The 966,298-nt window shown below is 42.0% G+C and overlaps 1 protein-coding gene across 4 annotated transcripts; it reads left to right on the forward strand.

Annotated features, from left to right (window-relative positions):
• The first annotated feature begins 132,713 nt into the window (after positions 1 to 132,713).
• GRID1 (glutamate ionotropic receptor delta type subunit 1) lies at positions 132,714 to 942,442 on the forward strand. Of its 4 annotated transcripts, XM_081956607.1 has the most exons (18): positions 132,714 to 132,812; positions 135,712 to 135,867; positions 510,670 to 510,954; positions 637,395 to 637,600; positions 790,874 to 790,927; positions 811,169 to 811,342; positions 836,685 to 836,846; positions 837,032 to 837,151; positions 875,141 to 875,242; positions 878,468 to 878,665; positions 884,317 to 884,641; positions 891,437 to 891,575; positions 906,686 to 906,881; positions 923,454 to 923,620; positions 928,417 to 928,657; positions 928,944 to 929,038; positions 932,229 to 932,264; positions 941,316 to 941,363. In XM_081956607.1, the coding sequence occupies exons 1-16, from the start codon at positions 132,734 to 132,736 to the stop codon at positions 929,034 to 929,036; spliced, it is 2,697 nt and encodes an 898-aa protein (XP_081812733.1). In that variant the 5' UTR covers positions 132,714 to 132,733; the 3' UTR covers positions 929,037 to 929,038; positions 932,229 to 932,264; positions 941,316 to 941,363. The 4 variants fall into 4 exon arrangements, with proteins under 4 accessions (XP_081812733.1, XP_081812731.1, XP_081812734.1 ...); XM_081956605.1 differs by lacking the exon at positions 928,944 to 929,038 and having other exon boundaries at positions 941,316 to 942,442; XM_081956608.1 differs by lacking the exon at positions 932,229 to 932,264 and having other exon boundaries at positions 941,316 to 941,388.
• Positions 942,443 to 966,298: the final 23,856 nt, after the last annotated feature.

Raw genomic sequence — 966,298 nt, forward strand, 5'->3', positions numbered from 1 at the left:
CACCCACCCAGTCACATGACCATCTAGCCACACCCCGACAGCCAATCATTAGGCAGATCCTATTAGTGGTCCGCAGGATTTAAAATTATGAATTTAGTGGTCCCTGAGATTTGAAAGGTTGGGGAACCCTGCTGGTTTATATACTCCCTTTTCCCAGTTCCTACCTTATTGGAAGCAGCACCAAGATTTACCCTTGAGCATCAGGTGAGAGCAGCATTTTTCAACTGGGCATCCTTTGGGTCTGTTGGGACTCAAGCCATTACAGGTAGTCCTCGATTTACAACCACAACTGAACCCAACATTTCTGTTGCTAAGCGAGATGGTTGTTAAGTGAATTTTGCCCCATTTCATAACCTTCCTTGCAGTTCTCAAAGTGAATCATTGCAGTTGTTAAGTTAGTAGCACAGTTGTTAAATGAATCTGGCTTCCCCATTGACCTTGCTTGTCAGATAGCTGCAAAAGGTGTTCACATAACACTGGGACACTGCAACGGTCAATTAATATACCCCCGTTGCCAAGTACCAAATTTTGATCAGGTGATCATGGGGAAGCTGCAACAGTTGTAACTGTAAAAAACTGTCATAAGTCACTTTTATTGGTGCCATTGTAACTTCGAATGGTCACTAAGTGAGCTGTTGTAAGTTGAAGACTACCTGTACAACTTAGAATAATAAATTAGAATTTATTAAATGTCTATGCCCCCCAGAGTCACCTTGCAGAATGTGATGGCGAGTATATAAATTTAATAAAATAAACAACTTTCCCACCTGCAGTTGTGGCTCACCAGCAGCCAGTGGAATGGCAGCAGACTTGGACAGTGAGGAGGTTGGGGAGGAACATGGGCCAGTCCTGGAGTCTGGGGAAGGCTCTGATGACGAGAGGCAGACGAACAGCTGGAGCCTGTTTCCAGTGTGTGTATGCACAGAGTTGCCAGACGAAGGGGACAGCTAAAGAAAAGGGATAGACTTGGGAGTAAGGCCACAGGTGGACGATGAATGGTCCCTCCCAGAGGAAATAAAAGAGGAGCAAAAGGGGAGTGGAGTTTGCAGGAGACCATTAGTTCGCTTCATTGGTTCGTGACTGTCCAAGATTCCTTGCCAAGTTTTGCAGATATCAGCCTGGCAGCTCTCCAAGCCAGATAAGGTCTGTGACCGTAAATCCTCCCTTGAAAGACTTTGTTGGATGTGAATGAGCAGAATTCACAGCAAATTAATAAAAGGGTTTTTTGTTGCTTCATGCTCTTGGGAAGCCTCAGTCAGAACACCACCTGTATGACCTGAGTGCTCAGTCTGAATGCATCTGGAGCATCTGGAGCTGGGCAACAATGGGAGGAAGGCACCAAGTTGGAAACCCTAAACAGTATCCTGGCCAAACCATGTTTAATGGCCCTCATCTTTTCATCCCCTTTGCTTGCTAATAAGCGTATTTGTACAGACAGTGGTAGAGAACCTCTGTTTCCCCTTTTCTTGCCTTGTCCTTTGCTGCAGCACAAAATCGGCCACAAAGCAAGCATCTCTGCATGAATGAAAGGTCATTCCAGGACTTGAGTCTGTATGAGTCACTCTGGAAGGTTTTTGGGCCCCCTTGGGCCCCTTTCAACTGCGATTAAAAATTAACAGTCTTGAGGGTATAATGTTTCAGGGCTGCTAAAGCTCTCTCATTCACAGAGGTTTTGACAGCAGATACTAGGCCTCTGAGATTAGCAAATGTACCAGTGCGCCAGTGGTGGGTTTTGGATCCCGGTGCAACCGGTACAATGCAATGGGGCCGGGCGTCCATCACATGAACGCGTGCAGCGCGTGCATGTGTACTTACCACACACGATGCTCTGCGATGCCTCCATGATGCTCCAGCTGCTTGGAGGAGCGTTGCGCCGGCACTGTATGCTCCATGCGTGGAAGCCCCAAAAACCTCAAATATCGGTAAGGAGCACAGGTGGGTGAGCCCTCTGGAGCACCATACCAGAATGGTACCTGATGCTTCCAGCAGGCACCGGTACACCCGTACTTGGGCGTACCGGTCAGAACCCACCACTGCAGTGCACCTTTGCTGAATATTGGGCAGTCTGGCTGGGGAAGTGGGGTGCATTTGGTACAGTGCAGTCTACAAATAACCGTGCCCTTTGAAATCATTCTGTCTATCGTGATACCCTTCTCTTCAAGGTAGCTTGGTCTCTTCCCTGTTTTGGGGTCCTGCTTAGTTCTGAATGAAGGGCTGCTGCTGATCCCACCTTCTGCAAATATGTCCAATGCAGAAAGGTACCAGATTTTTCAGACTATAAGATGCACTGTGGTATAAGATGCACCATGATTTTGAAGAGGTAAATTTTTAAAAAAGGTTTTGCATTCTGCAGGCCTCCCAAACCCTCTGCATGCCTAGTTTTTTGCAAAAAAAAAAGTGGGGGGGGGGCATGCAGAGCTTTGGGAGGCTCTTAGAGTGCTCCTGGGGGCTGGGGGGGGGGCGCAAATGAACAAAAAATGTGTTATTTTTTGCAAAAAAAAGGACATGCAGAGGCATTGGGAGGCTCGTAGAGTGCTCATGGAGGCGGGGGGGGGGGGGGAACAGCCCGGTTTCTGCTTTTTTTTGGCCTCCCCAGCGCTCAAGAGACCCTTGCAAGCCTCCCAAACCCTCTGCACATCCATTTTTGCAAAGGAGGCGGAGTTTTGGTAGGCCAAAAATGCTGCCTTTAGTGTATAAGACACACCCAATTTTACACCCTCTTTTTTGAGGGAGAAAGGTGCATCTTATACTCTGAAAAATATGGTATATATGGAAGTAGCAGCTTAAAACCGAGATTGAAGAGCTATAAGCATTGTTTTATTCAGATGGAAAAGTTGAGGACAGGGGCACATGAAGGGGTATATTTCTGTATCTTTGGCACAGTGGTGGTAAGCACAGCACAAAACATGGTGGGCTGTCTCTAGACAGCCACTAGACAACATTTCTAGGGCTCGCTGCCTTAGAAGGGTGAGGAAAATCCTCAGGGAAGACTCACACTCTGGTCAGCCCTTCTTTATTCTCCTACCATCTGTTCTGTTCTGCTCTGCTTTGCTCTATTCTATTCCTTATTCTGTACTGTTCTGCTCTATTCTATTCTATTCCTTATTCTATTCTGTTCTATTCTTTTTCTTATTCTGTTCTGTTCTGTTCTGCTCTATTCTACTCTATTCTTTTCCTTATTCTCTTCTGCTCTTCTCTCCTCTATTCTATTCTATTCTATTCTATTCTATTATATAGAGATATAAAAGCATAGGCAGCTGCACAAACAGGCTGAAGAGCAGTTTTTATCTGTGGGCTGTCAGACTCCTGAATGAAAAATAACCCTACACCTACACAGTATGATTGACTTGCAGGGCCAATGCAATGTACTATAAGTTCACATGGTGCAATAGGACTGGGTGTTTGTCAGTAGGATTCACTGAGCTAGGGATTTTTTGTCTTTCACTGTGAATTGTATTGGGTTGGGGATGGGGGTCTGCACGAAGGGAGGCTCAGCCAATCTCATGGTACATATGTTGTACTCTGACAATAAAGGTTTGAATTGGGCAAATTGACATAGGGACGGTGGACAGCTTTGTGACAGATGCTTAAGTTTGCTTTCTTCAATGTGTTGGTGGCTTCAGAGGGTATTTCCAATTCTAAGATTTGAAGTTCTAAGTTCTAATCTCTTATGTATGCATTCACAAGTGCATATATTACAGAAGCATGACAAAGCATGGGGACGAATATTCAGTTCAAAGGACTGGAAATATGTCTGGGGACTGCTTAGAAGTATATCGAGAAGGATGTGGCACGTTGCCACATTTAATATGTAAAGACACAAATTTGTCTGAAGGACAAATTTGTATCTTCAGTGTTCCATCAAAAGCAAGTCCTAAAAATGGCCACTTTGGATATACAGGAAGGATATCATTCCTTAACACCCTATTATACCCTTTTTAGTCTCTACTCCTTCTTTTAGATTCTTTAGAGTCTCTGTTTTTATGTATATACTTTTAGTTTTTAATTCATATATCTAGATTTTTGTTTCATCCTTAACGTACAGTATATTTTATGGTTTTTTTTAATGATTGTTTCCCACCTTTTCAATGCTGGTTGATAAGTGTAATAAAAAAAATGATGTAAAAGAGTGGCAAAGGATGGCAGAGATATTATTTGTGCAGTTCATTTTGTGTCATATTACAAATGCTATATTCTCTCTCTCTTTTTTCCATCCCAATGTCCCCATTTTTCCATCAGCTAAAAGATAAAACATTTTCTCTTTCTCCAAAAAAAGCATGTAAGAAGCTTCTAATCAAACTAATTTTAGCTAGTATATAGATAAATAGAAACAACATTTATTTTTATCTTTTTGATTTAATTTTTTAACCGCATGACAATGTAGAAGTTGTATAAACAGCAGTGTTAATTAAGTTAACAAAAATGTCAAGGTATCACTGAGAACTTGTGGGTTTGCATTGCTTCTTTGAAAATATAAAACCAAAAAGTAACAAAAAAGACAAGCCAATATTTTTAAACCTACATCTAATCTGTGGAATCATCTTCTCCAAGGGCTGATAGTTTTCAAGGACTTACTCTGTTCCAGGTCATTGGATCTGTTGTGGTTATTTTAAGATTTTTTCACCTAATTTATTTTCAATATATTAAAGCAATACAATTACTATCAACAAAAAATATTTCTTCGGAAAGTATTACGTGTTATTTTGTGTTACATGTGGGCTTTTGAGCTATATATGAATAATTTTAAATAAAAATATATTGCACATTGCTTACATCTCTTTGCTTTGTAGTCTCCCTGATAAAGGGTTTTTTGAAAGTGGTTTGGTTGTTATGCTTTCGGTGTTTCCTTTTCCTTTTCTCTTTCCCTTCCTTTCCTTTCCTTTCCTTCCGTTCCTTTCTCTTTCCATTTCCCTTCTTCTTTTCCTTTTTCAAAAATCAGCATTTGCCAAATAATGTTTGGCTTACTATTTGCAAGGAAAGCTCAGGTTGTGTTCCTCATGAGTGAAAGAAGTAAGCTTTTGTGTTACATGTTGGGTTTTGAGTTATACATGAATAATTTTAAATAAAAATATATTGCACATCGCTTACATCTCTTTGCTTTGTAGTCCCCCTGATAAATGATTTTTTGAAAGTGGTTTGGTTGGTATGTTTTTGGTTCTGCAGTTAGAATTGTATTTGCACAACAATGGAAAAGTGAAGAGATCCCTAGCAGAGGAAAATGTAATAAAAAAAAATTACAGCATGCAGAAATGGGTAGATTAAACTGAAAATTAAGGAAAAGGAAGAAACTGAATACATGGAACTTATTTTATCAATGGCTAGCCAATAAAAACAGAAGTTAGAAATATGGAAATATAAGAGAAGGATTAATTTTGTAAAGAAGGTTTATTAAAATGGATAAGCTATTATTATTGTTGTTGATGCTGCTGTTGTTATTTACTAAATTCATTAAACATGAAACTCAAGTCAACTGAACATTTAAAAATGTGTCACAAATACCATTGTCTGGTGCTAATGGTTGATATGGGTTGCTGCTAGGTTTCTGTCATTTGGCCAGGACAAAGCTCAACACCTCATCCAGATAGAGAAGGCAATTGAATCCTCCAGTTGGAAAAAAATTTCCAAGACAAGAAAGATGGCCAGTGACTGCACATGTAAAGAGTTGCTTATACGCTCATTGCTGAGTCTGGAAGGCTTACTGAGCAGAAGATCAAGTGTGGGCTCCTTCACTCTACTCACTGATGATGTCATTTAGTTGGGTCATGAAATGTCTGGAAGAAAACAGCCAAGCTCAGATACCCTACTATTTCTCTTCTATTGAAGATCAAATCTGAAATTGCTGCTGCCAGCTTGTTTTAACCTTCTTGGTAGGCTATTTTACTTTGAATGTTACTTTGAGTTGGACTATTGAGCTTTCCAAAAAAATCTTTTTTTATTGTCAACCTTATCTCTGGGTGCAGAGGTACCTGAGCACAGGATGGATCTCTCATTTTCATTGGTGACCTCATGATTTCTCCATAGAATGGCTGTTGGCTCACGCCAGATCACCTATGGCAAAATTCAGAAATGCTGCCTTTGCTATGGATTCCCTCGTTGCGACTTCTGGCAGAGATCCCCTTTTCATTTATCTTCCGACTGTAATGACAATTTAATAAGGCATGCCTCTTATTTGCATGACATAAAAAGAATAATACAATATACAATAAAACATGCAATAAACTACAACAATAAAACAGCACATGACAAAGAGTATAAACACACCCCTATTGGGCTCGGATGATTAAATTGAACTCTCTATAAAATCAGGCTCCATCATTAATGCTCAAGCTGTGCTCTCCACCCACATTGGCTTCCAAACTCTCTCCACAGTTTCCATTGTTTTTTAATTGTTTTGTAATTATTAAGATTACATTTTACCCTTTACATTGGGATACGTCCAGCTATGATAAAGAGGGAAAAACGGATGTGGTTTCTATTATGATTGTTCTGGATCCAGGCAGGTAGTCTACTCATTTCCCCGAGATTCTGGAGTAAAAATTATTTGTGTTGTAGAAGAAAGCCAGGATAAGTTTATGTAGGAAAATGCCAGTCTGTTTATGTTTATATCTGTTTCTATATCATATCTATCATCTATCATATCCATCATCTGTCATGCCTATCTATCATCTCCATCTATCTATCATGTATCATCTGTCTGTCTATCTAGCTACTATCTATTCATTCTTCTGTTACGTTTCAGAATGAAATGGAATGGAATAGAATAGAACTGAATTCTTTATTAGCCAAGTCATCTATCCATTCTTCCATTATGTTTCTGAATAGAGTAGAAATAGAATAGGGAGTGGAATAAGAATAGAGAGTGGAATAAGAACTGTATAATGTAGTGTAGTGTAGTGTGCAGTGCAGTGCAGAGCAGAATTCTTTATTGACCATGTGTGATTGGACACACAAGGAATTTGTCTTCGGTGCATAAGCTCTTATTGTACATAAAAGCTATAAGTGATAAATCACAATCATAGTCATCATAAAAATACATTCATCATAAATCATGATACAATACTTAGTGATAGAATCAACATAAATTGTAATAGGAAGCTAAATAAAACAATATCAATCGTAAAGATACAAGCAACAAAACTATAGTCATAAGTAGAAAATGAGATAGGTAATAGGAAAGATGAGAAGAATACTATTAATGTTTCCTTTTAGAATAGAGGAAACGAGGTGATGACTTTTCCATGAGAATGTGCTCAGAAATTCACGATCAGCTGAGAACCAGCAGTCCTTGGACCAGAGTTTGCCATAAACATTCAAAAACTGCTCTGCCTCAAGCCATCAAGACCCACTCGCAGGGCCTTCCAAAGAAGGAAAAAAAGTTACGGGCCTGAGCCATCATGGCCATATGAGGAATTTGCAGGTTTGAAGTGGCAGTAGGTGATCAGCTGTTTGATGCAGCACTGTTTTATTTTGCAATAAAGATTCTTATCTCGCTGAGCCATTTCTGCAAAACATCTGCCAAGCATTGGACAACTGTGAAGCCATAAGAAAGAAGTTCACCCTTGAATGCCGAGGGTTGGTTAGAGGGAATCTGACAGCCTGCAAGAAAAGGAACATACATTCACAGTAGATTAGAAGCGAATAGCAGTTGATTCCCAATGGCTGAGAAATTAAAAAGCAAACCTTACATATGGTAGAGATGCTGAAAGGTCTCTACAAGCTGATGAGGTAAGAGAATCAACTCACCTGGATAGGCCATGAAATGCAAAAATATCTCTGGACCTTTGAAAGCTCTGCCTGCTTGAGAGAAACCTTCTATGGATGTGAGGTGTATTTTTTGTACTTTTTGTACTTTGCATACATGGGATTTATAAACCATAGTGCCACTTCTTTTCCATCATATCACACTGTGAAATCTGCCATCACGGTCTTAATTGATGGATCTTGGAGTTCTAGTGGACAACCATTTAAATATGAACCAGCCGTGTGCAGCAGCTGCCAAAAAAGCCAACACAGTTCTAGGCTGCATAAACAGAGGGATAGAATCAAGATCACGTGAAGTGTTAATACCACTTTATAATGCCTTGGTAAGGCCACACTTGGAATACTGCATTCAGTTTTGGTCGCCACGATGTAGAAAAGATGTGGAGACTCTAGAAAGAGTGCAGAGAAGAGCAACAAAGATGATTAGGGGACTGGAGGCTAAAACATATTAAGAATGGTTGCAGGAACTGGGTATGTCTAGTTTAATGAAAAGAAGGACTAGGGGAGGCATGATAGCAGTGTTTCAATATCTCAGGGATTGCCAGAAAGAAGATGGAGTCAAGCTATTTTCCAAAGCACCTGAGGGTAGAACAAGAAGCAATGGGTGAAAACTAATCAAGGAGAGAAGCAACCTAGAACTAAGGAGAAATTTCCTGATAGTTAGAACAATTAATCAGTGGAACAACTTGCCTCCAGAAATTGTGAAAGCTTCAACCCTGGAAGTTTTTAAGAAGATGTTGGATAACTATTTGTCTGAAGTGGTGTAGGGTTTCCTGCCTAAGCAAGTGTTTGGACTAGAAGACCTCCAAGGTCCCTTCCAACTCTCTTGTTCTATTCTATTCTGTTCTGTTCTGTTCTGTAAAAAAAGTGGCAAGGAATCTCAGGGCCACAGATCACATTGGTCTACTCTACACCAACAACTTCTCTGGACCAACTTCCCTTTGGTAGACTTGGGCATTGCTCTCCAAAAATGCTCCGTTCAGGTAGCAAAGAATGCTATGCTTTAGTTAAACTTCATTTCACCCATTGCTATGCATTATTCAAATCAACATTATTTACAAAATGGACCACTTGAAAGGTTTTTTTTTTTTTGTAATTCTTCAGTCTTTTGAAAGACCAGGATATGACAAGCTTCATAACAATTGTACTAGCCTGTCGTGGGTGGACTAGTAAAATCTTTTGAAGGAGAAATTGGTGCAGCCTTTGAGGTTACCTTGATGTTCTGCATTGCTTGTTAAACTGGTTTCTGCCACGCCTTGATTTAATTATATCTTGGTTGTTCATAGCAGCAGTGTTGCTGAATCAGAACTTCCTATATTCCCTTTTAATTTGCTTTGGGGCAGAGATCTTTCCATCAAACAACTCCTTAACTCCTTCAAACAATTCCTTCAACAACTTCCATCAAACAATTCCTTCACTTTGACTTTGTGGGGACCTTTTTCTTCCTAAATGTCTTCTTAAATACCTGCCTGAAACAACAGAGAACAGATTTGGGAAGGGACACAATGATGGGGGAAAAAAGCGTTCACCAGAGAATTCAGTGGGCTAGCAAATGATCTGATAAATCTCTAATGTGTCATATTCAGTGGCTGGCTTGTCATTCTGAAGGACAAGGAAGATCTTTTGAAACATCTAAAGTTCTCCAGTTGGTCTCCAACCCAGTTTGCAGTCCTTTCAAATATGTATTCCTCCCAGTCTGAAAGAAATGATTTTGATATCATGGAGATAAATGATGTCATGGAGATAAAAAAAATCTTAAGACTCCCTAGAGATTTCTTGACTTTTTGGCAACCAGTTCTTTGCATCCTGTCAATGTTATCATAGAGACACGGTGGCTCAGTAACTAAGACGCTGAACTTGTCAATCAGAAAGGTTGGCAGTTCGGTGGTTCGAATCCCTAGCACCATGTAACAGAGTGAGCTCCCGTTACTTGTCCCAGCTTCTGCCAACCTAGCAGTTCGAAAGCACGTAAAAAATGCAAGTAGAAAAATAGGAACCATCTTTGGTGGGAAGGGAACAGCATTCCGTGCACCTTCAGCATTTAGTCATGCCAGCCACATGACCACGGAGACGTCTTTGGACAGTGCTGGCTCCTCGGCTTTGAAATGGAGATGAGCACCGCCCCCTAGAGTCGGAAGCGACTAGCTCATACGTATGTGTGAGGGGAACTTTTACCATTTAATGTTATCATTCTCCATACTCAAGAAGCTCAAATTTAAGGGATTTGTGTCCTGCTCACATATATGAAACTATATGGGAGAACAAGGGTTTCATTTAAATTTTCCCTATATATAAAGAAGAATCTAGATCAGTGGTGGGCTGCAAATATTTTTACTACTGGTTTGGGCATGCTCATATGCTCGCTTGCATGCGCACAACGCTTCTGCGCATGCGCAGAAGTGTCCAGGCGGGTGGGAGTGCCGAACTGGGAGAGTGCAGTACCTGGATGAAGCTGTCTACCTGGATCCATTTCAGTCGGGTTTCAGGCCCGGGTACAGCACGGAGATGGCATTGGTCGCGTTGGTCGATGATCTCTGGCGGGCCTGGGACAGGGGCTGTTCCTCTGTCCTGGTCCTATTAGACCTCTTGGCGGCTTTCGATACCATCGACCATGGTATCCTACTGCGACGACTCGGGGGGTTGGGAGTGGGGGCACCGTTTTACGGTGGTTCTCCTCCTACCTGTTGGATCGGTCGCAGTTTGTGTTGACTGGAGGGCAGAAATCGACCCCCAGGCGCGTCACTTGTGGGGTGCCCAGGGGTCGGTTCTCTCACCCCTCCTGTTCAACATATACATGAAACTGCTGGGCGAGGTCATCCGTGGTTTTGGGGTACGGTATCATCAATATGCTAATGATACCCAACTTTTCATCTCTACCCCAAACCACCCAAACGATGCCCTCGACGTGATGTCCCGATGCCTGGAGGCTGTGCAGATCTGGATGGGGAGGAACAGACTCAAGCTCAATCCCTCCAAGACTGAGTGGCTGTGGTTCCTGTCATCCCGATTTGTACATCTTGTTCCATCTTTGACGATAGGGGGAGAAATTTTAGCCCCCTCAGAGAAGGCTCGCAATCTGGGAGTCCTCCTGGATACGCGGCTTAGTTTAGAAGAACACCTGACGGCTGTGACCAGGGGGGCCTTTTACCAGGTTCTCCTGGTATGCCAGTTGCGCCCCTTCCTGGATCGGGATGCTCTGTGCACAGTCACTCATGCCCTCGTCCTTTCTCGCCTGGACTACTGCAATGCTCTCCACATGGGGCTGCCCTTGAAGAGCACCCGGAGGCTTCAGCTGGTCCAGAATGCGGCCGCGCGGGTTGTCATGGGGGTACCTAGGTACTCCCATGTCACACCCCTTTTAGACGGCCTGCACTGATTGCTGGTTGTTTTCCGGGTGCGATTCAAGGTATTAATTATGACCTTTAAAGCGCTCCATGGCTTAGGCCCAGGGTACCTGCAAGACCACCTACTGCCACCAGTAGCCTCCCACCGTCCAGTACGATCCCACAGAGTTGGCCTCCTCAGGGTGCCGTAGGCCAAGCAGTGTCGGCTGGTGACCCCCAGGGGGAGAGCCTTCTCTGTGGGAGCGCCTTCCCTCTGGAATGAGCTGCGCCCGGAGCTCCGCATAATCCCTGACCTCCGGTCCTTCCGACGCACCCTAAAAAGTTGGCTTTTCCAGCAAGCCGGCCTGGCCTGTTAATGTTAATTTTAATGTTAATTTATTTTAAATGTATTGTTTCTTTTAAAAAAAATCGGTTTGGTCTTTTTGGAAATGGGTTTAATCTTTTTTTTAACTTTTGTGATGTGTGTTTTTAATGTTGTATGCTGCCCTGAGTCCTTTTGGAGAAGGGCGGCATATAAATCCAAATAAACCTAAACCTAAACCTAAACTCACCACTGATCTAGATATACCGCTGAGAGGGAAGCCATTTAATACAAACGAATACCACTAAATGATTCGCCTTTCTTTACTTTCTGTTGCTTTATAGTTAAAAATAATTTTCTGTTCATGTTACAATTTCAATTTATTCAACCATGTCTCCACTCTCTTTGTGCACGTGTGTATATGAATACAGTCATGTTCTGTCATGGATTGTGAAGTCTTCTTCTAACATGGATCATTAGTGGAAAGTCCATTTTATTTATTTAGTTAGTTAGTTAGATTGTTAAACATGCACGAGATAACAGGTATGTATAAACATGGACATGAACGCAGGAAATGGGGATGAATAAATGGGGACAGTAGGACAGGGATGCTGGTGCGCTTATGCACGCCCCCCTTATAGACCTCTTAGGAAAAGGATGAGGTCCACACTAGACAGTTTAAGGTTAAAATTATGGGGGTTTGAAGATGTAACAAAAGAGTCAGGTAGAGTATCCCAGGCATTGACCACTCTGTTGCTGAAGTTGTATTTTGTGCCATCGAGTTTCGAGCGGTTTACCTTGAGTTTGTATTATTGCGGTTGAAGCTGAAGTAGTTATTGACATGTTGGATGTTGTAGCAGACAACATCAGGTCAGACCTTAGTCGACATAGTTCTAGGATGTCCAAGCCCAAAATTTCAAGCATAAGGGATTCTATTGTGAGCAGAGGAGTGGAGTGCTATTTTCCTGAAATACCTCTGGATCCGCTTGATTGTATTAATGTCCGATATGCAGTGTGGGTTCCAGATAGACAAGCTGTATTTGAGAATTGGTCTAGCAAAAGTTTTGTATGCCCTAGTTATCAATACAATGTCACCGGAGAAGAAGCTTCGCGAAATTAGGTTAACAACTCTTAATGCCTTTTTGGCAATGCTGTTAGCCCCCCTGCAGGGTAGAGCAGAGGAATTTGGGGAATATCTGCAGGACAAAATCACTCAAATCCAGAGTGAATGGGTCCCCCTCAGTGGTCTAGAGGGGACGTCGGAGGCGAGTCTTGAGGGACCACTCTGGGAGGAGTTTGACTCTGTTGCTGCCGATGATATGGACAGGTTGCGTGGGCGACTGCGAGCCACTACATGTTTACTGGACCCGTGTCCCTCCTGGCTTATACTGGGAGGTCACACGAGGCTGGCTCCTGGGACTAGTGAACGCTTCACTGAGTGAGGGGGCCTTGCCGGCCGCCTTGAAAGAGGTGGTGGTGAGGCCCTTACTCAAGAAGCCTTCTCTGGACCCAGCCGAGTTAGCTAATTACCGTCCTGTCTCCAACCTTCTCTTTTTAGCGAAGGTTGTAGAGAGTGTGGTGGCACAACAGTTCCCACGTCACCTGGAGGAAACTGACTATCTAGACCCGCGCCAGTCCGGTTTCCGGCCCGGTCACAGCACGGAGATGGCCTTGGTCGCGTTGGTGGATGATCTCTGGAGGGCCAGGGATGGGGGTTGTTCCTCCATCCTGGTCCTATTAGACCTCTCAGTGGCTTTTGATACCATCGACCATGGTATACTACTGCGCTGTCTGGAGGGGCTGGGGGTGAGGGGCACCGTTTTGCGGTGGTTCTCCTCCTACCTCTCCGACTGGACGCAATGCGTGTTGGCAGGGGAGCAGAGGTCGACCCTGAGGCCGCTCACCTGTGGGGTGCCGCAGGGGTCTGTCCTCTCGCCTCTCCTGTTCAACACGTATATGAAGCCACTGGGCGACATCATTCATGGTTTTGGGGTCGAGTACCATCTGTACGCTGATGATACTCAGTTGTACATCTCCACCCCGAACCACCCCAACGAGGCCGTCGAAGTGATGTCCCGGTGCTTGGAGGCCGTACGGGTCTGGATGGGAAGCAACAGAACCAAACTCAACCCCTCCAAGACGGAGTGGCTGTGGTTACCGGCGCCCCGGTTCAACCAGTGGGCTCCATCGCTGGCCATTGGGGGCGAGCAACTGGCCCCCGTGGAGCGGGCGCGCAATTTGAGCGTCCTCCTAGATGCCCGGCTGTCGATGGATGACCATGTGGCAGTCGTGGCGAGGGGGGCGTTCCACCAGGTTCGCCTGGTGCGCCAATTGCATCCCCTATTGGACCGGGACGCCCTTCGCACAGTCACTCATGCACTGGTGATGTCCCGTCTGGACTACTGCAATGCTCTCTACATGGGGCTCCCCTTGAGATGCACCCGAAGACTGCAGCTGGTCCAGAATGCGGCCGCGCGGGCAATCACGGGGAGTATTAGGTACTCCCATATAACAGCTCTCCTGCGCGAGCTGCACTGGCTACCTGTGGTTTTTCGGGTGCGTTTCAAGGTGTTGACTATCATCTTTAAAGCGCTCCATGGCATAGGGCCTAGTTACCTGCGGGATCGCATCCTACCCCATACATCCCTACGACCAATTCGCTCTCACAGAGAGGGACTCCTCTGGGTGCCGTCCACTAAGCAATGCCAGCGGATGGCGCCCAGGAGTAGGGCCTTCTCTGTGATGGGCCCAACCCTCTGGAATGACCTCCCCTCCGATATTAGAATCACCACTGACCTCCGCTTCTTCCGCAAGAAACTCAAGACCCACCTGTTCCAATTAGCTGGCCTGGCCCAATCATAGTTTTAATCTTCAACCCTCCTGGCCGGTATTTTAAATTCCTGGGGTAGATTTTTAAGTTGTTTTAATTTTTATTACTATTGTACAGATTTTTATTTAATTTGTTTTTACGGGGTTCTGATGTCTTTCTATGTATATGGTATTTTAACCTTTGTCTGTACACCGCCCCGAGTCCCTTCAGGGAGAGGGAGCGGTTTATAAATTTAATAAATAAATAATAAATAAATAAATAATAAATAAATAAATAAATAAATAAATAAATAAATAAATAAATAAATAAATAAATAAATAAATAAATAAATAAATAAATAAATAAATAAATAAATAAATAATAATACAGTGAGCTCTGGGGCTTAGCTCATTTGAGATGAGTACTCCAAGGTCCTTGACAGAGTGAGGGTCATCTATGAGGTCATATCTGCCCAGCTTGTATTTGGTGTTCTGATTTTTGTTGCCAATTTCTTGCCAATTGGCAAAAATGCAAATCCATTTGCAGAGAAAGAAAATCCTTCTTTGAAAGGAGTTAACTGAGTGGAAATAAGTCGATTACATTTTCAATCCTATTATTTGATCAGGATGGTGAAAAATATTACTCCTGTAAACTTGAATAATCATCTTTTTATGATTGAAGCAATGGTCTATTTTTAGATTAAATTCTTTGATGACAAAACAATGAAGACATTGTTTTCAAGCAAAAGTATTGAAGGTGTAAGCTTTACAGGCATGATTAACTGTGGATGAAGAAACTTCTAGATCAGGGATGTCAAACTCAAGGCCCAGGGGCCACATCCAACCCATGGGATGCTTAGATCTGGACCGCGGGGCCGCCCTGAAAACAGCGGACTGCCCCTCAGTTCTTCTGCCAGCAAAAAATGGAGCTCAGGGAGGCTGTATAAGGCCTGCCCGGGCTCCATTTTTGGCTGCAATGGCCTCCTGTAGTCCTTTGCCAGTGAAAATGGAGGCCTCGGGATCCTGCACCAGTGGTGGGTTTCAATTTATTTTACTACCAATTCACTCGTATGCACATGCATGGTTCTGTGACACCTCTGTTCATGCACAGAAGCTTCTGTGCATGCGCAGAAGCGCCCGGGTGGGTGGGCGGAGCCTCCTGCCGCCGCCACTACTGGTTTGCCTGATCTCGGGCAAACTGGCAGAAACTCACATTTGGGCTGCACGCTCTGTTTTTGCCAGCAGAGAGCTGCAGGAGGCCATTGCGGTCGAAAATGGAATCTTGACGAGTGACATCAAGCTGGCCACGCCCCCTGGCCATGCACACCCCCCCGGAGATCAGACACAACCCTGATGTGGACCTCAATGAAAATGAGTTTGACACCCCCATTCTAGAAAAATAGGTGGTAATAAAGATTTTGAGGGGAAAAAATCAGGACACCTTGCTTTAAATTTAAGGCATTTGCTTTGCATTTTTAAAAATTTGTTGGAGTTTTACTGGTATATTGACTTTGCCCATTATTAGATATCATGTTACGATAATGGTATACCAACACTTTGGTATATTTTAATGCAATTTCGGTATAATAGCAGTCTTCAAAGAAAGATACAGAGATAACCTCCTCGATTGAAAGAAATGTTAAGGTTAAATGTTGTTTTAAACTTGTATTGTACACTAGTCATCAGGTGTACTGTTGAGAGATGCAGGCATCACCTTGGTTCTTAATGTTTAAGCTTTTTATTCTAATTTTATTTTCATTTTTTAGCACTTTTTAATTTTTATTATATTGGAAGCTACCCAGAGTTGCTGTTTCAGTGAGAAGGGCTGCCTAGACATTTAATAAATACAAATAAAATGAATATCATTAAAATTAATGAAGTAAAATTAATTTTCCACGCACCTATTGGATGTTTCTTATTATTTTAAAATGGAGGCTAAAACGATATGTGAGAGGCTGAAATCTGGTGTTAGTAGAATGGTGATGCTGGAGGAAGCAACGTGGGAGGATAGGTGGTGTGTTTGTGTGGCTCTTGGGGAAAATAACACTTGTTTACAAGCCCAAACAATTGTGTTTCTTTGCTCTCTCATATTCAGCTTGTAGATTAGTAAATGAGTTGATGTTTCGGAGCTCTTTACAAGAATCAGTGAAACAGCCTGCCTCTGGAAGTTGTGGGTGCTCCATCACTGGCGGGTTTCAAGAAGAGATTGGACCGCCGTTTGTCTAGATCAGTGTTTCTCAAACTTGGCGACTTTAAGTCCTGTGGACTTCAACTCCCAGAATCCCCCAGCCAGCATAGCTCATCAAGTTTGAGAAACACTGGTCTAGATGGTGTAGAGCCTGATGGTGAATCTATGGCATGCATGCCACAGGTGGCATGTGGAGCCATTTCTTAGGGCACATGAGACATTGCCCTGTCAGCTCCAGTGCGCATGCATGTACTGGCCAGCTAATTTCAATCTTTATTTTTGGCCATTTTACCTGAAGCCTCCGGAGGGCGAAAAACCACCCAATGCACAAACCGGAAGTTCGGGAACGGGCTTCTGGTAGGCAAAAAACAGACCTCTAGTATGTACACTCTTGCTTTTGGCACCCGAGGCAAAAAATGTTCTCCATCAGCTGGTTGAGGAATTCTTGGAGTTGAAGTCCACAAGTCTTAAAGTTGCCAAAGTTGGAGACTCCTGGTATAGAGGGTCTTCTGTTTGAACAGGAGGTTGGAACAGAAGACCTCCAAGGTCCCTTCTATCCCTGTTATTCTATGATCTAAATTTTGGATCAAATGGTGCCCCAGTCTAGAGGAACATTTTGACAATGCTATTCTTTGCAACCATGGATTGCAGTGCCTACAAATCTTAATTTATCTCCTCTAATCTAGACTTAGTTTTAAGAGACATGGAATAGATTATGACACATCAGAGGCAAGAGGTCTTTGAACTGCAAGGTGTAAGGAGATGAGTAAAGCAGATCGTCAAAGCTACATGGCACCCAAGAATGTAAATTTCTGCAATGTCCAGCAGCAAATTTGGGAAATTATCTCAGTCCTGGGGGGTGGACCAAAGAAGAGGTTCTAGCATTCCCCTGAAATAGTGGCGCAGCTTCTGCCACACCTAAACATTTTTTTCTTGCTTCCCTCTGGCAAAATTAATTCTTGATGCTTTGAACTACTATGGGATTTAGAAAAGGTTCAGAGCAGGTTTTTGTCAAGTTGCGTCCTCTGGAGGACAAATGGGGAATAGCATCTCCTTTGGAACATCAGAAAAATAACAGTTGGACAGAAAATTAATGCAAGCCATAAGAAAACACCAACTATTTTGCACAAGAAATATGCAGTAAAGTTTACAAGCCAACAAAATGAATTATTCATTTGCCGAGAACATTTAGGGAGGGCTAATGAATATGCATGAAATAAAAAGTGGTTCGCTAAGACAATTTTGTAAATAAGTCTAAGGCTCTTTCTACAATTTGGTAAGCCAGGCAGATCATGCACAATTTAGCATGAATTCTTACTCTTGGTAAGAGGTAACAGAGAGCAATTCTGTTTTCTGTTTTGCATAGCAATTTCCTTTCATCTGAGGATGCATAATTTAAAAAAAAAAAAAGAAATCCAGAAATGTGTCTGGTGTCTTCTACCTGTCTGAAATTTCCTGGAAATAAAATGTGTAGCCTTCATAGTTAGAATATCAGCCATGTCTGAACCAACACTGCTTATTTAAGACATAGCTTTGATTCTGTTGTGAGCTAAAGGTTAGGTTTGTTGGGCTTCTGCAACTACTGACTTAATATTTACATATGATTTCCTGAGGCTGTGCTCCCCAGGAATGGTGAACTACACCATCTCCAAATAGTGGTTGGTCAAATGAGCAAGGTTGATGGGAATTGAAATCCCCAAACTTACAAAGAGCAGATTCTAGAAGCCCTTCACTCTATGCAGGTATGGTGTTTCCCCGAAAATAAGACAGGGTCTTATATTCTTTTGACCCCCCCAAAAAAATAAGCACTTGGCCTTATTTTTGGGGAGGTCTTATTATTTTTGAGGTACCGGAGGTGGTGAGCATGGTCACCTCATGGCTGCTGCTGTGTTGCAATATTTTTGGGGAGGTCTTATTTTCAGGGGAGGGCTTATTATAGTGCATGTACTCAAAAGCCCAATTGGGCTTATTATCCAGGGAGGTCTTATTTTGGGGAAACAGGGTAGGTTTCTTATAATTACCTGACTCACTGAAACTCTGCTGATGAATTTTGGCAAAACATTGGATTTCATCATCAAGTCTAATTTTTAAATAATGGATGGTTCTGATGGTGGGGACAGAAACAGTTGACCACTGAAAGATCTCCTATATTCACGGCCATCATTAGCATATCCCCGATCATAAAATAGCCTGAAAAGTATCACCCATACCTTTCATGGTAAGCATCCTGGTTATGTAGTCCTTTGTCTTGATACGGTTCTTTTTAAGCCAGGGAAAGTTGAACGTGTACAACAATCAATTCCATTCTATTCAAAAACTCCTTTGCAAATCATTTAAAAGTTTTCCTTATGTTGTATATGTGAAGGATAAATGTATAAAAATCCAGTGGTGGGTTCCGGACGCCGTTGCAGCCGGTACGCTGTGTACAGAGTTGGGCGTCCTAGTTGGGCATGCGTGCTGCACATGCATGTGCATGCCACTGCCCTGCAACACCCAGCTGCGGAGGTCGCGCAGGCACAGCATGCTGTGCGTGCATGCATAATTGTCCGGTCACATTATAAACAGCAATGGAATGCAGGTGGGTGGGTGAGCCAAACGAGCCACCGTAGCAGTACGGTGGCTGCTGCTCCTGGCTACTACTGGTACAACTGTACCGGGCCATTCCACCCAGAGCCCACCTTTTACGTTCTTGCGGTTCGCAAATAACAGAGGCTGTGGAAAGGTTTAACTATTTATTTAACAATAACTCTACAGTAGTAATGGCAGAACAGAACAGCAACTAACCTGCCTGATAGCTATTTATACTTTGAGCTGTCAGGCAGGGAACCAATGAGAATAGTGTAATTTACCCGCCAGCCGGCAGGCGCGCCTCAGCCAATCAGGGCCTCCCAGTCTCTCTTGGCGCCTGCCGGTCGTAACCCCGAGGACCCAACACTCCTTCCCCCTGGATCACGCACGTGTAGTCTCGTAAATAATCTGGGCGTCTGCATGTGTGCTGGGATCGCCTTTGTAAGGGTGTGTCCATTTTTGAAAGAAGAGGAGTGCTGGCCTCATCGTGCCGTCAAATAGGCAAGGAGGAATGAGCAGGAAGGCCGATTCCGAGGGTGAAGTCACCTCTTAAAGGTAAGGCAACCAACGAGATCGCAGCGGGTGATGCTCGGGTCGGTCTGGCGGTTTGTGGAATTTGTGCAACTACAGGCCGGCAGGTGCTGTCTTGCAGGCCAACTGGAGCTGGTGCGGGTGACAAGATAAAGGGCTTCTCTGCCATGTGGCATCGGAGTTAGTCTATATGGCAGCGCCACTGTCTCCCATCATGGAGTTAGACCCTGTAAGAACAGGGCCCCGTTATCTCTGTGATTAGCCCTGGTAGCCATTTGGGATCACCCACAAAATTACGAGCGAACACCCCCTCACCCACCAGAAAAGATCTGGGGGTCCCTGCAGAATGAAAATCGAACTGGGAGTAAGAGGGATGGAGGCGATCAAGCGTAGTGCAGAGTTGGCAGCCCATCAACAATTCTGCTGGGCTCTTGCCAGATGTTGGGCATGGAGTGGAATGCTGGGCTCGTAAATAGGTTTGAATTTTGGTGGACCACAGAAGAGGGCCCATGCGGCAGAGGGCTTCCTTGGCCGAACGCACAGCGCCATTTCCCTCAGGGTGAAAGGGGGCGACCTGAGCCTGGCGAACGCCCAGACCAGCCAAGTAGGTTTGAAATGTCTCAGAGGTAAACTGAGGCCCATTGTCTGACACAACAACATCCGGAAGGCCGTGTGTCATGAAAAGGGAGTCCAGAATTTGAATGGTGGCTCCGGAGGTGATGCTGCACATAGGAAAAAGTTCAACCCATTTAGAAAAGGCATCAATTACAATGAGGAAGGTTTGACCGGTGATGGGGCCCATGAAGTCAATGTGGAGGCGGCTCCATGGTGTCATGGGCATTTCCCAGTCTCTGTGTGGAGCAGCGGGAGGTGCCGGACACACACTTTGGCATTGAGGGCATTGCTGAACCCAGGCGGCGATGTCAGCATCCAGGGCCACCAGACATAGCTGCGGCTGAGGGATTTCATCTGCACTATGCCTGGATGACCCTCATGGAGGCGGGTCAATATAGGGTGGCGGAGGGCGGAGGGCACAATTACACAAGTGCCGCAAAGAAGGCAACCCTGTAGAATAGAAAGCTCATTGCGGCGGCGGAAATAAGGGAGGAATTGGGTTCATTCGAGGACTCAAGGGTCCAGCCTATGCGAACTGCTTCCAGTACCCTGGATATGATAGGATCTTTCAGGGAGAATTTAGAAATGTCAGTAGCGGACAAGGGAAGGTGCAGGTCGTTAATGAGAGAAACAGTCGTGGAGGGGGCAGGGTCAGATACTAAGAGGGGCAGCGGGCAACAGCTTAAGGTGTCCACATGCCCCATGTGTTTGCCAGGGTGGTAGGACAAGGTGTATGAGTAAGCAGTCAGGAATTCGGCCCAGCGGGACATATGGGAGGAGATGATAGGATGGGTGGGCTGATCCCCTGCTAAGATGCCAAGGAGGGGTTTATGATCTGTCAGGAGCAGGAATGGGCGACCATAGAGATAGTGATGGAAGCGTTTTACTCCCGCTACGGCAGCCAGTGCCTCCTTATCCAACTGGCTATAGTTGCACTCAGGCTTGAATAAGGTGCGGGAGTAAAAAGCTATAGGGGCTTCTGTTCCATCAGGGTAGGAATAACTTAAGGTGGCCCCCACTCAAAGGGAGAGGCGTCACAGGCCAGGACGAATGGCAGGCGTTCATTGTATTGGGTCAAAACGGGGGCTGAGATCAATAGCTGTTTGACAGCCGCGAGTGCATGCACCTCGCAGCTTGTCCAAGTCCATGGCGCGGAGCTGTCCAGCAATCTATGAAGTGGCTCAGCAACAGAGGCCTTGTGAGGGATAAAAGAGGAGTAGAAATTTAGGAGGCTTAAAAAAGCTTGCAGTTCCGTCTTATTGGTAGGTATGGGAGCTGAAGTTATGGCCTCGATTTTAGCGGGAGTGGGGTGAATGCCAAATTGATCGATTAGATACCCCAAGAATTCAACCGCCGGTACTCCAAGGTGACACTTAAGGTGCTTGAGATGGAGGCCGGAGGTGCGGAATCACACCAACATGGCTCGAAGGGTTTTGACGAGTCCTGACAGGTCAGCAGCAGCGATCAGGACATCGTCAAAACAAGGGGTAACGCCGGGGATTAAGCCCTGAAAAATGCCTGGGGCTACGCTAATGCCAAACTGCAGGCACCGGCATTTAAAAGCGCCGCAGTGTGTGATGATGGTCTGCGCAGCTGCGGTTTCATCATCGACGGGAAGTTGTTGGTATGCCTGTGTGAGGTCGAGCTTTGCGAAGATTTTGCCATTGCCCAAAGAGTGCAATATCTGTTGCAGGACAAGGACTGGGTACGGGTGGGCCTGCAACGCTTTATTTACGGTTGATTTATAGTCCGCGCAGATCCTAATGGATCTGTTGGACTTAAGGGGGACTACGATTGGATTTTCCCACCGGGAATGCTTACCACGACCTCCCATGATAGTAGAGGCAGAGTCGATGACCCATTCAGGAATGGTGTCCTCATCATCTCCAATGACAAAACAGTTCTGACGTCTGGTGGCAAGTGGGGTGGCAGCGTGGCGGGAGGAGGTGGAGAAGTCAGCAGGACGGTGGGCAGCGGAGCCTGGACAGCAGCAAGGTGGCCCTTTTTTCCGCATGTACAGCAGACAGCAGAACGGAATTGGCAGGTGGAACGGGAGTGCTGACCTTCGCAACTGAGGCAGTGTCTTTTGTCTTTGTGGGGAAGCAACTTGAGGCGGTCCATGGCGAGGTCCAGTTCAGATTGGAAGTCACTAGAATCTCATTGGGAGTGGACCGAAGCTTCAGGAAAAAGCGATGTATTTGGTGGAGCAAACCTGCGGAGGGTGGGAGTGGATTGAGCGGCCATTTTGGAGGTGCGAGCCTCATCCATGGCGATTTTTAAAGACAGTTCAGAATGAGTGAGGAGGCGCTGGTGGAGATGTAGGTCCTTGAGACCGTAGATAAATTGCTCGAGGAGGGCCTCGTCTAAGTCAAGGAATTCACAGTGTATGGTGAGAGCCCTGAGGGAAGCAATGTAATGACTGATCGATTCCCCCTCAGCTTGAATGCACTTGCGGAAGAATTGCTGCCGGGTGAAACGGGAGGGCGTAGGAGTGTAATGCAGTTTTAAGTTTAGTGAGGAACAAATCTCACTGGATCGTGTGGACAGGAGTGGGCACGGATAGCGCCTGAGCAGTGGCAAACATTCCGGGACCACAGTAATTTAAGATAACTCCTCATTTGCGGTCAAGGGAGAGTTCGGTGAGGTCGTGCGCTTGTAGGAAACACTCGAAGTGTTCAAGGAAAGCGTCCCAGGATTCTACCTCAGGGCAAAAAGTGGCAAATACCATCGCTGTGGCCATGGCCGGTACTTGCGTCGGGTCTGAGTACAACACCGTCGCCAGTTTTACGTTCTTGCAGTTCACGAATAACGGAGGCTGTGGAAAGATTTAACTATTTATTTAACAATAACTCTACAGTAGTAATGGCAGAACAGAACAGCAACTAATCTGCCTGAGGCGGGGAACCAATGAGAATAGTGTACCTCAACCAATCAGCGCCTCCCAGTCTCTCTCGGCGCCTGCCGGTCGTAACTCAGAGGACACAACACACCACTGTACAAGTCATTATCTAATTGATTTGGGTCTGTCTTAGCATGTTGTGAGAACTGAGTGGATTCTTAATGGCTTGCCAGTGGCCATCAGAGCTGGCAGCAGATTCGTACAGTGAGGAGGTTGGGGAGGAACATGAGCCAGTCCTGGAGTCTGGGAAAGACTCTGATGAGAGCTCTGTGTCAGAGGCAGAGAGGGGGACAGGGCCATACTCCAGTTATCAGCTGCCTTCAGAGTCAGACATCAATAAAGCAGTAGAACAGCTGGAGCTTGTTCCTAGTGTGCGCATGCGCAGAGTTACCAGATAAAGGGAACAGCTAAGGAACAAGGGTCAACTTGGGAGTAAAGGCACAAGGGGAGGATGAATGTCCTCTCCCATAGGGGATAAAAGAGGAGTGAAAGGGGAGTGGAGTTTGCAGGAGACTATTAATTCATTCCTGCATTCTTGCCAAGTATTGCGGCATCTGAAAGACATCAGACATCAAAGGCCTGGCCACTCTCCAAGCCTTGTAAAGGTGAGTAATTGTGAACTATTTTGAAAGACTGTGGGAGAGGGAGGACTTTGCTGGAGAGGAATTCACTTTTTATGTAGGTCTCTTTGTTTCCGTTTCAATTTAAAATAGGGTGCTTGCTCCTGATTGACCATGTCCTTCTTATTCAAATGTATTGTTTATTTTATTTGTAAGTCACCCTGTGTTGCCAAGTAGTCAGGAATCTGCAAAATGTGATTAAATAAATAAAACAGTAACCTAAGCATGTTATGGGAATTTTCTCCTCTAATCCCCAGCCAACCCACATTTTAGGAAATAAATTCATGAAGCATGGAATGTACATGTTTTGGGGCTAGTACGTTGAAGACTGCAAAGTTTATTTATAATCTCCCCCCTAGTCTCTATTGATGGATGCTTAGAAGATGCTGTGTTAATACAATACACTGATTCATGGTTTCTTCAACTGTAGGATAGTGAATTGACTCGAATCCCTGAGTTGATCTGATATACAGAGCTAGAATTTAGTCAACCACATTTTATGCCTACATCTAATGCAAACCTAGGCAGGCTTGGTGAAGAGAAAAACAGAAATCCTGACCAGCTAACATGTAAAGTTGCCCCTCTATAGAATTTCCCAAGGCATATTACAGAATAACTCACCCCAAATTTACTACAAAATCAGGGATATGCTTTAGATGATGGAACTGACCATGAAAAAGAACAGTTCCAGTCAGCTGGTGACCAAAGCTAAATGTTGCTCTATGGCTATGCCAAGGTTTATGGAAATGGACTTGTGTTGGCTGAAAATGGTTTTTTTTTTTTCCAAAAAATTTTATTGGTTTTTTTAACATTTATAGGGAAAAGGGTAAATGGAAGGGTATACAAATTTTGGCAGTTGCAAGTGTGGCAGGCGCCCCCTCCCTCCAAACTCATAAAATACATCTGAGTATAAAACATTAGTACATAATCATATAAAATCAGCATATTAATTCTAAAAATATTTTAAATCAGTTTATATATTGTAATATATAATCTACATATAATTTCATTACTACTTTCGGTCTGTTTATAACAATGTGGTTTTCTTTTATTCATTTTTGTGATCTGAGCTTTCTTGGTATTGCCCCTTCTCCCCCCGCTGGCAGAGCTCCGGCCCCTCCCGTGTCCTGCATAACCGTTGTAGAGTCTTCTGTTTTTTCTAGGTTTGCTTTGTTTTTTTCCATAAAGGCCTGAGCCTCTATGGGTGTATTGATTCTAATTCTTGTCTCCTCCCAGAATATCAGCATACCTTCAGGCATCAACCATCTAAACCACACCCCCTTCTGGTATAATTTATTCGCCAGTTGCGAATAATTTTTCCTTTTTTCCCTAATTTTTTTTGGGATCTGCTTCAAGGTTATGGAAATGGACTTGTGTTGGCTGAAAATGGTTTTGTTGGTTGAGTGGTTTTGCACTCAACTGTAAGAGTAGATCTTCTAGAATGGACACTGGTCACTACTGCAAATTCTGCCTGGCTCAGCCATTTGGAAGGAAGGAAGGAAGGAAGATAGGAAGGAAGATAGGAAGGAAGGAAAGAAGAAAGAAAGATAGGAAGGAAGGAAGGAAGGAAGGAAGGAAGGAAGGAAGGAAGGAAGGAAGGAATTTATAGCCAGTATTAGTGATTCTTTTCTCCACTGCCTCACATCCTGTCTCATGGATCAATCCATTCAGAATTTGAAGTTGTTGTGGGGATTTTTGCAATCCTTGATTATAATTAGAGAGGAAGTGGCAGCCTGTGAGCATGGTCGAAATTTGAATCTTGCTCCCAACAAGAGGGAAAATAGGAAAGAAGGCAGAGAGATGAAAGGTAAGGGGAAGGATGATAGCCAAACCTGACAAAAGCAACTGAGTCGGAAGATCATTTAGAAACAATTGATCGGAGTGGGATCTCCCTATGAAAAGAGAGAACCTAGAGACCCATCTTGCTTGGTGGGCATGGCCTAGTTGGCCTTCTGCACCACAACAGTGGTGGGGGGTGTTTTTGCCCTCCCCAGGCAATGGAGGCTTTCCTCAAGGCCCTGGGAGGGCGAAAACTGCCTCTCCTGGGCTCCGGAGGCCCTCTAGAGCAGCAATGGCGAACCTTTTTTTGGTTTGCGTGCCATAAGTGGGGGCAGTTCAGGGGGGTAGTGTGCGGGCATACCACACCCATAATGCAATGTGTGACCCCCCAGTGCGCATGGGCTCACTACAGGCACGACCCCCCCATTTTCTGCATGCTTTTTTTTGCCCTCCCCAGGCTCCAGAGGCTTCAGAGGAGCCTGGGGAGGGCGAAAACAGCCTCCCCTGCCCCCCCCCGGAAGCCCTCCTGAGGCTTCAGGGACCTTCAGGATGCTTCCCTGAAGCCTCCGGAGCAGTCAAAATGAACCTCCGAGCAAACCGGAAGTGACTTCCGGTTTGCTCGCAGGGTCGTTTTGAGCGCTCTGAAGGCTTGAGGGACCTTCAGGACGCTTCCCTGAAGCCTCTGTAGCAGTCAAAACGACCCTCCGAGCAAACCAGAAGTCCGTTCCTGAATTTCCGGTTTGCCCATAGGGCCGTTTTTTTGCGCTCCGGAGGCTTCAGGGAAGCTCATGAAGCCTCCGGAGGGCCTCGGGGGATGCGCACGTGGAGGCTCTTTTCGCCTTCCCCAGGCTCCTATAAAGGCTCTGGAGCCCGGGGAGGGCAAAAAATGGCTTTAAAAAAGGTGAACTCAGCTGGCGCCTCGCGTGCCCTGACAAATGGCTCTGTGTGCCACCTGTAGCATGTGTGCCATAGGTTCACCATCACTGCTCTAAAGGCTGGAAATGAGCTCATTTCCTGCCTTCTGGAACTTCCCAGGGTCCTGTTTTCCCCCTCCCTGAGCCTCCCTGTGGGCCCTGCACTTACCTCACATCCAAAACTGGCTGCATGGAGATTCCTGGGAGGAGCAGGGTGTGATGGGAGGGGTGGACAAAGGGGGTGGGGCCAGCCAGGGGTGGGATTTGGAGGTTCTTTGTACTGGCCATAATGCTAACTACAGCTTCCCCCAAACCAGTGGTGCGTTATGACCTGTACACCCTTGTACAGGCATACTGGTGCCTGCCAGGAGCATCGGTACTATTCTGGTACGGTGCTCTGGAGGACTCATCCGCCCACCCACCATCCTTACCTGCATTTGAGTTCTTCGGGGCTTCCGCGCATGCACACATAGTGTATGGTGCCTCTGCGATGCTCCGCCAAGTAGCTGGAGCATTGCGGAGACGTCGCAGAGTGTCACAGATGTTATGCATGCGTGCGCTGCACGCATTCATGTGGTGGACGCGGGCCCCGCTGCACTGTACCAGTTGCACTGGGATCCTGAACCCACCACTATCCCGAACCCAGGTGAACCTGTAGCAGCTCACGCCTGGTTACATGTAATCAAACATATTACATGTATGTCTATTTAAATGAGGTCTGCCATCAGAAGGGGCATAAATTTTAAGATGTTAATGAGGAAAAGGTTGTTGGGAGTTCACAAAGAGACAATCCAGATTCCAATTAGCACTAACAAACCTTTTTTTTAATTAGGCAATAGTCTCTTCTATGGTTTGTCTTTTTAGTTTAGGAATATTAGAAGCTATCGACCAATCCATAGAGCAATAGGATAAAAAGTTTTCCTACATTCCAGTCTGTAATGAGCCGTAACACTATTTTAAAAGAGAGGAAATGTCAAATTAAAATCCAAAGTAACTGTGTTGGTTAGCAAATTACAAAGCCTATGTCATGTGCCCCTCAAGGTACTATTCTCAACAGCAAAGCTCTTGATCAAACATGTCATTGCGATCCTGAATTAAGCATGAAAGTAATATCTCCTTCAAACTGAGCTAGGATTCTGGTGACTGTCATAGAAACATGGGTTGTTATTTCCCCCCTTAAACCATAAATGTTTGGCACTTACATCTTCTGAGATGTTTCTGAACTTCTTAGCAGCCCCACAGTCCTGGGATTTCCTGGTGATTTCCCAGCCAAATGTTGACTAGGATTCTATATTGTTTAATTTATAAATGAAGACAAAGTCAATCATGTGGAAGAATTAAAAGCACAATATGTCACAAAACCTTGTCGCCTAATAATCTGAAACCAAGGCATCAAAACTTCTACTTGTCTAGCTTTATTTTAACAACCTCTGAAGTGTTAAGAACACAATCTATTCTTCATGGCTCAATAAATTTAAGCCATAACAAATGTGAAGTCAAAATATCCCTGACGGTAAAATAGAACCATGATTTTTTTAAAAAGTATTTGTTATTGCATTTAAGTATTTATTATGTATTTATACAGTCCATTACCAGATCAATCACAGTAATGTGGAATTAAAACAACCCTGCTTCAGAAACGGCTTATTTGGCCCGCTTCCCACCCACTTTGTAGATACTTTCAACCATCTCTAGTTTCTATTTAGATCCTCTACCCACCAAGCTTTTATATTTAGACTAGATTTAAACCATTGTGCACGCTGCTATCTTTGCTAGAGCAGGTGGAATAAACCAAGGGAAATAATGCAATCCATCATGTGGCATCATTAGGAGAATAGGCTAATAAAATGTGTCATTCAGGGGCCAGACAGGTATATAGATAAATAGATATTGACCCAGAATCATCTTCAGCACCCCATCCTTTTGAAGAAGGAAAATTACTAGCTGTAATTTTTCCTTCCAGAAAGACAGATGATCCTTGGGAGAGCAGCCTGTGAAAATTGGAAGTAGTCTATTGTTATTTATTTCCTGGTCACTTTCAATTCAAACACCGTTCCATATTTCAGTTCCATCCTCTTCCTAACCCCAAAATTTGGCTTCCTCCTCTACCTCTGTTGCAGACTTTCATGACATGGCATCCAACCCATGTTTGGAGAATGTGTCAGTGAGAAGAGTTTAGAGTGGTGGGAGTATGACTTTTGTCACCCTGTCTCTCATTTCTGGTGGGTCACTCCCACTTCTGTTTCATATTTTGGGGTCTATCTTTTCAGAGAATCAAGAACCTCAGTGGCGCAGTGGTTAGCGTGCAGTACTGCAGGCTAGTTCTGCTTCCTGCCAGCTGCAGTTTGGCACTTTGAATCTCACCAGGCTCAAGGTTGACTCAGCCTTCCATCCTTCTGAGGTGGGTAAAATGAGGACCCAGATTGTTGGGGGCAAGAGGCTGACTCTGTAAACTGCTTAACAAAGGCTGCAAAGCACTGTGAAGAGGTATATACAGTGATGGTATTCAGCTGGTTTGGGCCAGTTTAGGTGAACCAGTTGTTAAATTGCTGGCTGGCCCCACCCTTTCTTGCCATGCCCCTTCCAGGACTCCCACCTCACCCAGTTTTGGCTCCCAGCCCAAAATGAGGCATGAGGGGGTGCAACAGCATGGCTTCCCTGCATCCTGTTTTTGCTCCCAGGTGAGTGCAGGAGGCCAAGTGCTGCCTGTCACACCCCCTGGCCACGCCCACCCAGCTGGTCATTAAGGCAGAGAACCAGTTATTAAATTATTTGAATCCCACCACTGGTAAGAGCCTTGGTGGTAGTGAGGTTAGAGGGCCGTCTGTAGTTTGGCAGTTCGAATTTCACCAGGCTGAAGGTTGACTCAGCCTTCCATCCTTCTGAGGTGGGTAAAATTAGGACCCAGACTGTTGGGGGCAATATGCTGACGCTGTAAACTGCTTAGAGAGGGCTGTAAAAAGCACTGTGAAGTTATATATAAGTCTAAATGCTATTTCTATTGCTATGTATGAAGAGGCGATATTAGTGTAGAATTTAAATGGAGGTGGGGGGAAGTGGAAGGGAAGGCTGGTTGATTAAATAGATAAAGGTTATAGGTGTTTCCAAGAAAAAGTGCCCCCAAGTCTTTTTGATAATATAATTTTTTTCAGTCCTATATGGCGATGCACAGACCAATCTGAAGGATATTTTGCAATAGAAATGAACTGGAAGGTAGCAAAAACCCCAAAATTACAAAATGGCATATCTATCCATCAATTAGTACAGTGCACAAAAGATGACATTCAGATGCATTCAGATTATTTTCCAAAATGGTTAGCTAATGGTTAGCTTGGGAAAGGATGCTTGGTCTGTTGCAATACCTGCATTACAATATTCTAATGTCTAACTGAAAGAGCACCAAAATACAGCTTTTTAAGTCTTCCCTGTGCCTCAGATATCATCACAACAAACCTCTGTTCCAGCTTCCATTTTTACACATTATGAATCACACCAGAAACACAATTTAAATCAAAACTACTAGGTAACATTTGCTCTGATGGACATTTCTGCTAGAAAGCAAACAAGCCCTGATAAATTAACCAATAAATTGTATTTCACAGTCTCTCATCAATTCTGTCTGCCTCTGGTAATAGAACTGGGATAGAGACTTTCAGGAGAGAGAGTTTTCCAGAACAAATGGATTGGTTGCATTTATATTTGTTTTCTGTTCTTTATGTCACCAATTTGACAGAAGGTGGCAACGATTTAGGTCTCTTTTTCTCTGTGCAATCAGCTGGATAATGAGGTAATTTGAAGCTCATCTTCATTATGTAACTCCTTCACCACCTTTTATTCCCCCTCCCCATTTCCCCCCCACCCCGGTATGAAGTGAAAGTGAGATCGATGAAGAAAACCCAATAGAGACAATTTTAGATTCATAATGATAGCTGATCGAAATAGCTAACATTCAGTTCAATGTGATGTCATTGTTTTAAGAAACAAGATTCATTTCATTAAATGTCCTGCGATTTATATGCTTCTTTTTTTCTCCCTTTTCAACGAAAGTGAACTGTTTTACAGCCCAGTTAGACCTGCCAACTTCATTTGAAGTGAGATAGGAATTATGCTTCCGATTTTGTTCTTCTCACTGTTTCCATATCCTGAAGTGATGGTCCTTATTTATCAGGACCAAAATTTACCTATTTTTCAACCTACATATTTCAGTTCCTCTTTTATGGTTCTCCAATGCAGATTAGAGGCATCTTGAGGGCAATTGTTAGATGGGTAAATGGAGATACTTCATGGGAGCTCCTGTTTCTTTTCCATCTTCTGCCATGAGAAGCAGACTTCTGGGTAACTGGAAAGTTGTTGGCTCCAACTTAGATATTCATAATTCCCATAGCTTCCTTTGTCTTCAGATAACTGTTCCCAGGAACAGAAGTTTTAGAACTGAACAAAGGAACAATGACCATCCTGTGTCAAATGCTTCCCATGGAGGCAAAAAAGGTAGAGTGCGGAAAGACTGCTGATTCCATACACTGTTGTGTGTGTGCAGAATCACAACTGTTCTTCCTGACGCAACTCCAGCAATAAAACACAACACTTCTTAAGCTGCTCAACTTTCCTTTGTGTCTGGAACAAAGAATCTCAAACAGTCTTTTCTAACCCAAACTGTTTCCAGTATCGTAGATTACAGCTCTGTGAATGGAAGAGTTGCTGAGTCCGATGACTCACAAGTTTAAGTGGTGTACAATGTAGCAGGCAAGGAAGCCCAGTCAAGGGGCCTCCCCAAAAATAAGACCTCCCCAGATAATAAACCCAATCGGGCTTTTGGGCACACAGGTTAAAATAAGCCCTCCCCTGAAAATAAGCCCTCTCCTAAAATATTTAAATGCATGTGCGGCCAGTCCCTGCCATTTCCTGGGAGGGAAGCGGGGGGACATGCCCCAGGCACCCCGTATGAACCTGCCATCCAGGCGGAGGCCGCTCCTGCAAATCCTAGCTACCACGCCCCTTAGTGGTGGCTGCAAAAAGAGCAGTAGGCCCGCAACGCTAGGACTGGCAAGAGTGTGCTAGAAATAGAGACAGAACTTCCGGCCCTCTCTGGATCAGCTGATCTGCAGGCCACGGGCCAAGGTTAAGGGGACTCCTGCACCTCAAAAATAATAAGACCTCCCCAAAAATAAGACCAAGCACTTATTTCGGGGATCTAAATAAGACTCGGTTTTATTTTCAGGGAAACATGGTAGATGATCTGGAATTGGTTTTCTTGAACAGAAAGAACCCACCATTCCTCAGTGGGCTTTGTTTAAACCTTCCTCTTACCGATGTAGATGATCAAGACGTGTAAGGAGAGGAATTCTAGCAGTCCTTAGGGATCAGAATCTCTGTAAGATTGGGAAGACGGCATCCATCCATCAGAATTTGAAGGACAGAGGAAGAACTGACAGTTTGAGTGTGGCTAGAGAAAAGAAGCCAGGGATTAAGAGTTCTTAATTGGAATGAATGTGTCATCTACATGGCTACAGGGAACTACACTGCTGCTTTGGAGACCATCCGATGCTGGCTCCATCCCCTTGTTGTTGCTATTTGCTGCTGCTCTGCTTTGCTTGCGTCACTGGGATAAAGCAAGTGCTACAAAGACGATGCCGCTGGTATTCTCTCTTCCAAAGGGAGAGAAACCTTGTGCTGCCTCGGGCTTCTCCTTTGCCTGAATAAGTGGGAAATAATTAACGGAATAGCGTTTGGGTGAGTGTTAGTCACAGGGAAAGATATTCCTGTGTTTGCATTGGAGGAATGTGGCAAAACATGTTTGTTCGGTGCCATCTCCAGACCCTTTCATGCTGTAAGAAACCTTCTTGCAGGGAATCCCTAGAGCTCTGGAGAACATGTCAATTTTCCTCATCTTTTCAGTAGAGAAGTGACACTGTCACTCTTGGCCAGGGCTGTTCCATGGAATTGTTTGCTTTCCCTGATCAGGAATCCTAATGTAACTGAGATAATTAGGATGTTAATTATCTTTGCTGTATGTGTGTGTGTAATGACTTTTTCCTTGCATGCTACCCATCCTTGCATGCATGCTACCTGTCGTTCTTACAGGCAGTGGCTAATGATTTGAACCCCACTGCAAACAAACGGGTGCCTTTGAAATGATTTGCACTACAGTCTTCACATCTTTTGGCCTTCGCCATGCTGGTTAGGATGAACAGGAATGAGTTCAGAACATCTTTGGGGCACCAAATAGATTGCCTGTCCTGGTGATCAACTCTGAAGGTGAGCCTAAGAACTCAGCAAGCCAAAAATGCTTTTTAAAAAAGAAGTTAGCTGATCAAAAGACCATGCAAGCAGTGCTTCAGATTCAAAGGCATATTTTGAAGCACGTGGGTGTGTGAGTTTGCCTGTTGTACCTGTCTACAACTCTTTATACCAATTGTGCCATTTCCAGGTTCGCGCTGCAGCTGGAGGCGGGATGCAATCCTAGGAAACGAACCATTTGTCTTCCTTCCAGTTTGAAGCACTACCCGAGCCCAGTTAATAACAGTGTGATAATATAACACAGAAATATGCCTTTAAATATTTTCAAATAAACTGGCATGGAGCCATAAAATAATTGGACTCATGCTGTCTGCCTAAGTAAGATCTATTTGGATCTGTTCCATGAAGACTGCAAACCCACATTGGCTAACATTTTGGAAGGACTAGAATTTCAAGTCATTTGTAATAAATCTGCAGTTCAAAGGTGACAGCCAGAAATCAAACAGCTCTTTGCACCTGTGCTGAAGACTTTGGCCACGCAAGGAAGCTCAACGGCTTCCAGCTTCTCTTCTAACTTGGCACATAACTTTGTTAGCAAGGCTAAGATTGTGATCTCTTCCTCCGACTTGCTTGAAACTCTGCCATTCGGCACACTGTCATCCCAGGAATGGCAAGTGAATGCCACAATGAAATATTCAATAATTGCTTAGGATTAAATGCAGCAGTGGTCCCAGTGGGATCAATTAGGAAGTGAGCAGCCATTCGAATCTTGCCAAACCAATAAGCAGTCAATCAGGCATAGAGATTGGAGCATCAACTGACCTCCAGGTCTGGGGCTGCTTCCCACTTCAACAGCAATTCGGTTGAAACAGCCAATTACTTCTTTTCTTTGACATCGATACTAGCTATTGTGTTTCCAGTTGTCCTTTAATGACCTCCCAATTGAGCCAGGCATTCTTTCATCTTGAGCAGCCGATCAGGAAGATGCAGCTTTCGCCCCTGGTTAATTTTTATCAGTTTAAATATAATTGCCTCCAGTCCATTGTTGCTCATTTGGGTGGGCGAGGTTTGAATTAGCAGATCAGAAGGCACAATTGCCAACACGACTCTTGTTGGTAATTAAAGCAGGGTGGAGGGAGAGGAATGAATGGTCTGTGGAGGGCCTGCAAAAGGCGTAACCAATTCTGCCACGAAATAATAGGTCCTTTTCAAAACAGGCGATTATCATAAGTAGCCGGAAATAAATTCCAGGCAAGGGTTGTTTGTGAAATCCTTTTGAATTCAAGCGATGTCAAAAAGGAATAAATATGAAGGAAGAGCAACAATTAAAATTTTGAAGCAAAACAATGTAAAAGGCATTATTTATTATGTGACAAGACGTGCGACATACAGATGTATTTGAAAAAGGTCCACATTCTCAGTGCTTTTATAGAAAAGTAAATATCAATAAAACCAAGGGAACATATTTATTTGTATTCCACCTTTATTATTTTTACAAATAACTCAAGGTGTGGCAACATCCAATAGACAAGGAGTCCCCAACCCCCAGGGATGTGGCCCACTATCAAGTCTTGAGGCTTTCAGAACTGAGCTACGGAAAGGGTGGGTGAGCATGTGTGCATGTGCACACACCTCCACTCATTCAAGCAGCGGGCGAGTGCATGCGCGCATGCTCCATTTTTGCAAGCAGCAGGGCCATGTGCCTGCCACTCACATGGAACCATTGCCTCTGTCTGCAAAGCCGAAAAGGTTGGGGAACACTTCTTATTTTCCCCACAACAACGACAACCCTGTAAGATAGAGGAACGAGCCCAAAGTCACCCAGCTGGTTTTCATGCCAAAGGTGGAACTATAACTCCCAGTCTCCTGGTGATTGGCTCAAAGTCACCCACTCAGGCTTTCATAGAATGGAATGGAATGGATTAGAATAGAATAAAATAGCATAGCATAGCATAACATAGCACAGAGAGTGAAAATAGAATAGAATATAAAATATGGAAGAGAAGGGAAGAGAGAAGAGAAGAGAAGAGAAGAGAACAGAACTAGATTCTTTATTGGCCAAGTGTGATTGGACACACAAGGAATTTGTCTTGGTGTATATGCTCTCAGTTTACATAAGGAGAATAAAATACATTCATCAAGAATAAAAAGATACAGCACTTAGGGATAGTCAAGGTTACTAATAAGCAATCTAATTGTACTAGGAAACAAATAAAAACAATATAAGCTGAAAGATACAAGCAACATGGTTATAGTCATAAGTGGGGAGAAATAGGTACTAGGAAGGAAGAGAAGAATAATAGTAATACAGTCTTAGTAGATTATCAACAGTGTTGTGGGAATTACAGAGTGATGACATTCGGAGAAAATCTGTCCTTGTGTCTAGTTGTTCCGGTGTGCAGTGCCCGATGGCGTCATTTTGAGGGTAGGAGTTGAAACCATTTATGTCCAGGATGTGAAAGGTCTGTAGATATTTTCACAGCCCTCTTTTTGACTCGTGCAGTATATAGGTCCTCAATGGAAGGCAGTTTGGTAGCAATTGTTTCATGGCTAAGATGAACCTTGAACTTATGGTCCTTCTAGCCTAGTGGCTTCACCACAAGACCAAACTGGTTCTATGCAAAGGAGCCCAGATTAGTCTGGATGTTGTAGGGGGGAAAAGTTATTTTCCAGATCACGGGGTGAGCCAAAGTAGTGGAAGGGTAAATATTAAAAGGAAGATCTAGAATTGAGTACCTGAACCTTAACAGCCCTCATTAAGTGTTTCCCAAAATGCACCAAGACTGAAGTCTACCTGGAAAGCCTTCTCTTCTGGCCTCTTGTCATCCTGGCATACCTGCTGGTCTGCCCTGACAGTTCACAACTTCTCCATGCTGAGAATTCCACGTCCGTTCACATGAATAATGGAAAGCTGGTAGCATTCTCAGTGGACGTCTCTTCGCATATGTATTACAAGAACCCTGCAAAGCTCAGCCTCATTTCCCCATGTTGTTTAAAATGTGTATGACGCCATTGGTCAGTGTCTGTAATAACAAATTAGATGACCTAATTGTGTGGCTGTATGTAAACCAGCTTCCTACATAGATTAAGGGTAGATTAAGTACCATCAGTAAGCTGATAGCATACACTTTTCCAGTCTCTATGAGACTATGAAAGACTGAATTGTTTTAAGATCTTGGCCACATGACATCAATAAACTGAAGCATCATCTTGATTAAATAGGATTCTACTGGGTAGATGTTTCACCAGTTGAATTAGGGTAGTGGGCAGCTACTTCTGTATGGAGTTGCCATCTAAGTAATTAAGGAGGAGGGAAGAGAAATTTCTGACGAAACAATTAATCATTGCAATGACTTGCATCCAGAAGTTGTGTGCTGGAGTTTTTAAGAAGAGATTTGTCTGGAATGGTATAAGACTGTGATGGCGAACCTGTGGCACACATACTGGAAGTGGCACGCAGAGCCATCTCTCCAGGCATGCCAGCCATCGCCTGTTGCTCTTCTGGGTTACAGCTGGTTTTTGCATGCGAATGCATGCCAGAAACCAGAAGACCAGGTGACTGGTGCAGTCTGGTCACCTGGTCTTCTGGTTTCTGGTGCGCATGCATTCACAAAAACCAGCTGGCCGGCACACACGTGCACACCAGAAACCGGAAGCTCAGCTCTTCTGGTTTCCTGTCCTTCTGTGCATGCGCGCCAGGGAGCTGCTCTTCCAGTTTCTGCTGCTCCCCCCCCCCCATGTGTGTACACACTCCTGTTTCGGCACTCTATGACAAAAAGGTTCGCCAACACTGGTGTAGGATCTCCTGCTTGACTGGCAGCTGGATTAGAAGACCTCCAAGGTCTCTTCTAACTGTGTTATTCTATATTCTATGCTGTATTTTTTTTTTCTGAAAGGACTTGCAGTTCACTGTTTCTTCATCTGGCTTTCTTACATGATCTTTATAACAGAGGTGGGTTCCTACTGGTTCGGACCGGTTCAGCTGAATAGGTAGGAACCTGGCTGTGCACATGCCCGACTGGTTCTATCGGCAGTGCCATAGGCACCACCATATTGTTTTTTTACTTTAATTTTTTTACTTTGCACATGTGTGCAAAGCACGCGCCTGCCCAAAGCACATCCCTGAGCGAACTGGCAGTAAAAGAATCCGGAACCTACCCCTGCTTTATAACATGGAACATCTATGTATGAGCCAATCAAGTTGAGCTGTACAGGCGCCAAGATGTGCTTTACTCCGTATTACACTTTCCCGTCTATATATTTATTTATTTTCCTTTTCAACAAAACCTGAAGACCTCTTGCAACTATGAAACTGTCACAAATGGCTACAAATCCTGATCTTGCTCAGTCCCACCCACCCAGTCAGAACAAAATGTGATCAAATGCTTTCTGTTTTCTACAGTTTCTAAGGGGACTCCCTTTCTTTTTGCAAAGCTATTTCTTAATCATATGTTACCGAGCTTTCTGCGTACTTTGGGGCTCCCTGTTTTTGTTATACAGTTCCCTGTTCACTTCGACCTCTAGAAGGTTTTGCTCAGATCTGGGGGAGGGGGGTTGAATCTTCTTCCCCACCTCTTTACTTTCTGACTCTGCTGCCAGCTCCACTGGCATGCCATAACAGGTCTATTCCTTGCTATTATAATGGAGACCATCTACCTTGCCCATCTTCTTCTCTTTCCTTCCACCACTCTCAGCATTAGAGCCTTCTCCAAAGAGAGTGATCTTCATACACCCAAGTACAAGGGATACTGGTAAAAGTTTGAGACAAAAAATTAAGGGAAGACCCCAGCATCCCCCTCAGGAAACTAAGAATGCTCAAGATTCACACTGTACTGTATCTTTTTTAAGAGGGCAGAAAGACATCACATCTTCTAAATGAAAATACAACTGATTGGAGCATTTGCTTTCCCTAAGACTCTCAAGATACATAAAATTTCAACAGCTACAGACCTTGAGCACCAGCTAAGATATTGTGGCTGGTGATGCCCATAATCTCTTGAAGTGCCAAGTTGACTAAGTCTGGAAAAACATTGACCTTTCAGCTCCCATGTCTGATGAGTTTTAAAGAGCCACGGTGGCACAGTGGTTAGAGTGCAGTACCACAGGTTACTTCTGCTGATCACCAGCTGCCAGCAGTTTAACAGTTCGAATCTCACCAGGCTGAAGGTTGACTCAGCCTTTAACATCCAAGCTTGTTAAAATGAGGACCCAAATTGTTGGGGGTAGTATGCTGACTCTGTAAACCGCTTAGAGAGGGCTGTGGAGCATTGTGAAGCAGTATGTACAATGGTAGCATTCAGCCGGTTTGGGCCAGTTTTGGTGAACCACCTCTTCCTACCCCGTCCCTTTCAGGAGTCCCCCTGCACCCAGTTTTGGCTCCCAGGTAAGTGCAGGAAGGTCTACTAGGCCCAAAACGGGGCATAGGGTGGTGCGGCATGGCTTCCCTGCAGCCCATTTTTACTCCCCGGGGGGGGGGGGCTGCAGGAGGCTAAGTGCTGCCTGTCACACCCCCTAGCCTCACCCACCATGACCACACCCATCCAGCTGATCATCAGGGCACAGAACCAGTTGTTAAATTATTTGAATCCCACCACTGGTAAGTCTAAATGCTATTGCTATTGCTATTGCTATTGCTATGGGTTAGATATCTACCTCCCTGTCCTCCACCATCTGCCTCCCACCACGGCAGAGGTGGGTTGCTATCAGTTTGCACCAGTTCAAGAGAACCGGTAGTGGAAATTGGGACTGGGTCCTCAAACCGGTAGGGACAGCAGGCTGGCCATGCCCCCGAACTGGTTCCCCAGTCTCCGCTGCCATTGCCGGTATGTTTTCTAGTCATTTTATAATGTTCTGCGCATGCGCAAGCAATACACGCATGAAACAAACTGGCAGTAATGCCGGCAGCAATCCACCCCTGTACCATGGCTAATATTTTCTATTTTGTGGAGCCTGAACAACTGTGGTTCATTACTGCTCTGTTGGAAAGGGTCTGGTCTCCCTGGATGTTTCCTTAGTGAATCAGTGCATATAAAAGCTTAATTATAGATAAGTTGTTTCAACAACAGAAATGTCAGAGAGATGATTTCCCATTTTTTCCTAGTTGCTGGGGTATTAGTTATGGTGATTAGAGTCGCACGAGCAAGACTTACTAGTCAGCAAATTTGGGTAGGACAAGCTGTACTTTGCTTCATCTTTTTAAATGTCCACATGTTCTCTGCTTAGGCATCAAGTACACAGTTTGAAAGAAATGCACTAGGATATTTCAAGGGCTGATGCTCAATCAGGCTGAGATAAATCTCTCCCTCCCTCCCACTCCTTCCCTCACCTATTTGTTATCCATCCATCCATCTTGTATCTATCATCTATCTATCCATGCCTAGTCTATAACAAAGATAGAAACATCTGAAGAATGGTTAAAATGACAATAAGTAACAGTCTTAAATCCACCAACTAGAAGAGCAACACAATTAGTGAAAAAAAACGAAAACAATGAAGTGAAAACCGGCACAGAGCTTGAGGTTAAGGAAAGGACTTCTCAATTCTTCTGTTTAACATTTCCCCTAAGAACAGCAAGGAGGAACCTAATTTAGACTCTGCCCGGAGGCTGTTCCAAGATATTGTCATTGCACCCCAAAGGCAGCATTTCCAGCTGCAGCTGCCCTCCCTTCTCAGAAGATTTAAAGCAGAAGAAGGCTCGCCCTACTGTCAGGGTTCCAAATAGCATCCAAAAGTAAATCAGAGTCCAAGGCAAAATATTGCTCAAAGTTCCAATTTATTAAGAGAGCCATGTTGGCACATCTGGGAAAACCCAAATCTGAAAGCTTCCCAGTTTTCTCCACCCAGTTGAAAGTTCAAGATCTTGCCCCCATACCCACAAGTCCATCACATGGTCCAATCTCCCACTGCCATGCTGGCAATTCCACCCATCCACTTCCGGTCAGGTGCAGAGGTGCAGAGACAAAGGATGACCTTGGCTTTCTAGAAAGAATTTTGTTATGGCTACATATCATTTAACTCCCTACAATCTCCCCTCACATTTTCCCACAATAGAAAATGCATAGTAGAATAATAGAAAGTGTGGCAGGTGAAAGATCCAAGAGAAATATGGCTGCAGGTCTGACACCTACAAGATTGAGTGGGTCAGTCCAATCTAGTCTATGTTGATATGAACCTGCAGGGGTTTTAGCTTTAGGTGAAAGGGGCATAACAGTTCTGGTCCCTACTGTATTTATCATCTACGACCATGATGGTGAACCTATGGCATGCGTGCCACAGGTGGCATGTGGAGCCATTTCTGAGGGCACCTGAAGCGTTGCCCTAATTTTTGGCCTTGATTTCTGACTATTTTTTGTCCTCAGGAGTGCGAAAAACTGCCCAATGCGCAAACCGGAAGTTTGGGAATGGACTTCCAGTTTGCATGTTGGGCTGCTTTTCACCCTCTGGAGGCTTCAGGGAAGCCTCTTGAAGGAGAAAATTGGTCCAATGGGCAACCTGGAAGTCAGTTCCCGAACTTTCGGTTTGCATGTTGGGCCATTTTTCATCCTCCCCAGGCTCCTAGAAAGTCCCTGGAGCCTGGGGAGGATCTACTAGGCCCACCGGACATCAGAAAATGTGCCATTTCCAGCCTCTGGAGCGCCTCTGGGGGGGCAGAGGCGGACGTTTTCACCCTCCCCAGGCTACAAGAAAGCTGTGCGCACATGCATGGGGGAAGCAGGTGGGGGGTGTCATGTGCACATGCACAGAGGGGCACTAAATTATGGGGTGGGCACACGAGTGTGTGCAATAGTGCAGGTGCACGTGCTTTTGGTACCCGAGGTGAAAAAAGTTCGCCATCACTTATCTAGGATCTGCAAAACACTGTCAAAAAAGTCAAGATACAAAGGGTATGAGTTATGTTTTAACTTGCATGGAAAAACAGGTTGATCTTCAAAGGCACCATGTCAAATATCACATCAACTTTTTTGACTATACATCAAGGAAACCCTGATTAACAGATTTAACAGACTAACAGATTTGGAAGGGACCTGTGGATCATCTAGTCCAACCCCATATCCAAGCAGGAGAGCCTACACTGTTTCTGACAGATGGCAGTCCAGTCTTTTCTTGAACGTCTCAAGTGATCAAGCTCCCATAACTTCCGAAGGCAACTTCTCTTCCATTGGTTGATTGTTCTCACTGTCAGAAAATTCCTCCTTATTTCTAGGTTGAATCTCTTCTTGTTCAGTTTCCATCCATTATTCCTTCCCATCTTTAATGAAGCTTTACATTAAAAATTTAGCTTTGTCTAGCATTATTGAAATGTAATTTCATTAAATACAATATGGGTTTAATTCAACATGTTTTCTTTGATACAATAGAGATACTTATCACCTAGAACTAAAAGTGTGTGAGTAAAAATAAAGGCACATTTATTTAACATATTAGAAAACTTTTGACTCTGCGGTCTTTCTTTTCAAACAAGGAATGATGGCTGGATTGACTTCAGTGCTGTGGTTCATTAAACCTTCCCTTCTGTCACCCTCTATATTTCTTCCAAAATTTTCATCTCGGTGGTGTTTTTCTTTGAAATAATATTCTGCCACAGCGTCATCAGCTGATAGGCCCATTTATCATGCTTTGCCTTGAGCAAAATCTATATGATTATCTTTGTTCTTATGTTTCCCACTAAAATGTTATAAACTTCTAGGCTTCTGGGATTTTGACAATGAAGAGCGAAAGAAGGAAGCTCCTAAACTACTTCTCCTCTTGAAGTCACACCCTTTTAAATTCAGTTGTATACTCTTATTTCTCTCTCCCCCTAGACTTAGTGTGATTGTTATAATCAAAGAGTAGGAGTTGGCAATCTGGGGATTGCTTTCCTTTGTTTTGTCTTTTGGGAGTGCACTTTCATCTCCTTGTTTGGGTTTGATCCTGTTTTTCATTCAAGAAGTTTGTCTCTCGGTGCCAATGGCTCCCTGAACTCTGACTCCCTGAACCATGGTTGGTAGATTTGGAGATGTGGAATAAAACATTAAGTTGTGATTCCATTCCCCTGTGCCCCGTTCTTGTAAAGCAGAGCCCTGACTGACAAGAGGCCTGGGGGGCATTAGGAGGAGCTGTTGCTCTTGAGGAACTGGTCCTCTTCAACACAGTTTGTGCAAAGTTTCCCTTGGCTTCTGGATCTGGAACAGGTCTGTGAAGTCAAGGGAAAGCCAGTAGATCATGGTATGGTGGAGATGCTACCATGGGAAGATTGGTGACAAATAAATTCACGGAATTTTGGCATGTCAGGGTTGGAAGCAGAGATCAGTGTTTTGCACACTTGGCAACGTTAAGGGATGTGGACTTCAGCTTCCAGAATTCTTTTTGAAGTCCACATCCCTGAATGTTGCCAAGGTTGAAAAACGCTGATTGAGTCGAACATTCTGCCTAGAGCACAAACTGACTCCTGCAGCTTTCTACTGGGAGAAGTGAAGCTTTCTATTAGGAATGAAAAATAGTTCAGGATGCTTGACTAATCACTTTCCCGTTCAGATTTCAAATTTGCCGGCGCTGTTTGCAAATACAAAGATATAAACATTTCTGTTTCAGAATAATAATTTATATCACCCATTGAGTCTTTAAGAAAATTTGATTAATTACACGGTGGCAAATTGGATTCATTGGCCAGAACACTTTATCTTTAGTTGAATTTCAAAATTGTTAACTGCATAATAGCAATAATGTAGTTCCTAGAAAGCGGGCAAGATTTTAGTATTTCCTTGTGCCTTAAAGAGTGCAGACATTTTTTTTTTGCTGGTTATGAAAGAGGGAATTTTAAATTCTTATGTAGCCTTGCCGTTTAATTATGGATGTTAAGGCAGTTGGTTAAGAATGTTTAATAAGTAATTGTATAACAAATCTTTGGCTCTGTACCACATCCATGGGTTTTGAATTTAGATGCAAATTGTTTGTACTCAAGAAAGTTGACATAGCCATTTGAAATTGCTTTTGAAATGTTAAGAGAGGTTCATTTCATCTGCACAGTGTGTATTTCTCATAATATTAGATCACTTTTAGGTTTTTTTCTGATTCGCTAAACTAAATTGTTCAGACCAGAATGCATTTTTCTTTTTTTTTCTTTTTCTTTTCTTTCCTCCATTTGTAATTTATAAAATCAAATTGGACTAAGTTAAAGCTGCCGATTGCTATAAAGTAATTTGAATCTGATATTAATTTGTTTGAAAACTTTCAAATCAAGGCAAGATGTTTCTTGGATCTTAAAATAACAGACTTGGAAGGGACCTTGGAGGTCTTCTAGTCCAACCCCTTACTTAGGCAGGAAACCCTACACCACTTCAGACAAATGGTTATCCAATATCTTCTTAAAAACTTCCAGTGTTGGAGCATTAAACTTCTGGAGGCAAGTTGGTCCACTGATTAATTATTCTCACTGTCAGGAAATTTCTTCTTAGTTCTAGGTTGCTTCTCTCCTTGATTAGTTTCCACCCATTGCTTCTTGTCCTATACTCAGGTGCTTTGGAGAATAGCTTGACACCCTCTTCTTTGTGGGATATTGGAACCCTGCTATTGGAACCCTGAGATATTGGAACCCTGCTATCATGTCTTCCCTAGTCCTTCTTTTCATTAAATTAGATATACCCAGTTCCTGCAACCGTTCTTCATATGTTTTAGCCTCCAGTCCTCTAATCCTCTTTGTTGCTCTTCTCTGCACTGTTTCTAGAGTCTCAACATCTTTTTTACATCGTGTCAACCAAAACTGAATGCATACAAGAGGACCAGTCAATAGACCTGTGCTCCTCAAACGCTCAAGTCTTATTTTCCTTCCATTATTTCTCCAGTCTCCCCAGGATCTCTTACAGAGTAATTGCTGGTCCCAGGTAACACACTCCAAAGTTTGACAGTCACTTGCTATCCTGATGGAATCCTGGAAGAGATTACACGTCTTCTAAGGGGTGGCATGTTTCTGAATCTGGCCATGGCCCTGTGGCTGTGGGCAGAATTGTCAGGGTTCCAAATAGCATCCCAAATTAAATCAGAGTCCAAGGCAATGTATTGCTCAAAATTCCAATTTAGTAAGAGAGCCATATTGGCACATCTGGGAAAACCCAAATCTGAAAGCTTCCCGGTTTTCCCCACCCAGTTGAAAGTTCAAGATCTTGCCCCCCCACACCCACAAGTCCATGTAACTCCGTACAATCCCTCCCTCCCATTTTCCCACAATAGAAAAAGGCATAGTACAATAATAGAAAGTGTGGCAGGCCAAAGATCCAAGACAAGTATGGCTGCAGGCCTGACATGGTGTTTATATTAGTTTTGGTTGTGTCTCTTCCTGTAAGAGAGAAATTTGGGGTTCATGATGCATATATTGATGATCTCAGGATTGGATTAGTGAAATGTTTTCTTTATAAGAAGATCCAGACCTGGTTTAGAATTCAGTAGCATAAGCGTTGAGTCGGTTTTCAGAGTCTAGGAAAAAGGATGGTGGTTCACAAGTACTGCAAGCTCAGAGCCTCTGAACATTCTTCCATTATCAAGAAAATGGGTAGCTACTGTACATCCCCAGTGCAAGAACTAACTGGTTATCAAGTGGATCACGAAATCTAGAAAAAAGTGGGATAGATAGCATCACTATCAGATGGATTTGTAAATGGCTGACTGTCAAGGTACTGAGGATGTAATAGCTGCCAGCTGATGAAAGGTTGTAAGCTGTAATCAGTAAGGTGATGCAATGTAAGGCAAAGCTGATGCAATGTAAGGCAAGACTCATGCAATGAGGCTGATTCATTGCAGCTATGGTATAACCCTACCCTGATGGGAAGTCCACACAAGTCTATATATAGGTGGCTATTAGAGGGTGTTTCTTTCTCTCATCATGTATCTTATTTTCTCTCCTTGTGTTTGTAGTTGGTAAAGGATTTATCTCTGCATGCATATGTTTGTATATTTGTATATATAAACCACTATTAATTATATAAAAGCTCTGTGTGCTGTTGCTCCTGGGTTTATCTCATAATACTAGTCATGCTGCCAAAACTCTGACACTGACAAACCATACTCAGCTCAATGGTACTACATCTACATGGAGGGAAATTAGAAGTGGGGTACCACAAGGTTCCACCTTAGGCCCAGTACTCTTCAAGATATTCATAAACAACTTAGGTGAGGGAATAGAAGGGGAATTTACAAAATTTGTGGATGATGCTAAACTGGCAGGAATAGCTAACACCCTGGAATAGGCATCCTCAAACTATGGCCCGCCAATGCAAAGTATCAGTCCGTGGAGTGGTGGGATGAAAAGCAGCTGCCAGCTTGTAAAGAAGTGCTTTAAAAGTCTTTAAAAACAGCCTTTCAGATGTTTTCCACAGCCATGTGATCCATTAAAAGTCACTAAAAGTCTTTAAAAGACTTTAAAAACAGCCTTTCAGATGTTTTCCACAGCCATGTGATCCATCAAAAGTCACTAAAAGTCTTTAGAAGACTTTAAAAACAGCCTTTCAGATGTTTTCCCCAGTCATGTGATCCATTAAAAGTCACTAAAAGTCTTTAAAAGACTTTAAAAACAGCCTTTCAGATGTTTTCCACAGCCATGTGATCCATTAAAAGTCACTAAAAGTCTTTAGAAGACTTTAAAAACAGCCTTTCAGATGTTTTCCACAGCCATGTGATCCATTAAAAGTCACTAAAAGTCTTTAAAAGACTTTAAAAACAGCCTTTCAGATGTTTTCCACAGCCATGTGATCCATTAAAAGTCACTAAAAGTCTTTAGAAGACTTTAAAAACAGCCTTTCAGATGTTTTCCACAGCCATGTGATCCATTAAAAGTCACTAAAAGTCTTTAAAAGACTTTAAAAACAGCCTTTCAGATGTTTTCCACAGCCATGTGATCCATTAAAAGTCACTAAAAGTCTTTAGAAGACTTTAAAAACAGCCTTTCAGATGTTTTCCACAGCCATGTGATCCATTAAAAGTCACTAAAAGTCTTTAAAAGACTTTAAAAACAGCCTTTCAGATGTTTTCCACAGCCATGTGATCCATTAAAAGTCACTAAAAGTCTTTAGAAGACTTTAAAAACAGCCTTTCAGATGTTTTCCACAGCCATGTGATCCATTAAAAGTCACTAAAAGTCTTTAAAAGACTTTAAAAACAGCATTTCAGATGTTTTCCACAGTCATGTGATCCATTAAAAGTCACTAAAAGACTTTAAAAGACTTTAAAAAAAAACAGCCTTTCAGATGTTTTCCACAGCCATGTGATCCATTAAAAGTCACTAAAAGTCTTTAAAAACAGCCTTTCAGATGTTTTCCACAGTCATGTGATCCATTAAAAGTCACTAAAAGTCTTTAGAAGACTTTAAAAACAGCCTTTCAGATGTTTTCCACAGCCATGTGATCCAGGGCCGTAGGTGAGTAGGGAGGGGCCTGCTTTTAAAGTAGCGCTTTAAAAGTGAGTGGGTGAATGGGTGGGGGACATGTCTCCAAATCTCCTAGCTTTTTCAAAATCAGGTGAAGTTGGCTAACACTAATTCAAATGCAACCCAATATAATGTCTAAAGGAGAAATCACCTACTGCTTTGATTCTTCCCATATATAAAGTACACCCACCAAATTGGTTGCTGAACAATTTTGGTGAATATTCATGTGTGTATATATACACATGTACAAGTGTGGCAAAAAGCAAATCAGTTTGTGAATTCTCCTCCAGGCTTCAAAGACCTGTAGCCCTGTAATCCCAAATAAGTAGGACCACACTTCCCATTGATAGCAGTATATTTATGTTGGTTAAAATTGTTCTTCATTCTAAATTATGTATTATTTCATGTTTTTTTGCAATACAAATGAAGATATGTTCAGTGTTCATAGAAATTTGTTCATGTTTTTTTCAAACTATAGTCTGGCCCCCAACAGTCTGAGGGACCATTCTCCCTCCTTAATTCACCATTGGAGGCTGGGTGTTTGTGTGTGTGTTAATTTTTGTCTTCTTCCGCCTGCTTCCAATGTCTCTCAATGCCCAATCTTGGGGTTTTTAGTTGCAGTCTTAATTGGTGCAGTTCTCAGTCTGGTTTACTGTGTGGTCATCAGAAATATATGATCAGGAATAACTCCTGTTTGTTTTATTCTTTTTTTAATGGCCTATTTTAAGGAGCCTGAAGTTGCTGTTGTAATGAAGTTAGGCAAGTGGCAAGAAAGTTTGTGCTGTTTTTCTCTTTGGTGGGCGGGGTCTTAAATAAATAGATTCCTTGGGTTGAGCAACTATAGCAAGGACAAAGACAAAATGGACTGCTAAATTGGCCATGCCGAATGAGTCACATGACCACCTAGCCATGCCCACCCAGCTGGTTTGGACCCCCAACAGTGTGAGGAAGCGTGAATTGGGCCCCTGTTGAAAAAGTTTGAGGACCCCTGCCCTAGAAGATAGGCTCAAGATCCAGATGGATCTTGACAGACTTGAACACTGGCCCCTATCTAACAAAATGAAATTCAGTGTAGAGAAAAGTAAAGTCCTATACTTAAATAAGAAAAACCAAAAGGACACATATAAACTAGGTGAAACCCAGGCTTAATAGTAGTGACTGTGAGAGAGATCTTGGAGTCTTAGTGGAAAACCAGCTAAATATGAGCCAGCAGTGTGCAGTAGCAGCCAAAAAAGCCAATGCAATCCCAAATTGCATTAACAGAGGGATACAATCAAGATCAAGGGAGGTACTAATGCCACTCTGTAAAGCCTTAGCCACACTTAGAATATTGCATCCAGTTTTGGTCATCACACTATAAAAAGGATGTTGAGACTCTAGAAAAAGTGCAGAGGAGAGCAACCAAAATGATTAGGGGACTGGAGGCTAAAACATTCGATGAACGGTTGCGGAAACTGGGTATGGCTAGTCTAGTGGAGAGAAGGTCCGGGGAGACATGATAGCAGTCTTCCAATATTTGAGGGGCTGCCACAGAGAGGAAGGGGTCAAGCTATTTTCCAAAGCACCAGAAGGCCGGATAAGGAATAATGGATGGAAACTGAACAAGGAGAGATTCGTGGTGAAAATAAGGAGAAATTTTCTGACAGCGAGATCAATCAACAAATGGAACAGACATTGCCTTCAGAAGTTGTGGGAGCTTCATCAATGGAAGCTTTCAAGAAGAGACTGGATTGCCATCTGTCAGAAATGGTATAGGGTCCCCTGCTGGGGGGGGGGGGGTTGGACTAGATGACCTACAAGACCCTTCTAACTCTGTTAATCTGTATCTGTATCTATGCCTCTGGTCTGCAGTAAACAAACAGCTGCCAAGATACCCATTATCCTTTTTTAGTTCAACAAAACTGGTTAAAGAAGACTCTGGGAACATCTTGGCTCTTCGGTTGTAAGCCGCTGCCAAGAGCTTGACAAGTAGCACGTTCATCCTTTGCAGAAACAACTATACTGGTTTCCAGTTGGTCTCAAAGTCCCAATCAAGATGTTCACTTTAGTGTTCAAACCTTATGAGCCTGAGGCCTAAGCTATGTGTTGGCAATGAGCCAAAATACTAACTTAAGCTTGAATTGCTTAGTTAATTAAATAGATTTGGGATGCACAGATTTGCCATGAATAATGGAGTCTTTTTCAGTCAACTGAAAGGAAAATTATTATTATTTTTTCATTTTTGGAATACAAATAAGTCACAATTATCCTGTTCCATAGAAGCGCACCAATCAAGCAAGGAATCCGTGATGCTGTTTGCCTCTTGTTGGTAGCAGTAACAAGTTTTTCAGCACCTCTAGGTAAAAGTAAATACTCCCCTCGCACATATGTGCTAGTCGTTCCTGACTCTAGGGGGCGATGCTCATCTCCGTTTCAAAGCTGAAGAGCCAGCACTGTCTGAAGATGTCTCTGTGGTCATGTGGCCAGCATGACTAAACACTGAAGGCGCATGGAATGCTGTTATCTTCCCACCAAAGTGGTCCCTATTTTTCTACTTGCATTTTTACATGCTTTCGAACTGCTAGGTTGGCTGGAACAGGTAACGGGAGCTCACTCTGTTACACAGCGCTAGGGATCTCTATTATAATCTCTATTCAGCACCTCTACTACATAGTAAATGTGTCTGCATATCAGCATGCATGCATATGAAGGATGGGCAAACCATAGAATGATTGGCTTCTTGATTGGTTCACCAATGACAGAGGTCTACATAGAAAAATGAAAATCTCTCATTTCAACCTGAGCCCTGTGGCATCAATAAGGCAATCAATTTAGATTTTGTGCCAGATTTTTCCAAGAGGTACAAATCTCCTGTCATTTTCTCCTTTATCAAACTTGGTAGTGTTTTCTTGGCCCAGAAAATTGATATACAGTATTTCAAGGTTAGCAGAGATAGAACCACAAGATAACAGGGGAAAAAACCTCAAGAAGCCATAGTAATTTAATAGCTTTATTAGGACCAATTAAAATATAACAAAGGAAATGAACAAGACATCATATCAAATGGGAAAAATCTGGCTGGAAATTAAGCAAGGTGTTGTTGTTGTTGTTTTTACAAAAACCTCAGTCTCGTCTCAATTTCTTCATGCATGAGCACAGTCTGATTGAATTAAATGACTAATTAGTCATGCATGGGGGAGATAGAGAAAATAGCCACAGATGGGAATGGCCATTGACACAATCACCTAAAAAAGAGAGCGCAGGTTTAATCACATTTACACTTGCTAATTTATTTTTACAGGAGCTTGTGTTGAAAAGGTGCTAAAATGTCACTAGAAATACTCCAGAGATTGAGGAAGGCCACAAGGCACACCACCTCATTTTGATAACTACTGCTGGAAAGTTCAAGGTTCTTCCTTCCTTTCTTAAAGATATTCTAAAACTATGGATAGGCTGGGCAGCCCTTCAGAGCATGATGGTCTTCAGTGAAATAAGACACCAGACCACCATAAGATCAGATATTCTATCTTCTTGGCAAGGATGACCTCACTGCATCAACCAATGCATTGTGGGGTTGATAGCTTGGTTCAAACAGATAATAGGATTGTCAGGGTAATGATGATTTAATAGCTGACCACCTGCTATAATGCTGTAATGATGATGCAATGGTAGTAATGAGTCAGCAGAGTTATTTGACTGTTACCACTTTAAGAGTCTGTATTATAAGAGAGGCCCTGTTGGGGGCATATCTCTCTCTCCGTGTGTGCTTCCATGCTGTAATTGTTTTTTTTATTAAAATTTTTAATAAGTTTTGCAATTATTACCCCCCTTACCCTTCCCTCTTCCCCCATCCCTACCCCTCTTCCCCCCCTCCCTCCCCCCGACCTCCCAGAGCAAAATACAGGGTATAAACATTTAACAACAGTGGCTTCGTCACTGGCAGGCGGACATGAAGGTGAAGTGGAAGCTTGCTTCTGCTCCCTTCAAGGGAAGCAAGCTCTTTGGGGAGGCCCTGGACTCCTTTTTAATTGAGTCCAAGGTTAAGCGCAAGGTCTTGGTGGCTGTTACAAAGAAGCGGGAAGGGAAAGGGCAACAGTTCTTTCGTAGGCAGCCCTTTCGTAATGCAGACGCCTCTTTTACATCAGGGGGGGGCTACTCTAGACCTTACACCCAGTCACAGGACCGCTCCCACGAGAGGTCCTCCTTCAGGGAGAAGAATAGGCAGCAGGGGAATCGCAGGTCATTCCGAGGGGGATATTCCAACCGCTCCTTTCGTTGGACTAAGTGACTGGCAATGGTCCCCTCCCATTGGGGGCCATCTTCAGTTGTATGTCAACCAATGGAAGGAGACAACGACAGACGCTTGGGTGATGAACACGGTCCATTATGGGCTAACCTTAGAGTTTCTTTCGATACCTCCATGATGTTTCCTCCATTGTCCCCTTCCCAAATCGCCCCTCAAACGCCAGATGATGCAGGCAGAGATCAGACATTTGCTAGACATAGCGGCTATAGAGCAGATACCCCCAGGACAGGAGGCAGAGGGTTTTACTCGATCCTCTTCCTGGTTCCCAAGGCATGGGGGGGGGGGAGGTGAGGGCAATATTGGACCTCAAGAAGCTCAACATCTATCTAGCGGACAAGCACTTCAAGATGCAATTGCTACAGACCATCTTGGTTTGCATCAGGCAGGGCGATCTCATGACATTAATCGACCTGAAGGAGGCGTACCTGCACGTCCCCATTTACCCAGTGCACTGCCAGTTCTTGAGGTTCCAGTATGCAGACCATCATTACCAGTACAAGGCCCTCCCCTTTGGCCTCTCACTGGCACCAAGGACATTCAGAAAGCTCCTGGTCGCGGTCTCAGCGTATCTCCGGTCTTGACCTGTTTGTCTCGTTTGTTACCTGGACGACATCCTCCTATTGTCATCATCTGTTCCACAGGCACATCGGAACCTCTGACTCACCATTCGCACCCTCGAGCAGCCCGGCTTCTCCGTGAATCTGGAGAAAAGTCACCTGACTCCGACCTCCAGAATTCAGCACCACGGTTGTGTCGAGCAACATGGCAGACAAACTAAAACCGGAGGATAAGCGGGTAAGCGGGCGGAGCTCACCCTCCAAAAAAATTCAATGCTTCGGCTTCGGGCCATCAAATCTGCCGCTGCAGCGTCTTATTTTAATTGCACTACGGTCATGTGGCTACGCCAACTGCAAGACCGTATCCCGCTGCAAGATGAGCGTCTTCACCAAGACCTCACCAAAATCATATCAGCTGTCCAGTTTTCTGCAGATGCCACGCTTGATTCTATAAAATTTGCATCTAGGGCTTTGTCCACCTCGATTATCTTGAGGCGTCTTTTGTGGCTTCGCAATTGGCAAATGGACAACAAGTCCAAATGGAACTTGGCAGCAGCCCCGTTCTCGTGTCTCAATCTCTTCGGAGCTTCACTTGATCCCCTCCTAGTGGAAAATAGGGATAAGAAGAAGGTCCTCCTCTCTAACACTAAAAAGTCGGACTCCTGTCCGTTTACGTACTGAAGGCCTTCTGCTTCTTCCTCTTCTTACTTCAGGCCGCCTGACCAGGTCTACCGCCAACAACGGTTTGCCCTGTACAGGTACGATAGGCAGAGTCAGAGGCCCTTTTACCAGGACAGGAATAGATATCAGGGACAGTTCAAATGGCCCTTTTGAGGGGGGTGGGGCGGCTGTCCCTTCCTCAGGGGGAAATGATTCCAATCCGAGTCAACCCATAGGCGGCTGCTTGGCATTCTTCGCGGATCAGTGGGACCAGATAACATCAGATGCCTGGGTCAGATCAATAGTCAGGGACGACCTCCAGCTCGAATTTCTCTCCCCTCCCCCGACGCTCTTCGGGACCTTCCCTCCATCCAGGGATCCAGAGCGGCAACGCCTAATGCTCCTGGCAATTCAACACCTGCTGGACATTCGGGTGATCAAGCTGGTTCCCCAAGAGGAACAGGGGTTAGGTATGTATTCCAACCTTTTCGTTGTCCCGAAGAGCTCTGGGGGATGGAGGGCTATTCTGGACCTAAAGTGCCTCAACTCTTACCTGGTCTACCGGAGATTCAAAATGTCCTCCCTCAAATCCATTCTCTGGGGATCCAGCGGGGGGGAACTTCATGGCCTGACAGAGGCATACCTGCACATCCCGATTCAGCCAGCCCATTGCAAATTTCTTTGATTCTCTCATGGGGGGAGACACTTTCAGTACAGGGCTCTCCCATTCGGCCTAGCCTCTGCCCCCCACATGTTCACGAAGGTCCTGGCGGCATTGGCGGCTCACCTGCGCTCTCTCCCAGTGAGACTCCATTGCTACCTCAACGACATGTTCGTCCTAGCCCAGTCAAGGAGCCAGGCCATTCAGGACCTCTCCATCACCATCCGAGTGTCAGCGTTCCAAATACCATGCATGAAATCAATCAGAGACCAAGGCAGAATCATCCTTAAAGTTCCAAATTAATCATACAGGCATGTTGGCACTTCTGTGGAATTTCAAATCTGATTCTCTTCCTGGAATTCCACCCAGTTGAAAGTTCATGATCCTATCCCCACACCCACAAATCCATCACATGTTCCAATCATCATCTTCCATGCTGGCATCTACAACCTTCTGCTTCCGGTCAGGTATCGAGGTGCGGAGACAAAAGGTGACCTTGAGCTTCTAGAAAAGAATGACAACAATACATTCCACAATCCTACTCCTTTCTATTCCCCCCTCCCAACTACTACACCAATGAAACAGCATAGGAAAATAATAGAAAGTGTGGCAGGCCAAAGATCCTAAAAGAAACAGAACTACAGGCCTGACAGCTAGCCTCTCCTCAGAAGAAAAATGTTTCCTGAAAAGAGAATAACATAAAAGTTAACATAATAAAAATTAACACCTCTCCCCCTCCCCCAGGGGGACCCTTTGGCTTATCGGGAAACTTCTCATGGAATTGTTTTACTAACTTCTCCACTTTTAGGTTCTCACTGTTCACCCAAGTAGCTTCAGAGAAAGGGTAACCCTTCCAACGCACTAAGTACTGTAAGCGACCCCTGTTCAGCCTGAAATCTACATTTTTTTCCACCTCAGACTGTGTTTCCCCTTCTTTTACTACAGGAGGAGATTGAGCTTGGGTGGATGCTCTTATGTTAGATCCAATTACTGGTTTCAACAAGCTACAATGAAATTCTGGGTCAATTTCCCCTAGACTTCTGGGTAGACCGAGTTGAACTGTAACTGAGTTAACTATCTTCACTATTGGGAATGGACCTAGAAATTTTGGACCAAATTCCTTGCTAGGCATTCTTAATCTTATGTATTTGGTAGATACAAAAACTTTGTCCCCCACATGGTAGGGGTTTTGGATCGAGTGATGTTTCTCAGCTTGCTTCTTGTAGGCTTCTGCCGCAACTGCTAGAGCCTTCTTCGTATTCTCCCATCCTTTCCTTAGCATGTCCATCCATTCATTCAAAGACATGGGGGAAGGAGGTTCTCTAGGCAACTCAGGCATGGCAACAACTTCCATGCCACTGGTAATCTGGAAACCCGCTAATCCTGTGCTGCTGTGGACCGCATCGTTGTATACCACTTCAGCGAAGGATAGCAAGTCTGACCAGTTGTCTTGTTGATAGTCCACAAAACACCGGATGTATTGTTCCACCACCGCATTGGCTCTCTATGCTGCGCAGTTCATGCTGGGATGAACCTCTGAGCTCAGTTCTTGTGTGGACCCAATGGATCTCAGGACCTCTCTCCAGAACTTGGATGTGAACTGGACTCCACGGTCTGAAATGATCCTCTTGGGTACTTCGTGCAGGCGATAAATGTGTTTTACAAACATTATCGCTAATTTCTTTGTGGATGGCAATCCTGAACAAGCAATGAAGTGTGCCTGCTTAGAAACCAAATCAATGACTGTTCAGATTACTCTGTTCCCACTGCTGTCTGGGAGTTCCACGATGAAGTCCATTGCAACCGCTTCCCATGGTCAGTTTGGGCTCTCTGCTGCAGGTGCTGCAGGTTCTGGACTCTTAGATTCAATCATCCACGGCTGGCCCTTTTCCTCCTCCGAGGCCTCCCCCTTGGTAGGACTCTTCGTCACCTTAAGTTGGGGATCCTCTTTCAGAGGTCTTTTGGGCTTCTCCCCCTCTGAGGCCTCCCCCTTGGTAGGACTTTTTGTCACCTTAAGTTGGGGATCTTCTTCCAGAGGTCGTTTGGCTTTTTCCCCCTCGGTAGGACTTTTTGTCACCTTAAGTTGGGGATCCTCCTTCGGAGATTGTTTGCCCTTTTCCTCCTCCGAGGCCTCCCCCTTGGTAGGACACTTCATCACCTTAAGTTGGGGATCCTCTTCCAGAGGTTGGTGGCCCAGATGACTCTTTTCTGGTGGCATCTGGGGCCTTCTTCTTACCGCTGTGGCGGTTGGTGCGCACGTTTGTGGCATTGGGGCTGGAGCGAAGCACTCTGACGCTCTGTGGCCAAGTTGACAGCAATGGTAGCATTTTATTGCCCCCCCCGAAGGAAGGAACCTAGTTTCATCTCTAAACTTAGGAACATCTTCATCACATTGGCCTGCTCTCCATCTTGCAGCTTCCCCCTTGGTAAACCCTTCTTCCCTTGTGGAGATTGCTTCTCTGTAGGAAGGTGGGGTAAGAACCTTTTGGGGCATTGCAGGTGCACATTTTCCTGCCATCCATCCTGCAGGCCTCCCTTTGGTAATACCTTCTTCCCTTTTGGAGATTGCTTCTCTGTAGGAAGGTGGGGTAAGAACCTTTTGGGGCATTGCAGGGGAGACTGGAACTGGTGGGGAGGTCAATCCCTCGGTTGGCCACTGCCCAGTTTTCTGCCATAGTGCCATCTGCTGAGGGAGGGCAGGTGCCCACTGGCATTCCTCCCATCCATGACCTGGGGTTAAGACCCATCCCGGGGTTGCCTGCTTCACAGGTTTCAGTTCAACCAATGACGGCTAGCTAGGGGGGGTTATGTGTCAAGGACCCTCCTGCTGGCTTGGAGGAGTTATGGGCCAAGTAGGTGCCCTCTGCTGGCTTGGAGCATTTTCCCATGTTGATGGTAAAGGAGGTGCCCAGTGGCATCTTATCCATCCATACTCTGGGAAGAAAACCAATCTGGTGGTGCTTCATTCACTGGTTGCAGCCCAATTTGTGGCTGGCAAGTGAAAGATGCTGGCCAAATCCCTTCTTGCTGTCTGGGTTGAAATTCCCATCTTGATAGGGAATCTGTCTCCCACTCAGTTGCAGGGTAATAAGTCATTTCATTTACCGTTGTCTGAAGGAGTCAAAATCACCACTCCAGGTTTTTTTCCAAGGCTTGCTTCCAAGCTGGGGGGAAGGAGGGGGAGCATGCACTCACATTTAGTTGTCCAAAATGGTCCGGGAAGCCCATCAGAGATGATTGCGTGGGGATGGCTTGGATCTCCATTCCTTTCATCTTCTAGTACTTTTCCTCCCCTTCACTGTTTCTCTACCAGCTGCAATAAATCTTGAAGCAGGAATTCCTTTTCCTTTGAAGTTAGCAGAGAAGTGTTGGCTCTCAGCTTCTTATCACCAAAAGCTTACTCATAATTGTTCGCTGATATTTTACACTGTCCCGGTCAGCATTGGGAATTCAGCACCCCCTCACCAGCCCCCCCTGTGAGGGGGGGTGCTAGTGATTTATTTTAAAGAGACAGTTGGAATAATGTCAGCGTTCCAAATACCATGCATGAAATCAATCAGAGACCAAGGCAGAATCATCCTTAAAGTTCCAATTTAATCATACAGGCATGTTGGCACTTCTGTGGAATTTCAAATCTGATTCTCTTCCTGGAATTCCACCCAGTTGAAAGTTCATGATTCTATCCCCACACCCACAAATCCATAACATGTTCCAATCATCATCTTCCACGGTGGCATCTACACCCCTCTGCTTCTGGTCAGGTGTCGAGGTGCAGAGACAAAAGATGACCTTGAGCTTCTAGAAAAGAATGACAACAATACATTCCACAATCCTACTCCTTTCTATTCCCCCCTCCCAACTACTATACCAATGAAACAGCATAGGAAAATAATAGAAAGTGTGGCAGGCCAAAGATCCTAAAAGAAACATAACTACAGGCCTGACACCGAGCACTACAATCCTTAGGGTTTTCCATCAACTTCACCAAGAGTCATCTGTCTCCCTCCACAAGAATCCTACATCTGGGCATGGTGATGGACTCAAGATCAGGGCTAGTTCGTCTATCTCCAGAGCGCCTGACAAGCCTTCGATCCCTAGCACGACACGTCCGCGCAAGTCGGTCAGCTTCCATCCTGACCTTGGCCCGCCTGATGGGCAAGATGGTGTCGTGCATCGGAATTGTTCCGTGGGCTCGGCTACACTCCCGGACGGTTCAGTGGGTGCTCATTCCATTCCAACAATGGCGCATGAGCAATTCATCGCGCTCAATCCATCTGTCTCCGGGTCTCCACTGGTCCCTGAGATGGTGGCTATCTCAGGCCTTGAACTGCAGAGTGGAATTTTGGGAACTGGAATGCACGACCATCACGACAGACAGTCTCTTCGGCTGGGGAACCGTGATGAACACCAGCATAGCACAGGGTCGATGGTCAAGGTCTGGCCTGCGCCACAATATCAGTTGGCTGGAACTGAAGGCCCTTCTCCACTTCCAAGACTCATTATCCAACTATCACTTATTGCTTTTGACGGACAATGTGGCTGTGAAGGCCCACATAAATTGTCAGGGGGGGATTCACTCTAGGAGCCTGTGGCTGGAAGCCCAGAATCTCAGGCTCTGGGCGGAGAAGAACCTGGCTTTATCGTGTCGGAACACATCTCGGGCATCTCCAACCTCCAGGCTGACTGGTTAAGTCAAGTGACGGTTGACCACGGAGAGTGGCAATTGATTCCGGAACTTTTCAACAAAGGGCTTTTCAACAAAATCTGTCTTCACTTTGGCACTCCACTGGTGGACTTGTTTGCCAGCCCATCCAATGCCCAACTACCCAGGTTCTTCTCCTGCTTCCCAGCTCACAATGCAGAAAACACAGGTGCTCTCCAAAGTCCGTGGTCTCTGGGCCTCCTTTATGCCTCCCCTCCCCTCCCCCTCCTTCAGGGGACCCTGAGGAAGCTTGTCTTAGAAGGGGCCCAGATCATCCTTGTGGCCCCATTCTGGTCGAGGCGACCCTGGTTCGCGGATCTGGTCCAGTTGTCCATCTCCCCTCCCTGGAGGATCCCTCAGGAGGAGATCGCTCTGTGCCAGGGGGTCTTGTTACATCCGGAGCCCCAGTGGCTCCAGCTGACCGTCTGGCACTTGAGCGGCACCTCCTAAGGGCCGAAAACTTGTCGGCTAAGGTCATTTCCACCATTGAGGCTGCTAGGCGTCCTTCAACCACTCACATTTATAATTCAACATGGTCAACGTTCGCCTCCTGGTGCGAGAGATTCCACATCTCCCCACCCAAAGCCTCGGTTGCCCAGGTTCTCGAGTTCCTACAACATGGGCTAGATAGGGCCATCTCCCATAATACCTTATGGAAACAGGCGGCTGCTCTCTCCTTGGTCCTGGCGGGTGAGGGTTGGTTGTCCTTAGCCCAGTCCCCCCTAGTTAAGAGGTTCCTCAAAGGGGCGGCAAACCTGTGTCCTCCCCCTGTTCATAGATACCCCATGTGGGATATTCCCTTGGTACTTAGGGCTGTCATGGGGCCCCCCTTTGAACCATTGAGAATGGTAGCGTAGGCAGGAGGGGCTACATCCCGCCCATTGTCTTGATCGGTAGGGGTCGGGGCGGTTAGGAATGTATCTGTGTGTGTTTTGGTTTTCCTTACATACTGCTCGCAGCTTTTCCATTTGACCTTGTGAAACTGGGAGCCAGGAGGAAAAGGAAGTTACTTAAGAAAAACTCCTCAGTCTCTGGACCAATCAGGCTGTGACTAAACCCAGCTGTAGCCCCTCTTGCCTACGCTACAGAAAAGAATCGTTCAGGTAAGGACCAATGTTCTTTTCCATCGTGACCCTATCCCAGTTGCTGGGGAAATTAGTCTCATGCATAGGGGTAGTTCCCTGGGATCGAATGCACGCACAAGAGCTCCAGTGGTTCTTACTCCCGGTTCAGCGGCACAACTCCAAGAGGATGGTCAACATTCCTCCAAGAGTCATTCGATCGCTCAGATGGTGGCAGTCGCCGGCTCTGCATCAAGGTCTCCTCTTCAAGGATCCAGAATGCCTGGTTGTAACAATGGATGCCAGCCTGTACGGCTGGAGCGCCCACTTTCAGACTCAAGTGACGCAGGCAGAGGGTTGCCAGCAGAACTTGCCCACAACATAAATTGGCTGGAGCTCAGGGCAGCCAGGCTGGCACTTTGACATTTCCGCCAGCAGATAGCCGGCGCACACGTCCTAATAATGACGGACAACATTGCCACCAAGGCATACATAAACCATCAGGGCAGAACTCGATCGAAGGCCCTGATGCTGGAGGCAGAGGCTATCAGGTGTTGGGCCGAATGCCACCTGGGGTCGCTGAGAGCGGATCACATCTCGGGGCAGGGAACACAATGGCAGACTGGCTGAGAAGAACGACGATCAGCAACTCGGAATGGTGACTCCATCCATCTCTTTTTCACCAACTATCTGAGAGATTCGGTCTTCCGACGATAGACCTGTTCACCAGTCCATTGAACACACAACTCCCTCAGTTCCTCTTGCGCTACCAGTGCCCCGGAGCGGAGGGGACGAATGCCCTGCGATGTCGCTGGCCTCCAGGTCACCCTTACACTTTCCCCCTTCTCAACCTCATTCCTCAGGTGAGCAAGAAGATCCTGCGAGAGGGGGCCGAGGTGCTGCTGGTCGCGCCCCATTGGCCAAGAAGATCCTGGTTCGCTCACCTCGTCGAGCTGTCTGTGACCAAGTGCTGGCACATTCCTCAGGAGCAGATCTCCCTCAGCCAGGGGGCCATTCAACACCCGGATCCTCAATGGCTCCAGTGGGCTGTCTGGCACTTGAGGGGGAATTCCTGAGGCATGACAGTTTCTCGGACAAGGTCATCCACACCATTCAGACGTCCAGACATCCCTCCATGGTGCGCATCTATGACGCTACTTGGGCTGCTTTTTCAGCCTGGTGTCTACCGTGTCAAATTGTCATCACGGCCGCAACTGTACCACAAATCCTTGAATTTTTTAAGGACAGATTGGACAAAGGTCTGGCCCCTAACAACCTTCAGAGGCAAACTGCCACCTTGGCAACCATCTTATCCAGAGATGACTCTATACCACTTAGTAGACACCCCATGGTTCGCAGCTTCCTGAAGGGAGCTGCCAACTTACGTCCCCTGATGGTCCACCGATACCCGACTTGGGACCTGGCAGTTGTTCTGCAGACATTGACTTCTGCTCCATTCGAAAAACTTCGTTCTGTCTCTTTACACCACTTATCATTTAAGACTGCATTTCTCATTGCGATCACTTCGGCTCGCAGAATCTCTGAATTGGCGGCCCAGTCGATCAGGGAGGACCTTTGTGTTGTGCATCTGGACAGGGTCATTCTTCGGCTTGACTCCTCTTTCATCCCTAAAGTCAACACCTTGTTTCACCGGTCACAGGAGGTGATTCTCCCTGATTTCTGCCTGCATCCGAGACATCCCAGTGAGCGGGTCTGGCACAAACTCGACGTACGATGGGCAATACATATATAAGAAGAGGACAGCCTCCTTTCGCAAGTCTGAATCTTTCTTTATTTCCTTCCAGCCTGCCTCAAAGGGCAGGAAGGTTTCTTCTTCGACTATTGGGTGTTGGCTGCATGCCTGCATTAAGCTGGCCTACAAACATCAGGCCCGGCCAGTTTCTGCTCGCATCACTGCTCATTCCACGAGGAGTGCCGTGACCTCGGCCGCATGGACAACCCAGGCACCCATCGAAGAGATATGCCGGGCAGTGACTTGGACCTCGCCATCCCTGTTTGTTCATAACTATAAACTGGACTCCTTTGCAGCAGCGGAGGCCTCTTTTGGAAGGAGGGTCCTGCAGAGAGTCTTAGCAGCTCCGCAACAACGGAATGTTTCTGTTTCCCATCCTGGGACTATATAGCTTGGGTATATCCCATGCTTGGACACTCCAAGCAGCGCCTAGGAGAATGACCGTTGGCTTACCTGAATGGTCATTCTCTAGGCGCTGCGGGAGTGCCCAACCCCGCCCTGGGGTAATCTGCCGGAGCCAAATCACCTCTCTTGAAGAAATAGTTCACCTTCTTCGACATCCTTCTGGTCTTCACCTCCTCGTTTTTCAAACTGACCTCCAAAGGGAGCAGGAGGCGTGGCTACACTAAAGATTTAAACTCAGTCCTTGGGCAGCAAGCTGAAGTTAACCCCTGCTTGGACACTCCCGCAGCGCCTAGAATGACCATTCAGGTAAGCCAACAGTCACTCTAGGCTGATTCCTCTCTTGATTCCACCCTCGGGCTCTGCCTGGTTTTTTCCTATATAATTTTTTTAAGAATTAAAAAAAAACACAACAGAAATTTTGAAAGAAAAAAAGTAAGGCAAGTTAAAAAACAATTTATGCTAATTTTGATGTTGTATTTATTGTTTTAATATTTTATAACCTTGTTTTTAATCAAGTTGAGCCCCTCAGAAATGTGATATTGAGATGGGTGACATATAAATTTAATACGTTTATTAAGGAAAGGTAAAAAAAGTTGAAAATATATAATTTTTATTTGATTAGCCGCAACCCTCTCCCGAAGGACTCGGGGTGGCGTACAATCAAAACGGATAAAAATACACATAAGACAAACATATATACAAAAAGAACAGAGACATATACATATGTGCATGGAGGAGAGTTGACTTATAAGTGAAAGACAATTAAAAACACAATTTAAAATCCCCTTAAATAAAATTACTAAATTAAAAAACCCATCAGGAGCGATACGAAGTTATGGTTGAGCCAGGCCAGCTATTTGGAAAAGGTGGGTCTTGAGCTTGACACGGAAGGAGCGGAGGTCAGTAGTGGTCCTAATATCCGGGGGGAGGTCATTCCACAGGGCTGGGCCCACCACAGAGAAGGCTCTGCTCCTAGGCGCCGCCCCATGGCACTGTCTGGTGGACGGCACCTGGAGAAGTCCCTCTCTGTCCGAGCGGATGGGTCGTAGGGATGTATGGGGCAGAATACGATCCCGCAGGTAACTAGGTCCTGAGCCATGGAGCTCTTTAAAGATCGTAATCAAGACCTTGAAACGCACTTGATAGACCACAGGAAGCCAGTGCAGCTCGCGCAGGAGACGTGTCACATGGGAGTACTTAGTACTCCCCATAATCACCCGCGCGGCCGCATTCTGGACCAACTGCAGTCTCCGAGTGCATTTCAAGGGAAGCCCCATGTAGAGAGCGTTACAGTAGTCCAGGCGAGACGTCACCAGCACATGGGTGACTGTGCGTAGGGCGTCCCGGTCCAATAGGGGGCGCAATTGGCGCACCAGGCGAACCTGGTGGAACGCCCCCCTGGCCACGGCTGTCACATGTTCATCCATGGACAGCCTGGCATCTAGGAGGACGCTCAAATTGCGTGCCCGCTCCACGGGGGCGAGTTGAATGCCCCCAATGGCCAGAGATGGAATTATCTGGTTGAACCGGGGAGCCGGAACCCACAGCCACTCCGTCTTGGAAGGGTTGAGCCTGAGTCGGTTGTCATCCATCCAGACCCGTACGGCTTCCACACACCGGGACATCACTTCGACGGCCTCGTTGGGGTGGTTCGGGGTGGAAATGTACAGCTGAGTATCATCAGCGTACAGATGATATCCCACCCCGAAACCACGGATGATCTCACCCAGCGGCTTCATGTATGTGTTGAACAGGAGTGGCGAGAGGACCGACCCCTGTGGCACCCCACAAGTAAGGGGGCATAGGGTCAACCTCTGCTCCCCTGCCAACACACGTTGCGTCCGGCCAGAGAGGTAGGAGCCGAGCCACCGCAAAACGGTGCCCCGGACCCCCAACCCCTCCAGTCGGTGCAACAGGATACCATGGTCGATGGTATCAAAAGCCGCCGAGAGGTCTAATAGGACCAGGATAGAGGAACAGCCCCTATCTCTGGCCCTCCAGAGATCATCTACCAACGCGACCAAGGCCGTCTCTGTGCTGTGCCCGGGGCGAAAGCCGGACCGGCGCGGGTCTAGATAATCATTCTCCTCCAGATGTCGTGGAAACTGAGAAGCCACCACACTCTCTACAACCTTCGCCAAAAAGGGAAGGTTGGAGACAGGACGATAATTGGCCAGCTCCGTAGGGTCCAGGGAAGGCTTCTTGAGCAAGGGTCTCACCACCGCCTCTTAAAAGGCGGCCGGGAGAGACCCCTCACCCAACGAAGCGTTCACTAGGCCCAGGAGCCAGTCGCGTGTAACCTCCCAGGATGCCAGTACAAGCCAGGAGGGACACGGGTCCAGTAAACATGGAAAAATAGAGAGAAAGTAGAAGAGAAAGAAAGAAATGGAAAGTTACAAAGAATCAGTTTTAGATCTTAGCTGTTAGAAGTACAAATACAGCTAAATTCTGAATTAGTCTAATTCTGCGCCTCATTTCTTTTGGTGAAATGACAACATAACAAAAACAGATCTCTAAGAGATTAAAGTTCTTTGCCTCTCTGAAGAACTTGTGATAAAACAGGGCCTTCCACTTGAGGATTGTGTAAGTTTTAAAATACAGTAAAAGATAGGGTGAGAAATATTGTGATCATCACAAATCATTTTGTTTTTCCATTGCTGTTTTAATGAAGCTATAGACCACACAACACTTTCCTCCTGTTGTGTTATATATTAGTTGCACTGAATTTCAAGGAGGATGTTGTTTGAGTTGTGATAAATTATGGGGGCTCTGTTGCTATGAATAATTGATGCTTAAGGATTTAACATGCCAAATACTCAGGAGCAATCTGTTTTAGCCTCTTTGTCATGCATTTATCTAAAAGTTGTTCCCTCAAGGCCTGGCAAGTAAAAGCTGTGGGTTTTTTCTCCATGTGGATGAAATGTTTTTGCCAGTGACAAAACTCATAATCAGCACAAAAGTGTATGAACGTTGATCTCAGATGTGGTATTCAGCAGGTTATGACCAGTTCTGAAGAACCAGCAGTGGAAACTTTGAGTAGTTCAGAGAACTGGCAAATACCACCTATGACTGACCCAGCCCCCAACTATTCTCTGCCTCCCGAGTTCCAGCTGATTGGGAAGAAATGCGGATTTTGCAGTCTCCTTCCCCTGGAGTGGGGAGGGCATGGGGATTTTGCAGTCTCCTTTCCCTGGAGTGGGGAGGGAATGGAGATTTTGCAGTATCCTTTCCCTGGAGTGGGGAGGGAATGGGGATTTTGCAGTATCCTTTCCCTGGAGTGGGAAGGGGGTGGAGATTTTACAATCTCCTTCCCCTGGAGTGGGGAGGGAATGGAGATCTTACAGTATCCTTCCCCTGCCACACCGACCAAGCCATGTCCACCAAGCCATACCCACAGAACCGGTAGTAATAATTTTTGAATCCCACCACTGGTTGATTCAGCAGGAAAGACTCTAGAATAATTTTAAACATGGTTTTGTACCTCAGGAAAAGAATGATGGAGGTGCAGTGTTAGGCTCTATCAACAAATGTGTGGAAATATTTTCAAGACATTTCATATTAATTTAACAAATATTTCCTAGATGAACTCTCACTCAACCTGATCCCCTAAAATCTTTACACTCTCCTAGCAACAAGAGCACTCAGGCCTCCAATGATAATGATGGAGCCAAGAAATCCCTTCAAGCTACATTTGTTTATCCTTGGAGAGCAAAGGTAGCTAGCAAGCAAGTCCTGGAGCGCATAACATCAGACATGTCTCTAGAAGGCAAAATGAGAAAACCGTGTCTCATTTACTTTGGCCATGTCATGCACAGGAATTCACTGGAGAAAGCAATTATGTTTGGAAGAGTTAGTGGTAAAAGGAAACCAGACCACCAAAGAACAGACTGAGTGGACACGATCAAAGCTGACACCAGCCAAAGTTTAGAGCTCAACTCAAAGAAGTGGTGCAAGATGGGAAAATGTGGAGAGACCAGGCCCATAGAATTGCTGAGAGTCAGACTCAACTTAATAACAGTAGCACTTAAACTTGTATACCGCTTCATAGTGCTTTTACAGCCCTCTCTAAGCAGTTTACAGAGTCAGCCTCTTGCCCCCACCAATCTGGGTCCTCATTTTACCCACCTCAGAAGGATGGACTGCTGAGTCAACCTTGAACCTGGTGAGATTTGAACTGCCAAACTGCAGCTAGCAGTCAGCTAAAATAGCCTGCAGCACTGTACTCTAACCACTGTGCCACCTCGGTTCAGTGACACCATCATTATCACATTTGTTTAATGGAGGGCAATCTGAACTGAGAAGCTGGCAGCAAGAAGTTATTGGACAGGATTTTTTGCTAAATTAGATTACATATAATATAAAATATAAAAATAAATGAACCCATTTCCAAATTGAAACCTCATTGTTTCTGTCTATGTCCCCATTCTAACTCCACACAGAGTAAGGTAAAGGTTCCCCTCCCACATATGTGCTTGTCATTCCCGAATCTAGGGGGCGGTGCTCATCTCCGTTTCAAAGCTGAAGAGCCAGCACTGTCCAAAGGCGTCTCCATTGTCATGTGGTCAGCATGACTAAATGCCGAAGGTGCACAGAACGCTGTTCCCTTCCCACCAAAGGTGGTTCCTATTTTTCTACTTGCATTTTTTATGTGCTTTTTATGTGCTAGGTTGGCAGAAGCTGGGACAAGTAACGGGAGCTCACTCTGTTACGCGGTGCTAGGGATTCGCACCACCAAACTTTCTGATCGACAAGCTCAGTGTCTTAGCTACTGATCCACTAAGCCTCACAGAGTAGTCATTGCAAAATGAAAGAACATTAGACGACATTTCCAAGACAAAATCTTTCTTGACTTTCATAGACTACCTTACTTTCCCAGTCTGTTTAAAAAGATCCTGGGATTGCAAAGGTGCTATTCATCAAAGGGAAACTGCATTTTTTTCTTTGTTTGTTACTCTTGCAGCGAGATGCTTTGAAGTTCATTCAGATGAAAGATATGATGAACACTCTCAAAATCAGCTTAACAAGGGCACCAATACCCTCACACTGCATATTGGACATTAATACAATCGAGTGAGTCCAGAGATATTTCACGAGAAGAGTCCTCCACTCCTCTGCTCGCGACAGAATACCTTGTGCCACCAGACTTGAAATGTTGGGCTTAGGCAACTTAGAACTATGCTGCCTTCAGTCTGGCCTAAGTGTAGTACATAAAATTATCTCCTACAATGTCCTACTTGTCGATGACTACTTCAGCTTCAACCACAACAATACACTAGCACACAATAGATACAAATATAAGGTAAACCGCTCCAAACCTGATTGCAGAAAATACGACTTCAACAACAGAGTGGTCAATGCCTGGAATGCACTACCTGATAATGTGGTTTCTTCCCCAAACCCCCCCAACTTTAACATTAGACTGCCTACTGTCGACCTCACCCCATTCCATTTCTTGGTATTTTAAGGCAACTTTGCAGCAGTTCAGAATTATTACAAATTTTCCTTGTTTCCGTTTGATAGAAAACGGCAAATGTGTTTACATTTAAACTAATATTTCGTCTCCTTTGACAGATGATGGAGGAAACTAACACCCAGATTGCTTGGCCCTCTAAACTGAAGATTGGTGTGAAATCCAAGAAAGGTAAGTGTTGCTTTTTTGTTTTGATTTGGACAAACCCTCATGAACGCAGGCGAATTTCCAGCTCCAAATTGATTTGATAGTAACTCTTGGAAACTAATGCCACTGCCCTAATGCTTCTTTTTATTTGTATCCATTTCATGTATCCAAAATCATGTTTATACATATATGTTAACATAATACATCCTTGACGAAATAAAAAAAATAAAGAAAATATACATAAAATATTAGAAGTTGCATCAGTTGAGTAGAGGGAAGGCCTCAAAACTGAAGTGGTAGTCATGCTTGTTGAATCATGTTCCCTAAGGTCTTATTGTGTTCATAAAGCTTCAGAATAAAGTTATTTTTCACAAACAGGGATTTGTGAAGCTGTTGGCTATGTTTCTTGGCTTCAGGCGGTTTAGAAAGAACAATCAGTGCAGGTATTTCTCAGAATCTGACCAACATAGTTAATTAAAAGTTGGTGGTACTCTAAAGATTACAGTCTAAGGTTGAAAATAACTCTCTTCTTCCCTTACCTTAGAAGAGGCAAGTGAGGATTGTTGGCTGAGATTTCTGAAACTTTTGACCACACAAAATGGGCTATGGGTCGAAGAAAGAGCTTCAGAGGCATCCACTCCCTTGGCCTGATTCTAAGTATTGAAAGTCTTTCTTTCTTTCAGCACTCATTTCTGTCTTAATTAGCAGACATATTGCATCACTGATCTTACAATTAATAGGACAATAGTCTCCAAGTTGCCTGTGACTTATTGACAACATCTCAAACACTATTAATATCAAGTTGGTGGAGGACAATGCCCGCATTTGTCATATTTTTAAATTATGAATGCCTGTTCCACTTAATATTGTTTATGGATGTTGACGGGAATTGATTGGTTGCACTCAACAATTTCTTTTCTTCTGCTGATTTGTACCATCCTCTTTCCTTGCAAGTTTGTTGTTTTGTGCTTTCACATCAGTGCTGTTTCCTTGGAGCTGTAGTGTTTGAGAACACTGAGATATTTTTTTCTACGGGAGTGAGGGGGTTGCTGTTGATTTTCCAAGGGACCTTTCTTCCCACTGGGATTAGAGATTGATAAGGCTGAGCAGTTGCTGAGGGCCAAATCCAGGGCTGAAATTCAGCAGGTTCTGACAGGGTTCTGGAGAACCGGTAGCAGAAATTTTGAGTAGTTCGGAGAACCGGCAAATACCACCTCTGGCTGGCCCCAGAGTGGAGTGGGAATGAAGATTTTGCAGTATCCTTCCCCCAGGAGTGGGGTAGGAATGGAGATTTTGCAGTATCCTTCCTCCAGGAGTGGGGAGGGAATGGGGATTTTGCAGTATCCTTCTCCTGCCACATCCATCATACCACGCCCACAGAACCAGTAATAAAAAATCTTGAATTTCATCACTCACCGAATACATTGGCTAACTTGCCAACTGAGAGATGTAGTTGATAGTGTTGAGTTAAGGGTCTCAGTGCCTCATGTGGTTATGATGCTAAGTTGGAAGTCCATTGAGAGGTCAAAAGCTTGGCAGTTCAAAACCCAAGAGTACGAGCCACATGATGGAATGAGCTCCTATCAATTTGCCCTAGCTCCTGCCAGCCTAGCAGTTCAAAAGGATGCAAATGCAAGTAGATAAATAGGTACCACTTTGGTTTGAAAATACTAAGGGCCCTGAGGCATCCCCTGGGAAATGGTGCTATCACCTGCTAATCCTTTCAACCCAGGTGCTTCCGATATGAATGTATTAGTAGTAGTATTGAGTTTAAAGGCCTGTAGTCTTCTAAGAGTTGGCGCTCAACTCTTCAAGGACCCTCCAAATCTAAAAACAGGGTGAGAATCCTTCCTTACCTACGTGAAAGTGTTGGAAGAAATGTCCTTCTGGGTTCAGTTCCAAGTGGGAAAAAAGACACTGGAAACAAGGAGGCTGCTTGGAAAGATAGTTTAACAGTGGACAGGATCACATGGCTTGAGGTCCTGAACAAAAAAGGGGGATCATATGCTTCCAGATGTTGGGTGAAGAAGAAAAAAGAGAGAAGAGAGCTTGCTGACAGTTCGTTTTTTTATACTCTCTATTCAGCCCCACCTCTCTGTTTCCTGTTCCTGTGTAAGAAATGTATTCTGATTGGTTGTCAGACACCAATGGGGCCATGCAGGGGCAACTCTCTAGGCTGTTTTTTGAGTCCAAGCTTGTTTGAGTTCCCAGATGCCATGTGGTGAGTTTCTGTAGAAGGCTAATCCTACATTTAGTATGTAGAGTAGACTAGCTCAGGGCCCCTAATGGCCCATTGACAAAGATGGGGGCTATTAAGAGTGAGTCTGTTTCCTGCCTAAAAACATGTTTCTCCATTTCTGATCCAGGGAAATATAATATTCTGCCTTTTCAATATTTCCTAGGATATTTCATTTTTCTATGAGAGGGGTAGGTGCCAACTTCCTACAAAAGACTTGGCACAGCTAAATGGGATGAGTGAATGCTTATTAATTATTGGTATCCTAGGGAAATCCTGTGAAGGCAGGAGGAACATGCAAAAAAGCAAGAAATATTTTCTCAACGAAGGCTATCATGACTCGCCCCACCTCCAAGGAAGAAAATCCCCCAAACCTCAGACTGATTCTCGACACACACACCCAATTGTTCTCATTGTGACTACTGTGCCAAGTGCCCATGGCCTCCAGCAGATCGAGGGAGGCAGCCCTTCCAACGACCCCACCCCTACTCCCCTCTTTTCTCTGTCTCATTTGTCTTTATGGCAACATAAAAAGCAGGTCATTAGCTGCTGAGCAGACCCTGTGCTCCACTAAAGGCTGATGCCAGGACCCCATGGCACCATGCCAGCAAAGGAGCCGGGAGGAGGAAAAGGAATACGTGGGGAAAGAGTCTAAATTCCATGGACCTCCAAAATTGCAAAGCAGAACTGCCCGCACAAACACAAGATGAGTCCTCCTCTCACCTCAAAGCAGCCTTATTTCTCTAACCTGTCACTCATCCTGTTGTAAATGATTCATTGGTAGCTGGACTGTGTCTTGAACCCTCCCCTCAATCATCTTAGCCTTCCAAGTGTACCTGATTCACCTCAGACCCTTCTCCCCCCCCCCCTTTCAGAAGTCATTCAGGAGCTTTGGCTAATTCCTAATTGATTTCTTAGGGAATCATCACAGCCGCAGATTGAAAATCAAACAGAAATTTTGGCGGTGCTGCCATTTTAAATGCACGGATTCACACAAGGCCCATTAAGCTCCGTTGTCCCCCCCCCCCCATCCCTTTAGCACTACCTTACAGAATCAATTAAGTGAATAGGATTGTATCCTAGGAAGTAAACACTGTTTGAAGCCACACAGTTGCCCAGGTGATTATGCACTTATCTTTTTTCTACTGGTATTTGGTTTAATGGTGCCCTTGAAGCACGATTGACTGACACAATCACATATTCGGTGGCATTTAACTTAGATTAAAAAAATCAGGCTGTGCCGTTAACTCTTTCAACAGAGTTGTCGGCGTCAATCTTTTCTTGTACTTTCAGAATAACAGAGTTGGAAGGTACCTTGGAAGTCTTTTAGTACAATCTCCTGCTGAAGCAGGAGACGCTACAGCATTTTGGACAAATTGTTGTCCAATATCTTCTTAAAAACCTCCAGTGACAGAGCATCCAAGTCTTCTGGAGGCAAACTGTTTCACTGATTAATTGTTCTGTCAGGAAATTTCTACTCAGTTCTAAGTTGCTTCTCTCCTTGATTAGTTTCCACCTATTGCTTCTTGTTCTGCCCTCAGGTGCTTTAGAGAATAGCTTGACTCCCTCTTCTTTGTGGCAACCCCTGAGATATTGGAACACTGCTATCAGGTCTCCCCTAGTCCTTCTTTTCATTAAACAAGACATACCCAGTTCCTGCAACCGTTCTTCATATGTTTTAGCCTCCAGTCCCCTAATCATCTTGGTTGCTCTTTTCTGCACTCTTTCTAGAGTCTCCACATCTTTTCTACATCATAGCGACCAAAACTGAATGCAGTATTCCAAGTGTGCCCTTACTAAGGCATTATAAAGTGGTGTGAACACTTCACGTGATCTTGATTCTATCCCTCTGTTGATGCAGCCTAGAACTGTGTTGGCTTTCCTGCCTTTCTGTGTGTGTGTCTGTAGGAGGAAGCATGTGATGGCACCTCACTGACATCATTGTGCAAATGATGTGAATTGTGTAGTTTGCCTCATCTGTGTGATGACACAAATCTACCAAATGCCTTTGAACAAGGTTGAACAGACGAGTCAAAATGCCAGAGGACAACCTCTTTAGGGAAAACAAAATTGGGAGAAGTTTGATTCATGACAAATTCAAAGACCTCAAAATCCTAAAACTGGCCAGGTAAGTTATAAAGATTTGCCCAATCATTCCTAATCCTCTTACTTTCAAATCACTAGGACTTGCCTAGATTTCAGTAGTTCAGTGATATTCATAGTTCCTCTTATAGAGCCTAGATTCTGAGTATATAGATTGTGCTCAATTATTCAGTGATTTATCTCTGATTGCTGAATGAACCACCTATTGTAGTTTGCAAATCATGGTTTATATAAAACCCAGAAGCTCCATCACTTGATGCTTGGCATGAAAAGCTAGAAAAAATTGTTGCCATGGAAAAATGAACTTATAAAAAGTAGGAGATGTTGGGATACACCAGAAAAGTTACTTTTGATTTAGTGTGGGGAAATATCCTTTTTGCTAGGCTTAATATGTCGAATTCCTCTTTTTGTTTATCTCAGTAGATACCAGATTTGCAACTCAAATCTTGACTTGGTTTTGGATCTTTTGAATACGTTGCTGGCTTTTAAACCAATCAAGAAATTGGATTTTGGAAATAAGGATTTGCCCATGACTTCTAAGTGAGGCCAAATTTATCAAAGTCTATTATATCAAGGTCCATAAAACCTTGATATACCTTGTATTGTCCTCACCAGGTTTTTAAAGACTGTTTTCCTTGGCTCCTTCTTCGTAATGGAAGGAACCAATCCTTTGAAAGCATGTATTTCAATCCTTCAGCTACTTCTCAATAAGCATCATGTCCACTAAGAATCTGTCCCTTTCTCAGGAGATAATCTTTCTCCCTTCTGCATTTCTTTTTATCTGACAGGTCTTTCTGATATATTCTGATGTATTTCTGATGTAGAGTTTACTGTAGGGGGATACCAAACACATTTCCAAATATTGCTGGGTTGTACATTTGTCATATAATCTAGGACCTAGACCAGGAGTGTCAAACTTGATTTCACTGAGGGACGCATTAGGGTTGTGTTTCGGCTTGGGGGAGGGACTGGGGGGGGCATAGCTATGGTGGGTGTGGCCATGAAGGGCGTGGCCAGCTCAACTTCACTTGTGTCGGGGGCACTTGTGATAGCCAAGGCAGGACTTCCTTCAGACTCTCCCTCACGCTCATTATTTATTTATTTATTTATTTATTTATTATTTATTTATTTATTTATTTATTTATTTATTTATTTATTTATTTATTTATTTATTTATTTATTTATTTATTTATTTATTTATTTATTTATTTATTTATTATTTCTCTTTCTTTCTTTTTTCCTTCCTTCCTTCTTCTTTTTCCTTCCCTCTTCAATCTTTCTTCTTCCTACCCCACTTTCTTTTTTTTCTCTTTCCAACTTCCCTTCTTTTTCTTTGTCTCTCCTCTTTCCCTTTCTCCTTTCCTGTCCCTTCTTGCATGCTCAAATGCAAAAGGGGAAACGTTTCTCCTTTTCTTTTTAGTTTGTTTTGCTAGTCCTCTGCCAGCAAAAATGGAGCCTGGAGGGGCAAATACTGCGGGCTGACCCATTGCTGTTTCCAGAGCTCTGTTTTTGCTGGCTGAGGGCTGCAGTAGGCCTTCATGGCTGAAAATGGAGCTCGGGACAGCCGTGCGTGGCCCCCTCAAGCTCCATTTTCATTGGCAGAGGCACAGTAGGGCAGTTCTTTCCTGTTTCCAGGGCGGCCCTGCGGGTCAGATCTAAGCACCCCGTGGGCCGAATCCTGCCCGCAAGCATTGAGTTTGACACCCCTGGCCTAGACCCTTCAAAATGCGAAATCCCGCTGCCCTTAAATACCCACACCATGCCCAGATTCCAGTGCCAATGTTTTGTTTTTACCGTCAATGCTCAAACTATTTTTCTTTCATTAAATTGAGTCTTCCACATCTATTTTCATCACAAAGAATTTATAGCCATCACAAACCTTATGCTTGAGTTCTAGTGTATGAAATTATGACAGTAATATAGCTTGTCTGCTATTTGACACGTGATGTTATAGCTATGTATTTCCTCCCCAGTAATGTTCCTTCCCTTGAGATCCTCGGCCACATCCTTACATGGGCCCTGCTTATTTAACACCAGCTTTCTCCAATCTGATGTTTCCCCCTTATTCTCTGTATTATTTAAATCTTTTGCAGAAAGAGCTCAGGCTGCCCTCTCAGACCTCTATTTGAAAAATGTTATTGTGAGAGTAATAGAGATGGAAGGAGTTGTTGGAAGGATAAATATGTGATCACATTTGTTAAATTGCTGCCTTTTCCAGATATTGCCCAAATGAAATCTATTGAGCAAGTCACACAATTGTGGGTTGAGGTTCCTGTATTTGGAAAGATTTTAAGGTCAGATCTATCTATCAACTAGTGAGCTTCCTCATGCAACCTTGTCCTAACATCTATATTGCCTAAAATAATCAGCTAACTCCAAATACCTCTTCTTCTTTCTGTGCAAGGTTTTAAAAATGTAAATTACTGCTCCTGAATCAGTTCCTAGGTTCCTGACCTGGAAAATTCTTCTGTTCTCTTATACTTGGGTGATTTGGGATCTATTGCAGAGGTGGCATTCAGCAGGTTCTGACCAGTACTGGAGAACCAGTAGCGGAAATTTTGAGTTGTTCATAGAACCAGTAAATGCCACCTCTGACTGGCCCCACCTCATCTATTCTCTGCCTCACGAGTCCCAGCTGATCAGGAATGGAGATTTTGCAGTATCCTTCCACTGGAGTGGGGAGGGAATGGAGATTTTACAGTATCCTTCCCCTGGAGTGGGAAGGGAATGGGGATTTTACAGTATCCTTTCCCTGGAGTGGGGAGAGAATGGAGATTTTACAGTATCCTTCCCCTGCCATGCCCACCAAGCCACACCCACAGAACCAGTAATAAAAAAAATTGAATCCCACTACTGATCTATTGGTGAGGGAATCAGACTTGTGATTGTGATATTTGTGGGGAAATTTGGAGGGCAGAAAATGAGAGGAAGACGATGCTAGGATATGTTGGGAGTGGGCTGTAAGAGGGAGAGGACAAAAAAGCAAGAGGGGTCTGGGAGACAAGATGAAGACCATTGCTGGTAGGATGAGGCTCACATCCCCACCTGAGAGGTAACATGGGGTTGGATCCATGTACCTGCTTCCTTGAGAGTTTCACCAATCTTGAAAGAGGTGTGATGCAGTAGTGGGATTCAACGTTTCTTACTACCAGTTCTGTGGGCATGACTTGGAGGGCGTGGCAGGGGAAGGTTACTGCAAAATCCCCATTCCCTTCTAATTAGCTGGGACTCAGCAGGCAGAGAATAGATGGGGATGGGGCCAGTCAGAGGCGGTATTTACCGGTTCTCCGAACTACTCAAAATTTCTGCTACGGGTTCTCCAGAGCTGGTCAGAACCTGCTGAATACCACCTCTGGTGTGATGTACAGTACCCCCTTCTCAAAAAAGTCATTGCTGGTCCCAACATTCCTGACTAACTTTCATTCAGTCTCCAACTTTCTCTTTTCAGGGAAGGTTTTTGGGAAGGTGGGTACCAGAAAGACCTACAGAAAAGGAATTAAAGGTCTTCCTTTTTAGCTGGGTTTGAGATTAGTGCATAGTAGTGAGACAGCATTGTGGTCATACTAATGGATGACTTCTGGTGGACCTTGGACAGGTTGTACTTCTTATGCTGGTTCCCTTTGATGTCAGTGGAGGAAGGAAGACATTTTGTGGAAATGCTGGAAAAGCTCAGAACAGCTACAAGACTGGCAGTGGGAGACACCAGGTTGTGGTGGTGACTATCCTTTCTTTGTGGTTGGTATGAGCAGAATGGGAGAGTTTGAGGACAAAGTCCCTATTTAATAAGGTCTCCAGAGCTCAACATTAAGAAAACTAAGATCATGGCAATCCAGCCCTCTCACTTCCTGGCAAATAGATGGGAAAGAAATGGAGGAAGTGACAGATTTTATTTTCCTGGGCTCCAAGATCACCACAGAAGGAGACTGCAGCCAAGAAATTAAAAGACACTTGCTCTTCAGGAGGAAAGCTATGGGAAATCTAGACAGCATACTAAAAAGTAGAAACAACATCCTGCCAAAAAAAATGTGTTGTAGTAACAGCTATGGTTTTCCCCACTACAATGTATGGCTGTGAAGGTTGGACCATAAGAAAGGCTGAGTGCCAAAGAATTGATGCTTTGAATGATGGTGCTGCAGAAGAGTCCCTTGGACTACAAGGCAATCCAATCGATCAGTCCTAGAGGAGATCAACCCTGAATGCTCTTTAGAAGGTCAGATCCTGAAGATGAAACTCAAATACTTTGGCCATCTAATGAGAAGGAAGGACTCCCTGGAGAAGAGCCTCATGCTGGGAAAGACTCAGGGCAAAAGAAGAAGGGGACGACAGAGAATGAGGTAGCTGGATGAAGTCACCGAAGCAGTAGGCATGAGCTTCAATGAACTCCAGAGGATGGTAGAGGACAGGAAGGCCTGGAGGAACAGTGTCCATGTCACAATGGGTGGGACATGACTTTGAAACTAACAACAACAACAAACAACCAGAGCTCAGAGCTCTCATCCCTTCTGTTTAACATTTACATGAGATCATTGGTTGGTTCAGGTGAGGAATCATCAGCATGTTTTACATCTCAACCCTGCTTGTTCCAATGATGATTCCGGCAAAGTTTTGTCCTGGTGTCTGGAGGCCATGAGGGTCTGGATGAGAAGGAATAGACTTAGCAAGTTTGAATGATTGTTGGTATTTGGAACCTCCAATTCCTGAAATATTGGGGTTGCATTTTCCATTTTGGTGCCCAATTTGGGTATTTTCCTGGACTCACAGTTCCTGCTTGAAGAGCAGTGGCCAAGAAGACCTTTGCCACGTCTATTTTTGAGCACTAGTTGCACCCATTCATGGACTGAGAGGTTTTTCAAACAGATATTCATGGCCTCATCACCTCATATGTGGACTTATATGAATTCTAGATTTTTTTTCTGATAGCAGACCCATGCAACCTTTTGCAAAATTGTTCAGTTTGCAAAAATAGATGTGGTTTGTCAAATACACATCTCTTTGGAGTTTTACCAGAGTTTCTGAATCTTGTATCCACTAAAGTGGATTAAGAGCAAAATGGTGTTTAAGAATATTTCTTTTACTTTATCAAAAAGGAGTTTCCATTATCTGCTTTTGTTGTCTTACAAATACACTGGTTTGCTATAGTATTATTGTCAATCGTTGTGTTCAAATGATTATCCTTGAATTGTAAATATGTGTAAATTACAATTATAGAGGGAACGTAGAAAGAAAGAAAGGTCTTTTTTAAAAAAAAGCAGAAATTGAAGAGCTGCCCCTAAATTCTGTTCACTTGCTTCTTCTGATATATCCAAGTTTCACTTCTATGAGACACAGTGGCTAAATGCATGCTGCAATGCACAACCATGTTAACTTATTTTGACAAACATTCATTCCTTGCACACAGATGCTACTTACTTTCTATTAGCATTTGTGCATCTTAAAATTTGTGCTTTTCAGTAGGGATGCGGTGGCTCAGTGGCTAAGATGCTGAACTTGTTGATCAGAAGGTCGGCAGTTCAGCGGTTCAAATTCCTAGCACCGTGTAACGGAGTGAGCTCCTGTTACTTGTCCCAGCTTCTGCCAACCTAGCAGTTCGAAAGCACGTAAAAAATGCAAGTAGAAAAATAGGAACCATCTTTGGTGGGAAGGGAACAGTGTTCCATGTGCCTTTGGCATTTAGTCAACACTGGCCACGGACAGTGCTGGCTCTTCGGCTTTGAAACGGAGATGAGCACTGCCCCTGGAGTCAGAAACGACTAGCACACATATGCGGGGGAATCTTTACCTTTACCTTATGTTAATAATCATCCTAGATTTTTTTTCTTTCTGTAAAAGAAAATTTTCTAAAAATATAACTTCAAGATGTAAATATAACTTCTATTTTCAAGAGGACATAAATGTCCATATTGCCAACAAGGCTGTGAAGCATTATACAACTAGATCATTCTACAGTTTGATTGATGATGACATTCTCTCTCTCTCTCTCTCTCTCTCTCTCTCTCTCTCTCTCTCTCTCTCTCTCTCTCTCTCTCTTCTCTTTCTCTCTCTGTGTGTCTGTGTGTCTTTTGAAGCATTAGCAAATATTTCTAACATAAGTACTGAAAAGTGGGTATTGTATTACTTTCAAAAGCAGTTGCAGAAGGATTAATTTTGCTGGTTGAGGAATCCTGGGAGTCACAATCCACACATCTTAAATTTGCCATGGTTGGGAAACACTAAGGTAGAAGGCCAGGATAAACCATGTCTAGGCACTTGCTGTAAATAGTTGACTTTCTTAATGAACATAAGAATACTTGAGTCAACCATTCTTGCGTTCACCATATCAATACCCCTCTTCAGCATCATTATTCGTTCCTCAAACTTCTCATCAATCTCTTTTTGAGAACTGTGTCCATTTCATGTCTTTCTCAGTCTTTCCCTTCTCCCCACACTCATCCTTAGCACATAGATTTGTTTTGCAATCTGATGCCCATTTATCCTCTCTGTGTGACCAAACCACCCCACTGTGTCCTTCCTTCATAGTGACCACTCACTTTAGTATTCAATCGGTCCACATCCATCCAGCATCTCTTTCTTCCTGACCGTGTCATATTCTTTATTTTTATCATGCCTCCTTCCTCCAGTAAATAAATTATTCCCACCGCATTCACTTTACATTTCTTCTGACATATCCAAGTTTCACTTCCATGAGACACTGTGGCTAAATGCATGCTGTGATGCACAACCATTTTAACTTATTTTGACAAACATCCATTCCTTGCACAGATATGCTACTTACTTTCTATTAGCATTTATGCATCATAAAACGTTTCCATTCATTTTCCTCTTTTTTACTAATTATTTTACCAAGCTACACAAATTCATCTAGATGCCCTAATTTTTCTTTATTTATATATTACTTGCAGTTACTTACTCCTTTTTTTCCCTGTCAAGCACAACTACTTTGGTTTTTGGTACATTAACTTTCAGTTGCATTTGTACCATCTAACATCCACTGCAAATCTGTCAGATTCTCAGCCAACAACATAACATTGTCTTTGTGGACTTATGGAGGAAGAAATGGTAGACTGAAGATGATCAGAGGAAAGAATGAAGAGTCGGCAAGCAGAATGACTCCTTAAAGCCATCTGGATAAGGAGAGGACCTGAGATCACCCACAAATCCTCCGGACAGTTGCTCCTCATGATGAGATTGCAAGATAGAGGTCTCTGGTGAGGTTAGAGCTCTGGGAGGTGAGGGAATAGCCATCTTGCTGAAACCATGGTTGGCACTTAGAAAGTACACTGGGTTTGCATGCCTTCTTTTACAATCACTTTCAGAAATGACTTGTTAACTGCTTTTCAGCTATCAGGAATCGGATTGGATTGACAGGTTTTATAGCACTGCTTGAGTGTTCTTCAGTTCTTAGTGAAAGAAGTTTTAACTACAAGTTTAAGAACATTTATATACACACAGAGAGACAGAAAAAGAGGAAGGGAGTGAGGCAGAGGCAGAGAGAAAGAGAAAGAGAGAGGGGGGGAGTAAATGGGTGACTAAAACTTTGATTCTAGAAGGTTACAGATGGACTAAAGGAGGGTCCAGATAAATCTGAAACAAGATTTTGAAATTAATTATAAGAATCCTTCCTGTGGGAAAATGCTTTGGTTTTGATTTAAAGAAAAATATAATAAAATAAGATTTTAGAAGATGAACAATAGATGGAACTAGAGTACTATTCAGGGAGAAGAACACATAAACTTGACTTATAGAATGAAGCCAAATGTTCTAACACTACAATGCAACTACTGAAATAAAGTTTTTGAAAAATGGACTCAGAAGTTAATATTAGCAATGTCAACAGAGACACCTAGCTCAGTGATGGAATTCAATTTTTTTACTACCAGTTCTGTGAGTGTGGCTTGGTGGGCATGGCATGGCTTGGTGGGCATGGCAAGGAAAGGATACTGTAAAATCCTCATTCCCTCCCAATCAGCTGGGACTCGGGAGGCAGAGAATAGATGGGGGCGGGGCCAGCCAGAGGTGGTATTTACTGGTTCTCCGAACTACTCAAAATTTCTGCTACAGGTTCTCCAGAACTGGTCAGAACCTGCTGAATACCACCTCTGACCTAATTATGTGGAGCGACTGTGTTTAGAAGATGTTACGGAATGTTACCTGACAAGATCAAGGATGAATTGAAAGTGAGATTATAAGTGACTAGCTACAAGAATGACATGGGGAAAGATGTTACACTGGACATATCAAAGAAACTAGCTGATGTTTTAATAATTAATAATTTAATAATCCATAATTAAAAGAGAGAAACACACAACAAACCCAGAGAGTGTCCTGGATAATTTCCCCCTATATTATATTTACAAAGAGGCTTGCTAAAATTTTGAAGAATGTCATGAGAAGCAACAAAGGAAAAAATAAGGAAAGAAATTTATTTTTAAGCATGCAGGACAAACTACCCTCTGGTTGTTTCTGCACTCACTACTGTTGTGGCCTTTCTCTTTATATAATGGCATTTTCTGCATTAGGGAGGGAGTGAGGCATTGTGGTCACTCTGGAAGCAAACAGCATCCTTTTAGAAATGCTCATTCAGTTAGACTATCCACACCTGTGGCCTGAATATTCTTTTTTAAAAATAAAAAACATCTGACCGCATGAATGGCATCCTTTTTCCAGCACCGATATTTATAGCATTTGTTTACAAGTCTCCTTTTCCACATATCAAATCGTTCCTAGATAGATCTCCCAAAAAAATATGTATCTCCTCCTAGCACTGCCTAAATTCAATTTCATCCCACGTCATTTCATTTGGTGTGAGGCAGCACTTCCTCTCTCTTTACGTCCATTCGTTTTGCTGAGAGATTTGCCTTTTCTTCTAATATTTTTAGAATACAGGATCACAAAATGATCTGTTCCAGATTAAAAAAAAAGAACGGTTAGGGGACTGGAGGTTGAAAGATACAAAGAATGGTTGCAGGATTTGGATATGGCTGGTCTAGAGGAAAGAAGGACTAAGAGAGACATGATCACAGTGTTCTAATATCTGAGGGGCTACCACAAAGAAGAGGGAGCCAAACTATTCTTCAAAGCACCTGAAGGCAGGACAAGAAGCAATGGATGGAAATGAATCAAGGTGAGAACCAGCCTAGAACTGAGAAGAAATAGTTTCAATTTCTACCCTTAAAACGATGCTATAGGGCACTGCACACCAGAACTAGATACAGGGACAGTTTTCCTGAATGCCATCACTCTGCTAAACAACTAATCCCCACAACACTGTCAAATTACCTATTAAGACTGTATTACTATTATTCTTCTCTTCCTTCCTAGTATCTGTCTCTTCTCACTTATGACTATAACCTTATTGCTTGAAACTTTACAATTTATATTGTTTTATTTGTTTCCTAGTATAATTTGATTGCTTATTAACAACCTATGACTATCACTAAGTGTTGTATCTTATGATTCTTGATGAATGTATTCTATTTTATTTTTCTTTATGTACACTGAGAGCATATGCAAAAAGACAAATTCCTTGTGTGTCCAATCACACTTGGCCAATAAAGAATTCTATTCTATTCTATTCTATTCTATTCTCTGATCTGCTCTGATCTGCTCTATTCTATTCTATTCTATTCTATTCTATTCCATTCCACTCTACTCCATTTTATTCCATTCTATTCCATTCCACTCCACTCCATTCCATTCCACTCCACTCTATCCTACTCCTTATTCTATTCTATTCTGTGCTGTGCTGTTCTGTTCTGTTCCGTTCCATTCCGTTCCGTTCCATTCCATTCCATTCCATTCTATTCTATTCCATTCTATTCCTTATTCTATTCTGTTCTGTTCTGTTCTGCTCTGCTCTGCTCTGCTCTGCTCTGCTCTGCTCCGCTCTATTCTATTGCATTCCATTCCACTCCACTCCAATCTACGCTACTCCTTATTCTATTCTATTCTATTCTATTCTATTCTATTCTATTCTATTCCATTCCATTCCATTCCATTCCATTCCATTCCATTCTAAATATCCTCACAGCAAAAACAATCAGTGGAACAACCTGCCTCCAGATGTTGTGGGTGTTCCAACACTGGAAGTTTTAAAGAAGAGATTAGATAACCATTTGTCTGAGATGGTACAGCGTTAGGGTCTCCTGCTTGAGCAAGGGGTCCCTTCCAACTCTGTTATTCTCTTCTGTTATTCTGTTGTTTCTTTCATTAATTCTGTCAGTCTCTCTCTCTCTCTCTCTCTCTCTCTCTCTCTCTCTCTCTCTCTCTCTCTCTCTCTCTCTCTCTCTCTCTCTCTCTCTCTCTCTAAGGCATCAAATTGATGGTGCTTTTAGATTCATTCCTTTTTTTAGGTGTCTATGTGAATAAATAAGACCTCAAAATTCCTGTTCCAAACAGGCATTTTACAGGCTGTGACTCACAGAATTTGAGTCTCTGAATGTCCCAGTATCTTTTTCTGCATTTTAAAAATCTCATTCTCATCCACCCATTCATGTAATCTAATCAGATGCTTTCCTCCCCACTGGATGTTATTCATTCAAAATGTTGCACATTTTCCACAAACCTGTCTCTGCTTTTTCTATTGTCACTTTTTATTGGAGTGTAACTTTCAGCTGTCAGCAAATTGTGATTTCCTATGTTTATGTACAACCCTAAGTTTTCTCACTCTATTTTATGCAAACTAGGATCTTTAATCTATAGATAATCTTATAAAGCAACACCCTGAAATCTAGGAGATACTTATATTATAAGGACACATTCGGTATAAAATTCTGGATAAATATTACATATTTAATACCAACTTTCACTGAAGTCTCACTTGACTCCCTGGCAATTAATTCTCTCTCCTCTTTTTGTTCAGCTTTTGGCTAAAGCAGAATTATTTATCAGGCTAGACATTAGTAAAAAAAAATTGAATTGGCCATTTTAGATAGCTCAAATGTTTTCAGTGTAAGTTGCTCCTTTGATGCTGTTTCTAATCTAATGTTTATAAAACTTCATAGCTCATGTTCTGCAGATGTTTATGGCAAAAAATGCTGATCTTTTCTCCCAGCTTGTAAAATACTCTTGCATCAAGCACAGTAATGTATATTTTCCAGAAATAGTATATAGGTGTAAAATGTTTTAAATGATATACTTTCCCCCATGAATAAATACAGTGAAACTCAAAAAAATTCTGGGAAGAGGAGGGAGGAGTCGATGTCACGACGACACGACCTGCGATCTTGAAGTCCCGAGATTGCAGTCAATACTTTTGCTGCTGGACGGTCCGTATGGATCTAAACTGTCCCGCAGAGATGGTAATCGGGAAGAATACGTCTTGCTGATCTCAGGGACCCCGCAAAGTCCCTGATTGATCCAAGAGAAGTTCTTCTAGCCAGTGACAAAAGCGCAGCCACTATCTGATGAAGTTGGGACAGCTCCAGAACAGAAGGAAACAGAAAGAGAAAGTGTGTACAGCTGGTGAGGAAACTTTACTGTTTTAAAAGAGACTGCCTGAAAAAACCTTAAAGCTAAATTAAATTTGAGAACAGAAGAAATAAGTGGCAAAATTTAGCTACATTGGATTGCATTGGACAGTGTGTTATCTTTCTTTTTAAATGCTATTTTATGGATGGAATTTGTGCAAAGCTTTTTAAAGTGAACGGATTAGTTTTTCTTCTACTACTTTTTTTTTATTTGTGTAACCTATGGATTAAAATTCTTTTTTTCATTTCTATAAGAGTTTTTTTCCCTTTTTTCTATTTTGTTTCATTTAAGAATTTTACTTTTTTTAAAACCTGGAATACAAAAATGATACAAAAGTAGTACAAAGAGAGCTGTAACATTAGAGGGAAAGGAAGCAACATTGCCACTTGGAGGCTGGAGGTTTGAGCCTTGGAAACATCATACTTTCACTTCTCTCTTTGATCATTCCGACTTTGCGCTTTATAACCTTGCAGCTTGTTTACAGAGAGTGATAAGAAGAGCATGAGGTGTTTGTGCTGGTGTTCTTTTGAACCTTATTGCCAACAGGAGAAAAGTGAAACAAGGTCTTATTGTGATAGATTATAAATGAATTTGTGCTTAATCTAATAAAAGAAAGCCAGAGTGGCAGTGTTTACCAGTCGGAAGAATAGCACAACATCAACATCAAAAAGAAACTTTAACATTGCAAGAGATAAAGTTTGAAATTCAAAAATTATTAGAAGTATCAGAGAGAATTGAGAAGAAACTGGAAAATCTAGAGCATATAACAGCAAAATATGATGGAGAATCTCAATTGGAAAAAGTGGAGGCTAGAGTCCTAAAAATTGAAGAGAAAAACGAGCACAAAGACAAGAAATTTGTTGACATCTACGGTGAATGAAGTATGGTTGGAAATGCAGAGAGTGGAATATGGAAAGGAAAGCTAGATGGCCAGGAACTCTACCACAGATGGCAAGGTACAGAAGAAGAAAAAAGAGAATAATTGATGGATTTAAGGAGAGAAATCTTATCAGAAGCACCATTGATGACCAAAGATATGCTGATTAAAGAAACAGATGGGGGGTATTGAGATTATATAAGAGATGCAACAAACAATGAGCTGCGAAGAGAAGTCCGCACAGATATTATTAAGGGAATAATCAGAACATTAATTCCACAAATGGCAAAAGACATAAGATTGCATTATTACTGGAAAGATACAGGTTGATATATGAAAGCTTATAATAAAAAATTAGCTAAACTTAGTTAAATTTAGAGCATTATGTAAAAAATGAAGTGATAATGGATACGGTTAAATAAATAATTGACAATGATAATAATGTATACATATGTAGTGGTTTGATAAAAATTAGTTGGATATGAATGGTAAATGGTGACTATGAAAGAAAGATTAGAAATTTTGTTATGACATAAAAACCAATAATAAAAAATTGAACGGAATCTAGTTAAACTTTGAGTATTAGGTACAGCACAGTGGAGTTGCCATGTTAATGGCTTCACAGTACTCCACAAGGGGGCTCCCTCTGGTAAGGAGCAAAATCCAACATTAGAAATTGTGTTTGGTCTCGACATTTTCCCCCTATAAATAAATACCTGGACAATGCTGGGTTACCAGCTAGTCTCTTCTAAATCCAATTCAAATCAAATAACTTTATTGTGGCAATTAACCAGTAGAAAGAGAAAAGAGGAGAACATAGTTTTTAAATAACCAGAACATTCAGTACTAAATAAGGACTGATACATAAATTTTCTTACCTTTTTATTGACTAAAAAACTCAAACAAAAACATTCTTAATAGGTGAGTTGCTTTTGTGGTTTGATAATTGTTTTCCCAGAATCTTTTTGAGCTTTATTATATTTACCTAATTTATGGGGGAAAGTGTATCATTTGAAACACGGCAAACATGAATAACACAGTGATATATCCTGGTTACGGATGTTTTTCTCTCAAGGGAGATTGGGCTCAGGATCATCCTTGACATGGCATGGAGGCCAGCAGAATCAAAGCAATTGGACAAAGCTTGCTCCATAAAATCCTCATCCAATTGATACTCCAACATTAAGTACTTTAAAGTGATGGTTTTTGTGAATGGAGCTGGCCAAGCAAAAACTATAAACGGTCAGCTTTTCATAGCAGAAGGCTTGCCCTAAACAAGAGATCAGTTCACCTAAAATGCTTCACCCATACAAGATGGGTGTCCTAAATTTCATCTCTCTTGAAGAGATTTGTCCTGGCAAGGCTCTTCACTTCTAATCCAGTGAGGTCGATCTACCCTCCTGCTCCTTTGAAGACTGACACAATGTCTAAAGCTTCTAGACATCCTTTGATATCGCTGAACGTTGGCACGGAAACATTTTCGAAACAGATATGGGGAAAGGAGTTATTCTTCTTTGCAGTTCCTGTAATGGACCCTTGGAAGAGGAGTTCTCTCAGTAACTTTTTTTTTCAGCTAGAGAGAGATGCTATCATGAACTTTTGGATGGTATCCCCAGAGTTGGTCCAAGACATCTGAGTCATTATTTTTTAATCGATTATCAAATGCAATGCTACTCCCAGCATTGCCAACCCTGCTGAGCACTTTTCTGGGCTCACTGCATGGTGTCAAGCATGATGCTGAAACTCCATGGGTGAAGTCTTGCTAATCTCAGTTTCATAATATTTGGGGGAGAACCCATTGTTATCTTGGTTTATAAGAGCTTCTCCAAGGCTCTTCCTGCCCACATAGCCCTTTCCATTCCTTTTCCTCTGTTTTTGGAAGCTCTATTTCTGCACAAGTAACAAGAGAATTGTTGCCTTGGATACTTAGTCATCCAGCATTTTTAAAAATAATAGATGGGATCAGTGCCAGCAAGTTGTTCCTCATATCTTTGCATCAACATAATATACCCAGGGGTGTATGGGGTGTATGGGGAGGGGTAAGACCTTTGGCAAGGGAACATGCCACATCATTTCAGGCTGCTCTTACTGAAGAGCTTTGCAGCACACACAACCATCCTCTTCATCCATAGAGCTTTTTACTTCATAACAAGATCTCCTGGATGTATCCCGATCTAAGCATTGGCAACTTATGGACTATGTCAGTGATGTCTAAACTTTTTATTGTTGGGTGCCAAAAATGCAAGTGCACATGCGTAATAGCACCCATAATGCAAAGCACGCAACCACATGCGCATGCGTGCACAACCCCCCACATGCTCCCCTCCCCACGCACCGCATTGCTCACCTCCAAGCTGAGCTTAGTATTTTCTGTGGGTGAGGGCAGGGGAGGCCATTTTCATCCTCCCCAGGCTCCAGGAAAGCCTCCAGAATCTGGGGAGGGTGAAAAACTGGCCGAACAGACCTACTGGGAGTTTGGAAAGTTTTTCTCCCTCCCCAGGCTTCGGAGGCTTTCCTGAAGCCTGGGAAGGGTGAAAACGGCCTCCCCCAGCCCTCCGGAAGCCTGAAAATCAGCTTCCTGGCACGCACATGCATGCTGGAGCTGACAGCTTGTCAGAGGTCAGCCACCATTAAACGGAAATCAGATCTGGCTCCGCGGCAGGAAATGCCGAAATGTTGCTCCTAATAAATGACTTTTGAACTTTGTCTCAAAGTTCATAAATTAATTAGGGTATCTTTTGGGGACCTCATACAGCTCACGTGTCAGTAAATATGGCTCCATGTTCCATCCATGGCACGCGTGCCATAGGTTCGCCATCACTGGACTATGTTATTGTTAGGAGGAAAGACAAGGAGAGTGTTATGTGGTGTTGCTGACCGTTAGACAGATCCCAGGCTCATGGTCTCCAAACTGAAGTTCCCCATCAGACCCTCGGAAGTGACCACAAGGAAGCAAAGGAAAGAATGAATGTGGCCAGGCTGAAGAACCTCATCCTGGCTTCAGCACTGGCTGAAGGCTTAAAAACTCCGCTTGCTGACCTACATATTGCTGGCAGTGCTGAGAACGCCTGGAAATGCTTCAGGGATGCTGTCCATTCAACTGCATGGAAGACGCCAGGGCCCTCTGCTTGCGAGCAGCCTGACTGGTTTGATGAGAATGATGAGGAGATACAGAGTTTACTTCTTGAAAAGCATCACCTTCACCGTGTCCATCAGAATGACTTATCATCAGCTGCCAAGGAAAACGCCTTTACCAGGGCTTGTAGGGGAGTCTAGAATAAACTGCATGAAACACAAGATGCCTGGCTGAACACCAAAGCAGATGAAATGCAGGGATATGCTGATAGACAGAATCTGAAATGGCTCTATGAAGCCTTTGACACACTCTATACCCTTTGGTCCCTCCCCACCTCCTGAGTATAGTTGCTACAATTCTCATTGCAGAGAAGATTCAGATTCTCCAGAGATGGAATGTACTATTTGAAACTGTCCTCAACAGTTTAATCACCTATTAACAATGTATGACTGTATTTCTTTTGAACTTTGTCTCGAGGTTCATAAATTAATTAGGGCATCTTTTGGGAACATCACAAAGCTCACGTGTCAGTAAATATGGCTCCATGTTCCACCCATGGCACGCGTGCCATAGAGGTGGTAGACAAGATTCCACAGGCCAACAACAACCACACCACCGTGAATGATCTAGTAGCTGAAGCCATGGAAGCTGTCGATCAGCTATCCTCCAGGGCAGACACCATATCTACAGACTTCTTCCAAGTTGGTGGTCTATATCCATGTTGGCGAACCTATGGCACGTGTGTCAGAGGTGGCACGGGGAGCCATATTTGGTGGCACGCCAACTTTCAGCTCCAGCATGCATGCTCACACTGGCCAGCTGGTTTTTCACATTTCCAGAGGGTCAGGGGAGGCCGTTTTCACCCAGGCTTCAGGAAAGCCTCTGGAGGCTGGGGAGGGTGAAAAACGGCCCCAATGGCCCAACCGGAAGTTCGGAAATGATTCGTTTCTGGCTTCCAGAGGGCCGGGGGAGGCTGTTTTCAGCCTCCCCAAGCTTCAGGAAAACCTCCAGAGCCTGGGGAGGGGTCACACGTGCATACACAGAGGTGTGTGTGTGTCATGCGTGCATGCACAGTTGGGCAGGGAGATTGAGTTGGCTCATGTGTGCAATTTTGACACGCCTTAAGGGAAAGGTTCGCCATCACTGGCCTAAATTAATAGAGAAAGTCACTGAGTTATCCCAGACTTTTAGGAAGCTAGGATTTATTTCTCAGGAACTTAAGGAGGCTTCCATCTTGTTTGTTTTCTTATCGAAGGGTGAGCCTCCTCTTGAGTGAGGCCCAAAGAGCTCATGCCTGTGTGAACTTTCTCCACATAGAAAAAATCTTAACCTTTAGGGAAGTGGGAAACAGCTCCCCCCCCCCACCCGACACTGGAACAATAGGTTCGGAGACCAGAGCTGCTGTAGAAATGTAGCGAGGGGAGGGAATAAATGGAGGGTTTGGAGGAAACAGGGAGAGAGGAGGTGAGAGGAAGGCGGGGAAGGGAATAGTATAGCAGAGGCTTCTGTGGGCCAAGCCTGAAGGAGAGAAGAGTTTGAGTGAAAGGAGGCAAGCAGAGGAAACTACGAAGGAGCAGAGGCTGTGGAAGGAGAGCCCAGCAGGCAGTTCAAGAGAAAGTGAAGATAGAAAAAGAGGAAGAAGCTCCAACCAGCCACCTGAATAGCACCCCATCCGTGACCTGCCTACTGAGAGGAGGCTGACCACCACCCAATCACGTGACCCTGGCAAGTAGAAGTGCATCAGAGAGGGACCAGGTTGGACTGGCAGCCATACGAAGAGGACCAGGAGAACCCAGACTCCAGCGGCCCTTGCGAGGGTTAGCGCTACAGAAAAATGGAGGAAATGGATAAATCAGGCACTTTATTTTTCTTTTTTCTTGTTAGATTATTTACATTGTGGTGGTTTTAATATCATTGCAAGCTCCCAGACTTGAGTTTTACAGGACAGGTGGCCATATAAAATTTTTTAAATAAATTAAATACACATTGGAAGGCTGGGCTATGTTTCTTCCTGGATAAGATTATGGGCACCTGGCTGAACAGCAAAGCTTTCTTTCCAGAAGACCTGCTCTGACCTAGGCTTTCCCTGCAGCACAAAACCGAGTCCTCATCCCAATAATCCCCTTTTTATTTAATTTACAGTGAATTCCCCTCCAGCAAAGTCTTTCCCCTCCCACAGTCTTTCAAGATGGTTCACAATTACCGACCTTTACCAGGCTTGGAGAGTAGCCAGGCCAATATCTTTCAGACGCTATAATACTTGGCAAGAATGCAGGAATGAACTAATTGTCTCCTGCAAACACCCTTCTTCTTTTATTTCCTCTTGGAAGGGCCATTCACCGACCACCTGTGTCCTTACTCCCAAGTTGACCCTTGTGCCTTAGCTATTCCCTTCTCCTGGCAACTCTGCGCACGCGCACACTGGGAACAGGCTCCAGCTGTTCTTCTGCCTCACTGATGTCTGACTCTGAAGGAAGCTGATAACTGTCAGATGGCTTTGGCCCCCATCTCTGCCTCTGACACAGAGCCCTCCCCAGACTCCAGGACTGGCCCATGTTCCTCCCCAACTTCCTCACTGTCTGAATCTGCTGCCAGCTCTGCTGGCCGCTGGTGGGCCACAACAAGACCTCCTTTTTCCATTCTACTTCCGGTTTCTGTGGACGACGGACATGTTGTCTGCCACTCGCCGTCCTGGTGACCTCCTCTGACTCACGGGGGGGGGCACAGGAAGCCTTGTAGGGGCGTCCTGCTGAGGGGGCGGCTTGCTGGAGCCCCCTGGAGTGGCTGCTGCTGCAGGGGGGCTGCCAGCTTTGCCCTAGGCATCGGGAGGCTTTTGGGGGTGCCATGTGCACCTTCGTCCTGAGGAGATCGGAAGAAAACGCTCCATGTGAAGGCAACAGCAGAAATGCGGTGAGCTGGGGATTCCCCCGGGGTCTTTTTCCTACCCCTTTGAACAACTGAGTGAACAAGGATTAGCAGCTCTCTTAAGACTCTTTGATCTTGGTAAAGTGTTGAGATTGGAGAGGGGTTTTTTTCCTCCCCCCCCTCTCAGAAAAGTGGCTTTGAATGATTTCTCTCTTTCGGAGGAGAGAGAGAAAACTGGGAAAAAACTCTTTGATATTCACTTCTTTCAAGCAATGGGCTAATGGTTTTCCTGAACAATTGCGAAAGAAAGAAAGTGAACTGACCTAATAAACTATGAATGGGAACTTTTTGAATGATTGTCCTCCGATATCCTGAGAGAGCTGAGCCAAAATGGTGTTTCTCCCCCCATTTTTGCTGCCGTTACAAATGAACTGTTGTCTTTGAAAAATCTCCTGGGTCGGAATTATAAAACCCTGGACAACCTTAGAGGAATCTCTTTATACAATCTTCCTTGGATTGGGGAAAATTGACTATAACTAGAGGGGAGCTGTATTGAAGACTGATATCCCACGCTGGATTTTGTGTGCCTTTAGACCCCGCCCGACAGTGCGCTCCTGTTGACGCCATCTTTTCTGTCCAGACTTATAAACTTTCTCTGAACTTCACAATGCCTGCGAAAAAGGCTCCTATTCCTAAGCCAGCATCGGCTCCATCTTCTTCTGTTTCAAGTCCTGTTCCACAACAATGTTAGCCAATTATATTAAAAGAGATAAGCAACAGCTAGGGTGGGATATGGATTTGATATACAGAATCAATTCAGCATATGCTAGAACACACAATGTTCCAAGGAAAGTTTGTGTTAATTTTTTTAGAAAGACTACAAGAGATGAGATTCTAGGAGTTCAAAGGGGGGAACCTTTAAGATATAAGGACAAAGAAATAACCATTCTGAAACATATACCAAAAAGAATAAGAGATAAGAGGAAGAAATTCTTCTTTTTAACTAAAAAAAATATATGAAAAAAATATCTGGTTTAGGTGGCTAATTCCAGAAGGCTTGTTGATTTTCTGGGAGGGGGATAGAGTGAGAATTAATACAGTAATGGAGGCAGAAGCCTTCATGGAAAAACATAAGAACCTCCTAGATGAAACAAGAGACACTACACAAGACAGGAGGGGGAAGGAGCCATGGCTCAGCCAACAGACAGGGGAGAAGAGAAAGCAATGAGACTTAGGTCACAGAAATGATTTAAAAACACATCGCAATTGTTAATATAATGAAATGGTTAGAAGTGATATAAAGTATGGTTGAAGATGTCAAAGAATTTGAAGTTAAACTGCTAATATGTATGTAATAATGATATTTTGATATATATAAAATAAGAGAGAGATGTAAGACTGGGGAGGTACCAGCTTCCGTATGATGTAGCTGTCAAAATTTTTCTCCACATTTATGTACCCTTTTCCCCAAAATATTTGAAAAAACCAATAAAACTTTTTAATATAAAAAAGACCTCCTTTTTCCAAGGAATTCTTTGAATTTGTTATGAATTCCAAGGAACAGGAGGATGTTGTATGCATGTGTGAGGAGAGGAAAAGTCTGCTTATTTTAAAAGTTCTTCCTGTGGGGACATTCCTTGCCAGTGCCAGATACTGCAGGCAGTCTGTTCTCACATTGCTCCAGAAATGGAGCAAACAAGATATATGTTTTGTTGGCATTTGCTAATTGAGAACAAAGGGAGACACACCTAGTGCAGACAGATATTGCCTTAAGGATTTGCTTATGAGTCTCTTGTAGTAAGCCTTGGAAATGTTTAGATGTTGCTGCAGAACTGACAATATCTGTGCTTTCCCCTTGTCTCTGAAACTTGAGTCATTTTCACATGCTCAGATCTCCACAAACATAAAACACAGAAGTTCCTTATCCTATCTATTCTTCACCTGAAAAAAAAAGGATAATTTTCAAGAGTTGCCCCAAACCATGAGATGAGTGGCAAAGAAATCTGATAAAAAGAACTGGAGCACCACTTAAACACCATCAGCATAGACAAAATCACCATGAGTCAATCACAAAAGGCAGCTTTGCTTAGAACACCTTCCACCCTGCAACAATATCCAGATCTGCCTATTCCAGGTCTTTGAAAGGACTTGATAGAGATGGATAAAAATGCCAAATCTAGTCTGAACATCTGGCTGATTGGGCTGGCAAACAATGCATCCTCCCCAGTGTGATGTAATGGAATTCCACTCATGTAGATTGCAGTTAGCAATCGAACTATTGCAGCCTGCACCAGTGGGCTGTTATTCAGGGGGACACCAGGAAGAGCTCTTTGAGGTAGTCTAAGCATGGGATGCAATGGCTCAGTGACTAAGACACTGAGCTTGTCAATCAGAAAAGTCAGCAGTTTGGCGGTTTGAATACCTAGCACCACGTAATGGAGTGAGCTCCCGTTACTTGTCCCAGCTTCTGCCAACCTAGCAGTTCAAAAGCACGTAAAAAATGCAAGTAGAAAAATAGGAACCACCTTTGGTGGGAAGATAACAGCATTCTATGCACCTTCAGCATTGAGTCATGACCTCCACATGATCATGGAGACGTCTTTTGACAGTGCTGGCTCTTTGGCTTTGAAACGGAGATGAGCACTGTCCCCTAGAGTCAGGATGATTAGCTCATATGTGTGAGGGGAACCTTTACCTTTAAGCATGGGTGTCTGTGATGCCAGCTCAGTGATAGCTACATCTGAGGCAGAGTGGTGCCAGTAACCCCTTTGGAAAATCAGACAGAGCGGCTGTTAACAACAGCTGCAAGTCTGTGTTTTATGAACACAACTCCATCCCTTTTTGAGTGACTCTAAAATGCATGATGCCTTTTCACTGTCTAAATGGAGAAAAAGGAGGGGAAAAAGCTTTGGAGATTACCTTTTGCTCCTATGTTCCAGGTCTGAACTGTAGGAAGGGAGTGAAGGAAGTTTGTGGAAGGATTTCCTCTTGCTAACCATAGGAGCAATCAATGATCTTTGCAAACAGGGGGTGGCACTGTTGTTCTTTTCCCAGCCCTCCATTTTAAGATGCCTGTTTACTAAAAAAAAATAGCTTCTTATTTTCCAGGAGGAAAAACAGGCAAACCGCTCTCGTTACAGGTTCTTTTGTTTTGATGCTGCATTGTGTGAAATAGATTATCCAAACACCTCGGTTACCAGTGAGACTGCAGTTTGATCCCTGTCGTAAATGAGGGTGTTAATGGGCTGCACGGAAGTGACTGGGATTTATGTTTCGGTTCTGTTAATTAATAACACTAATCCCTATGGAGGCTGCATGGGGAAAAGCGATTTAAAAACAGTGTTTGTTTGCATTAGTGGCCTTATGGCAGAGGAAAATAGTGGCGCAGATATTCTTGGTAGACGAGTGAATTATAATAATTATTTTTGATGAGAACCCATGCCCATCTGCTGGGTTCAAAGAAGGAGATATTTCCTCCGCTTCCCTACACAAAAATGCAGGGGGTGGGGAGAGGAATGGGGTGGCTTCATAGAAGATTATTTAAAAGCAGTAGCTTAGTTAAGGACATGGGGCAGGGAAAAAAGAGGGCAGGATTCTGGACCATGAATTTGTTGGCTTCATGAAGCTCCATTGTTTCTCCCAATGTTCTGACCTAGGCTTCCTAAGAAAGCATCACAATCTTAGTCCCCCAAAACCCTCTTTTATTTATACGGCTGTGAATTATGGTCATTCACAGCCCGTAATGATTCACAAACAGTCTGTAAAGAGTCTGACAGATGTCTTGCCGCAGTTTTTCAGGATAAGGTTCATAAGCACCCACCTTGATCTCCCTTGAAATGCTGCCAGAGACCTAGCACAGAGTCAAACAGAACTTCTCTGAGCTTGAACCAACTAGATGAACTAATTGCTTCCTGCAAAGGCTCACATCTGTTTGCTCCTCTTTTATGTCTTATGGGAGGGGCCAATCATCTCCAAGCCTTACTCCCTAGTTGCCCTTTTTGTCTTAACTGTTCTTGCCTTCTGGCAGTTCTGCACAAACACACACTGGGAACACGCTCACACTGTTCTTTGGCCTCACTGATGTCAGATGCCAGAGGTTCCGAAGGCAGCATGTAACTCCCAGATGGCCCTGGCCCCCTCTTGCCTCTGACAAAGAACCCTCGTCCGAGCCTTCCCCAGACTCCAGGACTGGCCCATGTTCCTCCCCAACCTCCTCACTGTCCAACTCTGCTGCCAGCTCTGCAGGCCGCTGGCGGACCACAATACCCAAGTACAACTTCTTAGATCTTGGCCATCAAACAGGACAGAAATGCCCAGTCTTCAGAAGGTGTTTAAGTGATTTTCATTTGACCCAGAAGCTCCATCTGACCCAAAGCTCAGAAGTCTCCACTGAGATTGTCTGCAGAGATTCTCCATCACACAGGTCATGGTTGTTCCAAAGGTGCTTTTTCCAAACAGCAACTGGACTTTCTTGGTGTTTTCTTGAAAATGTTTCACTTCAATGACTCTCAGAAAGTTAATGATCAGATGATTGCAAAGAATATAAATCCTTCTATTCCCTATTCTATTCCCTATAGAACTGAAGAAGCTTCTTGGATGAGAAGTGAAACGTTTTCAGAGAAAACACCAAGAAGATCCAGTTGTCTTTTGGGAAAAAAAACCTTGGGGTTATGAATCTCCTGTGAGATTCATAAAACATGCTAGATTAGGCAATGAAACATAGATAGTTTGTGGATCATGATCTCAATATATGGCATCTCAATATATTAGGGTAATCGGGGCCTTGGGTTAAATCCTAATGTGATGTACTGGTTTGGATGTAGAAAGTATGGAGAACAAAGCAGTTGTGCTTGTTAATCAGGCTTTAGGTTTAACATGTTATGTGACCCTAATGGTGCAGTGGCCTAGAGGTGGTGCTCTTGTCTCACAATAGGAGGCTGTGAGTTCTATCCTAGATAGAAGCAGATATTTATCTCTCCAGGCACACTGAGAATATATTTGCTGAAAATAACTCTGCGTTGGTGACAGGAAGGGCATCTGGCCAGTAAACTCTCTGCTTCATTTAGTTGCCCAGACTCCACCCTCCAAGGAATTATGGAGTCATTAAGAGGATGATGAGACAGCTTCCGGTTTCTGAAGGCGACGAACGCTGGGCGTCCACTGTTCACCTCTCCGGTGGGCTCCTTTTAGGAGCACAGGCGGTCTCGGAGGGATCACCTGCCGTAGGGCAGATTGCTGGAACCCCTGGAATCGACAGCAGCTGTGGGGGGGTTTCCAGCCTCGCCTCAGGAGCCGGGGAGTGAGGGGTGCATAGCGTAGCAGTCAGCTGCCTGCACCTTCGCTGAATGGATTCTGGAAGGAAACAGTTAATCAGAAGTAGCGGCTGAAGTGCTGGAGGTGAGAAGTTTGCTCCAATCTCTCTAACCCTCTTTAATTGATGAGCAGCAGCCTTTTGTAAGTTGTGGATTCAATCTATTTGAAGTTGGAAGATTGGAGGGGGGTTCTTTCACCCCCCTCGGGTAAAGCGGCATTTGGACTATCTCTCAATCTCGGAATGGAGAGAGAGAGCAAAAGTTGAATCAGTCACTTGCACTAACTATGTGAGAAATATTTATATCACAATTGCAAGAGGTGATTGCTGAGCTGTTTTAAAAACTTTATGGAAACTTTTGATGTTCTGCTCCCTGGTTCCCTGTGAAAGGGGGAGCCAAGATGGCCTGCTTCCATCTTCTTCGCACTTATAAATGAAATTTGCCTTTTGAAACTACCTTTGAAGAAATTCCTGGCTTTATATTATTCCTCCCCCCTGAAGGACTCCTGGAACTCCTCCTGTTATGTGGTCTTTCTGGATTTGGATTATTTGATTTTCTTTTTTTCTTTTGTCTTGGAACTGTGACTGAGGATTAACTTTCACTTTTGGAGTTGCCTGTCTTCTCAGACTCACCCAGCTGCACGCTCCACAGACGCCATTTCTGTTGCAAAAGATTTACAGTCATCTCTGAACCCAGACAAATGGGGCCCAGGAAACCACCTTCAGCAAGGCAGCCTTGGCACCTACCTCCTCTACATCCAGTCCAACGACTCAACAGACAAAAATTCCATCATTTTTGCAACAAGAAGGGACTGGAGAGAGTTCAAAAGATTTATCCGTTATCCAAATGTTCCAGGCTCTTATGAAGGGACAAAATGAGTTGAAAAAAGAGGTGGCAGATTTTAAAGAAGAGCTCAGATGTGTACAGCAGCAAATAACAGAAAATAAACAAAGAATCGGTGTGCTGGAGGAGGGTGCGGTTGGGCTGGGGGAGGAGGTTAAGGCAGTCCAGAAGGGGAATAGAGAATTGGAAAATTTTATGGTAAAGATAGAACTTGAAAGAATGTCCTTTTTTCTCAGATTCCAGAACCTACCGGAGACAGAAGATGAAGATCTTAAGGATATTATGAGTACAATTTTAGCAGAATATATTTAGAGAGATAAAGAACAGTTGTGGTGGGATATGGATCTGGTTTACAGGATCAACTCAGCATATGCCAGAACACATAATGTTCCAAGGGAAGTACATGTTAAATTTCTTAGGAAGACCACGAGGGATGAGGTGCTAGGGACCCAAAGGGGGGGACCACTAAAATATAAAGACAAAGAAATTAGCATTCTTAAGCAAATTCTGAAAAAAAAAGAGATAAGAGGAGGAAGTATTCCTCCTTATCAAAGAAATTATATAATAAAGGAGTTTGGTTTAGATGGTTATTGCCAGAAGGAACGTTGATCTTCTGGGAGGGAAACAGAATTAGAAAGAACACAGTTGTGGAGGCAGAGGCCTTCATTAAAAAACATAGTGCCCTCCTAGAAGACGAAAATATAAGAGGTAGTGAAAAAGGTGACAATACACAAGATATGAAGGAGGGAGGGGCTGCGGCTCCACCTGAAGACAGGGGGGAGGGAGTAATATCGAAAAGACTCAGGTCACAAAAATAAATGTATTTGAAATATCATTGTATTTGTTGATATATTAGAAAGTGGCAAAAGAGATGATTGAACACATGGTTGATACAATGTATAACAAGACAATGTTTTTGCTTATCTTTTTTTTTCTTTGTAAAAGTTGTGAGATTTGGAGAGATTTCTACCTCCAACACGATGGAGCTGCCAAAATTTTTGTATATCCACTTACCCTTTCCCATAAATGTTTAAAAATCAATAAAATTCTTTAAAAAAAAGAGGATGATGATGATGTTATGTGACCCTAAGAAACTGGGTTTAAGATCCAAATAACCACCATTCTACTTCCCAAAAAACTAGGTTTAAGCATGCTGGCTGGTAAATTCTGGGAATTGAAGTCCACCCATCCCAAAGTGTTCAAGTCTAAGAACCAATTTTTAACCCATTCAGACCTGGGGCAAGAACAGATTAAACTTATAGCTCACAGGTTAATTTTAGTCCCTTGTGAGGCTCTTGTATGAGAGAGACTGGGACAGGAATGCATTTTGTCATCCTTGCTTTGGAAAGGATGGCATATAATAAATAATCCTGAGTAATGAGGCAACATACACTTGTGCTGTTAACGTCGGCAATTTTCACACATGAGTTTGAAGTCTCATTATCTTCCTGGATGCATGATCCTGTAATGTAGATCCCTGCTATGTCTAGTTTCCCTTCAGTTCAGAAAGAACCATCTTTGCACAAAGCCACATAAATAAAAATACTTTTAGATCATTTTTGATGCCTCCAGTGTGAATTACATCAAGGGGATGTCACCAATCTGCATAACCCCTCTCTCTCTTTCTGGACCAGGAAGAAATACTGTTGAGCTGTAGTTTGAGGTTTAATGGCATTTGATCAACTCTTGTTCATTCTGGAAAAGGCATCCCATTGAAATAGGACCTTGCACACTGTTATTAGCTTTCCCAGAATTGCATCTTCTTGTTTTGATCTAGGCTTCCTTAAAAAGCATGAAGCAGAGTCTTCAGGCAAAACCTCTTTTATTTACATGACTGTGAATTCCTTTCATTCATAGTCAGCAAGGCTTGGCAAACAGTCTTTCAGAGGAATGCTTATCAACACGAAACTTATCTCACTCGGAGAGCTTCCAGATAACTAGTTTCCCAACGCAGGGCAAGGCAACACTTGACAAAGAGTCTCTTATAGTCACAAACAGAACTTTCCACTCTTTAACTGATCGGATGAACAAATTGTTTCCTGCAAAAGCCCACTCCCCTTTCACTCCTCTTTTGTTTCCTATGGAAGGGGCCAAACACCTCCAAGTTGGGGCTTTACTCCCAAGTCAAGTCAATCCTGCTTTCTTAGTTGTTCCTGTCTTCCGGCAGCTCTGCGCATGTGCAACTGGGAACAGGCTCCAGCTGTTCCTCTGCCTCATTGCTGTCTAGCTCCCTCTCTGCCTTGGACACAGAGCACTTGTCTGAGTTTTCCTCAGCCCCTAAGACTGGCCCATGTTCCTCCCCAACCTCCTCACAGTCCGACTCTGCTGCCAGCAATGCAGGCCGCTGGTGGGCCATAACACTTCTGAGTGTGGTGGATTGCAATTTCCATCATCCTTAGCCAGCATAGTTATCTTGGTTGGAGAAGTTAGCAATGGTAGTCCATCACTTTTGGAAGGTGCACAGTTTGGAGGCATAGCTAGTATAGAAATCATTTATACCAGGTTTTCTCAATCTCAACAACTTAAAGATGCATGGACTTCAATTCCCAAAATTCCCCAGACAGCATACAGTCTGGGGAATTCTGGGAGTTGAAGTCTACCCCTCTTCAAGTTGCTGAGATTAAGAAAAACTAGTTTACATCAACTGGACTATTTCAAGGTACTAATTTTAGACTTAAGGCCCCTATTTAACTTTCTGCATTGAATGGTTTGGAAGCATTGGTAGAAGGCCACAGTTGGGATAATATGGAAGAATATGCAAAGCTGTGTTACAGATGCTATTACAATGATTCACTAGAGTGTACAAACCATTTTGTTTTATTAAAGAGAAAAAAAGAGTTACAGCTTAATAGGAACTAAAATATCAAATTAAATTTTTATGTTATACAAATATTAGCAAACCATGTTCTGAATTACTATCCAACACCATATAAAACTGACATTAAAAGAAGGAAATTTGTGTCCTGGACAAAACAAATCAAGAAAAATTGGATACTAGGAGAATGCACCAGAATGCAAAGACTGTGCCTCAGCCTTTGTGAGATAATATAACTCCATATGCTAACCATAAATGATGTGAGGACAGAAACAGAAATCTTTCCAAATAATTCTTTCCAAATATTATGATGATCTTCTTCTTCTTCTTCTTCTTCTTCTTCTTCTTCTTCTTCTTCTTCTTCTTCTTCTTCTTCTTCTTCTTCTTCTTCTTCTTCTTCTTCTCCTTCTCCTTCTCCTTCTCCTTCTCCTTCTCCTTCTCCTCCTCCTCCTCCTCCTCCTCCTCCTCCTCCTCCTCCTCCTCCTCCTCCTCCTCCTCCTCCTCCTCCTCCTCCTCCTCCTCCTTCCAAGCCAACTTCTGCTCCTCATTTTTGGATTCTACCTTCAAATTTTAATGTCAAAGTAGATATTTACAGAATGTGGTCAAGTGTTCTTAGTTTAGCTTAATTTTGTAGTCTGATTATTATCACTACAAAATGAAAAACACTATTGATTATTTTTATGGACCAAAAGCTTAGAAGATAATTTTGTTGCATCCTACTCATCTTGCTGGTCTATCATTTCTCATCAAGTAATATTATCTATATTATATTAAAGAACTAATAAAGAAAATCCATACCAGTAAAATGTACCATCTTGTAAAACTTAAGTGATATCCATTAATAGGTTTGGCATTCACTTTCCACAGAGAAATGGCGTTTCATTTGTTTGACAATGATTTTTTTATTGTACATTAAATTAATGGAAGTTCTTCTAGCAAATCTACTCTACACATTAATTTTGAGCAAATTTAGTATTCTGTCTCAATCAATATAAACACACAAATCTGAAAGGTTTGATATTTACTCTGTGATATAATGTTAAAGAGAATTTTTATAAAATGATGTATATATCAGTACAAAAATTGTCTAGAATGTATAAAGGCACTTCAAATTTATGTTAGAAATGTGAACAAGAAGAAAGGAAATTTTATCATATTTGGCAGGCATGTAAAAAAATCTAGAAAAAAATCTAGAAAATTCAAATTCAATTGAATCATTTGAATTCAAATGCTAACACTGATTCGTACAATCTTAAAGATCAATATACAATGGAAACCAGATGCAGTTCTCTTGAGATTGATTGACAAATAGCTGGAAAAAGACATGGGACTTTGTTTTTCTACATGACAACTACAGTGAGACTATTTTATGCCCAAAAATGAAAAGATCCACACTACCACAATGGAGGAATGGTTGATGAAGAAGGATGGAATTTGCTGGGATGGCTAAATTGACTTCTGTGATCAGAGAAAAGGCAATATCTTTATTTGTTGCTGGCTGGAAAACTTTTGTTTGGAATTTTTTTTGCATAAAACAGGAAAAAATGAATTTATGATTATAATTTTGATGATTAAGCCAGATAGATTATAGAAAGAATACAGTTTTGTTTTTAGGACAGAGTAAGAGATAAATTTATAATTGCACTTATCTTTGCTTTAAAGTAGATCAAAAACGACTTTGTATCTTAATTTTCTATTTTTCTTTTGCTTCCCCTCTTTGTTGCAATGTTGGCTCTCTCTTTGATTTTTTTTCTTTTCTCTTTTGTCATATTTCTTTTTAATATTCTGTAATAAAAATGGTAGTTGCTTTAGGGAAAATAGGAGCATTAGATATGTTGCAACTTTGGGTTGCTTATAATAAAGGCAGGCTATAAATAAAATAAATAAATGTATAAAAAATGCAAGTCCATGATGAGGTTGGTCTGGTTTGAGAAACAGCTGAATGAACATTTTAGGAAGGAAAAACAGTGTGAGAAATTCAATAAGTAGACTTGGTCTCGTGTGCATTATGGTAAGGATTATAATGGTTTAACACTTAGAAAAAGTCTTGGATGAATCTATAATGTCTTGAGCATTGGAAATGTGTTGTGTTAATGCTAAATATTATTGCATTCTCTCTATACTGTGAAACCAATAACTCTAAAACTATTTTCTTGTTACACTGGAAATAATGTAGCCTCGATTCTGCTTTAAGTTTATTAATTTTGTTTGTTTACTTTCATATCCCTTGTCAAATTAGAGTGTATGAGCTAAAGCAGAATGCCTTGGAAACTCAGTTGGAAGTTGGAATATTTGCTTGGTTTTCAATTAAGTGAAATGTTGGGCATTATTAGACAATATTTCACAAATCTGTTTTTTTGTTTGCTTGTTTCATGTATCTTGGCTGCAGAAAATAATTGTTTAACAGCTTCTACACAACAGTCATATAAAAAAAGATGGAGATTTCTGAAGTTACTCAGGCTTGGCTTAGAATATATGGATTGCTTTTAAAATTATTGCAAATTTGAAACCTGAGTTGGGGCTAAAAGAGAAGTCAGAGTCCCATTTTTCCTCTCTTCTTGCTTTTTTTTAAACTGAAACATTTCTCATTCTTGTGTGCACCCATAATTGCATTACTAAAGCTCTATGTTAGGAAAAGGATTTGAGCTGACAATAAAAAGAAAGCTAATTTGGCACCAGTAATAGGTAACCTGGGAAAAGCAATTCCATTTGAGTACTACCAGAGAGAAAGGCCTTTTTTGCTATTTATAAATCCATAAACTCAGCTCCCCTATTATTTCATGGTTTATAGCTCAACCCCAGTTTTATTTAAAGATGTTAGTCCAAAGCATTTGTTATGTAGAGATAGGTCTCGACTTACAATGGTTCATTTAGTGACCGTTTGAAGTCACAACGTCACTGAAAAAAATTACTTATGACTGTTTTTCACACTTATGACTGCTGCAGCATCCCCATAGTCACATGACTAAAATTCAGACACTTAGCAACTGATCAAATTTATGACCATTACAGTGTGCTGAAATCATGTGTCCTTCTGACAAGCAAAATCAATGTTTTATTTATTTATTTATTTATTTATTTGCACTTCTAGACCGCCCCCTCTCCCAAAAGGGACTCGGGGCGGTGTACAGTCCACACAGCAAATACATCATCCACAGTAAAATTCATTAAATAGATAAACAGATGAATAAATAAATAAATAAAGGTTCACTTAACAACCGCATTACTAACTTAACAACTGCAATGATTCACTTAACAACTGTAGCAAGAAAGGTTGTAAAATGGGACAAAACACACCTCACAACTGTCTTGCTTAGCAACTGAAATTTTGGGCTCCGTTGTGGTTATACCTGTATTTACTGGTGACACATAAATATACAGGTAGTCCTCGACTTATGACCACAAAATTTCTGTTGCTAAGTGAGATATTTGTTAAGTGAGTTTTGCCACATTTTACAACTTTTTTTGCCACAGTTGTTAAGTGGATCATTGCACTTGTTAAATTAGTAACACGGTTGTTAAGTGAATATAGATTTCCCCATTGACTTTGCTTGTCAGAAGGTTGCAAACATGATTGCATGATCTGGGACACTGCAACGATCACAAATGTGAGTCAGTTGCCAAGCATCTGAATTTTGATTGCATGACCGTGGGGATGGCTGTAATGGTTGTAAGTGTGAAAAACGGGCATAAGTCACTTTTTTCAGTGATGTTGTAACTTGAATGGTCACTAAATAAACTGTTGTAAGTTGAGGACTGCAGTGTCCATCTGTAGTGACCATAGTTTCTTGGGGAAAAAAATAAAGGACAAATCTGAAAAAGGGGGAAATCTGAAAGAGATTCATACAGATTAAAAAAAAGAGAAACGTAATTGTTAAATGTTTATAACCTGGCTGTACGAAGAGAAATTCAAGAGCAAAACCAGGAAAATAAATAATTAAATAGCATAACTCTAAAAGACAGTTTTCTGAAATAAAGGACATATGGCACTTATATAGTACAGTCTATATGTATGCACAGATTTACTGCCAGGTGCTGTAAATCTTGAAAATGGCTTGTAAACCACAACTAGTTCAAACACCGAGGACTATTTCATCCAGTAGGACAGCACTGTGATATCTGACATATAAATTCCAGACTAACATCCTTGCTTAATTGGAAAGTGGTGACTTCTAGCTACTTGTAGGAGCCGTGATGGCACAGTGGTTTAAATGAAGAATTGCAGGCTGACTCTGCCCACTGCCAGGAGGTCGATGCTAACCGGCTCAGGGTTGATTCAGCCTTCTATTCTTCTGAGGTCAGTAAAATAAGGATTGTTTGGGGCAAATCTGCTGACTCTGTAAACCACTTAGGGAGGGCTGTAGAGCACGGTGAAACGGTATATAAGCCTAAGTGCTATTGGTATTGCCAACTTTTCCATAAGTACACTACCAATACAGTTTCTAGCTGTCTTTATGTCTAGCTGTTTCCTAAGCTTACTCCTCACAAAGCTTGAGACAGTCATCTACAAGGGGAAAAGGGAATGTGGCTAGGAATTTCCTCTTTTTTTGGAAAATAAAACCAACTTACAGATTGATTTTTTTTGAAAAAAAAAAGGTTTATTTGGGGATTAAACCTTAGGAAGAAGACTAGCCAGGAGATCAGTTTTATAGCTGAGCCAGTAAGTGCTAACCCCATAGCAGAATCTGACTTATTTTATCCAACGAAGTGATGCCTTCATTAATAATATCAGTGGACTACCAAGGAAGTCAGACACTTCAATGGCTAACCCCATCTCCATCCTAATTAAGAGCAGATAGAACAGAACAGAACAGAACATAATTCTTTATTGGCCAAGTGTGATTGGACACACAAGGAATTTGTCTTCAGTGCATAAGCTCTCAGTGTACATAAAAAATACATTCATCAAGAATCATAACATACAACACTTAGTAATAGTCAATAGGATACTAAATAAGCAATCAATCATACTAGGAAACTAAGTAAAACAATATAAATCATAAAGGTACAAACAAGAAGGTTATATCATAAGTAGAAAGGAGATAGATAATAGGAAAGATGAGAAGAATAATAGTAATATAGTCTTAGTAGATAGTTTGAACAAGTTGTAGGAATTATAGCGCCATTTTGAGAGTCGAAGTTGAAACAATTTATTTCCAGGATGTGAGGGGTCTGTAGATATTTTCACAGCCCTCTTTTTGACTTGTGCAGTATACAGGTCCTCAATGGAAGGCAGGTTGGTAGTAATGGTTTTTTCTGCAGTTCTAATTATCCTCTGAAGTCTGTATCTGTCTTGTTGGGTTGCAAACCAGACAGTTATAGAGGTGGAGATGATAGACTCAATCATTGCTCTGTAGATCACAAAATTGTATCTCGATCCAAACAACCGGTCTGATAAAACAACCTGTGCAAGGGTTTGTTGCAAAACGACGGATAAAAATCTAATCTATTCAGTTTTACAGGCAAGGAATGAACTAAGCAGGCTACTCAAAGAGCTAGGCTAGCATTTAGAGGGGCTTTATCACACCTCCAGTATCACAACGGAGAACAAGGATCAGTGCAAGAGTATGCCGTTCTGCTAATTGTGGCCAGCTCTTCAAACAAAAGACAGAATGCGACATTAACAAGTAAACTAACAGCTTGTGTTTTGACCAATCAATTTAAATTCTGCAGTAATTTCAAAGGTGCAGAAAATTGGAAACTGGCAATAGAAGGCACTTATTTTGAGAGTTAGCTGTCCATTATTAAGAAAGAGGCTAACATGAAAAAGCGTTTCAATCGTCTATCATCATAAGGATGTTTGAATTGGCAGCGTGGATCTTCCCTCATTGGAATTAGAGCCTCTTGCTTATTTCATTTAATTACCTTTTCCATTGCTCTCAAGAATGCATGGTATCATTTCTAAACTGCAACACAACCACTTTGTATTGGAGGAAGCATGAGGTCCAAGCTCTCTCCGTACTAGAACAGAAGGTTTCTAGTGCTACGCCGTGAAATGCACTTCTTCTGGATGCCCGGCTGTCCATGGACGACCATGTGACAGCCGTGGCCAGGGGGGCATTCCACCAGGTTCGCCTGGTGCGCCAATTGCGTCCCCTATTGGACCGGAGCGCCCTTCGCACAGTCACTCATGCGCTTGTGACGTCCCGGCTAGATTACTGCAACGCTCTCTACATGGTGCTCCCCTTGAGATGCACCCGAAGGCTGCACCTGGTTCAGAATGCGGCCGCGCGGGCAATCTTGGGAGTCTTTAGCTACTCCCACGTAACACCTCTCCTGCGCGGGCTACACTGGCTGCCTGTGGCTTTTCGGGTGCGTTTCAAGGTGTTGACCATCATCTTCAAGGCGCTCCATGGCACAGGACCTAGTTATTTGCGGGATCGTATCCTGCCCCATACATCCCTTCGGCCGATTCGCTCACACAGAGAGGGACTCCTCCGGGTGCCGTCCACTAGGCTGTGCCAGCGGGCGACGCCTAGGGGAAGGGCCTTCTCTGTGATGGGCCCGACCCTCTGGAATGACCTTCCCCCTGACATTAGAATGACTACGGACCTTCGCTCCTTCCGTCAGAAACTCAAAACACACCTGTTTCAGCTAGCCGGCCTGGCCTAATTCCAGCTTTCCCACCTCAGTTTTATTTTTAAATTTTTATGATTGGTTTTATGGTCTAAGTTTTTAATTTTTATAAATTCGTACAGGGGCTATTTAATCTAATTTTAGCTATGTATACTATTGTTTGTATGGCTTTTTAAAATTTATACCTGTACACCGCCCCGAGTCCCTTCGGGGAGAGGGGGCGGTCTAGAAATCTAATTAAAATGAAATAAAATAAAATAAAATATCTATCTCTGCATTTTGTCTAAAGAGACATTTCAAATTACATCTATAGACATATCGAAGGAGGCAAAACTCATTTGAGGAAATAGTGCAGACTTTTGGGGGGGGGGGGCAGAGGTGGTATTCAGCCAGTTCTGACCGGTTCAGAAGAACCGGTAGCAGAAATTTTGAGTAGTTTGGAGATCTGGCAAATAGGCTGGTCCCACCCCTGCTGCCTCCCAGCTTCCCAGCTGATCTTCTTTTGTTGCTCTGAACAGGAAAATGGAGCTGAAAAGTAGGTGAGTGGGGTGGTGAGGGAATGGGGATTTTGCAGTAACCTTCCCTTGCCATGCCCACAAATCCCCGCCCACAAAATCACACCCATAAAGCCATGCCCAGGGAACCGATAGTAAAAAAAAAAAATCGAATCCCACCATTGGGGGGAGGAGTTAGTTTCTTATGTGGGATCCACAGGAGCCTTGAAGACAGATGGCTAGTTGGACTTAACTGCCTCGTTGAGGATTGCATTATTCTACTCGGAGTCCATGGCAGGCAAGACACATTCTGTACAATGGCCTGGGAATGGCCATTAACAGGAGCAATCTTTAGCTCTCCTGTTAATGAAATGAAATATACTAAGGCTGTGGAAGACTTCATAACTGAAGGCAAAAGGTGCCTCAGAGGGCACACTTGTCTGTTAATCAAACACATCTTTTCCTGGGATCATTTATTCAAGGGTGATCTTGTGGAACCGACAATGCCTTCAGTGGTTGGATTCAAATAATTTAAGAACTGGTTCTCTGCCCTAAAGATTTCTTCCAACAACCAGTTCACCAAACTGCTCAGAAACTTAACAACCGGCTCTCCCAAACTGGTGTGATCTGTCTGAATCCCACCACTGCTTCTGTCCATGGAATCTCTTGCATGATTTAAGTGTAAATTAGGATATGGGATTATATGAGGAAATGGAATAGAAGCAAGTGAGAAAATGGGGTGTCCAGCTGGTTCTTACCATGTTTCAATTATTTCTTTTGAGTCCCAAAATAAGCACTTAGCCTTATTTTTGGGGAGGTCTTATTATTTTTGAGGTGCAGGAGGTGGTGAGCGTGGTCACCTCATGGCTGCTGCTGTGTTGCAATATTTTTGGAAAGGGCTTATTTTCAGGGGAGGGCTTATTTTAGTGCATGTGCTCAAAAGCCCGATTGGGCTTATTATCCGGGGAGGTCTTATTTTCAGGGAAACAGGGTATTCAACCTTGGTCAGCAGTGTAGACTTCCCAATTATTACTGAAGCTTTAGCTCCCCTTTCAGGGGAGAAGGACAAGAAAATAACAGGGTTAAAGTCTCCACTGAACACATATTAGTTCTATACTGAAAAGTAATGTTCTTACTGGAATTCTTGCATTAACATCACAATCTTTTTGCTAATGTCATATGTAGTGTGTTGGAATTCTTGCATCCCTGCTCTATCATCTGAATATATCTTGCTAAAGAAAACTCTGCAAAATTCATAGAAATCTGGATTCCTATCCCAATCAAAGAGCTGGATGCCAAGACCAAAATGTTCCTTCCAAGTATAATTGGGTGAATTGGTGTGGGACGTTTTTCCATTGTTGTCCATCACAATCTAAATGATTCCTGTTTATACCCACATACCAAAAGGGGAGGGCTTGGGTTGCAATGCCATGCCTTCCTGCAATCTTGCAGATTTTAACTCTCCTGCAAACTCTGATGGAGCTGTATTGTCAGCTATCAATTTCAGAACAGGGACTTAGGTACAAGCTCTCTGGCCTAACTTACTTTAGATGTACACTGAGGTGACTTCGCTAAGATAAATATGGCCTTTCCCTTATTTAACTTAATGGCTGCCTTTCAGATTAAAGGCATGGCATTTGAAAGCACAAATATCTCTTAACTTGCATCCTAGCTAATTAAAAATTGTTCACCGTCATTTCAACTGGATTCATATTGTTTAATTGGTGAAAGCTATAATTGCTTTAATTTGCTAGTCAAGCCGATCAAAGCTCATAGTCCTAAATGCATCTGATTTGTAAAGCTTACCACCCCCTTTCCATGTTGTGATTTGGCTGAAATCAGCGATATCTATGACAACCCACAATGAGATCACAGTGATGGCACAGGCAACACAATGTCCATTGCCAATGACATTCTTGAGTCATGGCATCCGCCACCACTATGTAGAGAAAGTTACAACACAGGTTCCATATCGTCTGAAATAATCCCAGGTACTGAAATTGTATCTGAAAGTAATCCTTTCCCTGCTGGAAGGAAGTAACATGATTACTTTTGAAAGGACATTTCTATAAGAAAAGAAACATGGGTTGTTCCTTTTAAAAAAACAGACTGGGTTGGATCTAATAATACAGGTGTCAGGCCTGCAGCCATCTTTTCTTTTGGGTCTTTGGCCTGCCACATTTTCTATTCTTCTGCTATGCATTTTCTATTGTGGGAAAATGGGAGGGGTGATTGTAAGGAGTTACATACTATGTAGCCATAACAAAATTCTTTCTAGAAAGCCAAGGTCATCCTTTGTCTTTGCACCTCTGCACCTGACCGGAACTGGATAGGTGGAACTGTCAGCATGGCAGTGGGAGATTGGACCATGTGATGGACTTGTGGGTATGGGGGCAAGATCTTGAACTTTCAACTACCACATCTTTCGGAGTATAAGACGCACCAGAGTATGACACACCAAGGTTTTGAAGAGGAATTTTTTTTTAAAAAAGTAGGTAGGTAGATAGAGGGATAGAGAAAGAGAGAGAAAGAGAGAGAAATACAGTAGGTAGATAGGTAGGGAGAGAGAGTAGTTAGGTAGGTAGGTAAGTAGGTAGATAACGAGATAGAGATAGAGAGAGATAAAGAGATAGAAAAATACAGTAGGTAGTTAGGGACAGAGAGAGGATATAGGTAGGTAGGTAGGTAGGTAGAGGGATAGAGAGAGAAATAGAAAGAGATAGAGAGAGAAATACAGTATATATGTAGGGAGAGAGAGAGTAGGTAGGTTGGTAGGTAGAGGGATAGAGAGACAGAGAAATAAAGAGAGAGAGAGAAATACAGTAGATAAGTAGGGAGAGAAAGAGTAGGTAGGTACGTAGGTAGATAGAGGGGGGAGAGAGAAATAGAGTCGATAGGTGGGGTGGGGAGAGAGAGTAGGTAGGTAAGTAGATGTCTCCAGGTGTATTTATCCATGTGCTGGGGAAGGAGATCACTGATAATCTGCAGCACCTAAGACTATATTTCTGCTGGCACAGCACTTGATCAATGTAATTCTCATCAATCAGTTAAAGAGCATTCCAAAAGGAAAAGGAAAAGTTTTTGCACTGCAAACCTCTGAAAAACGGCCCATTTTTTAAAAGCATGAATAGCCTTGGGGGAGCTTGCTCTGGGGGGGGGGGTGGCTGAGCAAAAAACGGCCCATTTTTCGTGAAAAGAGGCCTGTTTTTTGTCAAACAAATTGCATGCATAGCCGTATGGAGGCTTATAGAGTGCTGCTGGGGACTGGGGGGGGGGGGGAGCAAAAACAGTTTGTTTTTTGATCATTTCTGTCCTTCCCAGCCCCCAGGAGCTCTCTGAAAGCTTCCATAAAGGTATGCATGGCCATTTTGGCGAAGGGGGCAGGGGTTCAGGAGGCAAAAAATGCTGTATTCGATATATAAGACGCACCCAGATTTTCAGCCTCTTTTTTGAGGCAAAAAGGTGCGTCTTACACTCTGAAAAATACTGTAGGTGGGGAAAACTGGGAAGCCTTCAGATTCGGGTTTTCCCACATGTGCCAACATGGCTCTCTTAATAAATTGGAACTTTGAGCAATACTTTGCCTTGGACTCTGATTTATTTTTGGATGCTATTTGGAACCCTGACAACAGGAATAAAAGAAATTCTGAGGGCGGGGCACACTAGCAAAAAATTAAAGTAGATTCGGGGAAAAGCTTCTTGGGAATTTAGTGTGAGTGTGCATCTCAAAGTATGTGCAATCCTTAATGTTGTAGACATCCAGAGCTTATATGTCATGAAGTTAACATGCTAGTAATATGAACTATATAATTCATGGCATAAGTTGCATTATTACATTAATTGACATTGGCTCACCTTGATAGATGCCACTGCTGAATATTATTTATTCATTTGAACCCAAACCTTTTTCTCTGAAATTCACTTATGGAGTATACCAACATGCTTTCATGTTGTCTTAAAGAACCCCATGGAAATAGGACACAATAAAGTTGTTTGATGAACTTACTTAGGGTTGGAGCCCCATGAATTTCATCTGGCCACAAGCTCTTCAAAACCAGAAGGCCTAGTGTCAAATTCATGAAACCAGGAGTCCAGGCAGTAAAAAATGAATATGGATTTATTGCATGATAATACTCTCTACCATAAGAAAGGCTGAGCACCAAAGAATTGAGGCCTTTGAACTCTGGTGCTGGAGAAGACTCCTGCGAGTCCCTTGGACTGCAAGGCAATCAAACTGGTCAGTCCTAGAGGAGATCAACCCTGACTGCTCTTTAGAAGGCCAGATCCTGAAGAGGAAACTCAAATCCTTTGGCCACCTAATGAAAAGGAAGGACTCACTGGAGAAGAGCCTAATGCTGGGAATGTTTGAGGGCAAAAGAAGAAAGGGACGACAGAGGATGAGGTGGCTGGATGGAGTCACCAAGCAGTCGCCGTGAGCTTAAATGGACTCCAGAGGATGGTAGAGGACAGGAAGGCCTGGAGGAACGTTGTCCATGGGGTCACGATGGGTCGGACATGACTTCGCAATTAACAACAACAATACTGTGTGCAAGAATCGGAACTACTAACACTCAAGGCAAATTGGTGATAAATAAATGTCAATGGAATTCAATGTGGGCTGAACTTATATCTCTTGTGTGCACAAAGAGATTCAAAACTTATGGCACATTTGACCCCTCCCTCGGGCTCACCCTAAACATCTCCTACCCTTAGGTATTTTTCCTAAAATTTGAGAGGGAGCATGCGGGTAAATGCATCATAGATTTCTCACTTTAGAAAATGTACAAAATCTCACAGCTCTTTTTCTGCGCATTCTGAAATATTCTTAAGTGAGACAAAGAACAAGTTAAGTTAAGGTTTCTATTAGCAAGTCTTCATTGCATCCATTATTGAAGGCAACATGTGCACAGTGAGCTTGATGAAGAGCAAGCTTACCCAGAAGAAAACAAATAGCTCAAGAGGAATCCTTTTGGTATTCTCTACATACTCAACGTATACCTGAGCCCTGTTATTAATGCATGAAATGCAACAGAATCTTCCCTGGGGGAAAAGGGGGGATTTTTCATGATCTTTCCTATTTTCGAAAGACTGGAAGAGTCCATGATTTTAAAACTGGAATTACAGGACAGTTTGGTGGTGGTGAGAGGTCTGTTCTCCCCTCCATCTGCCCCATAGCTATCAAACCGAAGAAATGAGACCCACACAGATTTCAGAAATGCATCTTTAATGCTAGTGTTGAAAACTGTAGCAGTAAATTCCCAGCCAGACATACAGCAAGTTAATTAAGGAGAAGCCTGTTTGAAATGCTTCCTTCCCACAGTCTCTCTCAGGTCTACATTGAGAAGTTCTGGCTTCAACCCCTGGCATCTGCAGATAAATCTGGGAAGGATGATGGTCTATCTCAAACCCTGAAAAACCACCGTCAGGCAATAGATCAATGGAATACTTGAGGAGACAACTCTCTATGTTCAGAAAGAATAGATAATGAACAATTGAGTGCCCTTAAGCATATGCTCAAAGATGAAAGCTGACTCTAGTTCTTCTTCTCTTCCTTTTCAAAACCGGAGTTGGAGTGGGAAGCTCAGAAAAGCTGGCATATCAGGGGGAAAACTGAGGATACAGAAGAAGCTTCCAGCTTGGCACAAATGTGATTGTTGACCCAAAGAGAGAATAATTTGAAACCTAATTGGTCCACAAGACTAAAGATATATGCATGTTGACAGATGGAAAACTTTCGTATCCAATTTTAATGGGGGGGGGGGGGGGGAGAAGCCACAGCAGAAAACAAAAATTCCTGAAATTACTCAAATTAGAATCAACCAGGACAAAGAAGTGTCTATTCTGACCTCTTGTGAATTAATTGCATTCACCCACCGAAAAGTCCAGGCAATAGTCCTTCAAGGAGTTAACTGCAGCAACAGACCGTATCAGTTCAGTATGATAATTGCAATGCCATGAGCTTCCAGTTGAAAGGCTGAAAATTAAGCTCTGACAAGCAATCTTTGTGGCATGAAACATGAACAATATCTTCAGAAATACGAACTGTTGTGTCCTATGACAATCACGCCTCTTTCCTTCTATTTATTTCCCAGCCAGGAAGGGGCCATTCAGCATCCACGTGTGCTATGCTTCCTGAGTTGACTCCTTGTCCTCCATTGTTCTCCTCTCCTAACAGCTCTGTGCATATGCACACCTGGAACAAGCCCCAGCTGTTATTCCTCCTCACTCTTCTCAGCCTCCAAACGCAGCTGCCTCTCTGGTGGCTGGGAAATGCCGGACAGCCCTGGCTCTATCTCTGCGTCCGACGCAGAGCATCCATTAGAGCCTTCCCCAGGCCCCAAAACTGGCCCAAGTTCCACCCCAACCCCAACCAGCTGGCAGGCCACAACACTATCACAGAAACACTTAAACAGACACCTGTTTACAAGAAGTCAACCTGTATGGCTGGAGTCAATGTGTTCTCTTTGTTGACACCTAGAACCTGTTTTACAATGGTATGACATATCTTTCTTGATTTTTAAATGTTTGGCTCTGTAGATTTTCTTGTTTTGATCTCTGACTCTCTATAGTATACCTCTTCAGTATATGGGTGCTGCTATCAGTTTTTAAATCTAAAATTTCAGGGATATTCTCAGTTCATGTATCTAAGAATAAAGTCATGAAGAGCCAGGGCAACGTGACTATGTGGTATGCATGTAGGACTTTAACTTGAGATAGTCTTCGATAGATGAGAGTAAACCATTTATTTATTACATTTGTTCAAATCACACACAGGTGACTCTTGGTGGCTTTATTTATTGAGTTCCTTCTGGATGGAGAGCTTGCACATCACTACTGAAAGGGTGTGCAGGCTTTAAGGCTCTATCTGCCCCACACACTGCTTTAAGGACAAAATAGTAAAATGATGAGAATTGAGGTGGATTCTATTTTTTTTCAGAGCTACCTAAAGCTCTGAAGATTTCCAGTTTCTACAGCACTGTTTCTCAACCTTAGCAACTTTAGGATGTGTGGACTTCAACTCCCAGAGTCCCACAACTGGAGAATTCTGGGAATTGAAATCCACACATCTTAAAGTTACTGAGATGAAGAAACAGGGGTAAAGACACCGGAAACCTTCACAAATAATGCAGTATTTGTCTACAGCAAATACTGCATTTTGGATTGAGTATATTCCCTTCCCTAATACAGAAACAGCACCAAACTGCACCAAAATAATCCTCTATTGTCAAAAGCTGTGCTGTCTGATTCAGCCTTCTTCACCTACAGTTCTTCCCTATATACTGTACTTCAACTCAAAAATAAGCTCCATTGAATCTAGTAGGCATTATCTCAAAGGGAAAGGGCTGATACGAATGCAGAGTTTTTAATAATTCCATATTTTGTTTTTAATTCAGCCAAGCCATCTTGACAGGTATGAATCAAATGATTATTTATGGGTGGTGATCACAATAAGGACGTAATGATATAGCTGCTGCTTTAATATGAAGGATATTTTCTACTGCACCTTGCTTCCAAAATTGTAATGTTTTTCTCAATGCTTTGATGTACATCTTCAGAACCAGAGTTGGCTTGAAGGGACACAAATAATGTGATGTAACACAGCTAAGAGGTACGCTGTGGCTCAGTGGCTAAGATGCTGAGCTTGTCGATCAGAAAGGTTGGCAGTTCAGTCGTCCGACTCCCTAGTGCCGCATAACAGAGTGAGCTCCCGTTACTTGTCCCAGCTTCTGCCAACCTAGAAGTTCAAAAGCATGTAAAATGCAAGTAGAAAAATAGGAACCACCTTTGGTGGGAAGGTAACAGCGTTCCATGTGCCTTCAGTGTTTAGTCGTACCGGCCACATGACCATGGAGTTGTCTTCAGATAGCACTGGCTCTTTGGCTTTGAAACGGAGATGAGCACTGCCTCCTAGATTTAAGAATGACTAGCACATATCTGACTTGCTCAAGAAATAGATGGAACATCACCTTGAATTTCCAGAGAAGAATACCTTATCAGCATAGTAAATAAGAGAAAGATAGAAAATTGTTTTTAAATGTGGGAGTTGGGATTATTCATGAATTGAATTGTATTTGTTCAATTCTATGGTATATTCTGTCCTTTTTAATGCTTTCCCCCCTCCTATCTACAACATTTATGCAGTCTATAACAAATGTCATGCTGGAACCATTTTCTGTTGATTCAAGGATGAGTGGAGAGAACTCAGCAACTACAGAGAAAGGCCTGCAGTTTGCAGGTTTTTCATAAGCAATGTGTGTTTACTGCTGCAATAAATAACTTTTAAAATAATTGGACAGATTTTAAATTATGGGAGCTGTCTCTTTTTAAAATAGATTTTTGGTGGATTTACACTTATGGTTCAAACTTTAGGGAAGAATTTAGTGTAAGCAATTCATGTCTGAAGTGATCTGAAAGTTCAGTTAATGGTCTGTAATGGCTTGGGGCCAAACTACACATTACATGTTAGACACAATTACATCCCCGAAAATGCTGCTAATCAGCTTGAGATTGAACGAGCCTTCCTTCCTTCCTTACCTCCCTTTGTTTCCTCTTCCTTCCTTCTTTCCATCCTCCTTCCTTCCTCCTCCTTCCTTCTTCCTCCCTTCCTCCTCCCTTCCCTCCTCCCTCCCTTCTTCCTTACTTCCTCCTCCCTTCCTCCTCCCTTCTCCCTTCCTTCCCTCCTTCCTCCTCCCTCCCTTCCCTCCTCCCTCCATACTTCCTTCTGTCAGGGTTCCAAATAACATCCAAAATTAAATCAGAGTCCAAGATAAAGTATTGCTCAAAGTTCCAATTTATTAAGAGAACCATGTTGTCACATCTGGAAAAACCCAAATCTGAAAGCTTCGTGGTTTTCCCCACCCAGTTGAAAGTTCAAGATCTTTCCCCCACATCCACAAGTCCATCACATGGTCCAATCTCCCACTGCCATGCTGGCAGTTCTACCCATCCAGTTCCAGTCAGGTGAATAAGGTGCAGAGACAAAGGACAACCTTGGCTTTCTAGAAGGAATTTTGTTTTAGCTACATATCATCTAACTCCGTACAATCCCCCTCCTAATTCCCCACTAATGAAACAGCATAGTAGAATAGAACATTAGTGTGACAGGTCAAAGATCCCAAAAGGAACCGGCTGCAGGCCAGACTCCTACCTACTTTCCTTCTTTCCTTCCTTCCTTCTTCCCTTCTTTCCCTTCCTTCCTTCCTCCACAATGGCTCCCTGAACTCTGAGCAACCTTGGTATTTTAGTGAAGAGTCTGCCTAGCATTTTTTGAGATGGAAAGTAGGAGGTAGAGGAAATCTGTAGTAATAGGACATGATCGCAACTGATTTGTTTCTGGGAACTGAAATAGGCAAGGTAATGGCCTTGTGACATATTGCAAGCAAGTAAGGCTGATTTTTTCAGGGCAAAGGTTTGAAGTGGTTTGGTATCTTTGTGACCAGAGGTAGTAGCAAGGGAAGGTACATTGAGCTAAGAGCAAAGCCTACATGTTTATTTTCCCACCTTACTCAGTGAGAAATTGTTCTATTACAGCTCAAATATTTCTACTGGTAAAGTAAAGGTAAAGGTTTCCCTCATACACATGTTCTAGTCATTCCTGACTCTAGGGGGTGGTGCTCATCTCAGTTTCGAAGCCGAAGAGCCAGCACTGTCCGAAGATGTCTCCGTGGTCATGTGTCTGGCATGACTAAATGCCAAAGGCGCATGGAACAGTGTTGCCTTCCCATCAAAGGTGGTCCCTATTTTTCTACCTGCATTTTTACATGCTTTCGAATGGCTAGGTTGGAAGAAGTTGGGACAAGTAATGGGAGCTCACTCTGTTACACGGTGCTAGGGATTCGAAACATTGAACTGCCAACCTTTCTGATCGACAAGCTCAGGGTCTTAGCCACTGGGTCCCATTTCTACCTCTACCAACCCCTAATTATTTAGGGCTATGATTGTGGATCTTCTGTTTGTTGATCACCCCCTCTCAGAACCAGGTTTTCCTTCCTGGCCTTGGCTGATCTCAAAATGCTGAGCAGGATGGGACCCGATACGTATTTGGATGGGAGGCCACCAGGATCTCCAAAGGCTTAGACTGGACTGATGGAAAGGAAATGACATTATGTCTCTGGAGATTCTTTTTCAGTTCAGTTCTGAACCGAAGAAGCTTTGTGGATGAGAAACGAAACATGTTCAAGGAAAAAAACTACAACAAGAAAGTCCAGTTGACTTTTGGAAAAGCACCTTTGGGACAAAATGACCAGATCTCTGTAAAACTGCCCAGGAAAATGAGACTTAATGTCACCTGGAGCCAAGGCTGAGCTCAGCTTGAGAGATTCTTTTAATAGAGCAGCTGAGATTTCACTCCTTTCCTTTGCACGTCTAAGTAAATAAATGCCATTTGGCCCTCATTTAGACATGCAAAAATTCTCTGGCTGCTTCCTCGCCCCCTGCATTCACAACAATCCAAATTCATTGTGTTGCCTGCATTTCTTGCTAATAGCCTCTTTTAGAGCTAAGAATTTATCAATTGTTTATTTCCTTACAATAAAAAAGATAGCTTGGTTTCTTCTGTTGGAGGAAATGTCCATCTGGGTTCAGTTCCAAGTGGGGAAAAAAGATATTGGAAACATGGAACTCTTTGGAAAAATGGTGGACAGGGCCACATGGCTTGAAGTCCTGAGTAGAAAAAGGGCAGAGATGCTGAGAGTCCCTGGGTTTTATGCCCCATCTCTCTGTTCTTGTGTAAGAAATTTATTCTGATTGATTGTCAGACCTGCAGGCGGTGGGGGTGGGGGGAATCTTAGCTAACGTGGTAGGCTGTCCTGAGACCAAAGCTTGTTTGCCTTTCTGGCTGATGTAATCTTCCCAGGTGCCATGTGGTGAGTTTCTGTTTGCTAGATGGGTCTGCCAGAAGGGGGTAGATCTTTGCTGTGTAGAATAGACTGGCTCAGGCCTTATTGGTCCATTCACAAAAGTGGGATCAGTTGAGTTTCTGCCTCTCTGAGTTTCTACTTCTCTTTTTAGGGGAAATATTCTGCCTTTTTAGTGTATCCCCAAATATTTCACTTCTCTTGGAGGGGGTGGGTGGGTTTTAATTTCCAACACTTCTTACAACATCTCTTTGCTCCCTTCCACTCTTCCCTCAATCTGCTCTCATCCCATTTTAGATTTTTTGATAGTAGGTTTGAATCCTGCATTTTTTTTTCATTATTGTTATTTGGGATCTGATACAATTCCCCAATAACAGATTGGGCAGGTGACAGACAATCCTGAATGTTATGAGATTTTCTCCCAAGTAAATACCTTTAAATATGACAGCTCTAAAGAGTTTTAGAGTAAAAGGCATTGTTCTCTGTGACCCCATTGCTATTGGAATGGGATGATCACCAAGCCAAGCACCTCTGCTTTTCCTCATATGTGGAAAAGCAAGCCTAACCTCCTTATATCAGAGTGAACTCCAGTGAATTCAAAGGGACCTTTTTTGGATAGACACATTCTATCCAAAAAAGGATTCCTCTGCATTCTCTTGAGCTGGGAAGAGACATTGTGACAAAATGTGCAATGCATATTTAGGCATTGTGTGTGTGTGCGTGCTTGTTTGTGCATGCCTATGTTACTTTGTCTACAGATAACTACATACACTTTTAGAAGCATCAAATGCTACTTAAGATTATCTTATTTCTCGATCAGCAGGAATCTGCTAGTCCCTCAAGACATATATTTATTAGAGTGACTAAAATACTGAAAGATTAAGACTTGGAAGGAAAATGTTTCAGCTCCTGGTTTTTGCAGTTGATCGGATGTGATATATCTGTATCTGGGACTACCATTTCTTGGCTGTAAAAATGGGGATGGTCACTAGATGGCAGCAAAAGCTGCAGAAAAATCTTGCTAGTCACCTGGTTGATTGCAGCACAGGTGTGGTAGGGTTAATCTACCTATCCCACAGCATCTGTATTATACGGTGATGGTTTAAGGCTATCTAGGACTTAAGTCGGCCTCTGCAGTAGACATAGTGAGATAGATCAGGTAAATGATTGCAGGAGGCTAGAAAAATATTTCATTGAGGTCAGCTGAATCTTTGCAAGTTTGTTTTCTTCTCTTCTGCTACTCCTAGGAGTGGGTGGGGGAGAAGGAGGGGGGGAGAGCCAGCTTTTCTAATACTCATCTACCTCCCTGGGCATAACACATGCTTCTGCACCTGTGGCTTTCTGAATGGCTTCAGGATGGATTCTCCAAAGTCATCTCCTACAACTGTCCTGTTCTAGGCTGAGTAATCACACAATAGCAGCTGGCAATGATACTTCAAATGACTAAGGAGTAGATAGAATGCTTGGCTGAGCGGTGCACCCAAATACCAGGAGAAATTAGATGGGGGAATAGAAAGGGAACTTACCAAATTTGCAGATGATACTAAGCTGGCAGCAATAGCCAATACCCTAGAACTGGGATGGCGAACCTGGTACAGGTGCCACAGATGGCACACGGAGCCATTTGTCAGGGCACGTGAGGCGTTGCCCTGTCAGCTGGCCAGCGTGCATGCGCATGCTGGCCAGTTGAGTTCAGCCTTTTTTAAAGCCATTTTTTGCCCTCTCCAGGCTACAGAGGCTTTATAGGAGCCTGGGAAGGGCGAAAAGAGCCCCTCCTGGAGGCCCTCTGGAGGCTTCAGAAAGTTCCCTGAAGCCTCTGGAGCGCAAAAAAATGGCCCTATGGGCAAACTGGGAGTTCGGGAACAGACTTCCGGTTTGCTCATAGGGTTGGTTTAAACCCTCCAGAGGCTTCAGGGACCTTCAGGAGGCTTCTCTAAAGCCTCCAGAGGACTAAAAACAGTCCTACAAGCAAACCGGAAGTCTTGTAGGTCATTTTTAGCCCTCTGGAGGCTTCAGGGAAGCCTCCTGAAGGTCCCTAAAGCCTCCAGAGGGCCTTCAGGAATGGGCAGGGGAGGCTGCTTTTGCCCTCCCCAGGCTTCTATAAAGCCTCTGGAGCCTGGGGAGGGTGAAAAAAGCATGCAAAAAATGGAGGGGAGCGCTTCTTATGCGCACATATGTACTGTGGGGGTTGCGCATTGCATTATGGGTATAGCACACCCACATATGACCCTCCTGCGCTCCCCCCCTTATGGCATGCAAGCCAAAAAAGGTTTGCCATCCCTGCCCTAAAAGATAGACTCAAGATCCAGAAGGATCTTGACAGACTTGAACATTGGGCCCTATCTAACAAAATGAAATTCAATGTAGAGAAAAATAAAGTCTTTCACTTAGGTAATAGATAAGAAAAACCAAAAGGACTGGGTGAAAGCAGGCTTAATAGCAGTGACTGTGAGAGGGATCTTGGAGTCTTAGTGGATAACCAGCTAAATATGAGTCAGCCATGTGTGGTGGTGGCAGCCAAAAAAGCCAATGCAATCCTAAATTGCATTAAGAGTGGTATACAATCAAGATCAAGGGAGGTACTAATACCACTATATAAAGCCTTACTAAGACCTAGAATACTGCATCCAGTTTTGGTCACCACACTATAAAAAAGATGTTGAGACTCTAGAAAAAGTGCAGAGGAGAGCAACCAAGATGATTAGGGGACTGGAGGCTAAAACATATGATGAACGGTTGCAGGAAATGGGCATGATTAGTCTAGTGAAGAGAAGGACCAGGGAAGACATGATAGCATCTTCCAATATGTAAGGGGCTGCCACAGAGAGGAAGGGGTCAAGCTATTCTCCAAAGCACCTGGTGTAGGGTCTCCTGATTGAGTGGAGGGTTGGACTAGATTACCTATAAAGTCCCTTCCAATTCTGTTAATCTGTTAAAATACAGGGAAGGTTACCTGATAGATAGGGTACCATACAAAAAGTGCCAATATAGATTGACACTGGGAGACTAATGACCCAGTGGAAGAGGTCCAGATAGTCCAATCCACAGTCACAGTTGTAAGACACAAGAGAAAGAGATAGATAGGTAGTAGGGTACAGGACTGGTAAAATGAGGTGTCAGACACCCAAGAAGATCAGACAGAAACATGAAAGGATTATTATAAGACTGTATTAACAGAGTCTTGCAATTCTGAAAGCACAGATACCGCTCTGTCTCCTTTTACTGCCTGGTGAATAGGACAGATCTGTTTGTTAGGACCTAGGCTTTCTGAGACAGTAAAAAGCACATGCTTAGTCCCAAAAACCCTCTTTATTTCAAGGGCTGTGAATTATGTTCATTCACAGCCTGTAATGAGTCACAAATAGTTTGTAAAGAGTCCGACAGAAGTCTGCCACAGTCCTTTGGGATAAGGCTGATAAGCACCCACCTTTATCTCCCTTGAAACGCTGCCAAAGACCTAATTGCCAATTAGCTTTGCAAGGCTACACAGAGGACAGAGTCAAAACCGAGCTTCAGAATTTAAACTGACCAGAACGAACAAAGTTGCTTCCTGCAAAGGCTCATGTGTCTTTGCTCCTCCTTTATGTCTTATGGGAGGGGCCAATCATCTCCAAGCCTTATTCCCTAGTTGCCCCTTTTGTCTTAACTGTTCTTGCCTTTTGGCAGATCTGCGCATGCGCGCACTGGGAACAGGCTCCCCCTGTTCCTCTGCCTCACTGATGTCAGATTCCAGAGGCTCCGGAGGCAGCACATAACTCCCAGATTGTTCTGGCCCCCTCTCTGCCTCTGATGCAGAGCCCACATCAGAGCCTTCCCCAGACTCCAAGACTGGCCCATGTTCCTCCCTAACCTCCTCACTATCCGAATCTGCTGCCAGCTCCGCAGGCCGCCACCGGACCACAACACCATTCTTTGCCCCTTATTCAGTGGTGGACTGTCACCCCTTTTATCTTACAATTCCCTAGGGCGCATTTCTTACCCTCATCTGTCAAGGTCATGCCCAGGTATCATTACATGAAGGTGAGTTGGCAGTAAAATCTAAGAGTGGTCTGCATCAGTTCAGGGTTTGAATGTCAGGGAATTCCACAAGTTGTTTCGAATTGTCAAACCTGAAGTCTGAAAACAGAGCAAGAATGATGAACACAGATGAGATGCTGAGGAGTTGTCTCAGTGGAGACAAATATGGCAGCAAGGAATTATTTGGAGCAAACTGATGGAAGATTTGGGAGCATTACATCTTTTCTGGGAATTTTTCTGTTTGATTGATGTCCAAATCAATAGTCCAAATCACTTTGTAATTGACGTTCAGCATAGAATGCTTGCGTTTTTGAGAACTGAAACATTTTTATACCACATTTTTTAAAAATAAAAAAATTGATTTTGTTTCTCTTTTGTGACATTGGCCTACTTTCCAAATCTTGGAGCAGGAGACGAGAAGCTGAATCCTCTAGCCACACACACATTATACAGAATATAACACTATAGAAATATGTATAACCTTTTTTTCATCTCTGAAAAGGCAGCATGGTCTCATTTCTATCACAGAATAACAGATTTGGAAGGGACCTTGGAGGTCTTCTAAACTAAACCCATGCTTTACCAGAAAACCCTACATTCCAGACAAATGGTTGGCCAATCTCTTTTTAAAAGCCTCCACTGATAGAGCACCCACGATTTCTGGACGCCAGTTGTTCCAACTGATTAATAGTTCTCACTATCTGGAAATTTCTCTTTAGTTCTAGATTGCTTCTCTCCAGGGGTGAAATCCAGCACTAGTAGCAGAAATTTTGAGTAGTTCGGAGAACTGGCAAATGCCACCTCTGGCTGGCTCCAGAGTGGGGTGGGAATGAAGATTTTGCAGTATCCTTCCCCTGCCACACCAACCAAGCCACGCTCACCAAACCACACTATGCCCACCAAGCCACGCCCACAGAACCAGTACTAAAAAAAATGAATTTCGCCACTGCTTCTCTCCTTGATTAAGTTTCCATCTGTTACTTTTTCTGCCTTTGGGTGCTTTGGAGAATAGGTTGACCCCCCTCTTCATTGTGGCAGTCTTTTAGATATTGGAAGACTGATATCATGTCACTCTTAGTCCTTGTACTCATTACAATAGCCATATCCAATTCTTGCAATCTTTCCTTATAGATTTATCTTCCAATCCCCTAATCATCTTTGTTGCTCTTCTCTTACTCTTTCTAGAGTCTCAACATCTTTTTGACATCATTGCGACTGAAAATGGGTGTGGTACAGTATTCCAAGTGTGGTAATTACAACATGTAATTTGGGTGACTCCCTTCTGAGTTACCAGTTGAGAGACGAATTAGACACGTATCAGGTTAGGTGGAGAACACCAACTGAGTTGCACGTATTGATGATGATTGCAGGAACTACCAAGCTGCTGCTTCAAAACAGAAGGCAGGTCTAGGAGAAGATGACCCAAGGGAGTTGTGGGATGGGAGGGTTGAGAACTCATCTTCTTCACCAATAGCCTTCCAGATGTTGTTAAATTAAGGCACACATTATTCCACAGTTGGGGAGCAGTTGCCTAATAATAATGGAGCTCCACATAAACACAATTGGAATGGGGAGGGTTTTTTTTTTGAATGTATTGTTTATAATTGCATTGTCATTATTTTATTTGTATAAATAAACAATATTTGTATTGTTACCTGTTGTGGCCCAGCAGGATCTGGTTCATCTGCTGATGGACTCGGATAGCGAGGGATCATTTGAGTCTGCCCTGGATGATGTGGAGGACCCTGTGCAGGGTTCAGATTCAGAGCAGGGATCAGAGGGGCTGGTTGGCCACCAGAAGGCGCCTAAGGCATGGAGCAGTGGGGAGGATCAAAGGCAGTTTGTCCCTGATGCTAGATTAAGAAGGGCTGAGAAACGGAAGCAGCAACTATGTAGGCAGACTCACAGAAAATGATTCAGCATAGGTGAATCCCAAGAGAGCTTATAGGTGAGGTGTTGGGAGGGGACATTTGCAGGAAACAACCATTCGAATTAGCAGTGAAGAAAATCCATGTATTCTAGCTGTGTCTGCTCTTGGGACTATCTGGGTTGTTTTTCTTGAACGTGAGTTGTCTGCGCCCTCAGCCAAAGGATTTGTTATCTCGGCAAATTAAATAGTGGCAAACTGCCAAGTCTGTGTTCTGGTCTATTCACAGGCATGGAGAGGGAGGTCAGAACAGTTACCCATCCAGAATCATTTGCTTAAGTTGGCTGATCATATCAATTTTTCATAATCAATACAATACAATACAATACAATACAATACAATACAATACAATACAATACAATACAATAGTAGAGTTGGAAGGGACCTTGGAGGCCTTCTAGTCCAACCCCCTGCCTAGGCAGGAAACCCTATACCGTTTCAGACAGATGGCTATCCAACATCTTCTTAAAGACTTCCAGTGTTGGGGCATTCACAACTTCTGGAGGCAAGCTGCAATGAAACATCTGGGTTATCATTCTAGGAATACTTGATTATTTTATTCATTGTTTCAAAGGACTACACCCAGGGTTCTGAAGGAACTGGCAGATGGGATCTCAGAACCACTGAACTATATCTTTCAGAGATCCTGGTGCACTGGGGAACTACCAGAGGATTGGAAAAGAGCTGATGTGGTTCCCATCTTCAAAAAAGGGAAAAAAATAGATCCAGGAAACTATAGACCTATCAGCTTGACCTCAATACCAGGAAAGATTCTGGAAAAGATAATCAAGCAATGAATTAGTGAACACCTAGAAATAAAGTAATAGCCAAAAGCCAACATGGGTTTGTCAAAAACAGATCATGCCAGACTAATCTTATTGCATTCTTTGACAAAGTGACAAAATTAGTGGACCAGAGGAATGTCATCGATATAGTTTACTTGGACTTCAGTAAGCCATTTGATAAGGTAGACCATAACCTACTACTAGATAAAGTAGAAGAATGTGGGTTGGACAGCATCATCACCAGATGGATTCGTAACTGGCTGACCAACCACACTCAATGTGTAGTCCTCAATGGAACTGCATCTACATGGAAGGAGATATGCAGTGGAGTACCCCAAGGCTCTGTTTTAGGCCCAATACTCTTCAACATCTTCATCAATGATTTGGATGAGGGAATAAATGGGGAACTCATCAAATTTGCAGATGACGCCAAGCTGGCAGGAATAGCCAACACTCCAGAAGATAGGCTAAAGATACAGAAGGATCTTGACAAACTTGAACATTGGACATTGGACATTGAATAAAATGAAATTCAATGGTGAAAAGAGTAAGGTTCTACATTTAGGCAAGAAAAACAAAATACACAGGTACAGTATAGGTGGTATCTTCCTCAATAGTAGTAACTGTGAGAGGGATCTTGGAGTCCTAGTGGACAACCATTTAAATAGGAGCCAGCAGTGTGCAGCAGCTGCCAAAAAAGCCAACACAGTTCTAGGCTACATAAACATAGGGATAGAATCAAGATCACGTGAAGTGTTAATACCATTTTATAATGCCTTGGTAAGGCCACACTTGGAATACTGCATTCAGTTTTGGTCGCCACGATGTAGAAAAGATGTGGAGACTCTAGAAAGAGTGCAGAGAAGAGCAACCAAGATGATTAGGGGACTGGAGACTAAAACATATGAAGAACGGTTGCAGGAACTGGGTATGTCTAGTTTAATGAAAAGAAGGACTAGGGAAGACATGATAGCAGTATTCCAATATCTCAGGGGTTGCCACAAAGAAGAGGGAGTCAAACTATTCTCCAAGGCACCTGAGGGTAGAACAAGAAGCAATGGGTGGAAACTAATCAAGGAGAGAAGCAACTTAGAACTGAGGAGAAATTTCCTGACAGTTAGAACAATTAATCAGTGGAACAACTTGCCTCCAGAAGTTGTGAATGCCCCAACACTGGAAGTCTTTAAGAAGAAGTTGGATAGCCATTTGTCTGGAACGGCAAAGGGTTTCCTGCCTAGGCAGGGGGTTGGACTAGAAGACCTCCATGGTCCCTTTCAACTCTGCTATTGTATTATTGTAAGGGCTCCCCTGAACTTCATGAAAACCTTTGTTAGTGTGTGATGTTATCATCAGTTAAAAATAGGCTTCCCATTTCATGTTCTGAAGCCTAATACAAGGGTAATTTTTTGTGGCAATTATGCCTTTACTTCCTGCTGATTGCAAAAATAAAAAGGTATCTAAGTGTTGTAAACACAATAATTTTGATTTTAATTGCCAGAGACATAAAAGGATACTGTACGCTAAATGCTGAGTAGCTAATAAGTAAAAATGCTTGATGCATACTGTGATGGGAATAAGGATAAAAAGGAAAGGGATTCTGTCATATTTGACAACTCTTAGACACAATGCGGTGGCTCAGTGGCTAAGACGTTGAGCTTGTTGATCAGAAAGGTCAGCAGTTCAGTGGTTCAAATCCCTAGTGTCGTATAACGGAGTGAGCTCCCATTACCTGTCCCAGCTTCTGCCAACCTAGCAGTTCGAAAGCAAGTAAAAAAATGCAAGTAGAAAAATAGGGAGCACCTTTGCTGGGAAGATCACAGTGTTGTGTGTGACTTTGGTGTTTAGTCATACTGGGCACATGACCACTGAGACATGTTCGGACAGCGCTGGCTCTTTGGCTTTGAAACAGAGATGAGCACCGCCCCCTGGAGTCGTGAACGACTAGCACATATGTGCGAAGGGAACCTTTACCTTTACCTTCGACACAACACTTGAGGCACTGTATGGGAAGACAAAGCAGAATCCACATTATTCCGAGTAAGATCCCCAGTTGAGCAAGGCAAGATTCCTTTTCTGTGGAAGCAGCAGTGGTGAGTTGCTTCTGGTTCAGTGGTGGGTTCCTCCCGGATCGCACCGGATCGCGCGCGCTCCCTTTCAGCGCTCCACCTGGCTTGCGCGCTCCCTTTCAGCGCTCCACCTGGCTTGCGCGCTCCCTTTCAGCGCTCCACCTGGCTTGCGCGCTCCCTTTCAGCGCTCCACCTGGCTCTCGCGCTCCCTTCCGGCACTGAAACCGGAAGTACAGTTTTGCCCGGCCCTGGCGAAGCAACGACGCCTGTCTGCGCTCCACCAGCTCGGCTGGGAACGGAGATGTTTCCTCAGCGGAGCGGAGCGCCTGAAAAGTCTTTTCAGGCGCTCCGCTCCGCTGAGGAAACATCTCCGTTCCCAGCCGAGCTGGTGGAGCGCAGGCAGGCGTCGTTGCTTCGCCAGGGGCGGGGCAAGACTGTACTTCCGGTTTCAGCGCCGGAAGGGAGCGCGAGAGCCAGGTGGAGCGCTGAAAGGGAGCGCGCAAGCCAGGTGGAGCGCTGAAAGGGAGCGCGCGCGATCCGGTGCGATCCAGCAGGAACCCACCACTGTTCTGGTTCAACCCAGTTTGGCCAAACCAGTCATAGCGGTGGTGGGAAGCTCCACCCACCTGCCCAGATGCTTCTGGGCATGCCTGAACCGGTAGTGAAAAAATTGGCAACCTACCACTGGGTAGCCACCACACAAAGGACCATAAAATTGAGGAATGGGTCTTCAGCATGGAGGTGACTTTATGGAATCTTTTATTCCACTACACCTAAATTATAACTTAGATTTATACCAAGACCTGTTTTTTCAGTATAATATTTAGTTTATTCAAAGAGAGTTAAAATACAAAATGCCAAAATATTTAAAAGAAAAAAGACAAAATAAGAAACACAACAAACAAGACATTAAAAAGAAAAAAGTATCTTAAAAGGAAGAAAAACAGAAAAAAGACAAACACATATACACATAATAACATCCCTAGCTGAATGCTGATTAATGTAAAAGGACAGTGTAAATTTCCCACCTTTTGCAAAACAGACCAAAATAGTTTTAAACTACTAAATTTCTAAATTTGTTTACAAATTGTTAGCCTGTCATCTATGTGCTATATTAATAACTTAATGGTTAACAGGAAAAACAATAACAATAAACATATTGTATAAAAGTAATATGAATTATTAATAATCTATATATACCATGTTTCCCCAAAATAAGACAGGGTCTTATTATGTTTTGACCCCCAAAATAAGCGCTTGGCCTTATTTTCAGGGAGGTCTTATTATTTTTGACGTGCAGGAGGTGGTGAGTGTGGTCACCTCATGGCTGCTGCTGTGTTGCAATATTTTTTGGGGAGGGCTTATTTTTGGGGAGGGCTTATTTTAGCCCATGCACTCAAAAGCCCAATTGGGCTTATTATCTGGATAGGTCTTATTTTCAGGGAAACAGGGTATCTAATAGGCAAATACCACTCACTCATCAAGAAATCTCCAGAACCGTAAAGCCTACAAATTTGAAATTCAGCATGTATGTTCCTCTTGGCTTCTAGGTGCTCACTAAGGGATTTGTCGAAATGACTATCAGATCATCAGTATTTCTCATACAGTATTATATTAACACACATCGATGCTATAGGGTTAGACATTCTATTCCCCCTCCCCACCTGAAAGTGCCAGTTGCCTTATATTAACACACTCTGATGCTAGGGAGTTACACATTCTACGTTAATTTTCAAGCTTTAAGTATCAAGCCTGATCACATAGTTTTGTAGCGAAGCATGGGTATCCAGCTATAATAAAATAAAGACAAGATTAAAATTCCAAAACCCTCTGTTAACAAAATGTTATTGTAATCAACCCGTTGAAAATTTACCATGGCTTCAATCCCAAATCATCTCCAAAATTAACCCTAATTGGTCACAGATCAATCCACCTTTGTTTCTTAATATCATACGTATCTTATCAATTACTGATGAGACCTTCCCCAAAACAATCATTTAGGAAAGCAGATTCCAATTGATTGAAGCGAAAATAACTTTTACTAAAGATGTGGGATGCAGGAAGTTGAGGCAGAATCTGAAGTCCTCACTCACCAGTAGAGCCAAACCCATCGTTCCCCATCCATCCCCACAATTTCCAGTCCGTTGCCATCCAATCCAGGATCACTGTTGTTGTGGGAAATCCATGGGTGTTTAGCAGTGGTGGGATTCAAAAAATTTAACAACTGGTTCTCTGCCCTAATGACCAGCTTGGAAGGCATGGCTTGGTGGTCATGTGACCATGCGGGTGTGGCCAACTCAATGTCACTCATGTCGATGGGCACTTCACCTTAGCTGTGACAATGTAACAAGGGTTAACCAGAGAGGTGGTTTCTGTAAGCAGGGCAATAAAGATTAGGCTAGAAACAATACCAGAATGTTTTCTTCCTGCCTTCCTTGCAGGATTAGCTCTGTAAAATGGAAAATCACAAAAGGAGATTTCTTCCAACAACCAGTTCTCGGAACTGCTTAGAAAGTTAACAACTTCCAAATAGGTGCGAACTGGCTGAATCCCACTACTGGTGTTTAGGCTGCTGAAATTTCACACCCAGGGCAAACAGCCTTGTTCATTGAGCTTTCAGTAGCCACCAAGCAACCTCAGCCTTCAGAATGTTTGATGGTTTTTCATCCCAAGCATTTAAAAATTATTTTTAAGAGTTTGTGTTAACTCCAAAACAATATATGAACATCATAAATGTTGCAATTTTGGTGACTCCCTTCTGAATTACCATAATCAAGAGAAGAACTGACGCACATAGTAAATCAGCCCATGTTTCTATCAGTTCAGATATTTGTGGGCTCCATATAACGGTTCCTTTCCTGATCACACCAATGTTAGGATTTGAGCTATGCATGCGAGCTTCCTCTGATACAAAAATAGAAAGTTGGATTTGGATTTAGGCAAGTCCACAAAGAATGGCAGCAACTTCCATGAATGAAGCATGTCACGGAAGAAACTTCCCATCATCCCTGCATGATAACATATTTATGACTCTCTGAATCCTGGAAAAATGCTTTTAAAAAAATTCTCAGCTTAAAACTGGAATAAGAATTGCAGAAACCCAGTCACAGCAAGTGACCAACTTTATCTGCAGAGTAGATTGGAGATTATATAATGAACTGACTCCCATTTTTAATGTGTTCCGTGGTGGTTGTTACTCTTTCCATTTTGAAAATTATGTTTTGAATTTCACACAGCTTTTTGAACTCTGTGTGCTCTTGCTTCTTGAGCTGACAGCTGCATGGACCCAGATAGTCATAAATAAATGAAACATCTGGAGAATTCATCCCCAGGTTGCTCCAGGGCCCACCTGCTTTTGTGGTGAAGACTTCAACATACCATATAAAATCCCCAGGCTGGCAGAAGCTGCCCTTCCCTAAAGTTGTTTGGGTTGGAATGGGATCTCTTCATCCATGTGATAATTTCTTCCTTCCCAGGGAATCTTGATTCAGTTGGACAATAATTCATGCAATTCTTACCTTTTCATATTCTATGAAATGTCATGACGACACATAAATATTATAGATTCTATAATATAGAACTATAATGGCAACCAAGTTACATACTACATGCAAAGTAGAAGCCAAGATGTGGAGGCTGTTTTGAGCAGCTTCTGATTAAAATAAATAAATAAAATAATACAACGGAGCTGTCCCAGGTGCTGATATATCTGACTGATTTCCCTGTCTCCACAGGTTAAAACCCTTCGGTTCACTCTTGCTAAAAGCATCTAGGAATTTGAACAGCGTGAATTTGTCCGTCAATCTGCCTCACACAGAAGCAAAATCTGTTTGATACCAGTGCATCTTCTCATTTCAAGTTTATTCTGAAAATGGAAATCTGGTCAAGAGGATTGCACTAAGGAGGGTAAGACATCAAATTTTTCTATCATTTTTGCAAGTGAAATGACGACAAAGTAATAATGCTAAGCTCTCCAAGGTCAAAACTGCAAAAAGAAAGAAAGAAAAAAGAATGAAAGAAAGAAAGGTTGATGCACAATAATTCCTGCACTGTTGTGTGTTGGCAAGGTTGTGCTGGATATCCCTTCAGTTCAAATGGATTTCTCATATGCCAGATCTTAATGCTACCTAGAATCCAAAAAGGAGAAATTGCTGTAAACAAAGATTTTTTCCCCATGCAACAGAAACAATGCAATAGTGTCAAGGATATATCATTTTTAGGTGTAGGGAGCCATGGGGCCCATTCCAGGCTCCAAACATAGAGAATATCTGATGTGGGTCAAAAGACTGGAATAATGAGATGGATGGATTCTAACAGTTCTTCCTGTCTTTTCTCCAAAACAATAAAACATTGAAGTTGTCTCAGGTGCTGATCTACTGGATGGACTTCCATGCCTCCACAGGTTCAATCCCTTTGGCTCACTCTTTCAAAACCACTGCTGCAGGGTTACATTGGGGGTTCAAAAGGACATTCCATCATGAACCCTCCCTTGAGTCTTATCAAGGTCCTGGTAAAATTGTTTTTACCATAAAGTAGTTGGTGCTATCAATGGATTAACTTAAAATGTAATATGGTCACAGATTTACAGAGTTGGAGGTGCCTTGTGGGTCATCTAGTCTAGCCCCCCACCCAAGCAGTCCCTACACCATTTCTGACAGATGGCAGTCCAGTCTCTTCTTGAAAGCTTTCACTGATGAAGTTCCTACAACTTCTGAAGGCAACTTCTGTTCCATTTGCTGATTGTTCTCACTGTCAGAAAATTTCTGCTTATTTCCAGGTTGAATCTCTCCTTGGTCAGTTTCCAACCATTGTTCCTTGTCTGGCTTTTGGGTGCTTTGGAAAATAGCTTGACCCCCTCCTCTCTGTGGCAGCCCCTCAAATATTGGAAGGCTGCTATCATCTCCCCCCTGGTTCTTCTCTTCACTAGACTAGCCATGCCCGGTTTCTGTAACTGTTCTTCATATGTTTCAGCCTCCAGTCCCCTAATCATCCTGGTTGCTCTTCTCTGCACTCTTTCTAGATCTAGAAAACTGCATCTAGAAAACAGGATGCAGTATTCCAGGTGTGGTCAAGTTTATTGATTATGAAGGGGTTGTGATTTCTTCAACAGTGTTAGACTTTGGTTGGAAATAAGCTGTGTTTAAGCTGATTAGAAGTGATGGAGACAACCCATTACTTTAAATGGGTAATGTGGCCATGGATAAATGCTCTGAACTGTCACTGAACACTGAGAAATACTGGTTCTGCTACGAAAACAACAGGCTGAAGTAGTTTTCTAGGTTGCAAAATGGTGTGAAGCAGAGGTCCAGAAGTGGTGATTCAAAGCAATGAGATTAATTATGGACTACCAAGATTTTTTGACTCCTAGTGACCAAATCCATGTAATTTTCTTGCTCAGTAAACAGGACCACTTACCATTCTCCTGTGTAGTATGAATGGACGGCTTTGCCATTGTCAGTAAAGTGATAATTTCCTCTGGCAACTTCCTTTAAAGGTAGTCCTAAATTTACAACCACAATTCTGACCGGAATTCCGGCCCCACTAAGTGATGTGGTCATTAAGTGAGTCATGCCTGATTTCATGACAGTTTTTTTGGGCACTGTTGTTAAAGCAAACTGTGCAATGAAATGAAACCAACTTCTCCTGTTGACTTTGCTTGTTGGGAGCCCCTTGGGAAGATTGCAAAGGATTATCTCAGGACCCTGGCATGCTGAAGTCATTATAAATAAATGCCAGTTGCCAAAAGGTCTGAATTTGGATTGTGTGACCGCACAGAGGCGCCACAATGATTGTAAGTGCAGTTGTAAGTTCCTCAGCATCGTTATTATTTTGAATGGTTGTTAGAGGAGTAGCAATAGCAATAGCACTTAGACTTATACCTCTATCATTTGTGTCCAATATTCATGCCTGCTTGCATTAGCTTGGCAGTGTGATGTCCCTCACACCTTGCGTGACCCTGCTGGGAGTAGTAGATATCCTTGGGATGAAGCCCCTGCATTCTTCACTCATCCTTCCCAGCATCCCAATGTGGGAGCACAGCTTGTTGTGGGGGGGGATTTCACAGTGAACTGGGCAATTATTTTAATGGCAGCATCAGAGTACTCTTTCCAGTGTTGGATCTGAGAAGCCAGAGACTGTATATCCGTGTCCACAAAGAACATCCAGCGATAGGAACTGCAGTCAATGGAAATTGGCTTAAGAGGGTGACTGTCACTGTGAAACCCTGGGACAGAAGCGAGGACTGCCAGGTGGGGTTCACAACCCTTATTTGAAGGCAGAACTAAAAGAGAAGCAGGCAGGAGGTTTGAGGCAGCCAGATTCATCCATTTTAACAGTTGGGTGGGTAGAACTTTGCTCTTTGCCACTGAAATTTTATGTAGTTAGTCCAACTTTGGCAACTTTAAGGCCTTTCGACTTCGACTCCCAGAATTCCCCAGCCACAAGTCCGCAGGACTTAAAAGTTGCACTGTTGGACATCCTCTGAGCTACATCTTCTCTGCTGGCTTTTCTTGTTCTTCCGAGAGAGAGAGAGAGATGAAAGGGGAAATCTGTAGGCTGTTTCCCCAGCTAATTGTTCAGTGAGGCGTAAACGCCGTGGAGAGATCATAGTTCCCTCTATTAAGTGGCAGCAAACCTGCACGAGAGAAGCTTCAGCCGACGATCCGCCGGCTGTGTTTATTCCTCTTTTGACACCAGAATCTGCACACCAGACAATGGAAAGTAGGGAAGCTGGCGAGGCGCTTCTGGACTGCATCCAACGCAATTAGATTCTTCCCGGCAAAGAGTGATTTCATATCGCCCTTCGCGCCACGGATTAAACTCTACCGAAGATCGCGCTTGGTTTTTTTTTTTTTTTAATTTCCCGTGGATCAGCCACGGGCGCCGCCTTTCCTACGCAAGCAAGATAAGCATTTTCCCGGGCTTATCTTCCCACTCGCGGATCTGACCCCCGGGGTTGCCCGCCACCCATACTCCCTCCCACCCCACGCGCGCTTTCACCTCGGGAGCCTCTTAATCACGTTAGCGACTTTCCCTCGTCTCGCATTACGTCCCTTCTCGGCTCCTGAATGAACTCGCTCTCTCGGGCTCAGCGAAGCGGCGTTATTTAAAAGGCTTCTCACGTTCCGGGGGTGGGGTGGGCGCAATCACTGGAGCGTTTGTTTTAAGGGGATGAATCGGCCTTCTGAAGTCTCAGCCTGCCCAACGGAGGCAGGAGATCTTAAGGAAGACGCCGGCTTTCCCAAGCGGAGGCATCGCCAAATTTGCGCACATCGCTCCCTCCCCGGGAGTTGCGCGGCTGGGGATGGGGGGTGTCTGCTGCTCGTTTTACTTGGGAAAGAAAGTGGAGGTCGCCGAGGGGCGATTAGGAAGGGCAGGCGGGGAGGGGAGCGTAGTGGTGGGGACCCTGCCAGCAGAGTGGCTCGCTTTCGCGTTTCCTCTGGGCAACCTAAAAGTATCGAAAGTACAAGCCTGGGCGGGTGGACAGCCCCAGAGCCCCAAGACGATTTTCTGCCTCTCTTAAACCAATCCCTAAAGCGGCCAGGAAGCTAGAAACGCGGGCAGAAAAGGCATCACCCGGCAAGGCTCCAACTTTTGCTCCAGGATGGGGCGGCGTGGGGGGGGGGGTCGCTTCGGCCCGCAGCTCGCCTTCTGCCTGCCCCCCCCCCCCAGTGTAGGGCGCATTGCTACGAAGACAAGGGCTCAGCTCAAGCCAGGCTTCCCGGGCACGGCATCCTCAGGTGCCGCCGCCGCCGCTGCCTCGCCGCCGCTCGGAAGTCCAGGTTGACATCGCTGCCGCCGGGGAGAGGCGCCACGCGTTGCAGCTCTTGGTTGGGCTCCAACGCATTCTTCCTCATCTTCCCCTGGGGGGGGGAAGGGGCGGAGAGGGGTGTGAAGCGAGGGAGTAGGGGAAGGGGATTACCAGGGGGCTCCTGCGCTGGCATCCAGCCACCTGCCTGGCTTTCCAGCCGGGAGATAGGCTCTCCGTGCCCAGCCCAGCCCAGCCCCGCTGCCTTCTCCTCTCCTCTCCTGACTGCTCCTGCTGCTTCCTCCTCTCCAAGCCCCCTCCAGCGCCCCCTTCCCCGCCCCGATCTCTACGGGAGCTGTTCCTTCCTCTCCTCTCCGTCGCTTTTGCGCCCAGACTATATTGAGTAGTGAGGCTCTGCAATCACGTGGTCCGCGGGAGGGAGGGAAGGGGGCGCAGAGGAGGAGGAGGATGGGGGGGTGCCTCCGCAGTTTGCCCGGGCCCGGAGACGCGCGCGCGCGCACCGGCACATACGCTCGGGGGCGCGCTCTGACACACGCACACACTCACACTCGGAGACACACGGGTGCTCCAGAGCTGCTGCCGCCGCCGCTGCCGAAGAAGTCGTAGGGCTTTACCGCCGGTCACCGTCGTCTCCTGCCAAACCGGGATTTAACCACTGGCTCCTGTCTTCTCAAGACTGATTTGGCCCCCTCCCACTTTACGGAAGAGCAAATCTTACTCTCCTTGTTTACAGCCGCTTCTTGGCGGATTCCCTTTTTTTCCCCCTCCCCATTTTCTTCCTTCCCCACTTTTTTCCTCTGCTCCTACGCTGGGAGATTCCTTAGGGCCAGGGGAAAGGTTGACATTCCTTTTGAATTTTTTTTTCTTTTTGGGAAAACACCACAACCTTGCGTTCCTTCCTCGAGCTCTCCCCCTCCCTGTCTCCCTCCCTTCCATCTCTCTGGCTTTTCCCAGACCAAATCCGGGCTGATGTGCTTCGACAGAGGTTGGAAATGGAAGTACTGATGGTCTGGCTTTTCCCTTGGATCTTTCAGTGTCTTTCCGTGCGAGCCGACTCGATCATCCACATCGGTAAGAGAAAAAGGAGAAAAAAAAAGGAAAGGAAAGGAAAAAAGGAAGGAAAGAAAGAAAAGCCCAAGAGCCGTCGCTGGCGTGCGTGCGTGCGCGGAGAGGCAGGCTAGGGAAGGATCCATTAATAAGAAAGGTTGACGTGGATGGGGGGGGGGGGGGGCATTAATCGGATCTGGTTAGGGTGCAAAGCGGCGAAAATAGAATGGAGGGGGGACGTAAAAAAAGAGAGCGATTGCCCTCTCCAGCGGCAAATCACAGCTCCCTCAATGGACCTTGTGGCAAAGTTTGGGGAGGACTGAAAGGTGTGCCGGGCGCGCGGAAGAGTCCCCATCCCTCTGGAGACGATTCTCGCTCGCGTCTGCCGCCTGCAGTCGCGTCTCTTCCCTTCCCTTCCCGCAAAGCCCGCGGGCGCCCTAAGACCTGTTTGCGCGTGGTTACTTCCTCTGGCTTCTCCACTTTCCGGGGTAGAGGACGCAGCCACACCGCCTTCCTTCAACTTTGGAGCTGAACCTCCTCCCCACCGCCTGGGCTGAGGTGGGAGGGGGAGATTCGTGAGTTGGCTGGGGGAGCTCGACTCTGCCGTGGGGGGGATCCCCAACGCCATTTCCGGCGCCCAGGGACTGGCCGAGGGAGAGGGGGAGGCCGGTGGGCGCTCGGCTCAGTCAGAGGAGCGCCCGGGATGACGTTGGGCCAATCAGCCCAACCTACCTCCCAGGGTGGTTGTGCTGAGACTCCCGTGTCCCTCGGGAAAAATGCGTTTCATTATCCCGCATCCATCAGAAAATAAAGGGGATGCTGTGGCCGTATGAGGATTGCGGCGTCAAGCCCATCCTGGACCACGAAAGCGCGCTGGATGGTCGTTCCCTCTCAGCCTACCTACTTCGCAGGGTGATTGTGAAGAAGGCAGGCGCCCTGTCCTTAAATGAGGCGGAGAGAATTGCGAGGCGCCAAGACCAAGGGAGTCCAAAGCGAACTGTTGACATTTAAAATAAAGCCCCAAGATCGACGTGCTTCGCCCCAAGGAACGGACTGCCCGAGCACCGGACGTCCGCGGGGCACGCAGGAGACTCCTCTCCGCATCAGCAGAAAGTGGGAGGCGTGGGTGTTAGCCGTAGAAAAGCCAGCTCCAGACTCTCGGCGTGGCTCAAAACCTCCCCTTGATGGCTCCGCGCAAGGAAAAGCCCAGTCAGGCTCCCGCTTGCTTCAGAGGCACAGAAGCCTTGGACAGTTTGCGATTAGGGAGGATTCCCCACTTTCGACACTCCGAGGGTGACTGGCAGCGAAACCTCCAGGGCAATCGGCTCCCGGTGTAGGACCGGAGGCCAACCTTAAGGGCCGGGAGAATGGGGAGGGGGAAGGAGAAGCAAGGAAGAGCGTTTGTCTTCGGCTTTTGACTAGGGCTGCAACCCTCCGGCGGTCCAGTGCGGGGCAGCAGAGAGGCGCGGGGCCTTGTAAGGTTTTGCTGCCACCTAATGGTCGCCGCGAGGTGGAGTTTTGCACGGGTCCCGCTCAGAGGAAGGATGGGGTCCCGGGTAGGTTTCCTCCGCCACGCCTCTCTTGCTTTCTCCCGGAGGCCGAGAAAACTGGAAGGGAGAGCGAGGAGGGGGGAAGAATCTCACCCACCGTGTCAGGGTGAGGGTGGTAATTCCAGGAATAAAAACCGGAGAGTGGGAAAAAGGTAGTTCCTCAAAACCCGGGGATCTCAGAGGGCGAGACCCCGAAAGATCCCCGAGGAAGCATCGCGCCTCTCTCTCCCATCCCTCCCCGAAGAAAGGCTCAAGCAGGCACCCCAGGAACTGCGTTCAGACTGCAGCTGCGGTTGGCCGGGCGGGGATGCGGAGGGGCATCGCTCTGAATTTCAGGCGCGCGCCCTCCTCCTCCTCCTCCCTTCCTCTCCCCAAGCAGGAAACTTTGAGAAAAGCGCTCTTTGCACTCCCCCCCTCCCCGTTCACGCAAAGAGCCGCTGGTCTCCGCTCGAATCGCTTTCATTCACCGCCAGCTTCATTCCCCAGCTCCGCTTTCTCTCACCTGGGGCCCCTTTCTGGGAATTGTGGGAGATGGGATCCAAAGCATCAGGAGGACCCTGCGGGATATCATCTCTCCGCCCTTCCTCCCAACCAGGGGGACCATCTCTGCTGTGCCCCATCCTCAGGAGAGACCCGAGGCTAGATGCCAACCCAAGCTTCCACGAAAAAAACACAAAAAAAAAAAACAACCTCCGGGAAACCTGGCCCAAAGCTGTAAGACCCGGGATAATTGCTAGGTGGCAGCCACGCTGGGAGTTACTGCAGCTCTTTGCTGCCATCCTGTGGGCTGCTCGGGTTTTGCAGCCCCGATCTTGTCCCCGTGGTTCTGTTAACTATGGTTTAAGAAGTTGATCTACTATAGTCTGTCCTCACAAAAAGCTGCCCGAAGCCACCCAGTATTTTTAATCTGGTTGCTGAATCAACTTAAGGTGTGCATTGACAGACATCTATCCCAAAGGTTGAGTTGGCGAGAGAGGGGGAAATTAAACGCTGCCAACTAGGGTGATCTCAAGCTTGGTTGGAGATTGCTAGATAGGTATGTGACCAGCGACCCAAGCCCGGGGTTCACACAGCCCCTTAGTCTCTGCCAGGGCTGACAAGTTCCTACGAAGTCGTAACTGCAGAAAGTCAAATCTTAGCCTGATGGGAGGTCCCAAGACAGGACAACTGAGCGAGTGCCATTTCTAGGGGGGAAAGGGGCATAGGTGGGGACCGGCCGCTTAGGAAAAGTAGATGGAAGCTGGGTCTACTTCCGAGAAGGGAAGGAAATTCAAGGGAGAGGAGGGGAGGTGGATCCCGTGATCCCCATCACAAGTTGCTCACAGTGACCAGGACTTTACTCTTTCCCTCCACCACCACCCCGCCCCAAACAGGTGCGATCTTCGAAGGCAACGCGGCCAAGGACGACGAGATCTTTAAGCAGGCGGTGGCCGACCTCAGTCTGAACGATGACATCCTGCAGAGCGAGAAGATCACTTACACCATCAAGCTGATCGAAGCCAACAACCCTTTCCACGCCGTGCAGGAAGGTAAGCGCCGCTGCGCAAGAGCACCGTCCGCGCTCCGCCTCTGCCTCCGGGAGGGAGCCCTGGACGGGTTCCCCCCCCCTCTGTTCATCGCCCCGCCGCTGCCACTTAGCGCTTCGGTGGTCTCCTCGCAGCGGCCGTTCTTCCTGCGGCAACCCAGCCCGCGTCGCCCGCCTTGCGCGGCCGGTTGGAATGTCGGCCGGGGGTTTTGCGCCTGCAAAGTTCCTTTTCGGCCGAAGGTGGGCGCTGTTTGCCCAAGAAAGGAGAGCGGAGATGGCAGAGAAGCTGGGGTGGTGGTGGTGGTGGTGGGCGGCGCTGGGCTCTTGCGCGTCCCCTGCGTGGCCGAATGGCTGACCCACGGGGGTATGCCAGTGGCCTGGTGGGTTTGTCACCCTAGGGTAAGCGAGAGGAGCCTCGGCCTCGTAGCCTTGCGATGCCCCGCTGCGCCCCAGCTCTTGTCTTTCTCTGCTTGGCCCCACGGAGAGAGAGATCAGTAGTAAGAGAGTGGGAATGCTCCAGCGCCCCCCAGGTATTGTGGGGGAGATGGGGTCGTCGACCAAAAAAAAGGAAGCGAAGGAAGGAATGACGAGAGCCCTTGCTTTGGACATCTGGCCAGGGAAAACACGAAGCAAATTTGTTTGGACTCTTGAGAAGGTGGTTTGCACCTGCTCCTGGTGGGCTTGTTTTCAGGTCGTTCAGGGAGGGGCACTGTTGGCACTCCCATTTCCCTACGCGGGGCTTCCTTGCAATGAAAGTTGAGGGTGACCTGGCAGGTGGGAACTGCCTGGTTGGCATCTGGATAGAAGAGACGGGCTTGATCTGCAAGAGAGAAAGTGAACAACACAATGGTTCCCTCTAGTTGGTTGACTCCAGAAAGGTTTGTGATTGTTGTATTGGTTCCTGTTTTGGACATGGGTCCAACAAAGTGAGGAAGGGGGAGCTTTGTTGTGGTCGGGAGCATTTGACCCCCTTGTGCCCACCCTCATCTAATGTGTCTTCTGCAACATGGTGTCTCGTATTTTCAATGGCCAATGGATATATGATTTGGAAAGTGTGTTCTATGGGGCGGGAAGCCCCCTCTACAGCTCTGTGTCCTCCGATCACTGTCTTGCTTTGTGGATCTGTCAATCTATCTTTCTATTGGCAAGGCGAAGAGAGAAAGCCCAAGGGAGGGATACAAAGGAAGGCTGTTTCAGGGCTGACTCTTCTCCCCACCCCGGATGTGCTTCTGATGGAGAGTGGATGAACAGGGTGCTTTGTTCTGGGAACAGGCACCTAGAAGAGGGTGTTCTAGTGGTTGGATTAAAAAAAAGGCACAGAGGATGAAAGAAAGGGGCAGCAGCTTTAGAAAGAGAGGTGTAGGCATGTATTTGCAGGCAGCAGCTTTAGAAAGAGAGGTGTAGGCATGTATTTGCAGATGGGCGAGGAAGAAGCAGGCTGCAAACCCATTTTTCTTGGCCTTGATTTGGGAGGTTTTATGTGTATGAACGATCTAGACCAGAGGTCTTCAAACCTGGCAACTTTAAGCCTTGTGGGCTTCAACTCCCAGAAGAATTCTGAAAGTTGAAGTCCACAAGGCTTAAAGTTGCCAAGTTTGGGGACTCCTGATCTAGATATTTTTCTGCTTACATTACATAATAACTATCTCTCTATGGAGCGGCAGAAATTAATAAAGATAACCCACAGTAGATGTAATTGCCCTCTACCCGACCACAAATGGATATGAGATGGTAGGACAAGCAGCCCTGATCCATTGGCAACCTTAGGAGATGTAAGAAGAAGGAAATAAAAGTGTTAAGTGCCAATTTATTGTCATTGCAGTGCCTGTTATTACTTAATCAAAAGCGCTCCATAATTCCATGCCGATTTAAAATGGATTAAATACCCCACGCAAATGATTGGTTGCAAACTCTTCTCAGATTTACAGGAGCTGACAAGTAGCTGCATAGATACTGCCTAGATAAATGGTTTCAAATTAGATTTTTTACAATAGAAAACAATCCTAAATTAATTGGCTGGCTTTTACAAATGGAAGGCTTCTTCATTACAGCAAAGTTTGATGAATAAGTCAAGATTGATTATCACCTGCATTCTTCCAGCTGCAGTGAATTTCTGAAGAAATTACTGTAGAAAAAGAAGACTACTTATATGTCTTGGCAATGTTATTATTTTCTCCTAAGAATGATTCATCAAGGTATGATGCATAGGGAAAAATATATGAGGTGAGGTGGAGGTAGACTCCCATGTCAAAATTCATGTATGTTTGAATGGATTGTTCCTGGTTCAATCCAATTTAGCCAAGATTCATTCATTTTTTTTAATGAAGGTGTATTATTTCAAGATTGGTTCTCACATGCTTAGCTATCTTCATAGGAATACAAGTTCTGAGCTGCAAAAATTGAAGTGATCACTAGAGGGCAAGGGAGAGGTACCGCAGCCTAACCCTCTGGCACCTTCTAGTGGTTGACCAAATAGATTCAGTTGAAACAGGAAACCTCATTTAATAAAGGTGCATTATTTACATTCTTTTTAAATTAAATCTGAGAAAACAGTTGACCTTCAGAGGATTCTGAGTCATTGTTAGAGAGAGCACCCACTGTTTGATGGAGACTGCCAGAACATAGGAACCTCTGCTGTTGTTGTTCCTTCCCTTTGGATCCCAACAACTTTTAACTGAGCTGAACTACTGGATGGGTTAGGCTCACCTGATGCAGGTGAACCTTTAGCAATCCAGGTACCAAGCCAATAAGGGCTTTCTAGGTGAAGACCATTCATGAAGCATTCTTGGAAGCCTCTTGGTAGCCTCAGATAAAGCCTCCTGCATTTGACCACCATGATAATAACTTGGGTATCTTTTGTCCCCCACCTCCAAACATGCAGTCATTATGTGGAATGTGAGTACTATGGGTTTTTTTAAAGGATGAGAAGGGTGTTGCAAAATATTTTTGGGATTTTCTTTATTTTTCCATTTGGCATGATGGTTAAAAGCAGAGATCTTCAAACTTGGCAACTTTAAGACTTGTGGATTTCAACTCCCAGAATTCTCCAGCCATCAGAGCTTGCTGGAGAATTCTGGAAGTTGAAGTCCACAAGTCTTAAAGTTGCCAAGATCGGGGACCCCTGGTTAAAAGCCAGGGGAGGAAACAGAGCCTTCCGTTGCATTAAGGAAGGTGAGCATAGCAGGGTGGATTATTGACCAAATCTTGGATTGCAGAGAGGGCTCATTCAGCTAGGGAAGTCTCCCTAGCTTGTATCAGAATATTTGTTCCTATATTTAGTGTTTGGGTAGTTAAATGAACATTTCCCAAAGCATCTTCTCTCTTTTTTCTTTTTGCAGCCTTCCCATAGCCCCTCTTCCATTCTCTCCTCCTTGGGATTTAAAATAAGCAGAACATGCATCAAACGCATGGGAGCTTCAGTGTTCGCTTTGGCATATAATTATATACATTTAATTATGTTGTTTTCTTTCTCCATCAGAGGGAGAAGCTATTAGCTAGAGCAGGAGGCAGACTGTGCAAAGCCTACAGAAAAGAAAGATCCGAGACCACCTCCTTAATCTGTTCTGGGATACTTCATTAGGCTTTGCAAAAAATTTCCAAGGGCCCTCGTAAGTGTTGTTTTAAACTGTCCACTCATGGGTGATGGACCTCTAAATGTAGACTCTCTCCTTGAATGGAAGCTTTGCAGCTGGAGAACAGATGGCAGGTTGGGCAAATGCTACTTTTTAAAGAAGAGAAGAAATTTCTTGGGCATACATTTCTTGGTTCTGTTTTTAGGGGCAACTAGCTGATAACCCGGCGTTGCCCGGGTATTTATTTATAGGGAGGAAATATCCGGACCAAAGGTAATTTCTAATGTTGGATTTCCCTCCTTACCAGAGGGAGCCCCCTTGTGGTGTACTGTGAAGCCGTTACCTTGGCGACTCCGCTGCGCTGTACAGTAGAAGCCATTTTATGGCGGTACAGTAGAATACATATGAAGGCACAGCAGGCTGTGTCATAACAGAACCCACAACCTGAGGGGTGTTAGGGGTGTTTTACCCCCACAGTATTTGTTTCCAGAGAATAAGTCATCTGTATACCAAGTTTGGTTGAAATTGCTTGAGGCATTCCATAGTTATGCTGGAACATACACACACATTTTATAGAAGGATGTGTGATAGGACTACAAAAGGATCTTCCACAGACCCAAAGATGATCAAAGTTTGAACCCGGTGCTTAGTTGAGAGGACAAAGAGTTGCTTTCTTTTTCCATGGATGGGAGGCAACTGTCTCTGTCAGTTCCATTTCCCTTCTGGTTTCTTTCCTGCTGTTGAACGGAGGGTTGACAGCATGATCCACCACAAACCAGACCATAGTTCTGTCGTTCTTTCCATCCATTATATTAATGGTGTTGGAGTTCTCCTCCCCTAATGAATGAAGAACTGGCAAAAGAAATAGAAGCGGTAGTCATGAATCTACTAAGCTTGCAAAGGAGTCCTTGGCTTCAGCTCCTGTAATAAACCTTTGAGGGGTTCTTTAAGCTTCCCAGTCTTGGTGCCCTTCTAAGCAACATCAGACCACACCCCATGCCCATAATAATGGAAGCATTTGTGATCTGAAACTCAGTGGATATCTCTTCACGTGGTAGATGTCTGTGTGTGGGCTCTTCCCATAAGTTTTTGATGCTTAGGGAGTGCTATAGCTTCTACCTCTAGGTTGAGTGGGGACCTGTTTGGAAAACAGAGAAGGGAGATAATTTACAAGAAGTGGTGGGGTTGATCTATGCAGAGATCTATGGTATGATTTATGATCTATGGTAAGAGTCAGAAAGACCTCAGTAGATCCCTGCTGTTGCTTGGTATTGTTGATTCTGAAGTGCATTAAGGCTACTTGTGTTTGGTGGTTCCTGGTTTCTTTATTTATCTTTTATTTATTTGTAAAATTTAGATCTTGCCACCCGGTAAGTCTGGGTGTCTAATACTATGCCTTTGGAAGTTCTGGAAAGTGTTCCAGCAGTTCCACCCTGGGACTGCTGGTTCCAGGAGACCCAGCCAGCAATGCTAAAGGAAATGTGGAGGGTTGTCCTATATTCAGGATGGCTGTTCTGCAGATTTCTCTTCTGCAGGCCCTCAACTGTCATTCAGTTCAGCTGACATTGCTTGCATTTGGAACTCCAATTCTCATTCTCTCTCTCTCTCTCTCTGCAAAATGATCTTTCTCACCTCCCAGACGTCCAGAGCAAACACACAGAGAATTCATCATGTTCACTCCCTGCTTTATGCATTTGAAGAAATGGACTTGCCTACAAATGCCTCTGTCGGAAAGCCCTTTTGGTATCAAGGAAGTGTTTTAAATGTATCCACAGACAAAACCTGCGTGTGCATGCTTAAACCATACTGAGAAGAGAATGAATGAAGCTTTTGTTAATTAGTATGGATTTTCTCCTACTGAACTCTTGAAATTCTGGGATGCGTTCTGACATGCCAGCTCTTTGGAATCTCATCTTGCTGATTCACTTGTCATTAGCCTTCCTGCATGCTCTGAACTCAGAACTGTGATCATTTATGAATAGATCCTACACATATCCTACCTTTAGAGCCAGGGTTTGTTTTGATTGTAACCACAGAGTGGCTTACCTAAATCTTATGACTGGTTGGAACATGAGGCTAAATTAGGGGTCGGCAACTTTAAACATTCAAAGAGCCACAAAGGTCCTAACCAGGAGCCCTCTGTTTAATTCTGGACCCGACCGGATGTCCGGTTTCCCCACCATAGAGTCTCCTCCTAGGGTGGCATCCTTTTTCCTCTACCTGTCCTAACTGAAAGCCCTATCCATTGTGGAGCCGACCAGCAACAGGGAGCCACAGCAAAGGTATGAAAGAGCCACATGCAGCTCCAGAGCCACATATTGCCAACCCCTGGGCTAAATCAATCCTCCAAGTAAACTTTAGTTAGAAGCAGGACCTGCTTTAGTAGAAGCTTTTCCAGCTTCCTTTTATATTGGTTTTTCATTCTCTGCAGGGGAATGAAGAATTGGTTTATGGAGCCAAAGGCAGGGGAAGGATTAATTCCTTCCCCACATCAGCTTCATTTTGTAGATCAATATTAAAAACAAAGCAAAACAGGGAGAGCTTGGATGTTGATTAAAAATGCTTTGAATTGTTTGGGGCACATTTGCTGGAGGGCTACCTTAATCATGATTAGCTCATGCTTCACATGTATTAGAAAGTCAGTTATGACTCTTCTGCAGATTGTTGTTCATGAAGATTTCTTCCAGAAATATTTGTCCATCATTTTCATTTGGCAAGGCACAGATAGATTCCTGAGGAATGCCAACGAGTCTTTTGGCATAGCTGAAAAACAATCGAGTTATATTGTGGGTCAAGGACTAGTTGAGTATTTTTAAAAGCCCATCGCTCAGGTTATGAAAGACCCAAAATGCCTTCTTTTAATTTTCAGCTGGTTTTAGTGTATTGCTCTGCAAAATGAAATCTTCCGAGATGTGTTTTTAAGAGATGGTTTAATCATTCCAGCATCTTTCTAGCTCAGAAGCAAACTTCTTTGCCTTTACTCCCAAATACGTTTGCATTGGTAAGACACTTAATCATTCCTTTCCCCTGGAGATGTTGATGTTTAACTGTTGGTTTCATGCTTATTCATTGGGGCATATTATGCTGCATCCAGACTTTTCTCTCTGGAAGAAACATATGGATGCATATATCACTCATACTTTTAATCTGTTTTATTTGTCTAATATTTTCCAAGCACCTGCCAGGAACAGCGGAAAGCTTTCCCGTCTTTCTTGAGAACTGACGATGTCTCAGTTGTTTTGCTAACCAGGATGGTGCCATTAAAACTGATATTCAAGGGGGGAATGATTGTTTTTACCACCTGGTGACTTCTGAGCTCCAACTCAGACTTGTTAAAGGGCCACCACAGTGAAGACATCTGCAGTGCTTTCATTTTGTCCTTGGTCTTGCTTTGATGTGTCTGAATTAGTGACTCAATAGTCCTTTTTGGGAAAGCATGTTAAATTGTCTAGATGTCTGCTCAGAATTAAACTCCATTGAACTCCCAGAGTTGACTTCAAGGTAAATGACTACAGTGTTTGCCATCAAAGCTGCTTCTGGTGTTTCCATGATATACTGTTGAGCGGATTATGAGAGAATTATGAGGAGATTTTTAAATTGTTAGGGTTTTGCCTCAAACTCCTGTGCCAAAGACTGATTGTGTTGAACAAATTTTGTTACTTCATAGGCAGGCCACTAGTTGTCTTTTTGCAAGTAAATAGGTGAGAAGGATTAATCTGGGTTACTTGGCAAGTTTATTGGAAGGACACGGTAAGTGTATTTTCTCAACACCCACAAAATTGACAGTGCAATAGAATTTGCTCCATTGTTTTGGCTACTGTTAAGTTACAAAGACCTACAAATACCCCTTAAGGTGTTTTGGTAAACCTGCTTTCCTGGAGAAGACAAGGGAGGACATTAAAGTGAGGGTGAGAAAGGGCTCTGAGATGGTCTTCAGAGATATACTCTGTTTCCCTGAAAATAAGACCTCCCCAGATAATAAGCCCTCCCTGAAAATATTGCAACACAGCAGCAGCCATGAGGTGACCATGCTTGCCGCCTCCTGCACCTCAAAAATAACGAGACCTCCCCAAAATTAAGGTGAAGCATTTATTTTGGGGGGGGGGGTCAAAAGAAAATAAGACCCTGTCTTATTTTCAGGGAAACACGGTAGCTGGCTGCAAATTCAGATTCCTTCTCATTTAAAACTGTTAAAGACTGATCTCTTTTGGCTGTTCAATATTCAGGAATGCTTAAGAAGGATTCTATTATTATTCTAGTCCATAGGCTGCAAACATTCTGGACAGAGGCCCAGATTCTGCAGTTGATCCAACGAACTCATCTTGAATGCTGAATGAAAGTTACCAAGGATTAGTAGCAGACTCAGACCTATTTACATTGAAGATGGTTCTTAAGCAATGATTAAGACTCACCCCACCCACCCCAAAACCCCCACCCACATCTTGAGTAAGCCACCTTGGATAAATCAATGTCCAACTAGAAGACAAATTTGGAGTGGGACTTGAGGCTCGGGAGTGTTGCCCTCAGGAATGTGGGTTGCTCTGTTGCTACAGGAGAATAATTTGGTGTAAACCTAATGGAGTTTCACATAAAAGATGTGCCAAAGATTTTTTTTCTCCAATTGGTTGAGGGTAACTTGCGTCTTTCAAAGTGGAAGAAGCTTCAGATATTTGCTCAATCCTACACTGGATGTTCAGCTTGGATCCCCTCCATGCACAGAATGCAATCTCCAAATATTTAAAACATTTAACCTGTTCCGTGGTATTGCCCTATGTAATACCATTACTGATACTGGGTATTTTCACTAACATGCTAGACTTTGTTTTCTGATAATCTAAGGATGATTATCATCAATGTGGTACTGACTAAGTTTTTCTGTGCTTTCCTGAGGCCAATTGGAGTTTGTGATAAAAAATACAGCATCATCAGCTTAAAGTAGTATTGATAAACTTTTCCCACCTGCCTTAGATGATCCAGAAGTAAATATAAGAGTGAAAAAGTAAGAAGGCTAATAGAGATCTCTGTGGAACATCTTTCTGAATTGGGGCACAATTTATGAACTGTTCTGATGAACTCAAAGCTTCTATCTATGTAGAAACAGATTTTTATATATGATAATATATATTCCATAACATATCTTTGGAGATTGAATCAAAGAGAGATTTAAATGTTATAAATTCCATTTATTTTTTAAAAAAGAATTTTATTGGTTTTTAAACATTTATAGGGAAGGGTAGGTGGATATACAAAACTTTTTGGCAGCTACATCGTGCTGAAAGTAGAAATCTCTCCAAATCTCACAACTTTTACAGAAAGGAAAACAAAAGATAAAAGATAAGCAGAAACAGCATCTTGTTATACATTGTATCAACGATATGCTCAATGATCTCTTTTACCACTTTCTAATATGTCAACAATTACAATAATATTTCAAGTACATTTATTTTTGTGACCTGAGTCTTTTCAATATTGCTCCCTCCCCCCTGTCCTCTGGCGGAGCCACAGCCCCTCCCTCCCTCATATCTTGTGTATTATCACCTTTTTCACTACCTCTTATGGTTTTGTCCTCTAGGAGGGGACTGTGTTTTTTCATGAAGACCTCTGCCTCCACAACTGAATTGATTCTAATTCTGTTTCCCTCCCAGAAGATCAACATTCCTTCTGGCAATAACCATCTAAACCAAACTCCTTTATTATATAATTTCTTTGATAAGGAGGAATACTTCCTCCTCTTATCTCTTATTTTTTTGGAATTTGTTTAAGAATGGCAATTTTTTTATCTTTATATTTTAGTGGTCCCCCCCTTTGGGCTCCCAAAACCTCATCCCTCGTGGTCTTCCTAAGAAATTTAACATGGACTTCCCTTGGAACATTATGTGTTCTGGCATATTCTGAATTGATTCTATAAACCAGGTCCATATCCCACCACAACTGTTCTTTATCTCTCATAATGTATTCTGCTAAAATTGTGCACATAGTATCCTTAAGATCTTCATCATCTGTCTCGGGTAGGTTCTGGAATCTGAGAAAAAGGGACATTCTTTCAAGTTCCATCTTTACCATAAAGTTTTCCAGTTCTCTATTCCCCTTCTGAGTTGCCTTTACCTCCTCCCTCAACCCAACCACACCCTCCTCCAGTACACCAACCCTCTGTTTATTTTCTGTTGTTTGCTGCTGTACGTCTCTGAGTTGTTCTTTAAAATCTGTCAGCTCTTTTTTCAGTTCTTCTTGTTCTTTCATAATAGCCTGGAACATTTGGGTAACTGATAAGTCCTTTGAACTCTCTCCAGCCCCTTCTTGTTGTAAGAATGATGAAATTTTTGTCTGTTGGGTGGTTGGGCTGGATGTAGAGGAAGTGGGTGCCGAAGCTGCCTTACCCAGCGGTGGTTTTCTGGGCCCCATTTGTTTAGTTCAGAGATAAGTGTAAATCTTATACAAAAGAAATGGCATCTGTGGAATGCGCAGCTGGGTGATGCCGAGGAGGCAGACAAGCCCAGAAGTGAATGTTAATCCTTAGTCACAGTTCCAAGCCAGAAGAAGAAAATCAAATAATCCAAATCCAGAAAGACCACAAAACAGGGGGGGCTCCAGGAGACCTTTGGGAAGTAATAGTAATATAAAGCCAGAAATTCCTTCAAAGGTAGTTTCAAAAGGCTAGTTTCATTTATAAGAGAAGAAGAAGACGGAAGTGGGCCTTCTTGGCTCCCCCTTTCACAGGGAACTAGGGAGCAAAGCATCCAAAGTTTCCATAAGGCTTTTAAAACAGCTCAGGAATTGCTTCTTGCAATTGTAATGTAAATCTTTCTCATAGTTAGTACAAGTGGATAATTCAACGTTTTACTCTCTCACTCCATTCCGAGATAGTCCAAATGCCGCTTTAGCCGAGGGGGGTAAAAAAACCCCCCTCCAATCTTGCAACTTCAAATAGATTGAATCCACAACTTGCAAAAAGCTGTTGCTCATCAATTAAATGATGTTAAAAGAGATTAGAGCAAACTTCTCACCTCCAGCACTTCTACTGCAACTTCTGATTGATTATTTCCTTCTGGAATCCATTCGGCGAAGGCGCAGGCAGCCGACAGCTGCGCTATGTGCCCCCCTTCGCTCCCTGGCTCCTGGGGTGAGACTGGAGACCCCCTGACGGCTGCCACTGCTTCCGGGGGCTCCAGCAAGCCACCCTATGGCAGGTGGTCCCTCCAAGACCCCCTGTGCTCCTAAAAGGAGCCCACCGGAGAGACAAGCAGCAGACGGCAACGTCCGTCGCCTTCGAGGGCCGGAAGTGATCTCCCCATAAATTCCATTTATTGTACAGCTTTCAACCATATGTTGTAATATTCACATTTGGTCATAGATTTTCTCTAAAGCCTGCTTGTTCCTAATAAAGATACCTAGCATGTGATTCTCCTCTTATTTTGGGGGGGAGTGGGTGGGGGAGGCTTATGGGCTAATAATTAGCAGGGTATTTCCTATTCCCATGAAGTTATGGAGACAACATTTACAGATACCATTTGCTAGAAAAAAAACTGTTTTTAAAAAATGTGTGGAAACTGAAGCCACTGAAACCATCATTCAATATCTGTTGGTGTCAAATCAGCTGAAGGTTGAAGGATCATTCAGTAGGAAGGATGATTGAAATTCTTGGTAGCAGAAGTTCTTCAACTGTAAAAATTACCCAATGTTTATCTTGCAGATTAGAGCCCTGTGCATATTTGTTCCTAAGACAATTGTGATACAGGAATAAGTGCCAATGCATCCTTCTCAAATCTTGGGGAAGCTGCTGTATGTTGTAGGTTAAATGCCTTACATGGGCATTTTTCATATCAACAATTAGCTTTGATTGATCTTTCATTCAAGCCATGGGGTAGATAGGTATGGACAAGTTGACAAGACAATCATGGACATAATGAATCTTATTCTTCTCAGTGCTCAACCTTGCAGGAAAGCAGAGGGACCTCTGTCTCCAGGGCTGGAAAAGTCATATTCTGAGCTTCCCTTTTCTTATTGGAGAGGACATGGAGATTCGTTTGAAATATCTGAGCCAACCAGGTTAGACTCTTCACCAAGACCTCCAAGGGAGTGTTTGATTTAGATAATTACATGAAATTATCTGCTGTATTTTCTCCAAAGAATCTTCAGTCAATCCATTCTGTCCCGTTATTGTACTATTTAAGCTTATATAGGAATTCAATGCTCTAAGTGCTTACAGTCATGTAAAAGCTTACATATGGGAACTTTTTGTTCTCCTGATCTAACAGGAGTCCCTTGTCTCACCAAATTTGGGGCCATTGAGAAATATTTCCTGAGGCTCAGAGAATTTCCCCTCCCCTTCTCCCTCCATGTACAAATGTGTTTTATCTGATTATATATATATATACTTGAGTTCAGGCTGCAAAGAAGGTAATTCCACCCTTCTCCACAAATAATTTACCATGAAAATGTGAAGGTCATTTTTGATTTGCAAAAAATACATTGATGGAAGCAAGTGAGTTTTATTTTCCTGTCTAATACACTTTTTCTTTTGAAGGCTGTTGTCTTAAATTCAGAAAATCTTTCTTTCAGGAAAAACGATTTCTATACACAGACCTTGAGCTACTTTCTGAATTTTCTAAAAGTTTAGATTCCATATTATCCAAAATAACCCAAGTTATAAAATTGTGTATCTGAAGATGAACATTTTAGCTGCTAAGGGGAACAATTCCCTGATTTTTGGAGAAGGCATTTTTATAGAGAAATAACCTAAGGAAGACACCAGTATGGACCCTTTTCCTGGGTTTTTGGTGTTCTCTGAACTTGGTTGTTTTTGTGTAGACATTTAATTACCAGTTTTGGTAACATCTTCAGAGAGAAGGTTTACTTACCAGAGCACCTCCTTCCTCTCTCCTCTGGCAATGAAACATCTGTAGGAAACCAGCCAAGATTGGTGAAGATCACAAACTCCACAGTTCAACACTCTAAACTATGTGATCTCCTCTATTGGTCCCTTTTTGCAACCTGTGTTGGATCTAGTGATACAAGAACAAAATATGTTCTGTAATTAATGTAGGTTGGTCAACAAGCAGGAACCAATGAAAAGGTTCTTGTGAATATGCATCTTAAGATACTACTGGGATTTAGGCCACAGAATGGACCAAACCAGTAATCATGCTTATTCATCACAAACCACCATGATGTCTTGTGAGTGATAAGTTGTCCTACCTTTGTCCTTCACTGGATGTGTATGTTTGTTATGAGATTATAGAAAGGATCTGCATAGATCTCCCATATTTAGAGGGCAAGATTTATGTACTTTTGTCTCATGCTTTGGATTAAGACAGAGATTTCCCTTTGCCTGAAAACGGTATCTTTGGATTGGTTGCAGTGCTGATTTCCACATTGACTCTGATAGCACATGATAGATTTGTGAAGCAATGTAACATTTCAAAAGTACCAAATGCACTATCTCCATTTTAATTTCATCACAGTTCTGCAGCCCCATCTTATTACTCTTCATAAGAATCTGAGAAAATTGACTGACGAGAGAAAATTGACTAGAGCCCATTCCTAGCCATGTATTCTTATGAAAGTGACCATCATAATTATATAAACTAATCTGACACAATAAGCAGAGCTGCAAGTGCGTCTGGGTTTTATTTCTTTTTTTACAAATTCTAAGGTCTGACAATGAGACTATATACTTGAGCACTGCAATTACTATTTTTTTTTTTGAAGATCAGCATATTCAGTGCTTGGGTCCGCCCCCCCCCCCCTCTTTTAGGAGTAGTGATAGAACCTGCATCAGAGATGGAAAAGTCCATTGTCTGGCAAATTAAGAACTTAACACTGCTTCTGGCTTTGATTATAGGGAATGAATGGTGGAGTACAGATCCTTTCAGATTGCTCATGGTTGAGTCTAAATAACGAATAGAATAGAATAGAATAACAGAGTTGGAAGGGACCTTGGAGGTCTCCTAGTCCAACCCCCTGCCTACGCAGGGAACTCCATACCATTTCAGACAAATGGATATTCAACATCTTAAAAACTTCCAGTGTTGGAGCATTCACAATTTCTGGAGGCAAGTTGTTCCACTGATTAATTGTTCTAACTGTCAGAAATTTCAGTTCTAAGTTGCTTCTCTCCTTGAGTAGTTTCCACCCATTCTTGTTCTTCTTGTTCTACCCTGAGGTGTTTTGAAGAATAGCTTGACTCCCTCTTCTTTGTGGCAGCCTCTGAGATATTTCTGTTTATGCAGCCTAGAACTGTATTGGCTTTTTTGGCAGATGCTGCACATGGCTGGCTCATATGTAAATGGTTGTCCACTAGGACTCCAAGATCCCTCTTCACAGTTACTACTATTGAGCAAGGTACCACATATATGGTACCTGTGTGTTTTGTTTTTCTTGCCTAAATGTAGAACCTTACTTTTAACAAGACTTAGGCTGATAGACAGTCCACCCAATGTCTTTCATTGAATAAGAGCATTGAAGTATAGCCATTTGTCTGAAACGGTATAGGGTTTCCTGCCTAGGCAGGGGGTTGGACTAGAAGACCTCCAAGGTCCCTTCCAATTCTGCTATTGTATTGTATTGTATTGTAAGTAGTCCTTTTTTTCTTCTGCAATATATCCTTTTGATAGTAGAGCCTGGTTTTGAGACTCACAAAGAGAATAGCTGTGGAAATTTTTCCCTCTGTTTTTCTAGAACAGATGGCAGTTGCAGTCAAACTCTTCTGAAGGAAAGCAGCTTGAGTAGAAGACAGCATGTATTATACAGGCAAAAGTTGTCATGCTCCAGTTTTGGTGCTAAAAGGGCCATTGTCTTGAAAATCAATATTGCTGCTTTTTGGTTGGCTTAGCTCCATGATGGCAAACCTACGGCACACATGCCACAATGGCACACAGAGCCATTTTTGAGGGCACACGAGGCATTGCCCTGTCACGGCACAGTGGGGTATTAACTTATGGGGTGGGCACATGCGTGCGTGCATGCTTTTGGCACTTGAGCCCCAAAAAGGTTCACCATCATTGGCTTAGCTTGTTGTTTGCTCCATGTATGGATTCTCATCTGCCAAGGGTGGCTCCATTTTTCTGTGCTTGTCTCTCTTTCCCAACAGGAAGACACGGGAGAAGATTAATTAGCCAAGCCCGTTTTGAAAATTTACTGATTGTTTATTGGTAAGATTTATATGTTTCCCATTAAGATGTCAGTAACAATGACAACCATAAAACAGCTGTAATTTTGGAAAAATTTGACCAGAGGGACACTGCAATGGTCATAAGTGTGAGGACCAAAAAATCCAAGCTATTTCAGGGTTGTAGTTTTCAAGGTTTCTCTACCATTATTTTCCCCTAGCTCCTCTTTTATAGCAATAGCACTTAGACTTATATAACACTTCATAGTGTTTTTACAGCCCTCTCTAAGCAGTTTACAGAGTCAGCCTCTTGCCCCCAACAATCTGGGTCATCATTTTACCCAACTTGGAAGGACAGAAGGCTGAGTCCACCTTGCGCCTGGTGGGATTCGAACTGCCAAATTGCAGACAATAGGCAGTCAGCAGAAGAAGCATTCTAACCACTGCACCACCCAGGCTCTTTTTTATATAACTTTAGTGTAGAAGATATTCATTTATTCATTCTCTCTCCCCCCCCTCTCTGTGTGTGTGTGTGTGTGTGTGTGTGTGTGTGTGTGTTAGGTAGCTGATATTTGAATTGTGTTCTTTTTAGCAGAGTGCCTCAGCCTTGAAGGCATCAGTAGCAAATGACTTGCATGCCACTGCCAAAAAATAACCAACCCCAAAACAAAACAAAAAACCCTGGGGAACCATCATGTCTTTCCCAAAGGGAACTTGTAATATCTTGTGCTTAATCAGACTTCTTGAATCATGTTGACTGTTCTACTTGAAATGCTAGATTTAAGCTGGTGGGCTTTGAATAGCTGGCAAATCTCCCTCTGCTCAACCCTTAAATTTCCCAGGGAAGCCTTGTTTTTTTCCACCTCAGCGAACCCTTTTGTGTAGCCTGGTTCCCCTCTGCCCATAAACTCTCAGTTGCCACCACCTCTTCCTTTACGTCAAAATAAAATTAAATATGCACCAAGATATTGGAACGCTAATGGTCTTCGGCTAGGAATAAGAAGGACTCAGAAGTATTAATCTAAAAGTTGCAATTTGGGCTGCCTTGACATCTTCCAGGTTTTCCTTCACTCAAGTTTATCCAGAATCATTCTTTTAGCAATTTCTTTAAAAAAAAACATATCTCTCTTTTTTAATTTTCATCTAATGGAACTTGAAGGGAGAAAATTAAGGAAATGAAACATCTTGGGCACAGGTTCCAATGCTGTCCTTAAAGCATGTATTTGAACTTGGAGATTTTTTTAAAATCCTTAACTTTAGTTTTAGCCAGTGAGGTGGCACACTGAGGTTCACTCTGAAAAGTTAAGCTGGATCAGACTTAGAGGGGAGGCCACCAGGAAGACTGTAGGTTGGATGGGGAGATGCAAAATAGCTCCTGGAGAAGCCAATGGCCAAGGAAAACTATAGGAACAAGCCCATGTAATCAGTGGTGAAGTTCAATTTTTTTTTTTACTGCCGGTTCTGTGGGCATGGCTTGATGGGCATGGCAGGGAAAGGATACTGCAAAATCTCCATTCCTTCCCCACTCCTGGGGGGAGCATATTGCAAAATCTCCATTCCCACCCCACTCCTGGAGCCAGTCAGAGGTGGTATTTCTCCAAACTACTCAAAATTTCTGTTACTGGTTCTTCATATGTTTTAGCCTCCAATCCTCCAATCTTTGTGGCTCTTCTCTGCACATTTCCTAGAGTCTCCACATCTTTTTTACATCGTGGCGACCAAAACCGGATGCAGTATTCCAAGTGAGGCCTTACCAAGGCATTATAAAGTAATAATAACACTTCATGTGATCTTATTCCATCCCTCTGTTGAAAGGACTGCCTTAAATACTTTCTCATCTGTCCTGGCCTGCAAGATTAATTTCCTTCCATTAGGAACAGCAGGAAATGGAATTGTCCCTTTTGGCCTCATCCCTTCACTGTTAGGGTGTAGCAAGGAAATAGGCCTCTCTCTTTCCTGAATGGTCCATATTAAGCCTATCATGATTAGTCAAAAAGTTGTGTTATCTTGATCACAAACCATGTTGGTGTTGCAATAATAAAAGTAGTGCTACATATAGAAACAGGTAGAGATAAGCAGACAGCAAAATCAAGTGGTCCTTTAGGGTCGTTTTAAGCATTCCGAAGGCTTCTGAAGAGTGTATGGTTTCCTGCCTAAGCAGGGTGTTGGATTAGAAGACCTCCAAGGTCCCTTCCAACTCTGCTATTCTATTTGTATTTAAAAGAATACAGAATTTGTGCAATCTACATTGGTAGCTTCAAGAAAATAGCCACACAGTTGGATTTTTGGAACTAAGGAAGAAATACTATTATTCTTGTTCAATTAACATGGGTCAGACCTGCTTTCTGCTACCTATCTCTGGAAATGGTGATGATGGCTGATGGCTCCTTTTTCTTAAACTGAGGAAAGAGTTTAATCTTTATGGCATCTTTGACTCAACTGAAAATTTCAGAGTCTACGAATCTGGAAATAGTTGGAGAAATCTGCTCAGGACTAACACCTACGTTTCAAGTATGCAAACCTTTGGTTCACTTTATCAGGGGCTAAAAAGGTTATTAAAAATTATGTAAGATTAAATCCATCTCAGAAATCTGGCAAGATGACAGTTAATTATAATGTAAAATGTTGGCAGGTTGAGCATCTCTTTGGGAATTTAGTCTTGAGGTTTTTCTATTTAAAAAGCTCTGACAGCAGATTATAGAGGAGACTAAAATCTGATACCTGAAAATTTTAGCTGTAAAGCATTGGTTTAATTAGATAGACTGGGATCATGTAGCACCCCAGATACCAAAAGGAAAAAGAAATAAAAGAAAACTGATATGGTGTCTTAGTTCACTGTTTAAACTCATTCATAGAGATCAGAAATCAGCTTTTGGGTGATGTTCAGCATCCAACATGGACATTTCTGTGAATGACGTAAAATGCCCAATAGATGGATTTCTCCCCATCCAACTGGGCAGTGGTGGGGTTCAATTTTCTTTTACTACCGGTTCTGTTGCCATGGCTTGGTGAGTGTGGCATGGCTTGATGGGCGAGGCTTGGTGAGCGTGGCAGGGGAAGGATACTGTAAAATCTCCATTCCCTCCCCATTCCAGGGGAAGGATACTGTAAAATCCCCATTTCCTTCCCACTCCAGGGGAAGGAAACTGCAAAATCTCCATTCCCTCCCCACTTCAGGGGAAGGATACTGTAAAATCTCCATTCCCTCCCACCTTCAGGGGAAGGATACTGTAAAATCCCCATTCCCTCCCCACTTCAGGGGAAGGATATTGTAAAATCCCCATTCCCTCCCCAATCCAGGGGAAGGATACTGTAAAATTCCCATTCCTTTCCCTCTCCAGGGGAAGGATACTGTAAAATCCCCGTTCTCTCCCCACTCCAGGGGAAAGATACTGTAAAATCGCCATTCCCTCCCCACTCCAAGGGAAGATTACTGCAAAATCCCCATTTCCTCCCAATCAGCTGGGACTCGGGAGGCAGAGAATAGATGGGGGCAGGGCCAGTCAGAGGTGGTATTTATTTACTGGTTCTCCAAACTACTCAAAATTTTCACTACTGTCACTTCCGGTTCCGGCGGCTACGGCGATGGGCAAGTTCCTTGCCCACTCCCGCTCCCCGGTGGGCTTCCCCGCCTCTGGGGGGGCACAGGACGCCCCGGAGAGGCGTCTTGCCAAAGGAGCGGCTCGCGGAGGACCCTGGCATCGGCGGCGGCTGGTGGGGGCTTCTCCGCTTTGTTCCAGGCATCGAGGAGCAGTCTCGGAGGGCGCGCGTGCGTCTTGCTCCAGGCTGATCGGACGATGCAAAATTGAACGAAGCAGCGGCGGTGTGGTGAGGTGCTTCCACTCTTCATTCCCTTTCTTTTGATTTGATGGACTTTTCAGCAATTTTAAAGTTAAACTCTCGGATTTTCTTGGAGGTGCGGCTGGAGGGAGGGGGATTTCCCCCCCCCCTTGGACAAGCGGCTTGAGAAAATTTTGCTTTCGCCCCCAGGGGAAGGAGGAGGGGGGAGAGCCAACCAATGATGCCTCACCCCTGTAAAAGTGATTTTCACTGGATTTAGCCCCAGGACTTATTGATGACCTGAGAACTTTGTGAACTTTTAAAACTTTACTATGCCTCTGAGCCCAAAGCTGGCAGGGCAAGATGGCACACTTCCGTTGTCTTCATGAACTGTGAAACCTGACTCCACCTTTAAAATTCAGGCTTCCGGTCTTTGTCTCCGTGTCACCCAGAAGACTCTCTTGTGGATTGTTATTTTTTGAACTTCCTGGGGGGAAAATTCCTCTCTATTGCTAGACTGACTAAAGAAACTCCCATCTGCCTGGATCTTCTGCCTCCTGGACTCATCTGTCTGCTCTACTTCTCCAGCTGTCCATTTTCTATACTGACTGATCTCTCTACTTTATAAACTATGTCTCCAAAAAGACCACCCCCTGGAAAACCTGGCTTTGCTACTTCTGCACCGACATCTGCAACATCCAGTCCTGCCACACAGTCAAAGATTACAGAACTGATGCAACCTAAGAGTACAGAGATGGATTTGCAACAAATGCTTCAGCAACTTATACAGGGCCAGGAAGAAATTAAGAAACAATTAAAGGAAATGAAGGAAGAAATTAAAGAGAATCAAGTCCAAATTTATAAGAATTCACAGAGACTGGACCTGGTGGAGGGTGGGGTGGCGGAGGCGAGGGGGGCGGTAGAAGCATTGCAGAAGGGAAACAAAGAACTTGATATCCAACAAACATACATAAAGATAAACAACAGATGGAATGGGAGATAGACCTGGTTTATAGAGTGAATTCAGCATATGCCAGAACACACAATGTACCCAGGGAGGTCCATATTAAATTTCTTAGGAAAAGCACAAGAGACGAAATTCTGGGTGTACAAAGGGGGCAAGCATTGACATATCACGACAGGGAGATAACCATCCTGAAGCAGATCCCCCAAAAAATTAGGGAGAAAAGGAAAAATTATTCGCAATTGGCGAATAAATTATACCAGAAGGGAGTGTGGTTTAGATGGTTGATGCCTGAAGGTATGCTGATATTCTGGGAGGAGACAAGAATTAGAATCAATACACCCATAGAGGCACAAGCCTTTATGGAAAAAAACAAAGCGAACCTAGAAAAAACAGAAGACTCTACAACGGTCACACAGGACACGGGAGGGGCCGGAGCTCTGCCAGCGGGGGGAGAAGGGGCAATACCAAGAAAGCTCAGATCACAAAAATGAACAAGAAAAACACATTGTTATAAACAGACCGAAAGTAATAATGAAATTATATGTAGACTTTATATTATAATATATAAATTGATTGAAAATTTTTCTAGAATTAATATGCTGATTTTATATGATCATGTATTAATGTTTTATACTTAGATGTACTTAATGAGTTTGGAGGGAGGGGGCGTCTGCCACACTTGCAACTGCCAAAATTTGTACAGCATTCCACTTACCCTTTTCCCTATAAATGTTTAAAAAAACCAATAAAATTTTTTGAAAAAAAAAAATCACTACTGCTTCTCCAGAACTGGTGAGAACCTGCTGAATACCACCTCTGCAGCTGGGTAGTCCTTAGGGGCTTTTGGTGGTGATGGGAGGTCTTTTGGGAAGGGGAAAATAAACTAATCCTTAGTTTCCATCTATGTGTTTCCCTTAAATATGGCTTAGGACCTAGTTACTTGCGGGATCGTATTCTGCCCCATACATCCCTGCGACCAATTCGCTCGCACAGAGAGGGGCTCCTCCAGGTGCCGTCCGCTAGACAATGTCGTGGGGCGGCGCCTAGGAGTAGAGCCTTCTCTGTGGCGGGCCCAGCCCTGTGGAATGACCTCCCTCCGGATATTAGGAATACCTCTGACCTCCGCTCCTTCCGTATTAAGCTTAAGACCCACCTATTCCAAGCAGCTGGCTTGGCTCAACTTTGATCTAACCATATCGCTCCTGACGGGTTTTTAACTGGGTATTTTAATTATATTTAATTTCTAGGGGTTTTATATACTGTATTTTAATTGTTTTTATCAATCGACCTCCTCCTTGTGTATGTTTCAGTGTATGTCTTTGCTATATGTTTGTTTTGTTTACATATTTATTTCGTATGTTTCGTTGTACGCCGCCCCGAGTCCTTCGGGAGAGGGTGCGGCTAAGAAATAAATATATTATTATTATTATTATTATTATTTAAGTGACAGCAAAACCTAAAACAACTCATGGGTTTTTTCTCCCCAGTTATTTTCCTTTGAAGGAGTAGAATTTTCTGGGAAGCAAGCTTGAGGGGGAATGGCTAAACCTCCTTTCTTGTTTTTTGTTTGAACATCTCTACAAGTTCATCCCACACCTGGCAGTGTTGACTGAGCTTGGCAGAGCACCAAACGGTACTAAGTAGCTGGATTCAAGGGAAATATCTTGAGCATTTTTTCAGAGACTGTGTGGAGAAACCATTTTTAGCTTAAATCTTCAGATGGCGCAAAAGATCAGATCCACATGTGCATGTACAATTCAACTAATTTATTGCTTCTCAGGCATTTATGGCTTCTGTGCCTATGCACAGAAATATTTTCAACTAATATTTAGCAGCTGCTTGGAGTTAGATAAAGGTCAATGGAATTCAAGGGAGGTTGGATTTAGTTCACTTGTGGCGACATAAGGATTCTAGGCTGATTCCACTTTTGACTCCACCTCAGGTTCTGCCAGTTCTTCTGCTTCAAGGTAGACATGAGTGCAGATGTACGCTTGATGTGGTTCTGTCAACCCAGACCAGAGGTTATCCATCATACATCTTCCTGCATTGAGCTGTCCTAAATACATATTTTTCTTTATTAAATTTATTTGCAGCCCATCTAGTCACAAAATGACTCTGGGCAGCTTAGATTGTATCTTAATTATGGGTTTGCTTCTCTCATCTGGTATGAAAAGGATTTGCTGTATGCCATTCATTCAGTTTTACCGTTCAGAGCAAATAAATTCACCAACATGACTTACTGGATTAGTATAATTTCTGTAGCATTTTAATCATAATTACAATAACATCTGCTGGCAGCCGTGCACAGATGCCTGACAGAGCACAACATTTGAAAATGGATCCCTGCGTCTCTGCATCTCAGAAAATGGATCGTTTCCCTTATTCCCCATCTGCCCAGAAGCCGATGGAAGTGAACAGATAGGGAGGATAGATAAAATACAACAGTGATAAAGTCTTGAAGACTGGGGGTGGTGCAGTGGTTAGAGTGTAATACTTCAGGCTACTTCTGCTGCCTGCCGGCTGCCTGCAGTTTAGCAGTTCAAATCTCATCAGGCTCAAAGTTGACTCAGCCTTCCATTCTTCTGAGGTGGTTAAAATGAGGACCCAGATTATTGGGGGCAATATGCTGACCAGGGGTGGGTTGTTCTTACTGTTACTACTGGTTCACTGATTGCTCACTCACGCATTCTGTCCATGCGTGTGCCTGACTTGCGCTGTGCAAGCGTGCACAATCCACTGCCCCTGGCACAACCAGCTGTAAAGCACTGTGAAGTGGTATATAAGTCTAAGTGCTATTGCTATTGCTTAAGAAATGCTTATCTGTCTTCACTTTCCATATTATCTCCCATCTCCTTTGCTTTTATCATCATCGGTTCATCCTTCTTGGGCTCTTCTGTAATATCTTTTAATGTTGAGGTTTCCTTCCATTTCTCTTTATTAACCTTGCTTAAGATACTTGGACAGAAAGGCGGGGTTCTTATATTTTAAATAAACTCATTACTAGGCCTAGTGGTGGGTGTTAAGCTAAGGACTGATGGTTAGGACAGAGATGCCAACAGCCAATAACTCTTGCCCTAAAGACTGTGAAGCGCCAAGAAAAGAGTCCATGCAAAGATGGGAGCAAAATGAATTACTGTCAGCATAAGGGGGATTCATCCCAGTTTGCTGCAAGGTATATCATATTGAGTGTATGAAAAGCTGCTGTGTTCAAGCCCAGCTACTTACTTAAGCCATGTGAAGTTGGGAGTTTGTGATGTATGGCCAAGCCCTGAACAGAATTATGCCCTTTCTTCCTGCTCAGGAAAATGTGTGATTCTTTGTGATAAGACCATTTAGATTTCCATTTTAGATTGTAGAATGGCCATTGCCTGTTGGGGGACATCTCATAACAACTGTTCTCTTGCAAATAGAGGTAATAGCTTCCACCTTTTCTTGAGGTTCTTATGAAGAATGAATCATAATTCTAGAAGATGATTTTTGCCAATGTTGAATGTCAGATTTAGATCTAGACTTGAATATCTAAAGATAGACAGTGCGTCCTCAATGCAGATGATGGGAAATTGATTATGTCTGGGAAAGTCCCAATTGGGATTATCAAAGTGTGACATGGAAGCAAACAGGTAGGTGATCTACATAAATAACTTGTGTTTTTGGGTGGTGTGTGTGTGCATTTGTATGCAAGTCTTATATGTGCATTGGACTTGTGGTCCTTTGTATTGTTCTTCACAGTTATGTAACTTTTTTTCGTTAACTCTGTTGAACTATATCTTGACAGATGTTAAAAGTTATTCATGACAATTTTATTCTTTGGAGAGAAAGAGCAATTAGTTGTCTTGGTGTTTGGTTTAAGTTACTTGAAGAAACAGCAGAACTAAACCGTAAGGTACTGTTTTTCCATTTGGATAAAATATAAGGCTTTCTTAATGTTTGAAGATAACTACAAGTGAAATCAAGGCTTATCCCCCCCCACCCCACCCGTACTCTCACAGATAGATAACATTCTGGAATAAATATTGAAATGCAACCTCAGAGCGTTTGAGAACTAGGAAAGTAAGAATAATAATTAATTATTGTATTGTATAGAATTTTATTTTAGAAGGAACTTTATTTTCAAAATTTCCAAGTATCTTCATGTGTCTAAATTGGCAGGAATAGTTATTTATTTCAATTTATATGTTACCATCTCAACATATTGATTCTACTTTGTGAACAACAGTTAAAAACTATGATATCTCAACAGTATCACAATATGTCAAGAAATACTAATTGGCAGCTAAGATAAAAACAAAATAGAACATCACAACCATTCCACAGGCTCTGCCTTACCTCCCAACCCCCATTCTCAGACAGAACCAAGTCTTCAAAACCTTACAGAAGATCACCAGATTTGAGACTAATTTGATCTCCATGTGTATGATGTCCCCTCCAACCTCCAGTGGGATGATGCTCACTTCCTGGGAAACATTAGTCCACCAGGTGAGACATGGATCTAATATACAGGTGGTCAAGCTAGTAGCTCCAAGAACACAGTTCACTTACTCAAGACTAACAGGATCAAGCTCTTCCCAGATATCCAGCCTCAGTTACCTCTATGGAACTGCTTCAGGATTTTAGAGTCCAACTTGGATTGAACCTAAGCAACTTTATTCAACAGATGCTTAGTTGTACTCTTCAATGACCATGAAGTATTCCTTTGAGTGAGGTTACCCCAAATAAAGGTGGTAGGCAGTGAAGCCACCTGTTTCCTCTTCCTCATCTTCTCTGTAAACCTGGGGAGTTTTGGGCTCCATGGGAGGATAGAGATTGCCTGTGCATGATCTAATCCAAAGTCCTCACTTCCATCTCCTTTGAGGCAAGGGCCATGTCTTCATTTTGGCCATGCAGCACACCCTCAGGAGCAACTAGACTGATAGAATGTAAACATTTCCTTTTGCTTTGAGAAATGTGTTATCCTAAAAGTGTGATGCTGAAATTTAATACAGTTGGATATTTAGTGGCTGTTAGGACAGAAAATGAATTTTTCACGTTGTGAATTGCCGTTATTTAATTCAGTATTTTAGAATGGTGCTAATGTGTTGTAGCATTATTAAAATGATTTTTCTATGAGGCACTGTAGGATACAAACCACTTTTACTAATTAGGTACTAATTAGTACTATTTACTAATTGTTTTAACAATTAAGTAAACCAAGTGGTAATATTCTCAGATAGTCTCATATAGGATAAAAATCCACATCTAGTACTGATAACAATAAAAAAAAATGTTTAAGGAGTGATTGGATATATCCTTTGTTTACAAATCTGAAGGCATCTTCAAAGAAAAATGAGGAGGACTACGTCTCCTAAGAGTAATGGCTAGTTAGAAATCATGCTCTATCTACAGAATAAATTATGCCCGTTCAAAGAAGATTACTTGTTTATAGTACAGTATTAGTGACCTTTTATTTCTTCTGGATAAAAGTACAGAATAATAGCTGGAGATTTAATATTAATCTGTATTGTGGCTGATATAATATCTGCCCTTATCCTAGCATCAAATGTATTTTGAAAACAATTCTAAATCCCACCGCGGGATGACTGGTTCATAGAGTTGTATTATCTGGAATTCATCCTTTTAGGTTACTCATCAGTGGTATTCAGAAATCAAATGCAATTATCTGTATTCTGATTATCAACTGGAAGGAAATCAGTTTACTGGAATATTCTGAATTATTTAAAAGAATTTGAGAACCAGCAGGCATGCATCCTGAAATTTGTGTCTCTATTTAATTTCAACACAAGTGCTGTGTTACTCTGAAACCTAGCTAGCTAGCCAACACCTTGCCTGGATTGAAAGCTAAGCAGGATCAGGCCTGGTTAATACTTGAATGGGAGACAACTAAGATTAGACTGCGAAATAAAACAACAAATTCCCAGGGGGAAGCAACCTCCCATAATGCGAAGAAAATTGCATGGATGTGTTCCTAAAATCCTCAAGAGTTGAACTTGACTCAAAGAGATATTGCATCCCAGCTTTTAATGAGAAATCCAGTAGCTCCGTGATCAATTCGGAATGTATGGAATAAAATGAAGGGAGATTCCCAAGTCAGCCATCTGTTTTTAAAGGCGGGGATAATTAACAAATAATGAAGCATATAGAAATACATGTTTTCCTTTTCATGTGTAATTGAGGAACTCCTGATTTTTATTTCGGCCAGGTATATTATCTATCTAGAGATGATAGGGACATAGTGGCTCAGTGACTAAGACACTGAACTTGTCGATCAGAAAGATTGGCAGTTCGAATCCCTAATGCTGTGTGATGGGGCGAGCTCCCATCACTCATCCCAGCTTCTGCCAACCTAGCAGTTCAAAAGCATGTAAAAATGCAAGTAGAAAAATAGGAATCACCTTTGGTGAGAAGGTAATAGCGTTCCGTGTGCCTTCAGCATTTAGTTATGCCGGCCACATGACCATAGAGATGTCTTCGGACAGTGCTGGCTCTTCGGCTTTGAAACGGAGATGAGCGCTGCCCCCTAGAGTCGGGAATGACTAGCATATATGTGGGATGCCTTTGCCTTTCAGAGATGATGAGCTTTGGATCTTGTGAATCAGTTTTGTTTACTTCTCCAGTCTATGTATTCGTTTCGAGATGTGGCTTCTTTACAATGTTTGTAGCAGGATTTCTTTTTTTGCAGTTGAGAAAGTAAGGGGGATTGTGTTTGGCCTGTGTGACTCTTTGCCAGGAGACAAACAATACAGAGAAGTGCACAGAAAAAATAAAAATAAAACCTGTCTGAAGAGTGCGGTTAAACACGGGGAACAGATGAATGGAAAGAAGGAAGGAGAGCGAAGGTTGGAAGCATTAAGTTAATGGTTTTGCACAACTAGGAGGGAGCAGTGTAAGGCCCCCAGTTGCTTCATTTCTCAAACGTTCTGAAAATACAGTCATTGAGCCAGTCCTATTTATAATATTGGTATGTACCCATGACTTGCTAACCATCTGTCTATCCTGCCTTCAAAGGCCTTGCTGGCAGGGAAGGAAGGTGAGCGAAAGACAATGAATAGCTGGGGGAAAATCAGTTGGCAGACAGCCTTCCCCAGTTGAGAGAACTCACCAAGAGGGATAGCCATGCTCAGAGCAGACACATTTCTCATGGCTAGCAACCATATTAGGGAAGGGAATAGTGACAGATTTCCAGGAGTCAAACATAGAATCATAGGGCTTGAAAGGCTTGGAGGTCTTCTAGTCCAACCCCTGCTCAAGGTAGGAGTGAAAATTACAAAGTAATTTATTCTTCACATTTCAAAGTTTTAGAATAGAAGAATAGAATAGAATAGAATAGAATAGAATAACAGAGTTAAGGGACTTTGAAAGTCTTCTAGTCCAACCTCCTGCTTAGGCAGAAAACCCTACACCACTTCAGACAAATGGATATCCAACATCTTCTTAAAAACTTCCAGTGTTGGAGCATTCACAGCTTCTGGAGGGAAGCCATTCCACTGATTAATTGTTCTAACTGTCAGGAAATGTCTCCTTAGTTCTAAGTTGCTTCTCTGCTTGATTAGTTTCCACCAATTGCTTCTTGAAGAATAGCTTGACTCCCTTTTCTTTGTGGCAGCCCCTGAGATATAGGAACACTGCTATCAGGTCTCCCCTAGTCCTTATTTTCATTAAACTAGGCATACCCAGTTCCTACAACCGTTCTTCATATGTTTTAGTCTCCAGTCCCCTAATCATCTTTGTTGCTCTTCTTTGCACTCTTTCTAGAGTCTCCACATCTTTTTTACATCGTGGCGACCAAAACTGAATGCAGTATTCCAAGTGTGGCCTTACCAAGGCATTATAAAATGGTATTAACACTTCACGTGATTTTGATTCTCTCCCTCTGTTTATGCAGCCTAGAATCGTTTTGGCTTTTTTGGCAGATGCTGCACATGGCTGGCTCATATTTAAATGGTTGTCCACTAGGACTCAAAGTTGTTAATCCTAACCCTAATTTATGTTTTATGAAGATCTGTATCACTAAGCCTGGCAACAATCAACACTTCTATCTTCCACTTACACTCAGCCTTTCCTGAGCTTTGGGAGATAGGTTGCTGCCTCTTTAGATAAAACTGAGATATTGAAAGGATTTCTGCAGGATTGTGAATTAAAGCAACCCCTGTTCTCTATGGTTTTATGACTTCACTGGTGTTGGAGAGTTGAGGTTGTTGCTATATTTTTTCCTGACTCTATAATTGAAAACTTTTGAATAGAAGGGTGCCTTTTAGTGATGATGTTGTTCAGTTTTCCCATACCTTACCTGTTCTCCTGATTCCTGACCTTTTGGCCTTCTGGAACTCGTGTGAGTTTGATCTCCTTCTTTAGGAACCCTCTTCAGATGGGGGTTGACCCATTTCCTTTCTGATAAGATTTGGTAACAACCACTTCAGCTTATAGATACAGAAATTGTATCTTTGTATACAGGAGAGACTATTGACAAAATCAGCATATTGGTGAGAAGACTAACTAGTGTGCTTTAACAGATACCTTCTATTTGGTGGTGGTCCTACTATGATGACTGACAGTCTTAAAATAATTTATCACCTGAGGATCTGTTGGCTCATCCTGGGTTTAATTGGCATGCCTGAGCAAATGTTTTGGCCATAGCATCTGAGACCATCAAGATTACACACCTGTTTGATTGACGGAAGCCAACTCTGAAAAAGGAGAATGTTTTTGCAGGAATGTATAAGTGGATCTTGAGTTATAAATGTCCTTGGTTGTTTTGCCATGGGCATCTGGTGTGTGAAAGATCACTGTCATACATTTAGTAGTTATGTCAACATTGCAATGGTTTTTTTTTTCATAGGGAGGGGATGAAAATATTCCATATTGGGAACCTGAGCATGTAAAATCCTCTCCAATTGCTGGTTTTCAGATCCAATAGATAATATTACATGTGAGTTGAAGCAATAACCATTTACCTCTTCAGAGGTAATGGGTCTCAAAGGAATGAACTAAAAGTAAGGAATGGAAAAAAATTATATTCTAATGTCATCCTGTTTACAAAATGCAGCTGCCATATCCCCATTATGCAGAGATTGTGTGTGTGTGTCTGTGTGTGTATTTGTGATAAGCCAGTGAATAACACACTTTCCTGTGGCTGATGCTTTTGTTGGTGCACTAAATATTTTCTGGACCTTTTCTAGTTGTCGAGTTAAAAAATGTGGCTTCCTCTAATGACTAGGATCCTTTCTGATTTCCGTGTAGTTTTAAGATGTAAAGGTTTTGTTTTTGTGACGTTTTCCTGGATGTTTCTTAATGGACTGCTCCCTGTTTTGTCCCTACATCTCCTTTTTTTTTTCAAGAAGGAGGGAATGTTTGTGTTTGAAAACAAAACATTTTTGATGTTGGCCCCCAGATCTGGAGCAGCAGGTTCAAATGGCTTTCTAGAATTCTTCAGAACTTCCCCCATGAAATAGGAAATAAGGGAAGTTGTATACAAAGTTTGCTGTCGGTAAACCTTGAAAAAACAAATCACACAGCTGCTTTTCTGCATGTAGGCTAAATAGTTGGGGATGAGAGAATGTAAGTTCTCTTTTTGCTTCAAAAAGGGGTCAAAAGAAAGTGAGATGTAGTAGGCCTTTGGGGGAACATGTTCAGACCAGAGGTGGTAAACTGGTAGTAATGGCAACTGGAGGCTCCGCCCACCTGCCCGGACACTTCTGTGCATGCACACGTGCTCACAAGCAGACCGGTAGCAAAATAAATTGAAACCCACCACAGGTTCAGACCACTGCTGGAGAAAATGAAATAGAAGTGTGTTCCTGACACGTGCTTATTAAATAGTCTGGACATATTGGAAACTCTGAATGAATAACAGTGCCCAATAATGGTGTATGATGATCATGTCTTCAGTATTTTGCTACTGTTATGTTGCTAGCCTCCAATTTCCCCCCTTCTAATATCTAAATCCCCAGCAAAACAAAATAATATCTTGTACCTATGAAGGCTTTGAGTGACGTACTGTGTTTAATCTCTCTCTCTCTCTCTCCTCCCCCCCTCCCACCTCCCAAACCGGCTTTTCTAGGTAAATGTCAGACATTTAGACCCATACGTTTACTGTAGGGAATTATGAAAGAGTTCTTGGATAGATGCTCTCTATTTAACAGCACCCTGGAAATAGCATTGCCTTATAGGAATAGTATTTCCCGGATTTAAATCCTGGGGATCTTGTGCATTTTTGATAGTGGCTGGTTGTTTCTCTTGAAGGTTTTCACTCTTGGGTTCTTATTTATAAAATGGCTTTCTCTGGCATGAATGTCAGAGATTCCCATCTCATCAGCTTAAGGCCTTACAGCATCCATCTTAGTTTGTCGAGTAAGGGACCTCCATTTTTGTGCTTGTTGCCATTGCATTGATAACATTAAATGGCTTGCTTTGACCTCTGGAAGCTCTGCTTGTAGGGCATATTTGATAGGGCTTGCCTTTGAACTTAGAGTACTTAGGGGAAAAGACACAGCTGCTTTAAAAGACTGTGGACAGAAGCGATGGGTGGAATCCTGTGCTTGCTTGATGACTCCTACAGGTTTATCGTAGCCCTAATGTTTGACTGTACAAGTTCTTGACTGCCCATCTTTCTAAAGAGGTTAGAGTTACACACTTCCTTTTTTTAAAAAAAGTTTTTTTTTATTTTTTGTTCTGTATATACAATTATAGGTATACATTCACATAGTTATTATTCTTTTTTACCCTTGTCATTCTTATACATTTATTATTTCATTTAATAGGTTTTAATATACAGTTTGGGTTGCTTTATTTACCGTCCCTTCTGCCTGTTGTAACACCATCTTATTGTCCCTTTCTTTTCTCCCTCCCTCCCTTCTCTACTTCCTTCCTTCCTCTCTCCTTTCCTTCTTCCCTTTCCTCTCCCCTACTCTCTTCCTCTTCCCCTTCCTACACTCTCCTTCTCTCCTTCCCCCTTCCATCTTCCTCTCCTCACCTCTTTCCTTCCCTCCTCTTTTTCTCCTTTCCTCTCCTCCTCTGTCCTTTTCTTTTTCTATTGTTGTAGGTGTCTCTTTCAGCTCTTAATTTTTATTTTCTTGGGATGGTATTTCCGCAGAGCCAAAAATAGTTGAATATCATTTCTTGCTCCCTTTCCTTCTCAAATATATTTTGATTATTTTTGCCCCCCTTTGTATCTTACTTTTGAATATATACTTATATATTGTTGTTTTCTTCCCTATTCCCACCCCTTCCCCTCTTTTCTACTTAATGGTGTATCGTCTGGGTTCCATATCTTCCCCTTTCTTTTCTGTATGTTTTTCTCTAACCATTCATTAAAATCTTCACCATGTCTAGAAGTACACCGATTCCTCTTTACCCTTTATTTTCAAAGTCAATCTGTTCATCTCTGCACAATCTAGAATTTTTTTAATTATCTCCTCTTCTGTTGGTACCTCATTTAATTTCCAATTTTAAGCAAATACAATTCTCACTGCTGTAGTTACATGTACATGTTTGGAAGTGACACACTTCCAAAGGAACAATCACATCAAATGGTTCGTTTGTATAGTGAAGTTTCTAATCCTTCCATTTTAATGGTTTGATTTAAAAAATAAATTAAATATACTTATTTTGGAGAGGATTTGCTAAGAAGCAAGGAAATCCAAATTCTAATTTCAGTTTTAATGGTTTACAGTTTATAGTCGTAAGGCCAGCTCATTTCAATGTTTCACTAAGTAGGGAATTGAGGAGTCCTTGGTGCTCTCTGTGCTTGGTTGTTTTCTTGTAGACCTTTCATTGCCAAACTAGGTAACATCATCAATGCTAGTCCTATGATGTTACCTACTCTGGGTACTGGTGTCTACAAGCTCTGAGCGCACCAAGGACCCCTCAATTCAACCCTAAGCTACAAATATTCTCCTTTATTAGTAGGGAATTATTTTCCTATGGAGGTCAGCAGGCCAACCCTTTTCATCTCCAGATGGAAAAGGGAAAGTGTCAGCCTCTACTTTGCTTGCTTGCTAGCAGCTGCCATAAGGGAGGGTGGGGGCTTGTGATATTGATATTTGGGGGGGGGTTGTTAAGTGCTGGAGTTATCATGAAGGGACTATTGTTCTCACATCTTCTGCGCATGCTGATGGCTCGTGTTTGGGCTTGGTCAAGGTCAACCGTCTCTGCATACCAACTGAATGAGGCCAGTTGAAAATACACCCCACATGACACCTTTGGGAGTTGCAGATTGGACATTGGGTTGGGGTAATTGGGGGGAGGGTCTTAGTTAAACATTTGATACGTACACGTTCACGCCTTTTTGCTTCAGATCTTGCTTCACTTTCGCTGTTTTCATTTCATGTCCAGTAAAAGTACGTTTATCTCTAATCAAATGGAGTTGGGGGTTTTCTTTCTTGGATACTGAATGAGGCATGCTTGACACGAAGGATGGACTTTCATTTTCTAAATAGTCACAGTTGACAAGAATTCAGCTCCTCTTGTCTTCTAGTCCAAGTGACTAGAAACATGGAAAATGGGTATTTTCTTTTCTTTTTACATCCCTAGGAGCAGGTAAAGAAACAGAGGAACTAACCAGGGGATGTCCATGACATAAATGAGCATCAGATCACTTGGGCAGTCAGTGTGTGGGATGCTTCACCTTCATTTCCAGCTTGTTTCATGCAAGAACCACAAGCAGCTAAAGTGTCAGGGTGCCAACCGAAGCCCTAATAAAAGCAGGAGCTTCAAGCCAGTTTTCAAGAAAAGTCCAGTTGTTTTTTAGGAGCGCCATGTCGGCACGGACCTAGTGAAGCCAGCTCTGACCCCACTCAGTTTGCGCCTTGGCTTTGACCCTGTTCCCCCTCCCTCCAAGGTGTGTCATCAGTCACATTCTCCAACAAAGCAATTTTGCAGGTCGTAGAAGTCACTCCCTCCAGCTGTTACTGGTTTTTGTGGCCTTGACTTTGGCCAGCTAAGATGTGTGTGGTTTTGACTGAGGTGCAAATTCCCCCTGCCTATGGCAACTCGGGAGCAGGTTGGGAAAGCTTCGCGAGTGGACATGAAAGCTGCAGCATAAATAAGAGTTTAACACTTCCCTCCTTAAACAAAAGTTCCACTGCAGTGTTTCAGGATTTTCTGAAGTTTTGGAACACTTTTTCACAAGCATCCAATGAAGAATATCTTGCTGCAGTCCAAAGAAGGGTGCCAACTCCAGAGGCCCACAGGGGGATGCAAATAAGGCAGGTGTTTCCGTGGCTCGGCTCAGTGCCTCGCCAATAAGCCCATTTGGCTCCCCAGCCTTTGCTGTGCAAAGACCCACTTCTCCCCACCGCTAAAACTGAACATCCAGGTGCACGGCTGAATCCGGCAGACCATCCAAGCTGTGAACCTCTAAGGAGAACAAAATCATCAAACTGGGCTCTTGGCCAACAGCCTGGTTGGCAACGGATCTGATCTACATTTGTACAAAATTCGGAGTGGCGTGTTCTGTTCCACGAAAATAATTTGTTTCCATTTTAGTGCACAAAGTTGCCCATTTCCTCCTCCACTCTCCTCTGTTTTAAGGTTGCCAGGTCCTTAGTTGGGGAGGAAGAGCTGCTTATATCATAGTTTTTAGTTCAGTGGTTTATCCTTCTATTATCATGGTATTCAATTTATTTTCAATGAATCCAAATAAGTATTAGTCAAAGGGGATTGAAATGAATACTGAAAGGTAATGAGATTTCTTTACCAGTGGCTTTCTCTTGCTTTCTTTGTCATTTTGCCTTTGCTGAAGTTTTTAATGGTGTAAACATTTCATGAAGAATGAAATAAGCAGATGCAGTGATCAGCTGCAGTAGATACACATTTGTAATTTTTTAGAAAATAAAATACATCTATTTCAGGCAGCCTACATAATTTTTTTTCTCCTAAAATCTGTACTTGCACATACTGAAATGTATACTAATCATTAGATTATGTTTCGTTTACCTAGATGGGCAGATATCAGCAAGGTTTGTCATCAAGATAGGTTGCTTTTGTTCCTAATCTACTTTAGAGGATCTTTCAAGAACTAATTATACTAAGAATTGCTTGTCACAATTAAGAGAAACAAAATGGCATGGGGGGGGGGAATAAACCGATCCGATTTCTTAGTGAACTTATCAAAACAATTTGTTTTCCTTTTGGGAAGATGTGGTATTTCTTGCCTGTCATAGCAGTGCAGAAGATGGACTGGTGTTTAAATCCGCATTTATTTGCAAATGACATTTTGAATCTCTAGAGTTACATGCATAAGTAGGTCACATGTAAGGGAACACAGTTGCTTGTCTCTCTCTCTCTCTCTCACACACACACACACACACACACACACACACACTTTCCTTGTTTTACCTTCATGTTCCAAAAGTTGGAGGACCACCATGTAACTTAGATTTAACAAGTTTTTCATATGCTTGAAGTATTACAGATTCACTCTTCAAAACTACTTGGACAAGTTTTGAGCGGTTGGCTGGAGAATTCTGGAAGTCCATAAGTCTTAAAATTGCCAAGTTTGTAAAAGACTCTGACCCAGTGCTTTGAAGGGTCTCTTCTCTTCAAGGGGAGACAAGAATATTTTAGCACAATGATGGATGCCGGCTATATTGAACTTTGAGGCCACAAACCATGAAGAGTTGTTAGTAAATTGTAATTTCAGATCACAATCCATGTAAAAAGGGATATATAAAATATCAGAGTTTGTTACAGAAAAATCAAATCCAGAAAGCACGCACAGATAACTGATTCAGCTGGATTCATTAACTTCTTTATAATAACAGATGAATGAATGTACAATACCAATAGTAGATTCTTTGAACATGGTAGAACACAAGCAGGAGAGAACAGTTAGTTCCATTTCAGAGTTCAGAGCAGACAGAGTAGTTTCAGTTTTGATTCTCAGCACAGACTCAGATCTGTTTTAAGCTCCTATTGGCTGACTTAGTTGCCATGCCTATTCATTGGCTGACCTTGTTACCAGGTCTCTCCCAGACATGAATATTCTAACATAAAATTTGGTGGCGGGGAAAGGGCTGGGAACATGGTTATGGCTGCTATCTTGCCTCTTGCCCCTCCAAAAGAAAAAAGAAAACCAGACAATTTTTAATATAGTCATAAACAGCCTTTTTTTTAACCTGAGAAACAACACTGGTGACATGTTGATACCAATGAAATAGATGGACCTAAAACTTTCTTGTAGGGTAAAATTGGTCTTTACATCCTTCAGAACATTTAGGCAAACTGTATTCTTTAAAATTTTGAATACTCCCCTTACAGGTGTTAATTTCCTTATTTCTGAGGGTATAAAGCAGGGATCTCCAACCTTGGCAACTTTAAGACTTGTGGACTTCAACTCCTAGAATTTCCCAGCCAGCATGGACACCCCTGCTATAAAGGAATGAATAAGACTTTTAAACTAAGATGAAGACACTCTTTCCCTTAATATATACTTATAAATATACAGGGATGCGGTGGCTGAGTGGCTAAGATGCTGAACTTGTTGATCAGAAAGGTTGGTGGTTCGAATCCGTAGTGCAGCATAACGGAGTGAGGTCCCGTTACTTGTCCCAGCTTCTGCCAACCTAGCAGTTTGAAAACACGTAAAAAATGCAAGTAGAAAAATAGGGACCACCTTTGGTGGGAAGATAACAGCATTCCATGCGCCTTCGGCATTTAGTCATGCCAGCCACATGACTACAGAGACGTCTTCAGACAGCGGTGGCTCTTCGGTTTTGGAACAGAGATTAGCACCGCCCCCTAGAGTCAGGAACGACTAGCACATATGTGCTAGGGATACCCTTACCTTTACCTTACACAGTCACAAGAGTTATATACAGTATATTTTGATATAACTCTTTTGCTTTGCTTTGCTTTGCTTTGCTTCTTTTCTTTTCTTTTTGCTTTTCTTGCTTCCTGGTTGCTAGTCACAGAGTGTTTATCAGGATTGAGTAAGGAAAGGCAATAGCAAAAAGAGAAACGTAAGAAGGGAGAGCAACTCCTGTGTTGTCTACAGAGTGTGAAAGCCAAATCATTCTTTAAGCCAAGATTATGCCTGTCTTCCTCTCTTCCTCATTAATCATTGTCTGGCACCCTCCTTGCAACATGCATTTTCTCTTGTTGGTGTCTAGTCATCTGCAACATTCAGATGATATTTGCTAGATGGTAGCTTGCTGAATGCCACAGAACTCTGGCCAAGAAACAGACCCCCCCCCCCAAATAGTGGATTAGCTGTCTGGTAAACCTTAAGACATGAACTGTTTTACTGTGGTTTTAAATAAACACAGTCTTTGTACAAGACTGTGGATCATGGACAGTGATTTTAATATTTTGCATAGATAAATGTTTTGCAAGAGGTCACAGCGAGTGGCAGCCATTGGTCAATTCTGATTCAACTCAAGAAGTAAGCAGGACTGAAGCTTCTCAAGAAAAAAAATGGACAACCATTTTACTGGGATGGTATAAGATCTCTTTCCTTGGAAATGGGGTTGGACTAGAAGACGTCCAGGCCTGTGATTACAGTTGATCTCTCCCTGAATGGGAGAGCAGAAGAAAATTTCAGAAAGAGGAGGAGGAAGAGGAGGAGGAGAAGAGGGATATGGAGGCATCCATGCACTTTAGGAATTGTGTTTGATCCAAAGGCCAGCAAAGCCAAGTTGGTCCTTGAAGCTGCGATGAATGTCCAGCACAAAAGAGTGGTGTGTGTGTGCCCGCATCTATGTATTTTTTTTTGTTTACTTACTGCTGTTGATTCTCGAATTCTTTTCCTAGAAAACATAGCTTTGGGCACTTTTATTTATTTACTAGGTGATAACCCGTTGCTGCCCGGGTATTTATTTATCTCAACCCTCCTTCCATGAATCTCGCCACAATTTCTAATGTTGGATTTTCCCCCTTACCAAAGCAGGGAACTTCTTTGTGGAGTACTCCCTTATGGAGTACTGTGAAGCCATTACCATGGCAACTCCACAGTGCTGTACAGTAGAATTCATTTAAGGCAGTACAGTAGAAGCCATTTTAAGACACAACAGGCTGCATCTTACAGAACATACACCCCAAGGGGTGTTAGGGGTGTCTTACCCTCACACTATTTGTTTCCAGTCATCTGTGTATCAAGTTTGGTTGAAAGTGTTCGAGGCGTTCCAGAGTTATGCTGGAACACACACACACACACACACACACACACACACACACGACTCTGTGTGTGTGTATGTATGTATGTATGTATGTATGTATGTATGTATATATATATATATATTTGTGTGTGTGTGTGTATGTATGTATGTATGTATGTATGTACATTACATACATACATACAACCCCACTTTATATAGCCACCCATCACAACAACAAAAACAACATTCTTGAAATACTGGCAGCTGAAGACAAAGCCAACTCTAATCATAAAATACAAAAAAACCTAGAGATGGGTTCACCAAACCTTCAGACCTTCAAAGGCTTACTAGGAATACAGTAGGGGCAGGGTTGGGGGTCCCATGGATCTCCAAGTGTTAATATGTAGCTCTCAGAACATGGCCTTCCTGCTAGATCCAGTGGGGCAGACAGAAATAGAGAGAGACCATCTTGTAATGGTATCTCATTGGTAATGAGAATTTTTCACAATGTGGTTGTGGGTGGGTGGTGTAGCTGGCAGTGAACGAATCCTGAATTTCACAGAATGTCATGGTCTTGTGACTTCCTTGGCCTCTTTCTTTCCTTCCAGTTTCCCTAATACTTTCCAGAGCAAGTGTTGTTCAGTCAATGGATGGGATAATTGCCAGAATGAGATCTTGACTTCTCTGGGTCTTTAAGCTCATTTCCCTCTAGATCTCATTAGTGTTTTGAAAAGTCTGCTGCCCTCAGAAAACAAGCCCATTCTCTTCTAGCTTATTATCCTCTCTTATTCTGGAAGTCTTTCTACTTCCCTTTCCTCTCCTCATAATTCCCAAAAGGTCTGTCATTGTCAGGTGGAAATATTTTGCATTTACTTTTAAAAGCATAAAGCTCAGAAATTTGATAATGAAGGAAGAGTGAATCGATAGGAACATCACAAATATAATCTGGTTTTCTTTGTTCTTTGTAAAGAAATCCTGTGACAATTTTTTAAAAAATGTTGAAACAGAGGCTGAACGTCCATCTCTTGGTGGTGGTGGTGTTCAGCCACTAAATTGTGTCCTTCTCTTCACAATCCCATGGATCGCTGCATGCCAGCACCCCTGTCCTCCACTGTCTCCCAGATTCTTTGTCTCCCAAATTCATGTTCATTGTGTCAATGATACTATCTTCCTCTGCCATCCCCTTCTCCTTTTGCCTTCCATCATTCCCAACATTAGGATCTTCTCCAAAGAGTTCTCTTTCTTCTCATAAGGAGGCCAAAGTATCTGAGCTTCAGCTTCAGTATATCTCTTTCCATGGTCAGAATTGATTTCCTGATTTGATCTCCTTGCAATCCAAATCTCTGATTTAAAGAAGGATATAATTGAGAACGCGGTGACGATGCAGTGGCTCAGTGGCTAAGACACTGAGCTTATCGATCAGAAAGGTTGGCAGTTCAGCAGTTTGAATCCCTAGCACCATGTAACAGAGTGAACTCCTGTTACTTGTCCCAGCTTCTGCCAACCTAGTAGTTCGAAAGCACATAAAAATGCAAGTAGAAAAATAGGAACTTTGGTGGGAAGGTAACAGCATTCCGCACACCTTCGGCATTTAGTCATGCGCTGACCACATGACCACGGAGACGTTTTCGGACAGCGCTGGCTCTTCAGCTTTGAAATGGAGATGAGCATTGCCCCCTAGTCAGGAATGACTAACACGTATATGTGAGGGGTACCATTACCTTTACCTATAATTGAGAAGGGATGGGGAGGAAGAAAAAAACATCTAAGAACATTTGTCTTAAATTACAAAATTCATTGAAAAAAGATTTTCCATTTCCTTATGAGGAACCTTCAGTTCTTGAGCTCCAATCACCCTCAGAGATTGCAAGCACTGAGCAGGGCTTTAGTGTAAGTAAAATTGTGCCCTTAATGCTTGTATCAGAGTGCAATAGTGTGCAGAATGGAGAAATCCAGCTCTAGAATATGACATTTTTTTTTTCAGGATTGTATTGATTTTCCCTGAGAATGGCCCACTTTAGCTGGGGAATTCTGGGAGTTGACACCTGGACATCTTGAAGTTGCTACGGTGGAGAAATGCTGCTTTAAATCATTTCACCTGCAAATGGAAGGGAAGACTCAAGAAAAAAAGCACAGATGAAATAGAAGGGGAACTTATCAAATTTGCAGATGATACTAAGCTGGTAGGAATAGACAACACCCTAGAAGATAGGCTGAAGATCCAGAAGGATCTTGACAGACTTGAACACTGGGCCCTATCTAACAAAATGAAATGCAGTGTAGAGAAAAGTAAAGTCCTACACTTAGATTATATGTATACTTTTGGTTTTTCTTATCTGAGTGAAAACAGGCTTAATAGCAGTGACTGTGAGAGGGATCTTGGAGTGGAAAACCAGCCAGATATGAGTCAACAGTGTGCAGCGGCAGCCAAAAAAGCCAATACAATCCTAAATTGCATTAACAGAAGTATACAATCAACATTAAGGAAGGTACTAATACCATTCTATAAAGCCCTAGTAAGACCACACCTAGAATAGTCCATCCAGTTTTGGTCACCACCACACTATAAAAAAGATGTCGAGACTCTAGAAAATGTGCAGAGAAGAGCAACCAAGATGATTAGGGGATTGGAGATTAAAACATATGAAGAATGGTTGCAGGAACTGGGCATGGCTAGTCCAGTGAAGAGAAGGACCAGGGGAGACATGATAGCAGTCTTCCAATATTTGAGGGGCTGCCACAGAGAGGAAGGGGGTCAAGCTATTTTCCAAAGCACCTGAAGGCCAGATCAGGAATAATGGATAGAAACCAACCAAGGAAAGATTCAACCTAGAGGAACTTACTGACAGTGAAAACAATTAACCAATGGAACAGAAGTTGTCTTTGGAAGTTGTGGGGGATTCATCACTTGAGACTTTCAAGAAGAGATTGGACTGCCATTTCAGAAATGGTGTAGGGTCTTCTGCTTAGGTGGTGGGTTGAACTAGATGACCTAAATGTCCTTTCCAACTCTGTTAATCTGTTAAATTTGTTAAATCTTGAAGTTGCTAAGAGTGAGATATACTGCTTTAAATCATTTCACCTGCAAATGGAAGGGAGGACTCAAGAAAAAAAATATCCTGGTGCTCCCCAGTCTGATTTTAATTAAAATACCCTCCTGATTTCTCTCTCTTTGGTACTTCTGTGTTGAATTTCTAGGGCTAATTGTGTGAATTCGATTGTTCACTTGCATTGGCTCCCCTGGTAAAAAGAAGCTGGTCTTAATTTAATTTTATAATCCTGACGAGGAGACCATTGCCAACAGAAGTTGGTTTTTACCTAATTAAGTTGTTTTACCTAATTAACTTACCTGGTTGTGAGATAGGGAGCTGATTTGCAAGCCTCCAGCAATCTCAGCTTCTTCCCCCCGCTTTTTTTTTTTTTTTTACATCGGAGCCCTGGTTCCTTCCGTCTCCAGGGAGGCCTTTAAATCTACCTGCTAGAAGAGAGCCTTGGTTTTCTGTTGAAAGCAGAAGTAGGTTCTTACCGGTTCAGACCGAATCAGCCGAATCGGTAGTAACTTGGCGGCCTGGGATACTAGAACTGGCATCAACCCATGCCTGCCATGCCCCTGAACTGGTTCTCCGCCAGTGGCACCATCTTGATTTTTGGTTCTGTGCCTGCACAGAACAACTTTCACTGCAGAAATGTATTTTTTCCCCTTTTCTAAAGTTTTGTGCATGCACAGATTTTTAGATGCAAAAGTGCAGGCACAAAATTTTTTGCATGCCGTAATGCCGGCAGCAACCCACCCCTGGTTGAAAGGTAGTAATAAATGGAACATGGTACTGAGCAGGCACTGTGAAAAGTCTAAAAAGAGGTTCACATTTGCCGGCTGATAAATCCCCGATGCCTTTAAAGGTTTCGTGCTGCGCCCTCCGTTCCCCCTTGTCAGAAGATTTTGTATATCGACTGAACTCAGCAGCAGCTGCCCGAGGGGGAACCAAGGCCATCTGCCAGGGCTTCCTTATATTGATAGAGGCCTTTAGAAGAGGTGACATCTGGGAGGCGGGAAAGGAGGAGGAAATGGGAGAATGAAACACATCTGTGTTGTCATAGCAAGACAGGAATGGCAACTGCCTGGGGTACTTTAGCCTATTCTTGCCTTAGAATCACAGAATCTGGAAGGGACTTTGGTGGTCTTCTAGTCCAGTGGTCAACAACTGGTGGTCTGCGGACCACTGGTGGTCTGCGAGAAAATGTTGGTGGTCTGCAGAAAAATTGTTTGCATTTTTTATATTGCACTAAATCCGGGGTCCTCTGGGACGCATATGTGCAATGAATGCTTGTGTTGCTGCAGAGAGTCTTCCCCTTTGAGGCCTTTTTGTGCAGGACAGAGGGAGGCAGAAATTTGGGGTCTGCTTCAGCCCCCTGGTGTGGGACTTTGGGCGAAGGCTGGAGGGAAGTACCACTGGTGACGAAGAGCAGTGGGGACTGCATCATGGCCTGGAACTGGTTGACCCTCTCAGCCCGCTGAGCCTCCAGGCGCCGGTACCCAGCCTTGCGCTCCCACAGGCCTTCCCTCTGCTCGGAAAGCCTATGCTCATAGTTCTCAGTGAGGTGCTTCTGCTGAGCCCCCTCCTCCATCAGATCCAATTTGAACTGAGCTGTTTTGCCAACTCTTTCTCGTGGTGGCTGCTTAGCTCCAACAACTGCTTCCTATTGGGGCACTAAGGAGCCTTGGCGGGCAGGCGAGAAGTGGCTGGCGAGGTGTCCCTTGATGTGAGTGACATTGAGTTGGCCACGCCCACCCAGCCGGTCATTTGGCAGATCATATTAGTGGTCCGTGGGATTTAAAATTATGAATTTAATGGTCCCTGAGGTCCAAAAGGTTGGTGACCCCTGTTCTAGTCCAACCCCCTGCTCGAGGGAGGAGTCTTATACCATGCTACACAAAATGGTTTTCCAAACTTTTCTTGAAAACCTCCAGTGATGGATGCAACTCTGAGAGGCAAATTGTTCCACTGATTAATTGCTCTCTCTGTCAGGAAATTCCTCCTTATTTCCAGGTTGGATCTCCCTCTGATAAGCTTCCACCAGTTGCTTCTTATCCTTCCCTCAGGTGCGATAGCCCTACAAGTACTGTAGGATGGCTATCATGTCTCTCCTAAGCCTTTTCTTCATTAGGCTAAATCTTCCTAGTTCCTTTAGCCGTTTAATATACAATTTAGCCTCCAGATCCCTTAATTTCTTTGTTGTTGTTCTCTGCACTATTTCTAGAGCTTCAACATATTTTTTTGTTTTGGTATAATGGTGACCAGAACTGAACTCCGTATCCCAAATGTGCCTTACTAGTGCATATAGAACGGTACTATCCTACTTTAGCAGGGTTTCTACATCAAGATGGCCAGAGAATTGAAAGCTGTAATCTCTTCCATCTTCTTCCTTCTGTCTAGCAAAGATTGGAAGGCAATCTGCCACCGTTTTTGTCAGATCTTACCATTCATAGAGGAGGGTGGGCCAGATCTCTGGGGCCTTTTAATGCATCCAAGAGGTCCAATAGTTGAGTTCAAGCATCCACACATTGCAATTCTAGGAGGACAGAGTCAATGGTGGGTTATGGTTGGTACTCCCCAGTATGGGTGTACCAGTGCCTGCTGGGAGCAGCAGGTACCATTCCAGTATGGTGCTGCAGAGGGCCCACCCGCCTGCCCGCTCTCCTCACCCACTGAGCAGCTGGAGCATCGCAGGGTGGTGGTGCGCATGCATGTGCAGGGTGCGTGCACATGGTGGACACCTGGCCCCGTCGCAGCATACTGGTTGCAACGGGATCCGGAACCCACCACTAGACAGCGCCTACTCTTCAAATCTGTATGGTTGCTCTTAAACAGATTTGCTAAATGTTTAAAAATCTGGCCCCCAAATTGTTGGAAGTGTAAAAAAACACCAGGCAAACACCAGACATGTTATCATATGTGGTGGACGTGCAATGAGGCAAAAAAATATTGGAAAATGATTCAATCATGGTTAGAACAAATGGTGGGAGACCAAATATTGCTTAAACCAGAAATTTTTCTCCTAGGTATAATACCGGAGGGATTTAAGAAAGATACACTTTATCTAATTCTACATGTACTAACTGCGGCGCGCATAACCTATGCACAGTATTGGAAAAAAGAAAATGCACCATCAGAGCTAGATATCCCGGTGTGTGATGTCCCGGTGTGTGGAAGCCGTACGGATCTGGATGGATGACAACCGACTCAAGCTCAACCCTTCCAAGACGGAGTGGCTGTGGGTACCAGCCCCCCGGTTCAGCCAATTAATCCCATCATTGGCCATTGGGGGCATTCATCTTGCCCCCGTGGAGCGGGCGCGCAATTTGGGCGTCCTCCTGGATGCCCGGCTGTCCATGGATGACCATGTGACAGCCGTGGCAAGGGGGGCGTTCCACCAGGTTCGCCTGGTGCGCCAATTGCGCCCCCTACTGGACCGGGATGCCTTGCGCACAGTCACTCATGCGCTGGTGACGTCTCGCTTGGACTACTGTAACGCTCTCTACATGGGGCTTCCCTTGAAATGCACCCGGAGGCTTCAGTTGGTCCAGAATGCAGCCGCGCGGGTAATTATGGGGAGTACTAGGTACTCCCATGTGACACCGCTCCTGCGCGAGCTGCACTGGCTTCCTGTGGTCTATCGGGTGCGTTTCAAGGTTTTGATAACTATCTTTAAAGCGCTCCATGGCTTAGGACCTAGTTACTTGCGGGATCGTATTCTGCCCCATACATCCCTGCGACCAATTCGCTCGCACAGAGAGGGGCTCCTCCAGGTGCCGTCCGCTAGACAATGTCGTGGGGCGGCGCCTAGGAGTAGAGCCTTCTCTGTGGCGGGCCCAGCCCTGTGGAATGACCTCCCCCCGGATATTAGGAATACCTCTGACCTCCGCTCCTTCCGTATTAAGCTTAAGACCCACCTATTCCAAGCAGCTGGCCTGGCTCAACTTTGATCTAACCATATCGCTCCTGACGGGTTTTTAACCGGGTATTTTAATTATATTTAATTTTTAGGGGTTTTATATTTTGTATTTTAATTGTTTTTATCAATCGACCTCCTCCTTGTGTATGTCTCAGTGTATGTTTTTGCTTTATGTTTGTTTTGTGTACATATTTATTTCGTATGTTTTGTTGTACGCCGCCCCGAGTCCTTCGGGAGAGGGTGCGGCTAAGAAATAAATATATTATTATTATTATTATTATATAATCAGAAAAGTGTTGGCCTGTGCAGAAGCAGATAGGTTCACTCTTGAAATTAAAAATAAAGGGGAATCAGAATATTTTGAAGTCTGGAACAGATTTTATGATTGGTATAAGACAAGGTGACAAGACTGGAACAAACTGTATATATTGTGATTGGACAGAAGGATATAGACAATGTACTAAGTGGGATAATAGTTAATGGTTGAGACTAGCTGTATATAATGTGAATGTATGGCCACTTCGACTTTGCAGTACTGCATTGTTTTAAATGTAAAAATAATAAAAATATATTCAAAAAAAAAAATCCAGATCTGCTAAATCCCTTCCCTCCAGCACATTTCCACAGTCACCAACTGCCTGCAGATCAGTTGAAGAAGCATCAGCTAACCATGAGAAGGGGTTGAAATAGCATTATCCACTATTGCTGGAAAGTAACTGACTATTGCTTAACATGAGGGACACGGTGGCTCAGTGGCTAAGATGCTGAGCTTGTTGATCAGAAAGACTGGCAGTTCGGCGGTTCGAATCCCTAATGCTGCATAACGGAGTGAGCTCCTGTTACTTGTCCCAGCTTTTACCAGCCTAGCCGTTCGAAAGCATGTAAAAATGCATGTAGAAAAATAGGAACCACCTTTGGTGGGAAGGTAACAGGGTTCTGTGCACCTTTGGTGTTTAGTTATGCCAGCCACATGATCATAGAGACATCTTCGGACAGCGCTGGCTCTTCGGCTTTGAAACGGAGATGAACACGGCCCCCTAGAGTTGGGAATGGCTAGCTGTGTGTAACAGTTGTCTTGCATATTCATTAAGCTGGCTTTTGATAATCTTATTTTAATTTATCTTTTTGGCTGGTTTTCTGGACTGGCTGAGGTCACTCCTAATGGAAATCATTTGCATAACATCTTACTTCAGTGAAAGGCTCATTCAAATTCAGGATAGGCTCCCCGCACCATTGATATTCAGACAGCCAAGCCTTGGACTACATTCCGTGGCTTGAATAAATACACAGAGAGAATCTGATGGCATCATAATATTTAGACTTATATCATCCTTTACTTGCAGCACCTTCTTCTGATTTTCTGGAAGGCTGAAAGAGATGCAAAAAGGGACGATTCCTCTCAGCTTTGAAGGAACCTTTAAATAACATTTTGAAAATATTGGAAATAAATTGATTTCCTCCTCCCCACCACTCCAAAATGTTTGTTTCCTGTCATATTCCAGAATTTGTCACTGGGGGCATTGCAAGTCTTGGTGGCATTCTTCCTTTGCTCCATCCTAACCCTGTCCAGTAGGGAGGAAAGTCTGACCATTCACAGTGATCTCTTAGGTGTTACAACGGCATTTCTTCTAAATGTTATTGCTGCTTAAATGCAAATAATTTGAGGAATAATAGATATCACCTTTTATTTACACTGAGAGCATATGCACCAGACAAATTCCTTGTGTGTCCAATCACCCTTGGACAATAAAGAATTCTATTCTGTTCCATTCCGTTCCATTCTACTCTACTCTACTCTACTCTACTCTACTCTACTCTACTCTACTCTACTCTATCAAATTAACAGAATTGGAAGGGACTTTATAGGTCATCTAGTCCAACCCTCAAGATCAAGCAGGAGATCCTACATCATTTCTGACAAATGGCAGTCCAATCTCTTCTTGAAAGCCTCCAGTGATGAAGCTCCCACAACTTCCGAAGGCAACTTCTGTTCCATTGGTTGATTGTTCTCACTGTCAGTCCATGTTTCTAGGTTGAATCTTTCCTTGGTCAATTTCCATCCATTATTCCTTATCTGGCCTTCAGGTGCTTTGGAAAATAGCTTGACCCCCTCCTCTCTGTGGCAGCCCCTCAGATACTGGAAGGCTGCTATCATGTCTCTTTTGATCCTTCTCTTCACCAGAGTAGCCATGCCCAGTTTCTGCAACCGTTCTTCATATGCTTTAGCCTCCAGTCCCCTAATCATCCTGGTTGCTCTCCCCTGCACTTTTTCTATTTATTTATTTCCAATTTATTTCCAATGTTTTTGAAATGTTTTTTAAAGGTTCCTTCAAAGCTGAGAGGAATCGTCCCTTTTTGGATCTCTTTCAGCCTTCCAGAAAATCAGAAGGTGCTGCAAGTAAAGCATGAAATAAATCTAAATATCATGATGCCATCAGATTTTCCCTCTGTATTTATTCAAGCCATGGAATGCACAACTTGGCATTCTATTCTTTGTTTGTTTGTTTGTTTGTTTTGTTTTATTGGATTTATATGCCGCCCTTTTCCCAAAGGACTCAAGTACAGCATTAAAAAACACATATTACAAAAGTTAAAAGGAAATTAGAAACAATCCAAAAAACAAATCCAATTAATATAGCACTAACATTTAAAAAAATTAGATAAAATTAACAGGCCAGGCCGGCTTGCTGGAAAAGCCAACTTTTTAGGGCGCGTCGGAAGGACCGGAGGTCAGGGATTATGCGAAGCTCTGGTGGCAGCTCATTCCACAGAGAAGGCTCTCCCCGCTAGCTGACACTCTTTGGCCGACAGCACCCTGAGGAGGCCAACTCTGTGGGAGCGCACTGGACAGTGGGAGGCTACTGGTGGCAGTAGGTGGTCTCTCAGGTACCCTGGGCCTATTATTTCCCTTTATAGTCACCCAGTTGCAAATTCCAATGGGTGCTATGACTTTTAAAAATCATTAAAATTTTCATCTCACCCAAGTTACACCAACTTGTAATGGCTTTCTCTGCCCTATGGAAACTGTAAGATCAGGCTAGTCTTCACTCTTCTGGCCTTCCAGAAGAGCATGAAGACCTGGTCCCATGAACTGCCATGGATATCCTGGAGGGGTACCCATCCCTGGAATGGCTGGTAGCTTGAGAGAGCTCTCACTGAGCTCTCACTGACTTTTTAACTTTGTCTGCTTTTTTGTAAGAATGTTATGTTCGGTGAAAATCACCTTGGCTGATATTGGAAGCTAAGTGGGGTTAACCTGATTAAAAATCTGGCTGGGAGGCTGACAAGGCAGTAGGTTAAATGTGGAAACTGGAAAAAGAAAAGAGAAAGCAACAGCCAACTGTTAAAAACACTGTTGGCAAGAAACCACCATGGACCTTTTTTGCCCCATAGTTAATAGGAACTAAATTTGGATTCCATTGAGTTGGATGGATAGACATAAATCTGTATACTTGGTCATGGCAACTGGACTTTCCCTTTTCTTTCTTTCTTTCTTTCTTTCTTTCTTTCTTTCTTTCCTTCCTTCCTTCCTTCCTTCCTTCCTTCCTTCCTTCCTTCCTTCCTTCCTTCCTTCCTTTCTTAACATTTTTCTGCTAATCCAAGTAGCTTCTTCAGCTTCTCCTACTTGGATAAGCAGCAAAACATTTCAAACTACCCCCCCCCCCAAAAAAAAAACAAAGGAAAGGAAAAGTTCAGTTGCCTTCACTCAATTTCCAGACAACCCTAACTACATGACTGAGAATCTTCATTGAATGATCTTCTTTCAAGTCTGTGCAGAAAAAAAATCTGGAAATCAGGAACAAAAATGTGGTTGTTAGCAATTCCATGTCTCTCTAGGTTAACACTGGATATGGCTTTCTTGCTTAAAACTAAAACCAGTTTCCCATTGGTCCTTAATGAGGGGGTGGTGTACTTTGCCCCCCCCCCAGTCATTGTCTCTTGATGGTGTCTCTTCCACCACCCCACCCTATCTCAGCTTTGCTTATTTTCCTCATCTATTGGCTCCATCTTCCCTAAGTAAAGACTGAAACGTTTTTTCTGGATGGGGAAACAAGTCATCCAAAAAAGCAGAGTAAAACAGTCAGAGAAGATGCAGAGTCTTCCAGTGAGAATAGTGTCCAGAGGATAAATTGGGAAGCATATCATTGACCTCATATTACACTGATGAAAGACTCCAGTAGAGTGACCTTTCCTTAGTCCCTGCCTAGAAAATACTCTGTTCCATCTCTCCTCAGCCATAGTTAGCACTTAAAATAACCTTGCGGGCTAAGTGGATTGAATGTTTTAGTCCAACACATCCAGAGGCAGCCACATTGGTATGCTTACTGCAATCCTTCCTCACATTTGTGCAGCCACATTTATCTTAGCTGCAGCAAGAAGAAAGGATAGTCTTAATTTTAATGGTTTTATACTTATGCTTTTACATAAGCCACCAGAGTGACTCTGAGGTGGGCAGTATACATACATAGGTAAAGGTAAAGGTTCCCCTCGCACATATGTGCTAGTCGTTCCCAACTCTAGGGGGTGGTGCTCATCTCCGTTTCAAAGCCAAAGAGCTAGCTCTATCCAAAGACATCTCTGTGATCATGTGGCTGGCACGACTAAATGCCAAAGACGCATGGAACGTTGTTACCTTCCCGCCAAAGGTGGTCCCTATTTTTCTACTTGCATTTTTACATGCTTTCGAACTTCTAGGTTGGCAGAAGCTGGCACAAGTAATGGGAGCTCACTCCGTTATGCGCCGCTAGGGATTCGAACCGCCGAACTGCTGACCTTTCTGATTGACAAGCTCAGCATCTTAGCCACTGAGTGTCCCTTACATACATACATACATACATACATACATACATACATACATACATACATACATACAACAAATGAATATTCTTGCTTAGAAATCAAAGGCATTAAAACTCTCTGCTATCATTTGGCAATGCTGTTTCTACAGACAGCTGACAAGGGGATGCAGTTGACTATCTTCTGAATGGAAGGAAAAAAATGCTTTAAATTAAAAAAAAAAAAGCTCTGGGTGTCGGGGAGAAGGTAACCTAACTGATATTCTGATGTAAAGGAGAGTTATTTATCTCATTCTGTATCAATAAACAGAAACTGCAATTATTTTCAATAGAGAGATAGAACCCCAGAGTTTCACCATCTGACTTTAACCTACAACCTTCACATTTCACTGCTTTTGAACGGGTTTACCCATCACAGTAAGTGAGAATGGGTGTGTAAACTCAGTGAAGGACTTTGCATGGTCTGTAAAGGTTTGTGTGTGGCATTCTTTGGAAGAGAATCTTTCTATGTGATGCCTTCTATTTTGAAAGATAAATCTATAATCTCTTGGGAGTTTTGGGGAGCAAATACCGGAAAGGTAGTTGAAACTTTAGTTTCCTCTGATCTAGATATTCTGAAAAGAGGTGAAAGTATCTATTTTTCATTAGGTCTTTGGAGAATAATTCAATTGCGATGTTGATAGCTAATCAGACCCTGTTGTTTATGGTTTAATGCCTGCTGATAATTTATTCCATTTCTATGTTTTTGCAGTTCATGATGTTTTTTAGGATTTTAGAGTTATGATGCCTTGATTATGCATTTATGGTTGTTAGCTGCCCAGAATCTTATGAAATAGCGTATTAATAATGCAAAATAAATGCAACTTTCAAAGTGTGTGTGCCCCATCGTGGCTTGCTTGTGGAATGTGTGAATCAGGCTATTAAAGAGCCATGTTGGATACAATGCCTGGGAAAACACACTCCAATCTATTTGTGTCTTCTTGGATCCTATCAATTATGGAATGAAATGGGTCAGATTCATCAAGACTCAAAAAACTAACTAATCTTGACAAATTGTGCAACTAGATCTTGTCATGGCCACATTGGAGCCCAGTTTGGAGGAGGAGAAGTTGGAACTGGGATGGCACATCTTCCTTGGCATCAGAGGTGGGTTCTCACCGGTTCAGACCGGTTCGGCCGAGTAGGTAGTAACTTGGCCAGGCACGCGCCTGAACCAGTTCTATCAGTGGTGCCTAGGGCGCCATCTTGTTTTTCTCTTCTGCACATGTGCAAAAGCAATTTTTTTTACTTCTGCACATGTGCACATCAAGGGCACATGTGCCTGAAGCGCATCCCTGAGCAAACCAGCAGTAACAGAAGCCAGAGGCCACTCCTGCTTGGCATGTTTGGAGAGGCAAGGCTCCTCAGGCATTGGAAGAGGTGGTCGACCAGACGGAGAGCTGCCTGCTCTCATAGACACAGGGGAGGATTGGCTGCTGACAGGCCATGGTGCTGATAGGCAGCAGATCCCCTCTGATGATGAACAGCAGCCTCCCCCACTCGATCCAAAGGCATAGAGAGCAGAGTGTAGGCAAGCTCAGAGAAGGGCTGTGAGGCTACTCAGGAGCAGGTCGCCCCGCCCCTCCTCACAAGGAACACCTGGAGCAGATTGACTTTAAGGAGACGCCATGGGGAGTTAGTCTTTGCCAGGAACAATTGTTTGTTTTGGCTTGCATTCCTTTGGTCTCTAAAGGAGTGGTCTTAAGTTGAGGAGTATTTTTGTGGACGTTTACATGGAAAAAAGTGTATATGAGGTTTGTAATATAATGTTCAGTCCATATTTCTGATTAACTTCAGATGGAATTGTTTTTAAATTATAGAAATGACAAGGAAACTTCTAGAAGCATTCCTCATTTCTGTAACAGCTATCCATCCCTCCTCATACATACGTTCATATATACAAACACAAACACACAAACACAAATCCTGTATATTTTTCCGAAAGTTCCTTTTTAAAGGAGAGGATTTTAAATTTCTGTGAAATGAATAAATTTAGCATAAGAAAATGGTTTCCAGAGGCCCAATAATAGTAAATCAAAGTTTCTTCATGCTTCTAGAGAAAACTCTGAATCCTGAGCACAGGTTACCTATTGAAGTGACTATTACCTTGATTGGGTACCAATAAAATACAGGAACCCTGCAGTTTGCACAGTAGAATGACAGACTGCTTGCCATTTTACCCATTTTATCAGCTTGCCTGGTCCTGCTCAGGTCCTTGAAGCATTTCCTCTTAGGGATATAATAAAAAAATATATATCATGGTATATGATACATTTGTTGTAAATGTTTTCAATAGAGCAAAGAAGCATTTATTTTCAAGCAATTTTGCCATTGATTGGCTCTTCATTGTCCTTTGGCTGCAAAGCTGCAAATGTCCACTAGATGGCATCAATTCAATACTCTAAGCTGCTCCCTGGTGGCCAAGTAGAGTTGGGCCAGTTTTGGTAGCCTTAATATAACCAAGCTCTTTAGATGGCTCCATTTAAGACCTAACTGGTGTATTATATATTTGACATAACATAAATAAGAGAAGACAACCTTGGAGCTAAATTGAATTTGGTTGTTACCAAACACTCTTTTGTTTTGGATTATGGGAAGAAGAAGTAAATTCTGAGTTACAGTGAATGTCCAATTTCCTATGGAACATATGAAGTTTAAGTATACTTTCTTAGCCTCATTCAATGGCCTGGATTATCCATTCTATTACCTTATACTTAGAACTCAACTAGCGTAAGATTTAAGCCATGGTTAATCAAGCACTGATATGCTCAGCAAATCAGGGTTCAACAAATAGCAATACCACTTCACAGTGCCTTACAGCCCTCTCTAAGCAAATTGCAGAGTCAGCCTCTTGCCTCCAACAATCTGGGTCCTCATTTTACCCACCTCGGAAGGATGGAAGGCTGAGTCAACCTTGAGCCTGCTGAGATTCAAACTGCCAAACTGCTGGCAGCTGGTGATCAGCAGAAGTAGCCTGCAGTACTGGACTCTAACCACTGCACCACTACAGCTCTTAATGATGTCTTGGTACAACAGATGAACCCAATGTGATATCCGAGCCAAAATTGCACCGAAATACTTCTGCTTCCTTCCCATACAGTGGCTGCTTGAGTCAGTGGGAATTCATGCTAAAATATTTCATGCCTGTCCAGTGGTATCATCCATTTTAGGAACGCTAACTAATATTCCAGGAAGATGGACTGGGTTTCCAGGTGCTGTGATCACAATAAATTATGCGGAAGTTAATATTAAAGAATCAGTTATGAAAAATCATACCATTTTTCGGCAGTCAGGATTTTTTTTCCAAAACAGCAACAACAAAAACCACAGTCCAGATATCAAAAACTCTAGCAATTCCTAAACCACTTAGCGATTCTTGTACTCCCTTAGCAACAATAGATGACACTAGCTCTTGCATTGGTTATTGATATCCTCTATGTACGTGATTGCAAATATCAGATGGTTATAAGAAATGTCTTGGCAGTGAATAGTGGACCCAAGTCTTAATTGCAGAAATAATTTAATTACTTGTAAAACTAGGAAATGGAACATATTCATGGTCTGGAAGACAGATATCTCAGCAAAAAGAAGCAGCTGCAAGCTATTTATTTTGAGATCACTGCAAGAAAGGATGAAATAGGTCTGTTCATCATTACTTTGCCAATATGGTTTGCTTATGCTTCAAACAAATCGTATCGCATAGGGGTTTCTGATCTGTAATGATTGGACTACAGGTGGTTGAAAGAATAAAAGAGCCCCCACTAAACCCAAAATTTAGGTCTCATTGGAAAAATGCAGCTTTGATGTAGCAGTTTCCGAAAATATTGCGACACTCCAAACTAATAAGCATCGGAAAATTATTTTGCCAGTTCCTGCTAGTTCTTGCTTTTAAGTTGAACATTCACTTAAATGCCGAAAGGAGGTAATTGCCAGTTAGGGTGGCATGTAGAAATTCTATTAAAAAAACAGAAAAACAGGAATGCGCTTCAGAATTGGAAAGGAGTGGAAGTCTGTCTATGTCTGTCTGTCTGTCAGTCAATCAGCCGGCTGATCTGTCAATCTATAGGGGTGGTTTTTTATAGGAGTGTTGCTCTTGTCATAAGAGTTATAACTTAGCCTTGTTGCATTGGTCATAGAAAAGGGCAAGAATGCTAAAACACCATCCTTTTCCAAGACAATCTCTGATAATCCTGCTTAACTAGATTTCAGTCACTGCTGTGTCTTCTTGACCAAGGTTGTCTCATATAAACCAATTTGGGTTGTTGCGAGAAAGGGGTTTCAGGCTGATTTACTGTCTGATTTACTGATTTACTACTATCTTAGTGTCAGTTCCAAAAACCAAGACAGACACAGGGTGATTCTTCTTCCAAGTTGAGTTCTTTATTGTTTTATAACTATATAGACCAAATCTTGCCAGAATGCAGACTACTATAGTGGCTGCACCTGGAATATGTTCTGTGAACTATTAGGAAGGAGTTGTCTTCTTCCTCTTTCTCTCACACAAGATATCTGGACTGAGGTGACTCTTACTCCTCTACACCTCCTCTCTCCTGGGAATCCAACTCCTTGGCATATTCCATCACATCTAGGTCTAATTCCTTCTCTAACTTCAATGTTTTGGTACACTGTAGCTGGTTGGCCAAAGGTACATCAGTTGCAGTGGTGAGATTCATTTTTTTTTACTACCGGTTCTGTGGGCATGGCTTGGTGGGCATGGCTTGGTGGGCATGGCAGGGGAAGGATACCCCATTCCCTCCCCACCCCACTAAACTGCTTTCCAGCTTCGTTCTCCTGTGCAGGGCAACAAAAGAAAACCCAGCTGATCAGCAGGGAAGCTGTGAGGCAGCAATATACTGACCATGTCAATCAGCTGGGAGGCAGTGAATAGATCGATTGGGTGCCCTAGCTGTATGGGCTAGGCCTCCCAGTTACCTGGGAGCCAAACGAGGCATGTGGGGACTCCTGGAAGGGGTCGGTGGGCGGGGCCAGCCAGAGGTGGAATTTGCCTGTTCTCTGAAATACTCAAAATCTCTGCTATTGGTTCGCCAGAACTGGTCCAAACCGGCTGAATACCACCTCTGATCGGTTGCCTAGAACTGGCCTGGGAGATATGACCTATTATCTACTTTGCTTTCTGCTTTGTTATAACCTTTCTTTAGGAAACCATGAACAAAGTATGATGTACTGGGGAACTCAACAAAGCATAGTTAACTGATTAAGAAGTCATGAGGGCATGATTTTCGATGAATTGCAAAATCAAAGCAGGAATCAAAGAAGCTAACTCAGAGGTTATTCATTTCAACCCAGGCACATGAACCGCCTTAGCAACTGCAACAGTGACATTAAAAAAAAGACAACCCTTAAAATATAACATGAAAGATTCAGGATCCCTTAATTCTGCATCTTTCATTAAATTATTCCCCCTGGGGAAGGGCTCTTGAAAATTAATACCCAATGTGAAAGAAAAAGAATTACAGTCCGGGAAGGGAAAGGGTTAAATTCCTTCCCATACCCTGTTTTGCTTCTGTTAATTATGATCTTTCCACTCCTACAGTTTGTATTTTAAAAAAGCCATCAGCTTGTTGAATGCAAAGATCCTCTTCGCATGTAGTTTGGCATTCAGACAAATGTGTTAATCTTTCAAGGATAAGGGTGCTTAAGCATTCAGCAAGTGATGATGGGAATAAAACTAAAACGATAGTGCAAAAGTTTCAAGTTTTAAGATATGTATTTTCCCCCTGGTTGGAAGGAAGGCAGAAAATCTACAGAGGACCACAGGGAGCAGAGCTGGGAAATTGTACTGGCCAACAGAGAATTGAAGGTGGACCTTTGACTGTTTCTACCCCCAGCCAACTGTTCGCAAGTGACGGTGATGAGGAAGAAAAGTTTCCTTTGTCAGCGAAGACGGGGGGAAAAGAGGATATTTCTCCGCATAGGAGTTCTTTTTTGTCATTAGAAGGGAGGGCAATGCTATGGGGAGAATGGACATTATCTGTCATCTCAGCAGCAGAAATGCTGTACAATATATATTCTGGGTGTGCTGGGACTCCTCCAACATGAATGATGAAATCCAGGGATGGAAAGATGATTTAAAGGGTAATTATTGCTCTAGGCTTTGCTGTTTTTGCTTAAAGAAATGACAGTGTCTCAGACCCTGGAGGAAATTGCCACTAACAGGGCTCCCTAGAAGGAGTGTGGTAGAAAGATCTTTCAGAGAGATTAAAGTCTTCTGACCAATGCCTTCAAAAAGTTTGCACTTTAGGATTGATGGGATTCACTCATAGGAACTCAAGTATAAGAATAGCAAATATTGATTTCTTATCATTAAAAATATTTCAACCTATAAAGGGTAAAGGTAACAACTAGCATATGTGCTAGTCGTTCCTGACTCTAGAGGGTGGTGCTCTTTTCCATTTCAAAGCTGAAGAACCAGCGTTGTCTGAAGACATCTCCATGGTCATGTGGCCGGCATGACTAAACGCTGAAGGTGCACCGAATGCTGTTACCTTCCCACCAAAGGTGGTCCCTATTTTTCTACTTACATTTTTTACATGCTTTCGAACTGCTCGGTTGGCAGAAGTTGGAACAAGTAACAGGCTCTCATTCAGTTACACAGTGCTAGGGATTCGAACTGGCAAACTGCCAACCTTTCTGATCGACAAGCTCAGCATCTTAACCACTGAGCCATCACATCCTTATTTCAACCTATAACTTGTCCCATATAGAAACCTGGCTGCAGAGCAGAGATGGTCCAAAACAGTCAAGATGGCAGCTGATTATGTTTTCAAAGCTGCCATTTTGTCTTTTTCTCACCACCTGTCCTCTGCTGCCTCGCTTTATTTACTGATAGGTGGTCCTGTTGAGAAACTACAACTTCTTCAAACATCAAAGTAAGAAAGATCTTAGAGATGGAGGATTGGTTTCTTATTTCAATTTCTTATTCACAAACAAAATCTGGGATATAAAAGAGGAGAAATTACATCGGAAGCATCGTGCTTCTCACTAGTTACGACTCCTTGATCACTTTATTTAATTTTTTTTCCCCATGTAGGTGAAAATAAATGAATAAACTATTTCTCCATAGCCGCACATGGCAAATTAAACAACTTTGAAAGGATAGAATGGAATGGAATTCTTTATTGGCCAAGCGTGATTGGGCACACAAGAAATTTGTCTCTGGTGCATAAACTCTCAGTGTACATACAAGAAACAAATGATCATAATAATAAAATACAATCATCATAAATCATAAGATACAAAATCAATGATAGTCATAGGATACGAAATAAACAACACAAATCATAATAGGATACTAAATAAAGGCAATACATATAAATAATGAGATACAAACAACAACAACATAGTCATAAGAAGCTAAGGCAATAGGAAAGATGAGAAGGATAATAGTTAATAGCGCGCTACTAGGTGGTTTAACATCCTAGGGCATAGACAGTGTTGTATGAATTAGTTGTTTAGCAGAGAGATTGCATGGGGGGGGGGGATTTCTTTGTGTCAGTTTGTTTTGGTGTGCAGTGCCCTATAGCATCATCTTGAGGGAAGAATTTGAAACAGTTTATGTCCAGGATGTGAGGGGTCGTATTGTCAGGGTTCCAAATAACATCCAAAATTAAATCAGAGTCCAAGGCAAAGTATTTTCACAGCCCTCTTTCTGGCTTGTGCAGGATGCAGGTACTCAGTGGAAGGCAGGCTGGTTGCAATTATATTTTCTGGAGTCCTAACTGTCCGTTGAAGTCTGTGTCAATCTAGTTTGGTTGCTGTACCAAACCCGACAGTAACAGAGGTACAAATGAGCACTCAGTAATTCCTTTGTAGAACTGTATCAGCAGCTCTTTGGGCAGTCTGGGCTTTCGGAGTTGGTGCAGGAAGAACATTCTTTGTTGTGCTTTTTTGATGACCAATCATTGTTGCATCTTCTGCAAATTTCAGAACTTAACAGAGGAGGGATCCTTTGAGATGTAGTCGTTGGTATATAGAGAAAAGAATAATGGAGAGATCACATAGCCTTGGGGGGCACCTGTGCTAATTGTGCAGGTAGCTGATATGATTTTGCTTAGCTTCACCTGCTGCTTCCCACCTGTTAGAAAGCTTATGATCCACTTACAAGTGTTGCCAGTCACCTCTAGCAGAGTCAGTTTTGTCAGAAGAATATCTGGAATGATTGTATTAAATGCTGAGCTGAAGTCTACAAAAAAGGATCCTTGTGTAGGTCCTTCTACATTCCAGATATTATAAGTTGTAGTGCAGTGCCATAACATCATCATCTGCCGATCTATTTACTCTGTAGACAAATTGCAAGGGGTCTAACAGAGAATCTGTGATGGTTTTCAGGTGGGCCAGCATTAGCCTTTCAAAGGTTTTCATAACTACGGATGTCAGAGCAACCAGTCTGTAGTCATTCAAGTTTCTTAGCACTGGGATTATAGGAGAGCGTTTGAAGCACGAAGAAACATAACATATCTTTAGTGATTTATTAAAGATGTCAGTGAAGAATAGGGTAGATTCCTTCTGAAGAATCTTGTAGGACCTTCTCAGTCAAGCTCTTCTGCTCTACAAGATTTCCTCCCTTCACCATCTCACTTATAATTATATACAGTGTGGGATTCAGCCAGTTTGCACCACTTCGGGAAAACCGGTTGTTAACTTTCTGAGCAGTTTGGCAAACTGGTTGTTAGAAGAAATCATTATGGCAGAGAACCAGTTGTTAAATTACTTACTGTAAATCCCACCACTGATTTTATATGTATGTCTCCAGGGAGGTAGTGGTGCTCTTACTTTTCTAACTTTTCTACCTTTCATTAATAGGTCTGCGTCTGGATTCATGTCCTACTACTTCAACCTGATGCTCACCAGATATTTCACAGTACAACTGTTACTATTTCCAGCCATCATGACTCAGGGTGCAGTTATCTAGGTAGGCTGAGTTTAGCTGTTAGGCCTTCTCCATTGACTTCTTCAATGTCATGAAAATGGAACAAGTCTGTAAAAATAAGAGTATAAAATGGCTCTGGAATGCATGGAGCTGACAGGTCAATGCCTTTATGTTTTGGGTCAATGCTTCAAACTTTGACTCTTGACTGTTACGTTTACTTGTTTTTACATTTGGGATGATGCGTTTTGAGGTCAGCCTTGATCTCCTAATTAAAAACCATGCAAAGATTTAGAACCATGCAACATAACTAGCGGAGATCATCAGCAAGAGCTCATGAATTCACAAAGATCCATGAGGTTAATGCATGATAACTATTACCCTTTGCAGATGAATCATTTTTTTTCCTCATTAGGCCATGAGGTGCCAAACATGGAACGTAATAATGTAACATATCCGAATGAAACCTTCCATTACTGGTGAATCAGTTACCAAATGCAGCAATCTGCAAGTCAAATCTGTTTGCTCTGCCTACGTTTTGGTTCCAGGCAAATTTGCTAGGGAATGTAGACTTTTTTGTGTGTGTGCTATAGATAAGAAATCGTCTTGGGTGCTGCTGAAACACATCACTGGTCCAGCTAATGGACTACATTCTGTCTTAATTGACAGCAGTTTTCTGAGGTTTTGGGGCACAGGGGAGATCGCCTAGCCTAACCTATTAAGTGCTATCCTTCAACTGCTGGCTCAACTCGGGACTTGTGCATACCTGCCACAAACCAATGGATCTGTCAGTGGAGCTGAAGTTTGGCTCAGTAACTTTCCTTTTCCTTCTGAGGTGAAGCTTATGGGCATTGAAATGTTCTCATTTTTCCTATAGTTTCACCAAGGCCATATATGTCCCCTTTCCGAGTTGCAAATCTAGAGGAATTGCTGTAGAAGCCATCAAAATGAACCCATCCTCGTCTTAAATAAAGATTCATTAATCATGCACATCATATCAGACTTGAAAAATGTTGCTTATATTTATAATGAAAATGTGCAGAGAAATTTAGCAACATTCAAACAATGTAAAATTAGTTTCCTTATAACAAAGGTGATGATTCTCATCAGGGTGGAATACTAGAAAGAACCTGGATAGAGAAAGAAAAGCATACGGTGTTCTACCAAAAATAAGACAGGATTTTGACCCCCAAAATAAGTACTTGGCCTTATTTTTGGAGAGGTCTTATTATTTTTGAGATGCAGGAGGAGGCGAGCGTAGTCACCTCATGGCTGCTGGTGTATTGCAATATTTTTGGGGAGAGCTTATTTTCGGGGGAGGGATTATTTTAGTGCATGTGCTCAAAAGCCCGATTGGGCTTATTATCTGAGGAGGTCTTATTTTCAGGGAAACAGGGTAGATCCTGTTTCTTACATGCAAATTTGGGAAACTGGGAAATTATGCAAGTGTGACATGTGATAAGCAAAGACCTTTGTAAATTTTGTGGGCAAACCATGCCCATTTGCATCCGAAATCTGCATTCTGTGTAGATTTGATGTTATGTAGATTATTGATTTTCCAAGAGCGCTAATAATATTAGCAGAATTTGAAAATTAAGTATTGCTATAGAGACATAGGGCATTTTGTAACAAAAGCTATAGAAACCTGCTGGATCAAATATGGACCCAGACTCCTTTTCTATTTCCTTCAAACAATTCTCTTGTAAGTGATAATACGTTTTGGGGCAACAGTTTGTTAGGAATTGGGATTTTGAGACATTTGATTCAAGTAAATTTTACTTATTCCAGAAAGAAAATGATCTCCAGAGGTCTGTGAAGATCTTGGAGATGTGATGGGAGGTTCAACTTCACATTCAAAGTGGTTTTGATGCAATGTAAAGATGTAACAATTGTAGGAAAGGAAGCACTGAAGTTTGATTACACTAATACAAAGATTATGTTGTCCTTAATGCCCAAATTTCAGCAACACCCCTATAATCCTTTTATCAGTCTAGAAATACATGATTTACACCAATTGTTTTGTGCCAAAGCTTGTGCAGAGTTCTTGTTTGTAGCCTAGTTAAGCCCAGACAGTCTTTTTGTTCCCTTAGAGAGATTACAGTCTAAATTGCTAAGGACCGCCTTCCAGATGGCACATTGTGTTCCTAACATGGTCGTCCACCAGGAAGCTGCTGAGACCAGAATGGAGACCTGTGCACAGCTCCGTTTATTTTCTTTCTCCATAATGGTTAATGCTATTGTATTTCTTGATGGGTCTGGCCTCCTGATCCTGGGCTGGTAGTTCCAAATTGTCTTGAAGAAGAATACCTTACTGGAATTTTCAGCTTTTCACAAGTGCCATTTTGATAATGGTCTACAAGCAGGTAGTGTCAGGCCAAAGCAGCACACCATAGATAACAGAAGAGCAGGGATGGGATTGAAAAATGTTAGCAACTGGTTCTCTGCCCAGTTGCTGGGTGGGCATGACCATGGTGGGCGTGGCCCACTCAGCCTCCTGCACCATGGTGTGTGTGGGGGGGTATTTTTGCTCTCACCAGGCTCAGAGGGTTTTTTTGAGCCTCCGGGAGGGCGAAAACGGCCTCCCCCAGGCTCTGGAGGCCCTCTGAAGGCTGGGAAAGGGCCTGTTTACGAACTGCTGGGAGGCCTGTTTTTTGCCCTCTCAGAGCCTCTGCACAAGCCCTGCACTTACCTGGAATGATGGCCACATGGAGACCATGGGGAGGGGAGGGACAGGGTGGGTGGGGCCAGCCAGGCCTTGCAACAACCAGTTCAGTGAACTGGATGCAAAATTAACATCTGGTTTACCCAAACCGGTGCAAACCAGCTGAATCCCACTCCTGCAGAAGAGTTGTTAGATCTGATGGCCCTCACTAGAGCTGTGTTTGTTTAGATGAACAAAATATTTAAATAACTAAACTGAATTTTAAATCCTAATGTATTAAGACTACATCTCTGTTGGAGAGCAACCGTCCCAGTCAGGAGGAGGGATCAAGTGGAGAATTAGTCTGGAGTCATTGCATAAACACAAGAGGGCACAATCGAAGTTTCTCTGAATGCCTTTGAGCCTCATCTAGCTTTCCCAGGTGAAAGCTTCCAGTAGGTGGAGATTCCTGTGAAATAGGCTTAGAAGAATGAAGTAGCTAGCTTTAACTCTACATTTGTGGATGTGGTTGGTCATGCTTGAGAATATTGGTGGCAAAGGAGTGATTGAAAATATGGCTCATATTGTGAAACACTGTCCTTTTTATAAAGATTCACAGCTCTCTCTTTTATAAATCACTTTTCAGCTAAATTCTCAGGCCACTCAGATCTAGTCTATGTACAGCTGATATTAGCTGACCAACATGAAACTAGCCATGTTCTTTTTTACACTCTGTAAAATTCACCATGTTTTAACCACATTGACTATACACTTTTTAATTTTGCTTTTTGTGTTTTAACATATCATATGCTCTTAGTGGAACTTCGGCCAACCGCTGCAAAAGAGACTGTTTTTGAGACCTTGTTATCTTACAGACTCAGGAGTCTGGAAACCCAGATTGCAAAATATTTTGCAGCATTATTTGAGACAGGAAAGTTTCTGGTGACTAAAAAAGTTCTTTATTCATTATATGTTTCTTCTGAATTGCCAATTTTTCAGTTCTCCATGGAACCAACGTGGGAGTAAACTGCCTTAGGATTCCCCAGGGGGAAGAGAGAAACAGCTGAATGCCCTGTCTTTCAAATATCTTGACACACCTTTTATTTAATGCTTTATTTTTCTATTTGGTATATAATGTCATCTGGGTTTATTGGTGGATGCTGTTTCTTTTCTCTGCAGTCGTTCTGGCTGGTGCTTCATGGCTTATAAAATTTAGGATTATTTAGGCATTGCAATTGCTCGGGAGATTTGTGCCTGAATGGAAGAGGCATGAAATGTGCTTTTATGGAGCTTTGTAAGATCATTCTGCGTGTACCTCTGAAGTTTCTTTCTTGATGCATTAAAGGTCTGTTAAATAGCCCGTCGTTTTATTGCAGACTAAATTCACGTTGGTAAAAATAGTCATTGGGTTGAAAGTAAGCTTTCTCATTAAATCAAACATGAGTGCATAACCAATTCTTCCTCTTCTTGGCTCAAAATGTACATCACACTAGATCAAGGCAGTTGGCTCCTATATTTGTCAGCCTTACAAGGTAGACCAGATGGGCAACCCAACCAGATAATGTAACTTTATTTGTTAACATAACCTTGCAAGTCTGAAAGTACAATTCTCTCTTCCCTCCCCATTTCGTTTAAAGCCAAGGAAACTAGCAAGTGTCTCTTCTGAATGTCTTGCTCCATCTATATTCCTGATGTGGACTTATCTGCCTTTGTTGTGGCCTGCCAGCAGCCAGCAGAGCTGGCAGCAGATTCGGACAGTGAGGAGGTTGGGGAGGAACTTGGGCCAGTCCTGGAGTCTGGGGAAGGCTCTGATGAAGGCTCTGCATCGGAGGCAGAGAGGGGGCCAGAACCATATGCCAGTTATCAGCTGCCTTCAGAATCAGACATCACTGAGGCAGACAAACAGCTGGAGCCTATTCCCAGTGAGAGCATGTGCAGAGTTGCCAGATGAAGGGAACAGCTAAAGAACAGGGGTTGACTTGGGAGTAAGGCCACAGGTGGATGATGAATGGCCCCTCCCAGAAGAAATAAAAGAGGGAGCGAAAGGGGAGTGGAGTTTGCAGGAGACAATTAGTTTGCTTTATTGGTTCGTGTCTCTCCGAGACTCCTTGCCATGTTTTGCAGATATCAGCCTGGCAGCTCTCCAAGCCAGATAAGGTCTGTGACTGTAAATCCCTGGAAAGACGTTGCTGGATGTGAATGAGCAGAATTGACAGTAGATTAATAAAAGGAGTTTGCTTCATACTCTTGGGAAGCCTAGGTCAGAACAGCCTTTTATCCAATCCTTCCCTTGGTTACATCTCTTTGCTCTGTCTCCCAAGGTTGCCCTTGTATATCCTTGCAGGACAATGTATACTTTCTTAGAAGATTTTTCTTCAGCAAGACATAGTTTTCCTCTTTCTAGTGTATTGTTAATAATCCCATGGATCTACTTCAGAAGATCTCCCAACCAATGATCAGTCAAAGAACTAATAATTGAGACTAATACAATTAGATGAGTTTTAAGGAAAAGAATATATGGAAAGACAGAAGCAATAACTAAAATGTGTAAGACCACAGTTCACATAAAGAAGGGAAAAACTAAGTCTTTCTTAAGGCAGGTAACTTTTGGATAGCACCTCGTAGTTGCCTAATACGTAGGAGGTTGAGTTATATTTACTACAGCAAAAATGTCTAAATTCCTGAGATTTTTGCACTGAGCTCCTTCTCTAGCCCATCAGTCTTGATGTATAAAGGTGTAAGATCTCACACTTCTGCTTTATTATATATATCTCACTGATGTAACTCATGATATAACTCACATACTTCTTTTTCTCCATCTTCAAATATTTTCGCTTTATACCTATGCCTTCATTCCAATCCTATTGACCCACTTAAATGCTCTGCCATTAAAGATAGTGAATAATATTCCCTATCAAGACTCTTTATACCCAGATGCTGATATTGAAATAATTGCACATGTAGTTCTGAAATGCCCTATTTATTAACCTTAGAGGACGGATTTAATGAATTAATTAATTCCTAATCAGCAATTATCCAGATCAATTTTTACAAGCACCAGCAGAAAGAGCTGAATTCTATATTATAAAAATGATGATCTGAGAAGTCCAAATAGAGTCAGGACATGCTCAATCTCAGCTTCGATCTCTCAACCTCTATGTTTGATGTTCTGTAGCTTAACTTCATTTTTCTTTGGGTCTATTCTTTAATAAATGGCAAAATAAGACTCAAAGGACTGAGAAGTGGAAACCAAGTTAAAAAATGGGACGAAGGTAAGTTCTGAAAATATCCCAGCATTTTGTAGATGGAAATAGAGACAACTTGCTTTCATTCCAGTACTAATTTGGAGCACCCTTGCCTCCGGATCCAGCCCCTTGTCCATTATGTATGACTGAAAGTCACCCTGGTTGAATTTACTGGACACTGAAACAGGTTGCTTGCTCCTGATTAAGAAGCAATAAGTTTTCTTTCTTTCTGGATAAGATACACCTAATCAGTTCAATGATCTACACCATGTTATCAGCAGTTCCTGCTGTTCCTAATGGAAGGAAATTAATCTTACAGGCCAGGACAGATGAGAAAATATTTAAGGCAGTGCTTTCAACAGAGGGATAGAATCAAGATCACGTGAAATGTTAATACCACTTTATAAAGCCTTGGTAAGGCCACACTTGGAATACTACATCTAGTTTTGGTCACCACGATGTGGAAAAGATGTGGAGACTCTGGAAAGAGTGCAGAAAAGAGCAACCAAGATGATTAGGGGACTGGAGACTAAAACATATGAAGAACAGTTGCAGGAACTGGGTATGTCTAGTTTAATAGAAAGAAGGACTTAGGGGAGACATGATAGCAGTATTTCAATATCTCAGGGGTTGCCAGAAAGAAGAGGGAGTCAAGCTATTTTCCAAAGCACCTGAGGGTAGAACAAGAAGCAATGGGTGTAAACTAATCAAGGAGAGAAGCAACCCAGAACTAAGGAGAAATTTCCTGACAGTGAGAACAATTAATCAGTGGAACAACTTGCCTCCAGAAGCTGTGAAGGCTCCAACACTGGAAGTTTTAAAGAAGAGATTAGATATCCATTTGTCTGAAGTGGTTTAGGGTTTCCTGCCTAAGCAGGGGGTTGGACTAGAAGACCTCCAAGGTCCCTTCCAACTTTGTTATTTTCTTCAAATATGAGAACCTTGTGCCTGTATAAAATGAAGAAGATTTCAGCCCCTCAATGACACAGACAGCACGTTTTCCCCTCCAGAAAGAAGAGAGAGTTGAACTTGAAACTTTGAGAATCTTAGCGAGAATTGCCAAGGATATGCTCTGTCCACTTAGGAGGCTCATAAGTTAAGGATAAGAATGGTTCCTGTTTTCGTAGGAAATCTGGGCCGAGAATGTACGACGAGTCTTTTATGCTGTAATAATAACTTATCCTTTGCCCATATTTGATTTGATGCCTGCCAATGAGCAACCACAATGAGACACCACATTCCGCTCGCATTTCACAACCAGTTGCATTTTTATTCCCAGGAATCAAAACAGGAATGAACTGAAAACAAACAAAAACCCCAAATCCTTTGCATGGAGGAATCGGTTTAATGTTACAAACCTAATTCTTTGGAAAGCATATGGCTTCGTGTTTGGTATCATTTTGTTTCAAAGCAATCATGCCTGTGTCTGTTTCCCCAGCCAATCAACACAAAATGTCATTTATGATTATCAGTCCAGCCAGATGCAGATGCGGAAGCCTTGCTATTCAGAATGCTTGATACAATTCATTATCATTTAGTCAAAAATCTGACTTTCTGACCATCTGGTCTTGCAAAATGTGATTTCCCCACCAAGCTGGTTGCTTTGCAACAGGATGGAGTGAACAAGTCTGTCCTATTGAAATATAGAAGAGACCAGACTTTGTAGCCGGATAAAATTTGGCAAGGGGCAGAATATCCAAGAGGATGAAGAGAGAGTTCCAGCTATTATGATGTTCATTTGTTTTTTCCAAATTACTGTTTCCTACCCTGCTGTTTAGGACAGGCTCTGACAACAAATGTTGTAGAAGGAATCCAGCAATGAAATTAATTATTTGTGTCTGTCTGGTTTCCTCCAGAGGTGTTGACCATGTTGATAGGAAGTCTGGGTATCGCAAACCTAACTCGTCTGCAGGGAGGGGACGGATATACAATGTACTGTATTTTTCAAAATATAAGATGCTCAGAAGTATAAGACACACCTAGCTTTTGGGGAAGAAAACAAGAAAAAAAATCTGGCTTTGCCTCTGCCTCCCAGCAATTTGCCTCCTTGCAGCAAACAGCCTGTTTCAGTTTCAGCTTCAGCACAGCCTGATTAGCACAAGCAGCTGATTGTCGGTTGGATCGGTCTCCTGACCATCAGCTGTTTCAGGCTGCAGGGATTGCCATAGCCTATTGTCGCCTCGTACACCCCATTTTTGGCCTCTGCATCCCGTTTTCAGCATCCGCACACCCCGTTTTCAGCCTTCGCACCCCCATTTGCTCCCTGTTCTGGGTGGCGGGGATCAGAATGGGTGGAAAATGGTGTACGTGGAGGCTGAAAACGAGGCATGCAGACACCAAAAATGGAATGCGGAGGCCAAAAATGGGGCACACAGAGGTGGCAATAGGCAATGGCAATCCCTGCAGCCTGAAACAGCTGATGATCGGGAGGCCGATCCAACCGACAATCAGCTGCTTGTGCTAATTAGACTGTGTTGAAGCTGAAACTGAAACAGGCTGTTTGCTGCAAGGAGGCAAATTGCTGGGAGGCAGAGGCGTAAGGGGGGGGGGCTGGTGGGTGGGCGAGGCTACATTCGTTGTATAAGAGACTCCCAAATTTTTACCCTCTTTTTAGGGGGGAAAAAGTGTGTCTTATACTCCGAAAAATACGGTAACTAATGGTCAGTTTCTGCAGTCCTGCTGACACAAGAGCTGACACAGCTCTGAAGAGAAATCAAGAAGGTATTTAAATAAGTGAAGTCTTAAATGCTGCCTTTGTAAATGTCAGCCCTTCAAGGTAGGGAAAATCAGGAAACAGACAGTGGAAACACTGGACTTGTACCTTAATTGATATAGATTATCCTGAAATCCCTCCCTCTTATACTAAAGAGAACCAGGGTGGTTTGTATTTTCCTTCCTTTCTCGCGGGAAGAATTGATGATTGGCAGATGGTCTCTACTTACCTTCTCCAAGGTCATCTTTAGGGTTCTCTACAGAAAGTGGTAGAAATGTTGAGGGTTCTAAAGAGGCTTTCACATCAACAACAGACAGGAGTTATCTCTACTGGTTGCACAGATTAAAGTACCATTCAGAATTATCTGCGGTGAGATTCTGCTATCTCAAGATGGTTCCTGAATCCATTCTTTGATTAGGCAGGAAATCAAAACTCTTTCAGATGAGGAGAAGTTGATTTTCAGGCCCGACCAGATAAGAAGCTAAAAAACCGAGCTATTTCCACCCTGAGGGTAGTCTGTGCAGCTTGGAAAGCCATCATGCACAGCTGGTGGACATTGTGGATGTGATAAAGGATAACAGGCCAGACCCGTTGTCCATTACTGGACATTCAAGACATTTTTCTGTGGTGGTTATATGCTGGTGAGAATACTTTAGTTACTTCATATTCAAAAGCTTGAAGATGAATGGAACATTCTTTTGCAGAAAAATATATATTAAAAAAAAATTAGAGAACACCCAAAACAGGGTAGGCCTATGTTGTCCAAAACCAGATTGCTTGGCAGGAATACACTAGGTTCATAAATAAATAGATGAACTATCCCAGACAGGATATTTTGCAGATAGCTAGTGATATTTCTAACAGAAAAATAAGGATATAATACATTATATTGAGTAGCCAGTCTTCCTTATTACTTTCAGCGCTCGTAAAGTACTATTGTTATTTCCAATGTGAAACACACTTTCTACTCCATTTTCTTCCATCCTTAAGCAAGTTTTTTTAAATCTTTATTTTGCAATGGACAGCATTTCTTATTCATACATTAAAAGTTGTGATTGAAGGATTGCACAAGTTTTAGTTTTTGCCTATTTTATGAGTACCCTTACTAAATATTCCTTTCTTGTATTCATTCATTGTTGTTTTCACTGTTGTGGCATTTAAAAAAACCAGGAAGATCTGAAATAAAATGGCATTTGATTTCAGTGGATGGTTAGTTCCCAGGATAGTATTGTGTAACGTAACCCATCAACTCCAGTCTCTCCATTGAAAAACGATCTGTCACCTTACTGGTTCATCCTTGATATCTCAATCCCTTTTATTGGGGTGGAGTCAGGGCAACTGAATGGAGCTGAGAATTTACTGGCTGGATGCCCTTTCTGATACTACGCGGAGTTCACAGCAGATATTTTCTCTTTGTGCCCTGATAGAGAAACATTTGTCGCTGCTTAGGATTGAACTCTCAAGTGGGAGGCAAGCATTTTCACCATTTTCACTGCCCATCCTTTATATCTTATTAGCCTTCCTTCCCCAAACTGAAAATGATTCTTTTGAAGCAAAGTTCTCACAAAGTTCTCTTTAGCAAGATATATCCTTCATATCTTAATCTTGCTAAAGAGAACCTTGTGAGAACTTCGCTGCAAAAGAATCATTTTCAGATTGGGGAAGGAGGATTACCAAATACCATATTTCCCCGAAAATAAGACAGGGTCTTACTTTCTTTTGACGCCTGAAATAAGCACTTGGCGTTATTTTTGGGGAGGTCCTATTATTTTTATGGTGCAGAAGGGGACAAGAATGGTCACCTCATAGCTGCTGCTGTGTTGCAATTTTTTCAGGGAGGTCTTATTTTTAGGGGAGGACTTATTTTAGCACATGCACTCAAAAGCCCAATTGGGCTTATTATCCAGGGAGGTCTTATTTTCGGGGAAACAGGATAAGAAAAGATGGAAATCACTGGATATGTACTGTATGTATGAGAGGCAGGACATTGCAGTCACAACATCTCCCTGTGTCTGATAGTTTAAATAGCTATGAGAAATAAATGTTTGTGAATTTATAGTCAATGCCATTTTATTATAAATGCAGCACTTTAAATAGTGGACTTCAAATGTAGCTACGTAATGAAGAGAATGCTGTTCTGAGAGGGGACACACATTTTAAATTTAATTTAAACTAAATTATAAATGATTTTTTTTTTCAATACTCCTCTTTTTAAAAAGCCTGATGCTTTCTCTGTTTCTCAGAGAAAGATTGATTTAGGCAAATCACAAAATACGACAGGTACAAATAGAAAAGGGACCATTCTCCTCACTCTACCTCCAAATTACTTAATTATCATGTTAATTTTGCTGTCTAGTTTTGTCTCATGATTTGTTTTCAATTTAACATGGCAGAGTTCTAGAAATAATATGAAGGTAGTTTTTATGGGTAGGTTCACTTCTTTTCATTTATTCATCCAATCCATCCAGTTTATTCATTCAATTTATATTTAGATGTTTGCTCCCTCCTTTTAATTGTAGGCCAAGCATTGGTACAACAATAGTAACATTTTTGAGGGATAAAAATTATGAATCATAAATCACCAAAACGGAAGTGCATACTGTAATTGAATAACGACAATTATGACTAGAGGGGAGAAAGAAGAGAAAAAAACTAACAGTTATTTTATACATACAGAACGGTTTCCACCAAGTGGGGGAATAAAAATCAGAAGAGTATATTTATAAATAGTGGCATGGGGCATGTTTTGAATTTCAAGCTAGAAATAACTGTCCTGAATTCAGAATGCCTTGTCTGAAATCTACGCTGGTGCTTAAAAGTTTATGAACCTTTTTGTATCTTCAATATTTCTGCATCAATAGGACCGAAAACATGATCTGTTCTCCACACAAGCCCTAAAACTAGATAAAGAGAGCCCAATTAAACAAAAGCATTGTCAATATCATACTTCCTCATTTACATATTGAAGAAAAAGATAAATATTGGAGAACAGATAATGTTTTAGGACATATTGATATAGAAGTATTGAACATTCAGAGAAGCTCACAAACTCTTAGAATAGAATAGAATTCTTTATTGGCCAAGTGTGATTGGACACAAGGAATTTGTCTTTGGTACATATGCTCTCAGTGTACATAAAGAAAAATGAAATACATTTATCAAGAATCATAAGGTACAACACTTAATGATAGTCATAGGATACAAATAAGCAATCAGGAAACAATCAATATAAATATAAATCGTAAGGATACAAGCAACAAAGTTACCGTCCTGCAGTCATAAGTGGGAGGAGCTGGGTGATAGGAACGATGAGAAAATTCATAGTAATAGTAATGCAGCCTTAGTGAATGGTTTGACAGTGGTGAGGGAATTATTTGTTTAGCAGAGTGATGGCATTCAGGAAAAAAACTGTTCTTGTGTCTACTTGTCTTGGTGTGCAGTGCCCTATAGCATTGTTTTGAGGGTAGGACTTGAAACAATTTATATCCAGGATGCGAGGGGTCTGTAAATATTTTCAAGGCCCTCTTTTTGACTCATGCAGTCTACCAATCCTCAGTGGTAGGCAAGTTGGTAGTAATTGCTTTTTCTGCAGTTCTGAAGAAAGTCCTCTGAAGTCTATGTCTCTCTTGTTGGGTTGCAGAACGAAACCAGACGGTTATGGAGGTGCAGATGACAGACTGAATAATTCCTCTGTAGAACTGAATCAGCAGCTCCTTGGGCAGTTTGAGCTTCCTGAGTTGGTGCAGAAAGAACATTCTTCATTGTGCTTTTTTGATGATGTTTTTGATGTTAGGTGTCCATTTTAAGAACCACTGTAGATGTTTTAGATGCAGGTAGTATTTTATAATTGTAGATTGCTCATTTATTTTTATTACAATAGCAATGCCTTGCATCCTCAGAGTATGAAAAGAATGGTACCTAGTCATATAGACATGTGACTTTGTACATTCAGACCCACAATGTGGGATTTGTTGATGTGTGCGATGTGAGAGACATCTGGTAGCAGCCGTGATGATGCCATATATAGCATGATGGCATTTGGAAGTGAACATCAGGATGTTCGTAGGTCAGCCTTGCTTCTCTTGAAGATGCTCATGGATGGAGTTGGGGTAAAGCTAATCAATGTAGAATACCTGGAAATAACTGTTTAAGGCAGAGGAAGCATGTTTTTAAAATGTCCTGTCCAATTTCAACATGTTCATTCAGATAACCTGCAGCAGCTTCCTCCTCTAGATCTTGATGTACATATCAGAATGGAAGAACAGATTGGAAAGGGAACTTGGAGGTCTTCCAGCCCAACCCCCTTGGCTCAAGCAAGAGATCCTATACCAATTCAAACAAATGGCTGTCCAATCTCTTAAAATTTGCTTCTGGGTGCAATTCAGGGTGCCACCTTTAAAGCCCTTCATGACTTGGTGCAGGTTTTCTGAGGAATCCTCTCTTGCCAGTCACATCTATCTGACCCACTCGAGCAGAAAGGCAAAGAATGCTGTGTGTCCCATCCCTTAGGAAGATACAACTGGTGGAACCCAGAAAAAGGGCCTTCTCCATGGTGGCTCCCTTTCTCTGGAACATCATTCCTCCAGAGATTACACATTTCCCCAAAAATATGACCTACCTTGAAAGTAAGTCCTAGCTTGATTTTTACATGTGCTCCCAATGTAAGTCCTAATTAAGACCCCACCCACTCTAGGGTGCACAGGTAAAATTAAGCCAGGGTGGGGATGGAGGGGTGTATGGAGCTGCCATACTACTTGCCTTTGGACAATTGCATCCAGGCCTCACACACCCCAACACCTACCTTGCCGGCCCATTTCTTCTGCAGCCGGCAAGGCTGGTAAGGCTTTCTCAAAGGCCTCTGTAGCTGATAACAGAGCTCCGGATCGATCCAGAGCTCTGTTATGGGCTGCAGAGGCCTTCAGGAAAGCATTGCTGGCCTTGCCGGACAAAGAAGGTCCTGAAGGCCTTTGAAAATGTAAAGGAGGCTGGGAGTGATGCACGCAAGTGAGTTGAGTCAGTGGACGACAGCCCTCCCCGAAAATAAGACCTGGTGTCTTTTTTGGGTGGCAAAAAAAGACCCAGGCTTATTTTCAGGGAAACATGGGTAGATTGCCCCCTATGATGTTTTTATATTCGTGTAAGCTGCCTTGAGTTGCCTTGGGCGAGTGAGCGGCAATATAAATTTTCTGAAATAAATAAATAAAATAAATAAAAGCCTCCAGTGATGGAGCACTCCCAACTTCTGAAAGCAAGCTGTTCCACTGGTTTATTGTTCTAACTGTCAGAGGAAATTTCTCCTTAGTTCTAGGTCAGTTCTCTCCTGGATTAGTTTCCACCCATTGCTTCTTGTTCTATCTTCAGGTGCTGTGGATTCAGGGGTGGAATGCTACCGGTTCGAACTGGTCCACCTGAACCGGTAGTAAAAAAAAAAATGCTACCAGTTTGGGCGAACTGGTTTTTTTGATGATCAGGTTTGATGCATTATTTATATTAGCTAGAAAGCAGGATTTCCTGTTTTCTAAATCTATATTTAAATTGCATGGCACAGCGGATTCCCCTGTCCCTTGCTGTTCGCTTACCTTTGCAGGCATGCTCGGTAGCAGGTTCCTCCCACCTGACTGGATGTCATTTTGACACACTGCGCATGCGTGGAAGGTCCTGTGCATGCATGGAGGTGCTTCTGAACCGGTAGCAAAGGTACCGTATTTTTCAGAGTACAAGACACACCTTTTTCCCTCAAAAAAAGAGGGTGAAAATCTGGGTGCATCTTATATACTGAATACAGCATTTTTGGCCTCCCAAAACCCCACCCCTTTTGCAAAAATGGTCATGCATAGTCTTTAGGAGGCTTCCAGAGTGCTGCTGGGGGTGGGCTAAAATGAGCGAAAAACGGGCCGTTTTTCGCTCGTTTTTGCCCTCCCAGCCCCCAGGAGCACTCTATAAGCCTCCTAAAGGCTATGCATGCCATTTTCTTGACAAATAATTGGCCCATTTTCATGAAAAATGGGTTGTTTTGGGGAGGTCTGCAGAATGCAAAAACTTTTTTTTTAAATTTGCCTCTTCAAAATCTTGGTGCGTCTTATACTCCAAAAATTATGCTAAGTGGTTTTCACCCCTGTTTGGATTGCTATCTGGACATCTGCAATGAGCACCCTTCATACTCCTTAAGGCAACTCCTTTGGAAAGTTTGCCAGGGAGCCCCTTTCGGGAAAATCACAGACACTAGAAGCCATAAAAGCACATAATTACTGGTATTTGGTTGCAGAGTGTAAATCCAGGCCATCACCATTGTCAGTTGGAAGAACTGGGAGACATGCCTGTGGAGGAGTTCTTTCAAGACCGAGGAAACGAAGAGAGATGACACTTGTTGCTCAGATAATTTCATCACCATTAAAGAAAGTGTCCTAACAGCTCAGACTCTTGTCGCCATGAAAGGAAACTGGGCAAAGATTCATTTCTCCAGCTGAAGAAATGGCTTTTGTCAAGGGCTTTTCTTTTCTTCCCAGCCCAGAACAATCTAGCAGAACGCGTTCGTAGGTTTGTTTTCAATTGAACAATTGTGTCAGGGTTTGACAAATAGACCTGATGTAGCACAAAATGGGCAGTTAGAGAAAAAGAAAGAAAAAAACCCTTTATCGCTTGATTCTGCTGATCTCATAAATTGGTCCCTGGGGTGGGAGGAGCTATGAGTTGAAAAGTCCCAATAAAGATCTCATTTCTTTAAAATTTACTGAAGTGGCTTTGGATGAGGAGAGAGGCTTCAAGCCATGAGTCTCTCTGTCCCCGTGCAGGCTAAGGGCTCCTGGGCAAAATTCCAGGCTTAATAGAGAGTGGGATTCCTACCTGATATAATGCCAAACAGTAGAAACAGTGGACAGGCCACTCAGGTTAGATGACTGATGGATGGATGGATGGATGGATGGATGGATGGATGGATGGATGGATAGATAGATAGATAGATAGATATAGATAGATAGATATAGATAGATAAATGATAGATAGTAGATAGATGGATGGATGGATAGATAAATGATAGATAGATAGTTAGATGGATAGATGATAGAAAGTTGATAGATGATAGAAAGAAAGGATAGTAGATAGATAGATAGATTAATCTTGATATTTATTAAACATCAGTAAAACTAAAAAAATGTTAATTAGTAAAAGTTAATCTCTTCCTTGCCATCTTTGTCAATTCTTAGGTCAATTTTAGGGGATGCGGTGGCTCAATGGCTAAGACGCTCAGCTTGTCGATCAGAAAGGTTGGCAATTCGGCGATTCAAAACCCTAGTGCCGCCTAACAGAGTGAGCTCCCGTTACTTGTCTCAGCTTCTGCCAATCTATCAGTTCGAAAGCATGTAAAAATGCAAGTAGAAAAATAGGGACCACCTTTGGTGGGAAGGTAACTGCGTTCTGTGCATGTTCAGTGTTTAGTCATGCTGGCCACATGACCACGGAGACGTCTTTGGACAGCGCTGGCTCTTGGGCTTTGAAATGGAAATGAACACCACCCCCTAGAGTCGGGAACGACTTTCACATATGTGTGAGGGAAGCCTTTACCTTTAGGTCAATTTTAATATTAATATTTATTATTTTGATATTTTATTCTGTTGCTTTTATTGATTGTAAGTAGCCTAGAGTCATCTCTAGGTGAGATGGGCAGCATATAAAATTGATAAATAAATAAAATAAGATAAAGCTGGGCAAAAGGAATAAGAGAGGTACTTGAGTTACAGACCAGAGATTTAAAGAATGGAGAACTTAAGAACAATGATCCATATGTATGTATCTAAAATATACAGAGCTGTTGGAAACTATCCTGTAATTAGTATTAACAGTCACAAAGGACATGACTTCACCTCATTTCTGTACATAATAACAGCTGATGAAACCATATGATGGCTCAATCAGAACAGAGCTGGAAGGGACCTTGGAGGTCTTCTAGTCCAACCCTCTGCTCAAGCAGGAGACCATTTCAGATAGGTGGCTGTCCAGTCTTTTCTTAAAAACCTCCAGTGATGAAGCACCTACAACTTCTGAGGGCAAGCTGTTCCTCTGGCTAATTGTTAGGAAGTTTCCCCTTAATTTTAAATTGCTTCTCTCGTTAATTATTTTCCATTCATTGTATCCAACAGTTGTCCTCATCCATGAAGTCATCGAGGAGACAGTCTTAATCTGAAGAAGATTGTTGAGAAACTCCTAGTCAGGCAGGGAGAGGAGTCAAACAGGGTAGCCTTGAATGTTTATGGAGCTGCAAGAGGCATAAGCTTGATTATCACCACTCCAAGTTCCTGGGACTTTATCTGGTTGTTCCTAAGGGAAGACAAGCAGACTTGTAACAAGCACAATAGATAAGCACAATAGAGTAGTTGACTTGAACCATTCACAAGTGGATTTAGCTGCTTCCGCCTGATGGAGATTTTGCCTAAAAGTATGTCCAAAACCATAATTCAAAACTGAGATCAGATGCTTTTTAATATAATTAATGTTTTAAATAATAAACCTAAGTGCCTATTCGTGAAAACTTTGTGATGTTAAAAAAAAATCAATGCACTATGCAGAATGGTTTTTACAATCTTCTTTATTCCTGTCTAGAAGGGGGAGATCATCCGTGGTTTTGGGGTTGAATACCATCTGTACGCTGATGATACGCAGCTGTACATCTCAAACCCAAACCACCCCAACGAGGCTGTCGAAGTGATGTCCCGGTGTTTGGAAGCCGTCGGGGTCTGGATGGGGGACAACAGACTCAAACTCAACCCCTCCAAGACTGAGTGGCTGTGGCTACCGGCACCCCGGTTCAGCCAGCTAACTCCATCGCTGGCCATAGGGGGTGAACAACTCCCCCCTGTGGAGCGGGCACGCAATGTGGGTGTCCTCCTAGATGCCCGGCTGTCTATGGATGACCATGTGGCAGCCGTGGCAAGGGGGGCGTTCCACCAGGTTCGCCTGGTGCGTCAATTGCGCCCCCTACTGGACCGAGATGCCCTACGCACGGTCACTCATGCGCTGGTGACGTTTCGCCTGGACTACTGCAATGCCCTCTACATGGGGCTTCCCTTGGGACGCATCCGAGGACTACAGCTAGTCCAGAACGCAGCCGCGCGGGTGATTATGGGGAGCTCAAGATACTCCCACGTGACACTTCTCCTGCGCGAGCTGCACTGGCTACCTGTGGTTTTTCGGGTGCGTTTCAAGGTATTGATTACCATCTTTAAAGCGCTCCATGGCACAGGACCCAGTTACCTGCGGGATCATATCCTCCTGCACACATCCCTACGACCAATCCGCTCTCACAGGGAGGGACTACTACTGGTGCCGTCCACTAGGCAGTGCCAGCGGGCAACGCCTAGGGGTAGGACCTTCTCTGTGATGGGCCCAACCCTCTGGAATGACCTCCCCCCCGACATTAGAACTACCACTGACTTCCGTTCCTTCCGTCAAAAATTAAAGACTCACCTGTTTCGATTAGCTGGCCTGGCACATTCTTAGTTTTTACCTCCCGGTGGATATATTTTAATGGGTAATTTTGGGTAATATTTTAACTCCTGGGTTATTAGAGCTCTTAATGTACTATATTTATTATTCTATATACAGTCTTGCAACCTCCTCCACCTACGTATTTAATTATTTAACTGTTTTATGTATGTATTTTATAACGCATTTTAGTGACTGTACACCGCCCCGAGTCCCTTTCGGGAGAGGGGGCGGTCTATAAATACGAATAAATAAATAAATAAATAAATAGAAGTTCCTTCAAGGTAAGTAAGTAAGTAAATCTTTATTACGGTCAAAGACCAGCAATACACATTAGTTTTTACAATATGTTAAAAAGTACTGACATTAAGATATAATTAAAAAGTATTGACATTAAAAGTGGAAAATAACATACATGTTCTCAGATTGTTCGGGTCACTCCCTGGTTTACCTGGGTGCAACGCTGTTAAGTATAGGAGTAGATACAATGGTCCAAAGATTGTTAGAGATATGTCCAGATAATTGGTACAAGATGATAACTATACTTCTGTAGTCATTTTCTTTCTTATGGACATTGCAGCAGCACAGAACTTTGCCACTGCATACGTGTAACCAGGTTAGTATCCTGGAGGAGAAAGCCTAGATAAAAATTGTCTGCTCTCCCTGGCAATCTCTCTAATAAGGGGAGAATATGTGCAGACCTACAAGCTCTGTATAGCTCGCAGTGTAATAGAACATGTGAATTATCTTCCACTTCTCCTTTACCACATATACAAACCCGTTCTGCTATAGGTGTTCTCTTATACCTGCCCTGGAGGAGTGCTGAAGGAAGAATGTTAAATCTGGCTCTGAAGAAAGCTATTCTTTGTTTTGGGAAGATCAGGTCATTTAGATATTTTGCCGGTTCCCACACATCCTGTTTGATTCTGTCCCTACTGTGGAGAGACAATGTTTTCAAGGAAAAAGGAAATGTGAAAGATTGCAACAAGAGTAAGGAATGTAGGATTTCTCTTCTTCATTCCTTGTACAAAAACATAGCAGAATATTTGTATGCAGGGGGAAAAAATCATTTGTATTTATATACAATAGATTCTACATTTTGCTGTCAGTCATCACATTTTTCTCTTCTACAACTAGCTTGAAAAATCCCTAAGAATAGCCCACTCTGCTTACTATCCATTTTGAAATTCTTTGCTAAAAGTGCTATTTACCATCATCCTGTTCAGTCCTTCTCGCTATGCTAGTCCGGAGCTGCTGCTATCTCCATATTTGAGCACAAGTGGATATTCTGTTTTGTTTTGGTATCATAAAGTGTCAGGATTGATTTGAGGGCTCCAGATCACTCACCATGACAGAGTATAGTTGATGCTTTGATCACTTAAAATGAGTTCTGTCTATCAGTGCCTTCAAAAAATGTTATGCTTGGTGGTGAAGAGAGTGTCAGGTTTTATCCCCGATGAAACTAATATTAAATGAAATTAATGTCAACAGTTTCTTTCCCCTCTAGGCACCTCCTGTGAGATGGACAGAAGTTATGACTGGATAATGTAGTCTTGTTTATATCAGTGTCAGGATTCTGATGGATAGGGTGAACAAACTGAGACTACTTACTTAATTTATTTTTCATTTATAGCAGTCAGTCATGAGCTGGCTATATATATATATACGCCGTTGGCATGTCGAAGGCCAATAGGAGGAAATGACCAATATTTGTTGAGAACAATTTTGGGATGGATGTCATCAGCTCTGTCAGATAGTAAACAATGAGAATAATTGTAATAAAATAACTGATATGGCTTTGAAATGATGGATTTCAAAGACTGAATCTCTGGGATAAAATACATGGACATTTTGGTGATGTCTGGGAAAAAATAGGAAAATGTGTCTCTTCCTATTGTGTATGCGTGTATAGGTGTGTGTATGTGCAATGATGGTGCTGTAGATGGGTGGCATCTTCAGAGAGCCATAGGGATGCAAATAATAAGACTTGCATTGTGGCAGAAATATGGTCCATTTTGAACTTCCACTGCAACATTGCACATAAGCATAGAAGACATGGAACTTGGGTTATGGTATCTGGTTTTCCTCCCCAAAAACTAATGTGTCTTATATTCTAGAGCAGTGGTTCTCAACCTGTGGCTTGGGACCCCTTTGGGGATCAAACGACCCTTTCACAGGGATCGCCTAAGACCATCAGAAAACACATATTTTTGGAAAAATACAGAAAACATAAATAATTTTATGGTTGGGGGTCACCACAACATGAGGAACTGTATTAAAGGGTCGCAGCATTAGGAAGGTTCAGACCCACTGTTCTAGAGTGTTTTATACGGTAGGTCCAATATAGTTTTTTCTCTAATTCCCTCCTCTATGTTTTGGATGACAAAGTTGTCAGGCACGTTGGTTAGGCATCTGTTCAATCTCCCACTTACTGCAGAGTTTGTCTCCCAGTTGATATCAGGGTAGTTAAAGTCTCTCATTACTACTGTGTTATGTTTCGTACATACATGTGATAATTGATTAGCAAAGAGTTTATCCTTTTCTTCTGCTTGGTTGGGTGGCCTGTAGTATTCACTTATAGCAATGTCATCCTCCCTCCCCCCGTTTTATACTGACCTATAATTTTAGGAGGTTTTCATCCTTGGTTTTGATAATTTCTGTAGAGATGTTGTTATATTTTATATATAATGCAACTCCGCCTCCTCTTTTGTTAGATCTGTTTCTTTTGAATAGCTTGTATCCCTCCATCAGTACATTCCAATCATGAGCTTCATTCCACCAAATTTCAGTAATGGCAAATCATGTACTAATATTTCAAGTCCACCCTGTTTGTTCCCTAAACTTTGAGCATTAGTGTAGGGGCATTTGAGTTCTTTATTGTCTTAAGTACGTTTCTTAAATCTCCTACTTTATAACTGGGATTTCCACCCTTTCCCTCAATCTCTTCTACATTATGTTTTTCTTTTTTATTTCTTCTTTCTCTTTACTCCCTTCTACCTTATTTGACTGGTTGTCCAGTGATTTTTGCTTGGAGGTCATAAAAGCTTTCCCCTTCCCCCCTCAATTTTAGTTTAAAGCCCTTTGGATAATATGAGCCAATCATTTTCCAAATATATTCTTTCCAATTCTTGTGAGGTGCAATCCATCCCTTGGATTGGATTGGATTTATTGGATTTATATGCCGCCCTTCTCTCAAAGGACTCAGGGTGGCGTACAACATTAAAAAACACATATCACAAAAGTTAAAAGGGAATTAGATAAGTATCCAACCCCACCCCACCCAATTAATATAACAATAACATTTTAAAAATTAGATAAAATTAACAGGCCAGGCCGGCTTGCTGGAAAAGCCAACTTTTTAGTGTGCGTCAGAAGGACTGGAGGTCGGGGATTATGCGAAGCTCCAGGGGCAGCTCATTCCAGAGGGAAGGCGCTCCCACACAGAAGGCTCTCCCCCTGGGGGTTGCTAGCCGGCACTGTCTGGCTGACGGCACCCTGAAGATGCCAACTCTGTGGGATCGTACTGGACGGTGGAAGGCTACTGGTGGCAGAAGGTGGTCTCGCAGGTACCCTGGGCCTAAGCCATGGAGTGCTTTAAGGGTCATAATTAGTACCTTGAATCGCATCCTGAAAACAACCGGCAACCAGTGCAGGCTGCCTAAAAGAGGTGTAACATGGGAGCACCTAGGTACTCCCATGATAACCCATGCGGCCGCATTCTGGACCAGCTGAAGCCTCTGAATGCTCTTCAAGGACAGCCCCATGTAGAGAGCGTTGCAGTAGTCCAGGCAAGAAAGGACAAGGGCATGAGTGACTGTGCATAGAGCATCCTGATCCAGGAAGGGGCGCAACTGATGTACTAGGCGAACCTGGTAAAAGCCCCCCCCTGGTCACGGCCGTCAGGTGTTCTTCTAAACTAAGCCGCGTGTCCAGAAGGACTCCCAGATTGTGGGCCCTCTCTGAGGGGGCTAAAATTTCTCCCCCTATCATCAAAGATGGAACAAGATGCACAAATTGGGATGATGGAAACCACAGCCACTCACTCTTGGAGGGATTGAGCTTGAGCCTGTTCCTCCCCATCCAGATCCGCACAGCCTCCAGGCATCGGAACATCACATCGAGGGCATCGTTTGGGTGGTTTGGGGTGGAGATGAAAAGTTGGGTATCATTAGCATATTGATGATACCATACCCGCAAACCACAGATGATCTTGCCCAGCGGTTTCATATATATGTTGAACAGGAGGGGTGAGAGAACCGGCCCCTGGGGCGCCCCACAAGTGATGCGCCTTGGGGTCGATCCCTGCCCTCCAGTCCCTTGCCATCGACCTTCATCTAGGTAATTAAGACCATAGTCTAGGAAGCCGAATTTCTATTGAGGACACCGGTTTTCTTCTTTCACATTCAATGATTTTTTGTGGTGTAGAAATAAGTAGTTTTGGAAGTTCACTACTGGAGAGACATAACATTTGCAAGTATTACTTTGGGGCATTTTTGATTTTGGAAGGACTGAGTGATTCAAACCAGCTCTGAATTTTTCCCATTCCCAGCTCCTGGGATTTGCTACCATACTATTTGTCACTAAGCCCATAAACATGAGAACTCTGTAGAAAATTGGATTGGTTGTGGGAACAGAAAATTGGTTTTGGGTATCATGCTAGGCCATAGTTGACCTATAGAGAGAAGCACTGCAGGCTACTTCTACTGCTTCCCAGCTGCCTGCAATTTGGCAGTTTGAATCTCACCTGACTCAAGGTTGACTCAGCCTTCCATCCTTCTGAGGTGGGTAAAATGAGGACCCAGATTCTTGGGGGCAAGAGGCTGACTCTGTAAACCACTTAGAGGGAGCTGTAAAGCACTGTGAAATGATATATAAGTCTAAGGGCTATTGCTATTGCTACTCTAAGGAATGAGACAAAAATGATCAATGTAATTAAGATGACAATTGCTGCAAAGGAAATGAGATTTCTTTGATTAAGAAGTCATAATTAGTGACGATGACAGCAAACTATGAAGCAGGATAGGAATTACTTGCCTTGTAGCAAGTTGCAAATGCCCCTATTTTGGAGAAACAGTTAAGAAATTTGGGGGCACAGCTGTAAGAAAAGCCACACTTAGGAGAAATAAGGAGAAATTTCCTGACAGTGAGAACAATTAACCAGTAGAATGGCTTGCCTCCAGAAGGTGTGAGTACTCCAACAATGAAGCTTTTAAAGAAGAGACGGGTCAACCAGGTCTGGAATGGGTCTGGAATGGTAGCGGGTCTTCTGCCCAAGCAGGAGGGTGGACTAGAAGACCTCCAAGGTTCCTTCCAACTCTGTTATTCTGTAATTCTGTCTTTCTAGTCTACTGCAGGGCCTTTACAACCATTGATGTTATCTTAGTTGATTTGTGATGGTTACAAGTGGTGGTTCATGGTTTTACAATGTAGTTTATATAACCCCTTTGGTTTCCTCACTTCACCTTTCCTATTTTTTTTAAACCTTTCTTCTCATGGACCATCTTAGCAGAACTTACTTCATTTGTTTTATCTGTGCATGGTAATTGTCTTATTTTATCTGGATATGGGTCAAGCTTCGCATCTCAACTCTCTAAACTCTCAGCCCTTAAGACAGGATAAGGCTTAGATGCCAGAAATCTCTAGGGCTTGACATGGTTTGAAACCCTCTTCATTGCAGACCAGAAAGAAGTTGGTCTGCCATAAATAAACACTAGATGGTTTGTCCTTTACTGTGCACAGAAAGCAAAGCTTGTATAAAGGTCTTTGCTCCAGAGTTTAAGCTCCGGGCTTTTTCTTCTCAATTTTCTGAGTTAATGGATCCTTGGCAGTTCTCTGGATGGCCTTGGCTGGCCCAGATCAATAATGGTTCCATCTAGAACTGCTAATTGCTGCCTTGCTAGAAGGTTCTTAATGCTTGTTTGGGTTGTGAACATAGCCATTTGTTGCTCTGTCAATCTCCTCATTGCTGTCCCTTTCTTCCACCTGGCTGCCCTTCTCCTTGTTCACTCTCCCATGGTTTGACGACTGCAAAATAATCACAAAGATTGTCACAGGCAATCAGATTAAATAGTAGGGAGGTCAAATGAGATGGACAACGGGGAGAACAAATAGACCCAATGGCCAGAATGCTAAACAGCTTAGAAATGCCGAGTTTTCGTTCTCTGAAAACCATGACGCACCAGTTGAAAGTTTTCCATACTTGTGCAGCAGAATGCAAAGCAGAAGAATGACTCTGGGAGAAGAGAGAGAGAATGGTAGACTCCAAGGTTTAGCGTATGTAAAAACGGTCGGGCATGCTCCCCTCCCCTAGAAAATTCCCTTCCCATAAAATAGCATCATAATAATGCAAAATCCATGAATGAATGATGGGGAAACCCAACTGGTTGGTGAGAACAAAATAGAATACAGGTGTTGTGGAGGAAGAAAACCAGCCAAGCAGAGAGATATAAAAGGCTGAGACAATCTTTTCATTTCTTCAGTTAGTCATCAGCTTACACTCTTCAAATTTCTTTAGTAACTGGTCAGAGCTATCTAGAATAGAATAATGGAGTTGGAAGGGACCTTGGAAGTCTTCTAATCCCTACTTAGGCAGGAAACCCTACACCACTTTAGACAAATAGTTATCCAACATCTTCTTAAAAATTTCCAGTGTTGGAGCATTCACAACTTCTGGAGATAACTCCTTGCACTGGTTAATTGTTCTCACTGTCAGGAAATTTCTCCTTAGTTCTAAGTTGCTTCTCTCACTGATTAACTTCCACCCGTTGCTTCTTGTCCTGCCTTCAGGTGCTTTGGAGGATAGTTTGACTCTCTCTTCTTTGTGGCAACCCCTGAGATATTGGAACACTGCTATCATGACTCCCTTAATCCTTCTTTTCATTAAACTAGACATACCCAGTTCCTGCAACCGTTCTTCATATGTTTTAGATAGATAGATGAAAGAGATGATAGATAGATGAAAGAGAAAGAAATAAAGAAAGGTTAGGTGATGATATAGATGATAGATTGATAGATGGATGGATGAATGGATGGATAGATAGGTAGATGATAGATAGATCCTGATATTTATTAAACACCAGTGTTTTATCCTTAAGTCCCCTAATTTTCTTTGTTGTTCTTCTCTGCACTCTTTCTAGAGTCTCAACATCTTTTTTACATCGTGGCGACCAAACCTTATAAAGTAGTATTAACACTTCAGGTGATCTTGATTCTAAAAGAGAGAAGTAGAATAATTGCAAGTGTCTGGCACTGGGTGGGAATTTTGCCCCTCAAAAATGAAATAGGAAAACAAGGAGTGAGAAGAATGGGTTAGTACCTTCACTGAAGAGGAAGATTGATGGGTTGTACAAAATCTGATCAGACGCTCCGAGCAGGTTACATTATTTTGTGGTCCTGCCTGACTGCTGCGTGTCGGTGGTAGTTGCTGATGTTTAAGCTGACACTCGCTCCAAGTAAGCTGGCAGGTGCTAACAAAAATAAAACTATTTAATAAAAATCTAAGATTATTCATACTCATGATTGTACCACTTGTCAGACAAGCAGAGTGATTAGAAATATATGCAAATATGCAAGAGTTACAAGCCTCACAAGGTTTGAGCGTCGCGGTGACAGGACTGAGGATAAAAGTCATTTATTTGACTTGGCAGTTGATTCTTTTCCTTTACTTGGTTAGACTCTCAGCTGAAATGAAACTCCCTTTTCTTGCGATGTGCATTGCTCCCATGATTCTTCAGAAAAGCAAGCCCCAAAAGGAGAAAGCCGGGCTCATAGGAGACACGCAGACTTCACCACAGCTTGTTCTTTTGCTGAATGTGCCAATGGTTAGAACTTCAGCTGGTTTCAAAGAGGATTCCATTACAGGAGAGGGGAAGGTCAAACGAGAACATCATTCTTGACAAATGGAAAATATGGAGACCACTGATTCCTTGAGAAACCTAAAATATCCTGAGTGATGCTAGTCTTCCTCTCCCAAAAGTAGTTTTCTTAATCTTCTCAGTTACCAAGTCAGCCGCAAAATATCTCATCTTGAAGAAAAATTGATAATAATGGGAAGTGATTCTTACATCAAAACGGCTTTTGAACTTTGGGAACCAATATTCTCATTCAGTACCGGGATGAAACTTCCTCCTGTGTTTTTATATTGCTGTTTTTGCCCTTATGGCGCTAACACAAGTGTTAGCTGTTGCAATGATCTTCCAAACCACAGGTGGCTAATTCCAGATTTGAACAAACACAATTGCAGATGTTTTGTTGCTCTCAGGTTAGGTGCTTGTGCAACGTTATGTGCAGAGGTGGTGTGCAGCCAGTTCTGACCGGTTCTGGAGAACCGGTAATGGAAATTTTGAGTAGTTTGGAGAACCAGCAAATACCACCTCTGGCTGGCCTTGCCCCCCAATCTATTTGATGCCTCCCGAGTCCCAGCTGATTGGAGTCCCAGCTGATTGGCTGGGCCTTCTTTTGTTGCCCTGCACAGGAGAACGGAGCTGGAAAGCAGATTAGTTGGGTGTGGAGGAATTGGGGATTTTACAGTATCCTTTGCCCAGGAGTGGGGTGGAAATGGATATTTTACAGTACCCTTCTCCTGCCACGCCCACCAAGCCACACTCACAGAACCGATAGTAAAAATAAATTGAATCCACCACTGGAATGTGCAATGAAAAATGATCATTTATATACTAGTATGAACAGATGATCAAGGCATTACAAGCTTGGTGAAGAGGATAGGAAGGGACTGTGGCTAAAACAGCCCACTTGAAAAAACCAAACCCTGATTTCAGATGCCAAGACTGCCGTCTTCCTGATTGGCTTACATACTTATGTATGTAACAACCTATTACTTTAAACATCAAATATAAGATTAAACTATAAAACCAGTTGGAAAATTGCTTCAGAGATATTCTTTATTTAAATGAAGAATCAAGGGCAAAAAAGCAGTGGATGATTTCTGACTTCCTGCCAGCTTTTCCTGCAGCTCAGCAGGAGGGGCTACAGCTGGGTTTAGTCACAACCGGGCTACATCCTGCCCTAGTAAGTTCAGTTAGGCCGGCGAGGGGTGGCCGTGTGGTATATGTATATGTGTCTCCGGTTGTTTTGCCTTACATAAGATTACAGCTTCTCCATCGACCTCGAGGAAACTGGGAGCCAGTAGGGAAGGATGGTGTCTTTAAGAAAATTCCCTCAGTCTCTGGACCAATCAGGCTGTGGCTAAACCCAGCTGTAGCCCCTCCCGCCTTCACTGCAGAAAAGTAACGTTCAGGTAAGGACCAACGTTCTTTTCCCACCGAGTTTCCTTCTGTGAATCTGGCAGGAACCACCAGAAATTTCCCCTCCCTTCTGGGGTAACACCAAAGGTTTGGGGGCTTTTTGTCTGAAGACAATGTTGGGATCCTACTGGTTTAACAACCGGTTTGGTGATCACACACTTCGCCCAAACCAGTCCGGACTGGAAGAATTCCACCCCTGTCTGGAAGGCTTTGGCCTCATTTAATTTCCTTGATTTTAGAAGAGAACAAATGAATGAAAGACACGTTCTTGATTTTTTTAAACTGATATGTAAATTCTATAAGAAAATGAATATAAGTAATGTAAATTAGACATAAAAAGTCCCAGAAGTGATTCTAAAAATAATCTAGCACATGCATCTTTATAGGAAAGATTTAAATGTGGGAGGCAGGGCAAAGAAGAGAGAAATTAGGAGGTAGCTGGTTTGTAAAGCTGCACATAAGTCAATTTCAGAGGCAGGTCACTTTGTTAGCTTTGGCAGATTTTAATCTAATCTTTAATCTTTCTTTCTTCCACTACATGCAAAGAAACCAAACATTACTTTGCATGATGGGCGAGCAGTAACTAAGCAAGGAGAATTTTCTGTGGGGTAAATTTTAGTTTTGACTTGTTCAAAATAAAGTGGGTGTGCTGCATCTTGTTGCATCTTATGTCGGATGAAACAGCCAGAGCCATTTGTGTATAGCTAAAATGAAAAACTTTATTGTCTACCACCTAGATTATAAGAATCTCCCCAGACTGCTTGCTTTCAGCTGGAAATGACCAGATATGGCTTCATGGATCTTTGGGTCAAGTCAAGCTTATGCCTCTTGCAGCTGTACAATGTCTCCAAGCTGGGCCCTTGCTTGACTCCTCCTTCCAGGCAAGCTGGCAGTTTTCCAACACCACCTTGGCTTTTCAGCTTCACACGTGTCCTGTCTCCTGTCTCTTCTGCACATATTTCTGTGGTGGGGAAAAGGATATTCTCTTACTGATGGATCAAACCAAACCTGGAAGCATTTAAATGCCAGAGGCTGAGGCAGAAGACCTTCAAACATTTTCAGTCATGTGAAAACAGCTACATTTCACACCATGATTTTGCTATTCTCACCCATGATCTCAGTCAGTTTGATGATAGGAAGCCCCATTACTATGCAGAATAATTCCCATATTGAGATTTGTGTGTCAGTCACCTGTGAGTAACCTCATGCTAATGATCCTTCACTTGTTGCTCTGCAGATGAGTTGGACCTCCGTCTTAATTTCAGATTCCACTTGCTGTTTTTGAAACCCTATTTCTAGCATCCTGTGTATAAAGTAGGAAGAAGATATAATAGCGTTCGCCAGGCGAATCGAAGGAGGGTGCGTTTATTGCTTTTGTCAGTATTGATGGCTTCGGCTCACGGAGAGTTGGGTGAAGCTGTGCAGAACGTAATAAAGGGGATGTTATTGTCTTGTCCAGCAGACAAGCTACCTTTAATGTGCTATGCTAAGATTGTTTGAAGCTGCGTCTACCCCAGTGGCATCTGAAACAGGGCAGGAAGAGGTCCATAAATCATGGTTCAAAGTTGAATGTAATGAGTTGGAGAAACAGAGAGAAAATAGGGGAGTTTCTCGCCCACAGCAGTTACAGAAAAGGAGATTGAAGTGAATGGATTTGAGGTGGAGAAATGAGATTTGGGATGAGGCAAAATAAAACTTCAACTGATTAAAATTGCGGTGGGGCTGAATGAGAAAGAAGGCAGAAATGGACGATACTGTGTCAGGTATCTTGACTGGGATATGGCAAAAGAAACTCAACACATCAGTTCTTTCTGAATTTCACTGACTCCCAATTACCATAATTGACATCCCCAGTTTAAGGTGGTCTGAAGCCCTTTGAAATTATGGATTCTGAAGGAACTTCCTACATCTTCCTATCCTTCATTTGAGAGGTCACCAGGTCACCATTGTGCCAAGTAATGATGACTCTGAAGCAGATCTTTTCAACGATGGCTCCATTACTTGAAGTTACCCCTGGCAAAATTTAAATTATCTCTTTTGCACCAAAGACATTTTATTTATTCAGGTCTTACAACAAAAGCAATAGAGCTGCTGAGATGTTTGCACTTCTCTGTCTGTTTTATCTTTGCTACTGCTTTGTTATTTTACTCCTCATTCTAAATGATTTATATGATATTTTAATGTGCATTTTTAACTGTAGATTCTTGTTTTAATGTTAATCACACAGAGTTTTTTTTTAGCATAGGAAATAGTATACAAGTATTTTAAACAGAATAGGTAAAGGTTCCCCTTGCACATATGTGCTAGTCATTCCCAACTCTAGGGGGCGGTGCTCATCTCTGTTTCAAAGCCAAAGAACCAGCGCTGTCCGAGGATGTCTCCATAGTCATGTGGCCGGCATGATTAAATGCCGAAGGCACACAGAACGTTGTTACCTTCCCACCAAAAGTGGTTCCTATTTTCCAGAGCGAGGAACAGGAGGCTTCAGTAGATGATATTAACATGTCCAATTGGCTACGAGACTGGGATGAAGCTGAAGCCATGCCTTTGTGCTCCACCCTTGACTTCCAGTTCATCTCAGTCTGCCCAAAAAGCAAGACCTATTATTTTTCTCTCCTGAATTTCTACCATTACTGGACCCTCTTGGCAATTGCAACCTCCTTTGAAATTGCTCTCTTCTTCTGCCAGTAAGTTGCCTGGTTGGGGCTTTCTTTTCCTGGCCTCAGGGACAGTTCTTTGCCTTCCGAGGGCTGGGAAGGCTCAGGTGCCATCGCAGCAGCCGTTTGGAGCCGCGCCAGCCTCGTGGCTGCAACTTTTGTCCCTGGGTGATCAAGAGGCTTGCAGGCTCGGGATTTCCAGCCCCATGGTGTCTTGTCACTGAAAATTACTTGAGATTGTTCCGGCGGTTGGAATCAAGCCGTGGCAGTGCTGGGAAGAGCGCAAAGACATTGTGAGGCAGCGAGGCGAGCCACAGAGCGGCGAATCGGCGTCTGGGCACCTCAAGCCAGCAGAAGCCTCGGCAGCAGTTCCAGAAGCCCGCCAAGCTTGGTGCTGACGTTGGGGCTGCCTGGGAAGTAAAAAGATGGCGTTCTTTTTACTTTTCCCTTTTTCTTTGCCTTGCTGCAGATGAAGAGGGAGCATAGAGAGAAAGCATCGAGGAGGCTTCGCTTGGAGGGCCTTGAGTATTGCCACATGGCAAATGGAGGAGGCGCCAAGGTCCCCTTTCCCCCCCACCCTCCCCTAGGGAAGGCCCCTCTTCCAGGCAGTGCCCCTCAGTCTCGGCTAGGGCTCAAAAGGTGGCTGCTGCCTCTCCTCCCTCACATGCCACACAGAGGGATGAGCTTAGGAGGCACAGGGCCCTTTCTAAGACTTTTTCCAGGGCAGAAAAGTTAAGGGCCCAACAGGGCAGACTAAGTGCCTCTCCTCCTCGTTCCAGATCTTCCTTGGGGAGTGCTCCACAGCCAGTCCCCCCCCCCCCAGGTTCCCTAGGCTCTCTTGGGAGGTTTTTTGGGGAGGCTTCCCCTTCACCACCTCTTTCCCTGGAAGACCAGGACCTGGATTTGGAGGATTTCTGCATGCAGGTGGATCCCAGTGGAGATCAGGCCTTGCCCGGGCCTACCCTGGCTCCCCAAGCTGGGGCAGCTCAGGATCCAGTGAATCCCAGCTGGGATTCATTGGATGTGGATGACCTCTCCAGGGGGTTGCCGAATCTGATTGAGAGGGCCATTTCCTCTGGCACTGCTGCTGACCTACAGCAGCAGGCCGCCCGGTCCTTAGCATCTGACCAGGGCAAGGCTCCTAGGCCTAGCTCATCTCAGGCATGTCCTCCCTCTGATCCAGTAAGCCGTCCTGTGTCTCCCTCCCTAGTTAGCGAAGGATCAGTGGCTGGGGATAAGGCCCAGTGGGACCCTGATTTGTATGAGGATGAGGATGATTCTAAGCCAGATCCTCTAGCCTTCACTGGCCTTTTTCCGCCAAATTTATTCCGATCCCTCCTGCACAAGGCGCGTGCCACCGTTCAGGTTGAGGAGGGTGAAGGGTCTAAGGAAGGAGCTAAGAATGGAGCAAAAAAAGGGGTCCAAGGAGGGAGGTGCAGCAAAGAAGCCTATAGGCCCAGTCTTTTCTGAACCCAAGACAGTTAAGGAGGAAATTCCTGCCCCTCACCTATTTCTGGAGGTGGTATAGAAACAATGGGAGAAACCTACTGCCTTTCCTAACCCTAGGCACTTTTATAATATTGTGCCAGATTTCTCCCAGGCATTGCAGCTACCCACTGTGGACCCGCCTGTGGTCACTTTAGCATCACCTGCCTCCCTGGTGGCCAAGGATGTGGCTGACAATCTTTTTTTTATTGAAAAGTTTTAATACATTTTTACAAATATTTTCCCCTTCCCCTCCCCTCCTTCCACCCCAACGCTACCACCCCTCCAAACCTCCCTCCCCCCAACTTCCCAAAGCAAATACAAGGTATAAACCTTTAACAATCATACACTAACATAGGCTAACTAACTATAACATCTTTGCTCCCTCTTGTACTTTAACTCCCCTTTTATTAAACCAAATTTAGATAAACTATAACATTCCTTATTCATTCCTAGACTAATTAAAGTTCCTTCGTCCAATGTTTATTTTAAATATAGTCAGTCCATCTTCTCCATTTCGACTTGTATTTCTCTTCTGAACAGTCTTTCCAATATACTGAAATTTTCGCCATCTCTGCTAGATTTACTACCTTTAACGTCCAATCTTGAATGATAAGCAATTCTTCCTTCTTCCAGCAATCTTGTTGCCATTATTAAGTTCAAAATCAACCTAGTCTCTATAAGTATACAGTCTGTAATTATACCTAGCAAAAACAACTGAGGAGTGAACTTCAAAATGCTTTAGTTTCCTTACAAATCCACCATACATAATAATACATAGCATCAACACAATCACATTTCCATTTAAATTATAAGTTGAGATACACACAAGCTAACTTTTTAAGATCTAAAAACTATCTAAAAACATCTTATAAAGATTCTATCAAATTTTATTCTTGCATAAATTATCATTTCTTACCCAAATCTTTTTCCGTAGTCCCATCATTATTAAAAACTATTGTAAATTCTCACATTTACAGTCTCTATATTTTATGCCCTAATGTTCTTAATTATATTTATATAGTCTTCCAATTAAAATTGTAATATAAACTCCTAAATATGTAACCTTTTTTACTATCTCACATCCTATTCATTTTTCTGATTCTTCTTTTGGATTTATCCTGGATCGTGAAACGCTTGTAGTATTCCATTCCTTGTTTCCCTGATAACAAAGTAAATTACATTATCTCTTGATAGTTCTCTCTGTCTGATGATCCATGAACCCGATAATTTTTTTCAACCTGCCAGCCATATTCTGCTTTTAGTTCACCAGTTAACTGAGTGAAAGCGTCTACAAAAAATTCTTTCAAATTTACTTCGTTACATTCTTTCAAACCTCTTATTCTCAAAACAAATTCCATCTAGGCTAGGCGAATGTCAGAGTTGGGAGCACTTTCCTCCAGGGAGGATTTGTGCGTGTTCCACTGCAACAGGGTTGTGTTGAGGTTAGATCCGGTTTTTATGCCTAAGGTGAATTCCATTTTCCACCGTTCCCAGGAGGTTGTGCTTCCGGATTTGAACAGCAGTGGCACCGGTTGGATGTCCGACGGGCCCTGTGTATTTATTTGAAGTGGACGGCCTCTTTCTGGAGGTCGGAGGCGCTATTCTTATCCTTCCAAACTTCGTCGCTGGGTAAGAGGGTTACGTCTTCCAACATTAGCTGGTTGATCCGCTTGGCTTTTGCCCTGGCATACGAGTCCCAGAAGTAGCCTGTGCCGGCCGGTATCACGGCACATTCGATGAGGAGCACAGCCACCTTGATGGCTTGGGCTTCCCAGGCTCCGATAGGTGACATTTGCAGAGTGGGTACGTGGGCTTCACCATCGCCATTTATTTGGCATTACAGGTTGGACCCGTTCGCGTCGGCTGATACGGCATTCAGGCACAGGGTTCTACAGCAGGTCATTGCAGATCGTTAGTTTCCCGCCTATGGGACTTAGCTTTGGTAGGTCCCATTTCCTGGAGCCTCCGGAAAATGGCAGTTGGTCTTACCTGACATGAGGCTCCAGTTCCCACCCTAGGTAGTTAGTTTAGCTGGGGTTAGAGGGAGTTCTCCTTTGTGCCTGGTTTTCAGGTCTCGGGGGAGCTCACTTCGAGAAACTGGATGTCAAGGGTGGAGCACAGAGGCACAGCTTCAGCTTCATCCCAGTCTCATGGCCAATTGGGCATGTTAATACCATCTACTGGAGCCTCCTGTCCCAGCCCTGAAAATAGCAGTTCAGGTAAGATCAACTGACATTTTTCTATTTGTATTTTTACATGCTTTTGAACTGCTAGGTTGGCAGAAGCTGGGACAAGTAACGGGAGCTCACTCTGTTATGTGGCGCTAGGCACTAGTGATTAAACAGAATAGAATAGAATAGAATAGAATAAATAGAGAACACAGAAGGTCACTGGAAGATGATCATCAATGGGGGAGGTTGGTCAATTCTTAATCCCCTTGATGAGTTGAGCTGGTAGGAAAATATCAGGGTCTATTTTCTGACCAAAGATAGCCTGAATCAAATGGATTGTTGGAGTAACAAAGAGAGCTTCAATGTTGGTTTGTTCAGGCAAACCATAGTAGAAGTAAGCCATAATTCCTAGTTGAAGTGGAACATGAATTGTTGAAAATGAGAACTGATGCTCTGGTCCTTCTCCAGTGTGTAAATATGGGTTGTATGCTTTATGATTGTATAATCTTCCACTTTAAAGATGCCAAGGTAATGAACTTGGCTGATTTCAAGATGGGCTCTGCTTCTTCAGATCAGGCTTTTTGTTCTCTCTCTCTTTCAATTTTTGAAGGATAATGTATGTTCAAACAATATCCATGCTTTCCCTCTCTTATTAAAACAGGATGCAGCATAACATATGAAGGAGATGGTTTGAAAATATGAAATATAATTAAGTAATTGCAGCCTTTCTAATATTTCAGAAGATAGCATTTCTAGGCTTTAGCTTATGAAACTCTCTTAATAACCAGTAGAATCGCTCTGACAACTCATTAGGAAAGTTATCATTCACTTAAATAAATGGGATATCTTTTGATGGGAACATTGTTCTTCCTCACTTGTAAATTTGGACAATCATTGATGTGGCATTAAATAAATTGAGATGTTTTAAAAATTACAGGCAACTCTAGGGAAGCCCAGATTGAATTTGGATTACAGGGTGTAACACAGTACAACTAATTCTAAAAAGTGATTTATTTAATTTAACAAATTAATAATTTTCCATTTCCTTTTTGCAACCCATAAAGAAAAGTCTTTGCCCGCAAGAGATAAGATGATCCAAAGTTGCCTATATAGCGCACTATTTTTTTTTTTAAAAAAACACTATTTGCAGACTGTTAAATACATAATTTTTAAATTATGTATTTAAAGGAATCATGTATGGTTTCAAAGCGTATATTTAATGTCACATGTTAGGGCCTCAATAGATAATTAGCTTTCATCAAAATATTTCATTCCAGAGATGGTATTGCAATTTCAGGTGCTTCATCATAAAAAATTAAATCAGTATTTCATCTGTATTCTACTAGAGTAAGTCTCTAATTTAGAAATTGCATAAGCTTGGTAGTAGATATCACAATAAACAAGATCTGTGCATGAAAGTAATAAAACAAAACTTTCATTAAAAGAGCAGAATTTCTGCATTTTGTAATACTGTTGTGAAAGATGCCTAGATTAAGTAAATTTCTTTTTTATTTTGCATTTATTGCCTGGATGTTGAAAAGAGAGGCCGGCTCTGCACAAAACCGAAGCTTCACAACCTCTGCATATTATAAGAGTCTAAAATATTTTTATTATTTGTTTAATTTCTGATTTGTTCAACTTTTTGGGGAGACCACAGAAAACTTGCAAAACTGGTGTTTTTTCTTAGGCGAATAGCATTACATTACTATTGTTCTGTTGTTTTCTTCTTGTTTGAAGACACAGTTTCTTTCCTCAATTCTGTTTTGTTTTGAAGGGTGTGTGTGTGTGTGTGTGTGTGTGTGTGTGTGTGTTATGATTTAAGAAAAAGGAATGATAGAATATTCTATTCTGTAGCAAGAATTTTCTTGGCAAGTAACTCTTACCTATTTTTCTTTATCTACTTTGAACATCGTTCCATATTTAGCATTGTTTGATATCAAGTGGCTGTTTAAAAGCTTTAATGCAAGGGGATAATTGATTTTTTTAAAATTTTATTTGATTGTGATTTTTCTGCACACAAAAGCTAAAACAAATACAAGAAAAACTTGGTTTGCTGAATGTTTCATGGACACTGCGGTGGTTGCAATTGCACTTAATGTTAATTCACTCTAGTCCTGTTATCCATTTGTGACATGTTCTATCCATCACTGGTGGGTGTGGATGTGAAAATAGGTTTGTTAACCTATTGTGTATCTGAGCAAATGTTTTATAACTATACCTAACTCTTTTTGGCTTTCAGAGTGTGATGAGCAGAATTGAGAAAAATAGAGCTAGTTTTATGGGGTCTATTTAAGCACAGAGTGGTCCTTAATAATATTTAGATAAGAAATCTAGGAAGCCATAATGAAAATAAATTTGGCAACTGTGATGATTCAGGAAGAAGCCTATTTATAGAAATCATGCTCAAACTGTCTTCTATTTTTCCCCTTTCCTCTTTTCTTCTGTCTTCTTTGTTTTTGTAATAATCAATTTTTATTGGCTGGATTGGAACTAGCTGACTCAGGAACTTAGTCAAATCACTCTGTAATATGTGCTTGTGGGACTCCAATGATTTCTAAGGCCTCCTCTAAGTACCACTAGATAAATATCGCATTAGGGTTTTTTCAGGGGAGGGGGGACAATAACATTGGACTCTGTACCTGGGAGGCTTCATGACCGAATCTTTGTTTATGGAAAATTCAGAGTATTAGCATCATTATTATTTTATGATAAATTTAATCTGTGCTTCTCTTTGACATCATATTGAAGTTTATGTGGAAGGAACATGGTATTTTTTCCCTATAGGTAAGTGATTCCTCACCTGGGGCATGAAATATATCCTCTGTCAGGGTTCCAAATAGCATCCAAAAATAAATCAGAATCCAAGGCAAAGTATTGCTTAAAGTTCCAATTTATTAAGAGAACCATGTTGGCACATCTGGGAAAACCCAAATCTGAAAGTTTCCCGGTTTTCCCCACCCAGTTGAAAGTCCAAGATCTTTCCCCCATACCCACAAGTCCATTACATGGTCCAATCTCCTGCTGCCATGCTGGCAGTTCCACCCATCCAATTCCAGTCAGGTGCAGCAGTGCAGAGACAAAGGATTATTCTTTCTAGAAAGAATTGTGTTATGGCTACATAGTATGCAACTCCTTACAATCCCCCTCCCATTTTCCCACAATAGAAAATGCATAGCAGAATAATAGAAAGTGTGGCAGGCCAGAGACCCAAAAGAAAAGATGGCTGCAGGCATGACATCCTCCAGTTAGAAGTTCAACAGGTCAACATAGACAAAGTTGTGACCTTCAGCATATGAAAAATTAATATAGAACAATGCAGATTAGATTAGATTAGAAAAAATGTGGTTCAGGGTTGGTGGGCGCTCATATAGCATGTGTTGCAGCTTCTTAAAGCAGCTGCATCTTTTCTCATGCTTTTGTTCCAAGGAAAAGACACGGGTGCTTTAAGAAAGTGCAGAAAGACATAATGATCATATCACCTTTTTTCAGTTGATTCTGAAAAGCTGCTTTAAATCACATGCATGGACTAGATTTAATCAGTGCTGGATTCTTCATATTATGTACAATTACATTTGAACACTCAAATCACTTTCTTTCAAACATCTGAAATTGGTTTCAATATGTCATATGGATATCTGTAAGCCACTTAGAATTGCCTTGTAAGGGAGATGGATGGCATACAAATTTAATAAATAAAAATAGATGAAAGTTGTATTGCACTGACTAATCACTTCTGACCAGCAATCTTGGTTGTGCGGGGAATCTTTTAAGAAAAATACCCCTCATATTTTAATTGACATAGCTGAACTGAGTGGAACTGTATGTAGAAAAAATATTCTGATTTTTGTTGATTGTTCTCTAAACAGATGGCCAAATGTCTTTTTTCTTTCCATTTTATGAAAGGAAGTTTATGATTCACAAGTGTTTTATTTGATGTGCCTTGTAAACCCTCTAAAATTATGCTTACTAATGTTGGGAAATCATCTAACATGTTATAGAATGGCATCTTTCTGATAATTTAATATCATGCTCCTAATTAGAAGAGAAGGGTTACTTTGAAAAGCTGCCTTTGAAATTCCATTTTCCCACTGACATTGGATTTCTTCCCCATTTCATTATTGTTTAAAATCTGTGTTGAAGCAGCTCAGACCAGCTCTGAGAGTGTTCAGTCAGGAATGAACATGCTTAAATTCAGTAAAAGGCATTTTTTGACAATTTCTTTCCCAGTATCTTTTCCTTCAAAAATACAATGTCACTTAATCATTTGGATCTATTGCTGCTCCTCAAGAGGTTTGCCATGAGTTGATGCCTGGGAAATTACAACATCCAGCTCTTGTCAGACCAGTCAACCAGATAATCAGCTAAAATTTTAGTTATTCAGCAAGTTAAACCCAAATAAATAGGATTACTAGTTTGGGGAATTTTTTTGAAAATTATTTTTGATGGCTTCTTCCGCAACAGGGGATGAATGACACAGTGTTAAGGATGGTTGATCATTACTTTAGCTAAAGAAGATATCTGCCCCAGGTAAATGGAATTAGGTGACCTAATGGAGCAACAGTTAATCTAAATATATATAAATGTGTGTGTGTCTGTGTGTATGTTCCAGCAATTTCAACCAAACATGGTACACAGATGACTTACTTTCTGGAAACAAAAACTGTGGGGGATAAGACACCCCTAACACTCCTCAGGGTGTGTGTTTTGTTAAGATACAGCCTTAAAATGGATTCTACTGTACAGCTGTAAAATGGCTTCTACTGTACGGCTGTAAAATGGTGCAGTGGAGTTGCCATGGTAATGGCATCACAGTACTCCACAAGGGGACTCCCTCTGGTAAGGAGGAAAATCCAACATTAGAAATTACGTTTAGTCCGGACATTTTCCCTCTATAAATAAATACCTGGGCAACGGGTATTTATTGCAGAAAATAGGTTTTATTTTGTTGTAATGCCATACAAGAGGCAGATTCTTTATAGAGTTTTTGCCAGTATTCAGATAATTTAGTGGCCTTTGATATGGCATGAAATGAGTATGGATCGGCCTTGGCAAAACATTGTGGGTCAATAATACTGCCTTTGCATTGAATGAGGAGTGGTATGTTGCTTTAATTTATTTCTTACTTAAAATGTATGCTTCCCATCTCGACTGCAAGGTGACTCTCAGTGGCTCTTCCTTCAACAACCTTTGAAGGCAGCTGCAATAGGTGATCCCGAGACAATTCTCTAGTCTGCCCTACCTCCAAACTTTCATTGCAAGACAATCTAATGTTTCTTATTTGCTCTTCTAGTCAGCTAGGAAAAAGATGAGACAGTTGATTGCAATTGGGTTAAGATAATTCTTGGAACGATGTTTCTTAGTGTAGACAATGGTGCACAATCCAATTTTTGTACTATTTTGGTCCAGCATTCAAGAGAGGTCAGTGGGGAATGTTGACTGATTTTAGGACAGTTGCTCAGCCCTACAAAGGGTCCAATTTCATACCTTCTTTGCTTGCCATTACTGTGTTCTCCAAAGCAACTGGGTGACACTATCTAAATTCGAGCTTTATTGCTTTAGGTAATGCAAAGCAACAATTGCTCTTAGAAATCTGTCTCAAGGAACCAAGATTACATTAGTTTCCTAAGTGTCGATAATAATAAGAAGAGGAGAGCGATATTTTTCTAGATGTAAAATACTTTAATTACAAAGGATGCTTGGTAAGCATTTCATGGAGCTTCTATATGGATTGTGAGCAGTCATAGACCAACAATATAGTGAGTAGAAAAATTTCAAGGAAAAGTGTACTCAGTTCAGTGAACAAAGTTAACAAAAAAAATGTGGCTGTGAAAAAAGACAATCAACTTGACTTTGAGCAAGAAAATGTATGCGAGGCCATGATAAAGTCAGCCTTACCCTTGGTACCTTCCATGTCTGATCATTGGAAATGAGGATTAATTACTTGTGGGTAAAAAATAAATTTTACAGGTTGAAAAAAAGGTGACAACACATAGAATACATCATTGCTCAAAGGAATATCCAATTACAATTTCTACTATAGATATTTTTAGCCCTGAAGGTCAGCTAATGAGCCATTCCATCAGATCCATTCTTTCATTATAGCAATAACAATAGCACTTAGACTTATATGCTACTTCACTCTGCTTTGCAGCCCTAAGCATTTTACAGAATCAGTATATTGTCTCCAATAATCTGGACCATCAATTTACTGACCCGGGAAGGGTGGAGGGCTGAGTCAACCTTGAGTTATTCAGAATCAAACTCCTGGAGTGAGCAGTGATGTAAGGTCTTGCCTCTCACATCTTGCCAAGAAAACAGGACTCTTGAAACTGCAGTTGTTCCAAAAGGAGCTTTTATTGAAAGGTTTATGATAGCAAGAGATCTAGGCAAGAACTGAAGCTTCTCACTTAAAACCAGCTATTTAAAGCAATGCTAACCAAACCCCTCCCACAGTACATTATTACATGGAAAGAGAAACTTCATATAGAGATTAACACAGTAATGCAAGAAACAGCAACAGAAACTTCATACACAGATCACTCCATTCCTTTCACTTTCTTCCCACCAAAACGCCAGCGTCCCTGTAGAAATATCTGGGACCTGAAAAGTAAGTTCACTATGCCACTATGAGTCTTGTATGTACTTGTTGGAGAAAGGGAATGAGAAAGCAAGAATTGTTGGTTTAGAATCCATCAATCTCTAGGGGTTAATAACCTCTAAGACTAGAGGGTGACAGGATAGCTGTGTTCCAATATTTGAGGGGCTGCCATAAATAAGACGAGCTAAACCTGTTCTCCAAAGCACCTGAGGCCAGAAGAAGAAGCAATGGATGGAAACTAATCAAGGAGAGAAGCAGCCTAGAACCAAGGAGAAATGTATTGACAATGAGTACAATTAATCAGTGGAACAGTTTGCCTCCAGAAGTTGTGGGTGTTCTATCACTGGAAGTGATTTGTCTGCAATGGTATAGGGTCTCCCGCTTGAGCAAGGGTTTGGACTTGAAGACCTTCAAGGTCCCTTCCACCTCTGTTATTCTTTTATTATTCTTTCCTAGTTGCCTGTTTTCCACTTCCTTCCCTTCTTGCATTTTCTATCAAAAGCAGAGATTCCCATCTAAGCAGCTCCTCAAATCAGCCCATGTCAGGTTTTGTTCATATGATCCAAGACCCATTTAGAAACTTGTACCTCCTAGGACAGGGGTCCCCAAACTTGGCAACTTTAAGACTTATGGACTTCCACTCCCAGAATTCTCCAGCCAGCTGGCTGGAGAATTCTGGGAGTGGAAGTCCACAAGTCTTAAAGTTGCCAAGTTTGAAGACCTCTGCCCTAAAAAACTGGTGTATAGGTGAGAGTCTATTTTCTGTTCTTCCTCATTCTTCTTGTAATAATAAATAATAGTTTTTATGTCCAGTTCTTTCAACAAGGAGCAGAAAGAAAGTGCGTAAAATGAGATGCATCCGTCAAAATATGACAAACAGCACTTTTTAAATACCTTTGTTTTAGTGGTGGTAGAAACTCAATAATACATCATTCTGTCAACCAGCTGACATCACTGGGGATTGATTGCCTTGGTAACCAAATCCCAGCGATAAAGACAGAATCTTGGTTGTTGTTTTTTTTTTTTGATACTGCTAGAAGAAGAGTTTTGTTTTAAAATAAGCCCTAAATACCGGGGGGGAAAGAAAGTTTTCGGTGCCAAGCTGAGATTTGCATGAAAGGGCAGGCATTTGTTGAAGTGCCTATAGTAAGATAGAGAAATCTCTTAAATAGTCCATAATGAGCTAGGGATTGTGGAGGAGATACCGCCTGAAGCTCATATGCATGTATGAGTGTTTGTAATAAAAGCCAGCTACTTCTCCAAGCTTGTCAACTTTTATTTCCCACAGCAAATACACCATCTTTCCAGGGCCCAGAGCTAATAAACACACACCTGCTGGCTCCTTCAGACACAATTTGCTCAGGGAAACCTCTCTGTGTTGTGCAAAAGGGTTTATAGTTGTGATGGCTTCATCACAGGCAGACAAAATGCCGATTTTTGCAACAGGTTTATAAGGGTCTCTACCAGGGGTGGGTTCCAGCTGCTGCTACTGCCAATTCGAACAGGTATGTACTATGTGTGCATGCACAGTACCAAAAAAATGCTTCTTTGCATGCGCAGAAGCCAAAAACAAGATATCGCCTTTGAGAGAGCTGGTTTGGGGGTGTGGCAGGCCAACTTACTACCTATTCAGCCCGAACCGGTCCGAACTGGTAGGAACCCACCTCTGGTCTCTACCCATTTTTGAACCAGTCTTGGTGTTAGACCTGGAAGCCATCTTGTACATTTGGGCCTTCAAGGCCCGCCACATTTATTGCTGTGGGAAACTGGGAGGGAGGATTATATGGCGTGTGGGAGATATGTAGTCTAAATAACATTCCTTTCTCAAAAAGTCAAGGTCAACTGGCCTGGCAGCTGTGATGAGGTGACTGGGAGGCATCTCCAGTTTTGGATGGTACCTGATTGGGCTATATGATAGACATGTGGGTGCTGGGCAGGGGACTTGAACTTTCATTTGGGTGGGGGAAACCTGGAAGCTTTCAGATTTGGCTTTTCCCAGATGTGCCAATGTGACATCTCTAATAAAATTAAGGTGACCAACTGTCCTCCTTTAGGGAGGACAGTCCTTCTTTTGTAAGTTCCATCCTCCCTCGAAAAGTGTCCTCCTACATGTCCTCCTTTTTGATATTTGAAGGCTAATCTGTTGCGCGTTATGTGACGTATTTTATTAAACAGTTTTTAATGGTGTTTTTTTTACTTCATCGCAAATATATTGAACAGATATTGAATCTTGTGTTGAATTTTTATCTAAAGAAATGCTAGACATTAAAATAGACGACAATTGTCTCTTTGAAGAAATTAGAAGACTGAATGTATATTTAAATTCTGAAAAATTAATACAATGGGAAAATCAACATGTTGAAATTGATAAAAGATGGGTGGATATTTTCAGCCATTTCAAAAATGAACATATTCCATGTGAACATTTATTTATACTTGTTCAATTTACGTTGTGCTGCCCTGGAACTAATGCAGCAGTTGAAAGAGTTTTTTTTCAATTGGCAATGATTTTTCGACAAGTGAGAAATTGAGATTAAATGTTGACACTCTAGCTGCAGCACTTGCGGTAAAATTCAATATGAAGGATGTTTCTTGTTCAGATATTTCCAATATATTGTTAGAAGATAATATATTGACAAAAAAATTAATTCAATGGAAAAGTACTCATTTAAATAATAATTAACAGGCATGTAAGCATAATTACAATATAAAATGTTGCAAATGTTTTTATTATGCATATATCATATTTTAGTGTATTATTGTTGCAATGAATAAAATATTTCTTTTATTTACGATATATTTTTTCCAATTTATTTGTCCTCCTTTTCATTGTAAAAAAGTTGGTCAACTTAGCATTTTGGACAATAGAACGTGTTTTGTCCTCCTTTTCATTGTAAAAAAGTTGGTCACCTTAATAAAATGGAACTTTGAGGAAACTCAAGCCTTGGAGTCTTTTCTTTGGGGGTGTTACTTGGAACCCTGACATTAACCCGAATGTGACACTTGGCAGAGATTAATTAGCTATCCAACATTTTGCACTGGTTGAAATGGTCCATGTGTGTGGTATCCATGCTTTCTAAATATCATTTCTTCTTCTTGTGGCCCACAGGCAGCCAGCAGAGCTGACAGCAGAGTCAGAAAGTGAGGAGGTTGGGGAGGAACATGGCCCACTCCTGGGTGGCTGAGGAAAGCTCAGTTGAGGGTACTGTGTCAGAGGCAGAGAGGGAGTTAGACAGCAGTGAGGCAGAAGAACAGCTGGAGCCTGTTCCCAGTGTGCGCATGCGCAGAGTGCCAGAAGACAAGAAAAGCTGAGAAATCAGGATCAGCTTAGGAGTAAAGCCACACCTTGGAGGTGATTGTTGCCTCCCATAGGAAACAAAAGAGGAGTAAACATTTTCACTCATTTGGTCGTGTCAAGAGTGAAAAGTTCTGTTTGTGACTATAAGAGACTCTGTGCCAAGTTTTGCCTTGCCCTGTGTTTGGAACTAATTATCTGGCATCTCTCCAAGCGAGATAAGGTTTGTATTTGATAAAAAAAAACTATCTGAAAGACTGTTTGGAGCCTTGTAGACTGTGAATGGAAGGAATTCACAATTGTGTAAATAAAAGTGGTTTTGCCAGGACCAAGACTCTGCTTCTTGCTTGTTAAGGAAGCCTGGATCAGAACACTTCTCTTTTCTCCCAGATATCACTCCCCCGCCCACCCCATAGAATAGCAGTACATAGGCCTGGGCAGCCCAAATAAAGTGATGGTCACAACAAATGGTCAGGAATATTTTGTAGAAAAACATTGATCCAAGAGATAGGATTAGTTGCCAAAGAGTTTGTAGGTGGAGTTTGTTTCTGAGAGAAGAACTCCAGATTCAGCACCTGGCCTTGGATAGATCAGGGGTGTCAAACTCGATTTCATTGAGGGCCGCATCAGAGTTGTGTTTGATCTAAGGGGGGCATGGGCAGGGTGGGCATGGGCAACTTACTCCTGTCGGGGACGCCTGGGGCGGCCTGAGTGTTCTGCCAGCAAAAACAAGCCCCTGAGCTCCGTTTTTGGTTGCCATGGCCTCCTGCAACCCTCTGCCAATGAAAACAGAGCTTGGAAGAGCCACACACGGCTCTCCCAAGCTCTGTTTTCACTGGCAGAGGGATGCAGGAGGCCGTGGCAGCCGAATACGGAGTTCGGGAGCCCGTTTTCACTGGCAGAAACATCACAGGCCAGTTCTTCACTGTTTCCAGGATGGCCTTGTGGGCCAGATCTAAGTACCCCGCGGTCCGAATCCAGCCTCTACCCTTGAGTTGGACACCCATAGGATAGATGAACTCAAGCATCCCAGAATTATCGTCATATAATCTCAGCTTAACGTCTCTGGGATGAAGGTCTGGACTCTACCATCTTTTCTCTGTCATGGGCTCTACCCCCTTTTTCTAGTCTGCCTTCCTGTATCTTAAATATCATATACTGCAAAATGAGATAAAACAGGACTTGGCTATCATCTCTTTTAAGGACTTAGAGATGAGTGTCACCTCAGCTCAAATGACTTTTCCTGGTTCATTCAATCTCTCTTCATAGGACTTAATCCCCAGCCTCCTAATCATATCCGTTCCAATTTATCTGTATCTTTCTTGGTGTTCAAAAGAATAAATACGATAGGGTGGTCAACATAACAACAAGTGTTGGATTTTACTTCCTTTCCCCCTGCATTCTTTTGCTTGTCACAAACTCAGAACTGGAGGGTTGTGTGTGTTGTGTATTTGTTTATCTCTCTGCCACAATCCATCAGCTTGCCTAAACAAGGCAGACATGATTATCATAAATCAGATTTATTACCTCAACCTTTGAGGTCAGCAATATCAGGAAAAGAGCATTTGGAATGAGGTCCTTAACCTTTGAAGAGTGCATCAATCCAATTTCTGCAACCCGCTTAATTGAGCTATTTTGTATCAGTGGGGTAGAAGCTACTGGGGCTATTAACTAGGATCAAGTAAATAGCTCCTGCCAAATAAAATAATTAATTTTCATCCCCCTGCTCTGTTGATCCCACTGAGGATAGATTACTGCTTTGTTTTATTAAAGTATTGCATTGTTAGTCCAAGACACGGCATTTACCAAGATGGAAAGCAAGCATCATTCAGTGTCGGTTGTTCAAACGGCCGGAATTTCAGAGAGGATGGCAAGAAAAATGAACACCGCTCCCTTTGACATTTTCTGTAGGGCAGCCGTAGCGTATTAACTCACATGATCCTGGCTCAGCTTCTGTGCTGCACTTGTCTTTTCTCCAGGTGGAGAAAATATCACTCTAAAGAAAAAAAAGGAGAAGGAAGCAGAAATGCAGCCCCTATGCATTATTTTGTTTTGTTTCTTTTGCGGAAGTGCAGTTTTGGATGTGGCGTATTTGTTTGCGTAGACCTGCTGCCATGCAGTTAGATTTCAGGAGATTGTTGTTGTTAATCCTTTTCCAATGAGTGCTTCTATAGACATTAAAAAAAAATTCTCCTCTTTTCAAATGCATGGGTTTGCCTTTTTTTTCCTGATTAAAACCTTCATGCAGAAGCCCATAAGTGGAACAGTGTTTTTAGATTTAACACTGGATTTTGAAAAGCAGCTTCCCTGCCCCCCCACCTTTTTTGAGACCACACCGTTTTTTGCTTACTTTGCTCCGAGTGAGAATGATAATTCAGAATTATAACTAATCAGTTCCTGCTTTCCTTGGGCACTACTCTGGATATAAAGGGAACACTTAGGTTTTGTACAGTCCGTTGATAATGGTGCTTTTTCAGATCAGTTAGCCTGAATCTTTTCAGTAAACTAACTGAACCTTGACAAAGGGGTCCATTGTTCTGGGCACAGCATTCCTACATGCCCTTATATATGATATAAAACCAGCTACAGTCAGTGCTGTGCTGGCTTTATTTCGTGGAGATAAATCACAACATTCATAAATGAATTGCTTTTTATAAAATGAAATGGGACTGGGTTTTAAGGATAAACACTAAAGAAGACAGCCTCAGATCAATGTACTTACTTGCTTTTATTTAAATAGGATATTTTCTCCCTAAGATCTAGTGTAATTTCTTATAAATGTCAATGGTACAATATTCAGCTTTCGGTTTTTTGAACTAGCTCCATAGAAATGTTACTCACAGAAGTAGTAGCTATTGGATAACAGAATAGGTCTTACGGTACTGTGACTATAAATAGTCCTCAACTTACTATTATTCGTTTAATGATGGGAAAAGTGACTTATGGCCAGTCCTTGCACTTACAACTATCATAGCATCCCTGTGCTCATGTGATCCAAATTTGGGCCATCATGATGATGATTGCATTACAAGATCATCTGATTGCCATTTTCCACCTTCCCAGATGGCTTTCGATAAGCAAAGTCAATGGTGAATCCAAATTCACTTAATGACTGAATGATTCACTTAACAACTGAAATGGTTCATTAAACAATTGTGGGGAAAAGCATAAAATGGCATAAGTTTTGGTGTGATTCAGTTAACAAAGTTCATTGCTTAGCCATAGAAATTCTGGTCCGATTGTGGTCATACAAGCGAGGACTACTTGTAGTGAAAGAGTAGGAAAAAAGGAAGGGACGTAAAAACATTTGGTGTTCCCCAAGACACTGGTTTGAGAGCACTACTTTTGAACTGATAGGGAGTTGAACGTTACACAATTACTTTAAATTAAGGGGAACTGCAAAAAGTTATAGAAAATTGAGGAAATGGATATTTAAGCAGCCTATGCAGTGAAAATAATGAATTGCATTACTGAGGTTAATGAGAAAGGATTAAAAACAAGGTGCAGAAAGGGATACTTAAATTATCAGCAGGCCAGAATAAGGGTTGAATGAGAAAAGCTTACAACATGTGGAGCTTCTGAGCTTGAAAAAATGGAAAATAAGGAGGGCAGGAAAGAACATGCATAATTTTACATGTACATCAAAGGAACCATTTCATAACATCAGAATCTGGAGTCGTCCAATAAAGCTAGACGATTGGCAATCCAGAATTTATAAAAGGAACATTATCATCAGGTATATTGCTCTAGTATGGCAAAGGTATGGTTAGCCATCCCAAGGATTGTTTTCCAAAGAAGATCGGACAAATTTGTGGTGGAAGAGACTATCACTGACCTTAGTAGCTTATAGCACTGGTTGCCTTTGGAATCTGAAGCTAAGCAAGGTTGAGTTTAATTATTGCTTAGATGAAATACCTTCATAAAATCACACCTGGATTGGGGAATTTGAAATCAGGTTAGAAGAAAGTAACAACAAATCTCAATCTTTATATTTTGAGCTTGTCCAGAAGGGTTACTGTATGTGAGTTATGATAGGTGCATTACCTTCAATATCTAAAGTAGGAGTGTCCATCTTTGGCATCTTTAAGACCTGTGGACTTCAATTGAGAGTTGAGGTCCACACGTCTTAAGGTTGCCAAGGTTCAGGGGTGGGTTCCTGCCAGTTCTAACCTCTTCTATAGAAGTGGTTCCACAAATCTACAGTGCTGTTTAGAACCGGTTCCAGCTCCCTCCCCCCACCCGTCCGCACATCATCAAGATGAAGAGCGAGAGGACGAATTCTGAGAGTTGAAGTCCACAAGTCTTAAAGCTGTCAAGTTTGAACACCCTAGTTTTTTTTTCTAAAGGGTTATGGGTGCAAAGGTCTTGTAATTTGACAGCTGTTAAGACTTGCACACTTCAGTGCCAGAGTTCCTGAGCCAACATGACTGGAGGAGGAATTTTGGGAGTTGAAGTCCACAAGTCTTAAAGCTGTCAAGTTTGAACACCCCTGGGTTTTTTTCTAAAGGGTTAGGGGTGCAAGGGTCTTGTAACTTGACAGCTTTAAGACATGCATGCTTCAAATGCCAGAGTTTTTGAGCCAACATTTTGGTTGCTAAGCAAGAGCATTGTTAAGTGAGTTTCGCCGCATTTTACAAGTTGGCCATGCCCACCCAGTCACATGACTGCCAAGCCACTCCCACTCAGTCACATGGCTGGCAAGCCACTCCCACCTGGTCACATGGCCAACAAGCCACTCCCACAAAGCAGGCCACACCTACAGAAGAGGTTCTAAAAAAATTTGAAACCCACCACTGCTGAGGTTGGGCACCCCTTATCTAAGGCAATATAGTTCAGCATTTTATTGATGAAGAGGTCATGAGCAGAAGTAATATTCCTGGTCTAATTACATATTGTGCCTGTTTCTCAACTCATCCTTCTGGTCACCATGGAAATGGAACAATGGACTGAATACTGCTTTAATTTGACCCAGGATAGCTATTTTTATGATATAATGAATGAATAAGGTTTTAAGGAGAACTATGACCCTTATAAGGGATGCTGTAGCTCAATGGCTGAGCTTGTATATTAGAAAGGTTGGCAGTTTGGTGGTTTGAATCCCTAGCACTACATAACAGAGTGAACTTCCATTACTTGTCCCAGCTTCTGCCAACCTAGCAGTTCCAAATGTAAAAATCCAAGTAGAAAAATAGGAACCACCTTTGTTGGGAAGGTAACAGTGCTCTGTGCACCTTTGGCATTTAGTCATGATGGCCACATGACCACGGAGGCATCTTCAGACAGCGCTGGCTCTTCAGCTTTGAAACGGAGATGAGCACTGTCCCCTAGAGTCAGGAACAACTAGCACAAATGTACGAGGGGAACCTTTATGACCCTTATCTTTATTTCTTCTTCTTTCTTTCTTCTTCTAAAAAATCCCTTGAATGTCTTTGCTTATGCCATTCTTCCTTGGATTTGTACTCCCTTCCTTTCTGTAGACTGAAAAAGCTGACACCCCAATGTGAGTACAAGCAATTATTTTTTTCTGGGTAAGTTGGTTGAGGTTCAGAGAACAGAAACAAATACACTGTAATTCTGAAAAGTCGACCTCCTCTGAGTAATAAAGAGGAGATAATAAAACCCCCACATTTTGAGAAATCTTTATCATCATGAGAGCTAGATTAGTTTTTTCTTAACAATCTGAGGATAGTATTAGCTGGCAGGAACCAAAAAATCCTGTTGAGCCTTCCTTGAATGAAGTTATGAGGAGGAATGTAGCAAGAAAAAGTAAATAAATCTGGAATAGCTTTGGCAAATGCAGTGAAAAATGTAGGGGATGTGAACTAGGAAGATAGTAGTCCTTGAAAAACTAATTTTAGAATATGTTATCTAAACAAACAAACCGGACAAAAACATTATGTAATAGCAGGGACAACTAGAGATGCTAGAAAGAATGATAATGGTTTGATCAGAATGGGTTCTTCAAGTTCCATGGAGATACAAAAAATTGCATTGAAACCTGTACAACGAGAAGTTCTTCATGTTATTTGGCTCATAAAGATTGAAAGCATGAAAATGAATATTCAAAGATCTATTTTTCCTCTTGTCCTTTATGTAAAAAAATCCTTGAATATAAAAACAAGGAAAAGAACAAGACAGAGATGAGGAGAAAAAGGTGTGTGTGCGTACATGTGTGTGTGTGTGTGTGTGTAAGAGAAATAAAAACAATATTTAATAAAGTACAGGAGTCCAGACATTCAGTTCTTTGAAAAATAAATATAATGCTTGACAGATGAAACAGTATTGTTTGTGGTTTCCATTAATAGGTAGAAAGCCAATTCACATCTATATGTTTATGCAGGGTTTTAACTTGGATCTTTCCATTTGGAGTTAAAAAAAAGCTGTTTAGTTATATCAGTGCTTCTCAATTATTTTCTGTCATGCCCCCCCCCTAGGAAGAAGAAAACATTTCGCGCCCCCCGCGCGACTGTAAATAGTATCATTTGTCTATAAAATTGTTATAAGTACACCTCTGCATAACACTGTATCCTTATTAACGTATAAGAGAATAAAAAAAGAAAGAAATGTGGATCAATTTACAACAAAGAATAGCTTTATTAACTGTAGCAGAAAAGATTTAAAGGAGCACAGCTAGAACATATACATACATATATAGAGTATCACAGAAGTGAGTACACCCCTTAACATTTTGTAAATATTTAAGTATACTTAAATATTTACAAAATGTTAAGGGGTGTACTCACTTCTGTGATAACACTGAAGAAATGACACTTGTATGTGCATGTATACACACACAAACACACACATATATATCCTGCACGCAGTGATTTCTAGAAACAACACCTGCTCGTCTCAGTGGGAAAGACCCACACATCCCAGATGCGAAGACTGTCCAAGTGGTCCAAGTATATAATATAACTGTTATGTAGAGTTGGCTGGAGAATTCTGGGAGTTGAATCCATACATCTTAAATTGGCCAATTGTGAAAAACAGTGCTGTAGACCAAGTCCAGTTCTTCACCCTTGGATAAACTCCAAATGAATCTGAAAAAAAAAAAAAGCAAAACCCAGAGCTCTCCAATCTTTATGAATTACAAGCAACCTTTCCAGAAACAATCACATCTTGACCTAATAAGTTTCAGGTTTCACTTTCTTTAAAACTCTAGCCTCCTGATTGGTTAAAGCAGATGAATCCCAATCTTTATTCCTGAAGGATTTCCATTTTCTATCTTATATTTATCTTCAGCTTGACTCCTCTTTAACCCTCTTATTGATTCCTGGAAAGCACCACCACTAGTCCAGTGTTTTTCTTGGCAACTTTAAACAATGTGTTCAATTCAGCTGGTGTTGTACTTCCTCATGATGGCTGGTTTTTTTTTAAAAAAGCTAAAGCTTTCTCAGTTTTTACGGCAGACATTCCATTTCTGTTTAAAGAATTTGAACAACACACCTTTCTCATGTTTAGGACAGCAGAACAACTGAATCTAAGTTTTCTCCAGCCCAAGTTAACACCTTTTGTGGAATTTGATCAGCAAATTACCTGTGAGTATCAACCTTTCTTCGTTGTAGTTCTTAGTTCATTTAAAGAGGTGAGCTTCTTTCGGATGGCCTATTCTCATGTTGGAATCTGTGAAAAGGCTCTTAACTACAGCTTGTGAAGCTTTGTACAAATCTCTACGGATGAAAGGATAGTTTATACAAAAGATAAATGCAGTTGGGAAGAATTTGGCTCTGGGAATGATTGCTCTTTGGTGTAAAAAGCAATGTGCTAATCTTGATTAGTTCTTTCAGAGTGGCTTCTGCTGTGGTTATAATAATTGATTACTTGATCTTAGGAATAATAAACGGAAGGAGAGGTGGGAGGTGAGCTGGTGTGTGGTTTGCATGGCCATTTGTTCTTCATTTGATGAAAGATCCATTTGATTAAATGAAGGTGAAATAGTCTCATTCTGCTTCCTTGTTCATATTGATGACATCTTAGCTGTAATTGGTCCTTCTTTATACCAGCTCCTATTTCATATTGTGATGATATCCATGTCATCTATCAAAATCAGGCTGGTTTTTGCACAGATGAATCTTCCATCTCTGACATGATTCACATGGCTAGAACATGGAATGCATTTTGATTTTCCTTTTGAGACTTTTTAAAATTTTTGTCAAAGCTTCAATCCATTTCATATAAAAACTAAGCCTGGATGAGAACAAGGGCAGCCTCTCGTTCATAGTAGACCTACAAACTGAAGAAGAAGAAGACACATGATGAAATGAAAGCAACTCCAGTTTAGTTTGGTGAGAAGTGCTATCACAACTGTGACTTTTCTGTGACCAAGAAACTGCTTCTCTTGGTGACAGGCAGGAAAAGTCATCAAAAACAAAACAACACAGAATGTAGAACAATAGAGTTGGAAGGGACCTTGGAGGTCTTCTAGTCCAACCTCCTGCTCGAGGAGGAGATCCTATACCAGTGATGGCAAACCTTTTAGACACAGTGTCCAAACTGCACATGCGTGCTTGCCCAAACTGAAAGGTGCACACATGCAAATGTGCAGGCATGCGCAAGCACATTCATGAACTTGTGTGTGCGCAGACAGGCATGCATGTGTGCATGTACAGATATATGCACAGAATGTGCAGGCATGCACACATGTGCAACAAAGACCTGAAAACTACCTGGCCAGCGCGAGGCAGGGCATCCTGACACCGGCAGCGCAGCAAGAGGTAAGATCTTTTTCTTTCGTGAGCTTCTGTTTCGTCGTTTGCAGGGAAACAGAAGCTCCCAAAAGAAATGACATGGAGATCTGACCTGGGGCGATGGTGCGTGTGCCAGCAGAGAGGGCTCTATGTGCCACTTCTGGCACGCATGCCATAGGTTCACCATCATGGTCCTATACCATTTCAGATAAATGATCGTCTAGTCTCTTTTTGAAATCCTCCAGTAATGGAGCATCCACAACTTCTGAAGGCAAACTGTTTCATTGGTTGATTGCTCTTACCATTAGGAAATTTCTCCTTAGTTCTAGGTTGCTTCTCTCCTTGGTTAGTTTCCATCCATTATTTCTCATTTTGCTTTTTGTTGCTTTGGAAAATAGTTTGTAGGAGTTTCCCAGATATTGGAAAACTGCTATCATGTCTCCCCTAGTCCTTCTTTTCATTAGACTAGACATACTCAATTCCTGCAACCGTTCTTTGTACATTTTAGGTTCCAGTCCCATAATAATTCTTGTTGCTCTTCTCTGCATTCTTTCCAGAGTCTCAACATATTTTTATTATGATGACCAGAACTAAATGCATTATTTTAAGTGTGGTTTTACTAAGGCTTTGTAAAGTGGTACTAGAATTTCATGTGATCTTGATTCCATCCCAAGCTAGGTCCAGACAGAAAGAAAGCTGAGAGGAGTTTTAGAACAGTTTATTGTCTAGAGTCATCTTTGTGCTAATTGTAACGTGTAATCAGGAGATACGAGGAAACAACAAGGATCCTGGCCTTTTGAAATTTCTTTTAAAATTCTACCCCAGAATTTTAAAAGAACTAAGACATAACAGTCTGTTCCACAAACAGAGCATTTTTATGTAAAAAGATAATTCTCACTTGTTGTCTGAAATATAACCTTCTAGACTCCTGTCACCCAAACCACAACATCATGCATAATGGACAAAACGGCTCGTGTTTCAACAAAAGTAAAAAAATGTAAAACCAAAACTGTTTAACTTGAGGTACCCCTAAATAAGCCTAAATAAGGATGTTTTGATGAGAGATTTGGAATGTGAATTTTGATCTGAAGGAGGGGTGGGGAACCACAGAAACCAACATTTCTAAATCCCAGTCTTGCCAAAAAGGAAGGGGAAAGGGGTTGTCGCAAGCTTGCCAATTTTTATTTACTGATTGATCTATGAAGCATAGCAATCGGGATTTCATTCCCAGAAAGGCTGACCTAAAACTTTCTTCTCATAAATATGTATGACAGTAATCTATACATTGCACTCTGATCGTATAGGTGGTTTTTTTTTTAGTTCTCACATTTGGTTGCTTTTTCGTGATGTAGGCTGTAATGCTGATGTTTTCCTCAAGTACTAATGGTCACAAAGTAGCAGTTTTCTTGACATCAAGATAATAGAATAACAGAATAGCACAGTTGGAAGGGACTTTGGAGGTCTTCTAGTCCACCCCCCCCCCTGCTCAAGCAGGAGACCCTATACCAATCCAGGCAAGTGGCTGTCCAGTCTCTTCTTAAAAATCTCCAATGATGGAGCATCCACAACTTCTGAAGGCAAACCATACCAATGATTAATTGTTCAAACTATCAGGAAATTTCTCATTAGTTCTAGGTTGCTTCTCTCCATTGTTTCTTGTCTTGCCTTCTGGAGCTTTGGAAAATTGGTTGGTGTCTTTTCTTTGTCAAGGATGAAAGTGCTTTGAATATTCTTTGGGATCCCCCCCCCCCCCGTGCTTTTTACAACTTATACCTTGAGGATTCCTGATTCCAAGTCTGCTTAGCTTCCTGGCCCAGATTGGTCAGATGCTCAACTGTGCTAAATTGTCACTTTAGTCTTTCCTTTATTGTCAAATATCTGCTCTGATCAGTCTTTTCCAGTGAGACCCACAATATTAAAAAAAATCCCATCCTTTTGCCATTGCTTTTTAAATGTCAGTCTTCTGTTTTGATTATATTTACCTGGCATGCAGTCTGCAATGGCATCACTTCTGGGATGTAGGTTCAAAAGATGTGATGCTTTTTCTATTACATATCTTCTAGCTAAGCTTGATTTCCGTAAGATACATTTGTTTGTTCATGTAAATATTCTGGGTAGCTTACCTGTGAAATGTCATAGACAATGAAAAAAGCCAAAGGATGATGAACACCCAGAATAACAGTGTGCAATATTGCTGTCCCCTAATGCAAGGGACTCCAGCCTTGACAACCTGAAGACTTGTGAACTACCAGAATTCCCCAGTCAGCATGGGGAAAACTTGAAGTCCGTGAGTCTTCAGGTTGCCAAGGTTGGAGACCCCTTTCCTAATGAAGCAATCCCATGTCTTCCCCAGACCAACAAGGGCTCAGTAGATCATCCTATCCAGAGCCCTAGGTGTATAGCCAGGTTTTCAAGGATTTATGGACAGAGAACATTGGCCACCATGTTCCTCTGAGTATTATTTGACTTTTCAACCTAGCCTATAGTTTCCTGGAGTTTCCTGCTAGTTTCCCATCCTAATAGAAATCAGGCCAAATCGACCATGTTCAAAAGTACATTGTTCCTCTCAAGTTGAAAATGAAACTGTAGAAAAATGGTGAAATGTCAGTTTGGTTGGAATATCTCTTTGGATGTTGCAGTCTAGTTGGAAGTAATGTGCCAATCAGAATAGATTTTATTTCTGAGTAGCTTCATTTTGGCAACTGGTTCTGATTATCCTAGCTGTGTTATGTGCAGGCCTGGAGCTTCTGATTTCTAAGTTTCACCCCAAGACAATCAGATGCAGGAATAATATCTACAACAGGTTGACCTTGAATTACTGTTTCTTGTACTTGCGCTTGCTAAGGCATTGTCAAGAAATACAAACTGCACAGCCCACTATGAATATATTCCCAGTCATAATTTCTGACTAGCAGAATCGAATATTTACATGCTTCTCTTGGAACATGAAGATGAGCCCATAAGTGTCTGTATGATTGTGTGGAACTTTCAACACACTACACGTGCCATAATATTCTGAGATTATCTGAATGGTTCACATAGTCGAATTAATTTTCTTGAGCCTTATTCTTGCCTTGTGAGATCTTGATCTCTGCTCTATCAACAAAAGCCTTTAAGGTGGTCAGGACCATGGACAGCAGTCTCTAGTCAGTTTTTCCAAAGTCTTCTAGGATCATTTTTATAATAAGGACATGCTTTGCATTGTGACATTAGGGTTGCAGTGCTTTTGTGTTGACATCTTATGAGCTTTCTAGATGGGCATAATGTGAATTTTCTTATTAACTCCTTTTTATTGCCTGCTCATTAGAACACATAATCCTTAAAAACGGTGCATTGCTGCATAGCAAAGAAAAGGTCAAATCCATGCCCAATTTATAACCATTGCCTCAGAGGTCCAGAAAATCCTCACCTCTTGGAGGATGCGGGGTGGGGGGGAAGCCATGTGGTTTGAAACTCCTGAAGATGATCCTGAGAATCCCTGCTTATCTGTTTCTCAGAGAGGCCAGTACAAAAACATCTTCACACCTGCGGATTGGTGGGAATCCACATTGGGAGGGATTCCTAAGTCCCTTTATCATGGATTGTATAGCCTGAGTGTTGCAGAGCCTGCTTTGAATGCTGATTTGCTTTCACTCCTTTTCAATAAAAGATTCCTTTTGAAATACCAGGTTTTCAAGAGTCTACACTTTTTTGAAGGGGTGGGAGGGCGAGGCAGGTCCTTACAGAAAGTTTTTGTTTCCTTACTGAAGTTTAAAATACACATAATATTAACCAGAAAGATTGTGCTGGAGGATTAGTTACTCCATACTTTCTTTAGACTGGGAGAAGGTGCTGATGGTGGGCATCTCATTTTCTCCTTTGTATGCCTGCAAACTCATGCCTGCATAATGTCAATTTGTATTATGTAAACTGCAGCACTGTCACCAGAAGAATGGATTTTCCCCTTAAAAGGGTCAGTCAAGAAGAGCTTTGTGTTCACAGTCATTTGGAGAGGGAGCTTAAAGGACATTTCTTCCCCACCGCAAAAGATGTGTCGGTGAAACTCTCTGCTCGAGATATATAGCTATTTTATTACGATGCGTCATCAACTTTGTCATTTCTTACCAAAAAGGAGAGTTATGAAACCAACCTGATGTTTTCAGAATATCTGGGAAGAAAAATCTGGTGACTTTAATTTCCTTCTCTTTCAATATATTCCATGGCTGTGATTGATATTGCTTCAGGTAGCAGTGATATATTTTAGACACCATCTTCTCGCTGCTTATTGCATTGATATGATAGTATATTTCATCTCCTGCTTATAGCCAGGATAGGAAGCTTACTGAATCCCCCATCATATTCTTAGGAAAACTGGAGGGCATCATGTACTTTATGGTGATGTATAGAAACAGTGTTAAGGTTGGCAAAGCTTGACTTGGGCTTCACATAACTACTGTAAATACTTTATTCTTCTCAGTCTACATTCAGTGATGCTATTCAGAACTTGACTTTGATAGGAGGTAGGTGTGTGAAAGGGTGTATGGATACTGCATCAAAGTCTTGTGAAATCTAGCCAGAACCTTAAACTCAACAGCAAATTTGAGTGTTTTTTCTTTTTTAATTATATGACCATTCCCCTTTGCTTACAGTTCATTAATATAAAGTGATTTTTAGGCAGCTGTTAAGATATGCTCTTAAATGGCAGCTTCTTGGATAAGGCACTGGACCCTCAAAACAATAAAACACTGATGTCCAATAACAGTAAATTGACATTTTTGAATGCCATGGCATTATAATAACCATTTACCCAATATTGTAAATGAGATACTCTGAATTAATGGGAACAGATATAGCTTAAGTCACAGCAGAGACAGACAACCGAGGGACCAAAGTCAAAAACAGGCTTTCTTCTAGCCTACACTGTGTGCCCATCCATGTAATTACTCTCTCCCAGGGTTAGAATGCCTTGTTGCATATTCTCTTCCAGATCCTCCCCTGTTTATTTGGGAAATTATTCCTCTCCTGATCAGTCACTTGTGTTGTTTTGCCACAGTTGAATTAATGATTCATTTATTAATTGTGTTGTTTTGCCATTGTGAATTAATGGTTGACATCCTTGCTGCTCACATGCATTATTTATGCATCCATTTAGGCTGGTCTCGCGTGGTCTCTCTAGTCCTGTGTCTATTTCTTTGGAATTTTCTCAGAACTTGTTTCTTAATGAGACTTTGGGCTCTGCCTGTCTCTTTTGCCTGGCTGCCGATGACCATTTTGTCAGATGGACTGATACTGTTCCCCCCCCCAAAATAAGACCATGTCTTATTTTTTTCCCACCAAAAAAGGCACCAAGTCTTATTGTTGGGTAGGGATGTCATCCACTGACTCACCTCACTTGCCTGCATCACCCCCCAGCCTCCTTTTATTTATTTATTTATTTATTTATTTATTTGTTTATTTATTTATTTGTTTGTTTATTTATTTATTTATTTATTTATTTATTTATTTATTTATTTATTTATTATTTCTGTCTTTCTTTCTTTCTTTCTTTCTTTTTTAAAATAGTTTTATTAAACATTTTCAAGTTTAAAAAGAACAAGAAAAAATACAAAAACAAAATACAAAACAGATAAAAACACAAACAACATAACAATATAATATACTTTTACAGTTTTCTGTCTCGGCCTGTATATTCTGCTTTCGTGGTTTACAATTCAATTATTGCCTTCTCTTAGTTTTTAACAATTCTAATGATAATGTGATAAATATATTATAATATAGTAGTACATATAATCAAATTTTACCTATATACATTTTTCTGCATAGTATATTCAATAGTTTTCTCTAGCCTCTTGTACAGTCTATTCCAAATTTTATAATAATCTGACTCTTCTTTTTCTTTTAATTCCATAATCATCCTGTCCATTTCAGCACATTACACTCTCAGAGGCCTTCAGAAAATTCTTCTGCAGCTGGCAAGGCTTTCCTGAAGGCTTCTGCAGCCAATAACAGAGCTCCAGATTGGAGCTCTGTTATTGGCTGCAGAGGCCTTCAGAAATGCTTGCTGACTGCAGAAGAAATGGGCCAACAAAGTGGGTGTTGGGGTGTGCGAGGACTGGCTGCAACTGTCCAAAGGTAAGTAGTAGGACAGCTCCATCCTCCCAGCTTAATTTTTACCTGTGTACCCTGGAGTGGGCAGGATCTTAATTAGGTCTTATTTTGGGGGTAGGGCTTATATTGGGCACATGTGTAAAAATCAAGCTAGGACTTAGTTTCAGGCTAGGTCGCGTTTTCAGGGAAACACGGTACCACCTAAATCTAATCTTAGTCCAGTGTTTTATGTATGTGTCATTTATATATTTTTTTTGCCAATGTAGGACATTTTTAACACTGCTGTCATGATTTTATGCAACTGTGTTGTGATCTAGAATTAAATGGGCAAGTGTGATTTGGAGTACTACATAGAAATGTCAATGAACCATTCCTAGAAGAACTGTGGCTCCCCAGGAAATGACACATTTGATGGAAAGATATGCTGGTTGATGTCCCATCCACACCCACACACATGTCAAATCACCTTTCTCTTTCTAATCCTGATTCCTGCACAGTTTGATATTTTTAATAAGCACATGTAATAAGCAAATATGACATATTGCCGACTGCACTTCCTACCATACATATGTTTGAGTATATGTCCATTCTGTTGAATAATGCATGCAAAATTGGAAAATGTTGAATTCCATTTCATTTAAGGACTTTTAGGTGTTTTTGTTCCAATGTAAACTAAATTAATTTTTTTCCCTTTTTCACCTGCAGCATTGAATCCATCTATGACATTTTAGGCACCAAAGTATTTTGACTGTTAGGCTTTGAAGTGTTAAGGACTCTGGATAAAGCCCAAGCAGAGATATTGGGAAGCATTGTGATGAAAATGTGTTTGAGCTTCAGTGATTAAAAATAATGGTTGAAGACGGTACCATGACAGCAGAAAATGCTGGGGAGGCCCTTTAGGATATGAATACAGAAAATGTTCCACTAAAGTTATTCTTTGCCTGTGCAAACCAACCTCAGCATTAAATAGACTAGAATAGAATTTTTTATTGGCCAAGTGTGATTTGACACGCAAGGAATTTAATTCCAGTACATGAGCTCATACAAGCAACAAATGATAAATAATGATCATAATCATAAAATACAATCATCATAAATCATAAGATACAACACTCAGTGATAATCATAGGATACTAAATAAGCAACCAATAAAGATCATAACTGGATACTAAATAAAAGCAATCAATATAAATCATAAGATACAAACAACAAAGTTACAGGTATTAGAAGCTAAGGAAATAGGTAATAGGAAAGATGAGAAGGATAATAATAATACAGTCTTACTAGCCAAAATATTGATAATTTGATTAGTACGAAAATAGCTGATCTTCAGAGTGCTCAGGGTTCATTTGGACTGAACAATTGTTATCTTTGCCATAGAATGCTGAATAGTGATAAGTAAACAAGGAAATCAGCTCTGAATTCTGAATTGTAGATATGTTTCTGAGGATATCATCTGCATAGGACATAGGAATAAAAAAATAGAAGGAAATAATTTGCATGGATCCCAATGGCGTAGTTACTGTTTCCCTCCTCTTTGACAATTACATAAAACATTTTTTCATGTAACAACATACGCCAATCAGTTAATGTCTATGGCTTGACCACAAATTTCATTTTTAGATGTTTTTAACCTGTTGGTTTATTATTGTATTTCTATAACTGATTTTTAAAAATGGCTATAAGCCATCTGTGAGTGTCTTCAGGCCAAAGAGTGGCATAAAAGTAAATTAATCACAATAGGTCATTTTTTCACTTGATCACCAAATGCCTATTCTGGCATGAATAGCAAAATATAGACCTTTACAAAACATTGTCAAGAGGTACTTTATAAGCAATGTTTGCCTTGTGAAGAACCACTTTTAAACTATTTTCACAGAGATGCCTGGCTTTGTAATGGGTTTTGGGGCATTCAGAGCTAAAAATCAAACTATTGCTATAATAATTGTCAGTACTGATGTTGGGGGAGTGAATGGAGAATGCCTTTTCATTCCATTAATAACCTCTCCATTCATGAGTGATTAGATGGTTGTGTCTTCATGTTATGTCTCTGCTGTTGTAACCTGTTACTTTTTCTCAAAGGAGTGAAAATACAGAATTGTATGATTGCACCAAACAGAAGAGAATATTTGTAGTTCAGGGTTGAATTGTGGGGTCCTTGATACTCTCTGAGCTTGGCTGTTTTCAGCAATGATGATGTTACCTAGTTGGGTAATGAAACATCTTCAAGAAAACAACCAAGCTCAGACCCCACAATTATATAATTTGGATAAATTCTATCTTTTTTTTTTTTTTTTTTTTGCTGTGTTTTCCTAATCCTAATCTTGATAAGAAATTCTGGGACAGGATTTGTGTGAGACAAGACCATGGCATCTTATATATTCATGGTGACAAAGATACAAGACAAGATACGTCTGTCTGTCTGTCTGTCTGTCTGTCTCTCTCTCTCTCTCTCTCTCTCTCTCTCTCTCTCTCTCTCTCTCTCTCTCTCTCTCTCTCTCTCTGACATTGGATCTCTGGAACTTCAAATATATCCCCCACTTAGCTTTCATTAGCCTCTGCTAACAGAGGCTACTATTAAAGAGATATCTGCCTTTATACATTGTGTGTGTGTGTATGTGTGTATGTGTGTATGTGTGTGTTTGTGTGTGTGTCTGTGTGTGTACACTCTACAGTTCTGGGATTTCTTGGTCTCCTAATCAAGTTCCAACCTGGACTAAACCTGCATAGCTTTATTAGGCTGTGTGGGGGTGCTCAGCGAGGATTAAATAAATTCTACCAAAGGAAGTTTTTGCTCCAGACCTAAGGTTTCACAGCCCTTCCCCCTCCTTTTTTTGCCTTTAGGTCACTTCCTTGTGCCATTAGGAAAAAATTAGATCATCCAAAAGTCCTTCCAATTTTGCTTAATTGTGTTGTCATAGTGTGTTTTTAAGAGTTTCTAGAAAAAAGAAGGGGATTGAAGTAATGATGATGGGTGGATTAACAGTTCATTGCAGATCCAGCGGCCAGAGAGTCTCTAAACAAGAGAGAAACATGAGCCTCCTTGTGAGTCTTTGTTTTTCAGAGCGAAAAACAGTCCATCTCAACACATCTTTTTTTAAAAACATAGTTATTCTGAAATAATAGAGTGGTTGCAATACTTCTAAGAACAATTTATCAAAACATTTCAAAGGCAATTCATGAATTTCTTCAGAATGTTCAGAAAACTACTAAGTAACCTTTTGTAGAGTATTATAGTATTTTCAGCAGATAAAATTTAATTTATTCTTTCTGTAGTCAACAGGTGGTGTCATATTTATCAATATATATCATATTTATTGATATATCCTATATCAATCTGTGGGTCTGATTCCAGGTCCTCGTTGTACTTTGAATGATTAGGCTCTAAACCAGGTGGAATATTAGATTAACATTAGAGTGGGATCATTTCTTATCTCTGCAATAGGAATATAGGAAGCCAGGGATCTAATAGGGTCATCTCTCTGTTCACCAATGATTCTCCAGGATTTCAGAAAGAAATTTTTCCCAGCTTTTCCTGGAGATGTTGGTGGTGATTTCTTGTTTGTTGAATTTACGTTAAGCCATTGAGATAGAGCTGCTAGTTTGAAATATATAGGGAAAACTGACAGTGAGAAGCAAGGAGAAACTTGATGAAAACAACTTGGTGTGCCATGCAGCTAGATGTCTGTAGAGATTCTCAGTCATCCAGGTCACAGTTTTCCCAAAGGTGCTTTTTTAGGAATCAACTGGACTTTCTTGCTTTTTCTTTTGAATACGTTTCTCTTCTCATCCAACAATTTGGGATGAACACCCTTTGAATGGTGTGGGAATTGGAATGGATTTCCAGAGGAAAACAATGGCAGACTGCAGGAACCAGGAGCACCACTCAGGTGACCCTGAAGACACAGATAAACCTCCAAGTGCTTCAAGGACCCTCTAAAAGGATGCAAATGACCAGATGTCTGTAAGGAGTATAAATCCTTCCATTCCCCACTACCCTGTTAGAGCTGAAGAAGCTTCTTAGATGAGAAGAGAAATGTCTTCAAAAGAAAAAACAAGGAAGTCCAGTTGCCTCCTGAAAAAGCACCTTTGGGACACCATGCAGCTAGGTCTCCACTATTTAAGGTAGACCACACACTGTTGACTGATCATCAGTTTCAGTTGATATCTTGGTTGATTTTTGTTCAAGGACTGTGGAGAAACCTCAGGCTGTCTCTTCTCTAGAAGATGAAGTCTACCAGAATTGACCCATCAAGATGCTACTCATTTTTTTCAGAACTTTCCTGCTTTATTCGGGATAAACTAACCTTCGTGAAAAAGCCATGCTGTCAGGCCTGGAAGCTATCTTTTGCCTTTTGGATTTCATGCCTGCCACACTTTCTACTCTAGCAGAATGGAAGAGGGGATTATACACAGTTGGGTGATGTGTAGCCATAATAACATTCTTTCTCTGAAAGTCAAGATCACTTTCATCCCTGTGCCTGGACAGATGTGGATGGGAGGAATCTTCCTTCGTGGCAATGAAGGATTGGACCAAATGATATACTTGTGGGGGTTGAGGGCAGGGTCTTGAACTTTCAACTGGATGGGAAAACATGGAAGCCTTCAGATTCAGGTTTCCCCAGATGTGCCAACATGGCTCTTTTAATAAATTGGAATTTTGAGGAACATCTTGACTCAGATTCTTATTATTTTCTTATTTTATTTTGGATGCTATTTGGAGCTCTGACACATGCATCCTTCTAAGAAATATCTTAATGTTTAACATAGAACAAAAATATTTTAATAGGAATCTGAACAAAGGTTTCAGAGGAATCACACTTCTAGAGAGTAAATATCTAACCGGTACATTGATTTGCCTCAGACTTAGTTGGTATTCTAGAACAAGAATATTATTACAGGCATTTCATGTTCTTCTCAAGAGAACTGAAGTCAGGAAGAGCTGAGAGGCATATTCGAAACAATACAATGCTTATTAAAGCAGTAAAACAAATAAAGTAGTCAATTGAAATTCCAGATAATTAACAAATCAAGTCATTACAGTAAAAGTAATATGTTATCAAGCCTGGCACGGTTCAGGCTCTCTGCAGGGTGTGTTGGGAAAACAGAGAAGAAGCATAGCTCTTAGGTGCCTTTTTGTTTGTAGAAAATGAATACATAAAAAAAGATTTTTGTGATAACATGTTGGCTTCAACACGTGATATCCGTTGTGTTTCATAACTCAACAGCTTAAGTAAACCAGTCCACTATACTTTTTAGCTTTTTGTAATGAAAGTTAGCATGGGATACAGTGGCTCAGTGGCTAAGATACTGAATTTGTCGATCAGAAAGGTCGGCAGCTCAGTGGTTTGAATCCCACATAACAGAGTGAGCTCCCATTACTTATTCCAGCTTCTGCCAACCTAGCAGTTCAAAAGCACGTAAAAAATGCAAGTAGAAAAATAAGGACCGCCTTTGGTGGGAAGGGAACAGTGTTTCTTTCGCCTTTGGCGTTTAGTCATGCCGGCCACATGACGTCTTCGGATAGTGCTGGCTCTTCAGCTTTGAAACGGAGATGAGCACCACCCCCTAGAGTCAGGAACAACTAGCACATATGTGCAAGGGGAACATTTACCTTTAATGAAAGTTAAATGAAGAAAGTCATGTTAATGATCCTTGACGCAACTGAGCTATACCATGGCCTTAAACAGTACTCAATACTTTGAAATAATGGAAAATACTGGTAGCTTGGTTTTTTGATTTTGGCAGTAGTTACCAGACTAGGTAACATTATCAGCAGTATTTTCTTGTCCTATTCTTCTTAGCTTATAAATGTCTTGTGTGCCAGTTTGGCCAGTTGGTCATCTACTCAATACTGTTTGTGGCTATGGTGTGGCAGCTCCATTATTATGGTTTTAATGGACAGAGAATGAAATTTAACAAGGACCTTAAGGATCCTAATGGATCAGGTAGATAAATGTAGTGTTGGGAAGTTTGTCCCTTCAGACTTGCAAGACTCTATCACTGTAGCCTTAGAATAAAGTAGATTTAGCTCATCTAGTTGTGTTTCCTGTCTCGGGTATCTGAGAGGGCTGACAATCCTACCCACACCGTATCATACGAAACAGGAAAAAAGTCATTTATTTATTGCCGTCTTATTTTGTCTAGCAATTGACTAATATAGAGGAGATCAGTCATTTGTAGTTAGCAAATTATGACACACAAATTGAATGACAGCTAGTTATGATGATTTTTGATATTGTATATGAATTCATTAAAGTATGTAATGGAGTTGTTAAAGTACACAGAGAGACAAAAATGGTGTCTGCCATAGGATCTAGTCCATTTCCTGTTATTCGTGGGTGGTGGATTTCATTAGGTGATCTGTAGTTTCCCAGGGATCTGTGGATCTGAAGAAACAATATTCATTTGTTGTATTTTCAGAAACTTCCACTACAGATGTTTCCTTGTATTAGATTGGCTGTTTATTGCTAGTGTTTATTGATCTATGTTTGAATTTCTATAGCTGCCCATCTCTTTCAATTTAAAGAGGCGGAGATGTGTTTCCAATAATTTTCTTGGTTATGGAGGAAAAATGAATGTTAATTGGGAAGAACAGGTAGTTGATGACACTTTTAAATCACCTTACTTTCACTTCTTCCTTTCTAAGAGATGCGGTGGCACAGAGGTTAGAGTGCAGTATTACAGGCTACTTCTGCTGCCTGCCAACTGCCTGAAATTTGGCAGTTCGAATCTTACCAGGCTCAAGGTCGACTCAGCCTTCCATCCTTCAGAGGTGGTTAAAATGAGGATCCAGATTGTTGGGGGCAAGAGGCTAACTTCGTAAACTGTTTAGAAAGGGCTGTAAAGCACCGTAAAGTGGTATATAAGTGCTATTGCTGTTGCTAATGCCCTCCAGCCTTTCCCAATCAGCTTAAAATAGAGAAGAGTCAGTTCAGGATGAAAAAGATGTTCTTATTTCCTAATATATTTTTTCCACTCGTGGTTGAGTTGAGTTTCCATTCTGCATTCATATTTAAGGGCTAACCCTTGAAAATGCAATTTTCACCTCATGCAGGTCTGAACCAGGGAATAGCAGATTGAACAGAAGTTTACTCGATGAGATTTCTCTTTTTCTGATTGGAATACAGTACATACTTATTCTACTTACTCTAATGATATATAAATACTGCAAAATTGATAGCTTGTTTTGGAAGCAAAATGGCATATGCTTCAGATTCATGCCTATTTAATTTCTAACAATCATATGCTGCATTATATATTAAGTTATAAATCTGTTGAAGGAGGTATATGGTTATGCTGCTCATCCCAGACTCCTATTAACTATACGGGCTGCCATAAATTATTGTGATTTGGCCATGTTACTGTTGTACCAGCTGCATTAAATATTAAAAGGTCTTGACTCCTCGTTATATTGCAGACATTACATCTCTTAAACTTTAACATAGTTTTGGAACTCATCTACTTGACTCAGAAAAACAGAAACGTTTGAACTTCTCTTCACAGAGAGGGCAAATTTTAAATTTTGGAGGCAACATATTCAGTTTTGGAGAATTATCAGGAATTGCTGATGGCTTCCTACAACAGCGCTGTCTTTTCAGAAAGGCTAACTTTTTTTTAAAAAAAATATTTATTTATTTTAACATTTTTTGAGAAAGGGGATACAGAAAAGGCAAACCAGAAAAGGGAAAGAAAGAACTGGAAAAAAAGACAATTGTTTTTTTCCAAGCACCATAGAATTGAGTAAAATTAAGTAAAAATTAAAAATTAAGTAAAACTCAACGTGTCAGAGGTAATAATTTGCAATATTTCATTAGTTTTACATAACTGAATATCTTAAACCTTTTTTAAAATGATAGGGTCATTACTGAAACCCATCCAGTACAGTAATAGCCGTAGCAATAACCAGCACAATATCAACTATGAAGTAAGATGAAGAATTGCTATAATCTCTATCTGAACAGTGAAAGGGCTACCCTTATTTTACAGAGTATTGTGGATTAGAATTTTAATACTTTATGCTAAGGGGAACCCAAATTTCAGTTGTTCTACAGGCAAAATGAAGTACATATAATTTCCAATAATAAATATAAGGTATCCTTACAGTACTTAGACCATGTAGTATACTTTGTGGGGAGATAAAGTTAAAATACTTATTTAAAAAAACCATAGGTTGGAAGGGAAATTCAGCTTCTATCTATGGTGGCCTAGATATATTATTTCAAGTAGAAATTATGCTGAAGGTTGCTATTTTGCTTTGGAACACATCAGCATCCAGTGTGTTGGTTTTTAGCTAAAATAATCTTAGCATGGAGAGCAACACGTAAAGGATCTTTGCAATGTGCCAGTCTGTCTGTATTACTGATTAATAATACTGACAGACAGTATTATTAGTATTATTTATTTTTTTCTTAGGCCACCTGATGCTGTCAAGCTAATTTAGCAGGCAATTGCCTTGCTTTGTATTACAGGTGCAATAATTCCATATTAACTTAAATCTGACACATTGAACAGGCATTCGGCAGCCTGGATGCCCTCCAGATGAAACTGTGAAGTTCCAGAATTTATAGCAATGGTTGAATTGAATGGAAGTCCACCTATTTGGTGGTTCCCAGTTGGGAGTAGACGGCATCAGAAGATCTATCTTATCAGAACACCTTTAAGGCATTTCTTCTTTGTTTTTTTCTGTTTGATGCTAATCTTGTTTGGGTATAAAAATTCAGAAAAATGTGGATGGTTAAATGTTTGTTTGATCTTTGAAGCTGTGATCAGAAGGCAGTTTGTCCTAGACCTTCTCAGTGTTCTTGAAGTTCCATATTACAGTGATGAACCAAGAGTGGCACCTTCAGTTTATTTTGAAGTCTAGGATTTCCAGGGTGTGCAAAGAAATAGAATAGAACAACAGAGTTGAAAGGGACCTTGGAGGCCTTCTAGTCCAACCCCCTGCTTAGGCAGGAAACCCTACACCACTTCAGACAAATGGTTATCCAACATCTTCTTAAAGACTTCCAGTGTTGGGGCATTCACAACTTCTGGAGGCAAGCTGTTCCACTGATTAATTGTTCTAACTGTCAGGAAATTTCTCCTTAGTTCTAAGTTGCTTCTTTCCTTGATTAGTTTCCACCCATTGCTTCTTGTTCTACCCTCAGGTGTTTTGGGGAATAGTTTGACTCCCTCTTCTTTGTGGCAGCCCCTGAGATATTGGAAGACTGCTATCATGTCTCCCCTAGTCCTTCTTTTCATTAAACTAGACATACCCAGTTCCTGCAACCGTTCTTCATATGTTTTGGCCTTCAGTTCCCAATTGATGTTTTGGTCCCTATGCTAGGGTTTTCTTGCCTTTCTTCATAATTTTAAAAGAATTAAATGAAATCTCTTGCCTGATCTAAAACTATAGTTTTGAATCTGAAAGTTCTAATCTCACAGAAGCCATTTAAAACCAGAAATGTTCAAGGATCCCTTGGTAAACCTTGAAGATATTCTTGGATCAACCATTGGGAGAAAGTTGAATGGAACATTTGCTATGCCTGGGTATATTATTGAGAAAATGACTGAAACATCAAACTTGGAAACCAAGCAACTTTCTGTACTTTACAGTTAATATTGAAAAGTAGCCATGATTACTTTTAATAATGTCTCCAGATCATTGAGTTTTTGTTTGTTTGACGTTCGCTGTTTCAAATGCTATAATATTTGTGCTTTCTGGGGAGTTTGCTTTTCCACCAAGAACTTGGAGTGCCCCTTCAACTAACATTCAATGTTTGATTTTTTCAAATCCAGTTCAATGCTTTTAGTAAAAGCTTTTGAAGCTTAAAACCTATTTGGCGCACAGGGGTCCATAATGCCATTGCCGATAAACAGAAGCCATTACCCTCCCCTGTAAAGAGAAGGAAATTGTTGCTCTGTTCCGGGGCATTGCTTTAAAAATAACAATATTGTAGTGTAATACAACATAGAATGTTTGATCCAGATTGAATGATATATATCAAAACATCTCCCCTTTAAGATTTGTAGTGTTTTTTAGTGGGATTTATTGTGGATGATCTGCAGTTACTTTAAAAGCTAATCAGTAGGAGAATAATGTATAATCAAATAAGCATTATTCCCACTCTGCATTATAAACTTTGATTCCAGAGTCTTCCACTTTTTTGTTTTCCAAAAAGGACATTGCAACATTGGATTCATCTCATCTCACTTTTTAAAATGTGCACTTTATTTGTTCCACAGCATTTGCTGATTGGCAACTGGAAGGGGATTGTGCATTTTGTGATACGTATGTAAATTAAAACTGTGGTATGGAGTAGTTCTAAATATCTTGCCTATGTCAGTCTCTGCATGATAACCCAATTGTTTGGACTGGTGTGGATTAAGGGTGGTTTTCCCTGAGCATTGATTTAATAAAATCCTTGTGATCAAAGGTTATTATTTCAAAGCCTTTGGTGAGGCTTTCAGAGGTGCTTTAAGATTGTTAGTGAATTATACATTGTCACGCACAAAACTAATAAATAATAATAATAATACAGAGAAGAACTCTCTCTATTGGATTGCAATTACAAACAAATTTAACACCTCCTGCTTGTCCTATATTTTAGGATGCCCTTTAAAAAATATTGCTGTCAATTTTTTTTCTGAACTCAAGAGAACCTAAGAACACTGATTAACAGACTTCATCAAACCATTGGTGGGATCTGGGGTTTAACAAGTTTTTTTTTTTTTTTGTATGCTGAAGTTTCCAGTGTTAATCTTTGGCAGATCCAAGCATCAGAAAACACCAGCCTGGGTGTTTTGAGACTTCTGTTTCTGTGTGCAAAACATTTCATTTCTTGATGTGGTAGCATCTCCGCTCAGCTGAATGAGGTAGCCCGGGAAGTAAACAGTGTTAATGTGCACCTAACAAGAACTTTGCGTTGGTGGATGAGAACCGAAGTGTGAAGTGTTTTTTTTCAGTTTCAAAACCTGCATTGGTTAAATTTAGTCACTTACAGTGGTGTGTTCAGCATTCCGGGCACTGGATCATTTATAGACAATTCATTGATAAGCAACACTAAAAAAAAATATTTGAAGAATACTTGGTGCCCACAATAGCATGCTTCAAGTGTCTGGAGTACTTTCAGTATCTCAGTTATCCTTACAACCATCTCCTTAATATAAATCAGTAGCATTACTTCCTTGTCACTGATGGGGGTGTAAGAACCAGCAGCTCTGATCTGTATTTTGAGTTTTGTTTTCCCAAATAATTACGGATCTGCTGATTCATCCAACACTCTCACAAGGTGGTTGATTCCACTACTACACAATATGTATTTTTTATTTATTTTTGCTCTGCCTGCTGCCAAGAAAGCTTTCTCAAAAGAGTAATAATCCAATTGCCTCAACCTGCAGGTGTTCTTCTGTTTTTTCTTTTGGATTTCTCTTTTGGGAGTCTATTTCTTGGCATGGCCAACACCTGGCCTCCTCCACTCTCCTTCACCATTACGTTTTTTCCTGAGTCCTGTGCAAGGACATCCAGTCTTCTTGAAATCCCAAATTCTCAGATGCTCCAGTAGGCTCTTCAGCACAAAATTAGGTTGGTCAGAAAAGAGGAGGTAAAATTCTGGGCATCTGAACTGGAACCAAAGTGAATAAGTCCAATTTGAAGCTTTTAGAACCTGAAATAAAACTCTCTTCTCACTCCTCCTTTTCAAGCAAAGACCTCAATTTTCTGGCCAAATTGCCCTTCTACAGTTATTTATTGTGATTTCAGAATGCAAATGACTATCTTTCCATCAATCAATCAATCAATCAATCAATCAAAATAGAGCTGGAGGAGATCTTTTAGACCACCCCTTGCTCAAGAAGGAGACCTTATACCATTTCAAACAAATGACTATCCAGTCTCTTCTTAAAAACCTCCAGTGATGGAGCACCCACAAGTTCTGAAGGCAATTTGTTTCACTGGTTAATTGTCCTCACTGTTAGAAAGTTTCTCCTTAATGCCAGGTTGCATACATGATTGTATACATAACTTTACATAATAATTGGCATATATAATGTCTAGAAAAGATCACTTTTTAAAAAATAAATACATTTGCTGGTTACGATTGTCGCATAAAAATATAATTCTAAAATTCAAGGGTTTGATGTAGCTGTGACCCAAGGGTGGGTTCCGGCAGGTACTACTTCTGGTTTGCTAGTGGATGCGCTGCGCATGCTTTGTGCGCATGCACAGTGCAATAAAAAGTGTTCTGCGCATGCATAGAAGTGAAATACAAGATGGCGGCACCTATGACGCCGCCTGGAAAACTGGTTTGGGGTTGTGGCAGGCCTGGGTCACTGCCAGTTCCAGTGACCCAGGCCGCCAAACCACTACCTGTTCAGCTGAACCGGTAGGAACCGGTAGGAACCCACTAGTGGTAGGTTCTGGATTCCATTGCAACCAGTACGGTGCAACGGGGACGGGCAACCACCACATGCACATGTGCAGCACACACATACATACTTACTGCCCACGACGCTTCACAATGCTCCAGCTGCTTGGTGGAGCGTCCCGCAGGTGCCGTATGCTCTGTGCGCACCGATCGGCTCAAATACAGGTAAGGAGGGTGGGCGGGCAGTAGGCCCTCAGGAGCACTGTACCAGAACAGTACCTGGTGCTCCCAGCAGGCCCTGGTATGCCCATACTGGGGCGTACCGGTCATATCCCACCACTGGAACCCACCACTGCTGTGACCTGACAGTCTGAAAAAAATAACTCTTCCTTGTATCTGGTCCAATTCCTGGTGCCTTTGTGGAAATATTCATCTTCTTTTCTTAGCAAAAACAGAGGCACTTTTCCATTTATATTTCTGAGTATGTTCCCCACCCCCACCCCTACCCAACTTTCCAGCCTAGTTTATCTGTAAAATGTGTAAAGATCATTATTGCTTTTATATATGGGACAAAGCTAAGGACGGTGTTGTATACTAGTTCTTCTGAATAATTCCTTTCCACTTAATCTGCTTACTTTGTTAAACTTTGGTTAGAGAGATTTAAAAGGGGACCAGCTGAATGGGAAAGCTAATATGCTATGGAGACAGGTGGCCTGATACCAGGGACACTGGACCTATTTTTTTAATTCTTACATTGCTTCAAAGGTAAGTATTTACTTGCAAAAACATGAGGACTCTATTGCTTTGCAAGATGAATTTCTTTGCCATCCAGAGCTGATCAAATCTTTAAAAAGGAGAAGGAAGAAGATTTCCCCCCTTTTTTAAAAATGGGGGGGGGGAATAAGGGAGGAAGGAAGAGAACATTTTTTGCCTGTCCTTTTCCCTCCAGTCATATTTCTGTCTAAAAGCAATGTCTTCCAATCTGCATCTCCTGCAATTTGAGATTCTCTTGCTTATTTAATGAATATATTAATTCATTAAGGACTGCAGGGGGTTGTGAAATATGCATAATCAGCATTAAAGAAGGCTGGAATTTTTCCCCCGTTTTCCTACTGCTTGCGGTCTGTCAAGCATGGGAAAATTAGACGTCCAGGCAGTTCAAATGAATATAATAGTTTGTGGCAAGCTCATGCAAAAATCTACAAGAATCTGAACTACTAAGGGTCCACGCAAATTGGCAGTAGATAAGAGTCAATGGAATTCAAGGTGGGCTGGACTTAGATCTCTTATGGGTGTGAAGAGACTCAAGGCTGGTAACATGTTTGACCTCTTCCTTAGGTGCAATCTGATCTCCTACAGACCTCTCTAATCCACCAGGTTTGGTGCAGTGCTTTCTCGTGTCTTCTGTATAGAGGTTTCCTATGTAGGTAATGGAGCCTTTTTTTTGCATTACCAAAGAGAAAGGAGTGACTGTAAGCTGGAAGAAAAAGATTACAAACTAAAATTTATTAGATTTGTCTAATCTAATAATTTATTTATTATTGTGTCATCTGCCCAAACAACAGTCAATCCTTTTTTCTCCCTTTTGAATAGACAAATATCTATCTTTTCCAACACGTTCTTGTAAAACATTTTTTTTTGTCATGGAACATAACATTAAACACCAAAAGACAATGATAAATATGGGTGTGTGGCTTTTAAAGGTACACAATATATGTAAAAATTAAAAATCACCTATTACATTGCAGGTTTTTTTTTAACTCTCTTCCTGGAAAACAGTCTCATGTTTCCAATTCAAAATACCTTTTTTGGACTAAAAAGAAACTTCTAGTAGTTTACAATATAAGTCTTTTTGGAGAGATTGGCCATACATGCTTAAAATATCTAAATGAATGCTTTATGATGGGCATTCTCTTAAAAATAGAAGAAGAAGAAAAACTAAAAAACATTTTGAAAACTAACGCACATGATGTCCTATATCAAAACTTCTTTACAATGATTTCAAAACATCGAGTTGCCGAAGTAATTTTCTTATTATCTCCAGAAGATATAGGTAGAGACGTTTGACTTACAATTCATGTGGGTGAAAATGGCTGGACTGTTCATTTTAAACACATTTTTATGCTACACCAATCCAAGAACTGTTGATTTATTATGAGGAAAACCCAATTCAAATTCACGCTTAGAGCTTCCCTGCATATTTATCTCTTCATATATGTGTGTGAATTTGAAAATGTAAAGTTTTACAAAGTTGCTTTGGAAGGATTTGTACTCTGCAATCTTGTTTATAGCTTTTAGTTGCTGTTGATTATATCTTTGGTGACAAAGCTGTCAAAATTATTTTTTAAAAAAAGCTTTTAGAAAGAAAGGTGCCATTTTCTGGTTTATCATTCTGCTTGATCTTTAGGCGTATCTAAATAATATGGCAGTGAAGGGAATAAATTAATTACACAAAGTTGCATTGCATAAATTCATTAATTCTTCCCAGAGGGCTGATTTGTGCACTTGAATGTGTAGATTTAATGGGAAAAAAGAGAGCATTCTTTTTTTTTTCATTTGTTATTGTTAATTCATAGTTTTTCTTTCCAGAAGCATCACAGATGAAGGCCTGCATCTTTGAAATGATAAACAAAATAGAACAAGATTGTTAAGAGTGAGTGGTTCTGACTATTCAAGTCTAAGCAATGATATTTGATTTCATCCTTGCTGTGACTGGGACACAATTTGCCACACAAATAGAATGTGGTCATGTAAAACGGATGGCACTTTTCATTTATTCTGCCTTGGTTGATGTGCTGCCAAAAATTGCAATCCATTCTTGCTTCAGTATTTCCTAAGCTTGCTTTTCCCTTCATTCCTTTTCTTAATATTTATGGATAAACCCCAATCTTCCACACTGGAATTAGTAATTAAAATTGGAATTCTGGGAGGTGAAGTCCACAAGCCTTAAAGTTGCCAAATTCAGAGACCCGTGCCTTAAACAGAAACCAAAATGTTTTTGGTGTTGCCATCAGTTTCTCATTCTAGGTAAAATGGATAACATGCTAAATGAGTTGTTCCCCTCCTCTTGATGCATTTAGTTAAGGCTGTCAAACTTTTTAAAAAAGTTTTTATTTTATTTTAATATAAACAATTCATCTTTCATTAAACTGTGTTGTTTTGTGCAAACAATTAAAATTTACAATCATATTCATTGTTTAATCTATTCCTAGCTTAATTCCAATACGTTAAATGTCTAATACTATAACAATCATTCTCTTGATTTATTTAACTCTATTAATCATGTTAACTCTATTGGTACATTTTCTATATTTTACACAATTACTTTTACTTCTAATTCTTATCTTTATTCTCTAACCATCAATAAAATGATTCCCGCACTGTCAAACTTCTGTTTAACCATCATGTCTGCCTCGGTTTGCAGGAAATAGTATATTTTTAACTACAGCAGTTCACCAGGTGCAATGCAAAAAAAGCTTTTGAATTGGGTTTTTCCTTTGCAAAATTGGAACAAATGAGATATTACACCTGTAATTCCACTCTGTGCCACCACCATGATCCTGGAGCAATTTTCTTTGGGAAGCAGTCAGTTTTGCTGTGATCCTTCTACCTTGTTTTTTTGATACTGTAGCTTGATGGAGATCAGGAATACCTGTATAGAAATACATTTATTCAACTGCTGATTTGACCAGGGATAAAATGGATAAAATGTGCTTCTTGGTTATTTATATACTGGTGTGAAGACTGAACTGATGGTGGCTTATGCCTTCAGTATCTGTTCTTTTTGTCTGACACATTGAGTTATCCCCGAAGGAAATAAATCTCTTGTTAGAATTTTGATTCATTGGACTCAGGTTGCCAGTCCTGACATTCCAGGTTGACCATGAAGCTCATGGTTAATTGTGAAGCTTCTGACCATGAGGCTGTTGACCATGAAGCTCATGAACATGAAATTGTTGACCATGAAGCTCATGAACATGAGGCTGTATCGATCCTGCTTGGAGGTCTTTGTGATTGACTCATGAACCAACTGTATGCAGAGATTATGTTCTCACATCAGCCTCTCCCCAGAAATCCAGAAGTCTTATTTCAGCCTGCTAAAATGAGTTATTTTTTAAAGTTAATCTTTATTTTATTTAATTTTATTTATTTCATCAAGCATGTATTAGATTACAGATATAAGAATAAACATGATTATGAATACATGAAATGGATACAAATAAAAGAGAACATTAGGACAGGGACAGTAGGCACGTTGGTGCGCTTATGCACTAACACCCTTACAGACCTCTTAGGAATGGGGTGAGGTTGACAATCTAAGGTTAAAGTTGTGGGGGTATGGGGATGTAACAACGGACTCCAGTAGTGCATTCCAAGCATTGACCACTCTGTTGCTGAAGTCATATTTTCTGCAATCGAGTTTGGAGCGGTTTACCTTAAGTTTGTATGTATTGTACCTGTTGTATTGTGTGCTCTTGTATTGTTGTGGTTGAAGCTGAAGTAGTCATTGACAGATAGGACATTGTAGCAGATAATTTTCTGTACTATGCTTAGGTCAGACCGAAGGCAGCATAGTTCTAAGTTGTCTAAGCCCAAAATTTCAAGTCTGCTGGCATAATGTATTCTGTCACGAGCAGAGGAGTGGAGGACTCTTCTCGTGAAATATCTCTGGGCTCGCTCAATTGTATGAATGTCTGATATGCAGTGCAGGTTCCAGACAGAAGAGCTGTATTCGAGAATTGGTCTGGCAAAGGTTTTGTATGCTCTGGTTAGCAGTACAATATTACTGGAGAAGATTAGGTTAACAACTCTTAATGCCTTTTTGACAATGTTGTTACAATGCTGTTACTTCTGCTTGGGAGAGGCAAAATCATCTTTGTCGCTCAAACAGGAGGCCATCTTCATTCATTTGGCTCATTGGTTAGCTTTCCATCCCAAGAGGGTTTCCTTCCTTCATGTTATCTGCTCCAAAACTATCTTGTGTGGGGACAAAAGTCCAGCAGGGAATTTCCATGGCTGAGAATGAGCTGAAATCTTCATTACTGCAGTCTTATCTTAATCTTCTAACCACTGCACCACACCATCTCTTATGTGGAAATAGCAGGAATTTTTAGATTTCATTATCCTGCTAAATGCCAGATGGCTTCTGTTTAGATAGAAAGAGCAGATTTGAAAGGAGTCTTGAAAAGAATTTCATTAGCATGAAGGGACCCGACTAAGGGGATGTTTTCCTGTACACATTGAAGGCTTAATTTCAAATGTGTTTGAGTTCAAACATTTAAAGCCATCTTCTCTAATACTCTAGTCAGTTGGAATATTTAAAAATAGCAGCCTTTGAATGCTACGCATTGAATTCATATATGCTCATAAAAAGATCATTATACATTTTATTTTTCAGCAAGATTGCCTTCCTAAAACAACAAAAGCTTTGTAATTACCAATAATAATCTTGATCTGCTTAGTTTATTGAGATTCTGTGTATTCCTTTGTCCCAGGCCCTTCCTTCCATGTATGACCTTCATATTTTAGAGCCTGATTTGTAGCAGGACAAGCAAATTCTGTTTATAAAGGAAACAAGTTGTTAAAAGCCATTAAAATTACTGCTAGTGCCTTGGTGATGCCAGTATGGAAAGGATAGTGTGAATTAATCCCAGATTTGGAGACTCTATAATTGCTTCCTCCAATATCAACCTTCCTTAACATCTCAGACAGTGTTTTAAATATCAAACGAAGAAGCTTCCTTTTCATCTTTTAAAAAATTACTGGATCTCCAAACATCCACCTCGTTTGATACAATTCATTATAAAGGCCCATCAAGATTTTGATCAATTATCTGGGCAATAGATTTTCAGCTCAGAAATTTACAGATCTAATTCTATCTAGAAATGAGAAGCATTTACCAACAATGTGGTATAGTGCCCTATTAAATCACAGATTCTGTGGGGAGGGAGGGAGGGAGGAAGGAAGGAAGGAAGGAAGGAAGGAAGGAAGGAAGGAAGGAAGGAAGGAAAGAAGGCAGACAGGTAGTAAGTAAGTAAGTCTCAGGAGAATTCCCAGAGGGAAAGGAAGGGTGGAAGATCTCAGCCTTCACAGGGGCAAGGAAAAACAGAAGGAAGGAAGGAAGGAAGAAAGAAAGAAAGGAAGGAAGGAAGGAAATCTTAGGAGCATTCCCAGAGGGGAGGGGAGGGGAGGGAGGAAGATCTCAGCATTCACAGAGGCAAGGAAAAAAGGGAGGTAGGAAGGGAGGTAGGAAGGAAGGAGGAAAGTAAGTAAGTATGTAAGTTTGTGTGTTTGTGGGTGAATGTATGCCATTCAGTAAAGGATTTTTTTTCTGAGTGAAATTACATAAGTGAATCTGATTATCTTGTTTTTCACAAGTCACTTTACCAATAAGCTCTTGGTTTAGTCATTTTTATATTAGAATGCAAATTCTCTATTGTCCAGGGTGTGAGGTTCCATTACAAATGTCTATCCTGCAGGCCAGCAAAGATTGGGAAATAACTTAAATGGCTGATGGAACTAAGATGCGTCTGAGTAAATAGGCACAGTTTGACTTACAGGTGTTCTGAACCGATGCATAAATTGCACGGTTCCCTGCCTAGAACCTTCCAAAGTATTGGCATTTTAGTCTGGAAATTGGATGAGGGCAGTTAGGAAAGGAATAAAAAAGAACTAAAACTAAGGGAGGTTTCCATCTATTCAGTTTTCTCATGGAGTGGTATTCATTTGAAATTTTATAAAGGTTGTGTGGTAAAATGGGAAGGTTTTATTTATTTATTATATTTTGAACTGGAATATGTTTCCAAAACTACGTTTTTAAAAATATCCACACAGCAAAAGACCCAGTAATGTAAGAATAAATACTTTTGTAGAAATAAATGCACTTGTCTGCTTTTTAGGGGTGAAGTGGATCATTTTTCATATTGATAAATGGGCTGTAATGACCCTCAGCTATAGGTAACCATTGTTTCATTTCTAGTTTCAAGTATAATCATTTAAACACAGTTCCGAGTGATCAATATTTCCTTCAAGCATATTTGCTGCCACCCTCCTGTAGTAAGACAATAATTGGTGGGTGAATACGGTAGTCTTTACTTTGATTGAAAATGGCCTCTTCTGGAGATAAGGGAGGCCTTTTTGAGCCTTGTTTTATTTATAGGTTTCCTCAGATAAGAAAAGAGTAGGAGACAGGTGACCACTGGTCTACTCAGATGGACTCCTCAAAGGTGGTATTCAGCAGGTTCTGACCTGTTGTGAAGGGCCGGTAACGGAAATTTTGAGTAGTTTGCAGAACTGGTACATATCATTTCTGACTGGCCCCGCCCCCATCTATTCTCTGCCTCCCGAGTCCCAGCTTATCAGGAGGAAATGGGGATTTTACAGTATCCTTTCCCTGGAGTGGGGAGGGAATGGGGATTTTGCAATATCCTTCCCCTGGAGTGGGGTGGGAATGGATATTTTACACTATCCTTCCCCTGGAGTGGAGTGGAAATAGACATTTTACAGTATCCTTCCCCTGGAATGGGGTGGGAATGGAGATTTTACAGTATCCTTCCCCTGGAGTGGGGTGGGAATGGAGATTTTACAGTATCCTTCCCATGGAGTGGGGTGGGAATGGGGATTTTACAGTATCCTTCCCCTGGAATTGGGACGGAATGGAGATTTTACACTAACCTTCCCCTTGAGTGGCAAGGGAATTGGGATTTTGCAATATCCTTCCCTGCCACACCCACCAAGCCACGCCCACAGAACAGGTAGTAAAAAAATTGAATCCCACCATTGCTCCTCTTCTGTCCCCACTGAGCCGCTATCACCGGGTGTCTTATGGGAAGAGAGAAGGAAGAAGAAACGTAATTGGTTGGACCCCTCAGTTGTCTTTTCAAGTTGCTGGCCTGGCTCAACTTTGATCCAACTATATCGCTCCTGACGGGTTTTTTTATTTGGGGTATTTTAATTGCATTCAATTTATTTAGGGGTTTTTAAACATTGTGTTTTTACTTGTTTTTATCTATCAGTTCACCTCCTCCTTGTATATGTCATGTATATGTCTTGGTATATGTTTTGTTATATGTATGTCGATATATTTATTTCCTATGTTTTGTTGTACGCCGCCCCGAGTCCTTCGGGAGAGGGTGCGGCTAAGAAATAAATATATTATTATTATTATTATTATTATTATTATTATTATTATTATTATTATTATTATTATTATTATTATTATTATTATTATTCTGGGACTTTTAGGACTATCGACTGTCATGTGAGAAGTATTTCTGAAAGAAGAGAGTGGAAGAGAAGTAAAACCATACCAGAAGTCTGTTCAGCTGGTCTCTTTCCTCCATCTCATAGAATTCTCACTACCAGCTTCCCTGCAGAATGGACTAAAAATGATTCTTTTGTTTGCCTTTAAATGATAGTCACTACAGGTAGTCCTCAAGTTGCAACAGTTTGTTTAGTGACCATTCAAAGGTACAACAGCACTGAAAAAAGTGACTTATGACTGTTTTTCATACTTACAACCATTGCAGCATCCTCATGGTCGTGCAATTAAAATTCAGATGTTTAGCAGCTGGTTCATATTTATGATTGTTTCAGTTTCTGTGGGGTCACGTGATCCACTTTTGTCACCTTCTGACAAGCAAGGTGAATGGGGAAGCCAGGTTCACTTAACAGCTGTGTTACTCTGCAATGATTCACTTAACAACTGTGTCAAGAAGGGTCGTAAAATGGGGCAAAACTCACTTAACAAACATCTCACTTTGTGACAGAAATGTTCGGCTCAATTTTAGTTGTACGTTGTGTTGTATAATACAATACACGACCTGTATATTTGTTTTTGTTTTTTTAAACAAAGTTTTATTGATTTTTTGGTGTTTTACAAAAGGAAAAGGTATGGGGAAAGTTACAAATTGTGGCAGCCGCAAACTGCGGTAGGTATACCCCCCCCTCCAGACTCATGGTATACATTTGCATAGCATTCAAATATTACATAATAGCATATAGTCAGTGTGATAAATTCATTAATAATTTCAATCAATTTATGTCATGTGGATTTTCTTACTTATTTGTGTGATCTGAGTTTTCTTGATGTCACCCCATCTCCCCCCGTTGGCAGTGCTCCGGCCCCTCCCGTGTCTTGTGCATCTACTGGGATATCTTCTGGTTTTTCTAGGAGTAGTTTATTTTTTTCCATAAAGGCCTGTGCCTCTATGGGTGTATTAATTCTGACTCTTGTCTCCTCCCAGAATATTAATATACCTTCAGGCAGCAACCAACGAAACCACACCCCCTTCTGGTATAATTTATTCGCCAATTGCGAATAATATTTTCTTTTCTCCCTCACTTTCTTCGGGATCTGTTTCAGTATGGTTATCTCCTTATCTTTGTATGTCAGGGCTTGTCCCCTTTGTGTATTCAGAATTTCATCTCTTGTGCTTTTCCTAAGAAATTTAATATGTACCTCCCTGGAGACATTGTGTGTTCTAGCATATGCAGAGTTCACTCTATAAACCAGGTCTATTTCCCACCCCATCTGTTGTTTTTCTTTCTGGATATACTCAGCCAAGATATTTGTCATGATGTCCCTTATGTTTTCATCATCTGTCTCCATCACATTTTGAAACCTAAAATAAAAAGACATTCTCTCAAACTCTATTTTCATTTGTTGGGTGTCAAGCTCTTTGTTTCCCTTTTGCACGCCCTCCACCCCCCACCTCATCTCAGCCGCCCCCTGCTCCAAGAGATCCAGTCTCTGTGAGTTCTTATTAATTTTTTCCTGGTTCCCTCTAATTTCTTCTTTCATCTCCTTCAGTTGTTTCTTTATTTCCTCTTGTCCCTGTAGAAGTTGCTGGAACATTTGATGAAACTCCAAGTCTGTAGTTTTAGCTTGTTTAAGGGCTGTCAATGTTGATTGTGTGCTCGGACTTGAGGTTGCAGATGTCGGGGCAGAGGCAGCAAAGCCAGACTTTCCAGGAGGTGGTCTTTTAGATGTCATTGTTGGTAATAAAGGGTCCAGTCAGTATAGAGAGGAATCAATCAGAGTGGTAGAGCAGCCAAGAGAGTCCGGAGGGTAGAGAGACCAGGCACCAGGGAACTCTCCAATCACCCTGGCAGGGAACAGACGTTTTTCACTCCAGAAAGTTCAAAAACAAACAATCCACAAGAGAATTATCCAAATAACACGGAGACAAAGACCGGAAGCCTGAAGCTAAGAGGTGGAGTCAAGTTCAGCTTTCATGAAGACAACGGAAGTGTGCCATCTTGCCCTGCCAACTTCGGGCACTGAGACAACAAATAAAGTTTTCAAAATTCAAAGTTCCCAGGGCTTCCAGATCGCATTGTCTTAAAACCTGAAGGTTTAAATCTGAAGATCCATTTAGTTGAAGTGTGACCTCCTTGGTTTGGCTCTCTCCCTCCTCCTTCCCTTGGGGCTATGAGCACGTTTGTTTCTAGCCGCTTGTCCAAGGGGGGGGGAAATCCCCCTCCCCTCCAGCCACACCTCTCCAAATTAACAAAAGTTCCAATTAGCACGACTGACAATTTTTAGAGTTGGTGAAGGGTATGAAGAGAGTCTACACCTCACCGCACTGCCGCTGCAGCCTTCAGCATTCTTTTTTTCTTCTGGACAGCCTCACAGCGAAGACGCTACGCGCCTCCCCTTCGCGCTCCTCGGTGCCTGGAGCGAAGCGAGAGCCCCCCGACGGCCGCCGCCGATGCAGGGGTCCTCCCGCCGCACCGCTCCTCTGGCGGAACGCCTCTCCGGGGCGTCCTGTGCCCCCCAAGGGGTGGGGAGCCCACCATGGATGCGCGGGGCGAGCAGTCTCTGCCCGTCGCCGTCAGCCGCCGGAACCGGAAGTCTCCACAACCTGTATATTTGTTGAAAGGTGATATATGTAAATGAAGAGAGTTTCTTGTACCCCCATCAGAAGCATTGGCTTCCAAGAAGGAAGCATCCAAGATGCTGACCAACTTCTACCAACTGGAATGTTTATTCTACCATGTTTCCCTGAAAATAGGACAGGCTCTTATTTTCTTTATATCCATAAAATATGGCTTGGACCTTATTATCAGGGGAGGGCTTATTGTTTTGGGGTTGCCAGGTGGCTGCTCTCTTGCGAGCAGGCTCCCAAAGAGCCGGGCACAGCCTCAGGGGCGAACGGCTGTGTTGCGCTGTCACAGCAGCACAACACAACAGCCATGAAATGACCATGCTCACGAGCAGCCACCTGGCAAACCCCCTTTCAAGCCGGTCACAGCGCCATTCACTGACCTAGGGGTATTGCCAAGCTGCGTGAGTGCTTATTCACCACTGCCCGGCTCTCGCAGCTTGGTGCCTTCAAAATGCCAGTGAATGGTGCTCTACATGGCTGGAGAGGGGGTTACGTGAGTGGCTGTTCTGCTCCCGCTCCCGCGCCTCCCAGCCTCACGATGCCCTAGCCCAGCTCTCCCACCAGAGCCAGAGCACTTCCGCTGCTACCGCTGCCGCCACCACTATCCCAGCATGGCTTTTTCAGCGGCTTCCAAACTGAGTCCTCTGGCAGTGGCCGCTCTGGTTGTATACTCTATGCTTGTATGCTCTGGGAGTACACTCTGCCAGCAGCTGGCCCACAATCATAGAGCATATGCCCAGAGCAGCCACTGCCGGAAGACCCGGTTTGGAAGCCACCCAAAAAGCCATGCTGGGTTGGTGGTGGGGGCAGCAGCGGAGGTGCTCTGGCTCTGCGGGGAGAGCTGGGCCAGGGCATCGTGAGGTTGGGAGGCGCGCGAGCGGGAGCAGAACAGCTGCTCACACAACCCCCCTCTCCAGCCGTGTAAAGCGGCATTCACTGGCATTTCGAAGGCGCCAAGCCACGAGAGCCAGGCGGTAGCGAACAGGCGCTCACGTGGCTTGGCGATACCCCTAGGTCAGTGAATGGCGCTGTGCCCGCCTGGAAAGGGGGTTTTCTTGGTGGCTGCTAGTGAGCATGGTCACTTCCTGGCTGCTGTGTTGCGCTGCTGTGACAGCACAACACAACTGTTCGCCCCTGAGGCTGTGCCCGGCTCTTTGGGAGCCCGCTCGCAAGAGAGCAGCCGCCCGGCAACCACCCTCTTCAGCTGGGCACAGAGCCGCTCACCAACCTAGGGTATCCCGAAGGGGCAAGCAACACGATCACCTTCGCCACCCCCCCCCCCCGGTTCCCACGGCATATACCGCTAGGTTGGTGGGTGGCGCTCTGCCTGGCCGGAGTTGGGGGGTTGTCCAGGGGGCTTATTTGCGGGGGAGGGCTTATATTTTTTCACAGCAGAAAAATGTGGCAAGGCCTTAGTTTCAGGACAGGTCGTATTTTTGGAGAAACACGGTAGTTTCAGTGCTTATATGATGATTTATTTCATTTTATTTAGTTTGTCAAACCTGTAAAAGATAACTGGTATAAGTATAAACATAAGTATGAACATAGTAAATGTGTACAAATAAATAGAGAAAGTAGGACAGGGATGGTAGGCACGCTGGTGCGCTTATGCACGCCCCTACTGACCTCTTAGGAATGGGGTGAGGTCAATAGTAGACAGTCTTATTTTAAAATTATGGGGGTTTGGGGATGTAACAACAGTCAGGTATTGACCACTCTTGCTGAAGTCATATTGTCTGCAATCGAGTTTGGAGCAGTTTACCTAGATTTTGTATCTATTGGTTGCTCATGTATTATTGTGGTTGAAGCTGAAGTAATCATTGACAGATAGGACCTTGTAGCGGATAATTTTGTGAACTACGTTTAGGTTAGACCGTAGGCGGCGTAGTTCTAGGTTTCCCAAGTCCAAATTTCAATCCTGGTGGTGTAAGGGATTCTGCTATGAGTAGAGGAGTGGAGTACTCTTCTCGTGGAGTACCTCTGGACTCTCTCAATTTTATTAATATCCGATGTACAGTGCGGATTCCAGGCAGACAAGGTCTATTTGAGAATTGGTCTGTGCTTTAGCGATTGTTGCTGGTGTGGGTAGCATTTAAGAAAAATAAATCTTTTCATGATCTCTGTATGTGTTAATCCCCAGAGCATCCAAGGAATTCAGAAATTAAGTTTTCATTTCTAGCAAGTTGACAATTTGGACATCGTGAATTTTGATGTTTCTGACTTTAAGATGTAGGGCATTAAATTGTAGGTATAGCATGGATCATCTAGTCAACTCTCTGCAATGTGTATGAAAACCAATTTAACTGTCCCTGAGAGGTAGTTGTCTGGTCTGTGTACATATTTGTAAACCTCCAGAGTTAGAGAGTACAAGATCAAAGAGATGATTCCTAGAATATTTTATTTCTTAGCAAAATAGCTTTTGAAACACTCTCAGGGACTCCTAATCGGTGAAATGCTGAAAGTTTGCCAAAGCTGAGAGATATTTTTCAGTGAATTGGGGAAATTCTAACTGACTTACATCGTCCTGTAACCTCCTTAATGCTATCACCCTGTAGTACTGACTTTGCCCCATAATGAGGACGAGAGTTGTTACAGTGCCCATATTTGTCAACTTGAAAAATGGCAGTATGGAGCAGCAATATTTTATTACTGTTTAAATTCTTCTACTGCAAGATGTAGTAGCAGAACATATGTGGATAAAGAGAGATGGAAAAAACTCTTGAATGGCATTATGGGGCATGTCAAGAATCTTATCAAAGGTGAAAAAAAGAAAGAAAACCATTTCAAAGGTATGTTGTTCACTACTTAATTTTTCTTTGCTTAAAGAAAGCCCTTGAAGAGTAATTCTTAAAGAGTTAAGATTATTTAAAAGAAAGGGAGATATGCCAGCACTATTAAGAGATATATGCCATCTATATAATATATTGCAAATTTGGTTATTGTTTAAAGAACGTTTGGGCCTGCCTACCAAAAATGTATGCATTGCTGACTTTTACATGATTTAAGCCAGGAGTGAAAAAATGAAAACAGCAACATGGATATTATTGACTAAGGTCTACCCACAGTGGCTAAAGTTAACTATTGTCTTTGGAAAAAGTTGTTGGAGTTCTAAATGTAACTTGTTCAAAACTGAAGGCTCCTTGGTCTCAAAGTGGACTCTTGATGCCACCCAGTATTGGAGTGTAACCATTGATGTGCTGTGTAAAGTTTGCAGTGAACTTCAATGTTGTGCATGTTTTGTCATCAGAATGAAAATTAGCCAGAGGTCTCTACATAATTATGGGGATACGAACATTTGGCCTGTAACTCTTGAGGATTAATATATGAAATGGAGCCTTTATTAAGCTTTCTGAATAGAAGTTTTGATACTTTAATTTTTCTTGTCTGGAGGGACTGAACATCTCATGACCCAACTGTAGATAAAAATGACTGTGTTTCTTTTACAAATGACAGGAACATGTGAGTATCCAAAGCATTACAAACTTCAACAAATGAGTAAAAATTCCATTTTCTGGGAACAGTTTACAGTTTGTACAACCAGTTTAATGTTTGAAGGAAACTCTGGTTTAAACTCCAAACTTTATTCTCATGTTGGAGCCCCTTTGGTTATCATGTCCCTGGAATTTCTAAAACCATTTACATTTTCATTTCTCCTTAATCCTAACAATCCTAACTATATGTGTGTGTGTGTGTGTGTGTGTGTTTGTGTGTGTGTATGTATGTATGTATGTATGTATGTATGTATGTATGTATGTATGTATGTATGTATGTATTAAGTTTACAAGCCCTGGTATGCCCAAATATGGGAGGAAGCATACTGCTTCCTTTCTCTGTCTATCGGCTCATCCCAAGAAACCATCCAGACAGAAAGCCATTATTTTTGTGTACACACACACACACACACACACACACACACACACACTGTATATATATATGTGTGTGTGTGTGTGTGTATGTATGTATGTATGTATGTATGTATGTATGTATGTATTTATGTATTATGTACAGTATGTATGTATGTATGTATGTATGTATGTATATATATATATCTCTGTATGTCTCTGCGTCTGTCTCATCTCTGTCTCTGTCTCATCTCTTTCTCTCTCTGCTCTCGCTCTCTGTCTCATCCCTCTCTCTGCTCTCTGTCTCTGTCTCATCTCTTTCTGCTCTCTGTCTCATCTCTCTCTCTCTCTCTCTCTCTCTCTCTCTCTCTCTCTCTCTCTCTCTCTCTGTGTGTGTCTTTGTCTCATCTCTCTCTGCTCTCTGTCTCATCTCTCTCTGCTCTCTGTCTCATCTCTCTCTCTCTCTGCCTCTGCCACTATATCTCTACATTACATCTATATCTCTCTCTCAGATATCAGTCCATCCATTCATCCGTCTGTCTGTCTCTGTCCGCCCCATCCATCATATCTATCTATCTATCTATCTATCTATCTATCTATCTATCTATCTATCTATCTATCATCTATCTATCTATCTATCTATCTATCATCTATATATCTGTCTATCTACACTATATTGCCAAAAGTATTCGCTCACATGCCTTTACTCACATATGAACTTACTGTAAGTGACATCCCATTTCTAATCCATAGAGTTCAATATGACGTCGGTCCACCCTTTGCAGCTATAACAGCTTCAACTCTTCTGGGAAGGCTGTCCACAAGGTTGAGGAGTGTGTTTATGGGAATTTTTGACCATTCTTCCAGAAGCGCATTTGTGAGGTCACACATTGATGTTGGACAGGTTTACATGGCCTACCACTTCATGGCTGAGTTGCTGTCATTCCCAAACACTTCCACGTTCTTATAATACAGCTGACAGTTGACTGTGGAATATTTAGGAGCGAGGAAATTTCACAACTGGATATGTTGCACAGGATATCCTATCACAGTTCCACGCTGGAATTCACTGAACTCCTGAGAGTGACCCATTCTTTCACAAATGTCTGTAAAACAGTCTGCATGCCAAGGTACTTGATTTTATACACTCGTGGCCATGGAAGTGATTGGAACACCTGATTCTGATTATTTGGATGGGTGAGTGAATACTTTTGGCAATATAGTTTAGTTAGTTTAGTTTAGTTTATTAAATTTATAAACCGCCCCCTCTCCCCAAAGGGACTCGGGGTAGTGTACAGACAATAAATATATATATAACAACAAAACAAAACACAAAGCCCCAGACAAAACAGCTTTAGCACACAGTCTGTACAGTACCATAAACTAATAGTTAAAACCAATTTAAAAAAATAAAATACCCCCAAAATTTAAAAATTTAAAATGCCATCCAGGAAGGTCAGGATTAAATTGTACTTATACCTATCATTGCGATTGGGCCAGGCCAGCTAATTGGAACAAGTGGGCCTTGAGTTTCTTACGGAAGGAGCGGAGGTCAACAGTAGTTCTAATATCGGGGGGGGGGAGGTCATTCCAGAGGGTTGGGCCCGTCACAGAGAAGGCCCTACTCCTGGGCACCACCCGCCCGCATTGCTTAGCGGATGGTACCCGGAGGAGTCCATCTCTGTGAGAGCGGATTGGCCGTAGGGATGTGTGGGGTAGGATGCGATCCCGCAGATAACTAGGTCCTGAGCCATGTAGGTGTATCTATCTATCTAAGATCTTCCTGGACAATTGCACTTCAATTCTTTATTCTTGGTATGACAGTGCATTTCTCTTTCTACAATATAATATTTATCTCTTCCACTCTTCTACAGAATAATTTCTATGCAAATCTGTATCCATTGATTTGGAAAAATCTGTAGTCGAGGGCAGCTCAAAACATAATTTCTCCATTAATTTTACCCACCCGTTTTGTCCCTGTGAATCTGAACTAGAATGATAATCGTAGTTCCCTAATAAAACCGTCCCCAGAATATTGTCACAAAAGCACAGCATTTTTAATTTCCTGTTTAAGAGTGAAAACCAACTACTTATTAAAGAGAGGGATGAGAGCCAAGTAAGGCATTATGTGGTTGTTCTTTACTGTTGAACCTGGGGTCCTATTTGCACGTAGCTGCACCTTGAGTCTTGCACGAGTTATCGCTTGCTCAAAAGAAATATGTAAACCCTTGTAAACTCTAGCCATGAATGAGCAAGGTTGAAAGGCAAAATTATTCAGAAGCGAAGCTGAATGGACCTTTGTTAGAAGATCAGAATATCATGTTTTCTTCTTGTCCTGTAAAATTGTACTGGCAGTTAAAACTGAAAAATAGAAGATGAGGCCGTGATGAGAAGAAATGGTCAAAGTTGGCTTCTCGAGGCAATAATATCTGTGTACCCTCCTGCTAGAGCAGAGTCACTTGAGGTTTAGCAAAAAATTGTAATTGAAAACTCACACACGGGAGCTTTGAAATGGTGGAGTCATAAATACTCTTGACTTTTCCAAAGATAAATACAGGTTTGTGGTTTCTCACTGGTTCTTGGAGCATTTTTTGAGCAGAAACATTTCTTAAAGGGAAAAGCCTCAGCCCTATCGAGAGCATCCTTGCTTTTCTTCCCAGTTTCCACATTGATCTGTTGTGGTTGGTATACAGCCCTGCAACTTCCAGGTGGAGCAAAACCCAAACCAAAATATTAATTAATCTTTCCCATGTAACACCTGGCTTTCAGCAGAGAAAACTATTATAGTTTCAACAACCCTGTTGGGAAATACTTTAATCCTGTATCAGTGGCCAAAGTTTCCACCTAGCTCTTTAGAGCTTATTTGTTTTTGATGGATTTGCAGTTCCCTTTGGAAGTACAACTAAGGCAGTAGCCTGGGAAATTCTACTGCTTAGCTGGAGCTCATGGGGAAATTGGCCATAGGAACTGGCTGGTGGACATCAAGAAGTAATTTTGGAAGTTGAAACATAAAGCAAGCATGAAGTACTTGGAATTAGTAATGTGGGAGAACATAGAATAATAATGAATGAATTGGAGTTCATCTAGTCTAATTCCCCACAGAAGCAGGAGAGTCTATACCCATGATGGTAAACCTATGGCACGTGTGCCAGAGGTGGCACACAGAGCCTTCTCTATGGGCACATGTGCCCTCGTCAACTGCTCTTCTGGTTTCTGGCACATGAATTAGGGATGGGTTCCAGCAGGCACTACTGGTGGTTCATTCGTGTGCATGCTGCATGCGCTTGATACACACTGCATGTGCAGTGCAATTAAAATTGCAAACTGGAAAACAAGATGGCAGCCCTATGGAACCACCTGGAGAAATGGTTTGGGGGTGTGGCAGGCCTGGGTCACTGCCAGTTCCAATGACCCAGGCCAAACCACTACTGGTTTAGCCGAATTGGTCTGAACTAGTAGGAACCCATCACTGGCATGCATACATGCTGGCCAGCTGGTCTTTGCATGCACTGTAGCACCATACAACTGGTCTTTGGGTTTTCAGTGCTCTGAAACATGCAAAGACCAGATGGCTGGCATGCATGCACATGCCAGAAAGCCAAAAACCAGGTGGCTGGCACACATGCATGTGCCATAAACCAGAAGAGCAGCTGGCAATGGCACACATGTACATAGGGCTCTGCCTGCCACCTCTGGCATGCGTGCCATAGGTTCACCATCACAGGTATCTTTTCTGCAGTCTTTCCAAAATCTCAACATCTTTTTTACATTGTGGCGACCAAAGAAGAGAAGAGTTGCATGAAAATGGGGTTTTCCCCTCCTAAAAAAAGACATTTTATCTTGTTAAGCTATTATCTCAACATCTGTGCCATTTCTTTTTTTTCAAATGGGCCTTTCACAGCTGGACTGGGTTTACAATTCTCAGAATTCCCCAACAGAGACAGCCTTGATCCTTTGCTTCTGAGGAAATCAAAATGTGTTGATCACCACCAGCAACAGAAACGATCAGCTAGGAATAAACTGTTGCATACTGGAGGACAATTGGATGGAGACATTGTAGACATCTTTTGAAGACAATGTGCTGGAAACTTCCTTAATTTCATAATGAATGGAGACAACAATGAGGGTTTACTTAAATATTTATTTGTTACCTCTTCTCAGGGTGCCCCTCCTTGCTACTTTTATGATGTTGAATTTAATATAGCTTGTATGCTTAATTGCAAGACCTGATGGTAATGAAGTGGGAAGAGAAGCCAGACAGAGCTGGAAGTTTTTAAGAAGAGATTGGACAGCCAGTTGTCTGAAGTGGTATAGGGTTTCCTGCCTAAGCAGAGGGTTGGACTAGAAGACCTCCAAGGTCCCTTCCAACTATGTTACTCTATTCAAATATGAGAGCAGTTGTGTCAACACGACCAGATCCAAAGCTAGGAAAATAATGGCAGGTGGCAGACAAAGACTTAGGATTTAAACCCTGAAACTAACACACAGAAAAATGCATAGTGACCTATTGGACTTGATCCATTTGCTCTACATGTGACTTCTTGGTTATCAATAATACTAACCTATTCATCTACCTAGTTCTGCCATATTCTTGAAATCTCCATCATTAACTACTAAGAATGGGATCAAGGGAGAATAAATATACTCCTGGGTCTGCTGTGAAACCTAACTTATTTATACTGTGAAAATATTTGTCAGCTTGTAAGTGCAGAGGGTCAAAAGTGTATATGCAATTCAGTAATAAAATAACCACCCAGTTGGATTCTTCATGACTTCTCTTATTGTCCTGTAGCCAAAGTTCAGATGATTAGTTTCAACTAATCTCTGATTTGTCCTTTCTTGCTTCAGGCTCTTTCCATTTCTGTGTTCACCCCGTCTTACTTGCTGCTCCCTTCCTACCAGTAGCTGTGGAGCTATTCAAACCCTATCATTTTTAATGAGATTTTGTAGTGACAACTTGGAATATTCAATCTCAGTAGCACACAAGTTTCTACTTTTAGTGAAAAGTCAGTAGTGTCAAATGTCTTACAAGTGGTGAAAGAGAGTGAAAAAAGGAAGTTGATGGTGCACTATTCATTCCATCCTTTTTACATTCACTCATATATCCAATTTGTAATTCCATAAAGTAAATCCAGTTCATCATACATCTATCATGTTGATATTCAAAAATTCAGTCTAAATATTGGAGGTGAAAATCATGATTGCACATCATGTGTGCAATTAAATTAACAGCATCAGAGTTTGCACAATGAAAACACCCTCTTGAAACAGGCAAACCTTTTATTCTTGTAATATTTAGCTTGATACGTTCTCGTAGAGCAAATGTTAAGGCCCAAGTTGGCACTAGGGAATAAAATATTCATAGACTTTTCAAACATTTATTTGTAAAATATTAATAAATTAGGAGAAAGGAATATGACCTTTTCTTTATTAATAAGAAGACAGCTGTCTAACATGACTACACCTCTGCCTCTTTCATTCATATATATATGTGTGTATATACATATACACATTTAATAATTTAATACTCTGCTACATTAAAACTAAATTTTATTTTCAGGTTTTCCCCCCAAGAGAACTAAATTGTAACCCTTGCATGGCCACATCTTGGTGGAACATTCACTTCATACAGTGAAGTGATGAAAAGGCAGAATCTATAGAATTCACGGGACGTGGCGACTCAGTAGGTAAGATGCTGAACTTGTTGATCAGTAAGGTCAGAAGTTGGGTGGTTCGAATCCCTAGCGCCGCATAAAGTAGTGAGCCCCCATTACTTGTCCCAACTTCTGCCAACCTAGCAGTTCGAAAGCATGTAAAAATGCAAGAAGAAAAATAGGAACCACCTTTGGTGGGAAGGTAACAGTGTCCCGTGCGCCTTCGGCATTTAGTCATGCCAGCCAAATGACCACGGAGACGTTTTCGGACAGCGCTGGCTCTTCGGCTTTGAAACAGAGATGAGCACTGCCCCCTAGAGTCGGGAATGACTAGCACATATGTGTGAGGGGAACCTTTACCTTTACTATAGAATTCAGAAGTAAAACAATTTCTGCTTGGTTGTTTATTTATTTGACTTGTATCCCACTGCTGCTAACTAATAAGGCATTTTGGAAGTGAGTTTGGCAAAGGTGTTTGAAACATTTTGTAAGAAGCATGTGTTTTCATGCAACTCTGTGTGTCTGGAGATTTGGGTGCATTCATACTTAGAAAATAGCTCACTGCAAAGAAATGCTGAGCCGTCTGCCTGTCAAAATGTGGCAAATCAACCAATACTTTTGTTTCAGTAAAGAGTCAGAAAATTGTGCCATCAGTTAAACTAACCTTCATGTGGAAAAACGGTTGGTGGTTCCAGGACAAAATGGAGCTGTAAAGTAGAAAATAACATATGCTCTCAAATGGAGACGAACAACCCTTCCCCCACCCCCCACATATCATATTAAAAGCAAGCCAGATTGTTTACTCTTCAACATATCGCCCATGCTTTCTGAGAGAAATGTATAGATAAGAGTATGATAGCAATCCAATTGAATCATTAGTTGTTATTGTTGTTGTAGTTGTTGTTAGTTATGAAGTCATGTCCGGCCCATCATGACCCCATGGACAACATTCTTCCAGGCCTTCCTGTTCTCTACCATCCTCTGGAATCCATTTAAGCTCACACCTACTGCTTCAGTGACTCCATCCAACCACCTCATTCTCTGCCGTCCCCTTCTTCTTTTGACCTCCATGGTTCTCAGCATGAGGCTCTTCTCCAGTGAGTCCTTCCTTCTCATTAGGTGGCCAAAGTATTTGAGTTTCATTTTCAAGATCTGGCCTTCTAAGGGCTGATCTCCTCTAGGACTGACCGGTTGGATCGCCTTGCAGTCCAAGGGACTCACAGGAGCCTTCTCCAGCACCAGAGTTCAAAGGCCTCCATTCTTTGGCGCTCAGCCTTCCTTATGGTCCAACCTTCACAGCCATACATTGCAACTGGGAAAACCAGAGCCTTGATTATACGCACTTTTGTTGGCAGGGTGATATCTCTGCTTTTTAGTATGTTAAATGAATCATAGAACATATCAATCCATGGTTCTCCTTTGAGGCACAAAGGACCAGCCTTGATCCATCATATCTTGACCCCCTAATGCAAAGATCTAGAAAAGGTCTACCTTGAAAAGTCCATAATGTTTTGAAACATGGAAGGAAAGAGGAGAGGACAAGATTAGCAAGATTATAGCAGATGATTATAGCAGATCATTGGAAGATCTGTTAGGACCAGATAGGGGACAGATCATTTTGGAGAAAGTCATTAAGACTAGTCATTAAGTTCAATTATGGCAGTAAGGAAATCTATGACCAAGATTATTCTAAGCAAGAAAATGCCAAAGAAGAAACAATATCACAGAATTTGACAGCTGAGAATTTAAAGCTCATCTTCTGTGCAAAACGTTTATTGTTGTGTATTGGTTGATACCTTGGTTGATCTTAGAGCCTAAGCAGAATTGAATTACATAAGCCCAGGGAGCCTGAAATAAATATTTTGGAAGAAGGCAAAGCTGTAATCACTCATAATGCTACCAGATGACAACCTGTCAGAATAAACCAGATCAGAAAACATACTACAAGAACTACTAGAAGTCCACTTTAAAACTTTTGGTTTGGGGTATAATAAATATTTTTTTAAAAACCTGCCAGAGATTCCATCTGCCTCTTCTACCATATAAAACGAAGGTGGATTATTTTGAATCTTATTTTCATGCTCCCTCCATTTCCAGAGTTGAGCCATTGCTTTATTAATTAATTAAATTAATGTATGTGCTGAGCATATTTATTTACCTTTCTTATGTCTGAACATGTTTTGCATTCCTTTGCCCAATGTTCTCTCTGCAGTCATCTACACTAAGAAAGAGACTTGACCTCTCGAGCATCTCAACATCTCAGCTAAATTCTCAGATTGACGCATCATGCTAACCTGCGATTTGTTGTCACAGCCACATGATGTTCAGCCTTTGGAAGCTATGATAGTTTACACATTATCACTAAAGTAATGAAAGGAGTTGTTGTTCAGCACACTGGGAAAAGAGGTAGCATTCATCAGGTTCTGACCAGTTCTGGTAGTGGAACTTTTGAGTAGTTTAGAGAACCAGTAAATACCACCTCTGTCTGGCCCCACCCCATCCATTCTCTGCTTCCCGAGTCCCAGCTGATTGGGAGGAAATAGGGATTTTGCAGTAACCTTCCCCTGGAGTGGGAAGGGAAGGGAGATTTTACAGTATCCTTCCCCTGGAGTGGAGAGGGAATGGGGATTTTACGTATGCTTGCCCTGGAGTGGAGTGGAAATGGAGATTTTACAGTATCCTTCTCCTCGAGTTTGGAGGGAATGGAGATTTTACAGTATCCTTCCCCTCCATGCCCACCAAGCCATGCCCATCAAGCCATGCCACACCCACCAAGTTACACCCACAGTACCGGTAGTAATTTTTTTTGAATCCTACCACTGACTGGGAAGCTTCTCAATTGTGGAAGGTTTCCTTCACAGAAGCTCATATTGGAAGGATGTTAAAAGGTGTAGGTAGTTGGCACTGCACAGATAATTAATTTGGTGGTTAAACTGGAAGTGTGAAGACCCAAAGGGAAAAGCAACCATGATAGCTCTTAAAAAGACAAAATTATATTTCATAATCCTGTGACTCAGCAGAGATATACTTGTAGGGATTTTGGCAGCAAAATGGAAGTGGTTCTTTTCCTCAGAGATATGTACTAAAATATTAATAATTGGACAGTAATAATTCAGATTACTTAGCTTCTAAGGGACCATCCTTTTCCCAGATTGATAACGTATACTTTATTATGAAAATATTCTACAGTCACCAAGAGAATTTGGGAGGATGCTGAATTAGAGGGGGGGGGGGGGGAAAGTATCTGCAATAAAGGAATTGTATTTTTGTACATTTAATTCTTCTCAGTCCCTTTTGAATATTATTGCAATGTGAATTAATTGTTTAGGTTGGTTCAGGATGCTGGTCAGTTGACTGATGGAGCTGTTGTTAAGTGATTACATATTATTGGCAGTTCCAACATGGCATCTGCCTTTGTCACCATGGCTGAGACATTGTGATGCCAAGGCATCTGTCAGACGTTCATTGCTGCCAACTTTCCCCCTCTCTGCAAGTGATGGCATCTCTCAATTGATTCACTGGGGAGGGGAAAGGCCCACCACTCAACAATGCAAGTTGAGTGGGAGAAGCCTATTATCACACATTGTCAAGTGTTCCTCACAATCAAATATGTTCTTATGTAAATTATAGTCACGGTCCTAATTAGTTGTCATTACAGGGACACAAATCTCAAGTCAAGCTACCTGTTTTTCACTCCGCAGGAAGCTTTACAATTTGGCAACCTCCTCTTTGTTCCTCAAATCATTAATAATGAAAACATTTCAACAAACTTTTATGATTGGTCAAATTTTAACCCCAAATCACAAAGCTGGACAAAACATTGGATTTAGTCACCTAAAAATGCCTTTGGGGGATGTAGGGATATAAGTGTAGCCTTGTCTTCAGTACTTGGACTAGATGACCTATAAGGTCCCTTCCAACTCTATTATTTTGCCCTAAAGTCTCTCATTGTCCCAACGGATGGGCCATCTTCCACAGATATTGCATAGAATAAGCCTGGGCCTTTAAAGTCTTAGAAAGAAACGGCTACTTTCATGATTTCCTGGTCTTCAAAAGTCCATTTGGTGATCTAGTCTGAAGGGCTGCCTAGCCAAGAGGAAAGCTTTTTCCTATTTAATCTTTTGTTCACATTTGAACCAAGCCATTTCTGCTGATTATCCTGAACCAAAATATGTGTGGCCTTCCGTGCTTCTCCTTTCCTCTGCCTGTTGTAACTGGGTTGGGGCTGCTTGATTCATTGGCCTATACCCAATATAGAATTCTTTATTGGCCAAGTGTGATTGGACACACAAGGAATTTGTCTTTGGTGCATATGCTCTCAGTTTACATAAGGAGAATAAAATACATGCATCAAGAATAAAAAGATACTTAGTGATAGTCAAGTTTACTAATAAGCTATCAAATTGTACTAGGAAATAAAAACAATATAAATTGAAATATACAAGCAATATGGTTATAGTCATAAGTGGGGAGAGATAGATACTAGGAAGAAAGAGAAGAATAATAGTAATACAGTCTTAGTAAATTATTGGCAGTGTTGTGGGAATTAGTTGTTTGGAGTGATGGCATTTGGGGAAAAAACTGTCCTTGTGTCTAGTTGTTCTGGTGTGCAGTGTTCTATAGTGTGGTTTTGAGGGTAGAAGTTGAAACAGTTTATGTCTAGGATGTGAGGGGTTTGTAGATATTTTCACAGCCCTCTTTTTGACTCATGCAGTTTACAAGTCCTCAATGGAAGGCAGGTTGGTAGCAATTGGTTTTTCTGCAGTTCTAATTCTCCGTTGCAATCTGTGTCTGTCTTGTTGGGTTGCAGAGCCAAACCAGACAGTTATGGAGGTGCAGATGACAGATCTTTCAGACCCTCAACTTTCCATGGCTTGGCTTAAGGTTGTCAGCTGCAGAATGCAACATTCTGATAAGAATCTTTATTGTATATTAGGAACACTCTACCAGAACAGTTGATTTCTCTCTGTCACAATGAAGACACAATAACTGTTTTATGACTGTGTTAAATTTAAATCGGCCATATCTTCCTCTCATCCTTCCCAAGGTTAAACACACCTTTTGCTCTGCATTGGGTGGCTGTTTGTGGTTGACACACTGGATAACTCAGCTGTGAGAAATTCTGCCTCTTAATTAGAATAGAATCACAGAATTGGAAGGGATCTTGGAGGTCTTCTAGTCCAACCCCCTGCTTAGGCAGAAAACCCTATACCATTTCAGACAAATGATTATCCAATTTCTTCTTAAAAATTTCCAGTGTTGGAGCATTTGCTACAGTGATGGGTTGCAGGCGATACGCCCCAGTACGGGTGTACCGGTGCCTGATCGGAGCACCAGGTACCGTTCTGGTATGGTGCTCCAGAGGGCCCACTTGCCCGTCCTAGCTCCTTACCTGTATTTGAGCTCTTCAGTGCTTCCACGCACGGAGCGCACGGCGCCTCCACGGCGCCTGCACAATGCTCTGCCAAGCAGCTGGAGCATCATGGAGGTGCACGGAGGCATCGCAAGAGGTAAGGTTGCATGCGCGCACTGCGCACGTTCATGTGGTGGACGTCATGCCCAGCTGCTACCATACCGGTTGCAACGGGATCTGGAACCCACCACTAATTACAACTTCTGGAAGCAAGTTGATTAATTGTTCTAACTGTCAGGAAATTTCTCCTTAGTTCTAGGTTGCTTCCCTCCTTGATGAGTTTCCACCCATTGCTTCTTGTCCTGCCTTCAGGTACCTTGGAGAATAGCTTGACTCCCTCTTCTTTGTGGCAGCCCTTAAATATGAGAACACTGCTATCATGTCTCCCCTGGTCCTTCTTTGGGGCAACATGATTTCCATAGTAATTGGTGCCAGGAATGTTTGGAAGCACATTCTTTTCTTGACCCACAATTCAGATTTCTACTTCCTTTGGGTTGAGGGCTGAGCCAGATTGTGCATGGAGCGTTAGGGCTGCACTCTAAAGCTGGGCATGGACTCAATGTTAAGCAGATACCCCTCTATAAGTGCCCTCCTGGTTCATCTATGGTGGACTTCTGAGCATTACTACCTCTTCACTTATGTCCTCCTTGGCAAATGGTTCAGAAACGCCTTTCATAATTAAAAGTTAAGCACCTGTTGTGTTTTTGAAACAGTCCATGTGGCTTTTGATAAACCATTTTTCCATAGTTAATGAACAGTAAAGTTTAATTGGGTGTGTTATTGTGTGATACAGAAAAATGTCTGAAAATATGACCAAAGGCAGAGTGCAATGAATGCAAAATAAAGCATGAAATTGAGTAACTTTGTTGTTATTAAAATACAGCTTTGTCACCGCTCTCAGCTACCCAGTACTACATTTTTTCCTAACAGTTTTCCAGATTGGTTCCCATTAAGGAAGCAGTGAAATTAGTTTCTGTGTAGCTCAGAGAGGGAGGAAGGAAAAAGAGGAAAGGAAAGCAGGGACCTGCACATTAAGTCTGATTTGAATAGTTGAAAATTGTTCCCACCAGTCAGAAAGATGAGAGTCAACCTGCTTGTGAGCAAAAGGAGATTTCCTTTCCGACCTGTAAGTTTCAGTTAAGTCAGTGATAGCAACCCTTTTAGACACCGTGCCCAAATTGCGCACTCGCGCATGCCCAAACTGAAAGGTGTGGATGTGCATGTGAAAATGCACATGCGTGGACATGCATGAACTTTCGCATGCATGGACATGCACATACATGCACATACGCAGCAGAGACCCGAAAACCAGCTGGCTGACGGGAGGTGGGGCATCCCAACACCAGCAGCGCAGCAAGAGGTAAGATCGTTTTCTTTTGTGAGCTTCTGTTTTGGCGTTTGCAGGAAAACAGAAGCTCACGAAAGAAACGCCATGATAATCTGACCTCAGGCGACGGCACATGTGCCAGCAGAGAGGGCTCTGCATGCCACCTCTGGCACGCATGCCATAGATTCACCATCATGGTCCTAAATTAAGGAGGTAGTCTAATTGTCAGGTTTCACACCTGGGTTACCAATACTATAGGCTTCCTGATGTGCAACCCTTAATTTGGAACTCACCTAGAGAGGTGGGAAACTCTCAAGATTTGACAAGGTGAAAAAGTTTATTGGAGAGGAGAATGAAGCCTTCAAAGCAACAACCGATTGCCCAAGACAGCTGAGATGCTTATATCCAGGTTCTAAGGCTTTAACACTTGGCTGCTTCCTCGGCCCTTTGGAAGTAAAAGATGCTTGCCAATTTGCTTTGAGTGGGGGGACAAGATATATCTACATAATATATCCCTTTCTAGCTTAGGAACTGCTGGTTCCTGCCTTACCAACTCTACTAATACAACCAAGCTTTTCTCCTAAGTTGTCTAGAGATTTCTTTATGTTTTGCTCCTCGGAGGATGTAGACTTTAACATGCAAGGACTTCAACTTCTAGAATTGAAGTCCACCCATCTTAAAATTGCCATGGTTGATAAAAACTGGTTTAGAACCAACCTATCATTGGAACTGTAGTCCCTGAATTGTTAAATCCTAAAAAAATACCACAAGTATTTATTCTCCATTTGTTTTTAGCAAACATTCATGATGTCAGTCTTCAAAGACAGTTCTTTCCAATTTGGTCATTGGATCCATGGCTCAATTGAGACTGAGGTGAGGACAATTTGGGGGAGAAGGTCCTTTTCCTAACAAGGCAGTCGGTCTAACTCTTCATCATGGGAGGAGCAGTGGGTGAGGTTGCATTGTCCATGAAAACCTGTAAGTGGAACAGGTGTGATGAAGATTACATTATTGTGTTGCAAAGGATGGGTAGGTCATTGTGGTTTCTTGGTATGAGTCCCAAACAGTAAAAAAAAAAAATCCCCATGCCCTTCTCCTGTGTTATGATGGCAGCTGGTGGGAAAAAGCAGGAAAAAACCATTTCAAATCAACTGCCTGTTGCAGAATTATGCATTTATTCTCTTGGTTATGGATCAGTGTTCTGATCTTGAGTTTTGCTTGAAATCCTCCCCCTACCAAGTTTATTTATTTAGTATGTAATTTATTTGCCAGCCATCTTGAGTCCAATGACTCTGGGTGGCTTACAACTTAAAAACATTAAAATAAACACTAAAATAATCAACTCTAAAATAACACAGCAGATAAAATAATTAACACAAGGTAGTAAAGGAGGAAGCCAGAAGGAGCTGGATATAGGAGGGGGGGGGGTGAATTTTAATTAGTCAACCACCTCCAGTGTGAAGCTCCCCCATTGGGTTCCCAGGCCATCTGGCCAGAGATTGGGAGCTGATCTCACCTAAAGTTGACACTTACAAAGATGCCTTGGCCATTTTCCATGCATCTGCATTTTCCTAAAAACGGGGATAATTGCAAACATTGGTTTCTGTTGTTGGATGCTGAGACTTTATGCCAACAATGCTATGATACCTAACACATTGGACTACAATTGCTAATATCTCTGCATAGGGAAAAGTGAGAGTCTTCAGCTAGGAGTGTATCCCTTCCTTCTCAGTTATTAGTCCGAGTTGAATGGCCTGCTTGTTCACTCAAATAATCTAAAATGATAGGCCAGTTTCCTATGCAGTTTGATGTCTTATTTTCCTCCCCTTTTCACATGGAACATTTCACTGGAGACTTTTCATAGCTTAGCACTCATATTAAGCTTTCCTAAATTCTCATCAAAGGCTTAGTTCTCAAAATTCAGTCAGGAGGCAAAGAAGAGAGTTGGGATTACTGCTCAGATTAATTCCCAAAATATCTCTCTATGCATGCATAAACACAAACACTCACAGTTAGACAGGGAATGCAAGCAAAGACCTCAATTTCCTGGCCAGAGTGGCCTTCTACAGTTATTCATTGTGATTTCGGAATTCTAAGGACTATCTTGCCTTCAATCAATCAATCAATCAATCAATCAATCAATTAGACTAGAGCTGGAAGGTATCTTGGAGGTCTTCTAGTCCAATCCCATGCTCAAGCAGGAGACCCTATACCTGTGATGGCGAACCTATGGCACGAGTGTCAGAGGTGGCACACAGAGCCCTCTCTATGGGCATGCATGCCATCGCCAGTTGCTCTTTTGGTTTCTGGCGCATGCATGCATGCCAGCCAGCTGGTCTTCGCATGTGCCAGAGCACCCGAAACCCCAAGACCAGCTGGCCAGTACGAATGTGCATGCCGGCAAGCTGTTATTTTGGTTTCTGGCACTCTGGTGTGTGCTGGAAACCTGAAAACCAGCTGGCCAGCACGCCAGAGGTGGTTTCCTATTGGTTCGGACTGGTTTGGCCAAGTAGGTAGTAACTCGGCTGGACATGCGGTTCTATCCTCGGTGGCGCTATCTTGATTTTTGGTTCTGCCCATGCACAGAACAATCTTAATTGCAAAATTTCCTTTTCTAATGTGCGCATGCGCTGACCTTTTAAGGTGCAAATGTGTATGTGCATGGAGCACACCAAACCGGCAATAATGCCGGCAGCAACCCACCCCTGTAGCACGTGCCACAGCTGGTCTTGGGTTTCCAGCACTCCGGTGTGCACCCGCATGCTTGTGTTCCGTTTTGGGCACTGAATGCTGAAAAGGTTCTCCATCACTGCCCTATAACATTTCAGGGCTTTATCTCCAACTTATCTTTAGTATATGGACCAGTGGGCCTCAGGAAGCCCTGTCCCTCTTGGCTCTGCCTTGGAGATTAGAGGAGGTCTTTTGATTGGGTCTCCTGCCTGTCGAAATCCAGAGGTGGTTCCAACCATCTGTTCCTTTTTTGAGCTTTTCCAAATCTTATTTCAAGTTGATTTCCTCCCCTGTGGCAAGTCTCTTTTTTGTTTTTGAGTTGTTTTTTTTTTTTTTTGCTGTTGTAAGTTGATTAATGAGGGCATTGATTTTATAGTCTTGATACTTTTCATTTTGTTAAACGTTCTCCATAAATGGCAAGAAGTTATATTGCCTTGGTGAAGCTTATGCGTCTTAAGAGAGATGCATATTTTCAAGCGTGGAACTCTGTATTGTGGCTGGCAAGACCTTGTGCTAAGAAAGCAGTTCTATAACAGATTTTTATAATTAGAAGGGATTCTTTTTTGCTTCTTAATAAAATCGTATTTATATCCCAGCCTTTCTTCCAACTGCTGATGGTGGCAACCATGGAACCAATTCCATTTTATTGTCTCAGAAACCCTGAAAAGAGGGTGGCTCAGTGGCTAAGATGCTGAGTTTGTCGATCAGAAAGGTCGGTATTTCGGCGGTTCGAATCCCTAGTGCTGCATAACAGAGTGAGCTCCCGTTACTTAGCCCAGCTTCTGCCAACCTAGCAGTTCAAAAGCACGTAAAAAATGCAAGTAGAAAAATAAGGATCACCTTTGGTGGGAAGGAAACAGCGTTCCGTGCTCCTTTGCTTTTTAGTCATGCTGGCCACACGGCCATGGAGATCTCTTCGGACTATGCTGGCTCTTCAGTTTTGAAATGGAGATGAGCACCACCCCCTAGAGTTGGGAACGACTAGCACATATGTGCTACGGGAACCTTTACCTTTATTTTAACCCTGAAAAGAAACTTGTATGAGCCCGCCCAGTGAAGAAGGTTCTTTCAAACCCAAAGTGTCTCCATTCCAGTTCAGCAATGCTTCTGCAATTTGACCTTTGTGAGTTCTGAAACAAACTGATCCAATGAGCTCCCAGATTAAAGTGCAGATCAGAATGTAATTATTTCTCCTCCTGCCCAGAGCTGCAGAGAGCTCTGGTGAAATTTCACCAAGAATTGCACAATAATGAAGAAGGTCAGGGTTTTGTTTTCTGTTTAGCAACAGGGCTGGGAGCAAAAGTATGAGAGAAGCCAAATTGTACATCAGATGCTGGGCATGCTTTCAACAAGGAAATAGCTAAAGGACAGAGGAGCGTTGAAATGAAAGCCAGCACCAGCTCTGAAAGTTAAGGTGCTTATAAGGAAGGTTTGCTCCATCAATGATCTGCATTGTCTTTCTAAACCAGTGGTTCTCAACCTGTGGGTCGGGACCCCTTTTGAGGGCCGAACAACGCTTTCACAGGGGTCGCCTAAGACCATCGGAAAACACATATTTTCGATGGTCTTAGGAACCGAGACACCAATTTTATGGTCGGGGGTCACCACAACATGAGGAACTGTATTAAAGGGTTGCGGCACTAGAAAGGTTGAGAACCACTGGTCTAAACCTTTGGTTGGTTGGTTGGTTGGTTGGTTGGTTGGTTGGTTGGTTGGTTGGTTGGCTAGACAGCCATTTTTCTGAAATGGTATAGGGCCGTGATGGCGAACCTATGTCATGGGTGCCACAGGTGGCACACAGGGCCCTCTATGCAGGCACGCCAGCCGTCACCCCAGCACAGCCACACCGAGCATACACGTGCATCTCCCACTGGCCAGCTGATCTTCGGGTCTCTGCTGCACATGCGTGGGGGGGTGCTTACATTGTATTTTGGGGCCTTGCACAGCACCCCGTTTTGGCTTCAAGGTTGGTGCACGTGCGCCCCCCACCATGCTGCGCTTTGGGCCTGGAAAGCCTCCTGCACCAACCTGGAAGCCAAAAATGGGCAAGGGGGGGGCAGGGCAGATGCAAGGGGGGATGGGGAGCAGCAGGGGATTGCACAAGCCTGTGGGGAGTGCAGAGGGGTACAGGGGGGCACACAGGTAGAGGGCGCATGCACATTGCATTATGGGAACAGTCGTGTATGCACACTCGCACACATGTGTGCACGCTTTCGGCACACAAGGACAAAAAGGTTAGCCATCACTGGTATAGGGTCTCCTGCTTGAGGAGGGGGTTGGACTAGAAGACTGACTAAGTGGCTCAGTGGCTAAGACACTGAGCTTCTCGATCAGAAATGTCAGCAGTTCGGCGGTTCAAATCCCTAGTACAGGTCTCCGGCTTGAGCAGGGGGTTGGACTAGATGACCTAAAAGGTACCTTCCAACTCTGTTACTGTTTACCTCCAGGGTCCCTTGCGCAGTCCCTTACCAATTGCACAGTGGCAGATAGGACAGCGCTCCAGAGAGTCAACATCATTGCCCAGATGATCATGGGTTGCCCTCTCCCCTCTTTGGAAGAGCTTTATAGCTCTTGCTGCCTTAAGAAAGTTCAAAACATTCTTAAATCTCATCCTGGGCACCCTTTTTTATTTAACTATTACCATCTGGCGGACGGTACAGGGCAATAAAAACAAGGACAAATAGGCTGAAAAACAGCTTTTATTCCAGGGCAGTAACTATACTGAATTCTACTGTATAGTGCAATATTAATGCAGTATCACGGATTTTTGATTCAATTACATAGAAAGTGAAGGATGTGAGTTTTGTTTTATTTTTTATGTATAATGTACACTGAAGACGTCATTTAATTTCATTCTACAAGTTGCAATGACAATAAACTAAACTAAACTAAACTTCCAACTCTGTTATTCTGTTAAGATTGATTGATTGCTTCTGTGTCATCAAGTCATTTTGATTCCTAGCAATCACATAGAAAGATTTTCTGCAGTGATGACTGAAGCTCTTTGTGTTTATCTCTTCTTCCCTTTCAAGGACTTGGGCCTAGTCAGATTCTCTAAGCCCTGGAAACTTTGGCTAGATAGGATAAAGACCCTCCTCCATACTTTGCCTTTTCAGTGTTTTAAATTAGGATTAGCAAATGAAATGCAAAAGCAGATAAAGATAGTAGAGAAGACGGGAAGAAAGGGGAAGGAGAAGGGTAGGGAAAAGGGGGAAAGAAAAAATATGACCTCCATCTTTTTTCAGTGTAGTAAATACAAAATAGAATTGCACTCCTCTAACTGTTTACAAGTACTAGCCATTTCTATAACAACAAACTAACTTAATCTGCAAAACCTAAAATCAAATTGTCATTTTTAAAAATCTTTTGAGCACACAATATGGTCTTTTCTGGAATTGAAGCACACAATTTTGCCATCTCTACCAACCCATCACTTTCCCCATCCATTCTTCTCTTGTGGGGATTCCCACATATCTTTCCATTTCTATTTTGGCTTGAGCAAGAAAGTCACTCCATATTAACCTTCATTCTTAGGAGTCTTTTTGAACAACTTTCTCCAGTTCTTGATCTTACTAAACCGAGGATGGTGATTCATGGCACTATGGCTTAGATTTTGCACTTTTTTCTATGACTCAATTATGGCGCTCTATCTCCATCTCCACCTATATCTCTATCTATCTATCTATCTATCTATCTATCTATCTATCTATCTATCTATCTATCTATCTATCATCTATCATCTATCTATCTATCTATCTATCTATCTATCTATCTATCTATCTATCTATCTATCTCTATATCTATATCTATATCTATATCTATATCTATATCATCTATATCTATACCTATAAAGGTAAAGGGTCTCCCCTCGCACATATGTGCTAGTCGTTCCTGACTCTAGGGGGCAGTGCTCATCTCCATTTCAAAGCCGAAGAGCCAGTGCTGTCCGAAGACATATCCGTAGTCATGTCGCTGGAATGACTCAATGCCAAAGGCGCACAGAATGCTGTTACCTTCCCACCAAACTTGGTCACTATTTTTCTACTTGCATTTTTACATGTTTTTGAATTGCTGGGACAAGTAACAGGAGCTCATTCCATTACGCGGCACTAGGCATTCGAACCAGCGAACTGCTGACCTTTCTTATTGACAAGCTCAGCGTCTTAGCCACTGAGCCATCACGTCTCTTCTATCTATCTATCATCTATCATCTATCTATCTATCTATCTATCTATCTATCTATCTATCTATCTATCTATCTACTATCTATCTATCTATCATCTATCTATCTATCTATCTATCTATCTATCTATATATATATATATATATATACACACACACACACACACACATACACACACAAACAAACGCAGTTGCATTTTAAGGTAAAATATATCTGGAAATATGAACCCTAAAGTATCTATAAATACACTTTTGGAGAGAGGGAGAAACTATTAGCGCTGAATTTAAATATTCACATATAAAACTTCACAGAGAGTTTAAAAATATCTGCTGACAATAGGGAGAAGATACAACAGTTATGGATGAATACATGCAAATTTGATACTGACTGAAAGTCGAATGAGCTGTCTAGCCCTATTCCAGTTAGATTTATAATAAAGGATGAGCAGATAATTTTGGATTCATTAAAGATTAAATCATAAACCTCATTCCTCCCCCACTCCACCCCCAAAATCACATCACAGACGTCCGAGTTATTCAGTAGGCATATGCGTATATTCATACTTTGCTTCCACTATGGTTTGCTGTTTGTATTATTATTATTACTTTGTGATCATGTTTATTTTACATGCCATTAGAATCTCGTGGGACTGAGGCCATCAATAATTAAAATAAACAATGATTTTAAGAATTAAAACCACAAGAACTGATCTGAGAGCTTGGGTGCCACCACAGATGCCTTTTCCAAATTTCTCCGGCTTTTCCAGTGTGGAATATTGATGAAGCTTCCTAGCAGATATGAACGAATGAATAGAATAATGCTGGAAGGGACCTTGGAGGTCTTCTAGTCTAGCCCCATGCTCAAGCTGGACAACCTATACTATTTCAGATGTGACTGTCTAGTTTCTTCTTAAAATCCTCCAGTGACAGAGCATTCATAATTTCTGGAGGCAAGCTGTTCCACTGGTTAATTGTCCTCACTGTTAGGAAGTTTCTCCTTAATTCCAGGTTGCTTCTCTTTGGTTAGTTTCTATCCATTGTTTCTTGTCCTGCCCTCTCATGCTTTGTATATATACTTACTAGGACATATTTAGGGGCTACCCACCCATATCAAGTTCCTAAGCTGTCAAGGGCCATACATATATATTTTGAAAGTCCTAACTAGTTAGCTCATAATCAACGATGCAGTTCCTTTAGGAATGGTTTTATATAGTCTGTAAGATCTGTTTCAAAGGGCGGCTCAGTGGCCAATGACGCCGAGGTTGTCAATCAGAAAGGTCGAGAGTTCGGCACTTTGAATCCTTAGTGTGGTGTAATGGAGTGAGCTCCCGTTACTTGTCCCAGCTTCTGCCAACCTAGCAGTTCGAAAGCATGTAAAAATGCAAGTAGAAAAATAGGAACCACCTTTGGTGGGAAGGTAACAACGTTCCATGCCCCTTCAGCATTTAATCATGCCGGCCACATGACCATGGAGATGTCTTTGAACTGCACTGTCTCTTCGGCTGTGAAACAGAGATGAGCACCACCCCCTAACACATACGTATGTGCGAGGGAAACCTTTACCTTTAAGATCTGTTTCAGACAGCAAAATAGTACATACGATCTGCACCAGCGGATGTCATGGTTCCGAGTAATAAACTCCGGGAAGTCAGGACTGTGAAACTTTGTTTAGGTTCAAAAAAGCCTTTATTGCGTATGTCACATTGGCACGTAGAAAGGTGAAAGTTGCTCTGAATTATTCCTGTGCAAAGGGATAGTTAAAAGAATAGGATTTCACCATCCCTAGGTCTCTTAGGTCACACGAGCCAATCAGTCCAGTTGCAGGTTGCTGCCCACCTTCGACAGGTTTCTGTTGGTTCACAACCGGCTGGTAGATGTTATGGCTAGCCAGGTGAGGGGACATTCCTAAGGTCCCCTCCACCCTCCCTTGAATGGCAACCAAGAAATGAAGCAGAAGTAAGCATGGTTTCAGTTGAAGTTGTTTTGCAGAATCACAGCTGAATTCAGTTACTGGGCCATCTTCAAGAACAGACCCACATAAAGATGCAATAATAAAGACTAGCAGGAAAGATGTCAATCATTGTAGTCAACACTCCATGTCCAGGAGAGGTTTGACAGGCCAGCCATTGCGGGTCACCAGCATTCCAGGCCCTTGAGAAAAGGTAGGCTTTGAGTGAGTCCCCAAAGCAGCAAATCTGCAGATGTTTTTCTTTAGGTTGGCATCCAGTTCAGGGTTAGAAATTTGCTGAATTCCCAGGCCCATGCAGTGGTGGGATTCTACCAGTTCGGGCAAACCAGTAGCTCCGACCATCAGCTGGGAGCAAACCGGTTCACTCCAACAATAAGTGGGCCCACCTCCCCGCCCCTGCACTTAACTCACCTAGATCTTCTCAGCTAAGTCGCACGGCAGAGCGGATGGCCGCGCCTCAGCTGTTTTTCTCTGCAGCAGTAATGCGGAAGGTACTTTTTCTCAAAACTGTGCATGCATGTGATCACCGAACCAGTTGTTAAACTGGTAGAATCCCACCACTGAGACCATGTTCCACTAATCTATAGTTTGTCTTCACACTTGGTTTATTGGCCCTCAACCAAAAGATGGGAGTATCCCAACAACAGTTCACCGCTTACATTTTCTGGTGTGGAGCAGCTTTTCCTTGCAGATTTCTTTGAGTTTAAATTATCTCTTCTTCACAATAGTGTCTTTTCCTTAGGATTTGTTCTAAATTCCTGTGCCTTCCAGGGCGAGATGTAATCTGAACTATAAATCAACTGATTTTTGCCTCCTGTGATGTTCTTAGCTAATGTGCTCTATTAGATGAAGTAGATTTTTATTTTATTTTCAGAGGTCAAATTTTAACTCTAAGAAATCTCTTCAGCTCTCAACAAGGTTGATGGAGGGGAAAACTTTGCACACCTGAACACATACGTCTTCCTGAAGGAACCTCCAAAGAATTCTCACCTACCTCTAAGGACTTTTCAAAGAAGCTGGCACTGATTCGGTTTTGAATCAATTTGCTGAGCATAGATAATTAACTTTTTTTAAAGCTCTGAATGCTGCAGTAAGCATCCTGTAAAGCCACGATTCCTCTTTTATATGATGGCATGCTGAGATTGTTAGGTTTACCATAATGTGTGTTAGGCCTAAGCTCATACAAAATGCAAGATAAAGAAGGGCCAATATCATCATGTACTGTATGCATCGTAGAATATAATTCTTTATTGGCCAAGGAATTTGTCTTTGGTGTATATGCTCTCAGTGTACATAAAAAGAAAAAAAATACATTCATCAAGAATCATAAGATACAACACTTAGTGATAGTGATAGGTTATTAAATAAGCAATCAAATCATACTAGAAAATTGAATAAAACAATATAAATCTCAGAGATACAAGCAAGAAAACCTCATAAGTAGAAGAGGAGATAGGGAATGGGAAGGATGAGAAGAATAATAGTAATACAGTATTAGTAAATAGTTTGATAGTGTTGTATTGTGAGAATTGTTGTTTAGCAGAGTGATGGCATTCTGGAAAAAACTGTCCTTGTGTCTAGTTGTTCTGGTGTGCAATGCCCTAAAGCATTGTTTTTGAGGGTAGAAGTTGAAACAATTTATGTCCAGAATGTGAGGGGTCTGTAGATATTTTCACAGCCCTCTTTTTGACTTGTAGAGTGTACAGGTCCTCAGATCCAGGTTGGTAGCCATTGTTTTTTCTGCAGTTCTAATTAACCTCTAATTAACCTCTAATTAACCAGTCCGTGTCTGTCTTGTTGGGTTGCAGAACCAAATGAGACAGTTAAAGAGGTGCAGATGACAGACTCAATCATTCCTCTGTAGAACTGTATGAGCAGCTCCTTGGGCAGTTTTAGCTTCCTAAGTTGGCACATAAAGGACATTCTTTGTTGTGCTTTTTTGATGACGTTTTTTATTTTAGGTGTCCATCTTAGGTCTTGAGATATGATATAAACTAAAGAAGCAAAGGTCTCTACTGTTGATACTGTGTTGTCTAGTATTATAAAAGTATTATAAGTAGTATAGTAGTATCCTAAATATAGGGCTCATAATAAAGGGATAAATGTCTAAATAACCAACATAATCTAATAGACAATAAGAAAGAAAAAAGAGAAAGCAAAGAGAATGTGAAAAGTGCAGAAAGAGAAGTGAAGAAGAAATGCAACAAAAAAAAAGTAAAAAGACATGGCTTCTGATATTCTTCACAGCAGTTACAAGTACAAATATCTTTTGATCTCTCTAAAGTTACTTTGTGATGCTCCTCTTTCTGTAATCTTTTATTCCGGTCATCAAACCCACAAGTCATAAATTCGTTTTTTTAAAAAAAAATTACACAAAGAGTCCGTAACAGGATTCCAGTCAGCAGTAAATATAGATGGTGTCCTTTCTCTAATAAAAAAAACAGTTCAGCAAAACTTCACCAACCATTCTTCCATAATAGGTAGAGTTGAATCTGCCCATCTCTCTAGGCATATAATAATCTCGCTGCTGCGATCATATATTGAAATAATCTTGTATGGCTTTTTTTCTGTTTATCCATTAATCCTAAAAGAAAAAGTTCTGGCTTCAATTGCATATTAATCTTTAAAATCCTCTGTATCAAAGTAGTGTGTAGCTTTTTTACGCATCCATCAAGCATGACAAAATCACATTGTTCACCTTTTCAAAGTATACTAGAAGTGCCTTTATGCAGTCAAGATAATTTCTCTGGGATCAAGTACCAATGATACGTCATATTATAAACATTCTGTTTTAGATCATAACACAATGTGAATTGTGAATTTTGATTGCTGATCATGACTGCTCTTTAGAAGGCCAGATCCTGAAGAGGAAACTCAAATACTTTGGCCACTTAATGAGAAGGAAGGAGTCACTGGAGAAGAGCCTTGTGCTGGGAACGATGGAGGGCAAAAGAAGAAGGGGATGACAGAGAATGAGGTGGCTGGATGGAGTCACCGAAGCAGCAGACGTGAGCTTAAATGGACTCCAGAGGATTATAGAGGACAGGAAGACCTGGAGGAACGTTGTCAATAGGGTTGCGATGGGTCAGACACAACTTTGCAACTAACAAGAACAACAATGTGAATTTCAAGAATTTTAACCACATGTTTTCCCATTGATCTACTGGTATTATAACCAAAATTCTAAGCCCACTTCATCACGCATTCTTCAACTTGTTTTTTCCCCTCTGTTTCATTCATCAACCCAAGTTTGTACATTTTAGCAATTACATGTTCGTCATCAGCACACAATTGTATTTCAAGTTCCGACTTACTTTGCTCTAAATCATAAGTCTTTTTATCCATTTTAAACCTTTCAGATAACTGTAAATAGGCGAACTAGCGCTCCAGAGCTTTTGGAAGAGCTTGTTAGCATGAGATCAAAGTGTTAATGCAGCTCTGGAAAGTTAATCCCACACTGCCAGACAGCACAAATAAAACAAAGCATCTTTCAAATGTTTTGCAAGACTTACTGTGTTCCCTGGCATTGGGTGGAAAATATCAGATGGAAACACAAAGTTCCTATTAACTAATGTTTTGCAAAAGTGTTTTTTTTTAAAAAAAAACATCATTGGAGTGAACATGCTGGAGCTCAACTTCATTTCAATGGACGCCAATTACATCTAAAATAGGGACATTCTATTTTTTTTTAACATTTATTTTATTTTATTTATTTCATCAAGCATGTGTCAGATAACATATATAAGTAAGATTTTGAATATATGAAATGGATACAAATAAAAAGGAACATTAGGACAGGGCACGTTGGTGAGCTTATGCATACCCCTTACAGACCTCTTAGGAATGCGGTGAGGTCGAGAGTAGACAGTCTTAAAGTTGTGAGGATTTGGGGAAGAAACCACAGAATCAGGTGGTGCATTTCAGGCATTGACCACTCTGTTGCTGAAGTCGCATTTTCTGCAATCGAGTTTGGAGCAAATAGATGAATTTCACTACTACACTAAATTGTTTACAAAAAATGGGAAGTTGGAGACATTTTAAGATTTCTAAATGCCTGTGAAAAGAGGGAAATGTGAATAGGTTCCTTTTGTTATACAGAAATAATAGTAAACTTGTTGCAGTGGAAATTGTGCTTGGCAGAACAAGAAGAGGTAGGGCCAAGAACGAATGGGTGATACTACAAAAGTGAATGTCCAGCACGAACAAACATCTCAAAGTGGTTCTTCACAAGATTGTCCTCAACATGTTTTATTTAGCAACTATGCAAAGTTACAACGGCACTGAAAACAGTGACTTACAATCAGTCCTCACAATAATGACTGCCTCACCATCTCACCATGGTCACATAATCAAGATTCGGGCACTTGACAACTGCCATGGGTTTATGATAGTTGCAGCATCTCCGGGTGAAATGATTGCCATTTGTGGCCTTCCCAGCTGGTTTCTGACAAGTGAAGTCAATGGGGGAAGCTGGATTCACTTAATGACCACAAAGTCCACTTAATAACTGTGGCAAAACAGTTGGAGCTGATGGGAAGGAAAATTAAAAAATGGCACTGTGTGTAACACACATTGAAAACTTGGAGACCGTCTGTCTGCTGATGCTTCCTCTACAAGAGAGCATTTCCACAATCTATGTGTGCAGTTTCTGGATCTTCTCAGTGCTGGATGTATTTATTTATCTATTTATTTACATCCAGCACTGAGAAGATCCAGAAACTGCACACATAGATTGTGGAAATGCTCTCTTGTAGAGGAAGCATCAGCAGACAGACAGTCTCCAAGTTTTCAATGTGTGTTATTATACACAGTGCCGTTTTTTAATTTTGGAAATTATGAAAACACATGAAAAAAATGGCACAAATAAATGGATATAAATAAGCAAAACATAGCCATAAACATATAAAATGAGTACATATCAATGGGGACAGTAGGACAGGGATGGTAGGCACGCTGGTGCACTTATACATGCCCCCTTAGGGACCTCTTAAGAAACACGTAAGCTCCACAGTAGACAGCTTAAGGTAAAAGGTATGGGGGTTAGAGGAACTAACAACAGGATCAGGTAGGGTGTTCCACACATTTACTACTCTATTGCTGAAATTGTTTTTCCTGCAATCAAGATTAGAACAGATTACATTTAGTTTGTATCTATTGATAGCCCTTGTGCTATTGTGGTTGAAAAGTAGTCATTAATGGGTAGGACATTATGGTAGATTATCTTGTGCACTAAGCTCAGGTTGGAATGTGGACGGTGTAGTTCAAGGTTATCCATGACTAAAATTTATCTATGCATAGGTCTGAAAATTTCACAAGTCCTCCAAATAATTCCCAAACTTTGAGTGCCAACTGCTTTTCCAACATCATTTTCTTTAGCACTGCTGTAATTTTGATATTTGGCACTTCCAATAGCAAGGCATATTCCCCTTAACATTTTCTTGCTCTTTAATAACTTTTTATTAGCGCACTGCCTACAAATATTCAGAACAGGCATTTGACCTGTAATGAAGAATTCTGCAATATGTCTGGTATTAAAAATTGAGATTAATTAGGGTTATGCATAATAAATAATTTGACATAGATTTCATGCACAACTCCTTTCCTTGCATCCATTTCGGTTTTACTGAGATAATGAAAAAAGAAAAGGGAACATTCAGATTGGGCTTTGACCAATTGATTTTAATGGTTTTTTAAAAAATTAAAATGCATTTCTTATTTGGCTATAATGTCTTTATCGCTCGTGCCTATCAAATATCACAACTATTGTTTCCTTGGCACTAAACTCCCTTTTTACAATCCTGTAATCCCTTAATTTGGGGTAGTTGGGGCGAATGCATGGAGTTGAGTGTCTGTAGAGATTCTCCATAATCCAGGACATAGTTGAAGCACTTGGAGGTTTATCTCTGTCCTGAGGGTCACCTGAGTGATACTCCTGGTTCCTGTAGTCTGCATTTTTTTCCTCTGGAAATCCATTCCTACTCCCACACCATTCCAAAGGTTTTCATCCCAAATTATATAGCTAAAAGTTTGTAGAGATTCTCCGTCATCCAGGTCATGGTTGTCCCAAAGGTGTTTTTTCAGGAGGCAACTGGACTTTCTGGTTTTTCGTTTCGCTTCTCATCCAAGACGTTTCTTCAGCTCTGACAGGGTAGTGGGGAATGGAAGGATTTATATTCCTTGCAGACAGCTGGTCATTTGCATCCTTTTAGAGGGTCACTGAAGCACTTGTGTCTTCAGGGTCACCTGAGTGGTGCTCCTGGTTCCTGGAGTCTGCAGTTTTTTCTTTGGAAATCCATTCCTACTCCCACACCATTCCGAGGGTGTTCATCCCAAATTGTATAGCTAAACATCTGTAGAGATTCTCAGTCATGGAGTCATAGAGCTCAGCATTTACTTACTGACACCATGTGGAATTTGCGGCAAATATTTTTTCTTTGCACCCCAGAAGAGAGAAATGTCTGCTGCTACCTAGGATTGAACTATCAACCTTCTGGAAGGGAGGCAGGCACCTTCATCCCTAGGCCACTTGGCACTGTCCCAGCAAAACATTCAAAATGTCCTCTACAGCATCCTTCCTAAGTGGAATTTTTCCAAATTATTTTAGCCAATTCTTCCATTCTTCTTAACATTAGCAGTGGTTAGAACTGGTGCTAATTGTAGGTCAAAATATTAGAGACCTAATTTAGGTTGAATCTGAAAACTTTCACAAGCCAGCAGTATATTCTCTATAAAATTTTGTCTAACCTTCCTCTAGATAGTTTGATTTACAGTTTCCTTGATGAGTTTACTATTTCTCCAAAGATCCTTAAAATCAAAATTATCCAGGCAGTGATCTAAATGAAATTAGAATTTGAAGTAGCAAAACAAGAAAACAGGAAGAAGACTTTGAATATTGGTGTTAGAGAAGGCTCCTGAAAACCACATTGATCCAGAGTTCTCACTTTGTCCAGGTTCAAATTACCATATTTTTGGACACATTATTTGAATATCTGATTCTCTGGAGAAATAAGTAACACTGAGAAAGGTGGACACAAATAAAAAAGGAGAATTATCAGCAAGGTGAATGGACTCAGAGGTGAGGGATGCACCTATGACAGGTTATTTTGGAGAAATTCTATCTGATAGCTAAAAGTTAACACCAATTTAATGGCACATAATTAATCTTCTCAATGGAACATCAGATAGGCAAAAAGAAAAAAAAAGATAGCAAAAGACAATCCCTCTCTTGGTTTGTGAGCTTCTCCCAAAACATTGGTTGGCCTATTCAATATAGGGTGTGATGGGCTGAATAGGCCTTTGGTGTGGTATAGAGCTGGTTATAGAGGAATGCGGTGTCTAAGATGCTGAACTTGTTGATCAGAAAGGTCGGGAGTTCAGCGGTTCGAATTCATAGCGTCGCGTAATGGAGTGAGCTCCTGTTACTTGTCCCAGCTTCTGCCAACCTAGCAGTTTGAAAGCATGTAAAAATGCAAGTAGAAAAATAGGAATCACCTTATGTGGGAAGATAACAGCGCTCCATGTGCCTTCGGTGTCTAGCCATGGCGGCCACATGACCACGGAGACGTTTTCGGACAGTGCTTGCTCTTTGGCTTTGAAATGGAGGTGAGCACCGCCCCCTAGATTCAGGAACGACTAGAATATATGCGCGAGGGGAACCTTTACCTTTATAGCAGGTTATTGGCTGATGGAGAATAGAGCTGATGCTGGTTTAATTCTGCTGATGCATTGCTGTCTGTGCAAGGCTGTGAATTCGCTCCTAGGTAGCGGCAGATATTTATCTCTTTGGGCACAATGAGTAAATATCTGCTGCAAACTCTGCATTGGTGGCAGGAAGGGCATCTGGCCAGTAAACACTCAGCTCCATTCAGCTTCCCGACTCCACCCTGATGAAAGGGATTACGGGGTCATTTAAAGACCAAAAAAAAAATGGAGTCTGTGCAAGCTGCTTGCTCTTCTGATGAATACAGAAACTTGGGGAAGCACTTCATAGTTGCTTCCCACCCAATCTTTAGAAAGGATGTTCTTCTTGCATGCCACTGGGTATCTAGAAGGGGATAAGGCAAGGTGGCACAAGTGGTTAGAGTGCAGTACTGCAGGCCACTTCTGCTGACTACTGGCTGCCAGCAATTTGGCAGTTCGAATCCCACCAGGTGCAAGGTTGACTCAGCCTTCCCTCCTTCCGAGGTGGGTAAAATGAGGACCCAGATTGTTGGGAGACAATAGGCTGACTCTGTAAGCTGCTTAAAGAGGACTGTAACGCACTATAAAGCAGTATGTAAGTCTACGTGCTATTGCTATCGAGAAGGGGGGGAAAAACTCCATGATCGGCTATAAAACCTGCCATGATCTATTCAAAAGGAAGTCCACATAAACTAAAATGATTTGGCTGTTTGATAATTGGACCTCAGACTGTAGCATTAAGATGTAAAATACTGGAATCCTTTGAGGAAGAAGAAAGAGTGTCAAATTTCATATTAAAATCTAATTTTGTTGTTGTTCAGTCATTAAGTCATCTCTGACCCTTTGAAAACCCATGGAGCACAGCATGCCATCCCCCACCCCCATCCTCCACAGTCTAATTTTCATGTTCGTTGTGTTGATGATACTATCTAACCATCTCATCCTCTGACATCCCCTTCTCCTTTTGCCTTCCATTTTTCCCAACATCAGGGTCTTTTTATTTATTTATTTGTTTTATTTATTTGTTTGTCAAACATGTACAAGATAACAAGTATAAGTATAGGTATGAACATAAACATGAACAAAGGAAGTAAATACAGATAAATGGGGACAGGGATAGAAGGCACGCTTTACGGATCTCTTAAGAATGGGGTGAGGTCCACGGTAGGTTAAGATTGAAGCTGTGGGGGTTTGAGGATGTAACAATGGAGTTGGGTAGAGAATTCCAGGCATTGACCACTCTGTTGCTGAAGTCGTATTTTCTGCAACTGAGTTTGGAGCAGTTTACCTTGAGTTTGTATTGAATGTGTGCCCATGTATTATTGAGGTTGAAGCTAAAGAAGTCATTAACAGGTAGGATGTTCCAGCAGACAATTTTGTGTACTATGCTTAGATCAAACTGCAGGCGGTTCCAGGTTGTCCAAACCCAAAATTTCGAGCTTGGTGGCATAGGGAATTCTATTGTGAGTAGAGTAGTGGAAGAGTCTTCTCGTGAAATACCTCAATTGTGTTACTGTCCTATATACAGTGTGGATTCCAGGCAGACGAGCTGTATTCGAGAATTGGTCTGGCAAAGGTTTTGTATGCCCTAGTTAGCAATACAGTGTTACCGGAGAAGAAGCTTCTTTTCCAAGAAGTCCTCTCTTCTCATTTGGTGGCCAAAGTATTTGAGCTTCGGCATCAGTCTCTGCCCAAAGAACATTCAGTGTTGATTTCCTTTAGAATAGAATAGAATATTTATTTATTTATTTCTAAGCCGCGCCCTCTCCCGAAGGACTCGGGGCGGCTTACAATAAAACAAATAAAATACAAAGTACAATACAATACAATACAAATCTGGACAGGACATACATATAACAAGGACGTATATAAAACGTATACAAGGAGGAGGTAGGCTAATAGCTAAAAAACAATTAAACAATTAATTAAAACAATTAAAAAGTCACAATATTTAAAAACCCCGATAAATAAATTCTATTGAATTACATTAATAAAAAACCCATCAGGAGCGATATAGTTGGATCATGGTTGAGCCAGGCCAGCTACTTGGAATAGGTGGGTCTTGAGCTTAACTCTGAAGGAACGGAGGTCGGACGTCGTCCTAATATCCGGAGGGAGGTCATTCCACAGGGCTGGGCCCGCCACAGAGAAGGCTCTACTCCTAGGCGCCGCCCCTCGACACTGTCTGGTGGACGGCACCTGGAGGAGTCCCTCTCTGTGCGAGCGAATTGGTCGCAGGGATGTATGGGGCAGAATACGATCCCACAAGTAACTAGGTCCTGAGCCATGGAGCGCTTTAAAGATCGTAATCAAGACCTTGAAACGCACCCGATAGACCACAGGAAGCCAGTGCAGCTCGCGCAGGAGAGGTGTCACATGGGAGTACTTCGTACTCCCCATAATCACCCGCGCGGCCACATTCTGGACCAACTGCAGTCTCCGGGTGCATTTCAAGGGAAGCCCCATGTAGAGAGCGTTACAGTAGTCCAGGCGAGACGTCACCAGCGCGTGGGTGACTGTGCGTAGGGCGTCCCGGTCCAATAGGGGGCGCAATTGGCGCACCAGGCGAACCTGGTGGAACGCCCCCCTGGCCACGGCTGTCACATGGTCATCCATGGACAGCCTGGCATCCAGGAGGACGCCCAAATTGCGCGCCTGCTCCACGGGGGCGAGTTGAATGCCCCCAATGGCCAGAGATGGGATTAACTGGTTGAACCGGGGGGCCGGAACCCACAGCCACTCCGTCTTGGAAGGGTTGAGCCTGAGTCGGTTGTCATCCATCCAGACCCGTACGGCTTCCACACACCGGGACATCACTTCGACGGCCTCGTTGGGGTGGTTCGGGGTGGAAATGTACAGCTGAGTATCGTCAGCGTACAGATGATATCCCACCCCGAAACCACGGATGATCTCACCCAGCGGCTTCGTGTATGTGTTGAACAGGAGTGGCGAGAGGACCGACCCCTGTGGCACCCCACAGGTAAGGGGACCACTGAAGGGGACCCAATCCTTCCGGATTTGAGCGACTTTATCCAGCAGATATTTCCCAAATTCCTCTGCCCTACCCTGTAAAGGGGCCTCCCGCGGCCTCTGAAACAGAAGGGAGCGGGACACCCGAAACAGGGCAGCAGGGCGGTTCTCTGCGGATGCAATGAGAGCGGCACAGTATTGACGTTTGGCCGTTCTCAATGCCACTAGGTATGTCCTCAAATGGGCTCGTACCTGTGCTCGGTCAAATTCGGATCGGGAGGATCTCCAACGACTCTCTAGGCATCTCTTGCGGCGCTTCATCACCCTTAGCTCCTCGGTAAACCAAGGAGCCAGGGTGGGTCGTTGCCACCGGAGAGGCCGCAAAGGCGCCACCCGGTTCAAGGCCCCGGTAGTCGCATTATTCCACGCGGCCACCAGGTCCTCTACCCGAGGGCGGGTCAGGGCTGCAGGAGGTGGCCCAAGCTCCGTCTGGAACCTATCTGGTTCCATCAGGCGCCTGGGGCGGAACCATCTAGTGTTTTCCGGTTCCGCCTCCCCGCAGCGAGGGGTAGCACCAGGGAAGTCAAGTCGGAGGAGTGAGTGATCTGACCATGACAGAGGAGTGATGGTTAAATTCACTCCTGCCAGATCACTCAACCACTGGCCAGAGACAAAAACAAGGTCCAAGGTGTGACCTCCCTCATGTGTCGGGCCCTGAATCATTTGAGTCAGGTCCATGGCTATCATGGAAGCCATGAACTCCCAAACCCCCTCTGATGCTTCTCCCACCGATGGCAGGTTAAAATCCCCCATCACTAGAAGTTTGGGGGTCTCAACCGCCACCGATGCGATCAGCTCGAGGAGCTCAGGCAGGGTCGCTGATGTATGGCGGGGAGCCAGGTATACTATCAGCAGGCCCAACTGCCTCCCAGGGCCCCATTTCACAACAAGGGATTCACATCTGGACGTCTGTGGCACAGTGGACTCCCTTGGCTCTAAGTCCTCCCGGATAATCACTGCTACCCCACCGCCCCTTCCCCGGGCCCGGGGCTGGTGAAATGCTTGGTAACCTGGTGGGCACATTTCCACGAGGGGTAAACCTCCCTCGTGGCCCAACCAGGTTTCCGTTATTCCCGCGAGGTCCGGCTCCCCCTCCAAAATTAGATCATGAATGAGGGGGGCCTTATTGAGAATGGACCTCGCATTGCATAACAACAGCCTCAGGCCCTGGGCCTGCAGATCCTGACCACCTAGAACGCGGGGGTTGGTACAAGCGACCGGGTGTAACCAGCACCCACGGTCTCCCAACCGACTGCAAGTTGTTAATCTGTCCTCGTATCTGCCCCTCCCTACGACTGTTGGAATCAAAGAGCCCTGTATAGGAATGGTATCCTCTCCCCCCTCCTCCTCTCCGCTCCTTCTGCTCGTGACCCCACCTGGTGACCTGGCTCTGTCATCGCTCCTGATCTGACCCACCCACCCCCCCAACCCCTAAACCCCTAAAAGATTTTAAAAAACATTTAACTAAAAAACCCCTGAGCCTCCGTTTCTTCCACCTCTCGGGGTCTATAAACCCGTCATCAAGGCGGGCCCTTGCAAGCGTCAAGGGCCATGCCTGTGAGAGGGGGTTCTCCCGCAGGCGGAGCAGATCAAACCTCGAATAAATAATCTTAATCTTAGAATCTTAAAAAACACGATGGGGTCAAAATGTTATAGATGGTAAGTGGTCAGTCATAGAAAAAAGAAAGGGGGGGGGAAGAGTTCTTAGATCCACACACGCCGCCATTTTCGATGCCGGTCTCTCTCCCCCATTCCACAGACCGTTCGCTCTTTATCCTTCCCTCCAGTCTTCTGATTCACCCTAGCGGACCCAAATGGGTCGAAAATGGGCCAGGGTGGTCATGCTAACTGACTTCCGACCCTCAGATGGAAATGAGGGTCGGAAATAACCTTTTCGCCCATCGCTGAGCTCCGTGGTATTCTGGAGCTTCAGGAGGCGACTGCCATCGCCGGAAGCTCCTCCTCCCCCAGAATAAAATGCTTGACTCTCAGATTAATTGAGCATCTCATTTCCCAGTCTGAAATTTGTGGGTTTTGCTGTGCTTAGTTTTCCAAGAACATAAGCTACACTTTTGGAGAGAAGCTGCAAACTAGGGGTGAACTCAAATATAAGCAATGACTTAATATCAGAGAGGTTATTAGAATAGAGCTGGAAGGGACTTTGGAGATCTTCTAGTCCAGTTGCCTACTCAAGCAGGAAAATCTATACCATTTCAGACAAGTGATTGTCTAGTCCTATGATGGCGAACCTATGGCACATGTGCCAGAGGTGGCATGCAGAGCCCTATGTGTTCTATTGCCAGCTATTCTTCTGGTTTCTGGCACATGCATGTGTGCTGGCCAGCTGATCTTCGTGCACACCGGAGCCCTGGAAACTCAAAGACCAGTTGGCCAGGACACGCATGTGCCCTGACCAGCTGGTCTTCATGTTTTTGTGGCTCCAATGTGCGCGCACACACATTCTAGTTTGGGCACTTGGTGCCGAAAAGGTTCACCATCAGGGGTCTAGACTCTTCTTAAAAACCTCCAGTGATGGAGTGCCCCCAATTTCTGGAAGCAATTAGTTTGTATCCTTATCCAGGAATAACTTATCTTAATAGATTTCTATAATTTATCTAATTAGCACTGATTGTGGTGATGGTTTGGATGGTAACCCTGTACCCTATTTATGAGTTTCTCAATATTGTCCTGTTATCATTTCTTTTTATTGTGTCTCACCTCTACTACCATTTGCAAACTTTAAAAGAAAATCCCATGAAAATACATGTTTTTTTCCCCAGATACATTTCTTATTATTTCACTTCTAAGCTCTTCCTTCTGCGGTTAATCTCTTTCTGAGCATGCTACTCTTTTTCGGGATGGATTGGATTCTACTTTTCATAAGCTGGGTTGCCATTTTGCAGCAGCTCTTTTCTTCAAGCGAGAGAACATTATTTCTCTGGAAACATGTGGCTCTGAATAGACCACAGTCAACCTGTCACTTGAGCTAAATATTTTCAGGGCTCCAAAGCCATTCCATTACATCCCTAAGATGCTTAAACATTGCTGGCTGGTTTATTATTCCAAGTACCTGTTAGGACAGATTAAGTTCTTTCTCTGTGTTATTTTTATGTACAGAAGTTGCCCACAGCACATTCTGCCAGACAGGAAGAAAATGACTTTGTCACGACCTCTCCTCTGGTAGCTAAGGTGGGAGTAGATCACAAAGGGATCGGGTATGCCTTGAATTTAAACTTCTGTGCCTTCCCTCTCCCCTCTCGGAGGCAGGATGAAAAGAATGTGTAGTTATGTAATATGTACAAACTCAGCCAAGGTGACTGCTAATGGGCTTTGATACACAGATACTATCACAGAGACATGGAATTTGAAAGGAAGAGGCAAACTCCAGTGGCACAAACGGAGATGCAGCACTTTGCTTGTGATTTAATACTAATGATAGGATTATCTTTAGTGTAATCAACTTCACCATTTCATAATCTCTAGGAAGCCTCTGTAGGTCTGCCCTGTGGCCTTCTACCTCTTCGCTTGTAAAGTACCACAGGTAAGGTAAAGCTAAAAGTTCCTCTCGCACATATGTACTAGTCATTCCCAACTCTAGGGGCCCGTGCTCATCTCTGTTTCAAAGCCGAAGAGCCAGTGCTGTTCAGAGACGTCTCCATGGTCATGTGGCCAGCATGACTAAACGCCGAAGGCACATGGAACACTGTTACCTTCCCACCAAAGGTGGTCCCTATTTTTCTACTTGCATTTTTACATGCTTTTGAACTGCTAGGTTGGCGGAAGCTGGGACAAGTCACGGGAGTTCACTCCGTTACGTGGCTCTAGGGGTTTGAACTGCTGAGCTGCTGACCTTCTAATTGACAAGCTCAGAATCTTAGCCACTGAGCCACCACATAGTCCTTGACTTATGACTGTAAGGGAAACCCTATTTTTCATTTTAAGTCATTATTGTCATAAGTTGAGGCACCCATGTTGTGACCAACCTGATTTTTTGGGCAGTTGCTAAATGAACACTGTGGTCATTAAACAAACCAATACCCTCCTATGAGTATTAAATGAATCAATACCTTCCCATGAGGCAAGAGTTCTAAATCTCATTGCATGACCACAGAACTATACAACCAGCCCTAAAGGAGATCTGGTTGCCAAGCCACCAACATGTGAGCGTCATTGAAACTGCAAGACTGTGTTGTAACTTTTTGAGGTGTGTGTTGTAATTTTCAACATTCACTAAGAGAGGACTACCTTTATGAGATTTATTCATATAGCGCAGCCAAACATTGTGGAGTTCTGGGAGCTCTTTGAGCTTGGCTGTTTGCTGGCAGAATAAGAGTCAGAAGGGACCTTGGAGGTCTCTTAGACCAGGGGTCTCCAACTTTGGCCACTTTAAACCTGGCGGACTTCAACTCCCAAACTGTCTGGGGAATTCTGGGAGTTGAAGTCTGCCAGGCTTAACGTAGTCAAGGTTAGAGACCCCTGTTCTAGACCAATCCCCTGCTCAAGCAGGAAACCCTATCCCATTCCACACAAATGGTTGTCCAATCTCTTCTTGCAAGCCTCCAGTGTTGGAGCACCCATAACTTCTGAAGGCAAGCCATTCCACCTATTAATTGTTCTCTTTGTCAGCAAATTTCTACTAAGTTCTAGGTTGGTTCTCTCCTTGATTCGTTTCCATCCATTGCTTCTTCTCCTGCCTTCAGATATTCCACTTAGGAACATTGTTGGAATCTTTATCACTATCAAAGCATATCAAGAACTTCACAGTTCAACCCTGCACTAAGAGAGTCTCAGGACCAGGGGAGACATGATAGCAGTCTTCCAATATTTGAGGAGCTGCCTTGGAGTTGAAGGGGTCAAGCTATTTTCCAAAGCACCTGAAGGTCGGATAAGGAATAATGGATAGAAACTGAACAAGGAGAGATTCAACATGGAAATAAGGAGGAACTTTCTGACAGTGAGAACAATCAACCAATGGAATAGAAGTTGCCTTCAGAAGTTGTGGGAGCTTCATCACTGGAAGCTTTCAGGAAGAGACTGGACTGCCATTTGTCAGAAATGGTGTAGGGTCTCCTGCTTGAGCAGGGGGTTGGACTAGATGACCTATAAGGTGCCTTCCAAATCTGTTAATCTGTTAAAATGGACAGGTTCATTTTCTGTACTAGAGATAGGACATCCTCTACCTATGCTTTTTCAGGGGGGAAAAGAAGGTGTACATTAGGAGTTCACTGATATTTGCAATCTGTATGGAATCTAGCATATTCATCCTGTTTTTCCTCCCTTCTCAAGTGTTATTTCTCTGAGCAATTTTTCTGTCTTGTCATTCTGCATCTAGGGAAGGAAGGAAGTCACTTCTTCTGCAGGGATTCAAATCAGAATCTGTTTGATTCTGCCCCCCCATCCCTCCAGAGCATATTGGAGGGAGTGACCCACTTTGAAATAAACCTGGAATGATCTCAGGGGGAGGCATGACTTTCAGGGAAAATTGATGTCTTTGGGAGTTCTTTGGTGGGCTAGCTGTAATCCAAATAGATTTTGTTTTTTTCTGAATTGGTGGTTATTGCCAGTATGGGCCAGTGGGAGGAAAATTAGCAATTAAAATAATTTAGGAAGTTTAAATATTTACTAAGGTAATATTCATTATGTAGAATAATAATATAGGAGAAATACTTCAGCACATTTTAATAGATCACCTTATTAACTTAGTGCAGCAGAGAAAATAATGCAGACCGTTTTGTAAAAATTGGTGCAGTATTTGTAAGAGGGTATGTCGTTCCTGGGATATCCTTTGGGGGTGGCCCATAGAAATGAGAAGTTGCTTCCAGTTGCTTCCAGTGATAGGAAAAACATGCTCCCATATTTCATCTGAAGATGTTGTATTTGTGCTGATAAATAAATAAAGGGAGACGTGTGTGTGTGTGTGTGTGTGTGTGTGTGTGTGTGTGTGTGTATGTATGTATGTATGTATGTATGTATGTATGTATGTGGCTATTAGAGGTATTTCTCTCTCTCATCATTTATCTCATTTTCTCTCCTTGTGTTTGTAGCTGGTAAGGGATTTATCTCTGCATGTATATGTTTGTATATATTTTGTATATAAACCACTATTAATTGTATTAAAGCTCTGTGTGCTTTGTGCTCTGTTATGCTCCTGGGGTTTCTCTTATAATACTAGTCATGCTGCAAAAACTCTGAAACTATATGTCAGAAAAGGGCATTGGGTGTGAACATTGGCAACAAGCTGAATATGAGCCAGGAATGTGGGGCAGAAGGGCTGGACCTGTCCTGGGCTGCATTAGCAATGGTATCAGACTTGGGTTTGGTTTGGTTTGGTTTTGGTTTATTTGGATTTATATGCCGCCCTTCTCCAAAAGGACTCAGGGCGGCGTACAACATTAAAAAACACACATCCCAAAAGTTAAAAAAGATTAAATCCATATCCAAAAAAACAAACCGAATTTTTTTAAAAAAACGATACATCTAAAATAAGTTAAAATTAAAATTAACAGGCCAAGCCGGCTTGCTGGAAAAGCCAACTTTTTAGGGCGCGTCAGAAGGACCTGAGGTCAGGGATTATGCAAAGCTCCGGGGGGAGCTCATTCCAGAGGGAAGGCGCTCCCACAGAGAAGGCTCTCCCCCTGTGAGAGGGACGTCCTTTCTTTCTTTCTTTCTTTCTTTCTTTCTTCTACTCTAAGCACACCTGGAGTTCAGTGTAAGATTCTGGCATCACATTTCCAGAAGGATATGAACAGATTAGAAGAGCTTCAGAGGTGTGTCATGGAGTTGATAGAGGGATTTGAGGTCAGGCTTCATAATGACAGGTTAAAGGAACTGGAAATGTTCATCTGGAGAGAACCGAGTGGAGACCAGATGGAGACATCTTTGCCATGGAGAACTATTTTTCAATGCCACAAAAACTAGGATAGAAAGACTGTGTACAAGCTGCAAATATCTAGATTAGATTTCACTTAAATATTCAGAATAACTTCTTCTGTCAAGAATTTCTAAGCCACTTCCTTTATTGTTCCTCATCTTTTGTTGCTGTTGTTGTTAGTTGCAAAGTCATGTCTGACCCATTGCAATCCCATGGATAACATTCCTCCAGGCCTTCCTGTACCTCTACCATCCTCTGGAGTCCATTTAAGGTCACGCCAACTGCTTCGGTGACTCCATCCAGCCACCTCATTCTCTGCCATCCCATTCTTCTTTTTCCCTCAGTCTTTACCAGCATTAGGCTCTTCTCCAATGACTCCTTCCTTCTCATCAGGTGGTCAAAGTACTTGAGTTTCCTCTTCAGGGTCTGGCCTTCTAAAGAGCAGTCAGGGTTGATCTCCTCTAGGACTGATCGGTTTGATTGCCTTGCAATCCAAGGGACTCACAGGAGTCTTCTCCAGCACCAGAGTTCAAAGGCCTCCATTTTTTGGCACTCAGCCTTTCTTATGGTCCAACTTTCAGAGCCATACATTGCAACTGGGAAAATCATAACCTTGACTATACACACTTTTGTTGGCAGGGAATAAGTACTTGATGGTATAATTTGTACGACAGCCTCCTTTTGAATGTTGTGGGTTTTTGGTGGGTTTTTTTTTCATTGCTGGAAGTTTTTCAGAAGATTCTGGACAGCTACCTCTTGATGTGTTTTGAAACATATTTCAGACAATTTAATTTGATGGTACTTGTAGTTCTATAGCTACTCCATAATGCTTTGATTGATTTTTCTAAAATAAGGGTTGGCTTTGCCTTTAACTGTATTCCCTGGGACTGTCAAAGACAAAACTCCAAAACATTTTGAGATTCTGAAATTGACCATCCTTGGTTTGAATGCCAAGCTCTGTATCATTATGAACATGCCATAAGTTCTATCTCACTTTAGATTAGCTTGGAATAATTTTAAGAGGCCCTTTAAGTTGCAAGCATAGGCAAGGGGCAGGAAAGAGGAATGCAAAAAAGGCAACCTAAACAACTAGAGGCATAGAGCAGTTTTCCCACCAGGAAAAACAACGGTGCTTGGGTGCTTTAGTTTGTCATGAAGAGGAAATCAATGTGAATGTCAATCCAGTATGTGAACTCTGAGTTCATTGAAACTAAGGGCAGATTGAAAGAAGGTGATGCTTTTTTAGTTCTGCTGTGAAATCTGCTGCCAGTTATTGGGGTGAAGGTAGACAATTGGGATGGATTTCAAAGAAGATTGGAGAGCTTTGTACAGATCAGGCTATAAGGGCTACAAACACAGATGATTCTTTGCTATCTCCTAAATTCTAGCCTTGAAATGCTGCTTCTTGGATGCACCATGAGGGAAGACCATCCCCATCCAGGTCAACTTGGTAGCTTCCAAATGTACCCATTGGCCTTCGGGTGATCCAGAATGCTGGTCTAGATGGCCAATGGTCCCTCTTTTTGTGTTCTTATATATCATCCAGGAAGGAGGAATATGTCCCTGGTGGTAAGCACTGGTCAAAAGGGGCCCAGCAGAGATTATACTACCTGAGACTTCTCAGGAAACAACTGAATGAAAAACTCCTGGTGATCTTCTACTGCTGCACCATAGAGAGCATTTTAACTTACTGCACCTGTGTATGGTTTGCCAATTGCACAGTGGCAGATAGGACAGCACTCCAGAGGGTTAACGTCATTGCCCAGAGGATCATGGGTTGCCCTCTCCCCTCTTTGGAAAAGCTTTATAGCTCTCGCTGCCTTAAGAAAGTTCAAAAGATTCTTAAAAATCCATCTCATCCTGGACACCCTTTTTTGAACTATTACCATCTGGCACACGGTACAGGATAATAAAAACAAGGACAAATATGATGTAAAATAGCTTCTATTCCAGGGCAATAACCATATTGAATTCTAATGTTTAGTGCAATATCAGGTTTTCAATTCCAATTATATAGAATGTAAAGAATGTATGTGTTTTTATTTTTATAGTTATAATGTACACTGAAGGTGGCATTTTATTTTATTGTACCGTGTGCAATGACAATAAAGTAAACTAATTAACTAAGGAGAGGTGTTGATTGTTATTTGTTAGGTCTAAAGGTTCTGGAACAATATCTGAAATACCTTTTTATCCTCTTCAAGTTTTCCATCTGTTTGTGTTGCTTCAACCCACCCTTCTATGTGTCCCATAATATTTTTTTCAAGTTTTGGTTGGTAGAAACAGATGACAAAGTCTTTGCTATGGAACATATTCCCTAAATAAGATCTGAGAAGCGTGTTCAGTGTTTAGTTTTTGGCAGGCTTTTGCAAAAGTTTTTCAATCTTCTCAGTTTTAATATTATTGCCCCGCCATCTGTTTTTTACAGGATTGTTGTTCTCTTGCTTTTAATTTTCCCGTCTGTGATGTTTAAAGTTTGTAAGTTGTAATTTACCTTGGGAGTTTTCCAGACTGCTTTGGAAATACTTTTTTTTTTAAATAAAGAAATATGTACTTTTCTTATTGGAATCAATATCTGAACTCTGGTATATTTTCTTTCTTTTCATTGTGTTTTTTTTAACACATTAGACCAGTGATGGCTAACCTTTTCAGCACTGAGTGCTGAAAAGCGAGCATGTGTGCATGCTCGCTTGTCTGGGCCAGAAGAGGAGCTGCCCAGGGGACCTGCATGTGCCAGTAAATGAACTTCCGGTTTCCGGCCCAGGCTTGCGCACTGGCCAGCTACTCTTCCAGTTACTGGCATGCCTGCACGCACAACAATCAGCTGACTGGCACACATGCTCACTCTGGAAAATGGAAGATTAGCGGGCGGGCAGGCAGGCAGGCAGGCAGGCAGGCAGGCAGGCAGGCAGGCAGGCAGGCAGGCAGGCAGACACACACAATTCCTTCTTATGTTTGAAAGGTTTCATAGAATGTAGCATCTTTCAAAATCATAGTTCCACGTCCATTGTAGCTTAAGCGTTGTGTTAGGTATAATGATTGTAACAACAGAAAGTGATATATAATTAGTTTAGCACTACATAAAATGTACACTTCTTTTAGGAAGTACAAAATATATGGGCAGCACTGTTGATAATTAACAAGCGAAATAATCAAATAATGCACAAAGGGCTGTTATCCTTGGGAACAAACAACATTTATTCAGAATTTGGAAATCTCTCTCTCTCTCTCTGTCTCCAAAGAAGAGAAGAAAATGGAGATGGGAGGGGCGATGTGTTAGTTTGGGAATGAGAAAAGATAGACCCAAAGAGAGATGCAACTTAGAGCTAAGGAGAAATTGCCTGATAGGTAGAACAATTAACCAATGCTATAGCTTGCCTCCTGGACTTGTGAGTGCTCCATTGCTAGAGGTTTTCAAAAATAGACTTTGACTGGGATTGCATAAAGTCTCTTGTCTTGAGCAGGGGGTTGGACTAGAAGACCTCTGAGGTCCCTTTCACCCCTATGATTCCATGTTTCTATGATTATTTGGAGACAAAAAGAGCATGGATGCTGCTGCGTCATTTGGTCAATGAGAAAGCTTGAGTAGTGTTGCCATGATAGAGTTCATTTCATCATATCTCTGACATTGAGGAATATTAAGCATTATTGACAGCCTAAGCAAAACGGTAGCTGCTTTTATGATTATATTTAGCTGGAGAACTTTAGGCATTTGGTTAGTTGTTATAGAAATTGCCTTGTGAAACATATAGAAAGGCTTGAAATTAAGCATTTGGCATGAAAAATGAAACCCTCTGCACACCCACTGTTTGCATGTGGTGTTAGTATTTTTAATTGAGCCCCTGGAAAAAATATCCATCACATAGTGGAAATGTAACATTAAAAAGAAGAATCGTAGTTCAGTTGGAGAGCATTACCAAGTCCCAATTGCGTTCACATTTTTATTGCTGGCTTGTTTCCACCTTCGGTTTTCTTTTCCTTTTCCTTTCCCTTTCCTTTCCATTCCAAATCTCAGCTGACACCTTTAATTCCCTGTCTTCCATCATCCCTTTCATCCTCTTACCTGTCCAAATGCTGCTGCTTTTTTTTCTTGTAAAGTTTTTTATTTTTCCCTTTCAAATTCATTCTTAGATATACATTCTTATAGTTGCTATTTAACATTTGTCTATTCATCATAGTCTCTATATTCATTTTTACACATACGCGCACGCACACGGGCACACACATAATACAGTTTGGATCACTTTCTTGTCACCCTGCGCCTCATCTTATTTTGCAACAACCTTGCTCCTTCCGTCTTCTCAACCTCCCTTCTCTACCTTCTTTCTTCCTCCTCCCCTTCCTTCTTTCTTCTTCCCCTCTCTTTCCCCTCTCCTCCTCCATTCTCCTCCTCCTTACCCTCTTTCCTACTCTTAATTCCCCACCCTTACTTTCTCTGCTTCACCCTTTCTTCTTTTCCCTCCTCATCCCCCCTCCTTCCCGTTGTTGCCCTTGCTTATTTACTTTCTCTGATGGGTTGGCGTTCTTCTTCTTCTCCTTCTCCTCCTCCTTCTCCTCCTCCTCTCTTCTCCTCCTTTTCTCCTCCTCCCCCTCCTCTCCCCCACTTTTCTTAACTCCACGTTACTTTCCTCTAACTCACATGATAAAATTTGGAAGAGAGCTTGCCATGGCTTTATTTCCATAGTCATAAAAGCTATTACTCTTGCTTATCTTCCCTAATCGCATGGCACCAAATTTTGGTTGTGCACTATTGAAATGGCTAAGCAATACTATATAAATCATCAGGTGCCACACTGCGATGGAGAAGTTCTTCAGTGGCATGGCTTTATCTCTACCATCTATTGCCTTCCGTCCCAAATGGGATTTCCCTTTTGAGGAGATCTCTCTTTTTTCTGTGTCTCAATCTAGAGCAATGGTGGTGGACCTATGGCACACGTGCCAGAGGTGGCATGCAGAGCCCTCTCTGTGGATATGTGTGCCATCATCCCAGCCCAGCTCCATCACATGTCTCCCACAGGGGGGAGAGAGAGAGGGAGGGAGGGAAAGAGAAGAAGAGGGAGAGAGAGGGGGGAAAGAGAGAGAGTGAGAGGGAAAGAGAGGGAGAGAAAGAGAGGGGGAGGGAAAGAGAGGGAGGGAAAGAGAGAGGGGGAGGGAAAGAGAGAGAGGGGAAGGGAGAGGGAGGGAAAGAGAGGGAGGAGGAGAGAAAGAACAAGAGAGGGGGAAAAGAGAGAGGGAGGGAAAGAGAGAAATGATATTACAAAAGTTTTTCTTCTTTATTGTTGCTAAATGTAATATTTGAAAAGCAGAGGAAAAAATGGAAGGGGCATAAAAGTGCATTTATCACATTTTTCTTAGAACAATTAGCTGAAGTCTGCCATGTTTATCATTATTTTAGGTAGTAAAATCTCATTATTCAGGTTAAATTGATGTGTTGACACTTTGCAATAAATAAGTGGGTTTTGTGTTGCAGTTTGGGCACTCAGTCACCAAAAAGATAATAAAGCCGCTTGCTCAAAGTCTCCTCAAAAATGAGTGAAGGAATTTGCTGTATTTTAATTTTACCTGCTTGCAATATTTGTAGGCTGCCCCAAACACCGAGCAGTGTTCCTTCATAACCACGCAAATGGAGTTGGGATGTGATCTTTCACCATCCCTATTTGGCTTTTTAAAATATTATTTTGTTTTGCTTTGTTCTGCTACTGTTGAGTTGGGTTTCTTGAGTTATTCTGAGTCTGGGTTTTATGGTCCTTGAGGGGTGAATGTTTACTTTTTTTTTAACTATCATTTTACATTTTCATATCACGGAGAGTTTATTATATTTATTTTTCATTTTCTTAGGGGATGGTGTTTTTAACTGCAATTTGTTTTGTTGCCTGCTGTTAGGAATCAGAACGATTCGTAAATAAGGGAAGTAATAAAAGCAAAATAAGAAAACAAGACAATGCAATACAGTAGTCCTCTACTTAACAGCAATTCGTTTAGTGACCATTCAAAGTTACAACGGCAATCACTGAAAAAAGTGATTTATGACCGTGTTTCACACTTTGAACTGTTCCTGTATCCTCATGGTCATGTGATCAAAATTTGGATCCTTGGCCACTGACTCATGTTTAGGACAGCTGGAGTGTCCCAGGGTCATGGGATCCTTTTCTGCAAACATCTGACAAGCAAAATCAATGGGGAACCCAGATTCACTTAACAATCCTGTTACTAATATAACAACGGCAACAATTCCCTTAGCAACTGTGGCAAGCAAGGTCACAAAATGGGACAAAACTCATTTAACAAATGTCTTGCTTAGCAAGTAACAGAAATTTTGGACTCAATTGTGGTGTTACTCAAGGATTACCTGTGCAGGCCCAGAGGAACTCACTGATGGCCAAATATTGTTTTTTCAGACTCGTGCCTCGGTGTTTATATTTTCCAATGAGACAAACCGAGACAGGAAGATCATTTTATTGCAATTTATCAGAATATTCAGACAAAAGGGATTCCTCATTCAAACAGGGAACCCCGATTTTAGCTTACATCCCCTTTTATAATCATTAAAATTCAAATTGAACCTATGCATTTGGAAGTGTTCACTAATGAATTCACCTTATTCTAAAATATATGTATCAGAATATAAGTAGCACACTAAAAACCTTCAGTCATTAACTATCAGATCACTATCTTCATACTCTAAACGCTGTGTTTTTGATATTTGTAATAAATTTATTTCACGGAAAATTAAATATGTGTTTCATCCAATCAAAACTCATATTTTACTATAGTCAGAAAGAGGAAAGTTGATTGGACAGGATAATAGCATACGTGTTTATTAAAATGAGGTCTGAAGGGAAATAAATTGTAAGGAGAAAGGTTGTTTTGGGTTCTCAAAAGAGATAAGCCAGATCCCAATTTATATTAACAAACTTTTCTTATCAGGAACTAGTCTCCAGCTTGTTTATCAGTTTAGGAATGCTAAAAGCTAATAAATCTTGAACCTCACTTTAAAAGAAAGAATATAAATCAGATTAAAATATAAGCTATGTTAGTTAACAAATAACAAAACCCATGTTATTTGCCCCTTGCACACCAAGGGTCAGAGCTGAAGGTCATGGTGGAGAAACATCTAAAGAGGAAGGCCTGGAAATGTTCTTCATAGCCTCCCAGGCCCAGCTCACTAAGGAGGCTTCAGAACAACCAAAGAAACTAGGAGACAAAGATGGAGATCGATGCTACTTCACAACAATAAGAAGTCTAAATGCCAAAGCAGACATGTTGTGCTATTTAGCAAGACTTTCTGTGTCCTTAGCACCGAAGCCTTTGAGGGATTGGTTGCTAAAGAGCTCTTGACTGGAAATCCACACTGATGACAGAGATTTTCACGGGAGTTGGAACAATATTCCCTTTTGTCTCTGGGGTCGCATAAACCTCCTTAAGTGCTCACTTATCCAGTTCTCTCCCTCCATCTTTACAAGCCGGAGTGGTTGCTGGCAGCCCTTTTTCATTATGCGCTTCCAGGCCTGGGAGAATGAGCTTCGGTGACTAATCTGGATAAACATCAAAAAGTGTTGTTCCCTGTATTTTCAGCTTGATTAAATTCAGGATTGGGGGAACTTACGCAATTGTACCGAAGGAAGGGAAATTAGCTAGAAATATTATTCTGAAGTATTGGGTTGTCTTTAAAATACATCTGTGAGTCATCCCAAGGGTGTGCGTCGGTGGTCAGCCATGGAGATTCCATCAGAAATAAAGAGGAAAGCATAGGAATGGAAGCAATAAAAAAAATGTGTGAATTTCCCTGGTTTGGCCAAATATAACCAGGGACACTCAACAGGACTACTGATGCTTTCCCTGATAAAGGCAGGCAGGATGAACTGGATAGAGCTGAAGCAAAAAAAAAGTTTGAACACAATATAACCTATAGAATAGAATGTGGAATTAATAGCATAGGGAGTGGAAATAGAATGGAATGGAATGGAATAGAATATAATAATAGAACAGAATAGAATAGAATAGAATAGAATAGAATAGAATAGAATAGAATAGAATTCGTTATTGACCAAATGTAATTGGACACACAAGGAATTTGTCTTTGGCAACATGGTTATAGTCATAAGTGGGGAAAGATAGGTACTAGGAAGGAGATACTGTAGTATCTCTTATTTTTTTCATTAAAGAAATACTGCAAGGGAATCAAAATAAAGCAAATAAATAAAACTACTATCATTTATTCAAAAGCAATTTCTTTACTTTTTTCTGGTGCAGAGAAAGATGTCAGCAAGTTTAGACCTCCATAGCATCCATTATCCAAAACTGCCGTAGAAGCATTGGACATATGGAAAATGCACAGTTAAGTTTTTAAAAGATCTGCAGAACATATTCTGGATGAGAAATCGCTTGCATTCCCTAATATTTTGCATCTGAATATAAATGCTCAGTGGCTAAGACGCTGAGCTTGTCGTTCAGAAAGTCAGCAGTTCAGCAGTTCGAATCCCTAGTGCTGCGTAACAGAGTGAGCTAAATGAGCACGCATGTGCAAAACTTTTTGCTCCCCGAACCAGCAGCAACCCACTTCTGGGATGCAGGATTTGGGTTTGGCTAGTCTAAAGAAAATAAGAATTTAGGGGTGACATGATAGCAGTATTCCAGTATTTGAGGGGCTGCCACAAAGGGGGTGAAATTATTTTCCAAAGCTCCTGAAGGCAGGACAAGAAACAATGGATGGAAACTAATCAAAGAGAGAAGCAACCTGGAATTAAGGAGATACTTCCTAACAGTGAGGACAATTAACCAGTGGAACAGCTTGCCACCAGAAGTTGTGGGTGCTCTATCATTGGAAGTTTTTAAGAAGAGTCTACACCAGTGACGGTGAACCTTTTTGGCACTATGTGGCCAAACTGGAATGCACATGCGTGCACATGTGCCTTGGAGCACTGGAAACTGGAAGACCAGGTGCTGGTGCACATGTGCATGCTGGCCACTTGGTCTTCATGCATCCTGGAGCACTGGAAACCCAAAGACAGGTGGCTGGTGCGTGTACCTGGTCTTCCAGTTTCTGGCCCTCCGGAGCACACTAAAACCAGCTGGCAAGCCTGCACACAAATGCCAGAAACCAGAAAAGCTCTTCTGATTTAGGCTTCTGGATACAGTAAAAAGCACACGCTTAGTCTCAAAAACACTCTTTTTATTTCAAAGGCGGTGAATTGTGTTCATTCACCGTAACGAGTCCCAAATAGTTGTAACAAGTCCTACAGTAGGTTGCCAAAGTCTTTCAGAATAAGCCTGATAAGTTCCCACCTTTATCTTCCTAGAAACCATGCCAAAGTCTTATTGGCAATTAGCTTGGCAAGGCCACACAGAGCAAAGAGTCAGAACGGAGCTTCAGAAGGTAAACTGACCAGCATGAACCAAGTTGCTTCCTGCAAATGCTCATGTTTGCTCCTCCTTTATGTTTTATGGTAGGGGCCAATCACCTCCAAGCCTTACTCCTGAGTCATCCCATCTGTCTTAACCATTCTTGCCTTCTGCAGCTCTGCACATGCGCACACTGGGAATAAGGGGAGCGTGTTCCTCTGCCTCACTGCTGTCTGACTCTGGAGGCTCCAGAGGCAGCGCATAACTCCCAGATGGCCCTGCCCCCCTCTCTGCATCAGATGCAGAGCTCTCATCCGAGCCTTCCCCAGACTATAGGACTGGTCCATGTTCCTCCCCAACCTCCTCGCTGTCTGACTTTGCTGCCAGCTCTGCTGGTTGCCGGCAGATCACAACAAGAGCAGCTGGCAATGGCCCACATGCCCAGAGAGAGGGCTTTGTGTGACACCTCTGGTACGCATGCCATACATTCACCATCACAGGTATACCCAGTCACTTATCTAAATAAATTACCTGAATGAGCAGGGGGCTGGACTAGAAGACCTCCAAGGTCCCTTCCAGATCTATTCTATTCTATTCAATTTTCTCTGGGGTTAAAATGGGAGATTCCCACCATCTCTGGTACATAAAAGCCATCATATCAATCTTTTGAGTTAAAAGAAGAGCAAAATCTGCCTTAATACAATTTATATTGAAATGATTTTCTCTATGGAATGAAAGCACTATCATAAAACAGTGATTCAAAATATGGAAATCATAAACTGAGGTCTAAATTAATCAGTGTTGTCTCCTTTTGACTATTAAAGTACAAGATGCTTGATCTTTAAAATAAAATATCGTCAGAAGGTAACTGAAATTACATTTTAGCTTTTGTTAAGAAACCTAAATAATATTAAGAATGCTGTAGCCAAGTGTTTCTATTAAGTTTACTAAATAAAGGTGTTACTAAATTTTCCATTTAATATTGATCTCTTTAAAGCCAAGTAAAACAAATGTATCCACCTACGATTTGATATTTTTCTTTATTTTCTCTTCTTCTCTGAAAGCTTGGTACTTATCAAATTGGGGAAGAAAACCTCTTAGCTATTCAGGCAAATAACTTTATAGCTTCTCCTGCGGGAAAAATCCTAATTCACTATAATTTAAAAGTTTTCTGAAGAGCTTACATTAGAAAACTGCATGTTATTTCAGCCCTCAAGATTCAGTTATTTTAGCTCTTATTCAACAAGATAAACTGGTCTGTGAAGAATGTTATTGTTTTCCACTTTTGCTTTCAATTCAGCATTTTAGCTTTTAGGATATTGCTAATGGCATTAGCACAAACACAACATCAAAATTAATTAATCTTTCCAATGGGAGAGAACTAAAGGACGGCAATTGATAGGCTTGTTTTAGGGAGGCTTCTACTGAGAAAATGAAGTTAGCTTTTTAGGGCAATATTGCAAAATGTATTCAGATTATTAAAAACGTGACAGTAAATAATGTCACTGTTACAGCACACACTCTTTCTACCCAAATGCTGGAAGGTGTAATTATCATAAGATTTTAAAAGATGTATTTAGTTATTTATTTTATAATACTTAAATACTATCCAGTTGCAGCTTATTTACAGTAACACAAAAATACAGAATTCATGCCTTGAATTAAAATCCAGTAATATTTCCCTATGTATAAGAATAACATTCAATGTTTTAAACTTTTTTTTAAATAACCCACAGAACACAGTAACTAGCCATTGCATTTTGTATCAGTAGTAGTTTCCAGATCATCTTCAGTGGCAATCCCAAACAGATTGCTGTAATCTAATATGATAGAGAAGGCACGAGTTATAGGCTTCTGGCCTCATCCTGCAGTTGCCACAGTCTTTGCCGAGTAGAGACAATCTTGACCATACCTTCCACCTGCTGAGTGACCAAGAAGGTCCTCACATCATGGACTTATTCCTTCAAATGAAGGGCAATCAGTCTGGAGCTGACATCAAGACTGTATCTGGCATTCAGCTTGAATTTGTTTCTACCCAGTACCAAGAGGTGGATTCCTTCCTATTCGGTCTGGTTTGGCTGAATAGGTATGTAAGGGCTCCTCTCCTAACTTAAGAAAGTGAAGACTCTTGAAACGGATTATTTCAAAAGGAACCTTTAATTAAGAAGAATGGAAGCCGTTAAAGGCAAAGCAACATCTGAATCCCTTTAGGCAATGCAAGTAGAATTAAAGCAGTAGTGACCCCTCCCATTTGTTAAAATGCAAATTCTAACCAATGCACAAGTGTGAAGATGTTTCCTATATCAACTGCCTTGAGAGCTGACTAAACATACATTCCCATGGCTATCTTCCATTAGGCATTAGAGTGAAACATCCCAACTGGCCATCATAAACATCCCCCCCAAGAGGTGATGGGATCTCAGGCATTTCGGTGCTATGAAACCAGTTGTAAAATATCAGTTGTCGCAGGCACTGCCAATAAATTGACTCCAAGGCCCCCCTCCTCCCAATTGAATGGCAGTATCACTTTTAGGGATCTGACACGGTAGTAACTCCGGCAGACACATGACCATACCGGTTCTATCCTCAGTGACACCATCTTGATTTTCTGTTCTGCACATGCGCAGAACAATCTTCACTGAAAAAAAATGTAATTTTTATTCCTTTTTAAATGTTGTGCACATGCACAGATCATTTTAAGTGCAAATGCATGCAAGCTAAGTGAGTGCACACAAAAATTTTCAGGGGCCGAACTGGTAGTAATGGTGGCCAGAACCCACCCCTGCCAGTACCTCACAGAAATGAAGATTCAGTCCAAAAAGTCTTATTAACAGCTTGCCTCCAGAAGTTGTGAATGCCCCAACACTGGAAGTCTTTAAGAAGATGTTGGATAGCCATTTGTCTGGAATGGTATAGGGTTTCCTTCCTAGGCAGGGGGTTGGACTAGAAGACCTCCAAGGTCCCTTCCAACTCTACTATTGTATTGTATTATTGTATTATTACAATACAGTTCCTACCCATGTTTTTTCGAAAATAACACTGAGTCTTCTATTAATTTTTGCTCCAAAAGATGCATTAGGGCTTATTTTCATGTTAGGTCTTATTTTGGGGGAAAATACGGTACTAAATCCGTCTGGTTGACGATCTTAACTGGGGCTTATTTTTGGGATAGGGCCCCTGGTGGGATTCAAATAATTTAACAACCGGTTCTCTGCCCTAATGATTTCTTCCAACAACCAAGTCACCAAACTGCTCAGAAACTTAACAATTGGTTCTCCTGAAGTGGTGTGAAGTGGCTGAATCCCACCATTGGATAGGGCTTAAATTAGGCGCATCCTGAAAAAATCCTGCTAGGGCTTATTTTCTGGTTGGGTCTTATTTTCGGTGAAACAAGGTAATTAGAAACGCCAAGTTTGATTTTGGTTTGCTTTGATTTTAAGTATGTTTGCTTTAAATTAGAATAATACATCGTGATATTTTTAGTTGTAAAAAGGTGTTTTGTTGGAAAGAGATAGCTTTAATATGAACTACAGGAGAACTTTTTAAAATTGATTCCTGTATCTTATCCCCCTGAATGTTACATTCTGTTCAGATTCTTGATGTGTTCCTACTGCTGTGCACTTGTTCTTTTTGCATGAGATGTAGTGAGCAAAATGTGAGATAACTTTGGTTGCACAATAAATGCCAACAGGAAGAGATTTTATTTTACATTTGACAAAAGCTCTTGGCACACACACAGTGCAGAAGCCAACCCAAACTTTTCCTGAAGTTAAAAAAAAATGGGAGCTACCTATAACCATGCAATTTCCATTTGGGTTACTGTTTTCTTCAACCAGTAGAAACCTCAGCTTTCACCAGTTCTTGTAGATGGTAACTTACTTGTCCACTCACATTAGTCAGTCTTCATAGCACAGCTGTAGGGCATGAAGAATACAGATTACACTTAATTTCCATTTCAGAAGATTTATTGCTTAAGCCTATACACATGAATCTGGTCAACTAATGGTCAGTACTAAATTGGCACTAGATAAGAGTTAACAGAATTCAAGGGAAGCTGGACTTAGACCACTTGTGGGAATGTAACGATTCTAGGCTGACTCCTCTCTTGACTCTGCCCCCAGTCTCTGCCTGCTCTTTTCCTACATCAAGCAAATAATTGCCTGTAATTATGGTGACTGAGCATCTCTCATTTCCTCGCTGTATAGGCAGAGGGATGTAATCTCTGTGCATGTATATAAGCTTCATTTCTGGCACTATCTGAGCCTTTAATAATAGCAGACCTCACACAAATAATGTTCCCCACCAAGGAATAAAAATTTAAAGCATTTTTTTAAAAAAACTGTGTATATCCATGTTAAGTAAGGACGTTATGTAATATCTATCCGTGGATAAATCCTTTCAACCCCTTTAATCTGAGTGGGCGGCACACTGGATTTTTCAGCTAATCAACTGTCCTACAGACCATTTACACAGGAGACTGAAAATAGGAGAGTGGACATAGTGTACTGGGCAAGAACTACTCTTGTTAAGTTGTAACCTGAGACCAAGCAAGAGGAAAATAAGGAAAATAGAACCACACCCTTGATGTGGCTTCTAATTCCCTTCCTTTGGTTATATTTATTAAAGGGATGGTTCTTCTTTCTTTTAAAAATAGAAACACCCTTCCCCACCCCCAGGTTAAAGCAGAAAATCGTAGAGTCCAATGGATTTGAAACGTAAGAAGAAGGGACAAAACAGGTGGCAGACACCTTTTAAATTCACTTCAGTGAGAAATTTAATCAAAAGAGAGAAAAAAAATTAAAGAATTGTAAGCAATATGATATTGCCATCTGTTCCCTTTGCAAATAATTTGCAAAACATTTTAAAGCCAACCTGCAGCTCATCTGCTTCTCCACACCCCTCCAATCATTTATGGATTTAATCAGGAGCTGGATTGGCCATACATTTAGGCAACCGTTGCTTAAACCAATCTGCGGTGGTTAATCAGGAACCCTGAAAATGTCAGCCAATCAGCTCTGAGTTTATTGACTCCCACCCTAAGCTTACAGAACTTTTCCGAACAATAAGAAAAGCCCAACAGACTTCCGATTGACATGTTAGCATTCCTGCAATGCTGTGCTGTGTCTCATGCCTGTTTCTTCAGCTTGGCTGTGTGAAACGGAGCTTGGAAGTCAGGTTTAGAGTAGACCAGGCAGTGACGCCAAATGGATACAGAATGATCTCATCAGAAAGCGAGAGAGTGATGGCCTACTTTCTGAAGGTTGACAAAAGATTTTAGGGTTTTGCTGCACCTTTCCACTGCACGTGTTGTGCAAGCAGGGGCATGTGCAGCAGACAAAACATAGAAAATACTAAACCGGTGGTACTCTGTGGGGACCACAACAACAACAACCTTGCCTTTGGTTTGTAAGTGTAATGTGGGACATCTTCAGACAGCTAATGGGTCTGGTATCATTCTAGTTCCTCCAGAAACTAGTCTGAAATGTGCAATTAAAAGCATAGAAGAAGCTTGGCAGTTGTGGATGGATTAAACCATCCAGGAGGAGAGTAGGAGAAAGAACCATTAGAACAAGGAGGATGGCCCCAAGAGAATACCAAAGGTGATGGTGCAAGATTCATGGAGAGGAAGGGGGAAATGGTGGCTTTTGGAGAAGGATGGGGTGCACTATTGGAAGACCTGGAAGGTGAGAGATGGATTGTCATGAGTAAATTCCATGTGGTTCCTAGGAGTCAACAGTGACTTGATGGCCCATCATCAATTGATCAACCAGCAAAGAAGATACAACCAAGTTTCAGGAGAGGTGAAGGCTTTGCTTCAAAGATGTAGGAAGGAGAACAAGATGATGGGAATGCTGCAAGACAAGGTGGAGGAGAAGGAAGCTTCTATTGATGAAGACTAAGGGAATTTTTTCTCTTCTTGGACTCTTGAACTTCTCTTCCTTATCTGAGGGACCAAATAACAATAATTTTATATAGAACAGCATAAAGGTGGCCTTTGGGAAAACACTTGGTCTTCTTAAGGAATTAGCCTAAGGGGTGTTCTGCAAGAATAAATACCTTATTAAATGAGATTGGTTGTATGTGTAGGGTCAGAATCAGTATTTAGGTGAGTCTGTACTAGAACATAGGATAAAAAAAAGTGCAGGTTGCTGGTTCCTCTGTTATGCCTCCCATTAAGTATACTCTTGCTAAGTGATAGCCAAGAATCACTCTAGACTTTCTGAAATAATATGACTTACTTCTTGCGCTTTCTCCCTTTTGCCCCGAGCTAGGTGTGATACACAGGTTAAATTTCTGCTTGAAATCACTCAGGTCATCAATCTGGAAAAGAAGAACTAAGAATAGTAGCTCAAGGCAAATATTCTTACCACCTTGAGCGATGTACTCACAGTTCTATACTCCTTTGGCTGCTCACAAATGTCTGCTGTAATTTTTGTGGAAGGAGAAGAGAAATGGGTGGAGGAACTGTCAATGGGGAGGAAAGTTCCTTCTGGTTGGGAACACAAATTGTTCCAAATTAGAAAAGAAACACTGCTGAGAAAGATCTGGTTGTGGCTTGAAGCAGCTGCAAAGCTTTGTTGAATTTTGATATGTGTGTAGGAATACTCCTGCTTGAGTTAAACCATCCTCAGAAGTTCTGAGAAAGCCTGCTTTCTTCCCTGCACATTTCTTCCTCTTCCTCCTCCAGAAGAGAAGGGGGATTTCACCCCACATTTAATTGCAATCAGCTTGTCTGGTGCAAACTTCTCTATGCCTCTTTTATTTTTGGATGCCATTTTTCCCACCTGCTATCAAGAATCTGCTCTTAAGCGCCGGACTCAAACCGACTCTTAGCAGGAGGGTAACTTTACTTGGCAGTGTGCCCAGGAAGAACCGGTGGCTGTTGAATCAAACGAAACAGCGGGATTACAAATGCATTAAGCAGCTCCCAGGAAAAAAGCTTTTGTCCTAATAATAATCAGAGGAACGATGGACTGCCAATCCAAGATTGCAACTTCAAGAAACCAAAGTTTTATAACTGACAGCCATGTAATTTGATTATATCATAGCTGTGTGGTGACATTAAAAGCATACAATACAATGCTCCTTGAAAGATGGATATAGACAAACAACAGAAGGCTATGAAGATATATAGCTGAAGGCCAATAGAGGAAAATGCAGTGCATAGAATGAATGAGCAGTTACTGAATTAAAAAAAATACTTTTTACATTACACAGACATAAAATGAAGGAAATGGCATTTGATATACACTGACACTTTATTTTTAGAAAGTGTTCAGACTTCTAGTAACTTGACTCTTGCAATTTTGTGGATTGTAGAACGTTGTATTGTAGATTAGATGAGAGACAACCTAGTTGTTTTTTCTTTGACAATTTGGTTGTGATTGAGATCGATGACTGAGAGAGAACTCAGTGGAAGAACCTGGATTCTACAATTGGTTGTAAGATCTTCTATATCCCCCTGAATAGGACTGTGAGGTCTTTGTAGCTCTCATTTATTTCTAGGACTTTGTAAGGCAGCTTCATTATTGAAAGAAAAGCAGCATTGAAATTAGCGGGGGCTTCCTTTCCTATACAGATAGGACCTTCAAGAGCGAAGGAGTTTGCGTAGGATCATGGAGGGAGGAGGGCATGGTGAAGGGAAAGTATTAAAATTTATCTTCCATCTCTTTTGAATTTTTCAAAACTTCACACAACTTCAGACTTTAGAATTACATACAGTGACTCCAAACAGACAAAATTCAGATCCTTTCCAAGTTGTCTTCAAAGGTCTTCGGTTACTTATAACACTTTACAAACTTCCTCATTAAAGCAAGTAATTATATAAAAGCATGATTCATGTCTGACATATCACAATGATAGGTTGCATAAAGTTGTAGCAGTTATGCTAATGTCGTAAGACAAAAAAGAGAGAGACCAGGATATATTGGTGGGGCCGATCTAGGAAAGCCCAGTGGGCAACTTAATTGGGGTGTAGGAAGAAAAAAAGACGCTGTGTGTCTAAGAACTGAGTAAGTGTTGGGTTGTGGGAGTGAGGCATGGAGGCATGATGAGGTCTGATCCTAAAAGGGAGAACTATGGAACAGATTTTACAGATTTTACAATTATCAAATTTATGCCAATTATTAAGGGCTTGGAAGAATTAACCATTTGCATGGAGTAAGCAGCTAAGAATGGCAGCTTTGGACTGGAGTATGTGAACTCTTTTTCTATTTGTTGTTAGTTGCAAAGTTGTGTCTGACCCAGTCAATTTAAGCTCATGCCAACTGCTTTGGTGACTCCATCCAGCCACCTCATTCTCTGCCATCCCATTCTACTTTTGCCCTCAATCGTTCCTAGCATGAGGCTCTTCTCCAGGGATTCCTTCCTTCTCATTAGGAGGCCAAAGTATTTGAGTTTCCTCTTCAGGATCTGGCCTTCTAAAGAGCAGTCAGGGTTGATCTCCTCTAGGACTGACCGGTTGGATCGCCTTGCAGTCCAAGGGACTGGCAGGAGTCTTCTCCAGCACCAGAGTTCAAAGGTCTCAATTCTTTGGTGCTCAGCCTTTCTTACGGTCCAATTTTCACAGCCATCCATTGCAACAGGGAAAACCATAGCCTTTACTATACCCTGCACTTTTGTTGGCAGGGTGATGTCTCTCTTTTTAGTATGCTGTCTCGATTTGCTATAGCTTTCCTCCTTTTACTACTTAAAAATGTGTAATATTTAGAAATATGACTGTTCTACTAGGGATCAATGGTTACAAGAGCAATAAGAATCAAAATATCCTTTTAGTTCAGGCTCCCAAATATTTGTGGCAAATATTCTTCTTGTATATTTGAAAATGTTTTAGGAGAGGCATAGACACATCTCTAGCTTTTTGGCCATAAATACATTCCTTTACTTTACTTCCCAAAGAATAAACACCCCAAAGAACTAAATTTAATCAAGGAATTGTGAGTCAAACTGCAAAAAACCCCAATGCCAATTAATGCCTGTTCATGCCAATTCTGAAAGGCCGTGTTCACGTGTGTGCATTTGGGATGTATTCCTAAACTTTGAAATGATTATTTTCTAAGGATTTTACATTGTACCTATTAAAAGGGCAGAATGCTGCCGTTAATATCCGCAACCTTTGTGGCCGCAAGCAATTCCTTGTATTCGGATTGAGGTCTTGGATTTGTTGCAATTAATTTAGAGCTGTTTAATTTAATATTCATTGAAACTCTTGAATTAATTTTGTTTTGGTCTTTTGCTTAATGGCTAAGGAATGAGCTTACAATGGCAGCAAGGAAACATTGCTTGCTCATTTGTGGAAGAAAAAAGGATCAGCTGATCTATGAGTTTTTCTGCACTGCAACCTTCAGCTGCCTGTCTCCCATATATCAGTTAGCATTAAAAAATCATTTTAGGTGTTTTACATCATCCCCCTGTCATTTCCAGTGTCCCACGTAAGAAAAACCTGCAATACAAGTTGATGTTAGACTTGTTTATCTGGAAACAAAGCGACCATCCAAAAGGAATCAAAGTTTGTGCTACCTTGGTTAGTTCACCCTCCTCTTCCTCCCTTGTGTGTACACCCCGCCCCTCCCACCGGCTGCCTGCTGCTAATATAGCCATTGCAGTCTGCCCATGCCCCTAGCCGCCCATCCTGTCCCACTTCCTGCTCCCTTCCACACTCCGACAATCAGCTGTTTCCACGAGCTGATGATCAGCTTTTTTGCAATTAGCCAGCTGCAGCCAGGGCTCCACTAGTCAGGTGGCAGCCCCATGGATGCCAGAGCGATCAGCCAGATAAAGCCCAGGCCCCTCCAGCCAGGTGGTAGCCCGTGAACACAAGAAGAAGACAATGAGGGCCATTTGTGTCTCAGGAGGCAGCTCCTCCCCATTAGGACGCCATTGCAGAATGGCCATTAATGCCCATGTGCACGCATCCATTGCTCCTCCGCCCAAATGGCTGCCCCTGGCCATCTGATGGTCCAGAGCTGACATGCAGCTCTCTTCCAGGGGGTCGACACCTGGAAGACAAAGGACACTGCTATCCACCCCCTGTGCATCCATCCCCCCACTTGGTTTGCTCGGGTTCTGTTGATGGAACCGCTTCATCAACTGAGAGGCTCTCATATCCTCTTCTTTTACCTATGATGCTTCTGATAGGGGATATCCCTTCCATTGTACCATCTGACTGCTGGGTTGACAGTGATAGCCGGGGCTGACACTCTCTTTGTTTTGGCAAGAGTGATGGCCAACAGTCAGGATTGTGGTTAACACCAATTGTTTGGGAGAAAGTCATGTGGACCCTGATAAGAAAAACACAAAGATTTAGAGTCCTTGTGTCATGGGGAACACAGGAGCCATACAGAGCTCCTAACAGTTTTGTTAAGTAGGCAAACCCACAATGGAAAGGATGCTATTTCCCTCCCGCACTGAAGCCGGAAGACCCATATGGCACCCATTTGGGGCGGTTTTTTGGCTGTCAAAAGCAGAGAAGGGCATCCACAAAGGACCCCTCAGCCAACAAAAATGAAGGCATTTGGGTGTGCAATGAAGTGTAGTGAGTAAAGCGAACCTGCTAGCACAGTGGAGGGAATACTACCTTTGATACAGAGAAGGAAACGTTGGGTGGAAATGGCCTTCCTAGCTGACTAGAAATAAGCTGACAAAGTCATTATTGTAGGACCTCAAAAACCAAGAAAGACATACCAAGAGTTTCTAAGCCACTTCCTTTATTGTTCCTCTTCTATAGACAAAAATTTTACCAAACCAAAGCAGACAACATGCTCCATAAAACATGTTGTGTGGGAGCTATTCAGAGGTGGCATTCAGCCAGTTTGGAATGGTTCGCTCAAACCAATAGCAGAAATCACAGGTATGCCGTCCTATTTAGGCACATTTTAAAGGCCTGGTGCATGCATGGAAGCCACGCACCAAGCAAAGTGCATCCACACAAGCAGGGGCGAACCAGTGGTAACGGAATGTGCGACACACTGCTGGAACTATTATGGAGAAAACATCTTTACCCTCTTTCTCCCACACAAACTGTCTAAACTTTGCTGTCCTCTGGAATGCACTCCATCCTGGGGAATCTGGACAAAATTCCTCCACAGCCATCTATTTTTCTCCTCCTGAAATGACAGAGGTCCATCCTGGCACTGGGCCAAGCAGGAAACGATCGAGCTCAAATAATCCTGTATATGGGTGAAAAGCATAAGAGGAGAATTTGGAAGACTATGGAGCACCTTTGGTATGAGTGCTTTAAAGGCTGTATGCCTTTCCTTGAGTGCTTTTCAGAAACATTAATATGAGATTTATTTATAGTTGTCAGAATTGGTTTCTTGCAATAAGCAATGCTCAAGGGGCATCGCCAAGGGAAAAGAGTCAGATGCACTTCGCAAATGTGACTTTAAAGCTTTAAACCAAAGCGATGCTTTTATTTATTTCATGGATAGCCCCAGTGACGTCTGTGGCGACAGAGATTAAAAAGAGATGTTCGGCAAGTTGATTTCAAATACACTAAGAATGATTCCAGATGAGGACTTCTCTAAAATAAAGGTTGTGAACAATATTTCAATTCTGAAATCTGCAGAACAGTTATGTTTTTTAGACCTGCCAGGTTACTTCCGTCAGCAACTTGGCTTCATTTGATGAGCACCAAGCTACTGATTGCAACCTTCTGAGCAGAAGTGGTTCCTTGTCTTAGTGGCTGTATGTAATGGCTTTTGAGGAACCTATAGGAGATGACCAGGCTGAGCCTGAGGGAGGGTCAAACACATAATCCATCATGAGTCCCTTTGCACCCACAAGAGATCTAAATCCAGCCTACCTTGAATTCTTTTCATTTTTATCTACCACTAATTTGCTTTGACCTGTTCTGACCTAGGCTTCCTGAGAAAGCATAAGTCACAATCTTAGTCCCAAAAAACCTCCTTTTATTTATACAGCTTTAAATTGTGGTCATTAACCATCCGCAAGCCTTCACAAACAGTCTGTGAAAGTTCTGACAGGTGTCTGCTCGAGTTGCCACAGTCTTTCAGGAGAATGTTGATAAATACCCACCTTATCTCCCTGAGAATGCTGCCACAGACCAAATGCAGAGCAAGGCCAAACTTAGCACAGAGTCAAACAACTTTTCAAAGCGTGAACTGACCAGATGAACTAATTTCTTCCTGCAAAAACTCATGTCCTGTTCATTCCTCTTTTATGTCTTATGGGAGGGGCCAATCATCTCCAAGCCTTACTCCCAAGTTGACCCTGTTTTCTTAATTGCTCTTGCTTTCTGGCAGCTCTGCGCATGCACACACTGGGAACAGGCTCCCATTGTTCTTCTGTCTGATTGATGTCAGCCTCCGGGGGTCCGGAGGCAGCACATAACTACCAGATGACCTTAGTCCCCTCTCTGCCTCTGACGCAGAGCCCTCGTCTGAGCCTTCGCCAGACTCCAGGACTGGCCCATGTTTCTCCCCAACCTCCTCACTTTCCAAATCTGCTGCCAGCTCTATGGCAGGCTACAACATGACCATTAGTAGTTCAGAGTCTTGTAGAGAGCTTAACCTTGCAATAAATCTTTGTACTCATTTAAAGTGCTTGGATTTTCTGATTTCCAGGGCTTGACAGAACCCATCCCACTATTGTGTACTCCCCTCACCCAACATTGCAAGAACTAGGGAATATGAATAAGGCATGTAGCCATGCTATAGTCTTGCTCTGGACTCAAATGCTTTTTATCTGATTGTTATCTTGGTACCGGCTGTTCCTCCTACCCCTCAAGGCCATTTTCTCTGTCTTCTGTTGCTGGCCTTCTTTTACTAATCAAGAAAATTCAAAATGCCTCCTGAAGAAATCCTTAATCCTGCAGAGAATAAAGTAAAAAACTAAAACAGAAAGTTTGGGTCAAGTATTGAATGCTAACAAGAAAAATTTTGGTGCTGCATTATTTATGTTTTCTTCCATGGATTCTGCTTTTCGTGTATCTTTTCTTTAACTCATAGTTCCTTTAAAAGACATCTCCAGAGGAAAGAGGGAAGGTGGTGGATTTTGTAGCATTGTACTAGAAGCCAGTGTAGGTTGTAAACATCCAGCCTTTAAAACTACAGTATAAATATGTGTGTCCCTTCAGTTCAGAAGTGGAATATGTGTGATGATCTCCAAATGTTTACATATAGTAATTGACCTTCTGAAATGAAGTATTATTTGCTGTCTCCTGTGCAGGCTAAAGGTAGATGGTTGTGCTTCTAATTTTCCAATCTTTTCAAGTCAATTGTAATTTTCTCAATGCTTTCTTGTCTCTGCCTTCCCTCCCTAGATGCCAATGCCTGCAATTTCTAAAATTTGCTGATGATTTTGACTGTCTTAGTGTAGATGCATTCATAGCTCATGCATCTACGGATTTAAAAAGTCATGAATTATTGCATCAGTCAGAACTTCGAGTCCTTTGGTAGAGCTTAAATGGGATGTGAGGAAAAGACCACAAATTATTCACCTTTCTCCTCCACGGAGGTAGCAAGGGATAAAGCGGCTATCCGTCTTGTTAATATGACTCACTTAGACAATTATTCTGATGTATTCATTCTTCTGAATATTTTAATATAGATGTGTTTTCTAGAACAGCTTCATAGGCTTTTCTCACTCCCCACAATCTCTTCCTAAGTATGTACCTGTATACATTTAGGTGAAAGCAGATAAAATGTTGATGGGGCTTAATAGTCACAATAGTCAAAAATGGAGTTTTGAAGATTTTGTTTATGAATTTGGAACACAGTTGGTGACCATGTCTCAAGGTGTTCCAGTATCATTCTTTGCTTAAGTGCTGTTCTTTGCTTTGCACGTTGTTGTAGTTTTTTTTTTTTAGAAGAGTACAGAGTGGGAATAAGATAAGATACCTTTGCTTCTGTACACAATCTTGAACAGAGGAATCTGTTTACCTTTGATAAGCCAGTATCAGACAGGACTCACATGAATAGACTTCAAACTAGCTACTTTATTGCTCTATGCCCATTTTACAGGAATCTTCCCAGACTGACAGATATGCTTGGGGAAAACTACTCTTTGTCTCTGTGTTGCTATCTTTCTTAGAGTTTTTGGCTGTTGCTGCCCATCTTACTAATTCTTGCATTGCTTCTTGTAGAACAGTGCCTCTCAATTTCAGCAACTTTAAGATGTGTGTACTTCAACTCCCAGAATTCCCGAGCCAGCATAGGGGAATTCTGTGAGTTGAAGTTCACATAACTTAAAGTTGCTGAAGTGGAGAAACACTGTGTCAGGGTTCCAAATAGCATCCAAAAGTAAATCAGAGTCCAAGGCAAAGTATTGCTCAAAGTTCCAATTTATTAAGAGAGTCATGTTGGCACATCTGGGAAAACCCGAATCTGAAAGCTTCCCAGTTTGCTCCACCCAATTGAAAGTTCAATATCTCCCCCCCCCCGCGCACAAGTCCATCACATGCTCCAATCTTCCACTGCCATGCTGACAGTTCTACCCATCCAGTTCCAGTGAGGTGCAGAGACAAAAGATGACCTTGGCTTTCTAGAAGGAATTTTGTTATGGCTACATAGCATCTAACTCTGTACAATCCCTCCTCCCATTTTCCCACGATAGAAAATGCATAGTAGAATAATAGAAAGTGTGGCAGGCCAAAGATCCAAAAGGAATATGGCTGCAGGACTGACACACTGTTTTAGAGGCATTTCCACACCTTCCTTGCCCACCTCAAAGACATGCAAGGCACTAATCAGACCTTGCCCTTTTGTGTTATGTAATGAGTCCATGCTAATATCCTGTTTGACCCCTCTTCCCACCTGGGATGGTGGCTCTCCAACAGCTACTCTTGTATCTAGCAATTGCCTTGAAGGGATACTTTTGCTTTATATGTCTGTGTCAATCCTCTTTTCAGGCTTCACTCCAAGCTGATTCGGTGGCAGCATCCTGGGCAAAGTGATGGGGAACTTTAGAACTGTGCTTATGTACTTGTGTCCTATCTCTATCTCTTCATTTTCTGGGTGGGGGGAGCAAAGTTGGCTCTCGCTTGAATGATGAATGAAGAAAATATGGGTAAACCTCCCTCATTCATATCCCACCAGCCATTGTTCCTCATGCATGATTCAGGAGAAGTCAGGCTTTTATTCGGCTTCTGGTTTATATCCTTGGATATTGTGCTGATTTTCTCCTCCAAATTGATTTTTTTGTAGCATGAAGGCTCTTGCTTCAAAAACAGGGTACATCTTCCCTTTTGTGACCTCAGACGTTCAACTCTCTCTTCCTTCTGACCTTCTTGTAATCATTGCAAATGTGAACCTTTTTTTTTAATTAAAAGGGAGTTGCTTCTTGAAGGACTTGATATTACACAGGCTGGCTGCTATTGATTTTCCATTAGCTGAAGCTTTGAATCAAATTAATACGTTTCTGCTGAGGTTTGTGGAAGGGCTGGCTCTCCCTCTTCTTAGTTTAGTGTTCACCCAATTATTCTGTAGATCAGTTCAATTAAATAATAAAAGGCAGAAGGCAAAACTGCTAATGTCTTCCTCCTGACCTCTTGGCTCTCAAAATTACTGTAATCCTTATGTATCTTCTTATATTTGACATTTGGAATGTATTACTGTAGAGCCTTTGTTGGTATATTTTAATTACCTATGTGTTTCTTCCATCTTTTTAGAACTTCTGCCTATTTCCTGGAGTTCATTCTCAATAATTCTTGCACTTCTTTTTTTTTTTTTTAGAGCAATGTTGCTCAACCTCAGCAATTTTAAGATGTGTGGACTTCCAACTTCCAGAATTGCTGAGCTTGAAATAAACTGTTTTATTCCCACAGCCTCCATACCCATACTCTGTGGTTCAGTGACATGCGGTGAGGTTTATGGCTGGTGAGGCTGGTGATGTCATCAGGAAGGCGGGGAATTCTTAGCAAGGCGCCGGCCACGACTCGGTTTCCAGGGTCCTTTTGCGAGCGAGCTTGCTGGGAAACGGTAGCTGACGGTCCGAAAAGTCCGTCCTTTCGCGAGCAACTTCCCGTAAACCTGCCATTGCTCAGTGCGAGGAAGGGAGCCGCTCGCGCATGCGCATTTGCCCTGGAACCATGAGCTCCGGCGTCAGAATCCAACAGAAGGCGGGGAATGGGACCACGTGTGCAGGAGGGAGGCTGAGGCTAGAGGAGCCTCCTGCACCTCCCTCTGTCCTGCATACGTGGTCCCATTCCCCGCCTTCCTGATTCAACATGAAGGGGACCGCAGCTCGCGCAGTCACATTCCCCGAGGCTCCTCAGCGCCTTTTCCCCTTTTTTTCATGATGAGAGCGGTGAGGCTCTGCCTCCCCTGACCGCACGTCCCTGCTGTGGTTTATTTTCCCCCCAATCAGCAAATGCTATGTAAGTGACCAGTTTCCTCATGGAAAAAAGGCAGTTTTCTTTTAATCGGTGTAGTGACACAGCTTTCCAGAACCAACAGGCAAAATAACTGCTAAGTCACCTTCCTAAATCTGTTCTGCTGGACAGGGAGAAAACCTGGCTTTGTTTATGGATGTGCAGGAAAAAAGTTTCAGCTCAGAGAGAATGATTTTGTGGGAACTGAAAGGAACAGGAAGAAGAATTGGTAAGATGAGCGCAAAGAACCGGGAGCTCAGAATGAGAAGGTGACCTTGGTGGATTTAAGGAGTTAGACACATTCCTTGTGGTGAGAGAATATTGATTCCAAGCACACATATTTAAACACTCAATCCTGTTTCTCATTATTATTATTAGTTTAGATTCTCTAGCAGTCTCCATTTCATGCCCTCTGAGCATGCTCAGCCATCACTAGGCTTTCTCTTCTTATCTCTGCCATTAGTATCTTCTCATCTTCCCAGGCATTTGTTGAATGTCTGCAAAACTTGAGAATCTGCCATGTTTCTTTTCTTTAAAATTGGAGCCATTTGGATCTTGGAAATCAAAGGGAAGAATCAATGTTGATTATATTAACAGAAGTCATAAAAATAATAGTGACTAAAAAGTAACAGAGGTAACAGAATATCAGAGTCGGAAAGGACCTTGGAGGTCTTCTAGTCCAATCTACTGCTCACGCAGGAGACCCTATAGTATAGGGCCTATACCATTTCAGACAAGTGGCTGTCCACGCTAGTCTCTTCTTAAAAACCTCCAGTATTGGAGCACACCTACAACTTCTGCAGACAAGCCGTCCCACTCAGTAATGGTATCCTCTTTTCTTCACTGCTGGTTCGGTAGTGGGAGTGTGCGTGCATGTCTGGGCATGTGCAGATGATGTCTCTGTGTGTGTGTGTGGGCAGAGCCTTGCACCACCACCACTGCAGGTGCAACTGGCAGAATAGCACCTCTGATCCCACAGGTTAATTGTTCTCACTGTCATAAATTTTCTCTTTAGTTCTAGGTTGTTTCTCACTTTGATTAGTTTCCATCCATTGTTTCTTGTCTTGCCTTCTCGTGCTTTGGAAAATAGGTTGACCCCACTCTTCCTTGTGGTGCAATCTAATCAAGATGTGTTGTACATCTTGAATAGGATAAGGTGGAACATTATTTATTTTATTGATTAGTCTAATTTGTATAGCCACCCAACTGCATGCCTCTAGCAAGCTTACAATTTAAAAACTACAAAAAACAAACCAACCCCATATCACATTTGAGGAGGACTTCAACTGGTTGCAAATGAAGGTCGGAGGAATGAACAGTTATTGATTCAAGAAGAATAAGCTACGTCTTGAACTGATGGCTTAACAAATCCAGATTCTTCCACTAGGTCAGGGATGTCAAACTCGATTTTGTTGAGGGCCCCATCAGGGTTGTGAGGTGTGGCAAGTTTGATGCCACTCATGTTGTGGGGTGCCTGTGGTGGCCCGAGTGTTCTGCCAGGGGAAATGGGCTGCCAGTCTCCGTTTTCGGCTGGGAGGGCAACCTGCAACCCTCTGCCAGCAAAAACAGAGATTGGGAGAGCTCCATTTTCATTGGCAGAGGATTGCAGGAGGCTGTCCCAGCCGAAAACAGAGATTGGTAGCCAGTTCTCCCTGGCAGAGGCACCACAAGCAGTCCAGTCAGGGGTGGGTTCCTGCCAGTTCTAACCTCTTCTATAGAAGAGGTTCCACAAATCTACAGTGCTGTTTAGAACCGGTTCCAGCTCCCTTCCCCCGCCCATCCGCACATCATCAAGATGAAGAGCAAGAGGAGGAATTCTGGGAGTTGAAGTCCACAAGTCTTAAAGCTGTCAAGTTTGAACACCCCTGTTTTTTTTTCTAAAGGGTTAGGGGTGCAAGGGTCTTGTAACTTGACAGCTTTTTAAGACTTGCTTGCTTCAAATGCCAGAGTTTCTGAGCCAACATTTTGGTTGCTAAGCAACAGCATTGTTAAGTGAGTTTTACCACATTTTACAAGTTGGCCACACCCACCCAGTCACATGGCTGGCAAGCCACTCCCACCCGGTTACATGGCTGGCAAGCCACTCCACAAAGCAGGCCACACCTACAGAAAAGGTTCTAAAATTTTTTGAAACCTCCCACTGGGTCCCGTGGGCCAGATTTAAGCACCCAGTTGGTTGACTCTGGCCTGTGGGCCTTGAGTTTGACACCCCTGCACAAGATTAACCAAAACATAATGAAGCAATAGGAAAAAAAGCCTGCCAGCTATTAAATCTCAAAAGCTTTAAAAAGTATGTCTCAAATCCCATTTGTCACAGCAAGCATCTGAAATGCAGAACTTGGCATGACGTGTAAAGCCGTGTTCAAAAATTACATATGAAGAATTACATATTCGGGAATTACATGTCAAGTTTAAAATAACCCCCTCCTTTTTATTTTTAAAAAACCTACTCTTTTTACCAAGCATATCTAGTTATTTGTTAACAAATCAGACTTAATTATTGCCTTTACTAATTGTAAACACAGTATGTTTTACCAGTACTGAGAGAGCAATTAAATCACAGCTGAATAGTGCATTAATTAAGCCTAGGAGTATTGTAGTGCAGAAATGTGCCAATAATCACTGTACAAAATGGCTGATAGTAAAGAAGTGCAGCTGTCCTATACAGGCCAAGACAAAAAGGGGATTGAATCATTTTTAGAAAATTGCAGTGTGAACTGTACATAATAATGCATTTAGATTTATGTACTGCTTCACAGTGCTTTACAGCCGTCTCTAAGAAGTTTATAGAGTCAGCCTCTTGCCCCCAACAATCTGGGTGCTCATTTGACTGACCTCAGAAGTATGGAAGGCTGAGTCCACCTTGAGCCTGGTGAGAATCCAACTGGCAAATTGCAGGCAGCTGTCAGTCAGCAGAAGTAGCCTGCAGTACTACACTCTAACCACTATACCACCATGGCTTATTAATAAAATGCAGAATGGCATAGCAGTCCAGGGCTTTGATTGGAGTCAGAACTTAAAAACTCCAACAGTGAACTGATAAATTTGGCTGGAAAGTTGGAAGAATGAAAGAATTGAAGCAAATCACTTCCAAATTCCTGGACACTGACAAAACTCATGTATGTATGTATGTACATATCCGTCCATCCATCCATCCATCCATCCATCCATCCATCCATCCATCCATCCATCCATCCATCCTATCATCCATCTGTATCTATCTATCTATCTATCTATCTATCTATCTATCTATCTATCTATCTATCTATCTATCTATCTATCTAGCTATCTAGCTATCTAGCTATCTAGCTATCTAGCTATCTATCTATCATCTACTATCTATCTATCTATCTATCTATCTATCTATCTATCTATCTATCTACCTACCTACCTACCTACCTACCTACCTACCTACCTACCTATCTACCTACCTATCATCTGTCTGTCTATGTATCTGACTATCTATCTGAATATATATATTCATTCTATTGTTTTCTATTGTTTACATTTATTGGTGCTCAATAAACATCATTGTTTATTGTCTGGATATTTAATATGCTTAACAATACAGATTACATTCTTAATTTCCATTCTTTTTTCCAAGCACTGGTAAAATAAGTTCGAAGTTTGATAATATTCTGTGTCTTCTTTCTGTTTAATTTTGAATGCAAGTCTATCCATTTCTGCACAATCTAGTGTCTTCCTAATTATCTCTTCACCTTGTGGTGTTTCTTCATTTTTCCAATATTGTGCGGATATAATCCTCGCTGCTGTTAAAACATGCAATATTAAATATATACTTTGCTTATCAATCTTTTTCTGATATTATGCCCAATGAAACAGTTCAGGTTTAAAATCTATATGTCTTCTTCTTTTATTTCTTCCATCTTTTTTTCTTGTTTTATCTTCCGTTTTCTGAATTCATTATTCATTCTTTGTAATTAAAGAACTCATCAGAAACATACAGACAAGTTTAAGAAGCCAAGCTGGTGCAATCTGGGGAAATGTGATTGGGGCAAGGGCGCAGTGACATCTTTCCCAGGCTCCAGCCATTGCAGGAACCCCAGTGGTGGGTTCCTACCAGTTTGGACCAGTTCGCTCGAACCCGTAGCGGTTTGGCAGCCTGGCTCCCTGCAACCGGCAGCGACCCAGGCCTGCCACCCCTGAACCGGTTCTCCGGGTGGTGCCATCTTGTTCTTCACTTTTGCAAATGCGCAGAACAATTTTTATTGCACTGTGCATGTGCGCAAATGTGTGTACGTGCGCAGCACACCCACAAGCAAACCAGGAGTACTGCCTGCTGGAACCCACCCCTTAGCAACCCCCTTTCCTCAGGAGTCAGTGGAAACTTGTGGTGCAGTGAACTCAATTATCTTGGTCCAACAGACACCACAGAAGTCAAATTGGCTTGAACCCAATGTGAGTGTCCCTGGAAATGAGCTTTGCTCATCAAAGAAGTATTTTATCGCTTCTTGGCTTAAAGTTCTAAAGAAGATCCATTTTCAATCCACCAACAAAGATTGATATTATTGTTATGATGGATCTCAGGATAGTTATTCATGTTGATGACTGAGTGGTCCACACCAAGAGGCCAGTTTGAAAGGGAGCTGTGCTTCTGGGATTGATGTTGTGGGATGCTTTCATTCTGCCAAGTCCCACTTTTCATTACCAATAAGCCTAGAATTTCTTTTCTCATGCCATTTAGCAAATCAATTAAATTAAAGCTTGCTTTCCAAGCTTCACCTTGACTTCTGTTACAAGGGCTTCTAAAGGTTTAGAAATTGATTTATTTATAATAAGATAGGGTCAGAAAACAGCTTGAAACGAGTGTGAAATAAAGCATGATTATATTTCAAAGTCTAAGATATGCTTAACCAGCTTCTTTGAATATTTACTTAGATATATTTCAAAATATAAATCTAAATTCTTGCAAGGAGATATCCAACCCAATTAAAGTATTATTGGTTGTACTAAATATGAATGTTTCAGCTATTTTTCTGTGAAAGGACAATAGAATATACTACATAAAATAGCAGCATCTTCACCTAAATACAATCAAAATTTGATTTTGAAGTATAAGCATATTGGAGCAGCAAACTTAGCATTTGTGGCTTACAGTGCACTATATTTAGTGGTCATATTATTATTATTATTATTATTATTATTATTATTATTATTATTATTATTATTAAAATTACATGAGATGTAAGAGGATCATGAATAATATTCAAGGTGCTGCAACACTTTGCAAATTTGCAAAAAATATGCCCATGATTATAGCCCTGTTTTGACCTTTTCCATTCATATATTTCAAGTACATTTTAATGTACTAGCTTAGCACCATTTTTTCTATTCAATTCTACAGTTACCATTTTCTTGGCTATTCCTCCTTTTTATATATAGTCGTAACAATTCTTACCAAATAGGGGATGACACAACAGATAAATTTAACATTTCGAGCTTGCTTTTAATTTAACAGTTGTGAAATATAACTGGGAGGAAAGTGATGTATTCCATCACTACATTCAGACTGATTCATTTTGTTATCTTGGCTGCTTCCAAAATCCCTCGTAACCTTATCAGCATTGCGAAGTAGTAACCTCTGATCTCTCTCTTTTTTTAAAAAAAAAAGCTGTATCGCTACCTTTCAAATTCCCTCTATGTTAGAAAAGGTCAACTTTAATTTATTTGCTGGAAGAGATTGGGAGGATGAACCAGTTTTCCCCCTCCCTCTTCCTGCCTGGAGGATTACAGAGGTTGAAACTCAATGCAACTACAAGGCAGCAGGTTGAGGAAAGGTGATATAAGCAATAATCCTTGAAAATGTCCATGGAAGAATTTTTGTAGCTTGGGGCTGAAATGAGGGGGGTCCTTGGTGGTGTCTGAGCTTGGTTGTTTTTATGCAGATGTTTCAATACCCAAACTGGATAACATCGTCAGTGCATTGATGATGTTACCTGATTTGATAATGAAACATCTGGAAGAAAACAGACAAACTCAGAGAGCATCAAAGATATCCATGATCTTCTTGGATATAATCTATTTGATGACTGGCCTCAGTCCCCTTTTGTTCACAAAGATGTAGAGAAAACCATTACAGCAACATTGTTTTACTGGCTAATATATATCTTACTGCTTTCTTGTGACCCCTTAAAATGCAATGATTTTTGTGGCTGACAGTCAAGTTCATCAGTCCACTTGAACAGGCCCAAAGATGTGACTGCAATCTCAAATTTCTGCAGAAATAAGTTGATGATCCTTTAAGGTGCTGCAAAGCACTTGGTTATGGAATGAGAAGGAAACCCAAACATGATGCCCATTACTATGTGAATGTCTCCATCTCATTCTCTTGTCACCATGAAGGGAATGGTTAGGTTTGGGTTCTTCTTTCAAATTCCCTAGACCAGCCAATGGCTCTGGGATTTCTTAACGTTGTGTAATTGAGATGCCAAACAAGTTGAAGGAAAATGTATTCTCGATTCTAAGGGGAAATGGAATATCGTAATCACTGGAAGAGCCACCTTACGTGATCAGATATCCATGCCATATGCTATCAGGCCTGCAGCCATCTTTTCTTTTCGACCCTGCTACACTTTCTGTTATTCTACTATGTATTTTCTATTGTGGGAAAATGGGAGGGGAGAGTGTACGGAGTTAGATGATATATAGCCATAATAAAATTCTTTCTAGAAAGCCAAGGTCATCCTTTGTCTCTGCATCTGGTTGGAACTGGATGGGTGGAACTGCCATCATGGCAGTGCAAGATTGAACCATGTGATGGACTTGTGGGCGTGGGGCAAGATCTTGAACTTTCAACTGGGTGGGGAAAACTGGGAAGCTTTCAAATTCGGGTTTTCCCAGATGTGCTAGCATGGCTCTCTTAATAAATTGGAACTTTGAGGAATGCTTTGCCTCAGACTCTGATTTAATTTTGGAGGCTATTTGGAACCCTGTCCCATGCTTTCTGCATCTTTCCCATCTGAAATTCCCTTGCAGCCTCATCCCTTGTGATGTGTCACAGCTACCGATAGATAGCATGCTCCAGGTTGAAGAGGACACTAACTTTCCCAGCACATTGCCCAGAATCAACCATTGTCTGGAAGGAATGGAGCACTTGGCAGCAAGTTTTCACTGTAAGACTTGGGAGGGGGAAGGAAGCAAATCTGAAGTGTATTTTCATAGTACCATTGTTTCATTGTCACATGGGAAGGAAGACAATCTAGAGCCATGATGGCAAACCTAAGGCCCGTGTGAGCCATCTCTGCTGGCACATGTGCCGTCGCTCCAGGTCAGATCTCCATGGCGTTTCTTTCATGAGCTTCTGTTTCCCTGCAAACGACAAAACCAAAGTTCACGAAAGAAAAATATCTTATCTCTTGTTGCCGGTGTTGGGATGCCCTGCCAACCGCCGGCCAGCTGGTCTTCAGGTCTCTGCTGCTCATGTGCACAGGTCTGCGCATGTGCACATTTATGCACACACCTTTGACTTTGGGCATGCGTGTACATGCAATTTGGGCACTCAATGACTAAAACATTTGCCACCACTGATCTAGAGAGTTCAGGGGCATGACCTTGCAGAATGCATGTGATAAAACTTGAATTTACTCAAAAAAACAAGAAAATGTGAGAGAGATTCTCAAGACTTGACTCCTTTTGGCATTCAAGGGAAGCGCTGAGAAAGCTCCAGTCTGGCTCTGATGTGCATTTATTTTAAACATTTTTCTTAATGCAAACAGAATTGTAGGCAATTCTCAACAAAGATAATTTTCAAGTCAAGCTCAATGCCTCATAGTGGCATGGGCCTGGTCATCACTCATGTAGCTCTCTTGGTGTCAATCCCTAAGCGGTTTGCCACTGTCTTCTTTCAGGTGGTTTCTCAGCTTCTCTGGATGTCTTGGTGCTCCAAGGATCTTCAGACTTTTCAAAGAACAGAGAAGAGCTGTTATCACCTGCAGTGCTGCTTTGATGCATCTGCTTTAAACAACAACAACAATATTAGCAGCTGTTTTGATGGTCACAGTTTTGACTCATCCTAGTTGTCAGTGGCTGTTTTGAATTGTATTCAAAGAGGTGGTATTCAGCAGGTTCTGACCAGTTCTGGAGAACCGGTAGCGGAAATTTTGAGTACTTCGGAGAACCGGCAAATACCACCTCTGACTGGCACCGCCCCCATCTATTCTCTGCCTCCCGAGTTTCAGCAGATCGGGAGGGAATGGGGATTTTGCAATATCTTTCCCCTGGAGTGGGGAGGGAATGGGGATTTTGCAGTATCTTTCCCCTGGAGTGGGGAGGGAATGGAGATTTAGCAGTATCCTTCCCCTGGAGTGGGGAGGGAATGGAGATTTAGCAGTATCCTTCCCCTGGAGTGGGGAGGGAATGGAGATTTAGCAGTATCCTTCCCCTGGAGTGGGGAGGGAATGGAGATTTAGCAGTATCCTTCCCCTGGAGTGGGGAGGGAATGGAGATTTTGCAGTATCCTTCCCCTGGAGTGGGGAGGGAATGGAGATTTTGCAATATCCTTCCCCTGTCACACTCACCAAGCCACACCCACCAAGCCACACCATGCCACGCCCATCAAGCCACACCCACAGAACCATTAGTAAACAATTTTGAATCTCACCACTGGTGTCCACCCTTGGCAACTTTAAGACTACTGGATTTCAACTCCCAGAACTCCCTAGCTAGCATAGAAGTTGAAGTCCACAGGTCTTAAAGTTGCCAAGATTGGACACTCCTGATTTGACAGAATGGCAGAGTATAAATTCTGTAATAAAAATATTGAGATAATAATAATAAAACTAGCAGATATAATTCTGCCACTTCATGTAATTAGGCAGAAGAAACGGATCATAACCATCTTCATTTTCTCTAGATCTTTTAATTATATTTAAAAACCAAAACACCAAAATACAAAGTGTTATTTTAAATACCCACACACTCAGTACCAGCTGTTTCAGATCTTTTATTCTGAATTGTGATTTAAGCTATGTGGCTTTAAATTTATAGATGAGACCTCTAAAACTTATAAGTAGTTTTTCAGAGAATATTTTCCTTTTCTTGTGTTTTAAAGACTCATTTGCTACTTAGTTTTAATATTGTATATGCTAATTAATAAATAGAAAGCTTTGATGAAATCCAGCTCATTGTTAGTTTTAATCTAATTGTTGTTTCATATTTTAATTGCCACTGCGACATCACATAATTGACATTTTGCAGCTTTTCAAATTAGAAATTAGTTTTTCAAAAAATTAAAGCATGAAAAACAAATTAGAATTCACAGTACTTCTCAGGTAATTAATTCCAGTGTATGTAGTAAAGTAGAAGATTTATACATTTCCAAAACAGAATCTCTAAAACCATTATTAAAAGCATAAGCTGTAGATGAGGAAGAAGCTCAATTTATTCATAAATGTATCTAAATGCATTTGTTTGGAAAGAGTTTGGAGAAAAGTAACTAAGACGATGAAGGGCCTGGAGATTAAAACATATGAGGAACAATTTCAAGAATTGGGTATGGCTAGTCTAATGAAAAGAAGGTCTAGGAGTAACATGATAGCAGTGGTCTAATATGTGTGGAGCAGAAGAAGGGGCCAACGTATTCTCCAAAGCACCAGAAAATAAGACTAGAAGCAATGGATGGAAACTAAACAAAGAGAGAAGCAACCTAGAACTAAGGAAAACAGCTTGCCTTCAGAAGTTGTGGGTGCTCCATCATTGGAGGCTTTTAAGAAGAGACTGGACAGCCACTTGTTGGAAACGGGTCTCCTGCTTGAGCAGGGGGTTGGACTAGAAGACCTCCAAGGTCCCTTCCAACTCTGGTATTATGTATTCTATTCTGTAGCTGGTCCTGTGCATTTTTCTCTCTTTAACAAAGGAAGCAATTTGTTCCCATTGGGAACTAAGTTTAGATCTTCACTGCCCCAAGTTGGATTTCATTTTAGGAATTTTAGGAATATATTCTGTTTCTAGAGTTTTGCAGCTACTAATAATTATTGAGTTTTCTTCAGTTCCATTGATCTAAAACAGTAGAATCAGACTGGGCTATTCTGCTGCTTGCAGAATTATCTCTGATGTGTGCAAAATGTCTGTGTCTGTCTTTCTATGCAGCCCAAAGTAACTGAACAATGATACAAGATGACAGGCATGTTTAAGTGATAAATATACAGTTGTTGTTCTTACTTACTGATTATCTTGTTTAGAGACCCTTCAAAGTTATATTGATGTAAAAATAAAAGAGCTTTGCAATCAATTATGACAGCTGCATTATCCCATGTTTATGGGATAGCCAATTGGGTGCTTCACAGTGGCTTTTGAGGAGGAGAATAAATGGAGAACATGGAAGTAAAATCAGAAGTCCAGTCCTATGATGTCTTGCTTAACAACCACAATAGAGGCGAGGAAATGTTGTAGTCACTTGATTTTCTGCCCAGAGACCATGATGCTTAGTCTCACTTGTGGTTGCTAAAACAAGTACTGCCTGCAAGCTAATGCACTAGAGGTAGTCCTTGACTTAAGACCAAAATTGGGGCCAGAATTTCTGTTGCTAATTGAGGTGATGGTTAAGTGAGTCATGGCCAATTTTATAATCTTCTTTGCCACAGTTCTTAAGCAATTCACTGCAGTTGTTAAGTGAATCAAACCATTGCTAAACAAGCCCGGACTCCTCCATTGATTTTGCTTGTTGGAAGCGGGCTGGGGAGGTTGCAAATGATGATCACACAGGGCTGGGATCAGTGGTGGGATTCAACCCACTTAATAACCAATTCGCCAAAAATGTGAGTGTGTGCACATGCATGCACGCACAGCTTCCACAAGGCAAGGCTGGAGCCGGGGAATGGCGCATTACCCAACATGGTCAAGGTTGGTGGCGAGTGGGCAGAGGCTCTGGGGCAAGGCCGGAGCCAGGGAATGGTGTGTCCCTGGGCCCTGACCCAAGGCGAAGGGCGAGTGGGCGGAATGTGGGTGGCATGCAGAGCAGGCGTGGCACGGAGGTTAGCTGGACGGTTTGGACCGCGTGGCAAAGGGAAGATAATATATAGGGCAGGGCAGAGCTAGCCGGTGTTCAATTTTACCATTCTCCAAACTGCGCAAAATCATAACAACCGCTTCACCCAAACCAGTCTGAACCAGCTGAAACCCACCCCTGGCTGCTGCAACCATCATAAATACATGCCCGTTGCCAAGCAACCACATTTGATCATGTGACCATGGGAATACTGCAACAGTCGTAAGTATGAAACTGGTTTTAAGTCACATTTTTTTCCAGTGCTGTTATAACTTCAATCAATTAATAAATAAACGGTTGTAAGTGGGGGAATAACCTGTATATATATTTTCTTCCTATGTTATGTATCTTCCTATAGGAGAGTACTTTATTATTTTGGCAACAGTAGAGTTTCGAAATATTTTGATACTGGCATGTTCTCCTCCAATGTTTTCCTTCCTTCCCTTGTGATTTCCCTGCAAACCAAACTGTTGCCTTGATTTTGTGAAAATTCTGAGAAAGCTTTTTAATCTGGATCTCACTTTAAAATATTATTTGCTTAGTTCCACAGGGTAAGAAAAAGCTCCAACTTCTAATTATATTTGGATATCTCCAGCCTCGCTGGTTTTATTTTGCAGATTGCCTTCTGAGAGTTAATTTCCATTAAAATTCTATTAATTTTGGATATTTTTTTCTTTTAAATCCACTTTTCCCATGATTTTTTTTTTTTTACAAAGAAATCTCATACTAGATTAATCTTGTGACTTAGAAATAATGACAATCCTATTGCTATCTCTTGCAATTAATAACTTGTTCACCTTTGGTGTTAATTACTGGGAGTTTAATCCAGTTAGAAAGTTCCCCTGTAATTGAAATCCTTTAAAAATGCAATTTCTGGAAATGAGACAAAATGATTTACAACAGTCTTAACATAATCTACCCTAACCCTAACCCTTTGCACATATGTGCTAATAATTCATGACTCTAGGGAGTGGTGCTCATCTCCGTTTCAAAGCCAAAGAGCCAGCACTGTCCGAAGATGTCTCCATGGTCATATGGGTGGCATAACTAAAAGCTGAAGGTGCATAGAACTCTGTTATCTTCCCACCAAAGGTGGTCCCTATTTTTCTACTTGCATTTTTTTCATGCTTTCGAACTGCTAGGTTGATAGAAGCTGGGACAAGTGATGGGAACTATGCGGTGCTACGGATTCGAACCGCTGAACTCCTGACCTTTCTGATCACAAGCTCAGCGTCTTAGCCACTGAGATTAGAGGAGCAGAAAATATAATTGTTGTCCAGTTGCTAAATCATGTCTAACTCTTCACAACCCTATGGACCACAGTACATCAGCTCCTCCCCATGCTCCACTATCTCCCAGAGTTTGCCCAAATTTACATTCATTGCATCAATGACACTATCTAACTATTTCATCCTCCACCATCCCCTTCTCCTTTTGCCTTCCATCTTCCCCAACATCAGGGTCTTCTCCAAGTAGTTCTCTTCTTCTCATTGCGTGGCCAAAGTATTTGAGCTTCAGCGTCTGTCCCTCCAAAGAACAATCAGGGTTGATTTTCGTTAGGATTAACTTATCTGCTCTTCTCGAAAACCAAGGATTTTCAAGAGACTTCCCCAACACCACAATTTGAAAGCATCAATTCTTTTGCACTCAGACTTCCTTATGGTCCAACTCCGACAGCCATGCATTACTACTATTGTTGTTTGTACATTCTGCTACTTTAGCAAAATAGTTCTAGGCTGCATAAACAAAGGAATCAAGATCACGTGAAGTATTAACACCACTTTATAATGCCTTGGTAAAACCACATTTGGAATACTGCATCCGGGTTTGGTTGCCACTATGTAAAAAAGATGTTGAGATTCTAGAAAGAGTGCAGAGAAGAGTAACAAAGTTGATTAGAGGACTGAAGGCTAAAACATATAAAGAACGGTTGCTGAAATTGGGTATGTCTTGTTTAATGAAAAGAAGGACTAGGGGAGACAAGATAGCAGTGTTCCAATATCTTAGGGGTTGCCACAAAGAAGAGGGAGTCAAATTATTCTCCAAAGCACCTGAAGGTAGAACAAGAAGGAATGGGTGGAAACTAATCAAGGAGAGAAGAACTAAAGAGAAATTTCCTGACAATGAGAACAATTAATCAGTGGAACAGCTTGCCTCCAGAAGTTGTGAATGCCCCAACACTGGAAGTCTTTAAGAAGATGTTGGATAACCATTTATCTGAAGTGATGTAGGGTTTCCTGCCTAGGCAGGGGGTTGGACTAGAAGACCTCCAAGGTCCCTTCCAACTCTGTTATTCTATTCTAATAAAACTAAATGGCCAAAAAAACTTTTGTTTAAAGAGGTTTCCTTGTCCAGGCTGTGGTTTGGGACATTGCAGTTGGGTAACAGGACAAGCGCTTAGCATTTTCAGATGGGCTTTCAGGTTCTGACCTTGAAGGGTCTCTGGTCAAAGGGTGGGAAAGAAGGAATGGACCCAAATTCTAAAGACTATCATTGCGGGTCATTACAAGCTTTCTTTTCTGGAGCAGAATTAGCAATAGAGAGGAGGAAAGGAAATTGACACTGAATTAAAAAAATACCCTCTCTTGAAGGAAGTGTAGACAGAACACCATAAAGTAAACAAAGGTTAAAATTCCTCAGCTTGTTGAGCTGGGCTAACAACTTCAACTGAAAAATTAGACCTAGAAGTTGTAATCCCAGATGTTCTAGGGATGGATGGATGGATGATTAAAATTCATTTCCTTCAAGAGAATGTACTTTAATGGAACTCCTTTTCCATATACCAAAAAATGATCTTTCTCACACACAAATACATACAACACAGGACAACTCACACTACTTATTTTTACATTCTTCCAGCAGAAGCAGTAAACTAAAAACCAAACAAACCCACAACAAAATAGTCTTTCCCCTTTTCTGTTTTCTTTTTCTTTCTTTTTTTTCTTTTTACTCATTGTTAAATTTGCTTTGTTTGTCCCTTTTCTAGCATACACAGATAATAATAAATCATAATATTGTGGAAGCATTAATATAAAATAATCAGTTCAAGATAGAAACCGTTACTGCACAACATTTTTGATGTAATCTGCAACAGTCTTTCAAAGTCATATTGAGTTATGGATGAAAAAGCGAAATAATCTTATTGCCTATTAACATTTACATTTTAAATGGAAGAATAACAGAATTACAGACTTGGAAGGGACATGGAGATCTTGTAGTCCAATCCTCTGCTCAAGCAGGCAAGTTATTCCATTTCAGAGAAATGGTTGTCCAATTCCTTATTGAAAACTTCCAGTGTTGTGGCATCCACAACTTCTAGAGGCAGGTTGTTCCACTGGTTCATTGTTCTCACTGTCAGGACGTTTCTCCTTAGTTCTAGGTTGTTTCTCTCCTTGATTAGTGTCCTGCCTTCAGGTGCTTGGGGAATAGATTGACTCCCTCTTCTTAGTTAATACTTCTTTTTACCCTATCTTCATTGATCTAAGTTGCCTAAACATTAGACTGTTACTAAGTCAATATTGTACAAAGAGTGTTGTACCAAAATTGTATAATGCATTATATATTTTGTTTATTATCCATACTTAGATACTGTCTCCCTTTCAGAATGACCTTATATATTTTGCATATTTACATTATCTATCTATCTGTGTGTGTGTGTGTGTGTGTATTCTAACATAACTCTGGAACCCCTCGAGCAATTTCAACCAAACTTAGTACACAGATGACTTACTCTCTGGAGACAAATACTGTGGGGGTAAGACACCTCTAAAACTCCTCGGGGGGTGTTGTGTTAAGATGTAGCCTGTTGTGTCGTACTGCCATACTGGCTTCTACTGTTCAGGGCAGTGGAGTTGCCATGGTAACGGCTTTACATTACTCCACAATGTGGCTCCCTCTGGCAAGAGGGAAAATCCAACATTATAAATTACATTTGGTCCAGACATTTCCCCCCTATAAATCAATACCCGGGCAACTCTGGGTTATCAGCTAGTTAAAAATAAAAGAGGCAGAGGAGGAGGAGAAAATGGAAGGTAGCTGCATTGGGAGGGAAAAGAAAGAGAATATCCCAATCGTGATCAAACTGGATTTTGTAAAGGGAGGAGAACTGAACAGGAAAGGAAAGAGACAGAAATTTTCTTTGGGCTTTACACAAAGGGTTAAATTCACCCAGGAAACAGCCCCAAGAACAGCTAGCTTCAAAGTCAGCCAAACTTCCATAGGATGAGATTAGTCACTATTTGAACGCCATTTGAACATCTCACTCATTACTTTATTTTTAACAAGTTCTTCAATTCTTATCATCTGGCCTTAATTCAGAAGGAATTATTTGAGGAAAAACCTGGCTTACTCTCTCATCAATATGGTAATTATGCTGATCTGTAAGAGAACTTAGACCTCTTCTCCAATTAATTCCTTAAATCCCACCTTGAACTTTTCTTTGGAAAATAAAATGGGATCAACAAAATGCCAGCCCGACTGGTTCAAAAACAAGCCAGTTGGGAATCCTGAATATTGCTACATGAATTTAATATGTCTTTAAAATTTCCCCAGCACCACAATTTTGTTTCAGGGTAATCAGTGAAAATAATAATATGCATTATTGTCTTGGGTGCAGAAACCGTAAGTGCTGTTGAAAGTAGGGCTGAGGTTGGTGCATTGTTTGGATTGTTTATTTTGTAATTTTGTTTTAGTTTTGCTTGGTATTTTGGAAAGATGTTTCCTGTTTTGGGAAAAAAAATCAGTGATGATGCTGAGCTAAATTAATGAATTGGGTTTACAGCAGTGGTGAGTTGCAGGCGGTACGCCCTGGTACGGGCGTACTGGAGCCAGACCGGAGCACCGGATATCGTTCCGGTACGGTGTTCCCGAGGCCCCGCCCGCCCGCCTGAGCTCCTTACCTGTGTTTAAAGGCTTCTGTGCTTCCGTGCACGTGCATGACGCATACAGCGCCTGCGTGACACTTTGCGGAGCAGCTGGGGCATCGCAGAGGCGCTAAGACACATGCGCGGGCTGCACACGTTTGCACGCAGGCTGTGCACATCCATGAGAATGCCACTGGGCCCATTCCAACCGTACTGGTTGGAATGGGATTTGAAACCCACCACTAGTTTACAGGTTACATGTAAACCTGTTTCCCACATTCTTTTTGAGGTTACCTCATGGTTAAAAATCTCTGTTTACTCACTCTTTTAACACTGAGTCTGCTTAAAATGTTAATCGCCCACCAAATTCTTTCCTCTTTCCACTGCTTTCGCTTTCACTTTGCTCATTCTGCATTAAAACTTACTTTATTACATATTTTCCCAAGCCAAATTTGGTCTTCCAGGGCAATTTTGATTTAATTTCACGTACAAGCCTTTTGGATAATAAACCACAAAGGTAGATGTAGATATATTTGTAGTTTTGTTCAGAGCTCAGCAGTCCATTTTGGCTTAACCATCTTTTACAATTGTGTGTTGTCATCTTCCCTTGGGTAGTAGTCTGATCCAGGGTGTAGGAATAGATGCAAATGAGCCAAACCAACATCCCCTCTCTCAATAACCAACATTTAGATCCTGGTAATGGCTTTATAAAAAAAGGGACATGCTGGCTCAGTGGCTAAGAGGCTGAGCTGGTCGATTAGAATGGTCAGCAGTTCAGCGGTTCGAATCCCTAGCACTGCATAATGGTGTGAGCTCCCATTACTTGTCTCAGCTTCTGCCAACCAAGCAGTTTGAAAGCATGTAAAAATGCAAGTAGAAAAATAGGAACCACCTTTGATGGGAAGGTAACAGCATTTTGTGTGCCTTTGGCGTTTAGTCATGCCAGCCACATCACCACAGAGTTGTCTTTGGACAGCACTGGTTCTTCGGCTTTGAAACGGAGATGAGTATCGCCCCCTAGAGTCGGGAACGACTAGCACATATGTGAGAGGGGAACCTTTACCTTTCATGGCTTTATGGATCAAGTATAGGTCTCTGTGGGACTTAGATTACTCTTAGTGGGGATGAGGCTTTACCTTTGATCCATTGGATGATTGACCACTGGAAGTCTTGCAAACCTGTCAGCTAAGATTCTCCAATGCATGGAAGCCCTGCTGTTGAAGGGAATTGAACTGAGGTTGGGCGTCTTCTCCAAACTGTTGCCATCAGTTCAAATCTCCACCATCTTCAACCGAGGCCCATTGATTCTTCCTAACAGTTGTGCTCACCTTGTCATTACAAATCACATTTTCAAGAATGGAAAATGTATACTGTGTGAAGATGCCTTCCAGTTGGCTGTCCAGCACTTGTAACATGTGAGAGACATCATAAAGGGATGTTATAAGCTAGTGATAAGAAATCATCATGTACAGTATGTCCAGTGGAAGACATTTAAGTCATTTTCAGAATTTGTGGCCAAATATAACCAGGACTACCTGCTTCTGCAGGAGCTGGTTCATTCTTTGGAAACAAGCTGGAATCCTGCTACTCACAGGGAGACAATCTTTTTTGTTTTTTATTTTTATTTGTTTAGGGTTGAAGCTTTTTTTTTCATCTTCATAACATAACATGTATACTATTACATAGCCAACATCGTATTGTATTATTAAATGTTTACATCCCTGCCGCCCTGTTTCGGGTGACCCGCTCCCTCCTATCACAGAGGCCGCCGGAAGCCCCTTTGCAGGGTAGAGCAGAGGAGTTTGGGGAATATCTGCAGGACAAAATCGCTCAGATCCGGAGTGGATGGGCCCCCTTCAGTGGCCCAGGGGAGACGTCGGAAGCAAGTCTTGAGGCACCACGCTGGGAGGAGTTTGACTCTGTTGCCCCCGAGGATTTGGACAGGTTACATGGGCGACTGCGAGCCACTACATGTTTATTGGACCCGTGTCCCTCCTGGCTTGTACTGGCATCCTGGGAGGTTACACGAGGCTGGCTCCTGCGTCTTGTGAACGCTTCATTGGAGGAGGGGTCCTTGCCGGTCGCCTTGAAAGAGGCGGTGGTGAGGCCCCTACTCAAGAGGCCTTCCCTGGACCCGGTGGAGTTAGCTAATTATCATCCCGTCTCCAACTTTCCCTTTTTAGCGAAGGTTGTAGAGAGTGTGGTGGCACAACAGTTCCCACGTCACCTGGAGGAAACTGACTATCTAGACCCGCGCCAGTCCGGCTTCCGGCCCCGTCACAGCACGGAGACGGCCTTGGTCGCGTTGGTGGATGATCTCTGGAGGGCAAGAGATAGGGGTTGTTCCTCTATCCTGGTCCTATTAGACCTATCAGCGGCCTTCTATACCATCGACCATGGTATCCTATTGCGCCGGCTGGAGGGGATGGGAGTAGGAGGCACCGTTTTGCGGTGGTTCTGCTCCTACCTCTCCGACCGGACGCAATGTGTGTTGGCAGGGGAGCAGAGGTCGACCCTGAGGCCACTCGCTTGTGGGGTGCCACAGGGGTCGGTCCCCTCACCCCTCCTGTTCAACACATACATGAAGCCGCTGGGTGAGATCATCCGTGGTTTTGGGGTTGGATACCATCTGTACGCTGATGACACACAGCTGTACATTTCCACCCCAAACCACCCCAACGAGGCCGTCGAAATGATGTCCCGGTGCTTGGAAGCTGTTCGGGTCTGGATGGGGGACAACAGACTCAAACTCAACCCCTCCAAGACTGAGTGGCTGTGGCTACCAGTGCCCTGGTTCAACCAGTGGATTCCATCGTTGGCCATAGGGGGCGAACAACTGCCCCCCGTGGAACGGGCGTGCAATTTGGGCGTCCTCCTTGATGCCCGGCTGTCGATGGATGACCATGTGGCAGCCGTGGCAAGGGGGGCGTTCCACCAGGTTCGCCTGGTGCGCCAATTGCGCCCCCTATTGGACCGGGACGCCTTACGCACAGTCACTCATGCGCTGGTGACGTCTCGCCTGGACTACTGCAATGCTCTCTACATGGGGCTCCCCTTGAGATGCACCCGAAGACTACAGCTAGTTCAGAATGCAGCCGCGCGGGCCATTATGGGGAGGACAAGATACTCCCATATAACACCACTCCTGCGTGAGCTGCACTGGCTGCCTGTGGTTTTTCAGGTGCGTTTCAAGGTGTTGGTTACTATCTTCAAAGCACTCCATGGCACGGGACCTAGTTACCTGCGGGATCGCATCTCACCTCATACATCCCTGCGACCAATCCGCTCTCACAGGGAGGGACTCCTCCGGGTGCCGTCCACTAAGCAGTGTCAATGGGCGGCGCCCAGGAGTAGAGCCTTCTCTGTGATGGGCCCAACCCTCTGGAATGACCTCCCCTCCGATATTAGAACTACTACCGACCTCTGCTCCTTCCGACAGAAGCTTAAGACCCACCTGTTCCAATTAGCTGGCTTAACTGATTTATAGTCCCATTTTAACCTCCTGGCAAACATCTTATTGGGTAGTTTTTAAGGGTAATTTTAATGTTTATTTGTATTTTAATTTAAATATTGTACAGTCCATATCCTACCTCCTCCGTTTACCTATTTGTATATTTAAGTATTTCTATATTTTGTATTTATACTGTTTTAATATGACTGTACACCGCCCCGAGTCCTGTTTAGGAAAGGGTGCGGTTTATAAATTAAAGATTATTATTATTATTATTATTATTATTATTATTATTATTATTATTATTATTATTATTATTATTATTATTATTATTATTATTATTACATCAATTCATCTTGCCATCAATTCCCAAAAACGATTATTGGCTCTTCTGCTCTCCATATACCATATTTGTCACTTTCTTCTCCCTCTCTCCTTTCTTCCCTCTGTCATCCTTCTCTTCTCTACTTCCCCTTCCTCTCTCCTCCTCTCTCCCGTTTCCACTCCTCCTTTCTCTCCTCCTCTCCCCCCCCTGCCCTCTCTCCTATCTCTCTCTTCTTCCCTTGCCTCTTTCCTCTGCTTCCCACTCTTCAGCTCATTTGCTTGGTGTATTTCAGCTTCTGAGCGAGCTCCATTTTATGTTGATGGCATTTATAATTCCTTTTCAATATACATATTTAATTTTAACATATATCTTCCTACTGGGAGATAACCTTATTTGGACTCAATTGGACTCCCATCTGAAAAGTCCTACGCAGGACTGCACTGTGCAAATTGCAATTTAGAGGAAGGTTCCACTAAAAACGCTTTCAGTAGGGGCTGTTTACCTGCCAGTTTTTAAAAGGCGCAGGGGGTTAGAAGGACCAACTTCTCTTTTATCACAGAAGAGGATGAGGGTGCATCCTTTCTCTGTTTTGCTTAGGCTGAAATGTTTTTAAGCTAACAATAAATCTTTATCCTTGCTGGGCCTCTTTTTGAAAATCTGCCATTGCTGCTTGCCATTTAGCGGGACAAGGCAATCAATACCTGAGGATGGAGGGGAATTGTATTGGGCACGTCACGTTGCACAAGGTACATGGAAGTAGCAGGACCCATGTTGGCAGTTTGCTTCTGGAGTGACAGATGTGGCTTGGATCCTGAGATCAATGCAGCTATACAACAACCTGAGAGGGAAAAAATGGAATGTGGGAGATTGGATGTGTGAATCACAAAGGATTATGCATTTGAAAGGAAGTATGACTAAGAATCAGAGAGGCCTCTGCAGGATCAGCCAGTGCTTCCCAGTGTGTGTGTGTGTGGGGGGCAGTTCAGACATGGAAAGAGATAACCACAATAATAGAAAAGGAAAGGAAGAGAGGAGGAGAGGAGAAAAGAGGAAAGGGGAGAGAAGGAAGAAAGAGGAAAGGAGAGGAAGGAGGAAAGGGATAGAAAGAGAAGGAGAGAGGGCAGGAGGAGGAAGAGGAAGAGAGGAGTAGGGGAGAGGCAAGGGAAGAAAAAGGGAAAGGAGAGGAGGAAGAAAGAAAGTAGTGAAGGGAGGGAGGGTGAAAAGAAAAGAAAAAATAGGGTGGTGATAACACAAAATAGGTGTACGGGATGGCAAGCAAAGCAACCCAGAATGTGTATTTTAACCTTTTATATGGAAAAGCAAATATGTAAAAGTGATAAAGATAAATAAGAATAATAACTATATGAATGTATACCTGTAACTATATATAAGAGAATAAAAATAAAAACGTATTATTTTTTTTTTTACTATGGTTATGTAGGTGTGGCTTAATGGGCATGGCATGGCTTTGTGGGCGTGGCTTTGTGGGCGTGGCAGGGGAAGGATACTGCAAAGTCCCCATTTCTTCCTGATCAGCTGGGACTCGGGAGGCAGAGAATAAATGGGGGCGGGGCCAGCCAGAGGTGGTATTTGCCGGTTCTCCGAACTATTCAAAATTTCCGCTACCAGTTCACCAGAACGGGCTGAAAACCACCTCTGGTGTAGGGGAATTCTGGGAATTGAAGGCTAAACAGTTTCATATTGCAGAGGTTGAGAAACATTGGCTGAGTCTATCGATGTAATAGAAATGAAAGAGCCAGAGGCGTCTGGTGAAAGCAGAATGGAGCTCCAGGTCCACATGGAGTTGTATAACATCATGGAAAGGAATCACTGATACTCATAGTCATGCATAGTCATAGTCACACATAACTCATTTGCTTCTACTGCTAATAGAGTAGTAATAATAGTGTAGTGAGAATAAAGGCAGTAGCAGCCAGGGGTGTATGAAACTACACTTCAAAAATAGTCCAGCTAGTTGCAGGTGGTCCTCAACTTACGATAGTTCATTTAGTGACCATTCCAAGTTAGAACAGTACTGAAAAAAGGAACTTATGGCCATTTTCATACTGATGACCATTGCAGCATTCCCATGGTCACATTATTTACATTCAGAGGCTCGACAACTGTGTTAGTTGTCTAATTTAAGTTAGTGTTACTAATTTAAAAACTGGATTGATTCACTTAACAAATGTGGCTAGAACAGTCATAAAATGGGGCAAAACTCACTTAACAAATTTCTCACTTAGCAACATACATTTTGGGCTCAGTTGTGGTTATACGTTGAGGACTACCTGTACTTAATTATTTACTATATTTATTTGAAAACATACAAAAATGATTTCATTTTTCTCACAGAAGATGTATTTCTTCTCGGTGTTCAAAAATTGGTTAATAGCTACTGACCAAAGATTGCAGCTGGATTGGCTCTTACTTACCTAGTTCTGGTCTTGTGTTGAATTTACTTGTTTGGCCATGGCCTGATTTGAGAACATCTGTTCATCTTTCTTTAAAAATGTTTTAAATGCATTAGGGTTCTCACCATAATTCAGGAATGGAAATGTGGTAAAGGGATTTTTCAGAGCAAATGGAACCCAGAAATTGTGGCTGATTCCAGCCATCAAAAAAAAAAAAATGACCATGAGGATCTTTTCAAGATCCTAAACTATGTTTGGAAGAAAATCCTCTGCAATGCTGTAGTATTGGAACCTGCATGGTTCACTCCGGTGATGGATAGACGAGCAAAGAAGGTTAACCCCTTTCCATTTTTCACCATTACATATTTCTTTCAACTGCTTTGTTTTCCTCCATTGTCTCAAGGTGGCCAATTAATCTTGCATTGCTCCATTCCTACCAAAGAACTACTGCAAGAGCTCTTATTGTTCTCCACAAAGGTGAGAGAGAGAAAGAGAGAGATGGAGAGGGAGGGAGAAAGAAAGAGAGAGGGTGAGAGAAAGAGAGGGGGAGAGAGAGGGAGGGAAGGAGAGAGAGAAAGAGAGAGGGAGAGAGAGAAGGAGAGGGAAGAAGACAGAGAGAGGGAGAGGGAGGGGAGAGAAAGGAGGAGGGAGGGAAGGAGGGAGAGAGGGGGAGAGAGGGAGAGAGAGAGGGAGGGAAGGAGGGGGAGAGGGAAGGAGAGAAAGAAAGAGAAAAAGAGGGAGAGGGAGGAAGGGAGGGAAGGAGAGAGAGAGGGAAAGAGAAAGGGAGAGGGAGAGAGGGGGAGGGAAGGAGGGAGAGGGGAGAGAGAGAAAGGGAGGGGGAAAGAAAGGGAGAGGGAGAGAGAGGGAGGGAATGAGGGAGGGGGAGAGAGAGGGACAGGGAGAGAAAGGGAGAGAGAGGGAGGGAGGAGCAGCTACAAAAGCTACTTTGCTTGAAAAAAATCCTTCTGTAATTCACATTGTTTCATGATCTCTCTCCTTTATTCCATCTGCCGTCCCGTTGATTTCTGAAAACTGACACAAAACCAATGTGTGGACTTAAATTCAAAGAACCTTTATCAGGAAGATAGAGGGATCTTGAAGAGGGGGAGGAAGACCAACTTTCTTCAAAGTAAAATCAAATTCACTGCCTCGCTCAGTGATTTGAGAGCATTCTGTTGCTCCGTTTTGAATTAAATTTAATTTCCCTCCTCCTTTCATCATGGCAAGACACTTTACCTTTGCAAAACAGTCAAAATTGGAGAGGGAAAAATATATCATTTTAAATGGAATAATCCATCAAGTTCACTTGTCACTTTCTAAACTTTTTATATAGTCTTACAACTAAGGCCTGAAGTTTAACTGAGTTGAAGGATTCCCCAGCCTTTAAATAAGGGGTGTCAAACTCGATTTCACTGAGGGCCAAATCAGGGTTGTGTTTGACCTCGGGGGGTGGGGGTGGCCAGTGTGGGCATGGCCAGCTTGGCATCACATATGTCGGGGGCACCTGTGGTGGCCCGAGTGCTCTGCCAGGGAAAATGGAACTCCAGTTATGCTGTCAGAGGGCTGCTGGAGGCCACCCAGCCGAAAATGGAGCTTAGGAGTGCTGCATATGGTCCTTGTGAGTACCGTTTTTGCTTGCAGAGGCACCATGGCCTGGTCTTTTGTTGTTTCCAAGGTGGTCCTGTGGGCCAGATCTAAGCACCCTGTGGGCTGGATCTGCCCCTTGGGCCTTGAATTTGATACCCCTGCTTTAAATGATCTAAGCGACCGTTCAGTGTTATGATGTGCCTCCCTGGGAGTATTTATGACTGGTTATGAAGTTTGGATGGCTACCCCTCCCTGCCGTTATGTGGTTGCGTGTCAGGCACTCCGTAATTGGCATGCATCTATTCCCTTTCCAGCAGAGCTGGGTTGCCAATTTTTTTACTACCTGTTCGGGCATGCTCTCGTGTGCACTTGCACACACATGCGATGTTTCTGTGCATGCACAGACACTTCTGAGCATGCGCAGAAGCATCCGGGTGGGTGGGTGGAGCCTCCCACCACCACTACCTATTCAGCCAATCCACGCCCACCTCTGCTTTCCAGTGACCCACAGTCACATGGCTGTGTTTTACAATCGTTTTGCCCCAAACCAGCATTTGCTTCTCGGGTTTTTTGGCAAAACCAGCCCAGAGTAAGCTAGGGGTTTGCTTAATGTCTCCATGCCATTTGCTTAATGACTGCTGCAAAAAAAAAAAAAAGTTTTAAAATTGGGTCAATCACATGGGTGACCCACTTTACACTGGCTGCCAAGCAGATTCTTCATGATGGTCCTAAGTTGAGGACTACCTGCTTCAGGAATTGCAATGCAGAAGGGGGGCGTGGCCATCTCAAAAAAGCTGAGAAAAAGGAATGAAAATAAATTCAATATGAATACTTCCGATATTGTTGCCTCTGTTTTACTTTAGTACTCGTAGTGAGCCTTCTGTCATATCCCTGGGTAAAATAAACTTTATAAATAAACTTTGCAAAGCACTCATAGAATTCTCTGTATGTAAACATATAGTTCTTTAAGCTACAATTAGGGTATTAATAGAAACCAGTGCAAAGGATGACTTGAAAGCATTATAATAATACATTTGCTATAATTTGATAACAGAAATGTCTGTGTTGCAGACAAAATCTTGTTCCTTTTTCTACTTTCTGATATAGATATGATAAATCAGATTGGCTATATGTACTCTGCCGCAAACATCGAAACAGATGCGTTGGTTTTGGGTCTGATCCATCAGGTATGGTCTTCTTCTGGGATATTGTTTTAAAAATCTTCCAGATAATCTTCTGGAGATCTCTCATCCTAATCAGCATGGATTCCGCTCTGCTTTTCAATCCCAGCCAAAATCAATTCCATGCTGCCACCTTGCTGGGTGATAAAATATAGAATGAATGAGTCAACATCCATTTGAAGGCATTTCCAAGCTTAATTTAGCTCAGGAGATGTTCTGTGTAGAGATTCGTCACCTCTTTATGATCTTTAAAAGGTGTGTGGGGGGGAGGGGAGGCAGGAGAAAGACTGCAGTGAGAGCTTCCGATATGATGCCATAATTATCTGCTCATATTGTAGAATCCATCCACAAAGGATCCACTTCAAGTTTTATTCCCAAACTTGAAAACACATGAACATCATCCAATTCAGCTTATTTTGTGAAAGTGGCCTTTGAAAACAACCAAGTGGCATGAATGCTGAAAAGGTTGTTCTAGAGATAGTTGAGCATGTAAAACTTCATCTGTGTTGAAGGTAGCTTGAAAGTTTTTGCAAATTATTATGCTTCGTGCCTGCCCGAATATGTGTTTGTACAGAAATGATGTCCCTATTCTCTCCTTTCGGTTTCTTTCTCTGATTTCTTGTTTTGCATCCGTCCACAGGAAGCAAAAAGAGTTGGAATTCCGGATAAAGTACTGGATCAGCTACATTTGTGTTTGCCCTGAGTTTGCATGGCATAATTATAAATAAGACCAAGAGGCTTAATCCGTTCTGCTGCAGTGCAGATTTTGACTGTGAAATGTCACTTTTCAAGTTGGTTGGGAAAGTCAACCTAAAGAAGACTTCTGAAGGTTGTTCTCATCCTCCCTCCCCCACCCACAAAATAAATAAATTGCCCCCCATACTTGACATGCATCCTAAGGCAGAGAGTTTGTTGGCATGAAACCCCCCCGCCCCCATCGCAGAGAAAAATCTTCACAATTAACGGTTGGGACACCTGGTTGCCAGAGAGCAGAATCCATCTATCATTGTATATTTTGCTACCCTGCTTTTAAAAGAGCATTTGACACCTGTGGATGATCCCCTCTTTTATACCACTCAGCAGGAGGTGAGGAAAAAGAAAAACACTCCGGTGTGTATGAGAAAAATGTTTTGAGTCTCTCCTGAAAGGGGAACCTATTCATCATATTCATCTCCCAGCCGTGTCTTGCTGCGTTCTCTGTACTTATTGGGGGTGTAGATGAAAGCACCTGGAGGACACTCATCCGTCAGCTGTAGATTTGTGCTTCAAAACAAAGGACTCAATGCTTTTTGTGGGCTCAGATTTGGTAGATCTGGCATGAGACCTGCCAGATCTTAGGCTGCGATTTTTAAGGATCTCCTCCTGACTTTGTTGTTGTTGTTGTTGTTGTTGTTGTTGTTGTTGTTGTTGTTGTTGTTAGATGGGTATCCAACCCATCACAACCTCCTGGACAATGTTCCTGTCACCTACCAGAGTCCATTTAGGCCGACTGCTTCAGTGACTCCATCCAGCCACCCCATTCTCTGTTGTCGCCCCCTTCTTCTTTTGCCCTCAACCTTTCCCAGCATAGAGTGTGGAAAGCAAAGGTAAAGAGGTAAGGAGAAAGAGAGGAGACAGGAGAGAGGAAAATAGAAGGGAGAGGAGAAGTAGGAGAGAAAGAAGGAATGGAAAAAGGACAGGGGAGAAAGAGAGAGGAAGAGAAAGTAGAGAAGAGAGGGATGGTAGAGGGAAGAAAGGAGGTAGGGAGGAAGAGAGAAGGAGAGGATTTAGGACGGCAATGAAATAGGGTATAATATGGTGTAATTCAGTGATGTGTGGTGAGGTTTATGGCTGGTGAGGCACTAACACAGTGGTGGGTTTCAAATTTTTTTAGACTTGTGGACTTCAACTCCCAGAATTCCACAGCCAGGCGTGCTCAGTTCCGATTTAAAGCAACAGCATTTGTTTTTCTCCTTTTCCTTCTTTCTTTTTCTTCTCCCTTCCCCTCCTTCCTCCCTCTCTTCCTCCCTCCCCCCTCACTCAAACATACACACACACAAACACACAAAGTTGGATTGGACATCTCTCCTACCCCCTTCCCTCTCTCTCACTCACTTTCTCTCAAACACAGACACACACACAGACACACACACACAGAGTTGGATTGGAGGGAAGAGCACCAGCAAGGAGACCACAGGAGGAGGCAGGAAGCCAGTCAAAGAGCCATACTGGAGCACACACACTTTCCCCCAGCCCCGTAAGGATCACGCCCAGCTTCACTGATTACAGGTTTGAAAAGGCAATGTGGCTCTGCCTGCACTTAGGGAGGGAGAAGCGAGCCATAGTCCTTCCCTCCAGCCTTTGCCCAAGGCCCTGCACCAGGAGGATGAAGTTTGAATTCCTCCCCATCCCTCCGACTCACATGTACCTTTTCCAGCTGTTTCAGAGAGGATTTCAACTCTGCTCTTGCCTCGGGTCCTCTGAAGAAGCCCCGCCCAAACGAGCGCCCTCTACTATGAGGCAGGAGAACTGTGTGCCTCACCTACGTCAGGAATTTTTAGGCTTTTAACCCTTGCTTAACTCTGCTCGAGTGATCATAAAACGCCTAAAGTCAGACTAGATGAGGCATGCAGTTCTCCTGCCTCATAGTAGAGGGAGCTTTTTTAGAGGCTTTTTTAAACAGTTAAGCAGAGTCATCCACGGTGAGGCAGCAACTAGCTCAGCCTGACCTCAGCTCTCGCTTTTTTCCTTTTACATTGTTTTTCTCTTCATGATGACAGTGGTGAGGCTGTGCCTCCCCTGCGTCTCCTGACTGCACGTCACTGGTGTAATTGAAAGCAGAAGAGCAAATGACAGCTGTTCTGGGTTGAGGGAATGATATGATAATAGGCAATACTAAAAAATCTGTTCAGATGTAATGGTATACTTGTAGTTACATGTATGAAATGAAAATAAAATGAAAAACGTTTTTAAAAAAATCTTTCTCAGCATTAGGCTCTTCTCCAGTGAGTCCTTCCTTCTTTGGTGAGTAATGATCAAATAGGTCAGAGGGAAAAATAACCCATAGGAATGGACAGGCTGGAAGTCAGAATACTCAACTGATCAGATGAGACTAGAAAGTCTTCAGAACTTTCGACAGAGCAAAGGTGACAATCTCCAATCTTTAGAGGGGATAGAAATTCCATGGCATCAAAAATTTGGAAGAATGGGGAGTTGTATTAAGGAAAATCTTTCTGGTACCTAATTCTGCTGTCTACCTTTTGCTGGCTGTGACCATTAAGAATTATCTTAAGGATGTCTTTATATGCTTACTTCATCTTGATTTGTTTTTCTGGAGTGAGAGGAAAAATAGGACCATAACGTAGTTCTAGAGTACTTCTAAATTGGGGTCATAAGTATCTTTGGGGGAGTGTGCATTGACTTCAAATGGCTGTTAAGTGAGGACTATCTATGTTCCCCTTAAGGCATGTGCCAATGCTGCTGTCATGTGATGTTTTGTGATGTTTTTCCCATTTGTGCAGCTGATGTGGGCGTGGTTTGTGTGGGACGCATCCGGCCTGTGGGCTGCCAGTTCGACACCCTGTTTTAGGATATGATTTGCCACCATGACAAACCATATCATCAATGTCTTTCCTTAAAATGTGGTGTCTGACATCCTAACCAATGCAATTCAGCATTATTAATGTGTTGCTGTTATGTGTATATTCAATATTTAGGCATCTCTTGGAGGAATTGTGTTGATATTCCAACAAGCATTTCAGTTTCCATTAGTAAACAGACAGCCACTTAATTGTTCCCATACATATGCAAAATAAACTGCTTTGAACAATTCATTTTATCTCTCTTTCTTCAAATAAAGACAGCAGTACAGAAAAGAATAGAGGTAAACCCATCAGCAGGTGTGAGAAAGAGTTACTAAGGATGCCAAGGACATCTTGTATGATCGAAATTAGGAAAGCATCCCCTTCGTGTTCTGAAACAATTTATTTCTGTTCATCCCAAGTCAGTCTTTGAGATAGATTCTTTAATGTTTTCCTTATGGCAACAGTCAGCTCTAATGTTGTTGTTGTTAGTCGTGAAGTCATGTCTGACCCATCGCAACATTCCTCCAGGCCTTCCAGTCCTCTACCATCCTCTGGAGTCCATTTAAGCTCACACCTACTGCTTCGGTGACTCCATCCAGCCGCCTCATTCTTTGTCGCCCTTCTTCTTTTGCCCTCAATCTTTCCAAGCATTAGGCTCTTCTCCAGTGAGTCCTTCCTTCTCATTAGGTGGCCAAAGGATTTGAGTTTCCTCTTCAGGATCTGGCCTTCTGAAGAGCAGTCAGGGTTGATCTCCTCTGGGACTGACCAGTTTGATCACCTTGCAGTCCAAGCTCTAATATTAAATATTGGCAAATCAATCTTTACTGGTCGTTGTTTTTTAATAACAGTTACTTGGATCTGGAAGTTCTCTTGCATTTGGACAAGAAAAAGTTGACTTGGGAAGACTTTGAATGATTATTGGGCCTATTTTTTATGTTAGCAACAATCATATTAAATGATAGGTGGAGATAGACCATTGTATTCAATACTTATTGGGATAGGTTGCTTTGTCATTCCACAATCTACGCCACAGGTTGAATCCCGGACTCTAGGTTGCAATGTGTTTGAACTACCACTCAACCAAGGCCAAAGATCTCCAAAGATTCTTTTGTACTTTTTACAGTAACAGGCTAGATAATTTGGTGAAGGTGAGACGATGCCATTGGTTTAGTTGACTGCTTGGGCATTCTAAGCCCCTAGCAAAGCTTCCCCTGCATTCTGAACCAGCTGCTTCTTACTGTTCCAGTTACCACTGGAAGGTTTTCTTGTGTGAATTGAGCATCTGTGTGCTAACAGGAAGCTTTGTTTTGCAATTGGAAGAGGGGGTGATTAAATCTGAATGTGTGCGCAGCAGCTACCTCACGATGACCTTTAGGGAACATGAAATGCATTATTTTGATTCTCATTTACTTGGTTGAAATTGCTACCCACTCAAATACTGATCTCTTCCTTTCTAAATAAAGGTTGTTGATACTATAGGAGGTGTAAAAGAGTTTGGAAGAACTGGAAACAACCAATTTAAATTGGTCCAATTTCTAGGAGGATTTGCTCTCCATCCATTGTTGTTCAGAAATTATTGGTATGATTTATGGCTTACTGTTCCACAAATTTAGTCAATATCCAACTCCTAAGTACAGGGATCTCTAAATAGGCAAATTTAAGACTTCTGGACTTTCTCCCAGATTTCCTTGGCTGAGGAATTCTGGGAATTGAAGTCCACAAATCTTAAAGTTGCCAAGTTTGGAGATCCCTGATTTAATACAGTTCATGACTCCAAGTTTTCTGTATTCTACGAAACAGACTACTGGTTTAAAAGAGGGGGGGGAGAGAATCCATATTCCAAGCAATGTAACATTTTGGAACTAGATTTACTACTGATAGGTATAGGGACTCTTTCAAAGATTGACAGAAAAAACACATCCTTCTGGGTTCCAACTTTATCTACCTACCCACGAACTTTATTTGGCTAACCAAGTTAAAAAATTTGGATTGGAGTTGAACTTGGCTTGGAAGCTAAGCTGTTGGTTCCCCTTCATGGCTCCTATTCTCAATCTCTTGCTGTTAGATCTCCTTCTTAGATCGTGGACCATGGACCAGCTCCATGTGATCCAAACATTGCCCTCTGGAGCCAATCTTGAATAATGCTTCTAGAGGATGGAAAAGAGTTGTGCCCTGTTTCCCCCTCAGGTTTTTGTCTGCTGCCTGCAAAGTTTGAAGGACATCTTTGGGCATTAATAATCGGCATTCAAATTGATCCTATAACTCTGCTTGTTTTCTGGACAGATTTTAATTGAGCCAACAGTACTATGGGAATGCATGATTGCCTCTGAACTGGATAAAGCTATGTCGAACGCTAACGTATTTTCTTAATGGGAACATGCCATCATAATTTGAAATTTCGCTTTGGATTTTACATTTCAATTAACTTGATTGCAGCATCTCACTTTGATGAAGGGAAAGGTATGGGACAAGGTTGCAGCTATCAATCATGGATTTCACTGTATCTCTCTGTGTCCTGAAATGCTGTCATTGTCATTGCTGCTATATTTAATTGGGATGCTATTGTTTGGGTTGCTGCAATGCATGCGCAATGTAGCAGGTCTTCCACTGCATTGGTGCTGGGGAAGACTCTTGATAGTCCCTTGAACTGCAAGGAGAGCCAATCAGTTAATCCCAAAGGAAATCAAACCCTGATTGTTCTTTGGAAGAGCAGATACTGAAGCTCAAATCCTTTGGTCACCCAATGAGAAGAAGAGGACTCCTTGGAGACCACCCTGATGTTAGGAAAAATGGAAAGCAAAAGGAGAAGAGGATGGTGGAGGAGGAGATAGTTAGATAGTGTCATTGATGCAGTGAGCATGAATTTGGGCAAACTCTGGGAGACAGTGGAGGATGGGGAGGAGCTGATGTGCTGTGGTCCATGGCATCACGAAGAGTTAGATACAGGGGTGGGATTGAAAAATGTTAGCAACTGGTTCTGTGCCCAGTTGCTGGGTGGGCATGGCCATGGAGAGCATGGCCTACTTGGCGTCCTGCACCACAGTGGAGGGGTATTTTTGCCCTCTGGAGGTGGGACACGGGCCCATTTTTGGACTTCTGGTACTTCCAGTAGGCCTATTTTTCATCCTCCCCAGGCTTCGGAGGTTTTCCCGGAGCCTCCAGGAGGGCGAAAATGGCCTCCCCTGAGCTCTGGAGGCTGGAAATGGGCCCATTTCTGGACTTCTGGGAGGCCCATTTTTTCACCCTCCCAGAGCCTCCGCATGGGCCCTGCACTTACCTGGTATGATGAACAGGCCGTATGGAGATTCCTGGGAGGTGTGGGGCAGGGTGGGCAGGGCCAGCCAGTCCTTGCAACAACCAGTTCAGCGAACCAGTTGCAAAATTAACATCTGGTTCGGTCAAATTGGTGTGAACTGGCTGAATCTCACCCTTGGTTAGACATGACTTAGCAAATGAATAACAATTACTGCATTGTACACTTAGACATAGAGTAAGTTTAGGAGAAATTGAATGTGTCTTCATGCCCAGATTATGTTTAGCTGCATTGTGCTAGATCTCTTTTCATCCACCAGCAATTAAGGAAGACGGGTAGATGAATGTCCCATAGGCACTTTTTCAAGAGGTAACTGGACTTTCTTGTTTTTCTTTGAAGGCGTTTTACTACTCATCCAAGAAACTCTGAAGAAGCCAGAAAGTCCAATTGCCTCTTGAAAAAGCACCTTTGAGCAGTGACGTGCAGTCAGGGGAGGCAGGGGAGGCACAGTCTCACCACTGTCATCATGAAGAGAAAAACAATGTAAAAGGAAAAAAGCGAGAGCTGAGGTCAGGCTGAGCTAGTTGCTGCCTCACCGTGGATGACTCTGCTTAACTGTTTAAAAAAGCCTCTAAAAAAGCTCCCTCTACTATGAAGCAGGAGAACTGCATGCCTCATCTAGTCTGACTTTAGGCGTTTTATGATCACTCGAGCAGAGATAAGCAAGGGTTAAAAGCCTAAAAATTCCTGACGTAGGTGAGGCACACAGTTCTCCTGCCTCATAATAGAGGGCACTTGTTTGGGTGGGGCTTCTTCAGAGGACCCGAGGCAAGAGCAGAGTTGAAATCCTCTCTGAAACAGCTGGAAAAGGTACGTGTGGGTCAGAGGGAGGGGGAGGAATTCAAACTTCATCCTCCTGGTGTGGGGCTTTGGGCAAAGGCTGGAGGGAAGGACTCTGGCTCGCTTGTGCTCTCCCTGGGGTATAGTTTGATTGCAGCAGAGCCACGTTGCCTTTTCAAATCTCTAATCAGTGAAGCTGGGCTGGATCGTTCCGGGGCTGGGGGAAAGTGTGTGTGCGCCAGTATGGCTCTAAAAATTTTTGAAACCCACCACTGTGTTAGTGCCTCACCAGCCATAAACCTCACCGCACATCATTGCTTTTGAGACAACCATTATCTTGGATGACTGAGAATCTCCATAGACATTTGGGTAGATGTATATTAGCTAATATTTTATATATAGGTAGTACTTGACTTATGGCCCTAATGGACCCTGCAATCACCCTGTGAATCTGCAGTTGTTAAGCAAACTCCATGGTTGTTAAGTGAACTCATTGTTCGCTATGGGATGCTTTTTCTGAAGATCAGAAGTAAACAGCAATTTGGGGCAAAAGTGGACTGGAAGGAGGTCTTCTGACTAGAAGACCTCCAAGGTCCCTTCCAACTTCATTACTCTGTTATGTTGTAAACCAGGGGTGTCCAAACTTTTTGCGAGGAGGGCCAGATTTGGTGAGGTGAAAATGTGTGGGGCCGATCATTCAGCCTGACATTCTTTGAACCCTTAACATTAAATGTGAATTAACTACCGTATTTTTCGGAGTATAAGACGCACCAAGATTTTGAAGAGGCAAATTAAAAAAAAAGTTTTTGCACTCTCCCATGAAAATGGGCCTATTTTTTAAAGGGCATGAATAGCCTTTAAGAGGCTTCTAGAGTGCTCCTGGGGGCTGTGGAGGGCAAAGTTGAGCAAAAAATGGCCCATTTTTTGCTCATTTATGCCCTCCACAGCCCCCAGGAGCACTCTGAAAACCTCCTAAAGGCTATGCACAGCCATTTTGGTGAAGGGGGCAGAGTTTTGGGAGGCAAAAAATGTATTCAGTTTATAAGATGCACCCTGATTTTTAGCCTCTTTTTTGAGGGGAAAAAGATGCATCTTTATACTTTGAAAAACACAGTATTTTATGAAAGACTAAACAAATAACTCCAGTGGGGAGAAGAGGCTGCGGGCCGCTTGAAATTTGAAAAAGGGCCACATTTGGCCCCCGGGCAGCACTTTGGACATGCCTGTTGTAAACCATTGTTCTATGACTATGGGATGCTGCAGACAGCCATGAGTGGATCCAGGTGGCAGATGAACTTAAGAAGCAGAGTGCAAATATTTTTCATGTCTGTCTGAAGAGGACCTATAGTGTTTTCTTTTTGGGACACAATTTGTTTTTTGGATTTCACCAAGCAAAGCTAGATGGGGAGGCTTTATTTTTTGTGAGGTTCTTCCCCTTGCCCAACCCCCAATAATTATTAATGAATTTTACTGCCTGTGTATTTTTGGGGGATTCTTTTCATCCAAAGAACTCTACTTATTAAGCAGATTAAAAATAGAATAAACTTTCTAATGTACCCCTCCCACAAACCTGCTGTAAATTATGAAACAAGCTATTAGGGAAATCAAAACAGGGTCCAGCTGTATTTGCAACGAGACTCAATATTTTAAACGACAAGGGAATTAGTAAATGTTTTAGGATATATTGCACAACACTGATGATTTTACCTAGTTTGGGTAATGAAACATTTGCAAGAAAACCACTAACTCATCAAGTGCCAAGGACCAGTGGCGGGATTCAATTTTTTTTACTACTGGTTCTGTGGGTATGGCTTGGTGGGCGTGGCAGGGGAAGGATACTGTAAAATCCCATTCCCTCCCAATCAACTGGGACTCGGGAGGCAGAGAATAGATGGGGGCCAGTGAGGGTGGTATTTACCGATTCTCCAAACTACTCAAAATTTCTGCTACTGGCTCTCTGGAACTGGTCACAACCTGCTGAATACCATCTCTGCCAAGGACCCCACAGTCCTCCTCCTCCTCCTCCTCCTCCTCCTCCTCCTCCTCCTCCTCCTCCTCCTCCTCCTCCTCCTCCTCTCTGCAAACCCTCCTCCCTTCTAGCACCAGTGATGTCCCCTAGTTGGGTAATGAAACATCTGCAAGAAAACAACCAAGCTCAGAAAGCACCAAGGATCCTCCAAAAACAAGAGATCTGGTGCATGGGAGCATTTCATAAGTAGATGTGATTTAACTTCTCTACAAAGCAGTGAACACTTGGTTTAGCCAAGTGGCAGCTTGGAAACGGTGGACGCTACGCCATGAATTTCTGTTCCCGTTTCATTTCCACCACATGGTTTTCAGACCCAGCAAAAGGTCAGCGAAAGGAAACAGCTTTGTGCCTCATGAATTAGTCTCATGAAAAGAACAGCCAGTGTTTCTCAAAAGCTGGACACAAGACCCAAGACAAAGGCTACCGACAAGGGTCATGTAGCAGATGTCAGGGTTCCAAGTAACACCCCCAACAAATAAAAGCTCCGGGGGTTGAGTTTCCTCAAAGTTCCATTTTATTAGAGATGTCATATTGGCACATCTGGGAAAACCCGAATCTGAAAGCTTCCAGGTTCTCCCCACCCAAAAGAAAGTTCAAGCCCCTGCCCAGCACCCAAATGTCTTATCACATGGCCCAATCAGGCACCATCCGAAATTGGAGATAACTCCCAATCACGCCACTCCAGGTGCAGGGCAAAATGTCCTTGGCTCTCTGAGAAAGGAATATTATTTAGACTATACATCTCCCATACTCCATATACCGTATTTTTCAGACTATAAGATGCACCAGTGTATAAGACGCACCAAGATTTTGAAGAGGTAAGTATGAAAAAAAGTTTTTGTCCTCCCTGGCCCCCAGAAATACTCTGCAGGCTTCAGCAGGGATGGCTAAAGGCAAAAATGCCTGCATTTTTGCGAAAAACAGAAAACAGGCCTTTTTTTGCAAAATCGGGGGCATTTTTGCCTTCCCCCAGCCCTGCTGAAGCCAGGAGGAAAGCAAAAATCTCCCGTTTTTTGCAAAGATCGGATGCAGGGTGGGGCTTCGGGAGGCAAAAATCACTGTATTCAGTGTATAAGACGCACCAACATCTCCACGAGGGGAAAAGATGTGTCTTATACTCCAAAAAATACGGTAACCCCCCCTCCCATTTTCCCACAGACTAAATGAGGCAGGCCTGAATGCCCAATGCAAAAGATGGCCTGCAGGCCTGACTGCAGAGCCTGCCTCTTGATCTGGCCCTTTTGCCCTGTTGCCACTGAACCCTGGGCAGAATTCAGATCTTGCAGTTCTGGTTTTGCTGACATAGTAGTAAGTGAATGCTCCGATGGGCCCGGAGCTCATCTAATAAGCGAAAGCCCTGGCGGTCACCACCCAATTTGGCTCAGTTTTACTTTTTAGCATTTTTCGATGTCAGGACAAGGACTAGCTTGTTGTTGAAAGAACCCAGCAACCGAGTTACCATAGAGATGGAGTCAGCTGTGTGAGGCTGGCAACGTCCCCTAAAGCAGACATTGCCGTTTGCTGGGCAACTCCAGTAAAGAATCTGTAGCTCTCGTCAACAGCCCCCGCTGTGCCCGTCCACAAAGGGGTCTGTCTTTGGAGGCCAGGAGGGGAAGGGCTGCTTAACCCTCTCTTGCCTTTGCAAGCGGGAAGGCTAAAATGGGAGGCTGGCCTCGCCTTGCTAGGCCTGCTTCCCCAGGCACCGGGCCAAAGGAAAGGCAAGCTTCTTCTAGTCCCTTTGATGGTGGAAAAAAACTGTGTTGTAAGGTTCTGCAATGCCCTGAAGACATGATTTCATGAAAGGAGTGTGAGGCTGTGACTGTATGGGTTGCCTTGATGTATGGGGTTATGTGCTGTGAGTTTTATGAAAGTTATATAGAATAGAATAGAATAACAGAGTTGTAAGGGATCTTGGAGGTCTTCTAGTCCAACCCCCTGCTTAGGCAGGAAACCCTACATCACTTCAGACAAATGAATATCCAACATCTTCTTAAAAACTTACGGTGTTGGAGCATTCACAACTTCTGGAGGCAAGTTGTTCCACTGATCAATTGTTCTCACTGTCAGAAAATGTCTCTTCAGTTCTAAGTTGCTTCTCTCCTTGATTTGTTTCCACCCATAGTTTGACTCCCTCTTCTTTGTGGCAACTTTATGCCTGTATATTGTTTTCCTTTAATTTAAATTGTGATATTATTCTTTTTGTTTATTTCAATTGTATGCTGTCCAGAATCATAGATCTATATCATCTGTCTTTCACACTCCTCTCTTTCTCATGTCTGTCCGTCCGTCCGTCCGTCCATCCATCCATCCATCCATCCATCCATCCATCCATCCATCCATCCATCCATCTATCTATCTATCTATCTATCTATCTATCTATCAATTATCTTTTTCCTTGGCTACAGTGTGGTGATAGTTTTTTTTATTTCCACCTTCTCTTCCTCCTCCTCCTTCCAAGGTCTACCTCTCCTTTCCTGGGATTTCCTAGTGGTCTCCTTCCCAATTCTAATTCAGTCTCTTTCTGCTTAACTGTTTGAGATCAGCTTCGGAGAGCTCAGCACTGGTGTCTAAAAGTTCTGAGAAAAGTAGGTAGGTAGGTATTATTCTGGGAAGTACAAATATTTATTCTTCTCTCAAGACACCCCAGGACTGATTCTGGGCTGGAAGGACACAGCCTATTTGCAAGGTTTTGGCTATAGGAATAAGTGTCTCTGAAGATGGGAAATATAATAGTGGACCTCTTGCGTTTGGAGTGATCTCTCCCCTCCCTTGTGTGTGTGTGTGTGTGTGTGTGTGTGTGTGTGTGCACAAAAGTCACTGCTATGGTGGTGACTTCCTGTCTCTCTTTCCTCTTTGCTTTTGCAATATCTGAATGCTGTTATGTAGCCCAGGGGTGGTATTCACTTACTTTCCCTACAGGTTTGCAAATTTGAGCACACATGCACAGCCTTCCATGCATGCATTTTTGGTGAAAAAAGGGGCTAAATGGGATGCCATAGAGCCAGGCACAGGTGGGCGGGGCCACCGGTGATTTCCGCTACTGGTTCATGTGAACCGGGGTGAAGAGGTAGATCACAACCTCTGATGTAGCTGCCTTCTGAACAGTTTTCTGCAGAAATGGGAAAGCAGCATGAAAATTGATTTTATCACGCTTGAGATAGAGGAATCTGTCCCTTCTCTCTTTCATTATTTTTAACCAGTTTTTTTGTAGAAGTGATTTTCAGAAAATCAGCTCTTCCTAAGAAGTCCCAGCTACATATACACAATGTCAGGGTTCCAAATAGCATCCAAAAGTGAATCAGAGTCCAAGGCAAAGTATTGCTCAAAGTTCCAATTTATTAAGAGAGCCATGCTGGCACATCTGGGAAAACCCCAATATGAAAGCTTCCCAGTTTTCCCCACCCAGTTGAAAGTTCAAGATCTTGCCCCCACACCCACAAGTCCATCACATGGTCCAATCTCCCACTGCCATGCTGGCAGTTCCACCCATCCAGTTCCGGTCAGGTGCAGAGGTGCAGAGACAAAGGATGACCTTGGCTTTCTAGAAAGAATTTTGTTTTGGCTATACAGTAGGTAACTCCATACAATCCCCCCTCCCATTTTCCCACAATAGAAAAAGCATAGTAGAATAATAGACAGTGTGGCAGGCCAAAGATCCAAAAGAAAGATGGCTGCAGGCCTGACACACAATACATGCATTAATGTGCCATCAGTCTCCTGGGATCTTCTCTTTGAGAACATAAATTCTCCCATGCTCCCCGTGCAAGGGCTGATTTACTTACAGCTAATTATGCCTGGAGGGATATGGTGGCTCAGTGGCTAAGACGCTAAGCTTGTCGATCAGAAATGTCGACAGTTCGGTGGTTCGAATCCGTAGCGTCGCGTAATGGAGTGAGCTCCCGTTACTTATCCCAGCTTCTGCCAACCAAGCAGTTCGACAGCATTTAAAATGCAATTAGAAAAATAGGAACCACCTTTGGTGGGAAGATAACAGCTTTCTGTGGGTCTATTTAGTTATGCTGGCCACATGACCAAGGAGACGTCTTCGGACAGTGCTGGCTCTTTGGCTTTGAAATGGAGATGAGCACTGCCCCCCTAGAGTCGGAAACAACTATCACGCATGTGCAAGTTTACCTTTAATTTTGCCTGGAGGCTTTCCAATGGCCCCAAGGTGTTCCATTGACACAGGACCAATGTGGTCATCATTGACCACCAACGCTCTCATATTTTCCCACAGTTCAGAATAGGAAAAATATGTACAGTAGAATGAAAAACATTCGAGGGGCTGCCTGTGTCGCTTGCTTGGTTTTTTTTTTTTTTTAGCAGAAGAAACAATGCCATTATACAGATCCAGCTTCTGGTTGCTACAGTGATCAGTTGTAAAATAAAAATTAATGGCATTGAGACAATTGTTCCATTATAGGGAGAGCTTGCATTTGTGTCATAAAACAGTTCTGTTTCTTGCATTTGGCAGCTGGTTTTTGGAGCTCCCAGTGAATTTAGGAAGGGAACTCTGCATCTTTTGCTGGGGGCGGTTCTCGAGGAACCACAGCGATAATACTTAAGACTGTTTATATTTATTGTGAAAAGCTTTCAATCCCTTAGCAAATGTTGCACCAGGAGGCAACGAAAGTTCCAGAACTGCAGTTTTAGGAAAATTAAGAGGAATTTACCTCTAGTGAGTCCCTTGAGGCCAGGATTGTGAGGTGGGGGTATTTCCAAATAGTTACAGACACTATTTTAACTCCCCAACAGACACCCCTGTTTGTGGCCTTTGGCTGAGGCAGTGTTTCTCAACTTCGACACATTGAAGATGTATGGACTTCATCTCCCAGAATTCCTCAGCTAGCCATGCAGATATTTCTCTCTCTGAGCACATTGCGAATATATCTGCTGAACAAAACTCTGCATTGGTGACAGGGAAGGCATCTGGCCAGTAAATGTTTACCTTCATTTGATAGTCGAGACTCCACCCCGCAAGGGATTATGGAGTCATTAAAAGAGGATGATGATGTCTTCAAGTGTGGGAGTTGAAGTCCACACGTCTTCAACTTGCCAAGGTTGAGAAACACTGTTGAGATGATCTTTTGGGTTGTATGTTCCTAGAAGTTCTTCCTCCTTTGTTGGCAGTTATGGAGAGGAACTTGGAGAACCTATGTAAAGACAGTAAGCAAAACATGAAGGAAAGAATTCTTAAATAAGCTTCTTTCCCATTTTTCTTCTGTTTCTTTAGAAACGTATTTGGTTCTGCCTTAGGTCTTGGAGGTATCAGAGGGAGGGAAGGGAAAACACAATCGGCGTTCAAGGAAGTAAACAAATGACTGCTGTGTTACTGTATAAAATGCAAGGGAAAGATAAAGTGCTAACATAAGAAATATTTAAATTGTTAACATGTCAAAACAGTACAGTTGTTTACGGCATCCTACTTGCAACAGGGACAGAGACATTGAAAGGTATAACTCAAACAACTATATGAAGGAAATCTTGCAACCGAGGCTAGTAATTGTTCCTGCAATTGTAAATAAATAAATAAATAAAAACCCTGATATCTAGGAACTGGTATAACTACTTTTATAGAACTGCATGTACAGTTTGCACTGCTTTTAGTTTAGTTTACTTTATTGTCACTGCACCTTGTACAACAAAATTAAAGACGAACTTCAGTGTACAATGGCATCCTGTTGTTTGAAGGTACACAAACTTTTGCAAAATACAAAGATTTTCCTGCATTGCTGTCTCCCACAGTTTTATGATGGGATTCCAAAGGACTAGAATCCTGCTTTTCAATACCACTACAGTACAATTGTACTATATAAGCCATTCGATTTTTGTGGCTTAGATATGATGGAGCACTTAGAACCCAAAAGGGACAGAATCCTCAAATGTGGCTACAAAAAGTGGGTTACCCAGATGTGTGAAAATATGACCTCCAATACAAGACAATATTTGTAGCTCAGGGTGGACATTTCATTACCCATGATTGAACTGATGATGTTAACTAGTTGGGTAAAAAAAAACGTCTGCAAGAAAAACAGCTAAAAGACAGCACAAGAAACCAACCATTTGATCCCCAGGCTAGAAATAAAAAGACATTTTTTTTGGCAGTGGTCTATTTTCTTCCCGAGTTGTCAAAATGTCACTGGGTTGGGAATAAGATGACAAACATCTTCTCCTTTTCCCTGGCAAGTGTGCTGCAGATATCACAAAATGTCCAATAGGCACTCATGCATTATTTCACTTTCTATCTGCAGACATGGAAAAGCTAAAGCTTCCACAGTTTCTCCAAGACATAAGAACTCTGCCAGGAAAACATTGGCCACAGAGGCGTGTGTGTGTGTGTGTGTGTGTGTGAGAGAGAGAGAGAGAGAGAGAGAGGGGTGAGTTGCTGCCGGTATTACTGCCAGTTCGGTGCACATTTGCAACTAAAAAGGTCCGCGCATGCGCAAAACGTTAGAAAAGGAAAAAAAAATACATTTCTGCAATGATAATTGTACTGCGCATGCGCAGAACCGAAAATCAAGATGGCGCCATAGGAGAACCAGTTGCGGGGCGTGGCAGACCTGGGTCGCTGCTGCTTCCAGCAACCTAGGCCGCCAAGTTACTACCGGTTTGGCTGAACCGATAGGAACTCACCTCTGGTGTGTGTGTGTGTGTGTGTGTGTGTGTGTGTGCATGCATGCACAAGGAAAAAGGTTGCAACAAGAGTCTGGCAGGAAACAAAGCTCCATGCCCTCCTTTGACAAGCAGGGACTCTGTCTCCTGCATCTTAAAATCAAGGCCTCCCCTGCAGTCAGCACAGGTGACAAGGCACAACAGTGCAATGCCTGACTGCTGAGAAACAAGCACAGCATAAAAGATAGGCAGATATATGTGGCAGTGGGGAAAAAAATGGCTAGGCTTAAAATGTCCAGTGTTACTAGCTTTAAAGTCCTCCTGTAACTATAAAAAAATGTAAAATATCCACAGCTTTGCAGTGATCTCTATTGCAGGAGCAGAGATAGTTTGCCATTCTTCAGTTATGCACATTCATGCTGTTTGCATCAATGATTCACATGGATCCTTTAAGAAAAGACTTACTCACTCTGTCATTCATTCATTCATTCATTCATTCATTCATTCATTCATTCATTCATTCATTCAATATCCGTAAAGCAGGCAACCCTTAATTGAATGACCTTGAATCTTGCTGACCTTTGTGTAGTTTTATTGGCAGCAGGATGGAAGTGGTTTGCCCTTCCGGCCTCTTCTTTTTAATTTCCCAGCCTTTATCCTGGTGGCAGAGGTGGATTGCTCCCTATTTGGCCCAGTTTGGTTGAAACGGTAGTGGGATTCACGCCTGGGTCGCAGAACTGGCGGTGACCCAGGCCTGCCACGCCCCTGAACCAGTTCCCTCGCTACTGCTGCTGGGCTGCCACCATTTTGGTTTTTAGTGATTTCGTGTGCGCAGTTCACTGAAAATTAATCAGTGGAACAGCTTGCCTCCAGAAGTTGTGAATGCCCCAACACTGGAAGTCTTTAAGAAGATGTTGGATAGCCATCTGTCTGAAACGGTATAGGGTTTCCTGCCTAGGCAGGGGGTTGGACTAGAAGACCTCCAAAGTCCCTTCCAACTCTGCTATTGTATTATTGTATTAAATCTAAAAACCAGCCACGATTCAAACAACTGTTTGTATAATCTGTGTTAAAGAAAAACAAAGAAGGTGGACTATTATGTTTTTCAAAAAGGACATTTTTCCTCTAATGGAATCAAAGGTAATCTTTTCCCATAATAACAGATTTTCATACCAGACGTCTAATGATTTGTGGTTCTGTTTTTCCAGCATTGTGCAATAGCCAATCTCACAGCAAGTTGATCATTTATGTTTTCAGTTCATTGAGTTGTCTAACTACATAATGACACTAAACCTATTTTGGGCCCATAACTACATTTTTAGTATTCTTCAATCAGCCAAATTGAACTAGAGGCTGCTTCTATGTTGTGGTCTGTTGACCGCTGGCCCCTCCAGCAGCCAAATCAGACGAGGAGGAGGGGTGGGAGTCAGGGCTAGCATCAAGACAGCCTAAGAGCTCCAAGGGGGAAGAGGGAATGGAGCTGGCAGAGAGAGAGACAGAGATGGAGCCTGAGCTGGCCGTCAGCCCTCAGATGGAGAGTTAACAACCAGACCTGGGGGTGGCTGATAAGGAAGAGGAGGAACAACTGAATCCAGTGCCTGATGCACAGATGCACAGAAAACAGAGGAGAGGAGAGCAGTGGAAATCTATGGGCCGATCCTTGGATGGAAGAGCCACCGCTGCCAGCAAAGCCCCACCCTAGCTCTGGAGATAAAAGGCAGGGAAAGGAGATGAATAGATGTGCCAGACAATCTCCCTGCCAGACTTGTTAACCTGCTGTGTGAGAGAGATACTTTTGCTGGGGCTGCTGGCATTCCTAATAAAGGGAACATATATTTAATTACAGTGGGTTTGTCATGTTTGGGAGCTGGGTCAGAACATTCTAGTCGGTTCCTGTACAATTATCCGACCCAGAGGCCAATCTTTTTACTTATATGAGTCTCTATTGTAGATATGCCAAAAATGAAAGTGATGTCAACATTGCTACCCCTTTATCTTAAAATCAGATTAATCAATATTCATCCCTACTTTGCTGCTGCCCTAAGTATTGCAATTAGCTGCACTTAAAGCTATCATGGAATAGAACCTGGAAGTTGCAATTGGTGTAAGCCAGCCAGATGATCGGAGAGCCTAGAAAGTGTAGGTCTTGTGGGTTTAGGACAGGGGTCTGCAACCTTAAACACTCAAAGAGCCATTTGGATCCATTGCCCACAGAAAAGAAAATACTGGGATCCACAAAACCTGGGTGGGCATGGCCAACTCAACATTACTCATTCCCACCCAATCACATGACCTCCCCCCAGTCATGCCTTCATGGGTTTTGTGGCTTCTGGTGTTTTCTGTGGGAAACTGGTGGAATCACCCGACACGGAGCCGCAGCAGAGGCACGAAAGAGTCACAGGTGACTCCGGAGCCACAAGTTGCTAACACTCGGTTTAGGAGAAGGGAGATGCAAGGTCAAGTGCGCCATTGAGGTGATTTGGGGCCAGTCAGTCTCTTTTTCAGTCCAATCCACTTTTCTAGATTGTCCCTGTGGGGGAAACCCTGTATTCCACCCTGAAAAGTAGAATGCAAATTTAATAAATTAAAAAAAAATCTGATGCTAAATGATCATTATTGATGGCCAGCTGCTTACTCTGCATAACTGGTGGTGTTAGTGTTAGGCCTTTAAAGCCCTAATCGTGATTGGACCTGAGGAGAGACCTCATCTTTTATTAAGAACCTTTTCAGGGCTTCTACAAAAGAAAGAGCATCTTCTCAAGATGTTCTTCAGATGTTCTTCAGAACATCTTCCGTCGCTCCTTGGCTGGATGTGGAAGGTGACCTTCTCAGGTCCTCCCACTGTGGTAACGTTTGCTGAGCATTCTTTCCAAACGGAAAGACGGGAGGCAGTGTCAATAAACAAACATAAAATAAAGCACACCGAGCCTTCGAGTCTTCCATCTGTTAGTACTTTTTAGTCCTTTCAGAATGTAAATTATGCCGTTTTTGACTCATGGGAGTTTCAGACAACCTGGCAGAGCATGACAGGAGCTGAAACTGGAAACATGGGGGGATTGTCACCTGTTGTTCTAAAGAGAACGAGGCAGGGGTGAAAATGTAACTGTGAAATTGGATATGCGCCCGCGTTCACTCCTTCCTGTGTGTGATGGTTCAAAGTGTTCACTTCCCAAGTGTGTGGAGTTTTCCCGAGCTCACCTGGACTTTGAGGGTGTAATGCACTGCGCTTGTGAGACAGGGACAAGATTTTCAAGGATTGACTTGGAAGCGTGGGTGGGCTGCTGGGGGTTGAGGAGAATCTCTAGCTAAGATTCTTTGCAGTTCACAGAACCCCCAAATCCCACTCCTGACTGGCCCTGACCACCCCGTCCCTCCCAGGAATCCCCATGTAGCCCATTTTGGCTGCAGGCAAGTGCAAGGCGCGTGTGAAGGCTCAGGGAGGGCAAAAAATGGGCCTACTGGAAGTTGGGGCCCGTTTCTGGCCTCTAGAGGGCCTCTGGAGCCTGGGGAGGCTGTTTTCGCCCTCCCGGAGGCTCGAGAAAAGCCTCTGGAGCCCAGGGAGCAGTGGTGAAATTCAAATTTTCTTATTACCAGTTCTGTGGATGGAGCTTGGTGGGTGTGGCAGGGGAAAGATACTGCGAAATCTTCATTCCCACCCCACTCCCGGGGAAGGATCCTGGGGGAAAGATACTGCAAATTCTCCATTCCCTCCCCACTCTGGGGCCAGCCAGAGGTGGTATTTGCCAATTTTGAACTAAATTTCCGCTACCGGTTCTCCAGAACCTTTTAGAACCTGCTGAATTTCACCCCTGCCAGGGAGGAGAAAAATGCCTCCCTGTCATGGTGCAGGAGGCCAACTAGGCCACACCCATGATGGCAACACCCATCCAGCAACCAGGCAGAGAATCCCTTGCTAAATTTTTTGAAGCCCACCCCTCCTCAGAAGTACAGATAGCCCTCGACTTACAACAGTTCATTTACGGACCATTCAAAGTTACAACGGTGCTGAAAAAGTGATGAGTTTTCACACATGTGACTGTTGTAGCAACCCCCTGATCATGTGAAAAAAATTCAGATGCTTGGCCATTGACTCATATTTATGACGGTTTGCAGTATCTCCGGGGTCACATGAGTCCCCTTTGCGACCTTGTGGCAAGCAAAGTCAGTGGGGGAAGCCAGATTGTGCACTTATCAACCGTGCTCCTAACTTAACAGCTGCAGTTAACAATTGTGGCAAGAAAAGTTGTCACATGGGGCAATATTCACTTAAGAAAGATCTTACATAGCAATAGAAATTTTGAGTTCAAATGTGGTTGTAAGTTAAGGACTATCTGTATTGTGTGTGTGTGGAGGCTGGAAGAATGCAGGGAGTGTGACTTCTATTGGGGATAATATAATCAGACTAGGGTGGAAAAGTATCTGGATCTATCGATTTTAATTTATATTAAAGGACAACATATTGCTTGCCAGAGTGGACAAGCTTATAGACTTCTGTAATTTAAAACATACTCATTTCCCTTCTGCTCTCTGGGGAAAATCTCTACTGCAGAGATGGCGAGAGGTAAAATGTCTCTCACATCCGTTTTAATATCTGTGAACCTTTCTCAGTTTTCAATTTGCACATCGTAAGGTTGTTTTAGTCTGTTTTCTGCATCAGTTTACAAATTAACATGGAAATAACATCAGCCACTGCAGAAAAAAACCCTGAAAGTATGTACGTTGTTGTACTTGGAGATTTGAAAGTTCTTTTGTGTATGCATTTCCCAGCCTTCTCCTTTCCTCCCTCTCTTCCTGTCGCCATCTTTCTTTTCCTTCTCCTTCTCCTCCTTCATCTTCATCATCTCATCCTCCAGAATGACTTGTCCAGATTGAAATTGGCCGGCGGGGGGGGGGGGGGGAATTGCAGCATTTGGGGAAAAGGGGTAATTCTCTTTTAGGATCCTTATTCTATAGACAGAATCTCAGGTGTTTTTATGGTATATCTTTAGGTTTCAGAGGTACTCATTAGACAGGAGTGTGAGTGTAAAAAAATATGATTTTTAAAAAAATATTGCTATTTCAAAACTTACATTGTAGTTGTCAGAGTTCCGACAGATACCCTAATTAAATCATGAGCCTCGAGCCAAGCTTCAAAAGAAATCCAGTTATTTCTTAGAAGCAACATGTCGGCACATACCCAAGTGAAGCCAACTCTGACCCCACATAATTTATGGTCCAATTATGATCCTGTTTCTCCCCTCCCCCCAGGATGTGTTGTAAATCACATTCTCCAACAGAGCACTTTCATGGGGTGTAGATATCACTCCCTCTCCAGCTGCTGTGGGTAACCTGGGAGACAGCCTTGAGAAAGATATGCCTGGAATGTGCTTCTCTTTGTGTCTACCATGCTCCTTCATCAGTTTCCCATCCCCTTTAGCTATGGCAACTTGAGAGCAGGCCAGGGATGCTTTGGGAGTTGACAGTACTACCTTCAAAACACCGTAAGTCCCTTGTTTTTTTTTTAATCCTGCATTTTGTCTAAGAGCTCAAGGCAATTTGATTTTAATCTCTCCCAAGCAAAGTAACTCGGGGAGCTGCCATGATTTGGGAAACAGGGGACTTGAACCCGACTTCATCTACAGGTAGTCCAACATTTTAGCCCACACGTCACATAGACCATTGTTTTCACTTTTGTGATAAAGGTTCTTCTGTTGACTTGGCTATTTGTTCTGAGGTCTTGACCAGCAAATCTTGGAAGAGATTGGGGAAATCAAAAGCTAGATTTGGGGAAATTCCACCTCTGGAGTCACATAAAGTTGAGAATGGAATAAATTTCCCTTGCATGGAGAAGGAGACTTAAAGTTGGCATTAGCTCAGCTGAAGGGAAATGTTATCTCGGGATTTTATAGGCTTTCAGAAACTTAAGAATTTTCTTTGAATGAAATACACTTCTCAGTTTCACATAAACAGGAAACGGCATGATTTAAGAAGGAAGATAAAACTTTAAGATACAATCTAAAGGATTCCAATTTTTGAGCAGCTAATTTATTATTGAAAGACACGAACGACATGAATAAAAGCTTGATACAAATGGAACTACTCATAGTTAAGCAAATAAAGGTGCTGAGACATTATCAACTTGTGTGTAAAACAATCAGCAAAACATCCTTCAAAACCTTAATGACTAAACAATTTATTGTGACATAAACCAAACATGCAGTTCAGCTCATTTCTTTGGCATGAAAAAGTATTTTCATTTGCAGATAAATGTTTAGCAAGACAAATAAACACTGGATCAGACAAACGTGACCAACTTGGAGTTGGTGTTCATTCAAAGACATCTTGACCAGTGGTGGGATTCAATTTTTTTTACTACCGGTTCTGTGGGTGTAGCTTGGTGAGCATGGCATGGCTTGGCTGGGCGAGGCTTGGTGGGCGTAGCAGGGGAAGAATACTGTAAAATCTCCATTCTTTCCCCACTCCAGGGGAAAATTACTTGAAAATCCCCATTCCCTCCCAATCAGCTGGGACTCAGGAGGCAGAGAATAGATGGGGGTGGGGCTGACTTAGTTGCTATGCCTATTCATTGGCTGACCTTGTTCCTATGTCTATCCAAGTCATGAATATTTTAACATGATCTTGACTTCCTGAACCTCTGAAGAACTAGAACTGTGACTCCATGGGGTTGAGCATGATGGACGTCCTACCCACAATAGGAAAGCCCTGGATTCTGGCTGACTATTTTGGCTCAATTAAAAACTGAGAAGCACACTTTGTGGCTTGAATCTAATTCAGTCTGGTTCTTTCAATTATGTCTACCAGTGTTTTACTCAGTGGAATAGAATAATCAAATGTCAGGTCGTAAATCTCTACTTAGTCCAGACTGTTCCTTATGTGCTTTCACTTTACTGTATTTTGGGCTGGCAGTTGGATGCTGGTGACTGCCATTTGGTACTTAATATCATCCATGGACTTTAGGCCTTGGCTGCCCTTATTATTATGACTTCACAATATTTTTGGAAGGTCATTCTCATACATAAAAGTGACTGCCAGATGTTTTGGTACCATGACTAGAGTAATAATGGGCTCCCAAGAATGAGAGGTTGATGGAGCATCATTCATTCTTCATTAGTGGGGCATGACCCAGTTCTCATGAATAATAATAAAATATTTAATCCTCCACTCCACAGATTATAAAGCTAAGCATTGGGGGAATACTAAAAGTTTATATGTAAGACTATTGCAGAATGATGACTGCGGGTTTTCCTTAATTGCCCAGTTAAGTGGTCTCCAAAACTATGTAGGACAAAATCTGGTTAATGCTGGATGGGAAACCATCAAGATATTCCAGAGCTATACAGAAAATTTGACAATATTTCCTGGAAGAAGACAATCCTAAATTGCATTAACACATTAACAGAGGGATACAATCAATATCAAGTGAAGTACTAATACTACTCTATAAAGCCCTAGTAAGATCACACCTAGAGTATTGCATCCAGTTTTGGTCACCACACTATAAAAAAAGATGTTGAGACTAGAAAAAGTGCAGAAGAGAGCAACCAGGATGATTAGGAGACTGGAGGCTAAAACATACAATGAACGGTTGCAGGAACTGGGCATGGCTAGTCTGGTGAAGAGAAGAACCAGGGGTGACAAGATAGCAGTGTTAAAATATTTTAGGGGCTGCCACAGAGAGGAGGGGGTCAAGCTATTCTCCGAGACACATGAAGGCCAGACAAGGAATAATGGATGGAAACTGACCAAGGAGAGATTCAACCTAGAAATAAGGAGGAACTTTTGACAGTGAGAACAATCAGCCAATGGAACAGAAACTGCCTTCGGAAGTTGTGAGAGCTCCATCACTTGAGACTTTCAAGAAGAAACTGAACTTCCATCTGTCAGAAGTAGTGTAGGGTCTCCTGCTTGAGTGAGGGGGTTGGACTAGATGAGCTATAAGGTCCCTTCCAACTCTGTTAATCTGTTAAAATCTGTTAAGACAGTGTCTTCTGAATTGCCACTGGGGGAAAAAAAAACCTTTGAAGGTGCCAAAGATCAAGGTTGAATCAAGAAAGACTTGAGTTTTTCTTTAAATAGTTGACATTAACCAATCTCAGGAGGACTGATTTTGGTCATGCTTTAAAAGATGTCCAACAACCATTTTACTAGGAAGAAAACAAGGCTATCATTTCCTTCAAACAAGCCCAGATGGGGATGCTTCCCCAGAGATCCCCTGGCAGCTCTCCCACTGGGCTGAGATGGGAACAAGGAGAGCTGGGCATTTGGCTTAGCAAAGGAACTAAGAAATGCTGAATTTCACCATTTCTCTACTCATCTTGTTCTGACCTAGGCTTCCCCAGCAGCACGAAGCCGAGTCCTTGTCCCGATAAACTCCTTTTATTTAATTTACAGTGAACTCCTCTCCAGCAAAGTCTTTCCTCTCCCACAGTCTTTCAAGATAGTTCACAATTACTGACCTTTATCAGACTTGGAGAGTAGCCAGGACGATATCTTTCAGACGCTGCAATACTTGGCAAGAATGCAGGAATGAAATAATTGTCTCCTGCAAAAACCCCTCCCCTTTCGCTCCTCTTTTCTTTCCTCTGGGAGGGACCACTCATTATCTGGTCTTACTCCCAAATTGACTCTTGTTCCTTAGTTGTTCTCTTTGTCTGACAGCTCTGTACATGCGCACACTGGGAACTGGCTCCAGCTGTTCTTCTGCCTCACTGGTGTCTGACTCCAAAGGCAACTGATGTCAGCTGGCCCTGACCCCATCTCTGCAGAGCCCTCATCAGAGCCTTCCCCAGACTCCAGGACTGGCCCATGTTCCTCCCCAACCTCCTCTCTGTCTGAATATGAATATATAACGGGGCGGCATTGTATTTTTAACACTGAGAGCTGCCTTCTCCAAACGGATGTTTAACACACAAACAAGTGCTTTGGGGCTTGGGCCCCTTCCCTTCCCAGCAAAATGTTGTGTAAATTATTTAATTAAAAGATTATTCCATATACACATGCATACACCAAATTTTACGATGATCTTTGAATAGAACAGCTTCTTCGTTATATATATATATATATACAAATACAACACACACACACACACACACACACACACACACACACACACACACACACACACACACACACACACACACACACACACACACACACACACACATATATATATATATATATATATATATATATATATATATATATATATATATATATATATATTGAGAGAGAGCCATTTTAAGTTCCATGCAGCATCCTGAATTTGTATGATCCTATTTCTCCTTTCGTGACTTTCTAAATGGTAAGCTTGGCAGTAAGGATCATTTCTTTTTATTTGTTTGTAAATAATTATGGAAGCTGTTTCATCTGAAGTTTTGGCCGCATTTAACACCCATTAGTTTCCTGAGCTTTAATATGGATTAACTGTTGGCGTCTTTCCAAATATTATTCTTTTTATTGTTTTTTTTAACTTGCAAACCTTAATGTTATATTAGCAAACTGGAATATATGCATACACATGAGTTACATTCACAAAAACACACAGATGTGTGTTAGAGGTATGATAGCAGTGTTCCAATATCTCAGGGCCTGCCACAAAGAAGAGGCAATCAAGCTATTCTCCAAAGCATCTGAGGGTAGAACAAGAAGCAATGGATGGAAACTAATCAAGGAGAGAAGAACTTAGAACTGAGGGGAAATTTCCTGACAGTGAGAACAATTTGCCCTCAGAAGTTGTAGATGCTCCAACACTGGAAGCTTTTAAGAAGATGCTGGATCTATCTGAATTGGTGTTGGGTTTCCTGCCTAAGCAGGGGGTTGGACTAGAAGACCTCCAAGATCCCTTTCATTATTCTATTCTATTCTATTCTATTTATCTATGCATCTGTGCATACTATAGACCTGTAAGACAGTAGCAAAACAAAGGAAAATGTTTAATTTGCAGCCATTAATTTCTGAAGACAGAATGTCAATAATCTCAGTTTCATCACCATTAACTAGTTGTCTCATCAAAACAGTGAATTTCGCCCTTGACATCCTGAGTTGACTTCTGACAATAAAATCAGTTTAGAGGGCAATAGTTCTTGGATGGGGTTACTTTGACTGCAGAATGTGAAAGATTCTTGACAATGGCACCTTTTTTTTTTTTTTTTGCTAGATACATTGCATTTTATAAGATATTAGCTGATAACCCGGCATTTATTTATAGGGGGAAAATATCGGGATCAAACCTAATTTCTAATGTCGGATTTTCCCCCTTACCAGAGGGAGCCCTCTTGTGGAGTACTGTGAAACCATTACCATGGCAACTCCACTGCGCTGTACAGGAGAAGCCATTTTAAGGCACAACAGGCTGTATCTTAACAGAACATACACCCCATGGGGTGTTAGGGGTGTCTTACCCCCACAGTATTTGTTTCAAGAAAGTAAGTCATCTGTGTAACAAGTTTGGTTGAAATTGCTTGAGGCATTCCAGAGTTATGAACACACACACACACACACACACACAAACACACACACACACATCCATATATATATATATGTGTGTGTGTGTGTGTGTGTGTGTGTGTGTGTGTGTATGTATGTATGTATGTAACTTTTAACTCCTGCTAAAAACAAAACCACTCCTGTAAATTTCTTTCAAAAACTTTGTTTTGGTTTTCAATTCTTGTCTGGTATTATCTCCTTAACTTTGAACAGATTGCTGATTTCCATAGCAGCTCTGTGTGTGAGGGTATAAGCAGGACAGAACTAGAAGTTTTGGAATATTTTGTCAAAACTATTGAACATTGGTTCCATAGATCTTTTCCTCTGGATAAGTCATTTTTTCTGTGGATGCTCACCAGAAAAAAAATAGTAGTCAAGCTTCACTCATTGCCAAACACAGTAACATCTCCATCTTACACATTGTGCCAACGTAAGGCCCAGCCTCTCCTCCTCATTCAAGAAAGTAAAGAGTCTTGAAACTTAGCATTTCAAAAGCAAGCTTTTATTGAATAGAAGTAGTAGCAGGGTGAAAGAAAAGCAAGCTCCGAGGGCCCTCACGCCATACAGTTAGAATAAAAGGAATTAGAAACCTCTCCCAACAGTCCAGTGTGGATTCAGCCAATCCTCAGGTGTGAAGATGTTACTGTATCAGCCGCCCTGAGAAAGTGATAAGGGAACATTCTCAGGGGCATCCTCTGCTGGCTTCCAAGCGATACAACCCACACGGCCCTCCCTCCCCTTACATCCCCCAAAAGGTGAGAAAATGCCAGAGTACCTAGGTGCCAGGCTAAAGGTTGTAAATCAATGGTTACAGGATGCAGAATATATAGAAGAGAGAGTAATAAAATATAAAAGTATACAAAGTTTAATAAAGATGCACAATGAATCAGGTCCCTCCTCTTCCCCTGAAGAATGGTATATTCACAAATCCGACAGCTAGTTCAGTTGTGAATGTTGTAACTAGAGGAGAAAGAACCTTGTGGTTGACCATTTCAACAGCATGTAACAATGTGTGTGATCTGCACACTTGACTAGTCTTTTGGTGATGAGTGCATTTCTGGGGTGGGTCATATACTAGGTTCAACCCCCACCCACAAGAGATCTTGCTGATTTGACACTCCTTTCTCCCGTAATATAAGTCATGTGGGTACATAGGTTTCAGTCTAAAGGCAGAAAGTCTGGAGAAACAGGGGTCAGAATGGGATGCCAAATAATGATGCTTAAAAAAAGACGTGGATTCATAAAAAGCAGTTCTGTTTTTCTCTATTATCTCTAATTCTGCTGAGTCAGGATCTCTTCCTCCTCTGCTGCTTTCCCTTTCCAATTGCAGTGGAAGCGTCTAAAAATGTTCCCGTAATGTTTTGCTTCATTAGGCACCTCTTATTGCACTTTATTTTATTTTTTTGCAAAGGGACAATGAAAGTGACGATTCTTAAAATCTACTTTCAATACATTGTTCTGTGACGCAGAACATCTATTAATGACTGATTGAGATCTTCGTGCCATTTACCATATTTTTCAGACTATAAGATGTTCTGAACTATAAGATGCACATTAGCTTTAGAGTAGGGGAAAAAAATCTGCCTCTGCCACCACGGCCCATTTGCTGCCACCGCCACCCATTTGCTGCTGCCCATTCACCATTGCCCGTTTGCCACGGCCCGTTTGCTGCTGCCGCAGTCTGTTTGCTGCCACCCGTTTGCTGCCATTCGCCATGAACGATCGTGGCGATAGACAGCGTTAGGCGGTGGCAATCACCGCTGTCTAGAACAGCTGATTGGTGCCGCACCAACCCCCTCCCCCCACCGCAATATACGCTCTATAAGACGCACAGACATTTCCGCTGATGTTTTTTTGAGGTGGAGTAGTGCATCTTATAGTCCAAAAATACAGTATTTGCACTAAGAAACCTGCTTCCAAACCTATTGTAGAAATTTCACGTGGGATTTTTAAGGTTTAAATGGGAACAACTGAACTTTACAGAGGATGCATTTCAAATCTCCCTTGTGGGCAATTTCATGGGTAAAAGTATAAGTAATGGAAAGTCATGTAAGCAGTTGTTGCTGTTATGTGAAGCACTCACAAGGTGCACTAATTAGGCCAAGGGAAATGGCTGGAAGGAGGCAGATAGAACCAAACCAAACCCAGAATGGCACGGGGTCAATAGGCTATCTCTTAGTAAGAGTACTTAGAGTACTGCATCCAGTTTTAGTCACCACACTATAAAAAAGATGTTGAGACTCTAGAAGAGTGCAGAGAAGAGCAACCAGGATGATTAGGAGACTGGAGGCTAAAACATACAATGAACGGTTGCAGGAACTGGGCATGGCTAGTCTGGTGAAGAGAAGGACCAGGGGAGACAGGATAGCAGGATTCAAATATTTGAGGGGCTGCTGCAGAGAGGAGGGGGGTCAAGCTATTTTCCTAGGCACCTGAAGGCCAGACAAGGAACAATGGATGGAAACTGAACAAGGAGTGATTCAACCTAGAAATAAGGAGGAACTTTCTGACAGTGGAAACAATCAATCAATGGAACAGAAGTTGCCTTCAGAAGTTGTGGGAGCTTCATCACTAGAAATTTTCAAGAAGAGTTTGGACTGCCATTTGTCAGAAATGGTGTAGGGTCTCCTGCTTGGGCACTAGATGAGTCCCTTCCAACTCTGTTAATTTGTTAATCTTGTCCACTAGTAGGAAGCAGAGCTCAACACAGTATCTCAGCAGTAGAAAGGTTCCACACAAGGTTAGCAGTCCAAAATCAAAGTAGGATGAGACAGAATATGGGGGGAAATGACCAGGGCATTTCAAGGCTGGATTGTTAGGGTTTGAGAAGTTTTACATCAATAGTTGTTCTGACATAATAGACATAGCACCTTTGCCACTCAAGGTATGGCTTAAAGGAAGAGAGTCTTGCTCATAAGAGTTGAGCCTGAATGATTCAAGTGGTGCAATAACACTAGCAAGACAGAATAGATCTGATTTACTTGTAGATTTATTGGAGCTTCTCCTAGCCTCATGAAGGAAATTGGAGTATGTTCTTGGATTCTTGGGAGTCTTCAATGGGTGGTTTATCTGGAATCCTCAACCCATCTTCTCTTCATTCCCCTTGGATAGGTAATGGTCTTAGGTGGTGAGAACTGATATTTGAGCTTATCTAATCTGATCTGTTTTGTTGTGATCTGCTCCTTTATTTAGCAGGGATGACACATTCACTGTGCTAGCCTATCCATAAATAGCTATCTCTTGTTTTATTCTGACTCATATTTTGTGAATCAGTTAAAAATAGTGGATCCTAGATTGCCTGATATGGGATTTCATCCATACGCCTCCAGGTTAGCTGGCTCTGTTTCTCCTGAATATATTTGTCCATAAGCAAATATATCATTAAAATTGAGAATCATGGCAACATGCTCTTCTGATCAATGGAATTGCCATCACTTCTATTTTTTTTTATCAACTGCATACATTCATGAATGAATGTATGTCTTCATTCTTTTTCTGTACATGGCATTAATCATGTCTGCCTACCTGACATCCATCCCATCCCATCCCATCCATCCCATCCCATCCATCCATGTTGTCATAAGAAAATTCCAATAGGAAACAAAGGCAACAACCCAAGCAAAAATTCTTACTTTAAGATCAGAGGTTTATTGTTTCTAATAATTTGGAACATTAGAAATGAATAGATATAAAAGATATGATAGCAGTAATACACTGCATTAACAAATAATTGCAGTGGGCCGATGAGAAATAGCAAGGACTGCTACAAGGAGTGCTATAAATCAAAGAGCTCTGAGCCGATCTTGAACCCTATTCTATATACTGTTCTTCTAACCCAGTGGTGGGCAACCCACGGCTCGCGAGCCACATGCGGCTCTTTACACCCTTTAATGCGGCTCTTCTGTGTGCCGGGTGCCCGCTCCCCTCCCTCCTCTCGGCCTTCGGAGGGAAGCTTCTGCAAAAGCCCGGGCGAGTGACAACCAATTTTGGTCCTATGACTGCAGAATGCTGCAAAATACCATAAATGCAGGCCAGTTGTTGAGTGTTTCAAATGTGATTGGAACACTCAACAAGGTGACCACAGTGTGTGTGTGTGTGTGTGTGTGTGTGTGTGTGAGTGAGACAGACAGACAGAGAGAGGAACAGAGAGAGGGAGTGAGGGAGGGAATCAGAGAGAGACTGACAGACAGACACACACACACAGACAGAGAGAGACAGAGAGGGGGAGGGAGGGAGAGAAAGATAGACAGACAGAGAGAGAGACACACAGAGAGTGAGTGATTAAGTGAATGAGTGAGAGAAAGACACACCCACATACACAGAGTGACAGAGAGAGAGGAAGGGAGGGGAGAGAGACAGAGGGAGAGACAGAGACAGACACACACACACACAGAGTGAGTGAGAGACAGACAGGCACACACACACACAGAGTGACAGAGATGGGGGAGGGAGGGAGAGAGAGACAGAGCCAGAGAGAGAGAGAGAGAAAGAAAAAGAAAAAAAGAAAGAAAGTGGGAGAGAGAGATGAAATTAAAAACAACAACATACAAACCTGACTTACTCAAACTATCCAAGAAAATGCAAGGCCAATGTTCACATTAGTGGTTGTGACTTTGTCAGTCAATGTCAGGATGTAATTTTCTCTACATTGTAAGGCAAATTTTACGGAATTTAACGTTATCGATAAATAATATCGTTCTAAAGTTTTTGTTTTATTAGTTGTGTTATTTGTATCCTCCCGACCTATGTGGATACTTGCATGCAGAATATTCTCAATAAAAACTTATTGAAACTAAAAACAGTGTACCATCCTCTGTATTTTCGGTTTTAAAAATGTGGCTCTCAAAGTAAATTTCAGTCGTGGTTTTGGCGAGATTTGGCTCAGTTGAAAAAAAAGGTTGCCCACCACTGTTCTAACCACATACATGGTTCACAATTGCTGTCACTTTTCGTGAACACCTGTGTACATTACTTTCAATTCCTCATTTCCAACAGTTTCATTCTTCCTGTTTTAAACAAATCCATACAAGTGCATATTTTGCAAAAAAAAAAAAAAGAAAAAAAAGCTTATTTCATAGTTAGCAATGGCTCAGCAAGATTACATTTTTTCTGGCAAATTTTGAAATCATCCTAGCTGAAAACTTTGGTTCATATCTCTTTCTTCTGGGGCCTTCTATCATCCATAGGACCTATTGAATCTAATAGATCAATAGGCTATATTTCTTGATTCTCACAATGTGCAGGTTATTTCTTTCTCCCTTCTTCTGTTTCTCTTTCTTCCCATTCTCCATTCTATCTGTATTTCCTTCTCTCCATCCATCCATCCATCCATCCATCCATCCATCTGTACGTTATTTCTTTCTCTCTTCTTCTGTTTGCCTTTGTTCCCATTATCCATTCTATCTATATTTCCTTCTATCCATCCATCCATCCATCCATCCATCCATCCATCCATCCATCCATCTATTATCTATCTATCTATCTATCTATCTATCTATCTATCTATCATCTATCTATCTATCTATCTATCTATCTATCTATCTATCTATCCACCCACTCACCCACCTACTTACTTCCTTGTATGCTGCCTCAACACATTTGGCTTTTCAGAGAGCAAAATAATAAGAGGAAGAAGAACCAGGCAAAATAGCAACACATTGGGGAACCATCAAACAAAATTCAATCACAGTCTGAAAAACAAGATGTGCTAACATAAAGCACCTCACTTCACCCATTCTCTCTTCCTCAGCTTTTACCTCTTTGGCACAGCTCAACAGCAATGGGATCTTATGGACTCTAGGGAAATGCTACAGGTACTCAAGGCAGGTGAAGCCACGGAGAATATGCATCTCTTACATCTCACATAGTTATGGTGCCTGATAGCTCGAAGCTGCACATCCACATGCCAAGAAGTTTATGATGGCACCTCTTAAGACCAAGGAAAAGATTGTGCCAATCGGGCCTTGTGTTAACGGAGCATTTGTTAAGCCACCCAGTTTGGGGGTACCGAGAGCTCTCAGTACAGCTGAGCTTTCTAGTTTCTATAGCTACCGCAAATGCAATTACTCCCAAATCGCCTCTCTGCAAATTTTATTGTAACTTCAGATCATTACTGACATTTACTCCTTGCTCGAATTTGGTCCCTCCCACCTCTCAAGTTGCCCTCTGCGATCTGTAACAAACAATTATTATTTCTGATTTGAAATTGAATCAATGCTGTTTTCCATCTTAGTTAAGCATTTTATTTCATAACTTGTGGATGCAGAGCTTCAGGTTGTATCTGAAAATATATTACAAATATTATTACCTCTCATTTTCGGGGGGGGGGGGTGGTGGAAGATACTGTAATCTGAGCTGCCTGGAGAAAGCTTCTCTCTCTCCAATTTTTTATACTGTTTTGCTGGGTAGCAAATTTGGCATGAAATCACTGCAGTTGATCATTCATATTATCCTCGCATTTCTTATATACCTTGGAGAACCAGAATATTATCTCTTGGAATAAGCACCATGCAAATACAGACTTGGTGAAGTGGAGCCGTGTGTACAGTTTTGTTATTGACAAAAGAAAGCTTAGGCAAAAATTGCAGATTTCCCCCCCCCCCCCCTTTTGTCTGCAAAACGATGTTCCCCTTGGCTGCTTTGTGATTGTTCTGCGGTTAAAAGAGGAGGAAAAGGGACTTTTATTTGAATGTTTTTTCTTGGGTAAGAGAAGTAAATGAATGTGTACCTAGAAGCATCTAGAAAAATATCTGTCAAAGAATGAAAGGAGAAGCTGCTGGATCAGGAAATGGTTTGTGTGATTGAAATTTCCAAGGAATTATAATGGAGATGGTTTTCCGTTTATTGATTGAAAGGCTGGTTCATGTGTCACTTTAAGCCAGCAATCCTGGTTTAATCAAGAATACTGTAGTGACATACCTGCTGCACTGTTCTACTCCTCTCTCTATATAAAGGGAAAAATCCAGGCTAGGCTCAGAAAGTTTACAACCCAGTGTAACCATTTACTTTAAAGATGCCTTTTAAGTCATAATCCCCAGTTTAGCTTTTAATGCAAAGTTATTAATTTGGTTTCCTTAGTTGTGGGGGGAATAAACAAAATCAGGGTTCCAAATAGCATCCAGAAGTAAATCAGAGTCCAAGGCAAAGTATTGTTCAAAGTTCCAATTTATTAAGAGAGCCATGTTGGCACATCTGGGAAAACCCAAATCTGAAAGCTTCCTGGTTTTCCTCACCTAGTTGAAAGTTCAAGATCTTGACCCCACACCAACAAGTCCATCCCATGGTCCAATCTCCCACTGCCATGCTGGCAGTTCCATCCATCCAGTTCCGGTCAGGTGCAGAGGTGCAAAAACAAAGGATGACCTTGGCTTTCTAGAAATAATTTCGTTATGGCTACATAGCATCTAACTCCTTACAATCCCCCCTCCCATTTTCCCACAATAGAAAATGCATAGTAGAATAATAGAAAGTGTGGCAGGCCAAAGATCCAAAAGAAAAGATGGCTGCAGGCCTGACATCTGGGCTTAAGGAGATTCAGTAAATTGGGATTCCTGATGTAAAGTGGTGTCTGAAGAAAATTTGGGGGGTTGAAAGAAACAGGAAACATTTTAGCACATTTTTGAAAAAACTGAGGATCGGAGAAAAAAGCCATGAGAAAATATGTTCCTTTTTTAAACACCATACATACTAAAGCAGGGGTCTCCAACCTTGGCAACTTTAAGACTTGTGGAGTTCAACTCCCAGAATTCCTCAGCCAGCAAGCTTTAAGACTTGTGAACTTTAACTCCCAGATTCATCAGCCAGTAAGTTGGCTGAGGAATTCTGGGAATTGAAGTCCACAAGACTTCTTGGTACATTCTATTGGTACATGATGTAGCCAGGAAGAGTCTAAATTTCTGCTCTTATCTAGTCAACAAAGCATCCCTCCATCCTTACTCAGACTAATGTTCTCCAGTTCTGCTGGACCAAGTTCTCATCTGGGGAACTTCCATCTAAATTTACTCAGAAAGTTTTAATTTATTCTCTTTGCTATATGGTTACTCCAGGTTCCTTCAAGTCACCCAACATGAGGATCCTCATGTCAGGCCTGCAAGCCATGTTTTCCTTTTTGGATTTTAGGCCTGCCACACTTTCTATTATTCTATTCTGCATTTTCTATTGGGATGGGGGATTTTTTGGAGTTGGGTGATATGTAGCCATAACAAAATTCTTTCTAGAAAGCCAAGGTCATCCTTTGTCTCTACACCTGGCCAGAACTGGATGGGTGGAAGCTGCCAGCATGGCAGTAGAAAATTGGACTATGTGATGGACTTGTGGTGTGTGGGGAGGGCAAGATCTTGAACTTTCAACTGGGTGGGAAAACCTGGAAGCTTTCAGATTTGGGTTTTGCCAGATGGCTCTCTTAATAAATTGGAACTTTGAGGAATCCCTTTCCTCGGACTCTGATTTACTTTTGGATAGTATTTGGGACCCTGACATCTGAGACAGAAGTCTGGATTGAAGTATAGTTTGTCATTTGAGCCCAGCCTCAATGAACATCCTTTTGTATGGACCATCTGCATCTCAGGTCACCTTATTTGCATAATGGACAGAGCTTTGCCAGCATCTTAGGAAGCTGCCTAATTGTTTGAAGTTTTCCATTAGGAGGCTCATCCATGATTAAATTTTAGACAAAGCTGGTTGTGTTACAGACAGACCTAGCATTCTGTCTAACGTGTGTGGTATAGAAGATTATGCATGTTATAGTCTCCAATACAGGGCATATGCCTGTATGTTATAGTATGTACAGTGCACTTGTGTGCAAAGATGAGAAACGAAGAAAGATCTAGCCTCTTCTTTATTAAATTATTCAAACGATGCCATTTTTCTCTCCTTGAATTTATGGTCCTCTTTGGTTCAGGAAGCGCACCTGTGTGTATCTGTTGCATTGTTGCTGGAGGGCTGCTGCATCTGCCCGATTCAGACTCCAGCTAAAATGGTCCACAGATGATTTGTCAAATCTAAAATGAGTTACTCTCTGCAAGCAATGGAGGGGAGCAGTGTGATGGACTGTGCACCTGCAGCAGCAGAGGGAGTGGATTTTTCTGGCTCAAAGCCTTTCCAAAAAGAGCCTCGGATTAAGGGTCTGAGCAGTCCTGAGCTGGATAAGGGGGGTTTCAGGGGAGCTACATTTTCAAGAAAAGATTGGACAACTGTTTGTCCAGGATGGGATGAGGATTCGTGCTTTGGGCAGGGAGGTGAATTAGAAGGCCTCCAAGGTCTCTGCCAGCCTTATGAATCTATGTTCTACAACCTATAATCCCCCAGGATATATTTAGTAGGTAAGAAAGTTATAGCTTTAGCCTAGCAAGCTTTTATCCATTAGATGTAAGCAAATAAAAGATTGAACTCGATCGGCTCTCACTTGTCTTGTCTCTGGGCTTGGCCTAACAATTATTTCAGCAGGACCTATCATGTTTCTCCAAAATTAAGACCGGGTCTTATTTTCTTTTGACCTCCAAAATAAGCCCTTGGCCTTATTTTGGGGAAAGTATTATTTTTGAGGTGCAGGAGGCAGTGAGCGTGGTCACTTCATGGCTGCTACTGTGTTGCAATATTTTAGGATAGGGCTTATTTTGGGGAGGGCACATGCGCTCAAAAGCCCGATTGGGCTTATTATCCGGGGAGGTCTTATTTTCAGGGAAACGGGGTATATACTAGACCAGGGGTATCAAACTTGATTTCATTGAGGGTCGCATCAGGGTTGTGTTTGACCTTGGGTGGGCCAGGGTGGGTGTGGCCAGGATGGGCATGGCCAGCTCAATGTCACTTGTGTCAGGGGTGCCTGTAGTGGCCTGAGGTGAAAGACTCCCGAGCTCCATTTGCAGCTGTGATAGCCTCTTGCAACTCTCTGCCAGCAAAACAAGCAATCCTCTTGAGTTCCATTTTTGCTGGCAGAAGCACCACGGGCCACTCCTTCGCTGTTTCCAGGGTGGTGCCACGGGCCAGAGTTAAGCACCCCACAGACCAGATCTGGCCCCTGGGCATTGAGTTTGACATCCCTGTCCTAGGCTCTCATTGAAATTCAGATCTTAAGGGGACAACATTCAAATGTAGCCCTTGTTATTTTCAGAAAGAAATCAGGCCTGCCACCTGAAGGGTTATAGCAAAGAAATGATATAGTAAATAATAGTGATTCCCACATGCAGTATTTCTCAACCTGGGCAAATTTAAGATGGGTGGATATCAACTTCCAGGATTCCCCAGCCAACATGATTAAGAGACTGTGCAGTTTTCAGTCGAGGGGGAGAGAGATTCAGGAGACCCACAATCTAGAATATCTCAGGGTGTATCTAGTAAGTAAATTGAAATGGATTGGATTTTGCTACCCCGTCTCTGAAGGTGGGCGTTACAAGCAATCTCTACTTTCATACCTCCTTTGAATCACTGTGATTTCCTTAGTGTTACTACTTCCTCCTCTTTTTTTAGCATACAACTGCGGGCTTCTTCAAAATGAATCATGGAGGATGTTTTTTTCTTCTTCTTACCAGTAGATTGACCAAAATAGGGGGGGGGGAAAGCTCTGCTTGAGAAGCAGCGATAGGCGACTCTAACGGTTATTTGAGTGGGGTTTTCCCCTTACATGTTACCTTTGCTCAGATTGGATTTAATGCCTTGGTACATTAACGCAACTGATTCACTAGGTCACCTTCAGTGTGGCAGATTGTCCTAACATTGGAAGGTCATTTCACTACACAGAACGGGTGCCTTTCGATCCTGTCCATGCGATATGCAGACTGTTTTTTTTTTCACTGCTGGAAGGATGAAATGTCTTCTCAGAAAGCATGATATCTCACTTCAACTCCAGGGACTTTCTGTGCTAAATGCAGTCCTTTGTTGTTGAGTCGGTTCAGATTTTTCATAATCTGATGAACATCGTTTCATCTGGACTGTCATTCAGTGGCTGCCATGTTGAGTTCTTGTAGGCTCATGATTCTGCCATCACTAGTGGAATCTACCTTCCAACTCTCAGCCTCTATTTGATTGCCTTTGATTTTTCAAATGATTCTTCTCTTTGTACCGAGTTCAAAATGTTTAAGATTTGTTTTGTTATTACTATTTCTGCTAATTGCACAGCGTGTCTTCATAATTTGAAAAACACAATTTAGTTATCCCATCTGTGTAGGAAGGAAGATTTGAGCTAGCTCTGAATTCTACAGAACATGATATAAGAACATGAAAACCTGGAAAAATATCCAAAGCCTAGGAAAAAGTTTTCTTGGGAGTAAAAAGACTCCTTTCCTTATGAACAAGCTTCTCAAGAACCTCACATTTCAGCCTTGGATAGAATTACACAGAATGGTTTGTAAACAATAAATAGAATGACTGAAGGCAAATATACATATCCTCCAGGATAATGTTTAAGGATCCAATCTGGATGGGTCACTGGGACCAGAATTTTAATTTACGGAGCTTTCAGATTCATGCTGGAGCCCATCCTCAAGGAACTTCTTTCTACCAAAGCAGAGGTGGTATTCAGCCAGTTCTGACTGGTTCAGGAGAACTGATAGTGGAAATTTTGAGTAGATCAGAGAACTGGCAAATAGGCTGGCTCTGCCCCAGCCCCCGCTGCTTCCCAGCCTCCCAGCTGATCTTCTTCTGTTGCCCTGAACAGGAGAACAGAACTGGAAAGCAGGTTAGTGGGATGGGGAGGGAATAGGGATTATGTAGTATCCTTCCCCCGGAAGTGGGGAGTGAATGAGGATTTTGCAGTATCCTCCCCCTGCCACACCCAGAAAGTCATGGCCACAAAGCCACGCCATACCCACAAAGCCACATCCACGGTAGTAAAAAAAATTGAACCTCACCACTGGTATTCACCGCCCCGAGTCCCTCCGGGGAGAGGGGGCGGTCTAGAAATCTAATAAATAATAATAATAATAATAATAATAATAATAATAATAATAATAATAATAATAATAATAATTATTATTATTATTATTATTATTATTATTATTATTATTATTATTATTATTATTATTATTATTCAGTCAGTTCTGACAGGTTCTGGAGAACCGGTAGCAGAAATTTTGAGTAGTTTGGAGAACCAGCAAATAGGCTGCCCCTGCCCCGCTGCCTCCCAGCCTCCCAGCTGATCTTCTTCTGTTGCCCTGAACAGGAGAACAGAACTGGAAAGCAGGTTAGTGGGATGGGGAGGGAATAGGGATTATGTAGTATCCTTCCCCTGGGAGTGGGGAGTGAATGATGATTTTGCATATCCTTCCCCTGCCACGCCTACCAAGCCACACCCACAGAACCGTTGGTAAAAAAAATTGAATCCTACCAGAATATGCACATAAATAAAATGAATAGAATGAATAAATAGAATGTCTTGGAACCAACTCTTAGCTTGCCAGTTTTACAATGCCTGGTGCCCTTGGCTCTTTCCTTGACCCCTGGTGAATCTTATTTCCTGGAAATTCCTCAAGAACAGCTTATTTCGTTACTACTTCTGATCCTGATCTTGACCCACTTCCAAGGACTTTCAGCCAGCCAGAACGCACACTGAGCACAGCAGTAAACAAAACAGAAGCCTTCCGACTTCTCCAAGAAGCCCACCTGTTTCAGCTCACCTTGCTTGCGCTTGCTGTGATGGCCAGTGAGATTGTTGCCCTACATGGATTTGTTTAATCCTTTCAAAAGCTGCCTAAGCTAGAGGTGACTGTATCAGCTCTTGTCACCTTATGGTGACAAATTACTGTGTTTAGAATGCATGGTGTGAAGCAGTAATTTCTTTTGTCTGTCCCTAAGCGTATATCAGTCAGTTTAATTAAATGGCCTAAAGTTCTAATCTTATATGGAGAAGATAATGAAGCATCTCTTTTTTTCCTCCTCTTGGTCTCAACACTGATGATTTTCAAAGGGAAAAAAGTATACTTAATGTCATGTAAAATTAATGCTATCTCTCTCTCCCTCTTCTAATTCTTCCCCCTCCCCCCCCCTCTCTGTTTGTCCAGTCATCTTTCTCCATTGCTGCAACCAAATCATTCAGAAAAGGGAGGTTATGACGAGGTTCACTACCTCTAATGAGTTACTGGCTGACCTGGCTGATTTGAACTGAGATGTCCCATTTCCAGCAAACCGGCCAGCCGAACGCTGTACAAATGAGTCTCATAGCTTCTCTTTGGAAAGCAATGTTTTCCCATCGCCCTCAGCGTAAATGAAATAAAATAAGCTAAACCCTCTTGGGTGCATTGATTAGAGATGGAAAGGTTTTTAAATCCAGTTTAGATATGCTAAACCGAACAAAACCTGTTTCAGAATTGTTTCCAGCTCAGGACATATAAGTCAAGTGAAGGAAAACCCCATGTGAAGCCACAATATACTTCTCATCGAAATAATAATAATAATAATAAAAAGATGGAAGCAGAGTTATGCCCTAAGGCTGTACGTTGGGGACTCACAAAACTTAAATAAATCAATATCAATTGTTATAGTACATGAAATCTTTCACGGGGATTGGTTGGCTGTAGTAAGTCATGTGACAAGCCATAATGCTTCCGCGTTCACCTTTAAAAGTCCAATTATTTTGGTGTGAAGGAGATCAATAGCTAGGCAGCCAATACTGGCTGATGAAATTTAACCTAACAGAGGCAGAAGTTGCTCTAGTTTGAGCCCAGGTTATCTCTGATGTTGAATGGCTTTTGGAGGGCAAATCTAAAAATAGTTTTACTAATAATTTATAGGCGTGTGCAAAACATTCAGAGGAGCCTTGGCAAAGCTGTTGGATGTCCACAAGGAATCCTCCTCGGAGCATTGCAGTAGGCTGACTCACGTGGAAGGCTCAGCTTGGCTCCTTTGAAGAGTTTCCTGGTGGCCTGTGATTGGGCGTGCAATGCATGCGTGGCCACGTCCGCTTGGGAAATAGCTCTGCAAACACACTTGCAGAGACAAGAAAGAAAAGGAAAAAAAAAAGGAAAAGCCCTTTGAGGTTCTTCTGGAGAGTGTGGTTGCTTAATGCTTTGAGACAAGCTGCTTCAAACCCCCAACTGTTTTCAATGTTTCCCCCCCCCCCCACCTCTTTGAAGGTATCTCTTTGCAAAGCTGAAGAACAGCATGCAAATGTTTTCACTGAATAATTTCATGGAGGATGTCAGGTCCAGCCAGATATGTTGGCCGACCATTTTGACCAGTGCAAAATGGAGGGCCCATATTTCATCATGAGTCCAGATTTTGAGGACTGGAAGGAACATTCCCAGTCATGTAAATTTGTTGTGAATACACAAGATATTCAGATGGGAATTTGATTCCAGCCAATCCAATTTAAAGACTTGAGGTGTGTGTGTGAGTGAGAGAGGGTGAGTAGGTGGGATGTGAGGATCAAATATTTCTCATAAAGAAGATATTTGCATTTGCAGTCAACATTCCAGAGAAAATTCCAGAAAAATTTGGAATATAGCAAGAGAATTTAGACTTATATACTGCTTCGTAGTGCTTAACAGCTCTAAGCAGTTTACAGAGTCAGCCTATTGCCCCCAACAATCGGGGCCCTCATTTTACCAACCTCGGAAGGCTGAATCAACCTTGAGCCAGTCAGGATCGAACTTTAGAACTGTGGGCAGGGTTTGCAGGGTTTGCCTGCAATACTGCATTCTAACCACTCTGCCACCACAGCTCCTACACAGTTTTTTGTGTAGTATCTGAAACAGGCCCCTAATTAAATAAGCAAGAGTCATATCCTGCAGATGAAATCTCTAATTTTCAGCATTGTTGCCATTCTTTCATTTCATATGAATTTGAAATACAAAAATGGAAGAAGTAAAACAATATTTTGGTTGGGTTACATTATAAGTCCATTCAGCTTTATTTCTATAGAATTGGAAATGTGCAAGCCTGGCTATATCATTAGCTCAACCCGTATAATTTACTATTCTTTTATAGCTATCTAAAAATAATGTTAAAAGAGCTGTAATTGAGATTATGAAGATATATTGGAATAAGCAAATGGGATGTTCTATTTCAGTTTTTAGCTTTTTTTCTGTACAGTATTGTCTATACCCGTGATGGCAAAACTATGGCACGTGTGGTGGAAGTGGCATGCAGAGCCCTCTCTCTGGGCATGCCAGCCATCGCATGTTGCTCTTCCAGTTCCGATGTGCACATGCATGCTGGCCAGCTGGTCTTCGTGCATGAGAGAGTACCGGAAACTGGAAAAGCAGCTCTGCACTGGGAAGCTGAACTTCCAGTTTCTGGGCATGCGTGCAAACCAGCCAGCTGGTCTTGCATTTGTGCCACAAACCATAAGATCAGGTGACCAGCACACATGCGCTCACTGGAAACCTGAAGCTCAGCTTCCCGGTGCACGCATGTGTGCCGGGGAACTGCTCTTCTGGTTTTCAGCACTCCCATGCATGCGCACCAGGGACCCTCTCTACCAGTTTCCAGTGCTCCTTATGTGCACATATGCCCCCGTTTCAGCACTTGGTTCTGAAAAAGTTTTCCAACACTGGTCTGTACAATATTCCTGCAAAGTATTTTTTTCCTAATCTTTTCCCATTTTCTTTTGAGTCGCTATCCTTAAAAGTAGCTCTTGTTACGCTCTACCAGAATTGTTAACCATTTAGATTATGACAATATTTCCCTAGTTAGAATAAAAACCATATATTTAATCTTCCAATAAAGGAGAATATTTGTAGCCCAGGATTGAAATGATGGGTGCTTGGTGCTCTCTGAGCTTGGTTGTTTTCTTGCAGACATTTGATGCCCCATACTAGTAACATCATCAGTGTTTGTCCACACTAGCACTGATGATGTTACTTAGTTAGGTGATCCCAAAAGTGTTTTTTTCAAAAGATAACTGGACTTTGTTTTTCCTTGAAGAGGTTTCACTTCTCATCTAAGAAGATTCTTTAGTTCTGGCTAAATGGTTGAGGATGGAAGGATTTACATACCTTGCAGTCATTAGCACTCCTTCTTGGCTTCCACACTCATTTGCATTAGAGCGCTAACAAGCAGATGACTGCAAGGATGTATAGGTAGTCCTTGACTTACGACAGTTCATTTAGTGACTGTTCAAAGTTACAACGGCACTGAAAAAAGTGGTGCATGGCCATTTTTCACACTTACAACCACCGCAGCATCCCCATGGTCATGTGATCGTAATTTGGATGCTTGGCAATTGGTTCATATTTATGACGGTTGCAGTGTCCCAGGGATCATGTGATCCCCTTTTGCGACCTTCTGACAAGCACAGTCAATGGGGAAGCCAGGTTCACTTAACAACCATGTTACTAACTTAACTGCCATGATTCACCTAACCTTGAATGGGGCAAAATTCACACTTAAGAAATATCTCACTTAGCAACAAAAATTTGGGGCGCAATTGTGGTCGTAGGTCAAGAACTAGCTGCATTAATCCTTCCATTCTCCACCATTCAGTCAGAACTGAAGAAGCTTCCTGGATGAGAAGTGAAATGCCTTCAAGGAAAAACTAAAGAAAACCCACTTGTGTTTTGAAAAAGCACCTTTGGGACAACCATGACCTGGATGACTGAGAATCTCTTAGACATTTTCCTTTTTCACTGAACTATAGGAAAGAGCAGCAGAACCAGACTTGGAAGATTCTGTTATCTCAGGGGTGTCAAGTTCAAGGCCCGGGGGCCAATTCTGGCCCATGGGGTGCTTAGTTATGGCCTCCTCTGGGAACAGTGAAGGACCAGCTTGTGGTGCCTCTGCCATCAAAAACGGAGCTCGGCATAGGGTTGCAGGACACCATCACAGGCAAAAACTGAGCTCTCAAGGGCCAAAGGCAGCACTCCGAAGCTCTTGGCAGAGGTTTGCAAGAGGCCATCGCAGCCTAAAATGGAGCTCGGGAGCCTGTTTTTGCTAGCAGAGCACTTGGGCCACCACAGGTGCCTCGAGGTGACGTTGAGCTGGCCATCCCCATGGCCACCCCCAAGGTCAAATACAACCCCAATGGGGTCCTCAATGAAATCAAATTTGACACTTGGCCTATCCCAATAAAAGGGAGGTTGATTTCTGGTCTACCTAGCAGGAATGTCCGATACAGTTATTAGAATGAGTTGTGACTCCTCTTTCTATGCAAGACCATTCACAAGTTTCTTCTCCTCTTGAATTCTGATTCAAACTTCACCTAGCAATGCTCTTCGGGAGCTTTCTCTGATTCAGTCACGGTTACATCCATATCGGTATGTTATGCTGCCCCCTTGGGCATCATGCAAAGGTATTGGTAGACTTTTTTTTCTATTCTGCCTAACCTTCACTTTAAAATAAAGCTACTAGATGAACAACTTTGGGGGATTTGGGGCTTTTTAAGGATGAAAATTACTTCTGCATATTCGTAAGTCTTTGCCTCCGAACCATAATCTACATTTCGAGTTATTTAAATTAAGTAAGATGAGGCGAGAACACTCTTCAGATGTTTAAAGTGCTACTTTTAAAGGTCTTGCTGCAGTAAAACTCATTCAAAATCTCAACACAGATTGCTTCCTGTGAACAGAAAGAAACTCAATGTGCCATACAGATAGAAATAATATCCTCAAATCCCTGCAATCTGATACCACTTAGAACCAGTTTGGTCTAGTGGTGAAGACAGTAGCCTACAAATCAGAAGATGGCGAAATCCAGTTCCGCCTTAGGCAAGGAAAACCGACTGGATGACTTTGGGTCATGGACTCTCTCTCAGCCCAACATCCACCCACCCACCCACCCACCCACTCACCCACCCACCCACCCACCCACCCATCCATCCATCCATCCATCCATCCACACCTATCTATCTATCTATCTATCTATCTATCTATCTATCTATCTATCTATCTATCTATCTATCTATCTATCATTTATGTTTGATTGTCTTTCCATCCACCCATCCACGTCTGTCTGTCTGTCTGTCATTTATGTTTGTCTGTCTTTTCATCCATCCATCTATCCATCCATTCATCCATCAATCAATCCATCCATCCAAATCAAAAGATGGTGAATTCCAGTTCCGCCTTAGGCAAGGAAAACTAGCTGGTGTCAACTCTCTGTGTTGACATTTCATGCAGAGCGTCAGCGGAGCGGGATCTCAGATTACAGTAGCTGGGTTGAGATGAATGAAGCTATTGGATTACGTTATTTATGACAGACTGAAGGGAGGACAGAAAAATGGGCAAAGTTCAAAAGCAGATAAAAAAAGCAAAAAAGATGGCTGCAAATAAGAAATGCCTAATGAAAATGATAAATGAAGCTGTTAATAAATCACTGCTTTTTGTATTACAATATCGGGTTGCTTATTATGAAGCAGGCATCATTCAAGTACTTTACAACTGGATGACTTTGGGTCATGGACTCTCTCTCAGCCCAATGCCCATCCTCCATACATGTCTGTCTGTCTGTCTGTCTGTCTGTCTGTCTGTCTACCTATCTAACTATCTACCTATCTACCTATCTATCATTTATGTTTGACTGTCTTTTCATCCATCCATTCATCCCTCCCTCCTTCCATTTATTTTTCCTACTTCTTAACCATCATTCTCTCTTGGAACTGAATTAAGTAACATTTGACAAAAGGAGTCATCTGTCTTTGGTGAAGATGCATATCTTCAGGAAATGTCATGACAGATGGTGAATGGTTTAAATAGGTACTAGGGAAATGGGTAAAACAAATGGTACTTGTAGAAAGTCAGCACCCACCCACTCTCCTAGAGAATGACATAATTTGGGGAGTATTAAAAAGGCAGGATAGAATATTTCCCCTAAATCCTAAAGGAAAAATGGGGGAAAACCTTAAGGGAGGCAGAAACCATCCTCAGTCTCCCTGCCCTAAGCAGAAACTGAGGAGGCCAGCTTTTTAGAAATGCAGATTTAGTAATCCATTCAGAAAGACTGGGTCAGACAGAGACTTCAGAGAAGCAACACAACCTTAGGCAAGCCAAAGGTTGACAAGATTAGTTCAGACAAACACCTAGGATTTGCATTTCCCTTGTGCCTATAGAGCCAGCAATGACTTCTAGATGACCCTATAGGAATCAAGAAGGTATAAAAACCCACCCCCCTATCAACTCACTGTGCGTCTTGGTTCTGCTCATCAATAAACAGACCTTTCTTTCTTAAGCAGCCTCCATTTTATTCCTGACTTGGAACGGGACCTGGGTTTTTCTTCCAACATACTTAACCATATTAGTGCTGAGATTCTGGGTAGGTCTAGGACCACCTCAGATATAAATTCAAAATCTTAATCCTAGCATTTAGAACCAATCCTAAAACAGAAATCCTAGAGTAAATACTGATATTTATCCCTTCTTTTTTAAAAAAAAATTCCTATTTCTGCTGAATATCAACTAATTTTAATCTTTGCTTTTGAAGATAAAGAAATAAAGGGTATTTTCTTCCCTGCAACTCAACCTATGCCCAAGCACTGGGTTCCCCCTTTGAAGACATCGCCATCAAACACAGACTTCAAAGTATCTGGATGACAAATGACTGATCCTTTGCCAATTTTGGTTTCAATATCTTAATGAAATAGTACTTGGCTTATGCTACCATTCTCTTTATAGATTATCTTCGCCTTTTTTTAAATATACATGATCATGTCTGAGTGTTATTCTACTTTCATTATCCATCCCACTCTGATTTTGTTTTGTTTTTTTAATAACTAAGGTTGTAGACAAGAAAGAAACAGTCCTGATTTAATAGAGAACAGTATTTGAGTTGTCCTTGGGAAAAATGCACATTATTCTGCTGCAGCAGAACAATGTTGACTGTAGGCTTTATGATGAATGTCTGCACCTGGCTCAGATGCAGTCATAAATCAGGATTGGTTATTGCAAGTCTAAGCCATGGGTTCATGGGTTCCTCCTCCCCCTTCACACCTCAGAGGGATGATATTTAACACTTTTGTTGTGCTGGAAACAAGTTGCATATTGTGGCTGCATCCAACTCTAGCATATGGTGGTGTGAATCAGGTCATTATAAACTATGTGTTCAATGCATGTATTACCAGGCCTGTAAATTTGAACTAGAAGTTATGTATCCAAAGCAGAAGTGGTATTCAGCAAGTTCTGACAGGTTCTGTAGAACCAGTAGCAGAAATTTTGAGTAGTTCGGAGAACCGGCAAATAGGCTGGCCCTGCCCCTGCTGTCTCCCAGCCTCCCAGTTGATCTTCTTTTATTGCCCTGAACAGGAGAATGGATCTGAAAAGCAGGTTAGTGGGGTGGGGCAGAGGTGGGTTCCTACCTGTTCAGTCAAATAGGTAGTAACTTGTCTGGACATGTGACCATACCTATTCTATTCTGGGCGCAGCCATCTTTATTTTCTGTTTTGCACATGTGCAGAACAATCTTCATTGAAAAAATCTAATTTTTCAATTACATTTGAAATGTATTCAAATGTAACTTTTTAAATGTTGTGCGCATGCACAGACCTTGTTAAATGTAAATGCGCACACGGAAAATTTTTCGGGCACCAAACCAGTAGTAATGCCAACAGGAACCCACTCCTGGGGTAGATGGGGAGGGAATGGGGATTTTGCAGTAACCTTCCCCCAGGAGTGGGGAGGGAATGAGGATTTTGCAGTATCCTTTCACTGCCATACCTACAAAGCCACACCATGCCCACCAAGCCACGCCCACAGAACCGGTCATAAACATTTTTGAATCCCACCACTGATCCAAAGCACCACTTAAGTAATAGATGAAGCTGAGAGTAAGCTTGTCTGTTTCGTAAGCCTTCTGCATAATTATATTAGAAAGAGTACATATTTCTTTATAACAGTAAAATTATTATTAGATCACTGTTTGCTACTTTCTTTTCTCCAATATTTCTCCAAAACATTAACACTACTTTAAAATTTCAAAAATGAGTATACTTAAATGTAATCTGCAAATATATACAATATTTTATGTAAACAATTGAGTAAATGGTGGATAACTAAAGGCAAGAATATTTGAACTGGGTGACCTGAAAGATGCTTTAGCTTTTTACAAACAGATATGTTCTGTGTAAAACAGGTAAATTCGGTTCTTGATTTTTGGAACATTTAAGTTATTAATTGAAATATACATTTTACTACGGTAGCAAATAAATAATCAGTGACTAAGAGGAATTCATTAGAAAGTTTACTATTCATGTGTGCAGGGTTGTGAATAGATTATTACATGCTAAGTCTGTGGGGTACTTTTAGTTTTAAAAGCAAAAGAGTTTTGCAACATGCAGGAACTGTAGGATTGGGTAATGGATAGGCACACACAGGCTTAACGGTAACAACAGCTCTTTATTAAGTACAACAAGTGAGAACAATCCAGCGAAGGTTGAGTCTGACAGCAGCACTTTTATAGGGAGCTGTCAGACCCTTCGACCAATAGGATTAAACCTCTGTTCCCGCTGGAACAGCAAGTATCTAACACCCCTCCCCTCTTGGATTGAACAATCCTACTTGTTACATAGTCATGCAAGTAGGCGGGCTTTTGGGTAGCTCTGCCTGACCTGCGTAGTTCAGTAGGAGGGGTTTCCTTGGACAGGTCGGACGGACCTGTTTGCTCCGCAGCTCTGCTTGGTGGAATCTCCTGGAACTTTTCACAGGCCGTGCCTGGAGCTTCTAAAGCTGGTTCGCTCGGAGCTCGCTGCGCGCCTGCAACATAACCAGATAGGTTCCCTGGTACCCTTGGGTTTGAGCTGGCCATGGAAGGAGTGAGTGTTTGCTCCATTTGGGTAGGGCTTTGGCTAACTCATGCAGGAGTTACCCCTGGTTGTCTAAGAGCGGAGTTGGAGAGGCGGCCACGGAGTTGGTCAATATGCCTTCTCCAATTCCTACTGTCCTCGAGTTCCAGGAGGTCAGAACGAGGGCCGGTGATGCCTATCACTGTGGCAGGAATCCACAGTGTTCCCCCGGCGTAGTTGTGGGAGTATACCAAATCCCCTACGCTAAATGTCTGAATCTTGTTTGTGGAGTCTGGGGTCGATGAGGCAGAATAATTGGGGTATAGTCTAAGTGGGACCTTAGCCGGTGACCCATGAGAAGCTCAGAGGGGCTTCTCCCTATAGTGGCACTGGGTGTGATGTGCTGAATTAGCAAATGGTGGTCAACTCGTGTTTGCCAATCTCCCGGGCCCATCCTAGAGAGGGCCTCTTTTGCAATTCTCACCATTCTCTCCACCTGACCATTAGAGGTCAGATGGAATGGCGCGACCAGGGCATGCCTGATTCCTTGAGCTACTAGGAAGGTCTCAAATTGCATGGCTATCAGAGACCAAGACGACGGGCAGGCCGTGCGTGGAGAAAAGTCTCCGTAGCACCTTGATGACCTCTTCTGCCGTAGTGGAGGTCATCAGGACTAACTGGAGCGCTGCAACATACTCATTAATTAACTCGCCCTCCTTCTAGTTTCTGATGTTAAACTCATGCCGGCGAACGTGCTTGGATGGCTTGGGCGCATAGTGGGTCCCCAGCATCTGCTGAAGCATAGACCAGGTGACTGATTGTAGCGGTGTCGGCTCAGAGAGGTCTTTCGCCGTCTCGAACACTTCCTGGCTACACTATCCGAAGAACATGTGCTTCTTGCGGCCTTCAGAAAGGCCCATGAGGTTGTTTACCTCAAGAAAGCAGTCAAACCGTAGCATGTATGAGTCCCAGTGCTCGGTGACTGGGTCATATGGAGTCGGTAGGGCATGCATGGCCATTTTGTGTTCAGAGGGCATTTTGAGTTTGCCGCTCAAAAATGGCTGCTGGAAGCCGCGCTGAGCTCTGGGCTGGATGTACTTGCTGGATGGCTATGCTCTTTTCAGTTCGCCTAGTTGCCTTCCAATCCCACCTTCATCACCAGTGTTAGATTGAGTAATGGATAGGCACACACAGACTTAATGATAACAACAGCTCCTTATTAAGTACAACAAGTAAGAACAATCCACCAAAGGTTGAGTCTGACAGCAGCCCTTTTATAGAGAGATGTAAGGCCCTTCGACCAATAGGATTAAACCTCTGTTCCCGCCGGAACAGAGGACCTTGGTGGAAACCAGTGAAGTTAGAGCAAGTATCTAACAGGAACAGTCGGGTAGCATCTTACTGCCACTTTTTAAAATAGATATATCTCACATGGCTGCAACATGATCCAAGGAAAATATATTCTGTATATGAAAACACATATGTGAACATGTATGCACTTTGAACGACCTCATTGCCTTAAAAATCAAAAAAATTGCATCGGACTTTGGTTGTGCTTGTATACTAGGTTAAATATGACAAAACCCTATCCTTATCATTGGTAAGAAATGCTGCGGGTGACCTAGGCTGGAATCTCTTGACATGGTGGGCCAGATCATTTCTCCAGTTCATATTAACCAAATTAATGTGACATTTCTTCAGCAGTGTGACATGCATCATCTGAAATAGAAAATGCATATAAAATCTCTGCATTTCTGGCTTCTTTTTACATTTTATATCTAAAATGTGTGCATGCCACTTTGCAGGGGCATTCTAGCATTTTCCTCTTTTCTGACTACGCTCTTTGGTCTTGTGCTGAGTCATCCCATCCCTAAAAAAATATCTGATATTAGCAAAGACCGAACTGCTTCTTTCAGACACACAGACACACAGACAGACAGACACACAAACACATACACAGAGAGAGAGAGAGAGAGAGAGAGAGAGAGAGAGAGAGAGAGAGATTGATTAACCATCAATATAATGAATGGAAAGTGGGCATAGAAAAAGAGTGAATCAGTGTCCAGAAAGTGATAGAAACAGACTGAAAAATATCTTATTGTGATACGCTGTAGGAATAGGAATAGGGAATAGGAATAGAAATAGGACTATTCTTTATTGGCCAAGTGTGATTGGACAATAAAGAATTTGTCTCTGGTGGATAAACTGTCAGTGTATATAGAAACAACAAAGTGATAAGTCCCAGATCATAAATCTTAAGATAGAATCATAAATCATAAGATACAAACAATAAGTGATAATTTCATAAGAAACCAATAGGAGAAGGTAGTGGGAAAGAGGAGAAAATGATAAGGATGAGAAGATGAGAAAGATAATAGTGATGCATCCCTAGAGAGAAATTTAAAAAAAAAGATGCTTGGTGGGATGAAGCAAAAGAGGCTGTGGATGAAGAAAAATATGCATAAGGGGATGTTGCAAAAATGAGGATAGGATGAAGCTACTGAATAATTTTTATAGAGAGAAAGGACTAGATGCAAATAATGTAGTCAAAAAGAGCAAGGTTTGGTTAAGATTAAAAGAGGCTGAGAAAATTCAGAACAATTTTGGTGGAAATAAACATTCATTTTGGAAGTGGGTAAAGATAGTTTAATTAGCCAATCCCAGAAGAATACGTTGAATTGATTTGGGAGGTCAAAAGGAAAGTGAAAATGTTATTGAATCCTAATCATATTTATGCCACATGGAGTCATTTCAGATTGGCCCTTCCCAGTTTAGACTGTGCCAGAAGGGCTGGACTACAACTCTCATAATCCCCAACGCACAGGGCTAATTTTCTGGGTGAAAGGTCTGAGGCACTCAGCTCCTCTGGCTTCAAAGAATCTGTTCAATACATTATGGCAATTACTGAAGATAATAAGTAAAGATTCAGTCCCAACTCTGGGACTCCAATGTTGTACTTCTAGTAATTTGTGGTCATTATGAGACTCGGAAAAACTAATAGCTTGTAGTCTTTGTTTTTGTTTCTTGTACTCTGCATCCAAGAATAAATAATAATAAAAAATCACAGTGCCAGGCACAACCTTAAATGATACTTCCCAGAATTACAGCATTTAGCTGATGAATATTATCTGTTTAATTTTACTCTTAGCATCTTTAAAATAGCTGGAAAGGGAGAGCAGTTAATTGTATATTAGAAAAATCCTTTCCCGGTAAGACATCGATATATCACATTCCATTTTTATTACTTTCAGAATATACCTGTGCTTACAAATATCATTAAGCATAACTAGAAATGTGTTAATAAAAATGTGGCTTACCTTTCTCTGGACTTAGGTTATAAAACCAAACAAGAAATTTAGGATTTAAGTTTTGAGGCAATTCAGGAAAGATTGTTTATGTTAAATAAGTTGCTTCTTTATCCTTTCTCTCTCTCTCTCTTAGACTGGATGAGGGAGGGGTATTAGAACAGTCTGTTGAATTCTTAACATGTGGACCTGGTTGCTCACACATGATAGTCAGCACATATGAAAACTTCAGAATCTCTGGATATGTGTCAGCTGTTGTTTGCCCCTCTCTTGGTGCATCTTGAATAGAATAGAATAGAATAGAATAGAATAGAATAGAATTCTTTATTGCCAAGTGTGATTGGACACACAAGGAATTTGTCTTTGGTGCATATGCTCTCAGTGTACATAAAGAAAAATAAAATACAATACATTCATCAAGAATCATAAGATACAACACTTAATGATAGTCATAGGTTATTAATAAGCAATCAAATCATACTAGAAAACAAATAAAACAATTAAATTGTAAAGATTCAAGAAACATGGTTATAGTCATCAGTGGAAAGAGATACCGTGTTTTACCGAAAATAAAGCAGGGTCTTATTTTCTTTTGACCCTCAAAATAAACACTTGGCCTTACTTTTAGGGAGGTCTTTTATTTTTAAGGTGCAGGGGGCAGCAAGTGTGATCACCTCATGGCTGCTGCTGTGTTGAAATATTTTTGGGGAGGGCTTATTTTCAGAGGAGGACTTGTTTTAGTTCATGTGCTCAAAAGCCAGATTGGGCCTATTATCCGGGGAGGTCTTATTTTTGTGGAAACAGGCACTAGGAAGGATGAGAAGAATAATAGTAATACAGTCTTAATAAATAATTTGACTGTGTTGAGGGAATTATTTGTTTAACAGAGTGATGGCATTCAGGAAAAAACTGTCCTTGTGTCAAGTTGTTCTGGTGTGCAGTGCCCTATAGCATCGTTTTGAGAAGAGAAGTTTAAACAATTTAGGATGCGAGGGGTCTGTAGATATTTTCACAGCCCTCTTTTTGACTTGTCCAGTACACAGGTCCTCAATGGAAGGCAGGTTGGTAGCCATTGTTTTTTTCTGCAGTTCTAAAGTCTGTGTCTGTCTTGTTGTGCCAAACCAGACTGTTATACAGGTACAGATGACAGACTTAAAACTGGAAAGCACCATTTAGTGGACATCTTTGATGCCTGTTGCAAAGCCACTGTTGATTGGGAAGGAAAACAGCCCAGCAAGATGGCTCTTGCACTTTTTAAGATAAGCTAAAGAATCAAATTAATTAGGAGCAGCTCCTTATAGCTCCTTGTGGCAGGATTTAAAAGCGCATATTTTCTTTGGTGGCTGAATGACCTGGTTACTGAGAATGCAAGTGGCCAGCATAAGGTTGATGGGTTCCCTGCCCAGTCACTTCTACTCGATGGTTGAGAACAAAATTTGTACAAATGTAAGCAACATTCTGCAAAGTTCAGACAAACTATGGGAAATAAAATTATAGTGGGAGAGAAAAGAAGAGAAAAGGAATGCACCATTTGTTTCCACCAACACTGTGTCAAAAGCATTTAAAAGTAAATCAGAGTCCAAGGCAAAGTATTGCTCAAAGTTCCAATTAATTAAGAGAGCCACGTTGGCACATCTGGGAAAACCCGAATCTGAGAGTTCCCGGTTTTCCCCACCTGGCTTAAAGTTCATGATCTTGTCCCAACACCCACAAGTCCATCACATGGTTCAATCTCCCACTGCCATGCTGGCATTTCCACCCATCCAGTTTACAGCCAGGTGCAGAGGTGCAGAGACAAAGGATGACCTTCGCTTTCTAGAAAGAATTTTGTTATGGCTACCTAAGCATCTAACTCCCTACAATCCTCCCTTCCATTTTCCCACAATAGAAAAAGTATAGTAGAAAAATAGAAAGTGTGGCAGGCCAGAGATCCAAAAGAAAAGATGGCTGCAGGCCTGACATGCTGTTTTTTATGAAGTCTTTGTGCCTTTCTATTCTTGCTTCCAACATATCCATGCACCCACCTTACCTTTTGTTTTCTTAAATTCTCACTTCTTTCTTTTTGAGGATCTCCTCGACTCCATTCAACCATAGCTTTCTTGGTCTTCCTTTTCTTCTTATTCACCCCTTTCCATCTTCCAGCATCCTTCATTCTCTCCGCATGATAAAACCATCTCAACTGTTAACTTGTTTTTGAGAGAAGGAGAAACATTTCTTGTTTTGCCTGTTCTCCATGCCACTCATGATTTTATACACCCTGTTGGGTCCTTCATCAATTGTCTTGTTTCTGAACTAAAGTCCCCCAAATATTTTAGCCATGTATTCTAAGTAAAGGTTTTGAATTGCCTTCTTCCTCACTTTTCCAGCTCCATTGCACCTTTTTTTGTCAAAAGTGACAACCAGAATGATTTCTGCCTTCATATACAATAAAATTGCATGGTTCCTGCCTTAATATATAATAAAATAGCTCCATTCTCTCAGCAGCATATTTCACAGACTTGAAACCCATTGGAATAATTTAGGAGAACGTCCAGTATTTTGACATCTGCCTTTCAATAACTAATGAAAATGGCAGCAGGCATTTAGCAAAGCCCCTTCCTACTGGGGATTTATTGGATGGGGATTTTTTTAATGCCATACAGGAAAACATGGGGACAGCCTGCTGCCTCTCACATGTGGAGGGTGTAGAGAAGAAGACTTCAGTGCTTCAGTTTGGCAAGTAGTCACTTTTGAAGCCAAGCTGCTTCTTTAGAAAATTCCCATATTTGTTCTCAGATTCTGTTGGAAATCTCCATTCTACCCTTTTAATGTGGAGATAGATAGGTGGAAAGACAGATGGGTAAGTACTGGAGAGAGGGAGGGAGAGAGAGAATGAGGATTTCATGGTATGAGATGAAGTTGAAATTGGGAGTAAGGAGATTCACATAACCATTTCATTAGGAGCCCAGGTTCAATATCAGAACTGAGGACAGTTTAAGGCTCATTTTTTTCCCTTTTGAGCTAAAGCTAAAACTAGAATTTCCAAAAGAAATTATGTTTGTCACTCTCTAGATCTTTGTCTATATGTCTGCCTGTCAGTTTGTCTATATCTCTATCTATTTCTTTTTCTCATCTATCCATCCATTATCTATCTGTCTGTCTGTCTGTCTGTCTGTCTGTCTGTCTGTCTATCTATCTATCTATCTATCTATCTATCTATCTATCTATCTATCTATCCATCCATCATCCATCCATCCATCCATCCATCCATCCATCCATCCATCTATCTATCCAGCCAGCATCTAAGAAAGGGAAACATCTGTTTAGAAAACTGTCATTTATCTCTCATTTGATTAATACTACTGACAGATTATCAGTTAGAAGTGGTGTCACTTTCCCAAATGTCCATTTTCCAACTAACCTTGCAAACTCTGGCTGCTTACAACGAATCTGAATCCCCAGGAGTACTCAAGGTCTGGTGCCCTTTAATAAATTCAGTTCAAGTTTGGAAGATTATGTCACTTTATCAACTGCAAGTTTACTAGAGAGTGGCTGTTTCCCCACTGTTTTGATGCTCTTCCTGCTGGTTATGTGGATGTACTTGTATTGTTTTCAGCAAATCACTTCCACAAGGAATAAAACCTTCTACCATGGGCAGGCTCTTTTGTGAGAAAGGAATCTTGTTTCTATCTTGAAATTCAAGTGATGAGGTGAGGAACAGTAGTAAATATTCAGATCATGCTAGCCTTTAAAGCTTTATGAGATCATGACAGTGCCCGTTTTTCTTTCCTGCCTTTTTCAATTGGGTTGCCGTCAGCAATTTCTAATTAAATTTTCAAAAGTTGAATTTCAGTATTGTTGGATCCATATTACCGTGTTTCCCCAAAAATAAGACAGGGTCTTATTTTCTTTTGACCCTTGAAACAAGCGCTTGGCCCTATTTTCAGGGAGGTCTTATTATTTTTGAGGTGCAGGAGACTCCTTAACTTCAGCCCGTGGTGCACGGATCAGCTGATCCAGAGAGTGGCAGAAGTTCTGTCTCTGTTTCTGGCACACTCTTGCCAGGCCTAGCATCGCTGGGCCTGCCACTCTTTTTACAGCCGCCACTAAGAGAAGGGGTGCGGTAGCTAGGGTTTGTGGTAGCAGCCTCTGTGAGGCCGTTCCGTGTGGATGGCAGGTGAATGTGGGGCGTATGGGGCATGTTTCCCCCTTTCCAGGAAATGGCAGGGAACGGCTGCGCATATTTTACGGGAGGGCTTATTTTCTAGGGGAGGGCTTATTTTTAGGGAAACAGGGTATCTATGGGAAGCTGAGACCAAGTGGCTGTGATGACTTCAGTCATTCTAGCAGTCTGTATGTATTCGGACCACAATTCCCAAGTCTGGAATTGGAGTTTCAATTTCTGTACAAAGGGAAAGCTGGATTCATGTTAAGGTTTTATGGACTCTCCCCGTTCATCGCAACTCACGCTTCTCTGCCAAATCTTCTGATATAATCTTTTCCTTTGGAATTAGGGGAGTTTAATGCAGGGCAGTGAAGATAGAACCCAAGTTACTTTTGGCTAAAGTTTCTCTCTCTCTCTCTCTCTCTTTTTGTACATTTATTAGACAGACTGGGGGGGGGGGAACGATGAACCGCCCTTGTCAGATTGTATCCAATTTCAGTTCCTTACACTGAATAGTGATAGTAAACATCAGACAAAGACTAGTGTGGTGTTGCATTTGATGAAGGATTCTGAAATGTATATTGTCTTTTGTCTAGAATCATCCATCACACTAAAGCCAGCGGAATATCCATTTGTTTTTCTTCACACAGATGATTCAGACAATGGCAGCTTTACCACTTTCATTCTTTAATCTCCTGGACTAAAAGCTTCACTCATTCAGAGGTTCATCACACACACGTGTCCACCTATCCTCGTCTTTCGTTAACTGGCCAAAATTACATTTGAGTTTCAGAAGAATTGAGCCAGGATGCTCCACATACATGATTCAAACAGGGCTTTATCATCCCAACAAAGTGTCAGGCCTGCAGCCATATTTTCTTGTGGATCTCAGTCCTGCCACACTTTCTATTATTCTGCTATGCATTTTCTACTGTGGGAAAATGGGAGGGGCCATTGTACAGAGTCAGATGGTATGTAGCCATAACAAAATTCTTTCTAGAAAGCCAAAGTCATCCTTTGTCTCTGCACCTGACCGGAACTGGATGGTTGGAAGCTGCTTGCATGGCAGTGGGAGATTGGACCATGGGAGGGACATGTGGGCCTGGGGACAAGATCTTGAACTTTCAACTGGGTGGGGAAACTGGGAAACCTTCAGATTAGGGTTTTCCCAGATGTGCCAACATGGCTCTCTTAATAAATTGGAACTTTGAGCAGTACTTTGCCTTGGACTCTGATTTACTTTTGGATGCTATTTGGAACCTGACACAAAGTTTGGTTAATTCCCTTCTAGCCCTTTCCTAATTCCATCTGCTACTTTTCCATTGAAGAGCTGGCCTTACTGAATCAAGCTGTCTGTAGGCTCAGAAATCATTTTTTGTCCTATTTGCCGATTCTTGTAATGTCCTCTCCAAAGTTTTCTCATTCTTACTTGAAATCTTGCTTGTCTGATTAATTTCCCTGGCCATTAAGATTCCACTGCTCTTTACGTATTTTGAAGTTTCAAAGCTCTGTTAAATCCTGAACAGGATGTCCCAAGTTAGATTGCAAAAAAGGGGGTTAATTTGAGGAAGAAAAGTAACAGTGTTCGTCCCCCCATTATCCACAGTGGGTTTGATCCAAGTCAAGATGAACTCTACTTCATATTTTGTTGAACATTCAGATTGGTCTGATATGGTAGTGGTAGTGATGAAGAATTGACATCAGAGCTGAGGTGGCACAGTGGTTAGAGTGCAGTACTGCAGGCTACTTCAGCTGACTGCTAGCTGCACTTTGGTAGCTCATATCTCACTGGCTCAAGGTGGATTCAGCCTTCCATCCCTCCAAGGCAGATAAAATGAGGACCTAGATTGTTGGGGGCAATAGGTTGACTCTATAAACCACTTAGAGAGGGCTATAAAGTACTGTGAAATGTTATATAAGTCTGTTCTATTGCTATCAGAGCAACGTTGACTCTTAAAAGATAAAGGTATAGGTTCCCCTCGCACATATGTGCTAGTCATTCCCGACTCTAGGGGGTGGTGTTCATCTCCTTTTCAAAGCTGAAGAGCCAGCGCTGTCTGAAGACGTCTCCGTGGTCATGTGGCCAGCATGACTAAATGCCAGAAGCGCATGGAATGCTGTTACCTTCCCACCAAAGGTGGTCCCTATTTTTCTACTTGCATTTTTACGTGCTTTCCAACTGCTAGGTTGTTGACACTTAGCAGTCACTTAAATAGCTCTTATCCGGGATTATCTGCCCCTACTGCATACCCAGTTCCATCTCCTGTGCATATGTCCAGCAACAGATATCCCACACAGAAAGCTACACCCAAACCCACATTCCTTCCTGAGAAGCTGTGAGCTATTATTGGCCATGGCTGCTTGAACTCAAACAAGGAGGTGAGACATAACGGTTCCTAGCAGCTTCCAAGGGAGGTAGAACAAATGCTGGCATTCTGGAGGGTAGCATCCCTTTGTTTTGCTATGACTGGTCCAGGTGAACCATTGCTTTTACATCTGGAGATGCTGGTTAGGTCTAGCCAGTTGGCAGCAGATAAACCTTGGTGGGCCAACAACATTGAGCATGAACGTGGAGCCTGCATTTGCTGACTTGGCAGATGAAGGCCACGCTGTGTGTGCTTGTCATCTCAAGACTGCAGCTGGCTTGGGCTGAAGCATTGGGAAGCCTCCCAGTCCTTCGGTGCCAACAGTGTTAATGCAAAACCTCTTCCTTGGAAGCCAGATAAACCTAGGACATTTTCCAAGTTAAAAATATAGCTAGTATTCCACATGCCTCAAATTCACTCCAGAAAAAAGATCCTTAAATCAAAACTTTTACCTGTGGTTGGGGCCCCATCCCATGGACTCCCGATCTTCTTTTGGACATAAAGTGGTTCTTGATTTTCAACTGATTCTTGGGAGAAAAGTGTCTGCTAGATTTTAATAATTGGTGGCATGTTTTATGTTAATTGTGCTTTTTTATACTGTCCCAAAATCACTTACATTACAGTTTCTCAAACCTGACAATCTTAAGACATGTGGACTTAACAGAATCATAGAGTTGGAAGGGACCTGGGAGGTTGTCTAGTTCAATTCTCTGCTCAAGGAGGAGACCCTATTCCATTCCAGACAAATGGCCATCCAGATTCTTCTGGAAGTGATGGAGTATCCATAACTTCTGGAGACAAGCCATTTTATTGACTGATTGTTCTCACGGTCTGGAAATTTCTCTTTAGGTCTAAATTGGTTCTGTCCTTGATTAGTTTCCATCTGTTGCTTCTTGTTCTGCCTTCAGGTGCTTTGGAGAATAGGTTGACCCTCTCGTCTCTGAACTATTGAACACTACCATCATGTCACCCCCTACTCCTCCTTTTCACTAGACTAGACATACCCAATGACGTCTTCAATTCCCATAATTCCCCAGTCCACATGTTTTAAGGTTGCCAAATTTGAGAAACACTGCCCAGATGAAAATATGGGGAATTATTTCTAGGATATGTTAAATAAATAATAAGAATCTTAAGATCTTGGATTGTAGTAGAAATCAGGCTTCCATCTTAAAAGTTATTGTTATCCTCCCACTTCTTAAATTTTATGTTTCAAGTCTTTAGGATTTGTTCAGCTATTGATTTTCCCAGTTGTTAAAACATTAAAGCTTATTTGATTAACCATATTTGTTACCGTCATTGTATAGCTTTACTACTCATTAAGAAACACAGTAGGTTCCTGGAGCTCAATAATGATTTCTTTAATTCCGGTTAACATTGCTTGACAAATAGAGGATTTTAGGCATTCATAGCCAGTCCTAAATTCCATTATTGAAATGGTTCATTTTATTTTCTGCTGCCTGCTTCAGTATTCAAAAAGGGGAGAATTTGGAATGAAACTGTCTAAATATTTATGGAATGCAACTGAAGTTGGAGTTCCAAGGCCAGAAAATGAAATTAAGAAGATTTACACTAGGAATTATACCAAGAAACAAACCAGCATGTCAGTTGTGCTTCAAAATTTATATATATAAATAAAAGCTATAGTTCTGCTCCAAGCAAAATAAAGTCACTTTTCTATATGTATTTAGGACAGTTTTAATAGTCTGTAGCATATAATTATAGCTGCACAGTTCCATGTGCTAGTAAAGTGATCGAAACACATTGCTAGGAAATAAATATAGGTTTGGAATGTCTGTAGGATTCTGCTGAATCCTGCAAGTTTAGGGAGGAATGGCCAATTCAATGTCTACATTGTGGAAAAGAAAAAGTTCTTTCTATGTTTCAGTCCACATCATTATATGCAGTAGTGGCCAAAATTGTGGAAACTTTTGGGGAAAAGTGTATTGTCGAGATTTGATTGCTAATAACACCCTTTTTGGGGGAGTAGTACCATAAATTATATATCAATGGAAAGATAATTTAATCAAGAATGTAATGCAACAAAGTTTGTTCAATTATCTGTATTCTATGAAAGGTTATATCCAAAGAAACAGAAAAAGGAAGCACAACTTGCTTAGCTTGATATCAGGTAGCTTTCCTTCATCTAATTGTAGCCAATGAGCATGACTGTTCAGCAGTGACGTGCGGTGAGGTTTATGGCTGGTGAGGCACTGACACAGTGGTGGGTTTCAAATTTTTTTAGACTTGTGGACTTCAACTCTCAGAATTCCACAGCCAGGCATGCTCAGTTCCGATTTAAAGTGACAGCATTTGTTTTTCTCCTTTGTGAAAGAAGTTTCCTTCTTTTGTTTCTTTTTCTTCTCCCTTCCCCTCCTTCCTCCCTCTCTCCCTCCCTCCCCCCTCTCTCAAACACACACACACAACACACACACAACACACACACAACACACACACACACACACAACACACACAACACACACACACAGAGAGAGAAGTTGGGTTGAACTATCTCTCCTACCCCCTTCCCTCTCTCTCACTCACTCTCTCTCAAACAAACACACACACACACACACACACACACACACAAAGTTGGATTGGAGGGAAGAGCACTAGTGAGGAGACCACAGGAGGAGGCAGGAAGCCAGTCAAAGAGCCATACTGGAGCACACACACTTTTCCCCAGCCCTGGAAGGATCCAGCTCAGCTTCACTGATTACAGGTTTGAAAAGGCAACGTGGCTCTGCCTGCAATCAAACTACCTTGGGGAGGGAGAGCACAAGACTCTGTCCTTCCCTCCAGCCTTTGCCCAAGGCCCTGCACCAGGAGGATGAAGTTTGAATTCCTCCCCATCCCTCCGACCCACATGTACCTTTTCCAGCTGTTTCAGAGAGGATTTCAACTCTGTTCTTGCCTCAGGTCTTCTGAAGAAGCCCCGCCCAAATGAGCGCCCTCTACTATGAGGCAGGAGAACTGCGTGCCTCATCTACGTCAGGAATTTTTAGGCTTTTAACCCTTGCTTAACTCTGCTCGAGTGATCATAAAACGCCTAAAGTCAGGCTAGATGAGGCATGCAGTTCTCCTGCCTCATAGTAGAGGGCGCTTTTTTAGAGGCGTTTTTAAACAGTTAAGCAGAGTCATCCATGGTGAGGCAGCAACTAGCTCAGCCTGACCTCAGCTCTCGCCTTTTTCCTTTTACATTTTTTCTTCTTCTCATGATGACAGTGGTGAGGCTGTGCCTCCCCTGCCTCACCTGACTGCACGTCACTGCTGTTCAGAGAGCCAATCAAGTGTCATCTTGTTTTGGCAATGAGCCAAAATCATTTGGCAATGATTCAGTTATTGATGTCATGTATTGAAGCTGAGAGGAGGACATTTGTCAGTGTGTTATGTGATCGCTATCAAGTTGGTTGGGTGTTTTTGCGTTTTTTTTCATTTAGTGAGCTTGTAAAATGTAATAAAATTAAAGTAATGGTGCAAAGAGTTGACTGGTCACCCAGAAAACAATGTAAAATAGTATTATTAGGTGAACAAGGCTACAGTTATGAAGAAATTTAAAGAAAATTGGGTGGAAACTTAACCAAAGGTGGCATTTCTAAGTTTTTGAAGAGGTATAAGGAGACTCAGTCACTACAAAACCACACTGGTAAAGGCAGGAAAAGGTGCACAACAGCAAGTGATGGTAGAAGAAGACTGCCACGTAGGCAGAAGAAAACCATCTGGGTGTATACAAGATGAAATGGCACAATGCAATGTGAATTTGAGTGCAAGGACTGTTTGGCGCAGACTGGAGGAATTTGGCCTAAAATCTAGAATTCCCTGAAAAATAATAATAATAATAATAATAATTTTATTTGATTAGCCGCAACCCTCTCCCGAAGGACTCGGGGCGGCGTACAATCAAAACAGATAAAATACAGATAAAGACAAACATATATACATAAAGAACAAAGACATAACAAAAGCCACTCTATCTCTCAAACAAAGGTTGAAAAGACTAAACGGGGCTAAAACCCATGTTATTGGGCAGAGGAACAATGGGACTGTGTTATTTGGGGTGATGAGAGTGGTGTTATTAGCCATCAAACTTCACAAATGCTGTACACGTTTCCCAAAAGATTTCCACAATTTTGGCCACTACTGTAGCCATATGTAGAGAGTTTAGCGTGCTTACTTGCTTTCCTTCTTTCCTTCCATGGGAAAAATATATCTTTTACAAATTAGCACCTTGTGATTTTCTGCCAAAAAGACAATTTCATAACGAAGCCTTCTGTAATCTAGTTCCTGAGTATCTCAAGAGTAGAAACTTGAGGATGATTGATATACGATCTATCATTTAGGATCTGTCTTCCCTCTGGAAAGCTTTCTTTGATGCTTTTAGCTCTAGAAAATAAGTTTTTTTATATAAGCTGATTTTAGCTTTAACTAAAAGGGATGCTCAGTGGCTAAGACGCTAAGCTTGTCGATCAGAAAGGTCGGTGGTTCGAATCCCCAGCGCCACATAATGGAGTGAACTCCCGTTATTTGTCCCAGCTTTTGCAACCTAGCAGTTCAAAAGCACGTAAAAATGCAAGGAAGAAAAATAGGAACCACCTTTGGTGGGAAGATAACAACGTTTCATGTGCCTTTGGCATTTAGTCATGCTGGCCACATGATCACAGAGACATCTTTGGAAAGCGCTGGCACTTCGGCTTTAAAACGGAGATTAGCACTGCCCACTAGAGTCAGGAACGACTAGCATGTATGTGCGAGGGGAACTTTTACCTTTACCTTTTATGGATTTTTATCAGTACAGACTTCGCTGTACCTAAGTCAGCACTAAAAGGCAAGTTGACTCTCGGGCACCAAAAATGGAGCTGAGAAAAAAAAGAGAAGATGAACATTCACGTCTTTGAAGCTGAGTTCATGGCTAAAACTTTTATGACTTCCCCAAAATCCAGTGAAGGAATTTCCTCAGTCTTTAAATCTGCCTTCTAGAAGAAACTGGTTTTAATGAGCCACAGAACACACTTTTAGGATTGGCATCATGACCAGTTTGGTAACTTGACTTTGTAAAATGAAATAAATATTATTTTAGGATGACAATATTTCATATGCTTGGAAATGGGCACTATAAGGAAAAAGTTCCTCTTTTAAATAACATGTAGGTTAGGCGTGTGACAGTGTAAGTGCATAAATTTATTTTACAACTAAAAAGGGTTTTCAATCCACCCAAGCAATGAAGTTCAAGATAGTTCAACTTTGATCATTCAGACCGTGAACTGCTTATTCCCATAAGTTGATCTGAGTATTTCTTGCATGTGTAGTTTGATTATAGGACTATGGTCTTCAAGGTATTCTGGGACTATATCCTGGCGTGATCATTCAGTTTATGCTTGAACACTATCAAATTCAAATATTTTAGTTCTATGTCAGACTTGGAAGAGAGTTGCCTAGCAATAGGCCCATGCAGTCTCCTATGGTTTCCAGAAATCACAGGATCAGCTAGAGGGGGTGGGGGGTATTTACCTGGGAAGAATTAAGAGTGAGGAAGGAAGGAAGGAAGGAAGGAAGGAAGGAAGGAAGGAAGGAAGGAAGGAAGGAAGGAAGGAAGGAAGGAAGGAAGGTTAAGGAAAGATGGTGAAAGAGGGAAGGAAGGTAAAGAAAGGGGAGGGAAGGAAGGAAGGGTCTCCTTTTTATTTTTATTTATCTAATTGGTTTCCTATTGCCTTTCTAGTGAAGTAAGTGTAGAAAATGTGAATGGAGAGTATCTTCAAGTGTGAGAATGTTAATTTGTTGACCTTTTCCAATTAGTTAATTGATGGGATTGTTTGGTACAATTTGTGGCATTGGCAACAGGATTGGGTGATTTTTAAGGAAGGTTTAGAGAAAATCATGAAGGCATGGTCTACCAATGGCTGTTAGTGAAGACAGTTCAACTTTTGCCCACTTTCATTTAATTTATTTTAATTATGCGTTAGTTTTTATCCCACTTTGTTACTTTATAAATATCAGTTGTTACAGGTAAAGTGAATCTTTATGCATCTGGCTTGTTGTCCTGGAGACCTAGTGCTGAACTTTATGACCACCATGCATTTCTCATAGTTCGATCCTGAATAAACAAGCATTTACCAATCTAGCCAGAGACATTTTGCCCTGGAATTATATTATGAAGAATTGAAGCTGTATACGTGAACTAATGAAGATGAACTTTGCATTCTCCTTTCAATTAAAACATGACAAATTCTGCCAAGGGAAGTTAAAACGGTGAAAGGAAGGGCCTATGCCAAATATTTGGATTTTATGGGAATTTGGCAAGACGTCAACGGAGAATTTACTCATAAATGTGTGCACAGCCTATTTTGAAGGGCCCATTGACTTTGGCTTGCTTTATCTTGAGTTGTAACCCTTGTGAGTGGCTTTTTATTCCGTCCTATTGAAATTAGGGGTGAATAAGGCCTGTTTAAAAAAAAGCCTATTCAAAAAGAAAAAAAAAACGCAGCACAGTTTATAATTGGGAAATGCAAATTCTAACAATAAAGAATCAGTGAGAAAGCAACAGGGATAGCTTTTCCCAACCCACTGTAACTGAGAATAGTTGGCATTGTAATCCCCTCGTCTAGCATGGGCCAGGAATCTGAGCGCTGTACACTCTTTTCATTTTGAAGTGCATTCTTCAAAAATAGCCCTGCCTCACCACCTCCAATTGACTTGCTAATCCTCTTCTTTGTAGACAGAGGCTTAGTAAGTGGGGAGGCTTCCTGGTTCAGAAGCCGAAGTGCAGATCGACTCTGGATATTGTCTTTTTCAGCAAAGCAGCATGGAGTCTACATCTATTGTAAGATGCAACAATTGGGAAGAAAATACACTTTGTCATTGAGGTGGATGAAAATTGTAATTGTTAAACATGGCATTGTTATTGTATGTTACGTGCTCACAAAACTCAAAATGGTCATGATGGTTTGATGAAAGTTCTTCCTGTTTCTATCTGTGACCATCGTGGCTTGACATTTTTGACCACACTCATGGTCACTATACTATACATCCAGGATGACGAACCTATGGCACACGTGCCACAGGTGGCACGCGGAGCCATTTGTCAGGGCACACGAGGTGCTGCCCTGTCAGCTGGCCAGCGTGCATGTGTGCGCTGACCAGCTGAATTCAGCCTTTTTTAAAGCCATTTTTGCCCTCCCCAGGCTCCAGAGCCTTTATAGGAACCTGGGGAGGGCGAAAAGAGCCCCCCTGCCCCCCTCGGAAGCCTCCAGAGTGCAAAAAACCAGCCCTATGGGCAAACCGGAAGTTCAGGAACTGACTTCCGGTTTACTTGTAGGATTGGTTTAAGCCCTATGAGCAAACCAGAAGTCGAGTTTGCTCGTAGGGTCATTTTAGTCCTCCGGAGGCTTCAGGGAAGCCTCCTGATGGTCCCTGAAGCCTCCGGAGGGCCTCTGGGGAGGGGCAGGGGAGGCTGTTTTTGCCTTCTCCAGGCTCCTATAAAGCCTCTGGAGCCTGGGGAGGGTGAAAAAAGCATGCAAAAAATGGGGGGAGCGCCTCTCATGGGCGCATGCTCACTGGGGGGGGGATTGCATTATACCCTAACTCTAATCCGCGCACGCCCCCCCTGCGCTCCCCCCTTAAGGCACGTGAGCCAAAAAAGGTTCGTCATCACTGCTATACATGATCAAGTTTGTTGGCCTAGTTTGATTAATGCAACCAAGGAGATACCAATAGCAATAGCACTTAGACTTCTATACCACTTCGCAATGCTTTTACAGCCCTTTCTAAGTGGTTTACAGAGTCAGCCTCTTGCCTCCTACATTCTGGGTCCTCATTTTACCCACCTCGGAAGGATTGAGGGCTGAGTCAACCTTGAGCCTGGTGAGATTCAATCTGCCAAACTGCTGGCAGCCGGTGATCAGCAGAAGTAGCCTGCAGTACTGCACTCTTACCACTGCGCCATCACGGCTCTTACATTAGATATGTTAGAGAAGAGGTGATGTTCAAATGCTGTCTACTCTAAATGGACCTCTTGGAAAGATACCATATTTTTCAGACTATAACAGGTACCGGAATATAAGATACACCATGATTTTGAAGAGGTAAATTTTAAAAAAAGTTTTTGCGCTCTGCAGGCCTCCCACACATTCTGCACACCTCATTTTTTTGTGAAAAATGGGGCATGCAGAGAGTTTGAGAGGCCTGCAAAGTGCTCCTGGGGGCTGGGGAGGAAGCAAAAATGAGCAAAAAATGGCCCATTTTTCACAAAAAGGGCCCATTTTTTTGCAAAAAAAGAGGGCATGCAGAGGCTTTGGGAGGCTTGTATAGTGCTCCTGGGAGCTTGGGGGGTTGGGTGGCAAAAATGAGCAAAAAAATGGTCCCTTTTTTACTTGTTTTTGCTCTCCCCGCCCCCCAAGAGCGCTTTGCAAGCCTCCCAAACCCTCTGCACATCCATTTTTGTGAAAGGGGTGGGATTTTAGTAGGTGAAAAATGCTGTATTCAGTGTATAAGATGCACCCAGATTTTCACCCTCTTTTTGTGGGGGGAAAGGTTCATCTTATACTCTGAAAAATACAGTAGTTGACTATTCAAGCTGGTTTTGACAGGGTGCAGGTAATTTCCATGAAATATTTGTTTCCTTTATCTAAGTTACTGTTGTAGTTCATGGACTGAGGCTGTTGCACTAAAGAAGAAGATGGTTGAGGAATCTAATGATAGCACTCATGTTTTAAATGGGATTTCGCGAGCCTCTCTTGGATTTGTGGGGGATACAGAAAATATCATGGCTTCCTAGCATTTGGGCAACTGGATTCCCTCAAGACAATGCAAATAAGTGATTTTCAAAACAGTTGCACAGTTTCACTGAATACCCCATATTTGCACCCCACAGATATTTTTTTTCTTCCCTCCCATGGTAGATAAAGCACAAGCTGAAATTTAAAGAGCAGTTAGCACTTTCTTTGAAAATATAGATTATGTGTTAAGACTCTGTCTTAATTTTAAGGGTTGCTTTTAGACTGTGGATTAGTCAGATGTTCTGATTGTCAGAAAATATTTTCATGAGAACAAAATGCCCTGAATCTTGAGTAACATGCCTGTGACAACAATACTCCTGTGGCACTGAATCAAACAAAGGTGGTTAAGGAGTAATTCATTTATAGTTATTGTGGCCTATTATTGTTGATGTTAGAGGGACACGGTTTTCGATCAGAAAGGTCAGCAGTTCGGTGGTTAAAATCCCTAGTCCCGCCTAACGGAGTGATCTCCCGTTACTTGCCCCAGCTTCTGCCAACCTAGCAATTCGAAAGCATGTAAAAGTGCAAGTAGAAAAATAGGAATCACCTTTGGTCGGAAGGTAACTGCGTTCTGTGTCCCTTTGACATTTAGTCATGCCTGCCACATGACCATGGAGAGAGACGTCTTTGGAAAGCACTGGCTCTTCAGCTTTGAAATGGAGATGAGCATCGCCCCCTAGAGTCTGGAACAATGAGCACATATGTGCGAGGGGAACCTTTACCTTATTATTAATGTTGGACAATCTTCTCTCTGGGCTTCAAGCAATGAGAGTAGATTGGAAGGTGTTTTCCCATAGGACTCAAACACTTTTCTTCCACATCTCCTTCTGCATATATGTGCCATCAACTCCTGGACTCTCCTGTGTTCTGCATAAAGTGCTCCTTATGCTTCTAGACATGGTGATGTCCTGCTTCTAGAAGTTTAGAAGACTGTAGAGTTGGAAGAGGCCCTATAAAGCATCTGATTCAGCTCTGTTTTTAGGAAGCGATTTGGCAAATTGCTCTTGCAAACAGAAGCTCTCCAGTCTGGTCACCCATCTATTATCTATATGTATGGATATCTAAGTGCCCAGGCTAACTAATTAAATAAAAAAACATGCATAATCAATAAAGGACATCAAAGGAGCAAATTGCTTCTGCCTCACAGTATGTGCTTAATGACACTTAATGAAACCACACATTGTCAGGCCTGCAGCCATCTTTTCTTTTGGATCTTTGGCCTGCCACACTTTCTATTATTCTACTATGCATTTTATATTGTGGGAGGGAGGATTATATGGAGTTACATGATATGTAGCCATAACAAAATTCTTTCTAGAAAGCCAAGGTCATCCTTTGTCTCTCCACCTCTGCACCTGACCGGAACTGGATGTGCGGAAGCTGCCAGCATGGCAGTAGAAAATTGGACTATATGATGGACTTGTGGGTGTGGGGGCAAGATCTTGAACTTTCAACTGGGTGAGGAAAACCAGGAAGTTTTCAGATTGGGGTTTTCCCAGCTCTTAATACATTGGAACTTTGAGGAATGCTTTCCCTCAGACTCTGACTTAATTTTGGCTGCTATTTGGAGCCCTGACACACATAGCTGTACCACAATGTACACAGATGGGCCACAGAGAAATGTATTTTTCAATATTTGACGTCCATGTTATGGGTCAGATAATGGGTAAGTGTTTACATACTGTTGTGGCCCAATAGCGGCCGGCTGAGCTGTTGGTGGAATCTGACAGCGATGAACACTATGGGACTGCCCTGGAGGCTGAGGAAGACTCTGGGGGATGTTCAGAGTCAGAGCAGGGACTAGAGAGGCCTGTTGGTCACCAGGTTGCATCTAAGTCAGGGATCAGTGAGGAAGAACAGAGGGAGGCTGTCCCTGACGTACGTATGCATAGGGCTGCGAGGAGGAAGGAGCAGCTTTGGAAAAAGTGTCACAGACGGAAATAGGAACAGGTGGTTACTGATTGGCCCCTCCCGGAGAGATTATAGGTGGGGTGATGGGAGGGGAATTTTGCAGGAAACAACAATTTATTGATCCAGCCATAGAGAAAGATTGGGAGAATTTCATGAGTTCAAGCCTGTTTCATAGAGATAGCTTTCTGGGCTCCCAGCCAAGGGGTTGCTTATCTCCCTCCTTAGTTGTGGCAGACAGCCAAATTTGCGTCTGTATATATTGTAAAGGCTTGGGACAGAACACATACATAGGGTCAATTCAAGCATACAATCTTCTGTGAAGGTCTTTTCGAATGTAATTTCCATCCAGCTTACAAACTAAGTGGGTATAAAGAAAAGTGTGCAAGAGAGGTGAGATACACTATGCCACTTAGCCATAGGTGCCTATTGGCCATTCAATTTTTTTTAGCGGTGAAGTAAGTACACATTAGGCAGTGCTGGAAGCCAGGCGTTGTAGGCCTGTATTAATGTACCTGTTCCACAAAAGCTAAAGTATCGGTGAGTCTTCTTTGTTAGCAGCTACAAAGGCAGGAATAGCTTCTGCAGGAACATCAGAATGGTTGCAGGAACTTGGCATAGCTAGTCTAGTGAAGAGAAGGACCAGATGAGACAAGATAGCAGTCTTCCAATATTTGAGGGGCTGCCACAAAGAGGAGGGGGTCAAGCTATTTTCCAAGGCACCTTAAGGCCAGGAATAATGAATGGAAACTGAACAAGGAGAGATTCAACCTAGAAACAAGGAGGAACTTTCTGACAGTGAGAACAATCAACCAATGGAACAGAAGTTGCCTTCGGAAGTTGTGGGGGCTTCATCACTGGAGGCTTTAAGAAGAGATTGGACTGCCATTTGTCAGAAATGGTGTAGGGTCTCCTGCTTGCGTGGGGGGTTGAACTAGATGACCTACAAGGTCCTTTCCAACTCTGTTAATCTGAATCTATCTCAGACGATCAAAGGCCTGGAAAATTAAAACATATGAGGAATGCTTGCAGGAACTAGACGTGGCTTGTCTGGTGAAGAGAAGGACCAGGGAAGACATGATAGCAGTGTTCCAATACTTGAGGGACTGCCCCAGAGAGGAGGGGGTCAAGCTATTCTCCAAAGCACCCGAAGGCCAGACAAGGAATAATGGAAACTGACCAAGGAGAGATTCAACCTGGAAATAAGGAGGAATTTTCTGACAGTGAGTGGTATGGCTGTCCACATAGCAGGAGAAAGAGAAACAGTGGATGGGGAAGAGAAAAATAAGAGAAATGATTGCCCCAGGGTGCTTTTCCAAAAGACAACTGGATTTTCTTGGCTTTTTCCTTGAAAACATTTTGATTCTCATCCAAGAAGCTTCTTTGGTTCTGACTGAATGGGTGGAGAATGGAAGGATTTATATTCTTTGCAGTCCTAAGCCATCCTTCCATTCCCCACCATTCCGTCAGAACTGAAGAAGCTTCTTTCATAAGGAGTGAAACATTTTCAAGGGGAAAAACCAAGAAAGTCCAATGGCCTTTTGCAAAAAGCACCATTGGGACAACCATGATGGAGAATCTCCATAGGCAAGAGAAAGGGTTGTTTGAGCCAAAGCAACAAATGGAAAAAAAACTTGTGGTTCTGTCCATTTTTGCTGTGACTTTGGCTGTTTTCACCTCTACCCGTCCTCCAGAGATGGCCACCAACTGGCCTCCACCACTTCATTTGGGTGATTGGAGACCTTTAGAGAAGAAAGCTGTTCCAAACTTGATTTGAACGAAAGCTGGAATCTTCCAAGCCTCACTGTTCAGGCTTCCTAAACATTATTATTGGGAGCGGGGCCAGCTCTACAATTCTGTGACTGAAACAGACAAAACCCATTATTTGTGCTTTTAATATAATTCTATTCCGTTTCCCATAGAAATGCATCTGAAAGCAGCCTGCAATAAAATTACACAATACAATAATAAAAGCAATATGTTACAACGGTGTCAAAAGGCGTCGATTAGAAGAAAAGGGGAAACTAAAACCAAAGGGGAGAAGTTTTAATTTACTTGTAAAGGTTTTAGTTTAGATTAGATTAACAGAGTTGGAAGGGACCTTGTAGGTCATCTAGTGCCCAAGCAGGAGACCCTACACCATTTCTGACAAATGACAGTCCAATATCTTCTTGAAAGTCTCAAGTGATGAAGCTCCCGAAGGCAACTTCTGTTCCATGGGTTGATTGTTCTCACTGTCAGAAAATGGTATTCCTTATTTCTAGGTTGAATCTCTTCCTTGTTCAGTTTCCACCCATTGCTTCTTGTTCTACCCTCAGGTGCCTTGGAAAATAGCTTGCCCCCTCCTCTCTGTGGCAGCCCCACAAATATTGGAACACTGCTATCATATCTCCCCTGGACTTCTCTTCACTAGACTAGCCATGCCCATTTCAGAGATGGGTTGCTCCCAGCTCAGCCCGAATCAGACCAACTGGTAGTGGTGGCAGTGGGAGGCTCCGCCCATCTGCCCGGATGCTTCCACATATGCACAGAAGCATCACACATGCGTGTGAGTGTGCACCTGAGCATGAACGAACTACTAATGCCGGGATTTGAAACTCACCTCTGGCCCAATTCCTGCAACCATGCTTCGTATGTTTTAGCCTCCAATCCCCTAATCATCCTGATTGCTCTTCTCTGCATTTTTCCTAGAGTCTCAACTAGGTAATAGGGGGTATCTCAGAGGGGTTGGAAGAAAACGTTCATTGGGTAGATAGCTCTGCAAAGACGGTCCATTTGCAAGATTCTGTTTTTATGAGGTTTTACTAATTAGGTTTGTGCAGAACTGTGTTTGTTTTCTCGACTTTTTAAAAGAAAACATTAGTACTTAAGGCTGTCTTACACAATCCATTGTTAAATGCAACGTTTAGTTGGATCTCCAACTTTCCCCCACAAACTACTGCACCTATTCTCTAAAGCCCTTGAGGGCAGGGCAAGTAGCAGTGGATGGAAACAAATCAAGGAGAGAAGCAACTTAGAACTAAGGAGAAATTTCCTGACAGTTAGAACAATTAATCAGTGGAACAACTTGCCTCCAGAAGCTGTGAATGCTCCAACACTGGAAGTTTTTAAGATGAAATTGGACAACCATTTGTATGAAGTGGTGTAGGGTTCCCTGCCCAAGCAAGGGTTGGACTAGAAGACCTCCAAGGTCCCTTCCAACTCTTCTCTTCTATTCTATTTTCCACAGAGAATCCCTCTTTCTCAAGCTGTTTCCATATCAAAGCTGGACCTCTGGCTTGCCCATCCAATGCAAATTAACCTGATCAACTAAGGAGTAATTTCCTGACACTGAGAGCAATAAGCCAGTGGAATACTTGCCTCAAGTAGTTGTGGGTGCTCCATCACTGGAAGTTTTAAAGAAGAGATTGGACAACCATTTGTCTGAAATGGTCTAGGGTCAGGATGGCAAACCTATGGCACGTGTGCCACAGGTGGCCTGCGGAGCCATTAGTCAGGGCACACGAGGCGTTTCCCTGTCAGCTGGCCAGCGCGCATGTGCGTACTCCCCAGCTGAGTTCAGCCTTTTTTAAAGCCATTTTTCGCCCTTCCCAGGCTCCATAGGCTTTATAGGAGCCTGGGGAAGGCAAAAAGAGCCCCCCCCCCCCGGAGGCCCTCTGGAGGCTTCAGGAGCTTCCCTCCAGAGCACAAAAAACTGGCCCTATAGGCAAACAGGAAGTTTCGAACCGGTTTGCTCATAGGGTGCTTTTTAGTCTTCCTGAGACTTCAGAGAAGCCTCCTGAAGGTCCCTGAAGCCTCCGGAGAGCCTCCGGGGGTGGGGTGGACTGTTCTCACCCTCCCCAGGCTGCTATAAAGCCTCTGGAGCCTGGGGAGGACGAAAAAAGTATGGAAAATGGGGGGGGGAGCGGCTCTCATGCGCACATGCTCACTGGGGGGTCGTGCTTTGCATTATGGGTGCGGCACGCCCACCTACGACCCCCCTGCGCTCCCTCCTTATGGCACGCAAGCCAAAAAAGGTTCGCCATCGCTGGTATAGGGTTTCCTGCTTGAGCAGGGGGTTGGACTAGAAGACCTCCAAGGTCCCTTCCAACTCTGTTATTCAGTTTCTTTTGTGGTTTTCATGGTGAAAATATCTGGGTAACGCAAAAGTTTGATAGTCCCACGTCAAAAAATGTTTGGTGTGTTAGATACAATCATGAGTTGATAATCTTTTATATGCAGCATCACAAGTAAGTTGTTTATATCTGAGATTATTATAGCTCCCCTACCGCTTCTCCTGTGGGAATTCTGGACCTGTTTTTCTTTTCTTCTTCTACTAGCTTATTTTTAAATGAGAATTTTCGTATGTGGTCCAAGATTATATTTAGTATCTTCTTAAAGACATTCTATGACATAGAATCTATGTGCTGCAAGTTTTATTTTGTTAACGAAAGTTGGCCCTGACTCTTTTCTAAGACTCTGACTGCATCCCTGGGTCTTAAGTCAGCATGCAGGATGGGTGACACATATGTATGAGGTACATGTCGGTTGGGCTTAGTGAATTCTGTTATTTTTGCTACTTCCATTATTCAGCTTCTCTGCTGTTCTTTTTTTCTGCGCTGGTTGTTTACTGCATTTCATTTTCTAGTTCCTTGTTTTTATGCGGCTGCAAATTCTATGTCATCCAGAGTTTCTTTTTGCAACTTGGGTGGCCCTGTAAATCCAATAATTAATTAAATCAATAACTTCTTCCTGGAATTTTACAGCTGGCGGTGATTATCAGTCATTTTGATTTCGGCTGGAGCTTCGCTGCTTGATTTTCCCTTGTTAGGCTTAACAAAAACATGGACGATTCTAGTTGTCTGACAAGTAAAGATGCTTCTCTAGTGTGTTTAGATGATCCGTTCGCTGCTCATTATTGTAGTGATCCATCTGTGAAGCGGATCTCATACATAAAGTACAAAACCACTGCAGGTAGACCTTGAACTGTGATCACAAATTAGACCAGATTTTTCATGGCTCAACAAGACAATGGTTACGTGTAAAGAACCTGATTTTCCTATTTGTTTTGCCACAATTCTTGAGCAGTTTTTAAGTGAATCGTGTGGTCATGAAAGTGAATCTGGCTTCCCCTGTTGATGTGGCTTCTTAGAAGCCAGCTCAGAAGGTCACAAATGGAGATCACATGACCCCAGAGCACTGCAACTGTTGTAAATGCATGCCTTTGTTGCCAAGCACTCAAACAATTATTTTGTCCAATGAACAATGATACGCCCAATTTCAATAGAATAGAATAGAATAGAATTCTTTATTGGCCAAGTGTGATTGGACATACAAGGAATTTGTCTTTGGTGCATAGGGTCTCAGTGTACATAAAAAGACTCATCAAGAATCATAAGATACAACACTTAGTGATAGTCATAGGTTACTAATAAGCAATCAAATCATACTAGGAAACAAATAAAACAATATAAATTGTAAAGATTCAAGCAACAAGGTTATAGTCATAAGTAGAAAGGGAGATAGGTACTAGGAAGGATGAGAAGAATAATAGTAATACCGTCTTAGTAAATAATTTGACAGTGTTGTGGGAATTAGTTGTTAAGTAGAGTGATGGCATTCTGGAGGAAAAACTGTCCTTGTGTCTAGTTGTTCTGGTGTGCAGTGCTCTATAGTGTGGTTTTGAGGGTAGAAGTTGAAACAGTTTATGTCCAGGATGTGAGGGGTCTGTAGATATTGTCATGTCCCTCTTTTTGACTTGTACAGTATACAGGTCCTCAATGGAAGGCAGGTTGGTAGTAATTGTTTTTTCTGCAGTTCTAATTATCTCTGAAGTCTGTGTCTGTCTTGTTGGGTTGCAGAGCCAAACCAGACAGTCATAGAGGTACAGATGACAGACTCAATAATTCCTCTGTAGAACTGAATCAGCAGCTCCTTGGGCAGTTTCCCATGTAATGGGACCCTCTATAGATAGGAGGAGTAAAACATGTTTTGTTTGGCTTGAGATAGTTTATTCTCCCTCTTCTTAAAATCACCAGGAGAGCCCAGAACAGCTAAATCCCATAAAATAACACCTCATTATAATTACTGCCTATGGAAATGGCAAGTTAAAACCCAAAGTGCATTATCCAATTACCTTTACTATATTTAAAAATGAATTAATAGCAGCAGATTTTAAAAAAATCAAACCCATTTTAATTTCAAAGCTACTATCAGGTGGATTAAAGCTGGAAAATGTCTCTTAAAACTCTTAACACCACTGTGAGAGGTCATCTGAGAAGCAGATTTTGACAAATGGAGAACTCTAGTAGTGGAGTTAGTAGCCATAAAACATCGTTGAAGTATTTGTGAAGGTTTTGGAGTCCAAGAAATTGAATTTATCAAGTCTTAGCTTACATAAACATGCATACATGTTTATTCCCTTTATTTCTTGCCCAATACATACAGACATTCTCATATGCACATATACATAATGGCTACATCTATGTCAAGCGTGAACAACCAGACCCACATATGAAGAGTTCAAATTAGCTACTTGATTGTCTTATACCCCTGATGGCGAATCTATGGCACATGTGCCACACGTAGCATGCGAAGCCCTCTCTGCCTGCACGCAAGCCATCACCCAGTCAGCTCTACTGTGCATGCGTGTGCGCCCTTCCGCCAGCTAGCTGGTTTTCAAGTCTCTGCCGTGCATGCGGGAGATGCTAGTGCATGCGGAGTGGGTGGGGGTTTTGCGTGCATGTGCGGGGGGTCACACATGCATGTGTGGAGGGGTAGGGGGAATGTGGGGGGATGCAGCATTCCCCCCCCCACAGCCCATTTTCAGTCCCAAGAGGCTTTAGGGGGCCCCGCTATGCCCAAAACGGGGCATGAGGGTGTGCGATTTCGGCACGCAAGGAGAAAAAGGTTAGCCATCACTGTTCTATACCTATAACACAGGAATCTTCTCAGACTGGCAGCTTGCACTTGAGCCAGATTAGATAAGGTTTAGAAAAGGGATGGGACCTTGCCCTCTTGTGCCTACGTAATGATTCCAGGCTGATTCCCCATTTGACTTCTCCCCCGGCTTGGTCAGTCTCTCTTCAACCATCTGTTCTAATAAGCGTAGGCGTATATTCCAGTTTCATGGACAAAAGCCTGATAAACTTTAGCTGAACCTGCAGTTCAGTCAATCGCACAACTGATTCATCTGAATAATTCCCTTGCTAAGTTGATGCAAAATTCATCTATGCTTTTGCTAGTGAATTATATCATATCATGAATGGTAAATAAGTCTTCTGAGTTTCAAGAATCCTGGAAAAATGGATTGGCCAATAATTACATAATAAAGTTTTATGATTGGGAGGAGGAGCTTCCGGCGATGGCGGTCGCCTGTTTGAGCTCCTAGCTTACCGTGGAGCGCCCAACAGGGGTAGGAGGTTGCCGCTAGCCCCCATGGCATCGGGGGGCTGAGATTTGGATAGCCCGACCACCCTGGAGTGTTTGGGGCTTGTTTTAGCCCACCAGGGGTGGTCGGAGAAGCTTGGAGGCAAAAGGAGCGGAGCGGAGCGGAGCCGAAAAGCCGAGGAAGGAAGCTGTGAGGCAATGGCGGCGGCGGCGCATTCACAACCGCGCAGCGTGGCGCGAAGTTTGAAAGAGGAAAGGGGAAAAGGCAAGCCAGCGGCACCAGAGAGGACGGGGAGGCAATGGAAGCTCTGGAGCCGCCTTACAACACCAAAGGATACCAAAGGACACCAGAGAACATTGAGGACACTGAGTGGTGAGCAGAATGGGGGGGCAGCAGGGAACGGCATTGGGAGATGGCTGCGTTGTTGGGTGTGTGGAAAGAACTGCAGCCAGGGACTCCCCCATAACAGCTGGCCGTATCCTGGCTGCTCCCAGGCTCCCGGGAACTTGCTCTTGTGTCTGGATAATTTTGGAAGCGTTTCCCCAAACTGCTGCGAATGTTAAGAGAACTGAATGTTAAGAGAACTAAGAACTGAGACGCCGGATAGAGGGGTCAAGGTGAGGATGTTAGGAATCAGTAGAGAAGAAGAAGACCTAAATAATGGTTGGGGATGACCTGGAACCAGACTGCCCAGACTAGACTAAGACTAAGACCAGCTGGGCTTAGAAGGCCACCCTCCATTTACTAAAGAACCTACGTCTGTAATTACATCTACTTTCAACCACCTTGATTGTTCCCCATTTTTTATGATCTCTCCACCTGCTTCACCTCTACTGGAAATATCACCTTCACGTTCTGGAAATACTGGGAACATTCTCCCCCCCAGCTCCTCTTTAACATCTTTAACATCTTCGCCTCCGGCTATTAACTATTAACTGTTACCATCTGCACCTTACCCAATTGGGTTTTAATATTTTACCAATCTACTCAAGGCTAGACCTGCTCCGCCTGCGAGAGGCCCCTCTCTTGCAGGTATGGCCCTTGGCGCTTTCAAGGGCCTGCCTTGATGACGGGTTTGTGAACCCCGAGAGGTGGAAGAAACGGAAGCTGAGGGGCTTTTTATCGAAATGTTTTACACTGTTCTTAGGGGGTTCCAGGGAGGGGGGGTGGGTTAACCAGGCCGGGAGAGAAGCCAGCAACAGTCGAGCAGGTGAGTCAAGGAGGGGAGTGAGCGGGGTGGGGGGGAGAGGGAACAAGCTATTCCAGTAGAGGGTTGTTTTATTACATCGGTCGTTGGGAGGGGGGGATGCGAGGATAGGAGAAAATCACGAGGTCGGTTGGGAGACCGTGGCTGTTGGCTACGCCCGGTCGTTTGTACCAACCCCCGCAGACTGGGTGGTCAGGAACTACAGGGCCAGGGCATGCGGCTGATGCTGTGCAACGCAAGGTCCGTAACCAACAAGGCCCCCCTCATTAGTGAGTTGATCTCCGAGGAGGAGCTGGACCTTGCAGGGATAACGGAGACCTGGTTGGGCCACGAGGGTGGCTTACCCCTCGTGGAAATGTGCCCACCAGGTTTCCGTGCATTCCATCAGCCCCGGGCCCTGGGTAAGGGTGGCGGGGTGGCGGTAGTTATTCGGGAGAGTCTAGAACCGAGAGAGTTCACTGTTCCTCAGATACCCGGTTGTGAGTCCCTAGGTGTTAAATGGGGCCCAGGGAGGCAGTTGGCCCTGCTGCTTGTATACTTGGCTCCTCGCTATATATCAGCGGCCCTGCCCGAGCTCCTCGAGCTGATCTCAGAGACGGCAGTTGAGATCCCCAGGCTTATGGTCATGGGTGACTTCAACCTGCCGTCGACGGGAGCAGCATCTGAGGTGGCTCGGGAGTTCATGGCTTCCATGACAGCCATGGGCCTGACCCAACTAATTCAGGGCCCCACACACGAGGGTGGTCACACACTGGACCTTGTGATCTGGGAATAGGGGACCTAGTTATTACTCCCCTGTCATGGTCAGATCACTCATGTCTCCGGCTCGACTTCCCTGTCGCTACCCCTCACCACGAGGAGGCGGAGCCAGCTCGTCCAAGCTGGTACCGCCCCAAGCACCTGATGGAACCGGAGAGGTTCCAGACGGAGCTTGGGCCGCTACCTGTAGCCCTGACCCGCGCTCGGTCGGAGGACCTAGTGGCCGCCTGGAATATGGCGGTGGCTGGGGCCTTGGACTGGGTTGCGCCTTTGCGACCTCTCCTGCGGCAGCGATCCGCCCGAGCCCCTTGGTATACCGAGGAGCTGAGGGCGATGAAGCGCCATAGGAGACGTCTAGAGAGCAGGTGGAGGTCCTCACGCTCCGAGTCTGATCGAACACAGGTAAGATCCTATTTACGGACCTACCTTGTGGCATTGAGAGCGGCCAAACATAGACATTGTGCCGCTCTTATTGCGTCCGCGGATAACCGCCCTGCCGCCTTGTTTAGGGTGACCCGCTCCCTCCTATCACAGGGGGCACAGGTGGCGCCCTTGCAGGGTAGAGCAGAGGAGTTTGGGGAATATCTGCAGGACAAAGTCGCTCAGATCCGGAGCGGATGGGCCCCCTCCAGTGGCACGGACTAGCCGTCAACAGTGAGTCTTGTAAGACCACTCTGGGAGGAGTTTGACTCTGTTGCCCCCGAGGATTTGGACAGGTTGCGTGGACGGCTGCGGCCCACCACATGTTTAATGGACCCGTGCCCCTCCCGGCTGGTACTGGCATCCTGGGAGGTGACACAAGGCTGGCTTCTGGGCCTGGTGAACGCTTCATTGGGTGAGGGATCCTTACCAACTGCCTTGAAAGAGGCGGTGGTGAGGCCCTTACTCAAGAGGCCTTCACTGGACCCAATGGAGCTGGCTAATTATCGTCCAGTCTCCAACCTTCCTTTTTTAGCGAAGGTTGTTGAGAATGTGGTGGCGCAGCAATTTCCACGACACCTTGACGAATCCGAATATCTAGACCCATGCCAGTCCGGCTTCCGACCCGGACACAGCACAGAGACAGCCTTGGTCGCGCTGGTTGATGATCTCTGGAGGGCCAGAGATAGAGGTTGCTCCTCTATCCTGGTCCTATTAGATCTCTCAGCGGCTTTTGATACCATCGACCATGGTATCCTATTGCGCCGGCTGGAGGGGATGGGAGTCGGAGGCACCGTTTTACGGTGGTTCGGCTCCTACCTCTCCGACCGGTCGCAATGTGTGTTGACGGGGGGCAGAGGTCGGCCCTGAGGCCACTCACTTGTGGGGTGCCACAGGGGTCGGTCCTCTCGCCCCTCCTGTTCAACACATATGTGAAGCCGCTGGGTGAGATCATCCGTGGTTTTGGGGTTGAGTATCACCTCTACGCTGATGATACTCAGCTGTACGTTTCAACCCCAAACCACCCCAGTGAGGCTGTCGAAGTGATGTCCCGGTGTTTGGAAGCCGTCGGGGTCTGGATGGGGGACAACAGACTCAAACTCAACCCCTCCAAGACTGAGTGGCTGTGGCTACCGGCACCTCGGTTCAGTCAGCTAATTCCAACGCTGACCATAGGGGGCGAGCAGTTGCCCCCTGTGGAACGGGCACGCAATTTGGGCGTCCTCCTAGATGCCCGGCTGTCAATGGACGATCATGTGGCAGCCGTGGCAAGGGGGGCGTTCCACCAGGTTCGCCTGGTGCGCCAATTGCGCCCCCTCCTGGACCGGGATGCCCTACGCACGGTCACTCATGCACTGGTGACGTCTCGCCTGGACTACTGTAACGCTCTCTACATGGGGCTTCCCTTGGGACGCGCCCGAAGACTGCAGCTAGTCCAGAACGCAGCCGCGCGGGCGGTCATGGGGAGTACCAGGTACTCCCATGTGACACCGCTTCTGCGTGAGCTGCACTGGCTGCCTGTGGTCTTTCGGGTGCGTTTCAAGGTTTTGACCACCATCTTTAAAGCGCTCCATGGCATAGGGCCCAGTTACCTGCGGGATCGCATCCTCCCACATACATCCCAGCGGCCAATTCGCTCTCACAGAGAGGGGCTTCTCCTGGTGCCGTCCACTAGGCAATGCCAGCGGGCGACGCCAAGGAGTAGGGCCTTCTCTGTGATGGGCCCAACCCTCTGGAATGACCTCCCCCCCGACATCAGAACCACCACCGACTTCCGCTCCTTCCGGCAGAAACTAAAGACTCACCTGTTTCGACTGGCTGGCCTGGCATAATTTCAATGCCTATCTCCTGGCATTTATATTTTACTGGTTTTTAAGGGTATTATTCTAGTCTTAATTTTATTGGGTATTGGGATCTTAATGTCTGTTTATTTTAATTATTTATTAGCAATACAGTCCTGCACATCTTTTATCCTCCTCTTATGCATCTATCCATTTTATATTTGTATATATATATTTTCTATGTAGTAATTTTAATTGTTTTAATTTTGTTCTTTGACATGGACTGTACACCGCCCCGAGTCCCTTTCGGGAGAGGGGGCGGTCTATAAGCGCTAATAAATTGAAATTGAATTGAAATTGGTCCATAATGTTTGACAAATAAGGAGGAAATCAACGTAATTTTCCTCAGGAGATACAGTTTCCCTCAAACTCAGGTTTTCCTGGCTGATCAACATTGCTTTACCATAATTCTTGAGCCTCAGCTGTCAACAGCTCCACTACATCTTCTATAATCAGGGAAGAAGCTTTTAAGCAATGCAAATCATCTTCCTTAAAACACATATGACTCACACATATGTGCTAGTCATTTCCAACTCTAGGGGGCGGTGCTCATCTCTGTTTCAAAGGCCAAGAACCAGCACTGTCCGAAGACGTCTCCGTGGTCATGTGGCCAACATGACTAAATGCTGAAGGTGCACGGAACACTGTTCCCTTCCCACCAAAGATGGTTCCTATTTTTCTACTTGCATTTTTACATGCATTCGAACAGCTAGGCTGGCAGAAGCTGGGACAAGTAACGGGAGCTCACTCCGTTAGGTGATGCTAGGGATTCGAACTGCCAAATTGCCAATGTTTCTGATCGACAAGCTCAGCATCTTAGCCACTGAGCTAAGGAAGATTAGATCTTTAGGGAATTAGATCTTTAGGGAAGATCTAATCTTGACCAAAATCTATGGATGGCCGTTAGATGGCTGCAACACGATACAGAAGGCCCTAACTCTTTATCGCCATCTAATAGCCCTTCAAATCTTTGAAACCCAGACTTGATGTACCCAGAGAGAAGCTACACTGTTTTAGGCATGTTTCTCTTGTAAATCTCAAATCCAGAATAAAATATAGTAGCAATTTCCTTACCATCTTAAGATGTTCATGTCCTTACATGTACCTCACTGAAACCAAACCAAACCAGGATGAACCTCTGTCTCTCTCACCAACATAGCATACCGATGTTCCTAGCAAACAGCTTCTCCCTTCCTGATATTCTACCCATGACTGCTTGACGTTCAGCTGGGAATTTTTCTCTCCAGGAAGTCCAAGGAAAAAAGAACAGGAATCTGGAGTTTATTAGCTCCATCTGAGCATCTCCTGAAAGCTAAGAAGTTTCCACCTCTATAACATGCTAAAAACAGTTAAGGTCTTGCCTTAGTACCTAAACTGGGATCAGCTCCATCCTTGGAGTTCTGTGTAAAGCCTTCACCCACTTTTCAGTATAGAAGATGGCCCTACTCATTCCAAGGCCCTACTCTGTCATGGAGGAGCTGCATTTTGGGGGGTCTGATTGAAGTGACTCACTGTGTCTGATCTTCTCTCAAGGGTTTTTAGGTTGAATGCTCAAAATCCAGTGTTGAATCCCACATTCCTCCAGATGTCTTGCAATTACAACTCACACCGCTCCTAAATGCCATTTGGATGTGACTAGCTTGGGATATTTTCCATTCAAAGAAAACTTTTACTACACCAATGTTGTTCTGACAAAGTCCTATCCTATCTGCCTCTCTTTTTGTACCTCTTTACTTTTCTTACAACTTGTTTCCCTTCTATTTTGCAGACCAGATAAATGTTGCAGGGTGATGAGGGAGAGAATATCTATCTTTCTGAACATTTTCCCAATTTGTATCCTGATTCTATTGTTATTTTCACAGTTAAGGATAAATTAGTTCCTAATTAATAAAACATTCAAATCTTTAAGTGGCATAACCGATTAATTATTTATCTCTCAAGTAACCTTAAAGTTGCCTTGAATCTTCTAGAAACACAGCTTTTCAGCCTAAAAGTAATGCTTGATAATCTTTATTATATATACATGTGTGTGTTTTAGTTTAAAATGTCAGTGCAATTTCATGTTTTGCTTGTTTTCAAATCTAAATATTGTTTGAGTTGTGTTAAGTTTGCTAAATGTTTTCTTCTGAGTTAAGAAATGGCACTTTAACTGCTATATTTTGATAACACCTTTTTTCCCCAAGTGGCATTTTGAATATACTGCCTAGACATAAAAACAAATAAAATCTGAATCAATAAGCAAAATAATAACCACTATTTGCCCTCTGCAGATTTAATGCCCTTAAAAATATTAAAATGCAACACCCTATCACCAAGGGGGGGGCACTAAATTAGTACTCCATAGTTAATTACTCATCAAATAATTTTAAAAAAATACACTTTCTCACCTGTTTCCTCTTGTGAATCTAACCATCTCTTGGATGAATTGCTTCTCCCCTCCTCGCTGTTCTACTTACCGTTGCTGACTTAAAGGTAAGCAGCTGGGCTTCTAAATGCTCCATTTTCAGCACCACACGCAAACACTTTAGCTGCATGCGTGCACAAAGCGTGCGCTCGCTGAACTGGTTGTTAAACCACCAGCAGCCCACCACTGATCGCAGTCCTGTAGAGTAGTCATGCTTTTAGAGGTGGTTTAATGCTGGTTTTTGTAACTCAGTTTATCGTGATTTTTAGACTATGGGCCAATTAGAATTCTTGACAATGTTTTATGGACTGGTGAAATATTTGCTACATCCAATCTCTGTTCAGATTATTATTGTTAGCTCCGCATTAGTTAAATAAACTTCCAGCATTCTTTTTCAGAAAACAATTTTTTATCGTCATTGCAAACAACATTTCATGTTTGTAAAAAGAAAAAAGAAAAGAAAACTTGCTTACAAACTGTGACCCTTTGCAAAGTGAAACTAATATATTTACAATTAACAGTAAAAAAAAAAAAAAACCAGCAAAGCAGGCCCTGATTTGGGAAGGAGAAGTGTGAAATGGAATCTTAAATAGTGGAATATTGGATACCAGATGTGGGTTGCTCCTGGTTCGGCCCAGATTGGGCAAACTGGTCATAGCGGCAGTGGGAGGTTCTGCTCAGATGCGTGCCCAAGCAAACCGGTATTAAAAAAAAATTGGAAACCCACCACTGTTGGATACGATAGAAAATTAAGAGGGTCTGCAGAGAATTGTTACTTGGCTGGCTCAGAAAAGTGGCACCAACCTAATATTTAGAGTTATTTTGTTGTTGCTGTTGCTAGTTGTGAAGTCATGCCCAACCCATTGTGACCCCATGGACAGCGTTACTCCTGTCCTTCCTGTCCTCTACAATCTTCTGGAGTCCATTGAAGCTCACACCGACTGCTTTGGTGACTCCATCCAGCCACCTCATTCTCTGTCATCCCCTTCTTCTTTTGCCCTCAATCTTTCCCAGCATGAGGCTCTTCTCCAGTGAGTCCTTCCTTCTCATTAGGTGGCCAAAGTATTTGAGTTTCCTCTTTAGGATCTGGCCTTCTAAAGAGCAGTCAAGGTGGATCTCCTCTAGGACTGACCGGTTGGATCGCTTTGCAGTCTAAGGGACTCGCAGGGGTCTTCTCCAGCACCAGAGTTCAAAGGCCTCCATTCTGTGGCATTCAGCCTTTCTTATGGTCCAACTTTCACAGCCATCCATTACAACTGGGAAAACCATAGCCTTGACTATACGCATTTTTGTTGACAGGGTGATGTCTCTGCTTTTTAGTCTGATTTGCCATAGGTTTCCTCCGCAGGAGCAAGCCTTTTTTAATTTTTTGGCTGCAGTCCCCATCTGCAGTGATCTTGGAAAAACCCATGGACAGTAACAAAAGGCAAAAAAAGTTGTTTTAGGGCACTCATTTATTTCCAACCTTGGCACACTTTTTCTTGTAAATTGCATTGTGCTGAGAAGAAGATGAAAGGGGACAGACTTTTTTTTGAAAAAAAAGTCACTGTGGCGCCTCTTCAAATGTGTGCCATGATGTGCCTTCTAACACAAATCTGTTGAAAAAGACAGTTGAACTTGTGGCACTGGGGCTAAAGAGAAGGGTGATTTGTCTGCAGGGGGTTGAAGTGGTTGAATGCACTTCCTGATGGGAATGTGTAACGGGCAGCTTTTTAAAGGGAAGACACTAAGATTCAGTTTGTTGGTTTGTTTATTAACTTGCTTGCTTTTAAACCAAAAAGGGTTGAGAAAGTTCTCTGCAGAACCGGTTAATGAAGTCTAGGGGACTTCAGTGCTTGTCTATAAAGCCAGGGGGATGGAATTTTCCAGAGATGGCTAGGTTAATTTCCTTGATCAGAGAAAAAAAACCAATTATCTACATGGATAAAAACATTCATATAAATAAAATGCACTTATCTTTGCTGTGGACAGATTCACTTATGATGTGTGGTTTTGATGATTAGAAAAAGAAACAGGATGATAGAAAAGGTTAGCTTTTTTGCAATCATATAGTAAGGAAGAGATAATGTTGTAACTGCACTTATTTTACTGGAAAGAAAATTCTTCTTTTTTTTACTCTTTCTTTCCAATACTTCCTCCCTTTCCTTCCTTCCTCCCTTTCCTTCCTTCCTTCCTTCCTCCCTCCCTCCCTCCCTCCCTCCCTCCCTTCCTTTTCTTCCTCCATCCCTCCCTTCCTTCTCTCTATATTGTCTAATTCTTATGTTCTTTGTTAAGCTTTTAATGAACACACACACACACACACACACACACACACACACACACACACAGAGCTAGAGAGAGACAACATTGTCATCTTTGCCCGTGAAACAGCAGGGATAAAGACAGAACTATTATAAGGCATGGGAAACAAATGTGTTTAGACCAGGGGTGCCAAACTTGATTTCATTGAGGGCCACATCAGGGTTGTGTTTGACCTCAGGGCTTTTGGGTGGGTGTGGCCAGCTTGACATCGCTCATGTTGGGTGCCTGTGGTGGCCCAATTTTTACTGGCAGAGGGTTGCAGGAGGCCATCCCAGCAAGACACATTTTTGCTGGCAGAGGTACCACGGGCCAATCCTTCACTCTTTCCAGGGTGACCCTGTGGGCCGGATCTAAGCACCCTGCAGACCAGATCTGGGCTCCAGGCCTTGAGTTTGACACCCCCGTTTTAGACCATCAACTTCAGAGTTTTTGAATTAAAAACCAGTATAAATGTTCCAGTTCCCACTAGTTTCGGTCCCTCATTTCCACGTTACAGTGTCCCCTTTCAAACAATCCTACACCTTGCTCTTCTGGGCATGGAGATCTCTGGATTCAGACCAGCATAGGAAGCAAATCCTTATGCCGCTGGATGTCTTTCAGCCAACCAGGTTCCACGTTTCTTTTGCTGGGAAGTCAAGAGGCCATCACAATCTTGCAAACAGGAGGAAAGCAGAATTGGGAGCGCTAGGAAAGAGCACTGGCCAACAAGACACTCTCTCTGTGTGTCCCCCCCGCCCTCCCCCATGAATCTAAAACCACATCTGGCTAATGACCTGCCTGTCATTTGATATGAGCACATTCTCTTCTCCAATCTTCGGATAATAATCTTTCATTTCCACTTTCATCTTGACTTGTGGGAAGCTATTAAACTCAGCAATGCCCTCGATCATTCTTTGGGTTGGTGTGATATGACAGTTTTGAAGCATGTGGACTGAAAAAAAATGTTTCCAGTGTAGCCATCTTCCTTTACTCATCTTCCCTCGTTTCCCGCATCCTTTAGTTCAGTGATAGCTAAGCTTTTCTGGACCGAGGGTCCAAAGTCTGCACGCAAACACCCAAAATGCAATGTGCATGTGGCCTCTGCACATGCACTCTGACCCCCACATGCCTCGCCCCCCACATGCGCATATGGCCCTGCACACATGCACCCAGCCCCCATGAATGCGTGCATGCCCCCTGTATACACTGCGTCCCCCATGCATGCACAGCAGAAACCCAATGATCAGCTGGCTGATGGGGACACATGCATGGTGGAGCTGAACTAGTGTGACAGCTTGCTTGCCCACAGAGAGGGTACTGTGTGCCACGAGTCTGCCATCATGGCTTTAGTTCATCCTTCATCTGCATTTGGGGTCTGAAAGTATCAAGCATCCTAAATTAATAGCAAACATCATTTCTCTGTGACCATTTCCCCATTTCCCCCCTATTTCCAGACACATGGGGAGGAGGGAGAGAAGCAGAGCAACAGGTGGAATTTTAGGCAGTTTTATGTATTAATCATACCAAAGCAAATGTATCAGATCTATTAAAGCAATGGACATTTAATAAACCCATAATTCAGAACCGATGCTCAAACCCAACATTCAGAATTAGAGCCATGGCTTTTCTTAATGTATACATTATTGCATTTCTATCCTAGAATGCACAAGGGGCAGAGGGTATCAACCTTTATTTTATTTTTATTGCTAGATACTTTATGAGGTAAGTTGGGCAGAGGGATAGGGACAGGCCTGGACTCAATATAGTTGTTTAGAGACTAGAATTTAGCTTTGACCTATCTTGGTCCAACACTAAAACTCTGAAAGCCTGCTGGATCTTGGTGGAAGACGATTGCTTGAGCCTTGGTAACTACCACCATGAGATATTAAAAAGTTTTCTTAGAGAAAAATATCCTTGATATGTTTGCTCAATTACTTTTTAATTCACAATAATTAAGAAGTTCTCTGGAACAAGGACAAGTAGAATGCATCCAGTAGAACAGAGGAAATAGGGGAGAAAAACAATTGGGGAGTAGGATCCCTTTTCCTAAATTATTGACTCTCATTTAATACCTCTTTTTTTTTGTCATACTCAGGAGAATGTGCATTTTGGTTAAGTTTCTCTTAATGTTCATTCATCAATCCAAAACATGTCTTGTGCACACTCAGCTGCTGACTGAGTTAAAAGAAGTAGAGCATTTCTTAACATTCCTTTTATTGTTGAACTAGCTGATGACCTGGCTTTGCCCGGGTATTTATAGACGTCAAAGAGTTTGTCTGACAGGGAGCCATTGAGAGGGGCTTTCTTCCCCCTATTCCCATGTCCATCATCCCTGTCTATGATCCTGGCACTTTGAGAGAGAGAGAGAGAGAGAGAGAGAGGGAGGGAGGGAGGGAGGGAGGGAAGGAGAGAGAGAGAGAGAGAGAGAGAGAGAGAGAGAGAGAGAGAGAGAGAGAGAGAGAGAGAGAGAGAGAGAGAGAGACTGACTGTAGATATAGATATAATAAAATCTAACACATGAGACATATACAATACCAAGAGTGGTTCTTCTAACATGGTAGGGAGAAACAATAGCAAGTACAAACACAGCACAAAATGGAAACACAAAATGGAGAAGGCAAAATGGAGGATGGCAAAGCTAGTGCCCTCAAGCTTATATACAGAACAATTAAGCCACGCCCAGGCTCCAAACTATCTCTTATGGCCCTGTACAACAAATACTATGTTTCAGTTACCAAACAATCCCCCATTGGCTGACCTGCTGCTATGCCCTATTCCAGTTCATGAATATACTCTGACACAGACCAGGCTTTTTCCTGTTCTTTAACTCTGCTCAGAGAGAATGTCTACAAAAAAGAGAGAGAGAGAGAGATTTCTCTATTGTCCCATATATAGAGGAACATTAAAGAAGCTTCAAACAGGTTGCATTGTCTCCAGCTAAAAGTTCAGAAAACGGAACGCTGATCAGAAACAATGTGCATTAATTCAGGTCCAGGTAACCTGATCCATTCCCAATATTTAGGAATATTTTGGGAACCCTCTGGGTTGCTGGGTGCATGTAGGATTACTCGGAATCCAGCAAGCTACCAAGGGCTGCACAGTTTTTTGGGTTCAACAAATAAAGCCAAATCTTTTAAAGAGAGAGCAGGTTCTCCTTTGGTAAGATTCTTCCTGGAATTGAAGCATTAAGATGTTCCCTGAGGACTTGGATCATTCAGTCAGAGGAGGAACAAGCCTTGCAAAGGGGAAAAAACATGTTAAACATTTTAGCATCTGAAGTATTTTGTTAGATTTGATGTGTTAATCTCCGAGGAGTGGTTTTTAGCTATTACATTTGGTTGGTTTCAGCTTTGGCAAATTGTGTGCCGTTTTATGCTGCTAGAATATAATGCCGATACTAGGTTTTAATGAGTATGATAGTTATAGTTCTCATTTGTATTACTTTACTACTCCGTCATGTCCCAAGGAGCTGATTTTTAAAGCATTTAATAACTAAGTAAGAACTAAAACATGGATATGAACTCCCTCTCTGTGCCTGTCTAGGTAGTCCTTGACTTACAACCACAAATGGGGCCAGAATCTTGATGGTTTAGCGAAGTAGTTGTTGGAAGAAATGTCCTTCTGGATTCAGTTCCAAGTGGGGAAAAAGACACCGTGTCAGGCCTGCAGCCATCTTTTCCTTTGGGTCTTTGGCCTGCCACACTTTCTATTATTCTGCTATGCATTTTCTATTGTGGGAAAATGGGAGGGGGGATTGTAAGGAGTTACATGCTATGTAGCCATAACAAAATTCTTTCTAGAAAGCCAAGGTCATCCTTTGTCTCTGCACCTCTGCACCTGACTGGAACTGGATGGGAGGAACTGCCAGCATGGCAGTGGGAGAATGGACCATGTGATGGACTTGTGGGTGTGGCGGCAAGATCTTGAACTTTCAACTGGGTAGGGAAAACCGGGAAGCTTTCAGATTTTCCCAGATGTGCCAACATGGCTCTTTTGGAACTTTAAGGAATGCTTTGCCTCGAACACTGATTTAATTTTGGATGCTATTTGGAATCCTGACACACTGGAAACATGGAGGCTGTTTGGAAGGATTGTTTAATGGTGGACAGGGTCACAATGCCTTGGAGCTCCTGGGTGAAAAGGGAAGATATGCTTAGAGTCCCTGGATTTTATGTCCTCTCTGGGCTTTGAACGTCCTGGGGTACAGGAAGAGTATCTTGATTGGTTGCTATCAGAGGTCATAGCTAGCTTTGTAGATTGTCTGGGTGCTAAGTTTGGTTGAAACTTGGTGGGTGGTGCAATGAAATGGGGTAGCTCATTGTTATGTAGAAATGGCTGGCTCAGGCCTTAATGGCCCATTGACAAAGGTGGTGGTGGGGGCTATTAAGAGTGAATCTGTGTCCTGCCTAAAAACATGCTTCTCCATTTCTCATCCAGGGAAATATAATATTCTGCCTTTTTAATATTTCCTAGGATATTTCATTCTTCTAGGAGAGGAGTGGGTGCCAACTTCCTATACAGTCATTAAACAAAACATCACATGTTTGCTTTGCTCAACAACTGCAATCCTGGAATCTGTCATTAAGCATGAGTTGTTAAGTGGATGGAGTTCTCAGGAGGAGGTGAAGACCCTTGGATCTCAGGCAAGGTTTCATGCAAGTGTCTATCTGCTCAGGAACTGAAAATCATCCCTGCCAAGTAGCATTTTCAACTCCTGAGCAGACATTTGCGTGTGGCCTCGTCCGACATCCCAGAGTCTCCCTATCCATGGAAACGCTCCACATTCCTTACCTTACCTCACTGCCTCTTCACTCAGGAACTGAAAATCCTGTTTGCCCCCTTGAGCCTTCGGCTCTTGAGCTTTCGGCCCTCTGTCTATTAATCCATAAAAGGAAAGTACTGCATCCTTGCTATTTATTTATACATACAGCTAATATAGCCACTCATCTCAATGACTCTAGGTGGCATTCAGAAGGTTTGTTATGACCTGGGGCATGGCATAGAGGCAATACAGTCAGCGGACAGTTCAAACTGCCCCTTTATTGCTCCAAATTTCCCCCAATGCCCCCACGTTTCTGGTAAGTCCCAGAGCAAAATGACGACACACACTCAATCACCTCCAGAAGCCTCTGGCTGCAAGTAGCCCAGCACAGTGCTGTGAGCACAACGGCTGCAAAGCAAGAAATCCAGCAGGGCAAGTCAATGAGTCTAGGAAGCAAAGGAAAAAGGCTATTACACCAGGTAGCAGAAAGAAAAAAAGAAATCCAGGAAACTTCAAATGCTGGTAACAGCACTCAATATTCCATGAATTCAATGTTTGTTCCTAAGAAATATCTCTCCCTACAGCGTCTCCTTAAGTCTCAGTCCCCAGGTGTACCTTGTGAAGAGGGGTGGGGCACCCTCCTCCCAAGTAGTCAGATCAGCCTGTGCTGTCCTCGCCTTCTCTCCACTCTCCATGCTCGAGGATCAGGAGGAGGTGGTGCTTGCTCATCGCTTGAGCTCTGTCTCTCATGTTCATTGCTTAGCCTCTCTTGGTCATCCTGGCCCCCTCCCTCCCTCCCTACAAGCCATCCCAATCCTGAAAGGCCCTGGCCTGACTTGGCCTGTTCCTCCGCACATTCCTCTGAAGCCAACGAAGCCGCCCCCTTGATCTCCTTTGGCTCCAGTTCTGACTCATCTTCCTTCACAGATTCAGGCTCCAATGGGAGCATGAGAAGGTTAAAACTACACAAATAACAGCAGACTGTACAAAAATCCATATCCAGAAAAATCAGCCCTGTACTGCAATGCATGCACAGGATCTAAAAATCCTTTCACTTCGAATCACTAAAAGAGTACTGTATTTTTCAGATTATAAGATGCACCTTTCCCCCCAAAAAAGAGGGTGAAAATCTGGGTGCGTCTTATACACTGAATGCAGCATTTTTGGCCTCCCGAAAGCATGGCCCCTTCACAAAAATGGATGTGCAGAGGCTTTGGGAGGCCTGCAAAGTGCTCCTGGGGACTGGGGAGGGAAAAAATGAGTGAAAAACGGGCTGTTTTTTGCTCATTTATGCCTCCCCAGCCCCCAGGAACACACTACAAGCCTCCTAAAGCCTATGCATGCCCTTTTTGGGGGGCAAAAATGGGCCATTTTTGCTTGTTTTTACCACCCCATCCTCAAGGAGTACTCTACAACCCTCCTAAATGCTCTGCATACCCATTTTGTTGACAAAAAATGGACCCGCTTTTGCATAAAACAGGCCGATTTATGTTCATTTTTGGCCCTCCCAGCTCTCAGGAGCACTTTGCAAGCCTCTCTAACTCTCTGCACGCCCCATTTTTCACAAAAAATGAGATGTGCAGAGGGTTTGGGAGGTCTGCAGAGTGCCAAAACCTTTTTAAAAAGTATATATTTCTTTATCTTCAAAATCTTGGTGCATCGTATAGTCTGAAAAATATGGTAATTGAATAAACCAAGCAATGGGGCTCACTTAACCTTCTGCTCCAAAGGCCTATGGGAACACCCTGGGTCTTTAATTCCTTATGAAAGGCCACTTAAGGTCAGACTATCTTGGTCTCCAAGGGATGCAGTTCCACAGGGCAGGTGTTGGAGACGATAAAGCAGGTCTGACTTATTTATATAGTTCTTCCTTCTTCATTAAATGCCCTTAAAATCAGCAACTGACAACATAATAGGTCAGGAAAACATTTAAAAAAAACCTTGCAAAAATAAATGCATGTGTTGTTTTCTTTCATGTGCCAGGCCATACACTGGATTTAGGCACCACTTTTATGGCCTGGTTTTGCTGGGGATCCACCTGGGGTCTAGGACAGCTGGCACTCTTTCACCTACCTTTCAAAGTGTTTGTTATTGTTGGCAACATTGGGTATGCTTAGTCTACTAAAAAGAAGCACTGGGGGTGACAGGATAGCAGTGTTCCAATATTTGAGGGGCCACCACATAGAAGAGGGGGTAAATCTGTTCTCCAAACCACCTGAAGGCAAGACAAGAAGCAATGGATGGAAACTAACCAAGGAGAAAAGCAACCTGGAATTAAGGAGAAACTTCCTAACAGTGAGGATAATTAACCAGTGGAACAACCTGCCTCCAGAAGTTGTGGATATTCTATTACTGGAGGTTTTCAAGAAGAGACTGGGCAACCATTTGTCTGTAAAGCTAAAGAGTTTCTTGCTTGAGCAGGGGGTTTGACTAGAAGACCTCCAAGGTACCTTCCAACTTGTCTTCCTGGTTGTTTCTATAAGCACAGTATGGAATTACTGAAAAACCATGGTTATTGTTTATATAGCAGCCTAAATTTTATTTAGTTATTAAAAAAGGGAAAAATGATAAACGATGGGTGCATGAATTAATTTGCAAGCTGTGTTTTGAGCTGTTTTAGTCTAAGCTGCACCCTCGAAATGAAAATTTCAATAAACATCAAGATTCATAATTCCTAATAGATTCCATTGGCTAAATAATCGTAACTTTTATTTGCTGCTTGTTTTTCAATGAATTACATGTCAATTTGCAATCCACACAAGTAAGAGTTCATCATGTTAAAAAGCTGTTACTCATCAGAGGTAGTAAATTAGTATACAGTAATTTTTCTCTTGTTATCACAGGAATCCAAAATAAATAGTGAACTAAAAGAATTCAAATTTTGGTCAATTCATGGATGAATTGAATTTTTGTGGAAATATTCCCTCTGTGGGTCATTTTTCAGTTTCTCATTCTAGCTCATCCTATTGGTGTTTTCTGCAGATTTTCATTCATATATTGATTAAAATAAAGTAAAATAGAAGTGAATCCTTGATTTAGTGAGATGAACAGAAATAAACCTTTATAATCATTGACAACCCCTAACATCAATGAGTATTGGCAACCATTTGTGGCTGAAACTTAATATAATGTAGCAGAATGTTGCTACTTTTAGAACAATAAATTAATGGTTATCAAACATATAAAGCAAATAACAATTATTGCAGTGCCCTGGAAATTTAGATAAAAATTTTAAATAATCAACTTGTGGCTATGGAGATTCTCAGTCATCCAGTTCATGGTTGTCCCAAAGGTGCTTTTTTTCAAGAGGCAAATTGACTTTCTGGTTTTTTCTTTGAAGATGTTTCACATTACTATTACTATTAGTCTTCTCATTGTTCCGTAACCCATCTCCTCCTGCAGGACTGTAACTTTGTTGCTTGTATCCTTACAATTTATATTGATATTGATTGTTTCCTGATTGCTTATTTGTACACTATGACTATCATTAAGTGTTGTGCCCTATGATTCATGATGAATATTTCTTTTCCTTTTATGTACACTGAGAGCATAAGCACCAAAGACAAATTCCTTGGGTGTCCAATCACACTTGGCCAATAAAGAATTCTATTCTATTCTATTCTATTCTATTCTATTCTATTCTCATCCAAAAAGCTTCTTCAGCTCACTATAAATCTTTCCATTCCCCACCATCCAATCAGAGCTGAAGAAGCTTTTTGGATGATAAGCAAAACATTTTCAAAGAAAAACCAGAAAGTCCAGTTGCCTCTTGAAAAGAGCACCTTTGGGACAATCAACTTGTGGTGAATCTCCCTGTAGAGTTGTCAGTTCAAAAGAATAAGGACTGTAGTGTCCATAAGATTCACGTCATGGGGCAGTGTCGAGTTTCATAAGGGGTTCCCCTATTTTTCTCTTCTGTGGGGAGAACATTAAATTGAGTGAAAGATAAATTTCTCCTAAAGGTGGGAAATCTGATGCAATATATTTGGTACAGGAGTTAAAATTAGGTTATTTACAAATCTGTTGTGAGATAAATTACAATTATGATTACATTTAGGAGAGGAAGAAGTTGAACTGAAAGGCAGGGTCAAAAGCATTATCAGTTTAGAGTCATTGAGATTAATGTCAGCACAAATAACCAGGAGCATCTGTTGAGATCAAAGCACAGAAAAGTTTATTATTGCTATCTCTAATACAGGAATCTAGTCAATTAATAGTAACGTAAAGGTATAGGTTCCCCTCGCACATATGTGCTAGTCGTTCCTGACTCTAGCGGGCAGTGCTCATCTCCGTTTCAAAGCCGAAGAGCCAGCACTGTCTGAAGACATCTCTGTGGTCATATGGACGGCATGACTAAATGCCGAAGGTGCACAGAACACTGTTACCTTCCCACCAAAGGTGGTTCCTATTATTCTACTTGCATTTTTACGTGCTTATGAATTGCTAGGTTGGCAGAAGCTGGGACAAGTAATGGGCGCTCACTCCGTTACACAGTGCTAGAGATTTGAACTGCCGAACTGCCAACCTTTCTGATCAACAAGCTCAGTGTCTTAGCCACTGAGTCACCATGTCCCTTTTGGGTCAACTAATAGTCAAAGCTAAATTGGTACTAGATAAGGGTTAACAGAAATCACGTGGGGCTGGACTTAGGTCTTTTGTGACAACACAATAACTCTAACCTGATGACGTGTTCAACCCCACCTTCTAGCTTAGCCTCTGTTCTCCTACATTACAGCACATAATCAAAATCAATCATATTAATGCAGACAGGGTCAGCAGCTGGCATCCTCAAGCCCAAATTTATTTATCTGGCTTTCTAGCATTTCAGTTTAAGCTAAATTGATATATTTAATACACAATTTGGCAACAGTTTGTGTTGGATTGTCACAATAAGCCATGTACTTTCAACATGATCTTCCTATTAGCTCACCAATAAAATTAACAAGGGTATTAGCGCCTTGCTGGTTGTAATACAAATGGAAACAGAATCTTACACAATTGATACAATTTGTTCAGTTGTACAATATATGATAGTTACAGAGGGATGGGGGGGGGGAAATTGGGATTGCTAATGTGTTCAGATATGTTGAAATTGCATTCTATTTCATCAGATATTTCCCTTGATCTGAAGAAATGTATTCTGGATGGATTATTCTTTCTACAAAGAAATTTAAAGTATTTAATACTTTTAATGAGTATTAAATCTATCGAGGCTGTACATATAATCAAATAGAAGAAGTTGAATTTAACCGTTAATTAAATTTACTTCTCATTCTACTGTCCAGATCTTTTTCTTCTACTTTACCCTAATTTGATATTGCCAAGACTGGAGGCTCAATATTATAATTTTGAGAACGTGGACTTAGTGGCAGTGATGTTAATCCTCCCCTAGACTAGAATCACATTGCTTTTACATCCAACATAATGCTTGTTAACTGTATGTTGAGGCCAGGTAAATGCTGATTATCAGTAAGAAAAGAATGCTTGTGTGTTTGTGTGTATCTTCCTCAATGGTAGATCCTCTACCAGAAACATGGAGGTTGACAGTTCTGTACAGGGTCTTAACTGTTCCTAGCATTGCATTCTTCTTTGCAACATTGGATGTTGCGGTGTCTTTAGCTTCCATCATGGTTTGGGAAGGAGAGTAGATGGGCTTGACATAAATTGTCAAGTCATCACCTATGTCTCCCTCTGTGGGTCTCTTCTCTTCCTCCATCTTCCCTGAGTCTTTGCATCACTTGGGCTCAGGACCCTGGACAGCACCTTGAAGTTCCGGGAAGATGGTAGAGTTCTTTAGCAGGGATTTGGATTAATGCCAGGGTTCCAAGTAACACCCCCAACTAAAGAAGACTCCAAGGCTTGAGTTTCCTCAAAGTTCCACTTTATTAGAGATGTCATATTGGCACATCTGGGAAAACCCGAATCTGGAAGCTTCCAGGATTTCCCCACCCAAATGAAAGTTTGAAACCCACCCACATTCCATTGCGTGGTCCAATCAGGTATCATCGAAGCCAGGAGACGCCTCCCAGACACTTCCCCACAGCTGCAGGGCCAGATGACCTCGACTTTCTGAGAAAGAATGTTATTATGGCCACATATCACCCACACTCTGTATAATCTCCCCTCCCATTTTCCCACAATAGAAAATGTGGCAGGCCTGAAATCCAAAAGGTAAAAGATGGCTTCCAGGTCTGACAGAGCTCTGGTGTCAATCCTGGGATCTGTTGGAGCCACTCCCCAGTTTAAGAGTCACAGCCTCAGGTGTTCCTACCACCACTTTGGCCTTGACTTTCCACATCCTCTCCAGTTCTCCTACAACTTATCCTCCTTCCTGATGTTGCTGTCACTAGGTACTACATGTCTGTCACCACCATTGTCTTCTGGTCCTTGTTCACCACCACAGTGTTTGGTTGATTGGCCAAGACTTGGTTGCCTGTCTCTGGTTCTGGAAGTCCCACGGGATTTAAGCCCTGTTAGTCTCCATGACCTATATCTATCACCACCACTGCTTGTGTCTCTGTGTGTGTTCCAGCATATTTATTGCAATCTAATCTTATAAAGCGTTTATAAGATTATAAACACTTGTGCAGAGTTGTTGTTGTTTTTATTTAAAAAATCCCCCTGGCAATTAAGCAAAGAAGTATTAATAACCTGGAAGGTCAGCAGATAAATTGCAATGCAGTTAGGATAAATGGATGGATGTAGAGATACATACTCTACATGCATAGACGCAGCTACAGAGGGTTCAATGTGTTGAGCATATTGTGCCTTCACTGTGACAATAAATCAATTGCAGTGGATTGTTTTCTGTCATGTACAGTAATTTGGTGGCAGTGGTTAAATTAGAAATAAATAATAGACTTTGTTTCCTCTATTTGGGAATAGGTGCTAGCTTTTTTCTTTCACCGCCTCCAGTCTTAACATTCAACCCTAAACTTTAAACTTCACCCTGACTTCCATCTAGGGCATTTTTGACTCCAAATGGCTAGACCAGGGCTGTCCAACCTTGGCAAATGTCAGACTTGTGGACTTCCACTCCCAGAATGCCACAGCCAGCACAGGGAATTCTGGGAGCTGAAGTCCACAAATCTGAAAGTTGCCACTGCACTAGACTTATGAGGTACAGATATGTTTCATAGCAGGGAGAATTTAAGTTAAGTTAAGTTAGTTTATTGTCATTGTACCTAGTACAACAAAATTAAATGTGATCTTCAGTGTACAATGACAGTTCAGGTTGTGGTTGTTAAGGAATCATGTGCAGTTGTTAAGCACAACATCAGGTGGTGGCTGGTTTCCTCATTGACTTATTGGAAGCTGGCAGTGAAGATCACAAGTGGTGATGATGTGATTGTGGGAAGCTGTGACCATTGTAACTGTGCGTCGTTTGCCAAGTGCCCCAGTCATGATCCTGTGACTGTGGGGACACTGCAACAGCCACAACTTCAAGGACCAGCCATAAGTCTTGTTGAGCATGGTTGTAACTTCGAATGGTTGCTGAACAAGAAGTCACTAAGTGAAGACTACCTGTATAGTCAAAAGTCAAATTTCCAGGAAGGATGCGGATATGTATTTCTGGGATCAAACTTTTTGTCTGTCTGTTTTCAGTGCTATCTGCAAGATGACTTTGGTCTTCCACTCCTGTAAGAGGCCATGGCTGTTAAGCCCAAAGAACAGCGGGGGGGGGGGGGGGGGATAGGAGCTTTGCAGTATGTGTTTTCCTGCCCCATTGAGTTTGAACTCAGATAATGCTTAATCAAGACTTTAAATTGTAGCATTGATTGAAATGACAAGCAAGGTCATGGGAGCCATGAAAAATAAGACAGGGTGTCTCTCCGTTTACACAGTGTGTGATTGTTGCAGTAAAATTGATTAACGTCACAAATTGAAATGTAATATTTCCTTCCTCTCAAACAAACGCCCTTATCGACACCGTATGGCCGTATATTCCCCTTGTCCCTTTGCTATTATTCATCTCATTTAAAAGTTTCAGGCAGTTTTTTTTTCCTCCTGTTCTTCTCATTAAGCGATATTTAATAAGCACGTTTCACTTGGCAGGCACAGGTTGATGGCAACAGGATTACAAGCCTTCTCAGGATTCCTCTCCCTGTTTTGGCACAAAAGCAGACGGTCCATTGGAGATAATTTTTGTGATCTTAAAAGCTATTCACTTTATTAGTTGTCCTGCTGCTTCCTCTCCTCCTCTCCTCACCCAATTCCCGTGAAGCTCAAAGCAGCTTATGTGAGATTCAGAACTCCCCATTCACACAAGGACCAAGAAAGTCTGGTTTCTTTTATTTGGGTAATTCAATTTTGCATCCTCCGATTATTCTGAGATTAAAACATATGAAGAACAAGCAGGATTTGTGTTTGGCTACTCTAGAGAAAAGAAGGACTAGGGGTGACATGATAGCAGTATTCTAATATTTGAGGGGCTGCCACAAAGAAGAGGGAGTCAAGCTATTCCCCTGAGGGAATAGCACCTGAGGGCAGGACAAGAAACAATGGTTGGAAATTAATCAAGGAGATAATCTGGAATTAAGGAGAAACTTCTAACAGTGAGAACAAGTAACCAGTGGAACAGCTTGCCTTCAGAAGTTGTGGGTGCTTCATTACAGGATATTTTAAAGAAACAACTGAACAGACACTTGTCTGAAATGGTATAGGGCAGCGATGGCGAACCTTTTTTGGCTCGCGTGCCATAAGTGGGGGGGGGCGCGAGGGGGTCGTGTACGGGCGTGCTGCACCCATAATGCAACGCGCCCCCCAGTGCGCATGTACACACAACGCGCCCATTTTTGCATGCTTTTTTCGCCCTCCCCTGCTCCAGAGGCTTTATAGGAGCCTAGGGAGGGCGAAAAGAGCCTCCCCCGGCCCCGGAGGCCCTCCGGAGGCTTCAGGGAATGTCCGGAGGCTTCCCTGAAGCCTTCGGAACACTTAAAACCACCCTCCGAGCAACCCGGAAGTGACTTCACGGGTATAGGGTCTCCTGCTTGAGCAGGGGTCTGGACTAGAAAGCCTCAAAGGTCCCTTTCATATTCTATTCTATTCTATTCTATTCTATTCTATTCTATTCAGTGGTGGGTTCCTGCCGGATCGCACCGGATCGCGCGCCCTCCCGTTCGGCAAGTAACCCGGAAGTAAGTTCCTGCCCCTTTCCTGGTGACGGGACGGCGCTTGCCTGCGCTCCACCAGCTCAGGCACGACCGGAGACGTTTCTCTGCGCAGACATGACTTCATTGGAGCGGTGGCAGCCTGGCAGGCTGAGCCTGTGTCCCTTTCAGAAGCTTCGCTCCGCTGAGAAAACGTCTCCGGTCCCAGCCGAGCTGGTGGAGCGCAGGCAAGCGCTGTCCCGTCACCAGGGGCGGGGCAGGAACTTACTTCCGGGTTCCTTGCCGAACGGGAGCGCGCGCGATCCGGTGCGATCCGGCAGGAACCCTCCACTGATTCTATTCTATTCTCTACACTACTCTACTCTACTCTACTCTACTCTACTCTACTCTACTCCCAGAAATAGCATTGAAGGAACAGTCTTGTGACTTTTCAGTCAATCAGGATAAGCTTTTAAAATCCAACTCTCCACATCTTAACCCACTTTTGTTTCTGGGATCTCTGGTTAACAAGACAATCCCAAAATACTTTGCAGTAAAATGAAGCTGTGATACTTCTGAGATGGGGTACCCAAGTGAATGTTATCTAATTACTCCATCTAATGAGGTGCTTCACTAGAATTTTCCATAGCTTCTGTTTAGAACAGGGATGTCCAACCTTGGCCACGTTAAGATTTGTGGACTTCTACTCTCAGAATTCCCCAGCTGGCTGGGGAATTTTGGGAATTGAAGTCCATAAGTTTTAACGTGGCCAAGGTTGGACATTCCTGGTTTAGAAGGCAGCTGTTCCTCATGGTGGATGGCCCAGAGGTTCCTCCCAAACCACAGTGGGGAGAAGTTGTGAGTTTGGCACTAGGCCCCTTTTCTACGTTCCATTTCTATTATAGATTTCCATCACTGGATTTTCATTTTGCTCACTCACAAAAGCAGTACTGGTTTTAGACATTCTACTTTCTGAAGCAAAGGTAAAATTCTTGTCCAATCCTTAATATAACAGAAGCCACACTTGCTTTGTCACTCAAACCAAACCTACTCTATTTTCCTTGTCTTTTGGTGCACTTGTACATAGACTCTTTTACTCTACCCCTACACAGAGACGTGCAACTCCTCCCATCTATAATAAGCTGCCAAGAGTTAAGTCCTTTTGGAGCCAATAAACATGGTTTCAACCTACTACACCATTAATTGAATTTCTTGCAATTTGTGGCTCAGAACAAGTTTAGATCCTTTGTACAATTTGCAAACCATTTGTTTAAAAAAACACAATCCAATAATCTTGCCTTGGCAGCTTTGAAAATAAATGTCTTTTTGTTGAGCTTAAAACAGTGTTTCTCAATCTTGATAGTTTTAAGATGGATGGACTACAACTCTCGGAATTCCGTAGCTAGCAGGTGTAAAGAATCTGTCTCTTTCACGCACCCAAGATACGATGAAGCAATCATTTCCTTCGGTTGCTATTTTTTTTTTTGGGGGGGGGGGTCATAGCTTTCTTTTCCTTTCCCCAACCAGGATTGTGGGAACTGGGCCAAAAGAAGAGAACTCTTTCTCTCTCACTAATGAAGGCATGCAAGGGCACCTTGTAGCAGTAGGCCTTCTGAGGCACGTTACCAGATTATAAACCCCAGGATGTAAATTGGCATTAAATACAACTGTTCTAAATAGTATTTAAAGCAATGTTCTCTTCGTTCGGCTGAAAAACTTCCATGTACCACTAGAGGGCAGAAAAGAGCTACAGAAAACATTGAATATCCCCAGTAAGATGGAGAGTAGTTCTCCAAGTGCATTAAAAAAAATGAGACAAGGCTTGCTTTGAGAGCGTGTGCATACACACACACACACACACACACACACACACACACACACAAAAATCTCCAATGTCATTCTGTCTACTCATTCACTTGGCCCTAAATGTCCAGATGGATTACTTTCTTTCTGTGTCCTGGAAGGCTTCACCCCAACAACCTGCAGTCAGCCGATGTTTATATAGAGGTTTTATTTTTATTTCCCCCCCTGGAGTCAGGAGTCTTTCATTGAAGTCTGGTGAAGGAATGAAAGCCCAGTAAAGGGTGAGAAATAACAGAAAAGAAAATCAGTCTCCCATTTGGTCATATAATTGGAGAGGACAAGTCTATGAAATCAAATAAAGGAGCCAAATGGAATCGTAGAAGCTCGAAATCAACAACTGGAAAACAGCAACAAAGCTGTTTGGTGAGAAAAGAATCATTATAAAGTATCCAATAACGTGTTGTGCTTGTTATGGCGTTATGTTCCTCAGAGTCAGTCTTGACATGGACAAGGCCCTGTGATTTTCGTGGCCATATTCAGTAGAGGTTTATCGTTGCCTCCTTCCTAGGGCAGAGAGAGAGAGAGAGAGAGGGACTGGCCAAAGGACTTTGTGCTTCGGGCAGGACTAAAACTGAAATTGTCCAGCATCTTTGACCATGATGCTATGCCGGTTCTCATCGGCTACGACAGCGTTCCTAAATTGGCTGCAAATGAGGGAATATCAGGAACATGGAGAAACGCAATGTAGAATTTATCCAGGCACTGCTTCATTTCAAGTTGGAATTTGACTGCGCATGCCTTTTCCCCCCTTGCCAAAGTTCCTCACTCTTTGCAACCCTGGTCTGATGCAGTCATTATCTTGTCAGTTTCTTTCAGTTTTTGTGGTGTTTGCTGGTGGTGGTTGTACAGTCTCTTCAACGCTCCTCGTTGGTTTCCAAGGGGTTTAGCGATATGTCTGCATTGGCATCATTGGTGGGGAAAAAAAATTATAGGCATCCTGTAAAAACCCATGATTATGTCCAATTTGATATCTTTCTGCAAATGATGTGAATTGCACACTGGCCTCTAAAACACCAGACTCAGAATCATGCCAGTTCCAAATTTTGCTTATGAAGCAAGCTCGGCTTCTTCAATGAACCAATAAATCGATGTAGCTTGTTCAATGAACCAATGAAGAGTGTCAGAGAAGGAGGGAGGTAATTGTGGTAGGATACAGGAAACAGGCCTGATCACGGCATTCTCTTAATTAGGAGGTCAGTTATCCTGATCATTAAACTACCTTGCAAAAGATATTCTATGTAATTCTGATTTATTGGTAAGAAGCCACATGCCAGCTTTCTGATAACTTCTGTTATATGGCCAGGCAATTTAAAAAATTAAAAGTTGACAATATTTTGTCTGGATAGAGACTTACTCTTCTGTCAGCAAGCCAACTTGAAACCTTGGCTTGTCAGAGAAGAAATAACCTGTGAAACTGATTGCGGAGACATATGAGGGTTTGGGCCAGAGGTGGTATTCAGAGGGTTTTGACCAGTTCAGGAAAACTGGTAGTGGCAACCTGCCAATGGGGTGGGCCCCCCCACCCCATGAACCCCCATCCCCCGCCCCTGCCCCCTGCTCTATGCCATCCTATTTACCCACATTTTTAAAGCTGTGCGCATACATGCAAGCCGTGTGTGTGAGCAAACACATGCACGGAAGGCTATGCACATGCACGGTAGGCACATGCGCTCATGAAGCGAGCATGCGCGCAGGGGGCAAACCAGTGGTAAATTTCTGTGAAACCCACCTCTGGTTTGGGCAACATGAAACTGAAGTTGTATCTGAGAATAAAGATAAATATTTCCCCTGTTCATTGGTGTCTGATCTGTTTCTTAGCCAAGGGATCCAGCATTGTCCGAAACATTTCTGTGGTCATGTGGCCAGCAGAGTTATATGCTGAGGAGCACAGAATGCTGTTACCTTCCCATTGAAGTGGTACCTATTTATCAACTTGCATTTGAATGCTTTCCAGCTGCTAGGTTGACACTACATGGGTCAAGAATGGGAGCTTACTCTCCAGTGGCAGTCTTAACCGCTAGGCCACCACGTTCCTTATATGGGAATAGAAACATAGAAAAATAAGGGCAGAAAAAGACTTGGTGGTCCATCAAGTTTGACTCTGAGGAATAGAAGGAAGAGCCACAGACCAATCTATTAAAATATTCATGACTGGGAGAGAGATGGGAACAAGGTAAGCCAATGAGTAGGCATAGGAACTAAGTCAGCCAATGGGAGCTTAAAGAGATCTGGGTCTGTGCAGAGAATTGATACAGAAACTTAAGCAGTCTGCTGCTCTGAGAAGTAAACTAGCAGTCTGTCTAGGCTTGTCTGCTGAAATGAAGCTTGTGTTTGCCTATAACTCTCCTGCCTTATGCTTACTTGAAAGAACCACATACATCATGGGGTTAGTATTGTACATTTATTCAACTATTTTTATGTATATAAAGAAGTTAATGAATCCTGCTGCATCAGTTATCTGTATCTTTCGGGATTTGAATTTATGCAACAAACTCTGACACAATCAACCGTCATGTAAAAGGTATCTTAGCCCTCAGAAGGAAAAGGGACATAAAAGTTATCTCAAATGGGACCCTCTCTAGTTTTCTCAGGAGCAAAAGCAAAGAAGGGGGAAAATACTTTCAGATTTGCAAAATATTATTTTAGTGTACCTTTGCAATAGAGACACAGATACTCGTCGTAGTTGTGGTTCTTGTTGTAGTGACAGACTTAATTCAAATTCAGCAATTTTGGCTTAACCGTTTCTGAACATTTGGCCAATTACTATGCTTGTTGAAAGATCAGCTACACTAGGAATCTTTAAAGAATATAGATAGGTGGTATAGATATGGTAGTATCTATAGGATAGCATTATATATGCATAAACTTACTACTGCTCTACAAGGGCTATATTCTGTGAATAAAAGGCAATTTTTCTATCCTGTATACACTCAAGCAAAATCTATTATCAGGAAAAAATTGCTCTGTTTTGCTTTAACTGGAAAACACAGTAGTATAAATTATATGTTTTGTTCTCTTGGTTGAGTGCACATCCATCAGTGTTCTGAAATATCAGTCCCAGGAGTTGATGTTGTATTGAATGAGCAAGTCTTCTCCATCGTTTTGCACTGATCCTTGTTATCTGTTTAAATCCTTGTCTTGTCAAGTGAAAATTTGAATTATGAAAGGGGTGTTTAAATGATCTGAAGCTGAAAACAGCTGACCAGGCAACTTGAATAAGGTCTGTATGGAAAAGTAGAGGGCTTAAATAATGCATTGGAAAATATTGGGAAGAAAGAAAATGCACTACGTCTCTAAATAGGTGTCTGGGCCACTGAAAAGGGAATCTTATGGCTCCGAGTCCTTTTGGAGAGGGAGCGGCTAACAAATTAAATTTATTCTATTTATTCTATTCTAAATATGGATATCAATTTTCACTGGTACTTGGGTCCTCCATGAAATCACCCAGAGACGTATAAGTGACAGTCACACTCAAGATTATTTACATCTTTTCACACTGCAGTCAAAACAGGCATATTGCTGAGCTTGGCTTTGGGATATCAAGTTAACTCCCCATTGTTGTTGTTAGTTGTGAAATGGTGTCCGACCCAGTGGTGGGTTTAAAATCCCGTTCCAACCAATACGGTTGGAACGGGGCCAACGGTGTCCTCATGGATGCGCACAGGTGACTTAGTGCCTTTGCAACGCTCCACAATACTCCAGCTGCTCCGCGGAGCATCACACTGGTGCTGTATGCGCCATGCGCCTGCACAAAACCGCAGAAGCCTTTAAACACTGGCAAGGAGCTCAGGTGGATGGGTGGGCCCTCCGGAGTACCGGAACGGAACGGTATCCGGTGCTCCGGGCTGGCTCCAGTACGGGCGTACCGGGGCATACGGCCTGCAACCCACCACTGGTCTGACCCATCGTGACCCCATAGACAACAGTCTTCCAGTCCTTCCTGTCCTCTACCATCCTCTGGAGTCCATTTAAGCTCAAGCCAATTGCTTTGGTGATTCCATCCAGCCACCTCATTCTCTGCTGTCCCTTTCTTCTTCTGCCCTCAATCGTTCCCAGCATTAAGTTCTTCTCCAGTGAGTCCTTCCTTCTCATTAGGTGGCCACAGTATTTGAATTTCATCTTCAGGATCTGGGCTTCTAAAGAGCAGTCAGGGTTGATCTCCTCTAAGAACTCCCCATGATGTATGCCAAATCTCACCCTGGTTTTAAAGTGAGATTTCACATTGTGGACTAAGGGCCCCCAGGAAAGGAAGAAGAAATTGTGGTCCTTCATCACAACTTATGGAAGAAACTTCCCTTTTGTTGGCTGAGAATGTTGGTCATGAGGGGCCAACCCAACTGGGGAACACCAAAGTGGTGAAGGCTGGTCTCGAACATTACATGAACGCTGACCAGTAATATGCCCTGTTCAGCAGCCAGTAGTTAAGAGTCTGAGCATGTTCTACACCAATGTTCTTTTCCCCCAATGGCTGGAAAAACTCAGGTCTTATATGCCTTCTCTGTAGCAACCACTGATTGTGTGGATCCAGTGTGGATTGCAAAAATTTCTACAATCTCTTTGCTGTCATTTTATGGTCATTTTGATTTTTGCCACCCAGATCTGGCAGGTCTGGAAATGACGGAGTTAGTTCTCTGTCATTAGTTAGTCTACTAAAGAGGTTGAGTCGGTTCTTCTCAGATGGGTCTATTTAACTCATTTTAGGACCATAAAAGTTTTATGAAGATAAAATATTTGGGAATGTGTCAGTGCGTGAGAGTTCATGACTTAGCAGAGACATAGAAACAAGATCAACCAATGAAGAGACATGGCAACTGGGTCAGCCAATGAGGGCTGTTTGGAAACTGAAACAGTATTTTCCGGAGACAGCTAGAACCTGGGCGTGTCTTAGCTTAACTTCTGTACTAAAGCTGAGTCTGTGCTGAGTTCTAAAACCAATCTGCTGCTCTGAACTGAAACTGTTCTCTCCTCTGCCTGTATTTGCTTGTATTTGCTACCAAGTTGGAAAACCTACTTTTGGTATTCTATATTTACTTCATGTGTTATATATTACATATAAAAGAGAAGTTAATGAATCCTACTGAATCAGTTACCTGTGTGTGCTTTTGGGATGTGATTGCTGCTGCAAATTCTTGCAGAGTGGTTGTTGAACTTTCTCCCAACTTGTTTGTTTCATGCTTGGAATTGTTGCTTTTTGTTACTGCCTCTTAGAGATAGGATACAGATGCCAGTAAATTATGCAGTGGGAGAAAATGTGTTTTAAGGGTGAGGCTGGGGATATCCAGAGGGAGAGGGGAGGAGGTCTCAAAATCTAAGATTGCAATCAGAGCCCCACGTTCCTATCTATTTTGGTATGCCTCCTACACATGGATACCCCTGAGTGAGCCTGAGCAGAACAAACAGATGGAGGAAGGAAGGAATAAACATCTGTTTCTTTCTTCTGCTTCCTAAACTGACTCGCAGCATTCTAGGTCTATGGGTAGAGGTGAAGATGAAGATGGAGGTGGAGATGGAGAGAGACCATATGTGCGATAATTGTGTTTCTTTCAAATTGAATTAGAGGGCTTTACTTTGAGGAACAGACAGACAGAGAAAAAGACCATAAAACCATGGTCAAAGATAGTCCTTGACTTAGAACCATTCATTTAGTGACTGTTCAAAGTTACAAGGACATTGAAAAAAGTCACTTATATGGCCATTTTTCACACTTATGACTGTTGCAGCATCCCTGTGTGTCAGGGGAAGATTTCACCCTGAACTAATGAGGTCTGGAATCGACGACTTTTCCAAACAGCATATCCTCAAGAAGCGAAAAATAAAATAAAACCCAAGAACATGTTCTAATGAAAACAAACTTTAATACAAAAATAGCAAAATAAGAAAATAAAACAAATCTATCTAATTGTTACATTTTGGCAAGAACAAATGTTGTCCGCCTTCTTGCAGACGAACAAAGATCAAAAGGAAAGAAGTCTCTGGAATGTGTGATGTATCAGAAAGCATGCACAGTAAATCATTGCTGATAAAGGCCTATGAGCTGCGCAATAACTCTTTCAGCTCAGCTAGCAAACCAATTAACGCAGAGACACTGTGGTCATGTGATCAAAATTTGGATGTTGGCATCCAAATCCATAAATATAAGTCGTATATAGGGGGGTTTGCAGTTATGGCCATATGAATCTCTCTTGCAACCTTCCAGCAAGCTAAGTCAATGGTGGGGGAACCAGATTCACTGAACAACTGTGTTACTAATTTAACAACAGCAGTGATTCACTTAACAATCGTGGCAAGGAAGGCTGTAAAATTGAACAAAATTTACCTCACAACTGTCTCTCAGCAACAGAAATGTTGGGCTCAACTATGGTGATAATATGAAGAATACCTGTAAAGCAGGGGTGAAATGCTACCGGTTCTCACTAACCAATAGGCATGATTGTTATTGGTTGTTCGAACTGGTAGTAAAAAAAAAAGTTTCTGAGGATCGCGTGGCTCAGCTTTTTCCCCGCTTTTTAAAGCATTTTTTTTTTTCCTGCATATTCACCCGAACCGGCAGGAAAAAAATTCTTTAAAAAGTGGAGAAAAAAAGAGCTTCCAACAATCGTGCAGCTCACAGCTGAGGCACACGAGGCCCAGAAGTTTTGTTTCTGCGTGATTGTCTGAAGCTTTTTTTAAAAAAGAAAGCTTTTTAAACATTTTTTTTTCCTGCCGGTTCAGGTGAATAGGCAGGGGAAAAAATGCTTTAAAAAGTGGGAAAAAAAGGTTCCATGACAATCAGCTGTGTCATGAGATTATGGGAACCTTTTTTCCCCACATTTTAAAGAAATTTTTTACTACCTATTCGACCAAACCGGTAGTAAAAAAAAATGCTGTAAAAAGGGGGCGGGGAGATTCCCATGATCGCACGGCAAAATTGAATCTTTCTTTTCACTTCACTTTTTCATTTTTTACTACTGATTTGGGTGAATAGGCAGTAAAATAATTCTTTAAAAAGTTAAGTTGTACATGCCCACCCAGTCACATGACCCCTCCCACCAAGCCATGCCCAGACAACCGGTGGCACATTTTTTTTTATATATATATTTCACCACTGCTGCAAAGGATTTGGTTAGCCAACCACATACTTAATATATCTGCCTTTTGGAATCTAATGATTTTCCAGTGGTAGTTCTGAATTCCAGCCCTGAAGGTTGAACATGAAAGATGCATACCTTTCCATGCCTATCACAGAAACCAAAAACCACAGGATTAGAATTAATGTTATGCTGTGACATATTGCTTTTCATCCCATTAAGCCGCAACTGTTTGGCTTAATGGAGGCCAACACACCCACCAGTCACCTCTTCATTGTTGAAGCTGGGAGAATGTTTGCACCTTGTTGTTTCTGGCTATGCAAAACAAGTGCATTTCAAACGTCTTTTTGATTTAGACTGTCTAAAAACCAGCCAATGCGCTCGCACTTTGCACACTTTTCCTGTTGTTTCCTTTGTGCAAACACGGCCTTGAACATTTTTTGAGCAAGATGCCTCCCTGGCATATTAAAGCTCAACAAGCAGAGTCTGGGATAAGATCACGTTTCCACCAGGTCCTTCGACACCAGACCTTAGAGGGATCTGCTCCAAAGGAGATGATTTTTTTACATTGAAACAATTTGGAGAAGAGTCAAACAACATGGCTGTGTCAATTGAGGTTTTCCCTTCCTTGAAACGATATCTGTTTCCCAACACATTAGCACATTCTGGGGCATAAATAGGCTATTATTTGCTTATCTCATCCAAGGCTATGAATGCATCTCGGTTGACTTTTGTTGCTAGGATACCCCACCAGCCAATCAACTGCCGAAGCTTAGTGAAGTCCAGTTTTACTGAAAACATGTTGTCCTGAATGTTAAAAAGGGTACAAACATGCTATGTTAAAACCCCACCGACCAGAAGCAATGCATCCGAGCCACGTGTTGAGATGCACTCTTGCTCCTCAGTGGATGAAACACATCCAAAACTGTGTGGCAAATTTAATTGCAAAGGGCTTCATTGGCAGATGATAGATAGATAGATAGATAGATAGATAGATAGATAGATAGATAGATAGATAGATAGATAGATGATAGACAGACAGACAGACAGACAGACAGACAGACAGACAGACAGATGTCGGAGGAGACAGAAGACTCATCTGAAGACCAAGTTGTGTGTTGTGTTAATTACCGTATTTTTCAGAGTATAAGACACACCTTACCCCCACCCCCAAAGAGCATGGAAATGTTGGTGTGTCTTATACACCGAATACAGCCATTTTTGGCCTCCCAAAGCCCTGCCACCACATCCCATTTTTACAACGGAGGTGTTTTTGCCTTCCCCAAGCCCCCAAAAGTACTCTATAGGCTTCAGCAGAGCTGGGGAAAGGCAAAAATTCCCCCATTTTTGTGAAAAACAGTCCTTTTGCCTGTGTTTTGCAAAATGGGGGCAATTTTGCCTTCCCCCAGTCCTGCTGAAGCCTGCAGGGGAGACAAAAAAATTCTTACTTACCTCTTCAAAATCTTGGTGCGTCTTATATATCGGTGCGTCTTATATTCTGAAAAATACGGTATGCATTCTGTTCCATCTTTTTCAACAATGAATAATAATGGGGGGGGGGAGTGTTACCAAGTGCCTGGCTGGGGAATTCTGGGAATTGAAGTCCACAAGTCTTAAAGTTGCCAAGGTTGCAGACTCCTGTTTTCACGTAAAGGAAGGCAGGCAATTCTTAAAGATCATCCCATAAATCACTTCTAGTTCTCCTCTTTCTACTATCACTCTGGTTTGTAATCCTATCATTTTGCTAGTATTGTAATAGTATTAATTAGAGTATTTTTAGTTGCAGCTTTTTATACGTAACTTGAAACAAACTTTGTAAGCATTGCTAACTGCAGAAACTCTCTATATATACACAGATAGACGCAGAAACATATAAACAAGAAATAGATGAACATATGGTTAGATCTTCACCTCCCTGTTGTTGTTGTTTTATAGTTTTATACACCATATTTTATTTTACTATTACTACTACTACCACTACTATTTTTTACTATTTTAGCCATAAGTTGCTTGGAATGTCCTTTCCAACAGAAAGATAGAGTATAATTGGAATAAATGAATCTTTCCCAACTGTAAGTCTGGTGGGAGTTCCACCTTCTCATTACAACAGCTGAAACCTGACCAGACAGATAACATGATCTGATGAGCTAATTTGACTTTTTAATAAAGTTACTAGCTGGATACCAATGGTTCGCGACCAAACTATGTGATTGGGCTATGCAGGAGAAATTTGGTTCACAATCCATTGGCTGAGTGGTGGTCGGTGATTGAGACACATAAGGGAATATCTCTCCTGCCGCCTTGAATCCGGAAGCAGTTCCATAGGTGGAAGGCATAGATATTTTGGTGTGGTACTGACGTTTAGTACTTTAAGGACCCCCAGACTGCTCCTGAGTGAAGGAGTGGAACGCCTGCCAGTTTGAGCTGAGGTAACAGAATGTGAAGCAACTGGCAGTTGAAGCAGAGTTCTTTTCAGGTGGGGTGGAGTAGAATGTCTAACTCCTTAGCATCAGAGCATGTTAATATAAGGTAACTGGCAATAGCAACAGAGTTCTTTTCAGGTGGGGAGGGGGAGTAGAACTCCTTAGCATCAGAGTATGTTAATTACAGTATAAAAAATACTAATGATGGGATGTTCATTTCAAAAAATCCTTTCTTAGCGAGCACCTAGAAGCCAAGAGGAATATATGTACCAAATTTCAAGTTTGTAGGCTTTGTAGGTTCTGGAGATTTTATGATGACTGAGTGGTATTTGGCATATCGATCTATCATCCATCTATCTATCTATCTATCTATCTATCTATCTATCTATCTATCTATCTATCTATCTATCTATCTATCTATCATCTATCATCTATCTATCTATCTATCATCTATCTAAACAGAAACTTGCAAGACTGAAAGTACAAATCTGTACTTATACCTGGGTGCCCTTACTGTATGTTTGCGGAAAGAATGACTGAGAAAGCATTAGGTATTTCTTTCCTTTTTTTTTAATTTAAGAGATAATAATAATAATAATAATAATAATAATAATAATAATAATAATAATAATAATAATAATAATAATAATAATAATAATAAATATTTATTTCTTAGCCGCACCCTCTCCCAAAGGACTCGGGGTGGCGATGAACTATGGGGTTGTGATAAGCTATTAAGGTTGTTTTTATTTGTTGGGATGAGGGGAGAAATTACTTATTTCTTTTCCTTTCTTTTTCTCTTTTTTCACATACTCCCTTCGCTGGTTGTATTGTCCCAATTGTGTTTTTTTGTAGTTTGTATTGATTATTATTTCTTTCAACTATATTTTTTTTTAGTAAATATATATATTTAAAAAGGAACAGTGACATGTGAATGCATGGGAACTAATACTTGGCTACTATCAATGTTTATCTGAAATTGCTGTCAGAAACCCATGTCTTTTATTCAAATTATAATTTATTTAACAAAGCAGTTCAAACACACCAGATTTTTCATGCACACACTTGTGGTGCTGCTGGTTAAGACAAACCAGAGATTATAACTCTTCTGGAAACTGGATGTCCACATAAACCTTTTCTGACCCAACCTTCGCAGAGGCAAGAAACAGACTTCTTGCAAAGAAAAAAATCCTCTTTATTTACCTCTTGTGAATTAATTGAATTCACCACCACCCCAAAAAGTCCAGGCAAGAGTCCTGCAAGGAGTTAACTGCAGCAACATACCTTATCAGTTCATTACAATAATTGCAAAGCCATGAGCTCTCAGACGAAAGGCTGCAAATTAAGTTTTGGCAAGGCAGTCTTTGTTGCATGAAACACCATGAGCAAATTCTCCAGAAATACGAACTGTTGTCTCCTATGACCACCACTCCCCTTTCTTTCTATTTATTCCCCAGCAGGGAGGGCCTTTTCAGCATCTATGTTTGCTTTGCATCCCGGTCGACTCCTTGTCCTCCGTTGTTCCCCTCTCCTAACTGCTTTGCACATACGTGCATCTGGAACAGGCCCCATGTGTTCTTCCTCCTCACTCATCTCAACCTCCAAAGGCAACTGCCTCTCCAGAGACTGGGAAATGTCAGATGGCCTTGGCTCTATCTCTGTGTCCAATGTTGATGATCCATCAGAGCCTTCCCTGGGCTCCAGAACTGGCCCAAGTTCCTCCCCAAGTTCCTCCTCATCCAAGTATGTCACCAGCTCCACCAACAGTGCGCGGGCCACAACAAAACCAGCATATCTTAGGTCTATGATGAATCTCCAGATCTCACACACATTTCTGATATGAGAGATGGCTTAGTCTAGACTATCCTTTTTTGCCTCATTTGCTTGCAGTTTCAGGCCACTTTCCAAATCTCTGAAGGCTGCCGGATCTTGCCAGCAGTTCAGTCAATTTTCCTCAGGGCATCAAAGAAGGAAAAACACATGAATGTTTTTTTTTTTTTTTAGAAAGGTGAAGTTTTGGGTGTCATCCTGTGTGTCACTGGCAGTGAGAAACCACTGTGTCAAAGTCTCAGCGTCTTTTGTTCTGCTATGGTTTTATTTATTATTTCTAAAAAAAAAACTTTTGAAAGCAATCCCACTGGAAGATTAGAAGCCGTTAGTTTGTTAACTTTCATAGTTTACCATTTTCTGTAAAGTACCGTTTTTAATAAATATAACTCCCTTCCAAAGAGGAAGGTGATGGGTCAGTTCAAAATGCTTTTGCCAGGGTGTGCGTGGATGTGTGCGTTATGAGTGCACATATATTTAACTACATAATTTTCAGGCAGAGGGTAAACCAGTTCAATTTTGTGCTGCTCCTTCTGGAGATGTTGGATAGCGCTCAGAGTTACCTTTAGGTAAAATGGATGTCCTACACATTTTTATTTATTTATTTATTTATTTATTTATTTATTTATTTATTTATTTATTTATTTATTTATTTATTTATTTATTTATGCATTATTTATTTATTCATTATTTATTTATTTATTTATTTATTTATTTATTTATTTATTTATTTATTTATTTATTTATTAATTAGCTGGATACCCATGCTCTGCTATCAAACTATGTGATCGGGGTTGATAAATCGACACTTACATGTTTTGCTTGTTTTTGTTTTATTGGATTTCTATGCCGCCCTTCTCCCAAAGGACTTCAGAGCGGCGTACAGCATTAAAAACACATATTACAAAAGTTAAAAGGAAATTAGAAACAATCCAAAAAAAACAAACCCAATTAATACAACACTCACATTTTAAAAATTAAATAAAATTAACAGGCCAGGCCGGCTTGCTGGAAAAGGCAACTTTTTAGGGCGCGTCGGAAGGACCGGAGGTCAGGGATTATGTGAAACTCTGGGGTAGCTCATTCCAGAGGGAAGGCGCTCCCACAGAGAAGGCTCTCCCCCTGGGGGTCACCAGCTGACACTGTTTGGCCGACGGCACCCTGAGGAGGCCAACTCTGTGGGATCGCACTGGACGGTGGGAGGCTACTGGTGGCAGTAGGTGGTCTCGCAGGTACCCTGGGCCTAAGCCATGGAGTGCTTTAAAGGTCATAATTAATACCTTGAATTGCACTCGGAAAACAACCGGCAACCAGTGCAGGCCACCTAAAAGGGGGTGTAATATGGGAGCACCTAGGTACCCCCATGATAACCCGTGCAGCCTCATTCTGAAGCCTCCGGGTGCTCTTCAAGGGCAGCCCCATGTAGAGAGTGTTACAGTAGTCCAGGCGAGAAAGGACAAGGGGTTGAGTGACTGTGCATAGAGCATCCCGATCCAGGAAGGGGCGCAACTGACGTACCAGGTGAACCTGGTAAAAGGCCCCTTGAAAATTAATGAGTAATTACGATTGACCTCTCTCCTCTCCCCTTCTCTCCTTCAGGCTTGCCCAACAGAAGCCTCTCCTATCTTATCACCTTCTCTCCCTCAGGCTAGTCCCATTGATTCTCTCCTCTCTCCTTCTCCCCCTCAGACTTGCTCCACAGAGGCATCTCTTACCTTGTCCCCTTCTCTCCCTCAGGCTGGCCCCTTTGATCCTCTCCTATCCCTTCTCTCTCTCAGGCTTGCCCCACAGAGACCTCTCCTATCTTATCCCCTACTCACTGGGTGTTTTATCCTTGGGGTGGACAAGCTTCTGCCTTAGTGTATTCTTGGGTTTGAAAAGTGCACATATGTTGTATTGGCTAAAGATCCTCCTGAGCTTTTCCAATATTCCTGCAACATACGGAATGCCAATATGGCTTCTTTATTGTTCTCTTCATTGTCTATTATGGAGGAGCTGCTGTAGGGTCTTTTCTGAGATTTGATGAAGGCCCACTTGGGATGGCTACATGTTCTGGGGGCTTCCTGTGTTTTAGTTCTTTTCCTTTTGCATCTTTGCTGGTAGGCAGGACTTCAGCTCGGTGGTGTAGAGTTATGATGACTCCCATTTTGTTCTCCAGTCAGTGATGGGAATCAAAATGTAAATATTGATCTCTGTGTGGTTATTTTTTTTTTTGTAAACTTCAGTGTTAAGGCTTCTGTCTTCCTTAATGTATATTGCACAGTCCAGGAAGGCTAGACTATTTTCCTTAACATCTTCCCCGTGTAAATTTGTTGTATCTGTCCACTGAATTGATATGTTTGGTAAACGTTTCAAATTCCTGCACTTTGATTTTGACCCAGGTATCATACACACACCTATACCAGTGAGTTGTTGGAATTCCTGTGAAGGAGCCTAGAGCAGGGGTGTCAAACTCAAGGCCCTTGGGGTTTGGTCCTGGTCTACCCAATGCGAAGTGGAAAGATCGGGCCAGTGTAGCTTTATCCCGGTCAAACGCGAAGAGAAACATGCCAGCTGTTTGGGTAATGGCATCAAGCTGGCCACACCCACCCAGTTGGCCACACCCACCCAATTGGCCACGCTCGGCCAGCCCCCCAAGGTCAACCACAACCTTGATATTCATGCAGAGATTGGTCACAATGATCTTTACTACTGGTTTGGAATTGGGAGCGCCCGTGCATGCTCACTTCACTCACGTGTGGCACTTCTGCGCATGTGCAGAGCATCTGTGATGATGTCTGGGTGGGTGGAGCCTCCCACTGCCACCACTACCAGTTTACCCAAACCGGGGCAAACTGGCAGAATATCACCTCTGATCCTGTGGTCAAAATTTGGGCACTTGGAAACTAGCATGTATTTACAATGGTTGCCTTGTCCTGGAGTCACATGATTGCCATTGCAACCTGAGTTGCATACTGTCACAAAGTCAAAGGGGAGGATTTACCATGTGATTTGCTTAATGACTGCAACCAAAAGTCGTAAAATCAGGCATGACTCACTTAACGACCACATTGTTTAGCCATAAAAATTCTGGCCTCCATTGTGGTTATAAATCAAGGACTACCTTTAACCCTCTACCGGCACAATTCATATTCTTTGCACACATATTGCTTTCGGGAATTTAAAGTGCACACACTGATTTATGTAAAGTAGCCACCTTGAGTGCCGTCTCTGGATATAAATCTTTGGTAAAATTAATAGTCATTCTGATGATGACGATGGGATGGGATATCTGGAGTTAAAGAGAAAGTGAGAAGGATGAGTAATTGGAAGCAGATGAAAAACTTCATATCAACAGGAACTGGTTCTTAATGACTTCTTAATCTGTCTTTAATTTGGGGGGGGGGTTCCCTCCTCCCACTGCCATAGCATTCCTTTATCATTGGCCTCCCTATTTAACCATTCATATATCTATTTTGTCATTGCCTTGAAATGGCCCAATAAATTAAACAAATGTTAGAATTAATTGTGATGCCATAAAGCTTTAGCAAGGTTGAATCATTTTCATTAAAAGTATACATTGTCTTTTTTTCCCTGGATATTATTCCTTTTTATCGTGACATAAATTAGGGCTCTTGTGAATTTCAGTATTTTCAATAACAGTTTCTTTCTCCGCCTTAACAAAGAGCTGAGAAGGAAAAATGGTTCATAACTTAAGACTTCCTGCCCTTTGTGGGCTGCATAAAGATTGGAGCGGATTCGGGCTTGTTAATGGTGCCTTCCTTGTGCAGTGAATTGTCATTGGCCAAAGTTCCCAAAGGATTCCATGTGAAGACAAATAAAATCTTTGGGTGGGTATAACAGTCTATTTGTATGGATATGTGACTATTGTTTCTGCCTTTTCCAACTTTCAACTACCTACAATAAAATTAAAGGTATGCTAATTGCCTTGCCATCCGACCATCTAAGACAGAGTAATATTATAACCTCCTTCCTCTTCCCTCCTTCCTTCCTTCCCTCCCTCCCTCCCTCCCTCCCTCCTTCCTTCCTTCCTCCCTCTCTTGCACCCCCTCCCTCCCTTCCTCCTTCCTTGTTGATGATCTGTTTCCCTCAGGAAAAAATATATAAACAATAACTAATAAAACTGACTTAGCTGCTGATGTTACTTTCACACATTTTTAATACAAATCTTGTTTAGTTGCAATAGACAGATGATGATGATAGATAGATAGATGATAGATAGATAGATAGATGGATGGATGGATGGATGGATGGATGGATGGATGGATGGATAGATAGATAGATGATAGACAGACAGACAGATCGATCAATAGATGATAGATAGATAGATAGATAGATAGATAGATAGATAGATAGATAGATAGATAGATGATAGATAGATAAAAAGACAGACAGACAGATATGTTTGTGCCCATGTCTGTGTCTAAGAGTGTATCCTACATGGCCATTATAATTTGCATTTGGGGCTACAAGCAACATTAATTCTGATGCAAATAGACTTAACTGAAAAATACACTGTAGTGTCTTTTTGTAACTATGTTTTAAATCTTCAGAGGTGACAGGTAGGCACTCATTGCTGGTATACCTGGATATTTCCTTAAAGCTTGGAGGACAAGATAATTTCATGAAACCTTCATATTGAAAGGATTTCCTTTCAGATGAGTATGGACTCTTTAAATAGAGAAGGCCAGTGCCTCATTGATGTAAGAGGTTGAGGCAGGACACAGCCACCTTATCCATAAACAAAGGTGTCCTCCAATATCACACCCAATCAAATATATAAAGGTTCCCCTTGCACATATGTGCTAGCTGTTCTCGACTCTAGGGGGTGGTGCTCATCTCTGTTTCAAAGCTGAAGAGCCAGCACTCTCCAAAGACATCTCTGTGGTCATGTGGCCGGCATGACTAAATGCCGAAGGCGAACAGAACTCTGTTATCTTCCCACCAAAGGTGGTCCCTATTTTTCTACTTGCATTTTTAATGTGCTTTCCAACTGCTAGGTTGGCAGAAGCTGGGACAAGGAACAGGAGCTCACTCTGTTATGCGGTGCTAGGGATTCGAACCGCTGAACTGCTGACTTTTCTGATTGACAAGCCCAGCGTCTTAGCCACTGAGCCACCGTGTCCCAATAATATAATGTACATACATATATTGTATACATATATAATATATATTCAATAAAGTATATACTATTATGCAAAATAGACAGATGTTGCCTTAGAAAAATATATTCAGGAATGCAGATGTGCGTGATGATGAATTTTGGGCCAGATGTGCGTGATGATGAATGTTGGGCCACAGAGTCTTGTAGAAGCCTCCCTATGTTCTTATGGCGTTGACCTCCACATATTGATGGTCTTATCTGAAAGGTCAGAACAAAAGTAGCATCCCTTGAATAGGGCATTTCGTAGTTAAGGAATCTTTAATTTATGCTGACTTTCCCTCCCTGGACACCCTCCTTGTTTTTCCAGTGGATTATCAAGGTCAATTGCCAGCTAACTGGGACTTCTGGAATGAATGGTTTTGGAGAAAGATGAACAACAGGAAGTGAGGAGCAACCTTTCTTTTTTATGGTGGCACCACCCTATGGAGATGCTTTTAAAGCGATGCAATTAAGATTTGACTATTGCAACATTTCAAGAAAGCTGTGAACATGTTTCTTTCTTTTCTTTTACAATTGCAGAAGGTGTAAGCTTCCATATGTTTCTTACTGGATTTATGGTGGGCTACTTTTACCTTCAACAGGCAGGGTGAAAAGTCATAGTCCTTCCCCTATGAGTGGCCAGTTTAATGGAGCCATTCATTCAGATTGAATGAGTGCCTCCATTTCAGTGGTGAAATTCATTTTTTTACTCCCAATTCTGTGGGCGTGGTGGGGCTTGGTGGGTGTGGCAGGAGAAGGATACTGCAAAATCTCCATTCCCTCTGGGGCCAGCCAGAGGTGGCAGTTGCTGATTCTCCGAACTACTCAAAATTTCTGTTACCAGTTCTCCAAACTACTCAAAATTTCCACTACCGGTTCTCCAGAACCTATCAGAACCTGCTGGATTTCACCCCTGAGAAGAACCCATGTAAAATCTGTGAAGAAGTCCTTGTTTATTCATCCAGGCTTATAAAAAGAACCTCAATTCATCACCTGTACAAAATAAATAATAACATATATCTCCTCCAGGTGCTAAGAAGTGCAAGATTGTACAAAGTGAGCTACCCTTGGATATAAAACTATTTTCACATAGGTACATTAGCTTCTAGTCTAGTGCTTTTTTTGCAGACTTATTTGCAAAGCTGATAAAGTACTAGAAGCCTTCATTTTATGATGCAGGAGCAGGACAAGTAGATTCCTGTCAAATCTGATCTTGCTCAATTTTTCTTTTCTTTTTTTTTCAGCCCTAAGTTCATCCTTGCTCATTTCTGTCTCGATCTGCATTTTTAAGCGCCAAAATTGATTAGCATTTTTGGGCACATTACTCCTAGTATATACTTTTTTTCTTATCTCTTCCAACGTACACATTTTTCTGTGCCTTCAAATTGCAATCTGTAGCTGAAATCTTTAAAAAAACTGCCAAATTGCAATATTCCTAGTTCATATCTATTTGTGTTAAAGCTGCAAGTGCTTGAGTTTCAAATGCAACAAATACTTTCAACCCTGCTTGGTAGTTGTAAGGTCTAATATGGCCCATGTCTGAAGTTCTTTAAAGCCCTGAGTCATTACTTAGGTTCATTTGGTCTCAACATTTGGTCTCACATTTCTAGATCCAAGGTGTCATGCAGTCCAGGGGTGGGCTTCAGCTGGCGTTACTGCTGGATCGCTCGTGTGAGCGCTTTGCTTGTGTGTGCGCTGGATGTGTGTTGTGTGCACATGCACAATTCAATGGAAATTGTTCTGTGCATATGCAGAACTCCAAAAAAAGATGGCGTCAGCAACGGCGGCGACCGGGGAACTGGTTCAGGTGTGTGGCCAGTCTGGGTCACTGCCAGTTCTGCGACCCAGGCCAGCATACCATTACCAGTTTGGCCAAACCGGGCCGAAATGGTAGGAACCCCCTGTGGTACAATCCTGTTTTATATAGGGTCAGTAAAAACCCACTGGATAGATTCTCTCTGAAATCTATAGTAAATGAAATCATTTCTTATTCCCTTGTTTCTTATCCTTTGCTAATAGATTCCTGTTAATATATTTGAACTAGAAAAGACTATATAACACTTTAACCTTCTGGTTATTGGATAGAATGTAGTGGTCTTTCAAACAAATAATGAAAGGTATTTATGTCATAAATCTAGAGAACTCAAACCTTCCCCAGGCAACTCTTCAGTAATGTCATTGCACAGTTTTACTGCTCAATGAATGTTAACCATTAGGAAATTTAGATTATCTTCCCAGATCTTTAGATTTTATACTTCTTAACATAATCCTTGTCTTTTTGATTACAGGACTACTTTTAATTTTAAATCTGTTTCTTTTCAACTATGGTTATGAGGAGGAGAGGCAACAATTTTGCTTGGATCAATACATTTAGAATATTATCAACTCTACCATGCATCATATTTGGACTTTAAAGGGCAAATTTAAATTTTAGCAACAAAACACCAACTTTTTGTTCTCATCTAGTAGTTATCTTGAATTTTATTAAGGGAACTCATATTGTATTAAAGGTCTTGGAAAATAGCTTAGTGTAAGGCTCTGGAAAGTTACTGCTCATTCAAGTGGATGAAAACAGCTATCAAGGTTTTCTATGATTCTGAAATCTTTCTGGATTTCTAACCATTCCCCCATGATGTCTTATTTGACATTTACCCTGTCCCTTGATTGGTGGAATCACCTACCCCTCTACTTTGGAATAAACATCAGATGGCCTTTTTTTTTCATGTCCCTTGGGCTAGAAGGGAAAGTGATAGAATGCTAGATGTAATTCATAAAAAACACATGGAATCTATATATATAAAAGTCAAATACCATTCACTCATCAAAAAATCTCCAGAACCATAAAGCCTACAATCTTGAAATCTGGCACGCATGTTCCTCTTGGCTTCTAGGTGCTCGCTAAGAAATGATTTTTTTGAAATGACCATTAGTATTTTTTATACAGTAATTAACATGCTCTGATACTAAGGAGTTCTACTCTCCCTCCCCACCTGAAAAGAACTCTGTTCCAACTGCCAGTTGCCTCACATTTGGTTACCTCAGTTCAAATTTGGCAGACGTTCCACTCCTTCATTTAGGAGCAGTCTGGAGCTCCTTATAATACTAAACATCGGTACCTCGCCACAATGTCTACACCTTTCACCTATGGAACTGCTTCCGGACTCAAGGTGGCAGGAGTGATATTCCCTTACTTGTTTCAATCACCGACCACTGCTGAACGAACAGATTGAACCGGAGTGAACCAGATTTCTCCTGCATTGCCCAATCACAGTTCATTGCGAAGCACGGGTATCCAACTTGTAGTGATATATAAGTATCTCTCATATCTATCTGTCTCCATGTTCATCCATACTTGTCTGTAAATGAATTTGTTTTCATTTTGCATCTGTATTCTAAAGAACTGTAATTATTTTAACATGCTAGATTAATGGTAGTAAAAAAAACACACCACACTATCCATGCAGCATGATTTGTGCTACTCTGTTAAGAAGCATCTTCAATCTTGAAGAGGTCTGTAAGGCATCTCTAAGAAGGAAGATGCAATCAAAATACGTTTGGTTGCTTTCAAGTATCTTTAGGGATGTGAGAGAAGCATCTATGTTAATTCTTACCTGGCAACACTGACAGCGCACAAGTCTCAGGTGGTAATGGTAGGCAACAGTGCCTCAGATGAAAAGAGGCATCAGATCAGTCACTACCTTTTGACATTAAGTGTAAAGAATAGAGTTGACCAGGTGAGAACCAAAGGTCCTGGAACAAACAGGTACCAATCAGTGGTGAAATTCAATTTTTTTTTACTACCGGTCCTGTGGGCATGGCTTGGTGGGCATGGCAGGGGAAGGATACTACAAAATTTCCATTCTCATCCAACTCTGGGGACAACCAGAGGTGGCATTTGCTCGTTCTCCAAACTACTCAGAATTTCTACTACTGTTTCTCCAGAACCTGTCAGAACCTGCTGAATTTCACCCCTGGTACCAACAGAAGAAAATATTTGTAGTTCAGGATTGAACTGTGGGATGCTTAGTGCTGTCTAAGCTTGATAGTTTTCTTGAAGATATTTCATTATCTTCTCACATCCCTAAAGATTACCCAATCATCAGTGCTGCACATCTGCAAACATCTGCAAGAAAACAACCAAGCCCAGAGAGCACCAAGGAACCCACACAGGCAGTTCTCTTGTAGTAGCAATGCACAGTGTACCTTCCACCAAAGTACAACCAGATCTCCCTCTATTGGAGCCAACAGATAGAAAACAATCTGGGGCTGTTTATTATATGGAGTGGATGTTGTAGTTGACAGTTGCTGGCTCTATGCTACTAACTATAGATTTTCTGGTATCTGTAAAAAAAAACCCTCTAATCAACCCTGTGGTCTGGACTTTCTGCTTGTACTGTACATCTACTAGCTTGAAAGCCCAATGCTCATTAACTAAAAGTTAGTTTCAAGTGGCTTATAGAGATAAATCCTGTCAATCCAGGTGGCCCATTAATATGGAATTGTACAAGTGAGAGTCACCCTTGGAATTTAACTTGCCCAGCTTGCACCACTTGTGCAAATCAAAGCTGGCAAGGAAGGGAGTCCCAACACCCTCATAACATTCACATTAATTACAATTGGTGTTTAAAAAAATCTGGTAGAGACAGATTGGAACAATCTGTCAAAATGGACTTGCCATGGCATGGAAAAGTTGTGTTGAATGAAAATTGCTAAGATAATGACAAGCGAACACATGCCGCCTTCTTCGCTTGTGTAAAAACATTTATTACACATGAAAAAATATTAGGAAAAATTGTTACAAAACTTCATATGATTGCCTGTTGGATAAATTGGTAAGGGATTTCAAGAATAAGATTACTCTACTCATGCATTTAGCATTTTCTTTAATTAAATCAAGTACCGAGGTTGGAAAGAAGACACCTGTCGTCATCCATCACAGCACACAATCCTAGTCAACTAGGATGAACTAGGTAGATCCAGGGACTGGTAAATAAATCTCTGCATTAAAACCACTAGCCTTAAAAGGAGACGATACTTGCTGTGTAGTCATGGAACAAGACTCTCTGTATCTAAAAATATATGATAGGTTTAAATAATCCTTGGGAGACAAGGTATTGCCAAGGCAGGGTCAATGCAATTACAGATGTTCTTGGAAGAAGCCAATTATTTTTTAGCCATTTCAGTTTCAGTCCTACCCAGTGTTAGAGATAGAATCATCCTTGGTTGCTCTGAAGAATGACTTCTTCTGAGAAAATGCAAGTATATTGCATCTGCATGATCTCTCAAAGAAGGTTGGCCATCTTGAGCAGGCTATTCTTCTTTCCCCATTGCTCTGAGATGGGTGGTGATTGTTGGTTGCCAAGGCCCTAATTGTGATCAGGTGAGTGCAGAGGTGGTTATAAGTGTGAGTATAGAATTTAGATTGTCACTCACTTTTTCTGGGGCCACTGTAACTTTGAAATATTGTTGAACGAATGGCTGTAAGTTAAGAATTATCTGTAATGTGCTTTATGTAGGATATCTTTGTCCCTGCTCTAGAAGTTGCAGCTGGAGCTAGGTATAGTGCTCAGGTGGTTCAGTTGAGCTGGAGTGATCGAGACTGCTCTTTAGCTATTCTTTTACTAATTCTAGTATAACTAATATGGATTTTCTAGCTTTTTTGTGGAAGGGAGAACAGGTTCTTTTAAATATGCAAACTCAGCACTTCAAAAGAAGAAACACAAAACTTTGGCATCAGATTTAATTGGCATTATGGATCCCTGATAGTTCCTCAAAAGATTCTCCTAAGCTAACACAGATTTGATGCTTGATTCTGCCTGACCCCTCAAGAACACAGGTCCAATACCTGTCTAACACTGTTGAGGGATCTTCTGGGCCTCTTCTCCCTTTAGGAGGCTGGTAAGGTAGATTTCTTAAGGTCTGCCTTTCATGGGCAGAATGGCCCAGTTCAAGGGGACAGGACAAAAAAACCATGCTTGAGGGCAATTCTCAGGTACAGAAAGCTGGTTAAGGAGAATCCTAAATAGAAAAGTCAACTAAGCAAGTATCAGGAAGGCTCCAGCAATTAGACATTAAAGTGTTAGTTCTACCAGTAGAAAAAATAGTTTTTTGCTTGACTCTTGGAGTTGTGGGTACTCCATCTCTGGAGGTTTCCAAGAAAAGATTGGACAGACATTTGTCCAGAATGTATAGGTATCTCCTGCCTTGGGCAGGGGTTGGATTAGAAGACTCCCAAGGTCTCTTCCAGCTCCATGATTCTATGTTTCTTTTCCCGGCACTGTTCCTTGTGATCTCCTAACTCAGTTGTTTCTGCCTTGAGTAGATTGTTGCATTTTTGATTAAGTGTCAAAACATCTATAGGTTCCCCAAACCATGTGTGAGTGTGTGTGGCATTTCTTAATCAGCATCTGTCTGATCGAAACCTGGACAGTTTCACACTGCAGCTAATTCGAAGGATGCCACAAACAATGAAGTACCAAGTTGCTTGCCATGACATATCACTCTGCAAATTTATGCAGTATAGAGAATTCTTTATTTTGTAGCAATTAAGTATAATCAATACATTGGGACATGCTAAATATTCTGTTTATTGCAGAAAAAAACTGAATTAGAACAAAGTCCGCAGTCTGAGTATCAGTCCCCACTTCAAGTCATACAGTGAGGGAGAACCAATCCTCTCTTAAATCATTAGCTGCCTTGTCAAATTGCTGTTGGAATTGAGATTTTACGTTATGTTTAACAGAAATCGGCCACCATCTAAATAATAATAATAATAATAATAATATATTTATTTCTTAGCCGCACCCTCTCCCGAAGGACTCGGGGCGGCGTACAGCAAAACATACGAAATAAATATGTAAACAAAACAAACATAAAGCAAAAACATACACTGAGACATACACAAGGAGGAGGTCGATTGATAAAAACAATTAAAATACAAAATATAAAACCCCTAGAAATTAAATATAATTAAAATACCCGGTTAAAAACCCGTCAGGAGCGATATGGTTAGATCAAAGTTGAGCCAGGCCAGCTGCTTGGAATAGGTGGGTCTTAAGCTTAATACGGAAGGAGCGGAGGTCAGAGGTATTCCTAATATCCGGGGGGAGGTCATTCCACAGGGCTGGGCCCGCCACAGAGAAGGCTCTACTCCTAGGCGCCGCCCCACGACATTGTCTAGCGGACGGCACCTGGAGGAGCCCCTCTCTGTGCGAGCGAATTGGTCGCAGGGATGTATGGGGCAGAATACGATCCCGCAAGTAACTAGGCCCTAAGCCATGGAGCGCTTTAAAGATAGTTATCAAAACCTTGAAACGCACCCGATAGACCACAGGAAGCCAGTGCAGCTCGCGCAGGAGCGGTGTCACATGGGAGTACCTAGTACTCCCCATAATTACCCGCGCGGCTGCATTCTGGACCAACTGAAGCCTCCGGGTGCATTTCAAGGGAAGCCCCATGTAGAGAGCGTTACAGTAGTCCAGGCGAGACGTCACCAGCGCATGAGTGACTGTGCGCAAGGCATCCCGGTCCAGTAGGGGGCGCAATTGGCGCACCAGGCGAACCTGGTGGAACGCCCCCCTTGCCACGGCTGTCACATGGTCATCCATGGACAGCCGGGCATCCAGGAGGACGCCCAAATTGCGCGCCCGCTCCACGGGGGCAAGATGAATGCCCCCAATGGCCAATGATGGGATTAATTGGCTGAACCGGGGGGCTGGTACCCACAGCCACTCCGTCTTGGAAGGGTTGAGCTTGAGTCGGTTGTCATCCATCCAGATCCGTACGGCTTCCACACACCGGGACATCACTTCGATGGCCTCGTTGGGGTGGTTCGGGGTGGAAAAGTACAGCTGAGTGTCATCAGCGTACAGATGGTATCCCACCCCGAAACCACGTATGATCTCACCCAGCGGCTTCATATATGTGTTGAACAGGAGTGGCGAGAGGACCGACCCCTGTGGCACCCCACAAGTAAGGGGGCGTAGGGTCGACCTCTCTTCTCCTGTCAACACACGCTGCGTCCGGTCAGAAAGGAAGGAGCCGAACCACCGCAAGACGGTGCCCCGGACCCCCAGCCCCTCGAGCCGGCGCAGCAGGATACCATGGTCGATGGTATCAAAAGCCGCCGAGAGGTCTAATAGGACCAGGATAGAGGAACAACCTCTATCTCTGGCCCTCCAGAGATCATCCACCAACGCGACCAAGGCCGTCTCCGTGCTGTGACCGGGGCGGAAGCCGGACTGGCGCGGGTCTAGATAATCATTTTCCTCCAGATGTCGTGGGAACTGGTAGGCCACCACACTCTCTACAACCTTCGCCAGAAAGGGAAGGTTGGAGACAGGACGATAATTGGCTAGCTCCAAAGGGTCCAGGGAAGGCTTCTTGAGCAAGGGTCTCACTACCGCCTCTTTCAAGGCGGCCGGGAGGGACCCCTCGCCCAACGAAGCATTCACTAGGCCCAGGAGCCAGTCTCGTGTAACCTCCCAGGATGCCAGTACAAGCCAGGAGGGACACGGGTCCAATAAACATGTGGTGGGTCGCAGTCGTCCACGCAATCTGTCCAAATCCTCGATGGCAACCAAGTCAAACTCCTCCCAGATCGAAACCTCAAGACTCGCCGTGGGCGTCTCCACTGGACCACTGACTGGAACCCAGTCTCTCCGGATTTGAGCGATTTTATCCTGCAGATATTTACCAAATTCCTCTGCCCTGCCCTGTAAAGGGGCCTCCCGCGGCCTCTGAAACAAGAGGGAGCGGGACACCTGAAACAGGGCGGCAGGGCGGTTCTCCGCGGACGCAATGAGAGTGGCACAATATTGACGTTTGGCCGCTCTCAATGCCACAAGGTACGTCCTTAAATGGGCTCGTACCTGTGTTCGATCAAATTCGGAGCGAGAGGATCTCCAACGACTCTCTAGACGTCTCTTGCGGCATTTCATCACCCTCAGCTCCTCGGTAAACCAAGGGGCTAGGGTGGATCGTTGCCGCCGGAGAGGCCGCAAAGGCGCCATCCGGTTCAAGGCCCCGGTAGTTGCATTATTCCACGCAACCACCAGGTCCCCTACCCGGGGGCGGGTCAAGGTTACAGGAGGTGGCCCAAGCTCCGTCTGGAACCTATCAGGTTCCATCAGGCGCCTGGGGCGGAACCATCTGGAACTTTCCGGTTCCGCCTCCCCGCGGCGGGAGGTAGCACCAGGGAAGTCAAGACGAAGGAGTGAGTGATCTGACCATGACAGGGGAGTGATGGTTAAGTCCCCTCCTCCCAGATCACTCAACCACTGGCCGGAGACAAAAACAAGGTCCAGAGTGTGTCCTCCCTCGTGTGTTGGGCCCTGAATCATTTGAGTCAGGTCCATGGCTGTCATGGAAGAGAAGCTCTTTTCTTTAGCTTCTAAGTATTGCCCTTCTTAAAAAATGGTGTTAGAAAACAAATGCATTAATGCCATTATTGGCCGAGAGGAGCAGAAATTTTTTTTTACACGTTAGAAGCTTTCAGAAGGATTTTTTGTTGTAGCTCTTAAGAAAAAAAAAAAAGAAAATTTTTACCCTGGATAAGGCTAGAAAATTCATCTTATAGTTTTCAAGGTTCTGTGTTTATCCCCGACTAGCATTAAAGTTATCCATGTGATTCTTGTTTCCTTGGTTTGCTCAGTTTTATCCGGCTTGACAATAGTCTTGAAATGCGGAAGTTGAATTTCTGAGGCTCAATAATAGGGAGCTAATGAAAGTGGGGGCCTCTTTACAATACAATACAATACAATACAATACAATACAACACAACACAACACAACACAATACAATACAATACAATACAATAGTATTGTTGGAAGGGACCTTGGACGCCTTCTAGTCCAACCCCCTGCCTAGGCAGGAAACCCTATACCGTTTCAGACAGATGGCTATCCAACATCTTCTTAAAGACTTCCAGTGTTGGGGCATTCACAACTTCTGGAGGCAAGCTGTTCCACTGATTAATTGTTCTAACTGTCAGGAAATTTCTCCTCAGTTCTAAGTTGCTTCTCTCCTTGATTAGTTTCCACCCATTGCTTCTTGTTCTACCCTCAGGTGCCTTGGAGAATAGTTTGACTCCCTCTTCTTTGTGGCAACCCCTGAGATATTGGAACACAAAGAAGAGGGAGTCAAACTATTCTCCAAGGCACCTGAGGGTAGAACAAGAAGCAATGGGTGGAAACTAATCAAGGAGAGAAGCAACTTAGAACTGAGGAGAAATTTCCTGACAGTTAGAACAATTAATCAGTGGAACAGCTTGCCTCCAGAAGTTGTGAATGCCCCAACACTGGAAGTCTTTAAGAAGATGTTGGATAGCCATCTGTCTGAAACGGTATAGGGCAGTGATGGCGAATCTTTTTTGGCTCGCGTGCAACAAGTGGGGGGAGCGCAGGGGGGTCGAGTGTGGGTGTTCCGCACCCATAATGCAATGCGCGACCCCCCAGTGCGCATGTGCGCACAATGCGCAACCCCCCCATTTTTACATGTTTTTTTTGCCCTCCCCAGGCTCCAGGGGCTTTATAGGAGCCTGGGGAGGGCGAAAAGAGCCTCCCCCGACCCCCCGGAGGCCCTCCGGAGGCTTCAGGGACTGTCCGGAGGCTTCCCTGAAGCCTTCGGAGCGCTTAAAACCACCCTCCGAGCAAACCGGAAGTGACTTAGCTCCCTATTATTGAGCCTCAGAAATTCAACTTCCGCGTTTCAAGACTATTGTCAAGCCGGATAAAACTGAGCAAACCAAGGAAATAAGAATCACATGGATAACTTTAATGCTAGTTGGGGATAAACACAGAATCTTCAAAACTATAAGATGAATTTTCTAGCCTTATCCAGGGTAAAAGTTTTCTTTTTTTCCCCTTAAGTTTTCTTTGAAGCTTCTTACGTTTTTTTCTTAAGTTTTCTTTGAAGCACTCTCACTCAGCAGCTGGTTGGAATTGCATTTACAGAAGTACATGTTCAATTCATTCGGTTCTCCCAGAGTCTCTCGCAAGTCTCTCACCAAAAAAACAAACCAAGGACTCAGATGTGGTCCACAGTCTGTTGAAGAACAGAATGACAGACTTGAAAGGGACCTTGGTGGCCTTCTAGTCCAACCTCCTACACCAGCAGGAGACCCTAGACCCGTAATTGTGAACCTATGGCAGGCGTGTCAGAGGTGGCACGCAGAGCCCTCTCTGTGGGCACGCGTGCTGTTGCCAGATGCTCTTCTGGGTTCCAATGCACCGGCCAAATTGTTTTCGCAGCCCCCAGAGCACCAGAAAATGGCCCCAAATGAAAATGGCCTGAAAAACAGCCTGAAAAACAGCCTGAAAATGGCCCCAAAATGCCCCCAAGCAGGCTATTTTTAAAGCCAAAAACGCCCCCCAAAACATCTCAAAAACAGGCATCCACATGCCGGCCAGCTGGTCTTCAGGTTTCTGGCATTCACACATATGCATGCACATTCCAGTTTGGGTACTCAGTGCCAAAATGGTTTGCCATCACTGCCCTATACCAATGGCTGTCCAGTCTCTTCTTAAAAACCTCCAGCGATGGAGCACCACAACTTCTGGAGGCAAGTTGTTCCACTGATTAATTGTTCTAACTGTCATGAAATTTCTCCTTAGTTCTAAGTTTCTTCTTTCCTTGATTAGTTTCCATCCATTGCTTCTTGTTCTGCTTTCTGGTCCTTTGGAGAATAGCTTGACTCCCTCTTCTTTGTGGCAGCCCCTGAGATATTGGAAGACTCTTATCATGTCACCTTTGGTCATCCTTTTCGCAAGACTAGACTTGAAAGATAAACCCTTCTCTCTCTTTTTTTTTTCATTTTACTGTTGCCATGTTCCCCTCTTCTCTTCTCTTCTTTAGACATAATCATTTTAGGAGATTGATGGTCTACTTTGTCTCATTAATCATTTGGCAGCAAAAGACATGGACATGGGCTTTAGGCTTGGTCTTGGAATCACATTCCCTCTTAGTTTTGCTTCCTTTAAATTCTCAAGGGTCTCAAAGCTTTGCGGCCTTCCACACTGCTAAGCTACAACTACCAGTGTCTTTTACCATTGACTGTTTGGGGTGAGACAAGTGGCATTTGGGATCATCTGGAGGAGAGCTGGTTCCTCACCTCCAACCCATACAATCTCTCTTTCTTATTTATTTTTGCTTTTATGGTCTGGAATGTGGAGGACATGAAGATGTGTTGTATCTGTTAGATTGAAAATAGGGCATAGACTCAAACCCTGTCTTGTAAGAACCTTGTAATTAACCTGTGTAATTGGTGGAGAAAACAAGAACAAGGTAGAAGGAATGGCATCGTAGAAGAGAATTATGGAAGAAGCCCCTGTAGTGCACTGGGTGTTATAAGTTCCACGTGTTGGTAAGCAGAGAAGGAAGCTTTTGATGTTTTTGTTTCCCTGGCTGTTTTAGGAAATAGTAATCTCTGCATTTTGGGGTTTACCTTCTGTTTAATAAAGGAATTTCATGGCACCATGGACAATATTGCTTCTCGAATCACTAGTCTGGATTTGATGCACCTCTCTTTTGAGATTCTGCATCAGTCCCTTGACCACTTGATGGCACCACTGCATTGAGTGCAAGATGTCAATGGCAGCTCTCTCCCTTGGCAGGTGAGCACATTCAAAAATTGTGTTCGGAGCGCCAGAGGACACGAGCCATTTATTAATCAACCGCAGTAAATGAAATGAAAGCTTCCATGCTATTTCACCAAATCTTGTTCCCTTTCCTTAGTTGATTAAGGGGACTTACTCATTCTATTCACCTGTTTAAAAACCCAGTGAAACAGTCATTTCCATTACCTTTTAAATTTGCACACCGTGTTTGACATTTTGACTTTCCCTTTGCTTGTTGCAAGATTACCATCATTCTGACCCCCCCCCCCCCCAAGTAATAGCAAAGCAACAGCCTTAATTGTGAAGCGGTGCTTGTTTCTGGATGGAAGAGACATGGGCATGACAAACAGTTTGAATTTAAAGGCCTGGACTATGGACAAACTCTGGTTTTTTTACAATTTCTCCAAAGAAAAATGTAGGGATGTACTTCATGAGGGGCTTATGACCAAGCTCATGACATGAAGATGGCAAGTCAACATGTCTGCTTTGGTAGTGTAGTTCTGGTAATGATGCTTCTTGTAATTTGCCTGTCTGTCTGTCTCTAGCCATCTGTCACCTTCATGTTCTCCTCTCAACCGAGCTAGTCAATGGATAGGCTGAAAAAGGAAGTGCTTTTCCCCCCCAACATAAACAAAGCTGATTATAAAAAAAACAATGGTCCAAATCCTATAAGATCATTAAATTTTAGTGAGAGTTCACATCTCATCTCAAATAACTTTTCCTGGCCCGAATTCTGCAAGAGATAGCAGTATTGTGGGATTCTGACCATTTCCCCCTCTCACATATGTGCTAGTCATTCCCAACTCTAGGGGGCAGTGCTCCCCTTCAAAGTCGAAGAGCCAGTGCTGTCTGAAGACATCTCCATGGTCATGTGGCTGGCATGACTCAACGCCAAAGGCGCACGGAAAGCTGTTACCTTCCCAACAAAGGTGGTTCCTATTTTTCTACTTGCATTTTTACATGCTTCCGAATTGCTAGGTTGGCAGAAGCTGGGACAAGTAATGAGAGTTCACTCCATTACATGGCACTAGGGATTCGAACCGTCAAACTGCTGACCTTTCTGATCGACAAGCTCAATGTCTTAGCTACTGAGCCACCATGTTCCTTAAAGATGATACACATTATATGTAGCCTCTGATAATAAAATACCATCTTCAGGCACTATATTATGGGTAACATATTGGTGACATATTACTATATATGTAGAAAGACCAGAATTTTGAGCAGCTGAAACACCATTTTTAACAAGTCGCTTAACAAGTCATGATTTAAAATAAAAATAGAGACAATTAAGAGTGTCTTGGGGGAAAAGGTGGAACATGTCATTTAAGCCTAACAAAGTAAAATAGGATATCTAGCATCCCTGCCAGGTATCAGAGATATGGGACATATTATGGTAAATTGGGAGAATGGCCAGGGATTTGTGAGTAATATTAACAAAGACGATGCTATGTTTTTTCTCAGTGGGAAATGAAAAAGGCACACTGAAAGGTAGGATTTATGAAACCATATAAGTTGATCAGTATGAGTAAAGGTAAAGTTTCCCCTTGCACATATGTGCTAGTCGTTCCGGACTCTAGGGGGCGGTGCTCATCTCCGTTCCAAAGCTGAAGAGCCAGCGCTGTCCGAAGACATCTCCGTGGTCATGTGGCCGGCATGACTAAACACCAAAGGCACACAGAATGCTGTTCGCTTCCCAACAAAGGTGGTCCCTATTTTTCTACTTGCATTTTTACATGCTTTCGAACTGCTAGGTTGGCAGAAGCTGGGACAAGTAATGGGAGCTCACTCCGTTATGTGGCACTAGGGATTCAAAGCGCCAAACTGCTGACCTTTCTGATCGACAAGCTCAATGTCTTGGCCACTGAGCCACCGTGTCCCTTTCAGTATGAATACTGCATACCTAAGGACGATGTTGGGCCAATATCCAAGACATGATTTCCCCCCCCCTATGTGTAAGTCTGAAACTATCATTGCCTGTACAAGATCAAACATTTCAAGAGCTGCGACAGAGAACTTCAGAACTCTGCATTTGAAAGCCCAACCATCTATGCTCGAGCATAAAGGATGAATGTCACTGAGGTAAGAAGGTGTGAAATGAAGTGGACCTCTGAGCCAAATTTCCAAAATTGCTTTTCAATTGTTTGTAAAGCTTGTGTGACTGCAAAGTTCTCTTGCAAGCACCGCTTGGTTTGGAAATGTCACATGGGAAGGGCTGACAGATGGCGTAGAGAACACCATTTTTCTGTGGCAATTATGTGTCAAGTGCAGGTAAATAGTGCAGGCCACGCTAATGTTTTTTGACAAGTGCTAAAATGAATTTTAGCATGCATTCAGATTTAATCAGGAATTTGAAGAAGCAAGGAAATGAAATAAAATTCCTCCTGTAGCATTTGACAGGAAATAACTGTCCCTCAAGTCACTCTACATTATAGGACTTGGCCACATGGTCATTGTGGGTTGGACCAGAGATATCCTTGGTTCCCCAGGGAAACTCAACTGTCTTTTTAAATAATAAATTTGGAATATTTTCTTTGTCCATATGGTGGTTTGTTAGAGGAACACCATATGCTGGTCCCTTTGGAGCTCTTTACCTAAGAAATTCTGCTTAACTCACTCACTTCTTGGTTTTTAAATCAGCTCTTAACTTTTCAACCTGAAGCAACATTTGATAGCAAATGTTGAGGTTCCCATTCAAGAGAAACTTCCTTGGAATATAAAAAAATGAAATATTTCACACCCCCAGTTTATAAAAGTGCTTAAGGATTGTGCATATGAACCTATGCTAAGGTAGCTTGTTGAAATGTGATCCTGCTGTTAACGTGAGTTTTTGGCTGTTGAAGAAATGTCTCAGATGAAGATGGAACTACGTTTGAATCTGCAGTTCCAAATAACTGCAGGGCTTACCTTGGAGAAGGCAGATCTAAGTGTTTGTGAGTAAAGCCATTCCTAATTTTGGAGGGTTTATGACCTATTGAGACACAATAGATTATATCTATATGCATCTTGACAGGGAAGAACTTCGATGAATCTCCTAAGATGCTTTTAGATAGGTTGGAGGATATGAAATGGGGCAGTGTTTAAACCATCTCCTGCAATCTGGGGACTGTATAAACATGCAGACTCAACTCCACAGTCTTCAGTCATGGCTAGGAGCAGGGGTGTCAAACTGGCGTAGTCACAGCATCGTCACGTGACATATCGGGACTTCTTAGGAATGAGGTGAGGTCCACGTAGACAGTTTAAGGTTGAAGCTGTGGGGGTTTGAGGATGTAACAACAGAGTCAGGTAGAGCATCCTAGGCATTGACTACTCTGTTGCTGAAGTCGTATTTTCTGCAATCGATTTTGGACCGGTTTACCTTGAGTTTCTATTGTTTGCCCAAGTATTATTGCGGTTGAAGCTGAAGTAGTCGTTGACAGGTAGGACGTTGTAGCAGACAATTTTGTGTACTGTGCTTAGGTCAGACCATAGGCAGCGAAGTTCCAGGTTGTCCAAGCCCAAAATTCTGAGCCTGGTGGCATAGGGAATTCTATTGTGAGCAGAGGAGTGGAGTACTCTTCTCCTGAAATACCTCTGGACCCGCTCAATCATATTAATGTCTGTGGATTCCAGGCAGTGTGGATTCCAGGAAGACAAGCTGTATTCGAGGATTGGTCTAGCAAAGGTTATGTATACCTTAGTTAGCAGTACAATGTTACGGCAGAAGAAGCTTCGCAAAATTAGGTTTACAACTCTTAATGCCTTTTGGGCAATGCTGTTACAGTGAGCTCCATGGCTTAGATCATTTGAAATGAGTATTCCTAGGTCTTTGACTGAGTGAGGGAAGTTCCATGTGATGAAGTCCACCCCGTGGAAAGCTCCTAGATCGAGTTTGGGAAACTCGATCTAGAGGCTGCATCATTTAAGCGTGCATTTCCAAATATCTCTACACTGGGATTTGCCTCTCCGAAAAAGAGAAACCTTTTTTTCCCCTTGGGCTTTGTGATGTCCATTCATGTTTGCCAACAGTTGCTCAGAGCAGCAGAACAGAAGCGGGGAATTCATTCAAGCCAAACAAGCGATGAAGCTAGGAAATTGAATCTGTGGGCTGAAATGGTTCAAAAGCTTTAAGTTTGGAGAGACAAGAGGCCATACAAAAATCCTGCCATTGGCAGTTGCAAGAGCCATGGCCTATGCTTCACCCTCGAAAATGCGGGCACGAAATGATAGGACTTTGGATTTGAAGTACGGCTAAAATTGCAATAATTCTCTTTCTTTGCCCCAAACACAGGAATTTCAATTACCACTTGGATGGAATTTATATTGTTGTTTACATAAAAATATTTCCTGCCCACCTTTTCAAGAAGCCGTAATCTATGCTGAGTGGTGAGGAGAATGCTAATTTCTTCCATTGGCAGTCGTTTTTGAAGCATCACGAGGCCAGTAAAAACTATTGGCCGGATAATGTGGATAGACATTGTGTAGCATAGCCTTGGTGTACTAATGTTCTACAATTTTTCAGGCCCTATCAGGAAGACATAATTGGCTTTCATGCCCACATCATAGACCCCATCATAGTTTTATTTCGGAGTCACAGGAATTAAGAGTGGCCTTTCTGCGAGATCTGGAATGGATGTTGCAGTATAGATTTTATATTCAGAACAAAACATTTCTCTGATATCCAAGACTGATCTAAGAAAAGGCATTCCCTAAATTATTTCCTCCCTGGTCCGAGGACTGAGGTTGGCAAGGCTGAAAGCAAAGAATTTGTCACCAGGCAAGAGAGTTGCTATGCACAGTCCATGTCCTCTCCATATCAAAGAGTGGGGAGGTCTGTTTCATGTAAGGGCAGGAGAGAAACAGAATTTAAATGTGGTGAGTGGATAGGTAGATTCTTCAGTAGCTGATCTTCTTCCTTAGTGAGGCTTCCTTGTACATTCATTTGAAAACAATGTAGTTTATTGGAGAATTTAACACCTTCCTGCTAGCTCTTTCCTGAACATTGGATAGATTTTTGACCTCACTCTCCTTGGGCAGCGGCAAAAACCTCAGAAACAATAATCACGATCCAATCTTAGATTCCCCCCCCCCCACCCTGCCTACCAAGCAGCAGCACGTACACCTACTGTATCGCTGTGAGATAGATTGGAATGAAATCTTTTTATTTGGAAAAAGTTGTTTATCTTTTATTCTCTTACATACAATTATAGGTATACGTCCACATAGTTATTCTTCTTCTTTACATTGTCATTCTTGTACATTTGTTATTCAATTTAAAAGGTTATAATATACAGTTTGGGTTGCTTTATTCACCATTCCTTCCTCCTGTTTTAACACTACTTTATTTTCCCTTTCTTTTTCCCTCCCTTCCTTCTCTACTTCCTTCCTCCTTTCCTTTCCCTTCCTTCTTCCCTTACCTCTCCCCTACTCCTACTCTTCCTCTTCCCCTTCCTACCCTCTTTCCTTCTCTTTCTCTCCCTTCCACCCTCCTCTCCTTACCTCTTTGCCTCCTCTCCCTCTCCTCCTCTCTTCCTTTCTTTTTCTGTTGTTATTGGTGTCTCTTTCAAATCTCATTCTATGTTTTCTTGGGATGGTATTCCCGCAAACCCCAATATAGTTTAGTATCGTTTCTTATTCCCTTTCCTTCGCTAATCTATCCTAACTATGTTTTTCCCCCTTTATATCTCACTCTTGAATATATACTTGTATATTAGAACTTTCTTTTCTGTTTTCCCCCTCCCCCCCTTTTCCATTTAATAGTGTGTCATCTGGATTCTGTATCTTCCCCTTACTTTCTTTTCTATATTTCTTTCTCTAGCCAATCACAAAATCTTCCCCATGTCTTATTGGGGAATTTAACTCTCTCCTGCTAGCTCTTTCCTGAACGTACACCTACTGTATCACTGTGAGATAGACTGGAATGAAATCTGAAGAAAGAGTAAACCTGTGAGATGGGACATCCCATCCATATTCGAAAAGACAACTGTGGTTAAGAGGTTGTTGGGCACAGGGAAAGAAGGGATTTAGGGAATGTTGGTGGCCAGTCTTGAATGTGAGTTATCAGGAGGCTGGGAAGGAACAGACCAGATAGCAGTGGGCCTGTCAGTTTGATGCCATATCTTGTAAATATCAACTCAGCCGAAGTAGGAGAAAATCTGGGAAGATATATCTTAGGGTACTCAGAGGGACTCTGACTTAAGGAACTCTCAAGAAGAGGCTGGAAAAATTACTCTTGCAGTTTCCAGTGGTCTGTATTTATCCCACATGAGCATTAAAGATGAATCTTACTGAAATCTGTGTAGCTTGGATTTGCTTGGTCTTGTTCAGCTGTGTAGACCTTGGCAGAGCTTCAGCTCAATCAGTCACAGAGTCCTAATAAAGGACTTGTGTTAGGAAACAGCATCTTGCTTTGTTGGATTCTGATGTTCTTCACATGCCAGGAGTTTGTATATTATGCACAAACACACATACTGAGAATAGGTGACATGTTTCAGTTACCCATGACAGCCCTGATATACAGTGTTATTTGATTCAGAACTCCATGGAAGTTCCCTTCAATTCAGATGCAGTTGAAGTGAATCTTGTATTCTTGTTGCTCTCAAATCTACCTTACCATTTTGATTATTTCTCCAGCTTTTTTGTTTATTTCTGAGTTCTGAATTAACTACATTGGGTATATTCCTCAGAGGCATTTCTGCTAATCATTGCTACCCTATGAACACAGCATGATGAAAGTGCCCGAAAGAACCACACGGTCCATCCAAATCCAGCAAATTTAATTCCCGCTGGGAAATTTCCAAGGGCCAAATGCTATTATACGTGAATATCTTTTAAGATTTTCAGAAGTGACTTTAGTTCATTGAAATAAATTTACTAAAGTTTTTTTTTAATTAGCAATTTAGCCCAAACCCTGCACACATTAGCACAACGTTCTTTCAATGTTTCCAAAGAAACATGCAACCTGATCTAATAATCCTCTGCATTGGTTTTAGTGGGTTTTAATTTCATGTAAATATGTTTAGAAAAGAGACATGAAATATAATCCTATGCATATTTACTCAACCTTAATATATTCATTACCTAGAAGATGAATGTATGATGGATTGCAGTCTTAAATACTCATGTCCTGAATTATGGATAAACTATTTTTAACCAACATAAACCAGAAGGCATGCATTCTGGTGATTTATCTTCTTCATAACCTCTTTGGAATCTAAACCTCTATTCACAAAGACACAGGAAAAAACTTTTCTGGTTCAGGAAGATGATCTAGAACAGGGGTGAAATCAATTTACTTTTGCTACTGGTTTGGTACCAAAGTGAGTGTGCATGTGCAGAGTGTAAAAAACAGATGTGATAACATCCAGGTGAGTGGGGGAAGGCACTCCTGCAAAGGTAAGCAAACAGCAAGGGGGGGGGGGGAATCCGTTGTGCCACATGATTCAGATTAGCTCGAAAGCAGGTAATCCTGCTTTCTTGCTAATATAAACCGTGCATCACAGCTGATCGTCAGAAATACCAATTCACCCAATTGCATTTTTTTACTACTGGTTCTGGTGAACCGGTAGTACCATGTTTCCCTGAAAATAAGACAGGGTCTTATTTTTTTTGGATACCTGAATTAAGCATTTGGCCTTATTTTTGGGGAGGTCTTATTATTTTTAAGGTGCAGGAGATGGCAAGCTTTCATGGCTGCTGCTATGTTGCAATATTTTCAGGGAGGGCTTGTTTTCAGGGGAGGGTTTATTTTAGTACATGTGCTCAAAAGCCCGATTGGGCTTATTATCCGGGAAGGTCTTATTTTCAGGGAAACGGGGTATTTTTACTACCAGTTCTGTCTTTCCCAGCTAAGTGGATAGAAAAGATAAAGTAATAAGTAATCTATTCAAACCTTCTAATCCAACCCCTTGCTCAAGCAAGAGAACCTATATCATTTCAGACAAGTGGTTGTCTAATCTGTTCTTAAAAACCACAACTTCAGAAGCCAAGCATTATTTGTTTTCTCTGTCAGGAAATTCCTTCTTAGTTCTAGGTTGCTTCTCCTTTGATTAGCTTTCATCCATTGCTTCTTGTTTTGCCTTCTGGTGCTTTGGAGAACCGGTTGATCCCCTCTTCTTTGTGGCGGCTCCTCAGATACATGAATACTATTATCATGTTCATCCTAGTTCTTCTTTCCACTATACTAGACATATGCAATCCCTGCAACCATTCTTCATTTATTTTAGTCTTCAGGCCCTTAGTCATTATTCTTGCCCTTCTCTGGGAGAGTTCTACTTTTTCTATGTTAATCAGGTCTACCGGGGGGGGGGGGAGGCTGAGAGATGCCTAAACATTTGCATACATTCACAAATAGCTGTGACATGTGTAGTCCATATTTGATAGAATTCAGGCTTATAGGTTTACCCGTTTGAAGGCAATGAATTATTTTCCTTCAGTTTCCCAGCAAATTTGCTGCTTTGCTAAAAGGCTTTGAGAATTGTAACATCAAGAATTAAGAGGCAGAGATTGGGGGTAAAGCAGAAATGCAAAGAAATCTGTGGAGAAATCAAGTGATTTTTAAGGGGAGCAAATCCAAGCAAAATCCAGAGATTTGCTCTTATGTATTTTCCAATAGGGGGTTATTTCCAGATCAATTGTACTCACTTTTTCCTCTATCAGCTATTTTATTTGGCTTTCCAGAAACTGTTACACCACTCCTAAATCTCATTTTTAACCCTTTATAAAGTCACAAATTGGAAGGGACTTTCTTCAGCTTTAAGTTCAAATTGCCCACTTGTCAAATGCCAGATTTATTTCTGCCATCAGCCTGTTGTAACGTAGGAGAAACATGATCTGCTAAAAGAACTGTTACTGTTCTTTTAAAAGAACTATTACTATTACTGTTACCTAGCTGATCCCTGAGCCAAATGCCACCTATGTGGGGAATATTAACCTGACAACATCCCCTTAAAATCCTTACCTTACTTGATACAGGAGGGAAACTGGTTGCTAAAATGAAAATATAAAAAGGTTTATCTCTCTGCTCTATTTTAATACCATTGATGAAGAGAAAAATCTGATTGGGTAAAATAGCCATCTACGTTCATTCTGATCCTAGTTAATTTTTTAAATTTTTGATTACATTTGATTACATTTATTAGCTACATAATACTTTAACCTTTTCCACCAAGGAGTACATCACAACTGTTGTTCCTAACCCTCAGTTTCCTGTCTGACAATGTAGTGTTTTCATGTTGCAGACTCAAGGTATCTTCTTGAAAAGGAGAAGAACATCTCTCTATATGTATTTTTAAAAAATCAGTAAATTTAAATAATGTAGCTGATGAAGATGTGAGAAGGACCATCAAGGGATTTTCTTCCTTCCTTGCACAAATGTACTAAAGAAAAGAAAAATCACATCTGGGTGGACCCAAGATTAATATTTTTGCTGAGCATTTTTTATACCTCAAATATCAATGTGGTGTTATTTAGCTTGGTTAAATATAAATTTGACTAAAGAAATAATTACTAGGAAGAAAGAGAGGAATAATAGTAATACAGTCTTAGTAGATAATTTGACACTGTTGAGGGAATTATTTGTTTAGCAGAGTGATGGCATTCGGGAAAAAAAACTCTTATTGTGTCTAGTTGTCTTGGTCTGCACTGCCCTATAGTGTCGTTTTGAGGGTAGAAGTTGAAACAATTTATGTCCAAGATGTGAGGTGTCTGTAGATATTTTCACAGCCATCTTTTTGACTCATGAGGTATACAAGTCCTCAATGGAAGGCAGGTTGGTAGCCATTGTTTTTTCTGCAGTTCTAATTCTCTGTTGACGTCTGTGTCTGTCTTGTTTGGTTGCCAAACCAGACAGTTATAGAGGGTATAGCTGCTGATACAGTTATAGAAGAACTGTATCAGCAGCTCTTTGGGCAGTTTGCACTTTTTCAATTGGCACAGAAAAAACATTCTTTGTTGTGCTTTTTTGTATTTCTGTCCTAGTATCTACCTCTTTCCACTTATGACTATAACCATGTTGCTTGTATCTTTAAAATTTATATCATTTTATTTGTTTCCTAGTATGATTTGATTGCTTATTAGTAACCTATGACTATCATTAAGTGTTGTATCTTATGATTCTTGATGAATGTATTGTATTTTATTTTTCTTTATGTACACTGAGAGCATATGCACCAAAGACAAATTCCTTGTGTGTCCAATCACACTTGGCCAATAAAGAATTCTATTCTATTCTATTCTATTCTATTCTATCATTATTCGGGTCTCTGATTATCTCTGGTTAGGCTTCAATGAGATGCAGTGAAAAACTTTGCTAACTTTATGTATTTATCTAATTTATATAACGCCCCCCCCTCCCCCAATCTTACAAGTTATGATTCTGGGAGGCATACAACAAACTAAATATCAAATCTAAAATGTAAAGAGATTAATGTTTATGTTCCCTCCAGCTGCTGAAAGACAACACAATGTCTTTAAATATCCTGAACTGCATTATTAATTGGCCTCCAAATATTTTATCCACTAACATCTTAAAACATTAATGATTCATTAACAATAACAAATAATACTTCACAAAGTCTTGTGATATTAATTTATAATGTCAGGTTTCCTAGAAGTCCTTTTATGTACATTCTCTAAGAATTATTCTTCCATGCCACCCGGTATTAAATATGATAACTGCTTTGATATTTTAGAGAAGGAATAGCTCCCTTTATTTTTTTTGAAAGTGGCCTGTGAGGCTGGAAAAAGGTTTTTATTTCTTTTTGCTGCACAATCTAACCCCCTCTGAAGAAAAATGGGGAAAATGTATGAATGTGAAAACTTTGGTTTGAATTGTAATATTCTTAGTAGAATTTATTCTTCTGAACAAAGGGAAAAAGGAAAGGGTTGGTCATAATCTTGGTTGGCATTTAGCAGCTCCAGAAAATTCTGGATTCTAACTTTCCATGCTTCGGATATCTTCCAGCTCAATATTGCTTCTGACAAAGTTTGACAAAGGAAGAATCTCATGAGATAAAACACATTTGCACCAATATACATTCAAGACCAATATTTAAATTAGCTAGCATGATTAATTGCTTTCAATTTTTCTGGCTTTAAATGATGGTTTATTCATATCCTCGAGGGGGTTGTCAAGCTGTCACAAATCTAAGCTGGTGGACTTCATGGTGGACTTTATAACATCTTAGGCTTAAATGTGATGGTATGCATGGCCTCCAATTAGTATTGTTTAATAGTAAATTGTAAGTTTAATTCAATTTGGACACTGCCAGACTCCAACTGGCACTGGATAGTTCACCAATAGTACCATAGTTACATAACATGAGTTAAGTAATTTAAAACTCTAATTGCTTAATATGAAACACCATAGACAAGAGACTACATGCAGAACTTGTTTCAGCTCTAAGCAACACCACTACATAAAGCCCTAGTAAGACCACACCTAGAATATTGCATTCACTTTTGGTCACCACACTATAAAAAAGATGTTGAGACTCTAGAAAAAGTGCAGAGGAGAGCAACCAGGATGATGAGGGGACTGGAGACTAAAACATAGGATGAACGGTTGCAGGAACTGGGCATGGCTAGTCTAACGAAGAGAAGGACCAAGGGAGACATGACAGCAGTCTTCCCGTATTTGAGGGGCTGCCACAGAGAGGAAGGGGCCAAGCTATTTTTCCAAAGCACCTGAAGGTCAGACAAAGAATAATGGATGAAAACTAACCAAGGAGAGATTCAATCTAGCAATAAGGAGGAATTTTCTGACAGTGAGAACAATTAACCAATGGAACAGAAGTTGCCTTTGGAAGTTGTGGGAGCTTCATCACTTGAGACTTTCAAGAAGAGACTGGACTGCCATTTGTCAGAAATGGTGTAGCGTCTCCTGCTTGAGCGGGCGGGTTGAACTAGATGATCTATAAGGCCCCTTTCAGCTCTGTTAATCTGTCAAACCACATACCCTTTTTAGATGTCAAGCTCCAAAGGCTAAGAAAGATTCACAGTGTAACTTCTAAGTAATATCCTTTATGGTTCTTCACACAAGACAAAAATCTTGCCAAATTAAGCAACTACTTGCACTTTTAAAGATACACTCTGAAAAATTCTAGGGAGGAACCCCCTTAACTCTCTTCCTCCCAACCAAACTATCTAAACTTTGCTGTCACTTGGTCATTGGGAATGCAGTCTCTTCCTTTGGTAATCCAGACCACAATACATCACACTTGTTGTGGCCCACCAGCAGTCAGCAGAGCTGGCAGCAGATTCGTACAGTGAGGAGGTTGGGGAGGAACATGGGTCAGTCCTGGAGTCTGGGGAAGGCTTTGATGAGGGCTCTGAGATGGAGGCAGAGAGGGGGCCAGGGCCGTCTGACATTTATCAGCTGCCTTCAGAGTCAGATATCAATGAGGAAGAGGAACAGCTGGAGCTTGTTCCCAGTGTGTGCATGTGCAGAGTTGCTAGATGAAGGGAACAGCCAAATCACAAGGGTTGACTTGGGAGTAAGGCCACAGATGGACGGTGAATGCCCCCCCCCCAGGGAATAAAAGAGGAGAGAAAGGGGAGGGGTGTTTGCAGGAGACAATTAGTTCATTCCTGCATTCTTGCCAAGTATTGTGGCATCTGAAAGATATCGGCCTGGCAACTCTCCAAGCCTGATGAAGGTCTGTAGTTGTGAAATCTCTTGAAAGACTGTAGGCTGGGACTTTGCTGGAGAGGAATTCACTGTAAATTAAATACAAGAGGTTTATCAGGACTCGGAGTCGACTTCATGCTGCTGGGGAAGCCTAGACAGAACAACACTAAGCCTCACTATGTTCACCTTGTTGTTTGATGTGACCTAACAATGTCTACATTTTTCACCTCAACTGATGGTCCTCTTCCTTTCCTTCTTCTCTTCCAGCCTGTGACCTGATGACCCTGGGGATTTTAGCCTTAGTGACTTCTACTGGTTGTGCCTCCGCCAATGCCTTGCAATCTTTGACAGATGCCATGCACATCCCTCACCTCTTTGTTCAACGCAACACAGGAGGTTCTCCACGGACGGCATGCCACCTGAATCCTAGCCCAGAGGAAGAGGAATACACCTTAGCAGCCCGGCCACCCGTGCGGCTCAACGACGTGATGCTGAAACTTGTCACTGAACTGAGATGGCAAAAATTTATAGTCTTCTATGACAGTGATTATGGTAGGTGCCATCTTTTGTTTCAAAAGGCTTTTTCTTCTTTTTTCTGCATCTCCTTTTTTTTCTGAATATCTTTTGCTTTTATTTGAAGAAGGTAGACCTAAGATACATTTTGGAGCAGTGGGGTTTTTGTGTGTGTAAGCGTTGGGTGAAAAATAGCTTTTGAATGGACAAACTTTTCTGATTTCCCTTGACTGAAAGGTTGCTGTGAAAACTAATTTTCACCCATCCTGCAAGTTGCTTAGCAACATCTTATCAAGATAGCCGAAGTTTGATTTATCAGAGCATTTTTCAGTGAAATATTAATAAACTGTTTGCATTGATTGGCAGGGCTCATATATTGCATGCAATGCAGGATTCAGGAAGAAAGCCTCAGACTGCCTTTACTGATGTGCTTCTTTTTCATTATCTCTTTGATGATTGTTTCAAAACTTTAATTTTCTCTGAGCCACAATTACAAGATTCTTGTTATACACAACATGTTTTTTCCCTGTTTCTGTTTCTTGGACAACTTATATCAAGGTCTGATATAGTAGGGACATCATTTTTTCTGCATCTCCTGCTAATTCTTCCTCAGTTTTGGTTCATGGGCTGAGAACTTGTGAGTTATTACCTCAGTGTGTCTACAGGGTTCGGTTAGAGAAGGCTGGACCATCTGAAAGATCTCAGTTAAATGTAGCAATGAGACAGAATGTTGTTTATTCAATAATCTGTTGCAGTGTTGAAAAACTAATGCCTAATAAGATATGTAACTGCTGGTTTTTCCAAACACCAGTGGTGTACTAACAAATGGTTAACACTATCTCTGCAAGCTCCATTGCTGCTGTCCCACTAGGCTGCTAGCCATGGAAGAGCTGATCAGTGCCCTGGGCATTGGCTTCTGCTCTACCCTCAACCAGCTTGCAAAATTCCAGAAAGTTTAACAATCAGCACTTGTGAGCCAGCGCAAGCTTGCTCCAGTTCACCACTACCTGGTTTAGTAATCCTCGACTTGCAACCATTCATTTACCAATGGTTCTAAGTTACAGTAGACTCGGAAAAAGTGACTCATGATCCACCCTCAAAATTATGATTGTTGCACCACCACCCAAGTTCATGGAATCACAATTCTTGCTTTTATGATGGTCGCAACGTCCTACAGTCAGATGATGATGATTTGCAACCTTCCTGTTCAATTGAGGAAAACATCCTGATTTGAACTACTGAAATACAACTGGCTCCGAAATAGCAGCAAGAGTGAGAGAGGGTTTTTGCTGCTATTTAGACCATGGAAAGTTGTGTTGCACACATATCTGGTAGACTTGATGTAGGAATTCAAATTGGTTCCCACATTCCTAAGCCATAAGCTTTTCTTTTTTAAAAAAGAAAATATTTGAACATGTCTGACCTGCTCTATAAAACACAGATTTATGAAGAGTTGCAGTTTTTGGACAGTCAATGCATAATTTAAATATGGAATGTGTTGACTTAATTTAAGTCAGTGTTAAACTGCTGGTATAAGATATGAGTGTGAATGAGTTCTTTCCATTTTTGTTGTGTCTTGGATGGCATTTTTGGCTCCGTTTCAGCTCCTGGGTGGCTAATATATGAAACTTCATTAGAAAAAGGGTTCTTATTTAAATACAACAATGTAGAAAGTTGATGGCTGTTCTACAGTGGTCTTCACAAATAATTTCACCATGCTGTGTGGTAGTTTATGAGAGATGCGGGGAAGAAGATTGATGAAACTTGTCCTGGTTTGTTGACTTTGATTATGATGAACAAGGGTGTTGTATATACTTTACAGAATTACAGAATAACAGTGTTATTCTAGTCTTCTAGTCCAATCCTTGCTCAAGTAGGAGACCCTATACCATTTCAGACAAACTGTTGTACTGTCTCTTCTTAAATACCTTCAGTGTCGGAGCATTCATAACTTCTGGAGGCAGGCCATTCCAACTGATTAATTGTTCTCACTGTCAGAAAATTTCACTTTATGTCTAGGTTGGTTCTCTCCTTGATTAGTTTTTTTAGAAACCTATACACTTTCAACTGGGCGTAAGGCAATCAGTTTGTTCTAGCAGTAGTAAGGACTTTACTATTGCTTAAAGAGCTTATTTCATTGATGATTCAATTCTGTGTTGCAATAATGGGCACATTGGCTTTGTCTTGTTGCAATTTAGTTTTTGATAACAATAGTGAAATGATACTGCTTGATTTGGTACACAGACAAAAAGATGTCTGTGTGTGTATGCGTGTGTGAATAGAATATTTTGGTTCCCTTCTGGGGATATAAAGAGATAATTTAGAGTACAGAAGTATGTGTTTGCACAAGGACAGGTTGGAAACAGCCTTGTTTGCCAATATTGCTCATTTGTTTTATTGTGCAACAATGATTCAGTATAATTAGGAAAGAAGGAAAGAAAGGACTTTTTGAGCTTAAATTGGAACTATTCTTAGTAATGTAAAATAAGCGTAAATTGCAATTTTCTGAATAATAATAAGAAAAAAAATCAATTAGTTTTATAAACAGTCTGGTTCTGTGCTAGCTTAAAAGAAAAGGGAAATACAAAGCTTATTATGTCCAACAGGCAATAAAAACTAATTCTCTGCAAAACAACGGAATGATTAGGCTCAATTAAAATATATTCCTTGTGTTCTGAACTCCAATTCCGTGCATATTTACTCAGAAGATTTTGTTTAGTTGTTAACTTTGTTCAGTAGAACCACAATATGTTTTTTTATTTGCTGCAACCTCCAGGGAGCCTAAAATGTTTAGTTCAGAGGGTTAAAGGAGCCCCTAAAACCCACCCAGGATGAAAGAGTTCACAGAAAAGAAAGATGTTCAAGTAAAAATGCATTGGGCATGACTTTCAACAACTTTCCTGTTTCCTTGAAAATAAGACCTCCCCAGATAATAAACCCAATTGGGCTTTTGAGCGCATACAATAAGCCCTCCCAAAAAATAAGCCCTCCCCGACTACATTCCCTCTAAGGTGCGCGGCTGCGCGCCCGCGCAGGTGGCAAGAAAACACCGCGCAGCAGTTTTCAACTGCCGCGCAGTGATTTCTATTGCCACAGGCTCCGGAAGCTGGGGAGGTCCTTTGCAGGCAGCTAGAACGGGCCGCCCGCAAAGGACTTCCCCAGACTTGCTTTGAGGAGCATGGGGCGACTGAGGCTAGTTGTGAAGCCCCAAAGCCCCCACCGCCACCGGAAGAACAGCTGCCACCTCCTCCTCCTCCTCCTCTAACAGGCAGCACTGCCGGATTTGTCGCCCGGTGCTGCAGCTGAGATGAAGCTGCCAAAGCTCCAGCCGGCATCTCCGCGCGTGGCAGCGGCGCCTCCCCTCCGCTCGGAGCACCTGAGCTCAGCGCTGGGTTACCCCTGCCCCCTCCTCCTCCTCCGCCGTGCTTTTGAAGAGCCATGAGGCTGCAGGAGACAGTAGGAAGGCGGGGGGGGGGAGCAGGGAAAAAAAAGCCTCATGGCTCCTCAAAAGCACGGCGGAGGAGGAGGAGGGGGCAGGGGTAACCCAGCGCTGAGCTCAGGAGCAAATCTGGTGGTGCTATTGGAGGAGGAGGAGGTAGCAGCAGTTATTCTGGTGGCAACTCGTAGGCATTTTCAGCAGCAGCCCCGCCCACGATGAAGAAACCAAAGATGGAGCAGATCCACACAGATGACATCGCTGCAACATGACTGGAGGAGGAATTCTGGGAGTTGAAGTCCACAAGTCTTAAAAGCTGTCAGGTTTGAAGACCTCTGCGTTTTTTTTCTAGGGGTGGAAGGGTCTTGTAACTTGACAGCTTTAAGACTTCCATGGTTCAAATGCCAGAGTTCCTGAGCCAACAGGACTGGAGGAGGAATTCTGGGAATTGAAGTCCACAAGTCTTAAAGCTGTCAGGTTTGAAGACCCCTGGGGTTTTTTTCCTAAAGGGTTAGGGGTGCAAGGGTCTTGTAACTTGACAGCTTTAAGAGTTGCGTGCTTCAAATGCCAGAGTTTCTGAGCCAACATTTTGGTTGCTAAGCAGGAGCGTTGTTAAGTGATACTGATATTATATAACACTTTGAATTAAGCGTGTACCTTGAAGAAACATAACTTTGGGTTTCAAATAATACTGATTTCGTTGTTGTCTTAGGTGACATCTGTGAAAAAAATTCGGGTGCTCAGGCATGAAAATGTGCCGCTCAAACACTATACTTTTCTGCTCACATCGAAAAAAAATTAGAGGGAACATTGCTCCCCGAAAATATTGCAAAACAGAATCAGCCAAGAGGTGACCACGGTTGCCGTCTCCTACACATCAAAAATAATAAGGCCTCCCTAAAAATAAGGCCAAGTGCTTATTTTGGTGGTCAAAAGAAAACAAGATCCTGTCTTATTTTGGGGGAAACATGGTAGGTGTGAGGCTCAAGAACTTCCACTTCCTTTCCATTTTCTTGCACCGTGAGAGAGAATCAACAGGTTACAGGTACTCCTTGACATATGACCATAATTGAGCCTGGAATTACACTTTTTAGTCATTGTGAGTTATCACATGGATTGCATCCAGTTTTATGATTTTTATTGTGCTGATTAAGCAAACATGACGGTTGCTAAGCAAATCTGTTTTATCTAATGGATAGGTTTTTTGTTTTGTTTTGTTTGGCTAGAAGCCAGATATAAATGTCAGAAACAGTTAAAAAAAAACACCTAAAATTTGTGGTCTGGTGATTGCGGGACACTGCAAACAGCCATAAGTGTGAGCTGGTTGCCAAGTGCCCCAAATGCAACTACATAATCATGGGGGACAGTTGGAATTTCAAAAGCAGGTTGTCAGTACTTTGGGGGGAGTCTGTCATAACTTTGAATAGTCACTAAGCAATTGGTGGTTAAGTGAACTAGCTCTGAAGGTGCAAACTGTCAGAATGTGTAAAACATGATATGTTGTTTGAATGTTTTCCTTTTTCTTCTTTTGTGGCATGGGAGGTGGGTAAAATGAGGACACAGTTTGTGGTTGGGAGCAAGAGGCTGATTCTGTAAACCACTTAGAGAGGGCTGTAAAAGCACTGTGAAGTGGTATATAAGTGCTATTGCTATTCCTTCCTCCCTCCCTCCCTCCCTCCCTCCCTCCCTGCCTTCCTCTTATTCCCTTTCTCCTTCTCCTTCCTGGTACCACAGTGGTTAAAATGCAGTATTGCAGGCTAACTCTGCTCACTGCCAGAAGTTCGATCCTGCCTGGCTCAAGGTTGACTCAGCCTTCCATCCTTCCGAGGTGGGTAAAATGAGGACCCAGATTGTTGGGGGCAAGAGGCTGACCCTGTAAATGGCTTAGAGAGGGCTGTAAAAACACTATGAAGCAGTATATAAATCTAAGTGCTATTGCTATTATCATTGTAACACCTTCTAAAAGCTTGACAACGGGATGTAGAGTATAGAAATAGATGTAATAAACAGATGAACACTCCTTTCCAAACTGTGGGTGATGGGCTAAAACTGGGGGGGGGGGGCTGCCTTTATTGATGATGTTGTACAAAATGATCAGAAAATCACAGGACTGGAAGAGACTGTGGAGAATTTAGCATCATTCTGCTACCTTCCACCAGTCCGCGAGGGTAGCCTAATATTGCTTCTTTTATAGGGCTGCATATTCACTTTGGATTTGTCAGGGGCCGGGGGGAAGGTGCTTTGGAGCAGAGGTGAGCACAGCTGTAAAACTGACACCTTGCACCAAACTTTCTGCCTCTGCAATACAAGGAGAAGATGCAGCTGCTTTAAAGAGTTGCAGAAAAGGGTTATCGGAGCACCCACACACTCCGTTGCTGCTTTGCCTCTTTGAATAACAAGTACTGATCAACCCAATATTGCAATTTAGTTAGGTGCAGGCCAGGAGGAATGCAGAGAAATACATGATGGAATAGACAATGTTTCATCTCTACTCCAGGGCTGAACATTTTCCATTGAAAGAAGCAGATGGCTTGTCTGGCTGCAAATACCAGATGGTTTGGTGGGAATCCATGTGTTTAATGTTTGGTTTAATTCTGGGAGCCTTTTAGGTTCAAGATCCTTCTTCTCTTCTAGGAACTGCCAATTACTGCCAATCGAAGGATAAACTCCGATCCATACCCATTTAATTTCAGCAGCGCTACTGGTACTCTAACTTAATTAAAACAAACTGCCTTTTCCATCATTCAGTATGCAGCCAATTGTATTGCTCTTTTTTTTAAAAAAAAATTAAATTTTCAAAACAAACACAACACATAAAATCTTCCTTCTTTACATACTGTAGAAAGTGTGTCAGTTGGTTACAAAAGGCTTTCATGCATCTCTTCCACAGTCATCAAGCATAATTCATATTAACTCAAGTATTTTAACTCAGACATTTATATATGTTACCATCATCATACCTCCATTTTCATTTAACTATAATTGTTTAAATGTCCTTCATCATAAAATATACCAATATTTAATACATAACCACATACTGGCATTTCATTTACTATTTCTAAAATCCTCCAATAACACTGAATCCTTACGTCCTATTCTAGCTAAACATCCATAATATTTAATAACAAAATTTTCTAATTCTCCTTTCCAAATCACTGTTTACAATTTACATCCAGTTTCCTTATGTTGTATACACACACACACACACACACACACATATTTATCATTATCCCTCCTTTATTTGACTATATTTTGTATCATAACATTTTGCCCTCTAATAATCAAGACTTAACTGAATCTAACTTTGCTCTTTTTTATTAACCTTTATATATAATCCAAAAGGATTTCTAATCTTCCTTTCATGGGTACCATTCAATATTCAAATCCCATATTACTTATCATAACACTATACATTGTATACATTATTATCATTATAGGATTTCTAATCTTCCTTTCTTGGGTACCATTCAATATTCAAATCCCATATTACTTATCATAACACTACACATTGTATACATTATTATCATTATCAATTATTTATTTAACTATATCTATTGTCACTAAATTTCACTAAGTTTAACTAGTTTTAAATTATACACTTCCATCTATCAACCTGTATCTTTCCTGTAGCAAAACAGTCTCATGTCTTCTGCCATTTGTACTGTCAGTCCTCTAATCATCTCCTTAATCAAATTTGTATATACTCATCTTAGCAACTCCTTGCTTATAAAATCTCTCATGTAATTTTGATGCCCTTCTTTTGTTTCCTTAATCAGCTTATCTTTGATTATCAGTAGTGTTATCAATGATGTTGATAATAAAATTTCTCTCTTTAAATCCATAAATTCTTTTATTTTCTTCTTCTTCTGTGTCTTGGCATTTGGGGTAGAGTTCCCCACCATTTAATTCCTCTTTCAGTATTCCACTCTTTCCATTTCCAGAAACAAACCAATCACCATAAATATCAGCAAATTAAATTTCTTTATGGTCATTTTCCTCTTCGGTTTTTAAGATTCTAACCTCCACTTTTTCCACTTGATAAACACCTCCAACTTCTTCATCATATTTTACTGTTAGATGCTCTAAGTCTTCCGACTTCTTCTCTGTCCTCTCAAATGTGTTTGATAATTTCTGAATTTCTAAGAATATCTTTTGCAGACTTAAAGTTTCTTTCTGCTGTTGAAATTGTGCCATTATCTCCAGCTAACAAACACTCTAGCTTGGAAGGTTTTTGCAAGATTAAGCATAGATTCACAATAAAGTTTTATTTTCACTTTTCTCTGGTTGAAGATATATTTCAAAGGGACATCTGTATGCTTTTCTTCTTATCACTCTCTATAAACAAGCAGTGAGACCTTGGAGTGCCAAGCCAGGATAATCAGTAAGAAAAGTAAGAGTGTTTTGTTTCCAATACACAAACCTCCAGTCTCTGAGTAGCAGTGTTATTGTTGCAATTTTCTTTTTTTCTTTTTGTATCTTTTTTGTATTTCAAGTTTAAAAAAAGTTCAATTCTTGAATGAGTTAGAAAAAAACCCACAGTAATGAAAGAGGAGAATTTTAGTCCGTAGGTTACAAAGAGTAATAAAAGAAAAAAAAAAAGAAGAAAACTTAATCCATTCATTTTAAAAGGCTTGCATAAATTCCATCCATGAACATAGCATTTAAAAAGTAAGATAACCCACTGTTCAAAACCATTCCAAACTCAATTCCACCACTTATTTCTTCTGTTCTCCAATTTAAATTAATTTTAAGTTTTTTATAGGCAGTCTCTTTTAAAACGGTAAAAAATCCTCACCAGCTGGAAACACTTTCTCTTTCCGTATCCTTCCGTTTTGGAGCCGCTGCAACTTCATCAGCCTTGGCTGGATTTTTTGTTGCCGGCTTGAAGAACTTCTCTTGCATCAATCAGGGACTTTGCAATGTCCCTGAGATCAGCAAGACATATTCTTCCTGTTCACCGTCTCTGCAGGACGGTTTAGGTTCGATTGGACCACCCAGCGGCAAAAGTATCGGCTGCGGTCTCGGAGCATCAAGACCGCACATCCGTATCGTCGTGACATTGGCTCCTCCCCTCAATTGTATTGCTCTTATTATTACAAAATAATTGTAATAATAAAAAGGGACATGGTGGCTCAGTGGCTAAGACGCTGAGCTGGTCAATCAGAAAGGTCGGCAGTTTGGCAGTTCGAATCCCTAGTGCCATGTAATGGAGTGAGCTCCCGTTACTTGTCCCAGCTTCTGCCAACCTAGCAGTTCGAAAGCATGTAAAAATGCAAGTAGAAAAATAGGAATCACCTTTGGTGGGAAGGTAACAGCGTTCTGTGCACCTTTGGCGTTGAGTCATGCCAGCCCCATGACCATGGAGATGTCTTCAGAAAGTGCTGGCTCTTTGGCTTTGAAACAGAGATGAGTACCGCCCCCTAGAGTCAGGAACGACTAGCACATATGTGCGAGGGGAACCTTTACCTTTATCTTTATTTATCTTAGTTGGGTTAATTTGATCTGAAATTTGATGGTACATATGATGTAATGCATTTCAGTTTTGATTACTACTTCAGCACTTTGATTTTTTTTTTTTTTACATTAAGTGTAGACTTCATCATTTGTGTTGGTCTTTTTATTTAGTAATCCATATCCAACTCTAACAGGTAATTGCACTCTGAAATAGCTAGACCATTTATCTCTTTACTTATGTGTTTATCGTTCTCCTGATTCATACACTAAAAACAAATGTTTAGCTATAAATCCATGACAAGAGCTATCTGAAGCCTTATCCTCAAATGGTTTTAACTTTGCTCATTGCTATGAGAAATATTAAAGCAGTCCATTTCATCAAATTCATGTTTCTTCACTCTCCTGCCTTCTGGGCATGTGATGATTACATTAACTCAGAATTCCAGCTGGAATCCAAGCATAATTAAAAGCCATTAAATTAGGGGACTAGTATGGCGTTCCAATGTTGGCTGTTGCAAAGGAAGCATAAAAATAGTAAGCTGAAAGAAATTAAATATGATATTTTAGGAGATGTTGCAGCTGTAGATGTTGGGGCCCTTGGGAGATTTCCCTGGTCCCATTGTTATGAAGACCATTGCTTTCAAATATATATCAATCAGCATCCTGTAGCTTTCTTGTGTAGCATAAGACCTCAAGAGATGACTGGAGAGTCCTTTCTTTCAAGAATCTTCCACTGACAACTGAATTTGTATAAATAAATAGAGGTACTGTTAGGTGCAAGAAATCAGGAACCAAAGTTATTCAGATGAGTCCAGGTTTATTCCATGCTACCTCTAAACAAGAATATGAAGTACTAATGGTCAAGGCGAATTAATGGTAGATAAGAGTCAACAGAATTCAAGGTGGGCTGGACTTAGATCTTTTGTGGATGTGAAGGAACTCCAAACTGATGACATATTTGATCCCTCCCTCAGGCTCAGGATTACATATGATCCTTGTCTTACAATCATTGGTTTAATGACTATTTTAAGTTACCACAATACTGAAGAAAGTTTAAAGAAGAGTATTATCTGTATACAAAGTGAAACAACTCAACTTTCTTTGGCTCTTTAGCCAATAATGGAAAGAGAAATTATAGAGGGAGAGTTGGCCATGTGGCTTATCTTGGATCAGTTTGGTCTTTGAAGAATGGTGTTTGCTACATTTCATGCTGGATGATGATGATTATATTGCTGTATTGAAATAAATCTCATCCACAAGACTGTACCAACAATAAAGGTCCTATTACTGATGGTGTAAGCTCCTCCCCTAAGAAATGCATCACTCTTAGCATAAAGAAAATTCATTGGGAAAGAAATAAGTTGATTTTCCCCTGTTATGACAGCCATCTGAAAGGGTGAGTGGAATCAGGCTTATGGCAAAGAGAGCATCATCATCTGGATTAGTATGCATTATGTATGTATTAGCATGCAGAGAAGGAGAATGTTATCTGAGTTTGTTTAAATTCTGAGCTGCGGTGTTATTAGACAGAGCAAAATATTAACACCCGGGAACTAGGAAATGACAATGTTAATTGCCTTCCAATGTAAGATCATAATTCCGTTGAGTCTGACAATGCCTGCTGATCTTCAAATGCCTACCTCGTAATGAACTCAGTGAAGATAAATATCCAGGGCACTTAGTCTGAACATAGAAAACTCTAAAAGTAAAAAAGAAAAGAAAAGGAATATCTCAACCCCAACAAACTAGCAAATTGAGGTGCAAACATATATCTCATATATCTCCCTACCAGTGTTTTGGCAAAAGATGATACCCCAATGAACAAAAAAGGAGCCATGGAAAGTTCATTTGAAATTACATTTCAAAGACAGCCAAGAAACAAAATCTGTTTCTAAACCATGCTGGAGGTTATTGCAAAGGAGAACTGAGCTTTCAAGAATAATAAGGACAAACAGAAAAGAAGTCCAAGGTTAAGGGAAGGTGGCTGGAATTAAAGACCAGGAAGGTTGAATGTTGACTGAACAAACACTAAGAGGCCACCAGAGATGATTCAGGATGTGGAACATTTGAGAAGGGTGGGGACAGTGTGAGAATATTTGGGGTGTTCACCTGGGGTCATATTCACTTACTTTCCCTACTGGTTCTCAAATGCTCAGCCTTCTGTACATGCACTTTAATCGTGTGCACGGCTTGCATGCACACAGCTTGAAAATGTGTCTAAATAGGATGGCATAGAGCTGGGGCAGGTGAGTGCCCCCCCACACAATTTCCACTACTGGTTTGGGCAAACCGGTCCAAACCAGCTGAACACCACTTCTGGTTTACACATCATATCACTCAAACCTTACTTGGGCCCATGGAGGGAGATTTTTCTACCTTTTTTCCAAAGTCTCTTCTGGAAAACATTTACATGGTGAAGCTCAGTTTTTAATTCTCCTGGTCCTACTAATAATTAACCCTAATAATGTATAATGTAGGGGTGAAATCCAGCAGGTTCTGACAGGTTCTGGAGAACCAGTAGCAGAAATTTTGAGTAGTTAGGAGAACTGGCAAATACCACCTCTGATTGGACCCTGAGTGGGGTGGGAATGGAGATTTTACAGTAGCCTTCCCCTGGAGTGGGGAGAGAATGGGGATTTTGCAGTAACCTTTCCCTGGAGTGGGGAGAGAATGAGGATTTTACAGTAGCCTTCCCCTGGAGTGGGGAGAGAATGGGGATTTTACAGTAGCCTTCCCCTGAAGTGGGGACAGAATGGAGATTTTGAAGTATCCTTCCCCTGCCATACCCACCAAGCCACACCAACAAAACCGGTAGTAAAAATTTTTGAATTTCACCACTGTTTTGTATATCACCCAGACATTTCTGGTACAGACGTGCTCCATCCCTTTTCATGTCAGGCAGAAAGCAAAGGGTGAATTAGACCAGCAGTATTAAAAAGTGACTCTAGTAAACTTCATCTTCATCCAGTTTTTGTATTACCAGTCCAAAAAACCTGGTTTAAAAAAAGCGGCTGGCAAGACTTCAAGAAGCTTCCAAGTTGTACATATCCTAGTTTCTGAAAAGTATGAACCCTCTTTGTGATGCATAAGGAGCATTGGGAAACGTCATGATGAAAATATCTCATGTTGAAAATAAGTTCACATGTCATGTTGAAAATATGTGTTCATGTCCCTGCATATGCATATGTATAATTTTTTAATCATTTCAATTTCATCTTATTTTCCTATTCGAAATGGCAAACAGATGCCTCATCCTTGAAAATTCTGTGAGCTAACTGTGCTGTACTAGATTTTTTTTAAAAAATAATCCAATCATATTGTTGGAAGTTTATTACACTTCGCTCACACGGGGAGGGACTTCTCCTGGTGCCGTCCACTAGGCAATGCCAACGGGCGACACCAAGGAGTAGGGCCTTCTCTGTGATGGGCCCAACCCTCTGGAATGACCTCCCCCCCGACATTAGAACCACTTCTGACCTCCGCTCCTTCCGGCAAAAATTGAAGACTCACCTGTTCCGATTAGCAGGCCTGGCATAATTACAATCTGTCCCTCCTGGCAAATGTATTATTATCTGGCTATCTTAGGGTTTTTTTAATTTGTTATGTCTGTTTTAGGATTTAAAACTTATATTTATATTAGCTTTGTACAGTTCTTTTAATTGCATTTTAACCTCCTCCAAACTGTACATATTTCACTTTTTTATTGTATTTTGTGATATTCTCTATGGACTGTACACCGCCCCGAGTCCCTTCTGGGAGAGGGGGCGGTCTAGAAGCACCAAATATAAATAAATAAATAAATTAGACAAATTATCGTAAAACAAAAGTCTTAAATTAGAGTCTTGGAACCAGTCTGACCCTTAAATGCCTCACCCCCCCCCCCCCCCAAAAAAAACCTGGGTGGACTTTACATGCTTCAGTCCTTTTCAATTTCATATTTTTGGGTGCATGGCAGAGGTGGCAGTTCTGGAGAAGCGGTAGTGAACATTTTGAGTAGTCTGGAGAACCAGTAAATACCACCACTGACTGGCCCCTCCCCCACCTATTCTCTGCCTCCCAGCTGATTGGGAGGGAATAGGGATTTTGCAGTAACCTTCCTCTGCCACGCCCACCAAGCCACGCCCACAGAACCAATAGTAAAAAAAAAAAAATTGAATCCCACCACTGGTGCATGGGTTATTTGTGAGAGAAATTCTTCTGCAAAATTTTTGAGAGCTGAGAAAATCATTTTCTTCCCTTCCATCCTTGCAAAATTTAGTCTTCCCAGGTTTAAGGATTTCAGAACTTTCAACACTGTAGCAGCTAAATGATTTTTATTTGTATTTTTTTCAGATAGCATTCTGCAACCCCACTTCCCAATAATTCTTGTCCTGATGCTTCCAAGCTTTGTTCCTAAAAGGCCCATATTTTACTAAGAAACCTATCCAAAATACTACTAACTTTTCTTAAAGCGGGCATCAATATTTTCTCCACAAAGCATGAAAAAATATCCCTTTTGTTTAGAAGTAGATGTCATCTTCTAACCTATCAGTTAAATTTATTGTTTGAACTTAAATGAGATGTATGACAAAATGTAATCGCATCCACCCTAAACTACCAATGACAGGGTTGGTATTCCTTCTTTCCTTTCCTTTCTTCCCAACTTCCTTCCTTGGTTTGTCCCTTAATTCCTTTTGTTCCTTCCCACCATTTCCTTCCTTTCCTTCCTTCCTTTCCTTCCTTCCCTTCCTTCCCTCCTTCCTTTCCTTTCCTTCCTCCCTTCCCTCCCTTCCTTCCTTCCCTTATTCCTTCTCTTCCCTTCCTTCTTTCCTTTTTTCCTCACTTCCCTTATTTCCTTCCCTTCCTTTCTTCCATTCCCTTATTTCTTTCCTTCCTTTCCTTTCCTTCCTTCTTTCCTTCCCTTCCTTCCCTTATTTCCTTCCCTTCCTTTCCTTCCTTTCCTTCCTTTCCTTCCTTCTTTCCTTTCCTTCCTTTCCTTATTTCCTTCCCTTCCTTCCCTTACTTCCATTCCCTTATTTCCTTCCATTCTCTTCCCTTCCTTTCCTTCCCTTATTTCTTCCTTTCCTTCCTTCCTTCCCTTCCTTCCTTCCCTTCCTTCCCTCCTTTCCTTTCCTTCCCTTCCTTCCCTTCCTTTATTTCTTCCCTTCCTTCCTTCCCTTCCCTCCCTTCCTTCCCTTATTTCCTTTCCTTCCCTTCCTTCTTTCCTTTTTTCCTCACTTCCCTTATTTCCTTCCCTTCCCTTCCTTTCTTCCATTCCTATTTCTTTCCTTCCTTTCCTTTCCTTCCTTCTTTTCCTTTCCTTCCTTCTTTCCTTTCCTTTCTTTCCTTATTTCCTTCCCTTCCTTTCCTTCCTTCCATTCCCTTATTTCCTTCCGTTCTCTTCCCTTCCTTTCCTTCCCTTATTTCTTCCTTTCCTTTCCTTCCTTCCTTCCCTTCTTTCCTTCCCTTCCCTTCCTTTATTTCTTCCTTTCCTTTCCTTCCTTCCTTCCCTTCTTTCCTTCCCTTCCCTTCCTTTATTTCTTCCCTTCCTTCCTTCCCTTCCCTCTCTTCCCTCCCTTATTTCCTTCTCTTCCTTCCATTTTTCCTTCCCTTATTTCCTTTCCTTCCTTTCCTTTCCCTTCCTTTCTTCCATTCCCTTCCTTCCTTCTTTCCCTTCCTTCCTTTCCCTCCCTTCTTTCCTTTCCCTCCCTCCATTCCTTCCTGCCTTCACTTATTTCCTTCCTTCCCTTCCTTCTTTCCCTTATTCCCTTCCTTCCTTCCCTTTCTTCCTTCCCTTATTTCCTTTCCTTTTCCTTCCTTCCTTCCTTCTCTCCATATGCATCCATTTAAAGATTTTTAAATCTTCCCCTTCATTTCCAAACTGTCTTGGTTTTCTGCAGCTCTCTTAATCCCCTCCTCAAACCTTGTCATTAGGGGACATGCTGAGAAGCCCAGGATCCAGACCAAAGCCTCTGGAACTGCACGTACTTCTGCTCCCTAAAATAATGCTTAACCATTTAGGGATATTCTCCAGATGAAGCCATTCCGACTCTTCTGAATCCATCTCACAGTTGTTTTATCGAGCCCATATTTTACCCTTTCATTAACTGGTCCATTAAAGAAGCAGCAGGTTTGAACAAATTGCCCTCCTCACTCAGACAGAAAGCGGCCAATGCTTTGTCCTCGTATGCAGTGAAGGTTCTCCCCTGGCTGGGTTTGATTGTCTGAAGGCTGTGACCAAGTAAAGATCCAGCATTGTCAATTGTCCCATTGAGGAATTTCAGGCAGGTTCTTTCTCTTCTACTGCCTTTCAGGAACTGCCACGTCCACCATCCACGTTTCCTTTTCTCTTTCTTATCAACGAAAGTTACGTCAAGAGTGTTACGTGACTGATGCCTGTCTGTTTGACTTCTAAAGTCCCAAAGCACTTTAGCTTCTTTAGCTTTTCCATTACTTTTTCTATTTTATGGTGTTGGAAGAAAATATCCTTCTGGGTTCAGTTCCAAGTGGGGAAAGAGAAACTGGAAAGATGGAGGCTGCTTGGAAAGATCGTTTTAATGATGGACAGGATGATCTCATGGCTTGAGCTCCTGAACAAAAAACGGGGATCACATCAGTGGTGGATTCTGGATCCCATTGCAACCGGTTACGGTGCAATGGGGCCGGGCGTCTACCACATGTACACACACAGCGCGCGCATGCGTACTTACCATCCGAGATGCTCTGCGACGCTCCAACTGCTCAACGGAGCATCGCACAGGCGCTGTACGCTCCGTGCATGTGTGCATAAGCCTTGATCGGCTCAAATACAGGTAAGGAGGGTGGGTGTGTGGGTGTGCCCTCTGGAGCACCGTATCGGAATGGTACCTGATGCTCCCAGCAGGCACCGGTATGCCCATACAGGGGCATACCAGTTGTACCCCACCACTGGATAACATGCTTCCAGATGTTCGGTGAAGAAGAAAAAAGAGGGAAGAGAGCTTGCTTAGAGTTTTTATACTCTCTGTTCAGTCCCACCTCTCTGTTTCCTGTTCCTGTGTAAGAAATGTATTCTGATTGGTTGTCAACCCCCATGGGGCCATGCAGGGGCAACTCTCTAGGCTGTGTTTTGAGTCTAGGTTTGGTTTAGCCTTGCTTCTTCCCAGGTGCCCTGTGGTGAGAGGGGTAAAGTGCTAATCCTATCATGCCTTAATCCCATCACCCTGGAGCCAGGAGATCTTTGTTATGTAGAACAGACTGGCTCAGGCATTTTAATGGCCCATTGACAAAGGTGGGGGCTATTGAGAGTGAGTATGTTTCCTGCCTAAAAACATGTTTTTCCATTTTTCATCCAGGGAAATATAATATTCAGCCTTTTAAATATTTCTAGGATATTTCATTCTTCCAAGAGAGGGGTGGGTGCTAACTTCCTACAATGGTCATGCCAGTTCTTGCTTGCAGGCAATGGCATTTCTTGCAGGTCTTCCAATGCACCATTGCTGCTACTTTGTCATGATATTGTTTGTAAACAGTCTGGGCAATCTTCTTGCAGCAGCTAGCCAAGTGATCCACTGTGTGTTTGTGCATATATATGTATGTATAAAAGAAACAGACATAATGATCTCCAGAACTTTAAAATATATTGCTCACTAAGCTTTCATTAGCCACTGGTAACATCATCAGAGTGTAAAAGCCATTAAAGAGATACCTGCCTTTATACAATGTTAATCAACTTGGCCATTATGATGTGATAGGCCCATCCACCTGCCTCCCACCTGTAATTAGCTTTGTTGTTTTTACATCAGGCATGTTAATGGATGCTCCTATTCCTCCCTCCCTTATCGAACATAGCTTGGGTTGTTCTTCTCCAGGAAATAACACTGAACTGTCTGATGTTGATTTAACAAAGCTAATTACAGGTGGGAGGCAGGTAGATGGGCCTATCACACCGCAATGGCCAAGTTGATTAACATTGTATAAAGGCAGGTATCTCTTTAATGGCTTTTACACTCTGACGATGTTAGCAGTGGCTAATGAAAGCTTAGTGAGCAATATATTTTAAAGTTCAGGAGATCACTATGTCTGTTTCTTTTATAACTACACCTGGAACTCGCATTTTTAGGACAATATATGTATGTATATGTAAGTATGTGTGTATCCATTATTGAAAATAGTAATGGAAAAGAAATGCTTGGGTATCAGAGGAGAGATATTTTTCTGAGCCTTCACTGTGAAAAATCGAAAGTAGTATGAAATATATTTGACAATTGCCCTACTTCAATATTTTCTTTATTTGGAGAAAACTTACACTTTGAAGGGCAAAGGAAAGCTTTACAGGATCACCATCCTTTAACTACTGTTTATGGTCTAGTGGTCCAGAGGGGACGTCGGAGGTGGGTCTTGAGGTTCCACTTAGCCAATTACCGTCCTGTCTCCAACCTTTGCTTCCTGGCAAAGGTTGTAGAGAGTGTGGTGGCACAACAGTTCCCACGCCACTTGGAGGAAATTGATTATCTGGACCCGCACCAGTCCAGTTTCCGGCCCGGCCACAGCACGGAGACGGCTTTGGTCGCGTTGGTAGATGATCTCTGGAGGGCCAGAGATGGGGGTTGCTCCTCCATCTTGGTCCTATTAGACCTCTCGGCGGCTTTTGATACCATCGACCATGGTATCCTATTGCACCGACTGGAGGGGCTGGGGGTGAGGGGCACCGCTCTGCGGTGGTTCTCCTCCTACCTCTCTGGCCAAGCGCAATTTGTGTTGGCAGGGGGGCAGAGGTCGACCTTGAGGCCGCTCACTTGTGGGGTGCTGCAGGGGTCGGTCCTATCGCCTCTCCTGTTCAACACATATATGAAGCCGCTAGGCGAGATCATTCGTGGGTTCGGGGTAGATTACCATCTGTACGCGGATGACACCCAGCTGTACATCTCTACCCCGAACCACCCCAACGATGCCGTCGAAGTGATGTCCCGGTGTCTGGAAGCCGTATGCATCTGGATGGGAAGTAACAGACTCAAGCTCAACCCGTCCAAGACGGAGTGGCTGTGGCTACAGGCACCCTGGTTCAACCAGGTGATTCCATCACTGGCCATTGGGGGCGAACATCTGGCCCCCGTGGATCGGGTATGCAATCTGGGCATCCTCCTAGATGCCCGGCTGTCAATGGATGACCATGTGACAGCCGTGGCAAGGGGGGCGTTTCACCAGGTTCACCTGGTGCGCCAATTGCGTCCCCTATTGGACCGGACCGCCCTCCGCACAGTCACCCATGCGCTTGTGACGTCCCGGCTGGACTACTGTAACACTCTCTACATGGGGCTCCCCTTTAGATGCACCCGAAGGCTGCAGTTGGTTCAGAATGCGGCCACGCGGGCAGTTTCGGGAGTCGCTAGGTACTCCCACGTAACACCTCTCCTGCGCGGGCTGCACTGGCTACCTGTGGTTTTTTGGGTGCGTTTCAAGGTGTTGATTATCATCTTTAAAGCGCTCCATGGCACAGGACCTAGGTATTTGCGGGATCGTATCCTGCCCCATACATCCCTTCGGCCGATCCGCTCACACAGAGAGGGACTTCTCCGGGTGCCGTCCACTAGGCTGTGCCAGCGGGTGACGCCCAGGGGAAGGGCCTTCTCTGTGATGGGCCCGACCCTCTGGAATGACCTTCCCCCTGATATCAGAACAACTACAGATCTCCGCTCCTTCCGTAAGAAGCTTAAAACCCACCTGTTCAATTTAGCCGGCCTGGCCTAATCCCAGCTTACCCACCTCAAGCCTGCATTTTTAAATTCTATGGGTTGGTTTTAGGTCGAGTTTTAATTTTTATCAATTTGTACAGGGTTTAAGATTTAATTTGATTTTAAGGGTATTTATTATGTATATGGTTTTTTAATGTGGTTCCTGTACACCGCGCCGAGTCCCTTCGGGGAGAGGGGGCGGTCTAGAAATCAAATAAAATTGAAATTGAAAAAAATTGAATTATTTCTTAAGGTTTGTACTGACCCCAAATATAATTCTAAGAGACTTCATACATTACTGATAATTCTTGTTCCTCCTCTGCCTACGGCTTCCTTTTTTGGTTGAATTAATATAAAAGCAATATTGAACTGCAAGCTCCCCCTTACATTAAGTACTGTGCTTAATATAAGGTAATTACCACATTGTTAAGGGAATTTTAGTTTCCAATGAGATCACTTTTCCCCATTTATTTGAATAGGACTAATTAATGCCATTGTCCCAATAATGGAGACTTTAAACAAAGCAAACATAAACTATGCAGAGAGACAATAGGAAGTGGCTTCAGTGATCTTAAAAACTCCAAAGGACTTTTCACCTAGTCCCAAATGAGGGGAAAACAGAGGTATTTTTATATCTCTTGCATTTCTATGTGGAACGGGGTGCAAAGAAATGCAGCTGCCAGCATCCCCCCCTTTTTTTTGCTCTCCTTTGAAGGATTAGGAGCACTGATGGGATTCAACCTGTGTAACAACTGGTTTGCTGAGTGTGCGCTGTGCATTTGAAACAAACTCTACAACTTACCTTCTACTGCAGCCCCGGTGAGTAAAACAGCCAAGACGTGACCATCCACTCTGCCACGCCTATCGGATGGGCTTCAAACAAACGAAATATAGGTCAGTATAGTGCAGGGGCAAGCTGATCATTGAAGCGAACCAGTTCACTCCCAGTTGGTCGTCGGAGCTACCAGTTCACACAAACCGATCCAAACCAGCTGCATCCCACCCCTGATTAGGAGCCCAAGTTTCAGATGCATAAGATTTCCTGTTTTGTTCCTTGAAAGGCCTGGCCTTGACATGAAATAAGAAGGAACTGAAGTGGGCCTTCCCCAAACTTCTTAAGAAGTTCCTTGGATGAAGTGACTATTGGTGAGGAAGCAATAGCGTTTCCATCTGAAATGTGGATACCCGGATTCAGGGTTGCACAAATTGTGAACATGATGCACCAATCATTGTAGATTGTACCTGATAGAAAAACAAATCAATAAAGCAAAAATCTTACAGACTGAAATGGATCTGCATTGGTCTGGATCAGAGGCCCCCAAACTTGGCAACTTAAGACTTGTTCAACAGTTGAAGTCCACAAGTCTTAAAGTTGCCAGGTTTGGGGACATCTGGTCTGGAGAAACCCCAGGTTGCATCTATCTACATTATGCACCAAGTATTGCAAGGTGGCATGCAATCATTGGGAGACATAATAATGGCTTTTTGAAAAAACCCATATTTTATAGCACATAATAAACCATGTTTTACAGGCATGTAGTCTTAACAGAGGGGACACGGTGGCTCAGTGGCTAAGATGCTGAGCTTGTCGATCAGAAAGGTTGGCAGTTCAGTGGTTCAAATCCCTAGTAATGGAGTGAACTCCCGTTACATGTCCCAGCTTCTGCCAACCTAGCAGTTCGAAAGCATGTAAAAATGCAAGTAGAAAAATAGGAACCACCTTTGGTGGGAAGGTAACAGTGTTCCGTGCACCTTCGGTGTTGAGTCATGCCAGCCACATGACCACGCAGATATCTTTGGATAGCGCTGGCTCTTCGGCTTTGAAACGGAGATGAGCACCGCCCCCTAGAGTCGGGAACGACTAGCATGTATGTGCAAGGGGAACCTTTACCTTTAGTCTTAATGGAATAAAAATTAGGAATCTTATTTTTTGTTCACATAGAATGAAGGCGTATAAAACTACTATATTTACTTTATCTGTTATATATTTGCTTGGTTTTTTCCACTGGAATAAAAATAAAATATGGACAGCACAGAGAGCCATTATTTTATGTCCCTACTTATGGTGAATAGCTTGTTACACCCCAGGTTTTCCAATTGAAGTCGACAGTGCAGATCTTATACTGTTCTAAATCAGTGTCATTGTTGGCCTCCTATATAGCTAGTAAGCATATACTGATAAATGTTTCCTAGGAATTTCCCCATTCAAGTTTTTTTTTTATTTTTTAATACAAATAATACATATTATTGGAACAAAGAGTTGTTTTCTTTTACATCCTCTCAATTATATAGTCCATTTTACATAATAGGTTTGCTTTCACTTTCATCCAAATTATTCTCTTCCATTATTTTTTATCTTTATAGTTATTTTTTTTTCTTAATATTAAACGATATCTTCCATTGCCCCTTCAAAGTTACACCAAAATTTCATTTCTTATTTTCTCCATTGGTATATTTTGCTATAAACAGCATACATCCTCCAATTCAATTTAAACATAGAGAACATTTCTTTCAATTTTTTTTCTACCATTAACAATATACTATCATTTCTTTATTTCTTAGTTAGTTATGTAACAATAACAATCTTACGGCTATTCTCTTTAGTCTACTAATGTAACTCTTTTTCCTTTTCTTCCTCTTTTAACCATTTTCTCTTGGGCTCCCAAAAATTCCTTCTTCTCCCCCTTTCCCCTAACTTCTTCTTTTTCTTTTTCCTATTTTTGTGGTTGTTGTATCTTTTCTTCAGAGTATTTTCTTTTATTATTCTAGTAATATAAGGCTTTTCCCTGTTCTCCACCTTTCCTTACTATTTTGTATTTCCTCGGAATTTCATGCAGCAGTTTCTGAAGAGCAAGCCAAAAAGATCATTGAAAGCTGAAGTAGATTGTCCAGGTCCAATCCATTTTACATACAATATAACTTATCCTTTTAAAAAAAAGTCATACCATTTGAGATAATATTAAAAAAAAAGACAAACCCTCCTCCCAATCTCTCCCAAACCCTCCCCCCTCATTAGGAGAAGGATATCCCATTCTGACAACTTTAAGAGTTGTGGACTTCAATTTCCAGAATATCCCAGCCAGCCAAGTTGGCTGGGGAACTTTGGGGTGTTGAAATCCACAAGTATTAAAGTTGTCAAGATTGGACACCTGTGCTGTAGGACATAACAGAATTGCCACCTCTGTGTTACATTTCTCCTCTCCTACTTAACTGTTTTAATTCGACTCCTGACCCGGCATGAAATCCTCTTATCTTCACTACTGCTTTGGTAGCGGGAGCACATGTCTGGGCATGGTCAGTGATGATGTATGGGTGGGTGGGAGAAGCCTCACACTGTCACCACTACTGGTTCGCCCGAAATCTGGGCAAACCAGCAGAATATCACCTCTGCTCCTGACATGTTGGGGCTTTAAGATTTGTGGACTTCACCTTCCAAATTCCCCAAACAGCATAGGGAATGTTCAAAGGTTTTGACCAAAGCTTTGATATCCTCAATAAGCAAAAGTTAAACTGACTGGATGTGGTTAAAAAGTAAGCCTGAATTGTTAAGGTGACCAACTTTTTTACAATGAAAAGGAGGACAAAACACGTTCTATTGTCCAAAATGCTAAGGTGACCAACTTTTTTACAATGAAAAGGAGGACAAATAAATTGGAAAAAATATATCGTAAATAAAAGAAATATTTTATTCATTGCAACAATAATACACTAAAATATGATATATATATATATATATCTATAATAAAAACATTTGCAACATTTTATATTGTAATTATGCTTACATGCCTGTTAATTATTATTTAAATGAGTACTTTTCCATTTAATTAATATTTTTTGTCAATGTATCATCTTCTAACAATATATTGGAAATATCTGAACAAGAAATATCCTTCATATTGAATTTTACGGCAAGTGCTGCAGCTAGAGTATCAACATTCAATCTCGATTTCTCACTTGTCGAAAAATCATTGGCGATTGAAAAAAAACTCTTTCAACTGCTGCATTAGTTCCAGGGCAGCACAACGTAAATTGAACAAGTATAAATAAACGTTTACATGGAATATGTTCATTTTTGAAATGGCTGAAAATATCCACTCATCTTTTATCAATTTCAATGTGTTGATTTTCCCATTGTATTAATTTTTCAGTATTTAAATATACATTCAGTCTTCTAATTTCTTCAAAGAGACAATTGTTGTCTATTTTAATGTCTAGCATTTCTTTAGATAAAAATTCAACACAAGATTCAATATCTGTTCAATATACTTGCGATGAAGTAAAAAAAAAACACCATTAAAAACTGTTTAATAAAATACGTCACATAACGCGCAACAGATTAGCCTTCAAATATCAAAAAGGAGGACATGTAGGAGGACACTTTTCGAGGGAGGACAGAACTTACAAAAGAAGGACTGTCCTCCCTAAAGGAGGACGGTTGGTCACCTTAGAATTGTCTATCCATAACAGTAATTCCTCACAATTTCAGTTGGGAAATTTTCCAATCTATTCAAAATTATCCAGAAAAAAAAAACAGGGATGAAAACTGTCTCCTTTTTTCATTGAAATGCTTATCAAGACAGACATATTTCTATTACCGTAGGAGCAGACTCTCTTACTCATGTGAAAGGCTCTGTAAAAGTTTTCTTATCTTTAGTAGACCTTTCAATTGTTTTGATTGGAAATCATACTTGAGCCTAGTCATTAAAAAGTTTGTCAGATTGGAAAGGATGCATTTGAAATGTCTACGGTTAGAAATGATAGTGTTCTGCGTGGATTAGGTTTCCCTCCATCATTTCCCCCCCCCCCCCCTAATGTTCAAGACACTCTATTGGAAAATGCAATCTGCCTGATTTATTATTGGTAGAAACTATTCTAATAGGAACTAGATTATTAGAGGATGTGTTTTAAATTGAAGCACTACATTATTTCTCTGTAAAAAGTGAGGAATGGATCCAGCTTAATTGTTGGGAAAGAGACTAGAATAAGCAGAAGCCTGAATTAAAGCTGCATATCTTTATAATTACCACTGAATCTAGAAATAGGCAGTGTCGTGTGTACAAAGGTGTGTGTCTGCATCCTGCAGAGATGTTCACATTGAGTTCTCAGACAGAGCAGTTGATTGATGGTGTACGATGGGAAGAAGTTGTTAGCCTTTTGAGGTAGTCCAGACCAGGGGGTCTCCAACCTTAGCAACTTTACGACTTGTGGACTTCACCTCCCAGAATTCCTCAGCCAGCCTGAGGAATTCTGGGAGGTGAAGTCCACAAGTCGTAACGTTGCCAAGGTTGGAGACTCCTGGTCCAGACAACAGGCACAGCCATGAGTACTCAGTCTATCTTTAGAATTCTTTATTGCAAGGTTACCGTGACAGAATCTTGCAAGTCTAAAAGTACCCTTCCACCCCTCAATTTCACTTTCCTGAAATCTGGAGAGGATCCCTTCTGAGTGCTCGTCAGGCAAAGTCTGGAGTCAGGATAGAGTTCAAAAGCACTGAGAGTATATTTGATACAAGAATTTGATCTACTAACGGTCAATGTGAATTGGCACCAGATAAGAGAATGGACTTCCAGGACGACTGGACTTAGATCTCTTGTGGGGGCATGGGAACTCCAGGCTGATGATGCCCTTGACCCCACCCTCTGGCGTAGCCTGGACTTACTTACTTACTTTACTTTATTTGGACTTTTATACCGCCCCCTCTCCCCAAAGGGACTCGGGGCGGTGTACAGTCGGATAAAACACATAAATAAATAGAAAGTACAAACATAATTACATACTCAGTATCTAAAAGAGGAGGCAATAAGAAACTGTACATAAAGCAAAGCGGCTAAAAACAATATTTAAATAACCCTAAAAATACCCAATTAAAATACCCAATTAAAATATCTGCCAGGAGGTAGAAAAGACTATGAATGGGCCAGGCCGGCTAAATGGAACAGGTGAGTCTTCAGTTTTTGTCGGAAGGAGCGGAAGTCGGTGGTGGTTCTGATATCGGGGGGGGGGGAGGTCATTCCAGAGGGTTGGGCCCATCACAGAGAAGGCTCTACTCCTAGGCGCCGCCCGTTGGCATTGCTTAGTGGACGGCACCCGGAGGAGTCCTTCCCTGTGAGAGCGAATCGGTCGCAGGGAAGTGTGTGGTAGGATGCGATCCCGCAAGTACCTAGGTCCTGAGCCATGGAGCGCTTTAAAGATGGTAATTAACACCTTGAAACGCACCCAAAAGACCACAGGCAGCCAGTGCAGCTCGCGCAGGAGCGGTGTTACGTGGGAGTACCTAGTACTCCCCATAATAGCCCGCGCGGCTGCGTTCTGGACTAGCTGCAGTCTTCGAGCGCGTCCCAAGGGAAGCCCCATGTAGAGGGCATTGCAGTAGTCCAGCCGAGACATCACCAGTGCGTGAGTGACCGTGCGTAGGGCATCCCGGTCCAGTAGGGGGCGCAATTGGCGCACCAGGCGAACCTGGTGGAACGCCCCCCTTGCCACGGCTGCCACATGGTCATCCATAGACAGCCGGGCATCTAGGAGGACCCCCAAATTGCGCACCCGTTCCACAGGGGGCAATTGCTCGCCCCCTATGGTCAGTGATGGAATCAACTGACTGAACCGGGGGGCCGGTAGCCACAGCCACTCAGTCTTGGAGGGGTTGAGCTTGAGTCTGTTGTCCCCCATCCAGACCCCGACGGCTTCCAAACACCGGGTCATCACCTCAACAGCCTCGTTGGGGTGGTCTGGGGTGGAAATGTACAGCTGCGTATCATCAGCGTACAGATGATACTCCACCCCAAAACCACGGATGATCTCCCCCAGTGGCTTCACATATGCGTTGAACAGAAGGGGTGAGAGGACCGACCCCTGAGGCACCCCACAAGTGAGTGGCCTTAGGGTCGACCTCTGCCCCCCTGCCAACACACATTGCATCCGGTCAGAGAGGTAGGAGCCGAACCACCGCAGAACGGTGCCTCCAACTCCCATCCCCCCCAGCCGGCGCAATAGGATACCATGGTCGATGGTATCAAAAGCCGCCGACAGATCTAATAGGACCAGGATAGAGGAACAACCCCTATCTCTGGCCCTCCAGAGATCATCAACCAACGCGACCAAGGCCGTCTCTGTGCTGTGTCCGGGCCGGAAGCCGGACTGGCGTGGGTCTAGATATTCGGATTCCTCAAGGTGTCGTGGGAACTGCTGTGCCACCACATTCTCTACAACCTTCGCTAAAAAGGGAAGGTTGGAGTCTGGACGATAATTAGCTAGCTCCATCGGGTCAAGGGAAGGCTTCTTGAGTAAGGGCCTCACCACCGCCTCTTTCAAGGCAGCAGGTAAGGACCCCTCGCTCAAAGAGGCGTTCACCAAGCCCAGTAGCCAGCCTCGTGTCACTTCCCAGGATGCCAGTACCAACCAGGAGGGACACGGGTCCATTAACATGTGGTCGGTCGCAGCCGTCCACGCAACCTATCCAAATCCTCGGGGGCAACAGAATCAAACTCCTCCCAGAATGGTCTCACAAGACTCACTGTTGGCGGCTCCTCTGGTCCACTGAAGGGGGCCCATCTGCTCCGGATCTGAGCAATTTTGTCCTGCAGATATTCCCCAAACTCCTCTGCTCTGCCCTGTAAAGGGGCTTCCCGCGTCCTCTGTGATAAGAGAGAGCAGGTCACCCGAAACAGGGCGGCAGGGTGGTTATCGGTGGACGCAATAAGAGTGGCACAATGTCTGTGTTTGGCCACTCTTAATGCCACAAGGTAAGTCCGTGAATAGGCTCTTACCTGTGTTCGATCAGATTCGGAGCGTGAGGACCTCCACCTGCCCTCTAGGCGTCTCCTATGGTGCTTCATCACCCTCAGGTCCTCGGTAAACCAAGGAGCCCGGGTGGGTCGTCACCACAGGAGAGGCCGCAAAGGCGCAACTCGGTCCAGGGCCCCAGCGGCCGCCCTATTCCAGGCGGCCACTAGGTTCTCGGAGCAAGAGCGGGTCAGGGCTACAGGGAATGGCCCAAGCTCCGTCTGGAACCTATCCGGTTCCATCACGCGCCTGGGGCGGTACCAACTTGGACAGCTTGGTTCCGCCTCCTCGCGGTGGGGGGTAGCGCCAGGGAAGTCCAGCCGGAGACATGAGTGATCTGACAATGACAGGGGAGTGATGGTTACAACCCCTCTTCCCAGATCACTCGTCCACTGTTCAGATACGAAAACAAGGTCCAGAGTGTGGACAACTCCTATAGTGCTTCCTCCATCTCTACTCCTTCTTCAGATTCAAATTTTGTTTATCAGACTGGTGCCCAGATTATGGTTCTTCTTCCTGACTTTCAAGCTGTGCCTAGTCAACTGCACTATTATTTATTTCTTCATTAAATTCACATGTCACTCATCTCATTGGAAGAGCAACTCTGGGTGACTTATAAATTTAATAAATACTTTTTTTTGTTATGGCTTAGACTTTTTAGTTCTGTCTTCCATTCGGGATCGTATTCTGCCCCATACATCCCTGCGACCAATCCGCTCGCACAGAGAGGGCCTCCTCCAGGTGCCGTCCACTAGACAGTGTCGGGGGGTGGGGCCTAGGAGTAGAGCCTTCTCTGTGGCGGGCCCAGCCCTGTGGAATGACCTCCCTCCGGATATTAGGAATACCTCTGACCTCCGCTCCTTTCGTATTAAGCTTAAGACCCACCTATTCCAAGCAGCTGGCCTGGCTCAACTTTGATTTAACCATATCACTCCTGATGGGTTTTTATTGGGTGTTTTAATTATATTTAATTATCTAGGGGTTTTTAAATACTGTATTTTAATTGTTTTATTTATCAGCCGACCTCCTCCTTGTGTATGTCTCGGTATATGTCTCTGTTATATGTTTGTTTTGTCCACATATTTATTTCATATGTTTCATTGTACGCCGCCCCGAGTCCTTCGGGAGAGGGTGCGGCTAAGAAATAAATATTTTTATTATTATTATTATTATTATTATTATTATTATTATTATTATTATTATTATTCAGTTATCTTCTTTTTCTTGATATACCTTATTTTTCTCCAGCAAGGCATCCAGAGGTATTGGGGGATCAGGTGGGTTCAAAATTAACCTGAAACTTTCTACCACCTTCTGCTCAAAGAACAGGAACAAAATTAGGCCTGTCTTAATGATGCCCCCTTTCTTTGTAATTATTACTTTGGCATATGAGGACTCTACAGTAGACCTCTTGCATCCATCTTCCCACCATGTCCTCTCTGGAGCCACATCCTACCATCTTCTGCATTCCTCCCAATTAAGGTTATTTCTTTTTTTGCAGAATGTTTTGTTGACTACAGCATCGAGTGGTAATTTGCGCTTGGCAATGCACAAAACCATTAGAGATAAAACATTCACCTTGCCTCATTGAACCTCACAATAGGTGGGTCAGTTCCAAGGGTGGGATTCAGCTGGTTTGGACTGATTCGGATGAACTGGTAGCTCCGACGATCAGCTGAGAGTGAACCAGTTCACTACAACAATCAGGTTCCTCTCAACTGATTAGCATGGCAGAGTGGATTTCCACACCTCAGCTGTGTTATTCCCCAAGAAGTAACATGGAAGGTAAGTTTTGGTAACTGCACACACTGGTAAAACACACAATCACTGAACTAGTTGTTAAACTGGTCAGTTCAAGCATTCAGTTGCCAGTTGCAACAGGAGGGAAAATGGGCATGATTCAAGTTTAAGAAAGCTGGTTTTAGGAAGATCTCAACTGTTTCCTGGAAGCAGTTTGTTTTGTGGAGACCAGCAGGTTGGAGAATGGATTATTTGCAATTAGCATCCTGGTTTTAGTGTAGGAAGAATCTTATTTTGCAGTAATCAGTCAGTTTCCACCTTCTCTGGAAGGGACTTTAAATGTCATCACTCTTACGGTGTGTGGTCAGTTATAAGGTCATGGATTGTGGTTGGAAAACAGGATTGTACCCTTTAGAGGTGATAATTTTGCTTGGTTTGGATTGTCTTTTTTTTAAAAGGTAAAATAAAGGTTGCAAAAAGAAGCCCTGGGTGTAACAAATTACTTCCATGCTTGTGGAGAACAATAACAAATGGGAGATCGGAAACAGGGAGGCAGGAATAGAAAAGGAGAAAATATAAATAGAGAAATCTGCTCAGCTTCTTAATTATGGAATTTCAGATGGTGGTGTGCTTCTGCAGACTAACAGTATAAATCAGATGAGTCCTTCTCCAAGAAATAGCTTTTGAGTAACTGATGGCAAAGATTACCCTTATGGAGTAGAACACATTCTTTTTTTAAAAAAAAATAAGTTTTTTTATTTCTTATTTTTTACAAACATATCAATGTGGGAAAAGTGTGGCTCCTGAGCATCATACATTTCATACAAGAAAATTAATATTGATCATATTTATTTCATTTAACAAGCTTATATTTATACTAGTAATAATACAGATCTTTATATTAATTTATAATCTTCCGTTGTTTGGTTATTCAATATTTCAAATATGTTATTTTATGCCATTCACCCTACAATATTTCAACATATTGTTTTTATATCAATCTCCATATTCAACATAATACGATAGGGATATTATTAATCATAGTTGCTACATTTGGCATACATATGCATATTTGTATTGAATTATCATCTTTCATTTTTTGTTTAGTCATTAATTCTATGTATTATTTTTATACCAATCCCCATATTACTAAAATTCACTTAATATCATCTTTAATAAAGAACATGTTCTTAAATGCCTTAATTTTCAGGGCTGTAACATACAGGTGGGTGTTTGGGGGTAACCACTTTATAATGCCTTGGTAAGGCCACACTTGGCATTCAGTTTTGGTTGCCACAATGTAAAAAAGATGTGGAGACTCTGGAAAGAGTGCAGAGAAGAGCAACAAAGATGATTAGGGGACTGAAGACTAAAATATATGAAGAATGGTTGCAGGAACTGGGTATGTTTAGTTTAATAGAAAGAAGGACTAGGGGAGACATGGTCTTCCAATATCTCGGGGGATGCCACAAAGGGAGTCAAAACTATTCTGCAAAGCACTTGAAGGCAGGACAAGAAGCAATGGGTGGAAACTAATCAAGGAGAGAAGCAACTTAGAACTGAGGAGAAATTTCTTGATAGTCAGAACAATTGATCAGTGGAACAACTTGCCTCCAGAAGTTGTGAATGCTCCAACACTGGACGTTTTTAAAAAGATGTTGGATAACCATTTGTCTGAAGCGGTGTAGGGTTTCCTGCCTAAGCAGGGGGTTGGACTAGAAGACCTCCAAGGTACCTTCTGACTCTGTTATTCTGTTAAGAGCATGGATGATATTTTTGATTGATTGTCTCCATTTCTAGAGCTCTTTTGCATTGGAAACCAACATGAGCTTTATAAGCTTTCCAGGGAAGAGAAAGTCCTACTTCTGCCAGCAGGAAAACCACAAGTGGTCCTTGACTTATGGCCACAATTGGGATAAGAATTTCCATTGCTAATCAAAGCAGTTGTTAAGTAAGCACCTGATTTTATGCACTGAAAATGAAGAGTTAAGGAAATCTATTCAAAATACAACCCAGAAATATGGTGTGTGTGTGTGTGTGTGTGTGTGTGTGTGTTTGTAACAGCTTGGACTAAACTGTTGCAAGGTAGCCAAAACATTAAAACCTTTTAAAGGTTTATAACAAACACCTTGAGTGTCACATGCTATAAAAATATATCCGTAAATAGAAAGGTAACACAAACCTTGTTAATAATATTTAGCAACCAAGACTGGCAACAACAGGTTGTGTGCCTACTTTTATTTATATTTTATTTATGACTAAGGAGAGTATTTACAAATATGTTCACCTGCTTGGGTTGCTTAGTGTCTTTTCAATTCTGAATGCATAATATTGGGAGCGGAAGGACCCTTATGCTTTTATCACCTGTGTTGCGTGAAAGACATTCTGAAGCCTTGATTTGAGGCAGACGTTTTAATTCATTCTGCCGGTGGGATGATTTGATAGAGAAGAGAAGAAAACAAGGGCTACCAACCTTTTCCAGGATTAATTCTGTAGGATTGCATTCGTAACAATCATTTTCTCTCATTGGAATCTCTAGAACCCTCTTCAGTGTGACCAAAATAAACTACTCTTATTAGCTTTTTTCATGCCTGAAGTCAACCCTGAACTGTGACTTTTTGAAAAGCAATCGTGTTTTTGTCCTTTAAGGTAAACGTTTCCCGCGCACATACATGCTAGTCGCTCCTGACTCTAGGGGGCGGTGCTCATCTCTGTTTCAAAGCCGAAGAGCCAGCGCTGTCCAAGGATGTCTGCGTGGTCATGTGGCCGGCATGACTAAACGCCCAAAGTTCACAGAATGCTTTTACCTTCCCACCAAAGTGGTCCCTATTTTTCTACTTGCATTTTTACATGCTTTTGAACTGCTAGGTTAGCAGAAGCTGGGACAAGTAACGGGAACTCACTCCATTACGTGGCACTAGGGATTCGAACCGCTGAGCTGCCGACCTTCTGATTAACAAGCTCAGCATCTTAGCCACTGAGCCACCACATCCCATTTGTGTCCTTTACATGGGTACAAATATTCCTTGCCTTAAGTGGGACCAGAATTTCTGTTGATAAGCAAGGCAGTTGTTAAGTGAGTTGTGTGGGACTTCACAACCTTTTCTTGCCACAGCGGTTAGGCAAATCACCCTTAATTAAGTTTCCCATTGATTTTACTTGTCAATGAACAGTGATGATCCCAAGACCCTAGGATGCTGCAACTATGTATTATAAATACATGCTGGTTACCAAGAGCCCAAATTTTGGTCATGTGGCCTTAGGGATGCTGCGATAGTTGTAAGTGTGAGGACCAGGCATAAATCACAATTTTCAGTGCCATTGTAACTTTGAAGGGTTGTTAAACAAATGGTTGTAAGTAGAGGACTACAGTATCTGTATTATTTTTCTGGTGTAACTATAAATTTGGCCAGTTTCTGAAAAAGTATATTGTCTGTCTATCTGTCTATGCTAAATGTTTATTTATTTATTTATTTATTTATTTATTTATTTCTTAGATTTTTAAACCGCCCCCTCTCCCAAAAAGGGACTCGTGTGAGAGAGTTGTCGTTGTTAGTTGCAAAGTCGTGTCCAACCCATCGTGACCCCATGGACAACACTCCTCCAGGCCTTCCTATTCTCTGCCATTCTCTGCACTCCATTTAAACTCACGCTGACTGCTTTGGTGACTCCATTCAACCACCTCATTTTCTGCCGTCCCCTTCTTTTGCCCTCCATCTTTCCCAGCGTGAGGCTCTTCTCCAGGGAGTCCTTCCTTCTCATTAGGTGGCCAAAGTCTCTGAGTTTCCTCTTCAGGATCTGGCCTTCTAAAGAGCAGTCCAGGTTGATCTCCTCTAGGACTGACCAGTTGGATCGCCTTGCAGTCCAAGGGACTCACGGGAGTCTTCTCCAGCACCTTAGTTCAAAGGCCTCCATTCTTTGGCGCTCAGCCTTCCTTATGGTCCAACCTTCACAGCCACACATTGCAATGGGGAAAACCATAGCCTTGACCATAGGCACTTTGGTTGGCAGGGTGATGTCTCTGCTTTTTAGTATGCGGTCTAGATTTGCCATAGCTTTCCTCCCCAGGAGCAAGTGTCTTTTAATTTCTTGGTTGTAGTCCCCATCTGCGGTGATATTGGAGCCCAGAAAAATAAAATCTGTCACTACCTCTATTTCTTCCCCATCTATTTGCCAGGAATTGAGAGGGAGTTGACAGATGTCTATATCTATGTAAAGATAATCAGATAGAGGCCTAAGTGCCCAGGTAGGACTGCTGAATCCACAGTTTTGGGGACTGAGACAACCAGATGCCCTATGAAAAGTCAAAAGACGGGCTTGAAGTTACATCTGTAAGCCCATAGATTTAGAACAGTCCCTGTTGAACTTTTTTTTCTAAGAACAGCAGAAGAATGTAAATTTACCCAGCAAATGAGATTTGACCTGCAGCCTTTGACAGACTATGTGGGCTCCTTTGAAAAAGCCTAATGCAAATGCTGACTATTCATACAGAGAGAGAAATTAAGTGTGGTATAAAAAATATTTGAAAGAAACAAGCTGGCAGATCAGTATTAGTAATTGCAGGCACTTTTAAAGGACGTTGGTTTTTGTTCCATGCCTCGATATTAATAGAAAAACAATTTGGGAAGCTGTTTTAACCTATGGGGGAAGGGGACTCATTGTTCTGAGTTCTTCCATTTACAGCACAATCTTTGGAAAACAGACAAAATCTTTTCTCATTCTATACCGTTCACTGTTTCATGTCATTGTTGGAGCAGTTGACAAAAGTTGTACCTCCTCACAAAGAAATAATGGCTGCAATAAAGGCGAATTGAAGATGGTGTGGCTACTGCTTTCTTCTTGGTGGAAGAATTGAAAATAATTGGAAACCCGTTTCTGCTCCTTTTGTTGCATTAAAAATACAGTAATTATGAAATCATCAAAGAATATTATTTCTTGCATTTTATTGGCTTCCTGACTGATAAAGTGCCCATATTGTGAACACAGAGATGGAACAACCTGAGGTAAAAAGAACGTTGGTCTTACCTGAACGTCTTTTTCGGGAGAGTGGAGGGAGGGGTCACTGAAGGGTTATTACAGCCTGATTGGTCCATTTGACTGAGAGAAAACTTCTTAGCCTTCGGCTTCTCCCGTTGGCTCCCAGTTTCCGCGATGTCAGGTCAGCGTCTGCATGATGTAAGAAGACAAGGGAAAGCCGCCCCGGGCCACCCGATCCTACCCCTCCCAGACCCTGTCTTATCTAACTAGGGTGGGAGAGTGACCCCTCCCTCCACTCTCCCGAAAAAGACGTTCAGGTAAGACCAACGTTCTTTTTCCAGTAGAGTGGAGGGAGGGGTCACTGAAGGGACATACCCACGCTACGTCCCAGGGAGGGGAGACTGGGTCTCAGGGGGAGGATCGGCCACCACCCGCTGGAGAACCCTCCGCCCAAAGGATGCCTCCGCCGAGGCATAAGAGTCCAGGCGATAGTGTTTTATGAAAGGAGTAGGGGAGGCCCAGGTGGCCGCGCGACAGATGTCCTCGAAGGGCGCCCTTGTGGCCCAGGCCGCTGAGGAAGCTGCACTACGAGTAGAATGAGCCGTAATCCCCGACGGGGGAGATTTACCTGAGGCTCCATAGGCCTCAACTATGGCCAACCTGATCCACCTCCCAATAGTTGAAGACGAGACCTTTTTGCCTAGGGAACCTGGTTGAAAAGAGACAAACAACGCCTCGGTCTTACGAATGCCCTCCGTCCGTTTCAGATAAATACGGAGGGCCCTGCGTACATCCAATCGATGCCACGCCTGTTCTCTCTCCCTTGTTGGATTGGGGCAAAAATTTGGTAGGACAATTTCCTGGGCCCTATGAAACAGGGTATTGACCTTCGGTATGAACGAAGGGTCTAAACGCAATACCACCCTGTCCTGGTGAATCATGCAAAGGTCGCTTCTAACAGAAAGGGCCCCCAGCTCAGAGATACGCCTGGCCGATGTAATGGCCACTAAAAATACTACCTTCAGTGATAGGAGGCGCATGTGGACCGACCTGAGCGGTTCAAAGGGAGACCCCGTCAGTGCCTTCAGGACGATGGTAAGGTCCCATGTAGGAAACCTATGGACCGGAGGCGGACGGATGTTGGCCGCCCCTTTAAGGAACCTCTTCACCAACGGAGAGCGAGAGAGGGTAGAGGGACCCTCCCCTCCCAATATAGTGGATAGGGCCGCTACCTGTCGCCTGAGAGTATTATGGGACAACCCATCCTCTAATCCTCCTTGAAGAAATTCCAGAACGTCTGGAACCGTGGCCCTGGCTGGATCCACCCCCCTGGGGCTACACCACTTCGCGAAGGCCGACCAGGTGGCGTTATAGATCCTCACTGTGGACGGTTTCCTAGCTGCCTCTAAGGTGGCTATGACCCCCGATGACAGCTTCCTCCGTTTCAGCAATCCCCTTTCAAGAGCCACGCGGTCAGATGCAGCCACTGCGGCTCTGGGTGAACTAAGACCCCCTGATACAAGACTACCTCTTCCGGTGGAATTCTCCAGGGATCTACGACCGAGAGCTGGACCAGGTCCGCAAACCATGGTCTCCTCGGCCAATATGGGGCTAACAGAATGACGGAAGCCCTCTCTGTGACTACCTTCCGAATGGTTCTGGGAATGAGGGGAAGGGGAGGGAAGGCGTAGAGGAGACCCGGAGGCCACCGGGCCCTGAGAGCATCCGCTCCTTCTGCAGCTGGGGTCTTGAATCTGGTGAAAAATCTCGGCAGCTGCGTGTTGCTGGGGGAGGCAAACAGGTCCACCAGGGGGTTGCCGAACCTGAGGCAGATCTTTCGAAACAACTCTGGATCTAGCTGCCACTCGCCGTTGTCCAGAGTCGCCCGGCTCAACCAGTCTGCCTGGTGATTGGACGTCCCCGCAATATGTTCTGCCGCAATGGAGGCCAAGTGTCTCTCCGCCCATAGGCCTAATGTCTGTGCCTCCCGCCAGAGGGCTCGGGAATGAGTCCCGCCTTGCCGGTTTACATGAGCTTTCGTCGCTACATTGTCCGTAAGTAGTAGGACATGTCGCCCCTGTAGCTGGCGGTTGAAAGTCCGGAGGGCCAGTCTCGCGGCCTTGAGTTCGAGCCAATTTATATTGTGTCTGAGGTCCGAGGCAGTCCAACGTCCCTGGGCCATGTCGGACCCCATCACGGCCCCCCAGCCGTAAAGGCTCGCGTCCGTCGTGACTTGTACTCTCTCCGGCTCCCAAATAGAGGCCCCCTGTCGCAATGCTGGGGACATCCACCACTTGAGCGAGCGTCTCACTTCCGACGTTAAGCGAAGCGGTCGTAGAGAGTTGCTCAACATTCTCCTTTGGGCTGGTATTAAGGCCCACTGAAGGGGACGCAGATGCAGGCGGGCCCAGGGAACTATCCCTATGCAGGATACCATCTTCCCCAGGAGTCGTGATAATGTCAGGGTGGAAACGGACCTTTTTGTCCTGATTGACCTGATCAACTGCGTCAGACTGTCTAAGCGGTCTGGGGACAGGCGGACCCACCCCGACTGGGAATCTATCACTGTCCCTAGGTGCAGAATCTGTCTGGATGGGGATAGATGGCTCTTGTGGAAATTCACTGAGAAGCCTAGTGTCTGGAGCCATTGGATGGTCAGCTGGAGGTCTGCCCTGGCCCTGGGAAGAGACCCTGCTTGCACTAAGACGTCGTCCAGGTAACACTGGAGCCTGACTGGGATGGATCTCAGGTAAGCGGCCAGTGCCGCCAGGACTTTGGTGAACGTCCGAGGGGCCGAGGCCAGGCCGAATGGCAGGGCCCGGTACTGATAGTGTCTGCCTTTGTGGGAAAATCTCAGAAATTGACGGTGAGACCGAAGGATGGGGATGTGTAGGTAGGCCTCCGTCAGGTCTACCGAGGCCATATAATCCCCCTTTCGAATGCCCTGCAAGATTGATTTGAGGGAGGCCATCTTGAAGCGCCTGTAAACTAGATACTGATTCAGGCGCTTCAGGTCGAGAATCGCCCTCCAACCCCCCGAGGTCTTCGGGACTACGAATAGATTTGAATAGTAGCCCCGCCCCCTCTCCGGTTCCGGAACGACCTCCACCGCTCTGATTTCCAGAAGGTGTGAAACGGCGAGGTCCATGAGATGACGGCGTTCCGGATCCCGGGATGGGGAGAAAACTTTGAAGCGCCTCGGAGGATAGGAGAGGAACTCCAACCTTAGGCCGTGGCGAATGGTCGCCCGGACCCAACCGTCTGTTGTAATCTGGTCCCACTTGTCCGCGTATAACGCGAGGCGGCCGCCTATGGGATGACTCGGATTCGAGTCATTTCCCTCTGCGGAAGGGGCGGCCGCCCCCCCCGCGAAAGGGCCGCTTGGACTGGGACTGGTACCTGGAGCGGTCTTGGAAGCCCTGTCTATTGAATGGCCTATCCTGCCTATACTGTTGGAAACGGGACTCCTGGTCCCTGTCATAGTTCCTGAAAGGAGGCCTGCGATAAGGGTGACTGCGTGTCTCTGATTTTTTAGTGGAGGTGGGCATTACCTTTTTCTTGTCCTTATTCTCCACTAGAATTGGGTCTAGGGCAGATCCGAATAAATTTGGACCCGTGAAGGGGGCAGCTATCAAATCCCATTTGGCTTTATTATCGATCTGCCAATTTCTAAGCCAAAGGAGCCGGCGTGAGGCCACAGAGGTGGCCAAGGCGCTGGAGCCAAAACGCATGGCATCCAAAGTCGCGTCGGCCGAATACTGGCAGGCCGCCATAATTTTGGTCAGGTCTTGATGGATTCGATCATCCTGGATCGGGATACGATCCTGGAGTTGGCGGAGCCACATTACTGTTGTGCGATTAAAATACGAGGCGGCAGCCGCCGCCCGCATTGCCCAAGCGGAAGCCTTATAATTTTTCCGCAGGGTAAGCTCCGCCCTCTTATCCTCCAGCTTGAGTTTGTCCGCAGCATCCCCGGAGACCACCGGGGAGGATGAGACCAGGGCAGCTATGGGTTGATCTATAGCCGAAAGTTGGATTGCCTGTAAGAAAGCCTTCTCCATGTTATAAGCCCGCCTATCGTTGCTGCCAGGAGGGGAAAAATTTGAAGGTCGGGCCCACTGACTGGTGGCCACCTCCAAGAACAGAGGGGGAGCAGGGATCTCCTCTTTGTTGGTGGCCGTGTTTGAGAACATCACCATGTCTGGATCCCTGGGCGGGGGAACTGTGGGATCCCCTGTGCCCACCTTGGTGGTCCTCCTAGCTTTCTTCAGTAGGGGCTTAAACATGGCCTGAATGAACAAGTTGGAAGAAGTGGGCTGATCAGAGGCCTCATCCTCTTCCTCAGAGAAACCCCAGTCGTCTTGGCGACTGGCCTCCCCCCTAGAGGAGACCTCGCTCATGAGGGAGGGGGAGGAATTCCTAGACCTGGCCCTGCTGAAGGGGGTAATCCTATGCCGGGAAGGTCTGTCTCTTTGAGCTATTCCCCTGGAAATGGCTGCAGAAATTAATCTCTTTAGGTTTTCAGGGAGATGTTCTAGATCCTCCTCGTCATAATCAGAATCGTAGTCATGGGGAATGGAATCCCTGTGGGACCTCCTACCCCGGGAGGGGCCTGCAGATGGGCCCTCTAAAGGATCATTCCTACCCAATCCCCCTGCCCCAGGGGAAGTCGGGGGTGGGGGAGAGGCCCCCCGTCCTTCACTCCTAGCAGATCTGGATGAAGAGGAAGAGGGAGAAGAAGGGCTGAATCCCCTGTTAACAGAAGGGGAATGACTAGTAGCCTCAGGTCTGGGGGATCTAGACCTGGGATTGGGATCCCTGACCTTCTTTCTTTCTGCCCTCTCAATCGCTTTCTCGATTGCCCTGGAACGCCTGAGCTCATCCCTTTGTAGGGCTCTGGAGGGGCGATCCTCCGCAGTAGGCCTGGGAACTCGGGGCCTAGCTGGAGCAGTGGGGCCTGACTTGTCCTCTTGGGCCTGGGCTATTGTCGTTTGAGCTCCCTCAGAACGCGCTGCCATCGCCCCACTCACGTGTCAGAGGTTTTGGTGCCAAATGAGCTCCTTGCAATTGCTGGGCCCGCACTGATGAAAACGTGCAGACAGGGCCTGCGAGCGTTGGTGGCTTGAGTGAGGCCTGTAACTGTCGCCTCGTGTTCAAAATGGCCGCCGCTCTTTTAATGTCTCTTCAGGCGGCCGCTAAAATGGCGCGCGAACCGCCGCTTGTCTCCCCTCGCAATTCTATAAGCCAGCCGACCCAAACTCAAAGTTCTTTGTGTAGGGGGGAAGATTCGAGCCGGTCTTCACGCCCGGCAAGAGCCGCTGGCGCTCCGGTCTTCGCTCGCGCCGCCGCCGAGAGCTCCGCTGACCCGGGGGAGGCGGCGCAGCCGAATTTAAAGAGTTTAAAGAATTGCCGGTCTTCACACACGGCAAATAGGCCGCCGGCGCTGCGGCTTGATAAAGGATCGGCGGGGGAGAGTCTGCTATCTGTGATCTACCCGGCACGCCCGAGGCCCCAGGAATCAGCCGGGGAAGGAAAAAGCCCAGCAGGGAGGGGATTCAAGGAGAGGAGGACGCTCCTCGTTGCTCTCCCTGCCTATCTGAGACAGCGAAGGGCTGTTTGCTGGGCACAGCTCTGCTTCTCTTCTCTATCAATTTTTTTAAAAAATTTGGAATTGCCAATTTGATCACCTCAATTACTCACAGTCGCACTAGGAACCAAAAATACGTCGTTGGACCTTCTTGACTGAGAGGAAACTGGGAGCCAACGGGAGAAGCCGAAGGCTAAGAAGTTTTCTCTCAGTCAAATGGACCAATCAGGCTGTAATAACCCTTCAGTGACCCCTCCCTCCACTCTACTGGAAAATTGACTTATTTCTCTTAAAATGGGGCAAAAATTGTGATTGTTCAAGGAGGATTGCCAATGACAACACTTAAAATTGCCAGTGATGACACATTTGCTAAGGTTAAAGATTAAATTGAGTATTAATTAATTTCCTTTTTTTCCCTGATTCACCCATTTAAAGCAGACTTTTTAAATTCATAAGCTTATGGGGGCCTGAAATGAAACTTCAGACCACAGATTTAAGAAATGAGTTTTTTAAAAAATAGTTTTTATTAAAATATTTTTAAAAAGGGAAGGAAAGATGAAAAAGTATGGTACAGGAAAGATGTAGAAGAAACACACTAACAAAAAAGTAGAAAGAAAATAGAAAAAAATAAATTCAGAAAGCATGAATATCTCTTGTCTGTCTGTCTTGTCTATCTGCCCACCTGTCTGGGTACCATCTATCTAATGTGTCCTTTACATTTTTTTCCCTCCTCTTTTGGGTCTCTTAATATCTGTGGAGCCAGGCCAGCCCTGCCTGCACTGAGGCTCTACTCTTTGGGTATCCATACTATTAACCATGAGAAACAGCATGTTCTGTAACACAGTCTTTACATTTGAGTCTTGTAAAATTTTGGGCTTAACTCTGGATTATTTCCCACTCCATATAAATTGGCTAACTGTTACTTGCCATTCTTGTAAACTCCTTTCTAAACTCCTTTCTAAAATTAGAACTGGCACCATTTGAAACAGATAGTTTATGAAGAATTGTTGGTATTTGTTACCACTTAAGCATACTTAGAACAAATTAGTTCCCCCCTTCCAAATCTGTGAAATAATTAGTGCTTTGCAAGTGAAGGCAACAAGATATTTTAAAACAGCAAGGGATTCCCATAGCATCTGTTTGCAGCTCCACCTTTCTCTGGAGTCACACAACTCCAGTGCAATCCTAGGAGATGATATATTTACTTTAAGGAAAACTCTATCATCTATCTATCTATCTATCTATCTATCTATCTATCTATCTATCTATCTATCTATCTATCTATCTATCTATCATCTATCTATCTATCTATCTATCTATCTATCATCTATCTATCATCTATCTATCTATCTATCTATCTATCTATCTATCTATCTATCATCTATCTATCTACCTACCTACTACGTACCTACCTACGTACCTACCTACCTACCTACCTACCTACCTACCTATCTTCCATCCATCAATCCTCCCTCAAACAAAAGATCTACTATGTCAGACAAAATGTTGTCCAATCTCTGCTTAAAAACTGCAGTGTTGGAGCATCCACAACTCCTAGAGGCAACCTATTCTACTGATTAATTGTTCTCACTTGAGGAAAAATCTCACTCTGGTTGGCAGTTTGGTGGTTCGAATCCCTGGTGCCGTGTAACAAAGTTCCCGTTACTTGTCCCAGCTTCTACCAACCTAGCAGTTCGAAAGCACGTAAAAATGCAAGTAGAAAAATAGGGACCGCTTTTGGTGGGAAGGTAACAGCATTCTGTGTGCCTTCAGCGTTTAGTCATGCCGACCACATGACCATGGACAGCGCTGGCTTTTCAGCTTTGGAACGGAGATGAGCACCGCTCCCTAGAGTTGGGAATGACTAGCACATATGTGCGAGGGGAACCTTTACTTTTACCTTTGTACCTGTTCTTAACAAGAGCAAACCACTTCTGAAAACCTTGCCAAGATGGGATATCAGCATGTATATTCCACAGTCCTTCCTCGAGGCTACATCTGGGTTGAAAGAGACATTCAGTACAGCAATTTAGCTTTTTTGCTTCACTGCCTCAATTTATCATTCAGTTTATTCCACAAAATGTACCGTATATTTGTATTTTAGTTCTAGTATTACCAGTGATTTTAAACAAAATCTCCAGGCCATAATCAATGCATTTTTCTAGCTCATGGTGAAGATGGATTATAAATCAGTATCAACTATTATTTTTTTAAAAATGAATACAATGTAAAATTGCTTGAAGATAATAGGTGAAACTATTTTTCCCTTCAATTAAACAAATAAAAGAACAAATACAACAAGTACTAAAATGTGAAAAAAAAAGTTTTGAAAAGTGAGGAAATGCTCTCCCCACCCCCCAAATATAGGGGCTTATATAAATTCACATTCTTATTTAAACATTTTCAAAAAAAAGTTGACCATATGTCACTGTAATGGAATATTCTGTTTCAAAAAGAGAGTGAATTAAGTGTGTTTTATTTTAATTAACTGGTAGACATAATTCTTGATAATGTGAGACAAAAATATTATTCAGCAATGTGGTAAATGTATTAGTTGCTTCCTTTGTGTGCAAGATATAAGAAAGATGATGTGCATAACTCTAGCCTATTAATAGATTTTTATTCCTGTATATATTAGCTCCAGGGAAATATTTGAAGGATAAAGGTGGTTATTCTCTATCAGTAATGACTTCTTGAGTTCTTGGAAGGTCTTGATGGTATTGTCATGAGTTGGATATGGCAACCTTGCCTTCTATTAGCTTCTTTTTCCAATTACATTTGATTTTCCCAAGCATCAGGGGCTTCTTCACTGAGTCCCCCTTCTCATTCTGTATCCCAAATTTGAAGATTGTTATTAAGAGTCATGGTGGCTCAGTGGTTAGAGTGCAGTACTGCAGGCTACTTCTGCTGGTTGCTGGCTCCAGGAGTTCGACAATTCGAGTCTCACTGGCTCAGGGTTGACTCAGCCTTCCATCCTTCTGAGGTGGCTAAAATGAGGACCCAGATTGTTGGGGGCAAGAGGCCGACTCTGTAAACCGCTTAGAGAGGGCTGTAAAAGCTGTCAGCATTCCAAATATCAACCAGAATTAAATCAGAGTCCAAGGCAGAGCTTTCCTCAAAGTTCAAATTTAATAAGAGAGACATGTTAGTACATCTGTGGAAAACCCAAATCTGAAAGCTTCCTGCGTTTCCCACCCAGTTGAAAGTTCATCCTCTTACCCCACACCCACAGGTCCATCACATGGTCCAATCTCCCACTGCCACACTGGCATTTCCACTCATCTGTCCAGTCTCTTCTTAAAACTTCCAGAGATTGAGCCTTTTCATTTTATATTCTTATGTCCAAGTAGCCCTCATTACTTTACTTCATGATTATAATTTCCGTTCTCATATAATATTGAGTCTAGGAAGATAAAGTTCATGCTTGAAATTCACTCTGGTGTAAACAAGAAACTCATTCATTTTGCAAGATAGAAATAAAACCGCACCAATGAATAATGTTTGAGTGATTTTTTTTTTTTCTGTCCTTGGCTGGTGCTAACGATGCTACTGCAGGAACAGTGTGTCCTCACATAGTTATATTATTGAAATAGCATGGTGGTTCTTCTTACATTGAACAAAAGAAAACAAATATTTCTATCACGTGGCCTGTCACTTTAATTGTGAGGTTCCCATATCAGATTCACTGGTACTTGTTCTCAGGGAGATGCTCCAGCTATTGCCTTGGGATCTGCAGCAAAGTGTAAATTTTCCTTAACAGTATGCAACATTTGGGGGCTATTGGAGGAAGTACAGTATGCAACAACAGGGAGCTATTTAACCAAAGCGGTGTAGCTTTTTCTTCCTCCTCAACGCTAAGGATATTCCTCTTTCACAGACTGCCCTTTAACATTTTACAGGTTGCAGTTTCATCGTGTCCCTTTGGACTTTGTCAGGAATTGCTGTTCATTTCTGTTACACACAGAAAGGAGTGTATCATTTCCAAAGCTGGCTTTTGGAAAACCCTCCAGCATTTTTCAAATCTTCAAATCTGTCCTTGCTTCCTTTCCATCTCTTTTTATGTTTGCTTTGTTTGTTTGTTTATGTATTTATTTATATCCCGTCTTTATTATTTTTACAAATAACTCAAGGCGGTGAACATAATAACTATGCTTTCTTCCTCCTCTTTTCCCCACAAAAACAATCCTATCAGATGGGTTGGGCTGAGAGAGAGGGACTGACCCAGAGTCACCCAGCCAACTTTCATGGCTAAGGTGGCACTAGAATTCACTGTTTCCCATGACAGATATTGAAATTAGAGGAGTGGATTAATGTGAAATATGGATTACACGAGAAAGAAAAATGGATGAGTAAATATTCTGAAGGTTACCATATTTTTCAGAGTATAAGACACTCTGAAGTATAAGACACATCTGGCTTTTGGGGAGGAAAACAGGAGGGGGGGAAATCTGCCTCCCAGCAATTTGCCTCCTTGTAGCAAGCAGCAAACACTACAGACAGTATACACTGTTTGTGGTGTTACATTTCAGACTTGTACTTGTGCTGTTAAAATTGATGTGGCTTTTTGGAAGTATATGTTATTCTCTGCTATTTAAAAGAGGATACAATAGCACCAAGCCTCTTCAGATCAGGCATTTATTTTAAAAAGCTTCTTCATTTTATTAAGTTGTCTAGAACAATAATAAAGCAGTCTTTTTAAAAAAATAAGTCTAATAATTTGAACATTCTGTAGGCATTAATAGTTATTGACTTATCTCCTTGCAGCAAACAGCCTGTTTCAGTTTAGCCTGATTAGAAGAAGAAAAAAAATCTTCCTCTGCCTCCCAGCTATTTGTCTCATTGCAGCAAACAGCAAACAGCTGGTTTCACTTTCAATATCAGTTTCAGCTCAGGCCTCCCGATGATACAATACAACACAATAGCAGAGTTGGAAGGGACCTTGGAGGTCTTCTAGTCCAACCCCCTGCCTAGGCAGGAAACCCTATACCGTTTTAGACAAATGGCTATCCAACATCTTCTTAAAGACTTCCAATGTTGGGGCATTTACAACTTCTGGAGGCAAGCTGTTCCACTGATTAATTGTTCTAACTGTCAGGAAATTTCTCTTCAGTTCTAAGTTGCTTCTCTCCTTGATTAATTTCCACCCATTGCTTCTTGTTCTACCCTCAGGTGCCTTGGAGAATAGTTTGACTCCCTCTTCTTTGTGGCAACCCCTGAGATATTGGAACACTGCTATCATGTCTCCCCTAGTCCTTCTTTCTCTTAAGCTAAACATACCCAGTTCCTGCAACCGTTCTTCATATGTTTTAGTCTCCAGTCCCCTAATCATCTTGGTTGCTCTTCTCTGCACTCTTTCTAGAGTCTCCACATCTTTTCTACATCGTGGCGACCAGAACTGAATGCAGCATTCCAAGTGAGGCCTCACAAAGGCATTATAAAGTGGTATTAATACTTCACGTGATCTTGATTCTATCCCTCTGTTGATGCAGCTTAGAACTGTGTTGGCTTTTTTGGAAGCTGCTGCACACTGCTGGTTCATATTTAAATGGTTGTCCATTAGACTCCAAGATCCCTTTCACAGTTACTACTGTTGAGCAAGGTACCACCTATACTGTACCTATGCATTTCATTTTTGTTGCCTAAATGTAGAACCTTTCTCTTTTCACCATTGAATTTCATTTTATTAGATAGTGTCCAATGTTCAAGTTTGTCAAGATCCTTCTGTATCTTAAGCCTGTCTTCTGGAGTGTTGGCTATTCCTGCCAGCTTGGTGTCATCTGCAAATTTGATGAGTTCCCCATTTATTCCCTCATCCAAATCATTGATGAAGATGTTGAAGAGAACTGGGCCTAAAACAGAGCCTTGGGGTACACTGCATACCTCCCTCCATGTAGATGCAGTTCCATTGAGGACTACATGTTGAGTGCGGTTGGTCAGCCAGTTACAAATTCATCTGGTGGTGATGCTGTCTAACCCACATTCTTCTACTTTATCTAGTAGTAGGTTATGGTCTACCTTATCAAATGCCTTACTGAAGTCCAGGTAAACTGCATTGACAGCATTCCTCTGAAATGATCAGGTGCTTTAAGCTGCAGGGATTGTAAGGGAGGAGGGCGATGCCATTGTCCTGTTCTGTATCTTGGTTTTTTGGGGGAGACTCCTTTTGGATTAGGTTGGATTAGGTCGCCCTCCTCCCTTACATCAAAGGCACCACAGATAAAATCAGCAAAATTCTCCACAAGCACAATATCAGGACAGCCTTCACCACTGACCAAAAAATAGCCAACATCTTAAGAAACCCCAAAGACAAAATCCAGCTAGAAAACCAAGGAGTCTACGAAATACCATGCAAAATCTGCCCAGCAATATACATAGGACAAAACAAACAGGAGAATAAATGCACGCATCACAGAACACAAAAACGCAGTAAGAAAAAAAAAGAAAAACCTTCTTCCCTTTTCCAGCACCTTAAAGCTACAGGACATGAAATCAACTTTGAAGGAGCCAGGTTAATCTCCAAAACAGAACACCTCCACAAGAGAATAATCATGGAAGCCATCGAAATAGAGAAACACCCCCACAGCATGAACAAACGTGATGATACCTCCCGCCTACCAAACATCTGGAAACCAGCCCTAGCCAACAAACGAACACCACCCACCACCCAAGCCGTTACAATACAAAACAACAATGCACACGCAGCCTGCACCAATCAGCACCAATCTACCAATCATGATACAACCACACAACCAATCATTCCACTTACTGAAACAAAGCCAGCACCCCATCCCCTCCCACCAAGACTTACAGAAAGACGGCAGCTCCATTCCCATTTTAAGCCCACATTTTGAGCCCACGCTTGAAGATGGCAGGTGAGATCCTGCCGAAACGTTGCAAAGACAATCTCAACCTTACACGGGAAAAGACCCGAATACAACAAAACCAGCATACCTACACCCGTGAAAATCTACGAAAACAAATTTTATATATATAATATTATATACTATTATTTCATGAAGAGAGGTGAGGCTCTGCCTCCCCTGACCGTCTGCCTCCCCTGACCGCACGTCCCTGGATGACAGAAGGTTCTTGTTGTAATGTAATGTAACACAGAGCTGTCTGATCTTCGAAGGGGCCACAAGGGAGGAGTTATATCAGCCATCTAATGCTGGGATAGTTATTATTGCTTTCACTAATTATTTTGCATGAGATGATGTATAAGGTGGGTTGTTAGATGCTGATAACAAAAGATCTGATGTTGTAGCCTCAGGCAGCATGTTTTATAATTATAAAGACAATGATTATGTTTCTGCCTTTTAAAAAAAGCAACTCCTCTGGGTAATGAAGTGAAATTAGATGGATAATTCTCCAGAGCCAGGTTTTAGCTGGAGCTCTGCAACCTATATCTTACCTGGATTTTAAAGAATTAATTCATTATACATTTGATATTTCTTTTGATTTCAATTTTTACCTTGTCTTGCTTGCTGATTATATGTCAACTGAAGCCTAATCTTCCAGTTTCATTATACTATAACCTTTGTTCCACAAATAATATAATGTCTCCCAGAAACTCTTTCTTGATGTATTTAAATTATTGGTTTCCATCTTAGCATGGAATTAAATTTCAAGCTATATTAGGCTAGGTATTTTTTGAAACAGAAAAAAAGATCTATATGCAATGCATAATATTGCAAATCTAGAATTTTCATGTGCATATATTTAGAAGACATTTATGTGCAATGATCTGTCTCATCAGCCAATATCCTAACATTGTTGGCATATTTATGTGCTAAACTTCAGTGACAGAAACAAAGATGTCATATTCAGCCTGCTCTTTATAGCATTTTTCTGATACTAAAAGTAGCTGGTTTGTTTCAGCTCCTATTAATCATGGTTTGCTTTGACACAAAAATAATGTCTCTCACTGCCTGAGTAGGCTTAGGTTTCCCTCCCTCTGCCTTCTGTGCTCAAAGCAGAAAACTGTGATTATTTTTTATAAGAAAGGACCACCAAGGACTATTGTTTTCTACTTAGTTATCTGAAATTTTAGAAGTAGCATTCGGCTAGGCTTCACTTTCCTGGATTTTGGGGTAATTTTTGGATTAAATGATGGGTCAAAGAATGTAGAATAATCAAGATCAATTAATGTGAAATGCAACTTGCTGCCAATTTTCTGGGAAGCCTGTTGTTCAGAAGTAACTAAAGGATTCCACAGATCCCTGATTCATAGTTAACTATGACTCATTTCCTAGAGATGATTTGCTGTGGCTTGATTAACTCATGCTGGAAATGCATGAGCCGGGATCATTTGGGATTGCTGCTATTTTTAATCTATACTCATGCTATTTGGTTCAAATCTCCATCTCCAACTTCCATGCAGTAAATCCCCAAGTTAGTCTGTTATTTTATTAACAGAATAGCAGAATGGGAAGGGACCTTTGAGATCTTCTAGTCCAGGGGTCAGCAACCTGTGGCTCTGGAGCCACATATGGCTCTTTCATCCCTCTGCTGTGGCTCCCTGTCACTGGTCAGTAAAAGGAGAAAGGTCGCCACACTAGGAGGAGACTCTATGGTAGGGGAACCAGACTTCCAGCCATTAATAGGAAAAAGGATGCCATGCTAGGAGGAAACTCTATGGTGGGGGGAACCGGACTTCTGGTTGGCAGAGGAAAAAGGACACCGCACTAGGAAGACACTATGATAGGGGAACCAGATTTCCAGTGAGTAAAAGGAAAAAGGATGCCATGCTAGGAGGAAACTCTATGGTGGGGGAAAGCGGACTTCCGGTCGGCTCCAGAATTGAACAGGGGTTTCTGGTTAGGACCTTTGTGGCTCTTTGAGTGTTTAAGGTTGCCGACCACTGTTCTAGTCCAACCCCCTATTTGAGCAGAAGACTATAAACCATTTCAGGTTTGAAAACCTCCAATGATGGAGCACCCACAACTTCTGAAGGAAAGCTATTTCGCTGTTTAATTGTTCTAACTGTCAAGTAATTTCTTCTTAGTTCTAAGTTGGTTCTCTCCTGGATTTTTCCCCCTTTAATTAAGTGTAAGGTGCCGGCTTGATTACAAGGCTCCATTAAGCTAGCATCCAATTTCCTACACTCGCTAACCAGATCCTTCTGGGAAAACAAATGAGAATCTTGTATGTTGCCGTCTAAGAAAACCATATTAATTCTGAATTCGTATACTATGTGATTTAATCAAAAGGAAGCTGTTCTCATATGATCTCCTTAAAATATAGCTTTAAGCTCCGTTTACCCCTCTTCTCAATGAACAATCCAACGCAACTTCAGCCATCTTTCTATAATTCAGTGGCATGTAGATAAAGAACATGGATTTTCTTTAAAGGAGAGGGTAGATTAAAAATCTGTAGATTAGTCCAAATGAACTGCAAAATGAAGAAAATGTGCTAGTTGTTCCCGATTCTAGGGGGCAGTGCTCATCTCCGTTTCAAAGCCGAAGAGCCAGCGCTGTGCAAAGATGTCTCCATGGTCATGTGGCCAGCATGACTAAATGCCGATAGCACAAGGAACGCTGTTACCTTCCCACCAAAGGTGGCTCCTATTTTTCTACTTGTATTTTTATGTGCTGTTGAACTGCTAGGTTGGCAGGAACTGGAACAAGTAATGGGAGTTCACTCCGTTATGTAGCACTAGGGATTCGAACCACCGAACTGCTGGCCTTTCTGATGGACAAGCTCAGCATTTTGACCACTAAGCCACTGCATCCCCTGTGTCTATACATGGATATATTAAATGATTTTAGTCCACAAATGAAATTGATCATATTGTTTCTTTCAGTTGGATTCTTGATGTCAGTAATGCATCTTTCTGTAGTTTTAATCCTCAATTTCCTGCTGTTTGCACATGGAAAAGAATAGCATTATGAATGCATTTCTTTTATAGAAGCAATATTGCAACTTAATTGAAATGGCTGGCACAAAGTAAGGGTTGTACTCAATTAAGAATATACCCAAACCAAAATTCAAAGCACAGAATCAATTCCTTCTTTGGATAGAGAATCAGCAGTCCTGTTGGATTCATGTTGAATATTAAAAGGGAATTTGACAACAAAAGCTGTCAAAATATGTTATAATATGGCAGGTGATGATGTCACCTGTTCTAAATGACCAAAACAGACCAAGGATTGGAGTGTGACTGTTAGTGGGGATACGAAAAGGCTCTCTAATGCATAGGGTCATCATTGGGTGGGCATAATCCTTTGACATGTTCCTTGGATTTAGTTCATGATTAATTCTTCAATGTTCCTCTCTATGATTGTTATCCAAAGTTGAAGCAGCCAAGAGTTACATTGCAGTATAATTTTCTGCTGTTTTTGTCAGGCAGTAAAGTTGGCTCCTCGGGTTTATTGCTAGTTATAGTGGCTGAAGATCATACAACCTTTCTCAATTTATAATACATTTGCAAATTCAGAGCTCAGATTTAAAGATGGCAATTCAACAATCTCTGAAGAATTTCAGAATGTAGAATGAATGCCACCTGGAGAAGGCAGCTTATAAGGCAAATTTATTTATTTAACTAGCCGATAACTTGGCGTTGCCTGGGTATTTATTTATAGGGGGAAAATGTCCAGACCAAATGTAATTTTCTAATATTGGATTTTCCCCCTTACCAGAGGGAGTCCCCTTGTGGAATACTGTGAAGTCATTACCATGGCAATTCCACTGCACTGTACAGTAGAAGCCATTTTACTGCAGAACAGTAGAAACTATTTTAAGGCACAACAGGCTCTATCTTAACAGAACACGCATTACGAGATGTATTAGGGGTGTCTTACCCCCACAGTATTTTTCTCCAGAGAGTAAGTCATCTGTGTATCAAGTTTGGTTGAAATTGCTGGAGGCATTCCTGAGTTATACTGACACATACACACATGCAAACAGCCATTTTTAATATATAGATTAACTGAATAGCAACCCATTTCAACTATTAAATAATTGAAGCCATTTTAAAAAATGAACTATAGTTAAACAAATATAGTTAAATGAGAATGTTGGTATATTGACGGTATAAAGATTTTTGATTTAAAATGTACAATTCAATTTGAATGAAATATAAAGAATGATTGTAGAAATGCACGGAATTTAATTGTAACCAATCGACATGCTTGCTGGAAGATGTATTGAAGAGTGTTTTTTGTGTGTGTTTTCTGTTTAATTAAAACAATAAAAAAATGAACTAGACTTAGCACCTCTTCTCTTTCAGCTGTCTCCTTAAATAAAAAGGCACAGCTATGAGTTTCTGGTCTAAGTGCATTGACATTTTTAATCCACTGCTCCTGTTGGTGTCCTTAGAGAAGCTGTTCCCCTTCAAATAGCAGCTGATTAACGGCTAGGACATTTTCAACCTCTTTGATGTTTCCTTGGAAAATCTGTTATTACTGTGCTGAGGTAATGACTCAGCAACTTTGACACTAAACAAATCTTTTTTGGGGAAATACAGTGGGACTTGCTATAAGGAGCTTGAATTCTTGAAACATGCATTTTTCTGGAATTCATTTTATAAATTACTTGGTACTTATACCGCATATACCAGTGATGGCTAACCTTTTTGTCGTTATGTGTCAAAAGCGTGCACGTGAAAGAGAGAGCATGCTGACATGCCTGCACCCATAATGCAATGCACATATGACACTCCCCACGTGCCCCTCTACTCACGCATGTGTGTGTGCCCTCACTGTGTGTGCCCCACCCCTGTGCATGTACACGCGACTCCCCCCTGTACTCCCCACCCCTATAATGCAATGCAAATGCGACCCACCCCACCACTCTGCCCACGCATATTCGTGCGCCATCCCTGTGTGTGCCCCACCCCCACGCATGTACACGCGACTCCACCCTGTACTCCCCACCCCTATAATGCAATGCAAATGCGACCCACCCCATCCCTCTGCCCACGCATATGCGTGCGCCATCCCTGTGTGCGCCCCACCCCCATGCATGCACACATGACTCCCCCATGTACTCCCCGCCCCTCATGCATGCCCGCAGAGAGGGCTGTGTGTGCCACCTGGTTTGCCATCACAGGTAAATACAGTACATCTAAAAGAACATTTTGGTAATATGTAGACAATTTTTGAGTAGCAGATGAAGAAAATACTATTTTTTTGGTGTGGTTTATTTGGAACAGATAGTATTTTATAGTACAAATATTCAATTTTATATGTGACATTTGGTGAACTTTTCTTATTTTTAATTTAATTTTATCTCTATACAACTTCCATAGTCTTATTGTGCAGGGTCACTAGAGTGGTGCTAAACAGCTTCTTTGCATTATGGCAGGTCATCTTGGCCCACAAAGCAAGAAATCAATGGGAATTGTTACAAATAATCAGCTAATAATCACTTCTAAATGGATTATATATATTGATGTGCAGATGACAACGTTTTAATCATTTTTAGCCATTAATAGTAATGGCTGGAAGGACATAGTGAGGACAACAGGTTAGGAACCAGGAGATGGTGAGTTCTAGTCCCACCTCTGGCTGCAAGTCAGAGGGATCCACACCACAGTTAAAAGAACAAATGACAAAAGCAGAGTTACAACATTGCCTTGTGAGCTCTATTCCTCTTGTATTTGTGTTGTAATATTCATGCATAGATGATAGAGGTAGAGCAAGAATGCTGATTTTATCATTTTGGATGAAAGGGTTGGATCCTGTAAATGCCTTTTCCCTTTGGAGAACTATCTATGCGAGAGTATCAAATGATATTACCTAGTTTAGTAATGAAACATATGCAAGAAAACAACTCGATTTAGAAGGCACCAAGGACCTCGCCTTTTAGCCCTGAGCTACAAATTTTGTCTTCTATAGTTCTCACTGGTTTAACAGCCTATTTTCTTAGCCGTCCAAGAGCATTCAGTAGCTACGTCACAGTCTAATCTCTCGCTATTTTTCAGACCCAAAGGGATCAAAGGAGGTTGTATAATTAGCTCTCAGGCTGATATTTTCGTAGAAATGAAACCTAATTTTACAATAGACGATCCTGGCGAATTTCCTCAGCTCTCTTTCATCTTTTGTTCTAACAAATAGCCTTCTTAGATGATGATGGGAATCCCAGCACACTCCTTCTTTTGCAATCTGATAGGGGAAGGGGGATATATTCACATATGCTTGGAGAATACAGCGATTAATCTTTAATCTCTGTTATGTGAATATGCAACAGATGGTGCTTTGATGTCAATGGAAAATAAAAATAAATCAGTCAGCGTTTAGCCCTGACTTACTATTAAGCACTATTGTGTACGACTGTCTATCTATCTGCCTTTATCTGTCATTCAGCAGCTGGGAGGAGATTTATCAGATGATAAGGACACCATAATTCTTGCAAAGTCCCATATTTCGGAAAGAGGCATTCAATCTACTTCCAGTATATTTAATAATACCATTCCATGTCATAGCATCAACTACATAGGCTTTATTTCATAGTATTTCATTCTGTACCTCCTTTTTAAGCTGACATTAGGAATATTGTTGTTCATTGTTAATAAATTCCGAAAACGTTTCCACATTGTGGCAGTTGGAGTTTTGCTGTCGGCCATATTGGAGGGAAGATAATGGAAACCTCCTTACACCAAAAAGACTTGTTGTTGTCCATCTGGGACACAAAATCACTGACTCACTGATTTAAGCTGTTTGCAGTTCCATAGAGTTGATTGCTGTTGTTGTTGTTGTTAGTTGCAAAGTCATGTCTGACCCATCCTGACCCCATGGACAATGTTCCTCCAGGCCTTCCTGTCCTCTACCATCCTCTGGAGTCCATTTCAGCTCAGGCTGACTGCTTCAGCGACTCCATCCAGTCACCTCATTCTCTGCCATCCTCTTCTTCTTTTGCCTTCAATCGTTCCCAGCATTAGGCTCTTATCCAGGGAGTCTTTCCTTCTCATTAGGTGGCCAAAGGATTTTAGTTTCCTCTTCAGGATCTGGCCTTCTAAAGAGCAGTCAGGGTTGATCTCCTCTAGGACCAACTGGTTGGATCACCTTGCAGTCCAAGGGACTCACAGGAGTCTTCTCCAGCACCAGAGTTCAAAGGCCTCAATTCTTTGGCACTCAGCCTTCCTTATGGTCTAATCTTCACAGCCATACATTGCAACAGGAGAAACCATAGTTTTGGATTGGATTGGATTGGATTGGATTTATTAGATTTATATGCCGCCCTTCTCCCAAGGACTCAGGGCGGCGTACAGCATTAAAAAAACACATAGTACAAAAGTTAAAAGGAAATTAGAAACAGTCCAAAAAACAAATCCAATTTATACAACACTCACATTTTAAAAATTAAATAAAATTAACAGGCCAGGCCGGCTTGCTGGAAAAGCCAACTTTTTAGGGCGCATCGGAAGGACCGGAGGTCAGGGATTATGCGAAGCTCCGGCAGCTCATTCCAGAGGGAAGGCACTCCCACAGAGAAGGCTCTCCCCCTGGGGGTCACCAGCCAACACTGTCTGGCTGACGGCACCCTAAGGAGGCCAACTCTGTGGGATCGTACTGGACGGTGGGAGGCTATTGGTGGCAGTAGGTGGTCTCACAGGTACCCTGGGCCTAAGCCATGGAGCTCTTTAAAGGTCATAATTAGTACCTTGAATTGCACCCGGAAGACAACCGGTAACCAGTGCAGGCCGCCTAAAAGGGGTGTAACATGGGAGCACCTAGGTACCCCCATGATAACCCGCGCAGCCGCATTCTGGACCAGCTGAAGCCTCCAGGTGCTCTTCAAAGGCAGCCCCATGTAGAGAGCATTGCAGTAGTCCAGGCAAGAAAGGACGAGGGCATGAGTGACTGTGCACAGAGCATCCCGATCCAGGAAGGGGCGCAACTGATGTACCAGGCGAACCTGGTAAAAGGCCCCCCTGGTCACGGCCGTCAGATGTTCTTCTAAACTAAGCCGCGTATCCAGGAGGACTCCCAGATTGCGAGCCTTCTCTGAGGGGGCTAAAATTTCTCCCCCTATCCTCAAAGATGGAACAAGATGCACAAATCGGGATGACGGAAACCACAGCCACTCAGTCTTGGAGGGATTGAGCTTGAGCCTGTTCCTCCCCATCCAGATCCGCACAGCCTCCAGGCATCGGGACATCACGTCGAGGGCATCGTTTGGGTGGTTTGGGGTAGAGATGAAAAGTTGGGTATCATCAGCATATTGATGATACCGTACCCCAAAACCACAGATGATCTCGCCCAGCGGTTTCATATATATGTTGAACAGTAGGGGTGAGAGAACCGACCCCTGGGGCACCCCACAAGTGACGTGCCTGGGGGTCGATCTCTGCCCTCCAGTCAACACAAACTGCGACCGATCCGACAGGTAGGAGGAGAACCACCGTAAAACGGTGCCCCCCACTCCCAACCCCCCGAGTCGTCGCAGTACGATACCATGGTCGATGGTATCGAAAGCCGCCGAGAGGTATAATAGGACCAGGACAGAGGAGCAGCCCCTGTCCCAGACCTGCCAGAGATCATCGACCAACGCGACCAATGCCATCTCCGTGCTGTACCCGGACCTGAAACCCGACTGAAACAGATCCAGGTAGACAGCTTCATCCAGGTACTGGGGAATCTGACGTGCTACCACACTCTCGACAACCTTTGCTACAAAGCGAAGGTTGGAGACCGGACGGTAGTTGGCTAAAGAAGCTGGGTCCAGGGAAGGCTTCTTAAGGAGGGGCCTCACCACTGTGTCCTTCAAGGCAGTGGGAAAGAAACCCTCTCTCAATGAAGCATTGGTAATCGCCTGGAGCCAGCCTCGTGTCACCTCCCAGGAAGCCGAAACTAACCAAGAGGGACATGGGTCCAGCACACAAGTGGCAGCACTGAGTCTCCCCATAATCCTGTCCATGCCTTCGGGGGTCACAGGGTCAAACCCATCCAAGATTGTCTCCTCAAGATTCATCCCCGTCGGCTCACCCGAATCTACCCAGTCAGAGTCCAAGCCTGTCCGGATCTGAGCAATTTTATCCTGCAGATACTGACCAAATTCTTCAGCCCTACCCTGCAAGGGGTCTTCCCCAGTTCCTTGGTTAAGTAAGGAGCGGGTCACCCTAAACAGGGCGGCTGGGTGGTTATCTGCGGACGCGATAAGAGCAGAAAAATATTGCCATTTTGCCGCTTCTATCGCCACTAAGTAAGATTTAATATGAATTCTTACTAGTGTTCGATCAGATTCGGACCGGCTGGCCCTCCAGCCACTCTCTAGGCATCTTTTCCGGCGTTTCATCTCCCGGAACTCCTCGGTAAACCAGGGAGCCATCCGGGATCAACACCGGGTCAGAGGCCACAAAGGCACAACACTATCCAGAGCCCCAGCGGCAGCCCTATCCCAGGCTTCCACTAGGGCTTCGGTCGAGCTGTGAGCAAGGGATTCAGGAAAAGTCCCAAGCTCCATCAGGAACCTTTCGGGGTCCATCAGGTGCCTGGGGCGGAACCATCTTGTCAGTTCCGCCTCCCTGCGGCGAGGGGTAGCGGTATGGAAGTCAAGCCTGATGAGGAAATGATCAGACCATGACAAGGGTTGAATAGAAATATCCCCTAAATCTAGATCATTCATCCACTGCCCAGAGACAAAAATCAGGTCGAGCGTGTGTCCCCCATTATGGATGGGGTCTTGAATTAACTGAGTTAGGTCCATAGCTGTCATGGAAGCCATGAACTCCCGAGCTGACTCGGATGTCTCACCAATGGAAGGCAGATTGAAATCCCCCAGGACCATGAGCCTGGGGAAATCAACCGCCAATCCAGCTAATATATTCAGCAGCTCCGGCAGGGCCGATGAAACATAGCAGGGAGACAGGTATGTAACAAAAAGGCCCACCTGAGCTCCAAGGCCCCACTTCACAAAGAGGGACTCACACCTGCCTATCTGAGGCACAGTGACCTCCTGAGGTCTGAGACTTTCCCTAATAACCACCGCTACCCCCCCTGCCCCTGCCCTGGGCTCTCCGCTGGTGAAACGCTGGGAAGCCTTGTGGGCATAGTTCGCTAAGGGGCACACCCCCCTCATGGCCCAACCAGGTCTCCGTAATACATGCCAGGTCCACTCTACCCTCTTGTATGAGGTCGTAAATGAGGGGAGCCTTATGTACCACACACCTGGCGTTAAGCGACACCAGCCGGAGACCAGGGTCCTGTAATCCCGGACACCCAGGGGTGCAAGAAGGGCGATGAGGGTCGGAACGTGCGATCACTCTTAAACAGCAAACCTCCATCCTTCGAACATCATTTGGTCCTCGGCCCCCACCATATCTGCCTCTCCCACAAACAGTAGAGATGGTGAACCCCCCAATGGAATGGCTTAATGTCTCCCCCGGAATCCCAACCCTTCCTATCCCTCCCAACCCGCGCCCATTAGTTAGCGCTGGCCTGTGCCCTGGCAGACTCCCCCCCCCCAAGCCTGTCTGAGCCATCCGAATCAACCCCCCCCCCTTAAAATTTGGTTTAAAAGCCCCTGTACAAAACCCTTAAGAAGTCTCTTCTTCGCATGCCACCTCTCAGGATCCCAAGATCCGTCTGAAGCATCCTTTGTTGTTGAGGAGGAGGAGCTTCCGGGGCGAATGGCGGCTGTCGTGTAAGCTCCGCAGAATTGCGGAGGGGCCTCCCAGCTGGGAGAGGTGCTGCCGACCCTCAATATCATTCTGAGGGTCGGGCTTTGTCGGTGACCACCCCCCGGCTCTGCCTAGCTATGATGGGTCGGGCAGGGCACTTGGGTGGTCGGCTGGCCGGCAGGAAACCGGGAACGCTGAGGACGCCGAGCTCAGAATGAATGTGAGAGCGCCGAACGCCGTTTGCCTTTCGCTGAGCGCTCGGCGGAGAGCGGAATGGAGAAGCGAGAGGCGAGCAGAGGTGTGTAGTGGGGTGTTCGTCTGGCTGGTGGGAGCGCCAGACGCTGAGCAGAGCGCTAGGCGCTGAGCGGAGAGACAAATGGCGAAAGGCGAAAGCGGAGAGACAAATGGCGAAAGGCGAGAGGCGTGGAGAGGTGGAGAGACGTGCGGAGTCACGATGATGGTGTCTGGCGTGTTGGTGTGTTGGCCGGGGTGCTGGTCGGAAAGCCGGAAGACCGCTTCGTTGTGTGGATGGAGTTGAGGAGAGGAGAAGAGAGGAGAGCTAAACGAAGCGGCTGGTGGAGGGGGAGCTGAGTGAACCACATCAGAGCAAAGACAACTGGAATGGAAAGCTTGAAATCTAAGGTTGTGGAATTTAACATGTTTAACATCTAACATGTCTAACATCTAACAATAGCCCCTGCGAAGATGAGCAGCAGGGGTCCCAAGAAGGCAAGTGTCCATCTTTTCCTGGGCCTGGTCATGGAGGAGAGACACCAGGGGGATAGGTGGACAGTTGCTGAAGGTGTGACTTTTTCCTTCCTGCCTTTATCGAGTACTGATTCTCTTGCCACAGCTTCAAACCTCATTAATCTATTTTACCATCGACTAGCCCACTAACTTACCCTTTCCACCTAGGGTTAGGACAATATCTACGACAAACCAGGATACATCTTCAGCATCTGTAACTAACTAACTTTGCCCCTATGATTTTTTCTATATGATCTTTATGTACACGAAGTCGGATTTACTGCAGCTGCGGGAGTCCCCTCTCTCGCAGGTCTGGCCTCCAGCCCTCTCGAGGGCCCACCTTGAGGACGGGTTCATTAACCCAGAGAGGTGGAGGAAGCGCACGTTAAGGGGTTTTTTAATTAAATGTTTTTTAAAAGTTGTAAGGGGTTATAAGGATGGGGGGGGGAGGGGTTGTAGGGATGGGGGGGGGAACTGGTTAGGAGGGATGGAAGAGCCAGGCACTTAGGTGTGGTCGAAAGAGGAGGGGGCGGAGTGGGGGAGGAGAGGGAAGATAGCATTCCTATGCAGGGCACCTTAATACCAACGGTCGTAGGGAGGGGCAGGTGCGAGGACAGTTTAAGAGCACGTAGTCGGTTGGGAGACCGGGGTTTTTGGTCATTCCCGGTCGTTTGTACCAATCCCTGCATACTAGGTGGTCAGGATCTACAGACCCAAGGCCTGAGACTGCTGTTATGCAATGCGAGGTCCGTTGCTAATAAGGCCCCCCTCATCCACGATCTAATTTTGGAGGGGGACCCGGACCTCGCCGGAATAACCGAGACCTGGTTGGGCCACGAGGGAGGTCTACCCCTTGTGGAAATGTGCCCTCCAGGTTATCGAGCATTTCACCAGCCTCGGGCCCAGGGAAGGGGCGGTGGGGTAGCAGTGATTATCCGGGAAGACTTAGAGCCGAGAGAGTTCACTGTGCCGCAGACATCCGGGTGTGAGTCCCTCGTCGTGAGATGGGGCCCAGGGAGGCAGTTGGGCCTGCTGATAGTATACCTGGCTCCTCGCTATACTTCAGCGGCCCTGCCCGAACTCCTTGAGCTGATCTCATCGGTGGCGGTTGAGACCCCCAAACTTTTAGTGATGGGGGATTTTAATCTGCCGTCGATGGGAGAAGCGTCTGAGGGGGTTCGGGAGTTCATGGCTTCCATGACAGCCATGGACCTGACCCAGTTAATTCAGGGCCCTACTCACGAGGGAGGCCACACCCTGGACCTTGTTTTTGTCTCTGGCCAGTGGACGAGTGATCTGGGAATAGGGGATCTAGACACTATTCCCCTGTCATGGTCGGATCACTCACTTCTCCGGCTGGACTTCCCTGGTGCTACCCCCCGCCGCGAGGAGGCGGAACTGGAAGGTATTAGATGGTTCCGCCCCAAGCGCCTGATGGAACCGGATAGGTTCCAGACGGAACTTGGGCCACCTCCTGTGGACCTGACCCGCCCCCGAGTAGAGGACCTGGTAGTCGCATGGAATAGTGCGGCTACCGGGGCCCTAGACCGGGTGGCGCCTTTGCGGCCTCTCCTGCGGCGAAGAACCACCCTGGCACCTTGGTTTACCGAGGAGCTAAGGGTGATGAAACGCCACAAGAGACGCCTAGAGAGTCGTTGGAGATCCTCCCGTTCCGAATTTGACCGAGCACAGGCACGAGCATATTTGAAGACGTACCTTGTGGCACTAAGAGCGGCCAAACGTCAACATTGCGCTGCTCTTATTGCGTCTGCAGATAACCGCCCTGCCGCCCTGTTTCGGGTGACCCGTTCCCTCTTGTTTGAGAGACCACGGGAAGCCCCTTTACAGGGTAGAGCAGAGGAGTTTGGGAATTATCTACAGGACAAAGTCGCTCAAATCCGGATGGGATGGACCCCTTTCAGTGGTTCAGTAGAGACGCCCGTTGCGAGTCTTGAGGGACCGCTTTGGGAGGAGTTTGACTCGGTTGCCATCGAGGATTTGGACAGGTTGCGTGGACGTCTGCGACCCACCACATGTTTATTGGACCCGTGTCCCTCCTGGCTTGTACTGGCATCCTGGGAGGTCACGCGTGACTGGCTCCTGGGCCTGGTGAACGCCTCGCTGGGTGAGGGGTCTCTACCGGCCGCCTTGAAAGAGGCGGTGGTGAGGCCCCTGCTCAAGAAGCCTTCCCTGGACCCAACGGACCTAGTCAATTATCGTCCAGTCTCCAACCTTCCTTTTTTAGCGAAGGTTGTAGAGAGTGTGGTAGCACAGCAGTTCCCACGTCACCTGGAGGAAAATGATTATCTAGACCCGCGCCAGTCCGGCTTCCGACCCGGGCACAGCACGGAGACGGCCTTGGTCGCATTGGTTGATGATCTCTGGAGGGCCAGAGATAGGGGTTGTTCCTCTATCCTGGTCCTATTAGATCTCTCGGCGGCGTTCGATACCATCGACCATGGTATCCTGTTGCACCGGCTAGAGGGGCTGGGAGTCAGAGGCACCGTTTTACGGTGGTTTGGCTCCTACCTCTCTGGTCGGACGCAACGTGTGTTGACAGGGGAGCAGAGTTCGACCCGGAGGCCACTCACATGTGGAGTGCCACAGGGATCGGTGCTCTCGCCTCTCCTGTTCAACACATATATGAAACCGCTGGGCGAGATCATCCGTGGTTTTGGAGTGGGATATCATCTGTATGCTGATGATACTCAGCTATACATTTCCACTCCGAACCACCCCAATGAGGCCGTCGAAATGATGTCCCGGTGTCTGGAAGCCGTACGGGTCTGGATGGATGGCAACCGACTAAAACTCAACCCTTCCAAGACGGAGTGGCTGTGGCTTCCGGCCTCCCGGTTCAACCAGGTGCTTCCATCTCTGGCCATCGGGGGCGTCCAACTAGCCCCCATGGAACAGGTGCGCAATTTGGGCGTCCTCCTGGATACCCGGCTGTCCATGGATAACCATGTAACAGCCGTGGCAAGGGGGGCGTTCCATCAGGTTCGCCTGATGCGCCAATTGCGCCCCTTATTGGACCGGGATGCCCTACGCACAGTCACCCATGCGCTAGTGACGTCTCGCCTGGATTACTGCAATGCTCTCTACATGGGGCTTCCCTTGAGATGCACTCGGAGACTACAATTGGTCCAGAACGCGGCCGCGCGGGTGATTATGGGGAGGACTAGATACTCCCCTGTAACACCTCTCCTGCGCGAGCTGCACTGGCTGCCTGTGGTCTACCGAGTGCGTTTCAAGGTTTTGATTATGATCTTTAAAGCGCTCCATGGCACAGGGCCTAGTTATATGCAGGATCGCATCCTGCCCCACACATCCCTACGACCAATTCGCTCACACAGAGAGGGACTTCTCCGGGTGCCGTCCGCCAAACAGTGCCGGGGGGCGACACCCAGGAGCAGAGCCTTCTCTGTGATGGGCCCAGCCCTATGGAATGACCTCCCCCGTGACATCAGGATGATTTCCGATCTCCGCTCCTTCCGTGTACAGCTGAAGACCCACCTCTTTCAATTATCCGGCCTGGCTCAATCGCAATCGTAATTTTCCCATTCCTCCAAACTGTTTTTTAAATTGTTCTTAAATATTAATTTTATTGGGTTTTTACAATTGGGGTATTTTAAAGCAGATTTTTAACTGTCTATTGATGTAATTTGCTTCCTCCTCCATGTATGTATGTGTGTTGTGTATGTATGTACGTTTGGTGTTGTTATATATGTTTCATGTTATATGCTCCATTGTACGCCGCCCCGAGTCCTACTTGGAAAGGGAGCGGCTAATAAATCTAAATTTATTATTATTATTATTATTATTATTATTAAGGAAGCGTCTTGATAGGTCAGAAGGCCATCCCCGGGAAAGGGGGAGTTCCCGGAGGGAATAAAGTTCTGTCGCAGTATAGCATAGAGGAGAGTGTGGCATCAACCAAACGGGATGACATCATGGGGAGATGGAATGAGGAGATGACATGTCCACGGGGGGGCAGCCGGCAGTGTTCAAGGGAGTAGCAGGAAGCTTATGTCCATCATAAAAATTGTTGGTGTTGGGGACAATATGTAAGGGTAACGGCCAGCTGTCCAAAATCGCAGCAGATGCTAGCTTGCGAGGTGGTAAAGCGGCCAGTGATGGCGGCAATGAGGACAGCGGCGGCATCGGCGGCTGCTCCAACTCCGACTCCAACAGCTAAGCTCCGCCCATGCCAGCCGCACTCACATCCATCGCCAGGGCCGCACTCCATTGACCCAGTCCATAATATCACAGGAGGGGGGCCAAATCGCACAGAACGGTGGCCCAGGCAACGGCAGTAATACCAGGGGGGGGGGCACAATGAAGAACCCCCCACTCCAGCCACGCCCACGCCAGCTCCTGAAGCCATCTTCCGCTGGCGTTAGAATCCATGCCAGCTGCCTCAGCCACTCCCCGCTGATCTAATTTATCATGTTCACAAGCAAGGAGGGGGGGAGTAACCGGGATAACACCACGGCGTGGGGAGCGGCAGCTGTAGAGACCCCAAACCGGGCGTCCCACCGCCACCGCTGACCATACCCATGCTGGCTGCAGAGACCCCAGGCCGGGCGTCCTGCCAGGCATCCCGCCGAGTGTCCCGCCGCAGCTGCTGACTACACCCACGCCGGCAGCCAACCGACGCTCTCCATTCTCCTTTCACCGCCCCATTTCACTCACGATGTTCCAGCTATAAGGCAGGACATCACAGCTCAAGGGTATCCCCCGAGGTCCCAGGAAGTTCTCATAATTAGACCTGGAACCAACGATGGAATAGGGTACCCCTGCAAGCCCCAAGAAGGACAATCATCTCCCCGAAGCTCTCCTCAAACGCGACAGGACACCATCTTGGGCATGCGTAGTTGAAAACATTCACATCGCTTTGACTATACCCACTTTTGTTGGCAGGGTGATGTGTCTGTCTTTTAGTATGCTGTCTAGATTGGCCATAGCTTTCTTCCCCAGGAGCAAGCGTCTTTTAATTTCTTGGTTGCAGTCCCCATCTGCGGTGATTTTGGAGCCCAGGAAAATAAAACCTTGCACTACCTCCATTTCTTACAAAAGTTTCTTGTAAGAAGGTCTTAATATCTGGACAGTTAAATTTAACTGAAGCTACTCTTGGCAAACAAATGTCCTGAAACAACATATAACTGTGTGTCTTTTGTGTATATTCATGTATATTGTATACTCCTGCTGATCTCCAACTTCTTTATTTTACTGATAGTTTAAGGAACCAAAATCAAAGAGCAGGATTTAAAGCCATAAAGAGAGTCACAGAAAGCCAGTTTGGTGTAGTGCTTAAGGCACTAGGCTAGAAAGTGCATCTTAGTTCTACCTTAGGCATGAAGCTAGTTCTGCAACCTTTAAATAGATCTAGGAAGGAGGAGGAGGAGGAGGAGGAGGAGGAGGAGGAGGAGGAGGAGGAGGAGGAGGAGGAGGAGGAGGAGGAGGAGGAGGAGGAGGAGGAGGAGGAGGAGGAGGAGGAGGAGGAGGAGGAGGAGGAAAGGGAAGCCACATCTGAAAAAAGTCACAAAGAAAGCTGCAGGGGTCCATTTGGACCATCACCAGAGGTGATGTTCAGCAGGTTCTGACCAGTTCTGGAGAACCGCTAGTGGAAATTTTGAGTAATTTGGAGAACTGCTAAATACCAGCTCTGACCACCTCCCCCATCTATTCTCTGCCTCCCGAGTCCCAGCTGATCGGGAGGAAAAGTGGATTTTACAGTATCCTTTCCCGGGAGTGGGGACGGAATGGAGATTTTTCAATATCCTTCCCTTGCCACAGCCACCAAGCCACGCTCACCAAGCTACGCCCACAGAACCGGTAGTAAAAAAATTTGAATTCCACCACTTAGTTATCGCCATGTGTCAAGAATGATTGAAAGGGCATGCAGTATTGATTAGGGATGAATCTGTGGAAAATTTACAAGGAAAAAACTAGAATAAACAGATATGAATTCTATTTTTTAGATAGAATATTGGGAAGGGAAACTAAAGGAAAATTATTTACTAGTCAACAAAGGAAAAGAAATGTGTCAGCAGCCTTTCTGAACCAGCATGACTTTCCAGAAAAATCTCACCACCCATCATAATCCACGCATCCAACTGCCTCACTTGAGTATTTGAGAGTTTAGGAGTCATACCAGATACTTTTAAACTTATTCCTGGCATGGAGTTTGAAAAGGAAAAGAAAATGTGTGAGGTTTTTCTCCCTCTCACACAGTATTAGTTACCCGAGATCATCCATTGGAACTAAACCCAGATTGGCCAAATGTCTTTCCCCATAAAATGCATCACATCTGTTGAGCAACTGGAAGGAGATGTGGAAACTGCAGCCAATTTGGATGGCTTTCAAAGGGGACTGGACAGATTCATGGATCAGACTATCAGTGACCTTTGATATGGATGGCTCTTATCACGTTCCGAAACACTAATTCCTATGGAGCAACATGGAAGAGGGGCTGTCAGCCATTGCTCCAGTTGGACATGGTCCAGTGGCGGAAGATGACAAAGATTATTCTTCATCAGGAACATGCAATTTGTCCAGTGCAACTGATTCAAGATCAGGGGCATGTATTTGCAGACAAAAAGTGTAGTACAGATAACACTTGACCTGATGTCTTCCTTCTAATCTGCACTTCAATTACATTATGCTTCGCTCTTCAAAACCATGAATATATGTATATTGACAGAATCTCTTTGTCATATGTTGGCTTGGGGCAGTGTTTCTCAAACTTGGCGACTTTAAGTCCTGTGGACTTCAACTCCCAGAATTCCCCAGCCAGCTATGCTGGCTGGGGGATTCTGGGAGTTGAAGTCCACAGGACTTAAAGTCGCCAAGTTTGAGAAACACTGGCTTGGGGTGAGATAACTGCTTCTTGGTTTCGAGTTTTTCCTGTGTGTGTATGTGTTAAAATCTTAGGTTTAAAAACAAATCAGGGGAAAAAAAGTTTGAGAGGTTCTTTAAAAAGTCAGCTCATGTTTCTTACATTGCACCAAGTATGTGTCTAGCAGGGTATTATGTTTAAAGCTTTCTAAATTCCTTTAACCAAAAGTTGCTGTGGCCTTGACTGTTGATGGCAGTCAAGTGGCATAAGTATTATTGTAAGCCACTACTGAACTGCATTAGCACAATTCGATTGATAAATTGTTTTCAGAGCAGGCATTTTACATATTATCTGCTTTCTTAATCCCTGAGGGCTCTTCCTAATAATGTTAGTCACCCGCTAAATGGTTCAGAGGAACCTTGGAAAATACTTATGGGGTCTATTATTGGCAATAAGTTCTAATTCAATTTGTGGCTGACTTTTGTTTTCATGTTTTGCACAAAAACAGCCCACTAATAAATGGAAATTATGCAAGGGATGACTCTTCTAAATGTGCATTTGAATTGTGCCGAAGCTAGCACGCATTACAGCTAGGCAGTTGATTTGGGAAGCATTGGAATCAATTGGAATGGAGATCATTATTTTCCCAAATGAAACTTAAGATTCACAAATTCACCGCTGAAAGATATGCCCTGTTTAAGAATCCTGGGAAAACATGGTTCCTAATTGGTCCCTGAATCTGCTTCTGGGAAGACCTTGTTAAAATGTTTGTGTGGATTGCTAAGACTATCAGTTACTGGGTACAAATTTACCAGTATAGCATAGAGTTGAAAAGAGATAAATATGGGCATATAAACCCTGGTATGTAACACATAACAATGTTAGTCAGTGGATGACATCCCCCAAAAAGAAGACCTGGTGCTTTTTTTGGTGGCAAAAATATATATGACAGGATCTTATTTTCGGGGAAACACTGTTGTCAACTCACAAAGCACTTCCATGTATTTACGACTGTATTTAGTTCAATCCGTGGCGTATAAATAGTCCAATTGATAGTTGGGTGAAAGCATCAAATCTCCCTAATCAAATTTCCCTAATCAAGAGTCAAATGGCTGGTGAGGGAAGGAGAGCAAGGGGGGAAAAAATTCCATCTTCACACCTTACCTTAACCTGTGCTCATCATGTTGAGCAAATTACTTATTGTCACTGTGGTTTATAAACTCCAAAGAAACCAAAAAAGAGAAATGTGGAAAAAGGTGAAAATGGGATCTTCTCCAAGATGGAATAGTGGAAGAAAATAATGTGACAGTTGTAAAAAAGAAAAAAGCAAGATGAATCAAAACCTTGCTAACCTTTTCAGATATAGATGGAATGGGTAGAGTTGAACAAAGATAAGGGACTCAGAGAAGGAAGGAACGGCAGAAAAGAATATGGTACAGCTTCCCCAAAGTTTGTCTTGTTTTACAGGAGGCTCATGATGTCCCTTTATTCATTTTCAAGTTTTCAATCTTGAAATTCAAGGCTGTGTCAGGTCCATGAATCTGCCATTCTTCAGGAGAAGAGGGGGGACCCTAGTTACACTCATACTTTATTATACTTTGTATAATTCTATACTTTATTGATTTCTCCCCTATGCATCCTGCATTCTGTAGCTGTTGATTTACAACCTTTAGCCTGGCACCTAGGTACTCTGGCATTTTCTCACCTTTTGGGGGATGTAAGGGGAGGGGGGGCATGTGGGTTGTATCGCTTGGAAGCCAGCAGAGGATGCCCCTGAGAATGTTCCCTTATCACTTTCTCAGGGCGGCTGATACAGTAACATCTTCACACCTGAGGATTGGCTGAATCCACACTGGACTGTTGGGAGGGGTTTCTAATTCCTTTTATTCTAACTGTATGGCGTGAGGGCCCTCGGAGCCTGCTTTGATTTTGCCCTGCTATCACTTCTGTTCAATAAAAGGTTCCTTTTGAAATGCTAAGTTTCAAGAGTCTTTACTTTCTTGAATGAGGAGGAGAGGCTGGGCCCTACAGCCCATGTGGTTTCTAACATCATTATTAAAGTCCATGAAAGTTGTCAGTGGCATTTATATCCTGTTATGTATTGTTTATTTACTTTCCGTATTTAGAAAAGATGTTGGCAAAACCATTTTTGGTACAATTCAAATTTGAGTATAAATAAGATGAGGACATGTGGATCTTCCTAAAGAAGTGGTAGAGTGGCCTAGAGGTGGAGCTCTCGCCTCACAATCAGGAAGCTGTGGGTTCGATCCTAGGCAGAGGCAGATATTTCTCTCTCTGGGCACAATGAGACTATATCTGCTGAACAAAAATCTGCATTGGCAACAGGAAGGGCATCCGGCCATTAAACACTCTGCTAGCCCCATTCAGTTGCTCAGACTTCACCCCGCAAGGGATTATGGGGTCATTAAAAGATAATGATGATGTGGATCTTCCTTAAGATAAACAACCAATTGGCTTAAATTTCTAGTAGCTGCTTCCCAGGAACTTAGACCTAATGATTATGTATGCATTAAAACCATTACATTAACAAACTAACTATGAAACACAATGAGAAAGAGGTAAGCGTAACTTCCAAAAAAATGGGATGCCTTGAATTATTTTTGTCTAATTGTAATTTCTAACAGGACTCCGACAGTTCAGTGATGGGAAGCATTAAGATATGGAGAAGGACAGCTTACATTTTTACTTCCATCCCTTGAGAAGTCACTCAGCAACAATTTTCTATTAGATTTATCTTCTATCTTCTATCTATCTATCTATCTATCTATCTATCTATCTATCTATCTATCTATCTATCTATCTATCTATCTATCTATCTATCATCTATCTATCATCTATCTATCTATCTATCTATCATCTACCTATCTGCTGTATGTATGTACTGTATGTATGTATGTATGTATGTATGTATGTATGTATGTATGTATGTATGTATGTATGTTCCAGCATAACTCTAAAGCGCCTCGGGCAATTTCAATCAAACTTGGTGCACAGATGACTTACCCTCTGGAAACAAATACTGGGGGGAGATATACATATGTTTGTGTGTGTGGGTGTGTGGGTTCCAGCATAACTCTGGAATGCCTGGCCCATTAAAGAGAGTAGGTGTGGTGTCCTAGAGCAGCAATTGTTTGTGATGTCAGTTCCTTTGCAACTTCCTCTAGAAAGCCAGCCGTGACATTTGCCCTCCATTGGACCAATGGGGAAGTGCCTGATGGATTTGGGGCAAAGTGCCAGGATTGTGGACAGGGTGGGAAAGAGGAGCACATGGGAGGGAGAAGGGAGAGTGCAGGGATGATGGGCATGGGAGTAGGGGAACGAAAGGCCCTTCTCAATGGCTCCCTTTCAGACAAACACTTCGACAATTTTAAATATCCAGGCAACGCCAGGTTATCAGGTAATTTATAATAAATTAATTTATTTATTAAAAGCATTTAGTAAATACATATTACATTTACATGCCACCCATCTCACTCTGTGGCTACAATGTTGTGGATCAATACAATAATACAATACAATAGTAGAGTTGGAAGGGACCTTGGAGGTCATCTAGTCCAACCCCCTGCCTAGGCAGGAAACCCTATACCATTTCAGACAAATGGCTATCCAACATCCACTGATTAATTGTTCTAACTGTCAGGAAATTTCTCCTCAGGTCTAAGTTGCTTCTCTCCTTGATTAGTTTCCACCCATTGTTTCTTGTTCCACCTCAGGTGCCTTGGAGAATAGCTTGACTCCCTCTTCTTTGTGGCAGCCCCTGAGATATTGGAACACTGCTATCATGTCTCCCCTAGTCCTTCTTTTTCTTAAGCTAAACATACCCAGGATCATCAGCAACAGGAGAACCAGCAGGATTTAAGAATTTATTTTTACTATCCTTCACTCAGGCTTTTTATAGTGGAAGGAATTAAAATAATACAGAATATGGTATGATAATAAATCGGCACCTTTTGTATCAACGTCTGAAGCTGGTGATTAAATGGCAAGCATTCTTCCCAACTGTTCAATATCTTCTGGTGGAGCCTCAGATTTCTCTGCAAAGTCTCCTATTTGAAGACTTTCTGCAACGTCTGAAATCATGTTCAGCTAGAATTTGCTACCGACCTCACTTTGATGCATTACCATACTGTATATATAAGGGTTTTGTTCCCTGGGGTGATTTTAACAGTAAAGTTGTTTGGAAAATACTAGAAATAATCTGCTTTAATAAGAACAATTCTCACTTTGACTTTTTCTCTTTCTTTTTTGCTGATTTTTTTTTTTTTACTATTTTAGTTCTCCTCAACCATCTGAACAAAAAAAAAAGTCAGCCAGTTCTTGTTAAATTATTGAGTTTAAAGACCAATGTCCACTAAAACACTACACTCAACTTTCAAATATAATCCTTGGTTCAATTAATATACCTAACAATGACATTTGTACTGTGGAAACTCAGCATTGGAAAAAAAATAAATCAATGAGCTTTAAAGGCCACAACCAGTAGCAGATACAGACCACTGAAGATCATCCTTTAAAAAGCAGATATATTTGTGATTAAAATGTTGGGCAACAAGATCTTTTCAGGTAAGCATTCATCTTTCCAATAAAATGGAAAAAGTTCTCTTCCCTTTGAAGAGAAAATTAATTGCATTTTAAATTCTTGAGGTGAAATGAAAAGGGCAATCTTAATATTGTTTAAATGAAACCTGGTCCACTTTATGATGTTCTAGATATTATAAAACTGTAAACCTTTCAATAGTTCTGCTTTTAAAAGGTTTTAAAGAGCACTATGGTCAAAAATGTAAGTGGTCCATTTATCCGTTTTGAGTAAGCTCTTCCTTTTAAAGGTATCGACATCAGTGGTGGGATTCAATTTTTTTTTACTACCAGTTCTATGGGCGTGCCTTGGTGGGCATGGCGTGGCAGGGGCGTGGCATGGCTTGGTGGGCATGGCTTGGTGGGCATGACTTGGTGGGCGTGGCAGGGGACTGATACTGTAAAATCCCCATTCCCTCCCCACTCCAGGGGAAGGATACTGCAAAATTTCCATTCCCTCCCCACTCCAGGGGAAGGATACTGTAAAATCCCCATTCCCTCCCCACTCCAGGGGAAAGTATACTGCAAAATCCCCATTCCCTCCCCACTCCAGGGGAAGGATATTGCAAAATCCCCATTTCCTCCTGATCAACTGGGACTCGGGAGGCAGTGAATAGATAGGGTCGGGGCCAGTCAGAGGTGGTTTTTACTGGTTCTACAAATTACTCAAAATTTCCACTACCGGTTCTCCAGAACTAGTCAGAACCTGCTAAATACCACCTCTGATCAACATCATTTTGAAGACCTTGATCCCTGGAAGTCTGCAAAAAATGTTTTAGCTGTTACATCCACATTATCTGTGATCTATACAGTGACATTTGCTCACGAATGAAGATAGATATCCGTGTACCAGGATAATGTGCCAGCATCCCATCTGGGTCACTCACCAGAGGTTTTGTCTTCTGAGCTTCCGGATTTGTTTAGCAGAAATGTTCCTACTTCTGATTGGGGTATTACAATGTGGGATACCTCATTTTTGTGATCTGAACACTTACAATAAAATTGGAAAAATGAAGTAGAGGTCAGAATGAAACATCTCCACTGCCGGTTTGCAAACATGTCCTTCACAATTCTTTGTTTGACTATAGTGCCAGGAAAGGGACACGGTGACTCAGTGACTAAGAAGCTGAACTTGCCGATCAGAAAGGTCGGCAGTTCAGCAGTTCGAATCCCTAGCACTGCATAACAGAGTGAGCTCCCATTACTTGTCCCAGCTTCTGCCAGCATAGCAGTTTGAAAGCATGTAAAAATGCAAGTAGAAAAATAGGGACCACCTTTGGTGGGAAGGCAACAGCGTTCTATGCGCCTTTGGCATTTAGTCATGCCGTCCACATGACCATGGAGACATCTTTGGACAGCGCTGGCTCTTCGGCTTTGAAACAGAGATGAGCACCGCCCCCTACAGTCGGGAACAGCATATGTGCAAGGGGAACCTTTAACTTTTAGGAGTGTCAGGGGATATATTTGGTGCAGATTTTCAGGTTTTTGGCCTTGACAATTATACCATTGATAAGCAGGCATGTAATTTTAAAGAAATCTAAGAAATTTATGAAACTTTGAACAGACACCACCCGTGTCATGGTCCTCATGAAGAAATCATCCTAAGAGGTTCCCCAAGCTCCAGCTGTGTGGACTTCAAATCCCAGAATTTCACAACCTGATGGCATTACTGAGAATTCTAGATCATGAAATCTGTGAATCTCAAAGTCACCAAGCTTACCTGATTTTCTAGCACAACCGAGTCAGTGTTCACATGCTCAGATTTCAGGAGTTCAAGTAAGTTTCCCATCCCTTCCTGGAGGAGGCAGATATTTTACTCGGACTTTCCAGTTGTTAACCTTGTCTGCTCTTAAACCTCTGTCTGCTTTAAAAAAAAAGATAACTCAAAGAGAACGAATAATGGTGTTCATCGGGTTAGATCATAACTTCTTCTGACTCTTAAACCACAGCTAATTTTCTGGGGTGCCTTCAAGTCAGTTTAAGGGGGAAGCTTCATCTACTGAACTGGAAGCTGGAAAACCAATTTGTATTGTGCAGTGTTGATATATCTTATCAACTTAGCCTGAGCGTGAAACATAAAGAGTCAGATCTATTCACTATTGTTGATCACAACAGCCTTTGAATCTGTAACTTTAACAAGTACCGCTCAGGAGATAAAGCAGTCGGAGCCCTTTCTTATGTGCAGGGATAAGAACAAACATGGTTAGGTTGTTCAGAAGGAAACTAATAGAGCCGCTAATTTGAAGCCTGGTACTATATGTATTTTGGGTGGAAAGTATCTGCCAATTTGTTTTACAAGAGACCTGCCAGAATAAAAATTCCAGCAGGGGGATTGAGTTTTTCTAGATTGTTTGCCTGTGTATTATTGAGGTTGAAGCTGAAAAAGATTAAAATAGTTACTTATAATTTCAGACAGCCTTGATCAGAGAGTTTCTTCTATCTCAGCAATCCCATATAGATGTTAAATAAAAGCACTAAGAATGTGGAGTGTTGAGACACTCCAGAAAATCAAGGGTTTGATTTTGGGAAATTGGCTAAGGCTAATGGGGAGCCCCTGTGGAATTGTGCCTCGCACTCCCTATAGTCAGTTCAGAAGGAAACCATCACTGTTGAAGGCCACTGAGGGATCAAGGAGTGAGGACAATTAACCAGTGGAAGAGCTGGCCTTCAGATGTTGTGGATACTTCATCACTGCAGGTTTTTTAAGAAGAGATTGGACAGTTACTTGTCTGAAATGGTATTATATCTCCTGCTTGAGCAGGGGGCTGGACTAGAAGGTCCCCCTCAAACTCTATTCTGATTCATGCTAGATTTAAGATGATATGTGTCACGCCTGCGAGCCATCTTTTGTTTTTTGGAGCCCTGACAATATGGTTATACCTCCCTCATCCTGGCTCCATTGGAGTTACTTTGCAGTCACAGAATTGCCCTGTGAGTGGACACATGGGTGCAGAGATAAATATTGGTCCCTATTCTGGTTGCAGATCCAATAAAAACCCTCTACCTTAAAGTCACAAGATCTTTCCCTTTGTGTGTTGAGTGGTTTGCAGGAAGTAAGCAAACAGGTCAAATTTTCAACTGTTCCTAAACATGAGCTTCTGAGCCAACCCAAGAGGTTTTCTCCCCTCCTTGATTGATTTCATCTTTAGAAGAAGGAGTTTGGCTGCGTAGTGGCAAGCCCTTGCCGTTCAGGCTTCTAAGTGTCAGGGCTCATTAGACATGTAATCAATTACTTGCTCATCACCCAATGTTCCTCTGAAGGATTAAATATATTCCCTACAATAGAGCAGCATATGTTCCATTTTGTAGACAAGATGCGGTGCTTTGTTAGGATCCCTTTGTTTCATTTTAACAAACAGAGGATCGCTTGTGCAGCTTTTGTTGTTGCTTTTTGGATGCTTTTACTGTCCTGCATTGGAGAATGTGGAAAAAGCTACTTTTCTTTAACATTCTGCTTTTCTGTCAAAGGAGGGGAGTTACGGGTTTCTTTGGCCATTGAGAGATCCTCTGGAGGCCAACGGTTAAGAAATCTGGAAATTCACTTTTCAATTATGTACAATATCTCATGGCTTTTAAAAAATGCGGTGGCAGAGATCCACTTTTTCAAAAGGTTCCAGGGGCACACACTTCAGTCTATTGTCTGCAGAAAAAAAGGACAGCCATTTCACAGACTTTCTATTTTTTTTTCATTCATTGAAGCTTAACCTGGGCCAAGTTTCAAAGACCAAATTTAAATCTCTGTAGGAACCCCAGTGGAAAGTTTGACCTTTTCTTTGAACATGTAACTCACAGCCTTATTACAAGCCGCTTCTGGACATTCATGCAGCTTCAAAGATAAATTTGTTGTGCGGTGTGCAAGAGTCCCCTTTCTAAGAAGTCCTTACCAAATAGATTTCTTTAAATATGGGAAGGGTAGCTAAGTGTTTTCAATTCTCCCTTCATCAATCTCAACTGCAAGATTGAAGCTGCTGTGCAAATGGCACCACTGAGGGATGGGGTTGCCAGTCCCAATTACTGCCCTTAAGCTTGACGTCTTCTCTTAATTCTTGAATGGTGGTCATGCTGACCTAGTCAGGATTCACAAGATTTGCCAGTTTTGACATAAAAGACTGAATGCAGGTAGAATTGATTGTGCAATTTCCCCCCTCCCTTTCTCATTTACAAAAGCACACTCACCTTATTGCAGTTGCCATTTGATAACTTCTTCTTTTTCAGTTCTTCTTGGTGAACCTGATTCCAGGTCACCAAGGTAAGCTGAAGACATAAATCAAGCAGCATTTGCCTTTTTAAAGGCAAGGAACTGCACTGCATTGCTCAGGAGTGAAACACGAGCGTAGCTAAAAGTAATATTAAGAACAAATAAATTGTCTGCCGAATCTTGCTGCCTGCAAAGGTTTCTTTGAATTAAATAGTGTGACTTGTCTCAACTGCCTTATTAAACTGGGCAGTTTGATACAAAAAAATCTGGTAAGGAAAGGAACATTACATATGGTCTCCGAAACACTATCTTAAAAGAGAAATGACAAAGTAGCAGGTCCTTGAGAAGTGTGACATCTCAGATGCTTGAAGGAGAGAGGACAAAATAAAGAGAGATTAAGACAAGAATATTCTGACAAAGTGCAGTGCAATTGAGTGGTTTAAGCATCAATTTGGAAATCTGAGTAAAGCAGTTTCTTTCAGCCAATTCCTAGGTGTGTTGATGTCTTGTTCAAAATCTCCTGGAACACGGACCTGTCACATATTCTATCCTGGCTCTAAAATAAAAATATGAGAGGTAAAATAGAGTTAGTTTCACATCTGGATTTCAAAAATTTGGTTGAGGATTAAATGATAGCACATATTCCAAACTAGTAGTGTGTGTTTGTGTGTGTGCGTGTGTTTACATACATACATACATCAGATATACTAATTATATTGATGAATGTTTGATCCATTCTTTTACAGTTTTCACAATATTTCTTAGGTCTTCTCTGTAGTAACTCTGGTGGTCCTTCTAGCCATGGATGCTTGGTATTTGGTATTAATATATATATATATAGTTATAGAAGTTCAAAACCTCTGTTCAAATCCAGGAAAAAGGAAACCAATTTTATTTCTCTGCTGCCAAGTCCTTTTCTTGAGAAAATTTGCTGCTATTGACCCCAGAAACAGAGTTTTGATGAAGTCCATTATCTAATTATCCATACTGATCAGTAATAGCTTTATTTTTTTAATACATTGGGTATGTCTAGTTTGATGAATAGAAGGACTAGGGGTGACATAATAGCAGTGTTCTGATATCTCAGAGGTTGCCACAGAGAGGAGGGAATCAAACTATTCTCCAAAGCACCTGAAGGTAGGACAAGAAGCAGTGGATGGAAACTAATCAAGGATAATCAGCAGATCTAATATACTGTATATCTGCATGCATGTTGAGCTTGCCAATTTTCTTTTGATGTTCTCTTAAAATTCAGCCAACGTCTCAGTGAAGATGCATTTAAGTTGCTTAAAAAATAGGATTATCTCAGACAGAATGCATTATATAGTTTGGAGATACGGCTGTACTAGGAGGGCAATGGGTCACATGGCAGTATATTTTAAGTTACTAATTCTTAGTACTAAAAAAAAAGAATTAAATTGTTTATGAGGACATAAATTGACTGCTATTTCAGCTTCTTGATGATACAGCTTACTGTAACAGCATTGCCGAAAAGGCATTCAGAGTTTTCAACCTTATTTTATGTAATACTATGGTGCTAACTGGGGCATACAAAACCTTTGCCAGACCTATCCTTGAATACTGCTCACCTGCCTGGAACCCACACTGCATTTCGGACATTAAAACTTTGGAGAGAGTCGAAAGGTACTCAACTTCTCTGCTTGTAATAAAATTCTGTATACCACCAGGCTTGAAATTTTAGGAATGGATAACCTTGAACTATGCTGTCTACGTTCCAACCTGAGTTTAGTGCACAAGATAATCTGCCATAACGTCCTACCTACTAATGACTACTTTTACTTCAACTGTAATAACACAAGGGCTATCAATAGATACACACTAAGTGTAATCTGCTCTAATCTTGATTACAGGAAAAATGATTTCAGCAATAGAGTAGTAAATGTCTGGAACCCCCTACCTGATCCTGTTATTAGTTCCTCTAACCCCCACACCTTTGACCTTAAGCTGTCTACCGTGGACCTTACGTGTGTCTTAAGAGATCCTTAAGGGGGCGTGCATAAGCCCATCAGCGTGCCTACCATTCCTGTCCTACTGTCCCCATTTATATGTACTCTTTTTATGTGTTTCATGACTATGTTTTGCTTATTTATATCCATTTATTTGTGCCCATTTTTCATGTGTTTTCATACTTTTCCTTGTATTTGTTGACAAATAAATAAACAAACAAACAAACAAATAAATAATTTTACTAATAGTTGTGACCTGACTTGTTTCCGTGAGTCAGACGATGCAGAAAAAAGTAGAGTTTCGGATTAGCCTTATTCAAGTTTCATTGGGCGCCTGTTTTCACCAGGATCATCTGGATTTGTATCGATATACCATCAAGATTCCCAGACTTTGTATTATGTAAAGGGAAGTGTCAAAGTTGGATTTAATATTTTAGAACCCAATTGTAGCAGATGACACCAAATTCTCTGAGCTGCATGAAATTGAGTTTGTGGATTATGCAACTGGAAATAGAATAAAGACATCCCTCTTCTAAATATATGATTCTGGGGCTTCAAAGGAATAGGATTAATTCTGAATGATTTACAAGAAATTCATTTTCTTTCTGCTCATGAGAGTGTGAAGTAAACTTGAGCATCCGTTCCTAATTTTCAATTAATTTCCTCCTCTGTTAATTTCTTTGCCAAAAGAAAAAAAATAAGTCATTAGCTCTCTTGCTTTGAAAAGGATGTGGTGCATTTACACTGGAGAATGGGATATATCTATAATGCACTGGGTCATTTAAAAAAAATTTGGCAGGGACCAATTCCAAATCTCTCAACACCTCTCAACTTCTCTCAACAGGGTACAGCTTAGTGACGATGAATGTTAGTTTTGTGGGAGATGAAATTGATTTTTTTTTTCTGTAACTCATCTTTCTTGAGATAAGGTGATGTAGAAGAAGATTGGGAAAGGGTCTCATCTGGTCACCACAGCAATTATCCAGAGCCTGTGTGATTGTTTAGGGCACGGATGTCCAACCTTGGCAAATGTAAGGCTTGTGGCTTCCAGAATTCCTCAGCCAACATGGAATTTGGAAAAAGCACCTTTCGGAGGCTCACTGTATATAGTAGCCTCATTGTATGAGCATGAGGCTCATAGTAGATTCATGCTCGCAAAAAAATACCTTATGCCACCAGACTTGAAATTTTGGGCTTAAACAACTTAGAACTACGCCGCCTTTGGTCAGACCTAAGCGTGGTACATAAAATTATCTGCTACAATGTCCTACCTGTCAATGACTACTTCAGCTTCAACCACAACAATACATGAGCACACAATAAATACAAACTCAAGGTAAACCACTCCAAAGATTTTCGCAGAAAATACGACTTCAGCAACAGAGTGGTCAATGCCTGGAATGCTCTACCTGACTTGGTGGTTTCTTCCCCAAACCCCCACAACTTTAACCTAAGACTGTCTCCTGTTGACCTCATCCTATTCCTAAGAGGTCTATAAGGGGTGTGCATAAGCGCACCAACGTACCTACAGTCGTTGTCCTAACAACTCCATTTATACGTGTCCATTTCATGTATTTACAATCTTGTATGTACTTATATCTATTATCGTATGCATGCTTGATAAAATAAATTAAATAATTGTAAGCATGGCAATCAATACATTTCTTTTTAGGCATGCAAAGAATTCATGAGCCTAACAGCAAAAGATTCAAAGATTAGGGTTATACAGATCTCATCTTAAACTATTTGTCTTGTTGACAGCTCCAAAGAGTTCCCAGTAGAATATAATATTAAATATCTATGTAAAACCAAATTTAATCTGAACCCCAAATCCTATCGTAAGAACTTGGGGAAAGGAGTGAACCTGTAGATTCACACACACACAAAAAAATCTAGTTATTCCTTCTTCAAACTCTTTAAAAGACAGCCAGTCCACATGTAATGTAGTTGGTTCTTCCATCTTTTTAAGAATAAGAATCTCCTGTCCTAGAATTTCTAGACTGCTTCCAATATTTTTTTTAAATGAATGAAATTTAGCATATGATTTATCTACAAAAAAAGAGTTATACGTGTGTTAACATCAATATTACTGTATAAATCTATGAAACTTTTTTATATCCAAGGAAAACATTGATTCTTTTTATTTTCTTTGCACTCAGTTATGATTTTCTCTTTTATTCCACTACTGAATGCCCTGTATTTAACTTTTAATGTCAGGATTATTATAAATTGATTAGTAGCTAATCACCACTGAGGATTATACATCCTGTTGTAATATAGTTAGTATTTCTGCAGTATTGGCAATAACTTCCAATCCATTTTTTTTTTGCCTAGTGATTTTAAAGATTCTTGCGTAAGAAAAAAAAATGTCACAATTGTACTGTAGGAATGTAACTTATCCAAGCCTTCTGGGACAGTTTTCTGGAGTTTTAGCTGGAATTCTAATGGGTTTTGATTCCTGCTGGAAGGAAAGGCATAATCTGGGACATTCATTACATTTACAATTGTCCCCAATTCAGTCGGAGTAGTACTTTAATATTGATCTAATATCTGTAGGAGGGGAATGCCCAAAAGATAACAAATGCAGTGAATGGGGATGATATAAATCAGGGGTGTCAAATTCAAGGCCCAAGGGTTGGATCCAGCCTGCAGGATGCTTAAATCTGGCCCACAGGACCACCCTGGAAATAGCAAAGGACCGGCCTGTGGTCCTTCTGCCTGTGAAAATGGAGTTTAGCTCTGTTTTCGCTGGCAAAGGGCTGCTGGAAGCCATCATACCCAAAAAAGGAGCTCGGGAGCCCATTTTTGGTGGCAAAAATGGCCACCATAGGTGCCCCTCAGGCCCCCACAGGTGCCCCTAACACGAATGATGTTGAGCTGGCCACATCCACCTTGGCCACACCCACCCCATCCCCCCAACATCAAACACAACCCTGATATGGCCCTCAATGAAATAGAGACACCCCTGATATAAATGAAACACCTTATCAGATCTATATAACTTTGCTGTCATAGTTTCAATAATGGACTTTTGGGGGGTTAGTACCAATTATGTGCTAACCTAACCTAACCTCTAGAGTTCTGAACCTTGGAATTTGGCAATAACAGTGATCACTTGCATTTTTTTTTTTTGCCAGATCTATTTATATCTACATCATCTTGAGATGCCATCTTTTAATAGAACCAAATCTGAATACATTTATTTATTTGTTTGTTTCTTTATCAAACATGTACAAGATAACAAGCATACCTATGAACATAAACATGAACAAAGGAAGTAAATACAGATAAATGGGGACAATATGGCAGGGACAGTAGGCATGCTTGTGCGCTTATACACGCCCCCTTTACAGACTTCTTAAGAATTGGGTGAGATCTACGGTAGACAGTTTGAGGTGGAAGCTGTGAGGGTTTAAGGATGTAACATCGGAGTCAGGTAGAGCATTCCAGGCGTTGACCACTCTGTTGCTGAAGTCGTATTTTCTGCAATCGGGTTTGGAACGGTTTACCTTGAGTTTATATCTATTGTTTGCCTGTGTATTATTGTGGTTGAAGCTGAAGTAGTTGTTGACAGGTAGGATGTTGTAGCAGACAATTTTGTGTACTATGCATAGGTCTGACTGCAGGCAACACAGTTCCAGGTTGTCCAGGCCCAAACTGTTCTACAGTTTGGCGAACCAAGGTCCATATCTGACATATTTGCCCATCCTGGCTTTAAAAGGTGTCAACAGTATTATGATTTTGATTTTAAGTAATAATAATGCGGACCTTTTTGAGAGTAGGAATGCATGATCATTCTAACAAAGGTGATAGCTGAACCCCTGCTGAAAAAGTAAACAATAAATTATGCCCTTTGTGAAAGGTACCAACAGGGTTAATTATCTAATAATGTGGTTGTGTTCACTAAGTTATGAATAAGCTTAGAAATAATTAGCATTTCATGTTTTTAATTTTCTTGCTCCCAGCATACATTTTATTAATCTGACCAGATAAATTTCATTTACTGAATCTTGAGCTAGAGAGAGGGGGGGGGGAGGGAGAGGGAGAGAGAGAGAGAATTTCCTCCAGCAATTACCACTTTCATTCTGAAGTAGAATTTCTCTGTGATGATAAAATGCCTCCAAAGAGGGCTGCGGGAGTTGTAAGAATGACTTTTTAGTATTGAAATTTCCTCCACACAATTGGCTACAAATTGATAACCAAGAGAACAAAAATTATACTTTACATAACTTGTATTTTGCATTATAATTACCTGGTTCTGTCTAGTAGAAATTCTTCTTGGCCAAGCCTTTTGCTTTTAAAGGCTGAGGACTTTGCAGTTTGGAGCTTTCTTGATGCCACCTCAACAGAGATGATGAAGAAAAAAGAATAGGTTTCGAACCCCCATGTTCAAAAAAGCAAATAAGAAGGCATATCCATGCTTAATACCAAATGATGTAGGAGGAAGGGGTCAAGTGCATCATCAGCTTGGAATCCCTTTGCACCCACAAGAGATCTAAGCTGAGCCCTCCTTGAATTCCAATGACTCTTATCTATTTTCAATTCTCCTTAACTGCAAATAATTCAGATTCTTGTTTAGAGGAACCATGGAATGAGCTTGTACTCATTTGAACAACCCTGGTTCCTAATTTCTTGTGCCTGAGGAACAAATTATATTATTTACAAATAACATTTGCTTGCTCATAAATACATCTTTTTATTTATGAGCATGTATCTTTATAAATGCATCTACATGTTTGCCATTCTAATTACAGGATTACAATTAGAAACAAAGAGTTTTGCCTGGGATTTGTAGTCTGGGTATGGTACCCTAGATTGCAAAAGTAAATGCTTTGGACCACTGCAGCCAATCCCGGTTTAAGAAGTGTGTGGATGGTCCTGGATTTTCAGAAAGGTATTTAGTTAAGGAGACGAGAAAAGCTTCCCTTTCTACCAAATCTTTTCTTCAACTCTTTTTCTTGTAGGAATTGATAGGTAAAACATGGCAGTGCAGTGCAATGAGGTGCCACCACAACACAATTGACTGCAAAGAAGTAGTTTAACCTTGTTCATTACTGGGATCATTTGAGGTTAAATTAAAGTTTCTGGTAACTACAGGACTAATATTTGATCCCCTTCTAGTGCTGCAAAACAGGTCTTGTGTTAACCCAGTTAGATGTCTGTCATATCCGTAACGTGATACTGCTATTCAAATGGAGGGAGTGGGGGAGAATAGGGATAAGCTGTATTTTTATAATCCTTTTCCTGGCATCTAAGCCATCTGCAGTATTCTTACTTTCTTTGGAATGTACCGTATTTTTCGGAGCATAAGACGCACTGGAGTGGGAGGCAGAGTTTGGCATCGCAACGACACAATATGTAATCTTGGGGCTCCAGGATTGCTATCGATATCTCTGTTCCTGGATGGTCTTTTTGGACCTAAACTGTTCTGAAGGAACAGTGATAGAGAAGAGCATGTCCTGCTGATCTCAGGGGCATCACAAAGCCCCTGATTGATCCAGGAGAAAGCTCATTTTGCCAGCTACAAGACAAGCAGCCAAAATAGCAGCAGAAGTTGGGACAAGCCCCTGAAACAGAAGCAGTATAGGAGAGACAGTATGTGTTGAAATAGTGAGAATTTTTTTTATTATTAGAGAAGGGAAAACCCAAAAGACTTGGAGTTTAAAATAAAATTGAAGACAGAAATAATAAGCGGCGAATTAACCCTGGTTTAAAACTATTGTGTTATCTTTTCTACCTTAACTTTGTTTTTTATGGATGGACTTTTTACAAATGCCTCTTACTTTTAAACTGGACTGGTCTCTTTTTTTCCTTCTTCTTCTATACTTTTTCCATTTTTTGTATTCGTGGATTAAAAGTTTCTTCTCTCGTAAGGCTTGGACGGAGCATAATTTTTGAACATTTTTTTTCCTCTTTCGGAGCTTGGAGTTTAAAGAGAGAGGCAAAAACAGATGGAAAAGAGGTAACACTGCCATCTAGTGGCTAGAGGCTTGGCAATATCTGATAAAGCTATAAGCTTTGTTTACTGAAAGGGTCAGTAGAAAATGTTTTGTTTATACAGGTGTTCCTTTGAAGGAAAGAGAAAGCTTTGATTTGAAAAACTCCACTGAATTTGTTTGAAACCTAAAAAGTCTCGGATGTTTTGGCAGCGTTTATAACCTGGAAAATGGCACAATGTGAAGAAGAAAAGGCACTAACTTTGCAAAGAATTTTCTTAGAAATTCAGAAAGTTTTAATAATCACAGAGATAATTGAAAAGAGACTTGAAATTATAAATCAAAATACAGAAAGTACGGGAACAATGATGAAGTTTGAAGACGGAGCTGAAAAAATAACAGAGACATATGAAAGTGATAAGAAAATTGTTGACACTGACAGCAAACTGAGAGTGGAGGGAAATGACAAGTGTGAAATATGGAAAGGAGAGATCAATCAACCGGAACTTTATTTCAGATGTCAGAACATAGATGAAGAAAGGAGAGAAAATTTGGCAGAAATAATGAGAGTAATCTCGGCAGAAGCACTAATGATAACAAAGGTTAAGCTGATAAAAGGAGCAGATAGAGGTTTACGAATCCTTATAAAACATGCAATGAACAACAAGTTCTTATGAGAGGTCCACATAAGACTTATCAAGAAAACACTTAGAATACAGACTTTACAAATGGCAAGAGATATTGGACTACACTATTTCTGGAAGGATACAGGATGATGAAATGAAATGTCACTATAAATTTTAGTTAAATGTAGTTAAATTTTGAGTGCTATGTACAATGTAATAATAGCTATAGTCAAATAAATGATTAATAATGATAACAAAGCATTTATATATATTAGATTGATAATATGAAATTTTATACAATACTGTAAGTGAGGATTATGGAGATGATGTTGAAAAGCCTTTTTATAAAAGATAAACAATTCTACATAGAATAGAATATAAAGATGTAATATCATTGGATGATTTCAGGATGATGTAATAAAATGTCATAATATAAATTAACTTCAAATTTAATATGCCTTATGTTGAAAGGATGTAATAATAGATAGCTTTAATGGATGTTTAATAATTATAACAATTTGTATACATGTATATTAGATTGATGATACTAATAATGGGAAAAAACATGGAATTGAAAATTATTAGAGAATGTTATCAATGCTAAAATAATATAATGACTTAGGATAGGATAAAAAATAACTCTTTATTATTGGATAAATTCATTTTGGTGAAAGGGGCAGGATTTCAGGAGGCAAAAATTGCTGTATTCAGTATATAAGACACACCCAGATTTTCAGCCTCTTTTTTGAGAGAAAAAGGTGTGTCTTATACTCTGAAAAATATGGTAAGGAGGGAGGGCCATGTGGATTGTTTCAGGTTGTTGAAAGCAGAAGAAGATCCTGGGAACGGCTTCTTATCTTGATCAGAAAAGTCAGCAGTTTGGCGGTTTGAATCCCTAGTATAGCTCTCCTGTGTGAGAAGGGGGTTGGAATAGATGACCTCCAAGGTCCCTTCCAACTCTGTTACTGTTTCTCAGGTCGGCTGTTACAAAAGCATCTTTACACCTGTGGAATGGCTGAATCCACAATTAGACTGGAGGGAGGGATCCTAAAGCCCTATTTCTGACTGTATAGTTTAGGAGGGAATTTAGTGTCTGTTTCGCCTGTCCTGCTACCACTTCTTCTCAATAAAAGATTCCTTTTGAAATACCACATTTTCAAGAGTCCATACTTTCTTGGGAAAGGAGGAGAGGCAGGTCCTGACAATGCCCTTGTGAATTAAACTTCTGAGCTCTTCTGATAAAGCTTTTACTTGACAACTATTGTTTCTTATTCTTGAAAATTTACAGGGAGTTCAAGTCACATTTTTTAAAATTTTCTACAAACTTTCGATCATCGTGTTAATTTAATACCTTGGCACTGTTTCTTGCTAAATATATAACTCTTTTAGTATTTAAGCAGCTTGGGATTTGTTGTTTTGACAAAATAGCTATTTTGCCAGACTTTGTGCCATGCTAAATACCACAAAAGGTTGGGAATTTTGGGTCCATATTTTTCAAAGATGCCCTGCTTATCTTTCCTATTTTGAACATTTTCGCTCTTTGGTGCAAAGGGAATTCTCAAATCAAACTAACTATATATTGCAATGGGACTAAGAGACATGTCAACGTTAAACAGGAAAAAATGAAGATAAATGTAGAATACATACATCTGTCACGTTTCAGCACTATAGTACTGAAGCCCAGAACAAGCAGAATTTCTGAAAATGTATTCCCTAAACCCATTATTACAACGATGCAGCCAGCAAATTTGGATCATTATGTAAATTGCCCAGTTGGTGTACTATGTGTAATTTCACATTTTTAATGAATGATCTAGATGTTTAGACATTCTGTGAAACTTTCCTGGGTTTGATAGTTCTAATATTCTAATGTCTGCTCACAAAAAATGCAAGAAGTTAATTTTATGTTATAGGTTAAGCAACTTGAAATGATAACATGCTTAAACATATAGCTCTTTTTTCCCCAAGATCACCCATATCTATTTGCTGTCTTGCACTTCAACACTTTCTTGCCTATTTTCCTTAAAAAAGCATTCTACTACCCAGCCACAAGTAATAATTGTGCATAAATTACAAGATTGTCCACCGAGAACATATGCAAGTTACTCAAGGGTTCCATATCTGCTTCATTTTCAGATATTCGGTTTTGGTTACCTCTGTGGAGCTGTCCATGGTGCTAATAACGTATCTCAGTATGCGTGAATAATGTCAATGCTTCATTTTGGACTTGGCAATGCATTTCCTTATAAAAATCTTAAGCCTGCATTGAAAAGGTAGCTCCAAAGAGTCAAGAACATGGCTTGGTTAGATAGATTGTGCATACTGTGCACAATCTATGTAACCAAATCCTACAAGATCAGCTACAGTATTAAGTAGACAGTGAAGGAAACACTCTGCAACAACTCCAGTTTTTAAATCTTGACATGTTTCTCCTAACCCTTCCTAATAATGGATTTCTTGCTTTCTTCTCAGGCTTGGATGTAGAGAACATCTAAAGTAGTTTTTATAACATACTGTCCAGTCTAGAACTCTTTTTTGGCTTTGCCAATTTTATTCATTGTGTAGATCAGGGGTATCCAACCTTAGCAACTTGAAGACTTGTGGACTTCAACTCCCATATTTCACCAGACAGCTATCAACTGAAGTCCACAAGTCTTAAAGTTGCCAAGGTTGGACATCTCTGGTGTAGATGATTAAATGAGAAGAAGAATTTGGACCTTCCTTATACCAAGCAAGAGAATCCAGCATCTTCTTTGGGACCATTGTTTACCATTGCATTCCCACAACAAATTCCAGCCTAAACTAATCTGGTTTTTAACACACACACCCTTTCCATGTTCATCAGTTGGCACAATTTCTTCTTAATTTATATTTGACAATAAGAAGGTGCCTCTTCTTTCCTGTAAGTCCAAAGTAAAAATCTCTGATTCTTAAAAGTTGACTACAAGGAAATGCATTCTACTTTTATTAGTAGAATGAATAATAAATTGAATAAATATGAATAATAAATATGAATAATAATACTTTTGCCAAACAATTCCTTTATGTTCAACTAAACACATACACTCACAGAGAGACACAGACACACACTTTTCAAAATGCTGCAATGTCGTGATGTGCACTCTTAATATGAAATCACTCACTTTCATAATCATGACATTGAATTGGGCTTCAGAAATTGTGGTTCATCAGTGCTGTATTGTACTACTTTGAAAATGTCTACCTGCTTCAAAAGCAAATTTTCATTTTGGTAGAACATCTCTTGCTAGCCTGCTTCATATCTGAGGGTAGAGCCTGTAGTTCAAGCACAGCATAGCCCATCAGAAGTATCTTTAAAAAGCCTCAATTTCCAATCCATTTGGCTCTGATGATTTATTTCTAGGCAAAATCCAGATGTATTTGCATAACCTTTTGTGATGGAAGCGACATATATTTATTCATTAGTTGTCTTCAGATGCATCCACCTCCAACTTTACCCTTCCTGGAAATCCTTTAAAATATTCTATACTTGTGCTCCATCCTTCTCCAGGGTGGAGGGGAGGAAAAATAGGAGTAAATGCAACTTTGAAAGATTTCTAATGCATCTAATTGCGTTTGAGAAATATTAGGGGTTTTTTTCCTCCTCCTATTAGGAGGGTCTATCCATTTTGTGGAGAAAAACAAAACAGGACACCTTGTTATGGTATCATTTAATAAGATTCTTGGTTTTCCCCCTGAAATTGAATGAGGGAGGCATCCAAATGAGAGGACTGACAGCCTTCTCAAGCATCTGCAGGAGTATGTCCATACACCAGTTGTTATTTGATTTCTTTTGAGAGACTATATGGCCTTCTGAGCTGGGTCCTCTATGTTTCTCCTTCCTGAAGGGATCCTTTCTCTAGATATTTTGCTTGCTTTCTTCCCCTGATTTCAGCCTTTGCTCCTTGATACAGAGAATAGAATAGAGCAAGCAGAGCAGAGCAGAGCAAAGCAGAGCAGAATATGGAATAAGAATAGAATAGAATAGAGAATAAGAATAGAATGGAATGGAATGGAATGGAACAGAATCGAATTGAATAGAATAGAATAGAATAGAATTCTTTATTGGCCAAGTGTGATTGGACACACAAGGAATTTGTCTTTGGTGCATATGCTCTCAGTGTACATAAAAAGACAAAATGCATTTATCAAGAATCATAAGGTACAACACTTAATGAAGTCATAGGGTACAAAAAAGCAATCAGGAAACAATACAAGCAACAAAGTTACAGTTGTGCAGTCATAAGTAGGAGAAGATGGGTGATAGGAACAATGAGAAGATTAATAGTAATAGTAATGCAGCCTTATTGAATAGTTTGACCGTGGTAAGGGAATTATTTGTTTAGCAGAGTGATGGCATTCGGGGAAAAATGTTCTTGTATCTAGTTGTCTTGGGGTTCAGTGCTCTATAGCATCATTTTGAGGGTAGGAGTTGAAACAATTTATGTCCAGGATATGTCTGCAAATATTTTCATGGCCCTCTTTTTGACTCATACAGTGTAGAGGTCCTCAATGGAAGGCAGGTTGGTAGTAATTGTTTTTCTGCAGTCTGTGTCTCTCGTTTGGTTGCAGAGCCAAACCAGACAGTTATGGAGGTGCTGAATAAATTCCTCTGTAGAACTGTATCAGCAGCTCCTTGGGCAGTTTGAGCTTTCTGAGTTGGCGCGGAAAGAACATTCTTTGTTGTGCTTTTTTGATGACTTTTTGATGTTAGGTGTCCATCTTAGGTCTTGAGATATGATAGACCCTAGAAATTTGAAGGTTTCTTACTGTTGATACATGTGCAAAGCCTCAGTCTGTCCAGAAACCCAAAGCACAAGCACAACAATCTTCTTCCCAACAAGTCTGCTCAGAGGTATTTCAGTTGGTCTAAGAACTTTCCGAGTGCCTGTCTATCATGATTTAGGCAGTTGGCAAGAGCCAAAAGCCTAACCTGGAGATCAGTTGCAACAACATCTCAATTATGGTAGCATACCCTGAAACTGAGTCTTAATCTGAAGGTCAGCACAGCCTAAAGCATTACTCTTCAATATTATAATTAAACTAGGTTGGAGTCCCATTGAGCCAGTGATCACCTTTTGAAACAAATCAGTTTTAACGAGCACCTAAAATCTTATTATATAGTGTTTTCTTTTTTATGGATTCAGTTTGCCATGCTTTTTATATCCATTTATTGCTCTTACCTGTCCTTTTGGGCTTAGTTTAGATTCTTTTCAGATGTTTGTTTTTATACTTTTTAGCTTTTTATGTCATTTTATTTTTGTATGTTTAATGCTTTTAAATTCCTTGCATCCCACTCTCTTTATGCTGTTCTTTAACCATAATAAAGGTTGATTTGGTTTTACTTTGTCACAGGGATGGCAATAAAAAGGCATAACAAAACCCTGAAATCATAGGCAGTTGGTAATCAATGAAAGTTTTAAAGAGAGACTTGGACTGCTGATTGGTTTGCATTGATCTGTAAAGTTGTAGGAGAAGAACAGGCTGATCTGAAGGTGGGGTTAAATATGTCATCAGTTTAGTGTCCTTAAATTGCCACAAGAGAGCCAAATCCAGCCCCCCCCCCCTTTGAATTCTGTTGACCCTTATCTAGCACTAATTTATCTTTGAGCCTTAGTTGACTAGATTTTTGTCTATAGGAGCAATACAATAATAAATTCTTCTCTGCTTCAAACCCAATGAATGTTCCTGGTTATTTGCACCTGAAAAATCTTCTTAAAACAATTGGTGTCTCCAGAAAAGTTGAAACTGGTGCTTGTCTGTCTGTGGTCTGGAAAGGTTTCTCCTTGTGATTTGTCTACTGCTTCCCACTCACCGAGTAACTTCTGCTGCTATTAATCACTATAATTCCAGGGATGGATCTTGGCAATCTTTAGTGAATATGTCAAACGTTAAAGGGACTCAGCTAAACAAAGCAAGTATCTAATATAGTTGGACATCTGTGCTACCTGGCCAAACTCAAAACCCGTGTAGCTATCCTGGCTTAGATCCCAGAAGAATATTAGGACAGTGATCCTAATTTTATCTCTAAGTGTAGTGAAATCTTTTCTGACCTTGTGCTTGGAAGATGGATATAAATCTTAAATAAATAAGCATCTGTCCAGCTACATCTGACTGCCAAACAAAACAGGAGCAAAGCATAACATTCTTGGCAGAGTTTTAACTGATTTCTGATTAATCAATAGAGGTGAATTTGGAGTTTAGAACAGAACAAAATAAGGGCAGGAGGAACCTGTTGGGGAGCCAGTTTAGAAGCCAGGAGATGGTGGGTTCTATTCCAGGCTTAGGCATGAATACTGTTGGAGGACTTTGAGCCTATCATTAAGAGCCTGTAAGTTCTACCCCCCGCTTTAGGCATAAACTCCATCTGAGGGACTTTGGGGCATTTGCCAGAAGATGTTGAGTTCTAGTCCCACCATAGACCTGAATGCTTGCTAGCTAGGGGACCTTGGGCCAGTCACTGTCTCTCAACTGAACTCATCTCACAAGGTTGTTGTGGGTAAAAGAGGAGGAGGAAGGAGTAGGATTCAATTTTTTTTTACTACCGGTTCTGTGGGCATGGCTTAGTGGGTGTGGCATGGCTTGGTGGGCATAGCAGGGGAAGGATACCATAAAATCTCCATTCCCTCCCCACTCCAGGGGAAGGATACTTTAAAATCTCCATTCCCACCCAACTCCAGGGGAAGGATATTGTAAAATCTCCATTCCTTCCCCACTCCTGGAGAAGGTTACTGCAAAATCCCCATTCCCTCCTGATCAGCTGGAACTTGGGAGGCAGAGAATAGATGAGGGTGGGGCCAGTCAGAGATGGTATTTGCCGGTTCTCCGGACTACTCAAAAGTTCCACTACCGGTTCTCCAGAACTGGTCAGAATCTGCTGAATGCCACTTCTGATTTGCCACCTTGAGCTTTTTATAAAAATAAAAAAGGCAGGATGTAAATAAAAAAAACACCTGATTTTTAAAAAGAAAAGTTGAGGGTAAAGCTGAAGATCTCTTACCAAAGATGAAAGCAACGGATGGAGCTACGGGAAGTAAATTCTGAACAAATGATTAAATGTTTCTCCTCTTCATCTCATGTCCAACCTCCTTCTGGCCCTGCTCTCTATGTATTTCTAAACTCTTCGAAGGTCAAGACCCCCCCCCCCGAGACATCAACATCAATGTCTTCAATTATAGGATTGCCTATTACTGATGCTCTATAGGGTAAATGTAAAAGACATTCAGATCTTATAATGTCACAGTGGGAGATTTAGCTGAATCAGTCTGACCTTTTAAAAATCTTCCAGCCTAAGGAAATATTAAGGGGGAAAAAAGATGACACTTTTCTATATTGCTTTTATAGATTTATTTTATTGCAAAAATTTAGCAAGAATGAGGTTATGTTTTCTTAATAACTACCTGCACTAAATTTCTCTGTTATTTATGAATGAAAGCCATAAGTAAGCACTGCATTATATTGCTTTATGTTATATTATGTTTTACATTAAATTATACATTTGGTTTATCCCTGTGAAAAGTCACAAATATTGTGGCAAATGGTTGCTTAAACTGCATTAAATATCAGAATAAACAACCTTTTATATCTTGAACTGTGCACGGATATAAGCACAAATACAAATCTCAGCAATTTCACTAATGTAGACATTAATTCTCTTTATAATTGAAATTATAAAGAAAAATGCTAATAAGAGCAAGCAAAATCCAATAATTACAATCCACTACCAATACATTCCTTCTAGTGCTTAGTCCTAATATCAGGAACTAAACAAAGATAGAAAATGCTATTCAATGTAACCATCCCCAAATAATTTTAATGAGAATACTCAGTTTTTGATTATTTTAAATATCCTTGCAGAAGGAAAACAGAAAGTAAAGCTCTTCCCCCATCTATCTTTTTTGGACATATAAAGAATGAATTTTCAAGATAAAGATGAAATAATGCAAGATTCACATAGGCTTACTTTAAGGACCTTCCATACTTTCAAGTCAAGAATTAGAGGCTGGTGAAAGAAAGTTGAGTTGAGTAAATTAACTAAAATGGGGTCTCTTTTTCCCCAGTCTGTTTCATGATGGGCTAAGAACCCATTTCTTTGAGAAAGCCCATAACATTCTCTCTCATTCACTGATTGGGTCTAGAGATAAGAATTATAGAATAACAGAGTTCGTAGAGACCTTGGACATCATCCAGTTCAACCAGGGGTGGGTTCCTACCTGTGTTGGTACCGCTTCGCTTCACGCGTGTGCAGTTCACTGCAAACTGTTCTGCGCATGGACAAAGACCATGAAAAACTAATTAAAACATGCTGGCAATGGCAGCAGAGACTGGGGAACCCGTTCAGGAGCATGGCTAGCCTGGGTCACTGCCAGTGCTGTGACCCAGGCCAAATTACCTCTACCAGTTCACCTGAACCAGTGTGAACCGCTAGAAACCCACCTCTGAGTCCAACCCTCTGCTCAAGCACAAGAGTCTTTGCTATTTCAGACCAATGGTTATCCAATCTTCTTAAAAATCTCCAGTAACGAGCACCCACATCTTCTGAAGGCAAGCTGTTGCATTGATTGATTGTTCTAACTGTCAGGAGGTTTCTCCTTATTTACAGGTTGGATACTTCTCTTCTTCTTTCTGCTTCCATAAAACTTCTCCCAAGAAGTAGAACAATACCATTTAGTAGAGTACTTATTTTTGCTAAATAAACCTTTACCAATTTGTGGGGTTCCCCTCCCCTTTGTTGTTGATAATTTCTCCATTAGTGCAATATAGTCCAAAGCCTTTTTGTATCATTTGCTGCTGTAGGAAGTTTAAACAGTCCTTCCTGTAAATAAATTCTTTATGCCCAGAACAGTTTTTCCCCAATCTAATTCTCTCTAGAAGTTCTGGCCTTTGACAGAAAGCAGCAATACATGGAACAAACAAGACACACAAATGCAAATTTATTTATTTATTTATTATTAAATTTATATTGCCGCCTATTCGCCCTTGGCGACTCAAGGTGGCTAACAGAATCTAAAAACCAAATGGAATGTATATGATCTGAAAATCCAAGGTGTGACTATTTATATATCTGAAACCACAGATCAGAACCTCATGGATGCCAGTCTCTGCTAATGTTGTTGATGTTGTTTCTTGCAACATCAGTTGTTCTGCTATTATCAGGAGACATATTGATCACTAAGTAGAGGAAATTTTAAGAATATTATGGTCAGTAGCTCTGAGTCAATGGCAAAATATGCAACTTTGTCACTACCTGTGAAAAGCTGCCCAGTTCCCATGTAATATAAATGCACAGTGTTGTTTGTTTTTTTGCATTATGTGTGTTTGGACCTAAATTATAAGTGTAACAACAAGGCAGTCAGTGGAACTATTTTTATATCCACTTAAGGGTAAAGAACAATTTTAGAAACAGCCAAATAGAGTTTTTAGATGTAAGGCAGCCATTGCTTCCTCATCCTAAAATCACTGGGGTGTTTGCAGAAACTGAGCAATTCACACTAAAATTTCATTCCAGTTTATGCCAAAATAAGATTTATTTCCCGATTGGTGCTCATGGGGTTAGTTTCCATTTTGAGATTGAGTTCCAAGATGAAGACATTTATGGCTACAACATCTGTCTTATTTTTAGGGTTTGGGTTTCAGTTTTGCTTTTTCATTATAAGATACGCCTGTGTACATTTTAAAAAGAGGTGCTTTACTACGTACCGAAGGAAGGCTTCTTTTTAAACCATTAAAGCAGCTTCATCTCTTTCTAGACCTAAATAGCTGTTTCATAAACTGTTCCTAACTCTGCATGTGGGCTTTATGAAGGGTCTGGTTATGAAATTCAGTTAAAACATCTGGAGAATCTGAAAACTTGCACTCTGGTTTAAGAGATCATGGTTGGTCCTAATGTGATTCAATTTTCTATATTGTAATTTCAGGAAACAGAAAAGAAAGACCTACTGTCGTTAGATCAAGGATGTCCAACCTTGGCAACTTTAAGACGTGTTGCTTCAATTCTCAGAATTCCCCAGCCAGACAATTGTACCTCCCTTTACATCTAGACCAGGCGCTGGCAATCTGTGGCTCTAGAGCCGCATGTGGCTTTTTCATCCCTCTGCTGCGGCTGTCAATCAAAGTAGAATACTATAGAGAATATATAGAATTCTTTTATTGGCCAAGCATGATTGGACACACAAGGAATTGGTCTTGTGTGTCCACTCACAATTGGCCAATAAAAGAATTCTCTAGTCACAACCACCAATGTGCAACATCCTCCGGCATACAATTTATTAAGCTTTTCGACCCCCGGTAGACTAACCATGGATAAATCCAAGAAAAGAAATGTTTCAGAAGAAAAGGGAACATTAAATGGTACATGGGCAGATTCATTGGCTTTTCCTGCTGATGAGACTGGTTTACCAGTATGCTTAATATATGGTGAGAATTTGGCAAACAACAAAAAGTTGAATGTGTTGCAAGAACATTCAGCCTTTGCTGAAAAATATTCAGATGGAGATGAAAGGAGGAAAAACAACCATTTCAGAACATTTCAGATGTCAAAAGATTTTGTGGCTCCCGGTGATTTTTTTTTCCTGTGGGAAATGGGTCCAAATGGCTGCTTTAGTGTTTAAGGCTGCCGAACCCCCATCTAGACCAGTGTTTCTCAAACTTGGCGACTTTAAGTCCTGTGGACTTCAACTCCCAGAATCCCCCAGCCAGCATAGCTGGCTGGGGAATTCTGGGAGTTGAAGTCCACAGGACTTAAAGTCGCCAAGTTTGAGAAACACTGATCTAGACTAAAGGTGCTGTTTATATTGTATGTTGACATACTTCGTATCTGAAATTCACATATATTATATAATATATTACTAAATTGTAAGAGGCTGTTTCATAACCTGGGAACATTTTCCTCAAGGGCAGTGCAGTCTGTGACTATTAAGAACTTTATAGTTACAACAGAAAGACACTCCAACTACAAGTATTTGCTCAACTGGCAGCAATTAATTGATCCTACTGGTTGGAGTGGTTGCACAGACTTCCTAATGCAGCTGAACATGCACAGGATATGTACCAATCTTAGTTTAGGACCATCTTGGTATTTATTTAGAATATAATTCTTGTATATATCTGACGAAAGATCACTTGTGCTCTTTGGATAGAACAAAAGTAGAGATGCTTCATATGTGATTCAACTTTGCTATCAAAATAGTTTGGGATCTTAGTGATGACTTTGAAGAGGTCAGTCTTACTTTCTCACACCAATTTCATCTCATCATAACATTTTAAAAGTGCTTCAAATTACCATGACCTACTTTTCTTCTAAAAAGTGCTCAAATTAGTGCTCAAGATAGCAACTAATAACGATTGAGGTACTTAAACAATCAAGTTCTCCATTTAAACAAAATGCTCTAAATGAAAAAAACACCCCTGCTTAAAATCTAGTTTACCCCATAAACTGAATTACAGGAAGCTTCTCAGAATATAAATGTCTATTTTTATTGAACAAGGAAACTTTAAACCAGGGGTGGTGAATTTGTGGCCTTCTAGAAGTTGGAATAAGGGATGTGGTGGTTCAGTGGCTAAGATGCTGAGCTTGTTGATCAGGAAGATTGCCAGATCAGTGGTTCGAATCCCTAGTGCCGTGTAACAGAGTGAGCTCCCGTTACTTGTCCCAGCTTCTGCTAACCTAGCAGTTCGAAAACATGTAAAAATGCACGTAGAAAAATAGGAATCATCTTTGGTGGGAAGGTAACAGTGTTCCATGCCCCTTCGGTGTTGAGTCATGCCAGCCACATGACCACGGAGACATCTTTGGACAGCTCTGGCTCTTCGGCTTTGAAACGGAGATTGACTAGCACACATGTGCGAGGGGAACCTTTACCTTTAGAAGTTGGATTATATATCCTATGCATTTTAGTAACCCTTCTTTTAATTATTTCATCTGATTTTTTGTGATGTGCAGGACAGGTGGGATTAGGAAGCCAGAGGCCATTAGAACACTTGTGGTGGTGAAGTGATGATCTTAAGTTTTCCTAACTTTGTTTGCAACTTGCTAGTAAGTGGGAAAACCGAATTGCATAGGTGCTTCTGTGAAGTCTTCTGTATTCCCACCCTCTGTTGTATATATTTTTCAAGTTCCATCTCATTTGTGAGAAAAATGATCTGTTTTTTTTAAAAGAACTTCCTGAAAGTAATAGAGGGTATCCGTAGTGCATATTTTTAATGCTTAGAATGATAACAGGATTGAAAAATATAATTGGAGCCTCTTACCTTCCTGTACTGTAATTCATCTTGCAGCATATATATAATCAATGTAACAGCATGTATAAATTACAGTGTATACTATCTATTTTTAAAATAAAAGGTAAAGGTTTCCCCTCCAGTCGTGTCCAACTCTAGGGGCAGTGCTCATTTCGGCCGAAGGAGCCAGCATTACCCAAAACACTTTCCATGGACATGTCACCAGCATAACTATAGGCCGTGACGCATGGAATTATGTTACCTTCCTGCAGAGGTTGTACCTATTTATCTACTTGCATTTGCATGCTTTCAAACTACTAGGTGGGCAGGAGCTAGGACAAGTACTGGGAGCTCATCCCATCACACAGTGCTCGGGTCTCAAATGCTGGCTGCCACTCTCTACCTGACACTCAGCATCTTTAATCACTGAGCCATCACACCCCATTTTCAAAGCACTTTGCATTTATTATTTTAAAAGCACTTTTGAACTTGTGTGCTCTTTAGGAGGGGTTACTTTTTCACTACCCCCTTTGAGACTGTGGTTTATTTAGACTGAATTCTACTTTCATGCAAGATGAGGATTAATTCAGTTTGTACTTTATTTTATTTTAAATCAGAATGTCATACACAAGTCATAAAAATTATGTTCAACGAGCACTTCTTTTACCATTTGATTCTCAACAGAAACATAGCCTGGGAATCACTCCTGGGTTGTAATTAATATTTTGCATCTGTTAAAACTGCTGAATGCATTATTACAAACGGCATATTACATAATAGCATTGCAAGCTGTATTGAGGGAGGAATTAATTTAGATCTGTATGAATGTAGAGATTCTTACTCATGGGGTACTTTTTTTGTTTTAGCAAACTAGCTAAGGCTATTTCAAAAGTGATAATTGAACAATTATTATTTCATACCCACTGCATGGGAGATCTGTTTTCTTTTATTTTTACTGCTTATGATCTAACAGATAATTCTCACAACAGCAAATCAGGGCTTCAGCACAACTTGTCTGGACAACTGCACTATGCTCTATATCAGACTGCCCTTGAAGACTGCTTGAAAACTGGAATTGGTGAAAAAACATGGCAGCCTCTTTCTGATAAGTGTAGCTAACAGGAGCACAGAACACCTGTGTTATGGATCCTGTATAGGCTCTGGATTTGGTAACATATTAACAAAGTTGGAAGGGACGTTGTAGGTCATCTAGTCCAACCCCCCACCTAAGCAGGAGACCCTACACCATTTCTGACAATTGGCAATCCAGTCTCTTCTTGAAAACCTCCAGTGATGAAGCTCTCACAACTTCCGAAGGCAACTTCTGTTCCATGGGTTGATTGTTCTCACTGTCAGAAAATTTCTCCTTATTTCCAGGTTGAATCTTTCCTTGTTCAGTTTCCATCCATTGTTCCTTGTCTGGCCTTCAGATGCCTTGGAAAATAGCTTGACCCCTTCCTCTCTGTGGCAGCCCCACAAATATTGGAACACTGAAATCATGTCTCCCCTGGTCCTTCTCTTCACTAGACTAGCCATGCCCAGTTCCTGTAAACGTTCATCATATGTTTTAGTCTCCAGTCCCTTAATCATCCTGGCTGCTCTCCTCTGCACTTTTTCTAGAATCTCAACAGCTGTTTTATAGTGTGGTGACCAAAACTGGATGCAGTTCTCTAGGCGTGATCTTACTAAGATTTTATAGAGTGGTAGTAGTACCTCCCTTGATCTTGATTGTATCCCTCTGTTAATGCAGTTTAGGATTGCACTGGCTTTTTTTGGCTGCCGCTGCAGACTGCTGGCTCATATTTAGCTGGTTGTCCACTAAGACTCCAAGATCCCTCTCACAGTTACTGCTATTAAGCCTGGTTTCAATCTGTATGTTTACTTTTGGTTTTCTTGCCTAAATGTAAGACTTTGCTTCTCTCTACGTTGAATATTATTTTGTTAGATAGGCCACAGTGTTCAAGTCTGTCAAGATCCATTTGCTTCTGATTCAATTCAAAGGTCTGGTATTCACCTATATAGCCCTACATGGTTTGAGATCAGAGGACCATCATGACCATTGTCAACTATACTGTTGGCATATGCAGTAAAAGAAACTCATGGGACATTGTTTTTCTAAGAGTCTAGCTTTACACATGTAGATACAGAAGAACCGAAGCTAGTTCTGAGATTTATGCACGAAAAACAGCCTAGGTAAATAGCAGTAGCACTTAGACTTATATACCGCTTCACAGTGCTTTTACAGCCCTCTCTAAGTGGTTTACAAAGTCAGCCTCTTGCCCCCAACAATCTGGGTCCTCATTTTACCAACCTCGGAAGGACGGAAGGCTGAGTCAACCTTGAGCCTAGTGGGATTTGAACTGCTAAATTGCAATCAGCTGGCAGTCAGCAGAAGTAGCCTGCACTACTGCGCTCTAACCACTGAGCCACCATGGTTTTTTTGTCCTTGCCCCCTTCCTAGTTTCTATTATCTGGTTGCAAGCAGAGACTTGTGAGAAGTCAAACATGACAACCTTCTTCTCCAACCTGTACAGATTTACTGGGAAATGGTTGGTGCCTACTTCCAATTCTAGGAACATTGTTTTTAGATTATGGCCTTTGGAATCAAAATTGGCCTTATTAAAGATAACTTTCAAAAAAAAGAAGAAGAAAATATTGAAATTTTTGTGATGGCATTATTCACCTATTATGACTATTGCTACTGTTTTACAGTGGATTTCTTTTGCTGGAATGGTTAACGAAAGCACTGTCAATGTTACAGGTGGTCCTCAACTTACAATCATTTATTTATCAACCTTTTGAAGTTACAACAGCACTGGAAAAAGTAACTTATAGCCAGTACTCACTTTAATAATAATAGTAGTCTTTATTGTCATTGTACATCATGTATACAATGAAATTGGTTGTAAACTCTTAGAACTCTCGCAGTATTCCCATGGTCATGTGATCAAAATTCAGGCTTTTGCAATTGGTAGGTATCAATGATGGCTGCTGTATCCCGTCACAAAACTATGGATTTCGGGCAATAAACAAATAGATACAGGGGGAAATAAAATAAATACCTTCAGGCATGCATTATAATTTAGTATCTCTTAATTTAGATCCTTCCACCAACCTAGCAGTTCAAAAGCATGTAAAAATGCAAGTTGAAAAATAGGAATCACCTTGATGGGAAGGCGTTTAGTCATGCTGACCACATGACCACGGAGATGTCTTCAGACAGCATTGGCTCTTCGGCTTTTAAATGGAGATGAGCACTCTCCCCTAGAGTCGGGAACGACTAGCACATATGTGTGAGGGGAACCTCTACCTTTTAATTTAGATCCTTGATTTTGGATGTTCCGTTTTCTCTCTCTCTTGGATTAAAGGGAAATAACTGCTTGGATTAAATATATCCCTTCTGCTCAATTTTGGATGCTCAGTGAAGGAGAATTAGAATATAGTATGGAAACTAGATCAGATTAGAGCTTTAATTAACCTCTTTTCCCCCCTTCAAATGGGAGAAAAGCTTAAATTTGATGTTCCAATCCAAATATTCTATATTGGTAAAACCTAGACTCAACTAGTTTGATTTAAAGTTCTTGTTCTGATTCTAGTTCCCCTTTTTCTTTCTGCTTCTTCTTTGTGGAATTTATCCAGCTATGCCTTAAGAAAGTGTTTATTCATTATTTGCATAATTGCCATGTAAACAGCTTGAATCTTAGCACCTGGCATCAGGGAGGAAGGGGAAAAAATTGATAAATAAAATTGTCAGTGAGCAAACCTGTACAGTCTTACGGTTCTTGCAATTTGAGTGACTGATTATTGTTGGAAAATGGAGGCTGAATATAAAAGTGTTGAACTAAATGAGATCTATCTGGAAACCTTGTACATTCAGAATAATAATGCATAAAAAATAAAATATCCAAAAAACTTCTTTTTGAGCAATAAAAGTGATACAAACTGTAAACCAGCCATTTGGACAACATATTTTCTCCAAATTTATCTTTATATTTTCCCTGAAGCTATTTGAGATTTCCTTTTTTTCCTTCTTATTTCTTTGGCTGACTCAGTATGTTGATTTTCTTCTTTTTTTAAGTTTAGTATGGCATTTGTTTACAATTGTGTTTTCAATATAAAAGATTACCCATTAGTGGCTTCAAGTAGTTTAATATTTGAAGATAAATTACTGGTCATCATTCAGGGTAATTGTTAAGGACAAAGAACAGTGTAGAAATCTCCTATTTAGTTCTATAAGCAACAGTTAAATTTTCCAGTGAAGAAAGCTTTCATAAATCAAACCTGGCATATAGGTCTAAACCATCTAAATATTTGACTCGCATACTAAATAGTCTCCCAAATATGATGCAGATTTTGCCAACCATGATTCTACAATTTTCTACTCGTTATTTATACTTTCTTTTTGGTAAAATATGTTTACAAAATACATATGTATTTTGAAAAATGACCATGGCTATGGATTCTATATCTTCTTTGCTAATGGATGCTACTTTTTTCCCCTAGAAAAAAGATTTCTAGGAAACATTTGACCAGAACTATGCAGGAAATTCAGTGAAGAAACCAGAACCATTTGCCCCATCAAACAATTAATCCAGAAACAAGACTCTGTTTCCATTTTCTTCTGTCTTCCCATATCTTCAAGAAAATATATTGCAATAGCAATAACACTTATCACTTTACAGTGCTTTACAGCCCTCTCTAAATGGTTTACAGAGTCAGCCTCTAGCCACCAGCAATCTGGCTCCTCATTTTACCCACCTCGGAAGGATGGAAGGCTAAGGCAATAGCAATAGCACTTAGACTTATATACCACTTTACAGTACTTTATAGACCTCTCTAAGCAGTTTTACAGAGTCAGCCTCTTGTCCCCAACAATCTGGGTTTTCATTTTACCCACCTCAGAAGGATGGAAGGCTGAGTCAACCTTGAGCCTGGTGAGATTCGATCTGCCAAATTGCTGGCAGCCAGGAGAAGTAGCCTGCCGTACTGCACTCTAACCACTATGCCACCATGGCTCATGAACATTCTTGCCCAGTTCATCACTGATAATGCTTATTTTTTTGTTCCAGTGAATCCCTGTATTAATATTAATTCTGCAAAAGGTAATAATTTGAATCTATAGCTCTTAAAGAATGTAATTGATCAGGATATAGTCATGCTGGTCTAAATTAGCAAACTATTTTGGATTAGTCTCAGATCATTTTGATTAATTGATCGATTGGTTATGTGCCACCAAGTCATTTCGACTCCTAGCAGCCACATTTCTGCACAAAAAAGGTGACTTTATTAATGTGGTTTTCAAATATTTCTTGCAATCTTTCTTTCTTGCTGAAATCGGCTATTGCATGGAGAACATATGTGATTTTGTGAAGGAATAGACCATCACAGATAAAATCTATGTGGTTGTTGAGAGTCAGAAATGAGTTAATGGCACTTAATGAATCAATCATTGATTTTCAAAATGATACCTTGCCATCTTAGCTTGCTTTCTATGTAGGTCTATGCCATTTTGCATCCAAAAGGCAAAACAGTTTGCTCTTGTTTATCCTATTTTTCTCATCAACAGATCAACCACTCGGCATTCTGTTTGGCTCCGAAATCAAACTGCTTCATATGTTATTTGGCTGGTTTTTAGACAAAACTCGCTTTCCTTGTCCAAGATTCATTTATCTGTCCTATCAGACAGGTTTTCTTCTGCAAACAGCATCCCCAGGCTGTGAAATCAACCCCATTGTAAATGTACTTTTATATTCATCTACCTAAGTGCATCTGTTTTGCAATTTAATGTATTTTTAATCCATCTCTTATTCACTAATTGGTTTAAATATGAATGTCACTATTTTTCTAGACTTTCATTCTGTACTTTAACTTCTGGCTGCCTTGATCACTTGCTTGGGTAGCAAAATTAATGCATTTATTTAATTGTGCAACTGTAACATGCTAATGATCAGATATAATATGGAATTCCCTATAGCAATACACACACACACACACACACACACACACACTTTTTAAAATCTGATCCTGCATCTCAGGAACAGGTTTTATGAATATGCTTGTGATAAGGTAACAAAAAAAAGGAAAAAGAAAGTTTTTCATATAAGCAGAATTATTTTCACACATTACAAATTTCTTTTTCTTTGTTTTTGAATTTTGTTAATTTCAAAATCCTAGATAATAATGACAGTATATCCCAGCTGCTTATTACAAAACAAGATGCTTTCCTGCAACAATTTAAAAACTAAAATTAATAACACAAAGTGCTGTCAATCATAGTTGTACTCTGGCAAAGCCTGGAATAAATTGAATGGAAGTAAACACCAAAGAGCGATTTGAACTTTGAAAAGGGACATTGGACTCAGATTAACAGATTAATAGAGTTGGAAGGGACCTTATAGGTCATCTAGTCCAACCCCCCGCTCAAGCAGGGGACCCTACACACTTTCTGACAAATGGCAGTCCAATCTCTTCTTGAAAGCCTCCAGTGATGAAGCTACCACAACCTCCGAAGGCAACTTCTGTTCCATGGGTTGATTGTTCTCACTGTCAGGAAATTTTACTCCTCTCCTTCGTCAGTTTCCATCCATTATTCCTTCTAGCCTTCAGGTGTTTTGGAAAATAGCATGACCCCTCCTACTCTCTATGACAGCCCCTAAACAATTGGAAGACTGCTATCATGTCTCCCCTAGTCCACTAGACTAGCCATGCCCAGTTCCTGTAACCATTCTTCATATGTTTTAGTCTCCAGTCCCCTCATCATCCTGGTTGCTCTTCTCTGCAGTTTTTCTAGAGTCTCAACATCTTTTTTATAGTGTGGTGATCAAAACTGGATGCAGGATTCTAGGTGTGGTCTTACTAGAGATTTTTTGAGTGGTATTATTACCTCACTTGATCTTAATTGTATCCCCCTGTTAATGCAATTTAGGATTGGATTGGGTTTTTTGGCTGCCGCTGCACACAAGTGGCTCATATTTCCTCATGATCATACTCTTTAAAACGGCAGACTGTGTCCTTCCACCACATTTTATAATAAAGAAGAAATTTGTGCATCTTACCGGTTTTAAAATAACACTTCATCCTATCCTGGAAAGGAGATGGCATAAGAAAAAAAGAACTCAAGTGATTATGTAGAAGAGAGCTTTTAGTGGCCCATGATTCTGATGCAGTTTTGGCTCTGGTGCTTGTTTCGCTTGTTTTCCTACTGTTTTCTCTTTTGGCTTCCATTCAGGCTTCTAAAAAACTTACCAAGAGATCTTTGAACTCTCAGATTTTCCTTTGAACATTGATTCCTGAGGTCAAAGAGCCTTTTCCCTCTGTGGTGGACACTCAAGGCATCTCTTAGTCTAGGGGTATCAAAACTCATGTCGTCATACGGGCATCACATGACTTTGCCCCCCTTCGGTAAAATGGGCATGGGTGTGGCTGGTGTGTGACACATCTGGCTCGCGGGCCGGGAGTTTGACAGCCCTGTCTTAAACTATAGCTCAATCAACAATTACCATTGTTGGAAGAAATGTCCATTTGGGTTCTGTTCCAAGTGGGGAAAACATTGGAAACATGGAGACTGCTTGGAAAGGTGGTTTAATGGTGGACAGGATCACATGCCTTGGAGCTCCTGGGTGAAAAAGGGAAGAGATGCTGAGAGTCTCTGGGTTTTATGCCCTCTCTGGGCTTTGAACTTCCTGGGACACAGGAAGAGTATCCTGATTGGTTGCTGTGAGAGGTCATAGCTAGCTTTGTATGTTTTCTGTGTGCCAAGTTTGGTTGAAACTTAGTAGGTGGTGCAATGAAGGACCATAAAATGGTTCTGCCTGAAGGGGGTGGATCTTTGTTATGTAGAATAGACTGGCTCAGGCCTTAATGGCCCATTGACAAAGGTGGGGCTATTAAGAGTGAGTCTGTTTTGTGCCTGAAAACATGTTTTTTTCCAGTTCTCATCCAGAGAAATATAATATTCTGCCTTTTTAAATATTTCCTAGGATATTTCATTTTTCTAGGAAAGGGGTGGGTGCTAACTTTCTTCACCATCTAATCAAAATACATGTGGGCAGTGGGTTAGTGTGAATGGGGTGGACCCTACTATGATTTCACTGCTGCCATCTTTAATCCAGAAAACTGTGGAGTTGTGGAATAATTGTCCTCCATTCCTACCTCTCCTCCTTTCTGGCATCAGAGAAGAGAGACCCTCTCCACAGGGAAATGCTTTTTTACCACGGGGATTTCATGTGGAGGGTTCTGCTCTAGCTCAAGCTCTTTGAAACATTGGTACATTGCGTCACCCCAGGATGGTGACATTTCTGATTGTTTTTCTCCCTTATTCAGAACACGGAGACATGCTTCCTGTTCTGAACGTATCCCGTGCTGATTGATGTTGTCACAGATGGAGGCGTTGACTCTTCTACCCTTATGCACAAGTCAGAGTCTCATCCATTTACTACAGTGGAGGAGACTAATACAATTGGTCAGATCCAAACAATTCATGCTCCTCCACAATAGAACGCGAATCAGATTAGACTTTGTTTCCTGGCGCGTTTAATCAAAATCTTAGAAAGCAGCATTTCCAATTACACTGTACCTCACTGGGGAAATAGAGATATGGAGAAACTCCCCAAGCAGATTATCTATTCAGCCCAGTGATGCAGTATGTTTTTTTAAAAAAAAATTGTGGCACTGGATAGTGTTCTCGCAACACTCAGGTATTCTCCAATTTTTGTTTAAAGTTTTTTTTTTTAAACATCCGTTGTTGTACTTTTAAAATTACCTCATTTGTTCTTAGATATTTTTCCATACATACCTACTGGTGGATTTTATGGATGCCCAAGATTTCTTATTTTATATACAGATATGTTTTTTTTATTGTTTTAATTAGACAAATAACACACACACAAAACACTCTTCAATACAACTGCCAGCTAGCATGTCAATTGGTTACATTTGAGTTCCGTGCATTACTACAATCATTCTTTATACTTCATTCACATTAAATTGTGCATTTTAAATAAAAAACGATACCCATATTCTCCATTTGCTACATTTGTTTTGAGAGTACTTTTATCAAGAGACATTTGTATTTATTATATACAGATATGTTATTGTGGTTTGTTGCACAGTCGGCCAGATAGTTAGGCTGGATTTCTATTTTTCTCCACCTAATTGAGTCCTTCCAAGGCACTAAGACAGGCAGATGTTGTTGTTTTTTTAATAACGTCACAGCAGTGGTGGGTTACGACCAGTAAGCCTCGGTATGGGCATACCAGTGCTTGCTGGGAGTAATGGGTACCGTTCCGGTATGGTGCTCTGGAGGACCCACCGCCTTTCCCCCATCCTTACCTGTATTTGAGTTCTTCAGGGCTTCTGCGCAGGCGCACGGAGCATACGGTGCCTGCGTGACGCTCCGTTGAGCACCTGGAGCATTGTGGAGGCATCGCGGAGCATCGCAGATAGTAAGTACGCATGTGGTGGATGCCGGGCCCCGTTGCACTGTACCGGTTGCAACGGGATCCACAACCCACCACTGTGTCACAGGTATCATCACAGGATGTAAGCTGTTCCAAGTCAAGCTGCCCTTTTGTAATTGACTTATGGGAATTAACACGGTGGGGAATAATAATAGATAATAGGTAATAGATAATAGGATAATAATAAATAATGGGAATAAATAACGTGGTGACTCAATGACTAAGACACTGAGCTTGTCGATCAGAAGGTCGGCAGTTTAGCAGTTCGAATCCCTAGCACCGTGTAACAGAGTGTTACTTGTCCCAGCTTCTGCCAACCTGGCAGTTCGAAAGCACGTAAGAAGTGCAAGTGGAAAATAGAGACCACCTTTGGTGGGAAGGTAACAGCGTTCTGTGCGCCTTCAGCATTTAATCATATCCGGCCACATGACCATGGAGACGTCTTAGGACAGCGCTGGCTCTTCAGCTTTAAAATGGAGATGAGCACCGTCCCCTAGAATCGGGAACAACTAGCACATACTGCAGGGGTGTCCAAACTTGGGAACTTTAAGACTTGTGGACTTCAACTCCCAGAATTCCCCAGCCAGCATGGCTGGCTGGGGAATTCTGGGAGTTGAAGTCCACAAGTCTTAAAGTTCCCAAGTTTGGACACCCCTGACATACTGTATGTGCAAGGGGAACCTTTACCTTTTCAATGGGATTTTGTCAATGCTGGTGGTGTTCAAATGGTGCTCCGGATGTTTTGGGATTGCATCCAAGTCACCTGTCATTGTTGGTCCCATCTTTGGTTTCTTCTTCTATATGCAGGTCTTTGTATTTTGTCTTTTGATTTTTCTCTTTCTCTGCTTTTCTGCTGTGTCCAGGTACAGCCGCCTCCATTATGCAGACTTTTGTGTGTGTTTATGGCTGGTCACACAGTCAGCCACTTGTTTAGATTGGATTTGTTTAGATTGTATCCTTCCCAAGGACCTAGAATAGGCAGATTCCATTATTTAATATTATTAGTGTTATTATTGTTTTAAAATTCTGTAGGCATTCTGTAGAACTCATTGTGACATGGATTTCAATTTTGATTTTTAAATCTTGATGTTCTGTAATTGTGTTGTATTGTATAGGTAGTGCTCGATTTATGACCACAATTGAGCCCCAAATTTCTGTTGTTAAGTGAGACATTTGTCAAGTGGGTTTTGCCCCATTTTACGACCTTTCTTGCCTCGGTTGTTAAGTGAATCGCTGCAGTTGATACGATCATAAATATGGACCAATTGCCAAGCATCTGAATTTTGATCCTATGATCATGGGGATACTGCAAAGGTCATAAACTGTGAAAAAGAGGGATGTCACCTTTTTCAGTGCCACAATCATTAAATGAACTATTGTAAGTTGAAGACTACAAAAGAGCCTCGGTGGTGCAGTGGTTAGAGTGTTGTACTGCAGGCCACTTCTGCTGACTATCGGCTGCCTGCAACTTGGCAGTTCGAATGTCACCAGGCTCAAGGTTGAGGCATCCTTCCATCCTTCCGAGGTGGGTAAAATGAGGACCCAGATTGTTGGGGGCAAGAGGCTGACTCTGTAAAACTGTTTAGAGAGGGCTGTAAAGCACTATAAAGTGGTATATAAGTCTAAGTGCTATTGCTATATAGCATTCTGTGCTGTGCTATTCAGCTCTTTTAGATATTTCTCTTTTTAAAGTCTGTGGTATCGAATCTAAATCTTTCTCTCTCCTTAAACAACTTGCATCTGAGAGACTCTGAGCACCCTTAAATTTCTTTCAACTTTTTCTCACCTATTAAAGTTGTTGGTCCCTGGTGTTTCTGAAGTTTTGTGAATGTTGCATATATATTTTTCATTACATGCTGGCATGTTCTTGCTTTTCAGTGGCCTAATTTTTACTAGGTTTATGTTGGCATTCGCTGTTTGAGAAAATTAACATGCCTGCATGCTTGTGCCTGGATGAGCATTGTCCTTACTTTATATTGTGTCCTTGACAATGTTTGCAAGGATTAGCAACAGCAACAGAAAGAAAGGGGAGGGGGGTGTAGGGTGAAAAGCTATTATATGCAGAAGGAAAGATTTATTGCTTTGGAAGTAGTACAATTATTGCAGTGTGGAGAATTAAATGGGTGTGTGGAGTAGAACTAGTCCTTCAGGGAATGCCAAATTTAGCCTATGTCTATTTAATTTTTGGATGCTAATTGATTTCCTGAGATGGTTTCCTTTTATGTAATTTAAATATAGAATACTTGAAATCCAGCAAGAGATCTGTGATTGGTCCTTTTGTGATAAATGTGAAAGGCGGATTCTGTTGTTAAGAGAGTAACTCCCTCTGTCTCCCTGGTGTGTGATTGCTTTGAAATAAAATAAGCTGTTTAATCAACTGCCTATAGAACAGTGTGCCTATGTGTATGTATAGCTAGGTAGCTATAGATGCAAACTGTTTGGTCAGTTGAATGAGAGTAGGTTTTAGTTGGCTGTGCATCTACCGTGTTTCCCTGAAAATAAGACAGGGTCGTATTTTTTTGACCCCCGAAATAAGCACTTGGCCTTATTTTCAGGGAGATCTTATTATTATTTTTGAAACAAAAGTTTTTTTTGTTACATTGTTTAAATTCTTTTATAAACAAAGTGTTATCCGGGTTTCCCCCTCTATATCTTCTGTTATACATAATTCATTTTACATCATATTTCCATTTCACATTTCAGTTATCTTATTTTCTTTCCAGCTTAACTTTAATTTCTTCTTAATATATAAACAATATCATTATTTGCCTCTCCAAGTTGATCAAATTTAACATATCATTTCCATCTATTATTCTGTTTTACTATCGATAACATACATCCTCAAATTTAATTTATATACTAGACATGTCACTTAATTAATTATCCACAACTAATATTATTAATCTATTTCCCTCACACCATATTAGCTGTATACCATTAGCTATATTTACTGTATTTCATTCTATTTTACTAGTAAATCCTTTTCTTTCTTTCCTCCTTTCAACCATTTTCTCTTAGTCTCTCAGGAACTTCACCCAGGTCTTATTATTTTTGACGTGCAGGAGGCAGCGAGTGTGGTCACCTCGCGGCTAATGCTGTGTTGCAATATTTTCTGGGAGGGCTTATTTTCTGGGAACGACTTATTTTAGCACATGTGCTCAAAAGCTTGATTGGGCTTATTATCCAGGGAGGTCTTATTTTCATGGAAACAGGATAGCTTTTATGCTTCTAGAAAACAAACATAGTCACCACCAGTGACTTTGACTTTGCTATGAGAACACTGGTTCTTCAATGTACTTATTCATTCTTCAGTGAGGGGACCACATTCTGAGAATGTGTCCACCCAGTGCTAGTCTCTGCTTCTGTAATCTTTGAGGCATTGAGTTTCCAAATCCATAATCTTATTTTACTGGCTTTGAATGCCCAGCTGATAAAATTCTTATTTTTTGTTCCCTGGCAAAATAAACCATTTCCTTTGAGTGGTAATAAGAGCCATGAAGAATTCATTTTACACTATCCTGGGACACTAAAGCCCAGTAGGCATAGTATTGCCCTTATCCAAAGATTTAACAGCGTAACTGCAATATATGTAAGTTATTGCCTTATGTTGACTGTAATAGTATAAATGAGATATTTCATTTCAAATATAGAAATATAGAGAGAACTTCCCATTACAATAATCCCTGTACATTTTTGTTCAAGCTATAAAGAATTTGCGTTAGTTTAAATGCACGTCTGCTCCTGATTGAAGATTTATGAAACCATCACCATTTTATGAAACCAAGCAAAGGGTGGTTTATTTTATCTGTGTATAATGCTGCTTGAAGTTGAATTACAACTGTGATCTAGTAAAGTGTACCATGATGGGGGGAAAAAACCACCTTGTTTAATCTGGAATTTATTCTTTGCAAAGGTTTTGTGAGATAATGTGTCCTTTTTTTCTCCTAAACCAAAACAGCCATAGGAGAAGGAGGAAGAGGAAGAGGAGGTAGAGAATTGTTAAGTCATACAGACCAAAGATTTGTCCTAATTTCTTCTTTTTGTCTTCTATACATCTTCCCTCCAACCTTTCCTCTGAAGTGTAAAATTCATACAATCTTCTGCCAGCTTTTTTTGTTCAATATCCCTCCCCCGTGTACAAGAATTTCAGTTTCTGCAACAAAATGTATTTAGTGACTTTAGTTAATTAGAACCCATTTTGCCCTCACAAAAAACAACATTCCCAATTAACTGGAGTATACCATATAGTAAGGTAAAGGTTCCCCTCGGACATATGTACTAGTCATTCCTGACTCTAGAGGGCGGTGCTCATCTGCATTTCAAAGCCGAAGAGCCAGCCAGAGTATAAGACGCACCAAGGTTTTGAAGAGGCAAATTAAAAAAAAAAAGTAGGTAAGTAGATAAAGGGATAGAGAGGGAGAGGGAGAAATACAGTAGGTAGGTAGGGGGGGAGAGAGAGAGAAATAGAAAGAGAGAGAGAGGGAGAAAGAAAGAGAGAGAAATACGGTAGATAGGTAGGGAGAGAGAGTAGGTAGGTAGGTAGGTAGGTAGGTAGGTAGAGGGAGGGAGGGAGAGAGAGAGAGAGAGAGAAATACAGTAGGTAGGTAGGGTGAGAGAGAGAGTAGGTAGGTAGGGAGAGAGAGAGAGGGGGGAGAGAGAGAGAGAGGGAGGGAGAGAGAGAGGGAGGGAGAGAGAGAGGGAGGGAGAGAGAGAGAAATACAGTAGGTAGGTAGGGTGAGAGAGAGAGTAGGTAGGTAGGGAGAGAGAGAGGGGGGGGAGAGAGAGGGAGGGAGAGAGAGGGAGGGAGAGAGAGAGGGAGGGAGAGAGAGAGGGAGGGAGAGAGAGAGAAATACAGTAGGTATGTAGGGAGAGAGGGAGAGTAGGTAGGTAGGTAGCTGTTTCCAGGTGTATTTATCCATGTGCTGGAGAAGATAATCGCTGACAATCTGCAGTACCTAAGACTTTGTTTCTGCTGGCATAGCAGTTGATCAATGTAATTCTCATCAATCAGTTAAAGAGCTTTCCAAAAGGAAAAAAAAAGTATTTGCACTCTGCAAACCTCCCAAAAACGGCCCATTGTTCGCGAAAACGGGCCTCTTTCCCCTCCCCCAAAGGTATGAATAGCCTTAGGGAGGCTTGCAGAGTGCTCCTGGAGGGGTGGGGCAAAAATGAGCAAAAAACGGCCCATTTTTTGCAGAAACAGGCCCATTTTTTGTCAACAAAAATTTATGCATAACCTTATGGAGGCTTATAGAGTGCTGCTGGGGGCTGGGGGGGCAGAAATGGCCCATTGTTTGCTAATTTCTGCCCTCCCCAGCCCCCAAGAGCTCTCTGAAAGCCTCCATAAGGCTATGCACAGCCATTTTCCATCATTCCATCACTGGCCATCATTCCATCACTGGCCATTGGGGGCGAACATCTGGCCCCCGTGGATCGAGTATGCAATTTGGGCGTCCTCCTAGATGTCCGGCTGTCAATGGACGACCATGTGACAGCGGTGGCAAGGGGGGCGTTTCACCAGGTTCGCCTGGTGCGCCAATTGGGTCCCCTATTGGACCGGAACGCCCTTCGCACAGTCACCCATGCGCTTGTGACATCCCGGCTAGACTACTGTAACGCTCTCTACATGGGGCTCCCCTTGAGATGCACACGAAGACTGCAGTTGGTTCAGAATGCGGCCGCGCGGGCAGTCTCGGGAGTCGCTAGATACTCCCACGTAACACCTCTCCTGCGCGGGCTGCACTGGCTACCTGTAGCTTTTCGGGTGCGTTTCAAGGTGCTGATTATCATCTTCAAAGCGCTCCATGGCACAGGGCCTAGTTATTTGCGGGATCGTATCCTGCCCCACACATCCCTTCGGCCGATTCGCTCACACAGAGACAGACTCCTCCGGGTGCCGTCCACTAGGCTGTGCCAGCGGGCGACGCCCAGGGGAAGGGCCTTCTCTGTGATGGGCCTGACCCTCTGGAATGACCTTCCCCCTGATATTAGAACAACCACGGACCTCCGCTCCTTCCGTAAGAAGCTCAAAACCCACCTGTTTACTCTAGCTGGCTTGGCCTAATTCCAGCTCTCCCACCTCAGTCTGTATTTTTAAATTTTGGTCTTAGGCTAAGTTTTTAATTTTTATAAATTTGTACAGGGGTTTAAAGTTTAATTCGATTTTAACTATATTTATAATTATTTGTAAGGTTTTTAATTTGGTACCTGTACACCGCCCCGAGTCCCTTCGGGGAGAGGGGGCGGTCTAGAAATCAAATCAAATAAATAAATAAATAAAATTTTGGTGAAGGGGACGGGGCGTCGGGAGGTAAAAAAATGCTGTATTCGATGTATAAGACGCACCCAGATTTTCAGCCTCTTTCCTGAGGAAAAAAGGTGTGTCTTATACTCCGAAAAATATGGTAATGCCGAAGGCGCACGGAACGCTGTTCCCTTCCCACCAAAGGTGGTTCCTCTTTTTCTACTTGCATTTTTACATGCTTTCGAACTGCTAGGTTGGCAGAAGCTGGGACAAGTAATGGGAGCTCACTCTGTTACACGGTGCTAGAGATTCGAACCACCGAACTGCTGAAGCTCAGCATCTTAGCCACTGAGCCACCATATCCCTGGAATATACCATATAAACTTAGGTTAATAAATGAATGCCAGCCGCAAACTTTTTCAGTAGGAATTCTCCAGTACGAGAAGACATTACGTGTGTCTTTTGTGTGAGTCAAAGCAGCTCATCCCCAATAAATCTTGAGTAAGCAGTGCATTGAATTCCCTTGAAATTGTATCTTCACTTCACTTCCTTGAACTGGAAAATTGCCAGGGGGCTTTTTCCTGTGCCGCAGGAGGGAAACAATATTGTGAGTAAATTGTCTTCAGTGCTGTTATGCTGATTCTGTGCCTAGACATGAGTCATCCCTGGTGGAAATGTTGTTGTTTGGATTGTAAAGATCAACAGTGAGTTCATTTTGGAGACCAAAACTTGGTTTAGAAATGAGAAAGGATTTGATCTGATAGTGGAGATCCAAGGCAGCGGCTTGTACCCTGTAAAAATAACCCGTCTTCTAAATTCTCACTTATGCTTATTAATTTGCTTGTTCAGGAATAATAACATTAGTGCAGAAAACCTCTCTGAGGATTTTATTCTCTGATAAAATTTCCTTTGGCCTATGGAAGGACAGGAATCAGGCATATGTAATCTAATGAAAGGTAGGGATGACAATCAGAGATTGGCTGCTGCCGGTTCGGACTGGTTCAGAAGAACTGGTGGTGCCGACCACTGACTGGGCCTCCCCCTCACCCCCAGCACTATCCCGTCCTTTATATATCACTCTCTGGCTTGCTTGCTCTGCCCATGCAGCCCAGCTGATTTCCATGCCTCCCCTGCTGTAATTACCATGGCTGCCCGAGAAGGTGTGCTGGAAGCTACACACATGAAATCACTGTGTGTTTGAACCCGCACACAAGTCCGGAGGTGCACGAGCAAATCGAGCATGAACACGCACGCTCAGATTTTCGGTTCTGCAGTAGGTGAACTGGTTGCTAATGTCAGGGTTCCAAATAGCATCCAAAAGTAAATCAGAGTCCAAGGCAAAGTATTGCTCAAATTTCCAATTTATTAAGAGAGCCGTGTTGGAACTTCTGGGAAAACACAAATCTGAAAGCTTCCTGGTTTTCCCCACCCAGTTGAAAGTTCAAGATCTTTCCCCAACACCCACAAGTCCATCACATGGTCCAATCTCCCACTGCCATGCTGGCAGTTCCACCCATCCAGTTCTGGTCAGGTGCAGAGGTGCAGAGACGAAGGATGACCTTGGCTTTCTAGAAAGAAAAGTTAAATTATGTGAAGCCCACCTCTGGATGGCATGATAGCAGTGTTCCTATATCTAAGGGGCTGCCACAAAGAAGGAGGGGTTAAGATATTCTCAAAAGCACTTGAAGGTGGAAAAAGAAGCAATGGGTGGAAACTAATCAAGACCAGAACCAACCTAGAATTAAGGAGAAATTTCTTGACAGCTAGAACAATGAACTAGTGGAATGGCTTAACTTCAGAGGTTGTTCTAAAGGGTGTCCCATCACTAGAAGTTTTTAAGAAAAGATTGGACAACCATTTGTCTGAAATGGTATAGAGCAGTGATGGCGAACCTATGGCATGCGCATGCTGGCCAGCTGAGTTCACCTTTTTAAAAGCGATTTTTCGCCCTCCCCAGGCTCCAGAGGCTTTATAGGAGTCTGGGGAGGGCAAAAAAAGCCCCCCCGCCCCCCCGGAGGCCCTCCGGAGGCTTCAGGGACCATCCGGAGGCTTCCCTGAAGTCACTTCTGGTTTGCTTGGAGGGTCATTTTAAGCACTCTGAAGGCTTCAGAGACCATCTGGACATTCCCTGAAGCCTCTGGGGGGCCTCCGGGGGGGGAGGCTCTTTTCACCCTCCCCAGGCTCCTATAAAGCCTCTGGAGCCTGGGGAGGGCGAAAAAAGCATGTAAAAATGGGGGGGTCGTGCGTTGTGCGCACATGCGCACTGGGGGGGGTCACAGATTGCATTATGGGTGTGGCACGCCTGCACACAACCCCCCTGCGCTCCCCCCACTTGTGGCATGCGAGCCAAAAAAGGTTCGCCATCGCTGGTATAGAGTCTCCTGCTTGAGGTTGGATTGGAATACTTCCAAGGTCCCTTCCAACTCTGCTTTATTGATTAATCAGGGCTCTTCTTTGGTGAGGAAAACCCCTAGACCAGTGGTGTATTCCAGATCCTGTTGCAACCGGAACGGTGCAATGAGGCCCGGCATCCACCACATGAACGAGTGCAGCGTGCGAGCTACATGCACAGCACACACATGCGTACTTACCGCCTGCGATGCTCCGTGACGCTCCAGCTGCTTGGTGGAGAATCGCGCAGGTGCTCCCTGCACGGAAGTCCTGAAGAGCTCAAATACCGGTAAGGAGCATGGGCAAGTGGGTGAGTCCTCCAGAGCACCGTACCCGGTGCTCCTGGCAGGCACTGGTACACCCATATTGGGGCGTACCTGTAGTAACCCACCACTGCCCTAGACATTGCTTATTTTGAAAGGCATTAGCTTTTTAAGGGATCTGCTGAACATTTGTCAGCAAAAAGATGATGAACATGTCTAACAACCTGGATTTTTTTCACTAGATCCTGAAGACCGTAGGAATGTAATGTCTCCATTTGGTTCAGGAAGAAACAATTCTCTTGTGCGCCTCTAAGTTTGGGTTAAGATAGAAGAAGGGGAAGGGGAGACTTCTTTTCCTGGATATTGAATCATTCCAGTCTTTGTAGAATTGTGGGGGAAAGCTCTATTTCTTTAAAAAGAAGTTTCATGTTTTTTAAAGGGCTCCAAAGGGATTTCAGGAGCTACCATATTTTCTGGACTCTAAGACGCACTGGAGTATAAGACGCACCAAGATTTTGAAGAAGTATTTTTTTTAAAAAAAAAAAAAAAGCTTTTGTACTCTGTAGGCCTCCCAAACCTTTTGCACGTCTCATTTTTTGTGAAAAACAGGCCCGTTTTCTACAAAAATACAGGGCATGCATAGGCTTTGTGAGGCTTGTAGAGTGCTCCTGGGGGTTGGGAGGGGGGCAAAAACGAGCAAAAAACCAGCCCATTTTTCACTCGTTTTCACCCTCTCCCACCCCCAGGAGCACTTTGCTGGCCTCCCAAATCCTCTGCACAGCCATTTTGGTGAAGGAGGTGGGGTTTTGGGAGGCCAAAAATGCTGCATTCAGTGTATAAGACGTACCCAGATTTTCACCCTCTTTTTTTGGGGGGAAAAGGTGCGTCTTATACTCTGAAAAATACAGTACCTAGTCTGGTTTCTCTAGGCCAGATGGATTGCAATGGGTTGATAGAATTTACTGCTTCCCCTGGTCACAACAATGGATAAAATTATTGGGTCAACTTTTGTATTCTGCACCAAAACCACTCAGAATCTGGAGGATGTTAAAGTCTGTTGCAGTGTTATGATAATGTTCATGTCTTTTACAGCTTTCATGCACAAGCCACTCTTTCACACTGTCAGGGTGGAATTTCAGCCCTGTTCCCCTCCTGGGGTAATTGTATTTAATGAGGGATGAACTGTGGCTTTTCCTTGAAGTATACTTCAAAATTAAGAAAAATAAACCCGAGATATATTCTAAGAAACACATTTTATTGTAAAGAAAATGAAAACAAAACTTACTAGCTACTGATTACATTTTGGCAGTGTTCCTGCCTACCTTCTTGGCAGGCGAACAAAAAAGAATAATGTGGACATGCGTAGTGAGCTTAATGATAAGAGTCAGATCAGTCTACCATATGTCTGAGAATTTAAGCACAGCTGGCAAACAAAAAACGCAGTGACACCCCTTCTTTTGCCAGTTGAATCAACATCAGGTGCATCATCAAATAAGGCACATCTTCTTACGCAGATGCTCGTGTTGAGCTGCTGGAAGCGGTTTGTTGAGCATGTCAGCAATTTGATCATGTGTAGATACATATCGCAATTTAACAAAACCTTGTTTAACTAATTGCTTTATGTTTTGATAACGGATGCCAATGTGTCTGGACCTAGAACCTGTGAAATGTGACTCAGAAATATAAACCACCGATTCATTATCTTCCATCATGGTGATTGGTCGAATCGGATGTCTGTTCAGATATCTGTGACCAAAGCATCAAACCATGTTAGAGAATTACATGCATCTGAAACACAAGCATATTCAGCTTCAGTAGATGAACAAGAAACCAAATTCTGTTTCCTCACTTGCCAGTAAACAGGACATCCATTTAGGAAATCAGGAAGCTGCTTGATTTGTGTGAACGTATCAGGAGGAAGTGTAACATGGCAAATCAAAGGCAAAGGTGTTTTTGTCAGTTGCCACGAATATCGCTGTGGAGGGATTCCCTTAGTGACCCTCTTGGAACATCTCGGAACAACAGTCCATTCTTCTTCTGCTTCATCCTCGTCTTCACATTTGTCGCTAGCATCAGCATCCGTGGCTCACGAAGATGGAACATCAGGTTGAGAAGAACTAGTGGATGGAATATCTGCCTGTGAATCTTGGTCATCAGGCTGCGTGGCATCTACAACATCATCTCTAGGAAAATAAACTCCAGGATCATTGGAATGAATCCTGGACCAATCAACATCTTCCTCAAACATAGCAGATTGGGAAATCACAATTACATGTTTAGAGTCAATAAATTTGCTCCATTTTGAATTATCATCAATACCCATAAATCTCAGTTTCTTTGCTGCTGGATCTCCTTTTCTTCTTTGAGCTAAGGGAATGTTCACCATAGCGTATGAACCAAAAATATGGAGGTTCTTGAGATCGGGCTTGTATCCATACATCATGAAGAAAGGAGTCTGATTTATTACTGCTCCAAGTATGGTTGACAATGTAATTTGCATATTTGATAGCTTCACCCCAGTATGGGTTACTGAGGTTGGCGTCTTCTAGGAGACAACACATCATGGTTTGTAGGACCCCTTGTCTTCGTTCTGCAACTCCGTTATGAGCCGGTGTGTACGGAGCCGATGTCTGATGAAGAATTCCATTCTTACGCATCCAGTCCTGGAAACGCTGAGACATGAATTCGGCACCACGATCACTCTGGATTCTGGCGATGCGAACTTGGTGTTGGGTAGAAACAAGAGCTGCAAAGTCTTTAAAGATCTGAAAGGTCTCAGATTTCTCTTTCATAGGGTATACATATCCATATCTAGAGTAATTATCAACAATTGTTAGAAAATATTTTTTACCACCAAGTGTTGGCGGAAAAAGGACCCACTATGTCAGTGTGTACCAAATCAAAAATGCGTGTTGACAGGCGTGTAGCATGTTTGGGAATGGCTGCTGCTTTGGATTTGGCTTTTTTGCAGACAGCACAATCCAAAAACACCTTACACCCCTTTAGATCCAAACCTTTTGCGAACTCCGGCATTTTCCTAGGAACACGGAAACTGGCATGCCCCAATCTTCTATGCCACTTGTGGATACACCTGGAATGCAAAGGTTTACCAATTAGTGAATTTTCAACAGTAACAGTTTTGTGAGGAACCACAGGCTCGCTCTGAGCAACCTGTTTCCTTATCTTCTTTTTGTTGGCTTTAGGAGCCTATGGAGTGGCTACAGGATCTCTCACTGGAACATCTCTCTCTGGGCCTGTGCCCTCCTCTTTTGGAGTTTGCATACTTGCCTGAGTTTGCGGTTTAGGCTTTGGTTTTATGTAATAAACACCACCAATTAACATGGTTTCAGCAACAATATGTCCATTTTTAACTATGTAACTTGCTTTTTCGAGGTGGTGAACCTGGAACTTTAACACTCTAGACAAGTGACTCTGACTAAACAAATTACTATTTGCTGTAGGTATGTAATAAACATCAGGGATGAATTCATCAAGCTCTTTAACATAAACAGTTCCTTTTCCCATGACCTTACAAGGATGATTGGAGAAAGAATAAAGTTCACGTAGTTCAGGTTCAGGCTCGTGCATCTCTGTGAAAAATTCCTTTCTGTAGGTAACATGCAACGCTGCACCACTGTCCAAAGTCCACAAAAGCTGTCTGTCGTACTCTGGATGAGGTTGTGGATCGTTGGTTAAGGCGAATGTGGCAAGTGGAGCTTGTGGATCACGCCTTGGACCACAACGACCTTGTCTTCCGCCTCTCCCTCTGCCTCCAGAATCTGTTCCTCTGGGCTGGTATGTGACGGGAGCTGGAACTCGTTGGAGACAATCCCAGGTGGGATGTCCCACATGGTTACAGATTTAGCATCTTGGCATCCTTGGAGTGTAGGCTCTTCCTTGGAAGGGACACCTCGCTGGAGCTCTTGATGCAGGTAATCTTCGCAAATGTGCCGTGGCTAACATGAGTGCTTCTTCTTCAATTAAAAGTCTGCAAACATTGTCCACTATGCATTGAGCAATTGGCACTTGGTTAATCTTTGCAATGGCATCTTTCCATTCATAATTCAATGAACTAATGATAATGCTGATCATTTGAATATCATCAATAAAATGGCCTCTTTCTCTCAATTCTTTTCTCATTCCGTTCAGTTTGGTTAAATGTGCTCCAATTTGTTCACCAGATTTCAATCTCGAACCATGGAACTCAGACATGAGCAAACATGAAGATTTGATTGAAACAGGCCTGTAGCAATTTTCCAATTGGACCCAAATTTGTTGGGCTGTTGCATCAGGCAGAAAAGTAACCTGCAATTCAGTATCCATGGACATACACATCTACAGCAGAGGTGGTTACTGCAAAATGTTGGATACAGAGAAAAGCAGATCCAAGTGCAAATAGATCAATGATCCCGGCAAAATCAGCTGTCGGAGTACACATAAATCCTGCATTGAAAAATCACATGTTGCATTTTTTTCTCTTCACCAGTGCAAACTGACCCAAACGTGGTAGAAGCTGAGATCAATTTGGATTACCATTATGTAACAATATTTGGCTGATCTTGGGAGGGTGGGGTGGAATAAAAGGTACTTGTATGGGAAATAAATAAATGAGATTCTTGTAAGATCTCTAAAGCAAACTATTAATAATAATAATAATAATAATAATAATAATAATAATAATAATAATAATAATAATAAATTGAATTTATTAGCCGCTCCCTTTCCAAGTAGGACTCGGGGCGGCGTACAATGGAGCATATAAAACATAGAAAATGTATAAAAAACAAATAGACATACATACATACCAAACACATATACACATACACGGACACGGACACGGAGGAGGTAACAAATTACATCATATAGACAGTTAAAATTAGCATTAAAATACCCCAATTGTAAGAACTCAATATGTAATTAAAAATTTAACGTTTAAAAACAATTTAAAAAACAGTTAGGAGGAATAAGAGAAAAATTACGATTGAGCCAGGCCAGATAATTGAAAGAGGTGGGTCTTCAGCTGTACACGGAAGGAGCGGAGATCGGACGTAATCCTGATGTCACGGGGGAGGTCATTACACAGGGCTGGGCCCATCACAGAGAAGGCTCTGCTCCTGGGTGTCGCCCCCCGACACTGTTTGGCGGACGGCACCCGGAGAAGTCCCTCTCTGTGTGAGCGAATCGGTCGTAGGGATGTGTGGGGCAGGATGCGATCCTGCATGTAACTAGTCCCTATGCCATGAAGCGCTTTAAAGATCATAATCAAAACCTTGAAACGCACTCGGAAGACCACAGGAAGCCAGTGCAGCTCGCGCAGGAGAGGTGTTACAGGGGAGTATCTAGTCCTCCCCATAATCACCCGCGCGGCCGCGTTCTGGACCAACTGTAGTCTCCGAGTGCATCTCAAGGGAAGCCCCATGTAGAGAGCATTGCAGTAATCCAGGCGAGACGTCACTAGCGCATGGGTGACTGTGCGTAGGGCATCCCGGTCCAATAAGGGGCGCAATTGGCGCATCAGGCGAACCTGATGGAACGCCCCCCTTGCCACGGCTGTTACATGGTCATCCATGGACAGCCGGGCATCTAGGAGGACGCCCAAATTGCGCACCTGTTCCATGGGGGCTAGTTGGACGCCCCCAATGGCCAGAGATGGAAGCACCTGGTTGAACCGGGCGGCCGGAAGCCACAGCCACTCCGTCTTGGAAGGGTTGAGTTTTAGTCGGTTGCCATCCATCCAGACCCGTACGGCCTCCAGACACCGGGACATCATTTCGACAGCCTCATTGGGGTGGTTCGGGGTGGAAATGTATAGCTGAGTATCATCAGCATACAGATGGTATCCCACCCCGAAACCACGGATGATCTCGCCCAGCGGTTTCATATATGTGTTGAACAGGAGAGGCGAGAGCACCGATCCCTGTGGCACTCCACATGTGAGTGGCCTCCGGGTCGAACTCTGCTCCCCTGCCAACACACGTTGCGTCCGATCAGAGAGGTAGGAGCCAAACCACCGTAAAACGGTGCCCCTGACTCCCAGCCCCTCTAGCCGGCGCAACAGGATACCATGGTCGATGGTATCGAACGCCGCCGAGAGATCTAATAGGACCAGGATAGAGGAACAACCCCTATCTCTGGCCCTCCAGAGATCATCAACCAATGCGACCAAGGCCGTCTCAGTGCTGTGCCCGGGTCGGAAGCCGGACTGGCGCGGGTCTAGATAATCATTTTCCTCCAGGTGACGAGGGAACTGCTGTACCACCACACTCTCTACAACCTTCGCTAAAAAAGGAAGGTTGGAGACCGGACGATAATTGACTAGGTCCGTTGGGTCCAGGGAAGGCTTCTTGAGCAGGGGCCTCACCACCGCCTCTTTCAAGGCGGCCGGTAGAGACCCCTCACCCAACGAGGCGTTCACCAGGCCCAGGAGCCAGTCGCGCGTAACCTCCCAGGATGCCAGTACAAGCCAGGAGGGACACGGGTCCAATAAACATGTGGTGGGTCGCAGACGTCCACGCAACCTGTCCAAATCCTCGATGGCAACCGAGTCGAACTCCTCCCAGAGCGGTCCCTCAAGACTCGCCACGGGCGTCTCTACTGGACCACTGAAAGGGGCCCATCCCGTCCGGATTTGAGCGACTTTGTCCTGTAGATATTTCCCAAACTCCTCTGCTCTGCCCTGTAATGGGGCTTCCCGTGGTCTCTCAAACAAGAGGGAACGGGTCACCCGAAACAGGGCGGCAGGGCGGTTATCTGCAGACGCAATAAGAGCGGCACAATGTTGACGTTTGGCCGCTCTTAATGCCACGAGGTACGTCTTCAAATATGCTCGTACCTATTAAGCAGTCTTTACTCCCAAGCTCCAGGTTCAGGAATAAAGAAGCTTTCCGGATGATCAAATAGTCAAGATACGTAGATTGTAGTACTTAATACAAGGCAAGAATTATCATTAACCATCCGTACCTTATCAGTAGAAATTGTCTTTCTGGAGTTGGGTGAGCATATTCTCAATACAAGGACTTAACTTTTTGTTGAAGTAAGGTGCTCACTTTCAGGAGATTGAAACTGGACCTCTCAGTAGTTTGCCTTTTCAAGTTCTTCCTTCTAACTAGGATGACAAGCCAAACATATCACTGGACCAACTTGGTGGTGGGGGGAGCTGGGAGCAAATGAAGAGAGGCCTCTGAAGTCCACATCAACATGTGACTGTTTTGCTCATGGATGGGATAATATAATGACACCTCAATCTTTTTATGTCAATCAATCAGAATAGACCTGGAAGGGACCATCCGTTGTTTCTTGTTCTCCCTTCAGGTGCTTTAGAAAATAAGTTGACCGCTCCTCTTTGTGGCAGCCTCTCAAATACTGGAATACTACTAGCATGTGTCCCCCCCCCCCCCCAGTCCTCCCTTTCTCTAGATCCGTGATGCTGAACCTATGTGGCACGCAGAGCCATTTGTCAGGGCATGCGAGGCGTTGCCATGTCAGCTGGCCAGTGCACTTGCGCGTACGGGCCAGCTGACCTTGGTCTTCTTTTGAGGCCATTTTTTTGCCCTCCGGAGGCTTTCCAGAAGCCTCTGGAGTGCGAAAAACCAGCCCTACGGGGAAACCGGAAGTCCATTCCCGAACTTCCAGTTTGCTTGTAAGGCCGTTTTTTTGTGCTCTGGAGGCTTCATGGAACTCCTGAAGCCTCCGAAGGGCCTCCAGGGGGGGCGGGGGAGGCTGTTTTCATCCTCCCCAGGCTCCTATAAAGCCTCTGGAGCCTGGGGAGGGCAAAAAAAGCAAAGCAAAAATGGGGAGGGAATGCTGGTCGTGTACGCATGCACACTGTGGTCATGTGCATAGCATTACAGATGTGGCACACCTGCACACGACCCCACTGCGCTCCCCCCGCTTTTGGTATGCAAGCCAAAAAAGGTTCTCCATCACTGCTCTAGACTATCCAAATCCAAATCCTGCAACCGTTCTTCATATATTTTAGTCTCCAGGCCTTAGATAACCTTAGTTTCTCTTCTTTGCACTTTTTCCAAAGTCTCCAACATCTTTTATTGTAATGTGGTGACCAAAAATGGATGCAGTATTTCAGGTCTAGCTTTTGTGGCAGCGCACCACTGACTCATGTCCACTAATGGAATTAATGGTTTGGCTCAGAAAATAAAATATTCAGAAAATTCAGAAAAAGTCCAAGTGTTTGAAATATTTCTCCCCCCTCCCAAATTATACATATCATATTTTTCAGAATATAAGACACACTCCCCCCCCCTCTGAAAGCGGGTGAAAATTTGGGTGCATATGTTACTGTGAAAGTCCGAAATCTGGTGAATGTCGACATTCACCGGTGAATGTCGACATTCACATAGTCGCTTGGTGTATCCGTGAAAGACCGAAATTGGTGAATGTCGACATTCACCGGTGAATGTTGACATTCACATAGTCGCTTGGTGTGTGTCCGAAAATTCCCTTATCCTCTCGACACCCTTACCCTAATCCCCTTACCCTAATACCTCGGCTCCTCGCTTCCTTTGAAGCATCTTCTATTTGCGGACATTTTTTTAAAAAACCTGCGATCCTGCGCGGTTAGAACGAAAAGCAAAAGTAAAGCATTACGCTGACTCGTTATATATCTGTCACCATTAAAGACCGAAATTGGTATGTGTCGACATTCACCGGTGAATGTTGACATTCACCAACATTTACCGGTGAATGTCGACATTCACCAATTTCGGTCTTTCACGGTGACACATAGACTGAATGTAGCCAAAAACACGAGAGGCACGGAGGAGGCGATGGTCTGTGGCAAGTCCTGCAGCCTGGAAGAGCTGATTGGGGGTATTCCAGGAGGCCGATCCACCCGCCAATCAGCTGCTCCTGCTGAATCAGGCTGTAATAATGTGCTGAAGCTGACCTGGCTGTTCGCTATTTGCTGCAAGGACGTCTCAGAGTTTGCAGCGACAATCACATTCAGAAAGCACACACAAGTCACTGATTCAGCAGGATTCAATAACTTCTCTTTAGATATAATATAGCGCATTAAGTAAATATACAATACCAAAAGCAGGTTTTCTGACGTAGGAGTTCAGCAGAGGAGAGAAGTTTCACTTTCAGTTTTTAGTTTCAGATATCAGCACAGCATGCAGCTTTAGTACAGAACAAGCCACCCTCAGGCTCCTTGCTGTCTCTTTCCTTGTTGCTCACACAGCAAATACTGTTTGTTTCCAAACAGCCCTCAACTCTCTCACACACTGACAGGACACTAGCTAGATGAATACCATGGATGCTGGTAGGCAGAGGCAGAATTTATTTTCTTATTTTCCTCCCCAAAAACTAAGGTGCATTTTATACTCCGAAAAATACGGTACTTCTCTGTCTCCTTCTTTTGCAGGATTGAGCCTGTCCCATTTCTAGAGAGCAGAAGAAATCCTGGTAGCATTAAATAAACACCCATTTATGTACTTTGTCATACCCCTGATTTATCAGGTCCCTTGGTAGTTTACAATTTTTTAGAAAACAATATGATTTAAAAGCTCAGGCCATTTTATGGAAATACATAGGAAATGGAGCTCTTTGTGATCAAACTTTGCCTTTGTTCTATAGTGATAGGACTAGACAGCTTTTAAAAAATATATCCTAAACCTTCAAACCAGTTATTTATATTGCAAGTTGTCCTGATCTAAAGTTAAGCTCCTTAGTTACGTAAATCATGTCAGAGGCCCAAGAGGTAATAATGATACTCTTCGCTAGCTTGGAAAATTGGAGTCGTCCACTTGGACTAACAATAAATGCCAATAAGATAAAGTGTGATGTGTAGCTGGTAAAGGTAAATAGAGAATCAGTGAGCTGGTAGGACAATGAAAATATAATGCGTACCAGGAAAAACTGATACCCTTTGATACTTTCCCCAAGGACAGGAAATACATAAGACAGATGCAAAAATGAAGCCATTTATATGGGTACAAGCAGGATGTTTATCTCTTAGGTAAATATTTATCAAAGGCTGGTACTTTGAGTATCATGCAATGAACTGGAAAGAAGTGCTGTAAATTTAATGATGGAAATGAGATTTATTCAGAAGCTGGTACAAGTCAAACAAAGGCTAGATGGTTAATTTTTATGACTGTCGACACTCTTCTGAAAAAGAAAAGGTAGTCAACCATTTGTTATACCTACATGGTGGGCAAGTCAGTTTATTTCAAATGATGAAAGAAGTTGGATTAGATTTTCTTCACTCATCTGAGTGAAAGAGGTGCCTACTCCTAAAATGAGGACTATTCCCACAGTGCTCTTTTTAGCAAATGTGTTGAAAAGAATAGTTGTAAGTCTTCCAGCTACTGAATTATTTCCATTTATAACCAATATAATGCCTTGTGCATTAGGGCAAAGATATTCTGTTTTCTTCATCAATCCAGAAATTCTCTTCATTGATAATGGACAAGATTGAAAGTCATTGCTTACCTTGTTATTGTTGTTAGTTGCTAAGTCATAGCCAACCCATCGTGACCCCATGGACAATGTACCGCCCAGCCTTCCTGTCATCTACCATCCTCTGGAGTCCATTTAAGCTGACGCCTACTGCTTCAGTGACGCCATCCAGCCACCTCATTCTCTGTTGTCCCCTTCTCTTGCTCTCAATCGTTCACAGCATGAGGCTCTTCTCCAGTGAGTCCTTCCTTCTCATTAGGTGGCCAAAATCTCTGAGTTTCATCTTCAGGATCTGGCCTTCTAAAGAGCACTCAGGTTGACCTCCTCTAGGACTTACTGGTTGAATCACCTTGCAATCCAAGGGACTTGCAAGAGTCTTTTCCAGCATCATCATTCAAAGGCCTCAATTCTTTGGCGGTCAGCCTTTCTTATGGCCCAACTTTCACAACCATACATTGCAACTGGGAAAACCATAGCCTTGACTATACGGGCTTTTGTTGGCAGGGTGATGCCTCTGCTTTTTAGCATGCAGATTCCAAAATCTTCATCCTTTTAGGAACCAACCATAACAACCCCATATAGGAATATTTGTCCACTCTACACTTATATGACCCCACAGTAGTGAAATATTTTGCTTCCCAGGACTTCATATAATGTATCTTATCTCCTTCCATTGATTCCTCTGTTAAAGAGTTTGGCAATTTTGTACTTGCATTTGAAGTTCTGAAAGATATCTTATGTTCACATTTGCCTCAGGAATCAGATTAATTGCATGAGGAAGAGGAATTGACCAGGAGTCATTCATTTCAAAAGCAGACGTAGCAGAAACTTTCAGATCTGGCTCAAAGATTGAAATTGATGGAGAACCTTGAACCCAAGCAGTACGTAACTGAAGAACAGGCAGACTTGCCTCCAGCTGTTTTCAAGAGGGAAGGATCTAGAATTCTTTCAAGTCCCTGAGAATGTAGACCTAGTATGTATGAAGACATCCAGAGGAGAACCCTGCAATACAGCTTAAGGAGAAAAAAAGAAAAAAAGTCAACCTTCAAGGAATTACTCAAAACAGAACTGAGCTGTAACAGATAAAGGTCAAGGGAAGCACCCACTGTAAAAACCTCTAGAAAAACCAAAGCCATGCTGCTTAACCAATCTTCATAAATTCTTTCTCCTTGAAGACCCTGTTATCAGTTTGTTTTGGCATTTGGACTTTTTCACAGTTATGTTCAGGATTTGTACCCTGTTTTGTCTTGCTTGGTTTGCAAGAACTTCTGGCTTGAGATTCTAAGCTTGGTTTGGGAGACTCAGTGGCTAAGATGCTGAGCCTGTCAATCAGAAAGGTCGGCAGTTGGGCGGTTTGGATCCCTAGTGCCGTGTAACAGAGTGAGCTCCCATTACTTGTCCCAGCTTCTGCCAACCTAAGCAGTTCGAAAGTACATAAAAAATGCAAGTAGAAAAATAGGAACCACCTTTGGTGGGAAGGTACCAACGTTCCGTGCACCTTCGATGTTTAGTCATGCTGGCCAAATGACCACTGAAATGTCTTTGGACAACGCTGGCTCTTCAGCTTTGAAATGGAGATGAGCACCATCCCCTAGAGTTGGGAATGACTAGCACGTATGTGTGAGGGGAACCTTTACCTAATTTGCATTTAAATGATGGGCATTGATCATCCCAGATTCATAATTTAGTCTTGTAGATTTAAAAATGTTAACATTTATCATTAGAAATATTGGAAATATTTCCCTGTCATGTGTGATTTTCTTGCTCTGAAATTTGGTGGCTCTTCGATTTTCGCTTAAATGCTTGTTCTTTTTTAAGCAAAGTCAAAACACTTTGAATGCACAAACACTGACGTTCAAAAGTTAATGCTCTCCCCATTTCAAATGGTAGTCTATTTGCTTCCAATATTGTAGTTTTCCCACCAACAGGTTAGGAGAAAACAGAATTTATTCTAAAAGGTCAGCCTCTTCATTCATCTTTCTCCACAAGCAGGTTTTCACTTTCAGAATAAGCACTGGAATATAGAAAAAAAAAACAAGATCTACAACATGTACTCAAGTTAGTAAAATGCACCAATGCTATTTTTATTAATATTTCAACATGTATAGAAAACAGCTACGAGGATAATCAGAGTTCTCAGCTATTTAATCCATAATACTGTAATTCTCTGCATATTCGTTCCAACCAGTTGGGCTTTTTGAAGTTTGTCACCCCAAGCATAATGAAACCCAGAATGAAGCTGGATTTAGCCCATGGAGTTTCAAATACCAACATGTGGCAGCTTTGAAAACCCCTGTTTTCTCTTGCTGAAACGGAACCTGCATATAATCCCTGGTTTTATTTTGTTTGTGATTACCTCCTCTTTAGTTGCAGTGATTGCCTTTTTAAAATGAGTGTGACTGTTGCAATAAAATAAAATAAAATAAAATAAAATAAAATAAAATGAATGCACTTCAAGGTTTAGACATCGTCAGAATTATTTAAAAAAAGCCAAAATCCTATAGTGATAATTGATAAGCACAACTGAAATCAGCCTGTGTTGTCCTGAGGAATGTCAGCATAGAGGAAAAGATGGCAGGATGCACAATTGCTTGTAAGCTGCCCAGAGTTACCTTAAGGGAAGATGCCTATAGGGCACGGGCAGCAGAACTCTCCATCAGATTCCTGGAGGGCAAGTCTGTTTGTGGCTGGCAGTGTGCCAATGAGAGCTGATAGGCTTCAGTTCCTTCCCATGTGTCAAAATGCCTGAAGCTCCTGAGAGTTTTTCTGCTTTCCTTAAAGCAAAAAGCTTCCACACTAATCCTAGTGGTGCTGAAAATGAACACCTGTTTTTAATCTGAGATCTGGCATTGAGGTATTGTTGTGGTTTGGCAACTCCAGTGTCCTGAAGGGGAACATTTCCATAGCAGTGGTGGGATTAATTTTTTTTTAGTACCTGTTCTGTGGGTGTGGCTTGGTGGGCTTAGCTTGGCTTGGTGGGCATGGCTTGGTGAATGTGGCAGGGCAAGGATACTGCAAAATCCCCATTCCCTCCCCACCCCACTAACCCGCTTTCCAGCTCCGTTCTCCTGTGCAGGGCAACAGAAGAAGATCAGCTGAGAGGCAGCAGGGGCGGGGCCAGCCTATTTGCCGGTTCTCCAAACTATTCAAAATTTCCGCTACTGGTTCTCCAGAACCTGTCAGAACTGGCTGAATACCACCTCTCTTCCATAGTACAAGATGGAAATTTAGCTATCTGCATGAGATATACTGTAAATAAGGGACATGGATTCTGTACTACTCCTGTTTGCAGGGAATGCCCACTGAAATAAAATTAAAATAAAAGAGAATATTTGTAGGCCAGGGTTGAAATAAGGGGTCCTTCGTGCACTCTGAGCTTGGTTGTTTTCTTGCAGACATTTGATTACCCAACTTCCTGAGGTGATAATGTTACCAAGTCTGGGTATTGAAAAGTCTGCAAGAAAACAACCAAGCTCAGAGAGCACTAAGGACCCTGAAATAAAATTAACTAGTCAAGGGGGACTGATGGCCTAGAGTAGAAGATACTTCTATGTGAGCGAATAGGATGTTTAGTGAAAACTTAGTAAGCATGATGACACACCCAGCCATGAAGCTAATTGGGGCAGTCCCAGAATTTCTCAATGGGACGTGGTGGCTCAGTGGCTAAGATGCTGAGCTTGTCAATCAGAAAGGTCAGCAGTTCGGCAGTTTGAATCCGTAGCACCGCATAATGGAGTGAACTCCCATTACTTGTCCCAGCTTCTGCCAACCTAGCAGTTCAAAAGCATGTAAAAATGCAAGTAGAAAAATGGGAACCACCTTTGGTGGGAAGGTAACAGCGTTCTGTGTGCCTTCGGCATTTAGTCATGCCAGCCACATGACCACGGAGACATCTTCGGACAGCACTGGCTCTTTGGCTTTGGAACGGAGATGAGCACAACCCCCTAGAGTCGGGAATGACTAGCAACTTTGTGCGAGGGGAATCTTTACCTTTATACCTAAGAATTTCTCAAATGGCCTTGAACTTTTGGTCTCACCATTAGAAAGAATGATGGGTAGATTCTGGAAGGAAGTTAAACCCAGGAAAAAAGTATTCACTTACTACATACCTACTGTGAGTTGTGTTTTGTTTTCTATTTCAGGAATGTCACAATACCTTCAAATGAGGGATTTCCAATGAGATTTGGGTTTATTCAGAGTAAAATCCAGCAGGCTAAAAGAAACCTCTTTGACAAGCCAAGGGACATCTCTGTTTTTTGACCTTTGTCGTGGGTTCTTCTTTGCTTAGAGCTATGTTCTTTTTCTGAGTGATTTCTGTTTCTCTTCGGCAGATATCCGTGGCCTACAAGGATTTCTGGATCAGGCTTCAAAGCTTGGACTTGACGTGTCTTTACAAAAAGTAGACAGAAACATCAGCAGGATTTTTGCCAGCCTTTTCACTTCCATGAAAACCGAAGAGCTGAACCGCTACCGAGATACGTTACGGAGAGCCATCTTACTTCTGAGCCCAAGGGGAGCACAGACGTTCATCAATGAGGTTAGCACTTTCTTTCTGGAATCTTTTCTTAACTGAAAGTGATCCTTAGATCATCTCCACATCTGCAGTTCAACCTTGAGATGCCGTGCTTTCAAGTTGGGGTAAATGCTAAATCATCTGCTGTGCAACAATAAATGAAATAAAATATAGACTTGAGTGCTTTAAAAAGTACTTACATACAAGGAGTTGTGCATGGTATCTCATAGGCAGATTGTCAATCACACTTTTGAGTTTTCTCCTCTCTTTTTGACATTCCTCACCATTCTAATAGCTTTAAAGTTGCAAATATAAATCATATCTGCTTTCCATGTTCATGTGATTGATAGATGTGGACAACTGGATACTCTTCACTGACAGGAGTGATTATGGGACGTGATCAGCTTATTTGGAAAATGGTTCCATACATTTCCCTTATTTATGGTATATTTATTTATGCTAACCTGGTGTTTGCCTTCTTGGGCAAAGCTTACCTCACACTCATCACTGTTGTGTTTGTTAAATTTGAGTGCTACAAGTTTGACATAGTAGGCAAAGAAGTATGTATGATTTGAAATGGATATTTCATATATATTTTAGTGGATCTGATAAATTGCCCCTATGGGAAAGTAATTTCTAGGTGAATTAATATTTTAATGAATTTTATCATTTATAAATGAATCAATAATGTATTTTTGACAGGGATCATCAGCTAATTAATCTTCACATGGAATTATGAGGAACAGTTAATTGCTCTTTTTGAGGTGATGGGAATAAATAATTATGGAAGCTCATACAATAGAAAAGGGTCAGATGGCAGAAAATGGTCTAAATACATTCTTTTTTTTTAAGTTTTTGCTTTGTTTAGTTTGAATAATACAATATTACATAATGTTATGCTTTATATTTGATAACAATCTAGTTATCATTACCATGTGGAATTATGTTCTCGTTGGATGGTATTTTTTTTCTCTCTCTCTCTCTCTTTAATGAAATTGATTTTGACCAACTTGAAAAATCGAAACCAAAATACACATAAATGCAATAGGTCTGATACAAAGAGGATATAATATTAATGTTCTCTAGTTATCTTGTTATGGTTTATCAAATTTGAAGCGTTGTGGTTTACCAGGGCCTGGACCTATATTTAACATTTTCTGTATTAACCAATTGGTGGTTGTCTTATTTATTTGTGCTTGAAAAATGTAGATTGTTGCTTTTTTTATATAGAGAATATGAAATGATTTTTCACTGCTTTCTTCTGAGAAAATATACCTACATATAATTTTTTTTTAATTTGCTTGTTTTGTTTTCTTTGTTTTGTTATGGTCTCCTCTCTAAATAACAACCAGGTATGAACCTGCTTAGCTTTTAAATATCAGCCAAAGAACGGTTGAGAAGGAAATTTAGAACAGAGAAAACGTTACTTCCCACTTCAGTGGCACACATTGCACTATGAATTTCTGGAATCCATTATATCAAAATATAGCAACGGACACTAATTTAATGGGACTAAATATCTCAAAGGGAGATCAATCTGGAGGTTTTGAAGACTCCTGGCTACGTCTGAGTTGGGGAAAAACTATCTGTAATTATCAGTTGTAAGGGAGCAATAGTTGCAGAGGATGTGTCTCCATTTCTTGCTTTTGTGGGTATCGGAGTGGATTTTGTTGGCCTTTTGCTGGACTAAAATGGGAGTTATTTTGACAGGCATGCAAATTAAAGGCTTTATGTGGGTCCTGGGTCCAATGGACATAAGTTGTATTGTACTCTGAGAATTAGGACTTTATACTCTGGAATACAAACTCTGTGTGTTGCATTGTGGGGTTTGAAAACTTAAGAGAAATGTGCAAGGTATCTTTCTGGAAACAATGTTCTCCACCATCCTGTCGAAAGGCCCTGGGTTTGGTTCTGTGCATGTGCTAGATCAGTGATGACTAACCTTTTTGTTATCACATGCCAAAAGTGTGCAAGAGAGATACTGTTGCAGGAAATTAAGGGACTCAGATATTGGAATCAAAAGAAGTTGCTTTATTGGTACCAAGGTTTCTGAAGTTAAGGCAAAACAGCCATTTGACATCTGAACAACAACTTATAGAAAAGACAGGCTTTATATATTTTTCAAAAGCAGCAGAAAACGTGAATATTACATGCTGGTGCTGATGTGTTTGTAGTTTCTGTTACTACATTTCTTGCTTAACTTGTTCCAGTAGGTTCTTGTGGCTAGCTTGTCCTTCTTGAGCCATATGTGTGAACTGGAGCTGAACCTGTGGCTTTCAATATTTCCTGCTTTTGTACACGTCTCAAAAGCAGATCTTTATTTCTTCTTTCTGCCATATCTTACTTTTATATTTTAATTTACTTTATATCCTGCCTTAATACAACACATGCGTGCATGCCCATACCCATAATGTAACATGTGTGTGACCCCTGTGCCCTGCCCCCTGCACATGCGTGCATGAACCTTTCCATGCTCCCTGTGCATACATGCGCAACCCCCCCGCACTCCGTTTTGGGGGAAGCAGGCCTCCCTGAAACCTCCTGGGACCAAAAATTACCCCCCCACATGCATGCAGCTCCTGCATGCACCCACACACCCACACACACATGTGCAGCAGAGACCCAAAAATTAGCTGGTCGCTGAGAGGTGTGTGCGCACATGCGCGGTGGAGCTGAGCTTGGCCAACGGGTTGTGTGCCCGCAGAGAGGGCTCCATGTGCCACCTATGGCACATGTCCTATAGGTTCGCCATCAACGCGCTAGATTCTTCCATCCTTGACTGGATACATCAAAGTGAGTTGTTGACAGCGTTTCAGCTAATTTAAGGTTTTCGACGGTGCTTTGAAATTGCTTTCCTTATATATTTGCGGACTCCAATATATCAAAGGATGCTCTTCCAAGCTGCCTTTCAGGCTTGCTGAAAAGAACCCAGATAAATTAAGGACTGTGCTATATTTCTATTCACTCCAGCAGCAATATTTCATTATGTGCTTCCAAGCGCTGCCCTCTAAAATACATAACTTCTGCTAATATTCAGGTTTGCCATTCACATGTCAGAAAGGCAACAGCCCTGCAGGATGTGAAGTTTAAAGGGTAATGCACTAAATTATCATGTTGCTCAGACCTTCCCCAGAGAAAAAGGGCTATTACAGGAATTATTAGGCTAATGATCCTGATATTTTTCCAGATCCCTGCAGGAATATACGTCTGGGTTGAATTAAGAAGTAATTTGTTCAAAAAATCTTCTGTTACTGAATCTTGATTGATTCAGCAAAGCTTTAGGAGACGAAAAGTTGAATAATGGAAGTATGTAATCTTTTTAAAGGCTGTATGCCTTTGAAATATGCTAAAGGGGATAATTTGGCAATCATATAGGCCATATGGAAGTTAGCAGGTTACTTAACTCTATACTATTTATGAAGCCGTGAGCCACCTGCACACTATTTCAATCACTGGGGGAATGAAATACAGCATTTTTACTGGGGTTGAAGTGTGACATTTGAAATAAAATGGATTTTTAATAGGTTTGGGAAGAAAAAGAGATATGGTCCATTCTTGGGAGGTCTGGATGACCTGTTTCAGTTTCTATCACACCGTCAAGGCCTGGGAGCTATTCTGCAGAAGGGATAGCTAGGCAGACTATCCTTCTGGTGCAATCTATCTTTTGTCTTTGAAAGACCATAAAGGCTCTTGAGGGGATCAGCGGCTGAGCTGTTCAGAGAAAGCACTGAACCAGAACCAAAAATGAGGGTTATGTAAGAGCCAGACATCAGCAAAATGTTAATAGATAAGACACTTTTAAACTATTCAGATCCTAAAACATGAAATTTTGCTCCCTTTCCTTTTTTTTCACAGAGAGCTAAGTGAGAGGGTTGGAGACTACATGACTTTTACTATGAATCTCTGCTTGGTCTTATTGTCATCTCTGCTTCTAAAGACTTAGAAACGAGGGAAAATCTGGGGCTGGATGATATGACTAAGACACATTGGTCTGTGATGCTGGAAATATTGGGAAATATTCCATGTGTTTCTGAAGGGTACCACACAATTCAAGTGGTATCTCAATTTGGTCCTGAGACTGAATTTAAGACTTTCTCCGTTTAAAATGAGATTAAAATAAAAATTGAGAACAAACGGTCCAATTCACCGTTGATAATGTGTATATTTTTCTTCTCCATCAAAACACTCTGCAATAGAGGAAGTCTAAAATAAAATCCAGAGAACTGAATAAGTATTAGTATAACCTAGAGCTCCGCGAGGCCGCGGCTCACGCTCCGCGGTCCCCTTCATGTTGACTTAGGAAGGCGGGGAATGGGACGTGTGCAGGAGGGAGGCTGAGGCTAGAGGAGTCTCCTGCACACGTGGTCCCATTCTCCTCCTTCCTGACTCCTGAGTCAACATGAAGGGGACCACGGAGTGCTCCCATTCCCGACCACGTGTGCAGAAGGCTCCTCAGCGCCTTTTCCCTTTTTTTTTTAATTTTCATGATGAGAGCGGTGCGGCTCTGCCTCCCCTGCCTCCCATGACCGCACGTCCCTGGTATTGCCATATGCACTATCCAGACTTTTTGTCCTTCTTGTTCCTCTTATTAAAAAACAACAACAACCCCTGTATAATTCTTTTGGGAAATCTGACAATCAGAATCCATAATGCCCTTTAGCTAATTAGATTCTTGAATCCAGTTTAACTTTATTGTTTTCAAATTGTATCAGGCCAAGGTCAACAGCCCCCACTTTTATGTATGTATTATTTGTGATATTTATGTGCTTCCCTTTTTCCAGCTCTAATTTTCCTGGCTATTGATCCCATCCCGTCTCTGACCAGCAATGTAGCTGGCTTTTGGGTCGCCAGAGCCTAACCTCTAATTCCAGCATATAATTGTGCCTGTGTTTTGTAAATTGCTTTATTAGCCATTGTTCTTTCTATTTAACCAAGAACGCCATGCCTGTAATGATCCAGATGTTTGACAGCCTTTTAAATTTAATAATAATTGGTTTTGAATGCAAAGGGCAAAATGGTGTCAGGTACTTAGAGCAATGACTATAAATAAAGCTGCATTTGAGATAAATTTACCTTTCATGTTACAATCTCCAGTGGTAGGAATCTTTTGAATGCAGACAATCAAGTTAATCTGAACACATGCAAATTACTGTTTTATTACTCCACTTGTAATCCTTTTTAATAGAGAATTTCAAGTGGTGTAGGAGTGTTGATGGAAAATACCGCAGATAGTATTCAGATAATTCTGCCTCTTCAATTAATCATGAACAATCTAAATCTGGTTTCTGCCAGAGAGAAGGATGTGGCCTTTGGATTGATGCCATCAATAGCTGAGGAATGGGCAGGAAAGGGCCCAGGCCGAAGAAGGACCTTTTCCATTACAGGGTTAGAACTGAATAGCAAACTGTTAATTGCCTTAAAATTGTCCCATGGAAGTACAGCACACTTGAAAATTCTCTCGATATGTTACAAGTCTTCGGCATCTGTTTTGTAATACAGGTAGTCTTTGAGTTGCGACCATAACCGAACCCAAAATTTACGTTGCTAAGTGAGACATTTTTTTAAAAAAATTTTTATTTTATTTTTATCCTCTTACATAGCATTTTAAGTATACATTCACATAATTGGTATTGTTCTTTACATTTATCATCATTCTTATACATTTATTATTTCATTTAATAAGTTATAATGTACAATTTGGTTTGCTTTATTTACCATCCCTTCCTCCTTTTGTAACATCTCCTTGTTTTCCCTTTCTTTTCTCCCTCCCTCCCTTCTCTACTTTCTTCCTTCCTCCTCTCTTCCCCCCACCTTCTTCCCTTCCCTTTCTCCTACTCCTGCTCTTCCCCTTCCCCTTTCTACCCTCTCTCCTAAGTGAGACATTTGTTAAGTGAGTTTTCCCCCATTTTACACAACATTTCTTGCAAGAGTCGTTAAGTGAATAACTGCAGTTGTTAAGTTAGCAACATGGTTGTTAAGTGAATCCCCATGGACTTTGCTTGTCAAAAGGCTGCAAAAATTCATCACATGACCCCAAGATACTGCAACGGTCATAAATATGAAACAGTTGCCAAGCAACCAAATTTTCATCATGGGACCATGGGGATGCGGCACGGCCATAAGTGTGAAAAACAGTCATAAGTCACTTTTTCAGTGCCATTATAACTTGAACGGTCACTAAATAAACTCTTGTAAACTGGAGACAACCTGCATTATTTTAGGGTTCTAAGTGGAATTATTAACCTGCTGTAATTCTGAGGGCAGCAAGTGGTATATGTTTGTGTAATTGAATAATATCTGCCCACAAAACAGTTAGCATTCTGATAGTTTGGAACCATTTGCTGCCATTTCCCCCCTGATTTATCCCTGGATTGACAGGTCTTCCTCTCCACTTATTTACTTAGGTGATTTACTATATCTGGCATTTTGCAAATTGCAACCCTGGGTAGCTAACAGAGAATTTAAACCCAAAAGCCTTAGAAATAAATCCACAACAACAACAAAAATACCTAAGGAAAAACGACAATCACCATATTCACATTCCCACCATTAAAAGTGGGCTACTTATGCACAGTTGTTTACACAGAAAAATAGTGAACAAAAGTGTGAATGCCCTTTTAATCAGTACTTCTTGTGCTTCCTTTGCAAGAAATAACAGCTTTCAAAGACTTCCTTTATGGCAGCTGAGAGTCTTTGAGTTTGGCTCTTGGGTTTCCTCCCTCATTCATTTTTGTTGAATTCTTCCAGCTTAGAAGTATTGTTAGTACTTTTTGCAGATACAACACATTAAAATCTCCAAATTTTTAATAACATTCCTATCTGGGGACAGAAGAACCTTTTAAAACTGTAGCTTTTCTGTAAACACTTCACGATTCTGTTGGAGATGCATTACAGATCTGAAAGTACTTATGTACAAGGAGTTGTGTAGCTCTTTGCTGCTTAGTTACCTTATTTCACCAAAAATAAATATTTAGTGGTAAGGCTTGTATTCCTTTCATAGCAAGGCAACACACTTGGGGTGATTAGAACATATGATATTGCCAGGGGAGTAAATAATTAGGCTTTTCCAGAAAAACAGAGTGGATTTAGGCAGAGTTTTAGAGTATGTAACTATTCAAGTCGGTGATCCTCTCTGACCTTGGAGGTTTTCTTGCAGAATTTCCTTACCCAAAGTAGATAACCTCATCAGTGCACTGATGATGCTACCTAGTTTGGTAATAAAGCATCTGCAAGAAAACCACTAAGCTCAGTAAACAGCAGCTTAACTCTGAGTTACAAATATTTTCTTCTATTGGTATTCAAGTCTTGCTTACCAATTAGTTATTTTATTTGCTTGTTTGTTTGTTTTTTGTTTTGTCAAACATGTACAAGATGGCAGGCATAAGTATGAACATGGACCTGAACAAAGGAAATGAATTCAAATAAATGGGACAGGGATGGTAGGCATGCTGGTGCACTTATGCACACCCCCTTCATGGACCTCTTAGGATTGGGGGTGAGGTCCACAGTAGACAGTTTAAGGTTGAAGCTCTGAGGGTTTGAGGATATAACAACAAAGTCAGGTAGAGCATTCCAGGTGTTGACCACTTTGTTGCTAGTCGTATTTTCTGAAATCGAGTTTGGAGCGGTTTACCTTGAGTTTGTAGCTATTGAGGTTGAAGCTGAAGTAGTCGTTGACAGGTAGGATGTTGTAGCAGACAATTTTGTGTGCTATGCATAGGTCAGACCACAGCCAGATTGTCCAGTCCCAAAGTTTCGAGCCTGGTGGCATAAGGGATTATGTTGTGAGTAGAAGAGTCAGGTACTCTTCTCATGAAATACCTCTGGACTCGCTTGATTGTATTAATGTCCGATATACAGTATGGATTCCAGGCAGATGAGCTGTATTCGAAAACTGGTCTGGCAAAGGTTTTGTATGCAAAACCTTTTCTATTTATTTAAAGTTACATGGCACTGTTGTTGCTAAGGGTTGAGGGGTTCTTCTTATTTATCTTGAAGTGGATGAAATGTTCCTACTCTAGAATGGCTCTTGATATTTTATGGAAATAAGTGAATTATTGGGAGAGAATATTAGCTAACTAATCCCTTAAACTTCACTTCCTTCCTGAAGTCATAGTATCTTATATGTTTTCTCCCTTTGTATCTTCACCTTAAATCTGTGAACTAAGTTAATCAAACTCCCCCTTTACATAGCTTACACCAGTGATGGCTAAACCTTTCCTGACCAAGTGGCCAAAGCATGCACGTGAATGCACACATGCGCACCCAAACCTCCAAAATGCAATGTGCACACACCTCCTGTGCCTGCACCACGCTCCTGTGCAGGCACACATGGGGGCTCCACACACGCCCTGCCCCACACATGTGTGCATGCTCCCCCACATTCCCCCACCCCTATGCACATGTGTGCATGGCCCCCACATACCAGCTGCCTGCCATGCATATGCATGCAACCCCCTTGCAGGTGACCCCCCTCGCATGCGTACGCAGCCTCCTGCAGGTGCATCAGAGCTGAACTGGGGTAATGATCAGATCCGGAGGGGGTGGACCCACTCCAGTACTCCAGATGGAGCGTCCGAGGCTAGTCTTGAGATTCCACGCTGGGAGGAGTTTGACCCTGTTGTCACCGAAGATTTGGACAGGTTGCGCGGGCGACTGCGAGCCACCACATGTTTATTGGACCCGTGTCCCTCCTGGTTGGTACTGGCTTCCTGGGAGGGTTCATGAGGCTGGCTACTGGGACTGGTGAACGCTTCGTTGGGTGAGGGCCTTTTACCAACCGCCTTGAAAGAGGCGGTGGTGAGACCCCTGCTCAAGAAGCCTTCTCTGGACCCAATGGAGCTAGCAAATTATCGTCCTGTCTCCAACCTTCCTTTTTTAGCGAAGGTTGTTGAGAGTGTGGTGGCTCAGCAGTTCCCGCGTCACTTGGAGGAAGATGATTATCTAGACCCGCGCCAGTCCGGCTTCCGGCCCGGTCACAGCACGGAGACGGCCTTGGTCGCGTTGGTGGATGATCTCTGGAGGGCAAAGGATGGGGGTTGTTCCTCCATCCTTGTCCTATTAGACCTCTCGGCGGCTTTCGATACCATCGACCAGGGTATCCTATTGCGCCGTCTGGAGGGGTTGGGGATCGGGGGCACCGTATTGCGGTAGTTCCGCTCCTACCTCTCTGGCCGGATGCAATGTGTGTTGACAGGGGAGCAGAGGTTGACCCCAAGGCCCCTTACTTGTGGGGTCCCACAGGGGTCGATCCTCTCGCCTCTCCTGTTCAACACATATATGAAACCGCTGGGCGAGATCATCCGTGGTTTCGGGGTGGGATATCATCTGTACGCTGATGATACTCAGCTGTATATTTCCACCCCAAACCACCCCAACGAGGCTGTCGAAGTGATGTCCCGTTGTCTGGAAGCCGTGCGGGTCTGGATGGGTGACAACAGGCTCAGGCTCAACCCCTCCAAGACAGAGTGGCTGTGGCTTCCGGCTCCCCGGTACAACCAGCACATTCCATTGCTGGCCATCGGGGATGAACAATTAGCCCCGGTGGAACGGGCACGCAATTTGGGCATCCTCCTTGATGCCCGGCTGGCTATGGAAGATCATGTGGCAGCCGTGGCGAGGGGGACGTTCCACCAGGTTCGCCTGGTGCGCCAATTGCGACCCCTTTTGGACCGGGAGGCCCTGCGCACAGTCACTCACGCGCTAGTGACGTCTCGCCTGGACTACTGTAATGCTCTCTACATGGGGCTCCCCTTGAGGTGCACCCGGAGACTGCAGTTGGTCCAGAATGCAGCCGCGCGGGTAATTATGGGGAGATCGAGGTTCTCCCATATAACACCTCTCCTGCGCGAGCTGCATTGGCTTCCTGTGGCCTACCGGGTGCGCTTCAAGGTGTTAGTTACCATCTTCAAAGCGCTCCATGGCATAGGGCCTAGTTACCTGCGGGATCGTGTCCTGCCCCATACATCCCTGCGGCCCATTCGCTCACACAGAGAGGGTCTCCTCCGGGTGCCGTCCTCTAGAGATTGTCAGAGTAGGTCCTTCTCTGTGGCGGGCCCTACCCTTTGGAACGACCTCCCCCCAGACATTAGAACAACAACCGATTTCTGCTCCTTCCGCAGTAAACTGAAGACCCACCTGTTTCGGCTAGCCGGCCTGGCATAACTCGACAACTTTTCCACCCCTAGGTCATTTTTTAATTGTTAATTTTAGTTTTTAAACTATTAATGTTATTGGGGTTTTAACCTTTTTGAGTATTGTAATTATTTATTTATTTTTTACCTCCTCTGTATGACATTGTGCTGACTGTTGCTTGTGTACGTCGCCCCGAGTCCCTGTGGGGAGAGGGGGCAACTAATAAGTCCAAATAAATAAATAATAAATAAATAAATAATGGCTCATGCGCTATCAGAGAGGGCACTGCGTGTCACCTCTTGCATGCATGCCATAGGTTCACCATTATGGGCTTAGACTAAAACATATACTGTATGCAACCTTATATTACATATGGAACAGTGGTGGGTTGCAGGAGGTATGCCCCGGTACAGGCGTACTGGAGCCTGCCCAGAGCACCGGGTACCATTCCGGTATGGTGCTCCGGAGGGCCCACCCGCCCGCCCGAGCTCCTTACCTGTCCTTTAAAGCCTTTGGCGCTTTCACGCAACCGCATGGTGTGTACAGCACCTGTGCGACACTCCACTGTGCTGCTGGAGCATCGCAGAGCGGAGGCTTGCGGAAGTGTCGCTGGCAGGTATGACGCATGCGCACACCGGTACTGGTTGGAACGGGATCCGGAACCCACCCCTGATATGGAAGGATTATCCTATTTCACTTCAACTATAAATTCTTTTGTTCCCATGCAGGTCTGTTTGATACAAATATTTTATGAATTTCCATAAAAGGAAGGTTCTTATATCAAATTACAGGAGGCCTCCAATTTCTTTGTGGAATATACTAATACTTATTTTTTAAAAAAATGTCAGCAGTAGAATTACTGCGTAAATGCCAACAAGTGTTTTTTCAAACCATGGCACAGTGAAATTGTATTTAATCATTTTGCTTGTAATGCTTGCGCTTTATATGATTTAGTGCCAGTGTTACAAACTGAGAGATAAAATATTATACACAATAAGAAACAATCTAAATTAATGTAGATGAAACGCAATAAAAACTCTTTAATAAGGCAAAACATCTAAGAATGTCAGAGGCCCAAATATAAGCGAGAGTTTCTTCCTGGGAAAAATACAGTAGCTAAACCTAAAATATTTGCTGGAAGAAACGTAAAATGAAGCATCAATAAGCTGCCAGGAACACCTTGGTGTTTTTAACCAGCCTAGAAATGAACAGACCTCTGTGAACTGAATAACATGATTTTGAACATCCAAGCGATGAGGGTAATTCATGTAGATGTATTTGGTTATTTATGTCCTAATTAATTCCACCGTGAACTATTAAAGTATCTCTCTCTGGGCTATGTTTGCAAACAGCTCTCAAACTGCAGATTCTACAAGCAGTTCAGGTGCAGCAAAATATATGTCATTGATGAGGGCCTATTTAATCTCGGTGCTTCTATATAGGGGTCTCTAAACCCAGTTTACCTCCCTGTTCTGACCCCCCCCCTTCCTCCCTCGCCAACACAGACTCACACCGAGCCAAAGCTACGTCACAGGATTTATTGCACAGACAGACAGACAGATCCTTGGCAGCAATCCACCATGACTAGACTCTCAGAACCCTCCGGCACGGAGATTCAATAGCAGCTATCCAGCCTGCCACGCTCACAAGACGGAACTTCCCCAATAGTTCCTGCGTTGACTTCTGCAAAGGGCGTATACACAATCAGTCTTTTTATAGACTGGAGAGGAGTCTACTTATCAGCAGCTGAGAGCAATTACCTCCAGTAACTGCGCTCTTGCTCCTTATGCCTGTGAGCACGTCGGTAACGAGCATCTAATAACTCACTGCTGATGTCTGACTCACTGTCCCGTTACTCCTCCCCACTGCTCCAAGGCATGACATCAGGAGCCCCCTTCCTTTGGCTTTCACCGCTGCTCCATGCCTCAGGCGCCTCCTGGTGGCCGACCAGACTCTCCGATCCCTGCTCGGAGTCAGAACCCTGCCCAGGGTCCTCCACATCCTCCAGACTCATAGGGACCCTCACTCTTGGAGTCTGGTGGCAGCTCCAACAGCTCCTGCTGGGCTACAACACATCCCCAAGGTGTCTCCTAAAATTAAGCTGTCTCAGGACCTGCTTTCTTTCTGAACATAGAATCTAGTCCAGTGATGGCTAACCTTTTTGTCATCACATGCCCATAATGCAATGTGCCCCACACCCCCGCGCATGTGTGCGCTCCCCCCCACCGTGTATACATGTGTGACCCCCTGTGCATGCACACATGACCCCCACCCAATTTGGGCCCATTAGGCCTCCCTGCAGCCTCCTTGGACCAAAAATGGGCCACGGGGGGGGGGGGTTGCACCGCACCCCCTGTGCACCATTTTGGGCCTAGTAGACCTCCCTGAAGCCTCCTGGGACCAAAAACAGGCTGCAGGGGATGCACTGCACCCCCCACGCTCCCCCCTACGTATGCACACATGACATGCCCCCGCACATGCATGCACGACATCCCCAGCCCCCACGCATGTTGCGGGACCCAAAAATTAGCTGGCCGGTGGGAGGCATGCGTGCATACGCGGTGGAGCTAAGCTGGGGCAACGGTTTGTGTGCCTGCAGAGAGGGCTTTGAATGCCACCTGTGGCATGCATTCCATAGGTTCGCCATCACAGATCTAGTCCAACCCCTTGGAGACCCTATACTCATGATGGCAAACCTACGGCATGTGTGCCTCAGGTGGCACACAGAGCTCCCTCAGCCTGACTCTCCACTCATACGCATGCCTCCCGCCAGCCAGCTAGTCTTCGGGTCTCTGCTGTGCATGGGGGGGGGGGGGAATTCACCGATCTCCGCAGTTATTTCCCAGCGCGCACTACTTTTCTTCCCACAGTGCGCCCTGGCTTTCCCCTGCATTCCTGCAACCTGTGCCTTCCCCGGTCTCCGCAGGTTCCACCCTCCGCAGGTGCCTCTCCATCGCAGGAATGGAGGAGAAAGCCTGGGCGCGATGGGGAGAGAAACTGGGGAGTTCGTGAGCCTCCCCCCGCATCCCACGGGGGATGACTCGCATTACATTTTGGGGATTGGGGCATGCACGCTTGCATTTGCAGACACAAACACACATGTGTTTGGGCACTCAGTACCAAAAAGGTTAACCATCACTCCCCTGTACCATTTGGGACAAATAGCTTTCCAGTCTCTTCTTGAAAGCCGCACAACTTCTCCAGTCATCTTCAGGGGTTTCTCCTTTTCTGGCGTCTGAGAAGCATGTGATGGTTCTTTAGATGGCAATGCCAAGACTTAGGAAGGCCATCTTAATGGCTAAATGATACGTTCATTGTTTGCCCTTAAATTAATTTGCCACAGGTAGTCCTTGACTTATGGGACCGGAATTTCTGGTACTGACCAAGTGAAGTGAGTTATAACTGATTTCATGTTTATTTTGCCATGGTTGTTAAGCATATCTCTGCAGTTCTTGTTCAGTGAATCATGCAGTGAGTCTCTCAGGAACTTTGCTTGTCGAAAGTGGGCTGGAAAGGTCGCAAATGTTGATCCTGTGACCCAAAGATTCTGCAACCATCGTAAACATGGTTGCCAAATGCTGTTGTGACCTGCCAGCTGCCGGTGGAGCTAGTGGCACACTCAGACAACGAGGACATTGGGGAGGAACTTGGGCCAATGCTGAAGTCTGGGGAAGGCTCTGATGGATGCTCTGTGTCAGACACAGAGATAGATACCCAGGGTTGTCCGAAATTTCCCAGCAACCAGAGAGGCAGCTGCCTTGGGAGGCTGAGATGAGTGGGGAGGAAGAAGAGCTGGGGCCTGTGCCAAATGCACATATGCACAGAGCAGTTAGGGGAATGAAACAACGAAGGACAAGGAGCCATTTCAGGAAGCAAAGCACACATGGATGCTGAGTGGCCCCTTCCTGGAGTGGTTGTCGTAGGAGACAACAGTTCATATTTCTGAAGATTTTGCTCATTGTTTTTTGTGCTACAAAGACTGATTGCCAGAACTTAATTTGCAGCCTCTTGGCTGGCAGCTCACAGCCTTGCAATAATAGCAAGGCACTAATAAGGTCTGTTATTGCAGTTAACTCCTTGAAGGACTATTGCCTGGACTTTTTGGTGGGTGAATGCAATTAATTCACAAGAGGTAAATAAAGGGGTTTTTCGTGACCAGGAGTCTGTTTCTTGCTTCTGTGAAGGCTGGGTCAGAACAAATGCCCAGATTTTGCCCATGGGTATGCTATGGCGGTCATAAGTCATAAATCACTTTTTTCATTGCTGTTGTAACTTTGAAAAGTTGTCAAATGACTGGTTTTACTTTTAAATCCATTTTTATTTATTTGGATATATCATGTTGGACTTCTAATTCATTGGCTTTTTTAAAAAAGCTGAGCTTGACTCCTGATGATGACAAGGGCATGTCCAGAAAGTTTTGCGGCCAAAACCATGGTTGTGGTTTGATGTTACCTCCTTGCAGAAATATATTTTCCTTCCCTCCATGTGTCAACCAGCTCATCCTCTCCTAAACTGGCTGGCTGTGTTTAAGGTTTTGCAGTTTGTATAATTGACCGCACACATTGCATTTGGAGCAGAGCTAATAGACAAAGCGGTATTAAGGAAGGTCCAGCAGTTCGAAAGCACATAAAAATGCAAGTAGAAAAATAGGAATCACCTTTGGTGGGAAAGTAACAGCGTTCTGTGTGTCTTCGGCATTTACTCATGACAACATGACCACGGAGACATATTCGGACAGCGCTGAATCTTCGGCTGTCAGTGTTCCAAATAGCATCCAAAAGTAAATCAGAGTCCAAGGCAAAGTATTCCTCAAAGTTTCAACTTATTAAGAGAGACGTTTTGGCACATCTGGGAAAACCTGAATCTGAAAGCTTCCTGGTTTTCCCCACCAAGTTGAAAATTCAAGATCTTGACCCCACACCCACAAGTCCATCACATGGTCCAATCTCCCACTGCCATGCTGGCAGTTCAACCCATCCAGTTCCGGTCAGGTGCAGAGGTGCAGAGACAAAGAATGACCTTAGCTTTCTAGAAAGAATTTTGTTATGGCTACATATCATCTAACTCCGTACAATCCCCCCTCCCATTTTCCCACAGTGGAAAATGCATAATGGAATAATAGGAAGTGTGGCAGGCCAAAGATCCAAAAGAAAAGATAGCTGCAGGCCTGACATCGGCTTTGAAACGGAGATGAGTGCCGCCCCCTAGAGTCGGGAACAACTAGCACATATGTGTGAGGGGAACCTTTACCTTTAGCATAATTCAGATATTTGAATAGGTGAAGTATCAGGTCTCCATCCTGTAAGTTTAGTACAGTTGTTATTTTGCTCTTTATGGACAGGGCGAGGGCTGCAGTCCAGAAAGGCTGAGCTGTAAGAAATCCAAGGCATTTGCCACTCTACCTTGGATACACTCTTTGTGTTTCTTGAGGTAGGATGGCAATAGTGTTGTGAGCCCCTCTGGTTATCTTTTGTCTTTACTCCTGAAAAACTCTTTATGCAGGCTTGTCCTCAACGGCATTTCTGCAGCAGGAATATCCCACAAGCCGAACATTTTTTATTAATCGAATACTGTGCTGTCGTTTTTATTACTATAGAGAAAAATGAACCTTTAATATGAAAGTGCAGCCTGAGTGAGAGAGCATCAGCCTGTTTGTGTATGGGTTTGTGTGGCATGTTATTTGCAGTGTGTTTGTCTTTTCTAAAGTGGGAGAAAAAGACCAGAAATAGGAGGCACAGAATCTCATGCCTTGAATTTAAAGCCTGCGATTTTTCTTTCCTTCAAACCTAATTTCTGCATCCATACCTTTGAAAGTCTGGTTATTGTCACTTTTCATTGTCAGCACAGGCAATCTCAGTTTTGCCCTCCTTGAGGTATATCTACATTTGAATTCCCTTCCTTCCTCTCTCTCTTCCTTCTTCCCTTCCCCTCCCTTTCCCTTCCCCTGCCATTCCTTCTGTCTGTTTATCTGTCTTTCTTTCTTTCTTTCTTTCTTTCTTTCTTTCTTTCTTTCTTTCTTTCTTTCTTTCTTTCTTTCTTTCTTTCTTTCCCAGCCTACTTTGCTGTCTCTGGCATTGCCTAAATAATGCTCAAATTGGGATGAATGTTTAAAAAGCTCTGCTAGCCAGATCAAGGCCAAGTGCTCTGAAAATGGCCTCAATCTCTCTTAATAGCTTTTGAATAGCTTGGTCTGTACATATATGCATCCATTAAACATAACAAGGTAGGATTTTGTGCCAGTGCAGATTTCCTTGTCATCAGCTTGGGTGTGCATCTATGCATACATATATATGCATATCTACAAATGAAAGATTACCCTGCCTTATTCTGTCGTGTATTTATTGACAAAGTTAATCTACTATAAGAGGTAGACTGTTATCTTTATAACACATTGGTTACTATATTTTTTTAAAGAGCTTAGAATTGGCTTCCTAAAGCTCACACAGTGTGTATTCTGTGCATTTTAGGGGAAGGATCCATGCAGTAGGCAGTGTGATGGTCTCTTTTTGGAGAGACAAAGAATAATCCCCCATACAACATACATAACTTCTGAAATGGAAGAAGAAGTTACAGTTATTAATTAATGATCAGATCCAAAATAAATAGAAGAAAAGAATGTGCTGTGTAGACTCAACCTCTAGTTCATAGCAGGAGGTCCACAAGTCCTCAGTGAGCCTGATAAACTCTTTGGGGAAATACAATTGATCTCAGGAGCCTTTCTGGATGTAAGATGATGGACTATAATAACTATTTTTTTCTATAATGTTGACATATTCAAGATTGTGAATATGTCCACCATGTAAATATCAAATGTATTTTTGGGTCCATCTGGATTCATTTACAAAATTTCAAAGAATATTTCCCATGCTGGAGAATGGATTCAGAAGATGGAAGTTCCTTCCTTCCTTCCTTCCTTCCTTCCTTCCTTCCTTCCTTCCTTCCTTCCTTCCTGCCTGCCTGCCTGCCTGCCTGCCTGCCTGCCTGCCTTCCTCCCCCTCCCTCCCTCTATATCTATCTATCTATCTATCTATCTATCTATCTATCTATCTATCTATCATCTATCATCTATCTATCCATCCATCCATCTATCATCTATCTCTATTTATCTACCACTCCCTCCCTCCCTCCCTCCCTACCTACCTAGCTATCTCTGTCCAAACTGTATACCTGATAGAATCCCTGAGTTTATAAAATGTCTATTGGCCCCTCACTTCATCTTTTTCCATCACCAGTTCAGAATAACCATTATTTCATCAGCCTTTGGATGAAAAGGAAAGGTAAGGCTGGCTGTCCCCTCAGACTAACAATGCAGCCCACTTCTGCCAGTTGATCTCCCCCTTCTCTTATGGAAATAAATATGTTTATAAAGCCTATAAAAGGTGGAATATTATGTAAATGCGAGGCATTTTTTTTTCACAGCAGTGAAGTTTTATGCGCATCCTCCATTGTTCAAAAATTGAAGAACTTTAAAGTAATCAAGTAATTTATTGTTGTCCCCCTTTTTGTTCATTCTTTCTTTCAGAAAATACAGGTAGGCTAATAACTGTTGATGTCTTTCCACCGTAAATAGGTTTCTTTTTTTTTAAATAGGCTGTATAAACACTGAAATTATATCTTGCATTTATGCATTCTGGATCTGTGGTCACAGAATCCATAAATGTGTTTGAAATGCAAATAACATGGAAATTATTTTTGCCATTTAGAACAAGGGATAATTGTCTGCGAATTAAGTATTATTTACCTGAATGTTTGAGAAGGCTAATAAATGATGACTGATTAGTTCTTTAACAAGATCACATGCTATTATCTCATGGCTTGAGTTTTTTTCTTCTCCTAAAATAATGATAGAAATACCAGATCTACATGCAAAGGGGCTGGATTTTACATTGAATAAATGCTGAGAGAAAAATAGAGAACTAAGTCTGGAATCCTGTACCATTGGCTATGTAAAGCTCGAAGCAATTGGTTTCTTTACAAATGCTAAAGATTTTGCCCTGTGAAAAGATATTGCATAGCTTAGGAGTAAGTGACCACTATGCCTGCACAAAGGGACACATTGAAAAAACAAAGCATTAATGTTGAGTATTATTTGAGACTCTTGTATGTTGTTTCATAAGTAATGGATGTTTTTCTATGTGGAACAGTCAGAGAATTCATGTGCATGTTTAGCTACAAAAGACATATCTGCTTCAAAAACAAGGGAGACGCTTCAGTCAAATGTACTTTGCAAGCCCCTCTTTGGAATAGTCTTCAGTCTTCTTCACAGTTTTATCTCCTCCTCCCTCTTCATCTTCCGCTCTTTCTCCTCCCGCTCCTCCTCACTTCTTCCTCCTCCTCCCATTTCCTCCTCCTCCTTTTCTCCCTCTCTCTCTCATTTCCTTCCTCCCCCTCCCCCTCCTCCCCTCTTCCGCTCCTCTCTTTCTCCTCCCACTCGTCCTCACTTCTTCCTCTTCCTCCTCCTCTTCCCCCTCCCCCTCCCATTTCCTCCTCTTCCTTTTCTCCCTCTCCCTCCCATTTCTTTTTCCTCCTCCCCTTCCGCTCCTCTCTTTCTCCTCCTCCTCCTCCTCCTCACTTCTTCCTCCTGCTCTTCCCCCTCTCCCGCCCATTTCCTCCACTTCCTTTCCTCCCCCTCCCTCCCATTTCCTTCTTCCTCCCCTTCTGCTCCTCTCTTTCTCCTCCCCCTCCTCCTCACTTCTTCCTCTTCCTCTTCCCCTCCCCCTCCCATTTCCTCTTCCTTTTCCCCCTCTCCCTCCCATTTTCTTCTTCCTCCTCCCCTTCCGCTCCTCTCTTTCTCCTCCTCCTCCTCACTTCTTCCTCCTCCTCTTCCCCCTCCCCCTCCCATTTCCTCCTCTTCCTTTCCTCCCTCTCCCTCCCATTTCCTTTTTCCTCCTCCCCCTCCTCCCCCTTCCGCTCCTTTCTTTCTCCTCCTCCTCGTCCTCACTTCTTCCTCTTCCTCCTCTTCCCCCTCCCCCTCCTATTTCCTCCTCATCCTTTCCTCCCTCTTCCTCCCATTTCCTTCTTCCTCCTCCACCTCCTCCTCTCTTTCTCCTCCCTCTCCTCCTCCCATTTCCTTCTTCCTCCTCTGCCTCCTCCTCTCTTTCTCCTCCCCCTCCTCCTCACTTCTTCCTCTTCCTCCTCCTCCTCCTCCACCTCCTCCTCCCATTTCCTCCTCTTCCTCCTCCACCTCCTATCTTTCTCCTCCCCCTCCTCCTCACTTCTTCCTCTTATCCATCCTCCTCCCTTTCCCGTTCTCCTCCCCCTCCTCCTCTTCACTTCATCCTCTTATCCGTCCTCCTCCCTTTCCCGTCCTCCTCCCCCTTCTCTTCCTCCTCTTGCCTTTCTACAAATACCCCAGCAACTCTTTAGCTAGCTTTCAGTAGCACCACTTCAAAGTCAAACCACGTTTGTAAGATCAGTTATGTGGGATCTTGCTTCAGGAAGGTTGCTGTGCTGGAAAAGTGAGGGATGTGATGAAAAACTCCTGATCAGTCTTAGAGAAGATTCACCATGAAATGCATTTGTGAACCCAGCTGCCTTGCTATTTTTCCCATTGCAGCTTTTTAAAAGTGGCGAGAACAGCTGGCTGTGTCCACATTGTGGAGATATGCTATGAATTCCAAAGGGCCATAGCATTACTGTAATTGGAAAACAGAATTTCTTCCTCTATTGTTAATACACAAAATGCCAATTGTATGGAAGAATAGTAAGTCCTGTAGTTATTCAGAAGTTCCATTTCTCCTGCTGTAGATTTTATCACTTAAAGGGAATAAAATGACCATTTTTCATCCCGCTGCCACAGTTCATAAATGGTTGGCATGTCTCCTAAGAGGCCCCAACAGTTTGCACTTAGATAGGTATCTCTCTCTGAAATTAGATTTGTATATTCCCTGTTTACACTCCAAGAAATAGTCATTTTTCTACGTATGCAAATCATTTTCCAGAAACCCTGCCCGAAAATGTTCCTGTAAGCTTTTCCAGCTTGCTTGCCTGCTAAAAAGATATCATATCCTGATTTCCTAGAAATAATACAATAGTTGTGTGTAGAATGAACATCCTCCTTTTTCTGCAGTTATGTCTGTTCCTCAATTATCAGAAGTACCTTGTAATAGCAGGCAAATGGAGAATTGAAGTAGTCACTGGGATCCAGGCCACAGTCCAGTAATTCTAACAAATATTAATTTAAGTGGAAATAAAATAAAACACAAATGTGTTCATAAGATCAAGTCGACCTGTCCTTTCCTGCCTTGTGTTGGGACCAATTCTATCAACATAAAAATACAGATGGACCACTTTAGGAATATTGCTGCTTTTACAGAAAGGCAATCAAGAGAGAGGGAGGGGGGTAAGGCCATTTAATTGCTCTCTTCCATAAATTCTGTAAGGAAATATCCCAGCCAATAGCAGCAAACTAAATCATAAATAACTAGCCCCAAGTCTGTCATCTAGAAATTAATGTCCATGCCATTAAAAGCTTGATAATCTACCTTAATACTCTGGAAACATGTTTAATAGAGAATGGTGGTCCTAACAACAACAAAAATCGGCTAATCAGTCTTGATAATTCAAAGTTAGGAAGTCTGACATGGTGGGAATAATTTTCCTATGTTCGTCTGTCTAGTTTGCAAAGAAGCACATCCATAAAATGAGTCAAGTTAAAATGCATACAGTATACTGTATTTTCTAAAACTAGGCCTTGTTCAGTGTCTTTATTTAAGCAGAACCTGTCCATTCACCCAAAGGGCTGTCAGATTGCTGCAGGTTTGTAATCTGGGTTTGTGCATTTTGCTGCCTCTTTTAGAAAAAAAGAAGAAAGTCTAGGTATGTCACGCATTGGGTGAAGGTTTGTTACTTCTTGCAAAAAATATACCTTCTAAGCCAAGCATCATTAGGAGGGGAATATGTAGTTTCATTAGAATTCATACTCCACATTACAATAAATAGGACCTAGTTATCTGCAGGATCGCATCCTACCACACACGTCCCTACGACCAATCCGCTCTCACAGGGAGGGACTCCTCCTGGTGCCGTCCACCAGGCAATGCCAGCGGGCGACACCTAGGAGTAGGTCCTTCTCTGTGATGGGCCCAACCCTCTGGAATGACCTCCCCCCCGACATCAGAACCACCACTGACCTCCGTTCCTTCCGTCAAAAACTAAAGACTCACCTGTTTCAATTAGCTGGCCTGGCACACTCTTAGTCTTACCTCCTGGGGATATATTTTAATTGGGTTTGGGTATTTTAATTGGGATGTTTTAGGGCTTTTATACTATATTTATTTCTTTGTACAGTCTCACCTCCTCCACTCAAATGCTCAAGTATTTAATTGTTTATATATTATTTATATTGTTATTTATGTATTTTATCTGTGTTTCATTGACTGTACACCGCCCCGAGTCCCTTTTTGGGAGAGGGGGCGGTTTATAAATCCAAATAAATAAATAAATAATAAATAAATAAATAAATAAATAAATAAATAAATAAATAATAAATAAATAAATAAATAAATAAATAAATAAATAATAAATAAATAAATAAATAAATAAATAAATAAATAAATAAATAATAGAATAAATCAGAATTCAGATAAACTATTTTTGAGAAGCTTCTGAATTTTGGTCCTGTCTTCATTTCCCCTTCCTTCCTTCCTTCCTTCCTTCCTTCCTTCCTTCCTTCCTTCCTTCCTTCCTCCCTCCCTCCCTCCCTCCCTCCCTTCCTTCCTCCCTCCCTCTCTCTCTTTCCCTCCCTCCGAAAATGCCTTCAAGGCATGTGTTAGTGATTCTTTGCCAAAGCACCAAGTCTGGTGTGAGCTTTGAAGATAACATTACAATTCCGTTCTACACCTCTGCATGGATGTGAGGTCAGATGCAATAAAGATTTCCTTGCTCTCTCAGCTTCGCAGTATATAAATGTCCACCAAGAACCAGACAATTTCCTTTTTTTTAACCTTTATTTTATTTCCTATCATCACACATACGCACACACACACACACACACACTGTTCTGGCTGAAATTACAGAAATCAAGCGAAGAAGAAATATCCACGCAGCAGTTGACTGATGAACATTACATCGATGGTGTCTTCTTTTGAGTGTGAATGTGGGATCTTCATAGGAATCTGCAGAAATGTGGCAACAGATGCCACTTGGTAAATCCCCCAGAGCTTTCACAGTTTGGAACTGAGTGTTTAGGACTTCAGCTGTCATTCCTGCTGTGGTCCTGTTCTATTTCATTCTCCCCAGGGAAGCCACAGAGAGAGACAAGGCCAGGGAGGTTGCTCCTTGGTGGAGAATGTTACAGACAAAGCAGGGTTGCTGCAGCGAAGAGGGTCATCTCTAGCAGGACCTCAGTTCACATTAGATCTGCTGTCTGAGATTTTTTCCCCCTCTCTGGAGCAGCTGCCTCACCCTATTAATAGTCTCTTGCAATCTCACGTATCTAAAAGGCTGGGAAAATGAGGTTCCTGGAGAACCACCATCTGAGTGGGAGGTTATTGGCAAGACTGTCTTTTGCAACTGAGCACAGGTGGAAAGGATGGATGGAGGTTGCCAAGTCACCAGAGTGGCACTTGGGGTGAGTGGAAAGTCAGTTGAGGAGTTGTTTGAGAGCAAAAATATGGTATCAATTGATTCATGCTAAGACGCACACAAGGAACCATACTCTCTACTTGGTTGACTAGGTCAGTGAAAAAGTCAATCCAAAGGGCAAGTGTTGAGGATGGGGAAGGAAGCAATTTTTTGCTTAAATGATTAAGAAAAAAAATTGAAACTAGAAGCCAGAGGGCAAGCAGTCCTTTCTTCACCCCCTTTCCCCTCCCTCCCTCACACCCACCCTCCTTTTTTCCTCATTCCATAGTCCAGGGAGCAAGGGTGAAATTCAGCAGGTTCTGGAGAAATGGTAGCGGATACTTTGAGTAGTTCAGAGAACCGGCAAATACCACCTCTGGCTGGCCCCAAAGTGGGGTGGGAATGGAGATTTTGCAGTAGCCTTCCCCTGCCACGCCCATCAAACCACGCCCACAGAACCAGTAGTAAAAAAAAATGAATTTCACCACTGCCAGTTATTTCACCACTTATTTGGAGTATTATTTGCCATTGTACTCACTTCATCTTAGAAAACGGAGAGCAAAGCCACAAAAAGCGCACAAACCGGGCAGCCAAAATACTTAGAGGGTGGTTCAATTTCCAAGGAGCAACATTTCTTTTTTTAGTTTTATCGGCATAAAATGGAAGAATCAAATGCCATAAGCCAGAGAAGGCAAATTGACATCTAGATCTAAAAAGAGCATAAACTCTGAACCTGCAACTACTAAACCCTAAATTCTCCTGTCCTCCGAAGTCAAATATTTGGGATTCTGGACCCAGCCAAGTGGTGGGTTCTGGATCCTGTTGCAACTGGTGCAGATGCAACGGGGCCCGGCGTCCTCCACATGAATGTGCACGACGTGTGCACACATGTATGCAGCACACACATGCATCATACCTTCCAGCGACGCTTGCGCAAGCCTCCACAATGCTCCAGCTGCTCGGTGGAACACCCCACAGGCGCTGTACGTGCCATGCGTGTGCGCAAAAGGCTTTAAAGGACAGGTAAGGAGCTCGGGCAGGCGGGTGGGCCCTCCGGAGCACCATACCGGAACAATACCTAGTGTTCCAGGGCGTATCGCCTGCAACCCACCACTGAGTCAGCCTCATTTTCTTCGTATCGAAGACAACAGGCATCTTGAGTCATAGAAGCCGTTTTTGATTTTGGAGGTAGCTGTGCTGAGTGGTCGATCTGGGTCACTTCATTTTAATCGCCGGGTATTGTGCGGTGATTTCCATTCAGCGGATGAGATCAGTGTATTTGGCATTGACCCATCTATTCAGCTCAAAGCAATCAAATTAAAAAGCTTTGCAGTATATTAATGTTTGTGCCAATGGCATTTGAGTTCCAAGGACACTCTTTATGAAAGCGGCCTGAATGTTCAATGCTAGTATGTTGTTGTTGTTTTTTTTCCCAAGGATTTGATTTTCCCCTCTTCCCCTTTAAAATAATCCATCCCAGTTAATTCATTTGTTCCAGCCAGGGTTAGATGCTTGCTTTGTTTAAAGCAGGAGTGACACCCTTGGCTACTTTAAGACCTGTGGACTTCAACTCCCAGAATTCCCCAGCTAGCCATTCTGGGAGTTGAAGTCCACAGGTCTTAAAGTAGCCAGGGATGGACACCCCTGCTTTAAAGTATTGATAGGGTTTTGATTCCAGATTTTGGCCTTCTTGATGTCTATTCTCAACAGAGAACCACAGCTGCCTAGGATGTTGGGAGCACATAATTTCCATTATCTGTGTCTTTAAGGCAGAAATGTCACCCTTTCAGTGTTACTATGCTCCGTGGAGGTTGCATCTTTGGAATTTGGCCTCTCTGTTTCAATTGGGAAGTTTAGATCAGATCAGATCATATCAAATCAGATTAACAGAGTTAGAAGGGACCTTATAGGTCATCTAGTCCAACACTCACCCACCCCGGCTCTACACCATTCTGACAAATGGCAGTCCAATCTCTTCTTGAAAGTCTCAAGTGATGAAGCTCCAACAACTTCTGAAGGCAACTTCTGTTCCATTAGTTGATTTTTCTCACTGTCAGAAAGTTCCTCCTTATTTCTGGGTTGAATCTCTCCTTGATCAGTTTCCATCCATTATTTCTTGTCTAGCCTTCAGCTGCATGGGAAAATAGCTTGACCCGTTCCTCTCTGTGGCAGCCCCTCAAATATTGCAAGATTGCTATCATGTCTCCCCTGGTCCTTCTCTTCACTAGACTAGCCATGCCCAGTTCCTGTAACCATTCTTCATATGTTTTAACCTCCAGTCCCCTAATCATCCTGGTTGCTCTCCTCTGCACTCTTTCTAGAGTCTCAACATCTTTTTTTATAGTATGGTGACCAAAACTGAATGCAGTATTCTAGGCGTTGTCTTACTGGGGCTTTATAGAGTGGTATTAGTACCTCACATCATCTTGATTGTATCCCTCTGTAAATGCAAATTAAGATTGTGTTGGCTTTTTTGGCTGCCGCTGCACACTACAACCATTACACTCACTACAAACAGAAGTTGTTTATTTTCTTGTTCTTTCTGTCCCAGATGTGTTTTTCCAAAAGGCAAGTCGACTTTCTTGGTTTTTTTTTTAAAGAAAAGACCATCAAAGTCTAGTTGCCTTTTGGAAAAAGCACTTTTGGGACAATCATGACCTCGATGATTAAGAATCTTCATATACACTTCTTCTTTGTGTGTGTGTGTGTGTGTTGTGTCTGTGTGTGTGTGTGTTTTGGTTGGTTGGTTGGTTGGGTTGAATGTCAGTTATCCATGAAACTGAAGGGGCCTCAGCAAAAACCAAGCTCATAGCCTGAGTTTGTGTAACATCATCTTCTTCAGCATCTTACCTCCCCTCCAAGAACCAATATGGCATACAGTTGGAGATGTTCCTTAAGGTGTCTGCTGCTCTTTCTTTGAGATCACTGGCTCTTTTACTGACAAAAATTGTGTTTTCATTTATACAAGTCCTATACGTCTTTTGCAAAAGACAAACGAATGAGCAAATCTTCTCTCCAATCCAGGCAGAAGATTTCAGTTCTCTTCTCTGAATCACTAGTATCTAAATAATCCAAAATAATTTCTTTTGCAACCTCTGCATGATTGGCTAAAAATCAGCAATTACAGCAAAGCATCTTTGTCCTTCGCTCCTTGGTGAATCCAGATTAGCCACCTCGGTTCTTAAGCAAGCATAACTCTTTGAATGCTTGATACTTTTGCACTCCAGTCCACCGAAATCTTTTTCCGACAGGTGGTCCGTACTTGTGAGCAAGACAGTGCTGTATAAAATATGCATATGTTTCATACACGGCTAGGTTTAAAAAGCCAGTTCTTGAAACTTTTATAATATGCCGATGTTAGTAAAATACAGGGGGAACCACAGAAGAGATAAAAGCAAGAGAAATGCTATTAATTTCATAGAAGGTTTATCTTTAGGGTCCTCATTGCTGATTTCCACAGTTATTTCTGAATGTCTGTTGGGCTGAGTGTAACCATAAAAATAGTTTAAAACTATCTGAGTTTAAGGAACACACTAGACTGTATTTCCAGATTCTATTTAGCAGCTTCTCAACCTCAACTTCTATTTTAGCTAATTATTTGTTGGGAGCTCAGTTGAAATGTCTGCAGTGAGGTTGCTTAGCAATTCTTTATGAACAATGAACTCTTTTGCCACTCTTTTACCTTTTGTTATCCCCCCCCCCCACTTTTTTTCCCCATTAAGTAAAAGCAACAATAACGAGAATCCTAATGGATTCATTTTTGTTTGGTGGGGGCATGATTTATTTTTACTGATGGATTAAGTCCTTTCTTTTCTTTTTACAAAATAATCTGAAAGCATTTTAGGTTATTTTGTTAATGTGTCGAAGAGATAAGAGATAACCCATGCATAATATCGACTAATTCAGATGGCTGAATAGAAAAGAAATGAAATCATGTCTAATGTTAACATGCTACTTTAGAATGCTCATATATGTGACTTTTGGTTACCTGCTGCATAACAGAGAGGGCAATTATTAATTAACTTGTTGCTGATTAATATTGCTTCATCTAAAACTAAAATAATCCTTTACAGCACTTTCTGCTGTTGTTCAAAATGAAATATTTAACCCCTCTCCAATCCAAGCAACATGGCTTTAATTATTTAACATCTTACTCAAGCTACTGTGTAATTATTTTATGCTCATCTTTTTATACTGAATAAAACTCCTGGCGCGGGAGACGCCCTAAGTGTGATATAAAATGGGCAATGTTTTAAATAAATAAAATAAATTTAAAATAAACTGAGTCTCCTGCCTGCCTTTAAATTTGGGGCACAGGGATTTTCCTTTGGCAAGCTGGAGGTGCATGTTGAGGCAAACAATCTTGTATGGAAGTATGTAGATATGAAGGGGCAAATTTCAGAAAATAGGGACTTAGTAAATTAGGCATTAAAGGGACGCTGTGGCTCAGTGGCTAAGACACTGAGCTTGTCGATCAGAAAGGTCGGCAATTCAGCGTTTCGAATCCCTACCACCGCATAATGGAGTGATCTCTCGTTACTTGTCCCAGCTTCTGCCAACCTAGCAGTTTGAAAGCATGTAAAAAATGCAAGTAGAAAAATAGGAACCACCCTTGGTGGGAAGATAACAGCATTCCGTGCACCTTTGGAATTTAGTCATGTCAGCCACATGACCATGGAGACATCTTTAGACAGTGCTGGCTCTTTGGCTTTGAAACGGAGATGAGCACCACCCCCTAGAGTCGGAAACGGCTAGCACATATGTGCAAGGGGAACCTTTACCTTTAAAATAGGCATTAATTTATTTTTTAAAGGTTCAAAAACTTAGAGGAACATCTAAGGAACAATTCTGGGAGTTGAAGTCCACAAGTCTTAAAGTTGCCAAGTTTGAAGACCTCTGGTTTAGGGAGTTGGATTTCAACATTATAGCTCTTAAGGATCAGTGGCAGCTTTCAGAAAAAGGGACTGAAGGCCTCTGAAGACGTGCATCATATCTCGATGGTCTTTGTTTCTATTTCTGTGGTTTCCAATCTGATGATTTCCATTGGCTGAACTGTATTTCTCATCATCGTTGCTAGTCCCGGATGCTGACTTTTGCCCTGTAGTCCTGTCAGCATAGAATATCGCAATGTACAACTGTCCAATGTAGGATACATCTGTTATGAAGGGGGTTGCTTATTTACAGGTACAGAAAGTTGTCTGAGACCTGAGTACTTGCTAGATTTCATCCTTAAGTCATGCAAATCCTAGATATGTAAGTCCAGCGCTTCCTTTGAAAAGAGAATAGAGCTGATCAAAATTCTCCTAGTTCTTGGCAGTTCAGAAGAGTTATTCCCTTTCTTTTTAACTCTATGGTTAACAGAGAAGCTTCTGTCTCTTTAGAACTTCAAAGACTGTCAAATGAAATATATTTTTGTAACGAGGCCAATTTAAACCTTTCTATCCCTGTGTGATGCCATAGAGATAAATTTCGAAGTAACTGAATTCCATTAAAGAGAGTGGAAATGTTTAAGACCATGTAGTAACTCAGTGTTAACTCAAAACTACAGTATAACTAAACAAAAGTGTTTTATGTGTGGATGGATTGATGCATTGGGGTGTGTGTGTGTGTGTGTGTGTGTGTGTGTGTTGCCTTGAATGGAAGAAAATGAACTAACAAGAACATTACGCAAAACTGATTTACCTCTAGTTGAAATCACATCTGTTTTTCTTCCCCTTGATCAGAAACTTGACATGGCAGAACAAAAGAAAACTTCTGGAACTTAGATATTTCAATACTGAAGTTTCTAATGCAAACTGAACACCTGTCTCATCTAGTTATCATCCAGTTGAAGCTATGACTTCTATCAGTAGTTTTGGGTGAGCAAACAAATCAAGGGGTTTCTTTTGCTGCTTTTCTGCTCCATCTCAGCCATCCGTTCGTTTCTCCACTCATTGATACTCGTTTGCCAACCAGCAGGTTTGGTGTCTCTCGGGCTTTCCTTCAGCAAAATGTGTAGTATGGAAACCACCATTTCCCAAGGTAAAAAGATAAAAGGTAAAGGTTCCCCTCACGCATATGTGCTAGTCGTTCCCGACTCTAGGGGGCGGTGCTCATCTCCATTTCAAAGCCGAAGAGGCAGTGCTGTCCAAAGATGTCTCCGTGGTCCTGTGGTCAGCATGGCTCAATGCCGAGAGCGCACGGAACGCTGTTACCTTCCCACCAAATGTGGTTCCTATTTTTCTACTTGCATTTTTACATGCTTTCGAACGGCTAGGTTGGCAGAATCTGGGACAAGTAATGGGAGCTCACTCCATTAACGCAGTGCTAGGGATTTGAACTATTGAACTGCTGACTTTTCTGATCAACAAGGTCAGCGTCTTATCCAGTGAGCCACTGCATCCAGAGGCAAGAAAATTAAAGCCGAATTCATTCCCATTCCCAAAGCTAGCTTCCAAACTTTATTTGCCCTTTATCGTCTCCATACCCTTATTCTCTCATTACCTGTATTTTTTTGATATATCTTGTCCTTGATTTCCACTCTAGCAACTCTGCTCCCTTGCAGGTTTTCTGCTTTTTGAAATTACTCCACCCCTTACCCATTACGCTGTCTCGGGTGGTATGTTTTCAGAAAGCTTTCTTCTTCCCTTTCTCTGCTTCAGATAATGTGTCATCTCCTCTCTGAATTTTTGTTAAAATCCCAAAGTACCTGCTGGGTTTTGGATTTTTTTTCCAGATTTTCTCAGCAAGCCAAATTCAAAGTAAGCGTAGACTATTATTTCTCAATGTCCAAGCACATGGGTGGACTTCAGAATCCGGAATTCCCAGGCACAACTACCTTAAAAGGAATATTGGGCACGGAGGTGCGGAGGTTTGGAAGTGATCAACATTGGGAAACACTGATTTTAAAATTCTTAAAATGTGATGCAGGGCCTGAAAAGTTCCAAAGGGGTAACATCAGGATAATCAATATCAAATTGCTGAGGCGAATTTCAAATCCCTTGGTCATTAAGGTAAAGGTTCCCCTCGCACGTATGTGCTAGTCATTCCTGACTCTAGGGGGCGGCGCTCATTTCCATTTCAAAGTTGAAGAGCCAGGGCTGTCTGAAGACGTCTCCGTGGTCATGTGACTGGCAAGACTAAATGCCAAAGGCACACGGAACGCTGTTACCTTCCCACCAAAGTCATCCTTATTTTTCTAATTGCATTTTTACATGCTTTCAAGCTGTTAGGTTGGCAGAAGCTGGGACAAGTAACGGAAGCTCACTCCGTTATGCAGCACTAGGGATTTGAACCGCCAAACTACCGACCTCTCTGATCGACAAGCTCAGCATCTTAGCCACTGAGCCACCATGTCCCTTGGTCATAGAGGCTTGCTAATGCTTTGATTTTCCTCTCTGAAATGAAATGAAGTATGTAGCACTCCATGTTCAGAACTGGTTTTTCACTTTACTACTGAGTTCTTCAGCAGATTGCAATTTTGACGTGGTATGAAAACTAAAGGGAATCAAGGTTAGTTAGATCTGGAATAGGAGAACCTCGGTGAGTCTCAGATCAAGAGTCAGTTTGGCTCTTGGACTGGCAATGTTTAAAGATTTCACATTGCTGGTAGCTTTTTTGCATGCAAATATTTTAGATTTCTCTTTTATCTTAACTCTGTGGTATGACTTGAATGGTGTTGAAAATGAGAATGGCTGGCAGACTTTACTTTACTTTACTTTTATTCATATTTATAGACTGCCCCCTCTCCCAAAAGGGACTCGGGGCGGTGTACAGTCAATACATAAAAAGAATACATAGATAAATCAATACTTAGATATTTAAATACATAAATAATTAAATGCTTAGATGGAGGAGGTTAAAAGAACTGTACATTCAAGTAAAGTATATAAAATACAATCTTTAAAAGACCCCTAAAAATACCCCACAGAATTAAATTTAAAATGGTTCCCCAGAAATTTCAATTAAAATATATCTGCCAGGAGGTAAAAACTATGAGTGTGCCAGGCCAGCTAATCGGAACAGGTGAGTTTTTAGTTTTTGTCGGAAGGAGCGGAAGTCGGTGGTGGTTCTAATGTCGGGGGGGGGGAGGTCATTCCAGAAGGTTGGGCCCATCACAGAGAAGGCTCTACTCCTAGGCGCCGCCCGTTGGCATTGCCTGGTGGACGGCACCAGGAGAAGTCCCTCCCTGTGAGAGCAAATTGGTCGCAGGGATGTGTGCGGCAGGATGCGATCCCGCAGATAGCTAGGTCCTGTGCCATGGAGCGCTTTAAAGATGGTAATCAACACCTTGAAACGCACCCGAAAAACCACAGGCAGCCAGTGCAGCTCGCGCAGGAGAGGTGTTACGTGGGAGTACCTAGTACTCCCCATGATGGCCCGCGCAGCTGCGTTCTGGACTAGCTGTAGTCTTCGGACGCGTCCCAAGGGAAGCCCCATGTAGAGAGCATTGCAGTAGTCCAGGCGAGACGTCACTTTTTTCAAAGTTGGATTTGTTGGTTATTGTACTTTGACTGGTCAACTCAACGTTCTCAAGATCATTGTTCTCCCTTCAGAAAGAACTAATGGATTTGAAAGATGTTTAAAACCCTCCTACTTACAGGGGACAATCTAAACTATGTAAAATGGGATTTTGTTGATATAAAGACTTATGAAGTAACTCTATTAGAGGTCTTTTACAAATGTTAGCATCAGCTAGAGTTGAGAAATATATTCTCATGAGGTTCTTCTTCCTTCTTGGGTAGTTCTCTATATTCTGCTTAGCATAATTTGTGGAAATACATTTGATGTATTGCATTCTTTTCCATAAGAGTTGTAATATAAATCATGTATTACATACCCCAGCTCCTATTTACTGACATTTGGTTGCTTTGTCTTAAATTGAGTCATCTATCTTATGTCTCTACAATTTATGGCCTGTACAGCTGAAAGTAGTCCATATGTCAGCGGCTCAATAACTGTTTTTGCTTTGCTGCTTGTCCTGACTGTTGAAACTACTAATGACTTTCTAAGTGTCTCCAAGTTGTGTCTGGTGGTCTTGCATTTGGGTTGGTAGCTGAAATCTGTTTAGATTTCCTCTAAAAGCAGCAACCTTTTACTGCTTCATGTTTTGTTCCTATTGTAAGAGTCTTCATTTTGAAATAACAATAATAGCAGCCTGAATATGGAACAGTGAGGTGTTTAAAAAAGCAGAATACCGGCTTTGAATTATATACATATTTGCTTATTTCTGGGTCATTAAAACCCAGACCTCTGGAAACTCTTATATCTGTACAATAGCTGGGTTTTTTTAATTTATCTTTCTGCTGAAAGGATGTGCCACATTATTTCTTTGAAAGAAGAAGTGCATGTTTTTGCCATTCATTGTTTATTCTGACACTGAGATTTATGGGCCTTATAATAAGATGCAATTGAAAGTGTCTTAAAGAAACAGTCTTGTGTAGTGGTTAAGACAGCAGGCTAGAATTGGAAAGACCTGAAGTGCCTAGATCTTAGGGTCTTCTAATCTAGACAGTATACTAAAAAGCAGAGACATAACTCTGTCAACAAAAGTCAAAAGTGTGCATAGTCAAGGCCATGGTTTTCCCAGTTGCAATGTATGGCTGAAAAAGTTGGACCATAAGGAAGGCTGAGCGCCAAAGAATTGAGGCCTTTGAACTCTGGTGCTGGAGAAGACTCCTGCGAGTCCCTTGGACTGCAAGGCGATCCAACCGGTCAGTCCTAGAGGAGATCAACCCTGACTGCTCTTTAGAAGGCCAGATCCTGAAGAGGAAACTCAAATACTTTGGCCACCTAATGAGAAGGAAGGACTCACTGGAGAAGAGCCTCATGCTGGGAAAGATGGAGGGCAAAAGAAAAAGGGACTACAGAGAAAGAGGTGGCAGGATGGAATCACTGAAGCAGTAGGCATGAGCTTAAATGGGGAATGGTAGAGGACAGGAAGGCCCGGAGGAACGTTGTCCATGGGGTTGCAATGGGCCAGGCACAACTTCGCAACTAACAACAACAAAGTGCCTAGAATCCAACTGGGTGATCTTCGGCCAGTCACTCTCTCTCCATCCTAGGAAGGATGCAATGGCAAACCACTTCTGAAAAACACTTCTGGAGTAAATATTGACTTTAAGACCCATGTATACACAGACACAAAAAGTTATGCAGTGAGATAATGTTACACATACAAAAATAAACTCAAAAGGTGATACAAAAATATACAGATCTTTTGCTTGTGCTGCAGAGGACAAATACACCTGACATTTCATCATACTTTTCAAAAAGGCAGCAGCATTAATTGTGACTGCTTGTCAGTTTCTATGTGAAACAGAATGTCCGCAGTAGCAGTTTATAGCCTAATCTTGCCATTGCTCTGGCAATAAAAAGGCAATGAAGGCAATCTTTCTATCACCACAATGACTGGGTAGCTCTCTAAACTGCTGGTCTTCAGAGAGACATAGATCTCTATGATACAGAGGTCCTCTCCTTACAATCATTCATTTAGCAACAGCTTGAAGTTACAGCAGCATTGAAAAAAAGATACTTACAACCTTGCATGTGTGACTCTTGCATCGTCCCTGTGGTCATGCGATCAAAATTTGGGCACTTGGCAACTTGCCTATATTAACAATGGTTGCAGCATCCTGAGGACACTGTTGTGGCCCGCCAGTGGAGCTGGCAGCAGATTCGGACAGTGAGGAGGTGGGGCCAGTCCAGGAGTCTTGGGAAGGCTCTGGTGAGGGCTCTTTGTCGGAGGCAGAGATGGGGCCAGGGCCGGCCAACAATTATCAGCTGCCTTTGGAGTCAGACATCAGTGAGGCAGATGAACAGCTGAGCCTGTTCCCAGTATGCGCATGCACAGAGTTGTCAGACGAAGTGAACAGATAAGGAACAAGGGTAGACTTGGGAGTGAGGCTACAGGTGGACGGTGAATGACCCCTCCCATAGGGAATAAAAGAGGAGCAAAAGGGGAGTGGAGTTTGCAGGAGGCAATTTGTTCATTCCTGCATTCTTGCCAAGTATTGCGGAGTCTGAAAGACATCGGCCTGGTCACTCTCCAAGCCTGATAAAGGTCGGTAATTGTGAACTATCTTGAAAGACTGTGGGAGAGGACTACACTGTAAATTAAATAAAAGGGATTTATTGGAACGTGGACTCGGCTTCATGCTGCTGGGGAAGCCTAGGTCAGAACAGACACATGATCACAATTTATGACCTGCCCAGCCAGCTTCTGGCAAGGAGAATCCAGATTCACTTAACAGCCACATGATTCACTTAATAACCTCACTGACTCACTTAACAATTGTGGCAAAAAAGGTCATAACTCACTTAACTCACCTTGTTTAGCGATGGAAATTCCGGTCCAACTTGTGTCATCACAAGTCAAGGACTAGCTGAATTGGGGTGAACTGTTAATAGGTTGGGGAGCCCTAAGAGACAAGGGAAGCTGTTCTGTTTACCACAAGGTAAAAGGAAGAAAGTAGCATAGATACAAAATTTGCCTGTCGAGGAAGACACGTGAATGCACTTATTCAGAGCCCAATCTATCTACATTTTTCCCTTTCTTTTCTTCTTAAATTTCTTAATTACTTTAATTACTGAAGTGAAGCTACTCAGTCCCCCAGTGCATTAAAAACATCACTCAACAATCAGGAAAAATAAAAGTAAAAAAAAAAATATTAAAAAAATCTTTCAACAACAGCAAAGGATGTCTAATATATAGCATATCTGTTTCTTCTTCCATCTTTGCATTTGTTTAAGTTAAATCATTTTTCTTGTCGAAGCTTATGTTGCCTTTTAAAAACACACCCCAAATGCATATGAAAATCCATCTATTTTTCCCCAGTGCTAATACATTAAAAGCATGTGACCTCAATATGTCTTTTTGAACACAGTGCTCACAATGTGGAACTTTCTTTAGATACATTTCCTAATACAGGCAATTTCCAGAAAACAAATAGCAAAATTGTGTGAATTTTTTTCTTAAAAAATATGCCTATTGTCTACAAAAGATTGTGAAAAGTTCAATAGCATACAAATATGCTTTCCTGAAAAAACAGATTTTTCTTGTTTCCATAGAAAAGTATCCGTCAGAAAAGTTTCCATTACATTAATAATCTTTCCAGGGACAAAAGAAATTAAACTACTCTGCATATTAGTTTGTCAAACTATTTTGTAGACTCTAGTGGGAAGTATGGCATTTTTTTTGCTCTTATTTTCTACATATATCCACATATTTGGCACTTTTTCATTATTTCATTAGAATAATATTCTAAGCATGAGGTCACCTTAGATATTGATTGACCTTCAGTGTATCTTGCAAAACACACCTCTTATAGGTTTATCACAGATCTTGTTAATGGGATAATGGCCCTGACATAATTGGATCATATATTAGGTTGATTGTATGAATCTCTAGGATTTTGTGTTGTTATTTTGTTTTTTGCCTTTCAAAGAAAAAATGTTTGTTAAAACATTTTGGCACAGGTGGCTCTACATTAGTACACATTGCTTATTCTTACAGTCAATAGCCTAGGCCTTTTCACATTCCCATTTTCATATAACTAGTAATGGGAATTCTAATGTGTAGATGTGTTCCCACTTCAATAGACAAAGGAGGCTAATATTGTAATGCTTCTTGTGAAGAAAACCAATTATTTCCTTGCATTTAGGGCTGAGGAACAAATAAATATATCACTTGCTTTTTATAAATATACTAGCTGATAACCCGGCGTTGCCCGGGTATTTATTTATCCTAAGCCTGTATTAGACAGGAAAAGCCCTGATTTTGGCAACAATTAAATTAGTTATAGGTTTTCCCTGTGCCCCAAGAAGCCATATATCTGTCCTCAAAAATAATCAAAGCCTTGTTGAAAATGTTCAAACCAAATGTCATTCCTAATGTTGAATTTTCCACCTTATTAGAGGGTGCCCCCTTGTGGAGAACTGTGAAGCTGTTATCATGGCAACTCCACCATGCTGTACAGTAGAAGCCATTTCATGGCAGTATGGTAGAAGCCATTTAAGGCACAACAAGCTGTATCTTAACAGAACACACACACCGAGGGGTGTTAGGGATGTCTTGCCCACACAGTATTACTTTCCAGAGAGTAAGTCATCTGTGTACCAAGTTTGGTTGAAATTGCTCGAGGCGTTCCAGAGTTATGCTGGAACATACACACACATACACACATGCACACATAGATAGATAGATGATAGATAGATAGATAGATAGATAGATAGATAGATAGATAGATAGATAGATAGATAGATAGATAGATAGATAGATAGGGGGAGAGAGATAAAACAGTGCTAGAACAAAAAGGAAATCAAATTTAAAAACATATTTTTTTCCAATGATGAGTTTAATTACTTTTCCATAATTCCAGAAATCTGGCTTTTATTTTAGAGACACTCACTCTCACTTTGCTATAATTCCCGAAATGTGGCTTTTAATTTAGAAGTCACTCTCGTTTCTTATTTAACATTTAGTTTGGTTACTCTGGAAAACCCTGACTCATGCATATAAAATTGTTGTTTATCGGTCTTCCCATAGATTGGTCATGTTTATCTTTTTTCTTGATTGATTCATTAAGTTGCTGTCAGTCCTTAGCAACTACATAGAGATCTGTCCCTAAATTGATCCCAAAGCGCTTCCAAAAATGCAGCCATTACCAATGATACTGAATCCTTCCATCTCTCTATATGGTTGCTAAGGACTCTGTTGGTCATTCTCTTCTTTCCAACTACATGGAAAGGATGCGGTTGGACCACATCCACTTAAAACCACAATTGAACCCAAAATTTCTGTGGTTAAGTGAGACATTTGTAAATGCTCCATTTACAACCTTTCTGTTGTTAAGTGAATCCCTGCAGGTATTAAATTAGTAATCCAGTTTAAATGAATCTGGCTTGCCCGTTGACTTTGTTTATCAGAAGGTTCGCGAAAGGAGATCACGTGACATCAGGACACTGCAACCATCGGCACATCCCCCCCACAAGGTTAGCTATAATTAACAAAAACCTATCACCACAATGTTGGAAATGTAATGTACAATATAGACCTTCTACCATATGTGGTGGGAGTGCATGAAATCTAGGGCTTTTTGGCACCAGATAAGAAAGTAATTGGAAGAGATGCTAAATCAAAAGATGGAGTTGAGGCCACAATTATTTCTACTAGGGATCACAAAAAGAAAAGCATGGCAAAGGTGGATTATATTTAGTGCTGCATATTTGAACGGTGGCAAGACTGGTTTTTGCACAAAAATGGAAAAACAAGGAGACTCCCTTGGAACAAGAAATAATAAATAAGATACTGATGTGCCTAGAGATGGACAGACTGACTCTAGAGCTCAAAGACAAGAGTGAGATGGACTATCATGAAATCTGGGACAAATGGTACTGATGGTTAGAAACGAGGGAAAAAGGCCGGGACAGAAAAACACAGACAAGTTAAGAATTGGAAAATAGCGTATTAAGAATGTGTGATAGGTAGGAATTGGATATGTATTTGTATGGTTAGTAATTATATAAAAGAAAGGACCAACGGACAGATCTGACTGACTACATACACCTATGTAATGGATATAAAATGTAATTGTTGTAAGGTCTAATCACTATATGGAAACGTTTATGCCAGAAATGTCACACTATGTCCAATGTTTTTAATGTTAATCTAATAAAAAACTTTTTTTAGAAAAAAAAGGACACTGCAACATCATAAATATAAGTCAATTGACAAGAGTCTGATTTTTGATCATGTGACCAGGGGACTGCTACAATAGTCGTAACTGTGAAATAGGGTCATAAGTCACTTTTTTAGGTGCCATTGCAACTTTGAGCGATCATTAGAAGAACTGTTGTAAGTCAAGAACTACTGTACTCCAGTAAAATATTTCCCTTCTGAAAAATCTAGAAACAAAGAATAGCAGATAAACGTACTTTGATTGATTGTTTTCAAGAAAAAGTATTTCAACATCAAGAAGACTTGGGCAGACTTACAATTCATGCACAGTTTACAGACGCTCCAAGGATTATGAGCAGACAACAACATGCTGTGCTGGCAGAAATACCACAGATGTGAAAATAGGAGACGCCAAGTAAAATAGAGTTCTATAATATAAATGTTAATTTAAACATTTAAATCGAGATTAATTAAATATTTTATATTTTAATTAAAATAATTAATTTAAATCTGTGACACTGTTAGTGTTCCATGCAACTCCTGTGCTTCTATTAGAAAAATCCATTTTGCAAGATAAGCAGTATGCAAAAGCCGATGCCTGAAGCAAAACTAGAAAGACAAAATAATGTAGCTCACTCTGAAGAGTTCAAAACACCTCTTTTATTTAGGTTATCAGGGGAGATTTTTTTTTTGCCAGCTGCTAATTTGATAAATGAAGGGATACGGTGGCTTAGTCACTAAGACGCTTTAGCTTGTCGATCAGAAATGTCAGCAGTTTGGCAGTTCGAATCCCTAGTGCCGCATAATGGAATGAGCTCCTGTTACTTGTTCCAGCTTCTGCCAGCCTAGCAGTCCAAAAGCATGTAAAAATGCAAGTAAAAAAATATGGATGACTTTGGTGGGAAGGTAACAGTGTTCCGTGCCCCTTCAGCATTTAGTCATGCCGGCCACATGACCACGGAGACATCTTCGGACAATGCTGGCTCTTCGGCTTTGAAACAGAGATGAGCACTGTCCACTAGAGTCAGGAATGACTAGCACATAAGTGCAAGGGGAACCTTTGCCTTTCCTTAATTTGATCAATATTTTCTGTATCTGTTTAGAAAGTTATTGACTTTCTATAGCTGTCAGTTCCCCATAATCCTGCTACCCAGGGTTAACAAATAGTTTTGTGTGAAGATTTTTGTGACTGTGATTGATTGGGGTGTGTAGAATCTTTCCCTTGGTTGTCTCCATATAGAAAGACTAGGAAAAGCTATATGATGAGACCTTTGTGAAACCTAATTTCCCTTATTCTGAAATTCAGGTCAGAGCTTTTGAGATCATGGTTGTCAACTCTCAAGCAGATGCAGCCACTCAGGAAGTCAACGTGAGACCAGGTTGAAAGTGAGAGTGGTGGATGGATGACAATGAGGCAGCTCTAGAAGGAACCATGAGCTAATTTGGGGAGGGGAGCTGCTGTCTGGACCACAGCTAATTAGCACCAAAGGAATCTGGAGAAGACTTGGGATTTCTTGTATAAAAGCCTCTGAGAACCAGGGGTGGGATTCCGCCAGTTCGGACCGGTTTGTGCAAACCAGTAGTTGTGGTGATCAGTTGGCCCCGCCCATCTGCCCATGTGCTAGTCTGTCCTATATTTACTTTGTTTGAAGCTCAGCTGATAGGCGCGGCAGAGCGGATTGTTGTGCCTCAGATGTTTTACTCACCGGAGCTGCAATAGAAGGTAAATGTTAGAACTGTTTTCATGCGGACTGTATGTGCGCAAAGTGCGCGCTCAGCAAATTGGTTGTCATACTGGTTGAATCCCACCACTGCTGAGAACCTTTACGCATGGCACAATAGGGACATTCTTCTTCTTTGAGCCTTGAACCCAATTCCTAAATGGGCAGAGCTTGTTAATCTGGTCCATGGGTTCCCACAGAAATGCTACCATATCTCCTTTATTGGGACCAGCTCTGCTCAAACCCAAATCTATGGATCTTTTCCAGGAGTTTTCCTGAGTCTACACAAAGTTTTGCATGCTTTCTGGATTATATTAACTGCACTTTGGTCACAGTGCCAAGGTCCTGCACATGCTTATCTGGATTTTCATCAGGAAAGGGTCAGAGATTACAGGAAGCTATGCCAGATATTCACCATCAGAGTGGTCAGATAGCATTGATTCAGATGGATTAGTATCGAATTATTAAATAAGTGACAGATCTTGGCCCGGTGTGGCAAGAGCAGCAACAAGCATAAAGGAACCATGCTTTTTATTCTTATACCTTCCTTCAAAATAGAGCTAGCTGCCTAATAGTTAAGTGAAAATTGATGCCATTTCATCAAGGAAATGAATAGATTTATTTATACGATATCTGTTATCTAGTCAGTTGTCCATTCTTATTGCAGTTGCCACGGTCTAGAGGATCTTGTATCTGAAGACTTTGTGATGTGTTTTCTTGATCAGATTTTCTTCACTTTATGAACTGCACCTTGCTGCTCCCAGAGCCAATTGTGATTTCTTGCTCTTTTCTTTCTGCCCCACACCCTCCCAAGATTTATATAAGGCATTGTGAATTGGCTTTTGATGAGATAAAAATGTAATATTTCCTAAAGTCAAGTCAAACGGTCTTTTTGGAAATGCTCCCAAAAGCTGTGTTTTGAAAAGGGATTCAGAACTGCATGAAATGCACAAAGCACAGTAAATAGCAGGAAGGAAGCAGGAAGGAAAATCTCAGTTTTCACCAGCTTAGGAAAATGGACTTTTTACTGCATAGAAGGATTTTCTTTAGACTGGACTGCCGCAAAGAATCCTCTACTAGTCATTGCAAATGCTGATATACAAGAGTGGTACGGATGGAGCTGACAAGGCAACTGAATTCGAAAAGGTGGTTTTATGTCTGGAATGGATTTGCAAGTCTTGGGTACCATGTTGAATAGGTTAGCATCTGCAGGAGCCCAAACAGGTACTCTGCCCCAGTTCTTATACCAGTGTTTTCCAATCTTACCAACTTCAAGATGTGTGGACATCAACTCCCAGAATGGAATTCTTGGTGACCTAGACCTATTTAATGGTTTTCGAGGGTACTCATGTACAGCACGTTGTAGTAATCCATTGGGGAGGTAACCAAGGCCATAACTGTTGCCTCCTGATCCAGAAAGAAGCACATTTGATACACAAGCTCATCAGTGAAGAAGCTCTCCTGGGCACAGATGCCACCTGCTCTGATTCAGGAAGATCTCAAAATTGTACACCATTTCCATCTAGGGCACTGTCATCCTACCAAGAACCAAAGGGGGAAAATATCTGTATCTAGAACAGAGGTCTCCAAACTTGGCAACTTTAAAACTTGGGGACTTCAATTCACAAAATTCTGCAGCCAGCATGACAAGCTGAGGAATTCTGTGAATTGAAGTTCACAAGTCTTAAATTTGCCAAGTTTGAAGACCCCTGGTCTAGAAGGTTTTAAAACTCAAAGGCACTCAATCTGGCTAGTGTTATATTGACATATAGGCAGTGGTGGGATTCAATTTTTTTTACTACCAGTTCTGTGAGCATGATTGGTGGGTATAGCAGGGGAACGTTATTGCAAAATCCCCATTCCATCCCAATCAACTGGGACTCGTGAGGCAGAGAATAGATGGGGACAAGGCCAGTCAGAGGTGGTATTTACCAGTTCTCCAAACTACTCAAAATTTATGCTACTGGTTCTCCAGAACTGGTCAGAACCTGCTGAATACCACTTCTGTATATTGGTCTCAAATTCCTCTTTACACATATCAAAAATTCACCTCAGTTTTGCTAATCATTGAAGTTATCTTTAAGTTACATCATTTGACAGTCATGAAAATTAACACCGGAAGAGATCGAGAAGGACAAATGATTCAAGATTATATTCTAGCAATTGACTTATCTCCTTCAGATCTTCCATGGAAAGCATTGGAAGAGACCTAGAAGTGACTCACACTTCTAGCTTCCATTCCACAAATTGTGGAAAGCTACTGTAGTAAACTTTATATATTGCACTTGTTGCTAGTAGCAGATTGAATTCAAAAGGGAGCAGCTTGTTTAGCATCATCTAATCAAATCACAGTAAAGACAAGATCTGAACTGCAGGAGTGTCATTGCATAAATTGTTTGGCATTGAAGTTTATGGCCTTTCTTAATGTAGGTGTTGTGGTCTGCTGGCAGCCTGCGGAACTAGCAGCAGACTCAGACAGTGAAGAGATTGGGGAGGAACATGGGCCAGTCCTGGAGTCTGGGGAAGGCTCAGATGAGGGCTCTGTGTCAGAGGCAGAGAGGGGGCCAGAGCTGTATGCTAGCTGCCTTCAGAGTCAGACATCAGCGAGGCAGAGGAACAGGCTCCCCCTGTTCCCAGTGAGTGCATGCGCAGAGGTGCCAGAAGGCAAGAAGAGTTAAGACAGAAGGGATGACTTGGGAGTAAGGCTTGGAGGTGATTGGCCCCTCCCATAGGACATAAAGGAGGAGCAAAGGCACGTGAGCCTTTGCAGGAAGGAACTTGGTTCATGTTGGTCAGTTTACTTTTGAATCTCCATTTTGACTCTTTGCTCCATGTGGCTTTGCCAAACTAATTGCCAATTAAGTCTTTGGCAGGGTTTCAAGGAAGATAAAGGTGGTGTTTATCAGTCTTATCCCGAAAGACTTTGGCAGCCTACTGTAGGACTCTTTACAGCTATTTGGGACTCATTACGGGCTGTGAATGAATATAATTCAGAGCCTTTGAAATAAAAAGAGGGTTTTTGGGACTAAGTGTGTGGTTTTTACTGTATCAGGAAGCCAAGGTCAGAATAGTAGGGTTGTACAGTAAGCATATTGAAGTTAAACTCTGCCTTTTCACTTGATATATCTGAAGGACTTCTACTATGATACTGAGCCTGAGAAAGTCCTGCCCTAGCTTAGAAATATGATAAAAACTTGATGGTCTTAGCTATCGGCCTAAGAAATCCTTGAAGGATTTACCCGTCAACAGTGTAAGATAGGATCAGAGTCACATCCTTTCCGCTCAAAACACAAGGAAGAGAAAAGGCACCCCATTGAACTCAAGAGCATTGGCTTCAAAGCAAAGTTTATTATCTTCAGTTCCAACTATATCAGGCAATTGTTAAATTGCACTTTGAGACTTAGGTAAGTAAAAAATAGCAGCAAAGCATTGCTAATCCCCCCATTGAGAGTTGGGAAGATGCAAAGGGGTGCCTTAATACTACTGTGTTTGGAAGTAGATTCTCCGAGAGTTAAGTATGTTGCCACAATTTTGACGGCAGCTTCGTCTTTCTATTGTGTTTGCAGATTGAAAAAAAAAAAAGACAAAGCCATACAGAGGGTTAGATATTTTAGTGGTTTATTGGTGAAAAATACATTGGCAAGAATCAGCCTTAAATCTTCATCATGTGTGTGTGTGTCATTTTAATGTGGTGTTTAATGGTGATTCCTTATTAGGAGATTATGAAGAGAAGTGAGACACTCTGTGTATGTTTGTTTTGGTTATGCTGCTACAGGAAACTAATCCCACTACCGATGTTCATTTTGTGGCAAATATTAATCTATAAATAATTCCCCTTGATCTTTTGAATATCACTATATGAGCATTTTTGTGAATGTTCTTCTCTTTATAGGTTATATAGTTATAGGTATAGGTTTATAGATTTATAGGTATAGGTTCTCCTGCTTGAGCAGGGGGCTGGACTAGAAGACCTCCAAGTTCCCTGTCTGCTCATTCTATTCTATTCTTTTCTAATCATGATTTTATAACATATCTAAAATAAAATATATTTAATTTGGAAAAAAGTGAAACAAATATTGTGGGGGTGAGACACTCTTAACACCCCAAGGGGTGTGTATTGTGTTAAGATGCAGCCTGTTGTGCATTAAAATGACTTTTACTGTACTGCCGTAAAATGGCTTCTAATGTACAGCGCAGTGGAGTTGCCATGGGAATGGCTTCACAGTACTCCACAAGGGGGCTCACTCTAGTTAGGGGGAAAATCTAACATTAGAAATTATGTTTGGTTTGGATATTTTCTCTCTGTAAATAAATACCCAGGCAATGCTGGGTTATCAAGTAGTCGGTGAGAACAATCAACGAGTGGAACGGCTTGCCTTCAGTGCTTGTGGGTGCTCCAACATTGGAAGTTTTCAAGAAGAGTTTGGACAACCACTTGTCTGAAATGGTGTAAGGTCTCCTGCTTGAGCAGGAGATTGGACTAGAAGACCGCCAAGGTCCCTTCCAACTTGGTTATTCTGTTCTACTAGATCTGCATCACTCCACAATGGAAGAATAGAGACATCATGACTCAACTAGTGCAAAGACACTGCTCTCCATCCATGAGATTTTTCTCCAAAATTCTCTTGTTTCTGAAATATTTTCAAAAGCAGACACTCTTTTATCAGGGACAGTGGTGAAATTCATTTTTTTTTACTACTGGTTCTGTGGGTGTGGCTTAGTGTGCATAGCAGAGGAAGGATATTGCAAAATCCCCATTCCCACCCCACTCTGGGGCCAGCCAGAGGTGGTATTTGCCGGTTCTCTGAACTATTCAAAATTTTTGCTACCGGTTCTCCAGAACCTGTCAAAACCTGCTTGATTTCACCCCTGATCAGGGAAACTTGCTTTAACAAAAGGACAGGAGAGTTTCTCTGCTCACTACTAACTGAGGCCTTTGTGATGGTGACATTTTGTAAAGGTTAAACTATTTTTTAAAGGATTTTTTGACATTTGGGATGTGCCTGCTTTTTAGCCCTTCATTTTTGGGCAGTAAAATAGATGGGTTTTGGTGGGAACTCTGATCCTACAGCAACATACTCACTGCTGGAAAAAAACTTTATCCCAAACATCATTTAACATAAAGGTAAAAGTAAAGGTTCCCTTCGCATATACAGTATGTGCTAGTCATTCCTGGCTCTAGAGGGGCAGTGCTCATCTCCGTTTCAAAGCCAAAGAGCCAGCGCTGTCCAAAGAGATCTCCGTGGTCATGTGGCCGGCATGACTAAATGCCGAAGGCGCACGGAACGCTGTTACCTTCCCACCAAAGTGTTCCCTATTTTTTTACTTGCATTTTTACATGTTTTCGAATTGCTAGGTTGCAGAAGCTGGGACAAATAACGGGAGTTCACCCCGTTACGCGGTGCTCAGGTTTCGAACCACTGTATTGCTGACCTTCTGATCAACAAGCTCAACCTCTTAGCCCCTGAGCCACCACATCCCATTCATTTAACATAACAAATAGTATATAACAGTCATGCCAAGTTTCTTCAATATTCACTGTATTTCTAAAGAAGCATATTACATTCATCCATTTTTAAAAAAAGATTGGTGTTTGCTTTACTTCCCTGCAGCGTGGAAAGCTTTTGTCTTCTTACTGTTTGCTCATAGGTTTTTTTTATGCTTTCTCTTGTCATCTAATTTGATTGGCAGTTCCAATCAAATTAAAATCCAGGAGTTGGATCACACAATCTGTGAAAGCCAGGTTTGCTTTAATTGTGGTTTGTGAACAAATCTCTGTCGATGCGATGGCTGACTCCTTTTGTAAACAGCCATTGATTGTTTAACCATTGATTGATTCTGCAGTCACCACCTTTGTCAGTGACAAGAAACTGGCTCCTTGTTGTTGCACGGGAAAGCCATAAATACGAAACTAAGAAAGCCTCTTAGTAAGAAAGCCTAAATGTACTGGGGAAATAAATTGCTGCTAAATTAACTGAAATTGTTATCACCCCATTCCTTACTTTTTAATAAATTCTTACTGAAAAGACAGGAAAAGGAATGGCTTTTGTTATTAGTTGTTATGTTAAATGGTGTAATTAATAGATAAATTTAAATGATAGTTTGTAAGAAAAAGCAAATGCTAGGCTAAGGTTTCTAAGTAAAAGGATGTGTCGAGCAATAAGCCACAAACAAACCAGACCAAGGGAGGCTTAAGCTTATGAACACAGACCGTACTTTAAACAGCCTGGGAAAGCTAGGGACCTCTCTCAAGAGGGACATCAAGAGCTACTGAAGTCAGAAGTAGACCAAAGTTATGCTATCTCTCTCTCATGTCCATCACATGTCCCAATCAGGTACTATTCAAACCAGGAGATGTCTCCCAGTCACCTCATCACAGCTGCAGGACCAATTGACCTTGACTTTCTGAGAAAGTATGTTCTTATGGCTACATATCACCCACACTCTGTATAATCCCCCCTCCCATTTTCCCCCAGTAGAAAATGTGGCAGGCCTGAAGTCCAAAAGGTAAAAGATGGCTTCCAGGTGTGACATCTAGATTGATACAACTTAGATTATGAGCATGAAAGATAGGAGATACATTTTTGTCTGTTTGTCAATGGTTATGATTATTTTAATTTTCGTCTTGGGGGAAAAATGCACATTTATTTACTTGATAAATAAGTTTGCATGGCCAGTCGTTTGATAGAAAGTGACTCTGGGTGGGTGGAGTACAACAATCCACTAAAAACAAGTAAATCAATAACACAAATGTTAGTTAAAACCAAATGTTATGTAATTTTTATGCAATGCATTATCTTAAAAGAAAATCAGATTTTCCCTATCTTTCATATGGTCTAAATCTTGTTAGTGAGAAAATTTTGAGAATAAAAGCTTATTCCAAAGATCTTCAGCTTTTATTTTGGAAGATGGGGGAGGGTGTTACTTCAAAGACTTGAAGAATTTGGATAAATTTTGATATAATTATTCCCCTTCCCTTTTCTTCTGGAGGCTGGTGATGGAAAGAAAATTAGTTGCAAAGAGCACATCTGAAGAAGCTGAGCAGAAGAAAAGATAATAAGCAGTTTTGTGGCATTTAATTTACTGGCAGTAGATTTGTAGCAGAGAAAGTAGCAACTGCCCAGCGGACAACAGAGTATTAATTTTTCCTTATATTTAAAGCTTGACAGTTTTATTTCACAACAATCACAAGTTGCATTCAGGAAGTTGAGAAAATAAACCTTACTGGAAGACTTGGAGAGCTTAAGTAATAGCTGATTGGCATATCTAATCATTGGGCAATGCATCAAGTTCTTACACCAAATTCATATTTTGCCCATTTGTGTGAAGGACAATCAATATTTGTACTTTCCAGCATGTCCTTAATTGACTGCAGTTACCATGGTTCCCCGAAAATAAGACAGACTCTTATTTTCTTTTGACCCCTGAAATAAGCGCTTGGCCTTATTTTCGGGGAGGTCTTATTATTTTTGAGGTGCAGGAGGTGGCAAGCGTGGTCACCTCATGGCTGCTGCTGTGTTACAATATTTTCTGGGAGGGCTTATTTTCGGGGGAGGGCTTATTTTAGCACATGCAGTGAAAAGCCCAATTGGGCTTATTATCCAGGGAGTCTTATTTTCGGGGAAACAGGGTAGTGGTACATGTGTTTGATTCTCACAATTCTTACTCGAAAAAGAAAGGATGAGGGTCATTCATGCATTGCACCTTAAAGAATGAAATTCATGCTACAGAACTAGGGTATGATGAAACCTTGGGATGAATTTAATTTAATTTAAATAATGGGTTTTAAGCCTACCAGAATCCATCCCCCCCCCCGATAGTTTACAATAATTTAAGTCTGCCTGTTAAAGGTGCCAGAGAATAGCAATAGCACTTAGACTTATATACTGCTTCACAGTGCTTTATAGCCCTCTGTAATAGGTTTACAGAGTCAGCCTCTTGCCCCCAACAATCTGGGTCCTCATTTTATCCACCTCGGAAGGATGGAAGGCTGAGTCAACCTTGAGTCTGGTGAGATTCGATCTGCCAAACTGCTGGCAGCCGATGATCAGCAGAAGTAGCCTGCAGTACTGTACTCTAACCACTGCACCACTGCAGCTCTTGAAAAAGAGTAGAACCTAAATTCTGGACCATAAACTTTACAGACAGCTACAGTTGGAAGTCTTGGTAGATTCTGGCACCATGGACAGTTTCACCAAATCCTCTGACTCCTTACTCAACCTATTTGCAAAGTTGATAATGCTTGAAACTGTTTTATATAACAATTTCATCAGAACAATGCTTTGCTTCACTAAGGGGGAAAACTAAGAAATCTCCTTTTCTCTTAGGATTTTTCTTCCAGATGAGCTTTCAAACTCTCTTATCCAACTCATTGAATATGTTCTTTTGGTTGCTGTTTACTTAGTTTCATTATTGCAATTATTAATTGTATGTCAGGCCTGTAGTTATGTTCTTTTTAGGATCTTTGGCCTGCCACACTTTCTTATAATTTTCTATGCTGTTTCAATAGTGTAGTAGTTGGGAGGGGGGAATAGAAAGGAGTAGGATTGTAGAATGGATTGTTGACATTCTTTTGTAGAAGCCAAGGTCATCTTTTGTCTCAGCACCTCGACACCTGGCCGGAAGAAGATGGGTGTACATGCCAGCGTGGAAGATGATGATTGGAACATGTGATGGATTTGTGGGTGTGGGGAGAGATCATGAACTTTCAACTAGGTGAACTTACAGGATGTAATTCAGAGTTGAAATTTCCATAGCCGTACTAACATGCCTGTGGAATAAATTGCACCTTAAAGGATGTTTTGCCTTGGACAATGATTTATTTCTGCATGGTATTTAGAACCCTAACATTATTTCAACTCTCTACTTTAAAAATATTTCACTAGCTCCCTCCCCCTATCAAGGGGGAAGGGCTGGTGATGGAAGATCTGGTGATGGGGTCTCGGCATTCCCAATGCTGACCGGGACAGCGTAAATATCAGCGAAGAATTAATGAGAAGCTTTCGGTGATAAGAAGCTGAGTGCGGAACTTCAAAGGCAATGGAATGCTGTTTCCAGTTTAATTGCATCTGGAGGAATGCAGGAGGAGACGCGACAAGACGAAGGAAATCTCAGACGGACTTCTTCAGCAAAATTGTGAGTGCATGCTCCCCCTCCTTCCCCCCAGCTTGGAAACAAGGATTGGAAAAAAAAAACCTAGAACAGAGGTTTGGGCTCCTTCCAGACGGCAATAAATGAAATGGCATATCACCCTGCAACTAGATGGGAGAGAGATTCCCTTTCAAAATGGGAATTTCAAAGGAGGCAGGAAGAAGGAATTTTTCCAGCATCTGTCACTTGCAAGCCACCACAAACGGGGCTGCAACCAGTAAATGAAGCAAATTGGGCAGTAAATTGGGCTTTCCTCCCAGGACTTGGATGGAAGAGATGCTACTTACAAACTCCTTTGCCATCAGCATGGGGAAATGCTCCAAGCCAGCAGAGGGCACCTACTTGGCCCATAACTCATCCAAGCCAGCAAAGGGCACCTACTTGGCCCATAACTCCTCCAAGCCAGCAGGAGGGTCCTTGGCACGTAAAACCCCCTAGCCAGCCATCATTGGTTGAGCTGCAACCTGTGAAGCAGGCAACCCCGGGATGGGTCTTAACCCCAGGTCATGGATGGGAGGGATGCCAGTGGGCACCTGCCCTCCCTCAGCAGATGGCACCATGGCAGAAAGCTGGGCAGTGGCCAACCGAGGGATTGACCTCCCCACCGGTTCCAGTCTCCCCTGCAAGGCCCCAAAAGGTTCTTACCAGACCTTCCTACAGAGAAGAAATCTCCATGGAAGAAGGTATTATCAAAGGGAGGCCTGTGGGATGGATGGCGGGAAAATGTGCGCCTGCAAGGCCCCAAGTGGTTCTTACCCCACCTTCCTACAGAGTAGCAATCACCAACATGGAAGAAGGGATTACCAAAGCCAGGCCTGCAAGATGGGAAGCAGGACAAGGTGCATCTGCAATGCCCCAAAAGGTTCTTACTCCACCTTCCTACAGAGAAGCAATCTCCACCATGGAAGAAGGGTTTACCAAGGGGGCAGCTGCAAGTTGGAGAGCAAGGCAGTGTGATGAAACGGTTCCTGAGTTTAGAGAGGTAACTAGGTTCCATTCCTTGTGGGGCCCAATTAAATGCCACCATTGTTGTCAACTTGGCCACAGAGCGTCATAGTGCTTGGCTCCAGCCCCAATGCCACAAACGTGCGCACCAACTGCCACGGTGGTTAAGAGAGGGCCCCAGATGCCCGCACAGCAAAGTCATCTGGGCCAACAGCCTCTGGAAGAGGATCTCCAACTTAAAGTGACAAAGTGTCCTACCAAGGGGGAGGCCTCGGAGGAGGAAAAGGGCAAACAATCTCCAGAGGAGGATCCCAAACTGAAGGTGACAAAGAGTCCAACTAAGGGGGAGGCCTCGGAGGGGGAAATGCCCAACCGACCTCTGGAAGAGGACCCCAAACTTCAGGTGACGAAGAGTCCTACCAAGGGGGAGGCCTCGGAGGAGGAACAAGGCCAGCCGTGGATGATTGGATCCAAGAGCCCAGAACCTACAGCACCTGCAGCAGAGAGCCCGAAACGGCCATGGGCTTCATCATGGAACTCCCAGACAGCAGTGGGCATAAAGTAATTTGGACTGTTATTGATTTGTTTTCTAAGCAGGCACACTTCATTGCTTGCTCAGGATTGCCATCCGCAAACGAATTAACAAAAATGTTTGTGAAACACATTTATCGCCTGCATGGAGTACCCAAGAGGATCATTTCAGACCGCGGAGTCCAGTTCACAACCAAGTTCTGGAGAGAGGTCCTGAGATCCATTGGGTCCACACAAGAATTGAGCTCAGAGATTCATCCCAGCATGAACGGCGCAGCAGAGGGAGCCAATGCGGTGGTGGAACAATACATCCGGTGTTTTGTGGACTATCAGCGAGACAACTGGTCGGACTTGCTACCCTTCGCCGAAGTGGTGTACAACGATGCGGTCCACAGCAGCAGAGGATTAGCGGGTTTCCAGATTACCAGTGGCATGGAAGTTGTTGCCATGCCTGAGTTGCCTAGAGAACCTCCTTCTTTCATGTCTTTGAGTGAATGGATGGACATGCTAAAGAAAGGATGGGAGAATACGAAGAAGGCTCTAGCAGTTGCGGCAGAAGCCTACCAGAAGCAAGATGATCAACATCGCTCGCTCCAAAACCCCTACCGTATGGGGGACAATGTTTTTGTATCTACCAAATACATAAGATTAGAAATGCTTAGCAAGGAATTGGGTCCAAAATTTCTAGGTCCATTCCCAATAGTGAAGATAGTTAACTCAGTTACAGTTCAACTCGGTCTACCCAGAAGTCTAGGGGAAATTGACCCAGAATTTCATTGTAGCTTGTTGAAACCAGTAATTGGGTCTAACAGAAGAGCATCCACCCAAGCTCAATCTCCTCCTTTAGTGATGGAAGGGGAAACACAATCTGAGGTGGAAAAAATTGTAGATTTTAGGCTGAATAGGGGTTGCTTACAGTACTTAGTGCATTGGAAGGGTTACCCTTGGTCTGAAGCTAATTGGGTGAACAGTGGGAACCTAAAAGTGGAGAAGTTAGGAAAGCAAGTCAATGGGAAGTTTCCCGAGAAGTCAAGGGGTTCCCCTGGGTGGAGAAAAGGTGGTTAATTTTGTTATGTTAACTTTTATGTTATTCTCTTTGCAGGAAACGTTTTTCTTTTGAGGAGAGGCCGCCTGTCAGGCCTGTAGTTATGTTCTTTTTAGGATCTTTGGCCTGCCACACTTTCTTATAATTTTCTATGCTGTTTCAGTAGTGTAGTAGTTGGGAGGGGGGAATAGAAAGGAGTAGGATTGTAGAATGGATTGTTGACATTCTTTTGTAGAAGCCAAGGTCATCTTTTGTCTCAGCACCTCGACACCTGGCCGGAAGAAGATGGGTGTACATGCCAGCGTGGAAGATGATGATTGGAACATGTGATGGATTTGTGGGTGTGGGGAGAGATCATGAACTTTCAACTAGGTGAACTTACAGGATGTAATTCAGAGTTGAAATTTCCATAGCCGTACTAACATGCCTGCGGAATAAATTGCACCTTAAAGGATGTTTTGCCTTGGACAATGATTTATTTCTGCATGGCATTTAGAACCCTAACATTGTATATATAAAGCAATATGGCTTTATTAATGTTGTATTATGTGGCTATGCTTTTCTGTGGCTATTTACATGTCATGCTCACAAAGAGACACACAGCAGCACATTTATCTGAGTGGCTTCTTGCCTTGGACTGGATTTACAAAAGAGCAGATGCCAAAGTATAGAATATAAGATCAGGTTCCCAAAAGTTACAAAATCCTCCTGGAAGTTAAAAGGCAAACCTGCCCTAGATGAAATTCTGAAGAGCAGACACAAGTAAATGAAAGTTTTGTCCTTAATGGAGTGTAGCAAATGCTCATAATGGGGAGTTACTATTGGCAAGACCGGAAAACCAATGGTCTGGAAGATGTTATTGTCTCTCAAAGACTACTTAATCATAGTGTTGTTTAATAGCGAGTAATGACTTAATGGCGATCACATACCGTGGTATATGCCTTTTGCCAGAAATACCCAGCTACCCTTCAACCAGATTTCTTGGCAAGAACTATTGACTGAACGTAAATGAGAACATTGATTTCAGGTCTCCTGTTTCAAAGGATGAGAAAGGGAATGAAAGTCTGTCCCCAAATTAGTGGCATTTGTTTCCCAGGTACTTCAAACAGCCTTGGGAAGAAAAACCAGGGGCTGACGTTGCGATGCCACGACATGTGATCTTGGTGCTCCGAGATTGCAGTCAATATTTCTGCTGCTGGACGGTCCATTCGGACCTAAACTATCCTGCAGAGATGGTGATTGAGAAGGGCACCTCCTGCTGATCTCAGGGACACCGCAAAGTCCCTGAAAGATCCAGGAATAGCCTTTTTTTTCCGGCAACAGAAACACAGCTAATGAAGCTGCTGAAGTTGGGACAGCTTTGGAATAGGAAGAAAGCAAAAAGAGAAAGTGTGTCAAATTGGTGAGGAAATTTTATTATTAGAAAAAGAGACTACTCCCCCCAAAAATTACATTAAATTAAAATTGAAGATAGAAGACTGTAAGCGGTGAAATTAATCTACATTAAACTTAGTGTGTTATCCTGTTTCTATTTTTTTTTCATGGATGGAATTTTTGCAAAGGCTCCCTATTTTTTAAACTGAATGGATTAATTTTTTCTTCTTTTTTCACTTTTGCTTACACCAATGGATTAAAATTTTCCCTTCTTTTTTATAATGCTTGATTGGACTGTTTTTGATCCCCATTTAAGGGTTTTTTTCTCTCTTAAGCTTGGAATATAAAGAAGATAATAATAAGGATTATAAAGAGGGTTGTAACAACAGGAGGAAAAGCAGTTACACTGCCACTTAGAGGCTGGAGGCTGGATACATTGTTTTTTTTTCTTCTTTCTCTTTGATCACTTGAGATTCAAGGTTCTTTCAGTTTGTTTACTGAGACTAATAGTAGGAAGAGCACAAGTTGTTTATACAGGTGCTTTTTGGGAGTTCTATCACTAATTATTGGAGGGAAGACAACATTTTGACTTGAAAGATAATAAATGAACCTGTTTGAAGTTTATTAAAATAGCCTTGAATCCTATAGCGGCAGTGCCTGTAAAATTGGAACAATGGCACAGCAGGAAAAAGAAACTGTAACATTGCAAATGATTATGTTTGAAATTCAAAATCTATTAGTTGTGACAGAGAGAATTGAAAACAGATTGGAGAATATGGAATACAAAACAGAAAAATTTGATGGAAAAACTGAGGATGTTTATCAAATGAAGAATGTGGAGGACAGAGTTCAAAAAATGAAAGAAAAAAATGAGCAAAGAGATAAGAAAACTATGGATACTGATAACAAAGTGAGTGTGGTTGGTAATGTCAAGAGCGGAATATGGAAAGGGGAGCTAGATGGATTGGAACTACCACAGACTTGAAAGCACAGAAGAAGAAAAGAGAGAAAAATTGACGGAGATAAGAAGAGAAATATTTACAGAAGCACCAGTGATAACCAAAGATAAGCTCATGGAAAGAGTAGATGCTGGGGTTCGAGCTTTTATGAGATATGAAAGGAACAACATGTTGCAAAGAGTGGTTCACACAAGATTTATTAAGAAAGTAACTAGAATATTAATGCTACAAATGGCAAGAGATATAAGACTGCACTATTACTGGAAAGATACAGGTAGATGCAATGAAAATGTATAATAAAAACTAAGCTAAATTTAATTTACTAGTAGTATGTATAAAATGAAGTGACAATAGCTATAGTTAAATAATGATTAATAATGATAACAATACATATAGATATATTAGTTTGATAATATGAAATTTTATATAAACAACACATGGAGAATATGAGAGGAGGTTCAAAAGCTTTATCTAGAATATGTTATAAAGATGTATTGTGATTGGATGATTTTAGGATGATTTAATAGAATGTTATCATATAATCCCATTCTAGATTTTGAATATTATATATAAAAGGATGTAAAAACGATTATAGTCAAATTAAGGTTGAGATATAATAAACAATATACATGAATATATGTGAATTTAAAATATGCAATTTGATATGAAAAGCAGGTGATGACTATGGAAGAGATGCATGGAAATACTGTAACTAACTGACACATTTCCTACAATTTGTAATGGAAGATGTTTTTTTATTTTTATGTTTGTTTGTCTTTGTTCAAAAATAAATAAAAATTGTTTTTAAAAGAACAGTCTTGGGAAGCCACAATTTTGTTGCAGCAGAAATGTTTTCATTGTTACCATTCACTCAGACAAAGAAATCATCTTTCGGTTGAGGAAGGGGTGTGAAACCAGTTTTCTGCTAACAGTCCGTGAATAAAATGTCTGTTAGAGTTAATAAAATAGGAAAATTAAAAGTAAATTTTTTGAAGACAGCTGGCAACTCGGGAGACCGATGCGATGTTACATAGGAAACATTTGTCTAACATTTAAGATTCAGTTTAATGAAATGCTCACAATTGTGTTTGTGGATGGGATTCAGTTCTTAACTTTCCTGGTGTTGTTCAACAATTTTTTTTAGGGAAACAGCTGGTCTCAAAAATCAATATGGTATGGTTTCCTCAGTGTTCTAAAATTCAGTGTGGGGCTGCAGATTAACAGGTTTTATCAATCACCTTTACACCATTATTATTTTAAGAAATAGTTAAAACTTACTTGTGGGGTCCCACAGGGGTCGATCCTCTCGCCTCTCCTGTTCAACACATATATGAAACCGCTGGGCGAGATCATCCGTGGTTTCGGGGTGGGATATCATCTGTACGCTGATGACACTCAGCTGTATATTTCCACCCCAAACCACCCCAACGAGGCTGTCGAAGTGATGTCCCATTGTCTGGAAGCCGTGCGGGTCTGGATGGGTGACAACAGGCTCAGGCTCAACCCCTCCAAGACAGAGTGGCTGTGGCTTCCGGCTCCCCGGTACAACCAGCACATTCCATCGCTGGCCATCGGGGATGAACAATTAGCCCCGGTGGAACGGGCACGCAATTTGGGCGTCCTCCTTGATACCCGGCTGGCTAGGGAAGATCATGTGGCAGCCGTGGCGAGGGGGACATTCCACCAGGTTCGCCTGGTGCGCCAATTGCAACCCCTTTTGGACCGGGAGGCCCTGCGCACAGTCACTCACACGCTGGTGACGTCTCGCCTGGACTACTGTAATGCTCTCTACATGGGGCTCCCCTTGAGGTGCACCCGGAGACTGCAGTTGGTCTAGAATGCAGCCGCGCGGGTAATTATGGGGAGATCGAGGTTCTCCCATATAACACCGCTCCTGCGTGAGCTGCACTGGCTTCCTGTGGCCTACCGGGTGCGCTTCAAGGTGTTAGTTACCATCTTTAAAGCGCTCCATGGCATAGGCCCTAGTTACCTGCGGGATCGTGTCCTGCCCCATACATCCCTGCGGCCCATTCGCTCACACAGAGAGGGTCTCCTCCGGGTGCCGTCCTCTAGAGATTGTCAGAGGGCGGTGCCCAGGAGTAGGTCCTTCTCTGTGGCGGGCCCTACCCTTTGGAACAACCTCCCCCCAGACATTAGAACAACAACTGATCTCCGCTCCTTCCGCAGTAAACTGAAGACCCACCTGTTTCGGCTAGCCGGCCTGGCATAACTCGACAACTTTTCCACCCCTAGGTCATTTTTTAATTGTTAATTTTAGTTTTTAAACTATTAATGTTATTGGGGTTTTAACCTTTTTGAGTATTGTAATTATTTATTTATTTTTTACCTCCTCTGTATGACACTGTGCTGACTGTTGCTTGTGTACGTCGCCCCGAGTCGCTGTGGGGAGAGGGGGCGACTAATAAGTTCAAATAAATAAATAAATAGAGAAGTGAAACTTGAGGATTGGTATGTGGAAGATCAATATACAAATTTCACATACAGAGCTTCCATATGCCCATCGATGTGTCCTTTTTTCACATTCAGACACCTATAGATCTATAGAATAACAGAGTTGGAAGGGACTTTGGAGGTCTTCTAGTCCAACCCCCTGCTTAGGCAGGAAACCCTACACCACTCCAGACAAATGGTTATTCAACATCTTAATATATATATTAGTCCTTAGATCAGAACTTTTTTGGCACTGAGTGCCGAAAAGGGAGTGTGCACACCCGCTCATCAGTGACGCGCCCTGGAAGAGAAGCTGCCTAGTGGGCATGTGCATGCTGGAAAATGAACTTTTGGTTTCCGGCATGTACATGTGCAACAGCCAGCTTGTCTTGCGATTACTGGTGCGCATGTGCACATGATGATCAGCTGGCTGATGCGCATGTGCAAAACAGAAACTGGAAGACCAGCTCTTCCTGTTTGCAGCACTGCCGCACACGCCAAAAAACATCTGATCATTGCATGCACATGCATGCCAGAAACCTGGAAGAGGAACAGGCAATGCCACATGTGCCAGCCGACATGGCTATGTGTGCCACTTCGGGCACATGTGCCATAGGTTTGCTGTCATAGCCTTAAATGGTGAACTATATTTCTGTAAGCCTGGAATGAATATTTTAATTGGATATTATTGTCACTCCAGATAAAAGATTTTTCCACCATTGCCAAGAGAATTTTGTTCCCCCAAATTTGAAAATAAATCTTCATAGTGGAGTTTTGGACAGGCATGAGTAATGTGAATAATTCCCCATGCACCCCTACCACCAGTCCCCCTCCCAAACAAACAGAAAAAGCACAATTGTAGTTAGTCATATGGAATGAAGGCTGGGGATATATTTGCTGACATTTGTCTACAAACTTACTCAGTTCACATTTTTCAACCTGTCTGCTACCCAAAATGCAGTTAGATTGCTGATATATCCATTGCAAAGTACTAGGTACTTTTGTTGCTCTGATCAAAGTGATTCTGCAGGGGGGTTTCAGTGCTATAAATGATTTGAAATATCTCTTCACTGGAAGCTCATTTGGGACAAAGAAACATCTGTGGGGTTTCTCTCACACTTCTGTCAGGGTTCCAAATAGCATCCAAAAATAAATCAGTCCAAGGCAAAAGATTCCTCAAAGTTCCAATTTATTAAGAGAGCCATGTTGGCACATCTGTGGAAACCCAAATCTGAAAGCTTCCAGGTTTTCCCACCCAGTTGAAAGTTCAAGATCTTTTCCCCACACCAGTGGTGGGTTTCAAATTTTTTTAGAACCTATTCTGTAGGTGTGGCCTGCTTTGTGGGAGTGGCTTGCTGGCCATGTGACCAGGTGGGAGTGGCTTGCCAGCCGTGTGACTGAGTGGGAGTGGCTTGCCGGCCATGTGACCAGGTGGGAGTGGCTTGGCAGTCATGTGACTGGGTGGGTATGGCCAATGTAAAATGTGGTGAAACTCACTTAACAATGCTCTTGCTTAGCAACCAAAATGTTGGTTCAGAAACTCTGGCATTTGAAGCACATGAGTCTTAAAGCTGTCAAGTTACAAGACCCTTGCACCCCTAACCCTTTAGAAAAAAACCCAGGGGTGTTCAAACTTGGCAGCTTTAAGACTTGTGGACTTCAACTCCCAGAATTCCTCCTCTCACTCTTCATCTTGATGATGTGCAGATGGATGGGGGGAGAGAGCTGGAACCAGTTCTAAACGGCACTGTAGATTTGTGGAACCTCTTCTATAGTAGAGGTTAGAACTGGCAGGAACCCACCCCTGCCCCACACCCACAAGCCCATCACATGGTCCAATCTCCCACTGCCAGGCTGGAAGCTTCCACCCATCCAGTTCTGGCCAGGTGCAGAGACACAGGATGACCTTTGCTTTCTAGAAAGAATTTTGTTATGGCTACATATCATCCAACTCCGTATAATTCCCCCCTCCCATTTTCCCACAATAGAAAATGCATAGTAAAATACTAGAAAGTGTGGCAGGCCTAAAGTCCAAAAAGAAAAGATGGCTTGCAGACCTGACAACTTCTGTGTGACACACAAACACACACACACACACACACACACACACAAACAAACAAACAGAGAAAGTTGTTGAGAAACATTCATCTCTGTAAGACAGGCATTCCAAAGAGGGGAAGAATGAAAAAAGTGCAAGGGAAAAAATATTAGGAAATAATCCTAATATTTTGAAACTTGCCTTTTGAAATTAACCTTACAATATTGTAGGAGCAGAACAAAACTTAACCTGGTTATTGTTCACTCAATAATGCCTAGCAATCAAGAGTAGTCTAAAAAAAGTCTTCCATTACTGCAGCGCATCTCAATTTTTTTTTAGCAAGAACAATGATCCTGTTATTGCTGCATAACTTGCATGACATAGTAAAAGATGTTAATTGCCTGCTTCTCTTCCTTCTGAAATTAACTTACATTTTTTGACTGGAAAGAGTTTGCACGTTCTCATGATCTTGAGGAGAAAGCTATTTATGCCTCACATCCAGAATCCTGAATTCCTAGGCATTCATGGTTTTGTGAGCATCTTTCTAGAAAAAAATTAAGACAATACAATATTAGGATGAGAAGTACTAAAAGAGAATCTCAGATAAGGTCAGGAGATGTTTACTGACAAAACTGCAGATGGATAATGTCTTAGGAGGGGAAAGTCTTTTGTGGGGTCAGTTGAAAACACCAATGACCTTGACTGAAACAATGACAACAGCTTGATCAGAGTCAGATTGTCATCCCTGCAAGCCATCTTTTCTTTTGGACTTCAGACCTGCCACACTTTCTACTATTCATTTTCTACTGTGGGAAAATGGGAGGGGAGATTATATGGAATTGGGTGATATGTAGCCATGATAACATTCTTCTTAGAAACTCAAGGTCATCCTTTGTCTCTGCACCTGGCCAGAACTGAATGGGTGGTACTGCCAGCATGGCAGTGGAAGATTGGACCATGTGATGGACTTGTGGGTGTAGGGGCAGGATCTTGAACTTTCAACTGAGTGGGAAAACCTAGAAGCTTTCAGATTCAGGTTTTCCCAGATGTGCCAACATGGCTGTCTTAATAAATTGGAACTTTGAGCAATACTTTGCCTTGGACTCTGATTTACTTTTGGATGCTATTTGGAACCCTGACACAGATCTGGTTAGAAAATGGCTAGGATGTGGGCCACATCCAGCCCCCCGGCCTTGAGTTTGACATCCCTGATCTATAGACTGAGCAGCATCAGATTTGCGATGGGGTCCTAAATTGAGCAGAGATTGGATTCAGAACCTGAGTAGTTTCTCTGCCCATATGATTCTACAATTGTAAGCATCTTCCTCACCTATGGTAATTTGATACCATCTCAATGAAGCCCAAACTCATGAAAATATCAACACTTGTTAAGTTCCTCACCATGTCTAGGAAGTTTTGATATACCATACATTCCAAAGTATGTGTAGTTCTGCTTTCATTGGACTTCTTAAATCTTAATATTCTTTTATAAGGATGAAAAATGTCTCCTATAAAGTGGTATTCCCCCAGCAGCTGAACATTGCTAGAGAATTTATACTGATTTTATGGAAGCTTCTTGATCAGTTGACAAAAGAGACAAGGAAACCTGTCCAGTCTAAAACACTGAAGGCTACTAATGCGGAGAGACACACTAGAGGGTGCTCTTGCTTAGTAAATGTTTCACAAGTGCATGTTCTCTTGAGAATCATAGACGAAATATTGCAAATGATATTCCTCTTAGCTCCAAATCATTATATTTCAGATGAAAAGACACTCCTCTTACTGGCCAAAAAAATACAAAGAAATGAATAGCCCCATCTCATCATGGCTATGCGATATTTTACAAAGAAAGATCGCTACAATGGAAGTGGGTGCTTTTATAAGACATTATAAATCACTAACTAAAAATACTTGAGAATACCCCCAAAAGACTTGGAAACGAAAGCAGGAGTTTGATTACCATATTTTTCGGAGTATAAGATGCAACTTTTTCCCTCAAAAAAGAAAAAAAGGAAAATCTGGGTGTGTCTTATACACTGAATACAGCATTTTTGCCTCCCAAAACCCCACCCCCTTCACCAAAATGGCCGTGCATAGCCTTTAGGAGACTTCCAGAGTGCTCCTGGGGGCTGGCCATTTTTTGCTCATTCTCCCCCCCCCCCCCCACCTGCCAGGAGCTTCCTAAAGGCTACTTGTGTCCTTTTTTGAAAAGAAAAAACCGGCCTGTTTCCGCGAAAAACAGGCTGTTTTGGGGAGGTCTGCAAAATGTAAACACTTATTTTTAATTTGCCTCTTCAAAATCTTGGTGCGTCTTAGAATATCATCCCAACCAGATGACTGAGCTAAGCTTTCCCCTGGTTCCAACTTCACGTCAATCATGAGTTGCAGCAGTGGGGATTCACTTACCTTCCCTATTGGCTTGCAATTGTGAGCACAGTGCTCGCGCATTACATCGGGGCAAGTGGGCATAGCCTCCCACAGCTGCTGCTACTGGTTCACCCAAACCAGTGAGAACCAGCTGAATACCATCTCTGATGAGTAGGGAATAACCTTGGCTAGCTAGGCAGTGTTATGCTTTATGTGGGAGATGACATTCTGACCTGACATAATGGTGCAATGCTAATAAGGACTAAAGTACAATGAGGTTGTGTGTGTGTGCATGAGTGTGTGTGAGTGAGTGATACTCATTTTGCACAGAGAAGCATTTTTCAAGTACAAATAATTAGCTCCTCTTAAGGTAGTGCACATGGCACAATTCCAGTTGCTTTTATGGCTGCTGATCCTCCCCACCCAGGACTGATGATGGTTTGCTGGCCTCTGCAATGTCTCGGGAGAAGCTTGTTCTGCATTTGCTCTTTCAATTCTCCTTTCAGTTCCTGGCCAGAGCAGATTATCTGAAGGAACTGAATTATTTCTGTGTTTTCTTTGCAAAATATTTTGCTTCCCATTCAAGAAGCTTCTTCAGTTCTAATTGACTGGTGTGGAACCTTGTAGATGACCCTCACTCTGTCAAGGACTTTGGAGTGCTCATCTCAAACGATCTAAGCCCCAGAGCTCACTGTAACAGCCTTGCCAAAAAGGCATTAAGAGATTTCAACATAATCTTGCGGAGCTTCTTCTCCGGTAACATTGTACTGCAAAGTAGGGCACACAAAACTTTTGCTAGACCAATTCTTGAATACGGCTCATCTGTTTGGAATCCGCACTGCATATCAGACATTAATACAATTGAGAGAGTCCAGAGCTATTTCACGAGAAGAGTCCTTCACTCCTCTGCTCGCAGTAGAATCCCTTACTTGAAATTTTGGACTTGGAAAACCTAGAACTACACTGCTTTCAGTCTGACTTAAGCGTAGTACACAAAATTATCCACTACAATATCCTACCTGTCAGTGACTACTTCAGCTTCAACCACAAAAATACACGAGCAAACAATAGATACAAACTCAAGTAAACCACTCCAAACTCGATTGCAGAAAATACGACTTCAACAACAGAGTGGTCAACGCCTGGAATACTCTACCTGACTCTGTTGGTACATCCCCATAATTTTAACCTAAAACTGTCTACTGTTGACCTCACCCCATTCCTAAAAGGTCTGTAAAGACCCCTGTCCCACTGTCTCCTTTTATTTGTACCCATTTACTGTGTTCATATTTATGTTTATACTTATAACCTGTTATCTTTTACATGGTTGACTAAATAAATAAATCTGGTCATCTGCAAAGACCAGATGACTGCAAAGAATATAAATCCTTCCATTCTCAACCAGTCAGTTAGAACCAAAGAAGCTTCTTGGATGAGAAGTGAAATGTTTCCAGAGAAAACATCGAGAAAGCCCATTTGCCTTTTGGAAAAAAAACCACCTTTGGTATAACTGATGATTGAGCATCTCCATAGATACCTGAAGGAAGTTTAGCAAATCCAAACTTAAGATAGGACACTGTCTTTCAACATAACTACTCCTAGAAGGAATATGAACATGAATATCAACAATATCATTATCAAAAACTCAGTAGGTCACAGGGAATGGGAATAATGAGGTAAAAATTAGAAGGGGGCAGAATATTTCTAAGAGCATATTTCATTTCCACAACTGAAATCCCCCCACTGGGAATTGAGTTCTGGTCTGGAGCTTTGAAGAAAAGTTCACAATGCATTCTAGTTATCTTTGGGCAGATATTGATAGTTTATATACAGCTCAACCATTGTGTGATTTGCAAGTATTGCCAATGTTCTGTTGGCAATAGCAGTCTATCAATTACTCCTGCAGTATTTCCTGGCATTGTCTTAAATGCATTTTCCTCTGCTGTGCCTTCTGAACTCATCTGACAAATGTGTAAGAGGAAGTAACCAGAGGAAGAAGTGAGGAAAACAATTTTTTGGAAGACTGGAAGCTTATTACCAAGATAGAAACTTAGAAGGAATGTGTGATAATTGAAGTAACCTTGAGGACCTCTGTTTTCAGTAGGCTTTTGGGTTTCAATATGCTTTATCAAAACTGCTATGGCAATGTTACTGATAGCATTCTTTTTATGAAGAAAACAACATTTTATCAAGGATAACAACAGTAGGAAGGAGAGAAAGTAATGTGAAGCTTGCTAATGATGAGTACATCCCCTCTTACCTATGCATATGTATGAATGTATCATTTTCTCCTCCTTTCCCCAAAACTATAAATATGAGTGTATCTTTTTGTCTGTAGGAATCCCTCCTATTGTTTTCTGGAAGGAATTCCTCCAGTACATACTGAGTAAATAATTACTGCAGTGAGCTTTGATTAGTGATTTGCATACATTACATTTCACAAAGACCATACCAATTTCCTTTTGTCGTTGTTGTTGTTCTTTTGGTTTTCCAACAGAGTGACTACACTGTTCTTGGGCATGCGGGAGAAAACAGAATGGGGCAATCAGTGGGAGACCACCAATTTATCAAATGAGTAGAAAACAAAGTTTTACTGACATGACATTCCAGGAGAAAATTTAATATTCCCCCAAAATTGAGGTCTTTCCAATTTTCAGGTGCATGCAAATGTAGCTTAAAAGATTTTGACTTGATGTCAACAGATGGACAGCACTTTTAAAATTACTTTTAGGTTCTAAATTATTTTTAATCCTCCAATACAATAACAGTGCATGCTGAACAAAAATGCTGACAGCTGCCATTTCACGAAAGCAGTTTCTTTTTCCCTGCTGAGGCGTCCTCTCTCCAAATTGCCCTTTAAGTGTTTATTTGTAATATGTTTATTTGTCACATATTCCCAAATCACACCAATGCAACTTGTTGCAAGAATGAGAAGAGACTGATACACACAGTTTAAGTCCTACGTTTTTTAAGTATCAACTATAAATAGTGATAATGAAACTTTTAAAATAATATGAAATTGCTTCTGCAAATTTAAATGTAGTATCATCCAAAAGTCCTCCTTTTTTGAGTATCTTCTGCCCAACTGAAATCTTTTCTCCCCCTTTTTATCAATATTTGTTAACTAGCTGGATACCCATGCTTCGTGATGAAACTATGTGATCGGGCTGGGCAGGAGAAATCTGCTGGCTCAGTGGTGGTGATCGAAACACATAAGGGAATATCGCTCCCACCACCTTGAGTCCAGAAGCAGTTCCATAGGTGGAAGGCATAGACATTTTGGTGAGGTACCGATGTTTAATACTGTAAGGCACCCCAGACTGCTCCTGAGTGAAGGAGTGGAACGTCAGCCAGTTTGAACTCAGGTAACAGAATGTGAGGCAACTGGCAGTTGGAACAGAGTTCTTTTCAGGTGGGGAGTGGGTGTAGAATGTCTAACTCCTTAGCATCAGAGCATGTTAATATAAGGGAACTGGCAGTTGGAACATAATTATTTTCAGGTGGGGAGGGGGAGGAGTAGAACTCCTTAGTATCAGAGCATGTTAATTATTGTATTAAGAAATAGTAATGATCTGATGGTCATTTCGATAAACCCCTTCTTAGCGAGAACCTAGAAGCCAAGAGGAACATACATTCCAAGTTTGTATATATATGTTCTGACACCCCCCACTCCCACCTGTGAATAAACCAGAACACAGGCTTGGCTGTTTGCCACTGTTTAATTACTGAGATAACGAATGCTTTGGCTGAGGGCCCAGACAACTCACGTTCAATAGAGTAGCTCTGCAGCAACCCAGATAATTCAAATGAAGTAACACAGGTAGTCCAAACGAACAGACAGGCTAGAATACACAGATAGATTTTCTTAACTACTAATTCGAATGGTTGTTTCCTGCAAATGTCCCCTCCCAGCGCCTCACCTATAATCTGGAGGCCGTACGGGTCTGGATGGATGGCAACCGACTAAAACTCAACCCTTCCAAGACGGAGTGGCTGTGGCTTCCGGCCTCCCAGTTCAACCAGGTGCTTCCATCTCTGGCCATCGGGGGCGTCCAACTAGCCCCCATGGAACAGGTGCGCAATTTGGGCGTCCTCCTGGATGCCCGGCTGTCCATGGATGATCATGTAACAGCCGTGGCAAGGGGGGCGTTCCATCAGGTTCGCCTGATGCGCCAATTGCGCCCCTTATTGGACCGGGATGCCCTACGCACAGTCACCCATGCGCTAGTGACGTCTCGCCTGGATTACTGCAATGCTCTCTACATGGGGCTTCCCTTGAGATGCACTCGGAGACTACAGTTGGTCCAGAATGCGGCCGCGCGGGTGATTATGGGGAGGACTAGATACTCCCCTGTAACACCTCTCCTGCGCGAGCTGCACTGGCTTCCTGTGGTCTACCGAGTGCGTTTCAAGGTTTTGATTATGATCTTTAAAGCGCTTCATGGCACAGGGCCTAGTTATATGCAGGATCGCATCCTGCCCCACACATCCCTACGACCAATTCGCTCACACAGAGAGGGACTTCTCCGGGTGCTGTCCGCCAAACAGTGCCGGGGGGCGACACCCAGGAGCAGAGCCTTCTCTGTGATGGGCCCAGCCCTGTGGAATGACCTCCCCCGTGACATCAGGATTACTTCCTATCTCCGCTCCTTCCGTGTACAGCTGAAGACCCACCTCTTTCAATTATCTGGCCTGGCTCAATCGTAATTTCTCTTATTCCTCCTAACTGTTTTTTAAATTGTCTTTATATATTAATTCTTAATTGCATATTGGGTTTTTACAATTGGGGTATTTTAATGCTGATTTTTAACTGTCTAAATGATGAAATTTGTTACCTCCTCCGTGTATGTGTGTTTTGTATTTATGTACGTTTATGTGCTGTTATATATCTTCTATGTCTTATGCTCCATTGTACGCCGCCCCGAGTCCTACTTGGAAAGGGAGCGGCTAATAAATCCAAATTATTATTATTATTATTATTATTATTATTATTATTATTATTATTATTATTATTATTATTATTATTATTATTATTATTATTATTATTATTATTATTATTATTATTATTATTATTATTTATTATTATTATTATTATTATTATTATTATTATTATTATTATCTCTCTTGGGAGGGGCCAATCCACAACCACCTGTGCTTAATCATCTTCTGTGAGTCTGCCTACGGAGTTGCTGCTTCCGTTTCTCAGCCCTTCTCAATCTAGCATCAGGGACAAACTGCCTTTGATCCTCCCCACTGTTCCATGCCTCAGGTGACTCCTGGTGGCCAACCAGCCTCTCTGGTCCCTGCTCTGAGTCTGAACCCTACACAGGGTCCTCCACATCGTCCAGGGCAGACTCATATGGTTCCTCTCTATCTGAGTCCATCAGCAGCTCAACTGGATCCTGCTTACACACACACACACACACACACACACACGTGTGTGTGTTTGTGTGTGTCTGTGTGCATATTAGATTTGATTTAATATGAGTTGATTTCTGGATACTGCTTGAACCAATGCTCTGCACCCAGATCTCTCCCTGAGTGGCTGGGACTTCCAAATATGTTCCAATAATTTATTTGGTCCGCCCTATCCAGCTACTTTTCCCCTTCATTCTTTCCTTAAATGATCTTGTCTTTCTGGAAGCAGCAGTAGAACAATAAGCGTGTAATGCTGTTTACTTTCAGAACTGCAACATGTGGTTATCCAGTCTTGGTTCACTTCTGGGATTTATGGGATTTTCCATTCAAAGTACAAGTAGTCCTTGACCTACAACCATATTTGGGACACATATTTGTATTGCTAAGTTATTTTACAACCCTTTTTTGCCACAGTTGTTAAGCAAATCATTGCAGTTGTTAATTGAATTACAGGGTGATTAAATGATTCCAGCTTCCAGCATTGACTTTGCTCTTCAGCTAGCAAAGTGGCAAATAGCCATCACATGGCCCTGTGACACTATAACCATTGTATATACATCCTGGTTGCCAAACACCTAAATTTTGATCACTGTGACCTCGGGGATGCTGTGATGGTTGTAAGTATGAGAACTGGTTGTAAGTCATTTTTTTTCAGTGCTGTTGTAACTTTGACTGATTGAATGAATGGTTGTAAATCAAGGACTATCTCTAAAGACATTTCTGATGGAGGTCTTTTGGATTTCAACATGGTTGTTTGCTCATTCCCCCTTTCCTTCCACCCCTCTTATCATCTTGTTTCTCTCTCTCTCTCTCTCTCTCTCTCTCTCTCTCTCTCTCTCTCTCTCTCTCTCTCTCCCTCCCCCCCTCTGCCTCTCTCTCTCTCCCTCCCTCCCTCCCTCTGTGTGTGTTTGTGTGTGTGTGTGTGTGTGTGTGATCATTTTGAAGCATGGAGTATCTCATTCCCTCCTTCAGATGTGCTACCTCCTTCCTCGTGCTTCTCCCTCTTTTCTCCTACCAGCATTTCTGACTGCTTTCTCCCATTTCCCTTCTCCAAGTTCTTTCTTTATCCTTTGGTTTCCCTTGCCTATTGCATGATTTCTGCTCTTCATTGTCCTGGCTGTTTTTCCACCACATTGATCACGCTTGCTACAGCAAAGCAGCAGGTGCTGCTACCCTCTCTTGCCCTCTCTGGTGAGGCTGTCTTTCTAAACAGCAGGCCATCTTCCCCTTGGCAAGGAGCAGCCTCTCCTCAGCCTCAATAAAATAAAAGGAAGCCAAAGGAACTCCCTAGCCTTTGCTTGACGCACTTCTGCTTTTGTTTCCATTTAATTGCAAAAAGATTGCTGATCGTGGCAGAGACTCTGTGCTGGGGGATGAGGAATCATCCTGAGTTTTTCTGATGGATGCTTTTAAAAAAATAATTGCTGTGAGCTTTGATAATAAGAGCGGAAGGGAAGGGATGAAAACAGAGAGGGATGGAAGGGAGGTTAAATATAAATGGTTTCTTACACAAATGTGCCATCAGCATCTATAATGAACAGTAAACATTGTGCGTTCAAAGGCTCAGATAGGCACAGTTGTGAAAGGAATTAATAATATGGGAAAAGGTGAATGAATGAATTCTACTTCAATGAAGATGGAGTAGAATTTCCACAAATCTTGCAGAAATTTACTTATTTGTTAGGTAAGGAGTTGTATATCCTACTCCCTTCCAAGAATTCAAGATAGCATGGTTATTTTCTCCTCTAGGGTCATCCCCATCACTATTGGTGACTATTGGTAGTCACCAAAAGTCATCCAGTTAAAAGTAGACCTAAATCTGGATGTTTACCTTTATTTTTAAAGATAAAGGTTCCCTTCACACATATATACTAGTCATTCCTGACTCTAGGGGACGGTGCTCATCTCCGTTTCAAAGCCGAAGAGCCAGCGCTGTCTGAAGATGTCTCCGTGGTCATGTGGCTGTCATGACTCAATGCCGAAGGCTCATGGAATGCTGTTACCTTCCCACCAAAGGTGGTTCCTTTTTTTTCTACTTGCATGTTTGTGCTTTCGAACTGCTAGGTTGGCAGAAGCTGGGACAAGTAACGGGAGCTCACTCGGTTACGCGGCACTAGGGATTCAAACTGCCAAACTGCCATCCTTTCTGATCAACAAGCTCAGCATTTTAGCCACAGCGTCCCTATCTTTACTTTTACCTTATCTATTTTAATTTATTTAATACATTTATTGGCACCCATCTTACCATGGGGTAACTCTAGGCAGCTTACAACATTAATAAGACAAATCTACATATAACATCTATAGACCACAAAATAAAATACTATAAAAATGTAAATCCTATAAATAATGTTTACTGCGACCATTTACTTTTCTTTCTCTTTACTCTAGCTTCTATCCAGAGTTGAGAAAGGAGAGTTCTGTGTTATGAAGGAATCACATCCTGCTTATTTGCTTGATCAAACTACCAAATGGTGTTGATATAATCTGTGTTATTTGCAGTACTGTAAGCCTTGGGATTTAGAGAAGTCTAGAGAAGATCCAAGATAGAAGACCAAATTACCATATGAATGAATCTTGTCCTTTAAGAAATCTGTTGTAGTCCATATGTTTTCAGAATCTTGGTAAGTAGTTGGCATTGCCAACTACTGTACCCTTCGCAGTACATTTCCATCTTTACACTCCAGGAGATATAGTTTTCTCATTCAGCTGAGACCCCACAAAACCTTCTCCCATTACTCCAACAGAGGCCATGTTGCCTGCTTCCTTTCCCAAGCCTCTAACCACTATCAAACCACGTTGAACAACCCCTCTGGCTCTGGTGCAAGCTCACATGGGGTTTCCCTTCTCTCTGGTCTCTCTAGTCACTCTCACCTTCTCTCTGGACTGGGCCCATAATTTGTCAGACTACTATTTTGAGACAACCCAGGAGCAAAATACAGTACACAGAGGTTTGCCTTTCAAACAGTGGTTTATATACAAGACTTATGTATACATACATGTGTTAAGCAAATACCAGGCAAGCAAGCAATCTTCAACTCTACATGGGAACTACAATAGAACATGAGGAGAGAGATGCACGAGGAGAGAGGTACACCCTCACATGGCCTCCCTTATATATACAGCTTCTTAAAGTGGCAGTAAGCCTGCTGACTCATCCTCATGACATCATCTTGGTTTACAGCCTTACAGCAGCTGGTCAGCTATTACATTGTCATTACCCTGACATAAGGGCTCCTTTCCATTTGCTACAAAGAGAGACTCAACTACAAAGAAGTATCTGAGCAGGACTGAACCAGGAAACTTACATCGTCCCAGACGTTACTCAAGCTCATATTCTTAGGAAATGTCACTCTTTGCTGCATTGAGAGCAAAATTCCCAAGCTGTAGCCAAAAGGATTCTTATGTGAATTGCAGCTATGCCTCTTAAGAGCATTTAGGCTTAGAAAGCTATGCTTAAAGCAAATATTCATTGCCAGAAATATTAAAAAAAAACATTCATTTTCCATTGAATGTAATGTGAAAAGACATACATTCATATGTTTTTAAAATGGAAGTAACTGGATTATATTTCCTGTTTAAGATGAAGAACCTCCTCCTCCATTTCATAGCATCTTGCCAACAACACATGTGCTCCTACCACCACTATATCCAAAGAGTGCAAGAGCGTGGACTTGAAATTGTTACAGCTCCTTGGGAAACAAGTCCAGGAGCTGAGATTACAGAAGCTGGAGATCTCTGATCATTTCAGGTCCTTCAGCAGCCCAGGTCCTGTTGCCAGCACTTCAATACTTCCCCGTGGCTGGACCAAGTCCTCCAAAAGATAAAACTTGGAACAAAGGGAATGTTGTGTTTCCTGCCCAGAAAAAGCAGACGCCACAATAAAAAGTGATTCTTGCTGAGAGGGAGCTACAATTAAATTGTTTCCTTGGCCATAGAAATTGCCCAGAACAATAGTTGCTATAGTGAGCTGGATTAGAGATGCTACCTGATTCAACAGAATCTTATTGCTATCATTGCTTTAGAATAACAGGTTATCTAAACAATTAAGTAAATAAGTGTGCAATACAGGTGAAACTCGAAAAATTAGAATATCGTGCAAAAGTTCATTTATTTCAGTAATGCAACTTTAAAAGATGAAACTAATATATGAGATAAGACTCATTACATGCAAAGCAAGATAGTGCAAGCCATGATTTGTTATAATTGTGATGATTATGGCTTACAGCTCATGAAAACCCCAAATCCACAATCTCAGAAAATTAGAATATCGCATGCAATCAATAAAACAAGGATTGTACATTGAACACACACACTTGATCTTAGCCAGAAGGCAGAACAATATCGGACCTCTGAAAAGTATAAGCATGCATATGTACTCAGTACTTGGTTTGGGCCCCTTTTGCAGCAATTACTGCTTCAATGCAGTGTGGCATGGAGGTTATCAGCCTGTGGCACTGCTGAGGTGTTATGGAAGACCAGGATGCTTCAATAGCGACCCTCAGCTCTTCTGCATTGTTCGGTCTCATGTCTCTCATCTTTCTCTTGGCAATGCCCCATAGATTCTCTATGGGGTTCAGGTCGGGTGAGTTTGCTGGCCAATCAAGCACAGTAATCCCGCGGTCATTGAACCAGGTTTTGGTGCTTTTGGCAGTGAGGGCAGGTGCCAAGTCCTGCTGGAAAATGAAGTCAGCATCCCCATAAAGCTCGTCTGAGGAAGGAAGCATGAAGTGCTCCAAAATCTCCTGGTAGACGGCTGCATTGACCCTGGACTTAATGAAGCACAGTGGACCAACACCAGCAGATGACATGGCTCCCCAAATCAACACAGACTGTGGAAACTTCACACTGGATTTCAAGCATCTTGCAGTGTGTGCCTTTCCATTCTTCCTCCATACTCTGAGTCCTTGGTTTCCAAATGAGATGCAAAAGTTACTCTTATTAGAAAAGAGGACTTTGGACCACTGAGCAATAGACCAAGTCTGTTTTTCTTTAGCCCAGGTAAGAGCTTCTGTTTGTTGTTCAGGAGTGGCTTGACAAGAGGATTATGACATTTGAAGCCCATGTCCAGGATCCGTCTGTGTGTGGCGGCTCTTGATGCCCTGACTCCAGTCTCAGTCCACTCCTTGTGAAAGTCCCCAACACTTTTGAATGGCCTTTTCCTGACAATCCTCTCCAGGCTGCGGTCATCCCTTCTGCTTGTGCACCTTTTTCTTTCACACTTTTCACTTCCACATAACTTTCTATTAATGTGCTTTGATACAGCACTCTGGGAACATCCAACTTCTTTTGCAATTAACTTTTGAGGTTTTCCCTCCTTATGGAGGGTGTCAATGATGGTTTTCTGCACAACTGGCAGGTCATCAGTCTTTCCCATGATTGTGATTCCTACTGAACCAGACTGAGAGACCATTTAAAGACTCAGGAACCCTTTGCAGGTGTTATGGCTTAATTAGCTGATTAGAGTGAGACACTTTGAGCCTAGAATATTGCACCTTTTCACAATATTCTAATTTTCTGAGATTGTGGATTTGGGGTTTTCATGAGCTGTAAACCATAATCATCACAATTATGACAAATCACGGCTTGAACTATCTTGCTTTGTATGTAATGAGTCTATCTCATATATTAGTTTCACCTTTTAAGTTGCATTACTGAAATAAATGAACTTTTGCATGATATTCTAATTTTTTGAGTTTCATTCGAATATATTACATTAGAATAAGTCAGCAAAGAATCAACAAATTAAAGAGAGTTGCAAAATAAGCCCTTAGCTTTGATGAAAATTTGAAGGATAAAAGCTTACTTGAGATCTAAATTTGGGTCTGACTATCCAGAGGTGTTAAAAATGGACATGTTGGCTCAGTGGCTAAGATACTGAGCTTGTTGATCAGAAAGGTCAGCATTTCAGCAGTTCGAATCCCTAGTGCCGCGAACCAGAGTGAGCTCCCGTTACTTGTCCCAGCTTCTGCCAACCTAGCAGTTTGAAAGCACATAAAAATGCAAGTAGAAAAACAGGGACCACCTTTGGTGGGAAGATCCAACTTCTGAATGTTCCATGTGCCTTCCATGTGCCTTCAGAGTTGAGTCGTGTCAGTCACATGACCACGGACACATCTTCGGACAGCGCTGGCTCTTTAACTTTGAAACGGAGATTAGCACCACCCCTTAGAGTAGGGAACGACTAGCACCGTGATGGTGAACCTATGGCACATGTGCCACAGGTGGCATGCGGAGCCATATTAGCCGGCACAGCAGCCTGAGCTCCAGATTTTTCGGCCTTCTGGAGGGCCGCTGGAGGCTGTTTTTGTCCTCCCCAAGTTCCAGAAAAACCTCCAGAGCCTGGAGAGGGTGAAAAAGAAGCCCAATGGGCCAACTGGAAGTTCATTCTAAGAAAGCTTCTAGGGAGGGTAAAAAACGGACCTACCGGGCTCACCGGAAGTCAGAAAACGGGCCCTTTCTGGGCTCTGGAGGACCTCATGAAGTAGGTGGGGGAGGCTTTTTTCACCCTCCCCAGGCTCCAAGAAAGCCATGTGCACATGCATAGGGCATCAGGGGAGGGGGTTCACACGTGCATGTGCAGGGGACACAGCAGGGGGGGGGCATTAAATTATGGGTGTGGGCACGCGATCACGTGCAAGGTGATCTGAGATGAAAAAGATTCACCATCACTGGACTAGCACAGATGTGCAAGGGGAACCTTTACCTTTATCCAGAGAAGATATATCTTCTCTTCAGTAGAGGTTGATGGATCCTGCATCTATTTTCCCTCGATGGTTTGACCCCAGTGAAAATCCTCCTGGGTTTCAGGTCTTGCAGGTGTTCAGATCAAGACTCTTGATCCAAAGGTGTGTTCTGATTGATATCATGCTCACTTCTTGCTGGCCATGAGGATTTAATTTAACCCAATTAAATAGGTTTTCCTCTTCTTTGATCTCCAGGTCTAAAGTAGACCTGAAAAGGTGAGAAACCAAAAAAGCCATCAGCTGGAGTGTCACGATGTTAAAAAGTTTGCTAGGCCTGAACTGAATGAATTGACACTCAAGAGTTAAACTAAGAAAGAGTTATTGCGCAGGTCATAAAAGTTCTTATCTGAAAGTGATTTATTGCGCATGCGTTATACATTCCAAAATTCCTTTCTTCTTTGTCCAGCTGCCAAGCAGAGCTGGCAGACGGAGCTTTCATTATCAAAATGTAACAATTCGTTTATTTTACTTTTATTTACTTTTATTAAAGTTTGTTTGTTAATTAGAATACTTGTCAAAGACTTTTATTTATTTTCTTAATATCTCAAAAGATATGCGGAAGGGAATCAGCCCGATCCATTGATCTCAGATATCAGGCGTTTTTTTCCCCTGACATGGAGGAAGACCATGCCAGTCATGGCCAGGATGCCTCCACTATGCTGAATTCAAGACAGGAGAGAGGTTGCTAGTGAATACCCTAAAATTAGCAGATTGTGCAACACAAATTTTGCACATATCAATGCAGAGGATTTGTTTAGTAGAACAGTACTTTTTTTAAAAGATTGCTTAGTAATCTGACTAAAGGTAGTTCTCTACTTAAAATCCGAATGGAGCCTGGAATCTTGATCATAAGTCGTGACAGTCATAAGTTGAGGCACCTACGTGACCAACACAATTTTACAACTTTCTTTGAGTGGTCATGAAGTGAGTCAATGCAGCCCTGTGGATGTTTTTGAAGGAAACTGGCCCAAAAGGCAAAAACAAAAGTTGTAAATTACATCATGGAATCATGGAACTCAACCAGCTGTAAAGCAAAGTGTGTTCATGTGACTGTGGCAGGGTGTGTGCTACTCCAGAACCAGGTTGTAAGTACTTCTTCATCTTCTTCCTCCTCCTCCCTTTTCTTCTTTCCTCCATAGTATCAAACAGTCGTTAAGTGGGGACCTGTAAAGTGAAGGGAAATGTTCCTGTGTATCATTGAAACACAATTTCTGATCATGAATATGTACAGTAGATGGATGGATGGATGGGTGCAGTGGTGGGATTCAGCCAGTTCGTACCTATTTGGGAGAACCAGCTGTTAACTTTCCAAGAGAAAATGAATTATTCTAGTTTTATAAATGTGTTTTAATTCTGTCTCAGTTTGTATTGATTGATTTCTTAAGATAGAGTTGTACTGTTCACAGCTGTCTCATGGACACCCTTCATTAGTCTTGGGATTATTTTTGTGTTTGTGTCTGTGTGTCTGTATCTGTGTCTGTGTCTGTGTTTGGTTTCATCTTGCTGTGCACCTTTGTCCACTGGCTGGACAAGTCCAACAGAAGTGGTTTGCTGTTGCTTACTTCTTTTTGGGCTGAAAGAAAATGACCGGTCCAATGTCACTCAGCTTCTTTTGTGCCTAACATGGGACTAGAACCTGTGATTTGCTGAAGCTTTAACCACTGCCCCCAGTGGTGGGACTCAGCCAGTTCCCACCTATTCAGGAGAACCAGTTGTTAGCTTTCTAAGCAGTTTGGAGAACCTGTTGTTTTTTCCCCCCTTTACAGGGTTAATCCTGTAAGGAAGGCAGGAAGGAAACATTCTGGTGTTGTTTCTAGCCTAATCTTTACTTCCCTGCTTACAGAAACTGCCTCTCTGGTTAACCCTTGTTACATTCTAACAGCTAAGGCGAAGCGCCCATTGATGTGAGTGAATTTGAGTTTGCTGGTCACATGACCACCGAACCCAGCCTGCCGAGCTGGTCATTAGGGCAGAGAACCGCTTGTTAAATTATATGAATCCCACCACTGGATGGATGATGGAGATGATAGATAGATAGATAGATGGATGGATGGATGGATGGATGGATGGATGGATGGAGAGATGATTTGTGTGTGTGTCTCTCTCTATGATAAACTCTTTATATACTTTCCCCATCTTACTTTTTACTTAGCGATCTCTCATGCACACTTATTCCACTGTACTTTGCCTTTTATCCACTTTTTCAAAGGGTTCTGTCAATTAGAAACTGCTTGTCAGTGGGAACGGTTGCTCTCCAATGAAACCAACACGACTCCTTTATCATTTGATGGATCTGAAATAATGGGTTGAAATGAATGGGAGGATATGGCTGCCTTGTTTTGGAGGAAATAGGCTATTGAAAACTTCAGAGTATTATCTGCCAAACTCTCTCAATAACACGTTATATTTAAAGAGCGCCATACATCTACAAGTTAAAGATGATCTGTGATTAATGCTGACAACGGGAGGCTTGATTTCATATTTGGAAAGGAAGCATTCTTCTTTGATTTGAGGGAACGATGATTAATTTACTGCAGGATCAGCCTTTACACATTTGCTGTGCAGGTTTCAGCATAGACAGATTCCTTGGTTATGTTTGTGCCAGTCTAAAGCTTCAGTTGCAGCCCTCCATCCATCCTGCTCTTCACAACTTTTAGAAAACAGATCTTCTTGTCGGAGAAGACAGAAGCAAAATAGAAATTCAGCAAGTCTGTCTTTTGTGTGTCACCTACGAGCATTTTACATTCTGCCCAAGTAGCTTGTGCACACATCCCCCCCCCTTTTGTTTGGAGCATTTCTAAAGGAATCCTTCATTCGTTCTTGGCATCATTGCCAATCTCGGCTCATTCTGAGGTTCAGCTTTCCTAACTAACATACAGCCCAGCTCCTCCCATCGTATTGTTTGTGCTCCTGTAGGCCGCTCGAGTGAATCATCTCACCAGGTCTCTGTTGCTTCTATTTAGTTATTCTTGCCTTTCTGTACAAAGAATCCACGCTTGTTTCATTTTGTTTCCTCTGCTATGAACATTGGTGTATAGCTGATGAAGAACCTATGAGCTAATATTGTTTCTGTTTTTATAAAGTGTGTGTGTGTGTGTGTGTGAGTGTGTGTCTGTGTGTGAATGATTTAATGTGCAGTACTAAAAGTAAACAGTCATTCTCTTAGAACAGTGAGGGCTAAACTTTTTGCCGTCACCTGCCAACACATTATTGCACCCATAATGCAATGCATGTGTGACACCACCCCCCCCGCCATACTCCCCTGTGAATGCATGGGCTTAACCCTAAACCTAACCCCCTCCTGCACTCCCGCCTGCCCCCTGTGAACATACACACAAACCCCCAAGTTCTCCTTCCCTCCCCCCGTGCATGCACATGAGACCCACCCATGCCTCATTTTGGACCTAGTAGGCCTCCCTGCAGCCGCCTGGGACCAAAAATGGATTGTGGGTGAGCGCCCCACTATGCACTCCCTTGCCCCCCACATGCACACATGACCTGTGCATGCACACGTGACCCACACATGCACACATGACCTGAAAATCAGCTGGCCAGTGGGAGGTGCACGCACATGCATGGTAGAACTGAGCTGGGGTGACGGCTCGCATGCCCGCAGAAAGGCCTCTGCATGCCACCTGTGGCACGTGTGCCATAGGTTCCCCATCATGGTCCCAGAATATTCCCCTTTCCTAGTGTCCTTCCATGAACTGAAGGACAGACGAGACCATCTTGAACATTGGGCACTATCTAATAAAATGAAATTCAATGGTGAAAAGAGTAAGGTGCTACATTTAGGCAAGAAAAACAAAACACACAGGTACCATATATGTGGTACCTTGCTCAATAGTAGTAACTGTGAGAGGGATCTTGGAGTCCTAGTGGACAACCATTTAAATAGGAGCCAGCAGTGTGCAGCAGCTGCCAAAAAAGCCAGCACAGTTCTAGGCTGCATAAACAGAGGGATAGAATCAAGATCACGTGAAGTGTTAATACCACTTTATAATGCCTTGGTAAGGCCACACTTGGAATATGGCATCCAGTTTTGGTTGCCATGATGTAAAGAAGATGTGGAGACTCTAGAAAGAGTGCAGAGAAGAGCAACCAAGATGATTAGGGGACTGGAGGCTAAAACATTTGATGGATGGTTGCAGGAACTGGGGATGTCTAGTTTGATGAAAAGAAGGACTAGGGGAGACATGATAGTGGTGTTCTAATATTTCAGGGGCTGCCACAAAGAAGAGGGAGTCAAGCTATCATCCAAACTACCTGAAAGCAGGAGAAATAGCAATAAATAGAAATGAATTAAGGAGAGAAACAGCCTAGAACAAAGGAGAAATTTCCTGACAGTTAGAACAATTAATCAGTGGAACAGCTTGCCTCCAGAAGTTGTGAATGCCCCAACACTGGAAGTCTTTAAGTAGATGTTGGATAGCCATTTGTCTGAGGTGGTGTAGGGTTTCCTGCCTAGGCAGGGGGTTGGACTAGAAGACCTCCAAGGTCCCTTCCAACTCTGCTATTGTATTGTATTGTATCTGAGATGCCCAGGCTTTCTTGCATCTTCAAAGACTCTAGAAATCCTGTGGTAGCTGCTCTTAGCAATATAATTTGTCTCCCCATGGAAGAGAAGGAAATGTTCTCAGTTATTCAGCCCATGCAACATCACTGCTTTATGGGCTTCATTGGTTGCTAATATGTTTCAGGCAGTGGTGGGTTCCAGATCCCATTGCAACCGGTTAGGGTGCAGAGTGTCGCACATGTGCCATATGCTCTGCATGTGCGCGGAAGCCCTGAAAACTTCAAATACCAATAAGGAGCACGGGCCCTGTGGAGCACCATACCAGAACGATACCCGGTGCTGCCGGCAGACACCAGTATGCCTGTACCGGGGCATACCGGTCGTAACCCACCACAGGTTTCTGGGTACCATTCAAGGTTGATTGTCACCTTTATGGCTTGGGTCTAGGTTAGCTGAGTGAGGGGCTGTCTTTTTCCAGTTGTTTTTAATCTATCCAATCCAGTCTGGCAGGACGGACATGATCTGGCTCCTGTTAGCCAAGGAATGTTAACTGGTGAGGACCAGGAGATGTGCTTTCTCTCCTGTAGACCCTGCCAATGGTGGGATCCTGCCAGTTTAACAACCGGTTTGGTGATTGCATGCTTTGCACAGTTTTAAGAAAACTTAACTTCCACGTTACTGCTGGGAAATAACACAGCTGAGGCACAGCAATCTGCTCTGCCATGTGAATCAGTTGAGAAGATACAGGTCAGTAAAGTGCAGGGGCAAACAGGCAGGCCTCCTCATCATTGGAGTGGGTTGGTTTCCTCCCAGCTGATCATCAGAGCTACTGGTTCACCTAAACCAGTCCAAACTCAATAGAATCCCACCTTGGACCCTGCCCTCTGGAACATCCTCCCTCCTGATATTTGAATATTTGAATCTGGTTATGCGTCTCAACCTGGGGCCCTGACTGTGTGAGGGACCCATTTCCCAGTATGTATTTTAAAATAGAGTGTTTTAAATTGACTTGATTTATGATTGTTTGCTACCCAGAATCCCTTGTTTGAGATTGGTGTCTATACAAACAAACAAACAAACAAACAAACAAGCAAACAAATGTTTACAGTAGACTTGATAAATCTTGCTGTGTCCCTTCATTTTCTCTTATTGAATTGATCCTCTTCTAATCCTCTTATGGTTCCTTCAATCACCGTTTCAGAGCTGGCCTTTCTGGAAATGCATACACATTTCATCTTGTTTATTTATCTTGTAGTCAGGAATGTAAGTATATCACAAATGAGGCAGTGGTGGGATTCATTTTTTTTTACTACAGATTCTTTGGGTGTGGGTTGATGGTCATGGAAGGGAAGGTTACTGCAAAATCTCAATTTCCTCCCCACTCCAGGGGAAGGATACTGTAAAATCCCCATTCCCTCCCCACTCCAGGGGAAGAATACTGAAAAATCCCCATTCCCTCCCCACTCCAGGGGAAGGATACTGTAAAATCTCCATTCCCTCCCCACTCTATGGGAAGGATACTGTAAAATCTCCATTCCCTTCCCACTCTATGGAAAGGATACTGCAAAATCCCCATTTCCTCCCCATCAGCTGGGACTCGAGAGGCAGAGAATAGATGGGGGTGGGACCAGTCAGAGGTGGTATTTGCTGGTCCTCTGAACTACTCAAAATTTCCACTACCAGTTCTCCAGAACTGGTCAGAACCTGCTCAGTGCCACCTCTGGAGTGAGGTCAGTGTTGCCATTTCTTTTCTTAGGACACTTCCATTGATACTTTTTTCCTGTTCCTTTCTTAAGCTCTCATCTTCACCCAAATATATGCTGTGAACCAAATGGAAAATATGGAGTGTCTCTTCCTGTTAAAGTCCCCGGTCAAACTCCATTCCTAGATTTCATGTTTGCGCACTCATTTGCTGGAAAGTCATACTAGTTAAAGTGATAATAATAGTGTAGCATTCTCCTATTAAATCTGACATAAACGGTTAGTGAATCACCTTTTAAATTTCAGGAATGATTATTAGTTTTAATTAACATGGGGCAATCAATATTACTATTCATTGTAATTGACTTCCTACGGATAGGTATGTCACAAAGTGATCAGGTTGGGAATTATGTTTACAGTGCTTAATGGTGCAGTTCACTAGAAGTGCTAATTAACCACCGAATGGGACTCACTGCCCTTTAGTAATAAGTCTTTTAACTTTTGCCTGTTCAAAAGAAGCAATTGTGTCATTTCTTAGGACTGCTGCACCATCTTGCCAGTTGGCTTGTTAATTCTGCTAACACAGAGAAAGAGATTCTGAGCTTTTATTTTAACAGTTGGTTGTTAGGTGATTGTAGATATGACATGTCTTTTGCTTACCATGCTCAGGTATCAAGAAAGACAAGCTAATTTAATCGTACTTCATGTGAGATGACCATCACAGCATTTGGGCTATTTAAAGCAGATCATTAGTGTGCAAGGAGATTGTTTATTGAATGCTTAGGTGTTTGAATCAAAGGTGGCATTCAGCCAGTTTTGGACAACGGAAATTTTGAGTAGTTTGGACAACCGGCAAATAGGCTGGCCCCGCCCACACTGCCTCCCAGCCTCTCAGCTGATTTTCTGTTGCTCCGAACAGGAGAACAGAGCTGGAAAGCAGGTTAGTGTGGTGGGGAAGGAATGGGAATTTTGCAGTATCCTTCCCCTGCCACACACACCAAGTCATGCTCACAAAACCATTGGTAAAAAAATTTGAATCCCACTACTGGTTTGGATGTTGGTGGAAGATGGCATAGTTAAAACATGAATGATAAGCAGACATCAGGAGGGCTAATCTAAATTTCCTTCCCTTCCAGATGGACCCTGAGACGGAGGAAGAGGTAGTGATTGACTGTAATGAAGTGGCATTTTGCCAGGAAAGAGGGAGTCCATTCCAGAAAATGGGGGGGGGGAGAGAGACAAGAGGCAGCATAGATAGCAGTCAGGATGGTGTCATCTAATGTTGACTTCATCATTTCTCTCAAGAAAATGAGGTTTACATTCATTATCCAATTGACCTAGGTCACGGCTCTCAAGCTTGCGGGCTGCAGGCTGGATGTATCACAGGCTGGCCCCGTCCAGGCCTGATTTAGCAAAGGGGAAAGTCCCAATATGCCATGTAACGATGTCGTTAAGACGTGAGTTTGACACCCCTGACCTTGAGGGTGCCTAGTTTTTAAGGCACAAATATCTTCGGTCTTCAGACGAGTTAGAAATACCTCTCCCAACACATGCTACTGGCCATCTATGTTTCTTACAAATGATTATCTCTCAGCCAACTCCCGATGACTTCTGATGAATGTTCACATGTTCTGGACTGAACCTGTCACCTCTTGAACCCCCTTTGCTTCCTTGCACCAACATGCAGCTGGGTCCATGACTTAGGGTTCCAAACTTGGTTCATTCAGATTTACTGGTGATTTTTTTTTAAAAAAGCAACTTGAGTAACTCAAATAAGAAAATTTGATAGATCTCGAGTACATGTGTTCAGTGGATCTGTGCTTTCCTATGTGCAAACATAATGAAGTGCAATGATAAATACATAGAATTGTGATTTGCTAGAGATCAAAGGGACGTAGTGTCTCAGTGGCTAATACGCTGAGCTTGTTGATCAGAAAGGTTGGCAGTTTGGCGGTTTGACTCCCTAGCACTGCATAATGGAGTGAGCTCCCATTACTTGTCCCAGCTTTGGCCAACGTAGCAGTTCGAAAGCACATACAAATGCAAGTAGAAAAATAGGGACTACCTTTGGTGGGAAGGTAACAGTATCCCGTATGCTTTTGGAGTTTAGTCACGCTGGCCACATGACCACGGAGATGTCTTCGGACAGCTCTGGCTATTCGGCTTTGAAACGGAGATGAGCACCACCCCCTAGAGTCGGGAACGACTAGCACATATACCTTACCTAGAGATCCATAACAGAGATTTCTGTTGAAAAGCTCTCTGGATGATCAAATTTGTGCTAAGAATCGTAGTTATGCCCTTGAATGCGTAATGTAACTCCAATGATACTTAATTTTTCATATTTCTACAAACGGCTTTTAAAAACATAAGTAATGGCCAAGTCTAACAATTGCTTTATTTGCTAGAGGGAGGGGGAAGAAATGGATTCATGGCTTAGCAGATGAAAACCTTAGAAGGGAAAGCTTGCTTAATTGCATTTTCTTAGTGTTACTTAGTAGGCTATGATTGCAGATTGTCTTGAGATTTAATCACAGAAGAATGAGAAAATGGTTGGTATTTAGGCTCATTTAAAGTATCAATAGCAGGAGTTGACATATTGTTCTTTTCAAACTTTCTTTGCTATTATTTCTTCTGGTTATTTCTACTGTTTTCCTTCCCTTCCCTCCCTCCTTCATCATTGACAGTCTGCTGAGTAAATGCCTAGCTGATCAAATTAGCTAATTACATCTGCTGGGCTCCACCAAAAATGAGAAAATTTAAGCTCAGCAAATCATTTGTCTGATTCTTTTCAATACTGACTGATCCTCCATCAGACAGTTCTTTGAAGATGTTATTAAAGAAAATCAATTGATGCTCATTTGCATTAGATTGGATTTAGCTACAATAAATTTCAACCAAGCCAGTAGTGGGTCTTAAACATGTGACTTCCCTTCTCCAATTGATTTCAAGAGAAGTCAGGTCCAAGTTTATATTTGCCTTGTATTTTTTCATCAAGATCAAGCAAGAAAATATTCTTTTTCCCTCATTCGTAGTTATAAAATATGATAGGGGAGTTGGAGAAACAGTGGACCATAGTTTCTGTTAACCTTCATGGCTCAGCAGGATAAACAACTGTGTTAGCATCATCAAAATTTTGTTTTTTCTCTTCCCTGAAAGTCAGACATTCTCCAAGTAATAAAATACCAGCTTACTCACTTCACCTACCCAAATTTTAAAAGTTGGTTCTGGTGTTCTGAATTCTAGCAGTGAGATAAATTCAGGGAAGGCCTAAAACCTTATTTTAGCCTGCTTCCACCACATTGAATTTTGAGAATCAGCTGCCCATCCATCCATCCATCCTTTCTTCCTTCCATCATTATTCTTCTCCTTCTCCTCCTTCCTCCTCCTCCTTCTCTTCTTTTTCTTCCTCCTCCTCCTCTTCTTCTTCCTCCTTTTTCTTCCTCCTCCTCCTTCTCTTTCTCCTCCTCCTCCTTTGTTGTCTTCTTCCTCCTCCTCTTTCTCTTCTTTTTCTTCCTCCTCCTCCTCTTCTTCCTCCTTTTTCTTCTTCTTCTTCCTCCTCCTCCTCCTCCTCCTCCCCCTCCTTCCTCAAATATTCATTTGTATGACCATCTTTTCCCAGTCATCTCTACCCAACCCACCAGAGTGAGGAGACAGGGAATGTTCTGTGTCTCTCTCCTAAGGAGGTCCAACTATTGGGACCAAGAAGAAAGCCCTTCTCCATAGTGGCTCCCTGCCTGTGGAATATCATCCCACCAGAGATAAGATTGGCTCCCACTTTGACATTCTTCTGCAAGTCCTTGAAGACATACTTCTGCCAATGAGTCTGGGCACCCCAGGGTGATATGGAGCCCATCAAGTGATTGGGCTGATTGTTGTCCCCAGGGGATAAGGGTTTATTGGGTGTTGTATTGGGAGTTTATTTTTGTAAGCTGCCCAGAGTCACTGTGAATGAGTTGTGCAGCCATATACATTTTCTTAATAAATACATACTTGACAAGACTGAGTTCCATCCTGAATGTCAACCCTGAAGCTGACCTGGCTGTGGCCATTTTCTTTTCTGTAGTTTTTGTTTCCTACTGGGATTTCTTGGGGGAGGGAGAGGAGGTTAGGAGGTTAGGAGGAGTGCTCAGCTAACCTCACTGTGCTCTGTCTCTCTTTTGCAGGAGGGTTTCTTCAACTAAGAGTGGGGGGGGGAGCCTGTCAACCCTGCAGCTGACCTGGCTGTGGCCATTTTCTTTTCTGTAGTTTTTTTTTTTTTTCCTATCGGGATTCCTTTCCACATAGCTTCAGGCTTGACATAACCTGGAGTTGAGGTGGGGTAGAGATAGATGGGGTTTTGTAGCCAAAACAAAATAGTGCTCTCATGAGTCAAAGACATTCCAACTGCTGGCTAGCTGGCCAGAGGAGGATGAGAGAAGAAACCAGGCCGTCAGCCAGCATCCGGATTGGGCAATGTGACTTATGGTTTGGGGAAAAAGTGAAACTTTCACTTTTTAATAAGGTGAAAAGCATGGGAACTCTCAGAGCTGGCTTTCCCCCAGTCTGTGCCAAGATGATATCTCATGATAACACTATTCCTTGAGGAATCGACCTGCCTCTGAGTTCTGTTTGCAATATGCGTATTACTTGGAACCCTGACACTAAATGTAGAAAATATGAATGTTCTGAGAACATTAATTTTGAAACATGGGCTGAAAATGGGATTTGGATGATCCCTTTAGCTAAACTACCAAATATGCCTGGCTTCTTTGGAAAATGAGAGGGAAATTCCTTGTGTACAATACCCAACAGATAGAAAAACAAACAATGATGGACAATTCAAGAAAAGAGAAGCATTCATGAGAAAGGGTCTTTTGTCCAAGAGAGGACAAGACCAAGGCTTAGAGCAAGAATCATTCCTATTCAGGATGGGATTTAAAAAATGAAATAAGCTAGATCAGGCATGGCTAACCTTTTCCGGGTGGAGTGTCCCAAACACAAACTCCCAAAATGCAATGTGCGCTTGCCCCCATGCATGTGCACATGACCCCCTGTGCATGCACGCATAGCATGCCTGAAGCACGTCTTTGAGTGAATCGACAGTAAAGGAAGCCAGAACCCAACACTGCCCCCGTGCATGTATGTGTGGCCCCTACATACACCCCCACCCCCCTGCACATGTGTGGCAGAGATCCAATGACCAGCTGGCTGGTGGGAGGCAGGCACACATGCATGAAGGAGCTGAACTGGCACGACAGCTCGCATGTCCACCGAGAGGGCACTGTGTGCCACCTGTGGCATGCGTGCCATAGGTTCACCATCATAGAGCTAGATGATGTCATGACGCAGGGTCTACTCTCTTGTACGTACGTTGCTGCATCATCCACAAATGCATAAGAAAAGGCAGGATTTATTCAGATGGTATGGAGAGAAAGAAAAAGGGAAACAATCCAAATTATACCGAATGAGTGTTGTCCCATTTATGGGGTGTGGATCTAAAGGATGCTTGGTGCTTCCTTGAGGCTGTTTGCCAACACAATCTCTATATTGACCAGATGGGTTGTTTTCCTTTCAGAATAGCCTTGCTTTAGAAAATGGTGTTTTCCTGGCACGTGATGGATGTCCTTTCCTTTCATCACTCTGTTCTATTACCCAGGAAAATCATCTTAAGAAACACAAGAGATTCTTCAAGGGAAACTCTTGAGCAAAGTAATTTTTTTATGCCTTTCTCAAAATATTTCCTCCTCGGTGGAAGATTTGGCTCCATGTACTGAAACCATTATGTTTTCTGCTGCGTCCATTTAAAAAAAATGAGTTCATTGTATGTAATTTCTATATCCGTTTACATTATTTTATTTTTGAGAAGCCCAGGAAATTTTGCTTTTTTTCCTTGTCGTATCCACCTTTGTATGCAGAACTTCTTTAAGGCAGGCATGCTGTTTTCTTCACTCTTCACATTTGTTTTTAAAATGCAGTTGTGATTGGAGCACCGCACTGCAGAATCCAGAAGCTTGGAAAATCCAAGATAGTTGTGTTGCGAGAGTGTATTAATGCAGGCAACTTAAATTATATTGGTTGATATTAACATGAACCAAGCGAGTTCCTCACCTATTCCTGGATTACAAAGATGTGAAAATTATATTCTCAATTCTTCCTGGAATAAACCACCAGTTCATATCTGTGATTGTCAAATATACACATTTGAATCAAGCAAAGCACAGCAAAAATGACACTGAACAGGTTTTGTTTTTGTTTTTCCCTGTGTCATAAATATTAGTTGCACTTTCAAGCTCACTAAAATTACGGTTAGGGATATTATTAAATGGGATTCAGAGACTTGTTTCCCCAGGGGCAAATCTATTGGATTTTTTACATTTTAATCTCCTTGAATGGCAGTTTGCCGTATTCCATTACAAATTGCTTTTGAATTCCTTCCTTTCCTCAGGGCAGAATTACATAATAACTTGACAAGTCTCTCTCTTTCTTTCTGTATATTTCTCTTTCTTTCTTTCTTTCTTTCTTTCTTTCTTTCCTTCCTTCCTTCCTTCCTTCCTTCCTTCCTTCCTTCCTTCCTTCCTTCCCTCCCTCCCTCCCTCCCTCCCTCCTAACCTTCTGGTTTCCCATTACCATTTTTGCCCTGTGAATCTTTTCCATGTCTTCAGTTTGACATTATGGCAACCAGAATTTCCTTGTGCACTGTTCTATCTTGCGGAGAACACAGGTGGACAAATGGAGGCGAGCCAGGACTTAACAGAATGCTAACAATTTATTGCTAACAGGTTGCCAACGCGGCAATTCACAATACACGCGCTTCGCTAACAGGCAACAGCTGAGCTCTGCTCTGACAGCCTTTATATATGCCGCTGTCCGAGCAGTCAGCCAATCAGCGCTTAGCACAGCGCCCCCTAGTGCAGCGGACCAGAGGGAAAACTATATACATAACACTCCTTCACACTTAGAAGGCGCATGCGTAATCTTGCAAATACCTTGGGCGGCGACGGACCCGCCCTGATCTCCGCAGAGTGACGTCTGCTTCAGAGTTAGTGGCCGCGGCTTCCAACGGCCCGGGCCTTATCCCAACTGATTCAGCCACCGCTGGAAGTTCACAGGGAAGACAAGGTAGGTCCCTTGGTCTCCTTGCTCTATTTTGAGGTGGCTCTGGGGTGGTAGGCCTGGAAGTAGGTGTTTGTGTGTTTTCGGAATTTTGGCCTGGTTGTTCCCCAGTTGTGTCTGCCTCCCCTTGCCGATTTCACAATTGATTTATATGGCGTCTCCATATTCGGCTGTCCTCTAGTTCTACTAAGTACGAACAGGGACCCGTGATTCTTCTAATGATTCCCTTTACCCAAAGTGGGTGGCCGGTGTAATTCCGGGCATATACAGTAGCGTTTACAGAGAAACCCTTTAATTGACAGTGTGAGTCAAGAGGTTTTGCTGGGGCATATTCAGGGTGAAGCCTGTCCAGTGTTGTTCTGATGCGCCGACCCATTAATAACTCAGCGGGGCTTTTATTAGTTGTGGCACATGGGGTGGCATGTTGCCAAAAGAGATAAGTGTCTATGTCCTCCTGCCAGTTGAGTGGACCGAACCTAGCCAGCGCTTCTTTAGCAGATCTGACAGCGCGTTCCGCTAGGCCATTGGCCGCCGGATTGAAGGGTGCCACAAATGCATGTCGGATTCCCAATTGGTCAAAGAATTTTTTGAGTAGGGCAGCAGTAAATTGGGGACCATTATCAGATACCACCAGATCCGGTAACCCATGGGTAGCAAAAACCATTCTGAGAACCTTAATAATGGCAGGGGCAGTAGTACTAGACAATAAAGCAATTTCTACCCACTTAGAATAAGCATCAACAATAACAATAAAAACCTGGCTCTTTACTGGGCCTGCCAAGTCCATGTGGATTCTGGACCACGGAGCTCTGGGTTGCTCCCAGTTTTGTATGGGAGCTCTGGGACCCGCAGGTCGGGACTCCTGGCACTTTTCACAGCCAGAGACCCACCGTGCAATGTCCTGGTCCATGCCCGGCCACCAAGCGTAGCTGCGGCCGAGTGATTTCATTCTGACGATGCCGGGGTGGCCTTCATGAAGCGTAGTCAGCACCGCGTCTTGGAGCGAAACAGGAACGACCACTCGGCTTCCCCACAGGAGGCAACCTTGCTGGGTAGAGAGTTCGTGTTGTCTGGTTGCAAAAGGTTGCCATTCGGTGCCCAGAGGTTTGGCTGGCCAACCACGCTCAGTCCAAGCCAGCACCCTGGAGAGCAGCTTGTCTCGCCGCGTGTGTGAGGCCACGTCAGCTGCTGTGATGGGCGACTGCATTTCGTCGATCAGGAGCACGTCGGAGGCAGGAGCAGGATCCTGGACAGCAATGGGTAGAGGGCATCTGCTTAACGCGTCAGCATGGGAGATGTGCTTCCCGGGTCGATGGAGCAGGGTGTAGTCATAGGCTGCCAGGAACACCGTCCATCTCGTGAATCATGGAGACAAGATCTGGGGCGTTTGCTTGTCCCCTGCGATGATGCCCAACAGGGGCTTGTGATCCGTCACTATTTGGAAATGACGGCCATACAGATAGGAATGAAAGCGCTTCACCCCAGCTACTATAGCCAAAGCTTCACGATCGAGCTGGCTATAGTTTCGTTCGGGCGAAGACAAGGTGCGGGAGAAAAATGCGACCGGCACTTCTAAACCAGACTGCAGACGGTGGCTTAAAACCGCTCCGACCCCGTAGGGTGATGCGTCACAAGTCAGAGTCACCGGGAGGGATTCGCTGTATTGGTGCAAAACAGTCTCAGAGGTTAAAAACTTTTTGATATTAGCAAAAGCAGCGGCCTCTTTCTTTCCCCAAAACCATTTTGCGGAACGGTCTAGCAATCGATGGAGGGGCTCCACAATAGACGCTTTATGAGGCAGAAAAATATTGTAAAAATTGAGCAGCCCTAAGAAAGCTTGGAGTTCGGCTTTGTTTGTTGGTGAGGGGGCTTGGCTGATTGCCTGCACCTTAGCAGGCGTAGGACGGATTCCTTTCTTATCGATTAAGAAACCTAAAAACTCAACTTGTGGAACCGCGATTTGGCACTTGGTAGTTTTTAGTTTTAACCCAGCACCGCGGAAACGCTGAAGTACGGTTTGTAGACGGGCCATAAGGTGCGCCAGCGAACGGGCTGATACCAGGACGTCGTCAAAATAAGGCACGACGCCTGGTATCCCTTGCAAAAGCCTTTCCATTAGGTTCTGAAATAACCCTGGCGCTACGCTGACCCCAAACTGCAATCGGTGGCACTTAAAAGCGCCTCTATGCGTAACTATAGTCTGGGCTTCAGCAGTTGCCTCATCCACAGGCAACTGCTGATATGCCTGAGCCAGATCGAGTTTAGCAAATATTGTTCCCTGTCCCAGTGAGTGCAATAAATGTTGCACTACTGGTAAGGGGTATGCACTCTGCTGTAATGCGCGATTAAGTGTGCATTTAAAGTCCCCACATATGCGCACAGACCCATCATGCTTCACTGGTATGACAATGGGAGTCTCCCAGCGGGCATGGTCAATAGGTTCTAACACCCCCTGAGCTATTAACTTATCTATTTCAGCGTCCACTTTAGATTTTAACGCGAAAGGCACCCTGCGCGGCTTGAGCCGCCGTGGTGGCACTTGGGGGTCTAAATTGAAAGATATGGGTGTGCCAGTATATTTTCCTAAACCTTCCCCGAAAACTTCGGGAAATTCCTTAATCAGTGCATCAAGGTGTGGAGTGGTCTGAATCTGATCTATACCAGTTATGGCTAGACCTAAAGCTTCAAACCATTCCAACCCTAATAAACTTGGCCTGGGGCCCTTGACTACAATGAGGGGAAGCCTCTTGTGAAACTGTTTAAATGATACCTTACAGTAAAACTTTCCTAGTACTGGAATGGAATTTCCTTGGAAGTCCCTCAGCTTCAATGGGCACGGGGATAGACGTGCCTGTGAAATACCTGGCACAATTTTCCTGATTCCTGCCCATGAGATGATAGACACGGCTGAGCCAGTATCTATCTCCATCTGACATGGTTTACCCTCTATCCTGACATTGAGGAATATTTTCCCCCTGGGTGCATGGATGATCTGATCTACAGCAGACTCATCCCTGTCATCATTGACTGTGAAACAAGAATCTTGTTTCCTAGACCCAGCATTCCTGCTAAAATTAGAGGGCTTCTTGAAACTTTGGTTAGGGCTGGGAGAATTCCCTTCTAACGCGCTTGCACAAGGCGCCGCTGCCCTACAAACTCTTGCCAAATGGCCCCTTCTCCCGCAACGGAGACAGGCAACGTTCTTAAAACGGCAGTCTGCCCTATCATGCTTACCCCCACACCCAGGGCAATTTGCACGGAATGCAGCCTTACCCTGGTGCCCTTTTTGTTGCTCCCCACGCAGACGATGTACTTCATCGTTTCCGACAGCTCCGGCGTCCTCGAGAGTGTCTTCATGGTGAACCTCGGTAGTCTTTTCAACAGGTAGAGGGTTTGAGAATCTCTGGAGTTCGTTTGTGGACTTATTTGACATTTCTACAGCCCTGGCTTCATCAAGGGCTGTTTGCAAATCAAGTTCGGGTTTGGCCAGTAGATGGCGTTGTATGCGGAGGTCCCTAACACCTCCCACAATCTGATCTGTTAAAACCTCATCTAGGTCTTTAAATCTACAATGTATAGCTGCGGCTCGTAACGCAGCCACGTAATCATTTATGGATTCTCCTTCTCGCTGGACCCTACGGTAAAAGGCAAATCTTCGTGTAGTGCGGGAAAGCGATGGGGCGTAATGATTCTTTAATTTGGTCATTAACACGTCCCAGGTTATGTCGTGGACAGAGTGTGGGGCAACTAAGGTTTCAGCCAAATTAAACATCTCAGTACTACACAAATTTAAAAAACAAGCCTTTTTTCGCTGCTCAGTTAAATCTGTGAAGCCGTTGGCTTCTAAAAAACATTCAAAACGCGAAATATATGAGACCCAAGTCTCTGTGGCCGCGTTGAAGGCAGCAAAAGTATTCATGGATGCCATCTCTGAGGTAACTTTTTCTGTAGATTTTCAGCCAACGTAGTCTGTGAGGACAATGACTCACTCGACCTCTCGTCGAGTGATTTCCCTGAGGGAATTCAGCTCTTGGTGACTCAGCTCGTGGTTAGTGACTCACAGCTCTGCCTGGGCTCCTCCAGAGGATCCCACCTTCGTCGCCAAATGTTCTATCTTGCGGAGAACACAGGTGGACAAATGGAGGCGAGCCAGGACTTAACAGAATGCTAACAATTTATTGCTAACAGGTTGCCAACGCGGCAATTCACAATACACGCGCTTCGCTAACAGGCAACAGCTGAGCTCTGCTCTGACAGCCTTTATATATGCCGCTGTCCGAGCAGTCAGCCAATCAGCGCTTAGCACAGCGCCCCCTAGTGCAGCAGACCAGAGGGAAAACTATATACATAACATGCACAGTTTATTAATTTATTTATTGAATTTATATTGCCACCTATTTGCCCATGGCAACTCAAGATGGCTTACAGAATATAAAACCACTTTAAAGCAATAAAAACAAAGAAAAAGAATCAAATAAATTAATATAGTACAATTTAAGAATGTATTATATTAATGTACTCACCCCCTACCTCCCATCCTCCACCCCGGGGACAGCAGATCACATGAGCCATTTCATGGGCTCCATCCTGCTCTGGGTTCTCCAGGCCCGGTGGCAGAACTAGGTCTTCAGCACCTTCCGGAAGAGAATTAGAGTGGGGGCCATTCTAATCTCTGGGGGGGATGATGTTCCAGAGAGAGTGAGCCACCACGGAGAAGGCCCTTCTTCTGTATCCCACCAGGTGTTTCTCCCTCAGGGATGGGACCTGCAGCATTCCCTGCCTCTCTGCTCTGATGGGTCAGGTAGATGTGACCAGCAAGAGACAGTCCCTCAAATAATCTGGTCCCAAGCCATGAAGAACTTTAAAGGTGACAACCAGCACCCAGAAGCAAATTGGCAATCAATGCAGCTCCTGCAGGAGAGGTTATACATGTGCATACAGGGGTCTGCACAAAATCATGTGGGCCGCTGCATTTGGCACCAAGTAGAGCTTTTGGATGCTCTTCAAGGGCAGCCTCATGTATCAAGACAGGAAGTGACTAGGGCATGAGTGACTGTGAGTAAGGACTGTTGGTACAGGAAAGGGCATAACTGGTGCACAACCCAGAGTTGCGTAGAGGCCCTCCTGGCCACAATAACCAGCTGATCTTCGAGCAGGAGCCGTCACTCAAGGAAAACCCCCGAATTATGCACAGGGTCTGTTTGGGGTAGTGCCACCCCATCCAAGACCAAAGGTGGCAATACTCCTTGAGCCAATGAACCCCAAATCTAGAGCCACTCGGTCTTGCAAGGATTTAGTTTCAATCGGTTGCACCCTACCCAGCACCTAACAGCCTGCAGGCACTGTGAGAGGGAGGACACGGCATCACTTATAGTAACTCACCACGGGCCGAGACTTACAGTTTTACACTCACTTTCAAAAGTTCTTTACAATGAATAAAGCTGCCCAGTGGTGAACAAATACAGTGTCAGGGTTCTAAACAGCATCCAAAATTAAATCAGAGTCCAAGGCAAAATATTCCTCAAAGTTGCAATTTATTAAGAGAGCCATGTTGGCACATCTGGGAAAACCCGAATCTGAAAGCTTCCTGGTTTGTCCCACCCAGATGAAAGTTCAAGATCTTGCCCCCACACCCACAAGTCCCTCACATGGTATAATCTTCTACTGCCATGCTGACAGTTCCACCCTTCCAGGTCTGGTCAGGTGCAGAGGTGCAGAGACAAAGGATGACCTTGGCTTTGTAGAAAAAAATTATTATGGATACTTACCATCTAACTCCATACAATATCCCCTGCCATTTTCCCACACTAGAAAATGCCTAGTAGAATAATAGAAAGTGTGGCAGGCCAAAGATCCAAAGGAGAAGATGGCTGCAGGCCTGACACACAGTCAAAGCCTCATATTCTTGCTCATAATTCCCCAGTTCCTCAGATTCATTTGCGTGTTTGTGTAACATCTGAATATGCATTATGATTCCAAGAAAATAAATAACAAAAGATACTTTCCTGCCATCTTTCAGTCTAAATTTGTGGCTTTGTGAATAGTGGAGAATAATGGAAAAGCTGCCAACATTAGGGCAAAGGTGGAGGAGGCCATTTTGTCTTGGCATATGCAGATAAATTTCCTGAGTATTTCAAGTCTAAATACATTATTGTGTCCATCACTGAAGCCTACTTGACTTAGAGAGTGAAAAGTGGATATTGGATATTTACTTCCACATGGGGGAAAAAATATTTTACATTTTACATGGAAGAAAAAAAAGTTTCTGCTTCTGCCCAGATTGAAATTCTTGGCAAAGAGCAAAGACCGAAAGGAAGCCTCAGCTTCATACTGATTTAGTGGTATATAGTATATCGTGACTGGGTGGCTTTAAGCATCCTTCCATATTTGGGATTTGAATCTTTTAGCAAACTAATCTGGGCAAAGCCCAAAAAAGAACACCCTAAGCAAGAAAATGTTGTGACAGATGTCTGCCAGGCAGCAAAAGAATTACTTTTGCATACTGGTCAAGGAAGGCAGAAACAAAACAGTCATTCTTCACTATAAATTTTCTAACAAAATAAATAAATATGGTAGAGGGAGGCATAAAATATTTTTGACCAACCTCAATAGGTTAGGTTATAAAGGGCTCTAGGCTACAACAAGGTAGCATTACCAAGTTATGGTTTAAATATTCTGGTTTATTGTTTTGTCTCATTTATTTTATGCTGCCCTTGGGTCATTATGAAGGAAGAACATCTGGACATCCAACCATACAAAGGGAAGAAATGCATTTACTGTAGGTAAATTCCATTCCTTTTGAAAAGGGGAAAAGTCAAGAATGAGTGAGAGTTGCAGGCGTTGGTTATTTCGATGTGTCCTTCTAAAAATGGAGAATAACAGAATTACAGAGTTGGAAGGGTCCTTGGAGGTCATCTAGTCAAACACTCTGCTCAGGCAGGAGATTGTATTTCATTTCAGACAAATGGCTGTCCAGTCTCTTCGTTAAAAAATCCAGTGTTGGAGCTTTCACAACTTCTGGAAGCAAGTTGTTCCACTTACTTATCCCAGCATGAGGCTCTTCTCCAGGGAGTCCTTCCTTCTCATTAGGTGGCCAAAGGATCTGAGTTTCATCTTCAGGATTCGGCCTTCTAAAGAGCAGTCAGGGTTGATCTCCTCTAGGACTGACCGGTTGGATCGCCTTGCAATCCAAGGGACTCACAGGATCTTATTAAAAGCTTTCAAATATTTTCAAAGTCGTTCAAAGGGTGATTTTCTGTTTGTTTGCAATCTAAGTACTGGCTTGCTGGTCCAGAGAAGGTAAGCCACCAGAAAACATTCTAGGAAATATATGTCAATAAGTAGACAATTTGGTAGTAAAAAATGTGTCCCCAAACCATTGTAAAGAATGGGACGAAGGAACGGAGAGAGAGAGAGGGAGGGAGGGAGGGAGATACAGAACAGTGTGGGAGAGTTTAAAAAAAATCACAGGAACCCTGGCCCTACTTCTTCCAATGGAAAGTAGTAAACCAGTGGTGAAATTCATTTTTTTACTACCGGTTCTGTGGGCGTGGCTTGGTGGATGTGGCAGGGGAAGGATACTGCAAGATGCCCATTCCCTCACCACTCCAGGGGAAGGATATTGCAACATCTCCATTCCCTTACCACTCTGGGGCCAGCCAAAGGTGGTATTTACCGGTTCTCTGAACTACTCAAAATTTCCTCTACTGGTTCTCCAGACACTGTCAGAACCCCCTGGTAATAACCTCATATCTTATGCCCATCATCATGTCTGGTGGCTTTGGGCACTGCAACTTTTATTTTTTCTTTATCATATTTTATTTGAGATTTTTCTATAAAGATCATTGACTGTACCTCTTGCTTGAATTCCCCAAAATGTTTTTTGGCCTAGGAAATAGTTGAGATGACCTTCAACCTTGTCTTATTGGCTAATCCCTCTTGTCTCCTTCCATTTTGCTTGCTTGTAATGGACATGAGAAAGCAAGTGTGGGTCACCAACATAGGGGTAATAAGGACAAAGGAAAGTGGTCAGAAATCTTCAGACCTGGAAGAAGATGTGCAGTAGACTGTTGTAAAAGTAGCATAGGTCTTCCAAGATGATATGCTGAGATTGGAGGTAGACATTGTGGCAAATACTGAATCACTGCAAAAAAAAAATGATATGAATTTTTCTCATAATCTATACTTCTCCCTCTAGGACAGCTTGGACAGTCCCCTGTCCACAGGGATAGATGACGTAGCACATTGTTTGATACATGATGTACAGAATTTGGTGAAGTCTTCACAGTGGTCATATGTGCCAAGGAAGAAGGAAGAGTAAAATTTTTTGAAATTGTATTTTAGAAACAAACTTATAGATCTTAATGGTTCCCAGATTCCCTTTTTCAGATGAAGAAAAATAGTGATATATTCTGTTTTACTGAAAGGGACCAAACATTTAGTTTTATTTATTATTGAATTTGTACCTTGCCTTTCTATTTACTCTAACACTCAACACTCAGTGTTCTTAGTCATTCAGAGCAAGTTTCTTAATATTTATATGAAATATTCCATGCATTTCACTGGCTTGGCAGTCACGTTCATCAATTTATGGTCGAGGAATTTAACCTACCTCTTTCTTTTGACTGGCAGACAGTATGGGTTTAGCCAAAGATCAACTCTATTCAAGTCATTTATTTAAAAGGCTATGTGAGTTGACAGGAAGTTATCTTGTGGTTTGGCTTTTTTTCTCTCTACAATCTTCTCCTTTATGATTTGTAGTCCTTCTTATGTCTGGGAGCTTAAAATAATGTCCATTCCTCAAATTTTATCCTCAGAATAACCAGCCTGGGTGATCGGCTGAGTTTGTCCAAAAAGGCTCTTAACTTCCATAGATCCCATGGATCTAAAGTTGAGTATTTGTGGACCTCGCCTTACAGCCTAACTCCTGACTCTCCTGCTGACAGAAAAGAAAGATCTGTAGGGAGAATATAACTGTGTTTTGTGAACACATACTAAGATATATATTTTTTTATTTAAAAAAACCTGTGTTGTGCTCATTTGCTAGCTTTGTAACTCTGTCCGTCTGAAAATTGTAATATGTTTATTGACATCTCAAACCAGGGATGGGCTGCTGGGGGTTGGCAGAGGTTCAGGAGAACCTCTAGCTAAGATTCTGTGCAGTTCGGAGAACTCCCAAATCCCACTCCTGGCTTGTCTTAAAAAGTTGAGATGTTGGGAAGAACTGTGTCGGGCAAAAGGGATTAAGTCTCTCTTGAAGATTGGGATTCCTATAGCTGGTATTTTCTGGTATTAGAGTCTGTTCTTGTCATGTGTTCTTGGCTAGAGATGTCAAGGATTTTTTTTTTCATAAAGGTAAAGGGGGGTGATACTCATCTCGTTTCTAAGCCGAAGAGCCGGGGTTGTCCGAAGACGCCTCCTTTGTCATATGGCCGGCATGACTAAACACCAAAGGCACCCCGAAAACTGTTACTTTCCCACCAAAGGTGGCCCCTATTTTTCTATTTGCATTTTTTATGTGCTTTCGAACTGCTAGGTTGGCAGAAGCTCTGGGACAAATAACAGGAGCTCACTCCGCTATGCAGCGCTAAGGATTCGAACCACGGAACTGCTGATCTTTCTGATCGACAAGCTCAGCATCTTAGCCACTGAGCCACTGCATCCCCCCTTTTTTACCTTCCTGTAAATAGCTTGAAATTATTGTTGAATGTAAATGGAGAAACATGATATGATAATAAGAACAAGAAATAGTCTTTGTAGAGTCACTGAAGTTTTCTTCACAAAGTTTGCAAAAAGTATTTTATGAATTTAATTCTGAGATCAGGCTAGTCCAACACTGTTTTCCAACATTCTCTAATAAAATTATTTGAATCCATTGTTATAAGATGCAGACCTAACAACTACCTCATTCGTATTGTTTATTCTGAATAATTGAGTAATTTGGGGCTTGTCATTATCATTTAGAAATTCTCTTCCATATTGTAGCTTATCAATATAGATACACATAATTTTTAGCAATTAGGCCATAGTTTTTTAAAATAATTTTTCTCTGTTGCACCTGGTAACTGAATCTCATGACTTTGCTTTCCTCAAACCTTCTTCTCTTAATATTTCACACAGGTTCTATGAGTAAAAAGAAACTAATAATATAAGCTGAATACAATGGTGTGGTCTTTCTACTTTTAAATAATGCTCAGGATTTAAAGAACATTTTCTGAAAGGAAAAATAAAATCTGTTAAATGGTTGCTAAAAATGCATGGAATAATGGCTCTACTTAATTCCCTAGGCACCGCTAATTATGGTGTATAATATGGTGCATTTTTAGAAGTGACAAGAGTACATGCATCAACATTGTTTTAAGTTTCCTAAATGCTGCATTAAGATGTATAATGTAACCAAGACAGTTAAAGGAAGATAATTTGCAGTTGATCCAATTCCTCATTTTGACAGTAGGCTTCCTTTATGCATATGATCATTTCTTTGTTCTTTACTCCTTGCGTTTCTTCACTATAATTGAAAAATACTTCCAGGATCACCAATGTGCTCAGTGCTATCATGTTTCCGTGAAAATAAGACCCTGTGTTATATTTTTTTGCCACCAAAAAAGGCACCAGGTCTTATTTTTGGAGGATGTCAACCACTGACTAACCTCACTTGCATCGGTCACCCCTGGTCTCCTTTTTGCTGTCAGAGGCCTTCAGGAACTTCTTCTGCTTCCAGCAAGGCTTTCCTGAAGGCCACTAGAGCCCATAACAGAGCTCTGGTTCGATCCAGAGCTTCGTTATCAGCTACAGAGGCCTTCAGAAAAGCCTTGCCAACCTTGCCAACTGCAGAAGAAATGGGCCAGTGAGGCAGGTATCGGTATGTGTGACGCCTGGCTACAACTGTCCAAAGGTAAGTAGTAGGGCAGCTCCAATTCTCCATCCCCACAATAGCTTCATTTTTACCCATGCACTCTGGAGTGGTTGGGGTCTTAATTGGGGCTTATTTTGGGGGATAGGGCTTATATTGGGTGTACACGTGGACATCAAGCTAGGACTTACTTTCAGGGTAGGTTATGTTTTCAGGAAAACAGGGTAAAAGGAGAACAACTGTATATGGATCATGGCTGAGTCATAAAGTCCCCGTTGAATTTTTATCCCATAACATATAAGAAGCTTTTCAGAGAAATGAAAGTCCAAGGCAAATGAGTACATTTTCATTAGGATTCAATCTAAGTCAGTCACCAGGTCCAGAGGTTTAGTCTTCTGAGTTTTCGGGCATATGCTGGAACTCATCCTCCAGGAACTTCTCTCTAGCAGTGTGTGTGCTTTGGGCTATTCTAGGCATGGCATTTATGTGGTACCAGGTTGTGTGCGACTTTTTAGATGTTGATTGGGGTGTTGACAACTGTCTATTAAGTCACTGGCTGTTATTTCCTTGTGCTGCCAAACCCTCACCTATTAAATATATGAGTGGTGATAAATCAGCACTCCTATTGACTGATGAGGGGCCTGTTTCCCAGGCTTCAATTGCTTCCCTGGCTGTTTTTGTGCTTGCTCATCCAACAATCTTAGTAACTGCAAAATTGAATGTATGTCCTTGTTCATTGTAGTGTAAGTTTGAATCTCCTCATCTGACCACTCACTTGTGTTCTTGCAATCTGGGGGTTAGCTTCAGATTTTTCCCTGTCTGCCTTCCTTGTCAACATGCTGTTATTATCTCATTTATGAATAGCTTCATCCTCAAAATCAGAGGTGGATTGCTTCCAGTTTTGCCCGGATTGGTGAACCAGTAGTAGCAGTGTGGGGGGCTTCGCCCACCCGCCCGGATGCTTCTGTGCATGCACAGAAGTGTCACGAATGAGCATGTGCGGGAGCACACCCGAATCAGTAGTAAAATAAACTGGCAACCCACTACTGCTCAAAACACCTGAAGCCCTGAGACTTAGACTCAGTTTCATCATCTTAGATTTGTATGACTCAAATTTAACAGATTAACAGGGACCTTATAGGTCATCTAGTCCAATCTCCCACTCAAGCAGAAGACCCTACATCATTTGTGAAAAATGGCAGTCCCGTCTCTTCTTGAATGTCTTAAGCGATGAAGCTCACACAACTTCCGAAGACAATTTCTGTTCCATTAATTGATTGTTCTCACTGTCAGAAAGTTCTGCCTTATTTCTAGGTTGAATCTCTCCTTGGTAAGTTTCCATCCATTATTCCTTGTCTGGCCTTTGGGTTCCTTGAAAAATAGCTTGGCCCCCTCCTCTCTGTGGCAGTCCCTGAAATATTGGAAGGCTGCTATCATGTCTCCCCTGGTCCTTCTCTTCATGAGACAATCCATGCCCAGTTCCTACAACCGTTCATCGTATGTTTTGGTGTCCAGTCCCCCCATCATCCTGGTTGCTCGTCTTTGCACTTTTTCTAGAGTCACAACATCTTTTTTATAGTGTGGTGATCAAAACTGGATGCAGTACTCTAGGTGTGGTCTTACTAGGATACTGCATCCAGTTCTGATCAATATTAATCAGTATCTTTGACATAACATCTGAATGTATGCTTCAGTTTGTATGATAATAAATGGTTGTGATTTGGTTCATCTACCCAGTCCTAAAAACATTATTCTCTAAGTCCTCACTTTTTTTTTGAAGTGGTGGATCTGCTAGAAAGTTACCTTGAGATGTTTTTCTAGTTGATAATCTTCAATCAGGGAGAATTACAGAGCTCTTTAAAAACTAGGGTCATATTTCTTTTGGAAACAGAACCAAATGAAATATCTTCTCTTTACACCTTTTTAAAAGCCAAGTAAATCTTTTGGGAAATGTTCCTCCCCTGACATTTTTATAAGGGGAAACATTGATGCTCTTTTGGACACACTGTTTCAATTTATTCTTCAACAAAGAAGGAAAGATAAGCGCCTTCCATCCTTAATGAGTATATATATAAAAAAGTTTATGTATTTAAAAAGGTATGCCTTCCACCTCTCAGGGAGGTAGGGAAATGCAGACTTGATTAAGTAATTAAATGGCAAATATTTCTGGAAGATAATGAATGTTAATAATTAATATAAAGAGATATATTTGTAATCAAATATGGAAATGCATTTGAAAGAATGTATATGATACAATGTAGGCAGGCATCATATCTTTTTGACCTTTCAGTACATATTGTGAGATGTAAAACCCAATTAATTTAATCCTCACAATACAGAAACACATCTGGTTCACAATTCAAAGGTTGATTGAAGAAAAATGAAAAAGCGGTTGGAAGTAGGGCCCCCTAGTCCCTTCCCAAATGGATTGAGTACAAGGAAAGCAAAAGGCAGTTTTCAAGCTATACATTTTATACTCCCTAAACATCTCACGCCATGCATAAGAAAAGGCCCCTCCCCCCAATCTACTAAGTCATTCCTTTAAGTCATTTTATACTATTATGGATCAGCATGACCCTTCCTGCAGAAACCCAGTTATCTCATCTGTGTCACCTTGTTGTTTCACCCTAGACTGCACATGTTCCTATCTCACCAACTGGTGGCCTTGTCTCAAACTTATGTTTCTGTTGTTCAGGGGAGTTTTAGATAACTGGGTTTCTGCAGGAAGGGTCATGCTCTACTGGTTATATTTTTGTGGTTACGTTGCAACAGGAAGAACTCTATAACTTACTGATACATTTAAAACTTTGATAAAAGAGTAACTTATTATTTATTTCCTTCAATATCAATGTTTCTGTTCCACCTTTCACAGCAAATTCCCAAAGTGTCCGTTTTGGATTTCCTGATCCAAAGCCACCATAAAATGAACAAATAAAATGAGATAGAAGCTGTTTAGCAACTTAATTTCAAATTCAAAGTCCAAAGCGATCGCAGTCCTGGCCAACCTCAGAATTTCTTCAGCATCCATACGGATCTAAAAAGTATTCACTGGCAGTGTTTTACACTATATGTTAGTGTCAGGGTTCCAAATAACATCCAAAATTAAATCAGAGTCCAAGTTAAAGTATTGCTCAAAGTTCCAATTTATTAAGAGAGCCATGTTGGCACATCTGGGGAAAATCCAAATCTGAAAGCTTCTCGGTTTTCCCTACCCAATTGAAAGTTCATAATCTTGCCCAAATACCCACAAGTCCATCACATGGTCCAATCTTCTACTGCCATGCTGGCAGTTCCATCCATCCAGTTCCAGTCAGGTGCAGAGGTGTAGAGACAAAGGATGACCTTGGATTCTAAAAAGGAATTTTATTTTGACAACATCACATTCTACTCCTTACTATTCCCCCTCCCAATTCCCCACTAATGAAACAGCATAGTATAATAGAATATTAGTGTGGCAGGCAAAAGATCCCAAAAGAAACTGGCTGCAGGCCTGACAGTTAGTGTGAATGCAGCATGAGATCATTAAAGCAGCCATTTTTTTGAAGACCTGTGTGGTTGCTTTCAGTGCTTTCTCAGCTGCCTCTTCATGGATGTCCAGGCACAACCACTTTACTTTCCATGAGAACCACAAGCCCTGCTCTTTAACAATACCTAAACATCCAGCATTTTTATTATCAGTTGCTCCCAATTTAATTGTCTTCAAGTTTACAAGTAGTCCCATGTCTGTCTGCAAATTTGCAGTCAAGTGTGGACTAGGCAAACAAGAAAACATTCAATGAACAAATGCTCTCCAAAAATAAGACTGGGTCTTATTTTCTTTTTGGCCCCAAAATAAGCTCCATGTCTTATTTTGGTGGGATGTCTTACCTGCTTATATTAGGACCACCACAGCCATGCCTCCCATGCCCCAACACCTGTCATGCCACTGCCCAACTTCTCGCAGCAGGACGCTGTATGGCTCATCATGCCGGTGCTGCAGGAGGCTGCATGGTAACGGGGCGTGCATGTCGGCACTGGCATGATCAGCATCATGGTGTTCTGCGATGAGCATCAGTGCAACGAGCCTTGCAGCATTCTATTGCAAACATTGGCATTGGCGCAACAAGCCGCATGGCATCTTGCCAAGAGCGTCAGCACCTGCGTGATGCGATGGCCACCCATGAGTGGCCACAAGTGGCTACAGAAGAAGTCAGGCAGCGACAGGTGTCGGGGCATGGGAGGTCTGACTGCAGGCCTAAGGTAAATGGGGCAGCTCCACCTCATACAACCAGATGGTGGGAGGAGCTTAACTAGGGCTTATTATAGGGTGGGGCTTATATTAGGTGCTGGCATGAAAAATGGGCTAGGACTTGTTTTCAGGGTAAGTGATACTTTCCAGGAAACATGATACATACACTATATTGCCAAAAGTATTCGCTCACAATTTAGTCTGAGTATGTGGAAGGGTGAGCGAATACCTTTGGCAATATAGTGTATGTATATGTATGTTCCAACAAGGCTTGGAGGCAAACTTCTTCTTTCCTGATTCCAACTTGGTGTATTCACTTTTAATTCCAAATTACACAAAACATTTAGCATTCCTAAGAACTAAACCATATGATCAAGTGAAGTTTTGTTGGCTTTGCCATCATTTATATCAATCAACATTGCAGTGCATTTATAAAAACAACATCATATGTAAAATTAGCACATGACTCAGGAGGCAAGATTTTTTGCTCATAAAGAATTGTGCGACATAGGAAAGGGTGCACATTCACCTTAAGGGTAAAATTCTTCTTGAAATTGTCTATGCAGTGCATATCTTTATGTTTCATAGTTCCAAAATCTGTGGCATTGTGTTAGAGTAATGCACATTAGTCTCATCTCAAACATTTGTTTCTGACTACAACAAAACCAGTCAGTAGTCTCATTTCCCAAAAAGAACCACATAGTTAATGGCTTTGGAACAAAATCATTTCCTAAAACCCTTTAAGGATGTCAGTATTTCTTGAACCTTGTAAATCTAGATAAAGTATCCTCATAGGGGCAATACTGATGTACTGGTTAAAATTTATGGAGTGGCTAAAATTGAGGAAATTGAGGGGGGGTGTTGTTGTTTTAAAAAAAACTAACTGAATTTGAAACAAAGATTGGAGCATATCAGAGGGCAATGAAGTACAACATTTTCAGGAAACTGAATGTATCGAGATTGCACCATTCTTATTCATATCAAGTAGTAAGTGCTGTTTGAATGGTACCATTAAAATCAATAGGTGTTTTATTACAGCACAAATGGAAGAGCTGTTATCCTCAGCAATCTGGATGTTACTTAAATGTCTCCTACTGCATAATAACAGGTATGGGTTCATTTACAACATGGCTGCAACCCAAAAATTCCTTCAGGCTTTGATGACTATGCAAGCTTGATGAATGAATGCAAGAGAGAATATTTTGTTGAGAGTCAGCAGAAACTTCAGGAAGCATTTCATTCTCTTGATGCACCCATGCATATGTATTGTCTGTTTGGTTGTGATCCTTAGAAGAGGATGGGGTCTCTGGATATCGGGGACTCATCCGGTCTTATTGTTTTCCTTTCTTGTACATTGTTACTGTGATGCAAAAGAAACTCATCTTGGCATCAAAGAGAGACAAGTTGAGCTCTAGATAGATACCTTCAATGAATTGTAATGTATTTAGACTTGTTTAAAAGAACACCTTGCTCCCCCCCCCCTAATTTGTTGACATTTTTTGTTATAGTCTTCTCGTATATGTTTATTCTGACCTAGGCTTCCTGAGAAAGCATAAATCACAATCTTAGTTCCCCAAACCCTCTTTTATTTAGATGGCTGTGAATTTTGGTCATTCACAACTCTTAATGATTCACAAACAGTCTGTGAAGATTCCGACAGATGTCTTCTTGAGTTACCATAGTCTTTCAGGGTAACGTTGATAAGCACCCACCTTTATCTCTCTTGAAACTCTGCCAAAGGCCTAATTGCCAATTAGTTTTGCAAGGCCAAACGTAGCACAGAGTCAAACAGGACTTCTCAGAGCTTGAACCAACTAGATGAACTAATTGCTTCCTGCAAAGGCTCACATCTGTTTGCTCCTCTTTTATGTCTTATGGGAGAGGCCAATAATCTCCAAGGCTTATTCCGGAGCCTTATCACCCTTTTTGTCTTAATTGTTCTTGCCTTCTGGCAGCTCTGTGCATGCACACACTGGGAACAGGCTCACACTGTTCTTCTGCCTCGTTGATGTCAGACTCCAGATGCTCCAGAGGCAGCAAATAACTACCAGATTGCCCTGGCCCCCTTTCTGCCTCTAATGTAGAGCCCTCGTCTGAGCCTTCCCCAGATTCTAGGACTGGCCCATGTTCCTCCCCAACCTCCTCACTATCTGACTCTGCTGCAGCTCCACAGGCCACCGGTGGACCACAACAATGCTTTTGAAAATCCAGGTAGGGAATTAAAGAAAGTATTGATAAATACTGTTGATAAATAAGAAGTAAGTAAGGAAAGGCAGAGGCTGAAAGGTCACCAGAAGAGATTCATCTTGATATCATAGCTTCAAGGAAGACCAGGGGTGGAATGGTCTATGAGGAAGCTTTCCAATTGTTTTTTTTTTTTTTTGAGTGAAAACACATAGTTTAGGGTGATGAGATAGAATTTCAACAGCAGCCAATGAGGATCCCACATGTTATTGGTGGGAATTAATCTCCCAATTCTCCTAATAAATCTCTTTATTATCCAATTAAACTACTGGGAGATGATTCTATCTATCCATATGTTTGGACAAAGCAAAAACAAAAACCAAGCACCAGGGAGCGTGAGATTGGATGTGCACCTGTATTCCGGTGGATGCCGTCTCACACCATATCTGCGATGTCAATGTATCTGCCATTGTTTCTTTTCTACGTCTATATAATTGTATATAAAAATACAATGATGGGGCTGTGATTGAAAATAGGTGATGTTTAAAATTTCAGCTGTCAGAAAATGTATACTACAAGGTAGTTTTTACAGGTCTGGGTCTAGAGTAACAGGAACTTTTGGCAGAAATGAATAGCAGTAACACTTACACTTATATACTGCTTCATAGTGCTTTTGCAGTTATCTCTAATCAGTTTACAGAGTCAGCCTATTGCCCCCAACAATCTGGGTCCTCATTTTACCCACCTAGGAAGGATGGAAGGCTGAGCCAACCTTGAGCCTGGTGAGATTTGAACAGCCGAACTGCAGCTAGCAGTCAGCTGAAATAGGCTGCAATATTGCATTCTAACCACTGTGCCACCTTGGATAGATAGATAGATAGATAGATAGATAGATAGATAGATGGATGGATGGATGGATGGATGGATGGATGGATGGATGGATGGATGGATGGATGGATGGGGCAGGCAGGTAGGTGGTCTCCAACCCGTGGCAACTTGTGGACTTCAACTCCCAGAATTCCCCAGCCATGGATAGATGGATGGATGGATGGATGGATGGATGGATGGATGGATGGACACCGACAGAGGTAAAGGCAAAGATATATAGACAAAGACATGAACCCCCATCAACCCAGCCAGCATAATTTGGCAAGAGAGATCGTTAGAGAACTTACTTAGAGAACTCAGAGAATTTATGCCAGAAACCATAATATACGTCTGCATATTATTGATACAAAATCAATAACATGCAGATGAATAAGAGAGTGGGAGGGGAAAAAAGAATGGTTCTTGCATTGCTGAGCAGATGCTGCTTGGCAACTAATCAACAAGTTGTTATTTCTTAAAGATCATTTTGAAGTGATTTGTAGTTGTTATTCAGGCACATAGCTAAACCCAGAAGCAGCTGATAATTTATAGCCAGCAGGTGGAGTATCTACATTTTTGATGACTTTGGCAAGTATTTTTCCATAGGAGAAATGCAGTGTTTGGGAGCTAAAGCCAGATTTGACAAGTTTGAGGGTTTAAGTGTATATTTCAGGGCATAACAGCTCCCTTCTTAGATTTCTAAGAGATGAACCTCAAGGCAAAGGGTGGAGAAGGAAATGTTTTTACAATGAGCACTTTGTGCTCAGTGTAAAGACTTGTCTAAGGATGCTTTCCCTCTCTTTGACATGGCATGAAAATGAGATGCAACTTATATGTAATCCTGAATTTACAGTCAATTGCTGAACAACTGTTTGTAATTATAACAGACCTGGAACCGATTCTATACAGCCTAGAAAGCATTTCCATCTTTCATGAAATGTTGTGCCATGTACACCCAATCTAAATCACATGACTGCATTTTTGGAGCTTGGTACTTGGCTTGCTTTTATGACTGGTTGCAGTGTCCTTTGCTCACATGATCACAATGGTAATGTTTTTGTTTTCTTTGCTTGTTTATGGTTTCAGCAAAAATCATCCATTTGTAAAAATGGATCAGTACCTACAACTGCAGAGATTCACTGCAAAGTAGCATAAATTCATCTGCCTGGAATCCACACTGTATGTTGGACATTAATACAGTCTAGTGAGTCCAGAAGTATTTCATGAGAAGAGTGTTCACAATAGAATCCCGTATGCCACCAGACTTGAAATTTTGGGTTTGAAGAACCTAGAACTATGCCGCTTATGGTCTAACCTAAGCACAGTACATAAAATTGTCTGCTATGTCCTACCTGTCAACGACTACTTCAGCTTCAATAGCAATAATACACAGGCAAACAATACAAATGCAGGGTAAACCTCTCCAAACTCGATTGCAGAAAATACGACTTCAGCAACAGAGTGGTTAACGCCTGGAATGCTCTATCTGACTCCGTTGTTACAGCCTCAAACCCCCACAGCTTCAACCTTAAACTGTCTACTGTTGACCTCACCCCTTACCTAAGAGCTCTGTAAGGGGGCGTGCATAAGTTCACCAACGTGCCTAGCGTCCCTGTCCTACTGTCCTCATTTATTCATAACCATTTCCTGTGTTCATGTCCATGTTTATACTTATACCTGTTATCTCGTACATATTTGACAAACTAAATAAATAAATAAAAAGTGTTGCAAAAGCAGATCTGATCACATGGGTGCCTCAACTTACAACTGTAATGACTTAAACCGGAAAACTATTCCCATTGCACCATTAAGTCGAGGACCACCTGTATATCCCGTAAATGTCCAGCCTTCCCGTGAGGCTGTACTTGAAGCACACTCAGAAACCACAGTTGGTCCAGAAAGCAACTCTTTCAGCAGTTTGCAGATATTTGGGAGATGCAGTGGCAGTCAGTTGGCTTCTGGGTTTAATTCAAGGTGCTGGTTTGCACTTTTGAAGTTCTTCATGGCCCAGGACATGAATGTTTGTTGCACTGTTCACTCCCAATGGTTTCTATTCACCTAATTTGATGGCAAAAACAAGGCTTCCTGTCAGATCCATGTATCTGCCAATCTTCAGAAAAAGAAGGGGGGGGGTCGGATTTGATACATTTAGTTTCTCTTTCTTTTCTTTGTATCCTAAGTAGCCTATTCCTTGCCTTGTCCTTTTGTATAACCTTTCATCTGATTTATAACCATTGACTGGTGCCTCAGATGCCTGGAAAGTTCTCACCTCTTGGAGAATGGAGAGGGAAGGAGGGCCATGTGGATTGCAATGCAAGAAGATGGCCCTGAGAAACTCTTATTATCTGTTTCTCAGAGAGGCTGGTACAATAATATCTTCACACCTGTGGATTGGCAAAATCCACATCGGACTGTGGGGCGGGCTTCCTAATTTCCTTTATTCTTGTTATATGATGCCCTGAGTGTCCTCAGAGCCTGCTTTGAATTTTGGCTTGCTTTCAACCCTTTTCAATAAAAGGTTCCTTTTGAAATACAAAGTTTCAAGAGTCTATACTTTCTTGAAGGGGCAAGAGGCTGGTCCTTACACTTCCTTTGGGTCCTCTCTTGTAAGGAATGTATTCTACAGAATTCTTTGGGAGGGGGTCATCTTGGATTACTGACTTTCTTCTCTGGCAGTGCCCTCCCTGCCTCTTAAGATCCAACTTGACCAACCTAGTTGAGATTTAGAAAAGCAATTAAAACATGACTATTTGAGTAAGGTAGGAATGGAATACAAGTTGAAATAATTTCCTCCTTCGTGCCTGTATTCCTCATATGATTTGTATCCTTGGCATTGGAAGAGACTTATTATCTTTAATGATGCTAATGTTTGTTAGTTTTAGATTAGCTGCACATGTTTGTTATTGTGTTATTTAATAGTGGTACAATAGTAAACTGCTCGGAGTTGGTCAGAGATTGGAGCAGTGGATAAGCCTGTTGAAATGAAGGCATAAATAATTGCAGCAAGCTCGTTAGCATGTGAAAAGGAGACTTTGTAAATAAGGTTTCTTGAGAAGAATCCTCTGCCATAATACGTATCTTGTTTCTAAACAAACAGTCGCTCGTAAAGCCACATAATATATTCCCACTGTTTGTAGAACATTCCTGAACAGCTCAAGTAATTGAGAGAGACTATAAATATGATTTATATCTACAAGTAGGAAAATACTGCTATAACCTTCATAAACACTGACGGAAAGCAGCCAAGAGAACTTGGTGAGATTGCTTGTATTAGATTAAAAGAACATGAACAATTCAATTTAATTGTAATTTGAAATAAAGCCCCCCCCACCTCATTTTTAGAGTGGATTATGGAACCTGCTACTTTTAGAATGGCAATTGGTCCTTTACTTCAAAAAGTATTTTCTAGACATCTTTTTAAATTGAGTATTTTATTTTCCTAACACTGTTCATTACATGGAAATTTATTATTAAATTAATGTATTATGTTACCATTTTATTTTTAATTTGCTTTCTATTTTATTTTTCTGGGCTCCTTTTCATGCCAATTCTTTGAACAGATGCAGGAGAAAAAAATCTATAATAATCCTTTAAAAATCCAATAATGCAACATGGGAAAATAATGTTAATGATCAGCAAAATTCAATTCTAAATAACATAATAAAATCAGTAAAGAAACACATTTTTGTATGAAACATTTGTTATGAAGGCAAGCATTTGTATTGAATTTCATTGACCTGACATAATTTTAGTCATGAATAAGATTGTAACATTAGGGTTATAGTTAGAGCTAGATTTCTGTGCATTCTATTCTGAGATAGAGAATAGTGTTAATTTAGTTTTGATTGATGGCTTAATGATATGCACCATCTAGATTAAGGTATGGGTTAATTTAAGGTTTGACTATAAATGTGGAATATATTTATATAAATATATTATTCATTTGTGGGATAAAGTTTACATTACAGAGACCACTTCATTGGAAAGCATCAGTTCATTAAACTTAGCAACCAGAAATTGAACTGAACTATTTGTCATGTAAACTAGTGTCTATGTCAGCACAACACCTTGTAGAAAACTAGGTTGGAAAACTGCCTGAGAATTGTTGGTAGGTTTTGCTCAGCAGTTCGAAGAAAAGTCAACTTTGTTTAAAAAGAAGAGATAAGCAACCATAGCTTAGGTTGCTAAATGAGGTTGATTATTCTGATCAATAGACCCAAAGGAAGGTTGTATATGTATTCACAATAGCTGTTGTGGCTGCTACATTTGAAACAGGTCCTTTGCAGTAGAAGTACAACTTTGTATTGCAGGTACCATCTTTCTGTCTTACAATGTTTGTTCCTACTTATTTAGTAGTTTAATCATGTTTAAACACTAGTTTAAGCATGATAACAGATCCATCTTAGTTTCTTAAAGGTTATAATGACAGAAACTGAAAAGATCTTGCTTGACTTCATGAGGGGACAGAGGTTTACCCATCTGGGGACGTGATTGGCATCTGGACTCTCCTCAACCCCATCCTAGAGCCAGTTTGCCAATGCCATTCCCAGATCCTTTCACAGTTCTCAGAAAACTCTTCCTGTGTCAGCTACTCACATGTATACTATTACATAGCCAACATCATTTTGTATTATTAAATGTTTACATCAATTCATCTTACCATCAACTCCCAAAACACAATTATTTAGCTCTTCTGCTCTCTATACACCATGTTTATCTTTATCCATCACTTGCTTCTCCCACCCTACTCCTTCCCTACTCTACTTCCCCTTCCACTCTCCTTCTGCTCTCCCCCCTTTCTACTCCTCATTTCTCTCCTCCCCTTCCCCCCTCCTTGCCCTCTCCTTTCTTCTTCCCTTGCCTGTCTTCTTTTCTTCCCACTCTTATCATTTACTTGGTGTATTTCAGCTTCTGAGCAAGCTCCGTTTTATGTTGATGGTATTTTAGTTCCTTTTCAATATACATACTTCATTTTAACATCCTTTCTTGAAAAAAAGAAAAGAACAAAAAAGTATACATATATAGTCATTGTACTTTTAAACCACCACCACCCCAGCCTAATTTTGGTCGAGATGTAAACCTGGTTACAATTCCTAGTTATTCTCATTATTATCTTTATATAATTATACATCCTTACACGCCCCCAATTTGTGATTCTGTCTTAAAATCTCAGTAATTTCCCATTGTAGATATATTCCATGTTCCCTCTCTATTTTTCTATAACTTGGATTAAATTATCCTTAAATTGTCTACAAATGATACACCATTTTATTTTCATATTTAGGAATAAAACCCTTATCCTACTTTATATTTTCCCATATCTAAATATCTGATTTTTTTCCTAGTAAGTCTTTTGTCCCATTTCTCTGTTCCTGTCTTCTCCCTTTTCTTTGTTTTAACACCTCTACTCCCAACAATTTGGAAGCTTGGAAAAGGTTTGATGGGTAAAAATAATAATGCACTACGTCTTGCAAGCAATTGGAAGATCTGAAAGATCAGATTTGGGGCAGATCTTCAGGGAAAAATCTATGTGGTCACTAAAACGACTTGATGGCACAAATGAAAATTAAGCATATTATGATAGAATTAATGTAGCAATTTCTCTATGACTGAATTCAGGATCTTTAAGAAATAATTAGAGCCAATAATATAAAAGGAACAAAACAGAAAGCGGTTTCATAATTCATATATATATATATGTTACGGTGAAAGACCGAAATCTGGTGAATGTCGACATTCACCGGTGAAAGACCGAATATTTCATTACATCGTTTTACATTCGGACCTTCACCGGTGAATGTCGACATTCACATAGTCGCTTGGTGTATGTCTGATAATACCCTTATCCTCTCGACACCCTTACCCTAATACCTCGGCTCCTCGCTTCCTTTTAAGCGTCTTCTATTCACGGAGTTTTTTTTTTAAACCTGCGATCCTTAAGAAGACGCTTAAAAGGAAGCGAGGAGCCGAGGTATTAGGGTAAGAGGCTTAGGGTAAGGGTGTCGAGAGGATTACCCTTATCCTCTCGACACCCTTACCCTAATACCTCGGCTCCTCGCTTCCTTTTAAGCGTCTTCTATTCGCGGAGTTTTTTTTTAAACCTGCGATCCTTAAGAAGACGCTTAAAAGGAAGCGAGGAGCCGAGGTATTAGGGTAAGAGGCTTAGGGTAAGGGTGTCGAGAGGATTACCCTTATCCTCTCGACACCCTTACCCTAATACCTCGGCTCCTCGCTTCCTTTTAAGCGTCTTCTATTCGCGGAGTTTTTTTTTAAACCTGCGATCCTTAAGAAGACGCTTAAAAGGAAGCGAGGAGCCGAGGTATTAGGGTAAGAGGCTTAGGGTAAGGGTGTCGAGAGGATTACCCTTATCCTCTCGACACCCTTACCCTAATACCTCGGCTCCTCGCTTCCTTTTAAGTGTCTTCTATTCGCGGAGTTTTTTTTTTAAAACCTGCGATCCTTAAGAAGATGCTTAAAAGGAAGCGAGGAGCCGAGGTATTAGGGTAAGGGTGTCGAGAGGATAAGGGTATTTTCGGACATACACCAAGCGACTATGTGAATGTCGACATTCACCGGTGAAGGTCCGAATGTAAAACGATGTAATGAAATATTCAGTCTTTCACCGGTGAATGTCGACATTCACCAGATTTCGGTCTTTTACCGTAACATATATATTGGAAGTTCATATACTGTACATATAGTACATACATACCATTGGAGGGTTTCAAATTTTTTTGCTACTGGTTTGTTGGGAATGGCTAAATTGGGGGTCATGTGACTGAGTGGGCATTGCCAACTTGACATCAGTGGTGCCAATACCCACTCAGTCACATGACCCCCCCACCCCACCAAGCAATGCCCATAGGAAAAGGTAGGAAATTTTTTAGGATTTCTCTCTATCTACTCCCGCCCTCCCTTTGCCAGTTGCCTGCATTTTCCTTCCTTTAGTGGGCGGGGTGAGCAACCAGCAACAGGAGGACCGATTTGACAGTGTGGCCAGCCAGCAATTGCTACCGGTTCAAAATTTCAGCCACCAGTTCGGGCAAACAGGTGCAAACCAGCTGAATACCACCTCTGATACATACGCACACACAACAATGTATGTATGTATGTATGTATCAAATCATTTTTAGTAACTTAGTGTTTCCACTTTAAAAGATTAAGGAAAAGCATGAAATTGGTAAATCCTTCTGCTAGGATTTAGCAATAGGTGTGATGCACTAATAATACATGTTTATTTTACCACTGACTTCTCTGTAAAAAAAATGTGACTTTTCTAGCAAGTGGAAGGGTACACCCTGCAGTTTTTTTCAATGCAAAACTTTCCTGCAAAAACATAGGTCATTGCTTGATTATTGTGGTTTAAACCTGGTTTCATTTTTAGAGATAAGCTCCTTACTACATAGGAAATATGTACCACAACTTCAAATTGAATTGAATTGAAAAAAAACCCAAAATCATATGTCATAAAAAATAACTTATTAAATGTATATACCACACAATTCCTAGCGATGCTGGGCATTCAAAGTCTATTGACTTCACTTCAATGACACAGCCTTCAAAGTAAATGCCTCTGATATAAAACAGTTATGTTGATGATCATCCTACTTAATTACATTAAAGGTCACCAGGGATGTATGTTGGGGACCCCTCAATCCCATCATAATCTACAAGGTATAGGATGTAGAATATTGCATGCAAGCTCCAGATCTGTGTGGATATCCCTGGTTACCTGTTATGAGATAGACAGCTACATAAGTCGAATGAATGAATGAATGAATCACATAAAGTGATTTTGACTGAACATTCATACTCTAACTCATTTCATAGTGCTATTGTTGGTTTTCAGGACATACAAAGTTTGGGGACTAACTAATATGCATTTGTTACTTCATTAAAATCAAGCCACTTTATGGGTAAAATGTATCTTTATGTACTGAGATGGTCAAAAATCATATAATTTACTTTTTCACTTCTCGGAATGCAAACACATTAGATAAGACATGGGGAAAATTATCCACAAAAGAGAGAAAGATTAGCAGCTCTTTATTTATTTATTTTCATTTGTGGCAGCTATTAGATACATAATGCAATTATCTTTTACAGTTACTGTATTCATTATGTTAATCATGTTTACCTATTTTGCATTGGTGCTCATAGGAATACAACTAAATATAAGTGCATCACATTTGAAAATATCCATTTCTCCTGATTATATCATTTGAATCTAGAGAATAAATATTGAGAGATATGATAGTAGCACCAGTGGGATTCACTTACCTTCCTTACCAGTTCACAAATGTCAGTGCATGTGCCGCATCTGCACATGTGCACCGCCTTCTGTGCATGTGCAGTGCTCATGCGCAGGTGGGCGGAGCCTCCTGCAGCCGCCGCTACTAGTTCGCCCAAACCGGAGGGAATCTCTGGATAGATATGAATAATATAATGAATAACACTCCCCTCCTCCCACTTAATACTGTATACCAATGTTTTCCATTCAAAGATGTTTGATGAGCTCTTCTGAATTTCTGTTTCATGAAACCTATAGAAATTTCAGTGGAAAAGGTTACTATAATAAGTGTGTGTCCTAGATCATAGTGATATAACATTAACAGTTTCATGGAGACACTTTTTAAAACTTGTACAAACTAGGTCTTCTTCTGTGCTGCATAAAGCAGGGACAGCTCTCCCTCCCTCTCTCCCTCCCTCTCTCTCTCTCTCCATAATTGCATTCACAGAACCCAAATGAAACCAACCCAATCAAGCACACATTCTAACAGTGTCATAATGACTGCAGTTCTGGATCCCGGTGCAACGGGGCTGGGCATCCATCACATGCACGCATGCAGCATGCACATGGGTACTTAACCCCTGTGATGCTCCAGCTGCTCAGCAGAGCATCACGCAGGCGCCGTACACTCCTTGCACATGTGTAGAAGCCCTGATAGGCTCAAATACAGGTAAAGAGGGTGGGCGGGCAGGTGGGCCCTCCGGAGCACCATACCGGAAGAGTACCTGGTGCTCCCAGCCACTACTGCTGCAGTATCTTCTTTGCTTGAAAGTTGAACATCTCTCTCCTTCCCTCTTCCTTTCTCTCCCCCCCTCTCTCCCCCCCTTATTAATTAACCTGAGGGTATCATCAAGGAAGGTGTAATTGAAACATACTTTACGCCTTTTTTCCTTGATAATATGTTTTTCTTCTACTCTCTATCTACTCAGCCATACTAGTAGCAAACACCTAGCCAATCTTGGTGCATCTCAAATGATTGCAGTAGCCATGCTAGACTGCAAAGTGGAAATGAAAATGCCTCTGCAATGGCAGACCATTTCTGCAGGGCCAACAAGAAAGCTGGCAGGCTGTTGTTAAGCTCATTTGAAGGATGCCTTTACTTTCATTCAGTCTGGAGCTTCTGTTTGTGCCCAAGGCAAAAGTCAGATCTGAATTACAAGACCTCCCAGTTTCACAGTGGCTGCGTGAGCCTACATTGTGTGTGTCATTTCATCTATGTAGTATTAAGGGCAATTGTGTACTGGTCTCCTATGCTGCTCCCAGCTATTTCTTCAAATCCAGTCCGGATTGAAATGAGATGGGAACAGGGTTGTGAGAGCTGCTACAAGACCTAATTTCTCTTTCCTTTCCTTTCCTTTTCTTTCTTTTTCTTTTCTTTTCTTTTCTCTCCATTGCTATAAATAATTAAAGCAAGAAGCCAGGTCATTCTTTCAGGTCGATGGAATTTTTGTAGCAAGAAAGAATTGATAGTTTGCAAAAATGAACCAGCCATATTCCTGTGCTACAACTTAAAGATGTGGGGAAAGTGAAGAGGGAAAAAAATAGTAGCATTGTAGGCAAGGAACTGTTGGTCCTCCTAGGTAAATCAGAGAGGAAACAAAACTAGAAGAAATAAGTTCTACTTACCATATTTTTCGGAGTATGAGACACATCTTTTTCCCTCAAAAAAGAGGGTGAAAATCTGGGTGCATCTTATACACTGAGTACAGCATTTTTGGCCTCCCAAAACCCCGCCCCCTTTGCAAAAATGGATGTGCATAGCCTTTAGGAGGCTTCCAGAGTGCTCCTGGAAGATGGGGAGGGCAAAAATGTGCAAAAAGCCAGGCTGGTTTTTTTCATTTTTGCCCCCCCCCCCCCCCCCAGCCTCCAGGAGCACTCTGGAAGCCTCCTAAAGGCTATTCATTCCCCTTTTTAATTTAAAAAACAGGCCCGTTTTCATGAAAAATGGCCCATTTTTTGGGAGGTCTGCAGAGTGCAAAAACTTTTTTTTATTTGCCTCTTCAAAATCTTGGTGCGTTTTATACTCTGGTGTGACTTATATTCCGAAAGATTCGGTATTGTAAGGCTACATTAACAGATTTTAACACAATCTTGCAAGTCTGAAAGTACAAACTTCTCACCACCAGTTTTAACCATCAAATCAGTTATGGTGGGTCCTTTATAAGTTTCTTCCTCTGACCGTTAATCACTGGCAGCTCCTGTTTCTCTTCTCTGATTGTTTCCTGGGCAGCCTCTCTTCCCTTTGTCCCCCCACATACTCTATTATAGGAAGGGAAAACAAGGGCGGGGATGCATTTGTTGTTGTTATTGTTAGTCGCGAAGTCATGTCCGAGCCATCGCAACCCATGGACAACATTCCTCCAGGCCTTTCTGTCCTCTACTATCCTCTGGCATCCATTTAAGCTCAGGCCAACTGCTTCAGTGATTCCATCCAGCCACCTCATTTTCTGCCGTCCCCTTCTTCTTTTGCCCTCAATCGTTCCCAGCATTAGGCTCTTCTCCAGTGAGTCCTTCCTTCTCAACAGGTGGCCAAAGTATTTAAGTTTCTGGCCTTCTAAAGAGCAGTCAGGGTTCATCTCCTCTAGGATTGATTGGTTTGATCACCTTGCAGTCCAAGGGACTTGCAGGAGTCTTCTCCAGCACCATAGTTCAAAGGCCTCCATTCTTTGGCGCTCAGCCTTCCTTATGGTCCAACCTTCACAGCCATCCATTGCAACTGGGAAAACCAGAGCCTTGACTATACCCTGCACTTTTGTTGGCAGGGTGATGTCAGGGCATGCATACATGGGCAGAAGCTGAATGGATGCCCAGAGGAAAAGATAAGTGTTGAATGGCATGTGAGCTACTAGGGTTGAGCATAGATCATTGACTGAACAGGACCCTCATTAGATTATACAGAAAACAGCAATAACTAATGAAGGGAGAACATAGCAGCCCAGCATCTCAAGACAAAAATGGCTGCCCAGGGCAGGGACCAGCCGCTAGACAGAAGGCGCTGCCATCTGCTCTAAACAACTGAGGGATTCAGTCTGCAAACTCTCTGTATGGGAATACATTTCAATTGCAGATCTAAGAGCCATGAGATCAAATCAATTGTTTATGTTGAACATATCTATTCCCCTGATTTTTATATCATTCAGTCTCTTTAAAATAAAATAAAAAATCTAGGAAGCTGAAAACCTGACCCAATCTGTTTTTTTTTTTAATTAAGAAGTTTTTTTTTTATTAAACACAAATTAAAAAACTGGACACAGTGTACAACCGTCCTGGCAATGTCTTTGCCATACTTACTATAATATAAAGTTCAATATTATAACTACTATGCTTATTTACAATTGGTCTATTTAGTATTTACAAATATAAGGATATCGTATTTCCATCCATGTTGCTTTATTCTTGTCTTACATGTTTCCACTGTTATGATTTCATACATAATTTTAGTCTCCATTCTATAAACCTTACTCATTACTTATTTTGCTGACCCAATCTGGTTTTGTCCTAATAGTATGGATAGTATTGAGGGTGGATTTTGGACATACCATCCTGAGATCTGTGTGGTTCACCTCAATTTTAAATGTGCCAAATAACATCTCTGCTATTCACGATGTGTTTCATTATGTCCTCATAATCACACAGAAAAACCCCATAGAAAACATCAAATTTATCCCGGTATAAATAAATAGAATAAGACTAGGAGGGAAATATCACTCCTGTGGACTAAATATGATCTACTACAGGGTGCTAATGCTCACTTTATAAAAAGCAAAGGAGCTGGGCTCAACAGATGGATTGGAGCATTACAGGCAAATAGGCTACACAGGGTACTCCAAACCTAATAGCATTCACAGAAAACAACATTTAATCTGCATTAGATGGATGGTGAGGCTGAGTAGCTTTTGAGTAGTAGCTGTTTTTACTTCAAGTGAGACCACACTGCTAGCAAAGCCAACTCCAGAAAGAACCCAGTTAAGCTTCAAAGGTCTGTAAACTCCATTCACACATCAATATTTGGGGAATATGCTTTGAGTAAGGAGAGAGAAAATGTTAACTGTTGAAGCAAGAGACATTAATATTTTCTTGGAGTATGGTTTGTTTTCTAGTGAAAATGTCATGCTCGTCCTAATCAGGGGGGAAGGCAGCATTCACATTCCTCTAAAATGTAGCACAGTACAAAATATGAGAGTAAAAATTATACAACTGTTTTCTAGTTTTCCTTGGTTCCCTGCCTGTCATTATGTCCACAGTGGCCTTTTAAAAAATAAATATTGTAACCTTTCAGGAATTTAAGCAGAGGGTTAGGTACTTACCAATATGTTTTTCAGCCTCTTTACATGCAAATACACACATACTGTGTTTGTGAGGCAATCTGAGATTGCCCCAAAACCTTTTGATGTAACTTTACAGTGATGCTAATAAAGTCTCATTTTTCAAAATGTTCTCTTTGAGGTCTGCCAAGGGGCGTCCAGGGAGGCCGAAGTGCTCTAATACAACTTTGTCCTGTTGTGATGTTGAATTTGTGTTAATTCTTTTGCCCAAAGCGTGACCTGTTTGCTCTAAAGAGCACTGCTGACATATGATGGTATACATCATTTTAGAGGAAGAGCTTGTGAAAGAGTTTCTGATCGACTGTGTGTGTGTGTTTGTTAAGGTGACCAGTCCTTCTTTTGTAAGTTCTGTCCTCCCTCGAAAAGTGTCCTCCTACATGTCCTCCTTTTCGATATTTGAAGACTAATCTGTTGCACGTTATGTGACGTATTTGCATTTGACATGACAATTCGTCAAGACTCGGTATAGTGCGGTATAAGACGCGATTATGAGACGCATGCGCTCCGCACGGGAGACCTTGAGAGAGAGTGCCGCGTGCAAGTGGCTTTGTTTACTTCTTACCGAAACACAACACAGCACATACGCATGCAGTAGACTCACGGCACGTCGGCAATTGAATGACTCACAGTAATTATTTCTTTCTCAGTGAATATTCAATTATACAGAGGTAAGTACAATTTACATTTTATTAAACAGTTTTTAATGTTTTTTTTACTTCATCGCAAGTATATTGAACAGATATTGAATCTTGTGTTGAATTTTTATCTAAAGAAATGCTAGACATTAAAATAAACGACAATTGTCTCTTTGAAGAAATTAGAAGACTGAATGTATATTTAAATTCTGAAAAAATTAATACAATGGGAAAATCAACATGTTGAAATTGATAAAAGATGGGTGCATATTTTCAGCCATTTCAAAAATGAACATATTCCATGTGAATATTTATTTATACTTGTTCAATTTACGTTGTGCTGCCCTGGAACTAATGCAGCAGTTGAAAGAGTTTTTTTCAATTGCCAATGATTGTTCGACAAGTGAGAAATCGAGATTGAATGTTGATACTCTAGCAGCAGCACTTGCCATAAAATTCAATATGAAGGATATTTCTTGTTCAGATATTTCCAATATATTGTTAGAAGATGATACATTGACAAAAAATATTAATTTAATGGAAAAGTACTCATTTAAATAATAATTAACAGGCATGTAAGCATAATTACAATATAAAATGTTACACATGTTTTTTATTATGCATATATCATATTTTAGTGTATTATAGTTGCAATGAATAAAATATTTCTTTTATTTACGATCCCCCCCCCCCCATTTATCTGTCCTCCTTTTCATTGTAAAAAAGTTGGTCATCTTAGCATTTTGGACAATAGAACGTGTTTTGTCCTCCTTTTCATTGTAAAAAAGTTGGTCACCTTAGTGTTTGTTTGTTTGTCTGTTTGTTTGTTGGGGCCTCTAGTGGCCTCCTTGGAGTAGTTCTGGGGGCAAAATAGACATCCTGGTTTGTTGCATAGTCTGGTTCTCATATTAGCACATTGCTTTGTTGTTTCTCATTGCTTGTGAAAATCTGCTTCAGGCTGGGTGGCTGATTACATAGTCATGACCAGGAAGCTACTTCCTCACAAAATGCAGAACCAAACATCATTGTTTGGTTCTAGTTGATTAATAATGTACTTGAATGGTTTGAACTGTGACCTGTAGGAGGGAAGCAATGGTGATTTGATGTTCTGTTTCTGTGCTCTGTACAGTGTAATAAGTGTGCTCTAAGTAAGAAGTAAGATGGGGAAAGCATATGAAGAGTTTTTCATACAGAGAGACAACTCTCTATCGTCTGTCCGTCCATTCGTCCATTCGTCCATCCGTCCATCCGTCCACCCACCCACCCACCCACCCACCCACCCACCCACCCACCCACCCACCCACCCACCTATCTATCTATCTATCTATCTATCTATCTATCTATCTATCATTTATCTATCTATCTTTCCATCCATCTATCCTATCCCCAAAATTAAAATAAAATCCAGATGAGGAAACCCTGGAAGGAGAGATAATAACACCCCTTTCTTCAGTGATATTTCTTTTGTGGGGAAGGGTGGGTGTTGGAAGGGAAACCTGTTTCCTAAGCTGCACTGAAGGGATAAAGAGGCCTTTGTGCTAAGTAGTTACTTTATCCCCAACTGGGAAAATAGACCAGCCATGATAGGAAGATTGAAATCACATACTGTAAGTGACAGAGAGTTTAGACTTTTCCCCCCAGTACAGTTGTTTGATTCTTTCTGTCATGTAATTTGATTTTCACTCTAACGCAGTGTTTCTCAGGCCTGGCTACTTTAAGCTGTGTGGACTTCAACTCCCAGAATTCCCTGACCAGCAAGGGTTCACTAATAGAATGTTGGCTCAGGAATTCTGGGAATTGGCCATAATTACCCACCCTTGCTCTTCTGAATCTTTAACTCTCTTTAATTCAAGGCCAGTAGAAAATTATTCTGCAGGGCGAACAGACTCATCTGGTTTTCTTGTTTCTGCTGACCTGGAAAGCTCAGGATAAAGGCATATTTTCCTCCTTTTGCCTGTCATCTCAAGGTAAAATTTCAAGATAAAATCAGCTGGGATTCTTAATGTGGAATAGACCTACTCTGGAGCATTAAGCCATAAGCAGTACAGTGTTAAAACAAATGGCAGGATGGAGGCGACTTGAATCAAATCCTCAAAGTGTTCCACAATATCTATGTTTGTATATTTGGATTTTGTGCCAAGGCACTTATACTTGACTTCGCTGCCTGCCAGCTCGTATTCCAAGCAACCAGCTAACTTGAAAGAAAATAACGAGAGAATATTCCCTTGACATAAATGCAGCATCAGCAGGAGCTGAAAGAGAACAGAAGGTTGGAGTTCACTTAGCTGTAATAATTACCATTTCTTAAAAAGAAATAGCATTATTCCTTCCATGCTGTCTTATTCTTTCATGGAGTTTCAACCATTTGTTAATAATTATCTGAGCTTTTAAAATATATGTGCTTAAACCCCCCTCCTTCTCCTTCTCCTTCTCCTCCTGTATTGAAATAATAATGAAGATAACAATATCCAAGTTAAGAAAGCAAAAGGTCCTGACTTTTGTACTAACCATGCTATTTATTTGGAAATCTTCAGTGTCAGTAATTTTTGCTCTTCCCTTGCAGACATGCAGTACTGTATGTGGTGTATTTGCTAAGCCTGCACTATGGCTGAGCCTACTTAGGTGTTTACTATCAGTCAAGGTTAGCTAGCAGCTGCCACCTGGTGTAGTAATGAATTATATGAAATTATATGGTCAAGGAGTGGAAAATTTGTCATGGTTATGCCATTTTCAGTGACAACACCAACAGCTAGTTGTTTTTTTCTTAAATGCTCTTTGAGTTTGAAGTAATCCACCTTTTTGCCCTGGAGTTCACACAGTGGTTAGCATTGTACTGTAGCTCAGGTTTCAGTGTGCAGGGACATAAAGAGAAGATTATAGAAAACATACCATTTTTATCCCAAGTAAAACAAAAAGCAACATGTAAGTTCAACTAGATGCAAAAAACAATCCAAAAAAAAGCACAACCATAGTCACCATTTCTTGAATTTGTTCAATTTAGACCATCAGATAAGTAGAAGCAGAGAAAACAGATAACTAAATAAAAATTAAAAAGGAAAGCAGTTAAAAAAAACAAGTTGGGAAATCTAACCAAGAACAAAACTCATGAGGGACTGAAGATACCCTAACCCAGGATGTGGTAGAAGAACCAGATGTTGTGGCCTGCCAGCAGAGCTGGCAGCAGAGTCAAAAAGTGAGGAAGTTGGGGAGGAGCGTGGGCCAGTCCTGGAGGCTGGGGAAGGCTCGGACGAGGGCTCTGTGTCAGAGGCAGAGACGGGGCCGAGGCCGTCTGGCAGTGATCAAGTGCCTACAGAGCTAGACAGCAGTGAGGCAGAGGAACAGCTAGAGCCTGTTGCCAGTGTCTGCAAATGCAGAGCTGACAGAAGAAAAGAACAACTCAGAAATCAGGGTAGACTTGGGAGTAAAGTCACCGGTGGAAGGTGATTAGTTCCTCCCATAGGAAATAAAAGAGGAGTGAAAGGGGAGTGGGCTTTTGCAGGAAACAATTAGTTTGGTCAGTCGTTAGATTAGTTTCAGGAGTGTGAAGATCTGTCCATGAAGCTCATAGACTCTGTGCCCAGTCTTTCCTTGCACAGCACCTCATTTGGAAAATATTTACATGGCAGCTTTCCAAGATAGATAAGGTCTGTAGTCATAAATATTCCTTTGAAAGACTGTTTGTCAGGCCTTGCCGAATGTGAATGAGAGTAATTCACATTCATTTAATAAAAGGGGTTTTGTCAGGACCAGGACTCTGCCTCGTGCTGTTTGAGGAAGCCTAGGCCAGAACAGATATCTTCTCCTAAATATGTTTGTGTGTATGTGTACTGTACCTGCATTTTAGAATAATAACAAGAGTTCTTAAAAGATATACATAAGAGTTACATTGGTGTGTTTTCCCTCCACCTTTACCCTATTCCCAGTATTTGTAATAGCTCCTCTTTCGGACTGAGTTGAAAGGGAGCAGCCCAGTGAGAACTCCAGCTGTACAGTGGAGTACACATCTGTTTCAAAATACATTTCAAATTTCAACCCATTCAAAGGTCTGAAACCTTTAGAGAACAGGATGATATGCAGCAAGGAAGATTGTGAGAGAAAGTCAAGATTGGCAGAGATGTGAGCAGGAGGGTCTGGGGGAAAAAAGTTAAACTCTTAAGAGTTATCACCGTTTAGTGCTCAGACTGTAATTGGATTGCAACCCATATTTGAAAAGTTGACACTAATAGAGAGTACCACTCAATGTGTGATATAGGTGCAAAGATCCACTTGACGGAAATTAATAGGTGGCAGATTTTTTTTTTCAGGAAAGGAGGAATAACATCTACACAGATGACAAGAAAAGGCAAGGTGATCCATCTCGCCTTCCAGATCTCCTGTTTGTCAGTTGCTGATTCAAGTAATAATCTTTAGATCAGTGATGACGAACCTTTTCGGCATCGAGTGCCAAAAGCGGAATGCACGCACCTGTGCGCACACCAGAGCACTGGAAACCCAAAGACCAGATGGCAATGTGCATGCGCACGCCAGCCAAAAGGTGTTTGGGTTTCCAGTGTGCACATGCATGCTGGCCAACTGGTCTTTGCGCACGCTGAAGTGCCAGAAACCCAAAGACCAGCTGGCTGGCACATGCATGCCCACAGGGCATCTGGTCTTTGGGTTTCCGGCACTCTGGCATCCATGAAGGGTGGAAACCAGAAGAGCAGCTGACAACGGAGCGCGTTCCACATGCCACTTCTGGCACACATGCCATAGGTTTGCCATCATGGCTTTAGATCAAGCAGCAGATTAATTGCTTCCGAACACAAGCTAGAAGAAGTCAATGTAATAGGAACACAGAATGATCTTCCAGCTCCCTTCATTTAAAAAAATTGAAGTATATGATATTGAGATTTGGCAGATGTACCAATTTCTAGAAGGAATTTAAATGTGACCTTTCCTTTCCCGATTCTGAGAAGTTCAGTTCCATCGAAATTCATCTGTCAATTCAAATATCATCGTGTTTTGATTACCCAGACATTCATTTGCCATTAAATGTTCTTTAAGTTATTCTGACCTTGTGAAGATACACTTTTATGGATTTTGAGGTTGTCAGTTATCTTCTAGAGGGATTCACATGGCTGTATATTCGAGCAGGAGATTGTCTGACAACCCAATCTCGGGGATTTTGTCATACGTATGTCTTTTGACATGGTACAGAAAAGCTGAGTTAGGAAGATGTAGAGGCTTTGTTATGAAAAATGACAAATACGAAAATGCCAGTGCTCGGGTGCTAAAATGTGGAGATACCATGAGAATACAGGTAGCAAAGGAAAATATATTGCTTGTTCATGTAAGTATGATGTGTAAGAGGGTTTAATGAAAGCTTCAGGCAATCTGAAAAGCTGCCAAAACTTCAGATGAGGATCTAGAGGAATATTAATCTCTAATTCTGTCCAGGAAATATCACAGAATCTGCCCTATTTCTGTGGTATCTTTTGATGCTGCGCTTGTTGCGCATATGCCTGCCGAAAATTGAGTGAATTGGCTCACAAAGAAGACATGTAAATCCAACCCAATTCTTGAGCGATAATTGCTCAGCATTCAACTTGACAGTTGAATTTCCACTGTATCTTTCAGCTCCAATTATACATCTGGAAATTTGCTTTATTTATTGCAGCATACTATCTTGGCTTATACATCCTCTTACTTCTAAAGGTGTGATGTCCTTTTGAATTTCCTTACAGTGGTTGCAGTCACTCTTGCATAAAAAGGCCATTTGTTCTTCCCATATTAAACTCTCTCCTTTTTTTTTTGCAGATAGCACTGCTGAAAATTTCCTATTACTGTAAATTAATTCCACTTCATTAAGTACATAAATCACAGGGATTTGGAGAGGGGTCAGATTGTCCAGATAAATAGTGGGAAACAGGCATCCACAGCAATTCTAATGTTAGCTAGCCAAGAGGTTCTCTGTATCTTCACTTCTCTTTCAGACGGATGCCTTTGGCACTATTGAAGTGAGAACTGTGGGCTCGGTTCTATTCTCATCCCAAATTATAACTTTCCCCTTGTAGAGGTAAAGGAAGAAATGGAGTAGCTGAGTAAGTGATAGCTAAAACTGTGGCAATTAATGAGTTACCAAGAGACAATACTGAAAAAGCTAAGGAAAAGTGTAGAACTACGCCTTGGAGTATACCCAAAGGAAGTTGGTCCAGGAAGAGCAACTTTGAAAGATTTATAATCTTTTTTATAATCTTATAATCGTTCTTCAACCTGGACGATGTTAAGAAAGATGGACCTCAACCAGTGGTGGGATCCTACCGGTTTCACAACCGGTTCGCTGAGTGCCTGCTTCCTGCACTGTACGCATGTGCACAGTTTAAAGAAAACTCACTTTCCACATCACTGCTGGCGAGGGAAACAGCGAGGGAAACAGCTGAGGCATGGCAATCCACTCTGCTGTGCCGATCAGCTGGGCTTTGGAAAAGGACATATAGATGAGTATAGTGCAGGGACGGGCAGGCAGGCCCACTTCAAAGTTGGAGAAAACAGGTTCGCTCCCAGTTGATAATCAGAGCTACCGGTTTGCCTGAACTGGTCCGAACCGGTAGAATCCTACCCATCTTAATGTTGCTAAGTGTTGTGGCCTGCCAGCGGCCAGCAGAGCTGGTTGCACAGTCAGACAGTGAGGAGGTTGGGGAGGAACATGGGCCAGTTCTGAAGTCTGGGGAAGGCTCTGATGAGGGCTCTGTGTCAGAGGCAGAGATGGGGCCAGCACTGTCTGGCATTATCAGCTGCCTTCAGAGTCAGACATCAGTGGGGCAAAGGAACAGCTGGAGCCTCTTCCCAGTGTGTGCATGTGTAGAGTTGCCAGACAAAGTGAGCAGCTAAAGAACAGAGGCCAACCTGGGAGTAAGGCCACGGGTGGATGATGAATGGCCCTTCCCAGAGGAAATAAAAGAGGAACGAAAGGGGAGTGAAGTTTGCAGGAGACCATTAGTTTGTTTAATTGGTTCGTGACTCTCTGAGACTCCTTGCCAAGTTTTGCAGATATCGGCCTGTCAGCTCTCCAAGCCAGATAAGGTCTGTGACTGTAAATCCTCCCTTGAAAGACTTTGCTGGATGTGAATGAGCAGAATTCACAGCAAATTAATAAAAGGGTTTTGTTTTTTTTGGTCGGGACAAGGAATTTGCTTCATGCTCTTGGGAAGCCTCGGTCAGAACACTAAGATTGAGAAACACAGGTATACATCAAGAAAGGGGGCAGCTCAGAATAGGATGGTCTCAACATAAAATGGAGCTCTCTCAGAAGCTGAAATACACCAAGTAAATGAGATGAGGATTGGGAAGAAAAGGAGAGAGTTAAGGGAAGAAGAGAAGGATAGCAGAGAGGGCATGGGGGGAAGAGGAGGAGAGAAAGAAGGAGTGGAAAGGGGAGAGAGGAGAAGAAGAGCGGAAGGGAAAATAGAGAAGGACGACAGAAGGAAGAAAGGAGGTAGGGAGGGGGAGGAGAAAGGGAGACGAAAGTGATGGATAAGGTACAAATATGGTATATAGAGAGCAGAAGAGCCAATAATTGTTTTTGGGAGTTGATGGTAAGATGAATTGATGTAAACATTTAATATACAATACGATGGTGGCTATGTAATAGTATACATGTGATTATATGTTATTAAAATGAAAAAAAAAACTTTACAAAAAAAAAGAATAGGATGGTCAAGATTCCAGGAACTATTTTTAATTGGTTTTATTTAATTAGCATAAATTTTAAAAAGGTAAAGGTTTCCCCTGCTCAGTTCTACATTTGGGATGGTGCTCATCTCCATCTCCTAGCCAAGGGAACCATTGTTCTCTGTAGACCATTCATTTGCCTGATAATACAACCTTATAGCACATTCTCCACCAGTTCAGTGGTGGGTTCCTACCCGTTTGGATCAGTTTGGCCGAACCTGTAGCGGTATGGCAGCCTAGGTTGCTGGAACCAGCATCCACCCAGGCCTGCCATGCCTCCCAACCAGTTCCCCGGTCTCTTCTGCTGTTGACAGTATGTTTCTGCGCATGCGCAGAACAGTTTTCAGTCAACTGTGCATTCACAGCAATGCGCAACAGGCGTGCACACGAGCAAAGCGCGCATCACACAGGCAAAACACCCTCTCAGCGAACCGATACCAAACTAGTTAGGAACCCACCACTGCCCCAGTTATTATAAAACCTTTGCTGCTAATGCTTTGTGATCGGTTAGCTTTTTCTGTAGAGGATCTTTCTTAAGGAGCTGATTCTAAATATGAGGATTTTTTTTTAAAGTATTGGTAGCAATTTCTTATTTGTTTAGGTTTTATTCTTTCCTTTGGCATTCCTTTATGTCCAGATACAATCTTCTCGCCTCTCTCTTTTTCATTTCCTGCTGTCATAAGCTACTTCAAAAACACGAGAAACATGAAATCAAAAGTGAATAAATGATAGAAGTAGATATGTGTTTTGTGTTTTAAATTCTAAGGTACTGCCTATACTTCTGGGAACAATAATTTTAGCCAGGCTATTTATTCAGAACACTTACCCACATTAGCAAATATGCAATTTAAGTATCAGCAACAGTGAAAATCATAGATACATTACAGGAAATCATAGATTTGAAAGTAAAGATAGCATAATAGTGATTTTGCACTCCAAAGACGTTGTGTGTAGATAGATCATGATGGGCATGGAGTGAATTGGGATTGCAATCTGGCTCTTAAGTCATGCATGAAACAAAAAAGAGATAAATATTTGAAAAATGATAGCTTTTTTTTAAAAAACTGGGAAAACATCTTTAAGAATAGATGAACTCCAAGAACAAATGTACTATTTTTGTTGGATTGAAAACATCTTGAAGGATTCAGTGGTTCTGTAAGGATTTATTAAGTTTCAACAAAAGATAAAGTACAAAGGAACAGAAAGGAAAAAGGAGGTCAGGGAGGGGAAAAAGCAAAACTGAGGATGCAAGGGAAAAAAGGGAAGAAAAATATAGAAAAGACTTCGAACTTTCTAACTTTCCTCAGTAGAGATAAAGAAAGAAAATCCATTAATCTTTTGCAAGATCCAATCTGACCTGGTCACCAAGACTAAAGGTTTATTCTTCCCAGCACCTTCTTTTAAATTCACTCTAAAATTAACATACACAGTATTTCTATAATCATAAACAACTGTAATTGTCAAATCTCAGAGTTAAAAATGCATATCTTTTCGTTTCAAGCACAAAGTCCAAAAGTAGTTTTCAATTAGAAACAAAGCTAGACAAAGTCTTTTCTTTTATCAGTCAAGTTTCACCATCTCCACCAACTCTATTAAATTCACCATCCATTATTCCATTGTGGACTTTGTAAACACTCCTATTTCTGTCCGTAAATAGTCTTGCTGCTGTTGTCATATATAAAAACAAAGTCCCATTTTTTTCAAGCTATTTATCCATCAAACCTCTAAAAGAAAAGAAAAAAACCCTCCGGCTTCAATTATATATTTATGGTAATAATTCTCTGAATTAAAGAACATATATGACCCCAATATTACTTAGCTTTCTTACATGTCCACCAAAGTTGGTAAAAAACACCTTTATGTTTATTGTATTTCCAGTATATATTTGACACACCCTTATGCATCTTTGGCAATTTATCAGGATATTAAATATCATCATACATCATCTTATATAAATTCTCCTTTATATCGTAATTCAGCGTACATTTAAAATTCTTACTTCACATATTCTATTGATCAAGCATTTTGTTGCATCCATTTAATCATAAAATCTTTAACACATTCATCTTACATATTCTTTTTCAATAAAGGTTTGTACAACTTAGCAATAACATGTTCAGCATGAATACAGAAATCCAATTGAAAATCACTTTTTCTCATTTATAAAAAAACAAAATTCTTCTTGCTAATCTCTCTGTCAACTGAGTGTAATCCAACCATTTGACAAATATAACCTTCCACTTCCAGTCCTTCTCTGGTTTTTAATTTAGGCTCTCATTCCAGAAAGTCAATAAATCAGCGTAGGTCAACCAAGTTTGTCATTTTTGTTCTTAAAAAAATTATTGGGATCTGTCTCAGGAGTCAATCTTGCTTGACGTCTATTCCAAACTTTCTTTCTTTTTAAAAATAATTTTTATTCAACATTTTTTAAACATTAAAATCACAATTAGACTTTTACAGCTTTCCGTTATTGGTATCTCCCCCCCCCCCCCAATTTTGAATTTTCCATTCTAAGGCCTATTGTTTTATACATATACCTCCTTATTTCATCATTATTCATTTTTATAATACATATAACATTTACATCTCTGCTACTTTCTAAATATATACCATTTCCTTTTGTTATACTTTCTATGCATTCATTATGCATTAATTTTATATCTCTTTTGTAGCCAAGTATACCACCTATTCCTATTCCATGTCTTATAATACTCTGTTTCCTCTCTATCCCTTAGTTCCATCATTAATTTATCCATTTCTGCTCATTCTAGCACCTTTTTTTTTATGAACTCTGTGTTTGAGGGGATGTTTTTTGCTTTCCAATTTTGGGCGAATGAAATTCTGGCTTATTCCAAACTTTCAGGATGGGATGCCCAGTGGTGAGCTTCAGCTGGTTCGCACCAGTTCAAACGAACTGGATGTTAAGATTCTGCTCAGTTTGGGGAACTGGCAAATCCCACCACTGGCTCCCCCCCATGCCCCCCATGCCCCCCATGCCCCAAATGTTTCATTACCAAACTAGGTAACATCATCAGTACTAGAAGGGAGTGTAGTCTGCTCTTATTTTCATGTACTAGTGGATTACCCTGTCAGTGTTGATCAGTTGCTTCACAAACAGTGTTTTGATTGGTGCCAGATCTCTACAGCCTCAGGCAGAGAAGGGCTATTCTCTGTACCCCTCCCTCAAATGTTCTTTAAAAATTTCCCAGCATTTCTTTAGGAACCTCCAACATGCAAACTGTGGTTACTCATCCTACAATTAATCCTCTTTACCTGGAGTTTCAAATTTTACTGTTTGCTGGGAAGATGCGTAGCTAAAAGTCAGTCTACATTTAGTGTACATTTGACGTGGGGGATATTTCTTCATAACCAAATGAAAGTGTACTTTCTGTGCAATTCACACCCCTTTCTCGCTGAATCTGGATGTCACAAAGTAAAGTTTTGTAATTAACCCCTGTGCCCTGTTTTGACTGGCAAAGTGCTGCAGGAGATTAAGTGCTGCCATGCCCCTGGCCACAACCACCCAGCCATGCCCACCTAGCCGGTCATTAGGGCAGAGAACCGGTTGTTAAAAAATTTGCAGCCCACCACTGGGCATGCCTAACAGAATGATTTTGACAATGTGTTAAGTTTAGCTTTATCATACCATAAGTAGCTGTGTCATCCAAATCTCAAATCATGTCCATCCAGCTCCAGTCTCCTAGGAAATCTCCTATTTCTCAGAGTCACCCATTCTTTCATCCATTCTAGTCAATAAGCAGCAAAATACAACTTTAAATCAGTTATCTGAGCCCAGCTATTTCTTTGACATCTTACAACATGAAGGATTCAGTGGGAGCCACACAACTGTAACACTGGATTTGATAAATGTCTATGGACAACCAAAGTGCTTTTTCAAAAGGCAACTGGACTTTGTTTTTTCCCCCCGTCCTTGAAGACATTTCACTTCTCATCCAAGAAGCTTCTTCAGTTCTGACTGAATAGCAATAGCAATAGCGCTTAGACTTTTTTCACTGCATAAGATACATGCCCTCCCCCCCCAAAAAAAAGTGGGTGGGAATGTCTGTGCGTCTTATGGAGCGAATATTGCATCACAGGCCAGGCCACCCCGGTGGGGTCCTTTTACAATGCTGAACCCCACCTCTTCTGTCTTTGTCATTGCCCGCCTCTTCTGTCTCTTTTTTGCACTGCAGGAGTCAATAAACAGAACTGGCACATGAGAGGACACTTATCTGTGGTCCTCTCAGGCTCTGCCTGATTTTTTCCCCTTGTTTTCCTCCTCTAAACCTAGGTGCGTCTTATGGAACGAAAAATACAGTATATGCTCTGACCCAGGCTTTCTTAGAAAGCAAAAAGCAAAGTCTTGGTCCCTGCAAAGCCTCTTTTATTTACACAACTGTGAATTCCTTTCATTCACAGTCAGCAAGGCTTAGCAAACAGTCTTTCAGAGGAATATTTATCAACACGAACCTTATCTCGTTTAGAGCGCTGCCAGATAACTAGTTTCCAAACACAGGGCAAAGCAAAACTTGGCACAGAGTCTCCTAAAGTCACACTTTCTACTCTCGAACCGACCGAAGGAATGAATTGTTTCCTGCAAAATCCCACTCCCCCTTCGTTCCTCTTTTGTTTCCTATGGGAGGGGCCAATCACCTCCAAGGTGTGTGTTTATACCTAAGTTGACCCTGCTTTCTTAATTGTTCTTGAATTCTGGCAGCTCTGCGCATGAGCACACTGGAAACAGGCTCCAGCTGTTCTTCTGCCTCACTGCTGTCTAACTCCCTCTCTGCCTCCGATGGAGAGCCCTCGTCTGAGTTTTTCTCAGCCCTCAGGACTGGCCCATATTTTTCCTCAACCTCCTCACTGTCTGACTCTGCTGCCAGCTCCAGCAGAGTTTATACTGTTGTGGTGGGCTCCCCAACAATCTGGGTCCTCATTGGTGGAGAATGGTGAAAAAATGGAAGGATTTATATTATTTGCAGTCATTTGGTCATTAGCACTCTTTCTGAGAGTCGTTGAGGCCACTTGGGAGTTTATTTGTGCCCTCAAGGCCATCTGAACAGTGCAAATGGATGTGGAGCCTTTTTGGAACTGCTGAAAGGACTGTATTGTAAGCAGAATGAGAAGCGAAACGTCTTCAAGGGGAAAAAACCATCCAGTTGTCTTTTGAAACAGCACCTTGGGGCCTGGATTTGATACATCCAAGAGAGAAAACAGAACAGTAGCAGACCTCATATTTAAGCAAATGTAGAGATTAACTTTTGAGTGTGAATTAACCCCTTAGAAAAGCATCACCTAAAGGGTGGAGAAGCATTTTTCTATGGAATCAGACATCACTGCGGTTTGAGATATTTTGGCTTCATGAAATCTTTACAGCATCCCTTAATTTCATCTTTTGTGACTGCTGATTTTTATGACCACACACTTTCCATAATAAACAAGAGGATATTTTCTCTCCCCCTCTTCTTTTAAAAGGGGTGATGTGCAATCCATTTCTTTGGAGGGTTGGATTATCCTACACAGTTAATAAACGACAGAGAGCAGATGGTTCCTTTCCTGCTGTAATTCTTGCAGGAGCTGTATTAAAAGTAGGAGAACATGTGTTTCATTTGGACTGTCCACTGATAGTCATTCTCTAAACGAATTGATTACCTGTGCTGCATTTCAAACACGAAGGACGTGGTGTGAATGTATGCATAAATGTTGTGTATATTATGCAAACAGACCAGCTTCTAATGGTTTAAAGTTTCATTTAGATGTCTAGAGCCAAATATTTCCTGAACATTTCTTTTCTATTTCAACATACGGTAATAGCTCAGTGCATAGTGTTTCATATATCATTTGCAATAGGGATTCCTGAATGCTCGTGAAGGTAGAAGCGCAGTAAGATCATTCAAGGAAGGTGTAGCAAGCTATAATTGTAATACAGCGAAGTCCTTTAACTGAGATTTAGCGGGCTGTGGAAAATGTAATCTTACCCTTCTTGTTCCCAGCAAGATGATTTGTAACTATATGGGCAATCAACACTCTCCAGACACTGTGCATTCTGCATACGAATTTGCTGTGGAAGTTGGGAGGATGGCAGGGTGCGTTGGTGTGTTGCTGTTGTGTGTTTGTTTATTTGCAGGGCTTATAGGGCACTCCATCTGCCAACTCTGAGCAATATAGAATTCCCCAAGAGGTCATTTGGATTAAAATGATACCATCAATTAAAGCAACATCTAGAAGTATTTCTGTGGAACCAGGAGTCACAACTAACTATCTGTCTGTCTGTCTGTCTGTGTGTGCGTGCGCGTGTTCATGAGAATTAATGAAGCTTTTTGGATGAGAAGTAAAATGCCTTCTTCATGGGAAAAACATAGTTTAGTTGCCTTTAGAAAAAGCACCTTTGAGGCACTCATTACCTGGATTGTTGAGAATCTCCATAGACAATTTACCTGTGCCATTATTCAACAATAACATCTGTCTATCTTAGTGCCTTGGGAGGGGGACAGAAATATCAAATGCAGTCCAAACATCTGGCTGTCTGATCAATCATCATCATAATGATTCTTGACCAGCTGCAGCTTCCAAATCCTCTTCAGGGTAGTCCCAGGTAAATTGCATTGCAGAGTTCAGTCCAGAAGTAACAGTAAGTGACACTTGCTATTTCAATAAAAGTTGGTGCACTAGATGGAGCTGAGTGAAATTTTCCTTAGCTGTGGCTTCCTCCTGCTCCTGAAGAAGGGGCTTGCAGTCTAAGAAGACACCAGATTGGGGGTCTTCTCCACCCAGATGAGGACAACATGGTAGAAATATCTAGTGCAGTGATGGTGAACCTTTTTCGCCTCGGGTGCCAAAAGTGCATATGTGTGTGTTATCACATGCACTTGCATGCCCACCCCCATAATTTAATGCCCCCCTGTACCATACTCCCTGCACATGCATGTTTAACCTCCCCCGCTGCCCCACACATGCACACACAGCTTTCTTGGAGCCTGGGGAGGGTGAAAATGGCCTTCCCTGCCCCACCCCTGGAGGCCCTCCTGAGACTGAAAATGGCCTGTTTTCCGACTTCTGGTGGACACAGTAGGCCCGTTTTTCGCCCTCCCCAGGCTCTAGGAGCCTGGGGAGGGTGAAAACAGTCTTCCCTGGCCCCCAGAGTTCCTCTGGAGGCCAGTAATGGCCCATTTTCTGACTTCTGGTGGGCCTGGTAGGTCTGTTTTTTGCTCTCCCCGGGCTCCAGAGGCTTTCTAGGAGCCTGGGAAGGGTGAAAAATGGCCCAACACACAATCCAGAAGTTTGGGAACTGACAGGGCAACACTCGCATGCCCTCAGAAATGCCATAGGTTCACCATCACAGATCTAGAGTAATCTCCACAGTGCTGGGCTAGCAAAATGATGCCATAAGCAGTGCGCTATAAGCAAAGATTGTATTCTCCAGAAGTATTGCATTACAATCACATTGATTCTTAGTTTCCAATTCAAGAATAACCGTTAATCATCTGGAACAGAAGTTGAACTGAAGTACGGCTTTCTTTTCTCCTAGCCCTTGAGAAAGAGAGAAAAAGAAAAAGGATTATGTTATAAAGACCTTATCAGAATGGTAAAAGATTGCTGTGTTAGTGCTTCTCGGCTTAAACATTTAGAAACACTCTAATCTTTTAAAAACAGATTAAGGAATGGCATTGAGGCTGACAATCTGCCTGCTGAGTTCTGGGATGATGCAACTTGAAGCGGCGGAGATATTAAAACAAGATGTCTGCTTTTCTAGGACAAATGTCAATGCACTATTAACTCCAGGAGAATTTCCACCACCTCCACTTACTTGAATGAACTATTTTGAAACCAGGTGATTATCTCTGGCTGCCTCAGCTATGGTTAGTTTTATCCAGTAGAAAGCAGGAGATGACGAGATCTAATTTTGCCTCAGGCATGAAGGCCGGCTGGGTGACTCTGGACCTGTTTTGGCCTAGGTTTCCCCAAAAAGCATGAGGCAGAGTCCTGGTCCCAACAAACCCCCTTTTATTAAACAAATGTGAATTCCTCTCCTTCACCGTCAGCAAAGGCCTGGCAAACAGTCTTTCAAAGGAATATGTATGACTACAAACCTTAACTATCTTGGAAAGCTGCCATGTAAATATTTTCCAAATGAGGTGCTGTGCAAGGAAAGACTGGGCACAGAGTCTCTGAGATTCACGGACAAATCTTCACACTCGTGAAATGAATTAACAAATGAATGAATGAATGAATGAATGAATGAATGAATGAATGAATGGTTTCCTGCAAAATCCCACTCCCCTTTCACTCCTCTTTTATTTCCTATGGGAGGGGCCAATCACCTTCCACCTGTGACTTTACTCCCAAGTCGACCCTGATTTCTGAGCTGTTCTTTTCTTCTGGCAGCTCTGTGCATGCGCACACTGGGAACAGGCTCTAGCTGTTCCTCTGCCTCACTGCTGTCTAGCTCCGTAGGCACCTGATCACTGCCAGATAGCCTCGGCCCTGTCTCTGCCTCCAACACAGAGCCCTCGTTTGAGCCTTCCCCAGCCTCCAGGACTGACCCATGCTCCTCTTCCACCTCTTCACTGACCGAGTCTGCTGCCAGCTTCACTGGCGGGTCACAACAGAGCCAATCACCAGGAGATAGGGAGCTCTAGTCCTGCCTTAGGCATGAAAAATGACTGAGTGACTTTGTGCCAATCATCAGGAGACAGTGAATTCTAGTCAGGCCATAGTTATGAAAGGCAGCTGGGTGACCTTGGGCCAGTTGCTCTCTCTCTCTCAGCCTTATTCCCCTCGCGGGGTTGCTTCTGTGAAGAAAATAAGAGGAGGAAGGTGTGTTGGATATATACACTACCCTGAATTATTTGTAAAAATAATAATGGTGGGCTATAAATAAATAAACAATTCCTTATTTTTTTAATGGCCTTTTTACATTTTCCTCCAAGGAGCTAGCTATATACATGAAATATACACAACGTGGCTGTAGCATGTGTGATTCCTACATGTATTTGCCTTAGGGAGAGTTGATGGCTGTACCCATATCTGTAAATGAGAATGAGGCATTTTCTTAATTGTAATTCATGGTTTGTTGATGTAATCCAGGCCATCTGGAACTTTTTATGAGTTTCATGGTGCCAATGCATTACCAAAAAAAAAAAAAAGAAGAAGAAGAAGATAAATTCTGTATTTAGACTGCTCAATTCTCCAGCCCTCTCAATTCCTGGCAAATTAATGGGGAAGAAATGCAGGTAGTAACAGATTTTATTTTCCAGGGCTCCAAGATCACAGCAGATGGGGAATGCAAAAGACGTTTCTTCCTGGGGAGGAAAGCTATGGCAAATCTAGACAGCATACTAAAAGACGGACACATCACCCTGCCAACAAAAGTGCAGGGTATAGTCAAGGCTATGGCTTTCCCAGTTGCAATGTATGGCTGTGAAAGTTGGACCATAAGGAAGGCTGAGCGCCAAAGAATTGAGACCTTTGAACTATGGTGCTGGAGAAGACTCCTGTGAGTCCCTTGCAATGTGATCCAACTGGTCAGTCCTAGAGGAGATCAACCCTGACTGCTGTTTAGAAGACCAGATCCTGAAGATGAAGCCCAAGTACTTTGGCCACCTAATGAGAAGGAAGGACTCACTGGAGAAGACCCTCATGCTGGGAAAGATGGAGGGCAAAAGAAGAAGGGACTACAGAGAATGAGGTGGCAGGATGGAATCACTGAAGCAGTAGGCATGAGCTTAAATGGGGAATGGTAGAGGACAGGAAGGCCCGGAGGAACATTGTCCATGGGGTCGCGATGGGTCAGACATGACTTTGCAATTAACAACAGAATTGGAATAATAGAATGACAATACTGTACTTTTTCTTATTATTGCTTCCTATTTTGAGGAATAATTCCCAGATGAATATGTTGGCAGAATCTGTATGCCTGCGGGAATGGGAGAAGTTCTCACTGTATAGTATTCCTCATTTTCATCAGCTACTAAGTTTGAACAGTTGTTTCCTTCTCTTTTGTTGAGTTTTAAAGCTCTCTGTTAACCGACAGACTGTTGAGAAAAAAAATGATTCAATTAAAAGAGTACAATGGAAAGATTTGTGAATGCTTAAATGCACAATTTCTTAAAAGTATGCTCCACAATATTTCCTTTCTTGATGTTTGTAAAAGATCAATGCCCCAATATTGAGGGAACAGTAAGTACTATCTGCAAAAGATGGATGAAATATGCTGCAATGGGCATCCGAGGCACAGAGGGAGCAGTGAGGCAGAGGAACAGCTGGAGCCTGTTCCCAGTGTGCGCATGTGCAGAGCTGCCAGAAGACAAGAACAACTAAGAGAACAGGATCGACTTAGGAGTAAAGCCACACCTTGGAGATGATTGGCGCCTCCCATAGGAAACAAAAGAGGAGCGAACAGGGAGTGGGCTTTTGCAGGAAACAATTCATTCCTTCAGTCATTTCAAGAGTAGAAAGTTCTGATTGAATGGTAAGAGACTCTCTGCCAAGCGTTGCCTTGCCCTGCATTTGGAAACTAGTTATCTGGCAGTTCTCCAAATGAGATAAGGTTTGTGTTGATAAATACTCCTCTGAAAGACTGTTTGCCAAGCCTTGATGATTGTGAATGAAAGGAATTCATGGTCATGTAAATAAAAAAGGTTTTGCCAGGACCAAGACTTTGCTTTATGCTTGTTAAGGAAGCTTAGGTCAGAACAATCTGAGCACATTGTAAGAACCAGGAACTCAATAGGCAGCATCTCTTTTTGCTGCCATGGCCATCAAGAGCCAGAAGATCAAAATATAGGATTGATTTTAAATTTTGGGGTTTTAAACTGGTTTTAGAATTGGTTTTAATTATTTAATTAGTTTGGGTTGTATATACAGACGGTATGTGTGCGTTGTTTTGTCTGATGTTTTATGTTATGTTTTGTTGTTTTATACACGAACGGTCTGTACACCGCCCCGAGTCCCTATGGGGAGAGGGGGCGGTCTATAAATTTAATAAAACCTAAAACCTAAACCTGATTCAGGGTTTTGTCAAGAGATATGACAGATATCAGGCTGTAGAATTGAAACTGATTTCAGCTTAAGTATGAAGTAGCCTGCCTCCATCACATACTGTAAACTCCTACTGTCCATAATCAGGTTATAGTTTCAGTAACTTCTACATCTGCAGTTTTTCCTACTTCTCCTTAATCAGTCTGCTTCATCCAAGCTCACTTTCTGAGCAGTCTCAAACCAACAAGACACATAGGCAGGCAATCCTTGATTTACAACAGTTCGTTTAGTGACCGTTCAAACTTATAAAGGCCCTGAGCAAAGTGACTTAGAAGTGGTTTTTCACGCTTAAGGCTGTTTTTGCAGTATTCCAATGGTCACACAGTCAAAGTTCAGACACTTGGTAACTAGTTCATGTTTGTGATGGTTGCAGTGTCCCAGGGTCATGTGATGACTTCCCTTTGCGACTTTATGACAAGCAAAGTCAGTAGGGAGGCCACATTCACTCAACAACCATGTTACTAACTTAACAATTGTATTGGTTCCTTTTTTTTATTAAAAAGTTTTTTTTATTAAACACACATTAAAACATTGGACATAGTATAACTGTCCTGGCAAAGTCTTTGCCCTACATACTGAGATATAAAGTTATACATTATAACCACCATGCTTATTTACAATTGGTCTATTCAGTATTTACAAATATAAAAACATCGTATTTCCAACCATGTTGCTTTATTTTTATCTTATACATTTTCACTGTTATAGTTTCATGCATAATTCTAATCTCCATTCTATAAATCCTGGTCGTTGCTTATTTTGTTCCACCCATCGATAAAATGTATCCCAGATCTTATAATATTCTAATTTGTCTTTGTTCTTCAATTCCCATGTCAATTTATCCATTTCAGCACAAATCAGAATTTTCCTAATTACTTCCTCTTCTTGTGGAATTTCCCTGTTTTTACAATTTTGAGCAAAGATAATTCTTGCTGCTGTAATAATATGTATTGTTAAGTAGATTACCTCCTTGTTATGTTTATCGTTTATGATTCCCAAAATAAATAGTTCTGGTTTGAATTCTATTTCCTCTTCGATTATCTCTATCAGCCAACTTTGAATTTTCTGCCAATATTCTTTTGGTTTTTGGCACAACCACAACTGTGCCACGAAGAGTTGGAAAATTGTGGCAAAACTAATTTAACTCTTTCATTTAGCAACAGAAATGTTGACCTCAATGGTGGTCATAAATCAAGGATTACCCATATTTCAGAACTGTCTCCAAATTCTGAAGAGTACTAATGTTATCACACATCAGTATTTTATCCCCACAGCAGTTTTGGAGGTTCAATATATATTTAAAAATGTTCTCCATGAGTTATGACTGTGCCTCTGCAAACAAGAGACTATAGAAATGACACTTAGATCCCATTCCTATCAGAAGGGGAGGTAATAAAGAAGATATTAGATTATGCAGAAATGAACAGGTTGGTACTGAAAATAAAGGACAAAGAGGAATCAGTGTACTACAGGACATGGGGGCAATTTTACAATTGGCTTGAAAAAAGATATACATAGAAAGAGAAAAGAACAAAACATGAAATAAATAATTCAGATGACCCATTATCAAATTAGGGAGAGGGGAAACAAGTAAATATTAAAATGCAAGTAAACAAGTGGAAAAATGACATAAGTTGAATTAATGTTAGAAATAAAATGTAATAGAGAAAATTATTTGTATGAAAATATAAAGTTGGGATTTCTGAAACGCCACCCCGAGACCCATCAGAGAAAGTAAATAAGCAAGAGCAACAATGGAAAGGAGCGAGGATGAGGAGGGAAAGGAAGAAAGGGTAAAGCAGAGGAAGTAAGGGAGGGAAAGTAAGAGTAGGAGAGAGGGTAAGAAGGAGAAGAAGAGAGGCGGAGGGGGGGAAAGATAGGGGAAGAAGAAAGGAGAGGAAAGAAGAAGGCAGAGAAGGGAGGTTGAGAAGATAGACGGAACACGGTTATTGCAAAATAAGATAGAGGCATAGGGTAGCAAGGAAGTGACCCAAACTGGATTATATATATGTGTGTAAAAATAAATATAGAGATTAATAATGAATAGACAAATGTTAAATAGCAATTATTTATTTATTTATTTTATTTATTTTTATTATTCATATTTATAGACCGCCCCCTCTCCCGAAAGGGACTCGGGGCGGTGTACAGTCATTAAAATGCGTTATAAAATACATACATAAAACAGTTAAATAATTAAATACGTAGGTGAAGGAGGTTGTAAGACTGTATATAGAATAATAAATATAATACATTAAAAGCTTATTAAAACCCCAAACCCAATTAAAATGAATAAATCCCCGGGAGGTAAAACTAAGAAAGTGCCAGGCCAGCTGATTGAAATAGGTGAGTCTTTAACTTTTGCCGGAAGGAACGGAGGTCGGTGGTAGTTCGAATGTCTGGGGGGAGGTCATTCCAGAGGGTTGGGCCCATCACAGAGAAGGATCTACTCCTAGGTGTCGCCCGCTGGCATTGCCTAGCAGACGGCACCAGGAGGAGCCCCTCTCTGTGTGAGCGGATAGGTCGCAGGGACGTGTGTGGTAGGATGCGATCCTGCAGATACCTAGGTCCTATGCCATGGAGCGCTTTAAAGATGGTAAACAGTACCTTGAAACGCACCCGAAAGGCCACAGGTAGCCAGTGCAGCTCGCGCAGGAGAGGTGTTACGTGGGAGTAACGAGTACTTCCCATAATAACCCGCGCGGCTGCGTTCTGAACTAGCTGCAGTCTCCGGATGCGTCCCAAGGGAAGCCCCATGTAGAGAGCATTGCAGTAGTCCAGGCGAGACGTCACCAGCGCATGAGTGACCGTGCGCAGGGCATTCCGGTCCAGTAGGGGGCGCAATTGGCGCACCAGGCGAACCTGGTGGAACGCCCCCCTTGCCACGGCTGCCACATGGTCCTCCATTGACAGCCGGGCATCGAGGAGGACGCCCAAATTGCGCGCCTGCTCCACAGGGGACAGCTGTTCGCCCCCTATGGCCAGCGATGGGGTCAGCTGGCTGAACCGAGGCGCCGGTACCCACAGCCACTCAGTCTTGGAGGGGTTGAGTTTGAGTCTGTTGTCCCCCATCCAGACCCCGACGGCTTCCAAACACCGGGACATCACTTCGACAGCCTCGTTGGGGTGGTTTGGGGTTGAAATATACAGCTGAGTATCATCAGCGTAAAGATGGTACTCAACCCCAAAACCACGGATGATCTCGCCCAGCGGCTTCACATATGCGTTGAACAGGAGAGGCGAGAGGACCGACCCCTGTGGCACCCCACAAGTGAGTGGCCTCAGGGACGACCTCTGCCCCCCTGTCAACACACATTGCTTCCGGTCGGAGAGGTAGGAGCCGAACCACCACAGAACGGTGCCTCCGACTCCCATCCCCTCCAACCGGCGCAATAGGATACCATGGTCGATGGTATCAAAAGCCGCCGAGAGGTCTAATAGGACCAGGATAGAGGAACAACCCCTATCTCTGGCCCTCCAGAGATCATCAACCAACGCGACCAAGGCTGTCTCAGTGCTGTGCCCGGGTCGGAAGCCAGACTGGCGTGGGTCTAGATAGTCGGATTCGTCTAGGTGTCGTGGAAATTGTTGCGCCACCACATTCTCAACAACCTTTGCCAAAAAGGGGAGGTTGGAGACTGGACGATAATTAGCTAGCTCCATTGGGTCGAGCGAAGGTCTCTTGAGCAAGGGTCTCACCACCGCCTCTTTCAAGGCGGTAGGTAAGTATCCCTCACCCAATGAGGCGTTCACCAGGCCCAGGAGCCAGCCTCGTGTCACCTCCCAGGCTGCCAGTACCAGCCAGGAGGGGCACGGGTCCGTTAAACATGTGGTAGGTCGCAGCCGTCCACGCAACCTGTCCAAATCCTCGGGGGCAACAGAGTCAAACTCCTCCCAGAATGGTCTCTCAAGACTCGCTGTTGGCAGCTCGTCTGGTCCACTGACGGAGGCCCACCCGTTCCGGATCTGATCGATTTTGTCCTGAAGATATTCTCCAAACTCCTCTGCTCTACCCTGTAAGGGTGTCTCCCGCGCCCCCTGCGATAAAAGGGAGCGGGTCACCCTAAACAGGGCGGCAGGGCGGTTATCCGCGGACGCAATAAGAGCAGCGCAGTGTCTACGTTTGGCCGCTCTTATTGCCACAAGGTAAGTCCGCAAATAGGCTCTTACCTGTGTTCGGTCAGATTTGGAGCGTGAGGACCTCCACCTGCTCTCTAGACGTCTCCTGTGGCGCTTCATCACCCTAAGCTCCTCAGTAAACCAAGGAGCCCGGGTGGGTCGATGCCGCAGGAGAGGTCGCAAAGGCGCAACCCGGTCCAAGGCCCCAGTCGTCGCCCTATTCCAGGCAGTCACTAGGTCCTCGGAGCGGGAGCGGGACAAGGCTACAGGAATTGGCCCAAGCTCCGTCTGGAATCTATCAGATTCCATCAGGTGCCTGGGGCGGTACCAGTTTATAGAGTCTGGTTCCGCCTCCTCGCGGTAGGGGATAGCGCCAGGGAAGTTCAGCCGGAGGGATGAGTGGTCTGACCATGACAGGGGCGTGATGACTAAATCCCCTATTCCCAGATCACTCGTCCACTGTTCAGATACAAAAATGAGGTCCAGTGTGTGGCCCCCTTCGTGAGTGGGGCCCTGCACTAATTGGGTCAGGTCCATGGCCGTCATGGAAGCCATGAACTCCCGAGCCACCTCGGAAGCCGCTCCCGTTGACGGCAAGTTGAAGTCCCCCATGACCAAAAGTCTGGGAGTCTCAACTGCCGTCGCTGAGATTAGCTCGAGGAGCTCGGGCAGGGCTGCTGATGCATAGCGAGGAGCCAAGTATACAATCAGCAAGCCCCACTGCCTCCCTGGGCCCCAGTTCACACCAAGGGACTCACACCCGGGTATCTGAGGGACAGTGAACTCCCTCGGCTCTAAACATTCCCGCATAACCACCGCCACCCCTCCACCCTTACCCAGGGCCCGAGGCTGATGGAATGCACGGAAACCCGGTGGGCACATTTCCACGAGGGGTAAACCACCCTCGTGGCCCAACCAGGTCTCCGTTATCCCTGCAAGGTCTAGCTCCCCCTCTGAGATCAACTCATTAATGAGGGGGGCCTTGTTGGTGACAGACCTTGCGTTGCAAAGCATCAGCCGCAGGCCCTGGCTCTGTAGGACCTGTCCACCTAGACTGCAGGGGTTGGTACAAGCGACCGGGCGTAACCAACAGCCGCGGTCTCCCAACCGACCTTGAGATCTTATCCTGTCCTCGCATCCCCTCCTCCCCGCGATCGTTGTAATAGGACAACCCTCTGCTTTAGTGACCTTTATATTCCCCCCCTCCACCGCATCCCCGTCCTTCCTGGACTCACCTGTCTGTCCGGCTCTGGCCCTCCTCCCGGTCTGATTAACCCTCCCCCCCACCCTGGGACCCCCTAAAAAAGATAAAAAACATTTTACTAAAAATCCCCTTAGCTTCCGGTTCCTGCACCTCTCGGGGTCCACGAACCCGTCATCAAGGCGGGCCCTTGAAAGAGCCAAGGGCCATGCCTGCGAGAGAGGGGCCTCCCGCAGGCGGAGCAGGTCTGACCTCGAGTAGATTGTTAAAAACCCAGTGGGGTAAGGGTGCTGGTAATGAAAAGTTGGTAAACGGGGGTTAGAGTCTCAATAGGAAGTAGGAGGCTTCAATGTCCAGATTAGTACTTGGATGAGGGGGGGGGGCGGGGAATGATCGAATATCCTCAAGTGGTGAGAGATGGCAGAGATGACAGAAAGGTGGGAGACAGTCCAAGGTGGTTCCAGATGGGGGGGGGGCGTTCTTGGCCCAGTTGTTCTTGGCCTAGGTAACTGTTCAGGCCTATCCATGGCCCTGAAACAGGGCCTCCAGTGGCCTCCGGTGTTCCAGGCCACCCCCAACCGTTGTTTTATACCTTCGCCCTCACTCCTGGTTTCCATCCAGAACGCCCAGGTGGGCACACTCCACCTTGGCCCCCCACTCGGCGCTCCAAAGTTCTCCACGGATTAGGATAAAGTTCTCCAAAATTCTCCAAGATCGTAAACCATTCGGCGTCCTCTGCTGGCGCTGGCAAGGCCCGGGGGGGGGGGCATGGGAGCAGCCAGGATACGGCAGAATACCACAGAGGAGTCCCTGGCAGCGGCGCCACTCTTTCCACTCGTCCCGCTGCCGCAGCCGTCTCCAACTGCCTCTCCCAATTGCCTCCCAGCCTTATTCTCCTCCCCCGGTGCCTCGTTCTTCTCCCCGGTGCCTTTTTTCGCCGCCAGCGCAATCCTCAAGCCGCGCTGCGCTACGCGCGCCGCCGCCATTGCTTCCCAGCTGTTCCCCCGGCCGTTTACAGCCTTCCGTTCCTCCTTTTCCTCCAATCTCCCCCGACCACCCTGGCGGGCCAAAACGAGCCCAAAACAAGCCAGGGTGGTCGAGCTGTCCAACTCTCGGCCCTCCGATGACATGGGGGCTGGCAGCAATCCCTTACCCGATCGGGAGCTCCATGGCGTTCTTAGGAGCTCAGGAGGCGACCGCCATTATAAAAATGTATACTTGTGAATGAACTTGAATGGGAAAAATAAAAAAAAAACCTTTTTTAAAAAAAAGATCCCATTGCACTGCATATATAATCTATAAGGTTCCTAGGGTTAGGGTTAGGGTTAGGGTTATTACCTAACCCTAATAGCCTTATTACTGTGGAAACATCTGATCATTCTGATCTTTTTGATGTAGTTGCTGTGATCACATCACCATGACTTACTTTCCCTAAGTAACCCAGGGAAAGTTGATTCCGGGCGGTGTGGCCCAGTACGGCCATACCAGTAGTAGCTGGGAGGAGCGGCCACTGTACCAGTATGGTGGCTCGTTTGGCCCACCCGCGTTCCATAGCTGTTTATAATGCAACCGGCCAATTGCGCACGCGCATGCAGTGCCTGCGCGACCTCCGAGCAGCTGGGTGATGCAGGGCAGTGACGTGCGCATGCGTGCGCAACCCGTGTGCCCGACTAGTATGCCAGGCCCCGTGCGCAGAGTACCGGTTGCAATGGGGTCTGGAACCCACCACTGCTGTACACAGCTAGATTTTGTTCTCCTGCCTGAAAATTGAACATAATCTGAGTGCCCAGTGATGAATCTACCACCAATTATATCATTCTAATCCTGTTTTGTGCTTTTATCCTTATTAATTTTAATGTTTTTTGATTTTGAACTCAGGCCTGTGACCGTAATATACATTTATCATTAGAATTTACTGCTTTGAAAATGATTTTTCTATATGAATAATAATAATTTTCCCACAGAGCAGAAATATTACTGTTAGATACTAGTTTCAGTTATAGTGGTTTCCACCAAGGTCCTCTGTTCCGGTGGGAACAGAGGTTTAATCTCATTGGTCGAAGGGTCTGACAACTCCCTATAAAAGGGCTGATGTCAGACTCAACCTTCGCTGGATTGTTCTTACTTTTGTGTTATAATAAAGAGCTGTTGTTGCCTTTAGCCTTGTGTGCCTTTCCATTACCCGACCTAACAATTACTTTTTATATACAGTATAAAAAATTAGAACTCATTTTCTGCTGCTGTTGGATAAATTATGGATACTTTTTTTTCTTTTTTGTCAGTCAGAGTAATGCTCCAGTGAATATGGACAATACTGTTAGAACTGAATACCCATTGATTGCCTTGAAAATAAGTTTCTTTTCAAAATGGCTTATTTTTGGGGGAGGAATGTTTTTACACACTTACAAAGAGAACTGTCTCAAACTGGTTCATACCATTTTAAAATGTTCAGGATTGTCTGGTTCTTTCCCATTATCATTCAATTATATCCACTGCTTTTTCCCAGAATGCACTCAAGACAGAAAATAATGAAGAAGAAAAAAAAAACCCACACAAACAAGCTGACAAAAACAGGTCAATGCCTTATTAACCAATTTGAAATGAAAAATGCTGTCTAATTGGAAGACCTTGATTCCTTTTTTAAAAGCAGAAGCAGTGCAGGGGTAGTATTCACTTACTTTCCCTATCTGTTCGCAAATGTGAGCGCGCATCCACGTCAGTGGTGGGATTCATTTTTTTTACTACCAGTTCTGTGGGCAGGGGTTGTTGGGCGTGGCAGGGAAGGATACTACAAAATTTCAATTCCCTCCCCGCTCCAGGGGAAGGATATGGTAAAATCCCCATTCCCTCCCCACTCCAAGGGAAGGATACTGCAAAATCCCCATTCCCTCCCCACTCCAGGGGAAGGATTCAGTAAAATCTCAATTCCCTCCCCACTCCAGAGGAAGGATATGGTAAAATCTCCATTCCCTCCCCACTCCAGGGGAAGGATTCAGTAAAATCTCCATTCTCTCCCCACTCCAGAGGAAGGATATGGTAAAATCTCCATTCCCTCCCCACTCCAGGGGAAGGATACAGTAAAATCTCTATTCCCACCCCACTGCAGGGCAGGGGTTAGCAATCTATGGCTCTAGAGCCGCATGTGGCTCTTTCCTCCCCCTGCTGTGGCTCCGTCACTGGTCGGCACCACAATTTTGAGATGAGCTCCCGGGGGGGGGGGGACAGAAGCACAGTGTGCCAGGAGAAGACTCTATGATAAGGGGAAGGTTTTCCAGTCATCTCCACAATTGATAGGGCTTTTGGTTATGACAGGTAGAGGAAAAAGTACGCAGCGCTAGGAGGAGATTCTATGGTGGGTTAATTGAACTTCCGGTCAGCTCCAGAATTGAACAGGGGGCTTCTTCATTCCCTCCCCACTCCAGGGGAAGGATTCTGTAAAATCTCCATTCCCTCCCCACTCCAGAGGAGGGATACTGCGAAATCTCCATTCCCTCCCCACTCCAGGGGAAGGATACTGCGAAATCTTTATTCCATCCCCACTCCAGGGGAAGGATTCTGTAAAATCTCCATTTCCTCCCCACTCCAGGGGAAGGATACTGCAAAATCCCCATTCCCTCCTGATCAGCTGGGACTTGGGAGGCAGAGAATAGATAGGTGTGGGGCCAGTCAGAGGTGGCATTTACTGGTTCTCTGAACTATTCAAAATGGCTGCTACTGGTGCTCCAGAATTGGTCAGAACCTGCTGAATTCCACCTCTAGTCCACACATGCCCTGGGTCTTCCGCATATGCACTTTGACTTGAAAACGTGCCTAATTATGATGGTATAGAGCTGTGGTGGGAGGAATGGGCCCACCGCAATTTCCACTACCGATATGGTAGAACCAGCTGAATATCACCTCTGAAGCAGTGGCAGCTGAGAGTCAAGGAAAACCTGTTCATAACTTGAGATTACCCAAGAGAAGAATTTCCAATGTGTTCAACCAAAGGAGCCAGGAAAGTGAGCATAGCTTTAAAAGGTCTTCTGCTCATCTTAAACATCCGGATCGGTGGATGTTGAGCTAGGCTCTTGCACAAGTAATCAACCCCAATGACTTCATTACAGTGTCTATCTACCAAGGATTGAGCCACTGTTTGCTGACTTCTCAAGGCCAGAGCTAATTCTTCTATTAGAAGGAATGTGTTCTGACCGAGGCTTCCCAAGAGCATGAAGTAAACTCCTTGTCCCGACAAAAAACCTTTTATTAATTTACTTTGAATTCTGCTCAATCACATCCAGCAAAGTCTTTCAAGGGAGGATTTATAGTCACAGACCTTATCTGGCTTGGAGAGCTGCCAGGGCGATATCTGCAAAACTTGTCAAGGAATCTTGGAGAGTCACGAACCAATTAACCAAACTAATGGTCTCCTGCAAACTCTACTCCCCTTTCGCTCCTCTTTTATTTCCTCTGGCAGGGGCCATTCATCATCCACCTGTGACCTTACTCCCATGTCGACCCCTGTTCTTTAGCTGCTCTCTTTGTTTGGCAACTCTGCGTATGTGCACACTGGGAACAGGCTCCAGCTGTTCATCTGCCTCATTGATGTCTGACTCTGAAGGCAGCTGATAACTGGCGTATGGTTCTATCTCTCTCTCTGCCTCTGACACAGAGCCCTCATCAGAGCCTTCCCCAGACTCCAGGACTGGCCCATCTTCCTCTCCAACCTCCTCACTGTCCGAATCTGCTGCCAGCTGGCCATTGGCAGGCCACAACAGAATGACCAGATTTTGCTATTGGACATAACTGTGCAAACATACTTGTTTGTTACAGGTACCACCCTAGAATCCAAAGACAATTGGGAAGACTCCTCTTTGTGGGCCTGTTCTTTCAGAGAGATTTCATCCCCCACCAAAAGGGCTGCAGCCCAGTTCTGGACGCCACAACTATGTATGAAATAGGAACTAGTTTTAGTTTTGTGGGTGGAACAAAACCATCCTGATCCTTCCAAGCTGTGTAGCCGTGGGAACTCGTAATAAAACCCAAAGCCATAAAACTAAGTGGAGTAGTAATTTATACTGATGGCTACCTGTCATCCAATTAATTTAAAGAACATGACCATAGGGTATTTTCAAAATCATCATAAAATGGCCATAGGAGATAATTGGAATAACAATTCTGTCATCAACAAAATAGTCAGCTTAATTATCAATTATCAGAAAAGCCCCAGGTTCTTATTTCAATAAATAAGTACTTCCCTAAAAGCATGTTCTTTAAATAGCACATACTATCTGATAACCCGGTGTTGCCCAAGTATTTATTTATAGGGGGGAAATGTCCACACCAAACATAATTTCTAGTGTTGGATTTTCTCCCTTACCGGAGGAGTACTTTTGGAGTACTGTGAAGTCACAGTACTTGTACAGTACTGTGAAGTTGTTACCATGGCAACTCCACTGCGCTGTACAGTAGATGCCATTTTAAGGCAGTACAGTAGAAGTCATTTTAAGGCACAACAGGCTGCATCTTAACAGAACACCCCCCCCCAAGGGATGTTAGTATTAGTTTCCAGAGGGTAAGTCATCTGTGTACCATTTGGTTGAAATTGCTTGAGGCATTCCAGAGTTCTTCTGGAACACACACACACACATGCACACACACACGCACACGCACACACACGTTTTTATATATGTAGATAATAACAGACTATCTCAATTAATATTATTTTTGATTGGCATCTCCTGACCGGACTATCAATAATATATCAGAATTTGCATAGTTGAGTTTGGCAAGGAGTTTTGCAATTCTTCTAAGCCAATATTCCTGCTTGGGAAAAAACAATCTTTTCCAGCAGTCCTGGGGGAAGACTGGCCTGCTTAGATTTGCAAGTCTGTAGAGCTTTTATTGAATCTATTAAATATTTTGCAGGAAGAGCCAGGTATCTCAGAAGGAATTAATGCTGCTTTGTGGGGTAAAGTCAGTTTGAAGGGTTGGGGACTTGTATTTCCAATCCAGCAGGGATCTGGCTGTGTTTCCATAGAAGGTGAAGTTCCTCACAGATGTGATTAAGCAGAAGGATCTATGCAATGACCAAGAATCATCTAGGACATTTACATGTTGCTTTTTATTTTGGGGAGAAACCCTCTGCAGTCTTCATTCTAATGAGTCTCTCACTATGCAAAGTTTGCATTTTGACTAAGGAAGTTACTTGGATGAGTAATGAAACATCTCAGTTTTCATAAACATTTTTCTAGTTGCCATGATAGATACATTTAGATGCATCTAGGATACTGCAATGTGCAGCCTCTGAGAACTGTTGGTTGTGTTCTCTGGTAGAAGAAATTATTTGTAAATCAGGACTGAACTGTGGTGCCCTTGGTGCTCTCTGAGCTTGGATGTTTTCTTCTACCTACCTACCAACTAGGTAACCTCATCATGGCTAGAAAGGACTGGTGCTAGGCTCCCTTCTACCACTGATCCGGTTACCTAGTTGGGTAATGAAATGTCTGCAATAAATCAACCAAGCTCAGAGAGCACCAAGGCCCCCTGTGTCCTCTGGGATGATTTAGCTAAGGTGTACATGAAGTTGAACCAACCTGAGAGAAGAGATCTACTTCATTGTGCCAAACCTTTAATGAAATCTTGATTAAGCCATATACCATATGCGTCTTCTGCATGATCCATGTGCATATAAGCTGCAGCCGGCTCTAGCGTTTGGAGACATTGGTTTCCCTCCCAATCTAGCGAAAATATACCTTTCATGAAAGGTTATTTAGTTAATGGTAAATGTAGCGCTGTAAAGAATAGCTCCACGCTGACAGTTCTGTAATTAACTCTTGTCAACGGCGCTGTAGTGTGTAGCTGTTTGGTAGGCAACATGCACATAAATAATGCGTGACATTCAAGCTTTGTAAAATGAAATGTTATTGACACGCTTGGAAGATGTCCATGCACAAGATTTTGCTTTTACAAGATTTGCCATACAATAAAGCCAGCGAGGAAATAAAGGGAGGGAGCTAGTAGGTGTGTGATGCAAATGGCATTAAATGCAAAACCTCAACTGTGTGACATTAAATTATATCTTAATGAAGTTATACAAATGCCCTTTGTGCTTGTTAAATGAAGCCAGTCCGCCCAGTTGTAGCCTGTGCTTTTGTCCAGGAGGCGTGTATGGAACATGTTAGATTCATGCTATTAAATTTGTGAAGGGGGCTCCAGGTTTTGGCAGCCAGGCCTCATTTTATTCATTTTATTTCACTAAGTGTTCTTCTTTGTATAGAAAGTTGCGTAGAAGTCTTCAGACTAAAACCAGATCTATTTTCAATTCTCTGAAAATTTAAATTAACATGTTTCACATCTAGAATTCACCTTTATTTTGCAGCATTATCAATGCTATCTTCACCTGCCCTGAACTCATACTATACTTAAGAATGAGATTAAGCAGTGCTCAAATTAGTTTATTGTCCAGTAATAAATGTTTTCTGCAGAACTATTACTGTAAAAACTCTCCGTGAACATTCTCTAATTTTTAATCAACTTCCTTGATCCTTCAGATAACTTAAACTAAGAACTAAAAACTACTGGAGTGGGGCATATTACAAAAACTAATAAGTACACAAAGAAAACTGAGAATTGTGATTTAGATCAAGCGTGGACATCAAAAAGGTCATTGTAAGAATTTCCTCTCCTCCTAACTTAAGAAAGTGAAGACTCTTGAAATGAAATATTTCAAAAATAACCTTTTATTAAGCAGAAGTGACAGCAATGGATTCAAAGCAGCATCTGAATACCCTCAGGTAAGACAAGTAGAATTAAAGCAGTAGAAACTCCCCAGTGGTGGGTTCCGGATCCTGTTGCAACTGGTACGGTGCAACGGGCCCCAGCATTCCACACATGAACGTGTGCAGCACGCACACACACATACACAGCACACACATGCATCTTTACCTCTGCAATGCTCCTGCTGTCCGGTGGAGCATTGCATGGGGTCCGTACGCTACATACGCATAAGAGCCGAAGAGCTCAAATACAGGTAAGGAGCTTGGGCGGGCAGGTGGGCCCTCCAGAGCATCATACCAGAATGCTACCTGGTGCTCCTGGCAGGCACTGGTACACCCATACAAGGGCGTATCACCTGCAACTCATCACTGAGAGCCCCTCACTTTAGCCAGATGCAGATTTAGCCAATCCACAAGTGTGAAGATGTTACTTCACCAGCTGCCCTGAGAAGCAGAATAAGCATATGTTCCCATGGCTATCTTCCATTGGCTATCCAAGTGAAACAACCCACATGGCCATCCCTCCATACATTCCCCAAGAGAAGATCTCAGGACGCTTCGGCGCCAGGTTACAAGTTATAAAATACCAGTTGTCACAGGCAATACTAATGAATTGAATCCAAGCCCCCCACCTTTCTCCCAATTAAATGGCAGCATCACTTTTAGGGATCTGACAGTCACTGTCATTGCTTTAAGATAATTCTTATACCATCTCTTACACCAAAACTTCAAACAGAAGTCTTGAACTCATGTAACGGAAGAGGCCACAAAACCCTCAGAAGATCTTCTTGAGGCTTCATTGTTTTACTTATTAGAGAAGAAGGACTACGGCAACATAACTCTTTGTCACATATGTAATGTATTTACTCACCCTGTAAGTCAACATAAGCCAAAGACCTCTGATTTGAGTGATGTGTGATCACACCAGGTGGCAGCCCCCATCTGTCCTTTGTTGATTTCAAAATGGATAGAGTTAGATCTCTTGAGTGGGAGATTTTAAGAAAATCTTAAGGGAGTGAGTATGTTTTTACAAATGCAGGGAAAAGCCATGACAAGGCACTTCCATGTTGTTGCATAATTGTGTATATGGAGTCACCAGGGTTGAACTCAAGGGGATCTTATCTTTTTATTGTCCTCAAATGTGTCTCTGCAACATTTCATCGCATTCTGTTCCAGACACTCCCCTGACTTTCAAGAACAGATTTTTTAGGCAATTGTATTAATGGAGTACAATTAATGAGCTTTTTCATCCCAAGAAAAATAAGAGAACAGTCTGCTTGCTAAAATCTGCCGGAGGTACAACAAAGGGGAAATCAGCTGTCCATTTGTTTTATGTTTCTTTTTCCACTAGATCTGCAGAAATGTGGTGTTTGAGTGATTTTTAAGGGGAAGTAAATAAAAGCTGAAAAGTATGCACCCTCTGATGTGCAATCTGTCTCGAAGTTTTGCTTCTTTTATGGAAATGTTGCAGGCCATTAGTCCAGTGTGAAGAAGAGAGCCTTGGGAGGTTTTATGAAAAATGATTGTGTACACAAAGCATATGGGTGACTGAGCGATTTTTTATACACTCCAAAATATTTCTGTTTTTTTTTTAAAAAAAACTCGCAAGATATTTGGATAATGTGGGGCAAGATAAGTTCTTGGAACATCTTTTCTCAACCTGTTTCACTCCCAAGAGTTTTGTATTAGAAATTGGACACGCTGGGTAGGGCTTCTGAAAGTTATATTTAAATACATTTCAGGCTGTGGAATACTGAGCTAAGAGGTTCCGTCAGAATTCCAATGGATGCCTTAATTAAATCATGATCCCAGAGCCAAGCTTCAAAAGAAATCCAGTTATTTATTACAAGCTCTGGCCCCACGTAATTTACAGCCCAGGTATGACCCTGTCCCCCCCCCCCAGTGTATGTCATAAATCACATTCTCCAACGGAGCACTTTAGCGGGCTGTAGAGATCACACCCCTTTGGCTGTTGCAGGTAACCTGGGAGGCAACCTTGAGAAAGATATGCATGGAATGTGCTTCTAGTTGTGGCTGCCGTGCTGCTCCGTTCTCCCACCCCTTGCCTATGGCAACTTGAGAGCAGGCCAGGGATGCTTTGTGAGTTGATATTACATTTGAAACAAGCATGACCATGCTTGCTAGATACAAGTGCCTTGACTTATGACTGCAATTGGGACCAGAATTTCCATTGCTAACCAAGTTGTACCTGCAAACCTTTTTTTTTTTTTTGCAAACCTCAGTGCCAGCAAACCTTTTCTGCCAGACTTGTTAAGCATTGAACTGCAATTGTTAACTGACTCACACTTAAGTTGTTAAGCAAATCTGGTTTCCCCATTAACTTTGCTTTTTAGGCTGGGAATGTCTCAAATACTGATCACATGACCCAGGGATACAATCATCATAAATACATGCCCACTGTCATCAGCCTGAATTGTGATGACTTGTCGCAATGATTGTAAATGAGAGGACCAGTCAAAAGTCACTTTTTTCCAGTGCTGTTGTAACTTCGAACAGTGGCTAAATGAATAGTTGTAAATCAGGGGCTGCCTGTATGCACAATTTCTTGTTTTTCCACATGTTCAAGGTTGCCTTAGGTTTGAAGTAGTAGGGCTATTTTGGCAAAAAAGGGAAGAGATGCTGAGAGTGCCTGGGTTTTATGCCCTCTCTGGGCTTTTGAATTTGAGCTTGTATTCTGATTGGTTGTCAGACTCCCATGGGGCCATGCAGGGACAACTCTGTCCTGAGTCCCAACCTTGGTTGAGCCTTGCTGGGTGATGATGTAATGAAAGGGCTTTGGGATTCTTATTATGGCTCTGCCTGAAGGAGGTAGATCTTTATTATGTAGAATAAATGGCTTAGGCCTTAAAGGCCCATTGACAAAGGTGGGGTGTGTGCTGAGTTTCTTTTCATATTTCCTAAAATATTTCATTTTTCTAGGAGAGGGGTGGGTACTAACTTCCTACAGTGTGTAGGAAGTCTTCGACTGAACAATGGTAGCAAGAGATCCTGAACTGCCAAATAAAGAACAAAGCCAGAGAAATGGAACAGAGCAAGAAACAACAGAACAGTCAGATAGAAGTTTAGCAAGGGAAAAGCTGGAGAATTCTGCTTGTTGTGCATATTGAAGTAGCACCAAACTTTAATTCCCAGACTGCCTATGGATAATCTTTGGGTAATCTGTGAAAATCACTCCAGGATGGGAAAACAAGGCATACAAAAATTCATAGGTTGAGAGAAAAGGCGTTAGAAAAGAAATAATTATTTCTTATATTTTTATATTATATTTTAAAATATGCTGCACATGTAGGAGAAAACGCAAAGCAATGTAAAGTGTATTGTGTGTGCTTCTTTTCAGTGGCAAAGCATTCAATGGGATTATGGGGAATAAAATAATGTGAAACAATACAAGGAAGAAAATGATCTGTCCCTCCCTAACTGGAAATAAGAAATATTCTGTTCCACATCCACCCCTACTCCATTCTCTTTCCTTAGCCAAGTCTCTTTGGGGCAACTTTATCTGGTTTAACGGATGTCTTGTCAGAGTTATGGAGATAAATTGCTCAAAATCTGCTTGGATGTCTTGAAATATAGTTAGATGAGCTCCAGGGAATTGGTACCGGTCCTAGGAAGGCAGCTACTCTACAATTTGTGCAACATGCTGGATAAATTCTCTGATTAGCACTTCACTTTAGGTACATAAAAGGGTGTAAAAGTGTCAGCTCCTTGCTGAAGCATTGATTAATTCCTGCATTAGGTGTGGGCTTGCATAATGCTTGGAGAATGGGATCCTTTTAGTGTTTGAACTAAAGCGGTAGCAGAATTTCACCTGCGGAAGCCAAAGCCACTCTGTGGCATTGACTCCATTAGAAAAAGGTTGATTTTATTTATTTAGTTAGTTGGTCAAACATGTATGAGACAACAGGTATAAGTATAAACATGGACATGAACACAGGAAATGGGTACGAATAAATGGGGACAATAGGACTGGGACGGTAGGCACGCTGGTGCACTTATGCACGCCCCCTTACACCTTCTTAAGAATGGGGTGAGGTCCATGGTAGACAGTCTAAGGTTAAAGTTATGGGGGTTTGAGGATGTAACAACAGAGTCAGGTAGAGCATTCCAGGCATTGACCACTCTATTGCTGTAGTTGTATTTTCTGCAATCACGTTTGGAGCGGTTTACCTTGAATTTGTATCTTTTGTTTGCTCATGTATTATTGCAGAAGCTGAAGTAGTCATTGACAGGTAGGATGTTGTAGCAGACAATTTTGTGTATTATGCTTAGGTCAGACCTTAATCGGCGTAGTTCTAGATTCTCCAAGCCCAATATTTCAAGCCTGGTGGTATAATAATCTTCTTGACTATTTTGGCAGATCTATTTAAAAAGTCCATCTTAAAAATAATAATTAAAGTGAGTGTGAGAAGATTGTGCTACAAATAAAAACAGTGTCTTATGTCTTTTTCTTCTAAACTGAGATTCCTGTTGGTTCTCTATAGCTTTATGACCTGTGTAATATCCTTTATCTATCTCCTAATTTACCTATTATATCTGCTAGAAATAAACTATTCTAAGCATATTGCAGCCCAGAGTATGTGTGGTTTTTGTAGTTCTACAGCATTTTATTTGAATTATTTATTCACTTGTTTTTCTCCCCCTATCTTTTCTCCCTCTCCAGGCTGTGGAAACTAACCTGGCTTCTAAAGATAGTCACTGGGTCTACGTAAATGAGGTAAGAAAATTACGCATTGATGGCATCTTCCATGGTTTCTTTTCTCCATCCAATTGTTTCTGGCCAAGTGTTTCTTCAGTTTTTCTGGCAGCAAACTATTGATGCTTTCCATAGTGATCTCAGTTCTCCACCCACTTCTCCAAATTGTAGCATATCCATTTTGAGCTCTCAGTGGGTGGGATAGAACCACCACTTCCCATGAATCTCCCATGTATGTCATTGGAGGCTGAATCTCCTATCTGGATCTGGCTGGTGGAGAAACTGTAGGAAGAGGTCCTACCAGTGCAGTGGTGAGTTCCAGATCCCGTTGCAACCAGTATGCTGCAACAGGGCCTGGTGTTCACCACGTGAATGTGCACAGCATGCACATGCATACTTACCGCACACGACGCTCCAACTGCTCGGCGGAGTACCACACAGGCACCATACGCTCCATGCGCATGCATGAAAGCCCCAATCAGTTCAAATAGCGGTAAGGAGAGCGGGTGGGCAGGCGGGCCCTCTGGAGCACCGTGCTGGAACGGTACCTGGTGCTCCCAGCAGGTACCGGTACGCCTGTGGGCGTGGCCATGGTGGGCATGACCTACTTGGCCTCCTGCACCATGGCAATGGGGGAGCATTTTCACCCTCCCCAGGCTCCGGAGGCTTTCCCTGAGCCTCCAGGAAGGAGAAAATGGCATACCCAGGGTTCCGGAGGCCCTCTGGAAGCCAGAAACAGGCCCGTTTTTGGACTTCCGGAAGGCCCGACTTTTGCCCTCCCAGATCCTCCGTGTGGCCCCTGCACTTACCTGGCATCCAAAATGGACTGCATCGAGACTCCTGGGAGGGGCGTGGTGGGGTGGGCATGGTGGAGTGGGTGGGGTCAGTGGGTCCTTCCAACTACTGGTGTGAACTGGCTGAATCCCACCACTGGCTTCCATCTATCTGAGGTACAATATGATGGGAGTTGAAATGAGCATTGTCTGTTAGAGTTCCTCTTTAGTAGAACTGATCTTCCAGAAATAAGGGTGATGACCTTGTTGTTATTGTTGTTGAGAAGATCTGTGAATGTATGATTCTTCAGAACTATTAATCAGTGGAATGGCTTTCCTTCAGAGGTTGTGAGTGCTCCATTACTGAAGGTTTTCAAGAAGAGGTTGGACAGACATTTTTCTGAACTGGTATAGGGTCTCCTGCTTGAGCAGTGGGTTGGACTAGAAGACCTCCAAAGTCCCTTCCAATTCTGTTATTCTCTTATTCTATTTGAGCTGGCATTCAATGATCGATATGGAATATGAATTTATTAATGTATAGATTGCAAGGAAGCTATTACGATTGTGTTCTCCTCTTGGATATTATTACTACGACATCAAATAGTGTATAATATATTAATTGCTACTTTAACCATCTGCTTAGCTTAGTTTTTTTAATTGCAGTGGCATGAAAGCTCATTTAATAAGATAAACTTTATTTAATTATTATGAACATCTCCCAACAAAAAGATGAATCATAGCATGTCCTTTGTTTTCATCTTTTTCACAAAACAAACTTTAGCTCCCGGTATCTTGTAATAAACTTTCATGCTGGTGGGGAGCTGACTGGCCATCAGATGTTCAGAAACTGTTATTTTTTCAAACATCTACACTGCTTTCCCCAAATCACTCCTTCCAAAGCTGATTCTTTGAGTTTTCATTCAGAATGGGAACTGCTGGGCAGCCATCCAAATTTTGAGAAGTTGGATCAAAAGAGCCCTTCTCATTATGGGGTGGTTATGTTTTGCTAGAATGAAGACAGCTTCCACTTTGATTTGTTTCTATTCGTCCTGCTGTTTGTCGTGTCTTTTTCCCTTTCTCCCACCACTTCAACATTTCTGTTGAAGCTAATACCACTTTATAATGCCCTGGTAACACCACACCTGGAACAGTGCATCCAGTTTTGATCAACATAATACAAAGAGATATTGAGACTGTAGAAAGAGTGTAGAGAAAAGCAACAAAGCTCATTAGGGGACTGAGGCTAAGACATATGAAGAATGATTGCAAGAACTGAATATGTCTAATATAATGAAAAGAAGGACTAGGGGTGACATGGTGTTTCAAATTTGAAGGTCTGTCACAGAGATTCTATTCTCCAAAGCACCAGAAGGCTAGACAAGAAGCAATGGATGGAAACTGATCAATGAGAGATCCAACCTAGAATTAAGGAAACATTTCCTGACAGTGAGAAAGAACAATTAAACATTGGAATGGCTTGTCTTCAGAAATTGTGGGTGCTCAATCACTGGAAGTTTCAAGAAAGGACAGGACAGTCATTTCTCCAGAATTGTACATCCTGCTTGAATAGGGGGTTGGACTAGAAGACCTCCAAGGTCCCTTACAACTCTATTATTCTGTTACTTTGGTACAGGCAGTTCAGAGAGAAAGAATGAATAGTAGCTCTGATCTTTCCAGGGGGTTGTTCTGGTTATTTAGAAGAAATCTCATTGTCTAAGTTATGAACATGGTGGTTGGATTGTGTTTTTGTAAGAAAAATATGTTTATTTCGTCATTCTAATGCATCTTATAGAGAAGTTTCATTCCAGAGGTCTTTGTTCGCTGTTTTGGCCTCCTTCATTTTTTTTTAGTAATCATTGGGGAAGAAGGCAGTCATACACCAAAAACTATAAATTGTTTTTGCCTGGTTAAAGATAACGTATGGAAATTAAAAGGCAGTGGTGGGTCTAAAATTGTTTTCTCCAAAAAGTCATTTTGAATCTTCTCCTGTCTCTGTGATGTTTATGGAACTGGTTCTTTCTGCTGGAACAGCTTGGTTTAAAAAAAAATCATGAAAACACACACAGAGGAACTGGGTATTTATACTTGCATAAATATAGTGTACTCTATAGCCTCTGCAACATTTATAGAGGGTTAGTGTATGCGTGATGTTGGGTTATGGAGATTTATTCTTGTCAAATGAAATGCAAGTGTAGGAGAGATGTGTGTTGCATGAGGATGTATACACAATCCTTCCTTCAGATTCATGATCGTGGATGGGAAAACATTTGTAAAGTTTACCTCTAAGCTACCAGTCAGCAGGTCATGAGGCAAGAATAAAATTAACTATCCATATACTATAGTAAAGTTTTAGGACAGGGTTACGGGTGAGTACTGAATGCAAATGGCTACATAACATCCAGGGAAAATCAGTTGCGAGCCAAGATTATTATATGGACTGTTTTAAATGCAGCTAAAACACCCTGCCAACAAAAGTGCGTGTAATCAAGGCTAGGGTTTTCCCAGTTGCAATGGATGGCTGTGAAAGTTGGACCATAAGGAAGGCTGAGCGCCAAAGAATGGAGGCCTTTGAACTTTGGTGCTGGAGAAGACTCCCGTGAATCCCTTGGACTGCAAGGTGATCCAACCTGTCAGTCCTAGAGGAGATCAACCCTGACATCTCTTTAGAAGACTGGATCCTGAAGAGCAAACTCAAATACTTTGGCCACCTAAGGAGAAGAAAGGACTCACTGGAGAAGAACCTAATGCTAGGAATGATTGAGGGCAAAAGAAGAAAGGGACGGCAGAGAATGAGGTGGCTGGATGGAGTCACCGAAGCAGTAGGCATGAGCTTAAATGGACTCTAGAGGACAGGAAGGCCTGGAGGAACATTGTCCCTGGGGTCGTGATGGGTCAGACACGACTTCGCAACTAACAACAACAAATGCAGATGACTTCAAGAGAACAATTAGATCATTTCATAAAGTCCAGAATGCCTCATTTTGAAATCAAAAGTGGAAATCCTGGACTTCCTTGCCTAAGAAAGATGCCTCTTAAAAAGCATCTTTGTGGAAAACCATCATCCGGATGACTGAGAATTTCCATTGACAAAAGTGGAAATTGATATCCTATTTTAAATAAATCATAAGCTAAATGTTATAAATATATAGTGACAATGTGATGGATTATTATTTTGGAATCTTCTTGGGATTCTGAGGAAGTCTGTTTTATGTCTGTCAGAGGCCAAATCTCATTTGAATTTGATTTGAGATCCATTGCATGAATTTCTGCAGATTGAAAAGTCCGTATGTATATGAAGGGCAGTGAGCCAATAGTATTTTCTGCTATGATTGTAAATTTAATCATGAATGTACAGAGGCAGTTGATGTGACTTCTGTCAAATTGTTGTTACCACTAAAAGATGATAAATATTTGTCTGTTTAGGAAGTTGTAGCAGAACACTAGTTTCTGTCAAACTTTGCCCGTGGGCTCATCTAAAGAGGACACCTCTTAATTGTACTTTGGAAAGCAGCATTTCTATGTTAATGTTAACAGTAGATCTACTTTTAAAATACTGTATTTTTTGCCCTATAAGACTCACTTTTTTACTCCAAAAAAGAGGGTGAAAATCTGGGTGCGTCTTATACGCCGAATGTAGCCACCTGGGTCATCTAAAAATGGGGCAGGCAAACACCAGTGAGGAAGAAAGCGATGACAATGACTGCGTGGATCTGTCCTTCCTCATTTCTGATAGCAGCGAAGAAGAGGAATTCTTGGGGTTCGAATAAAAACATTACAGCCTTATTTTTGTTACTTTAACTGTTTACTGACTTTACTGACTGTTAATGAGAGTAAAGATAGTTCTTAATATGTTACATGGTTGACATAAAATTGTTCTTAAACTGCTGTTAACTTTATACAGTTGATATAAAATATTTTACTACAGTATTTGGTTCAGAATCTTTTTTTTCTAGATTTTCCTCCTTTAAAATTGGGTGCGTCTTATATTCCGGAGCGTCTTATAGGGCGAAAAATACGGTATATCTCGCTAAGGAGTAAGCCAGCTTTCATTTCTTCTGCATAGATATTTCTATATTTTAAAAGGAAGATTTGGGATATAATTAACTGAGCAGCAGCTGGGATTTATGTACAGTCAAAAGCACAACAAATTGAAAGGACAAAGGGAGGCAGGATATGTGAGTGGCTTAATCTATAGAAAGTGTAATTATTGGTGTTTGCTATGCTTGAAAACAAGACATAAGTGAAAAGGAGGGAGGGAATTTAATAAACTTTAAATATAAGATGAGATAAAATTCTGCAAATGCATTTAGGTACATGTGAGTTGGCCTCAGCAAGGTCTTGCAAGATGCATTAAATCTTTGCCCCCCAAGGAAGAACAAATTAGATATTTATCCAATTTTGAGGCCATCCAACTCCTTAATAACTCTGGGTTGATTATGGGTTTTAAAAAAGAATAAAAATGTATAAAAATTACTGAGTTGGATCATGCTCCTAGATGCATTTTATCAAACTGTAATTGTGATCATTTTTGTGTGTGTAATTTTACATATTATACACTTGCAACCTAAACATAGATTGCTCTATTTGGATTTTACTCATGGATTCTTCTAGTTTTATAAATGTGTTTTAATTCTGTCTCAGTTTGTATTGATTGATTTCTTAAGATAGAGTTGTACTGTTCACAGCTGTCTCATGGACACCCTTCATTAGTCTTGGGATTATTTTTGTGTTTGTGCCTGTGTGTCTGTATCTGTGTCTGTGTCTGTGTTTGGTTTCAACTTGCTGTGGACTTTTGTCCATTGGCTGGACAAGTCCAACAGAAGTGGTTTGCTGTTGCTTACTTCTTTTTGGGCTGAAAGAAAATGACCGGTCCAATGTCACTCAGCTTCTTTTGTGCCTAACATGGGACTAGAAGCTGTGACTTGCTGAAGCTTTAACCACTACCCCCAGTGGTGGGACTCAGCCAGTTCCCACCTATTCAGGAGAACCGGTTGTTAGCTTTCTAAGCAGTTTGGAGAACTGGTTGTTTGAAGAAATCTCCTTTTGTTTTTTTTTCCCTTTACAGGGCTAATCCTGTAAGGAAGGCAGGAAGGAAACATTTTGGTGTTGTTTCTAGCCTAATTTTTACTGCCCTGCTGACAGAAACTGCCTCTCCGGTTAACCCTTATTACATTGTAACAGCTAAGGTGAAGCGCCGATCAACGTGAGTGACATTGAGTTGGTCACGCCCATGTGGTCACATGACCACCGAGCCACACCTACCCAGCTGGTCATTAGGGCAGAGAACCGGTTGTTAAATTATTTGAATCCCACCACTGACTACCCCAAATTAGCCCTTGTACTGGCCTAAGATTGTAATAAACTGACTGACTGGCATGGGAGTTTGTCAAAGAGAGCTTTCAGGCTTTTAGGTAATGAAACTCTGGATAATTTCTCAATCTTTCTAATTGTTTTTTAACATTAAAGCGTACAGTCCAAAGTCAGGCTGAAATGGAGGAGACTCCCATTTATGTTTTATTGTACCCATTGGCGGAATAATTGCCCTCCTCCCCAGCTGGGGAGGGACATGCATTCCTCTGTTATATGGACACTCTCTGTTTTTATGATCTCTTTTGTGCCGATAAAAAGACATAGATGTGCATTTAGTTGCATCAAGCCCAAATTGGTTGGGCAGGTAATGGTTTTGCATCAGTTTTTACAATGCTACTTAGGATCTTTTTTTAATTGGATCAACACCCTTGGCCAACACTAGAGCTTTTAAGGGTTTGGTTTATTACAAAGCTATGTGGTTGTTTTAGTGAAATATAAACATTACAGATCTTTGCAAATGATATTGGATTTTGGGTAGGGTACTCAATAACACTTCCATGTCATTGTCTATGGAGATCCTCAGTCATCAAGATCACGGTCCTCCCAAGGGTGCTTTTTCAAGCCTTTTTAGAGTCAGAACTAAAGAACCTGCTTAGAAGAGAAGCAAAATGTCTTCAAGGAAAAGCAAAGTCTAATTGCCTTTCAAAAAAGCACTTTTTGGGACTTTCATGTCATTGCTAACATATCAAGGATATCAAAATTAATATATAATGGGATATGATATGCACAGATTATCGGCCTTTTATTGTCTGTTTCCATAATAGGTCATCCGTTCTTTTTGGCTGCATTATTTTATACATTACATTAGAATAGGTCGATTGCCAAATTGAAAATACCCAAAATTCAGGACAAATAAGCCATAACAGCCTTATCTAAAATCTATCGTCTGTGCATCCATATTGGCCAAGCTCCTTCTCGATGCTTGAAGTAAAGGTGGCAATGTCAACATTTTACTTTTAAAAAAATAAAATAAAAGCGCACAGTGTTTGTTTTGAATTCTTACTGGTCCATTCAAAATATTATCAGAAGCTTGTTCTATGTACAATATCGAATAATTAGTTCATTGTAGGGTTTGTTCTGATAAAACTCAGCCAACTTGGCATACTTTCTTTCAGTGAGTTTAAAACAACAACAACAAAACATTTGGCACAGTCCTATAAATTAGCTCTTCTTTCATATTTTGGAACAACATTTAATTCACATGAGTTCTCATAGGCATGTCTATCACGTGGCAAATGAAAGCAGAATGCAATTGTTTATTTAAAAGCATTTTGTGCTGGTTTTGCAAAAATCCCTCTGGGGTCTTCCATCTCTAATGGTCCATTCAGACATCAAGTCATCACTCAAGTGATGAATATGCATCTGTGTACCAGCTTTTAGTATCTGCTTGCCTTATTCCTTGAGGACAATTTATATGCTACGATGCTGCGTGGATTCTGGTGAACAGAGGGTTATGAGAGAAACGAGAGCATAGCCAAGAAGTTGCATTTTCTATGCAAAGACCAGGAATGTGGGAATCAACACATTGATAAAATGCATAGAAACTTTTGTTTTGAAAATTATGTTATTGCTTGGGGAGGCAATCAGTGGAAAATGGAATGCATTAAAAAGTAATAATTCAGATGTTTCCATTATGTCTCGTATTCTTACCCCATTCCCAGTGCACGAAATATTGTCAAAAATATTAGCACATACCATTATAGGTGCATATCATCAAATCAAATCTTTATTGTCAATTCACAACATGTGTACAATGAGATTGAATGAGCTTCCCTTGGTGCAGCTCCCCCCCAAAAAACCCAGAATATATCTCAATAACTCAGTACATAAAAGAAAAAAAAACCTAACCCAAATAAATACGGTAATAACTAGCACACATTCCCATATACTTATATCAGTGGTGGGTTTCAAAATTTTTTGAAACTTCTTCTGTAGGTGTGGCCTGCTTTGTGGGAGTGCCTTGCCAGCCATGTGACTGAGTGGGAGTGGCTTGCCAACCATGTGATTGAGTGGGAGTGGCTTGCTGGCCATGTGACCTGGTGGGAGTGGCTTGGCAGGCATGTGACCGGATGGGAGTGGCCAAGACTATGTCACTGAATTCTTTGCCCCAATAGATGATCTACAAAAAGAAGATATAAAAAAGGAAATTTATTATTTTGTGCACTTACTACTTAAATAAGATTAAAATAAATACACAAAACAATAAAAGAGCTACTTACAGAAGGTAAGTAGCTACTACTTACTACTTGTATTTCAAAGGGAATACAATACATATTTAATTTTACACATGTTAACAGCTGCTGGAATTGTGTTTGCACAACAGTGGAAAAAGCAAAAATATGAAAATGAATAAATATTAGAATGTGCAGGAATGAATAAATTGACAATTAAAATCAAGAAGGCTTCGAATACTTTTTCACATGGGATTTGTTTTATCAATTGCTAACTAACAGAAACAGCAATTAGAAATCTAAAAGTATGTAGGAAAACACCAATTAAGTAAGGAAAGGTCACTAAAATGTATAAGGTAATATTATTAGTATTGATCATTATTAATGTGTAGATAATTGTGGGACATTACACACCCACACACACAAACTATGACAGTGCCAGGAAAACACCAAAAAATAACAATTTTCCCCCCAAAAGACTGCAGATGAAACCAATTTTTTTCCCCTAACCCGAAGGACAGGAAAGACAAAGCTACTGGAATAAAAACCATCAAGGCATTGTGGGAAATTATAAAGGATTAGTGCCAGGAAGCTCACAGAACCAGCAACCACCTCACAATTACCTAAACAACCAGGTATCACACAAAAACACACAAAATCTGGCAAAGCTGCTTTGCACCAACCTGGCCTGCCCATAGAAAAGCAGCTACTTTGAGACACATAAACCATGCACCAACCTGTACACTTAAAAGCAACATATTGCATCACAAATAAAACATTTGCAAAAAGGAATAACATTTCTTGTAATAAACATTCTATAAACAATAAATAAATAAAAATTCCCTAAAAATAATTTAAAAAAAGATATTATACACACAATAAATTAAAATAAAACCATTAAAATATTCTATACATAATAAATTAAAATAAAACCATTAAAAATATTCTATACACAATAAATAAAATTTGAGATTATGGGGATGTAATTCTAAGGCTGGTCATTGTGGAAGGTCCTGATGAGGAGTTCATGATGACCACGAGGCATATAAATTTAATAAATGATGACACCTGATTGGGTAATGAGATGCCTGCAAGAAAACCACCAAGTTCAGAGAACACCAAAGGACTCCACAGTCCTCTCCCTCCTTATCTTTTTCCTTTTTGTCCTTCTACTTCTCCTCCTCCTCCTTCCCCCCCAACCCCACTCCCTTCTAGCACTGATGATGTTACCTAGTTTGGTAATGAAATGTCTGTAAGAAAACCACCAAGCTCAGAAAGCAGCAAGGATCCCACTATCCTCCACCTCCTCTTTCTCCTTCTCTTTCTCCTTTTTGTCCTATCTTTCTCCTCTTCCCCCCCCACCCCCACTCCCTTCTAGCACTGATGCTGTTACCTAGTTTGGTAATGAAACGTCTGCACCAAGCTCAGAGAGCACCCAGGACCCCTCATTACAACCTCATTACAAACTACTGTCCGTCTCCCCGTGCTCAGAAAAGGAAGCCTGGGTAAATCCTTTGCTAGCAGGCAGGTTCTAGGATGCCTGCCGCCACCAAAGCATCTTCCTGGAGTTGCTTTTCTGAGCACGGGGAGACAGATGGTATTCTGTGCGGTGCGGCCAGCACCTAGGAGGTCCTAGGAGATCAGCCGCGTAAGCTCCCGCTACTGTCCCCACCCCCTCACCCGTCCTTTCTGGTGGCCGGGCATCTTAGGCAAGTCCGGGGACCTTGCAAAGGCCTTACGAGGTCCCCGAACTTGTCAAAGACGATGGCTGTGCCGCATAAGCTCCCGCCGCCGTCCCCACCCCCACGCCCGTGCTTTAGATATAGTCTGAGAATTGCTAGGGAGAAGCATCTTAACTCTCTTTCTCCTGACCAAACTATCTAAGCCGGGGTACCCAAATTTGGCAACTTTGATACTTGTGGATTTCAATTCCCAGAATACAGGCTGGGGAATTCTGGGAGTTGAAGTCCACAACTCTTAAAGTGCCAAAGGTCTTAATACCCTGATGCTTTGCTCCATCTTTGTCCTCTGCAATAACATTATATTATATTACACCGATATAAACATGTTTCATGTTGCGTTGGCCCTGCAAATCTATCATATTAAACCTGATTGTGGTATTATTTTGCCTTCTGAAGTCTGACAGCCTATGTATAAAAGCTATTTTTCAGCCTATTTGTTTGACTCTGCTATATCTCTGCTTCTATATCTCCTGCCCAATGGTAGGAGAGTAAAAAAGGGCCGACCAGGGTGTGAATCATCCCTGAGGATTTTCCTCACTCTGTTGAAGCAGCTGGTCCTGGCAATTTCATTCAGTGGGGTCAGGGGACAGCCCATAATTTTTTGTGCTATGCTCACCACCTTCTGTAATGTCTTTCATCTGTGACTGTCAAGCCAGCATACCATACCGTAACGCAATATGTAAGGACGCTTCCTATCGTAGACCAGTAAAAGGAAGCCATCAATTGTTGTTCCATCTGATTTTTCCCCAAGACCCTGAAGAAATGGAGTCTCTGTTGAGCCTTCCTGTCAATCTGAATCGTGTTATTTTTTCCAGGTGAGATCTTGGCTAAGGTGGACTGGACTCCCAGAAATTTGAAAGAGGAGACCCTCTCCACACTGCCCCTTGATGTAGAGTGGGGCAGGTTCCTCTCTCTGCTTCTAGAAGTCCAACACCAATTTCTTTGCATTGCTGGTGTTTACATACAAGTTTTTTTTCTGGGCACCATGTGGATAATTTCTTCCCTGTATGCTAATTCGTCTCCTCCTGGTTAATTGGTTGATTGGTTACTTCAACAGTCTTGTGAAAAATTTCCTGAAAGCCTCCAACTCCGCAAAATGTGAAAATGTGAATATAATTGCACTATGTTGGGATCATTTTTCCATACTTGTTTCTCTCTGGCTTTCAATGCATCCTTGATTTAATGTCTTCTCTCAACTCTTCCAAATTCTGCGGTGCAACTTTTAGCATCTGATTTTGTAATTTTGACCATCAGGGGCCTGGCTGTCCATTCAAGATGTGATGGATGACTATTTCTTTTGCTATTTCCGCCACCAACTAGATATTGTCACTTTCTATCTTTACCCACGCAAAGCCCCACACGTTGTTTTTGTGCCAGAGGCTTTATTTCTCCCTCATCTAATGTTATTCCCTGCTAATAAATACATAGGTGGCTGTGATTTTCGACTAAAAATTCAAGTTTCCACATGAGAGATAGGCCTCCCTGAAGATAGTATATACTGTATCTTCAACTCCCATTGCTTCCTGCATGGTTAATGCATATGGAAACAGTGCATATGAGCCTTCATCGGCCTTGTCCAAATGCAATTCCTGAAATAATTTGAAATATCTTTTAGAGAGATAAATATTTCTCCTTCTCATAGCTGCATGTGGAAAAAAACCAGGAAAGCATACAAGTAAATAACAGCCAATTTTAAAGATAATCTGGTTGTGGGATGAAAATCTCTCCTAAATGCCTATATTTAAACTAATTTAATTACACACCCCGCCTTCCTTTGTGCTAATCTGCTAATACTTTTTCAGGTAGTCCTAGAGTTGTGACTGAACCTGTATATAATTTGTGACCGTTGTAAAACGGGTTGCTTTAAATGATGATCGGATTTTAGAACCTTTTTTGTGCTTCATTAAGAAAATCACCATGGTTGCTAAGTGAATCTATGCTTGTTAAGTGAACCAATCGGCCAGGGGTGAAATCAACTTACCTTCGCTACTGGTTCGGGTGATGTGAGTGCACTTGCGCACATGCTCACTTTGCTCGCATGCACCACCTCCGTGCATGCGCAGGACCCTCGATTTCCAACCATTCAGCTGTGACGTGCAATTTAAATTAGATAGAAAGCAGAAATCCGATTATTCTAGCTAATATAAATCACATGTCATATCTGATCATTAGAAATACCGGTTCGCTGTGCACACGCCAGACATGCGCTGTGCACACATGCTCACCCCACCACCCAGCTGCTTGTAGGAGGTCACGCAGGCGCCGCACGCTGTGCGTGTGTGCGCAATTTGCCCGATTACTTCAACAACAGGTAAGGAATGCAGGCGGGCGGATGGGCCAAACGAACCACCACACTGGTACAGTGGCCGCTGCTCCTGACTACTACTGGTACAGCCATACTGGCTGGAACCCACCACTGGCAAACGGATGTAAATGATGTCTGATGGCAGACATCAGAACTTAAAATCCAGGTCCTAAGTGTCCCAAACGGAGGTTCATCAGAACTTTGAATGTTCACTAAGGTCGTAAATTGGGGATGATTATATTATCTCTTACGTTTTTTTCCAACAACACAAATATCTTTTTTTTTCATGGACAGCTGAAATTATGCACACTGTTTTTTTTATTGAACATTGAACAGCATGATCCTAGCAGAATACAAAATGTTTGTGCTCTTAAGAGGCATGGTGTAACGTTCCTCCACTGAAAGCAGTGGATTGTAATACCAGGGAAAGTGTACAATGTGGTGTACAGTCCGTGTCTGCTCCTAGTAAGGGTTATTGCCAAATAAGATGTACATAGGACTTTAGTCACAGTCAGCTATGCGGATAGTCTAATGAAACTTTAAATTCCTACTTAGACCCGAGTAAGCCTCAGTAACTGCTCTGCAAATTATTTTCAAGGGACTCTTAATCAGAGCGCACTGGGCCAGCGTTACAGACTACAGAAATTGACAGCGAAATGAAGCCTCTAAATTAACATGTTACTTTCTCGTCCTCCGCTGCTTTCTTCGACAAAGCTGTGCATTTTAATGTCTTCACGTATCTCAAGAAAGGAAATCAGCCTTTTCTTTTTCCTCCTCTGCTCCTTCGCATTTAAACACTGTGAAACACACGGCATGACACCATAGAATTTCCTTGTTCTTCTACATGGATGAAAGGAAGCAGAGCGTGAAAATGTCCCGTGACATATTTTGTGGCTTTACAGTTTAGTCTGCAGAAGAAAATTGTGGTGTTGCTGCCTCGCGGGGCAGTCTGTAGATATTCTCTATTCACCGATGGTCCTGGTCAGCTTTTCTTTAGGAGTTAAAACGTTCCTTTCTGACATTGCATCCTAGCCAGGTTTAATATCATCAACTGGGATCCAGGCAGTGGTGAAATTCAATTTTTTTTTTACTACCAGTTATGTGGGCATGGTTTGGTGGGCATAGTGTGACTTAGTGGTGTCTTGGTGGGTGTAGCAGTGGAAGGATACGGCAAAATCCCCATTCCCACCCCACTCTGGGGCCAGCCAGAGGTGGCATTTACTGGTTCTCCGAACTACTCAAAATTTCCACCACCGGTTTTCCAGAACCTGTCAGAACCTGCTGAATTTCACCTCTGGATCCAGGACACAACCAAAGCCAGAGTCTCTTGCATACAAATTGGTCTCACTGAGTTATCTATGTTTCTCTTGATATTCAGTTAAGAAATTTATTCCCCTTCCTTCTTAACAGCTACTTTGCTTTTTTTAAAAAAGTTATTTTTGATAGTCCAATAGTCCATGGCATGTTCTGATAGTTTGATTTTTTGTATTCCTTTGATTGAGTTGTTGTGAGAGGGATGAATGGCAATTAATGCTAGGTATTCCAAGTTATACACTCTTGTGCTCTAAAGAAAGTCTAACATTTTAGCAGGATAACACAGCTGAAAGGGACCTTGGAGATCTTCTAGTCCAACCCCATGCCCAAGCAGGAAACCCTATACCATTTCAGACAAATGGTTGTCCAAACTCTTCTTAAAAGCCTCCAGTATTTGAGCACCCACAACTTCTGAAGGCAAGCTGTTTCACTAATTTAATTATTCTAACTGCCAGGAAATTTCTCCTTAGTTCCAGGTTGCTTCCCTCCTTGATTAGTTTCCATCCGTTGCTTCTTGTTCTGCCTTGGGGTGCTTTGAAGAATAGGTTGCCCCACTCTTTTTTATGGCAGCCCCTCAAATATTGGGAGACTGCTATCATGTCACCCCTAGTCCTTCTTTTCACTAGATTAAACATACCCAAATCCTGCAACTTTTGTTCATATATTTTAGCCTCCAGTAGCTTAATCATCTTTGTTGCTCTTCTCTGTACTCTTTCTAGAGTCTCAACATTTATTTTTATATGTCATTGCAACTGAACTGGATGCAGTATTACAAGTGTGGCCTTACCAAGGCATTATAAAGTGGTAGTAACACTTCATGTGATCTTGATTCTATCCCTCTGTTTATGCATTCTAGGATTGCATTAGCTTATTTGGCAGTTGCAGCACACGGCTGACTTATATTTAAGTGATTGTCCACTAAGACTCCCAGATCTCTCTCTCTCTCTCCCTCCCTCCCTGTTTCTGTCTCCTCCCACGCTCCCCCTCTCCTCTCTCTCCCTGTCTGTCTGTCTCCTTTTTCTCTCTCTCTCTCTCTGTCTTTCTCCCCCTCCCCCTCTCTCTCCCTCCTTCCCTCTTTCTATGTGTCTCTCCCTCTCTCCCTTTCTCTCTCTCTCTCCCGCTCCCTCTCTCTCTGTGCCCCTCCCTCCCTCCCTCTCTGTCTCCCCTCCTCACCCTCTCCCTGTCTCTTTAGTATTTTTTATAGTACTGTTTGGTGAGTAAGCATAAAACATCTTTATGTATACCGAACTATGCTAACTATTCCTCATCTTTAAGACATAGGTTGCTCTTTTAAAAACCCACAGAAGCAAGTGTAGGGAACTCATCTCTGGTGGTTTCGGCTCTAACCCTGCTGTAAACACAGCATATGAATCAAGGCTTCCTTCATCCACCTCATTGTCCCCAAGACTATTAAAGTTTAATCATCGTCTTCTTCCTTTTTTTCTTTGGGAACAGATTTTCCTGGAACTCTTTGTAGCCAAGTAAATTATTAATGTCATTAAAATTTATATTTTTTTCTGTCATTACCTCTAAGGAAGATGGGGGATTTAATGTGAAACATAATTGTCTCGTTTTGCAGTTTGTGTTTTGGTACTCACTGCTGCTAAAGTAGATTTAAATATTTTCCCCCCCAAGCAAGCTGTTACTAGTGCAATAATTTACATTCCTTTCAGTGCAAATAAATAAATATACAAATAAGCGGACAACCTGGAGTACCAGCCTCTGAAAACTAATCCTCCTATTCAATATTCTAAGTGTAGAACTTTCAATATGTTTTTTTCAGTGCTGACATGAGCTCCCCACCACCACCACCACTCTCAGCAGATTAATTATAAATCACCTGGCATTAAGTCAAACCAAATCCTAATTTGGCATAACCTGGGAAGTCTCCCCCTCCCCCCCCGCCCCACTTTTCAAGAAGGGATTAGCCTTCTATGGTGCTAAAACAACTAAGGTTGGTTTTCAGTGCATATTTTTAATTCAGGTCTTTCTCTTAAGATAGCATGTTTCTCTCTATACATATAGGCATATAGGTATATAGATGCATACCCTGTTTCCCCAAAAATAAGACCTCACAGATAATAAGCCCAATCGGGCTTTTGAGCACATGCACTAAAATAAGCCCTCCCCAAAAAATAAACCCTCCTGAAAATATTGCAACACAGCAAAGCAGCAGCAGCTGCTATGAGGTGACCATGCTTGGCCCTCCTGCACCTCAAAAATAATAAGACCTACCTGAAAATAAAGCCAAGTGCTTATTTTGGGTGTCAAAAGAAAATAAGACCCTGTCTTGTTTTCAGGAAAACACATTAGATACATAAACATATACATGCATAGACACATAGGTGCATAGACACATACACATAGAGATATGGGCACTTTTAGATACAGACATATAGATGCATAAACATAGATGTATAGACAGACATATAGACACAGACACATAAACATGTATGTGCATAGACACAAAGATACATAGACATACAGTCACATAGATATATAGACAAAGAGGTGCAGAAATAAAGATACATAGACACATAGGCATATAGACATATGTGCATGCATAGATACATAAACATATACATGTATACTAGGCATAGAGCAATAAAATACTAATTGAACACTTCATACAATAATACAATAGTAGAGTTGGAAGGGACCTTGGAGGTCTTCTAGTCCAACCCCCTGCCTAGGTAGGAAACCCTATACCGTTTCAGACAAATAGCTATCCAACATCTTCTTAAAGACTTCCAGTGTTGGGGCATTCACAACTTCTGGAGGCAAGCTGTTCCACTGATTAATTGTTCTCACTGTCAGGAAATTTCCCCTCAGTTCTAAGTTGCTTCTCTCCTTGATTAGTTTCCACCCATTGCTTCTTGTTCTACCCTCAGGTGCTTTGGAGAATAGTTTGACTCCCTCTTCTTTGTGGCAACCTCTGAGATATTGGAACAATGCTATCATGTCTCCCCTAGTCCTTCTTTCTCTTAAGCTAAACATACCCAGTTCCTGCAACTGTTCTTCATATGTTTTAGTCTCCAGTCCCCTAATCATCTTTGTTGCTCTTCTCTGTACTCTTTCTAGAGTCTCCACATCTTTTTTACATCGTGGCGACCAGAACTGAATGCAGTATTCCAAGTGTGGCCTTACCAAGGCATTATAAAGTGGTATTAACACTTCACGTGATCTTGATTCTATCCCTCTGTTGATGCAGCCTAGAACTGTGTTGGCTTTTTTGGCAGCTGCTGCACACTGCTGGCTCATATTTAAATGGTTGTCCACTAGGACTCCAAGATCCCTCTCACAGTTACTACTATTGAGCACGGTACCACCTATACTGTACCTGTGCATTCCATTTTTGTTGCCTAAATGTAGAACCTTACTATTTTCACCATTGAATTTCATTTTATTAGATAGTGCCCAATGTTCAAGTTTGTCAAGATCCTTCTGTATCTTAAGCCTATCTTCTGGAGTGTTGGCTATTCATGTGTGGATCTGGTTGTTTGTGCCTAACAGGTGGCCCCACGTAGAGTGCATTACAGTAGTAGTCTATTCAGGAGGTGACCAAGACATGAGCAGAGTTCACTTCATTCCATCAAATGATGCAATACTTCTAGATTTCTGGGGCTACAATTGAATTTTTGTGCTAGAATTCTGATGAAAACAAATTGAACACACAAACAAAAACACAGTTCAAAAAAAAATTACTCCGAAGCATAAATTACATTAAAAGTCAGCAAAGCTGTGATTTCTAAGATCAGTGAGCCGCTGATTATGGCCCAGCAATTAATCCCGTCTCTGCGCCAAGGACTTCCGCACTTCCGTTTGGGGGAAGCGTCCTGCCTTGCTGCCTGTCTGATTACATGGTGGAGATTGCCAGAAAACAAATGTCTTTGCAAGCCTACTGAGAAACTATTTTCCATAACTGCTTATTATTTTGCCCGTAATCAGACATACAAAGAGCTGGGGTTAAAACGCCTTGATAGGTCAGGGCTTGAAAGCAGCAATGGGATCCTTTGAAACTCCTCAACTCTTCAGATCCCCCTGGGAGGTTGATTGCCAAGCTGTCCAGTTCATCTACTGTATATTTTTATGTCTCTCTTTTTATGTCTCCTATAACTAATTTTTTTCTTTATCGATATACTTGGCAAACAAATGAAAGTGGTTCGCCATGGGATTTCATTCTGCATGATTCTGAGCGACATAATTAGTAGTAGGTTGGAGTGACAGGGAGACAGGAACAGTTTGGATTTAGAAATTCTCCCCCACAAAAAACCCAATTGGCATAGAGCATTTGCATGCACGCATGCATGTGTGGTAAAATTGAACAGAGTAGTGGTGTATATTGTTATTTTGTTCAGGAGGTCATTTCTGAGGGGATAGGAACTATTCTCTTGGTGGAAGAGTCAAAACTCTTGGGGATATTGCATCCTGCAGTATCAAATGTCAGTACTTCATTCCTGCGAGATCAGTAGAGATAGCCTTCGTCTGATGGAATGGATTCAGGAGTGGGTTACTACGGGTTCGGCCGGGTTAACTAATGTTATGGCTGGTTTGGGGAACCTCCAAATTCCGCCCCTGGCTCACCCTGCCCACCCCACCCTGCCCTTCCCCTCCCAGGAGTTTCCACGCGGCCTGTTTTGGATGTGAGGTAAATGTAGGGCCCGTGCAGAAGCTTGGGGAGGAGAGAAAATGGGCCTCCTGGAAGTTCCAGAAGGATGGAAACGGGCCCATTTCCAGCCTCTGGAAGGCCTCTGGAGCCGGGGGAGGGGCAGTTTTTGCCCTCCCAGAATCTCAAGGAAAGCCTCTGGAGCCTGGGGAAGGTGAAAAGCCCCCCCCCCTTCCATGACATGGTGCAGGAGGCAGACTAGGCCACACTTACTATGGCCACGCCCAACCCAGAAACCAGGCAGAGAACCCATTGCTGAAATTTTTGAAGCCCACCACTGAATGGATTCATGTGTGCACAAAAATGTGTGTGTGTGTGTGTGTGTGTGTGTGTGTGTGTATGCTTATGTCTATGTGTTTAGAAGTGGTTGACCTTAGGAGCAAACTAAATCAGAGGAGAATATAGAATGCAGAATGCAGGTTACAGAATAACAGTTAAAAGGGACCCTGGAGGTCTTCTGGTGTCCAACCAGTGGTGGGTTGCAGGTGGTACACCCTGCTACGGGCGTACTGGTGCCTGCCTGGAGCACTGGGTACCGTTCTGGTACGGTGCTCTGGAGGGCCCACCCGCCCGCCTAAGCTCCTTGCCTGTATTTGAGCTGTTTGGTGCTTCGTGACGCTCCGCCGAGCAGCTAGCTGAAGCATCACAGAGGCATCGCAAGAGGTAAGGATGCAAGCGCGCACTGTGTGCATCTGCACTGCACACATTCATGTGGTGGACATCAGGCCCGGTTGCAACAGGATCCAGAACCCACCACAGTGTCCAACCTATACCAAGGAAACCCAGATAGGCTCTGCACTTGCAGATGTGTACAGATTCAGTATTCCTTCCTGTTGGCCATGGTAGTTGAAGCCAGTGGGCTTGGTAGTTTTGAAAAGGTGGAGGGACCCCTTTCCCTTCTGCCCTGCTTAGGGGAATGAGCTGTGCGGGAGAAGGAACTCATCAGTCAATTGGACTGTTGCTTCTCTATGGGTTCACTGCTCCTTTTGACATGTCACAATCGAGGCCGTGAATAGAATTCATGGTGGAGCAATTCAAAATGATCTCTTGGGACAAGAAGGACAAGTTGCCCACGTACATATGGGAAGGGTAATTATGGATAAAGCACATGAGTTGAATTTCTCCAAATAAAATCTTAGATACCATTTGACCGGTTGAGGTTGTCTGAAGTTTGCATGGACTTGCTTCAGCTGTTTTCCAACGATGGCATATTTGTATTTAAATCAATAGCATGGATTTTCATTTAAATCCATGGAATGGATTTACGTTTAAATTGGTTCCATGGATTATCACGCACAACCCAGTCTATCCTTTCAGACTTTTTTCTCCCTTCCCCAAACAATTATTTGTTCATTATTGTATTCTTTAAAAAGCTGTTTTAATCTTCTCAACAGAGGAACAACTGTAGACCCTTAGTAATAGTGTTGCATTGAATTGAGTAGGATTTGGTATTTTACCTTGTGAAAAGTTGCAGATGCCTTCCTTCCTCCCTTCCTCTCTATCTCCCTCTCCTTCCCTTCCCTTCTCTTCCCTTCCTTTCCTTTCCTTTCCTTTCCTTTCCTCCCTCCCTCCTCTTCCTCCCTCCAGTCTTCTGCTAATCAGTTCTCCATGTTATGAGTAAATAAGACCTTTAATGTTAAACATTTTTGTGTATCTTTACAAAACAGTCATCATTTATCTATTGGTGCAGTGTATGAACTCCCAGACAAATGCCCCAAACCAATAAAGAAAGTTATCATGGTGAACACAAGTGTCTTATTTTGTTATCATGGAAATAACATTGAGGCATCCCTTAACATTCCATCCAGATAATGATTGCTTATAAAGGGCAGAGGTAATCTTCCTTCAAAACGTAAACAATGTGTGGACAGGGACATATTCCTGAGAGGTGGACATTTCTAATGAACCTTTTTCCCATTAGGAAATCAGTGACAATGAAATCTTAGAACTGGTACACAGCGCTCTGGGACGGATGACCGTCATACGTCAGATCTTTCCTGCGACACGTGAGAACAATCAGCGGTGCATGAGAAACAACCACAGGATATCATCCCTGCTCTGTGACCCACAGGAAGGTTACCTTCAAATGCTTCAGGTCAGTAGTAGATCTCAGGACCAAGATGACCCATCCCTTCATTTTTTCCCCCTTAGGAAGGTGTCATGATGTGTGATCCTGCTAGACACTGCAATGTTGTAGAGTGTTCTGACCTAGGCTTCCCCAGCAGCACAAAGCCGAGTCCTTGTTCTGATAAACCCCTTTTATTTAATTTACAGTGAATTCCTCTCCAGCAAAGTCTTTCCTCTCTCACAGTCTTTCAAAATAGTTCACAATTGCTGACCTTTATCAGGCTTGGAGAGTGGCCAGGCCGATATCTTTCAGACGCCGCAATACTTGGCAAGAATGCAGGGATGAACTAATTGTCTCTTGCAAACTCCCCTTCCCTTTCGCTCCTCTTTTATTTCCTCTGGGAGGGGCCATTTATCACCCACCTGTGGCCTTACTCCCAAGTTGACCCCTGTTCTTTAGTTGTTCCCTTCATCTGGCAACTCTGTGCATGCGCACACTGGGAACAGGCTCCAGCTGTTCTTCTGCCTCACTGACCTCTGACTCTGAAGGCAGCTGATAACTGTCAGATGACCCTGGCCCCATCTCTGCCTCCGACACAGAGCCCTCATCAGAGCCTTCCCCAAACTCCAGGACTGGCTCATGTTCCTCCCCAACCTCCTCACTGTCCGAATCTTCTGCCAGCTCTGATGGCCATTGGTGGGCCACAACATAGAGGAAAGAAGGGTGCTTTAGTTACCAACAATTGGGGCAGGTATCATCAACCAATTGTATCTGCACCCCTTAAATCTCCATGGGATGATCTTTTGTGTAAAACAAATTGTGCTTCTTTTGCCAATGGTATCCAATCATGTCACATGCTCAAATGTATGAGTGGTGGGAAAGGAATACAAGTTTTTTTTTTCTTCAAGGGTTACATTGAAACTTAACTCTTACTGAATTTCATTGGAAACAGTGAAAACAGTTCTCTGTTTGGTACATTTGGACATAGGAAAATCAATTCACATAATCTGGAATTCTTGGACGGCAGATGTGATTCTAAAGAAAACTGGGAACTTCTAAAGCATGTGATTTTTGGACATTTACTTCCATGTCAACATGCCATATTTTTAAAACTATAGAAAAGTGAACTATCCTGACAAACCTTCTTAAAAAAGGAATGTTGTATTTGATGGTGCAAGCCCTTCTATAAAATATGATATAGCACCCAGATAATGATTTATCTACTTACCTACTTATTTTATTTGTCAACAAATACAAGGAAAAGTATGAAAACACATGAAAAAATGGGCACAAATAAATGGATATAAATAAGCAAAACATAGCCATAAAGACATAAAAAGAGTACATATAAATGGGGACAGTAGGACAGGGACGGTAGGCACACTGGTGCACTTATGCACGCCCCCTTAGGGACCTCTTAAGACACACGTAAGGTCCACGGGTAGACAGCTTAAGGTAAAAAGGTATGGGGGTTAGAGGAACTAACAACAGGATCAGGTAGGGTGTTCCACACATTTACTCTTCTATTGCTGAAATCATTTTTCCTGCACTCAAGATTAGAGAGGATTACATTTAGTTTGTATCTATTGATAGCTCTTGTGTTATTTCAGTTGAAGTAAAGTAGTCATTAACAGGTAGGGCATTATGGAAGATTATCTTGTGCACTAAGCTCAGGTTAGAATGTAGACGGCATAGTTCAAGGAACTAATCAGATTTCTTTGTCTTTGAGAAAATGTTCAGTCTCTTAGTCCAGAAACTGGGATTGATTTGGAGATCTGAGCTCATGGGAATAAGTGAAGCTCCTATCATGGTTTTGTTTCTTCTCTTCTTTACTAACATTCATTGCTTGCTGAGGCAGTGATCACTGTTGGCTTCCCCCTAGCAAACAACATATGTATCAAGCCATAATTCTGTTCAGTCATTTCCATCTAGCAGCATATTTACTTTGAATTTAGGAAGCTCCGGCATTCTTGGACTGCTACAAGAACATGTTACAATTACAAATTTCATCTCACTAACTTCTAGGAAAGAGTTGTACAGCCTGAGGCTCCAATCCCAAGCAGCCTCTAGAGGCTATCAGAAGTTGTTCCCCATTAAATATGAAAAGGCTCCTGTTTTACCATTGTCAATAGACTAAGCTATGTGGCACTTACCACCAATCTTTTGGTCTGTATCATTTATTTGCTTGCTTGGACGATAGATTTTTAGCTCAGATTTTCCTTTAGGAGATCCGGGGGTGGGGGAGGGCATTCTCCAGCCCCAACTTTAAGTCTCCAAATAACCCCGTTGGGCAGGCAGAGGATGATTGGCCAATGACATCTGTAGAGATTCCATGAATAGATCTGAAAATGGGTCTTCCTGAGATCCAATCCAGGATAATAACCAGCCCAGGAGGGACAGAGATAGATCTTACCTGTCACTGTTCAGACATAACATCAAACTGAAGGCTACAACTTGGCAGTCCTATTCAGACAAAAACTATCTGTCTTTTTCTGGATAAAGTATCGTACTGGGACTACTGCTTTAAAGGCTTGCCCAAAGATGATATTTCAACATGCCACTTAATCATCCCCATGATTTATTTCTTGTTCCATGCAAACATTATTTCTTTTTTTGAGCTGCCCTAGGGTCTCTACCACATCCAGCCTCTACCTTGCAAACAGATTGCATAGATCAAGACAATTCTTTGCTCTGATCTGTAACAGTTAATGACCAGTACAGTCTTGCTGCTGTGGCACAACTAGAGGTCCTTTTACTTCAGCTAAAGCATCCCAAATAGGCCAGGGCCATCAACCTTGCCCTTGATTATCATTTGACTAGCAAAACAATTAAGAGTGACTTCTGTGCAATGGTGGTAGCATAGCTAATTGCTGAGGCAAGTTGTCTTTCTCAATTTTTCATTGTAAAAGCCCCTTAGGCTGAGATTTGAAAGAGTTGCTGAAAGAACAATGCCAGTGGCCCATAACAGAGTAAGCCACTTCTATTGTTAATATATTGGGAAAGTGTTGAGCTTAGAAAGTGATGCTTATCCATCTTCTTGCCTACATTGTTGGTCAACAGTAATACTTGAATTTTTGTTCTTTCAGGACAGTAACAATATATAAAATCATGCCCAATTTTACTTTTCCAACACAGCTTTTTGTTTGGGAAGCACTGTGATGCCGATCTCAGTGATGTAATATCTCTCTGTGTGTATACATCTTAGCAGTTAAATTTTTACTTCTGTACAGGTTTTTCTATAGCCACTTTCTCTCGAAGAGGAATTCTTCTTTTGTTAGATGACACAAATCCTTTACAAGTTCCCAGTTCTCTAAAGAAAGGTGTCATGAGCTGATTGCTAGTGAGGCAAGAAAAGCAACAAATCTTGCAGCAGTTTCCACAAAAGAATTGCAAAATAATGAAGTTCTCCAAGTATTGAAATAATAATCAGTCTTAGAAGAATAATTAGGTAAAAACACAAGAAGTTCACTGCAGGGTTGAGAAAGCACACATTTCATACCAGTGGTTAAGAGAAGAAGACAAGAGTGATCAGATTTTTTGGTCCAAACAGAAGGCAGGATTTTGAAATAGTCAGGCAACATTTGATGGTAACCTAGAGAGAGGTTGTCACAGACATTGTCTTAAACAAAAGTCAAATACAAGAAGCACCTTGGTAGTTGGTACAATCAAGAGCTGTGGAACTCGGTTCTGGTATGTCTCTGGTCCTGAGGTTTGGCTTCTCCCAAATTAGATCATTCTGGTGTCTCAACTCTTTCACTTCTCTCTCTTTTTTAAAGGAAGAAACATGTGAGAAAAAAAGTGACAAAGTCTGAGATTAAAAATTAAAACCAGAGTGTTTTTATCAATTACTATGTATGTCTGTATACATATTGGCACATAAACACACTCACATTTGGCTATGACTGAATCAGAAGTGGTATTGAGCAGTTTCTGACTAGTTCTGGTGAAGGTAGCAGAAATTTTGAGGAGTAAATACCACCTCTGACTGGCCCCACCCCCATCTATTCTCTGCCTCCCGAGTCCCAGCTGATTGGGAGGGAATGGGGATTTTGCAGTAGCCTTCCCCTGCCATGCCCACCAAGCCACATCCACAAAACCAGTAGTAAAAAAGGTTAAATCCCACCACTGGACTGAATCTGCACCTGGGATCTCTAGAAATCCTTGCTAATATTAGAAGGATGTTGATTTTTTCTCTGTAAGTTTAGATCTACAACCATGAGTTACTGAAAAGTTGTTCCTTACTTGAAGGATATGAAGAACAGAGACAGAGTGATATTATTTAAGGGGATGTAACTGTGTGTAAAGGAGAAAAGGCAATAAAAACTGAGTATCAAGGAAAATTCTTGACAGGGTAATCCATTAAACTATGGAAGAGCTTCTGAAAGAAGTGATAGAGGTCTTATCACTCCAGACTTAAAAATGAGAGTGGACAGTGTAGCAGAAAATAGACCTGTAAAAATTGTATCTGTCAAATTACTCAGCTATCTTCTTCCTAGCATCTTCCCGCAGTTGCAAGGTCTGCTTTTTGGATCATTGCACTGTCAGCTGCATCTCCAGGGAGTTGGCCCACCACTTGCATCTCTTCATTGACAGTGTTTTGCCATCTCTGTTTTGGACACCTGCAAGATCTCCGGCCATTGACTTCTAGCTGGTAGGTAGTCTTGGCCATGGTGGAAGACGCTTCTCTCTGGAACTGTCCATACCATCAAATTACCCAGATATGCCATGGACAAAATTTATTTGAATTTCGTTTTGTATTTCTGTTATAAAAATTGTGCAGTTGGGTCTGTCCCTCCCTCCCTTTCTTTTACAGCCTAATTCATTGGCTGCACTGAAATGTTTGTTTCCCATAATTCATTGTAAGTCTCCAAAAACTAAGAAAGGCACGTTGAGGTTCTTCAAAGCAGTTGTTCCTTTATTGTTTCCTTTAGTGTTCCTCACCCATGAGGCAACCATCTTGATGAACTAAAGCAGACTACTATCATCAATAAATATGTGCCCTGAGAACTTGTGGGAGGAGCTTTTTTTGACTCTCTTTCTCCCATATTAGTTATCTGAACCTCTATATGTGAGGTTTGTAGCTCAGGGTTGAAATTTGATGCTCTCTGAGCTTGGTTTTCTCCTGTGCGCTGCTAGGAGAATCCAAGCATGGGTTCAACTTCTGTTTGTCTTCCCGGTGACTGAGTTATTTTAGAGTCACGCCTCCTGGACTTGACTGCTTCCAGTTTCTCAACTCAGTCAAGCCCATAAGGTGCGACTTTGATCTCTCTCAGTCCTGAGCAGAGAAAGAGAAATAAAGATGAATCTTTTTTGGATTTGACAATTACATCTTCATCATAGCATTGCAGGCTAAGTACTGAAGGGGGCGAGCATCCGCATCGCAGCTGCTGGAATGCCTATTTGAAGGCACTATCATTGCCTTCCCTTTGGAGGCCTGTCTCAGCTGCCCCGCAGCTCATTCAGTGCTCCATGATCGCGGCGGCACTGCTTTGAAGCCGCGGCAAGCCGAAACAGTAAGCACCATCTTCCAATGATCCACATCAGTTCCAGAGGAGATCGAGGACCGCGGAATTGCCACAGCCAGTAGCCACCTCAAAGAACTAGCTCAGCTTCGTGCCTGGAGCAATTCCACCAAATGACTCTTTTCCACTGCGCGCCATTATCACAGCCGCCATTTTTAGGCCCTTTTTCATCAGGTGCCATTTTAGAGCCCATTCTAATTACCGGGTGCCATTTTACAAGCCTCTGAGAATTCCTAGGGAGAAGCTTTTGTTGACTCTCTTCCTCCCAGATTAGTTATCTAAACCTCTGTATGTGATGTTTGTAGCTCAGGGTTGAAATGAGGGGTCTTTGTGCTCTCTGAGCTTGGTTGTTTCCTTGTAGAGCTTTCATTATCCAAATTAGGTAACATCGGTGCTAGAAGAGGTGGGGGTTGTGGAAAAGAGCTTCAGTCCCCAAACCTTCTGGATCCATGGACTGGCAGAAGTGGCAATATGGGGAGGATGATATTGGGCACCCAACCTAGATCCCGCGCATGCACAAATGAAGCTTTGCACACTTGCTTGCCACTTGCACACCCCAGTTCTCAACAGACCATGGACTGGTACTGGTCCACTGGTCCATAAATATCAGGACAAGTAGACATTTTCAGGTTAATTCTGTCTGAGTTTTGTTAATAGGCAGCAGAGTTAGAAGAACAAAGGTGATGCATGGTATGAAGGAGCCTGAGACCATGCAATGCCAGGAAAAATGAAGCACTTGCAAATGAAGAGGGATGGGACTAGTTAAGGGGAGAAGTTGAAGGGGTGACCCTGAGCTCAAATAATTAAAAGAGCAGATCAACATTTTGCCTAAAATCATCAGACTCTATTGGACAATTGTGAGTGTTTTTTTCCTCCACCACTCCATATGCCGTGAAACATAATGCCAACAGACTCTGCAGAATTATAATCCGAGGAAACAAAATATTCTACCCTAAAAACACCCATTTTCTCACCATGGCGAGCCATCTGCACAGATCATTTAACCTCTGCTGATTGCCAGGCAGCAATCAGAAGCTAATTACGCTGCAAATATTGCTCCTTCATTATTACGATGGGTCTCTATTACTTCATATGGCATCAGCTTGCCTGGAGTAGTATTTGATCCTGGTGTTTTAAATCATTCAACAATTGCACGCATCTTGCCAGCCCATTCATCTTAGAAACAGGATTTAAAGCTAAAATTGATAGGATTAACCAATTATTCAATCATTATCTATTAGGGCCCACAAATGCTTTGTGGGAAACAGAAGCATGGCGATTCGATATGTATTTATGAGTTTCTCCATTCAATCACATTGACATTTTGGAGCTGCTCAAGAGGGAATTAAGAATTAGAACAACAAAGAAAAATCATAGTTATCACTTTGCTGTCACGTTTTGACAGTTCCTGGGGTACTTTGAGGGTCATAAAATAGAAAATGGGCGCCCACACATGGACTACAATCAGAAGTAGCTCCTCCGACTTTGGTTTACAGCCTCTTGCTGAATTTGTCAACATCATTTCAATGGAGATATGTCCTTTGAAGAGAGACCAAATGTCACAACTTGAGTTTGTTGTCAGACATGAATTCCAAGGAAAGAAGATACTAATCAGATGAACTGCTGAGCCGGTAGACAGGCCAACAAACCCAACCACAAAACAACATATTCTTCAGTGGAGCAACACAGGTTCTTCTACTGAAGCTTTAGGAACAAATACAGCCTCCAAGATCTTACCTCCTGGCCTTTCCCAGCTTGCTATTGGACCTCGAGGAAGGGCCACCTCTTTTCTGACCTAGGCTTCCGGATATAGTAAAAAGCACAGGCTTAGTCCCAAAAAACCTATTTTTATTTCAAAGGCTGTGAATTATGTTCATTCACAGCCTGTAATGAGTCCCAAATAGTTCATAAAGAGTCCAACAGTAGGCTGTCAAAGTCCTTCGGAATAAGGCTGATAAGAACCACCTTTATCTTCCTTGAAAAACTGCCAAAGACTTAATTGGCAATTAGCTTGGCAAGGCCACATGGAGCAAAGAGTCAAAACAGAGCTTTAGAAGGTAAACTGACCAGCATGAACCAAGTTGCTTCCTGCAAAGGCTCACATGCCTTTGCTCCTCCTTCATGTCCTATGGGAGGGGCCAATCATCTCCAAACCTTACTCCTGAGTCATCTCTTCTGTCTTAACTGTTCTTGCCTTCTGGCAGCTCTGCGCATGTGCGCACTGGAAACAGCGGAAGCCTGTTCCTCTGCCTCACTGATGTCCAACTCTGGAGGCTCTGGAGGCAGCACATAACTCCCAGATGGCCCTGGCCCCCTCTCTGCCCCTGATGTAGAGCCCTTGTCTGAGCCTTCCCCAGACTCCAGGACTGGCCCATGTTTCTCCCCAACCTCCTCACTGTTCGATTCTGTTGCCATCTCCTCAGGTTGTTGGTGGACTACAAGAACCTCCACTTTCAGGAGCCAAGATGGCACCTCTCCGTCTTTGTTTTTGTATTTAGCCTGCCTTTTGAAACTACCTTTGAAAAAAGAAATCTCTATTATTGTTTTAATACCCCCTCTGAAGGTGCTCTGGACCTCTCCTGTTATGTGGTCTTCCTGATTAATTTCGATTATTTGACTTTTCCCCTTTCTGGTGCATCTCTGTGCCTTGGAACTGTGAAGGAGAACTAACTTTTCACTTTTGGATTTGCCTTCCTCCTTGGACCGGCACAGCTGCGCACTTCACTGATGCCATTTTCTTTGTAAAAAACTTATCATCCATGAACTCAGATAAATGGGGCCCAAAAAACCACCAATGGGCAAGTCATTCTTGGCTCCTGCTTCTGCCACCTCCAGTCCAAGCATGCAGCAGACAAAACTTACTTCAATGTTGCAACAAGAAGGGACTGGAGAGAGCTCAAAAGAACTATCTGTTACCCAAATGTTTCAGGAAATTATGAGGGGTCCAAATGAGCTGAAAAAAGAGGTGACAGATCTCAAAGATGAACTCAGAGGTGTACAACATCATATAACAGAAAATAAACAAAGAATTGGGGTGTTGGAGGAGGGGGTAGCTGGATTGGGGGAGGAGGTTAAGCCAGTCCGGAAGGGCAATTTAGAATTGGAAAATTTTATGGCAAAAATAGAACTTGAAAGAATATCTTTTTTTCTCAGATTCCAGAACCTACCAGAGACAGAAAATGAAGACCTTAAGGATATTATGAGTACAATTTTAGCAGAATATATTAAGAGAAACAAAGAACAGTTGTGGGGGATATGGATCTGGTTTGCAGGACTAATTCAGCATATGCTAGAACACACAATGTTCCAAGGGAGGTACATGTTAAGTTTCTTAGGAGGACCACGAGGGATGAGGTGCTAGGGGCCCAAAGGGAGGGACCATTAAAATATAAAGATAAGGAAATTACCATTCTTAAGCAAATTCCGAAAAAAAATAAGGGAAAAAAGGAGGAAGTATTCCTCCTTATCAAAGAAATTATACAACAAAGGAGTTTGGTTTAGATGGTTATTGCCAGAGGGAATGCTGATTTTTTGGGAGGGAAATAGAATTAGAATTAATACAGTGGAGGAGGCAGAAGCCTTCATTAAAAAACATATTTCTCTCCTAGAGGACGAAAATAGGGGAGGTAGTGAAAGATGTAGTGATGTACAAGATATGAAGGGGGGGGCTGTGGCTCCATCTGGGGACAGGGAGAAGGGAGCAATATTGAAAAGGCTCAGGTCACAAAAATAAAGGTATTTGAAATATTATGGTAATTTCTGATATACTAGAAAGTGACAAAGAAATAGATGATTGAACACATGGTTGATATAATGTAGAACAAGACTCTGTTTATGCTTATCTTTTATACGTTGTTTTTAACATTGTAAAAATTGTGAGATTTGGAGGGATTTCTACCACTAGCACGGGAGCTGCCAAAATTTCCTATACACCTTTGTACCTTTCCCCATAAATGCTTAAAAACCAATAAAATTCTTTAAAAAAAAAAAGAACCTCCACCTTCCCTGCTGGTACTCCAAGACCCAAGCTATGTTGATGGAGAGGAATGACACCATGTTTTTTTTTCCCCATTCAGCCTTGAATCAGTAACATCATTATTGTTGCTTGAAGAGTTTTCCCCAAAACTGGCTTAGATTGTGTGGGCAACGACAATAATAATGCCAATGAAGTGCAGGTGAAAAAGTTTTATCAGGTGTTAAAAAAGATAAACAGAAAGGAAGAAAAAGGGGGGTAAAAACCCCCAGATAACCATTGCCTCATTTCATGTATATGAAATTAGTGTCTCTTTCCAAAGCATGAAGAGGAAGACTCAGCAGGAGTGCCAAAGAAATCACCTTCCCAGGGCGAAGCAGCGACCTTGTTTTCTTTTGGGTTCCTTTTCGAACAATTCAAGCATGCTGCTGGAAAGATAATTCGTTAATTTCCTCTTTTCTCATGCTTGAGACCACCTGGGCAGCCGCTGCAGGATAGTGCAACAAACTCACATGAATTCCTGATTATTGTCTGCCTACAAGTCCAGCAAATTGGAATTGGTGCTGCTGCTCGAGGAAATGAGTAGTAGGGAGGGGGGGGATTGGTCCTCATTCACAATAGCCTCATTCTGGTGACAAAGCTGAGATGCTGTAAATATTATTGCTGACATGGGGAGAGGTTTGTTTGGGAAACAACCAATTTAATCTTCTTGAGGACATCAAGGAAAGGATTTTATTTTTATTTTATTTTGCCCAAACAGCAATACGGGATTGTGAACGTAGCAGTTAAAGAAGGAAGGTAGCTGTTGGGCATCTCACTGAATCTCAGGAAAGGGGACAAGAAATTGGGGGTAATTAAATTGACCTTCAGTCTGAAATAGCGTGGGGTTTCAGTCAGGGCATCAGAAAAGTAAGGCGTAAAAATATAGTACAATAGGTTAGTAAAATGGTAAAGGTTCAGGTTCCCCTTGCACATATGTGCTAGTCCTTCCCAACTCTAGGGTGCTGTGCTCATCTCCGTTTCAAAGCCAAAGAGCCAGCACCGTCTGAAGATGTCTCTATGGTCATGTGGCTGGCATGTCTAAACGCCGAAGGTGCATGGAACGCTGCTACCTTCCCACCAAAGGTGGTTCCTATTTTTCTACTTGCATTTTTACAAGTTTTTGAACTGCTAGGTTGGCAGAAGCTGGGACAAGTAATGGGAGCTCACTCCGTTTGGTGGCGCTAGGGATTCGAACCGCCGAACTGCCGACCTTTCTGATCAACAAGCTCAGTGTCTTTTCTTTTAAATTTTATTTTTAAACATAAAAGACAACATGTAAAACTCTCATCCATTACATACAGCATGTCGTTTGGTTACAAGTGTTTGTGCGTCCATATTTTCAATTACATATACAATCACAAAATTTCCATCTAATATAACTACGTACCTCACTTTCATTGTACATCATATATTCAATTACAGTTAATATTTCTTTCTTTTCAGCAAACCTAATTCCCTTGCATCCTTGATTGTCTGTTTAATAACAATATACCTTTATGTAATCACTAATCTCATTCTGATTATTTTTACAGTGTAAAAGAATTTTCCAACTGTTTATGTTTATACATTACTACTCTTGATTATGCATAATCCCACGAATCACCCATCAAGTATGCTTATGTTCATCGTTGTCCTTGTACATCATACATTCAAGCATAAATGTTATTCTTTCATTTTTAAACAGAGTATTCTAAATACTCACTTCATACATGTACCAATCTTTCATTACTTCCTTATTAAACTATTTATCAACAAGATATCTTTATAATATACATCACTACTTAGAATTATGCATAATATCCCCAATCATCTATCAAATATGCATAGATTCGTTATTATCCTTATCCTTCATTTTAAAACAAAATATTCTAAATTATTCAATTCATATATGTGTCAGTCTTTCATTGTATCATTATTAATCTATTTAACAACATGATTGTATTATCACTTCTCTCCTTCAATTTAAACATAAATAAAACATTTTTCATTTCTAGATTCTTTTATCAAGCCACTGATAAAACATATCCCATATCTTATAGAATTGCTCATCTTCTTGTTCTCTAATTTCAAATGTCAATTTACTCATTTCAGCACACTCCATTATTTTCGAATAACTTTCTCCTGTTTTGGTATTTTCATTTTTCCAGTTTTTTGCAAATACAATTCTAGCTGCTGTTAAAACGTTTACAATCAGATATTTCAAGTCTTTATTGTAGGATTCTGGTATGATTCCCAATTTAAAAAAAAATCTCTGGTTTAAGGTCAATGTGTTTATGTATCATTTTCTCCAACCACATGTGAATTTTAGTCCAGTATCTTTTGGCTTCAGTGCAAGTCCACCACATGTGGTAATATGAGCCTGGTGTCTGATGACATTTCCAACACTTCCGATTTATTCTTGGACATCCTTGCAATTCTCGTTGGGGGTAGATGCCACCTGTAAAACATCTTATACAAATTTTCTTTATATGCATTTTATAATTTTGAGACCACAATTTCTGCCATTTCTCTAACTCAATCCCATGTCCAAAATCCCCCCCGCCAAGCTATCATAGTTTCTTTAGCTTGTTCCTCTTGTAGTTTAACCTCTAATAAATATCCATATAGTTTTTAAATTACTTTTTCATCAGTACCTGTTAAAAGTTTGTCTAGCTCAGTCATTTTGTTGTAAAGACCTTTTGATTTTCTATCTTCATTATATCTAGAGTGTATCTGCACATATGAATACCAATTCATTTCTATTCCTTCTTGTTTCAGTTCTTGGATAGATTTGAGTTCACCCTCTGCATTCAGTATTTCAACATAACTAACTGTTTGTTCCTTTTTATATATTATTGGATATGAAAATGCTTCAATGGTTGATATCCAGACGGGAGATTTTAAGTAATGTAATCTTTTAACCTTTTCCCAATTTAATAGCAAAGCCTCCCTTATATAATGTCTTCTAAAATAACCATGTGCTTTAGTTCCCTTATACCATAAAAAAGCATGCCATCTCAACAGTAAATCATGACCCTCTACATTCAATAATCTAGAGTTTTTTAGTGTTATCCACTCCTTAACCCACATCAGATTTGTTGCTTGGTAATATAACTCCCAGTCAGGTAAACCCAATCCTCCTCTTGTTCTAGCATCTTGTAGCAACTTGGGTTTTATTCTTGCTTTTTTCCCCTTGCCAGATAAACGTCAAAACTAGCTTGTTTAGATCTTCAAAAAAGTCCTTGCCCAATCTAATTGGGATTGTCTGGAACAGGTATAAAATTCTGGGTAAAATGTTCATTTTAATTGTAGAGATTCTTCCTATCATTGATAATTGTAGGTTTTCCCATTTCATCAAATCAGTTGCAATTTGCTGCTTCAGTCTAATATAACTGTCCTCCTTAAGAGTGCTGCATCTAGCTGATAGGTATATCCCCAAGTATTTAACCTTGTTTGTGACTTGAATCTGCAAAACCTCCGCCAACTCTTCCTTTTGTCTTAATGGTATGTTCTTTGTCCAAATCTTTGTTTTATCTTTGTTTATTTTCAAGCCTGCTACTTTTCCGTACTCCTCTATTCCTTCCAACAATTTGAATGCTGTCTCTAATGGGTCTTCAAGAATAAAAACCAAATCATCTGCAAACGCTTGTAGCTTGTATTCTTCTTTTTAAATTTTCATTCCTTTTATTTCTTCGTCTTCTCTAATCTTTCTGTTTAAAACTTCTGTTAAGACAAAAAGTAACGGTGACAGCCTTGTCTCGTACCTCTCTTTATTTCAATAGAGTCTGCCGGTTCTCCATTTTCCATTATCTTTGCTGTTTATGATATACCATTTGTATAGTTTGAATAAGTTTCTTACCAAAATTCATCTGTTCCAATTGTAAGAACACAAATTGCTAATTCACATTATTGAAAGTCTTCTGTACATCAAGAAACATCAAAGCCATTTGCTTTTCAGGATGGGCCTCATAATACTCCAAAGTATTCAAAATCATTCTCATATTTTCTTTAATTTGTCTCTTTGGTAAAAAAAAAAACATTTTGATCAGAGTGGATAAAACTATTTAGGTATTTTTTAAGTCTCTCTGCCAATATAGATGCAAATAATTTATAATCTGAATTTAATAAAGAAATCGGTCTATAGTTCTTGGTTTGTGTTAAATCAGTCTCCTCTTTGGGTAGCAATGCAACGTATGCTTCTGACCATGATTTAGGTATTCTACTCTCAGACATCACTTCATTCATAACTTCTAAGAGTGGGAGAGACAAGGATTCTTCAAATGTTTTATAGAATTCCACTGGTAATCCATCTGGTCCTGGACCTTTCCATTATTGGGGTGACCCGCTCCCTCCTCCAACAGAGGCCGCGGGAAGCTCCTCTGCAGGGCAGAGCAGAGGAATTTGGGGAGTTTCTGCAGGACAAAATCGCTCAGATTCGAAGCGAGTTGGTCCCTACTAATGGTCTAGAAGGGACGTCGGAGGCGGGTCCTGAGGTCCCATTCTGGGAGGAGTTTGACTCTGTTACTTCCGAAGATATGGACAGGTTGCGTAGGCGACTGCGAGCCACCACATGTTTATTGGACCCGTGTCCCTCCTGGCTTATACTGGCATCCTGGGAGGTCACATGAGGCTGGCTCCAGGAGTTAGTCAATGCTTCCTTGAGTGAGGGGTTTCTGCCGGCCGCCCTGAAAGAGGCGGTGGTGAGGCCCCTCTTCAAGAAGCCTTCCCTGGACCCAGCTCTGTTAGCCAACTACCGTCCCGTGTCCAACCTTTGCTTCCTGGCAAAGGTTGTAGAGAGTGTGGTGGCACAACAGTTTCCACGCCACCTGGAGGAAAATGATTATCTGGACCCGCGCCAGTCCGGTTTCCGGCCCCGCCACAGCACGGAGACAGCATTGGTCGCGTTGGTGGATGATCTCTGGAGGGCCAGAGATGGGGGTTGCTCCTCCATCCTGGTCCTATTAGATCTCTCGGCGGCTTTCGATACCATTGACCATGGTATATTATTGCATCGACTGGAGGGGTTGGGGGTGAGGGGCACCGTTTTGCGGTGGTTCTCCTCCTACCTCTCTGGCCGAGTGCAATTTGTATTGGCAGGGGGGCAGAGGTCGACCTCGAGGCCGCTCTCTTGTGGGGTGCCACAAGGGTCGGTCCTCTCGCCTCTCCTGTTCAATACATATATGAAGCCGCTGGCCGAGATCATTCGTGGATTTGGGGTAGACTACCATCTGTACACGGATGATACCCAACTGTACATTTCTACCCCAAACCACCCCAATGATGCTATCGAAGTGATGTCCCGGTGTCTGGAAGCCGTACGGATCTGGATGGGAAGTAACAGACTCAAGCTCAACCCCTCCAAGACTGAGTGGCTGTGGCTACCGGCGCCCCGGTTCAACCAGCTCACTCCATCACTGGCCATTGGGGGCGAACGTCTGCCCCCCGTGGATCGGGTACAGAATTTGGGCGTCCTTCTGGATACCCGGCTGTCCTTGGATGACCATGTGACAGCCGTGGCCAGGGGGGTGTTCCACCAGGTTCGCCTGGTGCGCCAATTGCGTCCCCTATTGGACCGGAGCGCCCTTCGCACAGTCACTCATGCGCTTGTGATGTCCCAGCTAGACTACTGTAACGCTCTCTACATGGGGCTCCCCTTGAGATGCACCCGAAGGCTGCAGCTGGTTCAGAATGCGGCCGCGCGGGCAATTTCGGGAGTCTCTACCTACTCCCACGTAACACCTCTCCTGCGCGGGCTACACTGGCTACCTGTGGCTTTTCGGGTGCACTTCAAGGTGTTGACCATCATTTTTAAGGCGCTCCATGGCACAGGACCTAGTTATTTGCGGGATCGTATCCTGCCCCACACATCCCTCTGACCGATTTGTTCACACAGAGAGGGACTCCTCCGGGTGCCGTCCATTAGGCAATGCCAGTGGGCGACGCCTAGGGGAAGGGCCTTCTCTGTGATGGGCCCGACCCTCTGGAATGACCTTCCCCCCGACATTAGAGTGACTACGGATCTCCGCTCCTTCCGTCAGAAACTTAAAACCCACCTATTCCAGCTAGCCGGCTTGGCCTAATTCCACCTATCCCACCTCAGTTCTATTTCTAAATTTTTAAAATTGGTTTTAAGGTTTCTTTTTAATTTTTATAAATTGTACAGGGGTTGTTTAATGTGATTTTTATCTATGTGTTTGATTGTTATATGTTTTAAATTTATTCCTGTACACCGCCCCGAGTCCCTCCGGGGAGAGGGGGCGGTCTAGAAATTCGATAAATAAAAAAAATAAATAATAATTATGTTTTTTTAAGTGCTTCCATTAGCTCCATCATCGTTATTTTACCTTCCAACTTTGTTCTAGTTTTGTCTGGTATCTGGGGAAGATTAGCATCCTGTAAATATTTTTAACTCCTCCCTCTTCTATTTTCTCTTGTTCATACAGCTTAGCATAATAGTCTTGTATAATTTTCTTCTTCTCAGCGTTTCCATACTGAGTTTGTCCTTGCTCATCTCTTAGCTGCAATATTTTCTTTGCTTTTCTCTCTTTTTTTCAGTTTATATGCCAACCATCTGCCTGGCTTATTTGCATTTTCAAAGTAGTTCTGCTTAGTACCTCTAATTTGTTTGTGCCAGTTCTTCCTTTTCCAGTAGATACATTTTGTGTTTAATTGTATCCATTTTTATTTTAACATCTTTTTTTTGTGGAGATCTCTGTAACTCTTTTTTAACTATTTTATAGTCATTCTCTAAAGCTTTATGTGTTTGTCTTTTCTTTAAATTTCTCTTCCTTGTGTAGTCTATCATCAGACCTCTAGTAACAGATTTTATTGTATCCAAAAGATTCTACATTGACATATCTTCTTTTCTATTTTCTTTAAAGAAAAAGGCCAGCTCTTTTTCCATTTTCTATACAAAGTCTTTTTCTTTCAATATAATATTATTTAGTGTCCATCTAGATCTTGCCCTTTGGCCTTTCCATTTGATTGTAATTGGATTATGGTCCGCCCAAGTGCTTGTTTCAATCTCGATTTCTTGTATGTTACAAATCAGTTCCGTTGAGGCCCATATCATATCAATTCTGGAAAATGATGAATGTCTATTTGAATAAAAAGTATATTGTTCTTTTGTAGGATTTCTTTCTCTCCAAATATCTTGTAGATTTGTTTCATCTATCATCCTGAAAAAGGATTTCGGAAGCAATTTTCTATTTAACTTTGTTGCTTTGTATGTTTTGTAGTCCATGTTCTGGTTTACAATGCCATTAAAGTCTCCCATCATACAAATATCAACATAGAGATTTTTTTGTGGAGTTTTTTGTAAAATTCATGTTGTTTTTCATTGGGTGCATAAATTGCGATTAAAAGTATTTTTTTAGTATTATCCATAATTTCTACCATCAAGATTCTTCCCTCTTCATCTGCATAGATTAGTTTCGCTGGGATATTATCTTTAACATAGAATATCACTCCTCTTTTTTTACAATTCACCAATGTAGTAAACATTTTTCCAAGCTTTGGTTGTACTAGTAGATATTCATGTCTCTTTTGAATATGCTCTTCTTGTAGGCTGATTATGTCAAGTTTTAGCTTTTCTAATTTGTGAAATATTTTCCTTCTTTTAATTGCTGAGTTAAGTCCATTTATATTGATTAAAACCATTTTCCCCTCCATGTTTATACTTTATATACAGGATTCATGGCTCCAGTTGATCTATATTCTCGTTGTTCTCTGGGATTTACACCACCCACCGTGCCTTCTTCTTTATCAATTCTGCCTACAGCACCTTCTATTTTTTCAATCTCAATTATGGGTGCCTCCAGTAGTTGTACCAATAGTTCTTCTTTTCCAGTTTTCTCAGCCATTCCTCTGAAGTGTTCTGCGTAGAAGGCTCCTGCCTTATCGATTGTATCTATTCTGTATCTTTGTCCTTCCCATGCAAATAATAGACCTTCCGGTATGAGCCATCTATTAACACCTTTTTAAATAAGAATCTTAGTCAGAAATTTATATTATCTTCTCTTCTCTCTCACTCTTCTCGGAATTTGTTTCAGAATTACAATCTATTTGCCTTTATATTCTAGTTTTTTACCTCTCATTTTCTGTAATATTTGTAGCTTGGTTGCTTTCTTAGTAAATCTTACATGGACTTCCCTTGGGAGGGCATTTCTCATTGCATATCTTGTGTGTACTCAGAACGCTTCATCTATGCCATCCATCATCCTCTCTTGGGATATCTCTAATACGTTTGTCAAAATTTCGGATATTATTTGTACTAGGTTCTCTCCTCTTTCTTCTTCTATGTTTTGAAATCTTAAGAAAAATTCAGACCTATCCATCTCCCATCCTAATATTCCACTACTCTCCTTTTCCACATTGCTCAATCTGCTGTCAAACTCCTCAGCGTTCTTCTCTTCTTGTTGAACCTTTTCTTCAATTTTTTAGATTCTGTTCTCGTATTTCATCATCCATTGTTGCATATCTTCTACTTTTCCTTCTGTTTTAGTTGTTTTCTGTTTCAGTTCATTGCTCTATTGTCTCAATTCTTTTTTCTATACTCTCAGTCTCTTTACAATGGTGTCTAACTTTTCATCATTGCTATCAGCTCCGGCTTGCAATTTCTGTATCACTTGCATAATTGCCTCTAGGTTTATTCCCTTCTCTTTTTCTTTTCTTTTTTTTTCAGAAAATTTTATTGGTTTTTTAAAACATTTATAAGGAAAAGGGTAGGTGGAATGGTATACAAATTTTGGCAGTTGCAAGTGTGGCAGACGCCCCCTCCCTCCAAACTCATAAGATACATCTATGTATAAAACATTAATACAAAATCGTATAAAATCAGCATATTAGTTCTATAAATTTTTTTCAATCAGCTTATATATTGTAATGTATAGTCTAGATATAATTTCATTATTACTTTCGGTCTGTTTATAACAATGTGATTTTCTTATTCATTTTTGTGATCTGAGCTTTCTTGGTGTTGCCCCTTCTCCCCCCGCTGGCAGAGCTCCGGCCCCTCCCGTGTTCTGTGTGACCGTTGAAGAGTCTTCTGTTTTTTCTAGGTTCGCTTTATTTTTTTCCATAAAGGCCTGCGCCTCTATGGGTGTATTGATTCTGATTCTTGTCTCCTCCCAGAATATCAGCTTCCCTTCAGGCATCAACCATCTAAACCACACCCCTTTCTGGTATAATTTATTCGCCAATTGCGAATAATTTTTTCTTTTCTCCCTAATTTTTTTTGGGGATCTGCTTCAAGATGGTTATCTCCCTGTCATGATATGTCAATGCTTGCCCCCTTTGTACACCCAGAATTATGTCTCTTGTGCTTTTCCTAAGAAATTTGATATGGACCTCCCTGGGTACATTGTGTGTTCTGGCATATGCTGAATTCACTCTATAGACCAGGTCTATCTCCCATTCCATCTGTTGTTTATCTTTGTGTATATATTCAGCTAAGATATTAGTCATAATGTCCCTTATGTTTTCCCCATCTGCTTCTATAACATTTTGAAATCTAAGATAAAAGGACATTCTCTCAAATTCTGTTTTCATTTGTTGAATATCAAGTTCTTTGTTACCCTTCTGCAGAGCTTCTACCCCCCCCTCGCCTCCGCCACCCCATCCTCCACAAGGTCCAGTCTCTGTGAGTTCTTATAAATTTGGACTTGATTCTCTTTAATTTCTTCCTTCATTTCCTTTAATTGTTTCTTAATTTCTTCCTGGCCCTGTATGAGTTGCTGAAGCATTTGTTGCAAATCCATCTCTGTACTCTTAGGTTGCATCAGTTCTGTAATCTTTGACTGTGTAGCAGGACTAGATGTTGCAGATGTTGGTGCAGAGGTAGCAAAGCCAGGTTTTCCAGGTGGTGGTCTTTTTGGATACATAGTTTATAAGACAGAGAAATCAGTCAGTGTAGAGACTGGACAGCTGGAGAAGTAGAGCAGGCAGATGAGTCCAGGAGGCAGAAGATCCAAACAGATGGGAGTTTCTTTAGTCAGTCTAGCAATAGAGAAAAATTTTCTCTCCAGAGAGTTCAGGAAATAGCAATCCACAAGAGATTCTTCTGGGTGACACGGAGACAAAGACCGGAAGCCTGAATTTTAAAGGTGGAGTCAGGTTTCACAGTTCATGAAGACAACGGAAGTGTGCCATCTTGCCCTGCCAGCTTTGGGCTCAGAGGCATAATAAAATTTTAAAAGTTCAGAAAATTCTCAGTTCACCCATATATTCTGGAACTAAATCCAATGAAAATCACTTTTACAGGGGTGAGGCATCATTAGTTGGCTCTCCCCCCTCCTCCTTCCCCTGGGGGAGGAAGCAAAATCTTCTCAAGCCGCTTGTCCAAGGGGGGGGGGGAAATCCCCCTCCCTCTAGCTGCACCTCCAGCAAGAATCCGAAAGTTAAACTTTTAAAGTCGCTGAAAAGTCCATCAGTTCAAAAGAAAGGGAATGAAGAAAGGAAGCCTCTCACCATACCGCCGCTGCTTCCTTCAATAGTGTGTTGTCCGATCGGCATGGAGCAAGACGCACGCGCGCCCTCCGAGACTGCTCCCCGGTGCCTAGAGCAAAGCGGAGAAGCCCCCACCAGCCGCCGCCGATGGCAGGGCCCTCCACGAGCCGCTCCCTCGGCAGGACGCCTCTCCGGGGCGTCCTGTGCCCCCCCAGAAGTGGGGGAAGCCCACCGGGAGAGCGGGAGCGGGCAAAGGACTTGCCCGTCACCGTAGCCGCCGGAACCGGAAGTCCCCCTTCTCTTTTTCTTGTTGAAGCATGGACTGTATTGATCTTTGTCCTCCTGCAGGTGAGGAGGCAGGGGTTGTTGTTGTAGAGCCAACAGTTGTTATCTTTCTACTCATCTTCTATTTTTTTTTTGTATTCTAGTCCAATTAATATCAAGTAATGTAAAAGTCCCAAATAACCACTAGAGTATCACAAAAATTTAAGCATCAGCTATAAAAATACAGAGTTATGGATAAAACGAAAAGAGAAAAAAAGAGAAGAGAGAGGAAAAAGAAAAGATCTCTTACTTAAAAAAAGAAAGAAAAAAATTCTTCAGTCCAATTCACTCAAATTTTAAAACAAGCCATCCATATGTCAATATATTTGAAAGGAAAAGAGAGCAAAGAAAAACAGGAATCAATACTTCAAAGCTTCAAAGAAAAAAAAAGGAGTCAAGGAGCCAAGGGGGAAAAAAATCACCACCTCCCCAGCAAGATAATATAAGCACTGCCACCAAAGCTAGGGGAAAAAAAGATTCAAAGTTTTTTTTAAAGATGAAAGTCTTTCCAAGGTCACTCTGAGCTTTCCCTTACAGCTTCTGTTTGTTCCAAAGTAGGTTTCCAGGAAACAGGAAAGTTTCCACAGGAAACAGCTGTATAAACAACTGTGTTCCTATCCCTATCAGTTCTTAACCAAATAGCCTTCAAGGGAACAGCTTCTCTCTAAACAATTCAGATAGTAAAACTTAGTAACAATGTTTCAAGTCCACTAGGTGGCAGTGTTAATTGTATCAACTCTCAATGCTTATTTTTCCCCGCTCTATTTTTAACTTTTAAAAAAAGAGAGAATAGAAAATACAAAATGGAAAGCCAAAAAAAGGGAGGAAAAGAATCTTCAAAACAATTAGAGTTTAAATATATTCAGTGTCCCCACAAAGTCCAAAAGTAAAAGTATAGAAAAGCACAATAAGCCAATCCACATTGAATTGTGATTGAAGTCCAGCCTGGCTTCCGAAAATAAAAAGGGAAAAAAGAAAATCTTCAATTGGCCATCTTAAATCCGCCGCTTTCTCTCTAGTCAGCCTTTATTTTAAATTAGATTTCCAAATTTAGGGTGTTCTCTCTCCAATAGAAAAAAAGATTTAAAAAGTCTCACCAAAACGACATGCTTCTCTCCTGCACTTGCGTATAGGAGCTGTCAGCAGTTTCAGCAGCCTGGGGGCTGACTCACGATCGCTGGCAAAAGGGTTTTTTTCTGGGTCACCAGAGACTTTGCGGTTGTCTCTGGGACCACAGGAACTCCCCCTACCTTTCACTGTCTCTTTGGGACAGTTTAGGTCCGGATTGGACTGTCCAGGCGATCCGAAGTCGATGCCTATCCGGAGAAGCCGGAAAAGTCACTGTATCACCGCGACGTGAAGCTCTGCCCTCAACAAGCTCAGTGTCTTAGCCACTGAGCCACCGCATCCCCTGTACTAACAGTAGATTAGTACAGTAACTGAAATGATCAGGGTTACTTCTGAAGATGGCCACGGGGCATCTATGCATGTGAGAGTCAAAGGCAAAAAATGGTAATATAGCAGAGGAAATTATTAACAATATTAATGTAGAAACCATCCCTTTATTTATTTGTTTGTATGCGTTGGCAAAGAGTTTATGCTACTTCATTCAAGTGAATCGAAGTGTTCAAACCCAGGCTTCCTGAGAGCATGAAGCAAACTCCTTGTCCTGACAAAAAACCCTTTTATTAATTTACTGTGAATTCTGCTCAATCACATCTAGCAAAATCTTTCAAGGGAAGATTTACAGTCACAAACATTATCTGGCTTGGAGAGATGACAGGCCAATATTTGCAAAATTTGGCAAGGAGCCTCGGAGAGTCACGAACCAATTAAGTGAACTAATTGTCTCCCGCAAACTCCACTCCCCTTTTGCTCCTCTTTTATTTCCTCTGGAAAGGGCCATTCATCATCCACCTGCGGCCCTACTCCCAAGTCAACCCTTGTTCTTTAGCTGTTCCCTTCGTCTGGCAGTTCTGCGCATGCCCACACTGGGAACAGGCTCCAGCTGTTTGTCTGCCTCACTGATGTCTGACTCTGAAGGCAGCTGATAACTGTCAGACGGCTCTTCCCCCCTCTCTGCCTCCGACACAGAGCCCTCATCAGAGCCTTCCCCAGACTCCAAGACTGGCCCATGTTCCTCCCCAACCTCCTCACTGTCCGAATCTTCTGACAGGTCTGCTAGCCTCTGGCAGGTCACATCACAAAAGTTACTTACGAAAGGTTGATAACAGTGAATCAACCACAAAGGAGGAGATAAGTACATATTTTATACAGACATACAATATTGACTCAGTAATAACAATCTCTTAGCAACCTTTATTTTTGCTTTTTACAATATTTTGCCCTCTAGTCTAGTTGGACTTCCACTCCCAGTCAATGGCTGGAAACTGTGGGTAGATAGTTGAATTATATATAATATACATGCACACATACCCAGAGATGCATATATATTCATTCTTTCTTTTCCTGGGATGATTTGAAAACTATACATTAATCTGAGTTAACTAATCCCAACAGATTTTGTTTTCATTATTTTCATTTCTCTTTCAGAGTTGTTTTGTAATTTGTTTTGTTTAGCTTCACACAATCCGAAGTTGCGTCTTCCAATTATAGCTTTACACTTTTCTACCAGCAAAGTTGAAAGCATATGTCTTCTTTTAGTCTTTCCTACCAAATTATACATCAAACTTGTCTTGCCATCCTTTAGAACTTCCGGCCCTTCTATTTTCCTCTCTGTAACATCAGGGGAAATCCTATTCAACATGGAAACACATATGCCAAAGCCATCTGGGAGAGAATCTGACTCCATCCTAAAGAGAAGACATAAATTAGGTTTTCAATAATAAAAGCATCTGGCAGTTAAGAATGACAAGCTGGCAAGAAAGCAGATGAAAGAAAGGAGGTGGTAAACCAGACAGTTGCATCCTGCTCAAACTTTTATTTGTTGGTAAAGGCACATCTGTCTTCTCTTGTTTGAAAGCTCTAAGAAGAATAATTTTCCAAACAAGCCTTCTTGCAAAGATTCAGTAGATTTGTTATTAATGTTTGATTGATCAATAAAGACACTGAGTCTTTATTGATCAATAGTACACAGCACACATGTGACAATTGAATATGAATTTGACCCTAGAAGCTTCTTTAAAATAATTCTTAAAAAGTTTGAACTTTTGAAACATTTTGAAACTGTGGTGTCCTTGGTGCTCTCTGAGCTTGGTGGTTTTCTCGCAGATGCTTTATTACCCAACATCTTCAGTGCTAGAAGGGAATGGGGTTGGCTCTTATTTTTATACTTAGGCAATAACCCAGGGTTGCCCAAGTATTTATTTATAAAGGGAAATGTCTGGACAAAATGTAATTTCTAATGTTGGATTTTTCCCCTTACCAGAGGGAGTCCCCTTGTACTGTGAAGTCGTTACCATGGCAACTCCACTGTGCTGTACAGTAGAATCCAGTACAGCAGTAAGGCACAACAGGCTGTATCTTAACAGAACACATGCCCTGAGGAGTGTTAGGGGTGTCTTACCCCCAGATAATTTTTCTCCAGAGAGTAAGTCATCTGTGTACCAAGTTGGGTTGAAATTGCTTAAGGTACACACATACACACACACAGTCGTTTTTATATAGAGAGATATTAGTGACTTGCTAGCATATTTTGTTAAAATATTAATGACTGGGAGAGACATGGGAACAAGGTCAGCCAATGAATAGGCATAGCAACTAAGTCAGCGAATGGGACCTTAAACAGATCTGTGTCCATGCAGAGAATTGAAACAGAAACTTAAGAAGAAAGCAATCTGTTGCTCTGAGAAGTAAACTAGCAGTCTGTCTGGGCTTGTCTGCTGAAATGAAACTAACTGCTTGTGTTTGCCTGTAACTCTCCTGGCTTGTGTTTACTTGGAAGAACCACCAGTTGGTATTGTACATTTATTCATCTATTCTTATGTATAAAAGAAGTTAGTGAATCCTGTTGCATCAGTTATTTGTGTGTGCTTCTGGATTTGAATTAATGCACAAATTCTGACATATTTTATATACTAGTGACCACCCAGAATATTAGCAACTGAAGATGCTGCCATGTCTACTAGAGACTTCTACATTTATACATGTTTTTAACCAGTGCAGTGATCTGTCCCCTGGGTTCAATCTCATGCCCTGTTAATTATAGCAAGAAGATGCTGTGTGAATGGCTTTTAGAAGATATGTCTTCCTAGCATTCATCTCATCTTCTCTCTATCCCATTTCACCCCACCTGTCAATTGCAAAGGATCAGGACCATAAATTATGTTGCAGTTTAAAAGGTCTATTGCCCATTGTGCTCAAAAAATCTAATCATCCCTAGATTTAGTTCAGCACTACATTGGGGCCAAGTAAGCATCATTGGAATTCAAGGGAATTGAAGTTGGATCATTTATAGGAACGTAATGACTCCAAGCTGATGGTGTACTTCACTCCACCTCCAGCTCTGCCTACTCTTCTTTTATACCACCAGAGAGATAGGTTAAGATTAGCATTAGCTATTCTGGTTTTCTAATAATATTCTTCCTTTTCTCAGAACCAAATCCTGCTACAGAAATGTTTTACAAGGTCTCCTTAATTAATTTACCCAGATTTGATTGTTCCCATTTGCCATGGATCACTGATCACTGCCCTCCATTGCTAGTTTAGGAAACTATTAGGCCAGTAATGTAAGGTCAGTCATTGCATGGACTTCCCTTATACTTGGGTTTATCATTCTCCTAGATGATAATTAATTCTGTTTTAAGCACACATTGAACATAGTTTTAAAAGAGAAACAGAACTTGTTTAAAGAAGAGGACTCGAACTATCTGCACAGAAGGTCAATTGAAACTGGGAAAGAAAATTAGGTTTCAAGCTTTGTATTGCTGATCCTGTCCCCGATGAGTGCATTACAGGTTCCTCTGATAAAAGAAGAAATCAATAAATAATTACTTAGAAAGCAGACTTATTTTTGCAATGCATTCACTTTATATCCACCTTCTCCATCCTGCTACACCCTTTCAGCATGCCCTTCAGCAGTTGAGTACCAATGGTTTGGGTTTGTCTTTGTCTCCATGTACAGGTCTCCAACCTCTATCTCTACGACAGCGTCCTCATGCTGGCCAACGCTTTCCACCGAAAGTTGGAAGACCGGAAATGGCACAGCATGGCCAGCTTGAATTGCATGAGAAAATCAACCAAACCTTGGAACGGAGGCCGATCCATGTTGGAGACGATCAAAAAGGTAATCAAACGGATCTGCCTTTCCAAGAGATATAGGCCAAGCAAGTCAGTTAGTTTTTGATCCCAAGGAAGCTCTTGGACACATAACACCAAACATTTAAAACACATGGTTTGAAAGAAGATCCTGGGGAGAGAAAAACATCAAAAAAAAATCTGTCACTCAACTGGGTGAAACTTTTTCTTTAGGGTCATATCAGTGGACTGACGGGCATTATGGAATTCCAAGAAGATGGTGCCAACCCCTATGTCCAGTTCGAGATCCTTGGAACGAGCTACAGTGAAACATTTGGGAAAGATGTCCGAAGGGTAATTCTTCTTTCTTCTTCTGTTTCTTCCCCCTTCAGTTTATCTGGAGGACATGCTGGGTTTTTTTGCAGTACAATTTTATTTATATATAAAAAAATGAAACCCAGAAAAATGTTTTATGTCTATGTAATTCTGTGTTTCTTCATTGCTAGTATTTTCATTGCTTATAACTTCTTCTGACATGACATCTTTTTATTTTATTTATTTAGTTTGTCAAACATGTACAAGATAGCAGATATAAGTATGAACATGGACATGAATGAAGGAAATGAATACAAATAAATGAGGACAGTAGGTCAGGGATGGAAGGCATGATGGTGCGTTTATGCACGCTGTTGCGCTTATGCACGCCCCCTTTACGGACCTCTTAGGAATGGGGTGAGGTCCACGGTAGACAGTTGCAGTTTGCAGCTGTGGAGGTTTGAGGATGTAACAACAGAGTCAGGTAGAGCATCCCAGGCATTGACCACTCTGTTGCTGAAGTTGTATATTTTGCAATCGACTTTGGAGTGGTTTACCTTGAGTTTGTATCTATTGTTTGCCCGTGTATTATTGAGGTTAAAGCTGAAGAAGTCGTTGACAGGTAAGATGTTGTAGCAGACACTTTAATGTACTATGCTTAGATCAGACCGCAGGCAGCGCAGTTCCAGATTGTCCATATATGAGAAGACTTAACCCTCCCTTTTTAAGATATTTGCCCAAATATTCTCCGCCTGTCTCCTCCCACACTCTCCCCCCTCCCAATTTATGAAAAGGATAGATAGAGATCCAGACCATTACGTGGGTGTTAATAGCAGGAATGAATAGTTGTAAAGGAAAGATTTAAGCTCTCCCTACACTCTGCTGGCCATTGCAAACTATCCATTCCCAAAGGTGCTATCGCAGAGAAGTAATGTCTGTCTAATATTAAATATTAAACACGTAAAAAGTTATATGCAACTGCATGCATTAAAGGCAACCAAATAACCTGCAGCCTGAGTACGGAGCAAACCATAACTTGACAGCTTTTGTTTTGCCTGGAACTGGAATGCCACTGTAAGGTCTGCCTAAGTTTATGCATTTTTGCCTCTATTTAGCTTCTCTTTGAGACTCAGAAAAGCAGCTGCATAAGGCTTTTCCATTTATGGACTTTTGTTATGTGGGTCTCCATTGTCCCAGTTGACCTTGTTTCTTTCCATGGGGTGGACTTTATAATGGGATCCACACCAGTGATGCATTCCAAACTTTTTTTGCTACCAGTTTGGTGGGCGTGGCTAGGTGGGGGGGCATGTGACTGAGTGGGTGTGGCTGTCTTGACATCACTCATGCACACGCCCACTCAGTCGCATGCCCCGCACCTAGCCACGCCCACAGGAAAAGGTAGGAATTTTTAAAGGATTTTTCCCTATCGACCCCCACCCTCCCTTCACTAGTCAACTCTGTTTCCCCTCTTCCTCCCCCACCATGGCCTCTTTGGTTGCTTACCTTTCACAGCAGCTGGTCCAGAGTCCGAAGGACAAGCTGACCAGAGTTTTGGGCAGCCCCCAGCTAGCTGCTGCTTGGACTTGCAAGGCAATGGAATGCGCATAAAAAATGGTGGTGATGGCAGCAGCTTTTCCGCCAGCCAGAGGACTTTTCAGCAGTCTTCAGCTGCCGCCTCTTTGAGAGCTGGCATGCGAAGCACTGGGGCAGGTGGGATGAGCAACTGGCAACAGGGAGACTGGTTCTGGGGCGTGGCCAGCCAGACATTGCTACTGGTTCATCGAACTGGACAAATTTCTGCCACTGGTTCAGGTGAACTGGTGCGAACCGGCTGAATACCACCTCTGATCCACACTAATGTTTTAAGAGTTGGGAGGGGTTTTTTTGTATGCAACTTTTATGGAAGAATTGAGCCACACAAACCCTCTTTTGGCTTTATTTCTTTGGGGTTCTAAATAATGGGTAACATTTCCAGGAGGAAGAAACGTTTCTGGGAAGGTTTTATCATATAATTTATGAAGAGTAGGAAGGTTGCCTTCCACCATTTCCTCACCCAATGTAGGAGAAGGAGTCGCAGAATCTGGAGGGGGGAGTCAAAAGAGGGATCAGCTTAAAATCCCTATGTAGCTGCCACTGGACTAAGTCCAACCTCCCTTGAATTCCGTTGACCGTTATCTAACTCCAAGGAGGTGTTAAACATTAGTTGAGAAGACTCCTGTGCATAGGCTTTTAGCAATATATCACTTTAATTGAACCCTCACATTTAACACCTGCTACGCAATCACTCTCTGTTCTGACCTAAGCTTCCTTAACAAGCATGAAGCAAAGTCTTGGTCCTGGCAAAACCTTTTTTTATTTACATGACCGTGAATTGCTTTCATTCACAATCAGCAAGGCTTGGCAAACAGTCTTTCAGAGGAATATTTATCAACACAAACCTTATCTCCCTGGACAAGCTGTCAGATAATTAGTTTCCAAACGCAGGGCAAGGCAAAATTTAGCACAGAGTCTCTTATAGTCAGAAACAGAACTTTCCACTCTTGAAATGACCGAAGGAACGAATTGTTTCCTGTAAAAGCCCCCTCCCCATTCGCTCCTCTTTTGTTTCCTATGGGAGGGGCCAATCATCTCCAAGGTGTGGCTTTCCCAAGGTGTGGGAACAGGCTCCAGCTGTTCCTCTGCCTCACTGCCCTCTCTGCCTCTGACGCAGAGCCCTCGTCTGAGCTTCCCCAGCCCCCAAGACTGGCCCATGTTCCTCCCCAACCTGCTCACTGTCCGATTCAGCTGCCAGATTCACTGGCTGTCGGTGGGCCACAACACTCTCATGTGAATTTTACTTAGAAGAGGAAGAAAACTCTGAGGGAAGTTGTCATGGTCTTGTGTGTAATGAGTATCCTAACAGTACTGAATGCAGCAGAAATTTCCATAGTGATAAAATATACATAAGAGTTAGATTCATTCTCCTTCTAGTGCAGTGCCTTGTAACCTCTGTTAAGGATATGGAAATCCTCTGGAAATCCATCCATTGGCACTGCAGGAGCTCCTATAACATAAAGTCCAGGTGACATTGACCTGCAAAATGGCAATTGGGGGGGGGGGGAGCCAAGTAATGTATGGATTTTTTATTGTCAGAAAGTATGAGCCTGAGACAGGATTGGACAGATTTGCACAAGTCTTATTTTATTACTAACTATTGTTTTAATATTTGGTGGGCAAGACAGGGCAGGAATATTCAGTGAGCTCACAGGTTTTCTTTTTAAATACGTAAAATTACAGAATAATGACAATTAAAAATCAAAAAAGGAAGGGAAGAAAATCCTTAGATGGACATTTAACATTGGATTATTATAGGCAGAGGGGGAGTCTCAAGGGACTAGCCAGACCCACAGTTGCGTGGGCCTCTGTGCCCCTCCATACACAATGTTGTCTTCTAAAAAGTCAGTCTTTTCAACTCATTCTCAAGCCATACACATACACACACACACACACATACACCGGTGTGTGGACTAAGCATATGCTCTATTTTAAGAGAAGCATTCTTGTTTTGAACGGTAGCATTTATCCCTGGCTATTCATTTCTATATTTTAAGCCTTTCTTTCTAAAAATATCACTTGCTTCTTTAGATCAACCTTCCCAGCTTGCTTCACACTTTCTAATGCAGCATGCAGATATAGCCTCATAATGCTTTTGATTCTCTTGGTTGGAGCAGAACGCTCTAAGATATCTCCCTTGAGATAACTGGTGGACACTTTAGGGGAAAAAGGGGGGGTGAGAAGCATGTGTTGGAAGAAATGTCCTTCTGTGTTCAGTTCCAAGTGGGGAAAAAGACACTGGAAACATGGAGGCTGCTTGGAAAGATGGCTTAATGGTGGACAGGATCACATGGCTTGAGCTCCTGAACAGAAAAAGGGCAGAAAACATGAGAATCCCTGGATTCTATGTCCTCTCTAGGGCCCCACCTCTCTGTTTCCTGTTCCTGTGTAAAAATGTATTCTGATTGGTTGTCAGACCTATGGAGGGGTCTTAGCTAGCTTTGTAGGTTGTGTGCTAAGTTTGGTTGAAACTTGGTGGGTAGTGCAATGAGATGGGGTAGAGCTTGGTTAACCCTAAAAACATGTTTCACTGGCTCAGGCCTTTATGGCCCATTGACAAAGGTGGGGGCGATGAGTTTCTGCCTCTCTGACTTTCTACTGCTCTTTTTAGGGGAAATATTCTACCCTTTTAAAATTTCCTAAAATATTTCATTTTCTAGGAGAGGGGTGGGTGCTAACTTCCTACACTTCAGCACTGAATAAAGGAGAATTTAAAGCAAAGAGGGAAAGTTTCAGGGTCTATCAAAGAAGCAAACTCGTAAGGGAGCTACAGAGCTACATCAAAGCGGCAAACAACAGGAGATGAAGTTGAGACAAACAGTTGAAGTTGCTCATCAAAAAGCGGAGCCTATTTATAAGCTTTTGAGTCTGAAGTTTCCAGCACTGCAGTTGAATCAATCATGAATTATCGAAATGCAATACAATGTTTGTAGCGAATGTTACATTATGCCTGCAAGGCACCAGATACACCAGAAATGCAATCAGTAGTTTGAAACAGTTACAATCAAATTCAATCATACTTTGCAACATGTTTAATAGTTTTTCAAATGTAACTGCTAAGTGCCTGGAATTTTTCCATATTAAAATACAAAAATCCTCCTGTTTTGTTCCTTTTCCGTTTTGATTTTCCTTGAATTTCAGCATAAAATCCTTCTTAAGCAATTGAAGTCAGCAACAAAGTCTAGTATAGCACCAAAACTGAAAGTCTAAAGCATACAGCAATTATACATGGGCATAGATCAGATTGGTGACAACAATATTTCAACACTTTTGTGTTTTCCACAAGCTATTTTTCTTTTGTTACTTGACACATATATCCATACCACATGTAACTTGTTAATCTTATAAATGGCAATTAATAGCGAAATGCAGGAAACACATATAAATTGGAAGAAACCAATTGCAATTTTACTCCACTTCCTTCAATTAATTCCTTTTCTTTCTTACATCCTCTTACTGTAAGTTTGTACAAACCGTCCCCTTTTATTGCCTGCATATTTAATCTTTCCTTCAAAGGGTAATAATAGAAGGCATTTATGTTTTGTTGTCGAGATTATTTACTATGTTCCTGTGCTTCATTAATTTATACAGATTATCAATATAATCTATCAATATAGCCCGCAATACAGTATAATTCCATGATATGCCAGTGTAGTTAGCAAGTAGGGGGGCAGTTTCTAAGACCAATAATGGAATGGAATGGAATGGAATAGAATTATTTATGGGCCAAGTATGATTGGACACCCAATCTTTGGTGCAAATACTCTCAGTGTACATGAAGAAAAATAAAATAGAATACATTCATCAAGAATCATAAGATACAACACTTGGTGATAGTCATAGGTTACTAATAAGCAATCAAATCATACTAGGAAACAAATAAAGCAATATAAATTTTAAAAATAAAACAAACACGTCTATGGCCCCAATTCTTCTACTTTATGACTGCTAGCTTTTGACAGAAATTAATTTAGAGTACCATATTTGTTATTAAGCTTTTCTTTGAGGGCAGATTTATAAACCTCTCAAACTCATGACTATTCGATACTCCATAGATATCACAGCCAAATTATTTTATTATAGCCCCAAAAATCTGTTGGGGCTATAATAAAATTATATCTGTTACTGTAAATGTTTTTCCTTGTTAATTCTCTGGGTGGTACAACATGTGGTAAGAAATTGGAGAAATTGGTTATATCAGAGTGGTTTCACAACCTTGATGATGTGTTTGCAATGCAAGGACTATAATTTACTCATAAAATTCATCAGCTGTGGGAAAGCAAAAATTACCTCAGCACCTAAATATTCCCAAAATGTCCACAAAATTTAAAAAAAAAATACAAGAATACTGATGAAGGAATCCTCATTTTTTAAAAAGAAAAACAAGTTTTAATTATGAACCTAGGTTATATAATTTTATATGCAAATTCATCTGGATACTACTACTACTATATTATTCATCAGGATCTATTTTTTAAAAAATTGAGAATGAATGGGTATTGGCATTTGAGGCTTTTCATTTAGTCCTTCAACATTACAATTGCAAATTACTGATAGCTTTAGATGCACAAGAGTTAAGTTGCCATTTTAATTCATCAGTTTACTAAACAGTACTCCAGAAGAAAATCTACTCCCATCATTATTAATAGTCCATATCCAGACAAAGTGGCATATGACAACATAAAGAGTGTGGTTAAGTATGCTCTCGTTCTATCTACAGAGCCTTCTATATATAATAAATCGAAAAGAATAGTTGCATAGCATTTAGAGTTGGATGAGATGCTTTATGCAGTAATTAGCTTCAAAAGCAATTGAGTTAGATGCATTACTGCAGGGCTGAGGCAGTTGCTTGTGTAAGAACTCAAGAGTAATGGGAGGTCTGAACTTCCCTTTTCACACATTTATACCAGAATAAATTAAGTTGAATGGAGTCTCGGTTCTTTGACAGTTTAGTTGTATAAATACTTATTGCAAGAGAAACTCTTTAGAGTTAAATGAGACTTACTCTGGGGAAGGATGTAGACTTAGCTGCATTTAGAATTGAGGACTATTCATTTGGCAATTTGAGCTTCCACTTGCTTAGCTGGAAGGTGTAAGGTGTGGGGGACATAGAATATCTAATAAAAATTAGATATTAGATATTTTGCACAAAAACCAGCAGTTTGTATTTCAAAACTATCTCTCTGTCTCTCCTCTGTCTATCTGTCTGTCTGTCTACCTGTCTACCTGTCTACCTACCTACCTACCTACCTACCTACCTACCTACCTACCAGTCTACCTGTCTGTCTGTCTGTCTGTCTGTCTGTCTGTCTGTCTGTCTATCTATCTATCTATCTATCTATCTATCTATCTATCTATCTATCTATCTATCTATCTATCTATCTATCTATCTTCTACTTACCTCCCTACCTCCCCGGTGCCTTAACCACTAGACCAAAGTCTGTCTGTCTGTCTGTCTGTCTATCTGTCTCTCTGTCTCTCTCTATATATATATTTGGCCTAGTGTTTAAGGCACTGACCTCAAATCCTGCCTTTGCCATGAAAGCTGGTTGGGTGACTTTGGCCCAGTCCCTCTCTCTCAGTCCAATCTACCTCAAAAAGTTTTTATTGTGGGGAAAATAGGAGGAAGAAGGTGTGCTGGATATACATCATTTAACTGCCTTGAGTTATTTGCAAAAATAATTAAGGCAGGATACAAATGCAGATAGTCCTCAACATACGACCACTGTTGAGCCCCAAATTTCTGTTGCTAAGGGACATATTTGTTAAGCGAATTTTGCCTCATTTTATGAATTTTCTTGCCACAGTTGTTAAGTGAATCACTGCAGTTGCTAAGTTAGTAACATGGTTATTAAATAAATCTGGCTTCCTCAATGATTTTGCTTGACAGGTGGTTGCAAAAGATTATCACATAATCCTGGGACACTGCAGCTGTCATAAATACGAACCAGTTTCCAGCATCCAAATTTTGATCAACGGTCATAAGTGTGAAAAATGGGCATGTCACTTTTTCAGGCACTTCTTCAGGTACAAATGAACTGTTGTAAATCGAGGACTATCTGTAAACAAATAAAATAAAAAAACAAATAATGTAATTTTAAGCTGTTTTACCTCGTGTAACTTTTGTCCTCATAATAGAATAGAATAGAATTCTTTATTGGCCAAGTGTGATTGGACACACAATGAATTTGTCTTTGGTGCAGATGCTCTCCGTGTACATAAAAGAAAAGATACATTTGTCAAGAATCATAAAGTACAACATTTAATGATAGTCATAGGGTACAAATAAGCAATCAAATCATATTAGGAAACAATCAATATAAATCGTAAGGGTACAAGCAACAAAGTTACAGTCATACAATCATAAGTGGGAGGAGATGGCTGATAGGAACAATGAGAAGATTAATAGTAGTGCAGACTTAGTAAACAGTTTGACAGTATTGAGGGGATTTGTCAGGGCATCAGTAACCAAGAAAGAAACCACTCCATATTTCAGAATTAAGAGTACTTTTACTGGTTATGAGTGGATAGCAGCTAAGCATAGCAAGATCTGAGGCAAAAGCGTGCGTAATCATAGATATCAATATGTGACCCAACTCTCTCCCCCTAGAAAACCCCATCCCCCAGTCCAATCCGCACACCCCACAGGTGTCGTGTGGGCTGCAGCTTCAAAACCCATCATCAGGTTGGTATGCCGGACAGTTGGCCTTGGCGGCAATTCCACTATCTGCAGCATGCGCAATAGATGGTGAGAAAACACTCCCTTCTTCATTCACTCCTGTGCTTAAGCTTCCCCTCCCAAATACCATGTTATCTCCCCCCCTCCCCATTTCAATGGCAGCTGAAAGCAAGCAGGAAAGCAGAGGCTGACAGGATTATTTGTTTAGCAGAGTGATGGTGTTCAGGAAAAAACTATCCTTGTGTCTCTCGTTGTTCTGGTGTGCAGTGCCCTATAGCGTTTTGAGGATAGGAGTTGAAAGAATTTATGTCCAGGATGTGAGGGGTCTGTAGATATTTTCACAGCCCTCTTTTTGACTCATCCAGTATACAAATCCTCAATGAAAGGCAGGTTGGTATCAATTGGTTTTTCTGCAGATCTAATTATCCGTTGAAGTCTCTGTTTGTCGATCAGAAAGATTGGCAGTTCAGCAGTTCGAATCCCTAGCGCTGTATAATGGAGTGAGCTCCTGTTACTTGTCCCAGCTTTTGCCAACTTAGCAGTTCGAAAGCATGTAAAAATGCAAGTAGAAAAATAGGGACCACCTTTGGTGGGAAGGTAACAGCGCTCCATGCATTTTTGGCGTTTAGTTATGCTGGCCACATGACCACAGAGACATCTTTGGGCAGCGCTGGCTCTTCGGCTTTGAAACGGAGATGAGCTTCCGATTTCTGTGGACGACGGACATGTTGTCTGCCGCTTGCCGTCCTGGTGGGCTCCCCATGACTTGTGGGGGGGCACAGGGTGCCTTGTAGGGGCGTCCTGCCGAGGGGGCGGCTTGCTGGAGCCCCCTGGAGCGGTGGCGGCCGCAGGGGGGCTGCCAGCTTTTCCCTAGGCACCGGGAGGCATTTGGGGGGTGCGCATGCCATGCACGCCTTCGTCCTGAGGAGATCGGAAGAAAATGCTCTACGTGAAGGCAACAGCAGAAATGCGGTGAGGGGGGAGTTCTCCCGGGGTCTTTTTCTTGCTTCTTGAGCAACTAAGTAAATAAGGATTGGCAGTCCTCCTAAGACTCTTTGATCTTGGTAAAGTGTTAAGATTGGAGAGGGGTTTTTTTCTCCCCACCCTCTCGGAAAAGCGGCTTTATACGATCTCACTCTCGGAGGAGAGAGAGAGAATTGGGGGAAAACCCTTTTGATATTCACTTCTTTCAAGCAATGGGATAATGACTCCTTTGAACAATTGTGAAAGAAAGAAAGTGAGCTGACCTAATAAACTAAGAATGGAAACCTTTTGAATGGTTGCTCTCCGATCCCTTAAGAGGGCTGAGCCAAAATGGCGTTTCTTCCCCCTCTTTTACTGCCGTTACAAATGAACTGTCGTCTTTGAAAAATCTTCTGGGTTGGAATTACAAAACCCCAGTGAACTCTAGAGGAATCTCTATCTACAATCTTCCTTGGATTGGGAAAAAATGACTACAACTGGAGGGGAGCTGTATCGAAAGACTAATATTCCACATTGGACTTTGCCTGCCGGTGGATCCCCCCTGACGGCGCACTTCTGCAGATGCCATTTTTTCTGTCTAGACTTAGAACTTTCTCTGAGTTCTGCAATGCCTGCGAAAAAGGCCCCCCTTCCTAAACCAGCCTCGGCTCCATCTTCTTCTGTCTCAAGTCCTGTTCCCCAACAAACACAACTATCTTCCTTCTTACAACCTAAAGCCTCCGAGGGGGAACAGCAGTCTCAAGAAATGTTTCATCAAATGTTCCAGACACTCTTGAAGGGACAGGATGAAATAAAAAAGCAGTTGGCGGACTTAAAGGAAGAACTCAGAGAAAATCAACAACAGACTTTACAAAATAGTCAGAAAATAAATGCCCTGGAGGAGGGTGCTGTGGGGGTGGGAGAAGAGGTGAAGGCTTTACAAAAAAAAAAAATCTTGGGTTTGAGAACTTTATGGAAAAAATGGAATTTGAAAGGATGTCTTTCTTTCTTAGATTTCAAAATATACCTGAAATGGAGGGTGAAGATTTAAGGGAGACTATGATAACAATTATATTATATTATCAGATTATATTAAAAGAGATAAACAACAGTTAGGGTGGGATATTGATCTGATATATAGAACCAACTCAGCATACGCTAGAACACACAATGTTCCAAGGGAAGTTCATGTTAATTTTTTTAGAAAGACTACAAGAGATGAGATTCTAGGGGCTCAAAGGGGGGAACCTTTAAGATATAAGGACAAAGAAATAACCATTTTGAAACAGATACCAAAAAGAATAAGAGATAAGAGGAAGAAATTCTTCTTTCTAACTAAAAAAATTATATGAAAAAAATATCTGGTTCAGATGGGTAATTCCATAAGGCTTGCTGATTTTCTGGGAGGGTGGTAGAGTGAGAATTAATACAGTGGTGGAGGCAGAAGCCTTCACGGAAAAACACAAGAACCTTCTAGATGAAACAAGAGACAGTGCACAAGATATGAAGGGGGGAGGAGCCATGGCTCAGCCAACAGACAGGGGAGAGGAGGCAGCAATGAGACTTAGGTCACAGAAATGAATTAAAAGTATATTGCAATTGTTAATATAATGAAATGGTTAGAAGTGATATAAAGTATGATTGAAGATGTTAAAGAATTTGAAGTAAACTTAAACTGCTAATATGTATGTAATAATGATATTCTGATATATATATATAAAATAAGAGAGAGATGTAAGATCCCGGGGAAACCCCACCTTCCATATGATGTAGCTGTCAAAATTTTTCTTCACACTTATGTAGCCTTTTCCCCAAAATATTTGTAAAAACCAATAAAACTTAAAAAAAAGAAAGAAACGGAGATGAGCACTGCCCCCTAAAGTCAGGAACGACTAGCACATATGTGTGAGGGGAACCTTTACACGCACATTCACACACATTTTATACACACACATATCACAGAAGAGAGTACACTTCCTCACATTTTGTAAATATTGAAGTATATCTTTTCATGTGACAACACTGAAAAAATGACACTTGTAAAGTAGTGAGCATACAGCTTGTCTAACAGTGTAAATGTTCTGTCCCCTCAAAATAACGTAACACACAGCCATTAATGTCTAAACTGCTGGGAACAAACTGGGAGGCTTTCAATCAAACACACACAAAATCCCATTTACATTAAAAGCCTAAATAAGTTAATACAAACTCCAAAACACTATGGTCCAATTAAAGGAGAGAAAAGATGGGAGCAGGAAAATAATAAAAGGCAGGATGCAAATAAGTAAAATAATATAAAACTATTCCCACTGAAATTAATTATCTTTGAAAGCCCACTCTTGAGACACGAAGGTCTAGATTTACCCCGTGATTTGCTTCCAGAGATGCTTGGTCAGGTTTGTGGTTTCAAAAAGAAACCTGAGAAAATAAGAAATCACAAGACATTATCATTAGAAAGCTTCTTGGCCAGGATGAACTTGCATAACAAGCTTTTAAAATAAAATAAAATAAAGTAACATCCTAAATTTAATTTCTGTAAAACATAATTTAGTACCCTTTGAATAATTTACATTGATGCCTCTCTTTTGGCACAACAACCTCACCTGGGGAAAAAGCCATGTCTTGTTCGGTTTGATTACCTGTTTATATCGGCTGCTGAAGATAATAGAGGATGACTCTCCAGGGTCTTTGTGAGTCAACGGTAAACAGACATTTCAGTCTCAACTGAGCGATGGCTTGCTAGGTTCGGGGACCGCGTTCTTCCTCATCACTCCAAGGAATAGCAAAACCATTGTGCTTGTTGCTCAGAATTTCTCTGCTGGATTAAGCCAAAGTTCTGTTCGACCCAACATGCTCTCTTGGGGAACTCATGAACTAGCCAGTGTCTCCAGAGATTCTCAATCATCCAAGTCATCATTGTCCCAAAGGTGCTTTTCAAAAGGTAACTGGACCTTCTTGGGTTTTTTTTTTTCTTGAAAAGATTTTGCTTCTCATCCAAGAAACTCCTTCAGTCCTGAAGAAGCAGCTTCTTGGATGAGAAGCAAAACATCTTCAAGGGGGGGAAAAGCAAGCAAGTTTAGTTGCCCTTTGGACAAGCAACTTTGGGACAGCACAGCTGCCACCTCTCCCAATTTCATTTTCTTCATGGTGGCTCAGTAGCAAGACGCTGAGCTTGTTGATCAGAAAAGTCAGCAGTTCGGTGGTTCAAATCCCTAGCGCCGTTATATATGTATATAACATTATAGGGATGCGGTGGCTGAGTGACTAAGACGCTGAGCTTGTCAATCAGAAAGGTTGGAAGTTCAGTGGTTCGAATCCCAAGTGCCGCGTAATGGAGTGAGCTCCCCTTACGTGTCTCAGCTTCTGCCAACCTAGCAGTTCAAAAGCACATAAAAAAATGCAAGTAGAAAAATAGGAACCGCCTTTGGTGGGAAAGTAACAGCATTCTGTGCACCTTTGGCATTTAGTCATGCCGGTTCTATGACCATGGAGATGTCTTCGGACAGCGCTGGCTCTTTGGCTTTGAAATGGAGATGAGCACCGCTCCCTAGAGTCGGGAACGACTAGCACATATGTGCAAGGGGAACCTTTACCTTTACCTTTATTTATGTAACAAAATAGGGTAGTTTGTTTTTTTTTGTTTCCTATTTTGAATTCTTCCTGAAAGATGCTCCATCCTATCATAACGCTGCATGCTTCACAAGGGGAAAAATGTGTACGGTACATGGAAAATTAGCTTATTTGTCTGAATGCTACTCTAAAGCTCTTTATCTTGATGGTGTGATATAGAGTATGTCCTCCAAAGAAGAATTGGGTATTATAAGCCATTCTACCAGCAAAATGAAATATAATGCATGATTAAGTTATTTAAGCAGGGGGCACATTGTCATCTCATAGGAACCAAGGTTACTGCAGAAGGCATTAGAAACTCTAGCTGCTGTCCTATATTGGCTGATTGTAGATCAGAAAGTTCTCTGGCTAAATTGTGTTCCCCTTGCCTAACTCTGCCTGATGATGTGTTTGGTTGCTGATGAGGTTTACTTGTAAAGTCAAGTTGTCAAGAGTTTGGCATTGGAACATTTTCAAGTTCCTGACAGCTCGGTGAAATAATGGTATTCCTAACTAGGATTATTTCAGGAGGTATAAATTCACACCTCATCTTCCTACTGCACTTAACTGCACAATCTGTCTAAAAACTACTTTGTGTGTGATTTGCTTGGTGTTTGTTTAGTGAGTTGTATGAACAGGCAAAAAAGAAGAGATTAACAGATTAACATAGTTGGAAGGAACCTTATAGGTCATCTTGTCCAACCCCTGCTCAAGCAGGAGACTCTACATAATTTCTGACAAATAGCAGTCTAATCTCTTCTTGAAAGTCTCAAGTGATGAAGCTCCCACAACTTCTGAAGGCAAATTCTATTTCATGGGTTGATTGTTCTCACTGTCAGAAAATCCCTCCTTATTTCTAGGTTGAATCTCTCCTTGGTCAGTTTCCATCCATTATTCCTTGTCCACCCTTCAGGTGCTTTGGAAAATAGCTTGACCTCTTCCTCTCCATGACAGCCCTCAAGTATTGGAATACTGCTATGATATCTCCCCTGGTCCTTCTCTTCACTAGACATGTCCAGTTCCTGTAAGGAACTGTAAGATGACTAAAATTGTTTGTGTATGCAACATTTTGATAACCCCTGCCATTGCAGTGGTGCACTGGTACAGAATATTTCACATCTTTTAGCCCTTTGCTAAATAAATTAAACTCAGCTTCTCTTTGCAAATGGAAGATCCCCCTTTGCAAAACAAATATAACACAAAAGAAAATATTTCGTTCATTAGTGGTGGGGCCACCTTGTGCAATCATAAAAGCTCATCAACATTGTCCATGGAATGGTGGTGGTTGTGAGGCATAATCTCCCTCTGAGAGCAGATTTGCAGCCTTCTCTGGAAGTGCTCCTGGGCGTTGGAATCCACAAACCTGAAAACTGCCAAGGCTGAAAAACAGTGATGTAGATTATAGTTCCAAAATCATGGTGCAATTGTCCTTTGGTTATCTTGTGGAAGAGTGTCCTCCACCATGTCTAAAGGCCTCTGCCTATGCGATCTCCATAAAACCAAGGGAATCAGCTTTTGAAAAAGGAAAGGCCTGGAAGAACTTTTCCTTTTGATGGATTGGTGAAGAAGACAAGATAATCCATTCCTTTTCATTCTAAGGACATAACTGCACTCACAGGGCCAAAATGGAACCAACCCAATCAAGCACTATTACACTCATCCCAACAGTATCATAATGACTGCAGGATCTTCTTTGCTTGAAAGTTGAACATTTCTTGGTCTCTCTCTCTGTCTTTGTCTCTGTCTCTCTCTCTGTCTCTCTCTCAGTCACTCAGTCACACACACACACACACACACACAATCCCTCTGTATTTCTTCTGCAATCAACCAAGACCAAATTCAACTCTCTCTCCTACATCTCTCTCTCTCCCCCTCTCTCCTCCTCCTCCTCTCTCTCTCTCTCTCTCTCTCTCTCTCTCTCTCTCTCTCTCTCCCTCCTTCGTCCTCCCCTCCCTCCCTCTCTGCCCTCCCCTCCCTTAGTATAAGAACTGTAGCTTTCATCCACTGTCCAAGGCTATGACACTATTATAAACCATCCCTCCACAATAAAATGGCTAGGACACTTATGTCTGCAAGGCAGCATTATACCCCTCTAAACAAAATGATTATCCTTGTCATATTTGTGCTGGGTTGTGGATTATGCTGTCAAATGCTTTCAGTGTCTTTCTATAGTCAACATACTTTAATTAATTGAGAGAGAAAGGATAGGAAAGAGTGGGGGATCTAAGAGCCTTTTCTTTTTTGTATTGGCTTGCAAGCACAAAGCATTCACACCAATTTACAAAACTGCATATGGCCAATAAGTATTTCATTTCAGATCTTATTTAGAATAACTATTGATTCTCTTTCTTTAGGAAAATTTTCCTCCCATTTCCAGTTATTTTACGCATTTGGGGCTTTGGTTGTGTCAAAGGACAGTTTGCTGGGACATGATTTCCTTCGATTTTGCTTTCCCCAACAAAATACAGTTGTTGCATTTTTCATTTGCAAAACAATATACATTGCCTAGTATTGAAGCAGTTCAGGGCTTTCGTGTGTTTTGTGAAGAGGTTGCTCCTGACTAAATAAATTAGGAGTGACTTATTAGAAATTACTTTTGGAAAGAAGCTCAAGCTCTATGTGCTGCATTATAGTTATTTACAGGTGAAACTCAAAAAATTAGAATATCGTGCAAAAGTTCATTTATTTCAGTAATGCAACTTAAAAGGTGAAACTAATATATGAGAGAGACTCATTACATGGAAAGCAAGGTAGTTCAAGCTGAGATTTGTCATAATTGTGATGATTATGGCTTACAGCTCATGAAAACCCCAAATCCACAATCTCAGAAAATTAGAATATTGTGAAAAGGTGCAATATTCTAGGCTCAAAGTGTCCCACTCTAATCAGCTAATTAAGCCATAACACCTGCAAAGGGTTCCTAAGCCTTTAAATGGTCTCTCAGTCTGGTTCAGTAGGAATCACAATCATGGGACAGACTGATGATCTGATAGTTGTGCAGAAAACCATCATTGACACCCTCCATAAGGAGGGAGAGCCTCAAAGAGTAATTGCAAAAGAAGTTGGAGGTTCCCAAAGTGCTGTATCAAAGCACATTAATAGAAAGTTATGTGGAAGGGAAAAGTGTGGAAGAAAAAGGCGCACAAGCAGCAGGGATGACCGCAGCCTGGAGAGGATTGTCAGGAAAAGGCCATTCAAAAGTGTTGGGGACTTTCACAAGGAGTGGACTGAGACTGGAGTCAGTGCATCAAGAGCCACCACACACAGACGGATCCTGGACATGGGCTTCAAATGTCACAATCCTCTTGTCAAGCTGCTCCTGAACAACAAATAACATCAGAAGCGTCTTACCTGGGCTAAAGAAATACAGACCTGGTCTATTGCTCAGTGGTCCAAAGTCCTCTTTTCTGATGAGAGCAACTTTTGCATCCCATTTGGAAACCAAGGACCCAGAGTATGGAGAAAGAATGGAAAGGCACACACTGCAAGATGCTTGAAGTCCAGTATGAAGTTTCCACAGTCTGTGTTGATTTGGGGAGCCATGTCATCTGCTGGTGTTGGTCCACTGTGCTTCATTAAGTCCAGGGTCAACACAGCCACCTACCAGGAGATTTTGGAGCACTTCATGCTTCCTTCCGCAGATGAGCTTTATTGGGATGCTGACTTCATTTTCCATCAGGACTTGGCACCTGCCCACACTGCCAAAAGCACCAAAACCTGGTTCAAGAGAATCTATGGGGCATTGCCAAGAGAAAGATGAGTGACATGAGACCGAACAATACAGAAGAGCTGAAGGCCACTATTGAAGTATCCTGGTCTTCCAGGCAGTGCCACAGGCTGATAGCTTCCATGCCATGCCACATTGAGGCAATAATTGTTGCAAAAGGGGCCCAAACCAAGTACTGAGTAAATATGCATGCTTATACTTTTCAGAGGTCCGATATTGTTCTATGCATAAACCTTGTTTTATTGATTGCATGTAATCTAATTTTCTGAGATTGTGGATTTGGGGATTTCATGAGCTGTAAGCCATAATCATCACAATTATGACAAATCTCAGCTTGAACTATCTTGCTTTGCATGTAATGAGTCTATCTCATATATTAGTTTCACCTTTTAAGTTGCATTAATGAAATAAATGAACTTTTGCACGATATTCTAATTTTTCGAGTTTCACCTGTATGTGCTCCAGCCTAGTCCTTGAAGCTATCCAATGATGCACGTATCACCAATGAGTCCATCCATCTTGTTGCTAATCATCCTCTTCTTCTCTTTCCATCCACCTATCCTACAATCAGAGCCTTCTCCAGAGACCTACAATAACTGCTTGCATAATGTATCTGAAGTAGGATAATCTGTACTTGATCATTTGTGCTTTGAGAGAAAACTCTGAGTTGATTTGTTTGATAATCCATTGGTTTGTTTTGGGCCTTCTCAGGAACTTTCTTCAATACCATAGTTCAACATTCTTCTTCACGGAAGGGTATTTGTTACCGTAGGCAAGTTATTGCTAAACTTTTTGTTATTCGGTGTCAAAAATGCGAGCGTGCATGCGCAATAGCTTGTGCGCATGCTGGCACCCATAATGCAAAGCATTCCCCCACATGTGCATGCATGCACACACACACACACCATACGTGCTCCCTCCCATGGGTGCCACACTGCTTGCCTCCAAGCTGAGCTTGGTATTTTCTCAGGGGAAGCTGTTTTTGCCCTCCCCAGACTCCAGGAAAGCCTCTGACCCTGGGGAGGTCAAAATACGGGCCCAATGGACCTAACAGAAGTTCGGAAACTCCGGAGGCTTTCCTGAAGCCTGGGGAGGGCAAAAATGGTCTCCCCCAGCTCTCCAAAAGGCCAAAAATCAGCTGGCCAGTGTGCGCACTGGAGCTGACGGCTCATGTGTCAGCAGATATAGCTCTGCCTGCTACCTGTGGCATGCATGCCATAGGTTCGGCATCATGGCCATAGGCCATCAGCGATTATAACCAGCCTGATGAATGTCTTGGAACTGCGTCTGCTTAGGGTTCACTTTTTAAGCACTTAAGGGAACACATACTATTAGGTGCTCCAGCAGGCAATATCGACCCTCTTTTGAGGGGACATATCCGACTTTGAGTGGTGATTACAACAATGGCTTTAAGATCGGCTTCAGACATCCATCTCATCTCAAGTGCTCTAGTTCAATTACTTTACGGAAATTACCATATTTTTCGGAGTATAAATCACACGGGAGAATAAGACGCACCAAGATATTGAAGAGGTAAATTACAAAAAAAAAAAAAATTTGCATTCTGAGGACCATTTTTGGGGGGGGGGGTGAAAAAAGGGCATGCAGAGAGTTTGAGAGGCCTGAAAGATGCTCCGGGGGCTGGGGGGGGAGGCAAAAACGAGCAAAATGATGCCTGTTTTCCACACAAATAGGCCCATTTTTTTGCCAAAAAAGAACATGGAGGCTTCTAGAGTGCTCCTGGGGGCTGGGGTGGGGGGAGCAAAAACGGGCAAAAACCGGCCCATTTTTCATTCATTTTTGCCCTCCTCAGCCACCAGAAGCACTTTGCAGGCCTCCCAAACCCTCTGCACATCCATTTTTGTGAAGGGGGTGGTGTTTTGAGAGGCCAAAAATGTTGTATTCAGTGTATAAGATGCACCCAGATTTTCACCCTCTTTTTTGGGGGGGGAGGGGGTAAAAGGTACATCCTGTACTCCGAAAAATACAGTAGTCTGGAGAAAAGACCATCAAGGTCTGTGGTCAGCTGTTGTCCCTGACAAAATTGAAGTGATCAGACAACATTACTTGCTAATCTCAAACCTCAGTCCATTCTTTCCAGATCAGGGGTCTCCAAACTTTCAAGTCATAGGTTAATCTGTGAGAGGATGACTAATTCTGTGAATTTACTTTGTTTTCATAATTTCACATTTTATATATTTTGTAAAGCCCGGCCTCCCCCGCCCCCTTAATCAAGGAAGTGCAGACTCTTGAAACTTAACATTTCAAAAGGAACCTATTATTGAAAAAGGAATGATAGCTGGGTGAAAGCAAAGCAGGAACTGGGGTACTTAAGGCAATGTAATAGGAATAAAGGAAATCAGAGTCCTCACCCAACAGTCCGATGTGGATTCAGCCAATTTGCAGGGGTGAAGATGTTTTTGTAACAGACGCTCTGGGAAAGTGACAAGAAGACTTTCTCAGAGTCGTTTCCTGAGTGATGCAATCCACATGGCCCTCTCTCCACACCCATTCCCCAAAAGGTGAGAAAGTGCCCGGCCTGTAGGCACCAGGCTAGAAGTTATAAAGCAATTGATTACATGGTACAGGATATATAGGAAAGAAGGATAGAAAAGTCTAAAGGAAGTATAGGGCCCCTCATTTCCCCTGAAGAATGGAAGATTCGTGGATCTGACACATTTGGAGTGGCTCCATCCCTCCTTAACCCTAGGTGGCCTTCATATATTTTAAATTTAACCTTCCAGAGGTTTGCTCATGGCTATGAAAGATGAAGCAAGCACTCTTTGTTAATTTACCCCCTTTCCCCACCAGAAAACTTCAATGATCTCCTGAACAACAATATTGATTAACGTGAATTTAACGACCAGAACTTTTCTTGATAAATTGCAGAAACTCTTTGGTGAAGAGAGATTATAAATAAGAATGGAAAACAAAACTAGTTTCCAGAATGCACTTTGATGGTGTCCATACATGGCCTTTACCTGTTATTGTTCTTAGTATTGATTTGATTTCAGATGAACTATGTTTATTTTTTAATTAAATTTGATTGTGCTGCTCATCCCACTACAAAGCAACTCTGGGCGGCTAACTATTACCTAAGTCTCCTAAGACAGTGATGACTATCCCAAAACTCACAAACAAAGTCATATAAAAGTTATTTTAAAAAAATCATTTTTCATAGAATGATGTGAACAATTTAGTGAAGGATTAACATATTTTTAAGATAACACACATTGTACGTCATTTTAATGCATAACATTTGAAACCTGCCTTAAAAGCAAATGTGGATGACGGCCCCTAAACTGTGATGGATCACCCACTAAGAAACAATATATCCCCATTTTGGGAGGGAGTGATAAATTAGAGGAACGTAACGGAATAACGTATCAGTTTGAAATGGAGGAAATCTAACAACACCTACTTGAAATTAGATAGGAAGTTACAAGATTTGGCAATAAGAAACCACTGCAGGAGGCAGAATAGGCTACACGCCCCATGGTCATGCCCACCCAGCAACTTGGCAGAGAACCGGTTGATAAAATTTTTGAATCCCACCCCTGCACGTAGGGCTTAAGCAAGGCAAAGCTCCATAGACAAAAGGACACAGATTAAAAGCAAAGTAGAACCTTCTTCCAAAGGTCATAGCTTTGTGAAATCATACCTCCCTATTTCTGGAAATCAATTGTATAAAAGGTTGTGTTTTGCTGTTGTTGCAGTCTCAGCCAGTGGTGGGTTCCTAACCAGTTTGCTACCAGTTCACTGAGAGAGGGCGTTTTGTGTGCATGCAAAAATTTTGCATCAGTGGCTTCTGCACCAGGCTGAACCATTTTGGGGGACAATACCTGTTCTGAGAGTTTCATAGATGTCCCAGGTACCTAAGAGTGAGGCAGGGAGAAATAAAGCATTGAGGGGAAAAACGTTAACATGATGCTGATTATTCACTAAGAAGTTACATAAATAAAAAGAAAAAAAAACTTTGAGAGTAGTTGGAAAAGGGGAAAAAGAAACTGCATTAGCAGCTTCGTCAAATAAATTGTTTTATTGATCTTACCTTTAGGCCTCCAAGGGTCCCTGATGTCTTTCAGAGACACCCACACATTGCTTCTGTGTAGCTCTTCCTGTGGCAGTTTTTCTTTCTTTTCTTTAAATCAGGTGTTAATAAACTGACTCAGTTGTCTTTTTTATTATTGCTCAGCTGAATGGATCAAACACACAAATTCAAACGCAAACAGCTTCCTTCAGTATTTATAATAATATTTCTTTATGATGGGAGAAAGAAGCCCAATTAAAACGTTGGGAGTATTAAAAATACAGCTGCTTTCTAACTGAAAGGGCTTCAGGTTTACCAGTAAACATATTAGCCGGTGTATCATTCACGCACGTTAACTTATCCTTGATTATTGTCACATGAATAATGTGTGCTGGTTTGTACTTCTCATATTTTAGCTATCTACTTGAGACATCTTAAGTACAGGTCTGCCTTATCCAACGTATGAAGTACTCTTTGATAGGGACTTCAAAACCGATGTTTGGGTGGAAGAAAAATGTTTGAATGACACTTTAGCTTGTTTTCATATAAGCCTATCCCACTTACGGTCTCAATAAGATGAACGAAAAAAAATGAGTGAGTCCTTGCCATCACTAGCAAAATATTATTTGCCCTTTTAAATAGGAGCAATGAACTCCCTCAAAGAGCAAACTAATAATGAAAGTGTGACTGATAACACAAACAATTTTTGTTCTATGGATGGATGGATGGGAGGGAGGGAGGGAGGGAGGGAGGGAAGGGAAGGGAAGGGAAGGAAGGAATTCATGTCAGAAAAGTTTGAGTTTGCCATGTTAGTTCTTAATATGTCAATATAGTTTATGTTTTATATCCGTGAGGGGGAACCTTTGGCACGCGTGGCACACAGAGCTCTCTCTGTGGACACATGAGCCATCGGCCCAGCTCAGCTGCACTGCATATGTGCACGTGCCTCCCACTGGCCAGCTGATTTTTGGATGGCGGTGCATCCCCCCCGAGCCCCATTTTTGCTCCCAGGAGGCTGTAGGGAGGCCTACTAGGCCCAAAATGGGACACAGGGGAGTCATGCACACATGTGTGAGGGTTGCAGGAGAGGGTCAGGTGTGCAAGCATAGGGAGCGTGGGGGCAGTCACATATGCATTATGGGTGCAGGTACGCCCATGCGCTTTTGGCACACGACAATGAAAAGGTTAGCCATCACTATCTTATATGTTTATGTGTGTAGTTTATATATATCACCGCCCCGAGTCCCTTTGGGGAGAGGGGGCGGTCTAGAAATCAAATAAATTGAATATAGAGAGACAGCACATGCAAGACAGAGAGAGAGATATTGGTGAATCAGTATTTTATAAGGAAAGTTGTAACAACCTGTTACAATTAAACTTCCCTTCTTTGTTTTAAAAGAATTTTATTGGTTTTTAAAAATTTGGGGGGGAAAAGGGTGGGTGGATATACAAAAAAAAAATTTTTGGCAGCTCCATCGTGCTAGAGGTAGGAATCTCTCCAATTCTCACAACTTTTTACAGAAAAAAAGATAAAAGATAAGCAGAAACAGCATCTTATTATACATTGTATCAACCATGTGTTCAATCATCTCTTTTGCTACTTTCTAATATATCAACAATTAGAATGATATTCTAGATATATTTATTTTTGTGAGTCTTTCCACTATTGTTCCCTCCCCCCTGTCGCCAGGCGGAGCCGCAGCCCCTCCCTCCTTCATGTCTAGTGTGTTGTCGCCTTTTTCACTACTTCTTATATTTCTGTCCTCTAGGAGGGCACTATGTTTTTTAATGAAGGTCTCTCCCTCCGCTGACTTCCGGTTTGCTCGGAGGGTCGTTTTGAGTGCTCCGAAGGCATCAGGGAAGCCTCCGGACGGTCCCTGAAGCCTTCGGAATGTTTAAAATGACCCTCTAAGCAAACCAGAAATGACTTCCAGTTTGCTCGGAGGGTCATTTTGAGCGCTCCGAATGCGTCAGGGAAGCCTCCGGATGGTCCCTGAAGCCTTCAGTGTGCTCAAAACGATCCTCTGAGCAAACCGGTTTGCTCAGAGGATCGTTGTGAGCGCTCTGAAGGCTTCAGGGACCATCCGGAGGCTTCCCTGATGCCTCTGGAAGGCGTCTGGGGGGACGGGGGAGGATGTTTTTGCCCTCCCCAGGCTCCTATAAAGCCTCTGGAGCCTGAGGAGGGCGAAAAATGGCTTTAAAAAAGGGTGAAGTCAGCTGGCCAGTGTGTGCATGCACGCTGGCCAGCTGACAGGGCAGCGCCTCGTGTTGCCATAGGTTCGCCATCACTGCCTTATTATATAATTTCTTTGATAAGGAGGAATACTTCCTCCTCTTATCTCTTATTTTTTTCAGAATTTGCTTAAGAATGGCAATTTCTTTATCTTTATATTTTAGTGGTCCCCCCCCCTCTGAGCCCCTAGAATCTCATCCCTCCTGGTCTTCCTAAGAAATTTAACACATACTTCCCTTCGAACATTATGTGTTCTGGCATATGCTGAATTAATCCTATAAACCAGATCCATATCCCACCACAGCTGTTCTTTATCTATTTTAATATATTCTGCTAAAATTGTACTCATAATATCCTTAAGATCTTCATCTTCTGTCTCCGGTAGGTTCTGGAATCTGAGAAAGAAGGACATTCTTTCAAGTTCTATCTTTGCCATTAAATTTTCTAATTCTATATTCCCCTTCTGGACTGCCTTAACCTCCTCCCCCAGCCCAGCCGTGCCCTCCTCCAGCACACCAATTCTCTGTTTATTTTCTGTTATTTGTTGCTGCACACTTTTAAGCTCATCTCTACCTCCTGCTACCTCCTTTTTCAACCCATTTTGTCCATGTATAATAGCTTGAAACATTTGAGTAACAGATAAATCTTTTGAACTCTCTCCAGTCCTTTCTTGTGAAAATGATGAAATTTTTGTCTGTTAAATCGTTGGACTGGATGCAGTAGAAGTTGGTTCCAAGGCTGCTTTGCCCATAGGTGGTTTTCTGGGCTCCATTGTCTAAGTTCATAAAGAGTATAAATCTTTTGCAAAAGAAATGGCATCTGTGAAGCGCGCAGCCGAGCGAGTCCGAGAAGACAGGCAAATCCAAAAGTGAAAATTAACCCTCTGTCACAGTTCCAAGCCAAGAAGTCACTCAAAAAAAAGAGGGAGAAATCAAATAGTCCAAATCCAAAAAGATCACGTAACAGGAGAGGCTCCAAGAGTCCTTCAGGGGGGAATATAAAGCCAGACTTTCTTCAAAAGTATAAACTTCCCTTCTTTACAAAGATTAGGCTAGTCTATGTAAATATGTATACAAGTGGAAATAAAATGTCGCTAGTTTTAAGATTCTTGCTAGTTTTATTATTCTGAATTTTTTTAAAGCTGAATGCAATAATGAATCCCAACATTTGAACTGGTGTATTTTCAAAACCAGAGAGCTGAAGGTGGGGTAGAAAAGTCAGCAAAGTTCAGAACATGAAGGTTTGGTTTTGAGACGTTTCTCTCCACCATCAGCCCAGCATCAGCAATGAATATCATCATGAGGGATATTATGTTGTGTTCAGATGACTCAGATAACTCATTGCTTCAGAATATCATCTCATTCCAAAGATTTTTACTGGCAAAAGAAACCTATATTAGTGGGCATTAAGGATTTTAGTTTTTATAAATTACATTATTTGAAAATCTCATTTTCGAACTAGGAACTGAAATGATGTTAGAGGGCTCTGAGAATTCATTCTTCCTGAACAATAGTCACCAATCAGTCTGAAAAGTAATTACTCCAAATTTAATTATTATACAAGCTCTTTGTCAGAAAGGTAGGGCATGCCCAAAAGAGAGGTTGAAAGGGTGGGCGAAAGTGTACTCATTGACTGTGGCAGCAGAGGAGGGAAATTACACGTGTTTTAATTGAGCTCTGCTTAGTCCTGGGATAGGTCAATTAAAGGATGCGACAAGGTGGGCCTTGTCTGCAAATCTCTGTGCTGGCGGTGTAATAAAACCTATCACTGAAGCATCAAATTATAAAGTAGAATATTATCTCTGATGCGTTGCTGATAAAGAGCTGGAGCCTCCTTACAATTCTGTACATTTTCTGCCTCAATGGAAGCAAATGGGGTAAAAAGTGGCCTCTCCTTCGATAGAGAATACTTGTAGCTCAGGCTTAAAAATGTGGGATCCTTGGTTGTTTTCTTACAGATGTTTCATTAGCCAAACTGAGTAACATCATTTGTGCACTTCCAGCACTTATGAGGTTACCTAGTTTGGATAATGAAATGTGTGCAAGAAAATGATCAAGCAGGATGCTACAATTCTCCTCCTCCTCTTCCTCCTCCTCCTCTACCACCACCATCACTATCACCACTACATTACAAACAAAGATGTTGAGACTTTGGGAAAGTAAGATGATTAAAGGCCTGGGGACTAAAAGATATGAAGAATGGTTGCAGGATTTGGATTTGGCTAGTCTAGAGAAAAGAAGGACTAGGGGTGACATGACACTGGCATTCCAGAACTTGAAAGGCTGCCACAAAGAAGAAGGGGTACATTTATTTTCCAAAGCACAAGAGGGCAAGACAAGAAACAATGTATGGAAGCTAAACAAGGAGAGAAACAATTAACCAGTAGAACAGGTTGCCTTCAGAGGTTGTGGGTACTTCATCATTGGAGGTTTTAAAGAAGAGACTGAACAGTCACTTGTCTGAAATGATATAGGATTTCCTGCAAGGTCTCTTCCAGCTCTATTCTGATTCTGATCTTCAATTAGGTCGAAGACCTATAAAGGACCTTGCCTTCAGAATTAATTTTTTTGAAAAAGTTCCTCTGCTCTCCTTCAGAGAAATGCACTTTCTTCCATCCCCAAGAGTAATGCTTACAGCAGTGTTTCTCAAACTTGGCAGTTTTAAGATGTGTGGACTTCAACTTCCAGAATCCCCTATGCTGGCTGGGGAATTCTGGGAATGGAAGTCCACACATCTTGAAGTTGCAAAAGTTGAAAAACAGTGGTCTAGAAGTAGGGGTGTCAAACTCGCGGGCCATGGGCTGGATGCGTCATGTGCTGGCTCCACCCCTGCCCAATTTAGCAAAGGGGGAAAAAGTCCTGATACATCACGTGACGACACCGTGATAACATGAGTTTGACACCCCTCATCTAGAGGTTCTTTCCTGTATAGTTTTCCTCTTTATCCCCACTTCACCAATCTTGTTTTCTCTTTTTCCTAATTATAAACCAACTCTTTAGTTTTGTATCTTGTCGAGAAATGGACACTCTAATTGTTGTCTCTGCTATATGTGTAATTCATCACAACTCGTTTTTTTTCTCCTTCTTATTGTGATCTCTCCTTCCTCATGTAGCCCGTACTAGGAGCACCACAAATGCCCTTCTCTAATTTCTTGTTTTATTTCCATCAACATTTTGCTGGCATGCTTCCTTTGAAGGCTACATTAATTGAAGCAATTTATTTCTACACAGTTGTACATGACATATTTATAACTCTCCAGGTCTAATTTTAACAACTTGTGCTTACCTCTGCTTGAATGCTGCTTCTAATCAGTGTATATTGGATGTCACCTAAGACAAGCTGAGGTGACCTCCCCAAGCACTCATGAGCCAACCCCAATTATCTTGCTTTGAGATGCCAGCAGGATTATGATAGCACGCAACATTGTCTTCCTTGCAGCAAGAATTAAAACAAGCTCATGACCCACAATGTTAAGCTCACCCTGCTTATCATTTGTGTTGGCCCAATAAATCTCTTTTGTTCCTTTGGTTTAATTTTTTTAAAAAAATAAAATGGGGTTTGATATAGTGATGTTCCTCACAGTGCACTCCCGTGATTTTGTTTCTCTTGCTTTGACACATTGGGTCACAAGTTTTATTAGCCTGATGTAGGGGAGTAGCTTATCCTCCATGCTCCTCTGAGTATAATTGAATTCTAGGTGCCTAGACTAGAAGTCCGAGATAAAATTCATTTCCTTGCCTACTTTTGGAAATTAGATATAAGCTTTGAAAATCAATATAGCAGAGGTAGGTTCAAAAATAAAATTCTTTTGTGAATGAGGAAAATTGTAGTACAGGTGGCCCTTAACCTATGACCACAACTGAGCCCAAAATTCATGAGAGACTTTTGTCAAGTAAAGTTCGCTCCATTTTATGACTTTCTTGCCACAGTTGTTAAGTGAATCATTGCGGTTGTTAAGTTATTAAGTGAACCTGGCTTCCCTATTGACTTGGTTGTAATCCAAGAACTACCTGTACTCTTTTATTATCAGTGTGGATTTGTTGCTATCTCTTTATCTCATGTAATTTCTTTTTAAACTATGATTCTGTTTCTGAAGGACCAATTAAATACAACACTCATTTACCTAACCAACCTAAGAAAATGAGTTTTAGACCCTGTTACATTAGATTCCTCTTGATGTGTTTCAGAATCTTTCCTATTCTGAAGACGATTAGATGAATCTCTAGTATTACATATCATTCAGTCTTGAAGGAGACTAATTGTTTGCCTTCAATTTTCTAGCCCTGATTTTTCTTCTTACCGTGAATGTATTAATATATTTAATTTGGAAGGATAACGCTACCTCAAAATATATTCTCTGTCCCCAAATTAAATATATTTAAAGACAATTGTGTCATCTTAACAAAAGATGGGAAATTAATGCTTCAGCCACAGTGTGTCATTTTTCTTCATTTCTTCAGGTGGTTATTAACTGTTAGCCTTTGTTGTTTTATTTTTGCTATTTTTCATATATTTTTCTTTCATTTGGAGTAACTAAGCTATTGTTCCTCTCCTCCATGTATGGATAGTTATCCTTCCTTTATAATATGAGTTATATTCAATCACGAGTCTTCAAAATGCTGAAATTCTATTTATAAAAATTAAAGGACAGAGGTAGGTAGAGTAGGTAGGTAGGTAGGTAGGTAGGTAGGTAGGTAGGTAGGTAGGAAGGAAGAAAGGAAGGAAGGAAGGAAAGAAGGAAGGAAGGAAGGAAGGAAGGAAGGAAGGAAGGAAGGAAGGAAGGAAGGAAGGAAGGAAAAGATTAAATCAGTTACTAGCCACGCATGTTTAAATGTAAATCTGTTGAAACAGAGGAATCACTTCAGAAATGTAGGAATTGGTGAAGTAAGTTAGATTGTTTCCCTCACATTATTTGTGAGAGGGAACAAATTTTAGAGAGAAATTTCCATTTACGAGGTCTGGTATATCCAAGAAGGAAGGATATTCAGTAGCAGCAACAAAACTTACTTAGAGAAAGTGTTGTTTAAACCTATTTAATCTAATTGGTGTTAAGGAAGACACTCCTTAATCTGAATCATGAACAATATGGGTATTAAAAAGTATGGCCTTCAGTTTTTGTCAATTATCGCCTGCCTTTTAATCCCACAAGGTGGGAGCAATTAAAATTAGCTGTGTGAGGTCACTTTGGTTTTTGCATAATTTGGAGCTTGAGTGGATCTTGAATGAATGCAGAGCAAAATGGATGTTTTAGCTCTTTCAGAGCCTGAAGGCACATATTTCATGGCTTTAAAAACTCCAAAATCTGGCCCAGTTTAGCTCTTGGCTGTACCCGCTTTGGGAATGCAGGTGTGTATGTGCCAGTGACGTGCGGTGATGTTAATGACTGGTGAGGCACTGACACAGTGCTGAGTTTCAAATATTTTTAGACTTGTGGACTTCAACTCCCAGAATTCCACAGCCAGGCATGCTCAGTTCCAATTTAAAGCGACAGCATTTGTTTTTCTCCTTTGCTCCTTCTTTCTTTTTCTTTTTTTTCTCCTTCCCCTCCTTCCTCCCTCTCTCCCTTCCTCCCCCTCTCTCAAACACACACACACACACACACACACACACACAGAAGTTGGATTGGACTATCTCTCCTACCCCTTCCCTCTCTCACTCACTCTCAAACAAACCCCCACACACACAAAAGTTGGATTGGATATCTTTTCCAGTGGCTTGAAAGCAGCTCCTCTAGCATCCCCCCCCCCATTCCCCTGCTGCCTTTCCCAAACACCTCCACCATTGCAAATGCAGCCTGCTGTCTGGGTGGGAAATGCCTGGAACACAATAAAGCCCACCCACCACCTCCTGCTGGCAGGCTGGGGTGAGAGGAGAGGCAGAGGGGAGCCGAGCCTTCCAAAAGAAAGAGGCTGGGGGGAGTGTGTGTACTACAGCATGGCTCTTTGCCTGGCTTCCTGCCTCCTCCTGTGGTCTCCTCAGTGCTCGCTTGTGCTCTCCCTCCCCAAGTGTAGTTTGATTGCAGGTGGAGCCACGTTGACTTTTCAAACTTGTAATCAGTGAAGCTGGGCTAGATTTTTATATAGTTTTATCCAGCTGTGGGTGTGTGAGAGAGAAATGAATGGGGGCCTGGGGAGGAAGTCACTACACTTGGGGAGGGAGAGCACCAGTGAGATTAAGCAGAGTCATCCACGGTGAGGCAGCAACTAGCTCAGCTTTTTCCTTTTACTTTTTTTCCCTCATGATGAGAGTGGTGAGGCTGTGCCTCACTTGCCTCACCTGACTGCACGTCACTGGTATGTGCCACAGGAAAGTTGGTACACATCACACATTGACATATGTCAGGCATCCTTGATGTGAAAGGGTAGAAAGAACCCACTTATAAATCTGATAAGATATTAAACATTATATTTTTAATATTATTAACTTTTCCCTCCTCCAAGGAAAACCACATATGGATAACTCCAAAGGATTCAGTACCAGTACATAACCTGTGTCACTTATTTCTGTTAAAAATGTAGAAAATTGGTTCTACTTCAGGATGTGTCTTTTTCTCATACAGTTCAGCATCTGAACTCAGAGACTGAAATAGAAATACAGATTTCAATCTTCACTGTGTCTTGCTGAAATGGCTTTTCCGGCATATGTCATTCTCACTTTGACCTGAACATCCTTTTCACCTGTCTTTTCCCCATCATATGCCTCAATATGCCTTTTAGGAACCTCTAGAAATCTCTACAAATAATATATCCCCGCATCAATATTCCCATATCATCAAATGACATTTATTTATTTAGCATATTTATATCCTTGCCTCCATCACAAAAATGTGACTCTGGTTGGCATACACAATAACTACAACTAAATCTCCATCACAGTCTAAAAACACTCAACCATATGAAAAACATATGAGATGCAATAAATAAATGAATAAACAAATAAACAAGATGATAGATAGATAGATAGATGATAGATAGATAGATAGATAGATGATAGATAGATAGATAGATAGATAGATAGATAGATAGATAGATAGATGATAGATAGATAGATAGATAGATAGATAGATAGATAGATAGATAGATAGATAGATAGATGATAGATGATAGAATTCAGAACAATGTATAAAATAATATAAAGACTGACCAAAGTCATTTTTGGTCATTGAGCAATTAAAATACAATCAATAAAATAACACAAAACTAAACAGTACATTCAGAAAACAGTTGGGATTGTAATCTCAGAATTTTAAAAGTCATCATCCAGAGTGATGGAGTAAAGAATAAATACTGCTATCTCCTGGCAACTATATTTTCTGAACAATGTCTGTTTATAAAATGCATTCTACCATTGGCAAGAGCAGTACTTTGTCATCATTCAATTTAGAAGCTATATCTGGCTTCACAAATCTTGGGAAAAGGGAGAGCTAATATTGAAAAGCAGAGAAGAAAAACAAAAGCTATAGCAATCTTATCGAATTGCCACAGGACATTCTCATTTCATTTAACCAAGCCAGAAATTAGTTTTTCAGTGATCTTGACAGACCAGTTGTCAAAAACAGGTCTATCTGCTTGCAAATTCATTGATCCTATAAGCCACACATGGCTTGCTAGAAAGTTAACACATTTATGAAGAAATGGAATGGCTGGTAGCTCAAATTTCTCAAAAATGTAAAAGGTTTTATTATTATTATTTTTACTTATTAACTTTATCTGCATTTTTTAACAGACAGTACAATGTTTCTGTGCCTACATTATTTTTTGATTTTGTTTGCTGGCTGGTGTGAAATAAAGGGAAACAATGCCTTTGAAAAAATATTCTTCTCTTCAAGCTTTGTTTATGAAGCCATTTTTGTATGCAAAGAAACAAACAGTAGCTCTTTTCTTACTTTCAAATGAAACATAACAGAGAATTTAAATTAAGCTTGCTGAGTTCCAACACTCCTTTGCAAAGTCCCAGTTTTGGAATAAAAATTGTTTGGAACAACTGGGTCTTTATTTTTTTTAAGTTAAGGAAAGATTCCCTATATTCAAGAGGGGGAGGGGAATAACATTAGATGCAAGAGTTTCTGGAGCCCAAATTGTTTTTGTGAGATAAAGAAAAAAGGGGCAATAGGTAATGTGGTTGGAGAGAAAGACTGAATGGACTCTCTCCCCCCAATCTTGGGAATGACAAGATACTTTATTATGGCACAGTAGAGAAGATCTTGGTTTTTTCCATAGACCAATAAGGCCAGTAATAAATCTGGATATGTATTTGGCTTCAAAACAACTTCTTATTAATCCCTGCTTTAACTACAATGAATACTTTCAGTAAACCTGACCAATATACATTAGCCTTAAGCTTCCCTTCACCCATAGGTCTAGTGATATAGACATTTCTCTATCAGTGCTGATCCACTGGAGAACCAAGAGGTGATTTTCCAAAAGGCAACTGGACTTTTTCATTTTTTTTCCTTTGAAAACATTTGGCTTCTCATCCAAGAAGCTTCTTTCCTTTGGCAAAAGCACTTTCAGGACAACCATGACCTGGATGATTGAGAATCTTCACAGACATCCACTGGAGAAGTGTGTGAGTTTTTGTAATCATCTAGATTACTATGAACCCATCAATGTTTCTCTCTTCCTTAAATCCTCCCTTCCTCCTCCTCCTCCTCCTCCTCCTCCTCCTCCTCCTCCTCCTCCTCCTCCTCCTCCTCCTCCTCCTCCTCCTCCTCCTCCTCCTCCTCCTCCTCCTCTTTTTCTTCAGTATCTGTCATCAGATGTTGGCAATCATGTCGGCAATCCTATTTTTTGTCAACAGCCGCACAGAAAAGGTCTCATACTCTTACCCACACTGATTAGCTTAAGAAAGTACTTAACCCTATTTCATGATCACTGTACTTGAACAGGCAGCTTATGGACTGAAAAACACTGTTCAATCAGGGTTGCTCGGAAATCCTACTGTGAGGTGTACCTTCAAGAAGGTGCACTTATGCATATGTTCTAAATAAACCATGCATCACATGGACCAAAAAGAAATAGAGTAGCATAAGTATAGTAAGGGTTTAAAGCAGATGTCTTCCAACCTCAGAGTTCCTTCATGGTAGGGTTAAGATTGAACAAAACTGGCTGCAGGATTTTTTTGATTGGATCTTATAGCTTGTGGTGTGTAAACCCCCTGACAAATGAAACAGCTAATACAGAGGGTAATACTTGATGAATTTATATTGAACTGAACATCCAAACCGTAAAACATTTTAGAGGTTGCCCAGTGTTCCTTGTAGTTCAGTCTCCTTGAAGGAGGTCACAGGAGACTGGCGGTGTTTTCTGTGATATATGGTTTATTTATACCTTCCTTCTTGCTGATCATAAGATGAAGGATTTATATGAAGAGCACTCCTAATAGACTCCTGTTCCCTGCTGGAGATCTTCAGGGAACAAAGTCAGTTTTCTTTTTCTTTAGAGATAAGAAGTGATGTGGTTTCCCCCCCCCCCCCCAACTACACATTATGTGGTTGGTTGCACAGTGAGCCAGATATTTAGACTGGATGGAAATGTTGTCAGTGCTTAAATTTTCTAAGTGCTGTCTAATGGTTCCCAGTAAGTCAACACCAGGACCATTATGGCCAATTTATGCCACAATCTTTCCACTTTGGTTTTTAGACCTTGATACTTTCCAATTTTCCTCAATTTTTTGTCTCCTGTTCTACTATCCCCTGGTATTTCCACATCAACTATCCATAGTTTAGATAATTGATGTGGCAATTATCAGTTTGTACTTGCAAATTTCAGAGTGAAGATTTTAATTTTTGATTAATTAATTAATATGTATTGCTATTATTGTTCGTTGCATAGTTAGCCAGATGTTTAGACTGGATTTGGCATTTTTATCCACCTATCCAGTCTTTCTCAATGGCCTGGGATAGACAGAACAACATCTCTCTATTGTTCAGATGGAGTTAAAGGGCTCTTTGCAAGATGTAAGCTGTTCCAAGGAAAGCTGCTTTTTGCAATTGACTGATGATGCAAATGAAGATCAACACCAGCTAAAGAACTGGCAGCTGTGATTCCACATTGTTGTATATATAATAATAATAATTATGTACACCACTATGGGAAATCACAGCTGGTGTCGTGCCTTCATATGCATCAAGCTCTTATTATTTTTAGGAAGATGTGTTCAAATTTTAGGACAATGCATTGAGGGATAAAGAAGCATATGGCAGATGCTAAAAGTTATTATTTTTGCCTCATGGAATAAAAAGTTCTCAGAAAGGTGAAGAATATAACATTTTATTTGGATATAGATTGCATGCGAGAAAGTTGGGAGCTGCCTATAGGACTGAAAATCTTCTGAAGAATAGGCTTCTGTGTTTCTTTGAGAGTAGCTAGTGGAGTATAATTGTATAATCTCAAATCCTGCTTTCATTGTGTTAGCTAAGAATCATCACTGTGGTACGAGTCTTATATTGTTGTTGTTCAGTTGTGAGTCATGTCCAATTCTTCATGATCCCATAGACCATAACTTATCACCCTCCCCATCCTCCACCATCTCCCGGAGTTGCCCAAATTCATGTTCATTGCATCAACAACGCTATCTAACCCTTTCATCCTCTGCTGTCTCCTTCTCCTTTTGCCTTCCATCTTTCCCAATATCAGGGTCTTTTCCAATGAGTCATCTCTTCTCATTTGGTGGCCAAAGTATTTGAGCTTCATCTTCAGGATCTGTCCTTCTAAAGAACATTTGGGATTGATTTCTGATTTGATCTCCTTGCAGTCCAAGGGGCTCTTGAGAGTCTTCTCCAGCAACCCATGAGTCTTATGGAGCATACACATCATATGTTTGGCTTAATATGTAGCATCTTAAGTAATATCTGCCATTCAGGGAGACTTAGTGAGATTCAACTGTCTGCAATTTATTTATTTATTTTATTTATTCAGTTTGTCAAACATGTACAAGATAACAGGTATAAGTATAAACATGGCCATGAACAAAGGAAATAAGTACAAATAAATGGGGACAGTAGGACAGGGATGGTAGATATGCTGGTGCCTTTATGCACACCCCCTTTACGGACCTCTTAGGAATGGGGTGAGGTTCACGGTAGACAGTTTATGGTTGAAGGTGTGGAGGTGAGAGGATGTAACAATGCAGTCAGGTAGAGCATTCCAAGCGTTGAACACTCTGTTACTGAAGTCGTATTTTCTACAGTTGAGTTTGGAGCAATTTACCTTGAGTTTGCATCTATTGTTTGCCCAAGTATTATTGAGGTTGAAGCTGAGGTAGTCATTGACAGGTAGGACATTGTAGCAGACAATTTTGTGTACTGTGCTTAGGTCAGATTGTAGGCTGTGTAGTTCTAGGTTCTCCAAGCCCAAAATTTTGAGCCTGGTGGCATAAGGGATTTTATTGTGAGCAGAGGAGTGGAGGACTCTTCTCCTGAAATGCCTCTGGACCTGCTAAATTGTATTAATGTCCGATGTGCAGTGTGGATTCCACATTGCATGGAACTGGATATTCGACACTGTCTGTAAGATAAGATCCAGGGGTGATCCAACCCTGACACTAAATTGCATGGACTAAAAAAAGTCGAATAATTTGGGTTTTCTATTAATCCTCAATCTGTCCCTCACTGGGGTGGAAAGTAGTCTGGATTCCTAAGAGGAGAGGGAAGGACTGCATTGCAGAGGACAAAGATGCAGCAAAGCTTAGATCACGGGACTCAGACTTTGGCACATTTAAGAGTTGTGGACTTAAATTCCCAGTATTCTGGGAATTAAAGTCCACAAGTATCAAAGGTGCCAAAGTTGGACACCCCTGGCTTAGATAGTTTGGTCAGGAGAAAAAAGAGTTAAGATGCTTCTCCATATCAATTCTCAGACTATATCTAAAGGTAAAGGTTCCCCTCGCACATATGTGCTAGTCATTCCCGACTTTAGGGGGAAGTGCTCATCTCTGTTTCAAAGCCAAAGAGCCAGCACTGTCCAAAGACATCTCTGGTCATGTGGCCGGCATGACTAAATACCGAAGGTGCACAGAACGCTGTTACCTTCCCACCAAAGGTGGTTCCTATTTTTCTACTTGCATTTTTACATGCTTTCAAACTGCTAGGTTGGCAGAAGCTGGGACAAGTAACAGGAGCTCACTCCGTTACATGGCGCTAGGGATTCAAACTGCCAACCTTTCTGATCGACAAGCTCAGCGTCTTAGCCACTGATTCTGGTTTTAATTTCAAAAGTTGTAAGTGTCAAAAAAAAAAGATCAAATATAGCCATGTGCAAAATATGAGGACAAAATAAGACTAATTCCAGTCCAGACCTGTTATGCACAGAATACTCTTGCATCCTAACTTTAAATTCAGGTTCATTGCACAAGGCTCTTAATACTCTTGCTAGTCTTAATTTATGAAGTTAGTTCATCATATTACTTTTTATTTCCTTTCCCTCTCTCTTGCTTTTATCCTCTGCCCACAGAAACAAAGGTAATCCTGTGGGCCATATTCCATAGTGAGGCCTTAAATTTCATGGTCTTTCCTACTGTACGATTCTATTCTGGTAGCAAAATTTCCCTCGGGTGACATAGTTATGGTTTCCAATTTATTTTCCTTTCAATTCTTTGATTCTATAATTTGCATAGCAGTAAAGCAACATCACCTTGGGAGTGTGTGTGTGACACAAAGCCTGTGTTGTACCGTGAACCCGGATTAATGCTACTGATGTTTCCAATCAGTTTTGATGGAGTAACGAAGCACTGCCTTAAAATGAACAAATGCATTTTTTATGGGAACAAAAATGAGGAAATGAAGTCCTATCAGTAAGAAGTGCTTGAGAGATGCAAGGCACTTCAATGTGATCACTAACAAATAGGATCTCACAGTGGCATTTCTGATACTGTAAAAAGAGAGGAGTACAATGCTTTTATGTAGTTTAACCTCTTAAAATTGCAGGTAAACAGTGGCTTTCTGACTTTGTCTTGGCTCAAAAGCTAAGCCGGGGACTTCTGTAGATCACCATGGAATAGCATGGTGCTGCGATAAACCAGGAAGTTGAAACAGCATTCCAGAAGAAGTTAGCTTTGTTGTTGTTAGTTATGAAGTGATGTCCGACCCATCGTGACCCCATGGACAACATTCCTCCAGGTTTTCCTTTCCTCCACCATTCTCTGGAGTCCATTGAAGCTCACGGCAACTGCTTCAGTGATTCTATCCAGCCACCTCATTCTCTGTCATCCCCTTCTTTTGACATCAATCATTCCCAGCTCTTCTCCAGTGTCCTTCCTTCTCATTAGGTGGCCAAAGTATTTGAGTTTCCTCTTCAGGATCGGGCCTTCTAAAGAGCAGTCAGGATTGATCTCCTCTATGATTTACCAGTTTGATCGCCTTGCAGTCCAAGGGACTCGCAGGAGTCTTCTCCAGCACCAGAGTTCAAAGGCCTCAATTCATTGGTGCTCAGTCTTTCTTACAGTTCAACTTTCACAGCCATCCATTGCAACTGGGAAAACTATTGCCTTGACCATGCACACTTTTGTTGGCAGGGTAATGTCTTTGCTTTTTGGTATGCTGTCTAGATTTGCTGTAGCGTTCCTCCCCAGGAGCAAGTGTTTTTTAATTTCTTGGCTGCAGTCCCCATCTGTAGTGATCTTGGACCCCAGGAAAATAAAATCTGTCACTATGTCCTTTTCTTCCCCATCTATTTGCCAGGGATGTGTGTGCAGGAAGTTAGCTATGTATGTGTGTACAATTAGGAAAGCTTCATGGATTTGTTCATGTGACTATGAAGAAGAAAACTTCAGTTATCTGATAATGGCATTACTACTGTAGATGCAACTCCTGGTCAATCTTGGCTGATTTCTAGGTTAGCTAAGCCCAGCAACAACTGGTTAATGTTGGGATAGAAGACCACAGGGCAATTCTAGTATCACTTTTCTCCTGGCCAAAAAACTAAGGAAAGGCATCATGCAGTTTTTGGATTTGGGAGAATTTTGCATATTGTGGGCACAAAATATTTATCACAAACTCAGATGGGTCCTCTTGATATGTAATCTGAATTGAATCAGAGTCTAAGTATAAGACGCACCAAGATTTTGAAGAGGTAAATTTTTTAAAAAAGTTTTTCCACTGCAGGCCTCCCAAAACCTTTTTCACACCTCATTTTTGGTGAAAAACAGGGCATGTGTAGGTTTTGGGAGGCTTGTAGAGTGTTCCTGGAGGCTAGGGGAGGGACAAAAATGAGCAAAAAATGGTCCATTTTTTGCTTGTTTTTGCCCTCCCCAGCCCCCAGGAGCACTTTGCAGGCCTCTCAAACCCTCTGCGCATCCATTTTTGCAAAGTGGGCAGAGTTTCAGGAGGCCAAAAATGCTGTATTCAGTGTATAAGACACACCCAGATTTTCACCCTCTTTTCTGGGGGAAAAAAGTGCATCTTGTACTCCGAAAAATATGATATCTTCCTGTCCTAAAAATATACATTTCCAATTAACAATTGCAATTAGGAACTGGTCAGTGGAACTCATCATTACTTATATCAATAGGGGCATAGTAGAACCGAAAAAGTCCTATTGGTTATAATCTGAGTGAATAAACAACACCACAATTTCTGTGTTTCTTCATTACTCAGTCACTTATAAAATGAGTCACCAAGTCAGAGCTCAAAGTTTTTAATTCTGGTTCTCAGACTTCTGGAATGTTCTCTGGCCTGCTCCTTGTTTTGTCCCTGTTTTGTATACCACAGAGATACTTTAGAGAAATATACATTAATTTCCCCTCATTTCAGTTGTCAGGCCTGCAGCCATCTTTTCTTTGGGATCTTTGGCCTGCCACACTTTCTATTATTCTACTATACATTTTCTATTGTGGGGAAATGGGAAGGGGGAATTGTAAGGAGTTACATACTATGTAGCCATAACAAAATTCTTTCTAGAAAGCCAAGGTCATCCTTTGTCTTTGCACCTCTGCACCTGACTGGAATTGGATGGGTGAAACTGCCAGCATGGCAGTGGGAGATTGGACCATGGGATGGACTTGTGGGTGAGGGGGGCAAGATCTTGAACTTTCAACTGGGTGGAGAAAACCAGGAAGCTTTCAGATTCGGATGTTCCCAGATGTGCCAACATGGCTCTCTTAATAAATTGGAATTTTGAGCAATACTTTGCCTTGGACTCTGATTTACTTTTGGATGCTATTTGGAACCCTGACACCAGTGTTATTTCCATTTGCAGTTGGCAACGTGGGACTCGAAGAAGGGGCTGAACGGAAGTTTGCAAGAACGGCGTTTGGGCAGCGACCTACAAGGATTAACACTGAAAGTGGTGACTGTCTTGGTATGACCATTATTTGAACGGAGGAAGCAAAATGTCCAGAAATTATACTTGCTAGTATCTTTTCTATTTTTATTTTTTTTAAATAATTCAATTATCTGTTGTCATTTTATAGAATGAGGTGTTGTATTTTTTCCAAGGTGAGACTCAAGAAAGTAAAACTTTGAGGTGTACAAGATCTTGCAATGGTTGTGTGCAGCATATGTCTGTATCACATATTTATTGCTAGATTTATATTTCACTCTTATCCCAGGATTTCTAGAGAAATTTGCAATTTTAAAATGCTAGAGCAAAAAATAAACCTTATGAAGAAGCAAGAGAAGCATTAATGACTCCATTGGTGGCTGGTGATTTGGCATGGGCGTTCTTTCTTTGCATTCATTTTCACTCAGGATCTGCTGGTCATAAGACCTCAGGAGACGTCAAAGCAGGAAGAGTGAATGCAAATGCAGTATTAGTCCTTTTCGTTAGAGTTGGGCTAAGAAATAATTTCAGCAGATGCGCATCCTCTGCAGGAGTTTCCCAGCATTTCTTGAATATCTTCTGAATATGTCTGATTAGCAACTTCTCCATCTTGGAGACCACAGCCTGATCAATGCCTACCTGACTCCTTGATAAAGTTTGTCTCTCTTTTACCCCTTAAGGCCTTCAGACATGTTGCTTTGAAGTAAGATTTAACTCTCCTTTGAGTGGGATTCCATAAATGAAATGGAGAAGTGTTTTCATTCTATCCATGGTGTTGTGCAGTGAAATAGCACAAAACCACAAGCATCTGACCAGTGGTAGGATTCAAATAATGTAACAACTGGTTCTCTGCCCTAATGGTTTCTTCCAACAACCAGTTCACCAAACTGCTCAGAAAGTTAACAACCGGTTCTCCCAAAGTGGTGCAAACTGGCTGAATCCCACCACCGCATCTGACCCCTTCAGTTATGGCAGGAGGTCTATGGCATCTAATGATTAGATTCAACTGCAATCAAGTTTTTTTCATGCTCATTTGACAATGGCAGATGGAACTTAGGTTGATTCACATGAACATTACACTTTTCAAATTATAACCCTGGAATTAAACTACAGTGTCTTATTTAGCCAATCCTGCTGGCTTTAACCGCAGCACAATAGTTAAGACTTATAGTAGTTATAAATCAATATTAGCATAACTATGCTATATATAAAACTATAGCATAACTATGCTGTATAAAAAATTCTACATAAAAATGAGAGAAATTTATGCAGGGCTCGTTTCTTCTCCTCAGATCTGCATATGCGGAGATGGGGAGTCTGTTTCAGAATTTCCAATACTTCATCAAATCTCCTAATATTTCTCTTGTGTTTTGTCCAGTTTCTGGACGCTGATCAAAATAGAGGAAGAACTGCATTCAAAACTCAAATGTCCACCTTGCTGAGCTGAGGTGGTGCAGTGGTTAGAGTGCAGTACTGCAGGCTACTTCAGCTGACTGCTACCTGCAGTTCAGCAGTTCAAATCTCACTGGCTCAAGGTTGACTCAGCCTTCCATCCTTCCGAGGTGGGTAAAATGAGAACCCAGATTATTGGGGGCAGTAGGCTGACTCTGTAAACCACTTAGAGAGGGCTGTAAAGCACTATGAAGCGGTATATAAGTCTAACTGCTATTGCTATTTAATCTGGTGATGGAGTCCTTGAGTAGAAATAGCAAAAAACCATCAGTGGTGTACATTCCCTACCAATGTTGGGGTTGAATTGGTTTCATATTTTCCTAGAGGACAGTCAGAATTTCTCAAGAAAAAAAATGTGTTAACTGGGAGGAAATGCGAAGCAGTCAAAAAAAGGCATCTGTATCCTGTTATCGTTTTATTGCATAATTTTCATTCGTATGTCAATCTGTCTGTGCAGTTTGTCTGCAAAATTGCTCTACAGACCCTGATCCCCAAAACTGGACCTCCAATAATTTTGCTTCCCATCTCACCATTCTTGAGTATGGTTGGTGACAGGATCAGGTTCAGTTTCCTCCTAGTCACGGGTGTTTCTGAAATGAAGAAAGACTCCAAGAATGAAAAGTGGATATTTGTTGAAAGAGATGTGAGCAATTTATGTTGCTCATGATGTTCTCAGGAGAACTTAGAAGTGTTTTGTTCATGTCTTCAGTTTTAAACATCTATAGTTGCGTCTACTATGCCTAGCATAGAAATGACTATTGAAAACCATTGCTATCTCAATATGTTTTCCTTCTTTGTCAGAATTGTATACTTCCACTGATTTGTTTATGTCTACTTGTTATGTCAAGGGACATGGTGGCTCAGTGGCTAAGATGCTGAGCTTGTCGATCAGAAGATCGGCAGTTCAGCTGTTTGAAATCCCTAGGACTGCCTAACGGACTGAACTCCCGTTACTTGTCCCAGCTTCTGCCAACCTAGCAGTTCAAAAATAGAAAAATAGGGACCACCCTGGTGGGAAGGTTAAGAGCGTTCCATGCGCCTTTGGCGTTTAGTAATGCTGGCCACATGACCACAGAGACGTTTTGGATAGCGCTGGCTCTTCACTTTAGAAACAGAGATGAGCACCATCCCCTAGAGCTGGAAATGACAAGCACCTTTACCTTTGCTTACTTGTTATGTCAAACACAAGCTGACAGCAGGTGTGTGCCGGCAGTGTGAGGGATGCAAGCTTCCTTCAGATCTTTAGCTGCACTTTCTCTCCTGTGCATCTCTTGGTTTTGGATCTTCCTTCAGATCATAGTTAAGCTGATTTAGGAGCTTCCCCTGAGACTTTTTAGTGTAGGCTAAAAATGATTTATCCTCTTTTCCTCTCAAATTGTTGAAGGTCATGATCATATCTCTCTCCAGTCATCAGGTGAACTGGCCCATCCAAAGGTGATGTCACTACAATGGACAGGGTTTGCACTGACAAGAAAATCAATGGTTTGGCAAATGAGCACCTTCCTCTGATTCATTTTGAAAGCAACACTTGATTGTGAGACTCCCTGTGTTCTTATGACCACCATTGTTAAGTTAAACATGCTTTAGGTGTAGTCACTTTAAGGTTCATCCCTGGATTAGCAAAAACTGGAGGAATTCTCTCTTAATTCACAATTATTGTATTCTTGAAAAAACAAAGACCAAACATGAAGCTCCAATTTTCCAGACTTGGCACCACAGTTTGTTGAGGTGCCATCAAAATTGTGAGTGAAGCTATTTTTGCTTTGTAGTGTTGTAAGTCTCCTTTAAAGATCAGTCTTGTTTTGTTCTCAGGAAGAACCGTTTATTATGGTGGCTGAGAATATCCTTGGGCAACCGAAACGTTATAAGGGCTTCTCCATTGATGTCCTGGATGCCCTTTCCAAGAATTTGGGCTTCAAGTATGAGATCTATCAGTCTCCTGATGGAAAATATGGACAACAGCTCCATAACAGCTCCTGGAATGGCATGATTGGCGAACTCATTAACAAGGTATGCCCCATAATATCTGGATTTTGTTTCTTTTAGGGGAGGATTAAAAAAACCTTTTTTACCATCTACATTGAACCATCTTTCCTGTCCTAAAAATAAAACATTCCTCCTTAACCGTGGCAGTTAAAGAAATGATCACTAAAGGTTACTAATATCAATAGAAATGAAGATACGAAAAAGTCCTATGATCAAGCCATTTTCTCTGGTACCATGTTTCACCAAAAATAAATCAGGGTCTTATTTTCTTTTGACCCCAAAAATAAGCACTTTGCCTTATTTTTGGGGAGGTCTTATTATTTTTGAGGTGCAGGCAGTGGCAAGCGTGGTCACCTCATGGCTGCTGCTGTGTTGCAATATTTTAGGGGAGGGCTTATTTTGGGGGGAGGGCTTATTTTAGCACATGCACTCAAAAGCCTGATTGGGCTTATTATCCATGGAGGTCTTATATTCAGGGAAACAGGGTATTATATTATGCACGAATTCCACAGTTTAGTTACCTTTTCCTATCAGTTAAATTTTAGAAATCGATCCACTCCTCATCCCTGGGAAATTTTCCATGTTATATTTAGCATTAACTCTTTTACCTAAGAATATTTAGCTAATATTTAGGTTTCAGGAAATGTTTAGTGGTCATAGATGAGTTGTGTATGGCTAATGGAGCATTTTCTGATGTAGTTTGCTTATGGAAAAAAAAAGAACATTCCATTTTGCTGCAAACTATCTTTCCTTTATGGGTTTTTTCTCTACTGTAATACTCTTTCATAGTGATCAGTTGAATAGCTTTCAAGAAAGAAATATTGTTTTTTTGCTTAAAAAAACAGCCTTGAAAAATATAGAAAACAAATCACAAAGGGATTGAGTCACATTTGAATCCGAGAGAGTGGCATTGACTCGTAAGTCTATGCTACTAAAATAAGGCAGAAGACATTCCAGCCAAGACATCTTAAAGAATACAGATACCAGAGTACATTTTGTTGCAAATGGTTCATTTCTGAGGAGGCTGAACACCATCATAGCAATAGAAGAAAATGTTCTACAGTTCTTTGCCAATAATAAAACCTAACTACAGACATTGATATTCAGTGATGTGATCATTCCCAAATCATTTGCTTACTGACTGTACAATGCTCTCCTATTATCCAGTACTTCTATACAAAAAAGCATAGGTTTAGCATGCAAATGTGAAACCAAAACACCCGATCAGAAAACAGCTAATGATCACTCTACTATGATGAAATATTCATATTTTTCTGCCCCTTTCAAGGCTATTGCAAATCTTCCTGTGTCTCTTCTGAAGGTCTCTTACTCTAAAAATCACAGAAATAATTTTTACAAACTCCGGTGGCAGATAGCACATTAAAATGTACTCCTAGGAGCGCATCTCACATATAATAAATGCTGTATGCATATTGGAAGCTGGGGAGGTGTCAGAAGAAATCAAGATGGCAGACAGGAGCATGCATGTGAAGCCTTGTGTGTTGGTTGAAGGTTACACAAAAGTGTGAGACTCTAATTGCATGGCTGCAGTTGCCATGCAGTTCATCTCTCACTGCTGACACCCTTGTCAACTCTGTAGACCTGTCATGAGGTAAGTTGCCTCTACATCTTCTTCCTAATCCTTTCTTATCACAGGGCCCTTTGGGAATCGATAGGGCAGAAAGTAAATACGTGGAAATAAGATTCTATGTATTCAAGATTCATCTAGGGAAGTTGCATATTGCTGTTTAAATTTTATTGTTTCTTCTACTTGACTAGAATATTGTGATCAGGTCTAAGGAACTGAAGGCTCTCAATGAGCTTCAGACCTGGCTTGCTAAAAGAGCATTTTCTCTGGAGGATGCCACTGTGGGCATTGAAGGCAGTTCAATGATTTTATGTGGCCAATGGTCACATATATATATAGTCCTCAATTTACAATCATTTGTTTAGCCACAAATTGGGCTGCATTATTTAATTGGCTCATTATTTGATTAGTTAAAATGGCACTGAGAAAAAGTGACTTATGATTTATATATATATTTGTGTTACAACCCCTGGTATGCCCAAATATGGGAGGGAACTCACTACTCCCCCTTTCTGTCTATTGGTTCACTGCAGGAGACCATCCAGGCAGAAAACCATATTTTTAATGTTGCCTTTTTATATTTGTGTTGTATTTGTGCTGATAAATAAATGAAGGGAGACTAGTATAGATCTATTTCAAGCGATTTTCGAATCCCAGTAAGGGTATGGCTAGCTGATGAGAGCTAAATAGCTTGAAATGGATCTATACTAGTCTCCCTTTATTTATTTATCAGCACAAATACAACATATATATAAAAAGGCAACATTAAAAATAAAAAATATGGGTTTCTGCCTGCATATATATATGCAGGCAGAAACCCATATTTTTTATTTTTAATGTTGCCTTTTTATATTTGTGTTGTATTTGTGCTGATAAATAAATAAAGGTCCATACTAGTCTCCCTTTATTTATTTATCAGCACAAATACACACACACACACACACACACACACACACACACACACACACACACACACACACACATACATATATATATATATATATATATATATATATATATATATATATATATATTGTGTTGTAATTGTAGTCATACCAGGGGTTGTAACACACACACATACATACATACATACATACATACATACATACATACATACATACATACATACATACATATATATATATATATATATATATATACACACACACACACACACACACACATACACACACACACACACACATACACACACACACATCAGATCATCAGTATTTTTATACAGTTATTAACATGCTTTGATGCTAAGGAGTTAGACATTCTACTTCTCCTCCCCACCTGAAAAGAACTCTGTTCCAACTGTCAGTTGCCTCACCATTACCTCAGTTCAAAATTGTCAGACGTTTCATTCCTTCACTCAGGAGCAATCTGGGGCTCCTTACAGTACTAAACATCGGTACCTCACCAAAATGTATATGCCTTCCACCTATGGAATTGCTTCTGGACTCAAGGCAGCAGGAGCGATATTCCCTTATCTGTTTCAATCACTATTGTGAACCGAATTTCTCCTGCATAACCCGATCACATAGTTTCATCGCAAAGCACTGGTTTCCAGCTAGTGTCTGCATATAATAGAAGTTTTGCATTTAAAGTCATTTTGCTATTCGAAAACCTTGGGGTGTATTTTCTTATTCAGGCTGAGAGTGGAAATTTGCATGGTTAAGTTTTTCCTTAAAACCTCCTCCCTGCCGCTTACTCAAAAAATGACCGTAACAGAGAGAAGTGTCCTAAATTAAGCTTCTGCCTCATGTGCTGTTTTTCTTTGCATGAGGAAGTTATTTTTAGTGGCACAGCATTCAAACAAGCAATCTTAAAAATACAATCTGAGAATTGCTCTGGCAATTGGGCTGCATTATTTGATTGGCTTTTAATAGCTAAACCCTTTCATCTCAGAATGAAAAAAGAAAAGAAAAGACGAAGGCCAGAAATGATTTCGCTTTCCTACATTAGAGAACTGCCTGTAGCAGTTCTGAAACAAGTCTTCCAAGTTTGGAATTGCATCAGACCAGTTTTAGAAGAACATAGCAAATAGGGAAGCAGGAAGAGTTGGAAAGTGCCTTGGGGTCCTTCTCGTCCAACCTCCTGCTCAAGCAGGAGACATTACACCAAGGGTCGGCAAATTTCAACACTCAAAGAGCCACAAAGGTCCTAACTGGAAGCCCCTCCCCCATTCAATTCTTGAGCCAACCGGAAGTCCGGTTTCCCCACCATAGAGCCTCCTCCAAGCACCAAGTGTCCTTTTTCTTCTGCTGACAGGAAGTCTCCTCCTAGTGTGGCATCCTTTTTCCTCTACCTGTCCTAGCCAAAAACCCTATCAATTGTGGAACCGACCGGCAACAGGGAGCCACAGCAGAGGGATGAAAGAGCCATATGAGGCTCCAGAGCCAAGGGTTGCTGACCCCTGCCCTACACCAATTCAGACAAATTGTTGTCCAATCTCTTCTTTAAAACCTCCAGTGTTGGAGGACCCACAATTTCTAAAGGCAAGCAGTTCCACTGATTAATTGTTCTAATTGTCAGGAAATTTCTCCTTAATTCTAGGTTGCTTCTTTTCTTGATTAGTTTCCATCTATTGCTTCTTGCCCTACCTTCAGGTGCTTTAGAGAATAGGTTGACTCCCCTCTTCCTTGTATTGGAATATTGGTATGATTTGGCCAACAAGTGGCATTACCTCCTATGCTACCTGTTTCTTGTCCACTGAGAAACTAGAAATAATTACAACCTCATCCTTCTGTCTGCTAGATAATTTGAACCTTCCAGAGGGAAAATGTGACTTCAGAAGAACTCCCTTCCTTTATTTCCCCATCACAGTGTCCCTTGTAACAGATTTCTTCATCCCACCGGTAGGAAGGTAGACTGACCCATGGGAGGCCTTTTTGTCATGTCTAAGTGTCCAAAGGTTTTGACCGAATAAGACCGAATTAGGAACAACACTCTTTATACTTTACATAAATGACCTTTGCGATCGTATTATAAGCAACTGTGTTCTCTTCACTGATGATGTAAAACTATTTAACACCACCAACAGTGTTGCTACCCTTGACTACATGTCAGAATGGTCAAACAATTGGCAACTTCAAATCTCAACCAAAAAATGCTCTGCCTTACACATTGGCAAAAAAAAAATGAGAACACAAAATACAAGCTGGGTGGACGCAACCTTATAAACCCTCACTCTGTCAAGGACCTTGGAGTACTCATATCTAATGATCTATGCATCAGAGCCCACTGTAATAACATTGCCAAAAAGGCATTAAGAGTTGTTAACCTAATCTTGTATAGCTTCTTCTCTGGTAATATTGTACTGCTAACCAAAGCATACAGAACATTTGCTAGACCAATTCTCGAATACAGCTCATCTGTCTGGAAACCGCACTGCATGTCAGACGTTAATACAATTGAGTGAGTCCAGAGATAGTTCACGAGAAGAGTCCTCACTCCTCTGCTCGCGACAGAATACATTAGGCCAGCAAACTTGAAATTTTGGGCTTAGACAACCTTCGGTCTGACCTATGTGTAGTACATAAAATTATCTACTACAATGTTCTACCTGTCAATGACTTCTTCAGCTTCAACCACAACAATACAAGAGCACGCAATAGATACAAACTTAAGGTAAACCGCTCCAAACCCGATTGCAGAATATACGACTTCAGCAACAGAGTGGTCAATGCCTGGAATGCACTACCTGGCTCTGTGGTTTCTTCCCCAAACCGCCAAAACTTTAACCTTAGATTGTTTACTGTCGACCTCACCCCATTCCTAAGAGGTCTGCAAGGGGCGTGCATAAGCACCCCAAAATGCCTTCCGTCGCTGTCCTAATGTTTCTTTTTATTCATATCCATTTCATGTATCCAAAATCATGTTTATACTTTTATATGTTATCTAATAAATGCTTGACGAAATGTTCATGCCACACCATGTCATAAATTCTTGAAGCAAAGCCTAATGTTTTCTGGAGGTAGACATTGTCCCAGTATACTTCACAGCAGAATCCTCCTTCTGCTTCTGTGAGGTGGCTGAGTTGGCCAGCAAGGGGTTTTCACCACTCCTTCTCTTGTCTCCACAGAGAGCTGACATAGCCATCTCCGCCATCACCATCACCCCTGAACGAGAGAGTGTGGTCGACTTCAGCAAGCGCTACATGGATTACTCTGTAGGCATTTTGATCAAGAAACCAGAGGAGAAGATCAACATCTTCTCCCTTTTTGCCCCCTTCGACTTTGCTGTGTGGACTTGCATAGCTGCTGCGATACCGGTGGTTGGTGTCCTCATCTTCGTGCTGAACCGAATCCAAGCAGTCAGAGCCCAGAACTCCTCTCAATCTGGACCCTGCGCTTCCTCCACGCTTCACAGCGCCATTTGGATTGTGTACGGAGCCTTCGTTCAACAAGGTACTCGTTTGGATAGTTGCTCTCTGCAGAAACCTTGTAGACTTGATGTTTGAATGTCTATGGAGATTCTCAATCATCCAGGTCATGGTTGTCCCAAAGGTGTTTCCCCCGCCCCAAAAAAGCTACTGAATTAAATCTCATTCTTGGATGAGAAGTTTTCAAAGATAAAACCAAGAAGTCCAGTTGTCTTTTGGAAAAACACACCTTTGGGACACTTCAATGGCCATTCTCTACTTGACTTTTAATTTGTGGAACAAATAAATCCTGACAAGCTACCAGTTTGATGAGTAGATTGTGATTTATGGGGTAGTGAGGCCATCCAAGTAGGCCTTTGAAGCTGATTTCAAAAGCACATAAAACACACACTTTACACTTCTGTATCTTGACACACTTGTCAAATTATGTCATACTTAGATTGTTCCTATTGCCCTGGGTGTTTTTCTCTTTTGCTTTAAAGAAGCCTGTGCAATAGTTCAATGATCTTTCAAGCTTAGCAGGAAAAAGGACTGGTAAAATTCCATACAAGATGGGGGATGCTGCCACAGGGAAAAAAAACCCCATTGTTATTTGGCCACACACTTACATTTTTAATATGTTGTCTTTTTGGTGGTAGCTTTTGTTAATGTTAATGTTAGTGCTCATGGATTTTCATAGAATAAGGTTGAAATGCTTAAGTGTATTTTGAATCAATTTTTATAACTCTAGTTTCAGGTTGTGGGAATAGCCCTGTAAAATCCAGCTGAGTTTGTGATATAGCATCTCCTCAGTTTCCATATCTGAAGTCAATCTAGTTCAGGGGTGTCAAACTCAAGACTCAAGGGCTGGATCCAATCCACATGGTGCTTAGATTTGGCCCACGGGCCCTCTCTGGAAACTGTGAAGCACCAGCCTGCGGTGCCTCTGCCAGAGAAAACAGAGCTCAGGAGGACTGCCTGATCTGCAGGGGGCTGCAGGAGGCCATCGAGGTAGAAAATGGAGCCCGGGCATATGGCCTCCCCAAGCTCCATTTTCATTGGCAGGGGTCTGCAGGAGGCCATTGCTGCCAAAACTGCAGCCCGGGTGGGCCACATGCAGCCTCCCTGACAGAGGTGGTATTCAGCAAGTTCTGACCAGTTCTGGAGAACCAGTAGCGGAAATTGTGAGTAGTTCAGAGAACCAGTAAATACCCCATCTATTCTCTGCCTCCAGTGTCCCAGCTGATCGGGAGGGAATGGAGATGTTACAGTATCCTTTCCCTGGAGTGGGGAGGGAATGGAGATTTTGCAGTATCCTTTCCCTGCCATGTCCACCAAGCCACGCCCACCAAGCCATGCCATACCCACAAGCCATGCCCACAGAACCGGTAGTAAAAAAAATTGAATCCCACAACAGCTCCCTGAGTTCTGTTTTTGATGACAGGGGGCTACCAGGAGGCTGTCTTAGCCAAAACAGAACCTCAATTAGTAATGTCGAGCTGGCCACGCCCCCCACCCAGCCCCCCAGGTCAAACACAGCCCTGATGTAGCCCTCAATGAAATCACATTTGACACTCTTGATCTAGTTAATCAAGAGAACCACAATCAGGTATATGATCTATGCTGATTGTACCTTTTGAAGGTGTGGAAATCAGATGTTAATGCTGACCTATAGTTTTTTGAGTGGAAACAAATCCAATTTGAGGGAGCATGGCTTGAGAGTTGTTTCCATATGAAATGGGTGACAAATAAATTTAATAAATAAAATCCAATTAAAATTGATCTTGTTGCTGATTCTGTACACAAAGTGATGGTAAGTGAAAGCTAGAGCAAACTTACAAAAAGTCTTCAGACTAACATTCAGCAATGGAAAGATATTGTTTTCTGCTACATCTACATCTGAAATAGTGTGTCCACATTATATTTGGAAAAGAATATAGCAGAACATAGTAAAGTCTAGGACCGTGATGGTGAATCTGTGGCACGCGGAGCCATTTGTCTGGGCACGTGAGGTATTGTCCTGTTAGCTGGCCAGCGCACATGTGCACGCTGGCCACCTGACTTCGGCCTTCTTTTGAGTCCATTTTTCGTCCCCCGGAGGCTTCAGGAGCTTCCGGGTTGCTTTTAGGGTTGTTTTTTGCCCTCTGGAGCCTTCGGGGAAGGCCCTGGAAGGCCCCTGCCCCAGAGGCTTCAAGGAAGCTCCTGAAGCCTGCAGAGGGCCTCCGGAGGGGGGGGGGCAGGGAGGCTGTTTTTGCCCCCCCCCCCAGGATCCTATAAAGCCTCTGGAGCCTGGGGAGGGCAAAAAAAGCACACAAAAAATGGGGTGGAGTGCTGGTCGTGCGTGCATGCGCGCTGGGATGTGGCACACCCACGCACAACCCACCTGCACTCCCCCCACTCTTGGCACGTGAGCCAAAAAAGATTCACCATCACTGGTCTAGGGCAAGCACCATCCAGTTTAGCTGAAATAAGGTTTGGAACAGACAGATACTGCATGACTGTGCTGTGAAATCCATTGCCATGACCTGTGATAATGGGGCACTCCCTTGAATGGCTTGAGAAGAAGATGAGACCAATTCATGGGAGCCAGGTCTCTAAGGGTCTTAAAGTTGGTCTTGAAGATTCAGGCCTCCTAACAACAACTAATAAGGAACAATGGCAAGAGAAAAACATCTCCCCATCTCCTTCTTGGAAGCACACAAGAAGCATTTGAATGGTCACTGGGAGAAATAGACTGCTGGGTCGACAGTAACATGAGTGCTTCTAGGCTCTTAGGATGATCATATGATGCTATCCATCATAAGATCATCCTAACTTCTGTGAATGTTTTGCAATCTAAATATTATGCTTGCTTTCACAGGAGAACGGGCCATATCCCCTGTGTACTTTAAGAGGAAATGTTTCATCATGTAAAGAAAGTTAAAAAAAACTTTCTAAGAAGTGCATAATATTATCTTGTGGGTGCAGGAAAATTTCATCTAGTTGGGCATTTCTTTTTGAAAAGCAGATACTTATATGGCTCTAAGGGCTTAGATGCTGAGCTTGTTGATTGGCAGTTCGAATACCAAGCACTGCGTAACAGAGTGAGCTCCCGTTACTTGTCTCAGTTTCTCCAACCTAACAGTTCGAATGCACGTAAAAATGCAAGTAGAAAAATAGGGTGGGACGGGAACATCGTTCCATGCACCTTTGCCATCTAGTCATGCTGGCCACATGACCACGGAGATTTCTTTGGACAGCGCTGGCTCTTTGGCTTTGAAACAGAGATGAGCACCGCCCCCTAGAGTTGGGAATGACTAGCACATATGTGCAGAGAAACCTTTATCTTTACCTATATGGCTCTGTAAGCTGAGAATCTGTTTTTCTTTTACACCATATCATTTCTCAGCAAGCAGTCCTGATGCAATGTATGTTACAGGCTTTATTGGAGCTTACTTCACTAACCCTTAATTTATGTTAGACAACCAGAGGGATCCAGATACAGTTAAACATATTCCAATCCCAACATTTTCAGAGGGAGATATAAAATAAGCAGATATTAATTCTCTCTACCCCTGATGTACAGCTGAAATTGGCTTGACTAGCTCTTATTTACCTCTCTTCAGAAATGGTTAAGAGTATATTCTGGAGGAGAGAAAATAATAGCTACTTCCCCATCCCAGTTTATGTTAGACTTTGCCAAACAATCTCTAAGAAGTAGGAGGTCATTTTGACTTGGTTGTCAGGCCAGTGGGCTTTTTGCATTTATTCATAGGCAGAGACAGGCACCTATAACATTGATGCTTGGCATGGCAGGGAGCAGAAGGGCTTTTCATCCTATGGATCTAAATCTGGATTTGTTGAAGAGACACTGACCAAGCCAGGGGGAGGAGTCAAGCAGGAAATTAGTCTGGAATCCTTACATAGGCACAAGAGTCTGACCCACCATGAATGCTTTTGAACCTTTTCAATGAATGTTAGACGTGAACAACCAGATCCTCACAATTAGGTACTTTATTGTTCATGCCTATTTCACAGGAAAAAGGGACATAGTGGCTCAGTGGGTAAGACGCTGAGCTTGTCAATCAGAAAGGTTGGCAGTTCGGCGGTTCGAATCCCTAGAGCAATGTAACAGAGCGAGCTCCCATTACTTTCCTAGCTTCTGCCAACCTAGCAGTTCGAAAGCATGTAAAAATGCAAGTAGATAAAATAGAGACCACCTTTGGTGGGAAAGGGACAGCGCTCCATGCACTTTTGGAGTTTAGTCATTCTGGCCACGTGACCACGGAGACGTCTTTGGACAGTGCTGGCTCTTTGGCTTTGAAACAGAGATGAGCACTTCCCCCTAGAGTCGGGAACGACTAGCACATAAGTGCGAGGGAGTACCTTTACTTTTACCTTATTTCACAGGAATCTTTTTAGACTGGCAGTTTGCACCTGGGCCACACTACATAAGGTTCACCAGCATTCAAGGCAGGTTGGACCTTTTCCAACATAAAGATTCCAGACTAATTCCATGCTAGACTCCTCCTCCTGCTTAGCTAGTCTGTCTTCAACAGAATTCTATCTATACAAATACTCTATTTTGGAATAATCACCAGCTTCCACCAGAGGTAAAATAACTGGCAAAATTACGTTCTGTTTGGACTTAACCACACTTCTTCTCACATGCTAGCAAAGAGAAATTTCACCATACCTGAGATGTCTTCATCCTGTAACAGAAAGGTGATTTATTGACAATATACCTCATTCAAATGAAACAGAATAGCATTAGAACTAAGATGAGAACTACTCAAGGAGTTTCCCCCCTCCCTTTTAACCATTATTGTACTCTTTAGGATGCAATTTGCAAAGCTATTAAGCTTATTGAAGAAGCAGTGAGATGCTAAACTTTTAATGAGAAATGTTACCTGTTACCCAATTGATTCGGTCGTCTTGTGCGCTAAAGAAAATAAAACAAAATATAATTTACATTATATATCTGTTCTGTGGAGTAATCAAAATTCAGTTGGATAACACACATGCTTTTAGAGGACAGATAATTTAAATAACGTTTTTCCCCAAATAAGAATTCCTAAAACATTTTTAAAGGTTTAAAATCAGCAACAGATAAGACCATAGATACTTTTTATGTTATAATAGAAATAAATAATGTATCTGGACAAAACGTACCCTCCTATCTTCAGTATGGGAGTTAGCTGCTTTTTCTGTTATACTTCTGTCTCTGACATGCTGCTTACCATGCAGCTTCAATCCACATTGCCATTTGGCCTCACTAAGTGGTAATTTTTATGCCACAGGGGAAGATCTATTGGGCAATACATTTTCTTTGCGATCACTCTGATAAAACTGCCAGCCTGAATCTGAAATGAATTTGTAGACCTCCATTGTAGGATAAGAGATTTCAGAATGTGATGGGAAACCAAGGTTTTTTTTTTTTGGGGGGGGGGGGAAGCAGCATCAAGTTTTCAGGGAGTTCCAACTTCTCTAAATATAAATTATAATGAAACTTAAAGCAAATTTGGATGGTTTCTCCCAGAGTGTCGGGGAATCAAATGGTTGAAACAAAAATTTTCCAGCTATTTCTTTGATTTGGATTCAGTATGACTCATTTAGGGACGTGGTGGCTCAGTGGCTAAGATGCTGAGCTTGTTGATCAGAAAGGTCGGCAGTTCGGTGGTTCGAATCCCTAGCACCGCGTAACAGAGTGAGCTCCCGTTACTTGTCCCAGCTTCTGCCAACCGAGCAGTTCGTAAGCATGTAAAAATGCAAGTAGAAAAATAGGAACCACGTTTAGTGGAAAGGAAACAGAACTCCATGCATCTTTGGCATTTAATCATGCCAGCCACATGACCATGGAGTCATCTTTGGACAGCGCTGGCTCTTCAGCTTTGAAACAGAGATGAGCAACGTCCACTCGAGTTAGGAACAACTAGCAAATATGTGTGAGGGGAACCTTTACCTTTATCTTGTGACTCATTTAAAATGTGTGACTATTTCAGAAGAATTGGAATATCCCTTTGAATTAGCTGAGACAAAGTCCCTGGTCTGCACAGTGTTTGAAAATTCATTCCCATGCTTAAAAAATTAGTTAAGTTTTAGAAAGCTTAAAAATCCATTTTTCTTCCAGGCATACAGGTTTTCCACATATAGCATTTTCTTTTTATTTTGGGAAAGCTGAACCTTTCCACTGATCCTTTAAAAGGCCAGCTCTAGGAACTTTGTTCCATTTGAGTTTTTTGCATCTATGAAAGAGTTTCCCGTTTCTGGAATCTGCATCTGTTTAAATACACATTTTTTAAAATAAATAAATAAATAGGGAATTCTTGATTTTGAGAACGGTTGAGTTTACCTGACTCAGTGATGAATGCATCATTGGATAAGCTGAAAGACCAGTTTAGAGACTGATCACCCTGGAGAAAATCTATCTACCCTATCTGGTTGCTAGGAGTTGAACATGTTTCTATGACACAGAATCAGTCACATTTCCCAGGGTCAACTTAGTGATGTGTATTTTTCTGGGTTTGTTCACCATACAATGCCCAGAATCACACGGTAGTGAGATGGGCGGCATACAAATTTAACAAATATTTTTTAAAAAAAAAAAGCAAATACAGAATCATAAAGCAATTATGCAGTCTAGATTGGCTCAAGAAGCTAAATTAGATTGTCTGTGGTCACAGGAGCACAGCATAGCAAATGGTAGATTGCTTTTAAAGAACAAAATTAAAGAAGCAAATAGATCAGAGAGAGTAGATTAAGAGATGGTATAAAGGAGCCTGAGCCATTTTAAAAAAATAAATAATTATTTAGATACGGGCTTCCAAATATTTTTCTTTCTTTTGTTTTTTCCTTCGCTTAGGTGGTGAGTCTACAGTCAATTCCATGGCGATGCGGATTGTAATGGGGAGTTGGTGGCTCTTCACTCTTATTGTATGTTCATCTTATACGGCAAATCTAGCGGCATTTCTTACTGTCAATAGGATGGACAATCCAATTCGGTAAGAGTCTTTTCCCATTCTATTATCCAAAGTCTGCATTGTAAAGAGAAGAGTATGCAACAGGAGTCAACATGCTTAACAAGCTTCTGGGGTAGCATATTGGAGCCACAGAGAGGAATTACAAAGATGCTTCCTATGCAGTCAAGAAGCTCCATCCACCTCCCTTCTGTAATCTTGAGCAGGGTTGCCAGAGCTGCATTCTAACATTATTTTGAATCTGCTGTATGAATCCTAGCCAAGTGGAAGGATGCAATTAATTGAAGGCTGTTCATTTGTGCACTTGAGAGGCCCATCCACCATATGGCTGTCATTGTACAGTCTTGTTATGAAAACAAAAATACAGTGCTCAACATCTGGCCTTAATGTTTGTGGCATGTATTTGGAAAACCTCCGTTTGGCCTGTCGTTTTGCATAAATTACCTGCACATTATTTCAAACATATAAGGAACTTGCTGCCATGGGATGAGAGTTTGCTTGGGCTGCACATAGCAGATGTATTGGGGTTACTAAAAGGAGAGAGAGAGAGAGAGAGAGAGGGAGGGAGGGAGGGAGGGAGGGAGGGAGGGAGGGAAGAAGAAGAAGAGGAGGAGGAGGAGGAGGAGGAGGAGGAAGGGGGAGGAAAGAAAGAAAGAAAGAAAGAAAGAAAGAAAGAAAGAAAGAAAGAAAGAAAGAAAGAAAGAAAGAAAGAAGAGGTGGTTTGCTGTGGTAGGCTAGAAAAACGATGCTTTCCACAGTTGTTCTCTTGGGCTGCAACGATTACAAATTCTACTGGGAGGCAGGTTTTGTGCTTCTCAGACCCTTTTAGTTAACACTGATACATCTACATATGGAAAATCCAGCTCATCATTTAGTAGTTTATATATGCTTAAAAAAACTTCAATCCCAAATAGTTTGATCTTCAGCATTTTCCTTCAACGAAGTATATTGAGTAAGTCACTATTTTGTTCTTAAAGGTCTTCCAAAATGCTGACCACAGTTAGCACTTCTAGTCTGCTGTTTTCTGGTATTGTTGTGTCCACTGTTCAGACAGTATTTTGGTTGATTACTTTTAGACTAGTTTTAGTATTTTTGTCCACCTAACAAGTCCTTTCTAACGATGCAGTGTTTCATCTTTCTTGTTGCATAATTAGTATCACACTGCATAGTGTGATACTAATGCAGTATCAGGGGTTTTCAATTCAATTATATAGAATGTGAAGGATGTGTTTTATTTTTATAGTTTTCCTATGTATAATGTACACTGAAGATGGCATTTAATTTCATTGTACGAGGTGCAATGACAATAAAGTAAAGTAAACTAAGCAACATTTGCTGTTGTTATTGGCATGTTGAAATTTTGCTTTCATGGAATTGGTTTGCAGGGCTTGTTCTTGGGCAGCCAAAATGGAGCCTTCAGTTTCTTTCTTCAGCACCCTTGATCTCAACCATCTCCATGTTAGCTTTGTATCTGCCTTGTCTTCAATGTCTTTCAAGTATTGACTGTGCATAGGCCTTCTTTGTTTCAATTCAAAACTCGATGCTCAATTGTTTCCTTTCAATATTCTGCTCTCGCTGTTTTCAAGAAGTTTCCCTTGTTCACCTCCTTCAGCAGTGGCTCATTTGGTTTTTTTTAAATGTTGTCATTTAGGCATGTTTTTCCTCTTCCACTGTTTGTTTCTCCTGTAAGAGTCTTCTGCCACCCTGAGATCTAGGCAAGTACAATTGATCAGTATTTTTGGGTGCAGAGCATGGTGCATTGTCATTAGTTTTCTTGACTTTCAATCCAAGTTATCAAGTTCTAGGTCAGCTCTGAGCACTAATTTTCCAACATTTTTGAAGCAACATAGATTTATGTGCTCTTAACTGTGGAGAAAGCAAGAGTAAGCAGGAACCCACTGTCTGTCAGATACTTGCCATCGATAATCTTGACTTACAGTTGGATGTGTCTTTGGGAAAATGAAAGGGCTTTTCCATCTCATGAAGTAGGTTAGTAAATGTTGCCTTCATTTCAGGTCCCTCACAATTTGTGAAAATAGGTGTGCTTTTTCATCATTTCATCATTTCCCCAGAACATGGATGAACTTTGTGGGGCAAGGGGCATCTATGGTCGGCAGGCCTTGTTGCAAATTGGATTGAAGTGTGAAAAGACTATTACAGACAGTTTTGTACATTCTCATAAAATACCAGAGGAGGCAGCTGGGCCCCTGGGGGAATCCGTGGATTGCTGTCTCTGTAAGGGGGAGAGGTGGGGAGAGCGGAGGGACAGGAAGAGAAAGAGAGGATGTCCTGTAGGCGTTCTTTTTAAGCAGGGAGGAATTGAAGATATATGTGGAACATCATCCTTGCAGAAATAATAAGGTTGCCCCCGCTCCCCGACATTCTTTCAAAAAGCATGAAGACATGGTTTTGCCAGCAGGCCAGAGACCCCAGGGCACTATGGAGCCCACCAAGTGTTGGTCTGATTGTCATCATCAGGGGTAGCATTATGCTTTGTCAACCATGAAAGACAGGGAAGGGCTTTTGACTATGCAGGTAGTCCTCACTTCGTGACTTCTTGTTCAGCAACCATTGGAAGTTACAACCGTGCTCAGCAAGAAGACTTATGGCCGGTCCTTGAAGTTGTGGGTGTCCCAGTGTCCCCACAGTCACAGGATCATGATTGGGGTACTTGGCAAACGACACATAGTTACAATGATCACTGCTTCCCACAATCACATCATCACCACTTGTGATCTTCACTGCCAGCTTCCAATAAGTCAATGAGGAAACCAGCCACCACCTGATGTGCTTAACAACTGCACAAGATTCCTTAACAACCACAACCTGAACTGTCATTGTACACTGAAGATCGCGTTTAATTCCATTGAACAAGGTGCAATGACAATAAAGTAATCTAAAATTAAAACTAAACCCACATCACCCATTCTAGCGAGGAATTATCTCTTCCATCTACTTTTGCATTTCCTGTTGCCTTTTTGAATCATTAGATGTTTCTCAGGGCTGAAAAAAGGGGAGGAGGACATCTGCATCAGAGTCACCCTGAAGCACCTTCTGTCAGATTCAAGAGCTTTGAAAGGAGGGTTTTTTTCCCCTCTAAAATATCTCTGCCCTAAGATTAATGGGACTGACAGAAAGGAAGTCCTCTGCCAATTCTGGTTTCATAGCACAAACATTTTTCAGTTTTCAGAACAGGAGAAAGAAACCGTGACACTCAGAGAAATCTCGTGTTACATTTTACCCTGGACTTGGAACAAAGGATTTTATTGTTTTATTGCCCAGAGTTGGAACTGAGAAAAGATCCTTATCTGCTTAGACTCCCTGCCTCGCGATCTCTCTTGGCTATCCACGTCCCCAATTGTTTCTTCTCTGTACTGATATTGTCATCTCTGAGCTTTGTTTACTACAATGCCACCTAAAAGACCACCACCGGGGAAAACGGGTTTTGCTGGCTCCGCCCCGGCATCTTCGACGTCCAGCCCCAGTGGACAACAGACACTAACTTCTTTGTTCCAGCCCAAGCCCCCTGAGTTGGACTTTCAACAGATGTTTCAACAACTCTTAAAGGGGCAGGAGGACTTAAAAAAATCAATTGAAGGAAATGAACGAGCAGCTCAGAGAGAATCAAGACCGTGCGATCCAAAACTCACAGAGACTGGAACTTTTGGAGGAGGGGACGGCTGAGATGAGGAGAGAGGTGAAGGGGGTGCAGAAAGGAAATCAAGAACTTGAGAACCACCAGATAAAAATGGAATTTGAACGAATGTCTTTTTTCCTTAGATTTCAAAATGTAATTGAGGCTGATGACGAAGATCTGAGGGATATTATGACAAATTTATTGGCTGAATATATTAAAAAAGACAGACAACAGATGGGGTGGGACATGGACTTGGTTTATAGAGTAAACTCAGCATATGCCAGAACACACAACGTTCCAAGGGAGGTACACATTAAATTTCTCAGAAAGACCACAAGAGACGAGATTCTGAGTGCACAAAGGGGGCAAGCATTAAAATACAAGGATAGAGAAATAGCCATTCTGAAACAGATCCCAAAGAAAGTTAGAGATAAAAGAAAAAACTATTTGCTGTTAGCGAAGAAACTATACCAGAAATGGTGTGGTTTACATGGCTTTTTCCAGAAGGTATGCTAATGTTCTGGGAGGACACGAGAGTTAGAATTAACACAACTATGGAGGCTGAGGCTTTCATGGAAAAAAATAAAGTCCTCCTAGATAAACCTGATGACACTTCACCAGACATACAGGACACGGGAGGTGCCGGAGCTCTGCTGGAGGGGGGAGAAGAGGCAACATCTAGAAAACTCAGATCACAAAAATGAACTAGAAAATCTGTTTGATATAAAATGATTGAAATTATTTGAGGATAAAAGTGTATATGCTGACAAAGTACTATTAAGTAGTAACAATCTAATGTATTGATAAATGAAAGTGATGAGAATGGGGGAGAGGGCCATTTCCTGCATAAGGTAACTGTCAAAATTTGTAACTTTATCCACTACTCCTTTCCTTGACTATTTTTTTAAAAAAACCAATAAAATTTTGTTTTTTTAAAAAGAAAAAGAACAGGAGAAAGAAAAATGAAAAGAAAGCTGATATTATCATATTTAGGCTTCCGGGACAACACAAGTTATCCAGATCTTTGCAACTGGAGTATCATTGCTTTGCAAAACCATCCCAGTTGTTCATTATTTAAATTTCCACCACTGGATTTGTTTACTCAACTAATTTGCTCCTTACCAGCTATCATGCTGCCTAGATGCAACTTCCACACACTTTGACACTGGACATATTACGAGATTTGGCCTGAAATGCACTTTTCAGTTCAATAATGAACCAACTTTTTGCAGGTTCAGTAATTCTCATTTTGGAAAACTCAAAGTTTTGAGTTCTTCTCCTCTGCAAGGTAGAATTTGAACTAAAGAGGGTAAATATTTTCAGAAGGGAAAAGCTAAAGACCTTAAGAGGAGAAGGTGGGCTCTCTAAACATACTGAATCCCAACTTTTGGCTAATCAGAGTCATGTGCATTTCTATTATGTCTCAATTTGTTTTCCTTCATAAATATCAGGCAACTTTCCTGGACTATAATAGGAAGAGGAGAGAGGACTGGAAGATAGCCTCACTTTAATATTATCAATTGCAAAATTTTGGACACGCTCTTCATGAAGGTATCTCATAGCTTTGGAGGCCATCCAGGCACCAGTTTTAGTGGAAATTGTTTTGCCGAACTGCAGAACTGCCCAACTTGGTCAATTAATTGAATGATCAGCCAGTTTGAAGATCAGTCAATTCTGGTAATCTTCTATTTCATTGGTTTTCACACTGGATAATAGTTCCTTATTTATGGCTACCTTATTTGTCATACCAGGTTGATGGGGACTCTAGCAAGTTTCCCAGAGAAATTCTGTGTTTCTTAGCAGATTTGTACAGCAACACACCAAATTTTATATAGACACACACTATACATAGTGTTAATCCCTATTTGTGTTCCAGATGTCTCTATGGGATTTTCTTTAGAGAAACTGCAAGATCAAACTTGCTCTTAACATTGGAGTGATGACTGTTTGACTCCAATTCCTGCAGAGCACAGCAAATTGTCTTGATTGGTCATCTCCTCTGTTACATATTCTACATAAAATTTGTGATAATGATTACAACTGTCAAATAATGTGAGACAGATCAAATAGATTAAAGGAACTAACCAGCAATAGACAAAAATTGACCCAACTTTTAAAAGCTAGAGTACTGCACACACATCTTTGCCAGTCCAGTTAGAAACAGTTTACTTGCTGAATCTAAATCAATTGCATTAGACTTTCTTTTTTAAAAAATCTGTTATTAATGCTTTAATAAATGAGAGTTCTGAAGCTGAGTGATTGAAGAAATGAGAATAAAGAAGGCAGAAGACAAATCTGCATACATAATCAAAGTGTTTTTTAAAAAAAAAATAAGAATATGTGTCAGTTGCCAGATATTTCTCATTTGGACAAAATAGCTTTCATGCTAACTTTGGAATATATTTAATTTACATAACGTAACTGAAAACTATTTCTGGGACTGAATTTTATTTGAAATCTGGATACAGGTTTTTTTTTTCTTTAATTACGTTGCAAGAATTAAATATTTTGTTTTAATAAGTGTGTTTCCTCGCTCAAGTAAAGGCGTAACTAGATAATTGGGCAGGGCAATTTCATGGATGAGGGAGAATGAAAAATCAAGGCAGAAGAGCTATTCCGTTTCCTGGGCCCAGCCAAAATTGGATTGTTACTTTTCTTCTGACATTTTAGGTCATTCTCCATTTTTGTTTTCTACTGAAAACAAAGCATTGCCAGGTCTAGGGTGACATAATTTGCTCTCTATTCTGCAGTCAAGTTTAAATTATTGGTCTTTGGGTCTCAAGGAACATTTCAAGGACGTCTTTAAAATAGACAAAAATGGCTATTTTAAAGGGCATCAAAAATAATCATCAGCTTGTCCAAGTTTCTCTCTGTTCCATCTTATATTAAACAAAATCATTATTTTGAGTGTCTTTTCTTCTCTTTCTTAGGACTGGATAATCTTTCTTAAAGGCCTCCCCTAATGGTGATCTCAGTCATGCAATGTGCCCAAGGTCAACTGTTTTCTGAACAAGAATCCACTCAATTAATTAATTCTGAATCCCCGTGAAAAAATGGTTCCTTGTTCCTAACTAGAAAAGTTTGTCATTTGATTGCACATATAGACTATTTCTCTGGTCATCAATCAAAACTTAGGTCAATATTGTAAATTCCCTTTTTTTTTGTAATTTATTTCCTGTTGGTTGTATTTCGGTTACTTTAGTTTTATTCCTTCACATTATTGTGCATGTAGGATATATATTAGAAGGGTGAAGAGATAGCATTCTCATTTTATTTTGTTCCATTCTTAGTTTGGATGCCGGTTTGCACGAAATGGTTAAGCCTTAATAGTGCTCATCTATCAGGCTGCTTTCAAGAATATTGAAAGCTGTATTTCAAAGTATTTCCAGCAGTACTTATGTAAATAAATATAAATCTATCTATCTATCTATCTATCTATCTATCTATCTATCTATCTATCTATCTATCTATCTATCTATCTATCATCTAGCTATCTAACTATCTATCTATCCCTGCCATCAATCACACAATCAAAATGGCTAGACAACTTCCTTTAAAAATAGGCAGTCATTCCTGTTAAATAGTTAAAAAAAGGTGTTCTATCAAGATCACAGCAGGATCTTGATAAGAACTCCATAAGTTGACTGGCTCCCTTGTGCTATTAAGACTCTATTTATGCTTTGCCTCTTTTATGACATATGCCAAGAATAATAGAAGCATTTCAGCATTTTTAGAAATATTGCAGCCCCATAATGGCGGCAGTAAAGCTCTCCATAAAATTAGGGTATGGTAACTATTCCCAGTTCTGCAGAACAGGCTCATTTGCAAATGTGGCTGTTAATAAAAACTTAGTGCTAGGAGGACTTGAAATAAAAGATTCCAGTTTCTTGAAGCCTCCGTGGATTAACTTTTAGGAGTGCTTATGGTGTTTATGTCAGCAGCACAAGTTTCTGCCTTAGTTTAGAAGCCTTGCCAAGCTGCATTTTCATCGCTGCCAGCTGGATCGTTCCACAAGGCCTTATGTGTATTTTATTCCTCTTTGTACACAAGGATGTTTGGTACAAGGAAAATGTAATGAAGGATGACGTTGCCACTCTATTTGTCAAATGGTCCGGTTGTTCTTGGCTCCTTCCTGAACCATTACAATATTAATGAACATGATGTTAGACTATGAGAATATTAATGAACATGACAGTGCTGTAAATGAACTCTCGGCTTAGGGCAGCAGCTCATAGGGACAACAGATTGTTTGAGCCTTTTAGGGAGGCATCAAAATTTGTAGCTCGTTTGGGCTTCAGTGACAACATTTGTTCTTTGGCCTGCTTCAAAAAGCATTTTTCTAAATATATTGGCTTTCCTCAAGAGTTTTTCAAAATAGGTAACAGAATAACAGAGTTGGAATGGAGAACTTTTAATCCAACACCCTGCTCAAGCAGGAGAACCTATATCATTCCAGACAAGTGGATGTCCAGTCTCTTCTTAAAAGCCTGCAGTGATGGAGCGCTCACAACTTCTGGAGGCAAGATGTCTCACTAATTAATTGTCCTCACTGTCAAGAAATTCCTCCTTAGTTCTGGTTGCTTGTCTCCTTGATTAGTTTTCATCCGTTGCTTTTTGACTTGCCTTCAGGTGCTTTGGAGAATAGGTTGACCCTCCTCGTTTTTGGGGGTGGGTGGCTTAGATATTGGAACAGTGCTAACATTGGTATTGCTTACAAATGTGGTTTTGTTTTAAGCTCTGTATTAGAATTAGAATGGGTAAGTAAAGGGAAATCATCAAAGCTGTTAAAAAGCGAAACTTATAATATTTTGGACATGTGATGTGACACCCAGAAAAATATGGCATCCTTCACTTAATCCTCCAGGGAAAAAATTTAAGGCAAACGAGGTCCAGGCAGAAGAAGAGCATCATGGCTTCAAAACCTAAGGGACCAGTTTGGACAAAACTCAGCAGCACTTTTTCATGCGGCTGTTGACAAAAATAGGATCGCCAACATGATGGCCAACTTCCAATGACAGATATAGCTCAAAAAGATTAGATTTTTTTGGCCTTTTTTTTTGTAAATGACAAAGAACTGACATATGTAAAAGTTGAACTGCCTTGCTGTGGTCATAGCTCTTGCAGAGAAAATTCTTCTTCATATGCCACTAAGTTAGGCTTAAGCAACAGTTCCTCTATAGAAGGAAAGCTAATCAAGTTTGAATATATAGTGCTTCATCCACTGGGGCAACATCATTTTGCAAATATTGTGGATATTCAGCCTGATTTTCCTCCATCTTCTTTCTGCTTATCTTCCTTTTCTTTTATTGAGATGATGGGACACAGGACTAAGAATCCAGCACAATAAGCAAAGGATGTAAGGCAGATGAATGAGCATCACTTTAAAGAGAAAAATTAGCTTAAAATATGCCAAGAAACTTAATTTGATTAGAACCGGGGCAAATAAATGATATCCTCCATAATGGGAGTTTATTGGTTAGTTGCCATGAGCCAAAAGGATGAAATCTCCAGTGACAAAATGGGTGGATATGAAAATTTTACTCTCTGTATCTCTTAATTCATCGCCTGCAGTTCATATTATGCCAGGCTCACTGAAATGACTTACTTCAGTAAAATGTAATGTTTGCACCTCTTGCTTGTGGAAGTAGAAAATATAATTGTGCCTTCATGTAACAAAATAAATCCTGATAATTTGAAGCAGCCATAATTCAGGATCTGCATTCCAGTCTTCCTCCTGATGGCATTAAAGGTTGGAAAAGTTTTGTTGCAGTAATTGTAGTTGATAGATTTCCAGGAAACCTGTGTTTGTGCAGGTGAGAAGCGATTAATTACTGTGAAGTTTTTGGATTTTGTTATCTCACGAGAAAGATGAATGAGTGGCAAAGATGAACAGAAATAAAAGCTATTTTTAGTATTTCTGATCCATCAACTTACTTTACCTGATTCTCAGGTTGGCTTACAATACAGAAAAAGAAACCCAATTAGGAAGAAATAAAGGAGAAAAACAAGCAAGTATATGTAGTGTTTATTTATGCTATACAATAAATAGCTTACGATAAAATAGGATGTTTACTTTGAAGGTGGCATAATAATTTGTAGCAAAGCATCTGAATATAATGATATAATAATGATTGGAATCAACTAGAGTTAAATGTAAGAAATCCATTAATTTTGTTGCACTTTTCTACTTAATGTATATATTTGAAAGGATTTTCTCATTCATCTGCCTTTACAGATGAATGACAATACTGAGAGACAACAATTAACAAGAAAGCATTTGTTTTATCTTAAATATTTAGCAAGTACCATCTTGCCAAATTTTCAGATAGAAGAACAGTCATCTCTCCTGATTTCTTAGAATTTTCAAAATCTTTCTTTTTTTAAAAAAAGAATTTCATTAGTTTTTAAGCATTTATGGGGAAAGATACAAAGGTCTATAGGAAATTTTGGCAGCTCCCGTGCTAGTGGTAGAAATCCCTCCAAATCTCACAATTTTTACAATGTTAAAAACAATGTATAAAAATAAGCATAAACAGAGTCTTGTTCTACATTATATCAACCATGTGTTCAATCATCTCTTTCTTTGTCACTTTCTAGTATATCAACAATTACCATAATATTTCAAATACCTTTATTTTTGTGACCTGAGCCTTTTCCATATTGCTCCCTCCTCCCTGTCCCCAGATGGAGCCACAGCCCCTCCTCCTACATATCTTGCACATTACTACCTCTTTCACCACCTCCCCTATTTTCGTCCTCTAGGAGAGAAATATGTTTTTTAATGAAGGCTTCTGCCTCCTCCACTGTATTAATTCTAATTCTATTTCCCTCCCAAAAAATCAGCATTCCCTCTGGCAATAACCATCCAAACCAAACTCCTTTGTTGTATAATTTCTTTGATAAGGAGGAATACTTCCTCCTTTTTTCCCTTATTTTTTTCGGAATTTGCTTAAGAATGGTAATTTCTTTATCTTTATATTTTAATGGTCCCTCCCTTTGGGCCCCTAGCACCTCATTCCTCATGGTCCTCCTAAGAAACTTAACATGTACCTCCCTTGGAACATTGTGTGTTCTAGTATATGCTGAATTAATCCTGTAAACCAGATCCATATCCCACCACAACTGTTTTTTGTTTCCCTTAATATATTCTGCTAAAATTGTACTCATAATATCCTTAAGGTCTTCATTTTCTGTCTCTGGTAGGTTCTGGAATCTGAGAAAAAAAAACATTCTTTCAAGTTCTATTTTTGCCATAAAATTTCCCAATTCTAAATTTCCCTTCTGGACTGCCTTAACCTCCTCCCCCAATCCAGCTGCCCCCTCCTCCAACACCCCAATTCTTTGTTTATTTTCTGTTATATGAAGGACCTGGCTATTTACCCAAGATTTGTAGCAACAGATTAACAGAGTTCAAAGGGACCTTGCAGGTCATCTAGTTCAACCCTCTGCCCAAGCAGGAGACCCTACATCTGCCTCTTCCTAGGATTGAACTCACAACCTCCTGATTGTGAGACAAGAGCTCCACCTTTAGGCCACTGCAGGAACCACTTTGTTTGTGATGTTTATCCTTGTTTTGTCATTGGAGTGTGATTTTGCAGTCACTGTGGCACAAGTTTTGATTAATTTTACATATTTTGCTACTTTTGAATTATTTGTTATTGTAAGCCACTCAGAGTTGGAGTCAGGCAGAATAAATACAACTGAATAAATACATATAAAGAAAGAATTCATATTCACCAGAGATCTAGGGTAGTAGCTTCCCCAGAAACTTTCAAGTCACTGTGAAATCGTGCAGGTCTTATTTTAGAAAACCAGAAATTCCTGCTTGCTCCTTTCCCCAAACCCAGGAAAATCTGTTCTTCCAGATATGTGGAAATTCAACTCCCATAATTCCACAAAGTGTGCCATCAGGACAGTGCATGATTTGGGGAGACAGATTTAAACCTTAATTTTCCCCCAAACGATGTTTACAGTGCAAAATTATGCACACTGAGGTCTAATTACTGATTATCAAAAGTGATCTATTGTAACCATAAATGAGAAAATCAAGTAGTTGCGTGGTTTATTTCTATTTCATGAGAGAATGTTTGCCTGTGATTTTTCTTGGGCTCTGATTTTTTTCCCCCTGATGGCCTTTAGTAAAGCACATGTTGCTTACATAGTGATATACAAGCAACATTAATCAGCCAACTGACTCTGTGCTTTTCAGAGGAGTCACAGTTGAAAGCTCTAAAAGGAGAAATGACTGGAGGATGCCCAAGTATGAATTAACTAAGCTACAGTAAAAAAAAAAATTGGGGGAAATTTTAATTACATAATCAGCTAGATGCATGTAGTTAAACAGATGAATTCACAGTTAACAAGATGAATGCAACCTTAGTGGCCACCAAAGAAGGAATAAATATCAATGCAAGGGAAGAAAGTTAATATTTCAAATATGCAGGATGAAGGTGAACTCATAGTGGAGTTTCATGACAATTATATATTTCAATATTTCATTGAGCAGAGGCTGGCATGGGAAGAATACCCAACAATTTCCCGTCTAAGTTCAGCTGTTTAATTCATGTTGATCTTTCACATTCATCAGAGGTTTGCTTCTTTGCTAATATTGCAGACATGCGATGGGAGATAATAGAAGGGTGTGAGATCGTTTGGTCTCCCATTCTGACAGCTTTTCTGCCCATCTGTGTATTACCCCAAGATGCTGTTTTGCTCTAATTGTAGGTAATTAGTGAACAATAATTTAAAAGATGCCTTCATGGTAAAAACACTGTCTAGCATCTTGCAAAAAAAAAAAAGAATATACAAATATTGGAATGCCTTTCACAGTGGTGTTAATAGGGACAAGAAGAGAGAAAGTATTTGTGTAAATATTGCTTTGGTAGAGCTGTCTTTTGTGTATTTATTTGAGGCATTTTCAAGGTATTTTTCCATTATTCTTTATTAAAAGTGGCTACAAATGGAAGCAGGATTTGTGGTCTCGATTCTACCAAAGGTGGTGGCTTATGTGCCAGAGGAGGAAGAAGAGGAGGGGGTAGGGAAAGAGAAGGAAGAGGAGGAAGAAGAAGAGAAAGAGGAGGAGGAAGGGGAGGAAGAGAAAGAAAAGGAGGAGAAAGAGGAGGATGTAACTGGTTATGAAGGATGGGAAAATAGTCAGTGACATAATCACGTACTTAGTTTGTGGTGTTACAGGGCTGAGAGTCTTTGATAAACTTCTAAGAATCTGAATATACAAGTAACAGTATTGATTCACGTAAATCAAAAGAGAAACACGTAATACAATACTATATTTTCATTAGTATGAAAATACTAAACAGGATAATATTAAAAGAACTGCAGAAACAAAGGGGAAGTACGTAGACACTTTAGTGAATTTGCAAACATAAAACACAACTCAGAATATCAACTGGACCTTATTAACTACTGGGGAAATACAATTAAAAAATCAAAGAAGTCAAATGGATGCAAAATCTGAATGCAGTAATAGATATGCAACTGTGGGAATTTCAGTGAAACAACATTCAATGTATCCCAAAGATTATACTTAGTACATGTTTTATCATTAATATACTGGTCACCTCCTGATTGCTAAAATCAACATTTCATTCTCTAAAAATTGATGGAAATAGAATGAACAAGCTGGGTCATTCTTTCATACTGAGTTCCCATTACAGGCTTTAATATTTTTATTAAAGTTTATTAAACCACCTAACTGTTTGAGATACACTAAATTTGCTTTGAATAGGTTAACTAATGTAAGATGCTTTTTGCTGGAAAGACTGTTAGATCCCTGCTAAATTAAATTGCATAATTCTATGTCTAAAATAATTTCCTATCTTAAAAGGAAATATGACATAGAATTCAACTTATGCTAAACTAAGAATGGAAACCTTTCTTAGACTACAAGTTAATACATAAATTTGTATCACATCTAAAAATTGGGTTTCTCCATGCATAGAGTACATATTTCAATTTTATGGGATGTTTAAATCTGAATAGATTCTCAATCATATAGGTTGAATTTACTGTTCTTATCATACCATGCAGTTAGTTATACTGTGCTGACTACAATTCTGGATATTCATGCTTATCTTAGAGCTTAATAGCAATTTTCAGTCACTACAATGATAAAATGTATTCAGTGATTCATCCTTAACTAATGATATACCAGAAAATTATAATTTCCATCACATTTGAAATCCTTTGCTGTACTTTACTTTTTTATTCCTGTTTCCTTTTTAATGTTTATATCTTCTTTAAACTGTCTAATAATAAGGTACAAAGTGAACATCCAACCCACTGCAGAGCTGCAGAGATTAAAGCTCCAAAGCACCCAGTTATATCAAAGGAGATCCTACTTCCGGGATAGGCAACCTGTGGTCACTTTTACCATAGGTAACCCTGTGTCAGGGTTTCAGATAGCATCCAAAAGTAAATCAGAATCCTTTGATTCTAGTGGCGAAAGTCCCATGCTAGAAAGTGGAGGACCATGAGTTCTAGTCCCACTGTAGGCATGAAAGCCATCTGGGTGCCTTTGGGGCCAGTCCTGCTCTCTCAGTCCACCTCACCTCACCTCACAGGGTTGTTGAGGGGAGAAAATAGGAGGAGGAAGGTGTGTTGGACATGTTTGTTGCCTTGAGTTATTTGTAAAAATAATAAAGACAGGATACAAATAAATAAATACAAAGAGTGCAATGCACTGTGTGGAAATGTATGTTGGATATGTTCATTGCCTTTAGTTATTTGTAAAAATAATAAATATAGGATACGAATAAAAGTAAGCAAGCAATAAACAAAGCTATATTTTGCAAAATAGAGCTTTGTTTATTACTTGTTTATTTGTATTTCTATCCTACTTTTATTAATTTTACAAATAACTCAAGGCAGTCACATTATCATCACATTAAACCAACAAACACACACATCCAGTGGTGGGTTTCTGCTAGCGTTACTGCTGGTTTGGTGCGTTGCGCTCCACTGGCGTGCGCAGTTGCCTGTAAATAGGTCTGCGCATGCGCAGAACATTTAAAATGTCAAAAAAAAAAAAATACTGCGGCAACTGGGGAATCGGTTTGGGGGCGTGGGGAGCCTGCCGTCCCTACCAGTTCGGTGACCCAGTCACAATTTCCACTACTGGTATGAACCAGTAGCCACCCTTCTCTGCACACATCTATACGCAGTGACAATGTGACAATTAGAAGAATTTGAAAAATTGTCTTCATTTGGGGTAGACCTTTGCCATCTTCCCTCCCCAGATGGTTGAGTGCAGCCTCTGGCCACCGCAATCTTCTCATGGTTGCCCTGTCTTCTTGACCAACATAAAGACAGGACAACACTTCTTTTAATTAAAAAAAGAGGGGGGAATCAAAAGAAAAGAAGTACAATTATTAATTATAGGAGTTTTGATATTTTCCTCCTGCAGAAAACTTTTTTCAGCCCACAAAGCCAGAGCCTTTCCCCTCCTTCCAATAACTCTTGGATTCCTCTTGTATTTCAGAACATTTCAGGATCTTTCCAAGCAAATGGATGTCTCTTATGGCACCGTCAGGGATTCAGCCGTTTATGAGTACTTTAAAGCGAAAGGCACCAACCCTTTAGAGCAAGACAGCACTTTTGCTGAGCTGTGGAAGACCATCAGTAAGAACAACGGGGCTGATAACTGCGTAGCAAACCCTTCGGAAGGTATCAGGAAGGTAAGATGCCTGCAGGATTTGGTCTTTGATGGTGTCATCAAGAATAATACAAGTCCCTTTGATGCTGTGCAAAAAACATTAATACTTGGAGTAGAGATTGAATATTATTATCATTATTTCTTTTATTCATTAATCATGAAACTCAGTCAAACGAACATTTAAAGATGTGTCGCAAATACCATTGACTGGTGCTAATGGTTGATACTGGTTGCTGCCAGCGTCCTAGGTATCAACCAAGTAGCTCCTTAAAATATATGATATTCCTAGTAGCACAGTTTTTTGTAGCTTTGCTGGTGTTATTGCAGGAAGCTGCAATTTGTTGATGTATCTTGTAAAATTCTTGGACATGGTGCCAAGCGCCCCGATGACAATGGGTATCACCGTTACATGTTTCATCCATAGCCGTGTAGTTTCAATAGCCAGGTCGCAATATTTTGTGATTTTTTTTCTAGTTCTTTTTCTTTGACTCTGGCATCTCCTGGTACAATGATATCGATAAACTGTACACTTCAGACCTCTACAACAGTGATATCTGGCATGTTGTGTTCCAAATGACAATCTGTATTCAAAAGTCCCACAAGATGATGATGATGATGATGATGATGATGATTATATTTGCCACCTGTCTCGCCATGAAGTTACTCTAGATGGTTCACAACAATAAAAAATAAAGAAATAAAAGGGAAGTTTAAACAAAGTGAAAGTAAAATAATAATCTATATATATATAAATGGCTGTGTGTGTGTGTGTGTGTGTGTGTGTGTGTGTTCCAGCATAAATCTGGAACGCTTTCAGCAATTTCAACCAAACTTGGTACACAGATGACTTATTCTCTGGAAAAAAAGACCCCCTTGGGGGGGAGGGGTGTTCTGTTAAGATACAGCCTGTTGTGCCTTAGAATGTCTTCTATTGTACTGCCCTAAAATGGTTTCTACTGTTCAGCACAGTGGAGTTGCCATGGTAACGGATTCACAGTACTCCACAAGGAGGCTCCCTCTGGTCAGGGGGAAAATCCAACATTAGAAATTACATTTGGTCCGGACATTTCCCCCCTATAAATGAATACCTGGGCAATGCCAGGTTATTGGCTAGTAGAACAATAAAACAAAGTAAAAAAAAATACATCAATCTGACTAGTAAAAAAATGGGATGTGGAGTCTGCTGTCAATCCAGCAGCCATAATAGTCATTGCAACAATTATTTTCTCAAGAAAGCTACAGACTGTTTATTATGAGATTTAAAACCCCCCACAAAGATAAAATAATGGATTTCTTTTAGATTTTTCTCAAAACCACCTTATGGTTGGCAGCGTGCTATAGTCCATTCCAGAGATTTATCCAAGCATGTATCATGATCAGTGTCTTGCCTGTTGTAGGAATGGTTGAAAATAAAAATCAATTTGTGTTACAAATGTTAGGGGGAAAAGTATGCACAAAAGAATTTTGGTTTGTTTCCACTCTTCCTTCCCAACTCTTGGGCTTTTTGCATGAATTTAGACATTTAGATTTGCATTTTGACACATCGTGATCAGAGGGAAAGTCTTGCAACACGTTTACTTGATTAATTAGGTTGTCAATCAAACAGGAAGGCAGGGCTGAGAAATCCAGACAGGGTGGAAATGGGACACTGGAAATGAGAATTTCCACCTAGACTCACCGAGAAGCACAAATTTTCAGCAACAGACAATCTGGGCAAGTGTGTGGAGTGATAAGGCACGTCTGGATTTGCAGTTACAGCAGAAAGCTGAAAGGTGTGAGTTGATTGCAGAAAGTGTAGAAATTCTACAACTGAGTGCAGGTGACCCACGATAACCCTTTCCGGAGGCCCTGTCTTTCGTCTTAAACTCCTATTAAGTGTTGGTGCATTTTGCCAACATTATAATCTTGTACATGTAGCACATTTTAAATATATCTATCCTCGCTCTGAAAAATGCTGCAGTGTAAAAAATAAATCTGAAACACCTGCTGCCTATAAATTTAGAAATCCTTTATTCTGTGGGCCGAGAGTTTATAGCAGAAGCACCTTTATACTTCTGAATTGATGTTGGTTTTTTGTCTTTCCTCTCCCTCTTAGATAATTGGAATTGCAAAGAATGCTTAGAGAAAAATGGACAAAGAGCCTAATTTATGCACCATATAACACATACCGGTTATTGGATAGATTTTGAGTTGGGGGAATCTGTCCGTCCCTGGTGTTCGGATGTTTTTTCAAGAATTCCTTGTTTCCAGCTGTACTTCAACAGCTGTATATCTCACATTGCATTTGCAAAAAAAGTGGCATATTTTTAAATGCAAGATTGAGGGCTCTCTTAGCTTGCTTCCAATTCTGTTATTCTATTCTACTCTAAAATGTTGCCCTGTATTGTAGCGGTCTCTGGGATGCAAAGCCAGATGTCTGTTTAACCTTTGTGCACATTGAAAAACAATTTTTCTAATGTGTGAAGAGCTGATAAAAAAAAATCAAAGTTCTGCCCATCATTTTTCCAGTCTTAAATCCCATCAAGGGTGGTTTGCCTCTGCTCCCATGCCTTTCACCCCTGATCTTGTAATGTGTCAATCCATTTAGTTCAACCCCCCCCCCCTAAAGATCTATTTTTCATGGTACCTATCAATGTTGCTTTGTGTGATTGTGGCTCAGTATGATTTCCCCTGGAAATCCAAAGAGGTTTTGCCCGGAGGGGGATCCCAGATTTGCTTTAGGCAAAGTTTCAATGGCAAGTCTAATCTTTCTAGCTCAACATGAATAATAAAGACGGTGCAACTGACTCTTCAAATCACAGGGTGAACTACTAGCATTCCTAATACTCTGATAATCATTTGCATGTATTCAGAGAGCGAACTGTACGTGATCAGATTACCTATTTAGAAAACGTCGCTTGCAAGACATTGTCTACATGGGTTCTCCTTGAGAAAAAAAGAACGACTGGGAATATTCAGATACTTGTTGAAAGTGTTCTGCATCAAAATTTGATTCTCGCACCCTTGAATTCAGTTAGAATCCTTCCTTGACCTTAAAGAGCTTTAGATCACACCTTTCTATAATTGCATTTCCCGAACAGTTTATTTGCAGATCTGAATTCCTGAGATAGTGGGTCAGATGTATTGCCATCAAGCATTTTAATTTTTTTTTCTCAGTATGGCATCATCATTTTTTGCTTCTCTAAATACTGGGAAATAAGTAAGAACTAGTCAGATTTTAGTTGAATGTATGCACTATGTGTACATTTTCATATAATTGTTTATTGAAATTCATGTTTGGTGTACATGCCAAGCTGTATGTGTTGACCAAGCATTCCTTTCCGATGTGTAGCAGATGTATACATAACAACACCTACAAACAGAAATCAAATGACCTTGGCAAAAGAAAGCAAAATAGTAATAGCTGCCTTGGGTGCAATCCCAAAACAAGTAAAGCACCACTTGAATACCATTAGGATTGACAAATTCACCATCAGTCAATTGCAAAAGGCAACTTGGAACAACATACATCCTGCAACGATATATGTAAATGCTTTAAGTCTAGTTAAACTCCCAGAATTCCTCAGCTAGCATGCCAATCCACACTACTTAAAGTGGTTGAAGTTAAGAAACACAGCAAAGGGACATATGCCAGTGGTGAAATCTAGCAGGTTCTGACAGGTTCCAGAGAATCGGTAGTGGAAATTCTGAGTAGTTCAGAGAACTGGCAAATGCCACCTCTGGCTGGCCCAGAGTAGGGTGGGCATGGAGATTTTGCAGGATCTTTCCCCTGGAATGGGGTGGGAATGGAGATTTTGCAGTATCCTTTCTCTGCCATGCCACCATGCCACACCCACCAAGCCATTCCACACCCACAGAACCGATAGTAAAAAAAAAAAATCACTGACCAGTGACGTGCAGTCAGGTGAGGCAAGTGAGGCACAGCCTCACCACTCTCATCATGGAAAAAAAAAAGTAAAAGGAAAAAGCTGAGCTAGTTGCTGCCTCACCGTGGATGACTCTGCTTAACCTCACTGGTGCTCTCCCTCCCCAAGTGTAATGACTTCCTCCCCAGGCCCCCATTCATTTCTCTCTCACACACACACAGCTGGATAAAACTATATAAAAATCTAGCCCAGCTTCCCTGATTACAAGTTTGAAAAGGCAACGTGGCTCCACCTGCAATCAAACTACACTTGGGGAGGGAGAGCACAAGTGAGCACTGAGGAGACCACAGGAGGAGGCAGGAAGCCAGGCAAAGAGCCATGCTGTAGTACACATACTTCCCCCCAGCCTCTTTCTTTTGGCAGGCTCGGCTCGGCTCCCCTCCGGCTTCTCTGCCTCTCCTCTCACCCCAGCCTGCCAGCAGGAGGTGGTGGGTGGGCTTTATTGTGTTCCAGGCATTTCCCACCCAGACAGCAGGCTGCATTTGCAATGGTGGAGGTGTTTGGGAAAGGCAGCAGGGGAATGGGGGGGGGGGGAATGGCAGAGGAGCTGCTTTCAAGCCACTGGGAAAGATATCCAATCCAACTTTTGTATGTGGGGGGGTTTGTTTGAGAGTGAGTGAGAGAGGGAAGGGGTAGGAGAGATAGTCCAATCCAACTTGTGTGTGTGTGTTTGAGAGAGGGGGAGGAAGGGAGAGAGGGAGGAAGGAGGGGAAGGAGAAGAAAAAGAAAAAGAAAGAAGGAGCAAAGGAGAAAAACAAATGCTGTCGCTTTAAATTGGAACTGAGCATGCCTGGCTGTGGAATTCTGGGAGTTGAAGTCCACAAGTCTAAAAATATTTGAAACCCAGCACTGTGTCAGTGCCTCACCAGTCATAAACCTCACCGCACGTCACTGTCACTGACATATGCCCTCTTACAGTAGAGGGGAATAAGTCAAATAAAAAAGTTGTGCAGACATGTCCAACTTGCTCCAGAAATCTTCTGTCACCAAATGATCTGGAGACAGACCATTTCCAACTTGCCCCAAGGTCCAGAGTATCATTTGGAAAATACCAAGCAATGCTTTCAATGGGAGAAATCTCATAGTTGTGTTTAAAATTGTGCATACAATTATTATTTTTTCCCTTGGAAAAAGAGCTTAAGAGTTCAATTGCTACAATGAAATAAGCACTTTTTGTAATCCTTTTCTAGGCCTTCTAAAAAGGCCTTTTATAGGTTTGGACATGTTTCCACTGAAGATTATTCTCTGTTATAAGATTGTGCACTTCATATGATCCCAGTGGAACAGGATGTTCCCACAGAGGGAGGGGCAGAACTGCCATCCTTTTCCAGAATAATATCTTGACTACATCAACATCCTGCCTGTGATTTTTATTTTGGTTTAGAGATCTTAGCAGTATCATAATTATGTTTTCCAAACTCCATTATGCTCACGGTGAGCCCCAGTCCTTCATGGTCTTCATCCATCCCTTTACTTCTTCATCATTGCCCCAAAGGCATGGTATCCATCTTCTCACTGTACAAGAAGCTTATGGTTTCATTTGAAAAGCCATTTGGAGGAAGACAACTGATGGTGATCTAATGAGGAGGTCCCTCTGATGGTTTGAAACCTTCTTGTCTATTCAGATGGATGGCAAACTGCAGTTGTTACTCCAAAACACCTTTGAGTTCAGATTTTAGTTCCTTACAGCCACTGAGAGTAAATAAGTACCAGTTTTTATTTCAAAGTAACGCCACAAAAATAGAAAACAGGATATCTGAATCTTATACTACTATGTATAGCATACTACTTATACTACTTTCTAAAAATGTAGTAGGTTTGGTGCTTTTTATTTATTTTTCAAATAGAACTTCAGTTAAACTAATCTGGGTCTGTATTTTCCAAGTATTTTTGTGTTGTTTGCACAGCTTCTGTCTAACATGCTAACTTGTGTAACATGTTGGATTTTGGTGGGTAACTGAGGATCCATTTCCCACACTTCTTGTGTCAAAGAGGAACAAGTAGGAAATTTCAGCTTCCTTTTTTCAAATTATGCTAATAAAATATGTTATGAAATACTTTTACTGAATAAGAAGGCGGTTAACATACCTATTTAGCATTTCTCTATTATATCAGATAAATGAACTCATATTTTTTTCTTAAGATTATAAAACAAGACCCTTTTTATAAGGCAAACATCAATTTATTATAGATATTTATTTAACATTAATGTTTCACTATCATCTTGGCAAAGTGTTTAGAAAATCTCTTCAAACCATTTAGCAAACTGTTGAAGAATAAGAAGGTGATCTAAATTTAGATGCCAATATTAGCAAACTAAATCTTATAGTAACTATGTTATTTTTTTAACATGAGACATGGTGCTGTTTTATAAGCTGCATATTTGTGTGGAGAGTTTTCATAAAAGCAAGGGAAATGCACAGAACTTCTTTTTTTAATAAAGTTTTTTATTTTTATTTTATTTGTATGCATCTCATTGCGTGAATGGTTTGATTCCTGGGTGTCATACAGTTAAATACCAATAAACATAACAGTATTATTCCTAGTAATTACATTTCATTTTCATTTTTAGTTTTACTAACAGGTTATTTCTACTATCATCCTTCAATTCTAAACCTTCTCATGGTTCTACCATACATTGTATCATCTTAACATCTGTTTTTGCTATTTCCCCCCTCTTATTTCTACCTCTATTTTGGCCCTCCACTTTTTCCACCTTCCCCTATTATTCTAATATCCAAAGACATGATCCTTCCTTTTTTCATTATTCAGTATTTCAATATGTACTTCTAGCATCAATCATGATCTTTCAAGCATTTATCAAATTACTTAATCCTGGCTTTTCACTGTTAATCATATTTTATACATATTTAATAATACCGTTATACAATTTCTGTTTATCTAATTTACAAACTATTATTCAGCCTCTATAATTCTAATAATAATATACATTAAATTATTACCTTACTAATATATATTCAAAATGATTTTTGTCTCACACCACATACAGAGCAGTTATCAAACTTATATAATTCTAATATTACACATTATAAGGGAATGCACAGAACTTCTAATGTTCTGTTTTATGCTCACTTAGCATCACTATGTGGTGGCTCAGTGGCTAAGATACCGAGCTTGTTGATCAGAAGGTCGGAAGTTCAGTGGTTCGAATCCCAGCACCACATAATGGAGTGAGCTCCCGTTACTTGTCCCTGCTTCTGCCAACCTAGCAGTTTGAAAGCACATTAAAAATGCAAGTAGAAAAATAGGAACCATCTTTGGTGGGAAGGTAACAACATTCCATGCACCTTCGGCATTGAGTCATGCTGGTCACATGACCATGGAGACGTCTTCAGACAGCACTGGCTCTTCAGCTTTGAAACGGATATGAGCGCTGCCCCATAGAGTCAGGAACCACTAAAACATATGTATGGGGGAACCTTTATCTAGCATCCATTAGCCTTGAGAACATGACATTCTTAAAACCTACTTGTGAACATGATGTGTTCACAGGATGGAAAGGATTGTCAAGGTGAATTGGTGCCCTGGTATTCATTAGTAAGTGGACTGGAATCTCAAAAAAACCACTCAATGTTTGTTTCAGATTTCTGTTTCCAGTGTTTGAGACAGAAAGAGAAAACAAAATGAGGAGGCATAAATGTCTCCTTCCTGTCTGCATTTGACTTGCTGCAGTGCAATGGAAACTTTAAAAGAAATTGTAGGTTCCTAAGACCAATTATTTTTGGATATTCCAGAGATAATTCTTCTTTCCACTTATAACTCAACTGGCACTATTGCCATGACTGAGCACTGCAAAAAGCATGCAATGATTGAGAAGACCAATGAAATTACATTTGCATGTGGTTGCAGAGCTCATGTAAATCATGTAACATATGTCTTTTCAAAATGGTTTATTGAAATTTGGACAGAAAGCAAACAAATCGGAGCTACCATGAAGTATTCAGTGCTGGAACTATTTAACAAATTGAGCCTGATTGTGTTAATATGATATGATTTTTTTCAGTTCCAGAGTTAATTGCAACCTTTTACCTGAACATCAGGGAGATATACACATCAATCCTGATTTCAAATTTAGCACCCCCTTTTTAAATTCAGCTGTGACAAACTAGACCTCATTATAACTTCAAGGCAGGAGAAGGCATATTTTAGTTATATGTCTTTATATGTTTTAGACAAGAAGCAATGGATGGAAACTAATCAAGGGAGATAAGCAATCTAGAACTCAGGAGAAATTTTCTGATAGTGAGAACAATTAATCAGTGGAACGACTTGCTTCCAGAAGTTGTGGGTTTGCCAACTGGAGATTTTTAAGAAGAGATTGCATAGCTATTTGACTGAAATGGTATAGAGCAGCGATGGCAAACCTTTTTTGGCTCACGTGCCATAAGGGGGGGAGCGCAGGGGGCTCGTGTGCGGGCATGCCGCACCCATAATGCAAAGTGCGACCCCCCCCCCCAGTGTGCATGCATGCATGCATGAGAGGCACTCCCCCCCCATTTTTGCATGCTTTTTTCACCCTCCCCAGGCTCCAGAGGCTTTATAGGAAACAGCCTCCCACCCCTCGGAGGCCATCCGGAGGCTTCAGGGACCTTCAGGAGGCTTCCCTGAAGCCTCCAGAGGACTAAAAATGATCCTACGAGCAGGGTCGTTTTTAGTCCTCCGGAGGCTTCAGGGAAGCCTCCTGAAGGTCCCTGAAGCCTCCGGAGGGCTTAAACCGACCCTACGAGCAAACCAGAAGTCCATTCCCGAACTTCCTGTTTGCCCATAGGGCTGTTTTTTTGTGCTCCTGAGGCTTCAGGGAAGTTCCTGAAGCCTCCGGAGGGCGTCCGGGAGGCGGGGGAGGCTCTTTTAGCCCTCCCCAGGCTCCTATAAAGCCTCTGGAGCCTGGGGAGGGTGAAAAATGGCTTTTAAAAAAAGGCTGAACTCAGCTGGCCAGCGCGTGCATGCACGCTGGCCAGCTGACAGGGCAATGCCTCACGTGCCCTGACAAACAGCTCCACGTCCCACCTGTGACACGCATGCCATAGGTTCACCATCCTGGGTATAGAAGGTTGGGCTAGAAGACCTCCAAGGTCCCTTCCAATTCTGTTATTCTGTTAGTTCTGTGCTTATCCTTGCTTGAAAATGCAAAGAGTAGAGTAGAGTAGAGTAGAGTAGAGTAGAGTAGAGTAGAGTAGAATAGAATAGAACAGAACAGAACAGAACAGAACAACAACAGAGTTGGAAGGGACTTTGGAGGTCTTCTAGTCCAACCCCAGGCTTAGTCAGGAAACCATACACCACTTCAGACAAAAGGATATCCAACATCTTCTTAAAAACGTCCAGTGTTGGAGCATTCACAACTTCTGAAGGCAAGTTTTTCCACTGATTCATTGTTCTAACTGTCAGAAAATGTTCTCCTTAGTTCTAAGTTGCTTCTCTCCTTGATTAGTTTCCACCCATTGCTTCTTGTTCTACCCTCAGGTGCTTTGGAGAATAGCTTGATCCCTCTTCTTTGTGGCAGCCCCTGAGATATTGGAACACTGCTATCATGTCTCCTCTAGTCCTTCTTTTCATTAAACTAGACATACCCAGTTCCTGCCTGCCTATGTTTTAGCCTCCAGAAAAGTTAATTGTTCTTCTTTGCATGATTATTTAAATGAAGAAAATAGAAACACTGCACCTTTTATAGCATTTAAATCAGACTAGTCTGATCTAGCTGATCTAGAAACAAAGCTATTGGACTTTTTTAGGATTTAGGTGAGAAAAGAAGTAAACAAACAAAAAGCATCCAAGAATAAGACTATGGCAAACAAGGTATAGATCTGTAATCATCAGGAGTCAAATTCACCTCAAGGGAACCACATCTTTGCCTACCTTTCAATATATGAAATAGTCGTTTGGCAAAGTAACGGAGCATGAAGAAGATGAAGTTGGAGAATTATTTCTGCAAGCTCACTTCAAACAAGAGAAATAGGAGTGGACGCTGGTGACCATTTTCACAAAAAGCTTTGTTACTGCAATTGGGCACTCATGCATGTTAGTTGCCATCAACTTTTTCTACACTGAATTAATGTTTCCAAGCTTTTTAAGTACGTTAGTGTGAAAGCAGCAATAGATTCTCACCTCCCTCATTCAATATTTTGTGTTGCTATGTAACTCTGAATGAAGAACTCAAGGGCTTTTGCATTAATTCATGCTGGAAAAGAAGACCAAGGCATTCTTCATTCCATTCTTTTCTCTTTGCAGTCCCTGATTTCAGAAATGGATGTTAGGAAGTTAGCTGTCTGTTCTATTGAGAATGTTCTGTTGATTGGGTAATTTTACTTCATTTTTCGTAAAGTCTAAGGCCACACTTTGGTTTACCTAATTCTGCTCATTCACCTTTCCTTTATCTTTCAAAATATCAACTGGGGGTTCTATATGCTCCAATTGTTGGTTGATAGATGGGATTAAGGGGGAAAAAGCTACCACTCTCTGAATAGAGATTCAGAAGGATTCAGATACCACTTTTTCAGACTAACAAATAAGATTAAAAGCCTGAACCTGGTTCATAAAAAGCTTATAGCCTTTTAATCAGGTGTATTAGTCTGAAAAGTTAACAGACTCCCAAATGTTCACAAATATCATCTAACATGGTCTTCTTCTACTATATATCCCAACTGAGTCTCAGAGAAGGCACATGTTCTGACTTAAGCTTCCTTAACAAGCAAGAAGCAGAGTCTTGGTCCCGGCAAGACCTCTTTTATTTACACAACTGTGAATTTCTTTCATTCACAGTCAGCAAGTCTTCACAAAGAGTCTTTCAGAGGAGTATTTATCAACATGAACCTTATCTCTCTTGGAGAGCTGCCAGATAAATAGTTTCCAAACTCAAGGCAAGGCAACACTTGGCATAGAGTCTCTTATAGTCACAAACAGAACTTTCCACTCTTGAAATGACTGAAGGAACGCATTGTTTCCTGCAAAAGTCCCCTCCCCGTTCGCTCCACTTTTGTTTCTTTTGGAGCGGCCAATCACCTCCAAGTTATGGCTTTACTCCCAAGTCAATCCTGCTTTCTTAGTTGTTCTTGTCTTCTGGCAGCTCCGTGCATGTGCACACTGGGAACAGGCTCCAGCTGTTCCTCTGCCTCTCTGCTGTCTAGCTCCCTCTCTGCCTCCGATGCAGAGCCCTTGTCTGAGTTTCTTCAGCCCCCAGGACTGGCCCAGGTTCCTCCCCAACCTCCTCATTATCAGACTCTGCTGCCAGCTCTATTGGCCCCTCGCAGGCCACAACAGCACATGTGGTAAAGAGCATCCTGTGGCCTTCCTTGGCTTCACTGGAGGTAACAATACTGTCAAGCTTAACTTAACTTAACGACATTAGAACCACCACTGACTTCCGCTCCTTCCGGCAGAAACTAAAGACTCACCTGTTCCGACTGGCTGGCCTGGCATAATTTCAACGCCTATCTCCTGGCATTTATATTTTTACTGGTTTTTAAGGGGATTATTCTGTAGACTTAATTTTATTGGGTATTGGGATTTTAATGTCTGTTTATTTTAATTATTTATTAGCAATACAGTCCTGCACATCTTTTATCCTCCTCTTATCCATCTATTTTATATTTGTATATATATATTGTCCATTTAGTAATTTTAATTGTTTTAATTTTGTTCTTTGACATGGACTGTACACCGCCCCGAGTCCCTTTCGGGAGAGGGGGCGGTATATAAGCGCTAATAAATTGAATTGAATTGAATTGCTAGAATTTCCACCCCAATAAATATTGGAATTGTGGTTTACAGGATGAACTGGACTGGGACTAAAATCTGAACCCACTTTTTCTCAAAGAAGCACAATTTACATTGGAGCATATTTTCTTGGGGACGTGGTGGCTCAGAGGCTCATTTATCTGCGAGGTGTGCGACCATCAAAGAAGATAATTATACTAATCTGATTAATAAAACTAAGAAGGATCTAGAAGGATGGAAAAACCTACAACTGTCCCTGATGGGCAGGATCGCAGTTATAAAAATGAATATATTACCAAAATTTCTTTTCCTATTTCAGAATATTCCCATTAAATTAAAAAAAAAGGTGTCTTCAAGGACTTGAATCAATTGGTTTTGAAATTTATCTGGCAGGGAAGAAAACCAAGAAAAAATTTTAAGGCCATGCAAGACACTAAGGAAAAGGGAGGATTTGGCGTACCAGATTGGGAACTCTATTATACTGCGGCCATACTAACATGGCTAAAGGAATGGATAATGCTGAGAAATAAAAGATTACTCAGATTGGAAGATCATGACCTCCAAGCAGTCTGGCATGCCTTCCTCTGGTATGAAAAAGGATCTGCACACAAATATTTTAGTAGACATTACATCAGACAATCTCTGTTAATAATATGGAACAAAATTAAACATGATCACTATACCAAAATACCTATTTGGCTATCTACGATGGAAGCATACACACACCCAAATTTAATCAACATGGAAAATATAGTTACATATAAAGAGTTATTGAACAGCCAGGGGGAGATCAAAACCAGATCAGATTTGACATCACAAAGGAGTACAAGTAGAATGGTGGTCTTATTTACAGATAGAATCAAGGTATGCACATGATAGGAAGAACGAAGGTATTGCCAAAGACTACACAATATTAGATAAACTGTTGATACAGACACTGAGCTTGTCAATCAGAAAGGTCTGCAGTTCTGTGGTTTGAATCCCTAGCATGCGTAACGGAGTGAGCTCCCGTTACTTGTCCAGCTTCTGCCAACTTAGCAGTTTGAAAGCATGTAAAATGCAAGTAGAAAAATAGGAACCACCTTTGGTGGGAAGGTAATAGTGTTCCGTGTGCCTTCGGCATTTAATTGTGCTGGCCACATGACCACAGAGACATCTTTGGACAGTGCTGGCTTTTTGACTTTGAAACGGAGATGATCACTGCCCCCTGGAGTCGGGAACAACTAGCACATATGTGGAAGGGGAACCTTTATCTTTACCTATGTTTTCTTGAGACAATAAGATAATAGATCAATCTTTTAAAGCTTGTTTTTGAATATTGCTTTAGATGAAAATTGCTGTTACATATCTAAATCACTAGTAGACCCTACCAGGTAAACTCTTAATCCATAAATACTAGTAATGATTGGTCCAGCAAGAAAATACAAATTTTGATGGCATCATAGTATTGTTCCACATCTTATAAAAGAGGACAGGATAATTTATTTAGTGACTGTTATTTTCAGCAGTAGCTACCTGGTTAAAATAGCATCTTTTCTCAGTTTCTTGATAAAAATATCCAGTGCATAAATTCAAAGAGAAAGAGACACCCCTGAGCTTATGGTGACACACTCTTTAAGAATGCATCTAAAATTCAAGCTCCCAAGGACCAGGCTCAGAAAATATATAAACTTTTGTTTAATAGTTTGGAAGTCTGCATTTATGATTCCACATTTATTTGCATTAGAATCTCCAGGCCATCTGTTCCTCTGCGTTTTGTACATTCGCTAGAGACTTAACAACATATTACTTAAATACATTAGGAAGTCAATGATTATTTTAACCAAGCGAAGTGATGTGTTTTTTTTCCTCATGAATTCCCATCCAGAGACATTTCTTACATCTTAAGTTAACAGAAATGATTTACATTCATTACAAACATACAGCCTGCAGGCGCTGTTTAGAATCCCAATTAAGGCTGACATTTGCGGATGAGCTGTGTAGGTGTGTACTAATATAAGCCAATATTAGCCAAATGAATCTAGTGGGAAAATACAGTTCTTTGCCTCTGCCATGACATTCAGTGAAGGCTTTCTTTAACAGTTTACCGCTTCTCAAATGTCTGATAATGAAAACACGCTATTTGTTTGAAATAAAACTGGTTTCAGGCTTTATTATGATGGGCTGTTTTACTTTGTAGCATTAAGGTAATCCACCGACTTTAATTAAAGTTTGCATTATATTACCACATTCATTAGGGTACATATCTTTTGGTGCTTTCATTTTCTATTCTTTCCAAGAATTGGAGAATGAATTTTAAACTTGAGGCGGCAAATGAATATATTGTATTTTTCAGAGTATAAGACGCTCAGAAATATAAGACGCACCTAGCTTCTGGGGAGGAAAACTAGAAAAAAAAATCTGCCTCTGCCTCCCAGCAATTTGCCTCCTTGCAGCAAACAGCCTGTTTCAGTTTCAGCACAGCCTGATTAGCCCAAGGGAAAAAAAATCTGCCTATGCCTCCCAGCAATTTGCTCCTTGCAGCAAACAGTCCATTTCAGTTTCAGTTTCAGCCCAGCCTGATTGCACAAGCAGCTGATTGTCAGACCTCCTGATGATCAGTTGTTTCAGGCTGCAGGGATTGCTATAGCCTATTGCCACTTCCCCACACCCCATTTTCAGCCTCCACATTCCTTTTTCAGCCTCTTGTGTGCCTCATTTTCTGCCCATTCTGGGGTGGCAGGGATTCAAATGGGTGTAAAATGGGGCATGCAGAGGCCAAAAATGGGGTGTGCAGAGGCTGAAAATGGGATGTGGACGTTGAAAATGGGATGCACAGATGGCAACCGGGTATGGCAATCATTTGGGCCTGAAACAGCTGATGGTTGGGAGGCTGATCCAACTGACAATCAGCTGCTTGTGCTAATCAGGCTCTTCTGAATCTGAAACTGAAACAGGCTGTTCGCTGTTTGCTGCAAGGAGGCAAATTGCTGGGAGGCAGAGGCCAAAGGGTGGTGGCTGGGAAGGGCTACATTCGGTGTATAAGACGCACTCAAATTTTCACCCTCTTTTACGGAGGGGGGGGGAGTGGATCTTATAATCTGAAAAATACAGTAATAATAATAATGATAAATAATTAAACTTTACTAAGTTTCTAAGCCAGCATTTGGGAAGAGCTTCTGTGAAGCTGTAATGGAATTTGAGAATGATCTTGGAAATGCTGCCTAGGGCATAGTCAGATAAGAGAGGGTGAGCCTACAGCTGCATAAAGGAGCAGAGAAAGAATAATAGAAAGGATCCAGCCTACCTTACCAGGCACTGGTAAAAAGAGATGGTGGGAGATTTGTACTTTCAGACTTGCAAGATTCTGTTAATGTAGCCTTGCAATAAATTAGAATTAACTCATTTTGTCAGGTTTCCCATCTGGTCTCTTTGGGATGCTGGCAGATGTTTAGGGACAGTTTATGTAATCTGAATACATCTTCCATTTGCTTAGCCAGGGAGAATCCTTGCTCTATTCTTCCAGTTATCAGCTGGGAATGTTGCATTGTGCTGCACTGCATCATAAGATTGGCAAGACTAGACATATTCCTTAAAATAAAGTCCTTAAAATAAAAAGAACCATCTAAAAGAGGTTAAATATCTTCTTTTGCCGATCAGACTGGGTTAATCAGCTTCAGAAGAGAAGGGAAGGAAAGCATGAGGTTTAGAACTCTTCCTAGAGTTTAGAAAATACATCCAAAACCTTACATGTTACTTAATTTGGAGGAAGATTTCTCAGGACAGGAGGGGGGGGGGAAAGATTTTTGAGCACTGGAGTCTGACCAGCTGTGTCCAAGAACTTGAGGAAAACTCAAGAACTGGAGACCTTTTGGGTGGAAACTGATGTGGATCAGTGTAGATAGATAGATAGATAGATGATAGATAGATAGATAGATAGATAGATAGATAGATAGATAGATAGATAGATAGATAGATAGATAGATAGATATTATTGAAAAGACAGTGCCATGTCAGGATAACAATTACAAATAAAGGAAAGTCAAAGAAAAATCAATAGCAAATCTTAAAATACTTAACAAGATAAACTATAGCAATAATATATTTACAGCAATTATAATAATATAACCAATGGGAAAAAGGGAAAAGAAAATGAGCTTTAACTAAAGCTTATATTAGCCTATTTACAATTTTTCCATATTTATATCCATAATTCTATAGTATCTTTATTTTCCATACTAACAGTTATTGACATCCGTCAACTTCCCTCTTATTTCTACCTCTTGTCTCTATCCATCCATAATATTTATTCTATGTCCTATAATATTTTGAGTCTTTTTTTATCTTTAATTTTTAAGGTTAATCTATCTATTTCAGCACAATCCCAAATTTTCCTAATTATATCATCATCCGGTGGGGTGTTCACATTTTCCCAATATTTAGCACATATGATTCTTGCTGCTGTCAATATATGTAACACTAAGTATATGGTTGCTTTGTCGTAACTTTCCGACAGTATACCTAAAAGGCATGTTTCTTTTTTAAACTCAATATGTTGCTCACTTATCATCTTAACCAATTATGAATTTTCACCCAGTAATTCCTTGCTTTCTTACACATCCACCACATGAAACTCATGTGGGTCAGTTCAGGGATGGGTTACAGCTGCTGCTACTGCCGGTTTACTCAGAGCTGTGCTGCACATGCGCGCTTGATGCGCACTATATGCACATGCACAGTACTAATAAATTGCTTCTGCGCATGCAAGAACAAGATGACAGTGCCTACTGTGCCACCAAGAGAACCGGTTCAGGGGTGTGGCAGGCCAAGTTACTACCTACTCAACCGAACTCGTCCGAAGCGGTAGGAACCCACCTCTGGATCAGTTCTGAAAGGGCAGGCTTGAGCATACATGATTTATGTTTCAAAGTTATTTTCTACATCTTTTTTTGCAGGCCAAGAAAGGCAACTACGCATTCTTGTGGGATGTGGCTGTGATAGAATATGCAGCCTTGACAGACGATGAGTGCTCTGTGACTGTGATTGGAAATAGCATCAGTAGCAAAGGGTACGGACTGGCTCTCCAACATGGCAGCCCGTACAGGGATCTTTTCTCGCAAAGGTAACAGAAGACCAAGTGGGTCAACATGGTTCCTTATCCTCCTGAAGTCTTTGTAGGTGAACCTGGGTTGTCATACTTTCTTCAGGGTGCCTCCAATTTAGCAATTTGGATGACTTGAGGGAGGCAGGAGAGACAGTGTTTATTCAACTACAACCTCTCCCTATTGAGGGGTAGATGCTACACTACAATGGGACCCGGCATCAACCATGTGAACACACACAGCACACGTGCAGCACGCGCCTGCATACTTACTGTCCGCGATGCTTCACCATGCATATGACCGAAAGCCCCAATCGGCTCAAATAACATTAAGGAGAGCAGGCGGGCGGGTGGGCCCTCCGAAGCACTGTACCAGAACGGTACCTGGTACTCCCAGCAGGCACTGGTATGCCAGTACCGGAGCGTACCAGTTGTATCCCACCACTGATGGAAGGCTAAGGTAGGTAAGTGCACAATGCAACATGTTAGAAACAGTGGTTGCTGATGAGCAAAACTTTTTTTTAATATATATTTTTTTATTTTAAATTTTCAAAACAGACACAACACAAAGAATCCTCCTTCTTTACATACTGTAGAAAGTGTATCAGTTGGTTACAAAAGACTTTCATGCATCTCTTCCACAGTCATCAACCATAATTCATATTAACTCAAGTATTTTAACTCAGATATTTATACATATTGCCATCATCATACCTCCATTTTCATTTGACTATAATTGTTTAAACGTCCTTCATCATAAAATATATCAAGATTTAATACATAACCACATACTGGCATTCCATTTGCTTTTTTTAATATCCTCCAATAACACTGAATCCTTATGGCCTATTCTGGCTAAACATCCATAATATTTAGTAACAAAAATTTCTAATCCTCCTTTCCAAATCATTGTTTACAATTTACATCTACTTTCCTTATGTTGTACCTATGCATATATATACATTGTTATCATTATCCCTCCTTTATTTAACTGTGTCCTTTATCATAACATTTTCCCCCTAATAAACAAAACAACTAAATTTAACTTAGTTCTTTTTTATTAACCTTTATATATAAACAAAAAAAAAATATTCCTTTCATAGGTACCATTCAATATTCATATCCAATTATTACTTATCATAGCAATACACATGTATACATTATTATCATTATCAATTATTTATTTAACTATATCTATTGTCACTAAATTTCACTAAGTTTAACTAGTTTTAGATTATGCCCTTTCATCTATCAACCTGTAGAAAAACAATCTCATGTCTTCTGCCATTTGTGGTATCAGTCCTCTAATCATCTCCTTAATCAAATTTGTATGGACTCCTTTTTGCAACTCATTGCTTATTAAGTCTCTCATGTAATTTCAATGCCCTCCTTCTGTTTCCTTAATCAGCTTATCTTTAATTGTCTGTGGTGTTTTCAACGATGTTGCTAACAAAATTTCTCTCTTTAAATCCATAAATTCTTTTATTTTTTCTTCTTCTGTATCTTGCCATCTGGGGTAGAGTTCCCCTCCATTTAATTCCTCTTTCCGTATTCCACTCTTTCCATTTCCAGACACAAACCAATCACCATAGATATCAGTGGATTTAATTTCTTTGTAGTCATTTTTTCTTCAGTTTTTAGGACTCTAAACTCCACTTTTTCCACTTGATAAACATCTCCAACTTCTTCATCATATTTTACTGTTAAATGCTCTAGATTTTCCAACTTCTTCTCCATCCCCTCAAATGTGTTTGATAATTTCTGAATTTCTAACAATATGTTTTGCAAACTTAAAGTTTCTTTCTGCTGTTGAGATTGTGCCATTATCTCAAGCTGACAAACACTGCTGCTCTGGCTTGGAAGGTTTTTACAAGATTAAGCATAAATTCACAATAAGGTCTTATTTTCACTTTTCTCTGGTTAAAGATATACTTCAAAGGAACATCTGTATGCTTTTCTTCTTATCACTCTCTATAGACAAAACAATAAGACCTTGAAGTGCCAAGCCAGAATAATCAGTGAGGAAAGTAAAAGTGTTTTGTTTCCAATACACAAACTTCCAGCCTCCAAGTAGCAGTGTCGTCTTTCCCTCTGTTGTTACAATTTTCTCTGTTGCTTTTTGTATCTTTTTTTATTCCAAATTAAAAAAAAGTCAAATTCTTGAATGAAATAGAGAAGAAAAAGGGAAAAACACATGCAGTAATGAAGAAGGAGAATTTTAGTCCATAGGTTGCAAAAAATAGTAATGAAAAAAGAAGAAAAAAACTTAATCCCTTCTGTTTAAAAGGCTTGCATAAATTCCATCCATGAAAATAACATTTAAAAAGTAAGTTAACCCACTGTCCAAAACCATTCAAAGCCAAATTCCGCCACTTATTTCTTCTGTTCTCAAATTTAAATTAACTTTAAGTTTTTTATAGACAGTCTCTTTTAAAATGACAAAAATTCCTCACCAGCTGGAAACACTTTCGCTTTCCGTATCCTTCCGTTTTGGAGCCACCCCGACTTCATCAGCCTAATGGCTGGATTTTTTGTCACCGGCTTGAAGAACTTCTCTTGGATCAATCAGGGATTTTGCAATGTCCCTGAGATCAGCAAGACGCATTCTTCCTGTTCACCATCTCTGCGGGATGGTTTAGGTCCGATTAGGCAAAAGTATCCGCTGCGGTCTCGGAGCATCGAGACCGCACGTCCGTATCATTTCGACGTTGGCTCCTCCCCCTGCTGATGAGCAAAACTTTTAATGATTAGCAAGAACTGGATTATCTGCATCCAGGAAATAGAATAGAATGCAATGCAATGCAATGCAATGCAATGCAATGCAATGCAATGCAATAGAATACAATAGAATACAATAGAATACAATAGAATACAATAGAATACAATAGAATAGAATTCTTTTTTGGCCAAGTGTGATTGGACACACAAGGAATTTGTCTTTGGTTTATATGCTCTCAGTGTACATAAAAAGACAAGATACATCCATCACGAATCATAAGGTACAACACTTAGTGATAGTCATAATAAGCAATCAAATCATACTAGGAAACGAACAGAACAATATAAATCATAAAAATACAAGCAACATGGATATAGTCATAAGTGGGAGGAGATAGGTAATAGGAAGAATGAGAAGAATATTAGTAATACAGTATTAGTAAATAGTTTGATAATTAATTAAGATAAATAATAAAGAGCAAAAACAAGGATTGAATTTTTTCTTATCATAGTAATTTCATGATAACAAAGTTGGGTTGACTCTCTCAACAGGATATTGGAGTAAGCACAATTGATTTGCACATTATGGTTAAATGTTTTGGCTTTACAAATACTTTTTTCCTCTCTCTTTCTGATTGGGAGGGGTTGGATTGGATTCAGCCCTTGTTCTGGATAGGACTTCTAGTCCAGCGAAATGGTCAGAGTTAATGATATTGTGAAAAATAAAAGTATTTTACACGATGCACAAAAATCTATCTGCTCTACCTAAATAGCTCAGAGGTACATGCCTAAAAATAACAGCCATGCATGGTCTACTCTTGGTCAGTGGTATAGAGAATTCTTAAATGCAATGTTTGCTTCAGCACCACTCCGCCAATGCAAACATCATGACTCACAAAAGTTTGTCAAAATTGTTTATCGAAATTGCATCTGCGAGTCATTTAATGTAAAATGGGTTATTATATCCATAAATAACATGACATACAATTCTATAAAATATCTCAAAATATGTCCTCACATCTTGCAGAGCTATTGGTGTCAGGATTCCAAGTAACACCCCCAACAAAAGAAGACTCTGAGGTTTGAGTTTCCTCAAAGTTCCACTTTATTAGAGATGTCAGATTGGCACATCTGGGAAAACCCGAATCTGAAAGCTTCCAGGTTTTCCCCACCCAAAAGAACGTCCAAGTCCCTGCCCAGCATCCACATGTCCATCACATGGTCCAATCAGCCCCATCCCAACTGGAGATGCCTCCCAGTCACGCCACTCCAAGTACAGGGCAAGCTGTCCTTGACTCCCTGAGAAGGAATGTTATTTAGACTATATATCTCTCATACTCCATATAATCCCCCCTCCCATTTTCCCACAGCAATAAATGTGGCAGGCCTGAAGGCCCAATGCAAAAGATGGCTTCCAGGCCTGACAATTGGTAATCTTGCTATACTTATGGGTGATCCTGCATCACTTGTCAAAAAAGAATCCACCCAAGAGCTCTTCTCCTGTCCCTCATAAGGAAACTGAGTTCCTTCATACACAACCAAAGAATGGGGTGTCAACTTTCATCATGTGCTCAAAGAAAACCAGGACTTCTAATCATTGCTCTAGCAAATTAAAATTTAAAATAAATGCATGTAAACAGGAACTCCTGCTTAGAGGAAGGACATCCCTTGCTTTGTTGACATTTATGATCATAGATGTGTCATGGTGTACTGCCAGAAGTTCTAAGAACCAGTAGAATTTGCACACTCATCTGTGGGATTTACTTCTGAAATAGGCAGAGGTCATGAATAGTTTTCAAGAGTCAAAGTCAAAAAATTGTGTCTTGGCCACACGGTTCTCCAGAGCCACCTATTTGTCAGTAGTGCCTCTACCACCATTAATGATGGTAACATATTTTTTTTAATCCAACCCAATATTAAGATGCCTACATCCAACTCTCCAAATTTGATGGTGCTAGTACTAATTTTATCTTACATTAACCATGCAAAGAAAAACCAGTTTACAATTCATGCCGATTTTCAATTTCTACTTTTTCTGTTACACCTTGCTCTGTGTAGGCATTCTCAGCTTCTGGTTTCTTCTGATCTAACTTCTACAGGATTCTAGAACTACAAGAAGCCGGGTATTTGGATGTCTTCAAGGAGAAATGGTGGCCACGGATGGGACGCTGTGACCTGAACAGCCACACCAATGCCCAGACGGATGGGAAATCCTTGAAGCTGCACAGTTTCGCAGGGGTCTTCTGCATCTTAGCCATCGGCCTACTCCTGGCCTGCCTGGTGGCCGCCCTTGAGTTGTGGTGGAGCAGCAATCGTTGTCATCAAGAAACACCGAAAGAGGTCCATAACGTTTATTCTTACCACAGCTATGGGTAGGGAGTATAAAACATGGACGATGGGGGAGAAAGAGAAAAGAGGTCAAAATGGAGGCATGGAAGTATTAGGTCCGCTCGGTGGAGATGAGGACATTGAAATACAGGGTGGTCTTGTTGGTTTTTTTTTTAAAAATTATTAAATAATGCCTGTTTTCTTCTCCCCCCCCCCTTTGAAATCCCATATGTTTGTGTCTTTATGGAAGGTGCCAAAATTTCAGCTCTGACAACTAAAGTCCTGTATTTATTTATAGAGCAGATACAACCTGGGAGGCAACAGCACCTCAAACATTCCCACATTGCCTCACCATTGTGCCTCAACCTTGCCATGGAGAGACCATCTTTAGGGGTAAGAGAGTAGCTCAGCTGCCCTGCCTTTGGCCCCTTCCTTCAGCATGAAAGTCCAAGAGCTTTAGAAGCACACAAACAACTTATCCGGGTTTTTTCTCCCCCTCCAAAAATGGAATTCCATGTGAAACCCTCATTTTTCTTAAACCAAATGGCCCATGCTCCAGGTTAGGGTGGTGTACCCAAACCAGGACACGCAGACACACTTTTCCTCTTGCATGCATGTGTTTATGACAAAGCACTGGGACAAAATGTTCAGCAAGGTGCTCCTCTTTCTGGTCCCAGGACAATTAGCCGAACCCTGTGATGGCGAACCTGTCGCATGTGTGTCCAAAGTGGCAGCCATGTTGCCTGGCATAGCCCATTTGTCTTCCGGGTTTCTGGTGCACATACACACACAACAATCAGGTGGTCTTTGTGTATGTGGCAATTCAAGAAACTGGAAGAGCTGGCTTTTCATTTTCCGGCATGACCATGCGTGCCAGCCAGCTGATCATTGCGCGCACATGTGCGCCAATAACCGGAAGTCTAGCTAACTGGTACGCATGCACCCACCGAAAACCAGAAGTGTATTTTCCAGCACGCGCAGGCCCCCTGAGCAGATCCTCTTTCGGGACGCGACCTGGTGCTGAAAAGGTTCGCCAACACTGGTCTAAGCTATTCCACTTTAGCTAGGACCTGCATCCAATCTGTTCATCTAACAAATGTAATAATTCTGCTCAGTGGTGTCATGGATTCCGAAGAGTTGCTCCCTGGGTTCAGGGGAAGGAAATAGCCACATACGGACTCTTTTGTATTTCCCAAGCATGCTACATGTACAGGCATGTACAGCTAAATGTACGACCATGTATAGTTAATGACTTCCCAAAGAAGACAGTCCATGTGTTGGAGAGCTGTGGTGGCACAGTGGTTAGAGTGTAGTACTGCAGGCTACTGCTGCTGATCACTGTCTGCCAGTAGTTTGGCAGGTCGAATCTCACCAGGCTCAAGGTTGACTAAGCCTTCCATCCTTCCGAGGTGGGTAAAATGAGAACCCACATTGTTGGGGGCAATAGGCTGACTCTGTAAACTACTTATAAAGGGCTGTAAAGCACTGTAAAGTGGTAAATACCATATTTTTCGGAGTACAAGACGTACCTTTTATTCCCCCCCCCCAAACGAGCGTGGAAATGTTGGTGTACGTTATACACCGAATACATCCATTTTGGCCTCCCAAAGCCACACCCCATTTTTGTGAAAAATGGGCAAAAAACAGGCTATTTTCCACAAAAACAGTGGTGTTTTTGCCTTCCCCTACCCCCCATAAGCACTCTGCTTCAGCAGCGCTGGGAGAAAGGAAAACTGCCCCCACTTTGGTGAAAAACAGGGGCATTTTTGCCTTCCCCCAGCCCTGCTGAAGCCTGCAGAGTGCTCCTGGAGGCCAGGGAGGACAAAAACCTGTTTTTCTTACTTACCTCTTTGAAATCTTGGTGCGTCTTATACACTGGTGCGTCTTATAGTCCAAAAATATGGTAAGTCTAAGTGCTATTGCTATTGTGGAGACTTAGATAAGCAGTGAGGCTTGTGCAGAATTTTACTTCAACCCACTGCATATGACCCGTAGGACCCTTGAACAGTTTCTCTGCTCTGGAATGGGGAATAAAAAAGAGAGGATTTACTGCCCACAATGACTCTGTTTCAATTATTGAAAAGTAACCACGGAAAACCAGGGAAGGAAAATGACTCACACAAGCACTTCAGGTTGTCCCTACCCCACACAGAGGTGAAGGAATTGCAAGATGCCTACTCTGTGATTCATAGGTGATCAGGTGAAGGGAGGGAGACAACTACAAAGAAGGATGTGGAGATCAAGGATAGTTTTATTAGTTCTTCTTGCAGTGCAGCTTTCTTTGTGGAGGTAAATACTACTGGGTGGGGGGAGCAGATACAGAGAATATGTTTTTGACACTGTATTATTCTGTTGTCCATGATGTGGGCCGAGATATGGTTGTTCATTCCATCCATTAATACCACAATAATTAATTCTGACATATTGACAGCTTGAACAATCTCCCTTTCTTCTTTCTGATATGTTTCTTTAAAAGGGGGTTCTTTTTTTAAAATATACCAAATGAATAGCTTGCAAGCATCTGATAGAGCACACATGAATTTTTCTACCCTCAAAGGATTCCCTTGCAAACATTTCAGGCAGTAATGATCACAAACACACACACACAAAGCAGCAACTGTGTGCATCAATAGTTTCATCGCTCTGGTTGGCTCAGAGATGTGAAGGCATCTAAACCATCTTTTATTAAGAACTGATGTTTCCTTCCAGAGAGTTAGAACAGCTGCTATTTCCCAGTTGAGGAATATACAGGACCCATCGATGCTCGTGTTTATTTGCCACGGTGCCAGGAGCACTGCAGCAAATGGCTTGCCTACCACGCAACAGCTCAACTGTCAAAGGCATTTTAATCGAATGTATCAGCTTATAATGCTACATTTGTCATCAACATCTGTGCAGCCTTCCCCTCCCCTCCCCCCAATTAAAACAACGGAGCAGTCAGGGCCATGCTTTGCAGGCAAGTCGTATGAGCTTTTAGCATCTAGTTTCACAATGTTTTATTGTGAAAAACAGATTGTGTGTGTGTGTGCGCGCAGATGTGCATGTGGAATAGATAGTTCCATTTGCCCATGAATGCAAGTAGAACTAGCAGAGCTGAGACCTTTATGTTTGGTTGTCAACAGATTAGTGAAATAAATCTATAATTAAAACAACAAAAGTTGCAACTTCACGTTGTATAGCTGTTCTTGGACATATTATCCTGCAGGTTATCAAGCTAAACTCAGTGGGGTTGGCTATAGTTACAAAGATAGTGGGAGAAATGGTCAATAATTACTTTTTGCCATCCCTTATTTTTTTTTTTAATTTACCTATTTTCCCCTCTACATTTTTATGACTATTCCCCCTCCCCCCCACTCCAGTTCTGTTGTCTGTTTGTTGTGAAAGAAAAGTGTTTGTATTGTACGTTTTTTCCTTCATTTTAACTACATTACAATAATACATAAAGAGGATTCCGTAACTTAGGTTTTACCAACATTTACACAGATAGAGATAGATACTGGCTGAAGAGCAAGAGGGGGGAAAATGAGAAAGCCACACTATTTGACCCTTTCTTCCTTCCCCCTTCTTTTTCCCTCCCATGGAGATTCCCCGTGAAGTGAGGCTGGGTCTCAGGACCATGGTGAGCATTTCTGTGATCACATGTGAGCTAATCTGATGCTTGCAGTCATTCCAGGATCCACCCCTGTCTGCCATTTCCATGCCTGCAGTGAATGCTCACCTACCATTGTGGAACAGAGATGTCCTCAGCATTCAGCTCTGCCATTTTCAAGCAGATCTTTCCTGGAGATCTGGGCATGCTAATCAAAACAGATCATTATGATCTGGCATCCCCAAGGATAATATTATCATTCATCTATCTTCCTTTTGTGCTTCTCCTCTCATTGTTCTCAACCAGACCATTGATTCATCACTCCATGATCTACTGCAGCTTTCCTCAACTTGGAGTCCTCCAGATATTTCTGCCTGGGAAGCCATAGACTTCTCAGCCAGCTGTTGTGGTACCTCTGGAGGGTTCAAGGTTAGGAAAAGCTCTTCAGTTCAGTTTGTGGTATCTCCATCATCTCATTCCCATGAGCTCCTGAACAGGAACTAAAGCTTCATTTTTCTGCCTACAGAGCCTGTGCCCTGCCATCACTCATGAATCTTGCCTTAAATATATGAAAGCTGAATCCCTCCCCACCTTTTAAACTGAAGAACTAGTAACCCAATTATGATCTAGGCACCTGCAAACTGTGTTTCACTGTCCTCCACAGAGCCTTGAATGAATACTGTACAATATATAAAGAACATTAAGAAAATGCATAAATCACACAAGATTTCAGCATACCTGGGCAATTTCTAATCCCTACTCTAATATACATGTGTTTGTGTGATGCACATCATATTTTCATATCCTTATGTCTACTTAAATATATATAACATGCTGTTACATTCAAGGCAGATATCAGGAAAAATATTATTACTGATAAACAAAGCTAATGAAGACACATGATAACCAGAGGTTCTGACCAGTTCTGGAGAACCTGTAGAAGAAATTTTGAGTAGTTTGGAGAACTGGTAAATATCACCTCTGATTGGCTCTCCCACATCTATTCTCTGCCTCCCGAGTCCTAGCTGATCAGGAGGGAATGGAGATTTTACAGTATCCTTCCCCTCCACGCACACCAAGTCATGCCACGCCCACCAAACCACACCCACAGAACTGGTAGTAAAAAAATTTGAATCCCACCACTGATGATAACAATCATTAAAGCTGAGCAATGCGTTAATCTGATCTTGCTCAGAAACTGGGTGTGAAGTTAGAAATTGAAGTTAACAGTGCGCTCTTCCTTTTTCTTTTTTAAAACTTTGATACAAATGTTCACTCAGAAAGATTCATTACTTCTCTGGATTGGGAAGTTCTCAGTATAGGATCATTCATGCAGATATTTAAATTGACTATATGCCAAGTGCACACCAAGCTTCCTTTGTATCAACCAACAAAAAGGACCAATTGAGCTGCCTTCTTACTATTTTATCCTGTCATGAAGAGTGGGATCATATGGTAACTTTAGAGTTCTTTCCTGCCCACAGTTTAATAATGACCAGCTTTTCCAAAAGATGGTGGGTTTAGTGATAGGATCACCCTAGGGGAAAAAGGGGGCATGAAACTCTGTCTATGAAGCAAAATGCTTTCTGAATGCTTCTTTGCTACAAATGGTGACACACAGCAGACTGTTTGCAGTGAAAGACCAAACCAGAGGTCAAATGCTAGTGCTCCTTAGTAAAAGAAGTAAAGAGGAGAGAATAAAAGAGTGCCACTTCCATGAAATACAATGTGCTAAAAATATTGGTCCGGAGAACAAAGGGCTACTCAGCTGCATATCTTTTCCCATTTTTTTTATGAACAAGAATGCCATGTGCTTACATACAACAATATTTCTAATACCCGTGTTTCCCTGAAAATAAGACAGGGTCTTATTTTCTTTTGAAACACCCCCCTCCAAAAAATAAGCACTTGGCCTTATTTTCAGGGAGGCCTTAGTATTTTTGTGGTGCAGGAGGCAGCGAGTGTGATCACCTCAGGGCTCCTCCTGTGTTGCAATATTTTCAGCGGGGGGGGGGGTGCTTATTTTTGGGGAAACAGGGTATATGTTTTGGTCTTTGAGGGGCTGTCCATAAATTGCACATTCCCGTACACATATCAGTGCATTAAATTTGCTATAAGGGCTTGCACGATGCTAGACGTAGTAGCTACAGTAATAAAGAGTAACTGGTTGATCCTTTATAATGGAGTAATTAAATTGTAGAGAGTAAATCATTTCCCCCCTGTTGCATTCTCTCAGCTTGCTTAGCAATCTCGTGCTTCAAAAACATCACAGTGTTTTATTATTTTAAACTGTTGCATATCCCAAAAAGAGGAATTTCAAAGAAATACATACCCAAGTCAATAAAGGGATTGCAAATTTCAAAGCAAAGTATTTCATATAATTTTTATCAGCAGGGACTTCATATAACTTCTTGATCTTCTCCAAGTAGCTGTATGGAGAAGAGAGATTAAGGTAAACTTTGAAGTCATTTTTTTTTTGCAACAGATAAAATAGAAATCGAACCAAACCCTGCAAACTGTATTTGAAATGCAGTTGGCAACATTTATGTAGCATTAAGTGGTGTTTGACTAAGTCAGTTGTCAGATCTAAATTAATGCGCATAATTGAGTCTTATTTTTCCCATTCATATATGCATTATGATTATACCTTATTCAGTATTGAAACCTTGACTAATGAGGATGTAAATTAATGTACATTAAAAACCAATTGCTTAACCACTTCATCTAGCTGGCTTAATAGCGCGTAGTGGGAACTCTTAAAAATGGCAAATAAATATATACATTATTTCCATTTCATCCCATCAGTGGGTTGATTATTATAGCAAAGCCTTTTTTTCCTCTGTCAGATGTTGACAAGAACTGGAATTACAGCATTGCAAATGTAAAAACAAATTGATAATGACAAAGGCAGCGGATGCAGAATTGCTAAATGAGTCACTTTTAGGCCATCCATTTTAGATGTGGGCTGACCTTCAGAGAGCCCCGTTCTTTAAAAGTTCCACAAAGAACATGTTAGACATTTACATTTTAAAAGCAAGTGGGAGCAGTTAAGAACTTGCATGTCACATAACCTTGGCAGAGGGTTGAGAAAAGCTTCCACGTTCCTTAGAGTGCACAATTGTGTCTTATCTTTGTGGATGAAAGTTGCTAGCCACCCTGTATGGCAGTTACACACCATTGTTTGGGAGATTGTTCGCAATTTAAAATGGAGTAGAAAGTCCAGAGTAGCCAGCCAGGACCCTTCCTTCCTTCCTTCCTTCCTTCCTTCCTTCCTTCCTTCCTTCCTTCCTTCCTTCCTTCCTTCCTTCCTTCCCTTCCCTTCCCTTCCCTTTCCTTTCCTTTCCTTCCCTCCCTCCCCCTCCTCCCTTTCCGTTCCTTCCCCTTTCTTCCCTCCCTCACTCCCTCCCTTGTCCTTCCCCTTCCTTCCTTCCTTCCTTCCTTCCTTCCTTCCTTCCTTCCCTCCCTCCCTTCCTTCCCCTTCCTTCTTCTTCCTTCCTTCCCTCCCTCCCCGTCCTTCTCCTTCCTTCCTTCCCTCCCTCCTTCCTTCTCCTTCCTTCCTTCCTTCCTTCCTTCTTTCTTTTCAAAGAGGAAAAGTTAAGGTACAAAATTACAAGAAAAAGGGAAAAGGGGGATAAGGGACAACAGGGAAAGTTTAAAAGTGGCACAAAAAAGGCCCTTAAAGCAACTTTAAAGACGTTACTTGCAAATCTCTTCAAGGTAGATACAATTATAAAGCAAAACACTCTCTTTTTTAATTTAACAAAAAACTGGATACAGAATTAAAATACATACATACTAATGTATACAGACATACATACTAAACTATCAAACCCAAACAAACATATTTTAGGTAGGTAGGTAGGTAGGTAGGTAGGTAGGTAGGTAGGTAGGTAGATAGATAGATAGATAGATAGATAGATAGATAGATAGATAGATAGATAGATAGAAATATTTGTGTGTGTGTGTGTGTGTGTATACATGCATACATACATACATTCCTAAAAATATGAGTTTCAAGTGTAGTTATAAAAGTTGTAAAAGAAGAGCCAGATTGCAACTTAAAATATATTTAATTTAAAAGCTAAGTGGGTAATATATTTTACGTTCTGGATATATATGTCCGACAACGTCTCTGTGGTCATGTGGCTGGCATGACTAAATGCTGAAGGGACATGGAACTTTCCCAGCAAAGGTGGTCCCTATTTTTCTACTTGCATTTTTACGTGCTTTGCGAATATATATAAATCTCACCCTAAATGAGCCACAGAACACATAAATACATCAAAATAACAATTTCACCAATAAACACATTGCTAAATATTTCTATAATTAGGTTATTTATAGAGAAATCTACATGACTGATGTATATTTATATCAGTTGCCAAACTATCACTGTCACAAAACAGCAGCTTAATTCTCTGTGAAAACTATTTATGTGCACACAGAAAGGCTCCATCTAACCCTCCCCTGAAAGGTTGCCATTGGCTTAGCTTCCAAATAGCAAATCAAAACACCCGCAGCCACAGGGTGGTCCCTATGTTAGATTATGGGGAACCAAATTGAGATTTTTCTACATCTCTCATGAGGTTCTAGGCAGCACATCAGATGAACTTGTAGCAAGTTCTCTAAGTCCAAGTCTGATCTCTGATAGCCCTCAATACTTCATTAAACATAAAGAGGCATTGATTTCTCTGCATCAGAGAAAACCTCACCAAGCAGGGGAAGTTAGCTTTTCTCATGATGCTGATTAATGATCCCAGTTCCTGAAAAATTAAGCATGTAATGTGGTCAATGCCAGCCTGTGCTCAACTTAGTTGACTTTAGGTTAGTAGACCCTCATTGGCGAGGATCGGTATCAATATTTAGAGGATTTTTTTCCTTTTTTCAGTAGCGTAACAGGATATATAATGCTAAATTATTCTTATTTTAAATCTTTCCAGGAACTGAACTCATTAATGTCACTTAAATCAAGTTTCAGAACTGTGATTTAACACAGCACTATGTGTAGTAATATTGCAGGGATGGGCTGGTGGGTGTCCGCAGGAGAGAACCTCTACCTAAGATTCTGTGCAGTTTGTAGAACCCCCAAATCCAACTCCTGGCTGTCCCCACCCACCTGACCCCTCCTCCCAGGAGTCCCCACACAACCCATTTTGGATGCAGGCAAGTGCAGGGCATGGGGAGGGCAAAAAATGAGCCTACCGGAAGTTCGGGATCTACCAGAAGTTCGGGGTCATTTCTGGCCACCAGAGGGCCTCCGGAGCCTGGGGAGGCTGTTTTGCTCTCCTGGAGGCCCCAAGGAAAACCTCCAGAAAAGACCTCCCTTCTGTGGTGCAGGAGGCTAACTAGGCCACACCCACCATGGCTACGCCCACCCAGCAACTGGGCAGAGAATCCCTTGCTGAAATTTTTGAAGCCTATACCTGGATATGCACCATCACAAGTCCTCTTGACGCAGAAAGAAGCATGAATAGTTGGTGCAAAGACACTTCAGTACCTTCATGCTCATTCTCATCCAGGAACCACTGAGTGGGCTGGAGGCATTTCGCTGACTTCATACCATACATTGACAGTGTCCCACCACATCCCTATGTAATGTGTTGCATGAATCCAACCCATGTTCACAGTTTACAGTTCAGGACGTTATGCAAATCCCCAACTATCCCAGAGGTGTTTTTTTGTTTTTCAAGAGGCAACTGGACTTTCCGGTTTTTGTTTGAAGATGTTTCGCTTCTCATCCAAGAAGCTTCTTCAGCTCTGACTGGATGGTAGGGAATGGAAACATTTATAAACCCCCAAACAGTTTAATTCAACCAATCATGCTTGTGGGAACTCAACTTTTAAGAATACTTTTATCCACAACCATTGGCTGAATAGTTGGACCATTCATTTCATAACATTTTCCTTTGCACCAGTGTCTGTGTGAGTGTGTTTAAGTCACGCAACTCTTTAAGGCATATTATGTTCTGTGCCCAGATCTGTTAAGTTTTCTCCTTGGGGTAACTGCTACTTGATGAATACTCATCACGGCAAACACACAGAACTGGTTTCATTAACTTATCCTTTCTTGCCTATATTTGCAATTTTTCCCATGACAATTTTTTTAAAGCAAAAATGTTTCTATTCATGCAATTCATAGTATTTACTTCTCTATCATTCTCTTCTCATCTCATTTTGTTCAAAAGTTGTAGAGGGAATCTTGCAATTTTTAAAAGTAATTTTTGGAGACTAAGAGATTATATTGCAAGGACAGTTTTATGCCTTGTGAAAGGGATCCAGGAAATGTAACTACCCTAGATTTGATTAGAAGCAATTTCTACTGAATCCAAGCCATCACTGGATTTTTCTGATTAACATGATCTATTTCTTCAAATTAAAGAGTATCATTTTATTTTCCTATAGAAATATAGAGATATGGTTATCCCAATTTATAATTTCCTTGCTTTGCAAAGTGGAAATTTATTTTCCCTTAGCTGAATTACAACATTCTTTTACCTGTTCGGTAAAGCAGGGTGGACTTTGGCAAAGGGACGCGGTGGCTCAGTGACTAAGACTGTGAGCTTGTTAATCAGAAAGGTCGGCAGTTTGGCAGTTCGAACCCCTAGCGCCGCATAACAGAGTGAGCTCCCATTACTTGTCCCAGATTCTGCCAACCTAGCAGTTTGAAAGCATGTAAAAATGCAAGTAGAAAAATAGGGACCACCTTTGGTGGGAAGGTAACAGCGTTCCATGCGCCTTCGGCGTTTAGTCATGCCGGCCACATGACCACGGAGACGTCTTTGGACAGCGCTGGCTCTTTGGGTTTGAAACTGAGATGAGCACTGCCCGCTAGAGTCGGGAATGACTAGCACATATGTGTGAGGGGAACCTTTACCTTTAAAGCAGGGTAGCTTTGGAGTTGACAGGATATTATTGTATTTTAGATCTTGAAATTCTGCAACTCTTTCTCTTGTATTCCATCTGTCTTACATTCTTGAAGAGATTTTGTTGAAATGATGATAATGCTGAACCTCTAATCAGCTTGGATAAAAAGCAGAGCTAATAGTTGCTTAAGGTGAAGCAGGAAGAAAGAGAATAGATAAAACAAAAGCATTTACATTCTGAATGGCAAAAATTGCATTTTTATTTATAGGCATCCTATCCCCATACAGCGATGGTGTGTTGATACTCTTCTTCAATTTTGCATCTTTCAAGAACCAATTTATAATATGATAGTCCTGATTGATTAAATTATCTTATTTATTTTTTTTGGGGGGGGAGCCATTTTGCCACTAAAAACAAAAGTTTCCTACCCCCTTTAAAGCCAAATATTCAGACATGCTCCTAAGAGCCTCACAAAGGGTGTTCAACTGGTATATATAATTGCCAATGAAAATTATGACCTTAGTGCTAATGCTGTGATTTGTACACTGATATTCAGTGCCACATTAGAGAAAATGAAAGAAAGACTTATCATTCCAAAGGATGGTATCTCAAGCTGTCCTCCATTTCCCATACTAGTATGTTAAATACCTTTTTCCGATATGGCTTCTGGTGGGTGACACAGAAAGCAGAAATTTGTCAGATGTAATGGTGCAGAGATCAGCCACAGAAGACCTTTTTCCCATATTGCCTTGATAATCTTGAAGCTTCACACTTCTAATCAAATATCTATTTTTAAAAAAATAACCTTAGTGGAGAAGTTGACATTTCTCTCTCTCTCTTTCAACTCTTAATAGGTTTGTTGCAGATAGATATAATTGGCTTACAATCTACAGTTGTCAAAAAGAATCTGTCCAAAAGGCCTTCATAATTATTAAGTTTAAAAAGGGGGGGGGAAGCTTTCACATACTTGCTTAGAACTGATTTATGTTTTGGGAAATGATAAAGAAATAGCAAATTTGAGGGGGGAGCGGGCTCACATTGTTGTACAATTAATAATCAAACAAGAATTGTACACCTTTCTTTTCAGGGTTTCAATGGTACTTGGTTGGAGATAGATTTCTTATTATCCTCAAATAGTTGATGAATCAATATAGATTAATCAAGCAAAAAGAAGATAAATGGTGAGGTGAAAAATAAGGAAAGATAGTTTGAGTATGTGCTGAGAAGGAGAATTATAACTCAGGGCATAAATTAATTATATTGCGAGATGTTATATACAGGCAGAGTCTGACTGCTGAGTTTTATACTGCATATTTTTAATTCAAAATGAATATGGGTAATACATATCTTATATATCATATGCACACATGGATCTATATAAAAACTTTATAGTGCTCTTTCTCACCCATTGTATTAAATATGAATCAGTTCCTATAACTCTCCAACACAGACAGGCACACAAAAGTTGTTTGTAGTAGATCACCCTATCTCTAAATTATTGTTTCTTGCTGATCTTCCATTAAAATTATGGTTGTCTCATCGCCACAATCCATCCCCTCTCTCCTAGCCTTCTTAGATGGAGGAATCATACTAATTTATGTAAACAATGGAAGAGCCAATTATTTAAGGACTTAAGCTTTACTTGGATGTTATTCCTGGAGACTGGAGGAGGAAAACAATTGATTGGGCCCAGATTCTGGATCTTTAGCCCCTGCATAATAATAATAATAAAATTTTATTTGTTAGCCGCACCCTCTCCCGAAGGACTCGGGGCGGCATCAATGTACAATGGTGAATTGAGATTCTAGAACAAAAGATGACTCGAGCTGATTAAATGATCCTCTCACCCACCCCACCCCCATCAACAAGACAAGTTTCAATCTGTGATTTACCAAAACTAATTCATTCAATGCATGACCATATCTTTGTACTTCTAGTAGGTAACAAAAACAAATGGTTGGTGGTCGGGAGCAGTATTCATCAATCTCAATACTTTACAATGGGTGGACCACAAATATCTAGGGAATTGTGGGAGTTGAAGGCCACCTATCTTAAAGTTTATGAGGTTGAGAGATATTGCTCCAGACCCAGAGCCCACAAGTACATCAGACCTTCAGATAGAAGAGCAAATTAAATGGGAATCAGATACCCATTTAACCTCCTCTACATCAAGCATTTTCGGAAGGGATTAATCTACTCGTTCCCCCTTTCTTGCAGGATAAAGAAGTCAACCTAGAGCAAGTCCATCGGCGTATGAACAGTTTAATTGATGAAGACTTAGCTCACAAGCAACTGTCTCCCGCCTCCATCGAAATCTCAGCCTTGGAGATCGGTGGCATGTCATCCAGCCAGGCCCTGGAGCCTGTCCGTGAATATCAGAACACACAACTTTCTGTCACCTCTTTTTTACCCGAACAGACTGGCCATGGGGGCAGCAGGACACTCTCTGGGGCCTCTGTGAGCAACTTGCCCCTGCCACTGAGCAGCTCCGCTACAATACCCTCAATACAGTGTAAACACAGATCGCCGAATGGAGGACTATTTCGCCAGAGCCCCGTGAAGACCCCCATTCCCATGTCATTCCAGTCTGTGCCAGGCGGGATCATTCCAGAGGGCCTGGAACCTTCCCACGGAACATCCATATAAAGGGAGTCATTGACCAGCAGAGATTTTTAATACAACGGGGGGGGGGGGGGATTTAAAAAAATAAATAAAAAGACTCTTACATTTTTCTTGTACATATCTGTAAATAATGAAAGAATGAAGTGGGGTTAAAAAAAAGTGTATTTTGAATATTCCCAATTTTCAAAGTCAGTAAAAAACAAACAGACAAAAATACAAAAAAAAGGAAAAAAAGAAAGAAAAAAATGTACGAAAGACTTTGTAAATTTTGTTCTCTATGAATAAAAAAAAAGGCAGAAGAACTCGTGACTGTTCTCAAGTGACAAAGACGACCTTTATTGGGACCAAGGGAAGGAAAAATGTCTTTGGATTTTAACAAATGGTACTTTTTGTTTCCCTCTCAATGTTTATTTTGATTTCTTCTTTTGGAAGCAGGGGCAAGTAACGCTTCTTGAGAATGGGGTCAGGGGAGAACCTTTCTACTTATTTTTCTCTTGCATTTGCTATTCTCTCATGCTCACAGCTCTTCTGAAAGTTTAACAGGGTGGGTACCCCTGAAATGTTAACACCATGCTGGTAATAAATGTGGGATGGCCAAGTTTCCTTGCTGCAATTTAACAATGGGTAAAGTTTTGAATGATAGCATCGATCCTTGATCCATTCTGAAATATATTTGGTTGGTGCAGAAGTATCCTTCATATAGAGGAAAAGTCTGAGTTGGTGAGTGCTATCAATAACCAATGTTCATCCTAATCTCAGTTAAATAAGCTTCCAGCAATGTCATTGAAGATACAGTGAAAACAAGTATAGGAGAACTACAAGCCAAATGTTTGCTTTCAGATATTCTGCCAATATGGCTAATCAGAATTATTCTTCCTCTTCCTCATCCATTTAGTCATACAGATATAACAAAAATGAATTATGGCTTCAGTTGAATCAAGGGCTGAGCAATTTTTCAAGCTTGAGTTCAGTGATATGGTCAAATTAGACGGCAATTTGTTTTGTGTTTGAAGATTTATTGCGTATGACGGACAGTTTTGAAGAAGAAAGTGTAGTTCAAAATGTAGTACTTATAATGAGGGAACATTAGTTTCCTTTTCCACTTTCCCATGGATTGGACTATATACACATTTCAGCATAGCACTCAACATTAATGCTGAATTCTCATTCCTTCCAATAATATTTATATAGGCTTTGCTGCCAATTTCATGTGATGGATCCACAGTTCTCAAAATCACAGGGATGCTGTGGGATATTTTAAAGTACTAATTCAAGGTAATTTTGGTCTAGAGCTGTTATGAAAAAAAATACGGAAAAAAATATTGAACCTGAACTGAGGAAGTTTGGGATAGGTTATCATTGGTGGGATACAGAATAGATGAAATGTCTTCATTTGATGTGTGGGATCTCCAAATAGGACAGCCTTTGTGATCATCAGCTTTTAAATCCATATGGTCAGGGAAAGTAAGGAAGGAAAGAAGGAAGGAAGGAAAGAAGGAATACATGGTCCAAGGATATTTCACCCAAATCCCTTCACCATATTGCTCCTGTTTACTCTCCTTCACATCTCTCAGGCCTTATCAACACAATCTGCTGATCATCTGATACAATTCTGACAAGTTCAACCTGCAGCCATGTAAGTACACCCTAAAACAATTCAACGAAGTCACTCTCCTATGTAGATCATTTCCCTCACCAGGTTGAACATGAAGTGTTCTCTCTTCCTTTATTGTAGTCCAAAGTGGTGTGTGGTAAAGGAAGACTTGTAGTTTTCTTAAGCTTTTCATTTCAATGACCACCACCTGGTTCTCTCTTTCCATGTCTGATATAACATTACGAGACTAATTCCAGAGTGAACTGTATACAGCAGAGGACATTTATCTGAGTTAAGAGCACTGCAATGTTCTTAATGTCAACTGTTTGTTTATTTGGGCAGTTTCCTCTGAAACACCACCCTAGCATATGCATGTATCGCAATATACTGACACACACAGAGACCACTTTCTCAGTTAATAGTAAATAATTTAAAAGAGAAAAAAAATGGTGCTTGAAAAATCCAGTTAACCTGAATCTCCACCCAGTGGGTCTTTCAATATTGGCCACAGTTTTTCATAGTTCATGGCTATTTGCAGATTCACACCGCTATTGTCTTTCAAGGGGAAATTAGCTGCAAGATTAAGCATGAATATTAAGATATCAGCTATTGCTTTCAACCAAAACACAAGAATGAGTTATTTTGGCTCTGCAACCAATAGAAGTCATGTAAAAAATATATTTCTTCCTCTTTCCATATTGAGGTGGATGGCACTGTCATGGGGGGAATTATTAAAAAAATTAAAAAATTTTTAAAATTAAAAAAAAGTACAAGAGGAAGAGATAAATTTGACTGCTCAAATGCTGAAACACTTGTTAGAGGCCTTCAAGTAATTAGTTAGCATTAAGATTTTAAGCTTTATTATAGAAAAAAACACAATGGGTGCTTCTGATCTGAATTTCCCAAATATATTTCAACTGTTTGTGCAAAGGAGAAACTAATAAAATACTAACAATGCTTTATCTTTTAGCAATGTCCTATTGCAGTGATTAAGGAAGGCTTCAGTTCCTAACGCCCATTAAAGCAGAACAGGATGAAATAGTTTTCTCAGAAGCCTTGAATAAAAATTTTAGTATCTGTATTGTACAGTAAATTTTCAGTTGCCCTGGTTCAAGTCAGACACTGTAGCTTATTATACATCTAGAATGTGATCTAGATTTCATTATGATCCATTTTATCATTAATTTATCTGTGTATTTATTTAGTTACCATTTGATTCTGTAGGGATCAAAGAGATGACGATGAAGACTTCTAAAGTGAGATCAACTCAGAAGTAGGGTGGCAATGTAAGTGTAATGATTTGATCTATATCATTGCCAGCTTTAAAACAATTTGAGTGGGAATTCAGCCCTCTGTGTCACAATCACATGTGAAAATACTTTAACAGGCTAGACCTGAGATCCATGACTCACAAAAGCCTAAAGTGCTAACCCAATTCTGGGCAGCATAAGATGAAGAATTATATGACAGACATGTGAAATGGGATTCTCAGCGTTTAGCTGCAGAGATTTCATTACCCAACTAGGTAACCTCATCTATGTTAGAAGGGAGTGGAGTTTGCTCTCTGTTCATCTACTAGTGACTTGCCCTGTCAATGTTGGTGGTGGTGGTTTTGATAGTTCCTTGATTAGATAGTTGTTTACAGTTTGATTATTCACCTGAGTAGGAAGTTCCTGGCAATAAGTATTGTTTACTTTTTGATTGTTGGCCTAGTGTTAATCTTGATGTCTATTTTTTGCTCATCTGGGTGTTGATTGCTAGTTAGGAGATGTTTTGGACTCTTATCTTAGTCAAGGAACCACCAAGAACACCCTCATTCTGCCCTGGGGAGATCCCACTCCTATTTCAAGAAAGGCATTGACAGGAAGCGAGCAGTCCATAGGGTACTATAGGGGACTTAAGTAAAATAATGCTGTAGGGAAAATCACAGCAATTATTTTCCAGCAACTGAGACCAGTAATAAAATACAAGATTGATATGGAGAGTATCTAAGGTTGATAAATAAAAGAATAGCTATGTTACAGCTACCTAGAAAACCCATATTTCCTTCAAGAAATTTAACCTAATGACAATTTTTGTGTGTGTGACTAAACCTCCAGCATTACAGTAAGGAAATGGATGTTAAGGAGGTACTCATTTATCTATGAAATTACACTGAGTATTCTTTTGATGTTATTGTTCTGACCTAGACTTCTCCAAAAAGCACAAAGCAGATTCCTGGTCCTGACAAAACCCCTTTTATTAAATGAAAGTGAATTCCTCTCATTCACATTCAGCAAAGGCCTGTAAACAGTCTTTCAAAGGTGAATTTATGACCACAGATCTTATCTACTTTGTAAAGCTGCCATGTAAATATTTTCCCAAATGAGGTGCTGTGCAAGGAAAGACTAGGCACAGAGTCTCTGAGATTCATGGATAGAACTTCACACTCCTCAAATGAGCGAACAAATGAATTGTTTCCTGCAAAAGCCCCCTCCCCTTTTGCTACTCTTTTATTTCTTATAGGAGGGGCCATTCACCATCCATCTGTGGCTTTACTCCCAAGTCAACCCTGATTTCTTAGCTGTTCTTTTCTTCTGGCAGCTCCGCACATGCGCACACTGGGAACAGGCTCCAGCTGTTCCTTTGCCTCACTGCTATCTAGCTCCAAAGGCAAGTGAGAACTGCCAGACAGCCTTGGCCCCCTCACTGCCCCCGATGCCTCCTCAGCCTCCAGGAATGGCCCATGTTCCTCCACAACCTCCTCACTGTCCAACTCTGCTGCCAGTTCTGTTGACGGGCCACAACAGTTATCACAGAAGGTTTGGCCTTTTTTTGATCTACCTACAAGTTTAATATGGTACCCAGAGATGCCAATTAATTGGTTAATCAGCATAAGTGCAAAATCCTATCTTGCATAGGTATGGAAAGAGGATTTATAAAATGTCACTATGATATTTTTAATTTTAGTTTTCAGTACTTTATTCCTTGTCTCTCACCAGGATTCTCTTTTTTTTAATTCTGCTCATAACAACTTATCAAAAATCAGTGAAAGGTTAAGTGAAGATAGATTAATTTTCTTTTTTGTAGAATTCATCCAGAATAGTTGACATTTTGTTACCCTTTTAGTTTTTAATAATTCCCCTAGTTCTTTAGCCATTGTCCTCTGTTTTTTTTAAAAACACACTTATATGTATAAATTAGAATGTGTACCAATTAATTTATTAATGTTTTTGACCTGTAGTGAAGAAACACATCACAATTTGTGACAGACAATATTCAAGCTACAAAACCTCACAAAAACTATAGAAATTCAACGTATGTGTTTTAAAAGAGCTTAATGGTTGATTTCCTACTATTTTAAAATATTTTTATCAGTTTATAACTCAGAAAGGTGGATATTAATTATTAGTTTTACAGAAGCTTTTAATTTTGTGATACCACTGATAAACAAATATTGTTCATTATATTTGGCAAAACTGGATGAAAAAAATTGTCCTTTACGTGTTATATTGATGGTTGCTGGTGGCATTAAAAAACATTCTTCTTGTGAACACCAAATATACCCTCTTAAATGCCAGAATGTTATGATGTCCCCAAATCTCAAACATTTTGGCATTGCCACTAAAAACCTTGGATAATGTCTTAAAAATGTGGGATCTCACAAGATTTTGACCATACTTTTCTTTAATTTAATTTTTCATAATTCTGCGGGTTGTCAACACACTACTGAAAAGAAGATCTGATGTCATTCCTCACTTCATTCCACCTTATAGATGGCCCTTATAGATTTGGATGACTATGCAATAATCTCCTGAAGCAGCAGTCACAAACTGGTGGTCCATGAGAAAATTTTGGTGATCCGCTGAAAAATTATTTGCATATTTTATATTGCACTAAATCAGGGGTCCCCAAACTATGCCCCCTGGGCCAGATACATGCAATGAACACTTGTGTTGCTGCAGAGAGTCTCCCCCTTTGGGGTCTTTTTATGTGGGTCGGAGGGGGAAAGAAATTCCGACATGGGGTCTGCTACAGCCTCCTAGTGCAGGGCTTTGAGCGAAGGCTGGAGAGAAGTGCTGCTGGTGACAAAGAGCCAGAAGGCCTTGTTCCAGTGGGGCTGCATCATGGCCTGGAACTGGCTGACCATCTCAGCCCGCTGATCCTCCAGGCGCTGGTACTTGGCCTTGCACTCCCTCAGGTCTTCCCTCTGTTTGGAAAGCCTATGCTCCTAATCCTCAGTGAGGTGCTTCTGCTGAGCCTCCTCGGTCAGATCCAATTTGAACTGAGCTGTTTTGCCAACTCTTTCTCATGGTGGCTGCTTAGCTCCAGCAACTGCTTCCTATTGGGGCCCTAAGGAACCCGAGCGGGCAGGTGAGGAGTGGCTGGGATGGGAGAGTTGAGTAGAGCTGGTCAGGCACCCCTTGACATGAGTGACATTTGAGTTGGCCATGCCCACCCAATCACATGACCACTAGCCATACCCACCCAAACGGTCATTAGCAGATTATATTAGTGGTTCGCGGGATTTAAAATAGTGAATTTAGTGATCCCTGAGGTCTGAAAGATTGATGACCCCTGTCCTAAGGGACAAGGATGGCATTCACAGTGCTTTATAAAAATTGGTCCATTGAACACCAATAGCATTGATATTTACTGCAATATTGCCGTTCTCAATAGATCATGTGCATCAGACTCAAACAAAGCTTGAGTTTTGAAGGAGATCAGGCTTATACTAATAATAAGAAGAAAAGCTTTGCACCCCACTTTAGGAGGTTAAAACTATGGCTTCTTTCAGGAACTTTAATCTAATCCAGCAGTCCTTTGTGGCTTGGTGCCCGAGCATGGGGGGAAAGGGAACCAGGCCGCATGAGTGGCTTGCTGGTGTGCAAGCATGCACACACAGCTCAAGTTGCACAAGCACTGAGCTGCGTGCATGTGCATGCATGCTGATCAGGAGTGAAATGCTCTGAAGTCTGCTACTGGTCCACAGGCACTAAGAGGCCTTTTCTGAGTCTGCAAAGGTAAGTAGAACAGCGAGGGGGTGGGGACAGCTGTGCCACACAATTTAGATTCACTAGAGAGCAGGATTTCCTGCTTTCTAGCGAATATAAATTGTACAGCACAGCTGATTGTTAGAACTTTTATTAAACTTCTTTTAGCATATTTTTTTACTACCAGTTTGGACGAACCGGCCCGAACCAGTAGCATTTCACCCCTGGTGCTGGCCCGCCACTCACACAAGTCAAGCCATGCGCACACTTGGCTCACCAGTTGCACTGCCCAATTCCAAACAGGGCATGGTCCTGTAGTGGGCTGCTGCCCAGGGTTTGAGGACCCCTGATCTAATCTGCTATATAAACATATCAAATAAATAAAATAAAGAAACATGTCCAGAAAAATATCCTGAACCTGAACTTTAATGAGATGTTGAGGCACATCCAAGTCATAGTCCAAATATTCTGAATAGCATCTGTGTTATTCATTACTCATATTCTTGGTAGTTTTCACAAACTATCAAGCTAGTGTACAAGTAAACAGCAGACATCAAAACACCAGCAAGAAAACTGCTTTGATGTATTAAAATAATAAAATCCTGAAAGTTATTTTAAAGGCCAAGAAGGTGCATAGCAAATCCCTTTTCTTGGAAAACCAAGGAAAAGGGACCATCCCAATTCTGAAAGAGATGTAGCCCAGACACCAGGGTCTCAGCAAAATGCAGAGGGGACATTTACAGTGAAGAGAGCTGTTAAGTTACGCTTCTTGGCTCCACCATTTGACTCATCCTGCAGACACTTTTACAAAATATGATTCAGCAGAAAACACACACACACACACACACACACACAATCTTCTAGAGTCACCAGCAGGATTTATGAGGAGAAGAAGCATGAATGGCTTGAAGATCTTGGTTGTGTGCTACCAAAGGTGCCTCCTAAGACTACTCTGCCCGGTGTGCAGCACAGATTGTTTTAAAGACACCTGCTGCTGATTACAAGATGAGTAGAATATAATTGCTCCTAATTTGATTTCTCTTTTGTGGCATTTAAAGGCACTGGTGCAAGCCAACTTCTGGGCTGCAATTTGTGTGTTTGCATCTTTGCTGTCTACACCTACCTAAGTCTTGCTTTCTCTACTGCTTCTCCTGATCAACAAGGACCTAGCCGAGATTTTTTTTGCTCTGAATTAAAAAGATTGAGCTTTTGCAACACTGAAGCCTTTCCAAAGGCTTTACAAGGACAAATTAATGAAAGAAAATGCAGTAAGTCAAGAACGGGGAATGATTCTTACAAGACAACCTTATTTATTTATATATTTAACAGATGGCATAGAGCAGTGATGGTTACCATTTCGTCATTGCATGCCGAAAGTGTGCAGCCACACCCATAATGCAATGTGCCCCACCCCCTGCACATGTGAGTGCAACCCCCTGTGCTCCTCCCCCCATGCTTGTGCACGTGACTCCTGTGCCCTATTTTGGGCCTAGTAGGCCTCTCTGAAGCCCCCATGGAGCAAAAACTGGCTGTGGGGAGGGGCCACACTGCACCTCCACCTTGCTCCCCCTACTTCCTGTGCATGCATGTGTGACCCCTGCACCGTGCAGGTATGTGCATATCCTGCAGGCGCCCTGTCCCTTGTGCATGCACAGCAGAGAGCTGAAAATCAACTGGCTGGTGGGAGGCACGTGCGCATGCGTGGTGGAGCTGAGCTGGGGCGACGGCTCGCGTGCCCACAGAGAGGGCTTTGCATGCCACCTGTGGCACACATGCCGTAGGTTCACCATCACGGGCAAAGAGCATACGGTTAACAGTAATAACATTATATAGAAGGAGGACATAATTCCATGGTACATGTATGACAGAAATATGCAGTCAATTTTGTAAGGTTTGAGGAACTCAAGAAATTATATATTAGTTACAGCTTTATCTTTTAAAATATGTTAATTCATAAGAATAAAATACCTAGGCCATTTATCCAATGAAGCGCAGTATTTGGCAGTTGGAGAAAGTCTGCTTTTTGTCCTGTTCAGTCTAAGGCACAGTGCTCATCTCCATTTCTTAGCTGAGGGAACTGTCATGGTTAGAAGACCTTTTCCATGGTCATGCGGCCAGCAAAACTGTATGCCTAGGTCCGTGGTGACTAACCTTTTCCGGACCGAGTGCCCAAAGCATGTGTGTCCGAACCCTGAAAATGCAATGCGTGCACGGGCCCTGCGCTTGTGCCCTGCTCCCCACACAAGCATGTGTGCTTCCACTGTATGACACCTGCCCTCTGTGCATGCGCTCGTGGCCCTTCTCACACGCCCTGCCCATTGCACATGCATGGCAGAGACCCGAAGACCAGCTGGCCGGTGGGAGATGCATGTGCATGAGCAGCAGAGCTAAAGTGGGGTGACAGCTCGCGTGCCCACAGAGAGGGCGCTGCGTGCCACCTCTGGCATGCGTGCCATAGGTTCACCATCACGGGCCTAGGTACACGAAATGCTGTTTCCTTCCCACCAAAGTGGTACCTATTTATCTACTCACATTAGCATGCTTTCAAACTGCTAGTTGGGAAGAAGGTAATAATGGGAGCTCACCCCACCATGCAGTGCTCAGGTCTCCAACGTGGGCTGTTAGTTTTCCAGCTGATAAGCTCAGCACGGCAGCTAGTCACTATGTCATCCACTCTCTGACAAGGAGCACCACAGTCACATTTAGGGGAGGATCTTCTGCCTCATTTAAACAGAGAGTCTTGGCAGATGCCACACCAGTGTAAACCCTATTCAGAGTTTTCCAGCAATGGCAGGTGGCATCAAAACCCGCTAATTTTTGTGTTGGTTCAGATATATTTTTACTGGAGTCTGGGCGTTCGATAGTCCAGTTGAATTTCCAGTGGAATTTTACATCAAAGTTAGCATTATACAGCTGCTGTGCCAGTATCAGAGTGTGTTTGTGTGAGTGTGAATGAGACAGAGAGAGAGAGGGGGGGGGGAGATGTTTCCTGGATTTAAGCCTTTGAATTGATAAGTATGGCATATCAGTGTCTACTGGCACTTGTGGGTTACTGATAATTTTTTGGTACACTTTGAGAAGAGCATCTTGTCATTGTAAGACTGGGGTATGCGTAATATGTCTCAATATGGAAAACCAGCAGGTTGGCATCGTTCGATGCACCTACTTTTATCTGCATTGTATCATTTAGTCTGGGGGCCAATTTATTTTTATGGCAGCTGTTCATCCACACAGGGGTGCAATATTCAGCTGTAAAAGTAAAGTTAAGGTTAAGATTTCCCCTGTCCAGTTGGGTTTGACTCAACACTGAACACAATTACCTTGCCCCTGAAGTGGTACCTATTTATCTACATGCATTTCAGTGGTGGGTTTCACATTTTATTACCACTGGTTTGCCCTGCATGCTCCCACTCCCGCACCCAGCCTTCTACGCACGCATATTGCTTGTGTGCATGCCTTCTACACATGCACCCAGCTTCAAAAATGTGCCTAAATAAGATGGCAGAGGGCTGGGGTGGGTGGGCATGCCCACCCACAATTTCCGCTACTGGTTCTGGTGAATCACTCCAAACCAGCTGAATGCCACCTCTGATGCATTTGCATCAGTGATGGGTTGCAGGCAATAGGCCCCGGTACGGGTGTACCAGAGCCTGCCCGGAGCACCGGATACCGTTCTGGTACGGTGCTCCAGAGGGCCCACCTGCCCACCTGAGCTCCTTACCGGTCTTTTAAGTCTTCAGCACTTCCACGCATGTGCATGACACGTACCGCGCCTGTGCGACACTCTTTTGAGCAGCTGGAGCATCACAGAGGCTCACGGAAGCGGCAAGACACATGCATGTGCTGTGCGCATGTGTCCGTGTGCTGTGTGCGTCCATGTGGACGACGCCAGTCCCGTTCCAACCGTACTGATTGGAACAGGATCCAGAACCCACCACTGATTTGCATGCTTTCAAACTGCTAGATGGGCAGGAGCTGGAGCAAGGAACAGGAGCTCATCCCATCATGGGGCACTTAGGTCTTGAACTTGGACTGTTAGCTTTCCAGCTGACTAGTTCAGCATCTTTAACCACTGAGTCAGTGTGCCCCCTCATCCAGATGATGTTCTCAACATAGAGGCAGAGGCTCCTTATTTAGTTCCACAGAGTTTAATGAGTATGTTATTTCTGCTATTAATCTTTTCCTGCAGTATTCTCTATGTGTTTCTTATAAGATAGAGTTAGATTCAGCATTATGGCAAGGTTTTGGAAAGGGATTGGAAGGCAGCAGGGTGTTATTGAAGTATTCCTTCTGGACATTTTTTGCTCGTTTATTATTAAGGTGGAAATGCCTTGTTTCTGTTTGGCAAAGAATTTCCCCACAGCTTTTAGGTCTTCTGTGAGGGAGCTGTCAGCAACCTCCATATGTTTCTCTTGGGCTCTCAGATCCAGGTCATTCGCGTAAGTGAATTTCCATCCCTTGGTATCTGGAATGTCAATTATGTCTAGATTGAACAACATGAAATCCAACGCAGAGCTTTGTGGTAGGCCATTATTGATTATTCTTCTCCCTTTGCTTCCCCCCACCTCCCATTATTATTTGAAAAGTCCTGTTACTCAGCATGTGATTAATAAGGTGGATAATCTTTTGACATGGAATGATCAGTTGTAGTTTATATAATACACCTTCCTCTCAGAACTGCATTATAGACCACATTCAACCACAAATACTGACGTGGTTTTAAGGCCTGTTGAAATCGTGCTTCAATATGACTTGTTAGGCGCAGCGCCTGGTCTTCATCAGTTTCTATTTTGCCAAAATCCTGCTTGTTTAGAAGTAATCTTTCTAAGAATTTATGGGTAAAGGTAAAGGTTCCACTCACACATATGTGCTAGTTGTTCTCGACTCTAGGGGGATCATCTCCGTTTCAAAGCCGAAGAGCCAGTGCTGTCCAAAGACGTCTCTGTGGTCATGTGGACGGCATGACTAAACACCGAAAGCGCACAGAGCGCTGTTACCTTCCCACCAAAGGTGGTGCCTATTTTTCTACTTGCAATTTTACATGCTTTCGAACTGCTAGGTTGGCAGAAGCTGGGACAAGTAACAAGAGCTTACTCTGTTATGTGGCACTAGGGATTCGAACTGTCAAACTGCCAACCTTTCTGATTGAGAAGCTCAGCGTCTTAGCCACTGAGTCACCACGTCCCCAAGAATTTATAGCAGGAGCTTAAATGGTCAGTAGCTTTTATACCCTGTCTTGTTCCAAGTAAACACAATTAGGAATTCATGTTGCCTCGATTTACTTATACTTGAGTGGGAAGAGAGTTTTTGATTCAGAAAGGTCATGAGATTGCAGACATAGAGATGGATAGATGTTTGTATTTGTTTATGTTTCAATGTTCTTTACTTTCTTTCAGAGCAAACTAACTTTAGGTCACCATTGTTGCTATGAACTTCATGAAAATAATAAAATGCACCAAATTTTGGAACAATACTTGAAAGGTTCTTTTGACAGCTGATAGTCCTGGGAGGTGATCCTTGACTTCCAAGGGAAAATTGAAGAAATAACAGTCCATTCTCATATTAAGAATTAATAACTGTTCAAATCGGTTTGCATTGTACAGATCTATATTCCTTGGACCTATGGTCCTGTTACAAACCAGCTTCTGGAGAAAACACTGATGATATTTCAGACTGGCCTTGCTTCAGGAAGGTAAGCAGAATGATCGTCTATGGATCAATTCTGCAAGGAATATAAATCTTTCCATTCTCCATCATCCAGTCAGAGCTGAAGAAATTTCTTGGATGAGAAATGAAACATCTTCAAAGAAAAACAAGAAAGTCCAGTTGTCTCTTGAAAAAGCACCTTCGGGACAAGCAGGGCGATTCCCTAAACAACATTAACCAGGCAGCTTGAGAGGAGGAAATGTAATAATTAGCTTTCCCCTCATCTCCTTTTTGCATTACTGCTTTTGCCACGTGACTCGTATCACTATGTCAGGGCAAGTTTTGAAGCTAATTACAGCATCTCGCAAAAATATGATGTAAAAACTTGCCAGGCTGACATCTCTGGAAAAACAAAGTTCTTTTGCCAAAAGAATTTTAACTCAGTTGCTTTAACTGAGAAGAGCAGGGTGATCAAATTTTTGTGGGGGCACTGCAAGGGTTCATGGAACAAACCCCACACTGTTTTTTTAACACAATCAAAACTGCCTCTTTGTTGTACATGTCGAAAACAAGACCAGTCTCAGAGGGCTTCACATCTCTGCTGCTGACTGCTGAATGCAGCCACTGATCAACAGCCTGTAGCTCTGAAGGACTTACAGGAATGAGGTTTATTCTTTATAAAATGGGATAAAAAGTATGAAATATCAGAATAAGGAGGATGTAGTTGCTCATTGCGCCTCCTGATGCCTTTATGACTTTTCTTTTCCAAAGTATTTTTTTTATGTACTTGCTTCCATTGTAGCTGTTTTTTGTGAACAGAATTCCAATAATGCAGGAGGCTGCATTTAAACAGAATGAGGTACCTTGAGCTGAAACTTCAATTAGTTCCCTAACCCAAACTCCATGTTATGGAACATTAGTTGCTGACACCCAGAGGTCAAATGCAATGTATAAAGCTATCAACGTTAATCTTGATGAAGTTGCATAATTCTGTGCTCTTTTTTTTTTTGCTCATTAAAAACGGGCAACGGCTGACAACTTTTGTCCTCAACAATATTGGTTTGACTTTCATAGAACTTCCATGGTGAGTTTACCCAGGTGGAAAGTTTGTTTGCATGAAGGAAGAACGTTGGAAGAGCATCCACTTTGACTTGCATTTGAACAGAACATGAGAATGTATCATCAAGGATGATTGTAGTTTTAAATCTCAAAATGTTAATCAAAAGCCAGTATAAATTCCCACATGGACTGTGCTTGTATCAGGCACAAAAGACCAGGTCTAAATGTGAAGGATAGTTTGACTAATTTATTGCTAAAAACCTCTGTACATGAAACTTCTGACCTAATGGTTGGCTGCTTAGAGTTAGATAAAGGTCAACAGTACTCAAGGGGGATTGGACTTGGTTGGCTTGTGGCTACATAGGGATTCCATAAGAACCATGGAAGGTCCATTCCATGGACCATAAGAAAGGCTGAGCACCAAAGAATTGGGGCCTTTGAACTCTGGTGCTGGAGAAGACTCCTGTGAGTCTCTTGGACTGCAAGGCAATCAAATTGGTCAGTCCTAGAGGAGATCAACCTTGACTGCTCTTCCAAAGGCCAGATCCTGAAGATGAGACTCAAATACTTTGGCCACCAAATGAGAAGGAAGGACAGGAAGGCCCAGAGGAATATTGTCTATGGGGTTGCATTGGGTTGGACATAACTTTGCAACTAACAACAACAACAACAAATCTAAATCACTAGTAGACCCTACCATGTAAACTTTTAATCCGTAGATACTAGTAATGATTGTAGTGTTCCACAAGAAAATACAAAGTGTGGAGATCACTTCCGGTTTCTGAAGGCGACGGACGTTGGTCCGCTGTTCGCTTCTCCGGTGGGCTCCTTTTAGGAGCACAGGGGGTCTTGGAGGGACCACCTGCCATAGGACAGCTTGCTGGAACCCCCCGGATAGGCGGCAGCCATGGGGGGGTCTCCAGTTTCGCCTTAGGAGCCGGGGAGCGTAGGGGGTGCATAACAGCACCTTCGCTGAATGGATTCCGGAAGGAAAGAGTTAACTACATGCAGTGGCTGAAGTGCTGGAGATGAGAAATTCACTCCAATCTCCTTAATTGCTTTTAACTGACAACTAGCGGCTTTTTTACAAGATGTGAATTCAATCTGTTTGAAGTAGGAAGATTGGAGGGGGGTTGTTTTTCTTCTTCTACCCCTCTCAGGCAAAGCGGCACTGTCTCTCAATCTCGGAATGGAGATAGAGAGCAAAAATTGAATTAGCCACTTGAGCTAACTATGTGAAAAGATTTATATCATAACTGCAAGAGCTGATTGCTGAGTTGTTTTGAAAGGTTTATGGAAGTTTTGAATGTTCTGCTCCTGATCCCGAGGAGGAGCCAAGATGATCTGCTTCCTTCTTCTTCTTTGCACTTATAAATGAAGTCTGGCTTTTGAAACTACCTTTGAAGAAAGTCTGGCTTTATATTATCCCCTCTGAAGGACTCTTGGAGCCTCTCCTGTTACGTGGTCTTTCTGGATTTGGACTATTTGATTTCTTTTTCTTTTTTTTGAGTGACTTCTTGGCTTGGAACTGTGACAGCGGGTTAATTTTCACTTTTGGATTTGCCTGTCTTCTCAGACTCGCTCGGCTGCACGCTTCACAGATGCCATTTCTTTTGCAAAAGATTTATACTCTTTCTGAACTTAGACAATGGAGCCCAGAAAACCACTTACAGGAAAAGCAGCATCGGCACCAACTTCTACTGCATCCAGTCCAACGATTCAACAGACAAAAATTTCATCATTTTTACAAGAAAAGACTGGAGAGAGTTCAAAAGATTTATCTGTTACTCAAATGTTTCAAGCTATTATGCAGGGACAAAATGAGTTGAAAAAGGAGGTAGCAGATTTTAGAGATGAGCTTAAAAGTGTGCAGCAACAAATAACAGAAAATAAACAGAGAATTGGTGTGCTAGAGGAGGATGCAGCTGGACTGGGGGAGGAGGTTAAGGCAGTCCAGAAGGGGAATATAGAATTGGAAAATTTTATGGCAAAGATAGAACTTGAAAGAATGTCCTTCTTTCTCAGATTCCAGAACCTACCAGAGACAGAAGATGAAGGTCTTAAGGATATTATGAGTACAATTTTAGCAGAATATATTAAAATAGCTAAAGAACAGTTGTGGTGGGATCTGGATCTGGTTTATAGGATTAATTCAGCATATGCCAGAACACATAATGTTCCAAGGGAAGTACATGTTAAATTTCTTAGGAAGACCACAAGGGATGAGATTCTGGGGGCTCAGAGGGGGAGGGACCACTAAAATATAAAGATAAAGAAATTGCCATTCTTAAGCAAATTCTGAAAAAAATAAGAGATAACAGGAGAAAGCATTCCTCCTTATCAAAGAAATTATATAATAAGGGAAATTGGTTTAGATGGTTATTGCCAGAAGGAATGCTGATCTTCTGGGAGGGAAACAGAATTAGAATTAACACAGTTGTGGAGGCAGAGGCCTTCATTAAAAAAACATAGTGCCCTCCTAGAGGATGGAAATCTAAGAAGTAGTGAAAAAGGCAACAAAATACAAGACATGAAGGAGGGAGGGGCTGCGGCTCCACCTGGGGACAGGGGGGAGGGAACAATAATGGAAAGACTCAGGTCACAAAAATAAATATATCTGGAATATCATTGTAATTGTTGATATATTAGAAAGTGGCAAAAGAGATGATTAAACACATGGTTGATACAATGTATAATGATGCTGTTTCTGCTTATCTTTTATCTTTTTTTTTCTGTAAAAAGTTGTGAGAATTGGAGAGATTCCTACCTCTAGCACGATGGAGCTGCCCAAAAAAATTTTTTTTTGTATATCGACCTACCCTTTTCCCCCAAAATTTTTAAAAACCCATAAAATTCTTTAAAAAAAAAAGAAAATACAAAGTGTGATCATATCATAGTTTTGTTCCACATCTTATAAAATAGGATAAGATAAGTTATTAAGTGATTGTTATTTTCAGCAGTAGCTACCTGGTTAAAATAGCATCTTTTCTCAGTTTCTTGATAAAAATATTCAGTGCATAAATTCAAAGAGAAAGAGACACGCCTGTGCTCATGGTGACACGCCCTTTAAGAATGCATTTAAAATTCAAGCTCCCAAGGACCAGGCTCAGAAAATATATAAACTTTTGTTTAATAGTTTGGAAATCTGCATTTATGATTCATCATTTATTTGCATTAGAATGAACTCCAGAGGATGGTAGAGGACAGGAAGGCCTGGAGGAATGTTGTCCATGGAGTCTTTGTTACAGGGAGCCATGTTTGGATAAAATTGTCAATTCTGGGATGCTCGTCAATGCATTTGATGAGCTATCTATTAGATGGGGGGGGGGGGGAGAAAACTCTTCAGTTCTGAAATTTGGGGAATAGTCTAGGGATGATCGAGAAATTCTAGAATGTTCCAGTCTCTAAGTAAATGTTAACTTGTAGGGTGGAGGCTACTTTGCTTTGGGGGATTTAGTTGAAGAAATTGCTCTTGCAATGGCCTGGTTCACAAGAGGAGGTCTCGAAGAAACAGATCAGTGCATTTTGCATAGCCTTATCTTGTCTTTTATTTCTCTATCCACTTGCTTTTTTTTTTAATATGGGATGAAAGTGCATCAATCTTGATTTCCGGTGACTTCCTTGGTATATCTCTGTAGTTTCCTTGGCAGGACTACGGAAGTGATTTGTCATTGTGTCATTCTGGGATTTATTTACCTATTTACCAGTGTTGCCCAGGTATTTATTTATAGGAGGAAAATGTCCACACCAAACATAATTTCTAATGTTGGATTTTCACCCTTACCAGAGGGAGCCCCCTTGTGGAGTACTGTGAAGTCATTACCATGGCAATTTCACTGCACTGTAGAGTAGAAGCCATTTTAAGGCACGACAGGCTGTATTGTAACAGAACACATACCCCAAGGGTTTTAGGGATGTCTTACCCCCATAGTATTTGTTTCCAGGGAGTAAGACATTTCTGTTGTTTTGTTGTTGTTGTTGTTGTTGTTGTTGTTGTTGTTGTTGTTATTATTATTATTATTATTATTATTATTATTATTATTATTATTATTGCATCAACAGAATTGTATCACAGCGGCCAGTTGTTTCGCCGGATTTGGCATTAATTACTAGTCGGGCCCCACCCAGGGGCCTAGGACGCCGTAACGCAGGGGTGTCCAAACTTTTTTCAAAGAGGGCCAGATTGGATGAAGTGAACATGCTGGAGGGCCGAACATTTTTCCGAACATTCTTTGAACAATTACAATTAAATGCAAATGAATTATGAAATGAAACTCACTTAACGACGCTCTTGCTTAGCAACCAAAATTTTGGGCTCAATTGTGGTCATAAGTTCTCTTTCTTTTTCTTTCTTTCTTTCATCTCTCTCTCCCACTTTCTTTTTTTCTTTTTCTTTCTCTCTCTCTCTCTGGCTCTTTGTCTCTCCCTCCCTTCCTCCCTCTCTGTCTCCCTCTGTCATTTTGGGACTTCCAGTTGGGAAAGGGGCTTTGCTCCTGCTCCGGGCTGTAATTGCGCCTATGTTTTCCACGGCGTGGAGCAGTGGCGAGGCTCTGCGCGGCCAGCGATGATTCCGGAGGCCATCAGTGGGGGGCAGGGTCCTCCCTCACATTCCTCGTCTTCCCGGATGGTCCCCGGAGTCATTGCCGGCCACGCAGAACCTCGCTGCTGCTCCACGCCTTGGGAAACAGGCGCGCGCGCACAGCTCAGAAAATTACAGCCTCCGAGACTTTGTAACGGCGGGAACTTGTTGTCACTCGCCCGGGCTTCTGCAGAAGCTTCCCTCCGAAGCCTTCCGAGGGAGGAAGGGCCAGTTGGGAAAGGGGCTTTGCTCCTGCTCCGGGCTGTAATTGTGCCTATGTTTTCCACGGCGTGGAGCAGCAGCGAGGCTCTGCGTGGCCAGCGATGATTCCAGAGGCCATCCAGGAAGACGAGGAACGCGAGGGGGGACCCTGCCCCCCACTGATGGCCTCCGGAATCATCGCTGGCCGCGCAGAGCCTCGCTGCTGCTCCACGCCGTGGAAAACATAGGCGCAATTACAGCCCGGAGCAGGAGCAAAGCCCTTTTCCCAACTGGCCCTTCCTCCCTCGGAAGGCTTTGGAGGGAAGCTTCTGCAGAAGCCCGGGCAAGTGACAACAAGTTCCTGCCATTACGAAGTCTCGGAGGCTGTAAATTTCTGAGCTGTGCGCGCGCGCACCTGTTTTCCAAGCCGTGGAGCAGCAGCGAGACAGTCTTCTGCTTGCCAATCAGAAGGGAGGGCCGTGGAAGGGCCGCATTTACACAGAGCAGGGAGGGCTGTTAGAGGGCCGTATTAAACCGCCCCCCGGGCCGCAAATGGCCCGCGGACCGGACTTTGGACATGCCTGCCGTAACGTATTTTCGTAATATGTGTGCGGATCCAAGCAGTGCAGCCTTTTCAATTTGACTGATGGTGATTTTGTCAATTTTTAACTGTTTTAAATGTAATTCCAGTGCTTTTGGAATAGCACCTAGTGTGCCGATTACCACTGGAATTACCACTGCTGGTTTGTGCCATAATCATTGGATTTCGATTTTTAAGTCCTGGTATTTGGCAATTTTTTCATATTCCTTCTCGGCAACCCTGCTATCACCTGGTATTGCGATGTCTATGATTGTAACCTTTTTTTTCTCAACCAGTGTGATGTCTGGTGTATTATGCGCCAGTATTTTATCCGTTTGTATGCAAAAATCCCACAAGATCTTGACCATCTGACCCTCGACGACTTTTTCAGGCTTATGTTCCCACCAGTTTGTTGCTGTTTTAATATTATAATTTTTGCACAAATTCCAGTGGATCATTTGTGCCACTGAATTGTGCCACATTTTATAGTCAGTCTGTGCGATTTTTTTACAGCAGCTGAGTATTATTATTATTATTATTATTATTATTATTATTATTATTATTATTATTATTATTATTATTATTATTATCAGCTCTGGCATTCCCTGGAGGTCTGTTATTTGTATTCTAATCAGACCCATGCTTCTGAGTTCAGAAAAAATTTGAACTGATGCTGTCCCTTGTCAAGACTACAATTCTTTTAGGCCCACAAATTCTGTAGCTTGTTTTATTTTTAAGGTTGTCTGTGAGCAATCTGTTCATGATGAAAGCTGCAGTGCTCTGTGAATGTTTGCTTGAAAATGTTTTATTACCCAACTAGGTAACATCATCAGTTCTAGAAGGGAGTGAGATTTGCTCTCTGTTTATATATTAGTGTTTTGCCTTCAGCATTGGTTCCTTCACTGGGTTATTGTTTACTGTTTGATTATTGCTTTGGTATTAATCCTGATGTTAATCCTTGTTTATTTGGATATTGACTGCTGAGAGCAAACCCCAATCCCTTCTAGCACCGAAGATCGTAATCCAATTGGGTAATGAAATGTCTACCACAAAACAACCAAGCTCAGAGAGCACCAAGGACCCCATAAACCACAAGATTCCATAATCCTGAGTGAAGGGTTTTGTTACTGGACCTTGTGGAAGTGGATAAAAGTTTACACTCACTCATTTGGAATAACTTTCCTTCCTTATCAGGAAGCCTGTTCATCGAACAATTATTAGCAAAGGGATTTAGATGTCCTTGCCCAAATGAATTCAGACATAAATTTGGGTGCTTTATTGAAAGTGAGCAATTGTAGCAATTTATGAATGAAGGCTTGGAGAGAATTCTTTTTGTGGCCTGCCAGCGGTCAGCAGAGCTGGCAGCAGATTTGGACAGTGAGGAGGTTGGGAAGAACATGGGCCAGTCCTGGAGTCTGGGGAAGGCTCTGACGAGGGCTCTGCATCAGAAGCACATAGGGGGCAAGGGCCGTCTGACAGTTATCAGCTGCCTTTGGAGTTGGAGATCAGTGGGGCAGAAGAACAGCTGGAGCCTGTTACCAGTGTGCGCATGAACAGAGCTGCCAGATGAAGGGAGTAGCTAAAGAACAGGGATTGACTTGGGAGTAAGGCCACAGGTGGATGATGACTGGCCCCTCCTGGAAGAAATTTGCAGGACACAATTAGTTCGCGTAATTGGTTCATGACTCTCCAAAACTCCTTGCCAAGTTCTGCAGATATTGGCCTGGCAGCTCTCCAAGCCAGATAAGGTCTGTGACTGTAAGTCCTCCCTTGAAAGACTTTGCTGGATGTGAATGAGCAGAATTCACAGTAAATTAATAAAAGGGTTTTTTTGTCGGGTCAAGGAGTTTGCTTCCTGCTCTTGGGAAGCCTCAGTCAGAACAGTTTTGTTGCCAAGATCTTGACAACACAACACATCTCAACAGTGCACTTATCTCAGTAACACTGAGGTTTATAGGTGTGTATTTGTCAAATTGACCCATAGTGGATCAACACACTCATCTTTTTTCCTGCATGCAAGCATATTTCAGTGAATCTTGCCCCATTATTGTCAAAATTTGTTTTTAGACACAAACCTTTAATGGAAAGAGCTGAAAATGTTTTCTATTCATGGCCAGGTGTGAAACCTTATTTTTTTAATTCAAATACAGTAGGCAATTTTTAAAATGCAAATAGAGGCCAGATTAGCTCGGATCCACCATATATCAAGCTGTGGGCTTTTGCAGTTAAAGTTCATTCTTGTTTGCATAGCCTCCTAGTTTGTTATGTGCCAGCTAGTCTGATCTCCAAACAAAAACATGCTAAACTTTTTATTATGCAGCCTTTCTTTAATCGTTTGATTTGTTACATGCACATTGGTTCTTTGGTAGCCAAATGCCACCTTAATTAGAAAAAAAAAAAAGGATTTTGAAACTTTGCCCCTGGCGCTCCCATTAGCTACTTCAAACAGTCTGCAGATTTGACTGAGTTTATTCAGAGTAGTCTTAGCTCTATTATTGATGCATATATTAATTTATGTATAGTATTACAGTGTGCAAACATTGATAGAAATAAGAGGAGAATATTCTTTTCCAAGAATAGCAATGAATACCAGGGCTTTTAGAAGAGAGGGCTGTTTTCATTTTATGGCAGCTGGTAATTTTTCGCAGTTCTGGGCAATAGCATGGAATTAAGGCAAAGATTATTGAATTGTCAAAATAGAACGGGACAGAAAGATGTCATTGTTTAACGTTTGTGTGTGGGTGGGTGGGGGTGGGGGGGATGAAGCTTAGGTTTTCCTGGGAATTAAACCAGCAAACTAAGATAAAAGTAAATGTGGCTGTTTTTTTAAAAAAAATAAAATATAGAAAGGGAAACTTAATTATCAATGATTTAAAATTAGATTTTTATGTATGAGAATTCCTTTTCTCTTTTTGTTTTGTGTTTGATCAAAGAAAAAAATGTATTATTATAGTTATTTCTGGGTAAAACCCTCTTGCTGGCTTCTGTTTTAACTTTCTTCTTCTTCCTGTGAGCTGTTATTAATTTATAAGTAAAAGATGCAACGTGTTCATAATTTTTTAAAAAAGGATGCAAATGCTAGCATAATTATTTTGGGCAATTGGAAGAGCCTTTGGATTGAGTAATGATCTCAATTGAACCCAACCATTCTGTTGCTAAGTAAGTTTTGCTCCCTTTTATGACCTTTCTTCCCACGGTTGTTAAGTGAGTCACTATAGTTGTTAGGTTAGTAACATGATGGTTAAGTGAATCTGGCTTCTCCATCGGGCTTTGCTTGTGAGAAGGTCGCAAAAGGGGATCCCATGACCCCGGGATACTGCAACCGTCATAAGTATATGTCAGTTGCCAAGCATCTGAATTTTGGTCACATAACTGTGGGGTGCCACAATGGCCATAAGTGTAAAAAGTGGTCCTAAATCATTTTTAAGTTTTTGCAACTTCAAGTGGTCACTAAATGAAGACTCCATGTATTTCTTTTGAAAACAATAGTGAGGGTCTAACAAAGTAATTGAAACAGTCATGAATTTATTTAGCATTTTGTGATGGGCTCAATAACTCATGGATGCTACCTTCTCCAGTGTCAGTCAGTCTTAGCTGATCTGTGTCCGTGCGTCTGTTCTTTTTCTTTTTTTGGCTTTATTCCACTGTAGCACTTTCTAAATTAAAATCAACAACAAATAAATTGGAGCATCTGTCTTTTGTTGTTGTATGCCTAGGGAGCTATTTTTATAATTTGCCCCTAGTGTCCTTGCACACCTTTTGCAGATGCCCTCGGTTTCTACATGTATTATCCATGCTGAGTTCAGCAGCTTTATTTCCCAAATAAATATCAGATAGATTTCTTCTTCTCCACAAATCTGAAAAGTGGCAGTGGACCAGAAAGTCAATACAACAAAATAACAGAGTTGGAAGGGACCTTTGAGGTCTTCTAGTCCAACCCCTGCTTAGGCAGGAAACCCTACACCACTTCAGACAAATGGTTGTCCAATATATTCTTAAAAACTTCCAGTGTTGGAGCATTCACATCTTCTGAAGGCAAGTTGTTCCACTGGTTAATTGTCAGGAAAATTCTCCTTAATTCTAGGTTGCTTCTCTCCTTGATAAGTTCCTATGCATTGTTTTTTTTTTCTTGCCTTCTCATCCTTGGAAAATAGGTTGACCCCCTCCCCTTCTCTGTGGCAGCCCCTTAGACATTGGAGCACTGCTATCATGTCACTCCTAGTCCTCCTTTTCACTGGACTAGACATACCCAAATTCCTACAACCATTCTTCATGTATTTTAGTCATCTTTGTCGCTCTTATCTGAACTATAAAGTCTCAGCATCTTTTTTCCATCATGGTGACCAAAACTTGATGCAGTGTTTCAACCAGCGGTGGAATTCAGCCAGTTCACACCGGTTCAGTAGAACTGGTAGCTATTTTTTTATGCAGTTTGATGAACCGGCTGAATTCCAGCACTTATTGCCACTGTCCTGCCCTTTGCCACTCCCAGCCATTCCTCACCTTGCCCCAAAGAGAAGAGGCATCTCCTTATATGCATCACCAATCTTTGCCTGGGTAAAGGCAAAGAAAGGCACGTTCAAAGGAGCAAAGGCCATTTACACCCAGGACAGGGAAGTAAGAGAAGCCAGGGGAAGCAGAGGGTCACCGTGTTTCCCAAGAAGAAGCAGCCCAACACACAACCTCCTTCCATGACCCGAAGTCAAGCCCAAGAGTCAAGCCCGAGTTGAGCCCATTCACCAAGAGTGCACCACTTTACATGATCTTGATTCTATCCCTGTATAGGACCTATACAGTCTGACCAGTGGTGGGATTCAAATAATTTAACAACCGATTCTTTGCCCCTAATGACCAACTGGGTAGGCGTGGCTTGGTGGTCATGTGACCGTTTGGATGTGGCCAACTCAACATCACTCACGCTGATGGGCGCTTCACCTTAGCTGTTACAATGTAATAAGGGTTAACCAGAGAGGCGGTTTCTGTAAGCAGGGCAATAAAGATTAGGCTAGAAACAGCACCAGAATCTTTCCTTCCTGCCTTCCTTACAGGTTTAGTCCTGTAAAGTGGAAAAAAACAAAAGGAGTTTTCTTCCAACAGCTGGTTCTCAAAACTGCTTAGAAAGTTAACAACCGGATCTCCTAAATAGGTGCGAACTGGCTGAATCCCACCACTGGGTCTGACTATATGTGTGTTTCTGATAGTCTCTAGAAGAGCAAAAAAAAAAGGTTGTGGGACATAACTTGTACCTTCATCTTTGTCTTATCTTCATTTCTTTCTTCTGTGGCAGATTTGGGATACACCTGCTCTGAAAAGTATGACTATTAAAAGGTGGCTATTTCTATAATTCCCTGAAAAAGCAGATTTACAGATGTTCAGTATTTTATATGAATGAAACAGAATGGAAAGCTATTATTTGATTAATGTAGATGATAATAGGATACGTTTGCTGTGAGTAAATAGGGATAATCTACTTTCCCCACTAGTTCCATCGATCAAGAATAGTACGGAATAACACAAATATTGGGAGAAATAAAATTAGGCCTGCACCTCAACTGTGTTTCTCCAGGGGTCATCCATGGGCTGTGTGTTTGGGTATGCTGAAAAAATCAAGATGGCAGCCATAACTGCATAAGCTCTCACACTTTTCAAAGGATGGTCACGATCAGATGGTCACGAACAACCTCTTTAGCTCTGACTCTACCTAACAGACTTCTTGCTTCTTCTCAACTGCTCCCATGATGTCCGAAGGGAAAGAATAAAAAAATAATTTACGTTGTTCTAAAACTCAGTATTTAAAAAAAAAGTGTTTTGGGGGTAAAGAAGGAGGAGAGCAACCATTTTTATACAAATCAGGAACTTGATGGCATTCAGGTAGATTGTAGTTTATGTATCTTTTAGAAAGTAAGAAATTCTTCTTCCTCCCCCTCCTCCTCCTCCTTTTTCTCC

Source organism: Natrix helvetica (assembly GCF_964273705.1).
Source record: "Natrix helvetica genome assembly, chromosome: 5".
Taxonomy (NCBI): domain Eukaryota; kingdom Metazoa; phylum Chordata; class Lepidosauria; order Squamata; family Natricidae; genus Natrix; species Natrix helvetica.

Bases quoted from the DNA above. Each gene is read 5' to 3' on its own strand.
- GRID1 (XM_081956605.1), top strand. From the start codon at position 132,734: ATGGAAGTACTGATGGTCTGGCTTTTCCCTTGGATCTTTCAGTGTCTT. The intron at 135,868-510,669 runs GTAAGCGCCGCT...CTTCTCTTCCAG, and splicing joins TTTCCACGCCGTGCAGGAAG to CCTGTGACCTGATGACCCTG. The intron at 928,658-932,228 runs GTCCATAACGTT...CCTCCCATGGAG, and splicing joins ATCAAGAAACACCGAAAGAG to ATTCCCCGTGAAGTGAGGCT.